Source organism: Lemur catta, chromosome 10 (genome assembly GCF_020740605.2).
Source record: "Lemur catta isolate mLemCat1 chromosome 10, mLemCat1.pri, whole genome shotgun sequence".
Taxonomy (NCBI): Eukaryota; Metazoa; Chordata; class Mammalia; order Primates; family Lemuridae; genus Lemur; species Lemur catta.
In genome coordinates, this window is record NC_059137.1 from 80,821,384 (window position 1) to 81,919,279 (window position 1,097,896).

General features: G+C 42.1%; 11 protein-coding genes, 1 long non-coding RNA gene, 1 other non-coding gene and 2 pseudogenes across 26 annotated transcripts; 6 read left to right on the plus strand and 9 right to left on the minus strand.

The window, feature by feature from the left end:
- Positions 1 to 12,747: 12,747 nt before the first annotated feature.
- PTCH1 (patched 1) lies at positions 12,748 to 79,667 on the plus strand. 4 transcript variants are annotated; one of them, XM_045562427.1, is made up of 23 exons: positions 12,985 to 13,185; positions 23,458 to 23,650; positions 42,880 to 43,069; positions 45,884 to 45,953; positions 46,045 to 46,136; positions 47,510 to 47,708; positions 48,024 to 48,145; positions 48,977 to 49,124; positions 49,931 to 50,062; positions 50,481 to 50,636; positions 51,352 to 51,450; positions 52,020 to 52,145; positions 57,990 to 58,108; positions 58,729 to 59,131; positions 59,804 to 60,113; positions 64,808 to 64,950; positions 67,022 to 67,205; positions 68,535 to 68,815; positions 70,414 to 70,551; positions 73,262 to 73,404; positions 76,589 to 76,688; positions 77,201 to 77,455; positions 79,119 to 79,667. In XM_045562427.1, the coding sequence occupies exons 1-23, from the start codon at positions 12,985 to 12,987 to the stop codon at positions 79,665 to 79,667; spliced, it is 4,353 nt and encodes a 1,450-aa protein (XP_045418383.1). The 4 variants fall into 4 exon arrangements, with proteins under 4 accessions (XP_045418382.1, XP_045418383.1, XP_045418384.1 ...); XM_045562428.1 differs by lacking the exon at positions 12,985 to 13,185 and adding an exon at positions 21,603 to 21,794; XM_045562425.1 differs by lacking the exon at positions 12,985 to 13,185 and having other exon boundaries at positions 23,348 to 23,650.
- Positions 79,668 to 148,972: 69,305 nt separating this feature from the next.
- FANCC (FA complementation group C) lies at positions 148,973 to 394,990 on the plus strand. Of its 4 annotated transcripts, none has more exons than XR_006737903.1 (16): positions 148,982 to 149,164; positions 226,235 to 226,477; positions 228,262 to 228,346; positions 234,285 to 234,379; positions 302,596 to 302,709; positions 303,624 to 303,688; positions 323,847 to 324,011; positions 339,762 to 339,918; positions 348,215 to 348,267; positions 349,609 to 349,708; positions 355,077 to 355,152; positions 357,408 to 357,489; positions 359,760 to 359,934; positions 363,786 to 363,989; positions 371,707 to 371,949; positions 394,043 to 394,990. XR_006737903.1 is itself a non-coding variant. In XM_045563464.1 (15 exons), exons 2-15 carry the CDS (start codon positions 226,313 to 226,315, stop codon positions 371,860 to 371,862), a joined length of 1,692 nt encoding a protein of 563 aa, XP_045419420.1. In that variant the 5' UTR covers positions 148,973 to 149,164; positions 226,235 to 226,312; the 3' UTR covers positions 371,863 to 372,925. The 4 variants fall into 4 exon arrangements, 2 of the variants coding, with proteins under 2 accessions (XP_045419420.1, XP_045419421.1); XR_006737902.1 differs by lacking the exon at positions 394,043 to 394,990 and adding an exon at positions 372,321 to 372,925; XM_045563464.1 differs by lacking the exon at positions 394,043 to 394,990 and having other exon boundaries at positions 148,973 to 149,164; positions 371,707 to 372,925.
- LOC123646463 (aminopeptidase O (putative)) lies at positions 384,774 to 734,619 on the minus strand. Of its 6 annotated transcripts, XM_045563458.1 has the most exons (17): positions 734,472 to 734,619; positions 697,607 to 698,542; positions 685,553 to 685,719; positions 668,672 to 668,825; positions 662,532 to 662,777; positions 537,479 to 537,668; positions 533,666 to 533,772; positions 509,471 to 509,573; positions 508,696 to 508,803; positions 497,504 to 497,547; positions 491,238 to 491,298; positions 468,844 to 468,906; positions 468,388 to 468,462; positions 413,397 to 413,513; positions 391,411 to 391,497; positions 389,519 to 389,663; positions 384,774 to 386,012 (listed from the first exon to the last, which is right to left on the minus strand). In XM_045563458.1, the coding sequence occupies exons 2-16, from the start codon at positions 698,401 to 698,403 to the stop codon at positions 389,523 to 389,525; spliced, it is 2,460 nt and encodes an 819-aa protein (XP_045419414.1). In that variant the 5' UTR covers positions 698,404 to 698,542; positions 734,472 to 734,619; the 3' UTR covers positions 384,774 to 386,012; positions 389,519 to 389,522. The 6 variants fall into 6 exon arrangements, 5 of the variants coding, with proteins under 5 accessions (XP_045419414.1, XP_045419415.1, XP_045419419.1 ...); XM_045563459.1 differs by lacking the exons at positions 468,388 to 468,462; positions 734,472 to 734,619 and having other exon boundaries at positions 697,607 to 698,621; XM_045563463.1 differs by lacking the exons at positions 389,519 to 389,663; positions 734,472 to 734,619 and having other exon boundaries at positions 697,607 to 698,613.
- Positions 734,620 to 792,879: 58,260 nt separating this feature from the next.
- Positions 792,880 to 794,266, plus strand: LOC123646310. The gene is made up of 3 exons (XR_006737866.1): positions 792,880 to 792,952; positions 793,617 to 793,749; positions 794,215 to 794,266. It is a non-coding gene; the product is annotated as an uncharacterized LOC123646310 (long non-coding RNA).
- Positions 794,267 to 799,772: 5,506 nt separating this feature from the next.
- LOC123645711 (cysteine-rich and transmembrane domain-containing protein 1-like) lies at positions 799,773 to 800,088 on the minus strand. Its single transcript, XM_045562143.1, has one exon. It carries the CDS (start codon positions 800,064 to 800,066, stop codon positions 799,773 to 799,775), a length of 294 nt encoding a protein of 97 aa, XP_045418099.1. The 5' UTR covers positions 800,067 to 800,088.
- A 15,034-nt stretch (positions 800,089 to 815,122) lies between these two features.
- Positions 815,123 to 815,268, minus strand: LOC123646780. The gene has a single exon (XR_006738030.1). It is a non-coding gene; the product is annotated as a small nucleolar RNA SNORA57 (small nucleolar RNA).
- Positions 815,269 to 818,762: 3,494 nt separating this feature from the next.
- On the plus strand, positions 818,763 to 843,628 carry FBP1 (fructose-bisphosphatase 1). The gene is made up of 7 exons (XM_045562203.1): positions 818,763 to 819,057; positions 831,604 to 831,766; positions 833,618 to 833,710; positions 838,475 to 838,615; positions 840,107 to 840,244; positions 841,482 to 841,601; positions 843,181 to 843,628. Exons 1-7 carry the CDS (start codon positions 818,888 to 818,890, stop codon positions 843,370 to 843,372), a joined length of 1,017 nt encoding a protein of 338 aa, XP_045418159.1. The 5' UTR covers positions 818,763 to 818,887; the 3' UTR covers positions 843,373 to 843,628.
- A 5,445-nt stretch (positions 843,629 to 849,073) lies between these two features.
- On the plus strand, positions 849,074 to 874,745 carry FBP2 (fructose-bisphosphatase 2). Its single transcript, XM_045562204.1, has 7 exons — positions 849,074 to 849,405; positions 853,431 to 853,593; positions 855,864 to 855,956; positions 866,823 to 866,963; positions 870,664 to 870,801; positions 873,114 to 873,233; positions 874,358 to 874,745. Exons 1-7 carry the CDS (start codon positions 849,236 to 849,238, stop codon positions 874,550 to 874,552), a joined length of 1,020 nt encoding a protein of 339 aa, XP_045418160.1. The 5' UTR covers positions 849,074 to 849,235; the 3' UTR covers positions 874,553 to 874,745.
- A 37,701-nt stretch (positions 874,746 to 912,446) lies between these two features.
- Positions 912,447 to 917,791, minus strand: CTSL (cathepsin L). 2 transcript variants are annotated; one of them, XM_045562252.1, is made up of 9 exons: positions 917,687 to 917,791; positions 916,701 to 916,799; positions 916,448 to 916,586; positions 916,029 to 916,151; positions 915,782 to 915,928; positions 915,393 to 915,617; positions 914,773 to 914,935; positions 913,356 to 913,473; positions 912,447 to 912,843 (listed from the first exon to the last, which is right to left on the minus strand). In XM_045562252.1, the coding sequence occupies exons 3-9, from the start codon at positions 916,571 to 916,573 to the stop codon at positions 912,744 to 912,746; spliced, it is 1,002 nt and encodes a 333-aa protein (XP_045418208.1). In that variant the 5' UTR covers positions 916,574 to 916,586; positions 916,701 to 916,799; positions 917,687 to 917,791; the 3' UTR covers positions 912,447 to 912,743. The 2 variants fall into 2 exon arrangements, with proteins under 2 accessions (XP_045418208.1, XP_045418210.1); XM_045562254.1 differs by having other exon boundaries at positions 916,448 to 916,585; positions 916,699 to 916,748; positions 917,687 to 917,759.
- An 18,450-nt stretch (positions 917,792 to 936,241) lies between these two features.
- Positions 936,242 to 962,408, minus strand: LOC123645840 (death-associated protein kinase 1-like). The gene is made up of 6 exons (XM_045562325.1): positions 962,306 to 962,408; positions 955,675 to 955,755; positions 953,108 to 953,141; positions 943,821 to 943,941; positions 940,865 to 941,053; positions 936,242 to 938,120 (listed from the first exon to the last, which is right to left on the minus strand). The coding sequence occupies exons 5-6, from the start codon at positions 941,039 to 941,041 to the stop codon at positions 936,888 to 936,890; spliced, it is 1,410 nt and encodes a 469-aa protein (XP_045418281.1). The 5' UTR covers positions 941,042 to 941,053; positions 943,821 to 943,941; positions 953,108 to 953,141; positions 955,675 to 955,755; positions 962,306 to 962,408; the 3' UTR covers positions 936,242 to 936,887.
- Positions 962,409 to 983,929: 21,521 nt separating this feature from the next.
- LOC123645839 lies at positions 983,930 to 986,100 on the minus strand (annotated as a pseudogene). The gene has a single exon (XR_006737722.1). The product of XR_006737722.1 is annotated as a calpastatin-like (transcript).
- A 22,738-nt stretch (positions 986,101 to 1,008,838) lies between these two features.
- Positions 1,008,839 to 1,010,016, plus strand: LOC123645712 (annotated as a pseudogene).
- A 52,383-nt stretch (positions 1,010,017 to 1,062,399) lies between these two features.
- LOC123645713 (fructose-1,6-bisphosphatase isozyme 2-like) lies at positions 1,062,400 to 1,074,982 on the minus strand. Its single transcript, XM_045562144.1, has 3 exons — positions 1,074,881 to 1,074,982; positions 1,074,171 to 1,074,263; positions 1,062,400 to 1,062,618 (listed from the first exon to the last, which is right to left on the minus strand). Exons 1-3 carry the CDS (start codon positions 1,074,980 to 1,074,982, stop codon positions 1,062,400 to 1,062,402), a joined length of 414 nt encoding a protein of 137 aa, XP_045418100.1.
- A 1,487-nt stretch (positions 1,074,983 to 1,076,469) lies between these two features.
- LOC123645786 (fructose-1,6-bisphosphatase isozyme 2-like) lies at positions 1,076,470 to 1,077,132 on the minus strand. Its single transcript, XM_045562256.1, has 2 exons — positions 1,076,935 to 1,077,132; positions 1,076,470 to 1,076,707 (listed from the first exon to the last, which is right to left on the minus strand). Exons 1-2 carry the CDS (start codon positions 1,077,015 to 1,077,017, stop codon positions 1,076,494 to 1,076,496), a joined length of 297 nt encoding a protein of 98 aa, XP_045418212.1. The 5' UTR covers positions 1,077,018 to 1,077,132; the 3' UTR covers positions 1,076,470 to 1,076,493.
- Positions 1,077,133 to 1,082,120: 4,988 nt separating this feature from the next.
- On the minus strand, positions 1,082,121 to 1,086,093 carry LOC123646255 (fructose-1,6-bisphosphatase 1-like). The gene is made up of 3 exons (XM_045563025.1): positions 1,085,932 to 1,086,093; positions 1,084,304 to 1,084,441; positions 1,082,121 to 1,083,071 (listed from the first exon to the last, which is right to left on the minus strand). The coding sequence occupies exons 1-3, from the start codon at positions 1,085,980 to 1,085,982 to the stop codon at positions 1,082,928 to 1,082,930; spliced, it is 333 nt and encodes a 110-aa protein (XP_045418981.1). The 5' UTR covers positions 1,085,983 to 1,086,093; the 3' UTR covers positions 1,082,121 to 1,082,927.
- Positions 1,086,094 to 1,097,896: the final 11,803 nt, after the last annotated feature.

Genomic DNA, 1,097,896 nt, shown 5'->3' on the forward strand with positions numbered 1-1,097,896 from the left:
AAGCAAGCACATTTTACCCTTTTTCCTGCCTGGAACATGAATATGACACCTAGGGGTAGCATAATCTTTGAAGCATGAAAAACCACATGCTAAGGATGGCAGAGCAGAAAGGTACAAAAGAGGGGTCTGCAACAACATCACACAGCTGCAGCACCTACCCCAGACCACCTCTTGTGGCCTCTTGTGACATGAGAAAAAGAAACCCTTGCTTGTTTTAGCTACTCCAGTCAGAGTTCTGCCAATGCTGACAAAAGCAATCCTGGCTGATACAGATGTTATCAACAAAGGCAGGGGTCCAAGGGAGAGTCTAGTTATATGAGTGTTTTTGATCCAATGAAGAAAGGGTAGGATTATAGCTTGAATTCTTTCTAATAGTCATTCTCATTCATTATTTTTACAGGATAGGAACTCAACTTTCTACATCCCAGATTACAATGTAAGTTTTCTCCAAGATTCTTAGTTTATATACCTTGTGTTTTAAAATTTCCATCTTGACTTTCTATTTTGTTCCAAATGACGTGACTCTTTAATTATTAATATTTTTATGGTACATATAAAATTGTGGATTTTTAGACCAAAGAGCAATATTTTTCCAGCAAGATTTCAGTTTAATCATGTTTGATAAAAATTGCCATGGTGTATTAACATTTCTGTAGCCCCAAATTTGCCTGTTTCCAAATTCTATATTCACAGAAATATTGTGAAAACACTATAAGAATTGCAATAAATATCTCAGGTGCTGTTGACAGGAGGCTTTTTCATATTGTGTTTTTTTAATTTTTGTTTTGTTAAAAGATAAATTTTTTAAAAGGTATAATCATGACTCCCATACAGGTATAAAATTAACACCTGTCAAAGATTTTATTTAACTTCTTAATTAATAAAGGAAAAAGTAAGATGTTATAACAGCCTCAAAGGCAAATTGAGGTATCATATAGGTGATCTAATAAAGAGTGTTGAAATGAATTTACAAATAGATGCAAAATCTAGCCAAACTGGTCACTCTCTACAAGATAACAATCAACTGTATTCCACTAGAAAATTTTGCATTTCTATAGACAAGAATCATTTGCATTACTAACAGGTTTCCTCAACTTAAAGAGTTGTAAAGAAATTTCTTTGTTGTCAAAGAAATGAAAGTCTGGAGTCCCCATAGATTCATATATCCCAGAAACATCCACTAAACAAAATCTTGTTTGAAGACTGGAAGATATCCCATATTTTTTTGGTCCATTTCAAAGTCCTTCACAATATTTCTCTACAGTTTCTTTCTTTTAACTTACATACCTTAAACACATAAGGGCTCACACCCTAAAAGAAGTAAGACAAATTACATGTTCACTGAATAATTTACATAATAAAAATCAGGAAAAAAAAAATCTAAAAGAACTTACTTAAGGCCAGTACCATGTTATCTAAAACAAATAAAGAAGAGAGTTTATCTAGGTGAATCAAACCAAAGAGCCATTTTGAACATTTGTATACAGGCAACTAATGCAAAATAGGGATTTACTTTCATTTTAATGTTCCAGTTTTCTGCCTCAGTTCTCCAATTTGCTAGAGTAGACCAGACTATGCTCAGCCTCACCTGTCCTGGAGCTCCGCCTTATTTTTCCAAAATTCAAATTGCAATGATGTTCACAAAGTGTCATAAAATTTCTACCACAGCTATTTCTAGGTAGTTAGGCAGAAGTATTCTAAAAATTTGGTTGGGAGGGCTAACTCCCAATCCTAAAGGCTGGTACTTCCAGCCACATGTAAGTGTTCAAAGTAGACAGAACTCCCTTGAATATGCAGATGGAGGCAGAAGCTATCTTCTAAAATTAGATTTAATATTGAGGGACTGGCAGCAAACACTGACTGACCAAAACTAACATTGATGAACTCATGAAATAGCTTTGAACCTATGGAGAAATAGTTATGTTCCCATGTTCATAGCAGCATTAATTGCAATAGCCAACAAGTGGTAGCAACCCAAGTGTCCATCAATGCACAAATAGATAAACAAAATTTGGTACATACATATAATGGAATACCATTCAGTTTTTAAAAGGAAGGAAAGTCTAACACATGCTATTACATGCGGATGAACCTTGAGGACATTATGCTAAGTGAAATCAGCCAGTCACAAAAGGACAAATGTATGATGCCACTTAGATAAGGGAACTAGAGTAATCAGATTCAGAGGCAGAAAGAAGAATGGCAGTTTGGGGCTGGCAGCTAGGGGGAAATGGGGAGTTATTCTTTAGTGGGTATAGAGTTTTAGTTTTGCAAGATGAGTTCTATGGATGGTTGGTGATGATGGTGACACAACAACGTTAGTGTACTTAATGCCACTGAACCTTACTCGTAAAAATGATTAAAATTGTAAAGTTTATATTATGTGTATTCTACCACAATTTTTAAAATCAAAATTCAGATTTAAAAAGATTTTTACTGTCTTTGAGCCTAATTGTTCTTCAAAACTATTTGCAAACTATCGAACAGTTATCATGCAATTTAAAGAAATTTATTCCCTATAAGGAGAAGCTTTGTAGCAATGCAGAAATGGGAAGGTTAGATTCACATGCATTTCCAATCCTTAACGATATTGAGAGAAGCTACTATTAGCATCGCCTATATTGAGAGAAGCTACTATTAGTATCGCCTATACTGCCTCCTTTGTCCTGTTTGAAGAGGCCCCGAAAGTCCTAGAGTTTTTAGTCATACCAGGCCCAGATAGCAACAATTGGTTTCCAATATATACCTTTGTAGTACATGGATTAAATGCAGGTGAAAATGGAGCCAAGTAAAGCAGAAAGAGAGAAGTTCTGTAAAGAGATATCAATAGTAGATAATTCAATCAAAAATATTTACTGAGAACCCTTTTTAAGCAAGATATAATTGTGAATATAGTGATAAACAAGATGGTCCCTATCAACAGGGAACTCGTAGACTAATAGAAGAGATGATTTGCATCTTTTCAGATGGCAAATGTCAGAAAGCCCACTTCAAATTGACTTAAAAACAGAAACATATAGGGCCCTGTAAATAAAAACTCAACACCCGGTTCAGAGACTGAAACTGTAGCTAGGATGGCATCTCTCTCCCTTTCTCTGCTCTGTCTTCCGCAATGTCGGCTTTAACTTATGATCAGCCTCCAGTTGGTGTTTGTATTAACAGCAGCTCCAGATCTAGGAATTTTTACTCTTAGGGAATCTCAGTGGAAAAGGGAGAGTAAGTATCTTTTTCTCAATGTTCCCCACGAAAGTCTCTCCGTGTTTCGTTCACTCTGATTGGCTCATATGCCCATTTTAGGCCCCTATGAAGCATCTTTGTATGTCCAAGAGGCAGTTGGATGCAGAGTCTGAAGCGCAGGGTAGACAGCTGGGAAGGAGACTTGGGTGCCTATGGGCTTATCATCAAGCTTACAGGAATAAAAGAGTATGTCAGCAAGAGGAAGTGAGGCACAATGGGCCCCAGGAAACAGCCTTTCAGGAAGAGGTGGAAGAACAGGAACCAGCAGAGGAATCTGGGGAGGAACAATCAGAGAAGTAGGAGAATGGGGGCCAAGGGACAAGAAGAGTTTGTCACCAGGAGCTACAATGCTCAAGTGGGCCATAAATGAGTGTCAGCAGAGCTTCAAGGCACTAACCCATCAGTCCTCAGGGCAGTCTGCTGGCTCAGGTGGCTAGAAGCCCTGGGCAGTTGTCTCCAGCCACAAAGCAACCTTACTTGGAACTCTGTTGAGTAGAGGAAGTCAGACCACTGAGGTCCTTACAGGCACGAAGCCTGAGAGCACCTTGGGTTTCAGCACTTGCTGCATCACAACACAACCACGGGGGTGCCCTGACTTCCTGAGTTGGCTGGGGAGGTCACATTTTAGGTGTTGTGAGTGCAGCTTGTTGATGTTGGAGGCTGGGAGATAGAAAACAGACTGCAGGGGTCCCAAATTTCTGGCTTCGCATATATTCAGTGTGTCTCTCCTTTTTGCAGCTGGTGCACTATTTTAACGGTGTCCACGATGGCTGAGGGTGAGTTTAATTATGCATGAATACTCTGCAAATTAGAGCTTTGCTTTTATTTTTAAGTGCTTTCTTTGAAAAAGTTCCATGGTGTTATGAGTTGAATTGTGTCCACCAAAAAAGAAATGTTTAAGTCCTAACCCCCAGGACCTCAAGATGTGAGCTTTACTTGGAAATAAGATTGTTGTGAAATGAAGTCATATTGGAGTAGGGTGGGCCCCTAATCCAATAGGATTGATGTCCTAATAAGAAAAGAGACACAGAGGCAGAGACACACAGGGAGAACACGCAAGAAGATGGAGGTGGACCATCTACGAGTCAAGGATTGCCAGTGATCACCAGAAGGTAGGAGAGGGCCCTGGAACAGATTCTTCTCCCTCAGGCCGCTCAGGAGAAGCCACCCCTGCCAACACTTTGATTTCAGATTTCTCGCCTCCAGAACTGTGGGAGAATAAATTTCTTTTGTTTTAAGCCACCTAGTGTGTGGTGCTTTGTTATGACAGCCCTAGGAAAGGAACACACATGAAAAACTAGAAATCCATTCATATTACCATAAGACATCTCAATAGGATATTTGTCAAAGCAAGAAAAGTTAGGGCTGTCTGATTCTTTGAATATAATTTTAATGGGTGTAAATTTTGAATGGCTAGAAAATGGCTGTAAATTTTTATCATTTACTCGTGCAAAGTTTTAAATCATGGTAACTAGAAAGGATTTGAAGAAATCATCACTACAACACCTTGAAGACATCATTATTAAGGTCTTACTCAGAGACTACATGTAGCCATTTTAGGCATAAAAGCTGGCATAAAAAAGTTGACATTCATATAGAAGGAAATTTAGGGTTCTCAATCAAAAACTTGAAAAGATTTTATTTGGAAGCTTTATATGGATTTTACACACAATATTTTTTTCTAAAGCTTTGTATTTTTAAAAACTTTTATAATATAAAAAGATGTACATTTTCTACTATCCCCCCTCCCCCTGCCATAGATAGGTGCCTTCAGATCTCTTCTGGTTTATTCCAGCGTGCTGCAGCAATATAATTATTCTTTCTATGTGTACCATGACATAAACAAATTGGAAAGTACTAGAAACACTAGGAGAGGGTATCAAGAAGAAGTGATTAGGGGAGCCAAATAGAATTGTGTGTCTACAGAAGCAAGGATCGGGGGTGTGCATGTCTTCAAGGTCAGAAGGGGTCATAGCAATGAGTGGGCAGATCAGTGAGGATGGGTTGGTAGCTGTTTCAAATCATGAAGTTTAAACAGAAGTGTTCACCTGTATAAGCAAATGATGAACTGGAATTTGTAAGCTACTTTCTCCTGGCCAATGTTTATTTGTAACTGAATAGCTTTTTTCTTTTTTTAGAGACGGGGTCTTGCTGTGTTGCCCAGGTTGGTCTCAAACTCCTGGCTTCAAATGATCCTCCCACCTCAGCCTCCTGAGTTGCTGACATTACACGCTTGAGCCACGGTGCCTGGCTTATAATTGAATATTTCTTAAGCAGTCTGTCTGTCACTTTACCCATACCTATGTGACTTCATCATAAAATATCTTATCAATATGTGAATTGATGGGAAGAAAGTTAGGTCACTATTTTATGGATTTTTACTATTACTTACATTTATAACTCCTAATAGTATTTGTAGTAAATAAATAACATTACCTTATACACAAAGGACCACTGCAATGTCATAATAAAATGACCCCACTGAAGGGTTGACTTATATAAGGCAGATTTTCAAAAACTCAGGTTTAGGCCCATAAAGTAACATTGCATTTGCACATTTCATGACTTTAGGCTTTGTATAGTTTAAAGATTTACATGAGTGAGCTTTTCTTATCCCCTTGGAAAAGATTCCATGGGTTTCTAGTCTATACCAAGGGTGTTGAGTTGATACAGAGAAAGGGTGAAGGTGGTAGCTCAGAGCTTAGAACACTAAGGTCCCAAGGCGTGGACGGGGCTCTAAGGACAGGATTTGCTATGGGTGCTCCTCACTCTGTCCCCCTTCCCCCATGGAATGCCCTTTCTCTCCCCCTCCTCCTCTTCCTCAGCTCACCCCCTCCCCACTACGTGCCCTTACAGGAGACTGGACTCAGGCACACTCAACTCGTGCTCCCATGGCACTCTCCATGGACTTGGGCTCCTGTGCTTTTCACATTATTCTATGGTTTCATGTCCCCACTAGACCCTGAGTCCCTCCAGGACTAGGATGGCATCTTTTTTTGTAAGTATTTATTAAGAAATAGATCATACAATCAAAAATGTTATTACCACCTGTATGTACATTTTAAGGAACAATAATAAAATGAATTATTTTTTAATCTCTCCCATCTCTGTGCTTCCTGTACTCCTAGAGGTAACTATTTCCCTAACTGGGTTTTTCATTCCCTTGCTTTTTAAAAAATAAGTATTACCTACATATAAGTGGAATTTATGTATGCATTCTTTGGAGACTTGCTTCTGACCTAGGTATTTCACCCAAGATTATGTCTGTGAGATTCACTCATGTTGCTATAAGGTGGTCGTGGCTTGCTTCTTTTCACCTCTTTGTAGAATTCCATTGCATGAATTCTCCATAGTTTATTTATCTTTTCTACTTTGATGCACATTGTGGTCAGGTCCAGTTTTATGCTGTTACAAACAGTGCTGCTGTGAACACTCTGGTATGTATCTCCTGGGCTCCATGTAGAAATGTTTCTCTTGGAGATACACCGAGGAGTGGGATTCAACCTATCTAAATAATGCCAAAGTATTTTCCAAAAGCAATTACACCAATCTACACTCAAAAAACCAGCCATACCCCAAAGCTCCCATTGTTTCACAGCTTTGCTCACACCTGCGGTGGTCAGATTTCTCAATTTCGACAACCCGATGGCTATAACGTGATATTTCATGGCATTTTTAAGGAAGATAGCTTTTTCATCCCCTAAACTCCCAGCATCTACCAGAGAACTGTGCACATAGAAGCTCACAGACCTTTTATTTGATGACTGAACAGCAATAATGCAATGTGACAAATATTATGTTAGAGGACCGCATAAAGAACATACGTACCAATTAACCAAGTGTCCCTTAGGTCTTCAAATCTGGCTACACAGCAGAATCACCTGGGTACTATTTTATTTTCTTTTTGACATTTTAATATGAAAAATTTCAAATATACAGCAAAGTTGAAAGAATTTTACAGTGAACACCTCTACATATAGCCACACTGAGGTCCTACCATTAGCATTATTACTATACTTGCCTTAGTGGGGTTCTTTTTAAAAAACTGATTCCCCAGGGCTGAGATTCTGATTCTATAGCTCTGGGTTGGGGGCAAAGAATCTAGTTTCTGTTTCTTTGTTTTTGTTGTGAAACTCCCCAGGTGACTCTGATGAGCAGCTCGCCTTGGAAACCGTTGCCCTAAGGGACTGGCTGCAATAAATAAAGGAGACAGATTTGTAGCTAGCCCAGCAGTGCTCATTCTTTGTTGGGAAAAAAAAGTTCTGCTGGGTGCCTAAAGCCATTTCCCTAGACCACCAACATTCGTAGAAAACGTGTCAGTCTTGTGGAGGTGTGGACAGATCCCTGGGAGGTGGCAGGTCAGGTCGTCTCAGCACTAGATGCCGAGAGGGACCCTGCTCCAGGCTGCCCTCCAAACCTCACAGGGCGGAGAGAGGAACTGGCCCTCAGGTCCAAGCCGGATTTTTTCAATATTTGGGTACTGTTGTGGGCTGAATTGTGGTCCCCTCAAATTCACATGTTGAAGACCTAACTGCTAGTACCTCAGAATATGACTATATTTGGAGACAGGGTCTTGAAAGAGGTTATTAAGTTAAAATGAGGTCATTAGGGTGAACCCTAATCCAATATGACCAGAGTCTTTGTAAGAAGAGGAAATCTGGACATAGACACACACAAAGGAAAGACCATGTGAAGACATTGGAAGAAGATGGCCGGCCACAAGCCAAGGAAAGAGGCCTCAGGAGAAATCAGCCCTGCTGGCACCTTGATCTTGGACTTCCAGCCTCTAGAACAGGAAGAAAATAAATTTCAGTTGTTTAAGCCACCAAGTCTGTGGTCCTTTGTTTTGGCAGTCCTAGCAAACTTAATAATACAGGTAGGGAAGGGAAGCCGCTGAGCCTGGGGTATGAAGACCCAAGCTTCCAACTCCCCAACCCCACACACAACTGGCTTCCATCGACCACTGGTCATCATTGCCAGGGAAGGACGCTGCTCCCCCCACGCCCTCCCTGTGGGGTCTGGTGGGAAAAAGAAACACACATCCTCTTCAGGCCTTTGTTCTTCAGCCGGAGGGGCCTCTGCCTCACCAGCATAAGGAATGGCACTGTCTGTGTATGTTGGGGGGGTTCTGCAGAGCCACCAGCAGGACCTGCACGTGACTGGCAAAGCGGCCCCCAGAGCACAACATAATGAAAGGGTTCTCGGAGGCTTTGGCTTCTCCCGTGTGGTTCAAACTTGCCCCCTAAAATCTCCTACACATGGAGTCTCTGCTTCACACAACCTCTTTCACTCATACAGTAGAAATAAATTTTGGGTCATCTCTTCAAATTTTCAGTCATGTAGCTTAAGTAAATGAAGTTTTCCCACCAATCATAATCAAAACAGATGATGGATGCCAACAAGCAACAATGCCAATTGTGTAGACAGCACCTTTTGTCAGACAGAGGCTGTTGTTCATATTTACTACATTTCATATCTTTTTTTTTGTTTTTGAGACAGGGTATTGCTCTGTTGCTCAGGCTAGAGTGCAGTGGTGTCATCGTAGCTCACTGCAACCTCAAAATCCTGGGCTCAAGCTATCATCTTGCCTCAGCCTCCCCAGTAGCTAGGACCATAGGCACATGCCACTATGCCTGGCTAATTTTTCTATTTTTTTATAGAGACGGGGTCTCACTATGTTGCTCAGGCTACATTTAATATCTTTAGTCAGGCCTCTTAGGTACAATTAGAACCCTGTGATAATGATTCTGACCTGCTTGATTGCAGTAGGCTGTTTCTCCTGGTGCTTACCCATCACCCTCACCACCAGCCACCCTGGCCACCCCTGCCTCCCACAGTTTACCAGGCCCCTCAGCGGTTCATTTTCTTAGCACATTCTTCATTTACAAGGCTGCACCTGCAGGTCTTCTACATACAGGAATCTCATCAATGGATCCATGGGAGTCGGTTGCACACCATATGTATGTGTATGTGTACATCAGTTGCAGGAACAGCAACTTGAGTGAGTTTCATTTTTTGAGGTGGGGGTCTCATGGGTATCTCTGTTTCTCTTGTCCTGAAATTATCATCTGATCTTCTGAACACTACAAATGCCTCTATCTGCCTTCCTGCTCCTCAGTGACGGGGTACCACTGAGCCTCTGCTTTATGATATTCCAGGTTTCACTTCACACCCTTTGTTCCCAAGCTGTTAGTTCTGGTTTTTCTGTTCATACTACATCACTGCCTATTCTGTTCTGCAATCCTGTTTTCCTTCTTTTTGTTGCTGGTGTTTACACAATTCATTTGACTATTCCAACTCAATATATCTTACCATTGTAACTCTATTGTTCATGTGGTCTAATTTAATGTTGTAACAACCAAGCACCTTTGAATATTTCTTACCTCCCCAGTCCTCAAAGCCCTAATTCTGCATGTTGATTTGGCTTGTGAATATCTTCCTGACAAGGAAGAGGCCCCAGGAGAAAGGGTAAGGGGTGGGGGTTGGGGGGGTACTCATTTTAGAACTGAAATCCATGCACTGAGCAAGATTACTTTTATGAAAGTTTTTGAGGATCTGTTTGATCCAGTGTCAAAGAATGACCATGCCCAAGGTGTGGCCAGTGTGGTATGGCCACTGACCATGTGCAAGAGTGATATTCATCCTGAGATGGAGAGCTTCTTAAATGTGGGCAAATGTTTCTTCTGAACCCTCAATTATTTATTTGAAAGCCTTCCAGTTGCTGGAGGTTGCTGTGGGGTAGGGGATGCATGGAAGTACTTAGGCACCCATTTTTATTGGGAGCCAGGGAAGAGGGAAGCTTACAGTGAAGAATGTGTACACACATGCATGTGGAAATGTGTGTGGGGGGGGGTACAAGGATAACACTGTATCTCAAGTAGTAACAATATTCAGAAAGACAAACAGAGCAGAGAATGACCTTGCCTATCTATAAATTTGATCACACCCATGTGATCTGTTTCAGGCCTGTTTCAAAGGCCCTATTGTCCTCTCTTCCAATGCCCCCCAAATCTCCATCTGATCCTGCCCTGAAATCTCCAACTTTGGAATTAGTCCTCTGGGTATGGCTCTATAAGTCTGAGTTAACTGGCAAAAGTATTGTCTAGTAGCCTCATCAGCCATTAACACCTTGATGCCAATTGGCTTGTCAGACTGGGCAGACTAGAACTGAGTGGTGGTGTCTGGTAGCCTTGTCTGTCATTAACACCTCCATGCCAAGTGGGTTATCAGACTGGGCAGCACTGGAGCTAGTTTTGCAGGAAGGGATGAGGCATAAGCAACTTTAGAAGGGTGGAGACCGTTGTTTGATGAGAGCCCACCCTTGTGGGAGTCTCAGAGAAACACCTGAAGGTAACACCTAAGGGTGATTTGCTCCCCATGCCACCCCCACCAGAACACTGATCACTGACTTGAGTATTTAATGCTCCTAGCATCTGAGAGTGAAGAGAAGAGAGGCACAGCACTGACATATTTTCACATATTTGAGTTCAAAGGAAGGAAAAGGACAGGTCACTCTTGGGAGAGAGCATTTCCAATGGTTTCCCTCCTTCCTGAACTTTCAGGCTACACTACCAAAGGTTTAGTCCCTGCCTCATTATGCCCACACTGCCCAACTCCAAGTATCTACATTCGAACCAAATTTGTCTTTGCTCCGAACTGTAAACCCTTGGGCTGAAATATGACTAATTTTAACAGGTTTGGTGCGAACTAATGGATAGTGTAGTCCAGCAAGCCCACAAAAACTGGGTAGTTCTGTCGTCTCCTTGTCTGTACTCCCAAGAGTAGTGATTTGCTGAGAGCTCAGGAAGCTTCAGGGCCCCTCACTGCCCAAGTCTCTTCCAAGGCCCTGTACCTAATTTTGTGTTTGTAATTTTGAGTTCCTAAGGAAGCCCCCCACCCTTACCCAACAAACTGCTTAAGCCCCGGGCCCCACAAAACCAGTGTCCACTCTTGATTATCAGACTTGGCCACAACTCAAAAGGAGCATGTAGCCAAGTGTGCCTGCATCGGGGTCTTCATTTTAATTGGGAAAAACAAACTCCACAAGTTCTGCTGCAATTTTCTCACAAACTAGCATACTTAGCAACTTTATGTCGACAGCCATTTAATCGTCCTTTCTCATCTGTTTCTCTTTTTTCTTATCCTCCTTTCTCCTGCATATTCTAAATCACTCTACTTGGAGATGTATTTACACCTACCTCTTCCTCATGCCCCCCCCACCACATGTGACACCAAAAGAGAGGGGGAAGTGTTTCCAAGGGAAATATTGGTGTGCTGTTTTTGTTTTGTTTTGTTTTGTTTTACAATGATTATGACTCTTAGGATCCATGCTCAGCTAATACTCACTTGAGTCCATTTTTGACTAAAATCAATTGGTATAAAACTACTTTCTTGACCAGCCTAATTCACCAGGCTGCCTAAGCATTCTAATGTTTAATTACTTCCTGCATCTCAAACACAAACATTCTGGAAACTCAAATGACCCTAGTAAAGAATGGTATATCATCTTTGTGGGAGGGAGATAAATTGTAACTCCCAGGATGATTATTATTATTATTTAACAATACATGGAGCTTATGCCGGCACCCCCCCTGCTGCCCCCACCTCCACCAGAATGAGGTGAGAAAAGCTTGGCTTTATTAGAAGACCAGCCAGTTAACTCTTGATAGTTTCAGTAAATTTTCTCACCCCTTGCCCTTGTATCTGTAATTCATCTTTATTCATAATGTGGTCCATTTAAAGCAGCACCTCTGAGCTGAGCGTGAAATGCAGTCTACCGGCGGCTGGCTTGAGCAGGGAAAATGTTAAACACTGCAGCAGGGTCTCTCCTGAACAGGAGGTCTCCACGTAGGGCGAGAGAACCGTCCTCTGCGGGACCCACCAGCACCTCGGCTAACCGAATCACCCAAGTTTGCCTCGTACGGGAAGGCAGCGTGGGTGGGAGCCCTTGGGTGGCATACCCCAGAAACCACAGTAATTGGAAGGGAAAGGAAGCAAATATCAATTAGTGATTCCTCAGCCAGCTACCAATCTTGGTTTCCAAGGGACTCCACCTTGGTGTCTTAAGAAGTAACTACTTCCCAGAGACCTCCAGCAGAAACGACCCGAATCCACACACATCTTGTTGTATTGAACATTTCCCCGGGAAGGCTCTTGTTATCTGCCCGGCTTTCCCGGCCCTCTGCCTCCCCGGCGGCCTGTGGGCCAGTCAACTAGAATGCTCCCAGCTTCTCGGCGCTTCCGTGGGAATGCGAGCAGAAAGGGCTTGGAGAATGCAGGCCATGAAAGGTGGTGTTTCTTCTGCAGCTCTCTGGGCGCCCCCGTTTCCCGGAGCGCTGGGGATGCTGAAATGAGCTTCCTTGCTCCCCCAGCACCTCCCCCCACCGGGGTTCTGGCAAGATGGCTAAATGCTAGCAAATAAAGCGTGCGGGTGGGGGGCGCGGGGAGCACAAGGTGGGGAAGGCGAGCGGGCGAGCGGAGACCCGCGGCCCGGCGGCCCCCGGCAGGCAGGGACGCGGGGGGCGGGGAGGGGGCCGCGGGGGCTCGCCGGAGCTCGCGGGGCCGGGCGCCTCCCAGGAAGGCGGGGAGGGGAGCGCCTGTTTACCCAGGAGGGCTGTGCTGACAGCACGTTCCTCGAGTTTACTTTGCTTTCCTTGAGTTTATTGTAAAGGGGTAAAGTTTTCGGATCCGTCACGTGACCCTGACAGGTCCTGCCTATGGCGCGGCAGACCACCCACGCCGAGGGCCATGGAACTGCTTAATAGAAACAGGCTTGTAATTGTGAGTCCGCGCTGCACTCCGCCGAAAGCCTCCGGCGGCCCAGCGCGCCGGGGTTTTTACACTTTCCGTTCCTTTTGTAAAGACGGAGGAGGAGGAGAAGACGACGACGAAGACGAAGAAGAAGAAAAAGACGACGACAGGGAAGACAAAGAGACTCGCAGCGACAAGGCAAGGGGGAGACGAGGGAAGACGGGGAGAAGACTGAGGAGCGGACGCGGAAAGGGGGGCCAGGAAAAAACAAGGAATTGATGTGAAATCCAAGCCCAGCGTCCGCGCCATCGGCACCCGCGCTCCGGGCAGGGCTTGACGGCCGGCTATGGTGAGTGCAGCCGGCGCGGCCGCCGCCGCCGCCGCCACCTTGCCTTCGCCCTCGCGCGGCGTGCGCCCCAGGCGGCGCGGGGACGCGGGACGCCCCGCGCCGCGAACGGAGGAGCGAGCACCGAGCGCCGGGCAGGAGGGGCGGGCCGCGCGCCGGGGCCGTGGGGCTGGGTGGGCTGCGCCGCCCGGGCGCGGGAGCGCGGGTCCCGCGTCTCCGCACTGGCCCGCACGCCCGGGGCCCCCGCCCCCGAGGCCAACTCCGCGGGGCGGGGAGGGGGACTGGCTGCGGCGGGCCCCGGCCGGGGAACAGCTCCGGGGGGAATTCTCACGGAGGGGGCCGCCTGGGATCCCATTTTCACGCTTGAAAGGGTCGCCACCTTGGCTTCCGCTCATCAGCCTGGTGGTGGCTCCTGACTCGCAAGTGGAGACAGAGCTGGTGATGGAAGGGCTGTTGCGGAGAGTGACAGCGCCGGGGGGAGGGTGGGGGGCCCAGAGAGAGCGCGCGCACGGAAGCAAATTCTCTCCGCTCGGTGGAGCTTTGCCCAGACCAGCTGGAGGGGACTGGCGCACGCTCTCCACCCACACCCTGGGCTCTCGGCGCTCCGCACGGACGCCTGGTTGGGTGGGACAGCCAGGGCTGGGAGAGAAGCACCTTACCAAAACCCGGAGTTCCAACACACACTTCCCCGTCGACACGGGGGAAAGAGGGCCAGCCAAAGAGGCTTTTTGGGTTCTGGAAGGGGCCAGGGGTAGGAGAGGTATGTGTTGACTCTTACTCACGGATTCGGGCACTCTGGTGCCTGCCACTCATTAAAGAGGTGGGCGGCTACCCCAGTGCTGAGAGTGTTGAGTACGGCTTAGGGGAGCCTGGAGATAGGCCAGACTGATGCAGACCCTTATAGACCCGTTCCCAACTCTGGGACCACAAGACCCCCAGAGACTGGCTTGTCTCTGGGTGATATGTGCTATGTCTCTACATATTTAAGTTCATGTTTAAAATGATGCCCAGTGTGTGCAATTAGCAGTAAGTCCAAAGTTTTCTGATCTCAATTTCCATCACCTAAGAAGAGCCATATAGATTTGCTGTCTATGGAAAACACTCAGAGTCCTCTGTTTTGCTGGACCTGGGAGAGAACATCTTCCTCCCTTTTATCCTTCCTTCCTGGGGAGGGCAAATGCTAAAGAACTAGACATAAATAATAAAGACCCACAATGGGTGGCTCTAAATATTTTATAATTGGGTAACTGAGGTCTTGAACTATTACAATAGTCCTTTTCCACCATTCTGTGTTCGAATTGTTTCAAAACTTTTAAATTTATTTATTTATTGGCTACAGTAGTTCAACATGCAATTAACTCCCTCTACAAAGAAAGACATGGCTTTCTGGTGTCATTCTTTGTTACTGAAACTTATTATTTCTGGGTGGTACCTCAGGATAAATTGTTGCCTCAGGTGCTTTGTGTACTCATGTTGTAAAACAGGGGGCTTTCAATTGTGAGTTTGTGTGTGTTCCAGTTGTCACCCAGCTTCCTTCCACAAGGCTGTAAAATGCCTTTGAATCCACGATCTTTTAAAATTAAAATGTTGAATCAAGGTGGACACCAATAGGCTCCATCATCTTAATACGCCCATTCTCAATTTGGGGTGTTAGTTTCCTTTCAAACTCATTGTGAGAGGTGTATCTAATTTCTGGTTATAATCTAGTCATAATCTGACAAGCTATTTGAACAGGAGTTAGATCCATTTGGAATTATTTTGTGGGGAAAAAAAGGCTGTTTTACAAATTGTCATCAACTTTCTACAGATAGAAAAACTGACGAGGTAAATCCATATGGATTAAAATATCTGTCTTCCCTGTTTTTATCCTCATTCCTTTCTCTCTCTCTCTGCCTGTCTCTCTGTCTCTCTCTCTCTCACACACACACACACACCTTTTATTTTCTCCAGCCTCTGCCACAGTGTATAATGCCCTATTGAGACATGTAGGCGTGATGTGTAAACCGGATTAGCAGTATGAAAGAAAGACACACAATAAGCTGGAATTGTTTTACTTCCCTTTCATTTCTCATGCCTATATCTCTAATAAATTTGTTGCTCCAGCAGTGGGTCAAAGGGATCATGTTGCTCAGCTTCTTTTTCATGCAAGACCCAATGGCAGAGATCACTGAAATGAATGATGTGCCTTCTGCTGAAGGCAAAGCTTGATATAGATATTTTAGATGGAGATATAGAATTGAGGTGAGAGAAGGTGGAAAAAAATGTTCAGAGTCTGGGTCTTTCAAGAATACATCTCTATCCATTAGAGTAAAGCAATGTGGATGAGAAGACATTTAGAGAAGGGGGGAATCAATACAAGGGTCAATGCTGTTTTCTTTCAAGTTCATAGTAGGCTCTGAACATTCTCTTGGCAGTTGGTGACATTCTTAGCAAGAGAATATCAATAGCTTTTGGCAATGCATAAAATCTAATTCCTCTTTCAAGCTAGTATTTAAACCTGGAGTAGTCAATGTGGGGATTTCTGGGACCTTCTCAGGACACTCCCTCTTCTGCGCTCCCTACCCCCAGCTCACTGTAAGCTCAAAAAATGCCAGTGCTCCCGGGTTTGTGCTGTAGACCCTTCATTTACTCCTTTGTGGAGTTGAGAGCAGCTTCCCATTAAAGGAGATCAGGGGTAATTAGCAGCATTATTTTGACAAGTTGGCTAGAGCTGTTCCCTTTCCTCCAGTCTGGGGAGGGGGGAAATAAGGGGAGGAAACAGAAGGTGGAAGGGAGAGGGGAGGGGAGTCAAGCTCAGTGGTGTTACATTTTGTGGCTGCTGAATCTTTTTTCCCCCTCCTCTCTGAAACCTTTTAGACTCATTTTCAACCATCACCTTTTAAATAAATACAAGACCTGCCAATGAGAAAATAATAAGGCATTCTTAGGTAGCCAAGAAAATGTGGTGGATGGTGGCATATTGGTTTCAGTTGAGTCAAGACTCAACCCTTATCCAAGGTACCTGCTTTGAACTTCTCAGGCCCTGGCCCATCACTCACATCCGTATCCTGGGCTCCCCACGCATAAATAGAATACTGTGTCAAGTCTCCAATTCCTCTCCCCATACCACCCTCTCAACAAGAATACCATGAGACTTAATGTAATTTTTGCAATTCTTTGCATTTCTGGAAAAGAGTGTTAAACTCAGTAGACAAAATTGTAAATGGCCCCATGGTCAAATCACTGGAATACATTAACCCCTTTATTCATTTATAGTCTGTAAAAGTTAGTCAAATTACATTCATTGGATTTTGAAGACCCATTTGGTTTGATCTCAGAAACCAGTGAAAGTTAAATCTCATTGTGGTTTTTCATAACTCCACCAAGTGTGGCTCCCACAATTGCTTACTGTTGGAACATCCCAACACAAAGGGCAGATACTTTATTTCAGTGTCATCATTTGGATAATCTGATGTCATTTTTTAAATGTGTGTGGTGTGGCCATGGATATTTGAAGTGTTGGAACACAGAAGAGAGGAGAGAGAGTTTGCAGAATCTATTTTGAAAAGTACAGACTCCAGTGAGAAGTCTTGGATCATGATTGGTAGACAAAATGACAATTTATGCACTGAGATGAACTTTACTTGGAAAGGGGAAATGGAATACTTAGCTCTTGCTTCACAGAGGCTGGCAACTCCTGCTGGTTGATAAGGCCCCGAGTTCTCACTTATTTGGTAGCTCTCACAAGGGAAGCCACAAAGCAGAAAGACCATTAAAGGGACTTTTCTTCCTTGCAGACACCTTAGCAGGCCTGGCTCCTCCAATCAGCCCCATCTCAGGTCTATGGAATCCTTGTGGTTAGTTGAAGTTAACAAACCCGGTGTGGCACAGCAGTCCCCTGCACAGGGCATGCATATTAAAGCCAACAATGCTTACAAATGTAAATAAGGGCAGATTGATTAGGAACAACATTATCGCTGGGAATGTCGCACTCGCATGCATCAGCAATGAGGCAAATTGGGGGCAGCCTCAGCCCTGACCACCCAAGTCGAGCAGGCTTTTACACTGGCTCCTCTTCCCTTTCTTAAAACGTTACAGAAACAAGGCCAATTAGATCCTCAAAGTAATTCATCTCTGTGTATGAAAAAAGGAGACCACAGGGGAAGCGGCGGGTGGGGGTGGGGGGAGATTAAGATAGCGCTTGTTAGAGCCGAGGCTCAGGATTGCGTCCTGCAACCAATGGGTAGAATTTACAGGCCGGGACCATTGTCTGAGATGCTGAAAAGTTAACCTATCAAACAGCAGGGCGAGGGGGCTCAGGGCGCTACATGTAAACCTCGCGGATCAACGTTCAAAACGTTTAGGAATTAAGTCAAACTGAGGGAAATGAGTGGAAGAGGCTTTGCCATTGAAATGATGCACATGTGGCGGTAGGCAGAACGAGAGGGGATGTAGCTGCGCAGGGAGAGTAATACGGAACCACTACGTGTACATAATCTATAATTTCATTCTAGAATTCCATCATCCAAGTAACTACACTGAAATTCCCATAATAAAAGATTGGGACGAAATATTTTGGTCTGAAACGTTTGTAAAGAAATTTGAAAACACAAACTTAGCAATGTGTCCATGGCTACATGGTTACCTTACCTTGCCATCTAGCAAGCTTCAAATATGAAAAGGCTGCCAGGTAAAAACAAGGAGTACCACCCGCCAAGTGTTTAAAAAAACAAATTCCAGAAGCAAGCACGAAATGGTTTGACTTGAGATGTCTGCAGAACTGTTCGGTAAGAAAAGCCAGAATAGTAAACCACTTTTCCTGGTTTGTGCTATCTATCAAACATAATAAAGATCAGGATTATACTCAAAGGTTAAATTGCTGTGTCGAGCCCAGCCTTTCTGTACTATTGTTAATTAATGTGGTGTCATTTTCACCGCACGGGGCTTGCCTTCCCTTCTGGATTTTAGCAGCTATTCCCTGAGCCACTCACAAAATCACGTGCTCCTTCGGCGTTATGAGTTTTGAATTTCCGCGCTGGCCGGGTACTCAGGTCTTCCTGATCCGGTGAACACCCCCAAACTTCTACTCTGTCTTTATTCTCCAGGACACCCTACCCTGCCCCAGGTACCACACACGTTTTGCCACTTCGGGATTCAGGGAGGAGGGCCTCCCAGTGAAACCAGGAAGGAGAAAAGGCTAGAAGGAAGGTGGCTAGGCAGGGCAGGGCTGGGAGGGGAGAGATGGGGGAGGACGAGAAAGGGGTGAAAGAGGAGAAAGGAGAAGGGAGAGGGAAGGAAGTGGGGAGGGGGAGACCGCCGGAGAGGAAGGAAGGGGGCGGGGAAAGCTGGCGGACAGGCCCCCTGCGGGAGCCGCGTGGACCGCCCCGGTGGCCGGCGCGCCCCGCAGCAGCCCCTCGCGGGCCGGGGCCGCCAACGCGGGGCTGCTGAATGGGAAGGGACTCGTGCGCGCAACCATTGGCCAGCCCCGGGGAGGGCGCGCGGGCATTGGGCAACGTAAGGGGGCTGGTCCGCCTTCAGGAATGTACTACGGCGCGTCCGGCACGTCCGTCCGCGCCGGCGGGGCGCGCGCTCCACCGGGGCTCTCGGGAGACCGCGCTGGAGGCAAGGAGCCCGCCCGGCGCCGGCTCAGCGCACCGACCTTCCTACCTGCTCTGCCTAGACCGTGCGGGCGCGGGGAGTCCCGGCTCCGTGCGCGCGCGCAGGCACCCGGGCACGCGCGCGCGCGCTCAGGCCTCCGGGCCCGAGGTCACATGGCCGCGTGGGCTCCGCCTTCTCCCCGCTCCTCCCCCTTTCCCTCCATCTGGGTTTCTTTCTTTTCCTTTCCTTTCTTTCTTCTTTTTTTTCAATGAACACACACCGTGTGCATCTTAAAGCCACACTACCCCATTTCACGGCTTCAGTCGGCTTCTCGCTGCCGCGGGTCCTTCTGCAGTTCAACCCTGTTTTAAAAAAGAGAAAAAAGAAGAAACAAATACTAAAATGAAGCAGAATCAAGGGTTTGTGGGTCTGCTTCCTACCACAGGGAGGAACTTGATAACTTGCAAACGTAAGAGAAACACACCCCACTTTCCAAAAACAATTTTTAAAAAAATAAGCGTAGTTGTGTAGACGTGTCTGCCCCCAGGGTCCACCCCAAAGGGTCGCGTGTTTTGTTTCTCAACGGAAAGCGAATCCCCGGGATTTCTTGGTGACACTGGACGCAGTGTCGGGACAAATTCTCACTATCTGCAAACAATTTGCTTCAAATGAGCCTAACATTAGAGCCTTTATTCTCTCCTACGTCATGCTATTATTAAATATAACAAATGCATACCGGTTTTTGGAAAAAAATTCATTTAAAACTGTCTTTATATAAGGATGTGGTTAATAAAAAGGGGGGTCCAAAAGAACCTCAAATAATCAGTAAAACTTTTCTCTCTCAAGGAAACAATTCCGCTTCTCTGGGTTGTTAAAAGGATTCTGTTTCTATTTTACTTATGTCACATTAAAGATTCAAATTGAAACTCCTGTGCCTTCACGAGACTGCTTCGGTATCTGGATTCCACGTTCATAGAACACTGACTCCTTCAAACCAGGACTGTGGTGTGTGGGGGGTTTTTTTTGTTTGTTTGTTTTCTTTAGGGGGGAAAGGGGGAAAAATTTTAAGAAAGGGTGGCTTTTCTCAACGTCCTTGCTTTCCTCTTTAACTTTCCATTTTGTTTATCTTAATGTGAGGCGTTGTTCCCTGCGAGAGCCTAAGTCTTCCCTTTAGTTATAAAAGAAAAGAGGAGGGAAAAAAAATCTGGCACACACTGGCGCACTATCCACCACCCTGTCATTATTGGTGCAGGCCTGGGAATTCAAGCCGGACCTCCCAGTATTTGCTACAGCTTGAGGCCAAGGTGCCTCTGAAAGGGTTTTCTTTGAGGAATTTCAGAAATTGTTTAAGCGCTTAAAAAAATATTACATTTCCCCCGTGTCTATCGCGAGGCAAATGTTCGTGTGTGTGTGTGTGTGTGTGTGTGTCTGTGTGTGTGCGCGCGCGCGTGTGTGTGCGCGCAAAGGGCATCTCACAAAAAGAAGACACAGTTGAAAAGAAAAGGAATAAGAAAGGAGGGGGGGAGCATTCCTTAATGGAAGTATTGCATGCGAGAAGGTTGGCGCTCTCAGAGACTCCCCCCGAAGCCCGGGATGCACACACTGGGGTTGCCTACCTGGGTGGTCTCTCTACTTTGGTGAGCTGTTGCTAAGCAGCTAATAATAGTCATGTTTGCTGAGTAATTTCTGCCCTCCGTGAGCCAATCGCGTCGCAGAAACCCAAGCCATCTGACAGCCCCGGGGGCGGGAGCTCCAGCCTTTTTCTCTTTCGCTCGCTCTCTCCCCCTCCACCCCCTCCCCTCCTCCTCTTTCTCCAAATGGAGAGAGTTCTTTTTTTTCTTCTTCCATCTCATCTATTGAATCAAGGAGCTGTTGCGGCCGCTGCCCGCTGCACACACACAGAGCGGAGTCCCCAGGTCCCGGGAGCGAGAGAGGCGCGCTGCACTGGGGCAGAATGGTCCAGCGGGTTGGCGAGGAGCACAAGAAAGCAGAGTCCGGGACTGAGCAGCCACCTCGAACCCAGCAGCCAGAGCCCGAGCAGCCTGAGCAGCAGCTTCAGGAGCCGCCACCGCCAGCAGCAGCGGGAGCAGCGGCAGCTGCCCCGGCCAGGCAGCGCTGAGACCAGCCGGGCACCCTCGGACCCCGCGGCAGCGGCGGCGGCGGCTCTGCGCTTACACTCCGCGACCGCTCGGGCGACCAGGGAGGCGCCGAGGGAGCCAGCGCGGCCCGCGGGAGCGGCGGAGATTTGCTGGCCCTTTTTGCAGTGAAGGGGTCGCAGCGCGGGGCGGGGGGCGGGTAGGGGGAGTTGGGGACCGCGAAAAGCGCCGCCGAAGCGCCCGAAGGACAGGCTCGCTTGGCGCGCCGGCTCTTGCCCTCCTGCGAACTGGATGTGGGCAGCGGCGGCCGCAGAGACCTCGGGACCCCCGCGCAATGTGGCAATGGAAGGCGCAGGGTCTGACTCCCCGGCAGCAGCCGCGGCCGCAGCGGCACCAGCGCCCGCCGTGTGAGCAGCAGCAGCGGCAGCAGCAGCATCAGGTCTGTCAACCGGAGCCCAAGCCCGAGCACCCTGCGGCCAGCAGCGTCCTTGCGAGCCTAGCGCCCAGGCGCGCCGGGAGCCCGCAGTGCCGGCAGCAGCGCGCCGGGCCGCCCGGAAAGCCTCCGTCCCCGCGGCGGCGGCGGCGGCGGCGGCAACATGGCCTCGGCTGGTAACGCCGCCGAGCCCCAGGACCGCGGCGGCGGCTGCAGCGGTGCCCCGGACCGGCCGGCTGGCGGCGGGAGGCGCAGACGGACCGGGGGGCTGCGCCGCGCTTCCGCGCCGGACCGGGACTATCTGCACCGGCCCAGCTACTGCGACGCCGCCTTCGCTCTGGAGCAGATTTCCAAGGTGCATTTCAGACTGTCCTCTCTTCCCACTCCCACTCTCTGTTCCCTCCTCTTCCTCTTTGGGATCGCCCCCGCCACACACACTCACATACACACACACACACACACACACTCTCTCTCTCTCTCTCTCTCTCTCTCCAGGAAAAGAAGCAGACAAGTGGGGATAGAAAAATTCAAACCCTCCCTCTGGTCCTGGGAGGAAAGGGCTGTCTGAGGTCCGCAGGGGGTGGAGGTGTGTGTGTGTGTGTGTGTGTGTGTGTGTGTGTGTACACGCCCTCCCCGGCGTGCCTTTTCCGGAGCACTAGAAAGCGGTCCACAGTGGACCACCTCGAGGACGGCCGCGGCAGTGCCCTGCCCCGTATCCCCTGCACTGGAACTCCCTCGTCCTGCACCCCTGCCCCTATTTGCATCCTAAACCCCAGTATTGTGGCCACATTTCTTAACATCTTGGAGGGGGAGGCGCAGTGGAGAGAGGCGGAGAGAGGAAGGGGGGGAGGGAGCCAAAATAAAGGTGGTTTCCTTTTTTGGCAACTGCTTTTGCTTTTGTTGAGCATGAAATCTCTGCTCCCTTAAAAATTATCCTCAGAAAAAGATATCCCCCGTCTTCTTTTCCAGTTTTTGAGCTGCCTCTCCTCAGACCCTAAGAGGGGAGGAAAAGTTGTAAACAAATCGCCACCTTAAATTCGCGGTGCGGGTCTGCCGAGCGCCCGGGTTCATTGTGTTTACGAGGCTAGCTGAAATGTGTGGAATCCAGGGAAGGCGAGCATTCAGACCGGGGCCCGCCGGGGCCGCGGCCAGCGCCGGGGAAACGCCGCCTCCGGGAGCAGCCTGCGCCCAGCCTGGACCCCCGCCTGCGCCGGCCTGGGCCCTTCCCCTGTGCACTCGGCTGTTTTTTACGTTTAACCAGAAGGGAAGGGAGAGGAGGGAAAGATCCCTGTGGCTGCCCTCTTCCGATCACAAATATTGTCGTAAGTTGCAGATGGCTGCCCCACTTCCTAATTCAGCTCACACAGCGTCTCCCAACGCTATGGAAATGCGTCGGGAGTGAGCTCCGTTGGCCGCGCTCACCACGTGGATCCCCACTTACTACCACTGTAGGCGGGGTCCGGTTGGGGAAACCCGCAATACATTGTTCCCAAAGTGCGCTTGCCCCCAGCACCCGTCTCCGCCGGGGCACCCCGAGAGGGGTGATGGATGGAGCAGGACTTACAGGAAAGGGGGACATGGGTTGCTGGTTCTTAAATGTTGGGCTTCATCATTCGGATGACGCCGCCCCTCCCTTCCCAGGTCTGGGGTGAATACTGCTGGTGTGGTGTTTCCCTCCTCGTGCTTTGGCTTCTCCTTTTCCTGTTTGCAGCCCATCCCCCAGCGCCCCAGGTCACACTCAGGGTCGCGCTTAGGTCGCGCGTGGGGGAGCCCTGCTGCTCCCGAGGTGCAGCTCCCACGCTGCAGCCTGACTTTGATTTATGACCGAGCCCCCCCCCCACGCTGCTCGCGTTCCCTCGAGCCCGCCTGGGTACCAGTCTCGAGAAAGGGTCCCTGCGCCGCGGCCGCCCGCGCCCCCAAGGCTGTCGGGGGATCACCGGGCGGGTGCGCGCGAGCGGGCGTGGGCGCGCGGGCCGCGACTCCCCAGCGCTCACTCCTCCCTTCTGCTTCGTCCCCAGGGGAAGGCTACTGGCCGGAAAGCGCCGCTGTGGCTGAGAGCGAAGTTTCAGAGACTCTTATTTAAACTGGGTTGTTACATTCAGAAAAACTGCGGCAAGTTCTTGGTTGTGGGCCTCCTCATATTTGGGGCCTTCGCTGTGGGATTAAAGGCAGCTAATCTCGAGACCAACGTGGAGGAACTGTGGGTGGAAGGTAAGAGACCAGCGCCCGCTCACCCCTTAGCCGGAGGCCCCGTCCCTTCCTTCCGATTGATAAAGATATTTGCCGGCATACACCTAGAGCCCGGCCGGGGCCAGCGAAAACCCCCTGCCCGCACCAGGGGGAATTGTTTATTGTTTGGGCGCCTGGCCGGGAGCCAGGCCCGCCCGACAAAGGCCGCGCTGTAATCTACTCGGGGCGCCGCGCTTTGCTAGGTGTTGTGGGAGAGAGTGGCGAAGGCGGGCCGGCGGGGGCGCGGGGCCCCTCCGCGGGACAGACCACTCCGCACGCCCGGGGGCCCCGGGGCCTGCCACCGCCGCCGCCGCTCGCCGCCGCCGCGCCCCGAGACGCGGCCAGGGGAAGGCCTCTCCTGTCCTGGCTCCCCAGCTCGGCTTCCGTCCCTCCCCCACCCCCACCCACCGCGTCCAAAGAGAAAAGAATGGGGGGAGAGAAAGGCCACCCCTCCGGCTGGAGGGAGTGTGCGCGCCCCCGGCGGCCGCGGCCGCCGAGCTGCGGAGGGCGGGGGGCGGGCGTAGCGCGGGCCTGCGGAGGCGGCGGCGTGTGTGGTCCTGTTTTTGGACAGCTTTCAACTCTGGGGGAAGAAAACATTTGTCTCAAGGTACAAAAAAAAGGGGGAGTGGGGGGGAAGGAGTTGAAAAAAAATAGTAAAGCACGGACTGGAACGCATGTTTGCAAAGTAGATTAATGTTTCCTCGCGGGTGGGGGCTTTTTAAATGGAATTATTCTGGAGGAAGGCTGCATTTTTCGGGCTGAGAAAAGAAATGTGTTTTAAGAACGTGGGTTTGAAGGGAGGGGCCACAGGAACCCTCTAACGGGTTCTGCCGGTCTTTTATCCACGCTCCTCAATTTGAGGGTTCTTGAGGCCTTTCTTAGAAAAGCAGCTGTAAATTTAAAATAGATATTTTCCCCCCAAACGGAAACATTTTACATTCTTTTGGTGATACAGGTTTTGTTTTTTCAATTTTTTTTTTTCTTTTTAAAAATCTTTTTGGAAAGTAAGGAATCCTGCTATTTGGAAACATTTTAACCCCTAAACACTGCTTTGGGCATCTCTTAACCTTGCAAGGGGGTGGGAAGGGAGGGTTGAAGTAATTATGTAGATATTTCAAACCAAAATGTCTGGAGCATTCCTAGCGAAAGCTACATAAGACACAATTTGGAAGCTGAAGATTTGTATGTATAATTGCTTCAGTGATCCCTTTCCGGATGCTGTTGGAGACTAACCTTGGAGAATATTTTGTTAATCTTGCCTTGTTTATGAAGATTCAGTTTACAGTGTTTTGCAAGCCTATGGTGGAGTATTTAGTTGAGAAGTGACAATTAAAATAATAGTCCAAATAATTAAGACAAGAAAACATTCCTGCTTTAAGTAGCTTGGTAATTAATGCAAAAGTGTTCTTTGGATTGAATCCATAGGGTAATTTACCTCACTTCAGTGCTTCAATGTCATTGGTAGATAAAAGAAGGGTTTTATGGAGCACCTATAAATGCCCTTAGCAACAAGTTTCCTGAGCACCTGTGATGTCCCTAGCACTGTGTTAGGCACCATGAGGGACTCTGAAGTGTGTGAGACACTGCACAAATTCATGCAATAAAACTGCTACAATTCAACGCATTTGGATTAAATTTGGGTTCACAGTTGAAATGGGCTGTGAAAGTTAAATGAAAAAAAAAAAAGAGCTTCCATGGAAGTAATGAGGCAGACTAGGGGCTGGGAACACCTAGAGAGAGAGGAGGAAGGAGGGCATTTTAGGCAGGGGACACAACACCAGTTGGGGTGGGAAAGGGAAGAGTCAAGTGATGGCTTCAGCTGAGTGGAGGGACGCCAGCTGGCGGCAAGTAGTTTGGAAATGGTGTGATTGGCTAGACGAGGGGAGCTACCATGGGTTCTAGGACAGAGCGATGGGTGGGCACGGGAGGTCCCTGCTTGTCCATATGTTCACTTTCCACCACTTGGGCCAACCCATATTTGTTGCCAGTTCATGACGATGACAAAAGATGATTTTGTGTAGTTGTGAGCAAGAGTTTTCAGTAGACATTTAACAAGTTTAAAGAGAGGTAGCGTGATTTATTTTCTTAACATTGCATATTTCTAGAAATAACTGTTTCTGCATAGTACAGCTCATTTCAAGTTCTGGAAAGTGGATGAACATCCTTCCTAGCAGTCTTAAGTGGGCTTCACTAGTATAATGAGACGGAGTTAGGGAGTGGAGTTTTTTTTCCCCTCAGTGGACGGGATGAGGACACACCTGAGACCTGACGCTCACTTTCCCTACTTTTGGCCTCTGAGCACTTTCCTCATTTCTTCTTTGGCAGGTTCAGCATGGCTCACTGGTTCTTGGGCCAAATATTATTTATTCAATCAATACTAATACTATCACTTGTTGAGCAACTGCCATGTACCAGGCATTTAGTATATATTATCACCTGACTTATAACTCAGTAAAGTAGCTATCTATTATCTTTATCTTATTTTTATAACATGATAGCTTGTGTACTGTTTTCATGTATAATAATTATTGTCCTATTTTACAAATGAAAAATATGGGGTGTCTGTGTGCCTCTCCATGTCCACTTTGCCTACTAATGACTTAAGTCACTTAGTCTCCTATTGCCTTTGCCTTGATCTGTCATTCATTCATTTATTCTGTGCTTGATTACTCTTCTGTAGAAGCAGCAGCAGTTTCATAAATGCAACTAAACCCAACCAGGGTGGCCACCGTAGTGTTTTATAGTTTGAATTTTAATTCAAAGTAGAGGTAATTATGTAGAGATCTTGTTTATGATGCAGTGAGCTTAGTATTCATGTTAGCAGTAAGGATTGTGAGCATTTGCTTTGAGGAGTAAGAATTCCCTGCTGTCCTTGACTTCAGTAGAGGTCAATTTATTGAAATGAGTAACAGCTCCAAATTCAGATTCATTTTGTGCTTCAATCTCTTAGATAAATTCCTCATCACTATTTGCAAAGAAGTCTGTTAGATGGTGCTTTCTTAGTAAAGTCTGTAAAGGTTCTGGGCATGAACTTTTCTGTGAGCGGGGCATGAACTGAATGCTTGTTACACAAACTGAATGGATATTGGTTGCATATTTCCCTAGTTATAAAAGCAACAGAAGAGAGGAAAGTGTGAGACTTTAAGGGGAGAGGGATATGGAGGGATGGATAGTTTGGGGAAAATGCTGTTTCTCCTGTGATTTAAAGAATGACATATATATGTATGTATGTGTGTATATATATGTACACATACACACATATGTATCAGTTGCCTTCGTGTGTGTGTATGCACATAGATTTACTCTGTGTATCCTCTTATCTTCCAAAATAATGTTATCTTTTTAATACAGCCAGCAAATTAAAGGGACCTACTTGATAAGCTGTATCTTTGATTTGACTTTCATGCTTTGTTTAACATGCTGGGGAAATGTGGCTTTATAAAGATAATTTGAATATATTAGCCACAATGTGCAGACCAATATGTGCTAGATAAGAAAGATATATATATATGTGTGTATATATATATATATGGCATTGGTAATAAGAATTCTTTTATTTTGCTGTTAAAATGTTCATACAGTGATTGCCTTGTAAGAAACTGTCAGTTATTTGTTAGATGCCAGCTGATATTTTAGTGTTATAGTATTTGAAAGTAAAATGTCAAATCTAGTGTACTTGTGAGCAGAGTAATGAGGTTTGATAAAGAATATGTGGAATGATGTAATGGACATCTATTACAGAAACACATGATGGTGGAGGCAAGGTGAGGGACAGACTGTCATTTAAAAATAAAAAGATTCATTTATAACATGTTCTTAGTGCCTACTGTGCACACCAGGCACTTCATGAGGCTTCAGAGAGATGTTGGTGAAAATCCACAGCCCCTGTCCTTGGGGGACCTCCATCCAGCAGGCACACAGACTGGTGTGCAGGGCTGCATTGCTAAGGTGGCAGGGAAATCAGGGACACCTTCCAGGATGTTCCTGAAGGGAGGAGGCCTGAGCCAGCCAGAAGGGTGGGGGAGGGGAGGGATTCCTGGCAGAAGGAACAGCATAGACAAAGGCTCAGAGAACAGGGGTGTGGCCAGGTCCCTGAGGTTGAGGTGGGAGCCAGCAAGCCTGGAAGGGTCTGTATAAGGGTCATGAAAGTCTCCTGCATGTTTGGCTGGGAAGCTGCCAGGTCTTCCTGCTAGCCATTCTTTGCTTGTCTCATAATTTGGCTTCTAGTGTCCTCCCTGGAACTATAAGCACTTTCTCCTGGATCTCTCTCTTCCAGCCACAGAAAGGAACTGACTTGTTTTTTAATTTTGCCCATTTCTCCATTGGCATTTCCTTTTTGTTTGGCAGTTTTATCCTCCTATCTCCCTATCTTTTCCCCTTCATATCAAACCCCCTCTCCAGCCCTCTCTCAGACACAAATTTGTTGTCAAGATTCTCCAGTGACAGAATGTTCATTTATCTCTTTGAGCTTTTTGTTTTTTCTAAAAGCTTGCCTAGCCCCTGGCCTCCTTTTCTGCAAAGGGTAACAGCCTTGAAATGAATCTATATTGCCTTGGTGTTTGGTTGTTAATGTTGCCGAAGGCCAGCATCTAGGGAGGAGAATGCAAGTTGTGACTTCAATTTTTTTTTTTTTAAGAAAATGGAAGAATTTTTTTTTTTAATGCATGCTTGATGTGTATAAGTGCTTTCAAGTTTGTACCTTGCTAGCATTAGAACACACAGCCTTCAGTGTTCTTGAACTGAACTCAGCCGTTGGTTGTAGGAGATAATTGAGCTTCACCACCCCTTCTGTTTAGAGCAAGTTCTTGCAACCTTGGTACTATTGACATTTTGGGCTGGATAATCCTGTTTTGGGGGCCTGTCCTGTGCACTGTAGGATTTTTAGCAGCATCCCTGGCCTCTACCCACTAGATGCCAGTAGCAACCTCTGGGTTGTGACAACCAAGATGTTTCTGTTTCCAGCCATTGCTAAATGGAGGGAGGAGTACAAAATCATCCCAGTTGAGAACCACTAGTTTAGATGATAAAGTGATTCCAATTGGTAGACCCACGCTGTCCGTATGGGAGACTTTTATTACACATGGAGTTGTGGTTGCAAATGCATTGCCATAGATGCAAAACAGTTTTAGTCTTTTTTAAGATAACTCTCCCATCCCATCCCTACATTTACTGACCCAGGTAACTAATTCTCTTTCATGTTAATAATTTTAAATTTTAAATTTTCTTTACTTAAATGACATTAAGTGTCAAAAAGCACCAGAGGAAAGAGCTATGGAAGGAAAAAAAAACTTAAATATTTGAGTATTTTTGGCGGGGTGTTTAATCTTGCAGAAAGGCATGGCTACATTTCAACCACAGTAGACTGAAAGTTTTTAGCATGAAGTTGACTTTTTTTTAAAAAGCTTTAATAGAAGATACCACTGACCTTTTTTTTTATATTAAGATAACAGCTACTTTCAGAAGCCTGGCTAGCTGCATTAGCTCTTTGGTGGTCTCACTCTCCTCCAGATGTTTCTATCACAAGCCACTTACTCTGCTCCCCCAGGAGCCCTTATGAAGCAAGGGACTAAGACATACCAGGCCAGAAAGGCAGAATGGGGTCCACTTTTACTTCCGTTGTCAAGTTTCTGCTCTCTAAGGCTGATCATGTGGGGGGCATTTCACAAGGGATAGAAAGACAGAATGAAATGCAGCTACTTTCTGCTCCCTGGACCCCTAGGGAGTTTTTTTTTTTAAATGAAGTATATGTTTATTTAGATAGGTATTTATTAGATTCCAATGGTGGGCACACAGATTTAGGTGGAGGCAGTTCTGTTCCTTCCATAATTTGGAGCAAAACGATTGAAAAATGAGAAGCCAACAATAATTGCTTTAAAAATAACATATAGCCTCAGGTGTCTTCTACACAGGGCAGTTGGCCCTGTGAATCCTCGTATGTCTTTGCTGCCTGCCATTCTTGACCCTTCAACAAGATTAGAGGCCAGGGTAGGCAGTGGGGTGTTTCAGATATATATAACGCCACTTGGAGTTCCAGAAGATGACAGCTTCCAGATGTATGAACTGCCTGATCCGTTTGTTTAGATTATGCACCACAGCTGATGCCGAGATTAATGCTGGCTGGACAAGCTATGGGGGATTTGTCTGGTTTCCACAATGCCATGTTTATATTTCATTTGGATTTCTCCTTCAAAGCTGACCTGCCTGTGACCCCCAGAGCTCCGTCCACTCTGAGCAAGCTGGAACTTGTCTGCCCTTCCTTTCCTTCTTGTTTTGGGGAGGGGGATTCACAGTTCTGCAGAGAAAAGGGGCTGCTCATGTGGCTGTGCCAGCTGTCTGCCCAGATTTAGCCTCTTCTATTGGGGAGGAGATGTGTTTCACTTTAAAAGTTTTTTTGGCTTTTAAAATGGATATGGAACTATTATAAAATTATCTCAAAGGGGACCAGATTTAATAGAAGCCATTTTACATCAGTACAGTATTTTAACTTCTGGCACTGTTTTGACACTATTTTGAGGGAGCAAAAGTTGAGAGAATTCCAGCTATGTAAGACATTGCTAAATAATCGCCATACCTGTATGATTCTATTATTATAATATTGCTGATACCTTTGCCTCTGTGCTTCCTCCCCCCCCTTCTCTCCAGCTCTTTCTCTTGCTCTCTTTCTCTTGCTCCCATCCTTCCTTCCACCCGCCCCTAAACTGCCCACGTCATTTCCTCCCAAGTGTGTCTCTGGAGTTACTGGTGTGAACTCTGAAATGGTAATAACTTTGGTTAATCATAGACTGCAAGGGGGGAATTAGAAAATTTACCATTTCAAACCAGCTATGGGAGATACCAAATGCAGAGCTGCCATTTGCATCTTTGGCATTCTTATCTTGGTTAGGGTTGCTCCCAAGACCATACTCTTTGATGGGTTCTTGTCAGCAGAAGATGTGATTCCCCTGTTGAAGAATCATGACATTTTTGTGGACTTTGGAGGTAACTTTAGAATCCATTGACAAGTTTTTTCAATCCATACCAAACCACCAAAGAGACTGGGACTTTGGTCTTGGTTCCCTGTGCTTATTGTGGCTTATGAACTATGCAAGAATTGGGTTCTGTAGCAATTTCTGAGATGGCACGTGAAACACAAACCGTGCCATTCCCTCCCAGGTGCCCTACTTCAGGCTTTCCCTGGTTGAAACTGTCAGCAAAGCCAATGGGAATATGGAGCTTGGATAGAGATGAAAGAGGACAGATTTCCTTATCTAAATTTTGGCCAACTCCATTGCTTTAGATGGTCTATCCTTATGAAAGGTCTTTGTTGACATCCAGAGAGCAGAGAGAGGGCTTTGCTGGCCAAGGCATTTCTGCCCCTTTAGAAGAAGGAAGCTCCTCAGGATTTTCTCAGTGGGAACATTCCTTGACTACACAGATAGAACCAGGGTCATCAAAATATAAACACTTCTATTACTTGTTCTTTGCTTCTAATCTTTGAATTTGGGTGCTTTATGATAATGCATACTAGATTTTTTTTTCTTACATTGGATTTGGGGTGCTTTTTTCTTTATACTGCAATGTCTAATTTTTTCTACACGTATCCTTTAACTAGGCTTGACAAATAATTAGCCTTCCATAACAGCTGAATGCTGCCATTGGGAAACCACTTGACTGTTGTGGAAGATTTTATGAGTTTGATGGACAGAAAGATGCATCCTATCCTGAGTCCCTTCAGGAAAAAATATGACTATTTTGTCTCATTTGGGGTTTAGAGCATAGTTGGAAAAACAGCTGTCATGTGTTAGGGAAACTGTATTGTTGGTGGGTCCTCAGGTACCTGCTAATGAATGGCAAGTTGGTTGTTGTAGAGATTTATAATGTAGAGGCAGGACCTTATTTCTAATCCAGAAACCCAGGTGTGAGTTGGCCCAAATAGTCTACACTGCATGTGGGTCCCATAACGCCACTGGCTATGAAGGCGAGACTGGTGGGAAGCAAGTACCCATACCACAGTACAAGCTTTATTTATTATTGTTAGGATAAATGAAAAGAAGCAGTAGACTTACCCAATTTAGCAACTACGATAGTTTTTAGTTATTAATGAAACATGTACAAAAGTAAGCAAAAGGAATTGGAAATAGGCTTTTGTTAAGTCAATGTGCATGATTTTTTTCCCCTTAAATCATTGCTTAAGGGCTTCTGGCCCCTAGCTCAGGAATCCTGCCCAAAAATGCCAGATGTATTACACAGTCAAGGATTGCAATGTAAACACCACTCCGTGCCACGAGGCAGGGTGGTCCATCTCCTATTTAAGAAGAGAGAAAGATTGAGAGGGATAGAGAGGGGGTAAGCTCTCTGCTTTGCAGTGAGCCCAGTAGTGGTCGTGTTGTTGGTGTTTTTGGCTGCACAGCCAGGATTTGGAACTACAAAATCCAGATAAACACTTGTGAATAGCAAAGAATAGCAACTTGAATTGGGATGCCAAAGAAATCAAGATGTGGCTTGGATAGTGTTGCTTCATTGTGTCAGATACATTTATAAAATATGGGACAGGATGGGGGGGTGGGGAGCAGATAGGAAGAAAGCTCTCATCGTTCTAGCAGCATCTTTAAGTTACTGTGCACATCATCTTTTTCACCTGCTGGTAGTTAAGTGGAAGGGTGAGCAGAAGCAAGGATAGGAGAGCCCAGGCTTCCTTCACAGCCTCCTCCTGTGTGAGAGAAAGACTGCTGAGTGGTGCACCTTCTGTGTGGGAAGCTGAGGTTGGTCACAAAGCTGCTCTGGTATTTTATAACACTGAGGGGTAGCCCAAGATATATTGTAAAATAAATGGCCTTCCAGTTGGCTCCTGCTTTCTGAATTTCCGAAGTAAGGAGTCTGCTAATGATGGTCATTTGGGGATGAGAAAGTAACTGGGCACTTTGAGCTACCCTTCAGTAAAAAGTGTTTTTACAATGTTGCTGGCAATTAAAGGAAATTGGAATGACTAGACATTATCTAGCTATCCAAATAACCTAAGCAGTCCTTAGACTGACTAAGTTCAGAGTTTTTAAAAAAAATTAGTATGAACATGTTTTGTGAGCTCGGAAGAAATGGGATTTCAGTTTGAATTTAGGGAATTGTCAAAATACCTATGCTAATATTATCTTGATTTAAGAAATTTATTCTATGGAGTGATCTGAGAAAACTGCTTTCAGAAATGGTGATGATAAAAACAGGAATTTTGAGATTAAGGAAAATGTAGGCTTCTTGACTTCCTCTCTCTCTCACCACTTTTTTTTTCTTTTTTGAATTCTTCCATCTTGCCCACCCCCACTCCCCAATTGCCTTTGCTCCTTTAGTGGGAAACCAGCAACCTTCACAAAATAGACTTAAACATCACACAGCCTCTTTTTAAATAAAGCCTTTCTAAGAGGAAAAAATAAACAGAAGAATTTTTCCTAACTGCCTAAGAAATTATTTCTTTCCTCTTAACTTTTTTTCCTCATGAGGTTCACACATTGTTGTAATAAGTAAAAAATGATCAATATGATACCATCATTTTGGTCTACACATGATCCAGAAAAAAAAATTGCACATGTTTAATACCTTGCTTAATTGCAAACAAAGCTTGCAATTTGAGAGAATTGGGATTAGGGCTAAATATCTATTAACTGCTCTTTCTAGAGATTTGGGGAATGGGATGACCCTTTTTTTTTTTTCTTTTTTTTTTCTTTTTTTTAAATAGGCTACAGTTTCACATGGCTCCCAAAAGAAATCTCTCTCCCTTTTTGTTTCCCACACCAATTGATTTATCATTTTGCTTGCAAGCAGATCCAGAATGTTAGGGCAAGAACACACTCACTTTTTTCTCGTAACTTTTTTGTTGCGGACCGAAACCAGTTGACTTGAATAAATTTTTCTGAGGCCTGAATGTAGCCAGCAACGTGGAAAAATCTTGCCATTCAGGGCCGTCTGAATGTACATTTCAGCCACACAGTAAGCTGCATTGGTAGGCACTGGACTGCTAAATACAACCATTTTTCGCAGCAGCGAGTTAGACAGGTGATTAGCATAATTAGCACCGAGCAGCTATACATATGGTAATGCTGAGTGTGTAAATGCCAGCTGCGGTGTAAAATTTATGTCAGGGGTCGGCAGGGCTGTGCGAAAGTATTGTGTTCCAGCTGCAGGTCAGGGCCGCCAAAGCTTACCTCCTTTTCTCTTGTTGGTGAATACGCCAAACAGAAGAGAAAGACAGAAATATAACAGATACGGCTTTGATGGAACAGCCCAGTTCTGTGCAAGAGGGACTGCTCTATAAAACACACACACTCTCAAACACACTTGCAGAAATCCCATTACTTTCTCCACAAACTGTGTGTTTACTTCATGCAGGGTCCAGATAAGTGGGGCCGGGATGGGGTAGGTAAATGGGCCAAATGACTTCCTGGGAGGAAGAATTTCAGTCGCTGACATTTTGAAAGGAGTTAAAAGTTCTGTTTTGTTTTTCCCTCCATCCTCTTACCCCCCACACCCATTCCCTCCACTACTCTCTTACCCACATTGTTTTCCTTCGCGTTAGAGCGGGGAAGTCCCTACTGGATGGGCCGATGGTAGTCCTTTGGCAGAAAAGGAACTAACTTGGAGGTGTTAGCCTTGAAGAAAATAAGTTTCAAAGTGCAACTGTCTTCCCAAAGTGCTTAACTGGTTTTAGAAAAGGGCTAGAAATTTTGGGTGGGCTTTTTTGTTTTTCCTCTGCATATTCCTATACGTATTCCCCTTTCCACCTACTGCCACCCGCAGACCCCCCTAAATTCTTTGTAGCTACAAGAAGAATCGCATAGGTTTCTCATTTGAAAGGATAGTCTCGAATGGCGCACACACTTTGAGATGCATCATGGGGGAATTGATTGCTGTGACAAGTTCGTACATTTTGCACTGAAAGCATTTTCTCTGCCACACCCCCCTCCAACCTCCTCCCCCTTTTTTGTTTGGTGGCTATAAGGAGTGGTGGTGTTGACAGAATATAGTTCACACCACGCTGACCCGGTGATGAAACTTCCTCACGGCACCAGGGGGTCCTTATGTACCGGCCCCTAATCCAGCTAATCCTGATGGCAACAAAATCATGAAAGTGGCCCCCAGTGACGTGCGTCTCCTTGCACAGATGCAGAGGGAAGGAACAGGGCGGGAGATAAATCAGGCCAGCGTGGTGTTCCACATAGGCCAGGGAGCCTGCGTGCAAAGGTGGGGACTCGAATTGTCTTTTCCCCCATGCGTGCTCACGTAGGAGGCCAATGAAAACAGGCCCAGGCCCGATAGTGGCAAGAAGACTGTTCAGAGCTGAGAGGTGATGTCAAGCCGCACAGAAGCTGGGAGAAGGGAACTGGGGTTAATGTTATGCAACAGCCTGAATGCTGTGATGGAGAGCCCGCCGCCTGCTTGGGTTTTGTTGTTGTTGTTGGGTTGCTTTCTGTTTTTATTTTTCAAATGAAGACTTTATGAGGCCTCAACTGACAGCTTAGGACTTGATAAAAACACGCTGTCTTGGTTCCTGGGTTCTGCGGCCCGGAGGACTTTGGCCTGTGAGCGAGCACCGCCGCTCTGCGTCACACCGCGCTCACTTCTTGCAGAAGGGTGGGACTTGGGTGTGCGTGTGCTTGCGTGCGGCGAGTTTGTGGTAGAACCTGGGACAGTTCAGAGCGTGGCAAGTATGCGGTTAGGAATGGAGGACACTTCCGCCTGTGTCCTGCAGGAAGTCAAGAACATCCTCGGGCCTGTCCTAGGTGGGGTGGTGCACCGCTTTTGCCATGCAGCAAGTGATTCACAAGAAAGGTCTTCCCGACAGATGCCATGTCCGAGCTGGTGGCCCTGGGAGCTGTGACAGGCAGCAGGTCCAGTGCTGGTAGAGTGCTAGGCTGACCTGATTGCATCCGACAGGGTGAACTGATCAGGCTTCAGAGAAAGCCATTCCGAGAGAGCAGCCCAGGCGAGGCTGGTAACAGATGGCACCGCAAGCAGCTGGTGGGGGGCAGGGGAGCTTGCCACTGGCGCATGCGCAGTACGGAACCCTGCGCAGGCGTCCAGGCTACCTGCGCTGCGCTGCACAGCGCTCAGCCCTTCGCGTGTGGTGGTGGTTGGGGGTGGGGGGTTGTGTCCTGCTTTCGTTTTTTTGTGGTTGTCATCTCACTAGGCTCACTCTATGAAGGCAAATTCCCTTTGGGCTGATTCTAGCATTTTCCCATGGTATTACCCAAGGGCATAATCTCACAAGGAGAACAGTCCAGAAGCTTAAGCAGCAGTTGGCTCATCATGAATAAAAGAGATGTGTGGAAGATTGACTAAAACTCATAGCCCGTGAGTTTTCAACCAATTGCTCAAATTACTGATTTTTTTTATTTTAGAAAATGAGTGGTGCTAATAATTTTGCAGTTACACTTTTTTAGAGATTTGCACTTTTTTTTGCCCTCGCAATAATTAAACACAACATTGAAAGAAGGACCTGAAGCAACTAAAAGGAAAAAAAAAATCTTTCTAGAGGCTGTTAGATAATTCATGGGATTAATCAAATGCAAATGCAACACTTGCATATACACAGACCCTATTTTCCTAATTGGACCCTGAGTGGGTACTTTTCAGGCTGAAAGGGTCATTTGTTTTGACTGATTGACTTTTTGAGGCTTTGGGGGGAATTAATATCTTGTGCAAATGACTGCCTGTTCCCAAGGCTCCATATTGAGACGGCTCATTCAACACACTGGATGTGCCATGCCCCAGGTGCCCTCTGTTCCTCACATAGAGAGGTGATTTGGTGGGAGACAGTACCTCCCTTGACGGACTTGGAATTTTGTCAAAAAAATTTTGGTTGGTCCCTCAGATCATCTTTATGTGGATCACCGTAAGCTTTTGCTGAAAGCTTTTTACATGAATGCCACAGACATTTTTTATGCTCTGTGTGAAAGTCTGTGCTAAGGAAGGGGAACAGTCTTGTTTACAATGGATTTGGAATAGCATTGGCCCAGAGGTTTGGTGTCCCCGGGTCAGGTGATTTCCCACCTATGCTGGCCCTATGCTTTGGAAATCCATGCTTGGCTTGATTTGGGGAGGAGAGGATCAGCGGAGCTTGATCAAAACGTTCTTTGCAAGAAGTGATGTTTTGTACCCTGACTTTCAAAGAATTGGTTTAAGCCTTGGATTTCTGGAGAACAAGATGGCAGAATTTGCAGGTTAAGAGGCTCAGGGCTGCTTGTTCTCTGTGCCCCCTCTCAGACAGGCCCCTCTGGAAACCAGAGGAAAAATGGGGCCTGTCCACTGCAGCCCAAGGGGCTCTATTGGAAAAAACTGAGTCTCCTCAGTGGCTGAGAAAAATCTCAGAGGCAACATTGTTTTCCATTAAATAAAAATAACAATTATTTGTCATGTGTTATATACTTTCATGAATTCTAAAAGTTCTATCCGTGAGCTTAATACAGGTTGCGTATTCCTTATCCAAATTGCTTAGGGGACCAGAAGTGTTTGGGATTTCAGAATGTTTTGAATTTTGGGATATTTACATATACATAATGAGATACCTGGAGGATGAAATCCAAGTCTAAACACAGAATTCATTTACACGTTATGCACATAGCCTGAAGGTAATTTTATACAATATTTTTAATAATTTTGTGCACGAAACAGTTTGAATACATTGAGCCATCAGAAAGCAAAAGTATCACTAACTCAGCCACTCATGTGGACAATCTGTGGTGGTTTGGCATCACCATCATTCCTCACTCTGGGTTTATATGCTACCAATAAGCAATCGTTTTCCTACACTTGTTCACCTAAGTACTTAACAGTAAAAAATAAGACATACCATTAATACAGTGAAAAAAATAATGCATTCAGGGTGACTGAGCAGCACAGTAGTATCACTGGAATACCTGCATCAGCTGCTAAACAACGGTAACAACAAACTAGGAGGCTTTCAGTCTCTACCTACGATGCTGTGTTTTGATTAAAAGGTTACTGTATACTGTTTTATTTTTCTGGGTGAGAAGAAACATCAGAAATGGTTGAGGGACCAGGAAGGGGGTCCTTTAGGGATGAGGAGGCATTCTGCTGCATGGCTTTTTTAAATGTTTCTCCAGAGTCATCTGCCTCATTAACAATAGTTTTTGTCTAAGAAGTCTCTTTGTGATTTTATAAACTGACATGATTTCTTGTTCTGTTACGAATGCACGCTGCTCTAGCTCCTCAATGAACCCATCACACGTCTTCACCACGTCCCCGTAGGCACTTTTTCTGCAATGTTAACGTCACCTTCATTGCTGTGTGCCTGTGTTTTGACTGTGACCCATCACGTGAGGTCATGTGTGGAGTTTTCCACTTGTGGCATCATGTTGGCACTCAAAGTTTCAGATTTTGGAACTATTTCAGATTTTTGGTTTAGGGATGTTCAACCCTGTAGAGTCTGGTGTATGGAATTTGGCACTCCTCAGCTGTCTCTTCCTGCTGTCCTTGAGTCCTCAGCTGGTTCTCAGAAGCTGTGAAGCTCACAGGGCAGTTGGACTTGTGGTTAAAGGGTCAGTGCTGCCTCTTACTAGCTGGGTGACCTTGGGCAAGTCATGCAAACTCTGTAGACCTGTGCTGTGTGATCAGTGAATAGATAAATGGACACCTTAAGCTCCTGGGCAAGGATTTGGGAAGTTTCCCATGCAATGTCAGTTAATCTTCACACAGTCCTGTGAGGTTAGCACTTCTATCCCTGTTTTGCAGAATAGGTTTCTGAGACTCAACTATGTTAGTGACTTGTCCCAAATCTCCCTGCCACAAGTGACAGTGCTGGGGTTGGTCCTCTGATACCCATTCTCATTGCCAGTACAGCTGGCCCAACTTGATAGAAAAGCAACAACACTCAAAATATTTCTAAATAAGTAAATAATGAGTGTTAAAGGGCTTTGCAGGTAGAAAGCACTACACAAGTATAAAAGGTTATTCTGTGTCTCAGGATCCTGAGACAGTGCTTTTTCCTGAGTTTTGTTCAAAGGGGTTAGTTGTTATTGTTAATATTGTTGCATTTCAGGGATAAAGAGGGAGTAGAATACAAGGGGATTTCAGGATATGATGGAGATACATATTATTTTTTTGCAGTTTATTAACGTTATTGATACATAATACTGTTTATGGTGTGCATGTGATATTTTGATACATACATACAATGTGTGATGATCAAATCAGGATAATTGGGCTGTCATAAACATAGTTTCTTTGTGTTGATAATATTCGAGATCTTGTAGCTATTTTGAAATACACAACAAATAATTGACAACTATAGTCACCTTACTGTGCTGGTGAACCCTAGAACTTATTTCTTCTACCCAGCTGTAATTTTGTACCCATTGACCAACCTCTCTTCATTTCCTCCCTCCTTTTATCCTTCCCAGCCTCTGGTAACCCTCCTTCTACTCTCTACCTCTAGAGACCCTGCCCACATGTAAGTGAGAAGAGAGATGCATATTATATTTTGCACTGGGTTTGTTTTTAAAGCAGGTAACTGTTATGCAGAGACACAACACAGCAGTAATGGCTACTAACATGGTTCTCCATACCTACATCTACATAACAGATACTGGATTTTATGATTTATTCTGTTCAGTCGTTATTTTCTTCTGCAGTATTTCATAAACAATATATTTTAAAAATATATTAAAAGGACTTTGACCTTAGAAATGGAAAAGAGCAGAGAGAAACCATTTTCTCCCAGACCCCGACTGTACTCCCAGTCATTTGAAATAGATTCTGTGGGACTTCCTGAGCTCAGAGCTTACACTCATGGATGAGAAGGAAGACAACTAGGTAATGCACAGCCTTGGGCTGTCATTCAGCAGTAATTTAGGATAGGCATTTTCTAGGGTAGCAAAAAGTCAGGCAACTTGCTCTGTCTAGAGGAGTTTCTGTTTTTGGCAGCTTGTTCCAGAGTGCCTTGGTGAATACTGATGTAAGAACATATGAATGTCGTGCAGTTTATGACACAGGTATACCTGAGAAGGAGCTAAGTCTACCAGTGCAAGCAAGTGAATGACATAATTAGGGTCTTATTAAGCTGCAGCCATAGATGTAGGTCTCCTTTCTCTCCCTGCAACAAGCCAAACCTGAGGGCTTTGCACTTGTTTCCTCTGCCCAGAACACTGTTCCCCCAGCTCTTCAGAGGCACCTTAAATATTACTTGCCTTTAGGTCTACCCTGGCCATCCCTTTTGAAGTAGCCTTATCCATCTCCTCCACCCAAACATGGCATCACCATTTTTATTTCCTCCATTGTACTTGTTGTGCTATGAAATTATCTTATCAGTTTGCCTTGTCCATTGCCTATTGGCTTCACTGGCCAGCAAGCCTCTTGGAGAGAGACCATACTGGCCTCGTCCCTTACAGCATCCCCGCTGCCTAGCACATAGTGCACACCCACAAATGCTTGTTGGACACATGAATCCATGAATGAATGAATGAATGAATCACTAATGAATTAGTCAAATAAAATGGATAGGACCCAAATTTTATTAAAGTTATTGAATCATTTAGGAAAAACATTCATATTTGGTTAAATGTAAGATAAAAATGTTAAGTAAAATGGCTATAAAATATGTAAAAATAAATTAAACATTGAACAGTATGTATAGCATAGGTCATTGAGAAAATTTTAGAATTCAGGGTCTCTAGTTGCTTGGTCAACTTATGATGATAGTCTTGGCTTAAACTGGTTGTCTCATTGGGAAAATATCTGTATTTGCCACTAGAGCAAAGGAATGGAAGAGCAGAGTTTTCCAATTCCAGAGACACCACAGTGATACACCTTTATTAAAATATGTGTTTATTTAAATATACATCTTAAAACATCTAAAAAGGTAACATTTTAGAGCCCGTGAGGGACATTTTATATCTTGTAGAAAATAGCATCATTTCTCAAAACTCTGTGATAAAGTATTTGATCCATTATGAGGTGGTTCCGGAAGAGCGAAGCATGAACCTTATATTTGGTTTTATTTTTGTGTGCATCCATCTCTTGAGTTGTCACTTCTTGGGTTATATAGTTACAGGCAGCTGCTCTGCTAAGGCCTAGAGGGGTAGAATCCTGCCAAGCTAAGGCTGCCTGTGCTGGACTGTTTCTCATTGTAACAGCACCTAGATCGCTGTAGCAAAAGGGGGGAGGGTGTGCTTTGTTGTTTGGTATTACTTCATGGTTTTAAGTCACCTGAAGTTGTAAACTTCCATAAAGGCAAAAGGAAGTGCAATTTTGTAAGCAGAATGAAAAATCATGTGCTATGCCAGTGTTCAAGGAGGCACTTTGAAATAGAAACGATTTCTAGGTTTCGGGCATTAAATGTGGTATTTCCAGAAAAAAGGGGGTTGAGCAAAGGCGACCGTGAGCTCCTTGGTATGCAGCTCCTGTAGCTTTTCAGAACTGGCCTCTGGACTAACAATTGGCTTTTTAGCCTGGAACAGCTTCTCCACCTTTAAAAGATGTGGATTGAGTCCAATTTAGTTCATAAGTTAATTGGTTGACTATCTGCATTGTGTAATGCAGTGATGCCTGCTAGAGTGAGAAACCCTGCCTTCAGGCAGCTTTAGCAGGGCCTCCAGGAAAGGCCACAGCATTGGGTCAGTGCTTCCTCTGTGCAAGTTGTTTCCTGATATTTTCCTGTTGTTTTCCTTTAACTTTAAATTGATTGCAAGGTCCTCAGCAGTTCCCTATGGCAGTTTTCAAAGTTTTCTGCACACAGGAGTCTTTTTATTAACACTTTTAATTAACCAACTGACGGATACATTCCTCCCTCCTCCCCCCGTCACCCCGCACACACAGTGCTCTGAGCCTCGCCTCACACATCCTGCCCTTGGCATCTGCGTGAACCTGCACAGAGGGTGCTGCCAGGCCGTGAATCTGCACTAGTTTTCCTAATGAGGGCATTATTTGCTTTTTAGCCTGCCCCTTGTTTATAAAATATGCCAAGAGAACTAAACAACCCGCTGTTCCCAGTCCTTATTTACTTGTCCAAACCAAATGTTTATGTCCTTGAATACTAAACTTGAAGAAAAAGGATTCCTCCTCGTGGGAAAGCTATGATCACTGAGTTTTTTCTAAACTGTAGTTGGAGGCCTGCTTTTCAGTAAACATGCAACTTATCAGTGACTTTAGGAACAATTCAGATTCGCTTCCTTTGACCTGGAGTTGGGGGGGGGGTGCTGCAGAAGGGGGCTCTAGGATCCTGTTCTTTATCTTCCTGAGATACCTCCCAGCACAGGTGCAGCATTCTGAGCACGCCCTGGTCCAAAATCATAATTGAACATAACCTTGGACCTGAGGGTGTAAAAAGGAGAGGAAGGGAAAAAAGTAGTTGGGAGGAACAGTGTGGGTGGTTTTGTTCGGTCACCTGTGCCTAGTTGCACTGGCTTCAAGCATGCCCGGATTTGGCCAGCCTGCTGGAGAGCTGGCTTGGTGCTGGGGCAGGACTTCTCAGCCTCAGCAGCAGGTTCAGGATCACCTGGGGAGCCTCCAGATCAGAGGTTACTTGCCCCTGGGTGGCTCAGAACCTGGCCCCTGTGTTTCTGGATGCTGACCAGGTGAGTGTGATAGAACCAGGTTCCAGGTCTGTTCACGATGGATGGCCGTGGCTGATGCATTTTGTTCCTCTCCAGGAACAAAGGTTTCCCCATGAGCATCTGACTTGAATCACGTTATTTATCTTCTCCTGGCAAGTTTTGTGCTGAACACACACTTGCCACCTTTCCTTGTTTCTTTTTCCACAGAGGAGAAACATTTCCTTGTTACCTTTGCCAGATTACTTAGGAGAAGAGTGTAAATTGAAGCCATTTATCTTGAAATGTGCTGCAGGGGCACATTGTTTATACAAGTGAAAGAAATTGTAACAGGGTTATTTGGTCTGGTTTGCAAGGAAAAGGTGTCTCAAGTTTTCCTTCCCCCTCTCCCCTTTATGCACATGGCTTATTAGTTAGAATGTGCGCAGAGCACGCATCCATTAGGTTTGCGGATGTGACAGGCAGGACAGCCGTTAATGGGCTTAGTGAGTATTTTTTATGTTTATTATTGGTAAAGTTAACGGTGCCATTAATAATAAAGTGAATGTTACTCCTCAAACATCAGCCAGTTTCAGGACCAGAGTTCATTTATTGTATATCCTCTATTAGTGATCTCAGATAGAACATGGACTTGCAGGGATGGTGCTATTCTAATTGAAACTTGTACATGTTTGCCAGTTGGTGGACGAGTAAGTCGTGAATTAAATTATACTCGCCAGAAGATTGGAGAAGAGGCTATGTTTAATCCTCAACTCATGATACAGACCCCGAAAGAAGAAGGTGCTAATGTCTTGACCACAGAAGCGCTCCTGCAACACCTGGACTCGGCGCTCCAGGCCAGCCGAGTGCACGTGTACATGTACAACAGGTAAGGCAGCTGAGTCCACCTGTGCGTGTGCAGCGGGTAAGGTGGTGGGAAGAGCCTGTTGGTTTAAGCCCCTTTATTTTAGTAAATAAAGTTGCCCTGGAAATGCACCTGGAGTATTAGTTCAAGTAGTTGTCTAATGAAAAAGAACTTCACCTTGATTTGTTTCTAGAGTTTAGTAATAAAGCAAGTGCATTATTTACATTATATTTTCAGTAAGTATCTTGGCACTATCCCCAAATGAGTATGATCTTGATGCACTAAAATGTTTCATTGCTTGAGATATTTTTTTTCCAAATTGAATATTTTGTTAATATTGGAGTTATCTTTGTTGCTTGAGATATTTTTGGAGCAGTTACATTTTGAATTGCCTTTAGTCAACTTACAGACAGTGTAAGAAAAAAGAAGTTGCCTCTCGATACTTTATATTCACAGTTGTTATGTGTCACAAAGCAAATAAGGGATTGAGCCACCAGGGGAATTCTTGCTGCTGACAGACGGAATAAGGTGGATCCACACATGGCTTTTTGAAAAGTCCCCTTTTAGCATCATATAGCTAAGTTAACAGTGCTGTGAGTAGAGTAAAAGATTAGGAAAAGTTCTGGAACAAAACTAAGTCTTTTTTCTTATGCATCTAAACAGTTATTTGAGAGACCACCTCTCGTCCATTGTTGTACCCTGCATTTAGAACTAGGTCAGTTTGTTGGTAGATTGCCTGATTAGATTGTCATCATTAAACTCCATTTCCGGAGGACCACTGAGTTGGCATCACCCAACCCCATCCCCTCCCCTAGGCTTTCTAGCACCTCTTAACTGAAGGATTGACCAGTTTGATTTATTTTGCCCAACAGAGGTGAGGAAGTGGCAGCATAGGCGTATTCAGTGGCCAGGGAGAACCAGGGAAGAGACAAAAATTAAGATTTGTACTTGTCCCTGTTCTAACGTCCGCACTTGGATTGGCTCTCAGACCCATTCCAGCTGACACAGGATCTTAGAGACCAGCACATCCTAGGACAAGTCTCATGTCCTTGGCATATTCTTGTTTCCTCATCTGCAAACTGGGTTTATGATCACGTGTACTATCTTATCCTCAGGTGGTTCCCAGAACAAGATCAGATATATATTTGAAAGGGCTTTGGAAAATGTAGGGAAGGATTTTAGTGTTCCTGTCAGGCAAACTTGCCCTGCTGGTGTACAGAGAGCACTGGAGGGAAGCAAGGCCCAGGGCAGTTTGGCAGAATTTGCAAGTGGTGTGTCCCTGTGAGGAGCCTGGAAATGAGTGTCCAGGGGCCATTGTAAGCATGCCTGTGTTCCTAATGTAGTGAGCCCTTCCTTTGAGGGGGCTTGCTACCTCTACACTGCAGGAAAAGATGTGAGGGTCTGCACAACGAAATTACACTATTCTCAAGCTGAGATGGACCCAGAGACATTTTATGCATTGGAATGAACTTTAAGAACATGTAGTTCAACCCATTCCATTTTTTAGGTGAGAAAACTGGGAATAAGACTAATTAGAGCATTTGTCCAGGTTCGTACAGTTAATAAGTGATAAAGACAGGTTTTAAACCCTTTTTCTGGCTCCAAGTCCAGTAGTTTTTCTAATGCACAACCATGTCTTTTCCTTAAGCAAGCGTAAATAAGAATTAGTTGATCAAGTGATATTAATTGAGAAGCTACTCATGCTGGATATTCTATGTTGATGCGATGTGAAATTAAAATGTAAATGTATGCATGGATGGGAGGAGGGATGGAGCAGTGGACGGAAAGGTAACTTAGGCCCTGCTCTCTAGAGGAGGAATCAGTACAGACAGACATGGACAAAGCCAAATGCAGGCAGTCCCCACTACAGGTGCTCCAGGTATCAATAGATCTGACCAGCCAGTGCCCTAGAGTTCAGGACAAAGGGGTCATTTTCAACAGAGCAGGAAGGTGACATTTCAACAGGGTGCTTAGAGACAGATAGGAAGGTTCTAGGAGGCGGCACAGGGAAGAGGGCAAAGTCCAGAAAGCTCCTTTGGGTGAAGACAGGCCTCCCTTAGGATACCAATAAAATAGAGCAGTTTTGAGGAGGCGGGTTTATTTTTTGATTTTTTTTCTTCTCTTGGATTTTTCATTTCCATTTCTTCCAAATTTTCTCTTTTTTTAAGTTAGACTTACCTCCCTAACACACTTGGAAAGGCGTGGGCTTACTTGGTACTCTTCTAGGGATAATAGAACTCCAAATTAATTCTTGATCCATATATTTAATATCATTTCTGTAAGACACGAATAGAATGTGAAATGGGAATTTGACCTACCCGGCAAATGTTTTTGTTTATAACTTTCGCAGTTAAGAGCAGGAAAGTTCATTTTGGACAGTACCTATTAATAAGAATATGATCTGCCAATAAAACAGTAATATCTCCCCACCTGAATATATGTCAATACATTACAAACCTCACTAATTTAGTCCCCACCTATTTTGAATTTGTGATAATTCAACTGGGCTGCCCTGAAGTTGTTTAATGTATGTAGAAAAGCAGATTAATGGTGTAAACAAGATTATTGGGAGAACACTTAAGAAAACAAGACTTTTCAAGTACTTTGGTAGCATTCATTTACATAAACAGCCCACATGTTAATTACGATTGAGTATTATCTATTCATTAAAGCAAGCTTGCTGGGTCTCTACTTGGCAAAAGCTCTGCTCGTTTTGACAGATGCTTAAAAGTGATCGAAATTGCAGTTCTTTTTATATGTTCTATGGTTCTGATTTTGCACTAATTTCCTTACTTTATTACAATGAGAAATTGTTGTCTCTACTTTTCATTTTAATAGGCAGTGGAAATTGGAACATTTGTGTTACAAATCAGGAGAACTTATCACAGAAACGGGTTACATGGATCAGGTATATTTTCTTGTTTGCAAAAATTTCTCAAACACACCACTGGTATATGTTAGTCTAATGCTTGGCCTTTTTTTTTTTTTTAATTTGACAGATAATAGAGTATCTTTACCCTTGTTTAATTATTACACCTTTGGACTGCTTCTGGGAAGGGGCAAAGTTACAATCTGGGACAGCATACCTCCTGTAAGTGTGTGATCACGTTTTCTGACATCTGTGATTTCTAAACTCTAGGACTCAATGTTTCTGATGTTGCTTATCATTGTTTATTCTATTTCAGTTTTGAACAAGAAATAAAAACATTGAAATTCCACGCGCATTTTTTGAGTGAATAATGGGGGGGAAGAGGGGATTTCAGCAGAATGTTTTTCCTCTTTTCAAAAAAAAGTTCTGTAGGCATCATTAAATTTCATTCACTTTTACCAACCTATTTATATGCAAATAAAATGCAAATTATTGCAGAGTATGTGTGATTTTTAACTCTTTAAATGTTTGTAGTTTTGCAGAATAGGCATTTACACTTCTACTTATTTTTTTAAGGAGGGAATTAACTAGTGGGTACATGTCAGAACTAAATATTTTGAGTTAAAGTTCAGGGTCTTCCTGTGAAGCAAAATGTTAACCTTTCTTTGGATCACACTAATGACACTTAAGGGGGAAATCCTCTATCTTTGAAGGCCCTGATAGGGGATGCTTCACAGTTTAGCAGTTAGATATCACATATACGCATCATTTAAAGAATAATTGTTAATCAGCATAGATGTTTTCAGTTAATCATGCAAGAGTTAGTACTTGGGTTATTGTTTCTGTCCTGTCTTGTACATATCTGCAAAAGCAATTTGCAGTAGCCATCCCTTGACCTTCAGTGTACAGTTTTAGATGGGAAATAAGGGGTTTTGTGTTTTCTGGTTGGGAGATTCTGAATAATGACTTCAGCCTGGTTAAGCAGCTACAGTGTGGTTTGAACCACATAACAGGCAGCCAAAAGCCTTTCTGGTCTGTCAACAGTGCAAATTCAAAAGTGAGTGTGGGGGGAAGTGGCTGTGATGGTGGTGATGGCAGAGGCCACAGGGGGCTTGCCCACTCCATTGCCAGGTTGTCAGAGAGAACTCATAAGTATGGGATTGTTAACGGTAGCAGAGATCAAATATTTTGATTGATGACATTTACAAAGCATTTATTAGGCTGGCAAGTGCTAATTTGACATTGTGATTCCGCTTTTTTTTTTTATTCTCAGTCTTCTGCGTAGAAACACCCACTGGCTAATTTTGTTTCTATATGTCAAATAGATAATATTGGCAATTAAAGAGTCTCTGATATTTTCATTAATTTTTAAGCCCTCTGCTTGCCATCTTTAGTCATGAATTATTTCCCTGACTTAAGTTTTCATACAGATAGATATATTAGAAAGGAGCACTTATTTTTTTTTATGCCAGAGTCCCAGAATTGTGGCATTACCAAAATCCTTTTGTGATACAGAAGCAATATATGCAGTCTTGTTACTTTACTATGAGTTTGGAAGCCTTTTTTCATGGTCTCATCTCCTGATTCTTTCGCAGAGGTAAACCTCCTTTGCGGTGGACAAACTTTGACCCTTTGGAATTCCTAGAAGAGTTAAAGAAAATAAACTATCAAGTGGACAGCTGGGAGGAAATGCTGAATAAGGCTGAAGTTGGTCATGGTTACATGGACCGTCCCTGCCTCAACCCAGCCGATCCAGACTGCCCCCTCACAGCCCCCAACAAAAATTCAACCAAAGTGAGTACAGTGATGGGTGGTTCTCAGAAGGGGCACAGATGATTTTTTTGGTAGTTTTTTGGGTTTTTTGCTTCCATTCATAGTTCTCTTTATTATTTTCATTTTTAAGATTTCATTCTCCATGTCCATTTTTGTCTATAGAATTAAGTTTGTTTATAGAGCTAAATTTTACTGTAAGATTTGCCGTCCGCCTCTCATTAGCCTTGTTATTAATGTTCTCTCTGAAGCAAACAAGCCCTTAATGCACTGGATTTTAACAAGGCATGTGACCTGCCTACTAATTCCCGTAATTATGTGCCTGTCTTTTTATTTTAGCCTCTTGATATGGCCCTTGTTTTGAATGGTGGATGTCATGGATTATCTAGGAAGTACATGCACTGGCAGGAGGAACTGATTGTGGGTGGCACAGTCAAGAACGGCACGGGAAAACTGGTCAGGTAAAGTGGCACACAGAGCAGTCCACGCCGTCTGTTCTCCCTCCTTTCCTCAAAAACCATTTCCCTTCTGACATCTGCAAGTGTATTTGTATTAATACTTAAACTGTTATCCTATTTAGCCGGCTGGTGTAATCGAATATTAGGAAATGCTAGCAGACCAGACCAGCTTGAAAAATCACCTTAAGGGGAACTTTTCCACAATGGATTTGTCATTTTCATCAAGACTAGTTATTATTGACTTGAGGGTTTTAGGAGATCCTGCCCCCCTTATATGGAGGAATTGTGAAGTTGGCAGGGACACTGGTCATAGCGTATAGAGGCAGATGATGTGAGCTGAACAATGTCACATATTGTCGAAGGAAGAGACCAAGAACTAAAGGCTAAAAAGAATTATCCTTTGTGCACTGGTGGGCTCTGGTCAGTTGAGTGTCAGGCATTCCGTCTGAAATTTCTCCCTCGGGAGCGCTGTCGTGTGGGATTTCTGCACAGCGAGTGTGCGCTGCTAAGCACAGTGTATCTGCTCAAGCTATCTACCCTTCTACCCTTCCTGTCCTGTGGAATAGAAACTGAGAAAGGAAATTGCCTATTAATTTAATTTTGGGGTATATCTGTAAAAGGTTGTAAGGTTACACCTTTAATATGGTACATCAATCTATTAAATAAAATAACCATCCTGGTCCCGTTTTAATGGAAACATGTGCTCAAAGAGGAGGAGAGAATTGCTGTGAGTGAGTTAAGGGTGCTCCTTTGGGATTTTTTACACAGTGAAAACTGCTTCCTGGGAATGTTGATGTTGTGCCTTCCCACCCAACCCCTCACCCCCCCCCACAGCGCCCACGCCCTGCAGACCATGTTCCAGTTGATGACCCCCAAGCAAATGTATGAGCACTTCAAGGGATACGAGTATGTCTCGCACATCAACTGGAACGAGGACAAGGCAGCAGCCATCCTGGAGGCTTGGCAGAGGACGTATGTGGAGGTAAGCCCACCTTGGAACCTGGGTGCAAGCTCACCGGTTACTCAATTCTTCATTTTCATCACTATTTAAAACATTTTTTCCATTAGATTTATTTTCGAAACAGATTCCAATTCTGGGAACTTGATGGGATGAAAATTTTTTCCCTTTCCTTGGTAGTGAAAATCCTAGGGTAATATCTAAGAGACCCTAGTTCCAGTTGGGATGCCCTGAAACATGTTTAGGAACCAGTTGTGAACTCCAGAGCTAAGGCATAACAGTGTTTAAGAAAACACTTGGTTGGGGAGCAAAGGTGTCTGGAAAACATTAGCAAGGCATAGAATCTGTTCACAGCTGCAGGCCCCTTGGTCAGGTCATGTGACAGGAGCTGGCCTTTGTTTCCCAAGCAGTGACCTCTGCTGAGTTGCATGTGACCTTTTAAAAGTGGCCAGCAAATGAATGGGGTGGGGGAGGAGAGTGCCTGTAGGAATGAGTTGTTTTGGATTAGAAGGGAACTGATGGGACCGCAAATCAGTTGTGGGGTTACGGAGAAGAGAATAGCAGGCTTGGACTTGGAGTAAACGCAGTGCTGGGAGTGGACTCCAGTTATACTGGCTCACCACAGCACCCAGTCTCATTGTCCTAACTCAGGGTCGTTTAGTGTTTGTCCAAGTTTAGCTCCCTTCCCTTCACCTGAATCCTTGTAGAACTTTTTTTTTAATTTATCAGAAACAATGTAGAAGTGGGATGTGCTACCTGAGGTCTGTGCTGTCGAAGCTCGTGGAAGCGTTAATTCCATTTGGGAATTTAGCCTTATGTTGTGCCCACAGGTGGTTCATCAGAGCGTTGCCCAGAACTCCACTCAGAAGGTGCTTTCCTTCACCACTACGACCCTGGACGACATCCTGAAATCCTTCTCTGACGTCAGTGTCATCCGAGTGGCCAGCGGCTACTTACTGATGGTAATGATCAAGTCTGTGCTCTGGGGAGGGTTGGGTTTCGGGGTTTTGTTTTATTTTTTTTAAGTTTTTATCTTTCCATGACCGCGCCTGCTTTTTTAACTGCTTTTAACATACACGTGCATCCAAGACAGAGAGAGCCCGGCTTCATAACGGTTTAAAAAGTGGTCATATAAAGCAGTTTTCCCCATTTGCAGTTTGCCCATCTGACTCGTATCATTTTGTGTGATGTCCTTAATGCAAAGTTTTGTTGTTGTTGTTGGATTTCATAAGTTCTACCTTCTGATGTGGGGTGATGGGGGGGGAAACATTAGAATCATTACACATTCTAATGTTTGGCTTTTGTTTTGTGTCCCCCCTTCCCCTTCTCCTCCACTTCCCCTTCATTCCTCCCCCCTCCCCCCAATTGTTCTGCTTGCAGCTTGCCTATGCCTGCTTAACCATGCTGCGCTGGGACTGCTCCAAGTCCCAGGGTGCCGTGGGGCTGGCTGGTGTCCTGTTGGTTGCACTGTCAGTGGCTGCAGGATTGGGCCTGTGCTCATTGATCGGAATTTCCTTTAACGCTGCGACAACTCAGGTACTAAAGGAGCCATTCATCCGCTGTCCCTTGACAAATGCCCCTCCCAGGCTCGGCCCAGCCAGCCTCCTGTGTGTCCATCTCACCTAAAGGGTCTTCCAGGCTTTTCCACTGGGATGCGTCTTGTCTTAGGGGAGTGTCAACTCTAAACAGACCCCTTGGGACAGTGGGCACAAACTGATGGGCCTGCTGGTTAATAGAGACATTTCACTTGGAGGAATTTATATCATTTACTAGGGTCGTGGTTCTCAAATCCTAGTGGGCATTAGAATCACCTGGAAGGTTTGTGAAAACTCAGATTGCTGGGCCCCACCCACAGAGGTTTCTACTTCAGTAGGACTGGGGCGGGGGCTAAGAGTGTGCACTTCTGGCCAGTTCCCAAAGATGCTGGTCCAGGCGTCATACTCTGAGAACCATCGCTTTAGATGAGTTAAATTCCTTCTCATTTATTAACTTAAAAAAATGATTGTACATGGACCTTAGAGATAGAAACATGCAAGATCTATAGATCTATAGAAACATGCAAGAGCTGAAACTGTTAGACTTAGGGGTGTAAACTATCAGATAAAATAAATTCTTCACTGTCAGGAAATGTAATCCCTCCTTTGAGTAACTGGTACGGGCACTGGTGGCAATGTTTCAAATATTGTAGCTGTAGATTTATCCGAATTCAATCTCACATGTCTAATGCCGCCGTCCTCTGTTTTCGCTACAGGTTTTGCCATTTCTTGCTCTTGGCGTTGGTGTGGATGATGTTTTTCTTCTGGCCCATGCCTTTAGTGAAACAGGACAGAATAAAAGAATCCCTTTTGAGGTAATAGAAAAACAAAAGAAGAAAACTTTGGGGACACCCACAGCTCCCTCTGTTCCTGAGTATTTGCCCTTTGATTTTTCTCGATTTGGCCAAGTAAATATTTCAGTCCCATGTGAGAATGACATGTTACTGGCCCTAAACAAATACAGTAAGTTGGAAGAATCTGAAGACATGTATCAGCTGTGAGAAATTCCAAGAGCTCCATTTGGGGAGCCTTTAGAAATATGGGTGTTTATTTTAGACACTTTATACTTAATTGCTGTACCTTTCCAAAGCCCATGTTTGCTTCTTTGAGATTTTCTGTCACTTTGCCACCCCCCCTACACTTTAAAATCATATTAAATTTTTCTTAAGTCCTTATATTGCAGCTTTCTGCTTTGGACAGGGATGACATGAAGAGCGCGTGACTGCGTAGACAGTACTGAATAGTGCTGGCGCCGGGGGTGCGGCCGCCGCGGCTGCTTCTTGTACCCTGTGCCAGCATTGTGAACTCTGGCTGTGTTATTTTGCCACGTGTCTGAACTGCTCACACAGTCTGTGCCCTTAGCGCTGTGGTTTCTCGTCCTCAGGACAGGACCGGGGAGTGCCTCAAGCGCACAGGCGCCAGCGTGGCCCTCACATCCATCAGCAACGTCACAGCCTTCTTCATGGCCGCCTTGATCCCCATTCCCGCTCTGCGGGCGTTCTCCCTCCAGGTGAGCTTCCCGTGGTGAAATCTGTGGGGGTTCCGGGCAGGGGCTGACGTTCAGTAGCATGCCAGTGTCTGGGGCTCTGCTCAGCTGGGTGGATGCTGCTTTCATCCATAACCCTGACGCTCCCTCCGAAAAATATAGTAAGTTCTAGGGTTCTTTCCTTCCTTTCAAGCCCTATAGCCCAGATGCCTGTTGCTTTAGAGTTGCCCTTTCCTATGTAGTCACAGTGAAGTGGTATCGAGCCACTCCCTGTGGTCCTCTGGGTTCATCCCTGCCCAGCCAGCTTCTGGGCCATCTCCTGCTTCTAAGCACTTCTCAGTGTCTGTGGTTACTCCACTCCTCTGCTGGCCACCTCAACCCAAACATGACGCCCTTTCTTTCTTTTCTTTCCCCAAAGCAACTCCAACCCAAGGCAGTTGTGTAGAGTAGACTTCATTGACATATACAGATGAGGTTTTGTGTGTAGCCCAGACTAGATGGTCGCTTGAAACCGCATGTCAGATAGCACCATAGATAGGAGAGTATTGGCCAGTGTCTGCCTTGGAGGGTTTCCTGCAGGGAGGTGCCTTGGAGCGAGTGCCCTTGCTTCCCACCTCCCTTTCCTTAGCTGGCCTCTGTCTCTCCTGTCCCTCTTCTCTTTGCTTTTGGTCCCCTGCTTCCCTCTCAGGCTGCCCAAGCAAACTCAAACTCTCTCTCACTTTCTTACACAGAGCATGTTGACTCCCTCGGGATTTGTCCTGTCCTTCTACACCAGGCCCTTTCACACTCCAAGGTCACAGAACTATTTTTCTAAACAAAGATTCAGCCTACATGAATTATAAGCATGGAGAGTTCCCTAGAGTGAGGATGCAGATACAGTCCGTTCTGTGCTTGGAGTAAATTACTGACGTTGCCCTTGAGCCACTGGAAACTCGTAAGAATCCTGAAATCAGTCCACATGGCATATGAAGCAGAGACTTGACCAGTTCATGACGTGGTCTTCCTGAGCCCAAAGTGGTCTAGGATTTTGATGTCCTAAGATATTACTGGAGTTTTGTGAGTTAATTTCAAATTTTAAAACCTCACTTGTTTTCAAAGAAAGATGAAAGGAATGTTGGCTTTCCCCTTTCTTTCTTACAATATGATGTATAATGAATGAGATGGCCAGGTTTTTAGAGGAAACAACTTTTTTAAATTGTTTAAATTGGTTTTTAAATTGTTACACGCCCAGCTCATCATACTGCTTTGTTCTCTTTACTCAACAAAAGGTCCCGAGGATTGTGACCAGGAGGAGAAATGGACAAATCATGAATTAGTCTTCTGTTTATACTCTTGTCAACAAGTTTGGCTCTTTCCTTAGTCTTCATATTTGCCATATGAAAAAGAACCAATCAATAATGTATTTGAATTTCCTTTCACTGATTACCAATAGCGGCCTGGGCAGCTGATGATCCTGCTGGGTTTGGGATTTGAGGCATCCTTAATATTTAGTGTAAGATATAACATGAAAAAACATTTTGTGCCAATCACCATAACCGCCAGCCCCAAAAGAAAAATAAAAAGAAATGAAACGGGAGTTTATTTATATTATAAACACAGAAAGAGTGAGTGAATCAATGAATAAAGTTCAAATCTGAAACTGGGACCTAAACGCAAGGAAAGTGAAAATGCATCTAACTGCTTCGTAATATGAAAGGTGAAGATGCTCACTAAATAAGTGGTACAACTAAATTTTTAGGATGCCTTTTTGCACAGACGGGCAACCGCTCCGCACCCTCTTGAATCCCTTTCTTGTTTCATATACAGCAACAGGTTCTGGTCTTAAGAAATTGTTTTAAGGGTCTTTTATTAGTGGGCCCCTGCCTCCTTGCTCTCTCTGCTTTCCCCCTTCTCTGCTTGCCTCTCCCTCGCTGCCTTTCTTACCTTCTCACACTCCTTTTCTTTTCCCTCTCTCTCATTCTCTCCTCCCCTCTCCTCAGTACATTCTGATGATTCAGCAAGGCAGACTCTCCTTTAATGGTATCCTATGGTGTGGTGGTCTGAAAAGCTACCTGAGGTTTCCTTACGAGGAGTAGCCTTTTAGAAAATCCAGTGCGCTAAGTTCTCCCAAGGTAAGCACCTTACAGAGATGAAACGAGTACTGTGGGTTTTGCATTTCTATTTCAAGCCACTGGAGTATCGCTTTAGAAACTTGCATCTGCAGCTTCCAAGAATCCTCATTTATTAAGGAATGGCTTCCCAGGACACTCTGGCTCATTCTCTGTTTTACAAAAAAAAAAGGGGGGGGCCGGGCGCGGTGGCTCACGCCTGTAATCCTAGCTCTGGGAGGCCGAGGCGGGTGGATCGCTCGAGGTCAGGAGTTCGAGACCAGCCTGAGCAAGAGTGAGACCCCGTCTCTACTAAAAATAGAAAGAAATTATCTGGCCAATTAAAAATATATATACAAAAAAATTAGCCGGGCATGGTGGCTCATGCCTGTAGTCCCAGCTACTCGGGAGGCTGAGGCAGTAGGATCGCTTAAGCCCAGGAGCTTGAGGTTGCTGTGAGCTAGGCTGACGCCACGGCACTCACTCTAGCCCGGGCAACAAAGTGAGACTCTGTCTCAAAAAAAAAAAAAAAAAAAAAAAAGGGGGGGGGGAAATAAAACATAAGGAAAAAGGAAAAGAGAGAAAGAACATGCAGTGATTTTGCAGTGGCCTTCAGGAATTTTACCCTGTTTTCCTTTGAAACGTATTGACATTCAAAATGAGCCAGTAGCTTCTCTGCCTTTAGTGAACTGTGTTAAATGGTGACTGGGTATTCATTTGTGTTTATATTTGTAAGACACTACAGATTTAGCATCAAAAGGGAGAGACCCAAAGTGGTTCTGTCCAATAATAAACCTATGTTACCATATGGAATTTTCCCTGTAGTACTTCCCCAGTTTTGTAGCCTGACCAAAATAAATAGATATTTATTTTTTTCACAAACAAACTATCTTAAACCTCCTTATGAACCTTTGTCCATTTGTCCAAATGCTACCTCTTACCAGAAAGCACTGGCACCGTCTGTAATCCTTTGGGACCAATGCCCTGCACTGGGGCTTGCTGATAACCTGGTAGTGTTTGTTCCTCAATGAAAACTCCCAGAACAGAACCCTTTGCTCCAAATGGCAAGGGGCTTTAGACTGGGGCCCACTCTGCAAGTGTCTCAGCCATAGATATTTTAGGGGGATGGGATATTTCCTGCAAGCACAGTAACTAGAATTTTTTTTTTTTTTTTTTTTTTTTTTTAGCAGCAGTCCAATTTCCCCTTGGTAAATGGTAACTAGAATTGATTCACAATGCAAGACCATCCCTGACATTGCTTCTGATTTACTTAGAATTTCTTAAACTCCCCTTGGCCTCTGTTGTGCCTCCTGTCCCTTACTGAGAAATCCTTGCTGTTTTTACTATTTTGTTGTACTTTGGGGGATGCTGAAGTTCTGCTGTTTTCTTTTCAGAAAATGTTTCTCCCTATATACATAGTGTATTTTTAGGACGTGAGTTAGATAGGACTCTGCTTTGGGGTTCTTCTCTCATCCCTTCCTTTCCATCATGAAAGACAGAACAAGGTGCCTGTCAGAGTCCTCTGATCCGTGAGGCCCGTGTCAGAGAAATTCCACTGCAGCAAGCAGTAGTGTCGCCCTGGCCGCTGCCTGTGTGTGCACTAGGGTGGCTTTCTGTTTCACAGCCTCTGCGCTCCGTGTCCTTATGAACTTCTGTCCACAGTTTCTTTTCTACATTCTACTTCTAAATTCTAAATATGACTGTGATTTAAAAAGCTTAAAAGATTCTGCCCCCAGGATCACATTTTCCTAAAAACGGACAACCTCTTCTAGAATCACACCTGTTCTTCCGTCATCCCCTACTGTCTGATGGGTCAGGAAACCTAACCCAGTCCACGTACATCCTCTCAGAAAGTGGCCAGATCTAATAAGAACTCTCACTTCTCAGGTGGGCTCAGGGCTTTGCATCAAGCCCCCATATGCATCTGATTTGCTGGTTAACCCCAGACAGGTGATGCTACTCTGCACCTCAGCGGTCTTTGTTAAGGTAATAGTTCGATAGCAATAGGTTTGAAAGCAATAAGAACATCTCCCTCCGGGTTGCTGTGGGAATTGAATGCATCCGGTATTAACTACCTGATACTCATCGCTTCTCCTTTCTCTTCCCCCAACTAAGTTTTAAATCCCAGCAGTACTGAGTGACTTGAGACAGTGTCCAAGAGGGGGTGTCCCTGTCTTGGACACTGCCTACCCTGTTACCTCCACACAGAGCATCTGTCCTTTCCCTGATCCTGCCCAACCTCTTTATTATCTCCCAAACCCTGCTGAAACATCTCCCAGGAAACTTTCCTTGACTGACCCTCCTCACCACTCCACACTGACCCTTGCTCCTTCTTCTGAGCTGCTCTGGAACCTGGTTCCTGCTTTTACTATTACATTTACGGGTCAGGACTTGTAATCTGTTTGTATGTCTGGCTATGTCAGTCCTTGAGAGCAGGATTTTGCCTCTGCGTCTCTAGCAGCCTGCACAGTACTCAACATTTTAAAGTGTCTGTGTCTTAGATTGTCTAGTCACAGTAGTGATGTGCTCACTCACACAGGTCTCTAAAGTACCTTGTGCACTTTAAAGTGGTAAGTTAACATGCTTTACATTTTTGAATTGATGAGTAATTTTTAAGATAGACTAAGAAGAAAGGGGTTAGGTAATTTTTAGATGGAGACTTTGGGTTCTTTTATGGTTTTATAGACTTGACAGGAAATTAATTATCGAAAGGCATCTGTCCAGAACCCGGGCATGCTATTTCACCTTGAGCATAAATTCACAGTTGCCATCAAAAGCCCTTTGTGAAGTTCTCCCTTGATTTTCTTAGGTACCAGTTATAGCCGGGTTTTCTTTTCTCACCCTGAGACATTAACCCAGTTTGAGAAGGTCTTTGAGCTAAGCAGTTCTTTGGAAAACCTCATAAGAATTTTTCATTTTTTTAAAAAAAGTCTGATTATTTCTTGGTTACTTAGCATTCCAGTTCCATTTTTCTATTATGCTGCTTTTTGCCATGCTTTTCTGAACAGGATAGCCCTTTCAACTGTCCTCTGTTGACTTTCCCCTATTAACAGCCCAATTTTGTAATTTTTACTAGGTCAGCAGGAGACTTGCCAAAGCACCACAGAATCTAGCCCCGTGTTTATTCTAGGTTATGGAGTGACTTTTGAATCTGTACTTATTTATTCTGCGTCCTATAATCACACACAGGAATTTCTTTCTGCTTAACTCTCCTTGACCTTTTATGTTACTCACCCGCACACCCCACAGGCTACTCCAGAGGCTATTTGGAATGTGCCTATTAAAAACCTCAGGGGACACGTGTGAAATTTTATTTCATGTTTTAAAGGTGACATTTTGATATACTCGATCCACTTTATATACAGATCTTTAAGTGTGAAGTCAAGGTTGCATGAGCTCTTAGAAATGTTCTGGAAGGGAAATGCTGCTTTTTGTTTTAAATTAAAACATCTCAAGTATATTCTGTTCTGCCTTGGTTTGGTTTGGTTTGGTTAGTTCACTAGCAAGACATTGGTAGTTTAGTTCCTATCTTGTACCCCATGGGTTCAAGGAATTTACTAGAGATGGAAAAGATCAGAATGAATGGGCCTGTTCCAGACAAGTGGGCTCCTAATGATGGGAGAGTAGCAGAATGGTGAGGACCTCTAACATCCCTCTCAACTTCAAACACTTTGATAGGAAAGTGAAAGAAAAATATTGTTTAAAAGCATCTTTATTTTCAAGGCAAGCCCTCTGGGAGGAGGCATATTTGTGACCTCTAAATTTTTTTTCCTGCTCCTAGGCGGCAGTGGTGGTGGTGTTCAATTTTGCCATGGTTCTGCTCATTTTTCCTGCAATTCTCAGCATGGATTTATATCGACGGGAGGACAGGAGGTTGGATATTTTCTGCTGTTTTACAAGGTACATTTTCAGCTGCCATGGCCTTTATTGGTTGGGTACAGAGCGGTACTGTTAGAGAACTCTCTGGGTCTATGGACTTACGAGGGAACGTAGTTAACAAGTTTTGCACTGGTGTGATGGAGGGAGGAGGGGAGATGCTAGATGGAGGGTGCTTTCCTTGGGGAACATCTCAGTCCCTGGGCTTCTCCCCGCCCCTAACTGAGCATTCTCAACAACCCTTAAAGGTTCTGATACACACGATCATTTCTTCTGTCGTGAATATTGGTGGTTATTGGGAATGTTTCATATCTCTGCATTAGAGAAGAGCAAGGTTGAAAAACGCCCATCTAGGAAAAGAATATAGTTCTTTGGTAGTGTTTTTGTTTTGTTTTGTTTGGAATTATGCCCTAAAGGAGTTAATCATCATGTAACTTGCTTCTGTAAGTCAGATTTAGGGTCAGTCCTCCATTTGGCCTCCTTACTCACATCTATGTCCAGATCAATCGAGCGATGCTTCTGGAGTCCAATGATAGGATGTTTCATCCTAAGTCAGAGCTGGGCATCCTTGTCACTGGCAAAAACAAAAGTGCCATTTTCCGTTGTTTCAGCATTACATTGCAATGTATCTCCTCTTCTTCCAGCCCCTGTGTCAGCAGAGTGATTCAGGTTGAACCTCAGGCCTACACGGAGACCCACGACAACACCCGATACAGCCCCCCGCCCCCCTACAGCAGCCACAGCTTCGCCCACGAAACACAGATTACCATGCAGTCTACCGTGCAGCTCCGCACAGAGTACGACCCCCACACGCACGTGTACTACACCACTGCTGAGCCGCGCTCGGAGATCTCTGTGCAGCCTGTCACCGTGACCCAGGACACCCTCAGCTGCCAGAGCCCCGAGAGCACCAGCTCCACAAGGGACCTGCTCTCCCAGTTCTCCGACTCCAGCCTCCACTGCCTCGAGCCCCCCTGTACCAAGTGGACACTCTCATCTTTTGCTGAAAAACACTATGCTCCTTTCCTCTTGAAACCAAAAGCCAAGGTAATCTACCACAAGTCCCTGCTTCTAGTTTTCTTCTTTTTCCATTAAAAAAAATTCATTAAAGTGTGATACATTTCATGCCTCTAAAAGAATCGATCCACTTAGAGCTCGGGGCCATTTCAATAAGCTCATCTTCCACAGGAGTGAATCTCTATGTTGCAAGTGTTTCTATGAATTTAGATAACCTCCTTACATTTTAAACTTTTTTTTTTTTTTTTGAGACAAGGTCTTGCTCTGTCACCCTGACTAGAGTGCAGTGGCGCCATCATAGCTCACTGCAACCTCAAACACCTGGGTTTAAGCAATCCTCCTGTCTCAGCCTCCCGAGTAGCTGGAACTACAGGTGTGCGCCACCACGCTCGGCTAATTTTTTCGATTTTTTAGTAGAGACAGACTTGCTCTTGCTCAGGCTGGTCTCGAACTGCTGACCTCAGGCAATCCTCAGCCTCCCAGAACGCCTTACATTTTAAACATTTTTATTCTTTATGAGGTTCTTTAAAAATGCGATTACTGTGATTTTATCTCTTTCCCTCTGGGAGAACACCTCCTACATGCTAGGTCAGTGCCAACGTAGTGGTGACGAGAAGATATTAACTAAACAGCTTATGTTTGTCAAGGAAGAGTCAGTGACATTCCTTTGGGTCTGACCTAATGCCTCTTACTCTGTTGCAGGTCGTGGTGATCTTCCTTTTCCTGGGCTTGCTGGGGGTCAGCCTTTATGGGACCACCCGAGTGAGAGATGGGCTGGATCTTACAGACATTGTACCTCGGGAAACCAGAGAATATGACTTTATTGCTGCACAATTCAAATACTTTTCTTTCTACAACATGTATATAGTCACCCAGAAAGCAGACTACCCGAATATCCAGCACTTACTGTACGACCTTCACAAGAGTTTCAGTAATGTGAAGTATGTCATGTTGGAAGAAAACAAACAGCTTCCCAAAATGTGGCTGCACTACTTCAGAGACTGGCTCCAGGGTAAGGAAGCCACTGCTGGGGGCCGTCCTTTTGGTCTTTTGTGTGTTCAGCCTCTACGCGTTCCCTTTGTTCATTTAAGTAAGTGTTAGATCGTAAGGTAACACTGACATGTTTCATTGATGACTTCCGAGTGTTGCTTGAAATGCTTATATGGACTGTTTCTGCGGCAGCCTCCCAAATCCAGCTTTTACCTGTGAGACAGTGCCAATACTTCAAATGAGTGACTCAGGAACTTCTGTAAGAATTTATGAGTACACATTAGGAAAAGGGAAAGTGTGTCATAAAGTATGGAGTCAGATGCTTCTGTTGCTCTTTGCTTTTGGATGGATGGTGGCTGTGTTGGTGACCAAGTGAAATCAGAGTGTTGATGGAATTCCTAGGCTGATCTGCTGCCAGATTACAGCTTACTGCACCACAAGAGTTTGGCTCAGCAGTGGATATAATTCAAAATTCCATATTTTGACCATCTTTTAAAAAATGTATTTATTTCTAATTTACTTTTGGGGCAATTTGGGTTCACAGCAAAATTGAACAGAAGGTAGAGATTTCCCATTTTCCCTTTCCCCTCACACATGCATAGCCTCCTACTGTACACACCTCCTGCCAGAGTGGTGCATTTGTTACAATTGGTAAACCTACATTGACACATCATTATCACCCAGAGTCTATAGTTTACATTTGGGCTCATTTTTGTCATTTTTTGATTTGGCATATGAAGTAAACTTATAAATGCTTAATCACATTTTACGTTATTTCATAAATAATTGAATTCTGCTTTAAAATGCCTTTCTTGGCTTCTTGCACTTAGAAACATTTCTAGGAATATTAGTCAACTGAAGGGGAAAAAAATTCTCTAAATTTGCCCCTAACTGCTAACTGACTGAGTAAAAATGTATGCAGTGATTCCAAGAACAGCTGTTCACTTAATTCTGCGTTGACACATGCAAAGTGAAGTAGAGAATCAGGATAATTATCCAACACAATTCAAGCAAAAATGCTTTTACAGGAATACCCAAATCATTATGGCACCCAGCATTTTTTGGCTTAGGTTATCCAAATCATTGTCTTAATTTCCCACTTAATTAGTCTTGTTTAAACACAGATTTAAGTGCCCTTTTTGGTCTTAAGTCAATACACTTGTATGTAAAGATTAAGCAGCCAATTTCCCTGTGAGTTTGCATGAGATGGTAAACAATTTTGAGGTTGATTGAGGATGGTTCCACACAGTTTCTGGCTTTGACTTGTGTTACTAGGATTTTGTTCATACATGTATACCAAATTTGATTTTTATTTTGGAGGAAGGTGAACAGAACAACATGACATGATTATTACTTTTAATATGCTTCTGAGATGAACTTGAATTTGTTTCAAGTCTCATATTTTTACATTTAGTTTTAAAAGCAGTGGGTTTTGGATGAGTTAAAAGAATCAGACAGTGGAGAGAGTCCCTGCTTTCCATTTTTTGTGCCATTGGCCAAAGACATGCAAATAACTTGCAACAAATGACAAAGAGATCTGCTGTGCCCTGCCAGCATCTGAGCAGAGCAGGGTTATTGTAGAATGCATTTCAGTGTCTTCAGCCATTCCTTCAGATGCTCAATATGGCGTGTTAAGCAGGGTTGGGGAAGGCGGCAAAGGAGTATTGTCTCTAGGCAATGCAGACCGTTAACCTTTTTATAGAGTATTATAGAATATCTCTATACTTTGTTTTCTTTACCGATGTAAAGCAGCAGGACTTGAGAATCTTTTTTTGAGATAGGGTCTTGCTTTGTTGCCCGGGGCTAGAGGAGTGCAGTGGCATCATGGTAGCTCACTGCAACCTCAGACTCCTAGGCTGAAGTGATCCTCCTGCCTCCCAAATAGCTGGGGACTACAGGTGTGCACCACCACACCCAACTAATTTTTCATGGTGGGAGCCTCATTGGTTTTTAATGGACTTGCCATTAAAACCATGTCATCACATTGGTCGTTATCAGCATTCCAGTAGTTTGTTTTTGTTTTTTTTCTTTTATTAATAAAAATACATAATAGTTGATTCAGAAATTATGCCACATATTACATCTTAAAACATACATGCAGATGAGGAAAAGCTACAGAGAAAACCTGATGCATAGGTCCAAGTGGTGTTCCTTTTTATTTCACACCCAATTATGCAAATAAAATTTTGATTAACATTTTCGTTTTAGGGTCCCATATCTGAGGAAAAATTGGCAATTAGGATAATTCCTTTAGCCCAGAACTTTACACTAGAAAATAATTTTGAGTACAAAATATCTATAATGAGAAGTACTAACTAAAATTTTAAGGTTTTGCCGTAAAATAAGTGAAATGTTGCAAATTTCTATAGTGTGTATGTGTCAGTATAAACTGTTGGCCAAGAGGCAGCAGAAGCACATCTGTGTTCCCTGTTTTGTGTCCAGGTCATATCTTGTCCATGCACATTAGGCCAGCTCAGTGTCCTTTGGGCTTTTTGGTAACGAGTCAGAAAATACTATATTAATCATGAAAGGACTTCTCCATAAAACAGATAGATGACTGTTTCTTGTTCATCTTTGAGCCCCCAGTAGAGAGGCACCTAAGAGACCAGTGGGTGGGTAATGAGTTGAATTGCCAGCAGGGTTGACCTCCCCATATCTGATCTTTCTTTGTTTCACCCTAGGGTGTCCCAACAAATATCTTAAAACTGCCCTCAGGTTGTTGGGACATGCTTGCTCCCCCAGTTTGCCACCAGATGTTGGTACCAGAGTTAACTCTGCTAATCTTATTCATGCCTTCAACAAATACTTCTTGGGGACCAGGGTGTTTTCAGGGCAGTTCGGAGCAGAGAGTGCTTCCAGCTGATTCCCAACTGCCTGAGTTTCAGCTTAGCTCCAACACTGACCTGCTGGGTGGCCTTCGTCAAGTACTTCACCTTTCCAAGCCCCAGCTTGTCCGTCTCTAAAGTGGGAGTGGGAACTGTCTCACGAGGTGGTCGTTAGACTTCAACAAGGGCTGGTGGGCGTGAGACTAGAACAGCCCAGGTTCGCTGAGTGTGGGCTGCTCTTGGGGAGTCACTGTCAAGAGGGAGAGGGCTCAAGTCCGCTACGCGTCACGAAGTGATGGAAATTCTATTGTGGTGAGGAAAACAGGCCAGGCCTCCCTTTTGCGGGGCAGAGGGGGAGCGGTTGTTTTCCTCTCCTGTTTATTTTTTTCAAAAACAGAGAAAAAGGGCTTTTGGTAATAAAATAACATCTGTTCAATGCGGCTTGCGTGCATGCCTTGCTGTGTATGAAAAACAGTCTGGGAGTTGGGAGTGCAGCCCACCCGGTGGTCTCTGCCCGCCCCGCCTCCCCCTCCCACCCTGTAATGGGGGGTGAGGAGACTCCTTCCACCACCAAGCCTTCCTTCCTCATCCCCCAGTTGTTCGTGTAACCAGCAGCGTTGGAAGGAGGATTTAGTTTTTTAAAAAAGAGAGAAGGGGTTTATGATCCACCTCCACTGCCCCTCAACTTCAAACCCCATGAGCTTAACCGTTCTGTGCACTAACACAACCAGATTTTTTTTGGTCTTTGAAGTCATCCAAGGCATGTCCTGAAGTGAAATAAGCCCTTCTCCCTTCTAACCAGCCATGTCTGACCCATACATGTACAGCTTGCTCAAAAGCTGTGGTTTCCTGAGCTGCCGGGGCTTGGGAGTTCTACTTGGGAGGTGCCTGAGAGGAGGGGGTGGGGGTGGGGCCTCCGCGGAGAGCGCCTCGCCAGCCAGCCTAAGGCCGGGTCACCGGGGCCCTGTTTTCTCTTCCAACACGCTTATCTCTTTACAGCTGTAGCCAGACCGTCAGGTCTGTAATGATGGTTTTGATTACAGAGGCCAAGCGCAGCTGTGTGCGGTGGGCCGGGGGACGCGCCCATCCCCCAGGCCCCGAGCACGCCTGCCTTCCCCCTCCCTGGGCTTGCGGTTTGTCATCTGTTCTCACAGAGCCTCCTTGTATTGGCCTGTGGCTTCCTGTTCTCAATCGGATCCAAATTTACCCTGTGAGGTATTTCCCCACGAGTACCCACGAGATCCTTCCCTTCCTTCCCCCATGCCCCTCTCCTAAGGAAGGGTGGCGAAGAGGAAGGGAACAGGCGAGAGTGAATAGGTGTTGGCTGTGATCTTTACACAACCTGGCAGCGGATCCCACAGCTTGTATTAGCTCCACAAGTCGAACAGATGGAACAAATTGACAGAATCGTGTTCACTCACCCTGGGCTCCAGAAGCAGCTGAGTTGCTGTTTGAAGTTGGGAGTTTGAATGTGTTTTTCCCCCTCCAAGTGGAATTTCTGGTTGTATTGAAGAACCCATGCTTAGCACTCTATGTGGCACGAAACGGTTAACGAACCTGCTGTGTGTCTTTCTCTCGCTCTCTTGCTTTCTTTTGGAATAGTCATGGGAGAAAAGAAGAGGAATTAATTTTTTTAAGGTAAAATATATATCCTTGTTTCCTAGAAACAAACATTTCTCTTTTGCCCTTTGGAGCAGTGATTATTACCAACCTGCAGTTCATTCATGAAAAACCTGATGTTACCAGTTGGAGTGGAAGTAGAATACAGAGAGTGTTTTGGGTTCATGTCCATCATTCCTCTGTCCTGCTGCCTGTCCTCAGCCCACCCCATTAGGACCAGGGTCATTCTAGTTAAAAGTCGTAATGTATTACACACGTTTGCCTTTTCTAGGACTTCAGGATGCATTTGACAGTGACTGGGAGACTGGGAAAATCATGCCAAACAATTATAAGAATGGATCGGATGACGGAGTCCTTGCCTACAAACTCCTGGTGCAGACTGGCAGCGGCGATAAGCCCATCGACATCAGTCAGGTACACCATGGGGTTCCAGGGCACAGTTGAGCAGAGCTGTGGGGCAGCTGCCCTGCCAAAGACTGGTTGACAACATGCCGTCCCAGCCTGTGCTCTCGGGAGGCCTGAGGCCTTAGCAGCTGGTAGAAAGTGTATTGAGTTGGCTCTAATTCACCTCATTCCACCCACTCATTGTGTGACCTCAGGGAAGCCAGTGAGCCTTGCCATCCTAGTCTGTCAAGTGGGGACAGCTGTGTTACCTGCCTCCAGTACAACTGTCAGAATAAAGGGCAGTCCAGACAATGCGGGCCCTTTCAGATGGGAGAAACGCTGTCATGTTATTCCTCCAAAATCTAGTCCTTGTCACCGTGTTGGTCTTGGCTGTATTAAAACATGGAAAGACGGATTTTTTGGGTAGCAGTTGTTTAGACGAGCAGAACAGAATTTGGGGTGGGTGGATGGGTTAGGAGATTGGAGAGGTTACTGGAATGATGGGAGGATTTGTTGCGTTTGATCTCATTCACTCTGTCCTGAGTGAAGCAAATGGAAATGAAGGTCCTCACCATCCAAGTGGACTCACCATTCTGCCCACTCTCCTACGTAAGAGGAGCTGTTTCTGTTTGGCAGTTTGTTCTCCAACTGCATTTGCACCTTCTTCCAGGGGCTGGGATTCCAGTCTATCCCTTTTGATGCCTCAGGCGTGTTCAGGAGTGTGCTGGACTCGTCAGCTTTCAAATGGGTCCCGCACGTGCGCCCTCGGCTTCCGCAGAGCCTCTTCTCTCGCTCTGTGTAGCCTGCTTGCTGTACCTTCAGGCAGAAAACCGTCATGCTAATGATCTTCTCAGCGGCTCTGTTTATTGTCTCCCCTTTTTTGCTGGCATTAAAGGTGACAGATTTACAAAGTACATTGTTCAGAGTTATTATGGAGTGTGAAACTCGTTGCTTTATAGCAACATGCAGCAGGCTGTCAGTTTGACAAGGGCATGGGCAGAGGAGTGTGCCTGAGGGATGGCAGGGAGATGCCCGAGGAGCTGAGCTGGCTTGAGGGACCAGGGACTCCATGGGATGAATGTGACTGGGCCAGGCCCCCAGATACCATTGCCTCTGCCTGGGAGGGAGAAAAGCGTGCTGCATGCATGGAGGCCGTGAGCTGCAGTATGTAATTCCAGAGACGGTTTGAAGACATACAGTTGTTACATATCCTGTGGATTAATTGAATCCAGATTCCCGAAGCCTAGTTCTCTCACTCTCGTCCACGCCTTCTTCCTTTGCTCTTTCTCTATTAACTGCTGTCACTGGTGTTTTTCATTTTGTTTTTTGAAAAAAAAAAAAAAAAAAGTAAGGAATGAGGCCTGAATCTAAAATAGACAGGAAACGCAATTTTTCTATGTATATAAAATATATGTACACACACTTAATCTCACGGTGTTTTTCACCTAAGCAAAGCCCATAAGACCTACCATAGAGGGAGCACACGTGGCCACGCAGAGGGGCCAGCACACTGAGTATGACCACCTCTTAGAACGGAGGTTACCTGGAAAGGCCGCGGGTGTGCACTACTCTCTTCCACTTTCTTGGGCATTTTTTGAAAACACAGGTCATAGGAGGCTAGTGTTAGCAAAATTTGTACAGATGTTGTTTTATTTTTATAGCTCTCCTCCATTTACTGGGTGGCATTTCCTTCAGTGTTAACAACAGAGGTTAACTGCACACAGACGTGTATGGGGATTCTTGCCAGGTTTTTTTTTTTTTTCTCCTTCCCCTCCTATAAATATGTTTCTCCAGATTGTTCATTCTCTGCCTTGGCTGCAGACAGTCTTTTAGCATTCAGATTTAATTGGTTCAGCCAATTCCTGGGCCATCTGCAGAACTGTGTGTTTGTTATAAACACACTGATGATTGCATCCTCCGATAAGTGCGCTTTGAAAGAAATCAAAGGTGTTCTGATGGGATTTTCAACACTTTCAAACAGTGGGCATTCTATTCTTTGTTGTAAATGCTGGTGCAAAGCTCCGCTTCTGCTCTCTCTAGGCAGGAGTGTGTTTACCCCCAGCCCCATTCTCAAAAGCCTCTGTTCTCCCCATTTTTGTAGTTGACTAAACAGCGTCTGGTGGATGCAGATGGCATCATTAATCCCAGCGCTTTCTACGTCTACCTGACGGCCTGGGTCAGCAATGACCCCGTGGCTTATGCTGCCTCCCAGGCCAACATCCGGCCCCACCGACCTGAATGGGTCCACGACAAAGCCGACTACATGCCAGAAACAAGGCTGAGAAGTAAGTAGCGCTCCGTCCACTTACCCTGTTTCTTCAAAGCTCAACAATAGCCCTTGTCCCTTGACGCTACCCAGGGTTCAAAAGTGTAAACAGAACAATATATTTCTTTTAGTTTAAAACTCTGGGAGACAGATGAGGATGTGTAATGGAATACAACCCCGTGCTCTATCACGTTGAGAAATAAGACTCTCTAATCTCCGTTTGTAGCTTTGACTCTGAGGCGTTCATCAGGCATTTCTCTTGAATGCCAGCTGTTCCATGTGAAAGTCGGGGACGCCTCCAGGTTGAGTGTTATTTTACTATTGCAAGTTTTATCGCTGGGGATTATATGTTTATCTTAACTTTGTCAACTCTGGTGTTGAAGGGATTTTTGGCACGTTGGGTCATTCCCATAAGCCACCAAGCACCTGTACTCTGTCAAAGCTGTTTAAACCGGAGCAGAAAAGTCTGTATACAACAGTGTCCTCTTCCTTTCACCTCTCAGCCCCGAGTTTGAAAGGTGGTTCTGTGTGGATTTAATTTGCATTTACGTTAGAGATATTAGTAGCTTATGCATTGGATATCAGGGCGAGGGAGGATGTGAGAAAGAAGACGGGTCCCCTTGCGAACATGGCTGGAGAGTACGCGAGTTGTGCTTCCCTGGATCTAAACCCCAGAGCCCTGTGGCAAGCAGCCAAGGCTTGTCTTAATGAAAATTTATAGTTGAGATTATAATAGGGCAAATCATGTTTAGCAAGTCAACTGAATGACCCCAAAGGGTCTGGAACACACAACGGCAGTAACTAAATGCTTGTTGTGTGAGGATTTCTTCCCCTGTTGCTGAAGACTTAGCATTGCATTAGAAAAGAAGCATAGAAGGTTTAAATTTGTTCGATCACTAAAAGAATAAGTTAAGCATTTTTGTCAGGAAAGCACAACTCTGGAGTTATTTTGCTCTTGGAAGTGATTGAATTAAACAGTTCGAACTTAGCATTTTCACGTGTGTCAGTAGAACAAAAAATGTTCCGAAAATTTAACTCTGGAGTTTTTAGACCCCCCACCCCTTTACAAAGAGTGGCTGCTTCTGGAAGATTAAAATCAAAGGTTAAAAAAATACACCGATCGTAGGCTTCTCCCCTGCCAAATGTTGATGATTTAAAGTTTTTTAAACCAAATATGAAAATTGTAAAGGTCCGAAGACTATCATCAGCAATTGTTTCTCCTTTGTGTTAAAAGAAATGCAGCCAGTAAGCTTCCTTGCAGAGTTCTCTGTTCATCACAACAGTGGAGTCACTGCAAGGAGTCCCTCCGCCCTGGACCCTCTGTTAACATGTGGCCTTCTCTGTCCAGTCCCGGCAGCAGAGCCCATCGAATATGCTCAGTTCCCGTTCTACCTCAACGGCTTGCGAGACACTGCAGACTTTGTGGAAGCAATCGAAAAAGTAAGAACCATCTGCAACAACTACACGAGCCTGGGGCTCTCCAGCTACCCCAACGGCTACCCCTTCCTCTTCTGGGAGCAGTACATCGGCCTCCGCCACTGGCTGCTGCTGTCCATCAGTGTGGTGTTGGCCTGCACGTTTCTCGTGTGCGCGGTCTTCCTTCTGAACCCCTGGACGGCCGGGATCATTGTGAGTTTATTATAAGGGTCTTTGTGGAAGTCAAATTCCTTTCAGCATAGCTCTTTCTGCAGCCGGGAAGTTTTGTTTATGTCTGGGCCTCTGGAGGAAGGTATAGATTGCATCATCCATAATATATTTATTCTAGTTGAGGTGGTGAGGTTCATGGTTAAGGTAGAGCCTCTAATGGCCTTAATCTTACGTGCCCTCTCCTGCAGCTTTAAGATTTTCCTGTAAAGATAGGAGACTTTTTAAAGCTCACTTTCCATCACAGCTCCGAGCGTTTATTAAATAAAAACACTCAAAGCATAGCTAATTTTTTAAAATTCAAAAGTGTCATTTGGTGACCTCATCTCAGACCTAATAATACACAGAAGGGTCTTCTATATTTAACCGAGAGGGATAATTATAGAAGTTAGGACAGCGATATATGGAGAAAATGATTTTAAAGGGGGGTTGTGTATTTTAACTCCTGGGGGAAAAATGATAAACTAATATTCCTAACCTGGTTTTTGGCGTCCATTCTCCAAAATACTCTCAGATTTGAAATAAGTTTCATGTCGAGTCTAGTAAAACCATGGCAGTGTTTAAATTTTGTGAGCTGTGGTATAGCCTTTAAAATGCCAAAATTATAAAAACAGAGACCAGGTTTTGTTTTTGCACTGTGAGTCTGTGCGGCAGGTATGCTAAAAGGTAAATGTTTAGTCTGTGGGAGTTTTCGTGGCACTTAGCGATTGATGTCGTCCTCTTCTCATTACTCCTCCCCTCCTACCCGCCACCCCTGCCCACCACCCCAGGAGAAAGATCGTTTTTCTCCTTCTCTTCCCTCTGTGTAAAGTTTGTTGTTTTATTTGTATCTTCTCCCCTTTGGCCCAAGGAACTCCAAAGTCGCCCCCACAGATTTACTTTCCATTTCTCCCCAAATTTTTTTACAAGGAAGATGAAAGGCAAAGAGAAGCTTTTCCTTGGATTTAATAGGTTTGCTTTGTCTACCCACTTGTCTCCAAAGTGCAGGGCCCTATAACCTGACCCACTTAACTGGCTCCCAGGTCATCTTCACCCAGCCAGTGGGCTCTCCAGCAAAACCCAAACCCCTTTTACCTTCGAGAACTTGTATTCACCCCATCCTATCAGCTTTCTTTAAGATGCAGGCTGAGCCAACGAAAAACTCAGTGATGAGTCAATGGATGGTCTCTGATGGTTAAGATCAAACAGAAGGAAAGCTCTTATTTTAAACTACGTGAAATTTGTAGCCAAGTGATGAGTCCATGATTGTTGAACTCTGTGTAGATTGCCCTGGTGGAGCAGGAATTATTTTGCTTTCTAGAGCAGGCATAATGGAAAACCAGTTTGCATTAAAATATTAAACTTTGCCTTTATGCACTCTTTCTCCAGTCTTACAAATTGCTGTCCCAAAGTCCCCCTCCCCAGCAGGAAGCTGAATTGGGGAGTAAAGGTAAAGCAAGTTAGGACGTTCATTGTATTTGGGTCACAGATGTTTCTCTGCTCTTGATCTGAAAGGAGGCCACCTAGAACTTTAACAGCCTCCCCCATTTGCAACGCCAAGAGCTGCCGTGCCCTGTCCCTCATGGCTGTGTGCCTTTTTCCAGGTGATGGTCCTGGCCTTGATGACCGTCGAGCTCTTCGGCATGATGGGCCTCATTGGCATCAAGCTGAGTGCCGTGCCCGTGGTCATCCTCATCGCCTCTGTCGGCATCGGCGTGGAATTCACCGTTCACGTTGCCTTGGTATGGGAGACATTCTAAGCAAAAACTTTCTGAAAGAGCAACCTGTTTCCTTTAGCTCTTTTGTTCTAAGTGGGCACCTCTGAATTCTCCCCAGGCATCATGGTGAAAAGGCTTCTAGAGTGCCTGAGTTCCATAGGAGTGGCTGAAGTTTTTTTCTGGATTCCTTTCCAGTCAGGAGAAGAGTGTGGAAGTTAATGTTAGCTGGGGCCTGTCGGCTGTAGGCAGAGTCGGTGTGTTAGAGTAGGCCGGGGAGGGTCCTGCTCCTCTGATGTTGACTGTCCTTAGCATCACCACAGGTCCTGGGGTGGTCATCTGTGTTCCCAAGACAGATTGTGTGTGTGTGTTGGCACACGTACACACAATTTAAAAACAACAGTAATAAAGTGGGGATAAAAGGAGACCACACTCATGGTGGCATGGTGGAGAAGGCATAATTGAGGGTGAGGTGAGCTGGCAGCTGAGGAAATACCCTCAGGCCTGTAAGTGAAGGCTCCAGTGTGCAGCCTGGAAGAGCTGGCTCTTCCACCTGAGCCCACCCAGCTCCTCGGACCTCCCAGCCTCTGCATTCATGGCGGCAGAAAGTGATAGAACCGGTGTTGCTTTCAACGGGAATTGTTTTCCCCTCTCTCTTTCCATACCTTGTCCTGTGAATGCTTTGTTGGAGGAGATTTAACTTCAGGAGGAGTCTTTAAGAGACAAGTCCATTGTATACATTTATCAAAGAATTATCCAAAAACCTCATAGCTGTGTGTAAATTATGTTCCATCTGCAGATGTGCATGTAGCCTAAGTACTTGACATTGTGAGTATGTATTCGATAAATATTTATTGACTGAATAAATACTGATGTTTAGGATACTCTAGCTAGGAAGCCTAGCATTGGACTTAGACCAAATTGCTTTCAGCGTTGCTTTTGTAATCTCTAGCATTGATTTTTCTTCGGGCTCAACACATGGTATATGCATGTCTACACAGATGCTGCTTTGTGCCTTCTGCAGTCTCAGGGCTATTGTTTGCAACATTTGTGTTTTGGAGGGAATGTTTTGTGGAAGTTATCCCACTTTTTTCCCCAGTGTACAATAAAGAGTTGATAACATGGAAACAGTATTCTCTAAATTTTGAGCCTGTTCAAATTATTTTCTTCCATGAGTTGGAAGGAGGGAGAAGATTTTTTTTTTTTAAAGATGAGCACACCATCCTAGACTTTAGAAAACCTATAATTTCAGTACTATTTCTTCAAAAAGAAAAATTTGCATGTCAGTTAATAATCCACAAGTCATGATACAAATGAAAGTCACCTTTTTTGGTAGCTAGCATGGCAAACAAGGGTGTCCTAGAACACATTTTTACATTGGAAATGCTAACCACAATATTTAAATTGTAGCTCTTCTAGTTTGAGTCTTTTTCAAGAGCACTATCCACAGGATATGGTATTCTTACCCAATATGTGAAATTATATTTAAGGTAGGCAGTCATTGCTCTTACAGGGTTTGTGAAATGAGGGCATGAGGTTGGTGAAGAATCCCCTTCTTCCATGAAAGTCTTTAAGAAGTCGATGGGTTCCTGTTGATCTGCTGTTTCAGTAACACAGAAGCTGCATGCAATAGGGTAGACACAGCTGGGCCCCTATAACCCCATGGTCTGAATGTGGCACAGGGCAACCAACATGGTTCCAAATAATCTTGGTGATTTCTCCCAAGAGCAAAAGGCAACTATATTGACCCTGTCTTCCCCAGCTCTGAAAGAGTAGAATCCATTTTGGAGAAATTATGAAAACTCATAGCATACCTTTGTATACTTGTATTTCTTCATCTGTTAAGGAGAATGGCCATTCCTATCCTTCCACAGGGTAGATAAGGGATAGGAATGCACCCTGCAAAGGCTCCCGGCCCTCTCCTTTCAGCATATCCCAGAGCAGCCTGAACTTTCAAGCAGAAGAGATAGAATTTCAAGAGATAGAATTATTCGTTGCTGGCCCAACCCTGCCTGCTGGGGTCACACTCTCAAACCAACAGTGTGATATACCAGAACTTGCTCTACAAAGTTCCCATTGGTTATCAACAACGTTCTTGACCTGGAAGAGCTTTAGGAATGCAACAGAGGCAGGGATATATCCATATAGAATTGGAATGGCCTTGATTTGAATTTATAGTCCTGTGTTTTTCTTGGGACATCTCCATAGTGCTTAGAGGTACTACTAACACATTGGTTCGAAACAGTGGCAGAAGTTCTCACCTCAGCATAATTGTGAGGAAGTATATTTCAACACCTGGTTGCTTGTGACACCGAGCTGAGCCCTTTCAGAAGCAAGGTCTTGACCATCCAAAACATGAGCCAGAATGCTGTTGCTGTCGCAGCTAGACATCTCCCATCCAAATGGTGTGGGATAATCGGGGGGCAGGGGGGACTTAAGGGCAAGTAGCAATGAAAAGACAGGAACATTTCTGCTCATTTTTGTATAGTTTTGGTTTCGCTTTGTTCAAGATTTATATCAACACCAATTATAATTCAATACCGTGAACAGTTCATACTAGTATAAGCCTAGATTTAGCTAGTTGACCTATCCCGATTAAACAGTCCAGTAGCTAAACAATAAGATGTAAGAAGTTCTGGAGAGGAAGGTTAAAGCAGCTTGTAGCATTTAAGACAACGCTGACCATTTTCCATATAAAGTCCAGGGATCTGATAACGTGAACCTTCTCGTTGCACAGGCCTTTCTAACAGCCATTGGCGATAAGAACCGCAGGGCTGTGCTTGCCCTAGAGCACATGTTTGCACCCGTCCTGGACGGTGCTGTGTCCACTCTGCTGGGAGTGCTGATGCTAGCAGGATCTGAGTTTGACTTCATTGTCAGGTAAGCAGGAGTGTAAAACCATTGTTATTAGCGCACATGGTCTTTGTCGTTTATTTCCTTCTGTATCTGGTAGATTGTGGCATCTCTTCATTGTGACTCCACTTTGTTTTGAATTTATTAACTCAGAGATGGGCTGAGAGGTAATAAAGACAAGGTTGCTTCTAGAACTATCTTGGGGAATAGCTGGAAGACAAAAGATGGAAGGTTTGGGGCTAGCAGCAAAGGCAACTCCATAGCTTAAGGCTGAAGGACCACCCAATATCCCAGTTATTCGTGTCTCAGGTTAGAAATATCTACAGAAAGAGATGACCACTGTTCCCATTAATTGTCTGAATTTGACCTTTGCTTTATCTCCTTCAAAACTGTAGAGAGGAAAACTTCCAAATACTTAAAATTGTCATGTAGACTTTATTCTTTTAAGAAGTGAAGATACTGTGCCAAGATTTCATATTCAAGTTCCCACAAAGAATTAGGGAACATTTAGCATTTGCCTTGGGTGTCAAATGTTAGAAATCCAAGCCTGGTTTGGATACTTCTCTTTGGATCTCAAGGCAAGCCATTTCTGGTTGATTTAATTAAGAATATGACTTTGTGAAGTATAAAAGGAGAGTGAGTTTTCCTTTTGAAAAGAATTTGAGAACTGCAGAGAAAGAAACCATTTTCTTCTTTGAATAGCCTCGATGGCTTTGTGAGGTAGCTGCTGTTGGATGTGATGCTACTTTGTGGAGAGGCAAGGCCAGAATCACCAATAAGTCAAAGATAGCTTAGAATTAGAACCATGGTGGCACAGAACCAAATGTGAGAAGGGATTGGTTCGTTCAGGTTGCATCAGGCTAGAGAGATCATGTAAGTAGGCTTTCCATGTGTGCATGTGTGCATATAAGGGGTGGGAGCCACTCACTTTCAAGTAAAAAGAAGAGGACTTCAACTGGAAGTTTATTTATTACAGAAAAAGGTGAATCCATTGGTGAGTCTGTAGCAAAGCCCACTGGGCAAATCAGCACCATGGGTATTCCGCCTTCCTAGAGTTAGGGCCAGAGTTTGCTCGCTGTGCTTTGGTGTAGGGTTGAAGGAAGAGGTAGAATCACTGTAGACCAGCACTCCCCAAATAGGACCGTGCTCACGAGTCCTCTGAGGCTCCCTTTCCATGCTGGTTGGATTTCAGGGGCGAGTCACAGGAGGAAGGCAGACTGCATCTCTGGCCAGCTCCCAAGCCACGTCCATGCCAATACCAAATAGTGGCCTAATGTAGTTAAAAGTTTTGGTCTGTTTTGTTCTAATCTCTTAATTGGATTTTGAATTTTCCCTTATTTTCTTAGTATTCACTTATTCAGTCATTAGTATTGTCTCTTTATGCTATAAAATCCCCAGTGTTAAATAGTTTCTTTTGCATATTTACTTTCTCATTCAACACAAATGTAGTGAGTACCCCGTAAGTGCCATTTTGTGCAATAGCAGCTAACACGGACCCCATGCCCCTCTGTGTAGCTTAAGGTCCTTGAGGAGAGAGGCAAGTTCACAGGCAGCTCAAAACCAGGGAAAACAGAGTTTGCTGGGATCTCGTGGGTGGGATGAGGATCTAACTAACCTTATGGGGGATGCTAAGTGAGCCTGAATTGGAGCACCCTGCTGGGAACCTACAGGGCTGAATCCCAGCGCTCTCATCTAACCCGTGGCTGCTTGTTCCCTCCCAGAGATATCAGGGTTCCTGTTTCAAGCACTTAAAAGGGCTTCCCATTTTCTAGAACTGGATGGATTAACCTGATAAAGCCCTCACTGAGGTCGAATAAATGAGCAGACATTGTATACACTAAGCTGTCAGAAATCTAATTGGTCTGTTTATGCTTCAGCTAGATGGATGGGATGCAAATGTCTTAATGCCTGCAGCTGATATATGCTTCAGCTGAAAGTTCCAGCAGTTTACATTAGAGCAAGACATTGGCTGCTAGGTTTTTTACTAATGTAGCTCAGAAGTTTCTAATGTTTACAATAGCTGTAAGGTATTTGTATTTTTATAGGGATTCTCTCTCCTTTCATCTGATGTCAAAACATAGACATGGCAAAGTTGGGTGCCTGTTCCATTTTATGAACCACAGAACCATTAAAAGATAGATATCTTGCACTCCCTCTTCCCAGAACATCCTGAGCCTCTCCCCCACTTCCATCAAAGTTGCCCCAGAAATCATTAGTTCCAGAAATGCATCCTTTGGGTGGAGTCTGCACCCTCCAGCTGTGTGGAGTATCTGCCAGAGGATGTCCCTGGCTGACGGGTCTACCTTGGTATTTGTGAAGGATCCCAGAACCTTAGCCCTCAATGGTGGGAAAGCAGAACTACTTGTGCACTCTCCTCTTCTGCCATGGTGCTGCGGCCTTTATGTTTGAATTGGCTGACGCAAAACAAGAGTATTCAGAGATGCTAAATTGTTCAACAAAAGATTGGCCGGCAGAGCAGCCGGCCATTGTGGAGCGCCCTCACCCAGCACAATGCCCCTGCTCCCACAGAATGGGCAGCATTTTCTTTGCAGAAAGCTGGTTCCTGTGTTCTAAAAAGGTTGCAATTGGAGCTATTTGGTAAAACTGGAACTCACAGAATTCTAGGCAGAAAGTTGTGATTAATGAAAGCCCAGGGAAAGCCTTACCTGATACGCTGGAGACTTAATTAGAGATTCTGCCGTAAGATGCAGAAGCATTTCACAGTGGATTAGCTGCCTGCAGAAGTGGGCTGCTTTTCCTCCTGGGCTAAATTGTTTAAATTCTACACCCTTCACTTCATTTGTTTGCTTCTGCTGGGTTTTCGTGAACAGGGCCCCTCGGCATTGTATCGCGCTTTCAGTCTGCTCAGCCATTCGGCTCGCATTCCATATTTTTGTGTTTGTGTAACACATTCATAAATAACATTACATGCCATGAGATTTCAGCAAATTAACAAACTGATTTTTTTTTCTTCCCTTCATGAACTAACACTTTGGGTTGTGGAATGTAGCCCCTCAAAGTCATAAGGTAAAAAAAACAAAAACAAAAAACTAATCTTGTGCTGAATTTGAACTGTGGTTTTGTAACAGCCTTTTCAGTGGGGTGGGTGTTGTTAATTTCTGGTGTTGACATGCTGCGGTATTTGGGCACAGGAAGGACAATGTGATTTACCTCTGTCACAATGAATATTCTGTTTCCTTTTATCTTCAAGGTATTTCTTTGCTGTCCTGGCGATCCTCACAATCCTGGGTGTTCTCAATGGCCTGGTTTTGCTTCCAGTTCTTTTGTCTTTCTTTGGACCATATCCTGAGGTCAGTAATTACGCTGGGCGCAGTGTCCAACCCACAGGACACCTGAATGCAGTTTTTTCTGGTGCCACTCTTAATTTAGATATGTAGGTCTATCCCCATTTGCTGATTGTTTTTCAGTAAACATCTCAATAACGATGGCTTTTTTCCTCTTCAAATTAATGGCTTTGGGGGATGTAGAACTGGTTTTGGTTTTTTTAAACCAACTGATTGGCAGCCTGAGTCTCAGGGATCTATGTACAGTGAATGAAGACTTTGCACTCGAGATGAATATTTGGGCTTGACAAGAGTAAAAAGGGTCTTTCCAGGGTGCGAAAGCAGAGGGCAGTTCTTTCGCCCCAGCTGTGGGACCTGAGGGTCCTCCAGGTGACAGAGAGGGAGAGGTAGTACAGTGCAGTGTGCCGGGCAGCGGGGCAGAGGACACAGACCCCTGAATAATACAGTGCTTTGAATTTCAAGTGTGGCCAACAGGTAAATGGACGATGGCACTTTTAATATGGAATCCCCTTAAATAGGTGTCTCCAGCCAATGGCCTGAACCGGCTGCCCACCCCTTCCCCGGAGCCGCCCCCCAGTGTTGTCCGGTTTGCTGTGCCCCCCGGCCACGTGAACAATGGGTCTGATTCCTCTGACTCGGAGTACAGCTCCCAGACGACGGTGTCCGGCATCAGCGAGGAGCTCCGGCACTACGAGGCACAGCGGGGCGTGGGAGGCCCTGCCCACCAAGTGATCGTGGAGGCCACAGAAAACCCTGTCTTCGCCCGTTCCACTGTAAGTCACCCTTTGGAGTGGGGGAAGGGCCTTCCTACTCGTGGCCGTGGGCCAGGTGGTCTGGGGGGTCCTGGCCTGCTCTGAGCAGCAAATCACACAGAAGATAGGGGGCAAAGATAAAGTATATGCTGGGTCGAATCACATGAAATTGCCAATATTTGGTTCTCAAACTATAAAAATGTCATCTTCCTATGTTTTGATCTCATAATGGAAAAGAAGGGTGGGGACCAGAAGCATCACTGCACAAAGCATTAGCATCCCTCTTATTTGGGCTAAGTGCAATTTGAGCTTAAGGGCCAGAGATAGAACACTTCTTGTTCTAATTTTTAAGCTGCATATCATTTTCAAATGATGCTTTTAAAACATGTAGCAGTATCTTTATTGCCAGAAGAAGTGGGTCTTTCCTTCTCATTTCTGGTACCTTTAACTGCCCTTGGTTCAAAATTATTTCAATTATTATTGTCTAAGCCTTTCCCATAAGCTTTTGTGGCTCCAAGCAGGTATTTCAGGTGGGTAGAAGGGGCGGAGAAGCTGAGAGCCACCCAAGTCCCTGGCCATCATGAGTCCCAAGGCCACGAGGAGCCTGGGAGCCCCTTCTCAGAGGCTCCGAGAGCCCTGGCTCTCTCTTCCGCCTCTCACTCCCCAGGATCAGGCTCCCCAATCCGGTTCAGCCCCCCAGGCCAGGAGCTCTGCACCAAAAACCCAAGGAAGGTTCTGAGGCTCGTGTTGCTCCACTGAGGGCCCCCTGCCGTCCCTCCAGGAAATGGGTATTCCAGTCCCAGGCCAGAGCAGCCCTTCTGTGAAAGAGAGAGAGGCCGACCAAATAACCTAAATTGTCCTCCTCTTACCCCCCGTGAACGGCGCCCGCTGAGCTGCAGTGTGAATCTGGTTTTGTTCAGCAGGAGCCTAAAAATAGGTACAAGCTGAATGACTTTGAAGTTGGTCACGGTCCTTTTGATTGATGTGGCCACTGTGTTGCTCCGTGCTTTGTATAGAGACCCAGAGACCAGATTCCTAACAATCCAACAGAGCAGCGCTGCCCGGCAGAACTTTCTGCGAGGATGAAAATGCCCCCTCTGCTCTCCAGTACGGTCGGCACCGGCCACACGTGGCTGTTCACACACTTGAAATGTGGCTAGTGCGACTGAGGAGCTGGATTTTGAATTTTAGTTCATTAAAACTTAAATAGCCACATGTCTCTAATGGCTACCATATTTGACAGCGTCGGTGTAGACAGTCCTGCCAGCGTCCTGCATTCCGGCCAGCCAGGGCCAGGCACTTAGCAGTTTTCGCAAAAGAGGAACTCAGGGTCTGACTAGACTGAGCAGGGTGGGCGTGTGGATGGTGGGAGGGAAGCAGCTTGGATGCTGTCTGACCGCCGCCCTGCATTTATGGGCAGCAGCCTTATGTGCCCAGCCAGCGGTGTTGGAGAAACCCTAGAAACAAGATCCAAATAAAGCGCTCCTCTGCCACGTCCTGGAGGTTATTAAAAGAACGGGTTTTTCTTTTGTGGGTGGAAGGCCCCTATTGGCCTAGGGGTTGACGGAACCCTTAGTTAAAGCCAAAGAAGAAGAGGCAGGAGCAGTGGGGGCCATGCCTGGCCTGGGGTTAGCACCCCACCCCCATCCCCCGTGCCTGCTCTAACCTTCCTTGCCCTCTGCAGGTGGTCCATCCCGAATCCAGGCATCACCCACCCTCCAACCCTCGACAGCAGCCCCACCTGGACTCTGGGTCCCTGCCTCCCGGACGGCAAGGCCAGCAGCCCCGCAGGGACCCCCCCAGAGAAGGCTTGCGGCCGCCCCCCTACAAACCGCGCAGAGACGCTTTTGAAATTTCTACTGAAGGGCATTCTGGCCCTAGCAATAGGGACCGCTCGGGGCCCCGCGGGGCCCGTTCTCACAACCCTCGGAACCCAGCGTCCACTGCCACGGGCAGCTCCGTGCCCGGCTACTGCCAGCCCATCACCACTGTGACGGCTTCTGCTTCCGTGACTGTTGCCGTGCACCCTCCGCCTGTGCCCGGGCCCGCGCGGAACCCCCAAGGGGGACTCTGCCCAGGCTACGAGGGCTACCCCGAGACTGACCAGGGGCTGTTCGAGGACCCCCACGTGCCTTTCCACGTCCGGTGCGAGAGGAGGGATTCAAAGGTGGAAGTCATCGAGCTGCAGGACGTGGAATGTGAGGAGAGGCCCCGGGGAAGCAGCTCCAACTGAGGTGCGCATGCGCGGGCGGGCCTGGAGTGGTGCGGAGGAAACAGCTCCTGGGGGTCCCGGGCTACATCCCCCAGGGGCCCCTGGCATTTGGCGCATCCCAAACTAGACCTCTTGACCTTTTACCCCAGGGAACCAGTCCAGTTCCAAATTGGGTCTCTTTTTCCCCACTGTTAACCTATTGAGGGTTAGTGCAACTTAACCAAGACATGAACAGCGTCACCTTCTACCTACTTGCCTATGTTTATTAAAGTGCCGTAGCAGGTATGTATGATAAATGCACAGCGGAACGAGTGGTCACAAAGTGAACCCATCCGTGCAGCCAGCCCCCCGGCTTTCCCTCCAGCCCACACCTCACTATCCTTACCTGATTTCTAATACCGCAGGGCATTGTTGCCTGTTTTTGTGCATGAATATAGACTCATAATACCTGCTACTCAGTTTAACTTCCTTTTTTGTTTTCTTTTAAAGGGTGATTAAAATCTGAAGCAAAGAGGCCAAAGATTGGGAAACCCCCCCCAACTTCTTTCCAGAACTGCTTGAAGAGAACTGCTCGGAGTTATAGAAAAGATGTGCTGTGCCAGGACAGCAGTTCCTTGTTACTGTAACCAATTGTATTATTTTGTTAAATATGCCTATAAATATTTAAGAGGTGTACACATATGTAATATACGAAGGAAGGATATAAAGTAGTATGAGCTGGGTTTCTCCACTCCTGCCCCAGAGTGGGGAGGCCACAGTTGGGCCCCTCCCGATATTTGTACATTGGTCCCTGTGCCACAACCAAGCTTAACTTAGTCTTAAATTTCAGCATATGTTGCTGCTGCTTAAATATTGTATAATTTACCTGTATAATTCTATGCAAATATTGCTTGTGTAATAGGATTATTTTGTAAAGGTTTCTGTTTAAAATATTTTAAATTTGCATATCACAACCCTGTGGTAGTATGAAATGTTACTCTTAACTTTCAAACACGCTATGCGTGGTAATTTTTTTGTTGTTTAATGAGCAGATATGAAGAAAGCACGGTAATCCCGGTGGCTTCTCTAGGTGTAGTTGTATGCGGTTCTCTTGCTGGCTGTGTGTGTGGACACGTGTGATTTCCCAATGTACTGTAGTAGTATGATTTTTTTTTTTTTTTGTCTTGTCTGTTTTCTTTCTTTTCACTGTCTGTAAGCCTGAGTGGATGCTGACCTCGTCAAGCTGGAAGAGTCAGGATATCTTCATTGCTTTGTGCTGGTGGAGGGCTGGCCCTTCACGTTTGCCTCATCCTTTCAGCCCCACCCAGGACAAGGCAGACTTGCTGCATGTCCATGGCATCTCTTAAGATCATTGGTTGCCATCCAGACAACCCAACTTGCACTTCAGAGGAAATAAGTTCCTTCGTGTGGATCATTGTGATGGGTATTAGAACCTTAGGGTATAGAACTAACATCTGTTCCTCTTCATCGGTAAAGATTAGGTAACATGCGTAGTGGTGATCCTTGGCTGGGCCTTGAGAATATACTCTAAAAAGTATGCAGTATTGTGCCTCTCTCATGACCAACACACACACAACCCACCCTTCCACCCCCAATTTAAGAGTATATTGCAAATCTTTTGGAGTAGATGGCCCTGGGCAGCAAACCTGTTCTGTTAATTCTGGGCCCACAGTAAACCCAGAGGCGATGTTTTTTGAGTCCCTTCAATTTAAACTTCCTCTCTCCTAAATTGAGCAGCTGGTTGGGGCTTTCTGGATCTGTTTGCATCTTTAAAATAAATGGTGAGCATCCATGATGGTGATGCATGCAGAGTCAGAAGTTGTGTAGGATACGAGCCTCAGGATTCTTCTCAATGTGCACGTGTTACGGTGGCACACGTCTCCCTCCTCTCCCCATTATTAGTGTTCTTGCAAGATGACATTTATTGAAAAGCAGGAGGATGCTAATTACATCTCACTGAAGAATATATACAGAGGCAGATCTCTCAACCAGGCCTGTTTTTTAAAGGTTTGCTTCTGTATTGGTTCTATTCTTTTGCTCTTAGGTTCGGGCTCCCTCACCTTTCAGCCAGAGACCAGCAAATGTCGAGGAAACACTTGGTGTCCGGCTCCCCTTCCAAATCAACATCAGCGTCTTGTTTGCAGACAAGAAGTGAAAGGAGAGGGCCAAGTCCCCATAGGGCTAAAGCCAAAGCTACTGTGAGGAGCACACAGGTGGCAGCTCCCATCATTCCCTCTTGTATTCCATGGATATCTTAACAGAATGGTGATGGGCCCCAGTAGCACTGGCAGTATAGTGACCTCATACCCTAGAACTCGCTGCAAAACCGTAAGAGATGATTGAAAGCCACCTGTGGCTGCCAGGTTGTGTGTGTGTGTGTGTGTGTGTGTGTGTGTGTGTGTAAGAATCGCCAGGGGCCCTGGCCATAATCTTGCCACTGTCTTGGTGCCTCTCTGTCAGCCACACTGCCTGCCTACCTAACACCCAGCTCTGCTCAGAAAACTTATGTCCTGCGTTGAGAAGAGAGATGATGCAAAATTCTGACGTCAGCTCCCCCTCTGCCTCTTGGTGTGCCCCTGCTCCTTTCCTGAGCCCGGCTCATGGTGCACCAGAGCCTATGCGGCCCCTGGCTTCTGCACAGCGTAGAACTTTCTCCAATAGTCCCATTGGCAAAGGGAGAACTCGGGGGCTGGCCGGCAATTAGAATTTCTCTCTCTCTCTGTTTTTTTTTTTTTTGTTTGTTTGTTTAATAATTTTGTCTGTCTTATTTGTTCATCTGGATGTTTTAATTTTTTTAAAAAAATCTTTGCTGATATTTATAATTTTGTATCATAAGAATGTTTTCCTACAGTATTTGTCATGCCAGTTTATAACAAAAAATGCAGGGATTTTATTTCTATTGGAAACACTATTACAGCTATGTTTTACTTTTGAACAGAATTTTTATTTGTATAGAGTGCTTACTAATGTTAAATAGTTCAGAGTATATAACATTTACATTAAGGACTCATGGTAGGTTTTAGTGTAAGGAGTTTAAAGGAAATAAATATTCAAACTGGGTCTCATTGTCTGCCAGTTTTGGTGGCAATGAGTTTGTGTCATTTCAATTACAAAGATAAAAGTATGCCATATAATTTATTTATATGAAAATTTATTTTTGTAGTGTACATAGTAGTCATCAAGTCTTTGGACAGAAGTATATTTTTAAAGAATTTATATGTGATGAATCCATAATGTCTGGAACTTTGCTGAGACATGAGTGGGGCACACTTTTCATTGTAAATTACAGCAAGGAAAAGAAAATGTTTAACAGTGTTAAGAGAGTGAGAGTGAGTGAATATTCAAGCGATTGTGAAATGTTTATTAGTTACCATTTGTGACCTAGTTTGGTTCTCATTTTAAACCTTGGAAGGTGAAAATGTACAAACTCTCTAAATATTAATGTTCAAACACTGATAGAAATTCTAACATGAATAAAAAATAATATAACTTGTTGGTTATGTCTTTGTGTATAGAATGTTTTTTCTTTAAAATACTTTACAAAGCCAATTAGTGTTTCAGACCATCATAAACTCTGCTGTTTCATCTTGCTAACCTTGTCAAACACTCATTTTTTTGTCCTACTTGAAGGAGGCAGTTTTTATTTTCTGATACCAAGAAAGTTCCTAAATTACCCTTCAAATTTATCCCTTCTCTTAGCATACTTATTTTTCTTATATGATGCCTAATAATTAGAGGGAACATAAAGCCAAAATCAAAGATGATTATAATCAGCGAGTATCACTAATATGGGACTGACTAAACCTAATACACAATATTTTTTGAATATTTATTGACATGCAATAATTTCATCATAGTCACGGAGAAAAATATGACCAGGAATGTCCCTATTTTGCAGCTGTAAGCAAGTAGTGGTGGGGAAGAACGTGAGACCAAAATTGCTATAAGCATGGGGTGAGCGCTAGAGGGGTGAGCAAACTACAGCTTGGGGGCCACATGCTGTTTTTTTATAGAATTATCGGAAGTCAGCCATGCCCATTCACGGACATAGTGTCTGTGGCTGCCTTCATGCTCCAACAGCAGTTGAGTTGTTGCAACACACACTGTATGGTCTGCAGAGGCTAAAATATTTACTATCTGGCCCTTAAGAAGAAGCTTGCCAATCCATCTTAAGACAGGGTAGCGAAGGCCAATGCTACTCAAGTGTGGTCAGTGAATCAGCCTGCCTTGGAAGCTTGCTACAAAAGCCAAATCCTCAGCACCACCCCAGAACTACTAAATCAGAATCTCTGGGAGTGAGGCCCAGGAATCTGTGCTTTAAAGCAGTCCCGGTGGTTCTGATGCACCAGCAGAGGCGATCCCGAAATTCCTTCCAGCCGAATGCGGCTGTGGTTCTATAATTTGACTTGGCCTACACAGCCAATGCAGGCCAGATCTGGAAACAACATAGCGATCCCGATGGCTCTGTGTGGTCTTTCCACAAAAACACATGTTCCCCTGTGGGAAAGCGTCGAGACCTGGAACTTTGCATTTGTGTCTGGGAGTACAGGGAGAGTGATTCCTTTTTTAGTGCTCTGCCACAGCTGTGAGGAAGGACCACAGTAGAGGGTGTGGGCTCCTGACCCGACAGGGAGGGAGGTCCACGCCGGGCCGGACCCTGCTTTCCCCCGAGACTGTTCCCTGCCATGCAGTTGACTAAGTCTGACTTGGGCAAGTCACTTGAAACCCTGAAGCCTCTGTGTCCTCATTTATAAATTAAAGGTGAATATCCCTCGCAAACTTCTGAAAGTTGACAGCAATGATGGTGGTGGTGTGGAGTCGACGGAATGAGAACCGGAACCGCCTCTATCTGTGGGTCCCATCTGAGCTCCAAGTCAATCCTGCTCTACCTCTTAGAAGGCCCCGCCTCTAAAGTGACAACGGGGTTGCTAGGGGGCAGACTTTGTGCTCACTGAGCCCCTCTTTGGAGGCATTTGAGGTAATACAGAAAACTCCGACCAAGGAATAAGATGGTTCAGCAATACAATGTCTTCTCTAATAAATACTTGACCTGGAAAAAATAATAATAAAGTGTTAAGCAGGGTTTTATGTCTTACAACCTCATCTTCCTCCCTCCTGGTATGTTCAGTCATCTGCTCCTACATCCTTCAGTGGTGAATCTCATACATAAAGCTAACTTGCTTCATTTAGATCATGGGGAATATGTACGCCCTGAATCTGAGCATGGAAAATACTAATGCATTAATTGGAAATCAAATTAGGAAGCTATCTTCGAGATGTGCTTATACCACCAAAATGACCGCTCATTACCATTCAATTGTATATTCTTCATAAATGACATACAGCTAAGGAAACTAACTTAGTTTTTAATAATGTTAGCCTAGGGAGAAGTTTTTAATCAGATTTTTGTTCCAAAATCTGCCATATTTACTCAGGACTTAGGTAAACATAAGGGCCCATTTTTTTTTTGGCACAACAGATGTATTTAACAGCTTCAGGAAAACTGCATCCTGCTAAATTTCAGGCAGCAGCATGTTGATGTAAAGGCAGGTGTTTCATTTTTGGTAACTGGTAACTGACCTCCCAAAAGGAGAAGTGGAGATGGTCTATTAATCATCTGAAAAGAATATTTGCCAAGTTTTAATTAGTTCTAATGAAGGCTACACATAATGAGAACATGCCTCAAACATGAATCTATTTAATCCTTCACATTGTCGCCGTGGGGGGCATGTGGGCGCCATTTTCTGCATAGGTTCCCTGCCAGGAGATACAACTCCTGCCATCATAGAATCTTGAAGAGACATTCTGGCCTGTTAGGAACACAGTAGACCTCAGGAAGCGTGAGCAACGGAGATGACCAAATTGAACCTGGCATGGCCAACACATGTACTTTCTTTCTACATGGCGGGGTGTTTTTATTATTCCTGATTCACGCCTCCTCTGTAGGAATTCCCTTTCTTGGGGCAAAGGAAACAGGGCTCTTCAGGTGAGATGCTGATGAAACAACCTTTGTAGAGACAGTATTTGCTCTGAGAATGAGTCAGACCCCAGCAAGCAGTGTCACCGGAGGAGGAAACCACAGCCACATCTTTAGCACAGACGTTTGAGTCCCTTTTAACGACACAGGTTTGCTACTGCACAGGTCCACTTACATGTGGATTTTCTTCCGCCTCTGTCACCCCTGAGACAGCAAGACCAACCCCTCCTCTTCCTCCTCTTCCTCAGCCTACTCAAAGTGAAGACAACAAGGATGGAGAACTTTATGAAGATCCACTTCCACTCAATACACAGGAAATAAATTTTCTCCTCCTTATGATTTTCTTAGTAACATTTTCTTTTCTCTAGCTTAGTTTATTGTAAGAATACAGTATTTTGTATAAAGCATATACAAAATATGTGTTAATGAACTGTTTATGCTATCGGTAAGGCTTCTGGCCAACAGTAGGCTATCAGTACTTAAGTTTTTCAGGAGTCAAAAATTATATATGAATATTTGACTGCTCAGGGGATTAGCGCCCCTAACTCTCACATTGTTCAAGGGTCAATTGTACATTCCATTTTCCTGGAGAGTATTATCTTAATTCATCTGTTTCCTATCCACAGGACTTCAGGCTGAGGGTATAGGAGTGTGATGTAAGCTACAAACAAGGCAAAAAATAAAGTCAAATAATAGTTTACAAGAAACCAAGCGCAGGAAATACCTCTGTCAACAGCACCATCTTTCCATACAATGGACAACAGGGGGGTGGTGAATAATAACCTGTTTTATTTTTATAAAGAAAAAAATCCTATAGTTGGAAGAGGAATTCATGAGCAAGTTCTAACTGGTGTGTTATTATATAATAATGAGGATTGCAGCATTAAGCCCAAGTCAAGATGCCAAAAGAATCATCTCTATAATTACCAAGTTCAATCAACAGCAGTGGTAGGTGGACTCGTGTTGAGAGTCTCTTTTGCAGAAGGAGTAGAAGCAAGATGGGGCAGGAATGGAGAGTAGTAGGAGGCTCTCGCCTGTGGATTAAGAGGCAGAGAACCACCCATCAGAAGGGACTAGGTCAGATGTTGAGAAAGTGAGGCTGAAATGGTGGGAAAGAACAAAGTACCACCAAAACCAAAAAAAGGTCATTAAAATGAGGGAAGAGATATGAAAAAAAAAAAATAGAGTGCAATAGTACCAAGGGATGGTCAAAGACTTCTTCAAAAAACCCATGGACTGCAAGAGCAGTTGCCAGCCCATAACCCTTGTGACGATGCCCAAGTGTCCGTAGGCACACTGGCCATCCATCAATGGGTGCTTTTGCTTTTCTCACACAGCTCCCACTTACATGGCATCATGGAACGTCATCATGAGTCATGGAAGGTTAGAGCTGCAGGAGACCTTTGCCATACTGTATCCCAGAAACCTGGAGAAGTGACATGATGTGCCCAACATTAGCAAGCAGCCTCAGGGGCAGATTTAGAACCTGGATCTCTGGAGTCCCGTCTGAAGTTCTTACTCTCTTTTATTGTCGTTTTTCCCCCATTTTTTTCATGTCATGAATTTCAAAGGTATGGGTGACTGCTATTTACGCAACTACCATAGCAAAAGGGTTTCTGAGCCTCTCGGCCACATCATCATGTACACAGAATATATGCTTGCACTAAAGGCAAACAGCTGCAGTGGGGAAGCAATTAGCAAATTTCTGAATTATCCTTCTGATTACACTTAAATTCCGAAAGTTAATTGGCTAAAATGTTCCTCTTTAATTAGAAGCAATTAATATGTGAAACTAGGTTTGCATTTCACAAGACAGTTTGCATTTCATGATTAAAATCACATAGTTCATTTGTTAATGGTCTCCGATGGCCTGTAATCAGAAGGCGCACACAATTAAGGTGGGATTTTCAAAGTGTAAGTACAGAAGGAAGCCAGAGTTTATGAATTATGCTTCTGCTGCTGAGAACGTAGCCAGTATCCACTCCGGGCTGTAAAACACATCGTGCGTGCGCATGCTTGCCCAGACGCACCCATGCGCATAAGCAGTTGTGACCTGTCAACTTTGACCCCTTCTGAATTTCCCCCTCTCTACTCTTATTCCCTCTGCCCTGAGAAGTCCTGTCCTCTCTCGCTTACCCCTCAAGTCCTTCACTCCCAGCGCCAATGCCAATGGGGATCTACCTGTAAAGATGATGATAGTTGAGCCCCATCCTGGGTGGCAGCAGTACTGGTAATAAAAGCCACCATCCCTTGTTCAGTATGTGCTAGGCCATGGGTTATTTCATCGAAAGAACCCAGTAAATAAGACGGCAGAGACTGGAAAAGAGCAGGCAAGAGCGCTAACGTGCGCGAGGAAATAGAAACGACGAGGAAGAGACGGGGGCAGCGCATGAGGATGAGAAGGAAGCAGCAGAGAAATAAGGAATGATGGAGGCGAATTAAGGAAAACAGAAGGAAAAAGCCAAGCTTGTGTTAGAAGGTGGCACCCATAGAGGTGAGGCTATGGCAACAATTCCTCACCACACACCCAAGGAATTTTATGAGAATAGTGGTGTTCTAAAATGCAGGTAGGAAGACAGAATATTAAAAACCAGTGCCTTTGTTTTATGTATTGATTTTTTTCCTGCTATATTCTTTTCATTTTCCAAAATCATGGCATGATAGATGTCTTTAGAGTAGAGGCCCATAAAGCCTCATCTGGGCCACGACTTGTTTTTGTAAATAACAAAAAATGTTCATGACCTATTGATCAGTGAAAAAGCAGATTACCAAAGAAAGCAGGTACATTATAATCCTATTAATGGAGAAAAAAAAAATGAATATATAAGAGCAAAGGCAAAAAAGAGAGGGCGTACATTTGCATTATATTATTATATTATTCATTCACATAGTATTTAATATTATTTATTGATAATTTTATAGTATTGAATAATTATATATTATTACTTGATATGTTGTGCATTATGCATTATGTTATTATTTTGAGGGATTTATATTTTAGGTTACCTGTATTTTTTAATTACTCTTTGAAAACCAATCTTTGTCTACACGAGGCACTTTTTAAAAAAGATGTTATGATTCTCTGTTCCTGCCTTGCTTCCTCTCCTTGTTCTCTCTTTACTCCCCACCCCCCACTCCTCAATTCTTTCCTCTTTCCCCCCTCAAACTGGCATTTTTGTAAAGCCAGGCTTTCCTCGGGGATTTCTTACAGTTAGCGGGGAATCATCTCAGAAGCAAGGTGCCCCCGCGTGCGCCGTGCGGCGTCGGGGAGGCTCGAGCGGGTGAGCAGCGCAGGCGCCCCCGCGCCCCCGCGCCCCCGCGCCCCCGCGCCCCCGCGCCCCCGCGCCCCCGCGCCCCCGCGCCCCCGCGCCCCCGCGCCCCCGCGCCCCCGCGCCCCCGCGCCCCCGCGCGCCGGCAGGCCCGGCCCGGCTGCCGTCGTACAAAGGGGCCGCTGCACATGGCAGGCAGGCGAGCAGATGCCAGCAGACAGCTTTTGTGAGTCCCTTCATGTTAATTAACTTTTGTGAGAACCTTCATGTTAATTAACTTTGCTCGAGCTTTCCCTAGACTTGAAAGCTTTGGAGTGGTTTGTTTTTGTAAAATGCTTTGACTCCAGGGAGAGCCGCTTCAAGGGGGAAAAAAGGAGAAACAAAAAGAAAGAAAGGGGAAAATTTTTAAGTGGGGCTTTGTTTACCAGGATATTTTCTCCCTTGGCTCCGTCCCTCCCCTCCCCCCCCAAGTATGGACTCAACCATCAGAGAGAATTTTAATGGCCTTTTTCTTGCCCTAAAATGCACACCAGAAGCAGACCTCCATGGCAGGGGGAGCGGGCTGCGCCCCACCCAGGGGACACAGGTGTGTGCGTGCGTGTTGGGGCGCGTGTTTTACAGGAAGCAAACTCAAGGTCTCAAGAGCCCTGGCCTAATTTATTCCAAGCTCGAGAAAAAGGAAAATGAAGCAAGGTCTGTGGGGGCCAGTTCTGTTCGTTAACGTGCTCATCCGTAGCTTCTCACGACCCCAGGTGCCATGCGGATGGTGGTTCCCCGTGTTTCCAAGACTGTACGCGACTGGTCCGGTTGTTAAAGTTTAACCGAAGCCAAGTGAAAAAGACAAAGTGCTGGAAAGTGGAAAATCTAGTCAGCTATCTAGTTATTTATGAAGTCTACACACGGACTAACCTTTTCTTCCTCCAACATTTTATTATGAAAATTTTCAAACATGCAGAAAAAGTTGAAAGAATTGTGCAGTTAACACCCATATACCCATAACCTAGATCCTGTAATTAACACTTTGCTTGTATCACAAACGTAACCATGTGTCTATCCCTCATGCCTGTCCACCAAGTCAACTTAGGTTTTAAGCATTTTGAAGTTGCTGACATCAGTATACTTCACTCTTAAACACTTCAACGTGCATCTTTTAAGTAGAGTTCAATATTCGTTTATGGTTGGTGGATTTTTTTAAGGTAAAATTCACACACAGTAGAATGCACAAATTGTAAGTGGAACTTCGATGAGTTTTAACAAATGTGTACATTTTTTTTTCTTTTTCTTTTAAAATAATTTAAAACTTACCAAAAAGTTGCAAGAGTAATACACAAATCTCTTGTTTGCCCTTTACTGAGATTCCTATGTTTTTTTTTAGCCAGTTTAAGTTGCATATATCATGTACCTTTATTTTGTAATAATTTTGTGTATATTTCCTAAAAACAAGGATATTCTCTGATTTAGAAAATTTGATCTTGATACAACACCTTCACTAAAACTACAGTCCATATTCCAATTTTGACAACTGTCCCAGTAATTTCCTTTATAGCATTTCCCCCTCCAATACAGCTTCCAGTCTTTTGTGAATTAGGGTTTTAGCTTTACTAAGTGTCTTTTACTTTGTTTAATGCTTTTTGGCTTAATTCTACATTGTCTTAAATCACCATAATAATCCCTAAAGTCTTATTTTTTCCATTAGCCTGGTAAATTTTTGCCCATCTCTTTATTTTTACTCTTTTAGAATCACTGAGTTATAGATGTGTCTTTTCATCACAGTATAGATTTAGGTTTTGCTACCATATGAGCCAATTTGAAAATCTTTTCATAAATAGGTGGGTTAAGCCTATTCCCATTTAATAATATGACATATGTCTGGTCTCAATTCTGTCATATTATTTTATGCTATAATTACAGTGTATATTCTACTGTACTTACTATACTTCTTCCTCTAGTATGTCATCCATGTTAATTTTTAAAGTTTCTCTTGGTATTTAAGAATTTTTTATTCTAGTTATTATTTCTGTATTTGTATATTTTATAGTTCCCCTAACTCCTTTTTTTTTCTTACTTAACCTTTTACAATCTAATCCATCAATGGTATCTTCTGACTCCCATTTATTATAACAGACAATGACCTTATTCTACTTTCGCCTTTCTCTTGCTCCTGTCTCTTCCCATGTTTAGTTATACTCTTTCTACTTTGTCAGGACATATCACATTTATATGTTTTCCACCCACATTCTTTCCCTGGTTTTACTCCTGTGTCTACAATAAAATATATTAAGCATTCACTATTGGTTATTTTGCCGAAGTTTCCTCTATTATCACTTAGTAGGATGAAGTTCATTCTTCAGTGTACTCTTCAGGAAGAGCTTTGGTACAGTATTCTATGGATTGGATAGCTTACACAGACACAGAATCCTTGACCACCACTTTCTTTCCTTGGGTTCCATGAAAATGCTGCTTCACTTTGCCTTACTTGTTTTGTGGCTTGTGAGAAGCCTAATGCCATGCCTGATTTTCTTGCCTATAAGTAACTGAATCTTTTTGCCTGAAAGTTCTGAGGATTTCTTTCCTTTGTCGTTAAAGTCTCATCATTTTAGTAGGATATGGAGATAATTACCTCCTGTCAATTTTCCCATTTACACAGTAGGCTTGCTCTATATGTAGATTGAAATTTCTTTCATTTCCAGAAAGTTCTCTTGGAATATAAATTTAGATATTAGTTATGTTGCAATATTTTGTTTGCTTCTTTAGGGAACACAATTATTTATGTGTTGGACCTTCTCTGCCTTCTGTTTCAGGCACTTTCTCTCTCATTTAACTTCTTTACCTCATTTTAATTTTCTTGGTTGTTTGCCTACTTTTCTTCAATGTTCCTTATTAAATTTTTATTGAACTCTATTTTCCATTGGGACTTGTAATTTATTCTTCATTTCTGAAATAATTTTTTTCTGTAATATCTTTTTTGAGTTTAATCAATTCATGTTGCATTTGTTCCTATTTTGTGTCCATTTCTATTCTTGATTTTTAAAAATTATGCTACTAAGATTTTTTTCAAAAAAATAATCTCCACATATTTGCTTTAGGATACTTCAGTGTGGAGCGTGTGTTAAGTTTTCTTCTGCTTTGTGAATGGTTTTTTGGGAAGAATTTTCATCAGTCAAATGTTACAATTAACATTTTCTGTTTTCTTCTTACAATTGCTTTACAGGAAGTCAGGTTGGTTTTGTCCCCCTATTTCTGGGTATTTTGTGGGCAGGCTCCTAGTTAAGGAGTGCCTTCTTATGCCAGTTTATTGAAGTATAATTTCTTCAATGGATGATATTGATATTGTTGGCATTTGTAGTGGTGCTGGTAAATGTTTAACCATCAGATCTCCAGGGAAGAAAAAAACCAGAATGATTGGTAGCATTTGCTGGGTTCTGTGGTATGTATACTCCCACCCCCGCTGATTTTAAGCTACCAATGCGTATCATTGAACACAGAGTTAGGAAAAGATGATAATAACACATCCTTGTGAGCCATTATGTTTCCTGCACATCTATTTCTCTTTTGTTTTTGCATGATCATTGATTTGTCCATCTTATTTCCTTCTTGGGCTTCATGGCAACATCTTCAAGTACCCCCTCTCTACCTGATTTTTCCCCAGCAGCAAGGCTTCTTCAAGGCTGTGACTTTCAGAGCTGCTCATTTTAAGCCCCTCTGCCGTAGCTGGTGCTTTGAACTACTACGCCCTAGACATGTGCTCAGTACTTTGACTCTTACTATTGGACTTTTCTGGGGTGAATTTGCCTAGGCTTCCCCTGTATCTCCTTATTCCCTTTCTCATTTTTTATGGGTCTCTTAAGAGTCCCTCTCCCTACTCTCAGCATCCACAGGCTTGCGGTGCTGGTAGGACTCTCCTAGGATTTGGTATTTATTTCTCTATTTACAGGTAATTTGAAGACCATTGTATTCTCTGGCTACTAGTGATGCTGAAGGCATAGGTCATGTGTGGTTTTATTGGCACTCATTGGTGATTTCATGTTTTTGGGGTAGATGTATAAGAATAGAGAGAGAGATTTGGATTTAGGCAGCCGCCAGTATCACCAGTCATGAAGACCCTACTGGCTTTACTTTTTATTATCAAATTCATTGTTGCAATTTCATGTTGACACAGGATGTGACCTTTTCACTTTACCCTACTTCACATGAGACCTATTCCTGTAGGCTGTCTGTGCGCCCCCGTAAGTCAAGCATGGTTTAATATCCAGTCAGATTGATTAATACAGTAAGTGGTGAATGTCATAGCTACAATGCTGGGTCAGTGGGGTTGGTGAATTGATCCAACCAAAACTTCAGGTTAAGTCTCATCCAGCTGTTTGTGTCAGTTTGACCCCAACGTATTCCAATTAGGCAGAAATGCTTGGCCTTTTGTGGCAGTGATAGAGGGAGAGGGAGGGGACCATATCAAAATAATAGCAATTTGAAGGTGTTTTTAATATTGGTGTCCAATAGAGTAGGGTGAGTATTCAATTAAAAGCTATTCAGTGTTTGTGTGGCTCTCAGCATTTACACTTGCATTTAGTGTTCAATTGTTATTCAATCTCATCCCAGCATGTCCTGCATATAAAGATTTATCCATCTTTGTGTTTACTGCAATGCCTAGCACAGATCCAGGATTAAAGTTATTGATTTATTGATTTGATTTGATTTTATATTTTAAAAACTTTTTTTTTTTTTTGCGTGCCAACACAGTCATAAAATCACTGACTCAGCAAAGCTCATAGGCTACAACATGCAATCTGCAGCACAGGCCACAACTGCATGTGCTCACACACAAATCCATTCATTCAGTCAGTCAGTCAACAAACACTTAGAGCATCAGCTCCAGGGACTGTTTGAAAGATTTTAGAAAAGGAAAATGAATCTAACACAGACCATACTCTGAGGTAGCTGGAATCTCAGTTCCTTGCTGCCTTTGTGTCTCTAATTTCTGTTTTAATTCTGGACACCCCTTGTCTATATAACACTATAACACCCAAACAATTGAGTAAAAAGTTTAAAATTGAACTTCTTTTTTTTTTTTTTTTTGGAGACAGGGTCTTGCTCTGTCACCCATAGCTCAGTACAACCTCAAACTCTTGGGTTCAAGTGATCCTCCTGCCTTAGGCTCCTAAGTAGCTGGGACTACAGGCACAAGGCACCATGTCCAGCTAATTGTTTTATTTTTTTGTAGAGATGAGATCTTGCTATTGCCTAGGCTGGTCTCAAACTCCTGGCCTCCAGTGATCCTCTCGCCTCAGCCTCCCAAAGTGCTAGGATTAGAAAATCCAGTTTATTCTTTGCATCTATATCTTAAATCTGTAACTTTAAATTGTTGATTCTCACATTGAAACAACTCACTGTTTGTATGTATCTTTGTCATTGTGTTGGTAAAGCACCCAAATTTGATTTCATTTTCATTTCTCTGTTTTGATGCATCACAGGCACAACCACAGTTTCACAGACCTAGAATAAAATTTCACTTCTAATTGACTTAAAATGGAATATTTTTCATAAAGTACATAAACACTGATAGAATTTTGAAGTCCCTTTTCTTAATTTCTTCTTAAGAATTTGTTGTGAAATTTAGTGTGTTGTTTTGAGATAAATACACCTGCAGAAAGAATACAATATTTTTAAAGACTTCAGTCCAAGATCCAAGATTGCCTTCTGGTAATGGAAAAAAAAAATTAGACTTCAAACTCACTGGACCTAGGGTTGTTTGGTTTGGTGAGGCAACAATCCAGATGGAAAGTCTGAAACCGAAAGAGGATAACACAAATCAGATGTTCATCCAAGGGATTTTTAAATGTGTGTATACATGTACATACATCCTTTGGGTTGTCAACAACATGATTTTCTTGCAGAGATTTTCTTACACAACCTGATATAGGCCAGTCTTGGTAAACAGGCTGCTTTGAAGCAATCCATCATGCTTGATCCTTAGATCTGGTAATTTCTCTTTACTCATGATACATTTACCAACATACCCCCTTAATTATACATGCCACTGCAGACTCAGTGTGCGGCTCCGGCCTCCGTCACTGACTGGTGCAGGAGACCCTGTTTGATTTCCTAGCTCCGCTGAAGGGGAGAGACGCTTCACTACCTCTCTTCTTAAATAAACGGCTACAAAGCTGCCTTGCTTGAGTTATATAAAAGTTTATAAAGAAGCAAGATGATTAAAGCTGGAAAGGCTCCAATGGTTATTGAGATTATGGATACTTTTAATTTTTTTAATATTTCTCTATATTTTCCAGTATTTTTTCAGTGCATGTGTGTTACTTTTTTCAAAACCATATGATCAAAATTTATTTTAAACACACAGACTCAAAAGGAAATATACTCAAATGATACAAGTATGAGAGTTGGAGTGATTTTTATATTCTTCATTTTTTTATGCATTTTCCAAGGACTGTGTTTCTAAAAAGAATAAATTATATACAAAAAATAAGCCATGAACTACCAAAATAAGTATTTTCTTTATGGAAGTTGATAAAATTCTGATCTCTTAATATCAGGATTCCCAATGTTTTCATACTCTACTTCAGGTAGAGTAGGATAAATGTAAAGATTTAATTTAAGACCTTCATGACTGTTTTAGTGTTTTCAACACTCCTGACCATTCTCTGTGCATTTCTGAGGCTTCTGAAAAGCAAGCCTCTCTCACCTTCTCTCCAAAACACACACACTATACCACACACACACACCCCACACACACTATACACCACACACACACACCCTGCACACGTACTCACACACACACTAACACACAGACACACTGACACACTCACATAAACTATACGCCACACACACAATGCCACACACACACACAATACCACACACACACTGACACATACTCACACGCACTATACATCACACACACACACAATACCACACACATGCACACCATGCACGCATGCACACACACACACTATACACCACACACAGGCACAAATCACAATGGTGATCTCTGGCTAGCAGAAATGATTTTGTGCTTTTGCTTGTCTATATTTTCTGATTTTCTTCAGTGTACCAATATCGCTTTGAGTCTCACTATGTCACCCAAGCTGGTCTCGAACTTCTGGTCTCAAGTGATCCTCCCACCTTGGCCTCCCACACTGCTGGGATTACAGACATGAGCCACCGCACCTGGCCTTGTTTGTTTTAACAATAAACTGAACATCTAAATAACTACCTCCCAGGCAAATAAACAAAACATTGTTTCATATTCTTACCAACACTTGGTATTACCATAAGTTTCCAATTCTGAGGGGGGATGAGGGGTAAAAACTTACCCATAGGTACAATGAACACTATTCTGGTGATGACACTGAAATCCAGACTTAAGCACTATGCAGGGTGTTCATGTAACAAACGTATTTGTACTCTCATAATATTTTGAAAAAAAAAGATACAGACAAAAAAAAAAAAGGAGTTTCCAATTCCGGAAATCTGATGGGTATACAATGTTATCTAGAATGGTGTTAATTTGTATTTCCTGATTATTAATGAGACAGCCATTGGTGTTTTTCTCTAGTCCTACATAAAACCTACGTTGTCTTAATTACCATATTTTAAAAAATAATAAATCTTGATATCTAGTAGAGGAGTTTCTCCAACCTTGGTCTAAATCTGCACTGTCCAGTATAGTGGCTACTCACTACGTGTGTTTATTGAGCCCTGAAATGTGACTAGTTCGAATTGCGATGGGTTGTAAGTGTAAAATACATACCATATTTTGAAGATTTAGAACCAAATAGGAATGTAAAATATTTGTTGATAATTTTTATATTGATTACATGTTGAAATGATATTTTGAGTATATTGGGGTAAATAAAATATATTATTAAAATTAATTACAACTCTTTCTAATGTGGCTACTAGCAAATTTAAAATTGTATACATAGTTCATATCTTTGGTTCATATTCTAGTTCTCTTGGACAGTGGTGTTCTAGAACTCACTGGTTTTTCTATTTCTTAAGTCAAAATTGGTAAGTCACATTTTTTCCTGCAAATCTTTCCATTTCACCTATTTTTCAAATGTATTACCATATTGTTTTTCATAATATTCTCTTATCTTTGTTAATGATTTGTAGTGATTTCTCCCTTTTTATAAAATTCCTGATTTTTGGTTATTTGTGCCTTCTTTCTTTTTTCTTAGTCATGCCAGAGGTTTGTCAATTATTAATCTTTTGAAAGAACCAACTTTTGACCTTGTTGGTCCTCATTTTATATGTTTGTATTTCACTAATTTCTCCCATATTTATTGCTTTCTTCTTTCAATCCTCTGTATGTTTATTTTGCTGTACTTTTTCTAATTATTGGGATGTATATTTGAGTCTTTGATTTTCAGACTTTTCCTATTCTGTTTTATATTTCATATGTCTCAATATGTACTATTTCATTATAGTTCAGTTTAAATATTTTCCAGTTTTCATATCTGACCCATAATATATTTAGAAGTACCTTTCATCATTTCTAACCAAGCAGAAATGTTTTCTTTTAATTATTGATTTAACTTTTAATAATTGATTTCTAAAATTTCATTGTGGTCAGAGAACATTCCTCTCTAAAATTTATTGAGGCTTGCTTTTCAGGTCCAATATATTCTGAATTTTTGTATGTTTCTTGTTTGCTTGAAAAGACTGTGTGTCTTGCAGTTGTTGGGGACAGTTTCTAAGCATCATTTAGTTCAAGTTTGTTAATCACATTCAAATCTTCTACATCAACAATTTTTCTTTCAACTGCTGAGAGAAAGATTTTAAAATTTCCCCCTATGATTGTGTTTCTTATTATATGAATACCTTTCAATTTTCTATTTAAATATATTGAAGTGCATACAAATTTAAAATTATTATTCTTGAAAATCTAGCTTTTTATCATTATGAAGTGGCTCTTCCAGAATACATAAGTAATCACGAACAGAATGTTAATAGAAATATGAGGGTAAAGGCCATTCTGATGAGGTCTGAGTTGTAAATGAGGAACATGTTATTGGATGATGGAGGAGAGGCCATCCATGTTATAAAGTGGCAAAGAGCTTGGCTGAATTGTGTTCGTGTTCTAGTGTTTTGGGAAGGTAGGACTTGCAAGTGATGAAACTGGATATTTAGCTGAAGAATTTCTAAGCAAAGTGTTGAAGGAGTGACTTGGTTCTTCTCAACTGCTTATAGTAAAATGCAAAAAGAGAGAAATGAAGAAAGAATCATTAAGCAAAAAGGAATCAGAGCTTAAAGATTTGGAAAATTCTCAGTCTGTTCATGTTACAAAAAGTGACAAAGCATGTTCTGAAGAGAACACTAAGGGTGTGGTGGACCAACCATTTGATAAGAGGATTAGTGTGGATGTAAACCATGGACTTAATCAGCCACAACAGAAGCCAGGAATGGAGATGGGATTATTCCAGCAGAAACGCTGCCAGCTGGGACTAGAGGAAACAGAGAAAATGGGATGGAACAAGGAAGCTGTGAATGTGTGCTATCCTCCAAGAAAAGGGATGAAGAACCCCAGGCAATTTGGATGTCATTTGGGCCACTGCCTTGGCTTTAATAGGCCAGACAGGCTCCAACCAGAGATGTGGGGGCATGATCCTTGCCTGGCAGAAACCCTGGGGCACAACCTCTGCTCAGCAGAGCTGCTGGGGCAGGACCGCCACCTCACTGGCTCTGGAAGGCAAGGCATTGAGCCAAAGAGGATTATTCTCAAGCCTTAAGATTTCATGGTGTTTGCCTTGTAGTTTGGAACTGCTCAGGACCTGTCACCCCTTCCTTCCTTTCTATGTATCACTTTTGGAATGGGAATGCCTACCTTATGCCTGTCCCACCATTGTATTTTGGAAGCACATAACTTGCTTGGTTTCACAAGACTTTGAACTGTAGACATTAGAGTTGCTGCAGGAATGAATGAAGACTTTGGGGGATGGAATAAATATACAGATGCTCCTCAATTTACAGTGGGGCTACGACCTGATAAACCCATCATAAGTCAAAAATACCATAAGTCAAAAATGCGTTCAATACCTTGATAAACCCATGGTAAAGTGAAAAAATCATCAGTTGAACCATCATAAGTCTAGATGCTCCTCAACTTATGATGGAGTTATGTCCCAATAAACCCATCATAAAATCTCAAAAATCATAAGTTGAACCATCATAAGTCAGGGACTGTCTGTATTTGGTGTGTAAGAAGGACATGAATTTGGGTAAACAGATAGATTACTTTTCATGAGGAAGTCTGAGAACTTTCCTGTAGAAAGTTGTATGGGAGGCGATTAAAAGATATGAGAAAGAAAACTAAGCAAAAGAAAAAGAAAAGCGATCCTGGACACCAGAGGGGAATGGGAAGGAAAGGGGCATGCAGTGCTCAGCTGAGAGCAATATGGACATAGGCAGAACAAGGTAACACCACCTGCCGTCTAATCCTGAAATTTGCAATACAATGGTAGTGGGGCACTTCCGAGGGAAGGCTGAGGGGCTGGCTACTCAACCATGATATAAAGTCAGTAGTTAAAATGGATGAATCAAAAGAGGTCAGGGTATACACATTACTTAGAATCATGGTGGTGCAAGTGCCAGGAAAAAATTGCTTAAAAAAATTGTGTGGACTTTAAATTCTATCTCCAAAGCAACATTAACCTTTTCCAATGACAAAGTTTAACTCTCTAAGGAGATTTCTAGGGCAATTTGAAAAAAATCTGAAGCCATTTACTAGTGGAGTTTATTAAAGAGGCCCTTGAGGCACACACAGCAGGTATCACAATTTGTCACTACAGTCGGCCCTCCAGATCCGAGGGTTTTACATACTCGGATTCAACTAACCTTGGATTGAAAATATTTTAAAAAAAAAAAAACAGTAAAAAATAACACAACAATATAAAGTAACACCAATAAAAAATAATACAATATAACAACTATTTAGCTAGCATTTACATTGTATTAGGCATTATAGGTAATGTAGAGATGATGATTTGAAGTATAGGGGAGGAAGTGCATGGGTTATATGCAAATACCATGCCGTTCCTTCCCATTCCTTTCTCTTGCACCCCATTCCATGTCGTGCAATACCCAGTCATCCTCCCTGACTTGCTTCTCTCTGAACATTCCACATTAAGTCAAGGAAAATGAGCTCAACTGCTGTTCCACCCCACCAGGGCTCAGGGGAGACTCCACCTGGGGCCTGCAGAGGGGAAGGATGCTGACTGGCCCCCAAGCTGTCCGGGTGAGGGGCAGCCAGGGGTCTCACCTCAGCCCCAGGGACTAAGCTGTTTCATTCAGTGAACCAAGAGGTGAGGGGGGAAGAGCTCAAGCTACCTCCTGTTCCCTTGGGAACTTGAGGGGGTGTTAGGATGTGTTCCCTTTCTGCACTCAGCTGGGAACAAGCTGGTGGAGAATTTTCTCCTCTGAGCCGAGAGAGAATTCTCTTCCCCTCCCTGCCCCGCCCCCATCCATTCCCACAGCCACCAGCTCTCTGGGCAACCCTGGTTAGCAGTTTGGGCCTTTCTTTCTGCACACAATTGACGTGGAGGGCCCGAGTCTGGTCCATTCAGACACCACATGGAACACTCTGTTTTTGTCACTGCTCCCTCTCATCTTGTAGAAACATAATCTTATCTGACAGAGGCAAAATCAATCCGGCCTGTCCTTTCTTAGTGACAAAGTGTGCGCTTCCTCCTGTGGCACGGTGTTTTCCGTAACTTTAAGATTTAACATTTCAAATTATTTTCCATCGGGGCTCCTATTGCTTCTGAGTTCTGGCTACTTTTTTTCCCTGATGCTGAAAGGTTCGATTCTTCCATCTATCCATCAACAAATCGCATTGAATGACGGTGCTCAGTGACCCAGGGTGCCACTGGAGACAAAACACACCATACATATTTTCTGGTCTCCCTGGAAAATTAGTGCAAACACTTTCATCGCTGCAGAGAAGGAAAATATGCATGGAGCGGTGAAGATCTGCTTTGTTTTCTTGTTTTTCTAAGAGGAATTTCCCCCTCCTTCAAACAGTGAAACTTATATTGTTCTTTGTCTGCAAATTAACCAGTTAAGTAGAATTCCTTTACGTCTCACTTTCTGCAAGCCAAGGCCCTTCTTTCTCTCCACCTTGTATTTATACATATTCTAGGATCACTCCCTTTCCTCTTCCAGTGCTGCTTAAAATTCATTCCATTTTTGCCCTGACTTGTTAAAAGTAGCATTTAAAATATTTTAATTCCAACTCTTATCCCAGCTGTCCTTTTTAAGTTCTATGTTAAAGAATCCTCCTCTCTTATGAATGGTTTGTTTTTGATTGGGTGGAAAACTGGTTGGGTTGCTCAGCCCTTTCTCCTGTTAAATTTTTGATTTTATGAAGAGATACAATCTCACCCGCTGGAAATGAAGTGGGAAGAGAACCAGGAGCTCTGGCCATCCCTGCAGCCCCCACGTTGTGCTCCCTGTGAAACGGCTCCCTCTGTTCAGTGGAGAGGACAATTAATCTCCTACTACATAGAAGTGGTGCCTGAATACACCAAGAGGAAAATGTTTGTGTACAGGGTGGTCTGTTTAAAACAGTTCCCATATGATGCAATCCAGCTTGAAAAGGAAACTCTTTCAGATGACTCACCATTTGACAATAATAATTAGCATTTGGGAATCTTGCTTAGAACACCCAGCAGAAGAATATTTTATTGATTTCTTTAGAGTTTCCACACTCTGGCTGGGGCCTCAGTCAAGACGACGTATTAAAGACTGAAATCCAATTTCATTTGTATGAGTTTGGAGTAGAGGAGATCAAGTTTCACAACAGTTTAAGAGAGAAGGACTTAGGGAATTTAGAAGACTTCAAATTCAGATAAGCCATCAATGGAACCTTGTTCAAAAAACCAAGAAAATTTTGAGATGCATAAATAAGAGCATAATATCTCGAACAAAGGAGCTGATGATCCACCCCATTGTACTCTTTGATGGTCAGGCCACATTTTGCATATTTTTTCAATTGTAGGTGATGAATTTTTAATATAACAAATCAGAAAGCATCCAACCTGAATAATGAAGGCTCTGAAAACTGGACTTGGTAGAACAAGATTGTGAGTTAGAATTGGGCTGCAGTTGGCCAGAGCTCTATAATTTACCAGCTGTGACCTTGGGGAAGTTACTTAACCTTGTCTCAGTATCCTCATCCACAAAAATAATGATGATAATAACAATACTCATATCATGGGGCTGTTCTGAGAATTAAATAATTCATGTATAGCTTATGGCAGAGTGCCTTGCACATAGCATGTACTCAATAAATATTAGATATTACTATTAAGTTGACAACACAAATAGTCATTATGATACCACCTTATGGTTGTGTAGCATTTTTATAAACTAACTTTATATCATTTTGTTTTCTAATGTTTACAGTTCATGTGAATTAGTCATTATTATTTTCATTTCTGGGAGAAGAGAACTTCAGGGTCATCAGCCCTGAGGGGGCTGTTCTTTGTGCTGAGCTGGCTGAGCGCCCACCTCCAACCCCACCTCCACGCAGTGCTCAGAGCACAGCTGGGCACCCAGCAGCTGGCAGGGGAAAGCCGCCCTCCCCTGAGGAGGGGTCGTGGGCAGCCCTGGTAGAAGGGTCCCTGACCATGGATTTGGCCAACATGCCAATTGCTTCGAGAAAGGAGAGCCCCCAAACTGGCAGCAGCGGGGCCTTGAGCAAGTGATCAAACTTCTCTGCAGGGCAGTTCCCCCATCAGGAAAATAGAGAGCCTTCCTCTATCAGGCAGTTCATGAATCAAATGTGTAAACAGAGCACATGAGAGTCCTTTGAAAAAACTAGAAAGTGCCCACCACAGCGTTTCTAACGAAATTTCAAAACAGATGATACTAGTGCTCAGGCATCAAAAATGCTCTAAGGCAAGGCTGCATTCAACAGAGCAGACCCACATCAGAGTCACTGGGCAGATGTTCATGATCAGACATTCATCAACAGGAAACTGCCTTTGCCCAGCAACTTTACCTGCAGTGGAAGCCCCCATCCCTGCCGTGGGCCCAGCGCCTGCCCACACAGCCAGCCGCCTGGCTCCCAGGGCAGGGGCGGGCACCCACCACCAAACCTCTGGCACCCTCTTTCTTTGGTGAATCTCCGGACTTCTCAGGTGTCTTACCCTTTCACCCTCCCTCAGCCCTTGTCCACATCAGTTTTAGGACCGCCACCACTTCTGGTCACTTTTCTGGCTCAAGCCCTGCTCCCCAGGCCTCCGGGCAGGGAGCAAGGCGACTCAAACCCCACTCTCCACCTTTACCTTAGATGGCACCTTGAGGTCACTGACTCTCTGCAGTTGAAGTCTGAGCCTTAAAGTGAGGTCGAGCCATCAAGGAAGGTGCAGCTTCTTACTGAAGTGGGGTGCAGGCCTGTGGGCGTGTGCGTGTGCAGTGAGTGGGAGGGGTGAGAGAGAGAGAGAAAAATGATTGAGGTATTAGTTCAAATACAGCAACATTTTTTCAGATTGGGCAAGGTTATATCCACACTCTGCTATAGAACCAAGCATACAGTATGGCAATGCCAGTAATAAAAATAAAGCCATTCAAAGTTCATTGGTCTGTTTTTGGCCAAAAAAAAAAAAAAACAAGTAGCAAGTGTTTGTGTGCACACTGTGCATGCACTCACACATCCACGTCTCAAAGGAAATACACCACAGGGGGAACACTACTTCCCTTTACAGAATGGATTATCGGTCTTTTTGAATCTTTTTTCTCAAATGCTTTTTCTAATTTGTAAAAAAAATTTTACAACTTATTTGTATTGCCTGATAATAAAGAACTAAGAGCTTCACCACAGTTTGGGGCTGTTGTGACTGGTTCATAGCAACTAGCATTAGAAATGCTCCCAATTTCCAAAAGACAAGTTGGCACAACCTGCCAGTGTCCATCCAATATCCATTCTCTCCTCCTTCCTTACCACCGTGATTTGGGTGGAGCAGCACTGGGCCCAGAAATCTGTCACCTTCGTTTGTAGCCAGGCATGGTCAGGTGGCCCAGTTTCAAAGATAAGATATGAGCAGAAGTCACTGAATAGAGCTTTAATATTATTCTTTTGTTCTTGTTACGATTTTCTTCTATCATATGCCTGCAGCAATAGGAAAAGTTTATAATGAAGCATGAATTCCAGCATGTTTTCTACCTACGAAAACTTTAATACAGAACTGAAGATCGTGAAAGCTGGGTGGGAAACACCTGGAACTAGCATATGCGCAGGAGCCTTAATAAGGTACAATACCCCTTTGCCCTTCTGTCAAAAATGTGGGCTTGTGGTTAGACTCCAAATTTGGAGGTCTTTGCAATTGATCTAGACAAAGCAAGGGACTAGACTTAGGGAAAGGAGGCAGGTGAGGTGTGAGTCTTTTCCTCGCCTAAGTGTGGTAATTCTGAATGTCACAAAGGTCCTTTGTTTAGGTATATTGCATGTTCCAAGCAATTCCCAGAATTTTTTAAATGGCTTCCATTTTCCTGGAGGAGAAGCTTGTAATGATCTGCTTGGCTCTCTGCCTCTCCAGCCCTCTACTGCAGTCACTTAACCCCCAATGTGTAGGTTCAGCCCTACCCCAACCCTAAAGCCACCCTTGTCCCCAGGCCGAGAACGATAAATCAGCCCAATCTCTCTTGCCTCTATCTTCTCTGGTCACTTGGCTGATGTACAAAAAGCAGGGATCCCCATTCATCTCTGGTAGAGATGGACATTTTCTCCTGGGTAGAATAAAGAAAAAAGATGTATTTACTTTTTAAAGTCTGCTTATAAATATAAACAGAGGTGAAATCTTAAATAAATAGTGTGCCAAAACCACTTGCCCCAAATATCAGCACTCCTAGGTGGTCGAGGTGTTTTGTGTGTAGGGACCTTTGGCTTCCAGTTGGTTACAGGAGGCTTAGGGGATCCTTCAGGATTTATTCTCATTTTCCAGGAAACATCCTATTTAAAGGGAGAAAAAAAAACGCTTTAAAAAATTCCCATGAAGGCTCTACTTAACATAGAGCCTCTTCCTTTAAAAACTTGCACGTTTCCATACTATCCCATTTTTATTCAGACTGGTCAAAACTGTGCTATTTTTTTTTTTTTAGCTTCAGGAAAGTAATTTGATGAAACTTAACAGCCCTAATGAATTAAGTGAAGGAAAATGCAGAAGGCTTTAATAAAGCAAACCTATTGAAATGAAAGAGCCTATACATTGTTGTACTGACAGACTTACTAGCAGAGCAAACCAGATGTAGGTTGCCAAGGGAAGTTCAGCTTGTAAATTGTAAGAAAAGAGTATACTGCCAGGCTCTGCTGGGCTCTGTTATTTCTTCATTAAAATGCACTGTCAATCAGGTTGAAAAGAAATGTCTAATTAACACCATAGGGCACCAAAAAATTTAGTGTCAGAAACTCAGCTGCTGTCCCTTTTTACAACTGTATCTCTCCAAGCAACTCCATTGCTCTTTCCACCCTTTCCCCAGCCATCGCCCCTCCCCCCTATTCACTTGCTTATGATCAAAAGCATCAGAGAAATTGCAAAATGCATTGCATTACACAATTCCCTCTGTATAGCTAGAACTAAAGTTTCTGCAATTTCTCTTCTTTTTATGCCCTGTGTCCATGTAAGGACCCAAATACAATGGAACATAATGAAAACCAATAGGTTTCCATCCTGAGATCTCCCCTTTCAAGATGTGGAAGAATTAAGAGTTCTAGCCTGAAATATCCTGGTCTTGGCTTCACCGCTCACCGACTTATGTGACCTTGGGCGTGTTCCTTCATACTGCTGAGCCCAGCTTCATCACTCACAAAATAGGAATAAGCAAGAAGGTCTTGTCAGCCTACATCAAGGATCAATTGAAATGTAATATTTAATGCACTGTTGTTATGACTCCAGTTTCAGCAGAGCTGGGTGAAGTCCGTATTTTTTTGGTTAGTAGGAGGCTTATTGCATCCTGATGCCTTTTGAAGGGTTGCAGTCCCCAGGCCCTCCCCTGTGTACTCACGTGTTGTTCATGCCCAGATTATAGGGGCTGAGTTGAAGTTGAGGTTGAACCCAGGAACTTGGATTTGAGGGAAGTTCTAGGAGAAGGGAACACAAGGTATTAGTCATAGACTCTAAGGCTTACACCAGAATCTTTTCTACTCCCTTGCTGTCCGGACACCAAATACCGCTGCTTGCTCCACCGTGATGCCTCCCTCTTCTGTACTTTCTTTCCACTACCATCACTTTTAGAATCACAGACTGGCACTCCTGCCATGGAATTTCCAATTGATATTTATGCTGCCTTCTACCTTCTAGTCCTTTCAGCACATGGCTGCCAGATTAGTCCTAGGTAAACTCCACTTAATATACGTCAGTCTCACTATTTGAAGATTTCAGTGGTTCCATCGTGTATATATATAAATTCCCCTGTTCTTTCCCAGGCATTTAAGGTTAAGGTCCCACAGTGATGCTGCTGTCTGCTTTGTAGGCTCATCTCCCTTCACTTCCTTTTTTAAGTCTGGCTGGGCATTTGGACGTCTCTTGTTCCATAAGTATGCTTCTAATGGCTTCTTTTGTTTCTTCAAATATATTCAACATAGTAACTGTATATTCTGTGTGTGGTCATGGTGCTTGCTGGTTTTGCTCATCTGGTTCCACTGTTGTTTTGGTGACTTTCACTCATGGTACCTTGTTTTCTCACATGCTCTCTTTTTTTATTGTGATTCATATTCTCTGTAATATTCTCTAAAGGAATTCTTTGAGGCCTGGGTTTAAGGTACATTCCCCCAGAGAGAATTTTAGTTTGCATCCACCATGTATCTCGGGCACTGTCAACCCTGGTTCACTTAAAAGTAAATTCTTGGCTTGAGGTTTATCAAGCCACATGGGCAATGTGAATTTGGGCCACAATCCTTCATAAGGGGCTGGCCTGTGGTTATGAATTCTTGGGGATTTCTCCCCCTGAGTGAAAGCCAAAAGAAGGCAAATTTTCTTCCAGTGTCCCTTTGACAGGCATATTTTGATCTAAGTCACCCATTGAAGGTGTGTTTGTACAGGTCTCTTGTTATGTGGGGGCCTCCAATCTAACTTCCTTTGTCCCCTGTCACACTATGCTGCACTTTAAAACCAACATCCCAGGCGATTAGAAAGGAATAAAGGCCCACAGAGCAGTAGCTGGCTTCAGTGCTCATCACTTCACTGAATTCATGGTTTTTAATTTGTTTTTTTCATTGATACATAATAAATGTACATATTTTGGGGGCACATGTGATAATTTCATATGTTCATATAATTTGTAAAGATCAAATCAGTAAATTTGGGTATACATCACCTTAAATATTTGCCTTTCCTTTATGCTAGAAACGCTCAAATTCTCTTCTAGCTATTTTAAAATATATAATAGATTATTATTAACCATAGTCACTATACTGACGTATCAAATCCCAGGTATTATTTCTTCTATCAAACTGTGTATTTGTATCCATGAATCAACCTCTCTTCATCTCCCCTCCCCTTACCCTTCCCAGCCTCTGGTAACCACCAGTCTACTCTGTCTTCATGAGATACACTTATTTAGCTGCCACATATGAGTAAGAACATGTGACATTTGTCTTTCTGTGCCTGGTTTATTTCACTTAACATAATGATCTCCAGTTCCATCCATGTTGCTGTCAATGAAAGGATTTCATTCTTTTTTTATGGCTGAATGATAGTCCATTATGTATATATACCACATTTTCTTTATCCTTTCATCCATTGATGGGCACTTAGGTTGATTCCACATTGTGGCTATTGTGAATAATGCTGCAATAAGCATGAGAATGCAGCTATCTCTTCAATATATTGAGTTCCTTTCTTTTGGATATATACCCAGTAGGAAAATTGATGGATCATATAGTATATCTATTTTTAGTTTTTTGAGGAAACTCCATACTGTTTTTCATAATGGCCATAATAACTGACATTCTCACCAACAGTGTATGAGGGTTCCTCTTTCTCCGTACCCTTGCAAGCATCCATTATTCCCTGTCTTTTTGATAAAAACCATTTTAACTGGGGTGAGATGATATCTCATTGTGGATTTGATTTGTGTTTCTCTGATGATTAGTGATGTTGAGCATTTTTTCATATGCCTGTTGGCCATTTGTATGTTTTCTTTTGAGAAATGTCTATTCAGATCTTTTGCCACTTTTAAAAATCAGATTATTTGGTTATTTTGCTATTGAGTTGTTTGAACTCCTTATATATTCTGGTTATTAATCCCTTGTCATATGGATAGTTTGCAAATATTTTCTCCCATTCTATGGGTTGTCTCTTCACTTTGTTAATTGTTTCCTTTGCTGTGTAGGAGCTTTTTAGCTTGAGATAATCTCTTTTTTCTATTTTTGCTTTGGTTGCTTGTGCTTTTGAGGTTTTACACATAAAAATCTTTGCCCAGACCAATATCCTAGAGCATTTCCCTATTTTTGTCTTATGGTAGTTTCATAGTTTCAGGCCTTAGATTTAAGTCTTTAATCTGTTTTGAGTTGATTTTTGTATATGGTGAGAAATAGTGGTCTAGTTTAATTTTTCTGCATGTGGATATCCGTTTTTCCCAGCACCATTATTGAAAAGACAGTCTTTTCCCCATTGTGTAGTCTTGCCACTTTGGTTGAAAATGAGTTGGTTGGAATGTATGGACTTATATTTGGGTTCTCTATTCTGTTCCATTGGTCCATGTGCCTGTTTTTATGCCATGCTGATTTGGTTACTATAACTTTATAGTATGTTTTGAAGTCTGGTAATGTGATGCCTCCAGCTTTGTTCTTTTGCTTAGGTTTGCTTTGGCTATTCAGGGTCTTGTGTGGTTTCATATAAATTTTAGGACTGTTTTTTCTATATCTGTGAAGAATATCATTGGTATTTCCATAGGGATTGCATTGAATCTGTAAATTGTTTTGAGTGGAATTATCATTTTAACAATATTAATTCTTCTAATCCAAGAGCATGATCATATGGTTTTTGTTCTCAGTTCTGTTAATGTGATGTATCACATTTATTGAATTGTGTATTAAACCATCTTTGCATCCCTGGGATGAATCCCCCTTGATCATGGTGAATAATGTTTTTAATGTGTTGTTGAATTTGGTTTGCGAGTATTTTGTTGAGGATTTTTGCATCTGTGTTCATCAGGGGTATTGGCCTGTAGTTTTCTTGTGTTATGTCCTTGTCTGGTTTTGGTATCAGGATATCAAGGTAATGGTTGCCTTGTGGGATGAGTTTAGAAGCATTCCCTTCCCATCAATTTTTTGGAATAGTTTAAATAATGGTTTTTGGCATTAGTTTGCCTTTAAACATTTGGTAGAATTCAGCAGTGAAGCCGTTGGTCTTGCGCCTTTCTTTGATGGGAGACTTTATTATGGCTTCAATCTCATTGCTCATTATTGGTTTGTTAAAGTTTTCTATTTCTTTATGGTTCAATCTTGGTAGGTTGTACGTGTATAGGAATTTTTCTGTTTCTTCTAGGTTTTACAATTTGTTGGCATATAGTTCATAACAGTCTCTAGTAATTCTTTGTAGTTCTGTGGTACCAGTTGTCATGTCTCCTTTATTTCTGATTATATTTAATTGGGTCTTCTCTCTTTTTTTCTTAGTCTAGCAAAAGGATTGTGGATTTTCTTTATCTTTTAAAAAAACTCATTTTTTGTTTTGCTGATCTTTTGTAATTGGGGGGAGGTTTAATTTCATCTATTGTTGCTCTGATCTTTATTATTTTTTTCCTTCCACTAATTTTGGGTTTGGTTTGTTCTTGCTTTTCTAGTTCTTTGAGGTGCAATGTTAAGTTGTTTATTTGAAGTCTTTCTACTTTTCTGATATAGTCATTTATTGCTATAAATTTCCTTCTTAGTACTGTTTTTACTGTATTTTGGTATCTTTTATTTCCATGTTCATTTCTTTTAAGAAAAATTTTTAATTTCCTTCTTAATTTCTTTATTGACCCATTGGTCATTCAGGAGCATGTTGTTTAATTTCCATGTGTTTGTGCATTTTTTGAGGTTTAATGAAATTCCTATCAAAATCTCAGGAAGGTTTTTTTATAGACATAGGTAAAATTATCATAAAATTTATATTGAAAGATGCACACCCTAGAATAGCTAAAACAATCTGGACAAACAAGAAAGTGGGAGAAATTATTCTATTCGATTCATTAATTCAATTTTATTAAACTTATAGATCAATTCGGGAGAAATGACATCTTTACTATACTGAATCTTCCAATTCATGAATACAGTATGTCTCTCCATTTACTTTGGTCTTCTTTGATTTCTTTCATCAGAATTTTATAATTTTCAACATACAAATGCTATATATGTTTTACTAAGTGTATATATAAGTATTTCATTTGGAGTAATTATAAATGATACTGTGTTTTAAGTTTTGCTTTCCTTATGTTTGTTGTTAGTATATAGAATGTGATTGATATTTATGTGTTGCTCTTGAATCTGACAACATTGCTGAACTTATTTACCAGTTCTAGGAGTTTTTCTTATAGATACCATAGGGTTTTCTACATAGACAATCATGCCATTTGCAAATAGGGACAGTTTTATTTCTTCATTAAGGCTTATTATAATAGCTGTAGTCATTAGAGCATGTAATATTGGCAGAGGCATAGAAGCATAGCTGATTGAAACAGCACAGAGAACCCAGAAATAGATAAACACAAACACACTCAACTGATTTTTGACAAAGGTACAGAAGCAATTCAATGGAGAAATTTCAACAAATGGTGCTGGAGCAAATGGACATTGACCTAAACTTCATAAATTATACAAAAATTAACTCAAAATGAATCATGGACTTAAATGTAAAATATAAAACTATAAAACAGCCACTCTAGAAAACATGTTGGTAGTTTCTTAGAGAACTGAACCTGCAACTATCATATGACCCAGCAATTGTTCTTTTGGCATTTACCCAAAGAATTAAAAACTTATATTCACCCAAAAACCTGTAAATAATGTTAATACCAGCTTGATTTGTAATAACCAATGTGTGAATGGTTATACAAATTTTTCTACATGCATATCATGAAGTACTACTCAGTAATAAGAATAAACTATTGATACATGCAATAAGCAACCACTTGAATGAATCTTCAGTGAAAAAAGCCTACCCTAAAAGGTCATATCCTGTATGATTCCATTGATATAACATTCTCGAAATGACAATGTTTATGACTGGAAGACTCACTATTGTTTAGGTGACAGCCGTCTTCTAATTGATCTAAATTTAATACAACCCAAATCAAAATTCTAACACACTTTTTAAAATATATAATTGACAAACTGATTCTAAAATTCATGGGAATGAAAAAGGCCTAGAAAAGCAAAACTATTTTGAAAACAAAGAATGAAGAGCGTGTATGCTGCTGGATTTTTGAGTATTACAGTAGACATACAGTAATCAAGACAGTGTAATATTACCCTAAGAACAGACAAATAGATCAATGGAACAAAATAGAGGATAGAAATAGACCCAGACATCTATAGTCAATTGAAGTTTTATAATGCCTCCAAGTTAACTCAATAGAAAAAGGAAAGTCTTCTCAATACATCATGCTGGGCCAGGCGTGGTGGCTCACGCCTGTAATCCTAGCACTCTGGGAGGCCGAGGTGAGCGGATTGTTTGAGCTCAGGAGTTAGAGACCAGCCTGAGTAAGAGTGAGAGACTCCGTCTCTACTAAAGATAGAAAGAAATTATATGGACAGCTAAAATATATATACATAGAAAAATTAGCCAGGCACGGTGGCACATCCCTATAGTCCCAGCTACTTGGGAGTCTGAGGCAGTAGGATTGCTTAAGCCTAGGAGTTTGAGGTTGCTGTGAGCTAGGCTGACTCCATGACACTCTAGCCCGGGCAACAGAGTGAGACTCTGTCTCAAAAAAAAAAAAAATATATATATATATAATATAATACATCATGCTGGATAGCCACAAAGCAAAAAGGCAGGCGAGCAGCATGAGCAGTGGCATGGTGACCTCTGGTCGTCTAGCAGGGCTCAAGGAAACCACACCTAGTATAAGGCTACGTCGGTGATACAAACATAACAAGCCAGGCTGCAGCCCTGAGTGTCAGCCTAAATTTGCATTTTAATGTATGCAATGGAAAAAACAGATAATGGTGATTGATTCAACCAGGTTCTGATTATATCAAATAAATGACTAGAGACTAAGTCACTATATGGTGGTCAGGCAAATCTTTATAGAATCATGTTTACTTTTCCAGGCAATTTGGGTACCATTTATGTAATAAGCCCATGTGGGAGGTTGGGACAGGCTTCACTCAGAGTGGGCCTTGGACTGATGGGAGGTGATAAGGGGAAGAGAGAGGAGGAGGAGTTGGCTGGTCTTCTCTGTGACCCTCAGAGTTTAAGAGCGGGTGCCTGGGAATCCCATGGTAAATTCCAAACTAGGATTCTATTGGGGTCTGAAGTTCCCTCTGCTTTTGAAGCATCGTAGAGTGCACAAGAGTAGGACACCTTTCCTCTAGATCAGATGTACTCAATGCTCATTCAATAATACTTGTTAAGTGCTTACTGTAACCCAGGCAGTGGGCTAGACGTTCCTAGAGAAAACAACAGTGGGAAATACAAAAGAGAAGGTGGTGAACACACGCCAAGCAATATCAGAAGCAACAGCTACAGGGCAGGACAGTCCATGCGTAAGAACAAAGAGTTGAAAAGACAAACAGCAGGGAGAATTGTGGCCAAGACTGCAAGAGTAATCAAAGCAGACAAAGTATATGAGTTAAAAGAAACGGCAGAGCACAACTGAGAACATCCAAATGAGAGGACACCAGTGGTGCTGAGCACACCTGGCATCCAGAGCATGGTTAATAAAGGAATCAGGACTCCTTGGAGAAATAGCTGATTCTAAGACGGGCCGGAAGTATATGAGATGAGCCTGGAGCATCTTCTAGTGACAGAAAGTAAGGAAGTGCTCAAAACTCACACACACACACACACACACTCACTGATGGGGGCATGTCAAAGGGGCACAGAAGCCAACTGAAAGAGCTTCCAATGACCAAAGCTGGGACAATTACAGCAACAAATAAAGTAACATTGAATTATAACCCAAAGGATAATATAGCTACCCATAAGTCCATACTGACATAAACAAATTAGCAAATGGAGGAGAAAAGACAAATCTCCCATGCAAAAGAATTCCAAATAATTTCTGTAGATACTTCACCTTAAGAGAGATGAAGCATAAGTCCTTGCTCCCTAAGTGTGGGCTGCACATAGTGACTTCTTGCTGAAGAGTACAGTATGGAAAAAAAGAGTAACTTTACAGTGAAGAAAGCTGACAATGTCCAACAGCCAGGTAACAGGGATCAACACCAATGGTCATAAATCACGGTGAGAGTGTGTGCCCTTGATACGGTGTAGTGAAAATGGCACTTTCATTCTGTGATCTTCCTCTCCAAAAACCCTCAACTCTGTCTAATCATGAAAAAAAAATCAAATAAATTCCAATAGAGGGGCATCCTACGATATACCACCAGTATTCCTGAAAACTGTTAAGGTCATCAGAAAAAAGGAAAGTCTGTCACAACCAAGAGAAGCCTAAAGAGCCATAATGGCAAAATGCACTACGGGATCCTAGATGGGATCCTGCAATTGAAAAAGGACGTTAAATTAAAAGCAACTAAGGAAATCTGAATCAACTATGGACTTTAGTTAGTATATCAGTATTGGCTAATTAACTGAACCATACTATGTAAGTATGTAGGTACTAATGGAAGGTGTTTATGATAGGGGAAGCTAGACAGGGAGGGTGGCAACTCTGTACTTTCTGCTCAATATTCCTGAAATAGAAAACTATTCTAAAAAATATAAGTACAAATGTTATAAATCTGGGGGAGGAATTTTTAAAATGTATTAATAATGAATGCAGCCCCTAATAGTATGTAAAAATCACAACAGCCTGGAAAATTGCCTTTGATGCAAAATAAAACAAATAATATGTGTTTTTGTTTTTTTTAAGGAAAGGGGCAGAGCAGAAAAATTGAGAACAAAGCTGCTTCCTGATGAGGAGGTAACAGGAAAACCTCATCAGTAATTGAATGCTCATGTGACCTAGTTGGGTGAAACTGTTTGTTATTTTCCCCAATTTCCTATGTTTTCCTGGTAGTAAAAATACCTTTCCAGGTGGGGACATTTTGGAGATGAGTAAGTCATGAGAGTGGAGCCCGAGTGAATGGGACTTAGGCCTTTACAAAAGAGACTTCACACAGCATTTGCCCTTCTGCTTTTTGCCATGTGCGGACGTGGCATTCACGGGGCCATCTTGAGAGAGGACAGCGACCCTCACAGACAGGGAACCTGCCGGCGCCTTGATCTTGGACTTCCCAGCCTCCAGAACTGTGAGACAGTAAATTTCTATTCTTTATAAATTCTTTATGAACCTAGTCTGTGATATTAATATTTTGTTGTACCAGCACGGATGGACTTAGGAGTGAAAGTCAGAAGTTTTGTTCTGGTGGGCAGAGAAACGACGGTGTCGTGACAAAGAATAGAAATAAAAGAGAAGCCTAGAACACAAAATAACGGCACCAGTCAGGGTTCTTATTATGAGTAACTGAAACTTACTCCATCTGCTTTAAGTGAGGAGAGAATTCATGGGCGAGACCCAGGGTGGCTCCCGGAGGCGTCGGGGGCGCTGCACGGGGGGATCGCCCTGCGGGGCGGCCTGTGGGAAGGCCGGGTCGCCGCGCTGCAGACCGGCTGCCCTGCCCGCCCCGCCGCCCCCGCCCCGCTGGGCGCCACGCACTGCCCGCACTGCCCTGTGGCTCCTCACACTGAAGCTGGCAGCCACCGATGAGCCAACTGGTGCCAAGGGAGGCTGGGGAGACAGACGTGTGGGGCCTTCAGCCTGCACAAGGGGAGCTAGGCTTAGGTAGTGCAGCTCCCAAAAGTAGGAAAAGGGCTGAACTAACAAGAAGGCAGGACATGGGGCTTCACAGAATGGTTAGGAGGACTCAGTTCAGAAATCAGAATCAGCCAGGACAGGGGGAAAAAGAGGTTCAGGATGTATTATCTCCTTAACTAGCATTTCCAGGGGTGGCTAAGTCCCCAAAAGGAAGGATCCAAGAACAGCAGTAATTAGAAAGTCTATTTAGCTTAAATGAAACTGTCTGTTGCAAACCATTTTAGTAAAATAAACAAACTTGCTGATACAGAATTAGGAAATCTGGAGATAAATTTTGAATTAATATAATCAATGTAATTATTTTGTTGATGAAACTATTTTATTCTCAAATATGATTGGGAAAAATAAATAGGTCAGTGCTCTCATGTGGGAGCCTGTGACACAAGAGATTTCTACAATACTGTATTTATTACAGCAGGTCTTTATTTGTTTTTAGCAAAGTAGCAGTGACATTAAAGGAATCTAAGCAATCTGCTTTGCCTGAACACTTCCAAAGGGAGGTCTGAGATTCCAGAACGCATCATCATTTTGAAATGTAGGTCAATCCAAAGATGGGATTAAGATAAGCAAATTAGCTTAATATCCACATTGGAATGCAAGTCTTCCAAACAGTGAAATAGTTCAGTGCTTACTCTTATCTCATCATCTCATTTTTTAGAATGAATTACTCTGCCTGCAAAAGAGCCTCGCTCACCACCAGGATAACTGGTAACCTGTGGAATAACCACAAGTTACTCTCACACTAATTCATGAGACTCCTCTCATCATATCCTGCTTTCTATGAATAAAGGGAATTTTTCGTTGTTAGATGTTCGTTTCATCCACTTTGACTATGTCTAGCAGCAACAATTTGAAGTTGGCAAGGATGCAAACAGACATCAGCAGGCCAGCAACTGCAAAACTTTACACAGGACTAGGGGCATATTTTTCAGTGTTTTTCAGTTATTAGTTTTTAGTTCATCTAAGATCTTTCATTTATCTTCAGACCCTAGGATAAAACTAATTTATCAGGGCTGGCAGGCCCTAGAAAAATTATAAAGGAGACCTTCCTTGTATTTGACCTCCATCTCATCTTTTAACAGTTTATTTTCCTCCTTTACCTGTCTCTAAGCACCCAGTATACCTGAGCCACCCCTCACCACCTACCTACCTACCTACCCCTAGCTCCCATAAATCTAAGTGTGGGTTTGGCATGTTGCCAGCCTGACTGGGCCAGAGGGGTTGAAATGTAATTGGGTTGCAGATGAGCTTTTATTTTAAATCAGCTTGGATAAAAAACAAAAACCAAAATGTGAGAGCCTGGAGAAATAACTACTTGGTGGCTGTTTGATGAGCCAATGCAGGTTGGCTTCCAGTTTTTCAGCTAGCATGTGGTGAGCTTCAAACATACAACAAATTTTTATTAAGCACTTGCCATGTGCCAGAGGCTATGCCAGGTACTGAGGATAAGAAGAAGAGGTAATCCATGCTTTCAGGTAGCTCAAAGTCTGTGAGGAGCACAGGGACCAAGGGAAATAATTACAACATGCAATTAGTTGCTTCACCTTACAGTTTCCATTGCATTAGGCAGAAATGTCTGTTGGCACTTACCTCACACCGTGATTTCCCCAGCTCCTAACACGTTGTCAGGCATATGGTAGGCTCTCAAAAATGTCAATGAAATAATGAATGAATAAACAAATGAACAAACAAAACATTATGGAAGTACCAATATAGAGTGTGGCAGGAGCAATTAACTCTGGCTGAAGGAAAAAGGAAGTCTTGTAAGAAATTGTGATTTGAGCTGAGGTTTAAAGCATGTCTAGCACAGTATCTGACCTTGAATGAGCCCATAATAAAAGTCAGATAAATTCAGTTACGTGGATGTTCAGGTGGAGAAAGAGGGCATTCAGAGGCGAGGGTGTTCTAGGCAGAAGTACTTCCAGCACCTAGCCTAGTGCCAGGCACGTGGTAGGAACACAAGAAGTACTTACAGAATGAATGAATGAATAATGAATGCATGTAACAAATAGCACATACAAAGTCACCAGTATTGTGAAAAAGCAAACACCTTTAGGAAATAGTATATTTGGAAAATTATATAATTATAAGTGAAAAAGAAAGAGAGAGAAGTAGTTGTACCCTTTCTCAAGAAGCTACTGGAGGATGTGGGGGTAGAGTCTTCACTGTCATATGCACAGTTTCCTACATCTGATCAGTCCAGCCAGAAAGGTCCAGTGTATTTCACATTCCCTCAGTGAAGTCTTCCCTGAGCATCCCAACTTGGAGCAAGAGCTCATTCTGCCCTAATTATTTCATGAACATTACAATCCAGAATGTTCTTTTGGTTCATCTGGTGTGCTGACTTCTTCATTGCTTATTTAACTTACATTTTTTCGAGCACCTACTGTGTTGTACTGTACGAGGCAACTACAAAGATGCCCGTGGAAGAGAAGATGACTGTAGAAATCGTTACAGTTTAGAGTGAAAGTACTGGAAAGTTCAGAAGAAAAGAGTGATCAGCTCTTCCAAGGAAGGAATACCAGAGGCCGGTCTGGGTAGGGAGTCTTGAGCTGGTTCTTGAAGGATGAATATGGGCTTTTTTATGATGTAATCTTTTATCTTCAGTTAAATTGTGATTCAAGACAGACACCATGCCTTATACTTCTCAGTTCCCCCATACCTATTAGCTTTGCGTGGAATAAATGTTAAGTATACATTTGTTAACTGATTAATACATTCATATAGATGAACAGAGACCTGAACTTCTCAGCTCAGAAATTCCACTTTCACTGAGCAATCCCCACAGTTGTCATTAAGTTTTACAAACTGTGTTCTGTGACCTGCACTGAGATACTCTAACATGATTATTGGCTATTTTCGAGGATGTGATCATTATGTTGTTGAAATCAAAATGGGAGCATCTTAGGCAATATGAAGATCGCTGCCCATGTCTTATTAAACTGCTAATCTTCCCTCCTTTAAACATTTTCAATTTGGGACAGAAAGCATTAGTTGAAATGTGGATGTAGTCATATGCTACAAAGATGTGAAATATTTCAGACTCATCCTTCAAAATTAAAGTCCACAATGACCCTTGAGACAGGTCATTCTTGTTAAAAATAACTGGTGGGTGTCCATCTGCTATATCCCCACAGTCTCGCCTCGAGTGGGAACACTGTGAGTTTAAGAGCATCAAGTCTCAAGACACTGAAAGAAAGCAGTGTTAGCAAACCTGTTAGCAAGTCTGTAAGACACCAATTATAAATTCTGCTTCTTTGTGTGGGTGTTTGGCTCCCATACCTACTTGCTATTTTTATGTCTGGGTACTTCATGAATCAAGATGGAGAAAAAATATATACGAATTGAGGGTGTTTCATGTTTAAATGGTAAAGCCACACTCCTCAGTTACCCTAGGTGGTGGGTAGGAAAGAGGTTTCTGGCCTCCGACGTAAAAACCAGATTGATCCTGGTTATTTTACTCTACTTTTAACATTGAGAAGTGGTAAATCATGCATAAATTATTAGCAACAGTTTGTCCCAGATGAAGTGGATTCCAGGAAACTACACGACAGTAAATCACATCTGAAATATGGAACTGATGTGGCCTACTTTGATAGCATTCAATATTTTTAGAATTGATGCCAATTTTATTTAGGAATTGAAGCAGACAGATTTCCTCCATTGGTGTTTAAGAACTTACTGAATTCAATTTTAAACTGTTAAAATCTGCCTGGCTCCTATCTACTTGAATCGGTTCAAAGTAAGAGTCTCTTCCTTGCTACTGCCAATGTATGCAAATATATTAAGCACAAAATCATTCTCCTGGCCCGTTCTTCCCACAGATGTTTTGGGTTCTCATTCTTTGCGCAAGAGACATACAAGAAGTGTGATAAAATTGGCATGATTGTCAAAAAGCGGTTATTCAGGCGGGACAGGTGCACTTGTCAGATGGAGATGTTGTGAATGTCCGCCAGGAGAGATGACTCCAAAGTGCTTCCCAGCATTTGTGCCTGGCGGTTGAGGAGAGATTCATTCTCAAGCCCTCTGAATCTGCCAGCAAAATCTCTTTCCCACATGATTTCCCAGCCTGTCCGGAGGTGGGCTGCTCAGACAGTGAAGCCCATAAATTTCAGAGAAGATTTGCACATTTAAGGCTGAGTTTCCACAATCATTTTTGAAATCTGAAGTTGCAAGTGACTAAGTGCATCTTGTTTACATATGATGTGAGTTTATTTATGCAGTGCTCTGTTAAACCCACCATGTGCCAACCTGGCTAACTGTCCAGGCATATCCTCTTGGGAAATTTCCAGAGGAGGGGGCAGGGGCTGATGCCATAGAGTAGGAGTATGGAGACAATCGTGTCGCTTTGGGTGAGATGAGAGGGATGTCAGAAAAGGTAATCAAGCCTTGGAATCTGGCAGACACTGGGGTTTGCAGAAGGTGGGGAAAGTAGGTTTTAATTTCACTACTTGTAAAAATATCAAGAGTATAGCACAAAAGAAACCTGTTTTCTTCTAACTAACTCAGGCAAGATTTATTGAGTTCCAACTGAGCCAGAAACTGAGCAAGGCGATGGGATCACAAAGATGGACAGAAGTTAGGCAGATACAAAATTACTCAGGAAACATTGATGGATATACAAATGAGTAATATAGGTGTATGTGTCAGTTAGAATGCCTCTGGCCGGAAACAATAGAAAGCCTGATTCAAACAGGTTTCAGTGATCAAAGAGATCTACTGGCTCACTGAACAGAAAAATTTAGAAGCCTGTCTTAAGGCCTGATCCAGAAATGGAACCATGTTACCAAGGCCTCAGTTTCTTTCCAATTCCCAGAGCAGCTTTCTGCAATACTGACTTCATCCTAAGGCTGCCTCTTCCCACCACCCAAAGATGGCTGTCACCAGATTCCAGGGCTACAGGTTTTTGTCTACATCCAGTGGAAAAGAAAGTGATTGTGTCACACCATTGCCATAAATGTCCTGAGAACAATGCTGCTCGAACCAGGGTGGATCATATAACCACCCCTCACCCACAGGAAGCAATCACCGGGCCAGGAGATGGAATGTGTTATTTGAATTAACCTCCAGGTCACATGCCAACCAGAAGGGTAGAAAAATAGTGCAATTATGAACAAACATATGTTTGGGATACTGAGCGCAAAAGATGAGGGGATAGCTCACTCTGCCCAAGGAGGGGGTAGTGTAGAGAGAGAAACCGGAAGTTGGGGAAAACTTTATAGAAGAGGAGATGTCAGCTGGGACCAGAACATGAAGAACCTTGAATGCCATGCTAAGAAATTTGGACCGTCAACCCGTCTGTAAAGAAAGAAGTTGATAAAGCAAATCCACAGTGTAAACCAGGTGGGCTGACTTATGCTACGGTTAAAGCATGATTTTCAAAAAGTTAAAACATGACTCTTATACAAATATAGGATGAGTACATGTCCAGTTTTACTCAACTCATTAATTAATGAGGGATCCAGTAAGAGTGTCGAGCTGGTTTTAAGGGCATCTGAGGAGCAAGCGCTTACATAGCTTACCAGGAAAGGCACTTAAAAAAAAAGGAAATTAGAATAGCATTGCTAGATTAGGTATAAAACTAGTTGATGTACTTTGGAGCAATGAAATCATAACTTTGGAGGTTATTTTTCTGCCAGAGAGAAATCATTTGTATTTCTACCAGGCACAAATCTACAAGTTAATACTTAATTGCACAGAGTCTGGATAATTCCTTAGCAGTAACAAGGAAAGTAAAGTAATAGCACAACCTCCTAGACCCAGAAGTTGATATAATCCTTAGATGGCCTGTTAATGCTTTAGTATGACTCTAAAAAGACAGTTATCCTCTTGACTTTATTTCTAAGTTTTGCATAATTTGTTCTTAACACCAGAGCAATCTATTTAAGACAGTTTTTTTTTTTTACAGTGGACTTAAGCTTTGTAGTACTTGCACGTCAGTGAATACCACTAATTGTGATCAGTTTTAATATAGTTATTAAGGGAGGTTTACATGAGGAAAGAGACATTTTGACCAATTCTTGGAGTCAGGGTGGTTGAATTCAGCTGCCTTTCACTAGAAGTAGAGTCCCCCACTGCCATCAGCCTAGAGAAAAATCAAGCAAGAGATGGCTCCAGTGGCCACAGAGATGACTTTTTCAGGGGAGTATTCAGAAATGAGCTTGAGTGGGAATTGGGGCCTGTTTCAGCATGGCCAAACAAGGAGAAATCAATTCTGAACCCATCTCAGGCTGTGAGTTCCACTCCCTGGCCCCTCTTCACCCCTGAAATGTTTTGGTTAAAAGGGAAAGACATTCTATACACTCAATATTCAAGTACGGCCAAGTTAAGCCATGTTTAGACCCACATTTTTGGATAACAGATTTATTAATGGGCTGGGTGAGAGAATTGAACCATTTGGTGTTTGGGGAAATTGGAAATGTTTAAAATAAATACTTGACATCCTTTCTCTCTGACTGCTGCAGAATGTTCAGTTATTCTTAGGGATTCATGTTAAAGATTAATTTAATAGAAATTGCATAGCAGCTTTTCACTAAAAATACAGTACAGAATATTAGAAGGTTAATATCCATTTTTTCCAAAAAGGAAAACATTTATTTCAATAGGAGCTCACCAGTCCAAATACAATATTTTGTTTATTATTAAAGTCATGAGTATAATAGTTATCACGCCATAAGACAATACAACCTATCCACACCTCCTAAAACTAGGGTTGCCACATTTAGCAAATAAAAACACAGTAGGCCCAGTTAAATTTGAATGTCAGAAAAACAATGAATAATTTTTTAGTATAAGTATGTTCCATGCAATATTTGGGACATACTTCTGGTAGGCAGAAAAATGGCCCACAAAGATGTCCATGTTCGCTTACATAGAAACAGAGATTTTGCAAATATGATTAAGTTAAGATTCTTCAGATAAGGAGATCATCCTGCATTATCTTTGTGGGCCAAATGTAATCACAACAGTCTTCATAAGAGAGAGGCAAGAGGGTCAGAGTTAGAGAATAATTGAAGATGAAGGAAGGGTCCATCAGCCAAAGAGTGCAATCAGTTTCTAGAAGCCGGAATAGGCAAGGGAACAGATTCTCCCTGAAAGTCTTTGGGAGGAACACAGCACTGCCAGATACCTCGATCAGACCAATGATAACCCAGGGGGATATCTGACACACAGTAGCGTAAGATAAATTTGTGTTGCTTTACACCACTGTAATTTGTTAGAGGAGCAATAGGAAACTCATACAATGCTTATACTAAAAAATTATATGTTGTTTATCTGAAATTAAATTTCATTGGGCTGTCCTGTATTTTATCTGGCAATCCTACCTTAAACATTTAAGTGTGCAACAGTGGGCTGGGGTAGAAGGCACTCTGAGATAGGAGCCAGGAGATCACTATTCTCAGCCATGGAGAAATCACCGTACATTCAGGCCTCAACATGCTCATGTGTAATCTGAGGAGGGGGTTGGCCTGGATCATCACTATGGTTCCCTGGTGGTCCATGATTCTGTCTAAGAAATAGTCTTTTGCCAATACAAAATAAAACAAAACCAACCAAATTAGCGAGTGTTCATAGTCCGAGGCAATTATCTTTCCTTGGCTGAGTATGTTTTTGTTTGATCTTGCAGTAGTTTTCCTTCAGCCACTCCCTCCAAGAGGCAGACTACACCCACTGGCCCAGTCTGGAGGACCCTTGCTCTGTCTGCATGTTTGGCCCTGTCCAGGTGCTGTGTCCTCTCCTCACGCTGGGTCACCTCGCACCTCCTCCCAACTTGAACTCCGAGACAGTGTTAGCCACTGTAGGAGTCTTCTAGTGCCGCTGTAACAAATGATCACAAATTTAGGGCTTAAAACAGTACAACCTTATCTTACAGTTCCAAAGGTCAGAAGTCCAAAGTGGCCTAAAATAACAAGTGTTGACAAGCCTGCATTCCTTCTGGAGGCTCTAGAGAAGAATTCAGTTCCTTGACTTCCAGCTTCTAGGTGCTTTCCTTGGCTCATGGCCTCACAGCGCTCGGATTTCTACTTTCACCATCAATCTCCCTGTCAGACTCTGACTTTCCTGCTCCCCTCTTATTAAGACCCTTGTGATTACATTGGGCCACTCAGGTAATCCAGGATAATCCTCCCATCTCAAGATCCTTCACTTAATCACATCTGCAAAGTCCCTTTTGCCAAAGAATGTGACACAATCACAGGGTCCAATGATTAGGCTGTGGACATCTTTGCGGAGAGCCATTATTTCACCTGCTGCACTACCTACTATCTATTCTCCCTTTCTTCCTAACAGAAGCATTCTTTGGTTCAGGGTGACAATATGCTTAGCTAAAGAATTTTTATTTACAAAGCTCCCTTGAAACCGCATGTGGTCATGGGGCATAGTTCTGGCCCCTGAGAGGTACAAGTCTGGCTTCCAAGAAAGCTGCTGTTTTCCTGATTACAAGAGGCAGGCTCAGCTGGCATATACCTTTTGCCCTCTCCATTACCTCTTCCTCCTGCATGGAAATTAATGTGACGCCTAGCAGGGCAGCCACTATACTGTGAGCTCTAGAATGAGCATCACACAAGAAAAGTGGCAAAGCAGAGAAACAGTCAAAGGACCCAAGATCCTTGAGGCACTGTGGAAATGACTTCTTAGCCCCAGTCTGCCCATCCCCAGACTCCTTGTTAACGTGAGAAAAAGGAAACTTTAATTGTTAGAACCAGGGTAGTCAGTTACATGCACGTGAACCCAGTCATAACAGAGGCAGGTTCTGTCTAAATGCTCCCTATTTGGCCGAGCGCGGTGGCTCACGCCTATAATCTTAGCACTCTAGGAGGCCGAGGCGAGCGGATCGTTTGAGCTCAGGAGATCGAGACCAGCCTGAGCAAGAGTGAGACCCCGTCTCTGCTAAAAAAAAAAAAAAAATAGAAAGAAATTAGCTGGACAACTAAAAATATATAGAAAAAACTAGCCAGGCATGGTGGCGCCTGCCTGTAGTCCCAGCTACTCGGGAGGCTGAGGCAGGAGAATTGCTTGAGCCCAGGAGTTTGAGGTTGCTGTGAACTAGGCTGATGTCACAGCACTCTAGCCCGGGCAACAGAGTGAGACTCTGTCTCAAAAAATAAATAAATAAATAAATGCTCTCTATTTAAGTGTGCTCCCCAGAGGAGGAGCAAGGATGTCTCCTGGGAGTATGTTAGAAATGCAGAATGTGGCCAGGCTCGGTGGGTCATGCCTATAATCCCAAAGCTTTGGCAGGCTGAGGTGGGAGGATTGCTTGAGGCCAGGAGTTTGAAACCAGCCTGGACAATGTAGGGAGACCCTCCCCCATCTCTACAAAAAGTAAACAAATTACCCCAGCATGGTGGCAAACACCTGTAGTCCCAGCTGCTTAGGAGGCTGAGACAGGAGACTTGAGCCCAGGAGTTCAAGGTTACAGTGAGCTATGATCAGCACTTCAGCCTGGGCAACAGAGTGAAAACCTATCTCTTAAAAAAAAAGAAAGAAAGAAATAGTGAAAGAAATACAGAATCCAGGGTCCTCCCCGGACCAACTGAACCAGAATCTGCATTTAACAAGATCTCCAGGGAGTTTTTCTGTATGTCCTTGAGAGTCACAGTGGCTCTGGAGCTCACAGAAGTCAGGAGGGAAAGTGTCTGCTGTGTCGGGAGACATGATGTGTCTGTAAACGGTGCTACTCTTGAGAGTTACTGAAACAAATGTCAAACATTGGGGGGGTGCAAAATTGTGTATACAATCATTAAGTACATTTCTTAATGTACCCCCACCACCAATTCCTCTGATTTAGTTCTTTTCATGTTTCCACTCTAAAGCATTTCATGATTAGTCAGCCCAAGACCCCCATATCTATTTTATTCAATCAAGACCAAAATTGATAAGGACTTGAAGGCTGCGTGAAATCAGAAAAGGAGCGAAATTACTTCCTTTTAAAACTTTAAAAAACTTTTGATGGTTTGTAAATATATCTGAAATTTCTTTGGTGCCATGGACCACTCAGATGAATGAGGTGTAGCACAGACATCCCTGACTTAATGATGGTTCAATTGAGGATTTTTTGACTTGATGATATTTCAACTTTATCACTTTAATCTCATTCTAAGTCACGGAGCATCTATAAATATATAAATCCACAGAGAGTGAGAGATTCAAAGAGACTTTCAACACACTGCATTTCTCACTTCTATTAAATCTCTCAAGTTATACATCTAATATGGACTGTAAATTGTGTACTATTTTTTTCAATGATTTCTATCTGAATATTACCAAAAAGATGGAGGATTAATAAAGCACAGCTACTGTTTCCTGGGGAATGGAGGGAACATGGAGGGTGTGAGTAAATTTGCCCTCTTGAATACTATTCTGTTTTTTGAAAAGGTATAAAAGCATATGCAGTGAAGTCTCTTGCTCCTTCATTCCTCTCTCCAGCCACCAAATTTCTCTCCCTCAAGGCAACCACTGTTAGCAGTTTCTTGAGAATCCTGCCACATGAGAACTCTGCATGTTGGAAGATGCTAAACATTGTGGCTGAAAAACAAGAGTGGAGTGTAGATTGCTATGAATTATTCTTGAGGGCATACATTAAAATTAATCTTTCTCATCATCCAATTGCTTTCTGTTAAGATATTTTGCTGGCATTTAATTTTTCTATATCATAGATAAAATATTTGTCAAGTAAAGAGCAAGAGTTGCCACCTCCTCTTTCCAGGGGATTAAGGAGATAATGTTTATAAGACGCTTTAAATCTCAAAGGAAGGCTCTGAATAAACATAAATGATTGTTATAGGTTGTTATAGCTGCAGCCTTCTTCTATATAATTTGCATTTTATAACTCTGCCCTCACCCCCAAGCCTACTACACACTTTCCCCCCTGTACCACCATTTGAGGGTGAGAGGTTAAATAAGAAATGGTGATTGATGGAAGGCAAGACTAAGTAGAATGCTTTGAGGGTTTTTGTTTTGTTTGCCTAAAGCTTCCCAACTCATCTGTTCTTTAAGGAACCTGGAGTTCTTTCAGAAAGAGAGACACCTAATTGCACAGTTTTGTGGCGTTATTTAATAATTCAAATAATTTAAGAGCATTTTCCTTTTCCTTTCTTTTTAAAAAAAATGCATCATATTTTATATACTTTCTTCTTTCACTTATTAATATGTTATGGGCATCACTGTTTTGAACAGCTGCATCGGTATAGAATGACTATTTGAAAGTAAGAAGTGCTCCTGTGTTTAAAGATACCCATAAGGAGACTTGGTTCACATTTATGTGGTAAATCAATATGCATTTTGAGGGCCTACTATGTGCTAAAAACAAAATGGACACCACAGAGACATCTAAGATGTTTTCTCAGCCCAATACAAAGTCTTCAGTGAAACTGAAGGATTCAGAGAGCATTTTCTGGGACCTGAGAAATGAGGTGGTTGCTTAAATTGCTGTGGTTTGGGAAGATTTCTTGATTTTGTCCCAGACTACTTTAAGTACTCTAGTGGACTTATGGACACATGAGTAAACTTTTCTAAGGGATAAAAGCCCCTATGCAAAGATTCTAGGACAAAATATAAAACCATCTCTGGCAAGGGATATAAAAATCATAAGCAACTAAAGTAGATAGAAATTAATAGGCTTTATTTCCTTTTTAAATATAAGACCTTTAATTATGGAACTGTTGGGCAGAATATTGAATGATGGTTTGAGCCATCTGATTGGCTAATCTATGAAACAATAATTACCATGTACCTTGCAAATTAAAGGGCACAGCCCATAAAGGTAGTATTAAGAGTTTATGTTTCCTTCTCCTTAATCTTGTACAAGAACTAGACTCAAGACATTTCTTGCAATTAATGATTGGTTGAGGTTAATAGTTCTGACAAAGCCTTGGTCATTGATCCTCTTCAGCTAGTCATTAACCTCTAGAATCTGGTCATTAACCTCTAGAGACTGCTAAATAGGATGCAAAAAAGCATTTTACCAGTATTATTTAAAAGGCTATATTGTTGTTTCATATATATTTCAAATGTAAGGAAATGTCTTCTTATAATGTATATGTATGTGCAAGGTAGTTTAAAGTTTCTTTAGGTTTTTATTTCCAGAATTTTCTTCCAATACAAAAGAGTAATTTGAGGTATATATGCTATGTATGCAGGGAAAACTATTACTAAGAACGGGCATCCTAAAATGTTTTTATTGGCCCAAAGAAAAGGGAACATAAAATTCACTTTAAAAATGGGAGCCTTTTTTTGTCTATTAATATATTGAATGAATGTATTAAAAGTTATAATGAGAGTGAAAATTGGATTGTAGGTGAGTGTCCCCTTGAAAATGGTGCCGTATGTTTCCCATACTCTTAAAAGAACTGACCATAAAGTATAGTTGAAACATCACAAATATAGGCCAGTTTGTTATTGTAACCACAAATCATATTTTCACAGTAATTTGTTCTGATTTAGGAATTTTCATAAGGAAAGATATGAAGTCTCAGTGGATCGTAATGTTACTGACTCTATTCAACATTTAATAGGCTTTACTCTGATTTTTACATCCTGAGTCCATAAAGCTTATTAAATGACACTTCAAAATTTCTATCGATGGTGGAAGCTTTGGTTAAGTGAAAAAGCCTGTTGGGGTTTTCCCCCTGTAGTTTCCTAATTAGGGCTTCCTTATTACATCACAAACATTAATCACCACATTATCCAGTAACAGATCAGACTTACCCTATCTTTCAGATCCTCATTAATCTACTAGTAAAGTTATGAGCTCTATAATATGGCTACATTTAGAATGTCTCCCCGAAGCACAGTATATCCATTACTGGAGCTGAATAACCAAAAAGCCATGCATCTTATCCAGGCTGGAAATGTTTTTGAAATGTCAGCTTTGACAGAGAAGCTTTCCCTGCAACCCCCACATAGGAATCCTACAGAATATTTGCTTTATTTACTGCTTTGTGTACTATTTTAGCAGGAGAAAAGAAAAAAATCTCTGAGCAGGATTAAGTTTGCATCTTGCAGAGACAGAGCCATCTGTTGTAGTCCAGAGCTTGGCCGTTTTCCATTTGGAATGCAGGGCCAGCTCTGGTTGAAAAAGAATGTGAAATCTTCCTTGAGTGTGATCACCCCATCAAGCAGAGGGAGCACTGCAAGTTCCTTGCAATCCTAAACCAGCCAGCACTTCCTGAACACCTGCCCTGAACACAAATGTTCCTTGGATGAGTGACAGTGAAAATGGCAAAGCATCAAGTTCACCTGGCCACATCCACATCGCTGAACTAACTTGGCTGGCTCAGATGCAGAGCTAATGCGGTTCTGCAAGAGCACACGTCACGGGAAAAAAGATGATCTAGCATGTTCACACAGTCTTCGGATCTCTCATAAAGGCCTATCATTTTATGGATTTAGGGAGTGTGGGATTTTCTTTTAGAACATTACAAAAAGTCTCTGATTCTCTCAGCTTACCTTCGAATTGAATTTATTGCATTCATAGCTGGATTTGGCAGTTACTTTTTGCATTCTGTCTTTCTGTTAGAGTAGTATGTAGATTTAAGCATGTCATTTCCTCCTAGAGGATGTAAAAATGAATAAACAATTACAGTTTATACTACGTACATATGGTATTTATCATAAGACACATTTGAGAGAGCCTAAATAAATATAAAGATACTCTTAAGGAATTTTAGAATATTAGAAAATATTTTCCTAAAGAGACACATATTGAAGTCAATGAATATTTTGTCTAAAATGACAAATGGATAAGACAAAACTCAAAGATAGACAAGGTGAAAGAAAGGAAATAGCAGTAAAGGGAAAAGGCTCATTAGAACAACTAACAGGACTTTTTTTAATGCTACATTTCAAAAATTAGAAAAATTATGTATTTGCAAGCAGAGTAATGTATATACCAAATTTTTCAGCACAACAATCTAGTCTTGGAATATGGGGGCTGCCTTTCATTCTTGAGGTCAAGGACATCCTATATTATTTAGTGAGATGCAATGAATGGTAAGGAAAAATGAAATGGGTCTGGAAATGAGAGAACAGTTTCTTGGTTTCAGAGAGGCACTTCTCAGTTTTTCATGATATTCCTGTAGAGCTCATGGAGAACTGAGGCCTGGGTAATGGTACAGTTTGGTGGATTTATAGTTGATTAAACCAAAGAGGTCAAAGAGGCAATGTGTCAATGTTACATGGGAAGGAGAGTTCTAGGGTTCTGTATTTGACTTTGTGACAGAGAAATGTGCTTTTCAGATTTAAAAGGTATGTAAAAGTCAGGATTCAAAAAGATCTCTACGGACTGTACAGAGGGATGGAAATCGACAAAATGAAATTTAATGCAAATAAATAAAAATAAAAACCTGCATTTAGGTTCAAAAATTCCACTGCAAAGTACACAACCTGGCATCAAAAGTTTATATGGGAAAACAGACATGCATACAAATGCACCTTAGGTGCTTTAGTTTATTTCAAGGGGAAAATGAGCTGGAGACCTTGAGCTGGAGAATGAACTATGAGATCTTAATTTATAGTAACAGAAGGATGGCGTCCAGATCAAGAGAAATAATCATCCCAATAGATGTTTCCCTGGTCTGTCCACATCTGGAGTTGCAATTCTGTGTGCCACCCTGGGGAGCCCAGGCTGGGCCGAAGGGTAATGGAGAACAGGCTGAGGTCAGCGACGAGGGAGGTCGAGGGATGATTGGAGGGGCTGCTGAGAGAAGCAGGCTAATGAGAATCTAAGTCTTTGAAAGCTGGGAGTTTCCCTTAACAGGGGCCCAGGCTTCTTTCTTCCAGGCTGAAGGTGGAATGTTAAAGGGGCTAAGAGAAAATGTAAAATAAAAGAAGTTCACCATTACACACTCCTGTGACTCTGACACAAGTAAAGCAGTAACCTGCTGTAGCATAAGAATTAAGGAATTTCTTCAATAAATAAGTGGCATGAGGAAGAGAAGGGGAGACTGGGATGAATTTCAAAAGAGCCTAAAGAGACTTATCAACCAAACGCATGGTGTGGACTTTGTTATGAATAGATCTTGATTCCAACAGCTACCTGGTAAAGCAAACATATTTTGAGATAATCAGGGAAATTCTATTCTAATAAATAGCTTTCTTGAGATACAACTCATATGCCGTAAAATTCACCCTTTAAAAGTGTACCATTCAGTGGTTTTTTATTATATATTCACAATTTTAGGTACCATTCACCACTATTTAATTCCAAAACATTTTTATAACCCCCAAAAGACACCCCCACATAAACATTAACAGTAACTATCTGTTCCCCTCACTCCAGCCCCTAGGAAGCATTGATTTATTTTCTATCTGTGTGGATTTGCCTTTTCTGGACATTTCATAAAAATAGAATCATAAAATATGTGGCCTTTTGTGAGTGACTTCTTTCACTCTGCATAATGCTCTCAATGTTCATCCAAGTTGTAGCATGTACCAGTACTTCATTCTTTTTTATGGTTGAATAATATTACATTGTATGGCTACAACACATTTTATTTATCCATTCATAAGTTGATGGACGTTGGGGTTGTTTCCACCTTTTGACTACTACGAATAATACTGCTATGAAAATTCACCTACAAGTTTTTGTGTAGACATGTTTTCGATTATCTTGAGCATATGCCCAGGAGTGGGATTGCTGGTCATATGGTAACCCCATGTTTAACATTTTAAAGAACTATCAAACTGTCTTTTTGACATGGATGTACATTTTATACCCTCACCAGTAATGTCTGAGGGTTTCATTCTCCATACTTGTCAACACTTAATATTAGCCTTTTTTATTACAGCTATCATAGTGTGTATAAAAGTGGTATCTCATTGTGATTTTTATTTATGTTTCTCTAGTGACTAATGATGTTGAGAATCTTTTAATGTGCTTTTTGGCCATTTGTATGTCTTCTTTACAGAAATGTCTATTCAAATAATTTGCTGATGTTTTACATGGGGTTGTCTTTTTATTGTTGAGTTATAAGAACTCTTTATATATTGTGGATATAAGTCCTTAATCAGATATATGATTTGCAAATATTTTCTCCCATTCTATGAGTTGTCTTTTCATTTTCTTGATGCTATCATTTGAAACATAAAAGTTTTTAATTTTAATAAAGTCAATTTATATAATTTTTCTTTTTTCATTTGTGCTTTTATATATATTTCTATCATTGGATTTTTTTTGGGGGGGGGCCAGCGTCTCGCTTTGTTGCCTGGGCTAGAGTGAGTGCCGTGGCTTTAGCCTAGCTCACAGCAACCTCAAACTCCTGGGCTTAAGCGATTCTACTGCCTCAGCCTCCCGAGTAGCTGGGACTACAGGCATGCGCCACCATGCCCGGCTAATTTTTGCTATATATATTTTAGTTGGCCAGATAATTTCTTTCTATTTTTTTAGTAGAGACGGGGTCTCGCTCTTGCTCAGGCTGGTCTCGAACTCCTGACCTTGAGCGATCCACCCGCCTCGGCCTCCCAGAGTGCTAGGATTACAGGTGTGAGCCACCGCACCCGGCCACTATCATTGGATTTTTTAAATAACTTTCCCATCTATTAATTTAATATGGTTAAATATACATTGATACATTGCTCCTTTGACCTTTTTGGTTTAGTCAACTATAAATCCACCAAACTGTACCATTACCCAGGCTTCAGTTCTCTCTGAGCTCTACAAGAATATTGTGAAAGACTTTGAGAAGTGCCTATCTAAAACCAACACAACTGTGAAATAACCATTGTGTTGTGGTTATGAAGATGTTACAATGCAGCACACTTTAATTTTATTAAGGTAACTTGAGACTGCCTCGTATACTAAAGATGTGTAGCTAATCAGTTTACAAACTTGAAATCCACATTATTCCTTCACTTTATCACAATGATTTAGTCAAGTCTGGAAGGGACTGGACTCCCTGAAAATCACTGTGTAAATAGTGACATACATCATTTGAAAATTCTTTCCCTCACCCAAAATTTCATGGAACATAGTTATGCTAATGATAAGGAAATAAATATTGTTTCTAAAATTAAGCCAGGCACAGTGGCTGGCATCTGTAAATCCCAGCACTTTAGGAAGCCAAGGTGGGAGGATCGCTTGAGGCCCGGAGTTTGAGACCAGCCTGGGCAAAATAGTGAGATCCCATCTCTCAAAAAATAAAACAGTAGCTGTTTGTGGTGGTGTGCGCCTGTAATCCTAGCTACTTGGGAGCTGAAGTGGGAGGATTGCTTGAGCCCAGGAGTTTGAGGTGATAGTGAGCTATGATTGTGCCACTGCACTCAAACCTGGGAGATAGAATAAGATCCTATTTCTAAAAATAGAAAAATTAAAATAAAAAAATTTAAGAAAAAAATAAAATCATCCTCAATAGTATTATCAACCTCGTAAGGTCACCTGCCCTTTCTCCAGCCCACAGTAGGGAGGAACTAATTCAAATCTGAAGAAGTGAGAAAATGTGACTTGAAGAAAAACTTGATACTGTGTATTTGAAAGCCAAAACAAAACCTCAAATATAGAAGGTATAGAGCTTAACAAATATCCTGTAGTCTCTTAAGAGAAATTTATCAGAAATGGCAAGGTCTAGGGGAAGGTGGTGAGTTTTATATTTGTACGAAAGAGACATGAGTTTGAAAACATTGAGAAACAGTGTACCAGTGGAATAGAGAGTCAAACCTCAATGCTTCTATCCACCATTCAAGAATGTTCATATGTCTTTAAAAAATAGATGCTTTTTACATAGTATTGCACAAATAAATATATATGGAGTAAAACTTGATTTCATTTGATAATCAGTGTCCTCATATAAACTCAATTCCATAATCCCTGGGTCATTAGATATAACTATACACAAAAATTACATAATACTTTAAATACATGTGTTAATCTTAATTAAATCAGTAATTCATCTTCATATAACAAGTAGTTTTTTTTAATAATTACTATAACTAACTGCTCTACCTTAATTTTGTTTTATGGACGATTCTTACTTTCACCAAACTGAAATTCACATGGGTAAAAATCTTATGACTATTCGTATTTGTAGTTTCCAAAGCTATATCTATTTTCTGGAAGTAATGCAAGCTCTAAATTTTAATTACTTTTGAAAGAGTATGGAAAAATCCAAGAAATGACCCCCAAAGAAAAATGGAAATGAAAAGTAAAAATCTTTTATTTTTACATAAATATTTATATAGGATAAAACACAAATCACTTCCAGTTAAGTATGGTGATTAATACATCTTCACTACTATTCCCTCCTGAAACCCCATTAAAATAGAGTAAAATAAATTAAACATGCATAAACCCAGAAGAAAAAAGAAAGCAGAAGAGACAATGGCAGAGGAGAGATCTGAACAAAACTGGAAGTGGACAAGCACCTCAGTGGATGGCATCTGTCTCAGCAAACCAGAAGTTAAAACCCCAGCTTGCTGGGAAGCTCTGGAAAATTGAGAAGAAAGGAGCAGATTTATACTACTATACCCTGGGATGGCTCAGAAATTGGAGGTACTGGGTAGGTATTTTGGAAGCATAGGTGCAGGGTAGAACTAAAAGCAGAAGGAAAGTTCATGGTGCTTATAAGAAACAATCAAGCCCCCAAGTTGCATTCCTCCCCTTTCCTCCGACACAGCCAGAGAGTCACCCTGCCCCTCTACCAGCAGAAGATAGGAAGGGTTGGACTTCATGGACTCTGATCTTGGGGATACATGTCCAACTTAGGGCAAGATGAAGTTCTATACTGAAAAACTCAAGTGAATATCTACATGCTGAACCCAAGACTTCCAGCTGTAACTCCTCCCCACCCTCATCCCGCCCCATATTTTGCTCAGATCCCATAATATTGGCAGCCAGGCCTATACTCCCAAGCAGAAGCCAAGAGGATTCATCTTTGCTGGCAACTAACCAGCCCCTTCCCTCAATGCTATACAGACTGATATTTGGAGTTCCCCTGCAAAAAGGCCAGAGACACCTACACCACCGGGTGAGGCCCACCCATCGACAGGTTCCACACAGGTATGCACAATTTCCAATGAGCCTTTAGAGCCTGGATCTTAAATGTGAATAGACAAAGTCATCAGGAATTTGAAGAAATCTTTTTAGTACAGAAAACAAGAACAAAAAAAAAATGAAGGCCGGGCGCAGTGGCTCACGCCTGTAATCCTAGCACTCTGGGAGGCCGAGGTGGGCGGATTGTTTGAGCTCAGGAGTTCGAGACCAGCCTGAGCAAGAGCAAGACCCCATCTCTACTAAAAATAGAAAGAAATTATATGGACAGCTAAAAATATATATAGAAAAAATTAGCTGGGCATGGTGGCTCATGCCTGTAGTCCCAGCTACTCGGGAGGCTGAGGCAGGAGGATTGCTTGAGTCCAGGAGTTTGAGGTTGCTGTGAGCTAGGATGATGCCATGGCACTCACTCTAGCCTGGGCAACAGAGTGAGACTCTGTCTCCAGAAAGAAAATAGAAAAAGAAACTCAGAGGAAACAAAAAATTCAAGGAAGAAGAAAATTTCAAAAATAAGAGGAGTTCACAGTATCCATGAAACAAACAGGTGATTATAAATAAGCATGAACATTTAGAAAACAAAAATGAGCTTTTGGAAGCAAAATATGATTGCAGAAATTGAAAACTCAACATAAGGTTCAGAAAATAAAAATGAAGAAATAGACCAGCAGTTAAAAGGAAAAGGTCAATGAGACAGAAAATGGGAAGATCAATTATAAGAAAAGTAGGGCTTCGTTCATTCATTTATTCACTGAATGCCTCTTATGTGCCAGGCGCTGCGCTGGGTGTTCAGGATACATCAGTAAGCAAACCAGTAAAAGATCCCGGCCCTCAAAGACTTCACCTATGAACAGCAGAAGTCAGAAAATAAATGAGAAACATAATAAATAAGTAAATTCTATTGTATGTAAGGAGATAATCAATGCTTTGTTCAGAAAGAAAAAAAAATAAAGCAGGGTAAAGAGATTGGGAGTGCTGGGAGGGTTCTGTGTTTTTCTGTTTTTTCGATTTTCGGTAGAGTGGTCAGAGTAAACCTCCCTAAGAAGAAACATTTGAGTCTAGGCACGAAGGTGAGAGGAACAGGCATCCCAGGCAGAAGCAACAGCTACCACGAAGGCTCTTGGGGGAACTTCTGCGGTCTGTGTGAGGAAGAGCAGAAAGGCCACAATCTGGAGCCCAGTGAGCTAATGGGGGATGTGATGTCAGAGCAATTACAAGAATCCAGACTCGGTGGGCCCTGGAGGGCCAGCCACAGATGTGGAGTTTTCCCTGAGTCCAGTGGGGTTATGTTCAGCAGAGGAGTGCTGTGCATTTTGGCTTTTAAAAGGACTATGTGGGTGCGAGGTGGAAACAGAAATCCAAAAATCCAAGAGCAAGGCTTTTGTTTTTTGTTTTTTTTCTTTGGCTTTTTTGCTCTTGCTTCATATTTTAAAGCAATTCTCATACCTATTAAATATATTGATCATGTTTATTTTAAACTGTTGGTCCCTATGTTCCAATTATTTCATTTCAGAAAACGTTTTTTAGATTGTTGCCTATAGTAGACTGAAATATGGTCCCCAAAGATATCAGGTCCTAATCTCTGGAATCCATAAATCCTACTTTACTTAGAAATATGATCTTTGCAGATGTGATTAATTTGATGATCTGGAGATGGGGAGCTTATCCTAGATTATCCAGGAGCGCCCTAAATGGTTCAGTGTCCTAATAAAAGATAGGCAGAGAGATCACACGTGCACACACACGTTAGAAGGTGACATGCAGATGGAACAAAGAGAGGTTTGAGGAAGCTAGCCTTGAAGATTGGAGCAATGTGGCCACAAGCCAAGGCATGCCAGCAACCTGAAAGAGACAAAGAACAGATCCCCTCCTAGAGTCTCCAGAGGGAGTGTGGGTGGCCCTGCTGAAACTTTGATTTCAGCCTAGTGATACTGATTTTGGACCTCTGGCCTCCAGAACCGTGAATTTTTTTTTTTTTTTTTTTTACCAAGTTTGTGGTAATTTATTACAGCAGCCACAGGAAACTGATACATTGCCTTGACTGTCTTTCATAGCGTGGTTATATGCCTTATTGTCCAGTTATTTTGGCCTGTGCATACATTTTCCCCAAGGGGATCATCTACCTTGTCTGATGATGTGTATTGGGGAAAGGTCAAAGACCCTGAGATGTTTCTCACAACATTGTTTGTGATGGCAGGAAGTTGGAAGCAATCTGGGTGCCCATCAGTGGCAGAGAGGATAGGAAAAATGTGGTGAAAACAACATTTACTATGTAGCATGTAGCTACCATGTAGCATGTAGGTTTAGAAAAGTTGATAGGTTTTAAAGACATAATGCCAAATAAATATTAAGAACCAGATGATTTCTATGACTTACACTATTTGTTTTAATAAAAAACACTTGCACACAACACAGCAATGCACACTTTACAAGAACATGTATAAAGAAAGGATACACCTTATAACCATTAGAATAGATGTTTATGGGAGATCGGGGAAATGGGAGTGGAGAGGGAATGAATGAATGAATAAGTAAAAACAACATGAAGCCCTGAAAAGACCAATCATGATCCTGCACTATGAACTGGAGCATATGATTGACTTAACTCTCTGTACTGAGGTCTAACTTAAATCATCATCTCATCCTTACCATTGTCATCAGTTTAAAATGAGGAAAAAATGGACTGAGAAAATGTGATATTGTGAAACATATATTTGGTTTTCGATCCATTTCCTGGCATACAACTCCTAAAATCCTTAGAATTGCCAAAGAGATGCTAATTTGGATTTTTATATGCTAATGATTGACTGATGGCTGGCAGCCCCTAGGTTCAGGATAGGAGCTGGTCACTAAATGACTAAGGCGGGATTAAAGGGTTGGGACTTTCAGCCCCAACCCCTGACCTCCAGGAAGGGGTAAGGGGCTGAAGGTTAAGTTGATCACCAATGGCCAATGTTTTAATCAATCCTGCCTACATAATTAAGCCTCCATAAAGATCTGAAAGGACAAGGTTTGGAGCGCTTTGGAATATCAGAACATGTGGACCTTCCTGGAGGGTGGTGCGCCCTGGGAGGACTGGAAACCCCGCATACCTCACCCTGTGCATCTCTTCGTCTGTATCCTTTGTAATAGCCTTTGTAATAAACCAGTAAATGTAAGTGTTGCCTAAGTTCTGTGAGCCGTTCTAGCAAAGTAATGGAACCCAAAGAAGGTTCAAGTTGAAGGCAGTTGGTCAGAAGTTCCAGAGTGGAAGGGAGAGGGGCAGTCTTGTGGGACTGAGCTCTCCCCCTGTGGGATCTGACACTGTTTCCTGGTAGATAGCGTTAAAATTGAATTGGCAAATGCCCAGCTGATGTCTGTTGCAGAAATGATTGCTTGCTCAGTGTGAGGAGAAACACCCACACAATTGATCATAGATGTCTTCTGTGTTGATTGTAGTGATGTGAGAACAGAGAAAACACATTTGTGTTTCTCCCACTTTTAAACTGTGCAACTTTGAGCAAATTGCTTCTGTTCTTTAAGTATCTATTTAATAATCTGTCCATGGGGATGAGTATCACCCTAGCCAGAGAGATTAAAAAATGAGATAAAATGAGATAAATATGTGAGAGTCCTTCCTAAACAGCAGGTGAGCAGCTGTGGAGACTGCCTTGTTCTTAAGCTCTTGGGCCATATTGGAGTCCAACATACAGTAGCAGAATTAGACTTTTGGGAGGAAGGGGCTCAAATGAGCAGGGAGGAGTCAGGGCCACCTCTGTGATCTTGGGTATTAACTGGTTCTTGTGACCTCACTCAGAATTTCCCTCTGCAAGGTGCTCCTAACACGGAACTGACTCAGTGCTTCCCGCCGACAAGGCAGAAAGCCAAGAATAGGAGGCACACACTCACAAACTTTCAGGAGTCATCCCTGTAGCAGGTATGGCAAGGTTGAAAGATATAAGTCCTGTTATAACTGGGAATGCAGGAAAAAATGGGTATCTTAGCTTGGTTACCCAGAAGTGAACCTTGAGATGAACATTTGTGTGCAAGGGATTTATTGAGGAGTGGCTCCCTAAAGAAATCAGTCAGGGGATGGGGGAAAAAGGACAGGGAAGGGGAAGACGCCAAGCCAGAGTTCAAATTCAGAGTCTGTATTTGCAGGTGAAGTGGCTCCAGGAGCCCAAGCTCAATGTTCCACAGCAAGTCATGGCAGATCCTGACCCTTAGGACAAAATCACAAAGAAGCCAAAGGGGGCATCTTACACAATCAGTGTACGACATTTAACAGGAGCTGGGGTTGGACCGCCACATTAATGCGTTTTCTTTATTGACTCGACCTGATCTGATCTTCCCCACAAACCCTCCCACCCTTTGCTTAAATGGGGAGGGGTTGTAGTTCTATTTGGCTTAAAGATTTTAGTATGTTCACTTAATTTAATCAGTGTCTTTAGCTTTTTGCACAGTCTTCTCAGAGATAGAAACATCTCCTTTCTCACTTATCCTTGGCCCCCCTTGCTTCTCTGCCTAAGATGGTATCTTGAGACATGGGAGTAGAGTATGTCTTGACTCCTGTGGTGACAGGTGAGGGTTGAGGTCTCCAGCTGAGCCATCTTTTGACTTCTCTGGCCTCTGGGCTGATGGCTCTAATCCATCTGTTTGCAGGTTGCCTTATGTCACTCACCTTGATTGGGTCTTTCTGTCAGTTTGGTCAGTCTGGGGTTCTCCTCTGCTGACTTGTCACCACTTAGCCTCTGCTGGCTGTAGACCCCAGGGTCTGTTTTATATTTTCCCTCCAGCCTTCGGCTCAGCAGTCGCAGGTCCATGTACTATTCATTCACCCTGACCGTCAACTCTCAATTTACCAGTCTGGTGTGGGGAACCCCAGAGACAGATTTTTTCCTATTTTATTTGATTGTAGCAAAATATATATAACATAAAATTTGCCATTTTAACCATTTTTAAGTGTACAATTCAGTAGCATTAATTAGATTCACAGTGTTCTACAACCATCATCACTATCTATTTCTAAAACTTCTTTATCACCCAAACAGAAATTCTCCCCATTATCTCCTTCACCTAGTCCCTACTCATCTACTTTCTGTCCTATGAATTTGCCTATATTTCATATAAGTGGAGTCATACAGTATTTGTCTTTGTGTGTATCTGGCCTATTTCACTTATAATATTTTCACGATTCATCCATGTTATAGCATGTATCAGAACTTCATTGCTTTTTATGGTTGAATTATATTCCATTGTATGTATGTACCACATTTTATTTATCTATTCATCTGTTGACAGACACATGGATTGCTTCCACCTTTTGGCTATGATGAATCAAGCTGCAATGAACATTGATGTACAACTATTTGTACAAGTCCCTGTTTTCAGTTTTCGGGGCAATATACCTAGGAGTGGAATTGCTGAGTCATATGGAAATTCTATGTTTAGCTTTTTGAGGAACTGTCAGACTGTTGTCCACAGCAGCTGAACCATTTTATATTCCTACTAGCAATGTATGAGAGTTCTGATTTTCCACATCCTCTTCAACACTGTTTTCCTGTCATTTGGTTATAGCCATCCTTGTAGGTGTGAAGTGGTATCTCATTGCGGTTTCAATTTACATTTCCCTAATGATTAGTGTTGTTGAGCATCTTTCATGTGCTCATTGGCCATTTGTATATCTTTCGAAAAATGTTTATTCTAGACCTTTGCACATTTTTAAATTGAGTTGTCTTTTTTTGTCAGAGACAGATTTTTAAGAAGAGTGTGAGGACAAGAGACCCTTGTGCCTTAAGCATCAGCCTTACTGATTCTATAATATAAACCTTTCTGGAAAAGGGTAAACAAGGACATGCTCATCTCCTGGGCTTAATCTCTCGTATGCCTCTATAATCTTCCCTACATTCTCAGCGCTTAAAAAGAGTAGTGCTTTTCTTTTACTTTTCCTACAGTGTATGCTCCACCTACCATAAAGAATGACAGGTAACTGTAGTCATTAATTAGAGTTAGACCGCTTGACATTATCTCTCCTATCTAACTGAAATTTTGTGTCCTTTGACCAACATCTCCTCATAGTTAATCACAATGTATTGCATTCTTGAAAATTGCTGAGAGTAGATTTTAAGTCTTCTCATCACAAGAAAATAAGTATATGAGGTAATGCATATGCTGATTAGCTTAATTTAGCCATTTCACAATGTATACATATTTTAAAACATCTTGTGCATGATAAAAAATATATAATTTTTATTTGTAAATTAAAAATACATAACAAATTTTGAAAAATGAAACTGAATTTAGTTGTTTTCCTTGATTTACAGCACCAAAACCACCACTGGCCTTACAGTCACAAGACATGGTTCAAGACTGGGTTTTGGCACATACTAGTTGCAATGGTCTGAATGTTTAAGTCCCCCCCAAATTCACACGTTGAAATCCTCACTCCCAGGATGATGGTATTAGGGAGTGGAGCCTTTGGGAGGCTATTAGGTCATAGGGGCAGAACCCTCACGAATGGGATGAGTGCCCTTATAAAAGGGGCCTAAGAGAGACCCTTTGCTCTTCCACCTTATGAGGTTAGAGTGGGAAGACAGCTATCTGTGAGCTAGCAGGCCCTCACCAGATGCAATGAAGAAAAACAAGAAACAAACAAAAAACCCCCAAAAAACAAACAAACCAAAACAAACAAAACAAAAAATGTAGGTTAATTCAGTGAGCTGGGTTTTCCTGTGCTGAACCTAGAGAAGTTACCTCATTTTTTTCCTTTTGATATTCTTTTGTATTTTTTAGTGTCTCCCCACTCATTCCAAAGGATACTTCTAAGTACACATTCAGAAAGGCAAAAGAGAAAGGCATGTTAATAATTTTCAAAATATTATTTCCATGATATAAAAATGAGTGAAGTAGAAGCAATCCATGTGTCTGTCCACAGATGAATAGATAAACAAAATGTGGTATATACATACAATGGAATATAATTCAACCACAAATAAAAATTAGTGGGGGGGGTGTATGTGAGGGGGGGATAGGGTTAGCTGTGGGCTCCATCTACATCGGTACTTCTGAAATTTTAGTGTATATCCATATCACTTGGGGATGTTGCTAAAATGCATTCTGGTTCAGTAGAGCTTTTAACAAACTCTCAGTTGATGCCACTGCTGCTGGTCCATGGATTATACTTTGATTTTTTAGAGGACAACTTACACATTAAAAACATTTTGTAAAAAATGACTTCCAACAGTTCCCAGGCCAAGTTTGGGTTTAGCAAACGGTCTCCACACTTAAAAAAAATGAAGGAATAATATTGGGATATCACTAAGGATTCTACAGGGTGTCTATCACAGGGATCTCAAACTCAAATACTTATAGGGGCCAGTCTAGGGCCAGGTAGAGACCATCAAGCTGGAGAACCTCTGCCTGCCTACAGGGGACACTGCTACTGACCCCTGACTCATGGTTGCCAGGCATAAATCCTGGCACAAGGTGCCCATATTGTCCAATTTTTCAAGGAAGTAAAATCAAAGGATTTCATGTGAAATTCTATGATTTCTAAATGTTTTCAATTAGATTTTTTCACAAACACTCTTCAAGCTAAACAAAACAAGCCTGTTGGCCAGATGCAAACTGCAGGGTGTTTGCTTATTCTCTCTAGTCCAATATTTTGCTAGACCCTTGGGAGATATAAAAGAAGAGGACCTGGGTTCAGCTGATGGGCGTAGCCTTGTTGGGAGCTAAGATATATGCACATGAAATAGCCAGGGAGCAATGCAAAGTCATGTGTGTGCAAGTGAGAAAAAGGAAATTGAAGCCATTTAAAGGAGCTGAAATCAAGCCCCAACAAGATGTCAGATACTACCCCAGAATTGAATTTTGTGATTTGCAGAAGTGCCCTATGTGTGAGAAATAACCTGTGTACTTTGTCTTAGTGGGTTAATTAGTGCTGATGAATAAACAGGGCAGTCACTTCTGCTCACTACCAACTTTGGTAGTTAAACAGGTAATAGTGATTTGAAACAAATCTGGCTTAAGAAATAGATTCATCTGCAAATATTAGTGGAATCTGTCCTTAAACACTACAAGAAATGAAGAATCCTTGCAGAAAGAAAAAGAAGGTTTTCTAAAAGTTGTATGAATGAAACTGTCTTCAGTACTATGAAAAATATATACAGAGTATTATGCATCATTATTTGAAAATGGAGTCATGAAAATTGATTAAGTGGATGGGATGTGGTAAACTGAATAATGGTCTCCCAAAGTATCCCTGTCATAAGCCCCAGAATTTGTGAATATGTTACCTGATATGGCAGAAAGGGCTTTGTAGATGTCATTAAGTCAAGGATTTTAAAATGGAGAGATTATCCTGGATTATCTGAGTGGGCCCAATGTAATCATAAGGGTCTTTACAAGAGAGCAGCAGGGCTGTCAGAAGCTGAGAGGGAGAGATTGGGGGATGGAGCCAGGAGCCAAGGAATGCAAGTGGCCTCCAGAAAAGGCAAAGAAACAGAGAGATTCTTCCCTAGGACCTCCAGGAAGACCCCTGCTGACACCTTGATTTTAGTCCACTGAGACTGATTTGGGACTTCTGATCTCCAGAAGTATAAAATAATAAATTTATGTTATTTAAGGCCAGTAAATTTATGGTGATTTGTTACAGCAGCAATAGGAAACTAATACAGAAGGCAAGAAGTGGAAAGAAAAGTGAAAACACTTGTAAAGTTTTGAGAATCTCAAACATAAAGGAAAGGAAGTAGCTTTCTCTTAATGATATTCTGTTACCTGCTGTCCTGATTTTTTTTTAACGGTTAAAATGATTGTTTCTTATACATTAAATCTTTATTGGCTTAAGTGCAAAATGGAAGTGACACTTTTATTACACTTACATGTGATGAAATTATGTCAGAGAAACTGCATCAAATGAGATAATAAATATACAGTGCCTGGAAAATAATAAGCACCTAATAAGTGCTTATTAGATGTTAGTTTTTTCCACTTGCCCTTATAGATCTTGGCTCTTGAGGAGTGCAAGTATAATATATATGCATATATGCATTTTGATATTATGTTTGAACTTTGTTCCTTTATCATGTGGCAGTTATTTTATTGTATGACAAGCGTGCTGAAACTTTAATTTAGCTCATGAATAAATAAAAAGATACAGTAACTAGTCTTGGAAAACATTAGACAATTTAAGGGTCACTCTGAAACAGAAGAATTGGATAAAATTTACTTACTCTTGACTTAATGGTTGCCAGAATTAATCAAATCACAAATGTGCATAATTTCTTTTTCAACTGGAATTTTAAGGGTCTATTCTTAGCAGTTCTTTAATATTAATTTCATGCTAAATGAATCATTATGAAATACTTATGAGGAAAACTATTTTTAAGACATGCTCATTTAAAAATGTAACATTACTTTCTGCAGGCAATAAAAATATGCTGTATTAGTTACAACACTACAATTGGTGGGATGCATGCTCTAAATAAGAATGCATTTTTTACTGAACTAAAGAAAATTGGACTAAAGCTGGCTTAATGTTCTTTTGAAACAGGGTGTATCATTGCTCAATGGAAAAAGAACAGATTTTTGTTTTCTGGGAATTCTGTCAGAGATTGCACAATGACAGAGTTTGTTTCTCCATTCTATAACATTCACAGAATTTGAGTTAAGTAGATAACAGAGTTTCTCATCTTGCCTTCTGATCTGGTTTAGGTCCCCTGCCCTCCCCTTTGTTTAAATGAAACTTGCTACTCTCTTGAGTTTACCTCATTTTGACAACTATGTATCTATTGATTCTTTTTTTTTTTTTTTGAGACAGAGTCTCGCTCTGTTGCCCGGGCTAGAGTGAGTGCCGTGGCGTCAGCCTGGCTCACAGCAACCTCAGACTCCTGGGCTTAAGCGATCCTACTGCCTCAGCCTCCCGAGTAGCTGGGACTACAGGCATGAGCCACCATGCCCGGCTAATTTTTTTGTATATATATTTTTTAGTTGGCCAGATAATTTCTTTCTATCTTTAGTAGAGACGGGGTCTCACTCTTGCTGAGGCTGGTCTCGAACTCCTGACCTTGAGCAATCCACCCGCCTCGGCCTCCCAGAGCTAGGATTACAGGCGTGAGCCACCGCGCCTGGCCTGTATCTATTGATTCTGTTGATCTATGCTGCAGGAAGAGTAGATTCAGTTAATTAAAGGAAGGTTCCCTTGACTAGACTAAACTTCTCAAGGGCATAGAAGATGTTTCTTTCTTTCTTTCTTTTTTTTTCCACCACAGTAACCCCAGACCCTACTATAAATGCCTCAGCTGAGTTAAGCTGCCAGCCACAGAGACCTGAAATAACACTAATAAACAAAATAGAAATTTATTTTTCTTTATTACAAAAGAAGTTCAGAGTTAGGCAAACCAGGTAGCTCCCATGGTTATTGGGGACTCAGGGTCCTTCTATTTCTTTTGCTCTGCCATCCTTATTCCATGACTACCATCCTTGAGGATACCTTATGGTCCAAGATGACCCCAGCCATTCTGCCCTTATACTAGGTACGAAGCAAGAGAGAGGGGAAAAGGGCTGAAAAATCTCATTGCCTATTGTCTTTCCACCTTTTAAGAAGCTTTTCTGAAAGTTCCTCCCAATAGTTTCTACTTATCTCTCACTGGCTACAACTGAGTCACATGGCCACCCCTAACAGCAAGGGAGGCTGGGAAATGCAGTCATTTTTATTGGGCACATTGCCACGCTAAGTAAAAGCTGTGTTCTGATATTAACAAGGGAAGGAAGTGGTAAGATGAGATTAATAAGGATAATGTAATGACTTTGTCATGAAGCAAAACTTATTCAATTTACACAACTGTTCTTTGAGGCTTTCCTTCATCTTTTAGTAAAGTTAAAAAACATGTTTCTTTAAAAATGAAATTACAATGATGGCAGATTTTTTTCTCCCAAAGTCTTTACTTGACCAAATAAAATGTTGTTAACTCTGGCCCCCCAAAATCCAAAATCTAGGGAATGCTTGGTTTCTCCCAACTCTAAGATACTCAGATGTATCTGTGTTTTCAGCACAGCCTATATGCTTCATGCCTTATGCTTGGTAGTGATAGCATTCAGAACATGCTATTCCAAAATACGACACATTGAAATTTGAAAAAATAGCAGAAGCTGGGAGGTCCCTTTCACCTTCCCTCCTCCCTCTTCCCCTGAAGCAGGCTATAAAACCTAGGAAGGATTATCTTATCTTCCCCTGGAACAGGTCATGAGACTCATGTGAGAAGTGCCCTCCCTACACCCAGAGGGAAGGAACATCTGAAGATAAAGGGTCACAGAGAAGAATCTGAACAAATAGGCCCTGCTAAATTCTCCCCAATTTATTCCCATCTTTGTCCAGTTATATCTCTCTATGACTGTCCACTCTTCATCAAACCTAGCGTAAAAATACACAGGTTTAATAGCTTCTTTGAGTCTTCATTTCCTTATGAAGGCTCCTGTGCCATGTAAAAGATATTTTTCCTCCCCTATGGTAGGCTCTCCTTAGGTGTCCATTGATTAATTTATCAGGTAGGCTCAGCCAAAGTGCTAATGCCCAGTGACACAATGCAGAGCTGTCACCTCCAGGTCCTTAATCAGTACTTGCTTTGCAGTAAGGGAGAGAAACACTGACGTCAGCATAGGTAACGCGGTGATTATTGCAAGGATATGGGGGAATCTTGTGGACAACCAAGAATAGAAAAAAGTATAGTCAGTTTGCCTTAAAATTGAGATTAAAAAGTTGGGAATGGAAACTACTCTATCTCTTATAGAATAAATAACAGCCTTTCAACTTTTTTACTTTTCTCTGCCAACCAACTTTCTTTGCTAGTCATATTTTTTTCTTCCCCTGATAACTTTGGCTGGCATGGGGGCTTGAGGTCCTGTGGTATAGAGGTAGTACAATCTCTCAGTGTTGCAGTTTGAAATTCCCCAGCAATTTAGTTTGATTGGTTCAGTTAGCTATGGCAAGTAGTGGGGTGACTATTATAAATAAACATGCCCTCCTGGGTACATTCTTTCAGCAGAGCCTGGGGAGTGAGCACATGGGCAGGGGGTGAGGGGGCAGGTACCATGTAGCATTTATACTACATTTCCCTTTTTCTGTTAATTTCCACCTCCAAAGCCCCCCCTTCCTTGACCTCAGGAGCTTTTCCCCCTCAGGGTGGCAGATCAAAGACTTTCACTGTTATTTACTCCATTTCTTGAAGTGTTCCCTTATTCTCATTGTTTTCTATAATTCAACTTGCATTTCCTCAGTGGGAGTGTTTTAATGGAAGAGCAATGTGGTCACTAGAGTGCATAAGCCTCTGGGATCATCTCACCCCATCCCTTATTTTTGACTCACCACCCTGGGGCATGAGCATGAACATTGCAAGTGGTAAGAAGCACAAGCCCAAGAGACAGTCTACCTGGATTTGAAGCCAGGTTCCAACAACCACTAGAAGAGATGGCACTGTGATCAGCTTCTGTATCTGTGACATTAGAATATTACCTACCACATAAAAAAATTACTGTGAGAATTAAAGGAAATCATTTAGGCCAAGGAATTGGCTCAGTGCTTGGGACCTGAAAGCATTATTCACAGTTGAGGTATGACAGGCAAATATCAAAGCCACGGCCAAGACACTGTTAAATGTTGGGGTGCCAAATGAGGACTAGAAACTAGGGTGCCTGGACTAATTCTGGAAGTAGGAGTCTTACTACAATGGCTTGTACATGTGGAATCCAAGATGGTTGATTCTGTTAATTTTTGTTCACTGAACTTTGAAGGAAGGTTTGATAATGTCAGGAACTTTGAAGCACTCAGCTGACGGTGTGTTTTCCTCTAGAATATACACATTTAGCCTAAAGGATGTAATAATTTTCACCTAAATATGTCACTTAAACATTTTTTCACATTATTTAAATGTCATTGGGCTCTATATTACAACCAATCTAGAGGCACACATGCTCAATTTTATGACCAAATTAAAAATAGAATTTGTATTGAAGTATTTGTTTCTCCAGAAATTTTTCAGGTATTTTACAAAGTGATCATCTCATTACTACTTAAAATATTAGTAAGTATAGCTTCAAATCTATGGATGCTAGACAAAATGAATGTCATGAATCCCCATAAACTGAAGTTTGGATCTATACTTCCCATTTAGGTCTAAATTAAGCCTAAACATGGTGTCATTTCAGATACTACATAGTTGACTGAGCCTAGCAATTCTTTATTAACCACAGGATTAAAAAGACATAAAACCACAATATGGCAAGACCTCAATTATTAATACTGCAAACACTAAAAATGATTTTTCAGCAAGTATGTAAAAAAATCTGAGTACCAAAATAGTTATTTTCTCTTAAGAAATACATAGTTTGGGGGGCATGGGAATGGGTAAACTCACAACTAATGCATGCAGTGAGCACTGTATGGGGTCAAGGGCATGCCTCCAATCCTGGTTTGGGTGAGGCAAAGTCATAACGTAACGAAAGTGTTTGTACTCCCATAATATCCTGAAGTAAAAAAAAAAAAAGAAATACATGGTTTAGTTGCTTTCTTTGCTAGTATATGCAGACCTTAAACATTAACTGGACTCTTGATTTGTCACCACAAACATAATTTTCTTATGACCAAGATGTCACAATGAGTGCCATTCAAGCATATATCTCTTTACACAAGCCCTGCTTCCGATTTACCCACATCCCCACATTGCACTATTCACACATCAAAAAAGCAAAACCTCTTTGACTGGCAGGGAATAGTTTCCAGAATGAATTTAAACACCTGATACCTTAATACAGTTGCAGATCCTGCCAATTTTATCTCAAGTTTTGGACCGTGTTCCTTTTGTATTTCCCTTTAATTTTTAAAAGATTGTTGCTACCACTACCTTACATATTAACTTTATCACTTATAAACTCTATAATCTTAGCAAGTTAATCTCTGAATCGAATTTATTCTTTGATAAAATGGGTACTTCATCATAAGAATTGTTGAAAGTATTTAAATAATTGAGAACTATTTTTATTACATGAATACAGTGCTTCGTAGTTTGGGTGCATACGTGAAGTTGTAGTTTTATGATTATGATTTATGGTTATGAGGCATTGATTTAAAGTATTTAAAAGTTTAAGGCTAGATTCCTCAGATTATTTTTTCTTACAATTTAAACATATATGAAAAACTTTCATGCTTTAGTAACTTAAATTAAAAAAAGAATTGACCAAGACAAGGTAATACCATTGATATGAATGGAAGTTTGTAGAAAATTCTGCTTTCCATTTATTTAAGTGGTTTAAATACAGCGTTGAACTGATTTGAACTCGAATCAGATGCTGCATGGAAGTGATTTCAGGCCGGAGGAATCATTACCCAAAGATACTTTTTTTTGTTGTTATTGCTGCGACCACAGCTAGAAAATCATATTCTAGAGCCTGTTTAGAGTTTTTAGCCCCTTGATAATACCTGAATTAATTTTTCTTTGAAAGAACTAATTTCCATTTTACCTCCTCTGTATTCTTAACAGAATCTTTTTTTTTTTTTTTTGAGACAGAGTCTCACTTTGTTGCCCAGGCTAGAGTGAGTGCCGTGGCGTCAGCCTAGCTCACAGCAACCTCAAACTCCTGGGCTTAAGCGATCCTATTGCCTCAGCCTCCCGAGTAGCTGGGACTACAGGCATGCGCCACCATGCCCGGCTAATTTTTTCTATATATATTTTTAGTTGTCCAGATAATTTTTATTTCTATTTTTAGTAGAGACGGGGTCTCGCTCAGGCTGGTCTCGAACTCCTGACCTCGAGCGATCCACCCACCTCGGCCTCACAGAGGGCTAGGATTACAGGCGTGAGCCACCGCGCCCGGCCCAGAATCTTAAAATAACTGGAGAACAACCGGATTGAAAACCTCTGGGATTTTTCTCCCCGGGAGCCTCGCGACGGTCTTGTTCTCGTCCGGTGCTTTCGCACAGGGCCAGGGAACACCTGGGCAGCAATTCGGATCCCCAGCTGGCCCCCAGGCCGCCCCAGCCGCGCCGACTTCCGCCCCAGCCTGGGCTGTCTACCGTCCCGCCCCCACGGACCCGAGATTTGTCGGAATTTTCCCGCGATGCCGCGGGAGCGCGCGGGGCTTTCAGCCAGGCCCCAGAGTGCACTGCGGGCTCATATGCGCGCGCGGGGCTCCACTACTGAGAGACCGCGGGAAAATTCCAAAAAGTCAAAGCAAAACAAAAAGCCAATACAAGGCAAAGCCAAGTTTTCAAGCCACAGAACCCGGGCGGTGGCTTCCTTTCTGCCACTGCCCAAACTGCTGAAGCAGCTCTGGCGTGGACCACCCGGTAAGAGAGAGGCCGCAGAACTAAGCGAAGGCGTTTGCTTCCCTCGGGGGTCTGACCGACGCGTCAGCTGGGGGTGGGGGGGTGAGGGAGGGGAGAGGGGCAAGACTCGCGAGAACGTCCGCCGCGTTCCGCGCTTCGAGGTGGGTGAGCGGGGCTCCAGCCCGGTGCAGGGGCTGAGAGGCGGTGGGGAGCGCCGTGGGGTGGCGCCAGCCCGCGGGGGCGGGGCCAGGGAGAAGGCGGGTCCGCTGACGAGGGGCGAGGTCAGATGGGGCGGGGCGAGCCCAGGGGCTGGAGCGCCGGAGGGGTCACGCGGAAGGGAGCCCCCAGAGCGGTGGGAGCTGGGAGTTGGCGTTTTGGTCCTTTTTGTTCATTGAGCGCAGGCATCTATGTCTTCTTAAAAGGAGAGGAGCAAAGGTGAATTTCTTTGCCTCGGATCCGTGGGAGCTGTGAAAAGCTCGCCTCTTTTAACCCATCACCCTGTACAGCTGGCCTCGTGGGCTCCGCACCCCCACCCCCGCCAGCCGCCGGGGCGCCGCGAGGGGGCGAGGCCCAATTAGGGGAGCCCGGGGCGCGGCTGTTGTGCTCCCGCCGTCCGCCTTTCATCCCTGGGCGGGAGGAGGGCGGTTCTGATGGGCGATTGTCTCCCCGCAGCTCTTTATTTGGATGCAAGGCCAAGTGGCGTTCAAAGCCCTTGAGAGATTTTTTGGGTGCTGTACGTTTGTTGGTTTGCTCTTTTGTATTTTTAGGTGGGCGCGTTTACAAATGAACCCGCTATGATTTTGTATGTAACTAGCGTTCTGGAGGGGAAAAAGATTTGGAGTTTTTGAAATATGAGAAGCTTGGGACCAGAATCTTACGGAAAGGGAAAGAGGCCAAGGAATTTTCCAGCAAAGACCTTATGTGCCTGGGCTTTTGTTCTAATCTGAAACTGGGAAAACTCCTGGGCTCCTAGTTTTATTTTAACCTGTGCCCCATTTAATGCATCTAAAGTGTGTTGTGATTGACTTACCATTTATCAAATGAGCAGAGCATTTTTGGGCCACCCAACTTCAGCTATTTATGGATGTCACTCAACTTCAGTGATATGCCGCTGAGAACATTTTCTCATTACTCTCCTCAAGGATTGTTACAAATGGTAGAATTCATACCATGTGTTGGGATCATTCATTACATAAGCTTAGATAGAAAACATGTTCTTTGTGACTTTATCCATTAAACTTAAATTGATGTTTCCATGTAATGTAATCTGGTACAACCAGATTCACATGTAAGTAAACGCTCATATACATTAGTCATATACATATACAAGAAAGATTGCATCAAACAAGAATTTGTTTTCCAAGTTGTAACAAAGGGCTTCTTTCACCTCTCCCCCAGGAGTAAAAGTTAGATCCTGCCTCTTTAGAACTGGAGTAATCATACTTTTATATATTATAAATTTTATCTTTTTTATTTGGTCATACTCCTCTTGATTTTTTGAAACACATTTATTAAAGCCTCAGAAAAGAAAAGCAAACTATATTGGCATTTTTTGTTATGTCCTTTAATAAAAGTATTAGCTTGATTCATTGGCTGGATTAGGAAGATGTGTTGCTGCATGTATGTGAAACTGCATGTACGTTTTAAAATAAATGGTACTTTTAACCAGTTCCATATTTCAGCAAGTAGTTCCAGTAACAATTATACAAATTTTGTATTTATGAAAACCAGCTACAGGGAGGCCAGCCTGGCTAGTAGAAAGTTGGATTGATTATCTAGGCCAAGAGAGAGCCAGAGAAATCTCACATGAGTGGCAGTTCCAAGTTAGTAGTGGTAGAGCCTCAAGTCAAGCTAGAAATCAGCACCAAATGGTTTTTTAAAAATCTTATTTTAGCCTGGGATATGTATAGTCTCTGTCTTGTTTATGGATCCTGAATGATTGGCTTTTTAGTATGAAAGAACACCTGTAAAAGAAATACATTTAATTTGCAGTGTGTTTTAAAAAATGCACTAGAAGTGGAGAAGGAAAAATAAAAATTCAGATAGTGTAAATCTTGAGTGTTTTATTTTTTATTAAATACCTAACGACCTTTTTTTGGAGGGGGAAGGAGGACTTGGTTTGCAAAGGACCTTGCAAAGTTATCTGGGCCATTCTGTTAGGCTCTTAATAAACTCTCCTAGGTACATAGAAATCATTTAAGAATTGTCATACAGGAGAATCTGTAATCTTCCCTGATAACACATTCCTGGTGCTTTTCTCTAGTTATAAGAAGGCAGAGTTCATATGGAAATCATCTTTTTGAGGCTGTATAGTCTGTTTATAAACAGTTCTGTGAGTTTTAGTAAATTTAGTACATTTTTGGAATCGTTCAGTGATCACCACAGTTCAGTTTTGGAATATTTGCATCATTTTAACAAGTTTGCACATGCAAGTTTGTAGTTAATCCTGGTTCCTGCTTTCAGCCCCAGGCAACCATTGATTTGCTTTCTGTCTCTATAGGTTAACTTTCTCTGGACATTTCATATAAATAGATACATAAAATATGTGCTCTATATGTCTGGCTTATTTCACTTAGCATAATGTTTTTGAGATTCATCCATATTATAGCATGTATCAGTAGTTTGTTCCTGTTTATTGCTGAATAGTATTCCGTTGTGTGGCTATACCACATTTTGTTTATCAGTTAATGGACATTTAGGTTGCTTCTATATTTTGGCTGTTATGAATACTGCTGTGAACATTCAAGTGCAAATCTTTGTGTGGACATGTTTTCATTTTTCTTGGTTAGATACATATGGGTGGAATTGCTCGGTTGTATAGTAAGCTTATGTTTTACTTTTTAAAAAACTACCAAATTATTTTCCGATATAGCCGTGCTCTTTTACATTCCCACCAGCAAGTATGAGGATTTTATTTTTTTCTATAATATGTCATCAACATTTGTTACTGTGTCTGTATTATAGCCATCCTAGTAGGTACGAAGTGGTATCTCATTGTGGTGGTAATTTGAATATCCTTATTGGCTAATGATATTAAACATATTTTCATGTGTTTATTAGCCATTTCTGCATATTCTTTAAAATGTTTATTGGAACTTTTTGTCCATTTTTTGGTTAGGTTGTTTGTCTTATTAGGTTGTAAGCATTCTTTGTATATTCTGGATATAAGTCCATTATCAGACATATGTTTTGCTAATAATTTCTCTAAGTCTGTTAATTGTCTTTTAATTTTTTTCATGGTATCTTTTGAGGCACAAAGTTTTTAATTTCGAAGAAGTCCAGTTTATAGATTTCTCTTTTTGGATCATATTTGAGTTCTGTGATCAATTTCCAGTTAATTTTTGCATATGGTATGAAGAATGAATGCAATTTCATCTTTTTGGACATGGATATACAGTTGTCTCATCATGATTTGTTGAAAACTATCCTTTCTCCATTTAATTGCCTTGGCACCTTTGTCAAAAATCAGTTGACCATAAAGGTTTAATTCTAGACTCTCATTTCTGTTTCAGTGGTCTATACGCCTATCGTTTTCTTTTCCTTTGTTTTTTTTTTTTTTTTTTTTTTTTTTTTTTGAGACAGAGTCTCGCTTTGTTGCCCGGGCTAGAGTGAGTGCCGTGGCGTCAGCCTAGCTCACAGCAACCTCAATCTCTTGGGCTCAAGCAATCCTCCTGCCTCAGCCTCCGGAGTAGCTGGGACTACAGGCATGTGCCACCATGCCTGGCTAATTTTTTCTGTATATATTTTTAGTTGGCCAGATAATTTCTTTCTATTTTTAGTAGAGACGGGGTGGGGGGGAATCTCACTTTTGCTCAGGCTGGTCTTGAACTCCTGACCTTGAGCGATCCACCTACCTCGGCCTCCCAGAGTGCTAGGATTACAAGCGTGAGCTACCACGCCCAGCCTTTTTTTTTTTTTTTTTTTTTAAGAGACAAGCTCTTACTCTGTTAGCCAGACTAGAGTGAAGTGGGGTCATCATAGTTTACTGCAGCCTCAAACTCCTGGGCTCAAACGCTTCTTCTGTGTCAGCCTCCCAGCTGGCACGATAGGTGCATACCACCATACCTGGCTAATTTTCTTAATTTTTATTTTTTATTAGAGATACAGGGTCCTGGTGTGTTGCCCAGGCTAGTTTCAAACTCCTGGCCTCAAGCGATCTTCCCACGTTGGCCTTGGAAAATGTTGAGATTAGGGGTGTGGGCCACTGTGCCTGGCTTGTATACCTATTGTTATGTTAGCACCACATTGTCTTGTTTGTGGTAGCTTTATAGTAAGTTTTGAAATCGGGTGATGTAAGTCATTCAGTGTTTTTCTTCATTTTCAAAATTGTTTTGGCTATATTGGGTTCCTTACATTTGCGTGTAAATATTAGTATCAGCTTGACTTTTTTTCCTAGAAAAACCCTGCTGTGATAGATTTTGATAGGAATTGCATTGAATCGATAGATCTGCTTGGGGAAGAATTGCCATCTCAACATGAACATGGAATATCTTTCCATTTGTTTAGATCTTTAATTTCTCTCAGCAATATTTAGTAATTTTAAGTGATCTTGCCCTTCTTTTGTTAAATTTATTTTGAGGTATTTTATTTTTGATGCTGTTGTGCATAGAACTGTTTAAAACTTTTCATTATTAGCTTGTCCATTGCTAATATATAAAAATGCAATTGATTTTTGTATATTGATCTTATATCTTGCAACCTTGCTGAATGTATTACTTCCAGGTTTTTTTTTTGTGAATTCCATAGGATTTTTTACATATTACATCATGTCATCTGTGAATAAAGATGATTTTTGCTGCTTCCTGTCTGGATGTCTAATTTCTTTTCTTTTCTTTTCTTTTCTTTTCTTTTTTTTTTTTTTTTTGCCAGATTGCAATGGCTAGAACCTCCAGTGTGTTGCTGAATAAATGTGGAGAGAGTTGACATTCTTGACTTGTTTTTCATCTTGGGAGGAAAACATTTCAATCTTGTACCATTAGGTATGTTGTTAGCTATAAGTTTTTCATAATGCTTTTTATCAGATTGAGAGACTTTCCTTCTGTTAATAGATTTTTTTTGTTTTTTTTTTTGAGACAGAATCTTGCTCTGTTGCCTGGGCTAGAGTGCCATGGTGTCGGCCTAGCTCACAGCAACCTCAGACTCCTGGGCTCAAGCAATCCTCCTGCCTCAGCGTCCCCAGTAGTTGGGACTGCAGGTGTACACACCACGCCCAGCGTATTTTTTCTATTTTTAGTAGAGATGGGGTCTCCCTCTTGCTCAGACTGGTTTCAACTCCTGACCTCAAGTGATCCTCCCACCTCAGCCTCCCAGAGTGCTAGGATTACAGGCGTGAGCCACTTTGTTGAGAATTCTTATCATGAACAAATGTTAGAAATGTTGCTTTTCTACATCTATTGACATTACCATGTGGTTTTGTTCCTTTTTTCTGTTAATATGATTTATTATATTCATTGATTTGTGAATGTTGTATTAACCTTGGTTTCCTGTAATAAATCCCAGTTGGTCGTGTTATATAATCCTTTTTATATGATGCTGGATTTAGCTTAGTAATATTTGTTTAGGATTTTTGTGTTATGTTCATGAGGAATATTGGTGAGTAGTATTTTTTCTTGTGAAATTTTTGGCTTTGGTATGTATGGTAATACTAACATCTTGGAAAGTTGGGAATTGACCTCTCATTTTTTCTGAAATAGTTTGTGAAAGATTGGTATTATTTTTTATTTAAATATATGATAGGATTCAACCATGAAGTCATCTCTTCTGGATTTTTCTTTATGGGGACATTTTAAATTACAACTTAAGTTAGCAACCATTCCTTGTGCGCATGCGCGCGGCTTTAGCGCAGGCTTGCGCCCACGCGTGCCCGCGGCTTCTCAAGCATGTGCCAGCGCGTGCCCGCTGCCTCTCTGGCGCCCGCTTGTGTCTGTGTAAGCGTGAGCGCGCCCTCTCCGGCGCCAGCCCCCACGCGTGCCTTCAGCCCCGGCTCGCACGCGCAACGCTTCTACAGTGTCAGGCGCCCGTGGTGTGTGAGGCTGTTCCAGTGCCAGCTCGCAGTGTGTGCTTCGCCAGCACTGGCTCCCTGGCGTGTGCGGCCTCCCCAGCGCTGGCTCCCGGGCTTGAGCGCTGCTCCAGCACCTGTTCCCAGGCGTGTGCGCATCTCCAGCACCGGCTCCCTGGCACGTGCGGCTTCTCCAGCACCTGCTCCCGGGCGTGTGCAGCCTCCCCAGAGCCGGATCTCCAGCGTCTGTGCTTCTGTAGCGCTGGCTCATGTGGTGTGTGCAGCTTCTCTAGCGCAGGCTCTTGTGGCGCGCTGTGGTCAGCAGTATCCAGCGGTCAACAGTGTACCCCAGCATCGCCCTCAGGCAGTTTTGGAACAGTGGGACACCGCCCTGTGAACACCTTTGCCTGGAACCCTAGAGGGTGGGTTTCTGGCAAGTTGTGCTGGTGTAGTGTCCCACAGAGACATCTCTGCTATTCAGTGAGCCATGGCTATGCCTGCTCCAAAAAGGTCATGATCTCTTACCTTGGGAGAAGGGAGTGTTTTTCTTTGGGCCTCCATCTCAGCCCTAGGGGTAGTGGCTTCTCCTTGTATCGGGTAGTGGCTTCTCCTTGTATCTGGTATTCCTATATTTTTTAGAGGTCTGTTTACTTTTGGCTAGCCAATCTCTTGTTACTCCTATCCCGTTATAATGAATAATTCTTATTACTAAGTGGGGTTTTCTCTTTCCTGATTGGACCCGGACTGGTCCATCATCTTTGCTTCCAACTTCCTCAAGAAGTAGCGAGTGGTGAGACCATTTGTTTTCTTGAATTTTGAAAATAAAACCTGGGGTTACTCCCACCTCCACATGACAAAAAACAGGTTTTAGTGAGACTGTGTCAGGCTTTTATAAAATGGTGAATTGGGCTTTATGTTTTCTTTGCCCCTTTCCAGACCTTTGAAAATTAGAAACAGTACAGGTACCATGGGAAGTGAGGTTAAGGGAGGGGAGGGGAAGAGGAAGGGATTGGAACTGTGGTCAGCCTTACCGCATCCAATGGGCAGGGTTCCCAGATGACCTGACTTTACATCTGACTATATTTCTCATTACCTTTTACTCCTGTTTTTGATTTTTCAGATTTCTGGAGCTTGCTTTTTCATTTTCCTCTAGAGACCCAATGCTCATTTGGTAATACAGAATAAATATGTCACATAAACATTTTATGTAAATTTAACCTATTTTAGTGGAATTTGAGATCTGGGGTCTGGTAATTCTGGTGACTACCCATAAGACAGTTTGAGGCTGCTGTTTCTCTCTCTCTCTCTCTCTCTCTCTCTCTCACACACACACACACACACACACACACACACACACACACACACACACTATTCAGGGTGGACCTTATTTAAGTATATGAGTTTGTCTCTGATCCCTTACCTGGTTTGGTTCAAAGGTGCAGAATTGCAAAACACTTGTTTCTTTCATAAGAATTTGGAGGTGCTATTTACTTTAGTGACTTCCAACATCCTCTTGGGCTGGTTCTTTTTTGTTTTGATACAGAGTCCTGCTGTGTTGCCCCATGTAGAGTGCAGTGGCATCATTTCATAGCTCACTGCAACCTCCAACTCCTGGGTTCAAGCCATCCTCCTGTCTCAGCCTCCTAAGTAGCTGGGACTACAGGAGTGCACCACCACACCCGGGTAATTTTTTCTATTTTTAGGTGGTCTCACTCTTGCTTAGGCTGGTCTTGCACTCCTAAGCTCAAGCAATCTTCCTGGCTTGTCTTCCCAGAGTGCTAGGATTACAGGCGTCAGCCACTGTGTGCAGCCCTATTTTTCTAATTCTGTGTGTAAGTTCAGTTGCTGAACTCGTAGATTTCTTTATCAACCCCTGATTCCTTGATGGTCATTTCTGGTTATGAATAATGATTTTTCCTCTATTCTTATGCACTGCAGTTCATACTGTTGTTTTTTGTGTGTATGCCTATTTCTACCACTCTTGGCTAGCTTTTTCAGGGTATGTTCTTTTTTATTATATAACCATTGTTGACATTTGCTGGGTGTCTATCCAGCATCTTTTCCTCCTTTCTCTGTACTAACAGGGCCTAGATTTTCTTTCAGTAGTCATTATATTATAAGCTTTGGTGAACACTGACCCCACACTTAGCTCCTGGGATTGATTTAAAGCAATGTGACTATTTTATTGCTTGGTCCACAGTCATTGTTCCACAGTTATTGGTTAGGGCTGGGCATAAGCAAGTCCAATCTCAATACATCTGAGGTCTCTTGTTTGGGATGGTGGAACAGCAGTGTGTACTCACTTTTTGGGTGGTGTGGTCTATAATGTGAGTCTTGTAATGGCCGAAGCTGTTTTGCTATTATGAGAGGAGCAGGTTGGAGAGATGGATCAACTATGAAGTTGGCCTTAATTCTCGACTTTCCAACTTCTTGAACCAACACGTTCCCTTTATTTTAGCTAGTTTTGTTTGGTGTGGCAGAAATACTTAATACTTACTAAAGATCTGTGTCATCCTCCACATTTCCCAGTTAACTTGTGGCTGGGTAGGGCAATGTGATAGTTCTAGCCAATAGGTTTTAAGCAAGTTACTTCCAGGTAGAAGCATTTATTAGCAGATTCATGACCTAGCTCTCTCTTCTTCTTGCCATGTTGATTATGGAGGCTTGGTGTTGAGATGTCAGAGTGTCTATCAACCTGGATCCATGAGTGTCTATGTGGAGCAGACCCCTCTCTCATCGCCCACATACACATTGGACATACAGCATAAGAAAAACATTACTACAGCATAACTTAGCCTATCTTGGTGAATACAGTTGGGTTTTTGATTACTAGAAACAAAAAACATTCTAGGTGATATGGTATCATTTTATAAACCTTATTATATGTGGTGTATAAAATGCATGTAGATTATATATTTTGGTAGATTGGTAACACTTGTACTTCTTTGAAAGAATCACTTGTATTTAACGCTAGCTTGCTTTTTTTTTTTTTTAATTGAGTTAAGTAAAAAAGGGACCTCTCCCAGCTTCCTGAATGTGGGGTACCCAAACATGACATTGTCCAGCGTAGATTATGATGACTCCTTAGCCTGCCTGTACAGATCAAAGCTTATAATACAAGGCTATATAAAATATGGATTTGGACAAATGAAACCTAATTTCTGCTTTTCTTTGAAGCTATGTGTCACTAATCGTAGGCCTCAAGAGTGAGTAACCCTGTATTAGTGGTATAACAGCATGCATTTTATTTATGAAGTAGTATTTTCTGTAGTATCAGGTCATTATATCTGAAATATCTGCTTTCGAATCAAAAGTTTAGTTTATTATATCTCAAACAAGAAGCAGTATGATTAATCAAAGTATGTGCCTAAACTATTGACACAGTTTTGCCATGTTAACAGTAGCTCCTTTATGCCAGCAGCAAAGAAGCCTGGACAGCAAGTGGCAATGAAATCGAGAAAGGCATTTTCTACAGCTTGTTGAGAATTGAATATTTTTCCTTGCAAGAAGTGGTCCAAAGCCTGGAAGAGGTGGTAGTTGGTGCAAGGTCTGGTGAATATGGTGGAGAAGTTTCCAAGTCCAGCTTCTGTAGTTTGAGCAGCGTTGTTTGTGTGACAACATTGTCTTGCAAGAGGATTGGACTGTGTCTGTTGACCAGCCTCAACTGTTTAATCACAAGCATCCTCATCATTTTGTTCAATTGGTTGCAATAGACATCTGTTGTAATTGACCAGGTTTCATGAAGCTGTAGTGGATCATACCAGCGCTGGACCACCAAACAGATACCATTAGCTTTTTTTGATGAATATTTGGTTTTGGACTGTGTTTCGGCACTTCATCTTTATCCAACCATTGTGCCAAACACTTGAGATTGTCGAAAAGAATCCATTTTTCATCCCATAACAATATGGTGTAGAAATGGTTCGTCTTCATGTTGTTGTAGCCAAGAAAGGCAACCTTTGAGATGGTATCTCTCCTGACGCTCATTTAATTCATGCAGAACCCATCTATCCACCTTCTTTACCTTGCCAATTTGCTTCAAATGGTCCAGTATTGTTGGGATAGTAACGTCAAACCTTGGGCCTAATTTACGTGTAGGTTGAGATGGATTTGCTTCCACTATAGCTTTCAGCTTGTCATTATCCACTTTCGTCTCAGGTTGCCCCTGTGGCTCATTTTCAAGATTAAAATCACTAGAACAGTACTTCTCAAACCATCAATGTACTGTTCATTCATTAGCCACAGACACCCCAAACACTTGGTTGATATTTTGAGCTGTCTGCACTGTGTTGATTCCACGATGGAACTCATTTTAAAAAATAACACGAATTGTTGACTTATCCATGGTTTCACAAAAATTGCTCTAAAAAAAATTGATGATCACAAGCCAAAATGTGTGTTTGAAAGAATGAGGATGTACCTTCACAATAAAAAAAAAAAACAAAAAACAAGAAGTGTCAAAGTGAAATGTCAGAGATATCAGCTGTCAAACTTAGTACTTAAGGAAATCAGACATTTTATACTTAATAACCTAATATGTTTGGCACCTGCAATAATACCCCATTTTTCTGATTCTGACCAGTACTATTTGATTTTTTAACCATTATACAAAAACGGTTGGCAAAGCTAGTGAAACTTTTTCTTGATGATAAGTATTTTGATGAATTGGTATTTTTTTGAAACTATGCAGCCAGTTTTAGGAGTATCATAAATATAAAAATATTTTTCTTTGAAATGCTGTAATGTGACTGATTTTATTTTAAAATTGAGTAGTTGTAAATTAAGAAATAAAATCACAATTAAAAATATGTTGAATTTTGGTAGTGACATTCTTTTGGTGGTATTAAAAGCTAGAAATTTATTTCATTATTCAAAGTTTCTGGTATCTTCGTTTAGTTCTACATGTGTGTGCTGTATACATCTAATGTTTGCCTGAAATTGTACTAAGTCCTTTTGGTTTTAAAATAATTTAAATCTAATTGGTTTAATTTAAAATCATTTGAGTTTTAAAAGAATTATGTGTTTTTGAGGAAGAATGGTGAAAATAGGGTAGTTCTTTGAAAATGTACTTGATCACAGCCATTTTTGGTTACATTATTTTGTGGCCACAGTGGCTATGACTAGATGACTACATGTTAATTATCTTTTAAACATATTTTTAGGTATTATTGATGTACGTGAATGGATTAATGTTGTTATTGTGGGAGTGAGTCCGTTACTTTGAGAGTGGATTTGTTACACAAGTGAGTTTGGCTCTCTAGTTCTCTCTCCCCACGTAATGCTTTCTGTCACAATACGACACAGTACCTTACTGTGGTCCTCACCAGATGTGGACCCTCAGTCTTGGACTTCCCAGCCTTCCTAACTAGGAGCCAATACATGTCTGTTTTTTAACATGTTGACTGCCATGTGAGTTGTATTTAACTCAGGCTAGTTTTGAGCCTGGGGCCTCATGAAGCAAAACCCTGCAGTTGGTTCTCATGAAAATCTTGTTGATGTTCTTATTGTTACAATTAATATTGGCAATTTAATTCTAAAAATGTGGATTGTGTTGCATATAACTCACACACAGAAAACAATAAAAAATAACAAATTAGAAAGGATCATTTTGTTTTCATAAAACACTGTGGCCCCAGGGAAAAAATTTTTTTTTCTAGTGTGGAGGTCAATGTGTTAAATTACCCATTCTGTTATAGCAGCACAAAATGGGCTAAGACAAGCAGTCTGAGAACACTTAAGTCTGACTTCTCTTTCAGCGGCAGCTGGCAGGAGCTAAATCCTGGCTGTCTTCTTTGGACAGTGTTTTGTTTTCTAGTTGTTGCAAGCCCATCTGATTGCTTTACTGATTCAACTTATCTTTTGTGGACATTCTAATTTATGACTTTTGCCTAAAGTAATTTATTAACTTTTGAATCATTTTGAAATGTATTCATTTGTCAAACTAACACTTAGAAAAAAATTTATAGATCATAACAAATTTATCATACTTATTGGGGAAATTACTGCAATAACCTGGGCTCTCTGGTGAGTTCAAAGTTTCATATCTGTAGGAAAAAGCTTATTATTATTCCTGAGCAGTAATATTTACCCTTTAGAAATCAAATCTTTTTGTTCTACTGACTTTTTAAAAAAATTCATTGGTTTTATAAAATAAACATGGATTTTTCTTACTTTTGTTTTCTTGATTCAATTCTAATGTTACTTTGGTTATAATCTCTAAAGTTCATTGTACTTTCCAAATTATTTTCATATAGATTATATGAGATTCTCACAGTAATCATATGTGCTGAGAGGTAAGATAGGCATTTTTATAAAAGAGTAATAGAGTGGGGCCTTTTCCAGATAAATTAATTTGGCTCAGAATTAGGGGGTTCCCAAGAGATTGCTCAAAAGGAGATACTGAAGAACTTCTTGGGTTACTTGTGTTCGTACAGCTTTTAAGTGTGTCTTAATAATTATGGGATGATAACCTTTTCAATAATCAAAAGAACTGGGCATTTCTGGTTGCTCAAACTCAACTGATTTTAGCAGAAAGCATTCACCTTCAATATTGACTTCTCTTTGAAATGTTCACAGAGAAGGAAACCGAGGTTAGTGGCAAGGTTGTTGGACTGTTACCCAGGGAAACTAACTCCCATTTGGTGCTCTTTTCATTACACCAACAGCCACATCCATGGCGGGAGAGTGCTGGAGCTTCCTGTTGAAGCATTCTTAAGCGAGTCTTTGGCAGGCTTTTTGTTACATCTTTCTACTGTGTAAATAGGGGCATTAGAAGAAATGTAATTTTTGAATACTGCCTAACCAGTTTCTGCTTGGTAACGTGCCCTGAGACTCTCAATGAATGCCAGCAAACAAATTAGATCCACGGTGTATTGGATGTGCATATCTTTTCCCCAAACAAAATTCGAATTCCACAAACACAAATTGAGTCATTTTCCAAATGTTTGTATGTGAATGGAAGTTTTTGTCCTATCTTTCTGTAACTAGTACCATAAAACTTCTGAAGGTCCTTGATGCATTTGTTGTACAATGTTAATCCAAAACAAAACTTTATTCTGACTAAACTTGTAGCTATAGAGAGATATCAAACTCATTTCCGTTGATCAGTACAACCAGATCTAAAAAAATGTGTAAAAGAGTGCCATGCTGTGAAGACCTCATTATAGTTGTAAACACAAGTGCAGCTGTTACAAATCTAGCAAAACCTCAGATTAAACAATTTCAAATTTACTGAAGATGACATTCCAGACCCATTTTTCATAATATAAACACTCTGGGACATGCCTTTGAAATGAGTGGGATTGTCATTAATATTAATGCCACTGAATTCAAGATTGAGAAGTAATTTCTTTTTGAGCTTTATTTTCACTCCTAATTTTGAAATAAAATATGCTTTTAGCCTGAAGTATGGCATGTCTATTCACAGCCTGAAAATATTTGATACTGTTGCTTTTGAATTGTAGGAATGCAAAAATACAGTATATGTATTCTATTCTTTATGGTCATTTAACTTAAATGAGTTTGTTAGAGTTAAATTTGGCAAAAATTAGCTGTTAATGGAATCCAATTGCATTGGTCAATTTAAAAATAAAAGGATGCTGAAAATAGTTGCTATTTAAGGATTGTATTAGTGTGACATTTTAGAATGCTGTATTTAAGGAAAAAATTTTATTCTAGATGATTCTAAGTGCATTTTTTGTGGTCTTGTCTTTTAGCTAGACAAGGAGGGAAAAGCATTCAAAACCTGCACCACTGTATTTTTCTTCTCAGTTTCCATTTAGTGGGACAACTGGTAAGGTATCAGTTTGGCCATATCATCATTTTTAAAGCTACTTTCTATGCTCTGCTTTCCTATTAAGACTTGCAAGATTTTTGTCCAATTTAAGAGTGTGCAAGGGTCCACTGGAAGGTCTGAATGAACTGGGCTTTGCCGTACTTCTTGTGCACATGTGTGTGTGTGTGTGTGTGTGTGTGTGTGTGTTTGGGTTGTTTTGTTTTTGCTTACTTGTTTATCGGTGACTGCATTTTAAAATTTCATTTGCCTTTACCGAATTTCTTAGTTGGACTTTTGGCAAAGCCTCTAAATTGGTTGGTGGAGCAGTTAAATGACTGTTTATAAGGTGTCATTAGTGCTCTTTTAAAGAGAGCCATCATTTATCAAAAGAAGACAGTTGAATCTGTCTCATTTAAACTTGTTCTTGAAATCCTGTTAAACATAATTTCTGATCAGGACAGTCGAAGCCAACCATTGTCAATTATCATGTTGTAACTTAGATTGGTAATTGTGAAAGCACAAAGCTGGTAATGGTGATATCTTGATATGGTAAGATCCACAGAGGAATTTTAGATCTTTCCATCAACATAAAAGATACCACAACAGACTGCTGCCGTTGCTTTTTCCTTCCTCTTCTCTTTTTCTTTCTTTTCTTTTCTTTTTTTTAAGTTAGATTGTGGAAGTTTCTTTGAACTATTTTGGCATTTCAAAAATTTTCTATTTTGAGAAGGAAATTCAGGCAGATACAAAGAACCCCTTCGTATCCTGTTAAAAAAATTTTTTTTGTATCTGCCATGTGATTTCCCTTCATTGTCATCCATCTTTCTGTCCTTTCCCTGATATTGGATCTTCTGTTTGCTATTGTCTTGTTTCTTGGTTTTCTCCTTCCTCTTGGTGGAGCAAATCCTCTAGTATCTTCCTAAAACAAGATGTTTAATTTTTAAAGTTAAAATTTTTCATCCAACTGTATTTTCTCCCTAAAATGGCTAGCTGGTTATTCCAAACCACTTTTTGAAAATTCTGATTCATATATAACTAAAAAAAGTGAAACTACCAGTAGTGATATTCCTGAACACAGCTAGTCTACCTGGATGGTGCTCCATTCTGTTTTGCTGTAGATCTGATAGATGGATGATGATATTAATTTATTGAATCAACATTTATTAAATGGCTTCTTTGTGCATAGTATGGGACCAAGTTCTATAATACTGTACTACTAAATAGGGTTGGGATGGGCTGGAATACTCAAAAGATATGTTAGGGAAAGGATTCAAATAGTCTAACTTTGGACTGCTGTGATACTAGTAGTTGTAGACAGCTCAATTGAGTTGTAAAGTAAACAGCTCTAGATGATTTTTTTGAACAAAAGTGTCAAGAAGAGCATCAGCCTAAGGACTGATTTGTAGGATTTATAATATAGGTGACTGGAGGTAAGTTTCCAGGGCTCAGGAGAGATGACTGGCCTGAAGTTAAAAGAGTTAGGTTTCACAAATGGAAGCTAAAGATATGGAAGTAAATGGAGTGGTCCATGGTAAGTTAGATGAAATGGGATGGAAGATGGAAACCCATAGATGACTAACATTTAAGGGTATTTTGAGGAAGAAGAACCTGCTAGGCAAATTCTAGGGGTGCTGTGCAGCTTCTGCTCTTGTAGAAAGGGCAAATAAAATGAGACTGATTTTTATTAGAAAACATTTTTATATTAAAAAAGCTTCTCCCTATCTCTTTTATCTCTTGGAAAATATTCACCCCAGTTCTAGAAACATTGACATAGAGAATTGATGAGTTAATGGTCATCTTGTTCTGAATAGTTGTGATAATTGTAGGAAATAGACTGGATAAGGCCAGCGCAGGCAGAGTTATGGGTTGGAGTGAAACCTGGAAAGATTAAAATATAGGAATATGGAATTCTTCTGCTAGAGATAGGTGTTTGGGAATGTGAATCAAGAAAATGGATTGATTTGTGTGTTAGGGTTCCTCAAGGCCACCCTCTGGTTTGATGATTCACTATGAGGACTCATAGGGACTCAGCATAGAGTTGTCCTCATGGTCATGCTTTATTTCAAAGGATAAAAAGAAAAATCAACAAAACGAAAAGTTGTATGGGGCAAAGTCTGGAGGAAACTAGGTACAGGCTTCCAAGAGTCCTCTCCCCATGAGCTCACACAGGACACACTCAATTCCTCAAGCCAGGTGTTGTGACAACACATGTGAAATGCTGTCTACCAGGGAAGTTCATTAGAGACTCAGTGCCTAGGGTTTTTACTGGGTGTTGGGCATATATGTATTCTCTGGCTAGCAACTACCAAAATTCCAGAGTCCTAGAAGGAAAGCAAGTGTTTGGCATAAATCACATTGTTTGTGCAAACAGTTTAGGCACAGTGAATCCCTCTTAGTTACGGTGGTGGGAACTCGCCCACAATCCAAGTTCCCAGATGCCAGCAAGGGCCAACCGTGCAAGCATTTCTAAGTAGAGCATTGTCAGTCCTGGTGTGTTAACTCTTTTCTGTACAATAGTTTTAAGAGGTAAGAAGCCATTTTTAAGGGTCAAAGCCAAATTTTAATCTTGGTCAATTTCAGAGGTGTCTGGTAGCAGGGTGTATGTCTTACTCAGGTATTAACTGGTGTTGTGATAAGAATAGGCAGAAATCTAAGCCTCTAGAATAGTGGCCCCCAAGCTTTTTAATACCAGGGACCAGTTTCATGGAAGACCATTTTTCCACAGACCAGGGGTTGGGGAGGTGGTTTTGGGATGATTCAAGCACATTACATTTACTGTGCAGTCAAACCTCTCTGCTAATGATAATCTGTATTTGCAGAGGCTCCCCAGTGCTAGCATCACCACCTCAGCTCCACCTTAGATCATCAGGCATTAAATTCTCATAAGGAGCACGCATCCTAGATCCCTTGCATACGCAATTTACAGTAGGGTTCATGCTCCTATGAGAATCTAATGCCACCGCTGATCTGACAGGAGGTGGAGCTTACATGGTGATGTGAGCAATGGGGAGTGGCTCTAAAATACATGAAGCTGCCCTGGCCACTCACCTCCTGCCGTGTGGCCTGGTTCCTAACAGACCACAGACCAGTATCAGTCCAGTGGCCTGGGGGTTGGGGACTGTAGCTCTAGAAGATGATTAATGGTGGGAAAGATAGTCCATGGAGTATTGGAACTCATGATAAGAAGGCTAGTTACGGAAGAGTGGAGGGTTGTGTTATGAATTGTGCCCTCAACCTCCCAAATTCATATATTGAAGCTCTAATCGGCAATGTGGCTGTATTTAGAGATAAGGCCTTTAGGGAGGTAATTAAGGTTAAATGAGGGCATACAGTTGGGGTCCTAATCTCATAGGATGGCCTTATAAGAAGAGGTAGATCTCTCTACCCTCCTCCCACCCCTACCCCCACCATGAGCACAAAGAAGTCATGTGAGGATGGAGGTGGATGCCTACAAGCCAGGAAGAGACCCCTCACCAGAAACCAAATCAGCCAGAACCTTGGTCTTGGACTTTTCAGCCTCCAGGATTGTGAGAAAATACGTTTCTGTTGATTAAGCCACCCAGTCTATGATATTTTGTTATGGCAGGCTGAACTTACTAAGACAGGTTGAGGTCAGACAAGGGCCACAGCTTTATCAAGGTGAATTCTAGAATTCTGTGTGTAGCCAGAGAATATTAACATTGTGCTGGGTGTACGTGTGTGTCTGTTTGCTTTTTAAACTTAGCTAACTCATCCACATACCACCCTTTGTTAAGTAAGCACAAGTCATTAACCCAAGGTTCTAGGCCTGTCCTGTCCAATGCCATAGTCAGTTGCCACATTTGACTATTTAAATTTAAATTAATCAAAATTAAATAAAATGAAAAATTCAGTTCCTCAGTTGCCCTAACCATGTTTCATGTGTTCAGAAGGCACGTGTAGCTAGTGCCTGCAGCACTGCATGGGACAGATAGAGCTAGAACATTTCCATCACTGCAGAAAGTCTGGCTGTGCAACCCTGTTCTATAATAGATAGTTGCATCACACTTCTCCCCCTCTTTTTCCCTGTCTGGGTGGTTTTGAACTTTACTAGGTTCAATGCATGCTTATGAATACTAGAATTTGTAGTGGACATTCTTGGAGGTTTTAAAACAACACTAAAAAGGGAACAACCATTGTAGTGCAAATTCAGCTAAAGTGTCATATGTCATACTGAGTCTATAATGACATCTGCAATTCATTTGTCCATGCTTCTGCAGTATGTGCCCTTAGAAGAGCTGTTTTTTATCCTACTGCCTTTCTCATAGGACAAAGCACTTCAGCAAGCAGGTGTTCCTTCTCTGACCCCTGCTCCTCTGTTTCACTCTGCTGGATAATTGCTCTGCTCCCTCCTGGAAGGGGTAGGTGTAGGTGATTTGGAAGGAAGCATCAGTAACTGCGCTGCTCTGTTGAGGATTAATTGGAGAATTCCCAGGCTGAGGGGAGGTCAGTGAAAATGGCAAACATTCTGGAATTTTTCAGAACTGATTATTTCATGAGATAACAAAAAGTATAGCAGTGGTCAAAAGGGCGACTGTTCTCTGGTACCTGCCTCACCAGTCTGTGTCCTCATAGGTAGGAGCTATTCTCGAGAATCCTCAAAACAATCTGTTGAGGCAGTTACTATTCCACTTCTGAAGAGAGTGAAGTTGGCACTCAGAAATGTCACATAATTTGCCATGAGTCATCGGACTAGTGAATAGTGATGCTGGGTTCAAACCTTACTGTTGGTTTTGAAAACTTGTGTTTTTTCCCACCATAATGCAGTTGGGCTTGGCCAGTGGCCCCTTCTCTCCACAGTATGGGAGGCAGCCCTCCCAGAGCTGCACTCTATGAAAGGGATAGTTTGCTAATTCATTAAATTACATTTAATCAGGGTAAAGACTGAATGATCTGGAAGCGGATCTTTTTTTTTATTTTAAAAGGATTATTATTTTTATTTTAATTAAATTGGAAAACACAGGAAAAAATTTTTTAAAAAAGTACAAATCACACATAATACCAGCACTTATTTTGGAATCATTTGAAGACTTCCCGTGCATATGCAAATATATACTTTTACAAAAATATTACCATGCTGTTATACATATTTGCTGCTTCCTTATATAACATAAGATGAATATCTTTCCAAGTCAATCAGGAATATTCTTTGTGCACTTTTAACTGTTCTGTTACTTTAAAAATGTGTTTGTGTGTTTTTTAATGGTTATTGTTATACCGACTTTAACCACTCTTCATCATTTTAGCCTCTAGGTCTGTTTTTTCTTTGTGTGGTCTTACTAAGAAATAATTGCAAGGGAGGAACAGTCTTAAATTTGGTGGCACTCAGCACCAAATAATTCCAGATGTTTGCCTTCCCTACACGTAGAAAGAGCCCACTCTGATGCTGTATTTGTTCTCCCTTGTCTTATTTCTCTTCGCTTTCATTTAATTTTAACCTCAATACCAGACCCATTTTGTGCAGTCCTTGGCCTGCTGTTGTGATTCTGGTTCTCCCTCCAGCCTGCAGTTACTGATGTATCTGTTGGCAGGGAGTGTAAATGCTGGTGGTCCTCTCATCCTGACATGGGAGTACCCCAAGTCAGCAGTAATATTTGGTGTAACAAGTACCAGGGTGGGATAACCACATGTCCCTGGACTGGGATTTTAAAGTTGTCAGTTGCCCTGTGAGCTGTGGTTTAGTGTTCAACTTGAGCAAGAGATTGAATTTATTTCCTTCAGACTTCTTTTTTTTTTTTGGTTATAATTTGACATTATTGCCTTATTATATATTATTCCTTTTTATTATTTTTGGCTTACATTTTCGTTTTAGTTATTTTGCTTTGATCTTTCTTATTTTCTCTCCCCATTTCTAATTCCTCAGACTTCTTCCTTTTTCTTTTCTTATTTATTATTATTATTTTTTAAAGAGACAGGGTCTTGCTCTGTCACCCAGGCTGGGGTGAGTGGTGTGATCACAACTTACTGCAACCTCAAACTCCATGGCTCAAGTGATCTTCCTGCCTCAGCCTCCCAAGTAGCTGGGACTACAGGCATGTGCCACCATGCCCGGCTAATTTTTTCTATATATGTATTTTAGTTGGCCTGATAATTTCTTTCTATTTTTTTAGTAGAGACGGGGTCTCGCTCTTGCTGAGGCTGGTCTCGAACTCCTGACCTCGAGCGATCCACCCGCCTCGGCCTCCCAGAGTGCTAGGATTACAGGCGTGAGCCACCGCGCCCGGCCTCTTTTTCCTTTTTCTTAATCAACCTTATCCTTATCAGGTCTTCACTCTGCTTGAATCTAATGATCTAGCTTTTCATTGGATGGGGATTGGGGGGTGAGGTGAGAAAGGTAAGCGTAAATATGTGACTTGCTGATTGTTTAATATAAAACAAGGTATTAAGGAACCTTATTTCTTTTTGATTCCCTGTATTTGGGAGACCATAGAATTGGCTGGCTACTAATATCAATTGGCTTTTGTGTGCAGATCCTTATAAAGAGATGACTAATGAAGTCCCTATTTCCTTGGAGTTTGTGATGCATTGTGGGAGGAAGGACCAGCCCATGTAGAAGGTGCAAGAAACATGCCAGCAAAGGTAAACCAACCTGACTGAAAGTGTAACGTTAATGACATATGTTGTGAGTGAATGATAGATAAAAATGGACAGACTTTCAGGAGGAGATGAATTTTGAGTATAGAGAGAGGCATTATAGTTGTGATGATGTTAGTAACTTTCATTTGAAGAAGGGTTAAGTATTGATTAAGGGATAGAACCTATTCTAAGGGCTGGAAAACAGGGTTTTGTTCCATGAAGGCAATTAGATATGGGGAACAGTTTCAGTACTAAATTGGGTAACCTTTTTACCAAAATGTGGTCTGAATGTGGGTATTTATTATATATAGCCTTGTATCTAGCAATAGAATAACTGTTAATGAAGCACTATATATCTGTGGTATACAGATGAATCACATAGAATTTCTTAGAATAAATATGTTCTTTATCTCTGGGGCAATCCTAGATGAAACTGGAAAAATTTCAAGTTTTATTATTGCTCATTGTAAATTATAGGGATCTTTGATAATTGTCTGGCTACAAGGTCAATATATTTTAGAAAGTTGTTATTAATTGACCTTAGGATACTTAGCAAGAGTATCCTTAAGGTTCAAATAAAGTTAAAGTTAGGGTAAATGGTGTGTCAGACTAAAATTGTATTTTTTGCCACTAGTTTAAGAACATGACTGCAATTTAAAATCTTACTCAAAACCACATATACCATAGTATTTTTAAAGGCTGGAACCAAAAAGTAGAATCATTTTGTTTTATACCACTTTGAAACTACATCTGATGTTACTGTCTGTGCTATTTTTTTTTGAGACAGAGTCTTGCTTTGTTGCCCGGGCTAGAGTGAGTGCCGTGGCGTCAGCCTAGCTCACAGCAACCTCAGACTCCTGGGCTTAAGCGATCCTCCTGCCTCAGCCTCCCGAGTAGCTGGGACTACAGGCATGTGCCACCATGCCCGGCTAATTTTTTCTATATATTTTAGTTGGCCAGATGATTTCTTTCTATTTTTAGTAGAGACGGGGTCTCGCTCTTGCTCAGGCTGGTCTTGAACTCCTGAGCTCAAGTGATCCGCCTGCCTCGGCCTCCCAGAGGGTTTAGGATTACAGGCGTGAGCCACCGCGCCCGGCCTTGATATGGCTTTTGGATTGCATTAGTGGTACAAGAATGATTCTTGTGTTTGTATGTTGCTTGGCTGCACAGATGGTATCCACTTTGAATCTACTAAAGAAAACTAGAACAACCATGATTTTGCCAGCTTGTTTTTATTTATTTTTATTTATTTGGATGACTGTAGTCTTTGTCAAGGTGGCAGGTTAAATCTGTAAACTACAGCCAAGAGCATAATGGGTGGGCATTCCTGTTACCTCATATAGACCTGCTAATTTTTCTCAGCCGAACCAGTGTCAGTTTTCCCTGGGTACAAGGCTTTGTTCTCTCAACATAATTTTGTCATGATTAACCACATTTACCCACTTTGTTTATTTAATTAAATGTCCATAGGCCAACTAAACCCTCCTTAGCTCTCGCATCCCTATTGTCCTTGGCCTAGTCCTCCTCCTTTCTCATATCCCCTGGGTTTTCTCATCCTTTTCCATGGTTTAAATTACCTTCTCTCTGTTGATGGTTTCTGTATCTATGTCTTTAGTACAAGTCTGTTTCTTAATCTTCATACTCATATAGCCCATTGCTTCTTAGGCCTCTTCATTTGGATGCCCCAAGTATCTTGTACTCACCATGCTGTAAGCTGAACCCATCTTTCTGTCCAATTATATTCCTACTCCTTTGTTACCCCTTTCAGTACATGGTGGCACTATGCACCTAGTTCCCTAATCAGAAACCTGAGCACCATCCTTACTTAACTCTTCCCTATTCCTTTTCTGCCATGTTCAATCTAAACATTAAGTATTATGTATCCTACCTCTTAAGTATCTCGTGTATGTATGTACATTTTTCTGTTCCTTCATACTATTAGACTAGTTTTCAATTACTATAATTAGATGGTTCTCCATGTTATAGGATGGTCTTTCTGTCTCCCCTGTTAGTACATTTTCTGCAGTGCTTCTGTGTGATCTTTCTGAAACACAAATCTGATTATATTACTTTCATGCTAGAAATCCTTCAGTGGCTTCCCATTGCTCTTAGAATGAAGTCCAGAGTCCTTGCCCTGTCTTACAAAGTCCTTTCAAATTCGTCTACTATTTGCCTGAGCAGGGTGACAGCCTTGGTAAAATTTACTCTTACAGCCCAGGCATGGTGGCTAACTCCGGTAATGCTAGCACTTTGGGAGGCTGAGGCAGGTGGATTGCTTGAGGCCAGAAGTTTTAGACCGGCCTGAACAACATAGCAAGGCACTGTCTCTACAAAAAATTAGCCAGGTGTGGTGGTGTGCGCCCTGTAGTCCTAGCTGCTCGGGAGGCTCAGATAGGAGGATCGCTTGAGCTCAGGAGTTTGAGGTTGCAGCGAGCTGTGATGACACCACTGCACTCTAGCCTGGGGAACAGAGTGAGACCCTGTCTCAAAAAAAAAAAAAAAAAAATTTGTAGCCCAAAGTCCACCAACCCTTATTCGTGATGCTTTCTTTTCTTATGAGAAGCAAGATATTTTGTGACTTACTGTCCATTAGTAAACCACAGTCAGATCTATGTGCCCCTCTTCCAAAAGACATATATATTGCTATACAAAGAGAGAATAATTGTCAGATTCTTTTGAGAAATCTCTATGTAGACATTATACTTGATGTTGTTCTAATGTTTTTATTACAAACTAGAGAGAACTTGTCTAATGAACCTTACTCAAAGTAATGTAGGTGATTAGGTATCACCAGTCTATCATTTTTCGCCTGAAATAATAAAAGAATCAACATCTGCGCACTTTGAAGCAGTTGCCAGACATGCCAACAGAAGCTGTGGGCCTCTACGTCTTCCCCTAAGAGAGTGTGGTTCCTGAAAGTCTTGGGAAAGGAAGGGAGGGAGGAAGGAAGGAATGAAGGTAGGCAGGCAAGTCACCAGTAGAGGAATAAAAATGGTGAGATCAAAATACAAAAGCATCAGTAGAGTAATACTTTGGCTGATTTCCATCTCTAGATGCCCTACAATGTTTATCTCCATGATGAAAAAAAGAAGTCAATGTGGGCACCTAGAGAAGGAAGTCATCCTTGATTTTAGCAGGATTCTAAAACAATTGCCTTATGTCTTGTTAGTCTATACTTTGTCCAAGGCTCTCTTGCCTCAGTTTTTCATACATGCCGTTCCTTCTGCCTGGAGTACACAGTCTACTGTTGACTTGGTGAAGCTCCACATATCGTTCAGGTCTCCGTTTTGGGTGTCTTTTTCTGGAAACCTTCCCTGACACCCAAAGTCTGGGTTAAGTGCTCCACCTAGTCTCCTATACCATATAACACTTCTCACTTTGCAACTTAGTTTGTATTTTAAGACCAGTGACTATGACTAATGTTACTGTTTGAAAGGAAAGAGATTTTAAGAATTTTTTTTTTTATGAGGATTGATTAGAGTCATGAGACATTACTCCTGAATCCACAAAAGCCATGAGTTACCTTTGGACCTTATTATAATTTTGAAAAATTTTAGACATAACATACCATAAGGTATTCTATGGACAAGAGCTGCCTGCCACAATCCAGTTGTGAATATCTTGAATGTGAATGCCAGTGTTCGTGTTTGATGTTCTTTATTTTGGTGTATACTCCATTTGTAAAGCCAGTGCAGTCTTGTCCTAGCATATAACCTGTGCTTGTTCGGCTGACTCAGTACACCCTACCTGCATTTTCTTTACTTTCTGTCTTCACATCCAAACTCATATGTTTGACTTATTATAATCCAATAAAAATGTATGATTCCTAATTTATGCTTTACTACAACCATGCTGGAAAATCCAAATGAATTACCCTTATATAAGAAAAACAATGCCTAACAAAGATTTATGCATTTGATGTGGGAACTAAAAAAGCAGTAAAAAAACCCAATATATTTATTTTCAAATCTGTTGAGTTTTTTACTTCATCAGAGTTTTCTTTGTCATCCAAAGACATGATATTTGGAGATTTTCCTCTTTACTATTTTCCAGGCAATGAAGCCACTTTAAAAAAAAATTTTTTTTTTTTATTTTTAAAAAATATTTTGTAGAGATGGGAGCTCACTCTGTTCAGGCTGGTTGGAACTCCTGGCCTAAAGTGATTCTCCCACCTTAGCCTCCCAAAGTGCTAGGATTACAGGTGTGAGTCACCATGCCCAGCCTAATGAAGCTTCTTGATACTTTAAATTAGTGTGTCTATATCATGAACCCTATGTTGTTTTAAATTAGAGTGTGATTGAGGGGTTTTAATATACTGTATAGTAGATTCTTGATGTTTTTAGATTTAACATGTGCATTTGTTTTTTAAAAATCACTTTATTGAGGTCTGATTGGCATATAAAAAGGTGTACGTATTTAATGTATACATCTCAATGGGTTTGGGGATAAGTATACACCCATGAAACCATCACCACCATCAAGGCCATCAGCTTATGTATCACCTCCTAAAGTTTCTTCCTGTCCCCTTTATTATTATTATTTTTTCATATGTGTACGGTAAGAATACAATAAATGGTTTACCCTTGTAACAAATTTTTCCTTTTTTTTTTTAAGAGACGAGGACTAGCTATATTGCCTAGGCTGAAGTACAGTGGCTGTTCACAGGCGTGATCCCACTACTTATCAGCAGGAGAGTTTTGACCTCTGTTTCTGACCTGGGCTGATTCACCCCTTTTTAGGCAACCTGGCGGCCCCTCACTCCCAGGAGGTCACCATATTGATGCTGAACTCAGTGTGGATACCTCATGGGCATAGTGCACTGTAGCTCAGAACTCCTGGTCTCAAGTGATCCTCCTGCCTCAGCTTCCCAAGTAGCTAGGTGGACTACAGGTGTGTGCTACCACACCTGGCTCTTTTAGCAAAAATAATTTTTTTTTTTTTTTTGAGACAGTGTCTCACTGTCTTCCAGGGTAGAGTGCAGTGGCATAGTCATAGCTCATCTGCAATGAGCTGGGTTGAGTGATCCTCCTGCTTCAGCCTCCCGAATAGCTGACTACAGGTGTGCACCACCACGGCTGGCTAATAGTTGTAGAGAAGGAGTCTCACTCTTGCTCAGGCTGGTCTGAAACTCTTGGCTTCAAGCAATCCTATTGCCTTGGCCTCCCAAAGTGTTAGGATTACAGGCGTGAGCCACTGCGCCTGGCCTTCTTTTAGCAAATTTTAAGTATACAACACAATATTGTTAATTATAGGTACTGTGCAGTATAGTACATCTCCAGAACTTATTTCTCTTTCAGAACTGAAACTTTGTATCTTTTAACCATCACCTCTCCATTTCCACCTCCCACCAGCCCTTGGCAACTACCATTCTATTCTTTACCTCTATGCGATTGACTATTTTAGATTCCATGTGCAAGTGAATCTAAAATACAAGTGTAATATTTGTCTTTCTGCATCTAGCTTATGTCACTTAGCATAATGCCCTTCGTGTCCATCCATATTGTTGCAAATTATAAATTCTTTCTTTTTTAAGGCTAAATAATATTCTATTATATATACAGACATATCTATATCTCACATTTTCTTCATCCATTCATCCATCAGTGAATATTTAGGTTGTTTCTATATCTTGGCTTTTATAAGTAATGCTGCAGTGAACATGGAAGTACAGATCTCTTCGAGGTCCTGATTTCAGTTTCTTTGGATATATACCCCAAAGTGAGCTTGTTGGATCGTATGGTAGTTCTATTTTTAACTTTCTGAGGAACTTCCATACTGTTTTCCATAATGGCTGTAATAATGTACATTCCCACCAACAGTGTACCATGGGTTCCTTTTCTCCACATCCTCACTGACACTTGTTATAATACCCATCCTAATAGATGTAATGTGATACTTCATTGTGGTTTTGATTCGCATTTCTCTGATGATTACTGATGTTGAACGCCTTTTCAAATATCTGTTGGCCATATGTATGTCTCCTTTGGTGAAAATTAGGTTCCAGGTCCTTTGCCCATTTTCAAAATCAGGTTATTTATTATTTATTTATTTATTTGGCATTGAGTTGTTTGAGTTGCTTATATATTATGGATATTAATGTCTTCCCAGATGCATAGTTTGCAAATATTTTCTCCCATTCTGTAGGTTGTCTCTTCATTCTGTTGATTGTTCCCTTTGCTGCACTGATGCTTTTTAGTTTAATATAATTCCATTTGTCTATTTTTGCTTTTGATGCCTGTGCTCTTGAGGTCTTATCTAAAAAAATTTTTGCCTGACCAATGTCATCAAGCATTTCCCATATGTTTTCTTCTAGCATGTTTTCATAGTTTCAGGTCTTACATTTGTCTTTAATCCATTTTGAATTGATTTTTATAAGTGGTGAGAGAGAAGGTCTACTTTCATTCTTCTGCTTGTGGATATCCAGTTTTCCCAGCACCATTTACTGAAGAGACTGTCCTTTTCTTGATGTGTGTCCTTGGTGCATTTATCAAAATTCATTTGTCTGTAAATGTGTGGATTTATTTCTGGGTTCTCTATTCTGTTCCATTAATCTATGTGTGTTTCTATGTTAGTATTTTGCTGTTTTTCTTACTATTGTTTTGTAATATATATATATATTTTTTATTATTTTTATAATAACATCTTTTTTTTTTTTTTTTTTTTTTTTTTTTTTTTGAGACAGAGTCTTGCTTTGTTGCCCAGGCTAGAATGAGTGCCGTGGCGTCAGCCTAATTCACAGCAACCTCAGACTCCTTGGCTTAAGCGATCCTACTGCCTCAGCCTCCCGAGTAGCTGGGACTACAGGCATGCACCACTATGCCCGGCTAATTTTTTCTATATAGATTTTTAGTTGGCCATATAATTTCTTTCTATTTTTAGTAGAGACGGGGGTCTCGCTCTTGCTCAGGCTGGTCTCGAACTCCTGACCTTGAGCAATCCACCAGCCTCGGCCTCCCAGAGTGCTAGGATTACAGGCGTGAGCCACCGCGCCCAGCCTGTAATATATTTTGAAGTCAGCTAGTGTTATGCCTCCAGGTTTGTTCTTTTTGTTCAACATTGCTGTGGCTATTTGGGGTCTTTTGTGGTTCCATATAAATTTTAGAATTGTTTTCTCATTTCTGTGAAGATTATCATTGGTATTTTGATAGGAATTGTATTGAATTCATAGATTGATTTGGGTAATATTGACATTTGAAAAATATTAATTCTTCCAATCCATGAACATGGGATAGCTTTCCATTATTTGTGTTATCTTTAATTTCTTTCATCCGTGTTTTATAGTTTTCATTGTAGAGATCTTTCATTTCCTTGGTTAAATTTATTGCATGGTATTTTCTTTTTTGGTAGCTGTTTTAAATGGGAATGCTTTCTTGATTTATTTTTCAGAAAGTTTGCTTATTAATATTTGGTGTATAGAAACAGTACTGAGTTTTGTGTGTTGATTTCTGTATCTTGCAACTTTACTGAATTTGTTCATTAGTTCTGATAATTTTTTTGGTGGAATCTGTAGGCTTTTCTGTGTAAAAGCTCATGTTATCAGCAAACATGGACAGTTTGACTTCCTTCTTTCCAATTTGGATGCCCTTTATTTCTTTCTCTTGCCTAATTGCTCTGGGTAGGACTTACAGTACTATACTGAATAGGAGTGCCAAGAGTGAGCAACCTAGTCTTGTCCAGATTTTAGAGGAAAAGCAAACTTTTCCCTGTTCAGTGTGATGTTAGCTGTGGGTCTGTCATATGTAGCCTTTATTGTGTTTAGGTACATTCCTTCTATATCTAATTTGTTGAGGGTTTTTTTTTTTTATCATGAAAGGATGTTGAATTTTTCAAGGATTTTTCTGCATCTATTGAGATGATCGTATAATTTTTGTCTTTCATCCTATTACTGTTGGGTATGCTGAATCACCCTTGCAGCCCAGGTATAAGTCCCATTTGATCACAGTATATGATCCTTATGTGCCATTGAATTCTGTTTGCTAGTATGTTGCTGAAGAATTTTTGCATCTGAGTTCATCAGGAATATTGGCTTGTAATTTTCTTTTCTCTTAGTGTCTTTTTCTGGCTTTGGTGATAGGGTAATGCAGGTCTTATAGAATGATTTTGAAAATGTTCCCTCCTTTTTCAATTTTTTAGAATAGTTTGAGAAGGATTGGTGTTAATTCTTGTTTTAAATTTTTTATTATTCATTTGTTTTTTAAAGAGATGGGGTCTTGCTTGTTGCCCAGGCTTGTTTTGAAGTCCTGGGCTAAAGCGATCCTCCCACTCAGCCTCTCAATAGCTGGGACTATATGTGTGCGCCACTGCACCCAGGTCACTGGTGTTAATTCTTCTTTAAATGTTTGGTAGAGTTCTCCAGTGAAGCCATCTAGTCCTGGGATTTTCTTTGTTGGAAAGTTCTTGATTACTATTGCAATCTCCTTACTTGTAATTGGTCTGTTCAGGTTTTCTGTTTCTTCATGATTCAATCTTGTAGGTAATATGTTTCCAGGAATTTATCCATTTCTTCTAGGTTATCTAATTTGTTGGCATGTAATTGTCAATAGTAGTCTCTTACGATCCTTTATATTTCTGTGGTGTCAGTTGTAATGTCCCGTTTCTTTTATAATTTTATTTGTCTCCTCTCTATTTTTATTAGTCTAGCTAAAGGTTAGTCAATTTTGTTTACCTTTTCAAAAAACTAACTCTTAGTTTTTTATTGATCTTTTTTAGTTTCTATTTCATTTATTTCTGCTCTATTTCATTTATTATTTTTATATTTTATTTTATTTTTGATCTTTATTATTTCCTTCCTTCTGCTTTGCTTCTTCTTGTTTTTCTAGTTCCTTGAATTGTAAAGACTTGAGATTTTTTGTTTTTCTTAATGTAAGCATTTATTGCTACAAAACTTTCTCTTATAACTGCTTTTGCTACATTCCATAAGTTTTGGTATATTATATTTGCATTTTTTTCCTCAAGATCATTTTCGTTTTGATTTCTTTTTTCTACCATTGGTTTTTATGAAATGTGTTACTTTTCACATTTGTGAATTTTCCAATTTTCTTCCTCTAATTGATTTCTGGTTTCATGTTTGTGTAGTCAGAAGAAATACTTGATGTGATTTTAGCCTCCTTAAATTAGTAAAGATTTGTTTTGTGGCCTAATATATGCTCTCTCATGGTGAATGCTCCATGTGCACTTGAGAAGAATGTGTATTTTGTTGCTCTTGGATGGAATGCTCTGTATATGTCTGCTAGGTTCATTTGGTCTACAGTGTTGTACAAGTCAGCTGTTTTCTTATTGATTTTCTGTCTAGATGATTTATCCAGTGTTGAAAGTAAGGTACTGAAGTCCCCTACTGTTGTCATGTTGTCTGTTTATCCTTTCAGTTCTGTTAATATTTATTGTACTTTATTTATCTGCTCCAATGTTAGTATGTATATTTTTTACAAGTATTATATCGTCTTGATGAATTGACCCCTTTATCATTATATAAGGACCTCCTTTGTCTCTTGTGGTGATTTTTGACTTAAAATCTATTTTATCTGATATAATATGCCATTCCTACTCTCTGTTGGTTACCATTTGTATGGTATGCCTTTTCCATTCTTTCACTTTCAGCTTATGTGTGTTCTTAAAGTTAAAATGAGTCTTTTGTAGACAACATATAGTTGGATCTTGTTTTTATATCCAGTCAGTTACTTTTTGTTTTTTGATTGCAGAATTTAATTCATTTACATTTAGAGTAATTATTGCTGGATAAGGACTTAAATTGCCATTTTATCAATTGTTTTCTGTTTGTAGGTCCTTTCTTCCTCTCTTGCTATCTTCCTTTGCTATTTGATGATTTTTCTTGTTGGAGTGTGCTTTGATTCCTTCCTCTTTTTCTTTTGTGTATCTACTGCAGATTTTTTCTTTTTGATTCCTATGAGGCTTACATAAAACATCTTGTAGTTATAATAGTCTATTTTAGGCTGATAACAACTTAACATTGATTATACACAAAACTCTACAGTTTTACTCCCCCCCATTTTATGTTCTGTTCTGTTTATATTTACTTTATATGTTTATACATACAAAATGTAAATTGTGATATCAATTCTTAATTATTAAAAATTAATATTAATATTTACTTTATATAAATTGTGATATCAATTCTTAATTATTAAAAATTAATATTAATATTTACTTTATATAAATTGTGATATCAATTCTTAATTATTAAAAATTAATATTAATATTTACTTTATATCTTATATTGTGTATCCATTAATAAATTATTGTAGCTATAGTTATTTTTAATACCTTTGTCTTCTAATTTTATACTAGAGTTAAAAGTTCTTTATGCATCACCATTACAGAATTAAAATATTCTGAATTTGAGTACATCTTACCTCTATTCCAGTGAGTTTTATACTTTCATATGTATTCATGTGGCTAGTTAGCATCCTTTCCTTTCACCTTGTGAATTCCCATCAGGATTCCTTGTCAGGCACATCTTGTGAGGATGAACTCCCTCAGTTTTTGTTTGTCTGTGAGACTTTGTCTCTCCTCAGTTTTCAAAGATAGCTTTGCCAGGTATAGTATCCCTGATTGGCAGAGTTTTTCTTTTTTCTTTTAACACTTTGAATATATCATTCCACTCTCCTGGTCTGCACAGTTTCTGCTGAGGAAAATATGGGGGTCTCATGGGAGTTTCCTTGTATCTGGCCAGTCACTTTTCACTTGCTACATCAGAGTTCTCTTTGTCTTTGATTTTTAACACCTTAATGATAATGTGTCTTGGTGAAGATCTTGTTGTATTCAAACTGTCTAAGGCTCTCAACCTTCATGTTTCTAGATGTTCATTTCCCTACTTAAATTTGGGAAATGTTTTCCTTATTTCTTTAAATAAACTTTCTTTTTTTTTTGAGACAAAGTCTTGCTCTCTCACCCTGGTACATTGGAGTCATCATAGCTCACTGCAACCTCAAACTCCTGGGCTCAAGGGATCCTCTTGCCTCAGCCTCCTAAATAGCTGGAACTACAGGCACATGCCACCATGCCTGGCTAATTTTTCTATTTTTCGTAGGGATGAGGTCTCACTGTTGCTCAAATGAACTCCTGAGCTCAAATGATCCTCCCGCCTTGGCCTCCCAGAGTGCTAAGATTACTATGTGTGAGTCACCACACCCGGCCCCAAAGAAACTTTCTGATCCATTCTCATTCTCTGCTCCTTTGGGACTTCCATGTGGGTATAATGGTTCAACTGATGGTATCCCATAAGTCCCATAGGCTTTCTTTACTCTTTTCTAAATTTTTTTTTCTTTTTGTTCATATGACTGTGTAATTTTAAATGATCATCTTCAAGTTCACTGATTCTTTGTTGATCAAGTTTGCTGTTGAAGCTCTATATTGAATTTTTCAGTTCAGACATTGTATTTTTCAGCTTCAGAATTTCTCTTTGGTTCTTTTTTTTTATGGTTTCTGTTTCTGTGATGAACTTCTCATTTTGTTCAGGTATCTATTTTCTGATATTGTAGCTCACTGAGCTTCTTTAAGATCTTTAAGATGATTATTTTGGATTCTTTATCAGGCACTTTGTGAATCTCCATTTCTTTGGAATCAGTCACTGGAGCTTTATTTTTTTTCTTTTGGTAGTGTCATGTTTCTTTGATTCTTTGTGTAACATGAAATCTTGCATTGTTGTCTTCATGTTTGAAGAAGTACTTACCTCCTCTGGTCTTTATTAACTGGCTTCTGGACAGAAAAACCTTTACCAGTCAGCTGGCTTGAGATTCTGAGGGCTCTTAGATTTTTCTTGCACATATTGTCCATTTCACATTTCTTCTTCACTCTTTGGGGGATATCTTAGTATCTTAATGTCTTTAGTATTGTATGCTCTCCTTGATCCTATAAAGCCAGGCCTAATGCTGAGAGTCTCCCATTTATTTTGCCTAGGGTAGTGTCCAGAAGTGTTCAAGGTTGTATGCCTTCTCTCAATTCAGCAGAGCCAAGCCAGCTGCTGAGATTTGTACTTTCTGCTGAAATCTGTGTTCTGTCTTCAGAGACTCACGTGCACTCTATAAGGGGGCACATGGGCACTAGCGATGGGGGCATGTGTTGGCTGATTGGGGCTCTATGCAGGTGTGTTGTCCTGTGGGGTTCATGAGTGGGCCTTTTGTTGGGATCCATGAGGGGCTTGGCAGGATCCATGGCCAGCTGTTGAGATCCATGTGTCAGTTGCTGTGAGCCACTGCCGCTTCTCTCTGCACATAGCTGCTCTCAAATGATTGGGGGCCATGCTGAAAACTCTCAGTGTTCTATGTGAGTCAAGACAGGAGTGGGCCTCCTGTGCACCATTCCCCAAGGCTTGGAAAGCTGGGCTTTCAGATCATTCTCACGTTGCCACTGTGAGAAATCACAGCCCAAAGGGGCCTCTCAGCACTGGGCTGTGCTGCCTTAGGGTAGTGGTGACATGAGCAGAGTGAAAATGTTGTTCTTAGTCTCTTTAATTGTACACTTTCAGAGTTTTTGTTCCATTGGGGAGATGGATCCTTTCAGTTGGACTCTGAGGTTCCCACAAAGGTAATCTTATTTATGAGTAGTTTCCAAAATTGGTGTTTCTGTGGGAGTATAAAGGCTAGAACCTCCTATTTCATCATCTTGCTGATGTCCTGCACATGTGCAGTGCTGACTGTGATTAATCTCAAAAATATATGACAGGTGGCAATTTTTAGTTTTGTTTAGGCTCGTATTTGAATAGTAGGTACTATGAAGCAGGTTGTGGGCATGAGGCATTGACCTAGTGGTTAAGCCTAACTTACTCCCTCAGAGTCTGCCTCTCAGGGCATCATCAGAGCATAAACTCTAGGTCTTATAGAGTAATCAAATTTTTATAAATGGTTTTGTAAAGAAATCCAACTGCTAGTACTGCTGATTAAAGAGAAAATGAGAAAAGATTTAAGAGACAAGATTAAGACAGAGATTTAAGAAAGTGTTCTTTGTGTGAAAAGTAAGGTTTTGGATAAATTAAAAACTAGGATATTTAATTAAATTGTAATTGTGAACTGTAATGCAAACGAGGCCATGGTAGTTATTGAATTGATGAATCTGTTTCAGTAAGTATTCCAGCCAGTGTGGAAATTGTCCATCAGGTGAATGAGAGATTATGGAAGTTGAGCAGGTAATTAGTTCATAGCCTGAGGATACGAAGAGGAAGTCCATTATTCTTTATCATTCTGTGGAAAGCCAGGCGTATGGATAAAGATATCAACATCAAGTATTGAAGGTACTAGTCAGCTTTTAAAATAACCTTTAGGGTGTGCAAAGTTTGATTCCATAATTTTAAGACTTGCTTTTCTCTGTGTAATACAAAGTTAATGTGAAGCACCAACCAATCATGGTGCTGGGGACAGGTTTCCTCTTGAGCTACAGAAGGTGAAGATGTGATAGATTGGAAATGTGCTCCACACAGTGACAAAAACAGAGATGAAGACAATGTTGAAGAATGTGAATAAGCTGTATATAACGTTCATAACTCCAGTGAAATAGTCTAGTATTAGAAGTCACTAACTGACATATTTATCACTTGTGATGTATTGATGAATTGGAGCTTGAATAATGCTTTCTTTGTTCTCTTTCAAGCTTTTTGTGGTGTGGTTTATAACTATCTCCCATGTCTTTTTCTGTCACCTGTTTTGTTCGTTAATATTGTTGCTGTTGGCCACCACAAGGTCAAAGGAACCTGCTAAAAGTTTATAACCTGCTCTCTGGTATGTTCTATCTTGGGTGGAACCATAAAGCATGAGTGGTAATGTTATTAGTTATATCACTTTGATGCCTCTGGGTTCAATAAATAGGTGATTCATTCTTTTGTAGTAATAATATGATATAATATCGAGTTGATTTTAGTGGCAGAATTTATATGACTATGTTTTAAAATTGAAGTTAAATTCACATAGCATAAAATTTACCATTTTATGTATTTTAACATGTACAATTCAGTGGCGTTTAATGCATTGACATTGCTATGCAATCATCATCACTATCTAATTCCAGAACATTTTCATCATCTTAAAAAGAAACTTCATGCCCATTAAACAGTTACTCCCCATTCCTCTTTAGCCCTCACCAAACTCACTGATAACCACTAATCTTCTGTCTATGGATTTTTCTGTTTTGGACATTTTATGTAAATGGAATTATACAATATATGCTGGTTTTTGTGGCTTTTTTCATGTAGCATAATGTTTTTAAGGTTCATCCATATTATAGCATGTGTCCAGTCCTTTTTATGCCTATGTAATATTCCATTGTGTGACTATACTACATTTGCTTGTCCATTCAATAGTTGATGAACATTTGGATTGTTTCTACTTTTTGGCTATTATGAATAATGCTGCTGTGAACATTTGTTGTACAAGTTTTAGATGGAACACTTGTTTTCGGTTTTCTTGGGTATATACCTAGCAGTAGAATTGCTGGGTCATATGGTAATTTTTGAGGACCCACCAAACTGTTTTCCACAGTGGCTGTAATATTTTACATTTCCACAGTGGCTGTAATATAAGAGGGTTCTGATTGCTGCCCAACATGCCAACACTTGTTATTTTCCATTATATCGCTAGTTTTACAGATGATTTTGAATGGTATGACAATTAAGGTCTGAAAAAGTCACTTAAAACTTTTAGTTATATTTTGCCCTATAATTTACATTAGTAGTATTGACAATTGTCTTAGGAACATATTTTCTTCCATAAGATCCTTCATATTTAGGAAATGATTTTGTTCATAAAAATTTATAACAGGATTTCAAACTTTTTTTGAAGGGTTTTTTAGAGGAGTACTCTAGTACTTTTTCCTTTTACTATATTTTGATTCTTCTCTTTTTTTCCCTCAACTTCATTTTTTTCCCTAATTGTTTTTGGAATTTTTATTGTAGTAAAATATACATAACATAAAAGTTACCATTTTAACGATTTTTAAGTATGCAATTCAGTTGCATTAAGCACACTCAGATTGTTGTGTTACCATTACCACCATCTGTCTCTGGAACTTTTTCATCTTCCCCAAATGAAGCACTATACCCATTAAATGATAACTCTCCATTTCACCTTCCTCCAGCCTCCAATAACCACCATTAAATAATAATTCTCCATTTCACCCTCTTCCAGCCCCAGATAACCACCATTCTACTTTTTGTCTCTATGAATGTGACTATTCTGCATACCTCATATAAGTGGAATCATACAATATTTGTTCTTTTTTGTCTGGTTTATTTCATTTAGCATAATGTCTTTAAGGTTCATCCATGTTGTAGCATGTCAGAATTTCATTCGTTTTAAAGGTTGAATAGTATTCCACTGTATGTATATACCATATTTTGTATATTCTTTCATCCATTGATGGACATTTGGGTTGTTTCTACCATTTTGATATTGTGAATAAAGCAGCTGTGAATATGGGAGTATAAGTTCTGGTCCTTTATTTCAGTTCTTTTGGATTCCTACCCAGAAGTGGAATTGCTGGATCATATTGTAATTCTATTTTTAATTTTTTAAGGAACTGCCATGCTGTTTTCCACAGTGGGTGTACCATTTTACATTCCCACCAATAAGGGTTCCAATTTCTTTATAACCGTACCACTCACCAGCATTTGTTATTTTGTGTTTGTTTGTTTGTTCTTGGGTGATAGCCATCCTAATGGGTGTGGAGTGGTAGCTCATTATAGTTTTCATTTGCATCTCCTTGATGATTAGTTGAACATTTTTTCTTGTATTTATTGGCAATTTGTATATCTTCTTAGAGTAATATCTATTTAAGTCCTTTGCCCATTTTTTAATCAGTCTGTTTCTTTGTTATTGAGTTTTAGGAATTCTTTACATATTCTGAATTATTAATTCCTTATCAGATATATTGTTTCTAAATATTTTCCTCCCATTCTGTGAGTTATCTTTTCACTCTCTTAATAATACCTTTGATACTTTTAAATAATTTTAAAATTTTTATGAAGTCCATTTTATCTTTTTTTTCTTTTGTTGCTTGTACTTTTGGTTCATATCCAAGAAATAATTTCCAACTCCAATATGATGAAGGTTTTGCCCTATGTTTTCTTCTAAGAGTTTTATAGTTTCAGCTCTTATGTTTAGGTCTGTGATCCATTTTTAGTTAATTTTGTATGTGATGTAAAGTTAGAGTTCATTAATTTTTAAGCCTTTTAAGAAATAGACACACTTAAAGATGTAAATGTTTTAATTGCATCCCACTTGATTGTAGAACTATTCTGGTTTGTCTTGGAGTTTTGTCAATTTTTGTTTTATGTAGTTTAACATTGTATTATTTGGTGCATACAAATTTTAAATTATTATATTTTTCTGGTGAATTGAATTTTATAATTATGAAGTGACCCTCTTTTTCTAATAATTTTTGATGTATGCCCATTTTGTTTAATAGAAATAGCTACACCAGCTTTATTTTTGTTAATGTTTGTATGATAAACAGTTTCTATATTTAGCTTTTCATTATCCTTAAATTTTAGTTGCTTACTCTGATAAACACTTTATGTGTTGATTTTAAAAATCCAATCTGATCATTTTTTTTAACTAGATCATGTAGTCGATTTACACTTAATGTGACTAGTGACATATTTGTATTTAAATCTGCCTCTTATTTCCTTTTTTCTTTTAGCTGCAGCTATTCTGTCTCTATTCTCTAATCGTTATCCTAGAAATAACATACATATTTAATTTCTAGAAGTCTTTATTCTCTTGGACAATACAAGGAGTTTATAAAAGTTTTAACTCCTTTCTAGGTCTACGTGCTTTTGCTATTGTGAGTTTTCTTCATTTAAATATATAATTGCATTTTCCTTTGATCTTTTATTATTTCTTCTACTTTTCACCTTCCTCCTGGGTTAATTTTCCTTCTACCTGAAGGAAATTTCTCAGAAGTTTCTTTTCTAGTTTGCCGGTTCACTCTTCCACTTTTTAATCTGCCTGATAATTTTTTTTCAAATTAAGATGAGATCTCGCTGTGTTGCTCAGGTTGATTGTGGACTCCTGCGCTCAAGCAGTCCTCTCTCCTCAGCCTCCCAAACAGCTGGGGTTGCAGGTATATGCTACCTTGCCCAGCCCAATAATGTTTTTATTGTATCTTCATCCTTAAAAGATATTTTTGCTCTGTGTAGAGTTCTGGGTCAGCAGTTTTATTCAAAACATTGAGACTCTTTCCACTTTCTGGTATTTAGAAGTCAGCTCCCAGAGATCTCTTGGACTAAGCTCTAGTTACCTACCCACTCTGGTAGTTGGCTTAACTTCTCCACTTCTTCAAGTATGGAAGATGACTACCTTTTTATAGTATGGTCTCTTAATAGTATAGTCACATGTATTTTCTAAAAGTTCAGTTGCATGGTTTTTAGGTTCCTACTCCAACCATTGGCTATGCAAACGCTCAATGATTGAATAAAAATCATACCTGTTAATTTGTATATACTGTCACTGGCAGGAGACATATAGGTAGTGCTATTTATTACAATAATTTGTGCTTCTAAGCATTATTTACCTAACCAGATATTTGAATGGTTCAGAAAAAAAAACACCCCTAAATCCTGTGTAGTAACTCTGAGAAACTGTATAAAACAGCAATAAAATATAAAAGTATAAACCATAGATTGAAATGACACTCTTAAGAGGAACAGAAAACAATGAAGAAAGAGAAGAATCATTAGAAATAAAAAAAAAAGAGAGTGAAATGTCATATGTCTAATCAAATAGGAGCACTGGATGCAAATATTCAGCAAACTAATCAGGATGGAAGAGCATAGGAAATACTTACCAGAGGCCAGAATGAAACACATGGAATCCATGAGCCAAGTGCTGGGCCTAAATTGACTTATTATGAGAACATATAAAAAGAAATTCACATAAAACCCAATACCATGGACACTTGTTTGAAAGAACAACTTGTCAATGGAGTTTGTATCAGTGTATGCTAAGATTAACTCATGGCTTTGAAATGGTCCAGTGTTTTCAAGTGCATGGGCAGATAAATAAAATGCATCAACATCTTATCTATAACTATTAAGAGTTTAATTTTGTCCTACATATGGTCTTAGACAGATCACCTTATATAAAAAAGCCATCAAATTGGACAACAAAATTCTAAATAAACCCTACTTTACAAATTTTTCTTTTGGTTGAGACAGTCTCTGTGTCTTAGAGAAAGCAAGAATGTTTTTAGATAAAGGAAACAATTTGTTTTCCTGTTCATTAATATTAAATGCCAAATATTTTATTTTTATGTGAGAAATCCTTGTTCTATACAGAGATTATTAGGAACTGGGAACTTGAATCTGTGTTGCTGATAAAATTTCAGAGCTTTTTAGAGAAAGTATGAATTGAATTTGGGAAAACGGGGGAACCTTATCAACTGGAAAAACTCATTTTACTACGGATATAGCAATGGTGACAAAAAAAATCCAGCCATAGTGGCTTGTGCCTGTGACCCTGCTACTCAGGATGCTGAGGCAAGAGGATCACTTGAGGCCAGGAGTTCACGACCAGCCTGGGCAATGTAACAAGACAAAAAAAAAAAATAATAATAATCCATACCAAATTCTTTATCTTGGGTATTTATCTTGAATTTTTATATGACAAGGAGAACAGAGTATATCTTTATTGAGATAAAAAATTTTGCAGAAACATTGTTCTCTTCAGCTGCTGTCTAGAATATGTCTGCCTTTTTGTTGTAAACAAAAAAGAAAATTTTTTAGTTTAACTCGTTGAGGGGCAATTTGAATGGTTTCCATTTTGGCGGTTATGCAATTTCATATTAAATAGCAGGTGGTAAGGTAGTCAGATGAAAATATTTAGTTCATTCAGCAGCATCAGATTGATTTGACAAATGGAATTCTTTTAAGTCTGTGGAAAACATTTTGCTCCCTTTATCCTTTGGCAGAGGCAGATACAGTCTGTGGTTTCCCCACAGAAGTTTGGGTGGGTAAATTTGGGATGTTTAAATAGAAACAGCAGACAGAGACATTGCCTCTGACAGTTGGAAGGATCCACTGAGAATCTCAGAATGAGACTGCTGACTCTGATGATGTGGAATGGGAAGGGGCTGTTAGAGAGACTTGAGGAATTAAGCAAGGTGGACATAAATAAGAACTGAAAATGCTTAGAAAAAATGACAGTTCCTCCTTGAGAAGCCAAAGGATTTTAGGTTGAGGTTGCTGAAAATTTTTGCTTTTGCTATGGATAAAATCAACAAAAAAAAATGACTTTTTGTTTTCAAACTTCATTTCCTTTTGTGATGTGTCATCAATGATTTGTGATGAGGATGAACATGTGATATGTTTCTCAGTGAGTGGCTCCATCTCTTGTAAGATGTGTGACCTTGGGCAAAATAGTTATCTTTCTTTGCCTTAATTTCCTTATCTGTGTAATGAGATTGTGAGGATTCAGATATGTTTATAGTGCCTGTAATTGTCCTTGGCACAGAATAAGCACTATGTAAGTGCTAGCTACTATATTGATAATAACAATTATTATTATTTCAGTGGATTGAGAAATTCTCTTGAGGAGGAATCTATTTGCTTTCTCTAATAACCTTAATATATTTGATGCATTTTTATAGAAATGAATCAGGAATGAATTATTTAGTGTTTAAGATGATTTATAATGATACATCTATGTTCCCTTTGAAAAATTAAATTTTGAAAAATACCAGTAAGCATGGATGATTTCTACTTCCTTAGCATGTTTCCATATTAAAACATAAAGCACCAGTAAACAATAAACAATAGCCACCTGGGGCCATTTAATGTAGGGGCAAAGAGCCATACACACCCTAGTGGTCCCCGAAGGTATTTTTATATTACAAAACTGAATAGCAATTCTTAATAGTGGCCAACCCGCATATCATCCAAATTTTAGGATGCTCTTTTTTAAAAGGTAGGGAATTGTGTAATTGCTTTTGAAAAAGATTTTCATCACAATAAATAAAGCAAGTTTTGACACTTAAAACTCCTCTGTGATTTTAGCAGCTTCTTTTAGCTTTAGTATATTCTTAGGTGCATTGAAATGAAAGATTCATGTACAGTCTTAAAGTTAACATGGAGAAACAGAACTCTTGATCTTCCTTCCACACTTTAACATTTCTCTTGTCTTTTCTAATGTTGCCCATAATGTATTATAGGGCAACTGATCAGCATGGGCATTATAGTTATCTTCTTGTGTTTTTGTTTTGTTTAATCTATACAATTCGATTTTTTGTTGTAGTTTCTTTTGTTTTCTTCTGTGGTACCGCCATTTATTTAACAAATTGTTTTACCTATAAAGAATAAAATGGAAGATTGGTAATTAAAGTTTTTGTGTTTAATGGCCAAATTTGTGTTTTAGGTCTCCTAGAAATAATAGCAAACACAATCTCTATATTTAGAGATGGTTCAAGAACTATGCAGTAACACCACCAACTTGGAAGGGTGATAATGTAAGATAGTCACATGTTCAAAATAGACTTCCCTGGCCTATACCTAAAGCTTGAGGGTTTCCCTGGCCTATACCTAAAGCTTCCCTGGCTTTCATGATATTTTCCTGTGTTGTTTATTAACATCTGCAACTACTGTTTATTGTTAGTATTTATCTCATTTAATCTTCTTTTTTGTTCTGTAACATTGGTATATATCATTATGCTTTTCATTTATAGAGAAAGGAAATATTTTGGGCCATGCAGCTAATAGTGCTGTGTGGATCAGAGCTGGGATTGGAACCCAGTTTGCTAGTGATATGTTTGGATTTCAAATTATAAACTGTACTGTGTTTGGTCTTGCACATAAAAAGCGGCTGAACTGACATTTCCAAGTTATGTTGAAAAATTTACAATTTATTTAAATTTGAGTCTTGCTCTCAAGTAGCCTCTTTTCCCTATTATTTTCAGCTAGAAAAATAAAAGGCCTCAAATATAATTTAATATAACCAGTAGGAACCACTTTTACAGTCATTTTTGTTGTAAACTAGTGTTTATACAACCCGCGACTTGACAGCCCACCAAACCATTTTATATTACCATATTTTGAATGTAGCAGGAACTGGCTTAGCAAAATCTTGAAACCTCTGGCTCTAGTATCTGTGGGACAGTAAAGTAAACAACTTTGGGGCTTTCAGGTTTGTGTGGTGCACAGCCTGTCCAGGACATTGTTGCTTACACTCACTGTTAACTCCCTGGCTTTCATGAGCCGTTTTGCTGACAGGCATTTAGGCTTGCCAAGTGAGATTATTTCTATCTAGTAGAGAAGTCTTGGAGAAAGCCATTGGTTTCTTTTTCCTTTTTCTTCTTCTTCTTCTTCTTTTTTTTTTTTTTTTTTTGAGACAGGGTCTCTCTCTGTTGCTCTGGCTAGAGTTCAGTGGTGTGGTGATAGCTCACTGAGCCCTCAGACTCCTAGGTTCAAGCGATCCTCCTGCCTCAGCCTCCAGAGTAGCTGGGACTATAGGCGTGCACCACCACACCCATCTAATTTTTCTATTCTTTTATAGAGATGGGGTCTTGCTCTTGCCCAGGCTAGTCTCAAACTCCCAGCCTCAAGGAATCCTCCCTCCTTGGCCTCCCAAAGTGCTAGGATTCCAAGCATGAGCCACTATGCCCGGCCGGTTTCTTTTTATTAGAAATGTAATAACTAATGATAAAAAATAGTTAACATCAGTTGAGTACTTACAATGTGCTAGGCACTGTTCTAGGTGCTTTCTGTGTAATAAATACATATTATTATTATTCACAGCAACCCTAGTAATTTCCCCATTTTACAGATGCAGAAACTGAGGCACAGAGTAAGTAAGTAACTTCCCCAGGTCACATGGCTAATATGTTGTAGAGTGGAGATTCAAACTGCGGCAGTTTGCCTCTAGAGCCAGCCTGCTTAATCAGTCTGTTATGCTGAAGTTTATTAGATGAAAAGAGAGAGGCACAGGTGACTCATAAGTAGCTGTTCAGGTTTTTGGAAAAGGTTTGACTTTATCCCTACCAGCAGCTCAGAATAGTTAAACTGTTGCCATTTATTAAGTTTTTGTTTTTTGTACAGTGAGTTATTTGCTTGCATCTAACATTATGATTAGAACATACTGAGTAAAGCAGACCCTTTTAAAGACAAATTTAGATAAACCTACATTTTCAGTAAATAAAGTGGTCTCCTTGAAAGACAGAGCGTTTGAAACAGGACTTTGAAGAGTGGGTTTAGAATCAAGGCAACAATCACAGAATGATCAAATTATTTGGTTAATGCTATGTAATAAATAGCAGAGACTGTGCCTTATTGGTCCTGTACTCTACCCTTTAAAAACTGGATATTCCAGAAATGGCAGACTAAATGTTTTGGAGTTGCCTAGGCTGGCTCTAGGCAGAATTTGTCTTTGAGATCTTCTCATTTCTCCTGTCACTGTCACCTTGGTCTCATTTACCTTTCATTTGCCTTACTATCTATCAACAGGTCCTTCCTAAAATATTAATATTAATATTAATGTTTAATAGGAGATCAGTCCTTTTTTTAGGGCAATTGCATTTAATAAATAATTCTGAAAGTTTGGGCTGCAGTGTTGTTTTTGAGAGTTGGCATTTATTCTCTCTTAGAATTGCTTTTGCTGTGTCCCATAGGATTTGATATGTTGTGTTTCCGTTTTCATTTGCTCAAGAAAATTTTTAATTTACCTTTTACTTTATTCATGGAACCATTGGTTATTTAGGAGCATGTTGTTTAATTTCTGTATATTTATAAAGTTTCTAAGGTTTCTCCTGTTACTGATTTCTAGTTTTATACCATAATTGTCAGAAAAGATACTTAATATGATTTTGATATTTTTAAATTTGTTAAGACTTATTTTGTGAGCTAACATGATTTATCCTGGAGAATGTTTCATGTGTAGTTGAGAAGAATGTGTATTCTTTAGGAGTTAAATGGAATGTTCTGTAGATATCTGTTAGGTCCATTTGGTATAGAGCAGTGGTCCCCAACCCTTTTGGTACCAGGGGCCAGTTTCATGGAAGACAATTTCTCCACAGAACCTGGGGTGGGGTGGGGTGATGGTTTGGGATGATTCAAGCACATTACATTTATTGTGCAGTCAAACCTCTCTACTAATGATAATCTGTAGCCACTCCCCAGTGTTAGCATCATCACCTCAGCTCTACCTCAGATCTTTAGGCATATATTCCATAAGGAGTATGCAACCTAGATCCCTTGCACGCGCAGTTTGCGATAGGATTCACACTCCTTTCAGAATCTAATGCTGCTGATCTGACAGGAGCTTATATGGTGATGCAAGCAATCTGGAGCAACTGTAAATAAACATGAAGCTTTTCTTGCTCACCTGCCATTCACCTCCTGCTGTGTGGTCTGGTTCCTAACAGGACATGGCCATGGTCTGTGGCCCAGCAGTTGGGGACCGCAGGTCTAGAGTGCAGTTTAAATCTGATGTTTCTTTGTTGATTTTCTGTCTGGATGATCTGTCCTTTGCTGAAAGTGGGGTGCTAAAGTTCTCGACTATTACCGTATCATGGTCTATGCCTGTAGATCTGTTAATATTTGTTTTATGTATTTAGGTGCTCCAGTGTTGGGCACGTATCTATTTGAATTGACCGCTTTATTATATGTAATCACCTTCTTTGTCTCTTTTTATAGTTTTTGACTTAAAGTCTGTTTTATCTGATATAAGTATAGCTACTCCTGCTCTGTTTTGGTTTCTATTTACATGAATATATTTTTCCATCCCTTTTCAGTGCATGTATCCTTACAAGTGAGATGAGTCTGTTATAGGCAGCATGTAGTTGGGTCTTGCTTTTTAAAAAAAAATCTATTCCGTCACTCTATGTCTTTAGTTGGAGAATTTAATCCATTTACATTCAACGTAATTATTGATAGATAAGGACTTATCACTGTCATTTTCTTAATTGTTTTCTAGTTGTTATGTAGATTCTTCCTTTCTTTTCCTCTTACTTTCTTCCTTTGAGGTTAAGGGATTTTTCTCTAGTAGTATGTTTTGATTCCTTGTGTTTTTTTTATTTTTTATTTTTTTATGTATCTGTTATAGATTTTTGGTTTGTGGTTATCATAGGGTTTATAAAAACATAGTTATACAAGGTTATTTTAAACTTATAACAACTTAACTTTGATAACAAAAAAAGGAAATAATGAAAAAAGAGACCAACTGTATTCCTTAACTCTGCTTCTCCCATTTTGAATTTTTGATATCACAATTTATATTTTTTATAGTTATTGTTTTTAATTATTTGTCTTTTAACCTTCATACTAAAGATAGTGATTTATATACCACCATTACTTTATTAGAGTATTCAGAGTTTGTGTACTTATTTTCCTCAGTGAGTTATAATATATACTTTCAGATGTTTTTGTGGTACTCATTAGTGTCTTTTTCTTTCATCTTGAAGAATTCCCTTTAGCATTTCTTGTAAGATGGGTCTGGTGGTGACAAATTCTGTCAGTTTTTGTTTGAAAAAGTCTTTATCTTCTCTTCATTCTGAAGGACAGCTTTGATGGGTATAGTATTCTTGGTTAGCAGTAGTGTGGGTGTGTGTGTATTTGCCTCAGTGCTTTGAATATATCATCTGACTCTTCCTGACCTATAAGGTCTCTGTTGAAATGTCCGCTGTTAGGCATATTGGTACTCCCTTATATGTTATTTACTTCTTTTCTCTTGCTGCTTTCAGGATCCTCATTTTGAGTTTGATCTTTGACATTTTGATTGTAATATGTTGTGAGGTAGACTTATCTAGATTGAATTTGATTAGAGACCTTTGTCCTTCCTGTACCTAGATATTTGTATCTTTCTCCAGGTTTGGAAAGTTTTCTGTTATTTCTTTAAACAATCTTTGTACCACTTTGTCTTTCTCTACCCTCTCTTGTACACCAGTGACATCCATATTTGCTCCTTAGATATTATCACATAAATCCCATCAGCTTTCTTTTTTTTTTTTTGAGACAAAGTCTCACTCTGTTGCCCGGGCTAGAGTGCTAGAGTGAGTGCCGTGGCATCAGCCTAGCTCACAGCAACCTTAAACTCCTGGGCTTAAGCTGATCCTACTGCCTCAGCCTCCCGAGTAGCTGGGACTACAGGCATGTGCCACCATGCCCAGCTAATTTTTTTCTATATATATTTTTAGTTGGCCAGATAATTTCTATTTTTTAGTAGAGACGGGGTCTCACTATTGCTCAGGCTGGTCTCGACTCCTGACCTCGAGCGATCCACCCGCCTCGGCCTCCCAGAGGGCTAGGATTACAGGTGTGAGCCACCGTGCCCAGCCCCATCAGCTTTCTTTATCCTTTTCATTCTGTTTTTTTCCTCCTTTGATTGTGTATTTTTAATTAACCTCTCCTCAAGTTCACAGATTACTTCCTCTGCTTGATCAATTCTACCCTTGGTGCTCTCTATTGCATTTTTCATTTTGTTCACTGTATTTTTTAGCTCCAATCTTTCTGTTTAATTTTTTAAAAATTATTTCAATCTGTTAAATTTCTCTGATAAATTTCTGAATTGTTTCTTGGTATTTTATTGAAGTTTACCAAACTACTTTAAAACAGCTATTTTGAATTCTTTGTCAGGGAGTTCTTCCCTATCCCTCTCTTTAAGGTCAGTCACTGGTACATTATTTCGTCTTAAAGCATTTTTTGATTTCGTTCTTCTTTCCCTTTCACCCATTGGTTATTTAGCACGGTGTTGTTTAATTTCCACATTTGTGAATTTCCCCAAAGTGTTTCTGCTACTGATTTTTAATTTCATTCTTTTGTAATCAGAGCACATTCTTTATATTATTTCCTTTCTTTTAAATATATTAGGACTTGTCCTATGAGACCTTGAGAAGAATATATATTCTATTGTTGGGTGGAGAGTTCTGTAGATGTCTGTTAAGGTCTAATTGGTTTATAGTGTTATTTATGTGTTCTGTTTCTTGTTGATCTTCTTTCCAGTTGTTTTACCCATTATTGAAAGTGGCAGTTTGAAGTCTCTAACTATTAGTATTAATATTAAATTATCTATTTCTTCCTTCATTTCTGTCAGTTTTTGCTTCATGTATTTTGGTTCTCTGTTGTATATATTTATAATTATCTCTTCCTGACGGAGTGACCATTTTATTATTATAAAATGCCCCCTTTATCTCTAATAACTCTTTTTGTCTTAAAGTCCATTTTTTCTGATATCAGTATAGCTATAACACACTAGCTTTCTTGTTTTTACATGTTTGCATGACATATCTTTTCCATCCTTTTACTTCTAATCTGTTTGTATTTTTGAATCTAAAGTGTGTCTCCTGCAGGCAGCATATAGTTGAATCGTTTTGTTGTATGTGTGGAGACAGGGTCTTGCTATGTTGCCCAGGCTGGTCTTGAACTCCTGGTCTCAAGCCATCCTCCCACCTCAGCCTCCTAAGGTGCTAGGATTACAGGTATGAGCCACCATGCCCGGACTGATAATTTTTTTTTAAAGCCAGTCGGTCCATCTCTGCCCTTTGATTGTATTGTTTATTCTACTCACATTCAATAATATTGTTGACATAATTGGATTTATGTCTACAGTTCTATGTTTTCTCTATGTCTCTTTTTTTGGTTTCTGTTTCTCCTGTATTGCATTCTTTTGTAAATGAATATTTTCTAATGTAGCATTTCAGTTTCTTTAATGATATTTCCACTATTCTGAGTATTTTTTTAGTGGTTGCCCTAGGGTTTACCATACACATCTTAACAGAATCACCTGAGACTTATACTAGCTTAACTCCAGTGATATATAGAAACATTACTCCTATACATATGCTCCTTGACTTACTATGGGGTTACATCTTGATAAACCCATCATAAATTGAAAATATTGTAAATCAAAAATGCGTTTAATATACCTAACCTACTGAACATCATTACTTAGCATCACGGTACACTGTAGAGTGTTGGTTGTTTCCTTTTGTGATTGCATCGCTGACTAGGAACTACAGCTCACTGTTGCTGTCCAGCATCGTGAGAGTATTGTACCATATATCAGTAACCTGGGAAAATACAAAAATTCAAAATTTGAATTATGGTTTCTAATGGCTGCATATTGTTTTTGCACCATTCATTGTGAAGTCAAAAAATCATTAAGTCTAACCATCGTAAGTTAGGAACTGTCTGTATAGCTTTATTCTCTTCTCTTCCCTTTTGTGGTATTATTGTTACACATATTATATCTCTTAGTATTAGAAACTCAATGTGTTATTATAATTATTACTTTAGCATATGTAGTTATTTTCTTAGCCCAATACAGCTTTGCTCCTATACCTCATTTGCACTGTGCTTGCCAGATATCTTACATGTATCTTACCAGTCTATGTGTTGTAGGCCCAATAATAAATTATATACATATCATTTCATGCAATTGATTTTTGTATCAGTTATGAGAAGAAAAGAGATAAATATGCATTTATAAATACATAATTACCATACCAGTGTTCTTCATTTTATTGTGTGGGTTCAAATTATGTTCTGGGCTTACTTGCTTTCAGTTTGAAGAATTTTAGTATTTCCTGTAAGGCAGATCTTCTAGCAACAAATTCTCTCAGGTTTTGTTTATCTGGGAAAGTCTTTATTTCACCTTTATTTTTGAAAGACAGTTTTGTGGATATGTGATTCTTGGTTGTAAGTTTTTTCCTGTAAGTACTTGGAATATGTTATTATTCTCTTCTGGCCTCTCTTATTTTTGCTGAGAAGTCACCTGCTAATCTTATCGTAGTTTCCTTGTAAGTAATGGGTTATTTTTCTCTCTAATAATATTTTCTCCTTGTCCTTGACTTTCAGCATTTTTACTACAATGTATCTGTTTGTAGATCTCCTTGCATTTATCCTGCTTGGAGGTTGTTGATTGTCCTGGCATTTTTTAATAAATTTGGGAAGTTTAACCAGTATTTTTGTTTTTTAAGTTTTTAAATTTTTAATTGACACATAATAATTATACATATTTATGGGGTACAGTGTGACGTTTTGATACATGTATATATTATGTAATGATCAAATCAGGGTAATTGGCATATCACCTCAAACATTTATTGATTCTTTGTGGTGAGAAGATTCAAAATCCTCTCTTCTAGTTATTTTAAAATATACAATACATTATGTTTAACTATAGTTACCCTACTGTGCAATAGAACTTGAGAACTTTTTCCTCCTATTTGACTGTAACTTTATATTCATTACCCAACCTCTTTTCACCTCCCTCATTGTTTCTTCGAATGTTTTTCTTCTGTTCCTTTCTCTGTATCCTGTCTTCTGGTACTCTCATTTTAAGTATTACAAGCATACTCTATTGATCTGTCTTCAATTTTGCTTATTCTTTCTTCTGCCAATTCAAATCTACTGTTGAGCCATACCAGTGAGCTGGGTTTTTTTTTTTTTTCACTTATTGTTCTTTTCAACTTCCAAATTTTCATTTTGTCTTTTTAAAATAATTTCTGTGTGTTTATTGATATTCTCTATTTGGTACAACATTGCCATCATACCTTCCTTCTGTGATCATAATATTCTTTAGTTCTGGGAACATGTTTATAATAGCTACTTTGAAATCTTTTTATGATAAATCCAACATCTGGTTATTCTTCATAGGCAGTTTCTGTTGCTTGCTGTGTGTGTGTTTGAGTTATAGTTTCCTTTTGCTTTCAGGCCTCATAATTTTTTGTTGGAGACTGGACATTTTAGATAAATAGCGACTCTGGACCCTTGCTTCCCCCTCCTCTTTGGGGTTGTTTTGTTTGCTTGTTTATTTCTTTAGTAATTGGGTAGGCTGTTTTAAGCCTCTGATGTTGCTAAGGGAGGTGCATTTTTGGATATGCCCTTAGTTACCGTGAATGATAGTGTTACTGGTAGAGCTCTCTTCAGCTCTTCCTCTGAGCATACCTAGCTGTTGAATTTGGGTATTTGCTGGCTAATTGTTTTGAACAATGCCCTGGGACATAAATTACACTACAGACTAGTTTAGTCAGATTCTTGCTCTTTTGAAGTAATGGTTCCTGAGGTCAATGTTCACTATTTGTTCCAACTCCAGGAGGATTTTTCCTGACTTATTCCCAGTTCTATACTTCAAACTAGCAGGCCTACAGTTTAGACTATATTTTGAATCCCCTCCCAATTGCCTTTCACCAGTCTTCACTCTTCTTGGGAGCACCCTTAGCATTGAACTTCTAGAGCTGGGGATGGTGACAATGACATGCTTCTCTGTCAGTGACATCTTTACTCTAGGAAGTAGGCATTTGGTGGTGGTGGTGGTTGGGATCAGCAGCCTGAGGTGTTCGCTTACCTCTCTTGGTGTGGGTCCCCAGGGGTAAGAGTGACCAGGGCCCCAGTATTTTCAGTGTGCCACCTTTAAGGAAGAGCTGCCATTTTCCACACGAGGGGGCTGGATGGGAGAAGAGAGCTGCTACATCTCAGTCGTGTTCCTCTGGGATGTAGTCTCAGCAGTGCACATCTGGTGGCAGGACGAGAAATGCTGAAGTTGGGCTTCTCCTGTGAAGAATGCTCCTCTAGCTAGAGTTGGAGGGAAAGGGAGCAGTTCTTGGCTGCAGCACTGTGGAGTGGATTCTTGCTGAGCTGGGAGAAGGGAGAAGGGAGCAGTCTTGGTTCAGATACCACAGACTCTTGCCTTTCTTACTGATTTTCATACATTTTCTTGAATAGATATTTCTTTATTGCTTTGGGACTATTTTCAGAGACTTTAAATGATTGCTTTAATAGTTTCCACCAGTTTACTGGGAGCAGATCAGTGGAGCTTCTCACACTGTCATGCTGCCAGGGGAGCCTCTCCTCCCATAGGTTTTTATAACAAGTGTGAAATGAAAACATGTTTTGGGAATGCTCTTTGATCTTCCTATAGTATCCTCTACTTTTTTATGTCACTCACTATATTTTATCATTTCTTATTTAATATGTTTCCTCTGCTAAAGCGGGAGTTTTAAAACTTTTTACCATGTTCCACAATAAGAAATATGCTTGACATCCTATTTAGAGCTCACATATATTATTTTTACACAAAAGTCTCACCAAACAGTACCTACCCATTCTATGCGTAAAATACTGTGACATTTTCTATTCTGTTTTACTTCATTATAACAAAAATGCTTAGTTGCTATTAATTGATTTCACAACTTACAATTTGAAAAACACTGTCTAGACTAAGGCTTCTGAGGCAAGGGACTGACAGTTTATCACTAGTCTCTGGCACAGTACCTAGCACACAGCAGACACTTAGTGAATGTTGTTGAGTGAACAACTTGTGAATGCCAGACTTCTTAGAGTCTTTCACAAGTTATGGTGCGTTCAGATGCGCTGAGAACAGTTATACCAAACACTTACAAACCTCACTTGACTCTTGAACCCTTTGTGGAATATATATACTTCAATACTATTAAGATAGAATACCTGTGTCTTAAGAAATTATAGATATATATAAATATCTCTCACAGTTAGTGGTTGGGAAATGTTTTTTGATGAATAAAAGTATAGCTTGGTAAGTTTCTTTTTCTAGTGACAACGAAGGGTAAAGCCCAGGAAATACCTTGTAAACATTTTGTGTTTCATAGATTCTTTCCTCCCAAATACTTAGAGGAGGAAATCTGTACTATAGGAAAGGAGGCATAGAAACAAAGAAGACGATGAAGACAAAAGCAACTGTGTAGACTACTTTATTCTCGAAAGCTAATTTTAATGAATCAAAGGTTACAATTATGCCTTTTAAGCTAGTGGAAAGTTTTCAAGGTCTTTACTCACAGTTAGTAGGCAAAAGGACTCATACTATTTCTTTGATTTTTTTTTTTTTTTTTTTTTGAGATTCCACCCAAATGCCGGTAGTGAAACCTTTTGAGGACTGTCAGACCAAATACAATTCTTGGAGTATGACGAGGAATGAGTAGTAGCACTTTATGAAGAGACTTAGGCTAGGTACACATAAATAATCAAACTGTTACTTGAGAATGCCCTGCCCCTAAATAAGTGGTCCTAAGATGTGGCAGGTGAAGGGCAGAGAAAGAACAGGCTCCCTGTGACCAGAAGAGGAGTATCTGTTATTCAGAGGAAAAGTTTAGAGAAAAGTTGGCTCATGGAATTAATGCCAGAGTCCAGAAGGTACTGTTAGAATATTGTGCAGTCTAAATCAGGATGAAAACTTATTTAAGAACAAACTCAGCTACAAAAGAGCTTCATATGTTGGATGTGAGAGGAGATCTCTGCTATTAAATTCTTAGTTGAGATTGAAACTGCATGTTATCTTGGGAGTTGACTTAGGGGGAAAAGGAAGAAGAGCTTTTGTATTCAATTTCCTAGGTGGGAGAGTTTATACGCTAGACTTGAAAGCAGATAATATCTCATAGTTTAAACAATAGGAATTATCCTCCCTGTCTAGAGAAACCAAGCATCTTGCTGTCTGAATTTAGTGAAATTGTAATTCAGGGAACTGATTAATTGTATTGTATGGGGGGTGAGGCTGTGGCTGCTGCCAGGTGTGACTGAGATCCGTTCTTACCTTCTTTTTCTGTTCCTGCTATTTTGGATCCTTATGCTCAGAGTGTCTGGGGTAGGTTTGAGTTTTGTGTGGTCACATTTGCTCTTCCTGTCACCATGGCCTTTTGTTGTTGTTATTTTTAATAGACTTTATTTTTTTAGGTTCACAGAAAAAGTGAGTGGAGAGTACAGAGATTTCCTCTATACCCCCTGCCCCCACATGCACAATGTTCCCTACTGTCAACATGTGCCATCAGAGTGGTACATCTGTAACAATTGAGGAACCTATATTGACACATCATTATCACCTAAAGTCCATAGTTAACATTAGGGTTTACTGTTTGTGTTGTGCATTCTATGAGTTTGAACAAATATACATGTATCTGCCATTATAGTATCATACAGAATATTTTCACTGCCCTGAAACTCTTTTGTGTTCTGCCTATTCATCCCTCCCTTCCCCCAAACCCAGGTGGCCTTTTTGTTTTTATTCTTAAAAATTACTTGAGGAAACAATTCTGTTATAATTCCACTCCTGTGCTGAACTTTTATCATAATATAGTTCAGAGAATTCCTACTTATGTAGGGACTGCAGATATCCTCCCCTTATTTCTTTTCTCCTTTCCCTTCCCCAATTAATGGTATCTCGGTGACTATACTGTGTATCAGAGGAGATGCTCTTTCATGTCCTAAGATGTCTTTGATGGCCTGCTAATTGGCGATACCTCTGGACAAATGATAAAAATCTGACAATATAGCCTAAAGTAGTAAGGTTTTGCTGTAGATACATGGAGCTAGAAGAAAATTTAAAAATGGTTTCTACTCTCTGTTTACAAATTATGGCCATTTCTTCCAAAGATCTCAGATACAGAAATGATATAATCTTTCTTGATATTCCTAAATAAGGGAGCTATACAACTCTTGAGTACCTCCACACACACACTGATCATTTCTTCTTTGCTATCCTCTTTTTTGAAGATTCTGCTCAGACATTAGTACTCATTGACAACTCACCTTTGTGGGATGAACAGTTGACCTGGTAGAAACCAATCTAGAGGCTTCACTGGCTGGATTGACCCAATTACATTCTCTACTCTGAGAATAGGGACCTTGAAATACTGAGCTGATTAGATAATGATGAGTCCTTGGACTGAGATTTTATATAGAATTGTGACCAGGTTCTGGACTGCAGCATAAAAGATGTGTAGCTGTGTGCAAGCAAGGGGGAGCAAAAACGCATAGGCAGCAGAGGAAGCTAGTCTACATAGAGAAGCTATAGAGTGGAGCAGACTTGTGAAGACCCATGAGATGTGGTGGCTGGAGCTTCTAGTCGTAGTTCCCATTTAGTCTAGTTCCCATCTGGTCCCTTTTCTTTCCCTGCATATCATCCACGAGATCTTTTGTTGTAGCCTTTTCATAACATCCTGTCTGTATCTGACTTGAGCTAGTTGAGTGGGTTTCTGTTCCATAACTGAGATACAGTGCCACTAGAATCTAGTATAATGGAATCTTACATAATTAAAGTCTTGAAGACTCTTTGGGTTGTAAGAAACACAAAAAGTTAGAAAACCAAGCTCTAATGATCAGTGCAAAATGACTGAATGTCAGGGTACCCTTTAGTCAGTCAGTGTTTTCTTCATTTATTAATTAATTCACCATCCTTTCCTTTTCTGGCTAAAGAATACCTGTACCATTTCATCTTTTCTTAAAACAGAATAAAGTTCTGCCAGTTTCTTCTTCTTTATCCATCACATTTTCTTTAATTCCTTCATATAGTCTCAGGCAGAATACTGGACAAGGTGCTAGGCGATGTGAATTTTGTTCTCTCTGGGACTCTATCCAGAGGGATGGTCTGTGGAAGACACTTCATCTCTCTGCACCCAACTACTCTTGCTGTGAAGTAAAGGGGTTAGGTCAGGTCACTGGTTTCCAGTCCACAGCTCCTACAAAGTAAGGCATGAATGAAGAGTTAGGTAAAGAAACCAAGCTGCTTACCAGGCATTTGCTGTAGATGAAATAAATATACCTACCCCTCACTTAATAACGTTATTTCTAAAAACTCTGCCACTTAATGAAAAGCTAGTAAGTGAAAAATTTCATTAATTTTAACAGTAGAAATTATGATGTGTTCCATCCCAACCCTAGATATCCAAATATTTTCCACAAATAGAAAAATATATCATGGCGCATTGAAAACTTTTTTATAAGTAGTAAACAATAATTCAAAAGTAAATAAATATGGTTTATACATGAAATATATTAGAATGATGCTTTGTTGCCTCAGTAAAAAAGAAAGAGAAGGCTGGGTGAGATTGATAGATGAAGGAACGAGTCATTCTGTGGAAGATGGTGGCGAGTCAGGTGATGGACTTTCAGGTGTGCATTCAGTATCAGAAGCGCTTAATACCTTTTTTTTCTTGTGGACTTGACAGTAAAAGAAAGTCCTGATGTGGAAACCTTTGGCATCTCTGTAGAAGAGGAATCTTTGGGTCAAAAAGAAGCAAGATGTAAACTTGCTTTCCTTCTTGTAGTTTGCAATTCATACACCTCCTTGAAGGATGCTGTATTAGTTTCTTTTTTTTTTTTTTTTGAGACAGAGTCTCACTTTGTTGCCCAGGCTAGAGTGCCATGGCGTCAGCCTAGCTCACAGCAACCTCAAACTCCTGGGCTTAAGCGATCCTACTGCCTCAGCCTCCCGAGTAGCTGGGACTACAGGCATGCGCCACCATGCCCATCTGATTTTTTCTATATATATATTTTTTTAGTTGTCCAGATAATTTATTTCTATTTTTAATAGGGATGGGGTCTCGCTCAGGCTGGTCTCGAACTACTGACCTCGAGCGATCCACCCGCCTCAGCCTCCCAGAGGGCTAGGATTACAAGCGTGAGCCACCGCGCCCAGCCGCTGTATTAGTTTCTTGAGGTTGCTATAACAAATTACTACAAACTTGGTGGCTTAAAACAACAGACTTTCTAGCTTCTGACTTGCTGTTGGATAATCAAAAAAATATAAAAAATAAAACAAATAAAAAAACAACAGAATTTTATCCTCTCACAGTCCTGGAGACCAGAAGTCTGAAATCTGGCAGAGCCACATTCCCTCTGGTCTTTGCCTCTTCCTGTTTCTGGTGGTGGCCAGCATGGCATTCCTGGGCTTGTGGCTACATCACTCCAATCTCTGCTTTTGTCTTCACATTGCTGCCACTTCTGAGTGTCTGTCTCCAGACTCCCTCTGCCTCTCTGATAAGGATACACATGTTTACATTTATGGCATACTCTGATAATCCAGGATAATCTCCTCCTTGCAGGGTCCTGAACTTAATCATGTCTTTTGCCATAAAAGGTAATAGTCACTCCTTTGCCATATAAAGTAATGTTCACAGGTTCTACTTACTAGTATGGGAGTGAGGGACTGACATTTGGGATGTCAGTGACATCTTCCTTTTAGTTGTGACAGTGAAAAATGTCTTCGAACATTGTCAAAGGTCCGTTTGGGGCAAGATCATCCCTGGTTGATGACCACTGCCTTAACCCAATCAAAGCCCACTCTTATCTCCCTAAAATCTGGCTGGGAAATTCTGGTCATGTTAGGAAGGGGAAAGGTGGAGAATGATGCTAGAGAGGTAATTGCAAATGTCCACAATACCTAAAATTCTAATGAGGACCAAAATTGGGCCAAATCTAGCAGGATTGCTAAATTTTTGCTAGACCCTGTTAATATATTCTAACATACAATATTTTATATTAGACAACTATTAATACATCCCAATATTATGCTTTTTAGAAAATTCCACAGGCCTATGAATCCCATGTTGAATTTTTTTTATTTTACTTATATCACAAAGCAAGTGATATGTGATATAAGTAAAATCACTCAGCAAGTGCTCCTTATCTTAGAATTTGTCCCTGTGTAACCTCATCCTTTTTCAACAGGTCTCTTCTTGGAGGTTTTCATATTCAGTTGGATTTATCCTCCCTGTGACTGCCTGGTTGCCCCTTGCCATGAGGCATTAGCAGACACACCACCTAGTACAAACTGCACATTTAGCATGGCAGTTTATGCACTAGAGAATTGTGATTGGAATTTTCCTAAAATGTCTTTTTTTCTGGGAAGTAATTGAAATAGAATACAGACTCATTTATGGTTTTGAAGTTTTTGTGATTTCCAAATTGACAAATTTGTATTCTTGTAGGCATCAGATGACTGATTTTGGGAGTATGTGTTGTTTCTTCCTTGATTGCACGTTGTCGAGGATCTCCTCTCTGTTTTCATGCAAGTGTTCTGGCTATGATGGAAACCCTGACTAGTACTGGACGAGAGGGTGTGCAGACATGAGAATAAACAAAAGCTGCTGCTTTTTCCACCACGACTGAGCACAGTAAAAGTTATACATACAATGGCTCATACGAGTGCCCCCACCAGACCAATAAAATACAACAAAGCTAAATGATAAACAGACTAGATAGATTGTATGTGAATTCTTTGAGTCTGTGTCAGGGTTTTTGCACTTGGCAATACCTAGGGGCTTTGTGTAAGCCATGAAGGGCTCCAGAAAGAACCTTCTTTTTGCCACCGCTTTAGTTATAATTCTGTATGTTTAATATACAGCAGAGCAGAAGCAATCAGCTCTACCCTGATGTTACTTATAATATCCCATCAATTGTCTTTCCCTACATATTTTCTCCTTTATTCTATTTAATTAATAGGTCATCTGACTCCCAGCTTTGCTGGTCTAGAACTTCTACATTCATTTTAAGCTTCTTAAGGAGACAGGGACTTTAATCACCTTTAAATGAGTTTGAAAAAACAATTCCTTGATCTTAGCACTGTGCCTTGTAGGGCTTAAAATTTGACTAAATGACTTGACTTTACATATATCCTTCCCAGACCTGTCAGAACTACTGCTGCTTCTCCTTCTCTGCCATTTGGAACACAGGTAGAGAGAGAGGGATATAGAAATAGTATTCACTAAGATAGCTAAAGCTGGATGGGAGGAAAGAGACTCATTTTACTGTAGTAATTAAAGCAAGAATGGGAGACTAAGGAGAAGGCACACTGTTTCTTTTTCAGGAAGTCTTAGCAAGCATTCTAGTTTTAGAAGAGAAAGAGACACAGCCAGCTTGGCTGAAATGATTTGTACATCCATCCACAGTCATATTTTACTGAGCCATTTTTCAATAAATGGACTAAATTGTCCCTTGGAACTCTTTCAGTAGGTGGTGCTCTTGTGCCATAGCATAACATTGTCTTCAGAGAGGTTCTGAGAGGCAGTGGCTGGTTGGAGAGCCTATGTCCCCATCCGTCTCCTTGAGTGATTGCCAGGAGAGCATCACATGGCTGGTTTTGGTGAGAGATTTTTCTGTCTTTTTGGAAATAAGGTCGTGAATTAAGGTCTTTACCTTTTCTAGCTTGTCTGAGCTCTGCTTTCTAGGGAAACGTAAATGAGAGGTTTTCTGACCTTTCAAAGAAACAATTTGTGACTCTAGTCTTTATCTGAACAATTATGATGTGTGTTGTGTTACTAATTTTCTAAGACTTTTTAAAAAATTGTAATTCATCTGTGATCCCCCAAATCAAGTTTCTTTCCAGTTAACGGAGGCTGGCATTCTTGTTTCTTTATGTTTTTCTTCCTTTAGCTTCAGAGAAGATGCAGTAGGAAGAGATAAATATGTAGTAAAGAAATTTGTAAGTGATAAAGGAATGTAGATGAAAAACATCGAGTTCAAATAGCAGCTGGTAATAACTATCGCTGACAACGAACCCTTTTGGCATTAGCCAATTGCTTTACTTCTTTTCCTATTATAATGAGTTCCTTGGTCCAAAGTTGGTTGTGATACCGTGATGGTAAATAAAGAAATCTGGTAAAGTCCATATTTGGTGGTGTTGGCAGAAGTGTAGTGGGCAAGGAAGATAAATTTAAATCCAGTGTGAGTATCTATTCCAGGGAGGTCAGATCTGTTGCCAGAGGTTGCCAGAAAACATTCTGGGGTTTGCTTTCTCAGCAAGTTTCTGTGGGGGTTGTTTATTTTTTATTTTTTTGTTTATTTATTTATTTTCTTTTTTTCATGTGGGTTGTTTAAAGTGAAAGACAGTTGCTTTACCTTATATCCACCAACTATTAAGGGGGAGGCAAAATGCTTGTGAGACTCTGACTCAGCCTGAGTGTGCTGATCTGACCGATTTGATCACCTGTTGTCTCCAAAGGCTGCCTGCCAGATCTGAGTGAGCTCAGCTGGTCTGGGCTGCAGTGCTAGCAGCTGGGCTCCTGAGCTTTCCGGCCAGCAGATCCAGTGGGTGCTCAGTGTGTTTTGGCAAGTCACGGTACTTCCTGGTAGCTTTTAAGAGTTTGTTTTTATAATTAGTGCTTTAGTTTGTGTGGATTTGCTTATTCATTTAATTATGTGTTTATTTAAATGATCTTTCTCGGTATTTAGAATATATTTTTAATCTGAAGACTCACATATATATTGAACATTCTTAGCTTTTATCTCCTTATATATTGCTGCTTCTCCACCCTCTTCACTTTCTTGTGCTGTGACACCTTGGATGCTTGTGGAGTTGTCCTTCATATTTCTTAATTGCTCTGTCTTTTTTTTTTCTAGGCTGCATTCTGAGTGAATTCCTTAGTATTATTTTCAAATTTACCAGTTCTTTCTTCAATTCTGTCCAGTCTAAAGTACTTGTGTACGAGTTTTTAAATTTTAATGACTATTCATTTATATAATTTCCAGTTGATTCTTTTTTAGCCATATATTTTAATTCTGCCTTTTTGTTTTATAATTTTTTATTCTTTTATAATTAGCTTTTTTTTAGTACCTTAAAAATACTTATTTTGTTGGGATGTTTGTTAGCATCTTAAATGTATTTATTTTGTTGGGTTTTTTTTTAGCGTCTTAAATATACTTATTTTGTTGGACTGATTAATTTCATCTGACGTGAATTCGTGATCTAATGACTGATTTTGTTAGTTGCCTTTATTGGCATTAGATTTCCTTGGGTACTTTTAGGACTTTGATTGAATAGCATGTTATGAATGAGCTTTTTCTTGTTTTCTTTTTATTCATTTACTCATTTTCGCCTCTCTCCCCGCCTTGTTCACTCTTCCTCGTGTAGCAGTGTTCCAGTTGTCTCTGTCTGGCTTCCATGGAGCCTCAGTCCTGAACCAGGTTTGACAGTGGTGGTTTAATTACTACAGCAGTTACAGGCTGCTTCACTGAGCTCCTGCTCCTGGCTGGCCTGGGTCCTCCATCCTCCTGGACCAGCACTCCACAGGAGATAAGCAGGCTGCCAAGCTTCTTTCAGGCAGTGAAAACGGGGCAGGGCTCTAGTTATCACCTTCCATCCTGCCTTCACAATGGGATGCTAGTTTCTGACTCTGTCCTTTGTGGCTACATTTAGCCCCTAAAACTTTATAAGACCCAAACTTTCAGTTTTGTTGCCTGTTTTTGGGTCCCCAGCATAGGAGGCTCAAGACTTTACCCTCAGGGACTTAACTCTGTTTCATATCTATTTCACAGAAAATGTCTATTTTTTTTTTTTTTGGCTTGCCTGCATCCTTTTGCTTTTGTCTTTTTATATTCCCCCTCTTATTGCTGTTTGGAGTAGAGAGAATCCATCAAAGAGTGAATTTACTGTGCCATCTTAACTGGAAGTCATGTGGGCTGAGAGTTTAAAGGAAATAAAGTTAAATATTTTGTTTTACGTAGTACTAAAAGCTAACCACAAGAACGCTTTTCTGTGTGAGCTCAGTGACCCATAGCATACAGTTATTTAAACTCCTCCTCTTGAGGCTTGCAGGCCCCCAAAGATGAGTGGGATTAAGCAGGTGGGATTTATTAGGATGCTATGGTTTTCTACAAAGATTTCACCTTCTATTTTTCTTTTTGGTGATAATTTACAAAAACTCCTATGTTTCCAAACACCTAAATGCTTGCAATTCTAACCAAGTAGTATCTTCAGATTTGTTGGGATTTTTTTAGCATCTTAAATATACTTACTTTGTTGGGATGTTTGTTAGCATCTTAAGTGTATTGACTTTGTTGGGATTGTGTCTGTATAGTTGTGTCTGTACTGGTGCCAAGTAGCACTACTTTAAATATTGGAAGATATTACGAAAGAACAGAGGTGAAAGTGCAAATAACATCCTTAAGCTAAGTAAGAGATTGCCATTTCACAGTAGTTCAAAAGAGAAAGTGGTGAATGAATTAAGCCATCTCTCAGCATATGGTAGTATCAGCAAACTCAACAGAACCTGCCTGTAGCAGTCAGTACCAAGTCCATATGGTTAGTCCAAAGCGAGTTACAGTGACTGCATCATTGCTCACATTGGATTAATTTTATCAATTAAAATTTTATTCATTTTGTAGATTTATTGGTATTTAATTTTTTCCTTTTAGGTGTGTGAGTTACAAATATAGGAGTTTTACTGGGTTTTGCTTGCTAATATGTAATAATAAAAATGATTTTAGACAATACTGGGAGTTCTCAATAGTCATTATTTCAAGTTTGTGAAACACAGATCGAGTGGTAACTTAACTGTTCCTATGCATTATAATTAGCATTTGTGTTTGATTTTGATGTTTTTGCCTGGCTTGCTCCTGCTCATACTTCATGACTTTGCTTAGCTCAGGCATTGTTTCTGTATGGGGAGCATCTGATACCTCCATGCTGGGTTAGTGCCCCTTCCAGATGTTCCCTGAAGCATCCTGTGTCTCCTTCTCTCCCAGCCCTTCCCACAAGGTATTAAGTTTTATCTGTTTATGGTCCTGATTTCCTCATTAGCCATAGGTTGCTTGAAAGCAGGAAACACTGTCATCTTTTTATATGCAATGATTTTCACAGTTCCTGTCATAAAATAAGCTTCTAATAAATGTGTGGGCTTCTTTGTTTTTGTTTTAGTAATAAATTGCTAGTAAAATTAAGGGTAGACAGAGGTAGAAATAACTTGGAGCCAAGTCACTAGTGTCAAAGGCAAGAAGATGATTACTAATATTTTAATAACGAATGTGCTTTTCAGCTCATTTTTCTAACTGGTCTAACCAAAAGCCAACAGTCTTGCTGTCAGGTAAGTGAAGTGGGGACAAGAATGCAAGGACAGTAAGTAATCAATATTTGTAACAGAACATATGAGGGAAACTGGTATTGTTTGAGTCTGAATGATGGCTCTTTGGTGCTCCGATGGAGAATGTCAAGGGTTTTTGTCTTAGTCCCTAAGGCAGGCGCTGTGGTGAAGGGATGCGTCTACCTTGAAGCCAGGTCCAGAGAGAAGCTCTTCTCCCCCGATTACTAGGGGCATGGATGGGAGGATTGATCTCAGGAAATCCCCAGAGTTACCTGCTGGATTCAGTTCCCTTAATTCTTTGCAAAGTCATCTGAAGGGTGTATTTATATACTCTGCGCCTGGATTGCAGTTGTCTCCTCCAATTCCTTAGACCCAGGTTTTGTTTATGACTGAGGTTTGTTTGAAATTATCTGCAAGTTTCAGGTCTGTGTTTTGGATTAGACTATCTCAGAGGTGAAGCACTACTGACTCAACACAGAAAAAGCCAGCTCCTTCTAGTGGAACTTTTGTTTAGACCCCATTGTTTTTATGGGGGAAAATATCATTTGTTTCTTTCACAAGCACTTCACAGGAACAAGAATATTTTATTGTGACTTAAAAAAAGCCACTTACACAGGGGTAAATTTACCAATCTTATTTAAAATAATGAAGCAAAGAAACATTACCTTTCAGTAAATTAAAAATACTGGTATTAGACTTTCAATAAGGAATAGGAGGAATGTTATCAAGCTTAAGCAGATTTGAACGTAAATTTCTTAATTTTATATTTGATTATATTTTAGAGGGTTTAAAATATTTTCTGACAAGGCCATTGTGCCCCTAGTTGATGGTATTTATTGGAGGCTAGGTATTTGTCTCTTTTTCTTCTTCCCTAAACAGTATGTTTTTTAGCATTCTGTTTATAAATCTCTTATTTGGTGCTTGTTTCATGAGAAAAGGGACTTGTGCTCAGGGGAAATGGGGAAAAAATAGTGTTGTTGTTTATCAGGGTGCTACTTTGAGAAGGTTATGGTCCATTTTTGGACTTACCTCTCATACCTCTGGCTTGGAGATGTTTCAGACCAAAGGGAAGCAATTTCAGCCTCTCTTGGCCCCCTGACAGGTATGTACAGTTATTTTTGATACTGTGTGGTTTATAATGAGCTTTGTTTTAAATATTGATAATCTCAAGGCTACAAGAGCTTCTGTCAGTGTGAAATCAGTCTAAATTTTATCTATCTTTATCTCTCCTCCACAACAACTTTTTTAGATTTATTTACTTATTTAGTTTTCATGTATTTGCTCAATACATATTTATCAAGCTCCGATGTGCTAGGTACTACGTGCATCGTGCTTTTCAAAATGTGCTCAGCAAATTAGGTTCTGAGGAGGTGTGTCAGGTAGAATGTGTTTGACTGCAAGTAACAGAAAACCCAACGAATGGTGGCTTAAGCAAAAGGGGAAATTTTACAGTTGGCTCCTTCATTACCTCAGCTGTACTGGCGAGGATGCAGGGCCATCTTTCCGCTCTGCCATATGTAGCATGTTGGCCAGTCCTTGCAGCTTCCTTATTCCTGGGTCCCAAGGTGACTTCTACCATTCTAGGTGTCAGATGAGGATTACAGTGTCCGATATGGAAAAAAGTGAACTTATTTAAAATTGAGGAAAACTCTTTCAGTAACCCTTCAGTCAAAGCTCCGTTCTTGTGGTCTAGAGTTTCATAACATGTCCATTCCTACAATTGATAGGAGGGCAAATGGAAATACCAGCCATTCTCAAAATATGGCTCTAGGACCATGTGTCCCTGAGATCCTTTCAGGAGGGTCAGAAGGGCAAAGCCATTTTCATAATAATGCTGAGACATAATTTGCCTTTTCTACTTTCTCACTAGTGTGCAGTGGAGTTGTCAGGAGGTTACATGAAGTATGATGTCATCACTCTGGCAGCTAATGGAATTTATGCTTGTGTATTCTTGTGTTTTAAAATTTTTCTCAAGTTTTAATTTTTCATGTGGTAAATATTGATACATATAACCCACTTAAACAAAAGCTCTTTGGGGTCTTCGGTAATGTTTAAGAGTGAAAAGGGGTCCTGAGACCAAAACATTTGAAATCCACTGCTCTGTATGAATCAAGATTCACTCCTGACATTAGGGGAGAGCCCAGCCTCCCTAAGACATGTGGCCACGAGATTCCTGCACAAAACAGAGTATTCTCTTAACAAAGAGGCAGTGGAGGGCTTAGGGCTGTTGAGTGGGCAACCAGCAGTGTGAGCAACACTGTTCCGAGGAAGGGGCCAGGGAGGGACGGCGCAGCGGGGATGTAGGAGGTGCTCCTGCATCATGGCTTGGCGGAGCTACAGCTGGAGCCACTCCAGGTCTGTTTTGGAGTGGTAAAATATAAATAAAATTTAACCATCTTTACCATTTTTAAGTGTAAATTCAATGACGTTAATTACATTAATATTGTTGTACAGCCAGCAACACCAACCATCTCCAGAATTTTTCCATCATCCCAAACCGAAACTCTGTAACCCATTAAGCAGTAGTTCTCCATTACTGTATCCTCCTATGAATGAATATAACTCTGTGAATTTGACTATTTTAGGTACTTCATATACATGGAATCATACAATATTTGCTATGTCTGGCTGATTTCACTTAGCATAATGTTTTCAAGGTTTATTCATGTATGTATCAGAATTACAATCCTTTTTAAGGCTGAATGACATTCTGTTGTATGCACATACCACACTTTGTGCATCCATTTTTCCACTGATGGACATTTGGGTTGTTCCCATCTTTTGGCTATTGTGAATAATGCTGCAATGAACATGAGCATACAAATATCTCTTTGAGACCCTGCTTTTAATTCTTTTGGGTGTGTACCTACAAGTAGCATTGCTGGATCATATGGTAATTCAATGTTAATATTTTGAGGAACCTTCACACTGTTTTCCAGAGCACCTGCAGCATTTCATGTTCCTACCAACAGTGCACAAGGGTTCCAGCTTCTCCACATCCTCATCAGAGCTTGTTATTTTCTGTGTGTGTGTGTGTGTGTGTGTGTGTTTAATAACAGCTATCCTAAATGAGGGGAAATGGTTTTGTATTTGCTTTTAATGAATTAGGATACTTTGCCCTGGCCTGTTACCCACTTGTTTCTTCCCTCTTTATCTTTCTTCAGATACCACTCAAGGGTTTCAATGTTTTCACTTCCTTCTTCTACTCTAATGAATTGTGCTTGGCGAATTCCGTATTCCTTGTGAAGCACATTTTCCATGAAGTTTTTAAATATATCTTTCTCCTAAAGGACAGAATTCACCAAAATAAGGAGCCTTTTAGCCCCGAGCTTTTACCACTTTGTTGCCGACTGTACTTTGACTCTGAGCCCTGTTATCTCAGCGATTCAGATATGAGCCCTCATGGACAACGGTGTGTCTTTGTACCTTGGTATTTTGACTTCTTAAAGTCATGCTTAGCAGGCAACAAAATAACTTCTGAGCAATTGATAAATGTGGGAAGAAGGGCAAATGCGGTTTTCCTAAGCTGACACCATTGGAAGCAGTCCCTTTTCAATATCTCAGATATTTGCTCGGCCCATGGCTGCTTTCCCTTGCTGCTTTCTCCCTCCTCCCCTCACTGCCTTCACCTCCTCCTGCTTCTGGAGGATCTCCTGTGACTTGGCAGGAAACAGAGACATGAACAAGTATGTAGGGTCCTTCACTGGCCACTCATTTCTGTTCCAGCATCTGGATTCCTCTGCTAGTAGGACTTTCCTTTAGCCCTCTCTGTGCAGGAATTTCTGGAGGTCATTTTATTTTCTCTTGGAAATACATACTAAGGGATTTAACAACTTCTGTTGTTTTTAGTCTACGTATGTGGAGAAGGTGAAATCATGGTTTGTTTTGATTCCTTAGGGACTGGGTAAATGTGCTAAAAGAGAAATTACTCAATAAATGGAAAATGTGGATTTCCTTCTAACTTTCCGTGCCATGCTTTTGCTATATTAGTATACACAGTGTGTGTACAAAATACTTGTTAAAATCCTGAGTTTTAAGGGAATATGTCATTAAACATCTACCTTTCTTTTATTTCTTAAATACAAGATACTAAATAATAGTTTTCTAGGAGCTCATAATGAAATGAATTTAGCCATAGACAGAATCATAAGAAAGCCATTTGGGGCAAGATAAAGGATTTTGGTATTGATCAAAAATCAGTTTTCAATTATCTAATAAGTTTGCAAATTACCTAGGATAAAAAAATTAATACATTTGTGAAAAACGTTGAAATTACCATAAGTCTGAAGAATCAGCCCCATTTTACAAGGCATTTTTTTGAACTTCATGAAAGCTGCCTCATATGTCTACTTGAGCATCACACTGCCACTTGCCTCCCTGACTACTGAATTGAATGTCCCTCCCTCCTTGTGACAGTATCTCTCTAGGGGCAAAGCAATAGCAGTAGCTAAGATAAGGGGTCTGGGAAGAAGGCTATGGATTTTCTCCCCCTCAGAGGTGGGACTGGGAAAATGGAGGCATTATTAAAGGAAGGAAGGCAAAAGAGGAAGCAAGCTCCCAGTCTCCACCCAATTCTAGTAGTCTTCGTATTTTCAAACAGAGAACTCAGATAAAAAATAGACAATACATACTATTTCAGCAATTTAAAACTTTTTATTGTGTTCATCAAGGACTTAGTGTATGTCTTGATTAGTGTTTATAGACTATAATACTTTTTTTTCCCTTACTTTGGGATGAAATCTATGTGGTAAATGTATCTGGAAGTTTTAAGAAACATTTTTTTAATTGTTGGAAAGTAACATATTGAAAAGCACATAAACATGATTTATATTTTAACGAATTATTAAAACATGAATACATATGTCACTGCCATGCAGATCAAGAAATACAATATTGCCAGCATCTTGAGAGCTATTCACACACACCTTCCCAGTAGTACTTCTTCCCTTCCTCCGCAGGTGATGGGTTTCCTGAGGTTTTTTTTTTTACAGTAATCCCTACAGTTTAGTTTTTGAACTTTATGTAAATAGAATCATATCATGTGTATTTTTATGGGTTGGTTTCTTTTTTTCAACATTATGATTACCAATTTGTCTCTGTGCCTGTAGTGGTAGTTCCTGCATTGTCATTGCTGCACAATATTCCATTGTTGGAATAAGACTACATTTTATTTCTTCATTGTACTTTTGATTGGCATTTGGGTTGTTTTCAATTTGGGTCTATTTTGAATACTGCTGCCATGAGCATTTTGCTAGTATACATGAGCACTTAATAAGCTTGGTGTTTTCTTTGCAGGAAAGTTTGTAATGGGTGGATTTTGGAATCATTTCATTTTCTAAGTGTGTTAAAACTTTCCCACTGTAATTGGAATTATTTCTCCTTATAGTTGTGTCAATTTTTGTGTTATATTTTGAGCTTTATATTTTTATTTATATTTGCATGTTATTAGTATATACAAATTTAGAATTGTTACATCTTCCTGGTGAATTGAACCTTTTATCATTTTGAAGATTTGACTCGTTTGTTTTGGTTTGAGTGGTATTCTTTTTCCCTATTTTTCTTTTAGCTTTTCTGTATACCTATAATTGCATGTTTTAGATATGTCTTTTATAACAGTGTACAGTTTTCTTTTGTTTTTTTAAATTTAAAACTGATAATCTTTGGCTTTTACTTGGATATTTAATCCATTTGCCTATTGAGTAATTACTGATATATGTAAGTTTAAATCCACTATCTTACTATGTGCTTTTTATTTATCTTGTAATTTCTATATTCCTTTTTCCATCCTATCTTGCCCTTTTGGGGAGTTGATTAAATGTTGCTTTATTATAAATTTTTCTGCTCTGATAACTTAGAAATTATATACTGCCTTTTTATATTCTATTAATGGATATCCTAGAAATTATAATATGACTTATTGAATTATTAAAGTCTAATGTTAACACTTTTATCTTCCTTTTCCTGAACAATGCAGGGACCTCAGAATTCTTAACTCTATCATTCTCCTGGCTTATATACCATTGTTTTTATGTATTTTATTTTCTGTGTATACTTAAAACCCCAAAAATACTATTGTTCTTGTTTTATATCATAAACATTAATTTGGATTTTCCCACATATCTACCATTTTTGTTTTTAATTTCTTCTCATATCTCTAGACTTTCATCTAGGAACAGTTTCCTCTTGCCTGAAGAGTACCCTTTATAGCAGGTGTACTGGTGGCAAATTCTTCCAGTTTTAGTGTGTCAGAAGGCTTTAGTTCATCTTTATTTTTGATGAGTAGAATTCTAGGATGGCCCTTTTCTCCTTTCATCACATCGAGGATATGTTTTTTGGTCTTCTCACTGTATTTCTACGTATCTTATCCATTCTTGTGTATTTTTCCATTGTTTTGACTTTCCATATTGAATTCTGGTCTAATAAGTTGTTAAACCCATCCATTGACTCCTTAATTTGGTATCTTTGGTTGCTGTCCATTGTTTTGGGGTTCTTGTTCATGTATTCTTTTCTTCCTGTGTGCTTGATTATTTTCAGTTATGGCTTTTTATTGTATTTGGGGAATTATTTTTAGAGATAATGTAAAATAGGAAATAGCTAAAGGTGTTGAATGCCATCACAGGGATGTGATCAGCCAAATGCAGAAGCATGGGAGATTCTTAGAATCTGAGAAATCTTAGAAACCATAGGCCAAATGCTTTGGTTTCTCCAGGGGATAAATTGTATGAAAATGTTAAAAAAATAAAAGAGGGATAATTGGTACAGATTTAAACCTAGAATTTTCATCTTCTAGGCACCTGGCAGCACTAGCAATCTGGGACCACCTTAATTCAATTTCAGTTTCATAGTGAGGCAGGAGTCCAAATGCAGGCTGTTTTACCCATACTATCAAGGTACAGCCTTATAGGTCCTAACCTTAAGTGTAGGGTGGTTTACCAGAACCTCACTAAGGCAGGCCTGACCTCCTACTTCTAACTCTAGCAAACCTGTCAAAAGAGCTGCTGTGGCCGGGCACAGTGGCTCACGCCTGTAATCCTAGCACTCTGGGAGGCGGAGGCAGGAGGATCACTTGAGGTCAGGAGTCGAGACCAGCCTGAGCAAGAGTACACCCCGTCTCTACTAAAAATAGAAAGAAATTATCTGGCCAACTAAAAATATATATAGAAAAAATTAGCCGGGCATGGTGGCGCATGCCTGTAGTCCCAGCTCCTCGGGAGGCTGAGGCAGGAGGATCGCTTAAGCCCAGGAGCTTGAGGTTGCTGTGAGCTAGGCTGATGCCACGGCACTCACTCTAGCCTGGGCAATAGAGTGAGACTCTGTCTCAAAAAAAAAAAAAAAAAAAGAGAGCTGCTGTGCCTTTGTTCAAGGATCAGCCTGCAAGGCCTTCAGGATGCCCCCCTAGGCCTTTGCAACCCTGTGTGTCAGAGTCTTTCTCTGATAATTCTTTATGATCTTCCTCAGTCTTTGATGATTTTTAGATTTTGTTTTTATATTTCATGTAGCCTTCTGGAATAACTTGCAGCAGGAAGATTGGTGTCACTTATGTAGTTTACCATTATCTGAAGTAGAACTGAAATCGGATGTAATTTTAGCTATGTATATTTATATTAAATATATTCTGCACCATACTTTGGTTTACTTCACCTGTCCTGGCTAATCAAGAGACCTTATGGTAGACTTTCTTCCAGCTATGTGAGAGTAGCTAGAAAAGCCAGATAAAACATCTTTTGAAGGTGTTGGAGACTTGCAAAATACTCAGGACTTGAGGAGTTAGGCTCTTGGATTAAAGGTAAGTGCAGAGTACTGAGGAGAAATTCTGTAGCAGGTTTTCTCCCTTGCAACATTTGCCATTTTTAAGAAGAGGGGAGAGACCAAGAACCTGAAAAAGAGTCTGTGCTACTAAAAGTCAAAAAAGCTGGCAGAACTTTTGGCAATTTGCAGGGTTCGAGAGATGACATACATTCCAGCTTCCAAAGGAAAAGGTTGTTGATCTGGTGACTTAAAAATGTAAAGCTTCTGTATATCAATAAGCATCATAAAAGCAGGGGAATTGATAAAATTAGAAAATCACTATTTTTCAACCCCTTTTGGATTTAAAATGATCATCAATGGATCCTAAAGCCCTTAGAGAAGAGGTTGATGGTGAACTTTATAATGGATGGATTAGGTTGACAATACCTGAGTTTAAGTATTCATTAAACAGTTACCCAAAAAACCATTATCAACAAAATTTCACTTGTACCACATAGCCTGTGTTTAAGTGAGACCATCAGAAGCTACTCTAGAGAAAGCCTGCTGTTTGTTAGTGGTGTCTGACAAAAAGGCATAAACTTCATTTTATCTGTGTTGCATATTTCCTAGCTGTTTTATCTGTAGACTTCTCTAACTCCCCAACTTCTAAGGATGTACACCTTGATCCAAAGTCTCACCAAGACCATGGAGAAAGAGACAAGGGCAGTAAGTGGGGAGTATACATATCAAAAGAATGGGAAAGGGGTGCTAGGTGGGCAACACCCATAGAAATCTACCATCTTTCACTTATTGGCTACTGAGGACATTCAGACCCACTGCTTTCCAGATACAGAATTTTTAGGACACTTTCAGCTAACACAATTTAGCTCTCTCTTCCTTCAGAAAGGAAGATAATCCAAAGTAGATCTAGTTAATTCATCTAGCTTCAAGTCTAGGAGTTCTGGATAATGTCAGTTCCTCTTCCCATGTCTGTTATATCCTGTAAATTATAGACTAAATAGAAAATTTGTCTACTAATAATATACTCTACATATGCAGTAGTAGGAGTGGGAAAAATGGAAGAAGGGAATTTTTAAAAAGTTGTATGACATAGCAAGCAAATACAGATAGCATTCAAAAACCTCACTCATGCACTTTGACTTAATGATAGAGTGCTGATGGGCACACCCTGCTTTGTGGCTTGGAAGATCAGTGTAGTCACTAAGGACTGCCATAGGCTCTTCCCAGAATCCAGATCTTCCACACATGCTTTAAACAGCATTGGATCTGCTAAGGCAGAACACTTCAGCATGGCCCAGCTGTGCAGTGACTCTTGCTCGCAGTCCTACCCATAGTTTTTATTGCCAGGGCAATGGGTAGAGGAAGATAAATGATCCGAAACCCATGCAGTATATGCTGCCTTCAGAAACCCAGAGATATCAGCCAAGCATTTTGCCTCTTAGCAAGTGCAAGGCACAGTAGTTATCATTCACTTTAATTTTTATTTATTATTAATTTTGAGTAAGTAGTATATGTGACATTAAATTGAAAAAATACAAAGAGGTATACAGTGAAATCTAAATTCCTTTCTTGCAGTTATTAGCCAGCCACCCAGTTCTCCTCCCTGGAGGCAACCACTGGTACTTGTTTCTTATGTATCCTCATTTTAAAGGGCATATCCAGACTTGGCACAGACCATGCGATCACAAGAAACTTACTGAAATGGCGGGCCCTGTATGTTCATGGGATTTATATTTCATTTTCTGGAATATATGCAAAATGTCTGTGACTTTCTATTCTCCAGGTTTTGTCAGCCTGGTAATCTTCAGTAGACCCGCATAGATGTAACATGTCCCCAATACAATCTGCCATATCCTGAATTGACATCTCTGAGGCACGTGAAAGTGAAGTGCTTTCTTGTGTCCTCAATTTATCCTAATAGACAAATGCATTTACCAGCTTCATAACTGCATTGTAGCTACCAAAGGTATTAATTTGCTCCAGCAAGGACCTGCATCTGAAAGTACAGCTTGAATTGGACTCACCATTTGATTATTCTTTAGATGGCCTAATATTATTGACCCATTGGTTTCTCAGTTGGGGAGGTGGGGGTCTGTGCAAATCACCAGATGTGTGGCATTGTTTTTTTGATAGTTTATTGTTGTGGGAGGAGGGTGGATTCCAGTGGCTTTCACTTGGCTGTTTTTACTAGAAAAGCATAATGAGTCAGGGGCCCTGATTGCAGGAGGTATCTCATCCATCTGTATTACCTTTTTGTTCCATGGGCTTCTGGTTTCCAAATCCCTAAACTGAACAGAAGTTTCACTGCCATTTTCCCTGTCTTGGCTCAATAAGCAATTCCAAATTCCCCTCCTTGGTCCAAAGATCTGTTGTCTGTAGTCTGCTGTCTGGTACCTATGACCATTATCAAGTTTGTATTCTTTGATTGAAAACCACAGAAACTGACAGTGGTTAATTTAAGTGGGAAAAAAAGAAAAAAGAAAAAAATTTATTGGAAGGTGGAAGGCCCCAGGGTACCTGACAGAATCAAAGAGAGCTGAAAAACTGTACCGTGGAAGAACTTCCAATTTTTGGTTCTGCACTCAAGGAACTTGGAAGTTGCCACTCCATCCTAAGAATAAATAAAAAGCTGAAGAAACTAAAAAAACGAACTTTTCTGAGATCTGTAAGAGAAGTGAGGTCACAGGGCAAACTGTTACCCCCCAAATTGGAGAGACAGAGAGGCAGATACAGGGAATCACATCATACTGGAACAGAAACCTCCTCAGGAACCAGTGCTAGGGTGGGAAAGCCTGAACTGTAATTGACTAATTACTGGAGGCTCAGTGTGGACAAGTCTAAGACTTAAAAACTCCAGAGGGACCCAGTCATAGGGAATCCTCCATGCTTTTGTGAATTTTACCTCTAGGAGCTCAACCAGGTTCTCATGGTAAATACTGAAGAAAAGTCCTCTTGTGTTTCTGGCAGGGAGGGGAAAAGGAACCATTTTGAAATATGCCAGAGCACTCTGTTATTCTTAACAGTGAGAGAAACTAGTTAACCAGGGCCTTACCTGCTGGGGTTTTATATAATAAGAGCCTAATACCAAACCACAGCCAAATTAAGCTTACCATGTTGGAGAAGGAAAATATCCAACTCCAGCCTGCTCTTCCCAACCTCTCCTACCTAAGGGATGAGGGTAGGGTGGGAGAAAAAAACCTGAGAAACGCTTGTGAAATTCCAGGCCCAGAGGCATAGCCTCATAGAAGACTGAGACCTAATCATAGGACTTTAGAACACTGTCCCATCCCCTATACCTTACCATCACATTACAAAAGCCCTGTTTACAGCACTTCCTTTTACCCAGTATATTATTTCCAGCTCTTGAGAAAAAATTACAAGACATATTACAAAGCAAAAAATACATTTTGGAGAGACAGAGAAAGCATAAGAACCAGAGGTGGCAGAGATGTTAAAACAACTATGATTAATATGTTAAGGGCTCCAATAGATAAAGTAGACAGCATGCAAGAATGGATGGGCAATGTAAACAGAGGGATGGAAATTCTAAATAATTCAAAAAGAAATGCTAGAGGTCAGAAACACCAACCTCAGAAATGAATAATGTCTTTGATGACTTCACTAGTAGACACAGCTGAGGAAAGTACCTCTGAGCCTGAGGATATCTTAATAGAAAGTTCTTAAACTGAAAAGCACATAAAACAAAGACTGAACAAAACCAGAACAGAATATCCAAGAACTGTGGGACAATTATAAAAGGTATAACATACCTGTAATGGGAACACCAGAAGGAGAAGAAAGAGAGAAAGGAAGAGAAGAAATACTTGAAAAAGTAATAACTGAGAATTTCCCAAATTAATGTCAGATACCAAACCATAGATCCAAGAAGCTCAAAAAACGTGAATCAGAAAAAATATCAAGAAAAACTACACCTAGACATATAATTTTCAAACTACAGAAAGTCAAAGATAAAAAAAGTCCTGAAAGAAGCCAGAGAGGAAAAGCACCTTACCTGTAGAGGAGCAGAGATAAGAATTACACCCAGCTTATCCTCAGAAACCATACAAGCAAGAAGAGAGTGGAATGAAATATTTAAAGTGTGGAGACAAACACCGTTCTTTTTTCAAGACATGAGCTCAGAAAGCTCCAGGGATCTATACTTAGAGACCCTTGCAGTGACTTCGTTCCACTCTGTGTCTGTCTGAACTCAAGATTTGGATTCCCAACCAAGGGTGGGGTGATGATCCAACTTGAGTCATCATCCTACCCCTTGGCTGATGGCACAAGGCACTTTGATTAACAGACCCACCAAGACCTCAGGAATGGAGAAAGGTAATTTCCCAAAGGAAGGGAGGAGGAATGCTAAACAGACAAAACCAACTGATGCCCATTCTAGAGTGTTCAGTTTAGATCAGTGTTTCTCAGTAGGGGTGTCACTGGCCTTTGGTGGAAGAACATTTTTCTTTGTGAGCTGCTGCCCCAGTGCATCGCAGTGTGTTTAGCACCGGTAGCTCCCAGGCACTAAATGCTGGTGGCAGCCCCACTGCTGTCATCACAACCAAGGCACCGCTGGTTTCCATAACATACACACATATGCATGCATGCACTCTGTGGAACAGAACGTTGAGGACTACTGTGCTGCGTGATTCCTAAAGCTGTTTCCATTTAAAACAATCAGATGCATTTCTATTGCTAAGCAAAAGATTTTTTACAACTTTGTTTTCATATTTCTTGTCTTTTTTATCAAAAAGTTCTTCAATTTACTGTTTCCAAATATCTAAATTGATCTGAATGTAGTGCCATGTGAAACATGTAAGAAATTCATCCATTTGTTTATTCAGGTTTATTTCTTTAACAGCACAGACTTTAGAGCCAGACACTGGATTCAAATTCCACAGTCTGCTATTTACTAGCAGTTACTTCCTTTGGGTTTTTACATAATCTTGCTTTGGGCAATTACATAATCTCTCTGTGCCTCTGTAAAATGGAGATAGTACGCATTTCATAGGGTTGCTGTGATGATTAGTTATTAGGTCATTAAATATGAAACGTCCGATTTCGAATCAAAAGTGTAGTTTATTATAGTTCAAACAAGAAGCAGTACAATTAACCAAAGTATGTGCCTAAACTGCAGACACAGTTTTGCCATCTTAACGGTAGCTTGTTTATGCCGGCAGCAAAGAAGTCTGGAGAGCAAGTGGTGATGAAACCGTGAAAGGCATTTCCTACAGCTTGTTGAGAATTGAATATTTTTCCTTGCAAGAAGTTGTCCAAAGCCTGGAAGAAATGGTAGTCAGTTGGTACAAGGCCTGATGAATACGGTGGTTGACAGAGAGTTTCCAAGTCCAGCTTCTGAAGTTTGAGCAGTGTTGTTTATGCAACATGTGGTTGAGCATTGTCTTGCAAGAGGATTGAACTGTAGTTGACCAGCCTCAACTGTTTAATCGAAAGCATCCTTATCATTTCGTCCAATTGGTTGCAATAGACATCTGCTGTAATTGACCAAGTTTCATGAAGCTGTGGCGGATAATACCAGCGTTGGACCACCAAACAGACACCATTAGCTTTTTTTGACGAATATTTGGTTTTCGACTGTATTTCGGCACTTCATCTTTATCCAACCATTGTGCTGAATGCTTGCGATTGTCAAAAAGAATCCATTTTTCATCACACATAACATTATAATGTAGAAATCGTTGGCCTTTATGTCGTGACAGCAAAGAAAGGCAAGCTTCGAGACAATTTCTCTTCTGACTCCCGTTTAATTCACGCGGAACCCATCTATCCAGCTTCTTTACCTTGCCCATTTGTTTCAAATGGTCCAATATTGATGGCATAGTAACGTCAGACCTTGCTGCTAACTCACGCGTAGGTTGAGATGGATTTGCTTCCACTACAGCTTTCAATTCATCATTATTCACCTTGGTCTCAGGTCACCCACGTGGCTCATTTTCAAGATTAAAATCACCAGAATGGAACTTCTCAAACCATCGATGTACTGTGCATTCATTAGTCCCATCCTTCTCAAATACTTCATTGATATTTTGAGCTGTCTGTGCTACATTGGTTCCACGACAGAACTCACATTTGAAAATAACACAAATTTTTTACTTATTTGTGGTTTCACAAAAATAGCTGTAAAAAAAAAATTTGAAAGATAATCAGAAGCCAAAACATGCATTTGAAAGACTGAGGATGTACCTTCACAATAAACATAAAACAAGAAGTGTCAAAGTAAAATGTCAGAGATATCAATAGCCAAACTTAGTACTTAAGGAAATTGGACATTTCATACTTAATAACCTAATAGTATGCATAAAACATTTAATATATCGCCAAGAGCATAATAAATGTATGCATATGTAAGCTATTATTATAGTTGTAAAATGGGATATTGAATTTCACACAGGTAACAAAATGCTTTTAAAATTATCTTTTTGGGGGAGTTACCTTTTAAAAATTAACTTGGTTTGTCTGGAGCAGCATTTTGCTATGGCATTTAGCTTAAAACTGTACTTTGAAAAATACCAGTGAATTTTTCATTCAATATTTAGTGTTTGCCTGGCCTATGCTAAATTCTAAGAAGACAGGGAATTTACATACCAGTGTAGGAAGCAGTAACTAAGTGAACAGATAAATGCCCAGGGTAATAACCTATGCGAAGGAATCAGCGGAAAGCTCTGGAAGCAGGGAAGGGCTTGCTGTGTTTATGGAGCAGATGAGAGGTCTGGACTGGTGAGTCGGACAGAGGAGGTGCCAGAGCCATGTTTTTCAGGGCCTTTGAGTCTCCAGTAAGCAGCTAGGGTTTTTTTTCTAGAGGGAGTTTGGTTTTCTCTCCAAGGAAGCTGTTGAAAAGGGGATTTTAAGCAAGAAAGTGTACTGGGTCTGATTGACATTTGCCAAAGTTGTTTTTGCCACGGGGCACAGAGTGAATAGGAGAGGGGCAGGCTGGGCCTGGCAGAAGGCAAGTGTGACACTCTAGGGCTGGGCTGGGTGGCGGCAGTGAGATGGAAGTGCATGCAGTCAAGTCAGAGCACATGTATTTATTCTGGAGGTAGAATTGACAGGTGTTGGTGATGGCTTGGATGAGGACAATGAGAGAAAGGGAGAAATCAGGGACAATACCTAGATTTTTGGCTAAATGCCATTTTAACAGTATGCATATATTCCCTCTATTATTAAACCTTTTTTGGTTCATTTTGACATGATCCTCCCCAAAACTATAGTATATGTGCTGCCAAAGCAAATACAAACACTGTAAAATTTTAAATTTCATTTTAAAACTTTCATCTTCCTGGTCTAGATTTTTTTTTGCGTTGAAGCCAAGTGGTATTATCTTTGTAAATTTCTTCTTGTTTTCCTGTTTAGTAATGGCAACCTCCTTTGTTCATATTTTTGATATTTAATCAGGAGCATTTTATCTGTTAATTATTGCTGCTGAGGGTTTAAATGCACTTTATTTACCACTAGTGGAAGCAGTCTTTTGAAATTAGGTTGCTGGATATTCTCCCTGCCTCAGGGGTTTTATAAGAGTCTGTGAAGGCCTGCACCTGTTGAGAAGCGGCTGTCTTTCCTCTGCTTGCTGGGATTCCCGATTCCTGTTTCCCAGTTCCTGCTTCGGCTGGGCATGGAGTGGTGCAGGATGGGAGGGGCATCTACAGTCACTGACCCAGCTCAGGTTGAGACCCACACTCACTGTGTGACTGCATTGTTCTGAACTTAAGGGGTAGGAAGTCAAGCTTATAAGATTTTATCTTCTGTCAATTTAGGACTAGTATGCCTCCTCAATAATTGGAATTTATTATATTTTACTAAAATATGGCTGCTTCTTGTGAGTGAATTGAGATCAAGCATATAAAGCAGTCTTTAGTTAAATTAGACAGATTGTTTGAATTGATGCATGTGGAATGAATTATTTTACTTTTTTCCTAAGAAATGAAGAGAAACTGGGAAGAAAATTCATTAGACAGTAATGCATAGAGATTTTTTTTTTTACACCTAAATGAGAAGCCAGAAATGCATATAAAACATAAGAACTTCAAAAACATTTCTTAGGCACAGACTATTACTAAACACCCATGGATGTTTTTGATTTCCCATCACATTAAAATAGTCAAATGAACTTCATATTCAGAACATTTAAAAATAGCTCACTCTTAAAAAGAAGATATAAAGTATTATCAGCTGTGCTTTTTTGTGCATAATTAGCATGTGCCTGTGGAGGTATAATGACTTCTGGCCTAATGGTATTATCATGATAAAAGTTCAGATGGTAAAAGTTGGAGCTACAGCTGGGTGACACATTTTAAAATAATTCAAAGATGACTCCAGCAAGGAAGGCATGCTATTTTAGTCCCTTGTAATCCCCCCTTCACCCATCAGTGGGTTGTGAAGGCAGTGATAAAAGATCCTTTTTAAAATGCTTCATTTGTTCCCTTTCTTACAGATTTGATATGTGCCCACTGTTTCCTTCATTGTTCAGCAGGCCGCTGTGAAGGGACACCACCTTTTCCCTTTTTCCAAGATGGCTCAAGATTCAGTAGATATTTCTTCTGATTATCAGTTTTGGATGGAGAAGCTTTCTGTATGGGACCAGGCCTCCACTTTGGAAACCCAGCAGGATACCTGTCTTCATCTGCCTCAGTTCCAGGAGTTCCTAAGGAAGATGTATGGAGCCTTAAAGGAGATGGTACTTAGTAGACCAAAATAACGAAATTATTTTATGACATGAGGGACTGTACCAGATTTCACCAAGACAGAATGCTATCCAGAGTCAGGGACTTGTGGTATTGACCTAATGTGCTCTTGGATTAGAAAGACAAATTACCCATAGGTAATGCTGACAAGAGCTGGTTTCCTAGTTTCTGATTTATCATTCTATCAATTTTTTCTTCTTGAGTAGTTGTGTTGTCACATGAGACTTCCTGACCAAGCAAGTTGTTTTTAAATAAACAAGATTTTGATGCTTGTTGTCAAGTAATACATGAGATTCTTTTAAAGGCTTTTGTGTTCCTTGAATCTTGGAGAGTTTGCTGAAATGCTTACCCTTTCCTCAACCCTGTTCTCAAGTGGCCTGTCCTAAGAGATGACAAATATTAAGATCTCTTCTTAATATAATATAAATATAATACTTATGATAAATATTAAGATTTTGAGTATCTTCACTATTGTTAAATAATTTATTTTTAAAATTTAATTTTTTGATTTAATTTCTTTTATTGTAATAGACATTTTTATGACAGTGTATGCTTTCATATTATGAACATATTCTTTCAAAATGAAATATCAAAATGAAAAGCAAAATTGTCGCTTAACATAGGTGTTCTTGTGTTACGCTTCTTTTCCCTTAATCAAAGAAGCAAGTAGGAAATTTGAAGACTAATTTGTGTTGCTAATGAGTTCATATGTCTTTAGAAATTAGAAGGAAAGATACAGTCATGTGAACACCAATACTAATTTTTAAAATTATTTTTTGTAATAAGACTTATGTAACTTGACCTTAATGTGGTCCTGGAATGTCTAGGACCAGCCTTAATGCTGAGACAAATGTGAGAAATATTTTGCTGCAGCATCAGGAAATGCTTATCGTTTTAGCTTACCAGCACAGTATCTCAGTTTGGCTTTATTTTTGACCTTTTGTGAAAGGTAAAGAAGTGGGAAAAGGGCCAACTGTGCAAGGGCATGTGTATTTTTTAATCTTAAGCTGTTTTCTATTTGGTTGATCTTTTTTTGTCTCAGAGTTTAAGTTGTTATAGACTAAGTATGATGTCATTTACCATATAGTAATCAAAATAGTAGTAAACAGAGATATATATCTTTATGCTTTGGCTGCCTTTATTTCTTTTTACAAGTTTCAGAATTCTTGTCCTTTTAAACCTTCTTTGAAATAGCCTTGCTGGAGCTGAGTTAGGAATCTCTCTTAATATGTTAGAATAAAAAGCCCAGATGAAGATATGGGATTATATAGTTTTTAATCACCAATGTTTTTTTTTATTTTTGTGCATTCTTTTTTATTTTTAAATAAAGTGTCCTTTCCTGGCTATTGAGTAAAATAAAATCAATTTTGTAACAAAACTAATTTTACCTATTATATCATATGTCTTAGTTTTTGATGACCTGATTTAGGATAAAGTAAAATGGTTGGCTGCTTATAAAACTTTATTTGAAGCCAGGCATGATGGCATGTGCTTGTAATCCCAGCTACTTAGGAGGCCGAGGAGGAGGGAGGATGACTTAAGCCCAGGAGTCAGAGACCAGCCTGGGCAATATAGCAAGACCCCATCTCAAGAAACAAACCAAAAAAACTTTACTTGAATTACTTACTTAAAAGTCTTCTCTAATCCTTTTTGCCTACTTTTTAAAAACACATAATAAACAAGAAGCATTCAAGCTCCCTCAGCCTATAATGTCAGTTCAATATTTATGCATTACATAATGCCTTTTTACTGACCAAAATATAATTTTCTTTTACAGGATCCTAATACAATCATTGAAAGATTCCCCACCATTGGTCAACTGTTGGCAAAATCTTGCTGGAATCCTTTTATTTTAGCATATGGTAAGAAACCAAAGTGTGTTCTCTTAAAATGGCTATTTTAATGTTTGCATTGTTTAAGAAAATACAGAGGCTTAAATTATAAACCTTTCTCCTATTTTTCATTGAACAACTTATAAAATGTATTCATTGTTCCATTACAAAGATGGCATCCTTTATTGTGCATATATGTGTGTATATATTTGTATAAACATACACATATGTGTGCACATGTGAAGCTCTATAGGAAAACAAAACTTTGTATTAGAGGGCAGAAACTCTCAGATGATTTAAATATCAGTATTTGTCTGTAATCACTTTCATAACCTCATTTTTGCTTATTTGTTTTTTTGAGACTGGGTCTTGCTCTGTTGTCTGGGCTAGAGTGCAGTGGCAACCTCACAGCTCACTGCAACCTCAAAATCCTGGGCTTAAACGATCCTCCTGCCTCAGCCTCCTGAGTAGCTGGAACTACAGGTGCACACCTGTAATTTTTTTATTTGTTGTAGAGACGGTCTTGCTTTGTTGCTCAGGCTGGTCTCAAACCCCTGGGTTCAAGCAGTCCTCCAGCGATTACAGGTGTGAGCCACTGTGTCCAGCCCATTCATTACCTCATTTTTAATTCAGTATAAAATGGCTATACTAAGGATACCAAGTTAATTTCTTTGTTTCACAGTTTCATATTACCTCACATACTGTTTCCCATGTTGTAAAGTCATTCTTCAGAGTCTGAATCCTGCCATGGCTTTACTGTTATAAGGGTGACATTTTGGTATTATAGAAGGTTGAGAGGAATTTGGGGACATTTTGGGGAGAGGTATGCCTTCACTGGCCTGCCTGCTGTCCAGTTGCATTTCTTGTTTCGTCTTCCACAGCTGTAGTGCAGGCATTGTAGCCAGGTCCTGTGCAAACAGTGCCTGAAGGCACTTGATGGCAGGGCCTGCCACTTGTGATTGATTCCTTTTGCCTCTGTTCTCCTCTTTGTTCTCTTCAACCTTCTCTGAAATAGCTGTACTGAGGCTGCATTAGGAGCCTCTCTTAGTGTCTCCTTGGCCTCTAGCATCTTCCTTTATTATAATATTCATTCTACTGTCTGATGACCTGGAAGGCTGACTGCCTCTTGAGAAAAGATGTAGTTTTAATTCTCTTTGTCACCTTAGGGCCTAGCAGAGGGTGGAGCAGGCACATCATGAAGGAGCACGCTGATTGAGGTTCGCCTTGGATTGACTATATTGTTAGCTGATGTGATATTTACTTTTCAGAATTTTTAAAGTCAAAGACTAATTGCATAATATAAATGACATTAGAACCAAAAATAAAATGAATATTCCCCTTTGATGTTTTAAAGAGTTGTACAGTTTCCCTTTTCTAGCCTGTCATAAGTCATTAGAAGGGACATAACCTAGGCAGGAAAGGGACAGCATCCTGTGAACACATATGCGTGACTGGACCGAATACTCAGCCTCACTTGCTCTGCCCCTATTTTCATCTACCCCTCCTCCTCCCCACTGAGGCCTCTTCCTCTTCTCTCTACCCCTCACCTTGTTCAAGTTCTTGATCTAAAATAGCAAAACTAGGGAGCCAGCATGGTGTTTGTCCACCAGGGCCACACCTTCCTGTCATAAATTTATTTCTTACAACTAGGCCAGTGGTTCTCAAACATCTTTGACCAGAAATACATTTTATGTACATGTGTCTGTATATATATGCATATGCACATGTACTCATTTACACATAGACACGTACGCGTGCACACACATGATTAAACACATTTCATGAAGGAATGCTTACAGTAGTCCCCCCTTGGCTTTCTGGGTGTCAGGTACCTACAGTATGGTACAATAAGATATTTTGAGGGCGAGAGAGAGAGAGAGGTCACATTCACATAATTTTTCTTACAGTATATTATAACAATTGTTCTATTTTAGTATTAGTTATTATTGTTAATTTCTTACTGTTCCTAATTTATGAATGAAATTTTATCATATGTATGTATAGAAAAAACCATAATATATATAGGGTTCAGTACTATCTGCAGTTTTAGGCACCCAGGGGTGGGGGGTGTCTTGGAACATATCCCCTGAGGGTAATGCACAGCTCTATTATGTGCAATCCATGTTCTCTATACTATTTTACAAGTGGTGTTCATGACCCCAGACTGATTTCACAACCCCTGATGTGTCATAACCAAAAGTTTGAAAAACGCTGAGCTAGGCAGGTATAAGTCACATTCTCAATTCAGAAGTGTTGAAGTTGGGAAAGTTTGTGTCATAGAGTGGGAAGCATTGCCCACTTTGTGCTGGACACTGTTCTCTGTGGAATACATGGTAGATCTTATTGAGTTCTTTTTTTTTTTTTTTGAAACAGAGTCTCACTCTGTTGCCCAGGCTAGAGTGCTGTGGCGTCAGCCTAGCTCACAGCAACCTCAAACTCCTGGGCTCAAGCAGTTCTTCTGCCTCAGCCTCCCGAGTAGCTGGGACTACAGGCATAAGTCGCCATGCCTGGCTAATTTTTTCTATATATATTTTTAGTTGTCCAGCTAATTTCTTTCTTTTTTTTTTTTTTTTTTAGTAGAGACGGAGTCTCGCTCTTGCTCAGGCTGGTCTCGAACTCCTGAGCTCAAACAATCTGCCCGCCTCGGCCTCCCAGAGTGCTAGGATTACAGGCCTGAACCACCACGCCTGGCCCTTATTGAGTTCTTGATGACAGTCTGGCAGGACAGATAATTATGGGTTAGAGTAAATAAGTTGCCCTCCTCAAAATACAAAACAAGTAAGAGTCAGGACCCCACTCCTCATGTGAAGTCCACCTTGTTGTAATGTTCTGTCCCTACTGGATCACATCTTGTGGTTGAAATGTTCCACTCCTGGCATTACCACTGGCCAGCCTCACTTGAGTGTGTATGTTCACTCCAAATACATATTAAGTGGGTTTTTTTTTTTTTTTGTATGCCGCCCCTAGGAAAGCATGGTTCACCATTTTTGCCCATTGGGAACTTGCAGTCAGGGAAAAAAGAGACCTAAGCAGATCAGCCTGACCCGGTGTGAACAGGGATGGAACAGGGAGCGGCAGTTCCAGAGGGAAAGGAGGGTTTCATGGAGAGCCCATGCTGGGGCTGACTCTTGGAGGACAGTTGATGAGATGGTATTCTCTAAGACAAGCTACTGAACTCACTGGGTCTCATATTTTTGTGAAAGTGAGAGAGAGGTTGGAGTGATTTATCCCTATGTCCTTAAATTTGTACCTGTCTGTGATCTTTTCTTAGCACCTTGTCTGCATTACATTGGCCCCCTCTGACAACCAGAAACAAATTCTCCATCCCTTTCTGTTTCAATGCTTATGTTACCTTTTAAACTGCCCATTAAATTTCAGTTTCCTGTTTGAGGAATGCTTTTGGTTCTGAGCTCCTGGAGGCGACTGATAGGCACAAAACCCTGAGCAATCAAATCCTCCCTGTGTGCCCACTGCTGTTTCTCACTAGTTGGGCACTTTCTTCTCAGAAGGGATCTTTTCTTATGGTTTTATAATATAAAAATTGCTTTGTAAATACAGTAAAAGCAAACAGTTTTCATCATGGAAAAAAGCCAGTCATGCATAGTATTGATGGAGAACAGAATCAGAAAAAAGGGTAATGAAGAGGGAAGAATGATTTGGAAAATCATTCCAAAAAGAGAAGAGAAAAATAGATAATAATGGAAAGGGAGAGAACACCTTTTTGTTCAGTGATGTCCCCTGCTCACGAATACAGCCTTCCCCTCCTGAAATTCTGGTCCCTTGGTTCTAGCTCTGCCTTTATGATTAACCATAGCAGCTCTATCCTATCTTCCTCACAGCTTGCTGTCTATTCCATGAAACAGTTTCCTCCAAAACTTAGCAGCTTAAAACAATAAATATTTATTGTCTCATAAAATTTTGCTGCCTTCACTTTTAAACTATAGAATTAAAGAATTAATTTAGCTTTCATTTAGAATTTCAGTTCAAGATATCAAAAAATAAAATATTAGATGGCAAATGTATGTTGTTACATTCCTTTCCCGTCCACTCATTTTTAGAATCCAAATTTGTACTTAAGATCTGGTGTCAGTGACTGTCCTGCAGTGGATCCCAGGAAGATTCCCATCTCAGTGAATGTGCCCTGCGGGATGCTCCAGCCTAATCTTAGGGCCTCTAGGGAGGAGCCTGACAGATGGCATCCCCTGTAGTGACTGCTGGTGGCACTCATGAATAACAAGCCATGGCTTGTCTCTGTAAATCACCAAAGCAAAGTAGGTTGTAAGCTGATTCATTAGCAGTACATTTCAGTGCCTTGACTCTGGGCCAAGAAAGCAACTCCTAAAGGTTGGGTGGAAGTTTCTGTGTCTTCTTTTTCTTTTTTTTCTTTTTGAGAAAAAAGTGAAAAATAATATGCTTGCTCATTTGAACTAAGTGTGCGGAATCACTCAACACCTGGGGGAAACTCCCATCTTTTGAATCAGTTCAGATTTAAACTCCATAAACTAACATTTTCTTTTTCTTTTTCTCTTTTTCTTTCTTTTTCTTTTTCTTTTTCTTTTTCTTTCCCTCCCTCCCTCCCTCCCTGCCTTCCTCTCTCTCTCCGCTCCCTCCCTCCCTTTTGTGGTGAGTGTCTGATGTTTGGAAATGCTCTCCATCAGTTTGCATTCTTTTTAACAGCCTACTTGTGTAAGCATAACATTGACTGTGTCTGTCACACTTGCTACATGAAGCTGGTTAGAATTTCTTCTAGTATTTAAACTGTGGGAAGTACAATAGTCACATTTTTAATAAGTGGCATTGGTTAAACCTGAATAACCCTAGGATTTTTAGAGGTTAAATTATATGACTCTTGAAAGGAACTGATCTTAGGCAAGCCAGTGCCTTATAATGCTTTATTTGAGCTCATAAAAGCTAGGAAAAGAATGAATGTCCTCAGAATAACCCCTGATGAAGTTTGTTCAGAGATGTTAGTTATTGGGAAAGCATAAGTTTATGGATGTTCTTAGGGAAAAAATGGGTTTAAAAATTACTGTTAGCATCCTTTGGTTTGCAGATGAAAATACAGAGGTAGCTTACTGTAGTTTATATTGTCCTTATTTCTTGGTAAATGAAACCCTTAGAAATGCTTGTTTATTGGACTGCAGAAGATGAGAAGATAGAGACTACTGATTCCAGGTGCTGGGTGTCTTAGCCTCACCTCCGTGGCCTTTTACTCTAAAGTCTGAAGTTGCTTTGCTCTAGCTTAGGTACTGACATCTTCCATTTCTAGGCCTCCTTTTTGTTTCTTAATTGTGTTATAAAATCTCCAGCTGGAATAGACTCAGTCACCACAAGAGGAAAAAGAAAGTGGCTCATCAAGTAGATGTTCCCACCAAATGTAGGATTTCAAAGTTCAGCATTTTCATCACATACTTGGTAAAGTTTTAAATTTTAAAATAAAGAATTAGAAGCATGTGAGAGCTATCCCAACCATTTGGTGCTAAGCAGAATATATTTTAAAACAAACATATATATATAGTGTGTGTGTGAAATTTGTTTTTAACAAGTGGGGGAATTTTAGCAAGTTAGAAAATTAAAATATTAAATCAGAAATATTGACTACTGACTGCCTACAGCAGTTGTTTCCTTAAAAAGGTTGAAATTACTAATGGTTTGAAATGTGAAATAAAAAACTCGTCTTGAGAAAAGTACAGTTGTTTTAGTTCTTTCCATCATTCTCGTTTGGGTTTAAAAATTGCTGCTGTTACAGAAAGGGAATTGACCACACAAGAACTAACCATAAGTGGTCCTGAACCCAAGACAAGAAAGAAACCCTCAAAGTTAAGTTTCACACATGTTTCTGGATACTTACTCTGTGAACTTATTAGTTTGAGATTTTCCTAAATATAATGTTTAAAAATCTTTTATACTGATTATTTTTTCTTTCTATTTGATAAAACTTAACTCATTTTAGTTTTTCTTTTTGTAGATGAAAGCCAAAAAATTCTAATATGTTGCTTATGTTGTCTGATTAACAAAGAACCACAGAATTCTGAAGAATCAAAACTTAACTCCTGGATACAGGTAAGAGAATAAATCTTGCTCTGTACTACTTTGAACTAAATTGATTACTTAAAGGTGCTACTTAAAAAACAATTTTTTTTGGTCTAGTTCTATGATGTTTTAGAAACTTTTTCAAACATACCATTCACTGTTACATTATCTTGCTGAGTGTAAAGCTCTGCAAGAGATTTCAATTTTGCTTGACTGTGAATTCCAAAAGATATTGGTCCTTAAGGTCGATTTCCCCATGCTTACAAGACCTGATGTTGAGTGATTTTGAACAAATCAATCAGTAATTAAAAGAATGTACTACATTTCCCTCTGACAATTGCTACCCTTCAAAAAATCATTTCTCCCTCCCAGTCTAGCTTAAATACTTGCATAATTTCTCTCCATGTATTTCTCTGCCTCTCTCAGAATGTAGTAAAACGAAAATTCAGCAGTGCCCAGGGAGTAGCACTCTATTTTGTGTTCTAAAATCAGTACCTGGGCCAGTGTGCTCACAGACTAGCCCTTGGTGCTACTTGGCCACTGCTGCTCACACTGTCAAATCAGTGCCTATGTGCTAGTCCAGATAGCTGACAACTTCCTAGATTTCCCCTGTCTGTTTCTGCTTCCTCTTAAAGGGTGGGCACAAGTTGGAGAACATTGTAAGGTAGCTGCGGCTGCCCTGACCACCAGCACGTTGGCTGTTCCTTTCTGTTACCCCCACTGTCCCACTGCAGCAACAGCCCGAGGACTTGCTGATGCCTGTCAGACCCCACTTAGTGTGCATATGGTTCACATTAGCTGCTTAGTATTACGAAGTCACCCAACCAGATTAATGCATGTGGTTTTGTCTATCAATCCGACTGATGATATCATTACATTCACTGCCTTTTACGATTCCTTTGTTTTAGACAAAATTGGTAACAGAGATGATGAAGGCAGTATTTGTATTTTTCTGTTAGATTAAAAGATGAATAGACGGGGCAGTAAAAGTGAAAGGGATTGGGCAAGGGAAGGAAAGAATACAAACCGTAATTAGAAGGGAAATTAATGTAAAGAGCTGAAGAAAGGAACTGATAAGTAGAATTAGGGAAGAGAGGGTGTGTAAAAAACAAAGGTATAGAAATAGAATAACATTTAGTCTTTAATTTTTTTAAATTGTTGCTTTTGTTGAGTATTTGACATTTCAATGATTGTATAGCATATAATTTTGTATTGGTTATCTCATTAAGCCCTGAAATAGGCCATCTAATAAAGTGTTTTTATGGTGACTGGGTTAACTTTCTTCATTTAACTCATGACTTAATTAGCCTATTTTAAAAATTTCTAGCCTCATGTTTTGTTCTGTGGTTTTCTCTTATTTAATACTGTGTCCATTTATTCATAGGTACTTATAATATTAAGTATAGTGCAGGGAGATAAAGTTCTTAATTCCTGCCTTCAGGGATTTCACAGACTGGTAACCAGGTCACTCCAGGGTAGTGTGGTTGGGTTATTGGTAGAGCTGTGTATAGGTGTGATGGTGACACAAAGGGGGACACTTGGTCAGACTTGGGGGTTTGGAGACATTTCCCGGGGGGAGGTGATCTATTAGCTGAGTTCTGAAGGATGGGCAGGGGAGCAAGAATAGAGTTAGAACATACCTGGCAGCAGAAAGAGAACATACAAAGTATGGTGGTGAGAAAGCACATGTTGTATTCAAGAAACTGCAGGTGCTTAGATTTGCCTGGAGTTTGGGGTTCTGTGGGGTTGGTGATAAAGCATGAAGCCAGAGAGACAGTTGAACCCTAACCCTTATGTATGATTATAAGAAGTTTTTAGTTTTACCTTGAAGGGAATGGGGAAACCACTAGAGTACATAAACAGAAAAATCATATGGCCAGATGTGAAGTATAGAGACTAACAGCAAAAGGAAGGTGGTTGGGAAGAGGGCAAGGATAGCACTTTGGAAGATATTATAGTGATAAAGGTGAGAAATTGTGAGGGCCTGAATGAAATGGAGAAGAGGGGCCAGATTTATAAGATATCAATGAGGTAAATATCCAAAAGATGTAATGGCAGATTACATGTAGCTATACTTAGACATAGGTGGAGATGTACGGAGAGTAGTTCAATGTACCATTCTCAGGAGAGCGAGCAGATTTGCAGCAGAGAGTTGGGAGTCAGCAGCCTATGGGAGTAGTGGAAGCTTTGGGTGAAGTGAGACTTTCCCCTCCCCCGAGATAGTGACTGGAGCATGGCACTAGAGAGAGCCTTGGTAGTTGCTGACATTAGGGAGGAAGTTGAAGAATGATCAACACTGCAGAAGGAGTCATCCAAGAAGTAGAAGGAGAAAAGCAATAAGCACTTCAAGGAGGATGAAGCTCATCCCTAATGCTGTAAAGCAACACTGTCCAATAGAAAGGTCATTAAATATGAAATGTCTGATTTTGAATCAAAAGTTCGAAATAAAAAGTAGTTTATATCTCAAACAAGAAGCAGTACAACTAATCAAAATGTGTGCCTAAACTATGGACACAGTTTTGCCGTCTTAACGGTAGCTTGTTTATGTTAGCAGCAAAGAAGCCTGGAGAGCGAGTGGCAATGAAATCGCAAAAGGCGTTTTCCACAGCTTGTTGAGAATTGAATATTTTTCCTTGCAAGAAGTGGTCCAAAGCTTGGAAGAAGTGGTAGTCAGTTGGTACAAGATCTGGTGAATACAGTAGATGACAAAGTTTCTAGTCCAGCTTCTGTAGTTTGAGCAGTGCTGTCTGTGCAACACGTGGTCGAGCGTTGTCTTGCGAGAGGATTGGCCTGTCTCTCTTGACCGATCTCAGCTGCTTAATCACAAGCATCCACATCATTTTGTCCAGTTGGTGCAGTAGTCATCTACTGTAATGGATTGACCAGTTTTCATGAAGCTGTAGTGGATAATACCAGCACTGCAAACAGACACCATTAACTTTTTTTGATGACTGTTTGGTTTTGGACTGTGTTTCAGCACTTCATCTTTATCCAACCATTGTGCCAAACACTTGTGATTGTTAAAAAGAATCTATTTTTTATCACACATAACAATACGGTGTAGAAATGGTTCGGCTTTATGTCGTGACAGCAAATAAAGGCAAGCTTCGAGACGATTTCTCTTCTGATGCTCGTTTAATTCGTGCAGAACCCATCTATCCAGCTTCTTTACCTTGTCAGTTTGTTTCAAATGGTCCAATATTGTTGGAATAGTAATGTCAAACCTTGCTGCTAATTCACGCATAGGTTGAGATGGATTTGCTTCCACTACAGCTTTCAGCTCATCATTATTCACCTTGGTTGCCCATGTGGCTCATTTTCAAGATTAAAATCACCAGAATGGAACTTCTCAAACCATCGATGTAGTGTGCATTCATTAGCCACATCCTTCCCAAACACTACGTTGATATTTTGAACTGTCTGTGCTGCGTTGGTTCCACAATGGAACTCATATTTGAAAATAACATGAATTTTTGACTTATGCATGGTTTCACAAAAATAGCTGTAAAAAAAATTTGAAAGATAAGCACAAGCCAAATGTACCTTCACCATAAAAATAAAATAAGTATCAAAGTGAAATGTTATAGCTATCAACTGTCAAATTTAGTACTTAAGGAAATATTGGACATATCATCCTTAATAAGCTAAATACATGCTACATAGATAATGGTACATTTTCCAGTAGCTGTTTTAAAAAGTATAAAAGGAAATAGGTAAAATTAATTTTAAGAAGATATTTTCGTTAACCCAGTATTTCCCAAATGCCATCATTTCAACACATAATTTTTAAAATTTTAATTAAATTAAATTAAATTTTAAAATTCAGTTCTTTCATTGCACTTAGTGTATGGAAGTGCTAAGTAGCCATGTGGTGAGTGGTCACCTGCTGGACAGGGTCAGGCATCAAGCAGGAGGACTGCAAAACACTCCTGCCAAGCATCAAACAGGAAGACTGAGAAGACTCCTCAGGGGAAAGACCTTGGGGAGAATAGTTCTAATGAGAGGTGGGAGGAAATAGCCAGATTGCTCCAGACTGAGGAATGATGGGGAGGTGAGGAAGCAGAGATGATATTAGTTCCTCTTTCAAGAAACTTGGCAGTGAAGGAGGGAGAGAGGAGGCGGAAGCCAGACTAGGGTTAGGTTGGCTGAAGGTGAGAAAGCCGTGAAGGTGCCTTTCTCTGAGAGAATGTGCTAGTAGAGTGCGATTTAAGGACATGAGAGATTGGGAAAAGAGTTTCTCTCCTCATTGTACTGGGCAAGCCTGAATTAAATAATATGAACTGATAAAAAGATGTGTGGGAGCATATTAATTATTTAACTCCTAGCAATCTAAAGCTAATTGCATGTACCTGTCACCAGTCAGCACCTATGTAATCTTATCATGTTGGCCATAAATGCAGCAACACAGAAGGTGGCTCTTGGTTTAGAAATCAATAGTGTGTGTCTTGGGTATACTTTGTCTTCGAGGTGATGTTTTCTCCATAAAGTTTTAGAGTGACATATTACATGTTAAAGATGTAAAAGTTGTTATTGAACATGCTTGTGAAAATTATATGTCATAATTTAATAATAATTGCTAATTCATTCAACAGACACTTTTATTGTGCCTGTTATGTGCTAGGATGTTCTAATTGTGGTAGTAAAATATTAGATCATTCTGTGTTACTGGGGCGTTTCAAGTATGATTGAAATAGCTTAAATCAAAAACCAAGACTTCTGTCTATAAATTATAAAATTCAGTAAAAATTCAAATTAATAAATTTGAAAATGTTAGAGTTGTATTTTTCGCACAGAAGAAACAAAAATTCTGATGCTTGGCATTTGTTAGCTTCTGTTATGTGGGAAACATATTCATAAATTTTTTTATAGTTTTACTGATAACTGCAAATGTGCCTTCACATAGCACTACCTCAGTGGCTATTCTTATAATTCAGACACTGGTTATAGTCACAGGACATTTTTTACATCTTTTGGGAGTGTTTGGTTGTTGAACAACTTAATTTTACTGATGAATGCACTGAACAGATACTTTTTGAGCACCTACTGTTTGCCAGGCATTATGACAGACCGAGGATACAGCCTCGTACTGGACCTAGAAAGTCTGTCCTCAGAGCCTGGGTGGGGGGCGGTTTCCTTGGGGCCTGCCAAATTTAGGGGATACTTGTCTTTTCTGGGCAAGACCATACCACTATTATTTTTTATTCTGATGAAAACAGTAGGATACCAGGAACAGAGGACTGTATTCTATTTTTATTCCCTTTCCAAATGCAGTGCTAAGCAATATCCACATTGCTTCAGTCCTCTACTTCATTCTTCTTTGTAAAAAACCTTTAAATTACAAAATCTAACAAACTTGCATAAAAGTGCATGAAACATAAATTTTACCAAATTGTTGAGAAATAAATACCCTTGTAACCACCGCCCAAGTCAGGAAGTAGAACAGAACGTTGCTTGGCTCCTGGATGCTCCCTAACCCCACGTGCCCCTTTTTGCTATTCTCCTTGGGCCCCCTCTAGCAATTATCACTAGCCTGGCTTTTATTTGCATCGCTTTATGGTTTTACCATTTAATTATGCCATTTGACCTGGGTTTTTTAATACTTGAAAGATATGGAATAATAGCAGTATGCTTTTGTGTTTGATTCAATTATAATGTTGGGTGTAGTTGTAGTTTGTCCATTTTCATTGCTATGTAATGGTCAATTTCATTAATATACCACAATTTATCCATTCTGCCTGTGATGGAAATTTGTTTCCAGTTTAGGGGAATTAAGAATAATACTGGCATGAAAATTGTCCCACATACATCTAGGGTCCAAAGCATGTTTTTATAAAGAAGTGAAATTGCAGGTTATGGGATATAGATATCTTTGATTTTATTAGCTCATACCAAATTGCTTTCCACAATGGTGGTACCAGTTTAAATTCTCATGATCAATTTGTGAGAGTGCTATGTCCTCCACGTAACTTGTTACTGACAGACATTCAAAGTTCAAGTTATTCTGATGGATGTGTGTGATGGTATCTATTATGGTTTTAATTTGTATTTCCCTGAAGTTCAGCACCTATTTTGTGAAATTCCTGTTGAAGTTTTTTACTCAGTCATTTGTCTGCTTGATGATTTGTATTTTAGAAATTCTTTATACATGCCGATGTAGGCCCTTTTATAAAACTATAGGTATTGTAGCAATTTTTTCCCCATGATTTGTATTTGTGTTCCCTATTGTCTTTTAAAGAAGACATATTTCAAATTTTATTGTAGTTAAATTTATCATCTTTTGTGATTAATTAGTTTGTATCTTAAGAAATTTTTCCCTACTCTAAGGTCATGAAGACCTATATTATCTTCTTTGGTATTATTTTCTAAAAGCATATGGTTTGTCTTTCCCAAGGTAGGTCTGTGATCCTCCGATCCTCCTGTAACTTTTTTTTGTACAGTCTAAGGTAGGAGTCTGTTTTCATTTTGTTTCCATATCGATATCCCATTGCCCAATACCGTCAAGAAAAATCGTTTCTTACTAATCTACGGTGCTACTTCTGTCCCCAGTCAAGTGTCTTTGTGCAGGTGTGATCCTGAATCTCTCCATTGGTCTTATTGTCTGTCTGTGATGGTTACTTTTATGTATTAGTTTGGACCATGAGGTGCCCAGATATTTGGTCAGACATCATTCCGTGAGAGTGTTTTTAGATGAGATTAACATTTAAATTGGTAGACAGAGTAAAGCAGATTTCTCTTCTTAATGTGGGTGGGCCTCATTCAATCAGTTCAAGTCTTGAATAGAACAAAAAGGCTGCCCCTCCCCTGAGTAAGAGAGAATTCCTTCTCCCTGACAGCTTTTGAACTGGGACATTGGCCTTTTCACCTGCCTTAAGACTCAAACTGAAACACCAGCTCTTCCTGGGTCTCAAGCCTTGCTAGCCTTCAGACTGAAACTATACCAATGACTCTCCTGGTTCTCTTTCGAACTCAGACTGGAACTACACCGTTGGCTGTCTTGGGTGTCTGACTTGCTGGCCTCTGTAATGGTGTTAGCCAGTTCCTTATAATATTAATAAATCCCTGTGTGTATATGTGTGTCTGTCCTATTGGTTCACTTTCCCTGGAGAACTCTGCTCTCTGATTAATATACTGTCTTTGTGCCAATGCCACATTGTTATCATTAATATGGCCTTCTAAGTGTCATGTCCATGATGAAGTTCTTCTATCTTGTTCTTCATCGAGATGGTCTTGGCTAATATTGGAAATTTGCATTACCATTATATATATTTTAGAATCTGCTTGTCATGTTTCACCAAAAAACAAAATAACTTGTTGGGATTTTAGTACACTTAATCTTAGCCAAAGGCTGAGAAGCAATACTTTTTGGGATTTTGATTGGCATTATAATCAAATGTGGAGAGAATCTCAATGGCCACTATATACCCTTAGGGAAAAATTGACTTTTATCAGCTTTGTTTACTATTAGCAAATTGAACAGTACTTGCCACAGTATGAATTTTTGAATGAATGTATGATATGAATGAATAAATGATAAGACATATAACTTCGTTATTTCAAATAGTTTTCCTGTTAACTTTGAAAATTTTTTGCCAACTTCTTATTAGCCTAACCTTTTAATGAGGCTGATGAAGAGCTCGCGGTAAAAGTGCCAGCTCTGCCGTTTCCTAGTGTTCACTTATGTTGCATTCATAGTATTCTTTTTAATCTCTGACTTCTTTGCAGGGATCTTTTGAAGGCAGGTGTTCCTCTGCGGTTACTTTAGTTAGATAGCATGATCAGTCAACCTTCCTGACTGGTTATCTAGAAACTGTAATGCATATTTCTGGGAGGAAATGAAAACATGAGGGAGCCCTTGTCAGCCCTCTGTGTGGTGGAATCCCTAGTCTTAGGATACCACTTGGACTATTTATGACACATGACCATCTATTATAACATCTAGACTGATTAAGACTGTAATGCCAATCCATTTATAAAATATTACTAAAGCTTAATTTCTTCTTACATATAAAAATTATGATTTTAGCTTGTTTTGGGTCTGTCCACCGGCATTGGGTCTGGAGCAAGATGCCAGGAATAAGAAAGTGTGAGAGCAGTGACAGGCATCATTGTCTGCGCTGCACAGTAGTGGTTTGAAGGTCGGCTGTGGTGGTGACGGCTTTGCCTAGGTCCCCACCAAGATTGCCTACTGCTTCCAGCCCTGCTGAGCCCACAGAATCTGATGGCAGTGGCCGCACAGAGGGACCCAGCTCAGGGTTTTGTGACCTTTGAGGAAGGGGCCATTTACTTCTCCCAGGAGGAGTGGGAGCTCCGCGGTGACACTCAGAGGCTCCTTCACAATGATGTGATGCTGTGGAACTTGGCACTTACAGCATCCCCAGGTTGTTGGTGTGGAACAGAGGATAAGGAGACACCTTTTGCACAGAGTGTTTCTCTGAAAGAACTGTCAAAGGTCAGAACTCCAAGGGTAGGTCCATCTGCCCTTAAGACTCACCCCTGTGAGACTTATGTCCCAGTCCCAGAAAGCATTTTACACCTGGATGAGCTGCAAGCCACATCCTCTGGACAGAAATTGTACTTGGACGGAGCATCAAGAGGTTTCTGGTTGAGTGCAAAACTTCACCAGCTGCAGAAACTTGATAGTAGAGAGCAACTCTTAAAAATGAACGTGGACCAAGTGTCATTTGTGAGGAACTGCAGATTCCATGCGACAGGAAAGCCCTTCACCTTTGGGGAGGTTAGGAAGGTGTTTCAGGAAAATCCTGGGATGGTATAGAAAAACCGCCCTTCAAAGTGAGATGGTGCTAAGAGACCGAAGAATGACTCAGACAAGTCCAGCTTGGTGAATTAAATGAGTTTATTACGAGGTGACTTACAAAGGGCTCTCATTCCTAAGCAAGACAGGAATCCTCTGGGTACTCTCTCCTGTGCAGCAGCAGTTCTTCTGAGAGTAAGATCTGCACTGCCTGCCAGTGGTGGAGTCTTAAATTCCTTTCAGCCAGTGATGCTTTTAGTCAGTGATGCAAGCTCTTTCTCTGAGTCATTGTATGTTTACACACAATACAAGTTAAGCATGCACAGTACTTCCCATTAGGCGAGGTTAACTAAAGTGTACTGTAAGATAATTAAGGTAGCTTAAAATAGTTTAAACTGGTCTTAAGACTTGTGACCATCTATGCAAAAGGAGCTACTTGACAATACCCTTTGTGTTTTGTATTTCTCTCTGCTTCCTTGCTTTGATCTATATCTCTAAGTTTAAAAGAAATCTGCATGAGTTCTGTTAAACATTAAAAGCCAGCGGTGGGAAACTTGTAATTTTCCCTCAGAAGGACTTTGCAGCCCCCTCAGGACTTCTCCAGCATCAGGCCATTCCCAACAATGAGAGGGCCACATAGCAGCATTTTATACTGCAGAGTTCCCACTAGAAGAAAGCCTTTCACATGCATTGAATGTGGGAAATCTTTAGCAAGAAAGCGTACTCATTCAACACCAAAGACTTCACACTAGAGAAAGGCCTATGAGTGTCACGAATAGGGAAAATCCTTTAGTCAATGTTCTCACTTCCTTCGACACAGGAGGGTGCACACTAGACCAAGGACTCATGACTATAGTGAATGTTGAAAATCATTTAGTGGCAAAACTGAACTCATTCAACACCAAAGAGTTCACACTGCAGAAAAGCTTTATGAGTGAAGAGAATGTGGGAAACCCTTTAGCTGCTACACTAACCTCTGTCATCACAGGAAAGCCCATACTAGGGCAAGGCCTTGTGAGTGCCATAAGTGTGGGAAATCATTTAGCCAGAAATCTGTTCTCATTCAACACCAAGAGAGTTCACACTGGAGAAAGGCTGTATGAGTGCAGTGAATGTGGAAATTTTTTTAGCCACATCTCTGGCTTCTTTCTACACAGGAGGGCTCACGCTAGAGCAAGGCCTTATGAGTGCAGTGAATGTGGGAAATCCTTTCTCCAGATATGAGTTCTCACTCAACATCAAAGAGGTCACACTGGAGAAAAGCCTTTTGAGTGCAGTGAATATGGGTAATCCTTTATCCAAAGCTCTGTCCTCTTTTGACATAGGAGAGTTCATGTGCAGTTAATGTGGCAAATTCTTTTATCATATTTAACACTGTCAGGGTGGTGAGCTAGTGTAGAGCTGGTGCACACGGGTTTGAGAAAAATTTCTCCAGACAAAGATTAGGATAGAAGGAAGAAGTTTATTTTACTTTTCCAAGAATGGGAAAGGGCTGAACACGAGAAAGAAAATGGAAAAGTGTGTTGGCCTAGAAAACCGGCTACTTAGACCTTTTATTTGGAAATGAAAAAAAAAAGGATGAAAGATGATTTACGGTTGTAGTCAAATTAACGGTGAATTGTTGTATCCACTCTTCTTAACTGCAAGCAGATAATAGAATGGCTGTGTGAGACTGCTTCATCCGTTTCTTTTCTTTGGTGATAGATACCAGGAATGGCTGTTAGAGATCTTGTCCGGTGACCTTGCCCTCCAGATATGATTTTGGGCTGGGTTTGATATCTGGAGTTTCCCTCCCATGCTGTCATCCAGGAGTTTCTCTGAAACTACTCCAGGCTGTAGAAACAGATGCTAAAAGGCAGTTTTAGTTCATAGGTCTAGGAATTGTAAAAAAAATTTACATTTCCCTTTGTCAGCTGGGCTCCTTTGGGATGTGAAAACAGAGCTCAGCAGGGCACCTGTTACCTAGGTGGAGAGGGAGGGAGAGACTAGAGAGAGAGCAGAAAGCGAGCAGAGAGCTGAGCTGATTTATTTCCACTCACAAGACCCACTGTCCTTTCAACACTGAAGAGTTTCCATAGGACAACGGCCTAAGGTAGTCAGCGAATGTGTTTTTCCTCTCTCAGTATGATGACACTGGAGGCTAGTCTTTGAGAAGAGCCTTCTTCTGATTTGAATCTCTTATATCTGAAGATCTAGATTCCCCATAAGTTTGAAGTATGTGGGAAGCTTGTGTGGCTATGTTATATATACTCTGTCACCGTTCCGGGGATCTTCTGTGACCAGAGCCACTTCATCTCCACAACCTGTTAGATCCACAGAGTATGCACCAGTCACCACCCCAAACTGCTCAGGAAGGCAGATTTCTTCTGCTTATTGGAGGAAATTATGAGTAGCCTTAGGTCTTACAGAGTTCTCATTCCCTCCTATCTCACTACTTAGTGAATAGACCTCCCCACTTTTGGTCCTGGGGCCCAATCTAAGTTCTGCTGGCAGCTTGCAGAGTTGCACTGCCTTTTTCAGGGATGTTTGTCTCAGGTGATGCTTCTGATGAAGTTTTTTCAGCTTCCAAGTAAACAAAACAGGAACTACCTATTGTACATTGCAATGATTTTTGCAATAATAAAGGCCTTTTTTATTTAAGTACCTTTAATCTTGAAAACTCTATTCCTTGCAGGGTAGTTTGAAAGCACAATGGAATTCTGCCAGCTTAATGGGGTAAATAACTTTGTGGGGATCCAAACTTTGTGTACCTCAGAGGGCACAGTATGGTTAAGTGTAGCTCTTGCTCCATTTGTGGCCTAGTTTACATTGCTACCAAGGCCTCTTGGGAGAGACTGCAGGGCTTTGTGGTCCTAATTTTTTTGCCTAAATCCCAGAGGTTTGTGTTGTTCAGAGACGGTCTGAGGAGAGGGCAGTTATGAGAACTTTCAGTGCTTCTGGAGACAACATGAAGTTTCTTTTTGTTTGTTGGGGGTATCACAATTTTCTGCAATGTTGAGAACTCCTTATTCAGGTCCTGCAATGGAGCTGTGTGCCCTGAAATCTAGAATTCAGTATTCTGATGTCACTAGCTCTAAAACTGCAGAGACCCAGGAGGACCATAATTGATATAGAAACATTGGGTTGAATAATACGGAGTGGAGGCTACTGCAGCAAACTAGATGGAATGTTCCCCTTCTAAAGATGCATTCACAGATGTTCCAGTGACTGTGGCTCTGCAGGATCAGTGTGTACAGAAATCTCAGGGCCTTCAGAACTGTGTATCTTGTGTAGCTCAAGACAGAGAATATAAGGGCTTTATGGATTCCTGTAGCCTCTCTGACCTGTTTACCTCAAGACCATTGCTATGCAGCCATAGACAAGGAAAGTAGGATGAAGAGAAGGGAGATACCGCTATCTAGAGATGTGGCTTTTGTGATCTAGCCAGCAATCCCCTTAACTCAGGTGGAAATGGCCTTTATTGTTCACCTGTATTTCCTGCCACTGAGGCATGGCTGCCCCTACAAGGCATCGGGGGGATGGTAGAGACAATATAGATTTACAAAGTCTGATTTTCTAAAAAGTGGGTGATTTAATTGTTAGTTTGAGCCATTTAAAATTTTTTTATCAAGGTATAATTGACATAGAATATATTATACATATTTAAAGTATAAATTGATGAATTTTGACATAAGTGTAAACCCATGAAAACATCAAAGTAATTATAATAATGAGCCAATCTCACCCACATATTTTTATCGTGCCTTTCTATAATATGTCCCTGATCCTCCAGGCAACCTTTGATTTATATTCATTTATAATTGATTTGTTTGCATTTTCTGGAATTTTATGATAGAAATCATAAAGTGTGTCCTCTTTATTTTTTTTGTTTTATTCATCTATATAATTAGAGATTCATACATAATGCCTATCTATGTGCATAGTTCATTCTTAGTTCTGTGTAGCATTCTTTTCTATGGATATACAACTCTTTGTTGATCCATTCATCTGTTTATGGATATTTCAGTTATTTTCAGTGTTTGGCTATTGCAAATAAAGCAGCTACAAACATCTGTGCCCAAAATTAAATAAGTAAAATATCTAATCCTGTGTGTGCATCTCAATAGATTATCTTGTGTACCACCTGGAGTACACATCCCAACTTCATTAGCCACTAGTCTAATTGATAAAATCCGCATGCTACCTTTGTATGTGCATCTTGTTGTAACCTTTTGTCAACCCTGATACTTTTCCATTTCCCGTTTTCTGCATCCCATATACCATGAAGGCTACCCATGATCTTTTCATATCCTAGAATCTTAACATACTAGCTCCAGATATGTCAAACGTATTCACAGATTTATACTTTGCATAAATTCCCTTTCCTCTGCTTCAAATAGCTTTCTACCCTTGCTAATCCTATCCTAGCTCAGATAGGATATAGAAACCTAGGGAAAGAATTATTGACCAAGTTTGAATGATAGTTTAAAAGGAAAAATAGGCTGTATCCAGTGGCTCACACCTATAATCCTAGCAGGGAGGATTGCTTGCCACCAGGAATTTGAGACCAGGCTGGGCAAGGCTGGTCTCTGCAAAAAGGCAAGACCCTCATCTCTACAAAAAAAAATTTAAAAATTAGCTGAGCATGGTGGCATGCACCTGTAGTCCCAATTACTCGGGAAGCTGAGACAGGAAGATCGCTTGAGCCCAGGAGTTTGAGACTGCTGTGAGCTATGCCTCACACCACTGCACTCCAGCCTGGGCAACAGAGAAAGATGCTGTCTCTAAAACAACAACAACAACAAAAAAAAAGTAGCACACTTCTCTAGGGAGATTAGTGAAAGAAGAGCAAAGGCAAGGTGAAATTCAGGAGTGAGGTCAGGGTTATTGGAGATTCTTCTTCCACAGCTCCACTCTGTTTTTATTTTACTTTTAAAATAACAAAGACAGTACCAATATGTTTTTTCCTACCTGTATTCTGTTTGCTTGACTTTCTAAAACCTCAAGGTTTTTTTTTAAAGATTACTTGGTAATTGAATTTTTCTATTCACATGTGTACTAGATATTTATTAATTGCTTTTCCAGTATCCATCTCTCCCCCTTTCCCACCATCTTAATAGTACTCTGAATTTCCCAGCTGTGCATTATTCATTTTGGGTGAGTGTTCTCTTACTTAATTAACTTCTGGGATGGGTCCTCCTTGGCTTAATCAATACAGCCTTTCCATTCCTCTGGCCACAGTGGTTGGTCAAGATGAACATATGAGTCAAGGCCATGAGATTCAGGCCTAGAGCTTTTGTTTGCATGATTGGGAAGTGAGTTATGTCTTTGCTGATGAACATGAATTAAGTAGCACATAGTCCCTGAAGTTTCCTTAAGTCATTGTGGGGCCATGAGAGCAGAGCCTTCTTGGGAATGGAGTTAGTCCTGAGAAAACATAGCTGAGGGAGAAAAGAGAAAACAGATCATATTCACATTGTTTGAATGCTAGATCAAGCCTCTCCTGGATTTAAATGTTCTAATATAGTCCCTTTTCTGTTTGAGCCAGTTTGGCACAGGATTTTGTTACTTAACAGCATCCTGAGATAACAATCTTGTTTGGGGGCATAATAAACTATTTTTTCAAGGGTTTTGAAACTCAGGGACACATGGACACAATTGCAGGAAAAAAAGTCTTATTTATTCAAAAGATATTATGGATAAATAGTGAATTTGACAAAATACTTATAGTTTCTTAAAAGTTGCTTTAATTCATTCTTGATTCATAATTGTTTTTTCCACTGCCACTCATTGTAGGAGATATGTGTACTAAGAAGGCATCCTTCTTCCCAGCCTCAGTCTATTTTATTCTTTTGCATAATCCTGAAATGAGTTCATAATATAAGTTTGTCACCTCACACTCATTTCCATGGTGGCAGACTGAAATGGCATAAACCCAATAATTGAACATCACCACAAGATCTTGCCAAAATAGAAACTAGCCTGTAAGTGACACCTTTAGTCCATGTTCTAGCTTACCAAATAATAAAGGACTGGTGTGTGAATTTCTTTTTAAAATATCTTTTTCTTTGATATGTATCCCCACAAAAATTCCTCTTTAATTATGAACTCTCAGTTTTCACATTTGGAGCTTTCCAAATTTAGTGTGACCTTGATGCATCATTATTTTTAGAAACCTTCTTTGCAACTGCCTTTGAAAAACTAACATGACTTAGGTATTGAATGGTGTTTACTTGCTGCAAATACTGCATATAGGCTATCTCAAAAATAAAGCACAAGGATAAAATAATGTTCTAAAAATAGTATTTTCAGAATTCAAAGGTTAATACTTAAAATTTTATATAATAAAAGGTCACACTATTAAAATGAAATTACAAAAAAAAATTCTCCTGATAAGGTTAAATAATTTTGCACTAGAAACTGTGGGCCAGATGCAATGTAGAAAGCAAAGTATTTGCTTCCAAAGATTTCTCACCCATGAAACCAGCCTTGACCTGGTGAAACCACTGATTGTATGAAAAGCGGTTAGAGTCCATGCTAGGTGACATGTGTGATTGCACTGCAGCTACGCTACACTGGAGCAGAACTTTGGTTCATGGAACAGAGCTCTTGCACTAGCCTCCAACTGCTGGGGACAGCATAGGGCTGAATCTCTTCATTGTGGCCTTGAAAAAGTACCTACTTTGATTTTTGCATTGAAAACTTCAAAAAAAATTTTTTGCTTAAATAATTAAGCAACCATTTAAGCAGTATTTGTCAGCTTACTACACATTAAATTCCACAGAATTGGGCCATGTCTCTTTGTTCAGCACTGTATACTGAGCTCATAGCAGGCACAAAATAAAAAGCTACTGAATGGATAAAATCAATTAAATTTTAGTAATTCAGAATTTTGTCCCTTCTCTTTTTCATAAAATGTAGACTTCCCAGAATTTTATGTTTTATTTTGAGATGACTCTGTTACAAGATAAAATATGGAAAAAGCTATAAAAGATGTATAAATTGGTGAGTGTGTGTGTGTGCGTGCCCATGTGTGGCCAAGTCCTCTTACATTGCCAGGCTGAACCTCTCTCCTGGGCTCCACACCCCTAACTGCTTGTCTGACATCTCCACTTGCATGTCCATGGGTATCTTAAACTAAAGATGTCCAAGATGAATTCCTGATCATTCCCCCAAAACTTGTTCTTCCCACAGGCTTCCCTAACTCGGTTAAAAGCAACTCCATCCTTCCTGTTTCTCAGGGCAAAAACCCTGGGGTCACCCTTGGCTACTCTTTTCCTCTCACCTTTCACATCGAATCTGTCAGCAGATCTGTGGATTCTGTGTATGACGTGGATCCGGAATCTGACCACTTCCCACCAACTTTACTCCTTCTACCTCCATCCACGCCACCAGCACCCTTCCCAGGCCCATCGCAGGATCCCTCATCTGTCTTCCTGCATCCACCCTTGCTCTCCTGTAGTTTCAGCCAGAAGGATTTTTTAAAAGTATCTCTGTTCAAACCCTCTGGGAGTTTCCTATCTCAGTCAGAGTGAAATGCAAAGTCCATGCATGGCTCACGAGGCCCTCCATGACCTGGTGTTCTCTCCTTTCTCTCTAGCCGTGGTGGCCTGCTTGCTGTTCCCATGCGTGCCCAGCAACTCCTTCCCCAGGGGTTGTGCATCTGCTTCCGCAGCTCTTCCCCAGAGGCTTTTCTCCTCATCCTGTCTCAGACACTTGGTCTCTGCACTTTGACGTGATCATCTTAGTGCTGATCACTCCCTGACATTGTTTTGTTTCCTCGTCTCCTCATCATTTCCCAACTAGTGACACGTTCCATGAGAGGAGAAACCTTGTTCTAAAGCCTAGGACAGTGCCTGGCACATAGTAAACATTCAGTAATTATTTGCTGAACCAGCAAAGAGATGAATAGGATTTTAATGGTAGAATATGGTGACGTAGGATGGTTCCATGTGAAGAGATTGAACAGACAGAAGGTTGGGCATGGCTGAGAAAAAGTGACTACTCTGGTTGGGCTGGAGAATGCAGTCCTTATGGGGAGAAGTAGAAATTAAGATTAGAAAAATAGTTTGGGACAAATTAAGGAGAACTGTGATGCTAACTTGTGAATTTCTTTATAAATTAGTAGTATAGGGCAATCAAAGGAGCTGCCGAAAATGTTTTGCTATGGCATTGGGGGGATATTTGTCATACTCAGCACTGCTTTCTGCTTCCTCCCTTGCTCTCCAGCCTTTCTAAATCTTCCTTCCTTCATTTATTCCACAAATGGGTATCCTGAGTGCCTGCTGTGTACAAGCAGATGTTGGGGGATATAAAGGCCTTGCCTTGAAGGATCTAGTAATTTTATTGCAGTATAATGAGTGAAGGAGTAGAACAGCATGCAGTAGGCACTGTGGTAGCCCAGAGAGAAGGGAGAAGCATTTTGTTGTAGGGGTGCAGGGGTGTTGCAGGGGTGCTCAAGAGGTTTCCGGAGGAGGACAGTTGAGTTGCAGCATGAAAGTGATTTCAGGTGGACAGAGAGAGAGAGAGAGAGAGAGAGAGAGAGAGAGAGAGAGTTAGTAAAGGTCTTCCTGTTCATGGTAATAAGAATGGGCTGTCCTGTTTATGAAATGCTAGGTACTCATGAAAGTTTAGGTAGGGCCAGATCCTGTAGCCCATGTGGCCCATACTAATGAATTCATTTAACCTGGAAAGCAAGACTTTTAATTGAAGATGTTTAAATAGGGGTTGGGGGACACTTATATAAACATAAGTCACATGGTGGCTTCTGTATTGAAAATACATTCAAGAGTGCAGGAGGGCAGGACTTGGCACTGTTTAGATGTTAGGGAAAGGGGAGAGGAGTAGTGAAGGATAATGTTGAGGTTTTAGGGGGCTAATAACACCTCTAGATGGAGATGTTATTCTCCCGTGTTAGAGACCATTTCAGAAATAAGACAATAGAGACAGGCAGTTGGAAATCAAAATGTCAGTTTCTTTATTCCTGAAACAGATTCAAGAATGTAGTTTATGTCTGTGGTCCAACTGTGTCCCTCTGGATTTGGTAGACAAATCCACCAGGCACCAGTGAGCTGACCCCCCCAGAGGCCTCCCTGGTTGGGAACGAGCCTGCCTGGCTAAGCGAGGTGCAGCAGTAAGCCAGGAAACGCTCTTTCTACAGGCAAGGCAGGTTGGAGAGGCCGAGGAAGGGGAATGTACAGGGCTGGGCATTTTTAGTTTCCTCTCCCAGATTGATCAACTAGATTAGTTCTCCTGGAGAGGAGAGTGAGGAGGTTGAGAGATGATGTCACAGGTTGAGCTCTCAGGAAATGTGACTTTGAGATGGAGATTAGTGTGCAAGGAGTGCTTTGCGGAAGGGCAGCTGTTGAGGGGAAAGGAAGGAGACAGGATTGTGTGGAGGAAAGTTTAGCGGCAATGCAGTCTCCAGAGAACCCTCTGCTGTGCCTGCAGGGGTAGAAGTGGGAGACCTTTAGCGCTTTCCTGAGCCAGGACGGGAGAGCTGGGCTTTTATACTACTGTATCCGTCAGTCATTGGGATGTGGCCTCTGTGGGACAGGGGTGTCAACTTGGGCAAGGCCAAGACAGTTGAGAATGATGTGGCTGTCACGTCACGGTATCCTTGACACATACCTCCTGTGCTTTGCCATCCTGGGTAGTGGGTGGACATTCTGTCTTCTCTGGAAGCCTGAGGACTAGACAGCTTGTTTCCATATAAGAAGAAATGTTTCATGGTGGAACATACTATTACCTGAGAAATGTAAGGGAAAGGGGTTGCAGGATCCATGAAAGAAGCCACTAGAATGTACCAGAGGGAGGAGCAGGAGATATAGCACATCCCAGCAGTTCCCCCTTGCTCCTGTCTGTGCTGTGCTCCTGGGCAGGGACACGGAGAGAGCCTGTCTTCTCTCTGCCTTCTTCGCTGCCTTTTGGTGTCCCTTCCATCCTGGGACCATAGTTCAGGAATACAATGCAAAGTGAGTCCTTTTCCACTCCCTGTCTGTTATTGAATAAAAGTGGCTGGGAGCAGGCATCTGAGAAAGAGAGATTATGGAAAATGTCTTTATAATTTTGTAAATGAATTTTCCATGGAGCTTTGGGAACCACAACAGCTTTCTGTGTTAGGACAGTGGAGACCTGGTAGTAAGCTACTAAATTCAGCATGCGCATTTAGTAAATCCATACAATGGCATCTGCTTTATTGAATACAATGTTTTTATTTAGTTTGATAAAATTTTCTCAGCATTTCACATTTTATAGTATAAATATGGTATTTAGCATTTTGCAGAGTTCTGGAAAATGACAAAAGTCACTGCTATTCTCATTCCCAAGTATCTCAGGTCCATTCATTGTGATCACTTCATTCCACACATGAAATCTAATTAAGATCTTTATGTTTTTATATGTGTATGTTTTGGAGCAGTAGTAACTGTCTCCTGAGTCATTAATGTGAATACACTGAACTTACTAAACTTCCTAAAATGAAAATTTACTTCTTCTGTATAATGAGATACTATTTGTGTTCCTGGCTAGGTTTTTTTTTTTGTTTGGTTTTTTTGTTTTTTTTTTCCTTTTCAATTAGATGGAGTTCTGCTTATTATAGTCTAAATTGTATCAGATTGTTTTTTAGTAAGTTGCCACTGCTCAGATAGGCCAGATCAAGACAGTTATTGCCAATTAGGAACAGGATGTTTGAGATGTTTGGTGATGTTCTCTGGATGACCTGTTTTACATTTTTGTTTTATTTTGTTTTATGATCATGTTGGCTTTTCCATTAAACTGTAACTTTAATTGAATTGGCTTCATTAATAGAACATTGACCAGATCCCCTTCTATATCCTCCAGCCCTCTCTGCTTCCACCCCCTTCTCCATTCTCCTACTGTGCCCCAACCTCAGTCTGAATTTTTAGGTCTGAACATTACAGATTTAATATATGTTTCTAAAACGTAGGCTTACTATATTTCAATCTAAATTGCCTGGGTAGTACTCCTTGGAACATTTAGGGATAAATCCCTGTGAAAAGTAAATTGAAACAATAATGTCTATAATGGGAGGTATTTCTTAGTGAATAGCCAGTGGGTGAGGGATGTGTGGATGTCTGCACTACACGTGGCTGCATGATCTCTACATCTGTTTTGAAGTTTGGTTGTTTCCCAGACCACACGTGCATTTCTTTAGGGGGTTGACATCCCTCCCAGGATCCAGGCATTGTGAGCTGGTAACTGTAACTGGCTTGCTCTTTTTGACCTAGAGATTATACTTTGTCTTAGTTTGACTATTGTTCCTATCATATCTGGTTCTGTTTAATATTGACAACATCAGTTTCTATAAATTAGCAGTATGGCAAAGGAACCGGGGATATTTAAACCCATAAATCGTGATTTCCAGGTCTTTTCAAAGCTTTGTGGTTTAAATAGTACTTTACTGTATGGTAGACATAAGGAGTACTTATAAAAGTTCTGGCTATCAGAAGGCTTTCATAGCTCAACTGAAACTACAAAATAACCTCAGATGAGTCACAAAGTCCTTTAGGAATCAGAAAATCCAGATCTGTCCTGGCTCTGCTAATGAGATCTTTTATAAATTACATACCCTCATTTCTATGTATTAAAAAAAGGAAAACAAATACTGTATGATTCTACTTAAATAAGATATCTAAAGTAGTCAAATTTATAGAAACAAAGTAGAACAGGGGCTGGGGGAGAAGGGAAACAAAGGGAGTTTGTTTAAAGGATATAGTTATAGTTTTGCAAGATGAAAAAGTTTTGGAGATCTGTTGTACAACAATGTGAATATACTTAACACCACTGAACTATCCACTTTAAAATGGTTAAGATGATAAATTTTATGCTGTGTTTCTTACCAAAATTTTTTAAATTTTTAAAAATTTTCAAAAGGATAGTGTTACTGTTAATAGAGTTGTTGGTTTGTGCCATACGTACATTATTTTCTTAAATATTCATAATTCCATGAAGGTAGTTATTGTTACCCTGTTTTATAGATGACAGAACTTACATTTAGAGAAGTAGTTTACTAGCTAGTAAGTGGCAGACTGTGTTGGGCCTAGATGTGACTCTAAAGACACTTGAAAAATATATTGTCATCAGCTAAACTTAAAGCCAGGTTATCTTTAAGGCTTTTTAGCTCTGGAATCTATGATTTTATGATTCCGATACACTGCAAGGACCTTGCAGAGACCTATCAAGTGAGAAAAAAAAGCTTAAATGTTTAGGTGTTGAGAGACCGTCTCTCTGCTATTTTTAGTGAATAAAAATTGCCATACTGGATTTAAAGGGAAATTTGGGCCCAGAGACAAGTACACACAGAGAACACTACATGAAGATGAAGGCAGAGATCAGGGTGACACTTCTACTGGCCAGGGAATACCAAAGGTTGCAGGAAACCACCGGAAGCTAGGAGAAGGGCGTGGAACAGATTTTTCCTCACAGCCCTCACAAGCCATCAACCTTGACAACACCTTGCTTTCAGAATTCTAGCATCCAGGAATGTGAGACAATAAATTTTCGTGGCTTAAGCCACTCAGTTAGTGGTAATTTGTTATAGCAGCTCTAGCAAACTAACACAATTTCATTTTTTTATTTGTTTTCTACTTTTTAAGAGACAGGGGTCTCACTCTTGCTAAGGCTGGTCTTGAACTACTGAGCTCAAGCAGTCCTCCTGGCTCTGTCTCTCAGAGTGCTAGGATTAGAGGCTTGAGCCACCACCCCCAGCTAAACTAATACAATTTCTAAAATGAAAAAAATTTTTAAGTGAAAAAAAAAAAAAGTTAACCATGCCTCCTGGTTATTCAAAGAAATTTGAAATTAAGAAAGGATCTTTATAGATGAAGATGTTCACTGTAATTTTTTTTGTAATTGGAAAAAATGAGAAACAATCCAAATTTGTAGATACTGGTGAAAAAACAAATTATAGCATATCTACCTGATGAAATATTATGTTGTTATTTCATATAACCTGTGAAATGTATGTAACATGAATAAAAAGCTGGATGCAAAAATTTTTACACAAAATGGTAACGGTTGTACAAAATATATATGTATCAGATTAAAATTAGAAGGGAATGCAGAAAATGAAAAAGCTTTATTATGATTATGGAATCATAAGTGGATTTTTCCTTTTAACGTTTCTTTTAATTTGTTGCTTTTATTACGTAAATTTATGGTACTGTATTCTTGTGATTATATTTTTAAAAAATCCACTTACTGAGGAAAATTTTACATACAGAAAAATGCCTCCTTTTTAAGTGTGCATTGATAGGTTTGACAAATGTATATATCCTTATAGCCACCACCACAATGAAGAAATAAAACATTTCCGTCATTCCCAAAAGTTCTCTGTTGCCCTTTTTAGTCTCCCGACTCTAGCCTTAGTAAATCACTGATCTGCTTTCTGTCACCACAGGTTAACTTTTTATTTTCTGTAATTTTATGTAAACAGAATAATATATACTTCTTTGTGTTTAGCTTCTTTCATTCAGGGTAATGTTTTTGAGATTTATCCATGTTGTAGCTTATATGAGTGATCGATTACTTTTTATCGTTCAGGAGTGTTCCATTGTATCAGTCATCAGTTTGTTTATTCATTTACTTGTGGATAGCAATTTGGATCATTTCTAATTTTTGGCTATTATGAATAAGTTGCTATAAACATCCACCCTGCCTTTTTTTTTTTATTTTTGAGACAGAGTCTCACTATGGTACCTAGGCTGGACTCAAACTCCTGAGCTCAAGTGATCCACTGCCTCAGCTTTCTGAGTAGCTGGGACTCCAGGCACATGCCACTGTGTCCAGCTTGAACATTATACAAGTTTTATATAGTCATACATTTTTATTTCTCTTGGATAAATGCTTGGGATTAGAATTGCTGGATTGTAAGATTGTATATGTTTAATATTAGACTGCTACATGGTTTACCTTCTTATTAGCAGTGTCTGAGAGGTCTAATAGTTCTACATGTTCACCAACATCCAATATTATCAATCTTCTTTTATTTTAGTCATTTTCATGGGCCTATAGTAGTCTTTCACTGTGGTTTTAGTATTAATTTCCCTGATGATTTGACATTGAGCATTCTTTCATGTGCTTCTATCTTTTGTGAAGTGTCTATTCAAATATTTTGTCCATTTAAAAAATATTTGTGTTTCTATTAAGGTGTAAGAGTGCTTTTAATCTTCCAGATACTGTTCCTTTATCAGATATATGTGTTCAGAGAAAATTTTCACTCAGTTTGTGGCTGCCTTTTTGTTTTTTTAATGGTATACTTAAAAATGTATAAGATTTAAATTTTGATGATGTTTATACCTGTCAGTTTTTTCTGTTATAAATGATACCTTTTCTGTCCTAAGAAATTTTTGCCTATTCCAAGTGTACGGAGATTTTTTTTCCTGTGATTTTCCTCCAAAAGTTTTATAGTGTTAGTTTTTATAGTTAGATATCTGATATTTTGAGTTAACTTTTCTAGATGGTTATGAGATAAGAATAGAGGGTAGAGATTTCCATTAATTCTCTTTTTTTACCCCCTTTAGCTCTTTGAGTATATTCAAGACAGTTTTTATAAAGTCTTTGTCTAGTAAGTCCAAACCTGTGTTTCTTTAGGGTTGATTTCCAGGGATTTATATCACTCCTTTGAATGGGCCACGTTTTCTTGTTTCTTTGTGTGCCTTGTGATGATCTGTTTAAAAACGGTCATTTGAAATAAACAACCACCTCACTCAGTCTTTGCAGATTGGCTCCATGTATGGGAAGACCTCTACTAGTTAGCCCAGCTGGAAGGCTTAAGGTCTCAGGTCTTTTCTGGACATACATCTTCCCTGGATTTGTCAGCTTGTTTTTTCTGATTCCTTCATTTACATGACTGCTTTTAATGTCTTCATTTCTCCAAGAGTCTCACTCCTGCTTCTTTAGAGAGTCTTAGATGTTCTACTATTTTCCTCTGCCCATTATCTCCTGCCCATAGGCATCTGTAAGCCTGCAGTCCTCTGCAGTTTTTATACACTACAGCACTTTCCATTGTCTTCTATAGTTTTCAACCTGAGATACAAACTGTGCCATTGTTCCCATTTGCACTCTGAGTCAGGCAATGAAGAAACTGGTCCCTTGAGCAACCCACAGACACTCTCTTCCTTTTGTAATGCAGGAGGAAACCAGGAATCGGGCCACTTCTTCCCTACCATGCCATGCCAGGAAGAAGGTAGGGCAAGTGCAAACAAGAACACCATGATATTTCCTACCATTTTGAGTGGGGTTTTTTCTTAATTGGGTGTTCTCTTAGTTGCTGCAGATCCTTGACTGGTTTCTAGAGCTCTGGCAAAGCTATTTTAATCAGTCTGTAGTTGTTTACATAATGTTTCCGTGAACAAATCAGGTCCTGAAGCTTCCTAATCTGCCGTCTTGCTGACATCACTTTATCAATTGTTAAATATTTTTAAATGCATTGTCTGCATCTATTGAGATGATCCTGTGGTTTTTCTTCTTTATACTATTAATGCTAGTAATCTGAATTGCATTCATTGATTTTAGATGTTAAACCTATCTTTCATTACTGGGATAAACCCCATTTAGTCATGTACTCTTATCCTTTTTATATATTGCTGCTATGTCATTAAGGATTTTTGTGTCTATGTTCATAAGTAATATTGATCTATAGTTTTCTTATAAAGTCTTAGTTTTGACATCAGGGTAATTCGCTTTTTTTTTTTTTTTTTTTTAAAGACAGGGTCTCACTCTGTTGCCCAGGCTAGAGTGCTGTGACATCATCGTAGCTCACTGCAACCTCAAACTCTTGGGCTTAAGAGATCCTCCTGCCTCAGCCCCCCGAGTAGCTGGGACTACAGGCACCCACCACCATGCCCAGCTAATTTTTCTATTTTTTGTAGAGATGGGGTCTCACTCTTGCTCAAGCTGCTCTTGAACTCCTGGCCTCAAGCAATCCTCCCACCTCGGCTTCCCAAAGTGCTAGGATTATAGGTGTGAGCCAGTGTGCTTGGCCCACCCTTATATTCTAAGTTTATGTAGGAATAGTATTTTTTCTTTCTTAAATGTTTGGTTAAAATCACTAGTGAAACTATCTGGTTCTGAAATTTTCTTGTGGAAAGTTTTTAAATTATGGGTTCATTTTTTCTAATAGGTAAATTCTATTCATTTTCTTTATTTCTTCTTGAGTCTAGTTTTAATATTTGTCATTTAAAGAATTTGTCCATTTTATCTTTGTCATCAAGGTTCTTGACATAACATTCCTTTATAATGCTTTTAATATCTAGAGGATTATGTAGCGATGTCCTCCCTTTTGTTTCTTTTTTTTTTTTCTTTTGCACCTCCTTCCTGAGATGGACTTCCTTTCATTTCTGACATTGGAACTTGGTCTTCTCCCATTTTTTCCTTCATGAACCGAGCAAGAATTTAACAAATTTGTTAAATTTTTTAAATAACCAGGTTTTGGCTTCATTGATTTTTGTCTGTTGTTTATGATTTCATTGATTTCTGCTCTTATCTTTATTATATCTTTTATTCTACTTACTTTGATTTTAATTTGACCTTTTTCCCCCTAGCTCTTAAACTGGAAACTAAATACTTGATCTGAGCCCTTCTTCATTTATAACAGAAAACTTACAGTTGTAAATTTCCTTCAATCACTGCTTTAGTTGCAGCCCTTGAATTTTGGCATGTTGTGTTTTTATTTAAATTTAGTATAAAATATTCCCTAATTTTCCTTTGTGATTTCTTTTTTGACCCATTGGTTATTTAGAAATATGTTTTGGCATATAAGAGGATTTTCCAGGTATCTTTTTGTTACTGATGTATAATTTAATTTTGTTGTGTCTGATAGTGTATTTGTATTATTCCAGTCTTCTTAAATTTACTGGGAATTGTTTTATGGCCCTGAATTTGGTCTGTGTTTTGTCAAACGGCCATCCATGCAGAATAGCCCCAAATGCTGAAGGAGCTGAGAAACTAAAGAATGAGGCAGACAAATCCAGCTTGTTAGTAAAGGGTGATTTATTACTGAAATTATGGATAGAAGTGTGGTCCTGGGTGGCCACAGAACAGGTAGATCTCCACGTTGCAACCCCCCAGACCCAGGGCTTATATATTGGGGAAAAAGTATACGTGCTGTAGAAGGAATGTGCGGGTGAACTGAAAGAATGCTACGGGCATCATAGAAATTTCCAGTAAACAGGTGATTCTACACAGAGAATAATACACCAACTAGACATCTTAGAGGCATTCCTGGACTTGGGGTTAGGTGGATTAGCATCTAAAATAGAGTCACTCTTATCCCCACAGTTTGTTTCCGTGACCATTCCATGTAAACTTTAAAATAACATTGGGTGGAGTATTCTGTATGTCACTTGGGTCAAGGTGGTTGATTATTGTTGAAGACTGTGGAGAGTCTTCATTTTTTTTTCTTCTTTGCAAGGTAATAAGTTAAATTGCTGCTGTTTCATGCAGGGGACTCCTGGGTCAGAGACAAAGGATTTTATTAAAGTATAGCAAACAGTAAGAGTTTGGTGTTTGTATCTGTTCCCCTTGTCCCCCAAGTCCCATGGGGAAGATGTATAGAGTCCTGGGTAAATACCATGTTCTCAGGGCTTTGAGTCACAGCTGAGGAACCTTCAGCTGGTAGTGCTCACATCTTTTATAATAGGCTGTGAACCAACTTCCCTGTACCCTAAAGGGAGACATTGTTATTATATAAGGCAGTAAATAAACCTGTTCATTGCTCTTGAATGACAATCTTTCTTCCATAGCTGTTGACAATACAAGCATCCTTGAAAAGATCATATGGAAGAAAGGCAGCTAGTGCCTTTGCTTATGAAATGTGCAGAAATGCAAGAGACCCATGGAGAATTGTCTCCCAATAATAATGTTGTTCAAGTCTCTGACAGACTTAGTGATTTTCTTTCTGTTTATTATCAATTCCTAAGAAATAATGCTGAAGTCTCCAATTATAATTGTGAGTTATCCATTTCTGCTTTTAATTCTGTCATTTTTTGTTTCATTTATTTCAAATCTCTGGGTATAAACACATTTTAAATTGTTACATCTTCTTGTTGATTGACCTTTTTATCATTGTGAAATGTCTCTCTTTTTCCCTGGTAATACTTTTTGTTCTGAAGTCTACTTTGTCAGACATTAAAAAAACAGCAATAGCAGCTTTGATTACTGTTTCCATGGTACATTCTTTTACTTTTAACCCATTTTTGTCTTTATATTTAAAGTGGGTTTCTCATAGGTAGCATATAGTTGATTTTTGGTTTTATCCAACGTGACAACTGCTGCCTTTTCATTGAGTGTTTAAAACATTTCTATTTAATATAATTATTGATGTGGCTGGTTTAAATCTTTAATACTAATTGTTATTGCTAAGTAACAGGACATTCCAAAATTAGTGGCATAAATTAATAATCATTTTAATGCCTTTTTGGATTCTGTGGGTCAGGAACTCTGCTCCACAATGTCATGGGCTTCAGCTAGGAAGATTTGAATGCTGGCAGTGATTCAACAGCTGAGACAGAAACCATCTCAGTGCTTACTCACCCACTTTCTTAATGGCCCTTGTTGCTGGCTATCAGCTGGTACCTCACGTGAGGCTATCACCTGGAACCCTTACCTTCTGCCTGGGGCTTGTTGGCTTCCTCACAGCACAGTGGCCGGATTTCAAGAGAATGTCCCCAAGAGAACCAGGCAGAAGCTATATAGCCTTTCTAACTTACTCTCAGAAATCAGTGTGTCACTGCATTCACTTAGTAGGAGCAGTCATAAGCCCCCACCTAGATTCATGGGAAGGGAATAGAAACCCCACTTCTCAATGTCAGGAGTATCAGAGATTTTTAACACATTTTAAAACTGCTGCATCTAGCATCTGGCTTCTTGTTATCCATTTTTCTCATCTATCTTCTTTTTTCCTATATTCCTCCCCCAGCCCCAGCTCCCTTGTTTCTCCTTACCTCATCTGAGCCCATATACATTAGTGTCTGTTCCCTAAGAGGGGCTCTTATCTTTAAGAAATTTAATTATTTTAATCATTTCTTTGCATCCTAGACAATTGGTTTACCCATTTTGTCTAGTTATTACTGTGGTAGTGATCTGTATCCTATCTATAATAGATATCTTTGTATTTGAACTGGTAAGTTTAGACCATTTAATTTTTCAAAATTATTGCTAGTTTGGAAGTCTTTTTTACAACTAAATTTATTATTTCAGTTTGACCTATTTTTAATGTTTCTTTTAAATTGTTTTTATAATGTACTTTATTATGGTAAAATGTACATAACATAAAATTTATTATCCTAGTACTCTGGGAAGCTGAGGCGGGAGGATTACTTGAGGTCAGAAGTTTGAGACCAGCCTAAGCGAGACCCTGTCTCTACTAAAAATAGAAAGAATTACCTGGGCATGGTGGCATGTGCCTGTAGTCCCAGCTATTCAGGAGGCTAAGGCAGGAGGATCGCTCAAGCCCAGGAGTTTGAGGTTGCTATGAGCTAGGCTGATGCCACAGCACTCTACCCAGGGTGACAGAGTAAGACTCCATCTCAAAAAAGAAAATTTATTATCTTAATCATGTTTAAGTATATAATTCAGTGGTATTAAACAGTTGCATAGTATTGTGCAACTGTTGCCACTATCCATCTTCAGAACTTGTTTCATATTATAAAACTGAAACTCTATGCCCATTAGACAATAATTCTCCATTTCCCCTACCTGTAGCCCCTGGCAACCACCATTCTGCTTTCTTTCTTTATGTTTTCGACTACTCTAAGTACCTCATGTAAGTAGAGTCTTATAGTATTTGTCTTTCTGTGTCTGGCTTATTTCACTTAGCATAATGTCCTCAGGGTTCATCCATGTTGTAGCATATGTCAGGATTGCCTTTTTTTTTTTTTTTTTTAAGAGATAGGATCTCAGTCTGTCACCTAGGCTGGAGTGCAGTTGTGCTTCTTCCCTTTTAAGGCTGAGAAATATTCATTGTATGTATATACCACATTTTGCTTATCCATTAATCCATCAAAGAATACTTGGGTTGCTTCCACATTTTAGCTGTTTTGTGGATAATGCTGCTATGAACATAGGTGTACAAGTATCTCTTAAAGATCCTGCTTTAAATTATTTTGAGTGTATACCCAGAAGTGGAATTGCTGGATCATATGGTAATTCTATTTGTAATTTTTTGAGGCAGCTCCATACTGTTTTCCATAGTAGCTGCGCCATTTTGCATTTCTACCAATGGTGCACAAGGGTTCCAGTTTCTCCACATCCTCACTAACCCTTGTTGTTTTCTGGTTTTCTTGATAGTAGCCATCCTAACGAGTGTGAGGTGCTATCCCACTGTAGTTTTGATTTGTATTTTTCTAATGATTAGTGATGTTGAACATGTTTTCATGTGCTTATTGGCTATTTTATAGCTTCTTTGGAGAAATGTTCACTCAGATCCTTTTGCCCATTTTTCAACTGGGTGGTGCATTTTTTGTGGTTGAGTCTTAAGAGTTCTTTCTATATTCTGTATATTAATCCCTTATCAGGTATATGATTTGCAAGTATTTTCTCCCACTCTGTGGGTTGTCTGTTTACTGGGCTCATAGTGTCTTTCGAAAGTTTCTAGTTTTGACTAAGTTGTATTTGCCTATTTTTTCTTTTACCTATGTCCTTAGTTTCATATCCAAGAAATCATTGCCAAATCCAATGTCATAAAGCTTTTTCCCTATGTTTTCCTCAAAGAGTTTTATAGTTTTAGGTCTTCAATTTAAGTCATGAATGCATTTTGAGTTAATTTTTAAATATGGGGTTAGGTAATAGTGCACTTTCATCTTTTAAATATGGAAATATGGTATATTTCCACTATCATTTGTTGAAAAGACTATCTTTTCCCCATTGAATTATCTTGGCACCCTTGTTGAAAATCATTTGACTGTATATACAAGAATTTATTATTGGAATCTCTATTCTATTCTGTTGATCTGTATGTCTGCCTTTATGCTGGGACCACACAGTTTTTTGATTACTATAGCTTTTTAGTAAGTTTTGAAGTCAGGACATGTGAGGAGTTTTCTAGCTTAGTTCTTCTTTTTCTGAATTGTTTTGGATATTCTCTTAATAACTCTGTTTTGATTGATTGCTTTTACTATTTCATTTTATCTCTATTGTTTGCTTATTAGCTATACCTTTTTATCTCTTAGTGGCTGCTATAGTGTAGTACTGTCCAGTAGAAATATAATGTGAGACACAATTGTGAGCCACAATTTCTCATACTGAGCCTTTGAAATTCAGTGTAACTTATAATAAGCACATCTCAGTTCAGACAAGCCACATGGCAAGTTTTCATTTGCCCATGTGGCCAGTGACTACTGTTTTAGGCAGCTTAACTCTAGGATTTATAATATTCATATTTTGTGTACTACATGACTACAAATATTACTTGAAGGTAGAGTATATAATATTATATGTGTATAATATTAGAATCTCACCACAGTCTACACCCATGTCTCCTCTCCCTTGTGTTTATTGTGATGAGACACTTCTAAAAATTTTATAAATCCATAATACATTGTTATTAATTTTGCTTTAGACAAAATTATTTTAACAAAAATGAAAAGTAAGGAAAAAATCTTTTCTATTTGCCCATAGATTCACCCTTTTTAGCACTCTTCCTTTCCTTATGTAGATACACATTCCCATATGATGTCATTTTCCTTCCTCTTGAAGAACTTCCCTTAGCATTGCTTGTAGTGCATGTCTGCTGGTGACAAATTCTCTCAGCTTTGCCTTGTCTCAATTTCACTTTCATTCTTGCATGATAGAATTCTACCGTGCCAGGTTTTTTGCTTTTTTTTTAGTACTTTAAAGAGATAATTTCTTTTCTGCCTCTGTTGTTTCTGAGAAGGCTATTGTCATTCTTATTTTTGTCCATTTGTATCTTTTTCCCCTCAGGCTGCTTTTAAGATTTTTTTCTTTATCACAGGTTTTCAGAAAATTGATTATGATGTGTTATAGTATGATTTTCTTCATGTTCATCCTAGTCGGAGTTTTAGAGATTCCTGTATTTATGCATTTATAGTTTTCATTAAATTTGGAAAAATTTCAAGCCAGCTGTGGTGGCACAAGTCTGTAGTCCCAACTACTCAGGAGGCTGAGGGGGGAGGATCACTTGAGCCCAGGAGTTTGACTCCAGCCTGGGCAACATAGCAAGACCACATCTCAAATACATTTTTGGAAAAATTTCAGCTATCATTTCTTTAAATACTTGTTCTGTCCTATCCTCCCTTTTCTAGGACTCTAATTATATAAATCTTGACCTACTTGATATTTTCCCAGAGGCCATTGAGGTTATTTGTCATAATTTTCCCTGTCTTTTCTCTCTCTTTGCTTCCTCTTGAGTAGTTGCTATTGCTGTGTCTTTTTTTTTTTTTTTTTTTGAGACAGAGTCTCACTCTGTTGCCCGGGCTAGAGTGCCATGGAGTCAGCCTAGCTCACAGCAACCTCAAACTCCTGGGCTCAAGCAATCCTACTGCCTCAGCCTCCCGAGTAGCTGGGACTACAGGCAAACGCCACCATGCCCGGCTAGTTTTTCTATATATATTTTTAGTTGTCCAGATAATTTCTTTCTATTTTTAGTAGAGACAGGGTCTTGCTCTTGCTCAGGCTGTTCTCGAACTCCTGAGCTCAAAGGATCCACCCGCCTCAGCCTCCCAGAGTGCTAGGATTATAGGCGTGAGCCACCGCGCCCGGTCTTGCTGTGTCTTTAAGTTTTTCAAGATCCTTCTTTAAGAAAAAAAAAGATTTAAAGAAAAAAATATCTCAAATCTTTTTAAAAATCTCTCTTCTGCAGTATTTAATCTGCTTTAATTCCATTCAGTGTGTTGTTTCATATATTCTATCCTTTTAAATATGGAAATATGATGTATTTTCACTATCATTTGTTGAAAAAACTATCTTTTCCCCATTGAATTGTCTTGGCACCCTTGTTGAAAATCATTTGACCAAATATACAAGAATTTATTATTGGAATCTCTATTCTATTCTGTTGATCTGTATTTTACTACATATTGATTTAGTCATAAGTAATATATAATTTAATTTTTCATGTTTTTAAAATTTCTTGCAGATATAATGAGATGTATTCTTCAGCTACCTACTTATTTTGCTCATTGTTTTGAGATTAATTTTTTTGAGATTCATCCATGTTGGTGCATGTAGCTGTAGTGCATTCATTGTCACTACTATAAAGCATGTTTCTTATTTTCAGTTTTTTGCTGTTACCAATAGTATAGCTCTGTATATTTCTGTACATATTTCCTGGTGTACACATGCAAGAGTTTCTCTGGGTATACGTCTAGAATCAGACATTTCAGGTTGTAATGTTCAGCTGGCTGCTAGCTGGAGCAGGCTGGAGTGGACGTAGGTTGTTGCAATTGGCCAGGCAAGGGGTTACTAGGGGTTGAACCAGAATGATTACCAGGTGATAGAGGGAAGCAGGTAAATTAGAGATTTTGTTTGGAAATATAATCATCAATAGCTATTGAGGGTGTATTTTATAAAGGGGGGCAGTCTGAGGAAGAGGGAACATCAAGGCTAACTCCTAGTATTTTAAATCAAGATGCCATTTACTGAAATGAGAACTGCTCCTAACAGACATGATTTATTCTGTTTTAATTTATAGATGGGCTTTTTTTTTAAAAAAAGACTTTATTTTTTAGAGCAGTTTTGGGGTCACAGCAAAATTGAGTAGAAGGTACAGAGGTTTCTCCTATCCCCCCTGTCTCTACACATGCACAGCCTTCTCCATTATCAACATCCCCTCCAGAGTGGTGCAGTTGTTACAATTGATGAATCTGCATTGACACATCATGTCACCCAGAGTCCCTAGTTTGCATTAGGGTTCACTCTTGGTGTTATACATTCTATAGGTTTGGACAAACATATGATGACATATATCCATCATTATAGTATCATACAGAGTAGTTTCACTGCCCTAAAAATCCTTTGTGCTCTGCCTGTTCATCCCTCCTTCCTCCTTAATCCCTGGCAACCACTGATCTTTTTACTGTCTCTACAGTTTTGCCTTTCCCAGAATGTCGCATAGTTGGAAACTTAGTAATGTGCATTTATCAAGCCATGTCTTCACCTCTTCATGGCTTGATAGCTCATTTTTTTAGTGCAAAATAATATTCTGTTGTCTGCATATACCACAGTTTATCCATTTACCTATGGAAGGTCATCTTGGTTGCTTCCAGGTTTGGGGAATTATAAATAAAGCTACTGTAAACATCTGTTTGCAGGTGTTTGTATGTATTTAAGTTTTCACCATATTTGGGTAAATATTAAGGAGTATAATAGATGGATCACATGGTCAGAATATGTTTAGTTTTGTAAGAAAATACCAAAATGTGACTGTACTATTTTGCATTTCCACCACCAGTGAATGAGGGTTCCTGTTACTCGACAACTTCGCCAGAATTAGGTGTTGTCAATGTTCTGGATTTTGATTGTTCTGATAGATATGTAGTGGTATCTCATTGTTATAATTTGCATTTCCCTGATGACATATGGTATGGACATCTTTTCATATGCTCATTTTTTATTTGTATAATTTCTTTGGTGCAGTGTCTGTTAAGATCTTTGGTCCATTTTTAATTGGATTTTTTTTCTTGTTGAGTTTTAAGAGTTTTTTAAATATATTAATATTTTGGATAAAAGTCCTTTATCTCATATGTCTTTTGCAAGTCTATGGCTTTTCTTCTCATTCTCTTTATAGCATTCTTTGCAGAGCATACATTTTTTAATTTTAATGAAGTCCAGCTTACCAATTCTTTCTTCCATGGATTGTGCCTTTGGTGTTGCATCTAAAAAGTCATCACCAAACCCAAGGTCATCTAGATTTTCTATGTTATCTTCTAGGAGTTTTATAGTTTTGCATTTTACATTTAAGTCTGTTTATCCATTTCGAATTAATTTTTGCGAAGGATGTAAGGTCTGTGTCTAGATTCTTTTTTGCATGTGGATATGCAGGCTTTTTACAGCTTTAATATCTCATTAGTTACCATTTCTAGTATCAATGGGGTTGCTCATAGAATGCTCTATTCTCTTTCCAATACACTGCTTTAGGTCTGCTCTTAGAGCCTCCCCAAGAGGCCGTCCTGAGATTTGGACTATATTTCTTGTTTGCATCCAGTTCTGAGCTGTGGTGGTGGAGGTTGCTAGTTAGTTAAGTTTCAGATATTTATGTTTTGATCTTATTGAGGTCATTTGTCCATAATTTAAATGCAGTGACATTTGGAGGTAATAGATCATAATTTATGTGCCCAAAACAGTAGAAAATAGGGAAATGGCAAACGATATCAAGTCTGAAGGTCTGGATTTGAATCTTGGCCCTGCCACTGATAAGCTGTATGTTAGTTTCTCATTGCTTCTGTAGCAAATTATTAATAGCACAAATTTAGTGCATAAACAATACAACATTTTTATCTTGCAGTTCTTGAAGTCTGAAATCCAAAATGGGTCTCACTGACCTAAAATCAGGTGCCGGCAGAGATGCTTTCCTTTTGGAGACTCCAGTCAAGTATCTATTTCCCTGCCTTTTCCAGTCTCTACAGACCACCCATGTTCCTTGGTTTGTGGCCCCTTCCTCCATCTTCAAAGCCAGAAAGTCCTTCTCAGGCTGCCCTCTCTCTGCTTCTCCCTCCTGTGCCTCCCTCTTCCACTTTTAAGGACACTTGTGATTGCATTGAGCCTCCTGGGGAATTTGGGGGAATCTCCCTATTTTAAAGATTAGCTACCTTAATTCCATCTGCAGCTTTAATTCTCCTTTGCCATGTAAACTAACATTCACAAATTCCAGAGATTAGGACAAGTGGACATCTTTAGGGGGGCATTATTTTGCCTACTGCATAGTGCTCACAGGCCAGTCACGTGGGCAACATACGCAGCTTTCTTATCTGTGAAACTAATAATAATAATACCACCATCTACTTCCAGATTTAAGTGAACATTGTTTTTGGAAGACTTTTAAAAATATAAACATTTTACAAAGGTTGCAGATGTTGTTTTGGTTACAATTTATACTGAATCTAGTAAATACTACAGGAAGACACTTAGAGGTTCGTAATTCCCTTCAGTCCTTTATCTATATGTCCATAGATCAGGCACTTTAAAATTCAAGAGATTTGCATTTTAGTGCATTCTGTATAATGTGTATAAATGAGATATTTAAAGTGTGTATTACACAGATCCTAATCCCATTTCATTTTTTCAAGATAACTAGGCTGGGGCCAGTAAGCTTATGGGTCCCCAAACCTATGGCTCTAATTAAAAATCATTGAACTTAAAATTGTGTCAGATTTATATTAATAAAAAGAAAAGAAAATAGCCTTTATATAACATGACATTGATATAATGGGGATATGTATGGGTGACTCTTCTCTTAAAAGGCTTATGGATTACCAGAAGTTGTTTACAGAATTTTGTACTTTCCTGTCCCTTACCCTCTTCCCTGAGTAGTTTATTAGGAGATGGAGATTGCCAGCTAGACTGAAATATTGCACTCACAGCCATTTGTGTCATGCTCATAAATGTAGTCTAATATGTATTAGTAAAATTTAAAAATAAACATCAAAGAGGGAATTCTCAACCTGAGGCCTCTAACTTGAACATCTAACTTTATAACCTTAAATATATATATATATTTTCCCTTTCATTGGAATGAAGTAAAATTTGTTAAGTTAAATTAAGACTCTAAATATAAACTGCTTTATGGTTGTAAGGTCAATTCGTGGCTCAAACAGCTTTGTGTTGTTTCTTGTCTTCGTAGCATTTTGCCACAGGTGAAGTATATGAGGTAGGTGGGGGTGGTAGTGGATAGGTTGTAACTGTGAAAGAGAGAGGCACCTGGGGTTTGTCCTACCTCTGCCTCCCCGGCCACCCATGCCACCCTGGGGCTGGTCTGTGGCTCCGCACAGGGACTTGGAAAAAAACTGGGGCAGGACAACCGGGATCCACAAGTGAACCACGGCCACTGGGTAGTAGAGCCATTTGCAGGTAGAAGGAAGCAAGAGTCCAGGAGAGTAATAGGGAATGTTTCATCTCCTGGAGGCCAGCATAGTTCAAAGTTGGTTTTTTGAGTCCCAGCCTTCTGATTTCAGGGATTTATGGCTTTTTGGGGGTACATTGGGAAAGAAGGGTCCTCATTCCTTGCTTAGCCTATACAAATAATCTTCAAGGGGACTTTGATCACTGGGAAGAGGGATATGAGACTGTCATCTGTCCTCCAGATGAAAGGCTCTTCTAGGCAGAGTGTTACAGAGATGGGGGTCATGATTTTTTAGTTGTTTTGACTTTATGCTTCTAGAAAGGATCTTTTAAAAAATTCTTATGGCTATTTTGTTTTCTTGCTTTGGGTTTCTTTCCTTTTTAGTGACAGAAGCCATGGCCAGCAGTTCATGTGAGCACACTCACTTGCCCTTCCCAAGGCAGGGGCCCCCATGTAGGCCAGTTTAGGTTGAGGTTTGGGGTCTCCCTTACTCCTCTTTGGGCCAGACCTCCCTGCCAATTTCTGGTTGAGCTGACTTGCCTTTAAAAAACAAACAAACAAAAAAAGTGTGGTATTTTCTTGGCTCCTGCAGAGAAGACGTGTTATGCTGGTGGGACATGGAGGAGGCAGGATTTGGTTGTGCTCCCATTCATTAGTTCACATCCTTTTCTGAATGCCTGTCCTGGGTGTCCTGACTTACATTTATACACCACCTGGGGCAGTGCTCCTGGAAAAGCATGTCTTTAAAGCCACATTACTGTTGTTGTGAACAAAATTAGACAGATTGGAAAGCAAATTTTTGTTAGAAAACAAAATTTGGGGGTAAACAGACCTGCAGAATTTTGCAACTGCTATGTTCCTTGGTATTCTCCTGTGTGTTTAATCACTGGGCAGATATAAGGGTGAATTTTATTGTTCCTTTGGTGCATGTTTAACCTGCATCTTAGCTATTTATTAAGGAGTTTAACTTGGGCTATATATCTTCTTTAAGAGATGGAAAGGGAATTTGGAGTGGCATATCTGTTTTCATTGCAGCATTAGATGTACAGTAAGTTAAACCATTTTTGGAAAGTTGAAAGTGTAATGTTAAAAGTATCCAGTTTTCTAGCCATTTGTGCGCATTAAAAATAACTTGCTATTCATGTTCAGTGGCTTTCTTGTTAGACAATGTAGGGGACTTGCCACAACACATGCAACAAATTATAAAAAGACTGCAAATTTAATAATTACAACATGGCGCAGACCGCGCTGGCAGACACTGGAATACAGCACACTCTTTAATCATCGTGCTTCCCATAGTGTGGGTGGTCACGGTCCGCAGACGTTTCAGGCAGTCCAGTCCCCTAGTGAGAGCACAAGTAAACAGCATTCCACAGGCTTTTCAGGATTTTTATTTTTAAAAAGTATAGCATTTCTTTTAGGCTGCTTTTCCTCTTTTTCTCCTCCTTCTCCAGCCTCCTCCTTTAAATTTCTGTTGTGTAGACTGTTTGCTTTTGTCAGGCAGAACCTTTTTGCATATGCTTTTACTTTCTTTGTCCAGCTTTTTTTGGCAGCAAAATGGTTTTAACTAGTTAACACTTCTAAAGTCTGTTGCAGCACAAAAGCTGAAATGACAGTAGGATATCGTGATCATTAGATGTTAGTAACTTCTCATAGTTACTAACAAATTGAATTCTTTTTTTTTTTTTTTGAGACAGAGTCTCGCTTTGTTGCCCAGGCTAGAGTGAGTGCCGTGGTGTCAGCAACCTCAAACTCCTGAGCTTTAGCGATCCTACTGCCTCAGCCTCCCGAGTAGCTGGGACTACAGGCATGCGCCACCATGCTCTGCCAATTTTTTCTATATATATTTTTAGTTGTCCAGATAATTTTTATTTCTATTTTTAGTAGAGACGGGGTCTCGCTCAGGCTGGTCTCGAACTCCAGACCTCCAGCGATCCACCCACCTTGGCCTCCCAGAGTGCTAGGATTACAGGCGTGAGCCACCGCGCCCAGCCCAAATTCTTAATCAATTTATTTCCTTATTTCATTTTTTTAAAAATTTAACTTTTACCCCGTGTTTCCTTTGATGTTTGTTTGATTGAATGCAAATTTGAGTCATATGCAAAGTTCTTCTTCCTCATTCAAAAATGTTGTCCTTGCTAGTCTATTCTGTTCTTCAGTCATCTATTTCCCCTTTTTAAAAGCTTTATTGTTTTAGTCCTCAGTGTTAATGAATATTGATAAAAGAAGCAAGTGATGGAAATGTGAAGTCACTAGTTTTTGTCCATTCATGAGAATTACATAGTTTATTAAAGCTCTTCGTCAATTTCTCTAGGGAAGAGTTATTTTAGGTAATAAATGTGTGCAAATGGAAATGTATCTATCTGAAGCTTTAACATTTTCTCCCTGAAAGGCTTGGAAAAAAACAGAGATATTAATAAAGAGCAGTTAATATTAGAAATGTGCACCTTTCCCTCCTCCTCATCCCTGTGGATTTCCTTAGGGGATGCTATCTTATTGTTTAAAATTATAGACAGCCTGTTCCTAGTCTTTATGTGTAAAATTAAAGACAGACCATTCCTAGCTGTCAATTTTTTTTAACAAAACATGACATTTTAGTTGATATTTTATATGAGCACACAACTGAGTAACATAAAGGAACTATGTAAAAAAAATAAAATAGTTTGCAAATGTGTATATCATAAGATATAGTCCCTAATAAAGTCATAGTATACTGTACTTTTTTTACATAAGCTGATTAAAAATGCCATAAATTATAATTTATAATGATATCATGAAAACCAGCTTAAAGAGAAAGTAGTAGGATTATGTTTTAGAAGGAATAACTTCCTTTTAAAATCATACCTGTATAAAATTCAGTACTATACCTAGATTTTTGGAGAGTTTTGTTGTTGTTCATGTAAACATTTAAAAAATGCTTTAGTCATTTTCATTTATGATAAAGCTAATCTAATTCTTTATTCTGATGCTTCTTGCCAAACTTTAGATCACAATGGCTTAATTTAAGAAAAAAATTGCTTGCTAATCCCCTTTGGTATTTTGAAGCTATTTTGGGCACCCTTTGTTCTATGGTGTGTTCCAGTCTGTTTATGGGGAGCCATCGGTTGTTTGATGTGGGACCCTCTGGCAGAGGGGATTGGATCTCCAAAGTCTGGGTGCAACTGGGACATGTTAAGGATGCTGAACTTAACTTTCTTTTAGAATTGTCTTTCATCTATAAATTGAAGGATTACATTTACTTTTAAATGGAGTAGGAGTGAGGCAGGTTGGGTTTGGTTTTAAAAATCACCATTTGGAGTTTGGTAACCATATCAAAAGCAAGGATGTTGGTGTTTTTAATTTTCCTATTACTGGGTAACATATACGTAGAACTGAGCGTTTAGTCTCCCTTTCCCTGAGCTTCCTGACTTGCCTTAAGACACCAGGGTCAACCCTCCCTCACAGAAAATGTGTCTTGAAGTCCTTAATGCCTCGTTTCACACTCATGCCGTGGTCCCCACAGCATGGGCTACCTGAGGCCCAGTGGAAATTCAGCAGGTTTCTATTCACAAATGTGCTTTCCGGACGTTTCTGTAGTTACCAGTATCTAATTAAGCTGATAATGTCCTCATGATGGAGCACGTTGAGTCTACATAGACGTAGCTCCCTAATCTCCTTTCATAAAAAGATGCCTAGCCATATAGGAGACATAAGTAGGAGAAGACTAGAAGACCAAATGTTCTGCGTGTTATTTTTTTGTGGTTGCTTGAATAAAATTAAAGTGTGAATATTTTATGTGAATTCAGACTGCTATTCTTGAAATTAATTTTCTCCTGGCCTTTTGTCTATAAAGAACACATTAATATATGCTAACCATATTTTATAATTAACCATGATGCTTCTGTGTTTCTGGTAGTATTTATAGTCCTGTGTCCCCCTCACTTCTTCGTTGTGTTTGTACTGTAGATTAGCAGCACACAAAATGTGGTCCAAGGACTCTGGAGTCTTTAAGACCCTTTCAGAACGTCTGCAGGGTCTTCCCTTTTCCAACCATGTATCTTTATGATGCTGAATTTTCTTCATAAATTGTACCAGAGCAACATATCACAACAGGTTGCTGCAATAGATGTGAAAACACAGCTGTCTTCTCTTAAGCCAGACTTTAGAGATTTGTAAAAAAATGTAAAACAGTGCCACTCCACTCAAAAAATTTTTTGTATGTTTGGAAGATAAAGATTTTTTTCATAAATTATATTTCTGTTAACATATAAAGAGTTGATTATTATCTCTAATGAATTAGTAGATAAATATTGTAAAATTTTTCCAAGGCTTAATTACCAATACAGTAAATATTGTTAGGCAAAACCCATGTAAACAAAAGCTCTTTGGGTTTCTGAGATCAGAAAACTTAAGAACTGCTGTTACATGTATTGGCTTATTGGCTTATTACTTTGGTTATCAAATCAGACTTCCTTTGGCTTCTCTGAGAGTTTTATTGAAGTGAACCTATGAAATGTAGAGTGAAATAAGCCCAGAATTATGATGTTTTAATTAACTGTCTCCTTTACATGTTCAGGACATTTTCATGATATGTCTTTTTATAAATGAAGTATCAAGCAAAACTGCCAATGCCCTCTTGTATATTTAATAAAGAGCCATAGATTTTATAGTTATGATCCCTTTTACTTATTTAGCTGGTATTTCTTTATAGTTCAACATAGTGTGGACTCATCTACATTGTAATACGTGGCTTTTAACAACCACTGTAGATTGGCATTTTTCATATGCCAATCATGGAATCCATGGCTATTTTAATAAGGATATAACACAGTTCTTACATGTACTTGGGATGTTTGTGTTTGTCTGAGTTACCTAATATTGTTTTTTATTTTTTAATTGATTTCTAGTTTGGGGATGAAGAAGAAAAAGAATGCAACTGACAAAGTAACCATTATTTTTGCCTTTATTCTTGCTTTAAATTTTCTATTTTTAGTTTATCTTACTTTGTAACTTATCCTTTAGAATGTGATTATTTCTGACTTGGAAGTAGCTAACTGCTCCATGGAATAAACTTCTGTAATAAGTAGGTCCCATAAGATCCGATGCAGAGAGTATTCGCTGGCAACTTACGGCAAATTTGATTCACTGGTTGGTGTAGGAAGTTTTGTCACTTCTGATCTGTGCTAGGAGATCTGGCTCTTTGTAGGGATGGGCCTCTGTCCTGTTACGCCCTGTTCTCTCTGCTCTGACATCTCTGCCTCCACTGGGGTGGTTTCCCCAGTTTTCTTCACAGCCAGTGGCACCCCTGGAGTCTTCCATTAAGTCTCCAGTCACATGGTTGGGGAGGAAGTTTTCCTCCTTCTATGAACTTAATACAGCAGTTTCAGATATTTGACACTGTAGGTGATTTGTATGATAATGAGCTTACTATGTAGGTTGTTGAGTTCTGCCAAATCCCTAATTGATTTTTTCAGTTTTCTTCCAAGATTACAGTAGTCAAGAACCATCTGCCTTCTGTATTAAATGGGTACAGCTGCAAATACTTCTTTAAGTAAGCAAAATATAGATGTGTATCTTATTATAGAAAGTAATACAACATCACTAATCTGAGGTTTGGCATATATTAAGGGAGTTGGTTTCTGGAAACCTTTTAAAACTTGGAAACCTTTAAACCTGCTATTACCTATCATTTAAAAATGGATCTACAGCTATCTAAGTAGGTGGCCCTCTGTGTCTTGGCTGGCCTTAGAGTGTGGTATTTGTTTCTTACGCATAAAGGAACAAATTTAAATCACTAGGTACTAAACCAACAGATCTCAATGTGGATTAGTTAAGAACTATTGTAGTTCTTGTGTGATGGCAGAAATGTTGTTTGTTCCACATTTAGTTTATGCAGAATTTGTGTCCTTTCCTTCATCCTTTTATTTTTTCACTGAAAAAAGAAATAGCAGTTTTCTTAGTGGACTGCTTTGAAGAAAATGCAGAGGGAAAGAGAGGACCAGACTTGACTTGTGATTACTTTTCTTGAGTGTGGGTAAGTATGGGCTCCAAGACTTGCCAGGTCTTCAATGCTTTGGCTTGTTTTTTTTCTTAACATTTCCAAAGGTTTTGTTAGTGACTTTCAAATGGAACTTCAAGCCTTGGAACAGTTCCATTAAAAAGTTGTGTGGTCTTTGCCACAGTAGCAGCATGGTTTATTTTTCCTGTACTAGTTTCACAGAGGATGACTGGATTGGAAATGATGAGAGATTAGCAGTGCAAGGGACTATGTGTGTGTTATGTGTAGGCATTTTTCTTCTTGATTTGTGTAAAAAAAATTTTTTTTATCAGAATTAACATGTACTTAAAATGTTGCTTAAAAAGGAAACAAATCAAATTAACTACTTTATACTACATTGTTGAAAATTAAAAAATGTTCTCTTTTGGTAATTATATTTTTATATTGCATAGTACCAGCCCACATTTATAAAAGGCAATTCATTGTATGAATTTGCTTCCTTGTTGGGAACTGTGCTACAGTTAACATCTCAGCATAATCTTAGTTGACTTGTTCTGGACAGTATATTTTGTTTGTCTGAATTTAAAAGAATACTTGACTATTCATAATTGAGATAGGTTTATTCCTGGTTCAAATAAATATCTTGAAGTTAAAACAAGTGCCTTTTATTCCTTAGGTGGCTATATTTTTAAGAAAAAAATTGATGTTATTTATATGTCATCTGCTTGTTATTTGTGTAAGTTACCTAAAGAATAGTGAATTTCTAATGTAGATAACAATTACATTAGTACTTTAGGTTTTAAGACTGTTTCATAGATTTCAAGGCAAATCCGTATATTATCTCATTTCATTCTCATAACAACCTCATGATACCCTAGGGCAGGTATAGTTATGTCCATGGTATATAGCAGATGAGATGAGAAATGTAAGGAATTTGCCTAAAAATCCACTATTTGGTAAGTGAAGGCATCGGGTCAAGTGCTCATATTCCTTACTCCACTGTTACCCTGCTGCTCTTCTGTGACAGTGACAGTGACACAGCCACTCTGGCTTCCAGTTAGACCTCCTTTGTATTTTACACAGTGACATGGAGATGGACAACAACTACAATAATGTTTACAATGTATGTTTATTGACTGCTTACAAATTGTTATACACACTGAGACAAGCCTTGTCTCATTTAATCCCCTCAACAGCTCTCTGAGTTAGGAACTATTATTATATCCCTATTTTGTAGATGAGGAAACTAAGGTACCGAGAGGTTAATTAGCTTTCCTAAGACAACATAGCCAGTAAGTGGTGAGCACCAATATGAACCCCAGCAGTCTGGCTCTGAGATCCAGGGTCCCTAACTGCTACAGTGCATTAGCTCCCAGTAGTGGCTCATATGCCTGATTTTCAAATACCAAATATTCACTGGTATTTTTAATAACATATTGTATTTGTAATCTTGAAGATTTGACCATGAAAACTTAGAAATGAGAGGTTTATCCTCTAAATTTATAATAAAGGAAAAAAGTTTAAACATAAAATACATATTATTATTATTGGTAGCTATAATACATAGATTAGATAGATACTAACTCTAGTATAAATCATTGCAAAAATAAGTGTTTATTAAGGAAGAAAGAGGGTTCATATAAGCTATGGAAATGTTTTACCTAACAAATGTCCTCTCTTCTGTATAGAGGGTTCTCAAAATGTAAAACTTTGAGGGGGAAATGAAGTATGGGAAGGTTTCATCTAAACAACAGAGCCATCGTACCGAGGTGAATGTGCACCTTTTGAAACTCTGGAAGGAGGTCATTACTGTAAAACTCATCCTTGGAGTGGAAACTAGGGACCTCCATGGTGGCTTTTTCTCTGTTCTTTCACTCCTTCGTTCAGCTAGTGGTACGCCTGGGTGTGCCCGGCACTGCCTGTGCTGTGTCAGGCACACAGTGGTGCTCCGCGTCCAGCGGGCAGACAGACATCTGTCAGAACTTCCTCAGACCAAGGCGATGGTGCCCTGGGAGAAGGGTGCCTGGTAAGGTCATGGCAAATGGCTGTGAGGTAGTCTTGGCTAGAGCTGACACCTGTAGAGGAATCGGGTTCAGTAGGCGAGGAGGAGTGAGAAGGGGTACAGGAAGTGGCAGTGTGCAGTGTGTGTGGGGGGGGTTGGTGAGTTTGAGGAGGCAGAGGAGGTGGGAAGGGCTGTGGGTGCAGGGTGGGGCTGCAGAGGCTGACCCTGGGGGTTTGTCTGCGTCTGAGCAGGAGGGGGCTGTAGAAGGGATTCTTCTGGTAGGGGGAGGGTGCTGGGATTTGAAAGCCTGGCTGACTGCAGTACGCAGAACAGATTGTTTTAAGGACATGGTACATGGCAAAGTCTCAACCCTTTCAGATTCAACACCAATTTTTCAGAATAGATATTTTATAACACCTTCTTGGCTATCCTGAAGTGAAATTCAAAGATATTTATTCTTTTAAACAAATCAACATATATTGCTTTTACTACAATATGAAGAAAAAAATAGAAGGAAAATAATTTTAATTAACCTTTATTTTAAATGTAAGAGCTTGGGCTTTATGTGGCTAGAAGACATAATAAACAAATGCCTGTGTCTATACGTAGGCTAAGAATGAGGCCACCACGAATTCAGGAGGGTGACGTGGCAGGGAGGCAAGTGCAGCAAGCAGCCTGCCTTCTAGGAGGTGATTTTCCAAAATAACAGACAACTCTTGATAAAACTGTGACTAAAGTACAGTAAAATCTCCCCCAATAGACATGGTGGTTACATTTCTGTAGAAGTCAGAGGATGCCAAAACATGCCCAAAATACTTTGTATTTCTGTATAAAACAGCTTTGAATTCTAAGTGCAGGTTTTACCTATATGAAGGTATGGTGGGACATCTGAAAATGGTGTCACAGTTTGTCATTGTAAGGTATATTTCTAGTTTTCCTTAACCACTACATGTCAGTATAGCCACAGTTTTTTCTTTTTTTAAAAAATGGGTTTTGTATCAGCCCCATCAAGAACTGCTGTTCTGTTCTACAGCTTTTTTTCTGCCTAAGTCCCAAGCTGGTGACAGTCAAGAGTTGTAGCATTTTAGAAATTCCATCTGCACTAGCTGCTTCTGGGTTATGAAATGTGTTTCACCCCTGGAAGTGCTGGCTCTGGTGCCTTTATTTAACACCTCTAGGCCATTGCCTTTGGCATGGGGCCCTGTGCCCATTCTGAGTCTGAGTTTCAAACCTCTGATTATATTCTTGACTGTACACCATCTCCCCTGACAAGATCAGCCCCCTCCTCTAGGGACTCCTGGAATCCAGCCACTGTTGCCAACTTGACGACAGTTTTTGAGTTGTGTGGGAACCTATGCTATGTTGTTCCACCTACCAAGATGGGCTCTTTAGATGGCTCCCACAGCTCAGAACATGCCCAGGTTTGACACGTTATTCCTTAGCCTCCTGCCTAGTAACTCCTTTAGGTTGACTCTGGGCTCAGCATCTTTGCAGCAGAACCAGCAAGTTCCCTTGGCCCTGGCACCACTGGCTCTCTTCACAAGTCAGCCTAGTGCTTTAGCTACCAACAAGCCACAATTCCTACAGAGACTATGAGGGGTGTGTGCAAAAATAAGCATGATTCCAGGGCTGTGCTATTAGCACTGTGTCTGACAGAGAGCTTTCAGTAAATGTGAACTATGATTCCCATGGATTTCCCTTCTTTTTTTTACTATATTGGAATTTTTTAACTTGGGAACTTTGGGCTCTTATGTTCATGGATGGACTTCAGAGGGCCAGAAACCTCCATGAAATTGTGTGAAAATGTTGTAGGTACGTATAGTTTTCCTGGAAGAGGGTTCACAACTTTTATCAGATACTCAGAATATGTCATGAGTGACTTCTAGCAATCGCACACTCAAAGGTCAGGTGAATCCTTCTAAAGATGAGAAAATCTGGACAAAATATTAAAAACATGCTTGAAGGGGTGCAAAAGCTCATAATAAATACATGCCAGGTATGATCCAGGGGAAGGGTAGAGGCTAAGGGAGGTGAGTTTATTATTTGGGGCTGAGGGTGTTTACCAGGTCCAAAGGAAGTGATTAAGCAGCAAAGTGCTTTTGACAGCATTGAAGGGCTAGGAAGATAGCAATTAAAGTCCGTGGCCTACCAAGTGGGCATGTCCTGGTGAACCTTTTACTTGAGGTTGGGACCTTGAAGGGATGCACCTTAAAATTGTGAATTAAAGTAAACAGGCCCTCTTGGGGTATACAGCTTAGCTTCAGATCATCTCAGTCACTAAAATAGAATTAAGGCAGTCTGGATTGCCAGTGCTTTGGATCTGGCAGAAGCTTCTTTAATATTATCTTGGTGCCTCGAATTAGTTCTGCCAACAGTTTAGCAAATACAGTGTCTGGTACAAATAAAAATAACTAGGCACATAAAGAGTTTGGGACAAAAAATTGGATCAGTAGAAACAACAGACAATAGAACAGACACATAGGGGCTCCAGATATTGTTAGTGTTCCAAGACTCAGACCTTAAAATAGCTATTCTAAATCAGTGTAATCTACCATATTAAAGAAGAGAAATCATGTGATTATGTCAATTGATGCAGAAAAACATTTAATGAAATCCAATACCCATTCCAAACCCTCAAGAGTAGTGGGGAATTACCTAAACTTGTTAAAGGGCATCTATCAAACACCTACAGCTAACATCATACTTAATGGTGAAAGATTGAATACTTTCCCCCTAAGATTAGAAACAAGGCGAGGACATTTATTCTCATAGCACTGCAAATTCTAGACACTATTATAAGGCCAGAAAAAGAAACGAAAGGCCTACCTATTAGAAAAGAAGAAATAAAACTATGCTTGTTTGCAAATGCTATAATTGTTTACATAGAAAAATCCCAAAGAAGCTACCAAAACAAACAAAACAACTCTCAGAACTAATAAGTCAGGTCATCAGAGCTGCAGAATACAAGACCAACGTGCAGAAACTCAAGTACATTTCCATACTAACAATAAAGATTTGAAAAACAAAATTAAAAACCCAATATCAGTTCTAGTCACTCCAAAGAAAATGACATATTTAGATATGTACGTAACAAAAGAGGATCTATATACTGAAAGTTATAAAATTCTGATGAAATAAATTTTAAAAGACCTAAATAAATGGAGAAGCATATAGTGTTCATGCATGGAAAGATCCAACATAGTAAAGATGTCAGTTCTCCTCAAATTGATCTATAAGTTTAAAGCATTTCCCATGAAAATCCCAGCAAGGTTTTTTGCAGACATATACAGACTTATTCGAAAAGGTATATGGAATGGCACAAGTCCTAGAATAGCTATGACAATCTTGACAAAGGAGAATAAAGTGAGAGGAATCTATTTAATATAAGGCTTTTTATATTAGCTATAACAATCAGATCATGTGATATTGGCAGAGGCATGGACACATAGATGAATGGAACAGAAAAGAAAACTCAGAAATAGTCTCACACAAATATGCTCACCTAGTTTTTGACAAAGGTACAGAAGCAATTCAATGGAGAAATTTCAGCAAATGGTGCTGGTGCAATTAGACATCAACCTAAACCTCACAACTTATACAAAAATTCAAAATGGTTCAGGGACTTAAATGTAAAAAGTAAAACTATAAAGCTTTTAGAAAAAATGTAGAAAATCTTTAGGATCTAGAGTTAGACATGGAGTTTTTAGACTTGATATCCAAACATAATATGTAAAAAGGAAAAATTGACTGTTAGGACCTCATCGAAACTAAAAACTTGTGTTCTGTGAAAGCCCAGCTGAAGAGCAAAGGCAGACTGGGAGAAAATATTTGCAAACCACATATCTGACAAAGGACTAGTATCCAGACTATGTAAAGTCTCAAAATTCAATGATAAAGAAAACTCCAGTTAGAAACTAGGCAAACAGACATTTCACCAAAAATGTGAAGTAAACACATGAGCCAATATGCAAATTTGCATAAGAAAAGATGTTTAACATCATTAGCCATCAGGGAAGAGAAAAAATAAAGCCACAATGAGATGTCATTACACATGTGTCAGAATGGCTAAAACAAAAACCAGTGAGAACGTTAAATGCTGATGAAGATGTGGAGGAACTGTGTTACTTAACACATTTTTGATAGGACTGTGGCTGTGGATTCAGTTTTATACCCAAGACAAGTGTTCTCATACATCTGCCTAGTACCGGCCTTGCCAGTTAGGCTAGTTGTTGACTTCTCACAGAAATAAAGGAAGCCAGAGACAGAGTAATGGCATCTTCAAGTCGGCGGAGGGAGGGAAGGATCCTTTAAGAATGAGAAACTTTAAGGTGAAAAAAGTAGGAGAATTTATATCATTAGCAGAACCCCAATAAGTGGAATACTAAAGTTGTTCTTCAAGCAGAAGGAAAATGACCAAAATAATCCTCTACCCCCCTAAAATATAAGAAATCTAATTTCCATGCTCTGCCTGGGCCAATGAGTTTTGGCCCTGACCACAGCAGATTAGCATCACCAATGGAATTAAAACAAAAACAAAAACAAAACAACCTCCACATTCTTCTTCAGCAGGCTTGGTGTATGTCTTGGGATCCCTGACAACACTGGTGCCCAGCCTTGGATGGGAAACACTGGAATGATGGACGGGAATCATGTGGTGGGGTAGCAGGGTGGCCTCAAAAGGAGGAGAAAGTGGTGTTGTGGCTAAAACCAAATGCACTGTCTTCCCTGTCCCTGGGCCTCCGCCTTTATACCTTTTGTGTCTTCTGTGGCAACATTCATTCAGTCTCCAGGTTGAAAACCCCGCCACAACTGACTCCTCCCTCTTGCTCCAGTCAGAACCAAATCCTAGCCATTCCAGCTATGTGGCATCTCTCCCTTTCATGCCTCCTTTTTCATTCCATTGCCACCACTGCCGTTCACGCACTTTTTGACTGTAATAGCTTGTTATTAGTAGCTCAGCCTCCAATATCTTCCTTCCCTTCTAGTCTGTCTTACACAATGTTACAAACCCAATCTTTGTAGGGCATAAGTCATGCCACTGCCTGATTTAGAAACATTTTTATTGCTCCCCACTGTCCACAAAACGAAGCTCAAACTTAATACTTTTGAAAACATAAATCAAATTACTTTCCTACTTTCCTACCCACTGGTTTCATCTCATTGCACTTGAAATAGCATCCCCAGTTCCTATTACCACAGCATACAAGGTGCTACACAGCTGGGAGCCTACTTCATCATCTCTTCCCCCTCATCTCCTACCACTCTGCCCTCTGCTCACCCTGGCCAGCTACATTGGCCTTCTTGCGGGTTTTTTTCTTATCTTTGGGCTGAACTTGCTGATAACTCTACAAGTTCTTTGCATGTGTGGTTCCTTATCTTTTAGGCCTTGGTCCTATGCTTAGTCTTTAGAGTAGCACTTACCTACAGTAAGTCCTATCCATTTTAATCTAATCACAGCATCCTATTTATTTCATTTATAACAGGATTGTCTTCATCTTGTTGACATCTTTATTATTCATTGCCTTTTTGCTCTCCCCTCACTGGAATGTAAACCCCGTGAGGGCAGCAACCTCAACTATCTTGTTGACTGCTGCATCTCCAAAGCTAGGTACAGAGAAGGTGCTCAATGAATATCTCTTAATTTATTTTGAATATAGATACATTTAGGAAAGTTTTTACAATAAAGCAATTTTCTGACAAGAGAATCCTGTTTTTCCTTTGATTTTAACAATGTAGTAACATAGTTGTTTATTGAAATTTTGCCTGTTCCTGTTCTCACATGTAATCTATGAAAGAATGGAGGCCAGGGAATGTGGTGGGAAATGAAACCATGTAGGACAAGACTGACATCTGGGGACAAACAAGCTGCAAATAGAATTCTGTAATTATTGTAAGATCCAAGAGTCTTTACCTTGTAAGTATACCTTTATATCTCTGAAATTTCCATAGTGATCTTTATTGGTTGCTCCTATAATAATTTAAAATACCCTTCATTCAGATTACAAGTACTTTTTGTTTAAGTGGCATTTCAAAGCAGATTATATGTGACTTACACTTGTATGGTGTTCTGTAGTTTGTTCATTCATAATTGCATTTAGCAACTCCCTGTGAAAAATATCCTCGCTTTAAAAATGAGAAAAGTGAAGCTCTAAATGTTAATAAACATTTAGAAAGCTAGTTAAGTTGGGAAACCAGGACTTAAGTCTTTGAACTAGCAGTCCAATTTCTGTTTCACTACTGGGTTTCCTATCAGTGAGCCATCAAGTTTCAACTGAAAGTATCTGTAGCATGAACTGGGGATGTGAATAGACTTGTCCCTTGAATCTGGGAACAAGTGAAAGTGACTGCTGCCAGGTCGATAGCCTGAGCCACATGGTCTCCACCTGGTGATTCCCTGCTCCTGTTATGAGCCCCAGGAAATGCATTGGCCCAGCTCAGTGTAGCTGAAACACTGTGGTAACTGATTTTAAATTTCACATCCAAGGTGCTCATCCCATTGCCCCCTGGATCTTCATTCTTTTTTTGAATTTAAATTTAAATTTTTTAGAGACAGAGTCTCACTGTCACCCGGGCTGGAGTGGAGTGGTCCGATCACAGCTCACTCGGACTCCTGGGCTAAAGTGATCTTCCTGCCTCAGCCTCCTGAGTAGCTGGGACCATAGGCATGCACCACTGTGCCTGGCTAATGGATCTCCATTCTTAAGTAGGTAACCAGCCTCATCAAAAGTATTACTGCATTCAAAACTCACATTCCTCACTTGTAAAAACTGTTTTGCTCCTGAAGAGCTACATCCGAACACTCCTTCCTCTTGCTGCCTTATGGAAAATAGACCTTGGTGGAGGAGGTAAGAATAAAAAGAGGGAGACCAGGTTGGAGTCTGTGACAGCATCTAGGTGAGAGATATTAGTGGCTGGGATGAGGGTGACAGCAGGGCACTGGAGACAAGTAGACTGGTCCAGAATGTATTTAAGGTATGATTTGACTGGACTTGCTGATGGATTGGCTATGGAGGGCAAGGGAAAGAATGAATGATGAATTGAAGGTCACGTCTAAATTTTGACTGGAACAACCATGCGGATGGTAGAATCATTTACTCAGTAAAGATGAAAATGGGGGTTGGGGAGGTTGGGATAAGAGTCTTGAACATATTAAAGCACATTGGATATAGCACATTGGAAGATGTCAGATAAGCCCATTTCGTATATGTTTTGGAGTGCAGGAGAGAGGGCAGGGCTGGTGCTAGAATTGGGCTGGGGCTGGGCCTTGCAGGGTTTGAGCTCCCTACGGCACCACAGGAGGGAGACCCCAGGCTTTCTCATCAGCCTGCCCAGACATGGGGCCGAAGGAGAAGGTGAGCCATGGACTTGAAAGCTGTCTGCACTCAAAATGCCAAAACAGGCAATGTCAGGCTCTTTATAATGGAAGATCTCAGCATATAAATAGCATCTAAAAATCATGGACCTAGATAAGCTCTCCTGGGGAATCTCTGAGCTCTGAGGTCTCTAATGTCTGAAAATTGGGTTGAGGAAAAAGTACCCACTAAATTAGACCAAAAGAAAAGAGAAACATGTGGAGTGTACTAGCATCTAAGACAAAAACGTTTTCAGCAGCAGAAGCCAGGGGCGCCCTGCTGATGTGCACTGGTTGTGCACACACAGCATCACAGCGCACAGTGCACATGCATCATGGAGACGCGCCTGATGGCGGCCCTGGGAAGAGACAGCCCAGGGCGCTGCTGAATGCATGAGCGGGAGGATGCAGGGACAGATCCCGCAGTTTGCAGCACGGAATTCTGACCAGTGAGTTGGTAGGGATAGAAGCCAGATTAGAGAAGCCTGAAGACTGATTGTGAGGTGGGGAAGCAGAGAAGGCAAGTTTAGACAACTTTCTCAGGAAATTGTGCTAAATGCAGAGCACAGAGTTGGACGGTAATTAGAAGGAGGGAGATGTAGGATCAAGGAGAACTCTTTTCTTCTTAAGCTAGGGAGGTCTTTGAGCATGTTTGTAAACCGATGTAAGTAATCCAACGATGATACGTGAGGGAGAAGGGTCCCTGCTACGGGGAGCCCTGGTGAGGTGGGAGTTCAGGCGGTTGGAGCCCAAGGGGACACAACACTGTGTAGGAGCAGAGACACTTCTTCCATTGGAACAGGGGGGAAGACAGAAGGAAAGGAGGGCTTTTTGTGCAGGTGAGCTTGTAAATTGGTTGGTGGTAGGATGAGAGAGTTTCTTACTAATTGCTCTTTTTTCAACTATAATATATATGAGGTGAGGTCCTCCACTAGGAGTTTTGGGGAAGGAGTCGTGATGTGATGAGAGAGGAAGAAATAGGAAATAATTGCTCAGGAAGTGGCCAAGCAAATTGACCAAGGAGGGTTGCAAGGCAGAGCCTGTTCGAGGTTTGTGGTCAGAAATCAAAGCCAACGCAGTCGGCTCAGTTGTCTGATGGTCTCCAGCAGTGTTCAGCTGTGGGCACGGGGAAGAGAAGATGTAGAGTGGATTCACAGGGTTGGGATTTTACAAGGCAAGTACCACAGTACCTAGAAGAGAGGGTAAGCAGGGAGTTGAGGGTGTTTGCAAAGGAATGATTATTTAAGCTTGGCAAACTATTTATCTAACATATGACCTGCCCCAGTAAGTATATTTAGTAAAGCATATATTTCTAGGTCTATCTAGATACCTTTTTATATATATATTCTTATAAATATGTTTTAACACCATGGTTTCATTCAGGCTATTTTCTACAGCCTTTTGATTTTGGTTTTGGAAAACCAACTCTTTTTCCCCCTGGAACTAATGAGTGAGCAATCAAGAGGTTCTGTAAGCAAAAGTAAAAGCTGCAGACTTTGTTATGATTGGACCTGTGTTTGGAAATTCTGTGAATTGTGTTTTGTCAGCATCCTGCTCATGGAATAGGCTATGTAAACAATGGGTGCTGGGAGATTCTATGAATGAGCAGCCTTCCTTCTTACTTACAGACTTAGCCACTGCAATTCTCCAGATTTCTGAGTGTTTATTTCATAGTAAAAAGGGCTCTAAAAATACCAGGTCAGTTAGGTTTTTATTGTAGATCATTTCATTTAAACTGCAATGGGACATATAAATTTTAAAAAAGAAAAAAAGAAACATTGAAGGCAGAATTTTGAAGGGAAAGCTGCAGAAACCTGTCTGTAGTAATTTGTTTTGGCTGTGAATGTAAAACTGCAAAAAGGAATGGGAATAAATTTGTTCCATTTTTTTAGGTTAGAGCAATTGATATATTTAATTTATATTCTCAGGGTTTGACTAGCATACCAAAATGCACAAACACTATGCTATCTGAGAAAATTACATGTACCAAGTTTTTTTTTTTTTTCTTTTAAGAGATGGCGTCTTGCTATATTACCCAGGCTGGCCTTGAACTCCTGGGCTCAAGCAATCTTCTGGCCTTGGCCTCTGAGTAGCTAAAACTACAGGTGCATGCCAGATATACTGAGTTTTAAATGGAAAAGAAATTCTCTTTTTGAACTTGACTTAAAATGTCATTTGTAACTTTTTATTTGTAATGTCATTTTAAAAAAAATTATAGGGGCACATCATACTGTAATTTTGAGTATCTAGAATAAGTAGAGAAAAAGATTAGGGTAGACTAGGCTTTAAGACAAGAGACAAGAGCGGTCAGTCCATGGAAGAATTATTACTTAGGAGGTGGGGAATGGACATGAAAATATGAAAGAACAGGAAATTGCAGGAAGTATTAATAAAACTTAGTTGGAAACAGATAAACAAGCTATTGAGAAAACAGACATAAACATGACAACTGTTTTACGGATGATTGTGTTTATTGATTATGAAGATTTGAAATTATGGACAAGAACAGTAAGTACAAAGGAAAACAAATATTTTGCCTTTCACTGGACAGGAATTTCTCCCTTGTAGAAACTCCTGACCTTCTTCATGGGCCCAAGCAGTGAGAGTGCTAGGCTCGTGGTTCTTCCTGCTTTCTTGAGTCTTCTCCCCAGAAGCCATGGGTGGTGCTGGGGTGTGGTGTTTTACATTTGAAGTCATGATAGGAGGCGGTGGCAAGAGCCAAGGGGAGTTTTTTATGGAGACGATTACATAAAGACTACCTGCCAGGAAGAAGGACCCTTGGGAGAGAAAGTGGAGATCATATCTGTAACTTAAGAAAATGGAAAATACTTAACTTTAGTATAGGTCGTAAATGGTAGATTTGTAGGCAAACAGAATTATGAAACAGAATGCATTAAAGACTTCTCTCTCTCCCTCTCTCTCTCTCTCTCTGTTTTCGTAATAAGGGCAGCTTCCAGACATTTGGCCTGTTTCAGAGAAACTGGGTCAGCCCTGGCACTGAACCATAGAAATGAACATTTATTTAATGTCTACTAGAGCCAGATCTCTAGCCGGTAATTTACATACATAGTTTCTTTCAGTCCTCCTGACCTTGAGAGGTTTTATTTTCTCCATTTCGAAGATAAAGAAACTGAAGCTTAGTGACAGTAAGTGATTTTTTCCACTGAGTGGCAGAGCTGCCAGTTGAACCTAAACGTATCTGACTCCCAGTCCTGGGATGTTTCCACTCTGAAAGTATTACAATTCAGGTCCTCAAGTAATCTGGATACACACGGTGGTCTAAGGCTTGTCTGTACTCATGTTGGAGTAGACTTTGGACCGGAGGAAGGAATGACTGCAGCAGAGTTGAGGAGGTGATAGGGTAACCTGGGCTTCCCTCCATGCTGTCTTCTCTTGGTTCTTTCCCGGGTGCACAGAAGATACACGTACATTGTGTTTGAGCTGTAGTCAGGTATGTGGGTAGTGATCCTCAGACTTGGCAGTGCAGGGGGGTGGGGGGTGGTCCTGTTGCAGAAGCAGATTCTGGGGCCTCACCCTCAGAGGTTTTGACTGGAGTGGGACCAAGGTCATCTGCACAATAATTCAGATTGAGGTATCTACACATCCTATCAGGAGAAACACTGATGTAGGTGACCCAGTATTCACAGTTGGCTCCTCCTGGTTCTCTTCACGCATTTTTTATTTGACGGTGGCAGACCTAGAGATGATATCCCCACTGTCAAATAAGTGCAGGCAAGAGCAGGTATTGAGATGATTCAGAGGGCAGGAGGTGGATCTTGACCACAGTAGTGAAGAGGGGAAAGAGAAGAGGTTAGAGGTACCCAGAACCCAGGAACTGGGCTTGCCTGGCTATCAGATTATATCCCATGCTCACCCAAACTGAGATTTAAGATACAGCAGCTACTGATGATCGAAGATGTGCTGTGAGCAGCACACCATGTGACTGCTTTCCATGTGTGTGCCTCACTTAATTTTGTCACAATCCTAGGAAGTCAATTTTATCATCTATATTTTATAGCGCTGGAAATTGGGAGGCCTAACACTGTTTAAAAAAAAAAAATAACCCAAAGGTCATTAGCTAGGATTCAAAAGCCTGTTTAACTTTAAAGCTCCATGACCTTTCTTTCTCAGTCTTTTATTTTTTAATTATACAAATAATAAATACATCAGTATAGTCTTATAAAAAAATCACACAGTCCAGCCACAGCAGCCTCCTCTCAACTTCACGTGCCTCCCCAGAAGTAATTTCTGATGTCAGTGGACTGTATAGATCCCTCTGGTCTTCTTTGCCTTTGTATGTAGAAATATGTTCATTTGTTTTATATTTGTTTTCACATAAGTGGAATTATTCTGAATATATTCTATAATTTACTTTCTTTATATAATACTAACTCCTAGAGTTATTTCCAGATCAGCCACACAGATCTCCTTTATATTGCCAATATTCATCATTATACCAGAAACAAGAGGAATATTCAAAAACTGTAATCCAAACTAATTTTTTTAATGAATATTTGTTTAAACCAGAGCTTCTCAGCTGAGGCAGATTTGCTCCCAAGGGGACTTGGCATTGTCTGGAGGCATTTTTCGTTGTCACAACTTGGGTGGGGGGTACTGCTGACATCTGGGGAGCAGAAGGCAGGAATGCATAGGACGGCCCACTACAACTAAGAATTATCAGGCCCGAGATGTCAATGGTACCAACATTTCTAAAACCTGATTGTGTTAAACCTACTCACCTTAATGGTATTTCCACAGCCCCATTAAGAGGCTTGAGCAATATGTAGTTTCTCAACACTAACCTTTACTTAAAAGAGTGCATACTCAGGAGGCTGAGGCAGAAGGATTGCTTGAATTCAGGAGTTTGAGACCAGCCTGGGCAACATAGTGAGACTCTGTCTTTTAAAAACAGAAAGAAAAAAGAGTGCTGAGTAATGAGTACATTTATTTAAAATGGTGGGACTTCAGGTTTTCTGAGGAGAAAACCAATTATACTTGGCTTCTTCCCTGATTCGAAATCATATTTGAAATACTTTTGTTCATCTCAAAGTATGATTTATGAAAGAGGCAAAATAATCGATGACTACTGTGAAATCTTACTTCCTGACCATGTAATGGCGGAAAGTGTTTCGCAATGCATGTCTTATATGATTAGTTTCCGTTCAGTAGGAAGTTGTTCACTGAATTAAACCTTGTCCACTTACGCTTGAGTAGATATAGATTCTGTAAAATTGTAAATCATTTAACAGTTTACTGGATTGAAATAAAAGGAACTATAGTAATTGCAGATATATTAGATAAAATCTGTTATGCCCTAATAAAACTAATAAGCAAGACTGTTGGAAGCAAGTTGTTGAGTTCCAGGTTGGCAAGTGAACATTATTTTTTTCTGTGGCATTGTTTAGGTTTTATTCAGACTGCCGTTTTTGTCTTTGAAGGACATAAGGTATCGGCCCAAAGCTTATTAGACTTCTTTCCAAAAAAGTTCAACCATTTAGTACTACTCTGCTAAAGGATGCATTATCACAAATATTTGTATGAGTCTTTTTTCTCAAAATGATTTTAAATTAGTTTAAACATGTATGATTTTTAGAAAGAATGTATTAAAAGTAAACCCATACCTTTAATTTAGGATTTATTTTATTGATTGATTGACTGATTGTCAGAGATAGGGTCTTGCTCTGTTACCCAGGCCGGAGTGCAATGACATGATCATAGCTCACTGCAGCCTCAAACGCCTGGGTTCAGGTGATCCTTCTGCCTCAGCCTCCTAAGTAGCTGGGACTACAGGTGTGCGCCACCATGCCCAGCCAATTTTTTTATTTTTTTGAGGTAGGGTCTCACTCTATCACCCAGGCTGACGTGCAGTGGTGGGATCACAGCTCACTGTAACCTCAAACTCCTGTGCTAGCAATATTCCTGCCTCAGCCTCCCAAGTAGCTGGAACTTCAGGCATGCACCATCACACCTGGCTAATTTTTAAATTTTTTGTAATGACAGGGTCTCGCTGTATTGCTCAGGCTAGTCTTGAACTTCTGGCCTCAAGTGATCCGTCCACCTTGGCTTCTCAAAGTGCTAGGATTATAGGCATGAGTTACTGTGTCCAGCCTAATTTAGGATTCATTTATTCTCAATTTGGAATATAGATTATTATAGTATCAAGTATACTGTTACATGTTGAAATATCCTTCAATTCTTAATTTACAAATAAAGAAATACCATGAAAACAAAATTCTAAATGCCTTTTTAAGCAATTTGTATCTTATTTCTTTTATAGTTTTATCACCAGCAAATGGGTATATGTTATGTCTTACAGTATGAAAACAGATTCTTTAATATTTCAGATATTAAAGATTTCAGATTTTAAAAGAGTTGTCACTGAAACCATGTCACAATAATGATATTTCCTGCCTGGGAAATCTCAGTATTGTAAGTGGCTTCAGACTAACAGGCACAGAGTAATTATCACAATAGTGTGAAATATCTAACTTGCTTTATTCTACTTTGTATCTTTAGAACTTTTATCCAGCAGTAATTTGAGAGGTTTTAGCTCTCCAACTTGTGTGTGTATCCCTGAACAACATCTTGTTGAGTGTGCCTATTGTTGAACTTCATATAAGTGGAGTTGTGCTGCCTGTTTATTTCTATAATTTTCTTCTTTTCCTTAGTATATACTATACTTGGCCCTTTGCTTTTCCAGGTAAATTTTCGAAAAGCTTCTGAAGTTCCACTAAAAACTGTATTTGGGATTGTTACTGATTACTGCATTGAGTCTATATGCCAGAGAATTGATATCTTTGTGACTTTGAATTTTTCTTGCTAAGGCCATAGTTTATCTCTCCATTTATGAAGATCTTCAATGTATATTTTTAAAAGTTTCATAGTGTTTGTCTTCTTTGTTGTTTTGTCATGTAGTGCTATGCAAGGCATTGCTGGTCCATTTTATTCTATAGAGGGCAACTTTTTTTTTTTTAGTAAAGTAAATTTAGATGGTGCTTATGTTTTGGTCTAATTTCTAGATTGTCTTTGTTGATAGGGGGAAATGATAATTTAAGATTGTGTTATTAAGAAAATAAGCCAGTCATCACTATGGTATCTAATTTAGAAAAATGTAAATCACTTGAAGGTGCTTTAATTAATTTAGGGAGTTTTAATATTAAGTAAGTAAACAATTCCAGTATAATAACATAACTGTTTTACTAGATGTTTACATAAAATGCTATAGAAACATAAAAGAGGAAGTAACTAATTTAGCATTTGGGCACAGGTATTTTATATGGTAAAAGAACACATGGGCCAGGCATGGTGGCTCACACCTGTAATCCCAGCAATTTGGGAGCCTGAGGCTACAGGATCACTTAAGGCCAGGAGTTTGAGACCAGCCTACCAACAGAGTGAGACCCCATCTCTGAGAAAAAAAAAAAAAATTAGCCAGGCATGGTGACACGTGCCTGTGGTCCTAGCTACTCAGTAGGCTGAGGCAAGAGGATCCCTTGAGCCTGGGAGTTGGAGGTTGCAGTGAGCTGTGATGTCACCACTGTATTCCAGCCTGGATGACCCTGTCTCAAAAAACAACAAAAAAACACACCATCAAATATTCAAAATGGCACCATGTCTGCAGGCCCAGGACTAAATAGACTGGATACTTCTGTAAAGGCTTGAAGAAAGAGAAAGTTAAACATGCTGTGCTATACCTGTGGGGTAAATTTTTTTTGGCCAAAAATAATTGAATAAATTAGATCAAACTGACAAAAGCTTTATTTTATGAAGCAGGTTTATAGGAAAAATAATTTTTTAGATGTGTATATCTATATTATAACTTCCATTTAAATACAGCTGAGACTGATTTGGAATTTTCCAGGGCCTTTTCTGCAAAGATAGCCCTTTGGTGTTGCTTCTCTTGTCCCTCCCGGATGTGCTAATACTGTGGTGTACCCACAGGTTACCACAAGCTGAGTAGCACCGAAGCAGCATATTATTCAGTGAAATTACAGCCATATCAGTGTGCAAGGTTCTGCTCAGTGTTACCAAATTGAGTAAATCTCTTTGAAGTAAAAGTACATAGCAATGTCATATTCTTCCAGTATTCTGCAGGTGGGTATTTTTTGACCTGAAACTTAGGAAAGCAAATTTTGAAAAAGAAAATTTATCATGTTCTATTATAAGAAAATCACAAAGGAACCAGTCGTGATTGTAGTATTGGTCAGTAGCTATAGAAGAGCAGTCTATTCTATTGAGTTTGATTCAGCCACTGTTTACTGAATGACTATAATGTGAAATGCTGAGGACTAGTTCACAGTTGTACTAAGGAATGTGAGGATTAGTAAGACAGTGCCTTCCCTAGAGAGCCTGTAGGCTGATGAGTAGAAAGAGAAGAGTATACTTTCAACTATACCATAAGGCAAACTTGGAAGGTGCAGAGAGAGAAATACAAACAGAAGACTGGAGATTTCAGGAGGATGAGGGCTAAGGCAGTCGGGAATGAGAACAGCAATCTTGGAGAAAGATGGATTTTGAAAGATAGGTGTCATTTTGGCAGCTAGAGGTGGATGGGGGTTGTGGGGTTTCTCTGGAGAAAGAAATGATCTGGAAGTGGGAAGGGGTGGGGTGAATTTGGCAACCAGCAGGAGTCTGATGTCACCAAGTCACAGGGATCAAAGAGCAAGGCAGGAGGGGGGAGTAAGTTGGCTTGGGTGGGTTGAGACCATGTGGGGGCAGGCTGTGCTTAGGAACCCATGAAGGCCTGGAGCCTGAGGGGTGGCAGGAGTGTTTTTGCGACAGCCCAGCCCCTTTTCCACCTCCTTTCCTGACTCCCTCCCTCATCATTTTCCTCTGTCGGTCCCAGCCACATCGCCCCTGCACTTTTTCTTTCCCTTGCCTCTTCACAGCCTCCTACTCCTGCCGCCCCTTACTCTTCAGCTGTCAGAATCAGCTCAGATGCCATCACCTCCAGGAGCACTCTGAAACCGGCAGTTGGAACTCCTCATTCCTTGCTCTGTTCCCACAGTGATTGTCTTACCCCTCATTGTAGCACTCGACCCGTTCTGTCTCGTATGATGATTGTTCCCATCTCTGTCGCCCTTCGCCAGATTGTAGGGGCTTTTCATCCCAATAGCCCCAGCAGAGTGGCTTGAATACAGGTCACACTCTATATTTTTGCTGAACAAATGAATAAACGATCCTTGTTTACAAACAGCATGTCTTTTGGGTATATTATGTATAAAGAGACGTGCAATAGAGAGCAAAGTGGTGGAAATTCTAAAAGACTTTAATGATCTGATGAAGAAATTGTTTGGAGAAGCATGAAATATGTGCTGTGTCTCAGTTTGAGAATACTGACCACAATTTGGCTCTCCTAGCCCTTTGCTTGAGCAAAAACCACAGCCCTTCTTCCACACCCAGAGCATGTGCCAAACCACAGCCTGTGCTCCAACTTTCCTAACCCGCCTGTGAATGTGCTGCCTGTTACAAGATGGAGCGGACACAAGGAGGCGGGGACAAATTAGAACACCTGAAAACAAGGGCAGTGCATTCTCCCCTGGATTTATTAAAAAACTCTCACCTTATGAAAGTGTACCTACATGGTGTAAGTGTTTTCAATAGCTTTTCAAGGATTAGGGAAGTTCTTCCATTCTTAAAACTCCTACATGAAGCAAAATTGGGCTTAAAACTGTTTTATGTGCAGCTGTGTTAGTTCCTACACTTTCCACCCTTGAAAGGTTTTACATCACGAATCAGGGTGATGCATTTGCACATCTTCTTTGTGTCAGAACCTATTCATTTACATTCACATCCTTTTTGTAGATATTGATTTGTGTATTTAGAAACCCAGTTCCTCATTAGTAAAATGAGAGGGTTGGAATAGGGTTTCTCTAAGATGGCTCTGCTAGCATTTTAAAAAGAATCTGTTGTTGTATAACTGTAGGAATTGATTTTTGTCCAAGAGCCAATGCCTAATCTTTAATGATTTTGTGTTTACACTATTTGCCACTAGGTGGCAGTAAAAAAATTATTCTTAGCAATGAGAAATGTTCATCAATGTTTAGTTTCCTTTAAAAGACAGATTTAGGGGACCAAAGTTTGAAGTGTCTTTTAAAGTTATGTAGCCATAGGCAGGCCTCAATGTATCGTTTCTAGGACTTATGCTTGTTTTATCCAAGAATAAAACTCTTATGGCCCTCTGTAGTAATTCATATTAGGGAATTATGGGAAAAACAAAAGTTAAAGTAATTTTGTTAAAAAAAAAATTTTGTTTTACAAAATATTTTTTATGTTAAAAGTTAGAATATGGGATAGAAACTTTGAAAATACAGATCATTTAAAGAAGAAATTGTAAATCACTCCTAGAAATAACCAATGTTAAGTATTTGTTACATTTCTTCCCAGTATTTTTGTGCATGCAAAATTAAAATCATGTTGAACATTCACTTTTACACCTTGCTTTTCATATGGTTATGTAGTCTTTTTCTGTATCATTAAATATTTTGTTACAACATGATTCACACTGTCAAGATAAACCATGATAAATTCAACCAATCTGATGTTGTTGGGTACTTTGCTTCTGGATTTTTACAATTGTAAGTAATGCTGCCATAAACCTAAATCTTTCCCTGGGATATATTCTTGGAAATTGAATTACTGGGCAAAATGTTTTGGCTAGTGACTTAGTGCATTTTGTGCTGCTATAACAGAATACCTGAAACTGGGTAATTTATAAAGAACAGAGATTTATTTCTTCCAGTTCTGGGGACTGTGAAGTCCAAGGTCGAGGGGGCTACATCAGCAAGGACCTTTTTGCTGTATCATCTCATGGCAGAAGGAGGAAGGGCAAGAGAGCACATATGTGTGAGAAAAGGGAGGCTAACTCATCCTTTTATTGGGAACCCAGTCCCAAGATAATTAACCCACTCTCGCAATAATGGCATTAATCCATTCATGAGGGCCTAGTCACCTCTGAAAGGCCCCACCTCTTAAGATTGTTGCATTGGGGATTAAGTCTCCAACAAATGAACTTTGAGGGACACATTCAAACCATCGTAGCTACATATTATCAAGTGACTTCCGAGAAGGCTTTACAAATTTGTGCTCCCAGCAGCAACAGAGTGCCCATCTCACCATATCCTTGCCAACACTGAGTATTATGGTATAGGTTGTTTTTTTTTTTTTTAAGTGGGGTGAGGAGCTATCTTTATTGCATTTGATTTTTAAAATTAGTTGCTAACTGTATCATTTTAGAAATCTAAGCCAGGGCAGATCTGCCAATTAAGTTACAGTAGTTCCCCTCCTTATCCATAGTTTCCCTTTCTGAGGTTTCAGTTACCCCCAGTCAATCCTTGTCCAAAAATATTAAACAGAAAATTTCAGAAATATAAAATCCATAAATTGTATACTATTCTGAGTAGCGTATTGAAATCTCATGCTGTGCTGCTCTCTCCCTCCTGGGACATGAATCATCCCTTTGTGCAGCACATGCGAGCTGTATACACTACCCACCTGTTGGTCACTTGGTAGCCGTCTCTGTTATCAGATCAACTGTCACAGCATTTCAGTGCTTGTGTTCAAGTAAACCTTGTTTTAATTAATAATGGCACCAAAGCATAAGAGTAGTGATGCTGACACTTTTATTACAGTATATTATTATAATTGTTCTATTTTATTACTAGCTATTGTTAATCTCTTACTGTGCCTAATTTATAAATTAAACTTTATCATAGGTATGTGTGTATAGGAAAAAAGTATATATAGGGTTCAGTACTATCCAAGGTTTCTGGCATTGACGGAGAGTCTTATAACATATCCCCCCTTGGATAAGGAGGAACTGCTGCATTTTCATTTTTCCAAGACCCTACGTGTTAAAGTCAGCTTGTACACTGCAGGCATTAGAACTCCAGTCGTGTGCCTTATAACAACATTTCAGTCAATGACAGCCCACATATACACTTATGATGGTGGTCCCATAAGATTATAATCAAGCTGAAAAATCCCTATGGCCTAGTGACATAGCTGTAGAAACATTTTAGAGCCAATGTATTACTCACATGTTTGTGGTGATGCTAGTGTACACAAACACACTGCACTGCCAGTCATACAAAAGTAAAGCATATGTAATTATGCATACGACATAATGCTTGATGATAATAATGATAAATGACTTTATTACTTACTCATTGTACTATGCTTTTTGTTATTTTAGAGCATACTCCTTCTACTTACTAAAAAAAAGTTTACTGTAAAACAGCCTCAAGCAGAGTCCTTCAGGAGGCATTCCAGAAAAAATCATTGTTATCATGGGAGATGACAGCTCCCTACGTTACTGTCCCTGAAGACCTTCCAGTGGGACAAGATGTAGAGGTGGAAAACAGTGATATTAATGATCCTGACACTGTGTAGGCCTCGGCTAATGTGTATGTTTGTGTCTTAGTTTTTAACAAAAAAGTTTAAAAGTTAAAAAAAAAATAAAAATAAAAGATCATAGAACAAGGGTATAAAGAAAGAAAATATTTTTGTATAGCTGTACAATGTATGTTTTAAGCTAAGTGTCATTACAAAAGAGTCAAAAGGTAAAACTCAAAACGTTTATTAGGGAAAAAAATTACAGTAAGCTAAGGTTAATTTATTATGGAAGAAAGAAAAAGATTTTAAATAAATTCAGTGTAGCCTAAGTGTACAGTGTTTATAAAGTCTACGGTAGCGAACAGCAATGTCTTAGGCTTTCACATTCACTTAGCACTCACTGACTCACCCAGAGCAACTTCCAGTCCTTCAACCTCCATTCATGGTAAGTGCCCTATACAGGGGACCATGTTTTATCTATCATACTTGTACTTTTACTTGTATCTTTTCTATGTTTACATACATTTAGATACACAAATACCACTGTGTTACAGTTGCTTACAATATTCAGTACAGTCACTTGCTGAATAGGTTTGTAGCTTAGGAGCAATAGGCTATACCATATAGCCTAGGTGTGTAGTAGGCTATCCCACCGAGGTTTGTGTAAGGGCACTCGATGATCTTTGCTCAACAATGAAATCACCACGACATATTTCTCAGAACATATACCTGTTGTTAAGCAACATATGTCTGTAGTATCTGGGGAACTGTTTGTGGCCATTTTAAACATTACTCAGGAATTATTTATAATCCCTGATTACACCCTATGAATCTATGAAATGTTTAGATTTTTTTTTTTTTTTTTTAACTTCCATTGGCTCAACTGCCAAAGGAGCTCATGCAGTGTTGCAAAGTCACCCTTCACGCGCTGGTCCCAGACCCTAGGGTGTGAGTGCGTCTGAGAGGCACTGGGTTAGAGGGGAAAGCCTGGGCATGGTTTTGTTTAAGATCTACAATCTTTTTTTTTTTTTAACATTTTTTATTTTTCTTCTTTTTTTTTCTTTTCTTTTTTTAATTTTTTTTAATTTCAGCTCTTCATGGGGGTACAAAAGCTTAGGTTATATACATTGTCCGTGTCCCACCCATCCCCCTGAGTCAGAGCCTCAAGCATGTCCATTCTCCAGACAGTGCGCCTGGCACTCACCATGTAGTCATACCTCCATCCCCTCCCCCCACCCCTCACCTCCCCGAATCAGTACCTTCAAGCATGACCATTCCCCAGACGGTGCGCAATGCACTCATCATGTAGGCATACACCCATCCCCTCCCCTCACCCCCAATCTTAACTGATCCAGAGCTGTGACTTCCTTGAAACCAGTTTCCTTCTATTGTGCACTATGTTACTTTCCATCCTAACTGGATCTGTATGTAGTACCTTGTGCTTTGATTTTTTGAGGGTCAATCATGTGAAATATAGTAATAGCCAGCTGTTTATGAGTGGCTTAATTGAAACATCGCTTAATTGAATTTGTTTAAAAACTGAACCTGGGATTTTCAGTGTGATGCCATATTTAGACAACTTAGCATAGTACCTCACACACAGTAAAGCACTCAATAAATTTTAGTTGTCATAATTGTTAGCGTGCCTTCAGGAAGCGGCATTTCACCAGGTGAAAGGCATAGGAGAGTCCCCCAGGCAGAGGGAATAAGACATATTAAAGTCCTGATGGGCCAAAGAACCTGTGGCCCTCCAGAGCTCCAATTATGCTAGTGAGGGGAAGCCGGCCCAGTGGTGGGTGTCGGGGCTACAGGTGGAGCCAGGCCTTTTCGCTTAGGGAAGAAGTTTGGGTTTCATGGTAAGTTACTGGAAATCAGAAGGGTTTCAAACTGAACCCAGTCAGATTTGCATTGTTAAAAACTATCTCCTGGAGAGTGGATAGAGGGAGGTTCTTTATGAGGTTTGGCCATATGATAGGTAACCAGCCTTGGGCAGCCACTTAAACTCTGTGTGTCTCAATGTCCTCATCTGTAACACAGATTCAATAATAGTACCTACTATAGGGTGTGAGGATTAAATGAGTGCCATTTGTAAAGCACTTAAAACAGCTCCCGGCACACAGTAAGTGCTTTAAGTGTTTGTTAAATAGAATGCCAAAAGGCTGATGGCAGAAGGTTGAGTATTTCCAGTTCTGCTCTCTCTCCACCTCACATCAGACTGCCCCTGACTCTGAGCCTGCCTAGTTTCCAAACCAAGCCCTCCTGGCCTGCCCCCTCCTCTGCCTAGTCTACCTGGGACACTTCCACATGGATTTCACATGTGGCTGGCCAGGCCTGGTTGGGCTTTCCTTCCCACCCACCCAAACCTGCCTTGTACCCCACTCTGGGGTTCAGGCCCTGTCCTGAGCTTGCTGGAAGCACCAAGTGCCCTCCCTGCTGTGTACGCCCTACCCCTCCAGTGAGCATGGCTACCGTCTGGGCAGCACACTGGCTTGTGCCTGATCTCCCTGATTGCCAACCCAGCTGTGGCTGCTTGCTCTCACCCAGATTGTGCTTGGTTTGGGGAAAGAACCTGGAGATAACTTCTCCTGGGACTGTTGTCAGCTCTTGTTCGTTTTCTGTACTTAGGACAGGTTTGAACTGAAAGAGGGGGGGAAAGGCAATATATTCAAATAGCTGAATCCAGCCTTTGTTTACTCTAGTAAGGAGCCTTTTAATATCGTATACCTTATAAAAAGTTCATTCTGACTCTGTAAATTTCCTATTTTTCTCCCTTTCCAATTGATTAATTTTTCGGTAAATCATGCTGTACATATTGCTGGTCTTTGTTTTTTCAGTCATTCATGTCTTCTCCCAAGTAGTAATATTTTAAAGCTACTGTGTTAACTTGCTATAAACTTTTCTCACTTGAAAACACTAGACAGGATGTCATGTAGAGATGGCGAATTTCAACTTACATTACTTAGGAGTGTTTGGTTGGAGTTCTGTTTTGAGGATACTGAGGCAGGTCTGAGCACCAAGGGAGAAAGTACCATGATCTGCACAAAAGGATGTGCACTAGATTCAGGGTAGAGTTTTTCCCCAGAGGTAGGGACTGCTGTAGAATTGTTGTGGGGAAGGGGAGAGGGCACAGAAGGCTTCATCTGTATTTCTAATATTTTATTGACTAAATTTGATGGTGGGTGAAATTTGTCATATTATTTCATATCTTTTTGTATATGTGAAATATTTTATGATGAAATAGAAAGAAGTGCCATAATAGATTAGTGGTAACTACCCTGGGTGTCACTGGTCTGTGTGCTACCTGTTTGTTGTACCTTGTCTGTGGGGCCTCCCCATCACTGAGGTACCCTTAGCCTCTGTCCTGGACTAGACTGTCACTTCCAAGTATTTGTGTTTGGATATACATATATACACATGTACATTTATATGCATATATGCATATTCATTTTATCTTATAACGTGTTATCACAAAATGCAGTGTAAGACTTTTTAAAAAATCAAATATTTCCAAATAAAATCTTTTAAAAATAGTAAATATTTTTTTCTGTTTATAAAAGTATTACTGCCGGCATTTGTGTTTTCTCTTATTAACTATCTGTTCATATTTATTTTTTATGCTCTTAGTGTTTGTCATATATTTTGTACATTAATTTGATTACATATGGTCTGTACTATTTGTTGTTAATATTCTTCCTAGTTTGTGCTTATGTTATTTTCTGATAAACACAAGATTTTATTTTTATTTAGTACAACTGATCTGTTTACCTTATGACTTGATTTTCAGTTTATAAAGTTATTTCTCATTTAGATACTTGAGAAATACTTATAACTGCTTCTTGTTTATTATTTTATTTCATTTTTACATTGTTCTCTTTAATTTACATTAAACTCAAGTATATTTTGATGAATAATTTAAAGTGAGAATCTAACCTCTTTCTTAAAATAGGTTTCCAGGCACCACTTATTGCATAATTTTTCTTTTTTCTACCCATTTGTGATGCGTTGTCTTATATTAACACATTAACTGCCATGTAAGTTGTATTTAACTCATGCTAGTTTTGCGCCTGAGACCTTGTGAAGTAAAATCTGGGCCAAACCCTGCAATTGGTTTGTGAAAATCTTACTTGTTGAGTTCTTATTGTTACAATTAATATTGACAATTTAATTCTAAAAATGTGGATTAAATGAATAGAGGTCAATAAATTTTGTTTTTCTACTTATGTTTACCTTTAAATTGCACTTAAGCCTGACAAGTTCAGAAAAATACTTACCCTTATGAACTGTTTTTCAAGTTTTCACATTATTTTTTATATTATTAATTTTCAAGTTTTTATATTACTTTTTTATTCAAAAAAACACAGAAAACAATAAAAAATAAAATTTTCATTAAATTAGAAAGGACTGTTTTGTTTTTGAAATTTTTATTCTATTTTTGTAATAAACACCATGACCCCAAGGAAAAAAATTTTTTTTCTAGTGTGGCAGTCATTGTGTTAAATTCTCTTATCTACTCTGATAAACATATTTTACTGAGTTTAAAAACAATAAAGATCCATTCTTAATATGATTAAAGCACTGTTTATTCATTATATATTTTTGTTTTACTGTTTGACTTGGTTTTAATGTACTAATTTTCATGCTCATTTTATTTCTTTTTTACACCTTGAATCAAAGTGAGCTGAGTACTTAGACAAATAGAGATTTTTGGTTTCATAAAAACTACCTCATTTACAAATAACTCAAATTATAGACATTGTACATACAGGCACTTGCATTCACTTTTAAGAAGTTAATTTTTCTCTTTATGTTTTTTAGAGTTTAATATCTCATATACTTTCAGCATTCAGATTTGATGAAAAAGAAGTTGGTCTTTTCACTCAAGGTCTTGGGTATGCAGCTGTAGATTACTATCCTGGTTTGCTTAAAAATGTGAGTATTTTAAATTTATTAGTATGAAAATTTTCATTGCTGAATGTACCATCAGCAAAAAGGGTAAATGGAAATATTTCACTCCTCCAGGAGAGGTGTTTAACTTTTCTTTGTTTATCTCTTCTTACCTTGGGTAGACTTACGGCCATGTAAGGAAGAAATGTGAGATGGGAGGTTATGAGAAAGGAGAAGGAAACCAGGAAAGGTTTTATTAAATCTACCAATCAACCTCTTCTTCTCGTAACCCATCTCAGTTATTCATTCCAAGATTTTTGCAAGAAGAGCTTTCTTTAATCAGGATAAACACAGCCTTGTACTGTTGGACAAACCTAGTATTTAAAATAACTTGATTGGAATTTTATGTTAAAGCAAAGCAGAAAATTCAGCAAATAATCTTGGAAATAGTGTGATAGTAATATATTTACCTCTTAGTATTTAAAGCTTTGTTTTCTTCTGGCTCAAATTGTAGTCAAATATAGGAAGTTTTAATCTATGCTTTTGATATAACTTTCTAAAATTATTATGAGATTTTTAATGTTTGTTAACCATTCTGGTCTTTTAGAAGCTTTATGCATGAAAAGCATTTTTTAAAATGGACTGAAGTTAAAAAGAAGAAATAAACTAACTCTAACTTTTTTAAAATGGTTTGGTTTTAATTCTTAGGAAATTAATGATCTATTGTTCATTGCCTAAATAAGAATGCAAAATAATAGACATTAAACATAAAATCCCAGTTATTAGTAACTGTGACTTGGCACTGTTTTCTTTTCACTCTGACAAAGTAAAACATAAGGAGAAGACGGTAGGGGGTGGGGGGGGAATCTCAACGGAAATATCACTCACACTAAGAAAAATAGAACTGATGTAATCCTGTTTGCAGTGTGAGTTAACCTGCAACTGATTTTGTGTTACAGATGGTTTTATCATTAGTGTCTGAACTCAGAGAGAATCATCTTGATGGATTTAACACTCAAAGGCGGTAGGTGTTAAACTAAACGTCCCCATTCTCAACTTTCAAAATGTATCAGTTTGGTTATGAGAGGAAAATTTTATAATTCATAGGAAATGCATGTTTATAGTTAAGGTTTTATTCTATATAGAGAGATTATTTTAGTGGAATACATAGCAAATTGGTGTGTTTTTTCAAATTTTCTTTTAAAATTACTATTCTCTCAACTGTACTAGGGCAGTAAGTGAATCATATAATGTTTTCTGTGTACCCATTAGCTAAAAAGCCCTACATATACAGTCGGGAAAACACAAGAGAGAGGAGCACTTAGGCTCACCCTGGGATTGCTCACTCCGTGAGAGGAGAAGGTGCTTGATGCAAGTGCTCTCATGCCAGCCTGTCCCACCCTGTCCTGCCCAACCTCGCCACACAGAATCAGGATATTTACAAGGCAACATTTGATGTGTGCAGATGACTATTTTAAGAAACATAATATTCCAAAATCTAGACTAAACAAATCAAATAGATTCAGACAAATTAAAAGGCAATTAATCACATTACAAATGTTTCTTCACTCTGTGAAAGAAATCAGAGTTGTTTTCATTGGTGAGCATTTCATTTTTAACATATCATTAACCAAGGGAATCTAGGGGCTGCAGGACTTTGTGGGTTTTTTTGTAAAACTATTGCTAATTAATTCTCTATCAGAAATAGTCTTTGCCCTCAGCCTTTAAGAATCTTTTGCCTCTAACCTTTAAAGTAAGCTATAAAATTCTTAGAAGAAAACGTTGGTGAAAATCTTCATGACATTGGATTTGGCAATGATTTTTCAGATAGGACACCAAAAGTACAAGCAACAAAGAAAAAATAGGTAAATTGGACTTTATTAAAATTAAGAATTATTATGAATCAAAGAATACTATTAGGAAAGTAAAAAGACAACTTACTGAGTGATTGAAAACTTTTGCAAATATTATCTCTGATAAGGGATTAATGTCCAGAATATATAATGAACTCAACAACAAAAATCCTCAATTCAAAAATGGGCAAAAGACTTGAATAGAACTTTCTCCAAAGAGATAAAAGTGGAAAATAAGCATATGAAAAGGTACTCAACATCACTAATCATTGGGGAAATGCAAATCAAAGCCACAATGAAAAACCACATCCACTAGGATAACTATTATTTAAAAAAAAAAAAAGGAAAGTAACAAGTGATGGGAGGATGTGAAGAAATTGGAACCCTTGTGCATTGCTGGTGGAAATGTAAAATGATGCAGCCACTGTGGAAAACAGTTTGGCAATTCCTCAAAAATTTAAGCATAGAATTACTATATGACCCAGAAATTCCACTCCTAGATATATATCCAAAATTAGGAACTTTATTATATGTGTGTGTATGTATATATGAATGAAAGCAGAAACTTGAACAGATATCTGTGCACCAATGTTGATTAGTCTCAGTGGCCAAAAGGTGGAGACATGCCCAAGTGTCCATGATCAGACGAATGGATAAACAAAATGTGTTTATTCCCTTCAAAGGAATAAAATTTTGATATATGTAAGAACAAAGAGGGACCTTGAAGATACATCCCATTCTTGGTGAAATAAGTCAGGCACAGAAGGACAAATATTGTTTAATTCCACTTATATAAAGTACCTAGAATAGGCAAATTTGTAGAGACAGGAAGCTGAATAGAGGTTACTAGGAGCTGGAGGGAGGGACGAAGAGGAAGTTATTGTTTAATGTGTATTGAGCTTTTTCAGGGGATGATGAAAAATTTTGGTATATACAGAGTAGTGATGAGTAAACAGAATGTGAAATGTATTTAATATCACTTAATGATTACCACTTATAAGTGTTTAAATGATAACTATTATTTATGTTTTACCACAATAAAAAATAAGAAAAAAATCAAATGTCATACTATTGTATACTCTCTCTCAAATGAATAAAATTTAAAACCCTCACATTATCATGTGTAGACATAGAACTACCATATCTCTTACACATTGTTAGTGAGAATGTGAAATGGTATAACCACTTGATAAACAGTGAAGCAGTTTATTATAGAGTTAAACATATGCTTACTCTGCAGCTCGCCCATTCCACTCTTGAGTATTTACTCATAGCAAATAAAAGCATAGATACTACTACTTGTATATGAATGTTCATAGCTGCTTTATTTATAATAGTTCAAAACCAGAAACAACCCAAAGGATCATCAGCAAGTGAATGGATTAAAAAAAATCTGAATATCTGTTGCCCCCATTTAAAAAATGAAAAGACTGATTGTAAACTGTGAGAAAATATTTTCAGATTGTATATCTGATAAAGGGCTCATATCCAGAATGTATAAAGAATTCAGCAATAAGACAAATAACCTAGTTTAAAAGCGGGGAAAAGGCCGGGCGCGGTGGCTCACGCCTGTAATCCTAGCTCTGGGAGGCCGAGGCGGGTGGATCGCTCGAGGTCAGGAGTTCGAGACCAGCCTGAGCAAGAGTGAGACCCCGTCTCTACTAAAAATAGAAAGAAATTATCTGGCCAACTAAAAAATATATATACAAAAAAAATTAGCCGGGCATGGTGGCTCATGCCTGTAGTCCCAGCTACTAGGGAGGCTGAGGCAGTAGGATCGCTTAAGCCCAGGAGTTTGAGGTTGCTGTGAGCTAGGCTGATGCCACGGCACTCACTCTAGCCCGGGCAACAAAGTGACACTCTGTCTCAAAAAAAAAAAAATAAAAAAATAAAAGCGGGGAAAAGATTGGAATACACATTTTAGTAAAAAATATATACAAATGGCTAATACCACCCAAGTACTTGTATGTGAATGTTCATAGCGTTATTCATAACGGTCAAAAAGTGGAAGCAATCCAAATATACACAACTCATGACTGGATAAACAGAATGTGGTATGGTTATACAATATGCAATAGAATACTATTTCTCAATAAAAAGAAAGTGATCCATGCTGCAACATGGATGAACCTCAAAAACATTGTGCTAAGTGAAAGAAGCCATCACGAAAGACCACATATTGTATGATTTCATTTATATGAAATATTCGGAATAGGCAAAGCATAAAGTAGATTAGTTGTTGCCTGGGCCTGGGAGTAGGAATTAGGGATTTCCTGAAAATGCGCACAGAGGATCTTTCCAAGGTGATGGAAATATCCTAAAACTAGATGGTGATGATGGCTTTCCACCTCAGTAAATTTATGATAATTCATTGAATTGTGCATTTAAAATAAGTAAAGTGTGTGGCATTATGAAGTATACTTAAAAATAAGATGAAGAATCTATGGGAGGCATTGGAAGTGTTTAGATTCATTTATTTACATGTCAGGTAAAGACTTTGATTTAACTGTGAGGTGAATGTCGACTAATAGATCTTTTGAATAATGTTATTAAAATTTATTAAAAGCACTTAAAATATCAATAAGACACAATGTGTATGTACTCCCTAGATTAGACTCCCAAAAAATGCATTAGAGTTGGTAATTTTTTAAAAAATAAGCTGAGAATGAACAAAATAATTTTTAAGATCTATTAACAAATGGAGATGACCAGCCACAGACTTGGAAGATATTTGCAACCTATAAAACTGACAAAGGATTAATATGCAATATATAGAAATGACTCCCACAAATCAATTATAAAGAGGTAAACACTCTAGTATAGAAAAGGGCAAGAAATATAAGTAGCTTATTACCAAAAAAGGAAAACTGAATGAATAATAAACATAAAAGGAATTCTTCAGGAGTGATGTCAGCAAGATGGCAGAATAGGAAGCCCCAGACCTTGTTTCTCCACAGAGACATCAACTTAACTATAACATAGTCCCAAAAAGCCTTGATGAAAACTCCAGAAACCAATTAAGTTGCAGTACTGCAGGCAAGCTCAAAATCTGGAATACTGCATTGAAATTAGTAAGAAAAGCTGTTTCATATCAACCATGATAGCCCTTCTTCCAAGCTGGCACAGCTTGGTAAGATTGGGAGAAAAAAATGAGCTTGTAGCTTCTCCATTGGCAGGGAAGGAAGAGGAGGATATGCATCCACAGTTCTAGCTTTTCAGGGGCTGTCCGAGGCACTAGCTTCTGTCTTGTCTGAGTTGGAGCACTGATGGGTGCTGGCATAGAGTAGTCTCCCCTTATCTGCAGGGGATACGTTCCAAAATACCCAGTGGATGCCTGGAATCACAGATAGTACTGAGCCCAATTTTTGTCAGTTATGACATGTTTCTTTTTATGTCTTCCACCCACAAGTTTAATGCCTTTTCCATCTTAAACTAAGCATTTATCGTGCACTGTGGCTGTAACTTTTCCTATTTGAGGTGTGACAGCAAAACTAGCACAAATTTCTTTTTCCTTCTTCACAATTTCACAGATAGGAGATTCATTGTTACGATAGATCTTAGCAACTTAAGCATACAATTTTTTCCTTTCCTTACTAAGTCAAGAACTTTTGCCTTTTGACTTAAAGGAAGCATTTTACAGCTTCTCTTTGACATATCTGAATCTCCAGTATCACTACTATTGCATTTTGGAGCCACTATTAAGTAAAATAAGGGTTACTTGAACACAGGCACAGTGATAACTGTGATAATTGATCTTATAACCGATATGGCTACTAAGTGATTAACAGCAGATAGTATATACAACATGGATAGGCTGGACAAAGAGATGATTCATGTCCTGGTCAGGACAGAGTGGAATGGCACGAGATTTCATCATGCTACTCAGAATAACACAAAATTTAAAACTTATGAGTTGTTTATTTCTGGAATTTTCCATTTATTTTTGGACTGTGGTTGACCATGGATAACTGAAACCATGAAAAGCAAACTGTGGATAAAGAGAGACTACTTTGGTTGCCTTGGGGTCACAGAGAACAAAACAAAGCTTAGAAGTTTGTTGCAGCACCAGAGAACTGACAGAACTACATGTGGAGGCTGGCACAGCTCAGCAGTATTGGGAGAAAGTGCCCAGCTCAAGGCTTCTCCCTTGGAAGGGAAAGAGAGAAGTGGAATGTTCACCCAATACTCTGGCTTTTCAAGGGGCTACCAGAGGGACTAGTTTCTATCTTGCCTAACTTGGAGCACTTACAGGGAATTGGCATACTTTGGATGCATGGAGAGTTATGAAGAACAAAAGAGAACTCAGCAGCCTTGTTGCAGCACTAGAGAACCTGCAGTACCACAAACAGACACCAGAGGGATGGAGAAATTACAACCTCTTGAAAAAGAAATTGAAAGTCTCTCTAATTAGGAAATTACATACACAAGCCCAGAGAAGACACATGGTTGGAAAAGATTTGAGGGAGTCCCCAAGATATCTAGGTGGGCTGATTGGTGAAGGTCTTTCCTTGTACAATGCCAGTCCATGCAGACTGGGAGAAATGACTTTTTTAAATGCACAAAACAGCAAACAAACAAACAAACAAACAAACAAGATGCACAAAACAGGGAAACATGGCCAAATAAAAGGATCAAATAAATCTCCAGAAACCAACCCCAAAGAAATAGAGATCTATGAATTACCTGACAAAGAATTCTAAATAATTGTTTTAAGGAATCTCAGTGAAATACAAGAGAACATGGATAAACAACTACGTGAAATCAGGAAAACAATGCATAAACAAAATGAAAATATCAATAAAGAGATAGAAACTATAAACAAAAAACCAAACAGATACTCTAGAGCTGAAGAATGCAGTAACTGAATTGAAAAATTGATTGGAGAGATTCAACAGCAGACTTGATCAAGCAGAATAAAGAATCAAAAAACTTGAAGAGGCCGGGCGCAGTGGCTCACGCCTGTAATCCTAGCACTCTGGGAGGCCGAGGCGGGTGGATCACTCGAGGTCAGGAGTTCAAGACCAGCCTGAGCAAGAGCGAAACCCCGTCTCTACTAAAAATAGAAAGAAATTATCTGGCCAACTAAAAAATATATATATAGAAAAAAATTAGCCGGTCATGGTGGCGCATGCCTGTAGTCTCAGCTACTCGGGAGGCTGAGGCAGTAGGATCACTTAACCCCAGGAGTTTGAGGTTGCTGTGAGCTAGGCTGATGCCACGGCACTCGCTCTAGCCTGGGCAACACAGTGAGACTCTGTCTCAAAAAAAAAAAACAAAAACTTGAAGACAGGCTAATTGAAATTATCACATCAAAAGAACAAAAAGAAAAAAGAATGAAGGAAAGTGAAGAAATTTTAAGAGACTTGTGGAACAACATCAAGTAAAACAATATACACATTATGGGAATCCTAGAATAAGAGACCGAGAAAGAGGCAGAGAATTTATTTGAAGAAAAAATGGTGAAAACTTCCAAAATCTGAGGAAGGGATTAGATATCCTAATTGAAGAAGCTCAAAGGACTGCAACTAGAATGAACTCAAAGAGGCCCACATCAAGACACATAAAAATCAAACTGTCAGAAGTTAACAACAACAAAGACAGCATCTTGAAAACAACAACAAAAAAAGTGACATACCAGGAAGGTCCTATAAGATTATCAATGAATTTCTTAGTTGAAATATTACAGGCCAGATGGGAGTGAGATGATATATATTCAAAGAACAGTTGGGAAGACCAAACCTGCCAACTAAGAATACTGTATGTGGCAAAATTGTCCTTCAAAAATGAAGGGGAAGGCCAGGAATGGTGGCTCACACCTGTAATCCCAGTACTTTGGGAGGCTGAGGTGGGAGGATAGCTTGAGGCCAAGAGTTTGAGACCAGCCTGAGCTATCTATAGAGACCCCCAACTCTACCAAAAAATATATATATAATTAGCTGGGCATGGTGGTGCATGCTTGTAGTTCCAGCTAATTGGGAAGCTGACGTGGAAGGCTTGCTTGAGCCCAGGAGTTCCCTAAGATGTAAAGCCAGGTTGTAGTGAGCTACGATGATGCCACTGTACACCAGCCTGGGCGACAGAGTGAGACCCTGTCTCAAAAAAAAAAAAAAAATCTTCCCTGATAAACAAAAGGTGAGGGAGTTCATCACCACTAGACCTGCCTTACAAGAATTGCTAAAGGGAATTTTTCAAGTTGAAATGAAAGAACACTAGATAGCAACATGAAAACACACAAAAATATAAAGCTCTCTGGTAAAGATAAATATGTAGACAAATACAAAATTCCATAATACTGTGATGGTAGTACAGTCATCACTTAGTATCCACAGGGGATTGTTTCCAGGAACTTTCACAGATACCAAAATCTACACATGCTCAAGTCCTGCAGTCAACTGTGTGGAACCTGCAGGTACAAACAGTTGACCCTCTGTATCTGTGAGTTGCACATCCTGCAAATACTGTGTTTTTGATCCTTGGTTGGTTGAATCTGTAGATGCAGAACCCACATTTTCAGAGGGCTGACTATACATAAATCACTTTTAATTCTGGTATGGAACTTATAAAATCATAAGAAAACTATAAAAACTATTTTAATAGCTACAAAATATAAGAAGATGTACTATGATGTTGCTCACTTGAAGTGGAGAGGAGACACAAATGAGTAGAATTTTTGTATGTGGCTGAAACTAACTTCTCTTATCAGTTTAAGATAGGTTGGTATAACTTTAAGATATTTTATGTAACCCACATGGTAACAACACAGAAAATAGTTGTAGGAGATGCACAAAGGAAACTGAGAAGGGGATCAAAGCATGTCACTATAAAGCATGAAACACAAAGAAAGGGAACAAGAGAGGAAAATGGGAACAAAAAAACCACACGATATATAAAAAACAATTAATGAAATGGAAATACTAAGTCCTTCCCTATCAGTAATGACTTTCACTTAACAGGTATGTAACTTCCCATTCAAAAGATACAGAATTGCTAAATGGGTAAGAAAATAAGATCCATCTATATGATGTCTGTAAGAGACCCACTTGAAATATAAGGACATACATAATCCAAAAGTAAAAAGATGGAGAAAGATACATCATGCAAATGGTAACCAAAAGAGGGCAAGAATAGGCATACTTATATCAGACAACTGTCACAAGAAACAAAGGAGATTATATAATGACAAAAGAGTCAATTCACCAGGAAGATATAACAATTATAATGAATAGCAGAGCATCAAAATATATGAAGCAAACATTGATAGAATTGAAGTGAGAAATAGACAGTAACACAGTAATAATAGGAGATTTCAATATCTCATTTTTTAAATTTTTTTATTGTCTGTCATCAGTCCCCTTTGGATCAATATCTCATTTTTAATAAGGATTGATTAACCAGACTGAAGATCAGTAAGAAAACAGCTTGAGTAATGCTATAGACCAATTGGACTTAATAGACATATACAGAATACTCCACCCAATAATAGAATACACATTCTTCTCATGCACACATGGAACATTCTCCAGAATAGGCCCATGTTAGGCCACAAAACAAGTTTTAGTAAATTTAAGAAGACTGAAATCATACCAAGTATTTTTTCAACCACAATGGTGTGAAACTGAAAGTCAATAGCAAAAGAAAAACTGGAAAATTCACAAATATGTGGAAATTAACACACACTTAGACAGCCAATGGATCAAAGAAGAGATCATAAGGAATGTAGAAAATAACTTGAAACAAGTGAAAATGTAAACACAACATATGAAAACTTATGGGATGCAGCAAAAGCAGTACTAACAGGGAAGTTTATAGTAGTATATACCTACATTAATAAAGAAGAAAGATCTCAACGCAACAATCTGGCTTTACATCTTAGGGAACTACAAAAAGAACAAAGTAAACCTAAAGTTAGAAGAAGGGAGAGAATAATAAAGATTACAGCAGAAATAAACAAAATAGATAATAGAAAAAAATCAAAACTAAGAGTTGAGTTTTTGTAAAGATCAGCAAAATTGACAAACCCTTAGCTAGACTAAGTAAGGGGGGAAAAAGAAGACTTGAATAACAAAAATCAGAAATGAAAGAAGAGAAATCACAACTGATGCCACAAAAATAAAAAAGATCATAAGAGACTACTATGAACAGTTATATGGCAACAAATTGGATAACCTAGAAGAAATGGATTAATTTCTAGGAGCCCACAGCCTGCAAGACTGAATCATGAAGAAATGAAAAATCTGAACAGACCTATAACTAGTAAGGATATTGAATCAGTTATCCAAAACCTTCTAACAAAGAAAAACTCAGGACAGGATGGCTTCACTGGAGAATTCTAGCAAACATTTAAAGAAGAATTAACACCAGTCCTTCTCAAACTCTTCCAAAAAGTTGAAGAAGATAGAACAATTCCAAACTCATTTTATGAGGCAAGCATTATCATGACATCAAAATCAAGCAACACTACTACAAGAAAAGAGACAAATATCTTTCATGAAGCCTGATGCAAAAATCCTCAGCAAAATACTAGCAAACTCAATAGTACATTAGAAGGATTATATATCATAACCAAGTGAAATTTATTTCTGGAATACAAGGATGGTTCAACATACCAAATTCAATCAATGTAATACACCACATCAATAGAATGATGAGCAAAAACCACATGATCATCTCAATTAATGAAAAAAAAGCATTTGACAAAATTCAACACCCATTTATGATAAAGCACTGAGCAAGTTAGGAATAGAAGGAAATTACCTCAACATAATAAAGACAGTATTTGAAAAACCCGTGGTTAACATCATATGTAATGGTGAAAAACTGAAAGTTTTCCCTCTAAGGTCAGGAACAAGGCAAGGATATCCTTATCCTCTCTTACCACCTGTGTTCTATATAGTACTGCAAGTCCTTGCCAGAACAATTAGGTAAGAAAAAGAATAGATATTCAAATTGGAAAGGAAGAAGTGATTTTATCTCTGTTCGCATATGACACGATCTCATGTGTAAAAACCCTAAAAGATTCCGCAAAAAACTGTTAGAACTAATAAGCTATTAATAATTAAGCAAAGTTGCAGGATATAATATCAACACACAAAAAACAGTTTCATTTCTATGCACTAACAATGAGCAATTCAAAAAGTAAATTAAAAAAACAGTTCCACTTAAAATAGCATCAAAAAGAATAAAACATTTAGGTTTAGGAATAAAACTTAGCCATGGAGGCAAAAAGACCTATACACTGAAAACTATGAACATTACTAAAAGAAATTAAAGAAGATGCAGATAAATGGAAAGGCATCCCATGTTCATGGATTGGAATACTTAATATTTTAAAATGTTCATACTGCCCAAAGCAATCTATACATTCAGTATAATTCCTATCAATATACCAATGGGTTTTTTTTTTTTTTGAGACAGAGTCTTGCTCTGTTGCCCGGGCTAGAGTGAGTGCCGTGGCATCATCCTAGCTCACAGCAACCTCAAACTCCTGGGCTTAAGCAATCCTACTGCCTCAGCCTCCCAAGTAGCTGGGACTACAGGCATGCGCCACCATGCCCGGCTAATTTTTTCTATATATATTTTTAGTTGTCCAGATAATTTATTTCTATTTTTAGTAGAGACGGGTCTCGCTCAGGCTGGTCTCGAACTCCTGACCTCGAGCGATCCACCCGCCTCGGCCTCCCAGAGTGCTAGGATTACAGGCGTGAGCCACCGCGCCCGGCCCCAATGGGTTTTTTTAAGAAATAGAAAACATCATCCTAAAATTTATATGGAATTTTAAAGTATCCCCAAACAGCCAGAAAGAATTTTGAGAAAGAAAAGGGTGGAGGCCTCACACTTCCTTTTTTCAAAATATATTAGAAAGCCACAGTAATCAAAATGATATGGTACTGGCAAAAAGACAGACATATTGACCAATGTAACATGATAGAGAGCCCAGAAATCCTCACGTATATGATTAAATGATCTTTGACAAGGATGCCATGGCTATAAGATTGGGGAAGGATAATCTCTTTAATAAATGGTGCTGGGAAAACTGGATATACATGTGCAAAAGAATGAACTTGGACCCTTACCTTACCTTACATTGTATACATATATTGGCTCAAAATAGATTAAAGACCTAAATGTAAGACCTGAAACTATAGGAGAAAAGCTTCATGACATTGGATTTGACAATGATGCTTTGGATATGACACCAAAACCATAGACAAGAAAAGCAAGAGTAGACAAATAGGACTATATCAAATTTAAAAGTGTCTGTGCAGCAAAGGAAACAATTAACAGACTGAATCACAGCCTATGTAATGGGAGAAAATATTTGCAAACCATATATCTGGTTAAGGGGTTAATATCAAGAATATACAGAGAACCCTTACAGGTCAACAACAACAACAACAAAAAACCCAACTAATCCAATTAAAAATAGGCAAGTGACTTTAATATACATTTCTCCAAAGAATATGTGCAAATGACTAATAAGCATCTGAAAAGATGTTCATCATCACTAATCGTTGGGGAAATGTAAATCAGAACTACAATAAGATATCATTTTATACTCATAGGATGGTGGAAGGGAGGGAGGGAGGGAGGGAGGAAGGAAGGAAGGAAGGAAGGAAGGAAGGAAGGAAGGAAGGAAGGAAGGAAGGAAGGAAGGAAGGAAGTTAGTTAGTTAGTTTTGGTGAGGATGTGAAGTAACTGGAATCCTTGTGCACTGTTGGTGGGAATGTGAAATGGTGCAGCCACTCTGGAAGACGGTATGGGGGTTCCTTTAAAAATTAAAAATCATATGGAATTACCATATGATCCAGCAATCGAACTCTGTGCATATATCCAAAAGAATTGAAAACAGGATCTCTAAGAGATATTTGCACACCCATGTTCATTTCAGCATTATTCACAAGAGCCAAGAGGTGAAAGCAACCTATATGCCCATCAGTGGATGAACAGATAAAGAGTGGTAATATGCACAAAATGGAAGGTTATTCAGCCTTAAAAGGAAGGCAGTCCTGTTACATACCAAAACATGGATCAACCTTTAGGACATTATGCAAAGTGAAATAAACCAGTAGCAAAAGACAAATACTGCATGATTCCATTTTTATGAGGTATCTAAAGTATTAAAACTCTCAGAAACAAAGTAGAATGGTTGTGAGAAGACAGGAGGAAGGGGAAAATGAGAGTTGTTCAATAGGTATAGAGTTTTAGTTTTGCAAGATGCAAAAGTTCTAGAGATCAATTGCACAACAAGGGCATATAATTAACACTACTGCACTGTATACTTAAAGATGGCTAAGATGGTAAATTTTATAATAGGTGTTTTTTTTTTTTACCACAATTTAAAAATATTCTTTAAACTCCTATTTTCAAGAAAATGTAAACTACAACATTAGTGAGACAGCCATCAGATTATTGTGAACTCTAGGATGTTGCTGATGTGAACATAAATAAATAGGCCCAACTACTTTGGAGAACCAATTGATCTTACTGGAATTTGGGTTTCTCCATTAGCCCCTCTCCATGAGCACTCTGTTTACTGTAGCTTGTAGCCTGCCTCCAGTATTTGTGGGGAAGATCAGAATGCGCTGTTGGTTGGGATTGCCAATCAATTGTATTCTGGGCATTGGAGCCCTCCCAGATTTCCGGAGGGTCAATAGCCATTGGGTGTTTTCTTCTCCTCCCAAGGCTCCTTCTTCCTTCCTGTTGGAGACAGGACATTTCTGTTGTCTCTTGCTTGGGAGCAATGGATAAGAAGGAAGTGTTTATGAAGGCCTAGGCAGCTGGCTGCTGTTACTGCAATAGCCTAAGAAATTGTCTTGTTGGCTGCCAGGTTGCCTCCTGGTCCTTGAATTCACTCTCAATGTAACTGTAAGAGAGTGGTCCTCTCTTGCAAGCTTTGGGGCTGTGGTATTTTCCTTCAAAAAAAGATACCACCTACCTACCATTTCAAGCTTTTCTCTTAATTTATGGATCACCAGAAGTTCCTCTGTTTTATAGTTTTTTATTTAATTATAAAAATTCCCCCCATCATTTCTAGGAGTTGGGAGTATAATGTGAATGCTAGGACATTTATGTGCTTAGTTCATCACTTGATTCTGTCTCTTATGTTACATTTTCTTCTTATTTTCTCTTGACTAGATTATGAGAATTACCATTCTTCATGGGTCTTGCATTTTAGTCCTCAGGATCTATAGAAGTTCTCTACACCAGAGCTAGTCAAAATGCAGTCCTTGGAATCAGCAGCATCAGCATCCCTGGGGGAGAGGCCAAGGAATCCTTTTTTTTTTTTTTTTTTAACATCTTTCCAGATGTTTCTTATGTACACTAAAGTTTGAGAAATGCTTGCTGCTCTACACTGCTTCTTTACTAGCATTTCCCAGAACTAGATGTTAGTCCCTAGTAACAATCTGAGTACTTTAAGGTGGCATGATGAAATTGTATGTAAAGTTTTTGTTTTTTGTTTTTTTTTTTTTGAGACAGAGTCTCACTTTGTTGCCCAGGCTAGAGTGAGTGCCGTGGCATCAGCCTAGCTCACAGCAACCTCAAACTCCTGGGCTTAAGTGATCCTACTGCCTCAGCCTCCCGGGTAGCTGGGACTACAGGCATGCGCCACCATGCCCGGCTAATTTTTTCCATATATATATTTTAGTTGGCCAGATAATTTCTTTCTATTTTTAGTAAGACGGGGTCTCGCTCTTGCTTAGGCTGGTCTTGAACTCCTGACCTTGAGCGATCCACCCGCCTCAGCCTCCCAGAGTACTAGGATTACAGGCGTGAGCCACCGTGCCCAGCCTGGTTTTTATTTTTGTTGACAAATTCCTATAAAGTGTTATTAGTTTAGCTGTATTATTTTCTTGATAATCAGTAGTAAATTCTCATGGAGATAATTTTTTTTGTTGAATTACACATAGTGATCTGTTCTTATGGAGTGAACAGTTTGTCTTTTCTCCTCAAATACTCACCTATTATAAAATTCACTTCTCGTTCTTTACCACTTGCCTAAATGGCAAAGGTCCCTTCAATAATACTTACCTTCCATAATGCTCTATCATCATTCTTTAACTCACCACCATGGTGATTTTAGATCTAAAATTAATTAATGTATTTTCCAATCCATCATCTAAGGGGTTAACAAAAGGACACATTTAGCTTGAGATGTAAATATTTTTTATTTTTGGAAAAGAATATATGAGCTTACTGGGTAGGATGGGAGATGCCGGGGTGTGTGCATGTGTGCGTGTGTGTGTGTGTGTGTGTGTGCACATGTGTGATGAAGGATGCTTTTTAAGTGTGTATTTTGCACAGAGCCCGGCAGAATATTTTGCATAGAGTTAGGGCTGGATGGATATTTGTGCAATTGAAGGGTAGGCCTGAGAGCAGTGTGTGCATCACTCATCCAGAGTCTGAAATAAAGAAGTAAGCAGACGGAAGTTTTGCCTTCCAGCCCTGACGCATTGATCCTCCTCCCTAAAAGACCTGTAAGTGCAACTTTTTTCTCATTATCTGAAAAGAAAGAATGAGAAGAGTTAGAGACTATCACTGGTGACTGGATGGGTAGAAAGACTGTGGCACTGAGGACATTTATCAAGCACTGAAGTTCATGGCTGCAGATTGTATCTGCTAATTAGGCTGAAAAAGATCCAAAATAATTTTCCTGAAAAATTTTAAAGTCTCATGTAAACTTAGTTCTTGGGTCTGCCAAAACTCAGACCAACTGATAACCTTCCAAAGCGCTTCAAGGTGCTCATGGCCTTTATGGCCCCTTTTTTGCTCTGAGGCTTGTCAGAGCATAGAGATCCAAGTTCAAGTGGAGAGTTATGCAACACTTTCCAGACTGGATTACGCTAAGCATTAAGTCTTGACTGAGCGCCAGAGCAGCACTTCCAAATGATTTCTGCACAAGAATTCAACTGCAGAAGGCTCGATGGTAACCATATACTGCTGGGAACGTCCATCCTGTGTGGTTGTACTGTAGCTTCCAGACCATCTGCAGCAAACCTTAGGACTACAGGGTAAACTGACAATGCTCAGAATGTCGCTCCTTCTAGACAGTTTGTAGCAAAGAACAGGATAGAATTTAAACATTCTGTCATTGAATTGTTGATTTTACTTGGTGGCAAGTGAAACTCTATTTAAAATGCTATGACAACACCATTTATCAGGCCTCTAAAAATAATGTGAAAGGGAACTAAGCCGATTTTCCAACTTTTTTGTTCCTCTGACAATCTGTGCATCTGAATTTATGAGATCAATGTCTGTATTTTTATGAGGCCTTTTGAATCTTTAGAAATGAACTTTAAACATTCAAGTGGTGAAAAGTGAAATAAAATGTATATATAGATGCCTTCTAGAAGGAGAAAAACAGCAAAATAGCATAGCATTACAGTACTTAAGTTTGAGTGTTTTTGGCTGCTTAAACATTTGAAGTCATACCAGTGAAAGGAAAGGAATGATAAAACTCAGATTCATAAGTGGATTGGAATATCCTGGATTTAGCAGTTTGCCCGCTATGCCATATTCTGATTCAACTTTTTTGATTTGTACATCTTAAAAATGTATGGTTAACTTCAGATATGTAGGAGAAAATTATGTAGTATTATGATACATATCTTAAATATTATTGTAACTAATGACTGCAGCAACCTTAATGGCTCCAGCATGTTTGGAAGCTGTCTTTCAAATGTTATCGCTACCTGGTTTCATGAAATCAGTTTCTGCTTGAGACAAGAAAATATATTTGGTTGAATTTATAATTCACCAGAGAACTGTGGACTTCAGAGTTCTGAGTCTCACACAAGCTTTTAGGGGTCCAAGTTCTTTTCTGGATACCAAACAGAAAAGTTCATTGAGAGACTCAAAGAGCATGTCACACATCAAATTGCTTTTTAAATTCAGTCTACTAGTAGGTATAAATGAACTCAATCCAAAAACTACATATGGGCTCAACACATTCAGAAAAGTACCTGGAAAAAATTTATAATATCTTGTTGAATTCTAAATTCTTTAAAGAAAAGACTCTCTGGTAAACATCATTCAATAAAGCAAATTAGAAATGTACCAGATGTGTCAGTTTCTAGGGGACATTCTGCTAGCACAGGGATCTCAAATTCTTGGTAAATTCAGTTAAGAATTTTTCTAATTATTTGACAGATTTGCTTTGACTAGGAATGCCTAAACTGCCAACCACCTTCATTGCCATTTTATCCCTGCTGCTCTTCCCAGCCAGGTCCCAGCAAGGACATCCTTTAGTGGACTTGCCTCTGTGTTAGGGAATTTGCCCATGTTGTTTTTGAAAAACAAACATCCTTAACAAAGAAACAATTATGAATTGGGGAATGAAGCTGCTTCCAAAATGGCATAATCTCGCACAAAGGGAAGTTTTTAAGCTATAAAAAGTGTATCAGCTGATATTATCCAGCGGACTCTCCTAATTGTGGTCAGGAGAATTTATATGCTTTTTTAAACTGTCTTCTCCTGTCCAAAGGTGAGAAAACGAAAAGCACAAATAATTCTACAGAAATAGTCCAAAAAGAGACTGGTACAAATCATGAAAAAAGTATAAAAAGATATAAATAAAGGGAAAAAATATTCCAGAGAAAAATAAATACTAAGCAATCTCAGGCTTACAAGAGGTGATAGGTTTTTCATGAGCTACTCTTGTTATTTTGGAAACAAGAACCAGAGGCAGGAAATAACTCCTTTTTTATAACTATCATCTTTTCATTTTTAGTATTTTACTAGGTAACATTGTATTTTAGTTTTTAAAAGTTTAGTTATAAAATACTTAAGACATATAGAAAAACTGCATGTCCATTGCCCAGATTTTACAATGTTAACATTCTATTTATATTTGTATTTGATCTTTTTAAGGAAATAAAATATTTCAATTATAATTGAAGCATCCTTCTCCCATTCCATTTCTTCTTCCCCTCCCCTGAAGTAAGCACATTCAAGAAATTGATGTAGATTCTTCCTGTCATGTTTTAACACTTGTCAACGGAAAAGAAGCCGAACTCTGTAAAATAATTTAAAGAGGTTTATTCTAAGCCAAATTTGAGGAACATGGCCCAGAGCCACACCCAAGAAGCCTTGAGCAAGTAGACTCGCTGTGGCTGGGTTTCAAATGTTATCACTACCTGGTTTCATGAAATCAGTTTGGTTTTATACATTTTAGGGAGACAGGGATTACAGGTAAAGTCATAAATCAATACATGGAAGGTATACATTGGTTTGGCCCGAAAAGGTAGGACACCTCGAAGCTCGGGCTTGCAAGTTATAGGTGGGTTTAGTTAACAATTGGCTGAAAGAGTTAGACTTTGTCCAAACATCAGGAATCAGCAGAAAGGAATGCTTGAGTTAAGATAAGGGTCTTCTGTCTTTCATGTGATGCTATACCAGAATCAGGTAAGAAAGTAAACCACATCATAAAAACCTGTTTACTGAGATTTTATCATTTGTAGCCATGACTCACCAAGCCTCCTTAGAAAAAGGAATTTGGGCAAAAGAAAAAATCAAAGTTTAGTCCTTCTCAGAAGCTAAGTAGGGTCAGGCCTGGCTAGTACTTGGATGGGAGAGTTTAGTCTTCAGACTTTACTTCATATGTATATGTATTGCTGTGAGTGTTTTAAAACTACATAAGTAATGGCATATTGTGGATTTTTTTTGCAACTTGCCTTCTTTATTCATTACTATATTTTTGAGATTTATATTTGGATACTATAGGTCTAGTTCATTTAAACTGCCATATAGCATTTCATTCTGTAAATAAATAATCATTTATTCATTTCTGCACAAATGTTCAGCAAGATTGAATCTACCCTTTACAAACAGTTCTGTGTAAGTCTCCTTAACCTATAAAAGGAAATAGTAGCAGGGTACTACCAATTGTTCTCCAAAGAGGTTGTTCCAATTTGTCTATGTTCTCATCAGAAACATCCTGGAGCTCTTTTTTCTCCATAATCTGGTGGATGTCTCACTGCAAATTCAATGTTGTAGTTTGCATTGAACAATCCATTGAATGAACGAACTATTAAAGAATTAGTTAGGGTTGAAAATGGTTCTCTATGGAGATCAGAAAATGGGGGTGGGAGTGCCCTTTCAAAAGCCGCTATTTTCGTAAGCTTTGAAGAACTATTTGACTATTTATAGTTGCATCTGTAAATTTGATAAAGGTAAAGTCTAAGTTAAAGAAAAAAAGAATATGCAAGCCTCCTACAGTGGTCTACAAAAGTTTCTCCGACCCTTCCTCCGACGTTCACTGTGGTGGAGCCACCTTGGCATCCTTGTATTCAGATAGTCAGGACGTTTGCATTTGCTTTTTATCTTCCTGCAACATTTTTCTGCTAGATAGATACAGGGTTTGTTCATACTTTTCCTTTGCATCTCTGCTCAAATGTCACCGTCTCAGTAAATTCCTGGCACTTCTTAACCTCTCAGTGTACTTTACTTTTCAGCATGACACTTAATATCATCTGGCATTTTATTGTTTCTCTCCATTACTAAGCTTTGTCATCTTTGCTCCTGTATCACCTCAAATAGAACTTTGACTATTATAAGGGATCAAAAAATATTCATTAAATGAATGGATAGGACAAACATAAACTAATTTAAAAACAAATTCTCTGAAGAGGAAATGCAAGTGGGTAACAATTGCTAGGTCTCAGAAGTTATCAGGAAAATGCAAATTAAAGCAATGGAATAACAATCTTTGTCCACCAATTTAGCAAAAAATAAAAACAATAATATTGACAAGGATTGGGAAGGTAAATTGGTATAGTCTTTTGGAAGACAATTTAATATGCAAGTACTCATGTGGGCACAGCTAGGGATGTGCAAGGATACCACTGCAGCCTCGGTATAGTGAAACATTAGAAGCAACCTTAGTGCCTATTAATAGATACATTGTTAAATTACAGAACATACATATTTTCATTCTTTTTTATGGAAGTAGTATAATATACATATTTTCTAATAGGCAGCAAGTTTAAAAAAATATAGGAATAGCTGTATGTTCTATATTGTGGTACCACTTGTGTTTCACAAAACACAAGACCAAATTTCTATACTTATGATTATATATGAAAATATCTAGAAAAAAGTCTAATAGCCTACACCCAGAACTTTCATTTTATTAACCTCTAATTCATTTAATCTGTAGTTCTTGAGCATGTCGTGTGTGTTAAGGTGTTGTCTCGAGGTGCAAGGAATAGAGCAGTGGGCAAAGCAGAAAAAAGTGCCTGTAGGAGGAGACAGACCATGAGCAAGATACAAGGAAATACTTCACAGGTCAGGTGGTGAAAAGTGCCAATGAAGAAAGTAGAGCAAGGGTGAGAGAGCACTTGAAGCTCTGCCATCCAGTGGTGCTTTCCGTGGGAATGGACACATCCTGTGAATTTGCACTCACACTGTAGCCACTGGCCTCACGTAGCTCAAATGAGCACTTGAAATGTGGCTAGTGCAACTGAGGAACTAGATTTTTAATTTTATTTCATTTTAATTCATTTAAATTTAAATTGTCGCACATGTTGGACAGTACATTGATATGGGATGATCAGGGAAGACCTCACAAAGCAATCCTTGAGCTAAGGCCTGTGTGAATTGAGGGAGCTGGCCATGTGTCACAGGCAAAATGAACAGCAGGACCTTATTTGGAGCAGTCGGAGGTAGAACAGATAAAGGGAGGAGTGGAAGGAGAGGAAGCCAATGAAATAGAAGGTGGCCCACAGTGGAAGGCCTTGGTGGCCAGTATAAGACTTTGCTTGTTCTCTGCATGAGGTGGGAAGCCATGCCAAGACTTTGAGCAGACAGGTGACTTGATCTGAATTTTTAAAGAGTTGCTGGAACTGTTCTGATCATAAGCCATAGGAATGAGTGCAGGAGCAAGAAGACAGGAGGCCACTCCATAACCCAGGCTTGGCAGTGGTGGAGGCCATAGGTCGGAGGGTAGTAATGGAGGTGTTGAGAAGAGGTCAGATGAGTTGACAGTATTTACTGCTGGACCAGGAAAGGGGCATGGGGAGAAAGGGAGGAATCAGGGTTTGGGCCTCAGCAAATAAGGTAGAGAGCACTAGGGAAAGAGAACATTTGGGAAAGGCATTCAAGAGTTCTGTTTTGGGCATGGTAAGTTGGAGGTGTCTGTAGATAGTTATACCAAAGTCCTGACAATGAGTGATATTGAAATGGGAATGGCAGCTAAAGGGTTTCTTCCTAGAGAATTGATTAAAAGAGAAGAGTTCATAGATGGGTGTTAGAGTAGTTCTTTATGTTAGGGGCGAAACGAGTGACCTGTCATTGACCTTTTCAGCATGAAGATTTTATTTTATTCTTTTGTAGAATGGCTCCGGAACGAGTAACATCCCTGTCACGAGTTTGTGTCCCACTTGTTACTCTGCCAGATGTTGAACCCCTGGTGGAGGCTCTGCTCACCTACCATGGACATGAACGTCAGGAAATCCTCTGGCCTGAGTTCTTTGACGCCGTAAATGAGGCATTTTTGCAGTAAGTGATATTCATTTATCCTATCATCCAACTTTGTTTTTCCTTTTCTTAGAGTGCTTCAGTGTGTTGAAAATGCTATACAACAGCAGTTTTCAAACATTTTGACCTCCATACCTCTTTAAGCGCTTAAAAGTTATTGAGTATACCGAGAGCTTTTTTTTAATGTGACTGTGCCTATCCATATTTACCATATTTGAAATTAAAACAAATTTTAAAAATATTCCTTCATTTAGAAATGATAATAAGTCAGGCCGGGCACAGTGGCTCACACCTGTAATCCTAGCACTCTGGGAGACCGAGGTAGGAAGATTGCTTGAGGCCAGGAGTTCAAGACCAGCCTGAGCAAGAGCAAGATCTCATCTCTATAAAAAATAAAAAGTTAGCCAGGCGTGGTGGTACCTGCTTGTAGTCCCAGCTACTCAGGAGGCTGCGCAAGGAGAATCGCTTGAGCCCAGGAGTTTGAGGTTGCAGCGAGCTGTGACGAGGCCCAGCCTGGGTGACAGAGCAAGACAAAAAAAAAAAAAAGAGAGAGAGAGAGAAAGAAAGAAGTATAATGAATCAATTACATGTTAACAAAATAGCATGTTTTTATGAAAAATAGTGATCTTTTCCAAGGCAAAAATATTATGTGACAAGAGTGGCATTATTTTTACATTTTTGCGAATCGCATTGTCTGGTATGAGATAGCTGATTCTCATATCTGCTTCTGCATTCAGTCTGGTAGGATATATTATTTTGGTTGAAGTATATGAAGAAAATCCGGCCCCACATAGATATGTAGTTGGAAAAGGCAGGAATATTCTAATAGTTACCTCAGATAATTGTGGATGTTTGTTTTGATACCACCAAAATTTGAAAATGCTCATTTTTTAAAGGTTAGTTGCAATATGGAATCTGAAATTATATTACTGAATTTTTCATACTGTGTTACATTAAAACACCCGTGGGTCTGTTTTGCACTTTTGGTGGATCTTTGCCTATGCATCGTTCATTAGGGAATAGCTCAATGGAATCTTGGTTCATTGAGTTATGCAGATCTTTCAAATATTGACACATTTCACTATGCAATATCAAAACTTACAATCATGGCTATCACCACCAATCTCATCAGAAATATCTTTAGGTACTAGAAAGCTTTAGGTACTTAACAGCTCATGTTGGCAGGCACAGTTTTTCCAAGATTTTAATTTCTCCTTAAAAGCTCAAATTTATCATAGGATACAAATGCTATCACATAGTTGTTTTCCTTGAGATGACTGGGTCACTTTGCTAATTTTTGAGAAAGTATGTGCCAGATACCACAGTGTGAATAGCCATTGCTTGTGTGCTATTCATTCTTTCAAGTAAATTTCCATGGGGAAAAAAGAGTGATCAGGTGGGCTCACAGCTCAAACAGTTGGATGAGCGCTTTTCTCTAGACGACCATCGTTTTTTGATGAAGCACAAGGGCTTTATGCATACTTTCCTTTTCACCATACAGAATCTATTTTTAAAAATGTTCTCCTGGCCGGGCACGGTGGCTCACGCCTGTAATCCTAACACTCTGGGAGGCCGAGGTGGGTGGATTGCTCAAGGTCAGGAGTTTGAGACCAGCCTAAGCAAGAGCGAGACTCCTGTCTCCACTAAAAAAATAGAAAGAAATGATCTGGACAGCTAAAAATATATATAGAAAAAAATTAGCCAAGCATAGTGGCACATGCCTGTAGTCCCAGCTATTCAGGAGGCTGAGGCAGGAGGATCGCTTGAGCCCAGGAGTTTGAGGTTGCTGTGAGTGAGGCTGATGCCACGGCACTCTAGCCCGAGCAACAGAGTGAGACTCTGTCTCAAAAAAAAAAAAAAAAAAAGTGTTGTCCAGAGTGAGAATTTAATAAAATCAATATTTTATACTGTTCATCAAACATTCTTATGTAAAACTGGCGGTGTTTTTACTGTGCATGTGGGCAGTGAAGAATATGATGGTGATGAGTCCCTCCTTTGATCCGCAGTGTTACCCACTGTTATATTTGCAGTATCAGTGCAAACAGTTATCAGTGCCCAGTTGTTCCAAGAAAAACCAAAATAATTATTCAATACTTGAAGTATTTCTTATCACTTGTGTATGTGGCCGAGTTTCACATAAAAGATCTTCTATGCTTAGTTGGTGCTGATACCAGACAAATATAAGCAACACAGAAGGTTCTGTTATAAGGTGTAACTGTACTCATTCTGTGGATGAGATACTAATTTATCACATCCACATTTAAATTATTTAATTCCTTTTTGTTTAGACTCTAAATGATTGGTCTCAAATTGATGCTGCAATTAACTTGCACCATAATAGTGTTTGACACATTATGTTGCATAAGACACAATAAGGTAAATCATTAACATCTGTAAAGCCAAGGGAAAAATAACTTTCCTAATATTTTTGCTTTTTATTTACAGTTTAGCCCACTTTCTCTGGAATAGATGTCTCCATCTCATGAGTCAGAGAATTCTCTGATGTGTCTGTTTCATCTTTTCCTGATGAAACAGCTGTGGGATGAAAAAGGAAATCTTTTAATCTTCCTATTTAAATATAACAATCTATTCTTGAATATAAGAAAATATGCTATAAATTTCATTTTTATAGTATATTTAACAATTTAAAATATTGTTAAATTATATAATAATCTAAAATATGTATTAAAATATATAAATATAAAATATATATTGTATTTGTATACATAAAAATATTCATATGTATTTATATGTAAAATTATCTAAAATGTAGATAAAACTTTTAAAATTCAGAAAAGTTTTCTAAAAATTTTAAAAATATTACTGTAAAACCCAACAAAATATATTTATTTCTTAATATGTTTCCATGTAGGCACAAGGGAAAATATCACAATTTTTTAAATAGTGATTTTTTATGCTAATGGGGTTACAGAGATTATATCAAGTATAACTAAAGATAGTAAGAGTACAATAGAAGAACAGAGAATAAACTTAAGTTACTCTCTGAAAATATACGTATTTATATCCTAAATGTATTACCTTAAAAAATTCTTGAGAACATGAGAATATACAGACATGCGTTCCATTGCATGTCAGAGCAGTAACATAATCACACATTATGTAGCCTCTGGATGATCCATAACATCGAGAAGTAGGGAATCCTCCTCAGCGCATTCTGCAAAGTCAGTAGCACCTTAATACCAATGCCAGGAAAGGACACCACAGAAAAACAAAACTACAGACCAATATCCCTTATGAAAATAGATGCAAAAATCCTCAATAAAATAGTAGCAAACTGAATTCAACAGCACACCAAAAAAGAGAATGAGAGAGAAAAAAGGTAAATGCCATCTTAGTATTTTTATGAAAATAGTTTTGACCTCACAGAGCCCCTAAAAGGGTCTCAGTTCTCTCCTCTCCTCCCTACCCCTAAAGGGTTCTATGCACTCCACTTTGAGAATTGCTGCATAGTAATAAGATTCCAAGTTAGGAGATACTTTCTCTGCAGTGTTTTAAAGCACTGTTTCTTTCTTCATGCGAAGTCCACTGTGGTGTAGTAATTTCCAGATTCCACTCAGTCTTCCATAAGACTCAAAGCATTCATGATTCTGAATTCAAGGTACAGGGCTGATATGATTTTAAATGATATTTATTACTTTTGAGCCTTAAATTTGTTAAAACTACTATGGTTTAAAAATATGTTGTTAATATTGTTTATCTCTTTCAATTCTTTGTTGTTTACATACTTTTAGAGAGAAATTGGAGAACTGTTACATATATAGACCCTTTACTAAAGAGTGCAATTTTTGAAAACATGACTACAATGCCATCATTACATCTTAAAACTGACACTAGTTCCTTATCATCTTCACATATCTAGTCAGGATTTAAATTCTCCTGATTGTTTTACTATTTTTCTTACAATTCAAAATCCACACATTGCATTTGGTGGATAGGATCTTTTAAGTCTCTTTCAATCTACAGGTTCCTAATCCTTCTTTGTTTTTGTTTTGTAAATTATTTGTTGAAATAATAGAGTTGTGATCAGGCATTGTGGCATATGCCTATAATCCCAGCTACTTGGGAAGCTGAGGTGGGAAGATCATTTGAGCCTAGGAGTTTGATGTTGCAGTGAGCTGTGATTGCACAACTGCTCCCCAGCCTGGGTGACAGAGCGAGACCCTATCCGTAAAAAAAATAAAAAATAATAGTGCTGTCTTCTCCCACTCTCAGATTGTACAGCATTTCAACCATCTTGAGTGTAATAAAGGGTGCATGCCACCCCCTCCCCTGAAGGTTTAAGTCACTCCATAATCATATATCAATTTCTATATGCAATTGGGCCTATTTTATTATTTTCTATTCTGGTTCTTTGGCTTATTATGTATTCATGCACTAGTATCATTTTGTTTTAGTGGTAGAATCTAATATGCTTATTACAAAATAGGCTAGTTTCCTCTCATTTCTTTTCTTTTTCAGGGTTTTGTTTTGGTTCCGTTTTTGCATGTTAAGTATATAGACTAACTTAGGGAGAGCTAGCATTTTTATGACATTAAAGCTTTCTGTCCACCTGTCTAAGAACATGTGTCTATTTGTTTAAGTTTACTTTTGTGATCTGAAAGGAGTGTTTTATATATTTTTCACACATAGGTTTTACACATTTCTTACTCCTAAGCTTTTGTTATATTTTTGTTTTGAATTTTTTGGCTGTCATAAATGGGTCTTCTCCTTCAACTCCAAATGGATTTGTATTATATCATTGCATTTGGAAAATGAAAAAGCTCAAAACCACTGTTATTCTTATAGTTAGTTAGTACAGAGGAAGTGGTTCCCAGTAGAGTATTTCCATTTTTGATAGATCTCTTATAAATTAGACTATTTTAATTTAATTTTATATGAAAGGCTAAAATCCAGGACTTTGTTAAAGTAAGATTTAGAAAGTTATCATTTGGTGTTTTGAAGAAAGGTCAAAACATAATTTTCATAGTTAAAAAATAAAAAGTCCTGTTTTCTACCTACTCCAAACCCTCTGTCAAATTTTACACAGTAAGTAAAGTGAATTTCGTGAGGAGTCTGGCCAGTTATCTTTGTTATTTATGTGAGGTATTGGGTAATAACCAATATAAAAGTTTATATAATGTGCTAAGTGTGCTTCACACACATGTGCCCTTTACACCATTTAGCTGAGCACGCCCTTCAGATTCTCATGGCTTACCCCACCAACTTTCATTTTTCACTCTCCACAGCAATTTCTCAAAATGTTTACTTTTAAGTACGATGCTCTTTGCCTTTCACCATGGTGCTCCATTTCTGATTTATATAGGAATATATTTCACAGAAGAATATGGTCTTAGCAGCCTGTGTCCAGTCTTAACTTTATCAACAAGAATGGAAGGGAAATGGGAGGAGAACGCCCCTCATCCTCTATGAAACCCCAAAATCTGTTTCGGAAATTACTGGCAGGGAGGCGACGTGCTCAGAGCACAGCCACTCCTGTTCCAAAGCAGTGCTCAGAGGGAAGCTGAGGGCAGCTGCTCCACAAGCAGGCCCACACTCCTTTGCTTTTTATTTTACTTGTGATAGCACGTTCTCCCTCAACAACTAATAAAATTTATTTGGTTTGGAAAGTTATGTCTGCTAATCCATAGGGGACAGACTGTCCAGAAATGCTGGGTGGTCTTCAGCGTGTCCAATTCCTATGGCTTCAGCTCAGCAAGTTCCCCAAGCAGTGGCGTAAGAGCTGGAGGCTTTCCATGGATACTTTCCCATAGACAGAACATCCCAGCCACATGTTGACACAGGGAGGCTGATCCAATCAATCAGAGCAAATTACCACCCCACGCCCAACGCCCCCTCCCCTCAGCTCCTTGAACAGTTCCCCAAATGTGCTGCGTGGTCATTTAGAAACCACATACTTTCTTTGACCGATGTGCCCTGCCCTGTGTTTAGCCTTCCAACTATTTGCTTACCGCAATACACCAGTGGAATTTCATCTGTTTTGTAATTGGCTGGGTGTCTTCGGCCTTGGCTTCCAAATGCAGTCATGTACTTTCAGAAATGGGCTGCCTGTCTTCTTTTAAACAGCAGATGCTTGCCCCTCTCTGTGGTTTAGATAACCTAAAGGAACCTTTTAATTTCTTGGCCTAAATGTCAAATCTAACTTCTCATGTCTGTCTCTGGGGTTGCTGTCATAGCCACCTGCAGGCTGCAGATTGCATAAAACCTTCCTGGGAGGGCTGCTGAGGTCCTTTTGTAAGTCTGGAGTGTAAGTAATTCAGCATGACTTTGTCCTGTGAGTTCACCCAAATTCATTGCTTCAAAAATATTGAGAAATTTGAAAACTGGATAGAAAATTTTTTCTACGTGCCCAAATGAATGAGCCAATGAACAAATGAAAGAAAGAATGAATGTATGATGGTGATATTGTGACATATAAGAAATATATATTTGGTCTTCATCTAAGCTTCTAAAACCCTTGGAATTTCTTGAGTGATAGGGGTGAGAGGAGCATTTTTTATTATTTGTAACAAGTCCTTTTCCACCTCACCTGAGTTTAAGCTAATGAGGTGACTCTTGGTGAGCCCCCAGATGGCTTCAGGGTGGGGGCTGATAGCCAGAGGAACCAACCATCTGAATAAAGCATTGGAACTTTCAGCCTTCCCAGCCCCGCCCCCGAGTTTGACCTAATCAACAGTGCTCAGTGATTTGATCAACTGTTCCTACATGATGAGGCCTCCATGAAAACCCCTAAACTATGGGTTTCAAAGAGCTTCTGGGTTGGTATTCATAGCAAGGTGCTGGGAGGATGGTGTACCTGGAGAGGGCATGGAAACCCTAAGCCCCTTCCTCCATACCTGGCCTTATGCATCTCTTCATTTGGCTGTATCTGACTTGTTTGTATCCTTTAGAATAAACTGGTAAGAGTAAGTAAAGTGTCTTACCTAGTTCTTTGAGCCATTCTAGCAAATTATCAAACTGAGGAGGGGATTGTGGGAGCCTCCGATTTCCAGTTGGTCGGTCAGAAGAATGGGAGGCCCAAACTTGTGATTGGCATCTGAAGTGGGGGCAGTCTTGTGGGACTGACCCCTTAACCTGTGTGGTCTGTGCTAACTCTAGGTAGTTAGCGTCAGAGTTCAATTGAATCACTGGACACCCAGTTGGTGTCCAGAGAGTTGAAGGATTGGTTGGTGTGGAGGAAAAAAGCCCCACAGAGTTGGTGTAAGAAGTGTTCTGTGAATAGAAAACGACTCATAGTAGTAGGAATGATTGACCAACCAACTAACTTCATGGGATAGCTCTGAGTGTTAAATAGGGTGATCATATAACTTATAATCTAGATCCCAACACTTTTGAGTGTTAAAGGGGATTCCTTTTATAATTACAGTGGGATACCACACATAAACCTGGCCCAGGCAAACTAGATGTATGTTTACCCTAAGATTTAAATGGATCTAATACCTGTAATATTCTTAGCACAGTGCCTGCTACCTGGAGTACTCAATAACTATTAGCATGTTGCTATTGTCATTATTGACTTTAATAATTATATTATTTCTGATACTGTTTAGTATTAGTTTTTATCAAGCTCATACATTTTCCTCCTAATAAAAGGATCACTAAACTGAGGCCAGCTGTAAGCTAAATTCCCATTGCTAAAAGAGTTAATATGGCTGCCAAAGATGCTTAATAAGAAATGAATTCATTGTCCTATGAGAGGAACCTAATTTATACTCCTTGAGTAATTTACTGGTGAGTTGTTTTCTCACCTGGTGTGCTCTTGCATATCAACTTACCAAAAGTAGTGTTAACTGGAATTAATATGAGGAGCCATGGATTATTTAAAATACCCTCATTATTGCTACACCCATTTCATAAATTAGGAAATGAGACTCTGATTCTCAGAAACTAAATTATAAGAAAAGGCTGAGCCACATCTAGGCTTCTGGTTTTGTGTTTTTTAAACTCAGATAAGAAAAATCAGGCTTTATTTTTTCATTTCAATGGATTTAGGGGGTGAAGGTGGTTTTTGATGCATGTATGAATTGTATGGTGGTGAAGTCAGGGCTTTGGGTGTACCCATCACACGAATAGTACAAATTGTACCCGATAGGTGAGTTTTGGTCCCTCACCTGCCTCCCATCCTCTCCTCGCTTCTGAGTCTCCAGAGTCTATTATGCCACTTTGTATGAACATGTATACCCATTGTTTAGTTCCCACTTATAAGAGAGTACATGTGGTATTTGTTTTTCCATTCCTGAAGTATTTCACTTAGGATTATGGCTTCCAGTTCCATCCAAGTTGCTGTGAAAGACATTATTTCATTCTTTTTATGGCTGAGTAGTATTCCATATACCACATTCTCTTTATTCACTTATCAGTTGATGGGCACTTAGGTTGATTCCATATCTTTGCAATTGTGAATTGTGCTGTAATAAATATACAAGTGCATGTGTCTTTTTGATATAATGACTTCTTTTCATTTGGGTAGTGGGATTGCTGGATCAGATCGTAGGTCTACTTTTAGTTCTTGGAGGAATCTCCATACTGTTTTCCATAGAGGTTGTACTGATCTACATTCCCACCAATAGTGTATAAATATTCCCTGTTCACTGCATCCATGTCAACATCTGTTGTTTTTTGACTTTTTATAATGGCCATTCTGACAGGTAAGGCGGTATCTCATCGTGGTTTTAATTTGCATTTCCCAGATGATAAGTGATGTTGAGCATTTTTTCATGTTTTTTGGCCATTTGTATATCTAATTTTGAAAAATGTTCATGTCTTTTGCCCACTTTTTAATGGGGTTATTTGGTTTTTTTCTTGCTGATTTGTTTGAGTTCCTTGTAGAATCTGGATATTAGTCCTTTGTTGGATGTATAGTTTGCAAATATTTTCTCCCATTCTATAGGTTGTCTGTTTACTCTGTTGGTTATTTCTTTTGCTGTGCAGCAACTTTTTAGCTTAATTAAGTCTCATGTATTTATTTTTATTTTTGTTGTATTTGCTTTTGGGGTCTTCATCATAAATTCTTTACCTAGACCAATGTCCAGAAGAGTTTTTCCTACATTTTCCTGTAGAATTTTTATGGTGTCAGGTCTTACATTTAAGTCTTTAATCTATCTTTTGTTAATTTTTGTGTACAGTAAGAGGGATCCAGTTTATTCTTCTACATTTGGCTACTGAATTTTCCCAGTACCATTTATCAAATAGAGTGTTCTTTCCCCAGTGTATGTTTTTGTCTGCTTTGTTGAAGATCAGTTGGTTGTAGGTGTGTGGTTTTATTTATGGATTCTCTATCCTGTTCTATTGATCTATGTGTCTACTTTTATGCCAGTACCATGCTGTTTTGATTACCATAGACTTGTAGTATAATTTGAAGCTGGGTAATATAATGCCTCCAGATTTGTTCTTTTTGCTTAGGATTGCTTTGGCTATTTAAGTTCTTTGATTCCATATGAAATTTAGGATTATTTTTTCTAATTCTGTGAAAAATGACCTATTTTGATGGGAATTGCATTGAATCAGTGTATCACTTTGGGCAGAATGGACATTTTAACAGTACTGATTCTTCCAATCCATGAGCATGGGATGTTTTTCCATTTGTGTTATCAGTGATTTCTTTCATCAAAGTTTTGTAGTTCTCCTGGTAGAGATTTTTCACTTCCTTGGTTAACTATATTTCCAGATATTTTATTTTCTTTGCAGCTATTGTAAATGATATTGAGTTCTTGATTTGTTTCTCAGCTTGTCTGTTATTAGTGTATAGAAATGCTACTGATTTATGTACATTAATTTTATAACCTGAGACTTTACTGAATTTATTTATTAATTCTAGGATTCTTTTGGAGGAGTCTTTAGGGTTTTCCAGATGTAAGATCATATCATCAGCAAACAGGGATATTTTGACCTCCTCTTTTCCAATTTGTATGCCCTTTATTTCCTTCCCTTGCCTGATTGCTCTAGCTAGAATTCCTGTACTATGTTGAATAGAAGTGGTAAAAGTGGGCATCCTTGTCTTGTTCCAGTTCTTAAGGGAAATGCTTTCAACTTTACTGCATTCAGGATGATGTTGGCTGTGGGTTTATCATATACGGCTTTTATAATTTTGAGGTATGTTCTTTCTGTGCCTTGTTTGTTAAGAGTTTTTATCAAGGGCCGGGTATGGTGGCTCACACCTGTAATCCCAGCACTCTGGGAGCCAAGGTGGGAGAATCACTTGAGCGCAGGAGTTTGAGACCAGCCTGAGCAAGAGTGAGATCCCATGTCTAGTAAAAACAGTAAAAATTAGCTGGGTGTGGTGGTGCATGCCTGTAGTCCCAGCTACTTGGGAGGCTGAGGCAAGAAGATCGCCTGAGCCCAGGAGTTTGAGGTTGCTGTGAGCTAGGCTGATGCCATGGCTAATGCCATGGCAAAAAAGAGTTTTTATCATGAAGGGGTGCTGGATTTTATCTAATGCTTTTCCTACATCTATTGAGATGATCATATGATTTTTGTATTTAATTCTGTTTATGTGGTGAATCACGTTTATTAACTTGCATATATTGAACCATCCTTGCATCTCTGTGATGAAACCCACTTGATCATGGTGAATTATTTTTTTGATATGCTGTTGGATTCTGTTTGCTAGGACTTTGTTGAGAAAAATCAGGCTTTAAATGTTATGAAATAATATAGTTGAAAGTTTAAGTGAAGAAGGGTTGGTATAATACCAAGGACAGAAAGCTAGCAAAGAATTAGTAGTAACTAAAGTTCCCATTTCTATTTATCCACTGATTGAGACGTCCTGACATCTCCCCTTTTTTCTTAACTTAATAAGATATAGTCACAAAATTAGTCATTGAAAAAGTTTACTTTTCAAATAAAGATCTGCTAATAGTGCTTTGTAATAGTTAGAAATTCTAGTACATTTGGACATTTCTTCTGCTTGGTGGTTTTTGCACTGTGCTTTGATAAGTGGGATTCTCTGCACATACAAATGATAATGATGGTACTATTTTCTCAATTTTGATATATTTCTTAGATCAGATTATCATGTAAATACACCTTTAGGATGTAATAGAGAGTATTCTTTCCAGTTTCTTGGATTTAAGCAATTCTCCAGAAAACTTGGTCCCAGTTTCTGTGGGTTTCTCTGGCAGTACAAACAACCTTCAATCACTTTCTGGTCTGGAAATATGGACAGAGTGTTGCGTGCACGCCTTTGTTGTGGCTGAGGACATCCGGGCCTCCCCTCTGCCACTCAGACAGGTGTAGAGCACATTCCCGCAGACAGGCACCTGGAACTTTTCTTGTGAATAATTTAATTTTGCATTCTGTTTTTTTATTGTAGCTACAAAAAACATTTGAAGCCAAAACTATTTCATAAGCAGCCAATTTTTTTTACATACTATTAGTAACTTTTTCTGAAGACGATGGGGACAAATAACTGCCTCACTAAATTGAGCATTTGGGAGAAATTTTTCTAAATATCAAGGTGGCATCTATCTGGAAGAGTCTAATTGCAAGCGGTATTAAAAAGTGAAAAGGGTCCTGTCCAGGGTTCTCCTGCTTCATGTCAAAAATTGTCACTAAAAATCAGATGTTCTATGTGAAAGTGCTGACTAGGAGCCTATTCCTCATTATTTTAAAGGGGAAAGTTATGATGTATTACACATAAGCCTTAAGTGCCCTACCAATTTCCTTAAACATATCTATAATACAGAAAACTCCTTGTGATTATTAGGTAGGAATTTGGGGAGCCAAGTTTTTATCTTATCCTGTTTTCCTTGGATTCATCATTTTGATCAATTCCAGACAGGATGGATGGAACAAATACAGAGCAGAGAAAGGACAACCTTAGAGCTTCTATGACTAACACATGTTGAACAGAATGAAATTGTCAGTGTCCTTAAAAACATTTTGTTAACTTTATTGGCTCTTTAAAATTTCCACAGAACATATATTTATTTTATGCCAAACAATATAATACAGGGGTATGTACAGAAAGTGTTAATTATCTCCTCCTTATCAACCTTTGGTACTTCTGGTAACCACATCGTATACTTTTGTAAACATATAGAAATCTATATAAAGCAATTTTCTCTCTTTTTAAAGTAGCTTTGAAAAAAATAAAAAACAGCATCACACCATATACATCACTCCAGAACATGTTTTTTTAACCAACATATCTTAGATATCCTTCACAGGATATAGATCCAGCTCTTTTTTAAAAAATAGGAACATGTCCCATAACATGAATGGATATGGATGAATGGTCTGCTATCCCCCCGATGCACATTGCAGTTGTTTCTAATTTCGTCTTTGGGATGTTGCTGTAATAAATGTCCTCAAGCTGATGCTTCTATTTCTTCCAGGCAGAGTCACAAAAGTACAGTTATTAAGACAAGGGATGTGTGTGTTTTGCATTTTGTTACATTTTCTCAGAATTAGGAGGCCACTCCCTGCCCCACCTGTGAGAACACCCTTCAGCATTGGGTGTCACCACTTCCCTCAGCATTTGCAGTGTGAGGGTGAAAATGATACGGCGTTGATGTGTTTGCCGTTCTTTACTATTAATAAGGTCGAAGATCTCCATATTTTTATAGGCCATTTGCATTTCTTTTTCTGTGATTTGCCTATTTTATTTCAAAATCAACCTGGTGCACATAAAGAGCAGTTTATATAGTACAAATGAGTTGGGCCAACCAAATTCTGTTGTGCAAGCATATTAAGATCATACTGCCTTGGTGATTTCTTCATTCAAGAGAGACTATAAAGAATTAAGTCACTGGTGTTTTGGGACAAAATAGATTTAATCAATAATAGACTATTCAAATATTAAACATGGGTCCATAAATTTAATGGTTCACAGATATTAGTCGAGTGCGCTCTGAATCAAGGCTCTAATAAAAAAACACCGTTAATATACACATTTTTCAAACTGTTCCTGAGGCTAGAACAGAAACATCATGCACTGACTGACTTGAGTGTAACTCTTATGTGATTGTGTAACCATGCAGTACCTTCTAATTCACATATTTGCTGGAGCTACCAGTTTGCATGATACAATTGTTTTTGTATTTGTCCGTATTTATTTGCACCTAGAGCTACAGCACATCTCTTGTCACTGTGAGCTGATGGGATAAATGGCACACACTACATTATGGCTGTTAGGGGCATTAGGATATGCTGATGACTGAGGAACTTTCACAGAAGTGAAACACTTTTCTAATGATGTACATGTTTATTTTATATGGATCCTGAAAAAAGGTAAGGTGTGATGAAATCAGGTCAGAAGACAGCACTGCTATATGAGAAGGGAGGAGCCACTGAGCAGCCAGGTTCTCCATGGTGGAAGCTGTGAGCACGCTCCCCCACTCCCAAGGGGTGTTCTGCTTCCCCTTAATAGCTGGACAGAAATCCCTTCCAGGGGTCCATTAATGTGACTAAGATTGGCTGACAGCCTGGACCCACCCACCCACTGAAGGGTGTGAGCACAAGCTGCAGGCATCTGGCTCGTCCAATAGAGCCATCGCTGTCCCTGCCATGCCCAGGCCCATCTCACTGCACCCTTTTCCTGAGACCATGTGTTCCTGCACTCTCCTGCCTTGGGAAGTGGAGAGACCACCTGGCTTCAGATCTTACCAGCTGTGAGACCTTGGTTCTCTCCAACCTCACCTTGGTTGTCTTGTCTATACAGTAAGGGGATAATAATGGTACCTGTTCTGTAGGGCTGTTATGAGGATTAAAGTACAAGTAAAATGCTTAGCATCACTCCAGGTGCACCCTTAATAAATGGCAGCTCCTATTCCTTCAGCCTCTCCCACTCCTCTGCCCCCTGCCCCTGCAGCAGCCAGCCATGTGGGCTTAAACACCACCTTTCCGGAGCACACAGGGCAGCCACCTCTGGGCTACCTCTTGGCATCAGGCCCTTCACAGCCATTCCTCTGAAGACCTGTCTGTAGTCCCGGCTTCACTTCCTTTCACTCTGCCTTCTAGTTCCATCTTGGGCCTACTCCCGCAGCATGTGTGGTTCACTCTCATCTCCTCAGTCTGTCTGCAGTGTTGGTCCAGCTGAGCCCTTCCTTCTCAGGTCCCGTGTCTTCTCATGCTCTGCTTGTGTGCCTCCTGCTGTCTGCAGTTCTTCCTCCTCGCAGGCCTGCCACCTGCTGCCTGTGCACTGTGTTCCCAGGGACTCCGGCCCTCTCCTCTCCCCACTTAGCACTCCCTTCCTCGGAGTTCTCATCCATTCTCAGCACCTTCCCTGCCAGCTGACAGCCCTGAGTGTATACCTTCAGCCCAGACCTGTCCCAGAACTTCCAACTTGGATCTTCAAGGACCTATTAATATCTCTGCTTGGTTGTGCCTCAAACATTTCAAATCCACACCCCCAAGCTGAGCTCTTAGTAAATCCTCCACAAATCTTTCCAGCTTTTCATCTGAGTAAATGTTACATCCGGCACTGAGGGGGTGTGGGCACCATGGCAGTTCTTTGCCAGGTGCAGCAGGTGGCTAGATGGGGGGAGGGACTCTGCTAGGGGTCCTAGACAGGGTGCAAACGTGAGGCCAGAAGAAGGCTCTGAGGTGGATGTGCCCCACCCTCATCTTGCCAGCTTCTCCACAGCCCCCCATTCCTCAGCTTCCTCAGCTATTCCTCTTGCTCCGGGGTCAATCCAGGACAAGGTCTGCAGGAGTTACGCTGAGTGAGGAGAAAAAGCAAAACTATTGGCAACTGCATCCCCGTCCGCCCCTACTCTGTCCGTTCCTGCCCCTGGACCCAGTCCTTAGGTCTCACACCAGCCCTTCAGAGAAGTGGCCCAGGAGTTGTGGTGAAGGGACAGGCACCAAAGGGGTTGCTGGGTGTTGGAGAGCCTTTGCCGCAGCTCTGGTCTTCCTCACTAATAGCAGTAAGCACCTGTGGCAGAGCCTTGGAAGCACCCTGCTGTCTCGGATGCGCAGGAGTCCCAGAGCCACCACCGCAGGCTCAGAGTTAGACATGTGCCCCCTCGCAGGAGGGGTAGTGGAGCCCCAATTCAGTGACACAGACGGACCTCCAAATACACTCTCCTATAGAAACGTACCTGCACCAAAGGGTTGTGTGTTTAGAGTGTCATACTTAAAATCCACTATGTGTCTGTCAACTAGGCCATAACCACCATATATGAAATTGTTAATAAAAATATTTAACTTTCAAGCAACAGATTTACACATATAGTTATTGAATATTTACTATGTGCCAAACACTGTGCTAATCACTGTATGTTAATTGCATTTTATCCTCTCAACAACACTATGAAGGAGGCAGGTCCATTTTACAGATGAATAAACGGGTTTAGAGGTTAAGTAACTTTCCCAAGGTCATACAATTAGTAGGTGATGGCTCTGAGACTGAAACTTAGGTCCGATTCTATACTTTGAACCACTGTGATGCAATTTCAAACATAACTATTTCTTAAGTTAGGGACTGGATATCACAAGGCCTTTTTCCATCTCATTTTTTATCACTCTGTTTTTCTTCTATCAGTGTATATTTGCTTATCCTTTTTGAAGGCAATTTTTTTTTTCCTGAGCATTTCTCTGATTTCTTAAGGTGAGTTGAAGTGGAAGCATATTCACATTATTTTGCAAATGAGTACTTGGTAAATATTCATTGATGCTATAAATATTAACTGCTGCTTTGACCACGATGAGAAGTTGTTTCACAAATTGGATTAGCAATTGCATTTTGAACTTTCTTAATCTTTTTTCAGTAATCCATTTCTGTTTAAAATTTTGTTTATTTCTTACTGAAAGGAAGAAGATTTCTCTCCCCACGTCAGCTATAGTCTGCCTGTGGCTTCGGCACCTTCCCAGCCTTGAAAAAGCAATGCTGCATCTTTTTGAACAGCTAATCTCCAGTGAGAGAATTTGTCTGAGAAGGATCGAATGCTTTATAAAAGATTCATCGCTGGTACGTGCTGGGCTTTGATGAAGAGAAAAATCCTTAAAGGAGATGCTGGGAATCATTTCTTTTAGTCAAAGAATAAAAGGCGGGGTGGGGGGGAATATAAACAAAAGAACAACTGGAACCTTTAAAAATAATTGTGTATTTACATTTTATCTCAAAAATGCCAGCGTAGGGGGGCTTTTCTGCATGCTTGGGGCGGGCAGGGAGAGAGTTGCGATTTACTTGATCGGTGTGCCATATATTCCATATTCCCGAGAACAACATTTGGACAACAAACTTTTTAAAAACAGCATTTTGTATTTCAACATGAAAAGAAAGTTTTTAGAAATGAAGATCTTATGGATGAGAGGAGGAATCAATTAACATAGAAAAACATTAAAAAATAAATTTTTAGCTCTTTACTAGAGGAAAAATAAAACACTCAAGAAAAACAAAACTAAACCCCAGAAAAATGGTTAAAGCAACAAAACTAACTAAGACTTTTGTAAGTTTTCTTTTGGTGTGAGGCTGCCTGCCTTGAACCCTCCCTGTGCAGCAGCTCTGGGCCCTTTGACCCTCAGGACTGTGAAGTCGGGGGCCCCGGGGCCACGTGGGCCTCCGTCGCCTGACCTAGTGTCAGGCAGTCCTCAGAGCCTGACTGACCAGTCAGGGTGTTTTCCTTGTGTGGAATTTCAGCACATTGTTGTAAAAACAGGGATAGAAACCAATGCATCCTGAAAAAACAATTAAAAAAAACCTGTAAGTGTCATGGTTCCTCGGAGTCTGTCTTCCAGCAACCTCAGGGAACTTTGACCTGTTTTCTCATTAGCTTTTGTAATCTGTGGGGATTTGGCACAGAGCATGTCTTCTTGTACAGATGGAGAAAGTGAGTTCAGAGAGCCATGGCGAACAGCCTGGTTCTCAGTTGGTGGCCAAGACACTGGGAAGGAGGGGTGTCACCGCTCGGCTCATCCCTACCGAGACTGAGGAAGGCTCTGAGGTTGGCTGTGCTCACTTGTCCTGAGCTCAAACAACTCTCACCTCCCAGACACCTTTGATTTGTTTAATTTAGTTGAGACTTGCTGTGTTCGTTCTCTCTTTTCCAGGCTGTGTAAGGGAATCATAATTGAATCAGTTACCTTCCTCCTCTGTCCTGTTTCTCTCCACCAGGGCCTTGCCTGGCCTCCCTTGTTTCATGAACTCTCTCTGCCTTGTGTTCTGGGGTCTCCCAACTGAACGTGGATGGTGTTGCCATCACTAATAGCCATGCTGCTGTCACCTGTGCATTAGGTGGCACGGACTGAACCCAACTGATCTGAAAGTTTATAATGTTTCATAGAAAAACAAAAGAAAGAAGACCAGCATATTAATACTGAGAGAGCCCAAAGAGGATATTTTTAAAGGATAATTACCACCTGACCTCATTCTTCAAAAGAATTGTGTATTAAGGCAAGAAATAGGAATGCACCTTATTTAAAAATAATTACAATACAATTAAAAATAAAAACTTCAGAAGCCCCCTGGCGGCTGATTCCAAGTGATTAAAGGTAATAAATTACCTTTATTGTCTGGTAAAACTGTTTATTTCTAACTTAAATGTGCATGCTGTAATTTAAGTTCATTTTCTCTGGTCCTTTTTCAGTGGCAAAATATATTAACTGGGCTATTTGCTTGCTCCCAGGGTGCTTATAAAATTCAACTCTTCTCCCTATTGAAAAATTCCAGTCCTATTACCTTTTCTGCAACCTTTCCTTGAGCCTTGCGGTTCTTCTCTGAACCTTCTCCATGCCTTTTCTCCTGTGGCCCTCAGGCCTGAACAGCACTAGTGACAGTGAGCACAGCGGGTAGGAGAGAGGAAGCAGCCCTCCCATCAGACACCACCCTGTGTAACACTCAGTCTCCAGTTTGTCGTCTACAGTAATCTCCCTCCAGTCAAAAAGCTTCGAAGTCAGTTGATTTACAACAGCTTTTATCAGGATCATGTGTGTAGAGATTCAGCATTTCCATTATGGTTAAAGGGGGATTCTAGAGGGTGTTATTTGGTTTAATGTATTGTGGCATCGGCAGGATGTGACCTCTCTGCCTCATGGTTCAAGGAGGTAATTACGATACAGACAATGAGCTGGGAGCCCTGATTGGCATGGGCTGTTCTCCCCCAGCATCCTGGGCCTGCCGTGTCAGAAAGCAAAGGAGCCTGGACGAAGCCTGTGACGTGGCCAAGTGATTACAGGGTAACCCGAAGAACCTGCTTCCTAATTGCATCATCTGATTCATTTATCGCAGTGCAGTATCTTGGTGCAGTGACAGGACTGTACCAAAGTATCAGAGAGATCTCTAGGACTCAGATAGCACGAGACTGGTGTGCTTTGCTCCAGGAGAAACCTGATGCCTATTACATTAGGGTTGGATTCTGAGAGTAATTAAAGTGTGATGGTCTATATAACTTGTGTTTTATATGGAGCATTGTTAATTATATGTCCATCTCTTGGGACTATCCAGAATGAGTCCTGGAAATTCTGTAGTTACCAAAATGTAATGAAAACAAAAGACAAAAGTGTGGTACAGGTTGTACAAAGTAAAATGACCTCCCCAAATGTTCTTGGGACTCACAGGCCTGGTATTTTCTATTAAGACTATGAATAATAAGGGACTAGTGTAGTATCACCTGAATTTTAAATATATATATACGTATTTGACTTATAAAATAAAAATAACTTTTCAAAACCTGTTTACTTTTGAGGCTTCCCCTTTGGCTTCCATGGGCTGGACTGCCCTCGAGCACACGGCTGCCAGCCACAGTTGGTGGCTCCTGAATCAACCGAGGCATTACTGAAACTTTTCAAAAGCAGATGGTCTTACGTTTCCCTTGACAGCGCAGGCCCTGGCAGACCATAATCCATAGCTTCAAACCTGACCTTAAAAACTGATGCCACCAAAAGCAGTGAAAGCCACTTGCTAATTATGCAGCTTTCTTGGCACCGTTTGGTTTCCCAAGGCTGGCCCTGAATCAGAAGGATGTTACGTTTTCCAGTTACAATTCTGTTTGTGGAGCCCAGAAAGCTATTGTTCAGATTCCACATTTGAATGAAAGTGCTGGTGGGTGGCAGGGTGGCACTGTGCTTGGCTGCTGAGCTGCATGCCAGAGCCGGGAGGTAACCTGGTTCCCATGCCCTCCCATTCACTCCTCTGCCAGCTGACCCCACCTGCCACTGCATCCAGAGGAGCTGCCCCTCACCTTCCCAGGCAGATTGGCCCCAGGAGGAAAGAGGACAGAGGAGGCATGTTGGGGAGCACCCAGGAGGCAGGCCTGTTTTTGTTTTTGTTTCACTCAGATTTTAAATCAGAGAATACTACTGTTTTTCTCTCCTACCTAAAAGTCTTAGCTCAACTAAAAGCGGTTATCTAATAAGAGCTTAAGAGCAAAAAGCATCCAAATACCTCAGTGTCCTCCTCCATGTGAGATAGGATACATTCTTTTCCTTATTCTCCAGCTAGCAATTGTAGCCACTTCAAAAAGAAAAGGAAACCTCCTTTACACAAAATCCCAATGCACAATTTCTCCTTAGTAAAATATCGTGCTGAAGAATTAACTCCACATCCTGGATGATGTCAGTTTTCTGTGCTTGAATAGCTTTTCACGAATGTTCCACGGTTTTCTTTTCCTGATTTTTCATTAGCAGTCTTTTTAGCACTTCTTTTTTGAGCTTTTTAATGTGGTGTATATAAGTTAACAAGAGCTGAGGTGGATAATTTGGCAGTGGTGGAGTAGGAAGGTGTGGTATGTCTGTGGCCAAAAGCTGAAGGGTTTGCATCTTGGACTGTAGTTGCACTTTCCAGTGTTGGCCTCAAGGGGGCACCAGATCCCCCAGCATTGTCTCTGCAGAGAAAGAGGCCCAGATGGCAAGTTCTGTTGTCACTGGTGGGGATGCAGGGCCTAGAGATCAGTCGGGGATGAAGAGGGAGAAGAAAAAACCCAGAAACAGAGCAGAAGTGGCCAGGAGGTCGTGGGGGTGGGGGAGGTCATTGCCACTCGGAGGCTAAGCCGAGAAGCGGCAAGGGCCTGGGGAGCTTTCTTCCTGCTCAGGCTGCACCGGTTAACTGTGTAGAGGCTGCTGGGCACAGCTAGGAGGGGCCTTCAGACTTGGGGAGTTTTGTCCTCCATCCAGAGCTGGGCTTCCCTGTGCCTTCCCACGCGTGCTTCCCACTTCTGTGTCTGAACGCTCAGAACATGCGTAAATTTAAAACGCAAAAGTACATTTGGTACTTGTTAAGTTCTTAAGCCCAGGAATGACAGATTTATCACTAATTAAACAATAATTGCATTATGGAACACTGAAAAAATTGCTTGTGTATAAACAACATCTGGCAAAGATTAAAAAGAAAGAATAATTTTTCCAAGCTCAAATTTGTTGAAAGAAACCTGAATGTTTTAGAACAAAATAGATTCTAAGTAAAAAGGATATTTAGAGTTCTGTGTTTAGTATTTTGAAAATAGAAAAGAAGAAAATGGCATACTCAAAATACATATTTATAAAGGTGCCTCATATTATGTGATAGACATGAAGGTTTTATAGAAGTAGCTTTTTTTTTAAACCAAATCATTTTTTAACTCAACAAGGGAGTTTACTGTTGAATATTATGGGTAAACTGGAGAAAGAGCTTCTTGTCAGCTGATTTCTTCTAATGACCATTTCCTGAATAAAATACTTAACGTACGTTAAAATAATCTATGAAAGAGAATGATTCCAAGCTTAATGAACCTCACCCTCTTCTCTCTCATTTGCTCGTCTTTATTTTTAAGGAAATAGGGTGATAGAAGAAAAGGACTTGAAATTTTTTTCTGTTCTTTCATTGCCTTTTTATTTTTTCTAAGAGACATTCACTTTTGTCTGTGAATTATCTCAAATCATAATATAATTTACCTTTCTAGTTTTCCCCCACTTCCCCTTTCCTGATACTTTCTCTCTTTCTCACACACACACAGAGAATCAGAAAGTGATAGAAAAAAATAAATATTTCTTCCTGAGAATTCTGTTCTTTGTGTTCTCAGACCTCTTTCAAGTTACAAGTGGCTTGTAATAGTCACTGATGACAATAACAGCTTAAGCAAATATCAAGGGCAGAGCTCAAGAATCAATGTTGTTTGCACAGTTCATGGTGCAGAGTGACAGGCTGGCCTGTCCCTTGCCTCTCCTCCAAAATGCAGGAGTAGAGAACATTGTTGTGTGTATTTATTCCATATTGACTTCATCTTCCCTTGTTTTGTTTAGGGATGGGAGTGGGCTGTTCTCAGAGAGGGGGCACACGACACCGTTCTGGGTAGCCGTGGAATAGACTGGAGGGAAAGCACCTCATGGGCTGAAGGGGGTGCACACCCGACAGGACAGTCTGGTTCATGAGAGAAGGAAGACAAAGGCCCAGAGCCCTCCATCATCACCTTCTATTCATCCTCTGACATTTAGTGGAAGGTCCGCGGGAGGGAAGAAGTACAAAACTCATGTTATTGATGGCCTCCTGGTGACAGAATTTCCCTAGACTTGAAATGATCCGTATATGAAAATTATTAGGCCAGATGGAGAAGAGAAGAGCTTGAGAAGGAACAGATTTTGGTAGGATGGAGAAAAACAAACAGATGGAACCCAAGAAAGCTTTTCTTTCCTTTCCTCATTTTTATAGGGAAGATAATTGCCCAGATCGTGGGGCCTCAGAGCCAGGCTCCAGAGCCCAGGGTTGCAGAGTGATCTGTGGTGTGTTACTGGAGCATCGCGTTCTCCAAATAAAACAGCACACAGAGGGGATAGATGTTTGCCCCATCACTCATGAGGATGCTGTCAAGACTTAGGGGGGAAGAAAGGCTTCCAAAGAAGTGTGTATCCAAACTTCTATTTGGAAGATCCTCTTGATAAGAAAAGCAGCTTAAGTTTGCTTTTGTGATTTGCTGTCACTGAGACACATGCCTGACCTGTGAGCATTCCAGTCCTTATGAGGGGACTCACTGACCCTGAAATTATGTGCTCAGAAAGTATAAAGAGTCTCATTTTAAAAACCGTCAGTGAAGGGTGCAGATGAGAAATCGCTGTTCAGAGCTCTGGGGTGGCAAGGGAAACTGGTTTTAAATTAAAAATCTCTACCATTGCTATTTCAGCAGGGTTCCCCTGCCACCTGGCATCTTATCTGTTTTAAAGGCTAAAACGGGTTGTGGAAGCAGTTTGAAAGTAGCCAGGGGTCTGAAATATTTGGAAAGAAAGAAATCTAAGAGAGGAGTCCATCTGCATGGGAAGAACAAGCAGATTCCGCACAGCCTGGAGACATTTAAAACATTTGATTGAGCTGTTTTACTAGAAAACATTGCATAAATGAAAAGTATATCCAAGCTTCCATTCTCTTTTGACAAGTTAAGTCAGAACTTTCTTACTTGCTTACTCTTGTGGTTTTCATGGTAACCCTAATCTACGTACCAGCTCATCGTTTTCTTTGCCATTTGGAAATCCCGTAATTTGTATTGACTGATTTTCTACTGGCATCAAACCTATAGAGCGGCTCTGGGGTAGACAGACCATTTAGAATGAAAAGAAATTCTATTTTTACCATTTTCAAGTTTGATTCTATTTTCTCTCAATGCATTTTCAGGCTCTGTGTCTGTTTGCCTGGGGGCATATAACAGAGTTATTTGGTTTTGAATACTCTTATTCAAGAGGCTAACATAGATAATATTCTATATGTGAAACTTTGAAAAATTGTTGTGGCAAACTTAGATGAATCAGATTTCTTTAAGACATGCAGTTTGCTTTTTCCTGGTTTTATTTTTTGCATTATGAATACATAGAAACTTTTATGATATTTTCTGGGCATATGTCCAGTGACCTTTTAATAACTGTTGTTATTTACACTGAGGCTGAGAAACAGGGAGATTAACTGACTTGCCAAAGATCAAGGCCAAGAAATAATCTGCCTCCTCTGTTGAGCCATAGTTCTGAAAAATTACTTTCTTGAGTAGATAACGAATTTATCTATGAGGATTTCGGGTTGGTTTCTTTTAGATAAAAGTGCACATCAGTGAAGAATGAGAGAGCATGGATTACTCTATTTAAAGAGTAGAAAATTTTAACATGCAAATCACAAATCTCTCTCATTCGAATAATTAAGAGATAATCCCATTGTTTGAACAAGTGGCTGCGTTCTTGCCTGTGCCTCCTGTGGCAGCCTGTAGTGGTGGCATGTGAACGCTAGATGGCACAGGCTCAATGCCACAACTCAAAATGCCTCGGAGTCCTGCGGGGGCAGGAGGTCTGTGGGGACAAGCACCATGCTTCCTTCAGCATGGCCCAGGAAACTGGAGGGACAGAGCGTATCGTTTTTTTCTTTCTTTTTCTTTTTTTGCTAAGGGGGGATTTGAAAAATGTTTCCCAAAGATAGTCATGTCAAATGTAATATGACTGGAAGAAATTCCCTATAGAGCCTAATCCACTAACATTTGGATGCTACTGTAAAATATCTGTCTTGGAACACAAGTGGGCATTTTCATCTGGCGTCACCTCATGCTTTTGAGCTCTCGCCAAAAAGATATGGAACCTGGGTCAGGCCCCCTGAATCACCCTGCGCCAGGCCACAGGAGGTCAGTTTCTGCAGATTTAAATCATCAAACCCTCTCACAAAAGTATTTAAGGAACAAATTAGATATCTTTCATCATTCAAGATGATGGTATTTTTTTCTTCATTAGCCTTCTATCTCATCCTAAATAACTTCAGCTGCTACATTTACAGTGTACTAAGATGCAAAGCCATTTAGTCCATGGTAGTGGTCACTGGTTTCCTCAACAGTAATCCTAAATTATTAAATGTGCTCATTACCTAATAAACAGGAATGAAAAGATAGCAGGCGCAGATCTGACTTTGAGGCACTTCTAGCCATTTGAGGAGGTCAGACACAAGGCACATGTAAGTAAAACTAGCCACACAGGCAGGCTCTGTGTCTTCAATGCAGCATGCTGGTAGAAGGCATTTTAAGTTTTCCGTGATACTTACTTGATTCTCTTTTATGGATCACATGGGCTTATTATCAAAAATGTGGGACATACAAGAGTATAAAGAAGATATAAAGCTTGCTCATACTCCCCTGTCCAAAGAGAACCACTGTTTGCATTTGTATGTGGGGCTTTCAGTGCACCAGTGGTTCTTTTTTCTAACCCAAAGGAATGTGCTCAGTTTCGAGACACCAGCAATTCCGGGCAACTCATTTGCCTGATAATATTTAATAGCAAGTTGTGATTGATGAAATACCTGTGATATTTCACTTTCTCATGGTCTTTTCCTTTTATAGCCTCAAGCAGCCTGCCACCCTGCCATATTTCGGATTGTTGATGAAATGTTCAGGTAAATGTTATACTGTTTCTGCTAGTGATCTAAAAATGCTCAATTTCTAAACATGAGTAAAAAATTCTGTGGTAGTCTCTGGCTGTACTATAGGGAAATCAGAATTTCTGATTCTTTATCCCTCTGAGCTTTTTGGTAATTAGAAGTAAAAACTTAAAAAAGTCAGTTTGTATTTAAAAGCCAGTGCCTAAGAATTAAGATAAGTTTTTCTTTTAACCTTTTTAAATTCTAATAATAATGAGAGAAAAGCAGAATTGAGTGAGACATTAGTATCATGAAATATTCATGTAGGATTTTTCTCAGCTCAGAATAAAAGGTAGCAATATACTCCCTTCACCACATGAGGGCTGACCAATCTTTTTAAAAGACTTTAAACCTAAGGAAAGCCAAGAAAAATAAATAAATAAAGCCATTCTTAACAGAGTTCTTCTGAAAGGCAAAATACACCATGCATGTTATACTAGTTTTTATTTTGAAAATATGAGTACTTCTGGGGAAATGCATTGGATTTATACGATGATGAGAGATGAGGAGCTCACTGGACAAGAGGTTGGGTTATGGCTGGCAGGTAGTGGGGGTTTTAACCACAGAGTCCTGAGATTGGACCCCGCTGGGAGAGCTGGTCACCCCAGCAGTGTTTCTGGCCTCTCTCATGGATGGCGGGCAGCTGGGGTATCGCGTCTCTCTCAGCAGCAGAGGCTCCAGGGCAGACAGCAGACCTTGGGGAAAGGACTTTTTACAATAACACATATCGGACCACTTGGATTGGTCCTGAAGTATACCAACTTCAAGCTAAATGATCACAGAACTAAGATTTCAGGCTACATACAGTTTTTAGTTTAAAGCTAACAAAATTTGAGTTGCTTTTTTTTGTTTTTGGTTAAACAAACATAAAAATTAATTGTATGAAAATGTGTGGAAACCAAGGCACATGTTGATTCTTCTGCCACTTTGCTGGGTGGATGTGACTGAGCCATTTACCCCTTTGAGCAGCTCTGTCTCCACCTGCAAGAGCAAAATGTTGATGTCACATGTCTGGGCATACAATATGAAGATATTTGTAAAGAACATGCAAACCTACATGGAAAGGGTTTGCAGTGCTTCCTAATTGTAAGAGCCGAGAAAGAGAGCTCTGCACATTGCAGTTGTAAGAAAGTATTTAGGAGAGGGAGAGGCAGATTTCTCCTGCTTTCACACAAGGACCGAAATCAGATGAGTTGAGAAACTGCTGAAGCTCATGACTCAGAAAGAATGCTCCCACTCTTCCCCCTTGCCATTCAGGTCCGCGTGTGTGCCAGATTAATCATTAAACATGTTGTGATCTGACTTTGCATTGTTCAGGTGTGCACTCCTGGAAACGGATGGAGCTCCAGAAGTCCTAGCCACTATTCAAGTGTTTACACAATGCTTTGTAGAAGCTCTGGGAAAAGAAAGCAAGCAGGTTCGTTATATTGCATATATTACTCATTCACCCCAAAGAAAAAGAGGCTGTTAGGAGTATTTGGCTAATCACCAGAAAGTAGCACTTTATTTTCAATAATTTTGATGGACTGTTTTTCTCACAAAAGAAGCTTCCAAATGAGTGGCCCCATAAAGGTAAAACCATTTTAATTGAAAATAAATTGAGATGGTTTCTTTCTGCCCCATACCCTGGTACCAAGAGCATCTGTCTACTGTAGTGTCTGAGAACTCTGTCATGCCAGCGTGTGTTGACCTGCAGGCTGAATTGCCCTGGCCCTGTGTTGTGTGCTGTCTGCAGAGTGGGGCGCTACGTCTGACCCTCCCAGGCCAGCAGTAGGCATCCTTGAGTTTATATGGCATGAACTGAATAGGAAATGCCACCTATTACAAAGCAATACTAGATATTCTTAATTCTTAGCTTCTTCCTTCCTATCAGAGACCCAAAAATTTCAAGAGAGAAAGGAGGTGGTGAGAGTGCCCGGGAGCAGGGCTGAGAAATGGCAGTGACCAGGAGGCATGTGTCAGATGTGGCCAGGAAACCAGAGGCTGGGCCAGGCCCTGCAGACTTGTGCTCCAGGGCCCCAGCAGCAGAGGCCAGGCAACAGCTGCCAAGGACTGCTGACCAGTCAGAGTGACCATGTGAAACAGGAACCTTTGTGACCAGAGGGCGCTCACCTTTGGGCATTTTAATTGGCCTTTATTTCTAATGGCCACAGACTTAGCATTTATGTGGCACTTTGCCTCTTTACGGTGGCACTGGCCTGCTGCATCTTCCCTGTAACGTATGTCGTGCTCTCTTGTGATGCGCCCTGCAGTTTGGCTGAGTAGAGCACAGCAGTGATGCTCAGCTCTCCTAAAACCCCACACAGCCCTATGCCAAAGAAACCTCTCAGGTTTTAGCAGATGTTTCAGCCTTTTAAGGCAACAGTAAATATTTATGATTTATTTTTTCCCATCCTCATTTTCCCTAGGGAAGTTAACTAGACCATAGCAGACAGTGTTATCAATGGTACCCAGCCTGGAATTTGGGAGGAGCGCTCCACTAAAAGGCATTGGCTGGCCCTTGCAAGTGTTTTGAGGCATAACTTTAAATATCTTTTATCCTCCCTTGTACATTCTTTGTATTCCCAGTTAGGACCTGACCTCTAGCGAGCCTCACCCTTAGACTCCTGGAACACGCCTAGGCTGCAGCAGAGGCCACTGGGGAAGTAGTTTTGCTTTTTGACATTAGCTTGAGTCTGTTTTTCTTCTCAGCTTTGCCCTGCGTCTCTGTGTTGGCCTTGGGCACCATGGATTTGGATTGGAGTTGCATTTGCTTTTAATTTAGACTAGTACCCTGACCAGGCAACATGTGACGAGAGATGTGGGGACCACAAACTGGGTCCTGGTGTGAGGCAGGGCAGGGATCCAAAAAGAAACAGGAATTCATCACCCTCACCTTCAGCTCAGAATAGGAAAGCAATAACCTCTTAGCTTTGCAGACACCTCCATACACCTATCAGTTTGTTTCTCCTCCTATAGCTATTCCCGCGTGCCTGCCTTTTTAAGTATGGATGTTCTGCCTTCTTGAGTGCCCATTTTAGCTAAGCATGATCCTTCATGCATGACTCCTGTCATATGTGGTCCATGCATGACCCTTTTTTCTTTTTGTGTTTCACTCATTCATTCATTCTTAATAAAATGAATATCTATGAACTAGCAAGACCTGTACCACTAGTGATAGGAACGTCTGTCTGTCCACGTGTTCCTCCTCTGTCCTGTCTTCCTGCCTTTCTCCCCCTGGATAACCACTGTCTGAATTTTATGTTTGTTATTCCTTTGCTTTTTCTGAAAATAGTTTGATCACATATATGTGAATGCCTAAACCATGTTTTGTTTCATTTTGGTTGGTTTTGCACTTCATAAAACAAACACACAAGAGTAGCATACTGTATGTATCTTTTGAGACTTACTTTTTCCACTCAGCATGTTACAAAGATGCCTTTATGTTGCTGTGTGTGGCTGTGGTGAAGTACTGTTATATTGTAGTCTGCTGTGAAATGTACCACAACATGTCCATCTTCCTGTTGTGGGCATTGGGGTTGTTTCCAGATTTTGTTTTCTATTACAAACATGTTGCTCTGGACACTATCGGATAGACACTTAGGAGTGGAAGCGTTTGGTTATCAGATGGGTGAAGGTTCAGCTTTAGTAGAGCCTGCCAAGTTGATTTCGAAAGTGGTAGTGCCCACTCACCCTCCCCTTAGCAGCTTAGGAGAGATTCCGCTGTCAGAAATGCTCACCTTCAGTGCTTCTCGCTCTCTTAGCCTTTCCTCTCACCCCTGTTCTGTTTGGGGAGCACAGTGCAGCTCCATCAGCATACCCCATCAACAGTAGGCAAAAACTTCAGGTCGCGGTGACAAGCTGCTCTTTCTCAGCTTGCACGATGGCTCCACACTGACAACCAGTCAGGTCGGTTCTGGTTCCCGCAGTAGCAGAGTCTGATAATAGCCTAGACTAAATCTCTCACAGATAAAAATAATAAACCTCAGGCAAAACATTTTAAAAAATCTATTTGAAGACATTAGAGAGCACCTGAAAAAGAAGACAGAAAATGGAGGGCCGTCAGCCCTTGAAAGGGAAATGCCACCTGGCATTCTTCTGCTGCCCCCGACAGCTCTCCTTGAGGGTGTGTGGGGCGGTCAGGGGCCAGAACTTGGGGCAGGATCTGATTGACTTGAGGTGTGAGAAGACAGACTGCGGGCTGCCAGAGGAACAAGAAAATAGAGAGGACAAAAGAAAACCAATGTCAAAAGATAGACGTAAACCCAAACCTATCAACAAGTACATTCATTACAAAAATTAAGTGCAAGTTAAATATTCTAGTAAAAAGGCAGAGATGTCAGATTGAATAAAAAAACCAAGACCCAACTATATGTTGTTCTCAAGAAACCCCTTCTAATGATAAAGACACAGATAGATTGCAGGTGAAAGGAAGGAAAGACGTGGTATGCAGATAGCAAGCACAGGCAAGCTGGTGGCTCTGTGAGCAACAGATGAAGTAGACTTCAAGGGGAGGAGTGTCACCAGAGGTAAAAAGGGACATTTCGTAATGACAGGGTGGTCAGTTCATTAGGAGGAAATTAGCTATAAATGGATATGTGCGTATAACAGTTTCAAAATACATGAAGTGAAAGCTGACAGAAGTAAAGGAAAAAATAGATCCACAGTCATACATAAAATACTTAGTAATACATTTCACAATGATATATAAGACCTCTAACTGAAAACTACAAAATATTGCTAAGAGAAACTGAAGCAAACTTAAATATGAGGAGAGAGAAACCATATTCATGAACTGTTAAGATGTCTGTTCTCCTCAGATTGACCTATTGCTTCAATGTAATCCCAATCAAAATCCCAGCTGACTTTAAAAATGGAGATTGACAAGCTGATTCTAAAATTTAAATGGAAAAGCAAAAGGCCTAAAATAGAACAATTTTGAAACACAAAAGCAAAACAAAATCAGGGGAGTCACCCTGCCTGGTTTCAAGACTAAAAGCTGTAGTAATAAGACAGTGAGATATTGGCAAAAGGATAGACATAGATCAGAATAGACTCTACATACATGGTCAAGTGATTTTTGACAGAGACACCAAGGCAATTCATGGGGCAAAGGAAAGTTTTCAACAAGTGGTGCTGGAATAACTGGATGTCCATCTAGGAAAAACAAGCGTCAGCCTCTACGGCATAAAGCATACAACGGTTAATTAGACATGGATCGTAGGCTACAACATGAATGTTAGAGCTATAAACTCCTAGAATATAATGTAGGAGAATGTCTTTTTTGATGTTGGAGGATTTCTTAGGAGGAATGCAAAACAAGAAACACTAACCATATGAGAAAAAAACGGATAAATTAGACTTGATCGGAATTTAAAATGTCTATTGTTGATAGGTATCATTAACAAAATGAAAAAGCCAGCCACCAGCTGGGAGATATTTGCAATATATAGATATGGCAGAGAATTTGTGTCCACAATATATGAAGACCTCAACTCCATAAGAAACAAACCAATTTTTAAAAATGGACAAAGGAATACAAACTTCAAAAAAGATGTATAAGTTGGCAGTAAACACATGAAAACTGTTCAACATCATTTGCCATCAGGAAGATGCATAACAAAGCAGGCAGGAAAGCGAGCAAGCAGGAGGTGATGTTACACACCCATACAATGGCTAAAATCAGTAAGATCGACAACACCAAATGTTGGCAAGTGTGTAGAGCAACTAGAATTCACATACACTACTGGTGGGTGCAAAATGGTATGACCACTGGAAAACTGTGTGGCCTTGTAAAGTTAAATAAGCATCTACTCTATGACCCAGTAATTCCACTCCTGTGGTACTCATCCAGGAGACAGGAAAGCATATGTCCACAGAAACACATAGATATAAATGTTAGTTGCAGCTTTATTCATAACAGTCCCAAATTAGAAACAACCTAAATGCCCATCAGTAGGAAAATGGATAAACAGATCATGGTATATTCATACAATGATGACTTCTGAGCAATAACTAAAGAAGGAACTACTCATACACATTAATACAGATGAATCTCAAAACAAAACAAAACACTGAGCCAAAGAAGCCAGACACAAAAGAATACATACATACTCTATGATTCTATTTACATGAAATGCAAGGTTAAACAAAACTCTCCTCTCAAAATATTGGTTGCCAGGGTGAGGTGGAGGAGCTGATTGTTAAGAGTCACAAGGGAACTTTTTGGGGTGATAGAAATGTTCTGTGCCTTGATTGGGGTGGTGGTCACATGGATTTACACATTTACCAAAACTCATCAAATTGTATCCTTTAAGCCCATGGACTTCATGCTTCCTAGATTTTACTTCAATTTTTTTAAAAAAGCTTCTGTGCCTTTGGGGGCATGGACAGCTTATACCACTTGGCCTTCAAAGTGTGTGAGCAGCATTGTTGTGTTATGCTTTTGTTCTTAAAAAAACCATGCTGAAATACCTAACATCTCATAACGACTTTGGCAGCTCTTAGCGAAATAGAAGATTTATGTGTATAATTGAGTTCATGTGAGGTAAAGAAGTCATACAGAGACATCAAGAGCATAACTTTATTTTTCTTAAGTCCCAGAAGGTGACTTTAAAATGGTTCATTTTTCTGGAAAATATTTATGAGGTTATTGGAAGCATTTAAAAAAAAGGCTGAAGAAAACATTCTGACCATGTTCATACTGGTGGGTCTTTTTTGGGCAGAAGGTGCAGGATTTTGTATTTTCCTAACAGCCTTTTCAGCCCTAATGTTCATGCTTTTTGGAATTTTTTGTCTTACTGCAGCTGAAATTTTCACTCAAGACCTACTTTCCTTATGCTTCTCCATCTCTTGCTACGGTGCTGCTGCAGTACCCTACAGGTAGGTTAAGGTTGATGTTGCCCATGTCAGAATGATTTCTGGAGAAGAACATTGATGGACTAGAACCCTTCCCTCCCAGTCTCCCGTCTGTAACATGAGTGCGATGGCATTAGTTGTTTCTAAGATGCCTTTAAGCTCTCAGTGTCCCACATTCTGTGGATTTTGATGTAAGACTCCACTTGGCTTCCCAGTTACGACCACTTCCCAAAAGAAGAAAAAGGAAAAGAAAATGGCCCCTGGTTAGGTTTCCATAGTCTGCCTACAGACAGCCCAGGCTCTGCCGATGCCAGCCAAACCCCCCGGACGCCAGGAGCAGGCCAAGACTTGGGTGCGTCAGTATAAAATGCTACATTTATTTGTTTTTCATTCTTTCTACTCCGTGCAGCCTGTGGCAGAAGAAAAGATAAAATAATGGATGAAGCCAAGGAAATGCAGGGGAAATTTCTCCTAACCAAGCCAAGGGAGGGATTTTGAAAGAATGCAGTGAGATGCTCAGACCACACGTCTCCTAATTCACTTGCCAGCCTTCCATAGGCCACACCCGGTTGAGGAAGCGATGGTTCTACCCCTCACTCGACTGGTGTTGATCTGGGAGCTTCCTGTGAGCGCTTGCCTAGGAAACGTTTCAGAAATGGCCAGTGAGGCATCCTCTCCCTCTGCACCTGAAATCCAAAGGAAAGGCAACCCTGACGCAAGCCCAAATTGTGCCACCCAGAGAGGAGAGCATGGAGGGAGGGTAAAGAGCCGAGAGCGTCTCCCTTTCATGCCATCTTTGGCCTGCGTAGCTTCACTGGAGGAATGTAGATGATTCAGAGGTCCAGAGCATTTTACAAAGTCTAAGTTCCTCTTCCTTTTCTTAGAAGATGTAGATTCTTGCCCATCGTGGTCCAGCTGACACTGCCCTCTCAGATGCCAGAGGTGGGGGTGGTGATGGCTTCATGAAAAAGCTGTGGGAACACAATGAGAAAACTTTATTAACAAGACAGAAAAATCAGGAATTCACCCTTCTGGGGTACACCTTATAACGTAGGTCAGATCAGCAAGGCCTAAGGTCAGCCATGTGGGAAGCAGAATGAACTCCAAACAATATATTGGAGTTCTTATTTTTTAAGTTCAGAAACTTATAAAGAAAAGATGAAGGTGGTACATGGCATGAACTCAGCCCTCTACCTTTTGGTTTGTGTGACTATTCTAGATTTATGCCCCAAAATAAACAAGTGACTTCAAGCAGAAGTACAAGAACCACTTGTGCTAGTTCCTAGAACAGCTGTCTGCATATTACTTTTGAAAAAAATAAATGTTATATTCGCAAACTGAAGAAGTATGTTTTAACAGTACAATCTTCTATTCATCAGAAATTTATTTTGTGGCCATTGTGAAATCTGGGAGGGGCATAAAAGGTGATCACATATAAGCCCTGACTATCTAGGACCTACATGTAGAGGGGAAATAAAATAAGTGTCTAAACAACTAATAAAAAGAAGGAAATGAGCAATGCCTTCAAAAGGCTATGGATGAAGGGTTGTGGGAGTTGAGAGGAGGGAGAGGGCTGCCTCTGTGTAGTAGTGGTGGCACCTCCACTCGTGTTGTCTTCCTCATGGATTCGATTGCGGAATCTATCACTACATGAAAACCTTTCTCAGATGTTGCTTAGAACTACAGATACGTGCATGCTCAGATGTGTTTAAAACCACAGGGTAATTGTGAAACCAGAGGAACTAACTCAAGAAAAGGCATTTGTTTGCATCATTCCCATGTATTTTTTTTCTGGCCTTTTTTTTTTTTCCACTATAAACCTGAAATCATATTTTGAATTCACTATAGGCGTAGGAAAACAGTTGGGCAGGCCATTCCTAATGCCTTGTTGGCTGCTTTATTATAGTCTCCATGTATTGTGAAATTACAAATTATTAGTGATGGAGGTGGGGGTGGGTAGGTAGAAGAGAAAAAGCATGGGACGTCTGCAACGTGGCATCTCTCAATCCCGGGGAGGGCTGCTATGCAGTCCCCACCTACTGCCATGGAGGGTTAGAGTCTTTGAGGTTCAGTTCTGCATGATGCTGACAGATCTCGCTTCCCCAGGTTTACGAGATAGAGACTGTCTGGGAAAAGCGTGAGAGCAGGGTGTGGGTTCCGTGGGCCAGACAGCAAAGGAAAGGGCATTTCCCCAAAACTCCAGGTCTCAGCTGGAGATGGTTCCGAATAGGTTTGACTTTTCTTCGCTTTCCCTCTGACGTCTCTCTCTCCGCCCACAGACTCCCCACAGGGACACTGGCACCAGCCACTGAAGCACATTTCTGAACTACTCAGAAAAATCGTTGAAGACCAGACTTGTGGGTGAGCAAACACTGACCACTCCTAGGTCTGCCGCACGTGTGGTTTCCCTTGATCCTTCCCTTCCCTTTGAGCAGGGCTGACGAACCAAACAGGTGAGCACCGTCACAGGTGAAAGGTGGAGGAAGCTCGTGGCTACACGTGTCGCTGTGAGCAGGTCAGAATAAGTAGGCCTGCGTGTGTAAATACCTGTATAGAAACTGCTAAGTACTGTTTGCCCTTACACATTTTGAAATGCACAGGTGTAACAATAACAGAAGAGACCCTAGAAAAATGCAGTGTCCACATGCAGGGAACGCCGGCCGTGCAGAAGGAAAAGGGTGCTTCTCTGAGTCCTTCCTTCTTCTCTCTAGATCTCTAGGGAAGGAAATCCTAAACTTCTCCTGAACAGGAGGGTGGAATGTTAAATGTCTGTTTTTCCTTCTCTTTAATAAATATTTCTCTAAAGTTAGAAAATCCATTCTAACATAAACTAATTTCTAACATTATGTATGGTATTAGGTACCCTCTTATATGTGTTGTTTTCCTAAAAGCATTTACGTTTAGGCTTTAAGTTCTTTCTAACATAATACTCTTTGGCTTCCTCTTAACTTCCTTGCTTTTAGAGTATGAATAACATTTCATTCATTGTCTACACTAGCCTACTGAGACTATCTTATTTGTTCCTTTTGTCGCTTTTCCCTCTTGAAATTCTCTGTAATCTCATCACTGAGCCAACACAGATGATGGTTGATGCTCCCATGTCCGTGAGCACTGCCTGAAGGTTTCGGTGCCAGATACTCACTCCCCCATTCCCCAAGATTCTTACCAGTAGAGAACAGACAAAAAAGGACTGGCAACCGTATGGGGACCAGAGTATCAGCTGTATTAACTGTCTGCAGCACCCTGTCAGCCCCACATGTACTCTTTTTGGTTGTCTTTGTTGAAGAAAGAGCAGGACTTAGACCCAAAACCTCATGGGGCTCCTACCTTAACCTAGACCTTGCGGCCACCTTTGGGGGTGGGTATGCGAGCAGGTCAGGCCCTTTCTCAGTTGGCCACATGGAACTGCCTTGCACACTCAGTTACTGGTGGAAAAGAGAGAAGGACCAGGATGATCTCTGACCCCTGATCCAGGCGTGCTGCCAGCCTGCAGGGTGTCTGCAGGGGAGGGCGCTGGTAGAGCCCCTTCCTTGCTGTGAGGCATCCTAACCCAGCCCACCGCCAACGTGGTCCCCAAAGCATCAGCTCTGACCCTCTCCTGGGGACAGGGGAGTAAGATGAATATGCCCACCTTTCCTTCCTTTTCTCTCTGTTTTGCAAGCTCACCTGCAGAGCATTTAATCACTTGTCAGGGGAGATTTGGACAGGAGGAAGGCAGTGACCAGGGAGGCAAGCACAGTGCTTAGAGCTCGGGAATCCCATGGGCCAGGCAGGGGAAGATGGAACCAGATCCAACAAAGACAGACCCTGCAGCAGGGCCTGGAATACTCCTGTTCCAGTCACTTACCTTGGTCCAGAGGGAAAGTTCTGATCTAAATTCATCTCAGGCCAGTCCTGCTCCATTTTTGCCAACAGAGATGCTGAACTGCTGAGACTGTCACTGCACAAGAGGCTCTACCCTTTAAACAAGTATTGCAACTCCCAGTTGCCAGTGCAGCGAGAGGATAGCTTCATAAAAGCTTTAACTTTCCAGCATTGATGTCTATGTGGTGACAGGAAAGAATATATGCAACTCATTCAGAATTAATAATCACCGAAACATCCACCAGATCCTTGTGTCTTGTCAGAAAGGAAAGAGCACGTTTCTGCTTGTGCCCCTTCTGCCACCCCGTCCTCATGAAGGGTGGAGGCCAACAGCCTTCTCTCATCTCCGTCTGGACCCTAGGGAGCCGCCCTCATTTCTTGCTCTGGAGCCACCTGGGTGGCTGCCTCTGTGGCTGGGAGGCCGCATTTTCCCCGGCAACCCAGCTGCGCAGGCCCTGCAGGAGGCGGGAGGTACTGCAGGGTCATACTGCATCGTTCCTGTTGGCTACAGCCACGATTGTCCTTTCTCGGGGCCTGTACTCACTCACGTGCCTGGCTATGAAGACTTGCATGTCTTCGGCCCTCATGGGGGTTCAGAGTGGCATTCAGGCAGACTTCCTGAGTCTAACTTGTGTTCTTTGCAGGTTGTACTTCAGTGGCTAAGTACAATATGAGCCAGCTGTTCACAAACACTAAAGTTGCTTTAAGAACCAAAAGGAAAAAGAACTCAGGTGGCCCGGCTGCCATCTGTTTTGGCTCTGTTCCAGGTCCTGCGGAGGCCCCTTTGAGAGCTGGTTTTTGTTCGTTCACTTCGGAGGATGGGCCGATCTGGCGGTGGAGCAGTTACTGATGTCAGAAGCTGAACCCCCTGCAGCCCTGTTGTGGCTCTTGACCTTCTACTACAGCCCCTGTGATGGGAGTCAGCAGAGAGCACAGACCATGGTGGGTGGCAGGCCCCGCAGCCTGTGCGTTCCAGGGCGGCTCTGGGTGCCCAGAGGATCCTGCAGGGAGGGGGCTCTGTATGGGTTTGGCTTCCGCTGACTCCCCCCGCACCTAAGCTCTGCAAGCTCACAGCGTAAGTCACGGTAATGTGTAGTTGTCCATTTCCACAGGTGGACTAGGGCTGGGCTGGGTCAAAGACATTCTCCTGCCTCCACAGAGTTCACTGGAGGCAAGATGCTGCCACCCTGTTCTCCTGGGAAGCGCCCAGGGGATGAGGCACAGCCCTTCTGTCCTCGAGGTCATTTGATCTGTCCTTGCTCGGCTGCCCTTGTTTACAGATGCACCTGACTCTCGGGGGCCTGTCCTCCAGGGACGTCTGGCTCTTCCGCCAGCTCCTCTCTCCTGCTCAGCAGCCTGGCCACACCTGCTCCATCTTGACTTACTGCTTTCTTGGATCAGCCAACAGATTCTCACGTTACCGGCTTTGTTTAGACCTCTTACTAAAGTAATCACATGATATTAACCACTTTGCTTCTGAAAAAGGACGTGGTCATTTCCTAAATAGAGCAGCTGAGTATAGGTAGGACGGGGTAACTGTCTGTGGCAGAGACAGTTGTTATTTCATGTGGAATATAATAATTACAGGAAGCAATGCTTTGATTAAAGGCTTTGGCACCCCCTTGCAAACATTTATTTGCTGTTTTTTAAAACTTCAACCGCCGGAGCTTTTTGCTGATTTAATAATTAAAGAGAACAGGTTTCATTACGTATAGAGCAGTGTTCCTATTTGCTTTATATTTTCTGTTGTTGTTTGAAAAAAGCAGAGACTAGCACAGATGTTTGTATGTTTTATTTATTTATTCTTTTTAAGGCCTGCATGATGGGGAAAGAAAAGATTTTGGATTGTAAAAAGTTGGAATTTGGTGATAATTTATTTTGGATCAAAAATAAAGTATTTTTTAGAAAGTATCATAATCCACGTAGGTATTTGAGGATTGCTACCTGATTCAAAAGAAAGCCTTCTATTTCTTCCTCCTTAAAATATCACGTTGAAACTAAGGAAAATCCTTGTTTATGTTTTTCGTCATCTTATTTTTAATAATAATTAAGCTGTATGAAGCAGTCACGATTTCTATAGCCCTTTTGTATTCACTTTGTATTTGATTCTGTATATGCTAAGTTGGTGGATATGTGTTAAATTCCTATCAGTCATGGATACTGACAAAGATTCACTTTTGAAGTGTTGAGAATTACATTGTCCTATAAGACTTAATTTCTAGAAAGTTCTGCATTGGCACATCTTTCTATTAGCTAATTTAGTCTTTCTCTTTGTTTAAATAAAACCTATGCATAGTTCTTACTTAGAGGATGCTTAGGTATCTTGGATGAAAATGGATTAACTCATTCAGAGTAGTTTAGTGCCATATGTCCATTTCCTTTGTAGCTGTCCTATTGTGATTGAACCCAGTGCTTCATATTAGAGACTGCAGAGCCCCCTCCTCCTTGGTGCCTGACCTGAGGCATGGGTGTATGTGACATCCTGGGAAGGGAGTGTTCTTGGTTTAAGTAATAATATGTACCTCTTGTTCCCTAGGCTTTTGTGAACTTTAATCACTGGATGGTGTCTTGGGTGACTTGAGAAACAAACTGTGAACTGTGTTAGAAAGCATTATTGTCAGATTTGATGATGCTTGACAATAGCTATGCCTTTGCCTTACGTAAAAGGCCTAATTAAATCATGGTTAAGCACTTAGCCCTGGATCATGTGCTGGGGCTGGAGTAGTTGCCTCTCCTGGCTGTCCTTGAGGTGCAAGAACATGGGTGCAAAGAGTGAGCCTGTCCCTGCCCAGGCTGTGTCCTGCCTGTGCAAAGGCCTGTCCTGCTCACTGGCAAACCACATTTTCTGCCAGCCAATGTTCATCTCCTTTTTTTTTTTTTTTTGAGACAAAGTCTGACTCTGTCATCTGGGCTAGAGTGCAGTGACACCATAGTTCACTGCAGCCTCAAGCTCCTGGGCTGAAGTGATCCTCCTGCCTCAGCCTTCTGAGTAGCCTGGGACTGTAGGTGTGTGCCACCATACTCGGCTAATTTTTCTAGTTTTTGTAGAGATGAGGTCTTGCTTTTGCTCAGGCAGGTCTCAAAGTCCTGGCCTCAAGCAATCCTCCTGCCTCAGCCTCCCAAAGTGCTAGGATTACAGTTGTAAGCCACTGTGCTCAGCTGTTCATCTCCTTTTGCTCACTGAATGGGATCATGGGTAAAAAAAAAAAAAAGTCTATGTTTATATATTCTTAAGAACCAGGCAAGTGTTCATGCCCTTTAACCCAGTCACTATACTACGGAATTATACCAAGCAAATAATTAGAGATCCATACAAAGATTTATGCACAAGAATTCATCACAGCATTGCTTATAGTTGCAAAAATTGGAAACTTTCAATAGTAAAACTATTGGCTAAATAAACAATGAGTTTCTTTGGGTAATAGTTATAGATCATTGTCATTTTTTTCTTTTTCTCTTTTCAAGTTTTCCATAGTGAACAAATACAGATTTTTATAATGCAAGATTTAAAAAATAATACTTTGAAAAGAAAAGAAAGCTTTTTTCTTTCCCCTGAAAAACTTAGAAAGTATTTAAAGTTAATTGGCATTCAAGTAGAAGCTTATGGACATGGAAAGTGTTTGAAAGGAAACGTAGGGACAAAATAGAAAGGAAGACCACATCTTAGGGAATATTGGACAAGGGGAAAAATCAAACGCCAGTCAAGAAGAAAATGAATATAAAGGCATCGCCTCCTAAGCACTGACACTTTTGCAGACCCATTTAGATGACAAAATGGTCCTGGGCTCCTGTAGATACCATCAGACCAGGACAGGCTGGGCCCAGCTGAGAGGGGTGAGGTGGCAAGAGCATGGCCTGTCCTGCTGGACCCCTGCCATGCTCCGTGGAAGAGCCCCATGGTGCAGTTTCTCACGGTCTCGTATTATGGTCAGAATTGCTCACACAACACGCCTAGTGTACTGGAGTTTATGACAGACTTCATTGAATGAGGCCTTACTTCCAGGAAAAAAAACCATTTCACACAAAATCCATAAAATCAGTCATGGGAATTCTGAGAATAGGCCTAAGTATTCTTTCAAAACTGATGGAACATAGCTGTTCATGAGTTCCATGTGGCATTTTGGATCAGTTGCTTTGTTTTCCAAGTCACAACTTGATGTACTATTCTTGTAGCAAGCAGAAAAGTCTCAGCATGAAATAAACATTTTTTATGCAAAAACAACCCACAGACTTATAACAATTACCATTATTATGTGGATTCCACAGACTTGTGACCTCTGCTTGAGCTTTAAACATGTATGAACAGACTGTTCCAGTATCTAAAACAAAACGTGTGTTTGTGTGTTCCCCCCACCCCCAAAGATAGCAAAAGGCAAACCTGCATTCTTATCAGAACACTGGCTCAAGCGGAGGTCCCATTGCACGGGGCTTTAATTGATTTGTGGCTGTGATAGTGAGTTTTCAAGGAGCCTTTTGTTCTTTTTCCCACAATATAAAAATCTGACTACATTCTGTTGAGGACTTTTCTCCGTTTCCTTCCATACAAAAAAAGGTCAATTCTTGGCATGGTGCCCTGGCTGCTTGGTGAGCAAGACGAAAGAAAGTCAAGAAATTTCCATTCCGCCCGTTTGGGTTTCTGTGGAACAGTGTGTAAACTCGGCCTCTTTCTCCCTCTCTCAGGGGCCAGTTCTCACCTCTTTGTGGGGGCTGCTTCAAAGCAAATAAATCATAGAAGAGGCATGTGTGTCCTGACTCTTCCCTAATCCATCACCCTTTGACATTGTGCTGTCCAGGTGGAGGTGCGGGCAGTGCTCGGCTGCCTGCTCAGGCTGTCCAGAAGGGCCACACTCTCGGCCAGGGACCTGCTGGCGGCAGCGGGCGAGGACAGAGACGCAGACCCGGGACCGCCCAGCCCGCAGCTCCGCAGGCGCCTCCTGCTCACCTTCCTGCTCCGGGTCCCCGGAGGCCGTGCGATCGCCCGGGACGCCGTCGCGCTGGTAAGCCCCCGCGTTGCCGGCATCCCGGTTCTCCTTTACACTTCAGGGCAGAGGTGGGTTGCCCTGGCCTTTGAGCGGGGTGTGTCCCGGACGCTGCCCAACATGGAGGAACGGTCAGGCAGGTGACAGCTGGCACGGACCCCAGGACCTGCCCCCTGCAACACCTTCAGGCCACAGAAGAGAAAATGGAGGCTCAGAGAAAGGAGGTGCCGTCTCCCGGGTCGCACGGCTACCGCTGGGGCTCACGGGAGAAGCGAGGCCTCCGTCTCCCGAGTGTGGTGCTGTCAGTTTCAGTGCCCCGCTCTCCTCCCTCGCACAAGCAGGGAGGCTGCGTGAGAGCCTGCTCCGCAGGCTGCCACGGTGCTGCTCACTGCAGCGCTGCAGAGAATTGTGTTTGTTAAATTTTAAAAAACTGGCCAATTACAAAGAAGTTCTTCCTGAAGCCCAGCTGACGTGAGGGCTAAAGAATGGTCCAAGTCAAAAATGAGCACTACTCATGACATTAGATTTGGCAAGGATTTCCTGCGTATGATACTAAAGATACAGGCAGTGAAAGAAAAAATAGATAAATTGGACTTTATGAAAATTAAAAATTTCTGTTCCTCAAAGGACACTATCGAGACAGTGAAAAGACAGTTCACAGAATGGGAGGAAATATTTGGAAATAATGTATCTGATAAGAGTTTAATATCCAGAATATATAAAGAATTCTTATAACTCAACAACAAAAAGATAACCCAATTCAAAAATGGGCAAAGGCCTTGAATAGACATTTTTCCAAAGATGTATAAGTGGTCAATACTCAACATTAGCCATTAGGGAAATACAAAGCAAAACTACAGTGAGATTCACGTCACACCCATTGGGATGGCTATAGGAAAAAAAAAAAGGAAAATAAACGTTGTAAGGCTGTAGACAAATTGTAGCACTCACACATTTCCAGTTGGGAATGTAAAATCATGCAGCCTCTGTGGAAAAGAGTTTGGTGGTTCCTCAAAAAGTTAAACATGGAATTACCATATGACCCAAATTCTGCTAGGTATATGCCCCCAAGAGAACTGATAGCAGGGATTTGAACAGGTATTTGTACACCAGTGTTCATAACAGCACTGTTCACGATAGCTAAAAGGTGGAAACAACCCAAATATGTCCATCAACAGATGCATGGATAAACAAGATGAGGTGGTATGTACATCTAATGGAACATTATTCAGACTTTAAAAGGCAGGAATTTTTGGCACATGCTGTAACATGGATGAACCTTGAAGACATTATGCTGAGAGAAATAAGCCAGACACAAGGACAAATTCTTATGACTCCACTTTTATGAGGTCCCTAGAATAGTCAGATTCATAGAGAATGTATTATAGAATAGAGTTTACCAGGGGCTGGGGAAAGGAGGGTGGGGAGTCAGTGTTTAATGGGTGCAGAGTTTCTGTTTAAGATGATGAAAAAGTTCAAGAGATAGGTATGTGGTAGTGATGGTCGCACAACTTTGAACTGCAAAAATGGCTAAAATAGCAATTTTTTTTTTTTTTTTTTTGAGACAGAGTCTTGCTCTGTTAGCTGGGCTAGAGTGCTGTGGCATCAGCCTAGCCCACAGCAACCTCAAACTCCTGGGCTCCTGCCTCAGCCTCCTGAGTAGCTGGGACTACAGATGCACACCACCATGCCTGGCTAATGTTTTCTATTTTTAGTCACCTGGCTAATTTTTTTCTATTTTTAGTAGAGATGGGGTCTCGCTCTTGCTCAGGCTGGTCTGGAACTCCTGACCTCGACCCATCCTCCCATCTCGGCCTCCCAGAGTGCTAGGATTACAGACATAAGCCACCATGCCCGGCCTAGCAAATTTTATGTATATTTTTCCACAATTTAAAACAATGTCCATGTAAAAAAAAGGTGAGTACCAACATGCTGGCTCTGGGAGTTTTGTTTTATTTTTCCTTTTTATTGACATATGCACACAGAAAATATACAATTTGATGAATTTTCACAAACCAAAAACACCCATGCAACCAGCAACCAAATCAAGAAAGGAACATTCCCAGCACCCAGAGGCCCTTCCTGCTCCCTTCTAGGGTGGGTTCTGTTTGAAAGTGAATATTAATATGTGGGAAGTCCCAGTGACAAATGACCCATCATGCCAAGAACCTCAGAAGACCAGCGCCAGGAGCTTGTCTCAGTCCTGGTGGGCCATTCAGCATGAAGCAGACCTCCGCTGGGACGAAGACAGCCTGAGAGCCTGAGGGGGGCCAGAAGCAGAAGAGGATGGTGCCGTCTCCTCAGGGTACAGCCCCAGCACAGTGGGAGGACTTCCAGGAATCCATTGTGTACTTTTATAAGATGCACACCTGCAACAGCACAGATGAACCTAGAAGACATTATACTAAGTGAAATAAGCCAGACACGAAAGATACTCTGCACAACCTCCCTTATATGTGAAATCTAAAAAAGTTGAACTCATAGAAACAGAGAGTAGGCCGGGCGTGGCAGCTCACACCTGTAATCCTAGCACTCTAGGAGGCCAAGGAGGGAGGATCACTCAAGGTCAAGAGTTCGAGACCACCCTAAGGAAGAACGAGACCCCGTCTCTACTAAAAAAAAAAATAGAAATTATCTGGACAGCTAAAAATATATATATATAGAAAAAAAAAATTAGCTGGGCATGGTGGCACATGCCTGTAGTCCCAGCTACTCGGGAGGCTGAAGCAGGATTGCTTAAGCCCAGGAGTGTGAGGTTGCTGTGCGCTAGGCTGACCGCCACGGCACTCTAGCCTGGGCAACAGAGTGAGAGAGACTCTGTCTCAAAAAAAAAGAAAGAAAAGAAAAGAAAAAAGAAACAGAGAGTAGAGGGTGGTTACCAGGGCTGGAGGTGGGCGATGGGGAAATGTTGTCACCGGGTACAGTCTTGCAGTTACAAGATGAGTGGGCCCTGGAGACCTAATGTACAGCATGCTGACTGTAGTTAATAATAATGTGTACTTGAAATTTGCTAAGAGAATAGATCTTAAGTGTTCTCAACACTAAAAAAGTAACTAGGTGAGAACGATGGACGTGTTAATTAGCTTGACTGTGGTAATCGGTTCACAATGTATATCAAAACATCATGTACACTTTCTGGAAAGAGAAAACAAATAGCAACATATGACAACAAACACCTGTAAATAAGGGGGGGAAATGCAAATGCACACCTCACTTACTTCCCAGTCCACTGGGATGGGAGAACACCATAGGTGGGAGATGAAATACATCCATAAAACTTGGTATCAGCGGCTTTCCCTCTGGCCAAGTACAAGGTACCATCGTAGCTGCTTTTCAGCTTCTGCCTCGGCAATGACCAGAGTCGGCATTGGCAGGGACAAGTCATGCTGACAGTGTGCACCCCTGACCTAATGTGATGAAAATGACACTTTATCGTGGCGGTCTTCCTCCCCAAAACCCGTAGCCCAGTTCTAATCATGAGAAAAACATAAGAGGGACATTCAACAAAATACCCAACCAGTACGCCCCAAAACTATCAAGATCATTGTTTGTAGAAAACACTCAAACCATGCTTTTTTGTGCTCTCACACAATTATAAAGACAGAACACGACTTCTACGACCAGATAGGGGTGTTTCTGCCCTCCACCAAATAAGCAATCAGTTCTGCAGCAGACACCAGCTGGGTGTCCTCCAGTTCGATTCCGACACTGTCTACCTGGAGAGACCCTCACATGCCACAGGGGAGGCCTCAGGCCCCAAGACTGACTGCCCCCCACCCCACACACAAGTCGCAAGTCCAGGCCAACTGGCTTCAAGTTGGAGTTCCCACGACCTGCTTGCCCCTCGGCCTCGCTTTGTGTTTAGTAAGTTTGCTGGAGCAGCTCACAGAACTCAGGGAAACACGTTTACCAGTTTATTATAAAGGATCTTACAAAGGATACAGATGAAGAGATGCATAAGGCGAGGTATGGGGGAGGGGGAGGGGAGTTTCTACGCCCTCCTGGGGCACCACCCTCCAGGAACCTCCCTGTGTTAGGCTGTCTGGAAGCTCTCCGAACCTAGTCCTTTTGGGTTTTTGTGGGGGCTTCATTATGTAGGCATAACTGATTAAACCATTGGCCATTCATTGGTGATCAACTTGACCTTTAGCCCCTCTCCCCTTGGGGCGGGAGCAGAAAGTCCCCGCCCTCCAATTATGTGTGGCCAGCCCCACCCTTGCTAAAAGCCAACATTCGCATACAAAAACTTTGGAGATTCCAAAGATTTTAGGAGTTGTGAGCCAGGGAAGAGGGCAAAGACCAAATATATATTTCACATATCACAGTCATCAAAACAAGGAGGCTGAGGAACTGTCAGAGCCAAGAGAAACCTAAGGAGACATGATGACCAAATGTACTGTGTCCTGGGGGGATCCTGGAACAGAAAAAGGACAAAAGGGAACAACTGAGGCAATCAGAGTAAAGTCTGGACTTCAGTTAAGTAGAATGTGTCAATCTTGGTTCATTAATTGTGACAAACCAAACCTACCATTCTTTTTTCCCCATTTATTTTTTATTTGTGTCTGTTCATGGGGTACAAGTGCAAATTTGCTACATTGATTGATTGCCTTGTAGTGAAGTTGGGGTCTTCAGTGTGTCCATTACCAGAGCAGCACTGTGCCTCCAAGCCACCTCCCGTCCTCCCCCCTCCCCCCAGTCTCCACTGTTCATCCACTGTCCGTCATTCCACACCAGTGTCCACGTGGACACATTATTTAGCTCCACCTACAAGTGAGAACAAACGTGCCATCCTAACGTGAGATGTTGATGATGGGGGAAACTGGGTGTGGCATATATGGGAACCCTTTGTATTATACTATCTTTGTGGTGACACTAAATCTAAAACTGTTCTAAAAGGAAAAGTTATTTTAAGAGTCAACAGCAACCACTTTCGAATCATGAAAGTGTTGGCACCATTTTTGTCGCCTGACCTCCAACCTCCTGCCCATGCCCAGGACATCTGTGGGTGGAGCCTCAGCCCCGCCACTGGGTCACGGACAATCCCCACTCTGGCACTTCTTCCCTCCCCACTGCCCACGGGGTATGAGGGAAAGGAACCCAGAGGAAGCACCTCTGAGGCACCAGGCCTCTGCTTTTAGGTACTCCACCCACATGCCCATCTACTCAGGGGAAACAGCCCACATTCAACATTGACCGCCCCCCAGACTCGCCCCCACAGGAGCCACTGGGAAAAGAAGCTAGATCACACCACCAAGTTCAAGTCGCTTCCTGTGCTGGGCAGCCCATTCCCAGGACAGTTCAGTCCCCGAAGCGCATTAATGCCGCTGATCTGGACCTGAGATTGCAGGAGTATGGAAGCCCCCAGTGCTTCACCATTAAATTTCACGAGTCAGTTCGGCTGCAAAGAACACAGAACAGAAACTCATTAAAGGAGAAAATGCCAATGTTTCTCTTCCTGCGCCAGCTCTTAGTGGCTAGGTGCTAGCCATCTGCACACCTGGGCCCACCGTGAGAAAGCACCTCTGGATGCTGTCTTTTCAGACGTTTGGAAACTGTCTTTATTAACACATCAACCTTCCTAACAGGGAGGCTTAGCTGTGGCGGCCACAGTGGCAGCTCGCAACAGGACAGGTGGAAGGATTCTCGGCGCACAGGCTGGCATCTCCTGGCTTCTCTTCGAGCACCTGGAAGCAGCCCTGGGCGCAGGTGGTGGGTGGCTTTGGTCGGACAGCCTTTCCCTCAAGCCAGGGCTTGGGCTTCACCACTCTCAGGCCCCGAGCCGGTCCTAGTCCCTGCCCCAGCTTTGGAGAGCGGTGCCCCACAGAGCCCTCGTTGCCTTTCGGAGCTGACCCCTTTTGGCATCTGTTCCGCCTTGGTGAGTGACACCGTCCCTGAAAGGGTGTGCATGTCGCCACCCCACCCTCACTTGTGCCAGCCCTGAGCTCTCCCGGGATTCGTGTCTGCTGCCCTTGACCCTCTGGGTGTCCTCACAGGCCTGACCTGTCACCCCGAGGGACTCCTGCCTCTTGCACCCGGCTGCTCACCCGCCCTGGCCACCGGCTGCCTCCTCCCCGGCCTCCTTCCTGCGCTGGATTTATGTTTCTCTTCCTTTCCTTGCGACCGCTGCCACCCAACCACCGCTACAGCAGCAAAACGTTAGCAAGACTCTGAATCTAGGGTTCATTCGGTTCTATAGTGTTTGAACTCCTCAAAATGAATTTCACCCACTCTACAGACACGCATCAGCTGAGGCCAGCAAGGTTCGGGTCTTTCAGCGTTGGCTGCAGTGAAAGGGGGGGTTGTATGTGAGTAGAAACCTTTGAATGGAACCACCAGTTGGCTTATGAGAAAGATTAGAGGTTAGATCTGCAGCGACGACTGGTCCTGCTTCAGGTCGGGCCTGTCATCAGGGGGCATTGCCCGACCCCTGAGCAGGAGGTGGCCTTTCCCACTCGGGTCCTAGGCAGCACATTAACTCTTCTAAGGCATCCCAGGAAGGTCACATTGTTTCCTCCATGAAGGACAGAGGATGAAGGTCTGACGAAGGTCATCTGCAGCTTCACATGCCTGTGATCTCTGGTATCAAGTGGTAACGAGAGACACCAAGGCCATCCCGAAGCCTGCGGGGGCTGGCAGCCTTGCTCCCCCACCAGCCATGCACCCTGCCCTGGCTCCCTCCAAGCCCCACTCACCGCCAGTAGACGGCTGAGAAGAGCGAAAGTCACAGTCGCCCCAGGTCATTATACACAACTCCACGGCCCATGCTGCCACTCACAAAGTATACGGACAATGAGAGGTTCCCTTTACTGGTGGTCAGAAGATGGGGGTGGGGCAGGACTGAAAGGTTTCCTGGGCTGCGGGACTTGAAGTGCCAAAACCACGATTGTCCCAGCAAAACCAGGGCAGTTGGTCACCCTTCCAGAAGGGCCCAATGCAGAGATCAAGAGGAAGCTGACCTTGGGCTGCTCTGGCTAATAAACATTTGTGGGTTCTATATAAACTTAAACTCATTAAATCAATGTGTACGTGTAGGTTATTCTTTCAAAAACTTAAGGCTTCTTAATGCTGCTTGTGCCTAAAAAAACCACAATAAATTCCTTGCACAGCTAACTTTTGAGATTCTCACCCCTCCATTTTTTTCTCAACTGAAGTTTTTAGGAAAATACTTATGGGCACCAACAAGTCTGAGTGCCTTGAAGCTATATTTAGCAGCACTAACAGGGCCTGTTTCCTGCTTCCCTGCAAGAATCAGGTGTTAAGACCTTGGATGCCTATTAAAAAGCAAGTGGGCCCGGTTGCTAGCCCAGGAATGCCATATATAAGGCTGTTTGTGTGAAAACAGGTGGCATTTTCCAATTCTCATATTAGTGCGAGCCTTTTGTAGAAAGTCAAGCCACAGCACGCTCGTTTGCCTCTCTCCCCACAGCAAATAATCCCAACACCTGTGACTGGATTGCTGGAAAGTCCCTGTTTCCAAGCAGTACTTGTTTGTAACCTTTGTGAGTGCTGGCAGCCAAGCCTTGATGCGGGAGGGCCGTCGTCAGGAAAGGGCTCTGCTCAGGGAGTGGCCAGCCTCTGAGAACACGCTTGCTTTGCTCATCACATTGAAAGCAAAGGAAGAGCCTCGGGGCTTACCTTGGAGCCGACAGGAATGCTGGACAGGCTGCCTTGGGGGCTCAGTCCACTGGGTGTCTGCAAAGTGTTTGATTTGCCTTCTCTTCTGTTCTCATTGCAGATGGCGCACACTGATGAGATAACCCACGAGATTATTGGCTTTCTTGACCAGACCTTGTACAGATGGGATCGTTTTGGCATTGAAGCCCCTGGGGCAGGAGAACTGGCCAAAGAGCTCCTTAAAGAGCTGCACGCTCAAGTCCAGCAAGGAACGTAGACCATGTGGGTGCCACATGTGGGATCAGCCTCGCCAAGCCCATGGAACAATTGATGAGACCCATTTTCGTGGCCACCAGTGTGTGGAGTAAGTGCCCTCTTTGAGCTGTGAGACTGAGCCGTGCACAGTGCGGGAAGGGCTGGTAGTACACATTTTACAGAATCCAAAGGCAGCTGCTTTATCCCAAACTTAGTCACATTTATTCTCTAATGACTGGAGTATGCCTTCCCTGCCCCGACAAGGAGTCAGCTAGAGAATTACTAAAGGAAAGGGAGAACAGGTTTTTATTTCCTTTTTTAGCCACATCAAGCCAAAATGCACTATTATTTGAGTGATTCAAAGTCTTTGGGCCACGAAATTGGTCGTGAATCACTGACTAATTTAGAGAGTAACTTAGCCCTTTTCCACAAATCTATTTTTTTAGGAGTTAGGAGACTGTTAATCAATATTTCTTTTAGTCCACAGGGATCTGAGATAAAGCCACACTGTTTTGCTTCCCTAAGAAATTCTTCATCCACGAGAGCCTCAGTTTCCCCTGGCCGCTCCCAACCTGCCCTCCAGGCTGAGGGGAAGCAGAGCACAGCCAGCCGGGTGGCAAGTGGTAGTGGCGGGGCCGCTGGGGGCTCTGCGGTGGAGGCTGCACTGTGTAGTGGCCACAGAAAGCTGCGCTCATGCTCGCTCCTTGCTTTGTGTTTGCTAAGCACCGCCCGCTCCCAGGGAGCTCACGCGCCTGCATGTCAAAGGTCACCGAAGGTGAGGGTGTGGGATGTGTCTAGGAACATTAGAAGATTTTGTTACATCAGTGGTCCTATTACACCAGCATGAGAACTGGAAATTCCCGATAAAGAATTGGTAACCCCAAGGCTAATGTTTATTTCATGTCAGTTGAAGATATCCTTATTTCCTTTTAGATTTACTCTGAACTTGTACTGATTGTACATTATTCTTTTATGCCCATTCTGTTCGTTGAGTGAGTCAAGACTTTCTTTTATGTCCATTTCGATTTATGCGTTAATGGTCTGAATCTCGGCTCCTGTTGAGGGATGAATAAAGCTTTGTGGGATTAGAGGTTAACCTTAGGGGAATCACTTGCTTTGGTGTGGAGTGATGCTGATGGATCCACCTGAAGATGTGCTGCTGTGCACGGCACACTCGGTTCTGGCTGGAACACCCTGAGTGGCAGGAGCTTGTCTCCATCCTACTGGGTTCCCGGACGGCCCAGTAGGTTCCTCGGTCTTGAGGGAACCCTAGAAAGCAGGCACTGACTTGTTTACTGATTTCGTTTCTCCCCTTTTTCCTTTCCCACCTTGCTGACGGTGCTAGCACGGGGAGAACTGCTCCCAGGGGAACACCAGAGAGCACCTGCCGGACGGGCCGCCCCGCAGAGACGAGCTGCGGAGCCTCCCCAGATCCTCGGCTGGGCTCGTGTCCCCAGGGAGGTGCCCGCTCTGTCATTCCACCCACCTAGTGAGAGGTCACAGTTCGGGGGTGGGGCGCGGCGCTCTCCCCTTGAAAACCAAAGATGGCAGATACCCGCTTCAAGCCCACGCCGGCGAGGGCAGGGAACTCAGGGGCTGAAAGTGACTCAGCAAACTCTACATCCTCTTCCAGTTGCCTCAGATTTTCAGGACAGTCTGGACATGTGGGTTCTTTTAGTTGTTTTAAAGAAGTTCAAAGCAGCAGGTGCCCGGCTGAAGGTTGGCTCTGGCGAAAATGCACACCAGGGCCTGGATCCAGAGGGCAGCGCAGGCCCCGAGCCCCACGCGCCTTCGGGGCACGAGCACGCTGAGCCCATGGTGCGCGGCAGGTGGCGGGGCCAAGACTAGAGGTGCGACCTGGGTTTACCAGCCTGAGTTCCTCCTGCCCACAGGGTGGATGTCAGGAGAGATGACTTCAGCTTCAACTCGCAGAACATCCAAGAGTGGCTTAAACAAGGAAGACATTGGATGGTCTCAGACACAGAAAACCCAGAAAGCTGGTTAATTCAGCCACTTAGGAATGTTGTGGCTTGGGGTGGGCTCACTGAAGTTCTCTGGATTTTCCCTCAGGGTTGCAAGAAGGCTGGCGCGTCCACGCTTCCCCACCGCAGCCAAGCAAAGGAAAGGATTCCCTGATACACCCCCTCCACACCTGCCCTGCCACCTCGCCGGCAGAAGGTGCTGCCCTGGCGGGCTCGGACCCAGCGCAGGCTGGTCAGAACGCTGATGAGGCCTGGGCTTCAGGGCCCCTCACTGCCCGGCCCCTTCCGTGGCCTGGGAGAGGCCCCAGCCCTGAGCTCATGTGGTCGTGTCTCTCAGACCTGTGAGCTACTGAGACTGTGGCTGTCGAAGGTAACTAGCCTCATGCACTCCTGCGTGCCCTCCCTTCATGCTGGGCGGCCTGTCGGTGGCCCTGGACACTTCTGGGATACAGCTGAGGGGTTTTGTGAGGTGTCGTATGTGGCTCACCGTCACTTTAGAGATAGTCAAGTTACTGTCACCATCCCAGTGAAGGAATGGCTTCCAAGAACTCTGGCTCAGCTGACCCTGGACACAGGTGCAGGCGGAGGAGCTGGGTTGTGACAGGAGCACGGCAGGGCCACTGAGCACCCAAGGCACATGGGGTGCAGGAGGAGCAGGCGGGGAGCAGGTGGGGAGTGGGGGTTCCAAGGCCCAGAGCTTACACCTGGAATGAATGCGCCAGAGGTTTGCAGAGATTTGACAGCAGCTCTGGAATTTTACATCACTTATAGGAAGCTGTGAAGCCAGGGGAAACTTTTCTGGACTTTCTCTAATTAAGTTTTTGATAAAGAATTCTGGAGAAAAGATGGAATTATTTTTCCCTTCCCTGTTTGGAAAATATGTAAAAATCACCCACCGCCAGCGGTTCTGGTAATAGACCTCTTTTCTCTGCCAGACACTGGGTTTAACATGGAGTCATCAATTTTGTCCAAAACTTCTAAATTATTAATCATCATTAAGCCTTTTTATAACCAAAGACTCCAAAATTGAGGCAAAATAAGTATGTGTGTGTGTCTTGAAGCCTCCTCCTAAAATCCAGCTCCAGGATTAATTTGGCCCACAGGCCCCAACCACCTCCTTCACACAGATGGGTAACAAAGACAGCTACCACCTTCCCTTGCCCCGTCCTGGCAGGGTATCGTCCGTACTTGGTGTTTGATGTAGGAAATTTGTATACCCGGGACTCTCGGTTGCAAGCAACAGCAATGGACACTGAATCATTGAAAGTAAAAGGGAATTGATGAAAAGGGTATCTAAAAGCTCGACTGTTAGCCAGATGAGGCTTAGTGTGAGCTGGCCAGCAGCAATGCCCCGAATCTTGCTTCAGACGGTCTGGTGAGGAAACTGCTGCCATCCGAGTCCTACGCTGAGACCCTTTGGAACTCACTCCAGCAGGGAGAAGGGCCCCTGCCCTGCGCTGGCTCCTTTCGGAATGTGTCGTCTGTGCGCATCTGAGCGAGCAGCCCGGGTCACAAGCCTGCACCTGGGCTGAACAAGAGGCTGGGAAAGCAAGTGTCGAGCTGGCTTCACTTCTGTAACGTTGCGGGCACCGGAGACGCCAGCAAAGGTGTCACCCAAACACAGGAAGGGCTCAGATACTGGGAAGATGAAGAAAATAAAAATGTCCACAATACTGTGCATCATCTATGCTTCAAGACTACTCTAGAGCATTTTAGCAGGTCGAGTCCCCTGAAACAGCCCAACACGCAGCAACGGAAGAACAGGGAGAGCAGGGCCTTTCCGGAAAGCCATTTTGCAGGCATCAGAAGCCGGGCTTCTCCAGTGTGGCACCATTAACACTGTGGACCAGGCAATTCTGTCGGGGGCTGTCCTGTGCATTGTAGGGTGGTCAGCAGCGTCCCTGACCTCCACCACTAAGTCCCAGATGCACCCCTCCCACCAGTGGTGACAGTCGCAACCTCTGGACACTGCCAAATCCCCACTTCCAACTGAAGACGAATTAGTGGGTCTTTGCTTCTGGAAAAATATCCTAGACATAAACACTAATGGCTATAGAGATAGATATTAGATTTAATAAGATCTTTTTTTTCTTTTTAAGAGACAGGGTCTGGCTCTGTCACACAGGCTGCAATGCGGTGGTGTGATCACAGCTCACTGTAACCTCGAATTCCTGGGTTCAAGCGATCCTCCCGCCTCAGCTTCCCGAAGCGGTGGGACTACAGGCGCATGGCAGCACGCCCCAAGTAGGAACATAATACGTGCACTAGCCAATCTGATTCCAAAATTCATACGGAAAAATAAACATTCAAGAACAGCCAGGAAAGCTCTGAAAGTGAAGTGTATTCACACACAGTCTGATGCTGGACTCATCATGACAGTGTGGTACTTTCCATGATGGACAGATGGGTGGGACCAAAGAAGGACTACAGGGACACTGCACCCCTCAAGGTCACCAGGGCCCTCTGTGGCTCCAGCCAGCAGTTTTCAGGCCTCAGCTCCGACTACAGGTCGGCAGCACCCCGTGTGCTGGGCCTCCTGTCCTCCCTGACATTCTTCCTCGGCCGGTGGGACTTTCGGGCCTCCCCCACCCACGGGGCCTTTTCTTCTCCTGGCCCTTCCTGGTGGGCACCCCAGGACTGATGCGTGGGCTTGACCCAGTCCTGCCTGTGGCTGCGCACGGCGTCTGTGCAAGGGGCCACACCTTCTCCCGGACCACAGACCCGAATATCCCACTGCTGGGATGCTCTCCCACCTAACGCGCCCGAGGCTGGTCCCCCGGGCCTCCTGTGACTCAGGTTGACCTTGGTAGTTACTCCTGAGCCTCCCTTTCTCTCACACCCACATCCAATCCATCAGGAAGCTCCCCACTCCGACCACCTCCCGCCCTTCACGGCTACTGCCTCCGCCTTGGACACCATTGTCCCCTGCCCGATGAACACCTGCTGAATGAGTGCGTACAGAATTCAGTATATGTGTACGGCATTTCAGTCAACAGGGAAAAGACGGTGCTGGGAAATGAAGTTATATCTCTGCTCCTTCGACCAAAATAAACATTAAGGGATAAAATCCCAGCCCCCCTTCTCTACCAAATGTCAGCATCTGGAGGACCATGCTCTGGATCTGTGAATGTTCTCCAGAGAAGGCTCTAGCAGTTTTCCTGCTGGGAAAGAGGAGGGAGAGGTAGGAAGCTGCTGCCACGCTGGGCAGACGGTATGTTACTTGGGTAAATAAGGATTCAGTTTATAAAATTAGAACTTCCCTAGTCCTAAACCATAGAAAGGATTTCTGATCTTTCATTTAGAACTTCCTGCCCATCACTGGTTTGCAGACTTCACTTACACCCTGTTTGGGCCCAGCCTCCCCTTGCCTACACACCGGTGTCCCTGCCGGGGCCAGGCTCTGGGCTCTGTGGTCACTGCTTCAGAGAAGCCTCCCCAGTACTTTGCAGCAGGGGGAGGGGGAGGGGCTGAGGCTACAGCCAGGGCGGTGCGGAAGTCCGAGTGATCCTCCTGTGGGTCCGCGGGCCCCACACCTCCCTTAGCTGTGCCCGGGGCCTGGAAGGGAGTCCTTTCTAACCGCAATGTAAAACCAAGAAGCCACAAGAGAAAAAAAAGATTGATAAAATTGACCATACAGAAATTAAAACCAAAATAACCCAAAAAACTAAATACAAATGACAAACTGGGAAAAAAATATTTGCAGCACATGACAAAGAACTAGTTTCCTAACTTCTAAAGCTTTTCTATAAGTCAGTGAGAAAAAGGCCACCAAGCCCGAGACCTATAGGCAAGGTATGCAAACACTGTGTACAATCAACAGAAGGAGAACTACAAATGACTTTCAAAAGATTTTCAGAAGATATTTAACATAGCTTATGAGAAGCACAAATTAATACAATTATTTTTCCATGTCAAGTTGGAAAAGACAAAAAGATTGATACTGCCATATTGGTGAGGGAGTGGAGAAAAGGAACTCCCATACCCCAAGGGAGGGAAGGAAAATTGGTACCATCTTTTTGAAAGACAAGTAGTGAAAGGTTAAAACTTTTCCTGCAAACAGTATGGTAACATAGAATTATCTTATCTAGCAACCCCACTTCTAGAGACATCCTCCAAAGAATTGGAAATAGGAGCTTGAAGAAATATTGGTGCACCCGTGTTCATAGCAGCACTATTCACAACAGCCAAGAGACAGAAGCAGCCAAGTGTCCCTCAACAGATGAAGGATAAAGGACATGTCATATGTACTTATGATTCTGACACATGCTACAGCATGGATGAAGCTGGGAGACTTCTGCCAAGTAAAATACGCCAGACACAAAGGGACAAACACTGTATGATTCTTCTCATATGAGGCACCTGAAACAGGCAAATCCATAGAGACAGAAAGCAGAATGGTGGTTGCCAGGGACTTGAAGGAGGGGAATGGAAGTTAGTGTTTAATGGGGACAGAGTTTCAGTTTGGGAAGATGAAAAAGCTCTAGAGATGGTGATGGTTGCACAACACTGTGAACTTAATGCCACTGAACTGTGCACTTAAAAATGGTTAAGGCCAGGCGTGGTGGCTCACGCCTGTAATCCCAGTACTTTGGGAGGCTGAGATGGGAGGATTTCTTGAGGCCAAGAGCTCAAGAGCAGCCTCAGCAACATGGTGAGACTGTGTCTCTACAAAAAATAATGGTTAAATGGTAAATTTTATGTATATTTTAACATAATAAAAGCATTGGATAAAATTTTTTAAAAAATTATATACCCTTTCACCCAGTAACAAACACCCAGTTCTTTAGATCTCCCGGCTCCATTTCGGATTGCACGGATCCCGCCATGATGAGCGAATCTAGGAACCTTTCCACAGACATGCCCGGGAACTGACTGCAGCACTGTTTCACACAGCTAACCACGGAAACAACTCAAAGGTTCAAATAAATAAACGAAAATCGAAAGGGGGAAGTGGGGAGAGAAAGGAATCCAGAGAGAAAGAAAGGAAAAAGAGAGAGGGAGGAAAGAGGCTGGATGTGGTGGCCACAGCTGTAATTCCCAGCATGTTGGGAGGCTGAGGTGGGAGGATCACTTGAGCTCAGGAGTTCAAGGCTGCAACGATCTATGACAGCACCACTGTACTCTAGCCTGGTTGACAGAGCGGACCTTGTCTCTGAAAAAGTAAATAAAAAGAAAGAAAGAAAAAGCCTGGCTCACACCTGTAATCCTAGCACTCTGAGAGGCTGATGCGGGAGGATCGCATGAACTCAGAAGAGCGAGACCCCGTCTCTTCTAAAAATAGAAAAATCAGCTGGGCCTGGTGGCGGTCGCCTGTAGTCCCAGCTACTCTACTGGAGAGGCTGAGGCAGGAGGATCGCGTGAGCCCAGGAGTTGGGAATTGCAGTGAGCTATGATGATACCACTGCACTCTACCCGGGATGACAGAGCAAACTCTATCTGGAAAAAGAAAAAAAGGAAGAACACGCTGGCAGGGAAGCCAGCATGTACGTTTACACTCGTGCCAGGCCCTGTTATCGGGGTTTTAGCTAACAAAGTTACCCACAGTTCACACCTGAGGAGATGCAAGTATTGAGAGGTTAAATGACTTGCCCAAGGCTACGTGGATGACATTTAGCAGGGCTGGGATTCGAACAGAGGAAGCCCATGGATGCTCCGTGTCACTGTTTCCGGAGTGATGAGTTATGGGACAGTCACGCGATGGCGCCATCAACACAGACAAGCTGAGTTACGTGTATGCGCCAATCTTGAACGGTTCTGCCACACGGAGAAATCACAGTGTAAACCCGAGCATACCCTGTGCGCCCTTCGTGTGCCCGGGACACTCGGGGACCAGTCCCATCGCAGTGATGGGCCTGGGGAAGGGCTAGGTGCAAAGGTGGAGACAACTACATTTTGCTTCCATATTATGCTTGTTTGCACGTGAGATCTACGCGGAGAAAGAAAAAGTTGTGGTCATCAATACACAAAGGAAGAGTCTCGTTTGTTCTATGAGAGGGTTGCGGTTAAGCGACGCTCTGGAGGAAGAGGCCCTGGCACCATCTGCAGCTTTGAAAGGAGACGGCTGCGTCTGTGTTCTTGTGCTTTCTTTAGTCAGCGGGGTGGCATTTTTATTGCTTATTCACAGGACTTATGTTCTCACATTGGACATAGAGTTTTCTAGAAAAAAACAACTTATTCCTTCTGGCTGGGGGCATGTACCCCGAGGACCTGGGTGTCTTGAGCACCCCAGCTGGAGCCGGTTATGGGCCAGATGTCCCCGTCCACGTGCCCAGCCTCTGCCTGCTCGATAGTCACCTTCCTGCTCCACAAAGCGGCCTCCTCTGCCTCCAGGTGCACCGCAGCCACAATTTCTGCAGTTATTTCTTCCTTGACATAGCATTTAATTTACTAAAGCAGACAAAATCATAAAACTACAATTCCTTCCCCTTAAATTATCTTTTCTTTACAACCTAACATAAACGCACACTTGTTCCATTCCATTGGCAATCATTAAAACTGACTCCTATTTCAGCTCTCAGTTATGCCCATAATTCATGTGTTTCTTGAGCCTCCCTCCTTAAACGTAACTGCTGCGAGCCTCTGGAGACTTAAATCGTGGAGTCAGAATGCAGAAACCCAGAGTATCGGGGGTGAAGAGTGCGATGTCTTAGCTGGAGGGGGCTTGCCAAGAGTGTCCAGTCCACTGCTGCCTCCAGAAGCCTGTTCTGCTAGGCTCGTGCAACAAGGGAGGACTATGAAGGCGGAAAAGAACTTTCCAGAACTCGGGACTCCTGGTGGTGCAGTTAGGGCCTGATAACAGGCAGATTCAGCACCTCACCCACCACCCCACAGGCAAGAACACCTTATGGGCTGGGCTTTAAAGTGGCAGACCAATTCCACATAGGCCCAAGCTGAAAGAAATTACAGGCAAAAGGAGCACAAAGAAAGCTTCAGGAAGTAGAACAGAAACCACAGGGTGCACACCCAGTCGCCTGTGTGTCCCAGACAAAGCCGCAGATGAGCTGTCTGGCAGGGAGGCCCTGGGCAGAATCTCAGGCTGGCTCTCCTCTCCCAGGTGGGCAGCCTGCCTGGGACACAGATGGACGGTCCCTGACTGGGACACGGACGGACGGTCCCCGAGGCACCCCCAAGCCTGTCCCCAGCTCCACCCTCAGCAGTGACCGATGGTTTGAGCGGCCACATGCTGGGTGGGCCCAGGCTGGGGGTGGCGGGTCTTTAGAGCAGTTTGTCCTGGCGCCTAGCCCTGTAAGTCCTTGGGGCTGGCAAGCCAGACTGACCTTCTTTGTTCCAGCGGCACTCTGCGGGGACCAGGGTGCTCCTCGTGAGCTGTGTGGAGTCGGTAGGAATGTGTGGCCAGGGAAGTCTTTATCTGCATTTCCAAATTTGGCCTTGCGCACCTCCCACAAGCCTGTACACACCGTCACACAGACATACACGGGCTCCTGGTGCCATCACCAGCTCTGACAGGTCACAGCCTGGTGACCTTATGTCCCAGCCTCCTTTCTAGCCCTACATGAGAACAAGGGGGTGTCAAGCCCCCTTTCCCAGGCCCAGCCCCGCCGGGGTGCTGGGATGCCCGTGTGCTGCCAGCCGTCCAGGCCATGCTGGTCCTGGGAATGTCTGTGGTTTATGGTGGCTTCCTTCCACCCCAGGCTGGGCCGATGGCCCCTTTTTCACAGTCTGGTCACCGGACTGGAACAGAAATGCCTTATTAGCCGATCAATCTCCCAGACAGCACCAAAGGGTGGGAAAAGATCTATAAAACTTTGCCCTTGAATAGTCCCAACCAGCCTCTCCTCCCTTCCACCTTGTAAACCTCCAGGGCCCAGTCGGGGAGGGCTGAGGTCATTGTCTGCGAGGGAGGCGGCCTGGGGGGTGAAGAGTTCATGCCTCCCTCATTGGGCCTGGCCTGGGAGACTGCCCTGGGAGGCCCCGTCCTCCCCCAGCCCCCCCAGCCTCTCAGGTGTCTCAGACCCTGCCTTGGGCTGAGGAGGATCTAGGAGCTCTAGGCTCGGATTTCGCCAGGCTTGGTGTCCCTGTATGGAGTCCTTGCCATGGCCCAACCCTGCACAGAGGAGCCTGAGGCTGTTCAGCCCAAGGTACCCTGGGGAGGGAGTGTTCCAAGGGACCGGCAAGCCACAAAGCCGCTGGCAAAGCAGCAGGAGCAGCACCCTCCTTCCTGGGAATGGGCTGTGGCGGCCGGCCCAGGCCCCAGCCCTGCGGTAGGGCCCCAGGAGCCATGCTGGAGCACACCGCACTCTTCTGCCGGGGCCTGCCTCGAGGACACGCTGGGCACCTCACCCACCGCCCACTCAGCCAAGTCCTCCCGCCCAGCTGGCACCATCTGCAGAACGAGGAGGTGGAAGCTCTAAGCAGACAGTCCCTTGCACACAAATCCCCCAGCTCAGCTTTCAGCTGCTCGGTGGGTCACAGCGGCTTCTGGTGAGGCTGCGGCTGACCGTGGCAGCGGGCCCTCCCCGTGGCCTCCCCCTGGCCAGCCCCGCACGGGCCGCTCTGTCTGGCAGGTCGGGAGAGCAAGCTGGGCGTGCGGGACATGTCTAGACTTCCTTTAGGGCTTGTCTCCCCATCGTAAAGGGGTGGGTTACCAGTAGGTTCCTGCACTTGGGCCTCTCTGCACCTCAGGCAAGATCACCTTGCTTGGGATGTAGACTATTATTTCTATGTTTTGATTGGAAATTCCAATAAAAATAAATGCTTCAAAATCCTTTAATCCTCAAACAGAGGCCGAGAAGGAGACGAACCATCTCCTCCCCCACCCCATTTCCTGCCCTGGTCAGGCGGGAATTCCTAACACTTCTGTCCTGGCTGTGGCCCAGGGCCCCAGGTGATGGGGGCCCACAGGTGACGGTGAGGCCCACAGCCGGGTGAACACAGAGCACAGTCACTGCCGCTGCCTCTCAGAGGCCCGGCTGTCTCCCTTGGTGGGCACAGGCTGGCGCAGCCGTGCTACACGCTGGCAGCAGTGGCAGCAGCAGACACTGGTCGCTGACGCTGGGCCTCTGCAGGAGAGAGACCCTCGCTGCCGAGCTGAGCGAGTCCTCCCGCCTGTGCGGTGGGGGGCAAGTCCATTTCCCGAGGCCTCAGCGGGAAGGGCTGGCCCCTGGCAGCCCTTTGTTCTCCTGGGGGAGGACAGTCGCTTGGCAATTAACCCATTAACTTGCTCAAAGGAAAGACTGCTGCTTTTCACTCTTTTAATGAATCTGGCAAACCCAGCTAAACTAAAGTGCTAACAGTCCTGTGCCTGACGGCTGTGGGCCACACAGCTGGTGCTGGCATCTGCCCTCAGCGCCCCTCCCAGCCCACCCGGCCTCAGGACATGGCCGCGGGCTCCCCACCCCTCGGGGAGCTCCAGGAGAGAACTCAACCCCCGTGGGCACGGCTCCAGGTCTGGCGGATCCGCCTGGGCAGCCCCCGAGGCTGAATGCCGGCTGCCGAATGCCCACGACGGCAGCCCGGGGTCACCCTTAGACACAGCTTAAGGAAGCCCCAGGGGACAGGCAGAGGGGCTGGCGCTTCTCACTTCCAGCTGGACCAGGAGACACGGCGCTTGTGGGCTCTTCCTGCCCTGGGCCCCTCTGCTCGCGGAAGCATCTTGTTGGTAGAACAGGTTTGTTTCTATCAGTTTATTTTACCCTCTGCGTGGGGAAGGGGAGGCAGCTGGTATCTTCACATCTGCTTACCCGTGACTGGGCCAGCCCATGGCTGCGGGGAACCGCTGAGAGGCAATTGTGCCAGTAAGTGTGCCTGACTCCTACGCAGACGTGTCTTTGCACCTTCCCCATGGTGACTAAATTGTAGCAGAGTCAAGTTCAAGTTTCCATGCTTTCCAAAGCAGGCCCGTCCTTACATCCCAGTGGATTAGGAGTGGAGTCTGCCCTCGTGGATGTCTCGGTTGCCGCGTGACCAGATGTCCTTGAGGCGTGTCTGGGACATAGGGGCATCAGCAGGTTTGTTACACCCTGAGAGGTATCGTGTGAAGGAAAACGCTGAGCCACATGGACTCGGGTGCAAGTCCCGCCTGTCACTTGGTACGTGAACTGTCCAGGCCTGATCCACAGCGGTACTTGGGTTCCTTGGCACACCCACGCCCTTCTCTCCAAGACAGCTGGTCTTGTTTCCCAAGACTCCTGTGTCCTCTGAAAATACCCTGCCCAGACCAAGCCATCTCTCTGAAGGTGCCACAATCATGTCGATAACGCAACCCACTGGGACGCAGCACGCTTTCTAACTGCAATCCTGTCGCACTGCCCTCCCCGACTGACATGAGCTGGTTACCAACGTGACACTTTTTCCAATCAAACGAATCATTTAGAAATGGAGAGCGCTGTCCTGTGTCTCCTTCCTGACCCCGAGACCTGACTGGCTGCCGTTCTGCAATCCAGAGGCCTCTCTGAACTTTCCCTCAGGACACGCTAGAGGAGCGGGCACAGACGGAGGTCAGTGGTGTCATCGGGCCAACGGGGAGCCTCCTGCTGGACTTGGCAGCCCAGGCCACTCTCCCGCATCCCCCCATATCTGCAGGGACAGCACCTGGTGTCAGCAGGGCACTCCCTGGTCTGGAGGCAGCGAAGGCCAACTCTGCCCACGGGGCCTTGGCCAAAGCTGTGACACTGGTGTCCAGTTCTGATGAGCTGCCCACTGGCCAGAACCCAAGTGGCCAAAGCAAGTGGCAGGACCCGGTGAATCACCGGAGCAAGGGGATTAGTGGTCTTTGTGCAAAATCCCACCTACTCAGCAGTTCAGCTCTGCCTTAGTGGTTTTCAAAGCACACAAAGCATGGCTTTAACTTTGGGAAAAACAAGACCACACCAAACCACTGGGCCGGGTGGCTGCCCGCAGCTCTCTGGAGGGCAGAGGTGCCTCTGCACACGGTGGGAAGCTCCCACGGCCTTCCCTGCTCTACTTCAAAGGGAGCCAAACACAGGAGGGCCAGAGTGAGAGAGTGTCGTTTACTCTAAGTCATCACAGAAAGCAGCGTTTGTATATTTATCCCGATTCATCAAATTTTTATTCTTCCACCAATATGGTATATAAAAAGCACACATAATGATATGTAAAGCACATGCAACAGCAACTCCCTAGGAAACCTTCTAGAGTGACAGTCACTGGTACAACAGAGTTCTAATGAAGATTGTGTTCGAGCCTCATTTCACTCCAAAGAGGCCGGAATGCAAAGAGCCACCGGGGCCGGGCAGGAGGAGAAACTGCTGCCGTCTTAAAGTTTGCTCTTCTCTTTTAGCTGAGCCTCGTGTAGAACCGCGCTGCAGCCAGAGCTGTGGTCCTCAAGGCGTTTCAAACCATCCTTGCCTGTGACGGTACCAGGAAGCTGCTTCAAGCTTCTGTCTTTTAACTCTAAACATTTGTGGGAGAGAAAAATGACATCACCACAGACTCCCGCGGTGCCCGAGACTGTACGTGTTAGACTGACTGCTGTCAGCGCTGCCGTCCTGCAGAGCCGCGCGGACACCAGGGAGGCGGGAGGCGGCACCACGGCGTGGCGAAGACCTTTCTTATACAGACTTTCTTCTTATTTTTCAACAGTATCAAATTCAGAAGCAGACAGGAATACAAAAAAATAAAAGCCATTGTATTTTTATTAATATATCTTATTTTCTTACAAAAAGATACTAAAATTTTGGAAAAATCTATATATTGGTTATATCAATCAAAATAAGTCTGCGGAATCTTTCAGGAACGACCCAGAGGAGGACATCGAATGCTGTGCACTGGTCCCAGCATACAGAAGCTGCATGACTTTCTGGAATCACAAAATACCCACATGCGCCACAGGCCGAGGGGCCGATGCAAAGTGTCCAGCAGAGTTTCCAGTGTCTCTCAGATACCTTTAATCATCTGTGGGGAAGAATGGCCCGAAAGTCACAGGCCGGCTGCAATTCAGATCCCCGTGGTCAGGCGGCACCTCTGGGGTGGGGGACAAAGGCAGCCGCGCAGCCCTGGAGGGAGAGACGGGGTTTACGAGGATTTGCCTTTTATACGTGCCCAGTCGGGACCAGCCTCTGGCCAAGAGAAGCACCAGGACAGGAACACTGCTGTCGGCTGATGACTTTAGCAGCCACATAATCCTCTCTTTGATGTCCAGGGTCAGTGTGAGCCTGGTCCCACCGGGCTTGGAGGAGACGTATGAAAGAGAATCTCGCTGTGATCTTTCCTGCAAAGGAAACAGCAATAAAATTTATGACCCAGTCACAACAGAGGAATTCTTGTAAACGAGGACGTCTGTGCGCCTTTGCTCTCCACTTTAAAGGGAGGACTTCCATCGGAGGACAAGGATGAGACCCGGGCCACACTCACAACCCTGGGAATGGGGTTGACAGCTGAACCATGTGATGCTCACTTTGCTCACACATGGTTATGAAACCCACCGGGCCATAACTTAGGCTTCACTTACAAGACAGACACGAGAAGGAGATCCCGTTTCAGACCTACCTTCACTCTAATTGCTTTCAAAAAGTCGAAAATCTCCACCATGAGAGGTGGGCCCTGCCACCGTCACACGTGCGGGGCAAACACCACACTCCGGCGCTAACCCCATCCTGCCTTTAGGGGTGGGAGCTCCTTCCTTTCGTGTCAGGCAGGTTCTATGACTCTACAACCCCCCACACCGCAGGAGCACATACAGACGGACGCCGCTGCCGCTGCCACTGGCCGCCGTGTCTGCGGTGGGAGCTCAGCCGCTCTTCCGTGGGTGGGAGGCCCAGCTCCCCCGAGCCTCGGGCACTTACGGACAGGAAGGCTTTTTGCTCAAGGGCTCGACTCCTGTTCCTGCTGAACTGAGCCAGTGTGTAAAATGAGAACTGATATCAGCTCAGTAGGCACCGGAGGGCGGGTCCAATCGACAGCCGGAGAAGCAGTGCCTCCGCCGGGAGCGCAGCGCCGGCCGCTGTGGCTGCAGGGCAGAGAGCTGGGCTGCAAATACAAGAGAGAGTTCACCGCGCTCGGGAAACGACAGCAAGGAGTCTCCTGGGAAAGCACAGCACCCGCCTCACAAGCAATCAGCCACGACATGGTTTTACCCGACTTATGATGCATTTGGTTTTAGTTTTTTGTAAGAATAATTTTTTTGCAACTTTCAATACATACGACCCTTTAGACAGACGTATGATTAGTGGATTTATGTCTCTGTAAACAAACTTAAGGACCACAGGTACATCGCTTGCATTCTTGACAGGAGACAGTGCGTCCTCGGGACAAAGTGCTCTTTCATCCTCCAGAATCAGCTCTGCTCAAGCCGATGCTTGGCAGCGGCCAGCCCCGTCTGCAACGGCCTCTGCCCCAGCGGCTCCAACTTAACTGCCCCCATCTCACCTTCTCTTCAGGTGCAGAACTTAGCCACTGTGAACAAAGCGGAAACCAATCACTGTTCACCAATCAGCTAAGCTCTGCACCTTGTTAGAGAGGTCATCGCTGGGCATAAAGAAAGAGCCGGTGAGCATCTTCTGCGGTTGTTGGTTTCTTTTGTTTCCAAAGAAGAGCTATGAGAGGCATCTGTTCTCCAAACTGCAGAGAGTGACTATGGTTTCTGGAGGAGCAGCCAAGGTCGTGGCTGCGTGGTAATCCCTGGCAATGTGATTTTAATCTTAAGTCACAAATCAGCATGCCAGGAACCCAAGCAGCCAGAGCACCCGAGAGCAGCGCCGTGCCCTGCCGGCCGCTCCCATCTGCACACACCGGGCTTCCGCGGAAGGACGCAGGGCGATGACGCCGCCTCCAAGCCTGCTACGCTAGCAAATGGATTGCATTTGTTTGCCGTTCATTTACACAGCGTCCTAGAAGTATAAGTTTTTAAATTAAAAGGACTTGGAGATGACCATAAAAATGCCAGTGCAGCTTTGGAGCAGGAGAAGAAAAATGCGTGGACCAGCCATGTGACAGAATTGTGGAAGGAGGCTACCCTTGGTCTTGGTTTACTGCCTGTAACCCTGGGGACAAGATCCTGCCCCCCACACACAGATTCTAAATGGTCTGGGAAGCCATGGGGGCCTCTCAAGTTGGGAGGGGTTTCCCTGTGTGACTCAGGAGTGGCCCTGGTCACTGTTCATCAGTGGGGTGGGGGGTGGGGGTGCTCCTGACCCTTGCTTCACCTAGAAGGGCAGGGACAGGAACGAAGATCTCAGAGGGGGGCAAGGAAATGGCAGTCTTGTGACCAGGACGACTCCTCTGCCTGCTTCAGGGCAAAAAAAATCACAACGAAGAGTCACAAGAGCTGTGTCACCTGCTACGGTTCTCCAAAATTTGGGAAAGGAGCAATCAAAGGAAAGTTTTGCCTTATTGTAGTTTCACATTCTTCAAATACACACACTCTCCATGAAAGTAAAACTCTAAAGCAAAACATGATTTATAGACTGATTACCATGAGGCTGGCACCAAGGTAACCGAGACTGTTTCTGGCTTTTAAACTGGCCCATCTTAAGGACTGTCTGAAACCACCTGAAGAGGGCGTGTGGGGAACACCTGTGTGCAGCTGTGTCCCTACAGTCACTACAGCTGTCCCCACTCTTCCTTCTCCTGGCAAACACAGCTCCCGAATCTTCTGGAAGAACATCATACTTTAGGAAAACTTTTTTTTCTTCAGTATTGGAGTTCTTTCAGATCAGTAAGATACTTAAACATATTAGACATAAATAGTTTTTATAAGAGCAAAACGTTAGAAGCAAACTGAATGTCCAACACTGGGCTAAAGAGAATATCAACACAACATTCAACATCCATTAAAAATTATATTTGTAGAGAAGCTATGTAACAACATGAAAAATGCTTGAGATTTGATGCTAAGTTACAAAAAAGATCAAAATTACACATGCCCTATTATATCATGTAAAACCTTGAAGAAAAACTGAGAAGACACAGAAATGATGATGACTGTTAGGGAAAAAAGAACACACTGAGAATCCCACAGTTCTACTCAGCAAACTTTATAGACCACCGCTAAATTACAATAATAGTGGAGAAACCCACATTTCAAAATTAACTGCTAGGAAGTAAATCTAACAGGTTAATTTGAGGCACAATTAAGAGTAAATAATGTAAATAATCTAGGATTCTCACCCCAGTGTAAGCCAGGGGACACGTTCTGCGCCAACACAAGGTTAAAAAGAAGACCTGCCCTCCAGACACGGGAGCAGGTGCGTGGTGCATGTGGCCGGGAAGACCTCCCGCCGGCCGCACGGGTTGGGCGCCGGCAACCTGAGGAACCTCAGAAGCTCACACACAGCCTAGGAGGAAACGTCTGCGCCAGAAGCTAGGATTCGGAGTAACACGGCACTGACTCCTGTGTCAGCCTTGACCTTGGAGGCTATGGAGCAGCACTTTCACTGGGTTTCCCATCCCACCTCTAAACCTACTCACGATGTTCTCTCACAATCTTTGTTCCTATACATATTATAAAACCCAAAGTGGCCAAAACGGTGCCAAGGAGAGCTGTTCTGCCTCGAGGTGGACAGCCTGTTTCCCAGGAACCGTGGTGGCCAGACAGGACGGCCCTGGACCTGGGGCCTTCACGCCACCACAGGCACCGACTCTGCCTGCTCTGCAAGGCCACCGGCCACCCAGAGAGGGCGCAGACCACCAATGCTGTGGGCTTATCGGTTTATTTGGCTCCTAAGAGGCATATCTGGTTAGCACCCAATGACAGAGAAAAGAAAGGGAGAGAATCACCTGTTTAAAATAACATTTCAGCCACCACCTTGGCTGAGGATCTGTCCATCTGTGCCTTGGCCAGCTCAAAGCACCTGCGGGCAAGCTGCTGCTGCCTGGCGTCCTCGCTCACCATCAGCTCCCCATAGAGGTACACACCCATGGCCTGCGGGCACAGAGGCCAGAGCGCATTAGAGAAGGGAATTACATGCCCAGCACACAAACGTGTTGGTCTGGAAATTATAAAGACCCTAGAAAAGATACAGACAGTTGGTTAGTTGTACTTCCGGAATCTGCGGTCTTCAACCCTGTCTTTCCCTTGTTCTCATCAAAACCCCAACGAATTCTTAGCTATCAATGGACTCTGGTGATTTCACTGGTGACAGAGTGACAAGTGAGCATTTCCACAGTGACAATGGTGTCAGGATGCTCTGGACAGACAGTTTCCGTCATGACCACTGTGGACAATCTGTGTGCAGACAGGCACACGGGGCGGCTTCCCAGAAAGGTGTGTCCCAGGGTCCCCCCAGGAGCAGCAAGTCCACCGCCTACTAGGGGCAATGGAGGTCACGGCGCACAGCAGCTGCCCACGCAGGGGGGCTCACGCACCACCCCAGCAAAGACGCCTGTCCCCGCAGCCCCACCTGACCCCTTGCCCTCAACTAGCCCCACAACTGCAGCTGACACTGGCCTTTCTGTTCTGAGAACAATGCTGCATGGACACACATCTGTACTTTCCCTACGTTTTTAAAACAGCCAATGATGTTCTGGAAGACCAAAGGACCCCTGGGTTCTGCCCGCTCTCTTGTTCGAGCTTAGTTATGCCACGAATTACATTCTGCTGGAGCAAATTAAAAGGAGGATCTCAAAGACAGCACAAGATAAAAACTCAGTAGTTAAGGGTTCAAAGTGCTTTCCCAAAAAAGCTGAGACACGGTGATGCTTATCTGGCAAAGATCATGGCTCTGAATATAGTGCAGTGAATTTTGGTCTTCAGAATAGGCCTAAAGTTGCTCTTAAATTCTGTCCTTCTTATACTCCCATATGTTTTTCCAAACACCTCTTGCTCCACTGTGCAAATGTGACATTTCTGCTGGTACAAAGCCGTGTCCTTTTCTTTGTGGGAATAGCGAGGCCCGAGGCACTGCTGGCTGGCTGCCCCCCACACTGAGACCCCATCAAAAGTCCTTTTGTTTGCTCCACCCCCACCGCCCACTTCAACTGAAACGCAGCTCCGCGCCGTCAGCCTACAGCGCTCGGACAGCTCGTTCTGAGGCACGCGCTGGTGGAGGCAGGCAGTGGGCGCAGGAGGCTGCAACGCGTCACACGAGACACCCTGAGTGGTGACCCCGATGCACACCGAAGACGTGAGAGACAGCAAGGACATCCCCAAATATGTTCATGCGCATCTGCTTCCTGTGGGCTCCTAGGAAGGAGGCCACTTCCCTTGGTAAACAGTGAGAGAGGCCCTCACGGGAAGGACACGCAGCGCAGGCTGGGCCCGGCCCTGCAGGTGCAGACAGACCAGATGGCCCCAGCCAGTCGGGGCTCTCCCCGTCCAACCTGCACGTGCTCTAAATGAGGGCTGCTGTGGACGGCTGCACACCACTGCGTCACTGAACCGCAACTGTGGCCCGGGAGAGTCCCGAGATGTGGTGAAGCCAGAGCATGCTTCATCCGATGACAGGGGGCCCGCAGCCAAGGCAGCCTTCAGGGGGCATAACTCACTGCTTTAAAGGGACACCACGAGTGGGGGGAAATCAGCTCAGAAGTGTAAGATACTACCTAGTACTTAAAAAATCTCTGGAAAATATTTAATTATTTGTTATGAAAAAGATGTCAAGAAGTTGGGTCCCTGTGTGGTCCCTGGGCAACATTTAAAGAATCCGAATCTGCTGAAGAATGAAACTAACCTGGTCCTCCTGAAGGAATGTCTCCACACTTCCGTATGCTGCCGTGTACTTGTGCTTAACGATGAGCTCGCACCACCGATGGCGGACCTTGAGTAAGAGAAAAAAATCCAGTCAGCAACCCAGCCTTGTAAGTTTCATGATGAAGAGACTTCTGTATTATAAAAAGTTACTCTGAGTGTATTAGCACTGTTGGCACTTTTAGTTTTACATTTCATTTTAATTTAATTTCTTTTTTAAAGAAAGGAATAACATTCCTAATTATGAGGGCTGCTCGTCAATTTTAGGTGGGGGAAAGTGTATGTTTCAGATAGGTGTTCCCTGTTTCAAACGTGATTTTCCAAGATAGCATACAAAATGCAAAACGTAACTAGGAAATTCAAGGCGCATCCCGACGGGCTGCTGGAGCTATTCCCCGCAGTGTGCTGTCAACGAAAGTTCCCCTTGAAGCCACGGCCACTTAATTTCCTGTAACAGTAGATTCGCTCCAGTGCTGCTGATTTTAACAAGAAACACAGTGAGGGGGGAAGATGCTGCTTGCTGAACCCCCTAGAAGAGGCAAAGCAGAGCCCTGAGAGTCTGGGGAAGGAGCAAGCTCGGGACGCCCTTGATGTGGGGGGTTCCTGTAGTGCCACCATGTGCATGTACGTTTGCACAACATACTGAAAACAGACGAGCTAAAAGTGGATGCCATTCTTTTAAAAGATACACTTCACTAAAGATTTATCTGCAGGAACTAGCCTGGACACCCCTCCCTGCCGCCAGTCTGCGGAGGCTGTTAAGAGTCTGATGCCAGCACTGCTGCCCTCTGGAGATGGAGGCAGAGCCACCGTGCGAGGGCGTTCCCTGCAGCCAGGGGCAGGGGCATCTCTCTCAGGATCCAGCCCCCGCCTTTTCTACAGCATCAAAGCTCTCAGTTACACCCAGCCGCAGTCTGCCACTTTATACTCCATTAGTGGATCAGCATTAGCCATATATGGAAGTGATTATGCACATTTTTCAAAAGCCTCCTTGTATCACACCTTGTTTTTATGGCCTTCAAAAGAGGGAGACAAGTTATAGTAATCCATTTGTGGCAACGATAAAAATGTAAGCAATTTCAACATTTTGGCTAGGGCTCTTGTAAATCACATTATCCACTGACCTGGCTGATCTCCCTTTAATCTACTCTAAATACATTTAAATGGAAACAGTTAAGAATGAAGAAAAGAATGGAGATACTTGTAAAGTAACAGCTACACAGAGCTCTCTCAACCTACAAATTGTGTCTGTGCATTATTGAGTCTTGTCTGTACAATAAACAGAGCATTTAGCAAACTTAAATATGAATGAAGAAAAGAAAGATCTTTTGGAAAGCCTCCTCCCCCAGCCTCCGGTGCCCTCTGAGACCCAGGGGTTAACTTGGGAGTTCTGCTGAGCCGCCCTGGGCTCCAGGCAGGCAGGTCCTTTGAGCTTTTAACTCACGATGCCAGCTCCACAGGAGAAGGGCCGGTGGGAGGGACAGTCGGGACCCGGATGGCTGCTCTGCCTGCTCTGGGACTTGGGGAAACAGCCTCACTTCTAAATGCAAAACAGGAACCGTGTTGGCACCAGCTTCTAGGGACGGGAGAACCCTGTCATCTTCTAAGTGTTCTCACTACCGATACTTGGACATCTGACCACACCACACCTTTGGCAATGACTGTTATTTGTCATTCTAAAGCATGGTGGGTGTGTGTGGGGGGGGAAAGGTGCATTATATTTTTAGATTTGATTTTGAGATTGGAGGGTTTAGTCTCTCATTTTCTTTTCTTTTTGCGCTTTCCTTCATCTTATTTACATATCCAGAAATAACAAAACATAAATCAGGGCCTATTTCCCAGTAGGACAAGGCCCCCCGGCCGGCAGGAGGCAGAGGCAGAGGCAGCCACAGCGAGGAAGGTCCAGGAGACGGCTGTGTGAAAGGGGCTCTTTCTCCGCCAATCTGCAGTCAGCATTCTCACCACCCCTCTTTCTGTTAGAAGTAGTTTATTATCAGGATTAGCAGGACATCCAGTCTTGTCATCCCTGAAGGCTACCATGGCCTCCAGGAAGGACAGACCAACCCCCACCCCACGCCCACTCCTACCGCATGAAGAGCAGGAAAAAACAACAAGCCTTTTCATTATGAAGAACTAAATGCATTTCAGTATTTCAGTGACAGGATGTTTAAAAGACATCACAAAGATGCCGCAGGAGACTGAGCCCACCAGATAATTCTTGTACTTGTGCAAGGTTTTTGCTTCTCTTTGTATTTCTCTGAGAAACAAAGAAAATCCTTATTTAATCCCCAAACTCTCAAGGACCTACAATTCACATGCCACTTGCCACCACATGGAATGGGACATCAGTGTTTCCAAAATGGGCACTGGTGGAATGTCCCATCTCCAGGTCACTGAGGGGCCTCCTGGCACGTGACCAGGCCACCCCTCCTGTAGGAAGCGCCCCCTCCACTGAGGATGGCAGGAAAATGAGGTCTGCGTGTGGGCAGCTGGAGCCGAGTGTTCAGCAGCCAGTCTGCAAGGGGAAAGCTGTCCCTGCTATGCATTTGTGCTCATTTTTAATTCATTAACCGGGGTGGTGGTCAACCTGTCTTTTTTTTTTTTATCTTACTCAGATTAAAAATAAACAACAGAGACGCTGCATGCACCCAAGACAGAGAGCACCTGGCACGCTGCAGGCATCCAGAGTCTCTTCTGCCCCCGAGCCTCCCCCCACAGCACATGGCGGAGAGACTGGCCTTGCTGGGACCTGGCAGCTGTCCTGCATGACTAGGAAGGAGTTTCCTTTTCCAGGGGCAAAGGCCCCTCAGCCCCTTCTTTGCACCCACACCCACTGGGAGCTGAGGGAGTGCTGCAGGCTGGCCCCGCTCGCTCAGAGTGAGCCCTGTGCCTTCTTGTACTTAGGAAGCCGGATGCTGATAGGGCCCTTCCTATTCCCCTGGGCTGGAGGAACAGATGACTGGGCTCCCGGGGAGAGCCAGCTTTGGCAGCCTGCCGCAGACAGCACTGCCCCCCAGAGAGCTGTCCCACCAGGGCAGCAGCAGCGAGGGCTAGAGGGACCCACTTCGACGCTGTCTCCTTCCAAGGCCTGGAAGAAGGGGAGAGAGGAACTCAAGATCAGACCCTCCTCCTCCCCCAGCCCCAGGCCACCCCCACAAGCCCGGACCCAGGCGGGAGATCCGAATTTTAAACTGGATGATGGAAAAAGTGGCATCTACCCGAAATGATGTTAAGGGATCCCTGGGAGATTACACAAAGCCCAGCTGGGAGCACGGATGGGAGAAAGATGTAACTATCATTTTAGACCCGACCAAATGAGACTGATCAATAAATTAATCACGTCTCAAAACAAAAGTCAACTTCTATTTCTCACCTCTTCACACTAGAATACTTTTCCTAAATTAATATAGAAAATACTGTAAGGTCTTCCCAGCCTGCCCCAGAGACTCTGTCCTCAGTTCCTGTCATGGAGGCAGCCACTGTACCAGCGTGCTTTGTATTAATCTGTACCCCAATTAATTTATACATGAATTACGTATAAATTAAAAAATATATATAATACAGTAGCTTGACTCGCCATTTCCATGAGTACAGAAGATTTCCTATTCCTTGTATTAACAGTTGCAGGATATTCTATTGTTCCATGACTTAACCAGACCCTTACAGATGGATATCAGGTTTGTAACAGTAAAGACTGAAAAGGACCTACGATGCAGTGAAAACCCAGGTGCACGTGTCATGTCACACTCTGAGGGTATCTGTCTGCTAAATTCCTAGATGTGAGTTTCTGGATCACTGTGCACATCTCCATTTTGACAGATATTGCTAAATTGCCTTCACCGAGTTTGTAGCAGTTTACACTCCTGCCAACAATCTATGTAAGTTCCCACCTCCCTGCACCACCATTGGGTTATAAGCTTTTGATAAGTGAAAAATGGTGTTCATGGAGGTACTTTGTTTTTTAATGTTGAGAGTGAGCTTAAGGGATGTGACTATTTACAAAGGTGGGGGCAGGGTTAAGGGTGGCAGCCAGGGACAGTGGAAGCTGTCACCACCCACTGGCCTGAAAGGGAAGGGGCGACTTCTGGAACAGAGAGCGCTAGAGTCCTGGGAGCGGCTGCAGCCAGCAGGGGAGCTGGGGAAGGCCACCACTGGGAGCCCGGGTGAAGGAGTCACGTCAGGACAGCTTAGATGTTCTAAGTGGTTTTTCCACGTACATAAAATCCTTCCTGAACACTGTTCGTACTCTTTCCCATGTTTTCCTACTGAATCATTGGCTTTTTTGAGTTAATTTGTTAGATGCTTTTGAATTTTAGGGAAATCAGCTTGTCTTTGATGAAATTGCAAATATTCTCTCCAGTTTGTCAATCTGTCTTTTTGACTTTGTTCATGGTGGGTTTGCTTGTATTTCTGAATTGCATGTAGTGAGTTTATCAATTTTTCCTTCCTGTGGCTTCTCAAGTCTCTTCATTTACTTTTAATGTTTCATGGGCATATACATTTGCCAAAGTGATCAAATTGTGCACGGTAAATATATTTTATTGAACTTCAACTGTCAACAGAGTTGAAAAATTCAACGACTTTTTAAATTGTGATTAAAATTCATCAAGTCCGTCCAAACTCATACTAGCAATCACCTGAAAGCCTACGGTCCGCACACATTTCAGTCCTAAATCAAGAGAGGAAGGGTCAAGGGAGAGAAAGGCCCAAGTCAGTGTGGGAGGGAAGCAGGGTGGGCAAGGAGAGAAAAAGCAAGAAAGCAGAAGAGAACCAGGAAAAGCTCTGCGAAGTGGCAAGACACAGAGCTGCCCATGGTGGTGAGCACGGAGCCCCGGGCGCCTCAAGTGCCTGCACTTGCTCCCGCCGTTTCACACCGGCGTCTGGTGCACTCGGCACCAGGAGCTGCCAGTGCAGACACTGGGGAGCCGACAGGCAGGCGGTCAGAAGTTGGAGAGGCAGGCACAGCCCAGGGCCTGGCTGGCTCCTCACCTGCTCCCACCACTGCTACCAGCATGGGGAGGGTGACTGATCCACAAGGAATACTGAGCACAGTGCCTGGTACAGGAACAATGGCCGGTGACGAAGAAGAAAGATGATCTGCACTTCTGGATTCTTCCAACGTCATCACAATGAAGTTGACTCTTGCATGGCATACCGATATGCACCCTTGAATACTGTAGTCCAGTAAAAATTACTTTGAAGATCTGCTTTTCAAAGTTTTCCACTCAAGGGACACTAAACAGAAAAATGTGAGTGCTGCCTGTAGTGCATAGGTGGGTCTTACGCCACTAGAAATGGATATCAAACTTTCCAGGTTTCTGAAGCCTCCGTGCGCACAGTGTAATGAGAGCACAGACATTAACACTCCTCCAGAGGGCTCAACATGCAGCTGGTTCTTTAGGGCTGGGCAGATGTGAGGGGCTGAGCATTTGGGGTGGGAAGAATGGAGGGTAGGTATGCAGAAGCCAATGCACGTCAGACCTATGTCTGATGATACGGAATTAAAATTCTTGAGTAATCCAGACAACAGCTCCAGGATGGTGGCTGGGGTATGTCTGTGGTAACAGGCCTGAGCCTTCTGGGAGACCTGAGCAGACATGCAGTCTGGATCTAAAAAGCATCTGGCTATGAGGCTGGTGGCTCATTTATTCCAAACACACTCACGGCAGCCAACTATGTGACAGGCATCGGGGAAGTGGTGGGGACACAGCGATGGCCAGCACGTACAAATGTATGTGTGTTCATGTGTGCAGACGTAACCATGCATATGCACAACATGTACACACACACTGAAACAAAGGAGTACCTTCCCTCCGTATACGCAATACACTCTGGTATTTTCACTTCTCCTTTTTTTTCAGTGCTGGTTGGTGACCTACTAAATTGATCTCATGACCCACTGTGCCTTGACTGCCCCACAGTGTGAAAGCCTATCAGCTGGACTTCCAGAGCCTGGAGATCCAGGCTAGAGCCACATCAGCTGGGGCAGCTGCTCTAACCACGATGGCTCCTGCTCTGTCTCCCCAGGATGGGGGTTAGAAGAGCTGTGACCCCTCTGGGCTGCTGGGAGGGCTGAAAACAGTTGCCCACTGAAAGTGTTAGGATAGTGATGTCAAGTGCTTGTCTTCGAAGCAGCAGTATGTTTCTGGCTGTCTTTTCTACTTCCGAAGTTCTATTATTTATTGATTCCATAAAAACTCAGCAGTATGACTCCAAGGAAACGTGTTAACTGATGGAGTGGTAGAGCAAGGTGCCTGTCAGATGGTTGCTCTAGCTGACAGGATGGCTGGTAACGGCACCACAAGGCAGGGCGGATGTGGAGGGGGGGCCACAGTCAGGGTGGGGCTGATCCCAGGGGGAGGGTGGGGTGGCAAGCACGCAGTCAAGGAAGAGCCCTGGATGGGTCTGCAACCCCAGCAGCAGCAGGACAGAGGTGGCAGGGGAGCCCCAGAAGGGAGGGGCCTTGGGGGAGTGGGTACTATTCATGCCATCCCAGGATGGGATGGGAATGTCTTATGAATGATTTGGGAATTTTCCAAACCATTCATGAGACAGATCCCTTAGCCTTGCCCTTAGCATCACCACCCAAAAGGCTCCGCTGAGCTGAACTACTTAAGGCTCAGAAATACAGTACAGCGTGAAGCCTGTTCTGATTTTCAGTGGTGCTTGAAAAATGGCTCCTGCCTAGTAGGGTCATTTATATTCTCAAACCATGTCTCGGATTCAAGACACAGGTCCCATGACCCAAAAAGGGCATTTCTATGGTATGATCATAACTTTAATTAGGATATGTGGGGGGGGGCTCCCCCTCATTAATTGCTGTCTCCTGGAAATAGGGGAGAAAAGCCACTAATGGACAACGCCATTCCCCCATCCTAATCTCTTTCCAATCAGAAATATTTTAATGTGTCCACATATAGTTTTGTAATAAACTCTAGAACAGGGACTGGCAAATTTTTTCTGTCAAGAGCCAGATGTTGAGCATCTTGACTTTTCGAACCATTTGCCACTGTATGGCCAAAGCAGCCCTAAACAACTCTTAAATGAACGGGCATGGACGTGGCTGCATGTAGATAAAAAACATTATTTACCAAAACAGGCAGTGGGCTGCACTGCCCAGGCTGTGGCCCGCTGACTCCATTCCGGAATGGAAGCCCACGCCACCAGCTCCCAGAGCGTGGCACAGGCGGTGGTGTGCAGTCTGCGTTTACCCCTAACACCTACCAACACGATGCCACTGCACACAGAGGCGGGATGAGAGGTGCACGATGGGCCCCTAGGAATGGGCCCAGGCCAGCTTCTGCACAGTCCCACCAGGAAATCTAGGCTGTTTCTAAAGCTAGACCCAACTCCCCAAGTCCTATTCCTTCCTCTGTGGGTCAAATTCCTTCTGTACAAGGAAACCTGGTCTGGCTTTAATTCCCAAACTGAGATTTATTAAAAGGGGATACTATGTCTCTCTGGCCTCCGGGCCCAGCACAGTGGAGCTTCTTATACGCAGATGCAGCAGGTGTGCGTGGATGATGCCCACACTGAGAAATGCAGTCTTTAGGAAAAGGACTGCAGCCCCCACCTGGCCTGCTGTGGCGTGTTCTTTCCTAACAGATGAGACGCTGCCCTCCCTGCACCCACACGGGATGGGGCCACAGTTCACCACAACCCCAGATCCCAGGCATGAGCATCTTAGCTGGCTGACAGTTTACAATTCTCAATGCTCTTTCACTGCTATTATCTCACATTTTTAAAATTTCAATTTTAGTGTTTCCACGAAGCTACTTCAAAGAACTTTTAGTTTTTTCTTTTTTTGAGATGGGGTCTTGCTCTGTCACCCAGGTTGGGATACAGTGGTCCAATCTTAGCTCAGCGTATCCTTAAACTCTGGGCTCAAGCAACCCTCCCACCGCCTCAGCCTTCTGAGTAGCTGGGACTACAGGTGCTCGCCACCACGCCTGGCAAAGAAATAAAAATTCTTATATGGGAATATTCCCCCATGGCCTGCTAATTATCTTCTAGGCTAATTTTCCAAAGCAGGTTTCAAACTTTTCTTAAGCATAATTCTTTTCATTTTTAATAAAAATGTTAGCTGGAATCCTAGTATATAAAGACAGAGTAAAAAGAAGACTATGAGTAGGTTCTTCAAGTAATTTACATCTTCATGTCAGGTAGGAAACACCTTTAAATTAAACAGTAAACTCCTTTGTGGGGCCCTGGTTTCCTGGACGTAGAGTCTGGAAACCAGTGTCTTACAGGAGAGTCATTGTGCCTGAAACAGAAGCAGAATCACAAGAGGCTGAGCAGATACTGCTGCAGGCCTAAGACAGAACAGACCAGTTCTCATAACGTAGCCAATACCCCCAACCGGGCTCTGGCAGCCACTGTGCCACCAATAAAGTACATTAGACAGTCAAGTTCAAAGACAGGAAAACGGCCTCACACCTTCTTCCACGGCAATCCCAGAGCCAGGTTTAGTTTGGTGCATACTCATTGCCATGCTTTAAAAAGCCCACATGGCTCCTTTTGGTAGCTGTGCCTCCCCACTTTTTTTTTTTTGAGACGGGGGGTCTTACTCTGTCACACCCAGGCTGGAGTGCAGTGGTATGACTTTAGCTCAGTGTAGCCTCCAACTCCTGGGCTCAAGAGATCCTCCTGCTTCAGCTTCCCAAGTAGCTGAGACTTCTGGAATATACCACCATGTCCCGTTAATTTACACACACACACACGTTTTTTTCTTTCTTTCTTTTTTTTTTTTTTTTGTAAAGACAAGGTCTCGCTATGTTGCTCAGGATGGTCTCAAACCCCTGGCCTCAAGTGATCCTCCCACCTCAACTTCCCACAGTGCTGGGATTACAGGCATGAGCCACCGCACCCAGCTGGTTTATTTTTAAACATGTAAAAATTATAAACGGATAACTTTACAGTAATAGAGAACCCAAAGTACACGAATTTCAAACCATTCATACCAAATTCACTCTTGATCTTTACAACAGCCGCAATCAATACAGGTACATGTTGAACATCCCACGTCCAAATATCTGAAATCCACAATGTTCCCAAATCCAAAACTTTTTGAGCGCTAACATGACACTCAAAAGAAATGCTCACTGGAGCATTTCAGATTTTAGATTTTTGGATGTGGGATGCTCGACCAGTTAAGTACATTCCGACATCTGAAAAAATCTGAAATCTGAAACATTTCTTGTCTTAAGTATTTCGGATAAGGGAGACTCAACCTTTGTATTATTTTGTGTTTTTCCTTTCCTCCACCTGCCACTGTTTCATTTACCAGCATAGCGTAGGCCACATACTGTCATTTGAAGACGACTACAGTATTTTCCCTTCTATTAATATACTAAAGCTCCATTAGTCTTTCAATCTTCTGATGACACCAGAAAGTCTCAAAGGTGTCCCAGTAGCCTTTAGCCTTTTAACAAGGAGGCTGTGCCAGGGTGGCAGACATGGGACACAGATGTCTGCTGTGACATTACATGGCATTGCTGCCGTCCTGCCTCATCCCACACCCCCGTGTTTACCTGAGTGATCTGATGTGTCCACACCCCCAGCCCACCTCCTTGGCCCAGAGTTCATCAACCCACACTGTGACCCCGCTGGCCACTCTCAGAGTGGGGCTTTTGCAGCAGACACTGCTCTCTGAAACTGCTGTGTCTCCTTCTTCACTGATAGGATGTATGTATTTACACTAACATGCGAGATTGGGGAAAGCAGGGGCCTTGGCCTTTGGGCAATCTCCGGGCTGTGTCCCAGTGCCCAGCACATAGTACATGCTTGATAAATGCTTCTGAGAGAGCATACCACTGTTCAAAACCTGGAATGCTTTTCAGCTACTTTGAAATTATAATGGGCAGTTGAAGGCTATAAAATGCTTTGAAGAATGCCACCTGTCCTATTTATGACAGGAAGCACTCCCCTTTCTTTTCAGTCCTTTTGATTTTTAAATTTACTGTTCAAGGAGGGGAAAAAAAATCTGTCCAAGGAATATGATCTGGGAAGCCCATTAAACCTCATTTAGAGTTCCATTTTATATCTGTAAACAGAAAGACGGAGGCTCATGGCTTTTGTAAGTTAATAAGTCTACACTGCTAAACAAACCTGCTTTTTCAATTTGTGTCCTTAAATTAGATTAACTTGGCTTTAAAGTGGGCTTACTGCTGAGGAGGGGGCGCCTCTGCAGAGCAGCTACAGGCAGGCGGCATTCCAGCCCAGGGCTGCCTGCGGGGCCATCCGTGCTGCTGGGGTCTGGCTACCTGCTCAGTTTCAGGACTGTGCTGTCAACATTTGTGTTTGATTCTATCACTTCTCCTTTTCTCTCTCACCTTTACTGCTCCTTACGCTCATAGGACTGCAATCTGAATGTTATTTTGTAAACTAAAGACAATTAAAATTTACTTTATTTGCTGTTGCAAACCTAGGTTAGTAAATCCCTAGGCCTGGGGTAGAGAGAACAAATGGAACATCAGACACTTACTGCTCTTGCTGGAGTTGGTCCCTCATGCTCTTGTCTATACCTTAACTGGTTAGAGCTGGAGCTGCAGCAATGGCCGCTCCCAGGCCACCCTGCGGAGACTTGGTACTGGTCACGTGTGATGACAAATGTCAAACACAAATGCCAAGTATGACAAAAGAGGTAGCCTCACTCACATGTGTGACCCCAGGCAAATTCTACCCTTTCTTGCTTCATTTTCCTATGGATACACTTTTATTTAATGATACTGATGCTATTAAAGACAACTGGCTCCAAAAAGTAAAACTTGTAGCCCATGTAGGGTTTGCCACTTTGAAACATGGCACAGTTTGCCTTCCTTCTGTACCGTGACTGCTCACAGAATGGCCAGACATCCCAGTTTGTAATTCTGAAATTAGGAATAATACACTCCACCTTCTTTCTTCATTTTGTTAACATGTGACTCACGGCCTTTGCTGAAAAAGAGGAGTTTCACTGTTGGCTGAAACAGTGACCACGATTACCTCCTCTGATGAGCTCACAAGGGACAGCCATCCCTTGCTCTCCCTGTCCTCAGAAGTAGATGTGACTCTGGCGGCCTCACCAAGTCTGCGAAAAAGGCTCGCTCTCTCTTGAAGGTGTTTTGCTCTGGGCTAAGTTACTCCCATCACTTTTGTTGTGTCAGACACAGATCCAGGAAAAGTCATTCTCCAACAAATAAGTACTGGGTATTAAGGATAAAATGGTGATCAAAACAGACAAGCCCTTGCCTTCCTGGAGCTTACAATTCAATAGAAAGTTTAAGAAAAATCCAGTAAACCAGCAAGTGTAGACTCATGTTGGTGACAGATGCCATGAAAGGGTAGAACAGGTTCAAGGAGCGGGTGGGGATGTAGTCAGAGAAGCCTCCCTCAGGAGAAGCCATACAAACTGAGACCCAAAGGAGGAAAAGGAACCAGCCACTGACAGGGCCATCCTGAACCCAGCCCACTTCTCGCCATACCGTGTGTTCCATGAAGAAATCCAACCCTTCCTTCTCCCTTGCTTCTTGCTATTTTTTCCAATACCCTTTTCTTCAAGAGCTAGAGAAACGGACTTTCAAACATAAACCCCACAGACTTAAATGTAAGAGCTAAAACTACAGAACTCTTAGAAAAAACATAGGCATAAAATTTCATAAGCTTGGATTAAGCAATGGTTTCTCAGATTTGATACCAAAAGCACAAGCAACAAAAGAAAAAATAAACAGGACTTCAAAGTTAAAACTTCTAATGTTTCAGAGGAAGACATCAAGAAAGTGAAAAGACAACCCACAGCATGAGAGAATATTTTTGCAAATCGTATTTGATAAGGGACTTGTATCTGGACTACATGAAGAACTATAACTCAATAATACAAAGACAAACCAATTTAAAAATGAACAAAAGGTATGACTACATATTTCTCCAAAGAAGATGTACAATGGTCAATAAGTACATGGAAAGATGCTCAACATCCTTAATCAACAGGGAAGGGCAAATAGAAACCACAATGAGATCCCATTGCACATCCAAAAGGACAGCTAAAATAAAAAACAGTAACAAGTATTGGTGGAGATGTAGAAAAATTAGAACCCTCATATACTGCTGGATACAATGTAAAATGATGCAGCCATTGTGGAAAACAGTCTGGCAGTTCTTCCAAAGGTTAAATGGAGGTACATTATGACTCAGAAATTCTACTCCTAGGTGTATACCCAAGAAAAGTGAAAACCTATGTCCACACAAAAACCTGTACACAAATACTCACAGCAGCATTATTCATAATAGTTAAAAAGAGGAAACAATCGAAATACCCATCAACTTCTGAATGGATAAAGAAATGTGGTCTGTCCATATGACTGAAAATATTTGGCAATAAAAAGCAATGTATCGATACGTGCTACAAACAAGCACAATCCCTAAAACAGTATGCTACATTAAAGGAAGCCACAAAGATCGCATAATTTATATGATTCCATTCCCGTGAAAGTCCAGAATAGGCAAATTTATAGAGACAGAAGAATCAGTGGTTGCTTAGGATGGGGGAGCTGGGGATTACAGCTCTAAAGGGTACTGGGTTTCTTTTGGGGGTGACAAAAATGCTCTACAATTAACTGCAGTGATGGTTGCACAACTTTGAATATACTAAAAACCACCATACACTTTAAATGGTGAACTGTATGGTATGTGAATTATAGCTCAAAAAAGTTATTAAAAAGAAGCCCTGCCCCCCCCAACTCCCATGCCAAAAGCCAAGTTGAGGAAGGCTGTTTCAGCAAAGGGTAACAGTCTACATAGTCCACTCTTGAGAAAAGCTACCTGGCGTCCTGGGAGCCAAGCCTGTGAGGAGAGGCTCAGCTTTGGGCTGCTGGTTTCTGACTGGCTAGTTTCCCCAATGCCTGGGAACTTCCTGTGCTCAGTCTGGGCATCTGCTTCCACCCACAGATGGGCAAGACCAGTTGGTTTACGGAACACAGTTCCATGTGGTTCAAGGTTGCAGCAAAGCAACATGCAGACTGAACAGCCTAAAAAAATCATTTTTAGTGCCATCCCATGAAGTTTAGCTCATCTCTTCTTGTGTTTATGTTTTAAAATTTCATACCCTGCCATCCACATAGAATACCACCATTTGCACGCCAAGCAAGCCTGGGAACGTGCTCCAGCAAGCTGACCCTGTGAGAGCTGGCTGCACTCGAGAGGTAGAGCCCACATCCTATCTGTCCCTATGAGGTTCCCAAAGCTTGAAGGCCAGACAAACCCAACTCTCACATCCTGCTGGGACACAGGACTACAGAGCAAAGAAGGTGTACAAGAAAGGCACCAGAGGGAAGAACAGCCACCTGGAAAAGTATTGAGAATTTTGGCAAAGTGAGCCCTCTCTTTTAGGGCACCTAAGGTATACATTTAAATATGGTTCAGTTTATAATTGTGAAAGAAAATGGCAGTGTTCAAAGACAACTGCGTTTTTTTGGTGTGGATTTCAGAACAGAAATAGAATACAAAAATAAGTAAACTCCTGACTTAGCTATAAAGAACCCAGAAAACCAATAAACCCCCAAGCAATGATTTCACTTGAGAGAACTGGAGACCAAATGAATAAGAGATGTAGCTGGTTTCTTGGCTATACTGGAAGGAGAGCGTCAGGGCAATGCTATTTAGACTCCAGAAAATGTGTAAATTTCCAGATCTTTCTGAGAAACTCTATACAGACTGGGAGAATATCAATACAGCAAGAGTAGACAATGCCCTCACCTCTTCAGATGTCTGTAAAATTGGGCCAGTGGCTAAGTACAGTGGAAGCAGATGAGGGCAAGAACAATGAGCCACCAGACTTTTCTAATAAAGTCTGGCTGAACCTATAGCTAAAAGACCACCTACTAGCTTCTCTCTCTTTTTTTATCAGATAAATTCTAAACTGATTTATTTAAAAGGTGCTTTAAAAAAAATTAGCCAGATTATGCTGTGTATGGCTCACTTTTTTCTCTACTTGCACTCATTTACCAAACATCTGACCAACCACAATGTGCTGTAACAATTCACAGTAAATAAAACAAGTCCCTAGCCTCAGGAACAACAGAGGAATTATTAATCTGAAAAGTGAAAGTTCTTTGTCATTTTAGATCAGCTTTTAAGAAGTCCCTTTATCACAGTATAGCAGGGAGACTGTTGTGTAGGGTTTCCACAGAAAAGTTCCAGAAGCACTAAACTGAGTAACGGAAAGAAATCCCTAAGAAAGAAATACCAAGAGGTCCCTTCCTGACTTCGAAGGAAAGTTCTAAAACACCGATTCAGTGTTTTATAAACCAAATACAACAAAGAAAAAAACACACAAATATAACCAAAGATTTCCCTAAGAACTCTGTTCTTTCTGTATCACAAAATCATGTTGGTTTTAAAAGAAAGATAAGTCTAAAGCAACTAAATACAATTACCACCACAATCCGTTTTTTTCATCTATACCCACCTAACTTTTAAAACCCTAGAAAAGGAATTAACATGCTGTGTTAAAGGGACAGCTATAATCCTCACAAGCACTGTCTTAGATATTTAAAAACCTGGTATTAAGTCACACTATTCACAGGTCATATTCTGAAGTTCAGATTCATCAGCATTTGGCCTCCTGATTTGCAACCTGAGCTTGACCACATCAAGGGGCCAGCAAGACAGACCCCTTGGACCTACAAAGACATTGTAACAAAGGGCCTAATGCTGAGTGTCTGGGAGCTTCCAGGTGGAAGAGGCAAGTGTCAACTTGCCCTGCTGGGAGCTCCCCTTGAGATCCGGCCCCTCGTGTTTTACCCTGGAAAACCACTTCACTAATTGCCACACACTATTCTGACCCTCCACAATGGTCTCCTTTTTTTGGTATTCAATCTGAAAATCTGCCTCGTGGGGCTTTGTTCCACGATGGTGCATCCTGACGAGGCTGGGCGATGGCCTGGGAGCCAGCTGGCCTGGTGATGAGGCCCTGGGTCTGCCTATACCCAGGGCAGCCGGCAGGGGCAAGAGAGGAGAGAAGAGGGTGCCCACCGTGCGCCTCTGGACATCACTGAGACGGAGCCAGCGCTCTAGCACTGCCCCCACTTGGAGGCTTTGGTGTCCTGCTGTGCAGAGGCCTGGCACCCCCGGCACCACCGCTGGGGAGGCATAGCTGGGTGCTGCCCTCACACACCACCATGATTACAGGACCTGACATCAGCAACACCAGGGTTTCTGCCTTTCTATGCTACTTAGATTCTGATCAAGGAACGAGAGGAGCCAAGTTCAGCACACTGCATTTTAATAAACTGTTGCACACCCTGAAATGGCAACAAAGCCCAAAGAGATTATATCTAGCCTCTTCTCTGAACTATTCTGTGAGAAAACAAAATAGAAATGTCTTATTTATTTGTAGCCAGAACACTACAAAAAAGCAACCAGGGAAGAAAAGGGTAACAGGAGTTACAATGGCAGGGAACAGACCCTCCTTCACAAAGCCCCGATGCAGAAGGTGAAAGTGGTCTTGAATGGAAAGAGTTCTAGCATTAAAAGGAATGAGGAGAATCATGACGACAGATCAAGTTTTGTAATCCAGGGGCATAACATCCTGCTAAATCTTTCTTCTCTGCCACTTTGATATGCCCCTCTAGGCCTGTTAATCATTAAATGCTCAATTCATAGGAACTATGCATTTGGCCAAATGAAATTCAGAAATGAGCATCAAAGCTATCAGACCACTGCGCTGCTGGAGTCACACCTTCCACCTTTGGACTACAAATAAATGCTACACTGCTTTCTTTCCAAGCAAACAGTGAGTATTAAAATACACATCTCCCTGCTTATGTAAAACCTGGTAGGAGACCAAGAGCCATGGACATGGTTTGCAAGGGCTCTTCAGCCACAGCCAATGCTGCAAGGTTAGATGTTTTTCCACTCGCAATCAACCTTGAAAGTGTCCTTTTCAGTCCAGAATGCAGACAGGATGAGTGGTAAAACAGGTTTGTCCTTACTTACTAATCTGTTTCCTTAGATGTACTTGCTCCTACTGCTTTAGTTTGCAATTCCTTCTTTTTTCTTCCACATGAAAGACTGCAGCCTCCCAAGGTTACATTCTTTAGAGTCTTGGGAGAGTACAGCTGGCTCAGGGTGGCCTCTCAATGTCTTTCTAGCTGCCTCACTCTGTGCTGTGACCAATCCGCAGGCATTTTATTAAGTGAGATTTTAAAAATTGCCTTTTGTGGATCAGCTACTGTCTTAGAGCAGTGGTTCTTCACCCAGTGATTCTGCCTTCCAAGGGACACATTTGGCAGTGTCTAGGGACACTCTGAGTGCCACGATGGGAGAGAGCAGGGGTTGCTACTGGCAATTCACGGGTGGAGGCCAGGGATGCTAAACACCCCACAAAGCATAGAATAGCCTTCCACAGAGCAAAGAATCATCTAGTTCAAAATGTCAGCAGTGCTAAGGCTGGGAAACCTTGATCTGCAGCAGATTCCCCTCACCCTGGACAATACACCTCCACCCACAACCACCAAGCTCCAGTTCAAGAATTGCATGACCAAATACACAGGGGCTCTCAGTAGTTGGGTAGCCTAAAAAGAAGGACTATGAACAGAATACACATCTAAAAACTGGGCCCATTTCTCTTCTCTTTCTGCCAGTCTTCACAGATTAAAACAAAAAGTAGCTATAGATAAAGAGATAATACAAAAGCTGTTTCAGCTAAGCAACAAGATGTCACCATTTCAGACCAAATGAGTGGAAGTGAATCTTATGTGAACAGAAACTACGTTAAAACTGTGGGTGCTTACATTTTCTCAGTGGTCTCACAGATGTTTTCCTATCCTGTGTTGTTAACAATCCCATGAAGAAGGTGTTTATGGCTCCACTTTAATCCTGAGGAAACTGAGGTTCAGGAACCTTGGTCAAAGTCCCCAAGGAGGAAGCAGAAGAGCTGATGAGAGCCTTGGAACCATCCAGGTTTAACATTCTTTAAACTGTGGTCTGTGACCCATTAGTGGGTCATAAAATCAATTTACATGTCACAATGCACATTTTTAAAAGAAAGTGAAATAGGACAAAATAGAAAATATCAGAGTAAAGGCGGTTTCACAAAGTTTTTCCAGCTGGTTGTAATAAAAAGAAGTCCAAAAGCTGCCAGTCTAGTCGAAGCACTGCTCTGTGGATATGGAAAATGGGGCCCACAGAAGGTGGGCAACTTGTCTGTGGTCACCAGCCGGCTGGGGCCCTGGGACTTAAATCCAGCTCACTGCTATGTCAACACGCCTTGGCCAGTACCAGGTATTCAGCTGGCCTGAGTGTTTAGATGAGATCAAGAAACGGAAGAGCCGCTCACATGCACATGAGCAGGTACCATCCTTCCCTGCACGTGAGGCCGGGCATGCGGGCAGTACCCTGATGGGAGTGCAGTGAAGGCCCCACCCTGGGGAAGACAGAGACATCGATGTGCTTTCTTGCTCCAATCCAATCCAGGAGGCCTCTTCCTTTCAACCAACAGTATTTTCCCCAAAATAGTGAGGGGACAAACTGATGCTGCCAATGGCTCCTCCCAGAAAACTGATTTTCTTGCTCAGCATATGAACTGAAATATCAGAGCAGAGCATGCCACAGTGTGGACCTTTCTAGTGAGCTGTACCACCAAAATGATGCTGGAGATTTTGTCACCTGAGGCATGCCCCTGATTTCAAAGTGTTCAGCGCAGTCTATAGAAACAAAGTTGTCTGAGGTCATTTGTGGGGTTCTGAGGAAAGAGGTCACAAAGCCAGGTTCCAGCAACACTCACTTTGCTAACAGGGGGTAGCCAGTTTACAGTTAAGAGACCTGCTAAGACAGGCAAGAAATTTACCGTTTAAAAAGGGATCTATCTTAGAAAACATCTTTTGTTCCCAGAATTAGCTGTCAAATATATTTTTAAACTTTTATGGCTATTTGAGAAATGTACTCAAAATACCGTAGACAGGTGCTCCTTTGGACTTAATTTCCCATCAGCTCATTTTCCTTCCTAGTTGAAGCAGCCCAGCAAAAGGCAGTGGTCTGAGACTTGGTGGGTGAAAGACGGCCGATTCCTGCAGTGACCTTCCCTTTCCAGGCCAAGGAATGTAGAGGTGCCCCTCCCTGTCCCACCCTGCAGAGGATGGCAAAGCATGAGGTGGCCTAGGCCGGTATGCCCTGCTCCATCCACCTTCCAATTTCATTTGTCTTTGTGCATGTTTCTTTCAAAATTCTGAACATGGGGCACCACTTCCTCCCAGAGCCGACCTACGTATTCACACCACATGATGCACACACACATGGGGTGGGGGTGCAGAGGGTACAGTATAACCTCGAATGGTATTCAGAAGGCTGGTCCCTACAAACCCCCCACATGCAAATACTGGCCAAGCAGCATCCTCAGACTCAGTCCATGTTCAGAGATTCTGACTCACAAATCTGACCTGGGAGCACAACTGGAACACAGAAGCAATACAACGACGGAGACACACAAGAAGAACAGTTGAAAATAAACCTCTGTCCTTCCTTCCTTCTGTGTGTGGGTGGGACTGTAATGGCCCACCCCTACAGAGAAGGAAGGAAGCAGCAAAGGGACAAACAGGGATGATGGCCCAGAAGCTGAAGCAACCACTGGAATGGAGAGCCCCGATTCCCTTGAGCCATCTAGACAGGTTTCTCACACAGTCCAGGCTCTCTTGACAGGCTACCTCAGGAACACGCTACAGTCAGATCGCACTACTCAGCCAACAAAAGGACTCTGCAGTGCACCTCGCAATGAGGGGCATAAGCAGGTGAACACGGCAACACTGCTGCATCTAAGAACATAACAGCAGGCTCACCTTCTACAAAGGTGACTTCACACCATGCTTTCAGGAAAAAGGCCAGTCAACACGAGAGCAAGGAGAGCCTTTCTGCATATGTTCGAAATAAATACAAAGGCACACCAAGACGAAGCAGGTAAAGGAATGGCTATTCCCACCCACCACTCGTGGGCATCTCTTCTCTGTACTAGAGAGATACTCCACTATCCCAGGCTGGCATCTTTCTGCACCAGACATCTAATTCAACGCTGTGGTCCCAAGGTCCTGGGGCAGCACCCTGAGCAAAGAACATCAGAACCGTAACTCACACTGCTCCCTGCCAGGAAACCCCTCTGTCACTTAAAATAAACGTAGATGATTATTCGACTAAACTCCTGTTAATCAGTGTCAATATAAATCACACTTAACTAATAAAGTTTCTAGAAAATACCCTGGTTGGCCAAAATCCTATTGTTTTTCTGGTTTTGAGTGACAGTTCAAGGAAACTTCACAGTGAGATAGATACGCGTCAATGTGACTAGCCACCTGCCAGGACCTTGAGAGTTTGGGGCAGAGGCACTTCCCGAGATGTGCACCACAGCCTTAAGCCTCCACGGCCCTAATCTGGCTCCTGCTCACCTGACCTCAACCCTGCAGGCCCTGGCACAGGGCCAGCAAACCCCTGTGCGACAGGCCAAGTCAGTCCATAGCTAGGAACAGTGTGTATGTTTTCAAATATTTTTAAAAAGTGACAGGGGGAAAAACACCATGACTATCTTGAGATGTGTTAATTATGTGAAATTCAAGTTTCAGGGTCCGTAAAAAATTTTATTGGCAAACAGCCACATCTGTCTGTTCACATATTGTCTATGGCACCTTTTGCCCTACAACAACAAAGTGGAATAGTTGCAACAGAGACTGTGTGGCCTGAAATATTAACTATCTGGTCCTTTGTGGAAAAAGTTTGCTGACTCCCATCCTAGCACATGCCAAGTTCATACCTCTGTGCTTGCTGTCATCTCTGTACAGAAACTACCCTGACCCTTGGCTCTGTATGGACAGCTGCTTCTTGTCTTTAGGTCCTGGCTAAAATGTCACTATCCCTTGAGTAACCTTTCCTGAATTTTCTATCTAGAGAAACCTAGCCCAACTCTGCCCTGTATATCTCCTTCACAGCTCTTATCTGAAGTTATCTTGTCCATTTACTTATGAGCTGTCTTTTCACAACACAGGCTTCCTTGCCTGTCGTTTCCACTGCTATGTTCCTAGTTCCTAGCAGAACATTTGCGAACTGCATGAACATTGGTCATATTAGTTATATGAACTGAGCAAAGATGTACTCAGACCCCTGTCTCTCATTACCAGGGATCCACACTGAAGAGACTGCCCTGTCCGGGCATCATGATACAGCTCGTAAGATGTAAAACAAGCAATCAAATAAAACCTGTTATACTTCTTGAAGGTTTTATTTGGTTGCTTGTTTTAACAACTAAGTGGAGCTGTAAGTTAAGAACAGGATGTGTTTTATGCCCAAAGGATGGGGAGAAACTGGGACTCCCACCTCATGGCTTCCGGACATCAAGTGACAGGTGCCCGGCGCCTGCTCTGATCCTCTCGCCCTGGTCTGTCCATGCCCATCACAGGGTCCTGGCATTTCGGTGGTATTCAGCTCCCGTTAAAACATAGCCCAATGCCTATAAATAGGAAGGCCTTTTAAACACTAATTCAATATAACAGTCTGGCATTTGGAAACTCCTATAAACAAAAATATAAGAGCTGAAATAAATAGCAACAGTTGCTCAGGTGGATAAGAAGTTATGTGTGCCTTCTTGGAGTTTTTCAATTACTCCTGAATTTATGGGACTTTAAAATGCATAACAATGTCCATTTTACCTTAAGTTAATAAGGCATTGGCTTTCATCAATTTACTCCTTTTTTTTTTTGAGATAGGGTCTTGCTCTGTCTCCCAGGCTAGAGTGCAGTGGCATCATCATAGTTTACTGCAACCTCAAACTCCTGGGCTCAAGCGATTCTCCTGCCTCAGCCTTCCGAGTAGCTGGGACTATAGGCGCTCACCACCATGCTTGGCTAATTTTTCTAATTTTTTGTAGAGACAGGGTCTCGCTCTTGCTCAGGCTGGTCTCAAACTCCTGGCCTCAAGCAATCCTCCTGCCTTAGCCTCCCAGAGTGCTAGGATTACAGGTGTGAGCTATTGTGCCCAGAGAATTTACTCCATTTTAATGATTGTAAAATTCATTTAAGCCAATATATCCTGAATATCATTTCAACATCAATAGGGAGAAATTACAATATTTTGCTTTTTTATTTGATGCTTTCAATATCCACTGTAAACTTTATACTTATACCACATCTCAATTCAAAATAGCTACATTTCAAGTGTTCAGTAGTTACATGTGGCTAATGGCTGCTGTACTAGACTGCACAGTTTTAAAATGTTCAGAGTTATTTTCAACTGAAACAAACCAAACTTACTTGCGTTTTCAGCATTTTAGGAATTTTATATAAAAGAGATTTCTCTTTGAGCTCTTGTTTTTTACTAAAGATGACTGAATACATTAAATATTTATTATTTTATATTAAAAAATACCCTGGAATTCATCTTAGGATTCACATTGCATTCCTTACAATAAGGTAAAAGATATTAAGGACTACATCATATTGCTTTCCCACAAGCATCCAATTTTAATTTTTAAGCCACGGCTGCTAGATTCAGTTTTCATTTCCTTTACACATGGCTGCTTTCCTGTCCTAACTGAAGGCAACCAAGAAGCTCTGACATATCTGAGCCAAGTTTCCTTCGTGTGCAACAGGAAGGTGCCACCATCAGTGTGCAAGATGACCCGCCCAAGTTAATAGCTCAAAAACACTCCACCCTGCCTGCTCCTTCCTTTAGGAGACCTATTCTGTCTTTACAATTTAAGAAGTAAGAGAGAAAAACTTAGGATTTCAAAATACGCTGGTTAGCAGCACAAGCATGATCAGAGGGCCCCTGCTGGAGCAAGCACACCGAGGGGAGCAGCTTAGCTCTGCCCAAAGCACTTGTTCTTTACTCATACAGCAAACACATGGAATTTTGCTAACAGAAATGTAGTTCCAATAGTCTGGGGCTACAGTGGGATCGTCATTCTTTGCCAACAGTGGGGGCTGCTGTTTAAACTCTGAAGGCGTTCCTGCTTACCTCGGCATCCTGATCTTGGAGGTGGTATGTCCTCTGGAGGCTTCGCAGAGTTCGGGGGTTCAAGGTCTTCTGCTCCAAGAGACGCTCCAGAAGCAAGACCAGCTGGTCTGGAAGAAGCTGAGGGCAAAACCAAACAGCCTGTGAAATGCCATTCAGCTGATGAGAAATTAAACACAAATGTTTAGACCAAAGAGAGTAAATCCACGGTAACCTGGGCCTATGTCTGAAACATGGGAGGAGTGCTGAGTTGAATTTTGTAAAACCTCAGGGTATATACTGTCTATATCCCCCAAAGACACTGCATTCTGGGGTCTGATTAAGCCCTGTTTCCCATGACTTTTCAGCCCAGTTCTACACTTAGAGCAGATCAAAAGTGTGCTTATCTTCATAAAACATTATCATGTTTTATATTCCTTTATAGCATGCATATTCCAAAAAATGTAATTTAGCCTAGACAAAGATTCAAGAAGCCATCCACTTTTAGGCAAACACATAGATACTTAACAAATAAGCAGCTTTCAGATTTCTTTCTTTACCAAATGAACCCTGCAAATACACCTGCTACACAATGAAAAATAAAGAACATATAATGAAACAAGAACCATGTTTCCTCCATTATAAAAATTATAAGTTTATACTCCACTAAAAAATTGTAAAAGGCTGTACAAATGATTATACATATAGCTATTTACACAGAACACAAACACACAAGGTCACCCATATTCCTGAGTTTTCAGATAAGAAAGGTCAAAAGTGGTATTACCAGTAAGGGCAAAGAGAAGAGGAAGTCTTTGTGTGGTACAAAAATAAAAAACAAACTGTATTTGTGAAATCCAAGAACCAAAGAATAAGACTTCATTGGACTTACTCATTTGGGTACCACAGTGCCAAGACTGGCGGCGCTGCCTCGCACAGCAGCCCACCGGAGAAGTCAGTTTAAGATATACTTCACAGGAACTGAAAAATACCTTATTCTAAAAATCAAGGTTTAAAAATTATTACTATTAACTCCACCATTCTCCACACTTAGCTTTTCTCTATCCCTGCTTATGCCCAGATAATTCCTGTCAACTCACTCAAATTTACAGGTCTGGAAGCCAATAGCAGACTGATAGAAAATTCATATGAATGCTTGGATTTTAATTGCCACTTTCTATTACTCTAAAAGAAATTTTAAAAATTATTGCCTTCTCTCCCTCCCCTCCTTCATCTTCTGCCCTCAAGTGTGTGCTCTGCCTAGCTCCCCTCCTCCAACATTCCCCCACCACTCATTCATACACACACACACAAACACACTTTGCCATAATGCACATGCAGGAGATTGCTAGGCTACACTGCAACATCCACCATGTAATTCCACAAAGAATTCATTTCTTACATTTCCTCTTCTCACCCTTCCAAGTTCTAACAAAACCCCACTCTCCTATAGAGACAGAGAGGTAGATAGACACATACAGATGCACATCGCTTGGTTCTTGGGTCTGTTTGTCTCATAACATCACTCCACCTGAAAGTCAGGCTGTGGACAGTCTCTCAGGCTGACAGGAGAAACAAGGTGCCTTCAGCGAAATCACATTACAGTTAGCGCTGACCTGTGAGGTTAGACACATAAGGACTCAACCACTAGCCCTTAATTTCTTTTCATGAGAAGTCAGTGCTTGTAAGATGTTTTAAAAACATCAAATTACTACATAGCCACTAGTAACAAAAACCACCAATTTACCATATTCTATAGTTTTAGACACATGAGACTACTTTTACGATATTAAAAAGAAATCTGTTTTATAGAAGAGGCCAAACCCAGGACCCCAAGCCTCTGGTGAGCCTCCTCACCATGACCACCCTTCAGAGGTAGGTACGTGTGGGGCACCCAGCCTCGTGGCACTCCTGACCAGGCAGCCCCGCTGAAACCTAGTTCTCTGCCTTTCTTGCTGGCCCCTCCCGTCTTGGCTGGAGCAGCTCCCTCCGCCCTCCTTCTCCTCCTCCCCACCCATCTCACCCTGCAGCCTCCTTCAATGTGCCAAGGGAAGTCCTTTCCTGCTGGAGGCGGAGTCTTCAGCCCGTGGCCTTGTGTGCACCCTACCCTTCCCTGAAGCTGCTCACCAGATACTCCTGCAATGAACGCTCTCCATGGCGTCTTCCCTCTCTTTCCAAACTTGGGCCTTCCTTACCCTGCCCCCCTACTTTCCTTTGTTTTGCTACTGCCAAAGTGTGCTCCTCTGGGTTCCCCACTCCAGGGTGGCCTGGCCTGGGCACCCCACCTCTCTCTGCGGGGGCGGGGGGAAGGCAGGGTTGCCACACTCCAGGGACAAGAACACCCAGCAATATATAGGTGTGGGAAGCGCCCAGACTGGGTCAGAGTAGCCCAGCCTGCCCTGCATCCCACCTCCACAGGCACTCTCAAAACAGGTAAGTAGCATTTCTAAAGGCAGCCAGTCTGAGGGCAATGGGAGCGAGGCCCCTCCAGACACAGGAAGGCAGGCTTCTGGGAAAGAACCCAGCCCAACAGAGAAGTGATTCTTGGTAGTGACAAGGCCTGATCCAGTGCAGAAACATCCATTGCCCAGGAAGGGGCCTCGTTTGCTAACTAAATACAGAAAGAACCAGCCCTGCCAATTTGCAGAATTACAGGGAAAGAAAAAGTAGAAAGAAAAGCAACTCCCTATTATGTGCTTGCACTTACAAAGAGGCCTATTGTTAGAACTCTCATTGGGGACTTGGTTTAAACTAAAGAGACTCACAGAAAAGAAAAAAAAAAACTTTGAGTAAGACAACTAGATTGGTCCTCAACTTACCCCAACTGCAACAAATAAACACAGCTCCAGTTTAAAATCAAACAAATACTGATATGTGAACCCATCAAAATACTTGGATTCATACTTGTATATCTCTCAGAGTTTTCTCCTAAGCAGAAAGTTCACACATCTGCACATAGACACAACTGAAAGAATCACTGCAAGTTTTTGTCTTCTCCAAATTTTACATAATGGAAATATTTAAAGCTAAGCCCCTGAGGTAAGACAGAGAGCTGAGCGGGAAGGGAGGGAGTACATGTGTGGCCAAATCCTCAGGGTTCTTCCATAAGTGTAACTGGAGAGAGGTAAATAAAGAGCAAGGGTGGACACGCCCCCTCCAGGTATCTGCTCCTCCTTTAATAAGGCACCAACGACAGACTGCTGCAAGAGCCAGCATGTTCACAGGCAGGCAGAACTCAACAAGGACCAACACAACCACGCTGAAAACATTCCTCCATAATGCCAGGAGATTTCTGCTAGTCCGACTCTTTAGAATAGACTTACAGAAATGACTCTCACTCACTCAGTAAACAACCTGTAGCCATCTGGCTTTCAGCTCTAACTCTAATTCATGGGGGAGAAATGTAGTTTCTAAACAACGAAAAAGGTAGAAAAAAAATCAGTGAACGAATGCTGTTTGGGGAGGCAGACAATAAAACTAATTAAGCATCCTTTATTCATAAATAAGTTAACATTTTTAAAAAATGAGATTAACGGACCTTAAAAAGAGGATATTAAGGCAAAAATGAGGTAAGTAGCTACTTTAATACAGCACATTTCTCTTTGTAAAATAAACATTTGCTCCCTGTAATACCACCCTACGATGAAAAAGAAATATGTAATAAGACAAAATGTTTGAAAAGCAAGTGAAAGATATCATATACTAGCAAACGTCCTCAGAGGCAGTGCTGGGCAGTGAGACCAGCCCTGGCAGCTGGTGCAGGGGTAATAGGAAATGTCGTGTGGATCATTCCACTCCCATCCACGTAGAAATCAAATTAAATTTCACATGACTTCTAGGCCAATTGTGTTTTAATACAGCAGTTCTCCAGGAGACAGACATGGTTTTAGTCATACTATGGAATGATCAAGAAAAATAAAATACGTCTCTGAGCATTCCCCCCATGAAAGCAGCTCTTTTTAACATCATAAAAAGAACGTGCTTTTATTTCTGGGGGTCTCATAGTGCTCACACCCACAGTTCAACAGTGACAGAAATAGAAAGTTCTTTCCTTTGCACAAACAAGGAATTCATGATGGGGTTATTATTTTTTCCATATGGAGACCAGCTCAGTATTTTTAAAATGCATCTGCCTCAGAAACTTAGACAAAATAAGACTATGGGGTGCCAAAGTCATGTGAGTACTTGAAAGAGAGAACTTCACAGGACTGTAAAACTTACTCAAATGAATAAAATGCTGGGGAGATAAGTACAAATGCTACTTGTTAACGATTTTAGAAGTCTGTATTCTGGCTCTAAACACGGATGATTTCATAGTTGTTAATTACCGGGAAATATACAAAAGGGAAAAAAAGTCTATTTCATTTTTTTCCCGACAACTTAAGAGTAGACACAAACTGCATAATTCTGAACGGTCTGAAAGAGTTTCTACACAGGCTCTTGGAAAGAAAATAGGAATTGTTCAAACCTACTCTCCTAACCTACAAGCAACACAAAGAAAAAAACCCTGACTCTTCCAGAAGTCACTTACTGCTGTCACGAGGGGCATCACTCTCTCCAAGCTTCCAGAAGACCACCCACACAACTGAGGCCCCTCCACCATTTCTTCCATTAGCATTACGCGGAAAAGGCCAGCTCACCTCCTAGATCAGAAAATGCCACGGACGCGTCTCATGACTGACCTTCCAGAGGCAGGACCCGTGAAAAGGGACCAGTGCTCACGAACATCCAAGCCCCATTGCCTGCACCCCTCTGAAAGCAAACGAAGGCACCTTCCGGCACAGCCCAGCTGGCATGGTGCAGCCGCACACGAAGAAAGTCACTGCACGGCTCCCCAGACAGGGAATGAGCCTGGGACTAATGCAGCCACCGATTGACAGTGGCGTGAGTTCTATTATTACCCCATTATCACTCTGGGATCTGTGCCTAAATGGAGCATGCTTCCTCCCTGATGCCATTTCCTTTTATCCTGGCTGGAGACTAAAAGCGGATCAATGGGGGCAATACATATGATGTCACTTCAATTTACAGCGACGGGCCTCCCCTCTTTCAGTCTGTCTGAAACACACAGAAAGATCAATTCTTCCCAAAAATGGTTAAAAAATGCTTAGGGAGCATTCTTCTTCCAGAAAAGCATTCTCTGCTATATTTGTCTATGTTACTACGGCAGGAACTGTTTACACAGAACAAAAACAGAAGAAATGGGGGAGGGAGAAAAATCTCAAATTCTGTATGCTGGAGACTTACTGGCTGAAATTTAACACAAGCAGGGGCCAATCCAAAATGAAAGAGCTGATCTCTGAAAGTCACATGCAGAAGGCCTTCAGTGTACGGCACAATACACAACAGTTTTCCTTTGCCCCTTGGATTAAAAAGGTGATCCCACAGATATAAAATGTCTCTCATTTTTATAAGGTTTGCCCAAAGTCTGACAAATTGACTTCCACTCTTCTCAGATCACACACCCACCACCTGAGTAGACCCTCAGGTTGTCCCCACGGTCCACAGGTGTAGGAGGAAATAGTTCCCATGCATATAGCACCCTCGTGAAGGGCGACAGGGAAGCTCAGCTGCAAGACCAGAGGCAGAGCTATAAACCAGTGATCTGGAGCAAATAAAACAAACAAAAATCTCTAAATTGTATAAATTTTCACATGGTGATTTTTGCCAGTGGGGCAAAATGAAGATATAATCCGTGAAGCTCCTCAAAACAAAAACAAGAGAGTTCTCCTTCCAAACAACCCAAAGAAATGCTCACTAGTCACAGAAGCCAAGTGTAGCCAACTTCCACTGCCCCCCCCACCCCACTGGCCAGGGCAACGCATGGTCTTCCCCAAATGCCAATAAATGGTCTTCGTCCATCTCTGTCACTTTTTAAATATTTAAACACTTTTCCAAGTAACAAAAATAGATAATTTATCTTTATTCTAAATAAGTAACTTGTATAGAGGAAAAACACAATTGGTCTGAATTGCTCATGAAAATAAAACTTAGAAAAGAAAAACCATTCTTCACACATTGAAGCAAAATCTTAACAGTTTAAAGAACTGTCAAAACTTAAGAACAGAAGTCTATACTATTCACATTATTTGAGACACACAAAATTGGATTTGCCAGCAAATGAAGGTCACCAAGTAATTAAGAATGAAAATAATTTTCTTAAAAATAAAGAAAACCCATAACCATGTATTTGTTCGGCATAATCAGTTATTTTTTGATTATCAGATACCTTTAGAGAGTTGTTCATAATCAAATTTTGGAAAGAAAAATTCAAGCAGCATCAAATATTCATATGATTCATTTTATATACAAAAAAGCACATTTACTTATTTTTCGGAAATTCTAATAACCACAGTTTAAAAAGACTACTGCACTTTTGAACCATGCCTTTGCTCATGGTGCTTCCAAAAGTGGCACCACAGGGACTAAAACAGACACCATCATTAGCAAATTGTACCTGAAATAATTTATTGGCATAAATCATTCTCGTGTTTCCAGATTATAAGGGTCAAACTTTCATGTGCCATTATTTTCCTAACTTCTGTTAAAGTGTTACCCAAACTATATGCAATCTGACACAAAGCATATTCTTTGAAGTACATAAAATGCAATCCTCTTGTCAACTGGATCTCTTACAACCATGTGTACACTAATATTTTATATTACACATTTTGGAAAATAAAACATTGTAAACACTCAAATTGAAAATTTCCCAGTATTGCGCGCGCAAGAGATGCTTGGGATCCCCCACCCTGGAAGCTGCCAGATCAATTACAAAGGGGCCAAAGGGAGAACATTCTCTATATGAATTCTATGTTCCCTCAAGATCATCACTCATGAAAAAGAAAACAAAAATTCCTAAGTGATTCAGTCTCCTAGCCCTGTCATGACAACAATGGCATGTTCAATGTACAACTTAAGGATTTCTAAAGAAATTGGAACACTTTAAAGTATCAAAATAGTTCTAACTTTTCTTGTATTTTCAGGTTTTTTCCATAGAAATCTCCTTCTTTGTGATTCCTCAGAAATAATGATCTCGGCTAAATTAATAAATGTAGTTAATACTTGATGTATTTATCTTCAATGAGCATATATATTTTATAAACCTGAGTTATTAATTTGTAAATAATGATATTTCTAACTGCAAATTCTAATTAAACACTAATTTATGACCCGCTCAAGTCCAGCATATGAATATACTTTTATTGTGAAAACTGTTGGCTGGTTCTGAGTCAAACAAAACAAGGTATATGGTATACAGCCACACAACAGAATACTATGCAGCTATTAAAAACAATGAGATGGAATTATTTCTATAATATGGGAAGATGGCAAGAAATGTTATTAGTGGAGAAAAAAGTTCAGAATAAAATATAGAATATGGTTGAATTTGTGTAAATAACCTTCTAAAGATATATCAGAAGAAAATAAGGGACTTCATGTCAACTTTTTCTCTGCGTAACCTACACGAGATCTCCGGTCCTTTTCTTTTTCCTGCCTCCAGCTCAAGTTGAAATATTTTTCTTAAACCATGCTACAAATACTTCCTAAAAATCTACTTAATGGAGAGAAGATCTACTTTATGAACAAATTCATTACTACAATCTAAGAGCACTGAAACGTGTAAATGATTAAAGCAAGTGCTCTGGCAAAGTGCTTAGCTAGCAACTGGAAGGAAACTAGGGGCTTTTGTGAAGATAGTCCAGTCAGTTAAAGGCAGATCTTCTAGCACTAGTGCACACCAAGAAACCTATCATTGTCTCTCTAGCCTCAGTCATAACAGCATTTTAAAATAACATATACCTCAAAAGTTCTGATTTCGATACTTCTACACAATACTACCAGATATAAAATGTTAGTTCTACGCAATCAACATTCAAAAATTGGAAGAATTTTAAATTTTCCAAATATTTTGTAGAGGTACAGCACCAGTCACATGCTCAGATTTTTGTTGTTATTTACAATATAAGCAAACTATCAAATATCATCAGATTTTTTTCCAAGAGGAAAAACAGTAACCATAATTTCATTCAAACCCAGAATTTCTTATCTTCCTCTAATTTCCTATATTACTTCAATATTTCAAAATCATATGGTCTGTGTGGGATTGTTTCTTATAAATTTAATGCTTTTAGGAAATAACTACATCAACACTAGATTCTTCTCTTGTAACATTCAGTTGATTTTTTTTATATAGCCCTATACTCCTAGTGAAAAGTAATCTACACCATGCACAAAATTACTGTGTTCATATGCATAAATAAGCAATCCTTACAGATATTCAGTCTGAAAAGTTTTTCTTCTAAATTACAAGTGATTAGCAAATGAGGGAAAAAACTAAGCTCTCTCAATACTATCTTCAAAATCTTATCTAGAAAAAATAGGATCCCTTTGAGTTTAAACAAGGAATAAACGAGTTCAAACAAAACTATATTTTAACTTCTATAAAAAGAATGTACATTTTTAAGGCAATTCCTTAAAGACTGGAACCAGATTTTCCTCGTTGTGCCATCTATCGGGTCCCTGCTAGTCAAATTGAAATAAACGGCTTAATGCCCAACACAGTAAAAGGGAGTAATATGGTAACAACATCTGCAGGAATAGCTGTCAGTTAATAATTCAGTGATTTAAATGAATCTATACAAACAAATTTATATAGCTACCCGTGAAAAGTCAGACCAGAAGTGATTTTCACTTCTAAACTAGAAGATATCCAAAAAATACAAATTCAAATTTATCAGCTTAAAAAGTTCTGTGAACATTCTGTACAATAAACAGATCTGGTTGATAATTCTTCATATTTAAAAAACTAATGGTAAAATGACTGAAATGCATCTTCAATTATAATCGACTGCAGTCAATGAAATGATGGCTCTGCAATGTTTTTAAAAAGCCAGTTAGTTAAATTGTGTGAAGAATCATAACAACCTATATTTTGCTGTACATGCAAAAACTCAATAGTATGTCTTAGAGATCTGACCCTTTGCTTTCCGTAGTCTCCTTGTTAAAATTTCCTGTCAAGGATTAAGTGAATCTTTAAATTATCGTCTTTTTTAAAAAAGTAAGACACACAAGCATTTGAGAGATAATGACATAACAGGAATTGAAGGTGAGGAAAAGACAAGCAACAGAAGGAAGGAGAAACCCAGCCGGCCACTCTGATCCTCGGGTTAGACAAGTGATTCAGGTAGGGACACACACATACACGCAACATATTCTGGAGCAGGAAACATAATTTATAGGAAATTTCACTCTTGAGCGTTTATCCTAGGGTCTAAAACACTAACATTCCATTACTCCCAGTTCCTGTGCTTTTTTCTTCATAAGCACATAGTCAAGACAACATAAATATCTTTTTGGTCACATTTTATTTTCTAATATTCTTTCTGCATTTTCTACCAAATCCAAACTAACCATAAATTTTAGCCACATGGCTACACTTTGTCAGGTGGTTTCTGTCATAAAGTTAAAGAAACCTGTCCTTAGACGTATGTAGAGCCAACCACAACTAAGGAGGAATGGCGGGGGAGGTGGGAGAGGCTAGCAAGTCAAACTACACGAATTATTGCAGTAAAAAATAATGGAACAAAGTTGTTTTTATTTAATAAAAACGTGTTGGGTGTACTGTACAATCTACTATCCAATGTGTCACAGTTTTATTTCACAGAATGATTTAATGTCTATAATGCACAGGAGTCATATTTCACTCAAATTCTGTACACTTTGGGATTCTAGTTCAGACATTTTACACTGTGGATTAACTTTGTAAAGTCTATGAGGAATAGGGCAAAGGATTAATTTCTTAAGGGTCACTTCGACACTTAGGAAAATTCATATTATTGAAAAAAATGGACTTAACTTCAGGAGAAGGGCAGAGAAAAAGTTTCACAGACTTTCAAGGAATGTTTAATTTAATTTTTAACTTCTTTTCTCTCTTCCACCCAAATGCTAGCTAGCTCATGTGAAAGGAAGGAAAGCTATTACTGGGCCAACATTCTCTACGAAAGAGAAGCGGCTGTCTTGCAGATGCGCCATCTCGTGAGAGGGTGACACAAATATGCCACTGGGAAACAGAACAAAACCACATGGACATGAACGACACCCAGTTTGTTTGCCCCAAAGTTGCATGTTCCGCACAAATGCCTAAATACTTCATAAACTAATGTACTGCCCATCATGATAGAAATTATTCCCAATGAAACAAGTAGATTGAAATAGCATTATAAAAATGTTCTTTCAGGACAAAACATCCACTTTACTGCTATAACAGTCTGACATTATAATATCAGCTCTACTGTGAGCTCTAGCTTGGACCCCAAGGCCAGGAGTACAGAGGAGCCTGGAATCTGAAATGCGGCTTTGTTTGCTGCCATGGAAATATCCTCTTATGTGATTTCAAGTACTTGAAAGTCAATTAACAGAAGTCAGTCTTCAAAATGGATACCCCCGTGGTGGTGAGTGGTGGTTAACTATGGAGCTAAAATCCCTGGAGGTCTGAGACCTGGCAGGTCTTTTCATAGGTGTTGGCATGAACATGATTAAACCTAAGATGAGCTTCCTAGTAGCAATCTAAAATCTCAAGCATATACAAGTTATTACTAAGAGAATCCTGAAGAAATTTCACAAAATAAAGTTTTAGCATTTCTAGTCTTTTTGTATGCTCCTTTACATATGTATAATGTACTCATGTAAGAAAAATTCAGTATTATTTTATTGAAATAATGTATTTTAATATAAAAAACTCCTTTTGGAAATTACAGAAAATGTTATGACATTTCTAAACTTTCTGATTGTTCAAATTTTAATAGAAAATAGTCTATGGAAAACCGTACTTTTCCTCCCCTTGGCATTCTAGCTTATATGTATAAATTAAGAATTTATCTTTAAAAAAAGAGGCAGAAATGGAAGTTTTCTTTATATAGGTATTTAGAAATTTTTCTTACACAATTAAAACTAAAAAAGAAAAACTTTAAAGAATGTTCTTCTGGTCACTACTGTTTACTTTCCACATTTTTGCCGTGTTTCCACTACATTGCTTTTAGCATATCAAAGTTACAATGTAGCAACTATAATCTCCACATTATATTCCAAAGTGAAGCATGACTCATTTAAAACAAATTAACTTGAAAAATCAGTGATCACAGATCCTCAGAAAGTGGAAGGTAGATTACACAAACATTAAAATTACTAAACCTAATGTCACAGGTTGAGAACCACTTTTCTGCTGATTTGATGATAGAGGTTCTCATCTCAGAACTTTCTAAGTAATAGCTACCTTTAAGACAGAAATAAAAAATGACTACACTTCTCCCCTTCTTGGCAACACAAAACCTCGTCTTTACAGTCAAAGTTTAAAACGCGGCTTTTTTATTGTCTCTGGTTAGCTGTCCCGCATTCGGTCATCTAGGAGTATTTGCTAGGAATTGAGACCGAAGACCAGAACACCTCTAGGTGAGCACAAACGCGCACACAGTAAAGGGAACAGTTCTCCAGAAACTAAAGTTAACTTGCTGAACGTCGCCTGAACCAGCAATTTATGTTCCTATTTTCCTGATGGGCTTGGTTTGCTTGATTTTTTTTACTTGAAAGCTCAGTCAGTATAACACGCAGTAACAACCCGACGCCTGCGCCCCGATGCCCTCTGTACACTGAAAACGTTCACAAGCAGAACGCAAGCGAGAAAACAAAAGCAACAGCCACTCAAGCATCCCAGAGCGTTTGGAGGCGAACAGAAACCCCATTCACATCAAACGACATCACCGTGGCAGTGGGAACGCAAACTCCACGGAGCGCTGCTTAGCGTGAGCCAGCGAGGACAGGACTGGGAAGAGCACGGTAACAGTTCACTTCTTCCCCCGCTAAAGCTCCAAGGGCGGAACGCCTGAGGTCAGGAGGAGGAATACGAGAAGGGACTTGGGGAGGGTGGAGAAACCGCTCAGTTGTCTCGACCGGCCCGCAGCGGGCGGCGAGGGCGCGCTCGGGGCAGGCCGAGATCGTACTCACGTCGCCGGCGCGCCGGGCGGCCCGCAGTCCCCGCACCTGCCCGCGCCCGCGCCCGCGCCCGCTAATATCCCCGCGGCCGCCGCACCTCGCGCCGCCCCCTCCTCCCAGGCCAATCCCCGCAAAGGCCGCCGCGCCCCAGCCCGCCCCGCCCCGCCCCAGCAGCGGCCGGGCGCGGCGCGTTCCCAGGGCTCGGCGCCCCTTCCCGGCCACACCCCTGGCGAGGGCCCCGCCCGGGCCGGTCGGCTCCCACCCGGCAATTACTCTAATTAGAAGTTCTCCTCTCAGCACTTAAACAATGCACAAACCAGTCCCAACACAGCCGGCAATTCAAATGGCTTTGAGAACAAAGGCAGTCATAGCTGTAGCAATTTTTCCTCTAATTTATAGAATGTGAGGACTTTCTCTCATTGCACATGGTATTTAAAAAAAAAGTTTAAACCTCTAGCGTACATGCCATTTCACAAGGGTATTAGCATTACTGAGGAAAAAATACCAGACTATGCCGGCTACAACTAACAAAGAAAAACCAAAGCCACTGGTAAAAAAATAAATTTTATATATATGTACACACACACACACACACACACACACACACACACACTTCTAAGTTTGGTCCCTCCTGCAGAACAAATGTTCCTGGATCACTTGATGGAAATGTGCAACATATAGAGATGTCAGGGGACTGTTTTTCAATAGTTTATAGATCATGTGAATAAAGGGGGAACAAACCACCCAGGGCATCTTTCTAGCAAACAATCTGCATAATCTTAATTAGCACTGGTGGAGGTGGCTAATTGTTCACACAGAAATCATTCAAATGGCAGTGCAAAGAAGAAAAAACGGAATGTCAGAGATGAGTCTTCTGGGTGCAAGGACAGCTTTTAATGGCTAATGACTGGCATCTTCACCCTAAACAACCAGAACATTTGCACAGCAAACAAGAAACCAGCTTGTTTCCAATTCTGCAGAACAGACCCCAACAAAAAAATTAAAAAACTCCAACTACTGTCAACTAGAATAACTGCTTCAGGGATTACGAGGAAAGTTATTTATTGGGAATAAGCGAGAGGCAGGCATTTCTAGAAGATGCACTTCACAACAAAACCAGAAAGATACGGCCCCGAACCAGAGGGACCCACCTTAAGAAAGGGAAGTGATCAGGCTTGCTTTTCCTAGAAAACTGTAATACTCAATTCACAAGTCCTGGGTATTAAGCTCTTAGTTCTAGCTTTTAAATGCACAGTGGAGATTTGAGGAAGAGTAAAATTATAACTGTAAAATGTGTGCTTAGAAAAATAAAACATCAAAAACAAAGCTATCTTATACTTATTTGACAGTACTGGTTTGATCTTCAAGTAATCTGCTCCAATTTAAAAGAATTATTGAACAATTTACAAGTTTATGTGAAAGGAAAAAAATCACAGGCAATGAACTACTGAATGGAGAAAAATATAAAAAATTAAAATCATCACTATGAAAACTTTGCACAAAATAGGTTATGAGACTTCCCCTTTCAATGTATTTTTTTTCCAAAAATATATTTTAATTTTTAACATTTCAGGTAAGTATGGCTTTCAGTCCCATTTCATACATTTATTAACATGTACTCTAAAACGTCCCCAATTTTAAATGAAGGAAATCTTTAACCGTTCACGTTATAGAAAACTAACTTAGTGGCTTATTTTCTTACAAAATGCCATTTCTGCTTCGCAGCTAAGTTTGCCTCTCTAAATATTAATATGACAAATAGCTGGATACAATTTAAATTGTAGTAACCATTTAAAAGTTAATCCTAAACAAGAAAGTCAACTGATTTTAAGTTAAAACAAGTAGAAACAAAACAAACTGCAAACACTTTCAAATGTTAATATCTACCTAAGCTTATAACTTTAGTACCCTGAAAATAAGAAGACATTTCTGAAATATTTAAAACTAAGAAAATCAGGTGCCTCGGAAATAAAAATACAGAAAGACTCCCAAACATTTGTTCTGCAGATGAAATAAACATGGTGAGCAACTGAAAACACAGGAAGAAAGCTCCTTCAGAGAAAACAGTATTTCCAAAAAACTTATCCTTCCCTAAATTCGCCACTGAGTCAAGATCTAGAAATGGAAGTCTTTCTTAGCTAAGTCAATCTTTGTGTACAACACCTTCCATTCAATGCTAAGAACATTAATAAGCTTTCTGCATGTTTTCAAATGCCTATGAACGTTAAAATCATTAAATGTAATTCCTTAAAAAACTACTTTTCAGTTTGAAAAATTCATATCTACCTTTAGAATATAAACGACATAAATACTCTGCAATGAGAAACAGGAATAAAGAAAATTTTTACAAAATACACCAAAAGTCAACCTCCAATAGTCACAAACTGGTTTTAGCATTTACTTTTAAAAGCAAAAGCCATTGCTGATTAAGCTGCTGGTCAAATTTCCAATTCTGCTTTCGACTGATAGGGAGTATGCCTTAGGATAAACCACAAACTGTCTTGAGAGTATCTTCACTTTAGATAAACAGTTCTAATATCACAGATTTCATTTCTCAATGATCCCAACACTATTTGTTCAAGCTATTTTTGTAAGTTAACATTTCCCTCTTTGTACATCACCCTGCGTTCCTACCTCTCTTCAAAGTGGGGGCGGTGGACGCCTTCCCAAGGCATCGCCAAAGCAAATCCCCAAAGCAAATCCCCAAAGGCCACTATCCATTGCAGAGGCCCGCTGGGCAATGCTGCCGGAAATCTACTCGTGTTGTTCCCAGCTCTCAACTAACTTCACTTTAGTTTCATGACGGTAAGAACTACGTAAACGGACATCTGTCCCTGGAGCATGTCTCTGAAAACGAACAATAACCTAATTAGAGGCACAAGGACAATGAGTATGAATGGGGGGAAAAAAACTGAAAATACCTGGCTCTTAGGAGGGGACGGCTGCAGTACAGCAATCCTTTATGATAGTAACTCCCCTTCTGAATTTGAAGTCCTGGGGTGAGTGCACCACATCCCCGACCTAAAGTCTTTCACTCAGAGGTCAGAGCCATTAGCGTCCTTAATCTGAGGAAGGTGTGGACAAGAATGTATTTTAGGGAAATTCATGCGCCCAAAAGCCTGGCTTGAAAGCCTGGCACACACCTAACACAAAGACATCTTAACAACACAGTCGTGCTGGTCCTGGGGCTCCTCACCCGACCCTAGTCTCACGGCTCCAAAAGTAGACGGGGAGCAGAGAGGCTGGGCTGCCAGGCACAGGGGGTCATGGTGGCATCCTAGCCTGCACCCAGCCCTGTAGCTACCCCAGCTGGGCGTCCAGGACATCTCCCAGCCCCACAGTTCGTCATGAGCCTGTAACCTCTACCCGCGCTGCGAGGTGCCGCTGCACCGCCCAGACTGGGGTCTTGCCAGGTGCAGGCGATGAAACTCCACCCTCTTTAAAACCCGTTGTTCTCTCTTCCGCACACAGCTAGCAGCCACTAGGGGCGCTGTCAACTGGCCAGTCACTCAGACTCAGATTTAATCCTGCCTGGCTACTCACCTAGTGACCTTGGGCACAAGCTCTGCCATGATGCAACCCAACTCTGGAGGGTGTCAGGAAACACCAAGCATGGCTGTTTGCTCCTTTTCTGTCTAAAGACCCACTTTGCTTCTGGGCATGAATTTATAATAGCCCATCCACCTCATCAAGCTCCTTAAAGGCCAATTGTGTGCAGTCCAAGATATGTGGTGTGAGGGATGCACCTCTTCACCCTACCAAATATAACCACCAAATGTAAACCACAGCTCTCCACTCTCCTCCCTCCCCCAAGGGCCAGTGTCCCCTCTATAGAGTGCAGGCCGCAGGGCCTCAGCAGCCTGCCTTACTACCCAGTAGGTTTCCCTAAAGCACAACTCCGATCCTGGTCTCTTCTCTCCATTCTCAGACTGAAACAGTGACATGTATGCCCCAATGCGTGCTTTTCAATATATGCCTCGTTTCCAGTACCAATCCTTTCCACACCAATCCTTTCCACAGCCCTTCAACTAACCTGTCTGCAGCCAAACCAGGCCCTTAGCCTGCAATGCCCTCTTCTCAAATCACTTTTCAAGGGCCACTTTTTAAAAGAACCCTTTGCCAATCTTACCCTTCCAGACACATAGGTGCTTCTTGGGTTTTATTCTCATTCATTTTCCATGTACCCTGTTAATCCTATTCTGCTTTACAGCAGAATTATTGGAGTGCTGCTGTGTATGAATCTCTAATTTCTGAGCTTCTTTGTAGGCCTGGGATGTCTTTTCTTTTAATCCTCCCACCTCTACCCTGCATCTAGCACAGCTAGTTTTGAATTAATGTAACCTGTCTTGTAGCAGGATCAAAGTTTCCATCTTGTGCCCATTAGCAGTGATTCTTAGCAACTAAATGATGAAAATTTGTTAAAATAGGATCAACTTTAAAAGAGAAATTCAAAGATAATACACTTTTTTTTTAAGCTTTACACCGTTAATTTCACAGGCAAAGAAAGCCATTACAGGTAAATGTCATGTCTATTTCAGGGACATTTTCACTAGGAAGCTGTTGACAGCTTAACCACAGCAGCTCTGCTTTATGCAAATGCAGATGGAGCTGTTCTCCTAGAGAACTTCTCACATCTGTTATCTCAGCTGACTTTGCAATGGCCTTGTAGACAGGGGCACATATTACCCACAGTCTTAGATCACTGGGGAAGGCGACACAGAAAAGTCCAGCCACTTAACACACAAAGAACATGTACACATACAGCAGTTGAAACTATGTAAAAATGTTACAGATATGTGCACTAAAAAGGATGTTTATAGTGTTAAAAATAGAGTATCACTTTATTGAAGGTTTTCCTACAAAGTATTAATAAAACAAATTATGGCATAAAAATCCACAAAACAATGCCTAATTTAATTATTCACAAGTCAATAAAACTATGACAATTCTATCATTCTTTTGAATAGAAATGCCAATTTCCCCCAAACTGGTATTATAAATTAGCTGCATGTCACTTAAAATTTCTGCTATATTCAGTAATTGGCATGTTAGATATTATAATAAATTATAAACTACATTTAAGGATATGAATGACTTTTTCTACTTTTATAGCATATATAAAATGTGTGTACATATATTGTTTTTTCTGATAGTAGCTGTAAGAAGCTATAGGAAACTACAAAGCCACTGAGAATCCATTTCCAATTCCACACCATGTGTTTCTCAACTATCCAACCCTGTGAACTCCCCGATTCACTGCCCTTCACATCAGTGGTCCCCAACCTTTTTGGCACCAGGGACTGGTTTCATGGAAGATAATTTTTCCACAGACCGGGGTGGAGGTGGATGTTGTGGGTGGGGGAAGGTGGTGTGGAGCTCAGGCAGTGATGTGCGGCCTGTTTCCTAACAGCCACACACCGGTACCAGGCCGAGGCCCGGGAGTTGGGGAAATCACAGGTTTACATTATCAACATCATCTGGTGTGGTAGGCAGGCTAATGGCCAAATCCTAATTCCTGAAACCTGTGAGTATGTTCAGTTACACGGCAAAGGGGAATTAAGGTTGCTAACCAACTGACCTTGGCGCAAGGGCCTGGATTATACAGGTGGGCCCAATGTAATCACAAGGGTCCTTATAAGTGCAGAAGGACGGCACAAAAGAGAGAACCTGAGAGGCAGCAGCCACAGCACAAGAAGGATTTGACCAGACCGTACTGGTTTTGAAGATGGAGGAAGGGACCAAGGCATACTGGACAAGGCAAGGAGCTGGATTCTCCCTAGAGCCTACAGCAAGGAAGACCTGACAACACCCTGACATTAGCCCTGGGAGATGTATGTTGGACTTCTGACCTCCAGATACTATAATACATTTGTTTGTTTTAAGCCACTACATTTGAGGTAATTTGTTATAGCAGCAATAGGAAACTAATACATCTAAGTTCCAACTTCTTCTTATAATCAATCTCACTGACTCTTTGCTTGTTTGGCTCAACATGTGAGGAAAATAAAGTCCTTTAAAAGCTCTGAGCTACATGTGAACTCATCAGCTTCCTTCTAAAGAGGAAGATTTCTTCCAGGTCCCTCCCCCAATCCCCAAATGTGCAGCTTTATGGGTGACTTCAGGCTCAATTCTAGTGGCTGAAAAGTTTGTTGAGGTCGGTGGGCTGGGAAGAGAAGACGGCTAGATAGGAGGTCTGTGAGCCTGCTGGGTCTGGCTCTTAACTGCTTCGCTGCTTTTATAGCAGCACCAAGGCCAGGGCGGACCGTGTCAATGAAACAAAGCACAAACATGAAACAGAGCGCCATGGGCAACCGCGTCTTGATCAAATCTAAGAGCGATTACAGTTAATAAGTAACATAACCCCACCACCTTTTTCATGGCTTTAATGATTACAGCCAGTAAGAAATATTCAGGCCATCCCTGTTTAGTGATGTTTTATTTACCCCTAAAGGCTAAAGTCTTCATTAAATGCAGAAGAGTTGTGTTCAATTCAACACATGTGGTGAGATCACAGCCTCGTTTGTTGTACTTTTTAAGTATTTCTCCCGTCCCAACACACATACACACACACACTCCCCCAAGGACTCTGAATACACAGTGCACAAAGGCAATGTGGCAATATCACCATTTCACATTACTACATAATTGATTTAAAAAACAATCTTATTTCTGAATAGTTTCGCTTATTCTCTACTTTTCTAGCACAAATCAATCTTCTCATTAGGTCATTTCCTACACTGATTAAAGCACAAGTCACTCCTGCAAAAAGGGTCTTCCTTTACCTCCAATGTTTCACTCACGTATGTCAAACCCAGCACAGTTCCTGAACAGCACAGAGCCTTTTGGTTTGAGAAGGTGAACAAAATGTCTAAGTAGGAAAAGGAACAGGTAAAAGGTTGGAGCCTATTACTTATTGCAATCCACGTGTCAAGATCCACACCCACTACCTGCTTCTTCCTCAGGGGATGGAGACTTTGTCATGGAACTGCCTGATTATGATGTTTTCCAAAGTTTACACTGTTACATTTTCTAAAAGGCAACAACCAGCCACATCTTTCCAGATACACTCTTCACTGAGAAATGAAGTACTATTCTTTACCATGTCTTTTATCAGAAAAGCAGTGTTTTCAGCTCTTTCTGTACTTGGATCAGTGTTTTTATGTTTGGCTAACACTTGGCACTACTGTCTGAGGAGCTACACAGCACTGGAAAAGCTGGGATAATCCAAAATCCAGACCCTGTGCCCCTGGAGAAGGCAGGACAAGCTGGGTGTGGTTCTGTCCTGCGTGGCCCCACCTCCACAAGTGTGGTCCAGGAGGGAACTGGGCAGGCCTGTGCTCATCACCAGCAGGCATCTTGGGAGTGCCCGGTCAGAAAGACATGGAGAAGGGGAGGGAGACAGGCCCCCAGCTCTCCTCTCTAACTGCAGAGATGCAGACAGGTTATGCGAAAGAGCTGGAAACCTGGCAGGCTCAGGCAGGGAAGACAGCCCAAAAGGCAGTGCACTTGTCCTGGGCCTCGGCACTATTCCTTCAGAAAAGGGTGGTTATCTTGTGGCTTTACTGTGGTCCTAGGGCTGGAAGCTAAACTTGGCTTTGTGTTTGATCATACACTTTATTAGCAGGATCGCACACCATGATATACAGCCTTCCTTCCTCTTCAGTTCTCAGAAAACTGTTCCTGGTAGTAATTTAATTCTAAAGAAGGGAAATAAAACGCAGAATAAAGAGGCTGGGCATTAAATTTTACAAAGGATGTGAAAGTAATGGCTGTTTGATTTTGTGTGCGCAGTTATTCCTGTCAATGCCGGCACAAGCCTGTGGGAAGGGGCCTAGGGCAGCAGAGCCCCTGGTGTGGCTGTGGCCTCCGAGTCCCCTGGCCGTGTATGCCTCCTCTCTCCTCTACCTGCCAAGCCATGGGACAGATGAAAACCATCCTGCAATCTCTTGCTGCTCAGGTATAATGCAGGGCCGATGAGGCCTGTGCCTTCTTTTTAGTTCCTCTTAAATGCCCTGATGCTATTCTTAGTGTGTTCCCAGAATTAAATTCAAATTGCATCTTTAACAGGCTTTAATTCTGTGGGAAAAGGAAATATATCAATCGTGCAGTAACTGTAAAAATTTAACATCCTAAAACCTGTTTTTACAAACTCTGAAGAATATAAAAAAAATAATGTCAGCAATCTTAGCCTGCTGTCACAAATCATTGTTCTTGACAGTAAATAATGCCAGCACCTATTTTAAAGATTTCTTAAAATTAATAACAAGAAAAGTGAAAGACTGAATAAAAACAAACATGATTACAAGGATAAACAAATTAGCAAACTCATAACTTGGTTCTGTTTATACAGCTTGCCCTAAAGCTTTTAAGAGAAGTATTACTTAAATAAAATGTGTTTAATTGTAGGACAGGAATTTCTTGAAATGGTGATCCAGTTTTTAGTGAAGCCACGAATAATTAGCATCAAAGATAGCCATGTAAAAACATGAACTTATTAGCGGTCTCTGTTAGTAACACAGTATATTTATTATTTGCAAAAATATCATTCTTAAACCTGCCAATGTAATTTAAGTCATTTAATTTCTGTGCTGTGAAAGACAGAGTAACTTGTGAACCCCTCCCATGAATACAGGAATAAATCTAAGGCTGGCCAGACGTCTGCCCTCCTCACTGCAAGAGAGTGCCTGAGCTGAGAGGCACAAAGATTAGGACCCTGTGCCAGCTGTTCTTAGAGTTCTGAATGTTGCTGTCCTAGACTGGACAAACACGATTTTTAAAACTTTTCTCATAGGTCTTATTTTTCATACAATATTATTTTCATTTGGACCTTTCTCAATTGATCCACACTGCTCAAGATGCATACTCCCAACAGCACAGAAAGTGGTCTGGCTGACCCATGCTGACCCTTCTTGCCATTATGCTAGTAAATATTTAAAGGCACTGAACACACACCCACATGTGTTCCACTTGACTTCCGCCATCCAGGAGATCCACAATAACCCCTCTTTTAAAACTAGAGCTGGTCAGTTCTCCACACACATCTGAACAGTGCCCGGTCTAACAGCATTACTTATTAGTACATTGCCAAATTTACTGGCAACCTATTAAATCTGCCTGTACTATAAACTCATCATGGTTATCTTCAAGTCCAAATCTCCCCTAAAAATATTAAGCCACATTCCCTGACTGCTCCTATCAACTCCCTCCTGGTGGCAGCAGAGGTGCTGACGAGTACTCTTTGGGTCAGACCTGCTCACCCAGAAGGAACCCAGACTTAATGAAATGTAATGAGTTCTGAGAGCTTCTACAGGAAAAAAATGAGTGGAGAAGACCAATAAAGCCAATATTCAGGAAATCACCTAGTACCCCTTTCAAAGACTGAGCTAGCTGCTGGCAATAACAAGATGTAAAACTTCTAAGAATCTTAATGTAGGAATAATTAAAAGGAAAAACAAATCTCCCTTAATAAAACTCATCCCTTAAGGAGATGCAAGGCAACCGTGGAGACAGAATACAGATGATGTGCTTACACTGTAGACATATTAATAATTTTGCAACAAAAGGAGTCATCTGCAGCCGCTTTGTCTTCATTTCCTAGGTTGAACTACTAGAATCTCTACATAGCCAGGCAGCAGCCTGGATTTGTTTGCTGTAGTTACCGAGGGTTGTGGCAAACAGGGGTATATCATTAGGCTTTTTATCGTTTTATTCAGTTTGGGGTGTGTATATGTTTATATTCAGAATTAAAATTTCTACATGTTGCCTAGAAACAAAAGTGCAGAAAAATTCACAGCCCAATGCATGCTAAATTGCAGCTGCTGGAAAACAGTGTGTTCCCCCAACTGCAGTCTGGGCTGGGCTCATTCCTATCTACTCTGTCATTCAAGTTTGATGGTCTCTAGTTTTCCAGAAAATTTGGTTTAGTTAGTTATACCATTACTTTGGGTATAACTGGAAAGAAATCAGTGATTTTTTCATCCTGCTTGAGTGCACTTTTTCCTTCAGGAAACTTTTATGTTCTTATCCTACATTAGGACAGTACATACAACTTGATGTGGGAGATACAGGCCTAAGCAGCTGAGAACTTGCTGGCAAGGAACACGGATGGAGAGATGGCTGGATAAAAGGTTTCTTACACTAAAGCATTTCCCACACTGCACAAGCTTCATCTAAAGGGCTCCACACATCTTATACACATCTGAGGTGCCAACATTCCCAAGCATGTTATCACGCTTGTGTTCCCATTTGGTCAATGGGGGCTCAAGGCAGAAAGCTGGTCAAGATCACTGCAAATTAGGAAGTGTAGCCAGATAAACCCTTAGGAATGTGTTGGCTTGCTCAGACAGGTTAACGGCCGCAATACAGAAATCCCGTCTACGTTGCTGCAGTTCTTCAGGAAGAAGCACTGCCCTTCCCCAGGAGCAGCTGAAGCCCACCCCACCCCACCCCACCCTGCCCCCAGCATGCTCCAAGGCTTTCCTTTCCAGTTGTGCAAAGGCCACCATTTCCTCCTCCTAATGCTCTTTCCTATTGTCCTTCAGCAATCTCTTAGAAGAAACTGTGCCCAGAACAAAGGTTTTGTTTTATTTACTCCACAAAAGTAGAGGTGGAAAAGAAATGTGAATATCTTAGGGGGAAAATGCCAGTTAAACTTCCTGGAAAACACCCAAATTCATGAAGCTTTAGTGCCTAAAACACTGTACTAGTATACCATAATCTCAAACATTAAAACCCCACATACCATCTTTAACTGAATGGAATGTGGCAATGCTTTTGATAATGACTTTTAGGTACCAAGGACAAAAATATTTTTCATGGTTATTTGTATAGCCTATCATTTTTCTATCAGTGAACTCGAATCGGTTTTCCAGTTGAAATAAAGGATAAATTCAGAAAGAATTCTTAAGATAAAATGGTTAGGGGTTGGTAAAGAAACCCCTCCCCCTTTTAAAAAATCACAATAAAAGCTAAAGGGTAAAGCAAAAAATATATTATTCCTGAAACTTCATAAAAGTTATTTAAAACCAAACTAACAATACTACTCTCAGTTCCTTTTAGAAAAAAATTAAAAAGTCCCAATGGGTGTGCTAAAATTTCATGCCCACTCTCAGTCTGAAGACACCTCATACTTCTGTGATGTTCAAACTAAACAGTAACTTATCTGCTTTGAATTAAAAGTTTAGAGAGATGTCACCACTTTCTGTAAGTGGCACATTCGGAATGTGTGATCTGTCAGATTTCAGTGAGCACAGACCCCGTGACAATCACATTCTCAAAAGACGGTACATGGGCCACCGACTGCTAAGGCAGCTTGTGGCCAGTCTGGAAGACTGACAAGATCAAAGGGCTCTAAGAACCCATAGTCCCCCTAAGGTGACTTCAGGCCCTGGTGCTCAAGGCAACAGCCCTCCCTCCTCTCTCAGTCGTGCTGTGCCTGGCTACATTTGGAACAAACTATAGTTTTCTCCCCATATTAAAAAAGAAAAAAAACAGAAAACAAAACCCAAACATTCTGACATTTGCTGAAAGGAATGAAATGCCACTCTTTTGTTTTCTTGAGAGGAAGTAAATACATATTTCACTTTATGGCAAATATTTAAGATAATTAGGAAGTAAGGAGACTCTTTTTTAAAAAGATTAAATACCTTTAAAAGGGATGAAAGACCTTCCCTATTCCCACTCTGATTCTTGTCACTTTAAGGACAGCTACTGTTAGGAATTATTTAAAATTTAGGATTTTGTTCCATAGGCAAAGATTTAAAGCAAGCAAGACCTACCTACCAAATAAATTCCATCTTGATGAAGTACAAGAATTCATACTTTCAAATAACTAAATGTTCTTAAATGTCCTTCTGAGAAATCAGTGGTAAAATCTTAAAAAAGCAAGCAAGGTCAGTGGAAGATTCCAACTGCCTTCAAGCTTAGGCTCAGGCTTAGAGAAAACGTGATCGCACAAGATCACATGTCCATCCCTCATAAAGGAATCTTTAAACACAGCAGAAATTCTTAGTCCCATCTTAATCACCAAACAGCAACAACCTGGGGAAGTTTAAAGCACTAATCTTTGTGTAATCCTTTGTATTCAAGAAAATGCAGTGTGACCACTGTCATAGGAACTCTCCCTGGCATCTACAATCATCACTCTCAGATCCATTTTCTGGGTGAAGCATCTGAAAGCATCAGTCTGGGAGAACTGAATGACTAGGGGTGTGCATGTGTGTGCCTGCTTTCATGGGCAGACAAGCTAGGCCATGCAGCAATTTCGTAAAAAAAAAAAAAAAAAATCACCTGAATCTGGTGTCAAAGGGATTTATTTAAAAAACAAACAAACAAACAAAAACCAGTAAATCACTAATAAAAAGGAAATTCTTTAGAGATTTACTACCCACCTTAGATACCTATGCTTAGATCTTCAAGATGTTCCAAGTGGTCCTGAACTTGAGGCAAACCGTTAGCTCTGGTTACTGATTGCTCCTACAGGATGCATAACAGGGGCAGAATTTTCAAATATGCCAACAATGAATGTCCAGTTTCAGGAGAAAGCTGGTGTGGGATCAGTGTAAAAAATGGATTTCTTCCAAATCATTAAATGAAATGCTAGGTGTACAGGATGTCTTCCCACTTCTCTACTTGGCTCATAACAAAACCAGAATCCTATCAATCAACCAACCCAGCCATTACAGAGACTCACAGCCAGGCCTGCTGTGATTCTGTACTCTGTCGCCAAAACACTCTCTTGGCCAGGTGCAGTGGCTCACACCTGTAATCCCAGAGCTTTAGGAGGCTGAGGCTTGAGCCTAGGAGTTTGAGGCCAGCCTGGGCAACACAGCAAGACCCTGTCAGTACCCACCCCCTCCCCCCCAAAAATAGCTGGGCATGGTGGCACATGCCTGTAGTCCCAGCTACTCCGGAGGCTGAGACAGGAGGATTGCTTGAGCCCAGAAGTGCCAGGCTGAAGTGAGCTATGATCACAACACTGCACTCTAGCATGGGCAACAAAGTTGCTAAAAATAGAAACAAACAACATTATCTGCCTTATCTCAGTATGGCCCATGTCAAATCTAAGACTGTCAGCTGATCGGAACTGAAAACATGAATGTTCCAACCTTTCCCCATTAAGAACATGAGAATATTTACATCTTCCACATGTATCTCTTTAGCCCACATAAAACCTAATGTGCCAAATGAGGCCTCACAGGCTATAGGGTGTGATTTAAGGGAAAAATTATTAATATCCAAGTAGAGTTGCAAGACTGTCTCACCTTTACTTTCAAACTGCTTCAACTTCAGCCCTCATGCCATTTTTGCCCCATTTATAATTCTGAAATTATAAGAAGTATGGTCTGAAATTCTCTCATCTGTACGAACTATATCAGAACTCAATTGCACTTACCAATTTGTTATGCTCTTTGGTATCTTTTGATATTATCCTATCAAATCAACTTATATCACAAGGAAGGAAAAAAGGGGGGGTGTATTTTAATGGGTGTCTGGATCTATTTTCCCTTGTCAAGGATCCCCTTTTTCTTTTTGAGACAGGGTCTCATTCTGTCACCCAGGCTGGAGTGCAGTGGCACCACCATAGCTCACTGTAACCTCAAACTCCTGGGTTCAAGTGATCCTCCTGCCTCAGCCTCCTGAGTAGCTGGGATTACAAGTGTTTGTCACTGCACTCAGCTAATTTTTCTATTTTTTGTAGAGACAGGGTCTCAGTATGTTCCTCAGGCTGATCTCGAACTCCTGGTCTCAAGCGATCCTCTTGCCTAAGCCTACCAAGTAGCTGGGATTACATGTGTGAGCCACTGCATATGGCCAAGGAGTCCCTTTATGAAGATACCTGTCCAAGCTATTATCTAAAAGTATAATAAAAATAAAATTTAAACAATCACTACTTACATCTTGGCTTCGAGCAAGAAGTAAAGAATATGATTATGTTTCAAATATAACTGAAAACTCCCTTACTTTCAAATATCTACCCTGGAGAACAGAGCAACCTGAATGTTAGGACTCAGAACTAAACTTCTAAGAGAAGACAAAGCAGAAACATGTCTTAGGCATGTCATTTAGAGAGCAATTCTCTCATCCTCACTGGCTTCACTGAGCTAATAGCTGACAGCAAAGCAGGACACAGAACAAGATACAAGATTTAAAAATCCCCACTGGTTAAGCAAATAGTGTAATTTGACACTGTAAATTTCTATTTACAGTATCCCCAAAATTCACTGCTCATATGTGGAATTTGGAGCATTTACCTTCTGGATATACAATATGATTTTTGCTATTTCCATATGTAGAATCATAAGGTATTTCATCCTCTATTCCTTTGTCTGTGGTGTCACAAAATAAATACAAAAAACTGTATTGTGATTTGCTGAATCTTGCCAAAGACTCAATTTAAAGCTCGTTATTTCTAAATGTCAAAAATTTCCCACATGACCTTTTTGGTGAAAGGTATATTAAGTAGGATAGTTATTATTAATTATAGTGTCATACAATTAACCTACTATTTCATTTTAAGTTTAAGAAATTAAGTTTAAGAAACTTTAGTTATGAAACTGTACCTTCAGCAAACCTCTCCTAACATGGAAAATCACTGACCGATGCAGAGAAGAACATGTACACATAAGCCTACCAATTCTATTGGTTTACCACACTGCCTATCAAAGAAAGGGAGAGGGAAACTGGACGAGCAGGTTTTGCTGGAAGGAAGGAGTCACCATGTGGGGTGTTGGGGATGAGAATGGAGAGACATGCTGGGCAGTTGGACAGCACAAGGCACCTGAACGGACAGGTGGTGAGAGAGACCAGCATCAGAAAGAGGAACAAAGGTAAAAGAAGAGGTGAAATGAGTACACACTAGGCTCATGTCTCAATTTTGTCAACTTCTGGACTCCATAGCCTAGTGGTAAAGAACTCCAAGATTAACAGCACACAGTGGCAGAGCTATTCTTAGCTCTCTGTGTTGGCTGAAGTTGCAGGCATCTTCCCCCAACCACGTCAGGTGGGCCTCCAACTGCACCGTTTCCAACAGAAATCTGCTTAGAAGGTACATGGGTATCCTAAAAAATTGCCATTCTAAAATGAACTCTAGTGCTTTAGCACTTGGCACAGTTATTAGGAAAATCCTTACCCCCATCACTCTCACGCGCGCGCACGCGCGCTCTCTCTCTCTCTCTCTCTCTCTCTCTCACACACACACACACACACACACACACACACACACACACACGGGCACACACACCCTCAGTCAGTAAACACCTCTTGGAAGCTTTCAGGGCTGCACATCCTAGAAAATCAGTGATAACACTGTTTTTACATAAAATAAAAGCTCAGAAGTGGAACAACCACAAACCACCCTGCCCTAACTTTATTCAGCATGTATTTACCTATTTGCTTTGGTTCTGCTTATTTATCCTAAACACCTACTATTAATTAATACTACTATTAATTAATAACTAGCTACAAAACTGCCTCTGTTGCAGCTGAAATGTGCCAAAGTGAGATCTTGTGTGTAGGAGGACTACAGAGCAAAGAGTAGCCCAGGAGAACATCAGCTCTTCAGGAGAAACATTCTCCAACTAGTCCCACTGGACACCCAAGGAGAGGGACCCTCTGGTGGTGAACATCACCACCTCTTATGGGCCCACCACAGGACAGAGGAAATCATTTCTAGATTTCACCCTGTGGCTTTTGTTTCAGTAACATCATTGAATGGCAGGATTTACTTAATGGAGATGACATATGAAAAGGCACAACATTTTAAAGGCAGTGCTGCAGTACCCACCTCATTTCCCTGGAAGGTGGAAGCCCCACTCTGGTCCTGCAAGGACAGGCTTTCTGATGCGTCACGCAAGGTCTGACAGTCTGGCCCAGAACAGGCCCCCTGCACTGTGAAACGCCTGCCCGCCCTAGCATCCCAGGCCAGGAGGTGTACCTACAACGACAGCTGGGGGTGACCTAAAAGGAAGGAAGGGTACACTTCCAGAAGGAGCTGGCCTCAGCTGATCAGGGCTGGGGGGTGGGGTAGTGGGGTTTCTCAGCCACACAAGACAAAGTGAATTTCCAGGCCCATTCCAAATCATGCTGGAGGGTTTTGGGCCTGCAGTCAGTTTGATTTCCTGGGACATGGGCCTTCTGACCATGCCCCCTCTATGCTATGGCTAATGTAACAGGATGAGAGAAACCACAAAGTACAAAAAGCTACAGGGGACTGAGCAACTTACTCATGCCCCCCATAAGAACTGGAAAAAGACATCTTTAGCTGAAACACATGTAATCAACAGAGGGGGCGGGGACTGTTACATCAAAGCCCCTCAGTTACGGTGCATGGTCCACAAACAAGATAATCCTCCAGATATCTGGGACAAGTCAAAAGATGGGGGAGCAAATAGTGTTCACTTGTTTGAACTGGAATACATTCCCAAAAGGAAGCATGAAATGACATGACCCAACAATAGCTTAGAACGCTTATGTTTTAATTCTCCTACCCTCTTGGGAGCTGGGCTTGAACAGGATCTAAGGTGCACAGGTGAGCTTTGGCAACTGGCCAGTTCCATGTGCAGTGAAACCCAACAGCCCCCTTTGATCTGTGCAGATGTGCGGTGCTGGCCACTGCCAGGGCATCAGCACAGAGCCACCGTGGATGGTGACGTTTCAATTGGGTATCAGTTTTTATAAAAAAAATTTGTGAGGACTTAGTTCTTTTCACATTAAAATGAAGACCTAGATGACATTGTGTTCTGGCACTGTGCATACACGTGAAGAACATGCAACCAGAGTATGTTCTGCAACTGGATGTCTGGAGAGAAGACAGCCTACTTAAGTTTCATGACATTCTTTTCAAACTAAAAAGAGCAGATGCATGAAGAACAAAGGCAGACAGATGCACTGACTTCATTTCACTAAGTATATACAGGTAAATGCAGAGAAATCTATTCATTGCCAAAATAATTAACACTCTTCACCCACACATACCTGTATTTAACCTGCATTTTGTGCTGGTACCCCACCACCAGAGCCCAAGGTAGGAGGGGGGGGTGCCTGCACACCCCAGGGTTCAGCTGCACACTGACTTCAAACACCAGACTTCCCACTAGCTGTGACCAAGCCTAGCCAGGAGGGGTTGTCACCAACTTGGAGAGCAAGATGGTCAGAAAAGCCAGCCAGGCCTGATGATAAAATAGAAATGCCAGAGAAGAGGCAAAGTATCAGTTATACTTCTTTCAGGATTCGATTATGCTACTTTGAAGTAAAGACTATTTGCATTTTAATAAAAGCCAGAAAGCAGGAGATGGCTATGTAGCTGCATATTACTTAGAAATACGTTGGGAGTATCCATTTCAGTGCAACCCTTAAAGTAGAACAGAAAGAGCCCCATAGTTAATTGCTGAACAGAGAGGCTCATCTTCCATAATTTCCATATTTTGACTACAAACTAAATACACAAGTCACAAGGGTGAGCTGCTAGCGTCCCCTCAGATCTTGAAATGGATGTCAGTTTGATTCATGTTCAGAGAAGAGGAAACACAGGACAGCTGCTGCCACTTTTTACATCAATGGTCACGTACAGAAAGCCAAAGGTAAAAGGAATCCACCAGCCCTCCTCTCCCAATCTACACGATCTGTTCACAAGCTCAGATTGCTGTTCTGCATTCACAAGTCTGCTCCAGTACACAGGGGATAGTTATTAAATGGATTTAGTCAAAGTATACGCATCATAGGCTACAGCCGCAGTCAAAGGCTGAATTCCAGTATTCACAGTCAATCAAGTTACTTTTTATGAAATACATAGAACAGATCTTTCCAAAAAAAAAAAAAAAAAACAGAATTTCAAAATAATTCAACGAATTTAAAAAATAAAAATTAGCCTGAATTAATAACCACCTTTGAAGTCACAAATATAAAACACCTTCCCATTATTTTTCAATCATTATTTTCCCTAAAAGATTGAAAGGACAAACACCAAAATATTAAGAGCAGGTAGTTCTCTGGGTGACTAGATTACTGGTAATTTCAAAATTTCTTCTTTATACCTTTCTGTACTTTCTAAATTTTCTCTAATAGACAGTATCACTTTGATAATCTGAAAAAAAAAAAGTTAAACTTCTTGAGTTGATTTGTTTGAAACTAGAAGCTAAATATGCCAAACTGAAATAAAAATACAGGAAAGGTATCCAACCAGAAAACAAAGCTTCTGTTATGCAGAGAGCAGGAACAGACCACGGCTGCAACAAGTCAACTCAGCACGTGAGGCCAGCGTTCGTTCAACAATTTGAGCAACATGAACTAGAATCCCAGAGAGCCTCCTTGACTGGCGTGTTGGGCATCCTGTAACCAATGTCACTCCTGCCTCCCAAGACAAGCATTATGAAAAGAGAAGCCAGCCTGCAGTGTCAGTTGGATCTTACCAAGGGACTCTCAAAAGGCATAAGCAAAAACTTAGTGGAAATTCAAGTTTTCATACTAACAATGGGCTTTGTTATTATATAATAAATTGATTAAATTAAAATGAATTTCAGCCTCCTACCCTTGAGGAAATCTTTCTCAGGAGCCTCCATAACATAGCTGAATTAAGTTTTTTCTCTTCTCACCATGTCCCTGAAAAGCTGTTGAAGAGATGCTTATAAAACACCAAATGCTCAAAATATCAATAAGAAGTGAAAGGAAGAGGATAAGGATTATTATTGGAAAACCCACAATCCTGATCAGTGCTAAAATCATTAAGAGCTTGTAAAACATGATGTCTTTCTAATTGTAGGGTGAAGGAGTGACTGGCGTGGCATCAAATGGATGGCAGGTATCCGAGAGCCCAGAAGGGTGATGTGCAGCACACAAAGAGAAAGGGCACTTACACTTGAGGGTTCTGAGTAACTTTAGCCTGCTGAGAAAACACAGGCTTTGGAAAGGGCCACACCAGTGTAACGGGGCATGGCTCCGCATCAGTAACACCACACAGACAAAAGGGCAAAGGCCAGGAAAATTCAGACTGGTAGAATGATTTAATGTCTGCATCTATACAATGCCTGTAGGAATGTGGTCATGTCCCCTATGGGGCCCAATAGCCTCTGCAGCCTCATCTCTGCCCCATGCCTCTCACACTCACTCTCTTCTCAGAATTGTGTGGCTGTTCTCTTGACACCCCCCATCTCCCACTGAGAGTGCCTGGTGACAGGGACACTTCTAAGTTGGTAAAGGCAGCATGTACAGAAGACCAAATCCTAGGGAATACTAGAGAGCCCATTAGAGAATCGGTTTACAGCAAACAAGGGCAGCTCAATGACATGCAGTGCCCTGCCCAGACAGCTGTCTGGAAGCTTTGCTCCACCTGCACCCTCAAAAGCTGCTGCCGCCTCCCATACACACTACTTTAGTATTTCAGTAATGTGGACCAAAAACCTGTCAGAACCTGGAGCCAATGGCTCTCACAGTGTCAGAAGCATTGCACTTTTAAAGCTATCTTAAAATGAGAGTCTTAGATAAAATAACACATATAATACACATAATTGGGTGGGAAAACCTTAATACAATGCCTCGTCTATATTAGAAAGGAGAACTAAAAGGAAAGTGGGTTATAATGCATTAATCTGGATTTCAGTATTTTCAAGCTGATGCCTGAGTACCCTGTAAGACACACCGTGAAACAGTGGGAGGCCTGGGGAAGCCTCACAAACACTCGGCTGCTAATGCAAGCAGAAGCGGGTGTGCTGTGCAGTTACTCAGACACCACAAAAGCCTTCCACTTCAGACAAGATTTTCTGAAATGGCAAATAATGCTTGCAAAAATTTAAGAAAATACAATCTTTCCAGATTTACCTGGCAGTCACATTCCTAGAAATCTCAGTAAATATTAAAACCACACATATAAAAGAGTTAGGTTCTAAGATCAAATATACACCACTTTTTCACCTGTACAACTCTCCAGCAGGCACCCGAAGATTCTGTGGGAGATGGCACAATTCTCTGCCCTGCTGGAATGCGCTGTGCATCGCAGGCCCAGTGTTCCTGGACCCTGTCCACCAAAGGCCAGGTATACTCCCAGCCACGGTGCCACCCACATCATCGCCAAAGGGGGGATCCTCCCCATGAGAACCATTCTTTTATATCAAACTGATCCCATGTGACAAGTGCCTCTGAAGGCCAAAATCATTAATGTAAATTGTGTTCAGTTGAGGTTGTTTACTCAGATATCAGACCCTAGGAAAATTATCTTTGCCGCTATTTTCCTCCCATGAACTTCTTGGCACTTGGGTGCCGTGTGTGAACGGAAACACCTCTCACCCTTTCCTCCTGATAGGTCACTGCCCCCCTTAAGAATATTTGGACAAGCACAAATTCCAAAGACCAATGGGCCGGCAATGAGTGTTCTGAGGCTCATGCTTCTGCTCATACTTAAAGAAAGGTCATGAACCTCACCCATGATGAAAGAGTGATCTTACCAGAATGCTCTGTCATGACTGATTAGATGATTTATTTTGAAAAATAAGTTTACTCAATTAGTTCACCGCCATAATAAAAGATACCTGCAAATCCTAGAATAAGCAAAAATAATGAGCCACGTTAGCCATTTGGTCTTGAAAGTACAAAAATCCCTGCCACAGCAAATGACGTGATAAAGTCTTCCTGCATAACTTCTGTGAGGCCCTTGGAAATAGCCCATGCTCATATAAATACTGCCAGTTGCATTTTTAATAAAGAGTCCTTAAAAGCTACCCAACTATAACAACTAGAAACTTTACTATTATTTAAAGCACCACAAAACATGACTCTATAGATACATGTGTCTATTCTATATTAAAACGATGTGTATAATCAGAAATACAAACTTATACAAAAGATTTGAATAACAAAGGAAACTAAAATAAGAATTTAAAATACAAAAAAAAACCCTTTCTCAAAGTAAGCTAATTTAATATTTAGACAGTAACATCACATGAACACACATAAACTCCATTCTTTATATCAAGGCCATAAGAAAAAACATAATTAAATGGAATGTGGTAAACTATTGCATGCATGACTGGCAATAAAACCTAGAGATTAAACAATAGGGCATCAAAGACTGCAGCAATTTTAGTTAACATATGTTAACAATGCTTGAAAAACTGTAAAAAATTTAAAATAGTTCCTAGCTTCCTTTTGTGCCTAAGAATAGAAGTCAAAGGTTAAGGTTATTCCTTAAATATAGCCAGTGGCAAAGATATGAAGAAACTCAAATCCTCGTACATCACTGGTGGGAATATAATGTGGTGTAGCCACTTTGGAAAATCTGGCACTTTCTTAAATCACTAAACTTACCACATGACTCCTAGGTATCTACCCAAGAGAAATGAAAACATATATCCAGACAAAAACTTGTATGAGTCTTACAGCAGCATTATTCATGACAAACTGAAAACGACCCAAATGTGTGTCAACTAGTGAACAGATAGACAAAATGTGGTATATCCAAATAATGGAATACTATTCAGGAACAAAAAGGAACAGACTACTGATACACACTATAACATGGATGAACCTTAAAAACATTATGCTAAGTGACAGAAGGCCAGTGCAAAAGACCACATATTATATGATTCCACTGATATGAAATGTCCAGAAAATGCAAATCTACAGAAACGAGAAGCAGATTACTGGTTGCCCAGGGATGGGGAGAGAAGGAAATGGGCAGTGATTGCTGTTGGGCACCAGGGATTTCTCCGGGATGGCAGAAATGTTTTAAAACTGGATTGTGGTGATGGCTGCACAACTTAACTAATTTATTAAAAATCAGCGAATTGTTTATGGTATGTAAATTATACCTCAAAACTATTTAAAACACATATATACCCACAAAGAACCTACAGATGAAGCGCTGGGCAGCTATGAAGTGCTAAATCTGTGTTTTTGGTTGTGCTTCTTACTTCCTTGACTTCGGAGTGGAAAAGATGACATCAGTCCATTAGCATTATGAGAATGCAGAATTTTGCTATCCAATTTCCTCTTAAAGATAATAAAGGAGCATGGGGGAAGGGAGACATGTAGGGGGAGCAAATAAATCTGCTCTTTCCTCATTACAGAGTTCAAACTGGGTCACAGCCCTATTAGACTGTAACCATGCAGAGCTCACTCATTACTGCTGGCGGCCTGCGGGGGCAGTGCTGGGGCCTGGGAACCGGCGGAGTCCACTGGCAATTATGACCACCGCCCTAGGAATACAGGACTTTTTAAATGGGCAAACCCAGGCAAGACACCTATGTTAAGCATGATAATGGTCATTCTGAACAATTAGGAAATGAGAAACTAGAGAAATTCTCACTTTGCTTATGTAACCTAAAATCTAACACAAGCCACTTAACTTCCCAAACCTCAAAGTTAGGTTTTATTTGTTAAAATCAGTGTCGACTTAATAATTATACACAATGAAAATATCAATCTGCAAAGCAGGCAGACCATGCACGATGACCTAAGATAACCTAAGATGACCTTGCCTTCCCCTTCCATCTTGTGACAAATTAACTTTTGCCAAGCACCCACTAAACTCACTGCTGTACTTAGCTAGGTCGGGCCTAAGAGCCAACATAACCTAGCTCTGCTCTGCAGACTCGACCCCTTGTCCCTACAACATGGCACTGAATGGAATACAGCACTGTTGCTGTGGACAAGGAAGCAACATGTGGCTGTGTCTGCAGTGGCTGTGGCCGACAGTTTATTGATGAAAGGCTGGAAGGGGCAGGGAAGACCAGCACACAGAACAGCCTCTGCTGGGAAAGTGGGTCATGGGCAGAGGAAGAGCAAGGACAAGCTTGTCAGTCTCCAGGGTTTTCTGACCATCCACAGCCAGAACACCAAGACTGCCCCAACTACCTACTCACAGGAGGTCCCAGCCAGAGGGCCACAATGCATGTACCAGGTCTAGAAGGCAAGTGTCTTAAGACCATCTTACAACTCCCTGTACAAAAGTTTCTGAATAAGGAAACAAAATAGTAACAAGCGCATAAGTAAGAGGCCCAATCAAACAGAAATGGTATGGAATTATTTTTAGTTGAAGTTGATAGAACAAAAATCCACCTTATGAAAAATAAAATGCTGTGGAAAAGAGTAGAACAGGCAGGAAATCAGAAATGCTATATTTATCCCCTCCTCTCTGACCACCCCCTTGAGTATTTCCTCTATTTTGAGAAGAAAGCAATAAAACTGTTCTCCCTACCAACATTCTCGCTCTGCTCAGAGGCACTCTGGCAAACAAACTAGCCAAAAGGCCTCACTGGCATGTTGGGCCACACGCTTGGGCCCAAAGTATGAAAATATCACCATTTCTAGGGCAGTCAGTATTCACATAGGGGTCACACAAATACTAAGTCTGAAAATTGCTGTGGCCAAAAGCTGGGTGGCACTTCTCTTGGCCTAGGAAATCCCTAGAGTCGCTCTCACTGTCGAGAGAGAGGAGGAGCACTGCTTGGGAAAAAGCAGGGAGAATGTTCCAGAAGCCTCGAGGAGGCCCACTGAGGCCATGCCGCCCCTCACCGCATGTGAGCTTGCAGCTGAACTGCTGCTCTTTGTCGACAGAGGTAAGAAAACTCCAAGAATGCCAAGGACTAATGAAAATAACCAGCTGGTAGCATTTTCTCATGATACATTCCCCATGTTCCCCTCCCATGTTCTCTCTCATTCCTTACTATCTGGAATAAACTTCACAGGGGAAAACGAGGGAAGAAGTGAGGAAAAGCGGCAACCTGTCTAATCTGACAAGGCTGGCTGGCTAATCTAACATTTGACATGAAAATTATCCAACATAAAAAATAATTTCTTTCCCCATAAAAAATTCAAGCATGTTCATAATTTAGAGTGCACGCAGAATTTCAGCCCTTAGCAATTAGGAAGCCAGCACCAGTCCACTGGGCTTTGTCCAATGACCCTTTTAACTACTTAAAAATGATGTCTGATTATCAAGCAATGTTATGGCTTACCTATAAAAACTTCTTTTAAGAAAATATTGATCCTTGATTACATAAGCAAGGCCATTCTGAGAAGCCTTTTTAAATCATGCATAACCCATTACTCATAGTGGAGACAAACACTGGACCCATTTCTTCAGTGTCTAAGCGGGTTTCTGTTAGTAAGTCCAGGCTTAGGGAAAGTTACTCACTATCCTGAGCCAACTCTACACAAGAATAATAGTTATCATAAACACAGACCTCTGTAGTTGTTTGGGGGTAGGGGAGTCACAACACTTTTTTTTTTAAGCTTCCTGGAATTCTTCAGTGCTCAGGATATCAGACAAACATTTTTTGTGGGTAACTTGACCTTCTGTAACTTGAACTCACTAAGACCTCAACCAAAATCAATAAAACAGCTCCAATGACCTCAACTAAAACTCCCTTTGGAGGAACCTGCTGGAAACTTCCAACAGAAACTGAGGCAGTATCTGTCTGGGACAGAGTGGCCCTATGGGGCAGTCCGCCTGGGAAAGAGGCCTGCACCTGCGGCTGGGCTCTGCCAGAGAAGTAATCGGCTGCCTCCCTGGTCTTAAAGCTGGAGACACTTCAGCTGGCCCACAGATGCCACCGTGGTATGTTCTAAACGTGCGCCCTCCTGGCACTCTTCCTGTACCTACATTTCCTGGCCTATCCTATTGGTTCTCAGGGCTCCTTCTGTTCTCATACTACACCACAGATGTCAAAAGACTAAAGTCTGAAAACAGCACTGGAAAAGCCCATCACCGGCTACTTTAGTAACTACAGTCTGTGAGCAAATACTCAATGGCAGCTCTTTGCTAAATGTTTTACTGTTATAACTATTTTACAGATGAGTAAACTAAGGCTTACACGGGCTAGTCTGACCAATGTAAAAAAGGTAGGGAGGGTTGAAGATGCGATTTTAATCAGTCCATATGACTATAGGATCCACATCAGCTGCAGCCATCCCCAAAGTTGTGTGAGAGAAAAGTTTATAGAAAACACACATGGTCTGAGAAAAGGGGAAAAAGTGTCCATCTCCAATAGATTAATATGTTTCTTGCTAAAAAAAACTAAAGCAAGAAAACTGCTTGGGAAGTAAAATGCTCTCAACAAATGAACTCTTTCTACTGAGCTACTGTTAAAACAGCTATTGCATTTTAATTTTGTATTATTTCTGATATGAAGATATAAAGAACTGTCTTTAAAAAAATAACGAAGTATTTCCAAATATGCTGGTAACAGTTTTTCACAGGAAAAAACCCCACCCAAGAATACCACAGAGATACTTTCTTCTTGATTCTTAATCTTCATGTAAATGATCTACCTTCTCCTCCAAATGCCTGCAAGATCATTCTGAAGACAGGAAATAAGAATACTGAAGTCCACACATATTTATAATGTACCCCCTTCCCTTCTCTGCAACAGTGCATGATCTTAAAACAGGTTTGAGACCAAAAATAAGAGACAGAAATTATGAGTTTATGTTCAAAATTGACAATTCCATTACTCTCCTCTCTCCTCCTATTTAAGAATGTGAACACAAGAGTAAGAGTACTGTAACAAGTCTGATTTCTTCTTTTTGATTATCTACAACTCTATCAGGAGTTCCAAAAAATATAAAGTTAAGCAAAACTAAACAAAAAAACAATTATTATTTGCCTTCTGTTCTGGAGCCTAGTTTGCTCTACCTTCACTTTTTCTACTAAGCCTCTCCCTAGGATGGCTCATGATGACGATGACTTTGCATTACACACGAATTGTGGTCCCCAATCCCCAGGCCATGGCCTGTTAGGAACCAGGCTGCACAGCAGGAGGTGAGTAGTGGGCAAGTGAGCAAACTTCGTCTGTATTTACAGCTGCTCCCCATAGCCTGTATCACCATCTAAGCTCCATCTCCTGTCAGATCAGCGGTGGCATTAGATTCTCACTGGAACATGAACTGTGCATGCAAGGGATCTTGGTTGTACACTCCTTGTGAGAATCTAATGTCTGACAATCTGACGTGGAGCTGAGGTGGTGATGCTAGCACTGGGGAGCAGCTGCAAATAGAGATTATCGTTAGCAGAGAGGTTTGACTACACAGAAACCATAATAAATCAATTGCTTGTAGACTCATATCAAAACCCTATCAGCGAGTGGCAAGTGACAATTAAGCTGCACCTGGTGGCAGGCATTACAGTGGCAAGTGAGTTGATGTACTTCAATTGTGCAGCTGCATCTGTTGGCAGGCTTTAGGTCAGAATCAGATAATTTAGTCCACACATGGTCCACCCATTATTTTATTTACAATTCTTTTGGGGCCTTGCCCGCCCCCCCCCCCCCCCCCCGCATTGTACACTTGTCTCAGTCACAGTTTTGGTTAAGCCCACAAGCTAACCTTAGCAAAAATGAATCAAAAACAAATGTTGCTGGAGAGCTTCTATGAAGAGGGAAAAAGAAAGATCCAATGATGAGACAGCAGAAGACTCTAACACTGCCAACAAACTGAAAGTTGCATTTAAAAGAAAATACCAAGAGTCCTACTTAAATTACAGGTTTATTGCAACAGGTGATTCACATTCTCCAAGCCCGCTTTGTATAATACATGGCAACCAGCTATCCAAGGAAGCCATGAAATCTTGGCCACAAGGAGACCAAGCACCCTGCATTAAAAGACAAGCCTTTGGAGTTTTTCAAAAGAAAAAAAATGTGAACACAAAGAACAGAGGCAATTATTGAAGGACACCACTTCATCAAACATGTCTGCAGAGACAGCATCATTCTTAGTGGCTAACTGCATTGCTGAAGCTAAGAAGCCCTTTACTATTGGTGAAGAGTTGATCCTGCCTGCTGCTAAGGACACTGGCCGTGAACTTTTAGGAGAGGCTGCAGTTCAGAAGGTTACATGTGTTCCTCTTTCAGCTAGCACCATAACTAGACGAATTGATGAAACTGCAGGGGATACTGAGGCACAGTAGTTAGAGAGGATTAATGAGTCACCGTGGCACGCAATCCAGGTTGACGAGTCTACTGATGTTGACAGCAAGGCAACGATGCATGTTTCTGTGTGATATATTTTTCAGGAGGATGTGCCTGAGAATATGTTATATGCACTCGTGTTGTGAACCAACACCACAGCTGCAGAACTATTCAAATCTTTGAATGATTACCTATCAGGAAAACTGAATTGGTTATTTTGTGTCAGTATATGCATGGATGGAGTGGCTGCCATGACTGGACAGCTTTCTGGTTTCACTACTCAGGTCAAGGAGATCGCTTCTAAATGTGAGTCTACGCATGTGTCATCCATACAGAAATGCTGGCTAACTGAAAATGTCATCTGAACTAAACAATGTTTTGCAGGATGTGATTAAAATTACCAACCACATTAAAGTACATGTCCTTAACTCAACTCTTGCTCAGCTCTGTGAGGACACAGAGCACACATGTCTTCTCTTGTACGCAGAAGCGAGACGGCTTTCTAAAGGTAGAGCACTAGCCAGAGTTTCCAAGTTACGTGGGTCACTCCAGAGATTTCTTTCAGAAAAACAGTCACCACTGGCAGCACATTTCAGTGACACAGAATGGGTCACAAAACTTGCTTACGTGTATGACATATTCAACCTCCTCAACAATCTGTCACTTCAAGGGAGAACAACTGTGTTCAAGTCGGCAGATAAAGTGGCTGCATTCAAAGCCAAACTGGAATTACGGAGGCAAAAACTGGCATTTTTGACATGTTTCAAACATTAGCAGAGATTTTGAAAGAGATTGAGCCAGGGCCTTCTTTCTCCCAGTTGGTGCATGATCACCTACCTCAGTTTTCAAAAGAGTTTGCGCATTACTTCCCAGCCACAAAAGACCCCCAAATTGGGAAGGAATGTATCCTCAACCCATTTGTGAATAAGCCAGGCGAATCGACTTTGTTGGTGCTGGAAGAGGATCAACTGCTTGAGATCGCAAATGATGGTGGCCTTAAATATGTTTGAAATGACTTCAAATTTCCATATGTTCTGGATTAAAGACAAAGTGGAATATTCTGAGATTGTCACAAAAGCACTGAAAAGCCTGCTTCCATTTCCAACATCCTATCTTTGTGAAGAAGGGTTTTCTGCAGTGACAGCAACCAAAAAGAGATTACAGAGTAGACTGGACATAAGCAACACACTTCAAGTGTCACTGTCTCCCATCACCCCCAGAGGGGACTGTCTAGCTGCAGGAAAACAAGCTCAGAGCTCCCACTGATTCTGCATTATGGCGAGCTATATAATTATTTCATTATATAGTACAATGTAATAATAGAAATAAAGTACACAATAAATGTAATGCACTTGAATCATCCCAAAATCATCCCTCCCACCCTGCCCCAGTCCATGGAAAAAATCATCTTCCATGAAACACCGGTCCCTGGTGCCAAAAAGGTTGGGGACCACTGCTCTACAAGTTAAAGCATTGGTCAGACTATGAGTCAGAGTCAGATACAAACAGTACCAGCTCTGGAAATAGTGCCTGGAGCTTCAATCCAAGATGGGAGACTGTGGTCACACAGCAAGCCTCAGCCCAAAACTCCCCTGCTCTGAGGCCGAAGGCCAATTAAACGGAGTGTGTGTGTGTCTATGTGAGCACATGTGCACTCCTGCAGGCACACCCACCCACCCAAGCTATACACGCACACTGGCACGTCAGTAATCCTCTGTTGGAAGCTAATTCAGCATCATTTAGATTTGTCTGATGATAATCTGGTGCTCTATGATGATTAAGTAATGCTACTGTTGACCAAGTCAATGACTTAATCTCCAGTAAAGACTCAAAGAATGCCAGGATTCTCAATGTGGGAGTATGATCTGGCGCCTTTCCCCTGCACCTTTCATTTTGCTGGGAGGGGAAGAGAGGAAGCCTTCTGTAAGTCTGAATCAGCCCCAGTACCTACGTTTTCTCTTCATCTGCCCATTTAGGGGACTATCCTTCTGTATCTGCCAGTTGTGTTACAGAGAAAATACAAGCAGCTTTTCTCCTAAACCATACTATTCCTACTCACCTTGCCCTACCAGTAGCACAGAGAGTTCTGGGGCACTAAACCCTTCATAATCCAAGTTAGCATTACTTTTGTCAGTAGTGCTTTGGGGGGTGAGGGTGGTTTGATCTGGCCTATAAGCAGATAACCAAGTAAGACGGACTGCAGAAAAACTTTATATAACTCTAAATTTGCAATATATCAAGGTATAAATATGTATAAACATGGAAATCAGCTTTGCATTTTAGAAAAAAATACTAACATATATATTAAAAAATATCCGCACAGATTGATGAAAAGGCCATTCATGAGAGTGCCTTTACTGTGTTCCAAAATAAAATGCCTAGTTATCTGGTCACACGTTTGATTAAAAAAAACAAAAAATAAAACAAAGAAAAAAAATATTTCATGTCACAATTGCTTGGCCTTTAACAAGCATCACAAAAACTTCAAATAATCTGTGGCTTGAAAAATTCACTAATTTAATATGAAAAGTACAATTTCATATCAACCCTTGCAGACACTCAGCTATGCAAAGTGTCTGCTCTTTGGCCTGCTCTTTGGAATGACTGAACCCTCAAAATCTGACTCAGTCTACTCCTAGATAAAATGGAAAGGTCCTCAATAAACGAGAAAATGGCCCTACCTTTGGATGTGTTTCCAATCCATAGGGGATAGCCTGGTAGGGGTATCATCTTGAGTCTCCCAGACCTTCTTTCTCTGTTTCCCCAGTGTCTGTGTCCCACAATACAAGACAGCCCACCTCGATATACTTCTCCTTACCTGGAACCCAAAGATGCTCTGCCTGCATGCCCTACTTTGGGGAGCTGCCTACGTACACAATTGGAAAGAACAAAGGGGACAGGAGACCCAGGCTCTGGTCCCAGGCCAGTATGCAGCCCTGTGAGTCAAAACCATGCAGGGCCACCATGTCCTCACATGGAAAACATGGATTTGAATTAGAGAAGCTTGTAAGGCTTCTCCCAAATAAAGTGCTCAACAGAAACTTCAGTTGTTCCACTTTCCCTGTGACAATCCTCCTCCCCGACTTTCCTTTCTCATTTTTTTTTTTTTTTAAAAAGACAGGTCTCACTCTGTTGCAGAGTACAGTGGCCCAATCATAGCTTGCCATAACCTCAAACTCCTGGCCTCAAGCAATCCTCCCATCTCAACCTCTCGAGTAACTGGGACTACAGGCTCACTTCAGCATGCCCCGCTAATTTAAAACATTTTTTTTTTTGGAGATGGGGGCTCACTATGTTGCCAGGCTGGTCTTGAACTCCTGGCTTCAAGTGATCCTCCAGCCTCAGCCTCTCAAGTTGCTGGGACTACAAGCACAAGCCATTGTACCAGGCTCATGGCTTTTCTCTTTTAAGGCCCAGCACTCACATGTATTTAGGGCCTCAAGTGCTGGACTTTATGTAGGTTTTATAACATTAGATTCACTGGCACATTCCTCTAGTTGCTTGATTTATAATTTTCCCTATTATTTTAGACAACTTCTTGCTAGTGGTGATTTTATTTTCTGAAGTTGCCTTGATTTCTTAGTTCTTCCTGATGTTTTGTGTAGCACTATGGTACCAAGATGAGATTTCCACAGATCCAAAACACTATGTTTTCTTTAACATTTAGAAACTTAACATGACCAATAATCATTTCAGAGAAAATAATCATTTTATAGACAACTAGAGTTCCCTTTTCGTTGCAAAATAAAATACAATGTTGTAATTCTGTTTAGCAAAAAGTAACAGGTAGCTGGCAACTTTCTTCAGATAGGAAACTGCAAAGTGATGATGCAGGAGGAGATGGGCCCAATATTAAATACCTTTCATTAGCTGGGTAGCACTATAAGCTCAAAGGAACTTCAAATCAAAATTGTTTGGGCAAAAGAAACAAAATCAATGACTTATAGTATATAAAAAATGATTACAGATTGATCTAAAATGGAGCCCTGCTAGAATACAAATCTTATCAACACCCAAAAAAACATTTTGGGAGCTTCCAGTTTGGAAGAGGAACAATGACAATTTATTTTACTATAATGGACCAATTGAAGAGGGATGCAAATGAAATACAGTTGCTCTGAGAAACAGAATTGGTTTTCTTGAATAAACCCAAAAGACAGGGACATATAAACTCATAAAAGTACTATTGCTATATTTGCTGCTGGCCAAAGAAAAGTTACAGGAAGAAACTAAGCTTAATTTTATTTAAGTCTATAAATAATTTTAGGAATATTTTCCTGTCTCACTGTCATGGAGGAGGAAAAAAACATGAATGGCATTACTACCCACATACCATCAGGTAATCAGCCCTTAACAACCTTTTTTGAAGAGTTGCTCTAAAATGCATTAAATATTTGGTGAATGCCAGTTGTCTTGGAGAAGTCACCTCACTAACTCCCACAAGGCTCTGACAAGGCACATTTCTACTCGCTTTACAGGATGACACGTGGTTGCACAGTCATTGTGGGGCCAGCCTCGGAAGCCAGGCCTGACCACCCAATGCCTGTACACTGCGGCTAAAGGGCAGAGAGAGGAAAGCCTCTCCAAGATGCTAGCAACTTCTGCAGAAAACAAACTGCACTTTATCAGACATAATTCCAGAGAGGGTAAGAACAGATCATATTAAAAATAAAAAGAAAGCCACACCTAATGATGCTACAAGGACACAGAAGACTCTGAGTCACAGGAGTTGAGAGTTAGAACAAAAGCAGTTGCTACAACTCCAACTGACGCATGAGGGCTGTAGGTTCACTGACTCATTTGGGAATCCTGAGTGAGATGTTTAGATTTCCCACTTCCTGGGCCAGTGCCTTCTGATCTGTGAAACGGAAGACAAAAGCATAATTAGGGTATCTAGACACTTACATATCCTCTCAAGAAATAAAAGCATTAAGTATAAGAAAAAGCATGGTTCAACATCCACCAGAATGGCTAAAATAAATAAGTCTCACAATACCAAGTGCTGATGAGGACGTAGAGAAACTAGAAATTTTAAATACTGCTCGTGGAAATGTTAAATCTGTGGCTACTTTGGAAAACTGTTTAGCAGTTTCTTAAAAAGTTAAACATACACCTGCCATAAGGCCAAGCTATTCAAGTCCTAGGTATCCATCCAAATGAAAAATATGTCTACACAAAGACAGTTACACCAATGTTCATTATGAACTGACGCGTTATTCATAATGACCAAAAACTGCAAAAAAAAAAAAAAAATCAAACATCTAACAACCAGTAAATGGATAAACTAAAATGTGGTATTATCCATACAATGGAACATTACTTTAAAATAAAAAGGAACAAACTACTTATATATGCAACACTACTGAATCCCAAAATACTACAATAAATGTAAGAACCAGATCTGAAAGACTAAATAGCGTATGATTCAATTTATACACAATTTCTAGAAAAGGCAAACCATAAAGCAGAAAGCAGATCAGCAGTTGCCTGGGTCTGGGAGGAGGAATGGGGACTGACTGTGAATAGACACCAGGGGAACTTTCTGGGTATTGAAAATATTTTAAAACTGGATTGTGGTGGCAGCAGCACAACTGTACAAATTTTTAAAAACTCAACAAACTGTGTATGGGTAAACTTTATGGCACATAAAGTATATATGACATATAGCTCAATAAAGTCATTAAGAGACGAAGAATCATCATCTTCTGTTGTCTGTGGGGGTACTCAGCACTGTTTGCCTTTATCAGCAGGGATAAATGCTGAAGTACAGTCATGAACTGTATGATGATGTTTCAGTCAATGATGGACCATAGATACATGATGGACTGCAGATATGACAGTGGTCCCATAACATAATAATACTATATTTTTTACTGTACATTCTCTATGTTTAGGTATGTACCACTGTGTTACAATTGCCTACAGTATTCAACATAGTCACATGCTGTACATGTTCACAGCCGAGGAGCACAAGGCTATGCCATACAGCCTAGGGTGTGCCGTGGGCTATGCTGCCCAGGTCTGTGTAAGTATACTGTATGTTTGCATGACAGAACCACCCACCAACACATTTCTCAGGACATATCCCTGTTGTTAAGTAACACATGACTGTACATCTTCAACATTAAAAACCAAAGTTTGTGTATATATGATAGCTAAAGAGAAAAAAACCAGAAACCCAACTGTATATAAACAGAATCAAGAGGCACATTCTGCTTCTCTCCCAGATTCTTCCTGCAATTCCTATTTAACATCTCATGCCCTTCCTATCTTTTTCTTGGATGCCAAAGTAATGGTAGAAAATTGTCACAGAAAATTAAATGACTCTCAGTAACCAATGAGGCCACATAAAATGACTGTTGCCTTATCTATGAAAATGCCAGAAAAGTAAAAACATACACTGAGACCATTTTTTTCCACTTCACTTGCTTTCCTTAGTATTCATTATTGCAAATCAGTCTGTTTCCCTGCTTTCACATACATAAAAATCCAAATCTTCACACATCTATGGTTCAGAACACAGGCTCTGAAAGCCAGTGTTTCTTGACTTATATTAAGATACATAAAATGTTAAATAACTTGGATACAATATATTTATGTGGCCCACTTGGCAAGTCTATCTGCTAGCATCATCAGAAAGATAAAAAGAGTGTATAACTATTTTTTAAATACCATTTTAAAAAAAGAGGTCATGCTAAATCTGTGGTGCTGAATGTGGGATGCATTTTGAATGACAGAATACAACATTCGAAAGTCATAAGAGAGGGAAACTCTGAAAAACTCTGGAACTTAAAATTAGCATCCCTAATTCTAAAACATTTTGATGTCTCATTTTGCGCTGAAACCACGTTTAGAGGGAAGGAAAAAAAAAACTTCTCAATGCAAATAAAAGGAAATAAAGTGAGAGTGAAACAGACTAAAAATCCTTATGTTCCCAGTTACAGAGGTAGCCTAAACTTGTGGTAGCACTTTGATTTCACACTAATGAGCCAAATATAAATACTAATTTCATACTTTGAGTAGTTGCTTATGAGGAAGATCTGAATTTTAAAAACAGAAGTTATGGTATTCTCAATTATACGAGATAACAAAAGTTGAATGAAATGGAACAAATATTTATATTCTACTTATCAGCCTGAACGAGGGCTTACAGGTAATAAAAACAGCCCAGAGTGACATGACTCCTTCCCTTATAGAGATCCAAAATGTTCTGGATACCTACTGTACTTTTCTTGCACCTGATATAGGTCTGATTCAATTCTGTTTTCGACTCTATAAAGTTTTTTACATATAACTGTAAACCCTTTGAGGACTGTATTCTATTAATATTAATCTCTGTACACTCTACTCCTTATTCAGGATTTTGTATGTTGTGGATATGAAATGAAGTTAGTAAATAAGTTGTTTACATAAATACAGAATTTGATAAGGAACGTGTTATACACAGTATTACATTTCTGGCCTTGGATTTCCAAATCACCCCGATTCATAGGTGTCGGCAGAACTTCTATGATGGGTTCTAGCCTCACTTGCAAAACGTGGATGAATTTATTTTAAAAATCATATTCAAAAAAAAGACACTAACACTATTTACCATTCACGTTAATCAAACCCCTACCTGTGCTTACAAATCAGGTAAAAGCATTACAATGGATTCAGTTAATTCAATTACCCAATTTCCCACCATCACTTCCAGCCTCCATGTGTAAAGGGTTTCTTTATCAAAACAAGGACCAGGCACAGAAACTTTAGTCCAGGGTAGCCTCAGGTAAAAGGCATCATATACTCATATCCTTAGTTTGTGCTACGCTGGTTTGGATTTATTTATCACAGGCTGCTTTGTAAGTGATCTTGATATGTTGTATGTTTTATTTCCCCATGACCAGAAATGACATCTCTTGCGTTTCTTTGTTTTTTCCCAGCAGCCTCTTATACAGGGCCTTGCATACAATGAATTCAATAAAATGTGCTGGCTGATTAGGCTGACTTGGGTTTTCAGCAATCCTTGTGATCTGAAAAATAGAATGCTTTAATTTTTTTCTGCATATTGCTCTATGCACATATGAACTGAGATCATGTATACCCAGAGTTTTGAGTGGAAAATTAACATGACGGGTAAGAGTAAGAACAATAAAATGGAGAAGGAGTTTTCTAGATGAGATACTTCAAAAAGCACCACTGCTTTTAATCCAGTAGTCCTCCATGAGTGGGTGCAAAGAGCCTGCTTACCATATGGAATGCAGACAAGTTTATTTATTGCCAGGACATAGAAGACTCCACTGAGTATCCATTGTCTACTTCTCACAGACATAAAGTCAACCAAGTCCGTATGTCCACAAAACAAAGCACTCAAAATTTCAAAGTTCCTAACAAGGGACTTTAAAGAATAAAAAGATAGTAAATAATAAATTTAAAGCACTTTATGTCAATATCTTCTTTGGTTTCAAACCTACTCTGTAAGCAGGCACAAAAATTATTCTCATTTTACAGATGAGGAAAATAAAGCTCAAAAGCCAAGTGACAACTGGGAAAAATGACCCACAAGGCAACAATACATTAAGAGTAAAATCATTGGAATTTATTGAAAAAAATCTGAATGTCTAAGAAAAAAGACCAGGTCACTCCAGGGGAAAGAAATGAGACAGCATGAGACTTTATGCAGGAAGACAATGGAATAACATATTTGAGATACTTAAATAAAGAAAATATGAGCTAATGATTTTAAATCTAGCTGAAATGACCTTCATGTATAAAGAGCACAAACTTAAAAAGTGCCAAAACTCAGGGAATACAGTTGCCCCAAGCTCGTCCCGAGAACTCTACTAGGGAACTAGCTTCAAAAATGGCTGGAGACCTCAATTCGTAAGCAGATGATGAACATTAAATATGACCTGAGGAATTGAAACCAAGTGATTTTATAAAGGATACGGTATAGTATGTAATGTCTACATGCTCTGACATTGTACATAGAGTACAATTATCAAGAAGCGGGGAATGGCAAGATTATATGAAAATACCATCAACTGCCTTATAGGTATCTACCTGGAAGTAAAAAAAGATATTTCAAGTCACATAATGGAAGATAAAGAGGGGACAAGAAAGAAAAGGTAAATATCTCATTTCTCTATTGCTAACAGCAGGAAATCAACATACAAGGGCCCCCAAAAAGTGTTATTATGTAAAGGTAACCACTACAGCAAAAACAGAAGCCTTCCTAAACACCAAACGACAAAAGAAAAAAATGTATCACAAAACTATATGAAAAAAATTAAGGCCAAATGTATTGATTTTATCAATTAATATATGGGTTTAACTGCCCTATTAAATAAAAGGATTTTCAAAGAAATGCAAAAGTCACCTGATAAACTCAAGGGGCACATGATTAGGTGGCAGAGTTGAGGCCAGGGTCAGGTTTTCCTGGCTCCGAGCTCTCTTTATAGAAGAGATGAAAGAGATTGCCCACAATAAAACCAGAGAAACACCACCAAATAGTCTTTAATGTAAACCTTTATTATTAAAAGACAAACTAAGTAATAAAAATTTGAATAGTAAAAAATTTTTTAAATATAATAGCCAGGTATGAATTCATAAAATAAATGCCTTTTGCGGAATTCGTTCATCCAATTCACTCAACAAATACTGAGGCTGCATGTGACCAGCTCCTTTTCCCAGTATTGGGGATTAGCAGCTTGAGTATCACTCTTCCTGTGTGCACAGTCCCAGAAATATAAATGAGATATATGTTGGCTGCACTTAAAGATAAACGCTAGTGTCGGCCTCCTACAATAAAAGATTAACAATGGAAAACAATGGCAGGTCCTAGCCTAGTAGGTGCTACTTAAAAAATACATCTTAGTGCCATATGAGACCCAGGCACAAAACAACAGCTCATTAAAATGCCTAAGATAAGAATGACTGCCAAGTAAAGCATTCTGTCACAGGAATGAAACTAATGCTTCCTATAAAAGTAACTAAAAAGCCACAAAATTTTTCTCTGCCTGCCTCCCTTTTCCAGCCGAACTCTTACGTTTTATACAAAAATGGCTTTCATCTTTTATAGCATAGAAGAGTTGATGGCTGCTGGCATCAACCTGCTAAAATCAACAGTAGTGTAATTATCTGCACACTTTCAATTGTTTTCAAAATACATACTAGCTGGGATTTTCCTAATTTAGAAATATGTGCTTTTTATGCTGGTAGTCTAAGACTATCAATAACCTGCACTAAAAAGAATTTTAAAATCTTGCCCAAAGCGTTCTTTTCTACAGCAATTTGACTTGTTTACACTTCATCAAAGTGTTCGATGCAGTCTACAACATCTTAATGTCACATTGCTGGTTGTGACTCTACCGTAATGGTACATTTACATGAGCTGCTACAAGTCAGGCTCTTAGAACAGTGCTTGACATATGACAAGTGTTAGCTATTCTTATATTTATAGTTCCATTCAAAGATTCTTTTTAAATATGTAAGTGTGTGAAGGTAAGTGGATGACTATACTTTAACTTTCGCTGTTATGCCAGTTAAAAATGGGGAGGAATTTTAGAACACTTACAATTCCCAAAACATTTTTTTAAAACTACAGATTCTTAAAAAAAATAAATCTACAGAACAGTTAAAAATTTAATGGTATAAAATTACACAGATCAGACTTCCTTCCTGAAGACACCAAAAATACATTTTATCAGGAATTCTTCCTTGGTCCAGCTTTAAAAAAAAAAAAAAAAAAATAGCAAAAAAAGCCAAGATCTTATGAAACCTGATCTAACTTGAGACCTGGATACAGAGAATTTAATAAATTATGTATTTGTTAGAGATTTACAAGGGAAAAAGAGAAACTGACAAATAAGACCAAGAATCTCAAAGAAGTTCCAAATATTTCAGCAATAAAATAACGAATTGCATATTAGCAGCACTGTAATTACTCCTTTTGTTTGGTTTCTTTGTAATTACTTTTAATAAATTACTCTGCCTCCCCCCATCACTCAAGTAAGTTGTCATCCAAAGGCACAATCAGTACAACACAGTACACAAAGCCACTCACAGATAGGGAGGGAGGGAGGAAGGGAGGGAAGGAGGGCGGGCTGGTGCCTCAAGAGCTGTGACTCATTAGAATCCATAAAGCTTTTCTATGGAAATCAAGTATCAATGAAGCTATTGTAAAAGACTGCAGCTATATAAATGTAAACTAGTTATGAATTCTCACAGGGCAACAGCCCTCTCAAAAAGAGGCAAGGGCATCAACGCCTGGGAAACCACTCAACTCCAATGCTGCCTCAGTTGCATAAGAGTGCCTGCCTAAGCCTACCATTTTGCTGAATGCAGGGTAGTTCCTATCAAGTAAAAGGACCCTGGGTTCAGCACTCCCTAGGTTCACCCTGTGCCATTTTGCTAAGCTGTGTGATGACAGCTCTGGAGTCAAGCCTAACACAATCACCATCTGCTGTTATGGGTCTAAGAAAGAGCCAAATAATTTTTATTAGTCTTAATATTGGTTTCCAGAAATCATAAACAGAATATAAAATAGACCTTTGTCACAAGACAAACAACAGTAAAGCACTTTGTTAAACAGTTTAAAATTTGTACTTACCTTTATCATTTTGAGTATTTCAATATTAGAACTAAAAGTATTCTCTTACAACACATAAAATTTTAAAAGGAACAATAAATGTTGCAAAATGCATAAACCAAGTTGGACTTCACATATACAATTTTTAAAGTCTGAGAATTATTGAAACTAAGATTATCATTGATTGTGGTTCACAGTCAAGTGTATAGAAGGAAACAAAAGAAATCAAAATAGAGTGAAAATATGCCAGAATTTAGGAAGGATATTATCACAAAGAATATAGTTTTTTGGTTTCTTTTCTCTTAAAGACTCAGAAAACAGAATTTATCGTTTGGTCCCAATTAAAATGGCCACTAAAATACTACGCAGGCCACACTTTTCATAGCCATCCTTCCAGATTTTCATGCTTCACTCTGGATATTTAAAGGAAAAGTTCACCACATTTTAAACAATTTAAGTAATGAGAAGCTTAAGAGTATTGTTTTTCAGGTTCTGGCAGAAACGAATAATTAAGGTAACCTTAAAGGGTGCTGTTGTTGGAAGCATTTGCACCTAGCATTCGTTACGACTAATCCTAACAGAGGCCAGACGATCTCACGCTGGCCAAGACCACTGGCTTGGAAACACACTAACGCACATAAAGGATCGCTTGTTAATAATAGCCAACCTTAGAGGCCAGGCGCTGTGGCTCACGCCTGTAATCCTAGCACTGGGGGGCCAAGGTGGGAGGATCACTTGAGCTCAGGAGTTCGAGACCAGCCTGAGCAAGCAAGACTCCATCTCTACTAAAGACAGAAAAATTAGCCAGGAGTGGTGGTGGGTGCCTGCAGTCCCAGCTACTCAGGAGGCTGAGGCAAGAGGATTGCTTGAGCCCAGGAGGTTGAGGTTAGACATGCATAAACCAGGAAGGGTGCTTCTTTTGAACCTGAAAATTGGAATTTTCTTCCTCTAAAGGAATCATACCCTATTCATATGTTTTCCTTAAATATACTATCTTATAAAATAATATTTGATTATATATTCTAATCCTTAGAATACTGATAAAATTAAAACTTTATATTTTACAAGTCTATACTTATAAAAAACATTATCCCTTAATCTCTGATTGTGATGCATAATTTGTATTTATCTTTAAATCAGTTAAAGGCAAAAACAGAAAAAAAATCTGTGTTCTTCTACCAAAACCAATAGCCATTTAGTCAAATCTATTACTTTTAAATATACACAAACAATTCACTTTTGCAATTGCAATTGTTTGACTTGCTCTTTGTAGAGCTTGCTAATCCATTCATCCTCATTGTTCTTTGTGCAGTTAGTTCATATTCTCCTTGCTTTTCTGTTGTAAAAATTATTCAAAGTAAATAAAAGGAACTTGAAATAAAAAAAGAAGAGTATCAGAATGGAAGGAGAAAATACCTGAGAACCAGAAGCAGAAGAGAGGGGAATTTTGTCTTTTTAAATGAAGAAAACAAAAACCAAAAGAATTCATTTACACCAGTGGGAAAAGGGCTAAAATATGAAGCGAAAATAAAATGGAAATCAACGTCAGTGAAGGTATCAGAAGATGCCTAAGAGAGAATGATGCATCTTCAGAGAGGTAAGAAATTAAAACCTGTTAAGACAGCATAGAAAGATACGACAACTATCTGGTAGGTGGGAATGATGGTGGGAGAAACCAGGGAATGCCAGGAGAGTGTTTTAAATCACTTTATCTGGGTGGTACATCTCAGTCACCCAATTTATTTTATTTCATTATTCGTTATTTTAACCCACAGCTGAGCACAGGGTGAGTTTGTTTTGCTTCGCCTTCTGAGATCACTGAAAAACTCAACTAGTATTTCAAGTTACATCAGGCTGTGCCTACCACTCAGCACCTTCAAGATTTTCCTCATGGGAGAAAACAAACACCTCCTGTAAGATGTTCCTCACTCCCAGTGCCTTGCCCAACTCGAGTTGTCAGAGTCTGGCTTTGCCCTTGGCTGTTTTCCTTTCTCAGGCATGTCAGAAGGCTCTGTTTTCCACAAGGCAGTAAAAGTTGCACCCTCCTATCAGAGGAAAAGTGTTATGACCCTAGCATGGTTACTACAGACTACTTAACCAAATTCACTCATCTCCGCTGAATCCTGAGAGGCCTGAAGCTGCAGACAGACACTTGGGGGATGGAGGAGAGGGCAGCACGCAGGGGATGAAAAGGCAGCAAGGAACACAACGTAGGCAAATAGAAGCAACAGCTAGATTTAAAATGTGCACCTACTAGAATGACTAAAACTCATTTACTTATTTTATAGTAATATCAAATGAATAAAATCACAAAATAATCATAGTTTTATTTTAATGTAGAAGAAACAAGTGGGTGCAGAAAAAGGAGAAATTGAATAATTTGCTTCTACCGTGGCGTGGTAGACATTTTAAAAAAATAACTGAGGACACTCAACAGTAAGTGAACTACACAGGTTCCCACTAATAACAGCTTCAAATCCTAGCAAAAAGTTAACACATGACCTCAGAATGAAGGCTCATTATCAAAGAATTCAATCTGTATTTCAGAATAGGGGGACACACCTCACCTACCAGCTGCAGGATAGCACTAATGCCTTTCAGAACTTGCTATAATGTCCTTGGTTGCTCACTGCACTCCCTTCCACCTGGCCCTTGGAAACAGTACATGCTTTGCCTCTTGGATCTTCGAACCTTCTCCTGGGTGTGGCAGAGGCAAAACAGTGGGCAAAGGGCTCGGCAGTGCTGTGCAGAGCCGGAGAAAAGACTGGAAACACCGATAATTAATATTCTGTGGTGCAACTCTGAAATTTCCCATCTTCTTGCTCTCCCCACCTCTACCCTCAAAACTAGTCAGCTATAAGAGCTTCATTCCTTGAAAGGAAGTTCTGAATGTTAGTCCCAACCTACTTTATTTTCATGTTCCCTTTAAAACTCCTGCCCGTATTTTTCAAGAAGAGGCAGAGAAGCATCCCCCCTCTAAGTTCTAATACAGTAGCCTCTGACAAGGGGAAATGGTTGAGCAAGGAACTTCATTCTCCTGGAAGGTAAAATCCTCAGTTTCCCTCCCCACACCCCTTCTCAGAAGATGCAGTGATCAGATTATTGGTGTCACAGATGTGATTACTTCTAGTTCAGATTTTGGTAGTGACAATATCTAGTAACCCACAAATAATGGCTTCCCCTTCTTTTCTCCATGGTACACTGTGCATTCTGGTAATCTTATTTTTGGTTTAAAAAGTAATAGCTACAATACTTTTTTAAAACAAATACTAAGCAAGCCATAATTCTTTTCCTTCTTTGGATATTTTTATGATCTCACTCATCATTTCACAGACATTTTAAAAACACCTAAACCAAGAAGTTATATACAACCTTCCATAACATGCTGAGGTATGGTCAGAAAACTCAAGTCTGCTCAAAATGACAACTTTTTCTATGACTGTTTAACTTATGTGACATATATGACTATTTAAAAAGGAAAGGGCTGAGGTACCACTTCTCGCACACACTGAATGTCTAGCTACAAACAACCATACTCATAGGCCAGTTCTTTTTCCAACTCTCTTAGAAGCTGCCCTCTGCTATCCTTAAATGCACTCTGAAACTTTGGTATCACCTTCATTATGATGTGCTTTGTACACATTCTCCGACACTGCAATGCCCATACTAAGGCAACACATCACAGAAGTTGGCAGCAATGCTATCAGCAAGAATTTGGCTTCAGAATCAGGAGTGATTCATCATACATTCTAGCAGCAGAAAAACAACCCACCGCTATTTTAATCCCTTGGTGCTATCAAGAATCAAAAAACAGTACCGAAATTAAGCAAAAGCAACAAAAATCATACCTGCTATAACATTTGTAAAAACATTATTCACTTTTAAGAGTTTTCAATAAAAGTCACTTAGAAAATAACAGACTACTTACCATATTTCATAATATTTATCACAATGACAAACCAAGTTTTAACTTAATACAATTCCAGGACGAAATAGGCAGTCCAAACTTCTGCTAAGTAACATACTGAAATGCTAAACTTAGGAAAACAAATTTCTCATTTGCTTTACTGTAAACAAAATCCCTTCTAGTGTTTTAAAAGTAATCCACTTATTTCATCTCTCTCCATTTTTGAGATAAGTCCAATTTAAAGTCTAGGTGAGTGAGTGTGCTACTGTGTCTACCACAACCAAACACACAAACCTAATATTGTGGGAGATTTATTCAGAACATTTTTCATTTTTCAGAGGTACCTTAACACTGTGATAATAAACACTACCGGTCTAAAATAATAACGGAACCCAGGTTAGTCCTACTGCTCTTTTAATGAGCATGAAACAAATCTTTCCGGGTCATTTTTACTTAGAAGAACATAGTATGTTGATCATAAGGCTTATCAACCAATATTTCTATAAAACTATCCGCAAAAATTTAATCTATGGCTTATTATAATAAAAACTTGTTTTTAAAATTGCTACTCTATTGTTGTGACCAAGTCCTCGGGGGCAGAAGAGATTTATTTATCAAGACCTTCACCCAGTACTCTCTTTCGGGGACCCCTACCTTTTCAAACACCTCTTCCTTCTCCCTTCGTTGCCGTTTTCGGGGTCTCTGGTTCACTCGAACCCATTTCGTGACCTGAAGTTCAAAAACCACACAGCATTTTAAACAAGACGGCGGGTCCTGAGGGCCGCCTCCCGGAGTGACAAACGCAGCACGGCCACGCGACGCTGTCTTCCCTGTTTCACCTGGGGAGGCCACAGGCACCTTTCGGGGCTCGCCAGGCCGCCTCCGCGCAGGGGCCCTCGGGGGTCTGCGGCGCGCGTCGCCCCGGCCGCGCTCTCAGGTCACGGGCCGGGTCTGCCGCCCGCGCGTGCCGGCGCCCGGAACAAGGGCCATCTTACACGCCGCTGTCTCGCGTCGGCGCCGCGGGTGCCGGGGGCTCGGCGGGGGACGGTGGCGCCCGACCCGCCGCCCCGGGGCGGAAGGGGAGCGCGGGGACCGCGCGCCCGTACTCACCTCGGCGCTCACTTGCCGCGCGAGTCCGCACTCCGCCCCGGCCCGACGCTCCCTCTGCAGCGGCTGCGGGGGAAGGGGACACGGTCAAGTTTATCGCGGGAGCAGCCCCGGCCTCCCTCCCCCGCGCCCCACCGACTCGGCGCGCCGGCCCTGTACCTCGCCCGCGGTAGGTGAGGACAGAGGCGGGGGCGCCGGAGCCCGCGCCCCACGCCCGCCCTGCCCCGCGCCGCCCGCACGGCCGGGAGCGGCGGGAGCCCGGGCCCGCAACACCTCAGGCGCAGCGCGGGCGGCGGGCGGCGCGGGGATCGGGCGGCGGCGCGGGCGGCGCGCGGGCGCGGGGGCGGGGGCGGGGCCTGCCTTAAAGGTATAGGCGGCCGCACCGCCTCCCCGCAGGTCGCCCCCGCCCCCGCCCCGCGCGCCGGCTACCTTATTGTTCTCTTCGCAAACATCTGCCTTCCTCTCCCGGGGTCCTGCCTGCGTCCGCGCTCCCGCGCCCTCCCACGCGCTGGCAGACCCCGGGCGCGCGCTCCTTACCTTCCCACCGCCACACCTCCCCGGGCCCCTGGGCACCCGCGGCGTTGTCGGCACCTAGAGGAGTCCCAGTGCTGCCCGCCCGCAGGCGACAGGGGCTTGCGGAGAAGTGTCCCCACCCCGCGGCTAGTCCGAATTCGCTCTTTTGGGTCAGAAACCTGTGCCCCCATGGCGTTTGCGGGGAGAAAGTAACTTTCCTAATGGAGTTTTCTCCAGGAATGGATTAGGCGCCATTAAGTAGACGTTTTTCAGTGACCCCTCAGGACTCCGGGCGGTGACAGGTGACCTCCGCGGGGAGAGCGCAGGAGCGCATAAAAACCGAGTCCAGTGCTCCGGGGATGCGTCGCGGGAGCCGCCGCGCTCGGGCTAAGCGCCGCCGACGCCGCACTCGCCGGGCTGGTGTAGACGCGCAGCCCTCAAATTGTGAACCCCCAAAGCGACTGGGTAGAATTTTAAAAAGGGTCACTCGGTTTTCACAATTAGGGCGGAATGCTTCCACTTAGTTTATAAAAGCTGCGGTACCCCAAGTTTTTCCGTCAACCCCCAAAAGGGTTTCTTCCCATCCGCATCAGCCCCTGATTGAACCACAGCTGGTGAGGGCCGGGAGGAGAGTCGAGTTGAACTTGTGTTTGCTGATCTTGACCATCCCTTTAACTTTATCGCATTTCTTTAAAGAAAATCTGTCTTGCGCTCTCTTTATTGCTACTCCATCCTTCTTTCAAGATCAAAAGGTTTAGATCAAAGCCGAGATCAAACTCACTACTTTAAATAGAAGCAACTTTGCCATGGAGTATTTTACACAGAAGAGCTTCTTAATGGAGACATCAGAGTGGCAAACTTTATTTTATCCCTTCATTCCATATTCATAACTCGACTACTTACATTACATTGGTGATGCACGTCTATTTCCTAAAATAAACAACAGGTCTACTCAAACGGGGGATTCTTAGTGTTTGCGTTTCCAGGAATACAAAAAAGCCTAATTCCAGATAGTAATATAAATAGATACAGTAACCATTTTCTATCATTATTTGCTAAGTGCTATGAAATGCATACTCATTTGCTAAAGATTTTCAACACATTATCAAATCTTATATATAATGTACAACCCTCATATATAATTTTTCTACTGTAAAGGAAATGCATAAAAATAGTTAATGCTTTGGAAATCTTGAGTGCACATACACATGGACAGGTAAATAAACTACAAACGATGAAGCGGATTATGCAGAACTGCTTAATTTTAAGTGGAAAGAGAACTTTGAACTATTCAAGCTTCCATGCTACTAACGACAGCTCCAGAATCAATAGAAATCTATCCTGGCAAGCACTTCCTTTTACTCCCCACTGGGATTTTTTTCCTTGGGAGCTCATTGTCCCTAGGAACTGTGATATGAACTGTTCAATATTGATGTACTAAAGCAGTGTTCTGCTTAAATGGACCTTTCTTAAGGGTACTCTTTGTTGACTTGTCAACAAGTTTTCAACAGATAGTCTTAGATGAAACAAAATCCAAAATAAATTCCAACAACCCAGTAATAGGAATAAGGATAGCTATTGCAAATTACATCTTATACACTTCTATGAAAATATGTTGTTACAGCTGCATAGTTAGTACTTGAAGGCTTTTTTCCCCCTTAAAATTTTCATCTGACTGTAGTCTCAAACACATACACACGCGTGTGTGCATACCCACAATTGTTCTTAATTCCATAAATCTTATCAAGCCACTGGAAAGATCTTCAGAACTGAGACCTGGAAACCCTATCTTGCTGCCATTGACACAGTCTCTTTCTTCCTAGCACCCATCTCATGAAGAACCTGGCATACACTGAGGATATAGCAAAGGAAATAGCCTACCGTCACTCTGCTCTTCCAGTACTTTGCTGGGTAGAAAGCAAAAGCTGTGGTCCACTCTGTTATAATTGCCTCCTAATTTGTCTCCTGGTTTGTCCTCTTGCCCCACCTCCAGTCCCCACTCCACACAAACCATCCTCCACAGAGAATCCAGAATGATATTTTTTCACAGGCAGTGCAAATGCTATCACTTTGCTTCACTCAGAATGCTTTTCCTTCACTTCTTTGCCTGGATATGTCCTACTTCTGAGCTTAAACAAAACTTTTTCACAAAGGTCTTTCCTTACTCCTCAGTCCAAATTATGTTACCCCACTATTCTTTCTAATAGCATTCTGTTTATTTCCTTTAGAATGATTATCTTTTACAGCTATTTAAAAATTTTTATTTTAACTTTAGAGACTTCACTTTTTAGAGCAGTTTTAAGTTTACAGGAAAATTGAGCAGAAAGCACAGAGTTCCATATTTGCCCCCCCCACCCCATCAGTTTCCCCTAATTATTAACATCTTGCATTAGTATGGTATACTTGTTACAACTGAGGAACTAATATTGACACATTATTATGAATTAAAGTCTAGTTTATATTAGGGCTCATTCTTTGTGTTGTACAGTTATTATAGCTATTTTTTATTAATTTATTGACTGTTTATCTTCTCAACTGGACTTTACACTCCAAGAAGAAAGAGATCCTGTCTCTTTTGTTCATCATTTTTGTCCAGTCACTGACAACACTGCCCGGCACATAGTAGCTATTTGATAAATATGTTAAATAAGTAAATGGAAGGATAAAAGAACAAATGAATGAATATCACATGATATTTCAAGGGGGAGGAGTCTTAAGATGAAGGTCTTCCTAATTTACTCCTGTGTGTTTCACCACTAAAATACCTTAATTTGTATAGAGTCTAGAACAGTGCATTTTAAAAAAAGAGAGACCATGGGATATCAGTTCCATTGCCAGGGTAGTTCCAAAATGACTTTTAAAAAAAAATAAAGATAGAAATGAGAGAAGTTCCTAATTCCCTCATATTAATCACTAAAACTATATTCCAAAATAGTGCTGGGAGGTGAATTTAATCTAGATTGTAAAATTAACATATTGCATGATACTGGAAAAAGATTAATACTTTTTGATTGTGTTCAGCGCAACCTAAATCTCTCTTTTTTCATGGGCTGGAGGAAGACCACTTTTTTGAAAAGTTGGACTTCTGTAGCCAAGGATGGGTATTCTAATAACTATCTTGGAGAATGTGGCAAAAGCACTTTAAAACTATCTTTTAAAAACAGATATTTTCTATTTGAATTATACCTTTTAAAATGCCTCATCTAGTAGAGATGCAAGTTTTGAAAGGAATTGTTCTAAGAAACTTTCTTGTCAAAGCAGTTTCTAATAGCTGAAAGAAGCTGAAGAAAATGCCATTGCTTTAAAATTACTTAACCTGGTGATTGCAGATTATGTTTGGAGGGAAAAGCTTTTTCAGTTTTCTTCCTTTTTCTTAGTTGAAGAGGAAATTACTCCTTTCACTGGAAAGAGATAGTGATACCAATTGTTAATATGGGTGCCTGTTCTCTTCCTGCTTCTACTTGTGGGTGAGGTGCAATACAGAGAAACAAGAAGGAGAAGCAAGCCTTCCTAGCCAACTAGGACCACTGGGCAAACAAGGGGAGCTCTTTAATGTTCCCAAACAGCTTCAGATGGCAAATTACACCATAAGCAGCCCAAAGACCTTTGAATACCAAACAAAGTAGAGAGTTCCACAAGCATCCACTGGTTTCAGAAGTGCTCTGTTGCCAATACACATTCAGGGTGAATGTAAAAGTAGGAGTCTACACAGGTCTAGAAATAAAATCAAGGTTAAATTAAGTTGCAAATATAACAAAAAAGGATTAGAAGCAAAGTTATCAAATGATTGTATCTTTAAATTTTGGTCTATTGTTTTTAAATGTAACATTCCTTTATGTTGCATTTTTGGTTGATTTTAGAAAAATTATATATAATTTGTATTATTGCCCATTTTGTCTCTGTATTAAATGAACACCAAGTTTCTTTCCAAAGAAGATTTTGACCTGGCCAAATGAACCTCTTAGTGGAAGTCCTTATAAAGCATAATTTTCAAAAAAGGAAATCAATCCCATGCTTGGCTTAGCTGATTGCTGAAGCTTGTGGCTCTGCAGTGAATTGGCTAATAGAACTTCTTTTTCTCAGTAACCAAAACCCTGATCTCACTGTTGCTCAAAAACTTTTATAGAGCTTGATCGAGGGACAACATTTAAAATGCTCAGTTCTTCCATTTCTTGACCCTCTCTGAGAATCTAATGAAGGCTAATAGTGCTATTAATATCAGCTCCTTAGAAAAAAAGTACACCTACAGCACACACACACACACACCAATTTTTAGGAGGTTCACAGATTCTCCTGATGCCCAAAATCCTCCTAGCCTCGAAACTCTAAAATCCATTCTTGGAATAAGCCAGACCACCACAAAGCTGGCCCTGGACTTTGTCTTACTGGTACTCTGTGAAAGTCCTCTTATCACATTAAGTTCTGTTAAGAAGCCATCAACCTTTATTGAGGTGCATTATAAGAAACAGCCCCATAAAATCCATCACAATGTTTACTGGAAGGATGGTTTTAGAGGGTTGTTTATTACATTAGATAGTAATTTTCTGTGAGGACCCACAGGACGAATTTCTCCCTGGTATCACCATCAGGAATAGCTGGACTTAGGCAACTGGTTTATTTTTTGCTCATGGACGTTGCAATTTATTCTTTTTCCCTCTTCTAGAAAGCTTAGAGCTCTGTGACCCCCACTTTAGCCAGGCATAGGAACTTCAGGGTGTACATACTGCATGCTAATTTAATTCCTGGCCTCATCTTATTTTCCTACCCTTATTTTCATGTTGCTTCATTTTTCTTATTTTATCTCAAGCATGCTATATTTATCTGCTTTGGAAGCTACCTCAACTCCATTTTGGACAAGGAGGGGTATAAATAAATAAAGTATTCTAGGTTTATTCTTTTATTTCTTTAATTTTCTTTTTCTCTTTGGGAGAGAAAAAAGGGAGGGTCTGAAAAAATTTTATGGTTCTAATATTTCTCTCCATAATAACAACGTTTAGCAGTGTAGAAATTAGGGACCTATGATTGTACTCTATCAAGGAAAAGAACTTTTAAAAAATAAAACAAAAAATGAACATAATATTAACTGTATAATTTACATAGCTTATATTATAGTGTATATAATACTATATAAACATCACACAGGGCTATTATAAAAATGTTAACCAATAAAGTCTTTCATCTCTTTTGATATGAAAAGCAGAGGAAGGAGGCTTCGATTGCAGGAAGAAGAATGTAAATTGGACGTATGGACAGGTTATTCACTTAACACACTGAATGCCCACTGTAAAAGAGAGCACTAGATTTTGTGAACATAAAGATTAGTAAGAAACCATCCTTGTCATCTGGAAACTCATGTGACAAGGCAATAATACAACACAGTCTAAGAAGCACACAGATGGCTTGTCTAGGTTTAATTCATATTAACTGTGTGACCTCTCTAAGCCTCCTTTCTCATAGAAATGTGAAGATCAAATGACATATGTAATCTGCTTAGAACAGGAAGCAGTTGTTATTTATTAAGTTCTAGACTATTAGGATTAAGAAGCAATACAACATTACCAGAAGCTGGAGGGACATGACTTTAAGACAAAAAAAAAAGTACTAAAGCATCACACGCAGCAGAGATCCCAGAACCTTAGGTTCACAGAGATGTGAATCTGAGAGTGGGACCCAGGCCTCAGTCATTTTTAAAGCCCCCTCCCCACCTTGGGGATTCTAATGTGCAGCCAGCATTGAGAACTACTAGTTTAGATCACTTTAATGATGTCCTGTCTCTAATAGGTTACTATGAAAAAATTCCAGAGGTCTGAGAGACATCTAAATTTCAAGGTCAATGCCACAGGGGACAGCTACTTATTATGCTCTATTACAATAAGTCCATTTGGGCAGATGGCAGACACAGGGCTGGACGCAGCGCAGGACAGGCTGTCCGACTGACCCGGGTAGCATTTCCTGCAGCTTACACTTACCAATAAACTTTTGGGTAAGACAAGTAAAGCACACACAAAAAAAAAACTAAAAAGAAGTGGAAGATTTCAACATTCTACCCAGAAAGGAGGCAAGAATGGATGGCTATTTGGCTTTTTAGAGTTTTTTCTAAAGCTAATACAATTCTAGATCCTGAGTGAAAGGAGCATAGGTCCTTGTCTTCAGAGAACCTGGCTTTAGCGCTGACCTGCAGTGCTGTAAACATGAACACGGTATTTCCAACTCATCACCTGCAGATGATAGTCTCTTTATGCCAGAGGCTGCCACCCATTCCCCTGAAATAAACATTTTCCTCTGGAAGATTGTTGGCTAGAAACGGGACAGCATGTACCAATGGAAAAGACCCTTTGCTGTGTGTAAGAGGTACTGTTCCATTCAGGAAGCAACCCATGCTGACTTCCTTGAGTCTTGGGCACTGTGCTTTAGCCAAATGGGCTCCCTTATTTAGAAAACAAACACAGACACGCACATTGATGCTATAGGAAAATTATTCTGGCAAAGTGCCTTACCAAAAGGTATTAGTTACTAATTAATCAAAAACACAAACATATCTTATGTTGATATTTCACTAGCTTGAAAAGCAAACACCCATGTCCAGGTATCTTCCCAGTATTTCCTAAGCTGGAGTGGGTGTGGAATCCACGAGTGTGTGCATACGGACACGTCAATGCTCCACAGTGCTTTTGAAGGAGGGGATGCGTGGGGAGTGTGTGGCCCTGGCATGTCTATTTTTAAAAACCTTGGCACTCAGACTGGGCTGCCTGTTATCTGGCCTCCAAAAGGAATGCAATGAAGTCACAATTTGCAGACCAGAGGAATGGACCTGAATCATGCTCACCTATTAAGAGGTAAAATCACACACACACACACACAGAGTAAGGAAAGTAAAATCCATCACATTTGGAGAGTGGAGTGGCTGTCCCAAATATAAATAATATATGAGAGAAAACTCTTTTCCAGAATGTTTGTTCACCAAACATTTAGCTCCATACAAGGAGGTGTTCCAGGAAAACAATGGGAAGGGCCAGAATTAATTGGCTGCTTAATCTCTTTACTTTTCATGGGATGTTTTCTCCAGCAGTGGATTAAATCAATGTTCATACTACACAGGCCCAGCTGTATCCATATTAGGAAAGCCCTAGCTCACGTCTCTCTCTCTCTGAAAAAATGACCTGTCCTCCCTCCTCTGCCTGCTTCCACCCCCTGCATGTGTAGGTGGGAGAGTGGGAGCCGGGGAATGTGAACTTGATCCAGCATTGATCAGCCAAGCAGCAAACCCTCATTGTTCTTTAGATACCAAACATAACTTCTTTCTCCTAGGGATAAACCCAGCCATTCTGTACATAACACAGCTTTTGTGCTCACCAGTATGATAGTTGGGAAAGAACTACAAAGAACATTAGAGCTTTATTAGACTTATCATAAACACCTCTTAATATGCTAGATTTAAGAATTTACCCAGTTCATTTAAGTTCATATTAATGTTAGGTATGTTAGAATCTATTGATTCTAACTATATTCTGGCCATTTCTGAATGTTTTTATAAGTATGGATTTCAATTTACTATGCAAATTTATGGTCCGTTTTATGTTTGTCTTCTAAGTGAGCATTTCTTACTTTCACTGCCTTGCTCTCTGAGGTTCAAGGACATTGGAAATCATGCCAACGTACAATCAAATATGCTGTTGCTGTTTTTAAGTGCCACTCTATGATGTGGCTTAACTGTCTCAGTGCAAAGCCATGGGGTAATGGGAAATACAGTTCAGAACTTAGGCCTAGGTACCCTCTGTCCTTGCCACTGAGAAGCTACGTGGCCTTGGGCATGCATGTCATACAACATGAGCCCATGAAACGGAGACAATACTGTGGCGAGGATGAAATGAGATGGCTCATACAGCAAGAGGCACAGAGTAGACCAGGAAATGCTAATTCCCTTCCTTTTCCTCTCACAAACAAAAGCCTGTCTAGCATTTTGAACCTAAGTTCACTTTCAAAGGTATCAAAATAACGAAGTTTTGACATCATAATAAAAAGACTGATCTGACAACCACACAGACTGGGTGCCCTTAGATGGAGTCTGCAAAAATATGGCACATCTGAACCACTGCAAAGAGGTACCTGTCCCTTGCAATGGCAACTAGGGGACATGAGAAAGCAAGTTCTCTTTCTCATATTCCTAATAATAAATACACATTTAAAATCAGGGTAATAATTAAGAATGTGGGCTTAGACAGATTTGGTTTTCAGTTTCCTCATCTATAACATGGGTATAATAATAATGTCTATCTTAAAGATTGTGACTGGGAGAAGTAAACAGAAGTAAACTATTAAGTGTCGTGCGCATAGTATAGAGCCTTTTTTTTTCATTCTAAATGTAAAATAGGATACTTCATTGTACGGGGGAATGAGGGGAAAGAAGGATTAAGTTTAAAAATACAATTCTGTAGAGAATTAAACAATCTATATATTCTTTGATTTACTCATGTGCAGCTTAATTGACTAGAAGCATTTATGCAAAACCCAGGCAGATGTCTCTCAATTACAAAATCAATGACAGTGACTCGGAAATACAATTTGAGGAGGAACAACTAGAGAGAATGCTGGAGCAGATGACTTTGTAATAAATACAATTAGGAAGAGTGTTAAAGGGAAGTGTATCTTTGCTTGGCCACATGGAATATGAAAAGTGACAGCATGCACAACTGAGGAAAAAGGGAGAGAAGAAAAAGAGGAAATGAGATGAAGCACTTGGAAAAAAGGCAAGAGAAGCTGCCTGACATGGGAGGTGACTTCTCCATCCCAGGGAAATAGACCCTGGGGATAAAGGAGTTATCTCCAGCCGAATCCCATTATCACTTGCTGCCCTGGAGTCTTAGTCCCAAATTCTGATGTATTGACTTTGGCCTCCCTTCTATGCATTTTCATGCCAATAAAGTTGCTGAAATTAAAGAAGAATTGAATTGTGAAGCTTTTTGGCATAAATAATGTCATATTGTAAAGTCGGAGCTAATAACAACCAGGATGCCCTTAACACACTTAAGGAAAACCATCTGATATATGTATCCCTCAATGTGGTTTGAAATTTCCCTCGGCCTACAAAGGAAAATATTTTTAGCATGTAGCACACTTTGTAACAGACATATAAATGCACCGAAAATATAATTTTAGGAAAGCATCTGGGTTTGATCATTTCAACCCCAAATAGGTTCTACTTTCTCAATATAAAAAACACTGCAACATTTTGCTATAAAATATGCAGCAATCACTGTAGCAATTTCTCATAAACAGTATTATTGGTTATGTTTGTTTTTTATTTTATTAAGCAGCAAATACTCTAATGATTTAAATATAAAGCACCATAAAAAATGAGGTGCTTTTTCTGGAGGATTTGGCTCTAGTGTCTTCCTCTCCTTCAAAAGGCAACTTGGAACTCACTGGACTTTTTGCTCATGTTTATTTAGGCAACAAACATAAACAAATCTTATTTTTATATCTCAAAATATATCTTAGAAATAGTAGTTGTCACTGTCCCAGGTAAAACTGACTTCAGTTGTCACTGATCTGCAGGAACCTCAAGACTAATAAGCCTAGCAAATTTTTTTTTTCATCTCCTGGTCAAAGAGGTTAATATCTGTGAATAATTGATTTGAACTAGAAGCAAATGCCTATTCTTCAGTGGTCAGCCAGTGTAAATGCTCTTGCAGATTGATTATTACTTAAGTTTTCTCTCAATAATCTCTTAAATAGCAATTTTCCAGTGGGAGAGAAAAGAAATGCACAAACAGGATTTCTTGATAGTGTAAGTTTGTAAAACATCACAGGAGATGAAGTGTATGAAAGCTCTCCCAATGCCAATCCACACTAAAGACAACTTCTAAATCTGAGGGCAATTCAACAGTTTCCAAGGACAGAAAGAAAGACACTTAGACAAAAGGAAATCCCAATTTTTCTCCTCTCAGAGACCAGTTACACCTGGAGGGCAGGACTCAGAGCGGCCCCCAGGCACAGCACGTACCGCAGAAGGCTCATAGAGTCTCTGGCCCTCACCCAACCAGCCCCCTTTATTTCTAAAAAAAGCAATGAGGTCTCAGAGAAGGCAAACGGCTTGCCCAGTGCTACATAGCTTAGTGGTGGTAGAGCTGACTCCAAAGCTGTACTTAATGTATCAATTGCCTTCTTCATCCAATATAGGATTAACCATGCTAAACAAAACATGGATAAAGTGCTCTGTGAAAACATCAATTTGGATATAGCACAATTGACTTCTCCTCCTCCAACCAGCCTTCATTCTTATTCACTAGCCCCAAAATGATGTTGCCTTGCATTTTATGCATCAAATAGTTTGCAGTCCACTTACAGCATGATGGTGGTGGTTCTAACTAGACAGGATCAGAAGCAGAAAATACTGAGGTCATAAAGGCCCAAGCCAGAGGACTGACCTAGAAGGATGGGGCCTTCTGCTCAATGATCTGAGCAGACCTATTATCGAGCACCAAGAACAGACAACACTCAGAGGTGTGTAACAACAAGGATGCCCTTTTTAAAATACACATTTATATTTGGGCAGTTTGACAATCACTGTCTGTTGCCCTGACCTGTGACACACTTGTTGACTGGCCACCACCTGGCTACGCTCCCTGACACTCTTCTGCTCTAGGTCACCATAAGGGACAATCCAGGGCAAAAGACTGGGAGTCTAGTTAGAAGTGTGCTTTTGAAAGCAAATAAGAGGATATGAGAAACATCCCTTAAATGCTTTAGAAGGTACATAAGGACACTTTTTGTTTAACCACTTGCTTTTTCCCATTTGTTTGTTTTGGTGGCCTGGTATTCATTATCTAATTTAGTTTCCATCTCAAGGGAGGAATGGCTGTATCTTTCCAAAAGCAAAGACAGACTAGTCTCTACACATACTCACATTCACACACATCAAAACTATACCAGGTCTTTGATACAATAAAGCCCAGATTTTCCTATGCAAAATATTCAGTCCTTATACACAGGGCTATCATTTAGAAGTATCTAATGAAAGAGGGGCATGTATAACCATGACACATATCTAGGAAAAGCCCTGAAAAGTGAGGTCCACATTCTGCACACCCATGAAAGAACAGGAACAAACAGGTTCAGGAAAAAGAGCAGTCATTAATTAAATTAGAAATCATCACCTCTCAGGGCTCTCTGCTGTATTCCTTTATTATGTATTTATAAGACACTAAAAACTAAGGCAATGTTGGGACCAAGCTAAGGTGGATTAAGAACAACACTGTTAAAAAAAAATACAAAACTGCCTTAGCCTCATGGCTGAGGACTGGGAGTCCTGGATTTGAGCCCCAGCTCTTCCACTAACTAGAGCCACAAGATTGGGCAAATGAGCACATCTCTCCTGGGGCTCAGCTCCTTCACAAAGAGAAGAAGATGCAACGTTCTTGAAGGCTCTTTCCTATCCTATGATTCTACAGCAGACTGAAAGTCGTGCAATACCAGAGAAAACTATTTTTAAGAACAGTTCTTCTTAAAAAGCAGAACCATGAAGCAACAGAGGCCACACCCAAGACATATTATTCCATGCAGATATTAAATAGACACCTATTTGGTACCACACAATGGCTTTCACAAGTCAGAAGGGAAAATAAGTCCTGTATTCTAAAAGTAGCCACGTGTTCCAAATGGATTTCCTTGTCAGCAGGGTGCTCTGGTGGCAAGAGATGGTACAAGTTGCCGTGAGAGTTATGAGGGCCACCATGGCAGCTGCTGACCAAAAGGCCCTGGATGCTGATCTGAATTACCATCAGATGTGTAACGATGCTGTCCGATGTCAATAGCCAAGGAGTCATGCGTGTGTGTGCACCCACGTGTACAACTCACTGAATGGCTGCTTCTCAGGGCTTTACCCACCAGGTGTGGGAGGAGCACAGTGCAAATAAATATAAAATAATCTGCGTCTGATGAGGGGTCTACCAGAGTATGTCTTCAGCCTAATAAAGGAGAGAATAGGGCAGTTCTTCTTAAAAAGCAGAATCAGATGTTTTTCTACTGACGTAAGGTTTATATTCTGAAGCTGATTTCTTTGAGTTTACATTACTTCTTTCTAAAGAGCTCTCTCTATAAAATAAAGCACCATTACAATGAAATCCTATTAAATGGCATTGCTCATTATGAGGGATGCAACAGTCCTTCCTTAAGTGAATCTCTCTGGGGTCTCATAATACTTAAAAATCTGAAAGACAGGTAATGCCCATATGTCTGAATATTGCCTACCAGATTTTATACCTTGAGGACAATCACACTGGCTCCCTTGAACAATGAACTGGCCAACATGTGACTGAATTAGCAGCTGAGTCTCCTGCCTCCAGGAGTGTTGTTTTCTTATAGACTTAGCTGAACATGGCAGATATAGGAAGTCAACCTTGATGGTTCCTCCCAGGTCTCAAACTCTGGGCAGAGGCCTCCTGTGCACTTGTTGAACAGTGGTTGGTTTGCAGATGCTCCCACAGACTGTGAGACCACAGGAAGGGCCTGTGCCCTTTCAGCTTTGTATGCCACTGCCTAGCACAACGCCTGGCATATTGCTTGATCAAATAAGCTAAACCACAAAGCCAAATGTTTGGATTACTCAGGAAGAGTATAAAATTGAAGGATTCTAAGGGTTTAGATTGAACTTTGAAAAGAAATTTCTTTTGATAGAATGTATCCCAGAATATGACATAATTGTAGATTATATCAACCAGTCTGAGCCCTACCTATACAGATTCTGACTCAGTGGGTGTGGAGTAGGTCTGAGATCTGTAGCTTTAAATAGCCTCCTGGACGATTCTGATGACCAGGTCTCCCTGAGGGCCTCTAACCCAAGCCTGCAGAGCTACACTTCCAGCAATTACCCAGCCTTATCTCTTTATTAAAACCCACATGTGCACAGGCCACTACCAACTATCTCCATTAGCTGCACTAAGCTAAACAGTCTTTTCAAAGCCAGTGGCTTCTGCCTCCTTTTCCTTCTGGTTCAAAAGGCAGGACAGGTTTATCCTTAGTCCATCAAGCAAATATAGATTTCTCTCTACATCGTCACACTCTGAATGTGTCTGTGTCCACCTGGGCTGGTTCAGAATTTTTATTTTTTTTAAAGGAAAAAGTTTATCCCAACGGAGAAAGCCATCCTCATATGCCTTCCCCTGAGCTCACTTTTAAAATGTATGTCCAGGCTGGGTGCAGTGGCTCATACCTATAATCCTAGCACTCTGGGAGACTGAGGCAGGAGGATCTCTTGAGCTCAGGAGTTTGAGACAAGCCTGAGCAAGAGTGAGACTCTCATCTCTACTAAAAAATAGAAAAATTAGCCAGGTATCGTGGTGCACACCTGTAGTCCCAGCTATTCAAGAGGCTGAGGCTGGAGGATCACCTGAGCCCAGGAGTTTGAGGTTGCAGTGAGTGAGATTCTGTCTCTAAATAAATAAATATGTATATATAAATAATCAATCAATCAATAAATGAAAATGTATGTCCAATCTGAGATCCTGAAGGACACAGGCCTCAGCCTTCCTGGTCAGCTTCGCACTGTCCTCCCCCATCATTAGCAGGATTTGGGCACATCATCTGCATTACACTAATCGGTGCTTATGTGGCTTCGTGTTTATTCCTTTGCAGGCACCTGTTGATGTAGATGTTCCTCAGCTCACTGCATATGCTGTCTGGACAGACACCATTGGGTATCCAGACATTTAATGCTGTTTTTAAAAAGTACCCATGTAAATGAATAGCTTCTGACCATGAAAGTTCAAAAGCTGAAAAGGAGCAAAAGTCAGTCTAGCTTCCTCTCACTCCACTAGACTACCTCAACCCTGCGCAGAGAGGAACGGGGTGGCCTTTTCCCCAGTGAGCTGTCTTTCCACCTGAGCGTGTCATCTACACTTGCTGCTCAAGTCCTTTCATTCCTTCCACAAGCCCTTCGTGGCTCCTGAGTCTTATGGCAACTGTCTTGCATCACACTCAAGTCCCTGTGGGATCTGGCTGGGTCCTGCCGTACATATCCATCTCCTCTGCAGATACTGCTCTCCACACAAAACAAGCATTGATAAACGTCTTCCTAACAAGGGAAACAGAAAGGGAAAAGATCAGGACTCCAAACCATGGGCAAAACACATTCTTCTGGTGTACTTTGTCACTATTAAAAAAATATGTTCATCTTTCTATTATTCAGGGGCAGAACAGCCTTGGTCAGGGTGATGCAGAGGCCAGGGCTTGAGAGGGACCCGAGAGTGACATGGAGGCCGAATGGGAGGAGTTCTTGCCCCTCCTGCCCCCACGCCCCACACCTGGCCAGGGAAGCTGCCTCCATTTAGCTGGGACTGGGCACCACCCGCTAAGCCTTCAGCATGGTTCTGACCCACTACTTAACCAGCCCCCATCGCTGAGATTGACTCTGCTGATGCTGCTCCAACATGCACGCTGAGCCTTCCACCAGCACACCTTGGTTATGCTGCTCCTGCCCCCCATAAAGGCCTTCTCCCCAATTTCCACTTGTCTACACCCTACCTGTCCCTCAAGACTGGCTTCAAACGGTACCTCGACCCTCTCTGCTTCCACAGAAGGAAATGACCTCTTTCTTCTAAACTCTAAAAATTAGTTTTTCACTACTTACTGCTTTCTGCCTTAAGCCAGTTGTTTCTATATTGATTTTTCCTACTGAATTATAAAGTATCTTGAGGGCAAAGCCTGTACTGTCATCTTTGAATCACCCACAGTTCCTCATAAAGAGTAGGTGTATGGGCTAGACTCATGGCAAAAAGGGACAGAAGGCACCGGGCTTAGAGGTCTGATTTCAGAACCTGGAAGAAGCTGCCGATTGCAAATACCCTCCATCTGGTCTGGATGCTTGACAGTTCTGTAGAAGCTAAGCACTGACACTTACAAAGGAAATCTTTCAGGGAGAGGAAACACTTTTAATTCTTGCTATTCACTTGGAGTCTAGAGTACTGTGAATGAGATTCAAATTCTTTCTGGAAATCAGGTTTTGAAAAAGAGAGAAAAGAAGGAAGAGAAGACAGAGTTTTCATTTGGGGGGCACCAAAGGAAGGTGTTTTCTATTCCCTGGTGGTGCCTTGTACCGTGAAGAGGTTACTATATTTGGATAGTGTCGAATCAGATGCCCTTGATAATATGCAACACACAGCACAGACCTTCGGTTACCTGCTACTCTCTGAGAGAACAGACCCTTCCTACATTTATTTCTCTCTCATATGACCAGACATGACTTTTAATTTTTGTGGACCAAAAATATACTCAAAGTATATTCATTCTTTATAAATAAAATAAACAGGGGAATAAAATATAGTGAGGTTGGCCTGAGTGATATTTATTGGCCATTTTGAAGGGACTCACCAGACATGTGGAGCTAGTCAGAGAAGTATTGAGAATAAACTTTGGTATAGCTGCACAGTGTCCCACCAAAATTCATACGTTGAAGTCCTAATCCCCAGTACCTCAGAATGTGACTTTATTGGAGACAGGGCCTGCAAAGAGGTGATTAAGGTAAAATGAGGTCATATGGCTGGGCCCTAATCCAATACAACTGGTGTCCTTATAAAAAGAGGAAGTGAGGACAGAGGTATGCATGCACACAAAGGAAAGATCATGTGAAAAGGACACACGAAGTGGGGACACAGTGAAAAGGCAGCCAACTTCAAGCCAAGGAGAGAGGCTTCAGGAGAAACCAAATCTGCCTACACCTTGATCTTGGACTTCCAGCCTCCAGAACTGTGAGAAATAAATCTCTGTTGTTTAATCCACCCCACCCATGGTACTTAGTTAACTCCTATAAGCACTAAGCCATAGATGCCAAAAATAAAGGAAATTAGGATTAAAATGAAAATAATTGAATAGACTCTCTCCCTGTCTCTTGTGACTCTACAGAGCAGTATAGCAATTTGAAGAGCCTGTGGAAAGGGCCAGGCACTTTGATGAACAGAAAGTGACTGTGATGACTCATAGACATTTTGGGTGCTGCCCCAAGTGAGGCCATAGAACCTATTCTATGTGTCTTTAAGGATCCTTCACAAGAAGTTTAGTCACTTAGAAAATGTGAGTTGAACTACTGGCAAAAATGACAGCAAAATTATTAGGAGCTCAAAAAGTGTGCCACATTATTATTGATATAAAAGAACCAAAGATCTCATAGTACATATAATTTGAAAAATATACTTTCTCTAGAATTTGCAAAATAACCAGTCTCAGTTTTCTTGACTGGCCATTAAATGCAGAATTCTTACAGACACCACTGAGATGGAGTATCTTAATGGGCCTTAAAATTATGTTGATAATGTTACATAATATGTGGCTAAAAGAAGCCTACAAGTTATTTCCCTAAGAAACCAGCTGGTTTTCTCTGTGCTAAAAGCACATCGTGGCTACAATGACATAAAGCCTCTTGTATTATATCTTATCAAGTTTCCTCAATTTTGTGATTACAGCATTTTCCCTACAAGACTTAAGTTTTCTATCATTTGCTTGTGTGGCCTCTGGCAACTTGCAGGTGTTTGCTCGGAAAGAAGTGGCACGTTCCCAAGATGACAAAATAACCTGCTGTTCTAAAAATTCTGGGATTCAGGCGCAAGCCAGGCAACTCGAGATGAATTCTGCCTATTTCCGGGACGTATTACGCAGCCGACCTGCTACTCATCTCCTCTCTCTCCGCTGTTGCCACTGCGGCTGATGGTTTTGCCTGTTAACGGCTGCCAAGCATGTCCGCCAAAGAGGAGACTGAGGCACAGAAAGGCTGTGAGAGTCACCTGAGGCAGTGTGCCTGAGTTCACAGCTCAGGAAACAGGGCTCCTGAAGTAGAAACTAAGAGCTGATGCAAGGCTCGTCATCAGTTCATGTCCTCTGAATGCCCACTGTGAACCAGCACTGCCACCCTCTACCTGTGGATGTGATCGTCTGTGCTGCCACGGAGAATTGAAGGTGTCTACAGATTAGTCAGCTTTATCTTTACCCACATGTTTGACAAAAATACAGAGGATTTCAATCATGTCTATTCTGTGGGTGATTTTAAGGCATTATGCACTCAGATTGTAATTCAACTAATAGCTTTAGAGCATCTCTGTTCATTAGGAATATATGCAAGCTACATGTGTCATTTAAATTTTTCCAGTTGCCACATTTAGAAAGTAAGAAGTAGCAGGTAAGATTATTATTATTATTATTTTTTGAGACAAAGTCTCACTCTGTCACCTTAGTGTAGAGTACAGTGGCATCATCGTAGCTCACAGCAACCTCAAACTCCTAGGCTCAAGCGATCCTACTGCCTCAGCCTCCCAAGTAGCTGGGACTACAAGTGCCCACCACCATGCCCAGCTAATTTTTCTATTTTTAGTAAAGACGGGGTCTCACTCTTCCTCAGGCTGGTCTCGGACTCCTGACCTCAAGCAATTCTCCCGCCTCAGCCTCCCAAGTGGCTGAGACTACAGGCTTGCACTACCATACCTGGCTAGATTAATTCTGATAATGTATTTTATTAGGTACATATACACTGAGTTGCAATGTATCCAGAATATTATTATTTCAACATATAACAAATATTAAAAAAAAGTAATGAAATATTTACCTTCATTTTTGTACTAAGTCTCCTAGATCTGATGGGTTTTCACAGTCCATCATGATTTGGGTGCTGACTTTTAATCTGAAATGCTTGATCTGTATTTATATTTCAAAAAATTTATAGTTGAAAAAGTAGATTCATTCACATACCCAGGTTGTTCCAAACAATAACTAAATTGTGAGATTTTAAATTTAATTAAGATTAAAAATTCAGTGCCTCAGGTGTACTAGATATATTTCAGGTGCTGAGAACCACATGTGGCTACTGTACTGCATGGTAAGCCACTGAGCATCTACTACGCACAAGGCCCCAAACAAAGGAGCATCACAGCAGGTACTGCAAGGATAAGTCAGGCATAACCCTTGTTCTTGGGCATGGAAGGTAGGGAATGGTAGGAGCTATAGAAAGGAAAGCATTCCAAGGAGAAAAAAGCATGTGTGCAAAGGAAGACTGATGGTAAAGCTCACAAATATTTGTAGACTGGCAGTTATGGTTGGGCATATCCCCAGAATGCTGGGAAATAAGGTTAAAACGGGTAGCTTCAGACAGCACTGCTGATAGCCTCAAATGGCAAGCCAAGGAGTTTGCCCTAAATACATTGTCAATGGGGAGAAAGTTTCTAGTGAAAAGAATGGATCTGAGCTGTGTCTTAGGAAGATTCACTTGGCCTTGATGTGAATGATGGATGGAAAGGGGACGAGCCTGGCAGCTAAAAGACCAATTAGCTACTGCACTAGCAAAATATAATTTTGTTCAAGCAAAATGTAATTTAAAAAATGGTGGAGGTGCTAGGAAAGAAAGAAAATCAGAAATTTAATAAGTGTGTACGTAATGACCTAGTACTTGGCAATGTAGAGAGGAAATCAAAGAAAGGCAGGAGCATATACTAAAATAAGGAGTGCAGAAGAAAGGCCGGATGGAGAAAAGTTACTTCTAGTGTATTTGCATATAAATGTTTTAAAAGAAGATTGGACTATATGTGCACATGGGATAGAGGGGGACCTTTGTTTGGGCAGACATGAAAAGAAATCAAAATCTATTTACAGAGCTGCCAAATTACCAGAATGTACAACTTTCTGAGAAACAATGTATAGTATATTGTTCCAACAGTGGACAGGCTGAAGAAATTCAATTATGGTACTATTCATTAGGAAGCGATGCAGCTGTCAAAAATTATTGCTCTTGAATTATATGGAGGAATGTGGGAAACTACTCAAGATATATTCTTAAATGTAAATTTTTAGCTTGGAAGATAGGATTCCAATTTTATTTCAGAAGTATACGCACCTACCTGCTGTTCAGCACAGAAAATGTGTGGGAGGACACACGCCACGCTGTTATCAGGCACAGGTTATCTCTCGGGAGGAAGACTGAAGGGGGCAAGAGCTTTTACATTTTATATTTTGCCATTGTTTGAACATGCTCTAGAGAGCATATTCTACTTTTAAAAAGGGAGACAAAGAAAAGGGGGAAATATGTATTTACATACCCAGAACAATGAGTGAAAGGATGTATATCAAAAATTGTCTCTGGGTCATTTTTATGTTCTTATTTATAAACTTTTTTGTATTCCAAGTAAATGTGTAATACTCTGTAACCAGAAAAATGTCATAAAAAGAAATAATCTACTAATATAACACTGATGGTTCAATCAATTTTAAATCTCTTTGCAAGGCCAAAGGTTATAGGGTTAGGGTGTTCTTTCAAGAGGTTTGGATCTAATTTCTTTTGCTTTTTCGGGGTCCATCTAACTTTTATTGCTGCTGAAGCTATTTCTACTTTTTTTTTTTAAATGATTTCCATTCAGTGTGGCCAGAAAGGAAAATCGAGGCCAACCGCAAGGCAAGCCTTCCTGAGAGACGACAAAAAGCCTCTGTAACCTGTGGAATGAAAACTTCACCAGGAGAACGTGACTCTTTTGTCATGAATGACTTCAATTGCTGGTGGACAGAAATTTTTAACAAGAACAAAGAGCATCAGAGCAATTTCAGTGCTCTGGTTGTCACTCCAGGGCAAGTGCACTGGTAACTTTATATTACAGTGACGGGAACAAAGAACAAGGTGTCCCATTCACTGTCAGGCTCCTGCAACCAGAGGGTCTCAGGCCCTCGCACAGCCTTTCACTGACGTGGAAACAAGAAGAAACTCTCAAGGAGTGTGCAAGGGGCTGAGAGCAGGTAAATCATCAGCAGCCATATAAATAATGGCAGAAAATGGGCGGAAGAGATGAAAAGATGCCATCTGATCACTCACTGATGGAAAGATGTGCACTAAATCAGGGCCTTTTCTGTCTGACGCTGTTGTTTTTACCGAACAGCTAAGCACCCAAGGAAATACCAGTTGGGTCTTAAAGACAATTTATAGCTGGTTGGCCTCATTGCACCTGGCCGTTTTGACAGCAGGTTTTGTCAGTTTATAGCAGAGATTCTTGTCTACACTATAAGCTGTCACTAATGCAACTAGACCTTTGGAAAAAATGTACCGCTCAGAGGCAAATCTCTCTCTTTCACATACTCCTCCCCCTTTTAATGAAAAGCAAAAACCTCCTGCTGGTGGCAAACCCTCCTCCTCTTCAGGGGAAATTACATGGCCCTGGCAGTGAGAGGGTCAGCCCCAGCGCCACAACCCAAGTGGGGAGCGCCTGCCTGCTTCTGGGTAGGGATTAAGGACTCTTTCTTTTCCCTTCCCTCGGGCCGGCCGAGTGTTGCAAACAGCAGCCTTGTTGTTCCAGGCCAGGAAATTCAGGAGCTGACTCTCTGAGTCCGGGACTCTTCCCTGCTTCCAGGCCACGCTAAGAATGTCTGGGAGCCTTGTGACAGCCTGGCTTAGGAACAGGAGGCAAAAGGCTTTGGAGACTGCACTGCCCCTCCCCCCCAGCCCCATCTGAAAAAACAAAGGGCAAGGCTTGGCTACTCACAACCACACAAACCTTAACTTGTTTTCCCTGCATTTTTGTACTCAGTGAGTGGTCTGGTCTGGAAGTCACCTTCTTAGAAACCACAGGACCTCATTGTCATATATGTGAGTGGAAAGCACTGCCTCCCAGGACCAGGGGCTGCCTGGCCCCACGCCTGTTTTGTTTTATTATTTTTTGTTCCCAGGAGGATTGGGCCAAACAAATAACTTTTAACAGGTGACATACATTCCTGAAGCTAAGGCCAAGTGTCCTTTTTTAAGGAACGAGCTAACAGTGGCTGGTGGCCGACATTTCCCCCGTGTGGTGGGGAAGGACAAAGACGCGAGTGGAGGGCTGGAAAAGGTAACAGAGAACAGCCCCTCCCGCGCCTTCATTTCATGGTTCACAGACATTCGCTGACATTCACACACTCCCGAGGGGAAGCTCATGTAACCAGCCATGAAACCAGAAACGAGCAGGCTGAAAGGACTGCTAGCCTGGGCCCAGGGCAGAGTCTCTCACAGCCATGGGGGTCTGCCCCAGACCCCAGTGCTGCTCTGGGGGCTGCAGGCTGGCAAAACCCCAGGCCTCCAGCGTCCTCTGACCACCCATCTGGGATGTCACCCTCAAGACTTCCCAGGTCCTAGGCTCTTGCTAAGGTCGGCATTCAAGTTGGTGAGGGGCCTGGGCTGTTTAAGAGGCTTTGGGAGGCACAGGACCTGGGGTGAGTGGAAGGGAAGAGGAGGCTCCAGGCCAGGCGATTCCCATGAAGCTAGGGCTGCCCAGGAAAAAGTTTCTTCCTTATAGTTGCCCATGGACTGAAATGGAAGGAGAACAAAATCTCAGGTAGGGGTGAGCCCAGTTTCCTAAGACAGAGAAGCAAATCTAAACAGGTCATCCAGGTGAAGAGGCCGGCCTGAGGCAGGAACCTGAGGCAGAACCAGGGAGGATGTCCAGGGCAGGCACACTGGGGAAAGCAGGACCAGAAGCCGCGGGTACAGCAGGTCAGAGGAAAGCCGCGGCAAAGCAGCTCGCCTGTCTGCTATGTGCTAAATGCGGAGCTGGAGGCCAGCTGCTCCCCACTGGGGGCTTTAAACTGTTGCCTGGAGACTCCACCCAAAATATACGCCACCCTTTGCGAGACCTCATTCAACACAGTTCAGAGGGTACTGTCACGTCCACCTGTAGCACCACAGTGACTTGAAACAGTGGCCAGAGGCACACCCCATGATGTCAGGCTGAAGTGGGGTGGGAAGACAAGTATTTTCCTGACTTAGGGGTACTCCACCTCACGAAGATAATTACTTTTAGACGCATATATTCAGTACTCATTGTCATGATTGATACACCAAGTAGCAAACTTTACTATTCTCCACGGACTCTCCTAAAGCATTATCTTGAGAGTACCTTTGGTATTCCAGAACTCTCAAGCCAGTCTTGGAAGATGTTCTCAACAGACAACTCAAGCCTGTAGAAATAAAACAACAAAAAGTAAAGGATTAAAAAGCTACAGAGCACTTGTTAGACAGAATACTTCTAACTACGTGGGCACATCACAGCACCAATCTTCCAGAAGTGGCTGGTTTTGGAGAAAGGGCAACGCCCCCCTATCAATCTCTGCAGGACAACGTTCCACATAAGTGTGTGGCTACATACAGTCAGCCTGTGCCACAGCCTACTGCCAATGCTGAGGGTTAGTTCACTGACAAGCATTAAGGCAAATTCTGCTTTGACATATGTAGTCAGTGCACACATGGGTATTAACATACAGTGGCACTAAAAACAAAACAAACACACACTCCTCTATCCACTGCCAAGTAAATGCATAAAAGTCATAGCTACTATTCATTGAACATCTACTATGTACAAAATCCTATTTATTTTACAATAACTGTGCAAGACCAATATTATTATCCCCATCTTAGAGATGAACCAATAAAGGTTCTGAGAGGTTGAGGAACTTATCCAAGGCCACATAGATGGTAGTTGAAGAACTGGGATTTGGACCTATGGTGCCCGGCTATGAAGCCCCAGCTTTTCTTTCTGTTCTAAATTTAGCCTTCATGATACACCAGTTTCTGTTATGGCACAGCCAAGCCTACGGTGGGGGTGGGGGTGTGGGGGGGTGGCGTGCCTGCTCCAAACCATGCTGACTTTCCCTTCTCCTTAACGTCTCTCCTGCTACCCTCACCCTGTTTGTCAGCCCTGTGATTACATTTTTGAAGAGATGGGGAGACCCTGGAGGGTGGGGTGCAAAAGTGTGAGAACCCACGGGTCAGCTGCACCCAGGAGCAAAAGACACTCTCCCGTGAATGAAGAGAACATGTGTTTTCAGATCACTTTCCTTTGGAAAGGTTCAAAGCATCTTATAACCATTATCACTTCATTTCTCATAATACCCTTGTGAAGTGAGTGTCAGTTGTTGTGTGGCTTTTTAGCAGATAGAGAAATTGCAGCATAGGAAGACTCTGGCCAAAGCCAGGCCAGGCAGAGGACTAAAGAAAAAACCCAATTTCCTAAATTCCCAGTATCAGTGCAGAGATCACAGTGCACTATGCCCTACTGGTGACTGCTAATGTGGAAGAAAATGTTAAATTACGAGAGGAAGATGAAAGCATTAACTTCAGTTCCTAAAAAAATATTTTTAAAAGGTACTATACGTACGTGACTTCACCTCCCAAGGAAATTATGAGAAACCATAATAAAATGTTTAATTTTCAGGGAAGAAATGGACTACATGTTTTAGGAAAACAGATAACATGCATGTAGTTTTGGGTGTTTTCATCATAATTATTGAGATGACAGTACAGGTGAATTTTTAGGTTTGGGTTTGGATATATGCAGTGGTAAAGCAAAAAGCTGACTTTTCAAATCAAGATGCTCAGAGTCTAAGCCAATGGTGAATTTTTTCCCTCTAAGATCATGTGGCTTAAATAATCACAACAGACAAGCAGAAGCATTTCCACTTAGCCAGAACCCAGGACTTACAGGAAATTACTCTTCTGCATGTCTGATCACTATGGAAATTGATTTTACACAGATAGCTAAAAGTACACACACCCATGACTGCATGTCCTCCGCATTTGTACTAGTAAGCATGCACATCCTGCCTCATTACTGAAACCCAGGCCTGAAGGCCACCCCCTGCCCCCATTCCTCCTGGGTATTGGAACAGCAGGTGGTTCTGCCCTCTGACTGGCTGTTGCCTCCCTACATCCTAGGGGGCAACTCTGAGTTTCGGTGGTCTGTCTCCAGTCCCTCTGAGCTATAGATGTGGTCACACTTAGTTAACACAGCAGGGACAGCATGGGTGAGAATATGCTGGCCACCCTGTCATGACGCTGGTTAGAAACATAAGCTGTGCTTAAAGCTGAGAAAGTGACCAAATTGTACGTCTCTTCATGATGTTACAGAAAATAAACACAGACTTGCACAAAAACGGTATTGCACACGACTGTATCTGCTTGCTCAGTTGATTTCTGAGATTGGGGTGACAAGGATGGAGAGTTGGTTATTAGCTGTATCTACTACTTGTGCCCATCAACTTGTTGCTGATCAAGAGAAATGTCTTTATCACCCTTGGCTCCTGTCTTCAGCTCTTGAGATCCTAAAGATGACAGTCCGTCAGTGCCTCTGAAGGAAGGCACACAGCCCCAGCAACTTTCGCAGGAACTGAATGACAGACATAAAGATCTCTGGAAGTGCACATAGAGACAGAGGCAAGGCAATGGAAACTTCAGAGCTCAGGGTCTGAAATGGAAAATGCTCTTGTTCTAGAATGCAACTTACATTCTGTATAGATTTTTAAATTTTAGTTAACTTCAGATTTAAGTTTCCTCTCTACATGTGGGTGCAAATAGTGTGCATCTCAAAGCTTTGCACATGGTCACTTATTTTCTTGGTCAAAACAAGTCATTTGTGCTTGGGTAAATAACAAAAGATCGCTGAGGTCACATTTATAAAACAAGTATTCCTTAGCTCCACAGGGGAGGAAAAGTATTAGATTAAAACAAACACATGAACATGCTCACACAAACACAATAATTGATGGCAAAGAAAGAAGCGGTAGCTGTTGAACACTGTGTTGAGCACTGAAATACCCAGCAGGCGAAGTGCGTGGGATAAGGTACTCCCCAGAGTGCCTTTCACCAGAGAGGCCCAGAGTTTGTCTGGATTTTCTTCAAAGCACTTTTAGTTTTATCTTACAGCGTCTCCCTACTTCCACCTTCAAATACTCTCCCCTTCCACTCCCTCTGCTCCACTCTGATTCCCCAGACAAATACCTCCTCGTCCCTCCCCTCCGCCCGCCACCGCCACTGCAGCACGGTGCAACTTAGTGGCCAAGAAAGAAAGGTCAGGCTCATGCTTGACTCCTCTATTCCACTTCCACAACCAATCAGCCAGTCTTGTCTGTGGCAACTCTAAAGTATTCCTCAGACTGCTCATTACTGTCAAGCTCTACTGCCACTGTCCCCATCTCTGTCATAGAGTCAGCTCTCAAGATCTCTGGACTGCACTGCTCTGTTGGTTTCTGACTGGTCTCCTGGCTTCCAGTCCTCCCGGGCTCCACCTCTCCCTGACACTGCCCCTGTAGAGGAGCCTTTCCGATCTGCCGATGGCACTCCCGTCCTTAAACCCTTCAGTGGTACCTGCGCCTAAAGGCTCAAGGCTGGGACTGATGAGACCGTTCTCTGTGTCCCCAGGACTTTGAACCTCCCCCAAGCAATTCCTACACTGAGCCATAATGACCTGTTTCTGTTATGTCTTCAGCAGTAGACTAGGAGCTTCCTAGGGCTGGGCATGGGATTTATTCCTGTTTGTTCCCCAGTGTCCAGCCCAAAGCCTGGGATGGGAGATGCTCAATAAAGAATGTTACATGAATCAAAGCAAGAGAACAACACAAAGGCAGTATGACACACACACAGTGCCAGCCCCTGAACACTAACTGACTGGTCTGATCTGAAAACCCTTCCCCTGCTCAGAACAGCTCACGTGCCTAACAGATGTGTCTGAGGATCAGTTTGCAGCAGGGGCCAAAGATTAGAGGCTTCAGGGGGTAGGTGTGGGGCCTTTGGAGACCAAGATAAAATTGGTACAATATGTTGCATAGGTAATAGGGGTAAACAGTCTGTTTTAATAGCTGAACTAGATTCTGTGATTAGTTAGTAGGCAAGATGTGTGAGTTTCAAAATATATTCTGGTATACTTGCTGAAATAGATTCATTGCAGGGCTGAAATCTCCTTAGCTTTTAAGGAGAATTTTTAAAAAGAAGCTTAAACTTGCTAGCCAAAACGTGATCCTAACCGGGAGAGGTAGCCTATCAAAATCCATGTGAGTGGTGTTTGGTGGCCACCATTAAGACAGGTGCTGCTCTTAACGTCCACCATTACAACAAAAGTCTCTTTGTGGGCCTGGCGTGTAGCGTCAATAAATACTCACAGTGATAAAATCCAGGTCTCCCTGAGCCAGAGGGCTCAGGGGCCATCCAAATGCACTCCATAACCTTACTAGGAAGAGTATTAAAGAAGAGAAGACCTAAAACTGCACTCTGTTGCTTCAGTGAAGATTGCTACATTCATGCCCCTAAGAGAAGTTCTTCTGAAAGAATGCGTAGTCATCACTCAGAAACAAACTTTGGTAATAGTCTAAGGAGGTAGTATACAATTTCTATTAGTTTTCTCTTTTTCTCTGCTTTAGTTTCTAAGGAAACTGCTTTGTTCTATCAGAGGACCTGAGAAGTCATTCTGGGGCAGGTACAAAAGAAAAGAAAAAAATATCTTGCAGGTAAACTGTTCCTCTTGATCCTAGGAGTAAGGACCACATCTGATGTGATTTTCGCGTGAAGAAAACCCCATATGTCTGGTTTAAAAAAAAAAAAAAGGATGGCAAATCTGAAACATTTCAGACCTCCCAAAACAAACCACACTTCTTTCAAGCAGACTCCTGAAAAGCGAACCATCTTGGCCAATTACTAAGGCCTCACGCAATCTCCCTGGATAGGACTTTGTTCAGCATCAAAAGGCATGAACATGAAGCAGCAGAAACATAGGAATTTATCCAATTATGCCGGTATGTTAATTCTGTATGATCCACTGGCTTGTTTTATGTATGTGTGTTAAATAAAGGTACAAAAATACAGTTAGATGGAATAAGATCTAGTGTTTGATAGTACAGTAGGGTGAGACTGTAGTTAACAATAATTTGTTGTATAGTTCAAAATTGCTGGAAGAGAGAAATTGGAGTGTTCCCAACATAAAGAAGGGGTGAGGACAGGCATGGTGGCTCACGCCTATAATCCTAGCACTCTGGGAGGCCGAGGTAGGAGACTCAATTGAGGCCAGGAGTTCAAGACCAGCCTCAGCAAGAGCAAGACCTCATCTCTACAAAAAACAGAAAAATTACCCAGGCATGGTGCTATGTGCCTGTAGTCCCAGTTACTCAGGAGGCTGAGGCAGGAGGACTGCTTCAGTCTAGGAGTTTGAGGTTGCAGTGAGCTGATGATGCCACTACACTGTAGCCCAGGCAACAGAGCAAGACCCTGTCTACACACACACACACACACACACACACACACACACACACACACACTCACAAAAAGAAGAGGTGAATGTTTGGGGTGATAGATGTCCTAACTTCCCTGGTTTGATCATTACACACTGTATGCATGTATCAAAATATCATGCATACTCCCAAAATATGGACAACTATTAAGTATAAAAAAATCAGCAACAGTAACATTTCTACCTGTTGAAGAAAGAAATTGGAGCCCTTCTAAATAGAAGGTGGAAGATAAGGAAGTTTAGACAAAAAAGGCCAGGTGGAAATGCAATGCATAGAAAAAGCCTCCCAGCCTCATGGCCCCTGCACCGTCTCTGGAATTTGCATGCCATCCCCTGCACTTAGCCTGGTGGCATAAGCCCTGATACCCTACCCTTGAGACACCCAATTTAGATTGCCTGTAAGATGGCTCATCAACATGTAGGTGACTGGCCTTGCATGAATCTAAGTTTATGTCTGTGTCAAGGAATTCATTTCTACATTTGGAAATCTGTTACATGCATAAAAACATAGCCAAAACTGTGGGTCAGAATTGAGGAGAGTAATATTAGCTCTTCCTCAGAGAAATGTTTAATTTCTCAAGATGCCCCCTTTAATGTTTGAATACCAATTTTGCTATTAGAAATTATGTTTCAGGGTATTCACTTTAGGGCCTAAGTTAAGATAGAAAATTAGAAGAGGGTTGGAATGAACCTAATCTAACCTATAACATAGGTCTTTTAAGCCTCTTATTACTACACATTTTTGCCTTCAATTAAACAGTGTTTCCTTATATTAAGCTGCATTAGCTGGAGCCACCCTAACTTTTTAGAACTCTCCTCCATTCTTTTCCACAGCAGCTAAGGCCACAGACTGTCCTCAGCCTGCTTCCTACACCACTTTCAGGGCTCCTGCCTCTGCAATCCTCGGTCGTGCATGCCGGCTCCCAGCATCCACGTGGGCCCATCCCTAAGTGTGGCTGATTATCCCGTGACTCCTGCTGCCTTAACTAGGTCCCTACCTCCATTAAGAGAAGAAGATTGAACCTTCTAGGTGGTGACAAGCCAAATAATGGCAGGACCATTTTTAACATTAAAAGTAAAACTGGCCTCTTAATTCCTAAATTGGTCATTACCTTTTTTCTTCTGGGATGTTCTCCAATAGCATTTGAAGGAAATCCTGGGATAAGAAAAAAGCAAACCATTAAAGATGTCCATCAATAAATAATTCTGCCTGGAACAATGCCAGACACTGAGCATTCCCAGCTGCTGACTGCTCACCTGCTAGGAAAGCTAGACCTATGCCAACTTATTAGACTCTATACTCAATTTATTAATTTTACAGAGTAATCAATCCAATCTTTTAAAGAGATTTATTTTGTAAAAGCCACAAAACTGAAGAATGGAATGCTTATTATCATATTTTGACCTGACCCAATAGCCTGCTTATTTCACTTCATGTTTAGCCATTTTGAAAAGGCTAACCATTGCGTGAAGCATTGTCCGCCTCTCTCACCCACGGCAGCCTCTGCGGGAGCATTTCCTAGGCAGCCCTGCTACATGCTGAACAATCGGAACGCCTGGAGGCTAGTAACTAACTTGCAACTTTCTTGCATTGCTCTATGGAATGATAAAGAAAAATATCAAGATGATAAATATGCTGATCGAGGAATAGAGATGTCCTCAAGTCCAATTGTGGCTCACAAGCCCCTGCCTCTATCTACAGCCTCTTCTTGTGCTGCTGTACAAATCCTCAGTTGTTGGACATTTGAGGTGGTGACATGATACATGATACGTTTTTCTTAACCTAAAGGCATGACTCACACACACATACATGCTCGTTTTTTCCTTTACTTTAGAAAATATCAATCAGACGGAGACAAAATAGGATAATTAACCTTCGTGTACTCATCAACCCACAGCCAATCCTGCCCCTCCACTTCCCTGCCTCTTGTCTTAGTTAGAAGGAAATCTCAAACATTACATGATTTCATCAATAAAGGTTTTAGTAAATATCTCTAAAAGGACTCATAAAACATAACCACCATACCATAAGACCTAAAAATTTCAAATATGAATGTTCATTCACATTTAATTTGTACCTTGAATATTGTGACCCACCATTCTAGCCCATGTAATTCTGGAATCTTGACTTGGTCTTAACTAGAGTTGTCAGATAAAATACAAGATGTCCAGTAAAATTGGGGGCATAATTACACTAAAAAGTTATTCATTGTTTATCTGAACTTTGAGCTCAACTATATTTTTCTGTTCCGTATTTTTATTTGCTGAATGGGTAACCCTAGTGTCAACCTTTCCTTATCTGAAGGCTTGATAAGATACATTTTGGATAAATACAGAACATGAGACAAATAAAACCAAAATTTAACTTTCTTGGAACTTGATATTGAACAACAAATAAGATTTATACTTGAAGTTTTTCTTTTAATAAATATAAAATAATATTTTTAAATGGGCCCTTTAAAATATAAGCTCAGATGAAAATAATCTTTTAAAACAGGTTAAAATGTAAGCCCAAATACAACAAATGAGAGGCACTCCAGACGGAAGCCCTCCCAACAGAACCAAGCCTGCAGACGCAGAGTCGGCACAGGGCTCTGATGAGATCCATTTAACTCGGAGTGTGAGATGGAAGCACCAGCACAGATCTTCATATTACAAAACAGACAGAATTACAGAGGAATACAAATCTGCAAACAATTTGTGTGACAAGGTACTCTTCTTCTATCATCACACTGAAGTATAGCCATCACTACACCAGCAAAGCTAGCCATCCCATTTCTACATGTTTATGGGTGGTTACAGGCCATTTCTTCCAGGGGCAAAGTCTTCCTACTAAGAACATTAATGAAAGATTTATTTCTTGCAACCTCTGTTCTCCTTCTAAGACTTTGTTTATTGCTGCTTCACCTACAGTAACAATACAAAGAATCACAAAACTAATGTTAAAAAAAATGGAGTGAAGGACAACCCCCAATTGATTAACGCCTCACAGCTGAAGTCCTTCCTTGCACGTGCAATGGATATATGGAGAAATACTAAAAGAAACAAGAGCAGTATTTAGAATGCAAAGAATTATTTTTGCTTGAGGTTTTTTTTTTTTTTTTTTTTGAGACAGAGTCTCACTCTGTTATCCAGGCTGGAGTGCAGTGATACCATCATGGCTCACGCAACTGCAGATGCCTGGGGTCAAGTGATCTTCCTGCCTCAGCCTCCTGAGTAGTTGGGAGTATAGGCACCGCGTCTGGCTACTTTTTTGACTTTTAGTAGAGATTGGGTCTCGCTCTGGCTCAAGCTGGTCTCAAACTCAGGTTGAGCACACTCAAGTGATCCTCTGTCCTTGGCCTCCCACAGTGCTAGGATTACAGGCATGAGCCACCACGCCTGGCCTTGAAGTTCTTAAAGTCAGTATTTTTATTATTTTAAAAATTATTTTGCCAGCTGGGCGCGGTGGCTCATTCCTGTAATCCTAACACTCTGGGAGGCCAAGGTGGGTGGATTGCTCGAAGTCAGGAGTTCGAGACCAGCCTGAGCAAGAGCAAGACCCCGTCTCTACTAAAAATAGAAAGAAATTATCTGGCCAACTAAAATATATATAGAAAAAATTAGCCGGGCATGGTGGCGCATGCCTGTAGTCCCAGCTACTTGGGAGGCTGAGGCAGTAGGATCGCTTAAGCCCAGGAGTTTGAGGTTGCTGTGAGCTAGGCTGACGCCACGGCACTCACTCTAGCCCGGGCAACAACTCGACACTCTGTCTCAAAAAAAAAAAAATTATTTTGCCAAAAAATTAAATTAGAAAGTCATTTATCACAATCTAGTATGTTAATACATTATTTTGCAAATCCTACATTCATAGATTACTTTGTAGATTACTTTGTCATTGGCTTATAGATAGCATTTTTGATTCTTAAAAAATCCAAGTACTATAATTATAATTCTTACTAATTTCACTTCATCATCTCCTTATGTCCCATACCAATTTATCCCATATTTGCCTGGTAATTTGTGCTCAATTATGTGGGGGGAAAATCACATTAACTCAATGGCAAGGGGGAGAATTTAATTGCATGAGAAGCAGGAAATTCAGAGTTAACCTTATTTCTGCCCTTTTGCATTTTCCATTCACAGATGGATCCTTCTTTACAGGACTGCAGAGCACAGCGATCCAGAATTCTGTGTGAATACAGGAGAAGAGCAGGAGGTCCCCAGGAAGTCCTGCTTCATTTTTTAAGAAAGACGGTCGTCCCACCTCCCAGCAGGTGGCCACTCTGGAGCATTTATTTGCCTCTTCCTGCCTCAGAGAGACCTACAGACAACATAGCAGTTAGCTGGAGGTTGTCAACTAATGCTAGGATGACAAGTCCAGGGATCACAAAAACCTAATACCGTGGGCATCTCTGAGACACAGTGTCTGGATTCCCACAAGCTATGGGAACGCCTTTCTACAGGGGTAGGTATCCTTCTCTTCTGTGCTCCGTCCAACGCCAGAGACACTTGGTCTCATCCAGGCAGTCTCTGTACCATCTCTCAGTGGAATCGACCCAATTGGTCCTTTTGACTCCTTTCATAGGCTCAATCTTCAGCCACGAAACACTAGTTTTCCTGTTTTGTAAATTGGCATATACTCTTGGGGTGGACTTGTGACGGAAGCTTTCCCCCACTCTATACAACGGAATGAAATAAAAAGAAAAATGTGCCTTATGATTATTCCTTTCCTTACCACCTCTTTTCAATTCTTTCTTTTTTTTTTTTTTTTTTTGAGACAGAGTCTCACTTTGTTGCCCAAGCTAGAGTGAGTGCCGTGGCGTCAGCCTAGCTCACAGCAACCTCACACTCCTGGGCTTAAGCGATCCTACTGCCTCAGCCTCCCGAGTAGCTGGGACTACAGGCATGTGCCACCATGCCCGGCTAATTTTCTTTTGCTATATATATTTTTAGTTGGCCAGATAATTTCTTTCTATTTTTAGTAGAGATGGGGTCTCACTCAGGCTGGTCTCAAACTCCTGACCTCGAGCGATCCACCCGCCTCGGCCTCCCAGAGTGCTAGGATTACAGGCGTGAGCCACCGCGCCCGGCCCAATTCTTTCATCTGTCTTCACTCTTCCCTTCAGTGTGTTGGCAGTTTTGTGAGCGCAACTTACAAATCTTTTTTTTTTTTTTTTTTTTGAGACAGAGTCTCGCTCTGTTGCCCAAGCTAGAGTGAGTGCCGTGGCGTCAGCCTAGCTCACAGCAACCTCAAGCTCCTGGGCTTAAGTGATCCTCCTGCCTCAGCCTCCCGAGTAGCTGGGACTACAGGCATGCGCCACCATGCCCAGCTAATTTTTTGTATGTATAATTTTTTGTATGTATATTTTTAGTTGGCCAGATAATTTCTTTCTATTTTTAGTAGGGACGAGGTCTCACTGTTGCTCAGGCTGGTCTCGAACTCCTGACCTCGAGCGATCCACCTGCCTCGGCCTCCCAGAGTGCTAGGATTACAGGCGTGAGCCACCGCGCCCGGCCCGCAACTTACAAATCTTAATTGGACAAGAACTTCATGGTTGATTCTAAGATCACTGACAAAGCTCGCTAGCAAAGATTGTAGGGGTCCCAGTTTGTCACCTTTGCAGCCAAGAAAAAAAAAAAACAAAACAAAAAACCTGCTGTTTTGAGAGGGGATATGAAATTTTATCTGGCTCCTTGGCAATGATTTTAAGTCCACACTCCAGTCAGAAAATACATTCCTTGAGAATATTTTTTTTCATTTCCAACTCTCCTAATAATCTATATGCTAATCAGGTCAGTCCCAGACAGCTTGTTTTGATTAACACCTAACAACACTAAATTAAGCACTACAATTAAAAAAAAAACCAACACTGATTTTGGCATATGGCTAATCTGGTAATTATTTTTTATTCCCGGTGAAAGTATTCAACAAAAAGCAGGTGCATGTAGATTCTACTGGATAAACTGACACTGGCTTGATAATTAATTACACAGGACTGGCAATTTCTGTCAAGTATTTTATGAGTAATTATCACAGTCGTGGGAAGGAAGAGGTAGAAGAGGCAAAACAAACAAAATATTGACGCAAGGACAGGATTGGCAGGGTAAGAACTGAGAAGATATGAAATTGTCAGGAAGAGTCATTGCTGCACTCAGGAGGGGAGCTTTAGTGGGGGCTAGAAAGATGATAGTACTGAAATGCTGGACAGGCAGGGTGTTTGGAAGGGAAAGGATTAAGAAGTAAACTGGAAAAGGAAGAAACTAAGGGACTTCTGAGTAAAGAAACTGGGTCATAGTCCTTCCTCATCAATAACTAACCAGTAATGTAAACAAAAACACAATCCATTTAACAAGTTAGCAAAAACTTGACCAGCAGCATCCAAACAAGGAGGAAAATATAGCTTCATGGTATAAACTTGAAGCAACCAAGGAAAGAAACATAAGATTTGAACACCGCTTCTAACTGTCCCTCTGTACAACCCACAACCTCATGCTTAGCAGGTTGTGCTAGTGAGTTGCCTGAACCCCACGAATTCTCACAAATACCCACACATTTCGAAAAAAACAGAAATATCTTTATCTTTCTTCTTTTTTGACTGTGGAGGGACTAGAAATGTTTGCTGGCAGGAGGAAAAACATGAAAAATAAACACTTGAGGGTGACTGTCTTTGACGAACTGTGTAAGTTCTAGGGCTCCAACCAGAATTAGAGGTATAATATTAATTGAGAGATACCTGCAGTGGGAAAAAGCTATACCCATATTAGGTCATGAGACTTTCGGCAGGGATATTTAACAAGTTTTCAAGAGTAGCAGAGCCAAATTCTTCCAACAAAGGCTGTATACAACTCCAGTGGAGCTTGTCCCTCCTCCGCCTCCATACATAATATTCAAGTTTCAAACTATAGCTCAGAGGGGAAGAAAAACAGGCCTAAGAGGAGATGTAAAAGGAATCAAGGATAATATTTCAATACATATGAGAATAAATAAAAGGTCAGGACAGTCTTACTCATACTAAGAATGAGCAAGAAGACAAGTATGGCAACTATGCAAACTAATATAACAACAACAACCCACATAAAGAGAGAGACAGAAAGAAAGAAACATATAAAGGACAAAAAATCCAATCTTGAAGAAAACATAATCCAAGGAATAGAAGAAAATTTTCCACCAATGCTTTACACTATAAAATAAATTAACAAGAAAAGACCAAGGACTAAAATAATACCAGTACAGGAGCATTAATAAAATAGAAACAGCAAGGAAAAGAATAGACATTAAAAAAAATAACATTAAAAATAAAGGGGTTGCTTGAGATAAACACAAGCTATGAAAAAAAAAAAGATAAAAGCAATTAGAAAATAACAGGTATAGAGGACAAAGATGATATAACACAAAGATAATTGGTAACTTGAAATGCAGAACCCTGTAAGGGGAAAAACATGTATTTAGAGATACGGTTAAGACAATTTCACTGAAAGAAAGAAGACTAGAATCTAAGACTAAAAATAAAAAGACACACTGTTTTCCAGGAAAAAAATGATACAGAATCATGGACACCAAGCCATTTTCTGATTAAATTCAAAACTTCAAAGATAAGCAATCTATGTGGTATAAAGGGGGAAAAGTAGGCTGACTTCAAAAGTTTCCACAGCAGGATTTAATGCCAGAAGGCAGTTGAGCAGCGTCTATAAAGTTCTGCGGGAAGGAAAATGTGACCCGAGAATATTATAGTCAGTTAGTAATTCAAATATAAAGACAACAGGCAAGCATTCTTAAGCAGTAGGAACTCAGAAATCATAAAACCTGTGAGTCTGCAACTTGAGTATCAATTTGATAATGAAATTCAGCCAACAAAGAATTGAATCAAAATAAAATATTCATGAATATAGAAGCATGGTAAAATAACTGGTGGTAAATACTGAAATCCTTTAAATACTGAGCTAGGACTATACAAATGTGATATTTATGGTTATAGTACATACTGTAAATGAAATCAACCTTAATATGTAAAAATAATAATTAAGAAAAATTTAGAATTGGGGAAAGTAGAAGTATGTAACAGCTGATTTCCTCATCTTTTTTATAGTAGTGAATAAACTGATGTTTTCTAAAAATCAAATATATAGGTAGAGAAAAAAAGAACAATTTCAACTCTTAATTTTTTTGTAATTAATAATGTTTCTTAATCATAGAAGAATCTTTTAGGAAATAATCTCTCATATTTATCTGAAGTTCAGAAAGTTCTTTATCTTCATTTTATTCTTTTCATTTATTAAATTCAAGTAAAAGAAAATTTTAAATGTTACATTAAAAAGCACATATAGCTCGGTGTAGTGGCTCATGCCTATAATTTCAGCACTTTGGGAGGCTGAGGTGGAAGGATCACTTGAGGCCAGGAGTTTGAGACCAGTTTAGGCAACAATAGTGAGATCTTGTCTCTACAAAAAATTTTAAAAATTAGCTAGGTGTGGTGGTACATGTCTTTAGCCCCAGCTACTCAGGAGGCTAAGGCAGGAGAACAGCTTGTGCCTAGGAGTTCAAGGTTGCAGTGAGCTATGATTGTGTCACTGCACTCCAGCCTGGGTGACAGAGCGAGATCTTGTTTCTATTAAGAAAAAAAAAAAAAAGCACATATAATATAATTCTATTTTTATAAAATTTTTTCTGTCCAATGACATCTTTTACATGTGTAACACACACATATACCATATACACATACAGATATAGGTATACACATCATGTTTAACATACAAAAAGAGACAGAAACAATATGATTTCTGGAATGACATTCATGTAATAATAACTATGAGTGTTTCTGAGTGGTGGGATTTTGAATAATAAATATTTTACATTCTTTGTACTTTTCTGCATTGCTTGAATCTTTTGTAAATGAGTATTTGCCAGTTGAGAAAGCAATAATTTCCAAATATTACAAAGCTACAGTAATCAAGACAATATGGTACCAGCATAAGGACAGAAATACTGATCAATGGAAGACAATTGAGAGTCCAGAAATAAACACTTACATTAACATTCAATTTTTGATTTTTGGCAAAGATACCAAGACAAATCACTGGTGGGAAAGAATAGTCTTTTCAACAAAGGATTATGAGACGACTGGGTATTCACATACAAAAGAATTATGTTGATTTGTTCATATGTAGAAAAAAAAAGAAGAATGATGTTGAACCATCATCTTCACACCATATATAAAAATTAACTCAAAATAGATCAGACCCTAAATATAAGAGCTAAAACTATAAAACTCTTAGGAAAAAACAATAGGAATAAATCTTTGTGATCTTCAGTTAAGCAATGGTTTCTTAGATATGACACCTAAAGCACAAGCAACTGAAGAAAAAATAGATAAATTAGACTTCATCAAAATTAAAAACTTTTGTGCTATAAAGGACACTAACAAGAAAGTAAAAAGACAATGTATAATATTAGACAAAATATTTGCAAATCATATATCTGATAAGGAACTTATATCCAGAATATAAAAAGTACTCTTACAACTCAATAATAAAAACCAAATAACTCAAATAAAAAATGGGCAAAAGATCTGAAAACACATTTCTTCAAAGAATGGCCCAAATGGGCCATAAGCACGTAAAAAATGCCCAACATCATTAGCCATCAGAGAAATGTGAATCAAAGCCATAATGAGCTACTATGTCACACACACTAGGATGGCTATTATCAAAAAAACAGAAGGCAACAAGTGTTGGCAAGTATGTGGAGAAATTGGAACCCTTGTGCATGGCTGTTGGGAATGTAAAATGGTACAGCCACTGCGGAAAACAGTATGGCAGTTCCTCAAAAAAACTGAACACAGAATTACCATATAATCCAATGATTCCACTTCTGGGTATATATTCAAAAGAATTAAAAGCAGGGACTCAATCAGATATTGGTACACTAATGTTCACAGCAGCAATATTCACAATAGCTAAAAAGATGAAAACAATCTAAATGTTCATGAACAAATCAAATGATAAACAAAATGTGGTATATACACACAATGGAACATTCAGGCTTAAAAAAGGAAGGGAATTCTGTCACGTGCTATAATACGGATGACCCTTAAAGATATTACGCTAGGTGAAGTAATCCAAACACTAAAGGACAAATATTGTATGGTTCCACTTATATGAGGTGCCCATAGTGGTCAAATTCATAAAGAGAGAAAGTAGAATGGTGGTTGCCAGGGGCTGTGGGGAGAGACCAATGAGCAGGTACTGCGTAATGGGCTCGGAGTTTCACTTTGGCAAAATGAAATAGTTCTGGAGATGGATGGTGGTGATCACCACAAAAAAATGTAAATGTACTGATGCTACTGAACTGTGCACTGCAAAATGGCAAAAATGATAAATTTTATGTTATATGTATTCTATCACAATTAAATATAAATGAAAATAAATGCTTGGTGTGGTGGCTCATGCCTGTAATCCTAGAACTTTGGGAGGCCGAGGTAGGAGGAATGCTCGAGGCCAGGAGTTTGAGACCAGCCTGGGCAATATGGCAAGACCCCATCTCTACAAAAAAGTTTAAAACTTAGCTGGGCATAGTGGCACATGCCTATAGTCTCAGCTACTTGGAAGGCTGAGGCAGGAGGATGACTGGAGCCTGGGAGTTTGAGGTTATAGTGAGCTATGATCACATCACTGCCCTCTGGCCTGGGCAACAGAACAAGACCCTGTTTCTAAATAAATAAATAAAAGTAAAAAATCAAAAAGGAATGAAGTACTATACATGCTATATAAACCTTGAGAACATTCTATTAAGTAAAAGAAGGCCAGACACAAAAGGTCACATATTATATGATTCATTTATATGAAATGTCCAGAATAGGCAAATCCATAGAGACAGAAAATAGTTTACTGGTTGCCTAGGGCTGGGGGCAATTGAAGTGGGGAAAGTGGTTGCTAATGATTTCTTTTGAGTTTGATACAAATGTTTTAAAATTAGATAATGCTGATGGTTGAACAACCTCGTGAATATACTGAAAACCACTGACTTACACAATTTTAAACGGTGAATTTTACGGTATGTGAATTTTTATCTCAGTAAAGTTGTTATGAAAAAGGCAATAAAGCTATTATTTAAAAGAGATAAACAAAAGAACCAAATGATTTGTTGGGGGAGTGCTAAGAGTTCCGTGGGAAGTGGCAGTCAGAACCTCAGAAGCCACAGTACATACCACACACTCATGTAACCCTGCAGTATCTTGGTGAGAAGTGGTTTTAAGCAGTAGGAATTTGGACTAATTGGTCAACCAAGCACATAAGACTTCTGAACCAGTTTTCAACTTGCCTAATCAAATACATGCTTAGGGAGACTTCTCCCCAACTCCCAGCACAAAAATGAAAGAACACAGAGATGAGGAACACCTGCTCTCTTGTTACACTTTTGTTATTCCTTCGACGTGTATTCAGATCATACATGACCATCCTTCACATCTAACCTTGTAGTTAGTGTGACTCACAACGTATGTGAGCATAATTATCAAATATAAACAACACCCTTGAGTCTAATCTATGCTAAGAATGCATCATCTACTTCCCATCAGTTATGAGCACTGTTTTCAGAGCCTCTCACTCTTCGTTAATTTCCTTGCTATGTACTGCTTGGCCCCATACCCACACAAAATGATGGGGTCTCTCTCTGATAGTTTTGTGGCCAGGCTGTCTGAATATTTTAGTGTATCTTGGCATTAACCTGTTTATCAAATATTTACAGTATATCTACTGTGTGCCAATCATGTACTAAGTATTGGTGAAATAAAAAAACATGGTCTGGCTTTATTGAACTCATACAGATAGTGGGAGAGAAAGAAAAGAAACAAACAGCCCCACACATGAAAACATAAGTATAGATAATGGTAATGACAATGAAGGTGATGAGAAGGGCAAAGGGGTAGAGAATAGGAGTCTGGGTGCATATCTGTGTCGCTGGAATGACTCAGAAGTCATGGCATTCAAACTGAGACTAAGGGTAAGAAGGAGACAACTTGGCAAAGATAATATCAGGAAGAGGGAACAGCAGGATTGTTTTGGTTTTGTTTTTAAGGTCACTGAAGGTACAACTATCCCAATCACTGTGTGTGAGACAGCTTAGGGTTTCAGTTTATCCCAAAACTATAAGATCACCCTCCTTGAAACAATACTTTCCTTGTGTCCACTTCATTAACTTCCTGTTTTTCCCACTGCATTAAATTGTAAATCTTTTCTCTACTCTTTAATACTGGCATAATCTAAGCCCCACATGCCACACCCCATCCGATTATAAATCATGGACTGATGTAGCCCCATAATTTACCTGGGAAAGAATCAACTGCCCATGAAACATGTGCACAAATTTTCTTAAAAATGAGAAATAAGTTTCATCTCCAAGTCTTGTGGCAAGGAACCGAAGAAGAAAGTATCCCTAGAAGAAAGGAAGGAGAGAGAGAAAAAAAGATGCCTGTCACGGGCTTATCACAGAAATGCTTACACAGTCAACGCTAAATAACCCACCAGGGCAGGTGCACATCTAGAATGTACTGTCTCACCGTCCCAGGCTGCCCTTTATATTCTGACCAGGAAGGCTGGGCCTGGAAATTAATTAGTTTTCAACTGCTTTGATAATGTTATCACTACCTCTGTTTTGACTTGGTTCACATGAAGCCAGGACATCCGTGATGCACTAAAAAGGAAGCAAGGCCCAGCCGCTCTCTAACTTCAGCTCCCAGGAAAGGCCTTTGCAACTTAAAAGACTTCCTTTTTACTCAAGTCTCCTAGTTAGAACCTGACAGCACTGTGAATGTTCTGCTCCTCAAAGCTCACCTGAAGCAGGAAGAAGGGAGGAGCAGGGCAGGAAATATTTCCGCTGCCTTTGAGCCAGGCCTTCCTAGCATGGTCTCCCTTTTGGGGCATAAAGTGCTTTAATTATTGTACACTCAGATATCTTCCCAGTCAGATGTTATTACGATACTGATGATTTTTTTTTTTTTTTGGTTTTGCCTTAGCCATGTTACTAATCTTCACTGTTTAATTGCATAACCTAAAAAATGCCGCACCATTCTAACTGGCTTCTGCCACTTAGATGTGCTTACCTTTAAATAATGCACCTGCATGAAGGTCTTCTCTGGATTGAGTCCGTGTTTGACAACTGATGCGCCTGAGTCACTCACAAGGCCAGTTTTTTCTTTACTGGGTCTGAAACAATGCAGTAACAATTTCTGTAAGTATGGAACATTCTTATAATAACTAATTAAGCCATAGTATCGTCTTATTTCTTATTTTCAGAGTTACTGAAAAGCATCTTAATTCTATTCAATAGTACCAGGTATAATTTAAAACAGTTTACATTACATATTCATATACTGAACAAGAAGAGATTTGTATTTGGGTTGGGAACCTGAGTTTAGCTCTCGGCAATATTTTATATCCTCTTATTCAAGATTAAATCCTGCCAGACCCTCAAGGAATCTAAGCTCCAGTGTGAATTATTTAAGAACCTATGCCTTTTTTTGGTGGGAATGCTAGACTGGGAAACACAATGGAAAATGTAGCTTTATGTGGAAGAGTAAAGAACTTGTATTCTTTTCAAAAATTTTTGAAAGCCTCAATGTTATTCACTTCTCTGGATTTACGCTTAATAATTAAGGCTCCTTTAAGAAATATTTGTATTCTGAACCCATTTTAGAATTACAAAACCAAGAAAGTCATAGAAGCTCACGTTTTTAAACCAAGTGGGGATGTCAGTAATCACATACTTCAACCTTCTCATTTCACAGATGAGGGAAGCTGAAGCACACAGAAGTTAGGGCCACACTCAAGATCGTACAGCTTCTTTTGACTTGTGGTAACACTAGGACTGAAACCAGTGTCTCCTTATTATCCATCAGGGTCTTTTCCACTATGCTGTATAGTTTTAAATATTTCTAAAAATTCCTTTAATAAAATATAATAGATCCCTTGCACCATCTAGTAAAGATTTGTGCACTATGTTGTAGTGAAGCTTCAACAACTAGCTAAAATCAAAATAAGTGACAGGGTATTTGCACTTTTCAGCTGTTCGAAAACCAGTCACCTACTGGACAAATATTGAGAAGCCTGTGCTGAGGAGAGGAAGGTAAGAGATGATAGGAGGGTTGGCAAATCAGAAAGGCATGGGAGGGGCATGCAAAAAAGGCAGCGTGGTGTTGCATAAGGTACACAGGCTTTGGAATATGAGAGACCTGGTTTTGAACACCAGCCTTACTTCTTACTACCTGCTATTAATACTTACTAGCAGATCACTTAAATTCTCTAACCCTCAATCTCCCTTGTAAAATGGGAATAATCCTACCTACCTTCCCAGGCCCTGTAGAGAATAACTGAAATAATATATTGCAAAGCCCCCCTAGTAAGAGCTGGGGACATAGACTTAATAAAAACTTAATAAAATAGTCTAGCTATTTTAGCACACGGAAACCCTGACTAAGTCTTAGCTGAATAGCCCAGTACATTTTCCCAGCACTCACAAGGCACAGAATCAGCAGATACTTAAAGACGATCACCAGCCACTAGAGCTAACCGCATAGTTTCAATTTTTCTACTTGATCCCTGACTTACCTACATGAACACACTTGTAAGAATAACTAGTCCGTATGATCTTCATTTAAGACTCCTCTGAAAAGCATCCGCTTGTTTCCCTGCTCTCAGGTTTGTCCTGGGGTGAAGCGTTTTCATAAGAAAGCCACATTAACTTTGACAGGGGAAGGCCATCCCCCGGGGTCTGGGGAAGGAAGGCTTCCCAAGCGTCAGCCTGAGCTCAAACCAGGTTGCCCAACCCCACGTGAGACAGAGTTGCAACCATCTTTATGCCCTTGAGCTCTGACTTGAGACTGCTAGAATGTGAGAGACAGAGTGATGCAAATCTCTGCTGAGCAGCCTGGCTTCCAGGCTCCAGTTCCTAATGACGCCTTTAGTTGCTGTTTTTTCCTTTGCCTAAAAATGTCCTTCCCGAAAGCATCCTCTCTTACTCTCTTCTTCCACTCGCTCCAAATGAAGAAGTGCTCCAGAAAATTCTTTTATGCTGACAGCATCCAAAGCAAACATCCAAGTCCCCAAGAGATTCCTTTTAAGTAGACTTGCTGCCAGAGGGAGCGGTGTCCAGGCAAGCTTTGCAAAAGAATCAAAGGGGTTGGTTTTTAGGAGGAAAAGACACTCCGTGAGTGGAAATGGGTAACTTCCATCTCTGTGCTATTCCCGTTCTCATCGTGCCACTTATCATCCTACCTAGGTCTGTGCAGACAGATAAATCACAGAAAGCAGGGGATGAACTGCTACCACGTGCAATGACGTGGGTGACTCTCACGGCCGAGTGAAAGAAGTCAGACCCACAAAGGCCACATAAAAATGTACAATCCCATTTCGATGAAGTCCAAGAACAAACAGAACTGACCTATGGTGACAGAGATTAGAATAATGATTACCTTTAGGAGGAAATATTGAAAGATGGGAAAAAGCAGATTTCTGGGTGCTGGGGATGTTCTATATGTTGATCTGAATGTGCTTCCATAGGGATAAAGAGCAAAAATCCTTTGAGACAACTAGTAAAGATTTGTGTACTTTAGTGTATGTAAGTTATAGTGTAATTAAAAAATTAAGAAAAAATAGATGTACATAAAACAGCACACATTTTGTGAGAATAAAAGGGAGTCAGTCTAGAAAAAGGGCTTTGCTGCTCATTGCCACGGTCACGTGACTAGGATTAACTAAGTCACCTGAGGACCAAGGAAGTATTCTTTTAAATGACAGTGTGAGAGGCAGGAAAGGCTGTGGCAAATCCAATGGACTCAATCTACTCCCATTATCATCTTCCCATTTCATTGCCATCTGTACAATTAAGTGTGAAAAGCTAACTGCCTATTTTATAAGTATCCCTTGGAGCTCTGGATAGCCAGGGGACTTATTTCAGGCCAAAGATACAAAAGCGGGTGTCTGCTGTGGTTGTGGATATGATTCTGGGAGAGTTTCTGCTTTCCTTACAAAGGGGGAAAATATGACTGCCACTGTACCTCTCCCCCCTACACATGGCAGATGGAGCTGCAGCAGCCGTCTTGTAACCAGGAGGCAGCAAAACTACTATGCTACAGAGAGCAGAATGGAAGGAAAGAAGATAAATAGTCTTTGATGACATCATTCAGCTCCTGGCTAGCCTGGGACTGCCTGCCTCCTGACTTCTTACTGTGTGAGAAAAATAACTACCATTTGTTTAAGTCAACATTGCGTTACTGTTGCATTAACTTAGCCAGATTCATTCCTAATAAATGGAGGACTGGATTAGCACAAACAGCTAACATGTTCTGGTTATGCCGCGTGCCCGGTACTCTGCCAAGCTGTTCTTACGCGCCATGTCCCCTACACTCACAGGAACCTGGTGAGGCAAGTACTGTGACTGTGCCCAATGAAAAGCTGAAAAAAAATGAGGCCTAGAGAAGACCACAGAGCTGGTTAGTGGCAGAGTCAAGGAGGGAACCCAGGTCCACAGAACACCCAAGCACCTGCTGCACTCTGGAGCCTGAGATCCAGGCCCCCATCTTGGCTGTGCCAAATACTAAGTGGAGAATCTTAGACAAGTTGCTTACCCTCCCTGAAGCTTTCCTTACCTGTAAAGTCAGGGATGACAAAAGTGTTAATCATCTCTTAGACATTATGCTCCAGTGTTTATTTCCTTGGCTGGAATACATGGAATGCGAGAGATCAAGTTACCAAGGTCATTTGGGCTCAAGTGCCCTTGGTTTCTGTTGTACCTGGCACCAAATGTAGCAACTGAGACTGACGTGACCTTTCCCTTCCCCACTGCCTTCCTTTGCCACTGCACTTACGGAAACAACGTGGATATTTAAAGAGTGGGCAGGGGGCTATGGTATTTGATACACAGTGATTTGACTTGGAATCAAGCCTCTTGAAGAAAAGACCACTTCTGCAGGACTACCACCAAGGGTGGGATTTGCGAAAATGCCTCTGGAAGGTCCTCCGGCATGTCAGCTGGGTCTCAACACCTACTGCTCTGTCCCAGCCCAGACTGGCCGTCTGCCAGCACGCTTTGTCTCATACTCCTTGGCAGTCAACACAAGAGCCATGAGATATCTTCATCTATAAACTTGCCACTGCTGTGCTTGAGCCAGGGACTAAGCATCCCAGAAATGAGACAAAAGGGAATTAATCAGCATTTCAACATCCCCATCTGTCTGTCAGTCGCAGCTGCCCCACGAGGTTTGACAGCTGTGGGGGCAGGGCCTCGCTCACCCTGCTATCACGGGGAAGTTAAATACTACCCCTGCGTAGAAACGGCCGCACAGGAACCATCTGAGCTCCAAATGCACAAGTGAGACCCACAGGGGAGGCAGCACGACTCGCTGCTTCAGAGCTTGGGTGTGAATCACTGTGCCACATGAAGCCCAGTCCTTCATCTATAAAACGGGGACAATGATAGTTACTGTGGCACCTCACTGGGCTGTTGTGGCATCTGAGAGCAGTTAGCCAGAGCTCCCATGGCATTTAGTAAGTACCACACAGATGTTGCGATTATCATAACAATGTATTCTGAAGGGGGTTCAGGCAGTGTCAGCCAAACCCTCCTCTGACAGGCAAAGACCTTAAAAAGACATCAGGCTACAGTTATGCTTGTGAGATGTTGTCACTGGAGGAAGCTGGGGGAAGGGTACACAGGATCTCACCCTACTACTCTGGTAACTTCTTGTGAGTCCAAAATTGTTCCAGAAGAAAAAGGGGTTTATGAAAGACATCACACACGAATGTAGCCTGACACCTTCCCCTTGCGAGATCGTTGATCTGAGCATAAACCCTGCAAGGGCCAGTCTCTCAGCTTGCTCCTGGCCTCCTTCTCATCAGAAAACAAAAAGAAACAGCAAATTTCAAGTGCTACGCCGGTTCCTGGTAAGCTAGGCCTGTGCATCTTCCTCACACTCATCCCCCCCAGCACACTCCACTCTGCGAAGAGACCCCTGGGGAAAAGGGGACGGCAGAATGACTGAAAGTGCAGGACTTTTCTATCCTCGGTTCGTTTTCTGCAACAATTTCCCCATCTATAAACTGTGAATGACAAATACTTGCCGCTGACTAGCATTTGCGGTGCTCCCCAAGGGAACCGGACAAAAGGTTGTGAGTGAATCTTCAGCTAATAAATTTGTGTTGTATGGAAGCTACTGGTACTTGGCAAGTGTGAGTGTCTGTGTGCTTTTCAAAATGGATTTAACAGCTAGCCGACATGGAGGGTTTTCCCCACCGGGGCCATTATCCTGTAGCAGACACAGCAGGGTATCACTCCGGTGTTGAAAGAGGCAATTGCTAGGATGATTTAAGACAGAAGGAGGACCCCTCAGAGGAGCCCCAGGAAGAGGAAGAAGGTGTACTCTGCGCCTTGACGGAGGAAGGAGCCAGTGATCAGCACCTACAGGACAGGCAGCTGCTGAGGATGAGGACAGATTCTACGCAGTTAGAACTGTGGAAAACACAAACACACTCCATACATTTTGCTAAGCACGGTAGGAAAATGAAAGACGCAACTTAGAAAAGCAATGAGCATCAATGCAAAACCAAAAATGTCCTCAGGTCTTGAACTGCCATTAAATCGGAAATTCCTCTCTGAGAAACAAAACCCCAAACGGAGAAAAAACAAGGAACAGATTAAGATAATAGTCTGAGCAGTTTATCGGCACATTCAACATAGCAAGAGATGATCCGGACACATTTTCAAAGGAGACAAAGAGGAAAATAAAGAGCCAAGGCACCCATGTGACTGCACAGGAGGTTTCTGCTAAGGGTGGTTTGCAGAGGACATGCACAAAAGCTGAAGGGGGGACGCTGGAGAAAGGAAAAACCAACGCACACACGAGAGAGCCAGGAAGCTGTAAGATGGCTGGCGAAACTTCAGGGCGAGCTGACACTAATGGAGAATGCCTAGGAAAACAGAACGGGCTTTGGAAGTGATGCTGGGAGCGTAACGAAGAGCAGGTGTCAAGAGGTGACACAGAGAACAGAAATACTCAACTCCCACTTTGCTTCAATTCTCCTGCCAAGGAGAATGATTTTTGAGCTATCTATGGTAGAACAAGCCTTGTTATGTGAGAATTGCTGCTTGGTACAGGTGGAGAGGGCTCCTTCATCCTTTAAAGGAGGTCCCGTTCCAGACCCGGGTGAGGGACAGGCCACAGCTCTGAAAGCTTCCACCCGTGATCACAGATCTTCCAGGGGATCAAATCACAGAGACGACAGGAAAGGGGCTGATGGAGGTAGATGCTATTCTGATTTGCAAAGCCACTGAGGATAAAAGGAGGGGAAGCAAAATTCACAATGAGGTTATTAAACAGATAGTTTGCGAGCACTGAGAAGGGAAAATGATGAACTTCGGGAATTAGCATGGGATCCCGAGGGCCAATTCCAGAAAGTCACTGGGGCATCCTGACTTCCACAAGGCAGCTAGCAGAATGGATGTGGTGGGAACATGCCATGCTGATTGTATGGTGGTTGCTTCATGGCTTTATAGAAGCTAAACACAGAACCCCAAGAGTGTTGATTAATTATTTGCTATAATCTAGAGGGAGATCCCTTAGGGCTACACCCAAGGAATGATGATTTATTGGCTTAACAAATTTGCCAATGAGCTAAAGCCGGGAGTCTATCTGGTTGACTGACAGCATCCACAGGCAAGAACAGCAAGTACAGGCTGAAATGAGGATCCAATTAATAAAAAGAAAATATTTAATAGAGATAAAGAGGTTTTGCAAATTAACTATTTACCTATGAAAAGGCTACAGTGGTAGGCTGGATCAATAGGAGGGACGCAAATGTAATGGGAGGTCCTGCTGGGGGCTGGGGCTCTAGACAATGTGGAGAGCAGTGGTTAGGAGCCAGGCTCTAGGGCCAGATGTGCCTCTCCTTTCAGCCCAGGACTGCCACTTACTAGCTGTGCAGATGTGGCTAACTGCTTGATATCTCTACGCACTTGCTTCCTCATCTATCAAATGAGGAGGAAGATGGTACTATGGTATTAGTACTTATCTCCCAGGGCCATTTTAGGAGATTAAATGAGATAATGCATATAGAGTGCTTAGAACAGAGCTGGGCATACTGGAAGCACTCAAAAAATGCTACTAAAGAGGAAAAATGCTTGGAACTTGCAATGGTAAGACTGCCGTGACAAGGTGTATGATACTGGTTTACAAATGAAATATGGTACATATGTAACTGAATCCAACTCTATTAATACTTGTCCTTTCTTCTCTGGATGATCCAGATCAAGGGAGACAATAACAGTCCCACAAGATTCTTCTGGGTGTGACCTCCAAGAGTGCTATGTTCAGGTCAGCTGTCACATTTGGAGAAGACCACTGTCAACAAGGAGAACCACCAAGGACCAAGCCCAGGAAGGCAAACATTCTCCCAATCATGCAGTATGTATGGTAAGTTTACTAAACACTGGGACCTGCTGGCCGGGAAAAGAAAGAAAATGGTCTTCAGATATGTGGATTGTTTTGGTGGGAGAAGGCGCATTCTGTGCAACTCTGCATATAAGAGCTAAGAGGACTAGGCAGACATCACAAGAGGCAGATTCTAGCCCAATCTAAGGAAGGCCATTCCAAAAACGAGGCTGTTCCCACAGGGCATCTGCTGTTTGCTAGAGCAAAGAGACACGGATCCTGGAAATACTCATGTAGAAGCCGGGTGGCCATCTGCCAGGGATACAGAAGTTTAAGCAAAATCACTTTTAAGGTCCTTTCTGACTTAGAATCTATGATTTTAAGAGAAAGCATAGCCCAGGATATATTTAAGCTGCAGCATTTAGAAGAAAAACATTATTCATCCATTCCAGTGGAGTCAGTAAGGTTTGCTACGCAGCCTTGGCCTCGATAAATCAGTATCAAGGGTGATTTTGATTAAAAAAAAAAAACTAGAGTGAATTATTTAAAGGAACCTTAACCGAGTTTTATTAAACATATATTGGGGGATAGAATTAACTTAGAATATGGGATCCAAGCAATACAAAGCTTTTACTGTGCTTTTTACAGTGTTATATTTGGGGGAGGGGGAAGGAAAGAGACATGCAATGTACTGAAATGGTCTCCTAAGTTGTGTTAAGAGGGGCCTCTCACTCTATTCAGGGTCAAGGCTATCATAATGAAATTCAGGCTGTCAGTCTACCACACACATTCAGAACACAGAAATATAGAGAACCTGAAAATTACAGGAAGCAAAAGTAGAAAGAATAAAAATGGAAAACTTTTTTTGTACTGCATCAAAAAAAAAAAAATCATGACTTCATCCTGGAAAAAGGCACATGAGACAAAAACCAGCTTCATTTTATAAGAGGAGGCTACAAGCATTCTGATACCAACAGCATGTGTAGCGCTGTGTGCGGAGATGGGAAGGATGGCCTCATCCTATGACTCAAAGAGGAGCAGATGGTCCGTGGGAGCTGGGAAGGACTTTTCCCTCCTTGGTGGAGGACAGTATAGCCCTGGGTGTGAGGGCGGCAGCAGCAGGGGGTGGAGGGCTTGTTTGGTTTTCAGCCTGACACACACCAGCATGTACAATTGATTAGGTGGGAGAGCACCTCTCTTCTCAACCTTGTTGGCAACTGTGTACTACTTAGGTCTTGTATTTCACATGCAGTGCACTAATATTAAGTGTAAGACCATTCACCATAGCATTGCTTTTGAAAGCAAAAAGCTAGAAATTACCAAAATGTCCAATTGTTAATAAATGCTTGGTGGTTAGTTAATAAGGGAACATTCACATCCTGGAATGTTCATAGTAGTTAAAAAAAAAAAAACCCTCTATATGTTGATAACGGAATAATCACCAGGGTTATATTATTAAGAGGAAAATGGAAGGTACAGCATGGGATGGAAAAAATTAACAAATTTGTGCGTATATACTTGTACTTGAGGGGCACTTTCTGGGAAGTGAATCATCACTACGTGAGGTTGTTAACCACAGGCCCTATGGAGATGTCTCCCTGGCATCCAAAACAGGAAATGGCTCCTCAGTCTCATCCAATCCCCTGAGGCCACTAGTTGCCTCCTGCCCTAATTTCTTCTTCTAACTCTCTTTCAGACAATTGCTGGTCAATTCAACTAGGCTACAGAGATGTTATGAGATGGTAGAGAACATCTGATGATTTCCATCAATCTTATTTTTTAAATTAAAATTCACATATAGTGGCTTTTAGTGTATTTATAAGGTTGTACAACCATCACCAGTATCTAATTCCAGAACATTTTCATCACCCCAAAAAGAAACCCATACCCACTGGCAGTCACTTCCCCATTCCCCTCTTGCCCTCAACAACCATTAATCTACTTCTTATCTCTATGCATTTACCTTTTCTGGACAGTTCATATAAATGGAATCATTGTGCTGGCTTCTTTCACTGAGCACAATGTTTTCAAGGTTCATCCATGTTGTAGCATGTATCAACACTTTCTGCCTTTTTATGGCTGATTAATATTCCATTGTATGGATATGTTTATCCACATGTTATTTATCCATTCATCTGTTAATGGATATATGCGTTGTTTCCACTTTTTGGCTATTATGAATAATGCTTCTTGAACATTTGTGTACAAGTTTTTAGTGGATTTATGTTTTCATTTCTCTTGAGTATATATATACTTAGGAGTGGAAATGAAGAGTATCATATGGTAACTCTATGCTTAACCTTTTGAGGAAATGCCAGGCTGTTTTCAAAGCAGCTGCAACATTTTACATTCCCACCAACAGTGTACAAGGGTTCCAATTTCTCCAAATCCTCACTAATACTTGTTATTATCTGTCTTTTTCATTATAGTCCTCCTAGTACATATGAAGCAATATCTCATTGTGGTTTTTTATTTTTTTTTATTTTTTATTTTTTTGAGACAGAGTCTCGCTCTGTTGCCTGGACTAGAGTGCCATGGCATCAGCCTAGCTCACAGCAACCTCAAGCTCCTGGGCTTAAGCAATCCTTCTGTCTCAGCCTCCCTAGTAGCTGGGACTACAGGCATGAACCACCATGCCTGGCTAATTTTTTTCTATATATATTTTTAGCTGTCCAGATAATTTCTTTCTATTTTTTTTAGTAGAGATGGGGTCTCGCTCTTGCTCAGGCTGGTCTCGAACTCCTGAGCTCAAAGGATCCACCCGCCTCGGCCTCACAGAGTGCTAGGATTACAGGATTACAGGCGTGTGCCACCGCGCCCAGCCCTCATTGTGGTTTTGATTTGTATTTCCCTGATGGCTAATGTCGAGCATCTTTTCATGTGCCTATTGTCCATTTGAATATCTTCTCTGGAGACATGTTTATTTAGATCCTTTGACCATTTTTTAATTTGCTTATTTGTCTTTTTATTGTTGAGTTACAAGTCTTCTTTATATATTCTAAATATATGTCCCTTATCAGATATATGATTTGCAAATACTATCTCTCATTCTGTAGCTTGTCTTTTTACTTTCTTGGCGGAACTCTTTGAAATACAAAAACTTTTAATTTTGATGAAGTTCAATTTAGCAATTATTTTTCCCTCTGGTTGTTTGTGCTTTAGGTGTCATATCTAAGAAACTGTTGCCTAATCTAAGATTATGCAGATTTACATCTATATTTTTTCCTATTAGTTTTATAGTTTTATTTCTTACATTTAAGTCTTTGACTCATTTTGAATTAATTTTTGTATGTAGTGTGAAGCGAGGGTCTAATTTCACTCTTTTGCATGCAGATATATAGTTGTCCCAGCACCATTTGTTGAAAAGATTGTTTTCCTCGGTGAATGATCTTGGCACCCTTGTCAAAAACAGTAGATCATAAATGTAAGAGTTTTATTCCCTTTATTCCAATAATATGGATCAATTTTATCCCACTGATCTATTTGTCTGTCCTTTTGCAGTACTATACTGTCTTGAGGACTATAGCTTTGTAATAACTTTTGAAATTGAGAAGTTGGAGTCTTCTGACTTTGTTCTTTCTCAAGATTGTTTTGGCCATGCTGGGTCCCTTCTATTTCTGTATCAATTTTAGGATCAACTTGTCCATTTCTGCAAAAAGGCAGCTGAGATTTTGACAGATTTTTACATTGGACCCATAGCTCAGTTTAGAGAATATCGCCATCTTAATGATATTGTTTTCTAATCCATGAACACAAGATGTTTTTCCATTTATTCAGGTCTTTAATTTCTTTCAGTAGTGTTTTATAGTTTCCAGTATATAGTATTATGCTTCTTTTGTTAAATTTGTTTCCAAGTACTTTACCTTTTTGATGTTATTGTAAATGATTTTGTTTTCTTTATTTCATTTTCTGATTATTCACAGGTTATGTGTAGAAGCACAACTTTTTTTTATATTGATCTTGTAACCTTACTGAATTTGTTTATTAGCTCTAATAATTTTTTTGGAAGATTCCTGAGGATTTTCTATACATAAGATTTTGTCATCTACAAACAGAGACAGTTTCACATCTTCCTTTCCAATCTGGATGCCTTTTATTTTACTTTCTTGCCTAATTGCCCTGGCTCAATCCCCATGCAATGTTGAATAGAAGTATAATCCCTCTTTTTCATTCTTTCTCTCTTAACCATTGACTTGAAAGGGGCAACTCCTCTAAAACTGGATTTTAACATCTACTAGGATATTCTTTCAGGTCTTTGCAGCAGGTCCAGTAGAATACTTGTACAATCTTTGTCAGCCATTCTGGGTCAAAACTACTGGAAAAAACAGAAACTAGATGGAGGAAGATGGGGCACAGGGAGTAAGAAAATACTTTGCAGAACAAAGTCAAGTTAGGATTACAAGAGAAAGCACTCACTAGATGAGAGTTTTTTTGAATGGGAAATTAACACTAATTAGCCAAGAATGTAATGTACACAGTGTCTCTTCTGATTGGCTGCATGCATAAGATATCCTCAGGATGGCCAAAATAAGACAGAACCATTATAGACTGGTGTATGTATATAAATTATTTTTTAAGGAAATACTTCATAGGCAAATCCTGTTATAATGAATCAGTGCTACACGGGGCAGCAAGACAGAAATATGCATATATACTTATACAATGCATTTTGTGAAGATTCACAAGAAAATGCTAGCAGTGATTACCTTAAGGTAAGGAACTATAGAGGTAGGAATGGAATTTTATGCTTTTCTAAACGGTTTGATTTTTCCTATTATATACTTTTATTTTTGAAAAACAATGCACCATGGTTAAATAAGCAGTGATTACAAACTACCTTGCTTTTTCTTTATGTTTTTCTGTATTAAAAAAAAACGCTACTAATGTTATTTCAAAAATGAAACACCCTGTACTGTAAGTATGTAATTAGGGGTCTCTGGAGAATTCTATCCCTCCCTTAGAAATACCTGAGTGATGAGTAACCAGGGAATGGTCTAGAAAAATAAAGACGGAGGGTTATTTGAGTTCAATTATTCAGGACATGTCTGTCGTCTTTGCTGCTTAAAAAAGCTGAGAGCCGGGGGTGTCCCTCCAAAAGGAAGCAGAAACTGAGCGGACAGCTCAGGGGGGTGGAAACAGGAAAGGGCAAAGTCTGATTCTGGCTGGCTGAGAGTCCTAAAGTTTTCCAGAAAATGCTGGCACAGGTACAGCACCCTTCCATCACAAAAGGACGGAAACACTCTTTACCGCTAGCTTGCTAGTGCACGTGGTTCAAATAAAGAAAACTGAACAGGGAGAAGGGAGTGGAGAGGATCCCGAGGACCTGTGGGCTGGAGGGTGGAGGGCAGGAATTCCCAGATACAGACTAGAGACCTCAGGCAAGGCACAGGCCAGCTCCAATGGCTGGAAGCTCAGGTAAGAACTCTTGATGGCCACAGAAGCAAGCATGTTTTTCTTCTCAGGATGGTGGTAAGATCATGAAGAGAGGGCAGGGAGCTTACAAAATAGAGCCAGAGGGGACATCAGGGTGGCCCTTATAAGAAGTTGGACCAGAAGTAGGTTCCAGGAGGGTATGAGGATTCTCCTAGTCTTAGAAGTATTGCCAATTCAATTCTTACCTCAAGCTATTAGAGCATCTTTGTTTAACTTTCAGATTTTTTTTTCTTTTAATCCTATCCTTTTCATTTGTAACTAGGCATTCTTGCACATTTTTAAATGTTCTCTTAACATCTTAGTAAAATTAGCTTTCTGAACATTCCAGCCAGTTATGTTTGTCAGGAGGAGAGGTGGTGTTTCCCGGCTCTGGTTGGTAGAGAGATCAGAGCTTGATGCCCTGTGTGCTCCCCAGGGGAGGGTGGCAGCAGTGAAAGAGAGGGCCCAGCTCCAGTGTCTCTGGGACAAGGGGGAATGGGGCAGGCCAAGGAAACCAAAATCAGCCAGGTGGGAGAGGGGCCAGCCAAAGGGGCTGCATCCTCGTGCCCTCTGTCACTTGTTTGACAAATATTTACCAGGTGCCGGAGTATACAGATGATAGTATCTAACATGTGCTCAGTATTTACTAGAACCATAGGAAATTACCAGTACTCACTTTAGATCCACCAAAATGGCAATTTCCTATGATTTGACTTAACACGTGTTCCAAATGGTTTGCACATTTTCATTGCATTTATTCCTCATACCCACTTGTAAGGTGGAAACTATTGTTATTATCCATGCTTTACAGCTGAGGAGACTAAAGGACAGTGTGGTCAGTCATAACACATAGCAAATATAGGTTGAATATCCCTTATCCAAAATGCCTGGAACCAGAAGTGTTTCAGATTTTAGATTTTTTTTTATTTTGGAATATTTGCACATAAATAATGAGACATCTGAGGGATGGGATCCAAGTCAAAACACAGAATTCATTTATGTTTCATAGACAGTTGGGCCTCTATATCCATGGAGTCAACCAATCGTGGATCAAAAATACAGTACTCATGGGATGTTGAACCTGTGGCGAAGGAGGGCTAACTTTTCACATCCCATGGGGATATGAAAGGGGGAGTGAAGGGGAGGTATCCTAGAACCAATCTTCCGAGGGTACTGAGGGATGACTGTACACATAGCCTGAAGGTAATTTTATACATTATTTTTTAATAATTTTGTGCATGAAGCAAAGTTTTGACTGCATTTTGACTGCAACCTGTAACATGAGCTCAGGTATGCAATTTTCCACTTGTGGCGTCATGTTGGCACTCAAAAAGTTTTGGCTTTTAAAGCATTTTGAATTTGAGATTTTTTGATAACAGATGCTCAACCTGTAGTAGAGTCACAACTCATATCTGGGCAGTTTGGCTTTCCAGGCTTACTCTTAGAAACCCTATGCTCCCATACTGGGTTGAGACCTGAAGACTGACAAGCTTTGGAGCAGAGCTCCACCTACATCTTCAGATGATGTCTCACTAACATAAAGCAGAATTAACCATACCTCAGCCAAGGAGGAATGGGGACTGCTGTCTTTCACTCTTCTGTAAGTCATAACAAACTTCACGAAGCTCATGAATTTAACCAGTTCTTTTAATGGGTCAATCCTTATGTGTAATTGGAGATAGCTTTACCCTATATTACTAGAAGCTTTCTTCTAGTAATACAATGTAAAACTGGGTTGACATTTCAATCAGTTTTGAATAGCTCCAAATAAGCAGCTCATTCAATCAGATCCGTAGGCCAAACAAGCTCTTTGGAACCCATGCCTGTGTTCCCTAAAACAGCTACCTAATTCCATTTGGCCTCTAGACTCTGCCTCTTTGATCATGTGTTATTCCAAAGGCTGGGTAATCTTCCCGGAACTCCTTTTTCATTATGTCATTCTTAGAACTTAAAATAGCACCCCATTAGCCAGAGGGTCACATGCAAACTCTTAAATTCTGTATCTCTGGAACTCCAGTACTCAGCCTGTCCTTACCTGGCCCACCTTCAGTCTCATCGGTTCCTTAGGTGTCTATCCTCCCCGGCAAAACCATTCTCACTTTACTGTGCATTTCCACAACCAGTTTCTTTTTATGCCTTCCAGGACTTGCTTTTTGCATTCCCCTCCCTCCACCTCTTCACCAATCTCAATGTCATCGTTTCTTACATATCCCAGCTCAAGCCTCACCTCCTTTGCACAGTTCTTTCTAAGGAAGCCTACCAATATTAAAGTCTTACTTCTTAGAACTCTGAGGATGAAGCCTAGGATTTGTCTATCTATCTTGTGACCAATATTTCAACTCTCCAAATAATATATAAAGAACCTCGGGGACAGAGATCATGTCTATGACATTCATTTCTTCAACATTTAGCGAGTACTCACTCAGGGCCAAGCACTGTGGTACGCAGAGATAAACAAGACATAGTCCCTAGGTACAAAAGGCTGAAGGGTCAAAAGAGAAAGAGATTTATGAGGTTGGACCATATGAATTGGTTTTTGTAGGTCAAAAATGGTCAAATATTGACAATTTAGTATGGCTTATGCTAAATATAAAGAGAATTATCAAATAATGTAGTAAGATCAGAGATGGAGATACAATGCGAGTCTACAGGGAACAGAAGAGGGACACCAGCTTATCTTAGAGTAGGATCTTAGCTTTTTTGGAAGTCAGTGAGTGCTGAGTCATAATGATGTGGAATTATGCAGCAAGCGAAGGATATTCTAAATAGAGAGAACATTAAAAAAAGGCATGGAGGTAAGAAAGAGCAGGCAGATGGTAGGAGTTATGGGCTAAATCATATCCCTCAGAATTTATATATTGATATCCGAACCACCAGCACCTCAGAATATGACTGTATTTGGAGATAAGGCCTCTCAAGGGTGGTTAGGTTAAAATGTGGATGTCAGGGTGGGCTCTTTTCCAATCTAACTGAGTTAGAATCTCCTCGTAAGAAGAGGAGATTAGGACATGCAGAGAAACAGCAGGGATTTGTAGGCACAGAGAGCATGACACTGTAAAATATATATTTGGTCTTTGAACCCTTTCTTAGTATATGACTCCTAAAATCCTGAAAATCTCCTAAGTGATGTCTTTGCATGCTAATGAGTTGACTGATGACTGGCAGCCCCTAGGCAGCTTCAGGACAGGCCTGGTCACAGGGAGACCAAGGCAGGGTAAGAGGGTTGGGACTTTCAACCCGACCTCCCCCCAGCCTACAGGGAGAAGGGCTGAGAGTTAAGTTAATCACCAGTGGCCAATGGTTTAAGCAGTCATGCCTACATAATGAAGCCTCCATAAAAACCCAAAAGAACAGGGTTGGAAGAGCCTCCAGAGAGCTGACCATGTGGAGGTTACTGAAGGGTGTTGGCCTGGGGCCCTGTACCCCACATACCTCACCCTACACATCTCTTCACGTATATCCTCTGTAATATCCTTTATAAGAAACCAGGAAACGTGTTTCCCTGAGTTCTGTGAGTTACGCCAGCAAATTAATAAAACCTGAAGAGGGTGTCAGGGGAACCCCAATTTATAGCCAGTCAGTCAGATGCACACATAAAACCACCTGGGGCTTGCCATTGGCACCGGAAGTCGGGGGCGGTCTTGTGGGATGGAGGCCTCATCCTGTGGGATCTGACACCGTCTCCAGGTAGATGTGTCAGAAGTGAATTGAATTAGAGGACACCTAGCTGGCGTCTGCTGCAGAACTGATTGTTTGCTTAGTGTGTGGGGAAAAATCCCTCACATTTGGTCACAGAAGTTTTCCGTGTTAATTGTTATGGGTGAGAGCAGAGGAGAAACAGTGTTTTTTCTACTCAGGGCTTTCTATAGGCCAAAGAGAGAGGCCTCAGGAGAGACCAAACCTACTAACATCTTGGTCTTGGACTTCTAGCCTCCAGAATTGTGAGAAAATAAATTTCTGTTGTTGAAGCCAGGCAGTCTCTGGTACCTTGTTATGGCAGCCTGAGCTGACGAACAAGGTGGGCTTCGATGAGCTATTTGGAGGGTGGAGGGCAAAGCAATGAATGGCAAGAGACGCGACAGGAAAAGCAGACAGAAGTGAGGGCGTGCAAGGCCTCGCACGCCGTCTGAAGGAACTTGACGTTTTTCCTGTAGGAGAGGGAAACTTTCAGAGCTCCTTAAGCAAGGATGTGGCAGAAGCATGCAGTGTTTTAAGGAGAGCTCTCGAGGGGCAGTGAGGAAGGGCAAGACTAGAGGTAGAAAAACAATTCGGGGCTGTTGGATTGGTGTTGGCAAGTGACACAGCTCTAAACGGAGAGAGAGTGGCACTAGGGGGTGGAGAAGACGGGTTGAATTGAGGAAATACTTTCGAGATAAAATGAGCAGTTGTTGGTGACGGCTCCCAGGGAGGAGGGAAGGAGAGGGAGGAGTTGGAACTCCCAGGCTTCTAGCCTGGATAGCACGTGGACCTGTGCCACCACCCATGAGCTCCGTAGGTGAGCACATGAAGGTGGGGAGAGAAGATGACCAGTGAGAGATGCCTGTAGAGTAGCCAGGCAGAGATGTCAACGGGGAGTTCAGTACTTGCATCTGATCTTTAGAGAGAGCTGGGCTGGCGGGGGAGTCTTGGGAGCCAGCTTAGACCAGGCTGTGGCCGGTGGTGCCCGTGCCCCACCCATGTCCCCGGGGCCCCTTCACCATCTGTGTGTTCGCCAGCCCCTGGCACGCTCTGTGAGACGCTTTGTCAGAGGGTGGCCCCAGGCTGCCTCAGCCTGTTTTGCCTGTGAACACAGAGAGCCGGAAGTCGCTGGGAATGTGCATGTCTCTAGCCAGTGAAACACATTCAGGGGTATACACACTCTGGGTGTCCCCTGCCCTGACGGGGACAACTGAGGGTGAGCCATGCTGCCTCCAGAGCAACCCTGTGTGACTTGACTTGATGTCACGGCACCCTGGCTTGGCCTCCTTCTCTTCTCACTTCCACTTTCCTTTCCCTTTCCGTTCCTGGGAACGCTTCCTGATAAATCTCTTTCACATAAGCCTTGTCTCAGGGTCTGCCTCTGAGGAATTCCACCTAACACGGGGTTTAGACGACCCCTCTGGGAGGACATGCAGCGGACAGTGGAGGCCTTGAGGAAGACCAAGTCTGAAGAGGCAGGTAAACAAAGAGAAGACTGTGGAGGAGATGGAGGAGGAACAGCAGAGAAGAACAAGGAGAGCCAGAGGAGGGATGGCCACAAAAGCCAGGTGATAGAAACTTCCAGAAGGGAAGACTTGTCAAAGGTATCAAACAAAGTGGAGGAGTCCAATAAGATAAGAATGAGGGCTGGGCGAGGTGGCTCACGCCTGTAATCCTAGCACTCTGGGAAGCCGAGGCGGATGGATCGTTTGAGCTCAGGAGTTCGAGACCAGCCTGAGCAAGAGCGAGACCCCATCTCTACTAAAAATAGAAAGAAATTATATGGACAACTAAAAATATATAGAAAAAATCAGCCAGGCATGGTGGCGCATGCCTGTAGTCCCAGCTACTCGGGAGGCTGAGGCAGGAGGATTGCTTGAGTCCAGGAGTTTGAGGTTGCTGTGAGCTAGGCTGATGCCACAGCACTCTAGCCTGGGCAACAGAGTGAGACTCTGTCTCAAAAAAAAAAAAAAAAAGATAAGGAATGAAATTTGTTTATTGCATTTGGTGATCCTAAGGGCACAAAAACTTGAGGAAAAAACCGCTTCCCTAGACTGGTGAGGGCACAAAGCAGATTCCAGAGGGCTGGAAATTCGTGAACACTGTGGAAATGAAGACACATGTTTTGATGATTAGATGAGGGTGCAGCATTCAAAGAGGAGATTATTAAAGTTGGGAGAAATGTGAGCATAGTTACCAGTTATGGGGAAGCAGCTGAGAGAGGGAGCGTTAACGCCAGGGGACGGGGGTGACGATGGAGCCAGGTCCTAGAGGAGGAGGGCCTCGGGTGGTCGGCACGTTGGGCAGGGGTCCCCAGGATAATGTATTTTGGGGGCCTGTCTCCACAAAGCAAATAAAACAAAGATTTTTCCCATTAATTACCAGAATATTCCTTAAATTGGTTGAAGCTTATAGGCTTTAAACTTAAAAATAAGACAGTATAAATCAACAAAAAGTGTAGCTAATTAAATTCAGGTACAAATGCTGTACTGAAACATAAGGATATGGTTGGCTTTCATCAAGATAATTAAAAAGAACTGCCCGCCCTTCTTGGTGCGCAGCAAGACCCCACCCAGCCAACCCTGTGAAAGAGAGCGCTCCGAGGTGCTGCTCTGGGAAATTAAGGTGACCGGACAGTTGTTCCAGACATTGCTGTTATGCCTGCAGGAGCTCGTGAAGGAACTGCTGTCCTCCCTGACAGGATAGGACGGACCCCACTTGATGGTCCAAAGCCATGTCCGGATCCTCCCTCCCCTTCTTCCTCACAGGCACAGGGTTAAGCCACGATCTGTGGCAAGGCACACTCATTGCTGGTCCACCTGGGGAAGTAGAAATTTGTCTTTAGCTGTATTAAGGCAGACAGGATTGCACTTGGGTGTCTGAGAGGTCAGGGCAGTTGTGGCCGTAGATGCATTTATGGAATCCAAGAGAGGACACAGCTGATGGCCTCAGTTTCCCAGAGGGGCAGGAGGCAAGAGAAGGGAGGGGGACGGGGAAGGTCTGGAATAAACACTGAAGGCAAGGGACAGGGAGCTGGCCCAGGAAGGGTGAAAGGATTCATTCGTGGCCCATGCCAGGCTCTCGGGCCCCAGGATGAAGGAGCAGGAAAGGAAGACTGAATCTCGGGCTGGCGGCAAGCACATGAGGGCAACAAGGGACTCTTGAGGGAGGGGAGCTTTTCCGAGAGGCAGGCTCCTGTCACTGCAAATGGGTGTGTCCCTACACACGGGGGCGGGGAAGACTGCTATGTTCTTCAGGGACCAGAAATAAAAATTTTGAGAAAAACTTTAGAGGTGAAAACTTCAAGTATAACAGAGAAGGCTTACACATGGCAGACTTTTAAGGAAAAAAGTCTTACTATTTTAAATGGAATGGATGGTGCTCAGGCCCCTGTGCAAGTTCACAGAATGCCCGTGGCCCACACAATTTATGTGGGCTCTGGATAGAGTTACATACGTGGGGGGTTTGCCCCTATTATTACTGCATGCTTCTGTGACCAGGGGGTGAGGCATTCACGGGGAGGGTAACAAAGATGACCACATTTATCTAGCGCTGTGTCCACCGTGAGGCAGCAGCTAAGATTAAGGGCTGTATACATGGGCGCCTGTCAGTGCCTCCTTAACAGGATACATTTTAACGTTTTTCTCAGCATGAACTTGACTTTAACAGTGAATCCAGAAAAAAGGGAAAGTGATAATAAATCACAAACAATAAAAACTAACAGAGATTTCTTCTGACCTTGACACGGTAGCTCTTCCATCCCACCGGGCCTGTCAGAATATGCTAACTGAAAGCACTTAGAGAGAAGCTGCCGGAATCCAGCTGCACCCTAGAGACAAGAGGCACGGGCAGCCTTCCAGAAGCCCCCTAGCATCTTCTTTGGCAAGAGCCACCACTGCTGCGCCAGTCAGGAGAGCAGCTTCTAGGCAGGGACAGACAGCAGGAGAGAGCGGAGCAGCGGCAGGACAGAACGCAACAGCAATAAAATCAGACTTTGCCTGGTGGACAATTCTGCCCAGGGCTAGTGCAGAGGTGAGGGAGAGTCTGGAGAGAGCCACTGGGGCCTTGTATCCGGGAAAGACATCTTTAATAATTTACAAATGAGAAAGGCGTGGAGTCATTAATGTGACCCTTAACATTTTGAAATTCTGAGCAAATCGCCCTGCCTCCAGAGCCTGTGGCCCCATTCCAGGCTCCCCAGCCAATGAAGGCTGAGAAGGCTAAGAAAACACAAGAAACCTGCAACCAAATGAAATTTACGACTAAGTCAATCTACACATATTTGATGCAAATGCAACTTACAACAAAGTCAATCTAAGACACAGTCTAAGAGCCCCGTGATTCAACAGTGGATGCGTGGAAGGCACCAATGGAAAACAGTTCTTATAAATTACTGAAATTAATAAGTCAGAACCAAACAAAATTTTCATTTTTCTCTTCTCCATTAATACTCTAGTATCTATAACCAACAGAGTTTGAGTTTCCTTTTTTACCAATATCTTTTGAAATATTAAAACAGATGTTTTCATGTGTTAAACAACAAAGATGCTTGGTCCAGGGATATTTTTTCACCCTAACCTGAATGTCCTTCCAGAGTTCAAGATACCTGAAATGTTTGTTTTTTTTTTTTTAATGCAACTGAATGCTATTTCAAGTCCCTTGAAGGCAGAAATATTGTGCAAGAAAAGAGGATAGTTTCAATCCCTGCATTTAAATCCCAGTTCTGTTCTTTATCATTTGTATGAAGTTAGGCATGTTATTTGGTCTTTCTTGGTATTAAGCCATTTAAGTGTTACATTGCCAGCAAAAGAGGTGGGGAAGCACAGGCCAGGGAGGTAGAGGGAAATCGAGAGGTGTAACATACAGCAGAGAAAGAAGAAAGTATCTTAAGAAGAAAGTGCTTTTAGAAGGAGGGAGTGGTCAACTATGTTGAAAACTGCTGCACAAATCGTGAGAGAAGTTTCCATCGTGTCTGCTGACATGGAGAAAACTCTCAAGACTTTTAAACTGTTCTCGGTCCATTATTTTAAGACCATGGGGTATTTTGAAAGAAAGGAAGAAAGATAGATAATGTCTCTGATCACTGTATTTTAAGGGATGTCTTTCCTAAGGTCTCATTTGCATGTTAAAACAAAACAAAATATGAGAACAAATTTTTACAACTCTGGTTCTTCCTTTCAATAATTTCTAGGCTCTCTATGCCCATGTAAGGGAGAATTCTAGGGGATGGGAGTAAACTAAACCTAGATTATATAATTCAGGGCAGGTTCAGGAACATTTCCTCCTCATTGTAAGCACATCTGATAACAGTATTTTCCATATTGATATACAATAAGTCTTTCAAATGCAGTCATTTCATCGTTAGCCTAAATTTAGGCAAGCACAATTTCTGAATACTAAGACAAAGAAAAACAAATGCCATAATAAGCCTTTTAGCACAAAGGTCTAAAAATACTATGGGCTTCTCCCAACTGCACACACAAAGGAAAAGATCGAGGCCACCGGAAGCTGGGCTGACCGGCCCCACGGAAGGCAGAGATGACGGCCTCCTCGGGTGCACACTGACCTCCCAGGGCGTGCTCTAACTGCTTGCAAGCTGGAAACACATCTTATCAAAACTAATATTAATTATGATGTCCCCCGCCCTCCCCAAAGGACAGGCACAGGGGCATCAAGGGATTTAGAGATGTGTAGAATGGAGACGGCCTCTTAGTTGGAGAAATTGAGTCTTTGACAGGTGAAGGCACTGGCAGTTATGCAGCTCGCATGTGGGCACGCTCCTGGGTCCGTGCCCACATGAAAGCAAACCTCTCCAACCCTCGCTCCCTCTGCCACCTCCCCAGTGCTGCTTCCCGTGCCAGCACAACCTCTCTCACGGAGTCTGCACCCTCTGGCTCCATTTCCTGCCCTCCCATTCATTTTTCTGTCCGCTTCCGTCCGGTCTCCTTCTCCACCACTCATCAATAAATGCATGAAGGTCAAGGTCACCCACATCCTTCGTGTAGTGCTACTCTCTTTCCCTTTTACACACTCCTTAGCAGCGTCCAACATCAGCCGCTCCTACCTTCTTGCCTGGGGGTCCTGTTTTTCCCCATACATTCTGATTTCCCCCTGATCCCTTGCTGGCTCCTCGTCTTCCTCCTGACCTCTTCTTTCACTTCCTCTCTCCCTGGTGATTTCAGTGTGTTCAGAATTTAAGTGTTTTATAAGCTGAATATGCCAATCTCTCCAATGAGCTCCTGACTTGAAGACCCCAGAGTTCTTGATACTGAATATCTATCTGGCATCACAAACTTAACATATGCAAAACCAGACTCTTCATTTTTTTTACCCCTCCCAAGCCTGTGCCTCCCAAAGTCTTTACCATCTCATAAATGGCATCACTATCTACCCAACTGCTCAAGTCACAAACCTAGAAGTCATTCTGCAGACTCTCATTTCTCTCTTCTCCGACTGAATTCCCCGACCTCCCTCCTAGAAGCCCTCCGGTCAGGCTTCACAGTCCCTCCACAGCACTGCTCACCACCTGTGACCAGCTGGTGCATGCAACAGTGTCCCTACTAAGTGGAAGCTCCGTGAGAGCAGGGACTGTGTCCTCTTTGGCCACAGGGGTAGCCATCCTGCCTGGCTCAGTAAACACTGGCTGAGGGAACAGAGGCAGGAACAGTGGCGCTGGGGTGAGATCGCAGGTCTCCTGGCTCCTGGCCCGCTGAGCTTCCCACCACTCGAGGTGCCTCTCCTAAACAATGGATGAGTCAGCTTGGGAGGCTGCAGTAGCGTGCAAGTGCGGGGAACTTGGCCATGGGTACGGTAGGGCGCAGCTCACCACGCCCTGCGTTCTGCTGTGCTGCACAAAAGCACCAGCCAGCCTCCCTCCCTGGGGTCTGGCTGGCGCGGTGCATTTCTGTTAGGCTTGTGCACTACAGTTGCTGTCAGGAGCCGTGGGGGTGTTTATTTAAAAGCAAACCACAGCAGCAGAACCGTCCAAGGTAGGCTTCCACCTTCAGGGGGCCATCTAAGATGGGGTGGGCAGAGGAAGCAGCTCCTGGACAGCTTGCCTTCCCCCTCCCCGATGTGACAGGCAGATTCCAAACACTTCACTCTAGTCAAGAGGGGGCAGGATGGAAGCTTCTGTTGCCATAGCAATCTCAGTGCTCCTGGGGCCTAGGCACCAGGTTTCAGATAACTAGTGAAGAAAAGGAGCAGAGCAGAGAGGGACAAGCATGGGAAAATGGCAAGAAGTAATCTTGCAGGTGCCACAAGCCACAGTCTACAAACAAACTCAGGAGCTGGCAGTGGAATCTTCCTCTTGCACTGCAGCCCAGCAGTGGCTTCCTGCAGGGCCACATCGGAAACAAAAGGCCCCATTGACACACGCATCTGTGACTACTAAACACTTAGGAATCAATATTTTCCTAAAGATTTTTTTCCCCTTTGGCTTTAAAGGGTTACTATCTGCCAGGCTGCCAAACCCCAACCTTCTCCACGTCCACAGCCACCACATGAAGTGACTATTAGAACTTCAAGTGAAGAATTTGGTCCCGGAAATGGCCTCATGCTAGTTTTTTCCTGAATAGAGTCACCAGGAAAATGTCAGAAGGCAAATCGAAACCCACACCCTGAAAGACTTAGAACAATCACATCCCCGGGAGGATGAGTAACCCGGCCCAATTTAATTTAGAAAGGAAACACAGCAGATTTAATCAGATGGCTTGGATGTGTCTGGAAGGGAAGAGGAGGGAAGGAGGGAGAACGGGAGGTGATGGGAGCACGGTGGTGCTTTACCTTAACACCTGCATCTCCTCCGGGGAGTCCCGCAGCTCGTCCTGGAGGCGACGCCAGCGCAGGCAGGCCCTCAGCTCTTGCTGCTCCTGGGCCTCAGAGGGGGCGAGCTGCTCGGGCACAGACACAAACACACAAAGCACAGTCATTGTGGTCCTGGTGGAACGGCTTGCTCTGTTTCACTGGGGAATGCCATGGGCTGCCCCCTGCTCTCACCTTGCGCCACCCCCCAGCCCCAAGAAAATCAAAGGCCTGAAGGAGCCTCTTAGTTCCTCAAACAAACACCAACCGTGGAGCTGGGACAGCCTGTTTGGGAGAGGTCCCCTGTCTTGAAAACCATCCACTCCCCCAGCACACACGTGGCCTGAAGAGAGTGGGCTTCCCCAGGGGCCATTTCTACCCCGATTCCCCCCTGGTCCTCCTTTCCTGCTTTGTCTTTCTGCACAGGGTGGGGAAGGCCCCTCCATTTACCTCCTGTTTTTCCCAGCCCTCAATTTCGCTAAGGACTGTTTACAGTGGAGCCTGTTAATGCAACCCAGATGACTCTGTTTGCGTATAACCAGAAAAGCACACTGCCTGGACTCACTCTGGGGGAGGGGAAGGCCATCACACTCCATCCGGCTGCTGTCACACAGGCATGCTCACCAGGCTGCATGGCTACCGTCTCTGTAAGGGATGGCAGCAGGACACCCACTGGGGAGGGAGACTGTCTAGTATCTACAGGCATATCTGGAAATCAAAGGTCCCTAATAATTCATTCACCAGATATTTACTGAGTCTCTACTGGGCCCTGAGGACATTAGGGACAGAGTTCCTATCATGCGGAGTCTAAGGGAGAGGGAGACAGGTAAGAACACTAACATCAGAGCGCAGGTGATGGCGGAGGTTAGGGAAGAACCCAGACGCCCCTGGCCAACCAGGGCTTTCCTGAGGAGGTGGTGGTGACTCAGCTGGTCCCCAAGGAATGCAGGTGTCATCCAGGGAGGAGGGATTCCAGGAACGGGGAGGGCATGTGCAAGGCACATGGCGACTGGGAGAGGGTTACGATCTTAGAGAATGGCAAGGGATGCGGTCGGGCCAGGAGCAGACCACCATACAGGGAGGGAGGTGCCGGGAAGGCGCAGAGGCCAGGCGGCCAACAGACTTTGTGTGCCCATTGTTAGGAACTGAATTGTGTCCCTCGCAAATACGTATGTTGAAGACCTAACCCCAATGAGACTATATTTGGAGATAGGGCTTTTAAGGACATAATTAAGGTTAAATGAGGTCAGCCGTGAGAGCACAGTGAAGGCAGCCAGCGGTCACATGCAAGCCAGGGGGGGACCTCACCAGAAACCAACCCTGTTGGCACCTTGATCTAGGACTTCTAACCTCCAGAACTGTGAGAAATACGTGTCTGTCATTCAAGCTGCCCAGTCTGTGGTATTTTATTATGGCAGTCCGAGTAGACTAGTACGCCTGTGAAGGACTTCAGATTTTATCCAGGTTGATGACAAGTTATATGATTCAATCTTGCAACTCACTCGATTCACTTATCCCGGTGGAATGCCACTCTGAGCGGAATGCCAGTTCCCATCTCCTCGGTCCAAGATTTCACACTCCTCCTTGCTGTGCTCTCTAATGCTCAGTGCTGCAGAGTGCAGTCTCCGGGACAGCAAAGTGACCCAAATGACTGCTGCCACCAATGCATTCTCATACCCTCTTCACTGGTGGAGGCTACTGTTGACCTGGACTGTCCCATGAGGTGGCACTCGCCAGGGACCAGCACCAGCTCAGTCTCACCCTTAAAGGAAGAGGTCAGAGTGGTGAACGTGCTCTGGAAATGGTTCCAAACTTTGTGCTGGAATCTAGAACGGCCACTTTGCCTCAGGGGTGTTCATATTTCCACATCTGGATGAGGCGCTGCATGTACCGTGAGGGATGGATGACAAGGCGGGTCGACTCCTATGCGAGGCTAAGGCGAAAGGAGGCCAGAGAACGCTCAACTCCTGCTTTCCCTGAGGCCCCCAGCAGAAGTCACCGCCTCCACAAAAACTTTCTGAATCCGTTCACACCTGACCTCTCCCACCTTTGAACTCCCACAGAATTTGGTGTTTATCTCTCTTTTCTAACTTACTTTCTTCTTCCTTCCACTGAGTGTTTTTCTTATCTTCACAATTAGGCAGGGCTGCATCTCACTCACCCTTGCATCCCTACAGAGCTGGCACAGAGCGGACAGGGGACGTGCGCAGCTGGGAGATGCAGCCAGCTGGCCTCTGACAGTGGGTGTGGACGTATCTGAGGCAGTCAGAGGCAGGACCCAAGCCAGAGGACTAAGGGTGACCACCTAGAAGTATAGGCAGGGTGAAGGGAGCACTCTTTGGGGATGCAGGAGGTGAAAGACAGAGATATCATTATCAGATGCCTGAAACACACTAGCAATGGCCAATACTAGCACAAATCTGACCATCGCAGAATGAAGTACCCAGGGGAGAGATCATGACAGAGGCATGTTTATATTAAACCCTTGCTGAATGCCTACTGTGTGCAAGGGAGAGGGGAATACAAAGAGGAAGAAAACACTTGTTTCTTGCGCACCCTCCACGGGTCAGGCACTTGCTAAGCTCATTCACACATTATCTCATTCAGCCTGCAAGATTAAGCATTCCTATATCCAATCTACAAATGGGGAAACTGAGGGTCAGGCAGGCTACACAACCTGCTTGTACTCACTAAGCTGGTGAACAGCAGAGCTGGGATTCAAAGTCTGGTGCGACTCAGAGCCCAGCCCTTTCCCTGTATCCACCAGGTGGCCTCTCTTCACAGGACTCTGTGTGGCAGGGGACAAGGCTATGCACACCGCCAGCTCCACAGCCAAGCTGTGAAGAGGACAGCAGGATGAGTAAGACCCCGCTCCATTTTAAAGAGATCACAGTCTAGTAGTGAGAATAAGGAAATCACACTGTAGAAGGAAAAGGGAAAAAACGAGAAAAAAGAGGTAAGTATCAAATATTGTGGGAGTTCAGAGTTTATAGGAGAATAGCACTGAATTGTGAGTGGGGTGATAGGTCTGGGCTACCCAGGGAAGGTGACTCAAGCTGGTTAGTGAAAAATCAATAGGATTTCAACAGACAGAGGACCTTGAACGAAATCATACAGGTGTGTACAAACTTGGGAATTTTGGAAAATGTCAAATAGTCCAGTGTGTAAGGGGCAGGGATGGTAGGGAAAAGAAGTGACCCAAATATTAGGAACTCAGCAAGTAAGCAGGAAGCAGTTTAGTTGCTCACTGTCCTCGTTAGAACTGGTGGTCAATTCTTTAAAAGTAGAGGTTGCAAACTGGGAGTGTGTTGATCAGGTCTGGCCTCTGGGAATGTTTGGTTTAGTAATATTTTTTAAATTAGTAAGCTTCACATAAAAATCCAGGTTTATGGATTCCCTTAGAAAACTAGAAGCCCAGCTATACTGAGCCCTCCCCTCTTCATCATGACAATTGTTTAAAGCTGAGTAGCAGTTGCCAGATTGTCCTCACCATTCCCTAATCTACGACACCAACTGCTTCATTCCTCATTCGTTACTTGTGGACAGACATCAGACGGTATGACTCCTGATTTCAATACACATTCATTTGTTTGTTTGTCTCCTCTCTCTCCTGTCTCCAGATCACGAACCCCGCAGAGAGCAGGGGCTTCCATCTCTCGTGTCCATGCTATCTCCCCAGCAGAAACAGTGCCTAGTGCAGAGTAGGCACTCGGTACATAGCTGTTGAATGAACGAATGACTATATACAGAATGTGACTCCGGGTAGTGAAGTGCTTAGGGTCACTTTAAGCCCACCTGCTGTGCTTTAGCCCAGAATACATCTTCCAAGTGAGTGGCAAACCCTTCACTCAGCCACTCCTCCGTCCAGTCGCGGGCCCCGATGGCTAGACCAAACCAGGCATGAGCAATTTCATGGCAAAGACGGGTCCCACAGAGATGGCTCGTTCCTGTCAAGGTGCTCTGAGAGAGGAAGATGATGTGTGGGCTGTGGATAATGGGGGAGAAAACACATGGAGTCTTGTTAGAGCCTGTCCTTGTGCCCACCCCATGGGGCAGCTTTCTTAGCCTGGCGAGCCTGTTATTATCGTGTGCATGCTAGATCATGACCGATGGGCTTGTGGCTTAGATGCGTTTAGACATAAATAAAGTGGCAGTTTACATTTCTGGCAGCAGTTCAGGTTGCCGTTTCTGCCAAGCAGTTGTCTCCGTCATCAAACAGCTATTACCTGTAATAAGTAAACTGCACCAAAGTTTTACGCTGAAAAAATTACAAGGCAATGGAAGCATTTACTCTGAAATCTGGACTGTAAAAGAAGAGCAGGTGTGAGAATGTGAAGCACATGCTGTCAGAAGAGTGATCAAAGAAGACTCTTCAGCCAAAAATCCTAGCAGCTTACAAGCAAATTGAGAAGTCATGCAGAAGGACAGAAAACGCCAAGAAGAATGGAACTAAAAATTTTCCATTTCACACCAGGGCTGGTTGCGGAGTTAACAAACTAACAGGTGCCGTGGATGGGTGAGGTTAAAGGGCGAGTGTGTGTAAGGCAAAGGTTTTCAGGCTATCTGTAGGCGCTTAGGGATTCACGTGACATAACGAAATCATCCTGAGAGACAGAAAGAAGGTAGGGAGTTAACCCACCCAGGTGTGCAAACGGCCCCAGGGCTGGCACCAGACAGGGAGATTTATCTAATCTCATTTTCCATACTTGTTTTGAAACCCAAAATACCACGATTAAAATTGCTTAGATGACAAGGGAGGAAGGGGACCTGAAGAAAGACGAGGCTGGTAGAATAACTTCTATGCATCCACCTTTGGCATTGATAGTTTTTCCAGGACTTGTTTACAGTCTTTCTAATGAAGAATTTGCTCTTAAAAAAAAAAAAAATCTCTCCTCCATCAATTGAACAAAAACAGTTGTGAAACCTTCCAAATTAAGAAACTGTACACACCGGTTCCTTTTTTCAAAAGCCATTTGTTTGCCATCATGTTGGCTCTGCACAAGCCAAGACTGCTTGCAGATTTTTCTTCCGCCCCCACAGCCACCATTAGAGAAAACCCCACCTATATTTCCCTTGCACAACATTACCCATTCAGCTCAGAGAGCTCAACTGCAATCGAGGGAGTCGTGTCTGCCAAAATAAAACAGCTTTCATGTGAAATAATAACAGGGCAGGCACGCAAATGAAAAAGCATCTGCCAGGTATTCTGAAGAGTCTGCCAGAAACCCCCGAAATTAAAACTGGAGTTGGGGGCATTTAGGACAAAGGGGTGCAATGCAACAGGCCCCAGCACTAGTGCAGAGCACTAACTCAAAAAATACAAAAACAAAAACAAAATAACCATGGAAGGAAGGAAGGAAGGAAAGGAAGGAAGGAAAGGAAGGAAGGAAGGAAGGAAGGAAGGAAGGAAGGAAGGAAGGAAGGAAGGAAGGAAGGAAGGAAGGAAGGAAGGGCCGAGAGGCACAGGAGCTAAACTTCCTTTCACTGAGAAAGTCACCCCGTTGAGAAGACAAACTGTAGAACCTGGCATTTTCAAGTAAATGACCCCTGGCTCTGGCATGTGCAGCGCTACAAAGAAAAGCCAGAGAAATGTACCGAGTAAATAACATTCCAGACATACTGCTGGCAGCGGTTCGCCCTTTTGGCTAAAACAAAACAGAAGTAACTTCAGGCCTTATAAACAGTCTCCCAGGCGAGCCTGCATGGGAAGGGTCGGCCAGCCAGAGACACAGACAGACGTGCACACGTCCTCACAGAGACTGGATGGCCGGCTGTCTGCTCAAGCCAGGAAGTTTCCTCAAGCCGATGACTGTGAAATCATAGCAAGGAAAAAGCCTCCACCACTGCGCTGTTTTGTCCCAGTGTGGAAGCCTTGCCAAGGCTCATTTATGCAAACATAAAAGTCTGCGAGGGCCTGAAGGAATGCACAAAAGCAGCCGTGTGGGGGGTGGCATTTCATTTTCCTGCCCTTTCATTTTTTCCCCTTGAACGGTCCTTGCTGTCTCCACCAGACTTCCTTCCCCACCCTTCAGTACTCTGGACACACGACCCCAGCCTCGGTGCATCTCCGTCGGGCTCGGGACAGACGCTGGCGTGGCTGGAATTCAACCTAAATTCCCGTTTCCCATCCTCAGTCCTCTCCTCTGAGGCGGGGAGAAATGTATTTCCTACTGTCCTTTGAGGGAGACAGAAGCTTAAACATCCTCCGGGATCGGAAGGAAGGGCGTTCAACTTGATATAGATTACCCTATTATCAGTGGAAAACATGACCTTCTCCCTGAATTTTCCGGTTGGGAACCTGACTGAATCCTCCCGTGGCCTGCTCTGCCCTCTAAAGTAGGGTTTTACTTACCGGACACTCTGGGGCTATTTCCCTATGAAGGAAATGGCTTCTTTCTTAAAACTGAATTAAAAACATGGAGTAAGGTTTTAATAACCTTTCTCAAGGGCTGTTAACAAAATTCTGACATAAAAGGACTGATAGAATATTCTTTCAAGGAGAATTTCCTTCTCTCTTTTGACCCTAAATGTCAGAATTTCTCATGTTACGTAGACTTTTCAAGCCTCTTACCTTTTTTTTAAACTGCTTTCTTCAACAGTGAGTGAAGAAAAGTATAATAATGTTTTTAAGTTCACTTCAAGGAGCGATATTAAATATTTCTCTGCCAACAGATTATCTCGTGTACACCTTCAAAACAGAATGAACTTTTAGAATTTTCCACTCCTACCTTAACCTTGACTCCTAAGGCTCACCCCGGGCTCCTCACACATTTATTCGTGGTCCCGATCAGCCGGCCAGTGATCAGTCTCCACTCTGACAAGACCCACTGGAGAATGGGTTTTTTTTATCCCTCCCGAAAGGGTCTGTGTCAACGGCCTCTACAAAAGCCAGATTGTCCATTCATCATCGTTACAGAGGAAGGGAGATAATCACTTCAATGACATCTTCATCCTAAAAACATTTATTTCTTTTTTTTTTTTTTAAATAATCGCAGTTTATCATTTTTCCCAAAGAAGAGATGGGCAGGAAAGTGATATTTTAAAGCTCAAAAAGCACAAGCGCTCTTGCTTGTATTCTCCACCACAAATCCTCTCTGGCTACAAGTGGTGGAGGAGAAGGACGTGGGCAGGCAGGGAGTGGTGTGGGGGCCGCAGCAGGCCGCGTGTTGTCATTCTTTCCCGGGAGACCACCGGCGGGACTGCCTCCTCCACAGAGGCCGGGCACATTGTACGTCTGCCGCCTTGCCCCTCGAGATTAAAAATATCACGTCTGGTCTGCAAACAGTTTCTCAAGACTGTTCCTGAACGCTCTCTACCCACCCAGATTAGAATGCTGTGTTCGTTAATTTAAAACATGCTTCTAGCAGAGGAGGAAGGAGTGCCTTCATTACTCCCAGGAGCTGCTCCGATCCTTCGGGAGGAATTCAATTTGGAACGGAAATGGAGAATTTCATCAGATCTTAAGCAGGAGCTGGTATTTGATTTATTTCTGCTTTTTCCAGAGAGAGCTGACCAGCATGGCCCATCTTGCTGCTCAGGGAGCGATACAGCACTTAGCCGCCCCAGCGAGACGCTGCTGCCACAGCAGGTCAGAGCAGGCTGCACACTGGAGAGGACAGGAAATGGCTTTTGGTTAAGGACAAGAAGAACCCCCAGGCCACCCCTCCCATCACACTGAAGCAGATCCCAATTCCCCTCATGGGGAGCAAATCTACTTTCATACAGATCCTCGGGAGGCCTCATACAGACTTATATTTATCAAGCTTGAAGTTCTTGTGGGGTCAACATTTTTCACAATTTCAACAACACATGGAACTCAATATCCCACAACAGAGAAGAAGGAAGAACCAAGAAGGAGGGAAGCCAGGCTCCTTTCCCTTTAAGGTCAAATGGGATGGTTCTAAGGGTCTTATAATCACTTGGAGGCAACTTTTGTTTGTATGATTTAATTTCTTGCTAATCTAAATTGGACAACTGAAATGGAGACTCACAGTAGCTTGGGCAGTCTGAAAGGGAGGACAAATCCTCATTACCCCTCCCCCAGGGTCATAACATGTTTTCTCTTTCCTTCATAAGGTGTAAAGTGGTATATGCCAACACTGCACTGTCGCATTTACAAATCGAATGCTCATTCCTGCCCCTTCCTCTCCTAAATGAAATCCCTAGCCCCCCTTCCCTGAATGCAGTCGAATGTAAGGGATGCATCTGTTGTCCTGAAGGCAAAGGGGTGGCCCAGATGACCTGGCAGGACCCTCCTCCCCTCCGGCCCTGAGACTGCTCAGCTGGGAATAGTGATCTTCCATTTTCCTCATCTGGCACCTGACCGTGGTCACACAGTATACACAGTCTTTACACGTGAGCCTTAGGAGATGACGCAATATCCTTTGGGGGCTATGGGACTTTCAGTAGCCTGAAGTGGAAACCAGTTCTAAAAACCTGAAGAAAACTTGCTATATCTGATCAATGGTTACAGGGACCTAGGTCTGAAAGAACAAGCTAATGTTAGTTGGTATAAGTTTTCTTTTAACAAATTCTGAAAAACAAATACTAAAATATCTGCTCACTTACCTAAATGAATTTTGGCTCAAACTGTTAACATGACTATGGCCGACAGCGACTGAGAAAAGCCCAGGGCCACATTCGTTACAGTTGAACCACAAACATATCCTCCTTCTAAGCACTTATATTGCTTGGGTGTTTGCTCAGCGCCAGGCGCTGTATTTTACACACGTCATCTCCTTTGCTCTACCCTACAACCTCAGGATTTTTATTATTACTAGATTTTATTATGATCTCATTTTATAGATAATGAAAATGAGGCACAGAGAGGCAAAGTAACTAGCCCAAGGTCACACAGCTGCCAAGTAATGGAGCCAGTATTTGAACTCACACAGTCTTGACTGGGAAGCCTCACTGGGACCCCTTCTGCTGGACTCTCATCCCTCTGTGCCAGCTCAAGCCCAGTGGTGCCATGATCATTGTCCTCCCAGGAGTTCTATCTTCAGAGTACACCAAAGGGAAGCCACTAGCCATGTCCTAGGACCTCTGTTCCCTAAATCCACATCACAGCCAGAACTGGCCCAAAGTTACCAGGCCTATTGATCAGCAAAGCTTCAGCCTCTTCCTGGTGAGAGGAGGGGAGGGGAACAGGAGAAGGGAGGTATGTGAGATCACTATGGGCCCCCAAAGAGCTGAAATTCCCAAACTCAATGCCTAGTTCTTCATAACCCTGTCCTATGCTGGGAGTCCCTGGTGGGTCACAAGGACACATTTCAGACAAGCAGGTACAAGGGTGCTTAGGTCAGTCCCTAGCGTACGACTCTTGAAGCCCAGGAAAGGCAGCACACCAGTCTGCCTCTCCCCGGCCTCTACCTCCAACCTATTTTGCCAAAGCCTGATATTCTTCTCAAATAGAGATTGGTTTAAAGCAGGTCACAAACTCAAAGGGCTACAGAGCCAAGAAGATAACGCAATGAGGGCAGCAGGTAACGAGATGGATGAAGTGGATAAAAAGATGAGGGAAATAGACTAGACAGGGAGAGAAGTGGAGAAGGAGACGGGGAACGAGAGAAAGAGATGAGGGAAGAAAAGAGTAAGATGAGGGAATTAGATTAAAAAAAAGCAAGACGCAGATAACAAGATGAGGGAAATAGATATAGGTAGCAAAAGGAGGAGAATAGATGAAGTAAGGAAGGCAGACAATAAGAGGAAGGAAGCAGGAAACAAGCCTGGGAAGTGGCCAACAAGATGACGGAAGTAGAAGCAGAAGTGACAATATAGGGAAGCAGGTAACAACAGGGTAAGTAGACAACAAGGTTTCAAAACACTACGCCAAGGAGTAGGAGCTCCAAGCTGATAATCTCTGAGTTAACTCCTAAATTTTCTTAGGAGAACAGGCTGTGGTTCAATTTCACATGGAGGTGCACATGACTCATACCTGGATCCCACCACGGTTCACGGTGGGATCTCACAGGAAACAGGGAAGGGCTCCAAAGCAGGGGGCAGGTGACAGTGGGGAGGACAAAGGCATGGGGGACAGGCAGTAGAGAAGGGGCTGGGACACCAAGTCATTGTTGCCAGCTTCACAGTTGGGTTTGGTGTTGGCCTTGGCTTATTGCTAACGGGAAAAACAACAGCATGGCAACAATAAAACACAGACGCCACCTTGACTCTAGAAAACAGAGACCACCTTTGGCTCTGTGGCAGCTCTGCAGAGGCTGCAGAGTGCTTAGCTATTGACAAGCAGAGCAGCGGACACTATTTCTGTGCCACTGGGCAACACGTCCAAACAGAACACTGTCTAGTCTTCAGCCCTGTATACTAAATGGGGCAGCTCTAGTGCTCCACTGTCATGGAGTTGGTCACACCTACTCGGGCTGCCCTGCCTTAGGAAGTTGGTATCTGGTGGGTATGGTCATCAGAAAAGCTCAATAAAGCTGCAAATGAATGTCTCAGGTTTTAGAGCTAAAGTAATTCGAGATAAAGAAAAGTACTCAAAGTACCCTCTTTGAGTCTTAAAGGACATGTTCTGCCTTGAAGTACACATTTTAGAATCTCATAGGTAAGGACAAACAAGTAACTTTTTGTGAAGTTACTGAACATTCTGGAGACTGTACATTTTGGACAGCAGGGGACACACCCATACCCACACTATGTGAGCAAATATTTATGGTAGTTGAACATGTCTGGATCATCCCTAAATTACTTATGGGCTGAAAGCTGTGCATTTTCTGTAGGATCTGGAGAACTGTTCTGGTAAGTAAGTAATTAGCAATTAAAACCTGTTGGCAGCCTCCATTGGAGCATGTGGATGACAAAATGTGATTCTCTCCACTCCCTCACCTCCCCACAGCCCCCACCCCCATCCTCCCCAACCAGGGTGATGATGTTTGTGCCCATAAAAAGAGCTAATAAAATTAGCCTCCACTGTGATACAGGGAAAATCTTTATTTAATAAAATAATGCATCTTGCTTCATTCCCAGAACAGCAATAAAATGGCACAACTGAGAGCCATAATAGCTCATCCAGTTGGTTTTCACCGCATGGGTAAGAGTCTGTCATTTGTGGCCATGCGGAAGCCTGGAAAGCTGCTTCATGAAGGGACACGTCGGGGCAGCTTGCAACCACCCTCAGCAAGAACAGTCTGGTTACCGGTTTCCTTTGAAATACACTCTTTGGATCCACAAACCAAGTCTTCCCATGTTCTTTGTCTAGAAAAAGAAAGTCGTGGGGATTTCCCAAAGAGTACTCAGAAGTTAATTGGTGAGAGAGGCATCGCTTGTTTCCATAACTGAGAGCAAGCATCCAAGCCCCAGCCGGGCACTCTGGGAATCTGCAAATCCAAGGCAGACTCAGGAGTATGTTTAATTGCCCTGCTGGGGGCCGGTGAAAGCACACACGAAGCAGAAAGGCCGGTCTGTACAGCAATAGGCCTGAACACAACAGAGGTGCTACAGGCTGATAGAGAGTTCTGGAAGCAGAATGTTGGTAGGGAAGAAAGTACAGATTACCCCTGCCAGATAACTACACTGTCGACTAGATTTCAAAGCAGGAGGTTGCTTTGGATAGGGACAAGCAACAGAGCTGCCTCAGGCATTAGAAGCAGTTCTGTAATTAAATCAAAGTTAGATCCAGGAAAAGAGAATTGAAGGAAGATAAGTTCAAGTATTCCCTGACAGTTGGGTGGAAGCAGCAGCGGTGATGAAGATGATGATGGAGAAGAAAGATTAGAAAAATAAAACGATGATAATACTAAACACTTAGACATTGCTTACTTTTCCTAGGCAAAGTCTTACATATGTTATGTTCACTACCTGGTTCAATTCTAATAACCACTCCATGAGGATGAAATTATTATCATCCCCATTTTATAAGTCAACTAAGCCACAGAATAGTTACATGACTTGTCTAAAATCCCCCTGTTAGTATGTGTCAAAGCCGATTCCAACACAAGCAGCCTGGCTCATATACATGTTTTGCTTGATCAACACCAGCATGTATCAGAATCACCTGGAGGGAGGGTTGCTAGATAAAAAACGGCACACTCAGTTACATTTGAATTTCAGATAAACAAGGAATAATTTTTAGTGGGTGTTTCATACCATATTTGCTAAACCTGGCAGCCATACCTGGAAGGCTTGTTAAAACAGATCACTAGGGCTCACCCAGAGAGAGTCTGATTCAGTAGGCCTGGGCGGGGCCTGAGAATCTGCATTTCTATCAAGTTCCCAGGGGATGTTAATGCTGCTAGTCCAGAGACCACACTCTGAGAGCTACGGATCTACACAATGGTGGCTGCACAGCAGCATTATTTTTTATTTTTTAAATTCATTGCCAAAGTTGGAAAGTGGGAAGATTTTACCTAGAAATCTGGATTTTTAAATTATATTGAAAATCTAGAAGATTTGGCCACACTAGGCAACATTCTTTTTTAGGAACTGACACAGTTACTCTGTTCAAACACACACACACACACACACACACACACACTCTCTCTCTCTCTCTCTCTCTCACACACACACACAGAGGAGTCTAATGCCAAAGGGCAATATTGTATCATTTCCTAAGGACAATACTAAGCTAAGCATTATACGTCATTTCACAGATAAGAATATATAATAAGTTCCCTGTTATGATTCATCTAGGTTAAATTTGTGAAACAGGCAAAATCTACCTGGGAGGTCCCCCGTCATGGACGCACATTCTTACTTAGCAACTGCAGCTGAACAGCAGCTGGCCCTTTCAGAGGGGGCTTGAGCTCTCCAGTTTGCTGTGGTCCTCACCACTCCCTCCTGTCTCCCTGCCACTGGCCGAGCCCACTTGTCGTTTATAATCATGTGGGTGCTTTATTTCTTCTTATAGCAGGATAAAGAGAAAAGTGAAATGTTTCTTATATCCACATCTCTATTGAATATAGACAGAGAAGACCAAATGTTTCTTACAGGATGCTCTACCCATTCACGAATTTATGTTTGCTGCCTGACCCCTGATAAGCACTTGGATTTAACCTCTAGTTTTTCTTATGAAAAACTCTATTATCAACCTTGTTTATGGCTACAAAATGATTTAGCAAATTCTTGCTTCATGGAGAGGGCAAAGACTCAAATTTCTGCCTAGTTCAGGTCAGTCACTACAAATTCCATATTAGCAAAGGTGGAATTAATTAGGTTTATTGTATTTTTGAAATCTAAACAGTTTCAATTACTACTAGACACTAATGGCTTATAATGAAGGCAGAGCTTGTTAACTAAGCAAACAACTGGCATGTTTGTTTAAAGTGTAAATAGAAGGAAAATTCATGAATTAAATGAATGAATTCACTGATTGTTCTCCCTTGGCTGTAAAGGAGCATTCAGCTGCCACAATATATATCACCACCTTTGTTAAAAGGATTAGCCTGCTTGAGTTATCTTTATCCAGTCAGAGATCTTCTCAGTGGTCGCTTACAAAGTAAATGTCTCTCTTCATTTTTCAAAGTACTCATCTGCATCAACAAATGCCATTAAGGATAAGGAGTCACCTGGCTATTGGGGATTCATAAATAATTGAGCTTTTAAAAACAATAGCATATTTCCTAATCTCGAATTGTGACTGTGACTCCACAGATAGACCAAGGCAGCATGCTTGTTGAGATAAAAGGACAATATGCCTCATATTTTCCAGGGTGGTCCTAGAAAGTAGGAGACAGATGGTCATTCTCAGAGGTATTCAACTTAACAGCATTTCCCTTTAAAAGGTAATAAACCTCACCAGAAACAAAAATAAACAAAAGGTTTTGCTCTCCAAAGTCTCCTGGTTTTAACTAAGCCTTTCATTTAAAATTATGAGCCCTGTATTTCTTCTCTCCAAATGGAACGCATCAGATTTATGGGATATCTATAGCTAAATCCCATTTCTCTGGATGGCTCCCTTGATTCATCATTCCTTGGATGTCCTCACCATGGTGAAAGTGTGGGCGAAGATCACAGGAATTCTTTTCCTTCTAAATAATTCTTCCTGTCCATGTCCCCATTCCTAGACGGTTGCCTCCTCGTGATTTGAAAGGCCCCTGGGTCTGTTTGGAATGTATTCAGCTGCAAGTAACAGAAAATATAACTAACAATGGGACATGCAGGAGAGGTTTGTCCTTTCTCATAACAAGACCTCTGGAGGGGGGCAGTTGCCGGGGTTGGTTTAGCCACTCGCAATGCAGTCAGAGCTGTAGGCCCTTCTGTCTTCCCATCCTTTGTCCTCTTTCCAAAGCTTGCTGCCTCGCACTCACAAGCTGGCCACCACAGCTCCAGGCATCACGTTCATGCTCAACACAGAAGAAATGTGTGGGTGTCATGCCGGCCACACTGATCTCTTTCATCAGGAAAGCAACTTTTCCTAGGAAGCCCGTAGCCAAAGTCTACCCTTTAGTTACCTCTAGCTATGAGGCAGCATGGGCAAGACAAGTGTTGGTGCTTCTGATTCTACTGTGGAGGCTCGACAAAGAACCGGGTCCCCCGTGAACAGACACAGCACTCTGGCATAGCCCTCTTTCTCATACATAGTAGAAAGTCATCCCTTGGGTTATCTCTTAGAATAGCAATACTTTAGGAAGGGGTACTACATTCAAATAACTCACACTGGAGTTAGCAACATATCACATTATGTCTTTCTAGGCAGGAGGCATTCTGAACATGGGGGCTGCAGGATGGGCAAGTAAGGGCACCTCAAAGACAGGTTACCTATTTCTCAACCACATGCTGGCTGGCATTCATACCTTCATTTTACCTTCATACCTTCCACAGACAACCAAACACCTTTAGAGCTAATGGCAATACTAGACATTATAGGGGTTTTTCAGAACTCAGACTTTGGGGACAGAGCCCTGGGTTCGATTCCCTGCTCTCCCACTTGCCAGCTGCATCACTGTATTTGTTTCCTAGGGCGGCTACAAAAAGTACCACAAATATCATAGCTTAAAACAATACAATTTTTCTTTATTTTATTGTTCAAAAGTCTGATGCAGGTCTCACTGGGCTAAAATCTATGCTGCCAGAAGTTAGGACATTGGCCTTTGTGTGTGTCAGGTGGGAGGTGACTGCAAGGGGAATAGAGGTCTTCGGGGGTGCTGGTCACGCTGTCTTTCTCGGTCAGGGCGCTAGTTACGGGGGCGTATTCAGTTTGTGAACATCCACTAAGCTGTATGTTTAAGACACACTTTTCTGCATGTAGTATACCACAACGGAAAGTTAAAAATAAACAGACAAACAAATACCCTGGGAGGTCTCCATCTTCTCCACGGAGAAATTAAAGCAAAGATGAAGTTAAAGCCCTATCAGTATGGACAGAGCTGAGACCAGAGACGGAAGGCAGCCTACCCCCCTAGTTCTTTGAATGTAATGTATGCGAAGCCAATTTCCAACACTAATTATATATGTATTTTAAATCTCTTGAGGACAGGTATTTTTTTAATTTGCTTTTGCTATAGAGTCACATTTCTATTCCAAGTGAAAGGTACCTTGTCTCCTTCAGACACACCTGTGAAAACAGAACTGATACTGTCATACATCCCTGTCTGCTTCACTTTCTTTCAGACACAGTGAAAAACATGCCACAATAATAAACCCCTTCTCCGTCCCAACCAGCTGGAAAATTACGTTATGATTGGAATGACATCATTCAGCTACGACACTGAGCCAGCGGCTGCTCTGAGAAATCTGAGTGAGACAGTGACAGCATGGATGTGAATGCCACTCAGCAATGAATTCCACCCTTTTTATTAGTAAATGGCTTTTTTATTGCCGTGACATTTTGAAAATGAAACTGCGACACTGCATTGTCTGAGGCCATTGATCACCCAACATCCTTTATCTATGAAATGAACAACATTGGCCAGGGGTGTCCTGTTTCAAACCGGGAAGACAAGAATGGGGCTAGAGGAGAGCTCATTTTAAATAACCAGCTGCAAAGGGAGAAGACCAGAGATGCGGGCCAAGGCAGTGGTGGCTCCCAGGGGATGACTTAGTGTTCCCTCTCTCTCTCAATTGCTTCTAAAGTGATCTCAAGTAGTAGTGATAATAATACCATAAGCATTACATAATAGTATCTACAACAATACTCTTTTCTGTAGACTTTTGATGTTGTATCACATAATACTCCAAGCAAAACCCCAGCATGGTTATTAGGCAACCACAACATCATGATGAGGCCCCGACCCTCCACCTTTTCAACTTTTAGGTTGAACCATATGAAATTGCTGATTATGTGACCATTTTCAATCTCCCCAAATGGGCAATTTCATATGGCTCATCCTAATAGACTGCCTGCTCCCTAGTGACCCTCCTCTGCAGAAATGTTGGGAGTTTGTCGTAAGATGTAGGGAAATTCCCAAGCTGCTCAGGCAACAGAGAATTAGAAATGCTGTTGCCACATGCCGTATAAAAGTGCAGACGATACGTCCAGGGCAAATGACCGTCTTCGGAAAGAGCAGCACCTTAGACCAGGGCCCCCTCTGTCCTTTGCCTGCTCAGCGTGAAGCCAGGTGTCTTAGGTTAAAAGCACATCCTCAAGTCAACAGCAAAAGCAGGAGGAGTGGCCAGAGCAGGGAGACTGGAACACAGCTGGCCCTGACCTTTGAGGGAGGCTGAGGACCGGCAGGTGATGTGCTGCGTGCCGAAAGGCCGCACCTGCAAGCCAGGGGCAGGGGGCCGGGACATCACTCCCAAGAACCTGGGATACCAACCGGGTGGTAGCATCTCAGCTGACCAGTCTGTCAAGGGTGCCTGACTCTTGCACAGTGGAGTGAAGAGCCCAGGTAAGAGAAAGCACACTGTTTCCGAGCCACTCCCCCCAAGGTGAAGACGCAGGCCATACTCAGCAGGCTGCCAAGGAGGGCTCTGGGAAAGAGTACAGGTTGGTCTGATGCAGGACTAGAGGTGAGGGGAAAGGTGAGAGTGCACAGAGGACGGTCAAGGAGAAGAAAACTAGTCCAGGGGAAGAAGAGTGAATGAGGCAGCGACCTGCGGACTCGGAGGCCTGCTCAGAGCTGGCTCGCAGCGGTCCTGCTGCAGCCGCAACAGGTGGGAGATGGGCTGGGCCGGAGAGATGAGCTGGCGCTGAAGCTGGAGAAGGTGTGGGACTGGTTCTGGAACTCCTGGCCCCGTGAACCAGAAGGGCTCTCACAGGCCCCACCCCTTCCCATTCTCATGTGAGAAAACCAGACCCAGAGAGCCGGAGTCCTCTGTGGCCAGGGGGGGAGCGGCCTGTGTGCCGCAGCTACTCAGTCAGCCCCAAGTCCGCAGGCGTCTTACTCACAACTGTTTTACAGAGGCCCTGTCACGTCAGAACCGACGGAGACCCCTTGCCTGAAACCGGCGACTGACCCCAAGCTAGAAGCTTGTGGTGACTTAGGGCAGGAATCAGTTGTGTGCCACCCTCTGCAGCCACCTTTGCAAATGCTTCTGAGATGGATGTCACACCCTGTCACAGCAGCTGACTACGAAGATGCTCACTCTGGGAAGACAACTTGGCCTTTTCTTCAGCTGACAAAGGGCTACCCTTAAGGAAAGTTTCGGTTTTTTATTTTTTATTTTGGTGGTTGTTGTTCACCAGTTTCACGTGGGAGGAAAATAACCACACACAAGAAAAAGAAAAAATTTCATATTATTTCTAAGTACAAAAGGTCGATACTTTTCACGGCTTTGTAAGTATAATGATTTACCTGTTTTCAAATTTTCTCTTGTTCTTTCATTCTTTTTTTTTTTTTTATTTTTTAAGGCTCCAAAATTTCACCTTTGGGTTGAACACATCTGTGGTAAAAAGGCCTGGCCTGAAGAAAAACTGGGTTATGCTAAAGCATCACTGTGTGTCACCTTAACTACAGCATGTTTGCTTTTGCAAACACTGCAGTGTATGAAATAAAATATTAATAGCCATTACCTCAGTTCTTCTGAGAACAGACCTGAGTCACCGTTCTCGTGCAGCCTGGTTTCCACACAGGCACCTCGCCGTGAATGCTGCTCACGTTATGAGGCGGTGGAAGCCTCAAAGCCGGCAAGACCAAACCGAGCATGTGTTTTTATTCCATAATGTCATGGGAACGTTGCTTATTTTGGAGACCAAGTTCACTTCTCCTGATTTTACCACCTATTACACATTTTAAGACTAATCACCTAAAAATGTACCAGGAGAGATGGCAAAATTATTTTTAACTTAGAAAGGAAAATATCGGAATAAGATTAACATCTCTGTGATTTATCAGCGGCTAGATTTGCAATCACTCAGCTGAACTCTCTGACACTCGAAAGCAACGAAATATTTGTGTTAACGAATATATTTCCAATGCCCCATATTTGTGCATTGCAAGTGGACGTAGTCAGATTTTAAGACTTTGCGTGGATGGTGTTAACTAGGCCAAAGACATTCAGCTTCCGGGGGGCTGCTGGTAGATCTGGTTTGCCCGACTCGCCCTCGGTGTGGCCGCTGTCTTCTTGATAAGCTTTAGGCTCTCAGTGGCCTAAAAACCAACTGTTTGACAGTTTTGTGTATGATGATGACACAGCAGAGTTAAGTGAAAGAATGAAAGTCAAGCGGCCAGCCCAATACCTGGCACACAGTGAACACGCCACAAATGTTAGCTCCCTTTCTCCTGCCCCGCATCTCTCTCCTAGACTGGTAAGTGCTTTCAAGTCAGTGTTTAGAATTGATTCTTCAAATCCCCCATGAGATAGTGTAAAGTGAACATTCCGCTTTTATTGGCGAGAGGCCGAGAGGGGGAGGATGGAGAATTTTCTCTGTGGGATGGGATCCTGGCACAGTCAGAGGCTGGACCAAAGCTCTCTCCGCCACAGCTTAGCAGCAGGGGCTCCTGGGCTAAACTGCTTCTTTAGGTGGCCTGCCACACCAAGGTGTGTTTTTTAAATCTGTGCAATAAAATCTAGTGTGGTTGGAGAGGCGGCAGTGTACGGGAACCCACCCACAGGCAAATGACGTCAAAAAGCTAGAGGGAAACATTGGGCTTCTCTGTTCTCGAGAAGCTTCTGCTATGTTAAGCAACCTGAGAAGGAAGCTGACTTTCCATTAAAAAACAGCCACTTTGGCAGTTGTCAGAGACAGCCTGGTGTCTTATACTTCCCCTCTCAGGAAAAGTGGGGAAAATAATTTCCATAAGTTGGAAAGGAAGAAACTAGGAGTTCAAAGAATCTTTGAGCTGGAGGGGAACTTGAAGGGCATTTAGTACAACCTCCACCTTCAAGAGCAAATAAGGAAACTGAGACTCAGAGCAAACTGGGGACCAATCCTCACCCCTGGATTTCCAAGGCAGCCCACCCTCTCTGCCATGCTGCTTTCACAAAGTCAGCCACCCAGCCACAAAACGAGACAGGCTTTCTCTCTTGCACCTTTGCTTACGGAAAACAACCTGATGTGTGCACTCTGTAAACTGGAACAGCCCTTCCTTGCCGGTCTCTGAGGCCCGACCGACACCGCCTACATACAGAGAGATGGCCTCGCGTGGTAACACGGCACCCGCACCTGCACTGGGGACCAGGCACGGGGTCTCTCAGGTCTTCCGTTTTCTCCTCTGCAGGAAGGGCTCAGAGGCACTAGCTGGGCCATGCCTGGGAAGCAGCGTGCACAAACCACAGCCCAGGGCTGGCCACACGTTCCACACCTGCCCCCCGGTGTGGACCTTCCCTGTGTCTTCAGGAAACCAATGGTGTCTAATGAAAAAATCCTGTGATGTCACTCACAAAACTGTATTTTCCTCAGGAAATCCACTCTCCCACCTGTGACCTTCCAAAAGGGAAACCTTCAATGACTACAGTGAATAGTAACACCCTCGTAATTTCTCAAGGCCCGTTACGTCTATCTTTTCTCTCCCTTTTTAACTGAACCTCAACAGCTTTGTAAGCGCTCCCTTTTATTCCCTTCAGATGAGGAAATGGAGGCTCAGAAGGGGAAAAGACAGACCCAGAACCGCAAGCTAGTTTGCAGCAGGGCCGGAGCGAGGGCCCAGCTCGCCTTTCTAATGCCACTCAGGTGTGCGCACGCAGGGACCAGCTCCAAGTGACCTCAATCAGGGAACGTACACTCTGAGTCCAAGACTGGGCTGGACAAACAGAACATAGAAGGCGCACAGTGATTCAGCAAGTATTCACTGAGAGCCTACTAAGTGCCAGGCCCTGTGCTACGGGGCTTAAGACACATAAACAAACAAAAGGGCCGTGGACTGGGGTCCTCATGGAGCTCCCAGTCTAGCAGGGTGAGACAGTCAATAAACAAAATTCTTTACTTCTTTATTCTTTATTAAGTCATTCACTTCTTTCCCTCAGTTCCTGCATCTCCACAGTCGAAACTTGGGGTCATGTTTGGGTCTGCACCCCGCTGGACTATCCGCCCATCCGGCTGCCCACTCCTGTCCTCTGCAGTGCCCCAAGCCCCTCCCCAGGGCCTCGCTCTCCACTCCCCGCAGAAATGACAGGGATGATGGATGGTCCCTCACAGTGTCTGATTGCTTAATCTGAGTGTTGGCAGTTGTTAGTCATGGGTGTTATTATCTGATCACTGATAAATTTCACTGGTTGTAGCTTTCTAGCATGGCTTTTACTGAAAGCCCTGTGTGAGTGTGTGTGTATATGTGCCTCCCAGAGTGTATTTTATGATCAGTTTTAACAGGGTCGGGGCAAAAGTGTGAGGTAAATAGCTTTCCAATAAGGTCTCGATGACACGCACAGGGAAGGTGCATTTGAATGACAAGGCTGTCTATCTAAATATAACTACGGAAGTGAAATGACAGAAGAACATGTATTTCTACTGTTTTCATGAAACTAGAATTTTAAATCAAAAATTTTATTTGTTGTTTTTTCTCTTTTATATGCTACTCTTATTTTCTTGCCCCACATGCTGGCTCCCCCATCTCTCCTCTCTGTTACCTGGGGATTTGGGACAGTTGTTTAATGCAATCCTGACTATAATTGTGTTTATAATATTTTAAAATTACCTGTCTTAAACAATATGTAAGTGGAGTACAGAGAAACAATATTTTAAATTTACTAAAAGATCATCAATTGCTCTTGAGCTTGTTATTGAGATGAACTAAACACATTTTTAATCAGGAAAAAAAAAGGATAAGAAGAAGAAATCACATAAAAGCATAAGTAGCAACTCAAAAATTATTTTCTTGGTTTATTTTATGTTGCAGCTACACAAGCCATCCCTCTTTGTGTGCCCATCAATAAGATATCTGTTGTGCTTTTGTACAAAGAACAAAGATGCTTTTATCAATTCTCAAAAGTCTGTAGGACAAACCATTCATGCTGTCAAACCCCCTAAAACCCTTTCAGCAAATGATGAAATCCATCAGTGACAAATGTCAACATACTAATTTGTTAAATACAAAACAAAAGCAACATTCAGACAAGGCGCTTCATTTCATGTTATATCAGCACTCCAATTTGTACCAAGTTTATGGCAACCCACAGATCATGCAATATTAAACAGGACTGTATTACAATGACTAAAACTGGAACAATACACTGCCCTTAGCTAGAATGCTAATAGTGCAGCTGAAATACATGCTATGATTCTAGCACATTCAACTCCTTCCAAACTACTGGAAATCCTACAAAGACACCTATTGCTAATAAATAGTTGTTGGCACAACCCAAATATATGACTTTCAGATGGATAAGGAAAGAAACTTGAAACACAAAATTGAAGTCCTAGAGAAGACCTTAGAACCTACTCAGGGCAACATGACCAATAAGAGCAAAATGAAAAGTATGAAATGTATAATGATAGGATCTTCGATTTTTATTGTTGATCATGATATCTTTTAACTGAGACTATCTTACCATATTCCACAATTCCGGAAGAATTTTACAAATAGCCTGAAGGAAACAACAGGGTAGGTGATGCTGAGGTGCAGACGTCTATCTGCAGCGTGCGAGGGAGACCCTCTGAATAATGGTTCCCTGTGATCTTTTAAAAATTTTTCAAATAATGCCTAGTGCCACAGAGGACTCAAAGTGTAACTGTCAGAGACCTGGTGGGTCTGGCACAGGCTTTGGGGCCAAACATACTTAAAGTTCAAATTCTGGCTCAAGTGCATGATAACTGTGACTTCAGGCCAAGTTCTTCACCTTTCTAGGCCTCAGTTTCCTATCACTGAAATGAAATTCACAAATACCTTGCAGGGAAGCTGTAAGGATTTCTAGTGCCATGTGTGTAGTGGGTATTCCATACATTTCTGATACGTGAATGCCTTGGTCAAAATTCCCCCAGATCATTTGTTTTATCTTCTTTACTTTTGGAGAGATTAATTGGGCTTGTGGGCTGCTCAGCTGAAGATGTAGGAAAGGGTACCATTTGGGACAAAACGAAGACTAAATGGAATTGTTACGGTGTGCAGTCATCAAATGACGAGTGTTTTGGTGATATTTCTAAAAGTGTATGTAGTTGGATTTCCATGTATCTTCAACCAATTCCATTACCATAAAGAGATGATGAGGATGACACCTCTGTGTAGGACAGATCCCTCTGCTACTATTTTCCGTATAACGGGACCTGTTGCCCTGTTACAATCTGTAAAACAGAGGCAAACAAGCAGAGCTACTTGGAGGAACCTGAATTGCAAAAAGCTACCAAGAAAAGTTAAAAACGAGCCTTAAATTTTCTTCTTTCAAATCACACACACACACACACACACACACACACACACACACAGAGCATATTCCTATCTAAGAAAATTCTAGAAAACTGAGGATCAGAAAATGTATGTACCTAAATTGCGGTAAAAGAGATAGATAATCACATCTTTGTAGAAGTCACACAGATCACTACTGCTGATGTCTTGGGTAAATTCCCAACTGGGCAATTGCCACCTGCCTGTCTAAAATATCATTCCTTGCCATTTCTTTTGGATACAAAACATTCCTGTGCTTCTAGTCCTTAGTGGGGGTGTGGTGTTCAGGGAGACATTACACAGCTGCCGTTTCACCCGCACAATAACCTGTGTTTTAGCAGTTGACCCTGCTCACCCTGCTCACACGCTGCATCCCGTTTGCTGAGCTGGGGGACAGCACATAAAGCAAGATCCAGCCGTCTTTATTAGTTTCCTTTCTCACCTGCTGAACATCATTCTCACTGGCCTCTTTTAACCCTTCCCCGCCCCTTTCCATATATACGTGTGTGTGTGTGCGTATGTGTGTGTGTGTGTTTGTAAGAAATATTAAATGACATACATATTCACTGGGAAAGGCAAACATGTCTCTCTTCTCTGCTTAAAGACTCAAGTCAATTAACAGCATACCCGAGTCAACTCAAAGTTCTTGATACCCAAAGTGTAGCCTGGGCCCAGGACTGTCGGCATCTTCTGGACTCCTATTACAAAGAGAGAATCTCAGCCCCCAGCTCAGAACTGCTGAATCAGAATCTGCATTTTAACAAGATCCCCAGTTCTTTCACATACACGTTAAAGTGTCTTTTCAGCATTTTTCTAAGTGAAAAGTATATGCATTTTAAGAGACAGTGATTGAAGCAGCTCATTTTTTCCCTTTTTTCTCATGGATAGCAAAAGGTGTGTGAGACACTGAGAAGCAAGGAGTCCTAAGGACTCAAGGGTTAATCCCCGATTCAGGGTATAAATCCCACATTTCACAAAGATCAGATGAACACTGACAACATGTGGAACCTTGGGCCAGGTGTAACGGATTTAAGGATCAAAAAGAACAGTGCCTGTCCCCTCCTTATAACATTCACTATATTGTACTAAATTATACTACACTGTACTAGCTCAGGTTATTAAAATGGCTACAATGAAAACGTGTATTGTAGAGTAAGGGGACACAGGAAGAAGCAATCAACTCTTTTTTAATCTCAGCAAACTTGAATATTCTATCTTTTTGTCATTCCCCACTAAAAGCTGGAAGATGCCATAAACATAAGTCAACTCCGCATGAGTCAGAGATTATTATGAAATTTTGATTTCCTGCTTATTGACAGTGGGTAACACATTCTACTTAATTGTTTTGATAATGTCTCCCATCTAACCACTTATTGAAGTGATGTTTCATAGTATTTACTCAACTTTGCATGAGTTAGAAATAGAAATTCAAATGGCAACCACCTCTTGACACGAGGGAATACTGGAATGGTCAGTTTCGCCAAGGTCTGAGGGAAAGCGGGCTGCTCCAAGCATGGCCGCCTTGTAGGAAAGGGTTGAGCAAGTTCTAAAAAATGGGCACTTGGAAAGCGTTCTACATACTTGTGAGTCAGATGTGTCTTCACTGCAAAGCTTCGTGATTTTGTTTAAAGTCAGTTCCCGGAATTGCAGATATATCCAGAACTCAAAGCTAAGGAGAAAACACACTCTAAAGCCAAATATAGATGACATTTGGATTATCTACATGCCCCCACTCTCCTCACGTGGGGGGAAACTGAAAGTTGACTAAGACACAGACATGCAGAGAAAAATGTTTCAAAGAATTATTAGTGTTGGATACTCTTCCAAAGATAGTTTGTTTTCCAGAAATCTTCTACTGGAGTACCATACAACACATCCCTAACATAACCTGGGGCAGACGCAGAGACAAAGGGGGAAGATGATGATGCAAAAGATCCTCCAGAGAGTAGGGGAAGCACAGGGAACACCTGAAAGGCAAGTTGGCTAAAAAAAGCAGCTCTGCACTCACCTCCTTGAGGGCTGAAGAATCACCAGCCTTCAATATAGGACATCATCAGGACCCAGGGATGATATTGTTTTGGTCCTTGAAAGTGCAACTTGAAGAATAATGCTTACATTTGCAGGCTACTGCAGTCATCACAATAGCTTTGGTGCCATTAGATTAGAATACTCATAAATCAGGGAATCTGGTCACTAGAAGGGTTGTTTACCACCTCCTTTTACCCAGCAGTCTCATCTGACAGAGTAGAAGACTGAGGCTCAGAGAGGGTAAGTCACATAGCTAGTTAGCTGGTGGCAGCCAGCAGCGGCATCCATGCCCTGACTCCCAGTCACAGAGCTCTTCACATCACAACAGTGGTTCCCAGCCTGGGCTCCCCTGACCCCTTCAAGTCCTCCAAGGATGGTCTACATTTCAAAAAGTTCAACTGAATCTATCTATTTGCTGAGAAAAAAGGCAACACATTGACCAAAGCACCAAGTCTCTTCTTTGGGTTAAATTTAACACAGTGTGTTAATTCTAGTTACAAAAAAGGTAAACTGGGACTCAAGCAATGTAAGTTTAAGTATTTTGTAATGCTAGGTCAGGCACGGTAGCTCATGCCTGCAATCCTAGCACTCTGGGAGGCTGAGGTGGAAGGGTCGCTTGAGTGGGTTTTGAGGGGTTTGAGGTTCCAGTGAGCTATGATGATGCCAACTGCACTATAGCCAGGGTGACAGAGTGAGACTCTGTCCCTGGAAAAAAAAAGAAATTGTAATGCTTATTGAAAAGGGTTGTCTGTACTTTGTTCCTATTTCTTGTTTTCGTAACTTTAATGATAGGGTAATATGTACACAGCAAAAAGGCTTCAGTGTACAAAATTAGCAAACGAAGAGGAAAATTCTCTTCCCATCAGTCCTCCACTTGGAGTCTTTCTTCTCCAAGGTAATCAGTATTATAAGCTTATTATAAAGCTTTCTAGAAAATATTTTTAAGTATTAAGGACAAATGTATGATGGACATTTCATCTTGTGTCTTCAGTTGATACTGTATCTAGGAGCTTGTCCCATATTTGGTCTACCTCGCTCTTTTTAAAGGCTGTATAGAACTCCAATGAAAGGTGCAGCAGAATGCTTTCATCCTGGCCCTACTGATAGACACTGAGCTGGTTTCTACAGCTTTGCTTTTACCAACAGTGCTGAAGTAAACATTCTTGCCCATTTACCCACCTATACTTTGGTGAAATTCCTAACACCGGAACTGCTGAGTCAAAGAGAACATGCTTTTAAAATTTTAGTAAATATTGCCAAGTTGCTTTCAAAAAAGTTACAATTTCCATCCCCATAAAAAAATAAGTGAGAATGTCAGTTTCATTTGCCCACTTTTCTTTTTTTGTTTCGCCCCACCCCCGTCATTTGCCCACTTTTCGAATGGGTTATAATGTATTTTTATCTGGGGAGAGAGAGTTATTTAAAACTGTATTTGTTAGAATACTTGATAAAATAAGGAACTTAGCCTTTTATTTGACATGTGTTGCAAATGTATCCTCTCATCTGCTGTATTTCTTTTTGCATTTCTTTCAGTAAAGAAGTTTGAAATTTTTATGTAAACATGTTTATCACTATTTCTCTTTACAGTTTCTGAATTTCATTGTCTGCCTATAAAGTTTCCCACATATCAAGAATATAAATAAATTTATTCATGTTTGTTTACTACTATGGTTAGCTGTTTATTTATTTATTTATTTGAGACAGGGTCTTGCTCTGTCACCCAGGCTGGAGTGCAGTGGCTCCATCATAGCCCATTGCAGCCTCAAACTCCTGAGCTTGAACCATCCTCCTGCCTCAGCCTCCCAAGTAGCTGGGACTATAGACGTGTACCACCATGCCTGGCTAATTTTTCTATCTTTAGTAGAGACGGGGTCTCCCTCTTGCTCAGGCTGGTCTCAACTCCTGACCTCAAGCGATCCTCCTGCCTTGGCCTCCCAGAGTGCTAGGATTACAGGCGTGAGTCACCATGCCCGGCCTGCATTTAATATTTGATCTGGAGTTTATTTTGGTGAAAGAAATACAGTGTGCAGCTAAATTTCCAAGTTACTAATGAGTTGTTTCAATAATATTTATTGATCAATCCATGTTTTTTGGGTATTTTTTAATTTAAATTTTTGGTACTTTTTAACTTAAATAAATATTTTATTTTAGAATAGTTTTAGATACAGAAAACTTGTGAAGCTAGTACAGAGGGTACATTTGTCACAATGTACCACACTAGTACAATTAGCCAGTATTAATACATCATTATTAAAGTACACAGTTTATTCAAATTTCCTTAGTTTTACTAGGATACCACATTACATTTAGTCTCTGAACCTTCTTAGGCTCCCCATGGTTGTTTTCAGACATTCCTTGTTTTTGATGACTTTGACATTATGGTCAAGTATTTTATAGATTGTTCTTCATTTGGGTTTATCTGATGTTTTTCTGAAAGCTAAAGAGGAGTTATATAGGGTTTTAGGAGGAAGAACAGAGACATAAAGTGCCATTCTCATCACACCATATCAAAGGACATACCGTCAACGTGACATCACTGTTGATGTTAATCTTGATCACTTGGCTGAAGTGGTAATAGTGTTTGTCAGATTTCTCCATTGTAAAGTTATTCTTTCCCCCCTCTTTCCATACTATAACTTCTGGAAGGAAGTTACTATGCACAGCCCACACTTAAGGGTGGCGCATCATGTTTCATCTCCTTAAAGGGGGAAGTATCTATATATAGTATTTAGAATTCAGTTTAGGAGATTCTCCCTTATGTATTAAATACTTTATTCATATCAGTATTGACTCATAGGTATTTCTTTTCTGTGCTTTTCTAAATGGGAGCTCTTCTTCCATTATTATTGTTTGTAGAGTAGAAAATTAATAATTTTTGAAAGAAATTTATTTTGTAATCCCCCATTTTATTGAGTTGTATTGTTTCTATTTTCTGTTCAGTTGATCGTCTTGGGCTTCCTATGTATTGTCTGCAAATAATGTTAATTTTGCTTCCTCCTCGCAATAATTTTATCTCTTATTTCTTTGACTTATCTATTTGTGTTATCTAGAACAGAGACAGGCAAACCTTCTCCATAAAGGGCCAGATAGTAAATGTTTTAGGCTTTATTACATACAACCTCTGTCACAACTACTCAGTTCTGTAGTTGTTGCATGAAAAAGGCCATGGACAACATGTAAATGGTTGAGCAATGCTGTGTTCCAATAAAACCTTATTTACAAAAACAGGCACTTATTTACAGGTGGTAGTTGTGGTAGTTTATGGACCACTGGTCTAGAATCTAAATAATATTACATGGTGATGATGATGGTGGGTGCCTTGTCTTGTTTTATTATTTATTTTTATTTTATTTTATTTTATTTTTTTTTTTGAGACAGAGTCTCACTTTGTTGCCCGGGCTAGAGTGAGTGCCGTGGCGTCAGCCTAGCTCACAGCAACCTCAAACTCCTGGGCTTAAGCGATCCTACTGCCTCAGCCTCCCGAGTAGCTGGGACTACAGGCATGAGCCACCATGCCCGGCTAATTTTTTTGTATATATATTTTTAGTTGGCCAGATAATTTCTTTCTATTTTTAGTAGAGACGGGGTCTCACTCTTGCTCAGGCTGGTCTCGAACTCCTGACCTCGAGCGATCCACCCGCCTCGGCCTCCCAGAGCTAGGATTACAGGCGTGAGCCACCGCGCCCGGCCTTGTCTTGTTTTAATTTCAACTTTAAACAGAATGCTCTTATGTTTCACTGAGTATAATGCTAGCTTTTGATTACAAATACACACACACACACACAAACATGTACAGTTTATATAATGTTAAAGAAATATCCACCTTGTCCTATTTTCTCTAAAAGTATTTATTAGGAATACTGTTGAATTTTGTTATCTGCCTTTTTTGGCAATTGCTAAGCTTTGACATCTTTGATCTATTTATAAGTTCTGTTAATGGAACCATCCTAACACTTTTAGAATAACCTGTGTTTGGTTGATCATGTTTTTGATGTTATACGTTACTGAATTAATTTTGTTAATTGTCTGTTTATTGTTTCTACATTGATATTCATAAATAATAGGAGTTTGTAGTATGTTATTATTCTAACTTGTCATGCCATGGCATTAGTATTTTGTTGGCTTCCTATAAATGTAATTTGAAAGCCTTTCTTTCTATGGAAATATTTTTATGCTTACAACTTACCTGTTTATAGACATTTTGAACAAAGTCACTTATGAAACCACTTGGGTCTCGTGTTTTTCCAGGGAAAACTCTTTGCTAACTTTCTTTCTTCCATGTATTGTTTATTTAGGTTGTCTAGTAATAGTTGTTCTGGCATCAATTTTTGGTGATGCATGTGTTCTTAGAACATCATTTATTTCAGTCAGATTGTCAAAATTATTTGCTGAAAAGTTCACGAAGTACTATTTATGATTTTTCAAATTTCCTCTGCATCTGTTGTTGTTTGCCATTTTTCATTTCTAATCTACTCTATTAGTGAATTTTTCCCTTTCCCCAATTAATGAAGCTAGCCAGTGTTATCTCTTTTATATTGGCTTTTGTAAAAAAATCAACTTTTGGATGCATTTATCAATTCTGGTTGGACTTTCTTCATGATTTCTAATTAATTCAAGCTGCTTTGATCTTTATTTCTTCTGCATTCTTTAGGTTGACTTTATTGTTGTTTTCTAGCCCCTTGAGAAATGATGTTGGGCTATGAATCTTTCATCAGAAACAATTTTAGTGGTATCTCATAGATTGAACTATACGTTGTTTTCATTTATGTTATTTTCTAGATATTCTGCAATTTGGTTTTAATTGCTTCTTTGACCCAAAAGATAAGAGAGACGGTTTTTTTGGGGGGAGGGGTAAATTCTTCTTCTTTCATTATTTCCTAATTTTATTATTCTATTGCACTGTGGCTAGACATAATATTATTTCTACTTTTGAAGAACTGATGGGCATTTTTAGTAAGTCCTCAGAGATTATTAATTTCTATAAATGTTCCATGACCTATTAGTATTGTATAAGGCAGACAATTACACACGTTATATTTTTCTTTCTAAGAACAGAGTAAAGTTGTATCAGCATTATTGGTGTCTTAGGAACAGGAAACCTGTCCTGTTCATGTTCTGTCTCTAATACCTGGTACTGTGCTTGGTACATAGCTGTTGTTCAGTAAATGGATGCTGAATGGATGAATGAATGAATGAAAGCTGACTGTATGCACTGGTCTATTTTTCTGAGATAAACTGGCTCTGGATAGCCCCCCTCATGCCAGCACAAGACTGATGGACTATGAAGTCATTCATTTCATAGGGATCCATGGCAAAATGAGCCAATAAGAAAGAAAAGGATTTGATATGCAGGTTGTTAAAAACTTAATCTATCTTCCTCTTTTTCTCAAATATCTTCTCCTCTCCTCATTTTACACTCATCTTTTAAGGCTCAAGTTCTGAATTATCCATGAAACCAGGCCACCCAAGTGTAGTAACTCTCCCTTTTCTCCACTCTCATGACCTTCATCGACTAAACTCATTGGGGATTCTATCTAAAGGGCCTTACATTGCTACCCAGATGTTTTATGCATTTGTTGTCTTCCCAGTAAAACTATAAGTAACTTGAGAATCTTATGTTCCTTTCTATTCTATAACACACCCAGAAGGGTATTCAGTAAATGCCTGCTCTATCAACAAGGGAAAAGGTAAGAGAACTTTTCCAACCTGGCGCATGGTTGCCATTCTACCACTTCACAGTCTCATGACCTTAGCTATGTATGTAATTGCACATCTCTGGGCCTCAATTTTCCATAAAAACCCTGTCAAGGCTTAAGAAATGTAATAGTTTTGTTATATATTTGATTCTACAAAGGAGAGAGAGGCAACCACATTAAAAAAACAGCATAAAACATTTCCAGTTGGCCAAATGACAACAGCACCATCACTCTACAGTCAGCAACCACCTTGCTCCATGGTTTCTTTCTCCTCCACCCTCCAAATGTGGCCATCCTGCAGAAGCTGTCCTCAGCTCTCCTATTCGTTCTTGCTCCACTCAGTGAATATCAATTGTTATTAACATGTCTGCCTCTCAAATCTGCCCCCTTCTGGGTTCACCTCTTCCAAGCAGCCGTATGCAGCCAATCATCTCTGAGATATTGCACTTCTGGGTGTTGTGCTGGTTCTTCACGTCAATTCACCTGAACTCATACATTGTCTTCCCTGGCCCCCACCCAGCAACCAACTCTTCCCCTGACATTCCTACTTGTATTAATGGTCTTGCCATTCTCCCCAGAATCATCTTTGGTCCCATTGGCTCCCTTAACTCCCACATTCAATCAGTTGCAAAGTCCTCAGGTATCCACCTATCCACCATCTGGAATCCATTCTTTTTTTCCTATTCCCATTGTTACCACCCTACTAAGCCTTGTCTTACCCTTGGTACTACTCTAATCGCTTCATAACTAACCATTTTCTATTTGATCCAATCTATCCTACACAACACTACCAGATTAATCTTCCTACAATACAGTGTGATACTACAAGATTAACTGCCTACCATGTCTCTGTGTTGGCTCAATTAATCAATTAACTACAACTCATGTCATTTCCAAAACTATTTGATACAGGTCTTAGACATATTCATTAGTGTCAGCAGCAGAACAGCCTTCAGAACTGCTCTGGAGTCAGACTGGATTCATTTTCTATCTGTGTCACATATTACCAGTGTCCTTGAGCAAATTCTCAGTTTCTTCAATTGAAAAAAAAAGAACAGTAATAATAATTGGCTAACATTTAATGAATAACTTATTATATGCTATGATCTATATATGTTTAATCTTCCTATGGAGTAGGTGTTACTTTGATCCTTATTTTTCAGATGAGGAAACTGAGCTTCAGTGAAGTTAATCAAGTACCTTGCCCAAGGTGTCACTGTAGTAAATGGCGGAGGTGGAGACTAGAACTCAGGTCTCTCTGACACCAGAGATACTTAAAAGTTTTTTTTTTTAATTAAATTAAATTTTACATACAACAGAATGAAAAAATCTTCAGGAGACAGTTGATGGGTCTTGACAATTGAATATACACAAGTAAATACCACCTAAATCTACATATGGAACATTTCCATTACTTGGAAAGTTTCTTCATATCTCATTCCAGTCAATCCTATCCCTACCCCAAAGACAACTATTGTTCTGAGTTCTAGCACAGAGAATGATTTTATCTATTCTTGAATTTTATATAAATGGAATCATATAGTACATATTCTTTTATATCTGGCTTCTTTTGCTCAATGTAATGTCTCACAATTCATCCATATTGCTGTGTCATTGATTGGCTTATTCCTTTTATAATTGAGTAGTATTTCATTATACTAATATACTACAATTTATTCATTCATTTTTCTATTAGCAGGCATTTGAGTTGCTTCCATTTTTGAACTATTAAAGATTAGGCTAAGGTGGAATGCAGTAGCACACATCTGTGGCCCAAGCTACTCAGGAGGCTAAGACAAGAGGACTGCTTGAGCCCAGGAGTTCCAGGCTGTAGTATGCTCAGATCATGACTGTGAATAGCCACTGCATTCTAGCCTGGGCAGTGCAGTGAGACTCCATCTCTTTAAAAAAATTAGGCTGCTATAAATATTTCTGTACAACTGGTTTTGTGAATACATTTAAAATTCTTTTGGATAAATTCTTAGGGGTAAAATTGCCCAGTCATGTGGTAGATATGTTTTCTTTTTAATTTCAAAATATTAAAGGGGTACAATGTTTAGGGTTACATGAGTCACCTTTGTAAAGCTTCAGTCACAACTATAAGTGTGCCCATCACCCAAACAGTGTTCATTATACCCGTTAGGTAGGTTTTTGTGCATCCCCTTCCTCCTAGTCCCTCTCTGCTTGATGTCCACTGAGTTTTACTTCCCTCTGTGCACATGTGTGCTCATTGCTTAGTTCCAATTTAATAGTGAGTACATGCAGTGTTTGTTTTTCTACTTTATAGAAACTTCACTTAGGATAATGGTCTCCAGTTCCATCCAAATTGTTGCAAAAGGCATTAATTCATCCTTTTTATGGCTGAATGGCACTCCATGATATACATATAACACATTTTGTTAATCCATTCATGAATTGATGGGCACTTGGGTTGATTCCACATTTTTGTAATTGGGAATTGTGCTGCAACAAACATTTGGGTACAGGTCTCTTTTTGATAAAATGACTCTTTTACTTTGGGTAAAACCCACCCAGTAGTGGGATTGCAGGATTGAATGATAGGTTTACTTTTAGTTCTTTGAGTAATCTTCATACTGTTTTCCATAGAGGTTGTACTAATTTGCAGTCCCACCAACAATGTATAAGCATTCCTTTCCCTGTGCATCCACACCAGCATTTATTGTTTTGGGACTTTTTAATAAATAGCCATTCTAACAAGGGTAAGGTGATTTCTCATCATGGTTTTAATTTGCTTTTCCCTGATTATTAGTATAATTGAGCATTTTTTTCATATGTTCATTGGCCATTTGTCTATATTTTTTTGAAAAGCTTTTATTCATGTCTTTTGCCCACTTTTTAATGGGGTTGTTTTCTTCTTGCTGATTTGCTTGAGTTATTTGTAGATTCTGGTTATTAGCCCTTTATTGGATGAATACCTTGCAAATATTTTCTCCCATTCCGTAGGCTATTTGCTTTGTTGATTATTTCCTTAGCTGTGTAGAGCTTTTTAATTTAATCAAGTCTCATTCATTTATTTTTCTTGTTGCACTAATTGCCATTGGGGTCTTATAAATTCTCAGCCTAGGCAAATATCTAGAAGAGTTTTTCCTACATTTTCTTCTGGAATTCTTATGACTTCATGCCTTACATTTAAGTCTTTCATCAATCTTGAATTAACTTTTGTGAATGGTGAGAGATATGGATGCTGTTTCATTTTTCTGCATGTGGCTATCCAATTTTCCCAGCACCATTTATTGAATTGGGCCTCTTTTACCCTGTGAATATTATTGTCTGTTTTGTCAAAGATCAGTTGGCTGTATGTGGATGATTTTATATCTGGGTTCTCTGTTCTGTTCCATTGGTCTATGTCTCTACTTTTGCACCAATATCATGCTGTTTTTGTTACTATAGCCTTGTAGTATAGTTTGAAGTCTGGTAATGTGATGCCGCTAGATTTGTTATTTTCGCTTAAGATTACTTTTGCTATTTAGGCTCTTTTCTGGTTCTAAATGAAGCGCAGAATTATTTTTTTAGATCTATGAAATATGATGTTGGTATTTTGGTGGGGATTGCGTTGAATCTGTAAATTACTTTGTGTACTATGAACATTTTAACAATGTTGATTCTACCGATCCATGAGTATGATATGTTTCTCCATTTGTTTGTGTCATCTGTGATTTCTTTCCTCGGTGTTTCATAGTTTGCTTTGTAGAGCTCTTTCATCCCCTTCATTAAGTATATTTCTGGCCATTTAATTTCCTTTGTAGCTATTGTGAACAGTGTTGGGTCTTTGATTTGACTCTCAGCTTGACTATTATTGGTGTATAGAAACGCTACTGATTTGTGTATATTGATTTTATAACCTGAGATATTGCTGAATTTATTTATCAATTCCAAGAGTCTCTTGGTGGAGTCTTTTGGGGTTTTCTAGATATAAGATCACATTGTCAGTGAAAAGCAACAGTTTACTTCCTCTTTCCCAATTTGGATACCCTTTATTTCTTTCTTTTGCCTGATTGCTCTGTTTAGGACTTCTAGCACTATGTTGAATAGAAGTGGTGACAATGGCACCCTGTCTTGTTCCAGTTCTTAGGGGGAATGCTTTAAACTTTTCCTCATTCAGTATGATATTGGCTGTGGGTCTGTCATATATGGCTTTTATAATTTTGAGATATATCTCATGTATACCTACTTTGTTGAGGGTTTTTATCATGAAAGGGTGCTGGATTTTGTCGAATGCATTTTCTCCATCTATTGAGATGATCATATGGTCTTTGTTTCTGCTTCTGTTTATGTGGCGAATCACATTTATTAATTTACATATGTTGAACTATCCTTGCATCCCTTGGATGAAGCCCACTTGGTCATGGTGGATTATTATTTTAATGTGCTGTTGAATTCGGTTTGCTAGTATTTTATTGAGGATTTTTATATCTATATTCATAAGGGATATTGGTCTGTAGTTTTCTTTTTTTGTTGTGCCCTTTCCTGGCTTTGGTATTAAGGTGATACTGGCTTCATAGAATGAGGAAGATTCCCTCCTTCTCAATGTCATGAAATAATTTCTGCAGCATGGGTACCAGCTCTTCTTTGTAGGTCGGATGAAATTCAGCTGTCAATCCATCTAGTCCAGGCTTTTCTGTTGTTGTTGGAAGATTTTTTATTACTGTTTTGATCTCGCTACTCATTATTGATCTGTTCTGGAGTTCTGTTTCTTCCTCATTGAGTCTTGGCAGGTTGTGTGTTTCCAGGAATTTGTCCATTTCCTCTATGTTTCCTAGTCTATGTGTGTAGAGATTTTCATAGTATTTACAGAGGATGTTTTGTGTTTCTGTAGTATCAGTTGTAGTATCTCCTTTTTCATTTCCCATTGAGCTTATTTAGGTCCTTCCACTTCCTGGTTAATCTAACAAGAGGTCTATCAATTTATGTCATCCTTTCAAAGAATCAACTTTTTGTTTTGTTGATCCTTTGTATTGTGTTTTTCATTTTCCACTTTGTTTAGTTCTACTCCAACCTTAGTTATTTCTTTTCTTCTGCTGGCTTTGGTTTGGTTTGCTCTTCCTTTTCTAGTTCCCTGAGATATGTCATTAGATTGTTAATTTGTAATCTTTCTGTCTTTTTGATGTAGGCATATAAGGCTATGAATTTTCCCCTTAGGACTGCTTTTGCTGAATCCCATAGATGTTTGACAGCTTGTGTCCCCTTAGTCATTCAGTTGAAGGAATCTTTTGATTTTCATCTTAATTTCATTATTGGCCCAATAATCATTCAGCAGCAGGTTGTTTAATTTCCATGACTTTGTGTAGAATTGAGTGTTTCTCTTGGAATTGATTTTTAGTTTTACTCCACTGTGGTCTGAGAAGATACATAGCATGATTTCTATTTTTTTGAATTTGTTGATACATGTTTCATGGCTGAAGATAGGATCAATCTTGGAAAATGTTCCATGTGCTGATGAGAAGAATGTGTACTCAGTAGTTTTGGGGTAAAATGTTCTGTAAATGTCTGTTAGGCCATTTGTTCTAGAGTCCCATTTAAGTCCATTCTGCTTGAATGATCTGTCCAGCTCTGTCAGTGAGGTGTTGAAGTCCATAGCAATTATGTTGTTAGCATTATCTCTTTGTGGAGATCTAGTAGAATTTGCTTTATGAATTGGGTGCTCCTGTGTTAGGTACATAAATATTTAGGATTGTTATGTCTTCTTGTGGAATTGCTCCCTTTACCATTATTTAATTACCATCTTTGTCTTTCTTTACCATTGTCAATTTAAAGTCATTTTTTATCTGATATGAGAATGGCCACATTCTTTCTTTTGGTTTCCATTTGCATGAAATATTTTTTCCATTCCTTCACCTTGAGTCTGTATGAGTCCTTGTGGGTTGGACATGCCTCCTGGATACAGAAGATATTTAAATTGTGATTTTTCATCCATTAGATATATGTTTAACTTTGTAAAAGACTGCTAAAAGGTGTTCCAAAGCAGCTATACCATTTTACACTTCCACGAGCAATGGATAAGAATTTCAGATGCTCCACATACTGGCTAACATTTGGTAAAATATTAATAATATTTATTTTAGCCATTCTTACTCTCCCATTAGCCATTTTTGTGGGTATATATAGTATCTCAGAGTGGTGTGAATTTGCATTTTCCTGATGAATGATGATTTTGTATACTCTGTCAAATGTATTATTTATAAATATTTCTTTCTTTTTTTGAGGTGACTACTCAATTTTCCCACTTTAAAAATTGGGTTATTTGTTTTCTTTATAGATTTTGAATAACCCTTTGTCATTTACATGTAATGTGAATATTTTGTCTCAATCTATGGCTAGCCTATTCATTTTCAAAAATTCCTAATCAGAACTTTTAAGTTTAGTAATCTTATCATTTATGGTTAGTGCTTTTTATGTCCTAAGAAATCTATATGTACTCCAAAGTCATGAAAATATTTTATATTTTCTTCTAGAAGAGCTGCAGTTTTAGTTTTCATATCTAGACCTACAAATCCAACTCAAATTAATTTTTGTTTAGGGAGTGAGGGAGAGGTTGAGGTTCATTTGTTGCCATAGGGATATCTAGTTTTTTCAGCCCCATTTTCCTCCATTGAATTCCCTTGGCATTTTTGTGTAAAAACAATTGAGCATGTGTGTATGGGTCAATTTCTAGATTCTGTATTCTGCTCCATTGATCTATTTTCATCCCATGCCAATACCACCCTGTGTTTGGTTTCCATTGTTTCTAAGGAGATGTCCACCATCACTTTTAATGTTCCCCTGAATGTAATGTGCCTTTTTAATTGGGCTGCATTTTAGATTTTGTATCTATCTATGATATTCAGCATTTTGATGTAACATACTTAAGTATAGTTTTGTTTGTAGTTTATTAACCTGCTTGGGGTTTGCTGAGCGTCTTAGTTCTTTGGATCAATTTCACTGATAAGTTTTGTAAAATTCTTGGCCATTATCTCTTCAAATATTTTGTTTCTGCATTCTCTCTGTCTCTTCTCTTTCAGGGTATCCAACTGCATATATGTCAGACAATTCAATAATGTTCTACAGTTCTCAGATACTCTGTTCGGTGTTTTTATTCTTTCTCTTTATGCTTTAGCTAATTTCAGATAAGTTCTACTGACTTGTTTTCAATTTCACTGCCACTTTCTTCTGCTGTGTCTAATTGGTTCTTTATCCTATCATATAGATTTGTCATTTATGACATTTTTCATTTTTGAACTCTCCAACTAGTTCTTTCTTATAGTTTTCTTTTCCCCTGATACTCCCCATCTATTCATGCATGTTGTCTACCTTTTTTATTAGATCCTCTAACATAGTTATCTCAGTTATTTTAAAGTCCTTATCTGCTAATTCCAGCATCTGGATTATCTGTGGTCTGTTTCCAGTTACTGATTTTTTCTCTTGATTTTACATCACATGTTCCTACTTTTTCTTTCTTTCTTTCAATTTTATTTATTACAGTATATCCAACTGTATGAATAAAAGTAGAAACTAAGTAGATAATATTTATCCCAGGAAAGGGTGTACCCTTTCCTTTGTCAGGCTGAGTCAGTATAACCTGTTGTCAAATTGTGCGTTGGTTTTGTTGCACTTTTAGTTCAATGCACTTTACCACTGGCTTCAAAAATTTTGAGGTTAGAATCAGTATTTTGCCTTCAGTGGGTACAATTCCAAGAATAAGATGTTGGAATTACCTTGAAAGGACTTTAAACCAACTGCTATTTTAAAATGCTTCAATAATCAATTATAAAATCTTTTGAAATAAACAAAAAATAGAAAATTTCAGCAAAGAAATAGAAATTGGAAAAAAACTCAAACAAATGGAAATTATAGAGCTGAAAACTCTAAATTTCTCTAACTTAGATATAAAGCTCATTGGATGGACTTGATAGCACAGTGGAGACAACAGGATAGAATCAGTGAACTTGAAGGCAAATCAATAAAATTTACTCAACTTGAATAACAATGAAAAATAGACTGGAAAAAAATGAACACTGTTCCAGGGCTTTCTGGGAAAATAATGAAAGATCTAAATTCACATCATGAAAGTATCAAAAAGAGATGAAGAAGAACATAGGTTTGAAAAGAAATAGAAATAACGACTGGAAGGTTGGACACAGTGGCTCACACCTGCAATCCCAGCACTTTGGGAGGACAAGGTGGGAGGATCACTTGAGGCCAGGAGTTTAAGACCAGCCCGGGCAACACATCTCTACAAAAAGTAAATCATCTGAGCATGGTGGCATGTGCCTGTAATCCCAGCTACTCACTAGACTGAGGTGGGTGGATTGCTTGAGCCCAGGAGTTCCAGGCTGTGGTGTAGTAAGCTATGATTGCACCACTGGACTCCAGCCTGGGCAATAGAGGAGAGGAGAGAATATGGCACACACAAAAAGACATTGCACACACAGTATTTTTCAAGTGCCGAAAGAAATGTCAACCCTGAATCCTATACATATAGTGAAACTATCTTTCAGGAATAAAGGGGAAATAAAGACATTCTCAGATGAAGGAATATTAAGAGAATTTGTTGCTAGCATACCTACCCTTAATGAATGGCTAAAGGATCTCTTGCAACAAAATTATAACGGAAGAAGGTTAGGGCATTCAGAAGGGAAAGAAGAACAGAATAGATAAAAATAGAAGTACACATAATAGACTGTTCTTCACCTCGTGGGTTAACTCATATTTTATGGGTAAATCAACAGTTATAAGACTACCTAATGTGATATTCAGTATATTTAGAGGAAATATATAAGACAAATATATTTTTTAAATGGGGAGTGTAAATGGATCTAAATGTAAGGGTTCTGCACTTTACATGAAAGGTTAAAATATTAACAATAGTAGACTGCGATGTTACATATGTACATGGTGTTGCACAGAGCAGCGGCCCCCAACCTTTTTGGCACCAGGGACCAGTCTCATGGAAGACAATTTTTCCACAGACTGGGGGTGGGAGGGTGTTGTGGGCAGGAGGGGGGAGTGCAGAGCTCAGACGGTGATGCACAGCCCGTTTCCTGACAGGCCACAGAGCAGTACCAGGCTGCGGCCCGGGGATAGGGGACCCCAGGCACAGAGAAACCACAACGAAAACTATAAAATGTGATATATTAAAAACTAATAATCAAAATGGAATGCAAGAAAAAAGAAACAGAAGGATGACAGAGAAACAAAGATAAAACAAATAATATAATGGCAAATGTAAGCCATAACATATCAATAATTCCATTAAATGTAAATGGTCTAAATGTACCAATTAAAAACCAAAATCCAACCCAATTACAGAAGAAACTGCCAACAAGAAATTTATTTCAAACATAACAACATAGGTAGGTTGAAAGTAAAGGGATGGAAAAAGATATATTATGTAAACATTAATCCAAACACACAGGAGTAATTAAATTATTATCAGATGAAGTAGACTTCAGAGCAAAGAAAAGTACAAGCTACAAAGCAGATTACTCTGCCAAGAAGATATAGCCATTCTAAATGGTTATGCTCCAAACAAGAGAGTTTAAAAATACATGAAGTAGAAACCAATAAGGCTGAAAGGAAAAATGGGCAAATCTACAATTGTAGTTGGTTACTTCAACATCCTACTTTCAGCAATTAATAGAACTACTAGACAGAAAATCAGTAAGAATCTAAAAGAACTGAATAATAGCATCAACCAACAAGATCAAACTGGCACTTATAGAACACTCTACCCAACAGCAAAATACACATGCTTTTCAAGCACCCATGGAACATTCACCCCAATAGACCCTGGTTCACAAAACAAATATTAACAAATTTAAAAGAATTGAAGTCATATATATTCTCTGACCATAATGGAATGAAACTAGAAAGAAATCAATAACAAAATCTCCAAACACTTGGAAATTAAACAATAATGCATGATAATGCATGGCTCAAAGAAGTCTCAAAGAAAATTTTAAAAATATATAGATAGAAATGAAAACATCTATAGAACTAAATATATAGAACTAAATGAAAACATCAAAGTCTGTGGTATACAGATAAAGCAGTGCTGAGAAGTAAACTTATAGCACTAACTGTTTACATTGGAAAAGAGGAAAGATCTCAAATCAATAATCTAAGACCCTCAAGAAACTTAAAAAAAAGGGGGGGAGCAAAATAAACCCAGAGCAAACAGAAGGAAGGAAATATTATAGACCAGAGCATAAATCACTGAAACTAAAAACTCTCAAAACTCAACATCAAAAATCAAATAATCCAGTTAGAAGATGGACAAAAGACATGCACAGACACTTTACCAAAGAGGATATACAGATGGCACATAAGCACAGGAAAAAATATTCAACATAATTAGCCATTAGAGAAATGTGAATTAAAACCACAATGTGATATCACTACATGCCTATCAGATTGGCCAAACTAAAAAATAATGTTAACACTAAATGCTGATGAGGAAGTGGAGAAATTGAATTACTCATATACTGCTGGAAGGAATGTAAAATGGCATAGCCTCTCTGAGGAATAGTTTTATACTAAAAATGAACTTACCATATGACCCAGCAATTGTATTATCTTGGGCATTCATATAGAGAAATGAAAACTTATTTTCATGTAGAAAGTTGTACATGAATGTTCACATCAGCTTCATTTGTAATAGCCAAATAGTGGAAACTGCCCAAATGTCCTATAGTGGTAAATGGTTAAACAAACCGTGGTATATCCATACCATGGAATTCTACTCAGTAATAAAAAAGGAACAAACTAATGAGACATATAACAGCTTGGATGAACCTCAAGGAAATACGCTGAGTGAAAAAACCAATCTGAAGCTGGGCACAGTGGCTTGTGCCTGTAATCCCAGCTACTCAGAGACAAGAGGATCACTTGAGCCCAGGAGTTCAGGGCTGCAGTGAGCTATGACTGTGTCACTGCACGCCAGCCTGGGTGACACAGTGAGATCCTGGCTCTAAAAAACAAAAAAACTAAAAAGAAAAAAATAAAAAGGAAAAGAAAATAAAAAGAGCTAAATTCAAAAGGATAGCTACAGCATAATTCCATTTATGTAACATTTGTGAAATAACATAACTATAGAAAAGGAGAACAAATCAGTGGTTGTCAGAGGTGAGGGATGGGGGGCTGGGTAGGAGGGAGGGACAGGTATAGCTAAAGGGGTAGCATGAGGGAGCCTTGTAGTCATGGTACAGTTAGGTATCTTGATTGTGGTGGTAGTTATATGTGGTGGTGGCAGCTACATACATGATACAATTGCATAGAACTATATATACACACCGAAATTAATGCATGTATAACTGGTGATATCTGAATAAACTGTGGATTATACCAATGTCAATTTGCTGGTTTTGGTATTGTACTATAGTTATACAAAATGTCAAAATGTTAAAAATGGGGAAGGCTGAGTGATAGGTACAAGGGACCTCCCTGTACATTTCTTTGCAACTTCCTGTGACTCTATAATTATTTTGAAATAAAAAGTAAACACACACACACACATACACATATATGCACAGTAGAGTTTTTCATGATTCTATCTCAATTTATTCTCTGACAGATCAACATTAAGTGAGCACTATGGCCAAAAATGTTTAAAGTCTCATTTTGTGGAGAAGGGAATAAAACAGTAATTGATTGACTCAGTCACCTCAGCTGTTATGGCTAGATTTTCTTGCTCATTTTTCATTTTTACTCCTTTCCTTGTCATTAATCAAATTAGGTGCTACTGTAATTAAAATAATCCCCTTTTTAAGATGTAATATTGGAAAAAAGGTGAAAGTTTGGTGAACAGACATATTTTCAATAGTCAGTCAAAGCAAACAATGGCCTTAGAATTGGAAAACTTTCAACATGACACATCTTTTCCCAATAAAACCCATTGCTCACTGCCTAATGAGGGAAATTTCCAGTGTTTACACTGGATTTCTGCATGGGCTTATTTCACTTAAACACGTGGAGCCCTAGCTTTTCTGCATAGGCTGAAGTTCAAGAAAAAAGCCTAGTTTGCCTTCATTACTTCAGATATGTTGATGCCACTCTGTGCATAGGTCCATCTGAGAGTGTCTGTCCCTGGGCGGGAAACAGAGGACTGAACTACCTCACCGATTTGGTCTTCCAATGTGACTTCCAATAGAAGCTCATGAAAATAGTAGTAAGGCAGACACGGTACCTGTCCTTCCAACATTCTCAATCTAGTAGAGGCCTTCTGATAGGTTTACATTATTTCATTTGATCTTTAATAGTCCTTATAAAGTAAGTAGTGTAAACCTCATCTTACAGGCAACAAAGGCAAGGCATGGAAAGGTCAAATGACTTGTCCAAGGTCACAAAAGACCAGGACTTCCAACTCAAGTCCAGTGCTTATTCCATCTTGTGTGAATTCCATCTTGTGTGAATTTAACTTACTTGAATTAAATTATACCAACTCATAATAATAAAACAGAGACTAATAAATAGTACCATGAGAAAACATTTTGCATATATTAATATATTTCATCATGGACTGTACCTTAATCTATATTATATATTCATATTATACAACAGATTTATATAAACAAATCCACATATAGTTTATTTTGTGGGTACTTTAAGGACTTTTTGAGATAATTACATTTATTGGGATTTTAGACTTATGAGCTTAATTTACAATGTTGTAGAACCCTTGCATAAAATGTGACTGCAATGTTCCAAAATAATTCAACAATACAAAGCAGTAGGGAACAATCAAACTGTAGGAAATCAGGCTACACCCCTTTTTGAAGAAAATCTTACATGATATCATCTTCTTTTTACTTTTTCTAATTCACTAAGCATTATGTTCCTTGTAGAAAATTTGAAAAGAAAAAAAAACCCATAAAGTTAGCCCATTTCTATTCTGGATTTTAAAAATTATTGCAAGTTTGTCTTCTTAAATATGTGATGTGAACTAGTAGAATAATCTACTTCAAGGAAATTAGCAAATGCTTAGGCTTATAAACCACATGAATAAAAAGGATTTTTAGCTTTTCCTGCAGGGCTTGATTACATAGGTATCTTTTCTACAGCATTAAAATTGGGTTTTTATAAATTCAGTTTATGGACATTTTCTCAGGACTGTTTATACATCCAGCAAAGCACACCTGGCCACTGGCTATATTTTATTTGTGTACTTTAAAAAGTGCCAAGGAAATTCCATTGCCCACCACCTGACAGATGCGCATTACTTTTGCCTCTCCTTTTGGTTAGCTTTTTCATCAGTCAATTTTACATTGCTCTGACCCTTGGGTTCCTTTCAGACCTCTCAATTTTCCACAAAGCTTTGTGTTTTTAATTTTCACCAACACTTTTTGGTTTCAACTGTACTAACCTCAGATGGTACTGACACTGACCCTGGCTACTGAGCCAATAGAGTGTGGATTTCATAATGATCAGTCAGTAGTTTCTTACTGAACAGAGATCGTGTTTCGGATCTTCTGGCACTGCCCTGAGTTCATACAATTATATCCCTTTCAATAAATGAAACTCTTTAAATATATAACCAAATTAATTTAATTTTTGTGGTTTTATAAGACTTTTCTTAAAAAAAATCTTTCACAAATCAGAAAAAACATTTTAGGTCATTCCAATTTTCAGTTAGGAAAATATGATTACTGCACTTGTACGCTACCCATTTGATTTCTCTATTCCAGTGGTTCTTAACCTAAGGGTGCAAAAACACCTAGGGATTATGGATGTGTTTTGGGTTGACAAAGTATTAAGTTCAGCAAAATCCACAATCTCTTTTTGTTCCTGGACTCACAGTATGGGCTACACTTTCCAGCTTCCAGTGCAGTTAGGTGTAGCCATGTGACAGTTCTCAATGAGGAATGTGAGTAGGAGTGACATTAACCATCGCCAGGCCTGGATCATAAAAACTTCCTGTGTGTACTCCTCTGTGCTTTTTCCCCTGAACCATTTGCATGTCAGTAGATAACTAAGACAGGGTATTTTTACATTTTTTAGTATAAAATTATAACAATGCTAGCAGCAAATACTAATATAGCACTTTACACCAGTCCCTGATTTAAGAGCTATGCATTAATTAACTCATTTCGTCTTAATGACCCTGTGAGATAGGTACTGTAGCAATATTGTCCCCATGTTTCAGATGAAGAAGCTGAAATGCAGGGAGGTTAAGGAACTTCTCTAAGATTACACAGCTAACAATTGGCAGGGCTGGGGTTAGCACCCTGCAGTGCTACTTCAGAGTCTGTGCTCTGTGCTGTACTGCTTCCATTATATTCCACTTCTTTTCAAACAGTAATATGTGTTTCATATTTTGTGATTATGCCAAGTTAGCCTAAATATGTAGTTAGTCAGAAAGTCCTTTCTGGCTAAAGAGAATCTCATTTTCAGCTTTCCTAGGAGTTTAGTTGGGATACCACAGGCCAATTCCTTACAGATTCATTCTTTAGCTGGTAGAACAGCTTTCTTGGGTTTGGATTTCAAAGTCTCACTTAAGCATCCTTAATTGTTCTTCATTAATAATTTTGCCTGGATGATAATTAGGGACAATTTGAGACAAAAGAAAAAATAAATAGAGTTATAAAAAGGTATTTCATGGTTTCTTCCTCTCACCATTTCTCTCAGAACCAGGAGGGGAAAGGCTTCCCCCTGGGCTTGGGACTTGCTTAGTGCTGATGAGGACAGAGGCCCACAGGGGAGACCTGGGCAGCTCTCTGCATTCCAGAGCAGATGAGCATGAGGTAGGGATGCTCCTTGTGAAATTTCAAAGTGGGAGCAATGGGGCCTAGTCTCCGGGGTACAGTCCTGATGAATGAAGTGGTAGTCAGAAGTTTGCCCTAGGTCTCAGTTTCCAGAACCTTTGCCTGGGATGCAGGTCCCACAATACCCATCACTCTGTGTGGTCTCTTCACTCATCCTCTCTGTATGGCCTTTATTATGTCGGATAATATTTCTCGGATCTTTATCTTAATCCTCAGCTCACAGCTAACATTTGTAACTAATGTTTTCTGCCATCAAGCCAAACTGCTTCATAGGAGAAAATTTATGCTAGATAGATAGATGAAAGAAATATATTTTCCTGATATTTAGAATTATTCTTATAACTTCATCATTCTCATATAGAATAATCTATACTGTTAAACTAAAATTTAGAATGAGAAAGCCTCCATACTGGCATACTCGAGATCTTATATAAGAACTGCTAATATTCATGAATCTCGTTTAATTCTTTCTTGCTCAATTAAACTCTGTTAAATTTCTGTAAAGTTTCTCTTTTAGTAGATCTGGTGTTGGAAGGGAGGATCTAAAGTAAAACTCCAGCGACTCCCAGGAACACCAGGCAACCAGGTGAGATACCTGTGAAGCCAGCTGAGCTCACTGCCCTCTTGTTTGGAACGGGAGGCTGTGGGTGAGTTTTCTCTCGAATTCCAAGCTCCACTAATTTGTGTCCCGAACTCTCTGTTTATTTGAGCAATATTTAGATTGGACTGGGTACAGGACCATTAACTGGATTTGACTCAGTTAGAGGTCTCAGACTTCAGGTAGGTACCCTTTTGATAATGTGTTCACTTCAATCCAAGGAGTCTGGGACTTCACCTTCTGGGACTCCAGATAATTTTATGTATAAAAATTATGGGCCCAATGCATGTATATTTTTAGAAAAGTGGGTCAATCTTACTAGAAACAACTTAGAAATTGAGATAATCACAATGGGGAAGTTTTAATTTGGATAAAATTGTTTATTTGTAAGGCATATTAGAAAAAAGGGGGCCGGGAGTGGTGGCTCACTCCTGTAATCCTAGCACTCTGGGAGGCTGAAGCGGGAGGATCGCTAGAGGTCAGGAGTTCGAGACCAGCCTGAACAAGAGCGAGACCCCGTATCTACTAAAAAAAAAAATAGAAAGAAATTACATGGAAAACTAAAAATATATACAGAAAAAATCAGCCGAGCATCGTGGCACATGCCTGTAGTCCCAGCTACTCGGGAGGCTGAGGCAGGAGGATCACTTGAGCCCAGGAGTTTGAGGTTGCTGTGGGCTAGGCTGATGCCAACGGCACTCTAGCCAGGGCAACAGAGTGAGCCTCTGTCTCAAAAAAAGAAAAGAAAAGAAAAGAAAAAAGGGGATCAAAACTCCTGCAAAAACAATGGGATGTGTTCTTTAATTGATATGTGAGGCATCCAAAAGACTAAACAAGTCACAATTTGTCTCCTTAAAAGATTCTTTGCAAAAAGCAAACAAAAATGTTAAACAATAGACTAGGGACATGACAAAAGAGGACTGTATTCTGAACTAACCCTGACTATTCCTTGCTTTTATCCATTTCTACCTAAACACATTGAACCCACTAACGTGGGTTGACTAAATGACCGTTTCACCCTGAAGATGATGAAAAAAGAGAAGTTAGACAGATTCCTTACAAAGTAATACCTTCTGACCAGCCAGGCCTTCCTGCTGTAACTATCTTGACTCCATGGTCTAAAACTCAGCTTAGAGCCACTGTAAAGAGCTTGCCTAACCCAAGGGGAAAGCCTCAAAAATTTACTGAGGAATTTAGAATCCTTAAAGGACCTTACAGTCCAGGACTCCCTGACCTTTACTGATTTATTCACGTGATACTGGTACCTGTCAAAGCTCGAAAATGGACGGCAGCAGCAGAATAGGACAAACCTGAGGAGGATATTAAAGGCTCTCCAAAACCTTCTCAGGAAAAGGACTAAACAGAGATAGAAAATTTACTGAAAACCTTTTAGATTCAATTCTTAGGATTTTTCCATAAAATTGATTGGTTTATCACACAATTTTGCAGATGAAAAAAGAACAACCCAGTTTCAGATCATAGAACTCTCTTAGAAACACCGTCAAATATTCTGGGCTCAACATACAGCAAGGGGTATTTCCTGCAGGGCCTGGAATGGCATTAACTGCTCTATTTATAGATGGACTCTATCCTGAACGTAAACCTGGATGGGAAGTTTCGGCTAGGACTGAATCAGTAGCCTTAGCTGAATATACTGGAGGACTCTCGAGCAAGAAAGACCCCAAAGGCTAACAAGCTATCTCTCTCCAATTACTACAGATATGGGGGCCAGAACCAAACGGTCCTTCTTTTTTATTTTGTATCACAACCAAGAGATCCTAGAACAAGGAATTCTCTGCCCTGAGATATCTGCCTTCATTGCAAACAACCAGGACTCTGGAAAAGAGATTGTCCACTTTCGTATCAGTTTATCACCAATAAACCTCCTGCTGTTGGGGCTAGACTGTTTCACCACTAGAGGAAGCCCAAGAGATCTTGGCTCTCATGATGATATCAACACTGAGGAAGCCCCAAAGTATTCTCCAGTAAATTGCTCCTCGTAATTCCTTAAATAAACATGGAGAAGGGGACTCTTGTGTAATCCTGGTAGATACTGGAGCCACTTTATCTACCATAAACCCCACTTTAATAAGCCAACAAATCCCTCAAAGTAAAAAGGTCGTATCTGTGGTGGGGGTTTCAAATTAAGTTTAAGAGGTTCCCATATCTGAATACATCCAATTGACTTTGGGCCTATTTTCAGAAAAACATACCTTTTTACTATGTGATACTGCTCTAGTAGACTTGATACAGTGAGACTAACTTTCAAAAGTAAAAGGGCATATAAAATTATCCTCAGAGAGAGGAATAATCTTAAAGTTTTTTGACTCTTCTGAACCAGAACTGTTACACTCTCTACAGGCAGGAATTGATAAGAGTGAAACTCAGGCCTGTAATACCCCTGACCTTTGTAAAATCCCTAAATGTTTATGGGCCTCTTCCTCAACTGATAAAGGAAGGATTAAAAGTGTGGAACCTATAAAAATCCAAATAGATCATTCTAAATCTTCGTCTAAATTAGCCCAATATCCACCAAAACCCAAAGCAATTCAAGGGCTTTCACCAATTGCAGGAGATTTAATTAAACAAGTACTTACAGCTCATGTACCAGTCCTTATAACACTCCAGTCTTACCATTTAAAAACCAAACGGACAAGGTTCAAGAATTTTTTTTTTCCCGGACAGTCTTGCTCTGTTGCCAGGGCTAGAGTGCCATGGCATCAGCCTAGCTCACAGCAACCTCAAACTCCTGGGCTCAAGCAATCCTCCTGCCTCAGCCTCCCGAGTAGCTGGGACTACAGGTGTATACCACTATGCCCGGCTAATTTTTTTTTATATTTTTAGTTACCCAGCCAAATTTCTTTCTATTTTTTAGCAGAGACGGGGTCTCACTCTTGCTCAGGCTGGTCTTGAACTCCTGAGCTCAAGCGATCCTCCCGCCTCGGTCTCCCGGAGTGCTAGGATTACAGGTGTGAGCCACTAGGCCTGGCCAAGGTTCAAGATTTATAGACAATTAATAAAACTGTAATACCAATGTTTTCTGTAGTCCCAAATCCTAATACTTTGTTATCTAATGTATCTATCTGCTGATTCAAAGTGGTTCATGATAATATACCTCTGTTCTGCCTTCTTTAGCATTCCAGTTCATAAAGAGAAGCGATACTTATTTGCCTTTACTTGGAAAAACCAGCAGAACACCCAGAGCATAATGTCACAAGGGTTTACTGAAGCCCCTTCACATTTTGCCCAGGCATTGCATCAGGACCTAACCCTACAGTCAGTTTCCTTAACCCTACTCTTATTCAGTGTGTATTAATGGGTGACCTGTTGTTATGCTCTGCCACTAAAGCTTTACAATTGACCCCGTTTATCTTTTACAGCAACTCACACATAAAGGTCACAAGGCTTCGATGGAAAAACTTCAGTAGAGAAAAAGTCTACTGTTTGGGACATGACTTGACTCCTGAAGGGATTTGTCTCTCACCCGAGAGCATAAAAACTATTCAAAGTTTTCCTTTGCCTACAACCAAAGACAATTAAGAGGTTTTCTTGGACTTGCAGGATATTGCAAATCCTGGGTCCCAAATTTTTCCTTAATGGCTTCACTATTGCATGAGCTCACTAAAAATACAGTCCCAGAGCCTTTACCTTAGAAAGACAGTCATGAGCAGGCTTCTACCCAAATAAAATTGGCTTTACAATAGCCCCAAGCTTTAGGACTTCCAAATTATACTAAACCTTTTGTCTTATTCGTTCATGAATGTAACAGTCAGGAACTAGGAGTTCTTACCCAAGAGCATGGAGGAACACATAGGCCCACTGCATATTATAGCCTGCAATCAGACCCAACAGCTAAGGCATATCCTAAGTGTTTAAAAACAGCAGCAACAGCAGCAGCAGCAGCAGCAGCCAAGTTGGTAGATGCTTCATCTGAGCTGGTTTTAGGGCATAAACTTAATTTGCAAGATCCTCATGCTGTGGAAAGTCTATTAAATTCTAACTAAGGTCAGCATTTTTCAGCAAGTAGACTAATATCTTACAAAATTCTCCTGTCTCCTTCTAATCTCCATTTAAATGCTGCAATCTACTTAACCCTGCTGCTCTATTAACTCTGCCTGATGATAGTGAAGACCACAATTGTGTAAGTGTTGTATCAGAAGTAGTGGTCCCTCGTGTTGATTTACAAGATACTCCACTGGATGATCCTGCATTAATACTTGTTGATAGGTCCTATGCCAAAAACTCAGAAGGAAAATATCAGGCAGGGTGTGCTGTTACCACCCAAAATGACTTAATAGAGAAGGGAATTCTTCCTCAGTTTAAGTCAGCTCAACCCTCTGAGGGTTTTGCTCCCATCTGAGCTTGTCAGATAGTTAAGGACAAGTCAGTAAACATTTATACAGAGAGCAGATATACTTTTGAAGTAGTACACGGTTTTGGCATGTTCTGGAAACAATGAGGGTTTCTCACTTCTAGTATGACCTCTATCAAAAACAGACTCCAAATAGGTAAACTCTTTTCTGCTATCCTGTTACCATCCGAGATGACCATTATTAAGATTGAAGCTGTAAACTAAAACTGAATGTCAAGGGAATGCCATACCAGATTTTTATGCTAAATCAGCCAGTGCTGAAACTGTTAGGATATACAATTTGAATGAACCCCATAAGATTGATCAGGGTTTCAACTTCCTTATGATGACCTATTTAGTAAACAGTGCAATGTAACAGATTTGGAAAAACAAAGTTGTTTTCTGAAAGGATGTAAATTCAGTGTTAAGTGTGGACTGATGGAGAGACCAATGGCTGCCTGGTCCTTTCTGAGTCTTTGAAGCTTTCATTGTTAAAAGCCCTGTACTCCACAACTCATTATGGAACAGACAGAATAATCCAAATTATTAAAAAAAAATTGGTGAGGTTACTACACCAAAATTGGTAAGATCGCTTATAACCAGCGTTTGGTTGATCAAACTCATAATCCTGGGAAAACAATCAAAACTTCAGGTGGTGTATTTTTGCCACCTGATGGACCATTTGAACATTTGCAGATGGACTTCATTCAGTTGCTACCCTCAATGGGGTATCAGTATGTTCTTTTAATAGTTTTTATGTTTTTTGGTTGGGTAGAGACATTCCATGTAGGAAAGTTGATGCTGCGACAGTAGCTAACGAATTGTTAGAAAATGTATTCCCATTATGGGGCTTGCCTAAAGAAATTTCCAATAGGGGAACTCATTTTACTGGGCAGATCATTATATAAAGCAGTTTTTATGAACACAATGCCACTGGCATTGTCTCTATCATCCTTAGTTTTCTGGAAAAGTGGAAAGAACAAACAGCATTATAGAACTGGGGCCAGGTGCAATGGCTCACACCTGTAATCCTAACACTTTGGAAAGCTAAGGAAGGACGATCGCTTGAGTCCAGGAGTCTGAGACCAGCCTGGGCAATGTAGAGAGACCCCATCTCTATAAAAAAATTTAAAAAATTAGCCATGCATGGTGGTGTGCACCTGTAGTCCCAGCTCTACTTGGGAGGCTAAGGCAGGAGGACTGCTTGAGCCTAGGAGTTTGAGGTTGCAATGAGTTACGATTGCACCACTGCACTCCAGCCTGGGTGGCAGAGTGAGCCTCTGTCTTAAAAAACAAAAAACAAAAAAACAAAAAAACCCAAAAACAAACAAAAAATAACCTAAAGTTGGCAAAGTTAATTGAGTAAATTGGAGTGCTTTGGCTAAAGGTACTACCATTGGCTTTAATGTCAATCAGATCCACTTCCACTGGAAAACATAAATTGACCCCTTATACCCCTAATAAAAGAACCTCATGTGTCTCTTGTGCTCCTAAACTCTGATATGACTAAACAATGCAAGGCGTTAATGCATGAGGCCCAAGTGTATTTTTACCAGGTAAAGGAAGCTTTTCCTGATCCACCAGCTGAGGATAATCCAACACTTCACGGTCTATAACCTGGAGATTTGGTCTTCCAGAAATAACATCAGAGGAAGACTGCCCTCGAACCCCACTGGAAGGGACCATAGCCAGTTCTTCTCATCACCCACATGGCAGTGAAGCTTCAGGCCCACATCTCACTACTCAAAAGGGCCCTTCAAGACGCTTGGAACCATATACCTGTTGGAGACTTTAAGGTAAAGTTGACCAGGGAAATTTCTCCCCAGAAGCAGACAGTAGCCTAGATGTGGAAAGCTTTCTTAAGATCACAGATCAAGACTTCTCTACCATCAGGAAAGTCTTGTGCTTTTCTCCTTTTTTTCTTATGTCTTGATGTCTTAATCCTTTCCTTTTCCCTACAAGAAAATCCATGGGCCCATTGTCAGTGGATGGCTTTAGCTCTAGTTTATTCTCTAGAACAAAACCAGAGCAATTCTGGGTGTGTGGGCAAACACCAAAAAATCAGAAAACAATTCCACTGATACCAATGTCTCTCCATGTTCCCAGAGTCACTCTTAAACTCCAAAGGAAGGGTGGAAAGCTATTCTTGATACTTTAACCATCACTGCTACTTGCTTCTCTGCACTTGCTAGAAACAACTCTCTAACTTTTCCAGTTAGTAACCTGGTAATTACTAAATATAGAAAACCTCTCCAAGTGATGACTGCAAAAGGTATATTGTGCTTCCAGACATCACACATTCAAAACCTGGGAATTACTTATGTGGATACAAGTAATTGCTTGTATAATGTCACCCAATTAAATCCAGCAGGGTCCTTTTTTACTACATGTGGTTATACACCCTTACAGCATGCTATAAAGGGGTCACAATACACTAAATTTCCCACTGAACCCTGTTCAGGAGCTATGCAGATTTATGGGCAAACAGATTTAACTGACCCCTGTTCAAACACAACTAGGTGGCCCTCTTTTCTAATCCCCAAGGGTCTATATTGGGCCTGTGGAGAACTCCTTGTTCCATTCTGCTTCCTTGTGGGTTTGGATCTTGCTATTTGGCCCAGCTCACTCCTGCCTTCAAATAGCTTCCCTTGAAAATTACCATAATAGCTCCTGTGAGGAGAAGCCAAAACAGTCAATAACGCAAATTAGCACCAATCTTGAGATAAATGAAGATAAACTATTTTCCACTGAAAAAAGACTCCAGTGGAGTTCCCAGGGGCTTACTCTTGGCAGTAGTACTGGTTGTATGGAATTTAAAGCTAATCCATAAATTGGGAAAAATCTTAGATTTTGTAGACAATCAGACCTTCCAGGGGTTCATATGGGTAGAAGCCACTCCCTAAAAGGTGGATAATAACATATACATTCAAAAAAACACTTAATTTTAGATGTCCTCTTTGCTTAAGTTCGGGGCTTATGTTTGGTATTGACCCAAACTGAACACTGTACCTACCTCTCTCCTGATTTTGTTACTACAGAAAGCTTAATTTAAAAGTTGACCAATACTGCTGTTTCCTTAGATACTGACACCAAACACATTAAGGAAATTAATGTCTCAAGAGAAAGAAATACATAATATATTTATGCAAGCATCTAATAGTTGGTCAGCAAGCATCCTAAGTGGTGGATGGCAAGGTTGGACTTTCTGAGGTTTTCTAACCTTTATATTTCTTCTATTAGGTCTCTTGGCTAATGAAAATAGACACCTCTTTCAATCAGACCGTTTTACAGGAATTATAGTTCTCAATCACGATCACACCCTGAACAAGGAATATGACCAATTAGACTCAATATTGTTGAACTGCCTACATTGCCTGAACTTTGGCTTGTTTGATTTGGTTCAGTTGGTTTTACAAGAACACTGTCAAGAAGTACACTTTGATCTTTTGATATTTCCTCTTGGTAGTCATCACAATAGTCCCCTTGGTGTGCTGTATCCTCTCTAGTCTTAAATGTTTTGTATGCAGCCATCCATTGATTGTTGAATGATCTCACTTCAACTAGGTCAGCAAGAATATAAAGAATTATTCAACTGGCTTGATGTCGTGACTCGCAAAACCCATAATGAGACCAAAGAAGACTTGTAAATTCCATACTTAGACCAAATAAGTCATTTACAATGGTGACGGAGAGTTGTGTCAATGCCCCAAATTTTGCTCAATCTCTGAAAATTGAGAGGCTGACCAAAAGGAGGGAATTGTTAAATTAAACTAAAATTTGGCCTGAGAAAGCCTCTGTACTCACAGACTTGCGTGCTTACGTACAAACTACAACCTACCTTAGCATGTCAACAAACTGAAAACTTACCCGAGGAGTATGCTTCTGTAATCACAGCTGAGCCTCGGCCAACTGCAGTGCACAGGTGGCCAACTGCTCAAACCATGTTCAAATAAGGCAAACACCGACCTGTAACCAATCCAGCTGTTTCTGCACCTCACTTCCATTTTCTGTACATTACTTTTCTCTTTCTGTTCATAAATCTTATCCAACCATGTGGCAGCCCCAAGAGTCTCTCTGAATCTGTTCTGATTCTAGGGGCTGCCTGATTCATGAATCATTTAATTTTTTCTTGCTCATGAAACTCTGTTAAATATAATTTATCTAAAGTTTTTCTTTTAACAATACTCATAAACAATACTTTCACATGATTCTTGAACAGAAAGTGAAGTAATTAAAAAGCATGTGGGCAAAAAAAACAAGGACCTTGAGTTGAAAAATATGCCCCCTCTCCCAGCTCCCTTATAACTCAAAGGGTAGCCATAAAGGTCACTGAACTTTACCTATCAAAGGAAATCAGTAAGGCGAGACTAAATCTTGCAACTGTTAATAAACAAAACCTTAATGGCTACTTCATGAAACTTCTAATTACTGGCAGCCTGTTTTCCCACCCTTTGCCTGGGAAGTATTTACAGAGGAATTCTTCAGCCAAGAATCCATCCATCCTTGAGCCTCTTTCCCAACACAGGTGAAAGGCATAAATTCATGTGGGACAAAGATATTATAAATAATATAGTTGCCCTGTTAAAAAATAAATAAGAAAATACTGATTAAAATGTCAATTCAGCAAAGAAAGCCTGCCTTCTGTATTCTGTAGTAATTTAGCACTCAAAATCTTTTGAATGCCTTTCTGGACCCTTCAAAAATATGTAGAGATTTCCGTCTCTGGTTTTTAAGTCATGGCATGTCTTACTGGGAATTTGAAGAGCTTTTCCATGGCTCCTTCCTTCATCACATTGAGTTCCTAGTGGGTTGGGACCAAGCCATATTTCTTCTGGCCTTTAACAAGAAACAAAAAACAAAAAAAAAAAAAAAAGAAAGAAAGAAAAAAAGGGAGTCCACATGTCTTAGGACACAGTGAGTTCTTTGAAACCAAATGGAAGCAGAATTACTGCCCAATCTTCTAAGTGTGTCATGGATTGATGAGTCAACATTTGAAAAGTACTTGAATGTTCTTTGATGAAAGACCACAGATCTACATAAAGTATTATCATTATAAAAATAACTCAATTTTTCTGTGGCTTTTTTTTTTAAAGGAATGTTCTTTTGGTTGCTGTTTGTAACCAATTTTTTTCTTTAAAAAATAATGAAAACCTCCAAAAGTGGGATATTCTTGTAGAATAATATTAAATCATCAGTACTTTTCTTAGTTTAAAAAAACGGGGGAACTGGGAGAGTGGGCATTGAGCAATGCCTTTGAGAACGCTCAAGGTGCTGCCTCCATGTAATACTGGAGAACTGTCTAATATACTTTTTCAAAAAATTTTACAGTCATACTTAATGATCTATAACAAGAAAATTTCTAATCACATTTCCTTCTTTTTTCTTATTCAGTTAAAGGGAACCCATATTCTCCATGATCACAAAATAAAACATAATTCTTTCTCATATACTTTACATGCTCCCTATCATTCTTTTTTTTGTTTTTTAAGAGAAGCAGTATTCTACATCTAGGGTGTCCACAAGAAGGAATGTACTTAATCAATTACTAAGAATTTGTTCGTCCTCCATTGAGAGTAGGACATATAATCTTACTTCACCGTGTCTAGTGGCTGTTACTAGACTTAATTATGTCAGAAATATATCACTTACTGAAACTTTCATTTACCTGCAACTTTTTATAGCATCCTGATGAAACAGAGAATAAGATATTATTGTATCAAAGAAGCTGCTTAAAAAAGTTATATTAAGTATTTTCTCACTTTTTATTAAAGCAATGTATTAAGTAAGTATAATAAATAGACCAAAGGAAACTAAATTTGTTCTTTATGGTCCACAAATTATTGCTCAGATTCTTCAGGTTGACGATTTACTTCTCGTGAACAAACCAGATGCGAAGGAAGAGAAAAGTGATATGAAGAGTAGCAATTCACCCGCTTCTTTGTTCCTTCCTTCCACTTCAGCAGAGTCCCTAGCTCTTTCTCACAGTTACCGCCCAGCCACCCACGCGACTGTAATTTATTAAGTTATGCTCTGGCTCAAAAGATGTCAGGTGCTTTCCAAAGTGATAAGATAAAGACCACACCACACATTCGTTAATTCCAAAGAATTTTGGAATCAGACCTTTAAAATTATATTCTTGGTCAAAAGGTATAATGCTGTTTTTCATATTCTTTCAAATAAGAGAAATAAAAATAGAGGCTTCGGGAAAGCATTCAAGTATTTTAGCAGGGAGGTTTCTCCTAAGTTTCCTTTGGCCACTAAGCCAAAGCATTTTTGACAGATAATTGGACAAGAAATCGTGCCCCTGGAAACTATCAGCCACCATTCCCACCCATTAATTAGGTGATTCATTTTCATTTTTTTCCTTCCCGGTTTTTTTCCCCTGTATCCGTTTCCCACCCTTTCCTTGTAGCTTTTTCTTTGGATTGTCTATACCTCAGCTATCCTCCTCAATCTATTTATTTGTATTATAGCTCACTGCCGCTGGATTTATTTTCTTTTCGTATTGCCTCTCCTGGCCTCTGGGTTGCTCTTTGACAAATCCTCCCGCCATGCTACTTAACCTCCTCCCTGTAAAGACCTTAACCATCTTGCAAGTGAGAAAGCTCTCTGGAGGCCTCGCTGACTGCTCCAACTTCCAGTGATTTTTATTTCCCTTAAAGTTCTAAGGCACCAATGATTGGTACCACACAATTAGCACTTAATTACTGTTTGTTAATTGTTCATGTCTTTTCTTTCCAATTGAGTAGGCACATACTCAAGGACAGGGAATATTTTATCTAGCTCTTAAAAAATATACTATCCATATAAACTTTTTTTTTTTAATTTATTTAGTTTTTGAGACAGAGTCTCACTCTGTTGCCCAGGCTAGAGTGCCGTGGTGTCAGCCTAGCTCACAGAAACCTCAAACTCCTGGGCTTAAGCAATCCTACTGCCTCAGCCTCCCAAGTAGCAGGGACTACAGGCATGCGCCACTATGCCCGGCTAATTTTTTCTATATATTTTTAGTTGTCCAGATAATTTCTTTCTATTTTTTTGGTAGAGATGGGGGTCTCGCTCTTGCTCAGGCTGGTCTCGAACTCCTGACCTCGAGCGATCCACCCGCCTCGGCCTCCCAGAGTGCTAGGATTATAGGCATGAGCCACTGCTCCTGGCCTATCCATATAAACTTAACAAATAGTTCATGGACTGAGTAGGATGGTGCACATATCTCATGGAAATAAGTTATAGCCTCATTTGGGGATAACAGGATTTGAGGTTATGTGAACTTTAGATATTTAAGCTCGTTTACTTGAAACTATAGGAGACACACTGGTATAAGAAACTCAGTAGGAACACAGCACTTTAGCCTTAAAGAGGTTCTACTGCTTCATCAGTCAATAATTCAATATTATATGGAAGTTAGGTTCCAAAATCCTTCCTAAGGGTTCATGAGTACATGAACTCATGAGCCCTAGGTTTGAGCCCATTTTTGCCATGAAATTATCTGAGTTGCCATATAAGGCAAGCTTTCTTGGCCTCAGTTTCCACCAGGGGGGTTAGACAGATGACCTTTAAAAACCAACCAAACAAAACGAAAACAAGACTAAAGAATGACTAGTGCCCCCATTTAGATTTCACCAGGGTGTGTGATGGTTTACCCTGCCATCAGTCTATTATAAACACATGCCCTGCTTGGGGGATCACTTATTCATATACCCAGACAAATGCCATTCCAATAAGACCTGGAGAAGAAAAGTGATATGGAAATTTTAGGCACTACTTTTACTGTCTCTAGAACAATTTACTTCCTGTAGATATCTTATTGGACTATAAAAAACCAGGAGGAAAAATCTTCAATCTCTCATATTTCTTATTACTCAATGAGATACAAGGTATGAAAAAAACTAATTGTACTTCAGTACCAGCAAATATCAGATAGGCAAAATATTTTTAAGTCTGGAATGATTAGGTTAATAAAGAGTTGTAGAAATTCAAGTGTGCTGGAATGCCAATCTGACACTCCAACGTTAGTAAAAACAGCACATGCCAGAGCTACTTTCTTAAATCAAGCAATCTCTGTGGTAAAGGAAAAGGGATCAAAATATCAAGATGAGCATGCCATTGGCTTGAGGTATGTGTCAGATTTATTGTGGCCAAGAAGATTAAAATCAGCCACCATTAAGCAGGGTGTGTATGTGCTGCATTCAGATGTCAGGAAGTCTGAAAATTATGTGATCAAGCCAGAGAGGTTCCTGGGTGGATGATAAATAAAGGACATGTTTAAAACAGAAAGGCTGATAAAGTGATCGCTTGAGTCGTGGTATTACCTGTGCCTACAGTTAAGGAAGCAAAGCTAAAGATAGCAAGATGAATCAAGGTCATATGAAAGGACTATAATAAGAGTGAGCAGAAAGGTTGTTGATGCAGGCTGAAAAATATGGTGTTAGGGTGGAGCATCAGAATGCCCTCCAGGCTACAGACTGTTTCAGAGAACGGAGTTGGGAGTCACGCCCATGTTATGGAAGCGTTGGGGAGGAAGGCTGAGAGGAATGGAGAGAAAGATGAACAGCCTACATGTGTACCTAGAAGAGACACTCGTTAATTGCTGAGGACTCTGGCCTAGCCCAATCAGGGCAGAGGGAGGTGGGTGATAGTCCAACCACTCTTCCCATCCTTCCAAAGGCCAGCCAGCCACAGACAGACCTCAAGTAGGGCAGCGACTCTTTGAAGCCAAAGGCGGGTCTATGAAACCCAAAAGATGGTAACTTTAGTTTTTCTGGCTCTTCTTTAGAAACCACATAACCACTAACATTCTACTTCTTTTCCCACTTGGCTGACCCACATCAAACTTATATATTTACTATCCACAAAAGTCGCAGTATACATTTAGTCACCACCCTCTACCAGACACCATTGGTGACTCTTGCCTCAGGCAAGGCTAAGTCACTGCGAAACTGTGGCATCAGCAAGCTTGCTTTACTGGAATGTGTAAAGAGCTCTGCCCCTGTGGCTTCTGGGTTCAAATCCTAGTCTTCCCATCACCCATTCTGGGACCTTGAGGGAAACATCTTAGTGTCTTTCAACTTTTCTCATTTATAAAATGATAAAACCAACACCTATCATTTGGGGTGTTGTGAGGATTGAATGGGGTTTAAAGGTATGCAAAGCACTTGTCATGTGCTAGGCATGTGATTGGTAGTCTAGAAATGGAAGTGATTATGATTAATATTCAGTATTCTTCTCCTTTAAATATAAATTCAAGTTTTGACTGTCCTCTTTCTCTTTTTAAAAAATTCATGGCTTCAAATCCTTCCCATGCCCAAGGACCAAGTGCCCTATCATGTTCCACCTTTCCTACTAGGAAAGAAATCAACTTGATAATGTCACTCATATCAAAGGGTCACACTTAATATTAAAAACTCTACAAAGTAATGTATATAATGGGATTGGGCAATGATTACATAAAGGAATAATTTGTGGAGAGATATTCACAGCAGATAGGCTATCTTGAAATAACATTTTATAGATTAAGTAATCATTCATTCTGTTTCTGCATAAGATGAGCCTTATCTGGCTTTGATTCTATATCTCTATATGCTTCCTTTTATACCAATTCAATCTAGTTTGAAGGTAAATGATGTAACCAAAAAACATTACCCATCTCATTCTACATGGCTGTGCCATCCCACAGCTAACGATTACCAAGAGAAACCGGCAAACTTTTCCAACCCACGTGTCACCGAAACAATGGGCTGAACGGAAACTCAATGCAACAATAAGGGTTGATGACTCAAGACTCCAAACAAAATTTTGGTTAAATACAGCCTCAGAGGCTAATCACTAGACACGCTCCACACGAGATAGAAATAGGGCATTCACTAATAGTCAACAACTCTCTACCAGATCAAAAACTTGGACTTTCAGACACATAAAATTAAACCGGACACAAAGGCTATTGCCACAGCAACATGGACAAATTTCAAAAATATATAGTAAATGTGTTTTGAGAGTAAAAAACAAGCTGCAGGTCCCAAATGACACTGTTTGCATTAAGTTTTAAAATATGCCAAGCAATATTAAATACGTGTTGTAAAATATACACATGCAACTGGGAAAGGTAAGACATTGTACTGACCTGTGTAGTCACAGAGAACCCCACATGCCCCATGCTTGGTCTAATGCTCTGCAGTTGCTCTCTTGAAACTCATTAACGTTATCTTTGAACTTATGCTTTGTAAGTGAAGTCCAGTGGGGCAATGGAGCATGTGTGTGAGCAAAGGAACTACACAAATTATTAATATGTGTGTCTGCCACCATTCCTTGCCACCCCACCCATACATGGTAGTCGGAATGCCCATGAACAAAGAATTCTGGTGGACCCACGTGCGTGGGAGTTCAATGAGACTCCAAGCCAGCACAAGGTAGCTGTGTTACATCAAAGACTGAAGAAGCAGAAACACTGACAGTCTCAAGAGGCTCTGCTTTCCATTTGAACCAGTACATTCTTCAAAAGAAGAAAAAAGGCAACAGCAGGAAGACAGCAAAAGCATTTTAAGAAACACTAATGACCAAGAAACCTTATCATATAATTTCTTATTCTGTCACATCCCTGTATTAGGCAAACGCTATCCTGAAAAGGATGGCATAAAAGGAAAAGGAAAGATAAGGCAACTCATACCTCCTTTTCTTTTTAGTTTTTCTTTACTCACTAGTAAGCCAAAGGTAGAGAGTGTTGGCAGAATGTGTGTTTATCAAGAAGTGAAATAAAAAGTTGAGTTAGTTTTGTGCAGCCTTTCCACTGTTCTGGTAATAAAAAAATACATATGTACATATGAGCTGAAAAATTGTGCATTATAATTTCAATGACTGTATATGAGTTAAATGTCCTTATATTTACACTTAAAACGAGCTTTGCACAACATAAAGATGAGTGGTAAAATTCATGCTAATAATTTTTAAATTTTTTCTTTACTTAGAATAACATTAAATAGCAAATGAAACACACTACATCAAGTTGAGAGAGGGAGAGACTGAGGAAGAAAGGGTAAAGCTTTATATTAATAGCTTTCAAGGTACTTTTCCCTGCTTCGGAATCGAGGCCCCACATTTTCATTTAGCACTGAGCCCCACCAATTATGTAGCCAGCCTGGGGAATACTAAACTACCAAGTTCTCCCCAAAAGGAAGTCTGGCTTCTAATAGTCTGAAGTGAGTGTTCAATTAATTGATGCTTTTTGTATTTAGGTGCATCTCCTGGCCAACATCTTAGAAAGTGTAGTTTTGAATACAAGCTTTGAAAAGAAGGAAAAATTGGTAAGTTCATGCCAATTTGTAGAGAGAGAAGAATCTAACTGAAATACAGATTTCCTTTCCTAATGTTATTTGGCAATGTTAATCACATTTTCTTCTGAAGCCAGTTTTTCCCTGAATATTAATAAGCAGATATAGTCATAAGTTTTTGTGAAAGCACCATGAATACCTTTGTAAGAATGTATATCTGCATGTGCTATACACTCAACACAGGGGACCTTAGAATAGAACCACAGTTCCCTCGGAAGCCCAGTTCTGGGCTGTCAGTACCTCCCTAGGGCTTCTCCTCAGGTTCCCAGTTAGGAACTGGGGTCTCTGGTTTTACCTTTATTTATCCTACTTAGTGCATTTCATAAACATTTCTCAAATGGTTCAAAAGCCTAAGAGCCATGTGATGTGGAACTACAATTGATTGAAAAAATCAATGTTTTAAACGGATTTTCCTCCAAAGTCAGGAAGCACAGTCCTTGTGATCAAGTGATTCGCAGGGTTTCTTACTCTAAGCTAACTGCCCTCCCCACACTGGCGAATTGCACTGCATCTGGTACATCTCAGTCTGCAAAGCTGATGAGGTCGCCTGTGGCCTCCAAACTGCTTTACCGGGGAATGAGTGACACAGGACTGCCTGTCCTGGCTGTTAGGATCATTAATGCTAATGGAGCTTAGGAAATACTGATTTTGTTCAACGGTTTAATCCGGCACTGGGTCTGTTTATTTGCAGCTTTGGAATTTTCCTTAATAAATAATCAACAAATTCTTAAATTGGTGGTCATTTTCTGTAGGCAAACCTCCAGAGTGCTCTGTCAGAATGGAAAACAGCCAGGGGAGCATGGGTTGAGGAAACAGGAAGGATTTATATTATAAACATGTTACTGTCCAGCCTCTCATTTTCCCGGCTGGTCTGAAGTTATAGCTTTATTTGATACTTTGACGTGGTTGAAATGAAAGGCAACTGGCTTAAATTACCCAGTTACAGGGAAGTAACTGCACCAGTATATAAAAAGCCAGGTTCATTCACCAAGAAATGTTCGTCCCTTGATGTTCCAAGTAAGAACAGATCCTATCAGGGCTGGGAGGACTTTCTGGAGGATGCTGAGGGGCGCTGACCACAGTCTCCCTCCTCACTTCAAGCCAAGTTATTTGGAAGGGGAGCATTTGGCCGTCCTGGCTAAAAGGCCAGGTGTCTCTCAGGCAGGAAAAGAGTCTGACAGAATAAGAAATTAGACAGAAGCACAAATCTGTGTTTCAGAACATAAGGTGAATTTTATCACTTTTAATGCATATTCAAAGAATTTGGGCTTACGGAAAGTAGAGAAAATGCCTCAGGTACAATATTTTCTTTTCCTTTGCAAACTTCGTGGAACAGGCAGACTTACGTGTGGACTGCTGAGGCTGACATTGAAGTGACCTCTGAAAGCAAACACCCCAGTGAAACTGTTATGTAAACTGAAATGGCTAGACATTCCAGGCCACCACGGCAGGGAGAAGGCTGTGCTAATGACAGCCTGGCATCTGGAAGTAGCAAGTACTTCTGACCAGAAAGGGGATGGATACAAATCCTCTCTGATTTTACATAAAGGGTCGGATAAAATTTTGTAAGTAATGGAGATTTAAAATAGTTCAAAATTTTAGAGAAAGGCTTTATAAGCTTGGTAGGCAGTAAAAGGAAGACTTTGCTGTTTCAAATCTGAATAGTAGGAAGCAAATTTAATCAAAATTGCAGGCAGCAGACTGAAAAGTATATAATACAATATGTACTAATGTGTCATTAGCTCATCTTCACTAAATGAGATTAGCCTCCAACAGCATCATAATCAGATCTTGGAATTTTGCTGGGTTAGTTAGGTCTATGTCCACAGAACATAGAGCCAAAAATAAGTTTGATGCATTTTACACCAACATTTTGACTTATTTAAGTAAAACTGCTAATAAAAAATCCTCACATTTTATAAACTGATTATGAGTCATCAAACTCTTAAAAACCCCTTAAGTAAACAGTCTAAAAAAATCCAATTTGAACCGTGATTAGATTGATTCTGGTTATAGTTTTAATCAACCAACGAGCTTTATTTGTAAAACCAAAGATTTGGTTTTAAAAAGCCATACATTGGATGTGCGTCATACCAAAAATTTGCATATTCAAATGAGTTGCTTTGTTAGAAAAATCCTCAAATTCTGTAAACTGATTGAAGTCATCAATCTCTTCTAAGCCCTTTTCTTAAAGTAAACAATCTAAAATACTCTTTTTGAAAAGTGGCTTCCCTGACGCTTGTTACACTTTTAATGAACTAATAGGCTTTACTTGTAAAATTAAAAATTTGGTTTACAAATGCCACGAGGCCTGGGTAGAGTCATCAGAGAGGAGCCCTGTATTTCCTTTGTGCCTGAGAGTTAATAGGATTAAGGCTTGAAGAATTGAATAAAACCCTGAGCTGGTTAGGATGGATGTATCGCATTTCAGGGTCCCATTTCATAACCGGCATGCCCCACATTTCACAAAATAAAACACACTGCTGGGCTTATTTAAATGATTCTCAGAAATACACTGATTTCGGAAACTTTAAAAGGAAACCCGTGTCCACTTCCTCTCTGGAGCCATATGGCTCTTTGTGTGCTCAGCCTGCCTGGCTTCAGGCTGACTCCAGCCTCACTGTCAGCAATTCCCTGCTGTGGTCCAGCTCCATGGAAAAGAGAGGAGAAACTTTGGTGCTCAGAGAATTTCTGCATATGAATTAATAGTTTCTAACTTTCACAATGATGCCATGTGCACTGGCCCTAATCTTCTGTAAAATGCAGCAAATCTAGGCTAAAATGCCAGAGACCTGTTATCTTCCTCCAAATCATGTAATGGAACTGGGGATCTGCTGCTTTCTGCTATCAAGGTGGTTATTATCAAGTATAATTTGAGGTTGGAAATGTTTGGCATTCCTGTCTAGCAGTAGCCCGGATTGTTTAGAATAGATTTTTACATAGGAGTTCCAACATCTGTCCGTTTTAGGTCGGATTTCTGTGAGAACCTATGCATATAGTCTCTAAACATATGCAGCTGTCCCAGATTAAATAGGAATGGTTTCTTGCATTACAGTGACAACAAAGGGTCAAGTTTAAAATTAAAAATATAAAAATAAGGCTAAGAATGGTAAGCAAAAGGCATCCCACTCTACAAAATGCCAAGTAATGTTACCAATTAAGAGTGGGCTTGAAAGCTATTTAAGTGCTATCCTAACAAAAGACTCATTAATTAACAATTTATTAAAACACTAATATGTCTATGGACTAAAATGCTGCATTTCAATTTCATTATAGATTCCTTTCATTTGTAATTCCTCTGTTACAGAAATCCAGTTCGTTTGAAGTGAAGAGTGCTTATTAAATGAAAGCTGTATATAAAACTGCAAAGAAACATAACATCAAATTTTGGAAAGGAAGTTAAAAAAGAATTAAAACAAGCTGTGATGATCTTAACAAAGACACACAAAACCTGTTACTAGGAAGAGTTGTTTGGCCAAATTTCCTGTTTTTTCCTAAGTACTGGTTTGTTTTAAATACGTCGTCAGCACACAGTTTATTACTGTTGGTTAACGTTTCTACATGTAAAATCCAGAACTGTTCCCCAGGACTTCTTATTTAAAGATATTCCAAACAATGTGGATTTTCCCTTTCTTCTCAAGGTTGTGGCCTTCACTATAGTTAAGAGATGCAAAGCCATGGATTTAAATAGCTGAAAATTAGTATTAGACACCAGAAAATTACTCAAGTGTGGGTTAATGAAGAAGTCATAAAATGAAGGTTGCATAAAATATCTCTTTAACCCTAAGCAATTTTTGTACAAGATTCCAGAAATCAACACAGACCATTACAAAGGACATCAAATCAAAGCCACACAAGTGCTGCCGATGGCTCTTTGTTTTTAGTTACATTTAAAAAAAAAAAAAAATCTCTGCAAAGACATATCTGGTTCTAACAGCAACCTATTATAAAATTAAAATAACTGAATCATACCATTGTGTGTGAAATGTAGGGAAATAAAAATTCCTCCCTTGGGAAAAAAGTACAAAACATTAACATTTTTCTAAGTATTTTATAAATTATGCTTCTTTATTAAACACACACCATTAGAAGTCTCTTCTGTTACTGACAACACTTTTCTTAATGGTCTTTACATGTTTAAATAAATGGCTCCTGAAAATGTGCATTTATATTATATAAATAAAACTTTAATTAATATAAACATACCCAGATATAAACTTTTTAGAAATGTCAGCGTAAAACTTTCCAGTCTAAATAAATCCTCTTATGAATGGTCCAGCAAAGCAATTTTTAATGCATTTTTCCCTCTAAAGAGCTCATAGAGATTTACAGGCACAATCCAAAAGAGAAACCAAAATAGCTTTGATGAAGACTGAATGTCTCATTCATGTAATAAGCAACTCTAAGTGACGTCCAATAGATGGAAAATTTTTTAAACCAACTAAGGCCATGTGACTTTTTTCTTTATAGTACTTACTGTTATCTCATAATTATCTCATTCATTTATTGGTTCTCCTGTTTATTGTTTGTCTCCCCCTCTTGAATTGTAATCTTTCTGAGAGTAAAGACCATGTATGTCTTGTTCTCTGTTCTATCTCTAATACTTAGCATAGCACTAGGCACGTAGTAGATGTAAAAAGTGGCCCATTGAGGAATTCACGAACCGTCTGATGAGATAAAGCTAAAACGACTCAGTTACTTCAATGTACCTCACTTCATCCAAATTGGCCCATGTAACAGAGCGTCGTCTAGCTATTTTCCCGTTTCCACTGAATACATGGCCTTTGAGAATAAAGAACTCATTTTCCAGCCTTCCTTGCAGCTAAGTGTCACTAGGTTTGAACTAATAAGATGCAAGTAGAAGTATTCTGCAGAAGATTTGGGAAAGCTCCTACAAGACAGTTGATGCAAGCCCTCTTCCCTTTCTTCTTCCTCCCTTCTTCCATTTTCCTGCCTAGAATGTGCATGTGATTGCTGGAGCTCCAATAGCCATTGTGGACTACGAGTTGACCCTGAGAATGAAAATCATAAGCTAGGATGGTAGAGCAGCAGTAGAGAAAAGGCCTGGGGTTCCTGCGACTGCAGAGTCCCATTCTGCCCTGGCCTCTCTACCCCTAGCCTTCTTTTACATGGAGAGAGAAAAACTTCTGTGAGTTTTCTGTTGCAACCAAATCAAATCTTACCGTTACGTTTTTGAAAATAATTTGAAAAACAGGCCCATGTAGACTTTATATGTGTCTTTTTAAATTTATTATTCAATAAACATACTGAGAATTCATTTCCAATGAGTGAGCAAGTTATTTGTGAGCACATATTTTGTCCCCAGAATTAAGCCTGATACTATGGGAAAATATAAAGAAGTTCAAGACTGAGTTCTTGTCCTTAAAAAGTTAATGATTTTGCCAGTGAAAAAGGACATGCACACACCATCCACCCCCTCTTCCCAACACACCCACCCAGAGGGAACAACACAAAACAACAAAGAACAAAGTGCAAAATTTTGCAGTGTGATTGCAGTTGTGGAAGGAATTTAGAAATCAAAGAACCAGTGAGGACGGGGGTTCTCAGGGAAGGTTCCAGGGAGGAGCTGGCCTTTGAGGTGGGCCTGAACCTAGAGAGGCAGTGGAAACTGGCTGGGTGGGGACCAGCAGCAGGCAAACCACTATTTCAGTAATGAACACAGCATGTTTAAGGAGACTGCAAGGAGGTCAACCAGATGTGTGGCCTCTAGAAACAGAGCCCTCCCTTTTCTCAGAACATGCTCCCTCAGCCTGGAAGAGAGTCCCCGTAAGGGATGGCTTAACTCACCATCCACACTCACATTTAGGAGATGAATCTCTGCTCCAGATTCTCCCTGCTATGCATCTAACACATGCCTGATATTGCTAATGGCTCCCCTGAGCCTCCCCTGATGTATCCCCTAGGCCTAAGGCCCCTGCTTTTCTCTGGGGATCTTGCTCAGACAGCCCAGTGGTGACTTCGAGAGAAATGTGCTTCTTCCTATGCAACAGGCAGATGTGAAATCTCACTTACATACTCTGATGAGGTGTTTTAAATTAAACTGTTACATAGAAGTGGTGTGCTCTGCCTCCTATGTTGTGAAATAGTAATCAAGCATTAGAACGACCAGTCATTGCTTCCAAAGAAGAGTCCAGGGAATTCAATTACTCACAGACTCACCATGATCATAGGATGAAACAGCAACTTTCCTAATAAGTTCCTTTTCAGCTGCTTCTCGTAAACAAAGACATTGTTGTTTGTACAATCCAACCAAATAACAAACACCTTTGAGGGCCAGAAAAGTACTGTCTGCTTTAATGACAGATTTGGGCAGTCTTCATCCACAGCACATGTTCTGGAAGAGCAGGCATTGTTGGGGGCACTGAGGAGCCCAGATGACGTCAGTTACATGGAAGGATCACTACGGAATCAGGCTGCACCAGGTCTCCTATTGGGTAACGAAGCACTGGCTAACAACAGGGCCCGAAGTACAACAAATTACATTACGTGTTTTCATATTAGGGTGTTAGAAGCAGTAAATATAATCTCTGGGGTCTGGTCTGAGACAAATGAAACCAAATGATTCTCGTTTTAAAATTGAACTTAAAATGGCTCCCGGGAACCAGCCCTGGCAGCCTGGCGGAGCAGGACAGCACGGGCCAGGTATAAGGAGACTTGAGTGCCAGTCTGGCTTTGCTGCCATGGAAGTCGCTGACCTTGGTTTCTTTATCTGTAAATTAAAGGAGTTCGACTGGAAATGATCCGTCCCTAATACATACTGTGGCCCCCAACAATGACTCTATGCCAATAATAGATGCGCACACAGGAAAGAAGGAAATATATTTTTTTCTCTCTTCCTCTTTTTTTTCTGCCCATCGCCCCTTCTCCATATGCCCCAAATCCTATTAATTTGCCAATTAATAAACAGCCATCCTCAGCTGCAATTGCCTCTCATGCTCAGCGAATTTCATGCTTGTTTGGTGACAGTAGCAGCTGCTGCTCGCCTCAAACCACATCCTTCCCCTTCGTCATGAGGCCTCCTCGCTAGCCACAATTTGCCTTGGCCAGAGCTCCCTCTACGTCAGCTTCCACCAGAAACTGCCACCCATATGCAGAGTTCTAGTTCATCAGCCTCTCTGAAGCAGATCCAGCTGGCCAGAGCGGATTCCAGGTGGTCAAGACCGAAGAATTTCACAGCATTGCCAGCATACTGAAGCTGAAAGGGGCCACAAAAAGCATCTAGTTGACTGCCTCTAGTTTGTAGATGAGGACGCCAATGCCCCAAGAGGTTTATTTATCTTACACGGCCTAGCCAGAGCTAGAACCCAAGTCTCCTGACTCAAAGGCCAGTCATGATTTTAAAATGGACAGAATTAGGAGCTACTGAGATCCACTATTCATGGTGCACTCTGACCCACGCACTGTGCTAAGTGGCTTCTTAAACCTAACATGTACCCGTGAACTCGGGACCTTTTCTCAGATCTGCTCCTGTTCCTGTCCTCCCTGCCTTAGTCATTGGAACCCCCATCCATCTAGCTGCTTAGGCCAGAAAACTGGGGGTCATCCTTGACATCCCCCTCTTGCTCATTACTTCACCACATAAAATGCTTAAGTTCTGCCTTCTCCAAGGCAGAGCACATCTTGCGACTCTCCAATTGTCCCCACCAGCACTATCTCCATCCTGGTCCAAGCCACCATTGCCTCCTGCCTGGACTGTGGCCACACCTCTGATCTCACCGTTCCACTGCCACTGCTCCTGTCCCTGTCAATCCATCCTCCAACTAGAAGCCAGAGTAATCTTGTAAACACATAAACCAGATCACATCCTGCCCACCCTCATGCCACTGCTTTAACCCATTGGTCTTCTCAATACATTTAGGGCAAAACTCAGATTTATATAAGGCTCTACCTCGTCTAGTTCCCTCATGATGTCACCAATTTCATTTCACCCCAACCTTCCCACAGGCCACTAAGTTCTACGAATACTTTCGGTTCCTCCAAAGTTCCAAGCTCTGTCCAATCATAGGCTGTCCTTCTGTACAAAATTCTCTTCTTTTTACTCCTGGCCTGGCTCATGACACATGGCCCTTCAGATCTCAGCTTGCACATCACTTCCTCAGAGCCACCTTCCCTAAGACCCTGCCAGGAGCCTCTCATTTAACCCTGTATTTCTCCTGTGTGGCATACACCAGGATGGAACAGGCTGAGAGGTATGAGAGAGAGTGAGCCTTGATGTGCGGTTGATTCATTTAGAACACATGGAGTCTGTGAAAGGTGGAAACTGGTGCCCCAAAAGATATCCTCATCCTAATTCCTGGAACCTGTGAAGTTACCTTTCATGGGAAAAAGAACAAGATAGGAAAGAAAAGAAAGGGAGGTCTTTGCAAACGTAATTAAGTTAAGGATCTTGAGTTAGGCAGAGTATCTCGGATTATCTGGGTGGCCCCTAAATGCAATCACAAATGTCCTTATAAGAGGGAAACAGAGGAGATGGAGATGTGAAGTAGGGCAGAGAGAGATTTGAAGACTGTCCTAGTCAGTTTGGGCTGCTATAATAAAGTACCACAGACTGGGTGGTTTATAAACAATAGAAATTTATTTCTCACAGTTCTGGAGGCTGATAGTATGAGATCAGTGTGGTAGCATGGCTGGGTTCTTGTTGAAGGCCCTCTTCCTGGTTTATAGATGGCCGCCTTCTCATTGTATTCTCACATGGTTGAGAACAGAGAGCGAGCGAGAGAGAAAACAAGTGTTTTCCCATCTTTTTATACAGCACTAATTCCATTCCTGAGGGCTCTACCCTCATGCCCTAAATACCTCCCACCTCCTAATACCATCACATTGGTGGATTAGGATTTCAACATATGAATTTTGGGAGGGACACAACATTCAGTCCATAGCAAAGATGCTGACATTAAAGACTGGAGTGACATGGACACAAGCCAAGGAATGCCAGTGGCCACCAGACACAGGAAGAGGCAAGGAACAAGATTCTCCCCTAGAGCCTTGGGAGGGAGTGTGGCCCTGCCCACACCTTGATTTCAGCCCAGTCATACCGATTTCAGACTTCTGGCCTCCAGAACTGTGAGAGAATCGATTTCCATTGTTTTAAGCCACCAAGTTTGTGGTAATTTGTTACAGCAGACACAGGAAACCAACATAGAATCTGTAACATTATTTTGCTAAAACACATCTGGAAAGGTTTTACTCCCTCCGTACTTCCCCCGTCTGCACTGCACCACACACTGCTGAGCCACAGAGACACGCGCATCTCGGTTCTTAGCACTGTCTCTACCACACATTCCCCAAGAATCGGCAATGAGGAATCAGAAAATCGCAAGGCAAAACAACATAACAACTAACTATAAGGTTACAAATACTTTCCCCCCACAAGCTGGGGCTAAAAATGCTGCAAAGCCCAAGACTTATGTGAAAACCAAAGTAAACGATGTCTTAACATCCCTTCCAAAATGTTTTTGGATCCACAGATATCTGCTGTTTTCACTTGTACAAATACAGTAAATAACCTATAGTAAACAACTGTTTTAAAATAGCTAAAGAATCATATTGCCTGAAATTAGAAGCCTTGTACTCACAAGTTCATCTTTCAGCCTAACTTTGGGTCATGGTTCTGCCTCATATATTAGGGTTTGGACTTGGCAGATGAATAACTCACTCTGCTTTAAGACAATCTGCAATTTCATAAGATACCTAGAAATATAAATTTTAATGACTCATTTTAACATCGTAAGAAATCAAATAATATTCATAAGGTGAGACAAACTGAGAAGAAACACATTTTAACACACTCTCAATATTCCCACCCACAGGTCAGGGAAAAAGCCCTCTTGCCAGAGCAGCCATCTTGCTATTATTCCATTCAGAGTTTCCAGATGGGGAAGGGATATTAAGTCATTGGAGATTAATCCTGCCAAAGGAAATTGGAAATTTTCAAAGCTGTTGTCAATATGGCTCTGCAGTTTAAGATGAACATTCATGAGGTGAATTCACAGCAGTTAAAATATGGTTGAAGAAATGACTATCATAAGAACTGCTGTAACAGTATAAACAACAACTCCCGATGATGAGAGGGAAAGAGAAAACATGGTTGAGGGAATTAGGTGAGGTGACTTAAGGTTGCTGAGTCTTGACAGAGGGCAAGGCTCTTACGTTTTCAATGTAAGAAAATCTCTTGAGCAAAGATGTTTCCCAGAAACCCCAGAGCAGTTTTGGGAAGCAGTTAGAAAAATTAAAAAGTACTTCACTTATATTGAGAGCAAGAAAGAACTTTAAGTTCAACTGCCCCATTTTGTAGATGAGAATCTGAGGACAAGAAGGGTTAAATCACTTCCCCAAGGACAAGCAGCTGTTCAGCGACCAAGCTGGGACTCAAACTCAGGCCTGTTAGACTCTGCTCTAGTGTCTGCTCTGCCATGAACCAGCCCTCAGCCTCTTCACGTTTATTTCAGCATCAGAGGTGGAGGTGTGTCTACCAGCTTAAATAATGACAAGCTACCTTTTATTTCTTAGAGGCAAATTAATTTTTAAGCATGGTGTGAATCTATTATGTAATGAGTCACTTCTACCTGATTGCTTTTCACCAAATTCTTTGCAATATAACACTCAAACAGATACAATCCCCCATCATGTTCCTGCTCCTTTTTTTACCCTTCACCTCCCTTGATTTCATTGGTGGTAGATAACCATTTGGCTAAATCATTTTCGTTAAGACTATCTAGCTTTTATACCTGAGCCCTTACCAACCACTCTGAAAACAGCAGCCTGTGTTGACGCTGTATCTTTGCTAAGTGCAGACACTGGGTAGGTGTGGGTGTGTGCATGCTGGTCTGTGAGCACGTGGCCTGAGTCATGTGCACCAGATGTGGCACATGCCCAGCCATTTGTGCTCAGGGGCATTACCCTCTCTGCTGCTGTGCCTCCACCCCAGAGCGGGTGCCTGGAGAAGCTGGCCTCCCCAGCTAGAACTTGCTTCTTTGCCTTTGGTAGACAGCAGAACTCAGGGTGTGAGCAACCCCAGGCATGAAACCCACATGTAAGTCCCATTGCTGAGGTTCTTATTTTAATGCTTCCTCAGTGGTAACAACTGATGAGAGAAGGCCTGTCCTTTGTCATATATATTCTTTGAACCTCACCCCGGAACCCAAGAAGAGGACACCTATAACTTTGTATGATGTAGTTTATATAAGTTGCAAATATATTTTCTCTATCTCTAGGCCATCATTTTTCAAACTTAATGGGCATTTGACCCACATGCCAACCATCAATTCTAGGCAAATTAAAAACAAGATCTCTCACAATTTTTAAATGATAAACTAAAACATGATATTCTAAAATTAGTATTTTAAAGAATAGGTTCATATTAGTGAGAGGGATGATATTATTTACAGTATTTAGCTAATGTATATCTGACATCTGACATTATATATACAATGGCAAACCATTTGTTATATGCATGACAAACAGTTTGAGCTGTACTGCACGTAGTTTCCTTTCTTACTTTTTATTTTTTCTAAATTAGAAAATCCTAACTCATATGTATAGTTTGTTTGTTGGCTCTGTCAATACATTTGGATGTTCGGATTGAACATAGTCCTAGAAATTATGAGCTGATTTCTCACCACAGACCTTTTTCAGTGCTTGGTAAACATAAATTGATGAGCATTTTAGATTCAAGAGCTAGAAGGCTGGGTAGAATGTTCCATCAGGGAAGAGAGCAACAATTAGATGTCTAATCTACTTTTTGGTTGCACCTGGCAAGCATGTTCCAGCATTTGGATATGGTTTTAAAACATAAGCTATAATATACCATCAGTTCTTTCTTTGACCAAAAAAATAAATAAAAATCCATTCATTCAGCAAGTATTAGCTACTGGTGACACTGCTAGGAACTAGGGATACAGTTGGAAACAAGAAGATGGACTCTGCCTTCACAGACCTAACAGGATTTCTTATACTTAGTATTAAAATCTTAAGTTCAGCCCTAAAATAGCACATCACTCGAGAAAGCCATCTAAATAATAGAAATGGCTTTTACAAACATTAATTAGTGTCATAAAGGTATGTTTTTAACTCATATCACATTCCAAAATCTTTTGTGAGGCACTGCTGCCTCTCGTACGATATGTGCTGCCCATTTCCTTCATTTTTATAAGAAACTGTCACATTTTTCACTATTTCTTTCAATTATAATCAGGGTCAAGAGCCATAGTAAAGACCACCAACTGTTCTCTGAAAATAAAATAATGTTGTCTGTCACAATCTAGTGCAACTTCTTTGATTCATGTAGCAACGTCCTTTTGTCCTTCCTTACCTGTTACTACTGATCCCAACTTACCTTTTTCATTCTCCTTCATGGCTCACAATGTAATCATTAACCAAACCAAACAAAGCATTCTTCTCTAATGATGTGGATTCCCATTGAACAAAAACTCAGCAAGCTATTCTCTCTCTTTTAAGTACTGTGCAAATGCCAAGAGTTGATTCATAATCTGCACATCACAGGTTTTTCTCAAATGTAAAGTAGAAGATCTGCTAGAGCATACATACAATAGTAACTGCTTTTGTGCACTTATACCATAGTATTATGCAATATCCATTTGATAAAGGAATTTTACCAATACCCTATTCTGCTTTCTCTGAACATTGTATTTGTCATTAACTTGAAGCTGGACTTATCAAGCTTTTCAATAGTAATATGACTTGTACCCTGTTTTCTGTGTGGAGTACAGCTCTGAAAACTGTCTCTGTCATTTTGACCTCTTTTCTGATATCACTGTAGAATTCATTAATCTCATTTTGAAATAAACAATTTTGGATTTGTTCTAGAAAAACTTAATAGGTTTACCTGTGTTATATTTAAAAATAACAGAAAAGCTTCAATGACTTCATTCCATTATTTGATACAAGGACAGCACACAGTGAAGTGGGGTTGAATGGACTGCTGGTTCAATAAAATCTAATTTCAGATATTCATCATCCTCCTTTTTTGGTTGCTTGTGTTAAATCATCTTACTCGAGGAATCATTTGTCCCATCAGCTACAAATACATATTCTATATTTGCACTGGACTCCCATTCACTATTTACAGTTCTAACATTTTTATGAGTTCTAATATTTACCTGATTCATTCTATCTCTACTTTTGCCCTTCAACACTGAGGCATTGAGCCATTTTTTGGAACTGGTCTATAATACCTATAATCAATGAAAATTTATGTGAATAATAATGGCAGACAATGTAAAAATATGTCAGCTGAGATGAACTGCACTCAACTGACCAAATATTAGCCAAGACAAAGTGATTAACAGTCTTTCTAGCCCGTTACAATCTTTAAGAAGATAAAGAACAGAGTCCTACAAAAATAATTCATGTTATTTCTAATTAATAAAATGTGTGTGAATAAAATGACTTCACTGATTTTTCCTCTGAAACTGCCAAGGAACCTGCAGATCACCTGATAGACTTGCGGGCGGGGGGTGGGGGGAGATCTCCAGTGGTCTGTGAGCCACATTGAGAAACTGCTCTCAGCTTTCCAACTTGCCTTAGGTCTGTGTAACACTCAGGCAAAAGCTGTCATGATTTCAGGCCCCATTATCAACTCAAACTGAACTTCTTGAGGACACGTTTGTCTTACTCCTCGTTCCTTACCTATGCCCGATTTCTAGCCACTCCTCTTGCTAACCTGGTCTACGCAAACCTCTCCTCAACATCTCAAGTCAGGAAGCTTGGGATAAGCCCCGCTAGGCTTCTAACACTGAATTAGAATCAAATCCTACTGCTGTTCTTATAAGGAAGTAGTTCTCAACCTTGGCAACTCATTATAATCACCTGGAGAGCTTTAACAATTTTTTTTTTTTTTTAAACACTGCTGCCTAGACTCTGCCCAGATCGATTTAATCTGACTCTCTGGGTGGGGTTCAAGCACCTGTTTTTTAAAGCTTCCCTGGTGATTCCAACGTGTAGGCAGGATGAGGATCACTGCAATAAGGTGGCGCTGCCACAGGTATCTTCCATAGTAGCCACTCAGTTATGATGCCTGCCGGGATCACCCTTGTTCTGGATTCACCATCTCTCACCAGGGTGACTGTGACAAGCTCTGCACTAGATTCTCTGGATCTAGTGGCAACTACCGATGCTGGTTCCTTTCATATCTATTGTCATCACAGTTCCCAAAATGGTCTTCGTCATCTTTGGATCTTGGCAGTGTCACCCTCTCCCTCCAGGACAGTGGTTCTCAAGTTGACTACATGTGGGAATCACCAAGGCCTTTAAAGTACTAATGTCTGGACTGCACCCACATCGAATAAATAACCACCTTCAGGGACGGAAACCAGGCACCAATGTCGCGTAAAATTGGCCAAGACTGAGAATCAATACTCCAGGATATGCAGTGTCTAGTATGACTAGCACACCTAGGTTAGTGTAGCTACCACTATTGAGCTTGGTTCTGAGCTTCCTGACATCCATTCTCAACAAAGAACTTCTTTCTCTCAAGAGCTTACTATCCACTGGCAGAGATAGACTTGAAAAACCAATCATTAAATCACACTGATGTAAGTGCTACTAAAAATCTTCTGAGGAGGGAAGAAGTAATGGCCGGTAAAGCTGGGAAGTCTTCTCAGAGGAAATCACGGTTGAATGAGGTCTGGAGGGATCATCCCGCCCAAAGAGGGAGCAAAAGACGTTTTCTTAGACATATACATTCACCTCTTAAAATATTTTTATTATTGACACACACTGACACATAATATTTCTATTATGTGTTTTCGATCAGTTTGGTCAGTGCTTTCCAATCTTTTTAATGCCATGATACACAGATAAAATATCTGTATAATCCCTCATTAAACACCAAGGCTCCTCGTGGCTGAAGGTAACAGACCTGAAACTTTGGGTGCCCAGGTCCCTCTTGGCCATTTGAGAGCTGAGGGTGACTATATCTCACCATACCTGTAACCCATCTGCAGAACACCAGCATGCCAAGGCACACCTGTGAGGATGCTCCAAATTAGGATGCCTTTGGCTACCAGTAACAGAAAAGCCAGCTCAAACTTGCCTTGACAATGAGGGGTCTCAGTCTCTCATACACAGAATGCACAGGGATGAGCCTCCAGCTGTGGAATGCCAGGGCTCTGCTCTGCTTCTTTGCCATTCTCTTAGCTGTGCCTTATTCTGGGTATGGGCTTTGTCCTCAGGCTGGTGCAGGAGGGCTGCCACATTGCTGGGCATCACGTCCTGATGTGACAAGGTCAGAGGAGGAAGAGTGGTGTCCTTCCTTGTATGTCTCTGTCTCTCAGTGAAGAAACCTTTCTCAGAAGCCTGCAGAAAGTTACTCCTCGTATCCCTCAGCCAGAATCATGTCCAATGTCCTTGCCTAAGCAAATCCTTGGCAAGGGCAAATGGGACACCATGATTGGCTTAGATAAACCACAATGAATTCATGGAAATGTGGACAGGATTCACCTTCTCTGAGGCACATGGGGTGGGGTGAACAGCCAAACAAAATCAAGGCTCTTCCAGCAAGGAATAAAGTAGGACTGGTAGGCAACCAACAGTGTCTGCATCCTAGCAGAAAGAGGCTGTGCACAGCATGGTGGCCAAGGGCACCACTGTGGAGGCAGGCAGCAGCAATCTCGGACCCACTCTACCGTTTACCAGCTGGGTAAGTGGGCCTCAGATTTCTTCTCTCTGAAAAAGGAACCATAAGAGTTCCTAACTCAGGGTAGCTGGGAGGATGAAACAAGGATTAAATGTATAGTGCTCAGAATAGACTCTGTTACACATTGCAGCTCAATAAATGTCAGTGGTCATCTCTGTAGTATCTGTCACAGGTTCTAAATGGCAAACAGGCAGGACCAGATCTGTGAGCAAGAGGGGTTTTCTCTGATTAGCACAGAGCCAATGCCACACTCAATTAGGCATTCAATAAGTTCACTTGTTTTTCTGCATATTAATAACTTAATTTAAAAAAATCCATGTCTTCTTGCTAGCAAATTACAATTGGAAATACTTCTAAAGTATTTAAAGATATTACTGCAAAAAAAAAAAAAAAGTTCCTGAGTAAAAGGTAACATTTTACAACTGGAAATAATGCAAAAAAAAAAAAATCTATTGTTGCCTGGGAGGTATATTAAGAAAAATATTATATTAATTATTATTTACAATGAATATTTATTGAGCCTTTACTATGTGCGGGGGACTGCTGGAAATGCCTTACATGCATTATCTCAGTTAATCCTAAAACCAATATATGGATTCAGGTTTATCAGTAAAACACTCTTAAAACTAATCCCAAACAAAATATAGGTTTGTTTTTAAAGTGTCAACTTTCCCACAATGTAATGTTAAATAAAAATTTGAGCTACCCAATTTCCAGGTCTAAAACACGCTTTCTTCCCTTCCTACCCCCCACCCGTTTTGGCATCTCTGAACTCAGGATGCATGTTACAATCACTGTTTACACTTATTATAACAATGCTGTCCCCTTTCTCCCCAGGTTGTCATTAACTTGGTGGGGCATTCGTGGAAGGGAGGAGGCACAGCAGTTACAGCCCTCTTGGAGTCAGGCTCCAGGATTTACTCATTAGCCAAATATATGCTGATGAGACGCTCTCTTCCACAGAAGGCTTTAAAATGGGAGCCTAATGACTAATTGCAGTATTACATTTCCCCTGGTGCTGGTAGCCAAATAATTCCCACTTTAAATTGTAGAAATTATGTGAAACAGTTTGGGTCTGAACATTAAAGACTAAGCGATATGTCCCCAATCCTGCAGGTGGTTTATAGTCAAGATTTATCACTTTGCTTCAGTCCAGGGACCAAGAAAAGAACTAGAAATTCAAGAACACCATTTAAATCCTGGGTCTATCATTAATTTTCTGGGTGCTATAGACAGGGACGGAAATGCCCCGGGCTCTCCTTCTTCATCTGTTAAAAGATATCAACTGTCCCTACAGAAGGTCTAAGGATATTAAGAGTAACTAATGAGATTGTTTTGGTTCCAGCATACCTCACATTTTCTCCCACTCATATCTGTTTCCTCTTTTACCACACACAAAGGCCCCAATCTCCCACCCCATTAATGATTCAACCTATTAAGGAAGTCAGCTACTCGCCTGGCAGCTAACATAGTTCTGCTTCATTACTTCTTGAATTAATTTCATTTTCTTCAATCATCTGTAAGAATCTCTTCCATTTCAGAAAGGTAGGTATTAAAAAATCAGCAAAGATGCAAACAGAGTTCACTGGCTTTCAGCCTTTGACTGTCCTTCTGTCCCTAGGTTTCGCCACCTAGGCCAGCTCCACCGGCCACTGGAGTTCTTGCTAACAGCACAAATCGGATCAGGCTCCTCCCACACTTACTATCGCCCAACAGCTCCTCTCTGCCACAGAATGAGACCCAAGCTCCCTGGGTGGGTGGAAGAGGCTCTTCACAACCCGTCCCCCACCCACTCTATCAGCTTCACACTCCATCATCCCCTCCTTGCACCCTACACTACAGGTGCCGCCAACTATTTTGGTTCTGCCATGAAATTTGTTCCGGTCCGATCTGAGGACTATGAACCTAAATGTGAGAGTAGGAGGAGTCCCTAGATCTGAGGAAGAAAATCCTAGGTCCTGAAGCAAACAGTAAAAGTCCCTTCCTGGAAAAGGGGACAAGTCGTAGCAAATACAGAACTCTGTGGCTCCTGGCATCCCTGAGTATACATGTGTTGGGGTATGTGTATGTGTGTGAGAGAGAGAAAGAGAGAGAGAGAGAAAGAGGCCATCACAACAGAACTTCCTAACTCTTCCACTACCAAATCTACGACCTCCCTGCACCCATCTCCACAGGGCCCCCCCTTTTATAACTGTGGGTGAACCTCATTTGTGCTCCTCAGACCACTCTAGTCTTACTACATCATCCACCGTCCTCTCCATGCTGTCCTTTCTCCTCAGCTTCCTCCTCTTCACTCAGGTCATTCTCCTCAGCATACAAATGTGCTCGATATATTGTGTCCTTAACACATCCTCACCTGACTTCACATCCTTCTCCAGCAACCTCCCTATTTCTCTACTCTTATAGTAGGACTCCTTGAAAGAGCTTCCTGTACTTCGTATCTCAACTTTAGAGTCCCCCATTCTCTCCTTAACTCACTCCAATTAAGCTTTCTTTCCCATCATTCTATCACAATTGGTCTTTTGAAGGTCACCAGTGACCTTACCTTCACTCACCCAAATCCCACAGTCCATTCTCAGCCTTCATATATTCTATATCTCAGCAGCTGACACTCTTGACCGCCAGGGCTCAGTCCCCACACCTCTTCTCTTCTCTTTCTACATCCTTCTATGATGTGCTCCTCCAGGCTCATGACTTTAAATACTATCTGTATCCTAAAGACCCCGCTAAGTATGGACTGCCTCGTGAACTCCAGCTACATTTCCGCGTAGACATTTCAAACTCAACAAATTTAAAACGAACCTTGATTTTCTCCTACAGACTAGTTCTTTCCCTGCCATCCCTATCTCAACAAAATGGCACCAACATTTTGTTCAGGCCCCAAATCTTGAAGTTATTCTTGACACCTCCTTCTCTCACATCTTACATATAATCCACTCCAAAATCCTGACAGCTCTGTCTATAAAATATCCCAAAGTCGAACACTTCTTGCCTCATTCACTGTTGCCACTCTAGTTAAGCTACCATTCTCTCTCATATGGACTCCTCTGTTAGCTTCCTAAGCTGTATGTCTGCTCTTACCTTTACCTGCCCCTCTGCCCTCCCTTTCCCCCAGAATCAGGTATCCACCCAGCATGATCTTTCCAAGGTATAAAGCAATCATGTTACTCACTACATAAAACCTTCAAATGGCTCCCTGAAAATCACTCAGAATAAAAAAAAACCTATGAAGTGCCATGTGACTGGGTCCTCAGCAACTTGTCCTGCTGCATTTCCTCCCACTCTTTTCCTTGTACACGCGACACCAGCCCCTGGCCTTCTTGCCGCTCCTCCAGCTTGCTGAGTCAGTCCTGTCTCAGGGCTCTGCCCCATCCGGCCCGTTCCCTTGCTTCATTCAGGTCTGTGCTCAAGCACCACATTATCCAAAAGTCCCACCTGAGCTCCCTGCAGAAAATCGCAATTTCCTTACTCTCAGTTCCCTTACCCTGCTTTATTTTTCTACACAGCACTTTCATTATCTGACACCTATTGCATATTCATTTGTTTGCTCATTATTGTCTCCCTCAACCGAACTTCAACTCCACATGGAATAGCCTTGGTCTGTTCTGAGTACCTGCAATAGCACTTGGCGCATAGCGGGTATTCAATAAACACTTGTTAACGGACAGATTGAACAAAGGATTAAACTCTGGGATATCTTCATATTTGTTCCTGAAATGGCCACTTTTCTATTTCCATGAGGCACTCACTGCCTGCCTCGGGTCACTTGTGCCCTGGCCCACCAGGCTTCACACCTCCCGCCTGAATCCACTCCAAGGGCAGCCCCTCTGGCCTGCTCCAGCCGCGCAGCAGCCCTAGGGACAGACCCATCTGTCCCCTGAGACAAGGAGTTCCCCAGGGCACAGATTTTGCTTGATTTACTTTACATCTCCAGTGCTAAGAGTTTCTGGCACAAAGTAGCCATTTAATATGTATCTGTGGATTGAAATAATACACCAGGAAGGGGGAGGATGTGAGCAGGAGAGGTTGGTCAATGGGTCCAAAGTTACAGTTAGATAGGAAGAATAAGTTTTAGTGTTTTATTACACAGTAGGATGACTATAACAAATAACAACGTAGCATATATTTTAAGATAGCTGGAAGATTTTGAATGTTATCACTAGAAAGAAATGATAAATGTTTAAAGTGATGAATATAGTAATTACAAAAAATTGACCATTATACTACGTATACATGCATTGAAACATCACAGTGTAGCCCATAAATATGTATAATTATTATGTGTCAATTATAAATTTTTAAAAAAAGAATGTGAAGATTTTTGTTGCCTTCCCTTTTTTTTCTTAGAAGGGAGCAGGGGGCTTGTCAAAAATTAAAATGGAACTAATAAATATCCTCCTTTAAAACAATAATATGCCAGGTATTACTGGGAAACTCCATGAAGAAAAATAAATAGCCCAGATACAGTTAGATGAAGTAATAACTTTCTATAGATTTATCCAGGCATTATTTTTTGAAGCATAGATCCTACCAGAAAAAAGATAGCAGTAATTTAAAAAAAAATAACACTGAGACATATATATAAGAAGATGGGAAAGTATATTTGAGGGAAACAAAAAGTCAAACGCAAATATTAATATAGTTTGATTATGAGAGAAAAAAACAATGAAACAGTATAATCTTTTCCTTTCTGAATAGTAATAGAGTGTTCAAGAGTCATAATCATTATACTAGTATTAGATTGGATAAAAAAAGTGTTTTGGTTAAACTGAATGAGTTTTGTCTGTAATATCCATTAAAAACCTGGCTTCAAAGGCTCCTGAGCTTTCTGTGTCTGGTACCCAACTTACCCAGAGGGCTGGAGAAGCCAGAATGGAGATAAGAACAAATGCGCCTCTCATTCTCTGCTTGAGCCTCTTCCAGATGCCAGACACTGTGCCTGGCACTCAGCGCATGATAAGAAACAGCAGGCCCTGAGCTCCTTGACAACCAGGGCTCAGAGAACGAGACAGGGACACAATGTCTCACAGTAGAGCAGGGAAAGTCAGTAGGAAGAACAGAATGTGCAATGGTCGGAGGCTGGAATTAACTCACCCTGAGTGATCAAAGATAGACCACAGAGGAAGAAATTCCTGAAGAGGGTTTTCAAGGATGAGTAGAAGCTGGCTGAGCAGCAGGAAAATGAGGTGGGGAAAGAGGAAGGGCAGGCTAGGCAACGGGAACAAGATGTGAAAAGATGCAGAGGCATGAAAAACCCGGAGCATGGAGGAATCTGCACAGAATAGAGATCCCTGTTTCTGTTGAGTGGGGTGCAGCAGAGACCTGGGAGAGGGAGACAGGGAAGGGTCTGTGTGTCATGTGAGGGCAGTGAGCCAGCTCTAGCTGCTTTTCAGGCAGGTTCACATTATAGGAAGATGATTCTGACAGAAGTGCAGAGAATGAATTTGAGGGGAACAAGGCCAGAGGGAGGGGACCCCGTGGGGAGGATTCCTCAAAAGGAAGTCTGAGATGACAAGGGCTCTAATAAGGAAGGACCTGCAGAAGGGAGAGGGGACTGATTTCAGCAATACTTTGGAGGAAAAACAGGCAGTGCTTGGTGACTGATTAATGTAGTAAATGGGAGGTTAGCAAGAGTTCAGGCAGACATGGAGGCCTGTGTCTTACGTCACTGAATGGATGGCAGTGCCACTAACCTAGACAGAAGAAGGGGAGAGGACGGTGACAGCTATTAAAGAGTTGGCTGCAGCAGTGCTTGCTCACCTCAGTCCCTAGGGTGGCTGTCAGGGTTCCGTTACACTCTGGCTGCTCTCTGGAGCTTCCAGAACCAACCTGGGGAGGAAGGAGGCGCAAGTTCCCTGGCCTCTGGCCTCTCTGGAGAGACCTGGTGTCCCGAGCTGGGGACACCACTTCCCTGACAATGTGACCCCACACTGCACTATGCAAAGGCCACATTAATAAAGCAGAGATGACAGAAACAGTGAAAAACCATAGCACTTGGTATCCCACAACTTCCAAATGATACAAGTGTACTGAGACATGAGTAAGTTTTGAGGGACAAGCATGGAATTTTTGAAGACTTAAACATTTTCATATCACCTGTGTTTATTTATTACTAAGTATTACAATCATGCAACACATAATGACCTTTCAGTCAATGATGGACTGCATATACGAATGTGGTTTCATCAGATTATAATACTGTATTTTTACTGTACCTTTTCTATGCTTAGATATGTTTAGACACAAAATACTTACACTGTGTTGCAACTGCCTACAATATTCAGTACAGGTTTATAGTAGCCTATAGCATTTAGGTTTCTGTAAATATACTCTATGTTCACACAACGACAAAATCACCTAACAATGCATTCCCCATCGTGAAAAGACACATGACTGTATTACTTCTATATAAGATGGATATTTTAGTTACAGTTTGAAAATATTTCTGCATTTTATTCAGTTTAGGTGAATAAAAATGAATTAGTAAGTTTTGATCTTCTAAACTAACACTACAATAATCAATTCTGATGAGCTCTTACTAGTCTCATTATATAATAATACAGACTACAGCAAAAATGAGGAATGCTATAAAGTCCTTTGAGGTCCATGTAAATCCCCATATGGCAAAAGCCCACTTCACCCTCTCTCTTGCAATGAATGCAATTCTAAACCAGTGACAGAAGGCATGGAGCAACTATGTGAAGACTCTGAAAAGTAAATAGTAGCAGGAGAATTGTAGATGAAGACCAGATTTCAAAATACTATTGAACCAGTGGTGAGATTCCCTTTTTTCCTCCAATATCCCCTGGATTGGACTCAAAGCAGCCCGAAACCCAATGTTAGGTGTGGGGAGCGCGGACGCCATTGCAAGATGGCGCCGATTTCCGGTGGCCTGGCTGAGGTAAACAAGTGTGGCGCATGCGTAGTACGTCTGTAGATCTGTTATATAAGTATGCATATGAGGTTTTCTGGCTTGGCCTATTGGTGACCGCTTGTGATTGACTTTGACCTATCTCTGTTACTTCCTGTTTCCCTGAGGGTATATTACTGTGTGAGAGCTTGTGCTCAGGGTCTTCCGCATCTTGAAGCTTAGAGGGATCCCCAATAAAGCACTGTAGAAGAACTCCTGTTGCCGCGTCTTCCTTGCTGGCGAGGCGGGCGCGACAAGTGGTGCCGAAACCCGGGAACCTGTACCATCAGGGCACCAGCGGAGACGACCTCTAGTGAGGTGAGTTCAGAACTACAGTGTGGGACGGCCAACTTCCCCGCCCCCAAGAGAGACATGGGCAACATACCACTACGCAGGTTCCTGTGGCCTCTGAAAACCCTGCTTGCTGAAAATAAGATTCATGTTGACGATCATGACTTAAAGAGATTGTTGAGGGAGGTGGACCGGGTATCCCCTTGGTTCCTAGCCTCCGGCTCGCTCACAATACCATCTTGGAGGAAGGTGGGTCATGATCTACGCGAGGCGTCAGATTTAAGGCCTGGCGTCTTGATACTTCATAGGTTAGTTATGGATTGCCTAAAGTGCGATCCGCAGGGTTCGCAGAGTGCAGCAGAACAGCTTGCGGAAGTGCAGTCTCAGCTCTCAGAAGGAGGGAGAGGGGGAGGAGTTGCAACGCTTAATGATGATCAGTCAGGTCAAGTAGAGAACCGGCGAACGGGTGACGACCAGCTGTTGCCAGAATTTGAGAATTTGCATGTGTCCGAGGTGGAAGATGAATCGTCCGCCTCGGAAGGGGAAGAAGCCACCCTTTCTTTTCAGCAGTTGAGAAAAGAAGTACGGGAACTCAAAAAACAGGATGTGGCCCAGCCGAGAAGGCAGACCCCGCCCAGGCTCGATATAGAGACCTGGCCTCCCCGTATTCCCTGCCCCCACCTACAGCGCCCCTCGATGGGCCCACACCGGGAGGTGGAGCATCTCTCCTCCCCCCAGAAGCACGGAGAGAGCTAGGATTTGCTTTCCCTGTGTATGTGGACAATAATCAGCAGAGATATTGGCAACCCGTGGACCATAAGGAATTAAAGGACCTTGCAGAGGTGGTCCGCAACTGGGGGCATAGCGCAGCCTACACTTTAGTACTGCTGGAGAGGCTCGCCGCTAGTGCCCTAACCCCCACGGATTGGCAGCAGGTGGTGCGCGCGGCGCTAACCACGGGCCAATATCTAGACTGGAAGTCCATGTATCATGACGGGTGTGCCGCGCAGGCCCATGCGAATGCAGCCCAGGGAGGAGGCAGGGCAGCGTGGACTTTTGACATGCTCACCGGACAGGGACAGTGGGCCAATAATCAAACGGCCTACCCGGAGGAGGTGTATGTCCAGGTAAATCAGATAGCCATTAAGGCTTGGAAGTGTTTGCCCAAACGGGGGGAGGTGCGTGGCAATCTGACAAAAATTGTCCAGGCTCTGGCAGAGCCGTTTTCGGATTTTGTGGCCCGCATGATGGATGCCGCGGGAAAGATTTTTGAGGACCTAGACTCGGCCTTGCCGTTGGTTGAGCAACTAGTTTATGAGCAGGCCACTTCAGAATGTCGGAATGCCATTACGCCATGGAAAAGTAAAGGCTTAAATGCATGGCTGAGGGCTTGCAGGGAGATTGGGGGTCCTCTGACTAACCAAGGCCTGGCGGCCGCGGTCATAGCAGCACAAGCCCAACAACAACGCAATTGCTACAACTGCGGCAAGCCCGGTCACTTAAAAAGACAGTGCCAAGCACCAAGTAAGGTGAAGCAATCATCTTCACAGCCGGGGATTTGCCCCGTGTGCCAGAAAGGCCGGCACTGGGCCGCAGAGTGCCGATCCGTTAAAGATAAGGACGGCCGGCCCATCTCCCGTGGGCCTAGCGGCAGCGCGGCTGCACCGCCAAAAAAACGGGAGGCGGGGCCCACGACCCCAGGGCCCGCAAACATATGGGGCAATGCTGGCACAGGACACCCCCCAGGGGCCCCCGGGCACATCTCTGCTGACCCCGGGGACTCGTCCCTCCTTGATCCCGGCGCTACCGGGGGGGAACCTAGGAGGGCCACCCCCGGTTCCGCAGGATTGGACCTCCGTGCCACCACCATCACAGTTTTGACACCCGGATTAGGATGTCAACCTGTCCCTTCGGACTTTACAGGACCCCTGCCCAGTCATACTGTGGGATTAGTGCTTGGGAGGTCATCAGCTACCTTAAAAGGGCTGATTGTCCACCCGGGGGTTATAGACTCAGACTTCCAGGGGCCAATAAAGGTCATGTGCTCATCACCTCGGGGAGTTATCTCCATTCACCCCGGGGACCGATTTGCTCAGCTCCTGCTTCTCCCTAGCCTTCACGCTTGGTTCCCCAGCAAGCAGGAGCCACGTGGTAGTAAGGCGTTCGGGTCGTCCGGAGGCACTTGTACATTTTTGTCTTTGGATTTAAACACCCGTCCGACCCTTGTATTGACTGTTCAGGGAATAAAATTTGAGGGTTTGCTGGATACGGGAGCAGACACTAGCATCATATCTGAGCGATGGTGGCCTAAAGGCTGGCCGCTCACCCGCTCAGAGACTACTTTACAAGGCCTGGGCTACGCTTCGGCCCCAGCCGTGAGTGCCCGAACTCTATCTTGGAGTGATCCCGAAGGCAGTAGGGGTAGTTTTAAGCCTTTTGTTCTCCCCTTGCCAGTGAATCTCTGGGGCAGAGACGTCCTGAGACAGTTAGACCTTAAGCTGACAAATGAGTATTCTGCTCAGAGCCAAGGCATGATGAGTAACATGGGATGGGTCCCAGGTAAAGGATTAGGAAAGAATTTGCAAGGCAGGACAACACCACTTAGGCCTAGTCACAATCCCGGTAGACAGGGACTGGGTTTTTCCTAGGGGCCGCTGAGGCTGCCTTGCCCATTCCCTGGGTTTCGGAGGACCCGGTGTGGGTGTCTCAGTGGCCATTGCCCTCCGACAAATTGCTTGCAGCCCGTGAGTTGGTGCAGGAGCAGCTCACTCTTGGGCACCTTGAACCCTCTCATTCGCCTTGGAATACCCCTATTTTTGTGATTAAGAAAAGGTCAGGAAAATGGCGCTTACTGCAGGACTTAAGGGCGGTCAATGCCCCAGATGCGCCTTATGGGGCCTGTCCAGCGAGGGTTGCCTCTTCTTTCTGCCTTGCCCAAGCATTGGAACCTGATCATTTTGGATATCAAAGACTGTTTCTTTTCTATTCCCCTTCATTCGTCTGACAAAGTTAGATTTGCATTTACACTCCCTTCCACGAACCACGAGCAGCCTGATGAAAGGTATCACTGGCGGGTCCTACCTCAGGGCATGGCTAACAGCCCCACTCTATGTCAACTTTACGTGAGCGCGGCTGTCCAGCCTGTTCGACAGAAGTATCCTAAGGTAAGAATCATCCATTACATGGATGACATTCTGCTCTGCCATCGGGATGCCCAATTGTTGCTTCAGGTCTTCGCCTTCCTTCATGTTCAGTTAAAGGAAAGGGGGCTGTCTATAGCTCCCGATAAAGTGCAGGAAGGGGAAGTGGGCTCATTTCTTGGCAGTAGCATCCTTCCTGATAAAATTGTGCCTCAGAGGCTATCCATTCGAAGGGATGCTTTGAAAACTTTAAATGATTTCCAGCGGTTATTAGGAGACATCAATTGGCTTCGGCCTTTTTTGGGCCTTACCACTTCTGAACTAAAACCTTTATTTCAGATTCTTGAGGGAGACCCTCATATCACATCCCCTAGAACCTTGACTCCGGAAGCCCTAGAGGTCTTACATAGGGTTGAAGAAGCCATTAAGAATGCGCACCTAGTACGCATTGGTCACCAGGACCCTTTTCTTCTATGTCTGCTCCCCTCTCCTACCCTTCCTACAGCAGTGCTCTGGCAGGATGGTCCCCTTCTCTGGGTACATCCTCAAGCCTCTCCGGGAAAGGTGATTGGTCACTACCCGACTTGTGTAGCTGACCTCGCATTGAAGGGCCTTCACTTGGCTCTCTCCCACTTCGGGCGCTACCCAGAGAGCCTCATCTGTCCATACACTGCCAACCAGGTAGATACTTTATGTGCCACTCTTGATGCATGGGCGGTGCTGCGGTGCGCTTTCCCAGGAGGCATTGATAATCACTACCCCAAACATCCCCTATTGCAATTTGCTATGAGGAATGACCTCATTTTCCCGAAGATGACTTCGGTACACCCGCTGCCAAATGCCCTGGATGTCTATACTGATGGCTCTAAAACAGGCATTGGGAGTTATGTTATCCAGGACCAGGTGTTTACTAAGCAGTTTCCTTACACTTCCCCTCAGCTGGTGGAGTGTGCTATAGTTGGTCTGGTCCTTAGCACCATCACCGGTCCCATTAATATCATCTCAGACTCTCATTATGTGGTTAACGCGGTGAAGGTTTTGGAAACTTCCCCTTGTATCCTCCCTAGAAGTACAGTTTTCTCCTTATTCACGGACCTCAGGAACATCATCCTGAGTAGGACCAGCCCATTCTCTATTCAACACATCAGAGCACACTCTCTCTTGCCTGGACCCATGGCGGCGGGAAATGCAATGGCAGACCGGGCCGCCCGCGCTCTTTGGGTGGCCGATAATCTTGCTGCCGCCAGAGATTTTCATACACTCCACCATGTCCCAGCTGAGACCTTGCGTCTCCGATTTCACATCTCGCGCGCCGAGGCGCGTGAGGTTGTGTTGCAGTGCCACACTTGTGCTCCGTTTCGCAATGTCGCACATACGGGAGTAAATCCCAGGGGTCTGCGACCATTGCAATTGTGGCAAATGGACGTCACTCATATTCCCTCTCTAGGAAAAACTTCCTTTGTTCATGTGTCCATACACCTGTTCTGGTATCCTCCATGCCACGCCACTGGCGGGGGAAAAGGCCAGTCATGTCATCATCCATTGCTTGGAGGCTTGGGCTGCCTGGGGCAAGCCACGTACTATTAAAACAGACAATGGCCCCGCTTATACCTCCAGAGTTTTCCAACAATTTTGTGCTCGCCTCGGAGTCAAGCATCTCACTGGCCTCCCCTACAATCCTCAGGCACAAGGCATTGTGGAGCGTGCTCATGGCACGCTCAAGGTTTATTTACAAAAACAGAAAGGGGGAGATGCCCTGGAGGCCATACAGAGGTCCCCTAAAGGCACCATTTCCCTTGTCCTTTTTACTTTAAACTTTTTGACTTTGGACGTGACCGGCCGCTCTGCGGCAGAGAGACACACGTCCCCCCCGGTGGCTCGCCGCGAGGTGGTAAAATGGAAGGACGTCTTGACAAGCCAGTGGAGAGGCCCGGATCCGGTTATAGCCAGATCCAGGGGAGCTGTTTGTGTTTTCCCGCAGGATCACGAGGACCCTATTTGGGTTCCGACGCGCTTGACCCGCTCGGTGCACACCACGGCTGAGGAGGACGAGCGTCCGGCGGGCCAGGATGGCGTCACTGCAGATGCTGATGCTGGCGGGAGTCCTAACGACGGCGACGGCGGTACCGGAAGCGCGCTGGGCCCTGATGGATGTCTTCCCTCTGCCGATGCCCGTCCGGCATGACGCCACAGTTTTTCCCCGCTTTTTTACCACCAACGAGTCTCTAGAACTACCTTTCCTCCCGTTTGATATCCCTGTGGAGGCGCCCTCGGCCACGATGCTGTATCGGCAGCGACGCGACTTTGGCATCACCGCAGCCATAGTTGCCGCCGTAGCGGCCGCGGTGGCTGCCGCGGCGACGGCTGCAGTTGCGCTCACCACTTCGGTGCAGACGGCCACCGCCTTGAACAACTTATCGTCGGGGGTGGCGACCGCCCTGGCGACCCAATCCAACGTCAACGCTCAGCTGAAAGGGGGCATCATGATCCTCAATCAAAGAGTGGACTTGGTTCAAGAACAAGTGGACTTGTTGATGCAGGTCATGCAGCTCGGATGCGAGTGGCGCCTGCCTGGCATGTGTGTCACCTCTATCCCTTTTCAGAACGCTTCCCGGGCAGCTAACCTATCACGAACCCTGTCGCAGCAGTTGTTGGGTACATGGTCCAGTGAGTTTGAGACTCTGCTGGAACAGCTGCAGGCTAGTATAGTTCACATCAACTCTACGCGAGTCGACGTGAACTTTGCCCAGGGGCTGTCGGATTGGGTGTGGCAAGTGGCCAACCATGTGAAAGAGTGGGCAGGAATGGGCTGTTTGTTAGCCTTGCTCGCGACTATGGCCCTGATAGGATTTGTAGCCCTTACCCGTATGGCGCGCCGCAATCGGCGCAACCAAATGTTGCTGCAACAAGCCTTTGCTGCACTGCAACTCGGCCAGGGCCCCCACGTGTGGATGGCCAGGTTGTAGGCGCTCCGCGACTTGCACACTCTCCCCCTTTCTCGGCTGTAAGGTACCTCCATGACGGGAATGCGTGGGTCCCGAGCCTGGAGGCACACCGGTTGGTGCCAGGCCGGGGAGCAGCCCACGTAGCCTAAGACAGAGGCCTTACCCACGGCCGCCTTTATAACCAGCCTCTGCACGCCTCCGAGTTCGCTCATTGCACGAGGCGAGGTGGTTTCAAGTCTGGCAGGCCTTCTTAATTAATAAAGCAGGGGGAGATGTGGGGAGCGCGGACGCCATTGCAAGATGGCGCCGATTTCCGGTGGCCTGGCTGAGGTAAACAAGTGTGGCGCATGCGTAGTACGTCTGTAGATCTGTTATATAAGTATGCATATGAGGTTTTCTGGCTTGGCCTATTGGTGACCGCTTGTGATTGACTTTGACCTATCTCTGTTACTTCCTGTTTCCCTGAGGGTATATTACTGTGTGAGAGCTTGTGCTCAGGGTCTTCCGCATCTTGAAGCTTAGAGGGATCCCCAATAAAGCACTGTAGAAGAACTCCTGTTGCCGCGTCTTCCTTGCTGGCGAGGCGGGCGCGACAAGTGGTGCCGAAACCCGGGAACCTGTACCATCAGGGCACCAGCGGAGACGACCTCTAGTGAGGTGAGTTCAGAACTACAGTGTGGGACGGCCAACTTCCCCGCCCCCAAGAGAGACATGGGCAACATACCACTACGCAGGTTCCTGTGGCCTCTGAAAACCCTGCTTGCTGAAAATAAGATTCATGTTGACGATCATGACTTAAAGAGATTGTTGAGGGAGGTGGACCGGGTATCCCCTTGGTTCCTAGCCTCCGGCTCGCTCACAATACCATCTTGGAGGAAGGTGGGTCATGATCTACGCGAGGCGTCAGATTTAAGGCCTGGCGTCTTGATACTTCATAGGTTAGTTATGGATTGCCTAAAGTGCGATCCGCAGGGTTCGCAGAGTGCAGCAGAACAGCTTGCGGAAGTGCAGTCTCAGCTCTCAGAAGGAGGGAGAGGGGGAGGAGTTGCAACGCTTAATGATGATCAGTCAGGTCAAGTAGAGAACCGGCGAACGGGTGACGACCAGCTGTTGCCAGAATTTGAGAATTTGCATGTGTCCGAGGTGGAAGATGAATCGTCCGCCTCGGAAGGGGAAGAAGCCACCCTTTCTTTTCAGCAGTTGAGAAAAGAAGTACGGGAACTCAAAAAACAGGATGTGGCCCAGCCGAGAAGGCAGACCCCGCCCAGGCTCGATATAGAGACCTGGCCTCCCCGTATTCCCTGCCCCCACCTACAGCGCCCCTCGATGGGCCCACACCGGGAGGTGGAGCATCTCTCCTCCCCCCAGAAGCACGGAGAGAGCTAGGATTTGCTTTCCCTGTGTATGTGGACAATAATCAGCAGAGATATTGGCAACCCGTGGACCATAAGGAATTAAAGGACCTTGCAGAGGTGGTCCGCAACTGGGGGCATAGCGCAGCCTACACTTTAGTACTGCTGGAGAGGCTCGCCGCTAGTGCCCTAACCCCCACGGATTGGCAGCAGGTGGTGCGCGCGGCGCTAACCACGGGCCAATATCTAGACTGGAAGTCCATGTATCATGACGGGTGTGCCGCGCAGGCCCATGCGAATGCAGCCCAGGGAGGAGGCAGGGCAGCGTGGACTTTTGACATGCTCACCGGACAGGGACAGTGGGCCAATAATCAAACGGCCTACCCGGAGGAGGTGTATGTCCAGGTAAATCAGATAGCCATTAAGGCTTGGAAGTGTTTGCCCAAACGGGGGGAGGTGCGTGGCAATCTGACAAAAATTGTCCAGGCTCTGGCAGAGCCGTTTTCGGATTTTGTGGCCCGCATGATGGATGCCGCGGGAAAGATTTTTGAGGACCTAGACTCGGCCTTGCCGTTGGTTGAGCAACTAGTTTATGAGCAGGCCACTTCAGAATGTCGGAATGCCATTACGCCATGGAAAAGTAAAGGCTTAAATGCATGGCTGAGGGCTTGCAGGGAGATTGGGGGTCCTCTGACTAACCAAGGCCTGGCGGCCGCGGTCATAGCAGCACAAGCCCAACAACAACGCAATTGCTACAACTGCGGCAAGCCCGGTCACTTAAAAAGACAGTGCCAAGCACCAAGTAAGGTGAAGCAATCATCTTCACAGCCGGGGATTTGCCCCGTGTGCCAGAAAGGCCGGCACTGGGCCGCAGAGTGCCGATCCGTTAAAGATAAGGACGGCCGGCCCATCTCCCGTGGGCCTAGCGGCAGCGCGGCTGCACCGCCAAAAAAACGGGAGGCGGGGCCCACGACCCCAGGGCCCGCAAACATATGGGGCAATGCTGGCACAGGACACCCCCCAGGGGCCCCCGGGCACATCTCTGCTGACCCCGGGGACTCGTCCCTCCTTGATCCCGGCGCTACCGGGGGGGAACCTAGGAGGGCCACCCCCGGTTCCGCAGGATTGGACCTCCGTGCCACCACCATCACAGTTTTGACACCCGGATTAGGATGTCAACCTGTCCCTTCGGACTTTACAGGACCCCTGCCCAGTCATACTGTGGGATTAGTGCTTGGGAGGTCATCAGCTACCTTAAAAGGGCTGATTGTCCACCCGGGGGTTATAGACTCAGACTTCCAGGGGCCAATAAAGGTCATGTGCTCATCACCTCGGGGAGTTATCTCCATTCACCCCGGGGACCGATTTGCTCAGCTCCTGCTTCTCCCTAGCCTTCACGCTTGGTTCCCCAGCAAGCAGGAGCCACGTGGTAGTAAGGCGTTCGGGTCGTCCGGAGGCACTTGTACATTTTTGTCTTTGGATTTAAACACCCGTCCGACCCTTGTATTGACTGTTCAGGGAATAAAATTTGAGGGTTTGCTGGATACGGGAGCAGACACTAGCATCATATCTGAGCGATGGTGGCCTAAAGGCTGGCCGCTCACCCGCTCAGAGACTACTTTACAAGGCCTGGGCTACGCTTCGGCCCCAGCCGTGAGTGCCCGAACTCTATCTTGGAGTGATCCCGAAGGCAGTAGGGGTAGTTTTAAGCCTTTTGTTCTCCCCTTGCCAGTGAATCTCTGGGGCAGAGACGTCCTGAGACAGTTAGACCTTAAGCTGACAAATGAGTATTCTGCTCAGAGCCAAGGCATGATGAGTAACATGGGATGGGTCCCAGGTAAAGGATTAGGAAAGAATTTGCAAGGCAGGACAACACCACTTAGGCCTAGTCACAATCCCGGTAGACAGGGACTGGGTTTTTCCTAGGGGCCGCTGAGGCTGCCTTGCCCATTCCCTGGGTTTCGGAGGACCCGGTGTGGGTGTCTCAGTGGCCATTGCCCTCCGACAAATTGCTTGCAGCCCGTGAGTTGGTGCAGGAGCAGCTCACTCTTGGGCACCTTGAACCCTCTCATTCGCCTTGGAATACCCCTATTTTTGTGATTAAGAAAAGGTCAGGAAAATGGCGCTTACTGCAGGACTTAAGGGCGGTCAATGCCCCAGATGCGCCTTATGGGGCCTGTCCAGCGAGGGTTGCCTCTTCTTTCTGCCTTGCCCAAGCATTGGAACCTGATCATTTTGGATATCAAAGACTGTTTCTTTTCTATTCCCCTTCATTCGTCTGACAAAGTTAGATTTGCATTTACACTCCCTTCCACGAACCACGAGCAGCCTGATGAAAGGTATCACTGGCGGGTCCTACCTCAGGGCATGGCTAACAGCCCCACTCTATGTCAACTTTACGTGAGCGCGGCTGTCCAGCCTGTTCGACAGAAGTATCCTAAGGTAAGAATCATCCATTACATGGATGACATTCTGCTCTGCCATCGGGATGCCCAATTGTTGCTTCAGGTCTTCGCCTTCCTTCATGTTCAGTTAAAGGAAAGGGGGCTGTCTATAGCTCCCGATAAAGTGCAGGAAGGGGAAGTGGGCTCATTTCTTGGCAGTAGCATCCTTCCTGATAAAATTGTGCCTCAGAGGCTATCCATTCGAAGGGATGCTTTGAAAACTTTAAATGATTTCCAGCGGTTATTAGGAGACATCAATTGGCTTCGGCCTTTTTTGGGCCTTACCACTTCTGAACTAAAACCTTTATTTCAGATTCTTGAGGGAGACCCTCATATCACATCCCCTAGAACCTTGACTCCGGAAGCCCTAGAGGTCTTACATAGGGTTGAAGAAGCCATTAAGAATGCGCACCTAGTACGCATTGGTCACCAGGACCCTTTTCTTCTATGTCTGCTCCCCTCTCCTACCCTTCCTACAGCAGTGCTCTGGCAGGATGGTCCCCTTCTCTGGGTACATCCTCAAGCCTCTCCGGGAAAGGTGATTGGTCACTACCCGACTTGTGTAGCTGACCTCGCATTGAAGGGCCTTCACTTGGCTCTCTCCCACTTCGGGCGCTACCCAGAGAGCCTCATCTGTCCATACACTGCCAACCAGGTAGATACTTTATGTGCCACTCTTGATGCATGGGCGGTGCTGCGGTGCGCTTTCCCAGGAGGCATTGATAATCACTACCCCAAACATCCCCTATTGCAATTTGCTATGAGGAATGACCTCATTTTCCCGAAGATGACTTCGGTACACCCGCTGCCAAATGCCCTGGATGTCTATACTGATGGCTCTAAAACAGGCATTGGGAGTTATGTTATCCAGGACCAGGTGTTTACTAAGCAGTTTCCTTACACTTCCCCTCAGCTGGTGGAGTGTGCTATAGTTGGTCTGGTCCTTAGCACCATCACCGGTCCCATTAATATCATCTCAGACTCTCATTATGTGGTTAACGCGGTGAAGGTTTTGGAAACTTCCCCTTGTATCCTCCCTAGAAGTACAGTTTTCTCCTTATTCACGGACCTCAGGAACATCATCCTGAGTAGGACCAGCCCATTCTCTATTCAACACATCAGAGCACACTCTCTCTTGCCTGGACCCATGGCGGCGGGAAATGCAATGGCAGACCGGGCCGCCCGCGCTCTTTGGGTGGCCGATAATCTTGCTGCCGCCAGAGATTTTCATACACTCCACCATGTCCCAGCTGAGACCTTGCGTCTCCGATTTCACATCTCGCGCGCCGAGGCGCGTGAGGTTGTGTTGCAGTGCCACACTTGTGCTCCGTTTCGCAATGTCGCACATACGGGAGTAAATCCCAGGGGTCTGCGACCATTGCAATTGTGGCAAATGGACGTCACTCATATTCCCTCTCTAGGAAAAACTTCCTTTGTTCATGTGTCCATACACCTGTTCTGGTATCCTCCATGCCACGCCACTGGCGGGGGAAAAGGCCAGTCATGTCATCATCCATTGCTTGGAGGCTTGGGCTGCCTGGGGCAAGCCACGTACTATTAAAACAGACAATGGCCCCGCTTATACCTCCAGAGTTTTCCAACAATTTTGTGCTCGCCTCGGAGTCAAGCATCTCACTGGCCTCCCCTACAATCCTCAGGCACAAGGCATTGTGGAGCGTGCTCATGGCACGCTCAAGGTTTATTTACAAAAACAGAAAGGGGGAGATGCCCTGGAGGCCATACAGAGGTCCCCTAAAGGCACCATTTCCCTTGTCCTTTTTACTTTAAACTTTTTGACTTTGGACGTGACCGGCCGCTCTGCGGCAGAGAGACACACGTCCCCCCCGGTGGCTCGCCGCGAGGTGGTAAAATGGAAGGACGTCTTGACAAGCCAGTGGAGAGGCCCGGATCCGGTTATAGCCAGATCCAGGGGAGCTGTTTGTGTTTTCCCGCAGGATCACGAGGACCCTATTTGGGTTCCGACGCGCTTGACCCGCTCGGTGCACACCACGGCTGAGGAGGACGAGCGTCCGGCGGGCCAGGATGGCGTCACTGCAGATGCTGATGCTGGCGGGAGTCCTAACGACGGCGACGGCGGTACCGGAAGCGCGCTGGGCCCTGATGGATGTCTTCCCTCTGCCGATGCCCGTCCGGCATGACGCCACAGTTTTTCCCCGCTTTTTTACCACCAACGAGTCTCTAGAACTACCTTTCCTCCCGTTTGATATCCCTGTGGAGGCGCCCTCGGCCACGATGCTGTATCGGCAGCGACGCGACTTTGGCATCACCGCAGCCATAGTTGCCGCCGTAGCGGCCGCGGTGGCTGCCGCGGCGACGGCTGCAGTTGCGCTCACCACTTCGGTGCAGACGGCCACCGCCTTGAACAACTTATCGTCGGGGGTGGCGACCGCCCTGGCGACCCAATCCAACGTCAACGCTCAGCTGAAAGGGGGCATCATGATCCTCAATCAAAGAGTGGACTTGGTTCAAGAACAAGTGGACTTGTTGATGCAGGTCATGCAGCTCGGATGCGAGTGGCGCCTGCCTGGCATGTGTGTCACCTCTATCCCTTTTCAGAACGCTTCCCGGGCAGCTAACCTATCACGAACCCTGTCGCAGCAGTTGTTGGGTACATGGTCCAGTGAGTTTGAGACTCTGCTGGAACAGCTGCAGGCTAGTATAGTTCACATCAACTCTACGCGAGTCGACGTGAACTTTGCCCAGGGGCTGTCGGATTGGGTGTGGCAAGTGGCCAACCATGTGAAAGAGTGGGCAGGAATGGGCTGTTTGTTAGCCTTGCTCGCGACTATGGCCCTGATAGGATTTGTAGCCCTTACCCGTATGGCGCGCCGCAATCGGCGCAACCAAATGTTGCTGCAACAAGCCTTTGCTGCACTGCAACTCGGCCAGGGCCCCCACGTGTGGATGGCCAGGTTGTAGGCGCTCCGCGACTTGCACACTCTCCCCCTTTCTCGGCTGTAAGGTACCTCCATGACGGGAATGCGTGGGTCCCGAGCCTGGAGGCACACCGGTTGGTGCCAGGCCGGGGAGCAGCCCACGTAGCCTAAGACAGAGGCCTTACCCACGGCCGCCTTTATAACCAGCCTCTGCACGCCTCCGAGTTCGCTCATTGCACGAGGCGAGGTGGTTTCAAGTCTGGCAGGCCTTCTTAATTAATAAAGCAGGGGGAGATGTGGGGAGCGCGGACGCCATTGCAAGATGGCGCCGATTTCCGGTGGCCTGGCTGAGGTAAACAAGTGTGGCGCATGCGTAGTACGTCTGTAGATCTGTTATATAAGTATGCATATGAGGTTTTCTGGCTTGGCCTATTGGTGACCGCTTGTGATTGACTTTGACCTATCTCTGTTACTTCCTGTTTCCCTGAGGGTATATTACTGTGTGAGAGCTTGTGCTCAGGGTCTTCCGCATCTTGAAGCTTAGAGGGATCCCCAATAAAGCACTGTTAGAAGAACTCCTGTTGCCGCGTCATCCTTGCTGGCGAGGCGGGCGCGACAGTTAGGCAACAAGACAGGGACAGAAAGAGCTCCAGGAGAAATCCCTAATTCAAACGGGGAAAGAGCGTGGGAGGAACAATCCCTAAAGCTCAGAGAAAGCATGAAGGAAATCCCCCATTTCCTCTTCTCTTCTTTTCTCTGTTTGCTCACACCCACTCCCATGTAATCCTGAGTGGCTGTGGTGACATGCAGCTGGAGGCAGAAGGGTGGAAAGCACCTAAAACTGAGGGAGGGAAACTTCTTTCACATTTGGAGAAGCCGTGGTTCCAAGAAGCTGTGGCAAACACCTACTGCTTTTCCTGCTATGTCAATACTCCTGCTGCTTGTCCCTAGACACGGGCACAGTGTGGGCAGTATGTGACAGAGGAGAGTAACAAAAGCCTCAGCTTACTTGCCAGAAGAACAAAAAAAGGAGGCTCAGGGAACCAGAAAGTACCAGGGAAACTGCAGAGAGGGAGGACCCAGGGCACCATAAAGATGTCCATAAACTCCTGAGCTCACCCCCAAAGTGTCAATGTGGAAATCTGATCCCAAACAGCATACCAGGGACTTTGAGAACTGCATTAAGGGACAGACCACCAAGATCTCAGGCTGGTCACTGGGTGCTGTGCATGTGAGACATATCCAAACAGCACTGCAAAGTCTTTAAAAACAGAACAGACACTGAAACCATAACCTACAGAAGGCTGGTTAGAATTTGCAACCTAACCCCAACTATGTTGAGTACTTGCCACTTATATTATCCATAGATTTAATCAAGACTCAAAAGTTTCATAACATACTATTCTAAATGTCCAGAATATAATCCAAAATTACTTGGCATATGAAGAATCAAAAACACATCTCAACTCATATAAGAAAAGATAATCAAAAGATGACAATGTGAAATGAGAGAGATGGTAACATTATCTGACAAAGACTTTAAAGTAGTTATAAAAATGCTCAGGGAAGTAATAGAGAACTCTCTTGAAATAAATAAAAAGATAAAAAAATCTCAGCAAAGAAATAGAAGATATAAAGCAGAACCAAATAAAAAATTTAAAACTGAAAAATATAATAACCAAGATTTTTTTTTAAAAAAAAAAAACCTAACTGGATAAGCTTAATAGCAGATCAGAAGTAATAGAGGAAAGAGTCAGTGAACTTGAACATGTAGCAATGGAATCCAATCTGAACAACAAAGAAAAAAAATTGAAAAAAAAAAATGTTGAAAGCCTTGGGGATCTGTGAAACAATCCTAAAAGGTCTAATATTTGTGTCATTAGAGACACAGAGAGAGAAGAAAGGTTGTAGTGCAGAAAAAAATATCTGAAGACGTATGGCTGAAAATTCCACAAATTTGGCAAAAAATATAAACATACATATCCAAGAAGATGAGTGAAATTTAATGAGCAAAATTTAAACAAGGTAAAATCAAACTGAAGACAAAAAATTCTCGAAAGCATCCAGAGAAATCCTTACATTACTTATAAGGGAAGAATGATTTGGGTGACTGTGGATTTCTCAATTAAAATCTTGGAGTCCAGAAGCAAATAACAAACGATTTTTAAAGTACTGAAAGAAAAGAACTATTTAGCCAGAATTCTATGTGAAAATATCCTTTAAGAATGAAGATGAAATAAAGACATTCTCAAATAAAGGTAAATTAAGATAATTTCTTGTCAGCAGATCTGCTCTGAAAGAATTGCTATAGGAAGTTTTCCTAACACAAGGAAAATGAAACCAGAAGGAAACTTGAAACATTAGGAATAAAGGAGGAGCAATAGAAATGGTAAATATAATGGACTACCTTTCTCTTATTCAGTTCTCTAAAATATGTTTCACAGGCCAGGTGTGGTGGCTCATGCCTGTAATCCTACCACTCTGAGAGGCCAAGGCAGGAGGACTGCTTGAAGTCAGGAGTTCAAGATGAGCCTGAGCAAGAGCAAGACCCTATCTCTACTAAAAATAGAAAAAATTAGCCAGACAACTAAAAGTAGAAACAAAAAAACTAGCCAGGCATGATGGCGAACACCTGTAGTCCCAGCTATTCAGGAGTCTGAGGCAGGAGTATTGCTTGAGCCCAGGAGTTTGAAGTTGCTTTGAGATAGGCTGATGCCACAGCACTCTAGCCCAGGCAACAGAGCAAGTCTCTGTCTCACAAAAAAAAAAAAAAATTATATATACATATATATATATTTGACAATTGGTGGCAAATATAACACTGATGAGATTTTTAACCTTTGCATATGTAATATATATGACAATTATAACATAAGAGGAAAGGGATCCTTAAATAGACAACTCCATGCAATAACAGCAGAATAGACATTCTTTTTCACCAAGATATACCACATCCTGAGTCATAAAACTCTTACATTAAAAAAAGACTTGAGGCCGGGCGCGGTGGCTCACGCCTGTAATCCTAGCACTCTGGGAGGCCGAGGCGGGTGGATCGCTTGAGGTCAGGAGTTCGAGACCAGCCTGAGCAAGAGCGAGACCCCGTCTCTACTAAAATAGAAAGAAATTATCTGCCCAACTAAAATATATATAGAAAAAAAAAAATTAGCCGGGCATGGTGGCGCATACCTATAGTCCCAGCTACTTGGGAGGCTGAGGCAGTAGGATTGCTTAAGCCCAGGAGTTTGGGGTTCCTGTGAGCTAGGCTGATGCCACGGCACTCATTCTAGCCCAGGCAACAAAGCAACACTCTGTCTCAAAAAAAAAAAAAAAAAAAAAAAGACTTGAAATCACAAAAAGTATCCTCTGATAACAACTGAATTAACTAAAAAGCAGTATTAGAAAGATAATAGGAGAATCTCCAAACAATTGGAAATCAAATAACACATATCTAAATAATCCATGCAAAGAGGAAGTCTCAAAGGAAATTAGAAAATATTAAAGTGAACAAAATGGAAATATAGTAAAATATGTGGAACACAGACAAAGCAATGCTTAAGAGAAATTTATGCCATTAAATTCTTACATTACAAAGGAAGAAAGGTCTCAAATCAATAAGCTAAGCTTCTACCTTAAGAGACTGGAAAAAGAAGAGCAAAAGAAATTCAAAGCAAGCAGAGGAAGGAAATAATAAAAACAAGATCAGAAATTTATTAAACTGAAACAGAAAAACCAACAGAGAAACATCGATGAAACCAAAAGCTGATTCTTTGAAAAGATCAATAAAATTGATAAACCTCTAGCTGGATGGACAAAGAAACAAAGAGAAAAGAAACAACTTACCAACATCAGGAATGAAATTACCACTACAGACCATGAAGACTTTAAAAGGATAATGGAGAATACTATGAACAACTCTATACACATAATTCACCAATTTAGATAAAAGAAACTATTTCATGAAAGCTACAAAATTCCAAAACTCTCCCAAGATGAAACAGGTAACATAAATAGTCCTATAATTTTAATGAAATTAAATTTGTAGTTAACAACCTTCTACAAAGAAAATCTTCAGGCCCAGGTTTCCACTGGTGAATTCTATCAAACATTTAAAGAATAAGTAATACCTATTCTATACAATCTCTTCAGAAATCAGAGGAGAGGGAACACTTCTGAACTCAGTTTACAAGTCCAGAATTACCCTGATATAAAAATCACTCAAGATAGTACAAAAAAAGAAAACTGTAGACTAACATGAACATAGGTGTAAAAATCCTCAACAAAATATTAGCAAATTGAATCCAGCAATATATAAGAAGAATAATACATCACAACCAAGTGTGGTTTATCCTGGCAATAGAAAGTTGGTTCAATATTTGAAAATCAACCAATGTAAGCCACCATACTGACAGTCTAAAAAAGAAAATTCATATCAATTAATTCAGAAAAAGCATCTGACAAAATTCATCATCCATTCAGATGAAATTTCTCAACAAACTAGGAATAGAAAGGAGTGTCCTAAAGCTGGAAAGGGCAGTCACAAAAACCTATAGCTAACATCATACTCAACGATGAAAGACTGAACACTTTCTCCTAGAGATCAGGAATAAGGCAAAGATGTCCACACTTACCACTGCTGCTCAACATTATAATGGAAGACCTAAGAATGCAATAAGACAGGAAAAAGAAAAATTCATACAGATTAGAAAGGAAGAAATAAAACTGTCCCTATTTACTGACATGTAGAACTAATAAGTGAGAAATAAGATCATGGAATACAACGTCACCCACAAAAATGAATCATATTTCTATATACTAGTTATGAAAATTGGAAACCAAAATTTAAAAAGAATACCAGTTCTAGTAATTCAAAAAAAGTAAAATACTTAGGTAGTGACTTAAGAAAACACATATAGGATCTATATGTTGTAAACTACAAAGCACTGATTAAAAAAAAATCAAAGAACACAAATAAGCACAGAGATATATGTTGGTGGACTGGAAGACTCAAAGTAAGAACTCACAGTAAAGACGTCAACTCTTTCCAAATTCATCTCAAGATTTAATGGAAATCCCATTCAAATCCCAGCATAACTTTTTGGTAGCTATAGACAAGTTAATTCTATAATTTATATAAAGAAGCAAAAGAACCAGACTAATTAAAACAACTTTCAAAAGAAGAATGAAGTTGGAGGAATCATATTACTCAATTTTAAGATTTACTAGAAAACTTCAGTAATCAAATCAGATGTGGTATTGGAGAAGGAAGAGACACAGAGATCAGTAGAAGAGATTAAACATCCAGAAATAAGCCCACATAAACATGGTCACTGATATTTGATAAAGGTGCAAAGGCAATTCAATAGAGAAAGTATAGTGTTTCAACAAATGATGTTGAAACATCATCAGATATGCATAGGCAAAAAAAAACAAAAAATCAACCTTGATCCAAACCTCACACCTTACCAAATATTTATCTCAAAATGATCATAGATTTAAATACAAAGCATAAAACTATAACATTAAAGAAATACATCTCTGTGACCTGGAGTTAGGCAAAGAATTCCTACTCTGACAAAGAAAGATTGATAAATTGTAAATTGTATTTCATCAAAGTTAAAATCATTTGCTCTCTGAAAGTTACTGTTAAGGGAATGAAAAGACAAGCTACAGATAGGGAGAAAATATTTGCACATCATGTAACTGACAAAGGACTTGTATCTAAAAAAGATAATGAACTCTCAAAACTCAATAGCAAGAATACAAAGCAATTAATACTGGGCAAATGATCTGGGCAGATACTATACCAAAGAAAATAAGCACATGAAGAAATGTTCAACATCATTAACAATTAGGGAAATATAATGAGAAACTACAATGAGATACTCCCAAATACCTAACAGAATGACTAACGTTTTAAAAACTGACAATACCAAGTGTTGACCAGGATGCAGAACAAGGGGAACTCTTGTTCATTGTTGATGAGAATGCAATATTGTAAAGTCAATTTGTTAGGAAATTTCTTGTAAAGTTAAATATGCACTTAACCATATGACCCAGTAATCCCTCTCCTAAATATTTGCCCTAGAGAAATAAAAATTTATGTTCACACAAAAGCCTGTATCATGAACATTTATAGCAGTTCTATGCATGTCTTAAGTTATGTGATAATTACATTTTCCTTGGAAAATGTGCATGTGTGCATGTGCACTTGCGTGCACACACACACACACACACACACACACACACACACAAGCTAGCAGGAAAAAAAAATCAACCAAATGCAGGCAATCTCATCAAGACACTTTCTCCTGTAGATAAACACTCCCAGCTCCACATCCCCACCCTGCACCACCGTATCTCTGACCTCAAGATCCCTTGCTCTGAGAGTGACAGATTTTGGGGGCACGGGGAAGGCATAGAACAAAGACAAAAACAAAGAAGAGCAGACAAATCCAGAAAACCCACGAAACATCAATCAACCGATCAAAGGAGCCTTTGAACCCATCGTCTGGCAGAAATGCTGGGAACAGCCATAATAAAGAAATGCTTTGGCCCTCTACTCCCTCCACTCACCCGCTCTTTGGAATTTTGTGCATAGATACCACTTCAACTGAAGCAAAAAGAAAAAAAGTTCAAGCACTTGCCTATCAACTGTGTTACTGTCTTTGCTCTGGTCTTAAACAGAAAGAGACAGAGCCAAATTTCAACATAAACAGGATTCTCAATGTATTTCTCAGAGAGGCCTTGTACCTCTAACTTAAGTAGCTGGGACACACAGGGAACCAATCTGAAACAATGAGAGCAAGTTAGACTTCTTTTAAAGGAGAAAAACATAGAGGTTATTATTTGATGGTTAAAATTTTCTGTAACCTTTTCCATCAATCACCAGATTCTTCCCAAAGCCCTGGTTGTTTCTAGTGATGTACAGAGTGAAGGGAAAATACTGGCCAAGGTTACGAAGGCACAGACCAGGGGGTCCACAGGTCAGACAACAGTTGAGCAAAAGCAAAACTTTGACATCAATCCTTAGCAAAGAGTTAAAGAATTCATCGTTCAGGGAAAAATTCCTCCTGTATGTCCTGCAGAGGCACTTCCCTTGCTGGACTTTTGTCCATCCAATCTATTCTGCTCACTCATTTACATACAACAGAATGCACTAAAGGAGGGAAAGGACAACAGAACTATTTGTTGAAAAGATTGTCCTTTCCCTATATGAATTAACTAATTTGGCATTTCTGTTGAAAATCAATTGACCATGTATGTGTGGGTCTACTCCTAGACTCCCTGTCCTTTTATCATGCCTCTTCCTTTCTCAAGTATCTATAATGACTCCTCACTGTCCATCAGATCAAGTATAAGTTTCCCATGCTGACATTCAAAGCACTTCAAACTCACAACTTAATTTGTCTCCCTCAAAAAAATACTATAGTATGTAGCTCTAAAAGATAAGGATTCTTTTTAACCAAAACCACAATACCATCCTTATACTATAAATAATTTAATTCATTAATATCATCAACTATCCAGTCAGTGTTCAGATTTCTTGATTATCTCATAAATGTTTGTTTTTGTTGGTTTGTCCAAATTGGGATCCAAATAAGACTCATACATTGCGATTGGTTGGTATTTCTCTAAGTTTCTTTCAGGTTCTCCCGTATCTCCCTCTTCTTGCAATTTATTTGTTGAAGAAACCAGTTTATTTGTCTTATAGAAGTTAAGATTGCCTGGATGGCTCATTGTATTCCTGTGGCATCATTTAATGTGCTCCTCTGTATTTCCTGTAAACTGATAATCAGATATTCTTGATTACCTATTAGATATTTCTATCCTCTATATTCCTGTATTGTCATTTAATTTGTTCCTTCATCTTCTGTATTTCCTGTAAATTGATAATCAGATCTAGAGGCTTGATCAGATTCAGGCTGGTTTTAGTTGTATGCAAGAATATTTCAACGGAGGTGTTATGTACTCCCATTAGGAAGCATAAAATGATCATTGTCTAGAGCCATTAATTAATTAGGGGCTGTAAAACAATAATACTCTCATTCTGTCATAACTTAATTGATTAGCTGAAATTCTTCTATAAAGAGAAACTCCCCTTCTCAACAATTTGATTATGCTGAGATGAGTGTGTATAGGAATAGGTGTGATAAAAGCTTGATTCTTTTTATTTACCAGTTTTCAAAATAATGAGTTAATTCCCTAGTATCCTTAAAAGGTGCCCAATTACATGAGTTTATTTTTATTATTATGAACTCATGGATTTAAACATATCTAATGTGTTTCAAACCACTGCAGTTATTATCTTACTGATGCTCAAATTGTCCCAGTGGAAACCTCTTCAGTTTGGTTCCTGAGTCCTTTGGCTGTGGCTCTAGTAATCTTCAATAGCTAGCTTCTTTGCTTTCTGGTATGACAAGAAACTCCAGGCACAAGTAGTACATTTTCTGACCCAAATTTAGAAACAATAATTTCTACAAGGAGTCCTAGTTCCTTTTAGTGAGAAATGATATTTAGAAATTGCAAACTGGGTGCTAAGGGTGCTCATTGCTTGGTTGGATGCTTTCAGTTAACACAGCTAGAAAACACTTTTTCTCAAGATGAACTACATGATGAGTTCACACAAACACTTCCTACTCAAATTCATGACTATCTAATCTCATTAATTTTACTTCTGTATCTCCTTTTTTACAATCCTTAGATTTTGGTTCTCAAAGAATCCAACATAACTACTCCTTTGCTTTATCCCACAACAAACAGCCTCAAAATAACAATATTATAGCTACCACTCATGAGACGATAAACCACAGTAAACCAACGAGGGGCATACAATCAACTAAAGCCACTTGGAATAGTTAGGCCACTAACCCAAAACACCATTAAGTTCATTGGTTTCATTCCGCTTATAATTTTTAGGACTTGCTTTAAAAATAACTAGTTTTATAATTATGTACAATATTTACTTGTCTGTAAAGCCAAATTTATAAAACAAGGTATAAAACGTCTACCTCTCATCCCTATCCCCTCCACCCTATCCCCTTCCTTCTACTATAAATAACCACTTAAAAATATTTTTATCATTTATATTTCAATTGTTTTTGTAAAATAACAATAGAATTGATGTTTAACATGCCGTACATACTTTCTCCACCCTGCTCCTTTTACTTAACAATACATCCTGAAGATTACTGCATAGTCTTAGAGATGGCCCGCATTCCTTTATTTGCTTTATTTTTTTTACATGCAAAAGTATTTTATATTCATATGGTCTAATTTATCAGTCTTTCCTTCTATTGGGTCTGGGTTTTAAAACCAGAAGTTTTCTTGGCTTTCAGATTAAAAATGAATTCACCCACGTTTTTGCTAAGACTAAACACAACATTTTTAACGATCTTCACCTTTTCTCCTTCAGTCCCTTAGAGAGTATACAAAAGCAGCCTTACGTCCAGTCAGTCCATGTGGTAGAAGCAGCCCATCTCCCATTTAAAAGTTAAACACCCGATGTAGTTCATGCAGTCACCCTCTTAACACTGCTGTTTTCACACTCATGAACCCTTGGATCACACAGGCAAAGTATAGAGACGGGTGTGAATATGTGATTGTGTTTCTCCTTTACAGAGCTCCCCTGTGCTACCTGTAACTCACGAGGTCAGATAGTATCCAAACCACCAAGTGCTCCAAATGCTAAGAGAGAGCTAGAGTCAAGGCATTTTGTTCCCTCTGTATTCAGGGAGTGAACAGCAAAGGAAATATAGGTCTAAGAGGGTAATGGGTTCTCCCAGAGATTAGTCACATCTGCCAAGTGACCAGGGTGAGTAGAGGGGACTCGAGAAGATGTTTTGTGGGTGCTTTTATGGAAGAGAGAAGAATTTTGGTGGAAAGAGCAGCTGCAGCCAGCTGCTCCGGGAGACTCTGCCCAGTGCCCTGGCATCATGGGCACAGCCTGTTTTGTCAAGTACATCCAATTTAGGAATGGGGAACCATTTCTTACTTCTCTTTCCAGAGATGTATCATGTGTCCTATCTAAAGCATTTCTCCATCAATAGGCTTTTGCAAGAATGACTTCCACAACTGCAGTCTGGCATGTGGTTAGACAATGGCCTCACTTCTTTGGATCTCAAAATAGGGCAACAGAAACAATCTGATTTTTTTCATGTCAAAAAATATAAATCAATGATATTCATATATTTGATAATAATCTGAGGAGATAATAACCAGGCAAACTAACTTTCAATATACAAAGCAGTGATTCTCATACTTTAGTTATTGAAGAAATATACATATGTATTAAATTTTATATATATTTATTATATATATGTGTGTATATATATGATTAGTCTGTGTGCTTTTTTAAACAAGCAATCTCAGTAATTCTATTGTAGGTTTCCTCATATTATACTTTGGAAAACTCTTCTCAAGAGTCTAATTCCTCCCAAATTCTACCTCACTTCCCAAATTTCTTGAATTGCTTTTTTTTTGCCCCCAAGTCCTGAGATACTCTGACACTGATGACTGCCTTGGTAACAATTCTATCCCTGGCATCCAGCACAATCCTGGCTTACAATATGTACATCAAATGTGTTTGATAAATTAGGAAATAAAAATCTGAGATAAGTATATACCCATATGCAAAAGACCCCTACCTCACACCATACACAACAATCAACTCAAATTGGATCAAAGACCTAAAAGTAAAAGCTGAAACTATAAAAGTCTTATAAGAAAACATAGGAAAAATCTTCATGACATTGGATTAGGCAACAGATTCTTATATATGACACCCAAAGCATAGCAATTAAAGAAAAAATAAAATAAACTGGACTTCATCAAAAATAAAGACTTGTGTGCTTCAGAGGACACTACCAAAAAAGTGAAAAGTTAACCCACAGAATGGGAGGAATAGACATATGTCATAGCATCCTCCCCCACCCTTCCTATAAACGTATTCCCTGGCACTGACCCCATAGCCAGTGCTCCTCCTCTTTCTTTTTCTTGCTTTCTGTCTCTAGTCCTTTCTTTGCCATTTTTTCTCATCTTTTTTCTCTTTATTCCCATCTCTTTCTCTCCCTCTTTCTTATTCTGTGTCTATGAAATACAACTTATATTTTTATTTTTAAAAAATGGGAGTCTTTTTTTTTTATTAACATCACTAGGAAATTTGTTTGAGGGTTAAAGAGTCTGGGTACCGCAGTCTTTACTACGGGTTGCCCACTTCTGTATACTTAGCCAAGGCTAACGAACAGGCACACACAAAGTAGTCCTTTGATCTTGAAAACCTAGGCATCCCACTGGGATGAGGATAAATATTTATCTCTATTTGCTTTTTTTCTGTTGGGGCCTGGTTTCTGGCTTGCTCAATGTCCTATTTGGCCAAAGACCAGCCAGGTCAGGAAAAGATCACTCCACAGTTCTAGCCTTGAAAACATGCAGGAAGAGCCTCCAAACAGTTCCCATATAAATTTTGAAAGGGTCATCTGAGTACACTACCAGCGTAAGGAAGTATGTAGGGAGAAAATACATTCTCTGTCCTCACACTAAGTTATAGAAAAAATCCAAATATGTAATATTCTCTTACGAATTTCTTCCCATACCCTCACCTAAGATAAGAAACATTCTAGAATGTTCTAGGAGAGCTGAAATAGCTATCTGTTGGCTTCAGTGGAGGAAAAAAGTAAAAGGTTTGAGGTTTCACAGACCAAGGTTTTCAAATGCTAGCTTTGCTACCTCTGAGCCAAGCCTCACTTTCCTAATTTGTAAAGCCAAGATAATAAAAACCTATTTTACAGAGTTGTTAAAAGGACTCACTGATATCATGATGCAAAGCACAGGGCATGGTTCCTAGGACAAGGTAGTACTTAAATTTTGGTAGAAACACTAGATATGTCTCACCATCTCTCTACTAATGGCTTGGGGGTACCAGAGCTTCAGGTCACTGTGTTCCTTGCTCCTAAACTGGAAGCAATAGAAAAGGAAGGTTGTTCTTCAGCTCTAAAATGGAGACCTGCCTCTGAAAAAAGGGCATGTACCCATCTCTTCCACAAAGCAAATCCATTAAGCATTGACAGGCAAGATCTACCAAAAGCCAGTTTTAAGCTTCACTGGGCATATTATGTATAGGGAAGGGATGACAGCAGATTCCCCAAGCCACTGCTTTCTGCAAACATGAACAAAGGCTTTCATAAACAGCTCCAGAAGGCAGAAGTCTGTAGCCTCCACCATTGTCATCCCCACCCATCACCACTGTCACCTCCCTACTTCCACTGTTGGTACTGCCACTGCTACCACTGTGGCCATCACCACCTCCACTAGTCACTTCACTAGCACCATCATAATGACCAATACCTCTGCTCCTTCCCCCATCACAACCATCACCACCACCATCATCATCACATGCCATCACCCAAGACCCTAGCTGCTGGAGAAAGAATAGCTAAAGGTAAATCTGCCTACCACAAAGCCTTAAAGAACGTTCTATTTGGAGAACTTTTGAATCACGTGCGCAAACTGTGTCACGCCCATCTCTCAACATATACAAAAACAGCTCCACCTAAAGTTACTTGCTGTGACAAATGCCACTGAACTGAAGAAAGACTCCTAGAAAGGCGAACTCACTCCTTCCCTTCCCTACCCATGTGGACCAGGAGAAGGGAGGAAAAGCAAGGGCTGGAGCAGGCTCCCCAGGTCCCCAAGTAGGTCTCTAAGGTAGCTTTGTGCCTGGGCTACTTGCTGTGTCTCAACATGTAGGGCCCAGAGTGTTAGGGCTGGGTGGGACAAGAGAGCAGCCATGGTCTCATGACTGGGGCTGGCCATATTTCCATTTGCCAAGAGGCTGTTGTGCACTCCTTGGCCAGGAGTTTTGTTACAATGAACTTGAAGCCTACTGACAAAATACCTCTACCAGTGTCCTACGGGAGGCTCACGTCTTGGGAGAACAAGGGGGGACATTTGCTGGTGCCCTGCCTGCTGCCATGAAGATAATTGAAACAATATCCTTTTAAAATAGCTTTCACAGGGATTTTGCTGTATTTTCCTTTGAAGACATAAAAAATATCTAATAACCTTGTCCACATTAAAAAATATGGGTCACAAGTTTTTGCTAAAAAAAGAAAAAGCTATTTTTATTTCCTTGCATCCTTGTAACAACAGTTATAAACAGCTAAACTGAATTTTTAATTATTCTTTTAAAAATACTTTTTAAAAAGTAAAGGTTATTCCTAGGCTGACACTGAATATGCCAGGTCTGTAGCTAGAAGCAATTTTTTATAGCTAGTTATAAACCCCTGAAATATGAGTTTATATTGGAAAAGCTGAAGCAACCTTAACTCTAACCACGCCAATGGGCGCCACTTTAATTACAGTCCCCGAATCGAATAAAACAGTCTCTCTTCTACAGTAGCATCACAAAGAACCCCATTAATTCTCCAATTACTAAATGAGGAAACAACATTCTCTAGAATCCAAGCCAAAGGAAAAAGGAACACTGCATGTTCCAACTTAAAACCTTAAAACTGGGCTTCAAAGTTGCAGCTGCATAAGGAGGGCACTCCCCTGAACAGCAATGCTTACTTCACTTATTTAAAGTGAGTGAGTGTCTCTGCCAAGGCTCACATAAGACTATTTGTTTAACAAATAAAGATACGTGTTTCCTGGAATGTTTCTAATTGGGATTTGAGATCCCACCTCCCAAGAAATTCTGGGCTTGGCTATCTTCTTCAAGATTCCTTTGACAATGTGGGTCCAGTGTCAAGGGGAGGGAAGGGCCTGGCGCTCATAAGGGAGGGTGCACATGCAAAACCACGGGACACATGGCTGGTCTTCCACCAACGCATCCATCACGCTTTCAACAGGAAAGAAAAATGGGGAAGGTCAAAACGACATCCAGTAGGATTTGTAAATTGAGCTATTCAGTAGGCAAGCAAACTTTAAAAATAGTAACTTGGGGGAGGCCGATTTCCCTCATGTCCCCCATCCTCTCACCCCTCCCTCCCCAATCTGCCCTGCTTCCCAGCCATCTTTGCGACAGCAGTTAAACAGCCCTGTTTTTCAAAGCCATGCTAACATCTTGGGAAACGCCAGGGCAAAAATCAAAGATTCTTTGGCTAGGCATGTAATATAAAACTTGAAGTTGTTTCTGTTAAATAAAAACAGCCATGTTAATTTTGGTGCCATTAAAAACACAGGAAAATGCTGTTGCCAAATGGGGGGGGGAAGCTCACCAAATGGGAAGCAGTTGTATTTTCAAGACTTGAGAGTGGTATTATAAAAAACTAGACAGCAAAATTGAATGAGGAAAAAGAAGTATAAGAGAATAGTTGCTTTCTCTATTTAATTCTTTTCCTCCATCAAGGTTAAATAATGAACGCATAATTTCCTCAAGGGGACCCAAAATTCAAGTCTCAAGCATTTCATTCCTTTGCTTTGTAAATAATGAAACATTTCTTGCTTGGGCCATGAGCTCCCAGTTCCGCCCTTCTGCAAATGCTCTCAATAACACACTGCCATGGTTTACAGATTAACTGAGCTACACACCAACCAGAAAACATATTCTGTACTCAAGATCCTGTTTTGAGCTGAATTTGACAAGTGGTTGGAAGAACAGAAATTTTCTCTTCTCTGGTTCTACCTGAAAATCAGGGAATATTCCCAGCAGTGTTTCTAAATACCTCTGAGTTCATAAATATAAGAATACATCCAGCTATACTTATAATGACAGCAATAATCTCAAATGACTCTCAGGAGATCATCTTCAGCTGATTTTGACACCTCTCGGTATCCAAGAGGAAGGAGCCATAATGCCACAAAGGAAGCAGGAAACTAGAAAAAGAGAGAAGGAAATGAAAGCTAAAGACCAAAGACTCTTGAAATCTTCTTCTGAGGGCTTGAAGAGATTCCGGAACACTGTTTTTGGTTTTGTTATTCCTAAAAAATGTGTTGTGAGAGATTTTTGTTTTAATTTTGAAGATAACTGCCTTACCCTCCTCTGGTTAAACTGGTGTCCACACACTGGGGAAATCACACTAAAGGTCTTTGGCAAAAAGTAAAATCATGTTCATCACTATTGCTATTGCTATTTCTATATCCATTCTTTCACCATTCAAGAAATAGTAATAGAGGGTCACCTTCACTGCAGGGACTGTGTGGTAAGCTGGTTGTGATACAATTCAACATCATGTATCTTTCACAGATAGTGTTGTTTTCATTCTGAAGGCATGGCTTCCACAAACTGACAGCTCAGCAGTGCCCTGGATTCTCAGTGATAGCAACTGAGCACGCGAGAACCCTGGACTTAAAACACAATCCGAGTTAGATTTCCCTAGTTCTGAAGTTGTAAAACTCTGATGAATCCTCCAAATTTGAAAAAACAGATAACTACTTAAAAATTCACTGCCCCTGGACAGCCAACACTTGCTTACTCTACACCTCCTTCCATTCCGTGTGGTGTGGAAACCCAGAGGAGACAAGGTAAGTGTGAAGGATGACATCACGGTGGGCACTGAACACCCAAAACTGCCCAGGAGGCTCACCGGTTAGGAGTCCTCATTAGATCTTCCAGAGAATCAAGCTAGGAGGGGTGAACAGCCTCTTGAAGGGCTGAATTAGAATTCAATGAGACTCAAAGAACTTGGAAAAGTGGTTCAATAAAATGAATTTCCAGGAACACATGGAGACCAGTCTGAAGTAAGGAATGACTAACCATGTGTTAATAAAGTAGTAAAAGGGTATAGAGCTGTAATGATCTTTAAATGGAAAGCGAGTTAGCTGCCCAGTACAGTTGTTAACATTAAATATAAGATTTGGGGATAGGTGAATGAAATCATGGCACTAGGGGGAAGTGGTTCAGAATGCAGGCTCCACAGTAACAGACCAGGGACTCCAAGCCTTTAAATGGGTTAATACGTGAAATGTACTCAGCACAATGCAAGGCACAGAGTTAAGAGCTCAATAAATGAGTACTATAGTCAGCTACAGAGACACTTTTCTAGCGTGCTGGGCCTGTTTTCAGACTTTTCAACTTTCGAGTGACGAAGAGAACTAGAAAATGATCCAGCAGAAAGCAACTGAGATAACTAAAGAGTAGGAAAATAGAAAGCAGGGGAGCTCAGGCAATGATGTGAGCAAGGGGGAGGGGAGCAGCTGCAAAAAATAAAAATACAGATGAAGCTTCACTCACTCACTCGCCTGCGGCTCACTGCGGCTGTGTGCACCCCCACACCAAGTTCCTAAGTTTCACAGAAGATAATTTTTCCACGGGGGGGGGTAAGAGCTCTGTGGCCTGGCCCCTAACAAGCCACCAACCAACCAGTACCCCAGGGGTTGGGGACTGCAGCTTAAAGGAGTCAAAAGGTCCTGCAAAGGGGCAATCAGGGAGTGTGCTGTGTGACACAAACGAGCAGCAGCTCCCCTCACTGTGCCCTCTGGGCCTCTCTGCCCTTCTGTGATGGTTCTCTTTGTGTTGAGTGCCCTGCCAAACCAGCACAGGGATCACTGTGTTCTGTGTGTGTTTCTACAGCAAATAACCACCAGGGAGGTCAGTATGCTGAATACCTGTGTGTGTGTGTGTGTGTGTGTGTGTGTGTGTGTGTTTGCATTAACCTACAGCTTATGTTAATTTTGTATCCACTAAAATGGTTGTCCTTTAGAGATGCAAAAAAATAATTTGCCATGCTGGTAAAGAACATTTTCTGAATTTGTTCTTCATTGTCATCCCTTATTAAGGCTGAGATAAATCACATCTATTGCTTGCCTCCCATTGATGTCATTGAAAAAAATTAGATTAGTCTGGCCAATGTGACACCATAACCGGGTAGCAGCCTAGGCTCTGCCTACTATTTAAAATTGAGTTTGGGGTGGTATGCCCTAGACATACATGGAGGGGTGGATGGCATATGGACATTCAACTAAGTTCTTTAAAAACTGTTTCAGCAACTCTGCCCCAGCTCAACCCATTCTTCCTTGAGGAGCATGGAAATTCAGACACATTTGGTTGTTCCCATAACCCATTGCTTTCCACTTCCCTTTCTGGCATGTCATTCCACTTCTTCTGTATTCAGATCATACTTGGCCTCTGCCCAAGTCTGAAGATTAAAACCATCAAAAGTCTTTGTATTCTCAACATCCTCCCATTGAAAAAAAGAGGTAGCATTTTTTTCTCCATGTGGTTAAAAAATATTTCCCTTTTATTTTATTAAACTGGAGGCTGGCCTTTTGGCCATGGCTCTGGGTACCTTCTTGCCTGCTCACCTCTGAGACTGTGGGCTGAACACTCTCTCCTGAAAGCCCAGCTGCAGGTACCCACGCCAGCTAGTGCCACTCACTTGACACGAGGGCATCATCTATTAAACAAATAAAACCAACAGCCCAAAATGCTTGAAAAATATCTAGTTCTCTTAACCAGAAAAATAAATAGCATTTCTTAATGCTATTTATTTATTTAGAGATAGGGTCTTCTCTGTTGCCCAGGCTAGAGTACAGTGGTATCATCATAGCTCACTGCAACCTCAAACTCCTGGGCTCAAGTGATTCTTCTGCCTCAGCCCCCTGAGTAGCTGGGAGTAGAGGTGCATGTCACCACATCTGGCTAATATTTTTTAAATTTTATTTTATTTAAAAATTTTTTTAAAATGTGTAAATTTTTTATTTTTTTACTATCTGGATAATTTTTTAAATTTTTTTAAAGGCAAAGCCTCACTATGTTGCTCAGGCTGGTCTTGAACTCCTGGTCTCAAGCAATCCACCTGCCTTAGCCTCCCAAAGTACTGGGAATACAGGCGTGAGTCACTGCATCCAGCCTTAATGCTATTTAAAAACATAAAATATGTGTACTTATTTTTTTAAAAGAGGTTCTCTTTAAACTTCCAAAGTTGGTGAGAATAAGATGAACACAACTTTAAAGTTGTTAAAATTAATGAAATCTGAAGAACTACATCATTACAAAACTGCTGAAAAGGGGTAATCATGGCTTCCACTCGGTTTACTAAATAAGGTCTTGGACCTAAATGAGCAAGATCTACACAAGGACACGTTAGGTTTAGAGTGAGAGACTTATATTCTTATTTCCATCCCTGCTTTATCACATGGAGGTTTCTCCAAGTATTAGTGAACCACACAAAATGCTGATATTCGACTGCTTTTGAAATTTCCCCAAACAGAAATTTCATGTGGTTCCACCTATACTGAAGGGTAAATAAGACACAGGCACATCCTTACTTCCCAAAATATGATGGATACGGTAATGAAATCTTGGTGATTTACTGATTCTTTAAAATGCACCAGGTGCTCAATACAGCATTGTTCACAAAAGTAAAATACTGGAAAAAACTCCAAAGATCCATATTTTGGAAAAGTAACCGAGAACATCTATGGAATAGAATACTATGCAGCTAAATAAAAAAGAACAAGAAACTCTTTCAGGCCTATGTTATATCTAGGATACAATGTTAAGTGACAGAAGCACAGTGTAAAATAGGGTGTGTGTTCTATCTCCCTTTGTTTAAGAAAAGGAAGGAAGGATAATAATCTATACAGTCCTACTGCCTTGCATCTGCATGAAGAAACACAGAAGGTTATACAAAGAGCTCCCACCTAGGGAATGGGAGGAGCGAGCTAGATGATAACAGAGGTGGGGAATAAAAACAGAAAAAAATTGCACTCAAGAAACGTACTGTTCAAAGACCTTTTAAAGTTGATCCTTTTGTAAAATTAAATTCCTTTTGCAGAAAGGTCTTGAGAGATCCCATTCTGGCCTACAGGATTATCTCAGCGAAGACAGACAAGTACTATTTACAAAATGCTGTGTATGCTTCCGGGGAGCTGGCTGGCGAAGACGGGGTGGGACTGGCATGCAAAGGAAGAACAGCACACAGGAGGCGGCCCGGCTCCCCACAGCGGCTGGTCACACGCTTGATCCTGGCCTTCTGACTCTGAGCCTCCCTGGCTCCATTCAGAGGAGGCAGGTATGGTGACACAGGGTTCTTTCAGAAGTTTCCATCACATGGTCTTTTCAAACACAGGTCAGATAATTGCTCTGATAATACTGAAAACAGATCAAAGCTGCTTCAGGAGCTGACAGGGCTCAATCTCTGATCTAAAAGTGACGGGAAAAGAGGTCAAGGACACAGAGCTTTGTCGAACTGGTGGCACCAGAACCCCAGCAGGGCTGGAAACCAGGCAAACAGACAGGGCTCAGGTAGCCTTGTTGAATCCAGGTGGGATCCCAAGTCCCCAGAAGATCAGGCACAAGATTTCTTTTTATTTGTTATTAGATGTGGAAAAGGAACTAAGAAATGCATTTTGACCGGAACCAAAAATTGTCAGGTTTTATTCTACTGACTTCTTTACCTTTCTTTCTTGGGGAAGAAGAGTCAATATGTTTATTTAAATTATTAAAGTTCAAGCTACAGTCTTGAAGGAAGACCTAACAAAAATGTAGGTGCTCCTCTAAATGCTCCTTCAGTGAATTGAGATATAATTCTTTTTGTACAATTTATATAATATGGACTCAACAATTCTGTATCAAACCTTTCATATTGTCATACTACCATGGTAATTCATCACACCTATTCCTATTTTCTCCCTGGAGCTATTATTTCAGAAAATCATGGGCACTCCAGGTTGATAGAGACTGCAAAGTCTGTGATTCACACTAATAAGCCACAAATCTTATGTGCTTTTTGACCCACAAAACTACCAAATTTCTCTAAGACTACTGAAGCAAGGAATCAGTATTTGCTGAGGGTCTAACATGTACCGGTGTCTATACATGGTCCTACATAGTCTGCACTAGAGACCTGGTAGCCTATGGCAGTTCACCAGCAAGGAACTGGGCAGGGTTTCACAGCAGTCAACAGCAGAGCTGGGGCTGCCATCAGTCTTTCTGACTCCAAGGTCAATGCTCTCTTTCCTTCATCTCACACTGCCTCCCACGGGACACAGGATATGAAGTGCACTTGGTTGCCTGGACCTTGCCCTTGCTTAGCTCACAGCCCCTGAGCAGGTCTACACACTTCCATTGCTCAGCTCAAGCAAACAACCATCATTAGGATCCACTTGCCCTGTGCCTCAGAGGCCAAGAGGTGCAGAAGCCCAGGCCCTGATCCGGCTGTCAGCACCTGCTGGGACTCATCACTCTGCATGATAAACTCCTCCGCGGAGCAGAAAGCAGAGCCTGCCCTGCCTGGTGGGTGGAAAATTATCAGAGAAGCAGGACAGAGAGGCCTCTCTGAGTAGCAGCGATTCCAGTCTCAGCATGAGCTGCTAAGAGGCAGGACAGGGCCAGTCTTGAAGGAAGCTGCAGGGAGCCTATGACAACAGGGCAGCGGAAGGGCCTGGAGCTTGTTTGTGAGGATCAAATGAGAAGATATCTATCTGAAGACACTCCGAAAGCTGTAGAGAGTTAGTTTAAAGTCAGGGGGTATCATCATTAACGAATCTGAAGGTCAGAAGGGGAGGGATCCAGACATTGTCAGGTTCACTCAAAGCCACAGACCTCCTTTCCCAATCCCAAGGTCTAACTGATGCTTTTGTTTGCAAAACCAAAAAGGAATTGCCCCTTGTAAATTAGTCCGGGCTGTGGGTGTAAACAACAGAAACGGAACTCAAACAGATTGGACCAAATAGAACCCTTATTTGAAGACCCATGGGAAGAGCACACAAGTGAACGCCATTTTTCTCCCTTATTCTGCTTCTCCTACATTGTCTGAGAGCAGGCTCCTTCCTGTGGTGGGAAACACGCACCAGTCCCTCTCACACAACATACTTGTCAGCCTCCTCTACTCGGCATTCCACCTGGGAAATTCCAGGGCAGGACTCGTGCCAAAGTTAAGTAATACGATTCCCATACTGAGGTGCCCTTAGGGCAGAGGGGTATAAAGAATAAGTGGTTTGTGTCCCTTGGAGGAGACAGTGTGATACACTGCCATGGCCTGGGAAGATCCCTAGAGTTTGGAGAGGACAGGTTGAGAAACACAGGTCTTCTTCTCAGATCCCGAGTCAGATCTCAGGAAGGTATCTAAGGGACCAGGCAGGGACCCTCTCCTACATAAAAACTGAATGGTGGAGCATGTTGCTGGTGGTGATACCCATTTGTGAGGTAAATATCTGGATCTGGGCCTTTTTCTTTCCAACTTTGGAGGAAGTATTACAGAATGAGAAGACGTACAGTTGGTCTTGAGAACAAGCACCCCCTCCTTCATCTCTGCCTTTAGAAATACAGTACAGATCTTCAACAGACTGGGGCCTTGGTCATAGAAGCCATGGAAGAGGTGTTGCTTGGACAAAGAGCCTTCATCTGCATCCTCAAATAACTTGAAACTATCCAAGTGTTGGTAGGCATGAGGCTGAATCCAATGGGTTCCTTTCATCTGTGCATTCATTCTCCTCACCCCAACATCCTGACACAAGCAAGTATGGCCATGGAGGGCATGAGAGAGACTCCAAGTTTAAAAAGATAAAATTCAGACAGATGCAACAGAGGCAACCCTGGACCACATGAGGAGGGTCAGAATCATTCCCGAAGAGGTCTCTCCAGACAACACTTCAGCCGAGGAGGTGCCACTTCAGGGGGGCTATACTAGGGGTCATTGCCAGAACAGGCAGAAGGACCAGGGAAGGCTTTCTGGGTCTGATTCCATGCAGTGGTCTGGGGCCGGGGGCCTGAGCCCCCTACCAGGCAGTGTGTCCTGCTGAGCTCGGGAGCCCATAATCTCCTGATTGCTTGCAGCTCTGCAAAGAAATATCAAAGCCAAGAAGAAATGGTTTGAAGCCAAAGGGCAGGTGTCAAGCAGGGAGGGCTGATGGAGTATAGAGGGAATCCATGGGGAAAGGGTCTGGGGGAACAGAGGAGAAGGCCAAGGGAGAAGAGAAACCAGAATTAAAGGAAAACAGGGTTGTAGCTGGGCCCCCTCAGTAAAGTTCTGCCATGCATGCATTAACCCTCCATCAATGAAAACAAAATCCAGGGACCTGGTGCCTGCCTGCTGGGGCACATAAAGCTTAGGGGATATAATATCTTCCAGGTGGATGTGCCCAGAAGCACACAAAGGTGCTTGACACAGGTCGTTTAAAACTGACTGTCAAGGTCAAAACACCACCACCTGCAGGCACAACTGAAATGTCTTCATCCATCCCTCCCACCCTGGGTTCTCTGTTGTTGTTTGTTTTAAACCAAAGCACAGTTTGAGCAGCAGACAAGCCTGACAACTGTTCAAACATATGTACGTGCAACTTATTAGCTTGCAAATGGAGATATCTGGAAGCTAAAAACAAGAGACTCAGGGAGGGGGGCAAGTTAGCCACTAACTCTGAAGGGGCCAAAGGAGGAGGTCTGAGCGGTAAATTACTGGGTTGAAGGAAGAAGGCTTTCATCAATGGAACCCACTCCTGACGCAGTATTTGAAAATGCTATTTTGCACTGATGGTGCACAGAGCAGAGGCGGTTATTATGAAAGGAAGGAGCCCCTGCCCTTGAGATCTGTTTATTTTGCAATTAACTAGGGACAAGAGAGGCCCCTTCTGAAACTTCTGCTTGGGGGCCCAAAATTTAAATGCCTACTGCTGCCTAGGTGCCCATGGAGTCCAAGAAATTCCAAGCCTCATGATCTAACTAGCTCTTACATCAAAAAGAAAATATATATGTATGTTAAATTGCTGCACAAAATTGAATTACTCCCACCCCTGCTCAAATAAAAAATCTAATTAAATCAAAGAATGTTAGGGTTCTAAGACACTCTGCAGGCTATTCTAAATCAACCCCTTACTTTTCCAGAGAAGAAAATTAGGCCAGGGAGGCCCAGGGGCTTGCCCGAAGTCCCCGCCTGTGACTGGGTGCGGCTCATAGGGAGCACAGCTTCCTTCCAAGCAGCAGACAAGCAGGGAGCCCCGCCAGAGCACCTTCCCCACCCACTCACTAGCATGCCCGGCCTTTCTCCTCAGTCTGACTTTCTCACTTGAGAGAAGATGCCAGGGCATGGAGTCAGTGTAAGCTTCCCAGGTGACACCTGTCCAGAGACATCCCACATGTTCCCCACCCAGCACACACTGCTATCTAACACCTGCAGCATAATCAGCCTGTTAGCATGCCTGATGCCAAGACCCCACCCCAAATCCACCGAATCAGAGTGTCTGTGGTAGGGCCCAGGGCACAGGGCGATTCATTGGGGTGAAGGGAGAAAATGACAGAATTTACTTTTATAATTATTTTTTTCTCATCTTTTAAAATTTTCTATTTTGGTGTTTTATAGTGTATCCAATATATTAACACCATACTAAGTGTATACAACTTATAAACAAATAAATATAGCCGTGTGAAGGAGGTGATTGCTCAGAAGGAGGTGTGTAATCAGAAAGGCATGGGGCCTCCGGCACTAAACGGTGAGTCTCCCAAGAGGGTAGGGCCTGCGCTTCCTTACTGCCACAGAGCAAGGCCCTCGCCCGCCACTAACAGAATGAAAGATGAATTCCATAGTTGCTTGGACTCCCAGATATTTCTGAAAAGAACCATTTTTCAAAGTGTGTTTTGAGGAGGTAGTTTTTTGAAACCACAATGGCCCCATGAAATGCTCATTGCAGAGGGGGATCCCTCAGGACAACAGTTGGGGGACTGCTGCATATCCTGACTCTGTTTTCAAGAGGCACAGATATGCCAGGATATTAAATCAGGATAATAAGGATATTAAAGGCTTGCTTAGAAGCCCTCCAGTAAAGAATCCCTTTTAACTTTGTTTAATCCATTCACTTCCTAAACTAATTAACCCACAGAAGTTCCTTTTCCCACATTATTAACATTCCACAAAACCAGTCTTCCTTGAAACCTACTTTTAGAAAATCCTGATTTAGGCTAAAGATCTTATATTTCCTTGTGGCCACAGCATCATCAGCATTCATCAAACCTGTGCATTGATGTGTTTATCAAATGAATTCTTGACTTTGCCCATCCATTCCTTTCCAACTGTCAGCTTTCAATCAGATGTTTAGAAATTTCACATATATGAAAAAAGCCAGAAACTGCAGCTGATTCATTCCAACAGAAAAGTACCATCCTTAGGTTCTCAGGGTGTCCTCTTAGGGAAGACCAACTCAAAAATGGATCTGTCAACCACAGTTTCCAACAACTCAGCAAGGCGGCCCCCAAGGAACAAAGGCCCAATGGTAGGTTACCGACCCAGCTCACAAGAGCACCTCCTCCTCCTGGCCTATCCCAAGTCTTGGCTGAGGAGCCAAACTACCATTCATACTTTCTTGGAATGAAGTTCCAAGATTTCCATTTTTTGGTGAGAAGTGGGGAGATGGCTATTTTTAGCAAGTTCACTGGGAAGGTGAAGGGCAGATTTGGTTTATTCAATGACTACAGATTTGGCATTCTGTCTTCCGGGAACAATGTCTAGACTTTCTGAGGAGTCACCTCTATAAATAGCATGGTTAGTTAACCAAGAAATATAACACATTCTACTCTGAGCTCTACTCTGGGGTTAAATCAGGGTGGGTTTTTGCATCGTCCTCTCAACTCCCACATAGTATTCAACTTTTTTTTAAAAAGTTATCCATCTTTTAAAAGAAATACCTTCTCACATTTGAGGCCTTTTAATACAATCAAGTTAACACTTAAAGAAAAGGTAGCTGAGATATTCTTCCAATTACATGTTAGGGGTGAGGTGAAGACACAAGGAAATTCCTCGACTACTTTATGCATACAGGCCCCTGTGGCTCAGATGTCCGCCAGTTCCAGCTGTATATTGGCCGCGATGCAACAGAGGTGATGTGCTCCCTCCAAGCAGAGCTGTTCATACGTTGTACTTTGCTTGAGGACTATTTCTGGAGTTGGTGTTCTCCCCAAAAGAAGTCCATCCTTAAAACAAACACTTACCTAGCTCCATTGCCCACATATAAAAAAGTCCAGAAGCTCATTCTGTATAGTGGCCTGAGGAGAAAGAGCCTGCAAGATTGGGAATAGCCCATTTAGGCAGTTTTGTGCATTTGACTCCAGTGCTCTTTTTCACCCAGGAAAGTGTATGTTCTATTCAGGAACGAAGCTTCTGAAGAGAGGTAAGTGGTGAAGGGTGGCGGGGGGTGGGGGGGTGAGGAAAGCCTTTTTTTTTGCAATGGAAAAATGGCAAGGCAGTGCTGACCATCTCAGGCTCCAGGACTGGAAGAGATTAGGAGCCTACGATGACATCAATAGAGAGAGACGATTACAAATGTAGGCAGATGATTGCTTCAGGAAGGCCTTTCAAAGGCCTGACAACTTCTCTTGAAGGATGGCCCCAGCAGTGTTCTCTGAAGGTAGGGCTGTCAGTCTATGTGTGTGGAGAACAGTTCAAAGAAAACAAAACACTTAAGCGTAATCTTTCAGAGGGTGGGGAATCATGGCATAATGATGATAAAATGCTGCTTATGGATCTGACAAGGAACACAGCTGTTTGATGGCAAGAAGAAGATTCTAGCTTAACCAAAAGCTATGAATTCACTCTGCCTGGTGCTCTAACAGAAGAAAGAGAGGCCAGTCCCCCCATCCCCCAAATACTCATGTGAGCCACGAATTTGCCTGGGACCCAGATTCTATGGCTGCCTCCAAGCCAGCCCAAAATGAATGCTGACTTTCAATGTTATCTTTGATCACAGTGACACTATGATTTCCACGGGGAGACTGTGAAGCAAATATATATAGATAGATAAGTCTTGCCTTAGTCTGAATCCCTGGACTCTGACAGCCATCCCAGGATGAGGCCATTTTACTTGTCTCTCTGACTTCCTGGCTCTAAGTGACTTGGGAACATTATATATCCTCCTATACCTTATCTGTAAAAACTGGAACCTACACATACATTCTCATTACCTACCCAACTTAGAACAAACTGGTATTATCAAGACTAACAAAATCACCACAGCCAAGGGCTTTCAGAGGGTTCCAGAAGATCATTTTATGAATACCAGTTATTATTTCAGGATTAAAAAAATGAAAGAACCAGAATACATTGGAAGGGAAAAGTCCCTCCCCATAACATAGGACAGAAACAAAGTCAAATAATTTTCTCAGGAAGAAAAAGAGAAATAAAAACCAAAATGGAGAAATTGAACCCAAAGAAAGCAACAAAGGGGTTGTATCGGAGGGGCATAAATCACCTTGCGTGTACCTCATTACTCAGACTCATTCTGTTTGCTCATCTCTACAGCAACGGCAGGGCTGCCAGCAAACAAGGGATTAAAATTTTACAGAAGAAAAAAAAGGACGCTGTGAGCTGCTTTCTATCCTTCACACCCACCTGTTTGAAAAACCAGAGAAGAGCTATATTATAGGAAAACAGGGGAAAGACATGGCCATTCAAAATATTTTTTAAAACAATTCGTGCAGAAGGAAAATTCAGAATTTTTTAAAGTCTGAGAAATAAGCAATAATAACAAGAAACAAAACCCACACACAAACCAAAAAGTACGCAGCACGTTGGAGAAAGTAGAGAAGTTGGCAGCCGTGGTGAATCGAAAGGCACACCAACTGAAGGCTCCAAATCTGATTCCTAAGGGAAAGAATCACTGTGTATCCTGCCTTGAAACCAGGGGGTCCCATCTCCTGAAATTGAAAAAAGGACTGTTTAAAAGTATGGTGGTTTTAGTTTGCTTTGGTTTGCTTCTGTTAGCAGAAGCTAACAAAGAACAAGCGAAAAAAAAAATTTCTCAAAGCTGTGAAACCTTACTATTTAAGATAATGACAGAAATTTATGACTGCTTCCTTCCTCGGCAGAAAGGAGCACAATTAGAAGGCTGAAAACAACAGGCCCTTTGTAGCAGCATGTTATGTTTTGCTTATTCTATTACGCATTGGCTGGGAGATAAGAATAAACAGGACAACACCCTGTCTAACCCCAGGAGGAGGAGGTGGAGGGAAAAGCTGGCTACATTCATTCTTGGGCATGTACATGCACACCGTTTACTTGCAAATTGATGTACTTAAGAAAATTGTGCATGCAATAGGCAGGGACTAGTATAAGCATTCAGAAGTCTTTTATTGCACAATCAAATCTTTTAAGTACAAGCTGAGTGTAATAGGGAGCTTTATGGTTTTTCTTTACTGTGAAGCGTGTTGAAAATATTTAAGTAACTGATAATTATTTCTCTATGCTCTTTATTTATCAATCCTATTTTTGTTCTGTCTTTAAAAAACATAAAAACTAGAATGAGCAAACATATAAACATAGCTTCCCTCCCTCTGACCTATGGTATCAAAAAAGCTTGCAAGGAATCAGTCAGCAGCCACCGGAAGAAGAAAATGTGGTGATCTGAGACTTCTCTGTTCTCTACAAAGGGACAGTTGCCAGTCTGGGCACCAAGTGCTCTGATAGATCCGGCAATGGAGAATTCTGCCCAAGCACAGCAGCTGCTAAGTTAGTTGGGTTCTAACTAGCTGGTTACAAGATGGCATGGCACCAATGGTCTCAAGAAAACGAGAGAAGATTTGACCTCTCTTGCAGCACTCTCCCCACAACCCTTGGCTGCCTGGAATGACTAACCTGACTCACCTATGCCATTTCTTAGTGGCTCTCTCTTGCTCTTTCTCATATGGTTGTGCTGGCAGCTAAGATGACCCAAAGCCTAAGAGCTCAGATGACCCAAACCCTGAGGGACCATGGGATTTCCTGGCACCCAAAGTGAGTTTTAGGAGGGGGCTGAGGAAAGCCATCTAAAAGCTCACTGGCCTTCATTCTGCTCCTCCCACCGTGACAGCGGTTCCCTCCTTGAGGCCTTGGGACTGGAACTTCCTCAGCCAGGGTTGCTTTCCCACCAGATGGTCACAAGGCTGGCTCCTTCCTGTTCTTCAGTCTCATCCTGAAAGCTACTCCTGAAAGAAGCCTTTCCCTCCTACCCTAACGATGCTCCCGCTTCTCCCACTCTGTCACTTACTTGGTTTTATTTCCTTTACAGCACATATCTTAATTATTTGTTTTCACATATAATATTTTTCTCCCCTGACTAGAATGTCCACTCCATGAGGACAGAGGCCTCATCAGTCTCGTCCACCCCTGTAGGCTCAGCATCTGAAGTTTATCTGCCACACAGTACATACTCGATAGAAATTTATTGCAAGAATGAATACATGAATAAACAAACAATAAACAAATGGACAAGGCAATCTGGTATAGAATCAGTGGGAAAAAGGTCAAAGCAGAATTTGTCACCTATCATTAACCACACTGTTGCCATTTTTTTCCCTCAATTTTCCCAGTGAGACTAGGGGCGATGCTATATGAGAATAATTGAGCTGCGAAACTGAGGTATAGAATGCATGGCTTTTTCATTCTGTGCTCTAAACAGAAAACCACTCTGAAATAATATGCAGGACATTCTTAAAAGTCAAATACAGGAAAAAAAAAGAAGTAGAACATATTTGGATGTCAGCAAGATAGTTCTGCCAACCTAATTATGCCCCGTGACATGTAATTGTGAACTGCTGAAAGACAAATGGTGAAGCAAAGCATTTATTATAAACACACACAGAGGTAAGACTGAGGTGTTAATTTTTAAGCAACTGTCATAAATCTGGTTCCAGGATATTACTACATTAACATTATTGCTACTATAACAAAGAATGTAAGTGTGACGATGAGCTCCTTTCATGTATTTCTCAATACTAGGAAATTAGGCTTGCTAGCCAATCCCTAGCTGAGACACTCGGAACATACAAGGACACAGTGAAAATGGCAGAATATTAATTATAGCAACAGGAAGAGAGCTGTTCTATGCATGGGAGATGCATTTAAAATATATTCATATCTTTGTATAGACATCATAGTATTCAATCCAAGAAATGGACACTCCACGGCTCCTGACATGGCAGATTCAGTCTTTATGAAGGCAAAAATACAATGAAACAAAAACAGAAAGCCCACATGTACCAAAGGAGAAAAGTATAGGAATGGAACTATCAATAGAGTATCTTAAAGGCAAACTAGTGATCTTCCTCAGACTCAGAACAGAATGAAAGCATCTCTCCCCTGGAATAGTAATTTAGAAAAGGCCTGGCAGTGGAGGAGGGGTCAATAATTCATGGGCTCCTGTTATATTAAAAGGTGACAAAAATCACAAAGTACAGTACTAATAAATGTTCTAGTTACTGCTATGTTTGAAAAGCATTCCAAATCCTAAAACACTGTGTATTTACCATCTTATAAATTGATTTGTCATTACCATATATTCAAGTTGTACAAATGTATTTTTTTCCACTTTATCAAAATTATAGAATCAGGCTCAGAAACAGAATCAGAGAAAAGAGTTTTAAGCTTACTCATACAAACTATGATATGTAATATTTAAAATACGGTGAAATCATTATGGACATTATCCAAAATTTTAAGAATCTCTTTAACATGGTTAATAATAATTCTATTTTAATTCATGTGGGAATGTTTAATGTCATTTGCCAAAAAAGAATACTGAAATGTTATAATTGGTATTCATTATAATTAAGGCCTAATCACTAAAGAAGTCCAGAGGTACAGAATTTATGATCTTGCATACATGTTTATAAAATATAGACTCGGGAAAGAGCCATTTAATTTACCGAGAAATCCTCTGATCTCTCAGCATATTATAATTAACAGGACCAATGGCAAATTTCAGGGTGGAGGTCTTTTTGGATGGCTCCTTCTAGCCTTGGGGTTTCTCTATTCCTGTTTAGGGTACAGAGTTGCCTTACAAGACTGTCGCTTTTGTTCCAGCTTTGCTTTACAGAACCTCATGCAAAGCCTCGACCATAAATAAAGCAGCAGGGCCCCAGCAGCCAGCTGAGTCATAAACCCCACTCAGCTGCATGTGGCTCAAGGTGTTGGGATCCCGATAGAGTCAAGCCAAGCAAGTGGAATCAATTTAAGTCAAAGCCTGGAAAAACAGAGAGCTCCCCCTTGCCCACCCCAACTGGCAGTGGAAGACGCCACAATCCCCCTTCCACAGCTCAAATACAGAGGATGGTAACGAAGCCCAGGAAAACATCTAGACCTGGGCAAACTTCATTTCCACAGTCTAAAAAGGAAAAAAAATGATATTTGACAACCAACCACAAATTCTTAAATGTACGGTTCTCCTGTTTTTAAGCATAAAAGCAGTCTTGTTGCTGCTAAGTTATTATCACCATCACATTTTTTGACATTTGTGCCCAGTACCATTTGGCCTTAGGGTACTGAGGCTTATTATTTTAAAAATACCGAGTTAAGCACGTTTAAATCACTTTAAATATCTCAAAAAGCAGCAAACACACAGCCTACCTGCTTGGGCATGCAAACCTGAAAAAAGAAGCTTTATAGAATGGCCTGCAGGTCAACAAATTCTGGTTTTAGCAGACTGATGTCAGGAAGAAGCTATAGAAAATAAGGTCCTGTGTATGAAAAATACTCTGCCTTTGGTTGCCTCAGGCCAGAACTCGGAAATGTTAGCAAACATGCCCTAAAAAACTGCAACTCTCATAAAGCGCTAAAAACTACCAAATAAATATGGCCCCCCCAAAACTGTGTACAAATGAGAAACATTTAATCAACAATCCTTTCTTCACCAATAATTCTGCTTAAATTAAGTCCAGCAGACTCTTCAAAGGGACCAAAGAAACCCCCTTGTTAAGACAAATTCTATATATAGACATTCAAGACAATTACATGATGCACGTAACCAAATATATATAATTATCCTAGTTTCTACATTCCCATTATCTTTATAAATATAGGATAAAAATCAGTCTAAATGACTTTCTCAGACCTCCTCAAGGATTAAGGCGAGTCAGCCAGCTTTTTAAAAGTATATGTATGTAGTAAAGATCAAAAGCAAATGTTCTGGTCAGTTCTTTTCTACTCATGGGTTTTACTAAGAATGTGTGCAGTTTTCAGGGAAAACACCACAAATGACAGCTGCTCAAAAGCATGGAAATTAATTGGCAGCAGGAATTTCCTTGACTAATAGGGGAAAACTTGAAGTCACATGTTTTGATGAGCTTATTTTTCCCATCCTTAGTCAAGCATATTCACTGTTAATGATTAAGATTTTCAAATAGAAATATAACCAAGTAAAATCTTGAGTACATTCCCTATCTTTTCTCAGTAGAACACAACTACCCATTACTAAGTGAACAACGGCATTAATGAATGGATTTTAGCTGTCAATAATATATAGGGGAGAGGTTCAACTTGCAGGTTTTCATTTTTGGTAGGAAACAAACCAAGATACAATAAGAATAATGCATGTGCTGTATTAAAAAATAGTAGTAAGACAAGTGACTCCCCCAGCACCCCCAGAAAGCTATCTGCTTTGAGCTGGTTTTCTAGCAGTGGGGATAGATTTACACTGATGCATCCACGGTCTCTCACTCTCAAGTTGTTGCCCTTGTGACTAGTGGTGAGAACAGATGAGACAGCTGGTCAGGATTAGGTGAGCAGCCTGTGGCCTTGGGACCAAGTCATGTTACTGTGCCCAGAGCCTAATGCCATGACCTTGGGCTCATCAGCATTATGCTCTCATCACCCAAGCTGACACCCACTGATCAGCCGTGATCCAACATATACCACTCTATTCCCAATCCCAGAAACAAAGTAAGCTTTTTATTTTCAGGGCAGTCTGAATTGAGCCCATGATACCCAAAGGCTCATGTATGATGAAGTATATGTGAAAACTGTCTCTTCAAGGCAGCAATGAATGTCCAAGCATTAGCAACCATAGCCTTTCCATTCTAATCAAATGACAGCTCTGACAGAGCTGAAGGAAAGCAAGAAATAGTCAAAGAATTTCCAAAGCATGTACCCCAAGTGCCACAGTGGAACAACATACCTGGCCATCCCCAGACTTGGAAAGTTGGCAGGGACAATGAGTACATCTAGCCGGGAGAACGGGTGTGTTCCCAGGACGGAATGTGCTGCTGAGAGGCAAGGCGGAATCAGCCGCAGAAGGGTCTCTTGGCAGGCACTCTTGAGGCACATTGGGGCAAAGACCCGATGAGGAATAATCTCCTGGGTGGTGGCAGAATCATTCTGGAAGCGGCAGGGGTATTCCATGTGACCACAAATGCCAATGTACCTGGGGAACACCACACAATAAATAGATGCACTTAATGGTAAACCATGTTTATTCTTCTTGCTGTGGAGGTGAAGAACTCTTGCAGATGTGGACAACATTAGGAGACAGTGGTTCAGACAGGCTCACAAGCAAAGACTGTTCATTTGAATTCTTGGCTTGAATGGTTCTGTGCAGCAATGAAAAACTACAAGTCAAAATATTTATTGATGTGCTTGAATCAATGGAGTAGCTTCAATCCAAGCTAAATGAAAGTAGTAAAATCTTGTCTTACAATAAAATGGGGGGAAAACCCCTAAGACTCAATAAAACAACCTCGCACCAAAATAAAAACAATTTCTGCCCTCAATAATGTACTTTCAAGTATCATCAGAGAAAAAAATCTTCTCCAAATACGGGACAATTCATAACTCAGAAGGGAAGAGATGGTGCACCCAAATTCAAGATCCCATTCTGGAATTTCCTAGAATAACACACTTGGACTGAGCTACAACAATGAACCAAAAGACACTTGCACGTTCAAACTTTTCAAAAGAATACAAACCATTCTACTGAAAAGTAATTTAGGCATTCTTTACAAAGTGCATCAAAAGTTGTTGTTAAGGAACGCAGAGGCATGTTTGATACAATATTTTCCCCAATCCACTTTCCAAGCAAATTTAACCCAGTCAACCTTTTAAGGAAACAGATTAGAGCCCAGCCTGCACCATCTGACCACTGCCAATTATTCCGTCAAAGGCGGAGCTAAAGGAAAATTCCTAGAACCTGACTCACAGGCCTCAAGAGAACTTATCCATCCAAAGAAACCTACATCAAAGAGAACTTTATTTTTTCACCTGTTAACACGTCATTTATTCCAACACAATGGAAAATCTCTCTAAATTTAAATTATAATTCTAACTAGAGGTGCTTATTTTCAGTGAATACTGAAAAAGTCTTGAAATGTTGGCATGTCCCAATATGGGCAGACTGCAAAAATAATTCCTCTCCAAATTTATGAAGTCACTTTCACCTATGCAAGGCCAGCGCTCAGGGGATCCACATGGCTATGTAAATAAGCCTCACCCTCTCCCATCATGGTGCATAGAACACATCTTCCAGTACCGAGATTTTGTCACAGTTGAGGGTAACAAAATAGAGATCGAAATAGAAAATATGGAGATTCATAAAAACTTCTGCCAGGATAAGGTGATAGGAAGAATATAATTACTGACATTGAACTCTGGCCATTGTCCCTGGATTGATAATCTCGCTCTGTGGAGACAGTGAGTAAAGGTGCCTGTTGGTAAACATTTAACTAAAAAGGCTGCAACATCCGCCTAATGACAAGTACTGTGCTGGGAATCAATTCAATCAAAGGTCTCACAAAGTCAAAAAGGCCATTTATTAAATTAACCACCATGATACCTTTTTGGAATGTATTTACACAGGTATGCAATGCACTTACTAGTTTAAGCTCATATTCTATCGAAAAGCTTTCAGAGCATGTCAAACAATGGAGAAACTGGAGGTGTGCAGGCATCTTCTGGACAGAGTTGGGGCATATGTTTAAATTCTATCTACCACAGCACAATATTGCAAAGAGGTAGTCCATTGGCTTCCCTAGAAACACACCATGGGGAAAGATTATTTCTTACAGCCAAAAACCCCAAGGTTAGAGAATAAATTGAGGTAGGCAAAGATTCACCCAAAAAGCCAATTTGTTAAAGGAAAAAGGTGAGTTAGATTCTGTCTTGACATAAATGACATTAGCTCAGGTGATGGAGATGATTTCAGTTGTATAAATTAGAATAGTTTTTCATAATTAAAGGCTGGGAGATAATGCAGGATTTGAAGGCAATCAAACTAAGACCAAATGAAACCAGGATGGCTCCCAATAAAAATGGAAATGGAAATGGAAATGGCATTAGGGAAGCCATTTGTGGGTTCCCACATGGGAATCAGGAAACGTGGGCTTCAACAGCTGTTCTCAGACTGACTAACTGTGACCCGTGGCAAGCAACTCAGTAGCTGGGGCCTCTTTTTCCTCATCTCTAATGTGGTCCTACAAAAGTGACTGCCAGAGGAAGGAGGGAATTGATAGGAAAAGGGTATGAGGGAACTTACTGGGGTGATGGAATGTTCTCTATCTGATTTAGGGTGCATACAATCATCAAAAACTCATTAGGCTGAACACTTAAGATCTGCACATTTTGTTGTATGTTAATTATACTTTAATTAAAAATAAAAAAAGCTAAGATGGTTTCTAGGGTGTCTTCTGTCACCAAAATTCTACGATAACTCACGACATGCACCCCCTTCATACAACAGCCTTGTTTCTGAAGAGGTAAGGGAACATTGTACTTTTACAAAGTCATGAATAGTCGTCCACAGACCCAGCATCAATTCAAAGATGCTTTATCTTCCACTCAAGGCAACTTTTCATTTTCATACACTTTATAACTCTTGAGACAACCTCTTCGCTCACCAAGTCTCCTCCTCTTTAGAATGAACAACCTCAATGCCTTGTCTTCTTTGTAGTGTCCATTTTCCATGCCTTTAATCATTTTTGCTGAGTTCCTCTGGACTTTATCCAAGTTTCTGTGCCATACTTAAACTGTATGGCCCCAACAAAGGTCTCAAGAGATTGAATAAACATAGTACAAAGATTTCCCTGTAGCTGGAGGAGGTTATATTGCCCCAAAATAAAATTAATAAACTTTTGACAGTTTATCTGAGTGCCATATAATTAATGTATTTACTAAAATGCTCACCCAGAGTGGGCTGGAGCATGTGTGAAACTGGAGCAGGAAGACGGAACGTTTTTCCTATAATTTCGCCCATGTGAACAGTGATCAAAAAAGTTCAGTGACCAATACTTTGGCCAAATTTCTGGAACCCAGATGAACACGAGGCAAATGAAAACTTGTGGCATATAAGGCCCCTATAAAAGTTAGATTTACATAAATTGGGCTGGTGGTCTTAGGAAGGTTTGAGGGAGAGATGGGGCTGGGAAGGCAAAAGGGACCAGATGTGAACATAACCGAAAACACTACTTCGACTGGCACTTCAGAGCACCTTTGCTGGCAAATGTTGCAGGGAGTCAGAGATTTAATGGATAAAATACAAAGCCACTTTGTGATGACTAAAGATGGCATACGTGAAGCACGCAGCCAGGCAGGATTAAGCAAATGTAAGCTATTATTTTATCAGCAGTACATTCTTGATGGACAAGCACATTGATAAATGAAGGGAAAACTTAGTCATAGTCTGTCAGACATGGAAGGGAGAGTGGGAGGAACCCATTCCCCAGGCCTCAAGGTCCATCAAAGGACATACTGCCCTAGAATGGCACCCTTGACCTCTCTCCCCAGCTCACCTGATTGGCTTGGTCACTCTGGGCTTTCCCTTTTTGAATCTGCTTGCCCAGAGAAGGGGGACTTTGGGGCCTGCTCTCTGCCCTGCGTTAGGCAAGCTGTGCATCTGTGTTGTGGAGGCTGGTAGCAGTCCAGCTGGGTTGGTAATTGGGTGGGTAAATTTGTCTAATTTAGAAAGTCCACTGAGAACATGCGCCTAAGCAGTTCCTCAGGCCAGTTCTGTCGATAAGAAAACCTTTACTTTTATCTTCTCTGTCTATTCCTCAACCGGCTCTGAACTCAGGAGGACCAGAGAGGGGGGCAGTATTTACCTCTCCGCCTAAATCTCAACAGGAATTTTAGACATCTTCTCTTCCCAGAATCCTCATTCGATTTGGCCATATCCTCCTTTCAGAATAATGGATGTGAGAAAACTGAGAAGCCATTTCAGTTGCTTCAGGGCAGGAAATAGAGAGCACACAGGACGTGGCTGCAGCCCATTCCCCACCCTGCGTCTCTTGGGAATATGGCTAGAAGGGCAAAATAACAAATGCCTGTCTTTGCCTTCCCCGAGCCTTCCTAAGGCACACATTTTTCAGCTGCACAGCTCCTCTAACAACCAATTAACCCTGAGGCTTTAGATGAAGAGCAAAGCACTTCTTCACCCTGAAAAATCTGAGAACCCAGGATAAAGTCTTCGTTCTATAAATAAGGAAAATGTGGCTTTGCCCAAGGAGCCGGGTGTAGTGGTGCACGCCTGTAGTCCCAGCTACTTTGGAGGCTGAGGCAGGAGGATCACTTGAGCCCAGGAATCTGAGGTTGCTATGAGCTAAGCTGATGCCACGGCACTCTATTGGGCAACAGAGCAAGATACTGTCTCAAAAAAAAAAAAAAAAATGCTGAAGTTGAATGATGAGGTATTCAGTGTGAATTTTCCATATCATTCTAAAGTACATCAGCTATTGCAGGGATAGGTGTTAGCCAAAATTTTATCTCTGTGAGAACAGATAGTTAAATTTTATGAAGAACAGAATCAGTAATGTGAATTATTGAAAGAAGATTTCTATAGGAATGCAGCATTTCTGTGTGATATCATGTCATATCAAAATGAATTGAATATTTCTTTGCAAGGTAAAACTAAGTCTATATATGATATGTGGCAAAAAATCCAAGCATTTCAAAAAAAGCTATCTTTTTTCAAAACACTTCTTCTTCAAAAGGAAATTTCAGATGAACATTTTCCCATTAGTAAAGGTCACTGATGAGCAGGATGATATATGCAAATCATTTGAAGAATATGCCTCTGCTAAAGACCTGTTAACTGGAGAATACAATGAAAGTTTCACTGACTTTGAGAATCATGACATCACACTCAAATTAGCATTTTAGCCTCACCTAGTTGGTATCACTAAGGCACCTAAAGAACTACAGATGGAATTGACTGAGCTCTCAGTAGATGACATTTTAAAGTCATTGTTTGATACTAAGAAAAGTCCAGTTGAAATATGGAAAAATGCAGTAGAATACCTGAACCTTCAGCAACATGCCCGAAAAATGCTTTCTTGCTTTCCAACCACTTATTGCTGCAAATCTACATTCTCCTACCTAACCCAAATCATGACGCCCTTCAGGTCACAAATGATTGATCCCCAACTAGAGGATCAACTGAAATTGCAGACCTCTGTGCTGCAACCAAATATTCGCATGCTTTCCAACAAAAAGCAGACACAACACAGTCATTAAAACATTAGTTAACTTTAAAATTAACAAATAGTTTTCATTTTTTGAAATTATTAAGCACATAGTAGTTAGATTTTTACAAAATAATGTATATTTTTAAGTATATTTAATTGAAGTTTCTTGAATGTGGCCTTATTTGATTACAGCTAAATTAATGCGGCCTTCCAGCGTGAAAAGGTTCTCCCTCACTTGGCCTCTACTAATTTTTAAAAACCTCAAACTGATTTTCTCTGGTTCATACTGAAAAGAAATAAAAGAAAAGAAATCACTACTGTTAACAAAGCCCTGACCCAGCAGGATTCCCTTAACCCAATAGTCTTGTGACAGTTTTCTTACGTCCTGTGTTCCCAAAGCGGCTACTAGCACCACTGAGGGAGGATGTCCCTAAAACACACTGCTAACAGCAGTCACTAGAACTGAAACAGCAGAGTGGCCGACAAGTAATACATCAGACAAGCAACTTCTTTTTAATGAAGTTATATTTTTGGCTACAGGAGCACTGAAAACCGAAGTTAAAAGTTGTAGGAGGAGAGAAAGTGTTGAATCTGAGGATTCTGTTAATTTAACCAAATACATATAAATATTTCGCCTGATTTTACAGGATTTCATACACTTATTTTCTTCTCTCTTTCTGCATAAATAATATGCCCACATTTCTATCTCTCAACTCTCCTTCCTTCCTAGTAGGGCTTTTCCTGCTTTGATTACTCCTATTTTGGTTTAGTTTCTCAGCAGGGATGACTCACACTCCCAGTACTAGGAAGAAACGCATCATACTGCTTTCTCAAGTGTTTGTTTTTCAGCAAGTTCCCAAACACAAACCTGAAGTCAGCCTCGGGGAGTGGCAAGGGTCTCTCTGCTGCCAAAGCATTTGATGAGCACGTCTCCAGCCTCATTTCTGTCCAGCATCCCACTGCAATCGTGAAGGTGGAGGCTGGCATGGGCATAGTTACATAGTAATGCCAGCTTGCGTACCCTACAAACAGAAAGAGAAAAACTTTAGTGAGGCCAGTATATGGTTCCGGACCTTATTCTGTATTTCTTCTCCTGAGGCACTCAAAGAGCTTGTGTGATAAGCTGGTGAGCACCAACTATTGAGGGTGGGTCACGTTAACTGAAGGGGCATTATTCCAGGATGCAGGGAAGGCACAAGAGGGATGATGGTTTCAAGGCAGCCAAGGAGGTTTGGGTCTCTTCCAGGGATCAGTTTGAAGCCCTTCAAGTGAGGCTATAAATAAAGGGTGGTGGGTGAGGTGGTCACTCACAGCTGCAAACACGGAAGGGCATAGGCTGTATGCTCCTATAGAGATGAGAATGTATCTTACTATCTTTATTGCCTAGCACGGTATTTGGCATTAAAAAAGATGCTCGACTTACATCTGTTGAATGAACGAATGACAAAGGAATGGTCACTTCTGTGCTGTAACTACTTTGTCTAATTTTAATTCAAGTCAATCTAAAATGGACACAGTAGAAAATACATGAGGCCAGGGAAGGCAGACAGCTGGGTTTTAGTACCAAGTCAGAAACTAATTAGCTGAGGAAGTTCAGGTCTGACCCCCCATCATTTTTATCTGTTTAGCTCTTTGAGCGGATGGAAACCAGGCGTAAAGGTTCACTGGAGCGACAGCCCCTCAACTGGTTTGTCACAGGGATGGGATTACACATGGGGCTCCCCGCCCCGGGTGAGTGTGTACTCTCTACTTAGTTCAAACTTTAGAGAAGGCTTTTTTATCAATGGAAGGAATGATTTATAACTTATAACACTATCCTTCCCCCATTTTTAAGATGGGAAAATAATTTGAGTGTTTCTGAAATCTGAATGTGTCATACGATCTGATTTAACATAGCATCTTTTTCTGAGCATGTGCTATAAATTGATGGTATGTCTTAAGGGGAATTGATATCATCTTATACTAAGGAACACATTCTCCACTCTTCATGTCCCTATGGGGAGGAACTTCCATTAGAGTAACACCTGTTTTTTTTTTTGTTTTTTTTTTTTTGGTCTCTTTACAAACTCCCTTGTAGGAGCTATTTTTCTCTTTCTTACTTTAAATTTTAGAGGGTTAAACACCCATAAAGTGACCTGTGGCTGTCAAATTTGGTCAGTGAGTGGATAAGATGTCAAATTCAGGGTCAAAATATTAATATGTCCACACTGGCCAGCAGATCTAACATGACATTTTTCAAAGTGCTTTACCAGTAAAAATCAATAATAGAGGTTAGATTTTGATCTCCATATCCTTGGGTCCTTTGTCTATCTCTCCACTAATTCTGAACTCAGGAAGGTAGGAAAGCAAAAAATAAATGATTTCTGGTGAAATTCAAGTTTGGAAGTCATTAGAGGAGATACTTGAAGGAGACATACAGAAGGGCATGCTCAGAACTGCTGGAAACCCACAACAGAGGCAGCCATTCTCTAAGTTTGCTTAGAAGTTCCATCCTGCTTTTGGAACCAAAACGGCCATTCTTGAGATCCCTCTCTTTGTAGCTGACTAAGACGTTGAAGGCATGCTCCTCTTTAAAGAGACAATCAAATCCAGTGATGCTGGAGCCAATCCAGTGATTGCTTCTACTGGGCTTGAAGCAAAACCACAGCCTTACGAGAATCACTGCTCTGATCCCAAGCCAGTAAGAAGCGGGTAGGGACAGTCACAGGACTCTCGATGAAAGCATGACATGGATCTGGCATGACAAGTTATTCCATGCCCACCTCCCTAATTTTTCCACTTTCCCATAACTACTTCATTCCCTGCAATCTGATGCCTCCTGCGACTGCTCCATGAAAAACGCAAGTTTGTACCGGACAACATGATGAGAGCTGGAGCAGGTGGGAGGGAGGGTGGAGATGGAAGGAGAGGAGAGAGGTTGTGGGTGAGGAACTAAATCTTTTGAAAGGCCTTGTTTAAAAAAAAAAAAACTCAAATAACCAAATTTTCTTACTCAACGGGCTATGATCTGTCATTGTTTCTCTGAAGTACATTTTAGAGCATTTACCACGGACCATTAGATTTTCCTCCTTAAAAACGTAGACCCTTGGGGGTTCAGTAAATAAGCAGCAATGATAAGGCTTTCAGATAAAAATGGGAGTTTGAATGAATCAGGGCACCTCTACTTCCTCCCCAAACTCCACTAAAGGACAGCAAAAGGATTTTTTTTAAAGGCATAAACCAACAAGAACAAGAAGAATAAAACAAGAATCAACAGCAACAAAATAGTATTGGAAGCTAGAATGCAGATGGGAAAGTGGCAAATGATGCAGCACAACTAAATTAGCAGTTGGGAAAGATAAGACCCACCTCATTTTATCCCCTAGAAAAGGCTCTGAGGTAGAGGCAGTGCTGAACTAAGCAGGCCTGGTTGAATGTCTAAGAAGGGTTCAGATCCACGACCGCCTCCTCCACTATGCATACCTAGGCCCAACCTACCCCCCACATTCCAGCTAATAACTGGAGGTTTATTTTCTAGAGAGTCAGAGAGGGCCTCTGGACTAGGGGGTAGGGATGGGGGAAGGAATGGCACAGTTGAAGGCAAATGAAGGGATTAGATGAACATATGCACAGAGGATGCTGAGATCACCAGCCATTTTCTCTTATTTGGTTCCCAGAAAGCTGGCAGCCAGGCTTTCACCCTCTACCCAGGAGACTGAAGGAAGCAGACCAGCCACGAGAAGATGCTTAAGGACCCTGGAGGTTTTCTGTGATCAGCCTATGGTGAAGCTCATGGTTGATAAGCCTTCGGTATGCACTCAGAGCTTCTAATCAGTATTTTAGCCCCTACTCCTAAATGCATGCAGACAAACCAAGGATCTCTGAGCATTCTTAGAAAGCCTCTAATGCAAAACCAGGAGACCAAAATAAACAGAAACAAGCAACTTGGAGGGTAGTAATCACACAAGAAGAAAAAACTTCAAAAAACATAAAACATACAAATGCTAAGAATTAAAAGAATTTATTGTAGCCCTGAAACAAGTACAGTACAGTTTTAAAAAAAAGGAGAGAGAACTCATAAGTAAGGAAAATTAAAAACATGAAAGAAAAAAAGAAAAGCTCAATAAAAGGGATATGATGAAATATAAAGCTGAAGAAATTTCCCAGAAAATAGAGCATTAGAAAAAAAAAAAAAAGACAAAAAGATGATGAAAAATAGAATTGCAATTCAGGAGGTTCAAGGTCCAAGCAAAAGATAGAAACTCCAGAAAAAAATAACAAAGAAAACAGAAGGGAGGAAGTCATCAGTCAAAAAATTAGAGAAAACTGCCCTAAACTGAAAGGGGCATGAGTTTTCAGATTGAAGGACACAAAATACCCAGGACACTGGATACAAATTGACCTAGTAAACTAATCAATCAATTAAAGTAATCTTAACAGAAAAAGAACAATATTTTTGGTGCAGAGATACTACTAAAATGATAAAAATATAACTCAGAAGGAAGAAAAAATTTAGAGAGAAAAAGTAGACACCACCCTGTTAAGAAATCCTTTTAAGAATAAAACACTATGCATAACAGCTAGTCTCCCTACCTCATGTACTGAATTTTTGACCTGAGCTTTTGCTGCCTGTTTGGTTCTTTTTTTTTTGAGACAGAGTCTCACTCTGTTGCCCAAGCTAGAGTGCCGTGGCGTCAGCCTAGCTCACAGCAACCTCAAACTCCTGGGCTCAAGCAATTCTTCTGCCTCAGCCTCCCGAGTAGCTGGGACTACAGGCATGTGCCACCATGCCTGGCTAATTTTTTCTATATACTTTTAGTTGTCCAGCTAATTTCTTTCTATTTTTAGTAGAGACGGGGTCTCGCTCTTGCTCAGGGTGGTCTCGAACTCCTGAGCTCAAACTATCCACCCGCCTTGGCGTCCCAGAGTGCTAGGATTATAGGCGTGAGCGATTATAGGCATGAGCCACCATACCTGGCCTGTTTGTTTCTTCTACCATTCATCTAGACCATGGGCAAGATGAGACTTGTGGAAACAGCAGAAACTGAATCTACTTCCAAGAGAAAACACTGCTAATGGAGTAAGAGGTATTTGTTAGATCCCTACACAAGGTCACCCAGAATCCACAGAGTGCCTAATCACATCATGTCCAAGCACCTTTATCAGAATGTCAGTACCCTCTAGGTGATGTGGGCAGGACACTATATGCCACAAAGGGATATGGCAGGGCAGAGAAATGGAGATTAGCAATAAAAAAGTCAGAGCCTTAAATGACCCAGAGTTTGGGAGTGAGATGGCAACAGTGATAACAAAACCTGAATTGAGTCCAACAAAAATATTTTAGAACTGTCATTGTTTCCTTGCAGCCTTCTCTGAAGTTAAATAATGGAAAGAAAATGATTTTTTTTGGAAATGTATTGAAAATATCACCCAAACCCATATTTTAAATGCTCACGGTGATTTCCTCCTATACAGCCCACAAGATTTTTTATTTTCTTAGATTCCTAAAGTTCCCCTACTTAGTGAAGATCATTCAAAATAAACTGTTTCATATTTCAAGCTTTTAAAAGCAAAAAAATTTCTTGGCTACCAAGTGACAGTCAAATAGGGGCAGATCAACTGGCTGGGCCAAATAGGAACCAGCCAGGAACCCAATTCCCAAAGACCCTGATCAAATTCTTCTCAGAAGCTTCTCACTAGTGTCTGGCCCTGGGCTTCTTGCCCTGATCCTGGGTGAATGCTGGAGCCAGCACTGAGATCACTGAAGACTTCCAGTGCTCTGGGGAAAGTTTTTATTCATTGTCGTGAGGACATTTCTAGTATCCTCATTTAGTAGAAAAGTCTCTTTTGAGTTGTCTGTTCATGGATTATACCAATGAGCCCAATCTTGCATAAAGACTGCCCACTGCCACAGGGAACACCTGACCTCATCTTCAAATCAGCCTGCAAAAACTGTAAATAACAAGGTGGAAACACTGCCTCCAGAAAGCAAAGCATACATTCCCAAGACAAAGAGAAATAATTTCTAGGTTGTCTATTGTTTAGGATGAGCCTACCTTGCAAAGAGAACTGATGAGAGTTTATCTCTCTTGGCTATGTCCATTGATTGAGGTCCAGCTCTGGAATCTGACAGCTGGGGTTCAATTCCCTGTTCCACATTTACCACTTTGGGCACATTATTGAATCTCTCTATGCATCAACTTCCTCTTGTATAACAATGGAATAATCGTCATATCTACCTCATACGATTTTGTGAGGGTTAAATTAGATATTATATATAGTGATATATATAGTGATCAACTAGACATAATAACTGGCATATAGTAAGTGTTCAAGAAATGTTAACTGCTGTCTTTGTCATCATTGCAGTTGTTTGAGAAAGTAGTATAGGGGTGTCATCATCATCATCTGTAAGCTCTCATCTTTACTGCCTCCCCCTGTTCAGGCTGACTTTCTGAAGGCAGAGGCGAAGAATGTTGAAGGTATGGCTGCCACATGTGCGCCGAAACCCGTGACCTGATGAGGCCCACATATGGGGTTTAAGGTTGAATAGCATTAAAACGCAGTATACACAAAGCGATCCATTTAAAGGAGAATGACAGCCTAAAGGGGGCATCCTGTATGACTTCATATAGAATGGGCCATTTGGAGACTATTTAAATGGTGTTTACTTTAAATGAGCCATCCTCCATGAAACAGACAGTGAATGCCTTCATTTTCCTTTTGATTCAATCTACTTGTACTAGACTCCATCCCTACACCAGCTGCAAAACAAAGAGAACACGCTGTACTTGAATTAACCCAGAGTTTTTCCTCTGCAGAGGCCAGAAGCCCATCACTCCACTGGATGATTTCACAGCCAGGCCAGGATTCATCAGCAAGTTACAGAGAGCGGGGTGGTAGGAAGGGGCCCAGAAGAAACATCGCTCCCTAACGATGCAAGCGTGAGCAGCCACCCAGCTTGCCCTCCCTTCTGGACACATTCTGTAAAGCTGGACTTCTGACCTCAGAAAGAGATCAGAGTTCCTTAACACCCCTATACTACTTTCTCAAATTGGACCATATCTGGGGGAGAAAACTCTCATACATCAATTGTCGCACTAGTAAAAAAGATGTATCATATGTGATATTGTTCTTTTAATCACAGTAGCAGCAGCTATAAGATCCAAATAGACATTTTCATCTCCAAAACAGGAATGAAATTTTCCTTATAGATGACTGTGCTTTTTGTAGGTATAAGAGGATCTGAAATGGGTCAATTTTCAAATCACAAGACGTAGTTTTTAAAATTTAGTTTTGGAAATAAATACTATAAAGTATACAAAATTATAGCTAGATAGGGGGAATAAGTTCTAGTGTTCTATACTACTGTAGTATGACTATAGTTAACAATATATTATATAGTTTCAAATAGCTGTAAGGAGGATACTGAATGTTCCCAACACAAAGAAATGGTAATGTTTAAGATGATGGATATGCTAATTACCCTGATCTGATCACTATATGTATCGAAACATCACTATGTACTCCATGAATATGTACAATTATTACTCAAAAAAGAAATTTAAAAAAATAAGTATCATAACTAAAGAATGTTAAGACAATTAATTATTTTTCTCACTGATTACTCTTAAAACTTTCCTATGAATAGTTATGAAGATTCTATCTTACACAAGAGGAAGAGTAATTATCAGTGAAGAGGGAAAAAGGAAGAACACGATGGAGCAGTCAGTTTATGGGGAAAGAGAGAACTTTTTATCCTAAACCTGTGAAAAACTTTGCTAATTATTTGAGAAAATCATTTCATGAAAGAAAAAAATTTTAAGAGAAGAACAATCAAGATACTGTAATTATTTTTACACATAGGTCATGCTCACTAATAGTAAATTGAATACAAAATTTATGGAAAGTCAATGTCTTATTCTTAGGAGAGTCTTGGATAAACCTACTCCACAGAATTCAAAGGCACAGCCACAACCGCACACACACACACACATAATCACTCTGCTTCTGCAGAGGCAGCTTATTTATCTTTGCAAAGTTAAGCATCTCATAGAACTTCTTGTGTTAAAGAGTTATTGTTTTCACTGAAAATTAAAACAGCCACTTAAATTCTTCCTAATAAAAGCATCCATTTTACCTTTTCAACCTCTCCACTATTGGGTAGACAAAGAGCATGAAGCATTCAGAAACATCAAATTGATACATGCTTGTGTTCAACATATCATATTTCTTTCCTCAATTCTTCTACAGCCCCTGCTTCTTGACTACCTCAAAATTGTTTCTTTCTTTAGCCACAATTCCTTATTTCAGAGCTTCTTGTCCAAACTATTCCGTATGTTGCTATTATTTTGGAAAACTTTGTATCACAAATTAAAGATGCTTGACAATATGTATAGGAATATGTATGTATAGGAATATGTGCATTTATAAGTTTATATAGGCATACTCTATATTACATATTTTTAAAATATATATTATATATACATGTGTACAATAGACACATACATAAAAAGGAGGGAAAGCTCCCCGTTTTGGCTGCTCTTGGCCTCCTTCTCCAGAGCTTGGGTCTTCAGCAAACTCCAGCTTTCTTTCTGTCCCTACTTTTTTGATGCCGAGTCTACACAATCTGGTTTTCTCAGCTCTTTCGCCACTCTCTTGAATACCCATAGCGTGACTGTCTTTCCTTAGTTCTTCTCTGCTGTTGCTCAAGGGTTGTAACTGGCATCAGAACAAAGGAGACAGTAAGACGCCCTGGGCTGGTAGGCACTGGCACTGCCTGACCAGGGCGATGTGCCAGGTCAGGCCACCGCTTTGCAAGCACTGATGCCACCCGCCAAGGCTTCGGGTTTCCTTCCCTGCAACATGGTACCGCCTCAGGCACAGGAGACCCAGGAGAGAATGACCTTCAAGATCATTCTTGCGAACTAGGTAAAAGAGCGCCACCTACTGAACACAAGCGCCTCCAGAGGTTTTGAGATTTTCCTTGTTGGCTAATGGAATACCTAAAGGAATACATTGCACCAGGCTTGTTATTCCAAGTCTCACCAGCCATTCTGACCTATGATACAGATGACCTAGTGCCCCTTAAACTTAAGTACAAAATGGATCAGTTAACTGGACACCAACTCATACTGCTCCAGATGGTCACAGGGTAAAAGTTAGTACCTTATTCACATGGGAACATTCATGAATGTCAAGTCCAAGACAAACATCCACAGCAAGAACTGGCATTTACAGACCTGCCAGAATCATTGTTGTCCAAAAGAAACCATGATGACTTTCACATATGTTGTGTATGGTAAGTGCAGTGCTTGGGAGGGTAAGCAAGATCTAGTCAACAACAAATCACAAAACAAAAGAATTAACTGACAAAGAGTTAGAAAGTACTGACTCACCAGCACCTTTCTAATGGGAAAAAATGAATATATTTATTCTGCACTCTACCCCTTAAAAACACATGAATATATATGCACTAGCCCAGAATAAAGTTTCCCCAGTTTTAGAAACAAAGAGCTTTCTCTACTTTGCATTCTCTCTTTGTGGGGAAAACACTTAATCATAACCATTCCTAAATGCCTTTTAATTTACCATTTCCTTATACGTAATTCCTGGTTACATACTGTGGGAGTAGTCTAAATAGTATTGCTCATTTTGAGCCATCAAGAGGGAAGAAAAGTTGGCTTTCAATTGCACACAGGAGGGTCTAGTCTCTCAAATCTTGGCTTTTTCCTGGAATTTCCCACACCAAGTCAGGAGAAAGAGAATGTCAGAAAGCTGGTCTATTGGGCAGGCCAGAGAGTAGCATTTTGCCCAGAATGAAGTAATGTCTACAGTCTTTCATTTATACAGAAAAATGAAATCAGATCCTATGCAAGGGCACATGTAGTTTTTAACACCTTTCACTTGTTCATATGCTTTTTCACCTTCATTTGGAAGGAGCTTAAATTAGGCATTCTCCTTCATTTACTTGAGGCTTCCCACAAGAAAATAGAAGCAGAGTATTTTATTCTTCTAGGAAGTAGGAATATGCTAAATTGTACTCTGTGAAAATAAAACAGAACCAAACAAAAAAATTGCCAGAGGAAAATAAGAATGTACTAAACCAACTTTTTTTCTTTAAAATTTATTGAGGCTAGAGAAAAGGTATAAACTCCAATCCACAGCATAACTGAAAGAAAAGACCCCAAAGTCAATTTTGTCTTTTGACAAAATGTTTCTTCCATGAACATATTACTTCTGTCTGACTACAAAGAACACATTTATCCAACAAATGAATACTGAGCCCTTATTATATACATGGCACTGTATTAGGCCTTGGGTTTCCATGCTCAATAGCATCGTTACATTTTGGCAAGGAATACAGGCCAATAATAACACACACATCTCTGTCTGCCCAAATGGGATTATGCTGAGGAAGTTGAATAATAAAGGAGTTAAATAAGTTAATCTAAATCTATGGCCTTGACTGAGCTAGCCTTCTTGAGAAAAGAATAATGACCACTCGGCTAATAAAATTCTGACAATGGGCTTCACCCTACAGTCCAAACCATTAGCCTTCTTTTTAAAAACAGTTAGGAGGAATGATTTCCCTTATGAAGCAAGGGCTCAGAGGTCTGTCTTCTGATTTCCATACCCTGCCCAAGGGCTGCTGTCATTTCTGTAGCTGTTATCTGCTCACAGGTGCTTTGCTTCTTTGGGGAAATCAGCTGGTGCCTGGCAAATGTGCTAATCAGGCTGATGTGTCACCGTGATGGAAACTGTGACTTGCTGGGTCGGGTTTTGCCGCTCATGTTTTCAAGGATAGCTCATCGTTTTAAAGGGCATTGTGCACACACAGTGAAGGTCCTGTGAGACCAATCTACCAATCTAGAAAACACAACTTAGAAAGGAAATAGTATCATCATGTATCCACACACTCTTTTTCTCTAAGGAGTGTAGATATGTTTGTAGAAATTACTCCATTCTCCGAACAGCCATTTTGGTCCTGGCAGAGCTTTATTAGTACTATTTCCTGGTTGTCCGCTGATAAATCCCAGCTGTAGGCTACAGGAGAAATTGCAGTATTAGGTGTAGAGTTCTTTTTCCTTGTTTAGCTCGATCTTTCCTCAGTTTCAACTGGTAAAATCTGTTCTGTGATATCATATAAGGTGTAAGTGGTATGAACATAAGCAAATTGTAATAAGCATCTACTTTATTATAACTACACCCTAAACTGGAATTCTCAAAAAAAGGTCCACAGATATATTCCTGGAAGTATGAAAGTTTTCCATGAAAAATTTAAAGTTAACTCTTCTTTTAATGTTTTGATGATAATCTTCAAATAGATAAAAGGCAACAGAGAGAGACGGTAGAGGTTAGCAAACTTTTTTCTTTAAAAGGCCAGGTAGCAAATATTTTAGGCTTTGTGAGCTTTTATTGCAAATACTCAACTCTGCTGCTGTAGCATGAAAGCAGCCATGGACATTGGTCATGATCCAATAAAACTTTACTTACAAAAACAGGCAGTGGGCTACATTTTGCTAGTGGGGTCTGGTTTGCTGACTCCTGAAATCATCCGGGTATCACTGAGTATTACCACATGATTTCAGAGTTCACATCTGAATCAGTGTGTGGGATTGCACAGGGACATGCGAGACTGCTCTAATTATTGAGTGATAATGAGAAAAGAACAGAAGGATGATGCTTTTGGCTGAGTAAAATTCAAATGACATCACAGCATGGTATGTAAGCAAGTTTTACAGCAGATAGAAGACAAGTGGTGGAGATAATCACGTGGCTCAGGGTAGAACAGGTGTTTACTCTCAAAAGAAACCGCATGGACCCATCAGTACCACATTCGTATTGTGAGGGGCAATTTAATTTCAGCAAAATATTAACCTTTACATTAAATTTAAGTTGTTAATTTGAATTTTATTGATGTACTAGTTTGGTCTGTGTTTAATGTATAATTTTATGTCAGATTTATAGATGTGTAAGAGTTATAAACATAGTTTATATCTAGTCTCAGGTCTATAGTTTTTAAAATATCATTCTAATACAAATAATTTCAGTCACTCCTGGTGAACTGTGAGATTTTTTTTCCCCTGCTAAGAAGAAAAATAATGCTCAAGTTTGAGAAACACTACCAAACACAAGGCTCTAATCATGAATGAGAAAATATGTAGGCTTCGTGAGCTTTGAGTAGGGAGAGCCACATCTTTGGAGGCATAGTTATCACAAGCAAACTGTTACAGACAGAAAAGGGAGCTGGAGGAGCCCAGGTATTAGTGCTCGGTTGAGACTGCAGTGTTTCACGTACTCAATCAACCCAGCATATCAGGGAACCAAATAAAGAGGGTAGAAAAAGATCCTATGTGAGTCTAGCAGAACCTGACTAGACAACTGCCAACAAGACACCAGAGCCTGGATAAAGGAGCTAACTAACCTTTCATCTGTTGAACTGAAAGGGGGAATCGGTCAGCACACAAGCGGAGAGTGAATGGAACTGAGGGAAATCCGCATACTTTATCTTGTCTGTTGGTACACATCCGACAGGAAAGCCATGAGCACCATGGGGAAAAAACCCAGCAGAATAAAGGTAAAAGAAGACAACATTCTAAGTACTCAAAGGAAGAACAAGTATTGGAAATCAATTTACTACAGAAACCAAAACCAGTTTAGGAAATGGACATTGTCATTATGATACAAGAAGATATAACTTCTATGAAACAATAGTAAAAAGCCATGAGAAGATAAAAGGCTGAAACAGAAGCATAACAGATTGAGATCAAAAGTCAATCAAGTAAGAAAATTTTAAAAAATGAAGGACTGAAAGGAAACTAATGTTACAATAACATAATTTAAATCTCTAATGGAATTAGTAAAGAGCAAAACTGTAACTATGAAAATCAGTGGTATGAAATGTAAATAAAAAATGAAAAGGCAAGCCAAATAGACTGGGAGAATATATCTGTAATACATATATCTGATAAATGGCTTATGTCTATAGTATTATATAAAGTATTCTTATAATCTAGTAATAAAACAACCAAAAAACGCACATTAAAAAAATGTGCAAATGACTTGAAGAGATGCTTTTCAAAAGAAGATATAAGAACATGCAGTAAGTATATGAAAAGGTGCTCAACATCATTAGCCATCAGGAATGCAAATTAAAACCACAATAAGATAGTATTTCACACTCCGTTGGAGGGCTAAAATTAAAAAGACTGACAATACCAAGTGTTTCCAAGGGTGAGCGCAATTAGAACTCTCATACATTGCTGGTGGGAATATTAAATGATACAACCACTTTGGAAATCATTTGGCAGATACTCGCAAACTTAAACGTACACTTAATCATATGATCAATTCCATTCTTAGGTATCTACCCCAGAGAAATGAAAACCTATGTCTCTATTTATATATGAATGTTCACAGCACATTTTCTGTAATGGCCAAAAACAATCCAAATGTCCACCAACAGGTGAGTGGACAAACTGGTTTATTCATACAATGGACTACTACTCATCAATTAAAGAAAAAAAGAATAAGCTACTGACATCTGCAACAATATGGATGACTCTGACAACCATCATGCTGAGTAAAAGAAGCCAGACATGAGTACACACTAAATGACTCCATTTATATGAATTTTAAGAAGTGGTTTAACCAATCTATAGTGATGGAAATCAGACCAACGGCTAATTGGAGTGGGGTTAGGGAGGAATGAGTACAACGGCACAGGGGAATTTCTAAGATAATGGAAATATTCTGTATCACCATAGGTGGGGATTAATTAACACGTGTATATATTTGTCAAATCTCATTGTATGCATTTATTACATGTGTGATAGTTAGGTCAACTTGACCGGATTAAAGATACCTAGAGAAATGGTAAAGCATTACTTCTGAGTGTGTCTGTGAGGGTGTTTCCAGAGGAAACTGGCACCTGGGTACCCAGATAGAACAGAAAAAGGAGTAAAATGATTTCTTCTTTCTCTCTCCCGGAGCTGGGACACTCTCCTCCTCCTGCTCTTTGACATCAGAACTACTCCTGGCCCGGTTCTCAGGCCTTCAGCTTTGGACTGAAAATTACACTATCAGTTTCCCTGGTTCTGAGGCTTCTGAACTTGTACTGAGCCTCGCTGCAGGCATCCTGGAGTGTCCAGCTTGCAGGCAGCCTGTGGTGGGACTTCTCAGAAACCATGATCACATGAGCCAATTCCCCTAATAAATAAATCTCCTATATATCTATCTATACATATATATCCTATTGGTTCTGTCTCTCTGGAGAACCCTAATACAATACATAAATTATACTTTAATGAAATAGATAAAAACATACCCACGTCTAGATTAATTCTAGAAAGTTTTGAATTACATAAATTTAAAAAATTCTATGAGCGTGCAGGCAGAAAAATCAAACTACTTTCAAAGAACAGAAAAATGTGGTATCAGATTTCTCCTCAGAAATACTAAATAAGAGATGATAATGAAAACATTTATAGTTGCTAAAGAGAGAAAAGAAGTAACTTAAGAATTTAAGTGAAGTCCAGAACTACTGGTAAACTAAATTGTGAAACATCCATTTATGGAATACTCCATAGTCATGAGTGAATACAAAAAAAGCCAATGTAAATATGGAAGGACTCAGAAAATACAACAGACATCCATCCTTTTCGGGGGAAAAAAAATTAAAATCATTTCCCAGCCAACTGAAAGATGATTCAAACTTGAGCTCAAGAATGAAGAAAGTCTAAATACCTATTACAAATATGACTTGAAACTGAATGAAAATAGAAAACAATAATAGTAATTCCTAAAAGATACAATACACAAGCGAAATAAAGAAATAATATGAGTCCCAGAGCCCAAGTTTTATTACTAAAACCAGAGAATGTGGGTGAGGAAAGATAATGGAAGTAAATACTTATTAAATTCCTTAACTGGTATGCAGTATAGTACAGAGCTATTGGTTAACTAAATTTGTAAAATATCCATTTATGGAATACTCCATAGTTATAAAAATAATGAGGAGGCTCTTTATGTTCTGATGTATCTATATCTATTAGATATCTATAAATAAATTTATTCTAAAAGGGGAAGCACAATACAAAAATGTGTATAGTATGCTACAATTTGTACAACAAAAGAGAAAAAACATTATTCAAAGGAAATTGGTAACCCTGGTTGCTTTGAGGGAGGGTTACTGGGTAGCTGGGAAATTGAGGTAAGAAGGAGACTTTATTGCAAATATTTTCTTCATTTGTAAATGAGTCAAGTAAATGTTACCTATTTTCAGAAAGAAATTTTTTAAGTGTATTACTTGTTTTGTTTTGTTTTTATCATAAGAATCAAGTAAAGACTCATTGAAGACTTTAGTACATATGTAAATCTAGCTTATGGTAAAGAAAATATCACAAATTAGAAAAGATTCCATAAATGATCTTGAAGCAATTGGTTTTCTCTTTGGAAAAAAGATAATATTTAGTCCTCATTTCACAACCCTGATGAGACTAAACTATAGACAGATTAAAGAGTTAAATTATAAAAATTAAACTATAAAAATATTACAACAAAATAGGTGAATCTTAGACCAAAGAAAGACTTTCCAAGAAAAAGCTGATAAATTTGACTTCATAAAAATTTAAATCTCCTACAGATCAGAAACATCATATAAAATTAAAAGACATACCAAAAACTGGGAAAAGTACTTTTCACAAATATAATGAAGTTAATATCTACATTTTAAGGAGCTGATCAAATTCAAAAAACAAGACAAACTTTGTGAAAACCTCACTAAATCCTCAATATAAAAATGGGCAAAGGAAACGAGGAGATAGAAAATGAAAATGGCCACAGAAAACAATGGTGATCTAGCACCTCTTGCATTATCCTAGATAGAGCTGGAGCCCATTCTACTAACTGAAGTATCACAAGAATGGAAAAACAAGCACCACATGTACTCACCATCAAATTGCTATTAACTGACTTAACTGACAAACACTTAAGTGCACAAATAGTAGTAACATTCATTGGGTGTCAGATCAAAGGGAGGGTGGTGGAGGGGATGGGTATATTCACACCTAATGGGTGTGGTGCACACCATCTGGGGAATGGACACACTTGAAGCTCTGACTTGGGCAGGGCAAAGGCAATATATGTAACCTAAACAGTTGTACCCCTGTAATATGCTGAAATTAAAAAAATAAATAAACACATAAGGACATGTGAAACTCACTGATAACCAAAGTAATCCAAATTAAAAAGAGACCTTCTCTTGCCTATCAGATGAGCAAAGTTCCAGGAGACAGAGACCCTCATAACTACAGATGAATGTGTAAAGTGGCACAACCTTTTTGGAAAAAAATATGTACCAATAGCCTTAAACATGTTCCAACTTTTGACTCAGTAATTCTAATTTTATATAAAACAATTCCTCAGGAATTTAATGCAACTTTATTTATAATTGGAAAAAAGCCCTGGAAACAATAAAAATGTTTAATAATATGGAAATATTAAACTCTGATATATTCATATAACAAAATATTATGCCAATGTTAAAATCATAATTTTAAAAAATACTTAAATGATCTGAAAAATATGCAAAATACACTGTGAATCAGAAAAGCAGAATAAACACTGTTGTATGCTATTATAATACTTTTGGAATGATAATACATACAATACAAGCAGTTGGTTTTTTTTTTTTGTTTTTTTTTTTTTAAGAGACAGGGTCTCACTTTGTTGCTCAGGCTGGAGTGCAGTGGCCAGATCATGGCTCACTACAACCTCCAACTCAAAAGCTCAAGCAATTCTCCTGCCTTAGCCTCCTGAGTAGCTGAAACTACAGGCACATGCCACCACACCCAGCTAATTCATTTTTAAATTTTTTTTTGTAGAGACAGGGTCTTGCTACTTTGCCCAGGCTGTTCTCAAACTCCTGGGCTCAAGCGATCCTCCTGCCTCAGCCTCCCAACATGCTGGGATTGCAGCCCTGAGCCACGGTGCCTGGACTAGATCTTATATACTAAAAGGAAATGAAGCAAAATGTTAGCAATGATTTCCTCTAAAATTATTTAACCTTATTATTTTTACTTTCCTGCATATTTTAAAGTTTCTGTAATAAGTATGTGAGAGGAGACACTACAGTTTAAATAAAGAAATATTACAACTACAAAAATTTTGCCTAGCATCCACATTCTCAGGATCTCAGCTGAAAGGGTTAATTATTGCAATAAGCAAGTAATTCAGATAAAACCTTGATCGTGCAGTAGCACTTGCCTTCTGTCTTTCTTATACACTTTTGGTTCAGAACCTCACCTAGGCAAATAGCATGTAGAACAGATCCTTTACCAGGACAACGCCAGTGGGCTCACCAACAGAAGCATTACCTCTCAACACGATGAATGACCATGTACCGACACCATAACCAAACCACAGATAACTCAACTATAATGGTGTTTCCAGGACACACTTGTCAGCCCAGAAAGTCTTCAACCAAGACCACCTACTTATGGCCCACAAACCACCAGGTAAAAGCAACTACTGAAATAATCTATGAATTGATAACTCTAGCGCGAAGAGCCCCAAATCCCATGCCCAGGCTCCTAAGTGCCCCTCCCCAACCCTTGCTTGTTTTCTCTGGCAGGATGTTTTATAGTATGTTCATTTCCAACCCAACTAATAAAGGAGCTCTTTAAAGTTTAGAAAAACACTGCTTATTGGGTTCCTGCGTCCAACATGTGTGCAATACATAAATAAGCAAAGAACACATGTACAGTACCTTCCCGAAGCTGTGTTGGCTTGGCAGAATTTTCCCCGCTCATTAAAACAACAAAAGATGCAGCTGCTCGAACTGTAGCCTGCCATGTTGACATGGCAACCGGTGGCTCCTGGCATGGAAAAAGGGCCCTGTTGTTTATGGGAGATCCCATAGTATAAACACATGGCCTGCAGAAGAGAGACAAAGAAACAAAGGGGCAGAATCTTTAAAATGAGTTGTCACTTTTCTCACCACCATCGTAGTGAAGGTTAAGTTGAGCTTTCAAAGAGAAAATATTTGAGGCTGTAGTTGACTCGTTTCAAAGCATTTTGAACTGAAACTGCCAAGGGCTGGCTATGTGAATAGCTGAGTGGTTATTTCTCCCAAATGAATTACTTAAATATGTAAAGAGGGGCTTTTTTTTGTAAGGAGAAAAATATTTTTTGGAGAAAGTTTTAAATACTAGTCTGCCAACTTATCATTTATATTATCCTTGCCCCCTCCCCTTAGGTCTCTATGCCTTCAAAAGAAAAAGGTTTTAGAGACATTCTTACAAAACTTTTGGAAAGTATTCTGGAAAAGAAAATATGTTTGGAGATCAGTGAGATATTAATGCTTGGAAAAACAAGCTGGTGGTCTCAAATCCAGTGCTGGCGGGCAGATACCCCCCCAATCTTGGAAACTACCATCTCAAATGGAGCCCTTGTGGAAATCCTTGTGTGGAGGCCAAGAACAGGGGTTGGCATATAAACAGGACTGTAGGTCACAACAACCAGGCTTATGATGGCAAAGCCAACTGCAGAGAGTTGTTACCAAAGCAAGTGTACAAAACCAATGACCTATTCTGCTACAATTAAAAAATACAAACCTACCCAATCCAAAAAAGATCCCTTCCATGATCAAGTCGTGGTTGACAGAGATGGAAAAGATCTACAAGATCAAAGGAATCCATTCTTTTGACACCACAGAGTAGAAGGCACAAGACTGACTCCTCTGGAAAATGTCTTAGGAAAACGTTTCCACTTTCTGTTTTTCATGAGTCATGACAAATATGTAACTTTAACCAGCCCAACTTATAAAATAAATCCATACAACTGAGCACTACTGGTTTTGGATAAACGGGTTTTCCTTTTTCATTAACATCATTATAATTGAATATTTACTATATTCCTACAATGTGCAAGAACACGCAGAATGATGGTCCTACTCAAATGGTCAGCGTCCAACAAGGAAAAGAGAAAGCAGTCTAGATCTCAAGAAGCAGAGGTAATTTAATATACGAAATGGATTATCAAAATGACTAGAGGAGCTGGTGTTACTGGGTTACAGTGGCAGGAGTTAGTTGGCAGAAGCCAGAGTCACAGTAGGGATGTCCAGTGGGAGATGGGACCACAGAGGAGACTCAGCCACACTGAAGCTGCCAAAGGAAGCAGGGAGAGGAGAAGTAATACCTTGTTTCTTGCCAACTCCTGCTCTCAAATCTTCCACCAGTGCCCCCCATTGGCCAAACCTAACAGGAACCCAGAAGACAAGAGAGCCTGGGAAGTGAAGTTCTTTGTCATTTAGAGAAGATCACAATAAGAGCAGAATATTGATCTTAAAGCAAACAGGCAGCTGCAGTACATTTATCCTACTAGTCTACATGCCATGATAACCCACAGGTTTGACATGAGACAGGGAAAGATCAGAAAGTCACAAAAGTTTGGTCAGGGATGGGTTACCAACTTATTAAATGACTGTGGGAAAGTCCCTTGACCTCTCTGAGTCACAGGTAAAATGAGTATGGGGTGGGGAGGAAGGCAGTAGGCGACCTCTGCTGTCTGTTCTGGTAAATAAGTCTACGATTCTGTATCCCAAGTTTATAGATCCAAGAACAAAGAACAAATTTTCATAGAAAGCCTAGAATTGTCAATCAATTTCAATAAGTTCTGAGTTCCCGCCCTAGTCCCCTTGGGTCCTTAGTTAATTGACTTAACTTTAGTTAACTGTCCAGCCTCAGGCTGTTTAAGAACCTAATGAGGGAGACTGCTAGAGCTCACCTCCTCCCAGGTGCTGTAATGGTGGGAGAGATCCTGTAGCAGCTCAAATAGCTCAGGTAGGTGGGGTCAAGGCACACCTAGCTCTGAAAATTCTACCTATTAAGTGTTTTGTTTTTCCCCAAAAAGCCCATCTTAGAGAATGGTCCCAAGAAGGAAAAGTATCTTCAGTGGAAAGGGGGTGTATTTCCACTGGCCAAATGGCAGACATTGAAAATCAAGGTTTCCTTTTCCACTGAATCAGAATGGACCACATAATTTTTCTTAGTTCAAGAGTTCCAGGAAGCCACTTCCAATCTACATAGACGTGTGCAGTTAAATCTACTTGCAATGCTTACAAGAAAGTGACAGGCTCTTGCCTACAGAGCTCCTAAGACTTTCTCTGCCTCATGCACAGGGGGGCTGAACTCATATTGTGGTCTGAAGTCTTAAGGTGCTTAGGCCAAGTCTGAAAGTATCTGCTCTCAGCACCTCACTTGCCTAGGATGCCTCTGGTGTTACAGGTCTTCCCTTGCCTGCACAGGAGCAAATCCTTCCCAAAAGTCTGGCTTGCCAAAATGTTGCTCCCCTCCTTTTAAGGTTGGGTTGGAAGCCATGCTAGCATATTATTATGCATTCCACCTGCACCCTTATGTATGTGGTCCCCAAGGCTTCCTCCTTCAGCCTCCACACCTCTTCCCTGAAGAAACGATTGGATTTGAGATGAGGTTGTATCTCAGAAACACTGTAGAGGAAGACTTGGAAGGACTTAGTGATTTGCTGAAGAAGAGGGAGAAGGAAAGGAAGACCTCTTTGAGGTAGCCAGCTTCCAAGATGGCCCCCAATAACCCTGCCTCTTGGTATTTGTACCCTTGCGGAGTCTCCTCGCACACTGTACTCAGGTTGGTCTGTGTGACCAGTAGGATACGGCAGAAGTAATGGCATGCCACTTCTGAGATTAGACTAAAAATCTGTGGTTTTCACCTCAGAAGTTCTTTCTCCTCTTTCCCTCCCATCATTTGCTCTGGGGGAATCCAGCTGCCCTGTCATGAAAACACTCAGGCAGCCTAGGGAGGGGCCCATGTGGTAAAGAACAGAGGCCTCTGGCCAACATTCAGTGAGGAACTAAGGCCTCCAACCACCATGTGAGTTTGGAAGAAGATTTTGCAGCTCTAGTCAAGACTTGAGATGCCTACAGCCCCAGCCATTGCTTGACAGCAACCTCGTAAGACATCCTGAGCCAGGACCACCCATCTAAGCTGCTCTGGGATTCCTGACCCTCAGAAACTGTGTAAGACATTAATTAAATGTTTATTCTTTTAAGCTGCTAAATTTGGGAATAATTTGTTATGCAGCCATAGATAACTAACACAGAATTTTCTGAGGTTTCTGGCTCAAGTAACAAGAATGGATGATAAAGCTATTAAACCAGAAAGGAAGCTCAGGAAGGGACAGAGAGAAGGTAGAGGGTACCCACCTGTTTCATTTGTTCATAAAGGGCTTTACCTATCATATAGTAGAGGACACTTTTATGGACACAGAGATTGTATTTTCCCAATCCCAAACAGTGTAGTGTTCAACAATGGGTCTGCAATCAGACCTGCCTCAGAAAATTTGGGAATAATGATTTTATGAAGTAATAAGTATTGATATTCCAGGCAGATTTGAGTTGGGGAGGAAATCTTTCCATTAACTCAATTAAAAGCCAGCATGTTGTCACCACCCTTTCCTCCCCAATTCAGTATTATGTCCTCTCTATCCAGTTCTAGACATTTTGTTCTAGAAATTTGTTCTGATTCTTCCTATAATCCTCTTAAAGGCTCTTTCTGCCATCTGGCATCTGGGCACCTGAACTCTCCCATTGAGGGGGTTAGTTACCTAGCCAGGCCCCCAAGAAGCTCTCAACTCCAACCACCCCCCAAAGTCCTCACTATTCTCTATTCCTACCCTCCTCTTTACATGGCGGGGGTATCCTTTCTGCTAAAGTCTAAAGGATATTTTCTTCCTAACTGAAGTGGAAGCTCTCTTGTCTTCTGGCTTCCTGTTAGGATTGGCCAATGGGGGGCACTGGTGGAAGATTTGAAAGCAAAAGTTGGCAAGAAACAAGGTATTACTTCTCCTCTCCCTGCTTCCTTTGGTAGCTTCAGTGTGGCTGAGTCTCCTCTGTGGTCCTGTGTCCCACTGGACAGTCCCTACTGTGACACTGGCTTCTGCCAGCTGACTCCTGCCACTGTAACCAGTAGCACCACTTGGTATCCAGGGCTATAACTCTGAACATGTAGATCAAGTCATCAATCTAAAAGATACACCCATAAATATACCCATGTCTGATAGGAGACTCAATCACTTTCTTATTGGAATATTTCATAAATAGGAAAACAATCACATAAGAGGGAGGTCCTAGGGTAGGCCAAACTTCTTGAAAATGTAAATTCTCTTTGCGCTCCCAGCCTACTCCTTTCTTGGCCATTTGCTCTTTCTCAGCTGCAGGCTCACTCCTCCCTTTTCAACATGGCCAAAACAAGTGTCTGTGACTTAGAGTCTTTATAACCAAAGGCCTTTTGATCTTTTACAACCTGATATCCTATGTATGTCTCATGTCACAGTGCAAATACCCAAAAACAATGTACAGTTAGGTAACTATATTTTAACAGGGTGAAAGCTTTATCCTGTGGATAAAGCCCTAGTGGTGGAATCCGAGCATGTGGAGGATGGGTCTTCAGAGTCATGCGATCATACTCCCTACGTAGGGACCCAAGAGTAAAGATGGCTCCCATCATGTGCACATTCAAATGAGAACTATGAGCATGGCTGGATTCCCTGCTCACCCGCCCAGCCCCTCCGCCCAGAAGGCAGGAAAATCTATGTGCATTTATAAACAGGCTCTGCACTTATCTGAATATGTAATCACTGAAATAAATGCAGCTGTGTTTATTCGACATGCACAGGCTTGCACCTTAGCCATGTTGCTGAAACATTTATGGGATAGATGTGCAGGCGCCAGCCTGACGTTCTCTGATGCTTATAACTTCATTATTTCCAGAGCGAATAATTCTTTCCTGCATGCAAAGGAAAACTTTCTCTCACCAGGGTTCATCTCACATGGCCTGGGATACCCATTCCAATGGGAGACTCCTTGGGGAGCCCAGGTTAACTGCACAGGAGTTGTGGGAATGGGAGGACAATGAAAGAAAGAAGAAAAACTGGGGCAAGACAGGGTGAGATAGGTCCATGGCTCGCTGCCATTAAAGAACTTCTAAATTGAGGAAGAATCTGTCAGAATAACAATTACTTCAGCTTCTTGTAAAATGTTTTGTGTTCAGAGTGGTCAAATGAGGACAAGACACACTAACTCTGCCTTTCCAGGTAAGAGGTCAACTAACACTAACATGCTTGCCAGCCTCCTTAAGGAGGAACCATCCCTAAAGGAAAACTTATAGGGGGCTGATTCAAACCATATATTTTCTTTCTCTTCAGTTGACCACTATATGCATTTGTCTTTTTGCAGTCAGGAGAAAACGGGGTTGTTTTTATTTTTAAAATGTTTTAAGTTTCACTACTGTCCATCAAGTCACCCTTTTTCAGAGACTCAGGTATCACGGTTCATTGACTGGGCTGAAGGCTGCCAAGAGAAGCAGGTTGGAGGTAATGAGCACATTGTGGCCATGCGTGTGGCTTGATGAGGCACTGACTTGGTCACTGGGGGCCAGGGACCACAGATGACAGTTTAGTGGGTCAGGATCTTTTATAAACTTCCTAGGGTTACAAAATCTTCAGGCCTCCTCCAATTCCTTTCAATGTGTTTTCCTTTCTGCACCCAATCTTTTTTACAACTCCATGTGCTCATTAAACCCAGATTACAGTTTCCATTGTAGGTGAGCAACCCTCTTGCTTCCTTGTGCCACAAAACCCAACAGCCAGAGCTACTAAAACAGGAAGTGTCAACTATGATTCACCCTCTTTTTCTTTCTTTCTCTCTCACACACACACACAACCTTTCTCACTATCATTCTACTTCATGGCACAATTACCAAAACCAGAATTCATCCATCCTACTGAATACATGGCAGGTCCATGGAGAATGCTGCTCTGACTTGGAAAGATAGATTTTGTGTAAAGTCAAAAAGAAAAATTTGTGTAGAGACAAAATGGACAGGACTTTAAGTGGTTTTCAGTCAGACATTCACTTCTGCTGCCTGTAAATGAAAAGAGAGTATTTCTCATCCAGCAGTCCTTTGTGGGTATGGGATTACATAGGCGGAAAACTCTTGAAGATCCCCCCATGGAATCTTCGTATTTTATACACGAGGAAATTAAGCTCCAGAGATGTGAAGTGACTTATCTAAAGTCACATGGCTAGTCAGCTGCAAAACTCTCGCCAGTACTGAGGTCTCTTGGCTCTTGCCATCCAGGTTCTTCTGAACATTCTACACTTTTGGTTATACAGGTCACTGTAATTTGTGTGCTATTGATATTTTGTTATTCATTTTTTGTTTGGTTGGTTGTTTGGGTTACTTGTTTGGATTAAGGCAGTCTATCATTGTCTCTTCTCCCACGGTGACTCAACGGGGATTCTAGGAAATGGAGGTATGCCTAGTCTGTGCAGCAAAGGGAGAAAGAGGCTAAAACATGAACCCTTTCAAACATTTTCAAGTTTGGGATTATTGAGTCTTCCTTTGCAGCTATACAATGATATTATATAGAATTAATGTATAGTTCCACTTCGGTTCTCATAAATTTTGTATGGGTTTCTGGAAGCCAGTAAGAAAAAAAAAAGGTACTAATTGTAGAAATGTTTCTCTTAGACCTGAAATCTCTTCCAACACATCTTCTGCTCATTCTTTTAATTTTAAAACTTTCCTTTATAGTGAGATATAAAACAATAAAACTAATTCAGTGGGGAGAAAAAGCATGTTTTAACAACCAGTTTAGATGTTGAACTAAAAATACTGCAAAAGTCTACATCTTCCTTGGTCTAACAGCTGAGCAACAAATGTAATATTATACAAAAAAGTAGTTCTTGTTATTTTGCCAACTTCATCCTGATTCGTCTATAACAAAGAAAAATCACAGTGCTTTATGAATGTTTAAATTTTAATATTACTTTAACTTATGTATTTTCCCAGGAAGTTTTCTTATTTTTAATGCCAATCCAAATAATTGTAGTTTTTCTAATAAATTGCCTATATATAACTGAATTTCCCCTCCACTGAACTCATACTCAGTGATGTCATCAGCTTAAGCCCAGATCTCCTAGACCACCTGGCTGCTTCCACAGCTATTATAAGGATCCTAAGGGAAAAGGGAATAGGTTACCAAAGACAATGCTTTGGTTTTAAATAACATTTTATTCAGGAGAATGGAAAAAAATGCAAAAAAACTGCAAGGAAAATGAAGACAACACAAACATTTCCATTTTTAAAGTTTTTTTCTTAGGGACATTGAGGATCTAGAATCAAAAAGATATTGTCTCAATCCTTTCTAAAAGCTTTGTAAAAATACATTTACATACTCTTAACCCTGTCCTTGTTCTCGCTGAAATATTTTAAAGGGCACACATACACACACACACACACACACACACACACACACTATTCAAAAGTAAACATCTTTTCCAAGAAGCATGTTGTATCAGATTGAATATACGTGTTCCTTTTGTCAACCATTTTTATGTGTCACCTACAATCCAGTATCTGAATGATGGAGGCAAGAAAGAGCATTTAGGTTCAAGAGCTGGCACAATTCCCAAATGGCTAAACTGAGGTAGGAAAATGGAGTTTTCTATGTCCAGATATTTCATTTTAGAACTAGAATGATAAGGAGGAAGAAATTATTCACAATCATTTAGAAGAAATACTCTTTTATAGCTTCAAATATATTTTCTTCTCTAGAGAACTTTGCCATTTGGTAAAAGTGGGAGGACAGCTTAGCAAAGGGGAATTTCAAGGTAGAAAGATAAGGACGTCTTTCCAAACTTGAAGTCTTTTTAAATATACTTTTTATTTTAGAAGAGCTTTATATTTATTTCAAAAACCACAACGATAATACACAGAGTTGCCACATACCCCATGCCTAATTTTCCCTATTACTGCCATATTACATTAGTATGTTATATTGGTCACAATTAGTGACTCAATACTGACACATTATTACTAACTAACACACAGACTTTATCCAGATTTCCTTAGTTTGTGTTGAACGTCCTTTTTCTGTTTCAGGATACCACATCTCCTTAGGCTCCTCTTGACTGTGACACTTTCTTAGGCTTTGCTTGTTTACTCTGACTTCACAGTTTTAAGGAGTACTGATCAGGTGTTGTGTCAAATGTCCCTCAATTGGGATAAATCTGGTGTTTTTTACGATTAGATTAGCGTTAAGGGCTTTTGGGAGGAAGATGCCATTCTCATCATATCACACCAAGGGTACATACTATCAACATGACTTATCACTGTTGATGTTGACCTTGATCATCTTGCTGAGAGTAGTACTGTCAGATTTCTCCAATGTGAAGTTGCTTCCCCCAACCCCCTTCCACATCGTGCTCTTTGGAAGGGAGTCACTACATGTGGTCCACACTTAAGGAGGGAGGAGTTCTGTTCCATCTCCCTGAGGACGGAATATGTACATAACTTAATTGGAATTCTTCTGCATGGTAGAATTGTCTACACTTCCCCATGTTTATTTATTCAATCATTTATTTATGTCAGCTTGGACTCATGACTATTTATTTTATACTTTGGATTATCATCCAAAAGTACTTTATATATATTGTTGCTCATTTGGCCATTAGCTCTTTCGGATGGCTCCTCGTCCCTTTGCCATACCCCCACCATGTGGGCTGTTGTGCTGCTGCTGGACTGCTTCCTTACTTCATGATGCTACATGCTCCATGCTCATCTTATATATTTCCTGCCCCAGTTCTAGGCATTCTCTAAGAAGCCCTGGTTCCTTTTATTGGACAATGATATTAGAAACCAAGATCTGGGCTAGATATGTTCACTTCTAGACCCTCTCAGTTGACAAGCAAAGATATATATGTGTGTATATTAACCCATGGAAACACACCTCTCTGTAATTATTTCTATATGCAACCATCCCTATCTAAATTAAGCTAAACATGAATTCACTGTGATACCTCCAGTTCTAATCCACTACTGCATGGACCATTCTAGCCTCTTCCTCTCACTTACGTTTAACCTCCTACTTCAAAAGTGAGAAACCTGGCTTCTACCATCTGCCATCCAATTACTTAACTGCTCAACTTCAGAACACATGTACAGTGTGGTACCAGAATTGTTAACTGTACCCCCTTAGGAAACAACTTTATCAACTACACTATAGTATTTCTGTACACTTCCTTTTGCCTTTAGTTTTACAGAGTCTACTCATTCCCAAAGTTACTTAGGACATTCCTCCTACCCCCTTTGATGAGTGTGTTTCATATATTTATAATATAGTTAGCCTGTTGTGTCACATTTTTCATTCTCTCCTGGGATCATGCAACCTCCTAAATGATTATTTATTTATTATCAAACAAAGTGATTTAAGTTTTATTCTCAGCCAGGATAGGTAAGGGTGGGAAGGGGAGAAGCCACTGATAGAACTTGAAAGCACAGTTACCAATTTAGAGATTTTTTTAAAGTTTCTGTCTAATCTCTTGTTTAAAAGTAGAAATTTACTGAAAGCTAATATAATAAATTTATCTTTCAAATGTACTTGAAAATTTTGCATATAGTAAGTGACATAGCCAAGATCAAAAGTAAGAAAAGTCTCTCCTTTTCACACTTGAGATATGGATTTTTCTAGGAATTTCCAGTTACTTTATTCAATTTTCTTACCTGTAAAATGGAAATAAAAGGTTTCTCACCAGGACTGATAAATTTATGGTAGTTATACTGGTAATATTCTGCCATTTGAGGGTAAATATTTAGCAACTATTTTAGTTTTAATAAATGTAGACTCTATGCCCTGGTAGAATACGCTCTACCTAATTATGTTTTTCACATAATTGTAAAATTTTCTATTTTCACACAATTACATTCTTAAAGTATTGTGATCCTGATAATTACTATTCACTCATATCACTAAGGAATTATTTCTGTCTAGCAACCTGGGATCCTTAGTCATTTTAAAGTCTTTAAAGAATCCAAATAGTTGCTAGTACACACTTACGGTTGTCCTTAAGCACATGGGAGACTTTAGAGAGATTCAGGGGCCATTGTGGAAGATTATCTTGACTATAATAAAATTACCCCACCAATAAGAAAAAAGAGAGAGAAAAAAAGTATTTCTAGGATTCCTTTTTAAAAATAACGTTTCTTATCCTTGTAAGATTGCATAAATGATATTAACATACTAACATATAATCACAGACTTCCAAGGATACAGTTTAAACTGTTGCTGTGATCACGCATTTTACTGAATTATCAGAAAAGGAGATATCAATAGTAAATTCACCCTTTGAAGGAGCAAAATGTGCCCAACGATCTCTTTAGTTTCTTTATAGACATGAGCATTTATCCATAATTCATTCTTACTCAACACTTTTGCATATAATTCAATTCATAAGTCTAATCTCTTTCTTTATACTGAGCACTTAGGAGAAAGTCATGTTTGAAGCTATTAATATTTCTTCCAAATAATGTCAATAGTTTCTTTTTCTCCATTATTCTAATTCAAAAATCAAATATCTGGAGTATAAAAACTACCATTTTCCCAGTTAAATATTCACCAGTATATTGTTAAATTTTATTGAAATTCCTATCTTTAATAATTTCAAAAAATGTGAAGATACAATAAGAACACCTGTTTCTTTCCCTCATGATCTCCAAAGAACATCTAATAAGTTACTCTACAAATAAATCACTATGCTTTTTACTGATGTAAGTTTGTACCAACCCTGCAATTTCCCAAGGGCTGCCTCACACTCTTGCAGAAGTAAGACAGGAAGTGAACTCATTCTGAGCAGGGTGGGAGACCAGAGCAGGAGGTAAGATTAGAGGCAAGGAATGGGATAATTAGAGCTCAATGTCAAAGTAATGCTTTGAAAAAAAAAAATCTAAAAGGTTTTACTGGGGGTTGGGGGGGGGCGGTTTGAGGAAGTGATGTAAGCAATTGCCAAAGACCACTGCTTCAATAAAGGGAATCCAACACTACAAAAAAGGGCTCTCATATCCAGATGACAGAGATCAACATTCCTCCATCCAAGCTCTGCAATAATTACCATATTGATTCACAGTATGTTAGCAGAAAGAAATAGGTAAAATAATGAGGAATCAATAAGGTTTGATTTTAAAATTCTCAAATTTTAAAAAATCTGAACAACTGTCAGAGGAAGGGCAGTGAGAGGACAGATGGCTGCCTAAATGTATGCCCTGGAAAATGATGCCTCATCAATTCCTTCTTAAACTAAAAACCAGGGGTCTTCTTGGCACCAAATATCAAGAATCACATCCACAGAAGCGAGTATGCAGTCTCAGAAGCACTGACTGTTACACCCTCACAACAGATCTTTCAGTGCTTTGGGGGTTCACCTTATACAACAATTGACAAAGTCCAGGGGGGCATAGCTGCCAAGAGACAGGTACAGAAAGAAAGTCCCAAAGCAGAGCTGGCTCTATTTGAAAGCACTTTGCCAGGCTTCTCACCAGCCCAACTTTGCAGCACTCTACTCTCAGGGGAAGTATAAAGGAACTTTGAGAAAATATTCACTCAGAGACACATCACTTGCATCTACAACACTAGAAGTCGCTGCAGAGATCTCACTGCAGAGCTAGGCTCAGGGTTTTATCATTAAGTGTGCCTTTCAATCTCCTAACTCAGAAATAAAGGGGCTTAATGAAGTAATCTTTTCATCCTGACTTAAGGGAAGTAATCCTATTAAGGGTTCAGCATGCCTGGGAATTTACCTGCTTCACCATGGATCTAAGGATTTGAGGCTACTTAGGTAATGTCACAGAATAAACAGGAGCATCTCTGTAGAGTGGTCCCTTGTCTGAGAACATCCTTGCAGGGTACAAGATTAATAGGCATGGGACTGCGGAGCGCTCAGACAACCTACCTGCCACACTGGTCTGAAGTCCATGTAACCGATTGCCCCTCAGGTTTGGTTTTGTACCATATCCTGATAGCATGAGGAAAGTCAGTAGCTGTCTGAGCCCCTGTCTTCCTGATCTGTAAGCTCCAAGTGTCAGTGTCAAACAAGAGTTCCCCATAGCCAGGAGCCTGGCTGCAGCGAGCATAGTAGTCTAACTGCTCCCTCCAACGATCTGCAGGCAGAGTCACAAGCTCATGTACAATCTGATTCCTGAGCTCCTCGGAAGCAACTGTGAGCTTGGGAGACCTTGTAAATTTTTCAATACCTGGCACAGCAGCAACATCCACCTCCTCGACTTTTAACACAGATAAATCACAGCAGTCCAACACTAGCAAAAAATCCTCACTCCCATGATTCCCTGTGTCACAGCAGTACTTTGAGCTAGAAATCCCAGAAGCCTGTTCCAGGTTGTCATGGTTACCATCTTTATCAGAAGTATCTTTTTCACCTTTGCTAGAGATTGCAAAATCATTATATTCCATTTTAGATGAGAAGGTCCTTGCATTTGTCACAGGAATATGGCAGGGTTCAGGCATCCCAAATTTGCAGGCTTCATTTGATTCCAATTGGCAGGCTTCCTCGGTAGAACTATTTCCTTTCTTGAATTGGTTTCCATCCTCAAAGAAAAGCACTATGGTCCCCTCAATGACTTGACTTTCAAAATCCACATGTAAATCCAGTACATAGTGCTTCACAAGTATGTGGCTGGTGTTGGCCATGAGAGGCAGGTCGTCTCTGGATGGGTCCAGCTTAATGTCCATGGTATAGTTTGTTGTTTGAGAGCTTTGTCAAAATCTCAAATGGGGCTTCCTATCTGCCTTCATCTTCCAGAATCATAAATGTCTGCTTACCAAAAAAACAACTGATGTCACAAATTAGGTTTCCATAACTTTCAGTACCCTGGCAAAGAAGAAAAACACAATTAGACAAAATTCTAAATAAGACCTAAATGCTCCTGCAACTGCTACTCCTGCAAGTTCACTACCATCCTTAAATAACCCCCCAATGGGGTAGATGCTCATGGCTGGAAGGCACGCTAATCTTTTTGACTGACGTGAAAGAAAGCTGCATTATGAGTTTCTAAAAATATTTCAATTACCAATGGAATGAAACGGGACTCCACAAAGCCAGAAGAATCATGCTCCTAACTAGAACAGTCCTCGTTTGGAAAAGAGAAATTGTTATGCAAAAGTGTAACTGAGTATCTCTGTGCCTCTTGTTTTAAAAGATATTAAATGTATTGTTTCTAATTTTGTGCATCAAAAGATAAGTGATTTGTTTCTCTACTGTGATTCTAAGTAACAAGTGTGAATGAAGGCTAAATGGCCTCATACATTTTATTCTTTGAGAGTAATAATTTAATACATACAATGTAACTCCAGGGATTAATGTACTTTTCACATTAGGACTGCTCTTATATCAGCACTTCCAGTAAATTACAGGAAAATGAGCCAATTTACCAGGAGTGCATTCTAAGTTATTCCTTTGAGATTGTTCATGGAGATTTTTCAAATTTATAGTTAAATACTCAAGGTATATCATTACATCTTAATAGTTGAAAACCCATTAACATTCTGGATAATAGCCTTCTTGTGGCAAACAAAAGGTCTTCTCATTTGGAAAAAAAAGCATGCAAATACCTATAAAAGGAAGGAGAGAAATTAAAATGTAGAAACAGATGTTATAATAAAATGCACAAGTTCTTCATAAAAGTTCTGAATCAAAATGTATTCTTATTGTATAATAGCAATCCGGCTAAAAGAAAAATTATTTGAAATTATTTCAGTCCCTGTTGTGTACCTAATTTCTTTCAGTATATGCTGTTCTTTTTTTATTTTTTTACCAAAACTGAAAAAGAAATGGCATGGAAAAAGAAATAAAAACTCTGACAGGGCCAGGCGCGGTGGCTCACACCTGTAATCCTAGCACTCTGGGAGGCCGAGGCGGGTGGATCGCTCGAGGTCAGGAGTTCGAGACCAGCCTGAGCAAGAGCAAGACCCCGTCTCTACTAAAAATAGAAAGAAATTATATGACCAACTAAAAATCTATATAGGAAAAATTAGCCGGGCATGGTGGCGCATGCCTGTAGTTCCAGTTACTCAGGAGGCTGAGGCAGTAGGATCACTTAAGCCCAGGAGTCTGAGGTTGCTGTGAGCTAGGCTGACGCCACGGCACTCATTCTAGCCTGGGCAACAAAGCGAGACTCTGTCTCAAAAAAAAGAAAAAATAATAAAATAAAATAAAATAATTTTTGTATTTCTAAATATTAGGAGGTATTCTTTTATCAACTACAAAACAGCATTATTTGCTTGATTTTTCAAATAAATTAGGTCCTCCCTTTTTATTGTTTAACTTCTCCTCACTTCTCCTCCAACTTTATCTGCCTTTCTACTAGACTCTTTTATTCTCTTTCCTTCTAGAATCTCATTCCAACAATCAGCCTTATTAACTTTTCAGTTTCTACCTCTCCACAGGCAATTTCCTCATCACAATCTCAACTTACCTTAAAAAATTTGGCCTCCCAGAGCCTTGTACAACCTGGTTTGGAGATATTTTTTCAGTCATGGAGATAACACTTCCCTTGCATCCTAGTCCCCTAGCCAAAGGGCCTGCTCAAGAAACTGCTCCCTGAAGATGACCTGACTCCAGGTCTCCCTGCCTTTTGGACTCAGCCATGTGCCATACATGGAGTGCTGCTAGCTCCCACCTCCTATATCCACCTGCCAAATCCTACTCTTCCTCCATGCCCCAGTTCAAGTGTACCCACCTCCTGAAATCCTTCCCTGCTCCTTGCTCCCTCCTCCACCAAACTGTATGTGGTATACTTAAAGTGCAATAAAAGTAGAGAGAACTCAAGGATGCAAAGAATAGTTTGCAATTACTTTATGGAAAAGCTGGTACTTCCCTTGGTCCTAGAAAAGTCAATGGGTGCAGGGGATAAGCCATGGTATTTTCTTTTCTGCCCTGTTATTTAATGAATAATAACCTTCAATAAATTGGGGCTGCTAACATGCAGTATTTTGATTGCACATTTTTTAGAAACCTGTTTAATAAAAAAATTCTGAAAATACACACACACACACACACACACACACACACACACAGAAAACCGAAATCAACTGAGACAAGTGTCCATTTAGTGGCTGTCTCAACTATCATATTTGAAGAAAAACAGTTTAGCATTTATAACAATATAGATACAACCATTTATTGTCCAACCCTAATAGATTCACTTACTTCTGAAAATGTGTGTAACTTAAAAATAAAATAGGCCGGGCACGGTGGCTCATGCCTGTAATCCTAGCACTCTGGGAGGCCGAGGTGGGCGGATCGTTTGAGCTCAGGAGTTCGAGACCAACCTGAGCAAGAGCGAGACCTCATCTCTACTAAAAATAGAAAGAAATTATACGGACAACTAAAAATATATACAGAAAAAAAAATTAGCCGGGCATGGTGGCGCATGCCTATAGTCCCAGCTACTCGGGAGACTGAGGCAGGAGGATTGCTTGAGCCCAGGAGTTTGAGGTTGCTGTGAGCTAGGCTGACGACACGGCACTCACTCTAACCTGGACAACAGAGTGAGACTCTGTCTCAAAAAAAAAAAAAGAATAAAATATATTCTACAGAGCAGTTTTCACTACTTTTGTCCCTGGGGATAGAGAATGAGGCTGCCATAGAGCCCTATCCATTCCAGCCTGTTATCAAAACCATGGTCACCAAAAGCAATGGTTAGTTTTCCCACGGCTAGCCACTGCTGCCTCTAAAACAAATGTGCTATGTGGTGTATATTTCAAATGCTTAAATGTTTGTCACCCTGACTGGCAATTCCTTGGTTTTCTTTAGTGGATTCTTTGGTATTCTCTCCATAGAGGAAATTCTAAAACTTTTTTTCTTTTAACCTTCCAATTCCATGCCTGCCAACTCCTTCACAGTTGATTGTCTGGCCCCTTACTTTACTGAGATAATTTTGAATCTATGAAACTCAATCATACCTCAAAGTATCTCTAGTTCTTCATAACTTTTGCCTTCACCTGATTCAGAGAGAACGATATTACTTCTTATCAAAGCTTATTTTGTTCCCCTGCATCCAACTTTTGGGATCTTGAGAGCCAAATAAATCGTACACATCTTTCTCACCCAAATTCTGAATTTACTGAGAAATAAGATGAAGATATGGCAAAGGCAGACCAAAATATCACCATTATCACTGATGAAGGCTAAACTGGAAAACATGGCTTACTGTGAGAGCCAAAGTTATCTGGAAACTGAATCCCAAATTTAGATTTACCCACAGGCAACGCTGGATCAGGTCAAAGCTTCCAGAAGAGGTGGCCTCCCTCATGTAACACTTACGGCCTGGAGGAATAGAAGAGAAGAGTTCTCTGTGGTCAGGATTGTGCCCCAAAAGCCAAAAGGAGAAGATGAGCACAGCATACCTACTCTCTTCTGTCCAAATTTCTCAGACTAAGTCACCCTTCCTCCCTTTAGAAGAAGTAAAGGCACAGAGACCAGGAGTGTTACACTAATTGAGTTTCCCTACAAGGAAGGAAACATCAGAAGTGAGAAAGAAGCATTCCCCCCAACACCACACCCTACCATTTACTTCAACCTTGTTTCATTTGATATTTTTCTCATGCCAACATTTTCTCCCTCTCAGTGATTCCATCTACTCTTAATATTTCAAACACCCCTACGATTGTCATCTTTAGAAACAAACAAAAACTACATTTGGCCCTGTTGCCTATATTAACTAGTCTTTATTTTATTGAACTTTGGAGCTGAAAAATTCCTTCAGGCTCACTCAATCCAACCCTCTAATTTTACAAATGAAGACAATGAGGCCCAGAGAAGTAAAGCAATTTGCCCAAGGTCATCATTTCTCTCTTTGTTTGTGAGGAACAGAATGTGTTCCACTTGCTGGTGTTTTTCCTTGGAATTCTCATCCTCCAAGTCTCATGGCCATCTCCTTTGTATTGTCTGAGTCATAAATCAAATGTCACCTCTTAGACTCTCTTACATATCTCATTCTACCTTCTTTATTGTCTTCAAGTTGTATAGACTGGTAATCCATTCTTATTGTGATAGGTTGGTGGGGAAAGGGAGAATTTTTAAGCCAGCTCCAGAAGATTCAGAAGAGCACTGTCACCTTTGCATGGTTTCCAACCTAAGTTACGTGTAATATGTAAGTCTATCATATTCGTTGCTTATTTGCCTATTTTCTACTTGTCTTGGATCCATGGATGACCTAAATCTCTTTCCCCTACAAGTACATGATGCTGATGTCAATCAGGGTCACAGTCCCACATTTAGGGCAAAACTGAACTGACTGTGGTTACAAACACGTGTATGTGGCCACCTTGCAAGGCCTCTCTCAGCAAATGGAAACCATATTTTTAAGCAGTCCGTTGACTTCAGCACTTTTGGCTATTATTGTGCTCCAATTTAAAATGCCAGCCTGTCTCACTGAAGCATTTTTCCATTTTCTGTCATAAGCCATAACACAAAAGTGCCCCCTTTATCAAAACCAATGGTTAGTTTTCCAGTGGCTAACCATGCTGCCTCTAAACTAAGTGTGCTACGTGGTGTGTATTTTAAATGTTTAAATGATTCTCAGCAGCACCATTAAAGGCTTCAAAAGGATTAATGTTCAGTAATATTTTTCCTAAGGGGGGGGATCAAATACTAAACAGAGCTACGGCACAGAGGAGAAACTGCCCTGCCACTCTCAATCACACATTTATAAATGTGTGATACAGCCTCTGCAGCGCCCTTCCCAGTCCCTCCAATGAAAACAGTTTCATTCTCCTTTCAAGCTACAGAGCAGGGTGTATCATTCTCATGGCCTATAACTTACCCTGCCTCATTTTATAGTTACCTCAATCCTTCAGTGCTCTATAAACTCCTTGGGACTCCTGATTCATTTTTGTGTTCATAACCACATTAAGTACAGCACCCTGTACACAGTAGGTTTTCAATAAATATCTGTGGGACTGACATCTAAAGGCATTTGTGACTTCAACATCTACTTATAGAACAGGGATTCTGGCTTGCTACACTCTACAGTCTAGTAGAAAGTTATTGCTTAACAAATATCTTCCTCCAGACATCTCATTTTTTCTTCTCAGGATACACTTGTGCCTCTTTATGCCACATCTTTTTTTTATAAGCAGCTTGGGAGGAAAGGAGAAATTTTTTATATATGTGCTTATTCTACAGCATTAAGCACACTGTGAGTGGTTACTAACATTGAACTCCACAGATTACTTGATCAGAGGATGACAGCGTTCTGCTATTCCAGGTGTGTTCATTCTTTAGGATACATCAATTGCTCTTAATGACAGCCAGTTTATTTGCTAAAATACACTGTTTCTGGGCACAATTCCTCAAACACTCAGTTGCAAATAGTTATAGGAACATAATAGATTACTGTGAAATTCAATAAAATAATTTCAGATTCAGAAGGAAACTTAGAAGTCCAAGTGTATTGTTTTGTGTTTAGAAATACCACATTGACATGTTATTCTGCAGCTTATTTCTTTCACTCAATGGTTTTGAAAAATAGCGATGTTGATGCACATAGATCTAGTCTTTCTCATTTAATTGCTGTTTAGTGTCTCCATATGAATATTCTAAAATTCATCCATATATTTCCATACTGATAGATATTTAAATTCTGTTAAAATTTTCATTATTATCTATAACCCTGCAATGAACATCCTTGTACACATCTCCTGATGCACATGTATAAGTTTTTCTGTGCATAATACCTAGAAATTCCATTTTGCCTTATATTAATATTGTTACATCTATTTTCTTTTGGTTTGCTTTTTCCTGGTACCTCCTCTCTATACCTTTATTTTTATTTATAACTTCTTCGGGTTGTCTTGCCTTGGATGTCTTTTTGAAACAACATTTAGCTGGATTTTTAAAAATATAATTATTTTTAATAACTGAAATTAATTTCTTTACATTTACCACAACTACGGTTGTAATAGCACTGGTCTCACTCTGGCACCCAGGCTAGAGTGCAGTGGTGTCATCATAGCTCACTGCAACCTCAAACTCCTGGGCTCAAGTGATTTTCCAGCCTCAGCCTCCTGAGTAGCTGGGACTACAGGTTTGTGCCATCACACCCAGCTCATTTTTTCTATTTTTAGTAGAGATGGGGTCTCATTCTTGCTCAGGCTACTCTAGAACTCCTGACCTCAAGCAACCCTCCCACCTTGGCCTCCCAGAGTATTAGGATTATAGGCATGAGCGACTGCACTTGGCCTATTTTTCTGCCTTTTGAAATTTTCTGCATTCCTGTTTTTCCCTCTATCATCTCATAACTTACACAATCTATGTCTTTTCTTTAACATCTTACTTAGTCAATCTCTAGTAACTTTCCGAATATAAGGACCTTGGAAGGTTTTATCAGCAATCTTCTCTCCTTCTCACTCAACACCAGCTTCCATATTACTGTTGCTAATATCTGAGTATCACACAGTTTTTAACAACCCTCATCCAACTTTTTAAAAAATATCAATATTTATTTGTATTTATAAATATATTCACCATCTTCCTTACAACATTCCTTCCTTTTGGGTTCAATTTTGTTCCAGTTGCTGCATGACAAATTAACATTGTAGCTTCAAACAGCAACCATTTTATTATATTCTGCAGGTCAGGATGTTGGGTAACAATCAGCTGGAACATTCTCCTGCATCATTTTTTTTAAGAGATGGGGTCTCACTCTGTCACTCAGGCTAGAGTGCAATGGCGCAACCATAGCTCACTGTAGCCTCAAACTCCTGAACTCAAACAATTCTCCTGCCTCAAGCTCCTGAGTAGCTGGGACTATAGGTACATGCCACCATACCTAGCTAATTTTTTACTTTTTTTGTAGAGACAGAGTTTGGGTTCAGGTTGGGGTTCAGAGTTAGGGTTAGGGTTGCTATGTTGCTCAGGCTGGTCTTGAACTCCTGGCCTCCACCAATCCTCCTGCCTCAACTTCCCAAAGTGCTGGGGTTACAGGCAGGAGCCATCGTGCCCATCTTTCTTCTAAATCTTATGAATTTGACTGTGTCACTCAGTGGTACTGAGCTGGAGGATGGGCTTATCTGGAGGGTCTGATGACTAGAGTGGCTATACAAAGCCTCTTTAACATTAAGGTCTCAGAATAGTTAGACATCTTATACGGCAGCTGGAAGCCCTCAGAGCAAGCATCCCAAAGAAGCAGTTGAAAGTTGTGTGGGGGAGCCAGAGATCACTTCCAACCCCACCTTTTAGCTCATAGTGGGCTCTTCAGCTGGATCTAGAAACCAAATGGACATCAGGCCAATTAATAAGAGAAAAGTATACAAATTTTATTAGTTTTGTATGTACACAGGGATCTTCACAAGAGAGTGAAGTCCAAAGAAGTGGCCAAAAGCAAGATGCTTTTATACTTTTTAGACAAAGAGTAATAAATTTGAGAAGTGACAGGACAAAGAAAATCTGGCTAGGGGCCATAAATTTTCTAAGGGAGTCATTAGGAGACATATAGAGGGTGTAAAATTAGTGGAAGATAAGAGTTACTCCGTTAAGTGTGTTTATTCAGGTCCACTGCAGCCTCCAGTTCCAAGTCTCTGGTGATAAAGGCTATTTTCTTGCCCTGGTATGGAGAGGTTACCCCTCCCAGAGGAATCTTTATCACTTGCTGCATGCAAGAAGAGACAAGTCAGCTCATCCTTTCTGAAACTATAACTCCTGCAATGTTTTTAACTCGAAATAATCGATATACCAATCTGGCACATTTGGGGATAGCATGTCCTTCACTCCTTCAACTGCATGGCCTTTTCTGACCTAGCCTCAAAAGTCAACATGGTTATCACATCCACCACATTCTACTGGTTTCAAGAGAAGGGTCATAGGCCACTGTCAAGGAGAGGGCATCAGACTCTACCTTTTGGTGTGGGAGTGGCAAGGTTACATTGTAAAAGAATATACAAGATGGTAGATACTGTTATGGCCATTTTTGAAAAATACAATCTGCCACAATTTCCTTTTAAGTATATCTTTAGTAATTCTTTCAGGAGGAGTCTATGAGCACTAAACTCTTTCAACACTTTATGTTTGAAAATGTCTTTATTACATCCTCATAATTGAATGATCACTTAAATAAGTGTAGACTTTTTATTGACAATTATTTTCATTTAGCACATTGAATATATTACTCTACTATATTCAGGCATGTCTTTTGGCTGATAAGTTTGTTATTAGCATGCATTTCTTGATACGTATCCGTTTTTTCTCCCCTGGTAGCTTCTATATTTTTTCTTTACCTTTGATATTCTACAATTTCACCTAATGTGTCTGAATGTGGATTTATTTTTATTTGGTCTGCTCAAGATTTAGTGTGCTGCTTTAAACTGAGGACTCAGGAATTCTGTCGATGTATAGCTCTGAGTACACAGCAAATTTCTTTGCCTATCTATTGGGACAGTAGAATGGAATTTCCTTCTCCATTTAACATACACATCACTCCCCTATAGCTTCTGGCTTTATGTGGATAATTCAGTTTCAGTTTTCCACATGTACTCAATCCATGGCTGGGTACTTCTTCCTTGGTAAAGATCAAAGCCCCAATCTCCCAGCTATTACTGCCTATCGTTATTCCTCTGTGTGAGTCTCTCAGGTTAGGCTTAGTCACTCTGACTTTACATTCCTTCTCCATTTAGGTTACCTATGACAATTTTCTTGGTTTTGACCTTGCATGCGTGTGTGTGTGTGTGTGTGTGTGTTTATGTATGTATGTATATGTGCATGTGTGTGTGCTGTTATACAGCATTTCTAAATACTTGAAATGGCAGGGGTGATTTCCTTATAATTCAGTTGATTATATTAACCAGAAGCCCACACACTCCACTATACCACTTAAGCGTCCATACCCCAGATTCCTTTGGCTCAAGAAGTTTTTCATGCAAGATACTCTTCATTGAATAACATTAGAAGCACCATACCTATAGACTCCCTTTCATCATCACATAAGCCCAGAGAGATGATTAAAGATTGAGAGGATAAGAACAAGTGCAAAGAAATAAGCCAAGATGCAGAGAAAGTTGGATTATGTTATTCATTCATTCAACAAATATGTAGTCTCCTCTTTTATTCTCTCTCTGTTTTAGTAATTCTCTACCTCTCCATACCATGTATTCAAGGAAAACTTTCCTGACCTCACTGAGGTCAAATTCCCCTATTATTAGATCTCATAGCACTGTGTATTTCTCAATAGCACAAAAAACACAGTTTTAGTTTTAAACTTATTTGCCTGTTTGATTATTTAATTAACATTACCCTTCCCACCCCTTAAATGAAAGAGTACTATTTCCAGTAATAATGAGGTAGCTTATATCAGACTAATCCTCCCACTGGTAGTACTTACAAACTCTGGACCAAAAAAAAAAAAAAAAAATCTGAAGATAAATGACAGTGAGCAAAAAGCTGACAAAAACTATATAGAGCTGACACTTGGAAGAAGGGAATGGCATTAAGATTCCTGTTTTAGTTTTTCACCTGAGGGCAGACCCTAGCTGGGCAGAGGATCTAAAACTCAGATTGAAACATTCAGTCTTACTGACTAAAGAATCAGAGAATAGAGTTCAGGAACAACTCAGCAGCTGGAAAGTAAAGAAGGAAAACATAAGGAAAAGTAATGCCCATGAAGCACAAATTCCATATTCTGCATATAAACTCTGCCCAATTCTCTAATTGCCCTCTGAACCATGTGTGTAGGAGGGCAGACCAAACAGCCCACTTAAGGCTAAATGAACTAAACTAAACTGAGATTTTTGATTGCTGCCTACTACAGGGAAGGCAGTTGGAAGTTTAAGTTCAAGGCCGGGCGCGGTGGCTCACGCCTGTAATCCTAGCTCTGGGAGGCCGAGGCGGGTGGATTGCTCAAGGTCAGGAGTTCGAGACCAGCCTGAGCAAGAGTGAGACCCCGTCTCTACTAAAGATAGAAAGAAATTATCTGGCCAACTAAAAATATATATACAAAAAATTAGCCGGGCATGGTGGCTCATGCCTGTAGTCCCAGCTACTCGGGAGGCTGAGGCAGTAGGATCGCTTAAGCCCAGGAGTCTGAGGTTGCTGTGAGCCAGGCTGATGCCACGGCACTCACTCTAGCCCGGGCAACAGAGCGAGACTCTGTCTCAAAAAAAAAAAAAAAAAAAAAAGAAGTTTAAGTTCGGCCAAGTTAACTGCCAACTAATACAAAACATTAATATTCTTCAGAGGAATATAACTGAATCCAGAGTTTCTGCAAAGTATTAATCACAATATCCAAGATAAAATCCAAAATTACTAGACATAAAAGAAACAAAAAAAAAATGTGAACCATACTCAAAGAAAAAGCAATCAGTGGAGACCAACTTGAATGGGCCCAAATATTAGAATTAGGATAAGGATAAAGATTTTAAAGCAGTTATTCATATTATAATTAAGAACATGAATGCTGTAATAAAGTGAACTAAAAGGAAAACTCAGCAGAGAAATAAAAATTACTTTTAGGAAAAGGAAAAAGAAATTCTAGAACTGAAGAATACTATATCCAAAATAAAAATTTATTGGATGATTTTAATAGCAAATTAGAGATTACAGAAGAGAATAAATTAACTTGAAAGTAGTTATATAGAAATCCAGTGTGAAAAACAGAGAGCAAAAAATGTTATAAAAATATAAACAGTGCCCCAAGTACCTTTGGGACATGTAACTGGAGTCCAAGAAGGACAGATGAAAGAGAATGTGCAAAAAATACTTTTGAAAAATACTAAGCAGTAAGCACAACCAGCACCTAGATCTTGCTTTCTAAACACCATTTTCCAATAATAGGAAACAGGCCTGCTTGGAGAAATGGCTGATTCTAGGGCTGGGGCAGGGAAAAATAGAATATGAGTCTGAAGAATCATACAGGCCCAGAAAATAAGGAAGTTAAAAAAAGAGGGCAGCTTAAAGGGACACAGGAACCAACCTGAAAGAGCTTCCAAAGGCCAAAGTTGGAACAATTTGAGTAGGAAAATAAATAATGATAGCATTAGATTAGAACCCAAGGGGAAAAAAATCTGTCTATTTTGACATATATATAAAAAAAGAATGCACAAATAAATAAATGCAGGGTAGGGGATGACATCTACCTTACAGAAAAATTCTAAAAGAATAACAGATGTATATGCTATATTTTCCAAGAGGGACAGCTTAATTCCCTTCCCCTTGAGTATGGGCTGGACTTTGTGACTTGCTTCCAAAAAACAGTAAATGGAAACGAAAAAATATAAGATTTAGAGTAGAGAAATCTGGCAGACACAACTTGACCACATGATCAAGTTTAACATCACCAGTTATAAGTCATATTGATATTATCCACTGCTATGATGCAATGGGAAATACACCTTACCTGTGTAGTATTCTCAAAATGCATAAACTCAATCTGAGCATGAGAAAACATCAGACAAACTCACAATGAGAGACATTCTGAAAAATACTTGACCAGCACTGTTCAAAAGTGTCAAGGCTACAAAAAGCAAGTGTAGTGTGAAAAACTGTCACAGAATGGAGGAGTCTGAGGGAAATGATGATAAAATGCAACATGAAATCCTAGATAAGATCCTAAATTAGATCCTAAAACAAACAAACAAAAAGGACGTCAGTGGAAAAACTGTAGATAATAGCAATGCTACTTTTTTAGTTTAACAAATATACCATGATTATGCATGACGTTGATATTAGGGGAAGCTGGGTGATAAGTATGTGGGAATTCCCTATACTATGTTTGCAACATTTTGGTAAATCTAAAAGTATTTCAAAAGAAACCATTTATTTTTAAAATAATTAAAATTTTCTACATTTGGTGAGACATATAAACTTAAAATTCAAGCAGGATAAATACAAAGGAAAGGAAAATCTTGAAAGCAGCCAGAATGAAATATTATACACAGGAGAACAATGAAACAAATGACAGTTGGCTTCTCATCAGAATAACACCTAACTTCTCAACAGAAACAATGGAGGTCCCAGAAAACAGTGGAATGATATCTTTTATGTGCTGAATGAATGGGTGGGACATTTGCCTCAAATATATTAGCCCTAAAATCTTACTTATGTCATTAATTTGTTAGGAAGTCCCTATTCTTGTACTTAGCAAAATGGCAGCCCATTTCTGGTTAAATTATCCAAAATTCCAAATGAGTGAAGGCTGCACTAATTTCTACTTGATTCAAAATTGAAATTTTCTCTTATTTATTTTTATTATTTCTATTTTAAAACAAATATATTCTAAAACACTAACCCTCCCTCCAAAATATCTACCTCCTTCCTCCTCTCCGTCAGCAGAAATTCTTGTGAATATTCTTGTGAATATTGGTTTGGACAAGCAGACACAGCATGGAATTGGTTTTTTCCACAAAGGTTTGGCCAAGATATTAAACTTTTCAGCCCCTCATAACTTTTATTTCAGCTCATTTTCCTATCTCCTCAGTTTGGTAGGAATTGTTCTCTGGTGCCCTTAAACAGTTAATAAACTGTTAAAGCTGAAGTCGTTTTGAACAGCAGAAACAGACCAATCAAATGATAGCCATTATCTCTGGTCCAATTTTAATCTTTGAGTTTAGAATACGCCTTCAGTCATTTTATTTGGTTTCTTGCATTTCGACCTTAAGCTTTTCCCCTTTGTTCATTACTATTTATTTTTCTTTTACTTCGAGTAAAAATGCAGTGCTAAAACAACATTAAGCTGTATGTTTTAACTGTACAAGTACCAGTGTATTCAGAGTTTAAATTCCCTCTGGAACCATAACTCTAACAGCTTCCCCCTCCCCATATAAATAAATGCCACAATAGGGTCTTTCATTGGAAAACCCATACCCGTGAGGCAATGTCGTTTATCACTGAGTAAATAATGCAAGAAAACATAATGAAAAGGGGACTTTGCTTTAATCCCTTAACTATCAATAAAAATATGTAGCACTTTGCAGGATTACCATATGTGGTATGATATTAACTTAAATACCAATCTTTAAACCAAACTGTAAATAAGATAAACTATGCTCTCTGGTCTCAAGTTTTAAATAGTCTCTCTTTTCTTTAAATTTGCTGCTTTCATGAAGCATGTAAGAGTGACTGTATATAATTTGTGATCATGTAATGAAAGACCCTATTGTGATATGTATATGCAAAAAAATGGGAGTTAATGTTGTTGTGGGACTTATAAAAAGTGCTTGTGAGGTAGATCGATGCAGTGAAGCCAAGTCAGAGTCTGAGTCAAAGACCTTTTCCTGGATTAAAAAAATGAAAATCACTGTCAGCTGTGGCTTGATTTATGTATTATAACCAGTCAAGGGTGGGAGGGAGGTCTAAAATAAGAACACTGAAAACAAAAACTGATTTTACTCACAACAGTATATGACTACCCCGAATTATGCTTAAACATGATGTGATACGATGGACTTCAGCTTCCCTGATGGCAGGTTATGTTTACTCTGGCTTTCCTGATCACATCTTAGCATCCAGATGCCATTTCTCTTTGGTGCCTAATGTGTTTATGCTCATATTATCAGCATGCATTGGGTTGCAAAGATCAGATTGGAAGTGATTTCACTCTATTTTCAAAGAGGAAAGACTTTATTCCTTTGATTGCTACTTGCTTGCAAAGTAAAGCATGTTTCAGTTTTCTGAAGAGTGCCACTTAAGTTAAATTATAGCAGAATGATCAGAAAAGGATTCCTGCGAGAACTCATTACAGTTACAAAGAAATGGAGATTTTACTTTTGTACTCCACTTTCAAGAAGTTATACCTGCCCATGTAGGTTGACAAATCAGCGGACTGGAAAGGTTTGTTTTTATTTTTGCTTTGAGACAGAGTCTCACTCTGTTGCCCCGGCTAGAGTGCCATGGTGCCGGCTTAGCTCACAGCAACCTCAAACTTCTGGGCTCAAGAAATCCTTCTGGCTCAGGCTCCCAAGTAGCTGGGACTACAGGCATGCGCCACCATGCCCAGCTAATTTTTTCTATGTATTTTTTAGTTGTCCAGCTAATTTTCTATTTTTTTTATTTTTATTATTATTTTTTTTTTTTTTAGTAGAGACGGGGTCTCTCTCTGCTCAGGCTGATCTCAAACTCCTGAGCTCAAGCAATCCTTCCGCCTTGGCCTCCCAGAGTGCTAGGATTATAGGTGTGAGCCAATGCACCCAGCATGGAAAGGTTATTTTTAATACCTACTGAGCTGCAACATCTGATTCCTCCTTAAGAGATGTCTTGATGAACAATGATGTATTTGTTTCCTGGTACTATCAACAATTAAAGGAATGAAATTTCTAATTTTAAAACTAGAAAATAACCTTTCTGTGTCAAAATTGTTAAAAACATGTCCATAGAACACCAGAAAGAACTAATCAATCACACCATGGCCTGTTGCAGGTATACCTCTCCCATCAAGTTTAACTTTGTCCTTATGCAATCCCTTTATCCTTTCCTCTTCCCTCAGCCCTCGTCATCTTGCTCAACACACAAAACTTTGCCTATACTGTACAGCCAACTCTCCATTATCCTTGGACGAATAACTTGATTTGTCAGTCAAAAGAAACTAGAGAAAAGCAGTGAAAACATCTGTTAGAGATAATCTATTTAGAAGAACAAATAATTGATATTTGTTGGGTGCTTATTATATATCTAGTACTCTCCTAATCTCCTGCAATCTTTATTTTTCTTATTATCCCCATTTTACAGCCAAGGAAAAGATGTCCTGAAAACCTCAGTGACCCAAATTACCAAGATTTGAACTCAAGCAGTTAGACTCTAGTGTGTTCTTAACCACTATGTCCACTGCCCCTACTGCACAGCAATCTATGGAGGAACCACGCACGACATGCTACCTTGTATCAATGTCACTTGGAAAACCAGAGGCCCATCACTTACCATAGCAAAGGCAAGGGGAAACCAAAGGGCTGGATTCAGGATGGTGAAGGGAGAATAATTAGGTAAGGGGAAGGAGAGCTGGACACAAACAATAGACACTGCATGTCTGCCCAGTTCTTGTACCATTCTGACACTTAAAACAAGAAATAGCTCACTGAAAATGAGAAATCCAGTGGCAGATTATTTTGATAAATCTTGAGTCTTGAAGCATTTTTCAAATTTTACAATGTTTAGAGCACCTAAAATATTGTACCTTTATTTTTTCATAACTTCAGATAACTTTTGATATATATTTTCAAATATTAGATATAATTTAAACTAAATAATTTTACTTACACCCACTTTGTACTATATTTTTATTCTTCTTTTAACCATGATTAGGGATTAAGTAACCCCACTCCATTCCTCTCCCCATTACTTTGTTATTCAATAATCATTGTTACTGAGTATGGACTAGAGGAAGAAGTTGAATAGCCCAGAGTGGACACCATGGTCAACAATGTCAAACCATTTCATCGATGCTCTCACTAGGGTTCCCAAGTCCCTGCCTGCTTAACTTGGACCACATCTATTGCATCAATGCTAGTCCCAGGCATGCTCCATCTTGCATTTTCCCATTTGAGTCTATCAAGATTTGCAAATTCCTATCTAAGTGTCCCCTTCTAATCTCCCCATTTGCTGTGTGGGTAGTTACCTGAGGTCAATCTGTCCCTGTCCTCACCCTCAGGTCCATCCCATGGCTTCTTTGGCTCCACTTTGGCTCCCAGCCATGGAACAGGACCACCTCCTCTTTCCCTCCCACATTGACTTCCCCACCGATCAGCTGATAGGAACTTTTGAAGTTGCTTAGGTTTTCCTACTGGAAAAAAACAACAACAACAAAATGTACTTTCCCTTGCTGGGCTCAATAGCTACCATTCTAGTTTTTGCTTTTGTTTTGATCAAAACTTTTCTGACCAGTAAGTTATACCCTCTCCTATTTTATTACCAAAGCATTTCTTATAATTGTTGAAATCTGATGGCTGACCATCCCACTTAACTAAAAATTTACTTTTAAACATTCACAATGACTTACTTTTTGCCAAATCTAGCTTGACCTCAGCCTTTATTTTCCTTGACCCTGTGCATCTGACACTACTAACATCCCAACACCTCCAGTGATTCCCAGGACTCTGTATTGTCTACATCTCCTCTTAGGTCTCTGCCTCCAGAACACTGGGTGTCCCCCAGGGCTTAGTCCTGAGCCCTCTCTTCCCAGAGTCTTTCTCTTGCTCACATCTCAGGTACTCAACTAATCATTCTATAAAAAGGACTCACATTCTTATCACCATCTCTGATCCCTAAGTGCCTGTCTCCTATCTCCAAAGCAATGCTTTTTCAACTATCTGTGAAGGGCTGGTTATTTTTTCCCTTATCTTCTACTTTTATAAAACATAATAAAAACAAATCACTAAAAACAGAAATAAAAAGGATACAGAAAATACAAGCCCCAATTTTTTTTATTAGATTCAACAGGAACATAATCAGAGCAAACCATAGCATGGAAATAAAGAAAAGAATTACTACAAATGTGATTACTCTCTATTTCTATACTTATTTCCCTGCAAACCAATTACAGTTTGTGGGTAGGCACTGGCTGGTGACTATTCATCAAGGAGCACAGCCCTAGAGGCCCTGAGGGCATCCTCCTGCTCTGCTGCCATCCCCTCAACACACACCAATTCCCACACTTCCGTTGGGGCAGCCTCATCTCCCACTGTGTCCAAAAGTTTTGCCTCCTCTTGACTTTTCTTTGCAACTCCATCCAATCCATTATCAACTTTTAAACTCTATTTCTTCAAATTCTTTTTTTATCCAAGCTTTCTCTGCACTGACTGCAACAACTCTGACCCAGAAGCTGAGACCACCTACTTGAACTATTATATTATACAATGTTTCCCAGTGTGGTCAGCAGTGATCAGTGCTATTTATGAATATTTCCAGTTCTTTCACCCCAGCCATTCCCCCGAAACATAGAAGGGCTGCACTGAAGCCCTTGTAACTGGTTACTGACATGTGACTAGCTCCAATGCTGAGTTGTAAATGGAAGTATGCGTGTGTGTGACCCTCCAGAGTGTTCTTTCCTCTCTCCTAAGGTCAACAAAATATGACATGTTGGCTCTTCTGTCAGCCTGGATCTCTGCATAACTGTGATGAGCAGAGTCCCCAGTGGAGCTGTGATGAACATGTACCATGAGCAAGTAACACACCTTTACTTTTTAAAACGACAAAGATTTTGGCGTTGTTGTTCACTACCACTAACTTAATCTATCTTGATTTATACAACCTGTCCCAAGTCTCTCCTCTCTCCAAAACCATACCACTACGGTTAAGTGGTATGAAGCACTCATTTAATGTCACGTCCCTGCTTTAAAAAAAGAAATTTTTTTTGAGCTCAGGAGTCCGAGACCAGCCTGAGCAAGAGTGAGACCCCATCTCTACTAAAAAAAAAAAAAAATAGAAAGAAATTAGCTGGACAACTAAAAATATATAGAAAAAAAAAATTAGCCGGGCATGGTGGCACCTGCCTATAGTCCCAGCTACTCGGGAGGCTGAGGCAGTAGGATTGCTTGAGCCCAGGAGTTTGAGGTTGCTGTGAGCTAGGCTGACGCCACGGCACTCTAGCCCCAGCAACAGAGTAAGACTCTGTCTCAAAAAAAAAAAAAAAGAATTTTTTTAAAAAAGGCCCTGATGAATTTCCATGGTTTAAAGAAAAAATTGCAAATTCCTTGGCATTCAAAGCTCTCACCAACCTATTTTTTCAACCTTATCCTATGAGACTGATCTCTTTTTACCTGAATTTACCAGGCTCATTTCCAGCCATCATCATACTCCCTCCCCTGCCTCAGCAAAGGAACACTTCCCGTCTCTCTCCCTCCCTCCTCACCTCTCCAACCCTCCCCTCTCTTCCTTTAAGCACAGATCAGTTCTATCCTCTCCACTGAACTTTCCTCAACAGCTCTAATAACAGCTGACACTTACTGAATACTTACTAAGTGCCAGGCTTAGTTCTGAGCTCTTTCTATATCAATATATCAACTCATTTAGTCTTCACAAAAACTCTATGACATGGGTACTACACTATTATTAAACTCATTTTACAAGTGAGGGAACTAAAACAAAGGGATTACATAAACTTGCTCAAGGTTACACAGCTGATAATTGATGAAGCCAGATGTGAACCCAGCAGCCTTCTTAACCATTGCCCTCTTAATTGCTTCTAGGATACTCTCATCTCTGCTTTCTCTAAACTCCCACTACTCTGTACTGATCTTTCTGGCATATGATCCTTGTGTCCTACACAGTTGGCCACTGTTTGACGTGTGCAGGCCTTATCTACTAAGCTAGACTGTAAACAACAGGGGTGCAGAAAGCCACTTTACCATTCTTTCTACCACTCAATAAGAAAATACTCCCAAAAGAATCACTTCTGTGATAAGCATAGTTCTGCTGGAAGGGGTATGCATTAATCATGGTTTTCATTTTCTATATTTTACGATGCTTTGACATCTTGGGGCCTTACTAATCCTGGAGAGACTGCTCCTCCCATGGCTAGCTAATTCCAAGACACAGTAAAGAATACGCCTATGAGCACGCCTTTCACAGGCAAACCAACCAATCCACAGTCCACACCTCCAACCACCTTCTTATCTAACTCTCATGCACCAAACCAATATTTCCCTGCCCTAAATTACCCCAGAGCCAGGTCTCATGCAATTAGGGACCACCCCTATAGCCCAGAGCCCTCGAACATTATTCAAACTAGCCAATCCTAAATCTGCTTAGCCTGCCCTACCTTGCCTTTCCCACAGAAACCCCAATAAAGCTCCTGCCCATGCTTTCCCCTTGCTCTTTCTGCCTGCGAACTGATCCAGGTGCATCCTCACGTGGCCTTGTGTAGCGTGGTGTGCCCCCTCCTTTTGGGAACTGTAAGTAATACACTACTCTTTCATAGGCAGCTTGTCTCTGTGTCTGTCATCTTACCATATCTGATTAAAAGAGATCTGAGGTATCATCCTTGGCAATGCAAACAACACATTCAAGATGGGGAGGATTCTTGTGGCTCTTTCTTGACTTCGTCAATCTCCACTGGTAGTAGAAAGAAATATTTTCGGGTGGGGGTGTGGGGAGCGGCAGGTACAGGTACAATCCATTGAATACAAGAAGTTGAGTGAGCTTCCCATTTAGCATAATGAAGATAGACACCCAACTTGGCTTCCAGTTACAATTTTAGCAGTTACTATCTTAGCACTGAATTGGTAACTATAAAACAACTGTCAAAACTCCAAATCTTTAACTACCCTATATTTGTTAGCCCTTTTCTATTTTTCCAGAAGGATTAGCAGTAAAAATCCTAATCCCAAAAGGGTTTGAAAACAACCATCAGGATAACAAGGAAAGGTGAAAGCTAAGGAGAGTGTGGCCGACCCATAGCCAGTCTTGGGAAAACAGAATTCCGGGAGATGGGCGGGTGGAGACAACTCTGAGAGAGAAAACCAAGATAAGCCCCTGCAACCTGCCTCCAGAAAGAAAGTGCGAAGAACCTGACCTGGATTTAAGAAGCAGTCTCAGTCATGAGTGGCCCGAGGGGTTTCCGGGCACGCTCTCTCCTAGACAGAGCTAACCAGGCATGGATAAATGCTTAACAGACACTTTTTGAATGGACACTTCAATCATGTAAAACTGAAGGTGGTTTTATGATATTCATGCGGACGTACTATAGTTCATTTTGTCATATCATTAATTTAAAATATTTTTTCTTGTCCTTTTCTAATCTCCCTTGAGAAAAAATGTACTGCTTTTCTCCTATAGCACAGGTGGTGTGATTTTTCACAGCGCTCTGATGTTCCAGTGTTCATATGGAATATCTACACATTCACCCATGCACCTCTGAAATAATGTCAGAGAACTCCCACCACACAAATGCTCCACATTTCACAGACTCAGGGAACAAGGCAGGGAGAGATCCACACAATGGATATCCAGGAGAATCAATCCCAAAACTTCCTTCGAATGTGTGGTCCTGATCAGGCAACACGAATCTAGCCTGCCTTAGGGAAAGCAGGTGGACCAGAGTCCGTCTGGGAATTCAGAATTCCTCTGGACTATTCAGAAATCTTTGAGAAGGCACTTAACCTTTATATACTAGTATTAACAACAATTAGCACCTGCATTTAACATCACTGCGTGCTTGCTATGAGATAGGCAAGGCACATAAGTACATTTTGGCATTTAATCCTCACTACCCAATGGGGTAAGTACAGTCATCTTCATTTCACAGATAAGTAAATCGAGGCCCAGAGAAGTTAAGATACTTCCCTAAATTCACACAGCTATTAGATGGTAAAGTTGAGATTTACATTCATATGATCTGACCCCGGACTCTTAGCACACTCCACTCCACTGCCTGAAGCCCATGGAAGCCTAGATTAAAATGGCCATTTAAAGCACAGAGAAGTATATTACAGCCTAAAGCCATAAGCTGAAGCAGACAGGCAATACTGAAACAGGTCAAGAACTATCCCTATTTCTCCACACGAACATGGATAGCCACCATCATCAGCGTCTTTCCCACCATCCCCCCAGTGTCTTAAACACCACCACATCCTGCCGATTATTGACAAAGCAAATTATAGTATTATATACTACGTTTTTAAGGACTGATTAAATCTTAAACATTAAACCAAATGGAAGGCATATTTTAATCCTGATCTAATAAAACTGAACTATATAAAATTGTAATATCAAAATATCAAATAGCACTTTACACATTTACATTGTTAAAGCTAAAAATCATGTATTAATGATAATGTAATAAGGTAACATTCCATATATCCTGAATAGGCGAAATACAATCCAGAAACCATTCTTACCATCAGTCACTGGACTAGATATTCTAGGAATTGAAAGATGGTAGAAAGGTACATAGGAATAAAAAATTAAAAAACAAACCCATGTTTTAGGCCTACTTATAATCAAGCAGAAGTAGCAGGCTTGTCAATATATACTTCTTTCACTAAAATTTCTTCCCACCACTCTCCAGAGGAAGAATAAGATTTCTACAGACAAACTCTGAATGGCTAGGAGGGCTGTCATGACGTTGCCAGTCTTCTCTTCAACAACTGAACAACCTCCGGTCTCACATGACAGTTTCCAAAAGCTTAATAATCCTAGTCACATGCTAGTTCAACCATTTCCCCCACTGCAGAATGGTCGGCCCAGGTTTTGAGTACCATGGCTGAGATAAGGAAATGGAAAAACCATTATTCCACGAAGTGTTTTGCACCCACAGGCCCAAGATAAATACTGTTGAACACTTTTGTGGATATAATTCAATTAATGTAGACTTTAAAAATAAAAAGAATTGGCTTAATATTTAAAGATGAAAGCTTTATCAGACCACCCAGTCATTTTTGTTATGCTAGGATAAAAATTAACAAAACATTTTAAACTCTATTAGAACTAATATAATTTATTATTGTCTATAAATATTCACATACTAGAAACAGGACCTAGATTAATAGAGCTGGATCACAGGGTTTAATAGGGTAAAAATGAAGAGATTGGAAAATAAAATTAAAATATAGACAAAAATATCAGCCTTTCAGTAAGAGTTCCTCTTCCAGAAATGTTGAATACTATTTTTAACAGAAACTATTTTTGAAATTCAGTCTTTAAAGAAGTAATGTGAAAATATTTTCTTTTTTAATAACAAATGATCTGCTATGGAAGAAAAGTAGCTGCTCCAGCTCTTAGAAAAGCGTATTTTACTAGCACAAAGAAATTATAGATACAAACTCCTCAAACCCATGATCAGAAGGGACTCTAAATCCAATTCGCACTTACTACATGAATCCCCTCTAAAATACCCCTATAGAGTCATCCAACAACTATTTGAAAAAACCCAGATATAGTTAATACTACGTAAAAACACACACACACACACATACACAAAAAACAACCTAAATGCCCATCAACTGATGAATGGATAAACATAATGTGGTATATCCATACAAAGGATAAAATACTACTCAGCCATAAAAAGAAATGAAGTACTGACACATGCTACAATACGGACGAACCCTGAAAACACTGTGCTAAGTGAAAGAAGGAAGACACAGAAAGCCACATATTGCATGATTCCATTTACATGAAATGTCCACAGTAGGCAAATCCACAGGGACAGAAAGTATTAAAGATTGGTAGTTGCCAGGGAATGGGGGGCGGGGGAAAAGGGGAGGTTTCTGCTAATGGGTACAGGGATTCCTTCTGGGGTGATGAAAATACCCTAAAATTAGACAGTGGTGATGGTTGTGCAATTCTGTGAATATACTAAAAACCACTGAATTATACTCTTTTAAAGGGTGGATTTTGTGGTATGTGAATTATGTCTCAATAAAGCTGTTACTTGAAAAGGAGGAAAATAAAGAACAGCAAACCATTTAAACAAAGTTTTACAGCAGTTTTCTCACAAGTGTCCTACCGAAGATAGAAAATCTTACTTAATTTGGAACAAAATATTCAGTAAGAGCATATAAATGATATTAGCAAGGATTATTACAAGCTTAGTGTTTTAAAAGGACCAGTTAAAATAGATTTTTCTGGAATGGAATTGCTTTAACGGGGAATTTGCAGTTACAGACCCATGCTATGCCAACTACACATCTCCTTCCAACATGACACAGCACTTCAACTTTATAGTTTACTTTATCATTTTTAAGACTATTTATAAAATTGTTAGCCATGAGTATCTGTTCAAAGCAGTACTTCCCAAGCTTTGGTCATGTACGTACCACCTTCATTCAGTACTTTTGCCTTCCCCATGCCATCTGTGTTACTGTTTATTAAATATATTTCTAAAATCCACTTAACCATTGACGCACGTTTTTTTTTCTTAACCTCATCTTAGGCAATAATATCCATAAAATCATGAGTTTGATGTCCTAACATATTTTTCCTATGAAATATTAAAATAAATACAAAAGAATTAAATTCAAAAGATGCTTATCCCTGTACCACTTTCAATCATTGCACATACAACTTGAGAAACACTGGTTTAAAAAAAAAAAAAACAGTTTAGCCCAGTAACATACGACTTTAAAAAGTGACAGGAAAATTAGAATGTTCAGAAAACTACTTTTCAGGAGAAATTTAGGACGATTCTATTCCTTAAAGTGAGACGCACGTTCAGAGGGAACAGCAGAGCCGGCACCTGACCAAGACAAAGTACTTGAGAACAGTATCACAGGCTCTGCAGAGGAAAATGGAGGGAGTCGGCTTCCATGAGGGCAGCAGCTGAAAGAACAAGGATGTTCTTGGGTATGGTGTGGTACAGTCCAGGTGCTGCCATGCTCTGAATGACAAACAGAGCTGAACATGGCAGAAGGCCGACTGTCTGATGGCAGTGCTCTCCATGGACTCTGCTCCCTTCCTGCCGACGCCAGTCAAGAAAGAGTGCAGAGAAGCCTACTCCTAAAGTAGTGACTCTAGAGCACAGAGAGAGCCTGGGCATCTATTCCTCCCATCTAAAGGAAATATGGGTTCAATTTCTTCTTGAAATATTAGTGTGGAGGGTGGCTTGCCACAGTTTCCTAAGACCTTAGCCCCATTCCTGACTGGGGATGTCATTCTCCCAAAAAACACACTGAAGGCACTGGAATATTTAATCATCCTTTTTTTTTTCTTTACTCCCTTTTCCCATTGCAAAGAGGAAACAACTGCCTCTGTTGGTAGCTATCCACCCCCGAAGGTGAAACAAGAACATGCCACTGTCTTTATTCTCACCCATTTCAAGTAGAATCCTGGCATAAAGGTACTAACTACAAACTTTCTCCAAAGAGAACAGAAAAAAAAAGGGGGGGGGGAGGAAATGCTTCCTGCCCCATTCTTGTTTATTAATCATTTTTCTGGAAGATAAATATAATTTTATTTTGACAATTCTATGCAAGAAAAAAAATTAGGCCAGGTTTGGTAGGTCATACCTGTAATCCCAGCACTTTGGGAGGCCGAGGTGGGAGGATTGCTTGAGGGCAGGAGTCTAGGACCAACCTGGGCAATACAGCCAGTCTCCAACTCTACAAAAAAAATTTTTTTAAATTAGCTGGGTACGGTGGCACGTGCTTATAATCCTAGCTATTTAGGAGGACGAGGCCGGAGGACTGCTTGAGCCTAGGTGTTGGAGGTTACTGTGAGCTATTATCATACCACTGTACTCCAGCCTGGATAACAGAGCAAGAAAAATATTATAAGTCATTTTAGATGAATGCACTTCTCCCTTGACAGTGACCTTCAGGTACTAGCCTTTGCAAATTGACATAACATTTTCTTACCACTCTTGATCAGCATTCTAGGCTTCTAGCACATGGCTTGGAGTCTGTGGGAAAGGGCATACTTCCCGAGTATTTTCTCCAGTTGTTCTTTTCCTGTGTGAAGCTTTAATATGTAGCCCCATAACCATAAAGTTAGGCTTCCTAAAGATTATTCACAAAATATTATAGAACTACAAATTTTTAAGTCTGATTCATTTGTGTTATAATATTTCACTGTCACAGCAGTTTTTGGGGCATTTTTAACCCAGGAAAACTACCCATGATTTCCCAGATAATTTTATCCCCAACATCTCCGTGCAATTTTCCAGTGAATATTAAATAATTAGGTAGCTTCATTACTAGCAATTAAGATTCATATCTGCAAATATTCTCAGAAATTCATGAAAACATGTATATCTTAGAATTTCCCAAGATAAAATTATAATCAGATAAATCACCACTCTCCTTGTAAATTTAGTACAGTGTTTCACCAAAGTGTGCTTGTTAAAAGTGCAGATTCCTGGACACTATGTCATATCTACTATTAATAAATCAGAATCTCCAGGGATAGTGGCCAATAATCCATTCTAAATAAGACATCTAGATGATTTTTACGTACCTAGTGCTACTGAACCAACTCTTGCCACCACAAAGCCATGAGAACAAAAATTTCACAGGCCATTGCATATATAAAGTATTTTTTAAAATCAGGGAATAAATCTTTAAAATGAAAAAGGAGACAAGAGGAAAAGCTCACTTCCATTATAATCTGGTAGAATTTAGGTTCCAGGGTGAATTATAGCCATGAACAGGGGGTATTCCCCACCTACAAAAACAATGTTACACCTTACTAGTGTCTAGAGTGAAGCAGTCTTTTCCGTCCTTCAACCTGAAACACAGCATGCCCTATTAAAGGCATATAAAGATTAAAGTATATTCAACATGTAATGAAGTTTCACTCATTCTTTCTCAACGTTGACTTTGCCACTACCATTAGTTGAATTGGCTGAGCCAACGGTTCTCAAATTTGATGGTGCACTTAGAATTGCCTGGAGATCTTGTTAAAATACAGGCTGCTAGTCTCTAAGAATTTGCAGTTCTAACAAGTTCCAGCTGATATTGATATTGCTAGTCCACAGACCAGACTTTGACAACCACTGGCTTAATCTAACTCTGGTCTCCTCCCAACCTACACCATTTAGGATTCACTATAGAGTTCAATGATGTTAAAAAAAAAAAAATAGCTACTTCTAGCAAATGCTCTAACCACTTGCTACAGGGCTTCTTGTGTGGGACTCTTGCTGCTCAGTCTATTAGGGAAGTCCTCATCATTCAAAACTTGTAGTGTGGGTGATAAGCATGTCCTTTCTTGGCAACTCAAGGGATAAACACCCTTCCTATTCCTCCCCTAACTCTTGGCCTCTGACTGACCCTACAGCTCCCACTTCCTATCCTACGCTGATGGTCTTTTTGTTCTTCTCTGTAGGAAACTATACTTCCTACAACAGGATAGTTATAGGAAGGTCAGGAGGTCCTTCTGTTCCTGTCTTAGGGAACCACACTTCCTTTAGCCAGAAAGCAACCCAGGGACCGATCTGGTGATCACCTCACAGGGATACAGCTGTACAGGCAAACTCAGCAAGGAGTACTGCATCTAGGGGCAAAATTGGGTCATAAACTCAAAGATTCTCTAGAAATATCAGAAGCATTCAGATATCAATGTTTACATTCCAGTTCTTCATGGGAATAAACACATAATACAGATTTCCCCCATTCAGAGATAGATCCAGAATTTACACACTGCAAGCAGATGCCCGTTCTCTCTAAATGGCTTTTGAATCCATCTTACCAAGGTTTAAATTACACTCCCAGCATCAGGTTCTACGTGGTGAATTGAACATATATTCAGTTCATCCCTCCTAAGACAAGAGATTTCAACAAATTCCTGGCAATTGAAAAAACGCTTGGGAGCAAGGTAAGAAAATACATTTTATATAGCTTAAGTATCTTTAGAAGACCTTTAGGAGCTCAATCATCTTTGAAATTTGAACATATAACGAACACTTAATTTGGGGAACATGTTAAAATTAATTAGGAGATTATAAATTTAAAGTTAAATAGTTTATTTTCTTTTCTTTTAGATTCCATGATACATTTGCTTAAGAAAGAAGTGTAAACCTGGAGAACTACACCAATACAGAAGGAGCCTAAGGACATTTTTAAAGTGTTGGCCTTAAGCTGGTTAAATGCTGCAAATACTATGCAATGTTATAATTTGCCATGTAGTGTAAAAAACATGACTTTTTTTAATCACTGTAAGAAAATGACTAAACACAACATATACAGTAACCATGGTATTTCTAGAACCTGAAATACCCTCTTTATTAGAAAAGATGTTAAGCCATGATCCAAATGAAAAAGATTTGTTATGAACAATAGTTGAAGTCCTTGGGCACCATTTGCTCAAATGTGACCACTGAAGGATCTTAGATTTGGCCAGGATTGCAGACAGCACTCAGACTGTTCCATGTTGTCTGCCACTAGAGAGCAACTGCTGGGATGTAATGCTGCTGCTTTTTAAAGCACAACTTCTTTGACAAAACGTTGTCTTCTGGCATGCTTTTGGGTCTATATTCTGTATTCAGTGCATATGTCTGTTTTCAATGCTCTGCAGAGAACAACCCATTTCTCCTTTGAGATGTTAGATCCTAAATACCAAAACAAATCAGGTCCATAAGAAATACTGGTCATCACTCTTTATTGAGTTAATAATCTTTTTCTTAGAAATCACCATATTTAAATATAGAAATAAGGTCATAAAATATAATTGTTAATCACCAAGAGAGGATTTACCACCTATCATAGAAAATTCTTTGACAGAAGCTACTGTTTATACTACATCAAATAGATCAGCTTCCATGAAAAATAATTTGTATGAGAATCAAGTTAAAATGTCAAGGCTTTTAATGACACTTACTTATTTCCTATTTTATAGTGATAACACTAATAATATAATAACAAAACCTAGATTAGCTTGTACCTGTGGATAAAATAGTTTTTTGGTTTTTGTTTTTAATGCTTTGTATAAGAGGTGGGAGTTAGTACTCATTCTTTCTGGATAAATAATGCAGATTAAGCTCATTAAGACAAAATAAAAAACAAGTTCACTGGAAGCATGGATTTATCAAACATAGAGAAGATAATTAAAAGGCATATTCTATAAGTTGCTTATGTCCTCTTTACAGAGTCCACTGTAATAAGTTCTCAATTTACACTGTATATACATATATGTTAAAAACAAATATGAAACAATAAAGAGCAGAAAAGAACAAAATAGGGGATAAAAGGCAGGGAAAAAGAAGAAAACTTCTAAGAGTTGTAAGATTTAAGGATATGTTGACATTTCTCCTGCCAGAGAGAGCAGACTTTATAATCAGATGCCCAAATGCAAAAGAAATGTTCAGAAATTAGGTCACACAGCACAGAAACCAGGAGTTGTTGGGGCCCTAGCAAAAGGATCACAAAATCAGATCAAGAGAGTACTGAAAAACAAAAAAGAACTACTCACCTAAAAAGTGGTATAAAAAACAAGTTTGGGCCGGGCGCGGTGGCTCACGCCTGTAATCCTAGCACTCTGGGAGGCTGAGGCGGGTGGGTGCATCGCTTGAGCTCAGGAGTTTGAAACCAGCCTGAGCAAGAGCGAGACCCCGTCTCTACTAAAAATAGAAAAACTAGCCGGGCGTCATGGTACCCACCTGTAGTCCCAGCTACTCGGGAGGCTGAGGCAGAGGATCGCTTGAGCCCACGAGTTTGAGGTTGCTGTGAGCTAGGCTGATGCCACGGCACTCTAGCCTGGGCAACAGAGTGGGGAGTGGGGGTGGGAAGAGTTGAGAAGCACTTAATGGATGGAAACAAACTCCAGAAAGCCTCAGTCCTGGTCTCATTTTAGACACTCTTACGCTGTCCCATGGCTGCTTTTCCAACTTGCTCCCTAACTACAGGCAGGTAAAGTTATATCTCCATATCCTCTCTCTAGAAATGACCTACTCAGCTGCAACGACCTTCACACCTTCACCCCACTCGGCAAACTGATGGTCCTCTTTTTTTTTTGAACATTACAAAGATACATGTTTTACATAGCATATAAATTTCTCAGTATACATCAAATAAAACAGTATAATTATATTAAACAACTAGTAAGAACTACAACCACATAGATCCAACTATAACCTGGTTCTTCATAACCACTGTGATTATTACTACACAATTCTGAGAAAAACCTATGGCAAAAACTGAGATTGAAAACTAGTTTTTGAAATGTTTGAGTTATGTCTCTTATTTAGGAAATTATTTATATATTTTTTACTGCCTTTTAAAACAATTTTATTTTTAGAAAAAATGTTTCTCACTCTGTACAGAGAGAGAAAGGGAGATCCTACATTTTGTCATTTGGTACATAATCTCAATGAAAAAATAGAGGTTTATTCCCACATAGCAGGTGGGAGTTAAAAAATTAAAAACATAAATTTTCATTAGAATTATTCAACAATGGAGGTCAGACTGAACAATGGTCACTAAGCCTACAAGTGGAAATAAAAATTGCTGTTATGAAATAAAAGCCCTGGCTGTTGTTTTTCTCTCTCAAGGAAATTTATAATGATCTTTGATACTAATCTGCTATGAAATATATAACAGAAAGAAGACCAATGGTCCATTGTTGACATTTTCATTATTTGGAACAGCTCCACCTCTGAAATATTTAATTTCAAGTCTAATCTAGAGCATGACCTCCTAGTCTTCTTACTCTCTCTCTTGCCTACTTGCCTACTCTGCCAATTATTTCATTAAGACTTCAGTCCCTTAGCTTTTCCATTTTCTCCAATCCATCTGCTCCCTCTGTCTTAGGACAGTGGTTCTCAATATTCTGATTATCACACTGGAGGGGGCTGCTACTGGTATCTAGTATGGAGAGGCTAGTGATGCTGCTGAATATCCTACAACACTGGTCCTCAACTTTTTTGGCACCAGGGACCGGTTTCATGGAAGACAATTTTTCTATGGACCAAGGGGCAGGAGGGATGACAAGTGATGGGGAGCGACTAAATACAAATGAAGCTTCGCTCACTCGCTCACTCACTCGCTCACCCCCTGCTCTGTAGCCTGGTTCCTAACAGGCCACAGACTGGTACTGGTCCACAGCCCGGGGATTGGGGACTGCAGTCCTACAATGCACAGGACAGCACCCCCCCCACACACACACACACAGAGAATTACAGATGTTTCCGAAGTTGAGAATCCCTGAAGTATGGCCTTCTTTAGGTAACACTGTCCATTTCTTCAATTACTCTTGGAGCATTTTAACCTCAGTTCTCTTGCCCTTTCATCCTTCTGATACAACTGTTCTGTAAAACCAAACCCTCAGTCCACTGAATCATCCAACTTCTTTACTTCGAAACATGGCCTACTGAGCTCAACAAAAGCTAAATAAATAAATAGCACAACCACAAGAACAGCTGACTCTACATATTCTTAGATTCCAACTTTGGTGGAACCCTCAACATTCCCAGGCAGGCAGCCCTTCAAATCAACACTTAGTATCAGCAAATTTACCTGCTTCACTTGAGAAGTTTTGCTACCATCATATATTTCTTCCCCATCCTACAAACTCATTTACATCTATCCCCATCTCTCCTAGGAGAGCAGAAGTGTCCCTCGTGTCCCAGCACAGCCTCCGCTCCAGGACTTTGCTTCATCAATCACATAGCCCCCTAATTCCTCTACCTCTACTTCGTCCCCTTCCTGTCCCTTTTCACCTCAGAAATAAGTGAATGCTCTCTTCTTCTTAGGGGGAAAAAAACCCACAAATGAAGGAAATCCTCCTTTAAAGCCACACCTCCCTGTAACCCTTCTCTCTTTTGTTACAGCCATATTCCTTAAAAGAACAGTCTATCCCCATTACACCATCCTCTTTCAGTCCACTATTCACAGCTCACATCCCTACTATTCCACTAAAGCTCCATGGTGGAGGCAAATGACTTCCTACTTATCAAGTTCAGTGGGTTCTTCCAACCCTTAACTTTGTACAATACAAATTACCATGCCCTCCTTAAAATTCTCTCCTCTTTTAGTATTTCTGATACCATCCTTTCCTTTATATCTTCCTTCCTCTTTAGCCCTTCCTTATCCCACTTCTTAGATGTTGGTGTGTCCTGTAGCTCTAGCTTCAATCTTTCTCACTTGACTATGCAATCCTATCTCTAGCTGCTTCAAATCCATATGTACACTTTTGATCTCTTTTAACTAAGTTTTCCTAGTGAATGACACCACCATCTACCCAGGTGCCCAAGCTAGAATCCTGGGATCATCCCAGATTTCTCACTCTCACCCACATATAATCAATGTCAAAATCCTACCAATTTAAGTATCTCTGGGATTTTGTCATATGAGTACATTCTCTCTGCAACTTTTCTAACACAGGTCATTGTCTCTCATCCAGAACATAATATTATAAGAAGAATGATAAGTACATATGAGCAAAAAACTTGGAAGCTCCTCTTATAAGTAAGGATGCTACACAAATACAATGAGGTATGATTTGAAATAACGTAGAACATTGGAACTCTTTTTTTGAAAAACGGATTCTTTTTTTTTTTTTTTTTTTTGAGACAGAGTCTCGCTTTGTTGCCCGGGCTAGAGTGAGTGCCGTGGCGTCAGCCTAGCTCACAGCAACCTCAGACTCCTCGGCTTAAGTGATCCTACTGCCTCAGCCTCCCCAGTAGCTGGGACTACAGGCATGCGCCACCATGCCCGGCTAATTTTTTCTATATAGATTTTTAGCTGTCCAAATCATTTCTTTCTATTTTTGGTAGAGACGGGGTCTCACTCTTGCTCAGGCTGGTCTCGAACTCCTGACCTCCAGCAATCCACCCGTCTCGGCCTCCCAGAGTGCTAGGATTACAGGCGTGAGCCACCGTGCCCGGCCTGAAAAACGGATTCTAATACTACATGAACATAGGAAAATCATTTAGTCATCCCAGGCTCCAGACTCCCAACTGCCCAATGAGGGGTAAAAGGGATACGTCTAAGGACCTTTTGAACCCTTAATATTCATTCTATAATTCTATTTCTACCAGACATTAGACAGTTCATACCTCCAAAAACACATTATACTGCCATAAAAATAGGCTGATATATCTCCTTTGATACCAAAATATATCAAACACAGTCTGATTTTCATCACTTTCTAAAATTAAACCCTAAATTCCAAGTGTCAAAGACATAAAATATAAGCAAAAGAAAAAGCCGAGAAAAAATTATAACAAAATTGATTATGTATATAAAAATGCTATTTCAAAATAATTTCTTCAGGAATCAAGCAATACAGAGTGATGAATTAGCAACAAAATGAGTGCACCATAAACCATTCTAACAGTCAATACCATTTTGAACAAAAAGATCTTCCTACCCATAGACCAGTAGAGTAGGAATTGTACAATACCGAAAGTCAAACACCAGCACAATACAGACACAATATGAAACCATAAAAAGTTTCAGGATCTGCTTTTCAAAGACAAGGCTGTCAGAGAAAGATAGTAAGAACTAAGCTATGAAAATACAGTCTAAATTCTATTTAACTGTTGCCAATCAAATGAGAGGCACCAATCTGTTCCCCCTTTGACAGTTTGGGTTCAGTTGCTCTTCCATTGCCTACTAAGCTCAGAAGTAATTTTCAGTTTTAAAGATAGTAGAAAAGGAGAAGGTAGAGGAAGACTGTGGCAGGCAAAACAATTTACACAGCAAAGTTGATACTGACAAAACCTAGGGATAAATGAACTCTGGAGGAAGACAGCTTGAGTGCAAATCCCAATTTCACACCTACCAGCCTCATAATTATAACTATTCACTTAAACTTTTCTATGTCTTGGTTTCATCATGTGTAGAGTAGGAACAATAATAGTACCTCCTTCATAGGTAAAGTGCTTAGAACAATGCCTGGCATATTGTAAACACTACAGAAATATTTATATTAGGTAATGTTATCATTATTATTATTTTCCTTTTTATTTTTAGACTAAATATTAGGTGAGAGGAAAAATTACACTACAATGTATGCTCAGGCTCCAGTTTAACAATGCACACCAGGCATTGTGTTCATAGTGCAAAAACAATGTTATTTCAGTTATCTCCATCCTGATCCTCCAGGAGTTCACAATCAAATCACCAAGTATTGAGTTCATACAATATGAAATGCGAAGTATAAAGAAGCATATTCAGCATGCATCCAAAGTATAGCACATAGTATACTCAGAAAACGAAATGTTATTCAGCCTTAAAAAGGAATAAAATTCTGACACTTTCTACACCATGGATAAACCTTGAAAACATTATGCTAAGTGAAATAAGCCAGTCACAAAAGGACAAATATTGTATGATTCTACCTACATGAGGTATCTGGAATAGGCAAATTCATAGAGACAAAAAGTAGACTAGAGGTTACCAGGGACTAGAGGGGAGAGGGAAATCGGAATTTATTATTTAATGGGTACAGAGTTTCTGTTTGGGATAATGAAAGAGTTCTGGAAATGGATAATGGTAATGATTACACAACATTGTGAATGTACTTAATGCCAATCAACTGTATACTTAAAATGGTTAAAACAGCAAATTTTGCTATGTATATTTTACTACAATAAAAAGAATCATTAAAAAACTACAGCATATATTTTCAACAGGAAGTTGTAACATGAGTGTCAGCCCTAATGGTATTAAAATAAAGGATGGACTACTCATTCTCAAGTGCCTTACTGTGGACACCAAAGGAGTCATCATCGACTCTTTGCTGGCCTTGGTTTAAAATACACATCTGAAAATAGGTATGTACCTTGAAAATTCGTAATGAACATTATTTCACTTTGTTGATAGTCACTTTTTGAGCTCCTTGAAGGGAGAAAGGGAGGAAAAGAGAACTGTACTGAGGAGATATGTTTATGTGTGGTCAATTCTTAATGGTGTTTTTTTTAAAGCAGTACTTATCCATATAGAACAAGGATAACTTGAGTGCAATAGTATATCTATGCAGGATACCATAAATGGATATGTAAATCAATTGTATTCAAAAATAAAGAAGATTGGTAGACCATAATTTAAACCACCGAAATAGCCCCCAAATTCAAAACAGAAATTAAAAATACATTATTTTAACAGATAATACAGTGAAATATTTGAAATCTCCACACCAAACACCCCAAGCAAAATGTGTATTGCATTAAAAAAACACAATGAAAGTATATTTAATAAATTAACATTTTCCCAGAAGATGAAGAATTACCATTAGGATAATTTTATTGTCTACTAAACTGGTAGTTACCATAGATCAAATATCATTCAAGGAACAATTTTCAAAGAACTAGAATGGAATTTTCAAAGACCTAAAGCCAAAACCAGACTAATAATATTAGCAAACACTTCTATGGCTCTTTCAATATGCCTGCCATTGTTCTAAGCTCTTTATACATATTAACTCATTTCATCCTCACAATAATCTTCTAAGTATTCTTATTATCCCCATTTTACAAATGAGGAAACTGAGGTGTGGAGGGGTCAAGGACCTTGCTTGGGCTCACTGCGCTGCTAGTAAGTGACGGTAGGATTTAAACCCTATCTGGTTTTAATCACTGTACTTTACTATTGCTTGGTGATACTGAGGAATGGGCTGCAAAAAGCACAGGCAAACTAAACAGGTAAAGAAGTTTTGGGGTCAGATGTAACAAAAGCTCTGAGGAAATGACCATGTTACAACACAGGGCAATAAATGGTGTTCATGACTGCATAAGGGAAGGTTAAAATCTATTTGGTATACTTACCATTTAAGAAGGCAAGGAATTGTTTAGCACATTTTTAAATTATAGTTTTCATTTATAAAAAGGATAAAACTATCAACTTCAAAATTACTCATTCCCTGAGGGCTCCAAACAGAGAAGTTTTACTGAGCAATCTTTTTGCCATGTATCTCATTCTCAAAGATAAGAATGGTGTGTGTGTGTGTGTGTGTGTGTGTAAGAAGATAACACATTAAGCTTTCCAGGTGTTTTAATTCCAGGAATATGAGAACTTAGTACAGTATTAAAGATATTAGAAAGTGTCAAATCACTTGGATAGATGAGTGAACAAACTCATAGAATTATGTGTAACTATTGTAAAATGTCTAGCATTTGACCATTAATACAGAGTTATTTAAAAACCAACAGAAGTACAGGCTTTGAAGCCATACACAGGCCTAGATTTAAATCTTGGCTTTGCCATTTAGTTACTATGAATGTTTAGCAAGTCAAATTCACATAACTGAGACTCATTTTCCTTCTCTGTAAATTGGGGATAATAATTCCTAACTCACAAGGATGCTGTGTGAGCTAAGGAGAAAGCATACGCAAAGTGTTGAACACAGTCTTTGGTATACAGCAAATGGTCAACAATGAGCAACTATTCCCTAAACTTATTCTTTGTCCCCCAAATATTGGAAGAGTTAAATCTTCCCAATTAGCAAGTCATTGGTAGGCTTCCCAGAATTATATGAAGTATTAATACAACATACTCTATTCAAAAATGGAACAGACTAAAAGTACAAAAAAATACAAAACCAAAAAATCAACACATCAAGGATTTCAGAATTCTGCTTCTCATCCCATATACCCTGCATCTATTCTGGTTGGTTTTGTAATAACCCATATTATTTCCCTATCAACAATATGAATTCTATTGTTACTTTTTTTACAATCTAAACATGCCTAGCGGGTTCTATGTATTATTTATTTTGAGGGCTACCTTTGAAAAGGTAATTGTCACCATTGCTCGAAAACCAGAAAGAAATCCAGGGGCAAGGAGCATTTTAATGAAATGCTGTTAAATGCTCCATGCATCTCGACAGCTGATTGGATCCCATGTGGATCATTTATTATCACAATAGATACTCACATTACCACGCCACCCCCACCAATCCCCCAAACACATGCGTTAACGAGCAAAACTCCAGACTGCCAGAGAATGAATGTTCTATAGGGACTCAAAACTCAAAACTTGGTGCTCTCAGTGTGGATCCTCAGGGGAGGGGAGTTGGGATGGGTTTCACTGCAAGTGGAAATGAACAGAATTGGAAACCGTTCTGTATACTTAAACAAGACTGGAGATGAACCTTGTGGGGCTAGGCGCGGAGAAGGAAGGGTGAGGAGGGCCTGGAGGGAAGAGAGGAAGGAAGCAGCAACTAGAGGCTGAGGAAGGGTCTGTGCCGCCGAGGAAAGGAATAGAGAGCCAGAGCCCACTGCCACCTCGACAGCTGGGCAGGTGGGATGTGGCCGCTCCGCCCGGTCCCCAAGCGGAGTTTCAGCCCCAGGAGTCTGGGAAAACTGAGGAGGGAACGGGCGCTCCCGCTGATCGAGCAAAGGTGAGAGTAGGGGTAGGCTCCCCGTCGCCTTCCGAACGGATTGCCGCTGTCCCCGCCGCCATCCGGACGCTGGAGGAGAGGAAGGCAGGGACCCAACAGAGAGCGCACAGGTTACCTGTCTCAGCAGCCTGCCCGCCGGTCTCCACTTCCGCAGACTCCGGGTTACTACGGGCTACCGGGGCACGCGCCGCGTGACATCATCCGTGCGCGCCCGGGGCCGCCGGCCGCTGGGCCCGCCCGCCTAGAAGCCCGCCCCCTCGGGAGGGGGACGGGCCGCCCGGGGAGGTCTGCGCGGGCGCGGAGCGGCCACAGGCCCAAGACGGCGTGAGCCGCTTGCTTGGTTTAGGTTGCGTGCCTCCTAATTGCGAGATCTACTGGGCACTTAAGAGAAAAAAATGTTACTGAAATACAAACGTTTCTCAGGTGAGAACCAATTTGGCAAAAAAAAAAAAAGAAAGAAAAGAAAAGAAATACAAATGTGCACTTTTTATTCCTTAGTCTGCTTCCGCCTCTGCTACATATGACTGTCCATTCATTCCACCACAATTGATTAAGGTCTCGCTGTGTACCAGGCAAGCACTCTTACAGAATCTGGGAGACAGCGGTGAACGAGAAAGCGAACATTGAATAACTCAACAAATGTGTGTGTGTGTGTGTGTGTGTGTGTGTGTGTGTGTGTGTGTGTGTGTGTGTGTGTGTGCATTCGTAGAGATAAAGAAAAGAAGTTGCTGAGAAACTAAAGGAAGGTGAGTGCCCCTTTAGTTTGAGATGTCAAGGAAGTAACCAGCGAAGAGGCTCATGAACTGAGAAGAAACCAGCTCTGTGAAGATTTAAGGGAAGAGCGGCCAGAAGGATGGACATGTGAGAGAAGTGGGAAAGCTATGGGGAAAGGGGAGAATGTGGTGCCCTGCAGAAAGTAAGAAAGTAGGCTAGGGGAGGAACAGAAGATGCGATCAGCAGGGCAAGGAGGGTCCCCATCCTTCCTGGGCCATTGTAAGGAGCATGGATTTTATTTCAAGTGTAATGCGAAGCCAGTAAAGAGTTTTAAACAAACGAGTGACAGAATCTAGTTTTATAAAATCACCCTGCTGGCTTGTGCATACAAGGAACTTTTGGGAGGCAGGAAAGGATGCAAAGAGAAGAGTTGCTTTTATAATGATCAGGTAAAAAGTGATAGAGAGAAATGGACACATTTAAGGAATAATTTTGAAGTAGATATGACAGACTTGGAGATGGATTAGATAAGGAAAATAAAAGTGTCAAAAATGACTCCTAAACTTTGGGCCTAAGCAAGTAGCTGGATAATATAGCTGAAATAAGATTTGTTCTTCCTCCTTTGAAACCTAATTCCTTTGCTTCTTTTTTACCAAGCCCTCTAGGTTCTCTTCATACCTATCTGGCCGTCTCTTCTCAATTTCCATCACTGGCCTCCTCTTTATTCCCTTTTCCTTACCTCTTTCTTCTCTTAGTCTTTCTTCTTTGGCTATACCAGAGGCTGCAAACCGAAAAGCCTCCCGCAGCCAGACAGTTAACACACAGGAGTGAAGCCCTTGGATAGAGACTGTGGAGACCTGGAGCTCATGGTTCCTTTACAGCTCTAGGTAGATTTTTGCCAACCAGGAATGCTGGCCAAGTGATGTCAGATCCTCTCATTTTTAAGGAGAAATCAATATATTTACATGAAATCTCCCAAATCTTAAATGTTGGTCACTAATTCAAATTGTATTAAACTTTTGTTTTGGAGCAAACAAAACACATCTGCTTGCCACATGAGGCCTGCAGGCTACAACTTCTCCTCCTGGGTGTATATTTTAACGAGGTAGTGACTTTGTCTATCCTAGTGTGACTACCACCTATAAGTTTGTAAGCTAACAACTTCCAAATCTATTTCTATATCCAAATCTTTTGAAAAATTTCTTATTCAAATGCCTAAATTCCACTTAGATGTCCACTTGGCATTTGAAAAACTGAGTTCATCCTCTACTCCCACCCCTAAGGCTGACCTACTGATGTATTGTCTGCCTCAGTTAATTCCCCCCAGTCACCCAAACCTGAAATCCAAGATCATCTCAGACTTGTCCTTGTCCCTCATCCCACAGTCCAATCAATATGTATCACATCTGCCCATCATATACTTGCTCAGGCCTTCATCATCTTTCTTGGGGTATTTCAGTTTTCTCACTTGTGAAATGAGAGAATTGAACCAGATGATTTCTAAGATCTATTCCATTTATGAAATTCTGTTTTATATAACCACCAGACATATCAGAACAGTTGCCCAGAATTTGGGGTTTTTTGTTTGTTTGTTTTATTTGTGTGTTTATTTTTGCTTGGCTATTTTAATGTCAAGGATATTGTGACCTGGTTGACCAGAAAAAGTGGACTTGATAGAAATAATTAATGCAAAATGAAATTAACAGTGGCTAAAACTGGATGCAGTTTTGTTATAGAATAAAAACTGACTGAAAAATAACTGCTGATTGATAACACTGAAAACTGGAAAAACTGAGAAAAACAAAACAGACATGGTAAAATTTGTTATTTACTGAAAATTGATGGAAAAATCAAACCTTGACAAGACTTAGATCTACAAAGTTTGAGCAGAAAAAAAAAATTTCTTGATTAATTAACCACAAAAGAAAGCTCATAATGTCAGAAACTCTAATGACTATAATTTGTAATGAAGAGAAAAAAATAATACTGAATTATAACTTCAATGCAAAGTTTACATGTAAAAGAACTCTAACTGATTTCCAGTGAAAATAATGTTAGTAGAGTAGAAAAAGTGAGAAAGTTATATAAATGTTATATAATGGTGTATATGTAATAGAAAATTGATTGTGGCATTAAATTGACATGCTGAAATTTGCTCTAGAAAATACTTTTATTGATGAAAATCATTGATGTAAGTATAATTTTGATTTAAATGTTTATGTTTATACGCACAAAATGAACACTTTACAAAGTCAAAGTGACGAGAATCAACATCTTGTATTCACTGAATGACTCCTGAAAATCAGAGGCTTCCAGTTCTAAAATCATATTTATGAGTATTTATTTATGCCACAAGCGGAGCTACATCCCTAAGATCTGGCATAATTGAAGTAGGTATAGCCTAATTTTGGATATATTAATAATTTTCATTAATGACAATTTTTCTCTCTGTTGTTATCAGGTCCATGCAATTTGTTCATATCCTCACTGAGATTTAGTGCATTGGATTCAATTTCAAAAGAATTTCTGACATGGCTTGGGTGAACTAAATTTAACAGAGGAGAGAATGAGAGAGACTGCTGGCTGTTCCTCAATATCCATTCTCTTTTTTTCCACAATAATAGAACCTTCTAATTTCAGGTAGTAGAACTTCTTTATTTTAGCTGGGTTCATGACCACCCTGAAGAAAAACAGTGTTTTTCGGCCTCCTATGTAGCTAGCTGTGGCCCTGTGACTAAGTGCTGGCTAATGGCTGTAGAAAAAATATATTGTGTTGCAGCAACCATCCTTGAAAAACAGACAGGACATAAGTTTGTCTTCTTCTTTCTATCCTCCTCCTTCCTGTTGACTGGAATGCAGATGTGTTGGCTGCTTCTAGAGTAGCCATTTTGGATCATAATTCAACCTTCAGAGCCTTATGGGAAAGCAACAAGATAGAAGGAGTCTGGGTCTCTGAGGACATTGTAGATTGAGCCACCATACACGCTCAGAACTATCCACCTTTGCACTTTAACTAAAAGAAAGAAGCTGCTCTTTTATTTAAGTAACTTTATTTTGGGTCTGTTTATTCCACCAAATCTAATTCTAACTGACTCTAACTGAAGGACTAGGAGTCAAAAGAAAAATACACAATAAAGGCATTTGCAGACTTCACAAAGACCTGAATAGCAAGAAGAAAGATCCTCTTGAAGGAAATGAAGTTTCACTTCTGGTCCCAAACCATGAGACCAGACCAGAAAACAAAAGCCTGTAAGATATGTTGTCTAAACGGGGTAAACCCTAAATTTCATTTCTTTATAAAGCAAATACTTCATGATTTGTAGCCTACTCATTGTATTCTACCCAACAGCCTGTATTCTACCCAGTATCTATTAGGTATTCTACCCTAGTAGAAGGTATTCTACCCTTTGTAGAAGAAAATCTATTGACCTTGGAGAAGGTAGACCCCTTCTCCAGCCCCAGTGGATGGTTATAAATCTAAGCCAGTTATGGAATCTCATTCCTCTCTGCCCCATAGTCATGGTCCCAGCTTTCCTTACAGCTAAGGGTGGTCCTATGACACAGTCTGGTCAATGAGATGTAAGAGGAAGGTGGCTAAGAGATGCTGGAACAGATGTTTCCTCTTTATAAAAAGATTGTCATAAAACAAGAGCTAGCTGACATAGTGTTGTTTCTTTATTGCTTATGATGCTGGTCTGGGGGAAAAGATGCTTGGAGCACCTGGTAGCCATCTTGTGACTGCAGGTGGTAAGCATGAGGGTGAAAAGTCAACATGTGGAGGAAGGAGGGGGAGAAGGAGTAATAGAGTCTGAGTCATTGCTGACATTATTGAGCTGCTGACAAAGCCCCTGACATCTCCCTCCAGACTTCTTAGTACGTAAACAATACTGCTTCTGGTTTTAGTCCTTGCTAGTAGGGTTTATGGTTGTTGATGCTTGCAATTATTTTGTTGTTGAGGCTGCATGCAATTTAAAAACACAGAGAGACAATTTCAGCAAATTTTTTTGCACATTTCTCTCTTCATTCTTTTCCACACCAAGCCTTGTTTTTTGTGCTTAAATAATACTAACTGCTCACACTTCTGTTTTTCCTTGTTCTTCTTGCTTCTGTTGTTGCTACCATCTTTCTCTTTTAAATGTGTTAAAGAAACACTTCTCCATGATCTGCTTTACTGTAAACTGGATTTAAACTATCTCTACAACACCCCTTTTGCATAGCTCTAACACCAATTCAGTTTTCGATATGCCATTCCCACTGTTTCAGGCTGAACTGTAGAGAGTTCAACAGAAAGGAAAGGGATCTTTGTGTTCAATAGAAGATATAGTTGTGCCTTACAACTATAGAAGCTCCAGGATTTCTGAGTGTGAGTGGGCCACCAAATCCCCACCCACTAAAGGAAAAAATATAATTATTTCTGACTCTGCCATTATCTATTCCTTAAGAATAAGGAAATTTGTCTAAAGCCTGTCTGTCATGTCTATGGTCTAAAATGTCACCATAGTCCACCCACACATCACACCAAAGGTAGTGAGCATGTTAAAACCTAGCTTGGGTTTGTGTGTTATTGTCTCCTAAGATGGGAGCTGTAGCAAAAAAAAAAAAAAAAATTCTCTCTAAAACACACTGTGGGTTGATGAGAGACAGGTGGGATAAATATGTCAAAATCAGGATTTGAAATATTTGCAAGTCTCTTGGAGAAAAAGCCTACTAGAATAGGATGTGTAAATGAAAGTTGAATATGATGATTAGTTTATAGTCATGAGCTACACACCATCTCAGTGACTTGATCAATATGGGTTGGAGAGATTCCTATAGATTTTATTTATAGCCATACAGCAGTTTGGGCTACAGGTCCTATCACTGCAAAGAGTACCAGCGGGTAATGCCAGAAGCAAACAGGGAGGATAACCTGGCTTAAAGGGACAGCATCATTTCCAAGGACAATGAGACTGAAAATGATGCTCTTTTTACTAAAAAGTAAAAAATAAGAGGCACAAGGAGAAACCAAGGTATTATTGCCAAAGAAGATGGAACATCATGATTCCTAGAAAGAAAGTGGCATTCATGATGAAATACTTATTTATGCTGGGGAAGACAACAACAACAGTTTTCAAAGGATTGCAATGAAAGTAAACACTAGAGTGGCTCAGCTATGGATGGCACAGAAAAGAGAATCCAGGCCCTCTAACCCCATCTCTGGTCTCTCTTTTTTTCCTCTAATGCTAGTGGAGCCTTTGTGGAGCACATTCAATGAGGGTGGGGCTGTGAGAGACTTAGTATTAATATATTCCTGCTAATTAAAGTGTATCAAATACTCACATTCACTTTTTTTTCTTTCAGCAACATTGACCAAACGCTGCCATGTACTAGGTACATTTCTGGGCTCTGGGGATACAAGGACGAAAAAATATGTCCCTGACTTCAAAGAACTTTGTTCTACTATGGAGATAAAAGTGATTTATAACATTAGGGGTCCAGAGCTCTGGACTTGTGTCCTATGTGTGTACCAAATAGCAAAGCTAAGATGGCAAGAAAAGACAAATCAAGAAATGGAGATATAACTGAGGAAGGGAGGTGGGTGTTGAGAAACCAAGAAAGCTGAAGACAGGTAGAGTGGAAGAAGTCAAAGAGAGATGGCCTTGGCTACCCCTAGGATAGTCTTTCTGGTTGGCAAAATGGGAGAGGCTAACATGGCTTTGCTGGCCTCAGACTAACATGGGGCAGCTGCTCTCAGCACCTGGCACAGACTGGCCTCTTAAAGGTGCTTGGTACATATGACATTTATCTATTTATTGAAAGAATGAATGAATGAAAGATAAAGCTCCTGGATGACTTTTGTTCCCATGTTTTTGGGAGGCAGAAAAGTAGACATATGAAAAGACAAACCTTTCCCATGGGTGGGACTGAGGGGAAGCTTATTCTATCTACACCAGGACGTTGAGCTAACGCAGCACAATATAATATTGCACCAAAGCAGAAACCCAGTGCTGTAGCTTTGGGAAGACCCAAGCGAAGCTCTCTTTGGTGGGCCCCCTCAAAAGGGACTGAGTCCCAGCAATCCGGGCAATCATTCTGTAGGAGCACTTCTCCTTCTGGACATGTTTACGCAGATGAAAGCACATTGCCCTGAACACCAATGACAGTGTTGGAAACAGGCAGAATTGGGGTCCATTTGCCCACCAAAACCCAATGATTTCACAAGCAGTAGCAAAAACTTGCTGTTTTTCCCAACCTAGAGAGACATATCTCCTAAGAACCTGTGGGATTCAGCTGGACTGAAGGCTTTTCAAAAGCCACTGCACTTTTATATTTCCCTCACTGCCAGTAACAACAATGTTTTAAAGATTCTGATTTTAATTCCTACTTAAAATACAAACATTTCCATACAAGGATTGAAAAACACTAATCTCTTGTCTCCTGACAAAAGTTTACCACCAGCCGGATGCTTGTATTAGTTGGGACTCTGGTTTTAAGTATCACGTAAGTTAAAAATGAGAATTTATTATAAAAATACAGTAGTGACTCACAGAATCCAAGGGCAGGAATGTAGCTGGGTCAAAGACACCATGGGAAGCCTGCAGAACTCCCTCGTCCCCTCCCCTCTCCTTTGTTTTCAGGCATTTCTGCTTCACTCTTCTTTCTTCCTAGATCAGCTTTCTCTGAATCCCTAGCCATATGATGGCAAAGATGGTCATCTCAAATACCCAAGTTTATATCTCCTCCTTCTAAGAGGTACCAGATCTCTTAATCCCAATTCCAAATCACTGAGAGAAGGAATATGATTAAGACCATTTCAGGTCAAGTGTCCCCCTCTAATGCAGTCAGCTATGGCTAGGAGGCAGTTCACATGACACGAATCTGGCCACTGAGTAACCTTCTTTAGAAGGTGCAGGGGAAGGGTGAATCCCAAGTCTGACATTTTATTGCCAGAAGTGTGAAAACAACCCCATCCAGCAGAGGAAGCAAATTCCCATGCTAATCATGCAAAATTTCTGGGTAATTGACGGCATATCATATGGCAATATGAGAATGTTGGCTTACAGAGCGGACAAAGATAAGTCTTGGCAGGTCGACAGTATTGCTGCCTCCTTCCCTCTCCTGTGTCCCTGGAAAATCTTAATTAAAATCTGCAGATTACCAGATGAGATCCCAAGTTAAAAGCTTGCATACTCCTTGGGTGTGCATAGCTGCTGCATTTGGTGTAAGAACGACTATAGCAAAATAGTTTCAATAAAATTTCTGTGCTGAGCCCTATTTTACTACTGTTGCCAGAAAATTAATGTGATTACTTACTCCATAGAGATCCATTGAGATTACAGAGACTGGGCTATTTCTATGTTCTTTCTCATGAACTTCAGTTTCTTTTAAGTCATTAAAACCTAATTTGAGGGAGAAATATTTTTTTATCCTAACAACTGAAAGGGTAGAAGCAGTTGAGGAGAATTGTAACTCTTCTCTTGTTCTATATTTGCATTTAGCCTTTTCAGAAGAAGGAGCCCTATATTAAAGTTGCATGTGGGACAATACAGACATTCCTCAATGTTCTGATCACCAGTGTTTACATATGTTTTAAAAATCACATAGTTCATTATTGCCCACTGAGTTTTAGAGAGCAAGAGGCTTGCTGTGAAGTCACACTGTAAGACTCCTGGGGGAGAGTCTTTTGAACATACAAAAAAAAACCAACCCATTAATGTGTTCCTCCATAATGTCTCCTGTTTTCCATCAGTGCTTTTGCATTTTGTTCAGAGAATTTGTTAGCATAGTTCTGGATGAATTGAAAGAAGAGCAAACATTACTAAATCATTTCTTTGATTGAAATGTATTCAGAAAAGGACCATGGCCAAAGAGCCAGTGACTATGATGTTCTTCATTGAGGGGAAGTAATGTCTTATAAAGACAAGAGGAATTTCAAGCATTAAACAATGTTTTCCTACATTAAAAATGAATGAATAAGGATAAGATTATGGAACCAACTTTTGATGTGATAGTTATGGCAGAATATTAATTTGTGGTTTGCTCTTAGTGCTGCAGGAGTGAATAAGGAGACTACTTCTTTCTCCATCCCAAGAAGTCTTTATGGCCTGCATTTTCACTCGCTAGCCTAGGAATGGCTTTTATATGGGAAAGCTAAAGTACAAGGGACCTGGAAATCAATTCCCTACCATCCAGGAAGAATGGGTGATGGCAGGGTGGGAGTGGGAGTGGGGTAGAGGCATAGCTGGTCCAAGCAGGGAGAAGAGTAGGAACCTTATCCTACAGAGGGATGATTCCAGTGGTGGAAGATCAGATTAGCCTGTGGAAGTGAGGACTGAGGAGCATTCCAGGAGGGAGTATATATCCAAAAATTCTGTGGCAGACAGATGCATTGTACATACCAGGAACTTATAGAAGAGAGGAGGAACAAAGTAGGAAAGAAGGTTTGAGGGACCAGGTTTACAGGGTCTAGTACCTTGTGTTAAGGTGTTGGTCTTTTTCCTGAAAGCAATGAGTTTCAAGCCGGGGAGTGAGGCAATCAGATTTGTCATACAAGCATTTTTTCTTTACAAGTTATAAAGAACTACCTTATACAGCAGTTCCATAAGGTAGGTGCAATGGTAGCCTCCTGGAGATAGCTTGGAGGAAGTTTAGCAACCCTGTAATCTTCATCAGCCTCCCCAAATAAGCATACATTCTTATCCAAGACAAAAAGAGCAGTGTGCTTGCTATGGAGATGCAGCTTCTGAACAAGCTCGTAAGCACTCCTTCCTAAAAACTGAATGCCACCCATATCCCCTAGGCACACCTAGGAGGTCACCTGTAATCTTCTTACATGCCCACAAGCTTCTTGCATATCTCTACATAAAGACCTTCTCTGGCCACTGCCACCTGACCTGTGCACAGGGGTTTAACCTCATAGAAGTGACACTCAGCCAATGAGGACAGGAGTTGGGAAACAGAGAGCCCAGCTTCCTCAACCCTCACTTAAATGATTCTGGGGTATGTCCCACAAGTCTCTCAGAGAGTGCCCAGCAGGGTGGAGCCTCAGTTGCCCACAAAGATAACCTGATCATTAATTTACCCTATATTGGCTTTTCTCCCTTCCCTATCTCAGGTTCCCAACTCTCCCTTAGGGCTCCTTGAGATCAACTTCTCTGTAAATGACTTCCGCCTAAATTCTTGTCTCAGGGTCTGCTTTGGGGGGAACCCAAACTAAGACAGCTCTTAGCCAATAAAGTCTACTGCCTCTCTTAATAGTGGTTGGAAAATTTCCAAAAAAATTCCTTTATTATCATATCAATTTAATGAGTATATGGCCTTGTACTAGTAGGTACAAAGGAGCCACTTATGGTACCTATTTGGTCCATTACTTTGGACAGAAGGTGGACAACTCCAGAGAGGGAAATAGGAATAAATGATAGGAAAAGATGACAATTTTGTATGTAGGTGGCCCTATACAGAGGTATGATAGAGCAATAGCACTTGTTCCCTAATATATTATTGTTCACTCTTACTCAAGGATATTAAATGTCTCCAACAGGGAAAATAATGTCATGCCATTAAGGATTAATAATATACACTTTTAGATGACATTACCCTATTAATTCTAGTTCTGTCTTAGTCAAACACAAATGCTGTTCAGTGTTTGGATGATTTATCAAGATATGAAGTAAAACTTGCCAAATCTCTAGCTACAGTCATAAATTATTTTAACTTCCTTCATTTCACATTTTCCATTTGAAAGGCCATAATATTGGCAAAGTTATCATGGGAGGACTTTATGCCTCAAATTATATTTTGAGCATGAACTCTAATCTTTAAAAGTGGCTTACATTTCATGGATTTTTTAAAAAGTGTAAGTCCCATGATGTGATATGGAATTCTACTTGAATCTTTTATTAGATTTGCAAATCTACTTTGTTTTTCTAGACACAGTGAGGATGACTATAGCTATCATAAGAGAATGGCATATGGCTTGGCTTGAGCCATGCCAACTTCCAGAAAAACTAAAGTCTACTTCACAATTGATTAAAGACACTTTGACTATTCCACTTCTGGATTTTCACTGATTTCTGAGCTCTGTTCAAATAAGCCCCATAGCTTTAATTAGAATGATATTTATGTAATTCAGTGTATGGACACACAGAACTCTAGAATGCCCCAGCATGTTGTCACCATTCTTAGTGTGCTGAGGTACTGGGGCTCTGAGGAGATGACATGTAAACCAGAGTCACTTCACCAGAATTCTCAGGATGTGGGGCAGGTTTTTTGAGGTACCCAGAAGTGGAGGGAAACTGTTGTCATCTCAAATTACCCCTGAAAAACACCAAATGTAAGACAGACTTAGAAGTGGTTAGTGTCCCATGAGAATCCAGATCACTTGCAATCACACTGGGGAAACTTTTCTGGAATTACTTTATGCTACAGTAAACCTGGGGCTAAACTAGATATTCTGGGGTCATGACAAAGGCATAACATGAAAGGTGTGGTAGGACAAGGAGCACAAAGTCAGTGGTCCCGAACCAATCTATCTGACCTCTCCTAGAAAACCCAAATCCTTGGTGGTAGGAAAGAAGGAAGAAGAGAGATGGGGGCAATTCGTGAAGATGCTTTGGAGGTAGAGGCATTGAGAGATTGCAAGGAAGAGTTTCTGTTGACATATTCAACGGACAGACACTTCCAAGAATGAAACTACCACTGATCATAGTTCAAACTTCAAAACGACTGAAGAAGAATGAATAAGTTTGCACTGGGTGATGAAAACCTGTGTAGGTGACAACATACACTAACAAATCAATATGAGGAAGAGTTGGAACAGGGGCCAGACAGCAAGATTATGTTAAAAGAAAAACCTTAGACAAGTTAAATTTAACAGAGTTTAACTGAGCAAAGAAGGATTCGCAAGTCAGGCAGCCCCTGAACCAGAACAGGTTCAGAGAAACTCCAGTGCTGCCACTGTGGTTGAAGATTTATGGACAGAAAAAGGAAAGTGATGTGCAGAAAACGATAATGAAGTATAGAAACAGCTAGATTGGTTGCAGCTTGGTGTTGTCTTATTTGAACAAGGTTTGAAGAGTTGGCCACCTGGGATTGGTCAAAACTCGGTGATTGGCACAAGGGTAGGTAGATTACAGCCTGTTTACCATCCAGTTAGGTTACAGTTCGCTATGTACAGAGAAACCTTTAGGCCAAACTTAAATATGTAAGGAGGCAGCTCTAGGCTATGCTTTATTTAACAATTATCACCATCAACTGAATGCAGAAAGAGCTCAAAGCTTTATTTTTCTATTTTGATGAAAAATTTGCATTTTTTTCATTGTTGTAGATCAAGTAAATCAGCACCTAACATTTCTCAATTTATATTCCTCTTTCCATGAGCTTTTTTTGGTATTTCATTCTTTTGACAATGCAATCATGCTTTTAATAGCTACAAAACCAATCTGACACTCCATTTGCTGTGAAGTTGCCTAAAAGGAGTAACCTCCTTCCTTTCCCCTCCGACCACCTGACATCATGCTTATGAGTCACTAATTAATTTTTAACAGCTTTATTAAGGTATAGTCGACATAGAATAAACTGCAGGCATTTAAAGTGTTAAATTTGATATTTTTTGACATTGTATACACCTTTGACATTGTATCATCACCCCAGAAAGATTTTTCCTGTCCTTTGGTAATCCCGCTCTCATACGCCTTCCTCTCCCTAGGCAACTACTGACTTTTTCCTATGTCTATAGATTAAGTGTGCATATTCTAGAATTTCATATGAATGGACTCTTGCAGTATATATTCTTTTTTTGGTCTGACTTCTTTGAAAGCATAATTATTTTGAGATCCATCCATATTGTAGATGTACCAATAGTTTATTCCTTTTTATTGCTAAGTAGAGTTCCATCATATTGACATAACACAATTTGTTTATCCATTCACCTGTTGATGGACATTTGGGTTTTTTCCCATTTTTGATTATTACAAATAAAGTTGCTAAAAACATCTATGTACAAGTATTTGTGTGGACATGTGCTTTCATTTCTCTTGGGAAAATACCTAGGAATGGAATGGCTAGATTATATGCTTGACTTTTTAAGAAACTGCCAAACTGTGTTCCAGAGGTACCATTTTAAATGCCCACCAACAGTGTATAAGAGTTCCAGTTCATCCACATTCTTGCCAATATTTGGTCTGGTCAGTCTTTGAAATTTTAGGCATTTTAATAAGCATGCAGTAGTATCATGTTGTGATTTTAATTTGCATGTCCCTAATACTAATGATATCTTACATCTTTCTTTCCATTTGCTTATTTGTGCACATGATATATGGGAAATCTGTATATCTTTGGTGACGTATCTGTTGAAATATCTTGCCCATTTTCTATTGGATTGTTTTCTTATTACTAAGTTCTAAGAATTCTTTATATATTCTGTGTACAAGTCTTTTATCGCATATATGCTTTGAAAATATTTCTCCAGCATGTGACTTGTCTTTTCATTATTTTGAAATGTTTATCAAAGAGCCTAAGTTTCCAATTTTGGTAAAGTTCAATTTGTCAATTTTTTTCTCTTCTGAATCATAATGTGGGGGCTGTACCAAGACATCTTTGTCTAACCCATGGTCACAAAGATTTTTTCCCTATGCCTTTTTTGGGAAGCTTTACCATTTTAGGTATAACATTTAAGTATATGATACATTTAAAGTTAATTTTTGTAAAGGATATGAAGTAAGTATTGAAATTGAAATTTTTTGCATATAGATATTCAATTGTTCTAGCAATTTTAATAAGTTTCCAGGTGATGTTGATATTGTTGGTCTATGGGACCATACTTTGAATTGCACTGGGATAGAATATATGCAAATAATTAAGGATATATGAGTAGCAAATTTCATGTAAGTAAAAAAATAAGGAAATTTTAATTCTAAAAAAATGAATAAAAGAAAGTGTTTTAATTTAAGATGGAGAGCACCCCTTCAATGATTAGGCGAGACACAAGTTAGAAGTAAAGGTTTTATTACTTACCAGCCCTGGGGGTACATGGCATGCCTGAATCACCCAGTGCCCCCACCCCTACAGGTCAAGGAGCTCAGTCAGGAGGAGAGATTGAGAGAGAGAGAGAGGGAACTGTGGGCCGACACCTTTATTGGAGTTCAAGGCATTATCTAAACAGATTTCTTGAGGATAGCTTATCTTTTTATTTCTTTCCTTTTTTTTTTTTTTTTTTTTTTGGAGACAGAGTCTTGCTCTGTTGCCCGGGCTAGAATGCCATGGCATCAGCCTAGCTCACAGCAACCTCAAACTCCTGGGCTTAAGCAATCCTCCTGCCTCAGCCTCCCGAGTAGCTGGGACTACAGGCATGCACCACCATGCCCGGCTAACCTTTTCTATGTATTTTTAGTTGTCCAGATAATTTCTTTCTATTTTTTAGTAGAGACGGGATCTCACTGTTGTTCAGGCTGGTCCTGAACTCCTGACCTCAAGCAATCCTCCCGCCTCTGCCTCCCAGAGTGCTAAGATTACAGGCATGAGCCACCACGCCCAGCCTTATCTTTTTATTTCAATAAATTTAGGGGATACAAGTGGAGTTTTGTTACATGGATACATTGTATAGTGGTGAATCTGGGCTTTTAGTGTAGCCATCACCCGGATAGTATGCATTGTACCGGATAGGAAATTCTTCATCCCTCACCCTCCTCCTACTCGCTCCACCTTTTAAGTCTCCAATGTCCATTATATCACTCTGTATAACCGTGCTTAGCCATAGCTTCCCAAGATAGCTTGCACTGGTGGATTTAAAACACGCAGGCACAAGTTCCAGGAGGTCATACTGTGACCAAGAGGGGGTCACAATGTGACCAAGAGGGGGTCACACTGTAACCAAGAGGGGGTCACTGTGCATATCTGTACAGTCTATGTGTGGTGTGGGGATCAGCAGGGCCACTCAAGTCGGCTGTATCTAGCTGTCCCAGAGTGAGGTGGTCACCAGGAGGCAGTTGCATGAGGCAGCTATCTGGATTGACCATCTTGAGGAACCGGCAGGGGGTGGAGAACAGAAAACTGCATCAAGGGTGACTGAGACCTGCTTCTGGTATAAGAAAGTCCAATTTATATTCAAAATGGATACTGAGGCAAGATAAAATTATAGGAATTCACTACAGAAAGGAGATGTACTTATAATACACGACTTGGCTCTGATGTGCATGGTCATAATGATGCAAACACTTGATTACTAATGTCACTAAAAGTAATATAACTTTAGAAAGGGAGAATAAGAAAAGTTAAAAGAACTAAATCTCCATCTATCAAAAGAAACTCAATATGTAATGCCAAGAGTTAGTAAATCAAGAAATAACAGTACAATATTATTTTTTAGTGATATGAAGGTAAGTCCAGAGGCAGCAGCCTCCACTTGCTGCTTGGCTCTAAGTAATATACAATAGTAAGTGGATCTAGGCATCAGGAGAGGGGGATGGCAGAAGCCAGCTGTCTTTCATTGTCTGCCTTTTAGTATTATTTGATTTTATTTTAACAATGTGTATGTTATTTTGCTTAAAATAAAAAATAATTAGATTTGAAAATACAGGTACTCTAATCACAATTTGATGTTTTTTTTTTAGCAAAGTTGAGCCTTTTTTATTTCAATGGTCTAGTGAAGAACAAAGTTGAATGAGGTTTTCAAGATGATCGAATCAACTAAATACAGAAAATAGTCCTTTAATTAATCAACCAGTCTGTTAGAATTATAAATACCACATAGCCCCATGAATAGGGTTGTTAAACTTAACAAATAAACATAACTATGTCTCATGCAATATTTGAGGTATACTTATACTAATAAAAGTATTTGTTGTTTTTCTGAAATTAAAATTTAAGTTGGCAGCCTATATTTTATCCAGTAACCCTACCCAAGAAATCGTAGGACTCATGAAAATTGCTAGACTGGAACATAATGGGGGGTGGGAGGTGGAAGATTTTTCATTTACCCATCCTAGACAGAGGCAGCTCAATCTTGATCTCAAGATATTTCTGAGCTAGGTGCAGTGGCTCACACCTGTAATCCTAGCACTCTGGGAGGCCGAGGTGGGTGGATTGTTTGAGCTCAGGAGTTCGAGACCAGCCTGAGCAAGAGCGACACCCCGTCTCTACTAAAAACAGAAAGAAATTATCTGGAGAGCTAAAACTATATATAGAAAAATTAGCCGGGCATGGTGGCGCATGCCTGTAGTCCCAGCTACTCGGGAGGCTGAGGCAGGAGGATTGCTTGAGCCCAGGAGTTTGAGGTTGCTGTGAGCTAGGCTGACACCATGGCACTGTAGCCTGGGCAACAGAGTGAGACTCTTTCTTAAAAAAAAAAAAAAAAAAATTAAAAAAAAAAGATATTTATGGAGTGAGATCCCCATGTCAAGCTACATTTTTTTCTTTGTGCACTCCAGTCTGCTGAGTCTATCATAAACAGCTATAGCAAGTGCATTTATAATAGAACGTGGTCAAGTTGCAATCCTGGAAAATGAATGTTGGCCCTCAGGAAGATAATGAACAATTTCTAAGGGCTAAGAAATAGAGAGTCAGAAATGGAGCAAGTGCACATTTCTGTTACTTTTACTTGATCCAAAATGTGTAGTGTTGTGAGCATTCCTGAGCAGGAGAGATTTAGGACATGGTTTTATATTTATTGTTCAGCGGTGACTCTTGCACTAGATTTTCCTCTTCTGTAAATGTAAATAACACTTTTTAGTATTATTATGGACAATTTTAAACATGTGCAAATGTAGAGGGAATAGGTGAATGAACCTTCATGTGTTCCTCACCCAGCTTCAGCAACAAGCACCTTATGGTTGGTCTTGTTTCATCTATATTCCTACTCTTAACTCTCCCGGGTTATTTTGAAACAAATTTCAGATATCACCTAATTTCATCTCTAAATATTTCCTCTTTTAAACATAACCATAATATTCTCATCATACACACTCCAAAAATCAATAATAATTCCACAAGAAAGGCATTTAAAATAAAATTTGCAGAATGAAACAGAAATGATCTCACAGGATTTTAGCCAACACAAACCTTTCTGGATTAATTAAACAATGTGGATAAATTTAAATACCATTCTAGTAGCATTTCAGAGGAGGTAAATTCACACACTCCACTAGGGTATTAGAATAGCTTACCATTTTTCCAAGAACTATTAATATTGTTCACTCATTCATGTATCCAACAGATGTTTATTGAACACATACTGTATCTTGCTAAGCACAGGATACAAAGATCAACGAGCTCTGCTCTTTGGCCTCAGGGCATTATGGAACAAGCAGGTTTACATTTAAGTGCATGAAATTCCAAGCAGAAGGGATTAGCCACAAATATGGGTCAAGGTAGAAGTGGCAGTTGAAAGGAGTTCTAAAGGATGTGCGTCTATTCTGAGGTAGGCAGTGGAGGGCTTTTCACTGGAAGGATCAGCATGAACAAAAGCATAAAGAAGCCAAAATATCCTAAATTATTTATTCTTCAAGAGCAAAGATTAGACCTTCCATATCTTTACAAATCTGGCCCATGACACTTAGCAGAGTGATTGATACATATTGATGATTCAGTGAACATTTATGGAAAAAGTGAATGTAAAATTCACTTTTTTTCTTTAAAGATGGGGGTCTGGCTATGTTGCCCAGGCTGGACTTAAACTCCTGGGCTCAAGGGATCCTCCTGCTTCAGCCTCCCGAGTAGCTGGGACTATGGGCACCGCTGCACACATAGGGTAGAAATTTATTTTTTACCCAACTGATTATTACTTCTCAGCCAGTCCTAAAACTCCTATATCACATTGCATTGTTTTCATATATGAAGACTATGCCGCAGAATCCCTGCAACTCCCATGGGAAAGAGATAAGCATTGAATTTTTTGACAATAAGGGGTCATGCTGAAGATTTTCAGAAAGATGCTGCTTCCTTTATGCTCTAGTTTCTCTCATATGCCTAAGTGGTTGGTTGGTGAATTTTTGCTGCTCTTCTTTATTAGTTTAAAAGGCGATCAAACATCAGCGATCCCCTCAGCCATCACGACCTACCCAGTGGCCTTCTAATGAGCAGATATGAAATTTGCTTTACCGACCATTTTCTCTGAAAATAAAAGCCAGAGTGAAGCTTTGCTAACCACATGATTAAAATTTATTGCCACTGAAAGGATTTTTCTTGTGTGTGTGTGTGTGTGTGTGTGTGTGTGTGTGTGTGTGTGTGTGTGGTGGAGTGGGTTAGATGGGCTCTAAATTAAAATTTAAATAGCTCTCTATAATTATCGCATGGACTGTACTATCCTGAGTAAGATTTAGTCCTGTCTATTCCATAGGATAGAAGGCCTGCATGTTTGCCAGCCGGCCAGCGGGGTAGTAAATGTATACGGAGTTATTTTCCATATCATTGTGTTTATTTATACAGGCCCAATTAGACCCTTTTAAAAGCTTAACTTAGTGTGGCTGCTGCAGACAGCTAGTTTACACCAAGTCCTTCTTGGCAAGACTTGAAAGCAAACGGTAAATGGCATAAACAATTGTATGTGATTATACACTGCCAAATAATGTGCATCTGGGATGACAAACAAAACTTATTAAACAGACAACAAATAGCCGAGGTAAATATCAAATATGTTAACTCTACAAAGTACAGAGCTGGATCTCGTCAAAGCCTTATTAACGCAGCACAGCTGGATTAAAATAAAAAGAGCCATTTAGACTTAAAAGCAAGGGATCTCCGAGTTAGAAAGTCTGGATTCTGTTCCTGTCTCCATCGCTAATTCACTAAGTGACATTGATTATTACTTTGATTTTTTGCTTGCATTTTCCCATCAATAGAAAGGGAATTTGAGGGTTGCTCTTGAGAGCACAAGAGAATGGTTGCCAGATGCCTTCCCAGGAAGGGAACAAAAGAAAACCGCTGTCTGGACATCTCCCAACTTACCCGGCAATCTCCAAGACCTTCATGCCCCTGGAAATAGAGTTGGCCGAGGCAAAAATGATTGAGAGAGATGACACTTGAAAGTCAGGTCACCACTATGACCATGGCAGGCTGCAGGGGCTTCAGCATGAGCAGACAGTTGCTGATGATCAGCTCCGTTTCTGGGAGCACATGGGAGGGAAGGAGAAAGCAGCCCTGAATGTGTACTCACGCAGACATTTATCCTGATGTACTCATGCAGCCAGAGACACTGGGAAACATACATGATTATGGTCATCTTTAAGTCTTCTCAATAGAACTTGCTTTAAAAGCAAAACATTGCCAGTGAACTCTTAGACCTCATCTACGCTCGTCCCTTTCCTGCCTCGTGTCCTGGGAGGCCGTCTACCTCACATGCCAGGGCTCCCACTATTCTCTCTATCAGACATTTTCAACGTGGCTGCACAGAAGAAATCACCCAAGGAGATTTTTTAAAATCCTAATGCCCAGGTTCTACTCCTTCAAGCTCTGAGCGTGGGCCCAAAGCATTGGAATTTTTTAAAAAGTCCCCTGGGTGGTTACAAAGTGCAGCCAAGGTTGAGAAGTGTTGAACTGGTCCAAATCGTGTGATGCTCCTTAATCTTGGAGATGCGCTCGAATCACCTGTGGTGATTTTATTTATTTATTTTTTTTTGAGACAGAGTCTCACTTTGTTGCCCGGGCTAGAGTGAGTGCCGTGGCATCAGCCTAGCTCACAGCAACCTCAGTCTCCTTGGCTTAAGCGATCCTCCTGCCTCAGCCTCCCGCATAGCTGGGACTACAGGCATGCACCACCATGCCCGGCTAATTTTTTTGTATATATATTTTTAGTTGGCCAGATAATTTCTTTCTATTTTTAGTAGAGATGGAGTCTCACTCTTGCTCAGGCTGGTCTCGAACTCCTGACCTCGAGCGATCCACCCGCCTCGGCCTCCCAGAGTGCTAGGATTACAGGCATGAGCCACCGCGCCCGGCCTCCTGTGGTGATTTTAAATGTCACATTTACCTGGGCTTCACCACCTGAATATATTTCAAATGCAGCAGCCCTCTTCTCTACTGCTTCTGTATTAATTCAGGCCGCCAGCATCTCTCTCCTCAACCACTGCAGTGCCTCCGTTTCCATGGCGCCTAGAGTGAGCCTTTGAAGCAGAAGTCCCATCATTCATTGCCCCGCTCTCAGGGGCTTCCCATCACACTTAGAACATAATCCCAGGCTCTGACATATTCGGCCATAAGTGACAAAGCCCTGCCTTGTCTCTGGCCTCATTGCCTCTGACTCTGCAATTGACTTATTGGACTCTAGTTTTTGCACTGTGACTATGACATGGAAAATACTTTTCCGTCTTTGGGCTTCTGTATTTGCTGTTCCCCTGCCTACAATCTTCCCGTGCAGATATACCTGTGGCTTCCTCCCTTACTTATTTCAGAATTTTGCTCCTCACCGAGTATCTTTGTCAGCTATACTCATCTCAAATAGCATCTTCCTTTGTTTTGTTCCCTTACCCTGCTATATTCTCTTTCATAGCTTTGCCACTACCAGAAACCATGTTACTTGCTGGTTTATCTATTTATTGCCAATTTTCCCCCTGGAGAATGCAAACTCCATGAGGGCTAGGACTTTGTTTTGTTTGCCTATAAGAGAATACCTAGAATAGTGCTTGGCACATCGTTGGCACTCAGTACCTAGTGAATAAATGAATGAGTAAATGTCCCCTACTCCCATTTCACTTTCATACCCAAATATATCATACTTAGGAGTCTGTCCCAGAAAGAGGCATTTTAGGTCAACCAGGTTTCTCAAACAAAGCAGCACATAGACTCATTTTTGCTCTTATCTGGCTTCCTTTAAAACTTGAATTTCCATAGATCTCACCAGCCCATGAATACATGGGGTTACATAAAACATCAGTGAAATTTCTTTTCATTGGAAAAAGGTGATTGCTCTGAAGTAGGGCTGTCAGATTTAGCAAATAAAAATATTAAATGTCCAGTGAAATTTGAATTTCAAATACACAATGAATAATTTTTTAGTATCAGTATATCCCATGCAATATTTGGAACATACACTAAAAATCAGTCATTACTTACCTGAAATTCAAATGTAACTGGGCACCCTATATTTTATCTGACAACATTAAACTAAAATGCAGTAGAATTTACCTAGATATAGGAAAAAGTATGGAGTTAGATAACCCGGGTTTGAATCTTATCCACTTATTGGTTGTGTGAGCTTTGGGAAGTTATTTAACTTTGTAAAGCTACAGTTTCCCCATCTCTAACATGGAAATAATAATACCTACTTTGTGTAGTTATTGTGAATATTAAATTTCTAAATATGCTCTATATCACTTAGTATAGCATCTGGCTACAAGGAGGACAAATGATATCACTATCATCAGTGTTATTAAACGTAGGGTGACCAATCATCTTTGTTTGCCCAGGACTGAGGCATTTCCTAGGATGTGAGACTTATGGAGCTAAAACTGGAAAAGTTTCAGGCAAACGGGGACAGCTGGTCATCTTAGTAGCTACTTAGAAAAAGTTTACTGGTGCTATACAACTGCATTTCCTTTAAGGTGTAAGACACGAGGATTGTTTTCTATCAATTATCAAAAAATGTCTAGTTGCAATGGAAGTTTTTCAGCTTATATTTCAAAAAGCAAATTTATTTTCCTATTGAACCCAGTCATAGATCTCCATCGCTGTAAAGAGGTGTGTTTGAGTCCTGTATGCTTAGAAAATCATTCAAGTAGCACCTCAATGTTGGTTAATACACTTTTAAACCATTAACAATCAAATGGGGCATTTGACTACCATATGGTTCTGCGCGTTTGTAGTCCAACCCTTTGTTCTCTGCAGCAAAAAAGAAAAAAAAAAGCTGTTCAGAAACAACTTGTTTCACAGATAAAATGGTGCTGATGTATTTAAATGCAATGATTGAAGTGACAAGGTTCAGAGGGGTTGTATCCTAAACCTTTTAGGCAGGGGGAATGAGTAGGATGCTATCTGATACAGTCTGTTAGGATTATATCTCTCCATCAAATAGGTGTCTCTGCAGGTGATACTTGATAAAGTGGTTGAATTTGGAGAAGAATACATCCATCTGGGATCCCATTGGTTTTCCTCAGTAACCAAGAGTAACAGAGTCATTGCATAGTGTCTGGGTAATGGATTTCAACTTTTAGAACCAGTCCCATCCAGGCAAAGCACAGAAGGCTTGGTCAAGGTTTAAGACAGCATCTTGGCCACATAATGTATAGTATATTATAAGTAGCTACAAATAACCAGTAGCTAGTGATAATAATTATCACCTAACTATCAAGCACTAGGAGAAATGGGAGGAAGAGATGGAATAGACAAAAGTAAACTAAACTAAAACACCACTTTTCCTACCAGAGACTGCCGATTTCATCAAGATCTGCTGAGCCTGACTTGCTTTCCTGTGTACAGACTACTTTGAATTTTAAAAATCTATAAAAAGGCCGGGCGTGGTGGCTCACGCCTGTAATCCTAGCACTCTGGGAGGCCGAGGCAGGTGGATCGCTCGAGGTCAGGAGTTCGAGACCAGCCTGAGCGAGACCCCGTCTCTACTAAAAATAGAAATAAAAATTATCTGGACAACTAAAAATCTATATAGAAAAAATTAGCCGGGCATGGTGGCACATGCCTGTAGTCCCAGCTACTCGGGAGGCTGAGGCAGAAGGATCGCTTGAGCCCAGGAGTTTGAGGTTGCTGTGAGCTAGGCTGACGCCACAGCACTCTAGCCCAGGCAACAGAGCAAGACTCTGTCTCAAAAAAAAAAAAAAAAAAAAAAAAATCTATAAAAAGATGGTGCTATCATGATATGAAGATGTGGTTATACTATTTGGGCAAAAGTAGGCAATATTCTTAGTATTGTTTGTTTGATGAGCTCTCAGAAAATTGAGTTAGAATTATTTATACTTATTTTGTGCTCCCAGGGCCTTAGAAACTACTTGGAAAAATTCAAACTAAGCAAAGAGATATTTTAAAAGAGGGAATTGGGGGAAGAGAGGGAAGAAAATAAGTCCAAGATCACTTCCTTGATGCCATCAGTAGTGGAAATAGCACCTATTAGCTTTAACTTCCAAGGACACTAGCACTGACCTAAGTACTATTAATAGTTACATATGGAGAAATGCATCCTGTCACCTTTCAGACCCATCCCAGTCCTCCTGGCCTCCTAGGTTCCCGTTCTCTGCCGCTCTATACCTAGAGCTTGTTTATTTGACACTAAGCAATTTACCATTTTTCATTTCGTTTCACTTTCCATCTGTATGAAATTTTTTCAAACATGCAATGTGATCTTCAGTGGATCAGTCGTCAGCTGCTGCATTTAAGAAGGGGGTGCCATCTGCATGAGGGAGATGGAGTGATTTTTTTTTTTAAACCCAGAGCCTTTGGTCTTAGCAACAAATCAACTTATACAGTCTAAGTACACTGTCAGAGAGCACTAAGAATAAATCTCTCTTGGTCCAGCTGTTAGTTGATTACAAATAACCATGGGCTGGGAGTGGAAGACTGGCTTTGCTCTCTAGTTTTCTTCCTGACTTGAACTTACATTTTCCTTTTCAATCAGGAGTTCTATGGCTCACCTGGTCTTGTGAATTAAAAGCCCTCGAAGCATGAAAGAGTCATTTTAGGATTAGAGAATTGTGTCCAGCTCAGATAGACATATAAAGGACATGTCTCCAATCATTGTCAGATATCTTTTTTTGAATTTGCCGTCTTTCCTTCGGCCAACCCCTTTCATTTAAGAATTTCCTCTCATCGTTGCCTAGTTTCACACCATCCTGGGACTGCATTAATTTACAAAGGTAGTGGCCCAGGGGTAGAGAAATAAGGTACAGGGAGAGAAGTGGTGAGTGTGAGCCTCCTACATCCGAAGCCAGGTGGGGGACACCTGTCTCTGTTTCCCACATCCAGAAACAGAGCAATATAGACATTAAGCCCTAACAATTGTTTCTGTGGCATTGAACTACGGTGTCAACGACAGTTGTGACTTCATTGAAGAAAGCAAAACAGCTGGCAAAGCCTGGTGGGTGTGCTCCTAATTCGTGCACAAATAGCTTTGTAGTTCACAAATGGGTTCTGTCCTGGAGCAACTGGAGCCAGACACCACCACCACCCCCGCCCCCCAAAAAAGCCTTTCTGTTGAAAACATGGCTTCCTTATTCCCATTGAAGTCAATGTCAAAATTTGCTTTTGTGGAGGACCAAAGGGTCAAATCTAACAATTTTAAAAAGAGAAACACACACACACACACACACACACACACACACACACACACACACACACGGGCAGCCTTCTTCCAGGCGGATCACCCTTTTCTCATGAATTCTGAATGTCTACTGCCTTCTCTTGGCTGGTCAGTGTACGGAATAAACTTGGAACCTACGGATATGATGTCTGAAAATGCTAGCATTTCCAGAAATAGAATTCCTTTACTTCCAAATAAGAATTTCAGAACTCTTTCTGCTTGAGAAATCAACGTTGGGTCTATATGGAACAATACGATGCATTACAAAGACTTTCTGAAGTGCTAAGGGCAAGGTGTGCGCACAGGCCGGGTGGAGGTTGGCGAGGTGGCGGACATGAACGTTGCAGATATCATGATGAAATCCCTTTTGTCAGACAAAGACAAAATGGGGTTGGGAAGGCCCAAAGGAGAGGAGGCTCATGCATACATGTCTGAGATAAGAACTATTTCCAAGGACTTTCTAAAAAACCTTCCTGAATCTCCTCCTTTGATAATGTTTATCACTAGACATTCTTTAGGACGACAGTAATTCAAGTAAGATGTTCCCGGAAGAACACTTGCCCAGGAGTGGCATCTCCACCAATGAACTAACAGCAACTCCAGCTTTGAACTCTGTTTCTAAACAGCTTATGTAAATCTCTTTGTGCTAGTGAAAGCTTCCCTTACCCTTCCCTCACCAAATACACCGGTGGCTTGCCGTTTCATACATCCTGGGTTATAATCCTGATTTCTATTCCCAGCAACATATTTAGAGATAATTTTCTCTACTGTCTTTTTTTAAGGTAGTTAGCTCATACGTCATCAATTTTATGGTTTGATAAACTGGTCTTGACTATCATGTAAACCTTCTTTTGTCATATTATCCCCTCTAGTGGACATTCGTCACTCTTTGGCCACCCAGCAGCCATTCTCCCTTCCTGACAGTACTTGGAGATTTCCTTCAAGAAATCTCTCCTTTTTCCTTCTCAGCCCTGTGGTTTGGGAGGGATTAACCCACCTCCTGCTCCAGGGGTGGACTCTGCTCACCTCCTCCACTGGTTCCCAGATAAACCAGTATCCCAATAGGATCCTCAAGATGCAGGAGACATGAGAGACCTCTGGGAAAGACCAGCTTCCTCTTTCTTCCACAGGTGCTACCAGAAAAGACACCTGCTCTTCGTTTGGAAGGTGGGGAAGGAGATCTGAGATCTGGAGTTGCTACAGCCATTCTCTACCACAAAGGGAGAGCTAGGAGCGGCTTACGAGGAAGATGGTTATGGGAAGGAGAGGCAATGTAGTGTGTGAAGATGACCAGTGCCTTGGAGTCCTTGTGAGGGCTGCTGGGTCATGCCCCACCTGAGGCCAGCATCTGTCTGTGGATATTTCTTTTATGTAAGCCAAGAAACTCCCTTTATTGTGTAAGCTCAGTCAAGTTGGCTTCTCTGTTGCTTATGATAAAATAGTGTTCAATGATATAAGTCTTTCTTTAAGAGCCTTCTGTATCTTCCTACTGTCTATAAAAAACACATTTGCAGACATGTTTATGGCTTGGTGGTGATGGATTCACAGGTGTATACTTATGCTCAAACTGATCGAGGTGTAGACACTAAATATGTACAGCTTTTTGTCTGTCAATCATACCTCAATAAAATGGGTTTTAGAAAAACAAATTTAAATTCTTTAGCATTTGAAACAGTGCACAAGTGGAACACAGCCAATCTTTTCATTCTAGTCAAACTAGTCTTACAGCAGTTCCCATTTCCTTGTCTCTTTCTCTGCTTATCCCTCCTTGAAGGCTACTGCCCTTAAATTTTACATTTTCCATGATTTAAATTTTATATTGTCCCTGATCTTTCCAAACTATGCTCTCTCTCTTGATCTCTGTTTTCCCTCACATCCTTCTTAAAGTTATTATTTAAACTGCTGTATTTTCTTTGCCCTTTTCCTAGACTTTCTTGTGTTGTTAATCACTTTCATGTGGATTTAGCTTGTCTTTTTGAGTGCAGGTTGTACAGCTTTCTGATCCATGCCTATCTCATAGCATCTAGAACCACGCCTTACACATAGTAGGACTCAAATACTACCTAGACACATGAAAACAATCAAACCAGAGGGGTCTGGCTAAATATTTTTCACTTGAGAAGGCAATGGGGCTATGTCGCTGTAAGAAAACCATCTCCATGAAACAAACTTGGTTAGTGGACTATAACCTAACTCTTCAAATCCCAGGGTTCATGGAAACAAATGAGGTAAACTTATTTGACTGCTATATCTCTATTATGAAAGCACACTGGAGCTTGCTTAATCATAAACAGGTAACCAGTGGCCATATAACATAGGCCTGTGACTCAAGAGCTGCCTGTGCAATCTGGTGGACCCAGTCCCCAGCTCTCTGTGAAGCCCATGAGTGCTGACTGTCCAATCAAGGGGCCCTCAGACCAAATGGCCTGCGGAGCGACCACGTGATGCCCTCATGCCGTCGTTTCCTCCATCACGTCCTGCCTGCCTGCTCTCTGGCTTCATGGAGTCTGTTTACAAAGAGAACTAAATGCCCATATTCTGCTTGGCCTCCATGTAGGTGTTATTGTAACTCTTTAAAGCTTTACGACATTCTGTGGTCTCTTTCCCTTGCATTCCTGCATGGCCCGTATTACAGTGGAAACAGGCTGCCCTGAGCATATCTCAGCCTGAACATTTAATGACATCACTCTGTGAGATGAAGGGAAAGCCATAAGAAAAATCCAATTTGGCGTGCTGTAGCCATAGTTGCCTTAATTAGTCTCCATTTTTAATGTAATAAAAGAAACAAACCTAAAGATGGCTGGCCAAGAAAATTATAAGCTTTCAGGCACACTTGGCTATTATAATTTTTCTGCTGGTAGAAAATGCTGTTAAGCCACTGATTTGCTCTCTATCTTGAGAACACAGACTATAAGGAGAAAAAAGAGTACATACATAAATTTTTAAAAAGGCATTAAGGTGAACTATCTGGTACTACCCACCGTCTTGGCATCCCATTCATTCCAGAAAGCATAAGCTCTTCCTCTCTGTATTTGTTCTTCCCTCTCCTGGCTGTGAGCCTTATAATTTTGTGAAACATAAATATGTAATATGGATCTGGACTGGGTTCACTCTTCACTATAAAGCTGCATTATCTACGTTGGCATCCTTTTGAGCACCCGTTAAGCAAAGAGGCATTTGGAACATCAGATAGAATAAGGTACATTTTCCCCTGTGTGTGGGCTTTTTTCTTCATAAATAGATGCTTCAAAAGCAGCCAAGTCTCCACTTGGTGCATCTGTGTAGGAGTTTGATATTTGCACTGAGAAATATTGAATTCCTAGAACACCAAGAGGTGATTCAAGAATTTTCTTGCAAGCCAGTTAGACTTTAAATAAATTATTTGCATATTCATGAGCAGATATATTTCTCTAGTATGCTCTAAGCATGAAAAAAAAGAGCATCCACCAGTGAGTTTACCTTTTCTTGGTCATGTCTTGTGATACACAAGAAACTTAGGTGATACATTTTTTTTGTTTTTTTTTAAAATAGATTTCATGTGAAGCCCTCAGGAGAACAAACTACCCAGACTTTAACATCTGTGGAGGTAGAACCACCACAGCCTTGATAAGGTCTCTGATATGTTTTGATCTGTGAATTTAAATCATATGCTGTAAGTCATCAAATTACTTGCTAATCAGTGGGTCTAGCCAGCCACCAGCATCCACACCCACAGCAACCTCATTGCTCTCTTCCTCATATAAGATATGGAATAATTTTTATGCCTTGTTAAAGGTATTTCTCTAGAAAAATGTCAACTTCTCTTCCACCCCCACACTTATCTCCATAAAGACAATAAATACTACCAATGAAAATGAAGAGAAAAATAAAAAGGTTTAACAAAGGGGTGGTATTTATGATCAATCCCTCTTGAACATCAAGGTTGCCATGATTGTGTGGCCTTTGGCCAGCCACTCTGCGTATCTGAGCCTTATTCTTCCCTTCCTTCCCTCATTCCTTCATTTCTTCATCCCCTTATTCACTCAGCAAGTATTTCTAGACTACCTACTATGTGTCAGGCCCTGGTCTAGGTGCTAGGGACACAACTGTGAACCAAGCAACGTCCCTGTCCTCACAGAGGGGAGGGAGGAAGGAGACAGACAATGAGACATAATAATAGTCATTTTTAGTCAATTTGCTGAGACAAATCAAGTAACTTTGTTCTGTTTCGATGGACAAGGCTTTATATTTCATTATTTAAAAAGAGACTCTTGACTTTTAGTTAACCTTTATAAAATATTGCAAAGGGCTTTTTCTGGTACGTTTCTTAGACTGGCATTCAGCTTGAATTGGGGACAAAGGAAGGAAAGAGGCAGGCTCTCTTCCACTTACTGACGGTTGTACCTGCAGAATTCATTTAACCTCTTCACTGCTCAGTGTGGCGATAATACTTTCTTAACCATCTCCTGGGTTAATCTAAGAACCAAGCTGAGGTGAGCTATGGAATTGTGGCTGATAAACCCTAAGCCCTAGGAAATATAAAGGCTGAAACTGGTGATGCAGATTAAGGTGTAGTGATGTTAGTGACAATAAATAAAGAATCAAGGAAGGATGTGTACAGTCATTTCTCCTTCAGTTTCTTTCCAGTTTCTAAGGAGACCCAGAGTCAACTTAATATAGCACCACTGCCAGTTAAAGAAAATACTTTAGGCACTTGCCTAACCATTACCTAAACCTGTAGGTTGTTGACAGACACTGTTCCCTATGGGCTCATTCATTTCTGGGCACCTGCAGTGGTGGGCATTACCAGACCAAGTCTACCAAACTGCAGAAACTTCACCTCAGCCTGCGCCTTTGCAGGAACTCTTAATCAATCTGGGCTCCGAACATTGCATTTGCTTTGTGTTCTTTGGCACCAACGTTAATATTTAAAGACATATAAACGGTTGTCGTTAGTTGAAAATGAACAGATGATTGGTGAAATGAAACTGTGGATAGAATATATCTTTCTTGATTCTCAATCTGTTTTGGATCGAAGACAAGAAAAGACCATATTAGCAAAAGAAAAATTGGCCTAGATGTGAGAACAGTTGGCTTTAAAAATATATATATCATTAAGTATTCACAGAATGGCAAGAGGCCAGGAAAGCACTCAGTGGAGTTTTCCATTCCATTCCCCACGTCTTGTTTGCAGAGTGTGTACTTTTTGTCTTAAAGCACCATGCTCCCATGTTGAGAAGCTTATCTGTGCTTTAGAGGTAGTCTTTCTTTCTACTTGCTAGGTAAATAAAACAGTTAAATACGAGGCAAGCAGAATTTTGATTTGAAGAACAGATAAGTGGACTAATAAACGTTAAGCCAACAGAAGCCTTTCCCCTTGAAGCCCTTGTCCTTCTCAGGCACGACAGTCTGGTCTTAACCCAGCACAGCTGAAAGCTAATTGACTTTATAATTCCCCAAGCACAGGAGTGAAGCTGGTAAAGAGAGCAGGATCTGAAGTCACGCAAAGGGTGGAGTGATTCTATGTAGCTTCTGCTATAATTGTGAGATTAAAAAATTCCTTTCCACCTAAAAAAGGTATATGTTATGACACAGCAATGAGAAGGGATGAAGGACATGTATAGGCAACAACACGGCTGAATCTCGGGAACATGTTACGTGAAAGAAGCCAGACACAAAAGAGTATATGCTGTATGATTCTGTTCATGTGAAGTTCAAGAACAGGCAAAACTAATCTATGGAGAGTTCAGAATAGTAGTTGCCTCTGGGAGGGGAGTATTGGCTGGAAGGGGGAGCGAGGGAACTTTCTGGGGTGATGCAAACACCCCGTGTATGGATGTATGCATAGTGTACGCACCTGTCATCAAGCTTACTTTAAGATTTGTGCACTCGACTACATGCAAGTTACATCTCATTTATTTTTTAAAAAAAGCACATCACATTTAGGAGCCGCCTGAAGACACATTTGTAACAATAACTATTTGCCACTCCACAACAGACTTTCATACAATTATCTCTTGATTCTTGCAAGCATCTTTGAGATCGGATGAGTAAGGGTCATCAGTGTTAAAGGCTGTCCCTGCCTTCCCCATTCCAAGAGCCCAGGGACACCAGCATGCCTCAGTGGCAGTGTTTCTCAAGGCGGCATTGCTGGTATTTGGTCAAGACATATCTTCATTGTGTGGGTCTATTCTGTGAATTGCACAACATGGGCCATTGGTGGCAAATGCCCTTCCCTGAAGGTCAATGGGTCACCAGAAACACTTTCACAGATTTTTAGATGCCCCCAGGAGGGCACTAGACCCTGGCTGAGAATGTTTTTGTTTACTGCATCCCTGGATAATGGGGCTTGAGCCCCAGTTAATTTTTAACTTACAGAGGAACTGGAGCCCAGCTGAGAGGCACATTTGTTTGCGCACTGATGCAGAGTGGATGTTAGGCTGGGTCCTCTGATCAAGCCACGTTTCCTGCATTGGCTTGAGGTCCACCACACAAGTCTTTTCACTTTATCCATGGGCCCGGTGTCTAGCATCCATAAATGTGGTGTTGGGGTGGGGCTGAGCTCACCATGTGTTTCCTAGAGGTCCAATGCTCTAACCATGTTCCCTTCCTCTGTTGCTCCAATAGGACCAAAGATCTAGAACTCCCTTTGGCCCTGGAACACAGACGGTTAGCCAGGATCCCTACCTACACCCCAGCCTCTCAGAAGTGGAGGCTCCATTATCGGTGGAGTCTTCACCAGGGCCTTCTGCTCTAGGTCGTGTGCTCAGGGTCACACGACAACAAGTGACCAAGTAAGGGCTTGAGCCCAGCTCTCCTTACCTCAAATCTTGCTCTCGATCTACTACACCAGGGGTTGGCAAACCACAGCCAGTTGTCCAAATCTGGTCTACTGCCTGCTGACTCAAAAATGTTTTTAAAATGTTTAAATGGTTCCATTTGTGCCTACACAAGCTATCCTGGATTTTGCTTTTTGGCCCACAAAGCCTAAAATATTTACTATCTGGTCTTTACAGAAAAATCTTCCAAGTTTATAAGCACTGGAACTCTAAGAAGTCTTACAAACAAAAAGCTCCCCTGTTTGGAGCAATTGGGACTTCCTTTATACTACAAGAACTGGACAAGGGACAAGAAAAAGACCAACTTTACTAAGATATCTACCAACCCTATTGGGAACAAGGAGAGTTGAATGAGGGTCCAGAAACAATCAGTCACATATAATGTCCCATCATTTAAATCAAATAGCTGCATTAGATCATCTTCTCACCTGAAACCCTGTCATCCCTGGGACAGCTTGATGACCAGTTCCTACATTGAGCTGGTTGACATTAAGAAAATCCCTCAAAAAATGGCAGAAGAACATTGACGTAAAAATATATCAATTTGCTTAATTGATTAGAATTTTGCCTTGGAGTTCTTAGGGCCACAGATAATTCATTGATCCATCGACAGGCAAGAGGATACAGAGAGAGATGAAAGAATAATTCCTTCTCTTGAGGAACTTACTGACAAGTAAACAGACATCGACCAAGCTGCTGAGGCAGGAGCAGGAGAAGCACCTGACCTTGCTGGATTGGGGAAGGTGAAGCCCAGCTTAGGTCTTGAAGGATGAGCTCACCTGCCAGGTGGGCAAGGATTGGGGGAAGGGCATTCTAGACAGAGAAGAGCATGAACATCTGTTGTGTAGCATCTATTGTGTAATTTAGTTTGTGTCAATACATTAAATAAATGCATGGAAGCAAGGTAGAACATGGAACATTAGAAAAACAGCAATGAGGCCAGGCTTAGTGGCTCACGCCTGTAATCCTAGCACTCTGGGAGGCAGAGGTGGGAGGATCCCTTGAGCTAAGGAGTTCGAGACCAGCCTGAGCAAGAGCGAGAACCTGTCTCTACTAAAAATAGAAAAATTAGCCAGGCATGGTGGTGCATGCCTGTAGTCTCAGCTATTCAGGAGGCTGGGGCAGGAGGATCACTTGAGCCCAGGAGTTTGAGGTTGCTGTGAGCTAGGCTGATGGCATGGCACTCTAGCCCAGGTGACAGAGCGAGACTCTGTCTCAAAAAAGAAAAAAAAAGAAAAGAAAAGAAAGAAAAACAGCAAGAGCCCAGTATGTCAGGCACCAAAGGCGAATGTGAGGACACAAGATGACCCTAGAGACAGGTCCTCGAGTCTCTTATAGGCCACTGTCTTAGCGTGGGTTCTCCCTGAAGTAGCCCCTGACACAACGGGAGGTACAGTAAAGGTGGCCACAGCTCTTCACTACTCTTCCCATTTTGAGGTGGAGTCTTATTCCCGACCCTTTGAACCTGGCCTGGACTTAGTGACTTGCTCAGCCAGTAGGAAGTGGTAGAAGTGACATTGTGGGACTTCTGAGACTAAGTTACATACAAGAAGTCTTAGTGCTTCTACCTAGAACACTCTCTGTCTCTGGGAGCCCTGAGCTGCCATGGAAGAATTCTGATGACCCTAAATCTGCCATGTTGGGGAGACCACATGTAGGCTTTCTGTGCCATGGTCCCGGCTGAATCATCTCTGCTTCTAGACATCTCTGCTACCCTGCCAGAGTGCCAGACAGTGAACAGAGCTGTCTTGGATACCTTAGACTTGCCCAGCTGCCAGCTGAATATCACGAAGTAACCTCAGTGTATGCCACATGGGACAGAAGAATGGCCCAGCTGAACCCTGCCCAAATTCTCCTTTTTCTTTTTCTTTTTCTTTCTTTCTTCTTCTTCTTATTTTTTTTTTTTTGGAGACAGAGTCTCACTCTGTTGCCCTGAGTAGAGTGCCATGGCATTAGCCTAACTCACAGCAACCTCAAACTCCTGGGCTCAAGCAATCCTCCCACCTCGGCCTCCCAGAGTGCTAGGATTACAGGTGTGAGCCACCGCCCCCAGCCCCTGCCCAAATTCCTGATCTGAAAAGTTGTGAGATAAAGAAAATGGTTGTTTTGGGCAATAATTTTACAGTAAGTTTGTTATGTATAGCAATAGATAACTGTACTAGTTTTCTAGGACTCTTGTAACAAAGGACAACAAACTGGATGGCTTAAAACAACAGAAGTGTTTCCTATACACCTCAAAGCTATTCCCTCCCACTCACCCTTCCCCCTGGGGTAAGGAAGATGGAGAATTTATCTTTCAGTTGCCATCTATCACTGGCAGAGGGCTGCTCCTGGGAGCATTAACTTCCTGGCACTTACGGCCCATTGCCCAAAGCTAAGAGAAAGCCCTGAAGTGCAGAGTAGCAGGTACTTGCAATAGGATTCTGTGGGCATATCCTGGAACAGCAAGTGCTGGGGCATTGGGTGCAGGGGTGGGTGCTGACAATCTTTGCTATAGCCATGCTAGGGAAGTTGAAATTTATTCTGAAGGCTGTGTGGACTGGCAGAATCAAAATGCTTAATGCAGCAGAGCGATGCATTTGGATTTGAATTATAAATCATTCTGATGGGAGTAGAAGGGGACTAGACTCTCCAGTTAGGAAGCTGCATCCGTAGTCCAGGGGAGAAATTATGAATGCAAAAGCGAGTGCAACGGGAGGTCAGGTAGAGAGGAAGGAATGGGTTCGAGATATATTTAGGAGATAGAATCAACAGGAAATACAAAAGGAAGGTAAGGATAAATTTGAGGGATTTGGGGGGCCCTAAAGGAATTCTTGATATTGAGCAAAGCAAAAGGTAAAAGGTCTTTTACAAACAGGAGAAGTTACAGATGGGATAGCAACCTGCCTCAGGATCCTTGCACAGGCTCTTCCCTCTGCCTGCAACATCTCCAGTCCCCTGCTCCTCAATTACATGACTTCCTTCCAGGTATATTGCAGGTCTTTGCTAAAACGGCCCCTTCTCGGTGAGGTCTTCTCTGACTATTTAATTTAAAATTGTAAGCTACCTGTCACTCACCATCCCGTCATTTCTCCCTGTGACCTCATCATGCTTTATCTTACTCCATTTGCCACACTTTGGTGTACATTTATTTTAATTATGTATGTGTTTATGGTCTATTGTCCTTCCCCCCCAACCCTGAATACAAGCTCCACAGTGGCAGGGATTTTTGTTTGTTGTGACTGCATCCTAGCATCTAGAATAGGGTCTGGCACATTGAAAGAAATCCATACATATTTGTTGAATGAATGAATGAGTGAGCAATTCAAAAACTTGTTTTTAAACACAAATGGACTGTAGCTGCTTCTGTCTTCTAAAGGGGAGTGGTAATGGTGGCATAATTTATACTAGGAGAAATAAAATGTCTACACCATTCCCTTTCCCCTGCAAAGACTGAAGCAGGAGAAGAAAGGCAGGCATCTGGGTAGGTGGCAAGTCGTTTGGGCAGAGTGCACATGGCACTTTTAGGGAAGCAAGAGGGAGGCCTGTTGTCAGGCAGAGAGTGTAGCAGGAGAAAAAGGGAGAATGTAGCCTGGATGCATTTTTGTTTCTTGGGAAGAAAATGGTTTAAAGAGTACAGCAAGGGGACTTTTACTCAGCATGGTAGAATGGCTAAAGGATTTTTCAGAGCAGACTCAGTTTTAAGTTATTTGGAGTTCCTACCACGTAAACCTACTCTGTCTTCTCAAAGACCTCAGTAAAATCTTCTACAAACCTAGGCCTTCTGTGAAGCTTTTTGGGGGCAAACTGAGGATAGGGTGCAAATTCCACATCTGGGTTGACACAGGGAACATGGGCAGCAGATAGAGAACCTGAGACAGTGCAGGAATGGAAGTCAGTGGAAGCAGAAGGAGAGAGCCTGGGATGACCATGAGATTATAGGGCTATGAGAGTGGGTGGAAATTTTGCGAAATGCTTTGGAGTTAACACAGTCACTTATTAGACAGTCACTTGGGTTACAGTGATATGGTACATTCATATGGTACTTTATAATTTACAAAACATTTTCACTAACATCATGTCATTGTTATGTTCACCCTGTACAAGAAAGATAGAACTGAGCTTTGGCTCTTGGGAATGGAAGTCAAATGCATTACTACATTACTCTCAGCTTCTGCAGATTCAACATTTGAGCTTTCGGCTATTAGAGAAGTTCACGCGATGCAGTCCTGTGACACTTTTGTCTCAGCACAGACTAGAATCCCACGTTCTGGGAGGCTGGTCCACAGGAGGAGCCTCTGGGCTGGTGAGTGGGCCCAGCCGTTTGTTCAGCAACCACAGCTCAATTCAGTTTTGTTGTTCTCTGCTAAGGTCCATGGTGGAGAATTTGAAGATTGGGAAGGTCTTGGGACCTATCTATGGCAAAGGACAAAGGGCTAAAACTTTTCTCTTCTAACATGTTTCTAGGAGGGGCACTTACAGGTGACTTTAAAGAAAAGCACGATCCCAATTTGGGTCTTCCATGGTTAAAAGCAGAATGGAGCATAAGTCTGGGTTTGGAAAGTTTGAAAAGATATATTTCCACTATCCTTTTTCAGTTTAAGCTGTTGCTATGACATCTTACCCAAAGTAGCCTGACTCTTTTCCCAAGAGGTTGCTCTTCTGGGAAAAAATGCAGCGATGCTCAAGTTAGAAATGGAGCGTGCCACGGAGGACTCTGAACCGCTGCTTTTGGTCGAGGAGGGGAGGTGTGCGTGATTCTCATTACAACTGGAGCAAAAATGTTTTATGTGAGCCCTAATTAAAATGAAGGGGAAATTCCACTTAAAATTCTCTGTAACGTATATGCTTATGAATCAGGTTTATGGAATGGGAAATATATCTATTTTTCAATCCATAAGATAATCCACAAATAGAACCCAGACTAGCAGTAGTATGAAATTTAATTATTTACCCAGATTTATAATAACCTTTTTCTCCTCCTTTCTGTGAGTGGCTTTAGTACGCACTGAACCCCAAAGGTGTATTCGTGGAAAATTAGCATGAAACCTTCTATTTCTGGTGAGACTAAGTGGGATTTGGGGTGATTTCTTTGCTTTTTTTTTTGGTGCTTTTCTGTATTACCTGATTTTTAAAATTATGGATATATATTACATTTCAGAAACAACAAAGTGATGACAAATTAAGTTATTACTGTTTGTATTAGGGTCCAATCAGAAAGCAGAACCACTATGAGCTCTGGAATATGGGATCTATTATGGCAATTAGAACTTACACCATAGTGGGAGGTGCTGGGGAAAAGAGGGCTTGACAGGAAATTGGGGGATCAGAAAAGCCAGCAACCAGTCGACCCCAGAAGCCCAAACATACCCAGCCCCCGAGGTGGGGCCACCAAGAAGCAGGGTGGGTGGGTGCGATGGTGGGGAGTGTGGGAGTGTAGCCATGGCTCCACAGCCCAGCACCTGGGGATGGGCCTGGGGCTGCTCTTGGTCAGCAGGGCCAGTGGTCAGGAAGGAGGGCAAAACATGAGACAGAACAAGCTAGAACCTTCGGCATGGCTGGGAATGTCTGTCACTGCATCTGACCACAATGACCTTCAGAAAGTTATGGCTGTTGCTTCACTTCCTCATGCAATTTTCTCTTCTGAAAAATTATAACCTGGACTTAACTAACTCTGTCTCTCTCCACACAGGCAGGATATCCTGAAAAGCAAACTTGGTTCCATCTTAACCAAATTGACAGAGTACATCACAGATATCACAAAGCATCCTATGTATTTGATTCTGATCCAGGTCCTTAAGTAAATGAAGCTTGTCATAAGAAATCTCATATGTAATTCGTTTACCCCATTCTTTATAAATTCCCATCTCTGACATAACCTCTTGTGTGTCTACATCTCTTTTGTCATACAACTTGTCACATTTGGGAAAAGCCAATTATTGGAGAGCAGCTGTTTGTACCGTGGAAATAGCAGTATTTCCCATCCATTGTGTGTAGATGAGGAAACTCTAAATTGACACACTCACGTGTTTACCCTTCTTAATGCTGTGGCGTCAGACTCTGCTGAACTCCAAAGCTGCTTCTGTTCTGTACATAGATCATCTACCGGTCAGTGACAGATCACAGAAATTTCACTGTAAGATACATGGTGTGATCAGCCAGAGGAAGGTCTAACTTCTGCCTTATTTTCATCCCTGTGAAGCAGAGTGCTTAGCACAATGGTTACCGAACTGTCTGATAAAATCATACAAAGATGTTGGTCTTTTGGAATCACTCATTTGCTTTACATGTATTAAGCTCCTACTTGGTGGCACGCAAGTGTGTGCAGTTAGGATTAAACAACCCACAATAAGGGAAATTGTCAACAATGATACTAGAACAAGAAAGAAGAGAAAATCCCAAAGATTCAACTTAGTTATATGTAAAAGCCATTCTCATCACAGTCACTTGAGAAATCACCAAACTTTATGACTATTATCACCCTAGGATATTGTTAGGAGTGTCATTAACAGATATCAGATTAATCTAGGGTCATGTTTAATTTAGTTCCTCACTTATGCTTTGTGTTTTATTTACTCTTGCTTGAGAAAGCATTGTTATATGCTTAGGATTTAAAAAAAATTAATAGCTGCTGAGTGTTGCTACAAGGAGGAACTTCCTTTTGTTCATCACTCTGTGAAGAGTCTTGAGTCTTATTATTTTATAATCACATAATAAGTTCTTAGAGCATTTCCTTTAAAAGGATAGATGTAGTATTGTAACTAAATAATGTTATTAAAATTTGATAACCTGAAAACAGCCATTTGTGGTTCTTTCAGTACTTAGAGCTCCTTCAAGATAGTACTTGCAGTTTTCCTAAAGTGCATTATTTATGACTATAAAGGAATCAAGAACTATAAGTTATTAAAAGAAATGTTGACCAGTACAATACAAATAGTGCAATTGCTTACGGCTTGTCCTGAACTTCACCTTCTTTCTAGCCCCGTAGTATTGTGGGAAGAGAATGGCCTTTAGAGTCTATCAAATTTGGGTTCAAAACTCCACCATTTTCTAGCCAATGACTAATGGCAGGTTATTTATCCACTCTGAGGCTCAGGTTCCTTATCTGTAAAATGGGAATGACATTTTTTTTTTTTAGTTTGAGCCAAATAATATTGTTGCTCAACCATTTTTGACTTATAAAAATGGCAATTTTATGTGGTTCAACCTAGTGTGTACTGCACAGCTTGCTGGGGAATTGGCTGTTACTGAAGATGAAACACTTGGCTGGCTGCCTGCCACACTGTCAGTGCTCGAGGGACATTCATTCCACTGACACTGCCTTCTAACTGGTTGGACTATGAGAACATTTATTTAGGTGTCCACATCTTTTTTCTTCGGTTTATACCTTCTCTGAGCTTCTATTTCCTCTGAGCCTTTACTTTTAAATCTTCCAGGTCTATTAAGGCTTTCAAGGCAGAACCTTAATCATCATCTTGAACCACCCTTCCTAAGCCTATGATTAGTTTCATCCCAAAACTCAAATGACAAGTTATGGGATCAGAAAAAGCAGGATGTCAGAGCATTAAGAGTGGCTACACAGTTTTGATCTCAGAATCTGTAGACTATAGAAGACATAAGAGCATCACCAAATCTTAATCCCGTAAACCCTACCATACGCTTTAAGTGTGAGCCAAAACCTGTGTAAAATTCAGGTTATGTTATTTTGAGTTCCACAAAGTGACTGCAGTGAGGCTTGTGTGCACGCTAGGTGCTGGTCACCCGTCATCATACATTGTCATTTGCCTCATGTCCACATGCCGTTAGAAGGAGGGTATCATCATGGGGTTCATGGCCTCAGGGTGTCCAAGAGAGAACCTAGGCAGGGGCTCTGGCCTGGGAGAGGTGACCTTGACCTTGACTCCTCATCTGTTCCTCAGCCAGCTGTGGGGGAGCAAGGACCCCTCCGTTTCCTCATCTGTAGAGCATGGGGACTTAGAGAATCTCTTTGTCCCTGACAGCACTAACGACTTTGGTTCTGGAATTCCATGTCCATTGACACTGGCTAACTCTTGATTGAATGCTGTGAATTTTGATTGGTTTAAGATGTGACCAAGGATTTGGGTCCTCCTCCCCAAATACTTGGGTTTTATAGTTCACAATGGTTAGTGTGTGTGTTGCTGAAATGCTGTGGCACTCCTCACAGCTGAAGTAGGCTCAGATGAAGGTGCTTCACAAAATCATAAGTGGCTGGGAAAGGACGAGCACTGCCAGCGCTTATCCATTCATTCAGCAAAGTATCTGCATGCCTATTATTTGCCGGCCACTGTTCTTGGGACATATTAAAGTGAACAAAACTCCTTGCTCTTCTCTCTGTACTTAGAGGGTAGAGAGAAAAATGGACAATAAGCAAGAAATAAACCTAATAAACAAGGAAATAATATATTAACTTATATATTATTTTATGTATACATAAAATACATTATTTATGTATAACACATAAAATAATATATTAAAATTTTATGTTTATGAAAAGTTATAGGGAAAATGGAGTCAGGTAAGGGGCCAGCAGTGACACAAACACTTAACAACCACTTCCTGTAGCATTCTGAAGAGAGGTCCAGCCCTTATTGAGCTTCTCTTCTGGCCTTCATTGACTCCATTATCCATTCAGTAGCCTACAGCTCCTGGTGGCAGTCTTAGTGAGTGGAGTTGTAGGCACCATAAGGCAGAAAACACTTACTTGTGAAAATCACACGCCCACTGGAAATGGTATGATCCGTAAGATGGTTACTCTTTGGCTACGTCTAGACATCAAACACGCACACTCTGGAGGTGGGCTCAGTAATCCATGGTTTAATAAGCCCTCCAGGTAATTCTGATCCATGATAATGTTTGAGAATCACTGCCAGATCATACTAATAATATTTAATAATAAAAATACTATTTTATAGTTTTAATAGTCATTTTCTCATTTAAGTTATGTTACAACAGTACAGAATCAGCAGCAGATGTTATGCCCATGAAAAAAATAAAACAAAATAGATGAGGCTACTTAGGCTCAGAGAGGTTAAGTGACTACCTCAGGATCACACAGCTAGTAAGCATTAAGGAAGTAGATCCCGGTGTTCTGTTTCATTGTTCCTTCCAAGCTCTCCCCATTTCATTTTCTCAGCCCTTCCTCCTTTTATCCACAGTACTGGAACTGGGATGCCACTCTTAAGCCCTTAGATCAGTAGGGGACAGAATATAGAGATTATAGTTGATGCGTGGAAATATTGGTAACAAGAATCTCCAAGTATCTGAACTATTTCTTCAAATGAAGAGCTTAGAGTTGTAGTTCAATGTTTCTCTCTTTAAAAATAAGAAGAGACCATGTAAAGCTGGGAAATATTCACTCCAAGTGGCCTCTCAGGGTAGGTAGTGACCTGCCTGCTGATTCCAGGACCATTCACCAACGCCCCAGGGAGCCCAGGGCCTGCTGGTTATACCAGAGGGATTCATGGCTAGTGGTTCCCTGGCACAGTATGGATTGTGTGGTTTTTGTGATCCACACTGCCATCTTCTGGGCATCGCTCCGTAGCCAGCGGTTCCATTTTTAATGACCATATTTCAAATCAAAGATGGGGCCACTTACCATCTCAATTGGACCTATTCCAATGAGCTGAAATGAATATGACGATGATGATGATGATGTTGATGAGGAAGAGAAGGAGGATGAGGAGAAGGAGAAGGAAGAGGAAGAGGAGGAGGCTGGTGGTGATAAAAAACAGGATTCTGTAGTTTACAGCCATTCTCACTGTTTTAAAAGCATATCCCATAGAGTACAGCTGATCAAACAACAAAAGAGGAAAATACACAAGAAGGCTGCTACTATTTTTAGAAGATGGGTGTGGATGGAATGGCTGTTGGGAGGAAATGAAGAAAACTTGAAAGTATACAATCCAGAGCAATTGGTTCTAGATGTGGGATCATGAGCACTTTGTAAATTCTCTTTCTTTTCCAAAATCCATACACTAAGCAGGCTGGAGGGTATATTGCTTCAGGTCATGGCTGTATTTGTTCCATATGGTTGCTGTAACAAAGTGGGAAACAACAGAAACAATAACTTGCTTTCTGACTTCTAGCCTACAGAACTGTGAAACAATAAATTTCCGTTGCTTTAAGCCACCCAGATTGCAACCAAAATTTATTGTTTCACAGTTTTGGAGGCTAGACGTCGGAAATCAAGTTGTCGACAGGGCTCCTGGTGTTACCAGTGATCCTTGTCACTCCAATCTCTGCCTCCTCCGCCGTCAGGTAGCACTCTCCTGTGTGTCTCTGTCTCTTCTCTTCTTATAAGGACAATAGTCCTACTGATTAGGGACTCACCCTACTCCAGTGTGACTTCACCTTAACTAATTACGTTTGCAATGACCCCATTTCCAAATAAGGCCACATTCTGAGGTTCAGTGAAGCACATGAATTTGGGGGGAACATTGTCCAGTACATGGGCTTTGAGTTCAGATTTGGCTTAGCTGCTTAATTAGCTGTTTAACTTGGAGCCAGCTATTGGTTCTTTCTGAGCATCCATTTTTCATCTATTAATGTAAAGGACTTAGTATGTATCTGGCACAGAATAAGTACTCAGCAGAAAACAGTTATTATTTTTGCTTTCACTATCAGAAAAAAAAAATAAGACTTCACAAATTTAAAGAGAGAGAAAAAAGGATCACACAGTCCCTGGAACAAAACAGGCCATTTAAAGAAAGAGAGCTTTGGGGAGCACAATTCCTCCATGACAATCTTTTCCCTCTCAACTTGTAGTTAGTACCTAGTAAAAAAAATCCAATTTAGCTCAGAAGACACTGAGTTGTAGTTAACTTATTGTTTTTTGATGTAAGAGAGAACGTTTGGGTCTATTTCAGTCTCAAGGGGGAGGCATAGAGGAAAGATGCTATTTTAAAATCTAAGACTGTCACTACCTTTCTCCTCCCCCTACCCCCTGCTCTGTGTACACCTGACTTTCCAGAACCAGGTTCATTTTAACTTGACCCCAAGGATGTCCAAGGTGTTAATAGAAGGGAGCTGTAAGATCTACAGGGCAGAAAGTAGCCACCTCAACAACAGGATTGAACTTCTCTTCATTAAGTTTAAGTATTGGGGATTTAGAGCTGTGTTATTTGAGAAGTCTCTGATATTAACATATTAGAAACCATGAGTATTGTAGGATGCATTATTTTTCCAGTAAATTAGAGCATTAAGAGGGCAGGGTATTTTGAGGAGGAGAAGGAGGTTGAGGAAAATTTCAGAGTGTGATTGACTGCAGAGGCCATTTTTACCCGGGAAAGGTAGTAACTGAGATCCTGCCAGCAGTAACTGATTTGCCACCTGAGAAAAAAGCCCTCAAGGCAAAACCTGGTATTTACATGTGCACAGTGTTCCATGTGCTCTCCTAAAAATGTCCATGTGGCTTTGTGTATACATGTGTTTACAGAATGTGTAAATAAATATGAGTAGAATATGAAACACATGCGCCCGTGTTTATAAAATATGCATCCACTTATGCTAATGAAATTACTTCCATCTGAGAACAAATGGTCATTATCTACGGAAGTGCTATGAATTAGGGAGATTACTGGAATTTTTGTCTTCACACTTTGAGAAACTGAGTCACTAATATTTTTACTATAAAAGGCAGGAAACTTGGTTTATGTCAACATCGAAAACTTTATTGCTTGAGGAGCATATAAATTGGAAGGAAAGTTACCCTCTGAAATTCTGTTTTCACAGCAGAACTTTTAAACTCAAATTCACTTCCAGTGGCCGTTGCAATTGACATTTCACATTTTCATGTGTCCAGTTTTAGCAAACTTCTCCAAGCCTCTCAATAAATTGGTGTGTATAACCTAAAAATCTCTGGGGAGCTTGTTTAAAATGTGTGTTTCTGAGCCCCACGTCCGAAGAAGTCTCAGTGAGTACCAGGAATCTTCCTTTTTATCAAGTGCTCTAGGTGACACGGCAATGTCGAGGACCATGATTTGAGAAACACTCATCTAATGTCCAAGTGATGAATTAGGAGAAATTGTCTTTTTTAAAAAATAGGGGGTGGAGTAGTGTAGGGACATTTAGAGGAGGACACACAGACAAAATAGGACACAAGACTGTCAGTGCAATCTCTTGCAGTCCAACTCATTGGGCTGTTAATAGGACTTAAAGTTGTAGAGTTCCAATCAGCTCAAATATTGGTCTGCATAGGTTACTCCTTCAGAAAAATCAGTTCATGAGCCAATGCCCACCTTGGTGAATTAAGTCTTATTAGTCCAATGCCCACCCTGGTGAATTAAGGCTTAATTTTAAAACTGTGGGTTATGACTTCATGATATCAACTTAATGGGTCTTAAGCAATATTTTAAAAAACTTTTTTAAAAAATTATAAATGCACAAAATATTGCAAAGATAGAGCAGAGAAGTCCAAATACCATCATCCAGGATCTCCCAATGGCAACATCTTACAGAACTATGGTGCATTACCCAAACCAGGACACTGACATTGGCACAACACAGTTAACTATTACAGACTGCCAACCTTACTGGGATTTCACCAGTTTTGACATGCACACCTTTATGCGTGTGTGCCTTAATTCCACATGTGTAGATTTGTATAACCACCACCACCATAATCAAGACACGGAACTGCTCCCTCACCACAAAGATGGATGAGACATCTTTTTAGTCATGCCCCATCCTGCAGAATCCTTGGAAGCCCCTGATCTATTGACCATTTGAGCAACATTTTTAAAAATGAAGCAGAGTAGAGCAGAATGAAAAATAAGAGAAAATATCAGAGTACTTTTCAATGGGAAAAAAGGGGGAAAGTATTGATTTGGGAAAATGTTGTCTCAGTTACACACGTATATAAGTGTGTGTGTGTGTGTGTGTGTGTGTGTGTGTACTGGGCTGTGTTATGAAATTTCTTAAAGTGTTGCTGGCAAAAAAAATTGAAAAACGCTACAATATTTGACAACCTGCAACATCAGCCAAACCTTGCTGCCTCCTGGTGTGCATAGTCAATTGGGTAGAGACCTTTTCCTTTGGCTGATAGCTGCTGTTGTCCTCCAGGCCTTTAATTAATGACTATTTGCTTCACATTTGGATGGAAATTCACTATCGGGGCCCTGAGTGTTTGTATATTCCTGCTCAGACCTGCAGACCAGGAAACAAGGGGAGCCAAAGCAAGCAGGAGCTCCAGGATCGCACCTGTTCTAGGTTTCTGCTGGCCTTGTCTGCCCTGGGGCACAGAAGCTAACAGAAACCAGGAGATAAGCCTCCCCCCAAATCCTACTGACTTGCCAAAAGCTGTTTAAAGAAGTAAGTCAGGGGGTTCCTGGAACTTTTTCTTTTTTTCATTTATGGGCCACTTAATGGCCTGTGGTGCACACTCGGGCAATTCCAGAAAAATTTAAAAGATTCATCACAATTTGAATTAAAAATATTTCTTAACATTTTAAAGAATATATTTCATACTAATGACAGGAGTAATATTTTTTTAATATTTTACCAAGGTATACGCATCCAGCTAGAACACAAATGGCTTGATGCACACATGAGGTTTTCTTCTTTCTTTTTCTTTCTTTTCTTTTGTTTTCTTCTTATTCTTTATTTCTAATGAATTAGATCATGCTACCTCAAAGGCACAGGTGTTTGTGAATGGCAAGTGCTTGGTAACTTCATCAAATACACAGAATCTCTGGGGAGATTTCTCTCCAGGACACCTGCTAGCATCCCGTCGGTTGCGACGCTGATGGGCTCTTGCTCAAAAGCTGAGAGGCAGAGTGCTTCAGCTTGGGAGATTGCTGCGGATAGAGGGGTTGCATATATCCCTGGAAATAATTTCTTCATGTTCTATTGCAACATTTGGGAATGACTTTTTAAATATGCCCAACAATGTGTCATCAATCTACTTCACTGAGTGAAGGAAATCACCTAGAGTTGGGAAAGAAGCCAGCTCTCAGGGATTGAGCCATTTTAAGTACAGCTGGGTTGTCTTAAGAAATCTGGATAGCCTATTTTCAAAGCTAAGAATTTTTATAGTTTGGGCCTCAAGTGATTGATTCGGGTCTTTCAAGACACTGACAATTTTGTTGTGAGATGACACTTGAACAAACTTCCTGAAATCACAAATATGGTCTTTACTGAAATTATCATCTTTCACTTCAAAACCTCATGTGAGCATTCTTTACTCTGAAAGCCATCTTGATTGATTTGGAAAGGTAGTGTCTCATATTTGCTACTTGTTTCTTGTCACAACACACAGAGGAGAAGTGCAGGCATTTGGATTACATGCAATTTGCTTCCTTTTCTTAAATACTGAATTAAGGTCAGGACAACCCAGGACGTGGCTTGACATTCAGATGCAGTACTTTGTATCTCCTCAGTTGGTTATTGAATCAAACACACACGCACACACACACACACACACACACACACACACACACACACACACACACCATTTTCCCCTAGCATGGGTTCTTGTTGGTAGTCAGCAATAACATAGCCACTAATACTTCTCTCTCGTACAAGTACCATGGCAGAGACAATGGCATGTTGTCCCCACGTTGTTTCTTCCTGGCATTTCTTTCCTGGCCTTTCTCAGCGTGGCACTCCAGGCCAAGGTATTTAAGAGCTGTACGCCTCCTCCGTCCCGAAGCTGCAGCAATCTTGGAAGACACTCGTTCTACACGGCGCAGCCAGAGTATGGAAGGCGGGCACCCAGCTGCATCAGACTTTACAAAGGCACCGTTTCAGGGCGTATTTGTTGCTCCATGCTGCCTGGCCTAACTTGACTTATACATAAGCCAAACGTTGATTCATACTTTGGACATGGGCATTTTTACCCAGCTATAAAAAGTAAAATATCTGCTCATATACACATGATAATAATGGCTTTTCCACATTGGAAGCCACTGAATTTTATGTGATGTGCATACAGATGTTTTATAAAGGCATTTTGTGAATAAAACTTTCTGCTTTTTCTCTTGGCATAACATTTGTAAATTCGGGGCTGGTTTTATAAGATTCTTGGCAGCAAAGTAAACTACCTGTTTTTAGTATAAGGAGTGGGAGTTTGAATGATGTCTCTAAGGTTTTGGCAACAAAACTGCATATTGCAAAGCATTATTTTGTGCCTGTCATAGAAAAACTCAATTGTTTTACTGGAGATCTCAGAGTTTTTGTGTGGAAATAAAGCAAATTTGACAAAGTTTCATAGCAGATAATACGCTAGGGACTATGTCTAACTTGATTTTCTTTTTCTGTTTCTTATGTGATATAATCACTTTTTTGATCCCCATAGACTCACATTCTATATTCGCAAGAGATCCCTACTCACTGCCTATGTTTGGAATGCTTTTCTGAATTATAGTTTATGTTACTATGCTCATTATTTTCTTCATGCCTCAATGAACAATTTTTACACAGTGATCCAATTTTGTAAATTTGGAAAATAAAGTAACAGTCTTAGCCTAGGTCCTCAAGAAAGCAGAGCCTGAATCAAGGATTAAAGTGCTGGTGTTTTGTTTGGGGAGTGCAGAGCTAGGGCAGTGAGGGTGAGGAAAAAGAGCTGTAAGGCAAGAGAAAATGCAAAATCACTTTGCTGTGCTGGTCATGACATCATTAGAGCCATCAAGAGTACCAGCAGAGTGTGCAACTGGCTGTCTGCTCCCCGAGGGGGACTTCTCTAGAAGGGTTACAACTCCATGGAAAGGTGGAATTTACTCTCTCAACTCCTTCCTATCCCCTGTAACCCAGTGGTCAACACACACCCCCGCCCCCAAATGGCCAAATGCTCCTCACATCCAGGTCGTGCCGTATAGTCCCTTGGTGGATCCTAAGTCTGATTTCTGTCCTCTGCTAAACAAAGGTAATTATATGAGCTCCTTTGTGGGGGTGTTTTGAGAATGAAATAGGATCATGAAGTTAAAACCTTAGCAATTGCAGGTACTCAAATAAATGACTGCCAAAGGAAAAGATGATAGGACTCCTAAGCGCTCAGCAATTGGACAGAGAGTTCCTATCCATCTACAGAATGATGAGGAACCTATGATTGGTCACAAAGGAACAGTGGAGACATCTGGGCATGGTAACAGGCTTGGAACCTCGTCCAATAGTTATGTGCAGCTATTTTGACTATATTTATGAGAGTGGAAAGAAAGGACAGGATCCAAAAGTGTTTCTGCAGCAATAATAATAAGCACAAATTAAATAACTTTGGATGGAAAAGACCCACTCTGCAATGGCCAAGCCCAATAGCTTATAATGGCCTCTTTAGGAAAATATCTATTTCAATATTGTTCCAGGAATTCAGAGAATGCTGAAAATCATTTATTCCACCTTGTTTCTGCCCCTTTTTGTGGGGTGGTGGTGGTAAATGTCATGTAGGCCAAGAGCAAAAGTTCACGTCTCCATCTGTTGTCTCACTGGGGCAGAGTTGTTCTTTTAAATCTGGGAGGTAAGAAAATCAAAGTTCCAAAAGCTGGCTCTCAACTTTCCCCCACATGGAATTCACCTGTTTTGGATGGCACAGTTACCGGTTTCACTACAGAGTGGCAACCCCACTGCATTTCAGCCAAGAAACTCATGTTGAAGAAAAAATGTCCCAAGCACTGCTGGAAACAGATCCAATGCTAACACAGCCAAATTAAACCCCGAAGCCAAAACATTTAAAAATAGGTATTCTCATATTGCCTGTTACTTCTTTCCAAGGCCTACGACTGAATACCTTAATTCTCTGGTGAGTCTATTAAGGACACAACCTTTCATTCAGCAAATATTCCCAGAGGTTGGGGCAGGGCCATGGATGTTAACACACAAGCATTGCATGAGCTTCCTGTACTCAAGGACCTTACAATTCAGTTGAAAACAAGTGACAATAAACTAACAAGTAGTGAAAAGACTGTTATAAGGCAGTATGTGATTCTGGATTAATGAGTGATAAAGATTGCCAAGGGCTCCAGACTTAAGAAAGAGAGGGCCCATGGGCTGGACAAATCAACGGAGGCATAGACTTCAGGCAGATTTTGAAAAGGATGAAAAGGCCTTGGCTGGAGAGAAGGGGCTGAGGGGAGCAGCAGATATTCTAGGCCAAGGGGAAGTGCTGAGGAAAGACACAGAAAAAGTAGACATGCCTCAGTCAAGGGGCAGAGTGGGAAGTAATAACAGCAAGCATTTACTGAGCACTACTGTCTATTTGGCGGTGCTAAGCTCTTCAAAATTATTGTCGCATTTAATCCTCACAATAACGCCACAAAATAGGCATTCTCGTCATCTCAGTTTACAGAGGTGGCAACTAAACGTGGAGAGGCTGAATGACTTGGCCCAGGTCAGAATGTTAATTACCAGCAGGGCAGGGATTTGAACTCAGGATGAAGGTTCAGGTCAGACCAGGAGGAGCCTCACATGCTAGACATATGTGGGATAACCCATGAGGCAGAAAGATTACAAAGGAAAATGAGACTCAGTCCTCAGACTCACAGCCTAGTTGGGGAGAAAGCTGACAGTGGTGTGCAGGGTGGCCTGGAGCAGAGAATACAGAATCAGGCACAGGACAGCAAAAGCTTGGACCACTGGTTTTCCAAGGGTGGCCCCAGCACCAGCAGCATCAGCATCAGACTTACCTGGGAACTTGCCACAAATGCAAATTCTCAGGCTGCATCCCAGACCTACTGATTCAGATGCTCTGGGGGTGGGGACTAGCAATCTGTATTTTAATAGTTGCTCTGGGTGATGCTGGTGGTGCTAAAGTCAGAACCATCTAGTGGTGGCTACGGCAGGAATGGAAAGGACAAACTGCTGAAATACTACAAAGGAAGAATCAACAGAAGAGCTGATCTGTGGTCAGCTTCTCCCAGCTCAGTCCTTGGTCTCACAGTGTGTACCATGGTGATGGATTTGCTATGTGGGAATAGAAGAAAGGGAGGGGCCGATGTTCCTTGGAGATTTCAGGTCCAGGGTAATGAGGATAATGGTGATCCCATGTGTGTCTGTCACACCTGGGTTTGTGTCTTGAATCTGCCCCCTCCCAACTGTATGACTTCACCTCTTTGAGTCTCAGTTTCGTCGTCTGTAAAATGGAAAGAGATTCTTCTGGAAAGAGGCTTAAAACAAAAAAGAAAAACTAAAAATAAAAAAATTCTTCTGGAAAGAGGCTTAAAACAAAAAAACTAAAAAATGGAAAAATAAAAAATAAAATAAAATAAAATAAAATGGAAAGAGCAACCTCAGAAATAAAATAACAGCAACCTCACAAAGAATCTTAAAGAAATAAAATGAGATCATGTGGAAATACATTCTGAACTGTAAAAAGTTGTGAAAATAGGCTGGGCGTGGTGGCTTATGCCTGTAATCCTAGCACTCTGAGAGGCAGAGGTGGGAGGATCACTCGAGGTCAGGAGTTCAAGACCAGCCTGAGCAAGAGCAAGATCCCATCTCTACTTGAAAAAAAAAAAAAAAAAAACAGAAAGAAATTTTGCTGGACAACTAAATATATATAGAAAAGATTAGCCAGGCATGGTGGTGTATACCTGTAGTCCCAGCTACTCAAGAGGCTGAGGCAGGAGGACTGCTTGAGCCCAGGAGTTTGAGGTTGCTGTGAGCTAGGCTGATGCCACGGCACTCTAGCCTGGGCAACAGAAAGAGACTCTGTCTCCAAAAAACAAAAACAAAAAAAAGTTGTGAAAATATAGAGCTGTTATTAGTGACAGACAGATGTAAAGAAGCTACCATCATGATTTGGTTTTATAAAGTACATAAAGTATGTACACAAAGTGATGGAAGAGTAGCTTACTGTGAATGCCCCTGTGGGCAGTTAGAGATATGAGAGTTTGACCCCAAGGTCAGGGATGGAAATATAGATTTAGGAATCAACAGCAGGTAGGTGAGCAAGAATCACTTTAATAAAAATGACGTATAATTATGCTAGGACAACCATATATCTATGTGCAAAAGAATGAAGTTGGACCCCTACCTTTTGTTGGACCCCCTTTTGTCAGAGAAAAGGCTAAATAGAGCCTATCTTTACATAAAATATCACAATCTATAAAGTTTAGAATTATGGGATGACAAGGTACAAGACCTCCCCAAAGGTGCTTCTGGCATAGTCTAGGGAACCCCAGAGATGAAGGTGGGGAAAGAGTGGTCAACATATGAACTCAGGATGGATAGTGCTGCTCAGACCATTGAGAGATCAAATTTAAAAATTAAAATAGGGGAATCACCAGATCAGATAGACAGGGAACAGATGTAGCCAGCATAATATTCAGACTACAAACTCAGGCTTGCAAGAAATGTAATATATGTGTGCTTTTTTTTTTTAATTTTTGTGGTTTATTTACTATTAATGCTTACTTTGAGAAAAGAATAATTAAAATATGATTTGTGCACAATAAAAGTCACCCTTTTAAAACATACAAATCAATGGTTTTCAGTATATTTGCAAAGTTGTACAACCATTACCACTGTCTAACTCTTGAACACTTCATCACCCCACAGCGAAATTCCATACCCATTAGCCGTCACTCCAATCCTCCTGCCCTCAGCCCACAGCAACTATTAATCTACTTTCTGTCTTTATGGATTTGCTTTCTGGACATTTTACATAAATGGAAGCATACAATATGTAGCCTTTTGTGACTGGCTTCTTTCACTTACATCCTGTTTTCAAGCGTTCTCCATATTGTAGCATGAATTAGTACTTAATTTCTTTTTATTGATGAACAGTATCCCATTGGATAGATATATCAGATTTGCTTAGCCATTTGGGTTGTTCCCACTCTTTGGCTGTTTAGAGTAATGCTTCAATGAACATTTGTGTACAAGTGTTTGAGTAGATATATGCTTTCAATTCCCTTGGGTGTATATACCTAGGAGAGGAATTACTGGGGCATAGGGTAATTCTGTTTAACTTTTTGAGGAATTGCCACACTGTTTTCCAAAGTGGCTAATCATTTTACATAACCACCAGTAGTGTGTGAGGATTCCAATTTCTCTACATCCTTGACAACACTTATTATTATCTGTCTTTTAAAAATTATAGTTATCCTCATAGGTATGAAGTGGTATCTCATTGTGGTTTTTGATTTGCATTTCCCTAGTGACTAATGATGTTGAATATCTTTCCTTGTGCTTACTGGGCATTTGTATCTTCCTTGGAGAAATATCTATTCAAATTCTTTGTCCATTTTTTATTGCCTTTTTATTATTGAGTTATGAGTTCTTTATTCTTGAGACAAGTTTCATAGCAGAGATATATGATTTGCAAATATTTTCTCTCATTCTTTGCAGCCTTTACACTTTTTTCATGTCCTTTGCAGCACAAAGTTTTAAAAATTTTGATGAAGGCTAATGTATTTGTTTTTAATTGCTTGTGATTTTGATGTCACAGCTAAGAAGCCATTGCCTAATTTAAGGTCACGAAGATTTACACCTATATTTTCTTCTAGGAGTTTTATAGTTTTAACTCTTACTTTTAGTTCTTTGATCCATTTTGAATAAATTTTGTATGTGGTATGAAGTAAGGGTCCAACTTCATTCTTTTGCATATGGATATATTGTTGTCCTAGTATAATTTCTTGAAAAGACTATTCTTTCCTCATTGAATTGTCTTAGCACTCTTGTCAAAAATCAATTGACCATAAAAAAATCGATTGACCATAAATGTCATGGTTTACTTCTGGACTCTCAATTCAATCCCATTGATCTATATGTCTATCCTTATGCTAGTTCCACACTGTCTTGATTACTGCAGCTTCATAGTGGAAGTGTGTTGTTCTACTTTGTTCTTCTTTTTTAGGCTTGTTTTGGCTATGCCAAGTCCCTCGCATTTCTACATGAATTTTAGGATCAACTTTTCAATTTCTGCATAAAAAGTGGCTGGAGTTTTTATATGTATTGTGTTGAATCTGTAGAATAATTTGAGGAGTATTGCTATCTTAACTATTGGTTTCAAATCTATGGACATGGATGTCTTTCTATTTATTTAAGTCTTCTTTAGTTTCTTTCAACACTATTTTATAGTTTTCAGTGTATAAGTCTCACATTTCTTTGGTTAAATTTATCCCTAAATATCTTATTCTTTTTGATGCTGCTGTCAATTGAATTGTTTCCTTAATTTGACTTTTGGATTGTTCATTACTAGTGTAGAAAAACAATTGATTTTTATATATTTATCCTGTATCCTGAAAATTTGCTGTACTTGCTTATTAGTTCTAATAGGGTTTTTTTGGTCAGTGTGTCTGTGTATTCTTTAGGAGTTTCTATATAGAAAAGCATGTCATCTCCAGATACAGATAGTTTATCTCTTCCTTACCAATCTAGATGCCTTGTATTCCTTTTTCTTGACTAATTGTCCTGGTTTTACACTACTTTTTAACAGTAATTTTCTCTGAAGCTCCTATCCTAATTAACAGTCAATTTGGGACCTGAGCTGCATTTCCCAGAATTATTTTTCAGAGCTTGTATAGAATTAAGGCATCAATGAAAGAGGGTGGTGTCTGGTCCTTGGTGTCATCACTGTTCTCGTTTTCATCTAATCTTCAGCCAATGGCACATGTAGATCACTCACTGCTATGTCCTCCCTGGCCCAGCTGCTAGGCCCCAGCTCTCCCTGGGCCTGAGAAGCATGGGTTTCTTCTGCTTCGGGTCCCCAACCAACAAGAAGCTTCTGCCATTTGACCCTGACCCCCGAGGTCTGGGTTGGGAGCAGGCTCTGGAGCCCTCTCAGAGGCACTCGCCAGTATCTGGCGCTCTTCATTTCTCATCTAGAGAATTTTCATGTGGTTGAAGTGGTTTAGACTGGTTCTGTACTTATTCTTCTAAACCAGTGGCTCCCATACAGGTGACTCTGCCCCCCAGGGGATGTTTGGCAATGTCTGGAGACATTTTTGGTTGTCACAACTAGAGGGGAATAGATGCTACTGGCACCTAGTGGTGGAGCCCATGGGTGCTGCTAAGCACCCTGCAATGCACAAGACAGTCCCCATAACAATTATCTGGTCCAACATGTCAATAGGGGGGAGGCTGAGAAATCCCATTATAAGTCTCTTTAAATCCCTGAGGATCTGGGCTTTTGAAATAATAACAAAAATAATTTTAATGGTATTTTCTTTGTCATATTGCCATCCCTGGGACACGGAGGCAGAAGGTCTGTTTGATCAGGGAAGGGCAGGGAACAGGAGGAAATATGAAAAAGAATACATTAGTTGAACATCATATAGCAATGAAAATGAATGAGCCATAGTGAACACACAAAACACAACAATAAAATAATCTTGAATAAAAGAATATGTACAATAATTGTCCATGTATATAAAATTCAAAACCAGGAAACACTACTTTATTGGGGGAGTTAATAGCTGGATGGTAATAACTACAAAGAAAAGCAAGGATATAATTGCCATAAAAGTCAGGGTAATGATTATCTCTGGGGCAGGGAAGTGGAAAAGGTTACCTATTCTATTTCTTGAAATTTATATTTTCCTTTAAATAGTACATTTTTGTTTTATGAACTTCTATGTATGCTTCACAACTGAAACATTTAAAAAAGTGGGACATCAGTCAACATTCAAAAAATATCCTCCTGGAACAGAAAAAGTACATAAGTAGAAAAACAGGTAAATTTCAAGTAAAGCCTGGGGTTTAGTTAATCTCATAGTTTTGACACATGTATTAACATGGTAACGTAAGTCGTTAACAATAGGGGAAACTGAGTGCGGGGTATACGGAGTTTCTCTGAACTGTCTTTGCAACTTTTTTGTAAATATGAAATTAGTTCAAAATAAAGTTTATTTAAAACAAGTCTCATCCTAACCCATTTACGAATGCTTTCCTCTAATCTTTGATCTTTCTCTCAGTTTTCAATTTATTTTCTTTTGATGATATGAGTAATAACAACAAGAATAACCACAGCTGACACTTGCAAAGCAAGTCAGGCCCCAGGCCTTGTGCTCCTGATACACTGTCATTATGGAGGATTTGGGAAGTGCAGAAAAGCCCGAAGAAACAGAAAAACAGCCATTCAGATGCAACCACTATTTTCACTGTGGCATGTTTCCTTCCTGTGCTATTTTCTCTGTATGTTTTAACTTAGTATATACCAATTTGTAGCCTGGTTTTTAAAAATTTACTCTAAACACCATGTTATAAGAATTTTCCATTCCACTACAAGTCTAAACAAGGCATCTGAAGGCTACACATACTATATTCCATATACGCATATGCCATGCTTTACTCACCTGTATCTAGAATGCTGGCCCTTTAGGCTGTTTCCAATTTCTCTGTCATATGTATAAAGCTTCCATGAACATCTTTACTCTTAATTTATGATTACTTTTTGGATTATTTTCTCAATTTTTTCTTTTTTGTCACCCACATGTCTGTTTTTCTTATCATAACTAATTATGGTAAGCAGTTCTATTAATTAACAGGGTACCACTTTGGTATAAAAATTATTAATGGCAAGCTTAAAATTCTACATCTCATATCATTCAATATTCCCCATTATCCTTCAAGAGTGAATGGCAGATTTTCCCTGCTATGTAGGGAAACAAGGAGAGCACTTATAAGTAATATCTTTCGTTACACCTGATGGATGAGAGGTGTCTAGGTGAAGCAGGATTGAGGCAATGGTGGCAATAATTAAGGATGAGGAAACAAGCAACATTTCAAAGCTTCTAGTAATACATCGAATGCTTTGACATGCAGTATGTCATTCATTCCTCTGAACAATGCTATCGGGAGATATTTCTGTCCCTGTTTTATAGGTGAGGAAACTGGAGTCCAAAGCCAGAGAGCTAGCTTCAGAAGGAGTAGTAGGTAAGAAAATAGTGATGATATGGGAAGCAGAGACTGTATAGGTCAGACCCCTTGGAATACTTGTCTCTGAGCATCACAGTGTATAGCACTTTGCTTTTACTGCAAAAAAGCAAATCCTTGATTCTCTTGTCTCTGGGTTGGAATCCTTAAGTCAAGACATTCTACCACAGCCATTTGCACTTAGTTCAATCCCTCTGGGGCGAGGCAGGTGGGAGTGTGGTGCGGGAAAGTCTAGACTTTGCTACTCAAAGAGCAGTCCACACTGTAGTATCAGTAGCACCTGAGTTTGTTAAGACACACAGATCTCAGACCCCACTCCAGACCCACTGACTCAGGACCAGCATTTTAACAAGATCCCAGGGCATCTTTGTGCGCTATGTGTTATGAAGTTTGAAAAGCACTACTCTAAGATTTTCACAAAAGGAAAGATTTTCTTAAGGTGTGTATAAGCCCAATACTGTACCTATAAGCCATGAAAGAGGTTTTCCAGCTCAACTATGTTCACAAAAGTGGCTCAGTGAATATTGGCTGACATCAGAAGCTACCTAGGAACACTTTTAGAAATTTAGATGTAGGATCAGAGAACTTCAGCTCTGCCAACTTTTTCTTGCCCTATTCCTACTTCTAACTGCAGCCAGTTCCAATGTATTCTGAAGTTCTGAGGTGGGATATGTTGGGGGTGAGGTGGGGAGATGGGGGAATCCTGTAAGTAGAAAACACCTCCAACCCAGCTCCCACTCTGGGTGGAATAACCTTCCAAGAAAGGACAATGACCACAAAGACAAAACAATGATGCATTTGGGAGGTAAGGGCCAGGAGCACTGTACCAGGATATTGTCTTTCTTCATACTGGTTACAGGAGCATATTTTGTTTCAAGTCCTTAGAAAGGGTGTGGTCCAACCTCCTTGTTTTATGTCAGGGAAGGAAGAACATTTGCCACAATTACACAGCTACTAGCAAGGGGCAGATTCAGAGGACACATTTAGTTCTTTAGCTTCTAAGTCTTGCCCACACCGTATCCGAGGCTGTGGTGGGTTGGCACTCAACATTCATTTCCAGCTCCTTCTAGCATGCCTTCCTCGACCTCCTTCACAAGCAAGAAAGCTCCTTTCCGGACTCTCCTACAGATAGTCAGGATTCTGGATATGATCTGGGTTCCTCCAATTGCATGCATTCTCGAGATGTCTGAAGGTAGACGTTAGCACAGAGCATCTTTCTGCTCTTTCCGCCGGCACACGTGGCCGCAGAGCCGGGACTGTGTGCAGCACATCTTCCCGGGGACAAAGAGGCAAGGAAGGACACTCATTTTTGCCAGCGCAGACCTGGAGCATGAACTGTGGTTCTGAGCGAGCAGCTCAGGCACCTGAGGCTTCCTGAGCGCTGGTTTGCATGGAAGGTGCTCCTGAAGGCGGTAGTTTTGGAGAGATTTTTGATTCCCCACCTCTCTGACCACGGCAAGGTAGCCGCTCCCAGAGGGTCTGCTCCTCCAGCACTTCCAGTGGTCTCCTAAGCACGTAAGTCACAGGACTAAGTCCCTTTCTGCTTAAAGTATCTGGGGCACTTCTATTTTCTGCTGCTGAACCCTGACTGGTACATTTCACTCTTGTGACTGTGAGGAGCCATTCCCCCTCCCCCAAATACTAATGCGGCTATGTGGAATACAGATGGTTTTCACAATACACTCTTATTTTAGAGTTTATATTATATTATCAACTGAACTTCCTGGAACTGTATATTAGAAAATAAACATTGTCATACCTCAAAACTCTAGGCATCAGAAAAAAACACCAGAGTTTCCATTCAATTTGGAATGAGGTGCTTGCTGAAAGAACACAAACCTGACTCAACAAGAGTTACTGGAGAAAGGAAAATTTTAATTTTTCTTCTTAACATTTGTGTGCAGTGTGTCTAACTTCTGCGTACTTTCTTAGTCACAGTAGACCTTCATTCACGTAACACATTTGGCTCAGAAGCGTTCACATTAAAAGCCCATACAATGGTTCGAAATTAACCATTTAGAGAAAAAAATATATTTCAAAATTCTCACTTATGTAATAATAATAATAATGGCTACTATTTATGGGAATCTTTCCATGCTCCAATTGTTGTGCTAAGTGAATTCTCTGACATGTTATTGCATCGAATGTTCCCATAAGGCAGATGTTATTTTCTATTTTACAACTGTTGAAACCGAGATACAGTGAGATTAAGCTTCTTGCCCAAGGTCAGGCAGCTAGTGAGTGGCATCTGAACCCAGACCTTTTGGACTTTGAAGCTCATAACCATTCCACCTTCCTTTCTTGAAATCACACCCACCTCAGAGAATAGGACGTTTACAGTTTCATGTAGCTCTAAGGAGTTTAGGATGTCTGCTGCAAATTCTAGTGCTAAGGGGGTGGCTTTTTAAAAAAACCTCCTTAAAATAGCAACTCAAAGTACTGAAATACAAAAACAAGACCCCCAAAACCTCCTTTCCTTCTGAAATTTTTGGTCATGTAAAATTTTTATATATGTCTTAATCAGTGGAGTTCTAGGCAAAAGGGACCAGCAATCGGCACTCATGAAAACATAAATTAGACTAAGGTTGTAGGTTGGGACATTTTCCTTTTTGTTTCTCCCATTTGACCATCTGAGGATTCTGTGTGTTCATATTTTGCCAAATTCATAAGGGTATGATACTTGCTGAATCTTACTTACTCTTGCCTTGTACGATAGAGATGTGTATGACACAAACTCAGCAACCATCAGGAAAAACCCCATTTCCCTGCCTTCACTGCCCCCAAATAGCTCCTGGGAATATCCCTACAATATCCCGGCTTTCAGTGTTGTGCTAAGAAGCACATCAGAGCCTACTCATGTCCGTTCAAATGATCTTTCCTGTTGGCTTGACCTTTGCAACAAAAAGGCTGGTGGGAGGGGCAAAGCGCTGCATTTGCTTGGACATTGGAGTCTAGGCCTTGGTCACTGGGGGCTGAACAACTGGGCACCGTGTTTACTTTTGAATGTTGTCCAAATACCCAAGCTGGTACAAACGTCATAGCGGGGCCAAGGGTCCCAGGTTGTTCAACGAACGTCATTGGCTTTTTGCAAGAATGGCTGTCACCAACAGCTATTTCCCCGTGTGCAGGCTGGAGTCCCCCAAAGCCAAGGGGGCCCCTAGAAGCCTCACTAGCATCTGAACCTTGTGCTCCAAACCAAACACCACCCATTTCACGGCACAGAAGTAAGCTGATTCAGCTTTGCTTGAGTCTTTGGACTCGACCTTTCTCCTACAATCTCTAAGTTTGTTTTTAATAAATGTTTAACTTCTTGATTAATTTCAGTGATTTCTGAGGGTAATTTTTCACAGATCAGATAACGCGTTCTACATGCTTGCTGAGCTGTAGGCTCACTCAAAACTGTAAACACTTCAGATTGCTTTTTGTCTCCTTTATCCTCTCCCTTATTGTGTGGGAATGACATTCAGTCTTTATGCTTTCTGTCATCTGCATAATTGCCAGCCTTTAAAGATGTTCGCTTCCCTCTCTCATTGCCACCAGGAAAAGAATTGTTTGTTCGACCTTCACTAAATTAGTATTTTTCTAGTTTCTTATCTCTCATGTCGTCAAGAATGGCATATAATTAACTCTTAAATTTTGCTGCTTCCACAGTATTGCTTTTTCTCTGGCAATTCACCTGCTTTTCATTTTCTTCCTCCCCATCTGCTTATCCCAGGGAGGGAAACTCTCGCCCACATCTTTATTCCATTTGCTTTTTAAAAGGCTTTGTGGTTCTTTGGAAGAAGTAAATGTTATCTGCTGCTGTAGAATCTGACTGTTTCCTTTGTCATTTTGCTTGAGTTTCTTGGGTCACATTCCCCATCCTCTGTTCTTGAGTATTGGACTTCGCGGCGCCATGTAATCCCATAATGGAACCACACTTAAAAGCGAGGCAGATTCCTCAGAGTGCTATTGCTGTAATATAGTCCCATTACCAGCATTTGTCAATATGTGACCGAGACAGCAAAGCTACTGGGAGGATATCTGAAAGTGGAAGGGAAGACCAGGGTGAGTGGATCTTGGCAGACTTCTCCCCGGTGTTTTTTCTCCCTACTGCCAAGCCACAAATAGGCTTTCTTCCTTTCATTGTATTTTTTTGGTTTCTCTCCTTCTTCCCATGTTGCCTTGTCTTATAACAGCAAGTGCTTTAACCTTGCTATTCATATGTCCTATAATACGATTTTTCCAGTCATCATCTTTTAAACACAAATCGAAGAATGCTGTACATACTGGTGTACATTGTACCTTTTTCATTTAAATCTGTAACTTAGAGATTATTCCAATCTCTCTCTCTCTCCTGTTCTTTTATTTACAAAAATATCATCAGACAATACACTACTATTTTCCTTAGCAGTACACTGCTATCATGTTTCCATGCTTAGAAATATCTCTTTTAACATGATTTTTAGGAAGTCTAATTTTGTATTTTAGCACCTGTCTTATGTATCAGTAACTCCTGTCTTCATCCAACAGAGTGTTAAATAGTTACTAGGTGCTCTGTCAACATTTGTGGACTGGATTGAATTGAATTGACTTACTTTATGGAACAAGTCAAATGGTAGATTTGAACAGTTAAAGTTGGAATTTAGGGAGGTTGCAGATTCTGAACATCCAAAGGCACCTAAGATTTTTTAGTTTCTTGTTTTTGTTTGTTGTTGTTTAATCTCTTTAGAACAACCAGGATTGCTTTCAAACCTCTCATCAGAGTGGTGGCGAATGGTCTTGTCACATGGGGAAGAATGGAACCAGTCTTCAAGCTCAGCATTGGCATTTAATATGGGTTTTCTGTCTCCGAGATGACTGAGGTGTGGACCTGCTTGGCAGTCTGGTGATTGGACTAGATAGTCTCTCCAGGCCTCAGTTGACCCTGTGGTTCTATAATTTCATGGTAATGTTAGAATGACTATCTCATATCTACTTTAAGATAAAACTGTGAAACAATGGAGGTATGAATTGGAAGTTACCCTGAGATTATAATTTTTAAAGTGTAAACCAGATCCTGTCACTCCACATGGATAATGCTCCAGTGCCTTCTCCTTGCAAATAGAAAAAAGTCCAAACCTCTTGTTGTGGCCAATAAGGCTCCACAAGGAAATTGACCCACTGTGAGGGATGCCGACTCCCGCCACGCCATTCATTCATGTTCCCTTGATGGCTGCTTCCGCACCACAATCACAGGTTGGAGTGGTTGCAACAGAGACAGTATGGTGCATAAGACAGAAATATTTTGCTCTCCGGCTTTTTCTTTTCTTTTCTTTTTTTTTTTTCAGGAAAAGTGAGCCCACCCCTGCTCTCTACTATCTAGCCTCCCACCTCTGGCAGGTAAGCACCCACATCTGGCCTCCATCACTTCAAGACCCTGTGATCCCCATGGCTCTCAGTGAGCCAAGCTCTGTGACTTCCTCTCCTACCCTAAGCCCTGCCTGCAGAGGCAGACACCACAGAACTTCTTGGTGATGGTGGTGTTCGCTTGCCAGCTCATTCCCGATGTGAAGGATGTGTCCTGGAGGCCTTCCTATGGAACCTGATCCTCTGGGGGCTCTTTGGGCTTCACATCCACTCCAGCACCCACTTCCCTGCCTTTTTGTTCTCTCGTTGAGATGAAACCCACATAACAAAATGAACCACTCTACTGTAAACAGTTCAGTAGCATTTGGTACAGTTACGGTGTTATGTAACCACCACCTCTATGGAGTTCCAAAACATATTCATCACCCCTAAAGAAACCCCATACTTATTAAGCCGTTGTTCCCACCAACCTGATTTTTGTCTCTTGGGATTTGCCAGTTTGGGATATTTCTCATAGATTGTGGGAATCATACTGACCCAACAGAACAATTGGATATCCATAGGCAACAAATTGAACTTGGATTCATACCTTGCACCATATATAAAAATTAACTCAAAATATATTAATATCATAGATGTGAAGGTAAACCCAGCTTAGATACTGCTTTTGCAGGAGACCACACCACAGTCAGTGCTCAGTGTACCTGAGTCAGCTCAGTGCTGACTTGATCTATACCCACCCTGAACACACAATCTCTGGTGGGGGTGAGGGTGGGACAGGGTCACAGGTCCTCCTAGGCAGGAGGGGCTATTGACTATGCAATTTCTCTTGGAAGAAAGGGAAAATATGATACTCCTAGAACAACACTTGGAGATAAGTTTTAAAAATCTGTTTTGCTAGGGAGTATAGGAAAGTTTAAATTTTTCCCCTCAAGTTTTAATAATTTGAGTCTATAAAATAAACTGATAATAGATTAATAGGAAAAAGGCATACAAATTTTATTAGTGTGTGCACATGTACACAGGAATTATACAAACTATGAAAACTTAAGGAAAAGCAAGATGGTTGACACTGAAATATCCTCTTCACTGGGAGGTGGGAGATGCGGGGCAGTTGTAGGAATAAATGATTTTCAGGGGCAATGAAAGAGCCCAAAGAACAGTGACCTTGGGACCAAGTTTCTCTGGGTTCTGGGGGAAGTGGCCTCCCAGGGTGAGGGAGGGTGAAGGGAAGAAAGCATGTCTAGCAAAGGCTGTCTTGCCATGAAGATGAAAATGTCTCAGGTCATCCCAGGCCTGCCCTCAGAAAGAACAGACAGTGGCCTGCAGTAGAGTTAATCTTTCCTAGATCCTGGGGAGGGACTGCAGAGCAAGCCTGGCTGTTTATTTCACTAGTGCAGATTTTTCTCTACAGATGCAAATCTCCTTCACAAAAGGCAGTTTTGCAGGGCTTTTCCTGTTAGCAAGTCCTTAGAGCAGCCACCTCAAAATATGCTAAAGAAGTATTTTTGGGGGTAAAATATTTTGGGTTTCTCTTTAGGAGAGAACTGAGAAACATAGGAGCTTGAGTAGAGGAAGAAGGAAGGATAGAAATCCTGAGGAGAGAAGTTTTACAATTTAATAATTTTCCAAGTGCCTGAGCTGGGTGGTCCCTAAGAATTCTCTACAACAGAAGTTTCTAAACTTTGGTACATGCAAGAATCTTCTGTATAGTGGCTTAAAAACACACTACAGATTTCCTAGATTCTTATTCATTGAGTTGGAAAGAGGGTGTGTTAGGAATCTCTATTTTTAGAATACACTTCTCTGATGATTCTGATGCATACCAGAATGTGATAAAAACTACCCTACAGGAATTTACAGTAAGAGGAAAACTAAAACAATAATAGAAAATTAAGCCTCTTTCCTAGTTAAAAAAATCTCTTCTCAGCTTCCCAGTGCCCTGGTTCTAGGGGGTAACTACAGCAGGTGAGAAGTTAGAATGTATCTAAATGCTTAATCATGATACTACTAAAATTTATGGTCACACCTCAAGGTACCCTAATTCAGAGTCAGGACAATATTCTGCTTGAATAGTTACTGATGTTTTCTGGCCACCCAGGTTGAACTTCCCCTAGTTCTGCCCACAGTTAGAAATCACCTCTAAGTATCGCTTCCTTGTCAGTCCTTGCAATTATGTCATTGTTGTCTTTTATTTGATTGGGACATCACACATCACTTGTAGGTACTCTGATTCCAGCTATTTTCACAAAATGGATTATAATTCTCTTACCAGGAGTTTATTTTATAGACTCAAATTATTAAAACTTGAGGGGAAAAATTTAAACTTTCCTATACTCCCTAGCAAAACAGATTTTTAAAACTTATCTCCAAGTGTTGTTCTAGGAGTATCATATTTTCCCTTTCTTCCAAGAGAAATTGCATAGTCAATAGCCCCTCCTGCCTAGGAGGACCTGTGACCCTGTCCCACCCTCACCCCCACCAGAGATTGTGTGTTCAGGGTGGTTATAGATCAAGTCAGCACTGAGCTGACTCAGGTACACTGAGCACTGACTGTGGTGTGGTCTCCTGCAAAAGCAGTATCTAAGCTGGGTTTACCTTCACATCTATGATATTAATATATTTTGAGTTAATTTTTATATATGGTGCAAGGTATGAATCCAAGGTATGAATGTAACATTATTACCACCAGTATAATAAAAAGGCAATAAGGTGCCAGGAAAAGAAAGGGACAAAGTCATGTAGGGGAAGAAAGGAATCCAAATTCTAGTTAGGAACTTTCAGAAAGAAAGTCTTAAGACTTCTGCTTCCAGCAAACATAGATTGGATTTACCTTCCCATCCGACACAAGAAGAAGAAGACTGTACAAAATGACAAGGTCAATAAAAAACCAGTAGTTTCTCTATATACTAGCAATGAGTTATCAGAGATTGAAATGTAATAAAAAGAACACTATTTACTATAGCATAAAAATATGAAATAGTAAGGAATAAATTCTTATAAATATAATAAATAAATTCCAACAAAAGATAAGCAAGACAGACACACCTAAAAAATACAAAACGTCACCAAGAGAAGTGAAAGAATACCTAAATAAATGGAAAGATATACATATTCATGAGTCAAAATGCCAAAGTTCTTGCAAGATTTTGTAGGAATTGACAAGCTGACTCTAAAATTCATATGGAAATGTAAGAACCTAGAATGCCAAAACAACTTTTAAAAAGAACAAAATTGGAGGACTGACACTACCTAATTTCAAGACTTATTTTAAAGCTACATTAATCATAACATATGGTGTTGGTATAAAGATTTTTCTTCTAGGATTTTGATTGTTTCAGGTCTTACATTTAAGTGTTTAATCCATCTTGAGTTAATTTGTATATGGTGAGAAAGAGGGATCCAGTTTCATTCTTCAGCATATGACTATCCAATTTTCCCAACACCATTTTTTGAACAGTGTGATCTTTCCCTAGTGTATGCTTTTGTCTGTTTTGTTGAAGATCAGTTGGTTGTAGGTACATGATTTTATTTCTGGGTTCTCTATTCTGTTCCATTGATCTATGTGTGTACTTTTATGCTTAGTACCATGCTGTTTTGGTTATTATACCCTTGTGATATAATTTGAAGTCAGGTAATGTGGTATCTCCAGATTTGTTCTTTTTGCTTAGGATTGCTTTGGCTATTTGGGCTCTTCTTTGGTTCCATATGAATTTTGGAATTGTTTTTTCTAATTCTGTGAAAAATGATGTTGGTATTTTGATAGGAGTTGAGTTGAATCTGTAGATTGCTTTGGGCAGTAAGGTCATTTTAACAATATTGATTCTTCTGATCTATGAGCATAGGATGTTTTTCCATTGTTTGTGTCATCTATGATTTCTTTCATCAGTGATTTGTAGTTTCTTGCCGAGATCTTTTACCTTGTTGGTTAAATTTATTCCTAGGTTTTTTTTTTTTTTTGAATGCTAATGTAAATGAGATTGAGTCCTTGATTTTGTTCTCAGCTTGGTCGTTGTTGGTATATAAAAATGTGATTTTGTATGTTGATTTTATAACCTGAGACTTTGCTGAATTTTTTTATCAAATCTAGAAGTCTTTTTAAGGAGATTTTAGAGTTTTCTAGGTACATGATTATGTCATTAGCAAACAAAGATAATTTGACTTCCTCTTTTCCAATTTGGATGCTCTTTATTTCTTTCTCTTGCCTGATTGCTCTGGCTAAGACTTCCAGTACCATGTTGAATAGAAGTGGTGAAAGTGGACATCCTCGTCTTATTCCAGTTCTTAGGCTTTCAACTTTTCCCCATTCAGTATGATGCTGGCTGTGGGTTTGTCATATATGGCTTTTATTATTTTAAGGTACAGTCCTTCTATGCCAAGTTTTCTGAGGGTTTTTATTAAATATCATGAAGGGATACTAGATTCTATTGAACGTTTTTCTGTATCTGTTGAGGTGATCATATGGCTTTTGTTTTTAATTCTGTGTATGTGGTGAATCACTTTTATTGACTTGCATATGTTAAATCACCCTTGCATGCCTGGGATGAAACTTACCTAATTGTAGTAAATTATCCTTTTGGTGTGCGATTGGATTCAGTTTGCTAGTATTTTGTTGAGGATTTTTATGTTTATGTTCATCAGAGATATCGGCCTATAGTTTTCCTTTATTGTTTCATCCTTTCTGGCCTTTGGTATCGGGGTAATACTGGCTTTGTAGAATCTGTTAGGGAGGCTTCCCTTCTTCTCAATCTTTTGGGAGCAGTCTCAGTAGGATTGGCATCAGTTCTTCTTTGTATGTCTGGTAGAATTCAGCTACGAATACATCAGGTCCCGAGCTTTTTTCTTTGGAGAAATTTTTTACTGATTCAATCTCACTACTCAATATCGGCCTATTCAGGAGTTCTGTTTCTTCCTGGTTCAATCTCAGGATGTTATCTGCTTTCAGGAATTCATCCATTTCTTCTAGGTTTTCTAGTTTGTGAGTATATAGTTGTTCATAATAGCCTCTGATGATCTTTTGTATTTCTGTGGTATCAGTTGTCTCCTTTTTCATTTCTGATTGTGTTTATTTGGACCTTCTGTTTTCTTTTCTTGGTTAGTCTAGCTAGAGGTTTATAAATTTTGTTTATCTTTTCAAATGGATAACTGATTTTTTTTTGAAGTTTGGACAAATTTATTGAAACTTACAGGGTGTTAGCAGAGAAAAATTATTCTGTGGTTCGTTACATTTTGTCACTACCTTGAATGTATAATTTAAAATCATAAATATATATTTCATAACTAAGCCTTTGGCCAGTAAAAGGAATCATTTAGCACATTTGTTAAAGATCGATAAGAAATGTATTTTGAACATCAAAAAGATCAAGATCAAGTCACTGAATTAAATAGCAGCAACCCCCATTAATCTAGATTCCCACAGTGCTGAAATTAGAGGTTTCTATGCAGAGCTAGTCATTTATTACAGCAATCAGAAAAGATGTGGGCTGGCACACCTATTGGAGGTGACTGCAGAGCTGGCAGGACAGGAGGGCCGGCCTGGTCAGATGAGCATGTCCCAGAGACAGCAGCAACACAGAGCAGTACAGCAGGCTGTAAGGCAGGTGGATGGTCCCAGGTCGTCTCTTCTTTGGTCTTCCACCACATCCACTGTGGTTTCAGGAGGCTCCTGAGGGCCACCCTGCCAGCCATACTGTGTGTATCCTTGGTAGCGGTACACCTGAGCAGGTGGGTAGGGCCCCCCCATACGTCCTGGACCCATTTGTTGTTGTGGATAAGGTGGGTACAGGGCCGTTGGACCTCCATCCTGATACGGTGGAGGGTTCTCTTGGTTCATCAGGGACCTGCCAAGTGCACCCCTCCTCTCCACGAACCGGCTGGATAGCGGTGGGGTCGGGAACTCAGGAGACCGCACTACACCGCGCTAGACTCGCCGCACGTGCCTCGGAGCGAGTGACGAGCCGCCGCGCGCCTAACGACACGGCCGCCCTGAGCCGCATAACTGATTTCTTACAAAGGTGCAAGGGCAATTCAGTGGATAAAGGATAGTGCTAGAGCAATTGGATATTTGTATGCAAAAAAAATTGAACTTGGATCCATATCTTGCACCATATGTAAAAATTAACTCAAAATGTAGCATAAACCTAAAGTTTTAAACCTAAAACTGTAAAATTTTTAGAAGAGAATGAAGGAGCACAGGGAACTTTGCCCCAAAACATGGCTCCCTGGTATACTTGTAATTAGGTCTATGAACAAATTTCAGTGACCCCTATATATTTTTTATAATCCTCTCCCCATCATGTTTTAGATTCTCAGGGTATTAAGTCTTGATGACCCAAAGCCTGTAACTTGTAACTAACAACTTGACCTTTCTAAGTTGTTTCCCAGAAATGGTGAAGTTTCTGCAAGACAAAGGAGTTGAGATTCCAAAGGCTGCTGGGCAGACTTCCTGACACCAGAAGTCCCCGTCACTCACTAATCTGCCCCAACACACATGGCCCCTTACTAATTTCAATACAACCTGCCCCAATGTACATAGCGCCTCCTTAAAAAAACCTGTGCTCTCCATTAGTCGGGGAGATGAATTTGAAGCTGATTCCCCTGTTCTCCTGACAGACGTCTTGCACATTAAAAAATTCCTTTCTTCCTTGGAAATCCTTTTGTCTCAATAATTGGCTCTTCATGCAGGAAGCAAGGGGACCTAGGCTGAAACTCCCGTGTGGTTTCTATAACATGGTAAGTATTTTGAATTAAAAGCCTTTAGATGGCAGGATTTAAAGTGGCTAAAATGAAAAAAAAATAAAAGAAAAAAATAATAAAAAAATAAAAATTAAAGAAAAAAAAATGAAGAAAAAAAAAAGCCTTTATTGATCGATACATGCCAGAAGATAATTTTCCTTAATCTGCATAAGGACCAGATGGGCCCACCAAGGAGAACAATTGTTTTTCCTTCCTTTCCCTGTTATCTCATTATCTATTGCAAAAAAGAAAGCCAAGAATGTAACTACACCTGAACAGACCCATTCACAAGATAATCTCTGTTTCTCAAACTCAGTTTCCAAAGAGAAACATTTACAAGTTAATCGTTGTTCCTGATTCATTCATTCTCTGTAGTAATCATTTATTGCCCCTCAACAGAATTACCTATATTCCCATCTTCTCCCTCTCCTCTGAAATAAGATTATATAAATATTTGGGCCCCACTAAGATATTGGGCAATCACTCTGTGATTCTCCACTGTGTGCATGTTAATAAATTTGTATGCTTTTTCTCCAATTAGTCTGACTTTTGTCAGTTGATATTTTAGTGAACTTTCAGAGGGTGAAGGGGAAGATTTCCGTTGGCTCCTACGAGAATATTTTGTGACCTTGGGCTAGGCAAAGGTTGTTTTTTTTTTTTTTTTTTTGTCTGATAACAAAACACAATCCATAAAAGAAAAGATTAATAAATTGGACTTCTTCAAGATTAAGAACCTCAGCTCTTCAAAAGATACTGTTAAGGGAATAAAAAGACAAAGTACGGTCTGGGAGAAAATATTTGCAAACTATATATTTGATAAGAGACTTGCATGCAGAATATATAAAGAACTTTCAAAACTCAGCAAGAAAACAACTGATTTAAAATGGGCAAAAGAGGCCAGGCACGGTGGCTCACGCCTGTAATCCTAGCACTCTGGGAGGCCGAGGCGGGTGGATTGTTTGAGCTCAGGAGTTAGAGACCGGGCTGAGCAAGAGTGAGACCCCATCTCTACTAAAAAAAAATAGAAAGAAATTATATGGACAACTAAAAATAAAAATATAAAAAACTAGTTGGGCATGGTGGTGCATGCCTGTAGTCCCAGCTACTCAGGAGGCTGAGGCAGGAGGATCACTTTAGCCCAGGAGTTTGAGGCTGTTGTGAGGTAGGCTGGCACCACTGCGCTCACTCTAGCCCGGGCAACAGAGTGAGACTCTGTCTCAAAAAAAAAAAAAAAAAAAATCGCAATGAGAAACCACTATATACTGTCAAAGAAGAACTTAAGACAAATTAAATTTGACAGAGTTTAATTGAGCAAAGAATGATTCACTAATTGGGCAGTCCTTAGAATCCGAATAGGTTCAGGGCTACCCCAGTGCAGCTGCTGCATGGTTGGAGAGGATTTATGGACAGAAAAAGGAAAGAGATGTACAGAAAATGGAAGTGAGGTACAGAAACAGCTGGATTGGTTACAGCTTGGTGTTTGCCTTATTTGAACACAATTTGAACAGTTGGCTGCCTTTGATTGGCCAAAACTTGGTGGTTGGTACAAGAGTAGGTTATAGTCTGTTTACACATTCAGTTAGGTTACCGTTTACTATGTATGGAGAAACCTTTAGGCCAAACATAAAATATGTAAGCAGGCAGCTTTAGGCTAAACTCAATTTAACAACACCTATTAGAATGGATAAAATTAAAATGACTAATCATACTAGGTGTTGGCAAGGATGTAGATCAACTGGAGCTCCCGTACACTGCTAATGGGAACATGAAATGGTACAATGGCTTTGAAAAAGTTTGGCAATTTCTGAAAATGTTAACCATATACCCACCATGTGACCAGCTATTCTATTGCCAGGTATTTTCCCAAAAGAAATGAAAGCATATTTCCATATAAAAACTTGTATACAAAAGTTTGTAGCAGCCTTTATTTGAAATAACCCCAAACTGGAAACAGTCCAGATTTCTCAACTGCTAATTGAGAAACAGATTGTGCTATATCTGGATGATAGAATGCTACTTAGCAAGAAAAAAGGATTAATTGTTGATAACTTGCAACAACATAGATAAATCTCAAAATAATTATGCTTGGAGAAAGAACAAAAAAATAATAGTACATATAGTATGACTGAATTTATATGAGATCCTAGAAAATACAAACTAGTCTATAAGTGACAAAAAGCAGACCAGTGGCTGCCTGAGTATGCGTCAGGGGGAAAGGGTGGAGGGAGAGATTAGAAAATGGCATGAGGACATTTTGGGGCAATGGATACTATAGGGGTCAAAGGAAAAAGTTCCCCTTTGTTCTCTGAAGTCTCACTGAAAATCAACTCACAAAAAGGCAGATTAATAAAAGAAAAGGCATACGAATTTATAAACATGCACAGAGGGAAAAATCACAGAGTGATTACCCCAAACCCCCAATGGGGTCCAGAAGCTTGTGTACTATCTTGAGGTTACAGAAAGAATGGAGGCTTGGAGCATGGCCCCAAACAGGTTTTAGTGGCAAATCAAGTGGTAGTGGCAAGACAGGTTATGGAAGGAAGAGAAGAGGAGCCCTGGCTAGCAAATGGGTGGGCTCTACATATGCAAATCTCCCCTCCACAAGACAACTTTTCAGTTATTCTTGTATTTGCAGCCCTTCTGAATAGCCATCTTGAAATACATCAAAGAAGTATATTCTGGGGTGAAATATTGTGATATGCTTATTATTCCGATGGTGATGGCAGTCCCGTGAGTATAGACTTGTCAAAACTTAAAAAACTGCTTATTTTCAACGTATGCAGCTTAATGTCTGTTAATTATACCTCGATAATGCTCTTTTCTAATAAAGGAAAATCTTGTTAGGATTCCTCATTTCCTGTGACTCTCCCATGGCAGCTGGGCCAAGAGCAAAATCTGGTGACAAAGCAGCCTTTGGTTTCTTGTTTGGCCGCACACACCACTGACAGCACCTCTCCCAGGAATCCAATCACCTCTAGTGCCTGCCGAGGCAGGAAAATGCTCCAAAGGATGGCTCTGGCTGTGTCTGGATCATAATTAAAGCTGCAAATAACCCAAAATGAATGAAGTCTCCCCAGCTAATGTGCCACTTCTAATTTAATCTAATTGGCCTCTGAATGAAAGTCTCGGCCTGCCTCAGAGGCAAAATCTTCCAAATGAAGTGAATTTAAACTGCTAATTACAAACTGGGGGGTTTTGTCACAAGAACAATCTTACTGTTCTTTGATTACTTGCTCAACTGGATTATTTCCTCATTACCTTTAGAACTATTGGGATTTTGACATGGTGCCCCTTTCACCACATAAATAAAGCATTTTACAAGACAGGCTGGAATGGAAGTTCCACCAAACCAGTTTGGCCTGGGAAAACCATGGATTATCTTGGCTTTCTGAGTGTTTGGAGATGCCTAAAGCAATTCTCATAAGCAAATGAATAGGTTGTACTGCTTGTTCAAATAACCTGGAGTTAACTACCTCTCTGTTTGGAGACATAAACTTTTATTTAGCTGCAGGATCTAGGTTATAAGTTTTGAGGTCATCCTATTGAACTGATCTCTTTATTGCTCAACCATTTTGGCCTTGAGATGCAGAGCTCTGGAGTGGCCGTTAGGAGGGAAAAAAAGACCTGTATGTGAGCCTGTTTTTCATCAGCTGTGAGATTTGGACACGCTGCTGGACCTCTCTGAGCCACAGGCAGAGATTTGGTGGAAAAGTATGGGCTGCGTGGGAACAATTTATCTACTGCTATTATGCTTTGGGCTTCAGTTCCCTCCTCTTGGGCATGTTAATTAAGTTTAGCCTAAAGCTGACTCCTTACATAAGGCTTTCTGTACATAGTGAACTGTAACCTAACTGGATGCATAAAACAGACTGTAACCTGCTCTTGTAACAAGTAGCCGAGTCTCAGCCAATCACAGCAGCCATACTTCAGTCACTCACAGGTGGCCAACTGTTCAAAATGTGCTCAGATAGGGCAAACAGCAAGCTGTAACCAATCTGGCTGTTTCTGCACCTCACTTTTGTTTTTTGTACAGAACTTTCCTTTTCTGTCCATGAATTCTCTCTACCCATTTGGCAGCACCGGGGTTGCTCTGAACCTATTCTGGTTGGGTGGGGAGGCCTGCCTGATTCATGAAATATTCTTTGCTCAATTAAACTCTGTTAAATTTAATTTGTCTAAAGTTTTCCATTTAATAAGCAGTAACTGCTACCTCGCAAAGTTGTTATGAAGATTGAACATGGACACCTATGTGAAAACACTTCATAAACTATGTGTCACTTGCTAATGCTATTACTTTTCTCATCTGTAAAATGAAGGAATTCAATCAGGGCATTTGAATAGTCCCTGTGCTAGTTTCCTGTGGCTGCTGTAACAAAGTACCATAATCTGGGTGGTTTAAAGCAACAGAAATGTATTTTCTCACAGCTCTGGGGGCCAAGTCTGAAATGAAGGTGTCAGGAGGGCTGTTCTTCCTTTGAAGGCTCCAGGTGAAAGTCCATTCCTTGCCTCTTCCAGCTTCGGGTGGCTCTGGGCGTTCCCAGGCTCGTGGCTGCATCACTCCAGTCCCTGCCTCTGTGTGTCTCAAATCTCTCTCTGCCTTTCTCTTACAAGGGACGCTTGTCACTGGATTTAGGGCTCACCTGAGTAATCCAGGAAGATCTCATCTCAACACCCTTAACTTGATTACACCTGCAAAGATCTTTTTTCCAAATAAGGCCACATTCACGGGTTCTGGGTGAACACATCATTGGGGAGAGGGCACCAATCAATCCCCTATAGTCCTCTTTAGCTCTATTGTCATAACGTTCTGTTCTGGATGTTACTATTTGGTCTAAACTCTAACCAGTTTGAATTGTATAAAAGCAATGACCAAATTTGACATTCTTATATTGTATGAAAATATATGTTTCTTCAATAATTGCATCAAAAATATGCATCAAATATTTTACTATAGTGAGAGTAGGGGCCATGTATTAGACAAAAACTTATTGATGAAAAGTTTATGCAAACTAGACAACGAAATAAAAATTTCAAGCAGCCTGTGGCTCTATAACAAAATAACAACCTGGCCAGCAAGGAGGTGGGTTTAATTATTAAGAATGTTGGGGGAGCAACTGTCACTACTGAGCTGTTTGCTAGAATCAGTGTCCCTGGGTTAGTGACTTTTGGATTTCTTCTTCAGCTGGCAGATGTCTGCTAGTCTAAAAAGCTGTAGCTGAGGGTAGAAAAAGGAAGATGCTAGAAAGAACATTCATAATAGACAATAATAGCTCATTATACTTCCAGGGAAAGGAAATGGAAACTTTCCATTTGAGAACATTGAAGTGCTTTGCGGACAGTCATCAAAATTATGCAAGTGTTGGACTGTGCCCACGTTCTCTCACCCTCATTGTAGAGCCACCGAGGAAGTCTAAGTACGTGGGTTGTGTCATTGGAGAAGTGCTGCTAGCTGAGTGTTTTAGGGCCATCAGAGCCATAGTCACCAGATTCCACTCAGGGTGAAATGGACATTCGGCGAGGTGGCCTGTTCTCAGATGATCTGTTTCAAAGTATAGGAATCGGGCCATAGCAGGAGCCATTGAAGCTGCTGGATTTCATGTCACTTCCAGCCTGTGGCCCAGTAAGATCAAGGCAGACTCTCCTTCCCTCCCTTATGTTGCATCCTCCGAGGCACACATGATAGGGACTTGCTGGGTTGGTGACCACCCCGTTATGTCCTCTCTGTACTTCTATATCCCCTGGACCACTGCCTGTCCATTCCTGCCCCAGCCAATGATTCGGTCTCAGAATATCAAAATCATCAGTTCTTGGATGGGAGAAAAACCCCACCTTCTTTGATTTCTGTTCCAAGAAGGTGGTATGTGGACAGCAACCCGTTCTCTTGGAGGGCAATGGAGTTGGCTCTTGGTAGACTTTGGAGAGGATCACTCTGGCTCCGAGGGCTGTGCTCCTGGGATTCACACTGGCTGTCTTTGGTCTGTACCTCCGGCTCCATTCCCCTTCCTTCTCTACCTGCTCTGGGCCCTGGGAGGCTGACTCGCAGGACGGCATCAAGGGTTCCCTTGCTGCCGGGCTGCCAGTTGAGTTTGGCCAATGTAGAGGTTCAGAGAGATGGAGGAAAGTGAGTCTGAGCACTTTATTCTGGTTCCCTCAGGCTTACCCTGGGCTGGCCTCAGCCCTTGACCCACCATCTCAGCTCTTGACTAGCAGCCCCCTCCACCCTGCCCCTTTGTGTGTAGGTCCTGGCAAACTTCAGGCCTAGGGTAGCAATAGCAATGAAGCCCTCACCAGCCCCTGCTGGCCCTGGGATATTGCAGTTTCCCTGGTGCCCTACCTCTCCCCTTCCCACGGCTTTGTCAAGGATTCTTTTCTGCAATTCTTCTGAGATCGTCCTAAGTTGAATGTGCCATTATGTGCTCAATAAGTGATAGCTTAAGACATATTTCAAGGTGGAGCTGGTTGGTGCAGCAATTTAATCCAATCCTATGAATATTTATTAAGCTTACACTATGTGGAAGTCACAGGGCCCGCCGTTTCCCAGGTGAGAAAGGTGCATTAGGGAATTCAGCATACTCCACTCTTTGGAGAACTTAACAACCGGCAGCTTCCCTCTCTCTTTTTCCCCTCATTCAATTGTGATTTGACACATATTTATTGAGGGCATACACTGTTCTGGGTGCCAGGCTAATAATACCTGGGATAAAATAGTGAGCAAAATAGAAACACTCCGGCTGTTAGAGGGTGAATGATCTCCTGGGAGGAGGGAGGCATCAGTCATATAGTTACAGCAGAGGAGCAGAGGGTATGTTTCATGAACTGATATAAGGTCTCTGAAGGAAGCAAACTTGTATCTGTGACACATAAAATCTGGATGGGTGAGGGTCAGGGAACGCTTTGCTGAGAACATGACAGATGAGATGAAAGAACGAGTAGGACCGAGCTGAGAGGGGAGCAGTGGGGAAGGGTGTTGCTCACAGGACTCCATATGCAAAGGCCACATGGAGGGAGGGGCAGCGGTTGGCTGGAGTAGAAAGAGGGAAGGAGGGGCTGGTGGTGGAAATAGGGAAATGACACTGGAGAGGCGGGTGGGGACCAGGTGGTACAGACTTTGTGGGTCAGGACTAACATTTTGGTCTTGATTTAAAACATACAAACACAGCCATTGGGGAGTTTTAAACACAGGTGTCAGTATTCATGATGATTTCAAAACATTTCTCTGGCTGCAACAGAGAATGGGCTGGAGACTCTAGGGCAGACATGAGAAGACCAGTGAGGAGGCCTTTGCCGTAGTCTGGGTGGAAGATGATATCTGGGACTGCAATGGTGCCAGAGGAGAGGGGGAGAACTGGACCTGTCCAAAAGACATTAAGAAAACAAAATGAACAAGAAAGCTGGGGATGGGTTGGATAGAGGATGAGAGAGCAGGTATCAAAGAAGAATCCTAGGTTTCTGGCTGTTGGTAATGTCATCACCCAAGAAAAGAAATACTGGCCGAAGATTTGGTTTGGTGTGGATGGGGTGGGGAAGACCACAAAGTCAGTCTTGCATTTGAGGTGCCCTTCAAGACTCCTAGATAGAGAAATCAAGAAGCAATTGGATCCAGGGGTCTGGAGTTCCAAGGGGAGAGCTGAGCTGGAGATTGGAGTTTCGCAGCCACTAGAAAACAGAGGGTGATTAAAGTCATGGGCTGGCCCTGGGAGACTGCCCAGTGACAGAGTTCACGAAGGACTCCAGAGAGGTGAAAGCAAAGCAGGAAGGCGTGGGACAAAAAACCGAGGGAGTGTTGCAAGAAAAGGGAGCAGTCGACAAAGTCTAATGTTCCTGAGAAGTGAGAGGAGAACTGAAACGTGTCTGTTGGATTTAGCAACACAGAAGTCATCGGTGACCCTGGCAAGAGGGCACATGGGGGGAACACGGGGGACAAGGCTGACTTGGAGTAGAGGGAGGAAATGGAGGTAGTTTTTATACTCACTGACCTTTTTCTTTTCTTTCCATTTTCTCAAGAGCTTTGGCTGTGAAATGGTAGCTGGAGAGGAGTAAGGGGGTTTTTCTTTTAAGTTGTGGGGGATTTAAACATAGTGAACTGTCTATGGGACAGATCCAGTTGAGAGGATGTAGGTGAATATCCAAGAAGGAGCCAGGTGAACACGCAGCAGGGTTTGCTGAGAAGGCAGGTGGACAACTCCCGAAGCCCAGAGGCAGGGACTGGCTTAGGAGGAGGAAAGAGACTGGATGGGGGCAGATGCAGTTAGATTTCTAGCCAGGTAGGAATAGCTGAAGAGCTCCTACCTCATCAGGGAAGCAGTAGGTGGAGGGCTGGTAGTTTGAGAAGAGTGGTGAGTGAGTTGACTGCAGAAATGTCCATCAGTGTTGAGGGCAAAGTGTGGCTTCATGAATTTATGATGTGTGTGCCCCATGCGTCCAGTGGTGAGATGTCCTCCAGCAGTGCCCTGTGGCTTCAGTGCAGGCAGAGAGAGAGAGCAGATGGTTGGGGTGATGAAAAAGCAAGAATACCATTGAAATGATGCCACATGGAGTCTATACTGGAAAGGGAAGGCAGGGAAAGAGAGGGCCGATAGATTAGGAAAAGGTGAAGGATGGCCACCAAACCTGAGTGTACCCTCTCGCTTCCTCTGTGCGCTCCTCCCAGCTACCTTGGGGAGCGGTCACTATACCTTCCTCCTGGTTCCTGCGGCATCCGTGGGCATATCATCCCTTACCTTCTGGAACAGTTATTTGTATTTGTGACACTCCACAATTATGAATATTTATTGAAATTAGTATATGTTGCCAAGGAAACACCAAATACCATAGCAGCCATATGTAAATAAATATTATAACAATGATAATAATGCTGAATTTATTTACTTGGAAGGCAAGGGAATATACCAATGCAGAAATTCAACTGACATGTTTTCAGGGAGGAGAAAACTCAGGGTTTTTTTCTGGTTGTTGTTTGTTTTTCTTGAAGAGTTAGGGAAAAAATAATTTCATGGTGGTCATGCTAATTAAGAATTGACAACAAGCAATCTGGATAGGATGGAATATGGCCTTAAGTATCTATAAGGTTGGTTTAAAAAAGCCCCATTGTTCACTGGTCACAAAGTCTTCAGTGAGATCCAGTGTGAGTGACCCTGGAGAGCAGGATCTCCAGAGACCTGCCTGGTGGCCAGGAATTACCCAGGACAAGTGAGTGCTAACAGAGTAGTCACCCCTCCTCCCATAGATATGGGAGAGAAATACTGAGAGTGGGGAATATGTAAAGAGGGAATGGCCTGGAAAAAATGGCAAAAATATTTTCTGCCTCTTTAAAACATCCTCCACTCCTTTTTTTTTTTTTTTTTTTTGAGACAGTCTCACTCTGTTGCCCGGGCTAGAGTGCCATCAGCCTAGCTCACAGCAATCTCAAACTCCCGGGCTCAAGCAATCCTTCTGCCTCAGCCTCTCGAGTAGCTGGGACTACAGTCATGCACCACCACGCCCGGCTAATTTTTTCTATATATTTTTAGTTGTCCAGCTAATTTCTTTGTATTTTTAGTAGAGACAGGGTCTCACTCTTGCTCAGGCTGATCTTGAACTCCTGACCTTGAGGGATCCTCCTGCCTGGGCCTCCTAGAGTGCTAGGAGGTGAGCCACTGCGCCTGGCCTCCACTCCTTTTTGAAAACTAGAGCCTGCATCCCTGCCCCAGGCCAGTGGCTGGGAGGGGCAGGGTAAGTCTTTTGTTTATTTGTGCAACAGGAGATGGCCCAGCCCACCTGGTAAAGGGAGGTCCTGGGCGGAGGTCAGGAGATTGTCTTTAGCAGAGATGGGATGATCAGAATCATCAACTGTAGTTGAACAGTAATTGCCTGAGGCTGAGAACCCATTCTTTGAAAGCTCTGTATTTCTGCAAATGTTCAGGAAAATTTGGGTTTTGAGAAGAAAAGTTCTACCATTTTTCTTTCTTTGCTGGCAAAGTAATAAAATGTCTCTTTTCTTCCTCCTCAAACCACTTGTCCTCATCTGATTTGGCCTTGTGGACAAGTGTGGAGTTTTCAGTAACACCCCCTGCTCCAGCTGTCCTGCTCAAGGTCCCAGAATTACCTCCCTGCACTTTTGTTTGCCCCTCCTCCACAGCTCACTCTGAGACTATGGATTTGTACATGCTGAGCTGGGCAAATTCTCCAAGGCCACTGCCGTAAACCAATGTGCTCGGACATCTTGACCATTTCATTATAGGGCTAGGTACGGCCTGTGGTTCAGTTTGCTCTCTTCATTCTTAGGTTCAGTCTTAGCAAACAACAGGAAAGGTTAGAAAAAGGGCACCATGAAGCTTCCACGTGCTGGGTTTCCTGCATATGACCTCGTTGCCTTTCATCTGATTTAATCCCTATGACAACCTGCAGAGGAAGTTTTTAGTCCTACTCACAGTGGAAGAAACAAAAGCTTAAACAGGTTTACTCTTGTGCCTAGTGTCATACAGTAGTAAATGGTAGAGCCAGGATTTGAACCTAGGACTCTCTGATTCCAAAATCTGCTTTTAGGTAATAAACACATTGCTTCTTTATCATCAGATGAGACTAAGAAAGAGAACACCCAGACCAGGACTGGCTCTGCTAGAAACCAGCTCACCTTAGGAATGTCACTTAATCTCCTTGGGCCGAGCTTCCTCATGTGTAAAATAAGGAGGTAAATGTTTTGTAAAATTTGTCCCATCTTTTACATTCTTTGGCTCTGAATAGCAATAATAGCTCATATTTGTTTCCCATCTAAGGACTAACCAGGCCTGACCCTGCTTGGCTTCCAGATCAGACAAGATCGGGCGTGTCCAGGGTGGTATGGCCACAGACAAATAGCTCATATTTGTCAAGTGCTTATTACATGCCTAGCATCATGCTAAATGTGCTTTTAAATGAATTCTCTCATTTGGTCAACACCACACCCTTATGATTAAGTGAAGTTAGCACTGCCTCTTGACAAATGAGGAACCTGTGGTTTGGAGACGTTCAGTAGCTCTTCCCAGGTCACACAGCTAAGAAGCAGGGGAGAGACATTGTAATTCAGACAAGCTGATTCTGGAGTCTGCACTCTTGGCCTCCCTGGCTTCCAGGGTCTCAGAGGCCAGGCCTGGCTGTTTCCTCCACCTGAAAACAGTCCACCCTCTCCTGAGCTCATATTACCAAAAACTAGGCACTTGTCCCCAAGGCCAAATCAGAAGAACGAGGACAAGTATTTTGGAAAGGAGGAAAGAGATTTACTTTGCCAGCAAAGGAGGAAAAATGGTAGACCTTCTCTTCTCAAAGCCCAAATTTTCCTGAACATTTGCAGAAATAGATTTTAAAGCATGGATTCTCAGCCTCAGGCAATTACTGTTCAACTACAGTTGATGATTCTGATCATCTCATCTCTGCTAAAGACAATCTCCTGACCTCCACCCAGGACCTCCCTTTACCAGGTGGGCTGGGCCATCTCCTGTTGCACAAATAACAAAAGACTTACTCTGCAGTCCCAGCCATTGGCCTGAGGCAGGGATGCAGGCTCTAGTTCTCAAAAAGGAGTGGAGGATGTTTTAAAGACGCAGAAAATATTTTTGCCGTTTTTTTTCCAGACCATTCCCTCTGTCATGGGGCGGTCAGAGAAGTGGGAGTTTGGCTGAAATGTGAGATTGGGTGATGTGCACTCATGCTCTTAAATGCTCTGCTCAAGAGGTTTTATTCCCCCCAGACAATGGGGAGTGGTTTTGTAGTGAAGGAGTGACAAGATCTGAATTATTTTGGAATGAGTCCTCTGGGCTTCAGGAGAAATAAAGCATTAGGGCAGAGACGGAAGGGAAGGGATGGGAGAAAGGGACAGGAGAGCTGTTTCCAGAGAAGGAGGAAAGTGGCCTGATTGGATCTGGGGCCCCAGGAAGGCAGCAGGGCCCAGTTTGCTCTGAGATTATGTGTCTGTGTGATCAGCAGGGTGGCAATGTTGTCTTGCCCACATACCGTCCTCGGAGTCCAAGATTTACTCCATATGCGTGTCTGAGGTATCTGCATACTCACTTTGCTCTAATTCCCCTTTCACATGGAAACCCTTACGCAGTCAAGACCCTGGTGGAAAAAGGAGCCCCCACTCTGACTCCTCCCTCCCAGGGCTCCCGCCAGGCACAGTGAGGGCCAGGCCTGGATCGGCTCCCACCTGGACAGTCTCCCATGTCCGTCCACCGCAGGGTTTGTTCCCTGTGTGTTCCCTCTAGGACAAGCAGGCTCCTGTAACATGACATTTGCTGTAAAACTTGCATGTAAGTCAGCCGTCCTCAGTGCTGCTTCTCAAGCAATCTGTGGTGAAGGACCAGTTTTTAAAAAACATTCCCAATTCATCACAGGTCATTACTTTTGTGAAATACAATAAAAAATTAATTCCTAGAAAAATGAAATAAAAAAGACATATAGGATAAAAAAGACTTCCCTCTTTTTTATTATGAGATTCAATAGACATACATTTATTGTGTCAAACTCCTATAAATTCTTACCCTCACATGCCATATTCATTGTGGGAAGGTAACAACCAGTTTGCAGTCCGGGGCCCCCTGGAGTAGCAGTGGCCGGAGGACAGCATTCCAGCTCCTCACTCTCGCATTCCAGCCTGCCTTAGTCTGAGCCAATCTACTCTGGGCTTGTCAACCTGGTTTAGTCACTGTCCCTCAAACTCATTTTGGCTTTCTCATGCTATTTTGTGCTCCTGCGGATCCAGAACGTTCCACCCTGGCTACCAACCCTCAATGCCTATCTAAATCCTGATAGCAGCAGCCGCGTATTGAACATAGACTGATTTCCATGATTTCATTGCATCTGCGTAACAGCTGAAGTACTAACATTATTTACATCTTTTATAAATTAGAGGAGTTTTGTGTTATCCCTATAACAATTGTTGGCCAGGAAATGGTCACCTGTCTGGGCCAGCAAGAGTTCAACACTGGATTTTTATTGGAACTAGGGGGCTGGGCTAGGAGAGTTCTAGAAATGCCTGTAGCCATACATGGTACTTCACGGGGAGAAAGTGTCTGAGAGTTATGACCCATAGAAGGAAGGAGAGCCAGGAGGTCCAGAGACAGACTTGCCTCTCTCCCCAGTTCCTAGTCATCCTTGGTGATGATAGAGAATGCTGTGACATGCCAAGCAATTCCTCACTGATGACACACAACTTGTTCCCCAGTTCCTGGGACTGCTGCTGGCCAGCCTCTCCACATTTGCCTTTGCAGGAGAGGGCCACCACTCCATGCCATGCCCCTTCCCAGGGCAGCCCAGACCTAACAACGTCTTGGCCACTGTGTCCCCACTCAGGACAACTTTGATGGGTCATTGTAGCTTCAGAGCTCCCCGCGGGGCTGGCCAAGCTGTTTATTACAACCGTACCATGGCTCAGCGTTCCCCTCTGCCCCATCCTGCTGCGGCAGTGATCAGCCCATTTCTAATATTATCCGCAGGCGCGAGAAAATAAAGCTCATTTCTTAGAAGAATGGACCACGGGGGCTTCGGGTAGAGCAGGCGGGTGAGGAGGAGGAATTGTAGAAATAGAGCACAGTGTCGCAAGGAGCTTCAAGAAGCCAGTGGGTCCACAGCAGGAGGGGTAGACTCTCAAAACCTTGCCATACAAGGAAGAGTTGGAGGGACTGAGAAGATTTAACTGGGGAAGTAAAGATTTATGGGGACTACAACAGCAGTCTTCATATATTTGACAGGCGATCAAGGAGAGTTTGGATCCAACGCCTTCTGCGGGGGCTCCTGGCCTCTGCTCTTGATCTCCTGCAGTCTGTCCTCACACCTTTTAGATAAGTCATATCACCCCCTAGCTGAAAACCCTCCACTGCCTTCTCACTGCACTGTGAACAGAGCCCAAGTGTCTTGCTGTGACCTGTGAGGTCTTTCATAATCTGGTCCTCACCTCCTTTTCCAACTTATCTCCTGTGGTTCTTCTTTCACCCACCCTCTGGCCACACCTCAGGGCCTTTGTACCTGCCATATCCTTTGCTTGTTCTATATTTGTTTCCATAAGCTCTCTGCCTGCCCTATTTTGTTGTTGCTGTTGTTCAGTCTCTGATAAAATGTCATTTCCTAAGAAAAGTCCTTCTTTCCCTGATTAATTTTAAGCTCATTACCTTGTTTCATGTTCTTTTATTCCCTCTTTTCTCCTGGTGTCCTGGTACTTGAGGATAGAACCGGGGGAAGGGAAGCCGCTGGCACTGAAGACACGACATTGAGGGGCCAGAGCCCTTTCCCTCTGCCTCCATCCATAAAGGAGAGTGGGCCACATATCTGGCCCTGCCAAGAAAAGGAGGGTTGTTTTATGCTCTTTACAGCACGCTTTGCTCCCTGAAATGGCTTTGATCTTTGTTGATTAGGTGATATTGTTTCTTACCTTCCCCACAAAAAATATAAGCCTCAAGCAGACAGAGATGTGTTTGTCCTGTTCGCCACTGTAGCCCAGAATGTGGTACAGTTTTGGTATACAGCAGGTGCTCAGAAACTATTGTTGTTTTTTTTTTTTAAAGCAAGTCAAATTTAGCAGTGGGGGGTTGAATACCAACTTTAGTGACACTAATGTTAGTAAGTTCTGATAACCCACTATCATCAGACCAGCCAAAAGCTATTGTTGACTGAAAAAATGACTGATCATGGTCCTAAGAAGTAGCTCTGGAGCTAACGGGTGGACAATTCGGACAGCAGATTTTCAAAGCTGGCGTAAGAGGGCTCAAGCCTCGTCTATCCCGGGAGGTGTGTGGTGGAGGCAGACTGCCACTTTGCAGGGAACCAGAAAGCAGTAGGACTGGGGAGGTGGAAAGGCTTTGGAATCAGACAGATCAGGGTTTGAGTCCTGCTTCTGACACTTCCTGGCTGGATGTAGGCCTTGGACAAGTTATTTGACTTTGAAAAGCCTCAGTTCCTTCATCTGCAAAGAGAGGGGTTTGATTAGAAGCCACCCCATGGGGTGCTGACTTGATTAAAGGTTGCCTCTGAAGCCCTTGGCAAGTGCTGGGCACCTAGCAAGTGCTAAATAGATATTAGCTGTTCAGTTTCTGTTTCTGCAGAGATGACAGGTCCTGTCCCCATAATCTGCATGAGGCCCCTGAGGCCACAGGAGCTGGGGGACTCACTTAAGGAAGGGCTATGCTGCCACAGTCCCTCTCTCATGAGCAACACTTGGTATGTCTTTCCCTGTGGCCCTAAAGGCCCTCCCAGAGGGGGAGTAAGCAGCAGTGCCCTGGGTTCAGGGGTGGGTGGTGGGCGGTGAGGGATGCTCCAGTCTGTTGGTTACTTCTCAACTTCCTGCCTCCGATACTAACCGGAGCTGACCTCCTCGGTAGGAGCCAGGTGAGCAAACAGGTGATCACTGTTTCTTCACGAGATTCAGAGTTGTTACACACTTGATACTGCTTGCATTTATTGAATTTGCGATATTGTGTGAAATCGGAGTGTGTTTTGTGATGGGAGAGGAGGAGAAATCATCGCAGTGGCAAGAAGCAGCTCTGCAGGGGGTGGGGGTGGAGGCAGGAGGCAGGAATCCCACATGCCGGGAACCCACCTTCCTCTCGTTCTGCACCTTCCTCTGTCTCTGGCTAACACGCAGGTGAGGGGCTTTATGCAGCTTGACCCTGAAAGGCGCTAGTCACAGTCTGCCAATGCAATGGAGGGGACACCATTGCACTCCAGGCAAATGTAGGCTCCGGCTTTTGACGGCCGGGAACTTCTTCCTTCTGATGAAAAAGACAGCTGGCGCTATCTGTATGATAAAGCAAACACTCACATAGCATGCACTTACTGAATGCCGGGCACCGTCCTTAAATGCTACCTGCATAGCCTGTGTGATGTTCCCAGCAACCTTATGAAGTGGCCACAGTCATATAGCCCCAATCTACAGATGAGCATTTGGTAGCTCAGCGAGGTTCAGCCACTTGCAGAGGCTCACATGGCCAGCAAGTGGCAAGGACAGGATTTGGACCCAAGCCATCTAGCCCCAGAGTCTGTGCACTTGATCACCATGCTATGTGGCCCATTCCCAGGGGGAATGGTTTGCCCTGTAGGTGATGAGCTTCCCATCATTGTGGGTGACAAGGATAAACAACTGGGCTAGACAGCAGTCTCTTCCATGTAGTGTCCTCTGTGTCGGGCTCTGAGCTAAGCACTCTGCCAATGGCATCTCCTCCCAGCCTGATGGTCCCACTGCCAGATAGAGCCATCATTCCCCCTTAGGGATGAACAAATTGGGTTTCGAGAGAGTTGGTAACTGGCCCCAGGTCTTGGGCTGGTGCAGGCTGGAGCTGGGAATCAAACGGGCCTGCCCAACTCAAATCCCGGGTTCTGCACCTCTTACCAGGGATGGCAGCCTGGGGCTTCAAACTTCAGGAGGACTAGATGGCTTTTATGAAAGTCTGACAGGTAAAGAGACAAACTCTCGAAAACAGCAGCTGTGATTAGTTGCTATGCCAAAAATATTAGTCATCACATTTCAGACTTCATATCTGAGGATATATTTCTCTTCTCAGGCTTTTATTTTTTTCTTTTACCACATTGCATTGTTCTTCCTGAAAAGTTTCTCAAGGAGCGGAGTTAAGTGGATGCACAGAGGGTCAGCTCTCTCTGCCACGGCAGCAGCGCCCACTCTGGGGCAGACAGCAGCCTCTTTCCTGGTGGTCCCACCATGCTTCCCCATCTGACAAGCCTCGGCACGAGAATCGCCACCCCAGGGCCCCACGATCAATCCAGCAGTCAGTTTTCAGATCTCTTCTTGCCTGTCTCACCTGCAACATCCGGCACATGGGTCAGCCCTGCTTGGCTCATGTTCTTCCCTTGGCTTCCTGGACATCACAACTCTTGGCTTTCAGCTGACCCCCTCCTTGGCAATGTCTGCCAGTCTCAGGGCTGGAAACACCATCAGTGATGCTTTCCAGCCTATATCTCCAGCACGAGGCTCCCCTCCGAACTCCAGATGCATAATAAACCTGATTGTCTGCTTCACAGTCCCTTGGATGTCAAGAAGCCATTTCAAACTTAGCATACCCCATAATGAGCTCCGAATCATCAGTCCTGACCCCCAAAGTACTCCCTTCTTGGTCCTCCATGTCTGAGTTGAGGGCAACTCCATTCTTCCGTTTTCTCAGACCTTAAGCCTTAGAATCACCCCAAACTCCTGTCTCTCACATATCTCATCTGTCAACAAATCCCATCAGCTCTGCCTTCAAAATACGTGCAGAACCCAACCACTTCCCACCACCTCCGCTGCTGCCACCTGGCTCGCCACTCACTCCTCAGGTGCAGGGGCGGGGGGGCATCAGACAGGGGAATTCACTTCTGACGGGGGTCAGAGGAGCGGGGGACAGGCCGAGGAGGGCGGAATGGAGGGCAGGGAGCGGGAGGCAGCAGCGACGGTGGCGGAGGGAGCCGCAGGGAGAGCGGGTCTCGCTGACTGGCTGTGTAGCCTTGAGCAAGTTACTTCACCTTTCTGACCTTCCACTTTCTATGTGGGGCGGGGGCGGGGGAAGCAATCATGACTTCCTCCCAGGCAGGGTGGTAGTGGCGACTGAAGGAGACGGTGCAGGTGGCCTGGAGTCGCGCTCCACAACCCAGGGACAGTCCTCCGCCTGCACGAAGGCGTGGCGGGCGACGCCGAGGAAGTAGGAGTGGCGCGTGGGGGCGGGGCGCGGCCTGGGGGCAGGGAGCCCGCAGGGAAGGCCGGACCTGGCCCGGTGACCCCGCGGGCAGGGCGGTGGCGCGCGGAGGTGTTCCCGGGGGCGGGGGGCGGGGGGCGGGGACCTGGCCTGGGCTGGCTCCCCTGCCCGCAATGAGGCCACTCAGCAGCAGTGGGTCCGTTCGTCCTCCTGCCAGGTCCCGCCGCGCACATCTGCCGCCCGCACCTGCCGCCCGCACCTGTCGCCCAGCGCGCAGCAGCCCGGCCCGAGCATGGCGGAGCAGGCGCCCTTCGACACGGATGTCAGCACCCTGACCCGCTTCGTCATGGAGGAGGGCAGGAAGGCCCGCGGCACCGGCGAGATGACCCAGCTGCTCAACTCGCTCTGCACGGCGGTCAAAGCCATCTCCTCGGCGGTGCGCAAGGCAGGCATCGCGCACCTGTGAGTCAGGTCTCGGGCCGTGGGCCGCGTCCAGTTTGTCCTCCTGGGGAATCTGCCTGACAGTCAAGCGTTTGGCTGTCTGGTCCTCCTGCTGTCAGCTTCTGTCTGTCCTTCTGACATCCGAGAGTCTCTCTTTCTCCCTACCATCTGGTAGCCCCTCTCTCCAGAAGCTTGCCTAGCTGCACCAAAGCCCTCAGTCCCCCTCCTTTGACCTTGGAGGTGCCCACCTGAGGGCCAGTCTCCCAGGTGCACATCTGCTCCATCCTTCATTCCTCTCCTCTGGCCCTAGCAGCCGGCATTGGCACCTCTCAGCCTTCTCCTGGTGAAACTGACCAGCCAAGGGCGGGCACCTGGCCTGCCCACCATACCCATCTTAGCTTCAGATAGGAAAGTGCTAGCTTGGGGTGTCTTCCTTTCCCTTTCTTTTTGTCTGTCCTTCTTCACTCCCTATGGAGTCCCAAATTAGGTGTCTAATCCAGTATCTCCTTGACCCTAAACAAGACCTGTTAGGAGTGAGTGGACCCCCAAGCAAGCTGAAAGCCTGCATTCCCAGAGCTCTTAGGAGCAGCAATGCTTGTGTGCAAAGTGGTCCAGTGGGCTGCCCCATTAAAAGAGAAAACTTTCCCTGAGAGTTTTAAAACTTCTGCTCTTTTGCAAAATGCTGTGTGCAGCCCTTGCCCAATTAGTGAATAGCTCACAAGCTGTTTTTAAATAAAACAATTTTGAAAGAGCTAGAGGGTGCATCTCGAACTTCAATGTGCACAGGAATCATTTGGGGATCTTGTTAAGATGCGGTTGGGGGTTTGGCCTGAGATTCTGCATGTCTAAGAAGTTCTCCTTCGGTGGGCGGTGCTTATCTGATATTGCTGGTCTGCAGATCACAGTGTGAGTAGCAAGGAGTCAGGGGATGTGGGGATTCAAGGGGCACTTTCTTGTGAGGCTTTTTGTAAGTCACACAATACCCTTTGGTTTGTTCTGGTGTGCACAAGTATTTTATATTTAAAGGGTCCTCGCTTTTAACTGAAGAATACCTGGGTCTTCAGATTGTCCATACTCCTTCCTAACATCCCCACATTTATGAACGCTACAAAATGACACATTATGCTCATAGCTGATCTGAAAAAATATAATTCTGCCACTTTGGAATGCATTTCTGCATTTTTAAAAACTCCCCTCCACCCGAAAACCTGGATTCCTTTTCTAGTAAGCTGTTTGGCTCTGAGTCGGTGGAGCTAATTCTTATAAAGGAGTGTATGATCACATTTATTTTCAGATGTCAGGCCTTGCTGGGAGAGAGATAGGAATAGGTATGCTGAATAAGATGATGACTCCATTAATATCACCTTTGTTCCCTCTTAATAACACATTTCTAAGGATTCTTTGTGATAGGAAACATGCCCAGGTAAAAATCATACTTTACAGCAACTATAAATGCCCTCACATCTTAATAACTACCTTTGAGGACCAGGGAGCTTTTTTTTTTTTTTTGCAACAGAGTCTCACTCTGTTGCCCGGGCTACAGTGTTGTGGTGTCAGCCTAGATCACAGCAACCTCGAACTCCTGGGCTCAAGCGATCCTCCTGCCTCAGCCTCCCGAGTAGCTGGGACTACAGGCATGCGCCACCATGCCCGGCTAATTTTTTCTATATATTTTTAGTTGTCTGGCTAGTTTCTATTTTTAGTAGAGATGGGATCTCGCTCTTGCTCAGCTGGTCTGAAAATCCTGACCTCAAGCTATCCTCCCGCCTTGGTCTCCCAGAGTGTTGGGATTACAGGCGGGATCCTCCCGCCTTGGCCTCCCAGAGTGTGAGGATTACAGGCGTGAGCTGCTGTGCCCAGCCCAAGGGGGGCTTTTTAAAATTTGTTTTATTTTTAAAGTGCTTGTCATTTCTGATACTGTTTTAAAAATATGTCAGTACCTTTCACAACCTGAGAGAGACTCAGAAATGTAAGATCTGTTTTGAGATGTCCCACCTTTTAAGTAACCTCAGACACTGGAACCTCAGATGGTGAAGTTTCAATAGTGGGATCTGGACAAAGTGTGCTAATTATGGCTACATATATATGTATATTTTTAGACTAGATGGTTGTGAACACCAGGGTTTTTAAAAATAACTAAACTACTTAGTAAGTAGCACACGTTGACACAATTTAAACCATTCAAAAGAACACAAAGGAAAAAGTGAAACCTATATCTATTCCATGGGGTAGCCACTATTAATAATTTACTGGGGCTGGGTGCGGTGGCTCACGCCTGTAATCCTAGCACTCTGGGAGGCCGAGGCAGGTGGATCGCTCGAGGTCAGGAGTTCGAGACCAGCCTGAGCAAGAATGAGACCCTGTCTCTACTAAAAATAGAAAGAAATGATCTGGACAGCTAAAAATATATAGAAAACATTAGCCGGGCATGGTGGCGCATGCCTGTAGTCCCAGCCCCTTGGGAGGCTGAGGCAGGAGGATCGCTTGAGCCCAGGAGTTTGAGGTTGCTGTGAGTGAGGCTGATGCCACGGCACTCTAGTCCAGGCAAAAGAGCGAGACTCTGTCTCAAAAAAAAAAATTTACTGGCTGTTTTCCCAGATACTTCTTTTTACTCACGTAAATTTATACATGAATAGATATTTAAATATCCCTATATGTAAATAGTAAACAACATGGGATCACACTTAACATATCTCTCTGTAGTTTACTTTATCATTTAACACTATATAATAAACCTCTTTAAACATCAGGACTATTATATAATGTATCTACCTCCTCCTTTTTAACTGTTGTGTAGTGTTCCACTGCACAGATTCATCATGAGCTAGTGAACTCTTCCTCAAGTTGGGGGCATTTAGGTTTTCATTGGTCTTTGGCTATTGCAAACAGTGTTGTACCCTTGGAACGGGTGTTGATGCCTGGTTGTATGAGTAGCTGACCAGGAGGACCAGATACTGGACACATAAGTACTGTTAGGGGAAAATCAGAGTTTGGCTGTTCTCAGTATGACATGTAATCAGGCAGGCAGCAGTAAGACAAGATCTCAAGCCAGGCCCCCAAATTACATTCATTACAGGCTTTGATATCCTGGATGAAAAGGCAGCATGCCAGCAAAGAGCTTGTGCTGTCAGTGCTGAAGACTTGCCCTAGAAGGGCATGTACCAAAAGGACGGTGACCTCACCAGAATCAGTTTACAGAGCTCACCCCTGATGTCTCATCATGGAAACATCAGGAGTTTAAGCATAGAGCCTGGTGCATTCTCACTCTCGCTCTCGCTCTCTCCACCTAAAGTTGCTACTGTAGCCACTTTCATTGCTCCTAATAACATGTTCATAGAGCCATAGAGTTTTAAACTAAAAGAGACTCAGCAGTCACCTTGTCCAGTCCCCTCCTTGTACAGATGAGAACCCTGAGGCCAGGGAAGATGAGGTGACTTGGCCTGTGGCCCAGGTCTCCCGAACTCCAGCTCAGTGTGTTTTGTTTTTGTTCTTTTGCCATACTGCATACCACTTCCTTCATTTTTTAAGAAATCAATTAAAGTTCACCAAACTCTAAATTTCATTCATTAGTTCCATTTTTGATGTGAGTTAGCAAGTATTTCCCAGGGAGCCATTGCCTTTTGCCAAGCATGCTCTTGAAGTCTCCTGTGCTTCAGGATAGCAGTTAGCAGCCTGTAAGTGGAGCTGATGAATTAATAGTTCAAATGTCAATGTCAAGCATTGCCCCACATCTTTGCTTTCATTTCTTTAGGAGAAAGTGGTCTTCCTGTAGCTTAAGCTTTTTTGTTTTGTGGCGTTGACTTTCCTTTGTATACATCTCCAAATCACTGTCTGAAGAATTCACTGATTTCATTCAACGTAACAAAATGTTATTGAACACCCACCATGCTCGAAGTGCTAGAAGAGACTGAGATATGAGAATGACACAGAGCTTACTCTGTAGGAAAAAACAAGACAAATGTAGAATTAGTTATAATAGGCAATAGAGGTTCTGAAAGATGCTTTCATCGAGGTGCCAAAAATATGATTCAGGTGCAAAGGATTGTGGAGCATCAAGATGGGGCACTTGCATTGGGCAGCAGAGGGTGGTCAGTTGTAAGGCCTGAGAGCTGGCAAGCAGACCAGGCTGGGTGGTCACATGAGGACACGTCCTGAGTTTGACCAAAGTATGGAGTCCATGTGGTGGGGCAATTGTGGATGTGAAATTGTGGGTGCCTTGGGGAAGTATCAATGGCAAGGGTGAACACTTTATACTTTTGGGGAGTTAGCAAAAGGGGAGAGCAAAGGTTTTTGAAAGGTTTTTGAGTAGGCAGACACATGATTGGAGACAAATCTGGGGAAGATGTGGCTGGAAGTCTCGAGTTGGGAGAGGGAAAGATAGGATATGGGAAGCCAGTGGAAGAGGGGAGGAGTGAGGGAAGCAGTCCGCAGAGCTGCAGCATTGGAGGGGAGGAGGGGAGAACTGGGGGGAAGTCTGAGTGTGGATTGGAGGAGATGTGCAGGGACGGGGGTTCTCAGAGCACTGGTCCTAGCACTTGAGAGCAGGGCTGTGCCTTCAGAAAACAAAGCAACAGAGTTTGAGACCAGCCTGAGCAACATAGGGAGACCCCATCTCTCCAAAAAATACATGGTGGCGCATGCCTATAGTCACAGCTACTCGGGAAGCAAGGCAGGAGGATCGCTTGAGCCCAGGAGTTTGAGGTTGCCGTGAGCTATGACGACGTTACTGTACTCTAGCCCAGGCAACAGTGAGATCCTGTCTTAAAACAAACAAACAAACAAAAACCCCACAAAAACAAAACCAGAATTCTCATAGAGGAACTAGTTTTTAAAGGCTGGGGAAGGGTGAGAAGATGATTCCAATGTTTTGGAGACTTTGAACTTGAAGTGTTAGAGGGCTAGCCAGTTGGAGATGTTGTCCAGCCTGCAGTTGGATGTGCCAGTCTGACATTCAAACATGAAGCTCTGACTGAAGATTTGGCCACTGGATTTTGGGTTATTCTCCTTGAGACAGAGAAAAAGGGGAGAAGAAAATCCGGACGGCATTCAGCAGGACAGGAATGTGCAGGGCTCAAGGCACATTATGTAGAGACGTGGAGCTGGGCTTAAATTCCTAACTCTGTCATTTAATTTCTGTGAGGATTTGTGCAGTTGATGCAATGTCTCTGAGCCTCAGTTTCCCTGCTTGTAAGATGGGGAATGCTGTTTTTTCAACCTCAGAGAGTTGTATGAGAATGGACTGAGTCCTCACTAATTGAGTACCGATCCTTTCATTGGTTTCCCATAGACTTTTTTTTTTTTGTAAACTATTATCTCTCTATTTTTCTGTTTATTCCTACACAGTAGCCCACATGTGCACCAGCAGGGATCTATCCCAGGCTAGAATGTTCCATATTAGAACAGTGTTGCAGCATCAAAGTGGTTAGAGGAAACACCCTCCCATCATGTTCTGTTGTGTTCAGAAAAGTTACTCTTATATATGGAGTCCTCTCAGTTGTTTGATGGAAGAAAATTAAAAATTTCAGTTTTAATTTTGGAATGATGGGTCAGCTAATATATGTTTAGGCTTATCTTGAAATTTGCAGAATTTATGACATTAAACTTTTGGAAGCTTTCTCAAGTTTATTTTATGTTTCTTGAATTATCTTCTCCATATGACCAAAGAGTGAATTGTAACTTCCTCTCCATAGAGGAAGCACAGCTGGCCATATACCATCCTATTTGTCCATTTTCGGTCCACGTGAACACAAGCAAAGGTTGGAGTTTGTGACTTTTGAAATTTGTTCTGGTTGGTGTCTCTTCATAGCATTTCTGAACTAACCCTTGGATGTTCCCAGCTGGGTGAATTGTTGATTACCACAGAATCAGTAATAAGCCAGTGTCACCTTTGAATTTATTTATTTATTTTTTTGAGACAGAGTCTCACTCTGTTGCCCGAGCTAGAGTGCTGTGGCGTCAGCCTAGCTCACAGCAACCTCACACTCCTGGGCTCAAGCAATCCTACTGCCTCAGCCTCCTGAGTAGCTGGGACTACAGGCACGTGCCATCATGCCCGGCTAATTTTTTCTATATATTTTTAGTTGTCCAGCTAATTTCTTTCTATTTTTAGTAGAGATGGGGTCTTGCTCTTACTCAGGCTGGTCTCAAACTCCTGAGCTCAAACGATTCACCTGCCTCGCCCTGCCTTTGACTTTAGTGATAAGTGTTAATTAGTAATCTGCCTCTCTTTTTGTTTAGTTGGGGGTTCTGAAACTGAGGTTGGCTCTTTTGTGTGCTGTCTACAGTGTTGGCATCAGTTAGCAAATCCTAAGTCAGTTAGCAAATCCAGGAAGTCATTGAGGGTTCTAAATGTGGCGTGCCCTGGCTCTAGTCCTTGTGTCTAGTATTGTGCTTTAGGAACGCAGTTAGAGGTGGCTTTCCCCAAGCATCATGAATCTGCATGTAGAGTATCACAGATCGTGGCCATGAAATGGCTCATTACATTTTAGAAACTTTATGCAAACTTAGAAAGCAATGCTAATATTTAACCCAAATTTCCAAGTATCTCAAAATACTGGCTAAATTAACATATACTTTTTAAGGAGTTCCCTGTCATATGAATTAACATGACTTTATAGCTTTTTAAAACTTTCAGTGGGGTTTACAGTAAAAATAAAAGAAGAGATATTATGGACAGCTTCTCAAACTGAGTTTTGCTCCCCAAAGTCCAGAAAGAGCTCTTTTGTGTCTCTGGGGTTTAAAAGGGAAAGGTCACAGGCGATTAAACCCTGACACTGTGCTCCTCCCACTCTACTTGGGCCATGGGGCTAATCTGAATAAAATTTAAATGAATGTCATACACATGTCAAATGAAATAATATGCCCAGTGAGATTTTATCAAATGTAAACTTGGGAGCACTTTTTAAAAAAAATTGTTCTTCGCCAGTTACCTATGATAACAGTTCCATATTGGCTGCCTTCCCAGAACTTGCCTACAAAACTGGTTTAGCGATGTCTTCCCTCCACCTACCCACTTCCCCGTGAACCAGCATATACTCAGTGGCTGCCTATGGGGCTCTATCAGGAACATTGACGGTTACCAGCTGGTGAGGGTGGGTACTGCTAGGAACCAGGTGCCTCACATGCATTATCCATCGTCCTTCAAACCTGGCCAGAAACAGCCAATCAGGGAATTGGTATGACTTGATGGAGATCACCTAATCAGAAAGAAGGAAAGGCAGAATTTGAACCTGTTCTGGTACTGAGTTCTTGCCAGGATCCCGCCTTGCTTCTCAGCATGGTTGTGTTAATGCCAAGGGAGTTAGGGGTGGGAATGGAAAAGTGATGATTTTTGTGTACTTGCAAGCACCAGGCACTATTCTGACCCCTTTATCTATATCAACTCATTTATTCCCCCCTGTACATACTGTGAAGCAGATAGACTAATTCCCATATTGTGGATGAAGAACCAGAGGCCAGAGATGCTAAGTGACTCGCAGAGCTGAGATTTGAGCCCCGGTGGTCTAGAGTCCGAGCCTGTGGCCTTGACCACTGCACCCTATAGTTTCCTGATCAACTGGCTGGAGGGAAGGGCCATTGTACTTGCCTTGACACTAAATTTGCACAGCAAGCACACTTTTATCAAGAGGGTATGCTAATCTGGAGTGGTTTTGAGGGGCTGAGGGGTCTTAGAGATTACGAAGGGAGGTGTTACCAATACCATTGGGTCTAATGGAGTTTACAATCTTGGGGATCCTTTAATCTCTTTATTACTTTCTAATTCCACTCATCCATTCAAAAAGTATTCATTGAGCACTTACTATGTGTGGGCATTGTTCCAGGTGCTAAGGATACACGGTGAACAAAATATCATTCTTTTTTCCAGGCTCAAGAACTGGTGAATCTTTCTTCCTCAGAGGCACATTTAGATGTGCTATTTATGTGTAAGAGTTTCAGTCCTCTCAGATAATTCACTCAGCCTTTACCTAGTGCCCTGAGCTTTAGCTTCAGACTTCACTAGAAAAAAAATCAAGCCACCTATTAGGGTCTAATCATGAATGTTCCCAAGTGGAGGGTGGTGTGTGGGAGTCGATCATCCTCAGGCTGGCCCAGTGGGTGAGCTGCCGGAGCCCAGAGGCCTTCCACTCTTGTCACTCTTGTTCAAATTAGGTTGAGCCAGGTCCTCTAATATCGGGTTTCAGGTAGCATTTCCAGGATGGCAGCCACATGTACACCCTCCCTCCCAGTGGCTCCTAGAAAAGAGTAGGTCATGCCTAGAAGAGAGCCATGCCTTCATGCCTGTGGACTCTCCTGGTCTTCTGTGGGTGGCCGTTGGGACAATAGACCCCCCAAATGCCGAGGGGTGTTATGCAGTGTCACCAATGATGATGTCTCACTCCTGGCATCATGAGGGCTTTCCTGGACCCTGGTGTCTGCAGCCTCAGGCTCTGATCCTCAAGTCATTAACCATCCTTGCCTCTTTGGTTACCCATCCTAAGCACCCAAATCAGGTAACATGTTTTCATTTTCTAGGTCAAGACACTTTTTTTTGAGACAGAGTCTCACTCTGTTGATCAGGCTAGAGTGCCGTGGCGTCAGCCTAGCTCACTGCAACCTCAAACTCCTGAGCTTAAGCAATCTTACTGCCTCAGCCTCCCGAGTAGCTGGGACCACAGGCATGCGCCACCATGCCTGGCCAATTTTTTCTATATATTTTCGGTTGTCCAGCTAATTTCTTTGTATTTTTAGTAGAGACGGAGTCTCGCTCTTGCTCAGGCTGGTCTCGAACTCCTGACCTCGAGTGATCCTCCCGCGTCGGCCCCCCAGTGTGCTAGGATTACAGGCCTGAGCCACCGCGCCCGGCCTCTAGGTCAAGACTTGAGAGGTTGATTAGTTCCTTCCAGCTGCTGTGGTTTTATTTCCAGAAGCTGCCCCCAATTCAACAGCCTATTAACTGACCATGGTATACCAGGAGCAAGGACAGGATCCACATTCATCAGCTCTGCTTTTTCTATTTAAAAAAAAAAACAAAACCCTTTTATTAAAATTACACAATAGATTATATGTAACTCTGTATTTGCTCTATAAACTTAAGATACAAAAATAGAATGACATTTTAAAATATATATAAATACAGTATAAATTTACTATATCCTTATGGTTCCATCATCATTGTTCTCTTTTCTATTCTCAAAAATTAGCTTCGACTTAGGTATACGGAAACCAAATATCCTGGGTCTTAAGGAATAGTGCAATTTTTTAAAAGCGTGTCCTAGAGATGGCAATGTTTTGAAAGCCAGCTGTTAGTTCACACTTGCCTGGAAGTAGCTGCAATTTGTGTGACATTGTGCCCTGGTTTGGGGCTCTGCAGTCCCATGCTTGCGGGGCAGCCTGGCCTCGCTTCTTTCATGTGCAGGACATTTAAATTCTGCAGCCTGCATTAGCAGCCAGTGGCACTTAGTCCCTGGCAGGTCCCCTGTTCGCTTGCTTTCTGCCTGCTGCTTCTCAGGGAAGGCCTCAAACCATTTCCTCCTTACACCCCTCATGCTCTGACATTTCTCCTTTGGGGCCCCCAAAAGCAAAGGTGGAGGGTGCTGCCTTTCCCCTCTGTGATAACTCCCATTTAGGAAAAATTTCCTCAGCAGATCAAGTCACTGCCTCAGTCCAAACTGACTTCCCTGCCTGCATTAGGGCACCAGACTGCTACTGACTCCCGTGCTTGGGGCGGGGAGTGAGCTAAGGCCAGAGCTTCAGCACTTGCTTGGGCCCGCCCATTTCTTCCTGGCTTGTTTCTCTCTCTGTTGATTGTGAGACACAGCTGGCCCAGGGAGGGCTTTTGTGGATGGGACTGTCTCATGGTTCCCCATATCCCCACAGCCTCGTTTGCATCACTACTAGCTGGCTTATTTGGGCTCCTTTAAGACTTTGTCGTATCCTCCCTTTCTCACGAAACACATCCAACACCCCGTCCAGCTCGAACGCCCCCTTCGCAGTGAGACCTTCCTGGACCACCTCAATGAAGCACCCACCCTGTCATCTCCTTTCATGACCTTCTTTTTATTTTATGACAGTGAGCACCTGTCGCTGTCTGACGTGACCTCACACATGCCAAAACACTTATTTGTTTCTTGTTTGTCTCACTTCCTTAGGATATAGGCTCCAGGAGGGCAGGGATCTCATCTGTCTTGTTCGGCACTGTAACCCCAGCCCCTAGAACAGTTCCTCACGCACAGTAGGTCCCCAGTGAATATGTATGGACTAAATGAACACTCAGCCCTCCAGGGAGCTTTTGAGTGAAAGGGACCATGGCCTGAATGTCCCTGAGGGAGGTACCTGAGCAGGTGGGACTTGGGCCACGGTGTGGCATAGGCCTATGCTTCCCGCGCCTGCCCCAGCTTCCCAGGCCTCCCAGAGCAGTCCCCGTCGGGCCACACCTATGCAGTGCCAAGGGCTGTGCTAGGCCCTTTGAGTACCTTATCATGTAATCCTCTAGCAGCCCCATGAGGCAGACATCGTTTCCTACTCTGGGCACGTGCAAAAAGGAGGGAGGCTGAGAGAGGGCAGGGGTCCTGCAGAGCTGAGGTCTGACGCAGGTCTCTGTCTTAAAGCCCATGTCCTTGCCCATCAGCACGATGAATCAGTAGTGACTTTTATTTATTTATTTTATTTTTTTATTGTTTGGAGACAGAGTCTTGCTCTGTTGCCTGGGCTAGAGTGCCATGGTGTCAGCCTAGCTCACAGCAACCTCAAACTCCTGGGCTTAAGCAATCCTTCTGCCTCAGCCTCCCGAGTAGCTGGGACTACAGGTATGTGCCACTATGCCCGGCTGATTTTTTTCTATATATATTTTTAGCTGTCTAGATCATTTCTCTCTATTTTTAGTAGAGACGGGGGTCTCGCTCTTGCTCAGGCTGGTCTCGAACTCCTGACCTCGAGTGATCCTCCTGCCTTGGCCCCCCCAGAGTGCTAGGATTGCAGGCGTGAGCCACCGTGCCCAGCCCAGTAGTGACTTTAGTGGTAGAAATCTCAAGTTGCCAGGAGAGAAAATCGCTCCTGCTGGGGCCGGTGAGGACATGTATTTGGTTGGTGGCCCTGCCGAGTCCCTCTGGTCTGCCCAGAACTTGTCTGCCTTCTTCCTCCACCAGTGCTGGGCTCAGGATTGAGGTCAGAAAGAGATTATGTGGAAAGAGAACCAAAAGCTCGGAGACACGGCTCCAGCTGCAAGTCCCACAGATCTCTTTGTCTTTCCCTCATGAAATAGGAGCCACATGGTGAAAAGAGAAGCAGCCAGCAGGAGGGCTGGTGGGAAGAGACGGGTTCCCCAGGCTGGAAAGGTGCAGAAAGTGGCAGACCCTGATACACGGGCCTGATGAGACAGCTGGAACTACCTCCCGAGACGGCCAGGCCAGGCCAGGCATTTGGGTGGGGATGGTTTCTGTTCTGCAGGTGGCACAGTTTTGCCCAGCCAGACACAGCAAATTACATTTTGAGAAACTGCAATTTCAGGAGTTGAAGCAGTGACAATCACTGCAGCAGTGACAATCAGTTCCCGGGCAAGTGCTCCTAGCAATTTTGGCCAAGGTGCAATTGTCCCCTTATCACTCACTTTCAGCTGCTTGGTAGCGTCTAATGCTTCATCTCATTCCCCTCCCACATCCAGTCCCTTGTCTTGTTCTGCCCACCCTTGCTGTGAAATATCTCCCCTCCTTTCTGTTTTCACACTCAACCTCAGGCTATGACACCCTGCCTCTTCCCTCGTACCAACAAGCTAGGCTGTATTTTGTACAAGACACTTGGATTCTGGGAATTCTACAATTACTGACTTGCACATGGCTTAAAAATAAAGCAAAAATTCCAGGCTCCCTGCTGCTTCTGTCCCCTAAAACTCCTGCCAGTGGCACTTGGGAGTCACCAAGACAGCCCTGCCCGGAAGTCACAGGGAGCATCTCACCTCCCCTTGTCTCTGCAGTTTGGAGAAGCCCTCAGGGGGCTGGAATCTGAGTCTCCTCCTCTATAGAATGAGGGGGGAACCAGTTGATGTTCCTTTCCCTTTAGGTCTTTTTAGTTATAGAACCATAACATCCCTGGCATAGCTCACAGCTCAGGCTCACTCCGACCCCGGCTTCCTGGCTTGCTGCGTCTCTCAACTGATTCATTTATTTAACCCATGAGTCTGGGGGCAAACTTTGGCTCTTGGTGGGCAAAAATAAAAACAGCCCAAACTTTTTTTATGTATAAAGCACCAATATACATACAGTGATGAGCAGATACATACCTGTACTATTAAAACCGAAATTTATGGGGGAGTGAGGTAAGGAAAAAATGTTATAAAGGCTCTTTAGGGGGATCATAAGGAAAAAAAGGTTGAGAAACACTGATGTGACCACAAAGGTGTGCAGGGTACCATGGCAGGCACAGGGCCAAAAGGTGGACGACAGTATGTCCTCCTCCCCTGTCTTGTTTCTCCCAAACCAATTGTCTTGTTTCCTTTCTTCTAAGTCCCACTAGACACTGACCTTAGTGGATTATAGGTGCATCTGCACATTCTGGTGGTCATGGCTTATTTTTTGTGGCTTTTCTTCCCTCTAGCTATGGCATTGCTGGCTCTACCAACGTGACAGGTGACCAAGTTAAGAAGCTGGATGTCCTCTCCAACGACCTGGTCATGAACATGTTAAAGTCATCCTTTGCCACCTGTGTTCTTGTGTCAGAAGAAGATAAACACGCCATAATAGTAGAACCTGAGAAAAGGGTGGGTCTGTACTTCCACTGCTGAGTTTAATGTAACTGCTTTTCTTCCCAGCTTCATAAATGACTCCACTTGCTTGGCCAAGCTGGGTTTCTGGGAACCCTCCTGGGTCCCTCCTGTCATCTTTTCACAGATTCTGCCGCACTCCCAGATTCCCCCTTGCCACTGCGCACACTGCCACCAGAGCTCCTGCCATTGCCATCTCTCCCCTGGACTCTCACGGACCCATCTCCATTTCTAACTTTTTATTGCCATGTTCAAGGCTCCTCGGAGTCTGGCTTCTGTCGGCTACCTCTTTTGCTACATCTCCGTGCACCAGATGCCCCGGCCACAGACCTGACCCTGCTGCCAACCACAACTGCTTGAAGTGTCTGTCACCAGTTCTCCCATTGGAATCCACTGGGTCCCTACTGGTTTGATGGCTTCTTGAGGGCAGAGAATGAATCGTATTCTTCTTGGTTTCCCAGCATCTAGCACAATACCTGCCACATTGTAGGGGGTCAACAACAAATGATGGTTGAGAAAGATTGTTGAATGAAAGAATATATCCAGCCTTTATAAAATAACAATTGTACTTTAAAAAAACCTTTGAGATTAGAAGTGCAGATACCTGGGCTTGCTATCTTTCCCTGTATGACATGAACTGGGGACATGAAGGAGCAGAATTAGAAAAAACAATCAGAAGGTCAATTAAAGAGGCTGCTGGTCTTGACCTTATTAAGAGGATGGGAGCCACGTCTGATTAACTTGCTTTACATCATTCCTAAGATACTACTGCATGCCAGATTCAAATTCACACATTTCTCTACTGGGCCTGTCAAGGTCTTTGGCAGTTTCAGGCATATGACTTGAGTTCATTGTTTAATAATCTCTATCAGACACCGCAAACTTCTCTGACTACAGTATGCCTTCTGATAGGCATGTTCACATTTTCCAGTTTATACTTTCTCCTGTATCAGCAAGAGTGATTTGTTGAGAGCAAGGGGCCAGGGAATCATCTTAATATGGTGCAGAACAGTTAAAAACCACATGTTAAAGCAGCTAATTTGGAGGTGGAAAATTCCCAGTGGTGCGCTGGTCAACTGGGTCTCAAAACAAACCAACGAAAAACCTCTGACACATAGCACTCACCACTGTCAATGGTGCATACACTTCCCATAGTTGATTTTAAGCTGCCAACATGACACCAGTGAAAGCAGAGCTGGGAAGAGATGTGCACAGTTAGCTCTTGAGAGCCAGCATATCACTGAAATCCCACTCCAAAAGTGAGTCTTTGGTAGGCCCACTGCAATAAAGGGTTACTTCCTTTGGGAATTACACCAGGGATATTGTTGAAAACTATGCATTCCAACCTCAAGTGCCATCTATAAAACATAAGAAATTTCTTGTAGATCTTAATTCTAGGAAAGTCTTCACTTAAGGAATTATTATTTTTTTCCCTATATAAAGGGAAATGAGTGACTGATCTTGTTTCTCTTCTTCCTTTGGCTGCCAGGAAACTCAGTCCAAAATTATGATTTGACTTATCAACAATGTAGGAAATTATGACTTATTTATCTGCATTCCATCACATTCACCTATGCCTTCTATTCTAAGTGATGTTTTCTCTGTTTAATGACCTTTTGGTATGTATATAAACATATATATTCATTCATTCTATATCCCACTTCATATCTTATGTGACAGTATAAATAAGACCCACATTTCTTGAACTTTCCTCTAGAATCTCATTTTTACTCCCTTGGTGTATATTCTGTATCTTGTTACAATGTATACAAAGTGCCCATAGTATATATTCTCTATCTTGTTATTAATACAATATTTTAAAGTTGTATTTCTTTTTTCTTTGATCAGGGTAAATATGTGGTCTGTTTTGATCCCCTTGATGGATCTTCCAACATTGATTGCCTTGTGTCCATTGGAACCATTTTTGGCATCTATAGAAAGGTAAAATGTGATATATCAAGCATCTGGTTTTGGATCAAAAGTTAAGATTGAACTTAACTTTTCAGTCCTATTTCACTATGTAGAGCAGCCAGAATGTATATGATGAAACTCTGTGGGGCTTGAATAGATTTGTAGTTTTTATTTTTATTTTATTTTTTCTTAGAGACGGGTATTGCTCTGTGGCCCAGACTGGAGTGCAGTGGCATGATCATAGCTCATATGACTTTGAATTCTTGGGCTCAAGAGATCCTCCCACCACAGCCTGCCAAGTAGCAAGGACTATAGGCATGCACCACCACACCCAGCTAATTTTAAAATTTTTTGTAGAAACAGTGTCTTGCTTTGTTGCCCAGGCTGTTCTCGAATTCCTAGCCTCAAGTGATCCTCTTGGTTCAGTCTCCCAAAGTGCTGGGTTTATAAGCATGAGCCACTGTGCCTGGCCTTCAAGTTCTGAGTTTTTCAGCTTTAATTGCAGAATGAAGATCCATTAGGTTGTTAAAAGAGAATATAATAGTAAAACAGGGGTGTGAAGAGAGTATGTTTCACTTTTTAAACTATGTCTTTATGATAGAAAATTTTAAAAAAGGAGATTTTAAAAAAGGAGACAGTACAGTGTAAGTATAGTGATGACAATACATGAATTGAGAGTTGTGAAGAGTATGACAACTATTCAGATTATTTATGTCAATATTGTCCTTTAAACCTCTGAATAAAGGGTCTGCAAACTACAAACTCAGAGCAAGTCTAGCTTGTTGCCTACCTTATATGGCTTGTGGACAAACTAACCATTTTGCATTTTAAATAGTTGGAAAAAATCTAAATAATAATATTTAATGCTTCATGAAATTTATATAAAATTTAATTTTGACTGTTCACGACCGAAGTTTTATTGGCCTATGGTCACATTCATTTGTTTACATATTGCCCTTGGCTGATTTTATGCTACACTGTGAAGGTTGAGTAGTTATTACAGAGTCTGTATGACCCATGAAACATAAAATATTTACTATCTGTCCATTTGTAGAAAAAGTGTGCTCAGCCCTGCTCTGAGTCTGGCGCAGGACGTGAACCCGGACCCTGCCCTGGGCCTTCTAACTGTGTGACCTGGGCTATCTCCAGAGCTTCTCTTTCTTTGAGTGTGTGTGTGTGTGTGTGTGTGTGTGTGTGTGTGTGTGTGTGTGTGACAGAGAGAGAAAAAGAGAGAGAGAGAGAGCAGGCTCAATTGTACAGACAGGTGACAAATAGAATGAATATCTGTGGACCCATCATAAAACATTATAAAATCTAAAATATGTCCTCTTAGCATCAGCTTTTGTTTATTTTAGAAATGAAACCTCCCAGAATTATAGCCAAACCTCTGTTTCTTCATCTTAACAAATGAAGCAGTTAGTTCAGCAAAACTCCATTCTAGATTACAAAGGCATTAACTTAAGAAGTGAACCCCAAATTTGCACTTGATCTCTAAAAGGGATTTATTGTCTAGTATTGTGCACAATTGCCATTCAAACTTACAAACAGTAGAGCCACTGTGGCACAGTTGTCTTTGGTCATTGGAATGTATTTTACTTTCATCTTGGGTGAGAGGCAGATCCACATCAAAATCAACTTGAGTAACACAAGGTTCTAATTCTCATGCCAGAAAGGCAAAGGCAACAATTCATCTATTTTCCAAGTCATGTCAAGAAACATACCATTCCTCTTATAGACATGGAAGGATATGATTTTTCTCACACAGTCTCAAATCTGTAGTATAGCAAGAAAGGTTTGTAGCAAAATTCTTCCCTGTGGAGGAAGAACTCTGGCTAATGACTGAACCAAAATAAAGTAGCACTGACGTTTGCCAATCGCATTCTCTACCTTAGCCCCCACATAAAACTCTTTGAAGGAAAAAAGAAAAGAAAAACTCTAGAAAATTGGGAGACACTGGCTATCAACTAAAAACAAACCAACAAAAACCCAGCTTGCAACAGCAGCTTGAACTGGGAATGCCAGACACAGTGGTCAGCAGTTGGTCTCCACACCCTTCTCAATAAACCTGCAGTGACTCTCGTAAAAGGTGGAAAGACATGATGAGTGTGACGCAGCCCTCTAAGTCGTTTCAGTTTTCAGAGGTCTTATTGACTGTTTGAAACCATTTGAGGGCTTATGGGGCATAAACTTCGACATGTTTGATGCTTCCAAGGAGACCATTCCTGCTTTCCACAGAGAAGGTTCTGAGCTGGAACTCGGTTCACTGGTGCACGTGCTCAGGGGCGGAGCATCCGTAACTGCGACCTGCAACAGTGATTGGGCCGTGGTCACATGATGCCTGGAAACAGGCTTGAAAGGGACCTGGCAGGATGTCCCCAGGATCCCCTGAGATGCTGGGCAACCATCATGGTTTGTCCAAATATGGAGTCAAAATCTGCTCATTAGTGCTCATTTGGCCTTTTAGAGCATCAGAAAATAAGATTCTTCTACATGTTTGGAAACAGCTTTCCTGTCCCCGCTTCTTTCTTTAAGGTAAACATCTTTCATAGGAGATGACTTTTAGACCTCTCTCTAGCCTGGTCACCCTCTACGGGACATGCTGTAATTTCCAATGTCCTTTAAAAACATCCAGTTCCCACAATTAAAAGCAGAGTTTCAAAAGGAGGATTTGGTTGCCTCTGTGACAGAGCACCATTGGTGACACGAGTGTCCCCTCATGGCCCCCATGCCTACTTTTCCTTCCAAGACCTCAAGTCTCCAGAACCCATGGTGTCTTCCCCTGTATTCCATATGGGGTGGTGTGAAATCAAACAGAAACCTGTAGCAGGTGGGACAGAAAGGTAAGGTCCAGAGACTTTCTGATTTTGCCAGGTGCTTTATGCCCATTGATCCCTGGGCATCTGCAAAAGAAAGCAATGCATTGCCCTGGAGGAAAGGCATCCTTGCTTAGGGTTTGGAGGAGGGAACTCATGCATTAGAAAGGCGGCCAGGCTAGAAAGGAATTCCTCCAAATCCAGGACTCACTGGAAATATTTTCTCTTTGCTTTGAGTATGTGGGTTGTAGACAAGTGTTACTGTCTTATTCCAGGCAAGGAAGTGTAAGTGTGAGAGCGTTTGGCGACTGCATTTCAGGGAAAGGCTGTTTACTTTTACACCTTCGGCACAGGCAGGCATGGATGGTTGTGAATCTCTGGGGGACTTTTCTTGGTGGGGAACTGGTTATTTGGAGCCTGTAGTGGGGGGAGAGGACAGTTAGAGGCCCAAGTCCTCCCACTGTATCGCTGGCTTCAAAGGAAGCTGGTGATTGTTAAAAAATGACCGTCGGACAGGTGGTCCCTATTGACAAAGGCCATTCATTTCCTTTTTTCAAGATTGTGCGTTGGCAAAATTTGGGATTAGGGAGAACAACTCAAAACTTTGGTCCTGTGTTTAGTTGCACTGCACTGTCTGATGAATATAAACCAAACTAAATCAAATGAGTCAACCCAGCCCAACCGGGTAACCAGTCAACCACCCAGGTGAAAACCCAGAGGAGAAGGGGTGAGGAGTGGGGAAGGAGAGAAACGGTTTTTGTGATTCTTTTACATGAGTAGCTCTTAAACTGTAGTGCAAGAGCCACGAGTGGCGCAGGGTGACTTAGTAAGTCTGGGCTGCAGCCCCAGAACGTGCATTTCTGGTAAGTGTCCCAGCTGACTCTAGTGCAGTCTGTGGCCACCCTGTTGAAAGTCACAGGAAGAAATTACCTGGCATAATTTTTCTGGGATGACTTCCTGCTCCAGCTTCATGATATATGAATAGATGCGCCTGCTTACTCTCAGCTGCTGGAGTCTGTGATGGGGAAGAAGTAAGTGAAATAGGGAGAAATTGCCCATTGTTGTTTCTGTTCAATTCAAGCAGAGAGTATTTAAGCTAAAAGGTTTGTTTGGGGCTGTACTGGGGACCAAAGAGCCAATCACATGTTAATAAAGAAGAGAGTTGTCAGTAAGAGATCACTGATTAGGAGCCATCTCCTGAAGGTGCTCCCTTCCCTAGGATTAGACAAACTGTGGATCACACAACCCGGGGGTGTGTGTTGTTAATGAAAAACAGAACAAAACAAAACAGATTAGAGTACATCATGTCCTAAGTGTAGGGACTACTGTGTTAATTTTTGGTGTGTGTGCACGTGTGCATGTGGATTGGAACTGGTTTGTGACGTAAAATGTGTTTCTTACCATGGGTCAGGGTCAAAAACTTGGAGGGCATCTTCACTACCCCATAGTGACTCTGGGGAGATGTTCTGAGTTCCTGTATTTCTGAGAATGTCCTTGCTGTGTGAGTGATACGCAGCACACTGCTCAGTGGGGTTTGCGTTGCGATTGGCAAGAGCTCAGGAAATTGATTTCCTCACCAGCCTCGCTGCCCTGCAGCCCAGCGTTAATCTGTTTAAACAAGGATTCAGTGCGCAGGTGAAAGACATTGGTGCCCATAATAAGGTTAAACTGGCGGGAGCTGGCAAGAAGGCAGGCTCCTTTTTGGAAGCCAGAGTGCGGAGATGAGGGAATATCAAATTAGACAAATTGGAGGAGGTCGCTGATTGGAAAGAAGGACCCAGATGCAGGAAATTGGGGTCTGGTGGGGGGGCTGCCGTGGTAATAGAATCAGGATATTGCTGATGTGCGGAGGAAGGCTCCTCTGGGAAGATGCCCTATTTCATTAGCCGAGTACCTTGATGATGCCTCCTGTAATGGTCGAACCAGAAAAAAGAACCAGAAAACAAAACAAAAATGTATTTTGTTTTCTTTTTTGCTCTAGAAATCAACTGATGAGCCCTCCGAGAAGGACGCTCTGCAGCCAGGCAGGAATATGGTGGCGGCCGGCTATGCCCTCTATGGCAGTGCCACCATGCTGGTGCTTGCCATGGAGTGTGGTGTCAACTGCTTCATGCTGGACCCGGTGAGAGGCCTCGCAGGGGGCTGGGTGCTTGGCTGGTGGCCGTAAGTGACTGTATGTATTGTGTGGTGCGGGGGCGGTGGCAGGGGTACGTAGAGGTGGAAATTGATGCCCATGGAGGGACAGAGATGATGGTGAGGGGTGGGACGGGGAAGGGGGACGGAGAGACATTGCACACATCATGTGAGAACTATCTGTCCAGAGCAGAAGAGGGAGTCTGTGTTCCTAGACGAATTCCTTAGTGCAGCCGTTACTCAATGACCCCAGGGCCGGCCGAGCGCAGGCCACATGAATGAGTGCAGCGTGCTGGGGCAGGCAGGCTGGGCGGTGGGCGCTGGGGTGAGCTGAGTGCAGCAGTTCCTATTGGGAAGAGGGGCCCAGCTTGCCAAGGCTTCCAGTGGTTGAAGAAACGCTGGATTTTAAAAGATGCGATGTTTCTAGATGTGTAAAACACTGTACTAGCCAAGTAAACACGTTTACAGACCAGATAGGGGCTCTAGATGGTCTGTTTGCCACCCACTCTGTCCATTTCTGGCCTTTCCGCCCACCTGATTCACCAAGAGATTGTTTTTCTGAGGGGAACAGGTGACAGGTGTCCCAGCTGAAGCCCTGAATGACATCATTTCCTCAAAAATAGCCCAAATGTATTTGGTGTTGCGTACATGCACACAAACCTTCAGTTAGCCCTTGCAGTCATGATAAGGCTTTGATGAACTAAGGGAAATAAAAATAAGGAAGAAAATGAAGATAATTTCTTAGTCTACCATATTGAGAAAAATTACCTTACAGACAGGAGCCCACAGTGCCCTGAAAAATGTTCATGAACAATTTTGATTGGTGGATAATTTCTTGCACATAACCATAATTTGTGTTATTTATTTATTCAGTTAGATGACAGTTTCAACAGAGCAGGTAAATTGAGGGACGTCATCTCATCAAACGCTTGGCACAATGAAACCCACCACTGAAACAGACTCCAAAGAATAGTCTGCCACATGTTGGCACATTCATTATGTGCTTGGTCCAGGCTACCGCGGGGAAATGAATTGGTTTTATAAATTTTAAAATTTTAGCAATGTCCTCACGTGGCACTACTGAGACACTCTATGCATACAGGGGTTTTGGCTGGCAGACTGAGAACAGCCTACACACAGTGAGCTGGGCCCCTCTGGGGGAGACGGGCTGCTCTCTGGGAGGCCTGGGGTGTGTGTGCGGCAGGCGTGTAAGTCAACACGGCCACCTTTGTCCCTCTAACTCTCGCCGAGCCGGACTTTCACCCCTCGGCAGCGTGGGTGCTTAGCTGATAAACAAGGGAAGGGGAACAGCACCAGTTAGTCTCCAAATGAGGTGACTTCAGTGGAAATAATGGCGGAACCAGAGCAAAGTTCCATCTGAGCCCAGGACGCAGTTTTGGGACTCACTGATGTCTGCTGATTTGTGCCTCGCCAGGCATTTGCTTGTCATCTCCTTACCTGTCCTTCTGTGTCTCTAAAGGCCATCGGAGAGTTCATTCTGGTGGACAAGGATGTGAAGATCAAAAAGAAGGGTAACATCTACAGCCTTAACGAAGGCTACGCCAAGGACTTTGACCCTGCCGTCACTGAGTACGTCCAGAGGAAAAAGTTCCCCCCAGTAAGTGAGGGGTCTGGGCTGGGGCAGGTGCAGTGTCCGGGCATCTGGCACCAGGGGCAGCTCTGGAGGGAGGCAGGTGTCCCCTGAAGGGAAAAGGGACCCTGGGATGAAGGGCCTTGGACCTCATTTGGGACTCTTGAGTTACGGGGAAATCCGTTGATTGAAGATTTCCCTTTGGGGTGAAATAAAGCAGGGATGGAAGTGGGTTGGATTTTGATCTGCACTGAGCCCACGATTGAGTTCTCATGTAGGTTCTGGGCACTGAAATTCTTGCCCTGAGACGTCAAGTCAGAGTGTCTAGCTCGGCCTTCGCCGCTTTCTCCTGACAGAAGAAAATCGGGATAATAAAGTCAGCCGGATGCATGAGTGCATGGCAGTAAAACAGTTTCCCTTCTGGGGGCCATGGTCCCAGATGGCACAAAAGGTGGTTCTGCCACCCAGGCCCCTGCCATGTGGTGTCTGTCCCTCCTGGCCTACTGTCCAACATGGAATTTTCAGTCGTCCCAGGAATGAGAGTGTCCGTCTTGGTATCTCTCTAAAGAGGTTACAAATTAGTGACTATGAACAGAAGAATGGCTGATCATAGAGCTGCCTGTATGTGCCAATATCTGATTTTGTCATACCTTTGCTTAAAAGCCACTGATGCCTGCTGTTTTTCTGAGGATGAAGCTCAAATGTTGTTCAAATGACATCAGAGCTGGCCCCAGGCTCTCTCTCCAGCTTAATCCTCTCTCACTTTCTGAAGAGTCTGCTCCCACCCCAACCCTGCACACACTCACTCTCGTCCTACAGCCTCCTCCGCCAGGCCCCGTCACAACAGCACTTCCCTGTGGACGTGGCTAAGACTTTGCTTGTGGGGGGTCCTCTCTTGTAAAACAGACACCCCTACCCCTGCGCAGCTCCTTAGCTCAGCAGAAATCCTTCTCAACCTTTCAGGTGCTACTAAACAGCACAATTTTTGTGATGCTTGCCCCAACCCCATAGCCAGAATCAACCACAGCCTCCTTGGGGCTTCCGTGGGTGATTTGACCTATTATGAGATGTGCAAGAGGCTGTCTCCATTGTTCCATTTTCTTCTTCTTGGGAACAGGATTCTCATCACACTTCTTAGCACAGCCCAAACACATACCTGGAAGGTGCTCAGCGTATGACTATGGAATCAAATACACCCAGGGAACACAAAAGCAACTCACTTTATTTTCTGCAACACTGATCGATGTTGGTCTTAACCTTGCAGGATAACTCGGCCCCCTATGGCGCCCGGTACGTGGGCTCCATGGTGGCCGATGTTCACCGCACTCTGGTCTATGGTGGGATCTTTCTGTACCCCGCTAACAAGAAGAGCCCCAATGGAAAGGTAAGCACCTGCCGTGGGGGTGAGTGAGAAGTTGTAGACTGCATTTTCAGCCCGAGCGACTTGATTTAGGAAGAAAGAAAACTTATGGTAGCTGTTATGCCCTATAGTAAGTTGCTAAGGATGTCTGTGGCATATTCTTTTCTAGACTAAAGGTCATAAAAATGGTCTCTTGAGAGTCCTTCCAATGCTGTGGGGGAAAGAGGATTAATGGCCAGGAGGGGGACTAAAAGTCCATAGAACTTCCAGCGGGTACACGGTTGGGCTTGGGCAACATGAATTCCATTCATAAAATGAAACGAAACAGCCCAGTCTCATGTCCAAGGCAGCAAATCAAATATGTATTCCAAATAGGAGTCATCTTTGGTTGCTTTCAAAAGGCATAAAATAGAAATAACTAATGAGCTGACATTTGCCACTTGGAAAAAATGATGCCTTTTAGGGAAGGAAGGAATCTCTGGGAAAACCTAGAGCTTTCAGGTGAGCTGTTGGCACTGACCACACTGGCCAATGCCCACGGCGCTCCCAGCAAGCCGCGGTGGGCTGTGCTTTCTCTGGCCGGCTAAGGGGTGTCCTAATGTCCCTCCACCAGGGTGGTGGCATGCTTCCTCCCCAAGTATTGTATCTGCTTCATTTTCCCCATGGACAGATTGCCTTTTTTTCGTTTTACATGTGAGAGAAAAACAGGAACAATAATCCCCTTAAGATAGTTAGCAATCCCTATATTTTGGTTATAGTCAGATCTCTGTTTGCTGCATATGGCATCCGGTTGGCTGAAGACGTCGTAATTGACTTAATACATTGCTTCTGCCACAGCCACCACCGGCATCCCAGCCTATGTGATTAGTCTGCTTTAAAACACTTTTCTCTAATGCCTCAAAAAATTGTTCCTGAACATAGTTATTGAGGCTCCTCCTCTTTTTTCCAGTTTTTCAAATTTGGCCGTGACACCTACATGGAAAGAGAGTCAGGAAACACCTGCAAAAAGCTGTCGCTCAGTAGGCAGACTGCATGAAAATGCATACCATAAAAAGTTAATATTTAAACGTAAATGCCAAGATGTATAACATACTAAATTCCAACCCTCAAGCCTTAGGAGAGTTGTAAAAGGAATGCACACAGAGTTGCAAACAATATTACACTGTTTGGAGGAGCCAGTCTGCTTTCCAGATGTCTGCAGCCAGACACTGCCGTGGATTTTTCTAATGCTTGTAGAATAGGCAAAGCTCCATCCAAAACACACACAGAGTCACTCATTAAGTCCAGTTTCCACGCTGTAAAGAGAAGGGAGTCATCAGTTCTGCCAAAATGTCATTCCGTGCTGAATCCAGGTGGTCTGTCTCGCATTTGCATCGGGTAATCTGTTGCTGCCTCTGACTTGACAAGAATGGTTGAATTTAACCAGATGGTAACCCTCTCGTCTCAGATGCAACCTGGGGTGGGAGGGACCCTTTACAACCCACAGTAGGAGAAAGAGTATCAGTTCCTCCCACCGGCCCTGCACTGTTTTGCTGTGGAGCAAGCGCCCTCTCTGTGTAAGACCGTCTGGTGTGAGGACGCTGCTGTCGGTCTTGCTTTGCAGCTGAGACTCCTGTACGAATGTAACCCCATGGCCTTCGTCATGGAGAAGGCGGGGGGATTGGCCACCACCGGGAAGGAGGCTGTGCTGGACATCGTTCCCACTGACATCCACCAGAGGGCGCCGGTCATCCTGGGGTCTCCTGATGACGTGCGGGAGTTCCTGGAGATCTACAAGAAGCACTCTGCCAAGTGAGGGGCGGGCCTTGCCCCCTCCCGGCAGCGCTGCCTTTCAGCTGCACCTTTTATCTCGCGTGGCGCTCGCTGTTCCGGCTGTGCATCCTGCATTCCTGGACGGCAGAAATAAACAGCGTGGCTACTTGCATCATCAAGTGCCGTGTAATGCCTGGGGCTACCTAAGCAGAATGTTATGTCGATGATGTCAGTGATGGGCGGGATGTATTTTAAGTGGATGGAGGAGAAATAAACATATTTTTCCTTTTACTAAAAAAGGTCTTCATTGCTTTGTGCCAAAGGATAATGACGGTGATAATAACACCTAATATGTGGCCAGGCGCGGTGGCTCATGCCTGTGATCCTAGCACTCTGGGAGACCAAGGCGGGAGGATCACTTGAGTTCAGGAGATTGAGACCAGCCTGAGCAAGAGTGTGACCCCCACCTGTACTAAAAATAGAAAAAAACTAACCAGGCATCGTGGTGCATGCCTGTAGTCCCAGCTAATTGGGAGGCTGAGGCAGGAGGATTGCTTGAGCCCAGGAGTTCAAGGTTGCTGTGAGCTAGGCTGATGCCATGGCACTCTAGCCCAGGCAACAGAGCCAGACTCTGTCTCAAAAAACAAACCAAAACCCCCTCAGCTAACATTAGGTAACTCATATAATCTTCACAACAGCTGTATGGATCAGACACTGTCAATAATCCATTTTGTAGGTGACGAAATGGAGGAAGGACTGAGAGGTTCATTACTGTGCTCAAGGTCTCCAGCAGATGGGCGGCAGAGCTGGGGTAAGAACCCAGGCAACGTGGCCCCGGAAGTCTCAGCTAACGTATTGTTTCTCCTACGTGTGGTCCCACCCAGGTCTGGCTGTGCAGAGCTAACCGGCCCTCCTAGCAATGGGACAGCTAATAGCTCAGTGACGGCACCTGCGCATGACTCGTGGCCTCCCATACCTGGGTGTGACTATCCGAGTTGCAAATGAAGGTTTACGTTGGTACCCACTGCTGAGTTTCTATGCAAGCACAGCACTGTATTGAACTCACAGAGCCTAATAATTCTTCAGATCTAGTTACCATAAGGAAAAGGATTTATCATATGAACAGGATTTAAGGAAATACGATTTGTCACAAGCAAGTATGTTTCTCACTAACCTCTCTCTATAAACAGTTTCTCCCTCAGCTAACCCTGGTTCTTTGTGGGCCAGAGTCCAAGATCATGGCAACTTTTCTATCAGGTGTTAATAGCAAATGTGGCCTTTTTTCTTTTTTTAGCTCTATATTTAAAAATGTATCTATCCATATATTTCCACTTGGCAAATGGAAACAGGTGTCTGTGTTAATCCTGCTTCTTTCTCTCCAAACACTCCCCTTCGTTCCATGTTTTTCCAACAGCAAACAGTTTGACCTTGAGCATTGTATCCGCTTCTGTCCACTGACCAGACGCAAAGCCAGTGTCTCCCCGACTCCAGCTGTGGCCGGCCCTGTCAGGAAAGTCCCCCGACCCACACGCACCTTTTGATTTTTAACCTTCTTGTAACTCAGTTGGCCTTTGGTTCTGAAAGCATCGAGGGAGACTCGGCTTTGGGTCTGGAGTCTTTTCCCATCCCTGAGATCACTGTGGAGAAACAATACTGCCCACTCCGGTGCCGTGAGGAAACCAGGCAAAATGACAGAAAGGTCCCTTTCCTCTGCGTTTGTCTGTGTGTCTGTGTGGTGTCTTCGCATTGAGCTGTCGGGTCGTTCAAGGCAGCGTTTTCAGCTGACACGTGTTTGCAATCTGCGGCTGACGTGTCCAAGCCTTTCTCTTTCTCCGAGAGAGAGAGACACACAGACCCAGAGAGCAGCGGCATGAACGGCGATTCTCCTCGGAAGATCCTTAGAGTCTCAGTTGGACTTGACCTTGGGGCGTCTTGGCTGCCTCCCTTGGACAGGTGAGGGTGAGGGGATCACATCCCCCGAGTGTCACGTAGAGACACGGCAGGAACGCGAGCTCTACATTGTCACACTGCTCCTAAGATGGGAGACCCCTCCCACTTCGGATCAAAACACATAATGTTCGTTCCCTTTGCAGAGGGGAGTAGCCTCTTCTAACCCAGCCAGTGTCTGGCTGCAGGGGATCTGGCTAGTCCCTCAGTGACAGCATCGGCAGGATTTGTGAAGAGGCCCCACGCGTCCCCTCCCCACCCACAGGTCTGCTTTTTGCTCTTAGAGGCTCCGTAGCCAAAGCCCTCGCCTTCCAAGTTAAGAACACACTCGGCCTGAAAACCCAATTCTAAGTATTCTGAAGCAAATCAGCAGGGGAGTTTCTCCACAATGTGCACTTGCCGCGTGGTGTCCTTTGCCCAAAGCTAGGAAAGCATCTCTGCAGTTTGACTTGAAGTGCCTGTCAGCCCTGGCTTTGCCACCATGGACAGGCTGGGCACAGCTTATGCCCCTGGGCATGGGATGGAAGACCCCGTGACCAGGATGGAGGCAGAAGTTCCACTCAAGCACCATTGGGGTCCAAAGTCCCCACAGTGACTGTGTCCTTGTCCCCACCTTCACAATTGGGAATAATTTCAAGATGCCTTAGTGGTGTGAATCATGTCCCCTGAAAGGACATGTCCACATGCAAATCCCTGGGACCTGTGAATGTCACCTGATTTGGAAAAAGGGTCTTTGCAGATGTAATTAGATTCAGGAGTATCATCCTAGATTACCTAGATTAGGGCAGGTCTTAAATCCAATGACATGTCCTCATATGTCACACAGAGCAGAAGGGGATATGAGGATGGAGGCAGAGATTGGCGTGATGTGGCCACAAGCCAAGGAAACCAAGGAGTGCCACCAGAAGTTGGGAGAGGCCAGGAAGGACTCTTTGCTGGAGCCTCCAGAGGGAGTGTGGCCCTACTGGCACCTTGATTTTGGGCTTTTAGGCTTCAGAACTGTGTGAGAATACATTTCTGTTGCTTTGAGCCATGCAGTTTGCAGTACTTTGTTGTGGCAGCCCCGGGAAACATTGCTAACCACACACCCCAAGGGCTATGATTCAGGTCTGTCATGCAACAGAGCACAGTCAACATCCCTCCCTTCACACGGCTGTTCTCCTCGAACGGGCGCTGGGTACGCACAGGCTATTGGTCGAATTTGAAGGATTAAACTCCCCATGGTCCCACCCTCTCATTGCGATGCTACTTCTGGTTTCCCTGCAGAACTGAGGTGCTGCCACGGAGGTGCACGTGCTCCCGGTGGCTTCCACAGCCGGGTGGGGAGGGCGGAGATGGTGCTGAGGGGAGAGTGGACTCTTCTGCCCACTGGGAGTCCTGGCGAGCTGTCAAGAGGCAGCTGGCACCAGATGCCTGGCACTGGGTCAGGGTGGCCTGAGCCAGGTCCTGCCTGTGCCACTGCCCAGCTGTGTGTGTCTGGTGGAGACCAGGCAACGGTCGCCACACCGGTTTCTCTTCCCGGACCCACAGGAGATGACCTTTCCCGGCCTGTCGTGCATTTAGGTGAGGGCCGTGGGTTTTAGCCAGTGCGGTGGGGGTGGAAATGGCATCTTCAACTCCCAGGCTGACTCCACTGCACAGTTCTGCATCCTCTCTTCCCTCCACGCCGGCTCTGGAGCCCTGCATTTCAGTGACACGGCCACCATACGGCTGGAGCCTGGAGCCTGGAGCCTGAGCCACACTACCCTCTTGATACCAGCCTGGGACGGGAAGGAGAAACAAACCTTCCCTGTATAAGCGACTGGGATTTCAGGCTCGTTTGTTACTACAGCGTAACCCAGGCGATCCTGACCGGCTACGCTGAGCTTGGCAACATTCTTTCAAATCTCTCTGAGCCTCTGTTTCTTCATTTGTGAAATGTTGTTGCAATACCTGTTGCTGTAGTCAAGGCTATTGTCACTGTAGTAATAGAAACCCGCTCATTCTGGGTAAATCAGGAAGGGAGTTTGCTGGGAAGCTTCAAGGGGATCTCATGAAGTCCAGTTCCCCTTGCTTGCCTGGCCCCGAGGACGCATCTCGCTACTTCCTGCAGCATCATCCAGTTCGTGGATGTCTCTGGGTCTCACGCTAAGTGCCCAGGAGACAGAATGTGATTGACTCAGCTTGTGCCAAGTGTCTATCCCTGGTCCAATCAGTTGCAGCCAGAGACTAGGTCATATAGGACAAACATGACCTTGAGGTTTTCTCTTATGGGTGGGGGGCATTTTCTCCAAGAGGGGGCTCAGGGGCTCAGCAGATGCCCCAGCGATGTCCGCCCTGCTGTGAGCAGGAAAGCTGAGGCTCCATGACAAAGTGTGTGCGGGGATTCCATGGCAGGGTGGATGTAGAGCGTCTCAGTGGAATTTTGTTACCAAGAATGGTCCCTCAGCTAGTGCTGTAGCATCACATCCCGGATCCCAGTCTTTGGGTGGAGGCCCTGCCCTGCGTCCTGCTCTTAGAGCGCCGTAAGTCTTCACAGGGTCTGCTCGTCCTTGTTAGTTAGACTCAGGCCTGTGAGGATGCTTCTCCAAGCCGAGCAAGGCCATAAATAGCTTCGTGGTCACCGGGGTATTAGCGGTGCTGAAATCACCACGAGGCGGATGTTGTTCTCTCTTCCTCTGGGCTGTCACCACAGCCACTCTACAAGTCCCCACCCTGTTGTGTGCCCTGAAGAACTTTGGCATTTGCTGAAAGGTCACCAGCTGCAATTTTAGTTCATGCAGGTAACCTGAACTTCTAACATTTACATGTAGCTGCAAAGGGGTTCGGCAGCTGTGCCGGTGTCAGCCTGGGCTGATGGTGGCAGAAATAGCTGGCCTTCCCGTGGACCCCTGTATGGGCAGAGCCAACTGCTAATAAATGGCACTGGACAGCTGATCCCCAAGTCATCCTTCTGCTCTTTCCTGACGCCCACAGAGTGCTCGGCACCCAGTGCCCCTCCCACGATCTGTGCCAAGGCACTGGTTTGTTTGTGTCACTTCCAATTGTTGTGAACAGATACGCCTACAAAACACAATCAAAGGAACTTTGGGAATGGCCCAATAAATACATGAAAAAGATGCTCCATATCACTAATCATTAGCAAAATGCAACTCTAAGGCACAATGAGATAACATATCCATTAGGATGGCTATTATTAAAAAAAGCAAGGAACAAGGGTTGATGACAATGTAGAGCCATTTGAACCCTTGCTCATTGCTGGTGGGAATGTTAAATGATGCAGCCTCTTTGGAAATGGTACAGCAGCTCCTTAAGAAATTAAGCATATGAAAGCGCACATCCAGGGAAATTGGTAAAATCACACTGGTGTTTGGCACTGTGTGAGGTTCCAGATTGGGGTATCCACTGTGGATATCCACCCAGTTATACTTGCTCCCTGGAAATGAAAAGTGTCCTTTGCAGGCTTGTTTGAAAGAACCCTGGCTACAGCGGTCCCGGGATTGCCGTTATTTGACTATGTGACCTACGCCCCAGATAAGACACCTGCCAGTCTGCCAGCTGCAGCGACGGAACAGTCAGGTTCTGTGAAGGATCCTTTTGAGCCCTGGAATAAAAGGGTTTTGTGGATCATTTTTTATCAACTGCATTTCTCACCCCCCACCTGTTCCTAAATGGCTGCCTCTTAGGCTCCTGCAGGAGGGGAGCCCCGCAGGAGAAAGTAGGTCTGTGTTTCCGGGCAGCCTTTTCTGTTTACAGATTGCGGTGGTGTCTGGCATCCGCCAGTCAGTGACATCAGGGAGATTTCCTTAAGGGCTTGTCCAGTTCTTTCAGTCACGTGGGTTGGGCCCCTTTTCCTTTAAGGTCCTGGCCTGGCCAGCACAGTTTTCTTACCAGCTTCCATGCTGTGGAGCAGCAGCTCTTGGAGGTAAACAAGGATTTCTGCAGGGAGAAAAGAAGGATTTGAAGCTTTATCGGCCACAATGACGGACAGAAGCCCATTTGAAACAGACATGCTCACCCTGACCCGCTACGTTATGGAAAAAGGGCGTCAGGCCAAAGGGACGGGGGAGCTCACTCAGCTGCTGAACTCCATGCTGACGGCCATCAAAGCCATCTCCTCGGCCGTGCGCAAGGCCGGCCTGGCCCACCTGTGAGTCCCGGGGAGCAGGTGAGGGTAGGTGCACAGAACACCCTTGGCCCAGGTGGGGGTGCAGAAACTGTAGGTGCTTGGGCAAGAAACGGGCTCCAGAGATTACTGGCCTTATATGCCCCAGAAGGAAGTTGCATGTTAAGTTTCTAAGTTGTGCTTTGATGAATGGGCCTTTGACTTGTTTCAAGAAAGGAACAAAATATTTCAAGGCACTGGAAGTATTTTGTATTGTAGAAATATATACATGTAGTTTTTCCAGTTAGTATAATGATAACAAGTGCAGTGGCTTGTTGCATTGAAACATATATTGTATTATCATGACTTGTATTTGCATCGAGACATTCCCATTGTCACAAAGAAGCAGAGGGGAGACGTGAAACACCCCTTCATGTCCTTGGCAGATATGAGCGTTTTATTGCCATGACCTTTGCAGTACGTTGGGAGCTGGAAATCATTCACACAACCGAGCACTTTCCAGGCCCCGCCCACAGCCCCTCCCTCACAGTGGAGGGGAGCGCTGCGCTGGCTGCCGTTAGAGTTTCTACTGTGTGACTCTCGTCTTCGTGCTGTGCGGGGAGCCGGGAGGCGCTGGGCCTGGGAGGGCCGTGCACAGGCTGTTCCACTGGGTTCTCGGGGTGCTTTATCCAGGCACAGAATGAGGTCAAGTTCATGCTACAGCTGCTGATGGCCACAGCCAAATTCCCAGTTTAAATCTGTGATAAAGAGAAACTATTTCTTTGGGCTTCCATTTTCCTCGTAGTAATTCCAGTGGAAGCTTGAGTGTTAGGGATCCATATTTTGGGGGGTAGGGGTGGTCCCAAAATGAAAAGTCAACAAAGTTTAATAATTTAAAATATTCTGAACAATTTAGTGTTTTTAACACAGAACAGTGATCGCATTGCATCACAAGGTGTACTTATCCTCACAGACTTCATGTGTATAAGGTCTGGTGACCCAGTCATGGGACCAAGCTGCACATGCATGACGCTCAGCTTTCTGTCCCGTCTGTGGATGCTGTGGCGGTGTCGCTACCTCACGTGGCAATAATGGCCACGCTCTGCATGTGAGGGCTCTCCTGAGAGTGAGGTGCAGCCACTGCCCTGCCTGCTCCTGCGGGGTGGTGGCCCTGCTGAGTGACACCAGACAGACTTTGCGTCTCCCTGTGCACGGCCCTGCTGTACTGAGCGCAGTTGCCTGGGCGACCTCTCAGGAATGTTCTCCCACACTAGCCAGGCCCCTCCTCCGTGCAGGACTCTCGGCTGGGCAGGAGCTGCGGTGGTAGTTTCTTACTTGTCTGCCACAAAACTCGGCTTTTGCGGCAGTTGAGTGTCCAGGCGAAGTGGCCCCAGGAAGTGGATAATGAAGGTGCTTGTCTAACTTGGCATTTCCCACTACCCATCGCCGGCAGTGATTTATCTTGCGAGGACCTCAGTGTCCGTGTTGTAAAGTGGAGAGGATACTAATAGCGTGTAACTCGTAGGGGTGTTGCAAGGGTGAGTAAGTCCATGTGATGCGATTTTGCCTGCGCCCCCTTGTAAACGCGGTGACTGCTGGTCACTGCCAGGGTTCCAGGCCCAGCCCCGGGACATTGGCCGGCTGGTGATGCCACCGACTGACCACCAGGGGGCAGGCGAGGCCCGCGGACGCCGGCGGGGGGCTCCCACTCTCTGGGCGGCTGAGGCAGGAGCCCCATGTTCTGGCAACTCAGAGGCATCCTCCCCTCCGCCACCCCCGGAACAGACACCCAAAGTGGCAGCAGGAGAAACCCACTGGCTGGAAACTCTTTCTTTCTACCAAGATGCTCAGATCATTTTAAAAGGACCCTGGAATTGCTTCTCGGAGAGCAGAAAGGTGGCCGGTGTCCCGGAGCAGCCAGGCTTCTGCTCAGAGACTGGGACAGTCCCTCACTCCTGCCACTGACCCCTGGAGGGACCTCAAGCCCCTCACTCCTTTGCTTCCTCTTTGCGGGAGGACATTTCTCGGCAGAGGCTCGATGAATTCGATTTAAACGTTACCGGAGAGTCTCCCTTTTCCCTCCTCTCCTCGCGGTGGGAGAAGGGGGTGGCAGGTGCCCACCCCAGGAGCCTCTCCGTGGCTTTTTCATGCCCGGAGGGTGGACCGCCCCGTTTAGGAATGTCAGGAAGCTTTAGCGCTAGCCGAATGCTGAAAGACTGTCCTGTCGGCCAGAGAGCACGTTTCACCCACGCCCTGGCTCGAAGCCCGTGTGGGGAATCACATCTCATGGCGAGTTTCTGTCCCTCTGGGAGGAGGGTGCTGCCCCGCCTGGAGGGAGGGTGCAGGGGTGGGGCTGACGGGCTGCTGGAGGAGAGTCTGTGAACCACAGGGCAGGGCCCGTGTCTCAGCTCTGCCCACCCGAGGCCTCGGGCCCTGGCTCTTCATTCCCCAGCAGTGGCTGCCTCAAGGGTCCTTATTAGGCAAGAGAGTTGGCTTTGTGGGCCCCTTCGACTCCGGTGCAGAATAACCCGGCGTGGTTGCTGCTGCTGCCCCCGTTTCCTTGCCTTTGTCTTGGGCCAGGGGGTGCCGTCGTGAGGCCAGGCTGCTGCCAGGGCTGTTCTCCAACCCAGCCGGCTCCTCGCATCACAGCACGTCAGACACCACGTGCAGGGGGGGCGCTGGGCGGGCGGCTGTCATTCCGGAGAGAGGGCGGGAAAGGGGTCCGTCTCCAGCTCAGGGTAGATCGGGGGTCTCAACCCCACCTGAGCTGCCGTTAACAAACAAAGAGCATCAACATAAGGGGGGAAGGGAATTAGTTCCTTGCCCTCCTTTCTTCACAGTTTGGTGAACATGCACCGAGCATCTACTGTTCATCCGGGCACTGTGGAAACGAAGGGGGAGGACGGTTGTCGCCCTCAGCGAGCAGGTGGTCCTGCAGGAAGGACGTTGCGTGAGGACCACGAGCCGCTGGGGAGGGACGGCAGGGAGTGCCCGTGTGGGGGTGGGGGGACGTGCAGGAGGACCAGGACGGCTTCCTGGAGGGTCAGGAGGCAGAGGAGGGAAGAGCTAACAGTGGGCAGACAGCACTGGGCTAAGGAGAAAATCAATCAAGCAAGAGTTTTGGGATCAGGGGCTGCCACTTCAGGTAGATGGCCAGGGAAGGCCTCCCTGAGACATGATCCTGGAGTGGAGGCTCAAGTGGGGTGACAGCCACGTGGCTCCAGGAGGGAAGAGTGTCCCTGGTGGGGGCAGCAAGGCCAGCAGGCGGTGGCCCTGAGGCAGGTGTGCGCCTGGCGGTTTTGGAGGCTGAGGGTGGCCCAGTGGGCACGAGGGGGACAGGAGGCCATGCCGCCTTGGGAACAAGGCTTCCAGGGTGGGGCCTGAGGCCACGTGGGGACCGGCCTTAGCCTCTGGGTGGGACGGGAGGGGCGCCTGCATCTCGGAAGGGCCCCTCCCCTTGCTGTGCCGGGAGCATCCTGGGGGGCTGAGGGCGGAGACGGGAGACCCTGCCCATCGGTGCCCTGGCGGAGCCTCTCCATGGGGCTTTCTCAGAAGCGCCTCCTGCTGTGGCCTGGGGCGGTCGTGGGGAATTCAAGGAAATAAGTTAAGTCCGCCCTCAAATTTCCTCTCAGGTCAAGGAAGGCCAGGCGACCCCAGGGCAGTTTCTACTTGAAGCCAGCAGGACACTCTGTGGGGAGAGCTGCAGAGACGTGGAATTCCAGTGCTGGAAGGCCACGTCCTTTGCTTTTTGGGGTTCTTGATGACGGCGACGTGTCTGATGGGACGAGCTCCCGTCCCCCTCCCAGCGCTGAGTGCGGGCTGCGCTGCAGTAAGACGGATTCGGTTCGTCCCGCGGGGAGACGGGGGTCATGTGGGGACGTTCCCGAGGGGCAGAGGAAGCAAGGTGGACAGCCACCACTGAGGCACAGTCTGCTTCTTCTGCACCTGTAATTTGGAGACTCCAGAGACAGGAAGGAAAGGAGGGAGGCAGGGCTGGGGTTTGGCACCAGCGGTTCTTTGCTGGAGCGAGGACTCCCTCAGGAACTTCGTCTGGCCTTTTGTCGCCGTAGGTACGGGATCGCAGGAAGCGTGAACGTGACGGGAGACGAAGTGAAGAAACTGGACGTGTTATCCAATGCCCTGGTGATCAACATGCTCCAGTCCTCCTACAGCACCTGCGTCCTGGTGTCCGAAGAGAATAAAGAGGCGATAATCACGGCCAAGGAGAGGCGGGTGCGCCCTGGGGCTGCAGTGCCCCTGCCGAACAGCAGATGGTGCCACTGAGCCGGGAAGAGTCTGTCTTGCTTTTCTGTAGCTGCTCGGATTTTCCTCCGTATCTTCCATGTGTTTTGGGGAAACCAAGGGTTGCACACTTCTTTGGTTGGAACTCTTACGCTGAATACTTAAAGAATACTCCATAGTAGGGCAGTGGTTCATTCAAGAAATAAGTCAGAGAGATTTAGGAGTGCCCAGCGGTGGGGGGCTGTCCGCGGCTGTTCACTCAGTGAGCCAGTAACAGGTGCTGGCTCCTTTGGGGCTGGAGCTTGTGGCATCCAGGAAGGAGTAGAGCTCCTGGGAAGAGCTGCACCAGACAGTCTCATTGTCCCCTCCCCCTTCTCATCTCCGCCCCACCCCCACCCCACACTTCCCCAGGGGGTTGTGGGCTCAGCAGAGATTTCTTCCTGCCTGACAAACTGTCAGACTAATATGGAAAAGAAATCACAAAGGTCCTATGCTCTTGCCTTGATGCAATGGTGACGTTGGTTGGTGCAGGGCATGGCTGGGGCGGGTCCACGTTCACTGGGGGCTGATGAACAGCCCTTTACGGACAGTGGCCAAAAAATCCCACCAATGTTCAGCTGCAATAGAGAAATATAACATAGATGCTGGGACGTCGCCCTTCTTTCATACTGGGGATAGGGGGCCATTTCTTTGTGATTAGCTGGAAGGATGGAAAAGATAAGTAAAGCCAAATTTATTAAGCCCCTACTGTGTGCCAGGTAACATGCAAGGCACTTTTACACTGGTCTCACATAATTAAAGCTAAATTACACCTGTTATTTTCAACTTTCATTTTCAACTGCTATGACCCTCCTTTCTGTCTCTGGTCTAACGTACACAGATCCTCATGCTAGTTCTTGAACACTCCACACCTGCTTATCTCTCTGCCCAAAAGTTTCCTCCCTGGTTCTCTGTGTCTTCATTCCTCAATTCCAGTCAGGCCCCTCATCAAGGGTTACCCCCTCCCGCTCCCTACCCCTCCACCCTGCTTGGGGCACTTACCACAAGCTGCTGTGTGTGGGGCCTGCGCTCTGTCACTGCTGGAGTGTCACTTCCATGGTTTTCCCCCTTGAAACCTCTGTACCTCGAACATTTTCCAGCATATGCTAAATGCTCAACAAACATCTGTTGAATGAATGCATGAAAGAGTGATTGGGCTAAGTTGGATTATTTATACAGAGGCTGGGGAATTTCTGAGTTTATACATGATCCCACTTTTTCTTCCTCCCTCTGGCTGAGCAAGAAAAGAAACAGAAATAAAGCTCAAACAAACCTAGGCCATTCCTCATTGGAAAGTCAGGGGAAACTAATTTGCGTGGAGGGAGAAAGGCCTCCCATTGTACTTGATGTTTTGTTCCCAGTGTCCAATTAACCAGGCGACTCTGGTGCCATCACTGAGGGCTCCCTCAGGACCTTGCCCACGGGAGGCCCGTCTGAAGTGTCTGGGGATTTCCTTCCATGGAACGTTAGCTGGAGCTGCCTGTGACAGCAGAGTGGGGGCCCATGGGGGTCATGGGTCTCCTAAGATCCCACCTGCTCTGTCTTCTGGTCTTCACATTGCACAGAAGGGTTGGATGCAGCAGAATCCAAGGAGTATTCTCATTCTCCTGATGTATTTGTGCACACCAGCCATCTTAGTAGACAGAACTGGAGGCCCTGGGAATGTTGCTCTGAGATTTTCTGAAGTCTTTTGGCAAAAATTCTGCAAGATGAAAAAAAAAAACCACCTGTGTGGGGACAGGCCCGGAAAGACTGATCCCTAAGCCCATAGCTGACCTTACCGTGGACATGAGTGGAGCCAGCCCTGGGCATCTTTGAGTGGCAGCCCAAGTTCATCTTCTGCTTCCTACCTCTTCCCTGCAAGGTGCCAATTCCGGCCCTGGGCTCCTGCCACATCCTCAGCAGCTCTGAGCCCTGGTGGGCCGGGTGGGAGGGAGGGTGGAGCCAGAGCAGGCCAGGGAGGAGAGCCCTGTGGAGGGGTGGGTCCTCCAGCACCCCGTGCAGCGTCAACTAATCTGTGTGGGGCAGGGCGGGCCCTGGCTGCAGGAGTCCTGTATGCTGGTTCCCCACCCTCCACAAGCAGTGGCATTTTTGGGCAAGGATATGCCATAGCTTAAACCTCTGTCTGGTGTGATGTTGTCTGCCACACATGGCCCTGACACAAAGCAATTGTGCTGAGGGGAAGATGTTCTGACCAGGTGGTTCTTCCCTATGCGATTTAGGGGAAGTACGTGGTGTGCTTCGACCCACTGGACGGATCTTCCAACATTGACTGCCTGGCCTCCATTGGAACCATATTCGCCATCTACAGAAAGGTGAGTAGACAGGCTGGCACTTCACACCTCCTTCCTGTGGTGGTTTCTGGAAGGTTCCTGCACTAAGAGCCTTGAGTTTGGAGTTCTAACCTCTCTGCTCCCACTAACTCGAAACACCACGGTAGGCAAAGCACGGACTTCTCTCTGCCTCAGCCTCCTCAGTGGAAGAACTGAATTGGGAATGCTCTCTTTTTCTACTTCCCAGCATTCCTGGGAGGGTAAAGTGGGGGGATTGACGGGACCTTGTTTTGAAAGTCTGGGTGTGACACAAACGTCGGACGTGGTATTAGGTTCCAGGTGGCAAGTGGAGACTCTGTTTCTTCTTTGTGCATCTCACCTCCTACTGTATTAGTGTTCTGTTGCTGCTGTAACAACTTCCACATGTTTAGAGGCTTAAAACAACGCTCCTGCTGATTATCTCCCACTTCCGTAGCCAGAAGTCGAGCAGGCTTGGCTGGGTTCTCTGCTTAGGGTCTCAGAAGGCCAAAATCAGGGTGACAGCCAGGCTGGTCTCTTGTCAAGAGGCTCCAGGGGAGTTTGCTTCCCGGCTCCTTTAGGTGGTTGGCAGAATTCAGTTCCAGTCTGAGGTAGGATTGAGGCCCTCCTTTCTTTGCTGGCTGTTGGCTGGGGTCCTTCTCAGCTTCCAGAGGCTGCCTGTGTTCTGTGGTTTGTGAACCTTCACTTTCAAAGCCAGCAAAGGCCAGTGAAGGCAACACTTTTTCTCACGTTCCCTGCCTCCAGCCTAGAAAGTTCTCTGCTTTTAAGGGCTCATTTGATTAGACTGGAGTAATCCAATCTGGATAATCCAGGGTAATCTCCCTATTTTAAATCCATAACCATGATCGTTGCATTTGCAAAGTCCTTTTTGCCGTGTAGTGCTACAAATGCACAGATTCTGGGGATCAGGGCATCTTTGGGCCCGTTTTGCCTACCCCAAAAACCTAACAACAGAGAAGATCTTATGGGCTGGTTTGTGACCATCCAGCATGACTAGAAACTTCACGACGGACCACACAGTCCAGATGACACGGTTTGGCTGTGCCTCGATTTGGGGATGAGACCTTGGTCCGGTCACGAAGGCTCGGCCTTTGCCCTCAGGGGTTTCAGGGAGAAGGAGACCAAGGGTGCTTGGGGGTCTCTTGGGATGTTCCTGGGTAACCTGCCCTCAGGTAAAGTGCGGGGCTGGCTCTAGAGACTCATCTCTCTGGCCCCAAAGCACATGCTCTCCCCACTCAGCTACTTAGGACGACACGAGTGAGGCAGCGCTTATTTTCTGTGCTGCCAGTTTGGCGCTGATTACGTAATGTCCGTGTAATTAACTTCCCATGCGTGTCTTTCTCAGTGCTCCTTCCAGATTATAAACTCAGTGGAGGGCTAGGTATGCCCCGTGTCCCCTGGACTAACATGTTGTCTGTTGGTGTTCACTGTGCTGTACATATGTGTGCTGGGCTGCTTGTTGTCCCCAACAGGGGGTGGGACAGAACGTGAATTTTAGGGGCAACCCATCAAAAGCTTAACAGAAAACAACCTTAGAAGAACATGCGAATTAGCACAAACTCTCTGAGAAGGAACCCGAGGAAGCAGGGAGTGTTATTCACGCCTCTCTTGGAGGAAGAAACAGAAGCCAAGCCAGCCTCAGTTAGAGGAAACCTCGGGAAGTTTTGCTTTCCCTGTTGGTGTCTGTTGTTCTGTGTGTGAAGAGAGAAAAGGAGACTTTTGTGAGGGAGAAGAGCATGCCACAAGACCCTTCCTATGGTATCTGGCAAAGTTGAAGACTAAGATGTCTCAAGTTAAGCAAAAATGAGCTAGGTGAGTGAAGGAGCTTTGCTTTGCCTTTTGAGGTACAGTTTAGAGGAAAAGAAAGAAATAGTGTAGTATTTATGCAAATCTGCAAAAAGGTCCCCAGTTGTATCTTAGAAGTGGCTTCATTTTTTAAGTTTTTCATTTTTAATTATTATGGGTACATAACAGTTGTATATCTTTATAGGGTACATGTGATGTTTTGATACCGGCGTACAATCTGAATTAATCAAATTAAGGTAATTGGGGTATCCATCACCTAAGGTATTTATCATTGTCTTGTGTTAGGAACAGTGCAATTATACCCTTTTAGTTATTTTAAAGTATACCCTAACTTATTGTTGATTATAGTGATTTTGTTGTGATATCAAATATTGTTCATTCTATCTAACTATACTTATACACCCGTTAACCATCCCCACTTTATCTCCCTCCAACCTTCCCAGCCTCTGGTCTCTGTCATTCTACTCTATCATCATAAGATGAATTATTTTTAATACTGACCTCCCACATATGAGTGAGAACATGTGAGGTTTGTCTTTCTGTGCTTGCCTTGTTTCACTTAACATGAGCTTCTTCAGTTCCATCCGTATTGTTTCAAATGGCAAGATTTCATTGTTTTTGTGGCTGTATGATATTCCATTGTGTATATGTACCACTATTTCTTTATCCATTCTTCTGTTGATGATTCCATACCTTGGCTGTTGTGAATAGTGCTGCAATAAATATGGGAGTGCAGATATTTTTCCACGTACTGAACTCCCCTTCTTTGGATATGTCCCCAGCAGTGGGATTGCTGGGTCATACGCTAGTTCTATTTTTAGTTTTTTAAGAAATCTCCATACTGTTTTCCACAGTCATTGCACTAGTTTACATTCCCACCAACAGTGTACAAGGGTTCCCTTTCTCCACATCCTGGCCAGCATTCATTATAGCCTGTCTTTTTGATAAAAGCCATTTTAACTGGTGTGAGATGATATCTCATTGTGGTTTTGATATGCATTTCTCTGATAACTAATGATGTTGAGTATTTTTTCATATACCTGTTGGCCATTTGTATGTTTTCTTTTGAAAAATGTTTATTCAGATCCTTTGCCCATTTTTTAATCAGATTATTTGATTTTTTTCCTATTGAGTTGTTGGAGCTCCTTATGCATTCTAGATATTAATCTCTTGTCAGACAGGTAGTTTGCAAATATTTTGTGCCATTTTGTGGGTTGTCTCTTTGTTTTGTTGGTTGTGTCCTTTGTTGTGCAGAAGCTTTTTAGCTTGGTGTGATCCCATTTGTCCATTTTTGCTTTTGTTGCTTGTGCTTTGTAGGGTAGGGTATCACTCAAGAAGTCCTTGCCGAGACCAATGTCCTGAAGCATTTCCCCAAAGTTTTCTTTTAGTGGTTTCATAATTTCAGGTCTTAGATTTAAGTTTTTAATGCATTTTTATTTGATTTTTGTATATGATGAGAAATAGGGGTCTAATTTCATTCTTCTGCATGTGACTATCCAGTTTTCCCAGCACCATTTATTGAAGAGACTGTCCTTTCCTCACTGAATGTTCTTGGTATCTTTGTTTAAGATAAGATCCCTATAGATGTGTGCATTTATTTCTGGATTCTCTATTCTGTTCTATTGGTCTATGTGTCCATTTTTATGCCAGTACCAGGCTGTTTTGGTTACTATAGCTCTGTAGTATAATTTGAAGTCAGGTAATGTGATTCCTCTAGTTTGGTTCTTTCTGCTCAGGATGCCTTTGACTATTCTGAGTCTTTTGAAGTTCCATATAAATTGTAGAATTATTTTTTCTATTTCTGTGAGGAATGTCATTGGTATTTTTCTTATTTCAACATATTACAGGGGTACAAATGTTTAGATTATATATATGGCCTTTGCCCCACCCAAGTAACAGCTTCAAGCGTGTCCATACCCCCAAATGGTGCGCCCTGCACCAATTAGATGTGAATATATCCATCCTCTCCTTCCCCCTCACATCTGCCTGACACCCAATGAATGTTATTACTATATGTGCACATAAGTGTTAATCAGTTAATACCAGTTTCATGGTGAGTACATGTGGTGCTTGTTTTTCCATTCTTTGCAATACTACACTTAGTAGAATGGGCTCCAGCTCTATCCAGGATAATACAAGAGGTGCTAGATCACCATTGTTTTTTATGGCTGAGTAGAACTCCATGGTATACATATACCACATTTTATTAATCCACTCACGTACTTATGGGCACTTTGGTTGTTGCCACATCTGTGCAATTATGAATTGTGCTGCTATAAACATTCCGGTGCAGATGTCTTTTTTATAGAATGTCTGTTTTTCCTTTGGGTAGATGCCCAGTAATGGGATTGCTGGATCAAATGGTAGTTCTACATTTAGCTCTTTGAGGTATCTCCATATTACTTTTCACAGTGGTTGTAGTATTTTGCAGTCCCACCAGCAAAGTATGAGTATTCTTATCTCTCCACATCCATGCCAACATTTTTTGTTTTGGGACTTTTTGATAAATGCCATTCTCACTGGAGATAAATGATATCTCGTTGTGGTTTTGATTTGCATTTCCCTGATGATTAGAGAAGTTGAGCATTTTTTCATGTTTCTTGTCCATTAGTCTATTTTCTTTTGAAAAATTTCAGTTCATGTTTTTTGCCCACTTTTTGATAGGGTTATTTGATTTTTTCTTGATGATTTTCTTGAGTTCTATATAGATTCTAGTTATCAACCCTTTATCATGTAGGGCAGAACTAAAACAATATTTTAGTTTATGTGATGGTGACTTGTTTTTGCTTTTAGCTAACAGCCAAATTCCGCTTCTGTAAACAAGGCTTGCTTGCTTAACGCTTGGTTATGATAAGAGCTAAAAACATGCTCCAATGTAAAAAAAAAAAAAATGAAAAAACAACTGCAAGTAACTTCCTGATAAAAAGACCAAGGCCAAGGCGTCATCAGCGCGTGAACAGCTTGTGCAGAGAGTATGCGTATGTTCCTGGAGCCCTGGGGAGGAGGGGCAGGAATCTCTTATCTACAGCGGGCTCCAGCAAAGAATATAAAAGACATGCACCCCCGCTGTGTGGGGTCCCTGCCCATAAAAGAGACCACTGCGTTGGTGCTCGGGGCTTGGACCCTAGCTCGAGCTAGTCAATAAAAAAACTCCTTTGCCTTTTGCAGCCTCAGTGACTCTGTCATTCTGTTCCCGGGGCCGAGGGAAACTGGCTCTAACAATCAGATGTGTAGCATGCAAACATTTTCTCCCATTCTGTAGGTTGTCTGTTTCCTCTCATGACAGTTTCCTTGGCTGTGCAGAAACTTTTTAATTTGATCAGGTCCCATTTATTTATTTTTGTTGTTGCTGTGATTGCCTTTCAGGTCTTATTCATAAATTCTTTGCCTAGGCCAATGTCTATAAGAGTTTTTCCAAAATTTTCTTCTAGAATTCTTATAGTTTCATGCCTTAGGTTTAAGTCTGTTATCCACCATGAGTTGATTTTGTAAGAGGTGAAATGTGTGGACCTTGTTACAATCTTCTACATGTGGCTATCCAATTTTCCCAGCACCGTTTGTTAAACAAAGATTCTTTTCCTAAGTGTATGTTTTTGTTTGCTTTGTCAAAGATTAGATGGCTATATAAGGATGGCTTTATATCTTGGTTCTCAGTTCTGTTCCATTGGTCTATGTCTCTGTTCTTGTGCCAGTACCATGCTATTTTAGTTACTATAGCGTTGTAGTATAGTTTGAAGTCTGGCAAATTGATGCCTCCCAATTTGTTCTTTTTGCTTAAGATTGCCTTTGCTATATGGGCTCTTCTCTGTTTCCATACAAAGTATAGAATTATTTTTTCTAGATCTGCAAAAAATGATATTGGTATTTTAATAGGGATGACATTGAATCTGTAGATCACTTTGGGTAGTATAGACATTTTAACAATGTTGATTCCGCCGACCATGTCATTGGTATTTTGATGGGGATTGAATTGCATCTGTAGATTGCTTTGGGTAGTAGGCACATTTTAACAATATTGATTCTTCCCATCCAACAGCATGGGATATCTTTCCATGTTTTTATGTCCTCTTCAACTTCTTTCATCAATGTTTTATACTTTTCATTATAGAGGTCTTTCATTTCTTTGGTTAAGTTTAGGTGTGTATTTTAATCTTCACAGCCTGGGCTTGTGTGAACCTGTCCTTCTTGAGAAGGTTTTCCAGATATTTAAATGGAATTGAGTGCTGTCATCTAAGTCTCTGGTCACTGCAGCTGTATAAGAACAGGGGGTGACCCAAGCTCAGTAATGCTATGCCTCTTGGAAATATCTGATGGTATGGCCTTGGTCAACTTGAGTAAATTACAAGAGAATTATCTGGATTACCAGGCAAAGTCTCTCACTCTCTTCCCTCACTCTCTGTGGTGGCCTGCTAGAGTTGGGGGAAGAGTGATATGGGCACTGCCTTGTGGCCACCAGCACCAGGTCACACCTCTGAAGCCAGCCTACTCTCACCCAAAGCCAATGGGGACTATTGCCTACTTCTGATGTTCATTCTCAGCCCATGGCTATTTAGTCAGCAGGTGGTGGCTCCTGCCAGGACTGGGTCCTTCCCTTCAAGGCAGCATGTTGTCTTCTGGCCCTGGGTGGGTCCAAAAAGCTGTCCAGGAACTAAGGCAGGGACTCAGGGGCCCCAGGACTCTGCTTTGTACTTTATGTTACTGTGGCTGAGCTGGTGCACAAGTTGCAAAACAAAGTTTTCTGAGCTCTTCCTTCACCTTTCCTCAAGTGGAAGGAGGCTCTTCCTGAGCCGCACTGCCTGGAGTTGGGGGAGGGGTGACACAGCATTGGCTTGGCCATACCTGCTGGTATCTCACTGGGTCACATGCACCCCAAGTGCACTGGCTCTGAGCCTGCACAGCAGCAGAAATTGCCCACTCGTGGCCCAAATGCCTTAGGAATTTAGTCCAGGCCCCAGGATGATGTGTGGCAGCCAGTCCTGGGCCCAGCTGGAACTCAGGTTTCCAGGGAGCGGGGAGGATTTCCCTCTGCTGGGCTGGTCTAAATGCTCCCTCTGTGGGCACCAGCAGAATTCTGCCCTGTGATGTTTCCTGTGCCAGGGCCACCCTGAGTTTCAATGGCCCACAATCACTTCACTCTCCCTCCCCTGGGCACATGGAGTCTCTCTCCACTGGGTGAGCTGGCACAGCACTGCTGGGGGTGGGGGAGGGGGCGTAGGCAGTGCAAGACTGTCTTTTCTGTCCACTTCAGTGCTTCTCCTCTTGACAGAATGTTAACCAGGCAGCGTGATCACTCACCTGATGTCTAGTTTTCCTGAAGGTGCTTGCTTGCTCGGACAGTTGTTGAATTAGGTGTCCGTGTGGAGGGAGGATCACTGGTGGTTTCTACGCAGCCGTCTTGCTCCGTCCCCTGAGGTGGCTTTAAATACTGGTTTTATCACCAGGGCTAATACGCTTGACAGCTGGTGGCAAGTCAGGCAGGGCTCCCCTCACCTCTGAGCAGTGTCCCTGGGGTAGTCCTCACCTCAGTCCCATGAGGCACGTACACGTGTGGCTGTCACTTTTTATAGGTAAACAATGACAGCACAGAGAAGGTAAGAGATTTGGCTGAAACCGCCCAGGGAGTAACGGCAGGACGGGGGTCCGATGGGAGTGCTGCCCACCTCCATCCTCACAGCTCTGCAGAACTTCTTAAGACCAACTGGCTTAAGAGCAAAGAGGGATATTATCAATATTGTACGTAGTGTGGGGCATTCACACTTGAATTGACCTGAGCTTGGCCATGCAGATTTTTGTCTTAAACTTTAAATTCAGCATGTGCTTTGAAGGCTAGTCCAAACAACCATGGATTCTTTCTGATACTATTTCTAAAGAAAAGGGGCAAATTTGAGAGACTAGTGAACCACTTTCAGGATGAGTATTACGAAAACAAGACACGAAGGAGAAGCTCTGTGATGCTCAGGCGATGTCTACTGAGGGTGCAGCTCACTCCAGAGACCTCATGGGGCTGTCGCAGCATCTTAGAGCCTCGTCAGAACCAGGGAGGATGCCCGTCTCCACCCAGGACTTCTGAGAATCTCTGATCAGCACCAAAAGAGACGTTGCAGGACAGTCAGAGCTCTATGAAAGCTATCTTCTTCCCTTTTATTTCTAAGGAGCAATGCTGAACAGCATTTAGGATGTTCCATGCTGTTTTCAGGCCTCTGCTAGTAAGGTTCCCCTTTTTCTTGAAGTTGACATTTTTTATTGGCAATGAAGTCACAGACTAGACAAAGTAAAAACTCCCCTACTTCAAATCACCGAGAAGTGCTAGATAAAATAGATCATCCATGTCTTCAAATGCACAGCTGAGCTCATTGAAATGAACAAGTAACAAACTGACAAGGTGTGGAGCAGGGGCCAGAGTCACAGAAAACTGAAAATCCGAGTATTCAGGAGCAGGATGGATGATGGGGTTGTTCTGACGGGAGGACGGGTCTTGTTATCCGAATAATCTCGGGTGTGGATTTTGACATCTCTATGGGGTCCGGAGACCCCCTTCCCCATTTTTATTGTTAAATAAACCTCTGGAAAAGCCTACCCTTTCATTAACATAAGAATAGACAGATAGACCAATGGAACACAAAGAGAGTCTAGAAATAAGCCCACACCTGTGGCCCCCTGAGCTGTGACAAAGGCAGCTATGACAAGGGTGGGATGCTGAGCTGAGGCTCAGAAGACAGGAGCATCTCCCAGTCCAGGAGGAATCTGCAGAACAGGACTCTGGTTTCCTACAGAAAATGTGACCTCTTAATGGCTGGACAAAGATGATTCAGAAGTTTCATGAGGAAGACTAAGGATTTTAATTTAAAAACCTAACACTGCCTTTTCCTTCCACTGTTCTGAGGCTTCTTAAGACATCACACTTAGGGCAGTTCCCAAACCCTAGTGCGTGGGAACCCCCTGGAGGGCGCTTGGGGAGACAGACTGCTGTAGCTTGGGGAGGGCCACCAACCTGCTCTTCAAACAGGAGCACAGGTGACGCTGACACCAACGCTGCTGGTCCACTTGGGGAATCACGGGTCTAGGGCGGAGTGCTCAGAGCCAGGCCGTGCCTGGAAATCTGGAAGCAAAGCCATTTCATTGAATACGTGCTCAAATGGAAAGTGGTCTCAGTTGCAAAAACAAAAAAAAAAAAACAAACAAAAACATAAAACTACTATAAAAAATAAAGAATGCATGTGTGTGAAAGTAAGAGAAAATGTTAAATGGAACGTGCTATTTTTAAAGAAGGGTGAGATTTGCTTTTAAACTAAAGCTCTTAGAATGTTGCCAGCAGAAGGCCAACTACCCATGGGCGCTGAGACCTGCAGGGACAAGGTCCCTGTCCCTCCCTGGACCGTCATGCCTTGTCTTTCAGGTGAGGGTTGTAGAGCCTCCCAGTGTTCTGCAAAAACATAACGTGAAAGTACTTTGAAATCTACAAAGTCCCGTATAAATTCAAATTCAAATTATTGTTTTACTCTTCAGAAGTTATTGTTTTGGAGAGTTAATTAGCATAATTGTCCTGCTTTCCATGCGTGTATAATATGCAGGCTCATGTTATATTGTTCAGTTTCCTATGTGCATAATTACTTCTTATCTTCATATTAAATAATTTTGAAGTGTGCCTTCCACCTCCATCGCTTTCCCATTCCCTCTGGAGTTTTCTTCTCAGCAGGAAAGTTCTGTGTAGTATTTCTGGGCCTGTCTTTGGGCCACAGACTCACTGGTGTGTGGAGAGAGCAGAGCGTCTAATTGCACAGCCGAAGTCGCGGTGCCGGAGACGCAGGAGAGAGAACTGAATGACTCAGAAGCAGCGACACCAACAAGTCCTAACCCTGGCAGCCAAGCTCCACCATCTCTGGGGACCCTGAGAAGTGCGTTTGCAGCCTCAACTTGTCACCTACGTCGGACCCACTTGCCCCAGTCCATGAGGCTGAGCCTACCTGGGTCTCCCGATTTGGAACTAGGTGACAGACGTCTGCCCACTCACCTTTGCCTCCCAGTCCTCTCACAGCAGCCGTCCCTGTGGCGTTAAGCCGCAGAAGCAGGGCCTGAGTGTCTGTCCAGAACCGCCCTCCCCGCAGGGCTTGCGGTGCAGCCCGAACCCCAGATGAGGGTCGGGAGAGGAACTATGGTGCCCAGTGGGGACGCCCGGCTCTGCCTCCCCCAGCCCAGCTCAGCTCCTCCCATGGGAGGCTGGGCGTTCGCCACCCACATTCCCAAATTCATGAGGTTTTATTCCCTCGCCTTTCAGAGTGCTAGGAGATAGGGGAGGGAAGGAAGCTTCCAGAGATATCAGGAAAAATGGGTTACGATAGCGAGTGTCACGTGCAGCTCTGCTCCTCTGTGGAGAACGTCCCCTGTTCCTTCCTCAGCTTCCCGCCTTGTCTCTCTGACTTCAGCTCACATCAGCACTGTTGGGGCTGCCATGGCCAAGGGGAGTCTTCCTCGGGAAAGTGCCCTGAGTTGCAGACAGGGGTCCCCAGGAGGGCCGGGCAGGGACAAGCCTTCAAGGGCAGCGCGTGGATCAGGAGGAGCTCTGGGCCACGCTGCCTGGGTGTGAGTCCAGCTCTGAGGCTTTCGGACGCTGGCCGAGCTGTCCAGCCGCTCAGGGTCGCGTTCCCCGTCTGAGCTGGGGAGGTGACAGTGCTGTCCTCCTCAGAGGCCTGTTAGTATGTGGAACGAGCTAGGGCACCAGATCAGACGGGGTGATCTGAGTGGTGCCCACGCGGTGTCAGAGCACGGCGTGAGCAGATTAGAAAGGGCTGTGGCTTGGGCATCCTGGAGCGCCGTTCCTGCCAGGGGGCCGACAGGTACGTTGGGACAACAGGAAGGGAGAGGTCCACGGGTGGCCTTTGCCATGGCTCGGCTGGGCCTGTTTGTTCCCACGGCACCTGGTTGCCTGTGGACACGTTCACTGCCGCTGGGAGTTCTGAGAACTGCGCTTCCTTCGGTGGGTCCCGGAGATCTGAAGCCCGGGCCTCTGGCAAAGGTCCTCTCCAGAGACAATAACACACCTCGTTTCTGTCCTCTCTCCCGCAGACCACAGAGGACGAGCCTTCTGAAAAGGACGCCCTGCAGCCTGGCCGCAGTATCGTGGCCGCGGGTTATGCACTGTATGGCAGTGCCACCCTGGTGGCTCTTTCCACAGGGCAAGGAGTGGACCTCTTCATGCTTGACCCGGTAGGTACAGAATACAGTGCCGTCTGTGCTTGGGGACTCCACGGTCCTCTGTTTTAATTCTAGTCCCCTGGGATCATTTCCTGGTCCTTCCTAATACTTATTTTTGGGGCCAGAGAGCCTAGTTTGGGGAGCCAACACCATCATCAGAAAACATGAAGGGACTCTGTCCACGTAAGGTCACTTTGGGGACAGGAGACCTACTGAGTCTGTAGTGTCAACTCAGGCCTTGTCCTTCAGGAGTTTATTTTCCAAAAATGAATTCAACCTCTTTGGTTTATATGAACACATGATTTAAGAATCCCAGTGCTGCCAATTTCCAGACAGAATCAGGGATTCTTTAGATCAGCACCATCCCATAGACTGCTCTGTGAATTTTACTTTTAAATGGTAGACACTTTGCTTATTACTTGTGAAATGCTTTGCCAAGCATAGTCAGGTCTTGTGAAAACTCAAATAATGTTGACCAAGAGCCGTTTCAAAGCCTCCTGTAGTTACCTAGATGAAAGTTCTGTACTTCAATTTATTCATATTTATAGATGTTTACTGAGCATCTGCTATGTACTACAGCACCATTGCAAGCAGTGGAGATACAGCACTGATCAGACAATCACTCCAGCCCTTGTGGAGTTTGCCTGTTAGTGAATTTGTGTGCAGGGAGGAGGGTTCCAAAATTTCAAAACAGAACAGTTCACTGACAGAACAGATTTTGCAGTGTGGACACCCAGGAACATTTCAAATAGCATCTTTTTACATGTAAACCCATTAGACCAAGACCCACTGCTGCATCAGTTTTCTCATGCCCCAATGTCTCCTTATTTTTGAAGAAATTCTGTGGTTTACAAATATTACTCTCAGGCAATAACGTGCCGTTTCTAAAATTGCTCTAGAACAACAGCTAACAGTTACCTAGTTTTTTGTAAATGGTAGGAATGTAGGTACCTGTTCTAAGCAATTTATATCTATGAATGCATTTAAAGATCACAGCAGCTCTACGAGGTAGGTCCTACTATTGTTCCCATTTTCAGATGAGAGAAGTGAGGCTAAGTAAGTTGCCCAAGGTCAAGCTAGTGACTTGGGTGTGAGGAGTCACCCCCAGGGTCTTTATGCTTAACCAGACTGAAGGGTGAACACACTGCTCTGGAGTGTAAGCAAAATATCCCCAGAAATTTTCTGAGCAGTTCTAAAGACAGTGGGGAGGTGCCTTTGAGTCAGGGACCCAGTGCCAGGAGTCACAGGCACCCAGCCTCCACTTCCTGCCTTCAGTCATGAGGGAGGGGCCAGTCAGGACATAGGTGGGCACCAGAGCTTGTCTGTGTGACAGAAGGAAGAGATGAACCGAAGCATAACACTTTCTGATCTCTGCATGTTAGCCTGAAAACCCTTTGGGTCACGTCCCCTACTGAGGACACTGGAGCAAAGACCCAGTGTACAACACTTAGGGCCTGTGTGGATGCTGACGTCAAGCTGAGGCAGCTCATGGCAGTTGTCACAGATAGAAATGCCATGGAGGGCGACCAGCAGCTTCCTGAGCCAGGGTCTCACAGGGCACAGCTCCCTGGGGGGCAACAGAGTCCGTCTGACCTGTGGGTTTGCAGGGTTGGTCATTTGATTTTGTCAGAACATGCCAGTTGTTCAGGCACAGAGGGACCACCTCCTGTTAGCCACACTCTCCACTGTGGGAAACTCAATGTTCAGGCATTCATTACAAATGGGAGATGTTATTTCCAAGTGACAAGGCTCTGGTGCCTCTTATCAAAGTGTGTGGGGCCATGTTCATAAGCAGTGGTTGTTGGTGGTCACACAGCCGGAACACAGGATCACATTTTACAGACTGTGGTAACGTGTCACTACCTTCTCCACCCACAGTAGGAAATGGTGTTCCAGGAGCCTGAGGGTCCCCATGGGGGGGCCTGGGGGTGGATGAACCAGGCCTTTGCATCACGCACTGATGCAGAATGGGCTCCTCCATTCACATGAGCGGGTGACCACCACTGTTTAGGTGACAGTTGTGTATCTGCCATGCTCTAGGCTGACAAGCAAGAGAGAAAACAGCCTGGCTCAACTAAGTACAAGGAGTTGCTGCATTGATGGGAAGCTGAGGGCCCGGGCTGGACATGGGCAGGTATGGAGGACCATAAAGCAGGGAGCACAGGAGTGGTCTCACAGCACGGCCAGTCTCGTCTGGGCACCACCACAATTCTGTGTGTCTCACTCAGGTTTCCAACGCCAAGGAGGAGCATCTTATGTTCAAGCTAAGCCCCATGCCTGACCTTGGCCTAGGAGAGGCCCATGCATGAGTCTTCCTAGACTGGCATCCAATGGAAAGAGCAAATTCTTCAAAGGAAGTTAGGGTGCTTTTCAGAAGTGGAACTCAGTGCTGGACTGCTCAAAAGCAACAGATGTCCATAGCAAGTTTATAAAGCCATGAACCATCAAGAACAAACCTATAATAAAAGGAAGCTGGGTTTACTGGGCGAGGGGATGCACCCAAATGAACCATGGGGTGCTGTGCATTGGTGTGGGCCTGTTATAGCACCTGGGTGTTGGCTTGATGGTTCCAAGGAGGATGAGAAGAACAGAGGGTCTGTTCTGGATTGGATGCTGCCTGGAAGTGGGTGCAGTTAATGATTAAATATATTAATAACTTTTACCTAGGAGGCAGGAAGATTACAGGGAGGGCGGAGACTCATTGGTAGAGAAGCAGTCATCACTGATGTTAGGCAGAAGAGAGGAATGGTTAGTAATTTTTGTAGTTGTTGAGCGTCCTTGTCACTGTCTTATTTCAGACATGGTTGGTGTGGCCTTGCCTCTTTATATTCAGGGAGTATCTTTAATGTTCCTTGGGAATGTTTTGGTCTAGCTGCCAGCTGTGAGCAGTCATCTGAAGAGTTGCTCATTTTCTCACAATCTTTGACATTCATGAAAATGGACCTGGGTTCCCGGCCCAGACTTTCCACCTAGGTGGAAAGGTGACTTAGAGACACACCTTAAGGTGACATGTGCGGCTCACTGATCACATCCTTAGGGACTGCTACCACCAGAACTAGACAAAGGGTGTCTGAGGGATGTCCTACACATATTGACCATGGTGGCCATAGGGGGACTGCAGGGGACTGGGCACAATGTTATTAATGTCTGAAGATTCCTTTAGATTTTACTTCTTCCTTATGCCAAGTGAACCCAGTTTCTGATTGAAGGCAATTTTTCCCCAAGTAGGAGTGGTTGGGAGACCAGCGACTTTTAATGTTTCCAATCATTAAACAAAATAGCTGGTCCACAAATTAATGGTCAAAATGCATCCTTCATACATCGATGTCCCTTCTTCCTCTCATTGTTGATGGCTTAAATCTTCCTGAAAACATTAAAGTGGGGATGGGAACCTGGGAGATACTACAGTCAGGCTGGGTGTAAGTGAGGGGCCTCGCTGACAGTGGAAGGCTCAGAGGCAAAGAAAGAAGAGCATGGGCCTTCTTCCCTTGAGTTCTCTCACCTCTCGTTATGTCGCTGCGTGAGCTTCCCATGTAGGCGCCATATCGTCACTGTTCTGTCTGCTGTTCACAGAAACCCCGCTGGGCGGGCTCCACCCCGGCTTCTGCCCGCAGGTCCTCATCTTCTCCCGTCCTGACTGCTGTGCAGTGTGCTGTTGGCTCCTCTTTCCTGCTCTCTCTCTTCTTCCTGGCGTCTCTCTTCATCTTTCCAGGCTCTTGGAGAATTTGTCCTGGTGGAAAAAGATGTCAAGATTAAGAAGAAAGGGAAGATTTTCAGCCTCAATGAGGGCTATGCCAAGTATTTTGATGCTGCCACCACTGAATATGTGCAGAAAAAGAAATTCCCTGAGGTGAGTGAAGAAAGTCCAGGCCACTAGCAGGGAGAATGTTATGTCCGTGGGGTCCTGTTTGGGTGGTGGCTTCAGGGGCATTGCTGAGGAAGGTACTGCCACTACTTGTGGCTCTGGTCAGCATGAGCGTGGTGGACTCTGTCTTCCTTCATAAGCAATCAGTGTCTTTCATAGCTAAAATGTAGCTCAAATAAAACTTTGAGTTTTTCCAGGAGAAATTGTTTATAGAGAAGGCAGGGACCACATTTCCAAAATTCAGGTGTTCAAGCCTGAACCTGCCATGTCATTTGTTTGCTAAGCTCCAACCTGTGGAGTCACTCACTCACTTGCACTTGCTTTTAGCAGGAATCATTATTCAAAAGGACTTACATTTGTGGAAAAATGGAATTAAATGATGATAAAAAATATAAACTTTATTTTTCAACATAAGCTCCATCAAGTGCAAGACACTTTTGTAAGCAGTGATATCTGCAGTTTAGTGCATATTTATTGAACTGACAGTCCTGGGAATCTACCCATGTCAGTGTAGTCTCTTTACATTATTAACTGAAGAAAAATGAGTGCCCTTTAAAGATTTTGGTAAGATTAGGAAACAAAAGAAGTCAGAAGGAACCAAATCAGGACTATACGGTGCATGCTTAGTGATTTCCCACGAAACTCTTGCAGAACTGTCCTTGTTTGGTGACAGGCATGAGCAGGAGTGTTGCGGTGGTGGGAAAGGAGAGGTGGGGATGATGGATGTCCCCGGCTCTGTGAGAGGCTGGAGGAGACGGAAGCAGGAGACAAGAAGAGGGTGGGCTGTAGATAGGAGGAGGACACCACCCCTGTTATGATAGGAGGAGAGGCGGGACATTTACCCAGCCCTTGTGGTGGGTCCCCATCTCCAGGAAGCTGCAGTCTGGTTGGAGTGGCAGGATATGGCAGCAAAAAGAATAATAACTCCGTGTGTGATAAGCCTACAGGCAAAGGCTGCTCGAGTACTGTGCAGGTATTTACAAGAAATAGCTCAAGTTCTGTTTTGCTATGTTTGCAAATCAAGCAAGGTTGAGGTCACTTATGCAACCTAACTGGCTTTGTTGGCTCAGGGATTCTTCAGGCCTGGTCTCCATTTTAATTTACTTTAACAAAATGTTAGGAATCTTATACACACACACACACACACACACACACACACACACACACACACACACACACAGAGGTTCCTAACCAAAATGCCTTGAGAAGACGCAAGTTACAACATTGATCTTGTTGGTGTTCACTCAACTCTTGACCCACCAGTCACTCTAGCTTGTGTTCAAGTCTTTAGAGTCTGGACAGTAAATTTTGCCAAAAAAAATGCTTATTTTGAAGCTTGACTTATCTTATCATTACTCATTATTTATACAATGCCAAGTTATTCCCAAACTTTTGGAACACAAAATCCTGGATGGCTGCCCTGAGGACTTTGCTATCTCCTTTTGCACTGTCAGAGAATCACTAGATTAAACAAAGAAATCATAGATCGGTCATGAATGGGGGAAAAACAAACCTGCCTCTGGGAGCAATTTTATCATATCATCATGCCTTCCCTGCTACGTCTACTTTAAAGAAGATCATGACTTTTGAATTATTTCTCTCTGAACCAACATTCTTTTCATTACATGTGTGACTAATGAAACCAAGGTTTACAAATAAGTTGCTTTATGTCTTTAAGTGATTGCTAAAGCAGTTTAAAATTTTGCCAGTGGATTAACACCGCTTGTAGTAAGTGCAAAGTTGTCATTGTTCAAGGAGGTCTGGTTCTCCAAAAGCTAAAAGTACTGTGAACCATAGTAAGCAAGCAGGAGCTTCAAGGAGCTGCTGAACAACTGTTGTTCATGTAGACATCTTTTCTCCTCTTCCCTTCCCTTCCCTTCCCTTCTCTTCTCTTCTCTTCTCTTCTCTTCTCTTCTCTTCTCTTCTCTTCTCTTCTCTTCTCTTCTCTTCTCTTCTCTTCTTCTTTTCCTTTCCTTTCTGTTCCCTTCCTTTCCTTCCTTCCTTCCCTCCCTCCTTCCTTCCTTTCTTTCTTTTAGCTGCTCTTGTAAGATTGCTACAGGATATTGTCTCACTTTAAGTAGACCTACATTTCATGAATTCAATCACTGGTTGAAGTTTGAAGGGGCTCATAATGAACGAAATACACAATTACATAATGTTTTCAATTCCTAAGTTAGTGGGTGGAGAACAGAGGGTCAGGGACGCAGAGGCTACCCAGCTGGACTTGTGACCCCAGCACTGGTGCTGGCTAGTTGCCAAACCCACTGGATCTTGGCCCTTCCCTTTCTGCTTTCCAGGACGGCAGTGCTCCCTATGGGGCTAGGTATGTGGGCTCCATGGTGGCCGATGTGCACCGCACCCTGGTCTATGGAGGGATCTTCTTGTACCCAGCCAACCAGAAGAGTCCTAAGGGCAAGGTAATTCTCCCCCACCCACTTGCTGGCTGCCGGTCAGTGAGCAGTTGGAGCTCCCTCTCCCCTCAGGCCTGCTGCTGGGCGACTGTGCACTGCTTGGCGCGCGCGCGCGCGCGCGTGTGTGTGTGTGTGTGTGTGTGTGTGTGTGTGTGTGCACGCGCGCGCAGGGGAAGGGAAACAAGCTCTGTTTCCTGCGAGTGAGTTTCACGGCTGTGGTAGAAGGTGTGGAGGAGGGGAAGGCTGGCGTCATGGGGACTGGCAGTTCTCGCTGGCCGTCCCCTCCTCTGGCCTCACGCCCATCCTTCGTTTGCTGGGAGTCAGCTGTGTTTACCTCTCACTTTCCACAGGCTGTGTCTAACTTTGAGGTTCAGCACCAAGTGATTTGGGGGCATGCACCCCTTAGAGAATCTAATGAAAACTATCAGCCCACTTCCCAGAACAAAACGCGTGTAAACGTACACATCACGTACGTCTTCAGAGAGTTCACAGATGTCCTGAAGTCCACATAAGAATCCCCTGAGAGCTCCCGAACTCAGGAATGAGAACTTCTTCTCATCTAATAATTCTGGAAAAGTAGCTCCTGGAAGATCTAAATGCAACTTTATGACACAAAGTTGAGAATACTTGTATTATCAAGTGGGAATCTTATGATCGGGCTAATTAATTACAGTCTGGGACTTTATTGCCTGACACCCCAAACCTCACCTGTGCTCCATCCGCCTGACCAAGGCTTCACTCCCGGCCTAAGTCTCACATATTAAATCTTCTAACCAGGCCTGCAGCGTCAGTTTGCCTCATTCCTGAACCAGCGAGAAATGGGTACCTAGATCTCATATCTCCAAGTCAAGAGACAGGTCTCCCGTAAGCACAAAGGTCACGAGACAGGTAGGGCCTCACCTGGCTGGAGAGGCCCCCACACGCCTCTGGGATGAGTCTCACCTAATGCATCCAGCCTTCTGTAGGGTCTAGAGCTTGAGGGGCCCACTCTCATGAGGTGCACGAGTGCACTCACTCTAAGGAGACAGACAGAAGCTCAGCAGTTGAAACTCCTCCTGGAGCTTTAGGGGCATGGCTTGGGATGTTTGGCCACTTGCAGAGTTTCTCCTCATGCTTCTGTTCCTCCGCAGCTCCGGCTCCTGTACGAATGCAATCCTGTCGCCTACATCATTGAGCAGGCAGGGGGCTTGGCGACCACAGGCACCCAGCCCATACTCGATGTGAAACCCGAGACTATTCACCAACGAGTCCCCCTCATTCTGGGGTCCCCAGACGATGTGCAGGAATATCTCGCCTGTGTGCAGAAGAACCAGGCAGGCAGGTAGTGAGTTTGACCCCACAAGCCTGCTTCTCTCTGCCTTGTACCTTGTCCTAAGGACCCTAAATGAATGATAAACAGAGGTGGTGATGAGAATGCAAAGGCGAGTCCACCTGCTCCCATGCAGAAGAGCAACCATGAACTGCTAAGGATGAGTGATTCTGTGGTCAACATAAAGGGCTAAAAATAAAACCCACATGTGAAAAGAACGACTTTGATTTGTCTTCTGTCATGAGCACCAGCAGATGGTGCTGTAATTCCACATCCGTCAACTCAGGTAATCAGCAGCTATATGCTTGGGGGCAGAAAGTGCATAGATCAGTTAAAAATTTGTCTTGGTTGGCTGAAAGTTTAACCTAATGTCTTGTCCTATAGTGATTAACTTCCTCCCTCATAAATATATATGTATAAATGGCCTAATTAATTTCTTTTTAAAAAATATGTATAATTTATTGGGTACAAGTGCAATTTTGTAACACACATAGATTGTGTAGTGGTGAAGTCAGGCCGTTTGGGGTATCCATCACCCGAGTAATGTATGTTGTACCCATTAAGTAATTTCTCCTCATCTACCCCTTCCCACCGCCCCACCTTCCAAGTCCCATCGTCTATCAATCCATACTCTACATCCACGTGGGCACATTACTTAGGTCTCACTTATAAGTGAGGACATGTAGTATTTGTCTTTCCGTGTCTGACTTGTTTCACTTAAGATAGTGGCCTGCAGTTCCACCCGTGTTGCTGAAACAGGTGCGATTTCATTATTTTTTATGACCGAATAGTATTACTTTGTGTATATATGCCATGTTTTCTTTCTCCAATCCTCCGCTGGTGGACACTTTGCTATTGTGAGTAGTGCTGCAATAAACATTTGAGTGTAGGTATCTTTTTGATACATTGATTTCTTTTTCTTTGGGTAGAGTGAATTAATTTCTTAGAAGAGTTTTTGTCTCTTGTTTTGGATAAGCTTCAAGTTAGAAATCTCACAGCTATTAAATTCTGAAATTTCTGATAGAGCCTTTTTTAGGAGTCTATAACTGGGATGACCAGTCACTGTTTGAATGGAAAACATGGGGTCACCTGTTGACAAAGCCTAATACTAAATGGAGTCCATATTTAAAAATGAATATCTACTTTTCTCAACCCCTTAACCTTGCGTTTTCAGTTTTTGGGGAAATGTTTTAATCTATCCCAGGGCCTAACTAGAGTTCACTGGTTAAATGACTCTTCAGGTGTCTAGCCTATGTCAAGATTAGGGAGGGGTAGTGTATGCGTCCAAAATCTCAGCTTGGTTTAAAAAGAATTGCTCTGAATGTCTAAGGACCTGGAGACCAAAACATTCTTAATGAAATATTAACAAATCAAATCCCAAAGTATTTAAAATAAAGATCCATCAGGATAAAGTCAGACTTAACCCAGAAATTCAAGAATGATTCAACACGAGAAAATTGATTACAGTAATGTCTTAGATTAAGGGAAAAGGCAGTGTTGTGGAGGTGGGGGCTCAGAGAAGCTGTGGGCGGAAGCAAGGCTCGCCTTTCCCATGTTAGGCGTGGGCAGGGCGGTTTGCACAACCTGCAGGCATATGTCAGCTTAGGTATAATTCTATACTCAGCATTGTTCCTCCATACACCATGCCTTGGCAGCTGTAGCAGATGCAGCAAAATTTTAATACATAATCAAAACTTTTTCATCATCCCAAAAAGGAATAAAGATTTTCCTTTTGTAGGAAAAATTGTGATTCTATACAATGGGTTCTTAATACTTTCTTAGGCACTTTATCTAAGACTTATATCCCGAAGTTTCGAACTGAAATCTTTGCTTCAAAGTATCTTATGAATACCTTGGTTTGGTGCGTTTGCAGCATGTAGTGTCAAGAGTACCCACCAGGAGGAGCAGTCTTGTTGGAAGCCAATGTGATAGGCAGCACCTTCGGTCATGGCCTACATTCCTTTGGTGGACGTGGTAGATCTCAGGGAAGATCCGTTGGCCGTTCATATACATTTTTCTTAAACCTGAGACTCTGGGTCCCCGCAGGTCAAATCCAAGGACGGTATACTAGGGAAGAGGTTGGGACCCTCATTCCATTCTCAGAGGCTACCCATCATATCAAACATTCGAGGGCATCAGTGCAATGATGTCTTGGTGACCAGAGATTTTATAGGCAGGGTCCAGAAAGATCATTGGTTGCACTCTCCGCCTAAGTGATCTGAGAACCTCTTCCCTCCTCACTGCCTTTCCAATTTAAATGATTGTGTCTGCTCAGGAGAAATCTAATTGTTCTTTCCATTTTCAAGGATTCCCAAAGAGTGCAGTATACAGGTCTGGCCCCACTTGGGGGACGTGGGATCATCCATGGAGGAAGTGGTCTCCAATTATACTTTGGGCAGATGGGCTTCAGCAGCTGGGATGCAGACCCATTAACACATCAAAAGGAGAAAAGACATGGACCATTTTAATAGGTACTTTTCAAAAAGAAGAAGAAAACAAGCTGTTTCAAATTGGTGGGAAAGAATGACTGGTGTTAGGATAATTAGCTAGTCATTTGGGAAGATAAATAAAGCTTGACCCCAAAACATTTTCCAGGTGAATTACAGAATTAAACATAAAAAAACTATAAACCTACTACAAAAATATCAAGGGGAGTATATTTATGACCTTAAATGGAACCAAAAGATATAAAGGAAAGATAAATGTGACAAGATCAAAATAACACACCACAAAGTTAAAAGACAATTGACTACCAAGGGCAAAATATTTGTAATATATGAAAAAAGTGAAACAGCAACAATTGCACATGTTAAGAGGAAAAAGATAAACTATCCATAGAGAAACTAAAGATATGAAACTGCAATTTACAGAAGAGAAAGCACAAATCATCAATAAACACATGAGAAGATAGTTAGCCTCACTGATGATCACGAAATTGAAAATAAAACAATTTACCACTTTTCACTCACCAGATTGACAAAAAACAACAAAGGATCCAGCAATCCCATTACTGGGCATCTACCCAAAGGAAAAAAAGACATTCCATAAAAAAGACATCTGCACTAGAATGTTTATAGGAGCACAATTCATAATTGCAAAGATGTGGAAACAACCCAAGTGCCCATCAATACATGAGAGGATTAATAAAATGTGGTATATGTATACCATCGAGTTCTACTCAGCCACAAAAAACAATGGTGATCTAGCACCTCTTGTATTATCCTGGATAGAGCCATTCTACTAAGTGAAATATCCCAAGAATGGAAAAACAAGCACCACATGTCCTCACCATCAAATTGGTATTAACTGACCAACACTTAAGTGCATATATAGTAGTAACATTCATCGGATGTTGGGCAGGTGGGAGGGGGGAGGAGGGGATGGGTATATTCACAGCTAATGGGTATGGTGTGCACCGTCTGGGGGATGCACACGCTTGAAGCTCTGGTGGGGCAAAGGCAATATTTGTAACCTAAACATTTGTACCCCTGTAATATGCTGAAATAAAAAAAAAAAAGACCGATATTTCAAATGTGCCCAAGGAGCTAGGAATTGCCCTCTCAGGGAGAGGATTCTGGGCACAGCCTTTTGGGAGGACAATTTGGCCAGGTCTGTTAACACTGGCAAGTTTAAATGTGCAGTTCCCTCTGACTCAGCAGGCCTACATCTTGGTATCTGCAAAAACCCCTTTAGTACCTTTTAAAAATTGTGTATTGTTTGTAACAATATAAAGATGAGAATAATTTCAATGTCCATCAGTAGGGTGGCAGTTGATAGGTGGAAAACTATGCAGCAGTTTGAATAAGTTGGGACTTACAAACCCACTCCAGTCTCTTATGAGTATGGAAATAAATACCTTCCATATTCTTAAGCAAAGACATTCTTAACATCAAAATAGACAAATGCAGAAAGGAAGAAATATATTGGCTGGAACTCTAAAGACCTTTTACTTCCTTCCAACCTGATGATAATTAACATGGTCTTTACTCTCTGGCTTCACTTTCATCTAATCACCTCCTTTTTTTTCTGCGAGAAAGAGAAAAAAACATGAGAAAGATACGAAGAAAAAGTAGGAGATGGTGGGTGGGTCTGTAAGGGGAAGGTGGGTCTGTGTATCAGTCAAGTTCTCCAATAGGGTGCGGATACACAGACACACACACACACTCAGATTTACTTTAAGGAACAGGTTTGCATGATTGCGTAGGCTGGCAACCCTGTGGGGAGGTGGGTGCACTGGAAACTCAGGCCGGGTTTCTATGTTACACGCTCCAGACAGGATTCCTTCTTTTCCGGGAAAACTCAGTTTTCCCCTTAAGGCCTTCCACTGATCAGAAGAAGCCCCCTCACATTATCAAAGTTAACCTCCTTTACTTAAAGTCAACTGATTATAAATGGTGATCTCATCCTCACAGTAATTCCATGGCAACCTCTAGACTTAGCATTTGGCCAAATAGCTGGGCACCATAGTCTAGTCAAGTTGACACATAAAATTAACCGTCACAGTCTCTGAGTACAACAGGAAAGATGACCAAGCTGTAACGGTAGGTGAGAAAGGCATTTTGCAAATGGATGCGACATGATGCCACTTTGTAAAATTAAACAAACAAAAAAAAAGAACACAAAATCCTCCAAATTAAAAAAGTGAATGTAGCTGAGAACCAGAGCAGGAAGGGGCCTCCAGGGGTTGCCAGCCTGAGCTGTACTCCTTTGGTACTTGGGGCACTAATTGCCACCCAAAACAGCAGAAAAGCCTTCTCTGGCCAGGCCCCGTGGGGCTGTCGGGCGGTCTGGGCGTCCAGAGCCTAAGTGCTCGTTATGTGCCGCAGATATTCTCTTCTCTGCGGACCGGGCCTCCGCAGCTGCAGGGCGCCGAGGAGGGGCTTCTCACAGCCAGCCCAGAAGAAACCAGAAGCCGTCAGCAGGAAGCAAACTCTTCAGGGATTCTGGGGCACATGGACATAGAGGCACACGTGGGCACTGCCGCAGGCATGGCCTGTGCTCGGAACCTGACCACCTGAGGCTGGGACCAGCATTACTACCAAAGGGCCATCGCCCCAGGGTGTGGCCCACTTCTCTTGCCGTCGTCCTGGAATCTTGTGCTCACAGTGCCCGTTAATGACCAGGGATAAATGGGGCATCTGGTGACAGCCGCTCTTTCTTTCTCTTTACACACTGTGCCAAGAGGTGGATGGTTTTCCTTTTGCTTTTAGATTATGCTATCAGTCAAAAGGGAAATGAGTTTAGAAAACACAACCAGCTTCAAGATCTTTATGCAGGATGCACTAATGTGACCTAGTTACCATCACGAGACGCTGGCACACTCAAGCAGGGCTGTCATTGCTTAAGTTTGTAAAAACACTTTGGTGACAGTGATTGGAAACATGGGCTCCCTGAGTGGAGGTTTCCTAAGGACTCTGCGTCCTTTCCCTCTTTTCTCCCCCTTCCCTCTGGCTCCTGACGACCACTACTCTGCCTTCTGTCTTTGTGGATTTGCCTTTTCTATATGTCAAATGGAAATGGAATCATATAATATGTGACCTTTTGTGTCTGGCTTCTTTCACTTAGTGTAATGTTTTTTGTTTTTGTGTTTCACTGAGGACATGTTGCATTTTATTCTACATGTTGTTTAAAAATCATAAATAAATATGATTTATATTGTGTTTCCATTCAAAATATTTAAAATTAAATTATATACATACAAATGTACACACAAAAATATATCTGGGGATTTTTGATTAAAAGAAAAATAATTCTATCCAGAAAATGTTTCAATCTGGAAAGATTTACTTTTCTAAGAGTTCCAGGTAGTAAAGATTTTAGTCTACTTAGTGAAATAAGTCTTTTGTTCCTCCAAAGTCTCATGCTAGTTAATAAGCATTCCCACATGTAGAGTACAGCAAAACAGGAACTGTGTCACAGAATAAAACTTATAAATGATATACTGCCTTTATAGCATGACTAATCTTAAGACAAAGAAACTTTTAGATTCATAATAATCAACTCTGTTTCCATTGGACCATTTTCCATGAAGTTTATTCAAATGGTACCATATTTAAATACTTCATTCCTTTTGATGCCTAAATAACATGTATGGATATACTACATTTTATTTACTCATTCATCAACATTTTGGGTTGCTTCCACCCTTTAACTGTTGTGAACAACACTGCTATGAACAGTTGCATAGCAAGTTTTTGTTTCAATGCCTGTCTTCAGTTATTTGGGGTTGGGATATAGGAGTGGAATTGCTGGGCGATATGGGAATTCTGTGTTTAACTTTTTGAGGTATAATACTTTTTAAATATTGTAACAATAATAGAAAAGAATTTCAATAGAGTAGAAACATTATGGACTATTCTTTTTCCCCCTTAAGGTCTTTGCCTATATAAAGTTAATAATTGAAAGTACTTAATAAAAGAAAACAACGGCTTCATGCCAAACCCCGTTATACTAGCCTCTCTTTCATCTCTGCTTGCTCGCTCTCTCTTTACAGAGAGTTCCTGAGGGAAGTGGGCACAAGTTATTTTCCCTACTTTCCTTTCCATGTCTTTAAGGGATCACTGCAAAAATCTCCCGTTCCACTCAGATTTCTGGTTTACCTCCTTTTCCTATTCTTAATTCCTTAGGTTCCTACATTGCTAATTATTCCTAATAGAAATGCCTTCAGACAGAATTATAGAAGAAAATCTTAGTGTAAGGTAGCAGAATTTCATGAAAAGGAAACTGACAGCAAGGGTAGAATTATTGCATATTATATCCAAAATCCAAGGAGGCCTGCGGAGGTTTGCCAACTGCAGACTCCAGGTTTCAAATTCAGCTTTGCCCCTAAAAGACTTGTCCTGAGCAGTCACTCCTCGCACTGTGCCTCCCTTAGACTCCTGTTTCCTAATATTTCTTCCAATACAATATTCAAATGTTTTTGTTCCTGTTAACTTTTTATGCTTCTTCTTGAAGAGAGAAGGATGTGCCAGGCAGTTTTCATCCTCTTATACTTTTTGATATTAGCATCCAGATAACTGTTGGTTGAATAGGTCCATTGAGAGACATGTCCCCAAAGGTTTTTGTCATGTATTGGTAAGGAAAGGTAAATGAATTTTTGCCCTAGGTGTGGCAGCCAATCCCCATGATGGCTCCCCAGTAATCCCTGTTTTCTGGTATTCACACCCTATATAGTCCCTTCTCACATGGTCCTCAGGTTAGTCTGACCACTCATCTGTGGTGGAAGTGAGGGTAAGTCACGTCTAGGATTAGCTTATGAAAGACACTGAGACTTCCATCTTGGTCACTCGAGGTCTCGTTTGCTCTCATGGAGCATCACACTGGGGGGAGCCAGCCGCCATGTCCTGAGGAGAGGCCATGTGGTGAGGGACTGGGGCCTCCAGCCAACAGCCAGTGAGAAACTGAAGCCAACTTTAAATGACTAGAGCCCACCTGATGTCTGGAATGCAATCTCCTGAGGGACACCCTGAGCCAGAGCCACCCACCCGCAGTGCCTCTGAATTCCTTACCTACAGAAACTGTGAGGCAATAAATATTTGTTGTCTAAATCTCTAAACTTTGGGGTAATTTGTTATGCAGCAATTGATAACTAGTACACTTGTATGGCTCTTCTGCTTGCAATATTTTCTGAATATAAGTAAAAATTTTTATTAGTAATAGACTTTTAAAAAGCCACTGGCAATACCTAACATTATAAATTCTTTGAATCTTAGAACTGGCTTTATCCTCTATCTGGGATCACCTCCAACCCTGAAGAATGACCCAACGCACTAAAGCCACTCACGGTCCTCTCAGTGTCTCCTCCTCCTCCCTTCCCATCTGAATCTGATCCTTGAAGGGATTTCCCTGGTCCAGTCTGTCCTGAGGCAATTCCTTCATTGTTTCTATAATACTCTCACGGACCTTTCTATTCTCTGAATTCTTGTAGTTCTCATCATGTTATCCAGCTTTTTCACGTATCAACTCATTAACAGCAGTCACAAACACAGGACTGGATGCTGAGCTGGCATCTGCCACTGTCACTGCTGAGGGAAGGAGGTGTACGTGGCTTGTGTGCCCCATGGCTGCCTGCCTCTGCTAATCTTGCCTGCCCTGCTGGTGGCAGGCTCACAGTGCATCCAGGAGACCACCCCACCCTACCTATCACAGCCAGCGCCTGAACCCAGGGAGGCCAGAGGACAGGTTGCCAGCCCAGTCTCAGTCCTCCCCCTCCCCCATCCCCAGGACCCAAGCACACCATTCAGGGCCCTGAGGACTGAAGATTACCTGGCCTCGTCTACCACCACTGGCAACTGAACACTCCCCAGTGAGTTTGAGTCAACCAAAATCGCCAGCAACACCACCGAGGGTGCTCACCTGCATGAGCTACAAGCAGCGCACCTCCTCCTCTCTGCACAGAGCAGCAGTGTTCCCTGCAGGGAGGACAGAGAGCTGCAGAGCTATCTGTTGTGAACTGAGGAAGGAGCTTCTGCTCCGAAACCATTTAATAGAGAGCCATCAGAAAGGCATTTTGTACAGGATCTCAGTGACGGTGTGGCCTGGTCATAGGTGACAGCGTTTCACTGAACTGAGAATCATGAACTTCAGGGCAGCAACATGACGGGGAAGTGGATCACTTTTCTACAACAGACTAATCCATTGCCTGAGACAAAAGAGAACCTGTCACATAAATCAAAGTTCAAACACCTGCCCACCAGCTTCTGCGGCAGCTGGATCTTACATGCAAGTGCCACCTACTGGTCCTGTAGGTCGAAACGCACAACCAAGTTAGTACCTGCAGCCAGAAGGGCTCAGTGTTGGAGACAAGATAAGCCTCCTGAGGCCTCTGCAATTCCAGTACTGCAAAAATACTCCCATTTAAAATAGCCACATTAACAAAAAATCCCGTTAAAGAGCGAGCAAATGACAGGAACAGACATTTTTCAAAAGAAGGTATACAAATAGCCAATAAACATATGAAATAGTGCTCCACATCACTAATAACCAGGGAAGTGCAAATGAAAACCACAATGAGATACCACCTTACTCAAGTCAGAATGACCATGATTAAAAAGTCAGAAAACAACACATGTTGGCACAGATATTGGCAACAGATGTTGGCACACATGAGTACATTGTTGTACACTGTTGTACCCTGTTGGTAGGAATGTAAATTACTACAACTTTTATGGAGAACAGTATGGAGATTTCTCAAAGAACTCAAAGTAGATCTACCACTGGATTCAGCAACCCCAAAACTTGGTATCTACCTAAAGGAAAATAAGTCATTATATCAAAAAGACACCCACAATCATATGTTCATCACAGCACAATTCACAATTGCAAAGATATAGAATCTCTCACTCAGCCTTTCCCCACATCAGGGAGCTTTTCCTATGTTCCCGCTGATCCTGGCCAAGCAGGATATTGGTCTTTGCTCTTCCGCACTTTTTCAGGTTCTGTCACTTCTCAGTCGGAATTTGTATGCTCTCTTCGGCTGTCTGTAGAAAACACGAAAATCTACTCCCTGATTTTCTTTCCTCTCCATGGAAGAGGCACATATTAGTTGTATGTAGTCAGCAATCTTGGCCGGAAACTCTGTAACTATTTAATGTTAACAACTGCTCTCGCCCAGCGACTTGCCAGCCACACACAGAATTTTGTCTTTTTCACAGCACAGCTTGAATAGCAGCCTTTGGGAAAGAAACAGAATGAGAAAACTTCTAAGAGGTTATGAAAAGTTTTATGGAAATCTTATTTTGTGTCATCAAAGCTGATTGAGATTAGATGGATCTGTTTAAGGATTTATTAAAATTAGCTTTAGTATTAATAATACACTAATATGTAAGTAAAATTTGGTTTTCTCTTAAATTTTTGTGTCATATTAACAAGTGCTAGTAAAAGATTTTTGTTTACTTTTTAAGTAACTGCAAAAATAATTAAAAAGAGGGAAGAAAAGGAGAGACAGATTTTGTTTGGCTCATTTTGTAGTTATTAGGTGTTGTGATTGTTTGGGAAACTGAGTCTAACCCTCTATCAAAGAGTAAAGGTTTTTGCTTTCTAAAATCTTTGAATTACCACTTTGGCTAAATGAATGACTTATTGACATATGATCCCATTTTCATCAAGTATTTTGAACCTTTGATATTTTACAACCTTTCCAAAATCCAATTTCAAATTTTAAATTCAGGGTTTTTGACCTTAAACTAACTTTTTGAATATTAGGGTCCCTGAAAGTCCAAGAGAGATATATTAGGCTTACTTGGTATGCTAAAATCACATCGGAAACATTGTCAAATATGAAACAGTTTTTAACTTTTTGGGGGTTATAGTTGTATGAATGTGTTATGAATATATGGTCTGAAATTATATAAAATTCCTAAAATTCTGATATGTCTTAGTGTATGTTTATCAGTAATAATTATGATTATTATGCTAAATTGCTGTATGCCAAAGAAGTAACCAAATTTCCTCTTCCACTGTGTCTTTTAACCATGGTCAAAGATTTTTTTCATTCAGACACAATTATTATTTTACTTTCATTCTTCTTAAAAAGCATTTTATAACTGACTACAGCCCAAAATTGCCTTCTTTAAGGAAATTCATGGAAAAGACTCTGGCAAGTACTCTTCTTTTTTTTTTCTTTTTGGCAAGTACTCTTGAATACAGTTTTCTGATAATGTTGGAGTAGGAACAAACTTTCAGGACTCTTACTAAAAGGCTCATGTGGGTCGGGTATAGTGGCTCATGCCTGTAATACTAGCACTGTGGGAGGCCGAGGCAAGAGGATTGCTTGAGGTCAGGAAATGGAGACCTGCCTGAGTGACAGCAAGACCCTATCTCTACTAAAAGTAGGAAAAAATTAGCTGGATGTGGTGGTGCATGCCTGTAGTCCCAGCTACTCAGGAGGCTGAGGCAGGAGGCTCGCTTGAGCCTAGGAGTTGGAGGTTGCAGTGAGCTATGGTGCCAACTCTGAACTCTAGCTGGGATGACAGAATGAGATTCTGTCTCAAAAGAAAAGAAAAAAAGGCTGATGTGCTCACAAAAATTGCTAACCCAACATCAAACAGAACAAGAATGAATTACATGAAACTGAACTAATAGAGAACTGAACGGTCCGCCTGTGCTGCCTGCAGATGGAGGTCTGCAAGAGGAAACGTCAGGGGTAGGAAACTTAAGTCAAGGCTCAGATTTCTTCTCACTAGGGCAGTGGTTCCCAAACTTTGCTGCTCATGTCTTTGGTAAAAGAAGCCAGAAAACTGCCCTCTTGTCCAGACGGACAGAATTCACCATCATCTTGAAAGGCAAAGAAAAGCAAAACATCCTCAGATTCTCACCTTTCTGAGAAAATCTCACCTCATCCTGCTGACTAAGACCCTTGGAGAATCTAAGCACAGCCAGGCTTGATACAGCCATCCCAGATGAAGTTTCTGAAGGGTCTCCTCATTGGTGAGGGCGCGTTTTCACTTCTGGCCACCAGGGGAGCAGGGATGATGTTTGAGGCCAAGGGCGTGTCCCAGGGAAGGCAGCTTTCCTCAGCCAGTGGTCAGTGCTGACCACCCAGAGGGAGGGCTCTCGGCTAGTTCTAGAAGGTGGTCTGAGCACTCATTTATTTGGAGGCAGAGCACAAAAGTCCTTCCACAGTGTTTAGGTAACAAAAGCAGATGGTGGGCTGGGCACAGTGGCTCACGCCTGTAATCCTAGCACTCTGGGAGGCCGAGGCGGGTGGATCGTTTGAGCTCAGGAGTTCGAGACCAGCCTGAGCAAGAGCGAGACCCCGTCTCTACTAAAAATAGAAAGAAATTATCTGGACAACTAAAAATATATATAGAAAAATTAGCCGGGCATGGTGGCGCATGCCTGTAGTCCCAGCTACTTGGGAGGCTGAGGCAGTAGGATCGCTTAAGCCCAGGAGTTTGAGGTCACTGTGAGCTAGGCTGATGCCACGGGACTCACTCTAGCCTGGGCAACAAAGTGAGACTCTGTCTCAAAAAAAAAAAAAAAAAAAAAAAAAAAACACCAGATGGTGGTGTTCAAGACACCGAGTTCACTTAACCCTTCTGCCCAGTACAATTCCTTCCAATATGTTTAACTTTACAGAGCTCAGAATTATTCTTTGGAAAACAATATGCAGCAAACTACCCATTTGCCCCATTTGCCCAGTGGATCATCAGCCTTTATAATTGTACAGAAATCACCCTGCTTTTCCATTGATGCTCATATGAAACCATTTATGAAAGAACTTAATTTCCTTAGTTTTGGTAGCTTTACTTTTCCTTTAGTCTTAATCATGCATTCAGTTTGTTTAGCGAGTAAATCAATTAATCAACAAGAATTATTGAGGCTCTAACTTTGCACTCATTGTCCTTTGAATGGTAGTGCAATTTGAGCATTTCCCAAGAAACAATCCAAATGTAATTTTCCTACCAGCTTTCCTGAGGCTCAGCCTTTCTATTTTAAAATCTAAGATTATCACAGTAATCTTGCTCTTACAGCAAATGAGCACAGAACATGACAGAAATATCTAAGTGGAACTATGGCAAAGCATCTTGGTTGAGTGGGTAACAAGGGAACTGAGCGTGTGGGACTAATCCCCCTTCTTCATCCTCACCCCTAAATCTATAATCCTAAACTCTCCTTTGGAAGATAGAGGATCTCTTCTTTACATTAAAAAACAAAATAAAACAAAAAACCAATATTTTCCAGAATCATATCATAGGTTGAAATCAGCAAAAATGTGGGAGTAAGGAACTCCAGATTCTGCCACTCCACAAAAGCAATGAAAAAATAAATTAAAACTGTAAGAATCAGCTTTTTCAGTGTTCTAGACATTAACCAAAGGCTTGCAGCAACCTAGGAAATACCTAGTCATGAAAAAGCTGATTTTCAATAATGACGGTGAACTTCATAGTATTTTATCTTACTCCAGTTCTGTTCCTACTCCCTCACCCAGTAGGAGCTCTGAGGTAGCTATAACGATGACAGCCTAATTTCCTGGCAGTTAATTCACAAGGAATTAACCTGTCTGGTGGTTCCCAAAAAGACCAGCTCAAAAGGCTTGCCTTTATTTAGCCTAGCATGAAAATGAGCTAGTCTTGAATTTGCTTCACTAAGACGACTTTCCTAGTTCTAATATTGTTTTCCCCGGAAAATACTTACAAGTTAATGTCTTAAGTTGCAGCTGCCTGCGATGATAGGTAACAGTTGGACTACCAATAGATTAAGCAAAAGCAGGGGAGAAAAGACTGGGGAATGAGATGTCTGTATGGGGTTTGAAAAGCTTGGATATGTTCCTTGGAATCTAGAAGATCACATGCAGGCTCAGGGCTGTTGACATGCTCAGGAAAGGACTGAGAAGAACCTATGCTCTCACCTTCTGCTACCTTGAGGCTCATGAAAGCAGGAAGCAAAGGCTAAGCAGAGTTCTAAAATGTTTGTCTGAGTCTTGGAGTCATGCTCTCCCCCACACACAGCCCACCTCAGCAAAGATTGGAAGATTTTTTTGTGCCAAGAGTTTGAGAAAAGTTCTGTCCAACTATTAGCTGACCACTAAGTTAACAAAAGGGAGACTTCAGGGGCTGCATATGACAAAGAATACAGATATTACAAAATTTGAACAAAAGTTCAGAAAAGCCACTAAAAACAACAACAACAGCAACAACAACAAAGCTACTACAATAACCAGCAACATCATCAAAGTCTGGGGAGGTGAGCAAATTTGATCTCCACAGTGGCCACATTATAATATCAAAATGTCAAATTTCAAAAAAAGTTCTGAGGCACGCAAAAAAATAAGAAAGTATGGTCCATACGTAGGAATCAACAGAAACCTTGCCTGGGGAAGCTGAGGCATTGGATTTTTTTTATTTTTATTTTTTTTCCCACCAAACGATCAAGAGCAGGTAGGCATTGGATTTTTAGACAAAGATTTAAAATAAGGTATTCCAGTTATGTTGCATGATGAGAAAATTATGGCTACAGAACTAAAGGAAAGTATGAGAACTGTATTTCACCAAATTGAGAATACCAAGAAAGAGAGAGAAATTTTTAGAAAGAATCATATGTAAATTTTGAAGTTAAAAAGTACAATAACAGAAATTTAAAAGTCACTGGGAGATTTGAGCAGGCAGAAGAAAGAACTAGCTAACCTGTAGATAAGTTAATTACTGTTATCCAGTTTGGGGAATGGAAAGAGAATAGACTGGAGAAATGGGCAGGGTCCCAGAGACCTGTGGAATACATCAAGCATATCAATATATGCATGCTCAGAGTGCCAGAAGGAAAGAAGAGAGAAAAGAGTAGAAAGAATATTTGAAGAAATTGTAGCCCCACCCCCAAACTTTCTAAATCTAGGAAAAAATATTAATCTACATATACAATAAGCTGAGCAACTCTAAGTAGGAGAAGCTCAAAGAGATACACATTAGAAAAATCAAAATCAAACTGTCAAAATCTAAAGATAAAGAGCTAACTTTAGAATATCAAGAGAAAAGTGACTCACCAGTTACAAGGTATTCTCAAGAAGACCAAGAACTAATTTCTCATCAGGAACCACAGAGGCCAGAAGGCAGTAGGATGACATATTGAAAGTTACGAAAGAAAAAAAAAACAATCAACAAATAATTCCATATCCAACAAAACTATTCCTCAAAAATGAAAGAGAAATTCATGCATTCCCCAGATAAACAAAAACTGAAAGAGTTTGTTGCTAAAAGACCTACCCTACAGCAAATGCTAGAGGGAATCCTTCAGACTGAAATGGAAGGCACTGGAAAATAATGCAACCGCACATGAAGAAATAAAGAACAAAGGGAAGAGCAGGGAAATATTTACCTAGGTAAATATAAAAGGCAGTATAAATGTATTTTTTGTTTGCAACTTTTTCTACCTGAATTAAAAGATAACTGTGTAAAGCATTAATTTTATTCTAGGTTGGTGGTCACATAGTGTATAAAAATGTAATCTGTGACAATAACAGCATAAAAGAAGGGGCACATTGGGAATATTTATTAAATGGTAGCCAAGTTTTTGTATAGTAGTGAAATAAAGTTGGCATTAACTCAACCTAGATTGTTTTAAAATAAGATATTATTCATAATTGCTGGAGCAACCAAGAACATATCAAAAAATATGGTAAAAGAAGTAAAAATGGAATTAAAATAGTACACTAGAAAATATCTATTTAATACAAATAAAGGTAGTAATGGAAGATTTTAAGAACAAAAGAGGTATAAGACATATAGAAAACAAATAACAAAATTGCGGAAGTAAGCCCTTCTTTATCAGTAGCTACATTAACTGTAAGTGGTTAAAGCTTCCAATTAAAAAGCAGAAATTGGCAGAATGGATAAAATAATACATGATCTAACTATGTGCTATATAAAAGAGGCTCATTTTAGATTCAAAGATATTTACATTTAAAGTAAAAAAACCAGAAAAAGATATTCTATGCAAACAGTACTCAAGAGAGAGCGGGAGTGGCTATACTAATAGACAAAATTGACTTTAAGAAAATAATTGTTATTATACTAGAGACAAGGAAGGCCCTCATATAATGATAAAAGGGAAAACCCATCAAGAAGAATACCAATTACAAAAATGCATACACCAAACAACAGAGCCCCAAAATACATAAATCAAAAACTCACAGAATTGAAGGGGGAAACAAACAATTCAATTATAATAGTTGATGACTTCACAACCCCTCTTTCAATAATGGATAGAACAACTGGACAGAAAATTAGAAAGTAAATGGAAGACTTGAATAAACACTATGTATCAACTAGACCTAACGGACACCTATAGAACACTCCATTCAACACCACCAAGCTACACATTCTTTTTAAGTGCACAGAAAACATTCTCCCAGGATATATCATATATTAGGCCATAAGACAAGCGTCAATACATTAAAAAGAATTGAAATCATACAAAGTCACTTTTCTGACCATAATGGAATGAAATTAGCAATTAATAATAATTGAAAAATTCACACATATGTGGACATTAAACAACACACACCTAAATAGCCAGTGGATCTGAAAAGGAATCACAAGCGAAATTAGAAAATAATACTTTGGGGAGAATGACAATGATTACACAACCTACCAAAACTTATGGGATACAATAGAGGCAGTGCTCAGAGAGAAACTTGCAGCTATAAATGCCTACATTTAAAAAAAACCCTCAAATCAATAACCTCACCTTAAGAAACTAGAAAGAGTGAACTAAAAAAGCAAGCAGAAGGAAGGAAATAATAAAGATTAGAGCACACATAAATAAATTAGAGACTAGAAAAACAATAAAGAAGAACAAGGAAACCAAAAGTTGGTTTTTTGAAAAGATAAACAAAATTGACACACTTTTAGATGACTAACCAGGGGAAAAAAGAGGGAAGTTTCAAAATACTAACCAGGAATGCAATAGGGACATAACCTAGTGGGATTTATCCCAGGAATGTAAGATTGGTTTAATACACAAAAATCAATCAATGTAATGCACTATATAATAGGAGGAAAAAAATCTGACATAATTATCTTATAGATATAAAAAATTTGACAAAATACAACACCCTTTCAGAATGAAAACACCCAAAAAACTAGAAAAAGAAGGTAACTCTTTCAGTCTGTTAAAGGGCATCCATGAAAAACTCACAGCAAACATCACACTTAGTAGTGAAAGACTGAAAGCTTTATCTCTACGACTGGAAATAAAACAAGGATGTCCACTCCCACCACTTTTATTCAACATTTGTACTGGAAATTCTAGGAAGGGTAGTTAAGCAAGAAAAATAAGTATCAAGTGTCCATATTGGAAAGAAAGAAGTAAAACTATCAATATTTGTACATGACATGATCTTATGTACATAGAAAATTCTTTAAAAAAATCTTTTTAAAAAAACTATTATAATTAATGAGTTCAGCAAAGTTGCAGCATACAAGATCAATAAACAAAAGTCAGTTGCATTTCTATACACCAGTAATGAACAATCTGAAAATAAAATAAAGAAAAAAAGTATATTTATAATAGCATCAAAATGATTAAAATACTTAGTAATAAATTTAACCAAAGAAATGCAAGATTTGTACAATAAAAACCACCTAACATTGCTGAAAGAAAATAAAGATCTAAAGAAATGGAAAGAAATGCCATATTACAGATTGGAAGATTTGATATTGTTAAGATGGAAATACTCCCCAAATTGGTCTGCAGATTCAATGCAATCCCTAGGAAAATTCTGACTACTTTTTTACCCTCAAAAATGTACATGCTGATCATAGTATTCATACAGAATTACAAGGGACACAGAATAGCCAAAATAATCTTGAAAAAAAAGCACAAAGTTGGAGAACTAATACTTCTGATTTCAAAACTTGTGACAAGGTTACTGTAATCCAGACAGAGTGCCACTGGCATAAGAATAGGCATATAAACCAATGGAGTAGAACTGAGAGTGCAGAAATAAACTCACACATTCACGGTCAATTGATTCCTGACAGGGGTGCCAAGACAATTTGATGGCAGATAAATAGTTGTTTCAACAAATGATGCTGGGATAACTGGATATCGACTTAGAAAAGAATGAATTTGGACCCCTACCACATACCATATACAAAAATTACCACAAAACAGGTTGGATCAAAGACCAAAACATAAGAGCTAAAACTACAAAACTCCTAGAAGGAAACAAGTATGTAAAACTTTATGACTTTCTTCAAGAAGATATAGAAATGGTCAAAAAGCACATAAAAATGTGCCTAACATCATCAGCCATTAGGGAAATGCAAATCAAAAGCACAATGAGATACCACTTCATAACCACTTGCATGGCTATGATTTTAAAAATGAACAAGTGTTAGGTAAGTAGATTGAGAAATTGAAACCCACACACATTGCTGTGGGGAAAGTGAAAGGTTGCGGCAACTGTGGCAGACAGTCTGGTAGATTCTCAAACAGTTAAACATGCAGTTACCATAGGACCCAGCAATCCTTGCTCTTGCACATCCAATATAAATGAAAACATATGGGGATGAAAAATTTGTAACAGATGTTCCTGACAGCATTATTTGTTATAGCCCAAAAAGTGGAAACAACCCAAATGTCCAGCAGTTGATTAATGGAAAAACAAAATGTGTTGTATCCATACAATGGGGTACCATCCTGCAATAAAAAGGAATGAAGTATTGATACTACATGGATGAGCCTTGGCAACATTATGCCAAGTGAAAAAAGCCAGGCACAAAAGATCATGTGTCCTGTGATCCATTTCTATGGAATGTCTGGAATAGACAAATCCATAGAGACGGAAGGAAGTTTATGGGAGTGACAGGTGGGGGAATTGGGACTAACTGTGACTAATAAATATGATGTTTCTTTTTGGGCTAATGGGAGTGTTTTGCAGTTGTTCTCGAAATGTTCTGGAATTTAATAGCAGTGATGGTTGCATAACATAGTAAATACACTAAAACCACTGAAATATTCACTTTAAGATGGTGAATTCTGTGTTATGTGAAGTAGATCTCAATAACAATAATTATGTATATTCTATATATTATGTATGTATAATGTGCAGATATCATGTAAGTCAAAATCAATTTTTGTGTCATTATGGTAAGTGGCATAAGACAGAGAAGACCTTTGTGACACCCAGCTTGCATAGGTACCTGCCGTGGGGGTTGCCCCAGAGCAAGGGCATCTCCACCTGTGCGTACCTGGTACTCCTGGAGAGTAAAGCATTATTAGCCAAGATCCTGGCCATCATGATGATGGTGGTGATGATATAAATAGCTAATGACACTTAGGTGTCAAGCACTGTTTGAGCATTCTACACATGCTCCTCATGTAATCTTCATTACAACTCTACGACAGATGTTCTCAAACTTCAGCCTGCAGTAGAATCGCTTGGAGGGCTCCTGGGAGTCAGGTTCCTAAGCCCCATCCCCCAAGTTTCTGATTCACTAGATCTGGAATGGGGTTCCATAATTTGCATTTCGAATAAGTTCCCAAGGGGTGCAGATGCCACTGGCTGGAGACCCTGCTTTGAGAACCACTGTCCTAAGAGGTGGTGTTCTTATATGCCCCATTGTACAGCTGAGGGTGGCCGCGTCAGTGAGGGACACAGAATTAAAGGTGGTAAGTGGCAGGTTCCCTTCTAAAGTGAAGAAATAAATTAAGTGCATGTCAGGCCAGCAGGGCTTAGGAAAAAGGGCTGGGCTTTGAAGCCTTCACCTAGTCCCTTCCTTCTCCCACCACTTGCTTGGCAAACTCAGCTCTGGGAGCCAGAGGGCACCAGGAGAAGTGGACCATGAACACCGAGGCTTTGAGGTAAAGCCCCGAGGCTCCTAGGCCAGTCTGTCCACTTCCATGTGGATGCAGCTAAGCAGGAGCCACGCTGAAAGCAGGAAAAGACAGCTGAGTCATGCAGAAGCTATGCCGCGGGACCAGAGGGACCACCACGTCTTCCTAACTCACCGCTTCCAGGACAGCGTTTTGCCTCCGGGGTGTGTCTTGCTTGATCATTTCTAGGAGACAAAAGCCACACCTTACCAGTGCTAATTTAAGTGTCAGATTTTTAAAACCTAGCTCCAATGACAATACTTCAATGATTCGTGGTTTTGAGAAGCTCAGGTATTAAAAAGGTAAGATCTATTCATTTACTAATTCCAAAAACAAACACATAAAATATTCTTTTAAAATATTTGAGACCACAGAAAAGGAAATAAAACTGTATAATCAAGTATCCCCCATTGCCTATATGATCCTCTCAAACACCAAAATGGGAAATCTTCTCAATATAAGCTTTGAACGTTTTGCTGAGTTGCTAACCCCACACTGGTGACTTATGTTTGTTTTTTCTTTTGTCCTGTTCCCTCTCCCCAACTTCTCCACCCCAGGCTGCCTCCCTGTCTTGGTTTCTTTATCCTCAAGTCAGACCTGCAGCTATGGTCCAAAGCACAGTCAAACCTTATCCTCAGATTCAGAGGCTCCACTGAGGAATGCAGCTTCCACTTTGGGGAACTAACCCACCCTCTGAATAGGGAATCTGATCATTCTTTGTGATCATTACTAAGATAGAAAAAGGAAATCATATGTAAAAGTTCCGTACAGAGTATACAGTTCTGATCTGAGCTGGCAAAGTAACTGTGGGACCAGCCCAAACTGGGCCTACTCTGTTAACAAAATGTCAAGTTACCTTGTAGGTGTAACAGAGCCAAAAACTGCAAGTCCTGTAGCCCGGGCATGTGCAATAAAAAAGGCTTTGACCTCTAACACAACCAGGGACTAATGATTCCTGCCTCTGCAACCTGAATACCAGGATTCCTTCAGAAGTAGAAGTCTGAGGGCCTGAAAGGTCACTGGCTACAATCACCCTCATCACACCTTTCTGTAAATGGTCACATTTAAAGCCCTCCAATCAGACTCTGCCAAGCCAACATTCCTAATCCTTTTCCTCATCCTCTGAGCCCATAAATTTGCCCCAGCCCCAAGTAGGGGACATAGATTTAGGCCTGCCTCTGTCTTGTTGCTGAGGGTTTTGCAATAAAGCCTTTCTTTTCTCAAAAGCTGGTGCTGCGTAGTATCGGCTTCCGTGCACACGGGCAGCAAGCCCATTTGCTTGATAACAGCAACAATTCCTTCTTTTAAACGCACCTGATACTCCGTATGCTCTGCCCAGATGCTGATCTCCCACTCTAGGAGGAGTGGTAGGCGATGGCAGAAGGCACAGGTCTCCCAGTGTCATAGCCCCTGTGCGATGAATTAGCAAGGCTTTGAGTCGGGTTGTGCTGCCTGAGTGTTTCCTTGGCTAGCACCCCGCTTTGCTGTGCAGGGAGCAAGGACCACACGACATGGCCATCCCAGGGCTAATCAGCATCTACACTGGGGGTACGGCCCACGTGTCCTCCACATCCACCCACACGTCCGCACAGCACCCCACTCCTCACGCACACTTCCCCGGCTTCTAAATTTCCGTGTGTTCTGTACGTATGCTGACGTGCAATGCTCAGGGGTGGTGTCCTGTGATAGTTGCATGGCTCCGTGGAAAGTAAGTGAAATTTGACCAAGAAAATTCGGGAATGTTAGGTTTGTTTCAGGTGGGAACTCGAAAAGTATGTATGGGACAGAATGTGGTTAATGGAAAACCGAGGTCTGTGAATCAATAGCCTCAGGGGTGAATCAATAGCCTCAGGGGACTGTCTGCCGCAGGAGTCTAGATAGTCCCCGGAGACTGTAAACCTGACAGACAGCTGCAGCCAGCTCTCCTATCCCCCCGATAAGGACAGAACTACTCCCCTCCCTTATCTCTACAGGACGAGACTGACCCAGGGGTCCCAGAATTTGGTTGTTTAAAGAAAAAAATTTTTTATTGCAGCAGCTGTTCTGGCCCAGGTACTCACTCTCCCCTGAGAAACCCCCTATAAAACCCAAGGCTCTCCCCTCCCTCAGGGTGGGTGCTCTGGCCTCCACCCATCTGCACCCAGATGCCCAAGATAAACAGCATTTTGCTACACATGAGGCTTCATCTCTCTCTCTCTCTCTCTCTCTCTCTCTCTCTCTCTCTCTCTCTCTCTCTCTCTCTCTCTCTCTCGGCTCTGGACCTAACAGGGAAGTGATAAAGAAGAGTTTTTCTCCAAGTTCAAAGAGAAATGGAACTAAATGATAATTTGAATGATATAAGAAAAATGCTTTAGTTACACCAGGAGGACAAGAAAAACTGAATTACACGTCCCATTTCCCCAACCCAAGTAACAGAGACTTGTTTTATAGTGCTGGGGTCCCCAATGTATAAGAGATACCCAGTAAAGAGCGTTGCAGAATGACAATTATTAGGCTAATATAGAGGAATTGTTGCTAATTTGGCTAAAAGTCCCTGAGACCCTGGCACTTGGCCCAGAGCTTAGCAGGTGGCAAGTGGACTTAGGGAACTTCTACTGCTCCCAGGACACAGGAATCCCAGACCCTCCTGGCTGTCGTTAGACAATTAGAAATGCCTCAGGGCGCTTAGAACTCCCTCATTGCTGAGAGAGTCCCCACAACAAGAAACTAGCCCGCATTCTCAGTAAGGTCCCCCTAAGGCCTCACCACCCTGTCCTCAGGGTCCTGGTAGATTCTAGAACTATGCTGGAGTTCACCAGAGCAATGCTAGAGATCCGTGTGGGTGGCCTCTCTGGACGGCCAGCCGCATGGTTCCCACTGCCTGCCTGCTCCCAGCAAGTCTGCAAGCCCAGCCAGGTGAGACCTTCTGCTGCTGCCCTCCCCCAGAGAGCGCTGGAGGGATGTTGAGGAGAAAGAGAAACAGTTTGGGATATGTGAGATTAATCGTACAAATGAGCATGGAAGCTATTTAAGATAAGACTCCTCTTAAGCAAGTGTCTAATCTAGAGATACCCAAGATCACGCTGCATAATAAAGACATCTGGGATAAAATTGTTGCATTTCCCCTTGAATCTAGGGGACCCCAGGGCATTGCACCCTGGGCAACAAAGATTGAGGTATTTCACCCAACAGGCAACCAAGCCTTTCCTTAAGCACAGTGGGGAGTTACCAGCTCAGCAAGAATAGTTTGAACATTTTGTCCAATGATGAAAGGGAAGAAAACTGAGGACCTGTCTGAACTTTCATTTCCATTTTATCTTTTTGATTTTCCTTTTGGATTATAGAAGCAGTGAAAACTATTTATGCTTTTTCTTCTTCCTGTTTACTATTTTGATTGAAGTGGATAAGAGAATTGATAAATAAGAATGTTTTGCTGGAAATACTAAACTTTGATAACCCAAATTACAGCATATTCCAAAGCTTCCATTTAAAAACGTGTCTACGTTACAGATGTGTCGGTATTAAAATAGTCAATGGAAAAATGACAAGCCAATAGAAGCAGCACTTTCCAGTACCCACTGACCTTATGGTTTTACCACTCAGTTGCCCTGGCTTGCAATAACGATACCTCAAATCTCATCTTTGGTAGGCATAAACTTTGGGCAAATGACTCACCCTCTCTAAGCCTTGGTTTCCTCTGCTATAAGTGGATAATAGCAACAAATTCATAGGCTTGTGTTAAAAATGAGATAAGATATCTCCAAAATTTTGCCTTTGAAAATTAACATACACTTGAGAAATGGCATTCAATCCAAAGCCAGGCATGTAAGGAGGACTGTCTTTTTGTGACTGTGCTCTTTCTGATGTAGCACAGAACATGATTTTCTTCCTTTATAAAGTCATAGAGTCCTGCTGTATGATTCCACTTCTATGAGGTATTCAGGTAGCCAAATCCATAGAAATAAAAAGTAGAATGGGGGTTACTAGGGACTGGGGGGAGGAGGAAAACCACAGCCTTTGTTTGGTGGGTATAGAGTTCCAGTTCTACAAGATGAAAAAGTTCTGGACCTCTGTTTCACAACAAGGCATTTACATTTTTTATCCTTGCTTTAGAGAGATTTAAGGTGTCCTTGGGATCAAAGAACTTTAGGACTGCTGACAAATTGGTGGTCATCCAATTTACTCCCTTACGCAGAGCAGGAATTCTCTCTATACTCCTGCTAGGATATTCCACCGTAAATTCTTACTTCTTTCTGGGTTACTTTCTGCCTGCAGCAATAAGCACCTCCCTTCTCCAAAGACACACCTATTCATAGCGTCAAGGAGAAAACACTTTTCCTCTTTTCTCTTAGGTTCACTGTCTGGGGGCCTGCAATTTTAACTGAAAAAAGACATATTAACAGGAGAAAAGGAATAGAAAGTTGATTAATATTTTACAGGCCGAGAAGTTCATAGAAAGGAAGTATAAGTCAAAGAAACGAGCTGGGCTAGGTGGCTCATGCCTGTAATCCCAGCACTTTGGGAGGCCAAGGTGGGAGGATCGCTTGAGGGCAGGAGTACAAGACCAGCCTGACCAACGCAGCAAACCCCATCTCCACAAAAAAATAAAAAAAATTATCTGGGCACAGTGCCCCTCACCTGTAGTCCTAGCTACTCTCCCTCCTGCTGCAGCAGGGCAGAAGGATCACTTGAACCAAGGAGTTTGAGGTTGCAGTGAGCTATGATGAGCACTCTATCCAGGGTGACAGAGTGAGACCCTGTCTTAAAAAAAAAAAAAAAAACATAAAGTCAAAAAAGTGGCTAGACTCAGAGTCTTCTATACCAATTTAACAAAGGAAAGGAGGTTTGGGCTTTGAACAGTGATAAATTATGGAAAAGTGACCAGGGAAAGTCTGGGGAAACTAATGGAATATAATGGTTATTTTAGGGAGGTTTGTTTCTGCAGACTCATCTTGGTGTTGGCTGTCTGTCTCTGATGAAAAGAGTCTCTCCCTTCATCCAGGTACAGGAGAGGGGGAAATTTATGCCACCATGACAAAGGGAAACTTATGCCTAGCATTTGGGTAACTGAGGGGAAAGCAGAGAAATCTTCCTTTATCTGCTGATTTTTAATTACCTTAAGCCCAAAATTATTCTTCATGCAAACTGTTATACTTTGGGTAACATATTATGATCCCTTTCACGAGCTAGATGCTGATTCTTCTCTGGAGGCTCACCAGGGTCCTTCTCAAAATGTGGCCCCCAATGGCCTGAAAAAACAAAATATTTTCTGTCTCTTGAAAACATCCTCCAGGCCAGGCGTAGTGGCTCGCACCTATAATCCTGGCACTCTGGGAGGCTGAGGCGGGAGGATTACTTGAGGTCAGGAGTTCAAGACCAGCCTGAGCAAGAGCAAGACCCTGTCTCTACTAAAAATAGAAAGAAATTAACTAGACAACTAAAATAGAAAAATTTAGCCAGGCACGGTAGTGTGTGCCTATAGTCCCAGCTACTCGGGAGGCTGAGGCAGGAGGATCGCTTGAGCCCAGGAGTTTGAGGTTGCTGTGAGCTAGGCTGACACCATGGCACTCTAGCTGGGCAACAGAACAAGACTCTGTCTCAAAAAAAAAAAAAGAAAGAAAGAAAAGAAAGAAAGAAAGAAAGGAAGGAAGGAAGGAAGGAAGGAAAGGAAGGAAGGAAGGAAGGAAGGAAGGAAGGAAGGAAGGAAGGAAGGAAGGAAGGAAGGAAGGAAAGGAAGGAAGGAAGGAAGGAAAGGAAAGGAAAGGAAAGGAAAGGAAAGGAAAGGAAAGGAAAAGAAAGAAAGAACATCCTCCACTCCTTTTTTGAGAGCTAAAACCTGCATTCCTGTCTCAGGCCAGGTTGGAAGGGGCAGGGTATTGTCTTCTGTTCCTTGTGCTACAGGAAATGCCTCAGCCCACACCTGGGGAGGGAGGTCCTGGGTGGAGGTCACGGGATTGTCTTCAGCAGATGGGACTGAGATGAGACGATGAGGATCATCAGCTGTAGTTGAACAGCAATTGCCTGGAGCTGAGAACTCACCCTTTAAAAGCTCTGTATTTCTCCTTATTAGGGTGATGGCATTTTTCATACAGTAGTCTCCATCCTCTTCATTTGCTGGCAAATTAATAAATCTCTCTTTCCTTCTCCTCAAAAAAAAAAAAAAAAAAAAAAAGAAAAGAAAAAGAAAGAAAGAAAGAAAAAAAGTGTGGCCCCCAGGCCTGAACACAGTATTCCAGACATACAGCCATAAAGTACAGATTAGCGTCACCATTTCCTCCTCTATCCAGCCCTTTAATTTCATTATTGCAAACCTTTGGACTGTGTTAACCACATCAAAATTTATCCTGTACTTGTGTTACATATAGGTCCATATATTTTTTTGACACAAACAGATATATTTAATCTCAACATAGAGCTTTACACTTTATGTACAATAAATTTCATTCTTTTAGTTTTAAACTTTCTAAGGTTTGGAGATCCTTTTCTTTCTGTCTCTCTTTTTTAAAATCTTGATTCTTTTATTCCAAGTACACACGGTCCGTCATGGGCATGTCGCTCTTGCTTCCCGGGTAAAGGTGTCCTGGTTTTCCATGTGATGCAGCTGGGTTGGCCGTCCCCCACCTCCCGAGGCAGGCACGCGACCCAGGCAGGGGCAAGCAGCACCAGCCCGGACACGGCTGGGAAACCACTTTCCACCAAAGAGGATAAAAGGGCAAGCCTGACTGGGAGTGCATCCAACGCGGAGGACAGCAGGTCCTAGAGGTGGGCAGAGGTGCAGCGCTGACAACATGCTGTGAGCCCTGAATCCAGCATTTCTCTTCTTGCATGAGCCAGTTTAAAATTTGTTTCTGTCACCTGCAGCCAACAGATTTGTCTAATAGAGCATCCCTTCAATTCTGTCCCTACAGCTCCGACAATCATTTTCTTACAGGAGGGGCAAGTGGGGACAAGGAGTCCAGGGGATATGTTCCAGAGGTGTATTTCCTCAGCAAAGATAGTCTTTATTTGTGCTGCATGTGGGATTGGGGTGGCTTAGTGTGGTGGGATGGATTTGTGTGTGTTAACTAAAGTGCCCTCAAGCCTCCTGTCAGTGCCACCACCATATTCATGCACATGGCTGATAAAAATCATTGCAATCTAGTCAAGGACATGGTGTGATTGTTTGCCACTGAAAATCACATGCAAATTGGCAGTAACCAACAGTACTGTATTCAACTGTGCAGTAGCCTTCTTTTATCCACAGGTTTTGTTTGTTTGTTTGTTTGTTTTCTTAGATGGAGTCTCCCCATCACTGGGGCTGGAATGCAGTGGCACGATCATAATTCACTGCATCCTTGAACTTCTGGGCTCAAGCAACCGTCCTCCCTCAGCCTCCCAATTAGCTGGGACTACAGGTAGATGCCACCATGCCCAGCTAATTGGGGTCTTACAATGTTGCCCAGGCTTTTATTGAACTCCTGGTCTCAAGTGATCCTCCTGTCTCGGTCTCCCAGAGTGCTGGGATTACAGACATGAGCCACTGTGCCTGGACCAGGTTATTTTTATAGCCTTATTGTTGTAAGATTTTGTCCAAAAAGTTCCAAGACAACTTTATGAGGGTTTATTCCTATGTGATTTATTAAAACCTAACTTTTCTAAGTGGTAAATGGGACTTTAAATTCTCATCATCAAATCATTAGGGTGGAATTACACTACAGATTACAATGATTGCAAGAACACTACTTTCCCGCCTAACAAGACATTTTCAGGGGCTTGTATTAGGGAAACTGACTTTCTTCACAAGTATTCTAGAACTTAAAAATTTGAGTATAGTCTTTCATACATTGTCCAAAACACTTGGGATAAGCTTAATATATAATGACAAGTAGCATGTTATATTAACATATAAAATGATATGTAGTTTTATAGTCATAGGTTCCTATGTGCAAAAATATTCTTTCCTTATTTCTCTGTACCAGAAACTAATCCAGCTGAGGCCCATGTCTTCTGATGGCTGACGATCAGTGTTGCCAGTTCTAGGACCTTCAGTCACTTCCCATTTGGAGCTCAGTATTGTTGAGGAGTGACTTGGTTCAGGACTTTTCTCTCCTCCTCCTTCCCTTTTCCTGTGGATGATCCCTTTTGGCCTGTGCGGGTTCCATAGAGATCCTGCCTCTGGCCTCCATCCAGGCTTAGCTGTGCTGAGATCGTAGCGTCCTCATGACCCTCGGCTCATTGACACCTTTCCTTCTGTCTCTGCTCTGAAATCTGGTGTCCTTTCCTGCTGTCTGGGCACCCCGCCCTATAGGTCATCTGGCTGTCCCGGCCCCAGCCACAAAACCCCTGCCCACCCTCTGGCCCACTCTGCCTTCTCAGGCGCCTATCTGCCTGGGTCTCAGCTACTGCACTGCAACTGCTCACGAGGCCCAGGGCTCTTTGAGTGGCTTCTTATGCTAGAGATCCCCTAGAGAAGTGGGCACAGCTCTGTGCTTCCTTGTCCAGCCCCCACACTTGGGGGTCCTACACCTCCCTTGCATCCCTCCCCCGCCCAGGCGTCTCAGGGCCCCACACCCAAGTGTGACTTCCCTGCTTTACTTTCCAAATCCCTCTCGTGCTCTGACCTTTCTCTAGTCTTGGGCAAATACTGCTGTCTTTACTCATGGAATAAACTTCTTTAATGCTTTTGACTCTTTGTCATTTAAATCCAAGCTTTCAGAATTAAAAAACAAGCAAACAATGAAACAAAAATAATTTTATCTCTTAATAAGCTGGACTTCTGAAAGTCAAATTTTCTTTGGCTATTTGGAATATCATCTTTACTATGATTTTTCCCAACATTGTATTTAATACTATAAAAATTTTCAAACGTACAACAAAGTTGAAAAAATTTTTTATAATGAATATCCAGATACGTACCTCTAAGATTCTACCATTAAAATTTTAATATTTATTTTAATTCCTATCTATTCATCTATCCTTGCCTATGTCTGCCTATTTATCCATCTTATTTTTCATGCATTTCAAAGTAATTTGTAGGCCTCAGTACTTCCTCCTAAATACTTTAGTATGCATATCGTTAACCAGTGTTTAATATTTGTTTAAAAATTCTAGTTTTACTATAAAATTTATGTAGAATGAAATGCACAGATCTGAACTGTATATTGTTTGAGTTTTGACAATTGCACTGACAACCCAAAAATAAGTGACTGAGGCAAAGGTCTCAATCAATCGAGGTTTATTAAGCCAAAGTTTGATTATGTAGCCGGGAAAAGCATAAACCACGGACAAATCTGTGACTGTTTTTCAAAGGGTGATTTGGCAACTTCAGTATTTAAAGGGCACAAGGCGTGAGTGGGGTGGGCAGGGAGACAAAATGTTTACATTCTTGTGAGGCCCAGAAAAATCTACATTTTACATAAGAGGAGCTGAATGTTTGAAGAGAAAAAGGGAGGGAAGGAAGAATCATTTATGTAGATGTCCCTAAGTAGGTGGAAGAATGATTGATCTTGTCTCTGCTCTACACCTGGAAAGATAAACCTTATCAGTATGGAATCTAACAGATTTTAGTTTTAGGAGCTGCATTTAACTTACAGAGCCAAAGTTACAATCTGCGTGCTCTTCCTTATAGAAAGCCAGCAAGGAAATAATGATCAGTGGGGGCAGTCCTTGTAGATGCCTGAGGCCTTTTACCTTTTCTTCGGAATCTGGCTGATGCATAAGGTTAGTAACAGCTTTTCTTTTGAAAGGGCTATTGCATGACTCAGCCTCCAGGCTTGACCCTCCCTTTTACATAAGGAGTTGGGACAGTGGTCCTGAGATTTTTATTTTCCTTTACAGCATATACCTATAAACTCAAATCCCCATTAAGATATACAACATTACCATTGTTCCAGAAAGTTCTCTGATGCCTCTTTCCTATCTAATGCACTGCTATGTTTTTTTGGTAGTATCTAGTAGTTTTAATTTGCAATTCTCTAATGAGATTAGAGAAATTTGTAAAAAAAATTAGATATTCTTTCTATCTGTTTGAAACTATTTAGAGCTGTGTTAGATTCATAGCAAAATTGAGTGGAAAGTACAGAGAGTCTCTGTGTACCCTCTGTCTCCACACCCCTGCAACCTCCCTGCTGTCAACATCTTCACCAGAGTGTCAGGTTTCGGTGTGAAAATGTCGGTTTTTGACATGCTCTTGGCTGAAGAATGACCAGACACACCCAAGTAAGGCAAGCACAAAAATGAGTTTATTGAGGAGAGACATAGGATTATAGGGCAAGAGCAAGGTATAGGTTAACAGAGCATGGTACACACTCCATGGATGACTACCAGACTCACTGTCACAGCAAAAGGGAGAACAAGAGGAAGGGTGCAAAAAAAGGGTTGGCTATGGTCTGGGTCTTGTTCTATGGTGTCCAGATAGGGACCTCCCTAGTGGCTCAGACATCACCATGGGACCACTTTGATTGGACAGTTGGGAGTTGCATTACTACACATGCAGGGTGTTCTAGGTCAATTTCTGCATTCTATGGTACCTGTGCTGCTTGGCCTGTGGGCTAGAGAGTCCTCTGCATTCTTTTGCAGCTGGCACACAAGTTCTGACTGGCAGATTCTTTTTTCCTTTTTTTTTTTTTTTGAGACAGAATCTCACTCTGTCACCCAGGCTAGAGTGCCCTGGCATCAGCCTAGCTCACAACAACCTTAAACTCCTGGGCTCAAGCAATCCTTCTGCCTCAGCCTCCTGAGTGGCTGGGACTACAGGCACTCACTACCATATTGGGCTATTTTTTTCTATTTTTAGTGGAGATGGGGTCTCAATCTTGCTCAAGCTGGTCTCGAACTCCTAACCTCAAGTGATCCTCCTGTCTCAGCCTCCCAGAGTGCTAGGATTGCAGACGTGAGCCACCATGCCCAGCACTGACTGGCAGATTCACAGGGTGTTCCTTCCTACCCTAGGTATGGCAGTAGCTCAAGACAGGATTAGGGTAGGGCAGGACCAAGCCGGAGGCCTGGGGCCCACCCTTGTCCTTCTTCCCAGGTGGGGCAATTGTCCCAAGGCAACAGCACCCGCTTTCATCCGTGGGAGACCCAGAATCCCTTGTTATCTACCCAAAACAAGAGTAGTCCATTTATTACAACCTGTGAACCTACATTGACATATCATTATTACCTAAAGTCCATAGTTTACAATGGGGTTCACTCTTGGTGTGGTATATTCTATGGGTTTTGATAATTGTATGAGGACATGTATTCACCATTATTGTATCATGCAGAGTAGTTTCACTGCCCTAAAAGTCCTCTTCGCTCTGCTTCTTTACCCCTAACTGCCTCCTGATCTCTGGCAACCACCGATCATTTCACTGTTTCCATAGTTTTGCCTTTTCCAGAAAGTTATATAGTTGGTATCATACATTGTGTAGCCTTTTCAGATTGGATTCTTTCAGTAGTAATTCACAGCTAAGCTTCCTTCATGTCTATTCATGACTTAAGAGCTCATTGCTTTTCAGTGCTGAATAATATTCTGTTGCCTGGATGTACTGCATTTATTTATTTATTCACCTACTGAAGAATTTCTTAATTGCTTCTGAATTTGGGGGAGGTTTTTGTGCAGACACAGTTTTCAGTTCATTTGACTAAATACTAAAGAGTGGGATTGCTGGACTCTGTGATAAGAGTATGTTAAGTTTTGTAAGAAACTGCCAAACTGTCTTCCGAAGTAACTGCACCATACTGCATTCCCACCAGGAATGAGTGAGAGTTCCTGTTCCTCCACATCCTCGCCAGCATTTGGTGTGGTCAGTGTTTTGGACTTTGATCAGTATGGTAGGTGTGTAGTGGTAGCTTGTTGTTTTCATGGGCATTTCCCTAATGACATACGATGTGGGGTGTCTTTTCATGTGCTTATTTGCCACCTGTACATCTTCTTTGGTAAGGTCGTCTATTGGCTATTTCTAAATTGACTTTTATGTTTTCTAATGGTTGAGTTTTGAGAGTTCTTTTTATATTTTAGATAAGGATACTTTATCAGATGTTTCTTCTGCAAATATTTTCTGAAAGTCTGTAGCTTGTCTTCTCATGCTCTTGACAGTGTCTTTCATGGAGCAGTTTTTAATTTCAATCAAGTCCAGTTTATCAATTATTTCTTTCATGGATTGTACCTTTGGTATTGTATCTAAAAAGTCATCACTATACTAAGGTCATCTAGATGTCTGCCTATATTATCTTCTAGGACTTTTATAGTTTGGCATTTTACATTTGGGTATATGATCCATTTTGAGTTAATTTTTGTGAAGGGTATAAGGTCTGTGTCTAGATTCATTCTCTTGCCAGTGGATGCCCAGTTGTTTCAGCACCATCTGTTGAAATGCCTCTCTCTTCTTCATTGTATTGCCTTTGCTCCTTAGTCAAAGGTCACTTCACTTATGTGGGTCTATTTCTGAGCTCTCTTTTTTTCCATTGATGATTTGTCTATTCATTCACCAATATCAGTCTTTCTTGATGACTGCAGCTTTATAGTAAGTCTGGAAGTTGTGTAGTGTTTGTCCTCTGACTTTGTTCTCCTTCAGTATTGTGTTGGCTATTCTACATTCTTACCTCTTCATAACAAATTTGGAATCAGTTTGTTGATATTCACAAAACTAATTTCAAAGATTTTGATTGGGATTGTATTGAGTCTATAGATGAAGTGGGAAGAATTGATGTCTTGCCAATATTAAGTCTCTTTATCCATTAACATGAAATACCTCTCTACTTAGCTCTTTATTTCATCAGCGTTTTATAGTTTTTCTCATCTATATCCTCTACAGTTTTTGTTCGATTGATTCCTAAGTATTTCATTTTTGTGGTGCTGATGTAAATGATATGTTTTAATTTAAAATTCCATTTGTTCATTACTGACATGTAGAAAAGCAATTGACTTTTGGATATTAACCTTGTACCCTGCAACCTTGTTATATAATTGCTTACTATTTAGGTTGGTGCAGAAGTAATTGCAGTTTTAGCACTGTTGAAATTTGCCTTTGATACTGGAATCCATTCTGAAATTAATGTGGTTATGTTATACATCATTTTAATGCACATTTGTCACTTTGTTTTTTTGCTAGTGACTTATTACTTGCTGTTTATTTTATATTTATTTTAGACTACAGAAATGATGTTAGACAAAAAGCAAATTCGAACGATTTTCGAACGATTTTCTTATTCGAGTTCAAAATGGGTCAAAAAGCAGTGGAGACAACTTACAACATCAACAACGCATTTGGCCCAGGAACTGCTAATGCACATACAGTGCAGTGGCGGTTCAAGAAGTTTTGCAAAGGAGACGAGAGCCTTGAAGACAAAGACGAGGAGTGCAGTGGCCGGCCATCGGAAGTTGGCAACAACCAATTGAGAGCAATCATCAAAGCTGATCCTCTTACAACTACGTGACAAGTTGCTGAAGATCTCAACATCAACCATTCTCCTGTCATTTGGCATTTGAAGCAAATTGGAAAGGTGAAAAAGCTGGATAAGTGGGTGCCTCATGAGCTGACTGAAAAATCTAAAAAAATCACCATTTTGAAGTGTCTTCTCTTACTGTACGCAACAACAGCGAACCATTTCTCAATTAGATTGTGACATGCAAGGAAAAGTGGATTTTATACGGACAACCAGTGACAAACAGCTCAGTGGTTGGACTGAGAAGCTCCAAAGCACTTCCCAAAGCCAAACTTGCACCAAAAAAAGGTCATGGTCGCTGTTTGGTGGTCTGCTGCTGGTTTGATCCACTACAGCTTTCTGAATCCTGGGGAAACCATTCCATCTGAGAAGTCTGCTCAGCAAATTGATGAGATGCACTAAAAACTGCAATGCCTAGAGCTGGCATTGGTCAACAAAAAGGGCCCAATTCTTCTCCACAACAAAGCCCAACTGCATGTCGCACAACCAATGCTTCAAAGGTTGAGGGATTGGGCTACGAAGTTTTGCCTCATCTCCCTAACACTTCTTCAAGTATCTGGACAACTTTTTGTGAGGAAAACGCTTCCACAAGCAGCAGTCTGCAGAAAATGCTTTCCAAGAGTTCGAGCGCTCTCTCTCTCTCTCTCAGGTGAAAAGAAAAAAAAGTGAGTTTGTCGAATCCCGAAGCAAGGATTTTTACACTACAGGAATAAACAGACTTATTTCTCGTTGGAAAATGTGTTGATTATAATGGTTCCTATTTTGATTAATAAAGATGTGTTTGAGCCTAGTTATAATGATTTAAAATCCACGGTTTGAAATTGCAATTACTTTTGCACCAACCTAATAGTTTGAGCAGGTTTCAGTTGTTTTGGATTCTCTACATAGACAACTATGTTATCTGTGAACAAAGATAGTTTTATTGCTTCTTTCCCAATCTGTACATATTTATTTCTTTTTAAAGTCTTATTGCATTAGCTAAGATTTCTAGTACCATACTGAAAAGGAGTTGTGAAAGGGGACCTCCTCGCCTTGCAACTGACCTTAGTGAGAAAGTTACTAGTCTCTCATTATTAAGTATGGTGTTATCCGTCAGTCTGTTATGGATGTTCTTTACCTAGTTGAGGAAGTTCTCCTCCATTCCTAGTTTGCTGAGAATTAGTATTACTTTTTGATTCTTAGAATTTTCAACTCTCTTTTTACATTCTCCATCTGTTGTTACACATTGTCGTGTTTCCCATTAGTCCTAGCATAGTAATCAGTTATTTTAAATTCCTAGTCTGATACTGCTGACACTCATGACATATCTGAATTTGGTTGTGATGTCTCTTCTAGTTGTGCCTTTTGCCTTGTAGTATGCCTTCTCATTGTCTGTTGAAAGAGGAACATGACATACTGGGTAAAAGGAACTCCGGTAAATAAGCCTTTAGGAATGTGGGAAGGTTTAGGGGGAGGAAAACTGTTCTGTGGTCCTGTGAGTGGGTTGCAGTCTTTTGATGAGCCTGTGTCCTGGGCTGTGCAATTTACAAGTGCTTCTCAGTTTTTCCCTCCTCAGGCGGGACAGGAAGGTTAGAGTGGTCTGGAGTCGGGTATTACTTCTCCATGTGGAAGGCTAATGTAGGCTAGAGTTGGATATTTCCCTTTCCTCAGGTCAGTTAGGTTTTGATGAAACCCCAATAAGTTAGCTTTGGTAAAAATGGTTTCTCTTGGGTACAAGGTTTGATAAGAACAGCATGCTCTGGCATATTTTAGAATCGTGATACCTGAATCATAAAAAAATTCATCTCAGATTTTCACTTTGAGACTCTGGGAGAGCTATTGGAGCTCAACAATTGTGCCCCCCTCCCTGCCCCCCTGAATGGGACCCCCTGAAGTTTTAACTCTCAGACTTGTCCACCCCAAGCCTCCAGCAATTTGTCATTTATGGGTGGTTTTCCCGCCCGGGTACTTTTTCCTGCTGAGGTTTCTGCCCATGGGTTTCTGCTACTGTAAGCTACAAGTCTTGGTATTCACCTGTCTCTCTGATGATTGGGCCAGGGTGCTTCCTGACTTTACTTGTCTGAAGGATCTAAGAAGAGTTGTTGATTTTTCAATTTTTTCACCTTTTTACCTGTTAGTAGATGCTTACAACTTCAAAACTCCTTCCGTGTTGTAATGGAAACTGGAAGTCTCTGCTACAGTTTTTCAGAATTAAGGACCCAAAACCAAAGATTTGCTCTTTGCGCCTAACTATAATGGACTTTCCTTGAATGTTGTGTCATTAGCAATCTTGCTTTTCCTGAATGTGGAGGAAGAGGAAAGGGTTGAGAAAGCTGGGGAAAGGACACTTCTGTCAATTGCTCAATGTACTGCGGCACGGCTGGGATATGGCGCGTGTGTGTGGTGGGGTGGTGGGGGAAGCTAGAGGCACAAACGTTGTGGAATTCTGACCCGAGCCATCATGCATTCTCACCAAAGCAGTGTCACTAGAACATCGTCCCTTGGTACATCCCTTGTTGTGCTTCTCTCCTTTAGCCCTCAGCAAAGCTCACTCCCTATTTTCTTGCCCAGGAATGGTAACTTGGAGCCAACAGCCCACCATCCTCAGAGAGCTTCTGTGCGCCTGAGACTTGTGTGGACTGCCCTGGAAGCCAGCTGGCCAGCGGCACATCCTCATGTCTGTGCCACGTGGTTGGGCAGGCTGAGCAGTGGCAGTGCAAGTCTCAGGGACATAAATCCCCTAGATGGGAGACTTGCCCTTATCAAGTTACCTGAGAACTCTCCATTTCTCCCCAACTCCTCCTCCTCCTTCTTTACCAATTCATTTTTTTTTTTTGAACCACATCTTTCTGAATCTATATTTCAAGATAATAATGAAGGTTCATTATAAAAAAGTTGAAATAATACAGCACAAAGAGCAACTGCCCTCTCATATCCCGTCCAGGATATGACAACTATGAACTCTTGAAATTGGGATCAGATGGCCCTTGCTCATGACCTGCCCTGACCCCTAGAGGGTGGCATGCCTCTGGTAGATGCTCTGATAGTCCCCAGGACTCCCCTTCAGAGCCCTCACCAAGGCTGCACTTGCACATGGGTTTCTGCTGTGCTTTGATTTGCTTGCACTGTGTGGGTGTGAGCTCCACGGGGGGTGTTGTGAGCAGTTTGCTTCACTTTTGTGTCCCCAAGCCCAGCACAGCACCATCTCACAGGAGGTGTACAGTAAATATTTCTTGAAGGCATAAATATTTTATATATGTGAATTATGACATATTTTAAATGGAGTACTAGAGAAAATGGACCAAGTTTTCCAGTAATACTTTTCCTTATTATTTGCAAATAGAGATGAACATGAACATTTGTGAAATTCAGTGTTTAAAGTTTATCAATTCTGAACGTAGACATATATTTCCCCTAGTGTTGATGCTGTGGGAAGCCCAAGGCATGGAGAGGCCCCGTGCAGGTTCTCTGGTCAACAGCCTGAGCTCAACAGCCACCAGCACCAGCATCTGTGGCCAGCCACGTGTGTGAGCCCTTGAGAATGTCCGGTCCAATCTACAGCTGTCTCCAGCACAAACAGACCTCCAGGTGAAAGCCACATAGCTGAGTACAGTCAGGAAATGTGAAAGATGTTTTCAGGCCATTAGAGGTGGTTTGTTTTACAGTAATAGAGAATCAGTCTTTTCACTGCACTCTCTAGTGGCTCCCATGTGCTAAAAATCCTCCTCTCGACCAACTTTATCTCCCAACACCTGGACGCCATCACTTCCACAGGGTCTTGTCTCAGGGGTGCTGACACGCTAGTCTCTGCTAAGATACTCACCTCTTCACCTCTCCTACTGAGGGCTGCTCTAGCTGACCACTGCTTTCCCTTCCAGAAGCCCTCCCTGACCACCTCACTCTCCCTAACAGCACCAGCTCCTGGAAGTCGGGGTCTGTCTCTACCTCCGTGGTGATGCTTGGCATATAGTAGGTGCTGCATAAATTCTAGTTGTAGCAAATCTAAGGCCCAATCCACAGAAGGTATTTAGCTTGGGAATCTCCCAAACCTTCATGTTGCCACACCGGCTACTTTTATTACAAAATCCAAATTAATTTCACTTCAGATGCCACATTTGTCATTTTAGGTCAAAAAGATTAAAATTTTAGCTACTAGGGAGGGCTCCTACAGGAGAGTCTGGCATGGCATGTGGCCCAAACAAGGTGGACTTAGAGACTGCGGGAGGCTCTGCGGGCTGAGACCCCATTGTCTACCTCATTTCCCTCCAGGACTATGGAGTCAATTCACTGAACACTTTCATCTATTCTTTATATGTTCTTCAGTGGGAACGTGAGATTTTGAAGACACAGGTTATGGAGCTATGTGCTCTTTTAGCCAGTACAATGTGGGATGTTTTTCTTATCTTTTTTTAAATAATTCAGCACAATTCACTATTGCAAGGATGCAGAAACAGCCCAAGTGCCCATCAATTCATGAGTGGATTATTAAAATTTAATATATGTATACAATGGAATATTACTCAATTATAAGAAACGATGGTGATCTAACACCTTCTATATCTTCCTGGATAGAGTTTGAGCCCATCCTCCGAAGTGAGGTATCACAAGAATGGAACAATAGGCTCCACACATACTTGCCATCAAATTGGCACTAACTGATCAACACAGACTCTCATTTCCAATTCTCTCACCTGTCTCCCACCTTCCGAGGCCAGCACATCATCTGTAAAGCCCAACCTCAAGCCCTGGAGTTTATCCCTCATCGCTTGTAGACTCAAACCTTGGGAATCCACTAGTATCTATCCTGCCTCAACTGCAAAGCGGCCACAGGGTTTCACCGGCAGTTGGGGAAGATGCTCCAAGACTTCTGTCCCATAACTTGACTAGGTTGCAACCATCTTGGGTGAAATGCACATGAGCTCTAAAGCCATTGTCTAGTATTAAAATCACGTATGTCTGTTCACTTTTCTAAAAAGTGAATTTTTACCTTATTAAAACAACTTTCCCTTGTCCTTACAGTTTGTCAAATTTTGCTCCAATCAAGGATTGGGTCCGACACAGCCACCGGACAGCTGACATAAGATCTGTGAATCTGTGACGAGAAGAGCTGGAGGCTACGCACTCTCTCTCCCAGTGAACCACTGGCAAGGCAGTTACGTCTTTAGAGCCCAATTACATGTGGCTACACAAAAAGTCAGTGCGTTAAAGACAGAAAGAAGCCGCACCACTACATTTGAAATTAAGTTGTATTTAAACAGGTAAAAATTTATACATCCTCTTAAAAACAAAAATCCAAAGTCAGTAAATGAATTAATAATATTAATACAAATATGATTATAGCAGTAATTAAAATAGAGGTAACATTTTACCAGTGTTCAAATGTCACGGAATTCAAATTACACTTGGACCTTCAATGATTCAAGTGTGTATATCCCACATGGTAGGGGCTGGTCAGTTTTAAGATAAAATTCTTCCTCTGGACAGGCTGTCCCCAGTCACGTGCTTCCTTAGCACCATCTGTCCGCTCACACGGTGGGATAGCTGGCTGCTGTGGCAATTCCACAGTGGTTTCTCTGGTCTTTGGCCATCTTTACGTAACCATTCATGCCCCATTCTTCACCCCAGCTGAAAGGAGAGCAGGATTTCCATTTTACAGAGAGAACAAAACACATTGGCGCATTCACAGTACACCTAACTTAAAACAGTGTGCCAGTGGCCACAGACTTAACAGAGAGAATTAGGGGAGGCAGATGTTCTTGTTTATCCTTTATAAATTGTTTAGTCTAAATCTGCACATAACTTCTATCCCAGACCCAAAACTATGACCTTTCACAAAATGCAAAATCAGACAGAAAAAGGACAGGATGTCTTTCCAGCCAGGTTATGTTTCAAAAATCAGAATATCTTCAGAATTTAGAAATACAATGGTATAAATACCACATTAATACTCCTAAGATGTTTGGGACAGTATCTTAATGTTACAATCAAATGTTAATATTCTGTGTTCAACCTAAGTGGGATAAAGACTTTTGGGATTTCAGAAGTGTGCTTAAAGCTTTGTGGAACTGCATCCAAATACTGATTGCTGATAAGAATTCCCTTTTTAATTTCAAATAAGCATTTTTGGCAATTTATACCTGTTCTTCACCAGCCAATATTTATTGCTATCCGATTCTGCTCTTTCAAATCCGTAGCCAACCACCAGAACACCGTGATCCACGTCTTCACTGCTGCAGTTTGGCTCGAAATAAATGCCTGCGAGAGCACAATGACTGCTGGGGTGAGAAGCTCTGGGAGACACCTGCCAGTACCTCCCATTATCACAGTAAGGGAGGCAGCTCTAATTCAGTGCCAGGACATACATTCCAGAGAGAACATAACAATAAGACCTATTATTATCAAGGCTAGCAATGTAGGCCCTTGCCTAAAACTCACAGAAATACAAATTAGCATAAATCCTTTCATTAAAACGTGCCTACTTTCGGTCCCTACTTTAAAGGGATAGTTAATGGGTACAAACATATAGTCAGATACCAAGATAGAATGAACAGTATTTGACAGCACACCAAAGTGACTATAATCAACAAGTTAGGTATACTTTAAAATAACTAAAACAGTGGAATTAGAATGTTCCTAACACAAAGAAATGGTAAATGCCTGAGGTGATGGATATCCTAATTACCCTGATTTGATTACTATAGATTGTATGCCTGTATCAAAACATCCCATGTACCCTATAAAGATATACAACCATTATGTACCCATAACAATTAAAAATTTATAAAATATAAAAAAAAAACTTGACTAGAGGCATAGAAGACCACTCTGTAAGCCTGCAATTCTACTCTCAGATGTCAGTCTAAAAAAACAGCATAGGCTCGCACAGTGGCTCATGCCTGTAATCCTAGCCCTTTGGGAGGCTGAGGTGGAAGGACTGCTTGAGGCCAGGAGTTTCAGACCACCCTGAGCAACATAACAAGACCCCTGCCTCTACAAAAAAATAGAAAAAATAGCCAGGCATGGTGGTGCACACCTGTAGACCCAACTACTCAGGAAGCTGAAGCAGGAGGATCATTTGAGCCCAGGAGATGGAGGTTGCGGTGAGCTATGATGCCATTGCACTGTGGGCTGGTGACAAAGCAAGACCCTGTCTGCCCCTGCCACCTCCCCAGATGAAATCCTAGCACAGAATCCTAAAATCCTTGATCAAGAGGTTCCTTTCAGATTTAACTACAGAAGTAAAAATCTTTGGAAAAATTATAAAGATCCAACAATTAGAGAATATTTAAGAAAATTAAACTATACAATAAACTATGTAGCTATTTTTAAAAATTATAAAGTACTTATTAAATTCAGGGAGATATGCTCAACATAAATGCAAATGGTAACACCAGGTACAAATATTGCACATAAAGAATGAACAACTATGTTAAATCCATGCACCCAAATATCTACATTGAATTTTAAACACGAAAGAGTCCATCATACTGGTATGTCATGGTGGTTTTATATTATACTTTTTCTGCTTCAATCTCTACAAAGAACAATGCTCACCTTCTTTATAGAACTGGAAGGACTCATGGCCTGCATCAATGGCAACAGAGACGGGCCCCACAGCTGCTACTGCCTTCATTAGGGCCTTCTCCTGTTTAGGGACGTCCACGAAGCCAGTGTCATTAGCAACAGAATACTCAGGATTGTACTTACAGGATTCATCCTTTTAAAGGTAAAGGGAAAACAGACTTAATTACTGCCATCCACTTCCTGGGGAACACAACATGAGTTAGGACCACAACACTTAGCAGTTTGCAGCTTTTCAACACTGTTACAAATCAACCCGGAGGTGAACTGCCATTAGTTGATTTGAAATGGAAAATTAGCATAAGTTTCTTCAATGAGGCTCCCTAGGTCTACTTGTTCACAAGAAATGTTTTACAATGGACAAATTTGTATTATATGTAGAATGGTTTGTATATTCTGCATGTTACATAGAAGAATAGCAATATGCTAATCATCAAATCAGAGAACTAATAATTTATAATAACAATACTGACAGTTTGCAGATATAGATCCTACCATATAAAATGTGAATTCTGAAAAAGGTATCTTATCCCTGGAAGCGTTCCTCTTTCCAATAGCACAGCTGGAATGCCAAGATAAGATGCTCCATTTACCATTGCATCATATGGATAGGATTCCTCAGAGTCCAGGCCTCCGTTCTCCTTAACATACTGGAAGGCATAGTCCATCAGGCCACCATTGCAGCCGTCATTGCCTTGAGGCCGAGAGCAGTCCACCAGGTTCTGCTCACTCAGTGAGACAAGTCTGCCAGTTTTCTGGAACATCTGTCCTTCAAGGGCTCCAGTCGCACTAAAAGCCCAACAAGAACCACACTGACCCTGGAAAGAAAATTAAAAAACTGTCACGCACAACAGCTAGTATCTCGAATACTCTTTATAAAACAGTGAACTACACATCGATCCACAGTCTACCAAAGCACTGATGTCAACTGCCTCTTGACTTTCCTGTAGAGATAGGAGGACTGAAGCTGACAGCATCTCACCTGATTCTTCACAGGAGTCACATAGCCTTTCTCTCTCCAGTCCACAGATTTGGGGACCTCAAGAAACAGAGGCTCTTGGAACACTTTCCCCTTCCTGTGCTTCTGGTTTCGAAAGCCATTCATCACCTGCCTGAATTCTTCATTGGTCTTCAAGGAAAAGTAAATAAAATGTTGCAAAGCCAGAGATTATTTTGGTAAAGAACTGAGGAGAGGAAGCCCAGAGTTCAGCAATCCACACCACACTCACCATGTCACCAAAGGCGTTCATTGCCATGGTGAAGCCGTGTTTTCCTTGGCTGTATTCCTGATTGTGCAGTTCAATCATTTTCTTATTCTTCTCCCACACTGCTCTCCTCCATCCTTCTTCATTCTAGAAGCAAACACATAAGTGATGGTCTTTATTTCTACCTAAAACCCAACCCATGCTCACCAACTGGATTTGCAGACAGAGATGGACAAAAACTATGGCCAGGGATGACTGATACTTCTGGGAGCTGTTCTCCAAGCTGAGACACAACAGCGACATATGTTCACAGTTGCTTATAACAGGTTAGGTTACTGTGTTGGTAAGACCCAGCCTCTAGAAGCTACTCTCTGGCTATAAACTTCCAGTAGCAAGGACCATTCTCTCCAGGGTTTCTCTAAACAGTTTCAGATGTTACCAACCGTGCCATATCGTCTTCTGTGTTTTGCCTTCCACTGACACCATTGTGCATCCACACTGCAATCAAGTGTTGGAGCAGCGGAGGTTATTCCCACGCAAAAGGCAGCCAGGATGAGTAAAAGATTCATGTTTCAAAAAAACCTACAAAAGGAAAAGAACTGAGTATCTGATTAGACCAATCCTTCTAAAAATCTATTTTATGCCAATTAAGGCCACCATGGTGGAATAAAAATATTTATTTTCCCAAGCACTTACCCAAGAACGGTGGAAGAGGCTAGGATGTGGTTGAAGAAAAACAGGCCCCTGGAGATATTAGATAGAGTCAACACAATAAAAAGCCACCTGTCCAGAGCTCTAGGAATGGAAACAGGGTATGGGATTTTAATTTAGGGTTTGAGAAGGGTGTGATGGTACCTTATGGCTCAGAAGCTGAAGGCAACAACTAGGAAACAGCTGACCCAGGTTTTGTACCAATGGTACTGAGGTCTCTCAGGCAAAACCTCACTAACAAGAATGTGGGATCCCAAGTAGGATCAAAAAGATCTCCAGGATTTAGGAGGCCACCTCACATCTCTGTGCTAACATACAGTACAGCAGATGAGATATGTCTTCCAATCTCTCCTTCTTGAATGAAATCTTTACGGAATGCCTTCCCTGGAGAAACTGGGAAGAAGTACACCCACCGCTCCCGCAGGCCAGCTGGGCCTGCGCCCTCAACAGCCCCACTCGCTCCCCCAAACCGGAGCCAGGGTCACGTAGCCTCGCCGCTGGAAGCTAGAGCCCCCAGGGTCAGTGCCTGACAGGGGCAGTCAGCTCGCGGGGCTCCCGGCACGGCTGGACGGGGGACGCGCCGCCCGCTCCCTACTCAGGCTGGCAGTGGCCAGATGAGGTCGCGGTGGCTCCAGTGGGAGCACAGCATTCTGGCGTGCGGGGAGCGAGGTGTCCCTTCCGGCCGGAACAGGCCTTGAGTTGGCGCGGCCCGCTTAGTGGCCCGGCTGAGGCACACGCAGGCTGGCTGATCGCTCAACCTGGGACCCCCCGAGTGGCCTCGGCGCCTCCCTGGGGTCCCTAAACCGCCCTCCCCCGCTTTCCCACCTCCAGACTAGACTGGCAGAGCTCAGGGCAGACGCTCTCGCTCCCGGGTCCCGGGAGTCCTTCCCACCGCTAGACTGTGTCCCTGCAGAGGGTCCCCTCCTCCAGTCCCTGTCCCGCCATGACTCGGCCTGGTCTGGGGCGCTCACCCGCTCGCAGCTGCGCAGACGCACTCCGCAGCCGCAGCTCCCAGGCCGCTGAGGTTCGCGATTCTGGCCCAGCGGCGCTTGATTCGGGCTTTAAGGCCCCGGGAACCCCGGCCCCGCCCCCGCAGCCTTCCTGCGCTGCGATTGGCTGACCCGGCCGCTGGGCGGGGCCCCCATGGCCTTCTGACCTAGCATGTGACTCAGCCGAGCCCTACCTGGGCCAGGGCGGGGCGCGCCTGCCTCAGTGGACCCGGGGGGAGGGGCCGCGCAGGGGAGGGGCTGGCTCCTCCCCCGACAGTCCGAAGAGCTTAGTGTTCCGACACAATGTGCTGAGCGGGTGGTTCGTGTAAAGAAGTTTATAGCGAGCGCGCTGTGGATTATCAGCCTAACCCTGCTTTTCCATTAGTCCTAGAGTTTTGGTTAAAGTCTCCTGCAGGGCTGAGAGCCCGTAGACTGTAGTCTGGTGGGTCCTGTTTAGTCCACAGCAAAGGTGGAATCTCGTGAAAGCATGCAGAGCCCGCGGGCAGAAGCATTATCTCCCTGTTTCGGGGTGGCACGCTGTTGGGTTCTAGAAGAATCTGGTAGGAAAGACACCCTTGCAGTGGTCAAGACCAAACGCCAGGAGGGAAGGGGCTGACTGATTCTCCAGAGCCCACGAGGTATTTTGTAATGCAGACCTTCCAGTCTTCTCCGTTCTGGGATTCTTCCCCCACGTCTTTCGCAAAAGATGGAATGAGTTGTTTACAGAGATGTTTCGTTGATAAAAAGGAAAAAAGCGGTTGAGAACATTGGCAACTGCTATTATTCCCCCGTTCTCTGGGTTATGGATTATGATACTTTCTTTGGTAGCAAAAATGCTTCTCTTGAGATTTAAGAAATTTAATAATACTTAACGTCAGGATTTAAGTACAAAACGTTATGGGGAAACGTTTTAGAGGAAAAAGGATATATCTTTATGTAATGCAGATATTAATTTATGTAATTAAGGATTTAAGGAACACAAAACAGAAACATTCTAAAACCTTTGTCATTTTTTTGTTACATAAAAAACATTCATTATAAAAAATAACTTTTAGGGAGAAAAAATCATTACCTCCTGCTCTCTCCCCCCTAAACTTTTTCTATGCACATTTTGATCACTTTGTTAAAAATGAAGTCATACTGCATTTCTGTTTGTAAACTTATTTCTACTTAAGATTAAATTGATAGCCCTTCTAGAAGTACAATCACACAATTTTTTAATTGGGGTAAAATATACATATCATAACATTTTAACCATTTCAGGTACATAGTTCAGTGGCATTAGGTTCATTCACATTGTTGTGCAACCATCACCACCATTCATCTCCTGAACCTTTTTGTTTTCCTGAACTGAAACTCTGTACCCATTAAACAATAACTCCCCATTCCCCTACCCCCAGGCACAGTATCCATCATTCTATTTCCTGTCTGTATGAATTTGACTATTATATTTGGTGATTATTCCTTTTTAAAAATATCTATATTTTAATTATTATGTTACATGTGTGGATGTATCTATTTCGAAAGGAAACATTTTCAGATGTATTAAAATATGTCCACGTTTATGTGCGTGTTTATATTTCTAGGTGTACATCCCCTCCATGTGTCAAAAATCCAGACTTTGCTACATGTTTTGGGAGAGCAACAATGTCAACCCACTGAAATGCCCTGTAGTGGTATCACACTTGTGTCTAGGCAAGAGACAACTGGTCATTAGGCTTGGGGTGTCAGAACCATGTCTTTCCTCAATGTTAAGAACAATGCAAGTTTTTGTTCTAGGGGAAAGCAGTGATAGTTTGAATGGCTCTTTGGGGGTTCATGGGGTGCCTATTCCTTTTCTTTATGCCTTACTTCCCCGGAAAATCAGTCAGAACATGTAGAATACATTTTAACTGTGATATTTGTCTTAGTTTCTTTTCTGTTGCTTACAATAGAAAACCTGAAACTGTGTAATTTATAACAAACAAAATTTATTCCTTACATTTTAAGAAGCTAAGAAGTCCAAGGTCCAGGGAGTATTTCTGGTGAAGGCGTTTTTTCTGGTGGCAACTCTTTTTTTTTTTTTTTTTTTTTTTTTTGAGACAGAGTCTCGCTCTGTTGCCCAGGCTAGAGTGAGTGCTGTGGCATCAGCCTGGCTCACAGCAACCTCAGACTCCTGGGCTTAAGCGATCCTACTGCCTCAGCCTCCCGAGTAGCTGGGACTACAGGCATGAGCCACCATGCCCGGCTAATTTTTTTGTATATATATTTTTTAGTTGGCCAGATAATTTCTTTCTATCTTTAGTAGAGACGGGGTCTCACTCTTGCTCAGGCTGGTCTCGAACTCCTGACCTTGAGCAATCCACCCGCCTCGGCCTCCCAGAGCTAGGATTACAGGCGTGAGCCACCGCGCCCGGCCTCTGGTGGCAACTCTTCAAGGTCCCGAGGTGGCTAGGGGAATCACGTGGGGAGGGGGTTGAGGTACTAGCTCAGGTCCTTCTTCCTCTTCTTGTAAACCAAACAGCCCCACTCCCAAGATAATTTATTAATCCATTAATCCATGAATGGATCAATCCATTCATGAGGACACAGCCCACATGATCTAATCACCTCTTAAAAGGCCCCATCTTTCAATACTGTCACATTGGAGATAAGTTTCAACATGAGCTTTGGGGGAGACAAACATTGACTGTATCAATATTTAAGTTTATGCTCTTAGGAAATAAAAGCAGTATCTTTGTAGTATTATGTACCTGGAGTTCCCACATTTGTCTTGGTTCTAGCTTTGCAGATTGCAGGATCCCCAGCTATTCATTGGAATAGCTCCAAGTTTCCACTGAAAGCTTAGACCTCACCTGGTCCATGAAGATTTCTCTAACAGGGAGTGTGAGAGAAACTACTGAGATTGCTGAGAGAGAGAGAGTTGTTGGCTTTGCTCTATAGCATCTGCTTAGCTGAAGAGCCTTAGAAGCTGGGTGCTGGCCTCCTGGCTCTCAGGAACACCATTCCTCACCAGCAGGGCTGACATGTTGACCCTATTATTTGTGGAGGAATTAGAAAGCAACCTTTCAGCGTTGTTAGGCAGACAGCTGATGAAGCTAAAGCCTCTGGCACCTGATCCAGGAAAGATGTTATGAGCACCTGCAGGATGAACACATGTTCTGCTACCTGCTAAACAAGCCCTGGGGTGCTTGCCAGCTTCTTGGGTTGTTGCCCAGACTACTTTTTTGCCTGGGCATAAGAGCAGACCAGAAGAGCTTGTTGACTTGAGATTACGACAACTGTGCCGTACCTGGAGGGAGGAATCCAGGCCATTATCCACAACTGCGGCCTGAAGAAATGGGCCCATAGCTGATCTGCCCAGAGCCAGTCACGTCAGCGCGACCTGAGTTTTGGGGCTGTAGCCCATGGGTGGTCCCTCTTGCCATTTCCAGCTTCAACCTGCCGAGGGGCTGGCATTAGGGCTCTTTATTTCTCATAGCCTCCTTGAGGGCACAGGCTTTGGTTTTTGCCTTCTCTGGGTAAGGTCTCCCACATTGAAGTTGCTGTAATGAAAACTATTAGCAACAACACGGCACCATAGCAGCAAGTCCTCTGCTAACAGTAATTGCTGATGATGCTGTCTTCTAGAGAACCACCCTAGTGACTGGACATCTGGCCTGGTGCAATGCTGCTGATGAAAACCCACCCCTGCTTTTGCCAGTCATGAGGAGGGTTTCCTTGTCTAGAGGGAGGAACTGAAACCCACAGGCCAGCCCAACCTTGCCCAAAGCAGTCGCTGGGATACAGTACTCCCTTGTGTGGGAAGCAGGACTAATGCCCTTGAGTTACTTGTAGGTGAATCCTCATTGGTCGGGGAATGTGCCAGTATTTTCAGCAAATCTTGAATCTAATGAAACATGTGACTGAAGTGGCCCCCAGGTTCAGAACAAACTAACACCACCATGACCTCTATTTATGGCAGTTAGGTGGAGTCAGGAGTGGGAATGTATCTTGTACTCCTATCTTGACTAACAATAACTCCGACCTGTGGGAGGATGGTCACATCCTGTCTTCTGTAGCACGGGGTTGTGATGGGTCAGGCCCCTCTGCTCGTGCATTCGGGTGGGCCCTCCTCGCCACTTTGAGACAAACACGTGCAGGGTGACTGCAGGCCCTCCCCACTTCCATCAGCATCCTCCAGCCTTCCCCGTGACTACTCTCATTTGTGCTCCCTAGTGATTCAGAGGTCTGGTCCCAAGTGGCTAAAAGAAAGGGTCATAAGTCTTCCTAGAAACTCATCAATAATCCACAGATTACATTGAATTCATCCCCACTAAAAACATCCCCAGAAATTCAGACGTCGTAACTCTCTTCCTGAATGTCTTTCCAAGGTCCCAAGTGACCAGATGGTCCATAGACAACGCCTTCCACAGCAAAATGGCTCTGGGGGTGGGAGCCAGCTGACCTTCCCTGGAATCCCGACTATGGGACTGTTTAGAACACAGGTCTACTTTTGAGAAGCTGCTTAATATTTAGCACTCACAAGAATGTCACAGGTTCAAGAAAATTCGGGAAGGCATTCAGTGGAAAGAGAAGCAGCAGAGATGGAGACACCTGGTGAGTGTGGCCAGAGCATCTGGGGGGGTGGGGGGAGTGTGCTCCATGGCTAGGGGGAGCAAATGCAAGCTGTGGAGGAAGGAAAGCAGCAATGCAGATGGAAAGGACACTGTCCAGATAACTTCCTGACTCAAGAAAAAGGACTGATTCCAAGAGGAGAAGAGAAGAGAGAGGACTGGATGCTGAGCTATGCTACCAAGTCAGAAATCATTTGAAGTGAATGAAAATCAGACATCTATAGACACATGACTTTGGTTTCCTGTTAGGAGAAACAGTGCTGGTCATTATTTTTAAAGACTTTAATATTTTAGGAAGGAAGCTTCCCATTTGAGGTTAGATTTAGGTTTTTCCCTTCTGAAACACATTTTGTTTGTGATTTCTACTTAATTCAGAATTTCTGCCTTTGTAACAACTTAAGATGGTTGACCTAGAATGCAGGATACAAGAAAGAAAGAAACAAAGAAAGAAAGAAAGAGAAAGAGAGAAAAGAGAGAAAGAGAGGGAGGGAGGGAGGGAGGAAGAAGAAAAGAAAGAGAAAAAACTCCTACAAAACTCTCAACACAAAGTGTTTCTGCAAGTAAGCAAGGAATTCTCACTCCTATACCAGGGAGCTGCACAGTGGCTGGACCCCTTAGAGGCCACAAGGCCACTGGCCATGATATTTCAATGAACTATGAAACAAAACAGTGACTCACCACTCCACCATTATGCCTCTAGTCCTTAGGTCTTGAGGGGAGATACTATTCACTCATTCTACAAATATTTATTTAGGATTTATTGTTTGTAAGGTGAGTGGTGAGCACAATGGTTGGCAGGCACAGACAGACAATAATCGAGAAAACAGAGTAATTAATGCTGATTTTGGAATTAAATACTTCTGGGTTAAAATCATGGCTCTGTTTCTTAACAGTCATGTGACCTTGAGCAAGACACTTAAATCTGTAGAGCCTCCATTTCCTCACCTATGACAGGCGAATTGAAAATGCCTGCTCTGTGGGTATTGGGAGAATTTCAGGGGATAAGTTAAGTAGTGCGTAGCGTACACTCCCCAGCACAGAACTACTATTATTCTCCTTAAAGATGTTTCGGAATGTTACAGTGCCCCTGGATCACTGAAACACCCTTGGTGGGGTAATATCGTAAGGTATGTCACTGAAGATTTTAGATAGATCAGATAACTCAGAAAAGTAACAGGGCATGTGACAAGCCCTTGAGAGCTAGGGAGACTTGGGCACCTGAGGCCTTAGGACAGAGCAGAGATGGACAGATTAGGGACACGAGGCCATGGAGCATCTGGTGAGCTCTCTTCTATGATTTGATGTAGAGTAGGGAACTCCTGTGTCCTGGGGGTTTTCAACCAAACCAGCTCACTTCTCCCCAGTTTTTCCTTAGTTGTGTGATGCGCTGAAATCGGTCACCTGTGGGCATAGTCGCTAGCCAGTAGCCAGTCTTTCCAGCCACTGATCCATCTGGGAAGCTTGTGTTCTTCCCCTTCTTCTCTTGCATATTCTCAGAAACACAATAAGCACATCAAAAATGACTTGACTTCTAGCAAGACTGTCTTGACTTCCAGTGGACCGCCCACCACCATGCCTGTCCCGGCAAACAGGACTTGCAGCAGACGTGTGAACGTTTGCCTTCAGACTCCAGTCTCTGGGTCGTAACTTAATGAAAAAGGTATTGGTTTGTTGTAAAAATATAGACTATGTGAATTTTTAATTACCAGATAGAGAAATTAACCAACCAGCTCCCGGGCTTGTGAGCAATAATGTGCCACATTCTCTTTACGTGTTTCTGGGACAGCAAGCCTGCATGGAGCTGGCTCCATTCCCTCCCCTTGGCACTTCCAAGGAATAGCTTGTTGGTGGCTGTTTTCCAGGACTCTCTGAGGGACTTCGGCCATTGTCCTTCCAACAGTTTCATTTGCTGCTTCTCAAGAATGTTTTAGGTAAAAAATCCAAATAAAACAAGTAATCATTATGAAAAACATAGAAAATACAGATAAGCAAAACAAATGAGAAAAACAAAAACAAAAATCCAAAAACTTACAAAAAATCCCACTGTTCTTTTTCTTTTTTTCATTTGTGACTCACATTATTTTATTTAGTTCTATAGCAATCTTGTGAGGTCTTATTCCCATTTCACAAATAAACATATTCAGAGAGATTGTGATGAGATTAAAGTTATTAAGTCATCTCTGCTGCCATCCTATTTAGGTGGATATCTCTTTATGAGAGGGGAAGTTGAGGAAGGGGAAAACATTAAGCATATAATAGCAGATGTGTGTAAACTGAATTCTGGACCGGGGCTTTTCAGTGAAGGCAAGAGGCCATCATATAATTTGCAAAACAAGGACACCTATACCCCAATTTCTAGAAAAGACATATGAGGTTATGTGAGTTTAATATGTGCCAAAACACATTGAGTTCTTTGTTGAAAAGGTAGTAAATAAATCTAAGACATTATTATAGATGGTAGTTGTAGTACTAACAGATTAATAAGTTTTACTTTCATACAGTTCCTGTGTGAAATGAGATCACTCAAAGTACTTGATAAACATTATCTAATTAACACAGCACTCTGTGAGAGTAAAGATACCAGAAAAAGACTGTTTAGCTCTTAAATTCATCATTATTTTCCCCCTTTTTTATTTCAAAACATTACGAGGGTACAAATGTTTTCGTTATGTGTTTGATTTTGTTATGCTTGAGTCAGGGTTATAAGCGTGCCCATCACCCAGATAGTGTTCATTGTACCTGTTAGATAGGGTTTCACCCATCCCCTCTTTCCCCCTCCCCCCTGCTGAATTTCCACTGAGTTTTACTTCCCTCTGTGCACATGTGTGGTCACTGGTTAGTTCTAGTTGAATAGCAAGTACATGTGGTGTTTGCTTTTCCATTCTTTAGATACTTCACTTAGGATAATGGTCTCCAGTTTCATCCCAATTGTGGCAAAAGGCCTTAATTCATCCTTCCTAATGGCTGAGTAGTACTCCACAGTATACATATACCACATTTTGTTAATCCACTCATGAATTGATGGGCACCTGAGTTGATCTGACATCTTTGCAACTGGGAATTGTGCTGCAACAAACATTTGAGTGCCAGTGTGTTTTTGATAAAATGACTTCTTTTCCTTTGGATAAATACCTAGTAGTAGGATTGTTGGATAGAATGGTAGGTTTACTTTTAGTTCTTTGAGGAATCTCCATACTGTTTTATGTAGAAGTTGTACTAATTTGCAGTCCCACCAACAGTGGGACTATGTATAAGTGCTTCTTTCTCTCTGAATCCACACTAGCATCTATTGTTTTTGGACTTTTTAATGAAAGCCATTCTAACTGGGGCAAGGTGATACCTCATTGTGGTTTTAATTTGCATTTCCCTTATAACTAGTGATGTTGAGCATTTTTTCATGTGTTTATTGCCATTTGTCTGTCTTATTTTGAAAAGCTTCTGTTCATGTCTTTTGCCCACTTTTTAATGGGGTTATTTGTTTTTCCCTTGCTGATTTGCTTGAGTTCTTTGTAGATTCCAATTATTACTCCTTTATCGGATGTATAGCTTGCAAATATTTTCTCCCATTCTGTAGGTTGTCTATTTGCTCTGTTGATTATTTCCTTAGCTGTGCGGAAGCTTTGTAATTTAATCAAATCCCTTTTTTAAAATTTTTGGTGTTGCTGTGATTGCCATTGGGGTCTTCTTCATAAGTTCTTTGCTTAAATTCATGTTTAAATTGGTGAAGAATTTTTCCCCACAGTTGCTGTAACATTCAATTTGGACAGCCTTTGCTCAGCTCATCTGTTTGCTCACCAGTGTCCTCACTAGCCATTTATTTTTGCCTCTGGCATTTGCTCTTGCTGTTCATAACTCCTGAAGTGTCCTCCCTCTTGCTTTCTGCCTGTCTAAATGTTATCTGTCCTCAAAGTTCAGTCCAAATCCTTTCTCCTCTACAAGTTACTCCAATGCATCCCTCTCTGCACTCATTTTGTACTTAAAGTTAATGTTACAAAATTGAACTACCTTCTAATGAATTGAAATGTCACCTCGATCTCTTCAATTGGACTGAGGAGATTGGATTTGGAACATTGCTTGTTCTGCATTCTGAACACTTATTCAATGTGGAGGAATAAGAATAAGGAGCACAGCAGGGCTAAGCTAGGCTGCCTAGGCAAGAGTAAGAACACAGAGAGGGGAACACTTATTCAATGTGGAGGAATAAGAATAAGAAGCACAGCAGGGCTAAGCTAGGCTGCCTAGGCAAGAGTAAGAACACAGAGAGGGCCCTGGAGGACCTGCTTAGCTCAGCACTCAGCATTTAGCTCAGAGTCACAGTGGGCTTGGATGGTCCAAGGCATGGAAGTCCTTCATCGTTGCCAGTCACTGAGCTAGGGCTTTCCCAAGGACTGCAACAGAGACAGTGGGATGAACTCCTCCCCCAAGGTGACATTGAAGCTGCCCCTGCTATGTTGGAGATGGGAGGCTGGCGATGGCTTTGGTCCTTCTGGGGCAGTGGAAGTGAAAGTCCTGAGGGCAGGAAGGGTGATGCAGTCCTGTTCTGCCTATGGCTGCAAGAACCCATATGACACAACTACTTCTTTTTGGTCTCATGGAACCAGTACTCAACTAGGAATATATTGCTCACTTACATGCCAAGCACTGTGTGCGCTCTGCTGTGCACTGTGGTATTTGATCATCCTCATTTCACAGTCAGGTAAACTGAAGCTTAGGGAGCTTATGGAACTTGCCCAAGGGCACAGGGCTAGTAAGTGAGGAAGCCAGGATTTGATCTCAGGAGGAGAAACTCCAGACAAACCAGACCCTAGTGCGGAGGGTTAGCAGTCCTTAAGAGAATTGCAAGAGGACCTAAGTAAAAGCTTTATGCTAACCTACCAAGAGACCATGCCCTTCCCAATGGCCCCAGGCCAGAGGCCATTTCCCAACACACAGTCCTTGCCCACATCTACTGCTTCCATTCAAACCTTCTGCAAAGCACTTCCTGTTTTCTGTGACCCTCCTTTGAGTTTCAGGGGAAATCTTACCTTCTCTCTTCAGGAACCACCCCTGACTTGCTTTCCTAGCAAAGTATTCCTCCACATAGGAGCTATTTTGTTAAGAGTGGCTCCTGGAGCAGGTGTGGGGTGGGAGGGAAGGGGGACTACTCAGATTCTGACCCCACCCCAACCTGCAGACCTGTGGAATGTATAATACAAGGGGAGCAATACTTTTTTGTGAAAATATGAGTGTTCTTTTCTTTTCTGTGTTCCGTTTACTGGGACATCTCCCCTCTACAGCCAGGGATATGGTTGTCTCACAGATGACCAGGATTTTAAAAACAGGAATTCAAAGAGAAAAAAGAATCAGTGTTCAGCATCAGACTTCCCAAATAGAATTTCTCAGTCCACAATGGTCCCGAAAGCCAAGATTGAAGAGAGAGGAACAGGTTTTCTAAATTGCAGGAGCCAACCTGAAAACCTTTCATAGGAACCTAGAGGTCAATGTCATCAAAGAATTAAGTGTTCATGACCTGGTAGAGTTAAAGGAGGAGGGGAGAAGGACCCCCACAACTGGGACAGGGGCAGGGGGACTTGGCCGGACTTACAGTGTTTTTGTTCCGGAAGATTCCCCACATGCAGGCTTAACACGAGGGTGGAGAGGCAGGTCAGGTATCTCGGGGTGATGAAAGGCAGCAAATAGAGTTCTCAGAAAGCCCCAGGACCCTTTGCACAACCATGGGGAGGCAGAGTGGTTTCCTAAAGAATGATAGAGACTAGACTTTTCATGGGTGGGGTCCAAGGCAGATTTACTTTAAGAAGAATACAAGAATATGATAGTTCTGTAAAGTGTGGTAGAGTAATTAAGCCCAAGGGCAGGGTCACACCATGGGTGAAACAGAAAGGGGCTCATTAGTTCCCAGAAAGTGGAAGGAAATGGTAGAATACTGATGAAGCCTGGAGAATTCAAGTTCACACTTTCTCTTTAGACATGTCCTATGCCTCCAGTGGCCACAACTTAATATCCAGTTCTACTTAGGCACCAGCAAGGATAAAGGCTGACAGACATAGAAAAGAAAATGCCAGAGTCTTTCTGGTGGGTTAGGATGTTTTCCCTCATGAGCCATGGGCACTCAGCCTTGGGGGCTTGCTCCTGGCTGGTGAACCCTTTCCCTCACTCCACATGCATCCCCCCCCTCCCCCGCATTGCTGTCGCATAGGGGAACTGCTTTTGGCTGATGCCTCACGATTTGCATAGGGGAGTGTTCAGTGAACTTTGAGGAATCTACCCAGTCTGGGTACAAGTCCCATCTAGTCTGTGTCCAGGAGTACTTTCAGAATGGTCAGGGCTTAGAGCCTCACCTACACGGAGGCTTTGTGGAGGGAGGACAGACACAGCCCTGAGGGCACATGGCTGGATGGGTTGAGTGCAGGCTGAAATCCGGGGCCCATGGACCCTCCACCCAGGCCCTTCTGTGCAGTCTACAAAGTTTGCAGGGCCAACCAGACAATGTGCTCCTGCACGCGAGGCATGGAGCACTCACCCCTGCTGCTCAGCGCTCAGCTTCTGGGATGCTCTGGGCAGGCAGCAGGCAAAGCCAGCTCGCCACACTCTCTCTAGGACCAGGTGCCTGGTCATGCCCTGGCTACGCTCACCAGTCTCCCAGGCTGTCTCCACTGCCTTGGAAGAGTTCCCACTGCTAGCGTGCCCAACTTTTTCTCCTGCTCTTGCCAAGAGAGCTTGCCTTACTCATCTGCCCACTGGGAAACAAACTTCATTTTTTTATTGTAGTAAAAGAGATATAACATAAACTTTACCATTTTAACCATTTGTGAGTGTACCATTCAGTGGCATTAAGTTCATTCTCATTGTTGTGCCACTGTTACCACCATCCCTCTCCAGAACTTTTTCATAGTCCCAAACTGAAACTCTGAACCCATTAGACACCAACTCCCTATTCCCTCTCCCAGCTCCTTAATTTTAAATGGAATAATGATAATATTTTTGAAACAGTAACATCAATTTCATGTTGAATTTCTTATCGGCAAACTTCCCTTGATCCAGGCAGAGGTAGCCATTGTCTTGCTAATTGTTAGGATTATGAAAAGTTAAATGAAAAGAAAAAGAGCCCAATGATCGGGGTTTAACTTCCAAAACAAAACTTTTGAGCTCCTGGATTTCAATAAAAAGCCAGGCTTTATAAAGGGAGGCAAAATGTTCCAAATTCCAACAGGTTCCTGCGAAGCTGATTGGCCACCTAGGATGGCCTGATTCCAGATCACCTTGTCTTGCGCCACAACTGCCTTTAGGGGATACAAGCAGCCAGCCAGCAGCATAGTAGCCGCTTTAACAGACAGGCAGCTGTCTTGGACGAGGCATCAAGACTTGTATATAACCTAGAAGACGGAAAAGGGGATGAGCAGTACAGGGGGCAAGTATTAGCTCTCTTTGGAATTATGAATAAAAACTGGTTTTCCAATCCATCCCTTTTCTAGCAGAGACCGACTGGACTCCTGCATTTCCTGGCGGGCGATGCTCTGGCTGAACTGTGAGACCTCCGCATTTCTTCGTAACTCTTAGATCCTGTGCCATTATTTTAAGAGCAGCTGGAATTACTGCACTTCCTAAAGTGTGGCCCTTCCTGGAGAAGAGCAGGTGAGCTTTATAATATTCAGGGGATGGAATAAACATGGCCATGAAATATTTCATGGAAAGGGGCCTGAGGTCTTTCCCTGCACTTCTGTTCAGAGCAAAGAACAATGGCTTCTGAGCAAACAAAACACAATAAACCTTTAAAGCCATGTAGCCCATGATGAACTTGTGACTAGTCCAGTGAAATGAAGAAAAATAAAGACCACAGGGTGTTTTCTTCCCTAAGATTACATTACTCCATTGAAGGAAACGTCCATTATTCTAAGACTATATCTTCCTACTTTCCTTTCTTTCTTTCCCCTTCCTTAAATTCTTTCTTCTTTCTTTCCTGGTTTCTTTTATCTGGTTCTTTCTTTTCTTTCTTTTGGGGGGTCATGATTGGTGACATCATTTGATAGTTCTTTCTGTTTCTAAGTGTTCTTTGCAAAACAAAGTTTCAGTTCCCCGTATTCTTTATAAAATTTTAGTATTTCATGAAATTTGCAAAGTGTGGGAACCACTTGTGCACAGCAGGGCTTCTCAGGGTTAAAGAGTCTGTTAAAAAAAAAAAAGCTACTCTTTTTTGGAAATGGCTATAAGGAGAGAAAAAAGTAAAATTCATTTTTATTTCTCATTTTCAAATGAAAAATGAAAATGATGATGCCAAAATGATGAATAAGAATCTAATCAAGGCTTTAGTCTACCTTTGTCCAGTTTATGAAGGCATAAGTTAAAATGTCACAGGGGAAAAAAATCAGATAAATCTACAAGATAACTGGTTTTGCATTTTTGCCCTGTGGCTGGGTGTTCTCTACAGGGACAGCCTGTAGAGGGGTCTTCACTATTTATGGCTTGTTTTGATTCAAGGTCCTCCAATAGCATGTGTCTGGCTACCAAGGTGAGCAGCAAAGTTTGGAGGCTGAATCCTTGGTACCTGGGCTGGACGCCAGGCGAGCCACAGAAAGAGAATGGGCCGGGGCACAGGGCACTGTCTTCCCAGGGAAAGGAGTCTACACAGAAACTCAGGCCATAAAGCCAGACAGAGAATGACATCAATGACAAATTGAATAATGAGTGTTAGCATCAAGGAGCATTTAAAATAAGTCATTAAACAGTTAAACTTGAGACATCAGAAAATCCTACAGCTTATACAAGGTCTATCTTGGAAGTATCCAGCCATTGTTAATATAACGAGAACATAGTACATGGCCAGATACTTTCTGGACAGACCTGGCATATAGATTATATATATATATATATATATATATATATGAGCTTTATATAGGTACCCAGATTTGGTAACAGTCCTAAAGATTCATATGATATTACAAATCATGGGTTTAGAAGTTGAAAGTTTTCTTAAATTAGTGATAACTATAATTATTGAGTAATTATTTTAGTCTCTCATGGTAGTGGAATGAATTTTCTTTCCATTCTTGCTAAAAGAGTAATATTACAAAATCTGTTATATGTGGCAAAAAATGTAGTAAAAGTGATCATAAAGTGTGTTAGCAGTTAATAAAATAATATTTTTCTGGGAAAAAAAAGAAAACCAACCACACAAATGCAATTTTTTTGCTCAGCAAGAGATGCTTTCACTGCTTGGATTTGAATTGTTGTGTACCAAAAATCAAAAAACATGTAGTTCATGTCCAGGCCAAAATACAGGAAAAAATGGATAAAGATGTTTATCCAAGCTTTATTAATAATAGAGATTAATGCCCAAGTGTTTCACAGTAGGGAGTTGGGACATGACAACATTATTGTAGCATTATGCAGCCATTAAAGCTGATGTTTCTGAAAAACTTCTAATAACACTGAAAAATTGCTATGTCATGATCTTAGGGGAAAAAACAGAGAGTAAAAATTGAACCCTTCTGTGACTTCAGCTACATTAAAATATGTCTTGATAAAACAGCTAAAGGGAGGAAAAGTTCCATTGCCTCAAATTGCCTGAAAGCCAAGGGGCACTGCCCGGGGCCGTGGAGGGCGGGCCCAGGAGGACAGTGGCTGCTGACTCCCAGCTCCGTGGCAGGAGCTGGGCCCTCAGTCATCAGTGTCCGGTTTGTCCTTCCATGTGAATTCGGGTCAGAGAATCCCGTGATCTGGAGGAAGCAGCCTTGGCCTCACTCTCCGGTGACTGGCCTTCCCTTCTTGGAAGACAGAGCGATTGTCATCAAGGCTGGCTGTGACACAACCTGAGAGCTCTGCAGAACTCCATGGGGCTCACGCTGGGGCTGGGGCCTCAGAAACCAGTGGTGGCACAGAGGGGGAGGGGCAGAGCGGAAGGAAGTTCTCCTGATGGTCTGTTTACTCATGTCCATTGTGGGGAACGCACACTCACAGCTGAGTCAGTGAGAATCAAGGCTCTTGGCCAGAAAAACAAGCCCTTATGTCCAGAGACTTGCTCACCACATACCCCCGCACCACACATACATGCGCATACACACACATATATTCACACATGCACTTACACACATACACATTCACATGCACTTACATGCAGTGCCAGGGACAGCCCAGGATCCCTGAGGACATCTCCCCCCACCCACCCCCACCCCACACCCACACAAGTCTTCACTCCTTTCTGATCAAGAATTGGCCAAGTGGTTCCCGGAAGAGATCAGCAGCTCTGTCCTGGGGCATTTCCCAGGTTCCTTTCTGCCCAGTGGAGGTGGAATGGAGCCAACTGCTACCTAAAACTACCTTTCAGGGCACCCCCTGGTCCACTTTCTCTGGCCAGGGCGTACAGCTGGGGTAGACAGTCCTGTCCTTTCCTGGGCCCACATATGGAAGCTGTGGGGGTTTGGCGCCTCGAGCCTCTCGTCAGCATGTGACTTTTGGTTGCAATGGCAAAGTGTGACCTCACCCTCAGGTTGCCACCCAAAGCCCAGCTACAATCTCTGAGCCCCTGAGAGCAAACTCCTCAGGCAGCTGTGGAGTGGAACCCTGGGCCTGGTCTGTGAGCCAGGGCACAGCCTGCACTCGGCTCTGTGTCCCTGTGGCCAGCATGGGGCTGGCACCATCGTAGGTGCTCCGCCACCCTCGGGTAATGATGAATTGGAGCTCGCTACTCCTTCTAAACAGTGTGGCCTGATTCAGGCCTCAAGAATCCAAAGTCCTGCAAAGACTAGAGCGCCATCCCATGCATGAATTGAAACTGGGCAAAAAAATAACTGCAAACAAAACTCTAGCTTCTTCCCCCATAGGATGACCTCTTCAAAGGCTTTTGGTTTGTTCTGGAAATAACAAAACCCAAATTCTTTCAAAAAGCAATCTATCACTTTTTTCATCCCGCCTTTTAGGGGGGCTGTGCTTTGCTGGGTTGCCCTACATACAGTGGGTGGTCTTGTACATTACTCTGCCAGCTTTTCTGTTACCCAGACATTTTTAGGTTCCAGCTTTATCTTTTCACCCTCTATTTAAAAACTGTAAAAGATACATAACATAAAACTTACCATTTTGACCATCTTGACCTGCAGGGATCAGTGGCACTAAATACACTCACATTGTTGTGCAACCATGATGAATCTCCAGAACTCTTTCATCTTGCAAAACTGAAACCATCCTCTAACCCTTAATGAAAGCCTTCCACATCTGAGCTCAGAAGTCCTGACTGCCCTCTGGGGTTTACAGCCCGGCTGGCATCTAGCAGCTGTTTATGCAGGAACAGCCAGGCCGGCCCTGTACTTTGGAGTGGCTTTTGTAGGATCAGCCCATCCGGGGTCAGTGAGACCGGTATGGACTCTGGACATTGAAGGCCAAATGTAGTCTCATGATTTCTCTACATCCTGTAGTTGTCATTGTGAATTCCTTTTTTACGAAACAGACCACCGGAATCCCTCCAGAGTTCTGATCATTGTTAGAAGGTGTGCGAATCCAGATTTGGGGACCCACTGGAACTGCCACAAGGGCCCTCAAGCCTACACCATAGAGGCTTTGGGTCCTTGGGATGCTTTTGTCCATGCTGGAGACCTCAGTCACCCCTGGGTGACTCAAGATTGGACTTGGTACTGAGGAGCGGCCATGACACAGCCCAGGGAGGACGAGGAACATGTTGCCTGAGTGCATTTCACAGCAATTGGAAGAGAAAAGGTCCATGACTGGCTTTGCTTTCTGGCTCCCAAGACCGTGCATCTTTTGATTCTCACGATGGCCACAGCAGGTAAGCTGTGGTCTGGTGTCTGCCCTCCTGCAGGGGGCAGAGCCGGCTTTGCCAGATCGTTTCAGCCTGACCAGAGTGTCTGGTACAGAAGACCCCAAAGACCCCAAACTGCCCCCTGGAATGTCTCCCATGGCATTTTGCCTGATGGGGGAGTGAGCTCAGTGATCCTGAAGCTCTTGACGTATGGATTGTAAGGATTCTTGAGTATGGCTGCAAAATGTCAGGAGTCCAGGGGCCCCATAACCATACGAACAGCTGCATTAAGGCCCTTGCAACACTTTGCATTTGCTGCCCAGCATCCTACCCACCCCCCCTTATTCTGTTAACAGAATCTCCTTCTTGGGGAGAACTGCTCCTCCTCCAACATCCACCCAGGGTCACTGAGGCCAGGCCACTGCTAGCAATTGTATATCCCCCAGCCATTGAGATTTGCACAGGGATAGCTAGGTGACCCAAGCTGATCCAATCAGAGGCCCCCTCTGGGATTTTACATGCAGATACTGCAAGAGGCAAACCCCCTGCCTCTGGTTTTTGGCTCCCCTCTGCTATATCCCTGCAGTATGAAGCACTCTTTTCAAGTAGGAGAGAATGAGACCAACATTTAGAGGAAAGAGCTAAGACAAGAAAAGGAGGTTCCACTCCTTAAGGCCACCACAAATTCCATTTCAGTGTCATCCTTTCTGGGTATTGCTATATGTAGTATTAAATTGTATTCATTACTATTTCCTTTTTTCTTTATAAAAGTGAATCATGTTTATTGTGGACAGTTTGGGTGAAAAACGAACTGCAAGTGTAGTTTGAATTTAAAGCAGGGCAGGAAGCTACGCATCTTCTGCTGTAGGTTTTCTCTTGCTCCTGGCACCATCCCTGGCACTTTTGTACAGAAACAGCAAAGCTTCTTCTGCTCCCTGTTGCCAAGACTAAAAGATTCAATCTGGTTTTTTTTGAAAAATGGAAACGGGCCAAGGAAAATGAAAGGGGTCCCTTTTCTTTAAAATAAGAAGAAATGTGAAAATCATCTGGGCTCTTTTAACTTTCCCATACCATTGCTAGTTTTGGTAATAATTAAGCACCTAAAAAAATGGTTTTTTTTGCAAACCCTGAGGGCTTAGGCTTAATGACTTTCTGGATTTCAGATGAGTTTCTCCGGTGACATGTGGGATGATGGCTGTGATAACATAACAAAGAAACAGAAATCCTTTTGAATTAAAGTCTAACAAAAGGACTGCAACAATAAATAGTTTATTTATTTAAAAAAGAAAAAGAAAAAAACTTAACTTTTTTACACCTTAGAGATTAATTAAAAATATCAGTATTAATATATATGTATATGCATAGTGCATATATATATATACATATGATATAACATTAACATTACATGCTTCTCAGGACAGAAGAATTAGGACATGTTCCCTCATCAGTTTAAAATACTATGACAATTTAAAATCACTGAAGAAAACTTGCTTCCTTTATTTTCTGTTTTTAGACTTCAAGTTACAGGAAGTTATCAAATCAAGATCTAAATGTGGAAACCATCTGCTATGCACCACTTACAAGGACTGCCACAAATGATGAGTCAGGGCTCTTCTGAATTCTTTTCCTTTTCTATTTTTTGAGACAGAGTCTCACTCTCTTGCCTGGGCTACAGTGCCATGGCATCAGCCTAGCTCACAGCAACCTCAAATCCTGGGCTCAAGTGATCCTCCTGCCTCAGCCTCCCGGGTAGCTGGGACTATAGGAACATGCCACCGTGCCCAGCTAATTTCTTCTATTTTTAGTTGTTCGGCTAATTTCTTTCTATTTACAGTAGAGACCAGGTCTCTCTCCTGCTCAGGCTGGTCTTGAACTCCTGAGCTCAAGAAATCTTCCTGCCTTGGCCTCCCAGAGTGCTAGGATTACAGGCGTGAGCCACCACATGTGGCCTCTTTTGGATTCTTACACAGGTCTCCTCAACCCTACAACTGTGTCAACCTTCTACCTGAGATGAGCGGGAATGATGAAGCCTGACAGCTTGTAGATTTCCTGAGGACATTCACATTGACGTTCCAACAAAAGCAAAATGAAAATGTCTTTGTATAGCAACAACACTGCCAATGAAATCACCCTGGAGGAAGATCCCTTTCTCTCTTTTCCTTGCCAAACAAAACACAGACATTGCTGGGAAGAAAAAACAGCAAAATTCAGGGTGAAGCACCTCTGGCGGTGATCAGCATACAGCAAGGGACAGAGAGGTAGCATTTCCTTGGTGACAGCTCCTGGCTGACTCTGATGGTTTCAAACACACCCTCTTCTGCAAAAGGCACTCACATATTGTCTGTAAATTATACAGTGGGATTCCATACATGGTAGTTTCTCCTACAAATATAAAAGAGATAAGCTGAGGAGATGGTATAACGAAGGAAAGAGTATAAGAAATACACATTTTGGATAAACATGCGCTTTTCTGTTTTTAAAGGACAATCAATATAGTAGTTAAAAAATTTGATTGAAAATTAGGAATTCCAGTAAAATTGCATTAAAAGCAAGGTATCGGAGGACGAGAGATGGAGTCCAAAACACTGAGAGGAGCTACACTAGCTTTTCAAACGGCCAAAGCAAAGGATCTGCTCTGCTCTGAAACTGGGAAGACCATCCAGAGACAAGGGAATGCGAGAGGCAGGGCGGTAGCAGGGGCAGAGGAGCAGGTGGAGTGGGGGCGGGGGTCCCTCGGGATGCAGGTAGGAAGGAATGCCCTGGGCATCTCCAGTGGGAAGGATGGGCTGCACCCCCCTTGCTCTGCAGTCCAAAGAGACCCTGCCCAAGCCAGAAGCTGCCCTCACCGGGACACGACCGAGCTAATGGAATTATAAGAGGTGCCACTGTTGCAGCTTGAGGCATAGGCCTCCTGGCCGTTGCCGTCGAGGTTGATTTTGAACACGGAGGATGCCTTCAGCAGGAAGTCGGCCGCATCCCGGCGACCCAGCTCCCTCAGTTTGGACATGAGGATGCCCACCGTGCTCTCGGGGTAGGAGGTCCACTCCCGCAGCAGGGCGTGGACCGGGCTGGGGAGGAAGTCCTTGGGAGCCCCGTTGTTGGTGTTGTACTTGGCCACGAGGTCGGGGAGGCCCAAGTTCATGGCGAGAAGGCACCAGTCCTTCCCCATGGGGTCGGGCGGGTCCAGCAGGCGGCTGAGTTTCCTCCGCGTCAGGAGGTTCAGGTCGGACGCGTGGATGTCCATGCCGAGGCTGGCCTGCTGGTAGACGTCGTGGCACCCGAAGCACGTGATGCTGCTGAAGCTCTCCTTGTACCCGCCCATGGTGTTGGTCAGGGAGGTCTCCTTCAGCGTCTGCGCCCGGAAGAAGTCCCGCGGCTGGTAGATCATGACGGGCTCGTGGTGCTCCCGCAGCTGCTGGGGGCTCAGGTAGTGCTTCACGGTCAGGAGCCCGGGCAGCGTGGTGGCCATGACGTTCTCGATGGTGCTGCACACCGAGTCCAGCAGGAGGCAGCACTTGATCTTGTCCGTCTCCAGACCGCGCACCTGCACCTCGACGCCCTGGCCGTGGTTGACCAGCAGCACCAGCAGCTCGGCGCCGCGGTGGGCGATCTTGCAGCCGTTCACCCACAGGCGGATGTCCGCGTCGCCCTCCGTGCTCTGCTGGTGCACCCAGCGGCACAGGTTCACCTGCACCTTGTGAAAGATGCCGCACGGGAAGGGCGTGAGGTGCTCCACCGGGACCACGCGCACGCCGCCGTACACCATCACCTCGTCCTCCTCGTCGGCCCAGGAGCGGTGCAGGTTGTCCGTCTTGATCAGGGCGGGGACGTCCACCATGGTCCCGCTGCTCAGGTCGCGGGCGCAGATGTCCATGGCGTCGAGGATCTGCAGCAGCTCCTCCACGTCGCTGTCGGGCACCAGGCGCTGGATGTCCTCCACGGTGTAGCGGCCCCGGTAATGGTGCAGGGCCCGCGGGGTCTCCACGGACAGCAGCTTCCCCAGGACGCTGGTGCAGAGCCAGCGGGGGTCCAGGAGCAGCACGTCCTGCACCGTTTCGCTCTGCATGATGTTGATCTGCCAGAGGGGACAGCACAGGGTCACCTTAGGGAAAGAGCCCCGGCCAGGTGCACCAGGGTAGGAAAGGGCCTGGTCCCAGCGATGGCGTCTGAGCAGATGTTCTAAGGAATGACCCAGGGTCATTCACACGGATGCATCTCAAAGACCAAACACTGAGCGGAAAAACATCCTGACAATGTCAGAACAGAAATTCTGGAAAACAGTTACCCCTGAGTCTTCAAAAAGGCCAATGAAATGAAAGAAAAAAGAAGAGAAATGGCAACCAAACGCAACGAGTGATTTCAGACTGGATTCTGAATCCCAAAATAAATACATACAGAAATAAAAATCGTTATGAAAGAAATTTTTGGGACAACTGGCAAACTCTTGCATGAGAACTATATATTCATTTTCTCAAAATTTTTGCTCAAAGTCACCCTTGGAGGACTATATATTAAATCATAGTACTATATCATGTTGTTTTGATCAATTATATTGTGTTATAAGGGAAAATATGGTCTTTAGGAGATGCAGGCTAAATTATTTAGGGGAGAAATGTTATGATGTCTATAAAAGAAATAAGTGCATAAACAGAAGACAGAGGAATCAAGCAAATGGAGCAAAATGTAAATAGTTGGTCAATTTAAATGTAAAGCAGAGGGGGGGTTCATGGTACTACTCTTGCAACTTTGCTGAGGGCTTGACATTTTTCAAAAGATTTTTCAAAAAAGATTCAGAATATTTTATAACGTGTAAATTTTATTGTTAATTTTAAAATTTAATTTTAGGTAAAAGATGGGCTCTCACTCTCGCTCAGGCTGGTCTTGAACTCCTGACCTCAAGCAATCCTCCTGCCTCCACCTCCCAGAGTGCTAGGATTACAGGCATGAGCCACCTTGCCTGGCTGTATCATTATGTAAATTTTAAACACCCATCAGTAAAAAGGTCTGGAAAGATATGCTTCCATGGTAACTGTTGGCTCCAGAGATAGGGATAGGAATGAGATGGGGGATGGTGACCAGAAGGGATTGCAGGTTTATGGTTGTTTATTTCTTTAAAAAATCAAAAGTCGGAAAGAAAAAAATGTGACAAAAAAACAGAAGTAACTTTCCCTTTTTGGAATAGTTGTACTTCCTATCTCCCCTCCTGCTCTGAGCTAGTGCTATAAACAGAGGCCACCCAAGGCCACTCCTTCCTCACCTGGAGGCTCGGACTCTGCCTCTCGGCAACAGGACTCTTCCACCGACAGTCGGGCTTAACCCTTCAAGATGTCCTCCTTCCATGATTCCGTTCTAAACTGAGCCTAGGCTGGAAAATCCTGAATGGTGGAGCCAGTATCTCTTAAGTTCTGGATGTGGCATTTGGTGGAACACGATTTGCAATTGCGTCCTAAACACTGCTGTCTCCTCAGGGTCACAAAAGACAGAGACTGAAAAGCTGTCCCCTAGTGGAGCAGAGTAAGGAGGTGACAGAGCTCACTAAATGCTGTGTCCTGGACCAGAAGGGACACATCAGAAGGGCTGCTGGGGAAATGGGAGTGAGATCTGCAGAGCAGGTGCCAGAGGCAGGACTGGAGGAGGGCTGGGGCCAGTCAGGGCGGGGGCCCCGTGGGGTAGGCTCCCCTTTATTGTCGTCCTTCTTTGAGTCTTCACTGACTTAGGAAAGTCTCAAGGGCAGAGAGGGATGATGTCAAATAAGTGGATTATATGCTCTGATCTAGAAAGGTGCTGGTCAAAAACAAGAATGCAATGGAATGCTTTGCCAAAGGAGTTCATTATTATAATTATGACATTCTTAATATCCGCCAGTATCTTATAATCTAAGCTTTGACGCTTTGCCTGTCTTCTTCCTTGGACACATCACTTTCCAGTACTCCTGGAGCAGTCAGATTAGCCAGCTGTTAACCGGGAGTTTAAAGGTTGACAAAATCACTGCCTGAGGCTCTAGTTTTCAGGGTCACTGGCTTCTGGATTCAAGTTTAATTTTAAGAATACATGGCTCATAGAGTCAGACCTGGCACCCGAGACTGGAGAGGCGAGCTCTGGCTTTTAATTATCTCAGAGCTGGTTCTAGTTTAATATTCACATCCACTCTTCTTGGCCCAGCACAGCTGATGCTGTCTCCTGATGTCACCTCATGCAGGAACTCAGGGGCCACACCCCCGTTCTGGGCACTGCATAGGATGCGATCAGAACAGGCTTTCCAACCGGCGCCCCAGAGCTGAATGTAACAGAACCAGAGCAGAGACTCCCATTTTCGGGTCATTTCTGGCAGGCAGAGCTTGCTGTGTTTTTTTTCATGCGTACTCGAATTATGATTAGTCTGTGTGTCTGTGCACTATCTCTCTGTCTCAGCGTCCCCAGACACTGTCTCTATGAGAACCCCTCACTGCCTTTTTCGATTGTGAACCCAAGTGTGGAGCTGGCCAGTCCACGCTCCATGGAAAGCCGCCATCCTGAAGGCTGCCAGGAATGGCAGGGAAGCTCCAGGTGACCGGGGGGCGTGAGGGGATACCCAGTCACCCAGGGCAGCAGGCTGGAGGGAATCTGGAAAACAAGAAACATGACAAGACAAAATGACAGCTCCTAAAGTGAGGTAGAAAAGCAGAGAACTGCTGTTCAGAGGGTCACTTGAAGCCGGATGTAACAGTCACACGTCTGAAAATATTATGGGTAGTTGGGTCATTTTCCCTCTGCCTCCCCAGGCTCATGCCACCTGCAGGAGCTGGCATTTGGGACAGATGTGAGTCGCAGAGCCCTCACCTCGCCTGTGCTGTGCAGCTGCTGAGCGATGCGCCTGAGGTCCTCCTCGCTGGCCAGGGGGTTCAGCTGGTCCTGCACGTCATACACGAACTGCTGCAGCGACATCAGCTGGTTGGGCCCATTGAGCTTCCTCCAGGAAGGCAGCGTGGAGATGATTTTCTCACACAGGTGAGTCATGGGAGGGCAGACCTAGAACAGGCGGGGCAGGACAGGTCACCTCACCTGCCGCTGTGGATGCTGAGGAGGAGGACCCAGGTGAGGTGAGGCCTGTCATTCAGGCACGTTGCACCTGATTGGTTGGGTGAATGAGTGAGTGCTTTTATGGTTGAGGACCGGGCCAGTTATTTTTTGTAGAGTTGTTTTGAATCGAATCTATTTATCAAACCTAAAGTTTTATGGAGGCTTTTCAGTTCTACTGGTCATGTTACACGGATGGTGAGTCTTCCAAGAGTGTTTTTGGAATTGTGGACTCATTCACTGCGTCAACTAATATTCACCACCTACTTACGTGTTACTCGCTTCTTCCTCCCTCCCTCCTTTCCTCACTCCCTGTGTCTCTCTCACTCCCTCACTTGCAAAGCAGCGGGTCATGCCACTGCCCAGTTCAAAACTCACACACTCCCTCCTGCCTAGGGAATGCAGCCTTAATCCAGACCCGGTGGGGACGCGCTGGGGCTCCACAGACCCAGACCACTGTCCACGAGTTTGTGTGACCAGAGTCCTCCCGGGCCTCCTAGACCGCCCCCCATCTGCTGACTCTGCCATCATGGGGCCTCCACAGGGAAGCAAGGGCATCTGGTGTGTCCCAGGGCCAGGTTTTCCTGAGAATCCCCAAAGCACGTGGGGAATGGAGCCTGGTGTTGGAAGTGCAGTGTTCTAGAAAGGGGGCGCTGTGACAGGAGGCGGGACCTGCTGGCCAGGAGAGGCAGATGCACACCTGGCCAGAGTTTACACCCAGGCTTCAGTGGTAGAACATTCCTGAGAGCATGTGAGCAGTTTTCCATTTTAGCATTTTTTCCATTTAGCCCATTTGCCCTTTTCCTACCAATTTTCGTGAGCTTTTCAAATATTATAGATAGTAACCCTTTATCTGTCAAATATGTTGAGAATGTTTTTCCCAATCTATTTCACCCTTCAACTTTGTTTATCAAATTTATTTGCCAGAAAAAAATTAGAAAAACTTCATGTTGTCAAATAGATACAGTTGAAAACTTCTTTTCAAATTTCTTTGAAAATTTCTGGGATTTTCTACGTTGGTTTAAAAGGTTTCCCCAGGCCGGGCGCGGTGGCTCACGCCTGTAATCCTAGCTCTGGGAGGCCGAGGCGAGTGGATCGCTCGAGGTCAGGAGTTCGAGACCAGCCTGAGCAAGAGTGAGACCTCGTCTCTACTAAAAATAGAAAGAAATTATCTGGCCAACTAAAAATATATATACAAAAAATTAGCCGGGCATGGTGGCTCATGCCTGTAGTCCCAGCTACTCGGGAGGCTGAGGCAGTAGGATCGCTTAAGCCCAGGAGTTTGAGGTTGCTGTGAGCTAGGCTGATGCCACGGCACTCACTCTAGCCCGGGTAACAAAGTGAGACTCTGTCTCAAAAAAAAAAAAAAAAAAAAAAAAAAAAAAAAAAAAAGGTTTCCCCAGTACCTAGTTATTTTAAAAATACATTCTCCTAAATTTCTATTCAAGGTATTTATTGTTTTATTTTTTTACATTTTAAAGTTTTAATTCATTCATTTTTAGGCACTATAGAGTGTAGGAGTCCAACCTTATTTCCTTGCATGTGAATCACCTGTTGTGCTACAATCACTTATTAAATAAACTTTTGCCCCCATTAAATTAAAATATCTTTGTTTTCCATTACATTTCTACATATACTGTGATTTACTTCTATATTCTCTAAGCTTTTCTTCTTATTTAACTGTATTTATATAGAGCCTATGTCTTATCAATTTTTCCATGAAACTTTTAAGGAAAAATCTAATCCCCTCAATCTCATTCATATGCTAGCTGGAATTGTATTAAGTTTATATAACTTGGGAAAAATCAAACATTGAGTCATATCCTGCAATCCAAGAATGCAGTCTCGTTCCATTTGTTCATCTATTATTTTATGTCTTCCAGTCATTTGTAGTGACTCGTTTTCTCCTTTTCTGAATTTTCTAAATATTCTACAATAAATCACTTTTGAATTTCTTTTTTAATTTATTAAAGAAATTATTATTATTACTATTTTTTTTTGAGGCAGAGTCACGCTCTGTCACCCTGGCTAGAGTGCGGTGGTGTCAGCCTAGCTCACAGCAACCTCAAACTCCTGGGCTCAAGCAATCCTTCTACCTCAGCCTCCCAAGTAGCTGGGACTACAGGCATGAGCCACATGCCCAGCTAATTTTTTCTACATATTTTTAGCTGCCTAGCTAATTTCTTTCTATTTTTTAGTAGAGACAGGGTCTCGCTCTTGCTCAGGCTGGTTTCAAACTCCTGAGCTCAAACGATCTGCCTGCCTCGCCCTCCCAGAGTGCTAGGATTACAAGCGTGAGCCACCATGCCTGGCCTAAAGCAATTATTTTTAAACAAATGAGTAACACTGTAAGGATTTCATACAATCTGAAGTAGTCCATCTGTGCCCATAACAACACTATCTGTGGTCATCTCCTTATTTCTCCCCATCCAAGTACTAACCAGGCCCAATCCTGCTTAGCTTCTGAGATCAGATGAGATCAGGTGAGTTCAGGGTGGTATGGCTGTAGACCATCTCCTTGTTTCTCTATTCTTCCTTCCTTGTCCAAGAGCAATAGAATAAAAGCACGTCCATGGAGCCACCTCGTGCTGGGTCCTACTATGAAGCTGTCCCTGGTGCTGAAATCGAACCAAGAGGGCAGCACAAAAGGCCCAACTGCCTGGCTCACTGGGTGGTGTCAGCAAAGTTTGGGTCCAGGTCCTCTCCAGGGTATATTTACCGAAACAATCTGGCTCTGTATTTCTTGCAGGTGACTTCGAAGTACCTTTATGTCCTTAGACCCAGAAGCCCCAGCATCCAGAACAAACAGCTTATTCAAAATGTGGAGATCATTCCCAAACCTATGGGAAAAGAAGGAGCTTCCTTAGCAGTGAATCAATCTCACCAGGTCTTTCTATGGAGAGGCCAGGCTCCTACTGGCCTGAGAGGTTGGGAGGAGGCAAGGAAAGTTCTGGTAACCTTGCAAAGGCCCCTCCATCCCTGCTATTTGGTGGACTCTGCCTTATCTATCACACGGCATGTAGAGGCGTGGGGACACTGGCACGAGCTCCAAGTCATCCACACAGGAGCTTCAGGTTTCAACAAAGCTGCAGGAACACAGCCTGGAGAGATGTCAGTTCTCCTGACACAGAAAGGCGAGGCCTAATGCTCTCACCTTACAGTCTGGGAGAAGAGATACTGTTGAAGAGTAGAGGTATGAACACAACAGTTATACCATCAATCTAAACATACTAATAGAAGTCCCATTTTCACATCTGCATGACAACAGATAAGTGTCTGATGTTAAGAATTCAATATCTAAGTTGCTGGCATATTATATAGAGCTGTATGTTCAAACTTTTTGACAGTCTAAGTAAAAATATATATTTTATATCATGATCCCATACACACCCATACTGATAAGTGAAAAAAAGTTTTATAAACAAAATGAAATGTACTCTGATCTATCCTATTCTATTCCATTCCGTCCCATCTCATTTAAAAAAGATATCTACAAATAAGTTCACATGAAAAAATAAATAAAAAATAAAAAAGAGTTGGTCATGGTCCCCTAAATGAATCTTATGTCCCATTAGTGGATTACAGCTTATATTTTGAGAAATACTGATTCATGTTACCGTGATAATCATTGAAAGCACTGCAAGCTAAAACAGCTAGAAGTTATCTCTGGGCAGTGGTGCTATGAGGTGAGGTAGGAGGTAGAGGACTGTTGCTTTTCATCATGTGTTCTTTGCTTCTATTTGTTATTATTTGGATTTACTGCTTTGATAACATCAAAAAATAGGTTCTTCGACTGGGACGAGGGATTTGAGGAAACTGAGCCAGAAAATCACGTGGTTCTGCTGGATCTCATAGGGCTCTTCTAGACTAAAAACAATGACATGGATTGACATGAGATCATTTGCCCCAGAATAGTCATAACAGCAGAAGTACACAGGCAGATGGGAGGGGGGAGAAGGAGGTGGGTATATCCACACCTAATGGGTGCAGTGCGCACTGTCTGAGGGATGGACACGCCTGAAGCTCTGACCCGGGTGGGGCAAAGTCAATATATGTAACCTAAACATTTGTAAATAAATTAATTAATTAATAAACATATACACACCCAACATTGGAGCACCAAGATATATAAAGCAAATATTATTAGACCTAAAGGGAGAGTTAGATTCCTATACAATAGTAGCTCGGGACTAAAACACTCCACTTTCAGCATTGGACAGATCATTCAGACAGAAATTTCAAAGAAACATTGGATTTCAACTGCACATTAGATCAAACAGATCTAACGGACAATTATAGAACATCTTATCTAACAGCTACATAATTCACTTTCTTCTCATCAGCACATGGAACATTCTCCAAGACAGATCATATGTTGTTTGTTTGTTTGTTTATACTGGAAATCCCCTTATCTTCTAATGGATAGAGCCTATGTTAGGACACAAAAAAAGTCTCAACAAATTTTAAAGTATCAAAATCATATCAAGTATCTTCTCAGACCACAGTGGGGAAAAAACTAGAAATCAATAACAACAGGAACTTCAGAAACTATACAAATGCATGGAAATTAAATAACATGCTTCTGAATGACTGATGGGTCAAGGAAGAATTAAAAAAATTTGTTGAAACAAATGAAAAACAAAGGACAACATATCAGGGGCGGCCTTTCCTAGGGTGTCCAACAAAGCAATGCTGCCCCGTCCAGCCCCTAGGACGCACCTTTTGTGACCAGAGTCCGTTCTCCCCAGGCCACCCTCACAGTGCCTGACATTTGTGTCGTGCTCTGCTTCTGCAGGGTGCTGTTTGGTGCTGGCCAGCAAGGGACTAGTGACCTGCCCAGTCAGGGCTGTGCTGTCCTCTCTGCCCAAACCACCTCCAGGTCCCGCTGCGGAGCCGTGCCTGACAGCGGCTCCCTCCGCGGCCGGTGCACCCGCCAGGAGGGGCCTGCCCCGCGTGGGCAGGAGGAGCAGGTGCTACGGCGCTTGCAGCACAGCCTCCTGCCGCTTCGCAGCCTCAGGCACGTGCTGGAATTAACCGCAGACGAATCTTGTCACTTCCAGGGACTGTTTGGATAAAACTCTGCCCACCCCTCTGGAGCAGAGGGGCCATCTGGGCGTTAAGCAGCGCGGGCCTCAGTGGGGCCACCCACCTCTTCTGTCTTTGCCAGGCCCTTCCAACACGTCTGGGACCAAATCCCGCCTCTGACACTGACTAGGGGTGACCTTACCCAGGGGTCACACACTCCAAAGCATTCCTGCTCCGCTCTCCGGGGCAGAGCTGTGCTTCGGCGCTTTCTCTCCTGCTCTAAGGGACGCTTGGCCTTGACGGGGGGGGGCAGGGGGGCAGGTGGAGGCCTTCAGGAAATGCGGAGCCTGTGTCCCCCTAAGTGGGGCAGCTGCGACCAACCAGGCAGGTAGGTGAATCCAGGGTGGCCAAAACTTCCAATTTTCCACAAGACTCCAAATATCCAAGTTTTGGGGCGACATCTCTGGATTTTTAAATGCCGGCAACTAATTCAGCCTTTCTCCTCCCCTCTTCATCCTCAACAGGTGACTGCAGCTTGTCGGGTGGGGCCCCTGCATCTCACCTGGGCAGACACACCTCGTGTCCCTGAGCCTCGGGCCACCTTCCTCTGAAATGGGCTCAGGACACGATCTCAAGAGTCCTGAGAGTCAGGAGAGGATGCGTGGTGGCACCTGGACCCCAGGGCAGCAGGAGCCCTGCTAATCCCACAGGGTCCTTCCCACGGGGTCTTGCTTCTACGGAGGTTTCCACACACACACCTTTGGCTCTTGTGTCCACAAGGAGCAGCGACCTTTCGAGCTGCACACCCTGAGGGGTCCCCTTTGCCTTCTCTCGAGTCTTTCCGGTATTTGCTACTTTCTTAGGACTTGCAGTTCCCCACGTGGACGTTCTCAGAGTTGTGCTTCCTGAGAGCAAGAAGACATTTGCCCCAGGAGAAAGGGGTGCAAGTGGAGCGCTGTCTTCCTTCAGGTCCTCGTGGTAAGCAAAGCCAGCAGCCCCTGAGACGCCAGGACACCAGATGTGCTCTAAAGAACTAAACGGCAGGGGACTGAAGAAAGAGCGTGTCCGTACTCCTACCCGTCCTTTAGGGGGAGCCGGGCTCCCTCTGGCCGGTTGGCTTGACTTAGAAATGCCTGCTGGGCCAGGGAGGCTGCTCTGACGAAGGGTGGCCGAGGGGACAGGGAAGCGGCCTCCTCACCAGACCCCCAACGGCTCGTGCCCAGGGCAGCTGGCGGCTCACCTGGACCCAGAGTGGGTCCCCCTCCAGGGGGTCTCCTGTCACAGCCCCCAGGTCCCACTGCTCTCTAAGCTCTGGCTGAAGGACGCTGTCCACCTGGTGGGGCGCGCTGACACAGCGGCCATCCTGAGCCCCACTTTATCAAGAACCTACATCAAAGACTAGACATGGAAAATTGACCGGAAGGAAGACGAATGGAGAGGTGACTTCTGGGGCTGAGGCGGAGCAGGAGGTGAAATCGTGAAATCTCTCCTTCCTGGGGACCTTGCATGCCAGGGGCACGATCTTCACACCTCCTTAGGCCTTACACAAGCTCCAGCCATTGATGCCGCCCCCCTCATTTCCACGCACCTCCCCACACTGGTTCCCAGTGCAGTGACCTTGCTCTTAACCCACCGCAGGAGAGAGCTGCCTCCCTCTAGGGGTGACAGCAGGAACTGCGGGAGGAGCAGAGTGAGCATGCCTCCTGGATTTGTGCCTCAATAGCATTTTCTGTACATGATGTTACAAAGGTGTCCGGTCTGTCCCCAGGTGTAAAACAAATGTGTTAAAGTCTGTGTTTTGGTGAACTTCCTCTCTCAGTGAGGGAGGAGGTCGAGGGAGCACCCGCTGAGGAGGCTCCTGATCAAATCTGGAAAATGAATGCCTGAACAATGGAGGTGGAACCCACGTTACATCCTCAAGAAGAATCAAAATTACAGTGGAAAACAGAAACCGGTACATGGAAATGTCCTTGCGCAGAGTGTCATCAGTAAGCACCGGCTCAGGCACCAGACGCTGTGCATCACCGTCTGTGTGACTCGCGGTGGCCCACTGACCCCTCCAGGCTGCAGCAAAACGGTGGTAGAAACACCCTGGAAGGCTGTCATGTAGACTGTCATGCACACCATATTTTGCCCAGTCCTGGCACACAGTGCTCAGTAATTATTAGCATACGTATCAGCCATACTGTAATCATACAAATATAAGTTCTTTTTAGTTATTATTGCTGTGTTCGGAGAAAAGAAGTTGAAAGGGGTGTGTAAATCTCAACTGTCCCCTGGCTACAAATGCCCCCCCGACCTCCTCCTTCACTGAGAGAAATGTCGCTGCGGAGGGACTCGCATCTCCCCGGCGCACCCTTCGCCCCCGGCCTTGGCTGAGACCGACCCACTCACCCTTCACCCTGTCTTTTGGGAAGAGAAGCCAGGAAACTGCTCCCTCATCCAGACGTACAGAATTCACCATCATCTTGAAAGCAAGGAAAAGCAAAACATCCTCGGGTCCTCGCCTTTCTGAGAAAATCTCACCTCCTCCTGCTGGATGACCCCTCATCCTGCTCACTAGGACCCTTGAGAATCTCAGCGCAGCCCAGCTTGATGCAGCCGATCCCGGATGAGGTTTCTGAAGGGTCTCCTTGTTGTGGAGGGCGCGTTTTCACTGCTGGCCACCAGGTGGCGGAGCAGGGACGAGGTTCCAGGACAGAGACATGTCCCCTGGAAGGCAGCTTTCGTCAGCCAGTGGTCAGCCCTGGCCGCCCAGAGGGAGGGCTCTGGGCCAGTTCTAGAAGGTGGCGTAAGTACTCATGTATTTGGAGGCGGGGCACGAAAGTCCTTCCACAGTGTCTAGGTAACAAAAGCTACAGGAGCACCCTGAACCCCGAGCTGAGCACGGCCCGGGCTGGCCAGGCCCTCACTGGCTGGGCCAGGAGGAGACTCTGCAGCCACCGCCCCTGGGAGAGGAGAGGTGGGACTTCTGTGCGACCTAAATTTGGCTCATGTCTTGAGATGTTCTCCAGTGTGGGCGTCCCTAGGCCCTTCCGTGTGGCTTGAACACACACAGGAGACCTGGGGCATCCGGGGTTGTGGACGAGACCTCCTGCAGCCCAGGGTGACACCGGGTTGGGAAGAGGAGGAGGAAGCAGCACTGAACTGCAAGAAGTGCAGGATTCTGCACCGGGACCTTCCAGGTGGGCACAGAGGTGTATCTGTAGGACGTACATTCACCTGGTTGTAGCTTTAATCACGTACTTTAAATATTTACACAGGAATGTGCGGCTCAGTTTGGATTCTTGCTCAAGCTCAGAAAGTAGCACAGCCCAGACAATCCCAGTCCAAGCACCATCATCTCTCACCTGGCTGACCAGGTCACCCCCTATCGGGTCTCTCTGCTTCTCTTCCTGACTCTCACACTCGGTCTGAGCAGCCGGAGGAATTCCAGACTACTAAGTCAGTCTCGTACCCACCAGCTTCACACACGTGGCCCAACACCAATCTCCTCACCCAAGTCTATAAAGCTATGCCTCCTCTGGGGTCACATCTGGCGTTCTTCTCTGCCTAGACCCCCAGGCTCAAGCTCTGGCCTCAGCCCAGTCACCCTGTCTTTTGTTGTTTTTTGCTTGAGCACACCCAACTCTTCTCTGCCTCAGGCCCTTTGCACTGGCTGTTCCCTCTGCCTTCCCCCAGCCCTTCCTTGGGCGGATTCTTTCCTCCTACTCTTCAGAGGAGGTTTACATGTCACATCACAGCAGCCTCCCTGATGAGCCAGTTGAAAGTAGCCCCCTCCCCACCCTGCTTCAGTCACTTTATCTCACTTCATCTTATTTTAATCCCCTGCAGGGGCAGCAACCTGTGAAGGGTCAGATTATCTCTGTGGCAACTACTCAAGTCTGCCATGTGTGCACACCAGCCATAGCCAAGAGTGAATAAGGGCATGGCTGTGTGCCAATAAAACTTTATCTACAAAAACAGGTGCTGCCAGCTGAGGCTTGCAGGCCGTTATTTGCCACTGCCTGAACTGAATTACACTATCTGGCATTTTTCTTATTTGTTTCATGGCTGGGTCTGGCCAATTCTGTTCATCACTGTCAACTCTCCAGTGCCTGGAACAGCTCTTGGCATTCACTAGAGACTGTGAATAGCTTTTTAATGTGTGGACAAGTATTATTTGATAACTGCATTGCTCTTTGAAGCCTGGTGAATCTCTTGGTTTCTAGTTTCCTTTCTTCCAGCACCCATTTCCCCCTGGCAATTTAGCTTTCACTTCCTCCTCAGAAAAGGCAACTAAACATCAGCAGGCAGACGGGGAAGAACATCCACAGTCCAGAGGGCCAGATAAGAGCACTGAGAGGGATGTGGCTTCCCACAGGTGGCAGGATGCAACTTGACCCCACACGGACAGAAGCAGCGACTCAACTATGCAAATGCAGTTTACTTGTGCATTTTTCATTGTGGTCAAACTCCCAAATTATTCCTGTTTTCGAAAGTATTTCTGGGCAGTTTCGTCACTGTCTAGTCTTAGGTTTAGGAAAAGAAACTACTTTTACACATGATCTTAGCCAAAAGGCGGAGAAGCAATGGGAAAAGCAAACTACTTTTAGTGTCAGCTTATGGAAAATCTGATTAGAAGGACAATTGAACAAAATAAAAATAAGGCAACTGCCTAATCTCCCTGAAACTATGACACTCAGACAGAATGGGACTGGCAGGGATAGATCCAGCGAAAACAGGTGCTGATGCAAAATCTAGATGCATCCCCCCTCCCTGCCTGTCATAACAAGAGTCCCTCCTTTTTTGTGGAAGGACAATTGGGTTTGGCTTAGCAACAACACAGTCCTTGGGCAGGTTTGGAGGCTACACTGGGCTCTGTTTTATCAGTAGGACTGAGCACAGGATAGAGTAGACAGCACAACCTTCTTTTGTAATAAGGTGCTACCTATAGCCAGGATGGAGCTGTGGGGGCTTTCAGAGACCCCCAAAGCAATGGTGAGCTGGTCAACTACCTCTGGTGGGGGGTGATCTGCAGCATTTGCTGATGCCTGTGATGTGAATGCTCCCAGCCCTGCTGACTGCAAGACCCCCTGTCACGTCACTGAGCTGGGAAGATATGCACATGGACAGTACCAGAGGCTCCCGCCCACCACTGGCCCCGATTCCCTTCCTGTGGAGTTGGGCCAGAGCAGACCCCACACAGGTCAGCCCTGCCCTGTGCTCTTCCTTCCCCCACGAGCCCTGGCCTTGGCCTCAGCCACCCTCAGCCCTGCCCCTCCCAGATGAGCTCATGTGGGCCCCTGGAACACCCTGGCTGCAAGGTCCCATCTCCCATGGGTCAGCCCCCTGCACTGTCTAATGATCACAACAGCTGGGCCCTCTCCCCTTCGATTCTCCAGTGGTGCAGGGAGACGAGATGACTTTGGTTCTAGTTCCAGAAGCCGAATCCCCATTGCTTCCCTAGCAAATGTGGTTTAAAAATACTTTCAGAGGCAATGTCAAATGATGAGAGCTGAGAACACAGGATGCATTTCTATTGCTAATTTGGCCCATTTGGAAACGAAATAAAATGGCAGGCAATTTAAGGCCACCACCCCGGCTGACCCAGATACAGACCTTTCCCCATGAAAGTGTTCTGCATCAACCTGCAGTGGTTCTTACGGAGGGTGGCAGCATTCCAAGGGGTGTCAGGAAATGCGTGGAGGTGCAAGAAACAATTTTCACAATATTGGTGGGTAAGGGATGCTGAGACATTAGATAGATGCTGGGGGTCCAAGGACAAGAAGCATCCTGCAAGGACAGGATGTCCCACCCACCCCAATGCCCATAGCGCCCTGGTGAGAGACATGGAAAATAGCAAGGAGAAAATGACACTGAAAGGAAAATGGTACCAAGATGCTCCGGGTGTGAATGACTCTCTTCCTTCCCCCTCCCCATTGTATTCTGGTTGTGAACAATCTCTTCCTCCAGGTGACACGACTTATAACTGCAAATAAATCAATTTCTGGACTTTCTCCACAGGTACTGTCTGCTCCTTGCAGCCCCTGCCACAGTCCTCACCATTGTATTCTTCAAGGATACCACTGTGACAGCTCAGTCATTTCCAATAACTGAGTATTCCAGGATCAGTGGACCAGGTGCCAAGCAGTTATTTATGTGGGGATTTCTTTTCACACGTGAAAAGGATACACGGTGCTTGGAAACACCTGGCAGACAACGCCTCCCTTTCTGGCTAATCAGGAAGCTGAAGTCTAGAGTCCTTGAGGGATGAGGAAGGTGAACAAATATGAGGGACTCCTTCAGCACTAAGCCTAGAAGATTCTGCTGAAGGGAACAGGGACCTGGACTCTGCACAGGGAGGTGATCCGTGTGCACCACGAAGCAGGGTTTCTCAGCACAGCCACGGCATGTTTAGTGGCTGTTGTATTTGAGTGGGTATAAACTGTGTGTTCACATCCTTCGCCTATTTTATTACTGGACTGTCATTGCTATTAATTTTAACTGACTGACTTTGCTTCAGGAATTAGCAAATATTCAATATAAAGCCAATCAGAGCATTGTTTGTCACTAAGCTACTTTAGGTTGGATTTCTATCAACTTCCATCCAAAATGGTTCTGACAAATGCAGGGAGACATACACTTAAGCAGATATTTTCAATAGAATAAGCCAAGTGAAAGAGAGAGACACACTATGGAAAGTAATATATTAAGTTAGACTGATATAAATTAAACATGTATACTATAAACTGTAAAGCAACCACTAAAGAAACAAAGAGATATAGCTAATAAGCCCAAGCAAAGGAGAAAAATTGTGTCACAAAAGATAGTCAGAAGGTACAACACCAAGAGTGAACCCTAATGTAGACTTCAAACTCTGAGTGACAGTGGTGGGTCAATGCAGGTCCACCAGTTGTAACAAAGGTACCACTCTGGTGGAGGATGATGGGGGAGGCTATGCATGTGTGAGGGCAAAGAATATATAAGAAATCTCCATACCTTTCCGTCAGTTTTGCTGTGAATTGAAATTGCTCTAAAAAAAAAAAAAAAGTCTGTTAAAACAATTCAATACAAAAGAGGACAGAAAAAGAGAAAAAGAATTACAAATAACATAGTTGACAAACAGAAAACAAATAGCAATAAAGTAGATTTAAACCCAACTATATCAATAATCACATTATACACAAATGGTCTGTATTAGTTTTCTATTGCTACCATAACAAATTACCATAAACTTAGTAGCTTGAAGCAACACAAATTTTTTATCTCACAGTTCTGTATGTCAGAAATCTGGTACAGGTCTTACTGGGTTGAAACCAAGGTCAGGGCTGTATCCCTTTAGGGCTGCATCCCTTTCTGGAGACTCTACAAAAGAATCTATGAATATTTCCTTGCTCACTCAGGTTGTTGACAGATTCAGGCCCCTGCTGTTGTAGGACTGAGGTCTCTGTTTACTTGCTGTCTGTCAGCTGAGGGGTATTAAAGCTTCTAGAGACTGTGAGACTGTCTGCATACCTTAGCTCATGATGCCCTTTCACCATGTTGAAGACCAGAAACAGAATATCTGAGACCTTTTCACATTTTTAACTTCTCCAGTCTTTTCTGTCTTCAAATCTCTCTGACTTCTTCTCAGGAAGGTTTTCAGATTTTAAGGCTCATATGATTAGACTGGGTTCATGTGAATAATTCAGAATCTCCCCTATTTTAATATCAGGTGGTAAACAACCTTAATTCCATCTGAAAACTTAATTCTCTTATGCCGTGTAAAGTAACATATTCACAGGTTCCAGGGATTAGGGCATGGACCTCTTTGGGGGGCATTAATGTACCTACCAAATGGTCTAACTACTCATTAAAATACAGAAACTATCAGATTGTATTAAAAAGCAAGACTCAACTATATGATACCTGTAAGAAAACCACTTTAAATATAAACAAATTGTTTAAAATAAAAGAGCAGAAAGAGATAAATCATGTTATCAAAAGAAAGCTGGGCAGAAAAGAGGGATGTCAGAAAAATGTCAGACTAGAGAACTCTGGGACGCTGTCCCTCCCCAGAAACATGAAAAAACCTCACAAAAACCATCTGAATCAACCTTACTGAAACTCTGGCAGATGGCCAAAGGTTTATACCAACCAAGCAAACGCTTAAGCAGGAGAAAAACCACTGAACCACTGCACAGAGAATTGTGGCATTGTAACTTACCCTTGCCCCATCTCACTCCTTAGTGCAGTGGTGACCTTGGAGGTGTCAGACCATGTACACAGTGTATGTATCATGTTCCGAAGGAAGTAGAGCAGACCTTGTCTCCAAAGAGTTCAGTTCGTATGTTTTTACCTATCTGGGAGTTCCCTGGAGAATTGACACAAGGGGCTTGCCTTTGTTTCACCTAACGTAGAACTCTTAGGGCTGAGAAACAGCTACACAAAGGACTTTCCTCCAAAACATAGAAAATCAAATGAACAAGCCACTACCACTGGGGCAAAGATTAATAGTTGAGGAAAACAACAGATACAGCAAACACTTTAAAATGCTCCCCCCGAGATCAGTGAGTCTAGAAAGTCACACACATGTACACAGCAGGACATGTGCTAAAAAAAGACATGAGAAGACCATAAGCCTTCACCTGTGGCTGATCTTTAGGCTCTGCACAAACAGTAAGTGAAGGCTCAGGCAGAATTTTAAACAGCCTGGCTCAGCACTGAAAGAGAGTCTCAACAAGAGCCAATCTTCAATCATCTGGAAAGTCTTTTCTTTCTGTCTTTTCCCCTTCTGTTCTTTCTTTCTTTCTTGTTTTATTGCTTCTTCGTTTCTTTTTCTCTTTTGTCTTTTTGGCTTCTGGCCAAAAAAATCTTAACGTTTTAAAATACTAAAATTTTAAAAAAATCTCTGAAAAACCACCAGTTGAGCACCAAGCTAAAGGAAGAGAACTTTAGAGGCCACACATGACAAAAAATACGGTCTTTACAAAAATAATTTAGACCAAACTTGATTATGGTGATGGTTGCCCATATCTTTGAATATATTAAAACCCATTTAATTTTACTCTTTCAATGGGTAAACTGTACTCTTTAAATGGGTAAATTGTATGGTATCTGAATTATATTTCAATAAAGGTGTTTAAAAATAATTTCAAAAAAATCACTAAACAAACAAAAAACTACAACTCACAGCCAGCAAGAACAATAAATTCTGGGGAGAGGGAGGAATCTGATGTACAGAGTTATCACACCCTAATGCTCAAAAAGCCCAGTTTTAAACAACAACAACAAACTTCAAGGCATGCAAAGAAACAAGAAAGTATGATGCATTCATAAGGAAAAAAGGAATTAACAGAAATTCTCTCTAGAAAGTATAAACAATGGATTTACTAGAGAAAGGCTTTAAGTCAACTATCTTAAATATGCTCAAAGAGCTAAAGAAAACTATGAACAAAGAACTAAAGGAAACCAGGAAACCAATATCTCAACAACTGGAGGATATCAATAAAGAAATAGAAATTATAAAAAGGAACCAAATAGAAATTTTGAAGCTATAATGTACAATAAGTGACATAAAAACTCACCAGAAAGGCTTAACAGAAGATTTGGGGACGCAGAAGAAAGAATCAGCAAAGTTGAAGAATTGTCAAATGAAATTGTCCAGTCTGAGGAGCAGGAAAAAAAAAACGAAAGCTGTTATACCTATATTAGTGTTAGACAAAGTAAATTTCAGATAAAAGAATGTTACTTTAGAGAATAAGAGTCATTTCATAAAGATAATGGGTAAGTTGATCAATATGATATAAGAATCCTAAACATTGAGCACCAAATAAAAGAGCTTCAAAATACATGAAGAAAAAGGCACTTCCTGGAGAAATAAACAAATCAACAATTACAGTCAAAGATTTCAATAGCCTTCTCTCAATAATATTAGAACAGCTAGACAAAAAAATCAGTAAGGACACAGAAGACTTGAACATACTAGCAAGCAACTTGACATAATTAATATTCATAAAACACTCCACATAGCAACAGAAGAATATGAAAATGCATGGAAAACATTTACCAAGATACAACATATGCTGAGCTATAAAATAAATCACAAAAAATCAAAACTGTTCAAATTAGACAAAGTATAGACTTCTACCACAAAGGAATTTTTAAAATCAATAACAGAGATGTCTGTGAAAATCTCCAAGTACTTGGAATTTAAATAAGACATCCCTAAATAACCTATGGATCAAAGAAGAAACCAAAATGCAAATTTAAAGTATTTCAATTGGAATGAAGATAAAACACAACATACTAAGATTTGTGAGATACAGTTAGAGCAGTTAATTTAGAATTGAACTTCTAGCACTAGATACTTATATTAGAAGAGAAAGGTCCCCAAATAAATTACTTTAGCTTCTATCTTAAGCAATTAAAAAAATAAGAACAAATTAAACTCAAAGTAAATGAAAGAAAACAAAAAAACAGAAGAAGTCAATAAAATAGAAAACAGAAAAAATGGAGAAAAATTAATGAAACCAGAAGATAGTACTTTGAAAAGATTAATAAAATTGATAAGCCTCTATCTAGACTTACCAGGAAAAAACAAAAGACACAAATCATCAATATCAAGAATAAGAGAGGGTATATCACTACAGATCCTAAAGACATTTAAAGAATAATAAGGGAACTTTCTGAACAGCTTTTCATCAATAAATTTGCAAATGTAGGTGAAACTGAAAAATTTCTTAAAAAACACAAATTATCACAACTTACTTAGTGTGGAATAGATCATTTAAATAGCTCTGTGACTTTTATGGAAATGAATTCTTAATTTTAAAACTTCCAAAAAGAAATCTCTAGGCCCAGATGGTTGCACATGAGAATTCAACCAAATTTAAACAAGAACCAACACTAATTCTACAAATTCTCTTCCAGAAAATAGAGGAAAAGAAAACACTTCTCAATTCATTTTATGAAGCAAGTATGAGCCTGATACCAAAATGAGACAAAGTCAGTATAGAAATAAGAAAACTACAGACCAGTATTTTTTATGAACATACATGCAAATATCCTTAATAAAATATTAACGAACAAAATATATATATAATAGATTACGTGCCATAACTAAGTAGCATTTATTATAGAGATGGTTCAATATTAGAAAATAAAAGTAATACATCTTATTAACAGGATACAGAAGAAAAATAGTAGGATCATATCAATCAATGCAGAAAAACCATTTGACAAAACTCAAGACTATCATGATAAAAACTCTCAGAAAAGAATAGCAGAAGGAGATATCTTCAATTTGATAAAGAACATCTACAAAAAATCTATAGCTAACATGATACTAACTGTGAAAGATGGAATGTTTTCTCTCTAAGATTAGGAACAAGGCAAGGATGTCTGCTCTTATCACTCTTATTTAACACAGTGCTGGAAGGTCTGGCCAGTGCAATAAGGCAAAATGAAATAAAAAGCATGATATCAGAAAGGAGAAAATAAAACTGCCCCTATTTGAAAATGACATTATTGTCTACATAGAAAATCTCAAGGAGTCTACAAAAACCACTCCTAGAACTTACATGTTAGTTCAGCAAAGTCAAAGTATACAAAATAAACACAAAATCTATTGTGTTCTCTATATTATCAATGAGTATACAGACAAATTAAAAATGCAATATCATTTACAATCACTAAGAAAATACTTAGGTGTAAATCTAACAAAATATTTACAAGACTTGTATGCTGAAAACTACACAAGCCAACGAAAGAAATGCAAGAAGACCTAAATAAATGGAAAGCTACATCATGTTTATAGGTTGGAAGATTTAATATTATGTATTAAGATTTCAATTCTTCCCAAATTGATACAAACGCTTAGCACAATTGCTATCAAAATCACAGCCTATTTTTTGTACACAAGATTATTCTATAATTTATACAGAGAGGTAAAAGTTCTGGAACAGCTAAAATAATTTTGGAAAAGAAGAATAAAGCAGAAGGAATCAGTCAACCTGATTTTAAGACTTACATAGTTACAGTAATCAAGATTGTGTAGTAGTAACAGAGAGATGGATACATAGATCAGCGAAACAGAAAAGAAAACCTAGAGATAGACCCAAACAAATACGCTCAATGAAATTTTGACAAAGTTCAAAAACAATTCAATGGAGTAACCATAGCCTTTCAATAGACATCCATGGGGAGAAAAAAGAACCTCTGCTTAAAGCTAATACCATATACAAAAATTAATTCAAAATGAATCATAGAGTTACATGTAAACATAAAACTTAAAACTTTTAGAAAAAAAGAGAAAGTCTTCAGGATCAAAGGCTAGGTGAAGAGTACTTAGACATGACAACAGAAGCACGATCAACAAAAGGAAAAATTGACAAATTGACAAACTGAATTTCCTCAAATTTAAAACTATTGCTCTGCAAAAGACTCTATTAAGAGGATGAAAAGACAAGCTATAGACTAAGGGAAAATCTTTGCAAATCATCTAACAGATTAATATCTAGAATATATTAAAAATTCTGACAACTCAACAGTAGAAAGCAAACAATCCAACTAAAACATGACCAAATGACTTGAGGAGACATTTCACCAAAAAAGATATACAGATGGTGATTTTCCTGAGTTCTAAATAGATTCTTGTTATCAGTCCTTTATCTGATGTGTAGTATGTGAAAATTTTTTCCCATTCTGTAGGCTGTCTGTTTATTTTCGTGACTGTTTCTTTGGCTGTGCAGAAGCTTTTTAATTTAATCAGGTCCCATTCGTTTATTTTTGTTGTTGCTGTGATTGCCTTAGGGGTTTTCTTCATAAATTCTTTGCCTAGACCAATGTCTGTAAGGAAAATAAGCACATGAAAAATGTTCACTATCCTTAGTCATTTAGGAAATGCAAATTAAAACCACAATGAGCTATCACTACCTAATTATCAGAATGGCTACAATTTTTCTTTAAAAATAGTGACAACAAAGCACCACATGAACTCACCATTAAATTGGTTTCACTGATCAACACCTAAGAGCACATATAGGAATAACATTAATTGGGTGTCGGGCAGATAGGGGTGCAGAGGGGATGGGCTTACACACACATAATGAGTGCGATGTGCACCGTCTGGGGTATGGACATGCTTGAAGCTCTCCCTGGCAAGGGGAGGGAGGTGGGTCAAGGGCAATATGCATAACCTAAACTTTTATAGCCCCATAAAATGCTAAAATAAAAAACAAATTTAAAAAATTAGTGACAACACCAAATGTTGACAAAGATGAGGAGAAACCGGATCATTCATACATTGCTGATGGAAATGTAAAACAGTACAGCCACAATTTGACAGCTTCATAAAAAACTAAATACGAAACTTCCATACATCTCAGCAGTTATACCATTGGCTATTTATTATAGAGAAATGAAGATTTATGTTCACACAAAAACTGTACGCAAATGTTTATAGAAGTTTTATTCATAACAGCCCCAAACTGGAAACAAACCAACTGTCATTCGGTGGCTGGTAAAGCAAACTGCAGGACACTGCTGCCGTGGGATAAAATGAATGAACTACTGACACATCCAGCAGCCTAGATGGATCTCCAGAGAATGAAGCAGAGTTAAAAAAAAAAAAAAAAAGCCAATCCCCAAAAGTTATACACTCCATGATTTCATATATATATAAAATATATGACTGAAATGGCAAAATTATAAAAATGGAAAACAGATTAGAGAGGGTAGGGGCAGAAGGAAAGTGAGTGTGTCTCTAAAATGGCAACAACAGGAAGCATCCTTGCCATGAAAGAAATGTTCCGTATCATGACTATATCAATGTCAATGTCCATGGTTATGATACCATACTACAATTTTGTAAGATGTTACCATGGGAGGAAACTGGGTGAAGTGTACATGAGATATCTCTATATTTCCTACAAGGAAAGAAAGAGAGGTAAATCTATACTCATCTCAACACAAAAAGTTTAATTTTTAAAAAACTCAACATGAATTGGGGGAGGATATGTTTGTTATCTTGATTGTGATGATTTATGTGTACATATACATATATATCAAAATTCATCAAATTGTGCACTTTAAAAATATACATCTTTGCATGTCAATTACACCTCAATAAAACAAGGTGGGTGGGGGAGGAATACAGTATGTTTCTTCTGAATAATTCAATCTTATAGCCATAAGGTGAGCCAAGCAAAATAGCCACCCACACCAAAAGAAGAGAGAAGAGGGCAGTTAGGGAGCTGTTGCAGTGTCCCAGAGCAGAGTGTCAGAGCCCAAGCAGGGTGAAGGGGGACCTGGCATAGAAGGGTTGCTTCATGCAAGGTGTTGGATACCCAGTGGGCTGAGGAAGGTGTCTGTATAACACAGCTGCCAGACACATTGATATCTAGGCCCAAGCGGGTAGAAGAGGACTTCTGTACATGAAGGGGACAATGTTGGTGATAAGAGATTGCTTTCAGACAGGAGGACTGATTAAACACATAAGTACATTGAGGATAATGGGAACCAGATTTCTCATTGTTGGAGAAATAAGTTACCAACATGGAAAGGAAGAAAACAGAAAATGAACCCTGTGGTGTTGGATTTCAACTAGAGGTACGGGTGTGAACTCATGACTTTCAACATATATAGATACACGGAGAAATTGATTGAGATTTAAATGTATGAATGTGTGTGTGTACACGTATTCCCTAACTCTTTCCACTGAGAGGGGCTAGAAGCAACAACACCTCAACAATAATGAGCACAAGTTGCACCCTGACCTTGACTTCTAAACACCACTCTCTGTTAAAGGAACCAGGGCTACTCAGAGAAATGGCTGCACAGATGCAGGGAAAGAATATGATGAGCCTGAAACATCTTTTTGTGTCAGAAAGTAAGAAATGATAGAAATATATCAAAAGAACACAAAAGCCAGATTAAAGTAACTGGCTAAATCTCTGACAACTTGGCACCAAACTAAATACTACTAGTAACAGACTGAATTGAATAAAGTAAGAAGCCAAGAGTCTATATTAATACAAACAGTAAAATAGGAAATTTGATGTGGAATGGGATATTTGTTTTTGTTTTTGAATGGGTTATTTAACCTTAATGGAAATGTCTTAATTCTGACTCAGAATGTAAATGTGTATTACTAACATTTACTAATTGAAAAATTTCAAAAACACAGCTTATGACCCGAAGGATCTGAAACTCTATTTGGAGTGAGTGTAGTGAACTGTGAGAACTCCAAGATTTCTCTGCCCAGCATATTTTCCATCTCATCCATGCAGTAGCTGACTAGCTATGGGGAAAATGAAGAGAGGAGTATAGAACGGTTCTTCTGTTTCTAGCTTGGGTGTGACAGCGCTACTAATTGATAATGGGAATATCAGAGGAAGAGCAGGTTGGTGACTGAGAAAGACAATGGGTTAAGTTTGGAAGATTTTACGTGGAGGATGTTTAGCAAACAGGTGGTTTCATTGGCTTGAAACTCAGAGAATCAACTCAGTACTGAAAAGCTAACTATATGAGTGGATAACTCACATAAGGAAAGAAAACAAAAAGAAATGTAGTAGCCCAAGGGCAGTCAGGAAATAAACATTTAGGCAAAGCTTTATGCTGCTTGTAATAAGACAGTTTATAACCAAGGACAATTCTGAACAAATGAGGTAATCAAACTATTAAAATTATTTTTAAATTATGAACTATTCAAATGTCAACAAAAGGTAGACTATTCTGCCACTTAATAGAGTGTTATCGTAAAAAGGTTATTTATGAAGGTGTATAATAGCATTAAATGTATATGATAGTGTGTTTTTCTTTTTAAGTGCTTATTATTTAAGCAATGTAAAAATGTGCATAGCAAAATCTGGAAAGAAACATCAAAATGCTGAGAGTAATTGTTGGAAGGATGGGAATCTACGAGATTCTTCTACTTTTCCACAAAATTTCCTTGGAATTTGTCATATAGATGCTCCTCACTTTACGATGGGGCCACATCCAATAAACCTATCGTAAGTCAAAAATATAAGACGAACCATTATAAGTTGGGGACCGTCAGTGTACTACTTTCTAAAAGGGGACATAGTCATGAAAAGGATTCCCTTCCGCCCCTTACAAAGACAAACACGGCGACAGTTCCTATTTAACAGGGAACACAGGCCTGTCCCAGGGCCCTCCGTACCCGCATCAGTACTCGGGTCACCTTGACCGGGTTACCTGAGCGTCTCTGTGCTGTGAAAAGCCTGCGGTGTCTCCGCCGGAGGCCTCGCGCCCTGCTGTCCCGGATCTCGAAGGGCGTGACAGATGGCTCCGGCCTCAGTTGTCCACGCTGTCACGCTCAGGATTCCTGTCACCACCCACGCCGAGCGCCGGGCGCCTGCACCGCGCCGGGGCCCAACGGGGTCGAGGCGGCCGCGGGCGCCGCCGGCCGGGAGCGAAGTGGCGGCGAAGGGACGGAGCCCTCCTGAGGGGAACGGGCAGCCACTCGGGTCCCGCGCCGGGACCACGGGACCACGTCTCTGAGGCCGGGCTCCACTCCTGTCTTCCGGAAGCCACGAGGACAGAACCCAGACGCCTGGGCGGGACTTGCGGCCAACGCCGCCGCGGTTCTAAAGCCCAACGGCCGCGCTCAGGCCGGGCCGGTGCGGCCCCTCGCAGCGCTCCCTGCGCGGCCTCCTTCATCCGCGCAGGAGCCTCTCAGCCCTCGGGGTGCCGACACCCCGCGACGGGCACGGCCGGTGCCGAGGGAGACGCGGTCGGAGTCCGGAAGGCGACGGTTAAGCTCCGACACGCTGCGCCCGGCGCCGCGAACGGGAAAGCGGGGACGCGCCACACTCGGGAGGACCGAGGCCGGCGGCTGAGGGAAACCGCCCGCGCTGCCGCTGAAGGACAGAAGAGCGGAGGAGGGGCGGGAGCTCACGGCGTTCCGGGTATTTCTAAGTTTTGTGATGAAAAGTTTTCGTCTATTGGCGTCTCATTCCTTTGTGGTTCAGTGGGTGAGGAGGGGGAGAAGTTTAGGAAAGTGAAATAGGAGTCCTGAGTAGTTAAGCAAGGGAGTTGACTAAGACAGCAGTCCTGTGAACTCCACACGCCAGAGAGCTTTGTGTCCTCACTGGTGTGTCCCCGTGCTTAGAAGACTGCCTGGCACCAAGTCATCACTAGAGGAATGAACGGATTATTTTCAGGAAGTGTTGGGAAACTGACCATAAGTTGTAGGTGGTGAATTAACGGTGGCACCATTATACTTAATCGTGTGATTCTACCCACAAAGAATCAAAATCTTTTTGGAAGGCAGGTTTAGAAAAGGTAGCAAGTTGGATTTTTCTAGGCAAGAAAGATGAAAGGAGATTAAGGAGGGCTGTTTGGAGTGAAGCTATAGAGATGTGGGGTCAAGTGTGGACCATGGAGTTTTCCTTGGAGAAGAAGGTGATTGAGACAAAAGGTTGTTGGACAGGGAGAAAGTTTAAAGTGGCTCGTAGTTCCTAAATAGGTTGAAGAATTGGCATACTGAGGGTATAGATGAGAAGGATAAAGGGTAAAAATGTCAGACTGTACTTTTTCAGAAGGCGGAGGTATTTCTGGTGATAAGTTCTAGAGTGTGACAGTAACTGAACTGAAAGGAAGATAAAGGGATCTAAGATAAGAAGGGGTAAACAGTGAGAGGCCAGGTTGTTGGATGGTCCATCCACTAGATGTTGGAGCCTCCAACTCATTTCCCCCACTTCTAGCCCCCTACCCTGGGCCCCATCCCACCTCTGTCCCCTCCAAGCACTTGAAGCTTGGACAATGTAGCTAGGACCTCGCCAGACCTACAGTCTTACAGTGAAGCCAGCCCAGAATATAGAGCCAAGAACTGGATAGAAAATGGATCCTAACGGCATCACTTGAGCCCCAACATGAGCCCTACTGCCGAGGCCAGTCTCACTCCCAGACGTTTTCAGGCACCTGAGTCAACAGATTCTTTTTTGTTGTTGTTGAAGACCGCTTGCATTGTATATGCTCAGGTTACATCCAAATCATTTCTCACAGTAGAAACGGGCTCTCCCTTCCTGGCTCCCCCTTCTGTGCTAGCCCACTACATACATAACCTTCTCTGTCCCTCAGGTTGCCCATATAAAAAAGGAGGTAAAAATATCTACTTCAAAGTGTTGTAAAGATTAAATGGGATAAAACTCATAAAAGCACAAATTTGTTCTACAACACTGAAGTACAACAAGAAGTACTTAATTTTTCTAAATTAAATTAAATCTGGCTCAAAGCAGCCATTTTAAAGGGTAGGTAGGAAGATATCCAATAATAGTCATTACTGACATTTTGCCTATTTAGTTTGGTATTCACTGCCAAATAGATATGCCCAGGTTGGGCAATGCTGCGTTTTGCTGCAGCTCCCAAGATAATGGGGCTTGACAGTCATCTCAGCAAACATCCTTTCATTCCTTAAGAAATCCTGCTGTGTCCTGGAGGACTCCCACACAGGACCCAGCCACTTAAGGGACATATTTTACATCCTTATTCTCAAGTCACTGGAGCCACTGCTACCACTGGGCAACTTTCCCTCCTTCAACCCAGCACCTGCACCAACCCCCTAGCTCCTCCCTCCCAGGAACACCTGCTAAACTCCCTCCCACATGACAGTCTGGATAGGACTGTACGCAAAGCTTCTGTTTTGAGTTAGAAAACATGAAAGCCATTAATAACCCCTGAGACCAAGAGCCCAGAACTTCCTGGAAGACAAAAGTGGCAAGTTAACTTTTATTCCTTTTGGAGTCCCCTCCGGCAGGAAGTAGAAACAGTATCAATGGCTTGATAAATTACCCTGCCACAAATGGAGATTACCTAAAGTTGGGTAAGTAGGTAGAGCAAGAATCTCCACAGAAGAAAATTGTCGTTGTCAGCACAACCTCCCCTCCCACAGGGAAGCAGTGGTAAACTTGTATAGTAATCAAGTGGGATCACTGTTGGGGCCATCTCATTTTGGGTGGGTCACTTTCTAGGTGCTCTCTGAGAGCAAATTCTGTCTGACTGCCTGAAGCAGTGTTTCTCTGAATGGAAGGAAGCAAGTATCTGGGCACCAGGTATGACATGTTCTGTGACCCCAGGCCAATAACTCAGCCTCTTGAAGGCATCACATCTCCCTTTGTTAGAAGTCTTCAGCAATGGATACATGGAAAACATCCCAGAATAAGAGTTAAATGCTCTGAGTTCCCTAGTCTTCGTTTTTCTACCAACTGGGTGTCTCAATCTATGATGTTCAAGCTGTAAGAAGCAAATTTGAAATGATGGGTGTGCTATTTTAAATATATTAATACAAGTAAAAATTAAATCTTGTAACCTGTAGGATTTGCTTCCTTTATAAACTTGGCTGTCTCTACAGGAACGGAAGGTTGCTTCTTTTAGCCTTGTGGTCTGGGAGCTAGGACAGACTGTGGTAGAGCCAGGATATTTCACCTAATTTCTCTGCCCTCCTCAGAGTCTAGAATGAACACTGGCAGTGGTATGTCGGGTGGTTCTCAGAGATCCTTTCACTTTACCATTCATGGTGACCTCAAAACACCTTTACCTTCACCCCAGCTTTCTCCTTTTCTTTGGATGCTCCAACTGCTTTGATGTTCCCCTGAGCTGTTAAACAGCTTTAACCTTAACCGTGGATATGGATGAAGATGAGGACCCAATTGCCACCTTTGGCCACTTTGGCTTCAGTGAACTGAGTGGGGTGTCCAAGAAGAGATTTTTGTGTTAGGAAGACTTCTAAGAAGGCTCCAAGGATCCTACCTACTTGTGTAATCAGCCCTCCCCTTAAGTGTGGGCTGAACTTAGTGATTTGCTTCTAACCAGGAGAATACAGGAAAGATGATGGGATGTATTTCCATTTTGAGTTTACAAAAGATTGTAACTTCTGTCTTGCTTACAGACTCTCTCTTTTCCTGGCTTTGAGGCAGCTGCCACACTGGAAAGGCCCACATGATGAGGAACTGAGGGAGACCTGGCAATTCGAAAGCCAATAGCCAGGAAGGAATTGAGAACCTCAGTCCAACAGGCCTTACGGAACTGAATCCTGCCAACAGCACATAAGTGAGTATGGAGGTGTATCCTTCCCCAGTCGAGACTTCAAAAGAGACCTCAGCCCCAGCTGACACCCTGTTTGCAGCCCTGTGAGAGACCCTGAAGCAGAGAACCCAGACAGGCCTTGCCTGGACTCCTGGCCCACAAAAACTGTGAGATAATAAATATACATTTTTTTTTATAAGCCACTAAATTTTGAGGTATCTATTACATAGAAATAGGTAACTAATACACCCCTAAATCACTGTTACCTTGGGGTAAGATGTAGCATGGCTAGAAGACAGGGACAAGGATCACCTTCTCCCAAAAAGATGTTATGGTATCTGATATTATCCCTGCAGGTAATTGTCTTTGTGCTCAGAGACCATCCCTTGCACGCTTACACTGAAACGGTATCACTGTGCTCTACAAAGCCCTTATTAGCTGCCAAGAGATGAGAGCTAAGCACAGGAGTAGTGGCTGGAGTAGATGGCCAGGATGGGGTCATGGGTAGGGATCAGGGAGTCATTCTTTTCCCCCTTCACTTTTTTCTTTCTTACCCACTCCCTCTCCCATTACATTTTCCTTACTCTCTGTCTCCTTTGTTCCCAAATCCTTCATAGCTGTTACCTGATGGTCATTTCTACAAATGATTGCCAGGTGATCTCTTGGTCTTGCAATAATGCTATCAAGCCAGGCATCCTAAAGAGATTCCCCAGGGACAGGGCCTTCCCTTTTCCTCAAAGTGCCTTCACAAGCAGGGAGACCTTACAGTCAAGCTCAAATTGTGCTTTCCAGACACAGTAACATACTATGCATTATAGATTTTTCAGCAGGACCTGCCCATTTCCTGGACCCTGCCCCAGCCAACCCAGTGTCCACAGTAGCAAAACCCATCCATACATGTCCCACTCAGTGACTGCTCACCTGCCAGATCCTCTGGAATCAGTAACTTTTTAAAATGAAAGTAAACCACTGTTTTCAGGAAAGTATTCTTATCCCTGGCCCCTTTCAGAGATGCACAGTCTGTCCCCTCTTACTGCTCCTAAAAGGGTAGAGAAAGGGGAACAGGTGAACTTCCGTTTTAATTAGGGGAAGGTAAGAGGTGGGGAACTTGGCACATCGCTCCAAACTTCACGAGAGAGAGAGAGAAGGGCTGCCCCTAGGAGCAGTAACATTTACTCCTCACCAAGAGATCCAAGAGGAAGATTTCTCCCTCCCACTGATCTCAGGGCCTACACACCCCCAGCTTTCAATTCTAAAACCTTCTGAGGGCAGCAAGGGGAATTTCTGGCTTTATTATGCTGGAGTAACTCACCCCACCCCACAGCTGTATATAGTATAGGGTAGTCAGGGAGCAGGTGAAAAGATGGTTTGAGCCAAGTTCTGGACTTCAAGGATTTTCTCACTTTGAAAAGGCCTGAAAGGTTTTAAAGTAAACTTTCTGTATGTTTTATGAAATAATATGGTGTTTTAATTACATGACATATAGGAAGGGTCAGGTTGGGTGCAGTGGCTCACGCCTGTAATCCTAGCACTCTGGGAGGCTGAGGCTTGAGATCAGGAGTTTGAGAGCAGCCTGAGCAAGAGCAAGACTCGATGTCTACTAGAAGAAAAAAAAAAGATAGAAAAAAAATTAGCTGGGCAACTAAAAAAATAGAAAAAATTAGCAGGGCGTGATGGTGCAGGCCTGTAATCCCAGCTACTCGGGAGGCTGAGGCAGGAGGATCGCCTGAGCCCAGGAGTTTGAGGTTGCTGTGAGCTAGGGTGACACCACTACACTCTAGCCTGAGCAACAGAGTGAGACTCTGACTCAAAAAAAAAAAAAAAAAAAAAAGGGGTCATAGAAAGTTCTAGGTTAAGATTGAGTAGGCCATAGTCAGCTCCCTACAAGGCACTGGTCATCTTTTAGAAGCCAAAAGAGGCAAACAATAGTAAGTGCATACCCATGGCAAACACCTTGAATTTTATTTTTCTCCCCAAATCCCTTTTAGGCTACTCTGCCCCTAACGGCTCTCAGATTTAGCCCCTCCAGCCATACAGTGTTCAACCCTGCTGCTCCCTCTTTCTTCTCTCTACCAAACCCCCTCTCCCCTTCCCAACATTTTTAAATTCTCCCTCAATTTTACAGAGGAATTGCATTGAACCATAACCCACACAATTAAACCCATCCTGACTTAGGGAGCAGACTTCTCTTTAGCATAACGTAACCTCTAATGAGCACAATTGAAATCATATTTATCAATGACTTTTGTTTTGAATCACACCTATGGTTACTTCCTCCATGAAACGTTTTACATTTTTTTCCTATCTTTCTAACTTGTCACCACAATTCTTATTGGCTTCTCTATACTTTTTAAAACAATGACGTCACTTTTCTTGACGATGTATGTGTTTTTGTTTTCTCTCCCCGTGTTAGCCAGCTTAACAGTTACAACCCTTAAAGCATAGTTATTTAGCTCATAGACTGCTGACATGAATCCCTGTGTCCTTTCCTTACACTGTTTGCCTGTACTCCCTCACTGAGTCTGATAAATCGTCTTTGGCCCCAGACACCTGATGTTTTCCTTCCGCTTCCGTATGGTGATGGTTTAGCAGTAATGACGGCTCCTTTCTTTGCCTGTCTTCTGCATCCACAGCTTCCCTATTGCTCTGCCTAAAAAGGAGGGACGCTTCCAGCCTCCCTCCTCTTAACTACCCTCCCTGGACTGTAAGAGGTCTCTCTGTTCAGAAAAATCTCTCCATATAGCCTTGCATCTCTCGTATTGTTGGGTTTTTTTTTGTTGTTATGTATGTTTGTTTGTTTATTTATAACAAGTCTGGTCCTGACAGCCTCTAAGGTCCCTAGGACTCACAATTATGAAAACATCTTCTCAAGTCTGAGCAAGATAAGCTCCACCAAAAAATTTCCAGGTGAGAAGAGGTTACAAAAATGGTTCGTTGAATATATTCTTTAAAAAATGCTCATGCTGAAAAGAGAAAGCCTAAGAGACTGCTCCAGATTAAAGGAAACTAAAGATAAATGACAACTAAATGCAATACATAATTCTAGACTGGATCCTGTAATGGATATTCAAAAAAAAGCCAGAGACGATATTATTGGATAAATTGACAACAACAGAATATGGATAAGAGATGAGTTAAAAGTTTTATGCCAATGCTAAATGGCAATGCTAAATTTACATAGATAAATTTATAGGGGATTAGTGAGTGTGTAAGAGAATATTCTTTTATTAAGAAATACACAATGGAATAATCAAAGAGAAAGTGCATGATGTATGTGATGTATTTACAAATATTCAGGAATGTATGTGTATATTCCGTGTGGGGGGGGTGTGAAAGAGAGAGAGAGAGAGAGAAGGAGGGAGGGAGGGAGGAGAGAGATCACAAATGGGTCAAAATGCTAACAATAGGTAAATCTGGATAAAGGGTATACTGTTGTTTGCCATCCATGCCACTTTTCTACAAGTTTAATTACTTTCAAGTTAATACATTTTAGAAATGAACTATTGACTATGTTGTCTTGAGTTATACATAATGTTTGAGATTTCTGGCTTTGATGCCCACAGTTGCCATGCCACACACAGACCCCGGTAGTGTACAATGCCAACTTTAAAATAGTGGTCTCAGGTTCTGTCCTGGGCTAGAACCAGGGATCCTCTTTCCACATTTGAAGCCTGCTGACATTTCAACAGAGTTTTACAAAATATTGGCAAAGAGCACCCTTCCTCAATTTTTTTTCATTATACACAATGTAAAACAAAAAAGGACCAAAATTTCAAAGAACCATATTTATAGCAAGTAACTCCTAATTATTATTTGATGCCACTGTGTCATTTGTCTTCTGGGGTTTTGTGGAGTGAACTGGTTTGCAGGTGCTTTATCTGCTTTGCTAAGTCAGTTACCTGGGTTTCCATCTTCCAAAAATGTGTTGAACTCTTCTGTTGTATCCTCTCCTGTTCTTGACATCCTCAAGCACTTATTGTTTTTAAATCCTTTACTTTTTAAACAGTTTTATTGAAATACAGTTCACATACCACACACTTGACCCATTTAATGTGTATAATTCATTGATTTGTAGTATATCACAGTTGTACTTCCATCACCAAAGTCAATTTTGTAACATTTTCATGATTTCAGAAAGAAATCCCATACCCTTTAGCTATCACCCCTTCCAGCCCTCATTCCCCCAGCTCTAAGCAGCCACTAATATACTTTCTGTCACTACAGATTTTCCTATGCTGAACCTTTCATGAGAATGGAATCACATGTGGGCATTTGCTTCTGGCTTCTTTCACGTAGCATAATGTTTTCAAGGTTCATCCATGTTATAGCATGTATTAACACTTTAATTTTATGGCTGAATAATATTCAATTGTATGACTATATCACATTTTGTTTATCCATTCATCAGTTGGTGGATATTTGGGTTGTTTCTACTTTCTGACTATTATAAATAATGCTGCTATGAGCATTTGTGTGCAAGTTTCTATGTGGACATATGTGTTCATTTCTCTTGGGTATATACCTGGGAGAGGAATTGCTGGGTTATATGGCAACCCTGTTTAGCATTTGAGGAACTGCCAAACAATTTTCCGGAACAGCCACACCATTTTATATTCCTACCAGCAGTGTATGAGGCTTCCAATTTTTCCACTTTCTCCCAAACACTTAACTGACTTTTTGATTCTATCCATCCTAGTCAGTGTGAAGTGGTATTTCACAGTCCTTTTGATTTGTATGTCCCTGACAATTAATGATGTTGAGCATTTTGTCATATAATCCTTTACTTTTAATGGCATTTGGGGCAGGAGAGGAGATAAACAAATATATTTGATCTACTGCATTTAACTGGAAACACAATAACACTTTTTAAATGTGTGCAAGAAAAAAATTTGTTTTCTTCTAAATATTTGCAAACATTTATATAGCAATCTCAAGTTTTTATCAACATGTAAAGTTTTCTACTTTGGTGCTTTTTTATGTTATACTTACTGTGTGATTACAGGACTGCAATATTAAGCATTGAATCTGTTCTGTAAAGATTATGGCTTCTATGAAGTTGGCAGAGGAATCCAAATGATTTCTCGGGGTTGACTACAAGGCAGAGCAGAGCTGGTTGCCAGAGCCAGTAAAGCTCAATGTGTTTCAGCAATGCTGTGGACATCTGTTGTGGATAGTGTGATCCTCATGTGGTAAACATCAAAGGAATGTGAGAGCACTGACATAGGGCACATGGCATATGCTCTTCTGGGAGATAGATGGCAAGATGTTTAAATGGACTTTTACACTTTACTAACAGTGTAAAAGGTGGCAGGACTGCGCATGGTAATTGCGAAGGTTGGGTGGGTGAGTACCTGGAGAATTATACTGTTCTATCTGTTCTTGTGTATGTTTAAACATTCTTGTAATAAAAAGCTTTAAAAACTAGAAGGTGCTGAGTACCTCATGAGGAGAGGGGAGCGGGCAGTAAGGATAGCTGGCAAGGGTGGGTCAGTCCATCCAGACTAGGTTTTACGGTCTGGCATGGTGGTGCACGCCTATAGTTCTAGCTACTCAAGCAGCTAAGGCATGAGGATCATTTCAGCCCAGGAGTTTGAGGTTGATGACACCGCTACGCTCTAGCCTGGGCAACAGAGCGAGACCTTGTTTCAAAAAAATTAAAATTAAAATTAAAAAAGACTAGGTCTTCGCTATTTCTCAGTAAAGCCATTTCAGGAAGTGTAATTCCTTTGAGGATAGAAACCTTACAAGGAAATGTCTTTCTATATAACAGGAAGAAAGAAGGAAAAGAGAGATGGATAGTTTTCTAAAGGTTTTTTGATGAAAAATTCCCATCTAATGGCTTCTAGTTCCTGTGTGAATGGTGAGTCCAGCACATCTGCTAAGCAAGTGGAGGTGGCCTAAGTTTGAGCAAAGTGCAGAAGGTTTGAAGTAGATTTGAGTAGCAGGGGAGAGAGTGGACTAAAAAAAAGTGACCTCAGCTCTATTTGTTTTGTTTACTGTTAGTAAGCACCAGATAATTATGTTTGGAATGAATGAGTGAATTATTTCCAGGTAGTGCTGGGGTTGACCATAAACGTTATCATAGTGCCAGTAGACTTGTGAGACTTAATCCAATACTGATCAGTTACTTATAGGAAGCCCTTTCTGGAAAAGGCAGAGAGATGAGATTTTGACATATAGGAAGGATTAAAGGGGATTGGATGAGGCCTATTTGAAGTGGAGCTTTTTAAATATAGACCCTAAAGTCTGCCTTGATTAGGAGGGAAATTAAAACAAGAACTTGGTGCATAGATAAGTAGAACAATTAATGACCTGGAGTTGAAAACAATGGCCAGTTGAAAGCATATGCTGGAAGAATAGAGGTTAAGGTCAAGGGGTGGAATGTCAAGCTGTATTATCACAGATGTCAGAGGTGTTCGGGATGGTAAGGTCCAGGTGTGGCAGTAACTGAACTGGAATGGAGGTAAAGGACCCTAAGATGGGAAGACGGAGGGATTGAGAGGCCAGGTTATTGGCTCCTCTACCCACGTGGATGTTGGGGTCCTCCACTGATTCTCTACCTCTACAAGTTCCTCCCCCTGGGCCCCATCCCACCTTTTGTTCTTCCCAGGGCCTCCCCAGACTCTGCATTCTTTCAGTAACACTAAGCTTCAGATACTGCAGGGTCAATGGCATTGCTCTGGACAAGAAAGTAGAAGTAGAGTAGAGTAAGGGGGCTGTAGTGGAAATCTGTTTTTTGTTTTTGTTTTGACAACTCGCATTCATAGACTTTTCTGGAAAACCTACCTTAAGTGCCCACTAGGAAACTCACCCCATTTTTGAGTCCCAGTCTGTACAAGTAGAGTTGCCTTCTCTTGAGATGCCTATTTTAAGGGTGGACATGTGCACAGTCTTTGCCAAAAAGAACATTCTGTAAGAGGTCCATGGTGAGCCCCCAAATATCTGTAACCCTGGTACAGAGTCCAGGACTCCCCTGTGGGTCACAAGCTGCAGGTGTTCTGGGAGATATCTACTATGGCTCCACCAAGCCCATGAAGATCAAAGGTGGCACCTCCATCCTGATAGGTGAACTGTACACACTAAGAGCAAAACTTTGCATGTTGTCATCAAGCACAGAAGGAAGGAAGGCACTGAAGTGGCCTTCCCTAAAGAGGGGACTGCCGTACCCGAAAACATTCCTGCAGATACTGCTTTAGTACCCAAAGAATGGCCCCATGTACACTTCTGCCAAATGGCACCAGTAAGCTGAGCAGTGCCCTCATCAGCCTCAAGGAAGTGGTGTCTGGATCAGACTGGGAAAGGGGGAGTAGGGTCATGATATGGTCAGAATGGGGCATAAATACCTTTGTTCCACCAGCAAGGGCATTCTTTCCCATCTTCATTTTTTTTCTTACTTTTCCACTTGCTCTAAGGCATTTTTTCCTTACTCAGCTTTATATTACCCTGGGAGGTAAGAGGCTGCCTGGGTGACATTCCTGCCTCTGACACCTGGGTGATCCTTTTGCAGTGCAAATGTCATCAATCCAGGTAGCCTGAAGAAATACCCGGGGAGGGGAACCACTTTCCTAAGGTGACTTTCCAGTAAGGAAACCACAATATCAAGGTCAAAGTATGTTTATGCAACACATGAGTATGGCAGATTCTTAGGCAGCATCTACCCAGTTCCTAACACCCTGCCCCACCAGCCCAGTATCCACTGCGGCAATAACTACCCAAATGCCCGCACCTACCTGTGTCATCCTCTGGTCACTGACAACATTTTCTAAAAACTGATTAAGCCACTATTTTCTGGAAAATATGCCTGTCTTTGACCCTCTCTTCAGATATGGAAGACCTGTCTTCCTTAACACTCTGAAGGACCTGAGGGGCAGGTGGGGCTGCCGTGCAATGGCAGTGAGGAAAGCTAAGAGGTAGGAGACAGAGCCCATCTTCCCACACTTCTTCAGAGAGGGAAGGGGCCTTGGGGGCACATGATCTCCGCTCCTCAACAAGAGCTCCAGGGGACTGGTCATTTTTTAGAAGACAAAATAGGCAATAGGAAGAGCCAAACCAAGTTTTACCTTTCCCTAAACACAAGTTCTAGGTTACCCAAATCCTATGCCTCCAACACAGTACACAGAAAAGACACCACTCTTATTAGAACATTTTTGAGGTGAATCAATACTCTCAACAAGGAATGTGTTATTTGGGGAGGTGAATTTTCCTCCCTGGATATGCTTCAGAAGCATTTTCTGTCTAGACAGCAGAGGCGCCTCTAGGAACACAGTGTTTTCAGCAGTGGCAGGGGTGGCTGGAGGCACTTGGCCAGCTTGATGCCTGCAGCTGGGGCTTGGATGGGGCACCGGTTCCCTGTGGGGCATGGATGGAGAATGCTCCTGACAAAATAGCTGGTACTTAATTGCTACACCCTTCTGGGGCTCTCTGTCCTTGACTCTGATCTATCCAATCCTTGTAAGAAAACTCTGGCCAGCAATTGACAAAAACGTTTACAAAAACTTTTTACAAAAAAGTTTATCACCAATTTACAGAAGGGAGCCGTGTTGTTGGAGGGATGGCTTTGGGCCGGCTGTAAGGTGGTGGGAGAGAGGGAAAGGCAAGTGGCTGGGGAGGGGAGTGGTGCACGGAATTTGGAATCCAAGGCAGGAACAGGCTCTGGTGGCAGAGCCACCCAGTATTGAGGGTGAAAGGTGGGCAGCTAAGGGGGTCATCAGGGCAGGTGAGCAAAGGAGGCGGGAGGTGGAGAAGGTTCGGGCAGAGGAGCTGGTATGAATTCTCCTGGAGCAGGAGGGCTTGCTGAGCAGCAGGAGGACAAAGTACCTCACGACTCTGTCCAGGAAACTGTAGTCTCTGAAGGTGACACAAACCTAGCAGCATCTTCCAGGGTCTCCCGGAACAGCACTTTCATGACAGAGAAGGTCCGGACATAACACTCCACAGAAGTTCATGATGTTAAGATCCTCGTCCCAGGGGCTTCAGAAGACACGAGGGACAAAGCTGTAGCCAGGACCAGCACAAGGAAAGGAGGGGGGGCCGGCTAGCCTAGCGGAGGTGGGGCCACCCAAGGCCTGCTGCCCCCTCACCTTGCCCCCACCCACAACTTCACAATACACTCTGTGGCCTCTCACCAAAGCCTTTATTCACATACCCATTCCCACAGCTACCCCCTCCCATGACTGCGGCAGGGGGCACTGAATCCCTGAGATGTGTAGAACATGCTTTGAACAGGGATCAGGAAAGAAGGGGAAACATTACTCACCTGGTGAGGATGGTAAGCATCCTCCATTCATCTGCCGCTTCCCTCTGGTTAATTCTCCTCTGACCTGGGAAAGAGGAGACGAGGTGACACGTGAGGAAGGTAGAAGCATAAGGACCACACAGGAGTCCCTTTATGGGAGAACCTTGGGATATCAAACTCTGATAGCCCGAAAGTCAGCAGACAAGGTCAAATGGTCAACAGGAATATTAACAAGGCTGCCCGTGTATGTGGCCTATTTATAAAGCATTTTCACACACATTATCCCACATGATGCTCAGACCCACCACACGAAGCACAGACCTCAGTGGTTACCTCAAAGAGGAAGCTGAGCACCAGGAAGGGAAAGTGCTCACACAGTCAGGAGACAGAAGTTCTGACTCCAAACCCCTCAGCAGTCCTTCCTCCACACCTGCATGGCCACCTGTTGGGCAACACCCAGTGCCCAGGTCCATCCCTCCCTCCTGCCCACACAGGAGCACAGCAGGGACTCTGAGAAGTGTCTCAGGTCCCATTGCCTTCCCATGAGCCTCCTCTGAGGGCTGTTTTCCCACAGAGACTATCTAGCAACTGACATCCCCAGAGATGAGGGACCCAGGACGTCAGGAAGGGACAGGAAAGCCCACCTTGGAGAGCTCAGGTCAGACAAGGAAACCTTACCTCTCCGCATCTCACCTTGTCATTTTGGCTTTGCTCCACTCTTAGGCTGAGAACAAAAGGAAAAGGGTAAGAGGCTGGAACTCACTTCTCTCCCTCCTATTCTCCAGGAAGCACAGACACTCAGTATCCATGAATAACAGTCACATCTGCCCTCACAGGACCCTGTATCCTGGGGACAGAGCTCAGAGGCTCTGGGCTTTGCTCTCCTGATCAGCCCAACACGAAGGAAATCTTGGTCGAGTGACACCTCACATTGAAATGTGACTCGAGATCACGTGTCAGGAGAGCCTGTTCTTCTTCAGAGAATGCACATTTTCTAAATATGCCAATCCAGGACCACAAAATTACGGTGTTGGGGTTTTATCCTGGAACCCTCCACCACACCCAGGCAGGTAGCCTGTGAGCCTCGGGTGGAAACCTTAGTCGTCCTCCTGAACCCCTAGCCCTGCCCGACCTCTGCCCCTAGAAGAGTGACGTCCTATCAGTCTCTAAGGCAATCAAACTCCTTTAGCAATGTGGGACTAGGGATGGGAACCAGCAACAAAGAATCTCTCTTGGGTTTTCCCTACCTTTGGGGTGTTCTCATTGTCCCAAGTAGTCACAAAAAAGGAATCCAGTACTAGGTACGTTATATAGAGGAACGTTAACACCAACCCAGTCAGAAAGGTGAACTGGTGGTCCAAATTTGAAACAACTGAGCTTAAGCTCTGCCATAGTTCAGGATGGCTGCTCAGTAAACAGAGAATGTTCTTCATGTCTGAAGACCAGGACTGCCTAAAGCACCTGAGAGCTGAGGGTGCCCAGGCTGCCATATATTCAGTCCCAGGCCTATATCACAGAGCACAGGAGAGTCTCAGAGGGTTTCTGAGGGTGGGGAGTGGACAAGAGGAGGAGGATGTGGCACAGCCCTTCCCTGCCACCAGCCCAGCAGATCCCTCTGCCCCTCCTGGGTGCTCTGGGTCCCTCTACCCTCCCCTGCCATCCTGTTTTCCAACTCCACCCTTTCTCCGTATCATACATTTGCCTCAGTGAAATTTTATGTTGGTTTCATCCATCATTCAGATATTACCTGAATCCACTCTTACTGTGGAGAGCCCTTGACTTGGACATAGAAAGTCTGAAATACTCCCTGGAATTTCTGCTTGTACCCAATATTTATATAATACTCTCAGGGTCACACGTATCCTCAGCTCCGTGTTCTCTACAGAATGCTTTTGGCTTGTACTAACCCAGATATAAAAGCTAAGGTTCTTTTACACTTATTTAGTTTTATGAATGTTGAATGGCAAATTTTTTGTTTTAAAGTCAGCCTTTACTGTTTCCGGTCAGAGTGGCTGCCTCAAATAACTAAAACTAATAATTCATTATTCAATATCCACAAAAGTATAAGAAGTAATAAAATAAACATATATAATTAAAACTTCAAGCGATCTTCATAGCCCTTATTTTCTGATTTTAGTGAAGCTTAAACTGTACGAAGACTTTTGAGACATACTGCGTGTACACACACACACACAGACACACACACGTCCATCTTTTGACAAATCAATCCAGTATTTGCAAATCCAGGAACCAATCATTTCCTCCTTTGATTTCAATCTTTCATTGATTATATTGTCCACACTTTTTCTACCCCTACCGAAAAGACAGATAGTCCCAGCCCTCTACATGAATTTCCTAACAGGTATATGACTCCCCCGAGCCAGGCCTAGGTCAAATACCAACTACCTGCCACACTTTAGTCATGCTCTTCTTTTCAGGTTGAAATAATGCCAATATCCCCCCACATCTTTTTCTACACCTTTTTTTTCTAAACTCTTTATCATGATGACAGCTGTCCTCTGAACTGTCTCCTCAGTTCTCATGTCTTTCTTAAACTGTGCAGCCCTTTATTTGACACCCATGGGCCACCGCTGTGACTTGATCTCTTTTGAAGGGGTACAACAGCCTTCAAGCCTGGCAGGATCTCCTCTCAATTATGCAGGAGCAGGTAACCTGCCTTGAGGACAAAATCTGCCAAGAGGTGACGCTGCCTCCTCTCTTTGATATGCACATCCTCAGTCAAGTTTTCGTATAATAAATATTTACTTCCGGAAACTAGCAGACACAACCATCTGTAGTGTGAGGGCTCTGCCCTTGACTCATAAGACAGTTTTAGCATCAAGTCCTACCATAGCTCAAGAGCTATAGGGGTAGGCAACTGCGGCCTTGAGGCCACATGTGGCCTGCTGGATCCTTGAGTGTGGCCCTTTGATTGAATCCAAATTTTACAGAACAGATCCTTTTAATAATGCAGAGGAGAGGTTTCCCTACCCCCACCATTTAAATTGCCAAGGGATCTCTGGAACAAATCAGATACTTGGGTCATAACTGCTCAGACACATCATGCTCCTTACCAAAGCATCCCGGAATGTCTACCACCCCCAGTTTTCTGATATGAATTAATGATTCTTTGAGAAGATGGTCAAAGAATAGGTTTTTTCTTTTAAAATGGAATTCCTTGGCTACATAGCCTTACAAGCATGTGTGTGCCTAGATTTAAAAACTATAAGAAGTTTCAATAAAAAGGCTTTTCCCCCAAAGCTGATAAAGTTCCTTTTCTTTACCTGGTAGAAGCTCCTTCAAAATTGAGGGGACAAAAGACTAAAGGTACAATTATTTTTGTACCACGAACAATAAACTCCGTTGACATTGAGTGGCAGAGCTCTCATCCTTTCCACACTAGCATCTGCTAGGAAAAATAAATTTGTTTGTCTAATTCATAAAGAATTTTATTTTCAGCAATCTCAGTGGATTTTTACAACCACTCTGTGAGGTAAGCAGAGCAGGTATTATTGTGCTCGTCTTATCAATGAATAAAACCACAGTTCAAAGAGGGTACATGACTTCTCTAGATCACACAGTGAGGAACAGAGCCATGAATAGTAAATCTCCTTCAGTGCTTCTATTTTAAACAATATTAATAAGTGATTTCTTAAAATAAGAAGTATGCCCTAGTCCTAAAATTGAAGCAGTTGTTTGGCTAAGAATACTCACTTTGTCCATTAAACACTGGCAAATGTGAGAAGTTAAAAAAAGCTATTTTAGGTACCCTATCACCTCTTAGCTAACTTTTCTTTTCCACTATCAGCACCAATATCTTTACAGGTTGTTTCTATCCCTCTCTAAAAATGTGGTTTTAAGAACTTATTACATATGACTCCCAGTGAGTTATAATGAATAGTAGGTTTAAAATGTCATCCCTCCCAGGAATACATTCCACACATTTTACACATATCTAACCGCTAAGCCTCATGAGGACTCTCAGCAGAGCATTTCAGGCAGCCATTGGGAGGTGGCAGAGGTGGCTTTGGGAGAGTGAGGACTTCTCACCACCACCCCATGATATCTCGCAATTGACCTACATCACCCCACAGAAATCTGGTCCCGAATTTCACACTGCACTTGGTTATATTGTCTCCAAGGAAGAATGTTTTCCAAAAGCTCCATTAGAGTAATATGCTACTATTTGAAGAGACTCAGTATAGACTGGTTATTAGCTTAGGATTCTCATATGTTCTCAGTTTCCAAGGAAGTTTCCTCAATGCTCACTCACTCACATCCTCACCACTGTCCCGGGGATAAGCCACATGGAGACAGCTGTTTCCAGGATCCCCAAAAGCCTGAAGAAGAACAGATTTTCAGACATAATCCTTTAAAACTGCATTAATACAGTAGCTGTAGAATGTCCTTCAGACAGTCACACAACGAGCATTTCTTGAACTCTGCTATGTAGTATTCCTAGTACTGAAGAAATATCAACAAAATAAGACATTGCCTCTGCTCTCAAGCAGGTCATAGCTCAGCAAGAGACCTGTAAACACTATAATAAAATGTGATACAAAAAGCTACAAAACACCTTAGAATAATACACAATGGGAAGACAGAGAAAAGAGCGATTCATTCTTCTGCTGGGAAGGAGGGGACAGTGGGCTGCGGGACACTTCAGAAAGATGCCAACTCTCTGAAGTTGGGCCTTGTGAGATATTGACAATTTCCTCCTCCTCCTCTTTCTCCTATTTTCTTCTTCTTTTTAACAGACTTTATTTTTAGAGCAGTTTTAGGCTCACAGCAAAAGTAAGTGGAAACTACGGCAACTTCCCATATACTCCCTCTCCCCACACGGGCACAGCCTCCCCCACTAGCAACATCCCAAACCAGAGTGGTGCATTTGTTATAACTGATGACCCCACATGGGCACATTATCACCCAAAGTCCAGAGTTTACATTAAGGTTCACTCTTGGTGTTGTACATTTTATGGGATTTGACAAATGCATCATGACACATATCCACTATTACAGTATCACCCAGGATAGTTTCTGTGCTCTGCTTTTTCATCCCTCTTCCCCGCTAAGCACTGACAGTCACTGATATTTTTAGTGTCTCCGTAGTCTTGCCTTTTTCAGAATGTCATACTGCTGGAATCATACAGTATGTAGCCTTTTCAGATTGGCTTCTTTCCCTTAATAATATGCATTTAGGTTTCCTCCATGTTTTTTCATGATCTAGTAGCTCATTTCTCTTGAGTGGTGAATAATATTCCGTTGTCTGGATACACTATAGTTTACTTACCTACTGAAGGACATCTTGGTTGCTTCTAATTTTGGCAATTATGAATGAAGTTGCTATAAATGTTTTTTTTTTAAAAAAAAAAACCTCTTTGTTGAGACATAATTCACTTACTATACAATTCACCCATTAAAAGTGTAAAAGTCAATGCCTTTTAGCTTAGGCACAGTGTTGTGCATCCATCACCACAATCAATTTTGGAATATTCCCATCACTCCAAAAGAAACCCTATTCCACTGAGCCTTCACCCTTCAATATTTGCATTCCCCTCAGCCCTATGTTACCCCTAATCTACTTTCTGTCTCTATAGATTTGTCAGTTCTGGACATGTGATAAAAATAGAATAATATAATATGTCACCTTTTGTGTCTGACTTCTTTCACTTATGTTTTCAAGGTTCATCTGTGTTGTAGCATGTATCAAAAGTCATGTTTTATGGACAAATTATATTACATTTTACAGATATATCACATTTTGTTTATCCATTGATTAGCTGTTGAACATTTGAGTCATTTCTACTTTTTGGCTATTATGAATAATGCTACTATTAACAATCTTACACACGTTTGTTTTGTGGACATGTTTTTATTTCTTGCTTATTCATTTTGCAATAACTTAAAGTCACACTTTGTCCAAGCTTGATGCTCTCTGAGATTTTTATAGTATACCATATTAGAATGCCTATGAAATGTGAGCTTTGGGGTCTAAAGGCATTTAGACCCCAAAACATTCCTCCAGCAACTAGGAATCTATTGAATAATGGGACAAGTAAAGAAGTCTGGAAATTTTGATGGAAGATCAGAAAGCACTATTTTAACATTAGCTAATTTGCGTTTCTAATGAAATTCTGACCTTACAAAATGAGCTTGTTTCTGAAAAGCTGATGTGAGAAGTCCACTGAAACCCAAAGGCAGTGCCTTCAGCTCAGCTTATAGGACAAAGCTACTCACCTCCCAAAGTTCATTGCACTTTTCCTCAGGATATCATTAAATTCCATACTGTGCTAGAGGTTAGGGAGAAAAGTATTTTGTTTCATTGTGGAACCAAAGTCTAGACAGATTCTGTGATAGTCAGTGGCACAATCATTGCTGACATTCACGAAATGCTATTCATTGCTAGAGGGGACAGCACAGAGGCACACTGAGGAACTGGCCACCTGGCAAACTTCACCCCCACATCACAGATGTGTCCACTCTAACCCTAGTACATGTATTTCCACAGTATTTGGAGCCCATCAAAATAGCCCAAAGATGTCAGTTAACAAATGTAGTACATCTTTTCCCCTTCACTAGGTCTTTATAGTTTCAAAGACCAAAAGAGTCTTTTAAGGGCTAGTAATGATTCTGTAATGGTGAAACTTCAAACATCATGAGAGATAAAATAACTTTATTGAACAAGGGAAGCAGGCTCTTCTGAAACTAACCCTGACTATTAGCTTCCCAAACACTTAAGAAATAGTTTTTGTGGATTAATAGTGGATAACTAGCTGTCCATCCACAATATACATTTCTTTCAATTTTCACACAAATTGCCTATCATTACCAGCTATCCAGTGGATTTGATTAACTAAGATTCTTTCCACATATGTGTACGTAAAGCCTCACTCTCAAGAATCTGAAATAAAACAAGTGGCACATACTTCTTGGTCCCCCATTGTATTTATCGTATAGTGCTAGGTATTCGGAATTCTAAGAAACACAGGACATGGTTCCTGTCCTGAAGAAGCTTGCATGGTCAAAGCAAAAATAAATAATAGAGCAAATTATCAGCTGGGTGTGGTGGCTCGCGCCTGTAATCCTAGCACTCTGGGAGGCTGAGGCGGGCGGATCATTTGAGCTCAGGAGTTCGAGACCAGCCTGAGCAAGAGCGAGACCCCATCTCTACGAAACAAATAGAAAGAAATTATCTGGACAACTAAAAATATACAGAAAAAACTAGCCAGACATAGTGGCGCATGCCTGTAGTCCCAGCTACTCGGGAGGCTGAGGCAGGAGGATTGTTTGAGCCCAGGAGTTTGAGGTTGCAGTGAGCTAGGCTGAACCCATGGCACTCTAGCCTGGGCAACAGAGTGAGACTCTGTCTCAAAAAAAAAAAAAAAAAAATAGAGCAAATTATCATTTGGCCAGTATAAATCCCCACAAAAATGTACTAACACGCCAAAATCACTCTACTTTCACTAGTGCCCACTGCATGTAAAGGCAAAGCTTCCTAAAATGGCCTGTGCGAATCTGTGTGCTCTGGGATCCAGCCTTTTCTCCAGCCATAGGTCCACTTGCTCTCTCTGCTCCAGACACACCGTCTGTCTTTCAGTCCCCTGTCTGACTATACTCCCTCCCACCCAGGACCTTGGAGCAGGCTCTTTCCCGAACCTGGAGGGCTCTTCACTCGCCTCTGTCCCTAGATGACTCCTTTTCATCAGCAGCACTCACCCCTCATAGACTTTCTCTGCCCCATACGCCTGTGCTTCTTGGCACTTTTCACAGTAGCACATCTTGTATTCCTTATAAAGTTATTTTATGAATGTGTTTCTTTTCAGTTTGAAGATAACACACCAAAAAAAAAAAAAAAGGAAAGAAAAGAAAAAAAATTAAAAAAAAAATCAAGAAATATGTTTCTCTCCACTTCTATGCTTAGCATATAATAGGGGTTCAATAGATATTTGTCTAAATGAATGCATTAACAAGTGAGTGAATAACTGGAGTTACATAAATAAATTAACCCACATCTTTTTATTTGATAGTGATCATTTAATAACATTATTAAAAGTCTAAAGTTCACTCTGTAAATATTTCTAAAATTCCTACTATATAATTCTCCAGGCATTGAAAGATAGAGGTGAAGACTCTGCTTGTACCCAAGCTTCCTACTGAGAGACAGACAGACAAGGAAACAAATAATTACAATATAACATGCATTCGAGATCAGAGAAATCTAGTGTTAGGAGACACAGGCAAGAATTAACTCTGCCTGCAGGAGCTCAAGAAAAATTCTAAGGGAGTGGTGTGTGAACTCTTGAAGAAGAAATAGAAGCGCAATGGGCAAAAGAGAGAGAAGGCATTCCATGCAGAAAATGGAAGAATTTGGAAGGCAATTTAAACAAAATTCAAAGTTCATCAAGACTCAGTACAATAACACAGGTGAACCAGACAAATTCATTTATTTTCTGGAAAAGAACAACAAACCAATGTTTAGGATGTCAAAAGACTCAAATATCACTGTCCAGCAGCCACCCAGAAACATTGTTTTCTGTTGCCAAAGCTTTTTGTTCAAGTCACCATTCACTAGCTGAAGATTTTATATGCAGATACCAAAGAGTATAAACTTTAACTTGTATTTTTTTCATCAGTTTTTGGCTTGGAAGTTTCCTCTGTTGTCTTTGCTGAATCCTTTGCTTTACCTCCATTCTTGGGTGCTCTGGAACTGGAAGCAGTCTTCTTGCTCTTATTCTTTGCTTGTTCTGTGAGGTTTCTGTAGTTGAGGGACAGCTGTCAAAATCTCCTGAGAGGGCATCAGTGCCCTCCTGAGAGGGCATTTGTCACCTGCAGGTTTCTTTGATTCCTTTGATTTCTTTGTAGGTGGCTTCACAGATTTGTCCTTCCCATCACCATCCAGGAGATGTCTGTATTCAGGTGGGATAGTGTCATCTCTGTCTTCAAGCTTGTCCCTATATTCAGCTTTAGCTTTTTCCTTTACTTTATCCTCCATTGGTTTGTTATCATCAGGATCAGGCTGCCTCTGTCCTAGACTGTCAGAGAGTTTATCCAAGGCATCGTCGAGTTCTTTGTCACTCTGTGAAGTGTCACGGGGTGGGGCTCCAGAGTGAGTGGTTGAAGCTGGGGTTTGGGAAACCACATCAGAGATGACAGCAGAAAGTTTAGCATCTTTGAATTCAAGAGATGAAGTGTCTGGGGGACCGGAGAAGTCCTCAGACAAAGCATTAAGAAGGAAGTCCTCATTCATGGGTGGAAGCTGTTCCTTGGGCTCTTTTGGCAGGAGTGGTTTTCCATCTTTATCCTTGACTTCTTCTAATCTATAATCAGGAGGACTTGTTTCTTCTTTTTCACCAAGTTTTTCACGGTCTTCTTCTTTGCCTTTATCCTTGACTTTATCTATCACAAGTTTTCCGTCTTCTGGATCTGCTGGCCTTTGCCCCAGGCTGCCAGCCAAGGCTTCTACAGCATCATCTGGCACCCTGCCCTTCGGGGTAGCAGCTGGCTTGGGTGGTGCTGACTGTAGACTACACATGGAGGTCCGAGGCACAGCCTCTGCCACAGGAGCTGGGGCAGCGGCCTTAGATTTTTTGTTTTTTCATCAGTTGGCTTAGATTGTTTCTTTTACATTTAGACCAGTCAAAATCTTCTGAAAGTTCATCAATGAGTTCTGATTCACTTAGGAGCTTGGATTTTTCTTCAGGCTCTGGCAACAGTGGTTTCCCATCTTTATCCATGGCTGGTTTTAATCTGTACTCCAGTGGGACTGTGTCGTCATCCTCACCACGCTTTTCTAGTTTTTCTTCATTAGCTTTTGCCTCATCGACTTCCTTAAGGGAGCTGAGGTCGAGCTCAGGTTCTGGTTTCCGGGTGCCCAGTGAAGCTGACAGAGCCTCAAGTGTTTGATCACTCATTGTATCCTCCTCCACCTTTCTTTTCTTCTCCTGGGGTGGAACAGCACTTCTGACTGTCCCTGCTGACTGAGCTTTTAAAACCTCTCCTGTAGATTTCTCTTTTTCAGTTTTCTTTCCATCTGCAGTAGGAGAACTACAGGTGAATCAGATGACAAGGCGTCTATGGCATCATCCGGCCCCATGGGTTTTGAAGAGTCTGGAGGAGGACCTGTGATCCCTTCTTTTTTTAGCCAAAAGTTCCCTATATTTTGGAGGAATTGTGACTTCTCTTTTACCCAATTCCTCTATGTAGGTGGAACTCATCAGATCTGAAACTTCTGGTCTGGTATATGTTGTCCTGTCTGCTTTAGGTCCTTCAGGTTCTCCTAAAGTGTCTGTTAAGTCGTCCAAAGCAGTATCCATGCCTGACTTTCCAGATGGTTTATGTGGTTTGGATTCAACTGGTGCAGCTGGAGTTAATGGTTTCTTTTCTTTCTTCTTGTCACCTGGTTTGCCAGATGTTGCAGCTACACCAGCAACAGAAATCATGTCTTGTCATTTGGTCTTTGATTCTGTTGATTTCTCTGATGGCTCTTGTTCACTTGCTCTGGAAATTGCTTTTTCTTTACGAGCATGTTTACTTCCTGTATCTGATGCATGCTTGGGTAAGCTTTTTTGCTCTGTGTGTGCTTTTGGCTTTCCTTCTTGGGATTTTTTTCTCATGAACCACAGGTGGCTTAGTTCATTGTGACTTCTTCTCAGGTTCTGTTTTTACAGCCTTGGTTTCTGTGGGATTCATACTGGAAGACTTACTGGTCGCACCTGAAGAAGCTGACACCTTGTTGAATTGTTCTGAGAATTGCTTTCTGCTTGTTTTAAGGATAAGTTGATGCATGTGAACCAACTATGACAGTGCTTGGAAGCTGATAAGTGCTGGGAAAATGCTGGTTATTGTTATCACCATCACACTCTCTTCCACCTCTGAGCCTTTCATCTTGTCATTCCCACTTCCCAGATCCTACGGATCTCCCAGCCAGGAGGCAATGGACCAAGCTCTTCACAGTTGATGTTGCTAAGATCCCTAGGGACTCTTGGATGGTGTCATGTGCTCACATCAGTCTGAGTATGTAAGAAACACACCTGAACTTGTTGCATTGTCCTCTGTTCATAGCCTTTTGGTAGGTCTGGAGGAGTATGTAAATGTGTCCCGCTCATGTAATTTCTATGTCCTTGTGACCTGACTCTCCTCTCTGCCAGTCTGGGATCCGAAGACTGTCCACACGTCGCATCATTTGTTCCACTATTTGGAGTGTTGTCATCAACAAAGCAGCTAAGAGGTCTGCTGGGACTAGAATATTCAGATGTCGGTCGTGTTGGGCGTTCCCACTGTGTAGTTCTTGTAATGTGGTTTAGATACTGGATTCTTCCAGAGGTGGTTCGTCTTTCTTCCCAGCCATCTGGTAAATCATTATCAAACAAACAACTGCAGTCCACAACTTGTCCTCCTGTGCCTATTGGGTCTCTGGACTGAAGACTTACTATCTGTCCTCTAACTGTCTCATGGTCATTTGGCCCAAGTTTGCACAGATCCAACCTCTGGTAATCAGTGTCTTTCAGGCGGTTGATGGCATTGGAAAGAAGACGAACACAACCAAGAAATCCAGCACCTTGTTTTTTATGGATCTTCTTGTGATTCCACACACTTATTGTAACTGAAACAGACTTTCCAAGATACAGGTCATAGTGCTGGTTCCACTTTGGGTCAAGTGCATTCTTCACAGTATCTGTAGAATGGCATTGCCCAGATCCATCAAGCACCACCTTAGCAAACGGATCAGGAAGTCAGAAAAAATCCTTTTTCACCAAGTTTTTTGCACAGAGTACTATCAGGCGCAGCTTGACGGGCCATTCTTCTGGCCTCTGGGGTTAGACGTGGCCCTGGTGGTGGGGGTGGGGCAGGACTCCGGCCTCCTTTTTTAAAATTTATTTTTTAATTTATTTTTTTATAAAGAGCAAGTACAGGAGCTGTTCAAAATCATGTATTCAATCAAAATGAAATGTGACTTGTACTGACTGTGGAAGTTGTCTTGATGTTTGAGAGACTTGAAATTGGTGAAGCGATTTGAGTAGATCATGTTTTATAAAAAATAGTAGTGGTCTTTAAGTGTAGAATACTGCCTAACACTGGAAATGTAGGAAAAGTCAGCATTCTTTAGATTCAAGATATTAATTTTAAATAGCAGGTGAATGTGGCCTCATGGCAAAGCATAGAGATCTTTTTTCCTTAAAAAGGAATTTCAAAATTGTCCTTTCCCTTCACAGTGTCCTAAAATTAAAAAAGAGGGGGGAGGGGTGTTCCTGTATTTCAGCATTCTTTGAAACTCTGCTGAAGGAGGCTGTCAGTCAGGAGTATAAATAGAGTCCCGGGTACATCCTTGAAGTCTGTCATTCTACAGCAAATGCATATGTTTCTTCAATGGCTATTAGCAGCTTTTCACCTATTCGATTGAAGCAAATATGGGCTTTAGACAGGTGTTTTTTTTTTTTGTTTTTTTTTTTTTTTTTTTTTTTTTGCTTTTTGCTTTTGAAATTCTGGTGGTGAGAGAGAAACTCAGCAAACAATGTTGGAACTGTTGAACCAGTTGGATGGATTGATTCAAGGGGAGATGTGAAAGTTATTATGGCCACAAGCTGAATAGAAACTTTGGATCCAGCACTTATCAGACCAGGCCGCATCGACGGAAAGATCGAGTTTTCCCTGCCCGAGGAAAAGCCTAAGAAGCACATCTTTCAGATTCACACAAGCAGGGTGATGCTGGCTGGTGATGTAACTCTGGATGACTTGATCATGGCTAAAGATGACCTTTCTGGTGCTGACATTAAGGCAATCTGTTCAGAAGCTGGTCTTATGGCCTTGAGAGAACGTAGAATGAAAGTAGCAAATGAAGACTTCAAAAAGTCTAAAGAAAATTTCTGTATAAAAAGTAAGAAGGCACCCCTGAGGGGCTGTATCTCTAGTGAACCACAGTTGCCATCAGGAAAATGGGAGTTTTCCTGACCTGAGAGAGATGAGGTTGGGGAAGTTGCCCAGAGGGATCCATGTTCCAGTGGATTTTTATTAGCAAACATCCTGTGTGCCTTTTGGATTACGATGTGCAAGCTGTCCCTTGGGCAGCCTTCGTCTGCTGCTTACTGTACAGCACTCTGCTTCCCACTAAAGTGGGCTCTTTCACAAACAAACAAACAAACAAAAACCCTTCTGCTTTAGAGTAGAGCGGTTTGAAGAGCATGGTATAGCATGGAATAGCAAATCGTTTGGTACCTCTGTGACTCAGGGTGTGTGGAATGGGAGTGACTTGGAATGGAATGGAAATTGTTAGCTGAGGTGAAATGATGAGGACATGATGCATTTGAGGTAAGAACAAGACACCCAAGTGGGACTGAATGGCAATTAATGGGAGGTACAGAATAGAGGTTTGGGAAAGTGGTAAGAAAGAGAAAAATACCTTCAAGGCAACGATGGGGGATATTTGGGAATGAGGGACTCCCAGGCTCTGACCACTTTTTCAAAAGGTAGTGTTTTTCTCACTTCCCTAATGAAACAATCACATGGTTGTTAAAAATACATATTCCAGGGACATATCTCAACCTTACTGAATCAGTGTCCCCAAAGGAGAAGGCTGGAAGTCTATATTTTAACCAGCACCCAAGTAACTCTTATTATCAGGGAAGTTTGAGAGACATTTCTAAAGGGAACACCGATTCCACCTTCAGGTAAGACTCACCATCCATTTCCTCAGCACTGTCCACTCACCTGTCGGGAATGATAGCTGCCAAAAAAATCAGTGACCTTTATTTCCAATATAACAATAAAATATGACTGGATTAGCACAGAGAAAGTACAGATCATTGGGAGAAATGTACATGCTAATGAAGGAAAATTTCAGCTAATTATACTCAAAAGGTAGAAAAACTAGACTGTGCAGAGAAAGGAAAGCCCATGCGCTTCTTCTTTTAGCATGGTGGCTATGGGTGTTTTCTTAGGTCTGCAAACCTATTTGTTTCTCTACAGTAGACCATCAATTCATCAGCTGAGGTCCCACGTGCTGTGTGGTTGGCTACAGAACAAATAAAATTCTTTCAATACTTAGTTGTTGGAATTCAAAGCCAAGTTTCAAAATAAACAAAGGTTCTCCCCAGGCACAGGATGCCCCTGGCAAATAGGGAAGTGGACCCTATTGAAAAGCCAGATAGTGCAGTTTCTGCTGTGCTAAATAACATTGCCACAGACTCAGACACTCAGAGAGGAAATTTCAAAGTCAAGACATCGTGGAGTTATGGAACAGTCTGTCACAAGACTTAGAAATGCAGAATTAGACTGAAAGGCTTTTGGATCCTAACACTTCCATGTATATATGGGGTCACCTACTCCTGCTATGTCCCCCCCCCCTTTTTTTTATCTGCAGAGTGAGGCAATGATACACACCTAAGAGAGAAATTATGAAACAAACTGATCCTCAGCAACGTCTCTACTGCAGTGACTGTCAAAGACCGATGCACATTTTAGTTCTCTCCCTTGCCCTGAGTCTTCCCAGTGTCCAGTTGTAGATGGCCTCAGGGGCTACCTCTCATGCTCAGTGACACCGTGTGATGGGATGTGGGACTATTGTAAAAGTAGATTCAGCCCCTGATCTTTAGGAACTTATAATCTTGTAGGGAAGACAAGGCAAATACACTGATGTGCACTGACAGAGAGACAATTAGGAGACGAGCGTTACTGCAGATCCAGGTGCGTCCCAACCCCCTGTGTCAGCAGAGCCTGGCAAAGGAGTAAACTGGGGAAATGGACATTGCTAAGAGAAGCTGAAATCTTTACCCAAAACGCACACAGGGATAGTTGGTCACATCTATGCAACATCCCTCCTTAACAGCTGATGCCTGGCATAGTAGACTTTGCTGCTCATGGAACAGAACCTTCAATCAGTTGTGGCAACTGAAGAGAAAAAAGACTCAGCTATTTCACATGTTGTTAAATGATAATGTGCAAGTACAGCATGGAAATGTCTCAATGAGGGTCTTTTGTGGTTATTGTGCACTTGGCTTCCTGAAAATGAGGGACAGTGACAGGTGGGTATTGAGGAAGTACTGGATCCTGACTACAATGTCAAGAATCTGGGCTTTGGAAAAAATGGCAGAGTAAAGGTGACCTCCTGGATTCCTGCTCCCAGAGAAAGAGGCGTAGATCTTGGTCTGCTACACTTGAGTGGATCGCTCTCCTGCAAGAACAGTGTTGTGAATCAGCAGAGAATCAGCGTGGGACACACAAAACGGGGGGGGAAAAGGTGAAGGAGAGAGAAGATCAAGAAATCTGGAGAGTGTGAGACAAACAATAGAGAATAGAGCGTAGGATGGCTGTACCCACCTGGACACCGAGTACAGTGGGATCAGACCCACAGGAGAACGTCCTGCTTCCCCTCTGGCCTCCACACCCACTCAGAAAGGGACCTGCCTGAAGTCGGTGCAAAATCGAGGCAGGAGACATGGGGCTTTGTGGAGAAAATGATGGCGGGAAGCATCTTGAACCCCCCAGAGCTCTGTGTCAGGACTGCACTGGGCGGGGGAGGGACTGCCCTGAGCTACTGCTGGAGGGAGTTAGGAGACAGGTAACTTGCCCCTGGCACTCAGCAGGACCAGGACAATGGGAGGTGAACACTAAGTAGGGGACTCTAACCTGGAAACCTCTGCAGGTGAATAGGCCTGCTCAGGGTGGGTCAGAAAGAGCAAGAGCTAGTGCTGGACAGGTGTGAGATTGCGGGAGGGTGACATAAAAGAGACAATGCGGAAACCTGATGACTCAGCTCCCCGATCCTGCATCTGCCAACTCCTGAACAGTCGCCTCCTGTGGGCAGGCAGTCGCTGTTTTTGGGGTCCACACCCCAAACACTGCGGTGTGCTACGGTGTCGGGCAGCTCCCTTCCTGCAGTCCAGGGACTCTCATGACAAGCTCTGCCCTTACATGACCTATGGTTAATTAGCCAGGCCCGTTTTGATGGGTGAATTCTGAATGCTTCCCCAGTCGTGGGAGGCTAATACCTGTGGGACTTACAGACGCTGGGGCGCAGGGCGGACTGGAGCACCATCCCCTCCCCCTAGCCAGTATCTTTTGCACCAAAAGTGGTAGGCTCCACCCCTGGAGGTAGGGAGAGGCAAGAAAAGCCACTCTCTCTCTCTGTGACTAGCGTGAATCCCTGGGGCCTTGGCGCAGATCAATAGTTGACAGCCCACTAAATTTGCTCATCAGATCAGTTTAGGTCATCCAGTAGGATCATAACTCTGGGGCTGGATTTCCATTTCCGATGAGCTGCCAATGGTGGGTCCATGGTCAGGGAAGAAAAATCCTGGCAAGACACCACAATAGGCTCCCCAAGTAACCCCTCCCATCAGGAGCAGCCTCCCAACTGTGGCGGAAGATGCCTGAGCAACGTATTAGTGGCTCCCCATAGCAGCAGATCAAGCAACCACAGAAGTGCACACATCCAGGTTGTTAGGCAGCAGCTGCGATCTGCCTTGCTCCTAAACAGCATCTACTGGAACAGAGCCTAAACAGAATGTGTTACCTTCCAAACGAAAACTGAAGGGTGGGAAGCAACAGCTGATCCAGATGGCAAAGACTCAGTGAAAGAACTCTGGAAGTATGAAGAATCAAACGGAAAGCACAGCCCCAAAGAGGAACACCAGCTCTCAAGCAATGGACAGTAACCAAATTCAGAACACTAAAATGACAGAATTATTTCAAACATGGATTGTAAGAAAATTCAGTGCTATGCAAGAAAAAATGGATAACCAACACAAAGAAACCACACACACAAAAAAAATCCAGAACTTAGAAGAAAAATCACTAAAGAAGTTGAAATACTAAAGAAAAATCAAACTGAACTCCTGGAAATGAAGAATTTATTCAAGGAAATACAAAACACAGTGGAAAGCCTCAATAACAAGGTAGATTAAACAGAAGAAAGAATCTCAGGGATTGAAGATAACACCTTCCAATTAAATAAGTCAGTCACAAAGATAGAACAGAGAAATAAGAGAAAAAAGCAAAACCTACTAGAAATGTGGGATTATATGAAGAAGCCTAACGTGAGAGCTACGGGCATCCCTGAGGGTGCAGAAGAGACTACACAAGGGTTGGATAAGCTATCTGAAGACATAATAGAGAAAAAATTCCCAGGCCTTGCTAAAAATCTAGATATCCAGGTACAAGAAGCTCAAAGGACTCCTTGGAGATTCATTGCAAACAGGAAGACACCATGACATGCAGTCATTAGACTGACCAAAATATCCACTAAAGAGGCCCTTCTGTGGGCTGTAAGGCAAAAGAAACAAGTAACATACAAAGGAAAGCCCATCTGAACAATGCCAGACTTCTCAACTGAAACCTTACAAGCAAGAAGAGCCTGGGGCCCCATTCTCACTCTTCTGAAACAGAATAATGCCCAGCTTAGAATCTTGTACCCTGCAAAACTAAGTTTTGTATATGAAGGAGAAATAAAGACATTCTCAGATAAGCAAAGACTGAGGGAATTCACCAAGACAAGACCAGTCCTCCAAGAAGTACTCAAAACTGTGTTCACATGGATCAGCACAATAAACACTCACGAATGTAAAACCACTGAAAAGCTAAACATCAAAGGCCAGATACCACAATGGCTCAAGAGAGAAAACAAAGCAACAGAGTTCAACCTAACAGGATGAACAGAAATTTACCCCACCTATCAGTTCTCTCAATAAATGTGACTGGCTTGAATTGCCCACTAAAGAGGCATAGGCTGGCCGGATGGATAAATACACACAAGCCAAGTATCTGCTGTCTTCAGGAAACACATCTAACCTGCAAGGATGCATTCAGACTCAAGGTGAAGTGGTAGAAAACAGCATTTCAAGCAAACGAATGCCAAAAGAAGGCTGGTATGGTGGCTTTGATTTCAGATAACTTAGTCTTTAAATTAACAAAAGTAATGAAAGACAAAGAGGATCACTACATAATGGTAAAGGGTTCAGTTCAACAAGAAGACATAACAATTCTAAATATGTATGCACCCAACTTAGGTGCACCCAGATTCATAAAGCAAACTCTACTTGATCTAAACAAAATGAGAAATAGCAATACCATAATAGCCGGAGACTTCAACACCCCTCTGACACAACAGGACAGATCCTCTAAACAGAAAATTAACAAAGAAATAATGGACTTAAACGGAACTCTAGAACAAATGGGCCTGACTCACATTTATAGAACATTCTACCCCAAAACCACTGAATATACATTCTTCTCATCAGCTCATGGGACATTCTCTAAGATTGACCATATCCTAGGACACAAAGCATGTCTCAAAAAATTAAAAAAAAATAGAAATTATACCATGAATCTTCTCAGATCACAGTGGAATAAAATTAGAAATCAACCCCAACAGAAACTCTCATCTCTACACAAAGTTGTGGAATCTAAACACTCTTCTGCTGAGTGATTATTTCATAAATGAGGAAATCAAGAGAGAAATCAAAAGATTCTTTGAACTAAATGACAAAGACGACACAAGTTAACAAAATCTGTGAGACACAGCAAAAGGAGTCCTGAGAGGAAAGTTTATTTCCATAAATCCCTGTATCCAAAAGACAGAAAGATTACAAATTGGCAACCTAATGAATCCTCTCAAAGAGCTGGAAAAAGATGAACAGACCAACCCCAAACCCAAGAGAAGAAGTGAAATTAATAAGATCAAATCAGAACTTAATGAAATTGACAATAAAATCACTATACAGAAGATTAATAAAACAAAAACTTGGTTCTTTGAAAAAATAAACAAAATTGACACACCTTTGGCTAGACTTAGGAAAAGCAGAAAATATAGAATGAAGAAGGAGAAATTACAACTGATGCCACGGAGATACAAGATATCATCTATGAATACTGCAAAAACCTTTATACACCTAAACTGGCAAATGTGGAGGAAATGGACAAACTTTTAGAAACACACAGCCTCCCTAGGTTCAACCAGGAAGAAACAGAATTCCTGAACAGTCCAGTATCAAGTATTGAAATTGAAGCAGCAATAAAAAATCTTCCTAAAAAGAAAAGCCCTGGACCAGATGGTTTCACACTTGAATTTTACCACACCTACAAAGAAGAACTGGTGCCTATACTGCAGAAATTATTCCACGACATCGACAAGGATGGAATCCTCCGCAACATATTTTATGAAACCAACATAACCCTGATACCAAAACCAGGAAAGGACGCAACACAAAAAGAAAACTACAGACCAATATCCCTTATGAATATAGATGCAAAAATTCTCAACAAAATCCTAGCAAACCAAATTCAGGTGCTTATCAAAAAAATAATTCATCACGACCAAGTGGGCTTCATCCCAGAGATGCAGGGATAGCTCAACATATGCAAATTTATAAATGTAATTCACCACATAAATAGAAGCAAAAACAAAGACCATATGATCCTCTCAATAGACGCAGAAAAAGCATTTGACAAAATTCAACACCCTTTTATGAAAAGAAGGCTTAACAAAATAGGCATAGATGGGGCTTACCTAAAAATGATACAAGCCAAATATGACAAACCCACAGCCAACATCATACTGAATGGGGAAATATTGAAAGCATTCCCACTTAGAACTGGAACCAAAGTTGCCCAGTATCTCCACTTCTATTAAACATAGTGCTGGAAGTCCTTGTTAGAGCAATTAGACAAGAGAGTGGAATTAAGGGTGCCCAAATGGGGGCAGAAGAGATCAAACTCACATTCTTTGCTGACCATATGATATTATATTTAGAAAACCCCAAGAATTCAACCAAGAGATTCCTGGAATTGATAAATGAATTCAATAACGTCTCAGGATACAAAATCAATACACACAAATCAGAGGCATTCATATATGCCCATAGCAGTCAAACTGAGAACCAAATCAAAGACTCAACAGCCTTCGCAATAGCAACAAAGAAAATAAAGTATCTAGGAATATACTTAACTAAGGAGGTAAAAGACCTCTACAGGGAGAACTATGAAACACTGAGGAAGGAAGTAGCAGAGGACGTAAACAGGTGGAAAACCATACCATGCTCCTGGGTCGGCAGAATCAACATTGTTAAAATGTCTATACTACCCAAAGTGATCTACTGATTCAATGCAATCCCTATTAAAATATCAACATCATTTTTCACAGATATAGAAAAAATAATTTTATGCTTCGTATGGAACCAGAGAAGACCCCGTATAGAAAAAGCAATCCTAGGCAAAAAGAATAAAATGGGAGGCATTGATTTACCAGACTTCAAACTATACTACAAGGCTATAGTAATTAAAACAGTATGGTACTGGCACGAGAACAGAGACATAGACCTATGGAACAGAACTGAGAACCCAGACATAAAACCAGCCTCATAAAGCCATCTAATCTTTGACAAAGCAGACAAAAACATACACTGGGGAAAATAATCCTTATTCAATAAATGGTGCTGGGAAAACTGGATAGCCACATGTAGAAGACTGAAACAGGATTCACACCTTTCACCTCTCACAAAAATCAACTCACAGTGGATAACAGACTTAAACCTAAGGTGTGAAACTATAAGAATTCTAGAGGAAAACTTTGGAAATACTCTTCTAGACATTGGCCTAGGCAAGGAATTTATGAAAAAGACCCCAAAGACAATCACAGCAACAAAAAAAATAAATAAATGGGACCTGATCAAATTAAAAAGCTTCTGCACCGCTAAAGAAACTATCACGAGAGTAAACAGACAACCTACAGAATGGGAGAAAATATTCACATGCTACACATCCAATAAAGGGCTGATAACTAGAATCTATTTAGAATTCAGGAAAATCAGCAAGAAAAAAATCAAACAGCCCTATCAAGAAGTGGGCAAATGACATGAACAGAAACTTTTCAAAAGAAGATAGAATAATGGCCAAGAAACATATGAAAAAATGCTGAACATCTCTAATCATCAGGGAAATGCGAATCAAAACCACAATGAGATATCACTTGTCTCCAGTAAGAATGGCCCTTATCAAAAAGCCCCAAAACAATAAATGTTGGTGTAGATGTGGAGAGATAGGAACATTCATACATTTCTGGTGGGACAGCAAACTAGTACAACCTCTGTGGAAAGCAATATGGAGATAGCTCAAAGAGCTAAATGTAGAATTACCATTTGACCCAGCAATCCCATTACTGGGCATCTACCCAAAGGAAGAAAAGACATTCTATAAAAAAGACATCTGCACTAGGATGTTTATGGCAGCACAATTCACAATTGGAAAGATGTGGAAACAACCCAAGTGCTCATCAGTACATGAGTGGATTAATAAAATGTAGTATATGTATGCCATGGAGTACTCAGCTATAAGAAACAATGGTGATCTAGCACCTCTTGTGTTTTCCTGGATAGAGCTGGAACTCATTCTACTAAGTGAAGCATCCCAAGAATGGAAAAATAAGCACCACATGTACTCACCATCCAATTGGTTTCACCCCTCATCACCTAAGAGCACATTTAGGAATGACATTAATCGGGTGTCGGGCAGATGTGGGACGGCAGAGGGGATGGGTGTATACATACATAATGAGTGCGATGCACACCATCTAGAGGATAGACACACTTGAAGTTCTGATTCGGAGGGGGAGGGAGGCAAAGGCAATATGCATAACCTAAACTTTTGTACCCCCGTAATTTGCTAAAGTAAAAAAAAAGAAAAAAGAGAAAATAGAGAAACAAAGAAACAATAAAATTTTGAGAAGCACTATTAAAAGAAAAAAAGAAGTCATGGAAAGAACTAAAATATATTTATCACTTTTTATTTAAAACGTTACTGATTCTCTTACTTTCTTTTCCAGAGTCATGATAAGCATTAAGTAAACAGCAATGTTTGCTTGATATCTCCAGGATTTAAAACTATTGAATTTCACTGGGCTCAACCTGTTATCCACTGCCAAAGCCCTGCTACTAAAACTACAAACATCCTCCCTCTAGGCCCAGGGACTATCGCGGAAGAGGTGGACGTGTGAGATTGTAAGGGCCGATTTCAAGGGATGGAATTAGTTCAGAGCTTCCAGATCAAGGATGGACACACAGAAGCCTAAACAGATACTGAATGAGAGACTTTGCCTTTCTGGGCCACATGGTCCAAACATTCATCTCAACCATAACGAATTTCCTGCTTCCCCATAGACTTAGAGCTTCCTGAGTATAACTGTTCTCAGTTATGGGGTTTATGCAAATAGGGATATAACAAAAAATTTATCAGCCACCACCTTATGACAAATTGCTAAAAAGACTAAACTATTGTGACACAATGAACATTTCTAAATTTCTTAGCTTAAATGGTTTACAATGCTTATGTTTTATATACAAATTGCTACAAGTCTACAACTAAACTGAAGAATACAGTAGCTCAACACTTATACATAAATCAATTTTGTAGCCTTGCGTTTGACATTTTGGTTCTTAGTCTTATGTTGCCTAGAAGGTTTTAAGGGGTTAATGAGTGCCTGTCTACCTCCAGTCCCATCTGGCCTAGAACATTTAATTGGCTGTAAGCCCTTTTTGGCTCCTAAGTTCTCTTGGCCACAGGGGTCCCACCGAGGGCCTAGATGGACCCGGGGCAGGTAGCCACACCACCCTGGCAACGATGGAACAAAATGAGAGTTTGGCTATTCATTCTAACTCTGGCAGATCTTGGCCAAAAGGAGGGAATTGTAAAATAAGATAAAATCTTAAGCCCCCCAGCTGACTGAACGGGCTCTCTCTCGGCCAAGGGGACCCCAGAAATACCCTAAGGCTGAGTTGCTGGCCATGAGAAGGGGGGTCAGACATGCCTCATCATGCCCCCCTTCCCTTCTTGGAGATACCCTTTCTAACTCATTAATAGGCCTAAAGCCATGCAAGACAAAGCTTAAATCACACCTGCAGCTCCTCAATTTACTGAACAGATCCCTTAAGTCTGGGTGTCTGTCTGGTGGCTTGTCTCTGATTAACAGACCTCCTTATCTTAGTTTAAAACATTCCAAGCCTTTAAGCAAAGCTTCATTTTTTTAACCAATTACAAATCAAAGAAGCTTTAAACCTACGTATAACCCCTAAGCTGTAAGCCTGTAACCTGTAACCTGTAAGACTGTAAGCTTTGAAATGTCCCACCGTTTTGGGCCAAACCAATGCACACCTTTCATGTACTGATTTATGACTTTACGTGTAATTCCTGTCTCCCTGAAATGTATAAACCTAAACTGTAATCCAGTCACAGCAAATCCACTTGGTCAAGGCTTCTTGGGTGTGGCTCTGTGCCATGGTCCTCAAACTTGGCTCAGAATAAACCTCTTTAAATTATTTTACAGAGTTTGCGGTATTTTCTGTTGACAAAGTGCTGCTTCTTTTCTAAGACTTTTCCAGCCCACAAAGATTTCTCCTTCCTCTGGACTCCCACTTGCACTGTCGGTGTTTCTTGTTAAGTGGGTAATCACTTTCTGTGCCTTCCTCCCCGCCCACTAACTTAGAAGCTCCCAGCCTGGCACACAGTAGCTGCTAAATAAATATCTGTCAACTGGATAATGATCGACATAACTGCCATTTATTATGGAATCTATAAGTCTGAATAATTGTGATGAAAACAATAGCATTCACTCATTCTTTTATTTAACCATTAAAGTACTTACAAAATATTTCAGACAAGCCAGAAAAATTTTGAATTTTGAAGTTGGCAAAAAGTTTTGATTGCTAGATAGCCTCTCTGGAACACCCTTCTATAGTTTTCTCTGACTTTTTGTTGACTTTGAGCTATTTTACAGTGTTGTAAATTGGGGAAAACTGATAATAATGTAAATACAGTTCAGCGGTTTTTAGTATATTCACAAGGTTGTGCAATGATCACCACTACCCAACTCCAGAATGTCTTCATCACCCCAAAAGAAATCCCAGACCCATTAGCAGTCCCTCCCTACTCCCACTCCCATCCCCTGGCAATCACTTTCTACTTTCTGCCTCTGTGTCTTTGCCTCTTCTGGACATTTCATGTAAATGGAATCCTACAATATGCAGCCTTTTGTGCCTGGCTTCTAACACTTGGCATGATGTTTTCAAATTTAATCCAGGTCGCAGCCCTTGTCAATACTTCATTCCTTTTCATAGCTGAATGGTATTCCATTGAGTGGGTAAACATTTTTGCTTGTCTATTCATCTGTTGGATCTTTGAGTTGTTCATTTTTTGTCTCTCCACCAATAATGTTATGAACACTCATGCACATGTTTTTTTGTGAATATTTGTTTTCAATTCCCTTGTGAATATACCCAGGAGTGAAATTCTGCATCATAGAAAGAAAACACCTGAGAAAGTAAAGCTCTAAAGCGTAGCTAAGACAACTCTTGTGTAGTTCCCATGTCCCACATCTCACATCACTGGGAAAAGACTGTCCCACGTGGAGGACACCGGGCTCTGCTGACTCTTTCCCAAGGAACATCCTTATTCCTACACGCTGCAGCCCACGTGTGACATCGGTTTCCAGACGAATATCAGAATTTGTGTCATCTCCTTGGTCTTCCGGCCCGGCTCATGGAGGAGGCTGGGTGATTTCACACCTGCATCAAGTGCGACTTTCATAGCCAGGTCTGGCTCCCTGGGAGCTCAGAAATGTGGCAGCCCTCCTGCCCTTCAAGCCACCATCCACCTGGGGTTTGACCTGGTTGGCTACTATTATCCTCCTTTCAAGCGTTGGGAGTCTTAAGACCAAAGTTCACTTAAATAATGTTGCTGTTTAAGCCAGCACATAGCTTAAGCCCAGGCCAGATACTGAGAAAACATGAGAATAAGAAGCTCTCCAACCTGCCCCCAGATCTTTCTCCAGGCAACTTGCCAATGGCTGTGTCACAGCTAACAAGGGTGAAGGGGGGAAGGGAAGGCAGGGAGACATGGTGTAGGCTGTCAGAATTGTTGTGAGCCCAGAGGTTTCGTTGTCTGGCTTCCTCTTCCAGGGCATAAGCAGTGAGTGACATGAGTGCTGGAGCATTCCAGGCTTCTCACACCCACCTCGTGGCCCTTCCAGTTCTGAGCGTGTCTCAGCCAGCCCCGGGAGGACAGTCATCGGGCTCGCTGCTTGAAGGCAGGGCTTTGGTGCGGTTTCACACCAGGCCTCTCAACTGTGCCTTTTTAAAGCTTTGTCACTCCCAACCAGCTGTTATTTCACTGCCTGTGGTTTTCTGTCTGACAGTCTGTAAGAAGATTAATAGTCTTACAGCTAATGGCATCATGATTTTAGCACAAGCTTGCAGCCAGCTCCAAGTAGACACCGACAGGATTCTCTTGCAGGCTGAGGGGTCCGCGGGACCTTGGAAAACTGAAACTGGCCTCCTCAGAATGGGAGTTCTGTTTCCTTCTGAGATGACAGTATCAGTTCCCCTAAGTCGATTCTCTTAGCACGACAGTAATGTCTCCTGAGTTCTGGCAGATCAGGTCCCCTCATGCCTGTTGAGTTGGTGTCTTTTGAACTGAAGAAATGAAGGAATTTGTTCAGAACAGTGTTTTTTGTGTATAGAGAGAAAGGACAGCTGTTTGCGTGCTGGTCTTTGTAGTCACTGCTGTGATCTGAATGTGTCCCCCAAAGTCCACATGTCGAAGCTTCACTGCCAATGCGATAGTATGGGGGGCCTTTAGGAGGTGATTAAGTCATGAGGGTGGGGCCCTCGTGGCTGGGATTAGAGGGCTTTAATACAAAGGGCTTGAGAAAGTGAGTTCATCCCTTTCTTCCCCTTTTGTCCGCCTTTGGCCAGGTGGGGACACAGCGTTCACCCCTGCTACCCTGTGAGGGCATGGCAAGAAGGCCCTTGCCAGACACCGAATGCCAGTGCCTTGCTCAGTGCCTCTAGAACTGTGAGCAATACATTTCTATTATCTGTAAATTTCCCAATTTGCAGTATTTTGCTATAGCAGCACAAATGGACTAAGTTATTTCATGATTCCCAAACACACCAGTCCCTTTGCAGATGGGTCTGATGGGCACAGATAGTGCCCACTCTGTATGTCCCCACCTCTGGGTGGTATAATCCTCCAAGCCCCGAGACTGTCCTCTCTCCCTCTTGAGTCCTGCCCTGACACTCCCTCCACTGGACTCTGCCCTCATTACCTGTGGGGCTCCTGTCTGCACTCAGAACTGCTATTTGGAGCCATAATTCCTCTCTGTGCATGTTTAGGATTCTCAGCTAACGTATAAAGGAAGGGGAGAAAGGAATAAATATTCACTGGATGTATGACTTTGTGTATTTGATCTTATTCAATCTTGAGAAATAGGTATTATAATCCCATTTTACAGATGAGCAACCTGAGGCTCCATATGGCTTAGGTCATTTGCCCAAAGTCACACAGCCCATGCCACGCTTGGCTTCAAACTCCAGTTTGGGTGATTTGAAATCTCATGCTTGCTCTGCCAAACTGTACTTGGGGATAACAGTTTAGAAATTCTCTCTCATGTGTCTCAGTTCACTCACACTTTAGCACAGTATCATGCTCTGTTAAACCCTCGAGGTTTGTGTTGCTGGTGAAGGCTCTCTGACAGATATACAGACATAATCTTGAACCCTAGAAGCCAGGCATAATACATCAGGTCATGGCAGGTCAATATGAGATCAGTACTACAAGATCATAAACAAAGACATAATTTTAAAGCCTAAATTAGCTTGTCATGAACACATCTTTCCATTTCCAACTAGATTCTAACCAAACCATGTTAGGTTACATTAATCCCTGCACATATGGGGAAACCCATTTTCCCCTGAGCCAACTGACTGGGTCATCCTTTCCAATTATTGCTGCAATCAAGCTAATGTGTTATTAAGAAGACTGAAATAATTGTTTTTGATCTGGTTACTTTTGTCAATGAATAATTGAATTGAGTGCCCATTAAAGAAAATCTAATCCAAGGCTATGCACTGAGTCAGTCCACAAATAGTCGTGGATATTATTGTCCAAACAATGGTGGAATAGGAAGTTAAATGCAATGAATTTTAGGGCTAAGAGGAGTGTCATGATGTCACCTAACCTCAGCCTTGCACATCAGATCAACCCAAATGCTAGCCCTCTCCACTTCTCTATATACTTTCCAATATGCTCTATCCGTGGTGGCTTTTTCCTTTCCTAGAATGCCACATGTGCACCCCCAACTGTGCTAGTTCTAATTACTCCTACTTATCCTTTGGACCTACACTCAGTTTTAATTTCCAGAGGGAGAGCTTATCTAAAGCCCCAATATGTACAGCATCATAATCAGACCTACATATCAACGATCACAGTTATCATTGATACTCAATGTCTAATTAATGTCTGTCTCCTCTACTAATTTAAATGCCACAAGGGCAACAACCTTGGGTTTGGGGCGCTTTGTTTTTGTTTTGTTCTTCATTGTATTTCTGGCACGGACCAGAGTACAGACACACAGTAGGTGCTCAGTAAATGTTGTAGATTGAATAACCAAACAGAAGCATGAATAAATGAAGGAGGCAGACAGATGATATTTATGGAGGACTTGCTCTGTGTTAAATCCTCACAACAATTTTATGTGAAAGGTATCCCTCTGCATACCCCTCCTTCTTCAGAAGAGGAAATAAATTTGAAGGGACCAATTTTTTTCTGATAGAAACTTGAACCCAGATCTATCAAAACATAAAGTCTTAAAAACAAATCCACTGCATTTTCCACCAAAGCCTTCCATGGTTTCGCTGTTTTAATAGAAGTGCAACAAGATTCCACTTCTTAGGGCTGAACTTAGGTTCATGAGTTGCCTGCAGGGCATCTCCTAGACTGCTGGTTAGTGGCACTTCCCATCTTCCCTTGGTAACCACCCTGTCACTAAAGAATCTCTGCTACCTGAAGTGCTGCCTTATTTCTACCAGGAATCTGCCCGCTGCTGCTGCTTTTCCTGATTACCTCTCCTAAAGGCAACCTGCAAACAACAAAAAAGGGGCTTTAGGATTTAGCTCAACCCTACACTCCTGCCTGGATACAGCAACATGTTTCTTGGTGGAAAATTAAAACAAGGACAGAAAATGTAAGATTTTTTGAGAGGCCATTAGGAGAAGCATTTCAGAAACAAAGAAAACCCCAGAGTATATTTATGTGAATAAACTTAGGAAACAGTAAAAATGCAACCCAGATTCTTCTAGCTGCCTTCAGGGATGGATGAGCCTTGGGCAGGCGACTGCGCACTCATTGGGGCTCAAAGCAAACTCCTTGAGGGACGGACCTTCCAGGGGACAGTAATAGTTTCATCTATAGTTGACAAGAACCACAAGTGGCTTTTATGAAAACTGTGATTTAAAAAAAAACTTGCAATGTATTGAAAGATCTGTGCAACAAATGGATTGACTGTCCTACATGATGGTCCTTCCAGCTATTAGACTATTGGGGTGGGGCTGAAACACCATCTGTGGTGATGGGGTTTCTTCTGTTGTTGGTGCAGACAATCTTTATGGCTCCAGGGTCTCCCTGAAGACCCTATACTTACAGGGGACATTTACCTCTTTAGTTCATGGTCTGCTTGTGTGAAAAATTGGTCCCTAAGCAAATCAGATAGATTAGAAGGGTCCTGGGTTACCCTCCATTTGACTCCTAGCTACAGTTGTCAGATTAAGCAAATAAAAATATGAGACACCCTGATTAATGTGTATTATTTTGAATTGCTTATGCATTGTAGACTGAGACAAAAGAAAAAAATACAAATGATAGATTGTACTAAAAATTAACCGTTGTTTATCTGAAATAGCTGATAAAAATCTAAATTACATACCTCTTTCTTTCATTGTATTTCCCTGATGATTTGGCTGTCTGAGCAGTTAATTGTTTTGCAGAATTTACTTATAAAATTTCTTGCAGTTTCAATATTCCCATTACATTGTAACATTACTTCTACAGTGGTCATATCCAGCTTATTTTATTCTTTTGTTCGTTGAACACTCATTAGTGGGAAGCCACTCGCAACACATTCTGAGCTGGTATGCTGAACATGTACTGGCATCCAGTTAACAGCTCTAGGAATTGTTCTTCCAATCTTATTTGTTGCACTACATAATGTCATCTTTCATGACATAACTTGCTTTTCCACTCTTCATCAATACATTGAATGCCTTGATCAACACATTTTTGAATCGTGAAACAGACAAAAAGAGAATATGGACATCAATTTTTAATCTCTTCTTTAACATTGCACATGCTGAAACAGTATTTAATAACATCCATGTAAAATAATCAAGTTCTTCAAGGGATGAGTCCCATTTGAAACGATAGGCATGACAAGTGCTGTAATAATTATCCACGTGAATTCGGAATTTCTTTTCCTGTTCATAGTAAGTATGTCTTTTTAAGAACAGCTGTGACACTTAAAAGGAAAATTTTTTCTCATTTCTTTCTCTAACACATTCATCAAGTTTCTTTAAGCAATGGAGTCTTCAATAAGACTGTTTGCTTTTCTTCAATTTGCACAATCTTATGGCGAAAGAGGTACTGAAAACTATAACTGATAAGAAATAAAAAAGATATACGCTTTCCTCAATAGTCAAGAAGAACTTGTGGGGGGTCTTTTCTTCAGAATTAAATTATGATTTCCCTGCTTCAAATAAACTAAGAATTCTCTCAACTGCATTTGTTAAGGAGATCTGATGGGCTTTTTTTTCTTCTTCTTCTTCTTCTTCTTCTTTTTTTTTTCCAGACAAAGTCTAGCTGTGTCACCTGGGGTAGAGTGCAGTGGCATCATCAGAACTCACTGCAACCTCAAACTCCTGGGTTCAAGTGATCCTCCTGCCTCAGCCTCGAAAGTAACTGGGACAACAGATGCACACCACCACGCTTATTTTTTCTATTTTTAGTAGAGATGGGGTCCTAATCTTGCTCAGGCTGGTCTTGAACTCCCGAGCTCAAGCAATCCTCCTGTCTCAGCCAGATGTGCTTTTGAATGGAAAGAATTAAAGAATACTAAATGCCAACAAATTCACAAAAATCCTTTAACTGTTCAGTTCAAACAATACAAATGTCAAACTACAAGGATTTCATGACAATTACTTCAATGTCAATAGAAAAGACATCAGATGCTTTGTTCAGAATATGAGTAGCAATGTGCAGAATAGGAGCAGGAGAGCCAACACTTCCCATGGCATCATTCATGCTTTGCGTCAACATTGAATAAGTATTGCCTGTACCTTTACAAAAATATTCCCTAAAATTTGTATTTGTATTACTTTCTCCCAAAGCAGTAAATTTTTGTCCTTAAGTCCTAATGCAACCAGAGGGTCCCGCAAAAATTGGCTGCTGTTTTTGAAGTCTCATCTGGAAGGGATTTTATTCACACTAGCCTTATAAGCAAGGTCTTTTATGATAACAAAAAAATATTGCACAAAAAGAAACTTTTTTTCTACATGGTGATCACTTGCATCAATGGCCATGCCTTAAGAAGATCTTTGATAATCTCTGTAATAATAAATGGAGCTAGTACATTTTTATCATGGCTGTAGATTTCATCTTGGAACTTGACAACTGGCTTGCGACTTTGGAATCTGAAAATACTTTTGGTAGCAGTACATGCAAACAGTCTTTTGAGCCTGAGACTAACATGCAGTGTGGAAGGAGCTGCTGCAAGGCCATCTCTCACTTGCCTCCTTGTCTTCCCGGGAGGCTGTCAAGAGACAGCTCCTCGTTGCCTCCCGGATTCTGACAAGGCGCGAGGCTTTCTGTCTCACTCCCACTTAGGGTACAGCAGCAGGCTGTGACACTGCTTCTCTGCAGCAGGGCACGGGCTCTCCAGCAACAGGATGTCCCAGCATTCACGTGCCCATATTGTTCTGGTGCACTTTTGTTCTGGTGTTGTCCTGTGGAACAAGGAACACAAAGAGCTGGTACTCTTGCTTTTGCTATGTGAGTAATAAACCATTTAAATCAAATAAGAGGTCATTGTTTCTTTACCAGCTGAATCTATCAACCTTTCTTGACAACCCCCATGCTAAGTCAAAGTCTCTTTCCAGGACAGAGCATACATTGATCCACAGGAACACTCAGGCACGTCTTCCCCTGGACAAACTGGGAGTGAGGGCTGATTCCACATGGCAACAGCAACTCTGCTTTTCTCTACGTCAGAACAGGTAGCCAACAACATCAGTCCGCTATGACCACAATGAGGCTGCAGAATAAACTGCCCAGATCTCAGTGGCTTAAGATAACCACAGTTTATTCTTATACCTGTGGGCTGGTTGGAACAGCAGGTCTGTTCTGAGAGTCTGTCATTCTCCTTGGACCCAGGCTCCAGCCAGGCCTGTTATTTTCCTGAAAAATACAGAGGCACAAAGAAAGGAAGCATGGCCCCCTTGCAAGCACATTCCAGGCTCCTGCTTCAATCCCACCTACTAGCATCCCATTGGCAAACTGAGTCATGCGGTAGAGTGATAAGTCAAGGGGCTGAGGAGCTGTACTCCACCCATAGAGATGGAGAGGGAATTTCAGGTGTGGTTAGGGAGAGTTGTCCTGGATCTTTGGCTCCTTGCTTGGAAGAATCGCAAGCAGGGCTGGAGTGATGCCAGACACGAAGTACTTCCACACAAGCAGCTTTTATTGTAAAGTGAAAGTAAGTTCCAGAGAGAGGAACAGTTCTATCCTTGTGAGTGCAGGTGATCCTGAGTTTAAAGACAGAGTATAGAAAGTGTATAGTATACTCTCAAAGTCAGTAGAGAGCGGACTGCTCCAATAAAGAACATCATCATCCCAGGGTTAGGGTCTGTCCTTTATGCTAATCCCTAATAATATGTTAAGCTGGGGGCGGAATCTTCATGTCTTTTCAGGAAAGTGGTGGAGATTCTCAGAATCATGTACCCTCCCATTTTCTGTCCTTGTATGGCTGGCTCCAAAACTGTCATGGTGCCAGGGGGTGTGAGTTAATGAGGGAAAGGTTAGCTTTGGTCATAAGCGCCTAGCTTCTGCACATGTTCCCAGGTGAGAAAAGTCCCTAACCTCAAGTCCCTTCTGTTGTGGTTCTTCTCTCTGTTTTTGTTGGTCCCAACCTTGGTCTTTAACCACATCCCCTGTCACCTGCCCTGCCACCTGCATGTGTAACCACCTGCCCTGCCACCTGCATACCCTCATCCCTACCTAACAGGAAGGACTGATTACTTTTTAATAATAATCTAATCTTCTACATCCTAGGACCACTGTATCCTCTAAATTCTGGGGACACTAGACAAGCTTTCTAGGAAGCATCCCTGCCCCTCCTCTTGGGGAAGAGATGGTGGGCAGGACCCATAGCTCACCTCTCTTCAAAGAAACTCTTGTCATAAATGTTCCCTTCATCTCTACCAACCTAGATAGATCCTTTTATATTCCTGATGTAAATTAAGAAAGTAATTGACTTCTGATTCTCTCCTTTGAAAGAAGGGTGATCTGTTTTGCAACTCACTTTAATATCTGGTATCTAGTGCATAAGGGTCTCTGCCAAATCTTCCATTTTAACATCTTCTTACATAACCAAAACCTAGAAATGCACACAGCAATAACCAACTTTGGAGCTTTAAAAAGAAATTTTAATTTTAGTGAAACAGGGAATTTGCCATCTCTCCTCATAAACTCCTGTTGGTTCGGTTTTGAAAAAATGGGAAGCTGCATACTTAGGAATCCTAGAAAAATTCTTACAGAGAATGAATTTCCAGTGGCAGAGCCTGCCCAGTTAGTTATTTTGCTGGTTTTTTCACTAGGGAGAACTCACGACCCTTCTCTGTTCAGGCATCATCAGCCCAGAAATTCGGTCTAGTGCTGTAAGTATGTAGTGCAAGGGGAGAATATTTCACTGTACTTCCTACTCGAAAGCTAACTCCTAATGCTTTCGTCTTCCTTCCTCTAGGCCTCTTTCTCAGATTGAGCAAAGAACTGTGAAGCAGAGAGTGGAGGAGGCTTTAACTAGGGCAGGAGTGAAATGGGAATGGGAAGTACAAATATTCTCAACAGAAGAAGAAGCAGCGTCTCCACCAACCATGCTTTGGAACCTTGAGCAACTGCAGTGGAAATGAGCCGCAAACTGTGAAACTGGGATGCAGCTTGAGCCTTATTCTTCCACTGCTGATTGGTGCATTTTGGCTGGTGATAAAGCTATGTGAACTCATTCATTATGCACTCAGTAAGATGCTAAATTTGATTAAAAGCATATTTCAAGGAATTGGACTTTATAGGCCTTTAAGAAAGAAAGTTAGAATAAGATTGCTAAGTTTATGGCTTACAGGCGTTATCTTTCCTACTGGCGTCTCTACTGAGCAAGACCTACAAGTGACCATTCATAATAAATAGCAGAGCCATAAACAGTACATTCTGGGCCAAGATGTCGCCCTCCAAGAAAGGAGAGGTGGGGGAGGGGGCGGCGAACGAGGGGAGGGACGTGAGGAGGAAGGTAGCAGGGCGCTGGAGGTGGCGCTGCAGCGACCCCGGAGGACTAAGCGGGAGGGGACCAGCTGTACTACCCGAGCTACCGGGACGTGTCCGTCCAGGAGGAGATGGTCGCAGACCGGGTCCGCACCGATGCCCACCGCCTAGGCGTCCCGAGGAACCGGGCAGCACTGCGGGGCGAGACGGCGCTGGACGTGGGCGCGGGCACCTGCATTCTGCGCATCTTCTGTGCCCGGGCCGGGCCGGCGCGCACGCGGTGGAGACCAGCGCCATCTGGCACCAGGCCCAGGGGCTGGAAGGCCGGGTGCGCTCCCGCCGGGGCAGGTGGAGACAGCGGCGTTGTCGGAGCAGGTGGATGCCTTCGGGGGCGAGGGGACGGGCTACGGACTCCTGCACGAGTCCACGCCAAGCTCCGCGCTCCACGCGCCGACCAAGCGGCTGAAGGCGGGCGGCGTCCCCCGCCGGTTTCCACCCGGCTCTTCTCAGTCCCCGTCAGCGACGAGAGGTTGAGTGGCGCCTGGGCCCCTGGAGCCAGGTGCAGCCGCGCTGCGGTGCCGGCCGGAGCTGCCTGCAGAGCTCCGCTGCGCGCCGCCCCACGGGCCGCTCGGAGATCGCGGCGCAGGGCCTGTCCCGCGAGGGCGTGCGGGCCCCGCCGCAGCGCCTTGCTCAGCGCGGGCTGCCCGCGCGGGCTGGGAGCGGGAGCTGGAGCCCGCGGCGGCCGGGCGCTCGCGCTGCGGCTGCTGTGGCTCGGCGCCCACGTGCGGCCTGGCCGTGTGGTTCCCGGTGACCTTCCCCGGAGGGGACTCGGAGAAACCCCTGGCGCTGCCCACCTGGCCTTTCCACCGGGCCACCGACTGGACGCGGGCGCTCTGCCACCTGAACGAGCCGGCGCGAGGGGAGCGAGGCGCTGACGTCTCACGCCGCTGCCCTGTCGGGACAGCCCCGCCGCCCGCGCGCTGCTGCGCCGCAAAGCGGGGGACCAGCAGGACCGACCGAAGACTGTGCCGCGGAAGACCGAGCGTCGCCTTTTCTCCCGGCTACCTCCCAAGGCGGCCTGAGCCGCGTGGGAGAGGGGCGGGAGGTCGGAGGAGACAGGGAGGCCCCCAGGCAAGCAGGGGGCGATATCTGTCCCCCTTTGCCCTCGCGGCTGGGGGGGGGGCAGTGACTGCAGCGTCCCTTTGAGGAGATTCTTTTGGCGGTGTTTATTTAAAAAGTGATCCCCCCGACGGCGGCTACAGCGTGCCTTATTAATGATGTGCTTTTAAGCCTCAGAAGCAGGTACTACCAAGCGCTTGTATTTCCATTTCTTTTGTGGGAAAAATAAACACGAATGAAAATGTCAGTTTATGAAGGGTCCACGCACATTCCTGACACCTCCCACCGTGTCTGAGTCTGAAGCTGGGGAGAGCGGTAAACGGGTTCATTTAGACTCCATAAATTTCCAATTCGACTTTTATCTCTCTCCAAAGCCACACTTTCTCAGTCTCTGAATTCCCTCTGTCCCTAGGTGCCTCTAGGCTGCGGTAATTCTTCCTCACTGTTTTCTAAATAAATGTCACCACTGATAATGAAGGAGAGGATATGAGGAACCCTTTAAATAGCCCTGGTTCTCATTACTCTTACTACTTTCATAGGGTGCTAAAGTTGATGAACACATTTATCCATTAAGTAAAATGGACTTTATGTAATTGTACAACATACCTAAGAAATTCAGATGGTACATTTAGGAGAAAAAAAAAACGTGAAAGACAGCAAAGTAGGATGACTTTAAAAATTATTGTCTTTACTATTAAGACAACCAAAAAATGTTTTATGTATGTTTCATAATAAATATTTGTGTAATTCCTATGAAACAGGCTGGTGGAAGAGTTTTCTGAACCTAACCCAAGGGTTTACTCATCACCATGGATGAATTACTGAAGCTCACTTAATTAAGGAAAATATTTCCCCGGCTAGAAAAGTGCTCTCATTGTGATTTAAACTCTCATTTATAGGCATCATGTGACTTGGCCTACTTACAAGTAGTGAAAGCTTCATTTTTACTTTTGTTTGTTTGCTTGCTTTTTAGCTTAGCCAAATGTGAAAGTTGTGAATTTAGGAAAATCACTTGTAATGAAGTGTGAGTCATGTTATCAAATTTATTTCACTGTATCCCTCCTTATCCCTGTAGCTAATAAAACATTGGCATTCTCACTGTTTGTAGATTAAAAAAACCCAGCACATTCCAACAGACAGTTAAATAATCTTCGGGTGGGCCTGTTAAACCATGCCCAAGTGTGTCTTTGAAAGTCTGTGTTGTACTCTCTTGGCCTGTACACAAGTTTTGGATAATTTTTCTTAGTAAGCATATTTGAGCATGTTTTCTCACCTGTGGATGAGCCTTGGTGAAATCCTATTTGCACAGGGATTGAGAAGCCTCCTGGGCACTGACTGATGCTGTTGGCACCAGGGAGCTGAGATACACAGGCCCGGGTCAGGCTGTGGCTTATCAAGGGAAGGGCGACAGGAGCTGGGTGTGGGCAATGAAGTAGTGCAGCGTCTGCGGAGAGTTTAACACCAGTTAAATAACTAAAAGTTTATCTGCTTTCTATAATCACCATGCACCAGCAAGTCTAAACAACATGATGGATAAAATACTCATCCTCTCTGGGCCAGACCACTCCCATCTGCATCCATGTGGGAGGAGACATCTGGGAACCAAAGGGAAGGTACCACAGAGCACACTGGTGGTGCGCTAGAAGAGAGAGAGCACATCCCAGGAGAAGATGAGTTAGAGTAATCCAGAAACAAAGCCTTGCCTCTCAGCGATCCGATCAGACAGGAGATTCCGGGTACATCATTGCTCTGTCAAATTGTGTCCCCCACAGAACTCATGTGTTGAAGTCCTAGCCCCCAGTACCTCAGAGTGTGACCTTATTTGAAAATAAGTTTGTCTCAGATGTAATTAGTTAAGATGAGGTCATCAGAGTGGGCCCTAACCCATTATGAGTGGTGTTCCTTTTGATAAAAGGGAAAATGTGGACACAGAGACACAAGCAGGAAGGACAGCATGTGGGGGCAGAGATCAGGGAGATGCTTCCACAAGCCAAGGGACGCCAAAGACTGCAGCAAACAATTGGATACTAGAGGAGAGGCGTGGAGCAGGTTCTCTTTCACAGCTCTCAGAAGGTAAGACCTTGATCTTGGGCTTCTGGACTTCTTGGACTCCAGAATGGTGAAATGATAAATTTCTGTTGTTTAAGCCACCCAGTTGTAGAACTTTGTTATGGCAGCCCTAGCAAACACATTCAGGAGCTTTAAGGCCTGTTGTAGCACTTAGCACACTGACAGTCATTGTCTCAGTACAATGCACCATAGCTGCTGAGACCAAAGCAGCTGGGCACAGGAGCTAGGGTACATTTCACTCAAATTTATAAAGTTCTTTATAGCTCAAGAAGCCATTTAACATATAGTAAGTCATTTGATCTTTAGAAGATCCTTGTATGGTAAGTTGGCCAATTATTATTCCCATATTTCAAAGGAAAAAATTTGAGTTTCAGGAAGATTGAAGAATTTGCTCAAGAACACGGACCTCGTAAGAAACACAGGCAGGATTTGAACCCACACTGTCTGATCCTGGGGCCACTTTTCTGTCCTTTACGTGGCTCTTGGAAGATGCATCATATCCTCTTCACTTCACCCCTCATCATGTGATGACTGTGTAATTTCCTATTTCTGCAGTGTCTAAAATAGAATTATGACAACTTAAATATTCTTCCCCTAACTCATCATAAAACTAATGCATTTATCTCAAAGGCTGGGCAGATTTATAGTAACTGAACAGTCCAAGCATTTGGAATGACTGTACAGATTCAGGTACCAGTTGAAATTGATTGAGCCAATTCATATACTCCACGCCTGGTGTGCTAGCTTGGGTGGCTGTGAGTGGAAGACATAGCTGCACACACAAGGTGATTTTGTGGGTAGTTGTTCTTAGTCACAAAGCCATTAGGTTAAAGAGGTTTCATAGATACTGCCTCCACTGCACCAATCATCTTTCCTAGGCATCAGAAATCCATCACATGGTTTTCTTGTTCTATTATTTCTCATTAATCAGGACTAGTCCTAAGGGATGTCAGACAAGGGATATATTGATAGAAATTGCACCGATGGAACAAATCTTTCTGGGAAAATTGGGACGTGGACTGGGAGTTGAAGATTAATATGATCAAGAAATATCATTAGGATATTCTAGGTAGGAGGGAAAAAAGTGGACAAATGCAGGTAAGTAGAAAGTAATATATATATAGTTAGGGTATAACACCATACACTCTCATCCTTGTAACTCCTAGAATTTCATTCATTCATTCTTCAAGCATTTTCTAAGTACACATTAGGTGATGGGCACTGTTCTATGAACTGAGGCTCAGCAGTGAATAAAGCAAAGTCCTCACTCTCCTGGGTCTTAAACTGTGATGAGGAAAACAGACAATATAGTAGGAAGTTAGTATGCCATATACCAGACAGTAATACAGGCTATGAAGAAATAAAGCCAGGTAAGGAGAAGATCTCAGTAAAAAGCTTATGTTTACTAGTAATCTAAGCAAAGTGAATCATGGACACATGGATGTCTAGGAGAAAAGCTTCTGAGGCAGAGCGAGCCGTAAGTGCAAAGGCCCTGGGGCAGACGTATGGCTGACATAGGGAGGTGGCCAGGGTGGAAATGGTCAACACATGATTGATGATTGAATGATCATGGCAGTGTAAGGGACTAAGAAAGGACTAGCATGTTTTGAGTACAAGATTTATATTATGGATTGAAGAGGGGAAGATCATCCAGAGCATATGTTAGCCTAAGTTCTTATGGTGATTTAACTTTCAGGTTTGTATGTCTTCTGGGAAATCACAACGCCTTGGAAAAAACGAACATAAAAGCTTTCATCATTGAGCTCTGTCCCAGTGTCTGATTTCGACTGTAAGTGCTTTACAAATATGGTTTCATTAAATTATTATAACAACACTTGGAGGTAGGTATTATTATCCCCATTTATTTAGATGAAGAAACTGAGGCTACAAAAGTTTAAATGACGATCTAAATAAGAAAGAGAAGGTAAGGATTCAGTGAGGTGTGCCTGATTTCAAAGCCCTGGCTCTCAAACAAAACTTTATCTTCTCTCCATGTCTTACAGGTCCAGTTCCATCTCAAAGGAATCTAAAGATGTGCATCTTGCCATCCTGTTCCCAAGCTGTCATATTGGAGATGGAGTACATAAATTCTTAGATCTATGCAAGATACACCTCTGTGATGAAGGGGCTTTCTGTCCCTCCCTCCCTCCGTGTTGCATGTTTGGATTCGTTTGTTCACATACTTATTAAACTTGTATGACTGCCGACTGTGGGTCTAGGCACTCTGCGGGGAGCAAAAATGGAAATGATGCAGCCCTGCCCCAGTAGGGCCCCAATAGGGAAAGGGCCAACATTGTGGGGTTTCAGGAAGACCTCCAAGGACCCTCCTGGCAAGAAAGAGATGATACTCTGAAAGTTAACAGTTCAAGGAGAAATTCATACAAGACCTATTTACAAAGCATAGGCAAGATAGAGGGAAACCACAGGGATAGTGCAGGACTCTGGGGCACTAATGAAGAATAATCTTTTCACAGCAAGTATAAACATTGCTGACTCCTGCTAGGATATTGAGGCTGAGTTTGATTAAGCTTTATTATTTTGAAAATGTTTACTGCCAAACCTATACATGTGAATGCCCCTAAGGTTCTGTTTTTGGTAAATGCTAGACAAGAGCATTTCCCTAGTGTCTTTTTTCCCCTTGCCCCTTTTTCCATCAACATCAAACAGCTCTTGTTAACAGTAGCCTCCTTCAGTGATTCCATTTATCTTCACTGGAAAATTCTGCCATGCTTTTTACTGCTGTTTGCAGCTTCCCCAAGGACTCCACTTTTATGCCAACCACTTTTATTCCTAAAGTGATCAAACCATCTGTTGCTTGCAACAAACACCTTTCCCTCCATTTCATCAAGCGGTCCTAGTTTGCAACATTTCAGAGACACCCAGAAAGTATTGCTTGGCTCAGAGGTGCATGAGTTTTCTATTGCTGCATGACAAATTACCTTCAGAACTTAGAGACTTATCTCAAAAATTACTATCTCACAGTTTCTATGAGGCAGAAATTCAAGAAGGGTTTAGCTGGATAGCTCTGGCTCTGCATCTCTCATGACAATATAGTTAAAATGTGAGATGGGCTGCTTGCAAGATGGATCACTTATACTGTTGTTGACAGGAAGACCCAGTGCCTTGCCATGTAGGCCCCTCCATGGGCTGCTTGATATATCCTCAAGCCATTATGCTGCCTTCCTCCAGGGTGAGTGATCCGAGAGAGAAAGGCTGAAGTTGCATTGCCTTTTATGAAGTTACCCACCATCACATTCAACCCATGCTAGTCACTGGAAATGAGTCACTAAGTCCTTATACTCAAAGAGAACAAAATTAAACTCCACTTCTTAAAGGGAGTAGTATCATAAAATTTGTAGACATACTTTAAAGGCATCAGCAGCAGTATATGGATTCACTGCTCATATATCCATTAAATCAAGAGACTTACTGTCTCATAAGTCAGTCCGTTATGTTTTCTTATCACTTAATTTCAGCTGAATGCATTGACCTTATGCCCATCACCTCACCACCGGGCTCAGTGATCTTTGGCCACTATCAGAGGAGTATCTTTCATAATGAGAAAGCACATAAAAGTGGGGGATTAAAAATAGAGCCATATTAATGGTGGGAGACTATATATATAATCAATGATAAAGCCAAATGTCATTATCTACAAAGGCCTTTATCAAGTGCTCTGGTGAATAAGCACGCAAATACTGATTTCTTCAAATTAAGCCCACCCTTTTGGAGGGTTAACTGAATTAGTCAGTCCCTCTAGGCTAAGTTTAATAAAAGATTTATCAACAGATATGAAACAATTCGAAGTTGTGATAAATTTTAGGAAATCCCGTCATGCCACATATTTGCAGAATTACAGAAAATGGTTCTCTGTGAAGGTAAATGATGAGATGAGGATGATGGAAGAGAAGTACTCAGGTTGACCAATGACTTAGTAGAAATGAGTGTAGCAGATATATTCCTACATTTTTCATTCACAATAGGTTGTGATGACTGTCTCACCTTCAACCAACACTGTCACTCCAGCATTGCAGCTGTTAAGTAGAATAGTAATGTGTCTACATGGTTTTTTTTTAATTTCAAGATATTGCAAGGGTACAAACATTTTGGTTACATGAATTGCTTTTGTACAGTTTGAGTCAAAGTTGTAAGTGTGACCATCACTGAGATAGTGTGCATTGGACCCGTTAGGTGTGAATTCACCCATCCTCTCCTCCCCATCCCACCTGCTTGATTTCTGTTGAGTTTTACTTATATGTGCACATGAGTGTGGGTCAATTAGTTCCAATGTAATAGTCAGTACATGTGGTGTTTGTTTTTCCATTCTTGTGGTACTTCACTTAGAAGAATGATCTCCAGATCCATCCAGGTTGTTACAAAAGGTATTACTACACCATGTTTTCATGGCTGAGTAGGACTCCATAGTGTACATACACCAAATTTTATTAACCTACTCATGTACTGATGGGCACTTGGGTTGATTCCACATCTTTGTTATTGTCAATTGTGCTGTAATAAACATTCAAGTGCAACTGTCTTTGTCATAAAATGACTTTTTTTCCTTTGGGTAAGAACAGAGTATTGGGATTGCTGAATCAAATGATAGTTCTAATTTGAGTTCTTCAAGGTACCTCCATACTACTTTTCATAGAGGTTGTACTAGTTTGCAGACCCATAAACAGTGTTTAAGTGTTCTTTTCTCTCCACATCTATGCTAGCCATCTGTTGTTTGGGGACTTTTTGATAAAACCCATTCTCACAGCAGTTAGGCGATATTTCATTGTGGTTTTGATTTGAATTTCCCTGATGATTAGAGACATTGAATGTTTCCTTATATTTATTGGCCATTTGTTTATCTTCTTTTGAAAAGCTTCTGTTCATGTCTTTTGCCCACTTTTTAATGGTCTTATTTGATTTTTTCTTGCTGATTTGTTTGAGTTCTTTGTAGATTCTGGTTACCAGCCCTTTATCGGATGTATAGCATGCAAATATTTTCTCCCATTCTGTAGGTTGTCTATTTGCTTTTTTGATCATTTCTTTGCCTGTGTAGAAGCTATTTAATTTAATCAGGTACCATTTATTTATTTTTATTGTTACTGTGATTGCTTTGTGGTCTTCATAAATTCTTTGCCTAGGCCTCAGGGATTTGTGGGACTATAAAACGTCTGATATTTGCATGATAAAATATCCTCTGGGAAGAAGATAATGAGACTGAAAATGTGCTTAGGGAAATACTTCCCGTATTTGGTAAAAGACAAATTTGCAAACTCGAGAGGCTGAGTGAAACTCAAACCGAGCAAATCAAAAGAAATCTACATCAAGATAAATTACAGTCAAACTTCTGAAAATGAAAGACAGAGAAAAAATATTCAAACCAGCTAAAGAAATGACACCTTACCTTTACAGCTGTGGTCCCCAACCACCAGGTCCCAGACTGGTACCAGTCCATGGCCCACTAAGAACCAGGCCACACAGCAAGAGGGGAGTGGGAGGTAAGGGAGAGAGGCATCATCTGTATTTACACCAGCACCCCATCGCTCGCATCACCGCCTGGGATCTGCCTCCTGTCACATCAGCGGTGGCAATAGATTCTGCATTACGGTGAGTTGTATAGTTATTTCCTTATATATGACAATGTAATAATAATACAAATGAAGTTCACAATAAGTATAATGTACTTGAATCATCACAAAACCATCCCCTCCCACCTAAGTCCATGGAAAAATTATCTTCCGTGTAACCGGTTTCTGATGCGAAACAGGTTGGGGACTGCTCCTTCAGAGGAAAAACAATTCAAAGACATTTGATTACTCATCAGAAACAATGGGGACCAGAAAGAAGTGGCACAACATTATGCAAATGTTGAAATAAAAGTTTCAAAACCAGAATCTTATCTGCAGTGAAAATATCTTTCAAGAGTGAAAGGAAAATCAATCCATTCTCAGATGAAGGAAAACTAAAAGAATTTGTTGCCAGCAGATATGTCCTTTTAAAAAAATGGCTAAAGGAAGTTCTTTAAACAGAAATCAGATGATAAAATTAGGAATCATGGGATATTGTGAAGAAAGAAAAACAATACTAAACAAAATATATATAAATATAATTGACTTTCCGCTCCATCTTGAGTCTTCTAAGCTGTTTGATAATTGAAACAAAATTTGTAACATTTTCTGATGTAGCAATAATATAAAATACTATCTAGTACAATTATTAGGTGCCAGTAATTAATTGTCTTACATACATTAACTCATTTACCCAATAAAACAACTCAGTGATGTAGATGCTATTGTTATCTTCATTTACAGGTAAGGCAAGGAGAATTCAAGTCACTGATCTAAGGGCAGGAGTTGGGGTTTGCACCTAGGCAAACTGGTTCCAGAGACTACAGTCTTAACATATACAACCTCTTTCATAATTAGTACATGACATAACTATTTACCTACAACACACACACAAACACACACACAAGATAATAAACTCTAAAAGTATTAGAATTACAAAGAATTATTTTAAAAAATTTTAGATACAGAACTAAAGGAAAGGGTTAATAGCAGATTTCTTTCCTCTAGCTTCACTGATGCCTACAGCTAACTCAAGGCACTGTAAGGAGTATACCTACAATGGTTCCATGGTAAATAAGAATTTCCAGCCAAAGATTTGTACTACACCAAGAACTTGTACCTGATCGTTGCACTTATTTAAATTATTTATCAACAAATGAGGAATCTATAGTGATGAGAGGCAGCTGCACTGCAGAAGAAGATGTCCTTCTGTATCCCTCAAAGAGGCTACTTGAGAAGCTATGTAAAACTTGAAGAGCCCCCGGAGCTGATGGATTCCCCACACTGCGATGGTCTATCCACCCAGCTTCACCCATCCTTCACCATGCATGTACACAGTGGGAAGTAACTAGGAAATTCCAATCTGTGTCCGAAAGTCACAAAACCTCTTCTATGCTGTTGTGCATGGTTTTAGTCTCCATCTGTACCTATTCCTAATGCTAAATTAACTTCAAGTGGGGTGAAGCCTACTGTGTTTTGTGAGTTTGCTTTTTGCTCCAAACCCAAGACCACTGCTGCAGAATGGGCATCACACAGAAAATATCAACTGATCTCCTATGTATCTGAAATAACCAACTACAAGGTATCCTGCAGAATGGCATCCTTTAACAAACACAAAAGTATGAAACAATGCTAGCAACAAATGTGCATCAATACTTAATGATGACAAAGGTGAAATGAGATAAGCATTTTCTAACTCTTCTTTGGCAAGAATCTAATGTACTCTTTCTGGACAAAAAAACTGATATTTATTTAAAGGAATCTTTAACATATTCTTGTCTTTTTAACTATTCATTGCATTCCTAAGACTGTATCTTAATGAAATAATCAAGGTCTAGACAAATAATTTATGGGCAAAACTACTCTTTACAGTGTTGTAATTAAAAAAAGATTGAACAGTAAAACATATGACTTACTACGAATCTCCATTAAAAATAACAATTTTGAAGAATGTTAAATGACTGATTTATATTCAAGATGAAAAGCTAAAGGAAAAAATAAAAATTCAAAACTGCAAGCAGAGCATGATTCCAACTGTGTTACATATACACACAGCACACTCAAACATACGCTGGAAGGAAATGCACTGATATATTGACCATGTTCTTTCAGAGAAGTGGGATTATGTTTAATTTTTTTCTTTTTACACCACTAAAATTTAATCTCCATGAGAGGGAAAAATACATCGGCCTTGTTTACTGCTACATTTTGAGCATGACTCATATACAATAGGTGCTAAATAATGTTAATGAATTTTTATTTTCTTCTTTTCTAAAACTAGCATTCTTTTTAATGGAACCAATTCAATCATTATTAAGAAGTGTGTGTGTGCCTGCATACACACACACACACACACACACACACACACACACACACACACACATTTATATATATCAATAATCTATACTCGAGTAAATTCTATCATCTGATTTGTAAATAGGCTAATTGTTCTATACGGGAATTTATATATCATATAATCCTAACCCAAAAGATTTTGCTCCCAATCTCAAGCTTATGCACCTAGAACATCAAACTTTTATTTTATTTCCTTTGTGAAGCAAAGAATATTAGGAAGTATGTCTATCTCCAGAATCTTCTTGACTTTACACTTTCCCAATTACTCTCAATTTTCACACCAAAAAAATATCGTTACATAGGCAGGTAGAAAATATAACCCAGGGAGATAAGCGTGGGCATTTATTCATGGAATGTTTTCATAGAGATAAGAATTATCTTATTTCATGAACATATAAAGTATATTTGAAATGAAGTTCTAAGAGATTATCGATTCTATAAAAATAGCAGATTCTCAGTCAAAATTTTATTCAGTGATACACGTGGCACATTGTGATCCTCCAGGAAAAACTGAGGCCCAAAGAACAGATGTTGACAAAACTCTTTGATTTCAACACTGGAGGCCAAACTAATTTAAGCAAAAGATATTTAATAATTTGCTGAATCAGGAAGCCATGAATATACACAGCTTCTGGCACAGTGAGAGCAACAGGCTCAAACAATATTAGCAGGGCTCTTTGTATCAGTTTACAGAAGGGAGTCCTGGTGTTGGAGGGATGGCCTTGGGGGGCTGTGAGGTGGTGGCAGAGGGGGAAGGCAAGCAGCTGGAGTGGGGACTGGCGCACAGGGAATTTGGAATCCAAGCCATCAACAGGCTCTGGTGGCAGAGAGTCACCCAGTGGTGAGGGTGGTTGCAAGGCAGGCACGTAAGGGAGTCATCAGGTCGGGTGAGAGAATGAAGGCTCAGGTAGAGGGGGTCGCACGAATTCTCCTGGAGGGCTTGCTGGGCAGCTGGAGTACAAAGTGTCTGACGGTTCTGTCTGGGGAACTGTAGACTCTGAAGGTGACACAAAGTACCATCTTCCAGGGTCTCCTGGAAGAGCACTTTGATGACCTCAGCAGTTGGGTTATTACACACGTTAGAGAGGGACTGGACATGACGCTCCATAGAAGTTCATGATGTCAAGATCCTCACCCCGGGGGCTGTAGAAGACAGGAGGGACAAAGCTGTAGCCAGGACCAGCACAAGGAGAGGGGTCCTGTTAGCCTAGCGGAGGTGGGGCCACCTGAAGCCTGCTGCTCTTTCACCATGCCCCCACACACAAATTTATAACACACTCCGTGGCTTCTCCCCCAGGCCTTTGTTCACATACCCATTCCCACAGCTACCCCCTCCCATGACTGCAGCAGGGGCCACTGAATCCCTGAGATGCATAGAACATGCTTTGAACAGGGACCAGGAAAGGAGGGAAAAGATTACTGACCTGGTGAGGATGGTTACCATCCTTCTTTCCTCCTCTGCTTCTCTCTGGGAAATTCTCCCACCTGAGAAAGAGGAGACGAGGTGACACGTGAGGAAGGTAGAAGCATAAGGACCACACAGGAGTCCCTTTATGGGAGAACCTTGGGATATCAAACTCTGATAGCCCGAAAGTCAGCAGACAAGGTCAAATGGTCAACAGGAATATTAACAAGGCTGCCCGTGTATGTGGCCTATTTATAAAGCATTTTCACACACATTATCCCACATGATGCTCAGACCCACCACACGAAGCACAGACCTCAGTGGTTACCTCAAAGAGGAAGCTGAGCACCAGGAAGGGAAAGTGCTCACACAGTCAGGAGACAGAAGTTCTGACTCCAAACCCCTCAGCAGTCCTTCCTCCACACCTGCATGGCCACCTGTTGGGCAACACCCAGTGCCCAGGTCCATCCCTCCCTCCTGCCCACACAGGAGCACAGCAGGGACTCTGAGAAGTGTCTCAGGTCCCATTGCCTTCCCATGAGCCTCCTCTGAGGGCTGTTTTCCCACAGAGACTATCTAGCAACTGACATCCCCAGAGATGAGGGACCCAGGACGTCAGGAAGGGACAGGAAAGCCCACCTTGGAGAGCTCAGGTAAGACAAGGAAACCTTACCTCTCCACATCTCGCCTTGTCTTTTTGGCTTTGCTCCACTCTTAGGCTGAGAACAAAAGGAAAAGGGTAAGAGGCTGGGACTCACTTCTCTCCCTCCTCTTCTCCAGGAAGTGCAGACACTCATTATCCACGAATAACAGTCACATCTGCCCTCACAGGACCCTGTATCCTGGGGACAGAGCTCAGAGGCTCTGGGCTTTGCTCTCCTGATCAGCCCAACATGAAGGAAATCTTGGTCGAGTGACACCTCACGTTGAAATGTGACTCGAAATCACGTGTCAAGAGAGCCTGTTCTTCTTCAGACAATGCACATTTTCTAAATATGCCAATCCAGGACCACAAAATTACGGTGTTGGGGTTTTATCCTGGAACCCTCCACCACACCCAGGCAGGTAGCCTGTGAGCCTCGGGTGGAAACCTTAGTCGTCCTCCTGAACCCCTAGCCCTGCCCGACCTCTGCCCCTAGAAGAGTGACGTCCTATCAGTCTCTAAGGCAATCAAACTCCTTTAGCAATGTGGGACTAGGGATGGGAACCAGCAACAAAGAATCTCTGTTGGGTTTGCCCTACCTTTGTGGTGTCTTCATTGTCCCAAGAGGTTGACAAAAATGAGTCCAACGCCAGATATGTCAGGTACACGAAGAGTAACCCCAAACCACCGAGGAAGGTAATTGGGGTTCCAAATTGTAAACAGCTGAGTGTAAGCTCTGTCATGGCTCAGGATGGCTCTTCAGGAAAGAGAGAATATTCTCCATGGCTGAACAGCAGGGCTGCCTGCAGCAACTGAGAGCTGAGGGTGCCCAGGCTGCCATATATTCAGTCCCAGGCCTATATCACAGAGCACAGGAGAGTCTCAGAGGGTTTCTGAGGATGGGAAGGGGACAATGAGGGGAAGGTGTGACACAGCCCTTCCCTCCTCACCAGCCCAGCAGATCCCTCTGCCCCTCCTGGGTGCTCTGGGTCCCTGTGCCCTCCGCTGTCTTCCCATTTTCCAACTCCACCCTTTCTTCATGCCATATATTTGCCTCAGTGAAATTTTCTGTTTGTTTCATCCGTCATCCAGATATTACCTGAGTCCCCTGACTTGGGTCTTGAAAGTCTGAACTACTCCCTGGGATTTCCGCTCATTCCCAGACATTTATACTCTCTGGATCACACACGTCCTCAAATCCATGTTCTATACAGAATGTTTTTGCCTCACACTAACCCAGATAATAAAAGGTAAAGTTGTTTTACACTTATTTAGTTTTATGAATGTTGAACAGCAAATTTTTTGTTTTGAAGTCAGCCTTTACTGTTTCCAGTCAGAGTGGCTGCCTGAAATAATTAAAACTAATAATTCAATACTCAACATCCATAAAACTAAAAGAAGTCTAAAATAAACATATATAATTAAATGTCACACGATCTTGGGGGTAAATCTATAGCATTTATTTTTCTGAAGTTAGTGAAGCTTAAACTATACAGAGACTTGGGGACATGCTCCACACACACACACACACACACACACACACACACACGTCCATCCTCTGACAAATCAATCCAGTATTTGCAAATCCAGGAACCAATCATTTCCTCCTTTGATTTCAATCTTTCATTGAGTATATTGTCCACACTTTTTCTTTTCATTTTTTTTTTTTTTTTTTTTTTGTGGAGACAGAGTCTCACTCTCTTGCCCAGGCTAGAGTGCCATGGCATCAGCATAGCTCACAGCAACCTCAAACTCCTGGGCTCAAGCAATCCTGCTGCCTCAGCCTCCCAAGTAACTAGGACTACAGGCATGTGCCACCATGCCCAGCTAACTTTTTCTATATGTTTTTAGTTGTTCAGCTAATTTATTTCTATTTTTAGTAGAGACGGGGTCTTGCTCTTGCTCAGGCTGGTCTCAAACTCCTGACCTTGAGCAATTCGCCTCCCTCAGCCTCCCAGAGTGCTAGGATTATAGGCATGAGCCACCGCTCCTGGCCTGTCCTCATTTTTTCTAACCCTACTGAAAAATACAGACAGTCCCAGCCCTCTACATCAATTTCCTAACAGGTGTGTGACTCCCCCAAGCCAGGCCTGGCTCACAGTGCATTAAGCTAATGACTCCCTCAATCCTTCATGACAGGGTGAGACCTAAGAGTGGCAAAGCCTCAGGGCAGAACCTAGTCTTGAGCAGCCTCACCTGATCATCCTATGGCCCATGTCAATGTGATCCTTTCTAAGAATGCCTTGGCACCAAAAACCCTTGAAAAGATCCGCTCTACATAATCATCCCTGCAAATGTCCAAATACCAACTACCTGCCACACTTTAGTCACACTCTTCTTTTCGGGTTGAAAGAATCCCAACATCTACCCCCACATCTTTTCCTACACCTTCTTTTCTAAACTCATGATGACAGCTGTCCTCTGAACTGTCTCCTCAGTTCTCATGTCTTTCTTAAACTGTGCAGCCCTTTATTTGACACCCATGGGCCACCATTGTGACTTGATCTCTTTTGAATGGGTACAACAGCCTTCAAGACTGGCAGGATCTCCTCTCAATTATGCAGGAGCAGGTAACCTGCCTTGAGGACAAAATCTGCCAAGAGGTGACCCTGCCTCCTCTCTTTGATATGCATCCTCAGTCAAGTTCATTTAATAAATATTTACTTCTGGAAACTAGGAGACACAAACATCTGTAAGTTGGGGGCTCTGCCCTTGACTCATAAGGCAGTTTTAGTATTAAGACCTACATAGCTCAAGAGCTATAGGGGTGGGCAACTGCGGCCTTGGGGCCACATGTGGTCTGCTGGATCCTTGAGTGTGGCGGTTCGACTGAATCCAAATTTTACAGAACAGATCCTTTTAGTAATGGGGAGGAGAGGTTTCCCTACCCCCAGCATTTGTAATTGCCAAAGGATCTCTGGAACAAATTAGATACTGTGCGTCATAACTGCTCAGACACATCATGCTCCTGGAGAAACTTTTACTCCATTTAGTCACATATCATCAGCACAAGCAAACCCAATTTGGGCAATTCAGGAAGAACTCAGAGAGTTTAAGGAAGCCACTTTTGCCCTTTGTGCACATTTGATTCCTCCCTAACTGTCCTCTCTGGTCATTCACGGCTTTCTCCAGCCCGGATCCTTTCATGTTCCCCTACTACACAGCCCTGGCCACAGCACACACTCGACTAGGTGTCGGCACACTGTCCTGAAAGGGGCAGGGGCAGAGGGGAGAGTTGGGAGGTGCCTTCCCAGCTTACTGCCTTTGAGTGAGTGCCAGCCTTCAGCCATATTATTACTACTGAAAATTTAACCTTTTAATCTACATACCATAACATTCACTCCTTTGATGTACACTTCTAAGAGTTTTGACAAATGCTTAGAGACTCATGACCACAACCAAAATCAAGATACAGAAAATTTCCATCAGTCACCAAAATTTCTTCAGGCTGACTTTTTAGTCAAACAAACCCCCACACCACCCCCACCCCCCCGACAGAACTAACCGTAAAAAGCCACTAGTCTCTTCCCCATCCTTTACCATCAGCTTGTCCAGAATGACATATAAGTGGAATCACACAGTACGTAACCTGGTGAATCTGGGTGCTTTCACTTAGCATAACGGCCTTGTGATTCACCCACGTTGTTAAGTGTATCAGTTAGTTCGTTCTTTATGTGGCTGAGTAGAACTGCAGTGGTACAGTTCCACTGTACCATGTACCAAAGATTGGTTATCCATTTGCTCATTGAAGAACACCAGGGTGGTTCCATTTTGGGGAAATTATGAATAAAGCTTCCATAAACATTCTTGCACAGCTTTTTGTGTGAACGTAAGCTGTCAGTTCTCTAGGGTAAACAGCCAGGAGTGGGATGGCTGACTCATAAGGTAAACGTTTGTTTAATTTTACAGAAAATTGTCAAACTCTTTCAGAATGGCTGTACCATGTTACACTCCCACAGCACTGTATAAGATTCCAGCTGTTTTGCAACTTCATCAAGACTTGATATTGTCAGCTGTTTGTGTGTTTTCAATTTTAGTAATTCTAATGGGTGTATGGTATATCTCATTGAGATCTTAATTTGCCTTTCCCTAATGACTAAATCCGAATGATGTTGAGAATCTTTCCATGCACTTACTTGCCATTTATGTCTCATTTGATGAAGAGTCTGTTGAAATTTGCTTGTTTAAAAAATGGAGCTTTTTGCTTTCCTATGATTGAGTTTTGAGAGTTCTTTATACATTCTAAGTATAAGGCCTTTGTCAAATATATGATTTATAAATGTTTTCTTCTCAACCTGTAATTTTTCTTTTCATTCTCTTAACAGTAACTTTGACATAGCAAAGGTTTTAATTATGACAGTCTAATTTATCAATTTTTCTCATGTAAATCTTGCTTTTGGTGTCATACCTAGGAAACTTTTAGGGAACTCAAGCCCATGAAGATTTTTCTCCTAGATTTTCTTCAAAAGTTTTATGTTTTACAGCCAAGTCTATTAGCCATTGTGAGTTAATATTGGATAAACTGTGAAGAACAGGTCAAGGTTCATTTATTTTGCACGTGGATGTCCAATTGTTCAAGCACCAGTTTTTAAAGAGGCTATCCTTCTTCCGTTGAATTGCCTTTGTAACTTTTTCAAAAATCAACTGACCATATTTTTTTGAGTTTCATTCTGAAGTCTCTTTTCCATTTCGTTGATCTGTGTGTCTATCTCTTCATCAATACTTCATTGTCTTGATGACTGTGGCTTTATGGTAAGACTTGAAATCAGGTGGTATGGGTCCTCCAATTGTGTTCATTTTCAGTATTGTATTGCATATTCTACTTCTTGGCCTTTCCATATAAATTTTAAAATCAATTTTTCAATAACAACAAAAGCATCTTCTGGGATTGTGATTGGAATTGCATCAAATCTACATGTCAAATTGCAGAGAACTGACATCTTAACTCTATTGACCTTCTCATCCACAAAAATGATCTTTCCTTATTTCTCAGTGTTTTGTACTTTTCCACATACAGGTCTTAATAAATTAGTTCTTATAATAGGTATCAATTTTTAATTTTTGTTTCCAATTGTTTATTGCTATTGTGTGGAAATACAAATGCTTTTTGTATATTGATTTCATATCCTAAGACCTTGATAAACTCACTTTTAAGTTCTTGGAGCTTTTTGTGGATTATCTGAGATTTTCTACTTAGGCAATAACATCATCTGGAAAGTTTTACTTTCCAGTCTGAATGCTTTATTATTGTTTTATATTTTGTAGAGATGGAGTCTTGCTATGTTGCCAGGCTGGTCTTGAACTCCTGTTCTCAAGCGATCCTCCTGACTCTGCCTCCCAAAGTGCTAGGATTACAGACATGAGCCACCATACCCAGCCTGCATCACTTTGTTTTTAACCTGTCCATATTATTATGTTTAAAATGATTTTCTTAGGTACAGGGGATATGCCTGTATTATTTCTTCTTCTTTTTTTTTCTTTTTTTTTTCTCTGAGACAGAGTCTTGCTGTGTCACCTGGGCTAGAGTGCAGTGACATCATCATAGCTCACTGCAACCTCGAACTCTTGGGCTCAAGCGATCTTCCTGCCCCAGCCTCCCAAGTAGCTGGAACTACAAGGACATATCATCATACCTGCCTAATTTTTTCTATTTTTTGTAGAGATGGGGTCTCATGTTATTGCCCAGGCTGGTCTCAAATTCAAACTCCTGGCCTCAAGTGATCCACTGGCCTTGGCCTCACAAAGTGCTAGGATTGCGGGTGTGGCACACTCAGCCTCTCTATTATTTCTTACAACTGCATGTGCATCTGTAATTACCTCAAAACAAAAAGGTTAATTTATAAAAATAACAAATAAATAAATAGAACGAAAACAGGAACAAAAAAGAGTTCCTTGCAGACATCCTAAAGTTGGGTCCTATTTTGGTTTTTGCTTTTTTTAGACACTGTTTTTTAATTGATACATTTAGAGTGTTTACATTAAATGTGGTTATTGATTTATTTGGATTTAGGTTTATCATCTTATTATTTATTTTCTGTCTGTCTCTTCTGTGTTTTTTTCCCCTCTCTCTCCCCTTTTCTGTCTTCTGCTGAATTTTAAAAAAAATTTAGTATTTTATTTTACCTATTGGTTTTTTTTTTACTATATCCCTTTGTATAAATATTTTAGAGTTTGAGCTAAGGATTACAATATACGTACCTAACTTTTCACAGTTTACATAAAGTTCACATTTTATCATTTCAAGTGAAATGCAGAAATCTTACAACCATATAGATCTGATTCCTCTTTCCCGTTTATTTTGCAATTGGCATATGTTATCATATCTACTTAGCACTGAAAATGCCATCAGACAATATTATAACTTTTGCCTTTAATGGTTATAAGTATTTTAAAGAATTTAGGAGGGAAAAATAGTCTGTTACATTTTACCTGCATATTTAGCATTTGTGTTGTTCTTCCTTCACACCTATAGTTTTAGGTTTTGCTCTAGGATAATTTCTCCTATGCCTGAAGAACCTTCTTTAATATTTGTTTTAGAGCAGATCTTCTGGCAACAAATTCTCTTAGTTTTCCTTCATCTCTCAATGTTTGATTCCACCATCATTCCTGGAAGATATATTTGCTGAAAATAAAAATCTGGATTCACAATTCTTTTCTTTCAGCACTTTAAAAATCCTCAGATAGTTGCTTTATATATTTTGTCCAGAGTTTTAGTAGTAATCAGTGGGAAAGACAGGATGTAGTGAATGTACACCATTTTAGTCCGAATCAGGGCCCATATTGTTACTGTTCCTTCGTATCTCTGACTTTATCTAAGGTGGTCAGTAATTCTCCACCTAGCACTATTGCAGCATTGCTAGAGCTCACTCAAAGACGGGCCTAGTACTGGTTACTTGGTGTGATGGTTAATTTTATGTGTCAAAAGCTTAATCTTATTGTATTCTCTTTCTTCCTCTCCTCCACTATCAATATCTTCTCTTTTACTGTCTCTTCTCCATCTGTATCAAACACACTCTAACCTATTCCATTTCACAGAGAAAAAACTTTTTTGACTCCAGACTCTACTGTAGTTTCCACTCCATACCTCTGCTCCACTTCTAAGCAAAACTTGTACCCATGCTGTCTCTATTTCCTCCACGTTGCCAGATTCGATAGGACAGTTCTCTATTCTCTTAGTCAAGCTTTCAGCAAAATCCCACACAGCTAACCAATTACTTTTTCCTTTGGAAAACATAGTTCTCTTTGTTTAAGTAATGTCGTGACCTCCTGATTTTCTTCCGATTTTTTTGGCTGCTCTTTGTTAATTGCCTTTCCTGGTTCTTCCTTCATCAACATCCAGACTATGGAATGTTCTCAAGCTTAGTCCTGGGTCTCTTTCTTTTTCTAATTAATGCTTTTCTTTAATGATTTTACCAAATCACATAATGTTAAGTTTCATCTATCCACTGAGGTCTCCCCAAAATAACACATTTCATTGATTATTTTGTTGTTGCCATTTAACGTCTTTAACATCAGGTTGTATCTTACAAATAACGGTATCTTTTGATTGTTGTTGGCCAGGCTACAATTGTGCCATAGTTGTCACTGCCTATGCACACGTATACTTGATAGTTATGCTAACAGGGATGACTAGTCAAAAGTAATCCCATTTCAGTGAACAAAACACTGAAGACCACTTGAGGATGAAGCATAATTCCTGGGTATTGCCTGAAAATCTATATTAATATCTTTATCAGCAGCATCAAAATTTACAGGGTTGGTATCAATGGCTTGGAAGAAAATCCCGGAGATGATAGTGGAGCACACTTTTAAGAAATGCTGCATCACTGATATTTTTAAATCATTTAGGATAATACCGGGAAAGGATAGACGTCAATAACTCTCAGCTGAAAAATGATTCAGAAGATTTTGTATCTGAATGGAAGAAGCGTTGGAAATTGTAACCAATTTATTTCACTTACGTTTTCCATTTTATGAATAATAAGCAGTGATATATGATTTTTTTAAAAGTAACTCAATAAATCTTTAAAAAATTCTCTCAATAGTTATTAAATAAAAAATTTTGGTGAAAAGAAAGCATAATGTCATAGTTGAGTTGCAACATTCTCTTTCTTTCTTAGAAGTACACAAAAATTGGTGTGTTTTATAATGAATATCATCTTAGATTCAATGGTATATGTTATACTAATATTTACCTCAACTAACGAAACTGGAGGAAGGTGCTATTGGCAATTTCTCATTTAATAGCTGTGCCTTCCTCCACCAAAAGCTTTAATTTTAACAATCATGTTTTCAAAAACTAATGTTTCCAAATTCTGTTTTTTAAAAACCTGTATATGAGTCTAAATTGCAAAGGAGACTTCATTACATGATTTACTCAATTGATGGAAATTATGACTATCAAATTTTATAATCTTCATCTTCATATCCATGTACCTTAAATCTCTCCTGCCTGAAACAAGTATTTTATAATCATTAAAATTAGACTTTAAAATGATTTTTAGAGGCTGGAGGGGGATGAAGAGAAGTTGGTTAATGGATACAAAAACACAGTTGGAATAAATTCATCTAGGCACGGTGGCTCACGCCTATAATCCTAGCACTCTGGGAGGCCCCGAGGCGGGTGGATCATTTGAGCTCAGGAGCTCAAGACCAGCCTGAGCAAGAGTGAGACCCCATCTCTACTAAAAATAGAAAGAAATTATCTGGACAACTAAAAATATATATAGAAAAAATTAGCTGGGCATGGTGGCTCATGTCTATAGTCCCAGCTACTCGGGAGACTGAGGCAGGAGGATTACTTGAGCCCAGGAGTTTGAGGTTGCTCTGAGCTAGGCTGACGCCACAGCACTCTAGCCCTGGGCAACAGAGTGAGACTCTGTCTCAGGAAAAAATAAACATAAATAAATAAATAAAAAGGAAGAAGGAATAAATTCCAGTGTTCCATAGTACACAGTAGGGTGACTATTGTCAATAATTTATTGTATATTTCAAAATAGCTAGACAAGAAGATTTGGAATGTTCTCAACACAAATGATAAATGTTTGAGGTGATGGATATCCTAGCTACCTCCTAATTTGATCATTGCACATTCAATACATGTATTAAAATAACACATAAATATGTACAATCATGTGTCAACAAAAGATTTTTTTTTAGTGAGGCTCTGACTCAGGGGGATGGGCGGGACATGTACAATGTATATAACCTGAACTTATGTACCCCCATGATGAGCTGAAATAAAAATAAAATAAAATAACAGAAAGTTATTTTAAAGAATAAATAACAGAATTTCTAATACAAAAAAAAAGAACTTTATCTCTCAGCTTTTATAAAAGGAAACTTCTTTTTAAAAAACAAAATCCTTTATTTAAAATTGTGTTACCTTCAAAGGCTTTGGACTAGTCAAGTTTAGTGTAATGAAAAAAAGGTCTAATCCATATCAGGTGCTAGAGCCACCGTCAGCATATTTTCATCATATTTCCAGTCAATTGGTTAAATTTTCTTTCAAACAACCTCTCAGAATTTTGTTCTTCTGAGGCAGGCAAAAAACTCAGCCTTGGCAATATTGTCTCTCATTTAACAATCTATTTCAGACTTAACCCTTGACACTTACCAATGACTCCGCACTGCTGATGCATTTTCAGCGTGTGTGTGCATGTGCGCCTGTGTGTATGTGTGTGGCTGTGTATGACACGTTGCTATTTTCCTACATGGCTCTTCCCTTTGATCATTGACCTTGTCTTGTCTCCCACTTTCCCTTGCAGCTCTAATTGTTTTTATTCCTTTGAAATCATCTGGGGGAAAAAAAGGTCCTTAAGGAGCAGTCTCTCTTTCCAGTTGTTGCTGCCACCTTAGAAATATTCCAATTTCTTTTTCACTCAGTATTTTTAGTTTGTTAAGACATTTTTTCATTCTGCCTAGACTAGTTACAGCCTCGCCTGATTGTCATCCAGCAGTAACATCCCGAGGCTCTCAGGTGTCATAGTGGGAGGGTCATGGGGTTTAAGATCAAAATACTTGATTTAATGTCAAGTCATAATTCTACCACTACCTGGCTAGAGACCTTGGGCAATCACTGAGCCACTGTTGGACTCAGTTTCCTCATCTGTAAAATGGGGATGATCATACTGATTTTCAGGGTTGTCTTGAGGATTAAACAAATTAGTGTACATGAATGTTTCTTGAAAAGTATACTGCAGGAAGGTTAATCTTTGCTCTGTTCAATAAACACTTATTTAACAACTAAGAGTGGTGGCAAACTTAAAGGACTACAGGTGATATAAATGCATGCAGCAGGCATGGTTCCATGCATCAGAGCATGGGAAGGTTGTGTGGTTGGAGAACTAGAGCTCACAAGCCTGTCTGAGGACAACTGCTGCTCCACTCCAGCCCACAGTCTGCATCTGAGAAAAAGATCCAGTGTTTCCAGATGTTTTGATTTTTCAAGAAAAGCTAGCAAACGTGATGATTTTGATGTAAAATCTTCCAATCTTTAAATGTTGACAACTAATTTCTAGAAATCCCTTTGTGGGTAAACAAAACAATACTCGTCTACTAGCCAAATTTGTCCTATAGACCTCCAGTGTGGTCTACTATGTGCCACATAACTATGGGAGGCCCTGGGAATGCAAAGAAAAAATATATAGCCTATGGTGGACACTGCAGTGCACTGCCCTGATCGAGTCCCCTTCAAGAAAGGACGTGCTGCCCAGCTGCGAGGAGTGTAGGCAGCAGGCGGCCCTCAGCTGTCAGCCCCTTCAGTTATCGCTTCAGCAGCAGAGCCGCCTCACCCAAGGTCACGCCCCTTCCTGGGTGGCCCATACCCAGTGGCTGTTGGAGACAGGGGTATATGGAGGCAGGCCCCCTCACTTCAATTTGGAACAACTCTGGAAGACCATTCTCGCTCCAGAGATCTTCATGGTGTCAGGTGAAGCAGTTGTTAGGTTTGCATCAGATCTCGTCTTCTCCCTCAGCCCACTCGTGCTTCCTTCTCCTCCATTTCACAGCTGATGATCCCAAGGCCACTCCTGGTTAATGTCTTGTACACTAAACTCTGTCTGAGAATCAGCTTCCTGGGTAATTTCACATGCAACATGGTCCTCAAAGTCATGGCACTATCTGTATGATGAGCCAGGTGGACAGCTAATTTTAATACCACATGAGAAGAGCCAGGAGAGATGCATAAACAAAAAGCTATGGGAAAGGAGGAGGGGCATCAACTCAACCAGAGCCTTAAGTTAAGTCTTCCTGGAGTGGATGATCTTGGGATAATTTTGGAAGGTTTTTAAGCAATAACCAGATAAGGAAGGAAGAACAGGTATATTCAGCAAATAAAACACTAAAAGCAAAGAGCAGATGGATGTCCAAGAAACAGAGACCCCACTATGCATGGAGAACCACCAGCAGTTTGGTACTAATAGAACTTATGAAGTTGGAGAGAAAAGTTTTAACGTAAGAATTTGGCCTTGGTCCAGTAGTTAATGTGGACTGAAGATTTTTCCTCCTAACTCACTGAACACTTATTCTGTCTTTCCTCCACCAAGCTTTACATGTTGGTCCTTCGCGGAGCCTATTTTCATTCAACAGGCATGCCTTGACAAGTTTCATCTCCTACCATGATTCAAAATATAGACATGAACATCCAACTCAACATCACTTGAATGGATCACAAACTTAGCATGTCCAAAATCAAGGTCATCACCTAACTCTCCTACACCTTCATCTTTCTAAATTTCCTACTCTGGTGAATATTGGCACCATCCACCCAGTTGCTCAAGCCAGAGTCCTAGGCATCAGTCTCAATTCGTTTCTCTCCTCACTCTCCAAATTCAATCTCTCAGTGTGTCTTATAAACAATCTCACCTTCATATATTTTGGATCCCTTCATACCCACTGCTACTTCCTTAGTTCAGTAGTTCAGTGAAAGCTCTTAACAACTGGCAAATTTGCCTCCAGTCTTACCCCCTGTCAACTCCATTCACCAAATAACTATACGGATAATCCTTTCAAAACACAAATGTGATCATGCCAAGCCTCAACCTAATGTTCCTTTTTTTTTTTTTTTTTTTGAGACAGAGTCTCCCTTTTTTGCCTGGGCTAGGGTGAGTGCCGTGGCATCAGCCTAGCTCACAGCAACCTCAAACTCCTGGGCTTAAGCAATACTCCTGCCTCAGCCTCCTGGGTAGCTGGGTCTACGGGCATGCGCCACCATGCCTGGCTAATTTTTTCTATATTTATTTTAGCTGGCCAGATAATTTCATTCTATTTTTAGTAGAGACGGGGTCTCGCTCTTGCTCAGGCTGGTCTCGAACTCCTGACCTTGAGCGATCCACCCGCCTCGGCCTCCCAGAGTATTAGGATTATAGGCGTGAGCCACAGCGCCCGGCCAACTTAATGTTCTTTAGAGGTTTCCATAATCTTTGAAATAAAGCCCAAAGTCCTTAACAGAACTCTTCATCATTTGGTACTGATTTCACACTTTCTGCTTCATCCACATTGTATTAAATTCCTCTTCTCTCTTGTTTCTAGAACTTGCAACAGATTGCACTCAGTCTGAAATATCTTATTCCTGCTGTCTCTTCTTTTTACCTAGTTAACCCCTATTAGCCCTTCAGGGCTAAGCTTAGATGCTACTTTCTCTAGGGAGCTTTCTCCACCCCCCTTACCTCTATCATAAGGTAAGTGCCTTGCTTACAATTCTATCATTGCACCTATCAATCTGTACTTGTCTCCCTCTATCACAAGGCACAACTGAAGGCAGAGAACATGTCTATCCATTCCCAAATTTCCAATGCTTTGCATAATATTTGGCACATAATAGGTCTCAAGAAATATTTTCTAAATCAATGAATGAATGAAATATATTTTATTTCTGCATGTATACTCGGAGAAACATTTGGGTCATTGTTTTAAGGGGGAACTCAGTAGAGGCCAAGAGACTTGTTACAAGAGGTAGTAATGACCTAAACCAGAAAAGTGAGAGTAGAAATGGAGAAAAAAGAAGTCAGATGGAGAAATATCTTAGAGGTAAAATCAGCAGCATTGGTGATTGGATATTGGAGCTGAGAGAGACATTGTGGTATGAAATGATTCCTGGATTTCTGACTTTGGCACCAAGATAGTGATATCTTAGCTAAGATACAGAACACAGGAGGAAGAGCAGGTTGGATAAAGGGCATAGAGATGTTGAGTTTTCATGAGTTTGTTCAAGGCATGTTAAGGGGGAGGTGCCTTTGGGAAGACCAGGTGACTTATCTGGACATTAGCACACGGGGTGAGGAGAGGAGTAAAGATTATAAATGAGATGGCCCAGGGGAAATAGTGGATGTGAGAAGGAAGTCAAGCACAGCGTCCTGGGACCACCAACTTTGTTACAAATTGTGCTAGATCTCTTACTTTTGTCCCCCCGGATGCACTCTGCACCCTGCCCCAGGAGGATGATCTGAATAGACTACACCGATGGGCATCCTTGTCCTCTGGTTTTGCTTGGGTTTAGTTTATGTGAGAGATCAGCAGTAGACAGAAGAAGAGAGAATGACATCCATATACCAGCCCACTCCCCTGTCAGGCCCACGTGTGGTGATAAAGCCCCACTGTCACGAGCCTGGGGTACTGTCCCAGCCCTTCTTGCTTTTTCTAAACCACACACACTTTGTAAATAGCCATTTTGTTAAAATCCCCTTAATTACCCAGCATGAAAATGCCATCAGTTTCCTAAAGAGACTGGGTGATACACAAAGGATCCTAGGAAAGAAAAGATAGGCAAATTAATGTGATAAACTAACTCTACTAAAGTGCTTTAGAAGATTACCTTTCCTAACTAAGCAGACTTCTTGGAAAACTAAAGGAATAACCCTGAAAGTTGAAATTTCAGGCATCTAGGACAAGGAGTAAGTGGTTGTTAGCTAGAATGACTGTAGTGGTAAATTAACTTGGGAATTCCCAAAGATTAAATTCCCATGAGGCATATTCCAAAGGACTAAATCATTGTACACATAAGTCACTTGCAGGTATCTATGGTGACATAGTCTCATACTTTAAGAAACTTCGTAAGGGTTAATAACGGCAGGGATTCCAAATAACTCAGTATAAAACACTGGTGTGGGGGGATGGATATAAAGGACTGCAATCTTGCCACCTCAATGGCATCCACCCCACTGGGTCCAACAGCTGGTATCGGAACAGAACAAAATATATGAAGAAATATTAGGAAAATTCAGCTGTCTGCTCTGCTAGAACCACAAATACGTAATATTATATGTTTGGTTGTATTAAAGATGAGATTTTGACATACATGTATATGGCCTCAACATTATTTTTGAATATTTTAAAGCTGGACAAGTGGCCTTCCACTGAGCTCTTCAGAGCATATAATACAGGCCACTGCTGACCCTGCCTCAGCTCTGACATCCCCTTCCATATCCGTATCCTCCCGGCCATCTTTACTGTGCCAGGGTTTACGACTCACTGCCTATATGAACCCTCTAGGCACATCCCACTTGATTCTGGAGGGCTGCTGTCATAGCTACAGCCCCTCAAGACCCTTCTATTGCCAGCTTGTTTATAGAAAGTGCCTAGATTACAAATTTAATTTGCTTTTCTATGACTTTGCCATTCAACCCTGCAAGAATGCAGGAAAAAAAAATAGTGGGGGCCACTCAAGAACAGTTTAAATGTTAACAGATGTAGAGAAAGACTTGTTAGCAATACAAATAGGAAATACTTTTGATGTTGATATTCAGGTCATTAGAACTTAGTGTCAATCATGCTGTTAGAACTTGTCATTGACATCAATAAGACAAAAGAAAGGGAGCAAACCCAGAGCTGTGGTTTGTTTCCCCTATGCATCTCAATTCGACCATCTAAATCAAATCAAAGAAAAATCCCAAACGTGAAAATAACCCCAGAGTTTATTTCTTCTGATCTTCTCAATTCACTAATTTGTCATATGTCCCTGACAAAGTCACTTGTTCATACACTCAACAGACACAAATTAATCACCTGTCCCTGCCAAGCACCATTTATTTAATCCCAAAGATGAAAGCATTTTCATGTGACTTCCAAGAAACTCACACCAAGTCTGTCCTTGAATACTGACTTCAGCACATAAATCATTATGATCACATTCTCTTGAACCAAAATCTCCTCCGCACTACTTCCAGTAGAGAAAAATACTGTTCTGTCTTTCAATATTTCTAGAGAATATTAAGTTTTTGTGCCATCCATCCTGACCTCAAGGATTTTTTTAGGCAAAACATACCAGGTTTTACTCAATTACTCCTCATATGACTTCGTGTCCAGAACACTCTTCTATACACACTAAAGTTTCTCAAAGCCTCTCTTAAAGTGAGGAGACCAACGTAGATAATGTACCCTAGATGTTTTCCATAATGACCTGGACACTGAGCTTTTGCTAATGAAGCTACAATTCTTCAGGCCTTTGAAAACATCTGTCATTCTGTTACATGAATATGGTCTTTAAAGTCAGGCCCAAGTTTGTACAGACAGATGATTTTGTAATCTTGGGCAAGATGCGTCACACCTCTGAACCCTAACTTCACCCAGGAAACAAAGATAATCATTATTCCTGATGGACTTATTGTGAGTGTGAAAATATATGGCATACATAAAGCCCCTAGTTCAGTATCTGATACACATAGATGTTCAACATTTCTTAGTTGATGTCCTTAATATCACTTCTACTTTCCCAGACACAGTCATTGCGTTTTTCAAAAAAAGATTTTCACATAATCTGACACCAAATCCTGTGCCATCCATCCTGTGTTTAATTGATTTTCTCCCTAAAATTTAAGACTTCATGTTTATGATTCAATGGTTCATGTGCTTTCATCCTATCTTCCTAGTTTATTGAGATATTCCCTAAATTTTTGTCCTATTGGGTCTCCTGCAAATTCTATACACCTGACCTTCAAGTCCTCATCCTAGTCACTGATAATGCTGCAGAGAAAGAAGGACAGAGGACAGAAAGCCCTGTGCCACACTGGGAGACTTTCATCCAGGTTTACATCTGTTCTTACTTGTCATCAGTTGTTTAATGAGTTGTGAATGGGGCTTACTGCAGTGACATTTTACACACATTCCTTCATCTTTCTGTAAGAACATCCCCCCCCCAAAAAAAAAACAGATGATAAATTTGTCTCTGGCACTCCCCAGATATATTTCCCCAGTAACTAGGTTAAATAGGAAATGATATCTGCTACGAGCTAATGAATTTATACTGGCAATTGATGCTCATTTTCTTTTCTAATTATCTATCAGCCATCTCTCTAATAATCTACCATATGTCTTTTCCTCCTCTTTCTTCTTTGTGATAGGCAAAATAATGGACCCCGAAATATGTCCCTGTCCAAATGTCAGAACCTGAGAATTTGTTACCTTCCATGGCAAAGGGACCTACGGATGGGATTAAGGTTAAGGACCTTGAAAGGAAGAGGGCAGCCTGGAATATCCATGTGGGCCCAGTCTAATCACAGGTGCCCTTAAAAACAGAGAACACTTTCAGCTGTGGTCAGAGGGAGCTCCTGTTCTCTGAGAGAAGTGGGTGGCCGACACTGACTACGGAGTAAGAAGGTCCCAGCCAAGGAAAATGGGCAGTTTGAGAAGCTGCAAAAGACAGAAAACAGATTGTCCTCCACAGCTGCCAGAAAGTACACAGCCCTGCTAGCACCTTGATGGAGCCAATTGAGATCTGGGTTGAACTTCTACCTGCAAAACTGTAAGATAGTAAATTTGTGTTGTTTTAAGCCACTAAGTGTGTGCTAATTTGTCACAGCAGCCATAGGAAACTAATAACTTCTCATCAGCCTTCTCCTCCTCCTCTTTTTTTTCAATTTATACTTCCAGTTAACACAGATTCTTCTTCAAATTCACTTTGGCCAGGTGGGGCTTAGTTTGGCCAAGACATGGGAGACTAGGATAAATCCGGAGACCTGCAGGAAGTCATCAGTTATCTCCTAGTTACAAATCATCCTGATCTCTTCATTAATGTAGGTTGCCACACAACGTCTTTGTAGCAAAACTTTGTTAGAATTGTTGTAATCACTGTAACTGTATAACCATATCTCTTTCAAGAATTTAAAATTCATCTAATCTTTACTTTCTTGCACCTCTAATGTAACTCAATAAAATTTGGTTGGTTTTACTGAATATATCTATCCTTACAACCTGTACAATAATGTTATTGTAGAAGCTACGTTGGTGAGCCAGAGCCCGACTCTGTTCACTTACCAGTTTTGTGAGTTTCAGTATTTATTTCCATCTCTCTGCACTTCAGTGTTCATACCTAGAAAAATAAGGACATTTGAAGAGATAATCTCTAAGGTCTATTTCTTCCTCTAAATTGCCATGTTCTATCAGAGTACAGACAAAAAGAAACTCTGTTTCCTAGCTGAAGGATAAACTGATGGAAGGAGAATACTTCATTCCTTCGTTCATGCCGGTTCCTATACATGAAACCCGTTCTCCTCCTTTATTTTCTTTTACCACTTACATCTCCAGCTAGAGAGATGTTTCTCTGCGTTCAAGGCCGTAATCAAACGCCACTTCTCATGAAAACTTCCTTGATCACAGCATCAGCAGTTAATCTTGCTCTCCTCTGAAATGCTGCAGCACTCGTTGCCTGGAGGATTATTTCACACCGAGTTATTATTCTTTTGGTTGCGATGTCCTGTCTGCAGCTGTGCCACCCTGACTGTGCCCAGTCTCATCTGTTGCCATGTCTTGCCACTCCAGCCACACCGCAGCTTCCTGGAGGTGGGGACCACATTCTGTGTTGTTTGCCCACCGCAAGGGTTGTGTAAATGTCCTGCCTGTCCTATAACGGAGGTGGTGTCCTCACCCTGTCTACAGCCCACCCTCTTCTCGTCTGCCGGTTCCTTCTCCTCCAGCCTCTCACAGACCCAGTGACGTCCATCATCCTCATCTCTCCTCTTCCTTTCACTTCAACTTCTCTTCCAGCCTCAATCCATCTGCTCCACTATCTCCCATTTGAAAAGAAATTCTTCCAGAGGCCCCATATTGGCCTACAGCTGCACCCTGGGACCTCCCACTGCCACCGTCCGTGGAGGAGTGGCGCTGTGCACACCTGCTACCTCCACTCCCTCTCCTTCCCGTCATGCTCTTCCCGGCAGTCTGGTTCCCAGCCTGTCACTAAGGTCACCAGTGCCGCCCAAGTCTCCATGGCCAGTGGACACTAGGCAACAGTTTCCATACTGACCACGAGCTCCTTCTTCAAACACTGTCTTCCACGGCCTTCCACGACATGACGCTCCTCTTTCTGCCCAGATGTTCCTGCAGTCTCCAGCGCCAGCTCACCCTCTGGTATTTATGTCCTTAGAGTTATGTCCTCTGAGCTCTCCTGCACTCGGTCTACCATGTTTCCCTGTGTTCCTCCCGTCCCCAAAGCTCCGACTGTCATGCACAAGGGCACATTAGACCGCAAGGCCTTCGCTCTCCAGAAGTTTATATCCTAATGCAGAAAGACAGACAGTAGACATGCAAACGTATAAAGCCTAAGATTATTTCAGAAAGTGACAGGTGCACTGAAGGAAATAAGTAACTGGGGAGATATTTTCAGAAGGGGGTCAGGAAAGGCTTCTCTGAGGAGGTGACACGAGCGAAAGAAAGCTCTAGTAACAAGCCAGTTCTGAAAAGATCTAAGCAAATTGTTCCAGACAAAAGGGATTAGCAGGTGAGAAGGTCCCGAGATGGCAAAGATTCTGCCCTGTTCCAGAGAGGCAGCAAACAGGACATGGCACAACAGGAGGTGGGAGCAGAAGGCTGGGGTCGGGTGTGAAGGGCCCTGTAGGCCCAAGTGAGGGTTTGGATCTTAGGCCAAGTGCACAGAGCAGCTGGGGAGGATGACTGCAGCCCTCTGACTGTCTTCCAGTGTATTCCCCACGAAAGCCAAGTGCTCTTTAAAATGCACATCTCCTCTTACCACCGCCCTGCTGGAACCTCTCCGATGGCTTCCCACGCCCTTAGGAAGGTCCCAGCCTTCAAAGGACCTCCAAGGGCCAGTCATGCCTGCTGTCCAGGCCCATCTTTGCCACACCCCTTTGCCCTCCACATGCCAACTGTACTGCAGTCGCTTCAGGTCCTGGACACACTGGGCTCACAGTCCACTCCAGACAGTGCCAGCCAGTGGAAACATATTGTGAGCCACATGCGTAATATTAAACTTTCCAGTACATAATCACATTACGCGAGTAGACAGAAATAGGTGAAACTAATCTTAATAATAGATTTCAACTAACCCAATAGATCCAAAATATTACCATTTTAACATATAATCACTGTAAAACATTGTTTGATATTTCACATTCCTTTCTTCACGCTGTCTTTGGAATCCTGTGTGTGTTTTACACTTAAGGTGCGTGTCTCAATCCGGACTAGCCCTGCTTCAAGCACTCAGCAGCTGCTGGTGTCTGGCGATCACTGCGCAGGACACAGCAGGTCAGACCTGAGCATACTGTCCCCTCACCTTGGCTTCTCCTACATCCTCCCCACGTGCCCCCTGACTTCACCAGACAATAGCTACTCACCGCTCACGAATCACGGAGGCCTTTCATGACCCCTGAACCAGGGAAACTCCCCCTGCTCCGTGCTCCCACCGCGCCCTGCGCTTCTGTGTCCTACCCCCCGCCACGCTCACCGCTGTTTTCTTCACCCTGCTGTAACCTCCACTAGGAACCTGTCTGTCTTGTCCACAGCCACACGGAGCACAGCACCTGGCATATGACAGTCACTCAAGACAGTTTTGATGAAATAAATCGAGGGTAGCTTCCAGGGTAACCGAAAACAGTTCCTAAGAGTGCCATTTTCATCATAAAATTTGCTTTACAGTCGAAGCCAAATTAATGAGATTTTACTGCAGTGCTCAATGCTAGGGACCACCCAGCTGAATAGCAAAGACCACAGAGATGGGACCTCTTGACAGCATCAGCAGACACAGGGCGCACCTTCACATTGCTGGGTTTATTGATTGATGCATCGTCACACAAGTAACATGCTTACTTGTTACAAAATTCAAAAGGTACAGATGTGAATACTCTTTCTTCCTCCCTATTCCTAAGCCAACCCCTCCCTAGAGACAACAGCTGTTACTGGTTTCTTATATTTATTTCTCCTCTCTCTTCTCATGGAAAAAAATCATTCCACAGGCTAACAGTTTTCATTTTCTCAATCGTGAAGAATGAAAGACCCAATAACATTCCTTAGGAGACACCCTTTGGACTATTGTGTCTGCTCTCAGGCATGGGCTAGAGAATCGTGTCTTTCTGTACTGTAAGTAAAATGAGGAAGCAAGAGACTTTGGGATTGGAATTCCTTCATCCAAACAATTATCCTTACCTGGGGTCTCTTCCACTTAAATGTTGCTAATCGCTAAATGGACGAATACAACCCCTTATCCTTACATGCCATTGGCCATGTAAGAAATATTAAATACCCAAATATCTCCTTTTACATGAGGTAAATGTTGGGTATTATCATGCTTTTTTCCAAGATGCAAAACTCCCACACAAAATGCTATCACACTGCTGATAGGTCATAAAGTAAATATTTTTTCCCCACATTCAACCACCCATCCCCCATAAAGTGAATATTTTTAAGCTTATAGTTATTGATTTGTATTTATTCCAATCCAGTATCCACACCACAACCCCTTGCTTGTATATCTCTGGGTCCAATAAAGCCTCAGCAGACCCTACAAAAAAGAAGTTGAGCCCGAAACCAAAAGACTCTTAGGGCCCATTTGCCCTAACCCTTCTTGTTCCCTCTTCCCTACCTTTGGCCACTCAGGTAGCTGTGTAACCCCAACCAGACCAATCTGGCTCAACTTTTATGTAACAAAGTTGTCAGTTGTTTTTCAGTTACCAGGTTGAAGGTCACATAAACTGAGCATGCCCAGATGAACCAAGTGTGCAACCATATGTGGAACGTAAGTACTTGGCCCAGACAGAGGATGGGGGACTGAAATAAGAAACGGACACTGCATGGCAAGATCCAGGACCCAATCAGATCGAGCCCTGGCATCACCCCATGACATGGTCCAGTCAGAGCATGCCTCCTGGAACCACCTCATTGCAAGGTCCAATCAGATCACACCTCATTACCCTATGCTTATAAAACCTGACCAAGGCTCGCAATCAGGGAGACATATTTGAGCATTTCCTCCAGTCTCCTTGCCAGTCAACTTGCAATAAAGCTTTTCTTTTCTAAAAGGCCAATGTTAGGGTGTTGGCTTCCATGTACATAGGGCAGTGAGCTGGAGAAGAGGCTTTAAAAGAGAACCACAATCAGTTCTAGCTTCTCTCATCATCGCAAGAATGCAGGTGTGAAAATGGAGTATCTGTTAAAGGTACATTAAAGAATTGATTCAAATCTTTCAAATGTTGCTGTTTGGTACATTTTTACAGGCTTTTTACAAAAGTAATTTAGCAATATGATCAAGCATCTCAAAAATGACCATTCAAGGGACTGGTCTAGGCATACCACTTCTTTTAATATCTCTGAAGTAAATCATCCAATCATAAAAAGGTTTCTAGCATAAAGATGTTCATCACAGCATTATTTAGAATAGCAAATAATTATCATATGCCAAAAAGGTAACGTAATAGTAATATAATAATTTGAAATAATATTTACTAAGATTATGTGTTAATTTGTAACAAAGCTGATGATACAAAGCAACAGAGATTGGGATGCAATAACTTATACAATATAAGATAAGAAAGAAATGTAAACATAAAAGTCTCTGAATCAGTGGATGGTGGATGATACTTTTGCTTTTCCTGTATTGAATATATAAATACAGTAAATAATGTCTTTGAAGATAAGTCACATGAGGCCAGGCGTGGTGGCTCACACCTGTAATCCTAGCACTCTGGGAGGCCGAGGCAGGAGGATCGCTCGAGATCAGGAGTTCAAGACCAGCCTGAGCAAAAGCGAGACCCCATCTCTACTGAAAATAGAAAGAAATGACCTGGACAGCTAAAAATATATAGAGAAAAAAATTAGCTGGGCATGGTGGCACATGCCTGTAGTCCCAGCTACTCAGGAGGCTGAGGCAGGAGGATTGCTTAAGCCCAGGAGTTTGAGGTTGCTGTGAGTTAAGCTGATGCCATGGCACTCTAGCCTGGGCAACAGAGTGAGACTCTGCCTCAAAAACAACAGAAGACAAGTCACATGGAAAAAATGAAGCAGGGAAAGGGACAGGGGAGTGCTAGAGGGGAAGCGATTGCAATTGTATACAGAGAGGTCAGGAAGGCATCACTGGCAAACTGAGATTTGAGAAAAGTTTTGACCGAGTGACGGAGTGCACCCTCTAGATATCTGGGGAAGAGCTTTCCAAGCAGTGGGAACAGAGAAGTGCAAGGGACCTGAGGCAGGAGCAGGCCTGGTGTGTTCAAGGAATGAGAAGTCAGTGCACCTGCAGTGGAGGGAGCAAGATGGGAGCAGTAGAGGGAAGCTTGGGAGGTTCAGGGGGCTGTGTTGTGCAGGGCCTGCGGGCCGTGGGGGTCTGTGCAGCCACTGTGAATGGGGCGGGGGCTTAGCAGGTGGGGAGATGAGCAGTGACATGACCTGGCTCAGGCTTGAGCAGCCTCCTGCTTGGGGGTGATGAAAGGTGGAGAGGGTGGCAGGAGCTGGGAGTTGTGGCTGTAGTCCAGGCGACTGAGAAGTGGTGACTGGACCAGGTACTAACAAACAGTAGAGGGAGCAAGAAGTGACCAGGCTCTGGATAGATTTTGAAGGCAGGGCCTCTAGTGGTGTTAACCAGTCACCCCTGGACTCACGAACCACCAGAAAATCCAACCAACTGTGTGAGGAGAGATTTCCCCAGGCATGTCTGCCAGGCAAATGAGTGGTAAAGTTAGAAATACATAACCAGAGAAAGAAGAGCAGTGATCTTCATAAATTTTTTCTGATTCTCCACGTATTTGGCTAAAAGCTTGACTCAAAAGAGATATGACATTTTCATCACCACCCAAAAGCTCATATTGTACAGTTTTCTGCAAACATTTCTTTTTATGTCTTCTACCGAGTGGGTCAAAAAGAGCCTGCATCCTACATATTGCCTCTATACTGTAAATTTGTATCAGTTACATATTCATCTATATCTTCCCTTAGTAATTTCTTATGTATAAGCCTTGATATAGAAAGAAAATCGCTGACCTATGGGCAAGGATCATAATGTTTATATCTTTTCCATCCCTCCCTACACCTAGAAGAATGAGGTTCAGTAATGATCGTTGCCATGTCACTCATAGACATGAAGAAGGACACACCACAAAATCAACATGTGGTTTCACACACACACACCAACACACACAGACACACACACACCCCCCACTAAACGAAGGAGCAATATATATATTGCACAAAAGTCAAACTCACTTTCATCTTTTCTTTTTTAAAAGATATAAAGTAAAAAAAGTTTATTTTATCTTCTTAGAGGAGACAGAGAGAGAAAAGAGAGGGGAAGGAAGAGAGCAGGGAGATGGTGTTGCATCCTAAGGGAAGAGAAGGGAGATGCCAGCCACTTTCCTCCTTCCTAAAATCTCTTTGGGAACTTAGCCTGTGAGGTAGTTCTGTTATTCAAAAAAGCAAGTGCAACTCAGTGAGTGAATCTGTAGGTTGGAGCTCAGCAAACAAATGATTCAAGAGACGTTCTGGCCTGAACTTCTGAATTTTAGAAATGTGGTCCCTACCTTCTTCATAAACAATGTCTCCTAGAAAAAAGTCAACTATAAAGGTAAGTATTACCTTTAGCAGGTAAATTTTAGCTATAAAAGACATTGATCACTTGGGAAGAAAGACAGAGTCCACCACGCTCATGCTGACCAGAGCCACAAGTAGTGGCAGTACCTTCCTCAGCAATGCCCCTGAAGCCACCACCCAAACAGGACCCCACGGACATAACATTCTCCCTGCTAGTGGCCTGGACTTTCTTCACTCACCTCAGGGAATTTCTTTTTCTGCACATATTCAGTAGTGGCAGCATCAAAATACTTGGCATAGCCCTCATTGAGGCTGAAAATCTTCCCTTTCTTCTTAATCTTGACATCTTTTTCCACCAGGACAAATTCTCCAAGAGCCTGGAAAGATGAAGAGAGACGCCAGGAAGAAGAGAGAGAGCAGGAAAGAGAAGCCGACAGCACACTGCACAGCAGTCAGGACGGGAGAAGATGGGGACCTGCGGGCAGAAGCCGGGGTGGAGCCCGCCCAGCGGGGTTTCCGTGAACGGCAGACAGAACAGTGACGATATGGCGCCTACACGGGAAGCTCACACAGCGACATAACGAGAGGTGAGATAACTCAAGGGAAGAAGGCCCGTGCTCTTCTTTCTTTGCTTCTGAGCCTTCCACTGTCAGCGAGGCCCCTCACTTACACCCAGCCTGACTATAGTATCTCCCAGGTTCCCATCCCCACTTTAATGTTTTCAGAAAGATTTGGGCCATATACAGCAAGAGGAAGAAGTTACGTCAATGTATAAGGGATGCATTTTGACCATTAATTTGTGGACCAGCTATTTTGTTTAATGATTCAATCTTGGAAACCATTAAAAGTCCCTGGTATCCCAACCACTCCTACCTGGGAGAAAAATTGCCTTCAATCAGAACCTGGGTTCACTAGGCATAAGGAAAAAGTTGGTAGAATCTAAAGGAATCTTCAGACATTAATAACATTGTGCCCAGTCCTCTGCAGTCCCCGTATGGCCACCATGGTCAATATGTGTAGGACATCCCTCAGACACCCTTTGTCTAGTTCTGGTGGTAGCAGTCCCTAAGGATGTGATTGGCGAGCTGCAGATGTCACCTTAAGGTGTGTCTTTAAGTCACCTTTCCACCTAGGTGGAAAGTCTGGGCCGGGAACCCAGGTCCATTTTCATGAATGTCAAAGATTGTGAGAAAATGAGCAACTCTTCAGATGACTGCTCACAGCTGGCAGCTAGACCAAAACATTCCCAAGGAACATTAAAGATACTCCCTGAATACAAAGAGGTAAGGCCACACCAACCATGTCTGAAATAAGACAGTGACAAGGACACTCAACAACTACAAATATTACTAACCATTCCTCTCTTCTGCCTAACATCAGTGATCACTGCTTCTCTACCAATGAGTCTCCGCCCTCCCTGTACTCTTCCTGCCTCCTAGGTAAAAATTGTCACTAGGTAAAAATTGTTCTTTAACTGTCCACTCAGTGGATTTCCTGACTGCTGTGTGTTCCCTGCCTGACAGACAAATGGACTCAGCTTTCTATCTTAAAGATCCTTGGATGTTTGTTTTATTCTTTGACATCCTGTAATTACCCATGTTCTTGATCCCCCTCTCCTCTCACTTCTTAACCCATTGGCCTCTTTTGTTAAAGCTTCATTCTTTCTTTCCTCCTACCTATACCCCATTCCTACATTTCCCACATAAGGGATCTCAGGACTGCTACCAGCGTGAACCATAGTTTTCTTCTTTTGACATTAAAAGAGTCTGTCTTCAGCACTCTCACCCACTTAGCCCTACTCACATCCTTCCCATGGCTGGAATGTCCTTCTCCCTCTGCATGCCACCTTCTCCAGTAGAAACCCACCTGGTCCTTTTAGACCACTTTACATTGCCTGACAAAGTTTTGCCTCACAAACAAGCCTTTCCAAATGGCCTCGGCAAAAAGTGATCCTTCTTTCTCTGAACTCCTGAAATCTTTGCAAATAATTTTCTCATGTGATTTGTCACTTTGTATCTGAGGTTTCAGCTATCCATATTGTTCCACTATAAGACAGCAAGCTCTTTGAGAGCCAAGGTATTTATGAGCACAAGGTGCATTGGATATAGCCATTCCAGAGGAAACAGTGGCTAAGTTTGGCCTTTGGCCTTTGGGGGTCTTCTACTTTTTGCACAATTTTTCTAGGTATTCCTTATACTGTAAAAACAACTGATTTACCTATAGTGCTTTATATTTAAAGACATCTTTCAATGGAGATTGTCATTGAGTTCTCAGAAGAGTTCTGAGAGGTAAGTATTTTAATTAGCTCAATTTTACAGACAAAAGAAATTAGAAAGATAAGGGGCTTGATGAATGTCAACCATGAGAGTTGATCCAGTTTGCAAATCCCGGTGACTGCTTCTTGCCGATGGTGTCATCAATAAAAGCAAGGAGTGCTCCACTGCATTACTTACGAAAGTGGTAGGCAAAGCCATGTGGTCAATATTTCTTCTTCACTGTGCTCCAGAATTAGACACTATTATACCCTTTGACATCTTGAATTTCCTCATCTATAAACAAGCCACCCAGTGATACTGTACAAACTTGTTGTTTGAGACCACTCACCTTTCCTCTAGTAGACATTTAGGATCTACATAACTCTAGTGATTTCTCTGATGTGTTGATGCTCGATCCCATCTCTGTGACACAGGATGATGCTGAGAATTCACAAAGAAGACAGAGGGAGCAACCTCCCAGAACAAACATCTCTATTTCAGGGGCAACGGTCATAGTGCCAGGGTGACACCTCCTTAATAATACCCCATCTTATAATGATAAGAAGAGACAAACTAGGAAGATGTTACAAAACACTACAATGACAGAACAGGTCCAGATAATGCTCCATGTTAGAAAGGGAAGATTTGATTCTTGTTCTGGGTCCCTTCAACTATCCCTATCTGTCCTACAGGTAGCAGATCACATCGACAGTACATCCTTTTTCACATATGAGCAAACAGAAGCACAAGAGTTAATGTCCAAAAAAATTTACAGACAATATGATTTACCAGATTATCAGCAGATTGTACACATTATACATGGTACATTTAGATTCCTTGTTTAATTTGTGACGAAAAGGTTTTTAAATAAGGATTATTCACATGCATTGCAAGAGAAAAAATGCTATGTTGTTCCTTCTGGGATTTTTAAAAATTTTTTAATTTACTAAACAATGAAATGCCCTTATATTTTAAGCCAAACACACTTCTTTGGCTCCCAGTGTTCTTCAGAAATTACTTTTTCCTTCTTAATTTCCACATCCTAGCTGCATCTCCTGGTAATTTCAAACGTATGACATATACAAAATATGTTATTTTCCCAAACCTAAATTTGGAACTGGCATGGAGAGATCTGGGGACAAACAAACAGGACAGGTTGAAGCTGCCACACTCAATAACAATTTGTCTTTTTCATCTACTTCCAGGTCCACAAAAGCAAGGACCATAAGAAGGGTGCATTGTGAGCTCTGATAAAAATCTCAGTGTGAGGAAAAAGATATGCTGAAGTTTTATATCGTATGCTGTAACTTGCTTTCCAAACAGAATCAAAAATACTAATAATTTTTGTGGGATGCAAGGTGTGAAGTGAACTTAAGACCCTGATAATCTCAGTTATATAGCCCTGATATTATCGCTCTAGTTCCCTGAGACTTACAGTCAAAAGAAATAAACTGGTAAAGCAATGTAAAAAGTCCTTTTTAACCTTCAAAAGATTTTGTATATGGATAGAATTTGGGAAATACCAGACATTTCTAATTGTATACACTCTGTTTTCTTTAGAGTCTCTAAAACGGATTTTGTAAAGAACTAAGTACTTAATACGTAAAAAGGATGTGAATTCATCACAGTCCTTGAGGACCAAGACATACCGTAAGGCACAAACGTTTCTTTCCTTAGAAACATTCAGACTCATGGTGCAGGTAAGCGGGAAGAACAGCTAATGCAATAAAAAGAACCTGATCTCGAAGTGTAAATCAGGGTCCCAGTCCCAATTCCATGCTTTCCTAAAACAGTGTACTGACTGCAAAAATGCACATAATTGTTCACCCCTCCTTATCTCTGCAACCTTTCAAATGTTACTTTGCAGTTGCAACCTGCTTACCCAATACAACGCAAAGGAAGTGACATTTTGTCAGTTCCAATCCTAGCCCTTGAGAGGCATGATGCATTTTCTGTGCTCACTTGTACTCTCTTGTGCACACTCTCTTTCTTCCTCCTCCACCTGCCTTCACCACAACCACATCCCTGGGATAGCCTCCTGGAGGATGAGGCACAGGGAACACAGTGAGTCAGTCCAGTGTCCCAGATAGGGCTCCAGACACATGAGCTTATATCCCAGATCAACAAAGTCACCCAGCCAGTTCACAGCTGGCTGTGGACACATGAGTGAGCCTTGCATGCCCAGTCCAAGTGAGCAGAAACCACCCAGTTGAGTTATAGACTCAACTGGCCTCAACTTCTGGTTACTATTCTCAAAGCATGTAAATTGTTTCTTGTTGTTGTTGTTAAGAACAGCAATAGCTAACTGATACCTCTAAGGTAGGTTATATATAAATAAGTACAGATGCTCCTCGACTTTAAATGGGGTTACGTCTCAATAAAACCATCATAAGTTGAAAAGATCGTAAGTTGAAAATGCATTTAATACATCTAACATACCAAACACCATAGCTTAGCCTAGCCTGCCTCAAAAATGCTCAGCACACTTATATTAGCCTACAATTGGACAAAAACATCTAACACAAAGCCTATATTGTAATAAAGTGTTGACTGTCTCATGTAATTTGTTGAATACTATACTGAAAGTGCAGAACAGAATAGTCACATGGGTACTCGAAGTACAGTTTCTACTGCATGCTATCGCTTTTGCACTATTGTAAGCCCCAAAAATCTTAAGGCAAACCATCATATATTGACTTATAATGGGTTTATTGGTGGGACGTAACCTCATCGTAAGTGGAAGGGCATCTGCATTTTTATGAACTCTATCTATGTAAGTTACTACTAATAAGTAAATCTAAGTTTGAGGAAAGTATGAAAATAAAAATCTACAAATGGTTCATTCCTTAGAAAAATATACATGTTTCATCTATCAAAATTAAATATTAAATTTAGGCCCAAATGCAAGAACTGGCTCAGTTACAACTCAGCGGATGGCAACTATTCAAATACCAAGGAGGAGCTTGATTCATCGATTTGAAAACTTTAAAAACTCAATAAAACTACTTTTGTATACCATTGATTTTTACATGAAGAGATTATTTTAGCAACTTGCTTGTTCAATTCAATTTTTAAGAACTTGCTTCCAATTACACTTACTTCAAAGTTTCCCTGAAGACTAGCTTATGTTATGGGAGATTCTAGTTTTAACTGGCCTCTGGGTGGCTGCTTCTCCCTTCTCCTAAAATGCCAGTAAGAACCCACAAAAAGACATTAAAAACAGCAATGCTAAAAACTAACTATTGTCATCGGTGGGGGTGTGGAGGGGATGGGCGTATACACACATAATGAGTGTGATGCGCACCCTCTGGGGGATGGACACGCTTGAAGCTCTGCCTTGGGAGGGGAGGGAGGGGTACAATGGCAATATTTGTAACCTAAACTTATGTACCCCCATAATATGCTGAAATAATAAAAAAAGAAAATAAATAAAAATAAAAATATGTATGTCTATAAAAAAAACTATTGCCTAAATCTGTAAGGAATTTCCTTGAAACGTTAAATGAGTGGATCTGAAACAGGGTAGGCAGGTAGTGGCTGATCCATGCAGCACTGTGAGGATGAGGGTGGCCTCACTGAAGGTGAGAGCCTTGTCTTCCTCACCCACTCTGTCCCTTCAGCTTGGAGAAACATCGCTTCTTGGCCTTTTGGCTGAAGTCAAGTGTGGCTTAGAGAAATATGCATATATCCAATCAGAAAAAAATAGTTATTCCTCACGTGAGTGGAATAATTAACACCTCTCCTCCTCTGACTTCTCAACATCTTTTTATATCCTACAATTCCCAGAAAATAAGAAGACAAAGGAGACTAAGAACACAAGAGGATTAGAAGCCATATGTTACATCCTAGGTGGAATGATCCATAATTTTATATGGTAGGAGGAAGACACTAGAAGAGCCTTTTAAAAGTTTGTTTCAGGAGATTAATATATACCCCATCAACTCAGATTTCCAAAGATTCAGACTTGGGGCTAAGAAGTGACACTATCATGGTTTAGCCAGAAGAACAAACTTGGCAAATGCCTACTATGAGAGGGAGTTGCAGGATACAGACATTATACACTAGAATTTATGCTGGGATCTAAGCACGTCTACCTACCTTTCAACTAGGAATGGGCTCAAACAGCTCCCAAGTAGACAATAAAAGACACCGTCTTCCCATGTACCATGTTGGTAAATACTAGGTCAAAGATAGCTATTAGCTTCCAAGAAGGCGTTTAAAAAGTGATTATTAAAATAGAGCCAGTGCCCTTCACTTCTGGGAACATAGAGTTGCTGTACCTTTCCTTATTCCTCCTGCTAAGTACTCCTGTTTCATATTAAACAAATGCAAGAGGACTCTGAAAGATGGAGAAAAAAGGGCAGACTAGCTAGAGACCTTAGAACCCACAGAAAGATGTGGTGGTGGTGAGTTCCCTTGGTTTTCCTACTGCTTCATATATCCCAAATTTGGAGCTGAAAAATCTGAAAACCAGGAAATACAAAAGGTAAAGACAAAAAAAAAAAACAACAAGTCCCAACAAACCCTACTTTCTCTAGGTAAAGAACCATGAAAAAAGTCACCTTACAAAAGAGAAAAACTTTTAGACAATGACAGCTTTACTACAGTCAAGCAAACATGCCAAGAAGCAAAAAATATTCAAATTAAATGAAAACAAAAAATACCGAATGCATGGCAACAATGAGATGACAGACATGTTGTTAGGTTTATTTGGCAAAAATTTGAACAAGCCAACGTAAAAATGCCTCCACAAGCAATTAATTACAAATGAACTTGAAACAAGTTTTTAAAAAAATGGATCTCAGCAAAGAAACAGAAAATCTCAACAAAGATTTAGAAGACCCAAAAAAAGAAGCAGAAATATTAGAACTAAAAACTGCAATAACCAAAATAAAGAAAGTCAATGTATAGGTTCAACATTAGAATGTAGGTGACAGAGGAAAGAAGCAGTGAACTTGAAAATAGTGCAATAGAAATTATCCAATTGAAAGAACAGAGAAAATAAACCATAGAAACATTCCAAACTTTGTGTGATAAAAATCCCAGAGGCGAGAAGTTAGATGATGAGGCTGAAAAAGTACATACGGAAATATTAGCTAAAACTTCCCAAATTCAGTAAAGACAAATTTGCAAAATCAAGAGAGTGAGTGAAACCCAAACAGAGCAAATCAAAAGAAATCCACATCAAGACAAATTATAGTCAATTCTGAAAACTAATGACAAAGAAAAAATATTCGAAGCACCTAAGGAAATGACACCTTACCTTTAGGGGAAAAACAACTCACAGACAGTGGATTCCTCATCAGAAACCACGGAGCCCGGACAGGAGTGGCACAACATTTGCAAATGTTGAAATAAAAGTTCTGAAACCAGAATCTCATCTTCAGTGAAAATATCTTTCAGGAATGAAAGGAAAATCAATACATTCTCAGATGGAGATAAACTAAGAGAATTCATTGACAGCAGATCTGTCTTTTTTAAAAAAAAATGGCTAAAGAAAGTTTTCGTAACAGAAATCAAATGTTAAAAGTAGGAATCATGGAATATTGGGAAGGAAGACAGAAAACACTAAACAAATTATAAGTAAATACAATTGACTTTCCTCTTCCTCTTGGGTATACTAAACTACCTTCAATAGTTAAAACATAATCTGTAACATTGTCAGATGTTTAACAAGAATATAAAATAGTACCTAGTACAATTATTAGGTGCCAGGAATTAATTGCCTTACATACATTGACTCATTTAGTCCATAAAACAACTCAGTGACATAGATGCTATTATTATCTTCATTTACAGGTAAGGCAAGGAGAATTCCAGCAAATTATGTTAGGACAGGAGTTGGGGTTTGCACCGAGGCAAGCTAGTTTCAGAGACTATAGCCTTAACATACATAACCTCTTTCATAATTAGTGCATGAAATAACTATTTGCCTACAACACACACACACAAACACACACAATAATAAACACTGAAAGTGTCAAAACTACAAATAATTCTTAGTAAAAATTTTAGATACAGGACTAAAGGAAAGGGTTAATAGCTGATTTCTTTCCTCTAGCTTCACTGATGCCTACGGCTAACTCAAGGCACTGTTAGGAGTATACCTACAATGCTTCCCTGGTAAATAAGAATTTCCAGCCAAAAATTTGTACTACACCAAGAACTTGTACCTGGTCATTGAAATTATTCAACTTATTTATCAAGAAATGAGGAATCTATAGTGATGAGATGCAGCTGCACTACAGAAGAGGAGCTTCTCCTGTATCCCTCAAGAGGCTACTTGATAAGCTATGCAAAACTTGAAGACCCCCAGAGCTGACGGACTCCCTACCTTGAGATGGTCTATCCACCCAGCTTCACCACCCACCCCACCATGCATATACACAGTGGGAAGTGTCAGGGAAATTCAAATCTGTGCCTGAAAGTCACCAAACCTCTTCTATGCTGTTGTGCTTGGTTTTAGTCTCCATCTGTACCTATTCCTAATGCTAAATTAACTTCAAGTGGGGTGAAGCCTACTGTGTTTTGTGAGTTTGATTTTTGCTCCAAACCCAAGACCACTGCTGCAGAATGGGCATCACACAGAAAATATCAACTGATCTCCTATGTACCTGAAATAACCAAGGACAAGTTATCCTGCAGAATGGCATCCTTTAACAAAAACTACGAAACAATGCTAGCAACAAATGTGCATCCATATTTCATGATGGCAAAGGTGAAATGAGATAAGCATTTTCTAACTCGTCTTTGGCAGGAAGCTAATATACTCTTTCTGGAAAAAATCTGGAAAACTACTCTTCACATTGTTGTAATGAAAAAAATGTTAAAGGTAAATAAATATGACTTACTATTAATGGCCATTAAAAATAATGTTTTTGAAGAATGTTAAATGGCTTAAGGTTAGACTCAACATAAAAAGCTAAAGGAAAAAATGAGAATTCAAAACTGCACATAGAGCATGATTCCAACTGTGTTGCATATGCACACACCATCCTCAAACATACGCTGGAAGGAAATGCACTGATACATTGACCATGTTCTTTCAGAGAGGTGGGACTATGGTTACTTTTTGTTTTCTTTTTACACCATTGAAATTTAATTTCCATGAGAGAAAAAAAAATACATCGGCCTCGTTCACTGCTGTATGTTGAGCCTGACTCATATGTAATAGGGGCTAAATAATGTTAATGAATTTTTATTATCTCCTTTTCTAAAATAAGCATTCTTTTTTTTTTTTTTTTGAGACAGAGTCTTGCTCTGTTGCCTGGGCTAGAGTGCCGTGGCGTCAAGCTCACAGCAACCTCAAACTCCTGGGCTTAAGCAATCCTTCTGCCTCAGCCTCCAGAGTAGCAGGGACTACCGGCATGTGCTACCATGCCCGGCTAATTTTTTTCTGTACATATTTTCAGCTGTCCAGATCATTTCTTTCTATTTTTAGTAGAGACGGGTCTTGCTCTTGCTCAGGCTGATCTCAAACTCCTGACCTCGAGCGATCCTCCCACCTCAGCCTCCCAGAGTGCTAGGATTACAGGCGTGAGCCACCGAGCCTGGCCTAAGCATTCTTTTTAATAGAAGAAATTCAATCATTAAAAAGTGTGTGTGGGGGGGTATATATGTATATATACATATAATGTATACTTGAGCAAATTCTATCCACTGATTTGTAAATGGGCTAATTGTTCCATATGGGAATTTATATATCATATAATTCTAATCCAAAGGATTTTGCTCCCAATCTCAAGCCTATGCGCCTAGAACATCAAACTTTTATTAGTTATTTCCTTTGCCCAGCAAAGAGTATTAGGAAGTGTGCCTACTTCCAGAATCTTCTTGACTTTACACTTTCCCCATTACTCTCAATTTCCACACCAAAAAGTATCGTTATGTAGGCAGTTAGATAATATAACTCAGGGAGATAAGCACTTATTCATGGAACGTTTTCATAGAGATAAGAATTGTCTTATGTCATGAACATATAAAGTATATTTGAAATGAAGTTCTAAGAGATTATCAATTCTATAAAAATAGCAGATTCTCAGTCAAAATTTCATTCAGTGATACACGTGGCACATTGTGATCCTTCAGGAAAAACAGGCCCAAAGATCAGATGTTGACAAAACTCTTTGATTTCATAGTGGAGGACAAACTAATTTAAGCGAAAGATATTTAATAATTGACTGAATCAGGAAGCCACGAATATACACAGCTTCTGGCACAGCGAGAGCAATGGGCTCTTTGTATCAGTTTACAGAAGGGAGTCGCGGTGGTGGAGGGATGGCCCTGGGGGGCTCTGAGGTGGTGGCAGAGGGGCAAAGGCAAGCGGCTGGGGTGGGGACTGGTAAGGCTCTGGGGCAGAGTCACCCAGTGGTGAGGACGGGTGAAAGGCAGGCAGGAAAGGGGGTCAGCATGGCAGGCGAGAGAATGGAGGCGGCAGGTGCAGAAGGCTTGGCCACAGAAGCAGGTGTTAATCCTCCTGCAGGGGGAGGGCTTGCCGAGCGGCTGGAGGACAAACTGCAGGACGATGCTGTCCAGGAAACTTCAGACTCCGAACGTGACCCAGATGGAGCAGGATCTTCCATGGTCTCCCGGAACAGCACGTTCATGATGTCACTAGTTGCCCTAATGCACGTGCTGCAGAGGGGGTCCGGACATAGAACTCGACGAAAACTCATTATGTCGTCATCCTGAACAAAGGGGCTGCAGAAGACAGGCGAAACAAAGCTGTAGGCAGGACCAGCACAAGGAGAGGGGTCCTGCTAGCCTAGCGGGGGTGGGGCCAGCCAAAGCCTGCTGCCCTCTCACTTTGCCCCCACCCACAACTTCACAATACACTCTGTGGCCTCTGCCCCAGAACTCTGTTCACATACCCGTTCCCACGGTTACCCCCTCCCATGACTGCGGCAGGGGGCACTGAATCCCTGAGATGCATAGAACATGCTTTGGACAGGGACCAGGAAAGGACGGGAAACATTACTCACCTGGTGAGGATGGTTACCATCCTCCTTTCCTCCTCTATTTTGCTCCTGCTAATCCTCCTCCGAGCTGGGAAAAGGAGATGAGGTGACACGTGAGGAAGGTAGAAGCATAAGGACCACACAGGAGTCCCTTTATGGGAGAACCTTGGGATATCAAACTCTGATAGCCCGAAAGTCAGCAGACAAGGTCAAATGGTCAACAGGAATATTAACAAGGCTGCCCGTGTATGTGGCCTATTTATAAAGCATTTTCACACACATTATCCCACATGATGCTCAGACCCACCACACGAAGCACAGACCTCAGTGGTTACCTCAAAGAGGAACCTGAGCACCAGGAAGGGAAAGTGCTCACACAGTCAGGAGACAGAAGTTCTGACTCCAAACCCCTCAGCAGTCCTTCCTCCACACCTGCATGGCCACCTGTTGGGCAGCACCCAGTGCCCAGGTCCATCCCTCCCTCCTGCCCACACAGGAGCACAGCAGGGACTCTGAGAAGTGTCTCAGGTCCCATTGCCTTCCCATGAGCCTCCTCTGAGGGCTGTTTTCCCACAGAGACTATCTAGCAACTGACATCCCCAGAGATGAGGGACCTGGGACATCAGGAAGGGACAGGAAAGCCCACCTTGGAGAGCTCAGGTCAGAGAGGGGAATCTTACCTCTCCTTATGCCACTTGACCTTTTTATCTTCCCTCCACCTTGAGGCTGAGAACAAAAGGAAAAGGGTAAGAGGCTGGGACTCACTTCTCTCCCTCCTCTTCTCCAGGAAGTGCAGACACTCATTATCCACCAATAACAACAGTCACATCTGCCCTCACAGGGCCTTGTATCCTGGGGACAGAGCTCAGAGTCTCTGGGGACGGCTCTCCTGATCAGCCCAACAGGAAGGAAGGGTTGGTCAAGTGACACCTCACATCGAAATGTGACTCGAGATCATGTCTCAGGAGAGCCTGTTGTCCTTCAGAGAACCCACACTTTCTTTTCTTTTACTTCAGCATATCATGGGGATACAAAAGTTTAGGTTACGTACATTGCCCTTGCTCCCCCTCCCCCGAGTCAGAGCTTCAAGCATGTCCATCCCCCAGACGATGCGCATCGCACTCATTATGTATGTATGCACCCATCCCCTACCCCCCCATCTTCCCGACACTAGATTAATATCATTCCTATATGTGCTCTTAGGTGATGTTCAGTGAAACCAATTTGATAGTGAGTACATGTGGTGCTTATTTTTCCATTCTTGGGATACTTCACTGAGTAGAATGGGTTCCAGCTCTATCCAGGAAAACACAAGAGGTGCTAGATCACCATTGTTTCTTACAGCTGAGTAGTACTCCATGGCATACATATACCACATTTTATGAATTCACTCATGTATTGATGGGCACTTGGGTTGTTTCCACATCTTTGCTATTGTGAATTGTGCTGCTGCAAACGTTCGAGTGCAGATGTCTTTTTCATAGAACGTCTTTTTTTCTTTTGGGTAGATGCCAATCCAGGACCACAAAATCACTGTTTTAGGGTTTTATCCTGGAACCCTCCACCACACCCAGACAGGTAGCCTGTGAGCCTCAGGTGGAAATCTTAGTCCTCCTGAACCCCCAGCCCTGCCCGACCTCTGCCCCTAGAAGAGTGACGTCCTATCAGTCTCTAAGGCAACCAAACTCCGTTAGCAATGTGGGACTAGGGATGGGAACTAGCAACAAAGAATCTCTCTTGGGTGTTCCTTACCTTTGGGGTGTCCTCATTATCCCAAGCAGTCTCGAAAAAGGAATCCAGGACCAGGTAGGATATATAAACAAACATTAAACCCAATCCAGTGAAAAAAGTGGCCTGGGGGTCTAAATTCAAAACAGTGGAGCTTAAGCTCCACCATAAGTTGGAAAGGCCATTCAGCACAGGGAGAATTTCCTGCATTACTGAAGAGCAGGCTGCCGAAGCAACTGAGAGCTGAGGGTGCCTGGGCTGCCACATATACAGTCCCAGGGCTGCATCACAGAGCACAGGGCAGTCACAGAGGGCCTCTGAGGGCGGGGAGGAGACAACAGGAGGAGGGTGTGGCACAGCCCCTCCCTGCCTCCAGCCCAGCAGGTCCTGCTGCCCCTCCTGGGCGATCTGGGTCCCTCCGCCCTCCCCTGCCATCCTGTTTTCCAACTCCATCCCTTCTTTATAGCATATATTTGCCTCAGTAAAATTTTCTGTTGGTTTCATCCACCATCCAGATATTACCTGAGTCCCCTGTTACTGTGCAAGCCCATGACTTGGACATAGAAAGTCTGAAATATTCCCTGGAATTTCTGCTTCTTCACGGACATTTATACACTACTCTCAGGATCACACATGTCCTCAAATCCCTGTTATCTACAGAATGCTTTTGCCTTACACTAACCCAGATTTAAAAGCTAAAGTTCTTTTACATTTAGTTTTATGAATGTTGAATAGTAAATTTTTTGCTTTGAAGTCAGCCTTTTCTGTTTCCAATCAGAGGGGCTGACTCAAATAATTAAAACTAATAATTCAATATTCAACATCCACAAAACTATAAGAAGTAATAAAATAAATGTATATAATTAAAACTTCAAGTGATCTTTGTAGTAAATTTATACCCTTATTTTCTGATTTTTGTGAAGCTTAAACTGTACACAGGTTTTTGGGGACATGATGCGCGCGCGCACACACACACACACACGTCCATCCTCTGACAAATCAATCAGTACTTGCAAATCCAGGAACCAATCATTTCCTCCTTTGATTTCAATCTTTCATTGATTATATTGTCCACACTTTTTCTAACCCTACCAAAAATACAGATAGTTCCAGCCCTCTACATCACTTTCCTAACAGGTGTGTGACTCCCCCAAGCCAGGCCTGGCTCACAGTGCGCTAAGCTATTGATTCCCTCAGTCCTTGGTGACAGGGTTGGACCTAGGAGTGGCAAAGCCTCAGGGCAGAACCTAGTCTTGAGCAGCCTCATCTGGTCATCCTATGGCCCATGTCGATGCGATCTTTTCCAAGAGTGCCTTGGCACCAAAAAAACCTTGAAAAGATCCGCTCTGCATACTCATTCCTGCAAATGTCCAAATACCAACTACCTGCCACACTTTGGTCACACTCTTCTTTTCAGGTTGAAAGAATCCCAATGTCCACCCCCACATCTTTTCCTACACCTTCTTTTCTAAACTCATGATGACAGGTGTCCTCTGAACTGCCTCCTCAGTTCTCATGTCTTTCTTAAACTGTGCAGCCCTTTATTTGACACCTATGGGCCACCACTGTGTCTTGATCTCTTTTGAACAGGTAAGACAGCCTTCAAGACTGGCAGCATCTCCTCTCAATTATGCAGGAGCAGGTAACCTGCCTTGAGGACAAAATCTGCCAACAGGTGCCACTGCCTCCACTCTTTGATATGTATCCTCAGTCAAGTTTTTGTATAATAAATATTTACTTCTGGAAACTAGGAGACACAAACATCTGTAAGTTGGGGGCTCTGCCCTTGACTCATAAGGCAGTTTTAGCATTAAGTCCTGCATAGGTCAAGAGCTATATAAATGCAGTGGAGAGGTTTCCCTACCCCCAGTGTTTGTATAATAATATTTGTAAACCATAGAATTTCTTTGAAAATAAGGGGCCCTCAGGGCATTAGCAAACTGATGCAGCAGTGGGTCTTGGTCTAACGGGTTTACAAGTGAAAAGATTCTATTTGAAAAGTTCCTGGGTGTTCATTCTGCAAACTCTGTTCTGTCAGTGAACTGTTCTGATTTGAAATTTTGCAATCCTCCTCCCGACACACAAATGCTCTAACAGGCAAACTCCACAAGGGCGGGAATGAATGTCTGATCAGTGCTGTATCTCCACTGCCTGCAATGCTGCTTTGGGACGCAGCAGATGCTCAGTAAACATTTGTAACTCTGAATTAAGTTGAAGTACTGACCTTTCATCTACCTCACTCCAAGAGGCTTTCAAATGGTCTTGAGTCAACAGTACTTGAGTTTCCACAAGACCTGACTATACTTGGCAAAGCATTTCACAAGTGATAAGCAAAGCATCCAGCATGTAAACGTAAAATTCACAGAGCCTTCCATAGGATGGTGCTGCTCTAAATAATCCCTGCTTCTGTCTGGAAATTGGCGGCAGTGGGATTCTTAAATCATGGTGTTCACATAAGCCAAAGAAGTTGAATTCATTTTTGGAAAATAAACTCCTTAAGGACAGGGCCTGAATTGACGCTACAGACTCAATAGGTCTCCTGTCCCCAAAGTGCCCTCATGTGGACAGAGTCCCTTCATGTTTTCTGATGATGGTGTTGGCTCCCCAAACTAGGCTCTCTGGCCCCAAAAATAAGTATTAGGAAGGACCAGGAAATGATCCCAGGGGACTGGAATCAAAGCACAGAGGACCATGGCATCTCCAAGCATAGATGCCACCGTATTCTTTTCTTATTACTTATTTTATAAAATGATTCATTTTATGAGTGGCAGCCACCACCTCCCCACCCAACACGTACACACATACACACCTTGTCTTTGTCTTTATCACATTTCCAAACGGGAGCACATGTCACGATGCCACCCATCAGCAGACATCTGACTCACATAGAAAAGATACGAGAGGGCCCACCCCAGGCAACAAGCTCTCAGAACCTCCTTTCACTATCTCTGCGCAGTCTAGTAGAAGACTCAGCCTGTAATCATCTTAAGACTTTCTGTTATTTGCAATGTGTGGAAAAGTAAATTACTGACATTCACAAGGTGATAAGCCACAAGGAACAAGTTTGTTTTGTTTTGTTTCTTAAATTTAGAATCTTGTTAACAATACATTAGCATCACTAGGTTAAAAAAAAGTTTCCACAGTAACTCAAAAACCAGCCACTTAAGAAACTAATGCGATAATCAACCACTGCCAGAGAAAGCAGGTCCTTTCCTGTCAGTCTCCTGGCAAGCGCAGGTGCACCCTGAACTTGGAGAGCGTCTGTGTCCTGAATGGACCATGAAGTGTTCAAGGAAAAGGTCAGGACTCACGAGTGTGAGTTTCTGAGGGACGCTGCCCCAGAGGAGGCTCAGGAGGAGCCACAGTCTCCAGGTGACTCCAGCGTTAGGATGTTCCTGGGATGACCAGCGCAGGGACCTTTGGAGGAGTTTGGACAGTTTGTTAGTCTCAGGATTCAGGTCTCATAGGACATTCTTCCACATTACCAAAGACATTGTCCCACAGAAACAAGTTTTTTATTCTTTCTCCAGCTCCTTGTCCTTGGCTTCCAGGTTTTTCTGAATATGCATCCAACTTGTGAGCTGCCCACTCAAGGCTGCTGCCAGCTCCCCGACGACAGTGACCAGATCCAGGCAGGGCTGCAGGCCAGCACGCTTCCGGTTGACACCCCACAAGTTTCCAATAGTGTTTACAGCAATATCGTTCCTTTCAAGATGATTCAAGCTGGTTAATTTGTTCGTATTATCCAGGAGTGTATAGTGGTCGCGGGTGGCCATTTGGGAGAGCACGTCCGGCAGAGCTCAGGGATGTCAGCTTCAGGCGGCCTCTTTGCTTCCTCTGCTGTCTCCACCACGGCGTCATCGCATCGGGTCTCCAGGACAGCCTCTGCCACAGCCACCATGCCCGGGCCCGCTGCCACCGTATTCTGTACCTACCGGGTCAAGCACGAAGAGGTCCACTCCTTGCCCTGTGGAAAGAGCCACCAGGGTGGCACTGCCATACAGCGCATGACCCGCGGCCGTGATACTGCGGCCAGGCTGCAGGGCGTCCTTTTCAGAAGGCTCGTCCTCTGTGGTCTGCGGGAGAGAGGACAGAAACGAGGTGTGTTATTGTCTCTGGAGAGGACATTTGCCAGAGGCCTGGGCTTCAGATCTCCGGGACCCACCGAAGGAAGCGCAGTTCTCAGAACTCCCAGCGGCAGTGAACGTGTCCACAGGCAACCAGGTGCCGTGGGAACAAACAGGCCCAGCCGAGCCATGGCAAAGGCCACCCGTGGACCTCTCCCTTCCTGTTGTCCCAACGTACCTGTCGGCCCCCTGGCAGGAACGGCGCTCCAGGATGCCCAAGCCACAGCCCTTCCTAATCTGCTCACGCCGCGCTCCGACACCGCGTGGGCACCACTCAGATCACCCCGTCTGATCTGGTGCCGTAGCTCGTTCCACATACTAACAGGCCTCTGAGGAGGACAGCACTGTCACCTCCACAGCTCAGATGGGGAACGCGACCCTGAGCGGCTGGACAGCTTGGCCAGCGTCCGAAAGCCTCAGAGCTGGACTCACACCCAGGCAGCGTGGCCCAGAGCTCCTCCTGATCCACGCGCTGCCCTTGAAGGCTTGTCCCTGCCCGGCCCTCCTGGGGACCCCTGTCTGCAACTCAGGGCACTTTCCCGAGGAAGACTCCCCTTGGCCATGGCAGCCCCAACAGCGCTGATGTGAGCTGAAGTCAGAGAGACAAGGCAGGAAGCTGAGGAAGGAACAGGGGACGTTCTCCACAGAGGAGCAGAGCTGCACGTGACACTCGCTATCGTAACCCATTTTTCCTGATATCTCTGGAAGCTTCCTTCCCTCCCCTATCTCCTAGCACTCTGAAAGGCGAGGGAATAAAACCTCATGAATTTGGGAATGTGGGTGGCGAACGCCCAGCCTCCCATGGGAGGAGCTGAGCTGGGCTGGGGGAGGCAGAGCCGGGCGTCCCCACTGGGCACCATAGTTCCTCTCCCGACCCTCATCTGGGGTTCGGGCTGCACCGCAAGCCCTGCGGGGAGGGCGGTTCTGGACAGACACTCAGGCCCTGCTTCTGCGGCTTAACGCCACAGGGACGGCTGCTGTGAGAGGACTGGGAGGTAAAGGTGAGTGGGCAGACGTCTGTCACCTAGTTCCAAATCGGGAGACCCAGGTAGGCTCAGCCTCACGGACTGGGGCAAGTGGGTCCGACGTAGGTGACAAGTTGAGGCTGCAAACGCACTTCTCAGGGTCCCCAGAGATGGTGGAGCTTGGCTGCCAGGGGGGTTAGGACTTGTTGGTGTCGCTGCTTCTGAGTCATTCAGTTCTCTCTCCTGCGTCTCCGGCACCGCGACTTCGGCTGTGCAATTAGACGCTCTGCTCTCTCCACACACCAGTGAGTCTGTGGCCCAAAGACAGGCCCAGAAATACTACACAGAACTTTCCTGCTGAGAAGAAAACTCCAGAGGGAATGGGAAAGCGACGGAGGTGGAAGGCACACTTTTAAAATTATTTACTATGAAGATAAGAAGTAATTATGCACATAGGAAACTGAACAATATAACATGAGCCCGCATATTATACACGCATGGAAAGCAGGACAATTATGCTAATTAACTCTCCAAAACAATAACTTCTGAAGAGTAAAACAATAATTTGAATTTGAATTTATACGGGACTTTGTAGATTTCAAAGTACTTTCACGTTATGTTTTTGCAGAACACTGGGAGGCTCTACAACCCTCACCTGAAAGACAAGGCGTGACGGTCCAGGGAGGGATGGGGACCTTGTCCCTGCAGGTCTCAGCACCCACGGGTAGTTGGCCTTCTGCTGGCAACATTCTAAGAGCTTTAGTTTAAAAGCAAATCTCACCCTTCTTTAAAAATGTGACATTCCATTTAATATTTTCTCTTATTTTCACAATCCTGCATTCTTTCCAATACTTTTTTTGCAACTGAGAGCACTCTCCATTTGAGTATATGTTCAATCAATTGGCCTCACTTCCAGATTTCCAGGCACGGCCTGGCTCTGAGCACTCCGCCCTAGACCCGTGATTCCCCAAGTGGACCAGCAGCGCTGGTGTCAGTGTCACCTGTGCTCCTGTTTGAAGAGCACGTTGGTGGCCCTCCCCAAGCTACAGCAGTCTGTCTCCCCAAGCGCCCTCCAGGGGGTTCCCACGCACTAGGGTTTGGGAACTGCCCTAAGTGTGATGTCTTAAGAAGCCTAAGAATAGTGGAAGGAAAAGGCAGTGTTAGGTTTTTAAATTAAAATCCTTAGTCTTCCTCGTGAAACTTCTGAATCATCTTGGTTCAGCCATTAAGAGGTCACATTTTCTGTAGGAAACCAGAGTCCTGTTCTGCAGATTCCTCCTGGACTGGGAGATGCTCCTGTCTTCTGAGCCTCAGCTCAGCATCCCACCCTTGTCATAGCTGCCTTTGTCACAGCTCAGGGGGCCACAGGTGTGGGCTTATTTCTAGACAGTCTTTGTGTTCCATTGGTCTATCTGTCTATTCTTATGTCAATCAAAGGGTAGGCTTTTCCAGAGGTTTATTTAACAATAATAATGGGGGAGGGGGTCTCCTGTCCCTGTAGAGGTGTCAAAATCCACACCTGAGGTTTCAGAAAACAAGACCCATCCTCCCGTCAGAACAACCCCATCATCCGTTCTGCTCCTGAATACTCGGATTTTCAGTTTTCTGTGACTCTGGCCCCTGCTCCACACCTTGTCGGTTTGTTACTTGTTCATTTCAATGAGCTGAGATGTGCATTTGAAGACATGGATGATCTATTTTATCTAGCACTTCTCGGTGTTTTCAGGTAGAGGAGTTTTTACTTTGTCTAGTCTGTGACTTCGTTGCAAATAAAAAATGTCAACTTCAAGAAAAAGGGGAACCTTACTAGCAGAGGCCTGAAAACAGCATGGAACATCCTAAATGCTGTTCAGCATTGCTCCTTAGAAATAAAAGGGAAGAAGATAGCTTTCATAGAGCTCTGACTGTCCTGCAACGTCTCTTTTGATGCTGATCAGAGATTCTCAGAAGTCCTGGGTGGAGACGGGCATCCTCCCTGGTTCTGACGAGGCTCTAAGTTGCTGCGACAGCCCCATGAGGTCTCTGGAGTGAGCTGCACCCTCAGTAGACATCGCCTGAGCATCACAGAGCTTCTCCTTCATGTCTTGTTTTCATAATACCCATCCTGAAAGTGGTTCACTAGTCTCTCAAATTTGCCCCTTTTCTTTAGAAATAGTATCAGAAAGAATCCATGGTTGTTTGGACTAGCCTTCAAAGCACATGCTGAATTTAAAGTTTAAGACAAAAATCTGCATGGCCAAGCTCAGGTCAATTCAAGTGTGAATGCCCCACACTACGTACAATATTGATAATATCCCTCTTTGCTCTTAAGCCAGTTGGTCTTAAGAAGTTCTGCAGAGCTGCGAGGATGGAGGTGGGCAGCACTCCCATCGGACCCCCGTCCTGCCGTTACTCCCTGGGCGGTTTCAGCCAAATCTCTTACCTTCTCTGTGCTGTCATTGTTTACCTGTAAAAAGTGACAGCCACACGTGTACGTGCCTCATGGGACTGAGGCGAGGACTAGCCCAGGGACACTGCTCAGAGGTGAGAAGAGCCCTGCCTGATTCACCACCAGCTGTCAAGCGTGTTAGCCCTGCTGATAAAACCAGTATTTAAAGCCACCTCAGGGGACGGAGCAAGACGGCTGCGTAGAACCACCAGTGATCCTCCCTCCACACGGACACCTAATTCAACAGCTGTCCATGCAAGCAAGCACCTTCAGGAAAACTAGACATCAGGTGAGTGATCACGCTGCCTGGTTAACATTCTGTCAAGAGGAGAAGCACTGAAGTGGACAGAAAAGAGAGTCTTGCACTGCCTACGCCCCCTCCCCCACCCCCAGCAGTGCTGTGCCAGCTCACCCAGTGGAGAGAGACTCCATGTGCCCAGGGGAGGGAGAGTGAAGTGATTGTGGGCCATTGAAACTCAGGGTGGCCCTGGCACAGGAAACATCACAGGGCAGAATTCTGCTGGTGCCCACAGAGGGAGCATTTAGACCAGCCCAGCAGAGGGAAATCCTCCCCGCTCCCTGGAAACCTGAGTTCCTGCTGGGCCCAGCACCGGCTGACAAGCGGCAGCCTGGAGCCTAGACTAGATTTCTAAGGCAGTTGGGCCACAAGGGCTGTAGTCCTTGGGCAATTCCTGCTGCTGTGCAGGCTCAGAGCCAGTGCACTTGGGATGCATGTGACCCAGTGAGACACCAGCAGCTGGGGCCCAGCCAGTTCTGTCACCCCTCCCCTATCTCCAGGCAGTGCGGCTCAGGGAGAGTCTCCTTCCACCCGAGCAAAGGAAAGGCAAGAACTCAGAGGACGTTATTTTGCAACTTAGGCACCAGCTCAGCCACAGCAAAATAAAGTACCAAGCAGACCCCTGAGGTCCCTGAGTCTAGGCCTTAGTTCCTGAATGACATTTCTGGACCCACCCTGGGCCAAAAGGGAATATCCTGCCTTGAAGGGAAGGACCCAGTCCTGGCAGGATTCACCACCTGCTGACTAAACAGGGCTTTGGGCTTTGAATAAACATCAGAGTTAGGCAACAGTCACAACTGGCTTTAGGTGAGACTGGGCTGGCTTCTGGTGTGACCTCATGCTGGTGGCCACAAGGGAGTACCCATGTCACTCCTTCCCCAACTGAGCAGCTTAGTACAGAGAGTGAGGGAAGAGAGTGAGAGACTTTGCCTGGTAATCCAGGGGACCCTCTTGTATCTTATTCAAGCTCACCAAGGCTGTACCACCAGAAGTTTCCAAGAGTCACAGCATTACTGGGCTTGGGCACCCCCAATACTGATATAGCTGTAGTGACCAGAGATTTAAATCACAACATCCAATTCCATTTGAATATCTGGAAAACCTTCTCAAGAAGGACAGGTTCAAACAAGCCCAGACTGTGAAGATTAAAATAAATACCTAACTCTTCAATGCCCAGACATTGACGAATTTACCCACAAGCATCAAGAACATCCAGGAAGGAATGACCTCACCAAAGAAACTAAATAAGGTACCAGCAACCAATCCTGGGGCAATGGAGATATATGACCTTTCAGACAAAGAATTCAAAATAGCTGCCCTAAAGAAGCTCAATGAACTTCAAGACAATACAGAGAAGAAATTCAGAAGACTACTAGAGAAATTTAACAAAGAGATTGAAATATTTTAAAAAATCAAGCATAAACTCTAGAACTGAAGGATTCAATTGACAAACTGAGAAATGTATCAGAGTCTCTGAACAGCAAAATTGACCAAGCAGAGAGAGAATTAGTGAGCCTGAAGACAGGCTATTTAAAAATACAGTCAGAAAAGAAAAACGAATAAATAACAATGAAGCATGCATACAAGATCTAGAAAATAGCCTCAAAAGAGCAAATCTAAGACTTATTGGCCTTAAAGAGGAGGTAGAGGGAGAGATTCGGGTAAAAAGTTTATTCAAAGTAATAATGACGGAGAACTTTCCAAACCTAGAGAAAGATATCAATGTTCAGGTATAAGAAGGTCATATAACATCAAGCAGATTTAACCCAAATGAGGCTACCTCAAGGCATTTAATAATCAAGTTGCCAAAGGTCACAGATGAAGACAAGTTCCTAAGGGAAGCAGGAAAAAAGAAAAAACATATAAAGGAGCTCCAATATATCTGGTAGCAGACTTCTCAGTGGAAACCCTACAGGCCAGGAGAGAGTGGCATGACACATTCAAAGTGCTGAAGCAGAAAAACCTTAATTCTAGAATATTATATCCCACAAAAAATCCTTCAAACATAAAGGAGAAATAAAGACTTTCCCAGACAAACAAAAGCTGAGGGATTTCATCAACACCAGACATGTCCTACAAGACATGCTAAAAGGAATTCTTCAGTCTGAAAGAAAATGACATTAGTGAATAATAAGAAATCTTCTGAATGTATGAGGTCTGTCCAGAAAGCATCCAGCCATTGTTTATATAACGAGAATGGTTTGCGTGACATCCATGTGACCTGGCAGCCAAGGAGAGTGGACTGTAATGCACATCTGTGAACAATGACAAGCTCACTGTACTTAGTCAGTGGGGTGCTAGACACCATTGACTGAGCATGTGTACTGTGTGGCCATCACATTCAAAATGACTGAGTGAACTAAGTGAGCAAAGGACATAAACAGAAACTTTTTAAAAGAAGATAGACTTAATGGCCAAGAAACATATGAAAAAATGCTCAACATCTCTAATCATCATGGACATTCAAATCAAAACCACAATGAGATAGCACTTAACTTCAGTGAGAATGACTTTTATCAAAAAGTTGCAGAATAACAGATGTTGGTGTGGATGCAGAGAGACAGGAACACTCACACACTGCTGGTGGGACTGCAAACTAGTACAGCCTCTGTGGAAAGTAATATGGAGATACCTCAAAGAGCTACAAGTAGAACTACCATTTGATCCAGCAATCCCACTATTGGGCATCTACCCAAAGGAAAAAAAGACATTCTGAAATAAATACATCCACACTCGAATGTCTATAGCAGCACAATTCACAATTGCAAAGATGTGGAAACAACCCAAGTGCCCATCAATACATGAATGGATTAATAAAATGTGGTATATGTATACGATGGAGTACAATTCAGCCACAAAAAACAATGGTGAACTGGCATCTCTTGTATTACCCTGGATGGAACTGGAGCCCATTCTACTAAGTGAAATATCCCCAAGAATGGAAAAATAAGCAGCACATGGACTCACCATCAAATTGGTACTAATTGATCAACACTTACGTGCATATATGGAAGTAACATTCATTGGGTGTCAGGCAGGTGGGAGGAGGGTTAGAGGGGATGGGTATATTCACATCTCATGGGTGCCATGTGCACTGTCTGGGGAATGGGCACACTTGTAGGTCTGACTCAGGCAGGGCAAAAGCAATATATGTAACCTAAACATGTGTATCCCTGTAATATTCTGGGGGAAAAAATGCGTGAGTAGAGCAACGAATCTACATCAGATTTTTTGTTAAGCTTGAACATTCCTCCACAGAGACTATTCGGATGATTCAGAAGGCTTTTGGGGACAATGCGATGAGAGCAGCGCAAATAAAAGTGCAGCACAAATGTTTCAAAGATGGTCGAGAGTCTGTTGAAAGTGATCCACATTCTGCAACAAGCAGAACACCTGAGAATGTTGAACATGTATGGGTTAGGTTAAGAGACACTGGGAGAACTGTGTGAGGTCTCAGGATGCCTACTGTGAAGGGAGCTGAGGCATCATTGTCCTATGTACAATGTTTCTTGTATCTTCTTCAATGAATGTCTCTATTTTTCATATTACATGGCTGGATACTTGCTAGACAGACCTCATGTACAACTCACTGGTAACAGTAAGGACACAAATATAGAATACTGTATTGCTGTAAGAGCAGTGTATAAACCACTTTGATCTTGAATAGGAAGACTAAAAGATATACCTATCAAAAATAACAGCAATAGATTTTTGAGAGATAGATAATATAAAAAGGTATGGATGGAAAAAACAAAAAGTTAAAAAGTGGGGCAGGGGTGGAGTTAATGGGTAGAATTTCTGTTAGATTTTTCTTTGCTTGTTTATTTGTTGGTAGGCAGAGTTACATGTGTTTAAAATAACTATTTATAAAATGTTTTTTGCAAGCCTCATGGTAACCCCAAATCAAAAAACCTACAACAGATACACAAAAAATGAAAAACAAGAAATTAAAACATACTACCAGAAAAAATAACTTTTAATAAAGGAAGTTGGAATGAAGTGAGAAAGAGAGGACCACAAAACAACCAGAAATCAAATAACAACATGGCTGTAGTAAGTCCTTACCTATCAATAACATTGAATATGAGTGGACTAAACTCTCCAATCAAAAGACATAGAGTGACTGAATGGATTAAAAAGCAAGAGCCTAAGCCTATTGTCTGCAAGAAACACACTTTACCTATAAAGACACATAGACTGAAAATAAAGGGATGGAAAAATATATTCCATGCAAATGGAAACCAAAAGAAAACAAGAGTAGCTATACTTCTATCAGATAAAGTAAATTTCAAGACAGAAGCCATAAAGAGAGACAATGCAGGTCATTTTCTAATGATAAAGGGGTCAATTCAACAAGAGGGTTTAACAATTCTAAATGTATATGCACCCAACACCGGAGCACCCAGATATATAAAGCAAATATTATCAAAGTGAAAGAGAGAGAGAGAGAGAAACCTCAATACAATAATCATTGGAGATCTCAACAGTCCACTTTCAGCATTGGACAGTCTCTTCAATAAATGGTGCTGGGGAAACTGGATGTCCATATGCAAAAGAATGAAACTAAACTCTTACCTCTTGCAAAATACAAAAATCAAATCAAAATGGATTACAGATGTAAATCTAAGACCTGAAACTATGAAACTACTAAAAGAAAACTTTGGGGAAATGCTTCAGGACATTGATCTGGTCAGGGGCTTCTTGAGCGATACCCCCAAAGCACAGGCAACCAAAGCAAAATTGGACAAAAGGGATCACACCAAGCTTCTGCACAGCAAAGCGAATAAACAAAAAAGTAAAGAGACAACCCACAGAATGGGGCAAAATATTTGCAAACTATCTATCTGACAAGGGCTTAAAAACTAGAATATATAAGGAGCTCCAGCACATCAATAGGAAAAAATCAAATAATCCAATTAAAATATGGGCAAAGAATCTGAATAGACATTTCTCAAAAGAAGACATACAGGTGGCCAACAGGTATATTAAAAAATACTCAACATTAGGCCAGGCTCGGTGGCTCACGCCTGTAATCCTAGCACTCTGGGAGGCCGAGGGGGGAGGATTGTTCGAGTTCAGGAGTTCGAGACCAGCCTGAGCAAGAGCGAGACCCCATCTCTACTAAAACTAGAAAGAAATTATCTGGACAACTAAAAACATACTGAATTCCCATCCTTTGAATATAAATCCAGTTGTGGGATTGCCGGGTCATATGGTAGTTCTAGTTTCAGGTTTTTGGGGAATCTCCATAGTGCGTGGTTGCACTAATTTACATTCCAACCAACAGTGTATGAGTGCCCCCCTTTCTCTACATCCTCCCCAGCATTTGTTATTGCCTATCTTTTTGGTAAAAGCCATTTTTACTGGGTTAAGGTGATATCTCATTGCAGTTTTGATTTGCATTTTTCTGATGACTAACAATGTTGAGTATTTTTTTTTTTTTTCCTGAGACAGAGTCTAGCTCTGTTGCCCAGGCTACAGTGCCGTGGCATCAGCCTAGCTCACAGCAACCTCAAACTCCTGGGCTTAAGCAATCCTTCTGCCTCAGCCTCTCGAGTAGCTGGGAATACAGGCATGTGCCACCATGCCCGGCTAATCTTTTCTATATATATATATAGTTAGATAGTTAAAATGGACAATATTTGATAGCACTACAAAGTGGCTGTAATCAACGGTAAGTTAGGGTATACTTTAACTAAAAGGGTGGAATTGCACTGTTCCTAAGACAAAGAAATGATAAATGCCTGAGGTGATGGATACCCCAATTACCCTGATTTGATTAATTCTCATTGTACGCCTGTATCAAAACATCACATGTACCCTATAAAGATATACAACTATTATGTACCCATAATAATTAAAAAGAAAAAGTTTAAAAAATAAAGAAAGCCACCTCAAAGATGAAACTGGGGTCCTTTTGCAGATTTGCATAAATACTACACTATTTCTTTCTTTTCCTCTAAACTGTACCTCAAAAGGCAAAGCAAAGCTCCTTCACTCACCTAGCTCATTTTTGCTTAACTTGAGACATCTTAGTCTTCAACTTTGCCAGATACCATAGGAAGGGTCTTGTGTCATGCTCTTCTCCCTCACAAAAGTCTCCTTTTCTCTCTTCACACACAGAACAACAGACACCAACAGGGAAAGCAAAACTTCCCGAGGTTTCCTCTAACTGAGGCTGGCTTGGCTTCTGTTTCTTCCTCCAAGAGAGGCGTGAATAACACTCCCTGCTTCCTCGGGTTCCTTCTCAGAGAGTTTGTGCTAATTCGCATGTTCTTCTAAGGTTGTTTTCTGTTAAGCTTTTGATGGGTTGCCCCTAAAATTCACGTTCTGTCCCACCCCCTGTTGGGGACAACAAGCAGCCCAGCACACATATGTACAGCACAGTGAACACCAACAGACAACATGTTAGTCCAGGGGACACGGGGCATACCTAGCCCTCCACTGAGTTTATAATCTGGAAGGAGCACTGAGAAAGACACGCATGGAAAGTTAATTACACGGACATTACGTAATCAGCGCCAAACTGGCAGCACAGAAAATAAGCGCTGCCTCACTCGTGTCGTCCTAAGTAGCTGAGTGGGGAGATCATGTGCTTTGGGGCCAGAGAGATGAGTCTCTAGAGCCAGCCCCGCACTTTACCTGAGGGCAGGTTACCCAGGAACATCCCAAGAGACCCCCAAGCACCCTTGGTCTCCTTCTCCCTGAAACCCCTGAGGGCAAAGGCCGAGCCTTCGTGACCGGACCAAGGTCTCATCCCCAAATCGAGGCACAGCCAAACCGTGTCATCTGGACTGTGTGGTCCGTCGTGAAGTTTCTAGTCATGCTGGATGGTCACAAACCAGCCCATAAGATCTTCTCTGTTGTTAGGTTTTTGGGGTAGGCAAAACGGCCCCAAAGATGCCCTGATCCCCAGAATCTGTGCATTTGTAGCACTACACGGCAAAAAGGACTTTGCAAATGCAACGATCATGGTTATGGATTTAAAATAGGGAGATTACCCTGGATTATCCAGATTGGATTACTCCAGTCTAATCAAATGAGCCCTTAAAAGCAGAGAACTTTCTAGGCTGGAGGCAGGGAACGTGAGAAAAAGTGTTGCCTTCACTGGCCTTTGCTGGCTTTGAAAGTGAAGGTTCACAAACCACAGAACACAGGCAGCCTCTGGAAGCTGAGAAGGACCCCAGCCAACAGCCAGCAAAGAAATGAGGGCCTCAATCCTACCTCAGACTGGAACTGAATTCTGCCAACCACCTAAAGGAGCCGGGAAGCAAACTCCCCTGGAGCCTCTTGACAAGAGACCAGCCTGGCTGTCACCCTGATTTTGGCCTTCTGAGACCCTAAGCAGAGAACCCAGCCAAGCCTGCTCGACTTCTGGCTACGGAAGTGGGAGATAATCAGCAGGAGCGTTGTTTTAAGCCTCTAAACATGTGGAAGTTGTTACAGCAGCAACAGAACACTAATACAGTAGGAGGTGAGATGCACAAAGAAGAAACAGAGTCTCCACTTGCCACCTGGAACCTAATACCACGTCCAACATTTGTGTCACATCCAGACTTTCAAAACAAGTCCCGTCAATCCCCCCACTTTACCCTCCCAGGAATGCTGGGAAGTAGAAAAAGAGAGCATTCCCAATTCAGTTCTTCCACTGAGGAGGCTGAGGCAGAGAGAAGTCCGTGCTTTGCCTACAATGGTGTTTCGAGTTAGTGGGAGCAGAGAGGTTAGAACTCCAAACTCAAGGCTCTCAGTGCAGGAATCTTCCAGAAATCACCACAGGAAGGAGGCGTGAAGTGCCAGCCTGTCTACTCACCTTTCTGTAGATGGCGAATATGGTTCTGATGGAGGCCAGGCAGTCAATGTTGGAAGATCCGTCCAGTGGGTCGAAGCACACTACGTATTTCCCCTAAATCGCGTGGGGAAGAACCACCTGGTCAGAACATCTTCCCCTCAGCACAACTGCTTTGTGTCAGGGCCGTGTGTGGCAGACAACATCACACCAGAAAGAGGTTTAAGCCATGGCATACCCTTGCCCCAAAATGCCACTGCTTGTGGAGGGCGGGGAACTAGCATACAGGACTCCTGCAGCCAGGGCCCGCCCTGCCCCACACAGATTAGTTGACGCTGCACGGGGTGCTGGAGGACCCACCCCTCCACAGGGCTCTCCTCCCTGGCCTGCTCTGGCTCCACCCTCCCTCCCACCTGGGCCCACCAGGGCTCAGAGCTGCTGAGGATGTGGCAGGAGCCCAGGGCCGGAATTGGCACCTTGCAGGGAAGAGGTAGGAAGCAGAAGATGAACTTGGGCTGCCACTCAAAGATGCCCAGGGCCAGCTCCACTCATGTCCACGGTAAGGTCAGGTCAGCTATGGGCTTAGGGATCAGTCTTTCCGGGCCTGTCCCCACACAGGTGTTTTTTTTTTTTTCATCTTGGAGCATTTTCGCCAAAAGACTTCAGAAAATCTCAGAGCAACATTCCCAGGGCCTCCAGTTCTGTCTACTAAGATGGCTGGTGTGCACAAATACATCAGGAAAATGAGAATACTCCTTGGATTCTGCTGCATCCAACCCTCCTGTGCAATGTGAAGACCAGAAGACAGAGCAGGTGGGGTCTTCCATGGCCCCCATGGGCCCCCACTCTGCTGTCACAGGCAGCTCCAGCCAACGTTCCATGGAAGGAAATCCCCAGACACTTCGGACGGGCCTCCCGTGGGCAAGGTCCTGAGGGAGCCCTCAGTGATGGCACCAGAGTCGCCTGGTTAATTGGACACTGGGAACAAAACATCAAGTACAATGGGAGGCCTTTCTCCCTCCATGCAAATTAGTTTTCCCTGACTTTCCAATGAGGAATGGCCTAGATTTGTTTGAGCTTTATTTCTGTTTCTTTTCTTGCTCAGCCAGAGGGAGGAAGAAAAAGTGGGATCATGTATAAACTCAGAAATTCCCCAGCCTCTGTATAAATAATCCAACATAGCCCAATCACTCTTTCATGCATTCATTCAACAGATGTTTGTTGAGCATTTAGCATATGCTGGAAAATGTTCGAGGTACGGAGGTTTCAAGGGGGAAAACCATGGAAGTGACACTCCAGCAGCGACAGAGCGCAGGCCCCACACACAGCAGCTTGTGGTAAGTGCCCCAAGCAGGGTGGGGGGGTAGGGAGCGGGAGGGGGTAACCCTTGATGAGGGGCCTGACTGGAATTGAGGAATGAAGACACAGAGAACCAGGGAGGAAACTTTTGGGCAGAGAGATAAGCAGGTGTGGAGTGTTCAGGAACTAGCATGAGGATCTGTGTACGTTAGACCAGAGACAGAAAGGAGGGTCATAGCAGTTGAAAATGAAAGTTGAAAATAACAGGTGTAATTTAGCTTTAATTATGTGAGACCAGTGTAAAAGTGCCTTGCATGTTGCCTGGCACACAGTAGGGGCTTAATAAATTTGGCTTTACTTATCTTTTCCATCCTTCCAGCTAATCACAAAGAAATGGCCCCCTATCCCCAGTGCCCAGTGTATGAAAGAAGGGCAACGCCCCAGCATCTATGTTATATTTCTCTATTGCAGCTGAACATTGGTGGGATTTTTTGGCCACTGTCCGTAAAGGGCTGTTCATCAGCCCCCAGTGAACATGGACCCGCCCCAGCCATGCCCTGCACTAACCAACGTCACCATTGCATCAAGGCAAGAGCACAGGATCTTTGTGATTTCTTTTCCATATTAGTCTGACAGTTTGTCAAGCAGGAAGAAATCTCTGCTGAGCCCACAACCCCCTGGGGAAGTGTGGGGTGAGGGTGGGGCGCAGATGAGAAGGGGGAGGGGAGAATGAGACTGTCTGGTGCAGCTCTTCCCAGGAGCTCTACTCCTTCCTGGATGCCACAAGCTCCAGCCCCAAAGGAGCCAGCACCTGTTACTGGCTCACTGAGTGAACAGCCGCGGACAGCCCCCCACCGCTGGGCATTCCTAAATCTCTCTGACTTATTTCTTCAATGAACCACTGCCCTACTATGGAGTATTCTTTAAGTATTCAGCCTAAGAGTTCCAACCAGAGAAGTGTGCAACCCTTGGTTTCCCCAAAACACATGGAAGATACGGAGGAAAATCCGAGCAACTACAGAAAAGCAAGACAGAGACTCTTCCCGGCTCAGTGGCACCATCTGCTGTTCGGCAGGGGCACTGCAGCCCCAGGACGCACCCGCCTCTCCTTGGCCGTGATTATCGCCTCTTTATTCTCTTCGGACACCAGGACGCAGGTGCTGTAGGAGGACTGGAGCATGTTGATCACCAGGGCATTGGATAACACGTCCAGTTTCTTCACTTCGTCTCCCGTCACGTTCACGCTTCCTGCGATCCCGTACCTATGGCGACAAAAGGCCGGACGAAGTCCCTGAGGGAGTCCTCGCTCCAGCAAAGAACCGCTGGTGCCAAACCCCAGCCCTGCCTCCCTCCTTTCCTTCCTGTCTCTGGAGTCTCCAAATTACAGGCGCAGAAGAAGCAGACTGTGCCTCAGTGGTGGCTGTCCACCTTGCTTCCTCTGCACCTCGGGAACGTCCCCACGTGACCCCCGTCTCCCCGCGGGACGAACCGAATCCGTCTTACTGCAGCGCAGCCCGCACTCAGCGCTGGGAGGGGGACGGGAGCTCGTCCCATCAGACACGTCGCCGTCATCAAGGACCCCAAAAAGCAAAGGACGTGGCCTTCCAGCACTGGAATTCCACGTCTCTGCAGCTCTCCCCACAGAGTGTCCTGCTGGCTTCAAGTAGAAACTGCCTGGGGTCGCCTGGCCTTCCTTGATCTGAGAGGAAATTTGAGGGCGGACTCAACTTATTTCCTTGGCTTCCCCACAGCCGCCCCAGGCCACAGCAGGAGGCGCTTCTGAGAAAGCCCCATGGAGAGGCTCCGCGCCAGGGCACCGATGGGCAGGGTCTCCCGTCTCCGCCCTCAGCCCCCCAGGATGCTCCCAGCACAGCAAGGGGAGGGGCCCTTCCGAGATGCAGGCGCCCCTCCCGTCCCACCCAGAGGCTAAGCCCGGTCCCCACGTGGCCTCAGGCCCCACCCTGGAAGCCTTGTTCCCAAGGCGGCATGGCCTCCTGTCCCCCTCGTGCCCACTGGGCCACCCTCAGCCTCCAAAACCGCCAGGCGCACACCTGCCTCGGGGCCACCGCCTGCTGGCCTTGCTGCCCCCACCAGGGACACTCTGCCCTCCTGGAGCCACGTGGCTGTCACCCCACTCGAGCCTCCACTCCAGGATCATGTCTCAGGGAGGCCTTCCCTGGCCATCTACCTGAAGTGGCAGCCCCTGATCCCAAAACTCTTTCTTGATTGATTTTCTCCTTAGCCCAGTGCTGTCTGCCCACTGTTAGCTCTTCCCTCCTCTGCCTCCTGACCCTCCAGGAAGCCGCCCTGGTCCTCCTGCACGTCCCCCCACCCCCACACGGGCACTCCCTGCCGTCCCTCCCCAGCGGCTCGTGGTCCTCACGCAACGTCCTTCCTGCAGGACCACCTGCTCGCTGAGGGCGACAACCGTCCTCCCCCTTCGTTTCCACAGTGCCCGGATGAACAGTAGATGCTCGGTGTATGTTCACCAAACTGTGAAGAAAGGAGGGCAAGGAACTAATTCCCTTCCCCCCTTATGTTGATGCTCTTTGTTTGTTAAGGGCAGCTCAAGGGGGGTTGAGAGCCCCGATCTACCCTGAGCTGGAGACGGACCCCTTTCCCGCCCTCTCTCCGGAATGACAGCCGCCCGCCCAGCGCCCCCCCTGCACGTGGTGTCTGACGTGCTGTGATGCGAGGAGCCGGCTGGGTTGGAGAACAGCCCTGGCAGCAGCCTGGCCTCACGACGGCACCCCCTGGCCCAAGACAAAGGCAAGGAAACGGGCAGCAGCAGCAGCAACCACGCCGGGTTATTCTGCACCGGAGTCGAAGGGGCCCACAAAGCCAACTCTCTTGCCTAATAAGGACCCTTGAGGCAGCCACTGCTGGGGAATGAAGAGCCAGGGCCCGAGGCCTCGGGTGGGCAGAGCTGAGACACGGGCCCTGCCCTGTGGTTCACAGACTCTCCTCCAGCAGCCCGTCAGCCCCACCCCTGCACCCTCCCTCCAGGCGGGGCAGCACCCTCCTCCCAGAGGGACAGAAACTCGCCATGAGATGTGATTCCCCACACGGGCTTCAAGCCAGGGCGTGGGTGAAACGTGCTCTCTGGCCGACAGGACAGTCTTTCAGCATTCGGCTAGCGCTAAAGCTTCCTGACATTCCTAAACGGGGCGGTCCACCCTCCGGGCATGAAAAAGCCACGGAGAGGCTCCTGGGGTGGGCACCTGCCACCCCCTTCTCCCACCGCGAGGAGAGGAGGGAAAAGGGAGACTCTCCGGTAACGTTTAAATCGAATTCATCGAGCCTCTGCCGAGAAATGTCCTCCCGCAAAGAGGAAGCAAAGGAGTGAGGGGCTTGAGGTCCCTCCAGGGGTCAGTGGCAGGAGTGAGGGACTGTCCCAGTCTCTGAGCAGAAGCCTGGCTGCTCCGGGACACCGGCCACCTTTCTGCTCTCCGAGAAGCAATTCCAGGGTCCTTTTAAAATGATCTGAGCATCTTGGTAGAAAGAAAGAGTTTCCAGCCAGTGGGTTTCTCCTGCTGCCACTTTGGGTGTCTGTTCCGGGGGTGGCGGAGGGGAGGATGCCTCTGAGTTGCCAGAACATGGGGCTCCTGCCTCAGCCGCCCAGAGAGTGGGAGCCCCCCGCCGGCGTCCGCGGGCCTCGCCTGCCCCCTGGTGGTCAGTCGGTGGCATCACCAGCCGGCCTATGTCCCGGGGCTGGGCCTGGAACCCTGGCAGTGAGCAGCAGTCACAGCGTTTACAGGGGGGCGCAGGCAAAATCGCATCACATGGACTTAGTCACCCTTGCAACACCCCTACGAGTTACAAGCTATTAGTATCCTCTCCACTTTACAACACGGACACTGAGGTCCTCGCAAGACTAAGTCACTGCCGGCGATGGGTAGTGGGAAATGCCAAGTTAGACAAGCACCTTCATTATCCACTTCCTGGGGCCACTTCGCCTGGACACTCAACTGCCGCAAAGGCCGAGTTTTGTGGCAGACAAGTAAGAAACTACCACCGCAGCTCCTGCCCAGCCGAGAGTCCTGCACGGAGGAGGGGCCTGGCTAGTGTTGGAGAACATTCCTGAGAGGTCGCCCAGGCGACTGCGCTCAGTACAGCAGGGCCGTGCACAGGGAGACGCAAAGTCTGTCTGGTGTCACTCAGCAGGGCCACCACCCCGCAGGAGCAGGCAGGGCAGTGGCTGCACCTCACTCTCAGGAGAGCCCTCACGTGCAGAGCGTGGCCATTATTGCCACGTGAGGTAGCGACACCGCCACAGCATCCACAGACGGGACAGAAAGCTGAGCGTCATGCATGTGCAGCTTGGTCCCATGACTGGGTCACCACACCTTATACACATGAAGTCTGTGAGGATAAGTACACCTTGTGATGCAATGCGATCACTGTTCTGTGTTAAAAACACTAAATTGTTCAGAATATTTTAAATTATTAAACTTTGTTGACTTTATTTTGGGTCCCCTTTCCCTCCAAATATGGGTCCCTTCCACTCGAACCTCCACTGGAATTACTACGAGGAAAATGGAAGCCCAAAGAAATAGTTTCTCTTCATCACAGATTTAAACTGGGAATTTGGCTGTGGCCATCAGCAGCTGTAGCATGAACTTGACCTCATCTGTGCCTGGATAAAGCACCCCGAGAACCCAGTGGAAGAGCCTGTGCACGGCCCTCCCAGGCCCAGCGCCTCCCGGCTCCCCGCACAGCACGAAGACGAGAGTCACACAGTAGAAACTCTAACGGCAGCCAGCGCAGCGCTCCCCTCCACTGTGAGGGAGGGGCTGTGGGCGGGGCCTGGAAAGTGCTCGGTTGTGTGAATGATTTCCAGCTCCCAACGTACTGCAAAGGTCATGGCAATAAAACGCTCATATCTGCCAAGGACATGAAGGGGTGTTTCACGTCTCCCCTCTGCTTCTTTGTGACAATGGGAATGTCTCGATGCAAATACAAGTCATGATAATACAATATATGTTTCAATGCAACAAGGCACTGCACTTGCTATCATTATAATATACTAACTGGAAAAATTATATATATATTAATATATATATTTCTACAATATGTGCCTTGAAGTATTTCGTTCTTTTTTTTTTTTTTTTTTTGAGACAGAGTCTCACTCTGTTGCCTGGGCTAGAATGCCGTGGCATCAGCCTAGCTCACAGCAACCTTGAACTCCTGGGCTCAAGCAATCCTCCTGCCTCAGCCTCCCAAGTAGCTGGGACTACAGGCATGCACCAGGACGCCCGGCTAATTTTTTTCTATTTTTAGTACAGGTGGGGGTCACACTCTTGCTCAGGCTGGTCTCAATCTCCTGAACTCAAGTGATCCTCCCACCTCGGCCTCCCAGAGTGCTAGGATCACAGGCATGAGCCACCGTGCCTGGCCACATATTAGGTGTTATTATCACCGTCATTATCCTTTGGCACAAAGCAATGAAGACCTTTTTTAGTAAAAGGAAAAATATGTTTATTTCTCCTCCATCCACTTAAAATACATCCCGCCCATCACTGACATCATCGACATAACATTCTGCTTAGGTAGCCCCAGGCATTACACGGCACTTGATGATGCAAGTAGCCACGCTGTTTATTTCTGCCGTCCAGGAATGCAGGATGCACAGCCGGAACAGCGAGCGCCACGCGAGATAAAAGGTCCAGCTGAAAGGCAGCGCTGCCGGGAGGGGGCAAGGCCCGCCCCTCACTTGGCAGAGTGCTTCTTGTAGATCTCCAGGAACTCCCGCACGTCATCAGGAGACCCCAGGATGACCGGCGCCCTCTGGTGGATGTCAGTGGGAACGATGTCCAGCACAGCCTCCTTCCCGGTGGTGGCCAATCCCCCCGCCTTCTCCATGACGAAGGCCATGGGGTTACATTCGTACAGGAGTCTCAGCTGGAAAGCAAGACCGACAGCAGCGTCCTCACACCAGACGGTCTTACACAGAGAGGGCGCTTGCTCCACAGCAAAACAGTGCAGGGCCGGTGGGAGGAACTGATACTCTCTTTCTCCTACTGTGGGTTGTAAAGGTTCCCTCCCACCCCAGGTTGCATCTGAGACGAGACGGTTACCATCTGGTTAAATTCAAACATTCTTGTCAAGTCAGAGGCAGCAACAGATTACCCGATGCAAATGCGAGACAGACCACCTGGATTCAGCACGGAATGACATTTTGGCAGAACTGATGACTCCCTTCTCTTTACAGCGTGGAAACTGGACTTAATGAGTGACTCTGTGTGTGTTTTGGATGGAGCTTTGCCTATTCTACAAGCATTAGAAAAATCCACGGCAGTGTCTGGCTGCAGACATCTGGAAAGCAGACTGGCTCCTCCAAACAGTGTAATATTGTTTGCAACTCTGTGTGCATTCCTTTTACAACTCTCCTAAGGCTTGAGGGTTGGAATTTAGTATGTTATACATCTTGGCATTTACGTTTAAATATTAACTTTTTATCGTATGCATTTTCATGCAGTCTGCCTACTGAGCGACAGCTTTTTGCAGGTGTTTCCTGACTCTCTTTCCATGTAGGTGTCACGGCCAAATTTGAGAAACTGGAGAAAAAAGGAGGAGCCTCAATAACTGTGTTCAGGAACAATTTTTTGAGGCATTAGAGAAAAGTGTTTTAAAGCACACTAATCACATAGGCTGGCATGCCAGCGATGGCTGTGGCAGAAGCAGTGTATTAAGTCAATTACAACGTCTTCAGCCAACCGGATGCCATATGCAGCAAACAGAGATCTGACTATAACCAAAATATATGGATTGCTAACTGTCTTAAGGGGATTATTGTTCCTGTTTTTCTCTCACATGTAAAACGAAAAGAAGGCAATCTGTCAATGGGGAAAATGAAGCAGACACAATACTTGGGGAGGAAGCATGCCACCACCCTGGTGGAGGGACAGTAGGACACCCCTTAGCCGGCCAGAGAAAGCACAGCCCACCGCGGCTTGCTGGGAGCGCCGTGGGCATTGGCCAGTGTGGTCAGTGCCAACAGCTCACCTGAAAGCTCTAGGTTTTCCCAGAGATTCCTTCCTTCCCTAAAAGGCATCATTTTTTCCAAGTGGCAAATGTCAGCTCATTAGTTATTTCTATTTTATGCCTTTTGAAAGCAACCAAAGACGACTCCTATTTGGAATACATATTTGATTTGCTGCCTTGGACATGAGACTGGGCTGTTTCATTTTACTTTATGAATGGAACTCATGTTGCCCAAGCCCAACCACGTACCCGCTGCAAGCTCTATGGACTTTTAGTCCCCCTCCTGGCCATTAATCCTCTTTCCCCCACAGCACTGGAAGGATTCTCAAGAGACCATTTTTATGTTTAGTTGGTATCACCCAGCTTTACCTTTAGTCTAGAAAAGAATATGCCACAGACATCCTTAGCAACTTACTATAGGGCATAACAGCTACCATAACTTTTCTTTCTTCCTAAATCAAGTCGCTCGGGCTGAAAATGCAGTCTACAACTTCTCACTCACCCCCCAGGGCAGGTGCTTACCTTTCCACTGGGGCTCTTCTTGTTAGCGGGGTACAAAAAGATCCCGCCATAGACCAGAGTGCGGTGAACATCGGCCACCATGGAGCCCACGTACCGGGCGCCATAGGGAGCCGAGTTATCCTGCAAGGTTAAGACCAGCATCGATCAGTGTTGCAGAAAATAAAGTGAGTTCCTTTTGTGTTCCCTGGGTGTATTTGATTCCATAGTCATACGCTGAGCACCTTCCAGGTATGTGTTTGGGCTGTGCTAAGAAGTGTGATGAGAATCCTGTTCCCAAGAAGAAGAAAATGGAACAACGGAGACAGCCTCTTGCACATCTCATACATAATAGGTCAAATCACCCACGGAAGCCCCAAGGAGGCTGTGGTTGATTCTGGCTATGGGGTTGGGGCAAGCATCACAAAAATTGTGCTGTTTAGGAGCACCTGAAAGGTTGAGAAGGATTTCTGCTGAGCTAAGGAGCTGCGCAGGGGTGGGGGTGTCTGTTTTACAAGAGAGGACCCCCCACAAGCAAAGGCTTAGCCACGTCCACAGGGAAGTGCTGTTGTGACGGGGCCTGGCGGAGGAGGCTGTAGGACGAGAGTGAGTGTGTGCAGGGTTGGGGTGGGAGGAGACTCTTCAGAAAGTGAGAGAGGATTAAGCTGGAGAGAGAGCCTGGGGCCAGCTCTGATGTCATTCGACAACATTTGAGCTTCATCCTCAGAAAAACAGCAGGCATCAGTGGCTTTTAAGCAAAGGTATGACAAAATCAGATATTGCCATGTACAGCCACCTCTACGATCAGCCATTCTTCTCTTCATAGTCACTAATTTGTAACCTCTTTAGAGAGATACCAAGACGGACACTCTCATTCCTGGGACGACTGAAAATTCCATGTTGGACAGTAGGCCAGGAGGGACAGACACCACATGACAGGGGCCTGGGTGGCAGAACCACCTTTTGTGCCATCTGGGACCATGGCCCCCAGAAGGGAAACTGTTTTACTGCCATGCACTCATGCATCCGGCTGACTTTATTATCCCGATTTTCTTCTGTCAGGAGAAAGCGGCGAGGGCCGAGCTAGACACTCTGACTTGACGTCTCAGGGCAAGAATTTCAGTGCCCAGAACCTACATGAGAACTGAATCGTGGGCTCAGTGCAGATCAAAATCCAACCCGCTTCCATCCCTGCTTTATTTCACCCCAAAGGGAAATCTTCAATCAACGGATTTCCCCATAACTCAAGAGTCCCAAATGAGGTCCAAGGCCCAGGGTCCCTTTTCCCTTCAGGGGACACCTGCCTCCCTCCAGAGCTGCCCCTGGTGCCAGATGCCCGGACACTGCACCTGCCCCAGCCCAGACCCCTCACTTACTGGGGGGAACTTTTTCCTCTGGACGCACTCAGTGACGGCAGGGTCAAAGTCCTTGGCGTAGCCTTCGTTAAGGCTGTAGATGTTACCCTTCTTTTTGATCTTCACATCCTTGTCCACCAGAATGAACTCTCCGATGGCCTTTAGAGACACAGAAGGACAGGTAAGGAGATGACAAGCAAATGCCTGGCGAGGCACAAATCAGCAGACATCAGTGAGTCCCAAAACTGCGTCCTGGGCTCAGATGGAACTTTGCTCTGGTTCCGCCATTATTTCCACTGAAGTCACCTCATTTGGAGACTAACTGGTGCTGTTCCCCTTCCCTTGTTTATCAGCTAAGCACCCACGCTGCCGAGGGGTGAAAGTCCGGCTCGGCGAGAGTTAGTGGGACAAAGGTGGCCGTGTTGACGTACACGCCTGCCGCACACACCCCAGGCCTCCCCGAGAGCAGCCCGTCTCCCCCAGAGGGGCCCAGCTCACTGTGTGTAGGCTGTTCTCAGTCTGCCAGCCAAAACCCCTGTATGCATAGAGTGTCTCAGTAGTGCCACGTGAGGACATTGCTAAAATTTTAAAATTTATAAAACCAATTCATTTCCCCGCGGTAGCCTGGACGAAGCACATAATGAATGTGCCAACGTGTGGAAAACTATTCTTTGGAGTCTGTTTCAGTGGTGGGTTTCATTGTGCCAAGCGTTTGATGAGCTGACGTCCCTCAATTTACCTGCTCTGTTGAAACTGTCATCTAACTGAATAAATAAATAACACAAATTAATGGTTATGTGCAAGAAATTATCCACCAATCAAAATTGTTCATGAACATTTTTCAGGGCACTGTGGGCTCCTGTCTGTAAGGTAATTTTTCTCAATATGGTAGACTAAGAAATTATCTTCATTTTCTTCCTTATTTTTATTTCCCTTAGTTCATCAAAGCCTTATCATGACTGCAAGGGCTAACTGAAGGTTTGTGTGCATGTACGCAACACCAAATACATTTGGGCTATATTTGAGGAAATGATGTCATTCAGGGCTTCAGCTGGGACACCTGTCACCTGTTCCCCTCAGAAAAACAACCTCTTGGTGAATCAGGTGGGCGGAAAGGCCAGAAATGGACAGAGTGGGTGGCAAACAGACCATCTAGAGCCCCCATCTGGTCTGTAAACGTGTTTACTTGGCTAGTACAGTGTTTTACACATCTAGAAACATCGCATCTTTTAAAATCCAGCGTTTCTTCAACCACTGGAAGCCTTGGCAAGCTGGGCCCCTCTTCCCAATAGGAACTGCTGCACTCAGCTCACCCCAGCGCCCACCGCCCAGCCTGCCCGCCCCAGCACGCTGCACTCGTTCATGTGGCCTGCGCTTGGCCGGCCCTGGGGTCATTGAGTAACGGCTGCACTAAGGAATTCGTCTAGGAACACAGACTCCCTCTTCTGCTCTGGACAGATAGTTCTCACATGATGTGTGCAATGTCTCTCCGTCCCCCTTCCCCGTCCCACCCCTCGCCATCATCTCTGTCCCTCCATGGGCATCAATTTCCACCTCTACGTACCCCTGCCACCGCCCCCGCACCACACAATACATACAGTCACTCACGGCCACCAGCCAAGCACCCAGCCCCCTGCAAGGCCTCTCACCGGGTCCAGCATGAAGCAGTGGACACCACACTCCATGGCAAGCACCAGCATGGTGGCACTGCCATAGAGGGCATAGCCGGCCGCCACCAGGTTCCTGCCTGGCTGCAGAGCATCCTTCTCGGAGGGCTCATCAGTTGATTTCTAGAGCAAAAAAGAAAACAAAATACATTTTTGTTTCGTTTTCTGGTTCTTTTTTCTGGTTCGACCATTACAGGAGGCATCATCAAGGTACTCAGCTAATGAAATAGGGCATCTTCCCAGAGGGGCCTTCCTCCGCACATCAGCAATATCCTGATTCTATTACCACGGCAGCCCCCCCACCAGACCCCAATTTCCTGCATCTGGGTCCTTCTTTCCAATCAGCGACCTCCTCCAATTTTTCTAATTTGATATTCCCTCATCTCTGCGCTATGGCTTCCAAAAAGGAGCCTGCCTTCTTGCCAGCTCCCGCCAGTTTAACCTTATTATGGGCACCAATGTCTTTCACCTGCGCACTGAATCCTTGTTTAAACAGATTAACGCTGGGCTGCAGGGCAGCCAGGCTGGTGAGGAAATCAGTTTCCTGAGCTCTTGCCAATCGCAACGCAAACCCCACTGAGCAGTGTGCTGCGTATCACTCACACAGCAAGGACATTCTCAGAAATACAGGAACTCAGAACATCTCCCCAGAGTCACTATGGGATAGTGAAGATGCCCTCCAAGTTTTTGACCCTGACCCATGGTAAGAAACACATTTTACGTCACAAACCAGTTCCAATCCACATGCACACGTGCACACACACCAAAAATTAACACAGTAGTCCCTACACTTAGGACATGATGTACTCAAATCTGTTTTGTTTTGTTCTGTTTTTCATTAACAACACACACCCCCGGGTTGTGTGAGCCACAGTTTGTCTAATCCTAGGGAAGGGAGCACCTTCAGGAGATGGCTCCTAATCAGTGATCTCTTACTGACAACTCTCTTCTTTATTAACACGTGATTGGCTCTTTGGTCCCCAGTACAGCCCCAAACAAACCTTTTAGCTTAAATACTCTCTGCTTGAATTGAACAGAAACAACAATGGGCAATTTCTCCCTATTTCACTTACTTCTTCCCCATCACAGACTCCAGCAGCTGAGAGTAAGCAGGCGCATCTATTCATATATCATGAAGCTGGAGCAGGAAGTCATCCCAGAAAAATTATTCCAGGTAATTTCTTCCTGTGACTTTCAACGGGGTGGCCACAGACTGCACTAGAGTCAGCTGGGACACTTACCAGAAATGCACGTTCTGTGGCTGCAGCCCAGACTTACTAAGTCACCCTGCGCCACTCGTGGCTCTTGCACTACAGTTTAAGAGCTACTCATGTGAAAGAATCACAAAAACCGTTTCTTTCCTTCCCCACTCCTCACCCCTTCTCCTCTGGGTTTTCACCTGGGTGGTTGACTGGTTACCCGGTTGGGCTGGGTTGACTCATTTGATTTAGTTTGGTTTATATTCATCAGACAGTGCAGTGCAACTAAACACAGGACCAAAGTTTTGAGTTGTTCTCCCTAATCCCAAATTTTGCCAACGCACAATCTTGAAAAAAGGAAATGAATGGCCTTTGTCAATAGGGACCACCTGTCCGACGGTCATTTTTTAACAATCACCAGCTTCCTTTGAAGCCAGCGATACAGTGGGAGGACTTGGGCCTCTAACTGTCCTCTCCCCCCACTACAGGCTCCAAATAACCAGTTCCCCACCAAGAAAAGTTCCCCAGAGATTCACAACCATCCATGCCTGCCTGTGCCGAAGGTGTAAAAGTAAACAGCCTTTCCCTGAAATGCAGTCGCCAAACGCTCTCACACTTACACTTCCTTGCCTGGAATAAGACAGTGACACTTGTCTACAACCCACATACTCAAAGCAAAGAGAAAATAATTCCAGTGAGTCCTGGATTTGGAGGAATTCCTTTCTAGCCTGGCCGCCTTTCTAATGCATGAGTTCCCTCCTCCAAACCTTAAGCAAGGATGCCTTTCCTCCAGGGCAATGCATTGCTTTCTTTTGCAGATGCCCAGGGATCAATGGGCATAAAGCACCTGGCAAAATTAGAAAGTCTCTGGACCTTACCTTTCTGTCCCACCCGCTACAGGTTTCTGTTTGATTTCACACCACCCCATACGGAATACAGGGGAAGACACCATGGGTTCTGGAGACTTGAGGTCTTGGAAGGGAAAGTAGGCATGGGGGCCATGAGGGGACACTCGTGTCACCAATGGTGCTCTGTCACAGAGGCAACCAAATCCTCCTTTTGAAACTCTGCTTTTAGTTGTGGGAACTGGATGTTTTTAAAGGACATTGGAAATCACAGCATGTCCCATAGAGGGTGACCAGGCTAGAGAGAGGTCTAAAAGTCATCTCCTATGAAAGACGTTTACCTTAAAGAAAGAAACGGGGACAGGAAAGCTGTTTCCAAACATGTAGAAGAATCTTATTTTCTGATGCTCTAAAAGGCCAAATGAGCACTAATGAGCAGATTTTGACTCCATATTTGGACAAACCATGATGGTTGCCCAGCATCTCAGGGGATCCTGGGGACATCCTGCCAGGTCCCTTTCAAGCCTGTTTCCAGGCGTCATGTGACCATGGCCCAATCACTGTTGCAGGTCGCAGTTACAGATGCTCCACCCCTTAGCACATGCACCAGTGAACCGAGTTCCAGCTCAGAACCTTCTCTGTGGAAAGCAGGAATGGTCTCCTTGGAAGCATCAAACATGTCGAAATTTATGCCCCATAAGCCCTCAAATGGTTTCAAACAATCAATAAGACCTCTGAAAACTGAAACAACTTAGAGGGCTGCGTCACACTCATCATGTCCTTCCACCTTTTACGAGAGTCACTGCAGGTTTATTGAGAAGGGTGTGGAGACCAACTGCTGACCACTGTGTCTGGCATTCCCAGTTCAAGCTGCTGTTGCAAGCTGGGTTTTTGTTGGTTTGTTTTTAGTTGATAGCCAGTGTCTCCCAATTTTCTAGGGTTTTTTTTTTCTTTTTTCCTTCAAAGAGTTTTATGTGGGGGCTATGGTAGAGAATGCGATTGGCAAACCTCAGTGCTACTTTATTTTGGTTAAGTCATTAGCCAGAGTTCTTCCTCCACAGAGAAGAATTTTGCTACAAACCTTTCTTGCTATACTACAGATTTGAGACTGTGTGAGAAAAATCATATCCTTCCATGTCTATAAGAGGAATGGTATGTTTCTTGACATGACTTGGAAAATAGATGAATTGTTGCCTTTGCCTTTCTGGCATGAGAATTAGAACCTTGTGTTACTCAAGTTGATTTTGATGTGGATCTGCCTCTCACCCAAGACGAAAGTAAAATACATTCCAATGACCAAAGACAACTGTGCCACAGTGGCTCTACTTTTTGTAAGTTTGAATGGCAATTGTGCACAATACTAGACAGTAAGTCCCTTTCAGAGATCAAGTGCAAATTTGGGGTTCACTTCTCAAGTTAATGCACTTGTAATTTAGAGTGGAGTTCAGCTGAATAGCTGCTTCATTTATTAAGATGAAGAAAGAGAGGTTCAGCCACAACTCCATACAGTTTCCTTTCTAAAATAAGCAAAAACTGACACTAAGAGGACATATTTTAGATCCTATAATGTTTTATGATGCATCCACAGATATTCATTCAATTTTTCACCTGTCCATATAATTGAGCCTGCTCTGTGTTTGTCTGTCTGTCTGTCTCTTTCTCTCTCACACACTCTCACATGTAAAGAAAAACAGGAAAGAGAAGCTCTGGAGATAGCCCAGGTCACACAGTTAGAAGGCCCAGGGCAGGGTCCGGGTTCACGTCCTGCGCCAGACTCAGAGCAGGGCTCAGCACACCTTTTCTACAAATGGACAGACAGTAAATATTTTAGGTTTCATGGGTCGTACAGTCTCTGTAATAACTACTCAACCTTCACAGTGTAGCATAAAATCAGCCAAAGGCAATATGTAAGCAAATAAATGTGACCATATGCCAATAAAACTTCAGTGGTGAACAGTCAAAATTAAATTTTATATAAATTTCATGGAACATTAAATATTATTATTTAGATTTTTTTCAACTATTTAAAAATGCAAAATGGTTATTCTTTGTTCACAGGCCATACTAATTAGGCAATAAGCTAGATTTGGCCTGGGGTTAATAGTTTGCAGACCCTTTATTCACAGGATTTAAAGGACAATTTTGACATAAATGATCTCTATTGTTGTCATACTCTTTGCAACTCTCAGTTCATGTAGTGTCATCACTATACTTACACTGTACTGTCTCCTTTTTTAAAATGTAATTTTCATCATAAAAGAAAGAAAGACATAGTTTGAAAAGTGAAATATCCTTTTCTTTCCACCCACATTTTACTATTATATTCCCTTTTAATGACCTAATGGATCTTCATTCTGCAGTTAAGGCTGAAAAACTCAGAACTTGAAGGCCAGGCACAGTGGCTCATGCCTATAAACCCAGTACTTTGGGAGGCTGAAGTGAGAGGATCACTTGAGTCTAGGAGTTCAAGAACAGCCTGGGCAACATAGGGAGACAGTGTCTCTACAAAAAATTTGAAAATTAGCCAGGCGTGGTGGTGCATGCCTGTAGTCCTAGCTACTTGGGAGGCTGAGGCAGGAGGGTGTTTTGAGCCTAGGAACTCAAGTTCATATGAGCTAGCATCATGCCACTGCACTGCAGCCTGGGCCACAGAGCAACACCCGGACTCTAACAAACAAATAAAATTTAAAATAAAAACTCAGGACTTGAGATACAAACCTGTTCAAGCCTCACAGAGTTTCATGATATACATTCTGGTTGCTCCACATAGTGAAATAGGACTGAATGTTCATTCTTAACTTTTCTTTTCATCCAAAACCGGTTGCTTGATATATTAGGTTTTACCTTTCTATAGGTGCCAAAAATGGTTCAAACAGACACAAGGCCAATCAATATTGGAAGATCCATCAAGGGGATCAAAACAGACTACATATTTACCCTGAGCAAAGAAAAAAGAAATACAACTTTAAAATATTGTAACAAGATGGAGAGTATGCAGTAAGGGCACTTTGTATACATTGTAACAAGATACAGAGTATACACCAAGGAAATAAAAATGGGAATCTAGAGGAAAATTCAAGAAATGTGGGTCTTGTTTGTTTATACTCTGCCATGGAAGATATGAGGTGGCATACAGAGTGAATGAATATATATGTTTACATACATGCCAAAAGATAAACAGAGAAAACACCACTTGGAACAGAAGGCATAGATAAAGCTGATGGAATATAGATAAATAAGTCATAATTTCCTACATTGTTGATACGGTAAAATCATGTGGTTTGAGTTTCCTGGAAGCCAAAGGAAGAAGAGAAACAAGACTAGTCACTCATTTCCCTTTGTTTGTAGGGAAAAATAATATTTCCTTAAGTGAACTGAAGATTTTCCTAGAATTAAGATCTGCAAGAAATTTCTAATGTATGTCTTATAGATGTCAGTTGAGGTTGGGGTGCATAGAGTTTTCAACAATATCCCTAGTGTAATTTTCAAAGGAAGTAACCCTCTATTGCAGTGGGCCTACCAAAGACTTACTTTTGGAGTGGGATTTCAGTGATATGCTGGCTCTCAAGAGTTAACTGTGCACATCTCTTCCCAGCTCTGCTTTCACTGGTGTCATGTTGGCAGCTTAAAATGAACTATGGGAAGTGTATGCACCATTGACAGTGGCGAGTGCTATGTGTCAGACATTTTTCATTGGTTTGTTTTGAGACCCAGTTTACCAGCGCACCACTGGGAATTTTCCATCTCTACATTGGCCGCTTTAACGTGGTTTTTAACTGTTCTGCACCAGATTAAGATGATTCCCTGGCCGCTTGCTCTCAACAAATCACCCTCGCTGATACAGGAGAAAGTATAAACTGGAAAATGTGAACATGCCTATCAGAAGGCATACTGTAGTCAGAGAAGTTTGCGGTGCCTGATAGAGATTATTAAAGAATGAACTCAAGTCATATGCCTGAAACTGCCAAAGACCTTGACAGACCCAGTAGAGAAATATGTGAATTTGAATCTGGCATGCAGTAGTATCTTAGGAATGATGTAAAGCAAGTTAATCAGACGTGGCTCCCATCCTCTTAATAAGGTCAAGACCAGCAGCCTCTTTAATTGACGTTCTGATTGTTTTTTCTAATTCTGCTCCTTCATGTCCCCAGTTCACGTCATATAGGGAAAGATAGCAAGCCCAGGTATCTGCACTTCTAATCTCAAAGGTTTTTTTAAAGTACAATTGTTATTTTATAAAAGCTGGATATATTCTTTCATTCAACAATCTTTCTCAACCATCATTTGTTGTTGACCCCCTACAATGTGGCAGGTATTGTGCTAGATGCTGGGAAACCAAGAAGAATACAATTCATTCTCTGCCCTCAAGAAGCCATCAAACCAGTAGGGACCCAGTGGATTCCAATGGGAGAACTGGTGACAGACACTTCAAGCAGTTGTGGTTGGCAGCAGGGTCAGGCGTGTGGCCGGGGCATCTGGTGCACGGAGATGTAGCAAAAGAGGTAGCCGACAGAAGCCAGACTCCGAGGAGCCTTGAACATGGCAATAAAAAGTTAGAAATGGAGATGGGTCCGTGAGAGTCCAGGGGAGAGATGGCAATGGCAGGAGCTCTGGTGGCAGTGTGCGCAGTGGCGAGGGGGGATCTGGGAGTGAGGCAGAATCTGTGAAAAGATGACAGGAGGGATCCAGGCGGGTTCCCAGAAACCCAGCTTGGCCAAGCAAGTGGAGTCATTTATGAAGCTGGGAAGAAAAGCAGTTACATTAAACTCAGCAGTGGAAGTACAGACCCACCCTTTTCTCGGGTTCTACTATTATGGCGTGTTTATCTTCTTCCAACACAAGAACACAGGGGGCAAAGGATGACTTTAACATGTTCATGACCAGGTCGTTGGAGAGGACATCCAGCTTCTTAACTTGGTCACCTGTCACGTTGGTGGAGACACTTGGTTTGGGAGACAGGAAGGGTGGTCATCCCTGTGGATAGGCTCCTAGAGAGGAGGACATACTGTCATCCACCTTTTGGCCCGGTGCCTGCCATGGTACCCTGCACACCTTTGTGGTCACGTCAGTGTTTCTCAACTTTTTTTTTTATGATCCCCCTAATGAGCCTTTATAACATTTTTCCTTACCGCACTCCCCCATGAATTTCAGTTTTAATAGTACAGGTATGTATCTGTTCATCATGGTATGTATATTTGTACTCTATACATAAAAAAGTTTGGGGCTGTTATTATTTTTGCCCACAAAGAGCCAACGTTTGCCCCCAAACTCGTGGGTTAAATGAATCAGTTGAGAGACGCAGCAAGCCAGGAAGCTGGGGTCAGAGTGAGCCTGAGCTGTGAGCTACGCCAGGGATGTTATGGTTCTATAACTAAAAAGACCTAAAGGGAAAGGAACATCAACTGATTCCACCCTCATTCTATAGTTATTCCTCACGTGAGTAGAATAATTAACACCTCTCCTCCTCTGACTTCCCAACATCCTTCTACAACCTGCAATTCCCCAAAATTAAAAGGACAAAGGAAACTAAGAACACAGGAGAATTAGGAGTCATATGTTGCATCCTAGGTGCAATGATACATAATTTTATATGGTAGGAAAAAGAGCCTAGAAGAGCCTTTTAAAAGTTTGTTTCAGGAGACTAATATGTACCCCATCAACTCAGATTTCCAAAGATTCAGACTTGGGGCTAAGAAGTGACACTATCATGGTTTAGCCAGAAGAACAAACTTGGCAAATGCCTACTATGAGAGGGAGTTGCAGGACACAAGACATTAGACACTAGAATTTATGCTGGGATCTAAGCATGTCTACCTACCTTGCAACTAGGAATGGGCTCAGTCAGCTCCCAACTAGACAATAAAAGACACCATCTTCAGATGTACCATGTTGGTAAATACTGGGTCAAAGATAGCTATTTGCTTCCAAGAAGGTGTTTAAAAAGTAATTATCGGCTGTGCGCGGTGGCTCACGCCAATAATCCTAGCACTCTGGGAGGCCGAGGCGGGCGGATTGTTTGAGCTCAGGAGTTCGAGACCAGCCTGAGCAAGAGCGAGACCCCATCTCTACTAAAAATAGAAAGAAATGATATGGATAACTAAAAATATATATAGAAAAAATTAGCTGGGCATGGTGGCGCATGCCTGTAGTCCCAGCTACTCGGGAGGCTGAGGCAGGATGATTGCTTGAGCCCAGGAGTTTGAGGTTGCTGTGAGCTAGGCTGACACCATGGCACTTTAGCTCGGACAACAGAATGAGACTGTCTCAAATAAATAAATAAATAAATATTTATTTCTGGAAACTAGGGGACAAAAACATATGTAAGTTAGGGACTCTGCCCTTGACCTCATAATGCAGGTTTAGCACTAAGCTAAAAGAGTAATATTATAAAATCTGTTATATGTAGCAAAAAAATGTACAAAAATTTTCCTAAGTTATGTTATCAATTAATTAATAAAATAATAGTTTTTTGGGAAAAAAGAAAAGCAGATAGACAGCAACACATGCACTTTTTTTGTTCAGCAAGAGATGCTTTCACTGCTTGGATTTGAATTGTTGTGTCCCAAAAATCAAAAAACATGTAGTTCATGTCCAGGCCAAAATACAGGAAAAAATGGATAAAGATGTTTATCCAAGCTTTATTAACAATAGAGATTAATGCCCGAGTGTTTCACAGTAGACAGTTGGGACATGACAACATTATTGTAGCACTATGCAGCCATTAAAGCTGATGTTTCTGAAAAGCTTCTAATAACACTGAAACATTGCTATGTCATAATCTTAGGGGAAAAAACAGAGAGTAAAAATTGAACCCTTCTGTGACTTCAGCTACATTAAAATATGTCTTGATAAAACAGCTAAAGGCAGGAAAAGTTCCATTGCCTCAAATTGCCTGAAAGCCAAGGGGCACTGCCCGGGGCCGTGGAGGGCGGGCCCAGGAGGACAGTGGCTGCTGACTCCCAGCTCCGTGGCAGGAGCTGGGCCCTCAGTCATCAGTGTCCGATTTGTCCTTCCATGTGAATTCGGGTCAGAGAATCCCGTGATCTGGAGGAAGCAGCCCTGGCCTCACTCTCCGGTGACTGGCCTTCCCTTCTTGGAAGACAGAGCGATTGTCATCAAGGCTGGCTGTGACACAACCTGAGAGCTCTGCAGAACTCCATGGGGCTCACGCTGGGGCTGGGGCCTCAGAAACCAGTGGTGGCACAGAGGGGGAGGGGCAGAGCGGAAGGAAGTTCTCCTGATGGTCTGTTTACTCATGTCCATTGTGGGGAACGCACACTCACAGCTGAGTCAGCGAGAATCAAGGCTCTTGGCCAGAAAAACAAGCCCTTATGTCCAGAGACTTGCTCACCACATACCCCCGCACCACACATACATGCGCATACACACACATATATACACACATGCACTTACACACATACACAATGCAGACATATACACGTGCACACACATATAGCTATTGCACATATACACATCAACTCAGTTACACACATGTGCACGTGGCACACACATGTGTGCATACACTTCTTTACATGTACACACATACAATACACATGCATACACATGTCCACTCATGACACACACATTCACACACGTGCACACCCATACACAACACAGTATAATATGAATACTTAGAGCAGTATAAAGGGCCCTCAGTTGTGGTCAGATGTCCTGACATAGTCTGAACTGTTAATAATTCAACTGTGGGATTACATCTAAACCTTTTAACGTCTTTGTTTCCACCCCGGAAGAGTGTAGTTGAACCAAACCATCCTGAACGTGTCTTTTAGTTGTCACCATTAGGTTTGTTCCAGGTGGGAACCTGCAAAGTATGTATAGGACGGAACGCAGTTAACGGAAACTTAGGCTTGTGAAACACCAGCCACAGGAGTCTGGAGAGTCTGGAGCTTGTGAATCTCACTCTGACCACAGGCAGCTGCAGTGACGCTGGCATTCCTGTCCCCGCTGAGAAGGACGAAGCGACCTGCCTCCCCTGTCTCTGCAGGATGACACTGACACAGGGGCCCCAGAAATTGGTTGTTTGAAAAAGAATTTATTGCAGTGGCTGCTCTGGCCCAGTTACTCACTCCCCCTGGAAAAATGCTCTATGAAACCCAAGGCTCTCCCCTCCCTCTTGGTGGATACTTTTTTGGGCCTCCACCCATCTGCACCCGGATGCTGCAAATAAACAGCATTTTGCTACACATGAGGCTTCATGTGTCTCCCTCTCAGCTCCGGACCTAACAGTGACATTCTGTGATTTCAGTGGGAAAGGTGGTCTCATCCACCCACAGCTCACTTCAGTCCCATCCCTACACCCTGACAAGGCTTCTGAGTGCTGGAGGCCCAGCCCAGAGCACCTGCAAAGCCACCCTCACCTAGCCCCAGCCTCTGAGAGTAACTGTGCCAGGGACAGCCCAGGATCCCTGAGGACATCTCCCCCCACCCACCCCCACCCCACACCCACACAAGTCTTCACTCCTTTCTGATCAAGAATTGGCCAAGTGGTTCCCGGAAGAGATCAGCAGCTCTGGCCTGGGGCATTTCCCAGGTTCCTTTCTGCCCCGAGGAGGTGGAATGGAGCCAACTGCTACCTAAAACCACCTTTCAGGGCACCCCCTGGTCCACTTTCTCTGGCCAGGGCGTACAGCTGGGGTAGACAGTCCTGTCCTTTCCTGGGCCCACATATGGAAGCTGTGGAGGTTTGGCGCCTCGAGCCTCTAGTCAGCATGTGACTTTTGGTTGCAATGGCAAAGTGTGACTTCACCCTCAGGTTGCCACCAAAAGCCCAGCTACAATCTCTGAGCCCCTGAGAGCAAACTCCTCAGGCAGCTGTGGAGTGGAACCCTGGGCCTGGTCTGTGAGCCAGGGCACAGCCTGCACTCGGCTCTGTGTCCCTGTGGCCAGCATGGGGCTGGCACCATCGTAGGTGCTCCACCACCCTCGGGTAATGATGAATTGGAGCTTGCTACTCCTCCTAAACAGCGTGGCCTGATTCAGGCCTCAAAAATCCAAAGTCCTGCAAAGACTAGAGTGCCATCCCATGCATGAATTGAAACTGGGCAAAAAATTAACTGCAAACAAAACTCTCACTTCTTCCCCCGTAGGATGACCTCTTCAAAGGCTTTTGGTTTGTTCTGGAAACAACAAATCCCAAATTCTTTCAAAAAGCAATCTATCACTTTTTTCATGGCCCCTTTTTGGGGGTCTCTGCTTTGCTGGGCTGCGCTACATATAGTGGGTGGTCTTGTACATTACTCTGCCAACTTTTTGTTACCCAGATGTTTTTAGGTTCCAGTTTTATCTTTTTACCCTCTATTCAAAAAATTATAAAAGATACATAAAACTTACCATTTTGACCATCTTGACCTGCACAGCACTAAATACACTCACATTGTTGTGCAACCATGATGAATCTCCAGAACTCTTTCATCTTGCAAAACTGAAACCATCCTCTAACCCTTAATGAAAGCCTTCCACATCTGAGCTCAGAAGTCCTGACTGCCCTCTGGGGTTTACAGCCCGGCTGGCATCTAGCAGCTGTTTATGCAGGAACAGCCAGGCTGGCCCTGTACTTTGGAGTGGCTTTTGTAGGATGAGCCCATCCGGGGTCAGTGAGACCGGTATGGACTCTGGACATTGAAGGCCAAATGTAGTCTCATGATTTCTCTACATCCTGTAGTTGTCATTGTGAATTCCTTTTTTACAAAACAGACCACCGGAATCCCTCCAGAGTTCTGATCATTGTTAGAAGGTGTGGGAATCCAGATTCGGGGACCCACTGGAACTGCCACAAGGGCCCTCAAGCCTACACCATAGAGGCTTTGGGTCCTTGGGATGCTTTTGTCCATGCTGGAGACCTCAGTCACCCCTGGGTGACTCAAGATTGGACTTGGTACTGAG

What these genes read in the sequence shown, in the direction of transcription:
- PTCH1 (XM_045562427.1), top strand. Translation starts at nt 12,985, where the DNA reads ATGGAACTGCTTAATAGAAACAGGCTTGTAATTGTGAGTCCGCGCTGC. An exon ending in AAACGGGTTACATGGATCAG is followed by an intron (nt 45,954 to 46,044) that starts GTATATTTTCTT and finishes TTAATTTGACAG; the next exon opens with ATAATAGAGTATCTTTACCC. An exon ending in CTGTCTTCGCCCGTTCCACT is followed by an intron (nt 77,456 to 79,118) that starts GTAAGTCACCCT and finishes TGCCCTCTGCAG; the next exon opens with GTGGTCCATCCCGAATCCAG.
- FANCC (XM_045563464.1), top strand. Translation starts at nt 226,313, where the DNA reads ATGGCTCAAGATTCAGTAGATATTTCTTCTGATTATCAGTTTTGGATG. An exon ending in TTATAAAAGATTCATCGCTG is followed by an intron (nt 339,919 to 348,214) that starts GTACGTGCTGGG and finishes TTCCTTTTATAG; the next exon opens with CCTCAAGCAGCCTGCCACCC. An exon ending in AGCAGAGAGCACAGACCATG is followed by an intron (nt 359,935 to 363,785) that starts GTGGGTGGCAGG and finishes TGTGCTGTCCAG; the next exon opens with GTGGAGGTGCGGGCAGTGCT.
- LOC123646463 (XM_045563463.1), bottom strand. Translation starts at nt 698,403, where the DNA reads ATGGACATTAAGCTGGACCCATCCAGAGACGACCTGCCTCTCATGGCC. An exon ending in GGCAGTTGATTCTTTCCCAG is followed by an intron (nt 497,548 to 508,695) that starts GTAAATTATGGG and finishes TTCTTATCCCAG; the next exon opens with GATTTCCTTCAAATGCTATT. An exon ending in AGAGTTCTGGAATACCAAAG is followed by an intron (nt 468,907 to 491,237) that starts GTACTCTCAAGA and finishes CTTCCCCCGCAG; the next exon opens with CCGCTGCAGAGGGAGCGTCG.
- LOC123645711 (XM_045562143.1), bottom strand. Translation starts at nt 800,066, where the DNA reads ATGAACCAAGAGAACCCTCCACCGTATCAGGATGGAGGTCCAACGGCC.
- FBP1 (XM_045562203.1), top strand. Translation starts at nt 818,888, where the DNA reads ATGGCGGAGCAGGCGCCCTTCGACACGGATGTCAGCACCCTGACCCGC. An exon ending in TTTTTGGCATCTATAGAAAG is followed by an intron (nt 833,711 to 838,474) that starts GTAAAATGTGAT and finishes TTTTTGCTCTAG; the next exon opens with AAATCAACTGATGAGCCCTC. An exon ending in AGAGGAAAAAGTTCCCCCCA is followed by an intron (nt 840,245 to 841,481) that starts GTAAGTGAGGGG and finishes TTAACCTTGCAG; the next exon opens with GATAACTCGGCCCCCTATGG.
- FBP2 (XM_045562204.1), top strand. Translation starts at nt 849,236, where the DNA reads ATGACGGACAGAAGCCCATTTGAAACAGACATGCTCACCCTGACCCGC. An exon ending in TCACGGCCAAGGAGAGGCGG is followed by an intron (nt 853,594 to 855,863) that starts GTGCGCCCTGGG and finishes TATGCGATTTAG; the next exon opens with GGGAAGTACGTGGTGTGCTT. An exon ending in AGAAAAAGAAATTCCCTGAG is followed by an intron (nt 870,802 to 873,113) that starts GTGAGTGAAGAA and finishes TCTGCTTTCCAG; the next exon opens with GACGGCAGTGCTCCCTATGG.
- CTSL (XM_045562252.1), bottom strand. Translation starts at nt 916,573, where the DNA reads ATGAATCTTTTACTCATCCTGGCTGCCTTTTGCGTGGGAATAACCTCC. An exon ending in TGAACGCCTTTGGTGACATG is followed by an intron (nt 915,929 to 916,028) that starts GTGAGTGTGGTG and finishes TTTTCCTTGAAG; the next exon opens with ACCAATGAAGAATTCAGGCA. An exon ending in CCTATCCATATGATGCAATG is followed by an intron (nt 914,936 to 915,392) that starts GTAAATGGAGCA and finishes TACCTTTAAAAG; the next exon opens with GATGAATCCTGTAAGTACAA.
- LOC123645840 (XM_045562325.1), bottom strand. Translation starts at nt 941,041, where the DNA reads ATGACTCACCTGTGTGAGAAAATCATCTCCACGCTGCCTTCCTGGAGG. An exon ending in AGCTGCACAGCACAGGCGAG is followed by an intron (nt 938,121 to 940,864) that starts GTGAGGGCTCTG and finishes CCCCTCTGGCAG; the next exon opens with ATCAACATCATGCAGAGCGA.
- LOC123645713 (XM_045562144.1), bottom strand. Translation starts at nt 1,074,982, where the DNA reads ATGGGGGCCATGGAAGACCCCACCTGCTCTGTCTTCTGGTCTTCACAT. An exon ending in AGTATTCTCATTTTCCTGAT is followed by an intron (nt 1,074,264 to 1,074,880) that starts GTATTTGTGCAC and finishes CACGCGATTTAG; the next exon opens with GGGAAATACGTAGTGTGCTT. An exon ending in TATTCGCCATCTACAGAAAG is followed by an intron (nt 1,062,619 to 1,074,170) that starts GTGAGTAGACAG and finishes TCTCTCCCGCAG; the next exon opens with ACCACAGAGGACGAGCCTTC.
- LOC123645786 (XM_045562256.1), bottom strand. Translation starts at nt 1,077,017, where the DNA reads ATGACGGCGACGTGTCTGATGGGACGAGCTCCCGTCCCCCTCCCAGCG. An exon ending in GCTGCAGTAAGACGGATTCG is followed by an intron (nt 1,076,708 to 1,076,934) that starts GTTCGTCCCGCG and finishes TTGTCGCCATAG; the next exon opens with GTACGGGATCGCAGGAAGCG.
- LOC123646255 (XM_045563025.1), bottom strand. Translation starts at nt 1,085,982, where the DNA reads ATGCTGGTGCTTGCCATGGAGTGTGGTGTCCACTGCTTCATGCTGGAC. An exon ending in ACTGCTTCATGCTGGACCCG is followed by an intron (nt 1,084,442 to 1,085,931) that starts GTGAGAGGCCTT and finishes GTGTCTCTAAAG; the next exon opens with GCCATCGGAGAGTTCATTCT. An exon ending in AGAGGAAAAAGTTCCCCCCA is followed by an intron (nt 1,083,072 to 1,084,303) that starts GTAAGTGAGGGG and finishes TTAACCTTGCAG; the next exon opens with GATAACTCGGCTCCCTATGG.